This window comes from Pholcus phalangioides, unplaced genomic scaffold, assembly GCF_987345545.1.
Source record: "Pholcus phalangioides strain wild (caught in Gottingen) unplaced genomic scaffold, Ppha-v1.0 ptg000011l_1, whole genome shotgun sequence".
NCBI lineage: Eukaryota > Metazoa > Arthropoda > Arachnida > Araneae > Pholcidae > Pholcus > Pholcus phalangioides.
The window spans coordinates 47131180-48284612 of NW_028301604.1; the positions used below are offsets into that span (position 1 = coordinate 47131180).

Sequence of the window (1153433 nt, forward strand, 5' to 3'; positions counted from 1 at the left end):
TGAACCAAATAAGACCGCCCGTAGGCGAACCGACACACAAGAACCAACGGAAATAATTAGCATCGTACAGCAAGCCATAGCCCAAGCTGATAAGACCACACAAACTGGGACACAGGAACAAGAACGTACTCTAGGAAATAAAAAGAACAGGGACAGAAGTGATCAGCTGAGTAATAGGACTAGAGCGACCCCAGAAAACGATGAAGTCAACAAGGATAAAAATAGGAAGGAGGACAGGACAAATCCATCTATGACTCGAGGAACTTAGGATATGCCGGCTCTCCCCCAAAGGAAAACGAAAAAATCTGAAAATGTCATCGTACAAGATGAACTAGATCAGTTTGAAATAGTCGATGAAATCAGCGATATGGATAGAACATCGACAGAAACATCACCTGAAGAATTTAAAGAGGTAAAATGTAAGAAACGGGAAAAGAAAAGGGAGAAACCGGATGAGAAGAAGAAAGAAAAACAGGAAAATAATGTCTCATTAAAACTTCATACTATTCTTCTCATCCAAAATCATAAATCTAAGAAACGAAACATATACTACGAATCTGAAACAATTGTGAACAAATCCCACAGGAAAATATGTCAAACTCGTAAAGTTAGTAAGGGTTATGCAGTTGATTGTTATAAGAACGACACTTGTTTTGAGATTAAAACAGAGATCCTCTCTAGGAAATTAACTAGAGATAATATTTATGCAGTGCTTACAGAATCATCAAATTCTGAGGAAAGAAGCAATATTAAACAATCAACAGTAATACAAAGTAACCCTAATGAAAATATCTCGAAAAGAAGTAAAACAACGAGTTCAAATACATCAAATAATGAATCTAATGTTCCAAAACCATGTACCGTTCTTATTTACATAAGAAGACACTCTATGGGTGATGAAACAATCAGCTTAACAAAATTTTTGGACAATTCAGACTTGGAGATAATATCATCCGGTCCAATTAGGAATGGTACAATTAAAGGCAAATCTATGCAAACTTGTCATAGTATCAAGAACAGTTTGGCAGCTCATAGTTTTCTAAGAAATCATGCTATAGCATTTGTCAAAATTGATCACTTCAACCAACAAACTAACAAAACCGTTAAAACAAGATATGATACATGGAATAATCAAAAATATGCTAAAGAAGAATTTTCTATAGATCTGAAAAAAATTAGTACAAGAGATTACGGTACTCTGAGAAAAGACCTCGAAGAACAGATAACATATGCTGGACTTCAACACCTATTACGACAAATTTATAGATATCAAGGAGGTCTCAGGATTAAATGTACATCATTATACGGCCAAGCGGCCATAAGTAGAGAAATTTGTAATAATTTCAAAATAAAAAATCACCTACAATAAATAATTAATATATCTTCATCTTTTTCATCGTATAATTTGCATAATGAATAAAGCAATAAAACTTTTGAAGTTTAATGCTAATAAAAGCAGAACAGCAACAAATCTAATTCCCCTTCAGTCTTCTAAAAATGAATGGGATATTCTTTTCCTCCAAGAACCTTTTCAGAGAAATGGTAAACTCCTGGAATTACCTGCAAGACGTCCGAGATGGACTTCACTAAATAACAAAGCGGCCATTGTAATAGCTAAAGAACATATAATGGAAGCCACATATGCAAGAACCCACAATTGTATTGCTATAAAGATATCTACTCACAAAGGTGAACTTATTCTTATCTCAGCATACTCATCTCCATACAAAAAACTCGAAGATACTATTCAAGAATTGAACTCTTTATGCGGTTCATTAACCAATATCCCCACTCTTATATCTGCGGATTTGAATGTGCATTATCAAAGCTGGGGTAATAAAAGACAATAATCCAAGAGGATGGTTGCTATTGGACTTTGTTAATGTTCATCAGTGAGTCTTCCATAATGATGGGTCCAACGACTTATGAGCACTTCGGAGCAATAGGGGCTCCTGACGTCACACTTTCTAATGTTGTCGCACCCTTGGATCAGTTGACTTGGAGAGTTTTTAAGGAAGATATATCAAGAAGTCCTCATCATTATATAGAAATTTCTATACAAGAATCACCGATACTCAGTTATACGACAAAATTCTCAAATTCTCAACGTCGAATTTATAAATTCTTGAAATCATTAGAAAACGACATGCATCAACATCTCAATAAAATTCAATCGGCTGAGAACGAAAAACAATTGGATCAGTATACTTGCGATTTTTTCAATAATATTCAAGATGAACGTAACCTTTACCTAAAAGTCAACAAGCAAAGAAATAGGTATTTTGACAATTGGTGGACTAAGGATCTGGAGGTGGCCAGAGGAAAGGCTAGAGCCAGTAAAAGAAGATTTCTTACAGCTAATGATGATAATAGGGAAGTTCTTAGAATAATTTTCCACAGAAATAGACCACTTTATACTAAACTGCTCCGAAAAACCAAGAGGGATTCATGGAGAAATGTCTGTAGCGCTGCGACCGATCCCTATGGTACGTTTCATAAGGCCACTGTCAAGCAATCATCCCTATCATCACAAATTTTCTACACAACTGATCCAGAGAAAAATCTATCCATTAAGGATCAAGCATTAAGGCAACTTCGACTCTTCTTCCCGGAGAAATCAATGATACTTCCAGATGCATCAAATTCAATTAAATCTTCACAACCAAAATCAGATAGAACTGAACCTGATACCCGGAAAATTTCGATTCACGAACTTTGGCACATAGCGGTCCATCTCAACAAACGTAAAGCTCTGGGAATTGACTCAATAAGCAACGTAGTGCTTTTAGCCTTGCTTAAACGATTTCCAGAGATGTTTGTAAATTTATTCAACAAATGTCTACAACTATCATTCCTTCCCAGTCATTTTAAGCAAAGCAAGGTTTTATTTTTCTTGCAAAAAGATAAAGATCCCTCACTAATTAATTCATACAGGCCTATACACCTACGGTCTACATTTGGGAAACTTTTTGAGAAGATCTTGTGCCAAAGAATTTCTTTCTTTCTCGATAAATCTTCTGTTTTCAGTCTATTTCAATATGGTTTCCTTCATGTCAGTTTGACTGAGCAGGCTTTGTTTCAAATCTTGATGGAGATCAATAAACAAAAGGCAAAACAGCATAACATCGTGGTTATTACTCTGTATATTCAGGGAGCTTTTGACAACATTGATCATCAGATTATTGGTCATAAGATGTCTGAGCTTCCTATCCCATCCAACCTTGTGGACACAATGAAGAGCCTTTTGCAGAATAGAATGGTTCACATCAACACTCCGCTAGGTCCAGTCTCACACAAAATGACGAAAGGATGCCCGCAGGGATCATGTAATCATTATAAATGACCTACTGAAGCAAAGGTGGCCTAATAGCGTTATGGTCCAGACTTATGCAGACGACATCATTGTAATAGCCTCGGGCCCGGCGGTGGAAAGACAGGAGCCCTTGCAACGTTTGTATTAAATATAATCAACGACTGGCTGGCTATTCATGGCCTAAACATAGCTTCTGAAAAAACTAACTTTATGTGGATTTCCTCGAAAAGACCCCCATCTATTAAGATTGGGGATAGATTCATCAGAAAAAGTCTAGTATCAAAATACTTGGAGTACATTTCGACGATAAACTTAATTTGTATCAACACATCGCGGATCTCTCCTTGAAAATAAATGCGCTACTGCCCAGATTCTGGTGCTCAACCGGGAAAAATTAGTGCATTTCTACAACCATGAGGAGAACCCTTTATCAGATGGTCGCTCACAGAATTTTGGTATATGGTGCGACTACATGGGGCCTTAGACTGAATAAGGAACAAGGAAGAAGGCTGGATTCCATTCAACGGGGATGTCTTCTTTATATCTTAAAGGCCTAGTCAACATCTCCGACTAATGCTCTTCAGGTATTAGCTGGCGTTCCACCTCTCCACCTATTTGTGGAATATGAAGCAAACAAAGGAGCTCTCTTCAGAAATAGAAGAGATATTTATCTTCAGGATGGGACTATAGTAGGCCATCAACAAATACAACGAAAAATCACGGGATGGTCTTCCCATCCATCTGAGTACCCAAATGCCTATCAGATATCCACTATAGAGTCTTCAGCGAATTCAGATGAGCTTAGAGTATATACAGATGGATCAAAGACTGAAGATGGAGTAGCAGCTGCGTTTATCATTCTCAAAAGTGAAATTATATTACATAAATGGTCTTGTAGACTAAATGACTCTATATTCCAGGCAGAATTATTTGTAATATATATGGCCATTAAGAAAGCAGAGGAAATACAGGAAACTTGCTTCATATTCTCAGACTCACTTTCATCGATTCAAGATCCCTTATCTACACATCTCCTTGCACAGCAAATTAGATCAACTTTATGTTCTAACCCCCAGATCATTTTATCATAGGTAAAAGCACATAAAGGTACCCGTAATGAACTTGCTGATCAATTCGCAAAAGCAGCAACTAGGAAAGAGACACCGGACTTTTCTCTACTTTTCCCAAAATCATGGGCGGCCAACATTTTTCGTCAGGAAATGATGAATAAATGTCAATACCGATGGACAAATGAGAAGAAAAGTGGTCGAAAAATCTATGCCCTTCTTCCAACGGTTAAGTGTAAGTTTAGGAAATGGACCAGAGAAATGATCATCTTCTTCTCCGAACATGGTCCAATTCCAACATACATGGCAAGGTTCCAACGACGAACTGGCAAATGTAAATGCGGAGAAGAGGGCACTTCCTTTCATTATGCCAATTCATTCCCACTAATAAAAGATTTTCATATCCAAAAATCCAAAATAGCAGTACCCCTAATGGCTTCTGATACATGCTGATACAAAAAATTTTCGAGCACCAACTAAAGAAAGTCTCCTTCATACTGATTTCCAGATGAAAGGTTCTCCCAATCAATACCTGGATAATTGAAATCCCCTAGTATGAGAACCCTCTTTCGCTTACACATGTAGGAAATTTCATCATGCAATTTGGAGATGTAGTTTTGATCCCTATTCGGTGGATTGTAACAAACAACAACAATAAGTTTATGACTTCTTTTGTTCTCAAGTTCAACCCGTATGGTTTCAATATCACTTCTCTGCACGTTACACTCTCTAGCCTTCAAACAGGATTTCACGTATATCAACACTCCACCCCCTTTCCTATCAGATCTATTTCTCAAAAAAGTATCGTATCCTGAGATGTGTAAGAAAGATTCATCCCCCATCGTTTGCCCAAGATTCTTTAATGGCTATAAGATCCAAGCCCTCCACAACTATCATAGTTTCTAAAAAATCTTTCTTTTTTCCCAAGTTCCTGGCATTTATTAGCACACATTTTAATTTGCCCGGTGATTAAGTGTCAATCGAGAAGCCATCCAAGTCAGAGGTGGGTAATTCCCCGTCAGTACTGTTGTGATTATCATAACTAACCCGCATTCCCGACTACGTGGTCTGGGAGTAAAAAACCTGACCTAAGACTATGGTAAACCTCCCAGACCCCCCTCTTATTTAGATGGATCCCATCCGAACGAAGCCACCTTTCAGTAGATGCGGGAAGCTCCAGGAACGTGACCCCAAGTGAGGGGCAAATGTCCTTCAGGCCTATATTGAATTGATGGATATGTGTGGATATGTCCTACTCCTATAACCCTTACTACCCCTTGGCAGCACTGGAATCACTGCCACATCTGAACCCCCCCCCCCCTCCCTAGCGGATAATAGTAAATCCTGGTACTCTGATAGACTCACTAATATTCGCTCCTGATTCGTTCCCCCCCCCCACAGAATCACCCGCAAGGGCAACCAACACTATTGCTAAAACTAGATAATAATAATTAAAATTAGGAAAATGAGAAACGTTAACAGGAAATTAAAATAATGTAAAATACATTACAATGCGAAATATACGTAAGAGATTGTACGAAAAAATTAAGTAAAATAGAGAATGCTCAACACTAAATCACAAAGAAAATATGTATATAAAGAATACAACACTCTAAAAAAAGTATTAAGCTACAAAGTAAATTTATACTTATTAGATTTAGCTATCTCAAATCACTAACACTACAACAATAGGCCCAAGTGGAAGAAAAACAAAAGTTAGTGAGAGTACCCGGTAAAAAGTATACACTGTTTGCTAACACTAACGTCCAAAAAATCCACGAATTTATATCAAAGAAGCGGGAAAAAACACAAACCTGGCGAAAATACAATGAAAATGAAATGCGAGCGAGAAAAACAATTTAATTCGATCGAAAATACACAACAAAAATTAAAAAAATTGACAGCAATAAAAAAAACACTTATCTCGCAAATCCAACGTGTTCTAGAAAAAAAAAGAAAACACCGCAGAATATGACCCAAAAATAAAAAACACGCTAAGTAAAACTTACGAGAACGAAGAAAAACACAAAGAAAAAAGGTTCAATCGGTCAAATTTACCAAAAACATGTCCATTGTATCAGCTTTCTACAATAAACCATATTAGTGTTCTGATTCAGGAGAAATTCAGCCTTTTTTGTTTGCAATACATCATTCGAATCAGCGATTGTCGAAGTAGATAAACGACGAAATTCGGAATTAGCGGATACAGATTTTGGTGACAATTTGATTTTGCAGAAAAAATCCTATAGGGTGACAAACTATCTACAAGATATCCGTATTCAACTGCGAGCTTCAAACGCTGAGGGATTGGTGAAGTGAAACTTCACAAATCGTCGCCAAAACCTACTAAAATTACTACGACGATTACTACTCGATGATCTACATGTGAGAGAAGATTTTTGTTCCCCGATAAGGAGAATTAGATTCCACCTTCATCCACTTATGGATAGCAGCTTGAAAGCAAATAAGAGGGTGAGACTGATACAGGACTGCCTATTTGTGGATGGTAAGTGTTTTTCAGTCGATCTAAATGATAATTCAATCATCGAGGTATTATCCAAGAGCTCAAATAACGCCGATGTCTGATCCCGGTCAATCGTGCCGCAATCTAAAAATAACTCTCCTCAGGATAACCAAACTCCCGAAAATAATAGGCATCGTCAACCCGTTGCTCGCGATCACTACGGTGCTCCCTGAAGCACCCAGAGTGCTCGATGCTTGTATCCGATTTAGTGCTAGCAAGCACTCGATCAACTTTCCAATTAAAACACCTTGTAAAAATTGCATTCAAGGATTGAAATCATCTTGATTTCATGCATTCGTATGTTAAACTTGCCGTAAGGGTGCTCTTTTTTTTATGACGGGTACAGACAGTGCTCGTGACTAGAAAAAGGTTGAAGAGCTCTGGGCCCAGTTGATTGTCAGAATAATGATAATGCTCTAAAATGTTTTTATAATATTTGTGGTTTACAGTCGAAACTTTCATCAAAACTTATTTTTGATCTCTCTGAATTTTTATTTTTTAATTTAACAAACTTTTTATACAGACCTCGACCTGGAAGTACAGACATGGAGTGATTTCAATCTTTTTATTTCACCGGCAAAAAAACCCATACTCGACCAACTGGCGGTATTATATTCTTGCTATCCATAAATCTCTATCTTAAAAACATTAATGATATATGTATTTGCAATATTTTTCAAGGTTCCCAGCTCCGCCTAATACTCTGTTATTTAAAAATCTAATTATTGGAACTGTTTATATATCCCCAGAGAGCTCCCAAACAAAAATCTTATTGAAATTTCAGATTTTTGCTTTACTCTGGTCAGCAGAGGTGAGTCGTTTTTGAAAACCTGAACTGACACTGCGGGGATCCCTCTGGTCGAGCACTCCCCCCAGATAATATGTGTGGAAATTTCAGCACTAGGGGTTCTCTTGACCATAAACGTGATAGACGAGGCAATCTTCCAATCGACTTCTGTGAAACTAATGCAATAGCTATTTTGAATGGTTCATACCCCCGGGGACCAAGATGGTAATTATACTTGTTTAATCATGCTTTGACGTGCTTGTTTATGTATGCTTGTACATTTCTTTGATAAATTAAATAAACAATAAATAAATAAATAAATCTGGGAAATCAATTGTTGATTATATTTTTTGTCACTACATAGCGAAATAGAAAATATGAATGGATTTTGTCAAAATAAAAAAACGCAGGACAAATAACGCTCATTTGTTTTTTTCAGAAATTTTTCAATAAATTATTCATAGTATATTCATATTCATTGCATAATAATTTGTAACAATTAATTGATTAGATACATTGTATATGTTCGGGCCATACAAAAAAACATCAGCTGAAAACATTTAATAAATATAATCATTCATTTTGAACGTCCCCTGTCTCTTAAGAAGTTAATTACTTGATATTGCATTTAAAAATATGGGATTTTTCGCAAATGACTTTTCGGTGCAGGTTCTATATTTTAGTAATTAGAAGTTATATCACACTGGGACAATATCTGTATGCCAAAGGCAAAGAACACTATGTCACAAAAAGGAAATTTTACAGGAGAGCAGTTTAAAAAGGGACTTTTTTTATATATCTTTCTAAGCTTGCTTGTTTTATAAAGTGAAATATCTCTGTTATTTTTTAAAATAAGACTTATTGTCTGTCCCATAACTCTGTGTAGCGTAATGAAATTACAGCAGATTAATAGCACTATTCCAATATTGAAAAAAAATGGGCATAATGCCATTTTACCTCAGACATACAGATATAAAAAGTTATAATAAAACTTATTACTTATATTTAAAAATTATTAGTAAAATTACGACATTTCATTAAACCGCATGTCATTCAAAAACTTTTTGTAATTGTATGCTTCTAATGTGAACGGTTTCAAAGATAGTCCTGTGGAAAAACAATTTGAATCATCCTTTATAATATAATACAAAATAAAATAAAAAATGCTATCAATCCTTTCAAGTTTTACAGTGGAGGAGGGAGCAAAATCAAGTTTGTGCGCCTTCTGACAAAAACTCCAGTTACGGCCTTTATCCAGATAATTTTGTAGGCTAACTCAATACAGCCCACAGCTTTGCCAATTATTAAAAATCTATTGTTTTTTTCCGAATATTTTATACTTTGCTCTTCCAAATAGTTGATTTTGTTTTGCATCGTTTTAGCTTTAAGGAAACAGAAATTTTTCCATTCCACCATGTATTTTTTTATGGTCATCATAAAGTTATTCATCCTAAAGATAATGACAATGATATTAAAGTAGATGAAGAAACTATATCATATATTGCGATAAAGAATATATTCCTAATTATGATACTCTGAACCTTTTTGATTCGTGGAACACTTTTCGGAATCAATTTTTCATTCTCATTGATTCTCCCACGACTCCTTAATTTTTGTGCAACATAAAACACTGTCACAATTAAATGCATTCTCTTGTATAGACTTCGGCCAACAATATTCTATAAATAAATAAATTTTTATGGTGGAGCCTCTTATCGATTTTTTAATAATTTACTGAATTTACAGATTTATTTTCTTTTTCTGGAGTGGTTGCAAAGCCGTGAGTGCTCCGTGAAGCACAGGTTATGAACCACCGTACTAGAGCAATAACTAGAACATCATTCTCATGATTGATGTCAAGTTATGTCAAAAAAGACAGTGATACTAACAGATCAAGAAACATCTGTATTTTAGGTGTTCCATTGTATATTAGGATATACAAATCTCTATAATTAATCAAATGGCTGAGTTGATATATTGTTTCGACTAAAAATATGGAAACAGCAATAATTTTCATCTGTATACGGAAAATTTTTTTTAATGCGTTATAGGGGTGAAACGACAAGTTAATATGAACCGGTTAATAAGGTAGATACTTTGACAAAAATTCAAATTTTCTTGAATAAAATAGTGTGCCTTGTCAGTCCAAAATGTACAAAATTTGGTGACCGGTACTGGTTTCTTTCCCTGAACACCGTTTACTCCGTGGTGGAGAAAATATCTTTTTACGAATTTGTACATTTTATTTATAGAAATGCATACTTTTTTTTATAAATTGAGACTCGATTATTGTGGAAAAGTGTGTCTGCTCCGTTACAAATAGCGAAAAATGAAATAAAATAGCCAAAGTTTGTAACAACTTACCCCAGTCGATCCTGTCAACTTAAATTTTGCAATGAGACAAGAGAACTTAAAATAAACATGAAGCAATGGAACGGAGTTCATTCGTATTTAGTTTCCTAAAAATTATTACATGTACTTCGACGTTATTTCATGTACTACGCCTGTAGCTGAAATTGGATCCGAATCGTGTGATATACATATATATATATATATATATATATACATATATATAAATATGTTAACTTTTGTGTCCTTTCCTAATGAGTTATCTCGTTAACTCTGAACTGGTGGATGACTTGAGTAGACTTAATTTAAAAAATAATTGAGCCTAGTTTTTTTTTCTAAATCAGATAAATACTTACTTGCTAAGCCTAATGGAAAAAGGAATTCAAAGAACAATGCAAACGCCAGGAATCTAATTCGAAAAATCATATTGTTCTTCAATGATTGAAATCCAAAAAGTAGTGGGAACCACTGAGACGCACTGGGTGCAAACGGTGGCTATGATTGGAGCAAATGGCAAGCCTATAATCTGATCGACCATCACATATGGGAATTCCTTTTCCTCCCTTATGGGTGTGACCGAGTATCTCTGTACATCTTTTCAACCTTCAATCTCAGAAACACTGACTAGCTGTCTGTTAGCTCGTATTGGTTTCTGGGACTTCCAATGCAACGTTGTTAAGTAAATGGAAGGTCATGAAACTAATGGATATCGATTCTCAAATGCATTTTTCTAGTTTCGAGTGGGTTGGTTAGAAATCATTGAAAAGCAGCTGAAAAACGAAAAAGATTGCATTAAAGGAATGAGTGAAAGAGCTGGAAATATCAAATTCTGCGAGGTAATGTATGTTTATAAGTGAAACAAAATCGAATGCACATATATGTTGTTCTTAGTGCTCACGCACATATACGTATACAGCGTGTCCACATACATTGTGTTTTTTAATTTTAACATCAACATTCACATAAAGCGAAACAATAAAAAAGAAAAATATACATAAACATTGAGACAAATACTACATAGCTCCAAAGGACAACAGTCCTTTTAAGGAAGCCAAAATATGTTTGAATTATTTGAATTTATCATCGTTCGTTAAATCAAGTATGATTGGCATGAGGTGGTGGGAACAAGTTTAAGGACAACTGAAAAACCGCTATATCTTGAAAACCTGTGAATGCAAATATATTAAATTTTTCAGTGATAATTACAACTAAAATTGAACATTTTTTCAGTGAAAACAATTTTCATGCGTACTGCAATGTTTCAGAAGAAATGGTTGAAATTATAGTGAGTCACTGATTTTGGAAATTAATAGTATAATGGCACGTGTTTTTTGATGTCGGATAAAGTCAAGCAGCCACAGGCTGCCTGGAATTTAATCTATTTCTTAACACAACCGAATAAAATCTCAACGATGCATTCACTTTAAATATTTATTCTGAACTATAACATAATTAAATTTGGAAAAATACGACTCACAACTTGTGCGCGCGTGTGAACTAAAAATCTGAACAGGGAAAAAGCAGGCGAGCGAGTGAACTGATCTCTTTACACAGCTTTTTATAGTCTCTTAGTTGCTGACGTCAGAAGTCTCATAGTGTTGCCTGAAAAGAAATTTGTATTTTTCGCATGTCGACGTAATCGCTAAGACGGTTTTGATTAGTCTTGCACTGTAAAATAAAATTTTATTCTGAAAGTGTGAAGATGCCAAGGACAAAACATTGGTCGGAAATGAAAAGGCCAAAGTACTTGCTTCCTGAGAAAACGAGATTTCTGATCACGATATGGCGAGAAGAATTAGAAGATTAAAGACTGTTGTTTACGATTTCATAAATGAGCCCGAGGATTATTAACTCACACATTTAGTCCTCTTTCTCTTACTATTCGTCAGATAGAGACTATTATTCACGGTGCTTGAGTAAAAAAACATCTCTGGTGTAATTCAGAAAAAATACAACTTGATTTGCGAAAGTCGAACAGAGCTTAATATGTTGAAAAGTCCAGTACGAAAAAAAACTGAAGTACGAATTTTCCTAATAAAAAGCACAGACAAAGGCGAGTGGAATCATCACCACCTAGAGATAGAAGGCCTCCGCACGCTGCTCGTGACCAGCAAGCAGTCCATTTTCCCTCAGAATATTCAGGGGAAAAAATCCTCCACGCTGACCAGTGCGGGTTGGAGGAAGCCCATCCGCGTCCGTTCATGGCTACTTACGGGCTGCACCACGAGAAGGTGCTGATTAGACACTTAACCCCCTACTCCCAGTCGATTTGCTCAAGTCTTCATAGTGAAGTAATTGTGAAGGGTCTATTTCTATTTTATTTTAATAACTGTACAACCTCTTGCAACATGAATGACATATCTGAGTCATCATCATCAACCATTTTCATCCAGCAGTGGATTGAAAATGGTTGATGATGATGATGATGATGATGATGGCTCAGATATGTCATTCATGTTGCTCGGGGTGTATAGTTATTAAAATAAAATAGAAATAACTTTTTATACGAACACCCTGTGCTCAAAACCCAATCAGAAAGTTGTTGCCCTATCTCTCATGATGCCAACTAAACAAATCGACTTTCTTAAGTGCAATATTCGCCGAGATATTCGATTTCGAAAAACGAAGGAAATTTGAGAAAAACATGCTAACCGTTTTACCACGCAATTTAAATTTATCAAGTTACAAAATTTGAGGTTTGTGAAGAATATTTACCAACATCGATTTATATCAATCAATAAATCAGTATCGCTCACAATCTAGTTCAAACACTAGTTCGACACGTGCAACATCTGAAACCGAAATGAAAAATTCTTTCCTGGGAATCATCTGCATCAGACAGTCCGCTCGCCTAGAGCGGCAACACGCAATGCAAACGTATGGAACATTTATTTCCCTATTCCGATTGTGGTGCCGATGGACTCCGATCACACCGAATGTTGGAATCGGAAGACCCCAGTAATTTTTTTCGGGGAATCGTGTGCCTCGACAGCCAGAAGCAGGGTGCCGGTTTATTATGTCATAGCCACTGGATAAAACCAAGCCAACTTATCATTCGCAATTAATGCGCAGTGTTACGTCAGTATTATCGCTACAGCCAGTATTTGTCCCCCAATGCCATTTTTTTAACGATTTTAGACTTCACTTTGAATAGAAAAACTAGGTTTTCCTCCCTCGAGATGAGTCCGCTAGGGATTTTTCAAGGCATCTTACACTATGTACGCACAATGTAAATGTGATGTGAGGAACATTTCCTGCTATTCATGGATTCATAGCTCTGAAGTGTCCAAGTCATTTTAAAACTGGAAAATGACGTCTTAAGATATTATACGTCATTTTATATCGTGAGAAAGACGAATTTACCTTTATATTTACGACATTATAGTACGTCAGAATAACGTGTTTTCCTTCCGAGTGACGTCAATCGGAAAAAATGACCACAAATTTCACTTCAAATAGTACTGTACTTGGGTAAGTCCAGAAAACTTACAGGAATTTTTTTTTTTTCGTGAATGTTTTGGTGGACGGTTTTTTGAGTAGTCTAATGTTTTCCGAATTTCATATATGATGAAATACATTTTTTAAATAATCTTAAATAGCTTTGAAACAAATTTATACGGTTTTCAAAATCAAAATGTACTAGATGCCCACAAAGAAACTATCATTAGGTCATAAATACTGTATTTGTGAAAATAGTGTGTGAAATTAATATGAAGAAAAAAATACAACGAAGTTTGTCCATATATATTTGAAAGCATCGGATTAAAGTCTTACTGTTAAGATACATTAATACGTCTCCAGAGTGTGTAAAATGTGGAGAGCCATCAAGATAGTAAATATGGCACAGAGATGTCGAAAATGCAGTGGAGTCATTTTTGGTAGAGTTGAGGTTTTTGAGCGTTTCGGTACGTGTGAGAGTTTATTTGATCCGAAGTGTGTGTTGATGCGGCTGAGACAATCTTTAGGAAAAGCCCAAGGAAAATAGAATCTGATGGAAATGTTCAACTCAGATCCACGACATCGATTATTTAAATAAAATGTTTAGAGAATTTAAGTAGGACATCAAGATAATGCTAAATCAGCATCTAGAACAAGTCGGGAGAGAATGTAAAAGGCTTGCAAATGAGAAATTGTTGATCTCAAAAAATCAATATTTCAGAAATGGTTCAATCGAGGAACTCCAGAAGCAAAACGAAGTCCCAACAAAAACACAGTCAAAGTGCACAGAAAGCAAAGATCGAAACATTGGAGATGCAGATCGCGCGCGAGCGAGGATTTATAGCTCCGATCTTGAGAGCTAAACATCGAGATTAGAGATCCGCCGGAGAAGAAAAACGTGGATATGGACCTGCTGATCTTGCTAGGCAGTTCAGATAACAAAATAACTATAAGTACGCATGGGTAAAGGGCCGTAAGGTGTTTGTGACAGAGTGATGGGCGGAAAGTCTATAGAATAAAAGTGTCAACTGATCTGGACAAACTGCCTACATGAAAAAATGTTTGACGACGAAATCGAACAAAATGTGAGTATTTCAGAGACTCCTTACTTAGAAAACTGCTCTGACTTAGATAGTTATTTTTTAAATACTAAACATGACCACTTGAAAATATTACATTTAAATATCCAAAGTATGCGTAGTAACTGATCAGCTCGCTGTTTATTTAAAAGCTTTGAATTTTTCATTTGATTGAAGGTTATTATGCATATCATAGATGCAGTTGTACAAACAGATCCGGAGGTGTGTTATAATTTTCATAAAAAAATTGCCTATATTTTTCACGTATTCTCCAAAACATGGAAACAGCCAAAATTCCAAATATTTACTGTAAACAAATGGATCTAAGCATTATTTTGATTTACAAATCTCATGAATATACCCCTATATATAAATCTCATGAATATACCCCTATATATAAATCTCATGAATATACCCCTATATATAAATCTCATGAATATACCCCTATATATAAATCTCATGAATATACCCCTATATATAAATCTCATGAATATACCCCTATATATAAATCTCATGAATATACCCCTTGTGACGTCCATCGAATCCTACCCCTTGTGACGTCCATCGAATCCTACCCCTTGAACTTATGTGGACTGCCCCGGTGGGTGCAGTCAAAACATCTGCCGGTTGGAAACACCTGCTCCTGTAGAGGAAGTACGCCGTCGTCTAACGAGAGATAAGAACTTAGAGAGAGACGAACCGAGATAGTGAATGGATGTACGGCCAACGTGGTCGACAATAAGTATTTTAACTAAAATGTAGAATGTACATATATTGTTATTTAAAATTAAAAATCATTTAATCAAGAATAATGATTTGTTATCTCATTGGCAAAAATGAGTTCACCACTACGCTACAGCTAAAAATTTGGTGGCAGTGGTTTGGATGCGTTTCACGTCGTTCCGATGTTCCTCTTCGTAAAAGTTTTTGACTCTGGATGTCTCCAACAGGAGTTTTGAATTCAGTCGTCAGTGCCGCTGAGAGATTTGGCCATCCGTGCCGTATTCGGTCGTCCGTGCCGTAGGGAAATATTCACTCATCAGTGCAGTCTGGATAAATCAGAACTCTGGAGGAATTGGGTCATCAGCTCCGTCAGGAGAACAATAAGTGCCTTGAAGTAGAGTAGTGTGTAAACAGCAGTTTCACCCAGTGACTTTTGCGACAATGATAGTTATTGTTGGGATCATCAGATCATCTCGTTAGGTTCCAAGTCTCTCCGAAGTCCGAAGGGGTAAGTGCCATGATTAAGGCAAAATTTTTTTTTTTGAGGCACAGTATTGTTTAAAGTAAGTACCGCAGTTGATTTTATTTATTTGTGGTAGATTGTATATTGTGATTATTCTTGAAAAATAGCTGAATTACTTTTATTTTGAAGTTAGTTTGTATAACTAATATTATCAGCTATGGCATTCCTTGCAAAAGCTAGAAAAGAAGATTTGACATTGTTAGCTGACGAGTTGGGGGAGAATGTGAATGATAGGATGAGGATTTTGGATCTAAAAAGACTGATTATGAATTCAGCAGATTTTGAAGAAGAGTTTGTTAAGGGGCAATTTTTTAATATTGTCGAAGACAAATGGAGGAAGAGGCAGGAGAGAGAGAGAGAGAGAGAGAGAGAGAGAGAAAAGAAAAAGGGAAGAACGGGAGTTTGAATTAGAGAAATTAGAAGCAGCAATAAAAAACGAGGGTCGAGGTTGTTTGGATTTCGATATAAGAAGCGGTGGGGGAAGTTATGAGCTTATAAAGCTTGTCCCCAAGTTCGATGAAAAGGAAATGGATATCGCGTTGTTTCTTGCTTTATTTGAAAGGCAACCCAAAAGAGTGAGGGTAGAAAAAAAAAAGTGGGTATCGGCCATGTTGGCTCTTTTACCACCCGACGTGGTACAACTTATAGCAAAGGAATCGGAAGAAAATTTTGATAACTTTGAACACATCAAAATGGTTCTCCTAAACAGGTTCTAAATGACCCCAGAAAATTTTCGATTAAAATTTGTCAAACATCAGAGAAATTCAGCCAAGCCGTGGCGGGATTTCGTTTTTGAACTTTCCAAATATTTTGATGAGTGGTGGAAGGTTTGCAAGTGTCTGATTTTGAAAGGCTAAAAAAATTGATGGTCACTGATCAAATAAAAATTCGCGTTCCACCGGAAATAAGAGAGCATTATATTGATGAGTGGGCGAAAATGATCACTCCCTATGATTTGGCCGAAAAATTGGATGCTTACGAGAATGTTTAGAGAAGGGTCGAAAAACCCTCAGGATAAAAAGTATAGCAATAATAGATGGCAATATGCAGATAAAAAGTTCCCTAATAAATCTGCTCACTATGAGAAAAAAGATCTACAAAAACAAGAACATAGAGAATTTGAGGAACGTAGGTCCCTTAAATGCTATCAATGTGGTTCGCCATCGCATTTACGTCCGAACTGCCCAAAATTGAAGCGGACATCAGAGGGTACAGTTAATTATGTTAATGATGGGTCAAAAGATCTTTTAGACCCATATACAACCCTTGGTAGAGTAAATGGCATTCCTATGAAAATTTTGAGGGATTCGGGGGCCACAATAGATATAGTTTGTGGGAAGCTTATCACTCCTGATATGTTGACAGGTCAAAACATATGGCTTAAACCGCCGTTAGATCCTGATCCCAAGTGCCTACCCTTGGCACATGTTGAATTATGCGGTAGTTTTGGAAAAATATGTACCAAAGCAGCAGTCATTAGAAACGAATTAGATCAGGGGCGGTATCTCTTAGGAAACTGTACGGCGGAATTATTGGAAGGGTGTGAGAAGCCTTGTTTTTTGTCCCCAGAGGCGTTGAATGCCGTGGAAACAAGGGCTCAAACGAAAGCAAAGTTTAATAAGGGGATCATCCCAGAAGAGAAAAATGTTGAAGTTCTCGGGGAGAGTTGTTTAGGCGCGCAAGAAAATGAAGAGGCAGGTGATGATCGTCTGTTATCAGATATTATTGTTGACGAAAGTGATAATCTTCACTTGCCAGAAATCAATGAAGGGACTGAGGAATTGTCTTTGTTGAAGGTTAGTTCTGAGAAACTATCTAAAATGCAGCAGGACTGTCAATCCTTAAGGGAATTAATGGCATTAGCCCAAAAGCCTGTAAATCCTACTGCGAAGAATACATATGTTTTTGAAAACAATCTGTTGTTTAAGATGCATGAGGACCACCTCGGAAATATAATAAAACTACTACTAGTACCGATAGAACTTAGAAATAGTGTTAAGGCACTTTGCCATGAAAGCACTTCGGCTCATGTAGGAGTTACAAAATCAAAAGATAAGCTTTTGAGATATTTCTTTTGGCCTGGGTGTTATAAAGATATGGAGGAATATGTGCGTACTTGTGACCAATGTCAAAGAGCGGGAAAACCTAACGAAAAGAAGAAGGCACCTCTCAAATTGGTTCCCATTATTCAGGAAGTATTTTCAAAAATTAACATAGATGCTTGTGGACCTCTTCCAGAGACCCCAACTGGGAAACGGTACATCATTACAGCCATGTGTCTATCTTCTAAATACCCAGAAGCTATACCGGTCGTTGATATTAAATCAGTGAGTGTGGTCAATGCACTACTCGACATATTTAGCAAGATAGGTTTCCCGAAAGAAGTACAGTGTGATCAAGGGACGTCGTTTACGAGTGCTCTCACTTCGGAATTCTTTCAGAGATTATGGGTTAAGGTGAGTCACAGCTCTGTGTATCACCCACAGTCCAACCCTGTGGAACGGTTTCACAGAGCCATTAAATGTTTGTTGCGATGTCTGTGTGAAGAATCTGGGGCCGATTGGGAAAAACACCTTCCGCTAGCATTGTTAGCGTTACGTACAGTTACACACGAAAGTACAGGGTTCACTCCTTCAGAACTAGTGCACGGGAAGAATCTAAGAACTCCAGAAACATTAACGTATGAACAGTGGACACAGTCAGGGGATGAGGAAAGTCCTGTTACAGAATATGTTCTTAAACTCATACATAGGATGAAAAGGTGTCAGGACTTGGCAGTTAGCAAAATGGAAAAATTACAGGTAACTAGAAAAAAAATGGTGTGATAAAAATTCTGTAAAAAGGGAATTTAAGCAAGGTGACGAATTACTCATTTTTGCAATTTCTAAACCGAATAAGTTAGCAGTTCAGTGGACTGGTCCCGGTGTAATTCAAAATAGACTGTCCGAGACGAATTACATTGTTAAGCTTCCGGATAGAAAAGAACAAATATATCATGTAAATATGCTAAAACCGTATTACAAAAGACCCGAGAGCATTAATTTCTTGGATTGCGTAGGAAATGATGGGTACACGGACAATGATATAGATTTTCCCCATTTGGATACCAATCCAAATATTTTCAATTTTGAAGACATTGTCCAGAAAAGCAACTTGCTTGAACGTATAGATCCGCAAAGAATTGAACAATTGCATAAATTGTTGAATAAATACTCTGAAATATTTTCTAACGAGCCAGGGATGACCCATCTGGTTGAACATGATATCACGTTGATAAATGTCGTTGATAAATGCCCGTCAGAGCTAGGCCGTATAAGATTTCTCAACGACAGAATGGTATTTTAAAAACTGAAATTCAACGAATGTTAGATTTGAAAATAATTGAAGTAGGGGAATCAGATTATACCTCACCAATGATCTTAGTTGAAGCACCACATAAGTATCCCAGACTTTGTATTGATTATCGCCGGTTAAATGACGTGATATGCACCGAATTTTTTCCATTGCCAAATATCGAAGAAAGGCTTGAATTAGTTTCATCAGCAAAATTTATTACCTTGTTAGATTTATCCAAAGGATACTGGCAGATTCCATTGAGTCCCACAGCTCAAAGATTTGCCGCCTTTGTTACCAGTTTCGGAACGTACAGGCCACTACGCATGCCATTTGGTCTAAAAAATGCTCCATATTTCTTTAGTAAACTTATGGCAGAAATACTAAGGGAGTACGAAAATTTCGCTGTACCATACCTCGATGATATAGCTATATTTTCTGAGTCATGGGAGACACACCTGAAACATGTCGAATTAGTGTTAGAACGCTTGAAGGGAGCTAAATTAACACTAAAACCATCAAAATGTCGTTTCGCCCAAGATCATGTCAAATATTTGGGTCATATAGTTCAGCAGGGGTATAGGAAACCATGTGAAGCGAAAACAGAGGCCATTGAAAAGTTTCCTACTCCAGAAACCAAAACTGAAATCAGAGCTTTTTTAGGATTGGTAGGGTATTGTAGTCATTACATTCCTATGTTTTCGGTCGGGGTTTGTTAACGTACTCACCATGAAGCGTTTCCAAATGCCGTTTAAGTTTATTAGGTTTCATGCTGTCTGCTGCCAAAATTTTTGAGCAAATGACACATAAAGGTCTTTCTTCTTCATTTACTTCAGTGCTGGTAAATCCGAAATTTAAGTATTCTTGAGAATATTTTCTTGATTTCATTTTTGGAACCACGCTACTCTGTGCACTTGTCGATGCTTCGTCTACTGCTCGCTTGCGCCCACTTAAAAATGTATCCATGTTTCTGTACAAATCTAATGCGGTAATATGTATTTAATACCGTTGTAACCCGTATACACCTCCTCTAGAATAAAATCACTTGAAATCCATTGTTTTTTTTCTTTTAATTTTAAATAATTCAATATTAACTTGAATACGACAGCGCAAAAAAAAAAACTATTTCCTATCAAACATACACGCAAACTCTTTCTTCTTTTCCCGTGATCTCGTCTCCACAAGCATCTCCCTTCTCTTCTTTACTCCTTTTTTTTTCTTTCCGCACAGTTCCCCCCCCCCCAACCGAAACTAAAACTAATGTCGTTAACTCCCACGAATAAAGGGGTCCTTTACTGCAGTTTTTTTTTTTTGTCTCGATCAGCTAACACGCAGATTATAACATACACATTCACAATAGATTCGATAGCGATAGGGAACGGGGGGGATATAGAGCTCCCTGTTGGGAGGGATGATTTTTCTAATTGTTATGAATGGGTTGACATACATCTCATATTGTTCAGTATTTTCGTGACTTTCTCAGAGGAAAGATTGTTTTATTTTCGTTTAAAATAAGTTGATAAAAGTAATTTTCAGCAAATTATTTGAATGTAATATTCCATATGAAAGTTCCAAAAATTTCATGGGTGGGGGGGGGGGGGCGTGATGAAAATTATGATTGAAAATTGGGTCGCAAATACTGAAAGATTGAGAAACGCTGCTCTAGAAGGTGTTGGTAAAACCCCCTCATATGTCATTTGCTTTTTCTTTATAGAGATATTATTATTTATTTTTTTTTGCAGCATTTTTCTTACACCTCGGAAGTTTTGTGCTACTGCTTTGTTTTTTCGTTTCAATTATTGTAATCGCCTTTGACTGTCATAATTTTTTTTTCTGTATTACAGAGTTTGTCTGATTCATTCAATACTTTTGTTATTGTCATTATCTGTATCTATGATTCTTTTTATGCTTTTGTTGTTGCTATCACCTGTGACAATGTGTTTTCATGATTTTTGTTGTCATTTAACTTTGACAGTAATTTTTTTTTTTTGCTATGCTTATTGTTATTGACTGTTAATCAGGGTGACCATACGTCCCGTATTTCCCGGGACAGTCCCGATATTTTCTGTTTTTTTGGCCGTCCCGACTTTTTGGCAAAAGTGTCCCAGTTTTTCCCGTATTTCACACGAAGCCTACTTGAATTTTTATTCCTTATTGAAGTCAAAGATTGAAATTATTTTTCAACTCATAAATTATTTTATGATAATTACAACTATATATGGGAATATTAATCTCCCATATTTGCATTGGTAAACTTTTTTTTTTTCGTGGAATGCATTTTAATCCACTGCAATTTGCAGTAATGCATCATTTCCCGCCATTGTGATTTTTCCGTAATTTCAACAATATTTGGCAACTGTGTTTGGTTTTGGCGTCTTTTTTGGCGTTAATTAGCGATGTCCCGTATTTTCCCGTATTTGGAATCCCGATCTCCTGTATTTCTCACGAAAAAATATGGTCAGCCTACTGTTAATGTATAATTGATTGGCTTCTATTTTTTTATTCTAATTTCCTTGATGTTTTTGCTTTTGTCATGACCTTGGCATCTCCCCTTTTCTGCCAATCCTTTTTTTTATGATCAGGGGATGGTCAAAGTAGCCAAAAGCCCTGTATAATTATTATTGTATTGTATTCTATTGTATGGGATTGAGTTTTTATGAAAGTTATAATGCACTTGTTAAGATGATTTCATCGTTCATGATATCATTTGGTTAGAATGAAGCGATATCTGACGGAAAAAACTTTCAGCATTGTTCCGGTTTAAAATTGGTTTCAATTTATTATGCAGAATTGTTTCATTTGCGTTACTTCGCTTCTGTTTTTAATGGGTACATTAAGTAAGTCTGTAGACTTCAAAACATTAAGTTACTAAAGTTGAGGCTTGTTTTTACCTAGTTGAACAATTAGTTCATAAATGGGAGAACGTTCAAATGGAATATTATTTGGGACCAGAAGAGAGACTAGTTCTACATAAATCCGTCTGGTGCGACAGACAGTGCCATAGGCGGAATGATGACTTGGAAGTCTGGGGGGGGGGGCGCACGATGATGTGTCAATTCATATATACATTAGATCAGTCTACTCCACCTTTGACGCTGGGGGAGGGGGGAAGGGGGGTGCAATCAATGCCCCCCGTATCTCCGCCCATGGACTGTGCCGTTTTAACGCATGGTCCCACCCGGGGGCCTCGACGAGAGGGGCCTCACAGAAATGGGAACTAATTGAAATTGTCCAGGTAGGGAGGGCCTCAGGAAAATCAATTGGTCCGGGGACCCATGACACTCTTAAGACGACCCTGGCAACAGAGCATGGTCGTGTTTGGTTCTTTTAGTTTTACATAAATCCAGTGCCGTAACTAGGCAGGTGCAAAACCTGCACCCGCACAGGGCCCACTTAAAAGGGAGCCTAAAATGCAAATTCTTGCACGCGGCACAGGAATGGCTTGTTATGGCACTACATAAATCGCATCGATTCATAAAATCAAGCTACAGCTGTATATGAATACATATTTCTTTTTTTTTAGCTGTCATTTGTTTTGATATTCATATATATGATTTATTAAGATCAAGTAAATAATGGATAAATATATCATGTTTTTCCAATCACTACAAATATGTTAACATTTTTTAAAAGATTGTTCTAAGATTTAGGAGTCTAAAATCGTCTCCCAAGATATATTAATTAGCCAATCCTTGACTTATGAAATTTTCTATCCCATTAAATGTACAAATTTTACAGCATGCTATCTTTGCAATATCTTGAGGATGGCTATTGTAGAAACTGGAAATAACCAACTGTTATATAGAGGTGAATTTAAGTTCTTACACGTTGTTAACCCTTAACTGGCGTTGACCCCACACGCATTGCTGTTCTTGACACCACCTTGTGAAAGAAATGCATGTGGACCATCTTATTTTCAGTACCTTTCAAGCTAGTTGCTTTCACGCATTTGACAAAGTTATAAAGTTTTTCTACATTTTCCTCCCTGTATATCATTGATCAAAGTTTCTGTGGGGTCACTACCACTTGCATAAGGCTTTTTTGTCTGATGGCGGGAGTGTTCGATCGAAATGGTGTCTCAGAAGAGAGTCAGTTTTCTCGATAATGGTTTCAAATTAACCTTGAAACATTGGATATCCGAGGTTGAGCATGAGGATAGAGCTGTGTGATCAACATTTATTGTTTGCAAGGACCGTGTTTCTGACTTTGAATCAGACTAATTTTGGTGCTTATGAAAATATTTGAATTTGTAAATTTTATTTTATGGGTATACTTCAATCCTATCTGTTCATTATTTCAATCATGAAAATTGAGTTGAAAAAACTTATCTTTAAAAAAAATTTCCATTTATATAGAATATATCTCTCCATTTTTTTTTAAACATATGTCTTAAAAGATTATTTTAAGAAAATAATTAAAGAAATTTGAAAAAAATTTTAGTGACGTGTGTGTGTGTGTGTTTGATAGTCATGTGAAAATCCTATTGCTTTTATGCAGGGTTGGGTTTTTGTTGTCAAAAACTGGTTTAAAAACTGTCGAAAACCGTCAAAAACCTAAATAAATGCTTTTGGATAATATTCTGAACACAATTAGGTATATAACATGAACCTGCCGTTCGGAATCGGCAATAAATTGTAGGTCCCGGTCTAATTAGCCCTCGTGTGCAGAAAATGACCGTGGTGCGACAAAAATGATCAATGATCAATATAACATGAACTACTTACCTTTTTGCACATTACAATGCTTTATTTTTAAGCAGTAATTTATTACAGTAATTAAACCAAAATGTCAATTATAATTTGCAATTTCATATTTTTCGACGCAAAGCATTTGGAATAGATATATAATTTTATGGTTCATTTTATCTATGTTCAATTTACTAAGTGAAATAGAGCTGTTTATTTAAAATATGTGAGATAAGGGATCAAGGTTAGATTTTTGACCTCAGAAATACAGTATTTAAACATGCAAAACTTACTGTCAATGTTGGCAAATAGTTTTTTAAACCTGATATATTAAATAACTGAACACTTACGGTGTGTTGTAGATTAAAGAGTATTATATTTTGAATTATAATTACTGAGCACAAAATATGTACTTTGATATTTTCAATATTCTTATCTGCCCAAAATTTCATTCCATAGTAAAAATTCTCATGCAGCGTCTGTCAATACATTAATTAAACTCATTTAGTCTCACTTAAAACTTTCTTAGCTTTACGTTCAAAGCAGAGATGGCAGGATTTGCAAAACAATGTTTTAGGTGTACAGCTTCAATTGGAAAACATTTGCATTATATAAATGCCAGTAAATATACAATATTATAGCCAAACTTAGTTATTCTCATTTTTGCACTAAGAATAAGTTGCAGGAGTTTCTTGAGCACCATATACAAGGCAGCACTGCCAAATTAAAGGACATTTTAGTCCTACAATTTAGTATTTTGATTGCTAGATATAGTCTAATGTTATGAACAATATTGTTCAGTATTTATATATATCTAGATCAGTGGTTCTCAACCTTTTTGACTCGCAGAGCCCTTTTTAGTAAAATAAATTCTATGGCGGAGCTCTGTAGGTCTATTTTTTAATTATTCGTCAAAGTTAATTATTTTATTTAAAAATATATATAATAACTTTTTAAAATTTACTGGTTTTTCCCCCCCCCCCCCTGAGCGGTGGCAGAGCCTCTGGAGAGTGCACATGGAGCACTAGTTGATAACCGCTGATCTAGATAATTCAATAATAACAGAAATCAATATTACATATATGACATTTTTAAACAACTATCTGTTGTAAAAAGAGTACAACAGCTGTTTATATCCATACACATATATAAGTGATTGAAGAAATTTTGAAAAGTCAAGAGTTATCTTGAATTGAAGAATATCAAATAGTTCTGTAGTTTTTCCTTCAGATTTTATGCTATGCTCTATTCAGATTGTATATTTTATAAGAAAAATACACATATAATGTCAAATAAATTCTGTAAAGAGTAGAAAACAATTATATTAAGTATTCATTCTTTGTATAACAGTCATTTTTTAAACAATACATGCCATTAACGTGTGTATTTCCTGATGGGGATTTTTATATTGAAAAGCAGTATTTGTGAGGTTTTCGACGGAAGGGTTTTTGGCAGGGTTGTTGATTTTTTTTATTTTTAAAAAAAAAATAGATTTGATTTCAATCTGATTTTTTTTTATTTAAATCATGTTTTTTTTTTTATTTTATTGATTTTTTTAAACAAAATATATAATATATATATTACTCGCACACTAGTCATTAATCTATGCTTTCTTTAAAGAATATAAAATTAAAGAAATTTTAACTTACAAAAATAATGACTATTTAAAAAATATTTTCAAGCTAAAATGAATCATACTTGTGAAATATTTCAGAACATTTTATTAAGAAAACAGAGGAAAACACTTCTTGAATATATATCTTGCGTCAAGTATTAAATAATTTTACCCTTTGTGAATAATTGTCCATTTGTTTCATTAGAAACACTAGTTTGAATGCTTTGTCTACTCTTAATCTGTTTCGTTATTTGGAATGAACTGCACCTTGAAAAAATCCTTTCAACACAGGCATCAATGATTTGGCTGTAGGTAGTGTTTACAAATTACATATCGCTCTCTGTAATTGTATCTTTACCCAAAACATTATAAAAACTATTCCACCACTCAAAATCAGACATTGTATCAACAACCTTAGGGTGAAAAAAAAATTTTTTTTAGCATGAAAATGGTTCCAACTTTTCCAAAAACCTGAGTCACATTTTTGTTTGATTAATTCAAGACCCTTATTTCTCTCTTTTTTTGTGACATTAATTCCCTATTAGAAGTTAACACTGATGAGCTTAGAATAAATGCAGCAAAGTGTGCATCTGTTAATGATTGTTCATATCTATTTTTATACTCTGATGACAAAACCTTTTTATTGTTTGATGGTGATGCTTCTTTTATCTTCAATTGCAGCTTTTTCCATGCCAATGCACATTCAGCTATGGAGCAGTTGTGTGTGTGTTCCTTTGTACAAAATCGTTAATTTTAGCTATTGGCTTCAGAATTGCAATTATGTCCTTGACATATATTTTTGAATCAATATTTAAGATTTCGGTAGGGATGTTACTATCTGAGATCTGTGGTCTTCACAAACTTTGGTAACAACTGACGAATTTTTAACAAAAGATTCAAGAGAATCACAATAAGTATTCCATCATACCTCTGCAGGAAGACCAATGCACTTCCACCTTACATATGATACCATGATTTTAGAAATGATTTTGGAAGTATCTAAATATACTTGTAACATACTTTGTTACATCAGTTTTAACCAAATCGTTGGCTAAAATGTTTAAAATTTTGGCACTGCACCAATATGTAAGTCCCGAAAAGCCAGACTTTTCGGGACTTTCTGGAACAAACCATACTTGCAGTAACAAAACTTTAAAATAAAACTTGATATGTTACATTAGAAGTTTTCTCTTCTGTTGACTTCACTGAACTGAAAACCACATTTGCTAAATAATTCCCAGTATGTGATAAGCCGGATATGTCAATAGTATCAACATGGATGGCTTTACCACACCGTTTGATAATACACAGAATTTCTTCATTATGTATATCCATCCATCGCACTGTAATTTGATTTTCTAAGTCAACTTTACATCCTCTAACTTCATCATTGTAAATCTTGGGTAACCATTTATCAGCTAAATTGGTACGACTATGGTATGTCTGATATGTGATATACATATTAATATATATATTATAATATTATAAAAATATATTTAAATTAATTGATATTTAAAATAATTTAATAAAAATTTAAATCAGTTTAGAGCTGCATAAATAGTTTTATTCAATTACAACAGATAATTTTTCATATCTGAAAAAAATTTATTTAAATCAGTGATTTTTAAAAAAAAAAATCAGTTGATTTAAATCATGACAACCCTGGTTTTTGGAGGGTCAAAAACTGCCATGCGCCAAAAACCTGCAAACCCTGCTTTTATGAAAACGAAACCTTTTTTTGTTGATTTTTTAATGCATTGATACCTACTGGGGTCAAAAATGGCATCATGACGCCAGTTACACACAGAATTTTCACAATGCCGGTTAAGGGTTAACTTAGCATCTGGATGAAACATAGTGACTTGGAATTATCTGGGAAAACAAGCACTTAAAAGATTCATAAAGAAATTCGAAATCCTTAAAGAAGTCAATCTTTTCAAGTAATTTGTGAATATTGCAAATGAGTTGAATTTTGAAAAAAGTAGAGTACAGTATGAGCATGATTTTTCTCCCAACTCATTGAAGCTGGTAGCTGGTGAGAAACTAAACTAATGAAGATTTGATAGAGATTAGAGGTTGGTAAACACTAGAAGAGTACCACACTAATCGTTTTGATCATTTTCAATCTTACCTCTTGATTTTCATAATGAACCAGATTTTTTAGACTGTTGAAATTTCATAACTTTTCCATAAATTAATGGGAAATTATTCTGTCCAACTATTATCAATTGGAAAAGCAATTGGCCAAGATATTTTTAGTTATACATAGGAGGACCATGACCAGTCAATTTGACTGGTAAAATTATAGCCACTTTCATTGCATGCACAGCAAATACTTTGTGGAGTCGTGACATTAAATTTTCTCTGATATAGATGTTCTTAATCTAATTGAAAGCATCCTTACTGACCAACTAATGATGAAATAAAAATACTAGTTTTTTTTTTTTTGGACAAAAATGTAGTAATGTGAATCACAGAATCTGACAGTTAGTAGAAATGTGACTACTTAATGTTTTCATTTATAATTTTCCAAACTTGTTCTATCTCCCACTTTAGAAATTGTTTTCTGTCATCACCCCGACTCAAGCAAACCATCGCATCCTATGTTATACTGGTAGCTTTTATCCCCCCCCCCCTCCCAGATAATTCCATTGCCCACTTTAAGAAACACTGTTTTTATTCACCAGTACTCAGTGGCATCAGAGCCGGGGGTGCTGTCCACACTCTTTTGTATAATGGGGCAGAGCACCCATTGAATTGATTCAGAAATAAAAATCTCCTATATAGATTTTTGATTTTTTTTTTTCACAAAACACAAAAAAAAAGAAGAAAAAAATTAGAAGGAAAAACTGCCTGTTTCTTCACTATGCGTCTTGAATCTTGCTGGACTCTCCATTGCCGTCACAATTGATAGAGCCTTTAGGTGCTGATACAGCAAACATTGTAGTGCTCCCACACCCCCACTTTCTCACAATTTTTGTTTGTGTCAAGGATTCCCTGTTTTGCCTAAAGGGATGAAGGATATCCAGATGCATATGTTTTGGTGTAAAAAGCATTAGAACCAGGGGATGCTGCTGCTGCTTGAGCACCCACAGTGTTTTGCAGTAAACAAAAACCTCTTGTTGATTGTTTTCGTAAAAACTTACAAAAAATGTTTTTTTTAATAAACACATTTTAAAATATGTAGAGTGAAAAAATATGTTTTTTTTCACTCTATACGTCTTGTTCTGTCATGCTGCTCTAAGTATCCAGTGGTTATTTGTACAGCTTCAGGCACCTATGATGGGTATTTTTTGGAGACCACATCCTCGTTTTTTTTCGATTCTGTCCATCCAGGCATTACCTCAGGGTAAAAGTATTTTACAATAAATGAAATTCTGCTGAATGGGTCAATCCAGACACATGTTTCTGTCTTCAAAATGAATGCCTGCAAAAAAATTTTAAGGAAAATTTGTCTCCTTGTTTGACTGATACCAGCAGATATGGGATAATTTGCTTATAAGGTCTTGTCAGTGGTGTAATTGTGTGTGCATTTATTTCCTTTAGACAGCGGTTCTCAACCGTTGCTCCACAGAGTCCTTGGGGCTACTTGTGCACTTCTGGAAGGGCTTCACAGTAACTTGAAAATAAAATAAATCAGTAAATTTGATAAATAAAAGAGGAACCTACGGAACTCCGCCATAGAAATTATATATATAATTTCTATGGCGCGGCTTTTATATGGAGTATATACTAAAAAGGGCTCTGCGAGTAGATAAAGTTTAAGATCCGCTGTGTTTGTGCTTTAGACTGCTCATCAAGGAAAGTCATCTGAGTGTTTAGACCTTTTATTTGAAGCAACTAAGTAAGCAATAGTTCCATTTATACAATATCAAGTCAAGTTGTTCTCAAGTGTTTGTACGGTTCCATTTGGAGCAATATTTTTAAATTTGCAAATAAAACAGTACAGCCACGATTCTAAGCTAAAGGGGTGTGGCGCTGTATACAGTGTTTCCAAGGTAGCATTGGCGGCTCGTGGCAGGAAATTGGGGGGGGGGGGTGCAAAACCAAATATTCATTCTTGATAGGAGCCCTGTTAGTCCCCCCCCCCCCCATCAGTTGGGGGTATGATTTTTAGATATCTAGTTTAAAAAAATGTAGCCCTGCGCATGATCACGTGTGGCTCGAACATTATTTCAGTTGTTCTGAACGATTTCAGTTGGTCAGTGAGCTTGGATGAGGAAACGATTAACTTTTTTATTCTTTTACTATACATGGAATATTATTCCTTAAAGGAGGTATGCATCTGTGACCATCACACATCACAAGGGTTCCGTGTGACAGAAGGAAGGACCCATTTCTCAAACCTATAGAAATCTTATTGATTTTTCCATTTTGTTTAAGCAGACCAGACCTAGTCAGTTGCGAAAGGTGTGGTAGCACCTGGCTGCAAAATTTAGGAGGCCGCAATTTTTGCAAAAGAAACCCTTTTCTTCTGAAATGAGAAATATTTGTTTAAATTTGATGACCACCAGCTGTAGGAGCTTGTGAGCAGATTCTTTTGGTTGTCCGATTTTGCCAATGGCCAATTCTTTAATATGTCATCCCAGTATGGAATATTGAGTACCACCTGTGCAGAAAATATCTCATTTCGAAACAAACAAATAGTATTAGACGAAGAAAAATTTCCAGGTAAGCGATCTTTCTCTCTTCTCTTCTTTTTTGTTGTTTACATTTTAGATAGTGAGTAAAAGTACTACCTATATTTACTGCTGGCCATAATTGCCAATATAGCCTCTGTTCTTAGATGATCATGGTGGGTTCAGCTCCGTTCCTCCATGGTGAATCAGCTCCAGAACATGAGTGTTACAAATTTTAGTGTAAAGCAGTGACTGTCAAGATTTTATCACCCGTGGCTATAGCCCCTCCCCCCCTTTTTGCTTGGTGGCAACACGCCTGAGATACCGTTCGCACATGTTTTTCTGGTGCTCCTGAGTTTTTTTTTTTTCCTGTAAATTTTCACCAGGTTTAAATTTTTTTGTTGCTTTCTTTTTGCACGATCTATGAGTTTGCTGGACACATTCATTACTCAGACTTTCTTTTTTTATGGGAAAGAGTAAGGGCAAACAACAAAAGGGAATTACAATCAATAAAATGTTCACTCCTGCAAGTAATCATTTGTCAGACAATAACAAGGGTGGGTTGTCGAAGCGCCCAAGGATATTTTCTTCACCCGATTCTCTAGTTGACACTGCTGAGAAATGTAACTCTGAAGTGTCTATGGGTGAGCTGAAGTCCTTGATCATAATTAATTTGCAAACAATTTATAGTTGTCTGGACTGCATCTCAGTAATTTAATGAAAATTGTAAGTGATCTAGAATCAACCAGGAATGAAATGTAGAATCTTCGCTCTGCAGATAAATGCCTCTCTGTGCAAGTTCAGGTTCTACAGCGTTGCCTAACGCAAGCTGAAGATTATGGGAGGAGAAATAACTTAGTAATCGAAAATATTCCCATTACGATGCCTTACGATGACATCGATTGGAATGTTGTGGTGCGCAACATCTTGGAAAAAAATCTTGAACTTTCGAATGCTGATTGATATGACTCATCCCTTGAGACGCAGATGTCTTCGTGGAGATCCGGCAAACAGCTCAAGGTCTATAGTGATTGTGAGATTTGTGCAACATACCAATCACGATGATGTCCTAAAAACTTCCAGATCAGCTCGGCGTGCTGAGTCTCAATTGCTGGAGGGCATTAGAGTAAGAAAGGATTTCTCTCTATATACCAGAAAATACTGATCCCTTCTACACCATTAATGGATAAAAGTATCAAGGAGGGCAAGAGTGTTCGTCTAATATAAGATCGTCTGATCATTGACAGCACAACTTTTAATAATTTTAAATTTCTTTGACCCCCAATTTTCTCTTTTGACCCCCAATTATTTTTAATAATTTTTTCATAAATTCAAATATTCCTAAAGAATGGGTCAAAGTGATAATTCTTCCTATTTTTAAGAATGGTGATCCTATTCTACCTATTAATTTTAGGCCAATTTCTTTAGTTTGTTGTGTTTTTAAGTTATTCACTTCGATTTTAAATAATCGTTTAACAAATTGGCTACAAAAAAATATTTTGCCCGAAGAACAGGAGGCTTTAGAAAAAATATAGTTGTAGTGATCACATTTTTGTTCTTAACTATTTGATCCAGGAGAAACTTTCAAAACCTTGTGGTCATTTGTTTTTAATTTTTGTAGATTTCAAAAATGCTTTTGGTAGCTTAAATCATGATATCTTTCAAGGTTCGGTTTGAGTACCTGCTTTGTCAACTTAATTAAAGATATTTATAGAAAGGCCAAGTTACTTTTGTGAGAACCCCCAAATCTAGTTTGATGGATCACATTGATGTCCAGAAGAGTCTTTTACGGGGGGGGGGGAAACGTGGGGTCCAAATTTGTTTTCATTGTACATTATTGAACTTATTGACCGCCTAAACAATTTGACTATCGCCCCTATTCAACTCGATAAAGACACACCCGTTCATACATTACTGTTTGCTGATGATCTGGTCATACTTGCAGATTCCCCAGTGAACGTGCAAAAGAAATTTGATATTCTGAGCACATATTGCTTGGACTTTCGCCTGTCAATAGATATAAGCAAAATAAAGATTTCGGTTTGTAGATGTGGTGGAGGGTTGACAAAACACGAGCGTTGGTTCTACAGGAACGAAAAGCTGGAAGTAGTGTCAAATTATACGTGCACGCGTATTTGAGGGTTTAATTTCCTAGCTTTTTTTGATTCACTTGGCACTGCAAAAAGTATATTTTCAGCAAAATCCAAAGCAGCAGTTAAGAGTTCCTGGCCAATATTAACAAAGACAAAGGTTTGTTCAGTTAAAGTGGCATTGGAACTCTTTCATTCATTAGTTCTATTAGTTCTGTTATGAGGTCCCAGTATGGGCATCAAAATGTTTAGATGACTTTCAACATATTTTGTCACTTTTTTTGGAAATTTTTTTGCCCTGCCTAAATATATTCCCGGTTATCTCCTCCGTATTGAACTAGGGCAACCCCAGGTATCAGTCAAATAAAAAAATTCCTGCTCAAGTTCTATTTACGAATTTTAAACATGAAAAGTAATAGATTCCCGAAAATTTGCCTGAAAAACATACAGCAAGTTACTAAATGACTACGATACCAAATTCAATTTGCTGGGAACAATTTGGGACATTTTTGACGAGAGTGGGTACAGTTTTTTATAATTTAACCTCGATCCTGCCATGAGATTAAGCATTACATGCTAGAATGAGTCCGTAGATCTATTGATATATTTATTACAGAAACATCACTACAAACTACATAACATAGATGACAACAGTTACAAGAGGAATAGGAACATAAACAGTACACCGATCAGGGTATAAAATGTTACACGTGCTGCCATCTATCAGGCATTTACACTAACACCCCCCTTTAATTCAGTCTGCCTGAATTATCTTAGTGGAAATCATATGACAAGTCCCAGTTCTTTGTAAAGCTTTTGATGAGCTGGTCTTGGCAGTCCTTTCGTCAGTATGTCTGCAATCATAAACCGAGGAGCCAAAAACACTGGTACAGGCATGCATATGCAAATAAAGAGATATGGAACCAATCAGAGTACGGCGCTGCGGTCGGCAACGCCTATATAACACAACAAGTGTCTGGCTTAGTTGTTAGATCGGTTACTGCTGCTACAATGACAGGTTATCAAGATTTAAGTGAGTTTGAACGTGGTGTTATAGTCGGCGCACGAGAGATCGGACATAGCATCTCCGAGGTAGCGATGAAATTTGGAGATTTTCACGTACGGCCATTTCACGAGTGTACTGTGAATATCGGGAATCCGGTAAAAAATTAAATCTACGACATCGCTGCGGCCAGAAAAAGATAATGCAAGAACGGGACTGACGAGAATCATTAAACGTGACAGACGTGCAACCCTTCTGCAAATTGCTGCAGATTTCAATGCTGGGCCATCAACAAGTGTCAGCGTGCGAACCATTCAACAAAACATCATCGATATGGGTTTTCGGTGCCGAAGGCCCACTTGTGTACCCTTGATGACTGCACGACACAAAGCTTTACGCCTCGCCTGGGCCCGACAACACCGACATTGGACTGTTGAGGACTGGAAACACATTACCTGGTCTGATGAGTCTCAGTTCCAATTGCTTCGATCTGATGGACGTGTACGGGTATGGAGACAACCTCATGAATCCATGGACCCTACATGTCAACAGGGCCCTGTTCAAGCTGGTGGAGGCTCTGCGATGGTATGGGGCGTGTGCAGTTGGCGTGATATGGGACCCCTGATACGTCTAGATACGACTCTGACAGGTACGTAAGCATCCTGTCTGATCACCTGCACCCATTCATGTCCATTGTGCATTCCGGCGGACTTGGACAATTTCAGCAGGACAATGCGACATCCCACACATCCAGAATTGCTACAAAGTGGCTCCAGGAACACACTTCTGACTTTAGACACTTCCGCTGGCCACCAAAATCCCCAGACATGAACATTATTGAACATATCTGGGATGCCTTGCAACGTGCTGTTCAGAAGAGATCTCCACCCCTCTTACTCCTACGGATTTATGGACAGCCCTGCAGGATTCATGGTGTCAATTGCCTCCAGCACTACTTCAGACATTATTCGAGTCCATGCCACGTCGTGTTGCGGCACTTCTGCGGGCTCGCGGGAGCCCTACACGATATTAGGCAGGTGAACCAGTTTTTTTGGTTCTTCAGTGTATTTTGACTGTGGACATACTGAAGGAGTATGCTCCGTTCTCTGATCTTGGATCTAATATGATGATGCCTTACATCAATATGTTTTGTGTGAGCATGGAATTTTGGGTTCTCTGCAGATTTTATTGTAGATTGATTGTGTAACAATAAATCACAGTGGATTTTTGATGTCCTTTCAATTTCAGCTCACACATTATCCCTCTCAACCATGCACATTCCTGAACTGCTGAACTTGGAAACATATATTCAGCTTTGGTCGAACTGAGAGCAACAGAGTGTTGCTGTTTTGACATCCAGGTGACAGCTCCTCCTGACATCATGAATGCATATCCAGATATGGACCTGCTGGTGTCCAAACAATTTCCTGAATTTGCATCAGCATATGCAGAAAGCTCAGTGATCAGCATCATACATCATTTTCATAGAAACAGTTGACTTGATGTATTGAAGAACACATTTCAATGCAGTCCAGTGAGCTTTCCCAGGATTATTGTTGAACTTGCTTAGATGACTAACAGCAAAAGCTATATCAGGCCTCGTTGAATATGCAGCAAAGATGAGAGATCCAACCAATTCTCTGTAAGGTACATTGACATCTCTTCCTTTTCAGATTCGGTTCTCGGTTCATCACTCTTGGATAGATCAAGACCTACTTCAAGAGGAGTGGCAACACCATGTCAATCAGACATGCCAAAACAAACAAGAACATCCTTCAAATATCTATCTTGATCAATGAAAATTTTTCTGTTCTTTCGATCACGTAAATCCTCATACTCAAACAATGGTTCACTTCACCAAGATCTTTCATCTTAAACTTTTTGACAAGAACAGTTTTGAGCTCATCAGTAGCAGATTTATCATCACTAAAAATTAGAATGTCATCCACATATATTCCCACAATGATTGTTCCTTTGATCTTGAAGTACACACAAGAATCATATTCTGATGGAGTGAACTCAAGGTCAAGAGCATCATGTAGTAACATATACCATGAACGACTGGCTTGCTTCAAACCATAGACAGATTTCAAAAGACAACAAATGGATCCAGATGGAAGCTTGACATACAGGTCTCCATCCAACTTCGGATGGAGGAAGGCAGTCACAGGGCCGCAACTAGGGAGAGCAGGCAGGTCTCATGCCCTGAGCGCTAGATTAGAGGGGGCACAAATTTTATTCTCAAACTTTACCTTCAACATTACAATGGGGCACCAAAATGCACACTTGCCCTGATCGACCAAGCATCTAGTTGCGGCCCTGGGCAGTCACAACATCCATGTGATGAACATCCCAGCCATATTTAGCAGCAAGGGTGAGAAGGTTTCATCATAATCAAGGCCATAGCTTTGGGAGCATCCATGAGCAACCAAACAGGCTTTGTACCATTCAATAGAACCATCAGCAGTCTGCTTAATCTTGAATACCCATTTCATGGAAATGGCTTTCCAACCTGGAGGAAGTTCAGCTGGAATCCATGTTTGATTATGCGATTTTAGTTCCTTGTCAATGGCCCTTTTCCAATGTTCAGCATCCTGGCTGTTCAGAGCTTCAGGCAATGATTCAGGTGTACATTCACACAATGAAGCTTGGAAGGCTATGAAATCATCATTGAAGACACGAATGCTCTGTTGTCTTGTACATTGAGGATAGCGATCAGATATAATTTGAACATTTGGCAAAACGTCAGGTGTCCTCACAGTATGGGAAGGAGAAAACTTTTCTGAACTGCTTTCCAATGATGTTTCAGTCTCTAGAGAAGACTCGGAGATAGTAACAGTTGAAAACTGTGCATCAGCTGCATTTTAGGCGACGGAAATGGATCATGGCTCAGTGAATCTATTTTGCCAAATAGAAACTGGTCTTCAAAAAACTTCACATCTCTAACAGTTTGCACCTCCCCTGTTTGGGGGTTATAGATGTGATAACCCTTGGTTTCATTGCTGTAGCCAAAAAGAATATCATCCCAAGTTTTAGGATCCAGCTTCTTTCTCTTACACTGGGGAATATGAACCATGGCTCGACATCCAAAAATGCAAAGATGCAATATGCTAGGTTTTCATCCAGACCACAATTCTTGAGGAGTGAGATTTTTCAGAGATTGTGTAGGACATTGGTTGCGAATGCAGGTAGCTATCACACAATGTCCAAATTAGAGTTAAAAAGCATGGCATGAGCAGCTTCCATCAAAGTGTGGTTGAGACATTCAGCTACTCCATTATGCTCGGGTGTATGTGGCGCAGTTCGCTGATGCAATATTCCAGCATTCTTTCAGGAAATTTTCCATTTTTCCTGAGACATTCTCCACCATTGTCAGAATATAACACTTTGATTTTTCTTTCCATCTGATTTTCCACAAATGTCTTGAATTCAACAAACTTGTCAAAAACTTGATCTTTAGACTTCAGGAAATATACAAAGCTTTTGCCGGAGAAATCATCAATGAAAGTAACAAAATAATGAGCTCCACCTTTTGATGAGAGTTGCATGGGGCCACAGAGATCTGAGTGAACAAGTTCCAGAAGATTTCTTGCACGTGTCTTGCTTGATTTTGGAAAGGATTGGCAGTGTGATTTTACATGAACACAAACATCACAATCCTCAAAATCAGATTTTAAATCACATTTGAAATGAAGTGATTTTTGCAGCTCTCTAAGGGAACAAAAATTAAGGTGGCTGAGTCTCCTGTGTTGTATCTGACAGGTGTCTTGCTTCGTTGAACTGGTACAAACAAAGTTTGTTTCATTATCAAGACGATACAGTTGCCAAAACAGATGAGCTGTTACCATAGGTTTCTCTTGTAGTATCTTGCAATCGTGCTCATCAAAGATGACTGATAGCTTAGGCTGACTGTGTATAAGTTTGCTAACACTTAACAAATTCGGCACGAGCATAGGCATAGACTTGACATCCTTAGCATGTAGTGTTTTTGAAGAACTGAGCACTATGGCTACGTCCCCGTGCCCTGTGACTGACAATTTTTCACCATTGGCTAGGCGGACCTCTTCGGATGACACAACCTGTGAAATTAGCAATGAACAACTGAGATGAGTTGATGCAACAGTCTCTATGAACCATTCATGTTTGTCAGAGAAAACTGTGGCAGAAAATACGAAAGAAACAGTTGGCTTAGAAGCAGTTTCTTTTTCAGAGCAAACTGCATTAGCAGAACACTTACTTGCAGTTTTCTTGGGATTTTTGGTTTCGAGCACATTGTACACTTGTCTGTGCTCATTGCAATTAAAACAATGGATTCCTTTTGTAGCACTGGCAGGTTGCTTTTACACGAAAAACACAGAATTCGATGGCGGTTTCGAATTTCAGAACGCGAAGTTCAGTGGCATCTTCCAGCAGCAGACTTTTCACGAAGTAAGTCGTGATTTCTTGTCCAGATCCGCGAATACTCAGGATGAGAGGCTTGTAATAGTCTGGTAATTTCGCGAGAATGAAACCACCGATGACGTGGTCGTCCAACGGCTTGCTGACGTTCTCAAGTTGTTCTGTGATGATCGTGAATTTATTCAGGTATTCATCTACTGTACGGCAATCATGAAAACGAATATCCAGGAGACTCTGCTATAGGCCTACCACACGAACAATGCCTTTATCTTCAAATGTGCCATTTAGCAAGTCCCATGCTTCTTTGCAGTTTCACATTTCCGCGTGATCGTTGCAGTCGTAGGCTTGAGAGACAAGTTGAGTTTCACAAGGGCTCGGCGATCCAATGCACTGTAGACTGGTTCAGTCCCTGGCACAATACAATTCCATAAGCCAACAGTCGATGAGGAAACTTTTCATGGCGAATTTCCAATTGGTGAAATTCTGTCCTTCGAGATGTTTCGATTCCGTCAACGTGCCTACAACAAAACAATGTTGGAGAGAAAAGTAATAGGCGTGAGAGAGATCGTTAAAAAAACATCAGAACTCGCGAGTTTATAGTCACAAAAAACTTACGTGGCGAGCTCCATAACCTGTTAGAATGAGTCCGTGGATCTATCAAGATATATTTATTACAGAAACATCACTACAAACTACATAACATACACAACTACCGTTACAAGAAGAATAGGAACATAAACAGTACACTGATCAGGGTATAACAACATATGTTACACATGCTGCCATCTATCAGGCATTATTTACACTAACATTACATACCCTACGTCCTAGAACGGTTGACTTTTTACAAATTTACTATACCTCAGTGTGCTGTAGATCAATAAAAACACTTTCATGTTTGGAAGACTATCTAATAATTGGCTCAGAAATACATCTCAAGCGCGTATTAATACAGCTTCATTTTGGTCCGCCAGCTATTAGCCTGAGATATAAATATTTTATAGTTGAGCCTCAGAAAATATACAGCTTTTGTAATCTACGTAGAAGTTAAACTTCGGAGCATGTATTTTTTTCTCAAATGCCCAACTTACAGAAATTGTCGGGATAATTATTTGCTCGGGAATGGCATTTTCAATTTCAAACAAGTACTAACTGTCAATAACTCCAAAACCAAACATTTATTTTTTCTCAACTACTGTTTGAGACATCGTCTTCTCTATGCCGATCCATCTGAAAATTAAAACCGATTTTTTAGCCCTGAATAATCCAGTATGTAAATGTAGTTATTTATTATTATAATTTTTTTGCATAATTATTCGTTGTGCATTTCCTCTTAAGTGTGCTTTTTCCGCAATGCTGGCTCTCTAAATTTTTTATTTTTCATCTTTTAAATTAAAATTTTTTTGTTTTGTATGCTAAAATGAAATTTTAGCCCAATCTTTAAAATTGGCTCTGCCAAATTAAAGATTCTGATTCTCTATAGCCCTTTTACAGCTCCCCACAATAGCCTAACAAAGAATCTCTTCAATGCACCGAACCCGGCACATATCAATATCGATGGCTCACCGTAGTGCAGCATCAGTGACGCGCTCTTTGAGAACTATGGGTGTAAAGGATGAGATACAAACCTTTACATACAGAGGATGAGATACAAACATAATTACTCTATCGAAGATCTAGGCATTTCATATTTGGTTTTTCCAACAGGCAAATTCAGTAGATAGTGATGAGATTCGTGTAATTTGTTGTTGAATGAAACTGTTATCAGTGATATTTTTGTAGATTTTTCATACAGAAACTGTCTCAAAACTTGACTGCGGAGTGTTGTTTTTCTTAGTTAATTACCGAACTTGAATTGATCGATTTACAGTTGAAACTGTCGCACTTGAGTGTGTAAGAAAAGTTTTTCTTCGATGAAAATACGTCAGGGTGAGTTTGTGTATTCTAATTATCATTATTAATCCTATTATTTGAAAAATAAGCAGTATGTAAACTGAATTTGATGAAGATTGACAAGAAAAGGTTATGTAAAATGTAAAAAATTCTATATTGCACATGAAATTCTTTTTTCCCAATCATTTCCTTATATGTATTTCAATTTTTGAAATTTTTTTATAACTATTCAAATTACAAAATGAAATATTTTACTGTGGTATAAATTTTCATGATAAATTAATGCTATTCGGTGCACAAGCGCTAGTGGCAGTCCTGAATTTGGTGCACCTTACTCCATGAAAATTGCTAGAACATATAAACCTCTTTTTTTTCGTCGCGTCCTTAAGAAATGTTTTCAATTTTCCGACTCAAGCTATGGTGTGACAAATTTTTTTTAACTTATTTTTGTCCACAATCAAGCTACATATAGAATGGAACTTTTTATTGTCATTTGTGTGTAACTATTTTTGTCTCATAGATGGATAAATTATTAATTTAATAAATTATGAAGTAATCACAAATTTGCACTAGTGGAATAAGGAAACCATGGCCTCCATGAGGGTCGGGTTGAGAGGCTCCAGCTGGGGCTCAGGACAATTCTTAACTATTTCTTTGTTTAATATAAATCCATTTTGGAAGTTGGTAACTCAGAATTTTTCTGGAAGAAATTCCTTGCGCCCCTTTTCTGGTCCCTCCAAAGGTTGATTCAAGTGGGGAGAAGGGGTTGTTTAACTCTTGAGCAGACATTTTTTTTGCAGTAAAAAAAAACACCTTTTGGAAATAAAAAATAAAACAAACCTAATAAATAATAGGGTTTTCTATTGAGAAATCCACTTTATAAAATGTCTGGTCTTGTAAATGCTAAAATTAGAGGTGAGAGATTGATGAGAGATATCTCGTTAATTTCATTTAAAGGGTTGAATATATGTTGTGTATTTCATTAATTTAATAATTTATCTATTAATACTATTAATTATATTCAAAATTTATTGATTACAGTTATTAAATGTATGCTTCTATAGTGATGAAAAATTTTTAGACATGTCAAATTCAGTATAAAAATGTGATGTGCTTGAATCTTATTCTACTTCCGGGATCACTGGAAATGAGTTCAGATTCCAGGAAAATTCCCAGTTGAATTCTAGGTGCAGGATCCCGGAAGAGAAAACCTAGTGGGGACTTTGGATCAACTTTTTTCTGCAATATGAGAAAATGACCGACATGTACGGGGTGTCAGTTAATTCTATTGTGCTGTTGCTTTGGTCATCCCCTTCTGAAAACAATTTCTGGTTACAGCCCTGATAGTACATGGCATGAGAGTGATAATTTTTTTTCTTGTCAGTTTCCAAACCCTTAATTTTAGGTTATTTTCATTTTTCTCTTAATTTATAAATGATTTTTTTTCTTAGTGCCTATTTTAAACACTTTTGCTTGCCTATTTTGCCTGAATCATAAAAGTTTACAGGTTTATTACTGTCCTGAAGCCTGATATTTTAATTCTTAAACAAGTGAACAAATGTATTCAATTTGAAGGAGCTTCTCAGAGCCATAGCCAGAAATTCTTTCGGAGGGGGTTCGAAGTGACAATGATTTTTATGGAATACCATGGTTAAATCTAGCCTTTTTCTAATATGTTGGGGGCGGGATGGGACCCCCCAGTCCCCCCTTCTGGCCACAGTCTTGCAGTTTTGTTGGTGATTGGCAGATTGCTATCTTGCACACAAAAACCCCAATTGGTACTAGTATCTTTCTTGCACAGTGGGTGACACACCCACCCCTAGGTCAGCGTCATGGAGTAGTATTGCAATGTGTTGTTTTATAAAGTAAAAAGAGCGCTTCTGTTGGGTATGGGATTGGTGACTGTTGTTCATATATCTGCCTATTTTCTTGGAAATATTTGGTAACTGTTATGGCAAAAAAGAAAAAAAAAAAGAAATTGCTGTTGAAAACATGTTCCTACATTTTGTTTGGTTCTCTGTTTAATGACCAGTAGTTTCGCGACAATGTTTTAGCGAAGGCGACCATATTCTTACCAACCTTCGTTTTAGATACATTGTTTCATACCTATAAGGATATATTCATCAGTAGCGCACATTATTTGTAGCATGAAACATTCTTGAACAGAGCAGAAAGGAAAAATTATACATTTTTTCTCAAAGAAATTTCATATCCACATTGATCAATAAGCAGGTCGCACCTCATGTAAGTTCACTTTTATACAAACAAGTCATTAGAACTTTCCTTTTTTATGATTAGCTTCGTCTGTAGGCTAACAATATTTTCTTTGTAGCTATGCGTAATCAAATTGATCGAATGCAAAGACGTTGATATAAAGAAATCACTGGGGGGGGGGGTTGAAAGTTGCCAGTCATCATGTACATTAAGCTAGACTCATTCATAAAAAACTTTTTTGTGTTAAAGTCAATTATTCAAACATAAGTTTTAGTTATAAAAGGGGTAGATCTCACCATAGAAGTCCATATCCATTTAGCTGGACATCACCTTTCTTCTCGCAGACCAAGAGGGTGCATTAGACACGATAGCCCAGCCAGTTGAACGTCGAAGATAGTAGAGATACTGGACGTTTCTATAGCATTAGACTAGAAGTTTCATCAGGAACAAAACCATTCAAGGTTTCATCGGCTAGAAAGGGCAACCAGTCATGGGTTGAACTGCAAGACTCATTATATAGTTATTAAGCTTTCATAAAAACATCTTCACCGGACCCGCCGGAAACAAGAAAACTAGTTATTCGTTTCACAACATTATTTTGAAGTTTCATGACTGAAGCCGAGAATAATGAGAGTTAGCTACTCAAGTAGCAGAAGTAAGAAGTGAATACTTGAATGTGATTAGTGAGAACGAGAGCGATGCACTTTTACACATCTTAAACCAGTTTTAATTTAGGACCATTCGTCCATCGGCAACTCTGTCTCTCAATAAAAATTCAAAAAAAATCACAAAAAATAATTTGCATACCAAAACAAGTTCAAAATTATTTCAAAATTTTAAGTGGCAAAACAAAATGTTATTGGGCGAGCTGGCCAGGCTCTCCGATCACGCCCTTGATATTAAACACTGAAAATACAAAAAAAAAACAACAAATAATTATTCCTGCGGAAGTCTGCAGCCAACCGCCGAAACAGGTAAGTAAAAAATTATAATACAACGAGATCATGTGATATCTCCCCCGAGAGAATCCCCCACACAAAATAATTAATGTATGTTACATGAGAAATAAATTTTGGTGGGACATCAACTGCCCAACCTTGGTTCCTTCCTCATCAAACGACTGCAGGACACCACCCTATGGCCGTAAGACTGAGCAGACTTTCTGGCTCGTGACGATACGCCAGTGTCTGGATGGTTCCCAGTAGATGAGCATTCCCTGGGGCCTAAACATGACAATTTCCCATATAACAAAAAAACTAATGTAACGGAGAAGGATGTTATTCTGATCCGTTACAATTCGTTCCCCCACCCCCCCCCCACAGGATTACCCGCAAGGGCAACTTTAGACGAGGGAAAACATCTCAAACGTTGCTAATCTTCCCCCCAGGAAGAAAACAGCGCTCGAAACCCAGAAAATCCCTACACACTCTGTTCCCTAACCATAGAATAGACACATTCGTGAATGTGTCTATTCTATGTTGTATGTTTGATAAATAGTTAGACTCTGATATAATGAATTTTATTATTTAACTTTTTTTCCAAATTCTGTCCTTATGCAAATACTTTTGTCGATCACAACCCTGATATTTATTTATACAATAATGTTGGCCGAGGCTTAAATGTGAGAATGCAGTTGATGGTGACAGAAAAAAAGTTTTATATTTTTCGAAAATAAAAATGGCATGGGTGAATCAACAACAGTGGAGGGGAGAGAGTTCCAGTTAGAAATGGTATGTGGAAAAAAGCTAAATTTAAAGCAGTCGGTGGAAGCGGAGATAGGGTTAATCTTAAGTAGATGATCAAGTCTATTGGAAAGATATGTTGGCTTGGAAATAATACCGGTGGTATCAAAATTAAAAAGACTGTGGAGAATTTTGAAAAGCATGGTTAATCGAGAAAGAAGGCGGTGAGTATTTAGAGGGAGAAGATTAAGTTCACGTTTAAGTTCAGAGACAGACACATAGAAGGACCAACTGTCATAGATAAAATGGGTGGATTTATTTTGCATTGATTCCAGCTTCTCAATATTGCTAGCAATGTAAGGGTCCCAAATTTCGGAGGCATAGGAGAGGACTGGAAAAATATAGGTTTGATAACAGAGAAGTCTAACGTCACGAGTAGAGTGTTTTAGATTGCGATGGAGGGAAAAGAGTTTATTGAGCCAATTTCGATAGATATAATCGATGTGTTCATTCCAGCGCAGGTCTGCTGAAATGATAACACTGAGGTATTTGTAATGAGAAACCTGGGATATGGACGAGCTATTGAAGGAGTATGAAAATTCGAGAGGTGAGGTTTTATGTGAAATCCTCATGAGAACCGTTTTAGAGATGTTAAGAGGCATTTGCCATGTGGAGCACCATTGGGAGATGGAATTGAGATTGTGTTGGAGAAGTTCTTGGTCTGACTCGTGAGTTATGATGCAGTAAATTGCGCAATCATCAGCAAAAAGTCTCGTGGTACAGTTGAGGGTTTCAGGGAGGTCATTAATGTATATTAAGAATAGAATTGGGGAGATTACTGATCCTTGAGGGGTTCCAGAATTTACGGTGGCCAGTGGAGAGTTGTGGTCTTTGAAATGGTCAAATTGTTTGCGATATTTTAAGAAGGCTTCTAACCAATTAAATAGTTGGACGTTTAGGCCGAGGGTGGAAAGTTTAAAAAGTAATTTATCATGAGGGACTTTGTCATATGCTTTTGAGAAATCTAAGAAAATGATGTCAGTTTGTAAGTTTTTATTGATGGCTCCCGACAGGTCATGGATGAAAAGGGCCAATTGAGAAGAGGTGGAGATAGAACATCTAAAACGATGCTGATTAGGGAAGAAAAATTTTATGGAGTCAAAATGGGTGCTGATTTCCTTTGCTATTATATGTTCAAGAATTTTACAGCAAGATGAGGTGATTGCAATAGGTCTGAAATTGAGGGGATCGGTAAGAGACCCAGATTTATGGATTGGAATGATTTTGTTTGTTTTGCAGTCAGAGGGTAGAGTGGAGGAATTTAGAGAGACATTGTGAAAATGATCAAAAGATAGTCAGCGATTTCTTCAGCACAGAATTTGAGAATATAGTTAGGGATTCCATGTGGACCTAAAGAGCGAGGTTTGAGTTTTTTCAGTAATTTAATGATGCCCTCCCTAGATATAAAGATAGGGTTAGAGTTGTAAATAGAGTCGGTGAATGAGTATTGTAGGGGGGTGTGATCCAATGAGAAAACAGCAGAAGGCTGAATTGAATTCAGTGGCGATATCCGCAGGAGAAAGGACGTCTTTAGTAGAGGTTTTGAGGGATGGGGTACCACACACACACACACAGTTAATTTGGGACGGAGGAAGTTCCAAAACTTAGAGGGATTGGTTTTGAGGTAGTTTAGTAAAGAGTGAGAAAGATATTTAGTTTTATGAAAAGAAATGAGGTCTTTAAGGTTTTGGGTGTAGACATGAATTGCGTATTCAAGTGAGTGGGATTTGTTTGCTTTGTATTTAAGGGCTGTACTGCAAATTTTTCTCTTTAAATGGATGATATCTCTATTGATCCATGGGTTAAAAATGTACTTAGAAGAGACTTTCTTACTGGGGACTGTAGCTAGGTATTTGAGGAATGTCGATTTGAAAGTGGCCCACAAGGTGTGAATGTTATTGGAGGAGTGGGGGGGGGGAAAGCGATAAGAAATCAGAGAAGTGGGAACGAAGAATATTTCGCATGAGGGGGTAGTTGGCCTTGTTAAAATTTGGTTTGGTATTAAGTTTGTAGGAGGGAATGGATTGCTAAAGGGAAAAAATCAATGAAAGGGATTTTATGGTCCGAGCAACCCTCGAAGATGGAGGTGTCAAGAACTGGAATCCGATTGGAAGTGGCAATGATATCCAGAATTGAACTGGAGTGAGATGTAATTGTTGGTTCTAAGATAGATTGGACAAGATTAAATTTAAGGAAAATGTCAAGAACTTTATTATTAATTTGTTAGTTGCCGGAGTTAGAATGGATATTTATTCAGTCAATGCCTGGAAGGTTCCAATCTCCAGTGAGAATTAGGGAATGTGTAGGGGAAAATTTTTCAAGAATAAGTTCAAGTTGGTCAAAAAGATGTAGATCTGGGGAGGGAGGTATATAGAGGGAAAAAATGGCTAGGAGAAAACAGTTTGGGTGACGCCATTCTGCTGCAACCATTTTGAGGTCAGTGTGCAAGGGTATTTCAGTGAGAGGAATGGAATTATTGAAAACCAGGGAGACACTTCCCCCACGAGAGTTTCTATCTTTACAAAAAGCACTGTAATTGGGGGGAAGAAATTTGGAATTCGACACAGAGTTATTTAACCATGATTCGGTGACTCCAAGAAAGTAGGGATTGTGAGTAAGCAAAATGGATTCAAAAGAGGGAATTTTATTATTTAAACTTCTAACGTTGATGGTACCTAATTTAAAAGTATTTAGTTTGGGGGCGGGAGGGGTGAAGGTGAGTGAGGTACTAAAGGGGGAACATTAGGAGTACGGGGGGGACTGGTGGATAGAGTAGGGTTTGGAACTTGTTGGGGTGTGAAGGGAGGGACAATGTCATTAATCTCAGGGTCCCAAATGTATTTAATGTTGTTAATTAAGGCAAAGTTATGGATGAGCTTCACTTTAAGTCCATTGTCCCTGAATTTCTGACTAGCCCTCCACAGTTGGCTATGGAGTTTCCGAGTTTCCGGGAAAAAAATCTTTGGAGATTGATATTGGAATGTTTTTTAGTTTGAAGGCGTTTTTGAGAATGTCATTTTTAAGTTTGAAATTGAGAAATTTGACTATTGAGAGTCTGCATCCATGACTTACCCCCCCCCCCCCCCGGAGCTGATTTTTTGACAGCATTCGATGTCCATGGGGGAGATATTTATGTCTAGGTGCTCCGAGCAACATTTAATGATTTTATATTCAAGATCCAAGGACGTTTCAATGTTAGATGGTTCCTCAGGGATTCCACAAAAAATAAGATTTGAGCGGCGAGAACGGTCTTCGAGGTCTGTTATTTTAAAAGCAAGGGAGGATCGGAGTTCTAAGAGATCGGAGGAAAGGTCTTGGACTTTGTTTTGCAGGTCATCTATAGGGGATAATTTGTCTTCAACTGTGCTAAGTCGTTGGGAAAGGTCGGATAATTGGAAGCTGAAGGAGGCTTGTTTTTGGGAAAGAAGCATCAGTTGGTTAAGTCCCGGCGGAGACGTGGTGACTTTTCTTTCCGAGCTCACCTCAGCATAATATCCGGAAAATAACTGTTTCCTTAAGTATGGTAAGTTGGGTTTCCTGAATATTAAGGAGAATTGTTGAATCGGAAGAGGTAACTGGTTTGGCAGCATTTTCAGAAGTGGAACCAGATCTGAGTTGGCGGGTAGAAGGTGGAGAGGAGTGATTACCGGGGTTAGACTCAATGTTGCCGGATAATAAGAGCAAGAGTGCTCGGGAAAAGGAAGTACAGGGAGATTTATGAAGAATCAAGGGGAGAATACAAAAAATATAAATAAAAAAGCTGTAACTAAAGTTTTCTCAGTATTAAATTCAGTCTGCGGGGTCGTTGTCGCAACATAAGAATGGAAAATTAAAGCAAGTAAAGATTTAAACAAGGGAAGGAAACTGACCTGTAATAGTAATAGAGAGATCAGCATTCTGGCGAACAATAGAACAACGACCCCGCATTCTGAAGCACTGTGGAGGGCATCCAGTATATATAGGCAGCGTAGTGACGTCAGTCCTTGGCTCGCTAACCGGTTTACGTCACGTAGCACAGATGAGAAAATCCACGGCAGCGAATATGGAGAGGCGAGTATCCATGGTGACAATAAGAGTTGGCATGAGGAAGGGCGGACGGCGACGGACGAGAGATGTCGGCAGGAAGACAGACTCGAGCTGAGGAATTATGGCTGACGTTTTTCGTGAGGAAAGAACAGTATAGTAAAGACGGAGAATCCCGACTATGAAGCACGGCAAAAACCTGTAATAGTAATAGAGAGATCAGCATTCTGGCGAACAATAGAACAACGACCCCACATTCTGAAGCACTGAGGAAGACATATGATGATTTTTATCAATGAACAAAAAAAAATATTGTGTGGTTTCATCTGATTCGTTAAATCAGAGTTGTACTGTATTTTGAAAGCAGGGAACTTTTTTTCAACATTTTGGTAGTAAAGGAGAAAAAATGAGTGGAGTACTTCTCCCTTTATTCATTCATTATATCGGGGGATGATCATGAAATTTTTTAAATATGGGTTCATTATGAAGTACAGTTGTTAAAGTGTTAAACAAGAGTTTGTTATATCTTGATATAATCGTGAAATCGAGGCCTGATTTCAGAATTTGCCATATAAGATTTCCATAAAAATTTATTAATGCAGAATACATCATATCTGGTTCAGACTCTGGCTGACAAGGATGGTCATCTAAATAAATCTTATGGCATTGGGAAGGATTTATCATATTTACCAATATGAAATGGCGATGATGCATAATAACTAGCAAATGTGATGAATTTATTAAGATTTATCATGTGTGGCCCAATGATGCTAGGGTATTAAGGGAGGGGGCACATGTGAACACTTCATACATCTAAGGCTGTTTCCTCAATGCTTAACATAGCTGTCTTAAGAGCATCGTGCCCCTCGGGCAAATAGAATTTGTCTGAAGTCCCCCATCTGACTAAAAATTCCTACCTATCAATTCACGTGCTCGAAAATCCTAACCAGATTTCATTGAGACTCCCCAGGCCCATGCGTTAAGAAGGCACTGATGCTTATGTGAACAAAATGATAAAAAAAGGACTTGTAGCAATGCTTACTGTTTTTTATACCTTCAAGAATTTTTTCAGATAATGGATTGATTTATTTTTAAAGGAATTTAAAGAATAGGTGAAGTTGTTCACATGTAACCCACCAAGGGGAGCAGTTGTGAACTAAAATATAAACTCATAAAACAGAAGTTATTTTTCAATGCTATGCTTTTTTTGTAAAAGCATTTCTTGAATGCTATGAATAAAGACAGTTTAGACCTCTGGTGCAAAATTTTTAGATTTATTTACAACAAAGCATTTTACAATCACAAAACACAAATGCTTATAGAATAGGAAGAGTGGAGAGGAATGGGACACTTTTCACAAACATATTTCTAAAATGCTTTCTTTAAGAAATAAAACGTTGTAATTGACAAATCAAGAACCTTATCACTTTTGAGACAAGAAAAAAAGTCATTCCAAAATAAGTAGTATCGTAATTTTACACAACTATGGTTCAAAATAACATTTTCTAGATTAATCATAATTTCTCTATTCAAGCTATTCAAAATTTTTTTTTTACTGATATTGCCTGTAGAAAGATCAAGCATTAATATTAAACATTTTTTTATTCCTTATGTAGCTCAAATATGGATTTTTTAAAAAATTAAATTTTGGCCCATAGTTGTGTTAAGAAGTCCCAACTATAGTCCACCATATATTTTGTGTTAGAAATCGCTTGTGAACCATAGTTGAGAGAATCTACTTTAACTAACACTAAGGGGGTGTCATATTAATTTGGTGAGTATTTTTATATTGTAATTCACTGAGAATGGATTTTTCAAAATTCCACCCCCTAAGGGAGGGGATTCAAAGGTTGTATGGAGCAATCATGATTGAGCCAAAATCGTTGAAGCCATAAATATGAAAACATTTTTTTGCTGATATTGCCTGTAGGAAGATCAAGTGTTAATGTTGAACACTTTTTTTTATTCCTTACACAGCTCAGATATGGATTTTTTTAAATTAAATTTTTGACCATTCTGAAGTCCCAACTATATAATCCATCAAATATTTTGTGTTATAAATCACTTGCGAACCTTGGTTAAGAGAATGTAATACAACTATATCATATATCCATCTTTATCCTCTTTGCTAGAAAAAGATGGAGTTTTTCCTAATTCAAACACTAAGGGGGTCAAAAATAGGGGTTACTAGAGAAATCATGCCGAGCCAAAACAGCTGAAGCTATCATGAAATTTAGTCAGAAATTTTGTTTCATAATGTAAAGACCAACTATGAAGGGGTTTTTCAAAATTCAACCGCTAAGGGGGGTCGTAAGGGCAATCAATAGGGAAGGTTGCATGGAGAAATCACGCCGAGCTGAAACCGCTGAAGCTATAAATATGAAATTTGGTCAATATTTTTATATTGTAATTCACTGGGAAGGGACTTTCCAAAATTCAGTCCTCTTAGTGGGGGGGGGGGGGGTGTTGTGTTCAAAGGTCACATAATGGAGTAATCATCACTGAGCCGAAATTGCTGAAGCCATAAATGTGAAATTTAGTCAATATTGTATTTTATAATGTAGATACCCAGTAAGACAGGATTTCTGAAAATTCATCCCCAAAGGGGTCATGAGGGGTTCAAATGTTACATGGGGAATCATCCCTGAGTAATTTTCAGATTATCAAATCCACGCGAGCGATGCTGCGGGTAACAGCTTGTGGTCCATAAAAATGGTTGGACCATATTTGAGAGCAAAGTACAATTTCCTATTATTTCTCCTATAATTATTTTTATATGCATGCAACAGTAAAAATGTTTATTCAACATATGTAAATACTAAATTACCCGAATACAGAACATCATTAGTGCAGAACAGCTTGTTGTAGTAACTTGTAACTGAGAAAGTTTTCAGCTGACAAGATAACGTGAAAAACATAACCCCAACTAACAGCTGATTCACGGGAAAGTATCGGAGAGAAGGCCTCCTAAAACTACATCTCCGTATCTATGCTCTTTGCTTTATTAATTAAGTAGTCCATTAGATGTTGTTAGCATTTCGATTATCGATGTTTTAGTGAGCACAGATGTTTGGACCATAGTTGTGTGAAATTATGGTAATGTATTTTTTATGAAAAATTTAAACTTGCAAAAAATTTGTCCCAAAATGGGACAATAATTAAAAAGTAAATATTTAATTAACATTAAAGTGAAGTTAACTAAATTTATAATTGAAATAACTATTCAAATCATGATCACAATATTGCTTAAGTTTTGAAAAATTATATTCCTTTGATACATTTCAGATTTAAATAAAATGACACAATACATAAAGTTTGAAGGGAAAAAAGATATCTGTTCAAAAACACATAATTACTACATACTCATCAAGAATAGTTATGAAAGAATCTGAATAAAAGTTGAATGCCTCTAAATACACAAGAAAACTATTTAATTGCAACATTATCAAGTATTTTCAAACTAATAAGTCAATTAAACTAATTAAATTGAGGATGTCCCATTCCTTCCTCTAGTGGATTCATATATAAAAATATTCTCGCACACGAACCACACAGTTTTTAGTCTGATTGTCAATGCATCAATATATTTAGAAACTTTCTCTTAAAAATTGTCCACCCAATTTGCAGTCAAAAATTTACAAAAAAAATTATTTCACAAAATTGAATGTATTTATTTGCTTTTGAATAGTGAAAATTATTTTTTCAATTTATATAACAAAGTAAATTTTTTTTGTTCAAAGTTTGTTAGCAATAAATGTTGACCATTGAAAGTATACATTGGAAAAAAACAAGAGCAAACAGTGTAAAAGCAACTGTCCTACTCCTCTCTTTGTGTCCCATACACCTCTATTCTTTTAGAAGTTCAATAGCAATCAAATTTTATGAGAAAGAGAAGTGAACTTGCTACAGCATCTTTGTTTGCTAACTCTTTCATGTAGCTTACATATGGATCTTGTGTGCCTTCAATGCCTATGTCACATCAGAGGAAAGTGGAGGCAATACAAAAGAAATTTTCTTAATGTCTTAGCATTGTTGCTTTTCTTTCTTTCTAAAGCTTGTTTTTTTTTTTTTTTTATTTCTCTAATTTTTGCTCTGCAGCAGCTTCAGTCCTATCCTTTTTCCGTGTTTCTGGATTTCAGTTTCTCACGTTTCTGTCTTTTATTACTGAAATTTTAACTGTAGATGATGGTCTAACACATTCTCGCATTGAACAGGTATCAATATTCACACCATGCCAGGCACGGATCCAGGGTGATGTGTTGGGGGGGGGGCCGATTTTTACAGTGAAGGTTTCAATCAATGTGATGCCCAACCCAGTGTCCACAGATGCCAAAAATATAAAAGTTAATATTTTAAAAAAATATTTAAAATTAAAATTAATCGGAAATTGAAATTAAATTAAAAATAAATTAGAATTATAACTTTTCACAAAAAATACTGTACGCAATAAAAAGTTTGAGGGCAGACTAAATAATGTGTTATATTTATAAACGTAAGGCCTTATCTACCTGGCAGTCGAGTGGTTAGGGAGCAAGTCTGGGTTTGAATCCTGGCTCGGGCATGGATGTGTATTAACACTAACAAATTCCCTGGACAGATCATAAAGATATCTTGGGAATACGGGAGGATCAAGTTAATTCTGATGCACATTACCAGCTAAAAAAATTTATATTAATAGCATCAAGTGCAATTGTACAAATAAATGAAAACTTTGCTCGGATTGAGTGGCAACAGCGAACGCCGTAGGTTGTGTTTACTTGTCGCTCCGTAAATTTTCTTAATTTTTAGTAATTTTCTCGAAGTTTGGTGGCTAATTTTTTTATTAATAGGTTCAAGTAATTGCTGATGATTTAATTTATGTAAGTGTTTATGCTCCTGTCATCTAATTACATCGTTTAATCATGCCGAAGTGTGACACGTGCTCGGATTCAGTTGAGGTTTCCGATTCACTCAAATGTAGCGGGTGCCAACGAAGTTTCCATTTCACGTGTGGCGGATTCAGCGGTAAGGCTGCACGTAAACTGTCACAGGATAAACAGAGGAAATGGACTTGTATAGCGTGTACGTCCTCTCCCAGGGATACTTTTGCTGGCGGTAGTGATTGCCCGAGTATTTCGGATTTCTTGGAGAGGATTATGCAACAAAACACCGATCTCAAGGACTTCGTAACCAACAAGTTGGAAGAATTTAAGCAAGTGATCGATTTCAATAATGCTGTCATGAAAGACCTGAAGGACTCTATAATTCAGCTACAGAACAAAAATGAGGAATTGCAATGAAGGAATGAGACTCTTGCAACTGAAAATATGAAGATCAAATCCGAAATGAGGAAACTGCAATATGACATCACTGAGTTGAAGCAATATTCAAGGCGTACTAACATGGAGATTACTAATGTCCCGGAATCAGAAAATGAGAATTATTACAGGTCTGGATGATATAAGTGCATTTTTTACGTCTTTACCAACCAAGTATAGTTTAAATATATTTCATACAAATATTCAGAGTTTGCGAGCTAACTATGATAATTTTTTAGCAGAATTTTCAGGTTGTTTGAACAAAATATCTTTATTAATTTTTTCTGAAATTTGGATTTATAGTAATGAAGTGAACTTGTATAATAAGTTGGATAATTTCAATTCGTTTTTCTGTTGCAGAGAAAATAGCAGGTCGGGGGGAATCGCAGTCTTTGTACGGAAAAATCTTATTTTTAATCAGATTGATATTCATTTCACTACGGCTGAATGTATCCTATTATTCAGTAGGGAATTTAATATTGTACTCTTATCTATCTATCGTTCTCACCAATTCACAATAGCTGAATTTAATAATGAGCTCCAATCTGTTTTATCCAACCTTAATTTCGATAATATTATAATTATAGGGGATTTAAATATAGACATTTTCACGAACAGTATTGACGTCCTTGATTACCTGAACTGTCTAAGCCAATATGGTTTTAAGTGTCTGATAAATAAGCCTACTAGAGTGAGAGGTACATCCACTTGCATCGATCATATATTTTTTAAATCACAAAATAACCCATCCACTATTTCTTCTGGAATAATTATTAATAATTTAACTGATCATTTTCCCATAGTTATGAAACTGAGCCATGATACAGTTCCAAGCTCAAAAATTTCTGATTGTAGGTATTTTACAGTAATCGACAAAAATATGCTTTCTAATTTTCTAAAAAGTTATAAATACAATTGGAGGGATAATGTTGATATCGATACGCAATATAAAACTTTTGCATTTGCATTGAATTCTATTAAAAATAATTTCAAATATCGCACTAGGAGAACGCATAAATTTAATAATAACTGGATGACAAACAAATTGTTACGTATGGTTCGTAGAAAAGAAAAACTGTATAAAAAAATGCGGAAATATCCATTTGATAGAATCTACAGAACAGCGTATCAATGCACAGCCAATGAGCTTAAAATCCGTATTAAATTAGTTAAAAATGAATATTACAAGCAACAGTTTATGAAATGCGATACTAATAAAAAGAAATGGGAATTTATTAACAGTATTGTGGAAAAACAAAATAAAGCTATTGTGTTGCCAGATTCTACTGATACTCTACAACTTGCAAATCAATTCAACACCCACTTTGATCATATAAGCCACAATACGTCTTTATTTGGTAACAATGATGATTTTAAAAAATACCTTGCGCCTACCATAAATTCCTTTGCCTTTTTTGATGTAGTCGATCTTGAGGTACATAGCACTTTAAATTCTTTTTCTAAAACTAATTCGTATGATTACGATGGAATTAATATTTACTTGATTAAAGAGTTTGCTGCAAATAATGTCGCATTTATCACGAAGTTCATAAATATCTCATTTCAACTTACTGTATTTCCTGAGTCACTGAAACGAGCCACTATCACTCCTGCTTTTAAAGCTGGCGATAAAAATTCTCTGCTGAATTATAGGCCTATCTCAATTGTACCGATTTTTTCTAAACTTATTGAAAAAATTCTTTCAATTAGAATATATAATTTTTTGTATTCTGTGAATTTTTTTTGCTAAAAACCAATTTGGTTTTCTAAAGGGACGAGGTGCTGAAAATGCCCTTTTGGCCTTTTCGAAATTTATTTATAATGGCATTGACAAGAACAAATTTACTGTTGCAATATTTTTAGATATTTCAAAGGCTTTTGACAATGTGAACCATTATATTCTCATTCAAAAACTTAATTCAGCTGGTATTCGGGGTCATATTTTAAATTGGTTCACTTCATATTTATATAATAGAGAACAAAGAGTCAAAATACAGGATAATTTCAGTAATTATGTCCATATAAATAGAGGAGTCCCACAAGGATCTATATTGGGTCCTTTACTTTTTCTGATTTTCATTAATGATCTTTGTAATTTAGAATTTGACGGTTCCATGATCACTTATGCCGATGATTCTGTTTTAATGTATTCGTGTGATGATCTTGACAGACTTAAGAATCATATTAACCATGATCTTATATTAATTCAAAAATGGTTCTATGCTAATGATTTAAAATTAAATTTACAGAAGACAAAATACGTTAATTTCAATCTTATGCAATCTGATTTACATCTTAATCTAAAATTTCATACCCTCGCTTGTGATTTTCAACCTCATATCGCATTGCAATGCAATTCAAGAAGTAAATAGTATTAAATACTTGGGTTTAAATGTAGACAGCAATTTAAAATGGAAATCTCATGTTCATGAACTACTTAAACAACTCCGTTTTGTTTTATATAATTTTTATTATATAAGTAAGAAAGTTTCCACTAATTTCTTAAAAGACCTTTACTATGCTTGGTTTTATTCACTTATAAATTATGGTGTAATTATATGGGGTGGTGATTATAAAACTAATTTATTGCCTTTATTTTCAATACAAAAAAGAGTTTTCAAAACTTTGAATCGGGGTCAGCCTCATTCCTCTACAATTTTTAGAAATCTTAATCTACTTCCTTTACGCCATAATGCTATTTTTCGTATTATTCTGTTCTTAAACCGTAATAAAGGCTTATGCAGTTTAAAAGATAATGTTTCCGAGCATAGACCTCATATGATTTACCGTATTCCTACTTTTAGGAAAGAAATTTTTCGTAAACATTTTTATTATTTAGCTCCGAAATTATGTAATTCACTACCGCTAGAAATACAAAATATACCCACACACGTGGCATTTAAAAAATCATTATTCAAATTATTAATTTCAATAGACGATGTAGACTCTTATTTTGACCTTTAGGAGGAGCAATAAAATTTATTCAATTTAGCTTTGCCACTTTAATTATGTATATTTTTTCAATAAAAAAAAAAATTGTTCTTGTTTGTGTTTGTCTATGTATGCGCGAGTTTAATTTTTTTCCTCATATATTTTTTATCTATAATGTTTTGTTTTATTTTACATTTCTCGCCATGCATTAAGAACTTTGTCTTTTTTTGTGTTGTGTACGTTTTTTCGTTCTTGATTTTTTTTTTATCTTTACGTATTTTTTTATTTGACAGTGATAATTTTGTCTCTTTTATGTTGTATATCTGTCTCTTTTTTTTTAATGTTTCTGTTCATGTCGTATATTTTTAGATGTTTTATTCATTAATTATGTAAATTTTCAATCATCCGTACAGGCATCACAGCCTCTGGATGATAAATATGTTTTGTTTTGTTTAAACTAATCTAAATCTCTGTATGTTGTAAATGAATAAATTGATTTGATTTTGATTTGAAAAAATAGAGCAGAATATCAAAAATGTGTATGAAGAATTATTATTTTCAAATGCTCCTAGAATCCTACTTCCTTCTCCTTTGTTCGATAAAAATTGAGGCTTACAGTTAAACGGGCAAAATAATATACACAAAAATACATCCATGTGTATTCGAAGAATATTTTTTTCCAATTTTCATGTCAAAGTGGGTAGATACTTTCCTTATTAATGTAATTTTTTGATTCCTGTGAAAGCATTAAACGTTTCTCTCTGCGACATTTTTATAACAATTACACAAAATAATATGAATAAAGTAAGAATCTCAGTAAGCCAGAGGAAACCAGTTCTGAGCTACCTCGTATACCAGAAACCTTGATTAATAGAGACAATCTTTGAATATTTAAAGAAAAAATTAACCCAAACCCGACACAAAAACAAAGCAGTTATCAATTAAGTATGTACTGGGGACATATACAATGATAGTCCCTTACCCATAATGGGTCGCACTGTGCTTGCGAAAAATGTATGTGACCACTCACAAACTTCAAATGGCCACATGCTATCAGAAAAAAAGTTGAACCTATGCAGCACAGCTTTTGCCCTCTTACATGTAGGGCCCATGATATGACAGTTTTGGTTTCAGTGCAGCACAGGATAGTTTTGTTATCTATTCAGATTTTGTGTGCCGCCAATGGGACCAGCGGAATGAGCTTCATTTAAATCAGTGAGGGACTCCCCAAGTGGGCCTCTCTATGGTCTCTGCTTGTCTTTGCTATTCCATTTATTTGCTGGCCGATTCATTAGGGACCTCAGTTGGGTCTGCTTTGCTCTTACTCTATTCATATCAGCTCAGTCCTTGCCACCCGGCACTGGATCTGACCAAAAGGGACTTCGTTTCCATCCATGAGGGACCCTCAAGTGGGCCCTCTGTGGTCTCTGCTCATTTCGCTCAGTACGTTGTTTAGTCTTTACCCTTGATCTGCTTGGCATATGCACTGAAAGTGTTGGAAGCCTGCTGGAGACTCAAGCGTCCACAGCCACAGTGTCCTCTCACTTCAGCAACTTTTGGTGTTCACAAATACGCTTTGAAGATTTAGCGATTTATTTAGAGAACATTAAGCATTCTTTCAATTACTCATGTTCTAGACAATTAATTTGTCTTTCTGTGAACAATTTTAGAAATTCATAGGAAATTTTATAACGCACCAAACTTGTATCCTCTTTTCAAATGGAAAGAAACTACAGTAAAACACTTGTACACCCGATTTATGAACATTTTTTCATCAGAAACCCATATTCTTTGTCTTCAAATAAAGTATTCCATACTACTACATATAGAGATACTCTCAATAATCCCTCCAGTAATCCGGTGTTTTGAGGCTGGTTTTCTTTGAGCATAGAAGAGGAAAACATATCAATACATGTCTATGAACAGAAGTTTATATCTCCAGAAATTGATTCGTTTTTTGGGGTTTTTTTTTTTTGCTATTTTCTCAATGTTTTTTCTACAACACTAAGATTTTGAACCCGCATGTCCCGTCACTGAAGACAGTGTTTCATTCACGGAAAGGGGGACTCAGTGGGCTATAGCCCACTGAGTCCGCAAGTTCAGAGGCGGCAAGTTCAGAGAGGCCAAGAAAATTAGTGAAACGGGAGAAGGGTGGTGAAATTTGTATATAACCCTTAATAAATCCACCTCTGCTCAGGCAGCTAGTGATTAGGTCAGTGAGTGACCAAAAGAGTACCCTAGAGAGCTTACAAGCTCGTGAGTGACCAAAAGAGTACCCTAGAGAGCTTACAAGCTCGTGAGTGAGCAAAAGAGTTTCTTACAGCGAAGAGTAAGCATGTGAATGACCAAACGAGTGACCTACATTGTGAAAGACCAGTTCAGTGAGTGTCCTAGGGTCAACAGTCTTAAGCACATCTTGGGCCCTCAGGCAAAGTGATTTTTCTGAGGCCCTCCACCTGGCGAGACATGCTTACTTTTGAAAATTTTAACTAGATATCATTTTTACGAGGCCTTCTCCCTCCCTGCACTTGAAGTCCTTGCCTGTGGGGGGCATGCGTTAAGACAACATTGACTAGAGCAGTGTTTCTCAACTGCCGGGCCATAGCATAGATCGTGCCGGGCCGCGAGAGATTCACCTTTGGATCATTTTAATTGTTTATTTGCTATATAGTTTTCCTGAACACAATAACGGAATTATTTCAGAAACTTTTTTTTCATAGGCAATACATAATTCAAAACTCTGTCCACAAAATTCCTTACATCCGAATGTAAACAAGTGAATGATTTCCACTGCGACAAGCAGGAATAGCTATGAGGGGAGCCCTTTGTTCACCTCCAATGGGAATATCTTTCTCAAGGGGATCCTCCTTCGCACGACTATGCGAATGGGGTGCAGAATAGTCTGGTCTGCCCTCAAAGAACTTTTTCCTTCTTTTTTTTTGTAGTGCGACTTTCAAGTAGCCGTCATGATTGCCGGACAATTAGGCACCTTTTAGGAAAATTAAAGTGCTCTCTCATGTTTGTCGAAAAAACTCCTGTAGCTGCATGGGTGTGTGTGTGTTTTTTTTTTTTTTGCTATACATATGGTCCATCGTTAATATAATGGGAATATTCTTAGGTAAAATACTACTTTACGTTTCTAAACACTGATAAACACCTATGCCCTGGAGACTGAAAATACATGTGCTAGTCACCATATGCTCGTCAGTGACCAAGCGGCATCCTTCTCAATGTGGAGGTGTTGAATGATGAGAAACTTTTGGACAATCAACACATTCTTAACCCATAAGATAGGGCCTATAAAGATACCACTGTTGTTAACCATTCGTGAAAAATGCCCTTACAAATCTAATTACAACTTTGAATGGGAAATCTTCCCCTTCGTCATCTGTATGCCGAATGTCGGCCACCAATCAGCGAGGTACACAGAAAATACTGTATTCCGGGCATAAAGCTTAATAAGACATTGAAGCAGTCTGTGTCTGGTTCTCAGAATTGTGTGGTACTGTTTTCTTCAGGAGAAAAAAAAATGGTGCTACGTGCAAGCTGTTATTTCGATTTTTTTATTTTATAATTTTTTTTTGGAGTATTCATTTTGTTTGTGAATAAGTGTGCAAATTTGAACTTCATCATGAGTGAAAGACAAGGGACTTTGTTCAGTTTTGGAGTTAAAAATCCTGTATCGAAAGTTAAACTAAAAACAAACCCGATTTTCCCGAGTCAAGCCAGCAGGATGACCATTAGAACGTGCATAATGAGGAAAAAATAGCTAGTGTCACTCAGAAAAAAAAGTCAGAGTTCATCCGTAAATACAGTAACGATTATTTGACATTTGGTTTCATTCTTTGCCCTGACACCGACCAATTGCCAAGATTTTGATGTGTTATTTGTGCTACTGTTTTGGCAAATGAAGCCATCGCGTCTCATCCGACATCTCAGCTGAATCCTTTTCTTGAACACAAAACAGCAGCCCTTTCTTATCAAGAAACCCTTGAAATAATTGAATTGTCATCCGACAAAGAATTAGAAAGTACTTATAATTCTACTAGCCTTGCAAAATTCCGGATAAAAGTAAAAAACGAATTTCCAAATTTGTATGAGAGGTGGCGATGAGACTTATTCTTTGTTTTTCTACCATGTATCTTTGTGAAACGTCTTTTTCTACTATGACTGTGTTCGAAACAAAACAGAGAAACCGTTTACAACTTTTTGACTGCCTCCGTTTGGCTGTTACTTTGATTCAGCCCTGAATTAACGAGATAACGGGCAGAAACAACAACAAGTCTCATTAGTGTCATAATCCATGGTAAGTCACTGTTTTTGAAGTTCTAACTTTTGTTAAACTGAAGTATTTCATTTTAAAATTGAAATATTAATTTGTGCTGGTAGTATAACGTTAAATTCAGAGATTCGTGAAACTTCATTTAGATATTCCAATTAAAATATTAATTTTACTGTTTCTGAAATATCTAAGGTGAGTGATGTTGTAGCTAGTGTTTACCCTGACATCTTTCTGCTACGGCTCACTTTTTTGGAGGAGTTACTATGTACACAGATTTTTCTCATTGATTTTATGTCGTAACTAAGAACAAATGCTCGATTTAATTATGGTACAGTGACCAGAATTTCACATTATATAATATAAATTTTCGATGATTAGAGAGAGAGAGAAAGAGAATGTATTTTTTTAAGCTATGGAATAAAAAATATGTTTAACGCAATTATTTCATCTTTCTTACTCAATAAAAACTTTTAGCTCGTTAACATCCCTCACTAAACACGTAAATAAATCTACACCTATTAATCGATGTATGTGTAATTAGAAATTTGATATTTTTCATTAATTGAGTTAATCATATAAATAATGCGGAATTACTTATTAATAGTTATTTACTATTACTATAGTAAAAGTTTGTATAATTACATATTTATTGTTTCTGAAATATTTCAAATTTTGTATGACCATACTCAAGACTGGGCCCTCGAGTCCTGAAAAAATAATTTGCTGGGCCGCTATATTAAAAAGGTTGAGAACCACTGGACTAGAGTGTGTGCAAGTAACCACAGACAGTGACCAAAACAGTGTCAGACACATGAGTGACAAAAACTGTGCAAGCATGTGAATGACTAAAATAGTGACTTTAACCAGTCAAGTGGCAATGACGAATATATGGGTCATAATGTTTCCAATCCTTGAGTGGTGATGACGACTGTATGGGTCAAACTTTTTCCAATCCTTGAGCGGTGGTGACGAATATATGGGTCATGGAAGACCTGTTCCTTCCCCCTTGACCTATTGTACATTGACAGACACCTTCAACGCCTCCTAATCCTTCAAATGAATGAAGCGCTCGGTTGAACAGTACAATGAATTGGTTATAGACCATCACAACAAATACCGTCTGTACAGAATAAGGTGTGGCTTTTTTACTGGTATCTTGAAAGTAAGAATGTTAGATTGTTAAAATGGAATTAGGGAGGGGTGGTACAGAGAAAGAGAGAGAAACTGTTTATCTTTCCAAGGAGGGGGAACTGTTTTTTCCACACTTATATTCACACCATGTGAAGCTGTACGTCAAAAATGTTCTCAAAAATATTGGTTTTTTTTCATTTTAATTTTTTAGTGAAATCTCGATATAACGATATTCTCGGGACCATGAAAAATATCGTTGTAGAAGGGTTATTGCTATATCGAGAGGCAGCACTTTAATATTAGGCTATAGGCATTGCTAAATAAGACGAAAAAATATCATTGTAGTAGGATTTATCGTTGTATCAGTGTCATTGTAACGAGATTTCACTGTATATAAACACATAAATAAACGTATGCAATCCACTAAAATCCAACAAAAAGTTTATTAACTGGAAGATGAAATTAAAATTAAATTTTTTCCAGAATTAATTATTATTTTTTAGAATTTATTCTAAGTTATACGTATATAGATTTAACTTGAGACATAATATTTGTATAACTTATATAATATTTCGTGCTATTTGTTAATACACAATGGCTGTATTTTTTTTTACATGTTTTAATTATATTTTACAATTTTTTTAAATACAGTAAAACCCAGCTACAACGATAAGCGATAAATCCTTCAACAATGATATTTTTTCAAGTTTTGTGCGGAAATGTCACTACTCTAATGTTAAATTGCTGCTCTCGATATAACGATAACCAATATACCACGATATTTCTTTCTTGGTCTGCATAAATAAATAAATATATATATATACACATAATAGCAGGGCCACAACTAGAGAGCAGGGGTGCAAGTCGATTGCGCCAAAGATAAACCGTTTATAGGTCAATTGTGCTCACCCCGATTTCCAGACTCGGCGTAATCAACCTGCTGGGGGAATACAAACACTCCCATTTTCGGCGCAATTGACTGAGCCCCGGGAGCAGGCGGGTCTCGTGCCCTGGGCGCTGGACCAGAGGGGGGGCGTAAATTTCATTCTCAAACCTTACCTTGAACATTACAAGGGGGCGCCAAAATGCGCACTTGCCCCGGGTGACCAAGCATCTAGTTGCGACCCTGCATAATAGTGGCGAAGCCCGAAATTGGGCAGTTTGCCCAGCCAATGTCCAAATTTTGTGCTTTGACTGGCCCCATGTATCTATTCCTATGATTTAGGGTCATCACCACGTTGGCATAGTGTTTGGTGATAATTGTGACTATTTATAATTATGGCTAGCGACAGCAACTCTAACGATCAAAGAGATCGATATACCGATCAGAAAGGCTCAGAAAGACTGTATCAGAAAGACCTTTTTTCTCTTTTGAAAGCAATAATAGTCTATGTGAATTGCACCCTACCAAAAAAACTAAATTTTATAAAGAAAGCTCATACGCGGTATACGTCAAAACCAAGACTTTCTTTATTTGAAAACGTATGTGATGTGGCCTTTTTGAAACATTGTGCTGCATGTTTAACCAGTCAAGGGGCAATGACGAATATATGGGTCATAATGTTTCCAATCCTTGAGTGGTGATGACGACTGTATGGGTCAAACTTTTTCCAATCCTTGAGCGGTGGTGACGAATATATGGGTCATGGAAGACCTGTTCCTTCCCCCTTGACCTATTGTACATTGACAGACACCTTCAACGCCTCCTAATCCTTCAAATGAATGAAGCGCTCGGTTGAACAGTACAATGAATTGGTTACAGAACGTCACAATAAATACCGTCTGTACAGAATAAGGTGTGGCTTTTTTACTGGTATCTTGAAAGTAAGAATGCTAGATTGTTAAAATGGAATTAGGGAGGGGTGGTACAGAGAAAGAAGGAGAGAAACTGTTTATCTTTCTAAGGAGGGGAACTGTCTTTTTCACACTTATATTCACAACATGTGAAGCTGTACGTCAAAATTTTTCCCAAAAATATTTTTTTTATTTTATTTTAATTTTTCAGTGAAATCTCGATATAACGATATTCTCGAGACCATGAAAAATATCGTTGTAGAAGGGTTATTGCTATATCGAGAGGCAGCACTTTAATATTAGGCTATAGGCATTGCTAATTAAGACGAAAAAATGTTATAGTAGGATTTATCCATAGCCCTAGTCCAGGATGTGGGGGCCATGGATTTATCGTTGTATCAGTGACATTGTAACGAGATTTCACTGTATATAAACACATAAATAAACGTATGCAATCCACTAAAATCCAACAAAAAGTTTATTGACTGGAAGATGAAATTAAAATTAAATTTTTTCCAGAATTTATTATTTTTTTTTTTTAGAATTTATTCCAAGTTATATGTATATAGATTTAACTTGAGACTTGCATAATATTTCATGCTATTTGTTAATACACAATTGCTGTTTTAATTATAAATGTTTTAATTATATTTTAAAAAATTTTTAAATACAGTGGAACCCCGCTACAACGACAAGCGATAAATCCTTCAACAATGATATTTTTTCGAGTTTTGTGCAGAAATGTCACTACTCTAATGTTAAATTGATGCCTCTCGATATAACGATAACCAATATACAACGATATTTCTTTCTTGGTCTGCATAAATAAATATATATAAATGGGCAGGGCCGCAACTAGGGAGCAGGGGTGTAAATCGATTACGCAGAAGATAAACCGTTTATAGGTCGATTGTGCTCACCCCGATATCCAAACAACCTGATTTCCAGACTCGGCGCAATCGACCTGTTGGGGGAATACAAGCACTCCCATTTTCGGCGCAATCAACCGAGCGCTGGACCAGACGGGGGAGCAAATTTCATTCTCAAACCTTACCTTTAACATTACAAGGGGGGGGGCCAAAATGCGCACTTGCCCCGGGTGACCAAGCATCTAGTTGCGACCCTGCATAACAGTGGCGAAGCCCGAAATTGGGCAGTTTGCCCAGCCAATGTCCAAATTTTGTGCTTTGACCGGCCCCATGTATTGATCCCTATGATTTAGGGTCATCACCACGTTGGCATAGTGTTTGGTGATAATTGTGACCATTTATAATTACGGCTAGCGACAGCAACTCTAACGATCAAAGAAATCGGTATATCGATATCTTAGAGATCGATATACCAATCAGAAAGGCTCAGAAAGACCGTATCAGAAAGACTTTTTTTCTCTTTTGAAAGCAATAATAGTCTATGTGACTTGCACCCTACCAAGGGAACTAAATTTTATAAAGAAATAGCTCGTACGCGGTATACGTCAAAACCAAGACTTTCTTTATTTGAAAACGTATGTGATGTGGCCTTTTTGAAACATTGTGCTGCATGTTTAATTTGTCTTCGAAAGCAAAATCTACTGTATTATCCGACATCTTAATTTCCTCAATTTTTTCTTTTTTATGTGAAATTTGAAAGAAAAAAAATCATAGAGAGATGTCGGTTTGTCAAAAATAATATTGAAATTGACATGTTTTCTGAGCAGCGTCAAGGCATGAAACGATCCGCCCAAATACAGAATGTTTCGTTGGCGTATGAAAAGGGGAGAAGGGGTTCAAGCTTTGGCCGAGATTACAGCGTTATTTTTCAGTAAAAACTTCACTCCCCCCCCCCTCCTTCAGAAGAAAAAAAATTTGATCCCTCCTCCCCCCCATTCTTGAGAAAATCCTGAGAACGCTTATGTTGTATTTAGTATAATTTTGATACACAAAGCTACTCGATATATATATATAGTAGTTTTCGTAATACATACCATGCATGCAAAAAAGAATGGGATGATTGTGGTCCGGATTTGATAATATAATTCCTTTTGTATAATTCTTTCATTCTCTTTGAATGATTCAAAAAAGAGGCCAAAAATTTTTTGGTGTTAATGCACTTACTAAAATAAAAGACATGTTTTGTGCATGCATCATTTGGCAAAAATGATTTAAATTCAATACGGTTGACATTTACAATCATATCAAGAAAAATAATAATCGGTACATATTATTTTCTATATAATCACATATTGATGATATAACAACATTCATATGGAATGTTATTATATCATCGATTAAGTTTTTAATCTTTATTTTAATCTATTCATTTTAAGAATGTTCAGATTACTGAAAAATGCGTATCGCTCGTGCAAAATGTGTTATTCGCTTAATCGTATCATTTTCCAAGCTGGTACGGATATAATGAAATTCGCGTATATTGAATCATTTGCTGTTTTTTCTAACTTCGTTATAAGCGGGTACAACTGTGTGTATGTATGCGGGTTTTTTTTTAATGTGTTCATAGAATCGTATGATAACACATGTAATTTATGTGAAGCGTAAAAATTCAATTATATGTGACCAACTGAATGTGACATTACATTGAGATAAACCCTGAAAAGCAGTTGTTATCGTTGATTCAATTAAAATTTTGACAAATATTCCATTTCTTTTGTTACCTTTTATTTTTGTTTGGTAGTATATCATCATAGAAAGTAAATTTCATCAAAAGAAAAAAAATTCTGTAAGATACATGCTGAACATGCCATCTAGCGAAACGAGGCTCAAATAGGCTTTTAAAACGTTTGCGTTTATAACGTATCTTAAATTATTAATGGCATGTATTAAATACATCATAATATTGCTTCCTTCCATATACACATAAAATCGATATATTTTATAATCAGTTAGTTTTTTTTATGTGAAGTATAAATCATTTCGTGTGGTATAAATAGATTAAATAAAAACGAAGGTATTTTTTCCAATTCATTGCATATTTCAAATTTACTCATAAGATATAATATCGATATTTGTGTAATTAAAATCATCGACTACTGTTATTTTCAACTTTCTACGAAATTCAAGGTACACTATATATGTATATTTTTGTGCCTTATCACACATAATGTGTGTTGCTTTCATAAATTCCCTATACTGTTCAAAACTGTGCAGTCTTTTCCATTGCGAAAAAGCTATTCGATTAAACTGAAAAGTGTGCATTGGAGAAGTGCATCACACTGCTCGGATAAAATGTGCCAAGACACTTTAGTGATACCACAAAATGATAAGTCGCATGCAACATCAGCGAAAGAGGAACGAAAAAATTGCAAGGAAGTGCGATTATAAAGTATTGTAACGCCGTGAAACTCTACGTAGACTCAGAACGGGCTTAAATATTTTTTAAAATAAAAATGAAAAGAAAAACTTTGTTGCGTAATCCCTGATACCCCGTATATATAGTGTTGCTGATCACTTAGGAATAGGTGTAGCCAACCTGTCACTTGGATGGATCCCACCAACCACGCCTTCTCTGTTGTCCTGCATGTTTGATGGGGGGGGGGATAGCACTACTTGAGATAAAGAAGCGTCGCGTTAAGAAGCGTTTGGAATTACTAATCAGGAAATACAAAACATTGGAAACATAAATACACAAAATACTGAATGGTGAATCGCTCCTATGAAAGTAGGAAGTCAATACAAAATATGAAAATAATTTTCAAGTATTAAAATATAACATTGAAAAGTTATAGAAATAAGTGTAGACTGTTCTCGATAACAAGAAATAATTGGTACATATTTCAATAAAATATGTGGGTACTAACAGTAGTGTATTTACAGGGGCTAAGCAGGCTATAGCCCAGGGCAGCAAATTTGGAGGAGTGGCAAATTTTTGAATATAGAAAGAGGAGAGAAACTTTTTTTTAATTCACATTTCATAAACTTGTGGAAGTGCCATGTGTCATTTCTATCATGAATAATATATAATTAATATACCATATTGCTTATTTTTATTTGTTTCTTTTCCACACAGAATGCTGTTGAAGCAAAAAAATACATGATTATCTAACCTTCGTATTTGCATTATTATTCGTCGCCTTTGCAAATAGTATTGTTACAAGTAGAGTTGCGAGGGTGAGTAAGCATCCAGCGAAGTAAAGCACTCATTTTAGATTACTGAAGGTGTTGGGAAAAAAGACAGTTCAGCCGACATCCCTTAAATAAAAGGGGGTGGTATCTTTTAGAGAAGGCAATCTTCAACCTGTTGCTCCCGAGTACAACGATGCTCCATGAAGCACCCAGAGTGCTCGATGATAATGTCAGATTTTGTGCTCACATGTACTTGATCAGCGTCCTCATTGAACGCCTTGAAAAAGTCTATTCAAGGATTAAGATCATCCTGATTTCAGACATACGTATGCCAAACTTGCTGTATAAATGTCGCTTCTCATTATAACTGGGTCCCGACACGGGATCAGATAATTAAGGTAAACAATAATAAAAAGTCTTCAGAGTTCTCTCTTAGCCTTAAAATAGTATTGCTAACAGAAATGGTAATAACATACAAAGGTATTTTCTTTCAAAATTAATTTTTAAAAAACCATATATTTACATTAAAAAATAAATTTTTGATAGTCTGGAGGGGGGAGAAGAACCTGCATACGTTTCTGATCCCACCCACCAATATGTGTTAGGAGGTAGGGGGCAGAGATGACAAAATTTTTCTGATGAGGGAGGGGTCAGAGTTTTGCTGACAAAGGGGGTCAAGAATGGCTAAAAATTTTCTGACGTAATACTTGAATGCCCCCAAAGACAGAACATTCTACAACACAGGTTTTTGAATATGAGAAAAAAATAATGATGGATTTCCTGCTGTAGGATGAAAGTAGACAGGACAATAAAAGAAATCTACAACAAAGATTCTCTTATTGGTACCAGTCTGGGCTTTGGTGGAAGTCTTTGGACTATGGTTGACCATCTGAAGAAACAGGCTAGGGCCATTCAAGTATTATGTCAATGTGGATGGGGGGGGGGAGAGGTTACCCGATTTGTTGACTTTTGATGACGAGGGAGGGGGGTTTGGATAATGCTTACGTCATCAACCACCCTTAATGAAAATATTAAATATTTTTAATTGCATCTTACTCGGTGCGCCAAAAACAAGAAAAACCTTTCAATAGTTTGTGGACACTTGAAGTAACACCCTCCCCCCCATTGATAAGTGGCGTACAGAGCCACTTTAGTGATCTCTAAATGTTTCGTGGATCCAAGTGATCTGGAAATGTGTCCGGGCCGCTTAAGTACTCTGGAACTGTGTCATGCATCACTCAAGTGATCCGTAATTATATATTGAGGATCACTTAAATAATCTAAGAATGTGCCACGGGTAACTTTAGTGATGTAGAACCGCACTGGGGGCCACTTAAGTGCTTTAAAACTATATCGCATGTCACTCAAGGGATCTCTAAATGTGTCAAGGATCGTTCAAGTGTTCTGGAACTGTGTCCTGGGTCATTTAAGTGATATGAAAATGTGCCACAGGCCACTTAAATGATCTGAAAATGTGCCATGGGCCACTTCAGAATTGTACCACGCGACACTTAAGCGATTTGTAAATGTGCTGCTTAGTTCATTTTTACAAAATTAAGTTTGAGGAGAGCAGGCCGCATCAGATAACCCCCAGGGCCGTATTTGGTCCGTGGGAATTAACATTGGAATTAACAGAATAACGTATAAACGTATTTTTTTCCGAAATTTCAATTTGGTCTTATAAGGACTTTCAACTGGTTTTATAAGGACAGCTCTCCTCATGTGACGTTTTCCTGAAAACAAAAAAAAAAGAACATGTGGAGTGGCACCCACATTTTTATGAATTGTATATAGTATTACAAAACTATACTCGGTTATAAACGCAGGATTACTAACAAGAAAAACAAAAAAAGGTCTTCATTATACACTTTTCTGACGAAAACAAAATAAGCAAATATGAAATATAACTTTTCATTTCTGATAAGTTCACTCATTTTGTATTTTGTGAGTTTTCTTTAATGATAATTTATGAATGATCACCACAATTCAATCTTAGATAATTTGTAATACTTGTATTCAATAAGGTGTAACACACATATTTTTTTATACGATAAATTGAAAAAAGTTTGAGCTAGAGTTTGTTTAAGAAATTAAAATAAAAAAGGAATATTTATTGCATTTTAGTTTTATTTTGGGTGCAAAGCTACATGAAGTTGACTCACATCCTGGTATTAATACAGGGACAACAATTAAATTGTTTTTTTCTTCAATCTATATTAGTGGGAAGATAGGAGACTTCTGACCCATGGACCCTATATAAGTTTTCGCCTGTGGTAATTCATAGTACAAATACAGTGAGTTATATTGAGACTCTATGAAACACTTGATGATTTTTGTCTCGTCCTTATCTTGAAAAAAAAAATATATAAGTTATATATATTTTGTGTAATCGGGACAAAGAAAGAGGCAAAGGGCGCTAACCTAATGTTTCGGAAAGTACCAAACTGACAGTAAAAGTTACTGTCGGCTACAGTAAACTCTTAATCATGTTATTCCATGTATGAGTACATCAGTATTTTGGTAAATGTAAGGGGGAGACTACAGGTCCCCCCTCTCCCTTGGCTACTTAATTTTTACCTATGCATATTTTAATATTGGTATATGCTAAGAGAATGCACTTGACGTGAATGACGAAAAGAATAGTGGAAAATAATTTATGATCTAGTTTTCAGCAGAGCTACTTACAATTGTATAAATAAAACTTCCACAACATTTTCCCATTTAATGCCCTCAAAATCCTTTATGTTAGCTCTTCTAGGGCTCTACGGAAGTCATAGCCCTCGTTATATAGCAGAAGTGCACAAACCTTTCAAGTTCGCGGGCCAGATAGGTGGCGATATGGTAAATAAGCAAGAAACTGGTGTAGCTATCGCGTTGTGTGTATTGATAACTTTCTTCAGGAACCCCTTGGTGGGCCACATTTGACTTGCAGCTGGAGGTTGAGCACTCCCTGTTATATGTCAATCATTATGGATCGAAATAGGATACGAATACAGGATAGAAAAGTAAAATTTAGGTGCAACAATATACAGTACCTCTTTTTGTCTTTTGTTTATGATTTATTAGTAATGGCAGGGGCGATAAAATTTGTATAGCCCTTAGGAGGCAAAAACATAAATATGGCCCTGGGTACTAATTGATATGCATAATGAAGAAAAATTCAAGAGTTGCTTCCTAATGAAATTCTAATTGTACAATTTAAAATAATAAATTTCTCTTTTAAATTTGTGCAGACTAAGGTTGTCAAAAACCTATTCAAAAACATGTATTTCCACCATATATAAAGTAACAAAAGCTTACTTTCATGCAAAATGGAATGATTTGCATTTTTTAAATAATAAGTGCACAATATTAATTTTAAGATTTTTTATCTGAAAAGATTCCTCGTGATTAAATTTAATTCTCGCAGAATATCCGACACCACACAATCAATTTTAAATAGTGGATTTTTTGCTTATAATGTTCCTCAGGGATGAAACTTCTAGGGGTGAGGTGGGTTTTCTGTGGTTCCCAACTTCAAGGCGCGAATGCGAGCCAAACTCCCCGTTAAAAAGTCTCACCACAGAGAGCAACAGGCCTACAGCGTTGCAAATATTCAATCATTACACCTCACTCACAATTTAAAAGCTTGGATGGCAGCACTGAAATATCAGACACAACACTAGCTACACTCAGACTGTTAGGTGCATTCACGTTGTTCCAGACTCTGCCACGAAGCTGGGCTGGAAGAGATCTCTGCAACAGGATAAGTCCGGTGGCAGAGACCCTGGCGTTCATTCATTCATTCATTCAGGGGTGAGGTGGGTTTATTGCCCCAAGCACTGGACCGGGGGAGGGCATATTTCACCCTTTTACTTTCCTTCAACATTCCGGGGGGGGGGGGGAAATTGCGGACCAAGCATCTGGTCGCAGCACTGCTCTTGGAACTTTTTCCCGCTTTATGATTCATTTTCGTGATCCCATCTTTCACTAATACTCATTGATATTTCCTGTATAAAATTTTTTTTCGCTCACAATGTTTTTTATGGTGAAAAATGATGAGAATCCCTGTTGGCCTCACCCTTTGAAGGCCCCTGCCGTGGCGTATTTATTGGGGGTTTAGCGGGCTTTCAAATTTGAAGAATGATTGGCCAAGAAAATTGGGAGAAGGCAGCAAAATATGTACAACCCTCAATAAATCCATCTCTGCCTAGATAGCTAGAGACTAGATCAGTGAGTGACCAAAAAGTGATCTAGAGAATTTGCAAGCTCGTGAGTGAGCAAAAGAGTTACCCAGAGTGCGTGCAATCATGTGAATGACCAAAAGCGTAATCTAAAGCAGGGGTTCTCAACTGGGGGCCCCAGGATATTCCAGGGGGCCATGTAGGAAAACATTGCATAAAGGGAATCCATGGCTGCTGATAAAGGGGGGCCCATGAAGAAATTTATTAAAGACCAAAAAAATTTAATTAGAAAAAAAATACATACAATATTTTTTTTCGCAATTTTTCCTCTATTTAATTACTACTACTATTTACTACTTTACTATATATACTATTTCTACATTAACATAAAGATTTGACCGATTTTCGATTGGTTGGAAGGATATTTCAATGCCGAGCATAAAGATCTCAGTAGTTGAAAGATTAAATTTATCACTTGAAGTATCAAAAATTTTAAGAATTTCACGAAAACAAGCACAATGATTATTTTTGTGTATGTTCTCATCCAATTTCTCATAAGTAGGGCTTTAATTTTTATGACCTAAAGATGAAACATCGTTGCTGATAAGTTATTAGCAACTGTGTTTCTTCTTTAGGTCATAAAAATCAGAGCCCTTGTCATGACCTTGTGTTATCAATAATTATAAGGTTTCGAGATGAATGTATATATACAGTGTCACTTTATTTGAAAACAACCAACCAAAAAACAACGTTAAATGCGGATAAAACGGTTTTGTTGGCATCAGGAGAGACAGGGCAACAACTTTATAATTGGGTTTTTGAGCATACTGGGACTGTATAAAACGTTAACATTTATTATTTCAATAACTATACAACTGCTTGCAATATGAATGACATATCTGACGTTATTTATAAACCCGTTATTTGGATAATTTTTCTAATTGAAAGTATTCCTATAGGATGAACAGTTTGCGAGTAAAATACCATACGTCTTGTTACTTATGCACCCTGTACATTACATATAGTAGTGTCTTTTATGTGAAATATTGCATTGTGTTTAAGCCAACTCACACGTTGCTTCATTCGCCTGCGAGAGAGAGAGAGGCCACATTATGAACCAAAAACCCACTTGGAGATAGCTTGTCATCCAACGAGACATCAGATTTTCACAAATGCAAATCTCCCTGTATCGAAATTATAACCAATAAATTTTCTTATTTGAACCCTGATTATTTATAATTTCTGATTAGTTTGAAATTCAAATTTACCCAAGAAAAACTAATTCGTAAATAATTCAAACTTCATCCTGTACAGTAACTTGATATTATGCCGTTTTCAAAAGCAAAGTTTACATTGATTGAAAATAACTTATATTTTTTTACTGTTATATTATGTTTATTTTCATTTTCCATTATTTTCATAAATTAAAATTAAATTCAAACACATATTTATACTTCAAACAGTATTTGAATAATTGTCTTTTAATGGGAAAACGGGGGGCCCTTAGGAAATTAATCATGGTCTCAAGGGGGCCACAGGAATGAGAAATGGTTGAAAGGGGGCCATGGGCAAGAAAAGGTTGATAACCACTGATCTAGAGCATGTGCAAACTTGTGAATGACCTAAATAGTAACTTTGAGTTTGTGCAAGCATGTGAAAGACCTAAAGAATGACTAGGGTCAGAGTGAGTGACTTAGAGCGTGTACCAGCTTTTGAATGACCAAAACAGTGGCCTAGAGAGTGTTAAAGCATGTGATTGACCTAGAGAGTGTGAAAGCATGTTGACCAAAAGAGTAATCTGGAACTTGTACAAGCTTGTGAATGACCATAAGAATAATCTAGAGCAGGGGCAGTCTTAGGGCAATGCGACCGGTGCAATTGCACCGGGCGCCAAATGAGAAGGGGCACCGAAACGCGTTAAATATACATTACTAGAAAAATATCTTTAAGATACGTATTTATAAAAAAATAACTATAAACTATACGTGAAAAATGACCGAGATGAGAATTCTTTTTTTCTTAAAAGGTTTGAGTGTATATAACATTACGGTTATTTTTCGAAAAGAAAATAATGGAGGGCAGTGCACCTATATATGTACAGTACATAGCGATTTTGGTCAGATAAAAATACACACTCTCTCTTGAGCTTTTTCCGTTTACCCCTGCAGGAGATTTTGGGAAGAACACGAAATTTCTTTCTTTTTTGTTGTGCTGTAAAAAATAAAAATAATGGAGGAATCGCCCTCGGTCACCCAATTTTTCTATTAACGAGAACAAAAGTGTTTTCCTGTGTTGTGGGGAGTGTTACAGGAATTGAAGGTGTCTTCTGATGTGGGAAAGATTTTGAGCCAGAGGCTTTTCATACCCCTTTTTTCCCAACTTGTATTAAAAACGCAGAATCGAATCACCAATGCAGTACAGTATTTCTAAAAAAAAAAAACAAATCCATTTAAGGAAAAATTGAATAAATTGAAAACTATGATTGTATATATATATATATATATATATAAGCTGACCATTTTAAATATGGAACCTGCACTTGGGCCTCGTTCCTACTTGTCACACGAGGAGAAACGAAAATGTTCTCACACGAGAAAACCCATGCACTTTAGCGCCCCAGATCACTGGCCAGTCTCCCGACTCACCAGACTTTCCTATTAGTTCAACCAGGGGCAGCTAGGTGGCACTGGGTATGCTCTAGAAGGGCGTCAAATGTCTAGGACCACCTGGGGATCTACGACGCCTACTATAACCTTGCTCAGGTAATACTACACCTCGCAATTCGCCTACACCTGGAAATGGGCACACAAGCAAAGTGTTGGTGCTTCACTCTGAACAACCCCTACGCACAGGACCACCCAGGGGTTTGGCTTGACAATTGTGAGAGTTTCATGTGCTAGGTAGAGCAGGTGAATCCGGTACCTTTCATTATCAAGGATATGCTATCTTCATTAGAAAAAAAAGACTAAGCCAGCTTAAGACTATGCATACCGGGTGTCACTGGTAAGTTATGCGTGAAACATTGGAAGACAATGTTTTTTACTGCTCCAAGGAAGAAACTAGCGTATCACCAGTTTACACACTGGGTTTTCCTGAAAAGTATAACCCTATGATCGAAATACAGCAACGTATGCAGTTTGGGTACACTCTCAAAGATATCTATGATAAATTATTTAGCGTAAGCGCTAGATTTCATACTTTCTTTCAAAGATATGCTATGTTATATGAAACCCCCCAGAGCCTTCCAGACCGCCTGTCTGGTATTCTGGGAACCCCCTAGTACCGGGAAATCAGCACAAGCAGCACTCAACTATCCTGACACCTATCACGAGATGAGAGATGACTGGAAAAACCACTCAGAAAAACTACTTGGCCCGGGGGGGGGGGGGTGGCACTATGATGCTCTTAAGACGTCCGTGCTCCTTCCCAAGGGCCATAGCGTGCTTTCTCTGGTTCAGTCTTTTCTTGATATCTCCTTGAAATGGTTATGCTCAGAAGAAGGAGGAGTTACAAGTGCGCCCCTCCCCCCATTTGGCTCGTTGCACTGCCCAATATGCCTCAGATTAGTTACGAGTCTGCCCAAGTTGCAGGGCCTGGTGCTTTAGCTGATGTTTGCCTGCCCTTTCTGTTTCTTAATACTGGATCTAAAAGGGATAATTTCAAATGAAGTTCACATGAGTTTTATAAATATGAAAGAAAAAAATCATACAGAAATATCACTTTAATTTAACCACTTTTATTATCATAGCCCGTGCGTGATGCACGAAACTCAATTAAAATAAGCATGAAGAAGATAGATCCTTTGTGATGAGTACCCTGCATAAATGTATGATGTTTTCCTTTTTTAATGTTTTTAAATCTCTTAATTAATTCAAACAAGTTGGGTTTTTATACTTGTTTACAAGTTAAATAGCAGAGCAGTAATCCCATTCTAGAAGTTTTTCGAATTCTTCATCCCTTAATATCCAACCAAGAGGTGGGGGGAGGGGGACGATCACCACACCAAGAGTCTGATAATATGGTAGAATGAATCTGTCCTGTATTTTACGGGACAGTAAAAAATGACTAGCAAAAAATGCCTCTGTTACATCACTCTGGATTCGAGCCTGGGGGTGTGTGTGTGCTGACTACTGTTTTTGCACCGGGCGCCACCAGGTCTAGGACCGGCCCTGATCTAGAGCATGTGTAAATGATCGAAAGAGTAGCCCAGCAAGGAACAAAGTGACTTAGAGAATGTGCAAGCATTTGAGTGACCGAAACAGTGTGAATGACTAAATGAGTGACTTTAAGCGTGTGTGAGCATGGGAGTAACCAAAAGAGTAACTTAGAATCACCGGTGTGCATGAGTGGAGGGAGGCCAAGCTCGTTATTGCATGGGGTAGCAAATTCGAGGAAAGAGTAGTCAAGAAAATTAGACTAGAATTGGGGAAAGACTGCAAAATTTGTGTCGCTTCCAAGCAGCGAAATCATAAATGAACCTTTGGGCCCCTGTTAATGTCATTATCAGTGAATCGGCAAATGCAGCTTCATTCCCTGGGGGAACTGCAGATGTGCTACAAAAGTTGTAGAATTTATTTTCTTCACCCACCTATTTTAAAACTTTAAAATTTTCATTTACTGGAAATAGTTTTTTTTTTTTTTGAAGTTCCGGCCATTTTTTGGTCCACCTCAAGCTTTCATGTTTAAAGACTGAAGCAAAAAGAAAAAAGAATGACTAGAAATGGATGATTCATCTTATTCGATTGCTTGTGCTTCCCTCTCAGAACATTACACATGTGCCCTTAGGCACTAGGGGTATGTATGTCTGAGTTGCACCCGAAAGGCAGTGTGATGATCAAATCACATGGAATCCCCACAGAGCCCATTCTATTTTTAGTGGGAGTGCAACTGACCCTCCTCTGGCTATGGCTTCTTTTATTCTCTTTAGACCTTACCACCAGAAAAAGCTTAAGGTCACGCTTCCTAGGGTGCACAAATTTCAGCAAAAGAGAATTTCAGAAGAAAAAAAATATATAAAAAAAAGATAAATAAAAAGAAAAAAAATGAGGTGACTGGAATTAAGTTTGCGTAAAGACTCTTGGGGGGGGGGGACGATCGCCTCCATCTGGATCCACCACTGCACCATGCTTGTCAATTATGGAATCTAAAAAATAAAACAATACTTGCACACACATGGGTGGTCTTTCATATTGGAATAAATTTATAATCCACTTTGCTGAAAGATGTATGTAAAGGTTTAGATGTATGCGAAAGATATCTCTCTTTACAACATAAAACATTATTTCAAATATTTTCTGCATAAATGATAAAAAAACAGCTAACCACCAATTGTAGAATCACATTTTATAATATTAAATCTTGTATTTGATCAATATGCTTTGTTTGAAATTTTTTTTATTTCTAGACCACAGTATAACCACACTTTCTAAAAAGACAACAAAAAATATCTTAAAGGGGCACTCATGAAATTCTCACATCTGCCATTAAGGTTTGGTTCACAGGTGTCCCATCCGTACACCTAAGACTAATTTGAGAAAATGAAACATTTTCCACACTGAAATAAAGACACAAAATTAATCATAAACTTACCTTAAAAAATAATATGAATTATCTTCAAATTTTAATATTGTTTTGACCATTGGCATATATGCAATAAAGTTGAGCTGAGGTTAAAATGTTATTTTGCAGGTAAAAAAAAACTTAAACCTCCCCTCCCCTCAAAAGAAGGAAAAAATGAATTCCCACCCCTTAAGTAAATCCTACATACGCCTATTGTTTTGACCTTGTTTTTTCATGAACTCAAATTTTTACTGCTCATGTCCTATAACAATCTCTCACAACTGAAATACAAAATGGCTAATTGCTCTGAAACTTTATTCACCACATGGTATCAGTACTGTCATCTAGTAGTATTTTTTATATAAAAAGAAAATTGCAGTTAACACCGGGTTAAACACATGTTTCCCCCCCCCCTTCTTCCCTATTCATAATTGGCAGTAAAAGTCATATTTTCAGCATTTATCAAATTTACCAACAATGCTTGGGTATTATGTATAATAACCAGAGATTTATCACATTTACTGTGTAATTCCTTATTTGCCCGAATGAATTATATTTTAGTCAGTATTTTCAATGTTACAATTTAGCAATCACCATCTTCAATAGATGAGTAAAAATAATGCAACACTTTGATATTGTTTTAGAGGGAGGGACTATTAATTCTTTTTCATTTTTGTACATTTGTATCATTTATATAACCTTGTTATTTTTTCTGTTGCAGTTTTCAAAAGTGCAGCATTAGTATCTGATGTTTCCGATTCACACAACTTATCTTGTTACAGCTGCAATACTTTGAAGGATGGAGAGACATGTCGATATGTTACTAATTCAACTCAGTTATTGGCACACTGTAATTCTAGTCAGCTGTTTTGTTCAGTAAGTTGGTTTCATGGATTTATACTTTTACGTATTTAATCTTTGTTGATATTTCTTTTGTTTACATCTAGCTTTCATAGGCTTTTTTTATTACATTAAGACATGGTAGTTCAGATATTTAAGCCTAATGTACCAGAGGTTGTTTCATAGTTTTCTGAGTTCAAAACCCACTTGGTTTTTTTCAGATTTTTTTTGAGTTTGGAAGGTATTATGCCTCTGCCAAGTATAAAGACTGAGTGCAGGGAAATCTCAGTACAACCATACTCAATATAACAATAAATCCCTCTTTTACATTGTTTGGAATTGCCTGTAATCTATTGTAAACTCAATTTTTCTTTATCACAATAAAAATCCACTCGCATAATTTTTTAAGGGATTGTGAAAATGCAAAGATTTTTTGAAGTTACAACCTACACAATTATAGTCCATTTCAAATTAACTTTGCGGTGAAGAGAAAAGTAAAGAGTAATTCCTTTTTTTTTTTTTTTTTGCTGCAAAATATAGTTCCCATATATATTGTGACAATCTGCGATCCGAGATTGCACATTTCCCGAGGAGTGACGTCATCTTCCTCACATAGACGTACATGTTTTTCGGCTATGTCACTGCACTAGTATGGAGAGGGAAATTCTTCCTAGTATGCAAATAAGTCTAGATGGCACTTGGAGCACTTTAACTCATATAAGAAGGCATAGTTCCTTCTTACTTGGCTACTTTTGTGATTTGTTTGCACGTGAGCACTGCTGGTGTGCTAACAGTTCTCCATCTTTAGAAGCGATCTGCCAAGTTATTGCTGAGATCTCTGAAAAATAACGGATTTAACTTCCCCCTTCTCTGAGGATCACCTCCACTAGAAGTTTCCTATGCCGAGTTGTCAGATAGACTCTTCTCAATCTACTACACTAGACTAACCTACCATTCTTGAACGCTCTTTCTTTGTCATCAGATGAACTAAATCTAATATCGGGAGCCTATGCATCCACCGCTACGGACTTGTCATCACTGATCGTTCATTACCACTGACTGGAACTTAGACTTGTCGTAGATCTACCACCTTCGTCAACCGGGACTATACAGAGTCGTCGCCTGTTGTTGTTCTCTGCTGACCGGATTCTACGATCTTGATACCGATTGTTCATCGCCTCCGACCAGACCTACAGACTCGTCATTATCGCTGGTCACTCATCGCCGTTGACTGCTTGTCGCTGCTAATCAGATTCTATGGTTTCGTTATCGACCAGACCCTACAGACGCATTGTCGACTACCTATCTCCACTGAGTGGACTCCACTAACTCATCGTCGCCGATCGCTCATCTCCGTTGACCGGACTCTATGGACTCGTAACTACTTGTCATCAAGAGGACTGATTGTTTGTGGACTCACCTCAATCCCCTTCGAATTCCCAGACTCGTGAAAAAGGTGATTAACTTTTCAGTTCAGAATTCTTTGTTAGGAAACCTAATAAATTATTTGTTCATTGTCAATGTGTCTTTGCCTGGTCACTTGCAGCGACACATACAAAAACCCTTAATGCAATGAAAACGTTGCAATATCAGAAGTTTATGATAATTTACACAAAATATTTCAATTTTTTCTGTGATTTTGAAAAAAAAACCTGAAAAATATTGTATTGAACCGATGTTTATTTGTTTAAAATTTTTAAATTAGAAAAAAAACATTGATTACCATTATCCATAGCAACCGCAACATTTTGGCACGATATCTTAGGAAATTCCCCCACCAATATATCACTGTCCTGCTTTTTTTGTTACACAATTTTATATACACTGAAGAGCCAAAAAAACTGGTTCACCTGCCTAATATCGTGTAGGGCCCCCGTGAGCCCGCAGAAGTGCCGCAACACGACGTGGCATGGACTCGACTAATGTCTGAAGTAGTGCTGGATGTAATTGACACCATGAATCCTGCAGGGCTGTCCATAAATCTGTAGAAGTAAGAGGGGGTGGAGATCTCTTCTGAACAGCACATCCCAGATATGTTCAATAATGTTCATGTCTGGGGATTTTGGTGGCCAGCGGAAGTGTCTAAAGTCAGAAGAGTGTTCCTGGAACCATTTTGTAGCAATTCTGGACGTGTGGGGTGTCGCATTGTCCTGCTGAAATTGTCCAGTCCGCCGGAATGCACAATGGACATGAATGGGTGCAGGTGATCAGACAGGATGCTTACGTACCTGTCAGAGTCGTATCTAGACGTATCAGGGGTCCCATATCACGCCAACTGCACACGCCCCATACCATCGCAGAGCCTCCACCAGCTTGAACAGGGCCCTGTTGACATGTAGGGTCCATGGATTCATGAGGTTGTCTCCATACCCGTACACGTCCATCAGATCGAAGCAATTGGAACTGAGACTCATCAGACCAGGTAACGTGTTTCCAGTCCTCAACAGTCCAATGTCGGTGTTGTCGGGCCCAGGCGAGGCGTAAAGCTTTGTGTCGTGCAGTCATCAAGGGTACACAAGTGGGCCTTCGGCACCGAAAACCCATATCGATGATGTTTTGTTGAATGGTTCGCACGCTGACACTTGTTGATGGCCCAGCATTGAAATCTGCAGCAATTTGCAGAAGGGTTGCACGTCTGTCACGTTTAATGATTCTCGTCAGTCCCGTTCTTGCATTATCTTTTTCCGGCCGCAGCGATGTCGTAGATTTAATTTTTTACCGGATTCCCGATATTCACAGTACACTCGTGAAATGGCCGTACGTGAAAATCTCCAAATTTCATCGCTACCTCGGAGATGCTATGTCCGATCTCTCGTGCGCTGACTATAACACCACGTTCAAACTCACTTAAATCTCGATAACCTGCCATTGTAGCAGCAGTAACCGATCTAACAACTATGCCAGTGTGACGGTGTTGACTGAGGAAGGGGCACAAAAAGGAAAACAATTAAATTTACGATTTAGGACTATTTTTGCATTGTGTTTTGTGACGTCCGTCAACAAAGAAATTGACCATTGAAAATTAATAGAATTCACACAAAGGGGTTAGTAATAACAAATTAATTTATTCAATTAACAATTAAAATAAGAGCTATTCAAAGAGGAGATCCTTATCCAACATGATATAACGCCATCAAAAATTCATGAACTTGACAGGCCGAATTTTAAGTGATTAATTATCTGCATAGAAATAAAACTTAGATTATTTACTGAGAGAGATAATTCCGAGACTATATTTATACGGCACTCACCACCAAATCTTTCGGACCCATCTCAATCCTGATCATCCATGTTCATCACCAGAGATTCCCTCTTTCGTTCTCCTCTCACCTCGACTCTTATCACCTCCTTCACGACTACGGGGAAAAAGACCCCATTTTTAGCAACGTGTCACCTTATATAGGCCCGATGGTACCAGCGGTTCCTCAGAAGAATTGCTTCTTGGAACTCGCCTGTTCCCTTCATGTCAGCGGCTCTATTTTTTCGAGAGACCGTCGAGGCACCAGAAACTGTAACACCGTCTGCGTCTCGCAGTGTTACACCAGACACTTGTTGTGTTATACGGTGCTGCCGACCGCAGCACCGTACTCTGATTGGTTCCATATCTCTTTATTTGCATACGCATGCCTCTACCAGTTTTTTTGGCTCTTCAGTTTATATTCTAAGTGACAACATTGTCTGGGAGAGCTGTTATCATTAACTTTGTGAAAAACATAAGTTAGAGGCCTATGATCACTGTAGATCATAAATGGTCTGCCTTCTAACATGTGTCTGAAATGTTTAATAGAACTATAAACAGCAAGCAACTCACGATCATAAGTACTATAGTTCTTTTTAGTTGTCGTTAACTTTCGAGAAAAAAATGAGAGTGGTTCGACGACACCATCGGAAGTTTGTTGTAAAACAGCTCCGAGAGCGAAATCTGATGCGTCGACTGTCAACGAAAGATGAGCATCATGTTTAGGATGAGCCAAAAGCGTTGCATTGGTAATAGCATGTTTACACGTTTCGAAAGCAGTAATAGTTTCCCCGACCAGGCGATGAGAGATTTGTCTTTTTTCTTCTTTCCTTTGCACAAATCGTGTAAGGGAGCCTGGTCAGATGCTGCGTTTTTTAAGAAACGGTGGTAAAAGTTGAGAATTGCTAGAAATCTTCGAAGTTCATCAACCGTTTTTGGTTGCGGATAATTACAAAGAATGTCGACTTTTTCTGGCAAAGGAGAAATACCATTGCTGTTAACCAAAAATCCTAAGAACTCTATCTCAAATTTCCCAAATATGCATTATCAGGATTAAGAATTATACCAAAACTGTTTAAACGTTCAGAAACCAATTCTAGATCTTTAAGATGTTCTTCTTCTGTTGCTGATGCAACTAGTACGTCATCTAAATATGCATAACAGTTCAAGTCTCTTAAGACAATATCTATGAACCGTTGAAATGATTGTGCCGCATTAGACAATCCAAAACACATATATAAGTACTCATAAAGTCCGAATGGGGTAATAATGGCAGTTTTTTCAACAGACTCGGAATCTAAAGGTATCTGATGATAAGCCTTAACCAAGTCCAATTTAGAAAAAATGTTTTTTCCCTGCAGACCGTAACTGAAATCATGAACATGTGGTATAGGATATCTGTCTGGACACGTTATAGAATTAAGTTTTCTGTAATCCCCACATAAACGGTATTCTCCATTACGTTTAGGAACAATGTGTATCGGGCTTGCCCATGGACTTTTTGAAGGTCTCAGTATGCCCTGATCTATTAGTGTTTGAACTTCATGCTTTGCAATAGCAAGTTTCTCTGGAGAAAGTCTGCAGGCTTTGGTAAAGACAGGAGAACCGGTAGTAGTAATGCAATGTGTAACGCAGTGTTTTTTAGAAGTAGCCCCAAGCATAGAAGGATTCGTTAGATTAGGAAATTTAGATAAAATTTTCAAGTAGGGTGAATCTCCACAAATGGTCTTTAAGCCTAATGTAGTGCAACTGTCCTTGCTACATTTGATTGAAAGGAAAGTCAAACTGTCAATCAAACGAGACTTTTTTACGTCAACTAATAGACCATAATGTTCTAAGAAATCAGCATCTAATATCGGGCGATTAACATCAGCTATAACGAAGGACCATCTGAACAGTCTGCATAACCCTAAATCCACTGATAAAGATTTGCAACCATAAGTAGAAATTTTAGTATCATTAGCTGCGTATAGCGAAAAGTTTGTATCTGCTGCTTTATGTACCTGTGTATCTCGTGCGAAAACCTAAATACTAGCGTCTGTGTCCACTAAAAAACCAGTACCGGATTTTCGATCATGAAAAAAAGGTGAACTAAATGCTGGCCATCACCTGCTGTCACCAAAACAGATGGGCCAGTTAGTTTTCCAACCAATCACAGGATTTAATGCATTTTGATGCTTTTCGACCGAATTTAAAATGGTACCAACAATAAAGTTTATGTTTGGGTGTACCATCACCACTAGACCTCTCTCTAGACCAAGAATTTGAACGATGCCCCCTCAATCAGGCAGCAAACGCACCACACACAGTGGGAAAAAAAAAAAGGCAGCAAGTCACATTACGAAGCCAGAAAGAGTACTTGTTTTTGTCTGCGAGTTCGTGGCTGTCAAACATCTGCTTTATGCGGGTCACCAGTACTGTGGTGATGCTAGTGCTGGTGGATGTGTCGTTATTTTGGAAACATACTGAGTCATGACTCCTTTTCTTTTTTAAGTTATTTAATAGAAGAAATGGAAGAGAGAGAGATTTTTACAACATGTTCGGTCCACAGTTGGAGCCAGACTGAACTCCAATACAAGAAGACACTAGATAATGCCTAGCTAGTGAGTGGCATAAAAAACATAATAAAAATATAAAAATTGCACAAGACAAGCAGCACCACAAACTGAAAAATCAGTAGAATTTTTTATTTGAGATTTTGAGAGAAGCGGGTGCAACAAAGTTAGGTCTGAGGAAGTTCCAAAATTTGGTAGGATTTGTTTTTAAGTAATTTGGTAAAGCGTGGGATAGGTACTTGGACTTTTGGGTGGAGATGAGGTTCTTGAGACACTAAGTGGAGGTCGAAATTGAAGATTCTGGGTGCATTCGATTTGTTAAATTAATAATAATAATCCAACAGTTAATAATATTATAAAAATGTAATGCAAACATGTAAATATTTTTTGAATGAAAATTCAGTATCACATTTTTTTTTTTTTTTTTAAGCGTGCTTGACCAACGAGAGTAATTTTATTCACAGGTCTTGCTTTGTACCTTGATTTTCTTCTTTCTTTGGAAAAACTAGGTAGATCTATTCAATTTCAACCCTACGATACAATGAATATCTAGTCATAATGGCCAGATTATAAGGAACTACCCACTGTGTATCTTCAATTTCCTTGAAAGAAATAAATCTACCTTTCAGGTCAGGGAATTTATAACCATTAAAAGTAGAATGCTGAAGATATGAAACGAGCGTACTTATAATAGTAAAAAATTAATGGAATGGTTTATGACTAGCAAATTTTTATTCAAATAAATAAGGAGGATAATTAATTCAATGATAAGGAAAATAACTTTTACTTTGTAACCAATTTGTACCATTGTACTTTGATTACTTAAAAAAGAAAAGGATGAGATTCATAGGAAAAAGAGTGGATGACACCTTTCTTGTTGAGGGTAGGGAGTCTCAGCCACCTCGTTGGACATTTTGCCTGTTGTGGTATTGTATTTGTATTTTTGCTCCCAAAAAAATATTTTAAAAATACACATATTCTAAACACTGCACTATGCAGCAATTTTTAGAACACATGAACTAACCTTAAAATAAAATTTTAACCTGAAAGCAACACATTTTCTACGAAAACAAAATATTTTCCCCAAAAAACCCGGAGGGGAAAATGGATATCTACCCGGGGAGCAAATTTGGCAACCCTGGCACTACTGTATATGCATAATGATGAAACAGTGATTCAAAGAAACAGAAACTACATCATGAAAAAGACAATGATTCTGAGAAAGTCGCATTTCAACACAAAATTATACATTATCAACATATAGTACATCATATTATCGTACAAATATAGTGACTATTTTCATTCTCTGTATTTCAGAGCGCTATTGACCCAAGATTATAGGCTTTTATTTCATCCACCTTTTTAAGGGCAGTATTCACAGTGCAGTGGATCAAACCATGGATCGTCTAAACCCTGGTTGGGGTTCAAACGAAATTTGGTATGCTTTTTCAATCACCGTCCGTGGATTAAGCGATCCGTAGTTCAGCTGGCGATGTTCGCTTGGCCGCAGTGGGCGACAGAATTGTTTGATGCTGATTGGATTGTTAGATGAAGTAAACGACTCAACTATGAAATTGCATTATTTACCTTTTGGGATTTTCGTGGTTTTTTTTCATTGAAAACAGAGGTCGCCATACACTTTTTTTTAATCTTTTTCAAATAACATATAGTAATATGAACACTTACTGGGGTTATTATTTTCTCAAGAAATCACTTTTGAAGCCATCTTTGGGTATCACAGCCAAACTATTCAATCAATATAAATTTCCTTATTTATTGGTAGCTAAAAAAGTTAAATTAATATGGTCTATAATTTCACTGATTATACAAATTTTATAAGATTTTTTTAAGAAATTCTATTAAAATCTGACGTTTTATATCCATTTTTATTTAAATTACGGGGGAAAAAACCTGAAATTTCGATGCTCCATCAAATATTTTAAGAGAGAATGATTATCATAACCATTTTTCAATTAAAGTAGATCCCGCTTAGTACGACTTATTTTAGTGGTCCCAACTCTCTATAATATTCAAGATTTTTTTCCCTGTTTCAAGCGTTTTTCCGCTAATGGCTTTTCTTCCGACATGACGATTTTTTTTTAATTTTTTGAAAAACTGTTTTGTGTACACTGCACATATGTTAAGATATAAATAAATCATTAATCATCCAATAATTAATCATTTTGAAAAATAATGTAAGATCTGGACGAATCCCTTCAAGCTATGTATTTAAAAGCTATATTTTTTTGGTGATTTTTTTCTAAATATATGAAACTAAAAATGGAATTTTATAGCATTCATAATGAGATATGTAATTTAATATTGAAACTATTATAAATTTTATCATGTTTTGATCATAATAACATACCAAATGTACTCAAGATTGATAGTGGAGATAGTATATAAGGAAGGCAGAGTCATGTCTAGCGGTTTACAAGGTGTGTAGCCCATTTGCCCGGTTTGCAAGAAGACCTGGGTTTAATTTCCAGTATAGACAAAACGACTTTTCTTTTGGAGTTCACTTCATCATAATATGCAGAAAAAGTCTATTTACTTGAACTCAAGATAACTTGAACTTTTGACATAAATAAATCGCAAATTAAAATATGCCAAAAATTGGTTCATAAAATATAATGACCGGAGACATTATTCTGTTAAAAAATGACCACAAAAAATTTATGAAACAATTTATATTTATATATAACATATATTTACATGTGCAATATTTTTATATTTTTTAAATCAGTGTGACAACATGCTCATTAAAATTAATATTTTCTTTAGAAATGAGCAGTATTTATTGAAAAATTTATGAAGTTGCAGACACACATGGCTCATCCTTGTCTTCATAGCATTCGCTTGATAAATTCTTATGTTGATGGTAATATATTCTTTTGATGGTGTTTAGGTGATCAATTTTGAACCTGTAAATTTACAAACTTTATTTGATCTGCAGGGAAAAACCATACATGCTGTATAATTACACTTATTGTATAAAGTGGAAAGAAACAAACAAAAATGCAAAATCTGTAGTTTCTTTAATTATTTATTTCGTATAAAAAGAAAAATTTATATTTTATACACGTGAAATTCAAAAATAGTGAGATCATCACCATGGTCCCCACATCCTTGAGCAGGGCCCCTAGGCTGAAAACTAGGCTGATGAAACAACAGGAGCATTTTTTTTTCATAATTATTATATATGTATATCAGCAATGAGATTTTTTTTTTCGTACGAATGTTAAATTTTCGACTTTGACGGGAAATCAAGGCATCATGACGAGTACCATTATTCTGTCAAATTATTTATCATGAAATTTGCTCATAATTCGATATCCGATCATATACTTTATTATAATTCCACTAGCAAATAAAGTTATTTATTGGAATCACAAAAAATATCGTCACTCACCTTTTTTTCAGCACTTGTCGGAGGGCTTCAAAAAATATCTGCAGGCTGAATCAACATCCATAACCTCTACCTCAGAGAAGATTGTGATTCGATATGAGAAAATTATTGCTTCAAAAAATAGTTGTTTTATTTTCAAATAAAGTATTCCATTCCTACAATCTCGAAATAACTCAAACAATGCAGATGACGGCCATTATTTTTTGTTTATGAGCACTCACTGTGCTCGTTAGATAACTCACGTTAGACCGTGGTTCGTCTACTGATCTACCAAATATAGTGGTTCAGATCCAGCTGCCAAAACTGGTTTTTAAGCCATGGTTCAGGTGCGGAGAATACCATTTTTGAAGTGAACCTCACTGTAACCTGCGATCGTGGTTTAGACCATGCCGGTGAATACGGCCCTAAGAAAAACTCTTCCATAACCCCTTTTGTGTTTTATCTTGGGTTTTTTGGGGCTCAAAAGCTCAGAGCAGTTTTCCACCTTTTCTTAGTCTTTAACACTGTCCTATATACAAGCTAGTAGCTCTTGCCAAGGCACCTGCAGATAACGCAATAGCGGATCCAGGGAGGGGCAATGGGGGTGATTGCCCCCTCCCAAGAGCCTTCAAGCAAACACAACTCCAGTTACCTCCTTTTTTTTTTCTTTATTAATCCTTAAATTTTTTTAATTTCTTTTTTTTTCTCAAATTTCCTTTCACTAAACTTTGTGCATTCTAAGAAGTTCAACCTTGAGCTTTCTTCTGCTGGTAAGGTAGAAAGAATAAAATAGCTTTAGCCAGAGGAGGGTCAATTGTATTCCTGCCATACTGCCAAGGTTCTATAGGGATTCCATGTAATTCGGCCATCACGCTCCCTTTTTGCTGCAACATAGCCCTAGTGCCTAAGGGCAGGTGTAATTTTTTGCAAGGGAGAGGGGTAAATGGCCCTTCAGTTTTTTGGTAATGCACAATAAAGCACAAGCCATCGAATAAGATGAATCATTGTTTTCTAGCCCTTGTTATCCCCCTTTTTTTTTACTTCAGTCCTGAAATATACAAGCTTGACATGGACCAAAAAATAGCCATATCTTCAGAAAAAAAAGCTATTTTCGGTAAGTGAAAATTGTAAAGTTTTAAAATAAATGGGTTTAGAAAATTCTATTACTTTTTGTAGCACATCTGGGGTTTTCCCACAGAATGAAGCTGCATTCGCTTACGGATTCACTGATAATGACATTAACAGGGGGCCCTCACAGGGCTCAGGACGATTCTCATCTTTTTTTTTTTGATTTTCCACTTTACAAATTCACTATACCAGGGCCTAAAAGTATGCAAAAATCTCAGCAAAGCCCCCCACAAAAAACCTAGCTTAAAAGCCCTTCTGCATAAGGTTAGCATTTGAATATAGCCTATCTATGAAAATATAGGCCTCAGCCCTACACATCTAATAATTTAAAGCATTTATAATTTGAAATCTTTCAGGTGCGAATAATAAGTACCTAAATTAAATGTTATAAGTGGATCCTGCTTATAAGGCTTATCCAAAAACCATCATAAAAGTCGCAAGGAGAAAATTGCTTTAAACAGGAAATATTAATATTTTCTCATTTAAAGTGTTTTTCCACTTACAATGTCTTTAGTCTGAGTATTAGTTGAAGATAGGACCAAGAAAATTAATCGTACCAAGTGGGAAAAGGGTTTAAGACCAGTGCCGCAACCAGATGCTTGGTCAGCATCTTGGTGTCCCTTGTAATGTTAAAGGGCAGGTAAAAGGTTGAAATTCACCTCCCCGTTCCAGCTCTTGGGATACCAAACCCACCTCTTCCTCCCAAGTTTTGGCCGTGAGGAACATTATAAGCGGAATCTACTATAAAAAATTGATTACGTGGTGTTGAATGTTCTGCGGGAATTAAATTCAATCACAAGAATAATCTTTTCAGACAAAAAAAATGAAAATTAATATATTGCACTTGATAATCATAATTATTAGTGAAAATCATTGTTTTGCATGAAAGTAAGTTTTTGTTATTTAACGAATCTGTGGCGAAAAAATATGTTTTTGACAACCATAGGCTGCGCAAAATTGAAAAATAAATTTATTTATCGTGCTGTTCTAATAAACTATTCTAATTGTTTATTTGAATTTCATTAGGAAGTTTTTTACTCTTAATTTTTTCTTAATTATGCACACAAATTAGTACCCACATATTTTATTCAAATATGTGTCAATTATTTCTTGTTATTGAAAATGGTCTATGCTTGTTTCAATAACTTTTCATATTTAAAAAACATGTTCATATTTTGTATTGACTTCCTGCTTGAATACGCAAAATTTATTATTCAGTATTTTGTGTATTTGTTTCTCCAAGATTTTATATTTCCTCATTAGTAATTCTCAGGAACTCCTAAGGTGGTTCCAAATTAAAATTTTCATCCTTTTTGAGTTGTTTATTTGAAAGCAAACGAGAGATTCAGGTTTGAAGATTGAGAGTAATTTTGATGTTCAGTCAGAAACGCATTTACGGTTTTGCTGCCTGTATAGGCTACACGAATTTTGCTGCCCTTCCTCCATTCTAGTCTAATTTTCTTGACTACTCTTTCCATGAATTCTCCTTCCTATGTTATAACCTGCTTACCCCCCCCCCCCCAACACACTCCTACAAGTACACCTGTGTTAAAGTCACTCTTTTAGTCATTTACATGCTTGCACCCTGTTTTGGTCATGGTTTTGATGCTGGTTTTGGTCACTGTTTGGCTACTTACGCACTCTAGGCTAGGGTTTTTCAACTGGTGTTTTGCAAAACCCTGTTTCCGTGAGAGCATTTTTAGGGTTCGGCAGAATCAAAAGTGACTGAACCCTGACAGCTTCAAAAAAAATTTATTACTGTTTTACCTGAAGTAATTTTTTATTTTGGTTTTTGTTGAAAACGTGTATTTAAAAAAAATTGGGATAATCGACCAGTAGGAGACAAACAGTATTCATGTTGGGGCTCTTTTCTTTCCATTCTCACACACAAGTCCCTCAGACAATAGAGCCAAGAAAACTTCCTGAGAGAATTGCTGGTATTCCCAAACCTCCATGTGGATTTTATGAGGATCTTCCTCCAAGGACGAGGATGCCAAACTTTTAAATTGTTTCTTTGCATTCTGTGCCCCCCGTCTCTCTTCCTTTTACGATCGCCTTTACCACAAAATGGAACCGCATTTATACAACGTTCAAGAAACCATGCCAAAACGTTGTATGAGGGTGGAAATCGTGAAACTGAAACTTCTCTTAAAATGCTCTCCTCCATAGACCTCAAAGAAAATATCACAAAATTGCATTTTGTTTGTATAATAACCGTTCTTGAGAAAAATTACACAAAAACATTAAATTTTTCAAAATCATTTAATAACTTAAATAACTGTAATTCGCATTACATCACCGTTGCTTAAATATTTAGTATTTTTATATTGTTCTCTACTGAAGATTTGAAAGGAAAAAAACGTAATTTTTACTTTTTTAAAAAGGTTTTTTTTTTGTTTTCCATATCTAAGCAAAGCAGGTAATACATAGAGTCCAGCTCTTTAAAAGAAAAAAAAACTAAAATACTTCATCAGTGTTTCTCAAACCATGCATTGCAGCTCTTGGGGGGCACCGCCAACCTTTGTCAAGGGTATCGCTGCAAGCTGTCAACACTACTGATTGCCTCTTTAGTGCTTTGAAGGGGTTTTTTAAAACTATTTTCTTGGTGGAGGGGGTTTCAACTAGAGGGTCTGCTGACCCGAGCGCCGGACCAGAGGGGGCATAAATTTCACCATTTAACCTCTCCTTCAACATTGAAAAGGTTGCCAAAATGTATGCTTGCCTAGGGCTTTTCTGGTGATAATATGCAATGGAAAACTATTATAGCGACACATTTTTGTAATCCCTAATAATCACATAGATTGAATGTATAGAAATGATAATTTTTCAAACATTTGGAAATCGAGTTGAAGTGAAAACGTCAAGTAATTGAAGTTTTTGCGAGTCCTAAATGTCCTGTCTTCTTTTTTGCTCCCGTCCTCGTCTGTGAAGGACTCTGGTCATGTGAACCACATGAGAAGAACTCGAGACAGGCATTGACATTGAACTGCGTTTTTTTCTGTGTTCACAGAAAATTTCAGGATTCTGTACTCCAGTAACACATTATGACTCTCAATGTCCAATCAGTGCTGGTCATGTAACATCAAGTGACAAGCAAACATTCAGTATGTTGCAGAAAGAAAAATAAACCTACATTTGGTCAATTACTTAAAACTGACCTTTTCATTTCATGTTTTCTGTTTTTATTTATTTATAAACTCTCACTACAGGCATATGTCCAATTACAGTGGAGTGAAGAAAAAAGGTAAAAACAAACATAAACAGCACATTGCAATACAGAAAGGCAAAGAATAATACAAATAATAATGGCACAATAATGATAACGCAAATAAATATAATACAAATAATATCATATGTGTATATAACAAAAGAAAAAAGTTTTTGCTCAAGTTGGAATTTTTCGCTCCTCTGAGACCACGATTTCAGTTTGTGCTGAAAATAATTTATATAATCTTCATATTTACTATAGCTGGTGTTGATTTGGCACACTGGACCAGGTGGGGGGCGAAATCACGCTTTTTCTTCTTTTGACCTCTCATTATAGGCCTACATTTCGAATGAGAATGGTGTATGCCAAAATTCCTACTCAACCCAGCCGACCAAGTACAGTGAGTAGTAAAGTTTTTTTCTCTTGTTCTTTTTTTCGTAATTGATGATATTTATTTATCATTAAAGACCATTATCCAGGGTCGTAGCCTAACATTGTGAGAAGGGGCAAACATGATTTTGCCGCCCCCTCCTCTTCCAATTCCGATGATTTTATAACAGTATTTTTGTTCTTTCCTGATATCTGCCGGCTCCCTAAACTTTGGCACCTGGGGCACTTGCCCCCCCTCTAGTTCCGGCCCAGATTTCATCAAACATTTTTACTATTTTCTTGTTCATTTGACAGCTTCTTGCATATCATGAATTTTAATGTGAATACGTGAGTGAAAAATCAGTAATACTTGTGTATCAGTTGTCATGATTGAAAAACTGTGGGTATTTTTATGGAATACTAGTTACATAGCAGTGAGTTATTGTAGCCCAGGTCGATAAGATACTCGCAAACTGTGCCACAAGATTCTCATAGATGTCATGTGTTTGATATTGCAGGGGTCTGTCCAGCCGGAATTTGGGTCCGGAAAACGGACCCTTCACAAAATTCCGGGGCTAAAAAAAGGATGTTTCACAAAATTTGGAGGATAATAAACGGATCCATCACAAAATTCCAGAAAACGAACCCTTCATGAAAATTACGTCGTAAAAAACGAACTTTTGCGACTGCTGTGCGACAAAATTCTTATCAGTTATGACCCTAGTCGTAATAGAAAGCCATTGATCTTTTTTTTTAAGCATGCATTGTTGGCCCAACACCACCACCCCCTCCCCCATAGATGAGTAATCTTATCTATAGAAGTTGTTGGTTGGATACCGGGAAACATGACCTTGAAAAGGCGACCTTGAGAGGGCTTTCCTTGTTTCTAGTCTTCTGGTTAGGACATCCCGCTGGTTGACCACGGATTGACCGCGTCCGATATTTTATCGCACAACCTATGCCATTATACAAACGCTTTAGCCCCGCACTTCTCAAATGGCCTTTGAATCACAACCTCTTGTTAGTCGTAAAATCGGCGTAGTTGATGCTTATTGTAGAATTGGATTTTTTATGCACGTTTTTTTTCCTGTATTGCGCTTTCATTTTTGAAAATTTAATATGAAGCGTGGTCGACCACCAACAGGTGGAAATTCAAGGAATAGTGATTACTACATTAAAAAAATACGGCCAACTGACGTTCGGGGATGCAGCTCCATAACATCGTTTTTTAAACGAGGATCTGAAAACGTCACCAAAAAGACGTCAGATACAGATAATTCCAATTGTGCTAACCCGGAAAAAATTACTGAAACATTGCTTCCTTCATCGGTTTCGAACCACGCTGTCGAAACCTTGGAAACGGCGCGATACATTACCGATTTATCGGAGGCGCCTAAAGACATTACCGATTTATCGGAGGCGCCTAAAGACATTACCGATTTATCAGAAGCGCTGAAAGACATTTCGGATTCTTCGAAAGACATTGCCGATTCGGCGGAAGAGATGACCGATTTATCGGAAGTGGCGGAAGACATTGCCGATTCGTCGGAAGCGGCGGAAGACATTGCTGATTTATCGGAAGCGCTGAAAGATGCTACGAATTCGTCGGTAGAGCCGGATTTTAAGAAAATTTCATCTACAGAAGCTAGAAAAATGGGTCCAAAAGTACCGAATTTGTTGAACATCGCACGTTTTGAGAAGCTTCACAGTTGGCTATGTTACAGCATTTCTGCATCTGGCTTTCTTTGCAAAATATGTTCTACATTTTTTGATAAGGGACCCTGGATTGACCAAGGGGTGCAATTTGGTGATCACCCAACACGATGTGTCAACAAGCATATATATAGCCAGAAACACAAACAAGCTGTGAGTGCATCAAAAACTAGGAAAATGATAATAAAAATGAAATAAAATAGGAAAATGAGGTTGCTGTTTAATTAGTATTACTTTCACTGCTATTTTGAACGTTTTCACAAAAATAAGGTACATTTTCACAAAAACAGGACCCTGTGCAAAAAGTCTGGACAGACCCCTGTATTCTCTTGTGCTTGCCAGTGTTTTTTCTGATACAAGAACTATTACAAAAACAGCGATATGATGATCAAACTGCACGTTGCTATTGAGGAAGGTCTGCACACCAAACGTTTGGCGTATGGACCTCTCGGTGAGAAACATAAAAAGCCTTTCAGAATTGGCTGTGAACTATATAAGTAATGGTCTTAATTAGTCCTATTGTGCAAGAAATGAAGGTGGTGGAGAAAAAAATGATTAAAAGAGTGTGTTTTTTGTTATTCTGAACCTATGTGTATAACTAGGATGACCAAATGAAAAAAAAAAAAAACACTGGCATTTTCATTGATGTAGGGCCTACAGCTCATGTTACGGTAATGAATTCACGATTTAAAAACTTCACAAAGTGAGTTTTTTTCAGCAAAAACTAAGATTTTCACTAAAATATAGGATATATGGTCACTGTGTAACTCACAAATATACAGTATACGTATTTTTAAACACTTTTATCTCTACTACAAACTTTAATTCTTGTTCCGAGAGAAAATGCAGAATTTAGGACACCCTGTATATTGAAGAAATATTCAAAATTTGTTAAGTGTGCACGGAATAGCCTCGCAATCATTGTTCTGACTCTGCTCTGTCAAGTGGACGGTATCTCAATAAAGTTCTCACTCGTTCCATACCACTTTTTTGTCCTTGCCATTGTCTTTTTTGATTCAAGAGAACTATTACAAAAACAGTGTCATGATGATCAAACAGCACATTGCTATTGAGAAAAGTCTGCACACCAAACGTTTGGCATACGAACCTCTCGGTGAGAAACAGGAGAGCCATTCGGAATCGGCTCTGAACTGTATAAGTAACAGTCTAATTAGTCCTATTGTGGAGAAAATGAAAGTGGTGGAGAAAAAAAAATTAAATGAATTTTGTTATTCTGAAGATATGTGTATAACTAGATGACCAAATGAAAAAAAAACTCCATCAATTTCTGTGATGTAGAGCCTACAGCTCGTGTTAAAATAATGAATTCACAATTTAAAAATTTCAAAGTGAGTTTTTTCAGTAAGCTTGGTAAAATCAACATTTTTACTAAAATGATGAAATAACCAAATATTATAAAAAAAAAATTGTGTCCCGTAAAATATGGGTCATATGTTCACACTATGTGTAACTCACAAATATATATATTTAAACAATTTTTATTCTTATTACGAGTTTCGATTCTTATTCCACAGAGCAAATAGAATTTTGGTACACCCTGTATATTTAAATATTCAAAATTTTGTTAAGGGTTCTATGGAATAGCCTCGTAATCATCAAGGGTTCCGCACGAGCTTTTACGTTGGAAAACCTTGCCCTAGACCAGTGGTCGGCAAACTCATTAGTCAACAGAGCCAAATATCAACAGTACAAGGATTGAAATTTCTTTTGAGAGCCAAATTTTTCAAACTTAAACTATATAGGTACACTAGCTATAATACCCGGCGCTGCCCGGGTTTTCTTCAATGAGGCTTTTTTGGATCACGTGATATCTCCTTCTCTTTTTCTTGAGGGACATACAAACCGCCCCTTGCATGTAGAGGAAGCAGTTAAAGAGTGAATTTGGCGCCCCTTCTGGTTCAGCACCCAAGGCACTAGACCCGCCTGTCCTCATTTCCAACCAAATCTAATACAGTATCTCGTACTACTAAAGACATGATTATCAAACATTTCCTGTTAATTGAGCATTCATCGCACTGATATAGATTTTTAATAGAATCATTTTTCATCCTTTAAATCAAAGCATTGATATGTGATGTGGAAAATGATGCATCAGTACTTGGACCAGATTTTGACCACATTTGACATTTTAATGAAATGAAACTCACAGGGCACTTAGATATGCTACACATATTAGTAAACAGCTCAGCAAACCATGCATTGAAGATTATTGTTTAGATGAAAGGGGTTTTGAAACCAACTTGATCGATGCTCTTCTGGGCATTCAAAATATACATGCACTATTAAGGAATCAAAAAAATATATTTTTAGTTTTACTGGCACACAAGATGGTAGTAAAATATTATAAAGCACAATGGCAATTGATGGTTGTTTTGTTGATTGGTAGAGGTGCTCACCTCAGCAGTGCAATGTCCTGAAATCCTGACCTATTCTACTAGGTTGCTTCAGATCAACAAGAGAAGTAAAGAGGGCCCGGGGCCTTACACAGGACCTACCTTTAAGGGGGGGGGGGGTACAGGGTAAAATATTTCCTCTCATCACAAGCTTTCAAAAAACATTTTAAATTTACAGAAATTAATGAAAACAGTACAGACATTTTTATACAATATTTCATTAAAATTATTTGAATTTAAATTTTTGAATTCAATTTTCATTTCTTGGAGGTCACGAGGGGGGTATAAATTATACAATATATTATATCCCCCACCCGCATATCTCTTGAGAATGGGGAGGGCAGCCCCCTTGGTTAATAACGGTACTAATCTAGAAGGTTTTGGTCCAGTTTACTTGATTTTGCTGACAAGTGGGGTTGGGGAGGGGTAAAAACCCATAAAATTTTGCTTAAGTAATACTTGAACGGTCTATAGTTACGGCCCAACCACTTCCTTCTGGAACTATTTTAACTTTTCTCCAGCTCGGAAGGTTTCAATCTGTTGTTTACACTTTTCTTACGGTGTTTAAGCCGCTAAATTTACGGTTCGAGAGTAACTATTCCCGCTCCTCTGTGATTGGTCGAGTTCACTAGGGAATGTCGGATTTTTAGCCGCTAGTTAAAGAAGTATCAAACCGTTGTAAAGGCATATACACGTCTGAAACGCATTGCTAGGGAACCACGGTAACCAAAGTAAACGTTCGGAAAGTGATTGTTGAGGCCCAAAAACCATTGTTGCCGGACAGTTTTTTGCCCATTTGGGGCATTTGCCCTGGTCTGACGAAATTTTAAAGTAGCCTATCGTTCAAGTCGGGTCTCATTTGGTATATATGCAAAATTTGGGTACGATCGATCTAAAATTGTAGATTTGTATAGAGAACATACACAGACACACACACATATAGAAAATCAATTTTATATATATAGATTGTTGTTAACTTAATTAAGGTACTCCTCAGCTGGCCTTTGCTATAAACGTCCTCGATCTGATTGAGGTGCGTTCGCTGAGGTCGACCTTTTCCAACTCTCCCATCCACACTTTTCTTGTATACTTGTTTTGCTATCTCCTTTCGTTCATCCTCTCTATATATCCAAACCATCTCAACATACCTTTTTCAATCCTCGACACTGCATCTTTCGCTTCACAACGCTCCCTAAAATTAACTTAAAATTTTCTTAAAGTTTATTAAGTTATTATTTTACTTATCTTACGGATATCTGGCTCCCTTTCAATTCAATTCTATTAATCACATCATAAAACGTACATTGGCAAAACGAAGAAAATCCATCCAAGGGATTGTTGTCGATCCATACTGGTGGACATGATTATTATTGAGTTAATCCCTTCTCTGGGAAATGTGCGGAAAACGGATTCACTGTAAACTCGTCCGGCGAGATGTTAGCCGGAAGACGTCGTCGATGAAAGCCCAAGTGGGGCAGAGGCCCCAGGTTTATCGTCTTCGGATGGTCGCCCCTTGTGGATTGCTTCAGCAGCGATGACCGATGTTGGATGCAGAGAGGTGGCCACGGGAGAATCGTCATGAGAGGAGGTGGCCACGGGAGAGTCGTCTTCAGATGTGTGGCCCCTGGTAGATCGCTTTTAGCAGTGTTGACCGATGTTGGATGGAGAGAGGAGGCTTAGGGAGAACTACCAGACAGAGGCTTAGGGAGAGCCGTCATGAGAGGTCATGTCCAAAAGCATCGTCTTCTATGATATGGCAGAGTAGAGAATGTCGTTCCTTAGTATGGAAAACATTAAACATTGCATGCCACCCCTCCCCATGCTCTGAGATGAGACTCGTCTTTTGCGTCTATCTACCCCGAGTACCTTAGGAAAAACGTCTCGTTTTTGACAACTTTTTCCCGAACTTCCCAGTTTCGACCCACATGATTGGAATGTGGGTCGCAGAAGTTTCACATGACAGCAGCGTCAGGCTTTCACTCTTTTTTTTTTTTTCCGGAAAAAACCTGTGAACAAAATGACTCGCTTGGGAGGGGAAGAGAGTGAGAACAAAATGCGTGTCTAAACATGATTTTGCAAAAATCGGTAATTTTTTGTGTGCCCGCACGTGGTATTTTGTGGAAGAGCCACACGTGGCTCGCGAGCCGGGGTTTGCCGATCACTACCCTAGGCTATGAAAAACGTGAGGGTGAAACATGTGTTCAGCCCTGTAGTGATATTTTCTATTATAAGGATGTTCTTTACTATTCATGTTTACATCATCTTTCAATGTCATGTTTACCGTACAGAAACATTATGTGGGTTCTTTGTGATATGGGGTCCTACAGGACCTGATATAAGTTATTCTGCAAACATTTCAATTCCAAGAAAATCCTGGTATCATACTTTGGAACTGTTTATTAAAACTTTTAGGATACATTGCTTGTACTAAAAGAATATAAATTAGATCTTTCTAAATTAAATGAGTTAAATGTGTAAAATGTTTTATAGCGATGTGATAATCAAACTGGTGTAGATTTCTCTGAATCTTCTATTGAAAATTAAAGGGCTAAACCAGGGTTGGCAGGTTTTTTGACGCATGGCAGTTTTGGCACCATGGTTCGAACTATCACGCCAAAAACCTCAAATATTGCTTTTGAATATAAAAATTCCCATTGGAAATACTCATTAATTGTATGTATTGTTCAAAGTGACTATGTTATACAAAGAATAAATACTTCATGTTGTTGTAAAATTTGCTACTCTACAGAAATTTTTTCTCTTATATAATATACAATGTGAATAAAGCATAGCATAAAGGCTGAAGGAAAAATTATGTAATGATTTGATATTATTCAATTCAAGATGATTCTTGACCTTCCAAAACTTCAACTGCTTATATATGTGTAGCGATATAAACATCTGCTGTACTCTTTTCATAACAGCTAGGTGTTACTGAAGGTTTCCGATTTGCTGACCATATGACAAGGGGGGGGTTTGATGATGCTTATATCATCAACCAACCCTTTATGAAGATAGGAAATATTCTTAATGGCATCTTATTCGGTGCGCCAAAAACGGAGAAAAACCTTTCGATAGTTATTGTGCACCTGAACTAACATTCTCAATATTGATGTTCCCTACAGAGCCACTTTAGTGATCTCTAAATGTTTCACGGATCCTTCAAGTGCTCTGGAAATGTGTCCGGGCCGCTTAAGTGCTCTGGAACTGTGCCACGTATCACTCAAGTGATCCGTAATTATGCTACGTATCACTTATCTGGAATTAATTAGTTATCTGGGAATGTGCCGCGGGTAACTTGAGTGATGTAGAACTGCACTGGGGGCTGTTTAAGTGCTCTAAAACTATGCCACATGTCACTCAAGGGATCTCTAAATGTGCCACGGATCATTTAAGTGTTCTGGAACTGTGTCGCAGGTTACTTAAGTGATCTTTGAATGTGAAAGTGATCTTTAAGGCCTACTTCAGTGATCTGAAAATGTGCCACGGGTCATTTAAGAAATTTGTAAATTGCTTATAATAACATATAAGGGTTTTTTCTTTCGAAATTTTAATATATTTTTTAAATTTTTTGCATTCAAAAAAATAAATTTTTGATCGTCGGGAGTGGGGGGCACGAACCCCTTCATGCTCTCGTGTACGTCTGTGATCCCACCAATATGCGTTAGGAGGGGGGGGGCAGTGATGACGAAATTTTTCTGACAAGGGGGGTCAAAAATGGCTAAAAATTTGCTGACGTAATACTCAAACGGCCCCTTGGTACAGTGCCTTGCTTTTTCGCCCTCAGCTACAAACTTGTTTTGTAGTTTTTTAGAGGCCTTTCACGCGGATGCGGAAGAAGTTTTAACAATTGGAATATACTGAGCCTTTCAGACGAGCCGAAATTTCCCCGCACCTTGGAAATGTTCATGCGGGTCCTGACGTTGTCCGCATGCGTCAAAACCTAAGTGCGGGCTCCGCATCCGCACATAGAAGTTTTGACAATAGGTTTATTCGGAGCTATTCACACGATGCGGAGCGAATTCGTCCGCACATTCGGCTACTTTTTAAAGATTTTGCAAGGAATTTTTTTAATTATTTGCCATAAATACCCTTAAAAACACCATATGAAGGTTCCCTGTTCATCAAATATGATGTACCCACATACGTCTACCCCTCCGTTTCCTTCTGAGATGGAGATACAGCAACTTTAACTGCCTTTTGTCCATATTTCACAATTTTATACAATAAAACCTGCCAACAACGGCACTGACGGGACCAAAATTACAAGCTGTTCTGTTCATTACGAATATTTAATTGACTACATACTTTAATAACCTTTAAATTTAATTAAAAAAATTTAGTTTTTTTTCTTTTAAATATTTAAAATTATTTAAAAATATAAATATAAGAAATTATTTAAATATATATTACCTTAAGTATATATTTTTTTAATCTTAAGTTTTTTAAATTTAAAAAGAATACTTTTATTAAACAACGTTATCCACGTATGGCATTCACTCAGGGCCGGATTAAGACGTGTAAAGACCCTAGCACTTGAATATTTTTGGTGGTTTTCCGGATACCTACAAGTATATTTTACTCGATATTCAGTCTATAAACTAAAAAAAAAAAAAAAGTGAAATTTTATGTTGCAGAAGTGACTAATCTAAGGACGGGACTTCACTCTAATAGGTTTATGGAAGTTATTTTATAAAACTTGAAAAAAGCAACCAATAAATTTATTGGTTGCTTTTTAATTTGCTTTTTAATTGGTTGCTGCATTGTAAAAGAATTATTATAAAATGTTTATAGTGTAATCTGGGCTTAAGGCGAGATTACACTATAAAGTTTTATATAAGATCTTTTATAAAAGTTGAAAAATTCAACCAATAGGCGCATCGCGGTTGGAAGCAAATGCAACCGGTGATCTTATTGGTTGAATTTTTCACGTTTTATCAAAGAGCTGTTACAAAACTTTTATAGTGTAATCCCGGCCTAAGACAGAATTGTGATGTGAATATTTCTAAAGACAGACATTTTGAAAGTCTCCTCCCCTTTTCCCTTTTTTTTCTACTTGCAAATTCTTTGATATCTCCTGAATGTGTGAAAGGGTATGAAGATCCGCTCCGTGTGAAAGGGGCCTTACTTGTTCTCTTCCTCACTTCTATGTGCAGTATATAATAGGATTACATTATGAGTGTGGGTATGCTGGGAGGAGGGGGGGGGGTGAGCTGAGGAGAACTGCCACCATATCGTTATCTCGTTGAGATATCACGATGGTGGTGAGAGAAGAGAGGGGGGAAAACACACAATTATAGTCAACTATGCCCTTCATGATCAGGAAAAAAAGAGGTTGAAGAAATTGATGAATAGAATTTATTTCACTGGCATTTGTCCCTGTTCCTAAAGAGGTTAAACATCTTTCTCAAACATAACCTCTTTTCTATAAGTAATGTGTTGCAAAATGAAACACGCATCAAAATAAATAGTAATTTCAAATTGCAAAAAAAATTTTGATTAACAAGCTTTGGAAAGATTCGTAAAATTTTCACCGTTTAGTTGATTTTTCTCAGTGAAAAAATCATCTGATTTTAACTAGGGGATGCAAATCTATCTTCCTATTGAGATTTAGATTCTGTTGATGGTTTTTTGCATGCATTCTTATGCCACTTGGTGATAATGTGTGGCAGTTCATGGCAGCTACACTAAATTTTAAAGGGAAAAATTATTTCATAAAACTTGTGTTCCTCTCGTTTTGTGTTGTACCATTAAAATTACTCCCAAAAATGTATTTTATCTAACAGTATAAGAGTCAGTACTTAGTTTACTCTTTTTTTTTTTTGTAGGTTATATTGTTTGAATACTCTGTAGATTCCGGGGAGCACATGTTTTGGTCTGTTGAGCGAGGATGCAGCAAAGTTTGTCACGATGGCTGCAGTGTTGTTGGTGAAAGAGTTAAACTCTATCTTTGCAGGTCTTGTTGTACGGGATACCTTTGTAATGATATAAACCACGGACAGAAAATATTCAGTCATGAAATGAATTATTGCATTTTTCTTTTTAGTGTGGTTATTTCATATTTTCAGCTGTATTAAACATGATTAAAATTTTTCTTTTAGAAAGTTTGTTAATTTGAACATTGTCTTACTGAATTTGGATTAAACAGAGTGTATCATGAGTAAAAGCCACGAAGTTAGAAGGTCATGGAATTTTTAGCGAACCGATTTTCCTGGAAAGTTCCTGTTCTTGATTTTATCACCAAAAATCATAGCCTCTTGGTTTCCCATTGCCCAAAATACAGATGTGCCAGCTCTCCGGATTTTGCGGAAGACAACCTTCCCCCCCCCCCCAATTTCCGAAAAAAAAAAATTATTGGCAATTTCTTCCTATTTTAGCCAAAAATTAGATTTTTCTAATTTGAGTGGAAAAATTACGAGTCGATTACTAAATTACGTACGATTTCCAAACGTCACGTTATGGCGGTGAATGGTTGTGAAAGAAAATACTGGTAGGAAGGTACACGTATATGTAGTGGTAATGTTGGGTAAAAATAACCTTCCCAGTTATCCCGCGTGTTTATCAGAAAATTGTTGGTGATTTGCAAGTTTTTGGTGTTCATGAAAAATTGAGTCTCCTTTGGTTAGACCATTTAGGGTAGGGGTCTTAACGTTTCACGCTCGAGGGCCACATAAAAAATTTGTCGCGTTCCGCGGGCCATTCATTAACGGCGTATGGGAGTGCCCGCCCCCCAAAGACGATCACAAACCAAATACACTTCAAAATATTTGAAAAAATTTAAACATTCAATTAATTTTAGCAAATTTTGAATTATTTTAAAAAAACATTTCAAATTATAGTATCAAAAGATACCTTTGTTGCTATATTAATACATTTCTGTTACTTGAAAATGCTTTTGAAAGTTGGTAAATCTAAATTTTTCTCAGAGATTTCTTGTGCCTCCAATCAATCTCAGTGTGTCCCACCACCCTGCGAAAGGTTGATCCTACGTACGCTCAGATACTACAAATTAAAATGCGACGTGTACTACATATTTTATGATTGCATTAGGTAACATTTTCGTTTTAAAAAATTAAACTGAATTGGGGTAAAAACAATTATTTTAGGTATTTTTTTTATATTGTATGAAACAGAATGAAAATGGATGATTTTTGTTTATACATGTATATGTTGAATTAATTACGAACCAAATAAAAAACACTGGTTATATATACTTACATTACGAATGCGAGTGAATGTAATTTCTAAATTAATGCGAAACTTGACATTGTTTTTGCTTGACTAAAGCTTCAATGTTAGGTAAAATTTGTGTTGCTATTCGTAAAGCACCCTCCAAATGCCGATCAGTCAGGCTTGTTCTAATTTGATTTTGTATTCTTCATTCGACTAAACTGTTCACATATGTAAGTGCTGCCAAATATAGAAGACATGAACAATGCATGTTTGCGTACTTCTGGATACTTTTCTTCGGACACATACTTAGAATAAAAATCAATTTAGAAGAGTTGATCAACTTTGCCCAAGAATATTAAGAAGACACCAACGAATAAGGCAAATACACGAAAATAAAAAGTCCTAATGCATTTCAACACCAATGGGTGCCGTCTTCAAAGGAAAATATAACCACTAGTCACGCTGACCGAGTTTCCCACTTGGGTTGAAGGGGTTTTTTTTCGATATTTTCATAGAAGAAAGATGGGTGAAAAGAAAAGTTGAGAAAATTCCTGAAATAAAATAATTATGAGAGCTCGTGATGTTAATCTTTCACCAAGATATTCCCCGCTTCGACTAGGAATTTATCAATGATGGCTCTCCTATCTCTTCGAGAATTCATTTTCATGATGTCCTCGAAGCAAGTTTTAGCAAATTCGAACATCTCAAATGTCGAGTTGTTACTATTTAACGAGTCCGTGTCCGACGAATCGACGCTGCTGTCTGCGGAAGAGGCCGTGGGTGTCTCGGCGTTTTGCTTGGAAGCATTCACGGGCAACGGGCTGCTCGAAGTTGTTGGCATCGGAGAAGTGGAGAAGTTTTCGCAGAAGTCCGTAGGGTGGGACTTTGAAAATTTTTCGGGTCGTTGCTCTCGATTTTTGTCAGAGTTTTGCTGCAAGTCGGTAGGCTTTGTGCTAAGGTCCGTAGTGTTGGACTTCTGGTTGAGTAGACACCGCTTCTTTTTCAAAGTTTTCTACCAAGTCGGTAGAAGGTGGAACGCTGAGGTCCGTAGAGTTGGACTTGGTTTTTTTCGCCGCTGTTTTCGGGCGATTCCCATCGTGATTTTTCCCGATGTTGGTCCAAAGTCTTTTTCGACGAGCTATTTCTGTTGGACTCTGCTTTTTTGACACTGGTGCTCGGAGTACGCGAGTTATTAAATTTTTCCCAGACCGCACGAGGGAGGAACGTAGTGTTGCCGTAATTTTTTTGTCGATTTGGAAACGATGAGATTTGGAACTAAATCCTTGGGCACTTGTTTTTTGCGCCTTAGAGCCGAATTTTCGGCATCAGCTCTTAATTTTTTTACCGCTTCCTTGAAGGCGACACAGTTCCTAAAAGAGGCCGGATGATTTTTGCCGCAATTCACACACACTGGCAGATCTTTTCCAGTCACATTTCCACACGGCTCGTCTGGATGGGATTTTACGCACTTGATGCACCGCCGGGGGAAATTGCATTCTTTCACTGAATGCGTCCATCGTTGACACTTAATGCACCTTTTGGGCTCAGTGAGGCTGGCCCTTTTTTGAAGGGCAACACAGATACGATGGCGTGTCTTAGCCGACGAAGTTCAGAAAATTTTCTGGTTTTTTCGTCCTTCGGGATTGTAATTTTCCAAATAGCGAGTTTGGCTGTTTCACGGCTTCGTCGCTGAGATGTAAGTTGGAAAATTTTTGAAATTGTGAAGCCCTGACTTTCAAGTTCTTTTTTGATATCCGTCACTTCAGTGGCAGCGTTTAGGCCTTTTAACACAAAGTTGGCTGTGCTCTGCTTTTCCTGCATGCAATTCAGAATTTCGACTCTGTTTTTTCGACAGAAAGTCAAAACAGCATCATGATCGTCAGCGCTTCGCAAAAGTATCTTGTAACTATTATTTTGATGTTTTACAACGAACTCTTGTTTGCAAACTCTCTAGATAGATGGAACCAGTTACCATCATATCGGATTTCAACTGGGAAGATTTCCGTCGAGCGTCCGTTCCCTTCCGGAGCTGGGAGTGAGTCCTCGTCGGGGGATCCATGACGCCGATTGATCGGTTTGAATCTCCGGGGCGGGTCTTTCCTGAGTTCCCTCGTACTGTCAGGAAATTCCGCCAAGATTTTGTGATATTCCGAAGTTTTGGAAATTACCTCAATGAAATAGTTTTCAGAGTTATATTCAATTTTTTCAATTTGCGAAAGTGTCGTGACAACGTCCATTAATCTGCGGTGTTTGAGATCAATTAAAAGTCCAAAGTTGAGAAGAAAATCAGCGCCTATGATCGGTATTGGTACGCTTGTAAGGAGAAACTTCTACTCAAAACAACGTCTTAATCCAAAGTCAACATTGAGAACTTTGGTGCCGTAAGTGTGTATCTTAGAGTTATTGGCAGCAAACAATTCAAAAGAATCGGGAACTATTCTTGTGAAACGTTTTGTGAGTGGAATGCAAGAAACGTCAGATCCTAAATCAATTAAAAATCTCAAATTGGATCGTTTATCAAACACATAAAAGCGACAAGTTTTCGCGGCCATCGGTGTTGACGTCGCCGATATATTATAGTCAACGGCCGTGGTTAGTTTCCCTGTTCGTTGGTTTGAAAAGTGCACGGCTGTTGGCATCTGTAGGCGTTGTTTCCGAATCTAGCACGGTAATAGCAAAAGCCAGTTGTTTGTGGTGAGGGAGTGAAACGACGATAAGGAGATCTGAACCTCCATCTAGTATAGTTTGTTTCTCTCTCCCTAGACAAGCGGTCGAGTTTTTTGCTTTTAAGCCGAAGAGAAGCTATCTCCGCTCTCACGGCACTCATTTCTGTCAGAGGGGAGGGATTATTGGGTTCAACGTTGTTGACATGTAGCTGCGGGGTCCCTGTGCGTTCCGCTCTCCCCATGGCATAGATGCTGTTGTTGTATGTGCCTTTACTAACTTCTATTATTTTGTCGGCCATTTTCGCTAATGTATCTAAGCTCTCTGAGCTGACTGATAGGATGGCCTGTGTTTCTGATGGGATACGTTGGAACCATAGTTTTTTTAGAAAATCGTCACTTACAGATTTGCCGGCCAAATCTCTCATTTCCCTGAATAGGTGGGAAGGTATTTTGTCCCCCAACTGTAGTTCGGACAACAACTTGCGTACTTGATAAGTGTTAGAATCAGAGAATTCTTCGATTATCTGTTGTTTAAGGGTCTCATACTTGTTTGTTTCGGGTGGGTTCAATAAAATATCTGAAACGGAAGCGAGCGTTTCTGGATCTTTAACCGCAATCACGTTATTGTATTTGGTAGCATCGTTAGTTATGGTGGATATTGAAAAACAACTTTCCACTTGAATGAACCATAACTTTATATTCTGCCGCCATATGGGCGGGAGTTTCAAGGCAACGCGACAAATTTTTAAGTTTTCCGGTGATGGGTCAGGTGGCGAAGGGTTAGGAGAGTTATTATTAGGCATTTTTGGATACAGACTATTATGCGAATCTAGTTATATAATTGCGAAAATAAAAATATTTGTTATATTCTGACCAAACAAAATAGAGCGATTACAAAAAGGTCCTACCCTGATCCTAATGGCATCGGTGGTGCTGCACGCATTGGGCTTCGGCTGAATAGATTCTTCGTCTTTTTATTATTAAAAGGTTGCGTCGGTCTTGGTCACCACTGCAACCATCCGCTTTTTATGTATCATAGACAACACAACATATTGAATCAGCATTCTGGGGCTGGATTCTCCCCTTGTCCTTAGCGAGGTTTTTCTCCTTAAGCACTCTGTTTGTCCTTAATGAAGGAAAGGAGAAAAAATTCCGTATTCTCCGCTCGCTTTTCCTTAGGGTACGTCCATAGTGAACTGCTTCTCGCTACTCGCTTTATCGCGGCTGAAAAAAGATCGTGAAAACTCATTGGGGCGGCCATAGTGCGCCCGCCTACCTGCTTATACCGGCTCAAACTGCTTTTACCCGCTTTAACCAGAATGAATTATTATTTCTTTTTCTCGCTTGACCGGCTCACCGCTTGCAGTTTTGAACGGATACTTTCCTCTAAGTGTTCGTTTTATAATGGAATAGTAAATCGACGGAGTTTTTGTAACGATCAATTATCGTTATTACTAATCGTTGATTAATTATGACATAATAAAAGCGAAATCGTTAATCATTAAGTAATTAAAGAAAATTACCAATTATAGTGAATCCAATTGGAGTTTTTGTGACGATTAATTATTAATACTAATCGTTAACTAGATGACAAAAGCAATATCGTTGGTTAATCATTAATTAAGGTTAATTAACGATTATTCTGAATCCAACGGAGTTTTTGTGATGGATAATTGTTGCTAATACTAATCGTTTAGTTATGACATAATAAGCGAAATCGTTAATTAATTAAGGATCATTAATTATCATACTAAATCCAACGGAGTTTTTATGACGCCTAATTATTGTTAATACTAATCGTTAATTAGTTGACGTAATGAAAACGATATCGTTAATTAATCAAAATACCGTTGGATTTCGTTTTATCGTTACTAATTATTGATCATGATTTAGTTTTATCGTTAATAAACTAATTAACGATAAAACGATATCCAACGGATTTTTCCGTTAATTAGTTAATTATCGGCCAGTTCAGTTTTATCGTTATTAGTTGATTAGTTAATTATCGATCATGATTTAGTTTTATTATTAATATAAACTAATTAACGATAAAACTAAATCAAACGGAATTTTGTAACGATTAATTTTTGTTTTTCTAATCGAAAATTTGATGTGGCACTAAAAGTGAAATCGCTGATTTATCATCAATTAATTAATTTACTATAATTAGCGATTACACTAAACCCATTGCAACTTCAAGGCGAGTCCTATTAATTTCATGTACATTCGTCATTCTTTCATGTTTAATTTTATAATAAATATTTTTTGTTGTCAACAAAAACACACAATAGATCCCCACGTGATAGCTCAATGATGCCAACTGCCCATGCAGGCAGACGCTCCCGCGAGCGGTGCACTATAACCACCACCAGCTAGAATCGCGCGGGATCATCTCGCCTTCTACAACTGCCGCGGTTTAAGCAATAATGCGAGAAGCGGGAAGCGGTGCACTATGGACGTACCCTTAAATAAGGAAAGCTTTACTTCCTTACTCAAGGACAATGATGGCGCTAGTGGAGGAGTGAGGAGACGCTCTCCTTAAGCTTGAGGACAACTACATTTCCCGTAATGGCGGCGGCGATGCGTGCTCTAATAGAAGATATATTCACATTCAAACAATTGTTTTCGTGTTTTTCGATGCTATTAATGCTTGATATATGCATTTAAGATGATGCAAGGAATTTAGGTTAACGAAAAATACAGTAAGGCGGCTATGTGAGGAGTTGCAGCCGAGATGACAAGACATGCTGTTGAGCGGAAGGGTAAGTTAACGTGATGAAACCGAATATTTTTTATTTTTCGTAATATTTTTAGTCATGACATATCACTCCCACTTTGCATGTTAATATACATTAAATTAGTCGAAATTTTTGGGAGAAAAATCCTACTGACTGACCTCGTCATAAAGTATGTGCTGATCGCAAGATGATCTGTGTGTGTGTGTGTAAGAGATATATTCGTAAATAAATTCCCTTCATAAATAGGAATAGCATGTATTATAGTAATATATTATGTTTGGCCTACCGATAATGCTACATCTTATGTTTGTCTTATGCTCATTAATGCTCATTTTCGGGCCGTCTTAATGACTGGAAACAGTTCAAGGCTCTATAAACCCTATTATGAAAATGCCAATCGTATATTTTGGATGTAAAAGTTGACATGCAAACGTGATACACACACACGCTATGTGCAAAAGCGCTTAAAAATTCATGCATCCTAAAAAAACTACATGCCACCCAGTCAGACCCCACTATATATTTTGTTAAAAATTTATTTTTTAATTCAATGCAAAATGAGTGCCAAATTCTATATTTAATTCGCATACTTTCCTTAATTGCTGCAGGTTCTATATGTATCATGATTTTGAATTTTTTTAATGGTTGCATATATAACATAGCTTATTAAGCACTTTATTAATGTATTGCATGAGTAATTAATTTTTATGAGTGAAACTTCAGTTTTAGTGGTGTTAATGTTAATATTTTGTACTACAGAGTATGGAGAGTCTGGTGTATTCTAAAGGAAATGACAGGCAGATCTTGTATGATTTTTGCAAATTTCTTTAAAGGTAAGTCTAATTTTTCTACATTTGGTTTGAAATTTTTCTGTATCTAACCATTTATAATTTTGTAACATTGAACTTACATAGGAAATAGCATTATAAAGTTAAGTGTAATTTAGTTCTTGAAATAATGTGTATTTTATTTGGGAAGTATGCATTAAGGCGACTGACTACATGTGAGGTACAGTTTCAAAAACGTCCTTTTGGATGAAATGCTTGTGTTTTTAATTTGAATGTGGAATAAAACTAAGACATGTTTTTTAACATATGTAAACATAAGAAAATGTTTTTTCATTAATATTTTGAAAAAAAAATGTATATTGCCTAGAGTAATTATACGTCTAAAATTAGTATAATTTCAGTATTTATGCAAAACATTGTGAAATACTACTACTTATATCAACTTGTTCTTCACACAGTATGTTGCTATAATATTGTTCTGTTCAATGAACTAAAAGTTTTGAAATATAAAAAAATGAAAAAATTTTGAGATATGGTTGTTTACGTGAAAAAAACTTTATTTAAAAAAATTCAATATTTTAAATTCAAAATCATGTAAATCAAAAAGTTTCAAAAATATTGCTGAGATCCTAGTTCATTGCATACTCATAGCTGTACAGAACCCCTGGAAAAAATTTATATCTTGTAAAGTTTTGTAGGCATCAGGTTTGCAGCAGACAAGAATGATGTAAATCAGTTTCTCAGAAAATGCATTAAAAAAAAGTTTCACATACATTCCTAACATTCAGAATTCTCCACATTTGTATGACAGAACTTCCTTTGCTTCAAATATCTCTAATTTTGACTTTCTGCCTTTTTTTTTCTTCTGGTCATTTTTTGCCAGTGTTGTATGATATCTCGAACATGTCACACTCGCATCGCCCAACCCAGAGTAAATAGACGCTAGTTCATCAACTAGGATTCCTAGATTTCAAGTACAGACAATATGCCTACATAGCCAGAATTAAAACGCAGAACTGCAATAGTCCCCAAAAGCATTGTTTGCAGTTCGATAAAAGTGCCCTTAGAGGCAAAATTGTCCAAATCACACTGTTGTTCTGCAGCGTACCATGCAAGCACTTCGAAACAGGGATTGTACTTCACAAGGACTCATGTATGTTGGCTTTATTACATTTATGCTGTCATTAGAGAGGCCAGCAGGAGATTTATCAGTAATTTTATGTCATTCACATGCAGCTTTCTGATGCTTACACCAACTGTCGGGTCCTCTTGGACATTGTCCACTCTGCTCTTTATGACTGGATCAACAATGACAGAATACAGCTGTAACTGCAGACTACTAATAAACCACACATGCACCTCGTCCATATTCCTTTGCGGATATTATGAAGAACTGGTACATGTTGGAATGTACGTGTAGTGAAAGCTGATGTGGAGTTTGTTTCGGTGTTTATGCTTAGTGCTGCTATCTGCCCCTAGTTTTTCTAACTATGATTGAAGTGTAATGGTTATGTAATTGTATCTTTGTACGCCTGTTGCTCTCTGTGGCGAGACTTTTTTAATGGGGAGATTGGCTCACATTTGCACCTCAAAGTTAGGAGCCACAAGAAATCAACTTCAGCCAACCACCACTGTGGCAATGGTGGGGTTCGAACCCGGGTGCTCATGATACGAGTTCGTCACTATGACCACTCGACCACCATAGATGCTGTAACTGCATATTTTTTAAATTTCCCACATTGCTACGAATAGCAATACCATAGTAATTTTGTAGTTTATCGGTTAATTTACCTTTACCACTCAGTCCTTTCGTGGTTTTCTTCAGTTAACTCAAACGTGCACCAACCATCTTCTGAACGTGGCCAATGCATTCCAATTTAGGAATGTTAGTTTTGTGTTAAGAACGGAAACTGTCGGGTTCGTTTTGAATGACTGATTGCCACAATCATAATCACTGTCACTTTTATATATATTAATTGGTTTAATCATAATTTTCAACAATAAACATTATAATATTCACACGTCCTCCTCGCTTACAGCGAGCCTTTGAAACTACCTCCTGGGTCCACAGGAGCCACTCTCTAACTACCCAAAACACATCAAGCTTCTTTTCTCTTCACCGTTGAGGGCCTTTCTCCCGTACCCACGCTTTCTAATCCCATCATGCTCCTTCCCGATAGGGGGAAAACCTTACAGAGACTATTTATCCACTTTCCAACACATGCCAATCATGTTAAATTCCTTAGAGAAATGTGTATATGTGGTGCAGTAGTATAAGTGGGACCCTGATAACTCAACACTCTTATAGGATCGAGAAAATTGTCCACTTAAGCAGGTGTCAAGTTAGCAAGGTTTCCATTTTATCTCACCTTCAATGATTTTTAAAAACTGTTTATGTATGTCCCTGTTTATAATTATTGTGAATAGGCATCTTTAATTAGGCAGAGGAATCATATTTGGATTGTCTGAAGATATTTTATCTCTGAATGAGCAGTGCAATTGCCCAAAATAAGCAAAAACTTGCTCTTTCTCATTTAAAGTGAGTTTGGTCTAGCTTTCCCAAACATCTCCTGCTCAAAAAGTTTCAGAAATCATTCACCCTACCCAAAGATGTGAGAGAATCTTTGACACATAATCAATTGTTGAATGAACATTGAAAAAAAAGTTATTGAAACACACAAGTGAGCAATTTTGTAAAATTTTTCAAACTAATCAACAAATGAACAATTTCTAGAAAGTACGCAGAAGGAAAATATGAGAGGAATGTGTGTGAAGTGAATGTATGGTTGTTAGTAGTGTTCCATCACTATGGATACATTGAAATATTATTTGTAATTATTTAAAATGTTTTTAGGTTTTTGACTTTGCTGAAGTGAGGGAGTTATAAAAAGGAAGAAATTACATTTTTCTGTTAACGACGTAGAACTCATGCTCATGAAGTGTGCAGATGGATTTAATCCATGAATTTCTTAAGTAAGTTGAACCTTAATTTTTAACTCTGTCATTTTTATGACACACACACAAAGCTTCCAATATTCGTTAATTTACCCACTTCCTCCATTTCAGGTGAAAATGCTGAATGAAATGACCTTTCAGTGCTGACTTGGAAGTTGATCATCATGTATATTCATACGTAGCACGATCATATATGTGCATGTGAAATGCTTTTGATGATACTGTATACAAGTGTCTAATAAATTTATTCATGAGCAGTAAATACGTGTTTTCTGTTTTGTGATTACAATTTTTAATTCGAAAAAATCTATGGATGTTGCTTTATTGCAGTGAATTTGACGCAAGAATCAGTTGCATAGGAAATTCACGTGTATTTTTAACAACTGGATGGAATAACATATAAAGTTAATCTATCCAAATTATAGTTACAATTTATTTTTTTATTAGATGCAGCTGAAAAAACAAAATGAACAGTTCTAAATTTCCTTATTCTAATAACTTGAGTGTAAATACATTATAACATATGTAATTACATAGTTGATAACTTGCTTGTTATGTTACAGTACAAAGTGGGTATCCTACCTAAGAAATCTCTGGTGAATACATTTCCCTGAGTGAGAGATCACACTTCTCTTGAGAATATAGTTTTTCCAACTGACCCGCTGATATTGCAAGGGCTCTAATTGTATGTAGCATTTGTTTAGGAATATCAGACATAAATCCAAATGGCTTTGACATTGACATTAAATTCATAGACTTGGAAAATGTACAACATCCCACTCCGATGATTGAACATAACTGCTGTGTCAACCTCTAAGTGATTGTGCTATGCAGTATGCGTTACATTTTTTTAATGAATATAATTTAGGTGTCGTTGATTCCCTTGGGTTTTTATCTAAGAGGATATATACCCTTATTAATTTCCTCATACTTCCTCTAAGGTTTTTATACCATAGATAAAACTCAACATTGTTAGTTTTACTTGGATTTTTTTTAAAACTCAATCTATATAGTAAAAAAATTTAATCTAAAAATTTATTCACTTTCGTGGATATTGAATTTTTTTGTTACGTAATCATTTAAGACCGGGAAATTTTTGAAAACGAATGTTTGCTAAGTATCTAACCCGCAAGGGTTAAAGGGATAAGCTGGCTACAATTTAATGGAAATAAAAAAATATATATAATTTTCAGGAAAAAACTAATATAAGATATATAATGAAAAAACTCTGAAACTACTTCAAATGAAACCTTAAAATTACTACGTATAAAAGCAAATGCCAATGTAAAAAAATAAAAATTAGGGAAGGGAAAAATATGCGCGAAATTAATGTAAATAAAGCAATTGTTGCCACTAATGTAGAAGAAACATTGATTTTCGATACGTATAGCAGTAGTTGTAAAATTTTTGCTTTACGTTGATTGGTCAAACGATGAGCTGAGCCGAAGAACCGAACTGAACGAACCGAAAGACCCGTTTTTTCTTTGCAACCAGTCACGTGATCCTAAGGATAATGGTTAAGGAGAAAGGGAGAATGCATCTCGGGAATTCTCCTTGAAGCTCTCTGTTGAGCAGCTCCTTAAGTTAAGGACAAGTGCCGAGCGAGCGTTTTCTAATGACAAGGGGAGAATCCAGCCCCTGCTCCGGTCTGTCGAGTCACAAACATCCTCTCGCGCCATCTCCTCACTTCGCGACTGCTGGCCACAGTCTTTGGTGAGCCACCGCAATGGCATACATTTATCGACGCAGTTTGACGTAGCGAATCCGACGTCGAACTATATCTGACCCGACACCGTTCGATGTAAAAATGTCATACATTTGTCGACGTAGTTTACGATTACGTTATCTATGATTTACGTTATTACAATATAAAACATGTCGACACAGTTCTATTTCGAGAAGTCAGCCCTTTCTTCATCATGCGGCACACTTGAATTCAAATAAAATAGAAAAATAACTTTTTTTATGATTTAGTCACAAAATTGTTTTAAAAAACTATTTACTATAATTGGTCACAAAAAATAAATTAAAATTCAAAAACTCAGCCATTCTGCTGTAATTTAATCTAACGTTAAATTCGACTAAGTTAATACAGTTTACAATGTCTGCTTTTGCTAGGTTGAATTTTGGGAGGCATAGTGTTTAAATATCTTCTTGTAAGATTTATTATTTGTAATAAATTTCTGTATTCCATAGTATCAAATGCAGAAAAGATTGCTTTCCATAAATATAATAACGTATGATAACGAGAACAGAAGTATTTCTATATGCCTTTTTTTTGCGTATAATTCTTGAAAATTCTTCCATTAAGTGATAACAGAAATGAACCATGACCAATATATTAACTATTGTTTTCTCTCAATTGCTCAGTTTCCCCCTTACACATGCATCTAATTTGAAAAAAAATTAAATAAATTCCTCGCACTAAGTAGTCAGATACTGTATAATCAATATCTGCGGCTTCAGACTTCTTTTAAAAATTAATCTGATCATTTCCTTAACAAAATTTTTATGGCACAACTACAATTCTCACATAGCACACTCGTTGAAAAACACTGATGCATCAGTTAAGTACTAGTTAAGTTCAGAATTCAGTTTATGAATACTACTACACAAAACACTTAGTGTTCTGAACGTAAAAAATAGAACTTAACTGTTACAAAAAAGGTAAATGTAACAATAGTGAGCCAGTTAAAAGTATTTAATCAGTTATTTTTATAATATTTGAAGTTATTATTTGTATAATAATTTTTTTTTTTAATTCAAACTTATCTGTTATTGTTACTAGATAAAATTTTGACTGCAAAGAATTATATAAATAAAATAATATTTACGGTTCCTGCAGTAAGGGGCCACCCAGATATTGAATGAAAACAATGAAATATATGTTTGTCAATAGGCTTGACAAAACTGTAAAAAAGGAACATCAATGAAAAATATTATAATAAGTGGAATAGGTCTCTGCTATAATAATTTAAAATGAAAATTTGACTTTCTTGCGTTCTTCACAGGTGATTTTTTTTATCCAAAGAATAAACAAGGTGCTGCTCTTCCAATTTGAACTGTAGAAATAATGGAATAATATCTGGACATATTATGTAAAAAACACATAATTTTATACATGAACAAAACACCCATTATTTCCTGTCAATCTCAAACCTTGAGCAATTATTTTTCTTTTATTTCTTGAAACAGGCATATAATAATATGTATTTTTGAGGGAGTATTTCTTTTTACATTTAAAAGTGACACAAACACATGAAACTACTTTAATTTTTATTTTGAGTTGCTTTATTTTTCATTTATTCTTATTTTCTTTTCTTGCTTGTTCTGTTTTCTAAGCTTCATTTTTTAATTTATATTTAAGCATTCGAGAAGTTGCTTCTGCAAGAATTTAGTCTCATTCTTTTTTTGTCTTAATATCTGCATATGTGGTTAGAAAAGAATTCTTTTAAAAGATATAGTATGTTTAAAGGCGAAAATGTATTTAAGATTGTTCACAGAGGAGGACACCACTTAAAAGCAAGATTAATAGGCCTGATTGAAATAATGTCACGTCATACAATTTGAATAATGTGAAAATGATTGACCCTAGAATAGGCCACCTTTTCAACTTCATGTGCAATTTATTTAATGTCTTTAAAGCACAATCGATTTTGTATTTAGAGTATGATGGTGTGAAATTATTACTCTTTAGTGAAAATGAAATGTGTTGTTTTCATTGATTATTGGTATCCTTTTCCCACCTGGTTTTTTTTTTCAAAACCAACTTGGACACCAAACAGAAACTGAAAGAATATGGCTAGGTATATGGTACAAAAAGGCTGCAGAGTTTTCTCATAACTTTTGAAATATATTTTTTAAAACTTGAAAAAGGAAACATATTACTGGTGTACTTACCTCATACTATATACGTACAGGATCCTAGAAATTCAGGCCATTTGAACACACCACCAATAATTTTAAATGCATTTTGTATGACCTGTTCAAATAAAACTGGTTCCAGTTTTCTGGGGATTAAATGAAGAGAGCAAAGATAAAGCAAGCACAAATATAATTATTAGACATGATTTAATATTGCTCCATATACAAGTTCTTAAAGAAATATTTTCAAATATTGATAATTTTTTTTAAATATAGCTGTGGGTAAGACGACAAGACTTTTTATTGCAGATGGAATTGCCTGCCTCATGCTAGCAAATCTTTTATGTTTCAGACAAAACCTATAAAACATTGAAAATACATTTCTTTTCATTTATTGAATATTAAGAATATTTTGATAGTAGCCTACATTAAAGAAATATATTTTTAAGTATGAATCACGCAGGACTCACCTGAAACTGGGTAGCAGAGGTGCCGACATGACATGAAAAAAAATATTGAGGGGGCTGAAAATCCCTATCCGTCCCGTACGCAGGAGGAGGAATGGTGTGTGGTATTGTGTATATTCGTGAATTATTTGGTTGGGCTCAGCACAAAATTTATACGGAGAGCTCAACATGGCTAGACACAAGGGTGGGGCTGACAGGGTTCGGGTCAAATACCATCATTTTTGATTTTTCCATGCTATGAAAATTCACTATAATAACGTAATAAAATAATTTATTTGTCCCCAGTCAATTACGATAATACTATACAAATTAGAGTTTACAATTAAATTACATATTTTACAATATTTGAAAGAAAATGCAAAGAGAAAGAAAAAATGTTTGAATGGACACGGTAGAAGATAGTTAATTCATAATGTGATGAAGAAAGCTGGGACAGGGAAGAGAGCAGTAGCTAAAAGCTAGTAAAATGCTCTCGACCCTATGGCATCTTTGCTCTTGCGATACACATAAATCTTATTTCTTTTGACCTGAAAGAAAGATAAAAAGAACGAAGTATATCGGCCCAATAGGTGTAAATATATTTATTAATTAAATTAAAAAGTGAATTATGGCAACCAAAAGCTGATATAAGAGAATATTTCATGCTACGGTGTTTTTTTCACTTTAATTCAATGGCAAATTTTTAATAATATAGAAGGGAGAGAGAAAGTTAGACAAAATAAAAATTAAAATAAATAGAATCTACACTTGATGTTAACTATCCACATAACCAAATCGAATTATTGTTTCCACTTAAATTTACCTGTCGAATTATTTATTATTTGATATAGAAAATTTGATATCAGGTTAAATTAATTTTTCATTGCATAATATTTGTTTAAATTTCATTTATTGTCTTCCCATTCATTAATTTGTTAATGTGACATTGCTATTGGAGTACTTTACTAACCACTGTTAATGAAACAGAAGGGAAGTTGCTTTTACAATCAAAGAAGTTTCATCTGAGTTTCTGTGAAAAGTTCTTAATTGGTTGTAATAACTCTGTTATTAGCTAATAAATTTATGTTGATATCACCACAAACTAATATTTCGGTAGACTTTGTGAACAGCGAGTTTAAGACAGAATCAAGTGGCTCTCAAAATCTATTCACATTAGAGCTAGGAGGCCGATAAATTGATCCAATTATTAAGCTGTCCTTTGAATTATTATAATTTACTTCAATCCATATTGATTCACAATCATCGATAACTATTTCTGATTTGCATTTGTAATTCAACTTATTATGCACGTACATTCCAGAGCCACATGTGAGCTATCTTTTCTAGGTGAAATTAATAGTTCAAAATCTTTAATACCCAAGTAATTACATTCTATTTTATTAGTGACACTGATTTCACTTAATGCGCTAATATTAAAAGGTGTTTTGCAGCACGTCAAAATTTCAGATAATGAGTCGAAGTTCTTTTTAAGGCTTCGTATATTTGCATGAAACAATGATAATTCGCAGCGTTTGTTGTTGTATAATGGATAAATTTCCTCAGTGCTAAAATTTCTACAATTAATTAACCGCAAAGAGTTTGTACTATTCATTTTTTAATTTACGTTTTAAATTTAACTGAAAAAAATTGTGAGATCAGAAAAAAATTCGGAATAATGCTTATCTTTCAAAAACCTTGTCTTTCGTAGACCTCCTTTATATCGTATTTGGAGCATAGCTGGAACACTTTTATGGCCGTATTCACCGACGGCTGCTAACATGCAAGCGCCTGCTAAAACGATGGTTATTTGGAAAACGGTATTCTCCGCGCTTCACAGAACGGTTAGCAGTCGGTTTTTTCGTGAAAATGTAGCCACTGCTATTTGGGCTGTTAAAAAATGACAGGCATGTCAACGCATGCACGATTAGTGTGTGTGTGTACACTTTTCTTTAATGTTTGATTCGTGGACTTCGATTTTTTTGGGGTATTTTTCGAAAATTCGAATTTTATTCGCGCTCTGAAGTTTTGTTTTTTCTTTCTTTCTCTTGGTAATTCAAAGTCCGTTTTGCGGACTAAAAAAAATTTTTTTTTCAATATTTTTGACAATTCTAATGCAATCGAATCCCGTTTTAACGAATACCGTTATAGCGAAAAACTCGTTTTAATGAACACTTTTCTCATTCCCCAGCTAAGTTTACGTAGGAGTAATGCTAAAACCTGTAATAACTTCATAACGAAATTTCGTTATAACGAAGTGATTTCTCCGGTATCTTGGAGTTCATTATAACGGAATTCGACTGTACAATTTCAGACTTGGTTTTTTTTTTGGTAATTTCTTTTGCGGAATTCAAATTCCTTTTTTTTCGGTTTCTTTCTTGGGTACTTCATAGTTTCATGAACTCTGAAATGCATATCGCGCTTTTGGGCAATTCAAAGTTAAATTTCACGGACGTTGAATTACCAAATATATATTTATACAGTTGGATCCGCCTATATAACATTTTTCATAAACCATCATGGGAAAACGCTTTAAACGGAAAATCTTGTTGTTGAGAATGATTGGGACCGTGGCCCCCACACATAGGCGGAGATAGACTTGGAAGTCTGGGGGGGGGGACACGATGATGTCAATTCATATATACATTAGACCTTTGACGTTGGGGGGGGGGGAGGAATGCCTCCCCGCCCATGTTTCCACAAGGGCGGGGCTGACAAGGCTCCTGTCCCGGGACAATTACTATAATTTTTTTCACGCTATTAATGCACTATAGAAGGGCCAGCCAGATCCCAGCCTAGGGGCCCTTCTCCAGGATGTGGGGACATCAAAATAATTAGTCTTAATAATCGAGAAAACGTTGTGGGGATGTTATAAGCGTATCGGCAGTATATGTAATATTAATAATAATGAAGACATTATTGACATATCCTTGTTGCTTCTCCTGGGAATCTAAGATCCTTGGTTGTAGACTGCCTCTTTTTCGCCTTGGTTAGCCTTGTGCCGATGGTTGACAAAACAAACTATAATTGGTCGACTTTTGCCTTTGTCTTTTCTGCTTCCGAGACGGTGACTTGCTTCGATGTTGCTTTTGTCCACTGTCACTTCCATCTTCTCCGCAAGTTTCAAAACAATCTCGTCCGTATCCTCTCCTTTTCCTTCAGGAACATTTCGGATGATGAGGTTATTTCTCCGTGCATAGCATCCATATGTTCAAGCCTATCTTCCAGCATTTGGTTTTGGTGCCACATCATTTCGTTCTCCTCCCATAGTTTCCTATTCTCGTCTTGTAGTTGGCTGATGGTTAGTTTCAGCTCCTCAAATTTCTCGCTCATGAATTTGACACTTTCTGATAGATCACTCAGTGAATTCAAACATTCTAGTTTTACAGTGATGGTATCCAACGCAGTCAGCTTAGCCTCAATTCGGTCGACGGCAGACAGCTTATTCTCCATAGCTGAAATCCGCTTATCAAGTTCGGCGCAGGAGGGTTCCATTTCTTCGATCGGTGCAAAAGAATGGAGAAGAAAAACGTGCGTCTTATCTCGACAAAGTCTCAGTGGAGAAGGGCCCGAGAAGATCTTAGTTTAAGGGCCCTACCCCAGGATGTGGGCCATAGGAGCTTAAATAGCCTCAGCTCCCAGGTTCCGGCACGTACGACTCAAGCAACCATGACGCACAACCCTTATTTACCTTTTTTTTACACTGTAAATTTATTGCAGAGGAGCCCATTTTAACCTGACCTAAGGCAACACCCCCTAAAGAAGACACCCTCTTCTTCAGGGGGTGTTGCCTAAGGGCCCGCCAACGAACACAGCCCAGCAGGAGGAAACGGATTTATAAATGTAAATACCAAAAAACGACGGTAAAAAACAAAAAACAAACATTGACAATATCTTGGAAAATTTATCCTCTAGTTCGATAGCAATAGTAAAATAATGCTTACCTTTTCTCTAAACACTGTCTTCGACGTCAACTGTTTGGTCTCTCAGCTCTCACGTCTTTATATTTTAAAATTTATATGCTTATTTTTAACATTAAAATTCTATTAAAAACAATAAAATCGCCCCCCTTCGCAGCTTGTAACTAACGCCGTGCCTTTTCTCTTCCAAAATAGCCGTCTTCTTTGTTGACGCTCACTGACAGGGAAGACAGGAGAGGGGGGAAACGCGTAGTGTCCTATACCGTTCTTGGTCATTGTCCGTCGTTATAAATGGCAAGTGCGACGTTATGATGGGCGAAAAATTTGGATTATTTCAAAAGAAACTAATTATCGTATAAGATATTCTCCCTCGAAACGAAATGCTGTAAAAATGGGAGTAAAACTATTTTAGAGAAAAAATGAAGGTATTTTGGCGTTTACCGAGTGAATAAATTTCTACGTAGAAACGTACGGACACGTAGAAATTTCCGACCTCTTTCCGGGGCTCGGTATTCATTCGACGTTCGACGTCGCATCGACATCGATCCGACGTCATGACGATACCGTTGGGCTACTGGGGTACACATCGGCATTTCCCCCCATCAATTTTAACCATAAATTAGCAGTTTTTTCAACATTTGACAACTTTTTATGACAGAGAGAATAGCAATAAGTTGGGTGAGCATATGTCCCGTATTTTCCGGGACAGTCCCGGTTTTTCTTTTTTTTTGGCTGATTTTTTTGCAAAAATGTTCCGGGTTTTCACGTATTTTCAACGAAGCCAACTTGACTTTTTATTATTCAAATCAAGGACTAAAATTATTTTTCCAACTTAGAAATTACATCACCATAATGAGGCTTTTGGAATAAACGCCATAATCATCATTAGCATCACTTTGAGGGACAAGAGCAGGAAGTTTCTCATAGAAATCAAAGTTAAAATTGCCAATTTTACCGTAGAAATGCGGAAATTTAGTAGGGTTTCCGCCACATCAATAATTTTAAAAATTGAATTGAATTCTCGATTTTCGAAATATTGAGTTCGCTTAGAGATACGAAGCCCAGAAAAGTAAATATAAAGTAATTAGCTGGATCTACTTTTGAGTTGGATATTCATATGCAATAACATTGATTTCTACTTTTTAAGTATATCTTCTCAAGCACGAAAATGAAAATTGATGTCTTAAAATATCCAATTGCATCAATGCCTCGTTGGGCATTTTGCCTGTTGTGGCGTTGTATTTGTATTTGTATATATAGTTTAGGATGTTTTGAAATTAACTATGGGCCCATAAATTACATTGAAGAAATTCCGCAGCGAGTATTTTCAAGTATTTTTTGAAGAAAAAACGGGCAAATCGATAACTTGAACTTCAAGAAAATTTTCAAAATATCTAGCGCCCATCAAAAAGAAAAAAAAAACAATTCATATTTCTACGTTTCTTTAATTTTTATTTATGTCTTTCATGAGTTGAGGAGGAAGTCGCCATATTGGTTACCTTGTCTGCGGTTTGTATGCCCCTCAAGAAAGAAGGAAATATCACGTGATCCAAAAAGCCTCATTACGACTACAAACAAGAATATTCATCTCACACATTTGTCATATTTTGTTTTAATTCACTGCAATTTGAAGTGGCGCTTCATTTTCCGCGATTGGCGACTTTTCTGTGATTTTAGCACGAGTTGGCGACTTTGCTTACCTTTGGCATCATTTAGCGATAATTGGCATTGTTCCATATTTTCACGTATTTTTCTCGAGCAAATACGGCCAGCCCAGCAATAAGCAATCCTTTATTTAGGATCTCTATCTCCCGTTTTTCCACCGATAAAATATGGTCAACCTACGTATACAAATTTGTTTTCCGTGACCGATGCATCACGGTCACTTTCCTTCGAATAGATGAGTTAACATGTTCCTTGTACATTTCATTTCTTGTTCATAAATCCATAGATAAAAATTTTGTTTACTTCAAGACATAATGATATCGCATAGTCCGCATTTGCAAGTTCCATTCTTATCAATGATGAAATATTAAGCAATGGGAAATGTTTTTGGTCACATTTTTGTTCGATTATTTCATTCACATCGATATCCATCTATGAATCTTTGAAAAATTATTTTTTTACAATTTTTTACATTTTGATTTATATTTTAATCTTTTCGGAAAAACAAAAAGCTGCACATAACAAGCACAGTGACGTACAATACACACTTTGTGTAAATTTCCTACGCTTTTTTAACCAATAATACGGGGATTATTATCACTACCATCAATAAGTATTATTGCACGGAAAGATCTGCTTAATCAATGCCTAATTTTACAAAATGCGAATGTTTCATTATTTGAAATTATAGAATATAGAACAAATGGAGTATATGAGCCTACTGTAGACGATATTTGTCTGAAATTCTGTACGAAATTACATTTTATGGGGGGGGGGGGTATAATCATATAATATAGAATGTTCATAACAACTCACACTGGTTTATGGTTTATCCATTGTGGTCTCGTATAATAATGGAAAGGTATACAAGGTATACAAAAGTTGCAAGCAATGCAAAGTATGCATATAGACACACAGCAAACGCATTAAATTCTAAGGAACCTAATTGGGAAACAGTGACACTTGAATACAAGTTTGTTCAAATAAAGTGTTTAGATAGAAAGGTTCGGATGATTTCCCTAGGAGAAAGAATTATTATTTTTTATCGGCTAGCGAAAGGATCTTTACGACAGGGGTAAGAATAGTAGGTTCTTTCGATTGTTAAAAAAACGTGGAGTGTCGGGTATATATCACTTCAAATAGGATTATTGAAGCAGCTTTATTGTAAACTGGAAAAATAACAATCAAACTATTGGTCTTTCCTTTCTTAATACATGTACAGGGTCTTTATAATCAACGTTTCACTTTGAAATGGCCATAAAAGGAAAACTACTGGACAATATGTTATCGAACTTGGTAATAGTTTACAGGAAGTCATGGGATTCAATTTTCCGCAAAAGAAAAAAAAAAGCTCAAAACTCACCACCAGCGTGGAATAGCGCTGTGTGCAATATTGTTAAACGAAATAAGACATGAAGGCATCGGTTTAAAATTTTTTTACTCGTTTGTAAAACGTGTTGCAAAGCATGTGCAATGTAGTCCATTTTCTGAAAGCAAGTTAAATAACATTATTGTGTTCTCAACAACAGCGCTTAGCGCCGCTATGGTGGTCGAGTGATCATAGTGATGGACTCGCGTCACGATGACCTGGGTTCGAACCACACCGTCGCCATAGTGGTGTCGTCTGATGTTGGTTTTCTGTGGTTGCAAACTTCAAGGCGCGAATGCGAGCCGATGTCCCCTTTGAAAAGTCTTGCCACAAAGAGCAACAGACGTACAAATGTAATTCAATCATAACACATCAATCACCTCCCATCTGAAATATAGATGGCAGCACTGAAAAACCAAGCACAACATTACATATGCACTAAACAGCGCCATTCCTCGCTGGCTGTGAGTTTTTGAACTTTTTTTTTTTTGTTGCTGAAAATGAATTCCATGACCTCCTGGAAACTATTACCAAGTTTGATAAAATTTTGTCCAGTAGCTTTCCTTTTATGGCTATCACAAAGTGGAACTTTAATTATAAAGACCCTGTACATTATACTAACTAAAGACGATGAAATGCTTATAACTCTTTGCAAGCCTGCACTAGTATTGCATAATTTTATTACATTCTTCATTGATGAATGTTATTAGCAATAAAGCATAAATGTCATTGATAATAAATAATAAATTGTCACACTTCGGCAGTGTTTGTCATGTTATTAACGAATTCAACAATTCATTAATAACATAACAAATTCTAGGTTCTTCCTATATCGGGTGTCTTTTGAATAGAACATATTTCCATTATATATTTTTTTATAAGAAATGCCCAGATTTTAGTCCATAGGATGTTCAAGACAGGTTTCACAACAGAACATAATAGTACTGCTGATTTCACAGAAAAAAATATCGTCTCTCTTCCATAATACACGGAATTTTAATTCAAACTACCGAAGTACACATTTTCATTGAAATAAATTTCAAGAGCGCTGAATCACCAGAGCCCCACATCAGATCCCTTATCACGAAAATCAAAAGGAAACGATTCCGGAAAAAAATGACGAAAATTCTGTGAAATTTTAATTTGACGAAATTGCAATAGTTTATACCGCCCTTCAACAGATCCCTTATCACGAAAACCAAAAGGAAACGCTTCCGGAAAAAATGAAAATTCTGTGAAATTTTAATTTGACGAAATTGTAATACACTGCTGGCCACCCAAATTGCAACACCAAGAAAGACAAGAGATATCGCAACAATATTTATTTTGTAGATAACATGTTGACCAAGCATCAAATGATTAAATTTATAGACTTCTGTGAAGTGTGGTTCCTGCCAAAATCAGTAGCCAGAGTAGCCGCCATTGTTGGAGATCACCGCTGCCACACGCCTCGGCATTGATTCAAAGAGACTTTGGATGTGTTCTTGGGGTACAGCAGACCAAGCAGCTTCCACGCGTTGCCAAAGTTGATCTGGTGTGGCAGCTGGGGATGTAATCTGGGTCAATCGTTGAGCAACCATGGACCACATGTTTTCTATCGGCGAAAGATCCGGAGAGCGAGCTGGCCAGGGAAGCAATTCAATCTGGCGATTCACGAAGAACCTTTGGACAATGCGTGCCACGTGTGGTCGCGCATTATCCTGTTGAAATATGACTGTGGGCAAGCCCTGTAGGTAAGGAAGGACAACTGGCTCCAACACCTCGGAGATGTAGCGCTGGCTTTTTAAAGTACCGGCAATGCGTACTAGAGGAGTGCGAGAGTGATATCCAATACCGCCCCATACCATAATACCCGGTGCAGGACCAGTGTGGCGGTGCATAACGCAGCTGTTCAGCATTCTCTCTCCACGGTGTCTCCAGACTCGAATCCGACCATCGTGGTGTTGCAGACAGAAGCGTGACTCGTCAGTAAAGACAATTTCATTCCATTGTGCCGTCCACATCCTTCTTTCATCGCACCATTGGCGGCGGAGACGTCTGTGGTTCTGCGTCAAGGGTAGACGAAGCAATGGACGTCTTGCGGACAGACCACTCTGCTGTAAACGGCGTCGAATGGTACGCGCAGACACTGGATGATGCGGTACAGACTGAATGTGCTGTGCTATGGTTCGTGATGTGGCTGAGCGATCCGTCACTGCCATACGCACAATACGCCTGTCATTACGTGAAGTGGTGCACTGAGGTGGATGCGATCGAACACGTCTGTCCGTCGTACCCTCCTGCATCCAACGATCACATATCCGCATTACAGTTGTTTGGTTTCGTCCAACACGACTACCGATTTCCCTGAAAGATAATCCACAATCTCGGTAGGCCACTATCCTTCCTCTGTCGAACTCGGATACTTGATCAAAAGATGATCGCTGTTTTCTACGAGGCATAATTGATCGTTTTTTTGAAAAAACCACAAGAAAAACACAATTGCCGTACTTCAAATCGTCGAAATCTCCAAGCCTTAAATAGTGCTTTGAAGTGGCGCCACAGGCGCGCGTGATGTGCGTCTGCGCTGAAGTTCTAATCATTTGCATATCTCACCTCCGCTAATGCATGTTGTAAATTTCATATTATTTGCATGCTTCCTTCAGGGTGTTGTATTTACGGTGGCCAGCAGTGTAGTTTATTACTCAACAGATCCCTTTTCACGAGAACCAAAAGGAAACACTTCCGGAAAAAAATAACGAAAATTCTGTCTTCGACGTAATACCAAAAGTGGGTAAAATGAAACAAGTCATGCCGAGAGAAATAGTAATGTTCCTCACAGAACACGGTCCATTCGGTGAATATATGGAAAGGTTCTCAAAATCAGCCAGACCAGCACGTGTAGATGCGGCAATTCGGGAAGCGTGATACACTATGTGACAAAGAGAGAGAGAGAGAAACACAATTCCACCTTTAAAAAGAAGTACGATAGAGATAAAATGGGATAAATCGAGAAACTATTCATACTTAGATAAGACAACCATAATCTTTTTATGGGCAGTGTATTATATGTTATTAAATTTTTGTTGGTGATATAAGCTTGTATATATACTTTTATATTGGGTATTTTGGATATTTTTTATGGGCATAATTTTTTCAGCCACCCCCTTTGGCCAAATTTTCCTGTCGTGGCCTTTGTATATATAATTACCGAATTTTTCACTTTTACCTTAAGCTGTGTATGAATATTGGATATAATACGTTGTACTATGTGTTAAATATGCTTTGTTTGATCCAGACCACGCAATGCCTCAGTCGTTGGCAGGAGAGAGAGAGGTCACATGAAAAACAAATCTTCCTAATATAGCTTTTCGTCCAACTCGACATCAGCCATGTTGAATGCACATTTTAGTACATCAGGATTAACTCATAAGTTAAATTAATAATTTATTATCTGAATACTTATGCTGATCATCAGCATCATCACACATTGTTTACAATATTTAAACCATTTTTTTTTTAATTAAATATTTTTTTATTCATTTAATTTATCAAAGAAATGTACAAGCATACATATACAAATAGAGACAACTTTTCATCCAAGGTGAACATGACTGTCACATACTGGATGATGGGTTATTAAAAAAAAAGGAAAGTACAATGTGTGAGGGGGGAAATACCTATATATAAACATTTTTACATAAACGCAAATATAAATGGGGAGGGAAATTAATAGTTGAATATCAAATAGATGGGTGAAGGGGGGAAAACAAAAAATTAATAGTAACATCATTGTGACAACGCATGGCGGGTGCATTTTAAATATCAAATTTAGAGATAATAAATATGATTTGAATAATTGAGCTACTGTCAGAAAGGCAAAATATTAAAAATGTTGATAAATATAATGGGAGAAAATCAATTACTATAATTAGTGTGAGGGGCGATTTCTTAAAAAAAAAAACAGAAGACTAAAAGTGCACGGAGATATCATCAATAGGCAATAAATATCTTTTGAGGTACTTCTTGTACGCGTAAAGAGAGGAAGCATTCCTAATTTCAATGGGCAGAGTTTTATAAAACTTAGGTATTAGGTAAGAGAAATGAATTTTTTTTATGTTTTTGTGAACAATTGGCAAAGAATATGTAGCGTTACGCCTAGCAGAAGATCGAGTGGATATTAATGGTAGGGAGTATTGACGTTTAAAGAAGAGTAACAGGGATTTATAAAAATATAAGTATCTAAGTGGTAGAATTTCTATATTTTTGAAGAGAGTGATGGAAGGAGTATAATAGTCATTAAAAATTAGCCTTATAATTTTCTCCTGTAGTGATATAATAGGTTTTAAGTTAGTCAAATAGTCACTACCCCAAATAGGTAAACCGTATAAGTAAGAAAGAATGGAATAGTGAGTAGTAGAGGGTGATTAAAAAAGAGCAATTAACAAAATATTTTAGAAAATAAAATTTATACATTGTAAATCTTAATTTTATTTGTAGATTATGAACATGGGATTTACATTTCATGTCAGAGTCAATTAAAATACCCAGATATTTTATAGTATTCACTTGTTCTAATTTATGACAGTTACAATCAGTGTTAATGTTACATACAGGATTATGAATCATAAAGTCAATATTCAAGGCAGGAATGTTATGCAAAAAAAAAGTTAATATATTTAGTTTTAGAGATATTAAGTTGAAGATCATTTGCATGAAACCAGTCTGTAATTTTTATCATGTCAGAATTTACTGTAATTTGGAGAGATTCATAGGTAGCAGCAGAATAAAGTATGACTGTATCATCCGCAAACGTGATTATCTTGCCATCAATTTTTAGATTACATAAATCATTTATAAATACATTAAAGACAAGGGGGCCAAGAACAGATCCCTGGGGGACGCCTCGGTTAACCCCTAAAAATTTACTGGAATGAGAGCCACATCTTACTCTCTGAGATCTGTTCGTCAGATTTGACACTAAGAAATTTAGGGGGATGTCTCTAATTCTACATTCATCAAGCTTATATTGAAGGATTTTATGATTAACACTGTCAAAGGCTTTTCTTATGTCTAGGAATACAGCTATGGTTTTTCTAGATTTGTCAAGATTGTGTATTACGTTACTAAAATCTAGTAAAGCAATTTCAGTGTTATGATTAGCAAGAAACCCATGTTGATTAGGAGAAAAAAAATTAGTATGAGAGAGAAATGAGAGTATTCTTTTTTTTAGAACAGTTTCAAAAATCTTGGAAATAGAAGGTAAAATGGAAATAGACCTATAATTACTTAAATCATTACGATTTCCTGATTTGAAAATTGGGAAAACAGTGGCAGTTTTCAAAGTTAGGATAAACACAGTTTATATAGTATGCAGTTATATATCAAATTATTAAGTATTATAATTAAATGGTAAGGAAAACATTTAAGAATCAATGAATTAATCATATCATCACTAGAAACCGAATGAGATAACCGATTTATAATAGAAATGATTTCTTCTAGGTAAGTTGGGGAGATGAAAAAAGATCTGTTAGAATAGGGGACATATTTTTTGTAGTTATCCGACGGTGAAATGGGTGATGAAACAATGTTTACAAAATGATCGTTAAATTTATCAGGAAGCACTTGGGGCTCAATGGTATCGGGGAGGCGATTGCTACGATTTTTACCAATTATGTTATTAATAAACTTCCATCGTTTGAAAGGAGTATCACATTTTGAAAACTTTTGAGAGAAGCCAAATTGTTTAGAAATTTTGATTTTGTATTTTAGGTAATGTGTGACATAATATGCAGTACTAACCTCTTGATCATATGGATATTTTTTAGTTTTAAAATATAGTTTCTGTTTTATTTTAATTAAATGTTTTATCTCTGATGTAATCCAAGTATTATCAGTCCGTCTGGAAAGGTTAATATCACGATATGATGTATGGTTATTTATGATGGTTTCAAGTTTAACAATAAATTCATCAAAAGCACTTTGCATTATTATTTAGAATTATTTATGCAAAGTGTATAATTCTGTAGACATAGCTTGAGTTAGGAATAATTAATAATTTTTTTCTATAAACATTGAATTTTTGTACCGGACCAGAATTAATATTAGAGTATGATAATTTACATAGAATCGGGTAATGATCGATCAAATCCGTTTCCCAGACTACAGATTCAGTGAAGAATTTCTTATAAAAATATGATCAATGCATGACTTAGAGGTAGGTCTGGTGATTTGAGATATCATAGGTAACAATCCATTGCTTGACAGAGGATCGAGATATTCATAATGATTAGTGTTAATTTGATCCAATATGTTTATGTTAATATCACCAATAATAATTACATCACGGTTTTTTATATATTACCCAATAAAATTTCAAACTCCTGGAGAAAATCTGAAACAGTGAAGGCATGAGAGCAATAAATACAGGTTATTAATAAATTAATTGAAGGTTTGAGTAGCTGAACAATTTCAGCAGTATTAATTTGTACTGCGTCAGTCAAGACAAATCCAAGGCAGGTTTTCGAGAAAATGCACACACCACCCGAGTTATTATAGGATCTGCAGCATGAAAATTTCTGGAAGCCATTAATATTAAAAAGTTTTAGCCTCTCCTCACTCACCCATATCTCAGACAAGATTAATAAATCAATGTTATCAACAAAATCATCAATCAAAGCAATCAAAAAATCAAAATTAGCTCTAAGGCTACGAATATTAAAATGAATGATGTTAAGTTCAGTAATCGAGTTAACAGGATCATTGGTGACATTACATTTCCCTAAAAACTTTACACGTTCATGTGGGGTGCAGATACTATGACAGTTTAAATCCATATCATTTTATATGAGTTAATCAGTCAGAATACCTGTCTATAAAGTTATAACCGAAAAAAAACATATGTAAACAAAACCAACATGCTCATTTATATGTAAAAAAAAAATTTTCCAGTTTAAATCAAATTGAAATAGTCCACATTTTGCTCTAGTATATTCATTATCTTATTGAGAATACCAAAATTGTTGACTTAGTTGTAAAGTGTATTTAAATAATTATGTGCATTAACAGAGAGCATAAACTTTTGAGGAGACACTTGATTTGTCAATTAACCAAAAAAAAAAAATTCAATGTATATAAAAATAAAATATTAAGAAATATTATACAAATCCTCCAACAACTTTACTCGTATCGCTCTTGATTTCTCATGCTTTCTAAGATGGACTTTGCCATCACGGACCCAGCAAAAGTGGAAAATCATTCTCTGATTTGAATTTTTTGCATTCATGCAACAGTTGTTTCGTATAAGGAGCTAAATGTTCATTTATGTAAACTTGATTAGGTTTTAAAACAATAGAAATCTTGGACGCGCATATTTTTTTCTCACGTGCAGCTCTCAAAACAATATCACGATTTTCCTTGGTGTTAAACTTGCAGATAATTGGTTTCATGCGGTCCTTACGCATAGTTGGTACACGATGAAAAGCACTAATACAGTCCACCAGAACTTCGTAGAACCACGTAGGAACTTCCAAAAATTGCAGCAGAGAGTATTTTAGATCAGTCAGATTTTCGTTTGATGATTCTGGCAAACCGGTAATTTCTACGTTGCACTAGCGGGTGTATGGTTGGAGGTCAACAAGATCGATCTTTAGATAATCGAGTTCAGATCTCTATTTTCCATAGTCAATCGCTCTTGCTCTCTTTTACATTCTGCAATTTCAGCCCTTTGTTTTTCCATCTGTCTAATTATGGATTGTAGTGATTTCTCATGTTGTTCAATTTTTTCTGCTATGAACGATTTAATGGATATTGTATGATTCTCAATCAGACCAGAGATTGCCAGGAGGAGATTGTGACCTTCCGGGGTTAAATCACCCATAACATTTTTTGCAGTGTCAATCATATCTATACTCGGAATTTGATTGCTAATAATCGGATCACATGCAGATGAACTATTTGTATTCTTGTTATATAAGAAAAGACGGAGAGATGTTAGACGTAGTTGTGTCTTGACTCATAGTAGCAATTGGATCGAGACATGTAAATTCAGCATTTGTTGAAGGTGAGGCAGTCTGAAGGCAGGTTGAACATTTCCAATTAGTGACTGGTTTACGCAACTTTCTGAATGCGGGTTCAGCATAGCCAGCACAAAAAAAAATGAAATTTCACTTCGCACTTATTGCAGGATATTTGATCATCAATACAGACGATGTTTTCATCACATCTCGGACAGCAGCACAATTTTGATTTAGGCATGTTAAAACAAAATATAGCACAAAACTGTGTAAAAATTTAAAGCTAAATAAAAAATAACTCAGAAATATAATACAAGGAAAAAAAAATTAAACTCTAAGAGGCCTTTCAAACGAGCACTGAAGATGCGGACGAATCGCCCGCATCTTTAGTTCGAAATTCGTGCATAAAAACTGTTTTTTCGCAATTTTTGTAATTATTTTTCTCCTTCAACCCTGATTCAGTGCCCATAGGTAGCCTAGAGGCATTCTTTGGTGGTTTAAACTAGAGCCACATAGAATATGGGAATAAAGATGTCTTCATTCCGATCCTCACAAGTAATCGATGGGAGAAAATGTCTTCAAATATTTTCAAAATATTTTGAAAAAAAATCCGTCTTTTCGGAAAAATATGGAAGAAAAATTCTCTCCAAAAACATCCAATGTTCGAAAAATTAAATCCAAAAACATCCAAAACATTCGATGTTCCAAAAAAAATTCAGAAGATATCAAAGAATTTGCTAGTTGTAAAAAACGGGAGGGGCGGAGACTTTCAAAATGCCTGTGCTTAGAAATATTCACATCACAATTCTGTCTTAGGGTACGTCCATAGTGAACCGCTTCTCGCTACTCGCTTCATCGCGGCTGAAAAAAGATCGTGAAAACTCATTGGGGCGGCCATAGTGCGCCCGCCTACCTGCTTTTACCGGCTCAAACTGCTTTTACCCGCTTTAACCGGAATGAATTATTATTTCTTTTTCTCGCTTGACCGGCTCACCGCTTGCAGTTTAAAACGGATACTTTCCACTAAAACTTGAGTAGTTCGTTTTATAGTGGAATAGTAAATCGACGGAGTTTTTGTAACGACAATTATCGTTATTACTAATCGTTGATTAATTATGGCATAATAAAAGCGAAATCGTTAATCATTAAGTAATTAAGGAAAATTAAAAATTACACTAAATCCAATTGGAGTTTTTGTGACGATTAATTATTGTTAATACTTATCGTTAACTAGTTATGGCATAATATAAGCGAAATCGGTTATTAATTAAGGATCATGAATGGTCATACTGAATCCAACGGAGTTTTTATGACGAATAATTATTGTTAATACTAATCGTTAACTTGATATAACATAATAAAAGCGATATCGTTGATTAATCATTAATTAAGGTTAATTAACGATTATACTGAATCCAACGGAGTTTTTGTGATGGATAATTGTTGCTAATACTAATCGTTAATTAGTTATGACGTAATAATAAGCAAAATAGTTAATTAATCGTTAATTAATTAAGGGCCATTAATGATCATACTAAATCCAACGGAGTTTTTATGACGCCTAATTATTGTTAATACTAATCGTTAATTAGTTGACATAATAAAAACGATACCGTTGATTAATCAAAATACCGTTGGATTTCGTTTTATCGTTAATTAGTTAATTAACCAAATTAATTAACTAATTTTCGATTAGAAAAACTAAAATTAATCGTTACAAAATTCCGTTTGATTTAGTTTTGTCGTAATTAACTATTATAATAATCATGATCGATAATTAGTTAATTAACTAATTAACGATAAAAGTAAATCAAACAGAATTTTGTAACAATTAATTTTCGGTTTTCTAATCGAAAATTTGTTGTGGCACTAAAAGCGAAATCGCTGATTTATTATCAATTAATTAATTAACTATAATTAGCGGTTACACTAAACCCATTGCAACTTCAAGGCGAGTCCTATTCATTTCATGTACATTCGTCATTCTTTCATATTTAAATTTTATGATAAATATTTTTTGTTGTCAACAAAAACACACACAATAGATCCCCCACGTGATAGCTCCATGATGCCAACTGCTCATGCAGGCAGACGCTCCCGCGAGCGGTGCACTATAACCACCACCGGCTAGAATCGCGCGGGATCATCTCGCCTTCTACAACTGCCGCGGTTTAAGCAATAAAGCGAGAAGCGGGAAGCGGTGCACTATGGACGTACCCTTAGGCAGGGATTACACTATAAAAGTTCGTTTATAAAACTTGAAAAATGCAACCAATAGGCGGATCTGTTAAGTTCCTCGAATGTAACAGATGTGTTTATTGGTTACATTTTTCAAGTTTTATAAAATAGCTTTCATAAACCTTTTAGAGTGAAATCCCATCCTTAGATTAGTCTCACTTCTGAAATATAAAATTTCATTTTTTTAAGTTTATAGACTGAATATCGAGTAAAATAAACTTGTAGGTATCGGGGGAACCGCCAAAAATATTCAAGTGCTAGGGTCTTCAAACGACTTAATCCGGCCCTGAGTGAACACCGTACGTGGATAACGTTGTTTAATAAAAGTATTTTTTTTAAAGTTTAAAAAGATTAACAGATTAAAAATTAAAAAAAATAACGAATATTTAAAATAATATTTCAGATATTTATATTTTTAAATAATTTTAAAAATTTAAAAAGAAAAAAATTAAAATTTTTAAATTAAATTTAAAAGGTATTAAAGTATGTAGTCAATTAAATATTCGTAATGAACAGAACGGCTTATCATTTTGGTCCCGTCAGTGGCTGTTGTTGGCAGGTTTTATTGTATAAAAATGTGAAATATGGACAAAAGGCAGTTAAAGTTGCTATATCTCCATCTCAGAAGGAAACGAAGGGATACACGTATGTAGGTACATTATATTAATGAGCAGGGACCATCATATGGTGTTTTTAAGGGTGTTTATGGCAAATAATTAAAAAAATTCCGTGAAAAATCACCTTCAAAAAGTAGCCAAAGATGCGGACGAATTCGCTCCGCATCCGCATCGTCTGAATAGCTCCGAATAAACCTATTGTCAAAACATCTATGTGCGGATGCGGAGCCCGCACTTAGGTTTTGACACATGCGGACGACGTCCGGACCCGCATGAACATTTCCTAGGTGCGGAGATTTTCCGGCTCGTCTGAAAGGTGCAGTATATTCCAATTGTTAAAACTTCTTCCGTACCCGCATACAAAAACGCGTGCAACCGCACTCTGCGTTGCCACCACTCAAATTCAATCTTTTTTTCCTTCAAATGAACAGTTTTGTCGCTCCACTCATAACATAATATTACAATATAAATATTATAATAGAAAATAGTGTGAAATGCAAAATTTTTACTTTCACGTCTGAAAAAAACCTTGCTTTAAAATTTTTCAAAATCACATTTACATGATGCAGGAGAAAAAAATCAGAGCTCCAATTAAGAAATAATGATTAAATAATAACCGTGAATTTGCCTGCAAAATATTTCGTTTATTAATTCGATAATATTTCTGTGCTATAATGGAAAAGTATAAAGAATATTTCCGTTGAAGAAGAGAAACAATGGTTAATAAAATCTAATTAGTTATGAAGTATTGTAATCAATGTGTATATTGCGGATTGAAATACAGTAGACTCTCGCTAATTTGACACATATCAAACCGGAATGTGCCGGATTACCGAAATCGCACAAATACTGGAAGTTAATTGAAAAATCCATTTAAATAATATAAAATTCTTTTCAAAGACATGCAGTGACATGATTTCCTCATCTGTGCACGAGGAAACCACGCCTAAAAACGCCGGATTACTGGACCGGCCGGACTAGCGCAACGCCGGAGTCTGTTAGAAAAATTTTGCAAATAAATCAAACCCCTAAAATAACAGTGAAATTTTCAGTTTCAGAGGTACATGTACGGATTAATATAGTAAATGTTTCAGATTTAGAAATGTTTGAAGTTTTCTGCCAGACAATAGAACTCATCTCGATTTGAAGAGAATTGTGTCCATGTGTCAAATTTGAAAACATGCTATAGATATTGCCGTAAGCGGATACAGGCTCTTCGAACGGGAAAGGGGGCATATTGTGAACACGGGGATTATTCACCTCCACCCTATTGAAGAATTAATTTCATGTAATACACTGTGTAGAAAAAAAAGGTCGTAAGATATTTTACTGCACCTACTGTGTAAGCCTCAGAAGGAAGTGTTGTGATTTGGAGTTTTTTTTGTGTTGTTATGATCTAGGGTAAAAATTAAACTGAATATATATTTTAGCATATACAATAATGATGTGTTCACCCATTAAAGGTTGTTTTCTTGTTATATTTGTTTAAAATTATGAGAAATTAGTTAAAATTATGAGAAATTAGTTAAAATTATGAGAAATTAGTTAAAATTATGAGAAATTAGTTAAAATTATGAGAAATTAGTCAAAGATGATTCAGTAGTACAAGTTTTCATGAGGATACAACCCCCTTATAACTTCAGTCCGTTTACGGTAGGGAAGAAAAGAAGGAAGAGAAACAGAAAAAGAAAGACAAAAAAAGGACCTTTGTTTTAGCAAGTGCGGAAATGAACTATGCGGAATCGTCCCCGAATTCCCCATGTGCGGAACATAGGCGGAGATTGACTTGGAAGTCTGGGGGGGGGCAAGGTCATTATTGCTGGGGGGGGGCACGATGATGATGATGTCAGCTCATATATACATATATACATTTGATCACAGTCGACTCCACCTTTGCCCCCCCCCCCCGTATCTCCGCCCATGGTGCGGAACTGTCGATACACCATCGAAATCAAAAACGAAATGAGGGATTGTCTGAAGAAGACGATAGATAGATAGAACCGCTCACAACCCCGGGCTGATGCAAAGCACCTTACTTCCGTTCCCTCAAAAGAGGCAGAGTTGTGTCGGAAAAGTTAGCAAAGATTTATAGTGGTGGCTCCCCTTGCCCCGTGCTCGCAAGTTTCGAATTACTCGCGTCGTTCTCCCCAGGAAGACAGCCATCAACCAATGCAACATACAAGCCATTTGACAAAAATGGGTGACTGAATCCAATGACTAGGGAGAAAAATTGCACGTGCACCCAGTGGCACATAAGGGCCGGAGACCGCAGTCTGGGATTCCGAAAGATATGTGGAAAAGACTTGTGGGCAAGAAAGAAGAGGAAGAAGCTGGCAAGTTGAAGTGGGAGAGCTTTGAGAATGATCAAAATACACAATACACAATGTATACAAATTACATATATACAGCGCCTCGGCTGTGACGGGAAACGAAGAAACAAAGCCTCCGTCCACAGTGCTGAGCAGTTTTGCCTGTCCTATTGCAGAATATGCAATATACACACACACACAGAATTCACACAGAGCCTGCACTGCAACGGGAATAATCAAACAGAGCCTCCGTTGACAGTGCTGGGCATTCACATTTGAATTAAATGCATATATTATTTACTTTACAAAAATTTCCCTTTTTTATACTATTGGGAATGCACAAACACATTACTCTATGAAGGTAGTACTGGGTACAAATATCACCATGAGCTCATACAAATATGTATTCAAGGTTACAAATTACTATCATACTATAAAAGTGCGGCGGGAACAATCAAACACAGCCCTTGTTCACAGTGCTGGGTGGCAGCGATCACATTTGAATTACCCACACATATTTACATAATATATTTATATAATATACGCTAATTACATAATATAAATTTCCCTTTTTATAATAATTATTGATACACATAAACATTACTATGTACGTCAGTAGTATCGGGAGCGGTCTACCGCCGGAAGTGACGTCACACTTCCGGTGTTGAGATCTAGTACGAGGTGTCTTATCGCACTTCCGGTGTCTTATCGCACTTCCGGTGTCTTATCTCTTTTCCGGTGTTAATTGGCAGCAGTTGTTAATTAAATGACTTCCGGTGTCTTATCTCTACAGAATGACGACATCCGGTGTTTATTAAGTGACATCTGTTGTTCATTAGGCGACTTTCGGTGTCTTATCTCTATTAAGAGACAACCGCGGTCTTATCTCTATTGGTTATTAAGTGACTTCCGGACCTACCATCGTATAAATAGCGCTGTGTGTGCGAGACAGATACCATTAGATTTTTCTTCACCGTTCTAGCTTGTTCGCTTTCTCTCATTGACTTAATCATTCTTTTCGACTCGGAGCAAGATGGAAAATCGTAATGTAAGTAGCTGTATATTCATCAATTCTAAATGCGCAGATATCGTGCTTTAATGTAGCGTATTAAATTTGTTTTTTTTTCCAGAATGTTTTCGACGTGGAATCTGTTTTTGACAACAATTCATTGCCTGATGGTATCGATTGGGACGAGGTAACTTTATTTAATTCATATATTCAAAAGATTCACCTAGTATTTTACATTGATTTTTATACTGATGATAATACTGTATTTTTTCTAGAATTCTAATCTGTTTGGATCTGATTTTACCATGGACGAGGCAGAACTGATACTCATCGAAAACCCGTTCTTGGAAGAAATAGATATGAACCAAGCTGAGAAGGTTAGTTTCAGTTGTCTTATGGCTTTTTCTTTTTCATTAGTTTCTTCCTCATATATGTACATACATATATTCTAACATTTATTCTCTCTCTAACAGGACCCCGTGGATCAGATAGGTCAAAGAAAGGATCCTGGCGAGGGTACATCGAGACAAAATATAGTAAGTTTTTTTGATCTATTGCATGCTCTATTGCATGTTTATTTCTGATTATTTGACTGTTATATACAAAAAAACACTTGTTTTCTTCACATATTCTAACATTTATTCTATCTCTAACAGGAACCCGAAGATCAGATAGGTCAAGTAAGGGACCCTGGCGAAGGTACATCGAGACACAATATAGTAAGTTTTCTTGAAATAGAGCATGTTTATTTCTGATTATTTGACTGTTACCCCATAAAACTCATTTTCGTTTTTTCTCTTACAGAACACGAAGCCATACGTGTTGCAGGAAAAGTCCCGCAAGAAAAATTTCCGCTTTAATGCGGAACAGATCACCTTCACAGCTCGAATACGAACGGAGGCGTTGGTGGACCCGTCAACTCGTTTAATAGCTGCTGTGGCATTTTTGCGAGCGTTGTTGAGGCAACTGATAGACGAGACAACTAGCGGGTTGCACCCCGAGGACCGAATACGGTACGTATTTGTTAGATATTTAGGGACTGGATATTCAAAGTGACGAATTATTTGAATAATTGATTATTTTCTCCTTTTTTCAGAATCGTCATGACATCCGACAATTTGGACCGGCCAATCTCTACATCACTTGTTCCAGTGGCTTCGCTCACGATAGAGTCGCTACTGGCAGTAATAATGAAAGTGCTGCAGAGTAAAAACTCCATACCACTGGACGACCCTTCCCTGAGGTTTGACGTTATCACAGTCAGATTACCACGGGGAGGGGGTGCACCAAGACTCAAGATCGTCAATATATCGTCTGAACGGTTGACAAAGGTGTCAATTATACGTACGCCCGAAGACGGACTCTGTTGTGCCAGGGCGATAGTTATCGGTAAAGCCATCCTAGACAAGCATCCAAGGCTCTCGATGATAAAAGACGGGCGCAAAAATATACAGAGGGAGATGGCTTTGGACCTATATAGAGAAGCCGGAGTACCTGAAGGTCCTTGTGGTTTTGATGCAATCGCCAAATTTGCCGAGGTCCTGGACGTGCAAATATTCGTCAAGTCCTCCGAAGAATTTTACCAGGTAATTTATCATCACCGAGAATTATACTAATATTATATTATACAATGTAATATATTCTTATATAATTTCTTACTAAAACGTCTTTTTTACGTAGGTGGTGTTCAAGACGGCCAGGAAGGACAAAAAAATATTTTTGTTGCTTCATGGAGGGCACTACGACCTAATTACATCTCCCAAGGCCTTTCACGCATCAAATTTCTACTGTCCGGACTGTGACAAAGCCTACAATAATATCCAGAGACACAAATGCGCTACGAGATGCAACACCTGTTTTAGCGATGAATGCATCCCCGTCGACCCACAATTATGCAGGGATTGCCACAGGACTTGCAGGTCCGTCGACTGCTATGCAAGACACAAGAGTCTTGAAGGCAAGAGCAAAACCTTCTGCCAACAATTCTACGAGTGCCCGTCCTGCGAGAAGTTTCTCGTGGAAAAAGAGCGGCCTCGAGGAAAACACGTCTTTCGGGGAAAAAGATTGCAGCAACTGCAAAGTTTTCCATCATGAAGAACGACATCTATGCTCTCTCAAGAAGAAGACGGTGAAGGCCCCCCCCCCCCCGACAAGCTCATCTTCTTCGATTTTGAGACAGACCAGTCAACGGGGGAGCATATTGTCAACTTTGCAGTTGCTCAATATACGGACGGCCAAGAGACGGTTTTCAGTGGCTACAACACCATCAACGACTTCTGTGCATGGCTGTTCCGCAAGGAACACAGAGGATACACCACAATCGCCCACAACATGAAGGGCTTTGATGGCCAGTTCCTGCTCAAGTAAGTTTTTTTTTACACTATTCGAAAAATGTTTACATAAATACCATGTTACTGTTTTTTATATGTATTGTTTTCTTTCTTTGTAGATATCTCCTAGAGCAAGGAGTAAAACCTTCAGTTGTGCCGTGCGGATCAAAGATTATGGCTTTGCGGCTGGACTCCCTAAAAATCCGGGTTATAGACAGCCTCAACTTTCTCCCGATGGCTTTGGCCAAACTGCCAAAGGCTTTCGGTCTAGAGGAGTTGAAGAAAGGTTTCTTTCCTCATCTCTTCAACAGACCAGAAAATCAGGATTACGATGGAGCCCTTCCGGAGAAAGCTTTCTATAACCCGGAAACATTCAGCGCCGATATGAAGGCGAAATTCGATGGCTGGTATGAGCAGAGAAAAAACGGGAAATTCGTGTTCAAACACGAAATGTACGAATACTGCAAGTAAGTCCTTTTCTATATTATAATATGTTTTATTTATTGTTCTATTATTTCTTCACTGTACTTAAAATTTTTTATTTTATTAGGTCAGACGTCGATATTCTTCGACGGTGCTGCTTGCAGTTTCGTGAGGAATTCCTGGAGCTAACCGGTGTCGACCCATTCCAATATCTCACCATAGCCTTGGCCTGTATGGCAACGTACAGGTCGAAGTACATTGAGGTGGGGTCAATTGGGATGGTGCCCGTCAACGGTTACGTGAATCAAACCAACAGCAGCCGCCTTAGTATCGAATGGTTGTCATACCTGGGTGAGAAGAACAACCTAAAAATTCACCATTCCAGAAACGGGACTGGAGAAAAAAGAGTGCTTGGTCTCAGCGTGGACGGTTTCTGTACCGAAACAAACACGGTGTATCTGTTTCACGGTAATTACTTTGCAGATTTTATTTTCAAAACTTTTTTCTCTAATTATTATTATTTTTTTCATGTTTCATGTTTCTTTTTTTTTTCTTTTCAGGATGCTATTGGCACGGCTGCCCGCAGTGCTTCGATAGGGACCTGGTGAATCCCAGCACGCAGACATACATGTGGGAACTCCACAAGAAAACATCAGAACAAGAGCAGAAAATCCGTCAGGCTTGAAGTCATGTGGGAGCATGACTTCAATGCCATGAAGAAAACGGACGGGGGTCTGAAAAGTTTCTTGATGGATTTCCACTATGTCGACAGGTTGGCACCCAGAGATGCATTTTATGGTGGTAGAACCAATGCCACCAAGCTGTTCTACCAAGGAACAGCAAAATACATTGACTTCACGTCATTATACCCGTGGGTCAATAAATACTGCAGGTAAGTACTTTAAATATTATTTATAAGTTATTATGACCATCACATGTATGAAATGTTTTTAAATGAATTTTCCTTTCATTTTCAGATATCCGGTTGGCCACCCCCGGATAATTACGGAGAACTTTGGGGAGCTGGGGTCGTATTTTGGTATCATAAAGTGCAAAGTACAGCCACCAAGAGGACTATATCTGCTCGTACTCCCATACAGGTAAATGGAATGATTTTTTTTCTTATTATTTGTTTTCACATATCATTATAACAGGTACTAATGAGTTTCATTTTTTCTAGATCCGGCGGAAAGCTGACTTTTCCCCTATGTCGTTCGTGTGTGGAAACACCGTCTAACGAATGCCACCACAACGACGAGGAAAGGTGTATTACGGGAACATGGGTTACAGAAGAGCTCAAGAAGGCAGTTGAAAAAGGTTACGTCGTGATGAAAATTTACGAGGTATTTTTTAATCTCATCACTTTAATCTCATCACTTTATTACTCTAGCAATATATTGGGTAGTCATATGTTTTAACTTCTTTTCTAGGTTTATCATTTCGAAGAATCTCGGGAAGGTCTTTTTGCCCCCTACATAAACACCTTCCTGAAAATCAAGCAGGAGTCCTCGGGTTGGCCGTCTAACTGCGTCCCGAATGAGGAGAAAAACTCATACGTGAAGCAATATGACCAGGTTGAAGGAATCCAGTTGGAGCCAGGAAACATTAATATTAACCCCGGACGTCGACAGGTGGCGAAGCTATGTCTGAATAGGTAGCTATCAATTTTTCAACATCTTTATGTATTTTTTAAATATTCTGCTTTTTTAAGATAGAGTAAAACAAACTATTCTTTTTTTCAGCTTCTGGGGTCGCTGGGGTATGCAGGAGAATAAGTCACAGTTGTCGTACTTGACTAAAGCCTCCGATTTTTATAAGATGATGAATGATCCTGCGATAGAGGTACTTTTTTAATAATTATTATGTGCTATGATTCTTCATAAAATATTTAACATATTCACATTTGATTTCATCAAACTAAAAAATATTTTTGTTTTTGCAGGTCAAGGACTTGTATCTGCCAACTGAGAACGTTGCTGCAGTTGAATGGCAGTACAAGTCGGATTTCATACCCCAGACCGACAGGACCAATGTTTTCCTGGCTGCCTTTACTACAGCGTGGGCTCGCTTGAAGCTATACTCGGAGATGGAGAAACTAGGCGATGCCTTGTTGTATTTTGACACGGACTCGTAAGTATCTATAAATTTTTATGAAACTAATTTTATGTGAGCATTTCTTGCATTTGATTTTTCTTTTATATTTGATTTTTCATTTATTTGATTTTTCTATTATTTCAGAATCATCTATGCTAGCGATGGTGACAATGACCCGCCATTGGGAGATTTCCTGGGGCAGTTTACAGATGAGCTCGATGGTCATGTGATTACCGAATTTGTGTGAGGTACCTTTTCAATTTATTATTTTTCAACGAAAATTCTCATTAATTTATCAACGGAAAATTTATTCTTATTACTTTTATAACAACAGGTGGAGCCAAAAACTATGCCTATAGGAGATCTGACGGTAAAACGTACTGCAAGATTCGCGGCTTCACCCTAAACTTCAAGAATTCGGAAGTTCTCAACTTCGACACTATGAAGGCTCTAGTACAGTCAATGGATTTCTCCACGAAGGTCGTCATTCAAGACAAATACAAAATTACAAGAGAGGTGAAAAGGAGGCGTGTCACAACCCGAGTAGAAGAGAAGAAATACGGCATCGTATATGACAAGAGGGTTCTTCTGCCTGATTTTACAACATTACCTTATGGGTACTAATTTTTTTTTTCTGATTATCGCAATAACGGCGAAGACCTCTACTCTAATGAATAAATTTTTTATTGTTTGTTATAGATTTGTTTCTCTCGTTCTTGTGTTATTTTGGTATTTAATGTTATGCAAACAGAAATATCTGTCATTTACGATGGAGGAGTTGAAGCTTAAACATCCTTTTGGATGTATAGTGTCTGGACCGACTTCTTCGGGAAAACCCGTTTTGTTTCGAGACTCATAGCCGAAAAAATGATTGATCCATTTCCTACGGAAATTGTCTGGTTCTATGGTATTTATCAATCGTTTTATGAACAGATTTCAGGTGTCAAATTCGTAGAAGGTTTACCTACAGATTACGAGTCTTACATCGGTTCACGAACGCTATTCGTAATCGATGATCTGATGTCAGAGCTAGGCAATGACAGGCGATTAACTAATTTGTTTATTCGCGGAAGCCACCACAGAAACCTTTCTGTGATATTCATCGTTCAAAATTTCTTTCATAAAGGTAGTCAGATGCGAGAAATATCTTTGAATGCACATTATCTGGTCTTGTTCAAAAATCCGAGAGATAGAAGCCAAGTTCAACATTTAGCTAGGCGGATGTATCCGGGTAGACAAGCATTTTTTCAAGAGGTTTTTAATGATGCCTGCAAACCCGCTTACGGCTACCTGTTGATAGACTTGAAACCGAATACGGAAGAACAATTAAGACTGAGAACCGGTTTTTTCCAGGATGATACATATTACGCTTACCAACCCAGATAAATTCATTTCGTGTCGAGCAGCCAAAGTGGTCACATCATGGAAGGGGGTCTTGTCATAGACTTTGAAGGTTTCCAGTGTGGTTCGAGAGGATTTATAGTTAAGGAACTGGCTTACTTTTCGTTAGTTGGTAGTAGTTACGGGGGCCTATACTTTCCAGCCACCTTATGAATGGTCCGAACTGAGCAGTAAAGAAAGAGCGTCTGCTACATGGGTAATGTCTAAGCTACATCATATTTCTTGGAGAGACGGCGACATACCTTATGACAAACTTTCCGGTATTCTTTCATTGTTATCGGATTCGTATTCTGTTATTTACTGCAAAGGTCAAGATAAGTGCAAGTTCATACAGCGGATGATGGGGAAGCCTTGTTACGATCTCATCGGTTATCCTCAATCCCCCTCTTTACCAAATCCTAAAGTCCGCTGTTTCAAACACGGCTTTAATCATCCCCATTGCGCACTGATCAAGGCCGTCAAATACGGTATGTATATACGAGAAAGAGGTTTCGACTGTCAGTGAGGATCAAGATGTCGAGGTATGCACAACAAAATTTAGAAACTCTTAAAGAGCTAACCTGCTGTAGAGGCAGAAAGCGCACTGAATTGATAAAGAAAAGTAGCAACAGTGTCATACGGGCCCTCTGCGAAGTGTGTCTTAACGTGTTAAAAGGTAAAGTTCCTGTCACGAAAACTCAGAAAGCTAAGCTCAGTCGTCACAAGAGGAGTCTGAGAAATCTGTCTATGAAGAATCTCCCACTATATAAAAAACGGCGTATTTTAGTCCAGAGAGGTAACGGTTTTCTCAGTCTGCTTTTACCAGCAGCTATATCCGTTATCTCTTCCCTCATAAATGGAGCACGCTAAAAAATACGTCATCGTGCCGGCAGATAGACATTTGAACGCTGTAGAACAACAGCTAAGCAAGTTAGATGGTGATATCAGCACTGTTCTCAAGAAGAAAGGTCTGAGAGATGATGAAAAAGCGAAACAGTATTTGCAGGTATTGCAAAGGTACCTAGTGCTCGCCGAAAATGTGGATACTAAAATTTTAGGGGAAAAGAAAGAAGATATAAGACCCGATTTTGAGAACATGATCATACGAAAAGTCGCTCCGAGTCAGAAGAAAAGAGCTAGAGAACTGGTTGACACCATGAAAATGAACAATAGACAGCTGTTTTGGAATGAGGATGGCGAACTTGTTCAAGATGGCGTTGTTGTCCCGGGAACAAATATCGTGGAACTAACACGACATAATCTGAGAAAGAAGAAATTTGGAAAAGTACCTAGAGGAAACGAAGCATTTAAAAATTCCGTTGAACAAATAATGTCTCCTCAATGGTTATGCTTGTAACTATAATACAATAAAAATGTGAAAATTTAGAAACCTGTGTTATTTTTTCTAGTATATATTCTCACACGATATAATTATACTCTCATTTGCTAATGAACAGAGCTAAGAAACAGGTGTGTTTTAGCGATAACGTATCAATATTCGTAGTTGGAGGCGAGGATAGAAGAGGGTTTTGGCTCGAGGATGCGATAAGATTTAGGAAGAGAATATCCGATTTTGAAAAAATATGGACAAATATACAAGTCCCTCCGAACCGGCCAGTTTTGGCGGAATCAACGCGTTTCACAGGCGACAGAGAGAAGTCGGTAAAAACGTGACTTTGAAAGATGTCAAAGAAATATTGCAGGGTAACGAAGCATATACTTTGCACAAGCCATCGAGGAAGAATTTTAAGAGGAATCGAGTGATAGTGGGAGGTATAAACGAACAATTTCAAGCCGATTTGGTAGACATGTAGGCTCTGATGAAGGAAAACAAAGGCATGAAGTACTTACTTACTTGTATCGATGTTTTATCAAAGTTCGCTTGGTCCATACCCTTAAAAGATAAAACCGGAAAAGAAGTTACCGAAGCGTTCAGAAAGGTATTTAATGAGAGACAGCCAATGGCTTTGCAGACCGATAAAGGTACAGAGTTCAAAAATAAAACTCTGCAAGTTTATCTAAAATCGATGAATATCACACATTTTTCAACAGAGAGCGAGAAAAAAGCCTCTGTCGTCGAGAGATTCAACAGAACTCTAAAACAGAAAATGTTTAAATATTTCACACATAATAATACGCACAAATACATAGACGTATTAAGCGATCTGTTACATAGTTACAACAACACGTGGCACCGCAGTATAAAGACTAAACCCGTTCTTGTTACCGAAGAGAATCAATCGGTCGTTTGGAATGAACTGTATAAGGATATCTTGAAACCCGTGAAGACAAAATTCAAGTTTAACATTGGAGATACGGTCCGCATAAGTCGCGTCAAAATGGTTTTCGAGAAAGGATATGAACATAATTGGACTCGAGAGATTTTCACTATTAAAGAGAGACTCGAGCGCTTACCTACAGTGTACAGGATAAGCGACTCTGACGGTGAGATTGTCCAGGGTACTTTTTACGAATCTGAATTGCAGAAGGTGAAGCCGAGCGAATATTATCAAGTAGAAAAAATTCTAAAAAGACGCAAATTGAGAGGTAGAATGGAGTATTACGTAAAATTTAAAGGCTACGACAGCAAGTTCAACGCATGAGTGAGTCATCTCAAGCGTATATAAGTGACAGTGTTTGCGCATTTATCAGTCATTTAACAAGATGTCGTTCTATGTAACACTCCCCAGCGACAGTTCAGGATCATACTATCCTGAAAACACTATATCCCATTTTGTCACAAGACTGCCATTTCCAATAAGCTTGACTGGTGAATGGGAGTGTGCACTTTCGGAGATTGTTTATTCTCACACGTGGTACAACATAACCGAAAAAAATAATCTGTTCGGATTCGATCTGGGTGATGACAAACTACATGGAAGAAACGTTCCAGTCGGATATTACGAGACAGTTCCCGATCTCTTGAACGGTATGAAGATACCGGCTTTATGAAACAAAATAGTGTTTAATTACAACGAAAACACGAGGAAAGTGAAAATAACTCTAAAAGATGGTGCAAAACTTCTGTTAAAAACTGGCATTGCGGAGCTGCTGGGATTTGAACCATTGCTGATCGAAGAAACTACCGAAAGTCCTTACGTTGCTGACACAAACGTGTTTTTTCCAGTTTTGTACGTCTATTCAGATATCGTGCAGCCTCAGGTTGTGGGAGATGTGCAAGCTCCACTACTGAGAGTCGTTCGCGTGAAAGGAAAAGATAACGAGGTTATAAGCTCTCATTATGATAGACCTCACTATCTCCCTATTGCTCGAAAAGAATTCCAGACTATAGAGATAGAAATTCGAGACAGTTCGGGAAATCACATACCTTTCAGTAGAGGAAAATCGATTCTGATTCTTCACTTCCGCATGAGACAACTCTTATAAAAACACCGGTCTTATCGACCTATTATCATTTACGAACTAGATACGAAAGATGAAGGTTCCATACCATTGTTGCACTGAACAGTTTGAAGACTATTATGTCCAACAAGCCGGCCAAGGCCTGCCGTATTATTCGGGCGTTGTAATGCAGAGAGGATATGGACTAGGAAACATATTCGGCAGTCCTTTTAGAGTAGCTTTACCTTTTCTAAAAAAAGGAGCTAAAACTGTTGGCAAACAGATTTTACGCTCCGGTGCTGATATTGTTGATGACGTAATGAAAGGGGAAAACGTCAAAAAAGCAGCGAAAAGAAGAATGGGTGAAGCTGGAAAGATACTGACGGAGAAAGCAGTGGCCAAGACTCGCTCCATGTTTGGAGCGGGACATAAAAGGAAACGTAAGAAGGTGAAACGTATCATTTTAGCCAAACGATCCAGCGTGAACACACACGATATTTTCGATCCGTGATGGCTTTTCTCTTGAAGGATTCTCCTCAACTGGCAAAATCTGAACTCAACCTTTTCACTCTACCTGGAACACAGACTACCATAGAAAGTGGAAAATGGGTTACCTATTACCCAATTTCAAACGTCTCTGATGGTGGCCCACTGGAATTTAACATTGGCGGAAGTGGTGACGAGTATCTGGATCTCTCTCAAACGTTAATTCATGTGAGAGCTAAGGTCGTGAAAGGCGATGGAACTTTTTTGGATAAAGAGAGTAAAGTCGCCCCTGTGAACCTATTCTTGCAATCCATGTTTTCCCAAGTTGATATTTCCCTGAATGACCGTCTGATATCATCTTCCAGTAACACGTACCCCTACCGAGCTATGATAGAAAAACTCCTGAATCACGGAAACGAAAGCAAAACCAGCCAACTGACTACAGAACTCTTTTACAAAGACACTGCCGGAAAAATGAGTGATGTGGACCCGAAGTCAGAGGATCCCAACGAAGGTCTAATACAACGAGCAGCGTTCATCGAAGAAAGTAAGATCGTCGACATGATGGGTACTATTCACGGAGACATATTTTGTCAACAGCGACTCCTACTGAATCTTGTTTCTCTAAGAATAAAAATAATACGTAGCAAGTCAGAATTCTGTCTCCTTTCACCTGACAAAGATGCAAACTTCAGTCATTCTCCGTGACGCCTGTTTATACATAAGACATGTCAAAGTGTCTCCTGGTGTGCTTGTGGGACATGCGAAAGCTCTGAGCCATACTCCAGCCAAGTATCCGATAGACAGAGTAATATGTAAAGTTTACTCGCTACATCAGGGTAGCATGTCGTGGGTTCAAGACAGTGTCGTCGTTGGACAATTACCCAAGAGAGTGGTAGTCGCTTTAGTAGACAACGACGCTTTTTCGGGATCGTATAGCAAATCGCCGTTCGAGTTTAAACATTACGATCTTAACTTCATAGCCGCATATACTGACGGACAGCCAGTACCTTTCAAGCCTCTAGAGCCCCAATATGATCAAGGATTATATGTCAGAGCGTATCATAGTTTGTTTAAACATAGTTTGATAAACACCGAAAGTCGCGTAATGAACAACAGATGTCACTTATTAAACACCGGAAGTCGGCATTCTGTAGAGATGAACAACGGAGGTCACCTAATACACAACAGAGGTCACTTAATAAACACCAGAAGTGCGATAAGACACCTCGTACTATATCTCACCGGAAGTATCTTAATAGAAAACATATGTCACTTAATAAACATCGGAAGTCGATAGCGATAAGGCAGCAACAGCCAATAGCGATAAGACACCGGAAGTCGGATAATTAACAACAGATGTCACTTAATAAACACCGGATGTCGTCATTCTGTAGAGATAAGACACCGGAAGTCATTTAATTAACAACTGCTGCCAATTAACACCGGAAAAGAGATAAGACACCGGAAGTGCGGTAAGACACCTCGTACTAGATCTCAACACCGGAAGTGTGACGTCACTTCCGGCGGTAGACCGCTCCCGATACTACTTACGTAACATATTCACAACAAATGCCATAATGAGCTCATACAAATATTCAAGGTTACTAAACCACCATCATACTATGAAATTGTATATACAAAAACATTCATAAATTATACAGGGTGTATTACTCAAATGCTATGGTTTAGGAGCCTAAGTGCGCCCCTCTATATAGAACCCGCATCCGTTTCAGATTCCACTTCCGAATCACTAGTGGATTGTTCACTACTTCCAGTTATTATCAAAATAGTTTCTTTATAATTTATCAGATAGCCCAAGACTTGTTGTAGTTTCCTCGTTGCAGATCTTTGTAAAATAATTTTCCGTTTCCACAAGATCTCTCGTCCGTTCGGTGGCGCCTGTAAATGGTATCCCTTTGTGTACTCACACTGTGTCACATAGTGTATCACGCTTCCCGGATGGCCGCATCTACACGTGCTGGTCTGGCTGATTTTGAACCTTTGCATGTATTCACCGAATGGACCGTGTTCTCTGAGGAACATTACTATTTCTCTCGGCATGACTTCTTTCATTTTACCCACTTTTGGTATTACGTCGAAGACTTTTCTTCCAGTTGTGCATATTTGCCAATGGTGGTGCCATTTCTCTGACGCTTCTTGCAAGAGCAGATTTTAATGTAGGATACCGGTAATTTCATTAGGTGGTTTTCATGTTGATGTTTTGTAGCCTCTTTTGCGAATTTATCCGCCATTTCATTCCCCTCAATGCCTACATGAGCTTTCACCCATCTTATTGTAATCTTCCTGTGGTCCATTAGTGTTTTTCTAATGTCATTCACTAGGCTATAAGTGGATTCTACGTCTCGCATTGCCTGTATGCATGACATGCTGTCTGTCTTTATAGTTGATTTTTCTGCACAATTTTTTGCATAATTGACCGCCATCCAGATGTATGAACTGCCAACGGACAAGGCATGCACCTCTCAGAGTTCCGATCCATCCGTGGGAAACAACAATCAAACCTTGGTCCCGAGTTCACATAGATTTCGCTGGACCATTTCAAGGACAAAACTTCCTGATTCTGATTGACTCTTACTCCAAGTGGACTGAAGTACGACAAATGACATCAACTACTGCCACCGAAACCATTGATGTGCTGCACGAGATTTTCGCTACTCATGGTTTGCCGGATGTTGTAGTTTCCGATAATAGACCGCAGTTCACATCTAACGATTTTCGCTGTTTCCTAGAAAGCAACGGTATTCGTCAAGCACTGATTGCTTCTTATAGACCATGTGCAAATGGCCAAGCAGAAAGAATTGTCCAGTTGGTGAAGAACTCTCTAAAACGCATCGTTTCAGGTTCCTGGAGAAAGCGTCTTTTCAATTTTCTACTTCATCAACACATCACACCATCTTCAGTAACAGGGGCCAGTCCGGCTGAACTGGTGATGGGAAGGAGGCTGGCTACCGTCTTGATCCAGACTTGGTGGGTGATAGAAGGTGGAAACAGGAACAAGATGCAGCTACAGAGCAAAAACAACGAAAAGTGAGACAATTCGATTCCACAGATGCTGTCTACATCAGAAATTATAGCCAGGGTGCATCCTGGATTCCGGCCACTGTTGTGAAACCAACCGGACCAGTGTTATACAAAGCTATCACCGATAACGGAGATGTTGTCCGACGTCACGCTGACCAAATGATGAACCGTTATCCTACAGATCCTACAAGTTCAGAGATTTCCGGATCGAGTCCAATTCCAGGAGACGTGTCAATAGAGAATAGTGCAGAACCTTCAAGTTCGACGATTGCAAACGAGCAGATACCAAACGATAACGGAACTGTGGCAACAAAGACTCCGAGACCGAAACGAACAATCATTCCCCCAAAACGTCTGGGAATCGACGACTTTCCTAACTAAGAAGTGAGGGATGCTGTGATCTATTTTGTTAATATAGATGGTAGCATCTAATAGACCTTATTCTGTGCTTTGTTTATAATGTTCAAGTGATTTAAGATTGCTGTCTGTTCTTCTTCTGTGTCTCTCGCTCTCTCGAGCATTCGCAATCATGTAGCTAACGCGTTAACATTTATATTTTCTTTCTCGTGCTTCTTCCTTTATCATGTGTATGTATATTAAATGTAATAATTCAAAGAGATTACTTCCTCTTCTATCGTTTTCCACTCGAACGAATGTTTCAGCGAGTATTGAAACATGAAATGAACCATGTCAGGTTTCTATCAAACATTATTCCTAAATATCTGATGTTCATATTGTGTCTTATTGGATTGTTTCGCAGTCTAATGGTTGGTCTTCCCTTTTTATGAGAAATCCATAAATAATTGGATTTGGAGAATTCGATCTCTAATTTATTTTTTGTGAGTCATGTATCCAATAATACCATTGCTGCTTTTGCGTGCTCAGTGACCTTGCGGATTGTTTAATCACCAATTACCATAGCAATATCATCCGCATACACTTGAATCTTTATATTTTCTGGCCAGTTTTTTGTAAGTAAATCATTTATGACAAGGTTCCACAGCATAGGCCCACTACACAACCTTGAGGGCACCATTTTGTTTGAATTATAGTGGCCTCACCTTCATCCGTAAAAAGGGATATCTGTCTTTCTCTGATTGCATCAATCATTGTTCTTCTCACATTGTCCGGCATTGAGATGTTGAGAAGTTGCCTTACTATTGTTTTATGTGAAATGTTATTGAAGGCTCCCTTAATATCTATTGATATTAGGGCAACATCTTGTTTTTGGCTCTTAAATGTTTGTATGCTGTCATGAATCTTTGATAGTGCTGTCTCCGTCGAGAACCCTTTTCTGAATCCATGTTGTTTATCGCTGATCCACTTCGTTTTCTCGATGTAGTAGTTGATTTTTTGTGTCAGCAACTTTTCGAGAATTTTGCCCATTGTGTTTAGAATAATTATTCGACGGTATGAACTGATATTGTTCGGATCTTTTCCTGGTTTTAGAAAAAGTATCAGTTGCCCTTTCTTGAATGCTGTAGGGAAAATATTGAAGCTGAGGCATTTATTGAAGAGAGTCAGGAAAAAGGAAGAAGACGATACTTTTATCGCGAGCGTGCACTGAGTCAGAGGTGTAGTGATAAGAATGAATCACTGTCAGCCTGAGTGTCATAAGTTTCTGACCTAATCCCCCCCCCCCCGCCCGGGCAGAATAATCGATGCATTTAATCATAATGGTGCTACCTTTAACTGCATCCGTGATACAGTCACAGTATCTGCGTCATTAGATAGTGCCTGATAAGGAGTGTCATAAGTTTCTGACCAACCGGGCAGAATAATCGATGCATCATGGTACACTCAATAGTAGCTGCATCATTATCAGTGTGGGGGTGAACTTCGAGATTCATAGTACATTCACATACTAGCTTAGTTATATATAAACTGTGGGGTAGACACAATTGCTTTACTCAGTTCTCTCACTCGCTTGGATACGCACTCTCTTCTCAACTCTCTCACATCAACTTGGTAAGAATTTTTCTATAACTATGGCTTCTTGCGTGTTAAATTTTGAAGGGGTTATGCTTAAAACTGGGATATATGTTGTCAAGGAAATGCCCTGCTTCGATTTAAGTACAGGAAGACTATACCACTCCCTCTACAAGCCGCCATTCTCTAGCGAGGAGCAGTCAGACGAAGATTTCACGCAAATGCTCTGGGTCAGCAGAAATCTTCATAATATTAAATGGGAGGAAGGTCTTTTCGAAAATCCATCTCACCTCTGTTAATAACAGATATAGCTGTATTTATGTGAACTGCTGGCAAAAAATATTTCTAGAGCAACGCTTCAACCTAGTGACAGTGGAAGTCTTAAACTTCCCTAAATCCTTGATTTCTTGCAGGTTTCACCCTCTGCAAAAAGGTCATTGCACTAGAGGCAACGTCATAGCATGCGCTGAATAGCTAGGTGTGAGATAGTTGAAATATATTTGTAAAAAAAAAAAAAAATAATAATAATAAAAAATATAATATATATATATTTTTTTAATTGTGAGAGTTGCGGAGAGAAATTGAATGTGTTGTCTCATTTAGAAAAAGATGAAAAAGTTACGGCCTCCGCTTCGAATACGCTCGTAACGTGCTGGAGTCTCCCGATGTTGTTCTGCGTCATCTAGAGTCTGAAATTGTGTACCGTCCTGCCGAGGAATGCGTCTTCAAGTTTGGTGACAAAAGTTATCTGATGCCCCGTCAGCATGCGGGCTACGATGACCCAGGATCGAACTATAAATTTTCCAGGATGACCCTACAAGCCCAACCGTGGACACCTCTCCTCTTGAATTTGAAAGCCGTGGTTGAAAGTATCGCTGGTTGCGACTACAATTTTGTAGCCATCAACCGCTACTCGGATGGAACCAAGATCATCTCCCCGCATTCCGATGACGAAGTACAGCTCGTGAAAGGGCACCCCATCGCTTGCCTCTCCCTGGGCGTAGAGAGAAATATCGTGTTATCCAAAAAATGACATCATTCTGTGAACCGCATCCTGGAACACAACAGCCTGCTGACGATGCTGCCTCCAACCAACCATCTGTGGCGTCACGCGATACCTAAAGATCCAAAAGTGAAAGACGTCAGACCCAGCCTGACGTTCCGGAAAATGGTTTCGAGTAACGAGTGCCTATCGCCAAGCACTCCACAACCAGCTAAGAGATCTCGTAGCGGCTTCAAAAAGGAAGCGCCGCCTCCCAACATCTTCCATGTGAAGGATAACTTTTTCGTCAGCGTCATTATCTTCACTGGTGAAGTGCACGTACATATCCGCGAATTTTACGAACGCGATGGACTCACGCACCCGGGTAAAAATGGAGTGCCTCTTTCTCTATGCGTGTGGGAGTGTTTGAGAACCGAATTCTGTTGCCGCAACAGATACAACAGATCAAGCTTCAACGCGTCGGCAGAATTTTTCAAGTGTCAGAGAACCTGATTGTGGACTACAGCGGTGATGACGTATTCATACAACCTGTACATCGCAGAGACAACAAAACTTTTAAGTGCTCCGGAAACCCCCTCAAAATGTCTTTTCCTGCTGCCGAAACATTCTTCTGGAGCGAGAGTGATAAACCGCTTCATACCGTGGTCAGTGAGTTTGTGCAGAAAACGCTTTGCGTTCAATACCTCAAAGTACGTACGCGCGAAATGCAAACTAAAGGGACTAGCTCTATGGATACCACTGACATTTGGCAAAATTGGTAAGTGCAAAAGTTTATGTTTGCATCGGAAAAATTATTGACTGTCACGGTTCTGCTATGTGCTATGCTAATCAGCTGGGTCATGAAGGTCTAGAAAAATGTATGATAACTTAACGTATTATAGACATTTTGACCACGCTTTAACTCCAATTGACTTTCGTGAAGTCGCAGAGACTGGTAGAAAATTACGATGTCGCGGAAAATTGTTTTGTGCTATCGATTTTGAGAATTATCTTCCTTATCTTCACCCTCCCTTTATCACGTGGCAGCAAAGGGTAGCATCCATTGTTCTCGTGGGCAGCCATATTGTGCACCAGTATATATAGCCCTAAAATTCCCCTACTATATATACTATGGTTTTTTTTGTATTATTTTCTTCACAAATACAAACATATAATACACAAATCTATAGACATGTGTGTTACACAAATACAAACATATAATACACAAATCTATAGACATGTGTGTTACACAAATACAAACATATAATACACAAATCTATAGACATGTGTGTTACACAAATACAAACATATAATACACAAATCTATAGACATGTGTGTTACACAAATACAAACATATAATACACAAAACATATATGCACACATTACAAACAAACACTTTGTAGCCTCAAGGGACTGAAAAGTCCTTCCAGCAGGCCTAAAGGAATAAGCCATAGAATATATTGTGGGGAATGCTCACATTAATACAACTAAAAGGGTAGTAAAATACAACTAAGGTAGTTTATTATGTTGATCCTGATTAAATAAAAACAGAATAATGCAACAAAAGCGTCAGTGTGGGAGGCCACGTCTGGTCTCACCCACGTACACGTCGAAGTCTGCGTCTCTCAACTCCGTATACATCGTCAGAGGGCGCTCGTATCTTACCGTGAAAGATAGGACGTCTTCCTTCCTACATCGGCCATTCTGATCTGTAGCATGCGCCCTCGCATGTGCAATACTTATACATATAATGCACACACATATAAGCAAATAGACAAAAACTTGCCAGGGAAAAAATGGACATCAAAAAATTAAAAAAAATTCGGCATAATATGGTTAAACGGCAATAATAATTATAATAAAAGGCATATTAGAAATAATAATCACCAAGCACATCCGCAAACAAAAAAAAATATTGACTCATAACTAAAAATTAAAACACTAAAAATAAAAATCAGCGACAAAAACACATCATGAGAAAAATTATCGAAAATTAGAGAAAACACGCTAAACGAAAAAAATATATATACATAAACACACACAAAAATATTACGTAAGTTTCGAAATAACACGTCTAGAGAAAAATGATAATACGCTTAATCATGAAATAATGCGCTTATAATCATCGATCATTCATGGAAATACGAAGTCAATAGGATCATGAATAGCAAAAACCAATCGCATCATGAATAGAAAAAATCAATCGCATTAAAATGAAAAGAAAGGAGAAATAAAAAATATATACATAATGAAATCAAAAAGTCAAATTTTCATATTATTGTGACAACGTCGTTCAGTTTGTATTTGATTGGAGGTCTTCTACGATAGTTATACGTCTTTCTAACCTTCAACACATGTTTGAAGTTTTTGTTGGACGTCGGCAGATGTCCAAGGTGATTGATATGGTAGGTATTCAAAGGGGTATCGTCTTTTTGAAGGGAATGCAAACAACTCTGTTTGTTATTCTTTCTATTAGGTTTCAGAACCGCTTTAAGAACTTTGTTGGATGTCCGAAAAGACATAGTAACGACCAAAACTGCAACGAAGAGGTATGCTGCAACACTTACATATGAGAAATATTTTAGAGATAATAGCAGAAGTAACACCAACACAAACACTATAGCACTTTCTTTCACATCTGTCCAATGCATCAATTCGTCAACTAGAGAGAAGAAACAGCAACAACTTTCATCATCAGTGTTGTTATCAGGTTCAGCTTCCATGACGTCGGATGCTGTTGAATGTTTCACCACCTTCTCGTCATCGGTGTTGACCATATGCGCAACCAGCTTATCGCACACAGGAATCATCTCTTTCTCATCATCAATATCGTCTTCAAGCGAATCAAAGAATTGTTCCTCATCGATATGACGTTCGATGAAAGGTAGTTGTCTGGGAGAGTGGCACATCGGTTTGTCGTCTGTGACCGTGATGCAAAGTTCAGCATTCGTAGTTTCAGTTTTAATAGGCACATCAGATGGAAATAATTGATTACCGTCAGTTTGGGTTTCTTTCGACACTAAGGGCGAAATGTCAATTTTAGGGTTTTCTTCAAGTATCGCATAAACGAGTGGTTTATGTGCATCGTCAGACGTCTTGCTTCTGAAGGTTGGAAAATATCACACCATCGGGTGTAATAGTGAGTTCGGCTTGGTTTATAACATCACATCCTAGGATAACATCAAATATCATGGAGGGATTCGGCACAACGTGTATCTGAGCAGTAAGGTTCTGATCGTCAATGGAAAGCTTCGTTTGAAAAGAACCAATGACACGAATTTTTGAATAACCAAATCCAGTTAGAACACCAATGTTCGTTATTAGCGTTGGTGATCCCAGATGGATCCACGCATTTTCTTTCATGCGAGTCATTTGACTTCCTGTATCAACTAGACATTTTATGTTAGCACCCATGATTCGAACATCTTTACACATTTGATCTAGCGGGGTAGCTTGGTAGATATTATTTACGTCAGTGGTATCATGCAAGGATTTTTGGATGGTTTGTGGACACGCGTCAGATTTATGACCAAATTCGGAACAAGAAATACACTTTGGTCCTCGATGTTTCTCTGGACATAGTCTAGAAATATGACCACTTCCATTGCAATTAAAACACGTGATCTGCTTTGATTGCCTAGGTGTATGAAAGTTTTCGAAATTCGGGTTTGGCTTTTGACTGCTTAATTTCGGGTCGCGCTAGTGGAATCGATTGTTTACGTCAAGAGTATTAGTTGGATGATGGAATCCAGTTGAGGATTGGCTACGGCTTGTTTCATTAAAGACTTTTTCATACATCATTAACTTTGTTTTGAATTCGGCAATCATCTGGCACCCATAGAGTAGAAATTTATTTGCTGGTAAATCAGAAATAACGTTTATACAATAGTCTATAATCGACGTATCATCGATAACACCATTGCCATGGCTAGCTAATTCTCGAATAGCTATAAAATATTCGGAAAGGGTTTCTGACGGACGCATTTTCCGTTGTTGAAGTCGTCTGTGCAATTCGGCACTGTTTATCTTCATGCTAAATTCCTCAAGTAGTGCTCCCTTTAATGTTTTCCATGTCCTTAGCCCTCTTTGAGACTGGACGAACATTTTCGCGGGGCCTACAAGGTTTCGTTTTACGAGCATGATTTTTTGTTGTTCGTTTAGGGAAAGAAAAAGGCGAAAAATTCTCCTCCACGTCCCCGATGAATGCATTCACACCATATGTATCTTTCGCCGAGAAAGACCTCATCGTCTCTTTTAAGTCGTTCAAAACCAGCCAATAACTTCCGTCTTGACAGCTACGATGGTTTTCGAAGGGAGGGTTCAGAATCGTCGTCACAACAGCATTTTTGTTTACATGCAGGGACTCGCGTGGGGTGAACGAGTCTCTGTTCTGCTTAGTGTGAGGGTGGATATGTGTCGGGGTCGCGTCCGTGTGGAGTTTTCTTTCATGAACTGAAGCCTGCAATCTCCCTGAAATGGAGGATTTCGCGTCGTCATCATCATCATCACTGTCCTCCTCTGAAGAATTATTATTACTATTGTAATTGTGAAAGTCTCGCACATTCGACAAAAAATTAAAAATTTCGTCGCAAATCTGTTCCTTTGTTTCGGGAATTTCCAAATGCAGGGCATTTCCGACTGAAATTAACTGGCACAAATTAAATGATTCTAGGACTATTTTTTTTCTTTCGGGAACATCAACATTCCAAGGAAATCCTTTGAAAGCTCGAAGTCTGCTGCTTCGATCGAAAGGTTTGTCAAAAATGATGTCGTGTAGCAGTTTTATTACTGATGATTTCGCAAATTTTAGAGTCAAAGCAATGGATGGAATTTCTCCGAGAGAAATCTCCATTATGAGAAAAAGAACTCACCCCGTCTGATGAAAACACAAAAGTCTGCTAAATAATCCAGATGCACACACACAGCATCACACTCGCGTTGGACAGCTTCTCGTCTCTTACTACACTCGTCATTTATCTAGGGGATGGTTGGGTTAAAGGGACGAGCCCCCTTGAAATTTTTCCCTGATCTTCTGAATGTTGCGGGATGTATGGTCTCTGCTTCTGTTGTGGTATTTTCTTGATGTTCTAAGTTCCCCTTCAGTTTTGCAAGTTCTCTTTTGAAAACTTTGCACGCTCGTGAGGTGCTTGGGTGCCCTTCACCGCAATTGCAGCACTCTGGGGGGGTCTATTCCTCGCTTTTTGGGGCATTGTTTTCGGTCATGAGATCCGGGACAGAACATACACCTTTGAGGGAGCTCTCACGAGACACCGGAATGACCCCAGTTTAAGCAGCGGAAGCAAATTGTTGGAGACTTCCGATTCGGGTTACGTCGGTGCTTCTCGACTGTTATAGCAACTAAGAGAAGCTGCTTGAGTCCAAATATTTCTTTGGATTCGTCGCTGCTGGGCAGATCGACTTTCCATAACGGGAGAATTTTGGACCGAATCCGTCGTCTTCGGGATCTTATCGGGGTCACTCTGATCGGCTTGAAGCCCTCATCAATGAGTTCCTGAAGTATTTCTTCAGCTGGTATTGCTGAGTCGAGTCCGCGTAAGATTACGCTGAAAATGTCCGCAGCTTGAGCGGACTGCCTGAGAATTGGTATTTCCTCTTTGGAAAGGAACTCGATTATTTTGTCGCGGTCATTGACGTCCGAAAATGTGATTTTATAGTCACCACGCGAGAATTTCACTTCACACGCGGCGTTGCATGTGTCCTTAATTTTTTTCGCCACCGTACGCCATCGTCGGCCGCACCGGATCAGCAGAGAAGGCTTGCTTCGCTCGTGACTTTCTTGTGACGGCTGCTTCTGGCCGTCTGGCTCGCCGACCTCTGTGGGCGGGGCTTCGTCACTTGGAGTAGCGTGCGATTGGTCTGCTTGAACCGACGCCGCCGTCGAATCGGAGTTCGGGGGGGGGGTCAGTATCGATGGTCACTTCATATACAATACAATACAATACAAATACAACGCCACAACAGGCAAACCGCCCAACGAGGTGGCTGACTTAAGAACATCATGGATCCCCGAGCCCTACCTAATACTGCTACACCACACATGCACCCCCCCCCCCCGTAGAACCCCCAACGAATCGGTACATGCGGGAATGTGCGTGTACGTGTAGTGAAACCTGACGTGAAGTTTTTTGTTTCTCTGTAATGCTTGTTATGTGTAGTGCTGCCATCTGCCACCAGTTTTTTTCGAACTATGAGTGAAGTGTTATGATTGAATGATTTATCGTTGTAGGACTGTTGCTCTCTGTGGCGAGACTTTTTAACGGGGAGATCGGCTCGCATTTGCGCCTTGAAGTTGGGAACCACAGAAAACCAACTTCAGCCGACCACCACTGTGGGGTTCGAACCCGGATCCTCGCATCGCGAGTCCGTCACTATAACCACTCGACCACCACAGCGGCTCCCTCCCTCGGTCCCTCGTCGGTCTTTTTATCCGGTTTTTCCGCGGGCCGTTCCGGGATTTTACCTGGTAGTACGGATTCTGCGGGGACGTTCAGTCCTTGAGGCGTGTTTCTCTCTTTTGCAGCTTGATTTTCACCACTGCTTTTTGGGGGGATCACCTTCACTGGGGTTGGTATCAGGAATTCCGGGATTTTGTACCGCTTCCGGAAGATTTGGTAGATGGCTTCGTTTATCCTCGTGAAGTAGTCTTCTGCGACTGCCTTGAGTGACGGCTGATCAAAGAAACAGCTACTGTCAGCTCGGAGGAGTTGGACGAAGTTCTGCCTGATTGCAAGCTCGAGTTGGAACGTGCTGCCATCTTTCGGCTGTCTCCGGAGTTCCAGGTAGACCAGGAAGGCTTTCTCTAGTATGTCATCTGCCGGGCACGAGTACGTCTTGCGTTGCATAGACATGTTCCGTGGATGGACTCGTCTCCAAAGGGCGTAATTCTCAGCAATTCTAGCGAGATATTTTACGGCAGCTTGGCTCTGTACCGCTGGTCGAACCTTCTGGTTGCTGAAGGCTTCTGCCATGGTGGACCATGCCTTGTTGCCCGGGGATAACGAGTGTCCATGTAGGAAGCATATCGGTTGCTTTTTGAGTTCAAGTGCCATTTCTGGGAATTTTTCAAAGTCGTTTGAGGGAAGTAATTACTAAAGTTATTAATCCCTAGATTATTTCGTGTTCAAAGATATCCGACTGAGTACGGATAGATGCCTAGTCTCATGCCGCTAGGTTAGTTAGATCGGTTTGCTAGACGATCATCGGAGCACAGAAAGAGACGTGCTTCTCCTCTCGTGTCTCAACTGAGACTCCGAAATTCGCGCTTCTAAAATTGAAATTTGTAAAGGGATACTAAGGTAGTTTATTATGTTGATCCTGATTAAATAAAAACAGAATAATACAACAAAAGCGTCAGTGTGGGAGACCACGTCTGGTCTCACCCACGTCGACGTCTGCGTCTCTCCGTATACATCGTCAGAGGGCGCTCGTATCTTACCGTGAAAGATAGGACGTCTTCCTTCCTAAAATATATACAGGTATATATATTTTTGCAACAGCATTATTATATTTATTAGATATGTGTTCAAATGTATTTTCGTTTATGTATATATCTAAGTTGCTTATCGTGAAGCTCAATGTAATATAATTATCGTACATCATTTCTCTTTTTTATTATTATACTTTTTACTTTTATATACACAGTTCAATATTGTTTTTATATACTCTTTCAATACTTTCATCTAAATGGTTTCGTAATCTATGTGTCTGACGAAGTCAAGAATCACATGATTTATGTTTTTATTATTATTAAATTCATTTTCAGTGTGAAAAATGTTTAATATCTTAGGGACAATGAAGGAAAATCCCTTTTCATATAATGTTTTATTTGGTTTTGGCACTTGATAAACTCGATTATGTCTATTTGTAGTTCTATTTTGATTTTTCGTTAAGTAATTTTCATTTAATTGTGAAAATTTGATAACTCTGTACAAAAAATTTTGTCTCAAAGTTAGAGTATGGCATTGTATTTTGAAACTATCGATTAATTTTTGAGATCTTATTCTGTTATATACAAGTATATTATCTAATTTCCGAATATTCTCGTACTATCATCCTCCCCAAGCACTAATTACATAATTGACAATTGAGTATATGCATGCATAGAATAAATCTTTTAAAAAATGTTCATCAATCAAGTTTTTCATTTTGTAAATTATCACTGCATATTTTCTAATCTTTTTTTTATTAAAATATCACAGTGCATGTTCCATTTAAGATCATTCTGTATTGTGATACCGAAATAATTGCACTCCCGAACAATATTTCTTGGCAATGGCATTGATTGTTCTCCAGGCACTGACAATGGTTATGCATTCTTAGATGTATGTTTGTGTTATAATTTATGTTTCTTGTCTTCATATAAATAAATTTTATTTTTTGAGTGTTAAGTTTTAATTTATGTTTAATTAACCAGATATTAATATATAAGTTAGATCATCTTCTACTTTTCTAATTAAATTTGCTGTATCAGTATCTTCTACATAAAGCACTGTACATCGGCAAAGGTTATAATTTTTCCATTTAATCTCAAGTTACATAAATCATTTATATATATTAAAAACAATATCGGACCCAGAACAGAACCCTAAGGTACCCCTTTTTTCACTTCTTGAAAAGTGTTAACTTCTTTTTGAATAACAACTGCTTGTTTCTTATTGCAATAGTATGATTTAAACCATTCAAGTATGTTCCCTCTCACTCCTATTTCAAATAGTTTATTTGTTAAAATGTCCAAATCCACAAAATCGAATGCTCTTTTCAAATCTAGGAACACAGTTATGGAACATTTATTATTGTTGAATCCATTGTTTAAATAGTTAGTTAGATCTAGTATCGCCATTTCTGTATTTTAATTTTTTTGAAATCCATATTGGTTAGTTGAGAAAAATTTCTGTCTATTTAGGAAATCAAGTAGCTGGTTTTTTATACATTTTTCAATTATTTTTGAGAAAACTGGAAGTATTGATATTGGTCTGTAATTTGTGAAATCATTAATATCTCCTGCTTTATATATGGGATGGACTAGAGAGTATTTCAAATCATGGTAGAATATTCCATTCAATACAGAATGATCGATCAAATTTTTTATTGTACTTAAGTGGTATTTTGCAATTATTTTAATCATTTTAGGGGTCAATTCATCATAACCACTTGCTTTATTTTCCTTTAAATCCCTTATAGCATGTTTTAATTGTTCTTGATTTATATCGGCATAAAATATGGAATTGATCGAATTGTTAGTACCATTATTTTGTTCCAAGCAATGGGTACAAAAATTATTTTGTTCATTAGTATTTAAATTCCTCGTAATAAAGTAATTATTGAATTTAATGGCCAAATCCATTGGATTTTGAAAGTTTGGAAGTACGTTATGTGTCTAATATTTTTGTTTAAAATATTTTCATTTATGTATTTCCATTGTATGCGTTTATCTTTTCCAATTTCTTTAAAATTGTTTTTAATCTTGTTTAATTTTTTTAATATGTTTTTTCAAATTTGTTTCATATTCCTTGTATTCCAATTTGTACGAGACTATTTGAGGATTCTTTTTGTATGTTTTGTAGAGTATTATTTTATATATTTTCTTCAATATATCATATATTGAGGTTTTTACTATAAAAGTTGTAGTTATAAATGAACTTATGGAAACATTCTTGGTCTAATCTTTTTAAAATTGGAATGATTAAATTCAAAGAAATTCAATTTCTCAAAACTATCAACTACATTTATTTTTTGTTTAGTTGTTTTACTACTAGGGAAGTTGTCACCATATAATTTTGTGTTTCAGCGAAATGGATAAGGAATTTTGTGTAGGCATATAAGCAGATTCTCTTTATCAATTCTATTATTTAAAATCTTTTCTTCGTCCAGAATAATAATAATATTTCCGAAATTATGTTTTTGGAAATGCAAAAGTTCTGGTAGTCTTTTTTTTATTATGATTACCAAATTTTCAATGTTATACTTATACAGCGTGCATACGTAACATCACGCACGGCATTTCACCAGTGAACCGTTGATCCTAGAGGCATACTTCTAATTATAAAAGGTATCAAAATAACGTGTAAATAACTCACGTCCGTCAACATTGCAAGGGGTTGTGTAGTTATTAAAATAAAAATGTTAACTTTTCATATGGATACGTTGTGCTCAAACACCTAAATAGGAAGTTGTTGCCGTCTCTCCTGATGCCAAAAAAAATCCCACGTTTCTAAGTGAAATATTCGCTGAGATATTAGAATTCGAAAAACAAAGCAAAGTTGGGGAAAAACACCAATAAAATGCGGGTAAAACGGTTCAGGAGAAATCAGCTTTACAAAACGTTTGGATTCGTCATTGCAGAAGAGAGGGTCAAAGAAGCGAGCTATCTTGGCATTGCCGATGAGAGAGTTGAACAGAAAAACATTTTGGAAAAATGTGTTTTAAAAATACTGCGTGCGTGCTTTATTTTGGTATGAAAATATTTGAGTGATAAAATTTACAAATAGATGGCAGCATATTCGTTTCGATGTGTGGGAAAAGATCTGCTCAATAGGACAAATTTTAAGGGAAGTTTTTCGTGACGATTACCTAACTGGGCATCACGGGTCACGACTTACCACACTAGTGATCGTAACCATAAGCGGAGATAGACCTGGAAGTCTGGGGACCAGACATACATCTGCCCCCCACGCCCACCCCCCGTATCTCCACCCATGATCGTAACACGTGTGAAATTTCCCATAGGTGGACAAAATTGTCCGAAATCCGTCCACGTTGATACTTAGATGTGTGGGAAATTTTGACAGTTCATCTTACAAAAGAATGATTAAGAAAAAAATGCGTGAAAATCTCAGGATGGAAGTGAAACTTGCAAAGAAATGTGCAACATGTATAAATGACACAATATATATCGAGGGATTTTAAATACTACGACGTAGATATAAAATACATAATATTTTATTCGAGTATTTTCATTCATTTTTTCATGGTCCAAGAATAAATGACAAAGTTGGTTTGTGCTAGCGGAAATGGGATATATATACATATATACTTTATATATACAGTAAAACCTCGATAAGTCGTCTCCTCAAGTTATCGAAAAATTATGACGGATTAAGCGGAGTGCCATCAGTTTCAATTTGCAATGTTGTGAAAATCGTATAAATTTAAAGTAATATGAAATTTATTAAAGTATGAATCAAAATAACAATATTAATAAAATTTATAGATCGCAAAAGAATAAATATATATATAATAGCAATTTTTCACCTTTTTTATCTCTTATTACTTAAATTATTGTGGTAAAATGTACACTCTGATTTATACTAGTAATTTTTAATTTGGACCAACAGAGCAACTGTTAGTCTAAAGCTATAAGTAGCTTTTCTTCATAGTAGAACTCTCTATTTCACATTAATTTTACATACACATCAAAAATTTAAAATTTTAGTATTTTAATTCTTCATCAGTAGTTAATGATACAACTACAAAGTGATCTCGAACACTTTTGACTTGTTGGAGGGGGCCCTGGGCAGGGAAAAGTAAACAGAAGACCTCAACTTGGGAAAGAATGTCTAATTTTTTTCAACAGATATTTTGTTTAAATTTCAAGCCCTAAATTAGTAGAGCCCATGCTTCCTATTATTATTTATTATCCGTGCCCTTTGACTTGATTAATTTGATTCTTCGATTTATATAATTTTTGATTTCCTTGCACTATGTGTAATCTTTGACGTATCAATAAATTTTTGTTTTGCCGGAGATGCCCTGGGGGGCCGAAGTGCTTACGTTGTTTCTTGCGACAGAGCCTGGTGGTCTCGCGGTTTCTCCAGTAGAGTCCATGCAGAAATGAGATCTAGCTTGAACAGTCCCCAACGTTCCAAAAACCTTAGTCGGCAAATGAACTTCCCAGCGTAACTTTCGTTACTTAAACTGCTCCGTTTGGGTATATAGGATTTTATGGTGGCTTTTAAGTATATGGCAATGCTGTTAACAAGCTCTTTTTTCTAATGGGAGCCATAAAAAGTCTGTTCCACTTTCTCAAAATTTTTCATAGTGACGAGTTAACCGAAATTAGCGACGAGTAAACGAGGGTTTAATAATATTTTTGTCTATGAGAGGTGGAAGGGCCTGAAGAAAAGTGACGACTTATTAGGGTGACGACTTAACGAGGTTTTACTGTATATAAAAAAAACCTTATGATTCTCCAAACGTTTTTAATATCACGTGAGAGGGGTGGAACATGCGTTTCGATCGCTTCGAAACTTCACAAATCAATTCGCCACAGCTTATAACTTCAATTCCTCCCACTCCCACTGAAAATTAGATGGCTACCGCGTTCTGTCTTTTTCGGGTTTTTAAGTTGTGAAATGATGCACTGATCAGATCAAATAAATGAGCAGGGGTACTATTGTGCCACCCGGATTTGCAACATGAGTAAATGACACGATATTAAGGGATTTTAAATACAACGCGCGACGTAAATACTACTGTTATAAATTATATACAGTAGACGATGCTTATTAAAATCATGGATAATGCTATCATACGGGTATTGTTACCTCTTTTGAAAAGTACGAAACGGACCAATTTATAGAAAAAAATTCGTTTATTAATCATCAGGATTTTTGTTTATATTATCAATTTTTTTTCGTTGGAAGATTTTTCTTTCAACATTCTGAAGCTAAGGTGGAAGGGTGATCAGCCCATTTTTTTCCTCTTTAAGTTATCATTATCCCTGTAAGACAATGTAGGAGGTCAGAAAGTGTACCCCTCCTTTGTTTACAATCATTTCCGTTCCCGGTTCACAATGTCCTAATCGACAGTAGTAGCTTCTACAATCCATGTATATGTGGGGATATGCTTTTACAATGACCTTTCTACCGTGGAGGTAAATGGGAAGTATAAAAATCTCTTCCTTAATTTCTTGTTCAGTTTCTTTAAATTTTAGTTGACCAGATTCACAGTTTTCATCTCAAAAACTTTCTCAAGAGATCTATAAAATGTATCGTTCATCAAAAAAAAAAAAAAAAAATTGTCGTGATTCGTAAAGCAGTTATTCTGGATGAATAAAATATTACATGTTGCGCTTTGCCTAAATCACTAGAAAGAATTTAAATGCTTTACTGACCGTCAAATTCTTTTTTATCTCAAAAACATTGTTTGATACAATTGAATGATCGACGTTTGGATGTACCCAAAATTCCAAACGTCGATTATTCAATTGTATTATCAAACCCAAAAGGTAATTAATTTCTAACATTGTTTGAATTGTGAACTCTAAAATAGTTCATTTTAACTCCTCATAATAACCCTAATAATAATAATAATGAAAAAAAGAAATTCCAACTATCCACTACCGCTAATAATAATGGAAATGACTAGAAAAAGAAATTGGTCACACATCCTCTTGGTATAAAAGCTTTAAGGGGTGTCACGACCCTTGAAGTCGAATTTTCAAAAATGACTTAGAAATATTTCATTCGATTGCAAATAAAATACTAAAAATTTTGTGCCAATCAGTTTTGTTCTTTCATAATTGAAGAAAAAAATACTGAATTATAGTGTAAACGTATATTAGAAAAAACATATTGAATGCGATTTTCTCAGAATGCAGTTTTTTGAGCTCATCCGTAAGATTTAAAGAAAACTACTGCCCCAAAAATTCTGAATTTTTGCAGAAAAGTTTAGTTAATATGTGTTAGTGGAATGGACCTCGGATTTAGTAATTGACTAACGGGAAGTATGTTTAAAAAAAATTTTGAATTTAGATTTGTGAAATTTATATATTTTTTTCAAACTTTAAAAATTGATAAAATTCTAACGAATGGGATATCAAAGTCTCTCTCTCGGAGGTCTATTCTACTTATATGAAATCTTTCTTAGTGTGGTAAAGCTCAATAGTTTTGATTCTGAATTTGACCTTGAATTTTATTTCCAATCCCCTCAATTTTCAATTTGTGCAATTTTATAAACCTTTGAAAGTGTAAAATTTCAGTAGCTTTCAAAAAATGACTCCAACAAGCAGTCAACTCATTCTAGATAGAAAAGTATTGCATATTTATAGCTTTATTTTGAAATGACACAAAAAGATGTATTTTCTAAGTACCAAAAAAAAAAAAAATAAATAATAATAATAAAGAAATAAAAAATTGCAAAAAAAAAAACTGGCATATAATGAATTTTTTTCGACCATGTATTTGCTATAAATATTCAAATATACAAGGGACCATGAAGAGTTAATAAAAGGGTGGAAAAGAAAATTAAGAGCAAAAATTAAAAAAAAAAAGTGTGATAGAAGTGAAACTTCTAGGTTGTTAAATCTAACAACTAAACTTCTAAACTATTTTGTTTGTGCCAGCTGAAATGGGATATAAAAAAACTTTTGATTCCTAATATCACATCATTACAGGTAAAACGGGCATTAGATGCGCTTGAAAATCTTGTGAACTTACGAAAAAGAGTTGCGAAATGATGCAAGCCAATGCATGATTTTGACGTCACTGATCTAAACCAAATAAATTGGGATCAAGAGGTGTCGGGTGTCGGAAGTGTATATGCACGCGTGAGTGCTCAACTCTACTTTTCTACAGGGCACTTCGAATTCTTAACATTAAGCTCACAGAACGGGTTTACAAAATACTGTTAGTACCTACTACTACGACTAAATCACACATGCATCTCGTCCATATTCCTCTGTAACGAATTGGTACATGTTGGAATGTGCGGGTCCGTGTTGTGAATCTAACGTAAAGTTTGTTTTTATGTAATGCTTGTTATGTGTAGTGCTGCCATTTGGCATCAATTTTTCTAACTATGAGTGAAGTGTAATGATTGAAGATTTTACCGTTGTAGGACTGTTGCTCTCTGTCGCGAGAGCGGCCTTGAGTACCCACTGCAACTCCTGCTTTGACGCCCCTTTGGGATGGATCTCAATAATGAAAAATTCAAATCTCATAAGTTGGGATCCCCGTGTCTTGCCCAGGGACCTGAATCAAATAGAGAGCTGAAGAATTATAAGCTTTCAGTAATTGTCAAATTATGCCTTTTACAAATTCTGAGTTTCTGGAACTATTTCTCTCATCAATGTTTTGTTTTTGTTAATTACTTGTTTTATTCATGAATTTCAAATTATTTTAATCCCTAATTTTTTCTGTAATTTTAATGAATTTATGATTAAGTAATCTATTATCCCTTTCAATAAGTCAAAATTATCAATAATTCTAGAATAACTTCTTAAAGTAATCTTCGTTTTTCATAATTTTTCTTGGTCAGATATTTTTAGCCATTCCTGTAAACGTGGTGGTCGGCTGAAGTTGGTTTTCTGTGGTTCCCAACTTCAAGGCGCAAATGCGAGCCGATCTCCCCGTTAAAAAGTCTCGCCACAGAGAGCAACAGTCCTACAACGATAAATCATTCAATCATAAACACTTCACTCATAGTTAGAAAAACTGGTGGCAGATGGCAGCACTACACATAACAAGCATTACAGAGAATAAAAAAAACTTCACGTCAGGTTTCACTACACGTACACGCCCATTCCCGCATGTACCGATTCGTTGGGGGTTCCGCGAGGGGGTGTGTGTGGGCGGGGTGCATGTGTGGTGTAGCAGTAGTAGGTAGGGCCTCCAAAAAATGGCTCGGGGTTCCATGATGTTCTTAAGTCAGCCACCTCGTTGGGCAATTTGCCTGTTGTGGCGTTGTATTTGAATGAACGAGGTGGGAACAGATGCGGCACCCGTTGACGTCTAATTTAATTATGTGTATTGTCACTAGATATAATCCCCACTGCTATTTAACATAGAAAACCCCTCCGCACTCATGGCAGGAAAATGTTTTTTACAAAAATACGGAAAGAGAGAGAGAGAGTAATACTCCTCTGAGAAGTTACGCAGTAGGTGGAGTCGGCCTGGTGAATTGTCATTGATGAGCATCGCATTAACCGATCTTTTTAAAGGCTGGGAGTAACGTTGGACTTGAGGTATGTGAGAAATTATGACCAGTCTTCAAAAAATGGTAGATGCCATATCACGAATACTGAATTGATCAACCGAACAATTTTTGGGTATAACTTAAAAATAGCTACCAATTCAGCAATTAGCCAGTGATTATACTTGAATTTAAGAAATGTGCACTTTTCACAAAGAGACGTACACGTAACTCTGGGTTAGCGTAAGTAGGGCTCAATTACTAAATATATACACTCCTCTCTCTACCAAACCAACTTCATTTTCATTACCTTACACGGCCAAGTCTCTCTTAACATCCCCCACCAACCCATCTGCTTCTCGGACTTAATAACACACCAGTTATTACACGGAACCAGTTTTGAGGAAAAGGAAAGCGTTTCACTTTCTTGTGACGGCGTTCTTTCCCTCAAAGAATTTCACTGCTATGTCTCGCTAAAGAAGTTTCACTTCAAAAACATTTCCGCCGTTCCCCCACTACCTAGTGTTTTTCATGTATCTCTCCAACAGAATCATTTTCATTGTAATTTTTCATTGAGTTTACAAGAACGTGCTTTACTTGTGAAACTTTTTTTACGAACACTATGATTCCTCCTATATTTTTCCAGGCGCTATGTCTGTGTTTTTCAACCTATCTTATCTCGCGGCACACTTGAAGCCACGATTGAACTTTTCGCGGCACACTGGAATTGAGATTTTAAAAGAAAGTCAGTGTTAATAATTTAATTACTTTAATTAAATTAGTGAGTTATAATTATTTAATTTATAATACTTCTGACGTTGGAGAAGAGAACGGGGAATAGAGGATAAAAATAACTGGTATGAAAAAACGAAAAAAGGGGGAAAAATTCAATTACTGCGCAAGCAACGATGCCACAGGCAACGTTATCAATGTTCATGATATTCTATAGACCGTATACTAGTATGGAAGTGTGTTAAAGTCGATAGACGTGTTCCGAAATGTTGCGCGACTTGCCTACAGATGATTCGAGATTTGTTGCGCGACTTTGTATGCGAGTGTGAACGTACCTAAGAATCTATTCACACACATAATGATAAAACATATAAAAGAAGGTTCTTTCATTCCGTGTGATGACTAGTCGAAGATACCTCATCTAACAATAAGTAAAACGATCAGGCATATCAAGAGAACAAAAGAAAGCAAAATGTTCGTGACAAGAAAGAAATGAGATGTGCATCAGTTTATTATTCTGGTAGGTATGTATTTACTCTACATTAATGACATAAAAAAAAAAAGTCATTTACTATGAGAACACGTAATGTGAGTTTGGCGTGAGACTATGTAGATACCCTGTGTTGACAAAACCACCCGCTTTGATCGGACTGAAGCTTTTACATAATTACATTTGGTGGTTGCAAATGTTGTCAAAATAGAAATTTTGACATACAATAGTCGGAATATTTTTCTGTTTATGGATGATAGGAAAATAATTTCGATTTACTGATTCTCTCAATAATATTTGCAACATCTTTGTTTTTTATGTTCAAAACTTTATAACTTTTTTTTACTGCTGGAAAACGAATGTAACCACCTACGTTAGGTTTCTATAATAATCACCAAACTGAATGAGTAGAATGCATAATGCTTTTGATATGTCATTGAGCATGTTTTTTAGAGTAAGTGGTCGCTGAAAATTATACCAAGATATACAGGGTGGGGTTTCCAAATTCCCGACGTTTGGAAGACTACGGGAATCGGGAACGGAAAATTTTATTTTTCGAGAAAATTCTCGGGGAATTCCCGAAATCATATATTTACAGTGAAACCTCGCTTATACGACCTGTGAAGTTCCTCCAGTTTCGGCAGTACATAAATCCTGATAAGTGTTGGAATTGTTGCAATTGATTTGAAATTGTTGCTGCTCCTCACAACAAATCCTAACAGTTTTAAACACTTATTGGTGAGATCGTATCGGTCGGCGAACATACGCTTGGAGTCAAAGAAAACACCAAGGTCTTTGATAACGAAAACACGACCGGTTGGGACCCCATCAATAGTGTATTCAAATTCGTTCGATGACAACTTTCTCGGATAGCTGACAACGGGGCATTTACGAATATTGAGCTGGAAGAAATTGCAACTACACCAATCATGTAGAGACTCCGAGTCTCTTTGTAGATCCATGCAATCTTCCAGACTCTCAACCTCACGATAAATTTTCACATCATCAGCATACATCAGACACTTAGACGCAGTAAAGCATCGAGAAGGTCTTTCAGGAATATTAAGAAAAACAATGGTCTAAGATTCGAACACTGGGGAACAACACCTGAACTACTACCATACTTCGTTGAAATTGCGTTATGAAATACAACTTGGGATGTTTTCAAATTCAAGTAGCTGGAGAACCACATGATAGAGTTCTCGGACACATTGAGAGAACAGAGGTGGTAAAGTAGTGTCTGGTGATTTATTTGGTCAAATGCCTTAGTGAAATACATGTAAATTACATCTGCTTATCGGCACTGATTCATGAGTGAGATGAACAAGATTTGTTTCAGTAGAGTGATTGGGCAAAAGCCCATATTGGGATGGAGATAATTCGAGACTGATATGGTTGTACAATTTGCAATACACGATGTTCTCGAAGAGTTTAGAGGCGGTGTGGGATAAAATAGAAATGGGTCTACAGTTTTTGACGTCCGATACTAGACCACTTCTTAAAATCGGAATGACATTTGCGAGCTTCCAAGAAGATGGAAAAACATTTTACGCAAGAAGAGATTAGAGAATTACGAGAGGTTCATATAAAATATTTCCACGTGGTTTGTAGGCTGGAATACCATCCATCTGTGCCTATAGATTTGACAGATTTCATATATTTTATAGCGCCTATAACATCGCTTTCAGATATTTCACCGATGTCAGAAATACCAAATGATGTTCACTTCTGTGGTCTTCCCAAGATGTACTCTGAACCTGAAAAGAGAATACAGACTGGAAGTATTCGGCGAATTTGTTTGCAATTTCATCATCCTCCGAGAAAGTCATTCCTTTGTAGCGATACTATTGTATAGCAACCAATAATCCAGCAGATGGCATTAGTCATCCATGATTGCCGCTGCGAATGCTGCGAGTGTATACTTATATATGTATATGTGTAATACCAACAGAGAGAGTCGAGACTTCTGAATGTCCGGATGTGTTCATACTCGATTGCGATGTAAATAGTTGAGTTTAACCAATAGTACTTTTAATAGTGATAAATTTATATAATAAAGTATTTTAAATCAACATGTACAATATAGTGAATCCTTACACTATATTTATGGTGACCCTTGTTTGAAAACGCACGCAGAAAATATTCTTCATGGAGTCTTCCATACTGAAAGTCTTCCATTGCTAACCGGAACGAAACCTGATACCTCTGTGGTGACGCTAGTGTTGGTGGATGTGTCTGGTTGTTATTTCGGAAACATACAGTCATGACTCCTTTCTTTTTTTAGTTATTTAATAGAAGAGAGAGAGAGAGAGAGATTTTTACGACATGTTCGGTCGACAGTTGGAGCCAGACTGAACTCCAATACAAGAACACACTAGATAATGCCTAGCTAGTGAGTGGCATAAAAAATATAATAAAAATATAAAAATTGTATAAGACAAGTAGCGCCACAGTACTCTCCCACGAGTCTGAAGGACGGCATATGGCACAATGTACAAAATATGATAATATAGTTACGACGATATGACAATATAGTTACGACGATTTGACAATATATTTACTGCAACTAATATGGCATTGACATGCGCAAAAAAAAAAATTTTGTTCGAAAAATTCAAAAAATACGGAATACGAAAATGTTTTCAAAAAGTAATCAAATATTCATATGCACAAATTAATAGTCGAGCAAAAAATAAATTACAAATGATCAAAAAATTATTAAATGTATGTATATGCAAAAACAATTACTAGAATAGATAATAGACATATATACATATAAGAAAATTGAAAAATGAAAATTTTGCAAAACATAATAATATCAATTTTAAAAAATGTTGCAAAAAACTATAACATTGTTCATTTCAAAAAATATGCAAATAAGAATAATTTCAAGGAATTCTTATACGAACCGTACGCCCTGATCGAGTTACATAAGGCTGTTTCGGTTCAGTGAACGGTGATTGCTCATTAAAAGTGCTATCAAGCAAAAATGCTGGTTTCAATCTGTCTATTGAGATTTTCGTTAGTTTGCCTTTCATGTTCACTGTATATACTTTTGGAGATCGTTCAATCACTTCATATGGCCCCAAATATGGTTGTTGAAGGGGCTTTCGTACAGTGTCCAGCTGCACGAACACATGGGAAGAAACAGCAAGTTCTTTATGAACGAAAACGTTGTGAGTCCCATGCCTTGAAGTTTGAATCGGACGTAAAGTGTTTATGTAATCTCGTAGAGCACGTAGAAATTCCGGCTGTGTTGGCTGAGGATCGGAACTGCGGAAGAATTCACCAGGTAAGCGCAATGGTGATCCGTAAACCATCTCGGCAGCAGAAGTGTTGATGTCCGGTTTGATGCTGGCTCGGATGGACAGAAGTATGGTAGGTAATACTTCAGTCCAACGTTCCGTGGCATGGCAGCGTATGGCACCTTTGAGCTGCCGGTGGAACCTTTCAACGATGCCATTGGAGGCCGGATGATACGCTGTCGTGCGTGTTTTCTGACTTCCAAGAAAACGAACGAATGCGCGAAACAAATCACTTTCGAATTGTCTCCCTTGATCGGTGGTAACCGATTCCGGAACTCCGAATCTGCTGATCCAGCCAGAGTGGAATGTCTCTACGACAGTTTCTGCATTTTGGTTTTCCATCGGGAAAGCCTCTACCCACCTGGTGTATCGATCCACACAGGTAAGGCAGTAGGTAAAACCCCGAGAAGGAGGAAGAGGACCAACAATGTCGATGTTAATGTGCGAGAATCTGCATTGAGGCAAAGGGTATGCACCGATGGAAGATCGAGTGTGACGATGCACTTTTGAACGTTGACACTCGATGCACGCCCTGGTCCATCGCGTGACATCCTTGCGTATTGAGCTCCACACAAATCGTTGACGAATAAGGTCCACAGTTGATTTAACGCCTGGATGGGCGAAGTTATGAAGGACTGTAAACACGTGATATCGGTGTTTTTCTGGCACGTAGGGACGGATAATTCCAGTGGATAAGTCACAAAAAGTTCTGTACCCTGAGGACCGAATTTGATAGGTTTTATATCGAGCACCCCACCTGGTTGTCGGAGGGCCGTTAATTCGGCGTCTGTACTCTGTGAAGTAGCAATAGCTGCGTAATCAATCGCGTCAGGTAAATTAATTTCGGATAATCTGGAAAAAGCATCCGCTACAACATTTCGCTCACCCTGAATGTAACGAATGTCCGTAGAAAATTGAGATATATATTCTAAATGACGACGTTGTCTGGGAGAGCTGTTATCATTAACTTTGTGAAAAACATATGTTAGAGGCATATGATCACTGTAGATCGTAAATGGTCAGCCTTCTAACATGTGTTTGAAATGTTTAATAGAACTATAAACAGCAAGCAACTCGCGATCATAAGTACTATAGTTCTTTTCAGTTGACGTTAACTTTCGAGAAAAAAATGAGAGTGGTTCGACGACACCATCGGAAATTTGTTGTAAAACCACTCCGAGAGCGAAATCCGATGCGTCGACTGTCAACGAAAGATGAGCATCGTGTTTAGGATGAGCCAAAAACGTGGCGTTGGTAATAGCATGTTTACACGTTTCGAGAGCAGCAATAGTTTCCCCCGACCAAGCGATGAGAGATTTATCATTTTTCTTCTTTCCTTTGCACAAATCGTGTAAGAGAGCCTGGTCAGATGCTGCGTTTTTTAAGAAACGGTGGTAAAAGTTGAGAATTGCTAGAAATCTTCGAAGTTCATCAACCGTTTTTGGTTGCGGATAATTACGAAGAACGTCAACTTTTTCTGGCAAAGGAGAAATGCCGTTGCTGTTAACCAAAAATCCTAAGAACTCTATCTCAGATTTCCCAAATATGCATTTATCAGGATTAAGAATTATACCAAAACTGTTTAAACGTTCAAAAACTAATGCTAGATCTCTAAGATGTTCTTCTTCTGTTATTGATGCAACTAGTACGTCATCTAAATATGCATAACAGTTCAAGTCTCTTAAGACAATATCTATGAACCGTTGAAATGATTGTGCCGCGTTAGACAATCCAAAACACATATATAAGTACTCATAAAGTCCGAATGGGGTAATAATGGCAGTTTTTTCAACAGACTCGGGATCTAAAGGTATCTGATGATAAGCCTTAACCAAGTCCAATTTAGAAAAAATGTTTTTTCCCTGCAGACCGTAACTGAAATCATGAACATGTGGTATAGGATATCTGTCAGGACACGTTATAGAATTAAGTTTTCTGTAATCCCCACATAATTACGTTTTCCTCCATTACGTTTAGGAACAATGTGTATCGGGCTTGCCCATGGACTTTTTGAAGGTCTCAGTATGCCCTGATCTATTAGTGTTTGAACTTCATGCTTTGCAATAGCAAGTTTCTCTGGAGAAAGTCTGCAGGCTTTGGTAAAGACAGGAGAACCTTTAGTAGTAATGCAATGCGTAACGCAGTGTTTTTTAGAAGTAGCCCCAAGCATAGAAGGATTCGTCAGATTAGGAAATTTAGATAAAATTTTCAAGTAGGGCGAATCTCCACTAATGGTCTTTAAGCCTAATGTAGGGCAACTGGCATTGCTACATTTGATTGCAAGTGAAGTCAAACTGTCAATCAAACGAGACTTTTTTACGTCAACTAATAGACCATAATGTTCTAAAAAATCAGCACCTAATATCGGGCGATTAACATCAGCTATAACGAAGGACCATCTAAACAGTCTGGGAAACCCTAAATCCACTGATAAATATTTGCAACCATACGTAGAAATTTTAGTATCGTTAGCTGCGTATAGCGAAAAGTTTGTTTCTGCTGCTTTATGTACCTGTGCATCTCGTGGGAAAACCGAAATGCTAGCGCCTGTGTCCACTAAAAAACCAGTACCGGATTTTCGATCATGAACAAAAAGGCGAACTAAACGCCGGCCACCACCTGCTGTCGCCAAAACAGACGGGCCAGTTAGTTTTCCGACCAATCACAGGGTTTAATGCATTTTGATGCTTTTCGACCGAATTTGAAATGATACCAACAATAAGGTTTACGTTTGGGTGTACCATCACTACTAGACCTCTCTCTAGACCGAGAATTTGAACTAGCTCTTCCCTTCTTGCTAAAAATTTTCTCTCTATAGCTGGATAAGCGGTCAACAGCAACGGTCAGAGTCGAAATTTGACTTTGAAGTGATTGTAAGCTGATGGTTTCGTTACGACTGACCTCAGAAATAGTCGGTGTGTGCCCAGTTACTTCGGTAATTTTATCTGCCATTTCTGCTAAATCCGGTAATGTACCCTTACTAACAGAAAGTATCTGCTGTGTATGGATAGGCAAACGTTGTAACCAAAGGGTTTTAAGCACTTCATCTGAAATTTTCTTGCCAGCTAATGTATGCATCTCATGCAACAACTGAGAAGGTCGCTTATCCCCAAGAATGAGCTCTTGGAGTAGAACTCGTAAGCGGGAAGTTTTCGACAGTGAAAACTGTTGACAAATGCGTGTTTTCAACTGGTTGTAAGAATCGTTTGTAACAGGATCTCTGATCAAATCACTAACATATGATAACACTTCAACATCGAGAGCTGTCACAACACAGTGAAATTGCGGTTTAGGATCAGTAATTCCGGCAATTTTAAAGTTCGATTCAATCTGAAGGAACCAAAGATCGACCTCGGATTTCCAAATTGAAGGCGCGCGAAAAGAAACACGCGAAAGTTCTAACTCAGAAGACATACCTGTTTCTTCGGTAGCGTTCGGCATATCCAAAAAAAAGTTCAGCACAATCCAGGAAGAGAATTGAGGAGATGCCCCCTCAATCAGTCAGCAAACGCACCACACACAGGGGGGGGGGGGGGAATGCAGCAAGTCGCATATTACGAAGCGAGAAAGAGTAGTTTCGTCTGCTCGTTCGTGGCTGTCAAACATCTGCTTTACCCGGGTCACCAGTTCTGTGGTGACGCTAGTGCTGGTGGATGTGTTGTTATTTCGGAAACATACAGTCATGACTCCTTTCTTTTTTTAGTTATTTAATAGAAGAGAGAGAGAGAGAGATTTTTACGACATGTTCGGTCGACAGTTGGAGCCAGACTGAACTCCAATACAAGAACACACTAGATAATGCCTAGCTAGTGAGTGGTATAAAAAATATAATAAAAATATAAAAAATGTACAAGACAAGTAGCGCCACACCTCCATCCAAACAGATGTAAAGAGAAAAAAGACGCGAGGGATGAGCCACCCACGAAAAGAAGAACTTTCACTGACCTCTCTCCTCTCTTATGGAACACCTCCTTCACCAGAAAAAAGAAAAAGAAGAAAAAACCATGGAAGATACAGCTGTAAAGATCCCGGCTTATAACAGTAATGATCCCATCCTTTGGTTTCATATGGTGGAGACGAGTTTCAAATTGGGTGTGCCGAAGGAAATTACAAATTCATCAACCAAATATAATTACGTTGTTTCAGCTATGACTCCAGAAATTGCAGGACTCGTTCTCGATGTCATTCTAAATCAAAACGACGAAGATCCATTTCAACATCTAAAAACCGAACTGATAAAAAGAACGAGCGACAGTTCAACACAAGAAATCAGGAAATTACTGGCAGGTGAAGAATTAGGTGACAGACGACCATCTGAGTTGCTCCGCTCCATGAAACGCCTTGCGGAGCCACATAACGTTCCAGATGAACTTCTAGATCCGTAGTTTGTTCCTTCCTTCGCACGTACAATCCATCTTGGCTGCCGTTGTGCCACTCCCCTTGGATGAACGAGCTGAAGTAGCCGATCGTGTGATGGAAGTAAATCAGTACAATGTTGCACCAATAGCCAGTAACAGTCCCTCTGCATCATCTCAAACGGTAAGTTCCCCGGAAAAATTTTTAATTGCCGAAATTAGGAAGTTATCGGATCGTATTGAAGCTGTAGGCCGAAGGCCTAATTTTCGATACAGAGGCAGACGTAATTTTAGGTATAGAAGTAGAAGTCGCAGTCGGGAAAACAATCGGTTTTGTTATTAAAACAAACAATTTGGCCAAAATGCCCGAAAATGTGAACAACCGTGTACTTAAAATAATTCGGGAAACGCGGAAAGCAAAGTGTAGAGGCGGCATTCACTTTGCCCATAAAATCCCGTCGCCTTTTTGTAACAGATAAAAAGACGAACATAAATTTTCTTATAGATACAGGATCTGACGTTTCGCTTATTCCGGCGAACTCTGTCGATCGCATGAAACCAGCGTTATTCACTTTACATGCGGCAAATTCATCCAACATTAATGTATATCGACAAAAACTTCTCACAATTGATTTGAATTTACGAAGAAAATTCCAATGGCCATTTTTAGTAGCAAATGTGTCCACGCCAATAATAGGCGCAGATTTTCTTTTCAATTTCGGTCTTACTACTTATCTAAAATTAAGAAAAATATTTGATTCATTAACCAATTTATCATCTGTAGCAAAAATTCAATCAACATCAATTCATTCAATCAAGCTGATTTCAGGCGACACTCAATATCATCAGCTACTAAAATAATTTCCTGAGGTAACAAAACCACCACGTGCAAATGTAGAAATAAAGCATAACATTGTACATCATATCGAAACAATCGGTCAACCGGTGTTTGCAAAACCACGACGACTTGCACCAGATCGTTTACGTGCCGCAAAAGATGAATTCCAGCAAATGATTAATTTAAGCCATATGCGCCCTTCAAAAAGTCCTTATGCTTCTCCACTACATCTTGTACCAAAAAAAGATTGCACAGACTGGAGACCAGTCGGTGGTTATCGTGCACTGAATGCGCAAACAGTGAAAGACAGGTATAGTGTGCCTAATATTATAGATTTCACTGCAGAACTGCATGGGAAAAAAAATATTTTCGCATGTTGACTTGATTAAAGCATATCAAATACCCATTCATTCAGATGATATTCATAAAACTGCCATAACTACTCTTTTTGGCCTGTACGAAAGTACAAGAATGCAATTTGGGCTATGTAATGCAGCCGCAACATTTCAACGATTCATTGATGAAGTTATTCGCGGTTTGCCTTTTGCCTATGCATTTCTGGATGATATTCTGATTACTTCAGAATCAGAGAAAGGACATATCAAACACCTGCGCGAACTTTTCGATAGGCTAAATCATTATGGTTTAAGTCTTAAACCATCGAAATGCATCTTTGATGTTTCTAACATTAATTTCTTAGGCTTTAACGTTTCAGAGAAGGGAATTAAACCACTTTCAGATCGCGTTAAAGTAATACAAGATTTTCCTCTTCCAGAAATTGTAACACAATTACGCAGATTTTAGGCCTATATTTAATTTCTATAGGAGATTTTCGTATCTATAGCAGTGGAAATATTATCTCCATTAGTTAAATTTCTTCAAGGTCGACAAAATAAAAAGAAATCAAAACTAACAAAATCATGCAATCAAGCCGATAAACTACAGTGGAACCCTGAGGCTGAAACTGCTTTTCACGATGCAAAATAAGCATTGGCTCAAGCCACTTTGCTACAGCATCCAAAGCCAGGTGCACAACTTTGCATCACAGTTGACGCCTCTGATAACGCTGTTGGTGGCACATTAATGCAATATACTGACCACGCATGGGTACCAATAGCATTTCTTTCTCAAAAATTATCAGACACCCAAAAGAAATGGTCAACCTATGATAGAGAATTATTTGCAATTTATACTACCATAAAAAAATTTCGTTACATGTTAGAAGGCAGAAATTTTTCAATTTTTACAGGTCAAAAGCCATTATTTTTTGCTTTCAAACAAAAACCAGGAAAATTCTCTCTAAGACAATTTCGCCACCTTGATTTTATATCTCAGTTTTCAACTGATATAAGATATAAAAAGGGAACCGACAATGTCGTAGCCGATGCATTAAGTCGCATTGAGGTAGATTCAATTTCATCAGCACCAGATTTAGATTTCAGAGAATTTGCTAAAATTCAATCAACTGATCCTGAAATCCAAAATTACCTAAAAGGAAACCTTCTCTAAAATTAAAAATGATACCATTTCCTCTAGCTGATACAAATATTTATTGCGACATGTCAACAGGTATAGCTAGACCATTCGTACCTGAATCTCAACGCGAAACAATTTTTAGGCATTTTCATAACCTTTCCCATCCATGAGCTTCAGCCACAAGTAAACTGATATCTGCTCGATATGTATGGCTTCATATGCAGAAATCTAAGCTATTAGTGCAACTGTGTACACAATGCCAAAAGTCCAAAATTAAACGCCACACAAGAGCACAACTAGGAACTTTTACAACTCCAGATACACGTTTCTCACACCTGCCTATCGATATCATAGGACCCCTTCCTATGTCACAAGGAATGCAATATTGTCTCACCATCATAGACAGATACAGTCGATGGCCTGAAGTTGTCCCAATTCCCAACATCAACGCCGAAACAGTGTGCAAAGCACTATTTACGGGATAGGTTAGCAGATTTGGTTGTCCTTCTACTATCACTACAGACCAAGGAAGGCAATTTGAGTCAAATCTATTCAAGGAACTTAATCAGTTTCTTGGCACAAATCGAATTCGCTCTACAGCTTTTCACCCAAGATCCAACGGACTGATTGAGAGATTTCACTGCCATTTAAAATCGGCAATCAAGGCTCGTGAATCAAAACTGGACTGATACACTATCCATAGTGCTATTAGGTATCAGAACAGCAATAAAACCAGACATCGGAGCTAGTGCATCAGAACTTGTGTACGGTACTTCATTACGTCTACCAGCTGATATTCTCACAGACTCTTCAAAGCCATTAGCAACATATTCTCCGAATTTCGGGACGGAACTCAAAGAAAAGATGCATGCATTAAAGCCTGTGCCTACATCAGCACATGGACAAATGGCGATGTATGTCCATCCATCTGTGCGTCCACCACTATCGCAGCCTTACACGGGACCACACAAAGTGATCACCAGAGATGACAAGACAGTGACTATCGAACTTCCGAACCGAACAGTCAAAGTGTCAATTGATCGCGTAAAACCTGCATTTATGTATTTTGTATATACTGTATTAGTATGTATTTTGTATGTACTGTATTAGCATGTATTTTGTATGTACTGTATTAGTATGTATTTTGTATATACTGTATTAGTATGTATTTTGTATATACTGTATTAGTATGTATTTTGTATATACTGTAAATTGCATGTTGAAGAACATAACATCATTGCTTATTTTCTAAGAACCAGTCATCTATAGAATTTATTTATTTATTTACTCACCATAGCCTTGGAAGGCTTTTACTCCATATGACAAAAAGAGAGAAAAAATGTAATTAATAAAACCACTGAGAAAAAAAATTAACCGCTTCGCTTACAAGCGATTTAAAAGAAATTTGGATGATCTCTGTTTGACGAATCGGCGATAAATATGGTAACCTTATCCTAATCAGACTGCAAATTAGAAAAAATGAAGGAAAGAAAAAATTGAAAAGTCAGAAAAAAGCAAATGAAATGAAAACAATGTAATACATAAGTATAAAAGAGGGAGAGAGAGAGAGAGAGAGAGAGATTATCTATATATTATACTCTTATCTCTCCCTCTCTCTTATCTGCAATACTTACAGATAATAGAGTAGGTAACGAAGTAGATTTCCCTTTTCACCCTCGCCTACCTGTTATCTTTCGCTCTTAGATGTATATATTAGAAGGATACATCACGGAGGTAAAAATAACTACTTTTTTTCATAGGGTTGCAACAAAGCTTCACGGTGATGAGGAGAAGGGAAAGAAAAGACAGAACTTTTTTGAATTATTCCATTGGCGTTTGGGCGCAATATTATGTCCTTTCACTATTTCTGATGTTACAATTCTCTCAAGTTCCAAAATTCATTAATTCAAGTTCCAAATTTTCATTCATCACGGGATTATTTTAAATTAATTTCGGAATTTTAATTCATTCCAATTTCTATTAATTATATAAAAATCATTATTCAATTTTATTAAGTGTGTGATTCATTCTAAATTTTTAATTTTCGTAAATTCTATAAATTTTCATTAATTTTTATGCATGTTAAGTTTTTATTAATTTTATGTACTGATTGGTCGAAATTACCTGAAATTCAGGTTTTTAACCAATCAGCATTTTCACGCTGCACACAGCGCAGAAATTCTACTCCTGGGAAAACTCGGCTTAACGAGAAAGATCAAATCATACAAATCGATACAAATCAAATTGTGTATATTACCACGTGCAAAACTGTTCGTGTTTCTGGCATGGAAATTGCATGATTTAACTTATCAGTAGGGATATAAAAATTAATTAAGCTTGCGATGAACAGCTTGACTAAAGTAACTAATAAGTGTTATTCAAATCATAGAGCGTTGATACACACGTATGGTGCAAACTTTTTGCTTATGATGAGAGTATAATGCAAATAAAATGCACATATGCTCATATCACTTGGAATTCCTATCACTTAAATAAAATTATGGCTATTGATAGTATAATGCAAATAGAATTTTACAAGATGAGTTGGTTTATCAATTTAAAGTGTAATGATATATTAAGGAAAGTAATCGTTTTTTTTCTTTGAACAATACTTTTTATTAGCATTGTGTATAAATTTTTTTTTGTTATTGCATATTTCAATAAAAAGTAAGCAATTTTTCTTTAAATTCAATATTGGCTAATAGATTTTTATTTTTTCTGTTTATAAATACATTGCAATGCCCAAGCGATGTATGTGGCAAGTTGGTGATCAACGCCAAGCGAGGAGCCTCTGAGGTCACTATAAAAAGTAAGCAATTTTTCTTCGAATTCAATATTGAATCTTTTTTTTTTCTTCTGTTTATCCGTATACAGTCGATCCCACTTATAATGTTTTCCTGCTTAGTACTAAGTATAATTCTTATTAAGATTTCCCATTCAAAGCGTTTTCTCGCTTACAATATTTTTCCATGGCAGATTTTTTCAAAACCTTATAAGCGGGATCCACTGTATATATTACAATGCCCAAGCAATGTAGTGTAGCAGGTTTGCAAATGTTATGCATGACGACAGTTTATTTCCAGTGACGACGTCATTTCAAGGCGACGGCGGTTTCTTTCTAGTGATGACGCTATTTCAAGACGACTACGACGATTTCAATTCTTTTCAACGAAAACGGTTTCCATTCCACGACGACGAATCTCACTGATCTACGACGCAACGGCAGATTCCTTTCGACGACGACGAATCTCACTGATCTACGACGCAACGGCAGATTCCTTTCGACGACTACGAATCTCACTGATTTACGACAGCAAAAGCATTTCGACGACGAAACGCGCTAATAAACGACGACGATTTCGAAGTGTTCACGGTGAGTGCGTTTTGATCAGTTTCCGACGAACAAAATGCCGATTTGTTTGGGTGAAATTCCTCAAATTAACGCTAACGTAAAGAGCGCGTCCGCGAAGATTGTTAAGAAATTACATGAACTCATATTCGGGCCTGAGAGCGACAGGGGAAATCGAAAGAGACTCAGGAGCTTCAATGGTTTTCGGTGCGAGCATGGCTCCGAGGAACATGAAAACCGACTGTCTCTAATTGTTGAGCAATTGAGTGAAACAGATCAATTGCTGGTTGCCAATTTCCTGTGCCTAGACTGTCATGTAAGAGACGGATCAACTGCCAAAAACCATTTTATCAACTCTAATGGATTTGAATGGGTTGAATCAGAAACTTCAGGCGTCTGACGACGTAAAATCCGACGATGAAGAAGACGACCATCATAGTATTTCCAATGACGAAGAAAAGCCAGTCGGTCAATGATGCATGACTACTCGGACTCGTGAACCGACCTCAGCGTTACAGCAGATGTCAGAGACGGTGCTTCCGGTAAATGACGTCAACGAATCGATAGTTCCAAGACCTGGTTCTGCTGATTCCAAGTGCTTCACGATGAATTTTGCCATGAATCTGAAAGATGTCGAGTACTCGATACAGCCGCTTGATGGCACAAGCACCTATTCAGTCGAGAAATTCGTCGAGGAGCTGGAAAACATGGCCCAGATTTTTAGGTGGCCGGAGTTTCATTTGTTTGTGTTCGCGAAGAAACGACTCGAAGGTCTCGCAAAGTTGTTCATCCAAGGTGAGCGAGGTATCAGCTCGTGGGCGATCTTTAAAGATGCTCTCCAGGCTGAGTTTATTTCAAAATTGAGCAGTGCTCAAATACACAAGATGTTGTCTGAAAGGAAACTGAAAAACGAGACAGCTCGTGAATATTTCTTGCATATGAATGAAATAGCTAGCAGAGGCAATATCGAGGACGCTGCAATTATCGAGTATGTCCTGGGTGGAGGACAACCACAAAATCTTGCAATATGGTGCGACGTCGGTAAGAGAGTTCAAGGCGAAGTTGGTGGTGTATGATGACTTGAAAACTAACAATAGTCGAGGACACCGTTATCCAACACCTTCAACCGAGTGTCAACGTGAGGGCAGAAACAAACCAAGATCATACAACCCGATGCCAAGACCAGATGTTCAAAAAGCTAGCATTTGATGCTACAACTGTGCAGAAAAAAATCATTTCTCAAAAGATTAGAAATAATTCGCGTTACGTTAAAGGCTTCTGGTGTAATAAGTTCGGCCACAAATGATATTGATTGCACGCAAAAAGATGTGAATAAAACAGTCAGTGTCCCAGGTAAATGTAAAAGAAATAATTGCCGAAAAATGTGAAGATCATGGATAAAGAGGTAGATGCATTAGTTGATACGGGAAGTGATGTAACCATGATCAATCAAACTTTTTACTGTGAATTAGGATCACCCAGTATGTGTTTTGATGGTGTGTATAGCCGGAGAAAATGTCTTTCCCTTAGGTTTTTTTTATGCTGGCATATTCATCGACAGACATACTGTTTCCACGAAAGTGTATGTCAAGTGCTGTTTACAGACGAGTCCCGAGTCTGGTATGGAGGGACAGGGGCACTCGAAATAACCCCGTATTCGATCGTGAAAGGTCACAATACAGACGAGCTGGTTGGATGGTATGGGGTGGAATCAGCATAGGCGGACGTACGGACCTGCATATCATTCGGAATGGCACTTTGAGGGCCCGAAGGTATGCAGACGAGATACTGCGACCTCATGTCATCCCTTACGCTGGAGCCATTGGAGATTCCTTTGTTTTCCAGGATGATAATGCCCGACCGCATAGAGCTCGTCTGGTGGAGAACATGCTTGAAGCTGAAACAATACAGCGTATGGAATGGCCAGCGTGCTCTCCTGACCTGAATCCAATCGAGCATATTTGGGACATACTCGGACGACGCATTGCTGCGCGACCAAGGCCGCCTGTTACTGTCCGAGACTTGCAGATTGCACTTCTTGAGGAGTGGAACAGTATTCCCCAAAGTCTGATCAATAACCTCATCGCATCCATGGCAAACAAGTGTGCAGCAGTCTTAGCTGTTCGAGGAGACCACACGCCCTATTAAAACTCATGCATCATGTCTAAACAGTACTTTTTTTTATCGTTTACATGTAACCAAATTGTTGCCCTAAATCATCTTTTCATGTTTTTTCCATATTTTCAAAGAATTAAAGCTTAATTCCAAATTTTTTTTACGTCTTTTTTCTGTATTGCGCATTGATACGCGTGTACTATCCATTGTATGCCAATACGTGGCTGTCTCGCCCGGTTTTCTTCACTTTTTTGCTTGCTCCCCTAATTGTTTTGAGCAGTGTAGTTTTTTTTGTGTAAATAATTACGGTTTCATTGAGAAATGTCAGTTTTAGCTTCCAAAATACGCATTTCTATAATGATAAAAATAGCAAAAAGTGGTAGCAAGCAGTTTTATTAATTTTATTCTCTTGATGCGGATAAAAGTAATAATGAGGGAGTAGCCATACGAAGGAATCACTGTTGAAAAGTTGAATTTTTCACATCATGTTCAACAATTATACATGTATCAAGATATAGGTTCATGTAGTAGCCCTACTCTGAATTTAAAAAAATGAACTGAAATACGTGTGAAAATTTTTAAAATATTTATTTGAACCTTCGTTCCAGAAAAATGACGCAGTGACAAAACTGTTCATTTAAACATTGGCGTACGCGAAGGGGTGTTTTGGGGTTCTAACCCCCGCTCCTTGAGCCAAGATTATAGTGTTATTTTGCAGGAAAAAACACCCTCCCTCAGAAGGAAAAATATCTAAACCCCCTCGAGAAAATTCTGCGTTCGCCCATCGGAAAATATAAATAATCAGATTTTCAAATAAGAAAATTATCAGTTTGTTGACTTCAATTTCGATACGGTGAAAATCTGATATTTCGTTGGATGACAAGCTACCTTCGAGTGGCTTTTTGGTTCATAATGTGACCGCTCTCTCGCAGGCGAGCGATGCAACGTGCGAGTTGGTTTGAACACAACACAATATTTGTTGTTTAAACACAGCACAATATTTCACATAACAGTCCGCACTATATTTAATACACAGGGCGCATAGGTAACGGGGCATATGGCATTTTACTAGCAAACCATTGGTCCGAGAGGCATACTTCCAGTTGGAAAAGTACCCGAATAATGTGTAGTACCCCAGATATTTGATTCATGTTGCCAGGGGTTACATAATTATCAAAATAAAAAAAGTTAACTTTTTATGCGGACACCCTGTGCCCCAAAACCCAATTGGAAAGTTGTTTCCCTGTTTCCAACAAAAAGATTCAACGTTTCTAAGTGCAATATTCACTGAGATATTCGAAGAAAGTTAGAAAAAAACAGCATTAAATGCTGGGAAACCATTTTAACCGCCTTTAACACTTTTTTTTCTCCCAAATTTCCTCAGTTTTTTGAATACGCATATCTCGGTGAATATTGCACTTAGAAATGTGAAATTATTTTAGTTGGCATCGGGAAAGACAGAGCAACAACTTTTTAATTGTTTTCTTTGACACACGGGGACGGTATTAAAAAGTTTTATTTTATTTTATAACTATACATCCCCTTACAACATGAATGACATATCTGAGTTAGACACGTGATTTGTATACATTTTCTAGTTGGAAGTATGTCTCTAAGGGTGGCATTCATCGACATGGTTTAAACTGGCGGTTCTCAACCTTTTTGACTCGCGCGCAGCCCTTTTTAGTAAAAAAATTCTACGGCGGAGCCCCGTAGGCCCATTTCTTAATTATTCATCAAAGTTATTGATTTATTTTTACTACTTAAAAGGATTTATAATTATTTGTTTTTAATTTTACTCTTTTTTTTATTTTTCTCGAGCAGCCGCTCCGCGGAGCACCAGTTGAGAACCGCTGCTCTAAAGTATACGCATGCTCAAACAAATGGTCTGGAAGGTTCTCATGATCTGATAAATATCGTTTTAGAGTTCCAAACTAGCTAAGGCTTCAGATTCTGTAGGTAGCAAAGCATACTCTAGTGCAGCGGTTCTCAACCTTTTTTTGACTCGCGGAGCCCTTTCAGGTACATAATTTCTACGGTGGAGCACTGCAGGCCTATTTTTTATTTATCCCTTTCGCTATTTTGCCAGCTTTCCATTCATTCACGTTTTTCATATCAACTGAATTTGCTTCCAACAAATGAATTTGCTGTTTTGCTACCACACCATACCGTTTGTTCTTTTAAACGATCCAACCAGCCGACACTTTTGCTTGAAAATTTTCGCATTCAACAGCGCAAGTGAATTCCAAAACCTTTTCTCCTATGAGTGGACCACCAGTAACTGGCACATTTCGGGAACGAATGTCCTGAAACTAGGTAAAGACAGCTGCATCCACACATTTTGTAAATTCGATCTTTTTCCTAGGAGATCCTATAACTACCGTTTGAATTTGCAATTTCAATTTCGTCCGATTTTTTCAAAAACGTTGAAAGAGTAGATGGAGATTCACTCTGTTGTTTTTCGGATCTTTGTTTTAGAGTTCGTTATAACGGATTTTTCATTTCGTTATACCGGAATCGAGCAATACATTGTTACTATGTAAATTGATTTGAAGGATTGGAAATGATTTCGTTATAACGAGATTTTCGCTATAACAGTATTCGTTATAACGGGATCCGACTGTATTTGATATTTCAGGAGATATGAGCACAGTATTTACGGTTAGTTGGAGTAAATGGAAACACGGGTATTTGTAAATGCACGTTACAGACCAAAAATGCATTCGATATTTTTCACGATATGAGGTTGAATCGGGTGACAAGAGTCGTCAGGCAATAATCGTTATGAGGCGCCGCTGAAGCCTCATCATATGTTTACCTTGTTTTGTTTGTGAAGCTTCGTTTTAAGTCATTCATTGCATTCGTGTCAACCTACAAAACTTTTTTTTTTAAGGACATTTTTTTAAGTTTAAAATTTTAATGTTTTAGGTTTATCTGCTGCTATGTTTCAACATGAATTATATACACAGAACGTAAATGAAAAATTTTATAGGTTAACGTTTACATTAACCTATATTTGAAGTGAAACTTCCTTAGCCAGAGGAGTGATTTTTTGTGGGGGGAAGGAGATTAATCACAAAAGTGAAGCACTTTATTTTTCCTCAAAAACCCTTCCGTAGAATAACTGATTGTGTGATGAAATTCCGAGAAGCAGATGGGTTGTGGTGGGGGGGGGGGATCAATAGAGATTCGGCCATGTAAGAAAATAAAGTTTGAGAGGGTGTTTGGTTTAGAGGAATGTCACCTACCAGTGGTTCTCAACCATTTCGGCGGGAGCTCTTTTCAGTGTATAATTTCTATGGTGGAGCCCTGTTCAACTCGAGGAGCCCTTTTTAGTATATTATTTATATGGCGGTACCCTTTAGGCCTGTTTTTTTTTGTTTGTTTATCAAATTTATTGATTTATTTTATTATTCTCGAGTGGTCGCGGAGCCCCTGGGAAATGCACACGGAGCCCCAAGAGCTCCGCGGAGCACCGGTTGAGAACCGCTGGTTTAAACTATAGTCACAATTTTTTGATAAAAGATCCACACGGATAATATTGGTTAAATTCAGGTTTTTAACTAATCTATGTTGGTCTCTTATCCAAAAATTGTGACTACAGTTTAAACCATGTCGGTAAATACGGCCCTAGGACTAACGGCTCACCAGTGAAGTGTCATACGCCCTGTTACCCATGCAGCCTGTATATACACGTAAAAAAATAGTTTGAGATGAAATACAGTCGACTCTCGTTATAACGGAAAAAATATCGTTTTAACGTTAACTTTTCTAATCTCCTGGATAAGTTTACATAGGAACAATATAAAAATCTGGAATTCTTTTGTAACGAAGTTTCGTTATTAAGAAGTGATTTCTCCGGTCTCTAGGAGTTCATTATAATGGGGTTTGACTGTATTCCCCCCAAAAAAATCGGACATTTTTGCACTAAAGTAATTGAACTTCGGCAATTCGATCTGAAAACAGTTCTTTTTACTTTATAAATTTAGGAAAGAAACAAAAGGAAGAAAGGGGGGGGGGAGAAAAAAAAGAAAAATGGGGAAGCGGGTCTCAGTTGTGCGTAAATGCCTCGAAATTCCGCTTGTGCGAAACGGGATTCGCGCCTCACTTCTAGTTTTATGACAAAATTTCACATTTATGAGACGTTCAACTACGGTCACGATTAATCTCTATATATGGCTTTCAATATTAAAATATTTCATTTATACGAAGCACAATTTCAATTATTTGACATTTTCATTTTGACTCGAACTCCAAATCTTTGGCATTTAGACATCATTTTAAACTATCAAATCCACGCAGTTTTTGCAGATTGTGAAAACACGTCGCTGAATTAGTTTTGCACGCGTATTATCAACACTAAAAACCATAAGTTTTAGGTTGACAGATACATAGAGACGCATTGAGCCGTTATGGACATTTCAAAGTGAAGACTTACGTGAGAATTTATTGCACTTTTCTGAGAAATCAGCAGACGCAGTGAGTCTCAAATGAACGGATTTAAATTGCTTTAAATGTGGTCTCATACACCCTTTTAGAATTTTTTTCTAATCTTCACAACATTGTTCTTGCAAGATAGAAAAATTGCATTGAAATTATTTGGGATGTTTCAGGTCAGCAGTAGGCTTAAGTAGTAGGGCAGTTAATAGGGTACAGTATATTACAGTATCTATTAAAAAAACTTTAACGGTGTGGTGTCAATCTTAGAGGAAGTCCCAATACATTATCTGCTTGGATTGCATATAGAAACCAATCAGCAAACCAAAGACGTTAAGATCGTCTTAAATATTTTTAAAATTACGTTTTTCCTGTTAAATTGAAAGGAATGACATACGAACACTTGCGATTGAAACAACAGTAATTTTATGCAATTACAGTTTCTTAAATTATACAGCAATGTAATTTAAAAAAATTAAATTTCGCGGGTATTTTTCCTCATGTATGATTTGGTCTCTTGGAGTTCGTCATAACGGATTCGACTTTATTTCTCTTCAGCAGAGGCAATGAATTGGCACTCATAAAAAAATACCCCACAGAGCAATCATTCTTTATTCGATTTTCTGATCCCCATCAGACCCCTCGGTGCCGGCTGAAGACAGCTTTGTGCTAAACTAGATGGCTATCCGTCTGTAATTGCATGAAAACGATGGGGGTTTTTTTCATCAAACTTTCATTATTCACCCATCTACTTCTTTGGATTACATTTACTAACAGCACTCAAAAGAATGTCAATGAATGGTCAACAAATCTTTGTCTGATTTCTTTATGGCAGCCCTCTTTGAAGGGAAAGTCTTCGAACACACAATTTTCCGTCTTTACAGTTACTCCATTTTGCTTAAACTTCTTCTATAATTTGTGTCAAGGTCTACTGTCTGTGTCTCCACCAAGTCGTAAAACTACCGATATTACATAAACCACTTTTTTTTATTTCCTTCCTCATGTTAATGTTACTTGAATAGGGGAAAAATTGCGAAAAAGATATTCTATGCATTTTGTTTGAAGGGAGCTACAACCACTTAGTGGCCCCCGTATCAGCAGCCGTGGCTCCCCTATTGTGAGATTTTCATCCGTGGCCCCCGAGAAATACCCTAGGGCCCCCGGTTGAGAACCACTGCTCTAGAGGATAAAGAATACACCCATTCGACAGTCAACCACAGTGTTGAATTCAAGGACTCCGAAACAGGATGTCACACGAACGCCATAGAGAGCATTTGGCGGCACGTCAAGAACACACTGCCGGAATGCAATAGGCAGGCGGATTTCAAATTTTATTTGCCACAGTTTATGTTCCGGCAGGCATGCGCAGGGCCGTAACTAGATGCTTGGTCACCCGGGACAATCATATATATTTCTGTCCCGCCCCTAGAGGCATACAGCGGGTCCTGAAGTTCAATATTTCAATCAATCCCTCTCAGCACAAAGAGTCCAATTTTCTCAGAGATGTCTGAAACAAAATATTTTTTTTTGGTTTATTAAGCTTCCTATTTATTCCATCCCCCCCCCTTCCGTTTACTTCAACTCTATATCAAAAAACAACGAATAAAAGTAAAATTATATCAAAATCAATTGCACAACAATAAACAAAACAAGTAAAAAAATAAATAACAAAGATTGGGGGAACATGGAAATCAGGGCTTCGACAAAATATAGATTATAATTCCGGACCGGAGCTTCCAATTAACAAATCGCCGGAAACAATATTAAAGATACGAAAGATCACACGAGACTCTATACGGTTACAAAAACACCATCAAAGCGAACAGCCTGTTCGCGAGGAAAAATAAATAAATAAAATACATAAAAATAATAATAATCCCCTCAGCTTTTGGGGTTTTATAAAGAAAAGAAAGAGATTATCCACTATGCAAAACAACAAATTCACTCTGTAAAAAAAAATACGAAATATATGCCCATAATCTCATGGGATAACTTAAAAATATAAAACTTAAATCAAAATGTCACAAAATTCAGTATTCGCACATTATTCGCAATATAGCTAGAAAAAGTTCTCTCCTCCCTTTTTTTTTTTTTCACTATTCCCTACCAATATTCGAGATATATCTCCATTGATTTTCTGATGACTCCTATGTAAAATTCATAAATTTCCTTGTTTCTTAAAAGAGTTAATATGTCGAGATTTCTTTTATCCGGATGTATGATTGTCTCTCTTTCACTTTTCCAGTAACGGCAATCGTACAGGTAATGTCTTCTTCTTGCACACCTTTCATCACAAAATACACAAGAGTCACCTTTCTGGTGTCTCCACTCTTGATAATAAGCAAAAGCGCCGCGTTCGGTCAGTATCTGGTTAACATAAAAGCTGCCTTTAATCCTGCTACAGCTTACCTTCGGGTATAAGTAATATGTAGCACGACCTTTAGTAGAGTTGTCCCATAGGTTTTGCCACTGGATCATGTTGTCGCGATTTAATAAAGTTCGAATCTGGAACTTTGAATATTTACAGTGAATATCGATGGTAGTCTTCGTTGTACTTTCTTTAGCCAGAGTCTGTCTACAAGTTCATTGCGAGGGTTGCCTACATGGGCTTTTACCCAATATAATCTTATTCTGATCTTTTCTTGCAGTTGTCTAATATTTTTGATAATATTATCTGTCTTCTTTAATGATTTCAATTTTTCTAAGGCTGATATCGAGTTGCTGTAGATGTCGATTTGAAATAATCCTAACTCAATTGCTTTTTCAGTTGTCAGCTTTATTGCAAGCAATTCTGCCATAAAAACTGAAGTATTATCTGACAATTTTATTTTATCTTGATATAAAATGTTCTCTCCTTCAAATATGATATAGGCCAGGCCAGTCCCAAAGTCTGTTTTTGATCCATCTGTGTATGCTGAGTATCTGTTAGTGTCTATTTCCTCTCTGTCGTAGTATAGGATTGTCATTTTCCATGGTTCGTCAAAATCCTGATCTTTTTCTTGAACCTCGTTGGTTTGTATCTGTCTCGTTCTTATTTGAATGGGCATTCTAAGTTTAAACAAGGTGAACATCTTGTGTATGCTTCTTGCTTTGTAGAAAAGGGGCACGCAGCCGGAAAGAACCTGTAGAGCATGACCTGAAACACTGTCATAACATTTAGTGACGATCAACAATGCTGTTCACTGTATCTGTTCAAGTTTTGATTCCAAGTATTGTAGTTCCTTGAACCATACTTCTGCTCCATAGAGCACCATCTTTTCCACGCAAGTAATGTATATTTCTTTCACCACTATTGGTGATAAGCCCCACGTGGCCTTAACAATTCTTCTTAGCTTTTGAATATAACCATTCACTTTATCTAATTTCATATCTAGATGGTCTGTGAAGTTCATAGTATGTGACAGCAAGACACCCAAGTAATTTATCTTATTGACATGGGGGATACTGTTTCCCATTAGTCTTATGGGAGGATAACGTCTCACTTCCTGGCCTTGTTTGAATATTGCGTATTTACATTTATCAAAGCTAAGAGTTAATCCATGGGTCTGGCACCAAGTGTGTACTTTATCTAATATTGGAGTGGGTAGTTGTTCGAAGATGCTGTAATTCGTCGACCTAAGTGAAATTATGACATCATCGGCAAATGCCTGAATTTGTTCGTGCTCATCCAACTTCATTTCCAATAGGTCGTTGATTAATATAACCCAAAGTATAGGGCCTAAAGAAGCCCTGCGGCACTCCTATATTATAGTATTTAACTTCTCCCGAAGCTCCTGCGAATATACTTCTTTCATTTAAGAAATCCATTACCATGTTAGCTAGTGGTATTGGCACTTCGTATTTGTTCATTAGACTTCTTATTCCAGACAATCTAACAGAGTTAAACGCACTCTTCACATCCAGAGTGATGAGGCATATGTAAAAGCCTCTTCGTATATTATTCTCTATGTTCTGGATCAAAGCATGCAAGGCGTTATTAGCACCCCGACCTTTTCGAAAACCATACTGTCGGGGACTCAATTTTCCGCACCTCTCCAAGTAATTTGTTAATCTTCTCATCAACAATTTATCTAAAACCTTCCCCCAGACGGGATGACTCTGGTCTCCGTAGGTCCTTGCCGTCTTTGGGTATATAAACAATCCTGGCCACTTTCCATGGTTTTGGAAAGATACTGTTTTTGACACAGTAGTTTAAGAGTTCTAAGAATCTTTTTCTGTCTGCAATGTACATTTCTTTTATCAACTCCAGAGTTATTTCATCTGCCCCAGGAGCTTTACCAATCTTCATTTGTTCGATGGTACTCTCTAGTTCTACCCCTGTTATTTCGGCCTCTATCTATCGTCGTAGCTTCGAATGTTGTCATGTCGTCAACATCATAGGTTGTATTTCTGAAGTGATGGCTGTCCAACTCTGCCAATGTCTCTTCATATGTGTTTGTAATTGTTCCATCTAGTCTTCTTACGCCACTTGAAACAGTAGGCCTATTTATCTTGTTTGTTAAGATTCGATATGGGGTGCCAAAGGCATCTTTGACCGATATTTTTTCCAAATAATCCCTAAGTGATCCTCGCTTCGTGTCAATAATCATTCTTTTATATCGTGTTTTTTCTTGTTTATAAAGTAGCTTCAATCTTGTTCTTTCATCACTATTCCTTTCCCTCTGAAATCTCCTCCTAAGGGCTCTTATTTGTTTCCTTTTGATCTTTAGGTCGATTGTCCACCATTTGGCGTCTTTCCTTCTCTTATAAAATTTACTTTTGCTTTTCATCGCAGCCTCATAAAGGCAATTCTGTGCTTCTGTTATGCATGAGTCAATTTTCTATTTCTTGCAGTTTATGTGCAAGAGTGCTGATTTCCATTCTTAAATTCAGAATGTCAATGTCAGCCATTCTCAAGGTTTCCTTGAAGTACGGCGTTGGGACACTAGTAGAAACTTCAAACAGCATAAGTGTATGGTCACTAAGCGTTTCATGATCCGAAACCTGCCAATGGAGAATGTCAGTAGCAGGCATGTTCTTTATAAGTGTCAGATCGATCCACCTAATCCTATTTGTGGAAGAATATGTTGGGTTACTTGCAGGGTCATTTACGACTATCAAATCAAATAGATTGATATGATCCAACAAGGTTCTACCCCTGCTATCCGTTGGTCGTGGACTCCATGCTCTTGATTTTGCGTTAAAATCTCCACAAATGACATATTTCTGTCTTTGATCCCTCTCATACAAGTGTTGGAGTTCTCTCAAGTAATCTTCAATATTAATGGAAGGCTCGCAATAGATCGACAAGAAGACAAATTCCATATCTTCACTTTTTACATTAATTGCCACTTTATTTTTAGTGCAATAGTAAATATGTATTAGGAGTTTGTTATCATTGACAATAATAGCAGTCTTTGGGTCCTCATCAATTGACACAATGCGAAGGTCCATGGGATAGCCAACCAATTTACGTTTTCTCAAATAAGGATCATTTATACTAATTAATTGAAGATCAAGCGTGGAAATACCAGCAGAGAGTTTTTCCGTTGCTCCAATGGCGTGATTAAGGTTCAAATGAGCTGCTTTTATAGGCATTTTCGTCTCTTATTATATAATTAACTTTCTCTCTTTGTTTATCGTGCTCTTTTTGAAAGATTCGACAATTTGTGTCTGTTGCCTGGTGATCAACGCCAAAGTTTGTTTTGAATTTCGAATTATGTATGACGCAATTATTGCACCTATTCTGACCTTTACAATCTTGTATCACGTGGTCTCGAGAGCCACACTTTCGGCAGGTTGCACCCGGGGCAAGCGCGCATTTTGACGCCCCGTTGTAATATTGAAGGAGAGGCTTCAGAATGAAATTCGTGCCCCCTCCTGCTTCCTGCTTCCCCCTAGTTGCGGCCCTGGGCATGCGCAGCTAAAACAATGGATGTATTCAATGCCTTTTTGGAAATAGAAAGTCAAATTGGAGGATTTCAAAACCGTCTGGACCAGTGTTTCTTAACCTTTTTAAACTCATGGCCCCCATATGGATCATATTTTCTTCTCGTGGCCCCCCTGTCCTATCCAGGGCCCCCCTACCCTCATCCAAGAGTGAGATACTTTCTATTTTTTTATTATGAATATGAATTTTTCATAAATAAAATGAATCTCTGGAATCCTGGCTGAGCACGGATTAAAATGGTGGATTATCATCTCTCCCAGGAGTCAAATTATAAGGTAAAAAATAGTCTATGCAAAATACGGTACGATCCAACGAACTTGCACGATAAATCGACCCACACATCAACCGTTGCTCTGGCGGCCTCCATACTTAGCTGGAAGTAACAGCTTACATATGAAAATCATAGTATTAGATCCCATATAGTGCGGTCCCTCTCCCTCCACTATAGACATAAGACCCGGGTCATGCCCACATAGACCCAAGGGTTAAGATGCCCCTGGTTCTATGGACGGATCTGATGAATTCTGAAAGTAGTAATATTTTTAAATTATGTTTCACTTTTAAAGCTTTTTCTCTCCACAGCTCTCTATGACTCCCTTCACCACTTGTCGTGGATCAACTTTCTTCTGATTTCCTCCTGTGCCCCCCCCCCTAGAATATCCCAGGACCGCAAGGGGGCCATATGGCCCCAGGTTGAGAATCACTGGTCTAGACGATTGTAGGCTTTCCGCGATCCCTTTCCATTTGTACAGATGTAAATAATTGTTTATTAGCCCAAAAATCAGTATATATTAGATTATTAATCCAGAGCTTATTTGTACTATTATATTTTTCTTGTGTTTCGCGATATTTTTCATATTCTTGTTTTTATTATTGTATTCAATGCTGGCGATTTTTTTTTTCGGCACCGGTAGTGTCTAACGGCCTTGGCGACTATTGGTCAGGTCATCGGACATGTTTGGCGCCGAAAAGTCGCCAAAATCGCCAAGTTGCACCTTATACCAAAAAAAAAAAAAGCAGTTCCTTAATATCTCAAGTGACGATTCTATTTATTTTATGTATATATATAATTTTTACTTTTGTCTCTATTTTTTCTCTACCTTCTATATCATAGTTTATCAAACTTTTTGTTCCATCGCCCCCTTCTTCAGATAAATTTTTCTCTCATCGCCCCCCAACTCAAGTGAACCCATAGGATCCTATGTTATACCCGTGGCTTCTATCGCCCCCTTGGCCCTTTCCATCGCCCACCAGGGGGCGATATTGCCCACTTTGGGAAACACTGTTCTATATTATTAACAATTTGTCATTGAATTAACGTGAAAAAAAATTGTTAGAATAAAGTTATATATATTATATCAGCTTTTGGTTGCCATAATTCACTTTTTAATTTAATTAATAAATATATTCACACCTGTTGAGCTGAAATGCTTCGTTCTTTTTATCTTTCTTTCAGGTCAAAAGAAATAAGAAGATTTATGTGCATCGCAAGAGCAAAGATGTCATAGGGTCGAGAGAGCATTTTACTAGCTTTTAGCTACTGCTCTCTTCCCTGTCCCATCTTTCCTCATCATATGTTGAATTAACTGTTCTAGCGTGTCTATTCAAATATAATTACATATATGTTATTTAAGATATACGACTACGTTCGAGAGCACTTTTCTTCTAAATGATGCTGGAGTGAACCTTTTTTCATAAAAAGTGTCCAAAAATGGTAAAAACAACAGTAAATTTTGAACTACCTATGTTATTCTGTATGAAAAGTCATTTTTAAAATTATGTCAAATTTTTGCAGTACATTCAGCTATAGTAATGGTGCAGGTTATGAATCAAAATTTAAAGGACTGTATTGGTGAATCACTGTATTATCTTAAAACATGGGGCCCAGGGCAAATGTTCAAATTGCACATGCGGAAATCAGGCCCTGACAACAGTGACACCTTCCATGCAAGAATGAGTTCAACTTTCCATCCCACGCCGTGCCTTTTCAAGTGTCACAATGGACGGAGCACTTATTAATGTAGGATGCTCATACAAACTACTGAAAAATATTTGCACTAGCTGTCTTCCACAAGATCCCCACCCCACAGAAATTTATTTTAGAATAGAATATTTTAAAATATTTCCCACCATTACGAATTTTTGACGTGAATACGTCTTTTAAATCATTTGACGATACTGAGAGCATTCGCAAAAAGTTGCGTGACAAAATTCTTTAAACGCTTATATTTCAAGAAGCACGCAACAGAAATCAAAACCAAAACTATCATTAGATGCATATCGCAAAGACAAATCCAATGATATCACTTCGGTTTCAATATCTCTTCCCGTCCGGGTACCAGACGGGTATAAATAGACGACATTGGTATCGTTTATAAGCTATTCCAAATACAAAGCCGATGGTAATGTCATTATGTCTATACCTACCACGCGACTCAAGGCACAAAAAACGTATTTACGTCAAAACTTGTGGCCGTGTCTATGGCACAAATCCACCCCAATTTTTTTCCTCTTTTCTTGTTTCCAATATGGATTCATATAGCTAAATTGGCTTTAGAAACCCCCATTTTTCCTCAAAACTTGAGTAGCTCTAATGACTACAATAGAACAGGGTTTAAGCTGGATAAAAAATTCCTTTCGCAAAAGAGCGAAAATGGGGGAAAAGCTTTAGCAAAATGCTACAATGCTAATGTAATGATTGATGGTTGGATGTCTACTCGTTTCGTACCTCCTGTACGCATTTTTGCGAAAGTGGCTACTACTTCTTTCGCATTCTACGATTGAACCCTGAAACCTAAGCTTTTGTTGGTAGATTAAAATGACCAAAGCCTAAATCAGAGATAAAAACTTTTATGATGCAGGCCTACTAGATCAAAAGGGATTGGATATTGATTTGTTTTCATTATTAACCTTTATAATAACCCCACTGTGGTTGTCGAGTGGTCATAGTGATCGACTCGCATTGCGAGGTCCCGGGTTCGAATACCACAGTAATGGTCGACTGAAGTTGGTTTTCTGTGGTTCCCAACTTCAATGCGTGAATGCGAGCCGATCTCCCTTTTAAAAAGTCTCACTACAGAGGGCAACATACCAACAGACAAACGGTACAAATGTAATCCAATCATTACCCTTCACTTCTGAAATATAGATGGCAGCACTGAAAAATCAGACTCGGCACTAGATACGCACTCAGCCTGTTAGGTACACACACTTACACTTCCAGCTCAACTCAATAGGTAGTAAATTGCCCTTGGCGATAGACCTGAGATGTGCTCGGTTTGAAAAAGAAAGCTTTAAAATAACAATAGCAGTGAGTAATAAAACCCTAGCAAACAAGACCAGTGTTGCACACTCGTAATTTTCAGGTTTTTCATGACAAATGCTTTCATATTTTTGGTTGCTGAATTTTTACATTTTTATTTATATCCATATTTTATGGACATTTGTTCAATCACTTCGTGAGGCAGTTGTGGTTAGGCAGTTAGGCCTGTTGTGGCTTTTGTATCTGTATAATCATAGAAGTACAATCATGTATAATCATGAAAATCGTAGAAGTTGATCTTAAATTTCCTGGAGATTAATTGTTGCTATATTTTATAATAATAGTTACGTCGAACTATATCAGAATCCATTCGAGGAAAAAAAAAAAACTTTCTCAATACATATACAATAATCCTCTACTCTCAATAATCCTCTTAGCCAAACTGCGCCAAAACATGACACAAAAATAAGAAAAATGTCTTTTTGTCATGTCAAAAAACTAAAACATATAAAAAGGAAAACAAACGTAAAAAAATGACATGAATTGTAAAACTATAATTTGTTATAAAAACCAATGGCTTTGATGAATTTAAAAATGCGAGATGCATCGCAATGGTCAGATAAAATGTCACGAAGTGAAAGATGATTCTGACCAAAAGCGGTCGTAAAATGATGACGATGGTGCGAACAAGTAAAAGCATGGGCAATGGTCAATGGACTTTGACAATGAGGGCACTGCGGTTGACTCTCTCGTAGTAAAAGATATGATTGTGTGATGCGGCTGTGTCCTATGCGTAACCGGGCAAGCAGAACTTCCTCCTTTCGGTTGGTCCTGCAGCTCGAACGCCAGTGGCCAAGTGTGGGCTTGATGGCATGAAGTTTATTATTAGTTTGATTGTTCCAATGATCCTGCCAGCGGCGATGCATCACTTCCCGGAGGATTGAGAAGTGGTCACTGGCAGGAACCAAAAGGCTATTGTCAATGTTAGTTGTTGTTCGAGCTGCGTTGTCTGCTTTTTCGTTGCCCGGTATTCCTACATGACTTGGTATTATTGAAATTTCGTTGCATCATTTATGGTAGGACCAAGACTATATTTTTAGAAAAAATATAAAAATAAACCAAAACACGCACACACACACACTTCGTTAATTTCTGCATTTCATTGTATATAGTATATAAGTAGAAAAAGTCCAACACGACAAAAGTAATCATGGTTTTTATATATTCGAATCAGGACCTACAAAATTTCACTTAATATACCTTTCACAAAGGACCTTAATCCTTTGAATACATAAATAGTCGACGATAGGATTCTGTCTTTGCCAAGCGAAAAAAAAAAACCCTTTTTTAAAGTTTTATTTTGTGAAAAATAGATGGCAATTAAACTCAAACGTTGTTGCATAGATCAGACAAAATTAAAAAAAAAGAAGAGAAAATACAGTAACAAAGCTGTCAGAGAATAGGGAAATAATAAAAGAAAAAAAAACAGGAATTTAATATTCGCGTTCGCCATCTGTACTTCATTTTAAGAAGTCCATTTAAAAAAAAGCAATTCAAATTATCAGAAGATGATTGAACTGGCTACTATTCTGATCTATACACGAAGGTAGCAGTTAAAGGTTTAAAAACTTCCCTTGGTGGGGCTTTCGGTTAGCATGTGGGCCTCTTTCTCATCGGCAAACGAGACAACTTATTGGCTAGCTTAAAAAGCACAATAATTCCCAGTATTACAATTACAGTTAAAACCTCGCTACAATGATACTCGGTATAACTTCTTCTACAACGATTTTTTTCTCAAATCTTGTTTTGAAATTGCCAATAGTCTAACGTTAAACTCCTCTTGATAAAACGATATTCTTACTACGATAAATCCTTCTATAACGATATTTTTGAAAAGATTGTGAAATCCCTACAATGATATGTCATTATATTTCCCTCAAAAAATTACTTTGAATATATTTTAGGTTCCTCACCGGTTTTTGTTTTTTCGATATTATTTAAGAACATCAGTATTTCGCACTACCTGTACTCTCTGAAAGTGTTAATGAAGTTTTGTCGTGAAACTAATTTTTGTGTATTATACAAGAGGGAGGGGGATTAGAATATCTAATCCATTAAGAATCTCCAGTTTCACACTTTTCAAAAAAAATTGACCATTCACAAAAAGTGAAACCCATCTTCGCATCCACAGATTGTTTCAAATTTAGTTTCTTTCCTCGAACAATAACCGATTGGGAACAACCTCCCGTCAAACATTATTGATTGTACAACAGTTTCTGATTTCCTTTGTAACATTAATCGTCTCTGTAAAACTTCACCCCGGCATTCCCTTGTATAGGCCTCGGATAAGCAATTTTGTATAAATAAATAAATAAATAAATTATTTCTTAAAAAAGTTTTCGATTTATTATTTACTGTTTTCAATATTGGTACGTCGACGCCCACCAGATATTCTCGTCTTTGAGAAGTAACCGAATTTTTAACGATTTTTCTTACGATTTCCGAGGGATCATTGGCCATTACCGGGCTCACAAGGATTGTCATTCTTAGTGATGAGCCCGATAGTATTTCTAGGCTTTCTAAGAAAAACACTTCAAATCATCACAGGAGGATTTGGGCATGTCACTACGTTCATCATCTATGAACGATGAAAGCACTTTAAGGGTAAATGAATTATAAAAAAAACACATCGGTTGAGTTCAATTTCATATCAACAAGAAATGTGACTCATTTCATATTGGAATCACTCAATCAGTCAGATTTAAAAATAAATAATATATTTTTTTTAGAAAACGTCATCCATATTTGTTATGGGCATCTTTTTCTCAGCCACTTCGTTGGGCATTTTGCCTGTTGTGGTGTTGTATTTGTATTGAAAAAAAAGTAACAATGAAAATTATAAAAAAAACAATGAAAATTATAAAAAAAACAATGAAAATTATAAAAAAAACAATGAAAATTATAAAAAAAAATTAATGTTTCGAAATGAAAAGTGAATGTGTAAACGATGCTAATTCTTTCAGATGCGTAACATCGAGATAATATATGTGTTACGGTGAATATGACATTACGTTATTGTGCATACTTACCAATCATCTTGGTAAGTTTTATAAATTTATCACTTTTACCGGAGATTATGCATAATACCCAAGCGTCGTTGTTAAATTTTATAAATATTTGGAATTTATCGCTTTTGTCTGATTATGCGTAATACCAAAGTGCAATTGGTGAATAATGATAATACAGTGAAACCTGTATAAGACGGAACGTCAAGAGACTCAAATTATTTTCTGTTTTATAAAGGTACAAACAAAAATATATATAGTGATTTATTTTTGTCATTTTGAGAAACTTGAATTTTGGAAATATCACTCTATAAGGCTGGGATTGCACTCTAAAAGTTTGATAAAATATCTTGTACTAAACTTGATAAATGCAACCAATAAGCGTATTGGTTACATCCAAGCGAAATAATAAATAGGCTCACTAGGGAAATTATCAAATTTACCAACGACGCTTGGGTACCATGCATAATCGCCGGTAAAAAAAAAGTGATATAAATTATACAAATTCAAATACAAGGCCACAACAGGCAAAATGTCCAACGAGGTGACTGAGAAAAAGATGCCCACAACAAATATGGACGCCATGTTTTTGTAAAATACAGCAACCCAATTAGAGATGCAATTATAAAAACTAACGGTTATATACATGATAAAATATAATACAATGCCCACATAAAAATATTTATGGTTGTCTAATTCGAAGTGTGGATAGTTTCTCGATTCACCCCACCATGTTTATCGTATTTCTTTTTAAACGTGTCAACTGTGTTAGAATTTACTATCCCGGGGGGTAAGCTATTCCATTTATTAACAACCCTGATAGAGAAAACTTTCCTGCGACATCACATTCTAGAATTGTCCCTTACCAATCGATACTGGTGTCATCTTGACAAAGCTATCGATTGACGGCGTATTAATAATTCATGGCTCATCCTATCCATCCCGTTAAAAAGTTTGACACTACGATCATATTCTCCTACCTGGGTTCTTTTAATGTAACAAATTAAGGGAAATTTATCAGATTTACCAACGACGCTTCGGCACTATGCATAATCGACAGTGAAAGTGATAAATTTATGGATATTTATCAAAATTACCAAAATGCATAATAAGTATGTATAATAACCGCATTTATCAAATTTACCGTTGCTTCTAAATTATGTATACGTAATCAAATATGGTTGTAGTAGTTTGAAATATACTCTTTCACATACCCAATACTCTTATATTCTAAAAAATCATTAAGAGGACCACTGATTTATTTCAAATGTTTTGCACACTTTTGATTTTATGTGCTATCCTATGCTTGTAGAAAGTTTTACATATTTTAGATGCTTAATTTTTTTTAAATTTTCAACAAAAAAAAAATTCATTAAAAACAGCTTACACACTTTATAAAATATCATGACATCATGTAACCATAATACCATTACATCAATGTAATTGAATAAAAATTGATTCAAAATAAGGGAAACTTCAGTTCATGAAATGAAGTAAAAGTTTGAGATTGCATTGACTCAGTCTTATTGAAAATGAAATTTTAAAATTTAAAATTCAAATTTCAAAATTTTTTAAATTTAAAATTGAATTTTAAATAAAAAAATTGAAATTTTAAATAAGATTGAATCAATGAATTTTTAAACTTTACTTCATTTCATGAACTGAAGTTTCCTTTATTTTAAATCAATTTTTATTCAATTACATTGATGTCATGGTATTTTGTCCTGCGCGCAAGTTGTTTTTAATGCATTTTTTGAAAATTTGCAAAAAATCAAGTATCCAAAATATTTAAATCTTTTTGTAAGCAATAGGATAGCGCATGAAATTGAAAACACGTGCAAAAAATTCGAAATAAATCAGTGGCTATATACATATAAATATTATTTTTAATGATATTTCTATTACAGCAGAGTGTTTTACCATGTTAAAGGCATCAAGTCCCCTTAATAATTTATAATGATGTTCAGTTCATTCTTTTTTTTTACATCCATCATGTTCAACTTTAAATACACTACGATTTGGAAAGACTTATTTCACGATATCAACCAAAAATTTACGAAAACTTGAAAATTCCCAAGGGGACTTTTGCCGATTTTCACGCATACTTAGGCAAAACGAGTTGCTAGTCCCCCAGGTTCCCACCATTAAACGGAACAACGATCGACTAAGTCCAGCGGTGCATTGAAGCGATCCATTGCCGTTTATGTTCACTCCCCGGCCCGCATTTCAGAGGTAAGTCTTCCGTTGAATGCTTGCGCTCTGCTCGTATTCTATAAAATGTGGCCAGCGTGCGATTCATTTTGCAGTCAGTTCTTTGCCGTAGCCACAAACGATAGCTCCGTAAATGGAATTCTCAAACAAGTGCATATGTTGCATTGTTTTATGATATTGATATTATATAGGTTGATATTACAAAGGTTTCTGACGCAACTGCATAACTTCTAATCTGTTTGCACATATATACAGTGCATTCAATCAAGTTATATCCCGACGCCTAAGTGAAAACAGTGATGCTGATACGCCGTTCAAAGAACGTAGTAGTTAATTATTTTTTTTAAGTGTAAAAAAAAAATGGCTGTTTTACAAGTGACACTTCATATCCATGATAAGAAATTGAGACGACCACGCCTCATTGATAGTAGTCCAACAAAGGCTTCCTCGTCTTATCCACAGAGGATACCCGAGAGGCATCAGACGCAAATTGGATGAGGGTGATCAGGAAAATTTGTCCTTACACACAATTCATCGCACCCTGTTGATTTTAGTTGTACGTAGGTGGCTACGAAGGAGAAGACACTTCATACTAGGTAGGTGGTTTTATTGTTTTGGCTCAACTCTGTATAACTAGTCTATTAAAATAATAGACATACACAAGTAGCGACACACAACACAAACACAAATAGTCCCAAACAAGTGATTCCAAAAGTATTAACGTTAATTTTGCATACGATCTATGGCAGTGGTTCTCAAAGTGTGTCTCGCAGCTACTAAGGACGTTGCCGAGATTTATCAAGAGCGTCCGATCAAGCCAAGGATATCGATACATGGCATGACATCTCAGTGGTTGAGCGTAATCAGAGTTTACTGGATTTCTGCGATCATTTTTTTCATGAGGGCCTCGCTGGTATATAATCACAGGGCAACTAAGCCGTATTAGTCAAACGTTTCAAGACTGCTCATCTACGGTATAGTTGAGACACATTATCTTACGTTAGTGTTAATTTTCCACTGTATTAGAATGATGTCATTAATTGAGCAGCATTCTCAGTTCGTATTCAATTTAGTAATAAGCGCGATCCAGTTTCACTCACTACAAAATCGAAGAAACGTTTCTAATTTCTATGAACTATTTTTTACTCACGTTTGAGTGCCAGTGGATCAGGCAATTCAGTAAAGAATTAAAATCTGATCGTTTATCGTGTATGCCTATTTACCTTCAGTTATTTGTAGGATTTTTTGAATTAGAAATACTCAATTTCACACTCATAGATTCCGCTGCAGTAATAACTTATCTTTTTTTATTCTCTATTGAGTTCATTTAGCAACAGCGTATCGCAAGCTGACAAGTACAACTTCAATTTTTTGCAATTTTCTCCTTAAGTTATATCCTATGACTTTTATACTTTTGCATATAACTCGGAATATTTTTTCATTTACTATTCAAACTCAAAATTTGACTCAAGTAATAAAGGTGTTTGAATATTTTCTATATACAGGGTGGTAACTATCGACCGCCCAATAACTACACACGTGATTCCTTGTGAAAAAATAATACGGAAAAGTGTTTTCCGTTTTTTAATCTTACCCATAACTAATGAGTTACAACGCTTTAAAAATAGATGACGTCACTTAAAAATCCAGCCAAATTCACCAAACGTACACCAAATGTATAACTTGGCGTTTTTTGAAACTGTACAATGATATAACCCTATGCAAATAGGGTTCTTTCTTTTCCATCTTTTGTTGTTTTGTGTGCACACTTTTCAAATTTTTAAGTGGGTGTTAATTATATATATTACGATTTTATAAGGTTGCTCTTAAGTCAGCCACCTCGTTGGGCAGTTTGCCTGTTGTGGCGTTGTATTTGTATTTGTATTAGATGTTTTTGAGTTCATCCATAAGATTAAGAAAAAGCTACTGCCACCCCGAAAATTCTGAAATTTTGCTCAAATGCGTTATTCGCCATGTTTAGTAAAATGAACTTCGGATTTCGAAGTTAACCATAGAATTTTTTGAAACAAATATTGAATATTTTCTCATATTTTTGAAAATTTATGCATTTTTTCAAACTTTAAAATTCGTAAAATTCTAACGGATGATCAAACATCGAAGTTCGAGATTCCTCTTACTAAAAAATGCCATATAAATATTTCTGCAAAACTTCATAATTTTTGGTGTGTAGTATATATACAGGGTGATTATAAAAAAACTATCCCGACATATGGGCCCCTAACTATCATACCATTCACAGAAACTGAATGAAATTTTGGCATAAGGTATTTTGATGTATGCGCTCAAGAATGATATGGAAAACAACAGTGTCACTCTAACAGTTACGGTTACAGTGAGAAAATTTCGAAAATATCAAATGGCAACACCAAGTTTTTTGTATTGGAATGCGATCTCCATACTGAAAAACACTAAATAGCGTTGGAATGGCACCTGTAGCACGAAAATCCCCGGAGCTAGGCAAGGAAAAAGTAAAAAAGACTTTGCCGTGCACCAGAGCATTAATGTTCGTTTCATTCGTCACACCGTTTCTTCGGCTGAGATCCCAGCCTGATTAGTCCTCCACAAGGTCATGTGGAAAATTTGTGAAACACAATAAAATGCTTTATTTTATGCTGCTTCTCTGTCCTTATTGGTTGTCCTCACTTTTAGCCTATCTACCGCCGGTGATTTTCATGCTACAGTTGCCGTTCGAACGCTGTTTAGGGTTTTTCACAATGGAGATCACATTCCAATACAAAAAACTTGGTGTTGCCATTTGATATTTTCGAAATTTTCTCACTGTAACCGTAACTGTTAGAGTGACACTGTTGTTTTCCATATCATTCTTGAGCGCATACATCAAAATACCTTATGCCAAAATTTCATTCAGTTTCTGTGAATGGTATGATAGTTAGGGGCCTATATGTCGGGATAGTTTTTTTATAATCACCCTGTATATATGTTTCTTTCAAATCTTAAACGGATGAGCTCAAAAACCGCAATTTGTGAAAATCGCGTTCGAAGCGTTTTTTTTTTGTTCACATTTACACTATAATTCATTAATTTTTATATAGTTTTATTTTGAAAAAAAAAATTAACCCGATTGACAAGAAATTTTTTGCATCTGATTTTCACGATTGAATGAAATATTTTTTAAAGTCATGTTTGAAAATTCGACTTCAGGGGTCATGAAACCCCTTAAATGAATAAATCATCTCCAACAATTAAGATGAAATTTTTTTTACCAGTTCCAATTCAGAAGTTCTGGAAGATTTACATGTTGCATCACAGCTTTTGATTGAAATTCTGCAATACAATTAACTGAGTAACACAACAAACACGATGAATGAAATCGATCACTGTTATAAATTGTCACGATTACAGTTTAACAATTACAGTTTAAAATTTTTACGACATCACATAAATGAGATGTCGTAATGTGAGGTCCCTTTCAGTGTACACGAGCTCCAAGGAAAGATTGAGAGATTCGGTGCCTCTGTAGTCTAATGCAGTGGTTCTCAACCTTTTTCTGTCCATGGCCCCCTTTCAACCATTTCTCCTTCCTGTGGCCCCCTTGCGAACGTGAATAATTTTCTAACCCCCACCCCCCGTTTTCCCATTAGAAGATAGTTATTCAAAAATTGTCAGAAGTATAAATATTTGTGAATTTAATTTGATTAATTTTTAATTTATGAAAATAACGAAAAAGCAAAATAAACATAATAGAATACAGTAAAAATAGAATAAATCCCTTGGGGTCACAAAGGGTCTGTATCATCGTAATGTTACTTTTTGTGAAGTTTATTGTTTTTGTGATTGTTGTGTTGCGTTTGATTTGTATGCTTTGTGTGTTGTGACAGTCCAATTAAAAAAAAAATATTTTTTAACCAATGTAATCTCTGCGATTGAAGACGGCACAATATCATCAAGTTACTCTTTACTGGATGAAATTTTTATTATTTCCAAATTAGTTTTTTTTTTGTGTAAAAGATAATGGTTTCATTGAGAAATGTCAGTTGTAGCTTCCAAAATACGCATTCTTATAATGATAAAAATTGCAAAAAGTGGTAGCAAGCAGTTTTGTTAATTTTATTCTCTTCGTGCGGATAAAAGTAGTAATGAGGGAGTAGCCACACAAATGAATTACAATTGAAAAGTTCAACCTTCCACATCGTTTTCAACAATAATACATGTATCAAGGATATAGGTTCATGTTGTAGCCCTACTATGAATTTAAAAAAATGAACTAAAATACGTGTAAAAATTTTTTAAATATTTGTTTGAACCATTCATTCCAGAGAAATCATGTACGCAGTGACAAAACTGTTCGTGTGAACATGATAATGATTCATTATCAGGATTTCAAGCCCATCAGAAAATATAAATAATCAAGTTTTCAAATACGAAAATTATCAGTTTGTTGACTTCAATTTCGATACGGTGAAAATCTGATATTCCATTGGATGACAAGCTACCTTCAAGTGGCTTTTTGGTTCATAACGTGACCGCTCTCTCGCAGGCGAACGAAGCAACGTGCGTGTTGGCTTAAACACAACACAATATTTCACATAACAGTCCGTACTATATTTCATATATAGGGCGCATAGGTAACGGGGCATATGACATTTTACTGGCGAACCATTGGTCCTAGAGGCATACTTCCATTTGGAAAAAGTACCCGAATAATGTGTAGTACTCAGATATTTGATTCATGTTGCCAGGGGTTACAGAGTTATTAAAATAAAAATGACAACTTTTTATGCGGACACCCTGTGCCCCAAAACCCAATTGGAAAGTTGTTTCCTGGTCTCCGACAAAAAAATTCAACGTGTCTAAGTTCAAATTTTCACTGAGATATTCGAAGAAAATTGGGGGAAAAATAGCATTAAATGAGGGGAAACCATTTTACCCGCATTGAATGCTGTTTTTTCCCAAATTTCTTCAACTTTTTGAATTCACATATCTCGGTACTTTTTCTAGTTGGGTATGTCTCTAAGATTAATGGCTCACCAGTAAAGTGCCATACGCCCTGTTACCCATGCAGCCTCCAAATACAGGAAAAAAAATAACTTGAGACGAAATACATTGTAACAAATACCATTACAACGGGAAAAATATCGTTTTAACGTAAACTTTTCTAATCCCTCGGATAGGAACCTCCTTTACATAAGAACAACATAAAAATCTGGAATTCCTTTGTAACGAAATTTCGTTATTACGAAGTGATTTCTCGGGTCTCTTGGAGTTCCGGTCTAATGGGGTTTGACCAAAGCGTATTAATAAAGGGTCTTTAATATGCTTTAGGTTTGACTGTATTTCCCCCCAAAAAAATTCTGACATTTTCGCAGTAAAGTAATTGAACTTCGGCAATTTGATCTGAAAAACGTCTTTTTTATAATGATTATGTCCTTTTTACTTTTATAAATTTAGAAAGGAAACAAAAGGAAGAAAGGGTGGAGAGAAAAAAGGAAAAATGGTCAAGAGGAGTTCGGTTGTGCGTAAATGCCTCGAAATTCCACTTCTGCGCAAGGGGATTCGTGCCTCACTCTCAGTTTTATGACAAAATTTCACATTTATGAGACGTATGACTACGGGCGCGAGATTAATCTCTATATATATAGCTCTTTCAATATTAAAATATTTCATTTATACGAAGCACAATTTCAATTATTTGAAATTTTCATTTTGATTCGAACTCCAAATCTTTGGCATTTAGACATCATTTCCAACTATCAAATCCAAGCAGTTTTTGCAGATTGTGAAATCGCGTCGCTGAATTGATTTTGCATGCGTATTATCATCACTAAAAACCATAAATTTTAGGTTGACAAATACAAAGAGACGCATTGAGCGGGTTATGGACATTTCAAAGTGAAGACTTAACGTGAGAATTTATTGCACTTTTTTTAGAAATCAGCAGACGCAGTGAGTCTATAATAAACGGATTTAAATTGCTTTAAATGTAGGCATACGCCTTTTTAGAATTTTTTTTCTAATGTCCACAACATTGTTCTTGCAGGATAGGAAAATTGCATTGAAATTATTTAGGATGCTGCAGGCCAGTAGTAGGGCAGTTAAGAGGAAGCATTACAGTATCGATTAAAAAAACGTTGTGACGCCAAGATGTGGTGTCAATCTTGGAGGAAGTCCCAATACAGGGGCGGCTCGAGCTTACCTGCCGCCGGGTGCGAAGCCTCATGTGCCGCCCCTACTGGCGACCCTGCCAGGAGGCTGATAGGGATTCGGTGAAGTGCGTGTCCATACGTTTTGAAGTAGAAAATTTTTTGTTCTAGAATTATTTTACCATTCTTAATAAATGTCAGATAACTTAATCCTTGAAAGAGCACTTATTTCTGTGAGCCATCATCACTTATCCTGTGAAGATGATATTTAACGGGGTAATTTTTATTAAGAAAATTTTTTCAAAAGTGTTTCTGGTATTCCAGGGGCCGGACAAGTGAAAAACCTAAATTTTCCTTTGCCTTCATTTGACTATTGTGGATCAAATTCTGAGTGAGGGTATGGGCCCCTAGGCTGGGATCTTTCGCAGGCCCCCTCCCAGTCAGATTTCTCACGGCCCCTTCTATAGTTAATTTATAGCCTGAAAAAGCCAGAAAAGTATGATAACTATCCCGGGCTCTTGTGGGGGCCATGGGTGAGGAAACCAAAATGGCCCTTGTAATAGAGTACAGGGGTGGCGCTTGGCTACACGGGGCACCGTTTGGTAAATCCGGGGTGAACGGGTAAAAAAAAAATTCAATTTGCCAAAAAAAAACCAAACTGTCGGCTCTGGCGGGGCGCAAAATCGGAAATGAAGGGCCGAAAAAATGTTTTGTTAGGAATTGTTTGGATAAATTGTGTGGGTGGGGCATGACCTTCTAAGGGTAGGGCTGACAGGGCTCCAGCTTGAGGCCCGGGACTAAATCCTTATAATTTTTCTTTTTTCACTCTATAAATTAACTGTAGAAGGGGCCCCGTAGAAAATCGGGCATGGGCCCTACGAAAGATTCCCTGACGCAGGAGGTAGGGGCTATGGAGAAAATAAGTCCCACACGGGTACATATTTTGTCTCGAGCCGCCCAGATAGCTTTCTGGTATTACGATCAGAGGTCTTGTCTATTTTCTCAACGTTTCCGTTGTCGAGGTATAGTAGGACTCAAAAGCGTGATGTCGTGAATTTTTACTGTGTTAAATTTTGTTGTCTTTAGTAAAGTCTACGCTGCCGCCCCTTACACAGTGCCGTCTTAAGTCATGGGCCCACCCGGGCACAACCCGGGGGTCTCAAGCGAAAAGGGGCCTCATAAAAATGAGATCTGGTTGAAATTTTCGAGAATTTGTTTGGTAGGGCCTCTGAAAAATCAATTGGCCCGGAGGCCCATGATACTCTTAAGACGGCCCTGCCCTTACAACTTGCCGCCCGGGTGCACCGCACCCCTTGCACCCTCGCTTAAGCCGCCTCTGTCCCAACACATTATCACAGCAATGTTGTTTTAAAAAATTTTAAATTTCGGGGGTATTTTTGCCCATGTATGATTTGATCTGTTGGAGTTCGTTATAACTGAATTCGACTTTATTTCTTTTCAGCAGAGACAATGGATTGGCACCCCCTTTCAAAATTCATAAAAAAATACCCCAGAGCAATCATTCTCTATTCGATTTTTATAAATATATTCCTCATCAGACCACTCAGTGCTGGCTGCAGATAGCTTTGTGCTAAACTAGATGGCTATCCGTCTGTAATTGCATGAAAAGGATGGGTTTTTTACAAGCTTTCATTTTTCACCCATCCATTTCTTGGATTACATTTACTACCAGCACTCAAAAGAATGTCAATGAATGGTCAACGAAGCTTTGTCTGCTTCTCTGGTATGGCATCCCTCTTTGAATGAAAAGTCTGAACACACAATCTTCTGTCTTTACAGTTATTCCATTTTGCTTAAACGTCTTCTATAGTTTGTGTCAGGGCCTACTGTCACCTCCAAGTCGTAAAACCACCGAGATTACATGAACCACTTTTTTTTATTTCCTTCTTCCTCATGTTAATGTTACTTGAATGGGGAAAAATTACGAAAAAGATATTTTATGCATTTTGTTTGAAATTAAATTTTTTTAGTTACTCTGACTAAAAAAAATTTAATGTCACAAATTTCTTCGTGGCCCCGTATCAGTAGCAGTGGCTCCCCTTTTGCAATATTTTCATCCGTGGCCCCCTGTTGAGAACCACTGGTCTAGTGGTCTAGGGCGTTCACCCGGAAAGTGAAAGGACGTGGATTCGATTCCCCGCAGGAGCAGTTGAATTTTCTCTCTTTCCAAAATATATCTTCGCAACATCCAGTTGTTAAAAAACCTTCGTATCTCATTTATGTTATGAATGTGCGTGTGAAACAGTAGGCTCTACTCAAAACCATATTTGGAGCAACAAACAGTAAAGACATGGTGATAAAAAATTCTCAAATTTCGAGAATTGAGAACCCGGAGGGGGGTAATCATGATTTTTCGGGAAAAAAATTAAGAAAATAAGTATACACATATAAGAGCAAAGGGCGGCAAAATCCTGAAGTCCGTCTCTGTTAAGAGGGCTCAAAGGGCAATTGCCTCCTTTCCTGAAATGACAAGCACAATTATTTTCAATTGGTCATTTGTTTTGGCGCAGTTTGACCTAATTGGTTCTTGCGCTACAAAAATCAAAGTCCAATCGAATAAATACGCCCCTGAATAAACCTTCATTTAAAAAAAAATGTCCAAGTTCTGTGCGAATCATTTATCATCAATAAAAATTTCACAAAAAGTAGTCCAAATCTTTTTTGTGAGAAAAAGTAAAAAATTATTAATATTTCATCGCGATAAAAATCAATTGCAGTCAAAGAGAAATGAAAAATCGTCATTGCAACATGCAGAAATCGGTATGAAAATGTGTCTCGATGAATAATCAATAGAAAATATCCGAGAAACCACTAATTATTTTGAATATGCCAATTCAGAAAATGACTAGTTTGATTGAAAGTTTCTGATCGAAGCGTTGTTATTATTTCAGTGTTTTTACAAGTCACGTTCGTCAAGCTACCATTTTTGTAATCTTTGAAGTTTATTACACATGACTGTTTCGATGAGATTTTAAAATAACTCAAAAAATATTGTCCTGTTTCATTGATCAATATGCAATCTGATTAAAACGACAGCGTATAAAAACGATCACGTAGTAAACAGAACGTACTGTATGCACCTTCCCCCAAAAATGTTGACTTGACAGTGAAAGAGAACAAATTACCACATTTTGGTAAAAAGTATTGATTTGGTTAAAAAAAATTTCAAATAGATCTCATTTGGCTAACACTTTAAAAATCTGGTGATAAATTTGCCAATTTAGTGGATGAAACTAATACGTAATTACACGTAACAACAAGGTTATACTATCACACTGCATTGAGAGTAAAAGCGCCAATCGTGAAAGAAGAAGGCCGAACTTGGCTTCTAATGGGATTGAATATTTCAGTTCATTTTTGAGAAGTGACAACCCACTGCTGGCGGAGAAATGTACTTTCGTGCGGTGTTTGGCATATAACTGACCGTTAGAAAAATGACACGTCACAAAATTTTAAAAGTTTATAACTCACTTAATATTCGTCCGATCGAAAAATGGAAAACACTTTTCGATATTAGTTTTTCACAAGGAATCACGTGTGTAATTATTGGGCGGTTGATAGTTACCACTATCAATACTGACATACAAAATTTAATTCTTCATACGATCCTCCTTGTCCTCTAACTTCCAATTAGAAAATTATTGCTCTGTCTCTCCTGAAGACAATAAAAACATTCATGTTTCTAAGTGGAATATTCGCTGGGATATACGCGTTCATTTGAAAGTTGAAGGAAAATCTCAAAATTTAGAAAAATTTAAATAAACTGCAACTTGAAAGAATCAAATTTTTACGCTGTTTTTTCAAGTTTTTCTTACTGAGAAAAATGAACTTTTTTGTTGGGCTCAGTATGACAGCAACTTTTAATTATAAATTAGAGGATACAGGAGAGATCCATATAAAAAATTAATTTTTATACCTTGGTTCAATACCAAAACCCAGCCGTATTCGGTCGCCATAGGAGACATAAGCTCATTATCCCGAGAGATATGAACTTATTGTAGAAACTGTACATATATACGACCATAAATAAATAATATATCTAAAATGGATACTTTTTTTTTTTCATTTAAAATATGTTTCTATAACCAATGATTCAAAAGATAAAGAATGTATAAGGACTTTACTTTACACCCCGTGTATATTATATACTATTAATATATTTACCCGATATATATACCCGAAATATTTTCGACCCCCCACCGAGATTCAAAGATCAGACAAGCTTCACACCAGATAATCCAGTCAAGTATTAGAGACCAGTATTCAATATTAAGAATTCGTAACTTGCATTTCCTGGTATGGCAGCAAATACGAGTTTTCCCGGCAGGCCGATTAACGGATATTTACATAAATTGCTTGTCGATTTTTCTTATCTCAACGAGTAAGTGATTTTTATCGTGTTTCCATCCGGTCTCAATGTTAGTGCATATTTTACATGTGGCTTTAGAATGTGCTTTGCCGAATATTTGTCCAAAACTTTGCATCATGGTTCTTCTGTAGTAACAGTGCTCGCGATTCGTAATTTTCATGAATGCTCGTTTGTCTTTGACCTTACTTTCGCTGAAGTTCATACATAGAGATCATGACATCCCTACAGGACGCTTTCAAAACCGCTTTGTTTGCCCTCTTCGCGAAAGCGACAAAGATTGCTTTCAGTTGACACCAACACTACTATCGACAGTGTTTAGGTATCGTAACTTGGTGGCGCCTGAACGTCGTTCGTACCCACTACATTTGCACAAAGTCTATGTGTGTGTGCTTGACTATTACTGCTAAAAAATGTCCGGATTTCAACTCATCTCGTAGTCCCTCAATGTTCTAAGTTATCCGTCGTCTATCTTCAAAGATGTAGGAATATTGAAGTAGAAAAGAAAAGGAAAGAGAAATTATATATATATATATATATATATACTCTCTCTCCCTTTTTGAAAGTGAAAAAAGCAACCACTGTAAGTGCACCATTACGACGTGGGGTGAGCGGCAATTCTTTGATCTTGAATGGGTCAGTTTCTCTGTTTTCCCGAAAATACAACGTATACAACAAGAAAAATGTTCAATATGAGTGGCGGTAAAGAAAAAAATGTTTTTTTTTCTAACGTTACATACGTGATTAATTCTTTGGCCATTTTCGACTGTCTCACATTTTTTGTTTCCTCGTCAACTTCCCAATGTTTTTTTTCCTCGTTCCTTTTTTCAATGAAATGTATTTTTCGCTTCCCTCAAGCTAAAATTCACCAAAAGTGGAAACTGATTTATAGAGAAAAAACAGAGAAAAATATATTATTCTAGTCAGATTATTTTTTATATGCTTGCGAGTATGTGATTACTTGCACAGGGTTTTGGCGATTCGATGACAATAGTATATGGAGTTTGGGAGAAGTCTCTCTCTCCATGAGTGAGTATTCGTTATTACAGTAGATAGCGATTTTCAGCCGAGTAACAAGTGTTTGTTATCATTTGTTTCTCTCGTTTTAAAACAAACCATAGCTGGCGATAGACATGGGGGGGGGGGGCATGATGATGATGATGACGCTAATTCATATATATTCATATACATTAGATCGGTCGGCTCCGTCGTTGACACTGGGGAGAGGACATTGCCTCTCTCCCCCGAATCTCCGCCCATGTGTGAAACAAGCCTCGTTTGTTTTTTTTTAACTGAACGAAAGATTTTTAAACTGCCTATATTTGAAATTGTTTACATAACTTCGTAGGTATAAACAGAGCCGGAGCCATGGGCGTTTGAAAAACCCCTGTATTTTTCGGCATGCGTCCGAGCACTCCAGAATTTTCACATGAAACTCAAGCCGAGCACCAGCGCCCATGGGTCAAAAACACTTCCCCGTCTCTGAATTTAATTCCCTTTGCTTCGACGAACGATTACATTGGTAAGAAATACAGCGATTGTTTCCTAGAAATAGGTTTATATACACCTTCAAATACACGTGCTGATTCAAATTGTTGGTACACAGCACTATCTTTGCAACTTTGGTTCACGGAACCTTTGTCCCGATATTTCGCCTCCGACATTTCGTCCACGACATCTCGCCCCTGGCAAGTTTCGTCCCCGGTACATTTGGCCCCCGGAAATTTCGCCCTGACATTTCGCCTGCCCTGACCATATGAGTGACCCAGTGAGTAATTAAGTAAATCGGAAATTTACCCCCTGACATTTCGCCTGCCCTGATCGTACGCGTGACCATATGAGTGAACATATGAATGATGGTACAAGTGACCGAGTGACCACATGAGTGATCGAGTGAGTTGAAAATTTTTCCCCGGACATTTCACCTGCCTTGACCATATGAGTTACTCAGTGAGTAATCAAGTGAATCGGAAATTTACCCCCCTGTCATTTTGCCTACCTTGACCGTACGCGTGACCGTATGAGTGAACATATGAATGATGGTGTGAGTGACCATATGAGTGACCTAGTCAGTATTCAAGTGAATCGGAAATTTACCCCCTGACATTTCGCCTGCCCTGATCGTACGCGTGACCATATGAGTGAACATATGAATGATGGTACAAGTGACCAATTGAGTGACCACATGAGTGATCAAGTGAGTGAATATATCAGTGATCGAGTTAAGAAATGAAAATGAAATTAAATAAATTTAATGAAAATTTACCCGCTGACATTTCACCTGCCCTGACCCTGTGAGCGATCATATAAGTGCAGTAAATTGCAATTTTTGGCAAAATTTAGTGATAAGCCGTATTCAGCATTGCAATTTCCTGCATTCTCCTCGATGATACATGGTGAACATAAGTATGAAGGTTTTTATTTAAACCCATCTGTGTTGATATCTAGAAAGCGTGGGAAAAGTTACCTTGGGAGATTTTAATGTTTTTGTTCAGGACGGTAATACCTCTTCTTATATTGAAAAATTCGCAGCAACGTAAATTTGGGAAAAATATTTTATGCTTCAACTGAAAATTCCAAATTCTTAGGATCATTAAAGTGTGAGTCACTTGGTCTCTCAGTTATGCAGCACTGAGTGACCAAGTGAAAGCGGTCATTCACTTGATCACTCAGTGCTACGTAACCACCTATAAAAAGGGAGGGGATGAGGAGGATCATCTTTGCAGACACTCCACCCTCGCACTTTGTCAATCACTCAATCGCTCATTTTGTCAATCACTCAATCGCTCATTTTGTCAATCACTCAATCGCTCACTTTGTCAATCAATCAATCGCTCACTGGGTCAATCATACGGTCATTCACTTTATAAATCTTTCGGTCACTCATGTGAGCCACTCACTTGGTCACACATTCACTTATGTGTTCCATCACTCAGTAATTCCCTTGATCACTCACCTGGTCACTCACACGGTCTGTTCCTTGATCACTCGCTTGGACACTCGTACCGTCACTCCCTGGTCACATATACAGTCACTCATGCAGTTAACCACTCGGTCACTCATTCGGTCATTCACTTGGTTACTAATACCGCCATTCGGTCAGACACTCGGTCACTCATACAGTTAATCACTAGGTCCCTCATGCGGTCATTCACTTGGTCACTTATACGGCCATTCGGTCAGTCACTCGGTCACTCATACGCAATCATTCAGTATTTCCCTTGGTCACTCATACGCAATCATTCAGTATTTCCCTTGGTCACTCATACGCAATCATTCAGTATTTCCCTTGGTCACTCATACGCAATCATTCAGTATTTCCCTTGGTCACTCATATTCTCAATCACTCACTAGGAAACTTACACAAACATTTAATCGGTTAGTCACTTTTGGTCACTCATTCACTCAAACGTTCCATCGCTCAGTAACTCCCTTGGTCACTCACACGGTCAATCCCTCAATCACTTACTTGATCACTCATTCAGTTAATCACTTGGTCGCTCATGCAATCATTCACTTGGTCACTCATACGTCCATTCGGTCAGTCACTCGGTCACTCATACAGTTAGTTACTCAGTCTGTCCTTTGGTCACTCATATGCTCAATCACTCAGCCACTCACTTGGAAACTTGCACAATATTTAATCGGTCACTCACTCTTGGTCACTCATTCACTCGAACGTTTCATCGCTCAGTAACTCCCTTGGTTACTCACACGGTCAATCCCTCAATCACTCACTTGATAACTCATACAGTTAATCACTTGGTCGCTCATGGGGTCATTCATTTGGTCATTCTTACGGCATTTCGGTCAGTCACGTGGTCACTCATACGGTCATTCACGCATAAAGTCAATTGCACACTAGTTGATACGGTCACTCACGTGGTGAGTCATTCTGCCACCCGCTTAGTCATTTGTACGGTCACTAACGCACTCCTACAGTCCATTTCACACTCACTTGGTCACTCATACGATCACTCGATCACTCACACGGTCACTCATACAGTCAATCACTCATACGGTCACTCATAGGTTCAGGGCAGGTGAAATGTCAGGTGTGAATTTTTCGGGGGCCAAATGCACCGGGACAAAATGTCGGGGGCGAAAGTTCCGGATCCCACAACTTTTGGCTTTAGAAGTATACTTCCACTTACAAAAAGTTTTGAAATTACGGGCGGTTTCTTGTTTAAAATATCGTAATTGGTTTGAATATTTGCATAACAAAAAATGGAGAAAAAACTTTTCATACAGTCCCAAACATGTGCCAAAACATCTGATTATGAAACGTAGGCCTACTCTAAAATACCAGTAACAAAAAATTCCACATTTTCAAACCATTCCACTTTCATTTACATTTCATCCATTTACATTTTCATTCCACATTCAAATGTAATATATTAACGGAGATATTTGATATTTTTAAGTTTTATCACCAGCGATTTAGGGTAGGCCCCATGAATTGTGAAAATGTAAATTAAATACATGGGGACTAAATATAATTGTTTTAACAATCTTTTAATGAAATAAAAGAAACTCATGAATGAAATATCTTCGCTAATCAATCATCGTTTTAAAATTTGAAATAATTTCTAGAGGAGCGGTTCTTAATCTTTTTCCATCCCGCACCTCCAGTGCAGTTCAATTTACCTTCACGCACCTCCTTGAATAATGAGATATAATTTTTGTTAAAAATTTATATCTTGGCAATTAATTACGTTAATTATCCACAAAGTACCAGTTTGAAATTTTCTAAAGTTAAAAGATAATTGCAAAACTAATTTATTGAAGGAAAAATGTGCACACACAGGTACCGACGCAACAAAATTAAAATCACTCCACATGTCGATTTTTAGTGCTTAAATTATTGTTTTTCATAATGATATTGAAATTTTCTTTCTTTGTTTGAAAGAGGGCCTTACCCCCATATTACCAAAAATACAAATACCAACACAAAGGCCACAACAGGCAAATTGCCCATCGAGGTGGGGAAAAAAGATGTCATGAAAAATATGAATGCCACATATAACCAAAATACAGCAATTCAGTATAATAGCATATATCACAGAAACAACTAACAATTAATACTTTACAGGGTGAACGTGACAAACGATGACGGGGTGATAGACGAGCCCAAGTGGAACATGAAACACCATACCAACCCTGTCTGAACTCAAACCGTTTTCGAGTTAGGGGCCATTCAAGTATTACGTAAACAGATTTTCAGCCATTTTTGACCCCCTCCCCCCTTGTCAGCAAAACACTGATCCCCTCCCCCCTGTCAGCAAAGTTTCATCAGCAGCTTAGAATATTTCATATCTTCAAAAAGGGGTGGTTGATGACGTAAGCAACCTTCAAAGCCCCCTCCCCCCCCCCTTGTCATCAAAAGTCAGCAAATCCGAAACCCCCTCCCTCCCTCCCTCCCTCCCTCCCTCGATGGTGACGTAATACTTGAATGACCCCTTATGATAGATAATCGATTATGAAAAAAAATGCGTCAAGTCTGTCAAAACCACAATTTGTGAAAGACCTAGGAGCAAATTGAGCACAGATGTGGAAAGACCAAAAAAAAAAAAAAAATTCTACAAGGTGACACCAGTTTCACCGAAATAAAAATTGTTGGCTACATTTTTAATTGACAATTCCGCAAACATCCTTATAGCTACAATCGGTCAAATTTACCAAAAATTTATCCATTGTACCATCTTTCAAAAAGAGTCTTTTAATAAACTATATCGGTGTTCTGGTTCAGGAGAAATTCAGCCGTTTCTTTGCAATACATCACCGAAATCAGCGTTTGTCGAAGTAGATATACGGCGAAAATTCGGGATTGGCTTATACAGATTTTGGCGACAATTTGATTTTGCAAAAAAAATTCTATAATGTGACATTACCGCTATTTACAGGATATCTGTATTCAATGGCGAGCTTAAAGCTCTGAGAGATTTGGTAAAGTGAAAATTCGAATTGTCGCCAAAACCTACTTCGACGGACGCAGACTTCAGTAATGTATTGCAAATAAAAGGCTAGGTTTCTCCTGAACTAGATCACCGATATGGGGTTTACTGTAGGCTTTTTCAAAAGCTGGTGCAACGGACAAGATTTTTTTGCATCATTCGTACATTTGACCGATTTTAGCTAGAAGGATGTTGGCGGAATTGGTGATTAAATATTTTGATGACAATTCGATTTTCAACGTCGCCAATTTTTCAGTGCTTGCAGCTCGCCATTAAATCAAGATGTGCTGATGGAAATGGTGACATTTTATACTATTTTTTATGTTCTTTCTAAACATGTTTTGGTTTATGACTTAGTTTTTGTGTAGGTCTCTGAGAAACATCACAAATTCAGGTTTTTCAGACATGACACAACTCGGAAACTGTTCAAGATAGAACAGGGTTGGTCAGGTGTTTCATGTTCCACTTGAGCTTGTCCATCACCCCTTCCGTTTGGAAGAACATGTCACGTTCACCCTGTATAATGCAGTACCTATAAAAAATTATGGTTGTCTTATCTAAGTATGGAGAGCTTCTCAATATATTTATCCCACTATCGTACTTCTTTTTAAACATGTCCAGTCTTGGTCGTGTATAATCGCACCATTTGATCCACGATGTCGACTCCATATCTACTTTCGTTATAGTAGGCAACTCTTTCTGCAGTCTTTTTTTCGTTTTCGTTGAAAGTTACATCGGTATGAAGTGCACTCAGAACTAGAACATTTTCAATCTCTTTTCCCTGATAAGGATGTCAGCGTGGTATCAGTTCCAGTTTTGCATACTATCGACGAGTATAGATCATGTTTTCCTGTTTTTGCAGTTGGAGATACCTCACTGCGGTCTTTTCGAAGGGTCCCAACCAAGCTTGTAGATTTCGATTTCAAAAATACACATAATTTCAGTGATGTAAAATAATTATCTGTTATGGTTCGACCTTTTCCTAGATAAGGTTCGACTAATCGAATTACATGTTCATAGACAAGTTGATTTGCCGGTCTGGTGTTATCTACTCCAGTGTAATCCAAACGGATTTTCTATCCGTTTAGAATATATTTAAAATCAACGCAGGCAAGAAGCCAGAATTTTATCCCAAATTTATCTGGCGTACTAGGGATATACTGTGTAAATGGACATCTTGCTTTTGAGGGTAAAAGTTGTTCGTCCACAGTTAGGTTAGGTTGGGCCCGGGTTTGTAGCAAATCGCATTGTTTTCTATGAATGAGTTCCATAGTGAAGATGCAACAGCAAATTGGTCTGTTTTCAATCTTTCAGACCTTTTAGATTTCAGATCGAATCTCATGAATTTCAAAATTTCTTTGAAACGATCTGTTGTCATTGTTTGGGGAAAAAATGGGGGACCCCAAATCGACGACCACAATGAATTCAGGGGAAAGTTTTTTGCACCATATATAGGCCTCTTACGTACATAATGGATATCGTTGCATCCAGTTCAAGCAAAGAAACTGACCAAGAAGTTTGATTTAGATGACGGTGAGCTTCAGCTTCTGTACATTTCTGAATATGACGCATCATTTTATCGCTGAAAATAAGGCGCCACGAACTCAGAACATTTTCATTTATGTTTTTTGCCGCATAAAATGTGCGGCCTTGATTTTCTCTCAATATATTTTGAGATCCTCGACGTCCTAAAGTTGAGGAAGGTTCTATGATTTTCCATATACTCCCGTCTGCTGCAGTTTCTTCACCAGCGATAGATGGGGTACTATTGGGCTCTCGAATAGAAATCATCTGACTCTTGGATCGTTTCTGTGGTTTCAACAAGGTATCATTTTTTTTTTAACAACTGGCTGTTGCGAAGATATATTTTGGAAAGAGAGAAAATTCAGTGGCCCCTGCGGGGAATCGAACCCACGTCCTTTCACTTTCCGGGTGAACGCCCTAGACCACTAGACTACAGATAGTCTGTAGTCTAGTGATACTATATCTGTAGTACTGTACTATACTATATCTGTAGTACTGTACTAAACTATATCTGTAGTACTGTACTATATCTGTAGTACTGTACTATATCTGTAGTACTGTACTATACTATATCTCTATAGATACTATATCTATAGTCTAGTGGTCTAGGGCGTTCACCCGGAAAGTGAAAGGACGTGGGTTCGATTCCCCGCAGGAGCCGCTGAATTTTCTCTCTTTCCAAAATATATCTTCGCAACAGCCAGTTGTTAAAGAACCTTCGTATGGTAGCGGAGAGTGACGTCATCCTTGTATAAGGTATTTCTCACAATTTTACGTTTCTTGTTTTTCAATGGAGTTCTATTTTGTACCAACTGATGCACCGTTGGAGAAATAATTTTATTTTGATTTAAATCTTCGTCATCAGAACCACTACTTGCTCCTCCACAGTTCGGCATAGGGTAGATCTCATGCTCTTCTGCACTTTCATCAGCACTGCTTCCAGATTTTCTCTCATCTAATCTTTGCAACTCCTGGAGTATTTCTTCGTGAGTAAATATACGTTTTCTTGTCATTTCTAAACTATTTGAAATGATCACATACACTCAAATTTTTTACGTCCCAGGACAAACAATTTATCGGATAATATGAAAAGAATGCTTGACGGAAACCAAAAATTACACACCTGCTGATGGACACTTGCAGATAAGAATGAGGGGAAAAGAAAGGTCACACAGAAAGTCAAATGCAAAAAAAGACTTTCAGGCGGATTATAACTGACTTAGAAATCAATTGTGACGATCACAGTAGTATTTACTGCGTAATGTGCTAGGATGTAAGGAAGGGTCAGAATGACCCCCTTCCGTCTTTCTAGGTATATCCGCTCGTATCTTCGTTGTTTAAAAAAGATAACGAAAAACGCTTTGGCATACGATAAGAACATGCTAATTCAAGAAAAGTCAAGAAATTCCAGGTGGTTCGGATAATTCTTAGCAGAGATATGCAAGCTTAAACAGCGTGCAGGGTCATAAAGACCACCGTCCGTCTTTCTAGTGTTAACTCTTTAATGGGCACAGCAGAGATGTTGAAAGTGTAGGACAGCATAGATCTGCTCTATGCCGAACTGTGGAGAAACAAGTAGCGGTTCTGATGACGAAGATTTAAAACAAAATAAAATTATTTCTCCAACGGTGCTTCAGTTGGTACAAAATAGAACGCCATTGAGAGACAAGAAACGTAAAATCGTGAGAAAAGTTACTCGTTATACCTCGATGAAGCCACAGAAACGATCTAAGAAACTGCAGCAGATGGGAGCATATGGAAAATCATAGAACCTTCCTCAACTTTAGGACGTCGAGGATCGCAAAATATACTGAGAGAAAATCAAAGCCATACATTTTATGCGTTCAAAAACATAAATGAAAGTGTTCCGAGTTCGTGACGCCTTATTTTCAACGATAAAATGATGCGACATACGCAGAAATGTACAAAAGCCGAAGCTCATCGTCGTCTAAATGAAACTTCTTCGTCAGATTCTTTGCTTGAACTGGATGCAACGATATCCATTATGTGCGTAAGAGGCCTATATATGGTGCAAAAAACTTTCCCCTGAATTCATTGTGGTCGTCGATTTGGGGTCCCCCATTTTTTCCCCAAACAATGACAACAGATCGTTTCAAAGAAATTTTGAAATTCATGAGATTCGATCTGAAATCTAGAAGGTCTGAAAGATTGAAAACAGACCAATTTGCTGTTGCATCTTCACTATGGAACTCATTCATAGAAAACAATGCGATTTGCTACAAACCCGGGCCCAACCTAACTGTGGACGAACAACTTTTACCCTCAAAAGCAAGATGTCCATTTACACAGTATATCCCTAGTAAGCCAGATAAATTTGGGATAAAATTCTGGCTTCTTGCCTGCGTTGATTCCAAATATATTCTAAACGGATAGAAAATCCGTTTGGATTACACTGGAGTAGATAACACCAGACCGGCAAATCAACTTGTCTATGAACATGTAATTCGATTAGTCGAACCTTATCTAGGAAAAGGTCGAACCATAACAGATAATTATTTTACATCACTGAAATTATGTGTATTTTTGAAATCGAAATCTACAAGCTTGGTTGGGACCCTTCGAAAAGACCGCCGTGAGGTATCTCCAACTGCAAAAACAGGAAAACATGATCTATACTCGTCGATAGTATGCAAAACTGGAACTGATACCACGCTGACATCCTTATCAGGGAAAAGAGATTGAAAATGTTCTAGTTCTGAGTTCACTTCATACTTACATAACTTTCAACAAAAACGTTAAAAAGGCCCAGAAAGAGTTGCCTACTATAACGAAACTAAATATGTAGTCGACATCGTGAATCTAATGATGCGATTTATACCACCAAGACTGGAAGTCGTCGCTGGCCAATGCATGTTTCCGGAAAAAATGACGAAAATTCTGTGAAATTTTAATTTGTGAAATTGTAATATTTTATACCGCCCCTCAACAGATATCTTTTTACGAGAGCCAAATTGAAACGTTTCCGGAAAAAAATGGCGAAAATACTGTGAAATTTTAATTTAACGAAATCGTAATATTTTATACCGCTCCTCAAGAGATCCTTTCTCACGAAAGCGAAAAAGAAATTTTTCTGGAGAAAAAAAAACGTACCCACACATTCATCAGAAATCTATTAAAATTTATAATTCATCAAAAATATCTTATTTTATTTGGCGCATTTGGCATCCTGTGGCTTATATAATGAAAATTTTGTCAATGTTTGTTTTACAGATGAAGAATTTCGTATTTTGCCTGATTGCTTTTAGGCATTCGCAAAGTATAGAATAAAACCGGTATTTCATACTTTGCCTGAAACGACCAGTCATCGTATATATATATGCCCGAGTGGCATGGTGGTAAGATGCACGTCTACCATCGTGAAGGTTGTTGTCAGGGTCCCGGGTTCGAAGGGAGGAGGATATTGATAAGATATTTTCCCTCACGAACTCGAGGCGACCACCGATAAACAACGCCTTCACTTCCAACCCATCTCACTAATGGCAGTAAATTGCACTATAGCGATATGGCCAGAGTTGGTGTTTGGTGAAGTAGTCATCGTATATAATGCCGGGGATTTCATACTTTGCCGGTAACATATATATTTTTTCTAATTGCATTTTTAATGGGGTTGCTGTCCTATCCATATTTATTATGGCATCTTTTTCTCAGCCACCTCGTTGAGCATTTTGCCTGTTGTGGCGCGTTGTATTTGTATTTACTGTCCCAAAGGGAAGGGGGGGGGGAGTTACATTTCGCAAACATCCTCTTTCTCCTTTTATTATCAAAACGTGAACAAAAGCTGGAGCCGGCCACTGGCTGTTGATCGACAGTTTGGGGAAGGGGTTTTAAGGAGGCAAGATATCTTGTAATTACCGAAGCACGAAGCATCAAATTAGACGATATATCTCGTCATTGTCGATGAGAGGGTTAAACAAATTTTAACAAAATGAATCAAAAATTAATTCCGTTTATTGCATGTTATTATGATTACATTAATAGTTATACAGTCATTTGTAATATTAGACTGAGGTAATAATGTGTATGGAAACTAAAAAAATGTTACAGGGCTCGATGAGAAGAAAATAATGATAATATTAGGATTCGTCCTGTACCCCGGAACCTGGGCGGACTCCCCACAGTCTCTTTATTTTTCTCTCATTGCGAAGGTTGACAGGGCTCACGAGACAACCATCGCGCGAGCGGAAATTCGAATAAATAAATCTCACTAAAAAGTGAAGCTCACTTTGAAAACATTATTCATTATACTACCCTTGGCAGAAAGTGTTCGATCATCCACAAAAACACTAGTTATGGTACGTTTATAATGCAAAATAACCAAAACATAAAATATTTTTTTTTTCTCCGAATGCAAATTTTGGTGAAAACAATGATTTTAAATACGGAATAAGTCATAAATTTATTCCAATGCGACCTTAAAAATCAGTTCATGAACTAGCAAGACCCGGAGGAAAAAGCACGGATTCATTTGATGTTTTTGCTTTGTTCGTGGGTTGGTCTACTTAGTGATCTTTTAGGTTTTTACGACGATGGAAGAGGAATTAATTGAATATGTTCGATGGAAAAATTAATTCGCATAATTAATGTATGTATTTTTTTATTAAAAATCAAAATTTATTCACACAAGTAATACCTATAACAAGCACGAAAACCCAATGCACACAAAATACAATTAAACAATATTCAACCACATATTTACTCAAAGTATTATTAATACAATATACAAAGGGCATACTGAAATTAATACATAATGATATATATTGGAGCTGAAAACAGACCAATCATTCATTAGTAATATTCAGTTCTCACCACATTCATAAAGAGGTGTCATTCGGGTAATATGGAATACCACTTTTTATTTTTTCGATTATTACAATTCGAAACATATGGTAGAAACCTGAAACCTATATTGCTATAAAATTCGGTTTCCTGTCTTTGCATTGAAGGGTGTATCGTGTTTAAAAATAAATGTTATATAACTAAGAAAAAGGGGGTTTATATATATAAAAAAATCATTATCGTTGGGTAATATTGAATAGTCGGGTAATATGGAATATAGGGTTCAAAATGAAGAAAACTAATTCGAATTGATCAAAAAACAAGACTTAATGAGCCTTATGACAATGAAAAATGAAAATTTAATCGTTTGTTTGTGTAGTTGATAATGCGGTGGTGTCATAGTCTGTTTACCAGTCACAAAAAAATGCAATCTTCCTATTCTACTCCAATACAATAAAAGTGGGCACACAAAGAACAGACGCACATTATTTTTCCAGACCTTCCCTTTTTGATCTCATTAAAATTTTCATCTTCAAGAGATATTCTATCTATCGCTTTGAGCTTTGGAAAAAAAACACCTCTTTGAATGCCAGATATATAAAAAATCATTACTATTATTATCCCGCGAAGTGCGTCTCTCTCCCTCCGTTGATTCGAGTCACCTCCGTAAAAATTATCCAATGAGCATCTGCTTACTACTTATCGTGTGGACACCTTTCTGAACAATCGGTAACTTAAAATTTAGTTACCAACTTAATCACTTACCGCGTGTAAACGGGCCTTTAGTTCTGAAAAAGATAAATTATATGTGTGAGTCTGTGGGGGTGGGGGGTATGCCGTGGAGAACAAGGAGGGAGAAAAAGCTGAGGAGAATCGCCACACCATTGTTATCTCAGTTTGCTCGTTATCTCGTTGAGATATCATGATGGTGGTGGGAGAACAGGGGGGGGGGGGGGAAACACACACACAACTTTGTTTCGTAGGAATACAATAAACTTTCGCGATCAAGAAAAAAGAGGTTGAAGAAACAGTCCGCCAGATTGAACTTATTCCACTGGCGCTTGAACGCAATATTATGTCCCCGATCGTAAATAGGTCAACAGAAATTGGTTAAAATAAAATATAAAAGGTATTTTTATTCGATATATATACTTCTTTTACCCAAAATATTATTTTTTTGGTCGGTTTGGGGGGGGGGGCGAACCAAAATTGGATGAGTCTATGAATTAGCCATAAGAGCTGGAAATTTAGATTTTACGGATATTCGATCCCCGAAATGTACGCATCTGACAGAATGTCGAAATCTCGCCAACTTCGCCTCAAACATATTTTTCATTCGAAAACGCAAAATAATCAATTTCACTCAAAAATGTTAATCACAATATATTCATTCTGAATTAATATGCAATGACAATAAACATTCTTATTTGTCTAAATAATATATTTTAAGCATAAAAAAGCAAAAAAAAAACGTTTATCGGAAACAAAATTGTACGCCAAGCCTCTATCAGTGGGACACTTCACGGAACAAAATATGCAAATAATAAATAGTAATACGAAAAGGAAATTTAATTCATTCAGTGAATTAAATTACATTTAATTCACTGTAGGATTTTGGCGTATCGGGCGATTTTTCAAACACTCACGGGGTGTCCAAACGTGTAGTATTTTATCGTAAAAATAACTACTAATAATTTCTTCTCGTAAAAATAACCACTCGTCACGTGGTTAGGTGCCAGAAACGTAAAAGCAATCCTACATGCGCATGTAGTTATATTATACACTGCTCAAAACAATTAGGCGAGCAAGCAAAAAAGTGAAGAAAACCGTGCGAGACAGCCACGTATTGGCATACAATGGATAGTACACGCGTATCAATGCGCAATACAGAAAAAAGACGTAAAAAAATTTGGAATTAAGCTTTAATTCTTTGAAAATATGGAAAAAACATGAAAAGATGATTTAGGGCAACAATTTGGTTACATGTAAACGATAAAAAAAAGTACTGTTTAGACATGATGCATGAGTTTTAATAGGGCGTGTGGTCTCCTCGAACAGCTAAGACTACAGCACACCTGTTTGCCATGGATGCGATGAGGTTATCGATCAGACTTTGGGGAATACTGTTCCACTCCTCAAGAAGTGCAATCTGCAAGTCTCGGACAGTAACAGGCGGCCTTGGTCGCGCAGCAATGCGTCGTCCGAGCATGTCCCAAACATGCTCGATTGGATTCAGGTCAGGAGAGCACGCTGGCCATTCCATACGCTGTATTGTTTCAGCTTCAAGCATGTTCTCCACCAGACGAGCTCTATGCGGTCGGGCATTATCATCCTGGAAAACAAAGGAATCTCCAATGGCTCCAGCGTAAGGGATGACATGAGATCGCAGTATCTCGTCTGCATACCTTCGGGCCCTCAAAGTGCCATTCCGAATGATATGCAGGTCCGTACGTCCGCCTATGCTGATTCCACCCCATACCATCCAACCAGCTCGTCTGTATTGTGACCTTTCACGAACGAATGCGGGGTTATTTCGAGTGCCCCTGTCCCTCCATACCAGAACACGTCGGGTGTCACACTCCAGACTAATCGGGACTCGTCTGTAAACAGCACTTGGCTCCAATCATGTTGCTCCCAATCTCGATGTTCAGCAGCCCATCTTCTTCGGACCGCACGGTGGCGTGGGGTCAACGGAATGCAGACCAGTGGCCTACGTGCATAGAGCCCTCCCTCATGAAGCCGATTACGTACTGTTTGGCTGGACACCCTTCGTCCTGTTGCCAAGAGCAACCGTCTTTGCAGCTGCGTAGCATTCTCTGTTCTGTTTCGACGGCTGTTAACCGTATATACCGGTCATCAGTTGCTGTAGTGGCACGTGGCCGACCTTGCTCTGGTCGACGTCTAACATTTCCTGTTTCTTGGAATCGATTCCACAGCCTTGCAACAACACTTCTGGCGACTCCAACAGCGTCCGCGACACTACGTTGTGTTTGCCCGGATTCCAGTCTGCCTATAACACGCCATGCCATGGATTCCGGTAAATCACGTTGTTGAGACATCCTCAAGTCACCTTGTCTCAAAAAAAAATATTGCGCAATCGAATTTCACAGTAATGGCAGTAAAACACGTTTCTGCAACATCCCGATTTCTGCCCTTATCTCCTTTTTCTGGTTTTTGACGTCATGGAACTTGGATTTGCATATGAAGTTTTCTTCTTCCGTTTCCTGCTAGGCTTTAAATTATGGATGATTCATTTTATGCTACTTATCGGTATACATCTTTGCGTAATTTTGTTAAAATCATGTGCTCCCCTAATTGTTTTGAGCAGTGTATATATCTATGTTACATTATATATGTTACCGACAAAGTATGAAATCCAGCATTATATAGAATGCCTGGTCGTTTCAAGCAAAATATGAAATACCGGTTTTATTCTATACTTTGCCTAGGCATTCCATAGAGGCATAGAATGACTAGAATGCCTAAACACAATCAGGCAAAAAGTATGAAATTCTTCATCTATAAAACAAACATTGACAAAATTTTCATTATAGTATAAGCAGCAGGATGCTAAATGCGCCAAATAAAATAAGAGATTTTTGTTGAATTAATAAAATTTGATAGATTTCTCATGAAAAGTAAATTTTTTTTTTCTCCACAAAAATTTCCTTTTCGCTCTCGTGAAAATGGATCTTTCGAGAGGCGGTATAAAATATTACAATTTCGTCAAATTAAAATTTCACAGTATTTTCGTCATTTTTTTCCTGTTAAGGTTAAGTTAAATTGGGATGTTGATGTCACCATAGTGAAGTATACCTGAAAAGAGGAAAAGAAGTGAAAATGACAAGGGATGACAAATTTTTACCAACGAAAACTTCAGGCCAGAAAATCGCTAGAGTTAACAAAACATTTATTTTAGCATTGCCCTAAGGAGATTCTCACAAAAAAAAAAAAAAAAAAAAAAAAAATGCTTGCAAATGATAAAACAAAATCAAATCATTATACTCATGTTAGAATTTACTAATGGCGGAATTAATATTTTGACAAAAAAGGAAAAAAAACTTGACTCTGCTAGAATTAATTTAAAAAAAAATGTGCACACAAAAATGTGATTGAATGAGGTAACTCATAAATATTATTACTTTCGATCGTCGTATTATGATGCTTTCAACCAAAGTTCATGCTTGGGAGAATGTCCTATTCGGATTACGGTCGGTGCAGATGAGGACCCACCATGTAGATGGATTTCAGTAGTGCTATCACTTCCGATTGTCGTTGCATGATATTTCCGATCAAAGTTTACGCTTGGGGCTTTGTCGTCTTCGATGTCCGGTTCACGTTGGTGTGGATGAAGAGAAACGATGAGGGTTTTGTACAGTGGGATCATATTATCTACATTTTATGTTGCACAACGGCAAAATTTGGCAAAGCAACTCGCACGATAGTCAGGAGGTCCCGCAAGGAGAACCTCTCTTCGTAAGAACTACATGTTGACTGTGCTGACGCTGGGAACCAGAGTTGCCAGGACCTTAAAAAATTTCCAGCCAAAATCCTCTTCAAAAGTAGCCAAAAAGTAGCCCAAAATATTAGAGCTGGTGCTGCTATCTATGAAGCAACGATCGAGCTACAGTTTGACGATATTCTAGCCTGCAACGATGTGGCTTATAGCTTTTCTTGTGTTTTTATAGCAGTAACTCTTCCTCCCCCCCCCCCACCCAACTTTTCACTTTTTCGTAAAAAATATGTTTTTTTTACCGAATAAATTGATTTCTTTGAAAAGTTGCGAAAGTCAGGGCTACACATTCTTTCTCCTGGAAAAACGGCCAAGAGATGGCCTGGAGTCGGGCCGTTTTCAAAACATCATGGACCCCCGGGCAAATTGATTTTGCTCAGCTCTCTATCCAGACCATATCTTAACCATATCTCATTTTTTATCCCTCCCCCGCCCTTCATTCAAGGCCTCAGTGACGTGCCCGGGTTGGCCCATGCGTCAAGACGGCACTGTCTCAAATTGTGCATAGGTGCCTACGAAATTTGGTACAATGATTTTAAAAATTAGGTATGGGTCCCAGACCAGATTTTTCACAGTCTATATATAGTAAACAAAAATTTAAGAACTCTTCTGGGTTCCTGTCAGGGCCGTTTTAAGAGCATCATGGGCCCCGAGAGTCAAGTGATATTTCTGATGCCCTACATGGAAAATCCCCTAAAAATACAACTGCCTCTCGTTTTTCTGAGGCCCTCGGGCCATGCCCGGTTGGGCTCATGCGTTAAGACAGAACTAGTTCTTGAGCCCTGCCATGCTAGCTCCACGCTTGTGGAGGCTACGGTTTTTTTCACAGGCTTCTGTGGTCTAGATACTATGTTTCCCAACCGTCGGGCCGGAGCAACACCTATAGAAGAAGGCCTCCGCGCGAAGATCGTGACGTCACTGAAGTCTCCCATTTCCCTTATAGTTATTGGATATACTCATGGCCCCCACAAGGGATGGGCTGACAAGGCTCCAGCCCTGGGACCCAGGGCAATTTTCACAATTTTTTTTTTTGCTTTTTCACGCTATAAATTCATCATGAAGGGGCCGCAAAAGATCAGAGCCTAGGGCTCTGCTTCAGGATGTGGGGCCTTGGATATACTACTTCCCTTATACTACATTGAATATATTATAACCGACCGGCCGCGGTATCATAAAGGTTGAAAACCACTGATCTAGAGCCTAGGACAGTTTCTCAAGTTTTTGTGTTATGGCCCCTTCATTTATTGGGTGGCAAAGGCATTATGGTTGAAAGTTCTGGCTTTCCATAGTTGGCCGAGATGCCCTCCACCCCTTCTGCCTTGTCAGGAAGAAAACACAACATGAGGTTGGGGACTGAAATGAAAAAGAAAAAACTTTTTTGCTCGCGCAAGCAAAGAAAAATAAAGGAAAATAGGGAGAAATTAGCCATGAACACAATTTTGGAAAAACCGCCCAAGAAACCGCCACCCGCCAAAGCCAAAAATTTCCCGCCGAACCGTTTTCAAACCAGCCCAATTTGGCGGGAAAACCGCCAATCTGGCAACTCTGCTGGGAACCCCGTTTTTCTCGACGTTTTCACACCTTGGCGATGACGAGCTCGCCGCTCGTGTACGTGACTGTTCTTTTTTACTGTAGCGGTCACTAACCGGTGCTTTCTGGTTCTTACCGTGCCCGTACAAAGGACCTGGCGTTGAATCAACGCCCTCAGTTGGTAGAAGGTTGGCAACCCCTATTTGCTGCGGCGACATAGTCTCATCGATTGTTGAAAGTTTGAGAGCGATGTATTCATTAAGGAGCGTATGCACTAGCGCGCAGATCCTGCAATGAAAGCATTCGCAATTAGTTGTTCAGTAATTTGTACGGTGTTGCGAACGATTCTTGAGCTGTTTTCACTGGACCCACCTGAAATCGGTTTTTTCAACGAACACAAAGGAAATTTGTGTACCCACGAGCGGATTAGAACCGCTGCAGGGGGTCGTGCGTTGTAAGATCGGCGCGCTAGTGTATACGCGCCTTTAGAATGAAGTTTTGCCGACAAAAGGTACCGCTCGTTCTCTGTAGCGACCACACACATATTCTTACCTTGGGGAGGTGTATGAGTCAATTTTGCGATCGGGGTCGAGTACGAAAAAAAATAAAAAAATGCAAATTCATGCCTGTGATGGCATGCCATTCTACCTCGCCACAAAAAAAAACGAAAAAAAATTTGAGAACACACATTCGTTGTATATACAAAAATGTTAAAGATTAGCAGAGCCGAAAAGAAAACCAATTTGCAGAGCCAAAATTAAATTTAAGGGAAATATATACAATTATGCTATTATGACATGGTAAATGATTGAACAGCACATGATTCTACGACACAATATAAAAATATTGAACATTTTTGTGGAGTACCCTGTACTTCAGTCAATGTGTCAACAGCGTATTGACATGTTATACATACATAATATCTGAGTGTGATTAGTGATTCCACAACATGGATTAAAGATCAGTGTGGGAATATTCTTTTTGCACACCCTGTACATATCAGATTTTTTTTGACGTATCAGAATTTCTTGGATACAGGTTGCAAGAATGACTATATATATATATACAGCACAAAACAGGGTTTGCAAGTATGTGAAGGGGAGAAGAAAAAAAAAACCACAAAAAAACAAAACAAAGGTGTGTGTGTATATGGGGGTCATTGAAGTATTACGTCAGCATCGATGGGGGGAAGGGGTTTCCGATTTGCTGACTTTTGATAACAGGGGGGGGAGAGGGGTGTTTGGATGATGCTTACGTAATCAACCACCCTTTATGAAGATATGAAATATTCTTAATGGCATCTTACTCTCTCGGAGTGCCAAAAACGGAAAAAACCTTTCGATAGTTATTGGGCACCTGAACTATCATTATACCTATTGATAAGTCCCCTACAGCAGGGTTTTCCAACCGGTGTTCCGTGGAACCCTTGGGTTCCATGAGGACTTTTTTGGGGTTCCGCGGAATCAAAAGGGACGGAACCTCAAAATCCTGGTAGCTTGAAAAATTTTCATGTTACTGTTTCACCTGAAGCAATTTTTTATTTTCATTTGTGTTGAGAACGGGTACTCTAAAATAATTCAGAGAAAATATTGGATAATCGACCAGTAGAAGACAAGGCTTATTCTTGCTGTCTCCATTCTTTCTTTCTTCCTATTCTCGCACACAAGTCCTTCAGACAACAACAGTCAAGAAGACATCCTGGGAATTGGTACTCCCAAAACTCTCAAGACCTACATAAGGATTTTTATGAGGGTCTTCCTTCAAAGATTCGGAAGTATTAAATTGCTCCTTTGCATTCTGTGCCCCCTCCAGCCTGCCTCTCTTAATTGGAATGGCCAATTGAGATTCATGGTGTCGGATTCTTATCACTTTTCTGACTAACAAATCCTAAATAGCAATCCTAAGACAGAGGAAAAAGAAAAAGCTTTACTTTCTAACTTGCCTGAGGTTATATTCTCCCATGCTACAGATTCGTTACCACAAATGGAACCTCGTTTACACAACGTTCAAGAGGCCACGTCAAAACGTCGTATAAGCGTGAAAATCGTACAATTGAAACTTCTTTGAAAATGACCCCCGACAAACCAGTCACGGCCCAGGCTCTGTCCCTCCAGGGATATAAGCCTTTTACCCTTGCGGGTTGGGTCGCGCTGGGGAAGAAAATGACCCCCCCCCCTCCCTCCCATCCCATAGACCTCACAGAAAATATCGCAAAATTTCAATGGTTTCAATTGCATTTTGTTTGTTATATAATAATTCTTGAGAGAAATTATCTACAATAATAAATTTTTCAAAACAATATTATAAATTACTTAAATAACTAATTCACATTTCATCACCGTTCCTTAAATCCTGAGTATTGTTATATTGTTCTTCTGAAGATTTGAAAAACCCGTAACTTTTCACTTTTTTTGAAAAAGTTTGGTTTTGTTTTCCATATCTGAGCAAAGCAGATAATAGTTACACATCGAGTCCAACTCTCTATAAGTTGTCTAAAATAGAAGAACCGAAATACTGAATATCAGTGTTTCTCAAAGTCTCTCAGGGGCATCGCGGCAAGCTGTCGACATTGCTGATTGATTGTTCAGTGCTTTAAAGGGGTGTTTTTTTAACAATTCTGAGTAGGGCTGTAACCAGAGAGGAACTTAGGAGTTCTGGTGACCCGGGCGCCGGACCGCAGGGGGCGAAAATGTCACTCTCTTGGCCTCTGATACCGTATTTCTATCAACATCAGTCAATTAGTCGATCATCAAAGTTTAGGGCTTTTGAGGTGACGATATGCAATGAAAAACAATTATAGTGATACATTTTTGTAATCCACAATAATTACATCGATTCAATGAATAGAAATGATCATTCGCGGAAGAAGGTCTCGAGAAAGGCATTGACATTGACCTGCGCTTTTTTCCAATTATTCTTTTGTTTCATGATAAAAGAAAAGCGTAAGTGAAATTTCCCACGAGTGACCATCATTGTATGTGGGTGAGTTCACCCAAAATGTCAATATTCCCACTCCTAGTAATAACACATAATCGCTCTTAATGTGTAATCATGTGACGTCCCATGAGAAGCAAACATTTAGCATGCTCCAGGAAAACAAAACGGTCAATTGCTAAAAACTGACCGTCTTTTGACTTTCGTGTTTTTGCTCAAGGTGGAATTTTTCGCTCCTCTGAGGCCACGATATCAGTTTGTGCTCTTTCATCACAAGGCAAGTGATCCAGCGATTTGGCTGTAGTTTCGTTGTGTTCTTATTTGTTTGAAGCCTCAGCTCGTCTTGTTTTACTCTGTTGAAGCTTAAGAATAAATAGTTTTTGTTCATATTCACTATAGCCGGCGCTGGTTTGGCACCCTGGACCGGAACGTTTCCCTTTAGCTCTTGTGAAAAGGGATCTGTCGATCGGTGGTATAAAATATTGCAATTTCGTCAAATAAAAATTTCACAGAATTTTCGTCATTTTTTTCCAGAAACGTTTCTCTTTAGTTCTCGAAGTTCAAGTTATCGATTTGCCTGTTTTTTGTTTCAAAAAATACTTGAAAATACTCGCTGCGGAATTTCTTCAATGTAATTTATAGGCCCATAATTAATTTCAAAACATCATAAACTATATGGATTGATGCAGATGGATATTTTAAGACACGAAGACATTAATTTTCATTTTCGTGATTGAGGAGATATAAATAAAAAGAAATCAATTTTATTGCATGAATATCCAGCTCAAAAGTAGGTCCGGCTAATTACTGTATACTTACTTTTCTGGGCTTCGTATCTCTAAGCGAACTCAATATTTCGAAAATCGAGAATTCAATTCAATTTTTAAAGTTATTGATGTGGCGGAAAACCCTACTAAATTTCCGCATTTCTACGGTAAAATCGGCAATTTTAACACTGATTTCTATGGGGAACATCCTGTGCTTGTTTCTCAAAGTGATGCTGATGATGATTATGACGTTTATTCCAAAAGCCTCATTATGGTGATGTAATTTGTAAGTTGGAAAGATAATTTTAATTGTTGATTTGACGAATAAAAAGTCAAGTTGGGTTCGTTGAAAATACGTGACAACCCAGGACATTTTTGCAAAAACGTCCGGACAGCCAAGAAAACAGAATAAATCGGGACTATCCTGGGAAATACGGGACGTATGGTCCCCTTTCATATTGCTAGTCTCTCTCTCGTAAAAGTTCTCAAATGTTTAAAAAATTGCTAATTATGGTTAATTAAAATTGATGGGAAAAAATTCCGATGAATATGTACGAAGAAGGACTACAATAAATTGCAGTAAATAAAAATGTATTTCACGAAATAAATGTTATTGTTATTTTTAAAAAAAATGTCTTGTTTTTTTTTAATTAAAAAAACACGTCACAAATATGTGACATGAACGTTTATGTTTACAATCATAATTAACCATACTGTGATTTCTAAGAAATTAAAATTATCTTCCTCCGCGATTTCAATCAAGATTGAGTGAGTTTGAATGAGTCATGTGAGTTTAGTCGAAAGTACGGGACATTTTGAAAAAAAAAATTCGGGACAGTGAAAAGAAAAGAAAAATACAGATTAATCTTAGCAAACGTTTTGTGGTGACCATATGCATATGTCCCATACGTCACGCATTTCCCGGGACATTCACGTAGTTTTGCGTTATTTTGGCTGTCCCGACTTTTTTTGAAAGAATGCCGCAGTTTGTCGCGAATGTTCTACAAAGCCTACTTAGAGATGCTTAGTTTTATACTTTATTAAAATCAACTATTGAAATTATTTTTCAACTCAAACTACAACGTATATCACGATAATGGGGTGCATTAGTGTGACGTCACGAACGACAGCGCTGATTCCAAACAAACATGAGCTGGGCGAAATTTTAAAGGAAAATGCCATAGGACGCATAGGTGTGTGTGAGTCTGTGTTTAAATTATTTTTCTAAAAAAAATATGATCAAATAAGACTTGTGAGCTCTTGAAATGGAAACTTCAAACTCTTGTGAACATGCAGTGTTAAAAATATATGAATAATTTTCCTCTAATTAGCTATGAAAGCTTTTTATTTCTCGCATGCTATCTGTTTAGTCGTATTTATCCTAGTAGCCATGCATTTGATTTCGGCATTAAATCCATGAATCACTTGAATGCACCTTCATTCATTGAATCGAACAAATTGTTTTCGGGTCAGTTTTTTCTCTCTATGAAAAATGGTGATATGTTTTGTGCCTGATTGCAAACACTTTCACAATGCCGAGATATTTTCATCATCTCTATCATAATAAATGGATCTGACGTGATCGGAATCAACTGCGTTTTCCCCTTTTTCTATCAGTTTAGGTTCTTCGATGGAATCAAGTAAATTATGAAACTTTATCACATTTTTCCGAGCCATGTTTAAGAAGAAACCTGATAACAGAAAAATATATAATATAGTCGCGGGCACGAATTCCGTTGTAACGAAACTTTGTCAGAGGCATTACGGCAAGCTGGGGATATTGGTTTCTCTGTCCCTATTTATTCTTTGAAGTGGTTCTTTTATATGGGAAAATATACCCGAATATATGGCGAATCACATTCGCCGGGTCGGGGTAAGTAACTGATATAAGAAAATATCTAACACACTATTCTGGGGAGTCCCTTCCTCTGCCGTCCCTTAGTTGCGGCTCTGTCCATGCCTACCCTGGGATAGTGCTTAATGAGCTTTCTTTTTGCGGGGCTTTATGCATGGCTGTTTCAACATTAAGGGTGACCCATCATGGGTTCCCTGGGCAAAGAGATGTTCTGTGGCCCCATACTTAGCTGGAAGTAACAGCTTACATATTTACATACTACACTCGAAAATCTACCCGGGTCGGGGGAGATAAAACTACTATTACTGTTTTCACTGTTATTTGCAACTTGTCCGGGTTCAAAAATATTTTAGAGATCCATGACGTTTGATTTCCCGGAACACCAAGAACGTTCTCATGGAACCCTGGGGTTCCATGGAACACCAGTTGTAAATCCATTCCGTAGAGTGCCACGTTAGCGTTTTGGTTTGCAAAAATATATTTCAGAGATAAAATTACATTTATTGAAAATACAGTGACTCCAGTTATCCGGATCGATTCGACTCCACTGAAACAAGTGAAGGCAGCGAAACAGCTGACTGAATAATAATTAACTGACTAATCTCTACAGCCTGATGATAATTTGAAGAGTTGTTCAAAGTGACGGATCGGTTAATGCTAGTACTTGACTGTACATGCACCTCGTATACATTCCTCTGCGGAATTTATAACGAATCGGTACATGCTGGAACACGAGGCCAGAGTGTGTTTCCCCCTGACGTATTTATGTTAGAATTGAGCCGAACTTTGCTACTGTCATACTATCTCTTTGAATGAGTAATAGATATTTGTTCTCAAAAATTTCAATTTTCTTCACAAATTAATAGTTGTAGCCTTCCACACAAGACGCATTCTTCTGTTGATAAAAAACTCTGACGTGTCCAATATACAAAGTTGTATATAAGGTCCATTGCTTAAAAAAAAAATATATTTTTTCTTTTCCCTGTGGGATCGTGGGAAATGTGGTAAGAATTTCTGGGTGAATTTTAGGTGCATTCAAAAACACGAATAAATAAACTGTCCTGTTGTGCTGGTATATATCTAGCAAATTCACGGACAATAAAAATTAGGATAGAAAATTCCGACTTACATCACGCGTATGAGTTTGACAGCATCGGATTTAGTCGATAAGTATTAATAATATGCAATGGTTAATGAATAGTTGACATCAATAAATCAATAATATTTCGGCGGGTGCATAATAATTTGTTTCCTTAAACTATTAACAGTTGATAAATTACTGTCGGTTAGTGTTCCGTGAACCAGTTACCGGTCTCTCATCGTAATAGGAACACATCATGGGTACTTCTGAAATTTTAATTAATCTGTTAATAATTTTTATCTTCGTTTGTATGCTCGATGATATCCCATATTTTTATTATGGGCATTATTCTTCTTTCAGTCATCTTTTTTTTTAAATTCACCTGAGAGACTTTTCAATTTTATTTCCACACAGCATTTCAAAAATTTATTCAAGTTTCTTGAAATGTTTATACGAGAGAGACTTTTTTTTTCAAACCGAGCACAACTCAGGTCTATCACCATTTATGGGTGATTTACTACCTCGTGAGTTGTGGCAGAGGTGTATCTGTGTGTTTACCTAAAGGCCCCTTTAAACGTACAATCTTCCCCGCACGCCCGGAGCGTGACGTTCTTGCGCGCAGGATTGGAAGGAGGTTAGGAACGCGGCGTTCAAGAGCGCGTTGTTAAAAAGAGACACATTCTTGCGTCTCCTGCACGAAAGAAGGCCCCGTTCAGAATTGTGTGTGTAAAGGGAAGCGTGTGGCGAAATTCATACGCTTTTGCGTGGCGCGTGGACTTTCGGGGAAGCACAAAACTCCACGTTCCTGGCCAAAGTTTTTCCCCTGTTGGCAGATCGAAATCGGCTGACGTTTGCGCGGAAAAATATAGATCTCAAAATCTTATTATTAATACGTGGATTATTCGTTTTTAAAAATAATTTCAATAATTATTAATTGAAATTAGTGTTACAAATTTATGGTAATTTTTTATGCAATTGATAAGAAGTTAAGAAATAAAATTTCTATGATCGTTAATGTCAAATTTTTATTGTTTCGATTCGACTTTAATTGCTGTAATTAGCTCTTAACTACATTTTCTGAGTTTAATTGTTTATATACTTAATATTATAATTTTACCGAAACAACTTCCATCAATTATTGACTCGGTGTGTAGCCGATGTTTTTTTTAATACTACCAGCCAGAAAAATAGATAAAAATTATTACATTGAAACCTCGCTACAACGATTCTCGATATAACGATAAATCCTTCTACAACGATATATCTTCAAATCTTTTCTGGAAATGTCTATATTCTAATGTTAAACCGCTGCCTCCCGATAATCCCTCTACAACAATATTTTTTCTTGGTCCGCTGAGTATCGTTATATCGAGGTTTCACTGCACTTTTTTGAAATTATAGTGTTATTTTGTAGGGCTTTATTTCAGATATTCCAAGAAATTCTTGAGAAATTTCTTTCGGTTGTATTCATATCCTCAAAAAATCATTTCAATTTAATATTGTCGAGCATAAGCAGTTCATAACAATACAAAAAATAGCATAAATTGAAGCATAATTTTCTTCAAATTTTTAACAACTCTATACACGTATTCTTATCCGTGTAAAACATTGTTGTGTGTCATGCTATGACAGCAATAAAATTAAAATTGCGAATAGCAATACGTTTTAAGTTGGAAATCATTCATGATATCGGATGGTTTTTTTGGTTTTAAATGAAATCGGCGCGCGATAATCTTATACCACGAAACATCCCTTTTACTTGATATTTTGAACATCACTTGACCTTGGACATCTTTAGTGATCTTATCATGGGAAAAGTGCAGCACATTGTCCACTGAACACCCCTGCTATGAATGCAGATTTGGCTAGATCTAATGATAGGGTGCTTCTTTTCAAACGGTGTCGTGCCCTGTGCGTCCAAGATGGATATCGTCGTGTCCTGAGCGGACCAAATCCTCCTCCATTCTTTACTTGGACAAATCCTTTCTTTTGTGATATCTGGGTGAATAGTGCAATCTTTCGATTAGAGCAGTGGTTCTCAACCTGGGGCCATATGGCCCCCTTGCGGTCCTGGGATATTCTAGGGGGGCCACGGGAGAAAATCAGAAGAAAGGTGATCCACGACAGGTGGTGAAGGGAGTCATAGAGAACTGTGAAGTGAAAAAAGCTTTAAAAGTGAAACATGGTTGAAAAAAATATTACTACTTTCAGAATTCATCAGATCCGTTCATAGAACCAGGGTCATCTTAACCCTTGGGTCTATGTGGGCATGACCCGGGTCTTCATGTCTATAATGGAGGGAGGGGGATTGCACTATATGGAAATCTGGTACTATGATTTTCATCTGTTACTTGCATTAAAATTTCATTCATAATAAAAAAATAGAAAGTATCTCAATCTTTGATGAGGGGAGAGGGGGCCCTGGATAGGACAGGGGGGGGGGGGGGCACGAGAAAAAAATGTGATCCATAGGGGGCCATGAGCTGAAAAAGGTTAAGAACCACTGGATTAAAGTTCTTTTCTTCGTTTGTTTGAAACTTCCCTCATATCACCAATATAGGTGGAACTATAGGAATACATTTCATTTATACGACCTTCTTGAATATCTCCTTTATGGGATTTTCCAATTTATACGACGCATAGTGAGGTATTTTACCCGAAAACCTGTCCAAAATTATTTTTACATTTTCAGTGCACTATTTTGAGCTGATATGTCGGCTAATTCATCGTTGAAATACTAAAAGAAATAATTTTGCTTGATAAATTATATAAAATATGAACATGTGGCAATATATTTTGACACAAATTATATAATTCCCTCAATGATGAGGGAAATTCCTCAATAAAGAAAAAATCCAATTGATGTAAATAATTGATGATAATTGTCATTAATTGTCATTAAATGATAATTGTTATAAAATGCTAATAATAAATTGGGGGAAGGAAGGTAGTCATATCTAACTTATTTTTTATTTTAATAAAAAATAAATACTTTTTCTTCTCTACACAAAATTATCCCTTAAAATTTTGGAGAGAAGTGAAATTACTCTTGAAAATTATTTTTTCTGATAACACTGATCACAATTCCTCCCTGTAGATTTTTATGTTAAAATTTCTCATTTATACGACAAATAACTTTAATTATGTCGACTCTGACTGGAATGCCAACATGGCTGGAGATACGGGGGGGGGCATGGAGGACAGTTCCCGACCCCCAACTTTAATGAAGGAGCTTATTTATCTAATCCATATGAATATACTGTTTATGAATTGAGATCATTGTGTCCCCTCTCCCAGCCTTCTAAGTACATCTCCGCCTATGAACACCAAATCTTTGGAAAACGATATCAATACTACTCATCGAATCCACGTAATTTTTGTAGATTTTAAAAACTCATCTCTGAAATTGTTTATCTTGCATATTATCATCACAAACATCACAGCCGGCTGATTGATCATCATTCTAGAGAGGAGTGACGATAAAATCGTTCTCAAAAGATTTAAAAAATTACAGTTAAAAGTTTTAAACCTTAAAGTGTTATTATCACAAAAAGTAGAACTTTGACTGGTTTTAATTTATACAAAAAATTGACACGCTTTCAAGACAAATAAAATTTTATTAGGTCGACTGGTCATCACTTTTCAATAAACTTGAAGTGATAATTATAGCAAGAACACTTGAGTTTAAGCAACGGTTACGCTATATGAATTTCCGACCCAGAGAGCACGAACGTTGGGAGGGTAGTGTTTTATTTCGTTTTCGATACTCTTTTTAACCTCAATGAGTTCAGCCCTGGCTTTTGAGCATGGTTGAACCAGGTTCCACCTAGTTTGACTGTTCAGTTCTTCATTTAATTCATAATTTTTTGAGTCCACTATGAAATGGTAAATTTGCATCAAAATATTCCAAACTTCACTGATCAAGAAGTTCCATAATGTATAATTTTCATAAGTTTCATTCCAACTTAGATGTCATTATTGGCATAGATTTCCAGACATTACATTTAAAGTAAAAAACAGAATAAACTTTCGAGTAAGCTTCAGTGAAAATTTTAAAAATCCAACCAGTAAGGTTCTCGGTTGCATTTGCTCGAATGTAACCCATGAGCGTTATTGGCTGGATTTTTTAAGTTTTATAAAAGGGATTTTTATCAAACTTTTATAGTTTAATCCCGGTCTTATAGGGATTAAAAAAAATCATCAATAAATTTAATAATTCTGATTCAATGAATGCAAATTTTTTTAAATATGTCCCAGATAGTGTTCTCCAGACTGAATTTGCGAGTAATTGCTTAGAAAATGGGATTTTTTTCAAGACTCACTCAAAAAATGTAATAATAACCTCTATCTATGAAACAAGCGATATATAATAATGATTTAATTAATTACAGACCGGTGGTGGTCCTTAGCACTGTTACTAAAATCCTGGAGACCATCATTAGGGACAGACTACTCTCATTGAACACTAATCAATTTTTTTCAAATAATCAACACGGCTTTCATACAGGAACTGCTCTTTTCGAATTTAGTAAATACACCGTTGATAGCATGAACAAATCTGAAAAGAAATAGCAATTTTTCTCGACATTCGCAAATGTTTTGACAGCATTAATCATAGCATTTTGCTTGACAAACTCTATAAATACGGCATTACAGGAAACGCATATAATCTTTTCAACTCTTACTTTACTAATAGAACTCAAATAGTCAAATGATAACAGAAAGGGGCATTCCTCAGGGAACAACTTTGGAACCTCTACTTTTCACAATATTCATCAATGACTTTTGTAACCTCAGTTTAAATGGCAAATAATCACATTCGCCGATGATACAGTACTTTTATATTCATCAACAGACCGCCACTTACTGTCTAACACAATTAATCATGATTAATTAGGGTTCGTGAATGTTTTTTTGGCAATTAACATATCTAAAACAAAATATATGAATTTTTCTCTTTGCAGGATAAAACCGATTCCAACTACCACCTCGTTTTCCATAACTCTAACTACCTTCCCACGCAACTCACACCGTACCTACTCACCATTAGTGCAAACATCCACCATCAAATATCTCTACATTGACAAAAATTTTAAATGGAAATCACATGTGAAGTATATTCAGTCAAAACTTCTCGATTCAGCCTCTACAAAATTTATCACATCAAAGACAAAGTAAACCTTTCTTTCTTACTATCATTTTACTACTCGTTTTTTCGCTCACATTTATTGTATGGCCAAGCTATTTGAGGCAGTGATTACATTAGTATGATTCGCCCTATTGTGCAAATACAAAAGAAAACAATTAGATCTGTTACTAGTGATTACACAACCCCTATACTTAAACTTTTTCATCATTTAAATATACTTCCACTGAGATATTTGTTCTTTTATAAATCTTTAATTCTTCTAAAAAAAATCAGATTTACCTACCATTAAATACATCGAGATCATCAGCCAGGTTCAGCAATACCCTGCAAATTCCTCTGACACATAAAACAGTAAAGAAAAACCATTTGACTTATCTCATCCCAAAATTTTATAACACTCTCCCGAACGACACGTCCGCAGTCCTTTATCTCTTCCTTTGTTAAAAAAGGCTCAAGAATTACCTACTTACCATAAACAACATCGAAGGCCAATTTGGAAATCCCGGTATATAGATACGTGTGTGTGTGTGCATATTGTACATACGAATATACGCGTAATTTTCGAGCTACAGATAAAATATAATTACGTTAATTGATACATTTATACTCCTCCGGTCATTGCCTACACCTAATAAAATGTTGTTATTATTATTATTTTAATTCTTTTTCCTTTATATTTTTTTTTGCTAATCATGATTACGCACGAATTTCATTGCATACACCAGATTCACGAATAAATATCAATATCTGTGAAAATCACGACATATATATCAACCTACAGTATATTATTCATAGATATCGCACTGTTTTCTTTCCCCTCCCCTTTTTTGTTTCTGCGTTTATAATTCTTTTCGTCTCGTTAGCTTTTCATTTCAATGTGGATGTACTATACACATAAATTATATACTTGATTCACCTATTGAAAATGATTGTACCCTTATGAAATTCGGGTGTCCACCAGTATGGATCCTATAGGATTCCTTGATAGATTTTTTTTTTGCTTGATTTATATATTTTGTAACAATAATAATGACAATAAAATTGAAATTACAATAATATCTCGGATTCGTATTGTGAAATTTAATGCAAATAAATAAAATACATTAATACTTTCTTCTGACTGGTTAAAATTGTTGGTTGAGATGTGCTGTTTAAAAGATGGTGAACTCTAACGGTAAAACCTGTTATACCTTCTCATTACAATATTTAAAAATATACTGCCCACTGATTGGTCCGCTGATTGTCCCGTTTAAAATATGGCCAACATATACTCCAGTTATGACGTCACTACAATCGCTGATTGGTTAAAAAAGAGAAAATAAAAAAGGGCCGGTGAACGACTAGGGGCAAAACCCAAGGAAAAAGTTCAGCAGTGTCATCTAGTGGCGGAAATGTGAATCAATCCCGGTATATCAACACACACATTCGCTCGAATATAACCAATACGCTTATTGGTTGTTTCTTTCAAGGTTTTGTAAAAGACTTTTTATCAAACTTTTATAGTATAATCCCGTAGTATGTGAAATTTCATTTCATTTTATAAAAGTTTTTTTTCTGTTTGTGTCTGCTTATTTGATTATGAAAAAAACACATCATTAATGTTCACAAATGAGAAAACTGAGAAAAGTGCACGTTTTTCCGTTATTTCTCACATCCAAGTGAAAAAAAAAAAAGTTACTAGATATTTGTCAGTTTCGACATTCGTCGAGAGTTGTGGAATGAACTGTTCAAAAGTACTAAGGCACCACTGTGAAATAAAAGCACACGAGCCAGCCTGGCAATCAGAAAATAGTTGATATAGTTTAAATCTTTGATATAGTGTCAAGTCATGATATACGAAGTTATGGGAGAGTTGTGGCGGAGATAAAAATGTAAAACATTTTTGTGTGGGTGCATATGTGTACAGTAGCGTAAGCAGGATTTTCTCAGGGGAAGCATATTTTCCACTCTCTGAGAGGGGTTCGTTTTTTACGGAAAAAACCCAATATAATCTTGGTTAAAGGGGACCCCTCCCCACACCACAACCTTGCTTTCGCCAGTAGATGTGTGTGCGAAAGAAAGTAATGTAGTTCACTTAAATTTTGAATTCTGGTATACATTGAGCATCCATGCCCAACCTCCTGAATTATTTTACGCTTGGGTCGGCCGGTGAGACATTGCCCGTCACTATGAAAGCGGGGAGGACACCACTCCTTTTATGGAGCGTCATCATCATTTCAGCTGCCTTTTTCCTGCTCATCTATTTTACTATAGTTTGGAAGTTACTAGTTGGAACAGCTGAGTCGCTTCTGCTCGCTCATCTCTCGTTCTTTAACGATGTTGAGATATTATGAGGCTGGCAGAGAACTGAGAGCAAAATGTGCGTGAAGAACACCATTTTCTTCGTAGTGCTTCAATTTCAGTATCAACACCAGTTTGCTTACTTGTCTCAATTTCAAATTCTAGAATCATGAAAATTGAAAGTATTATTATGGTAGAGAACATTCAGAAAATAATCAAATATCATGTATCATCTGAGCATTGAAAAGAAAAATAACATGTGAGGAACATCTAGCGCGGAATATTTTAAAAATAATTTTAATTGTCATTTTCAATGTGTGTGTGTACTGAAATCAGTTCTCTTAGCTATATTCGGGTGTTTCACCAAAAGTGTCCCAAAAGAAATAAAAATTTTACGTTTGCTTCAAAATTCAAGTATAATGTAAATATCAGCAAAAGAAAAATAAATAAATAAATAATAATAATAATAATAATAAATAAAAAACTTGGTGTGATAGTTGAACTTCTCTTAAAAATTGAATTGTGGAAACACCAAAACTCAAATGTCCATATGGCCTCCAATCAAAAATGTCGCCGGTTACTAAGGAAAGTTAACACGAAAGAAAAGATCGGACGAGTCCTGGATTTATGATCGTGGTATGTGTTGGTACCATCGACGGATTACCGAACCTGCTCACATGTATGATGCTGTGTAATTTTCAGGAAAACTAGCCGGCTCGTGTATATCTGCGGCAGTTGACGAAAACCTTCTTTATGGTCACCTGTTCTTATTTTGCCAAAACACAGACAAAATTGTTTGTTGATAGAGGTGCTGCGGTGATTTACTTACCTGAAAAAAGCGTGAGAATCTCGTGCGATAGAAGTGAAACTTCTAGGTTCTTAAATCTAACAACTAACTCTTCTAAACTATTTTGTTTGGGCCAGCTGACATGAGATATAAAACTTTTGATTGCTAATAACCCATCATTACAGGTTAAACGAGCATTTCATGCCCTTGGAAATCTTACGAACTTTCAAAAAAGTTGCGAAATGATGCAACCCAAAGTATGATTTTGAAGTCACTAATCTAACCTAAAATTGGGATCAAGTGTATATGCACTCGTGAGTGCTCAGCTCTACTTTTCTATAGGGTATTTCGAATTCTGAATACTAAGCTCACAAAACGGTTTTACAAAAATACTGTGGGGGCTTGAGTACCCAATACTATCACTAAACCACACATACTACACCTCGTCCATATTCCTCTAGAACAGCGGTTCTCAATCGGTGCTCCGCGGAGCCATTGGGACTCTTTGTACACTCTCCAGGGGCTCCGCGGCCGCTTAAGGAAAATAAAAAAAAACCCAGTAAAATTAAAAAAATAATTATAAATATTTTTAAGTAGTAAAAAATAAATCAGTAACTTTGATGAATAATTAAAAAATGGGCCTACGGGGCTCCACCATAGAATTTTTTTACTGAATGGGCTCCGCGAGTCAAAAAGGTTGAGAACAGCTGCTCTAGAACCTCTAACGAATTGGTGCATGTTGGAATGTGCGTGAACGTGTTGTGAACCTAACGTAAAGTTTGTTTCTGTGTAATGCTTGTTATGTGGAGAGTGCTGTGATTTGCCATCAGTTTCTCTAACTATGAGCGAAGTGTAATGATTGCAGATTTTACCGTTGTAGGCCTGTTTCCTCTCAGTGGCGAGGCCAGCCTTGAGTACCCTCTGCAACTTCGGTTTTAAAACCACGTTGGGATCTCAATAAAGGTATTGGGATCTCAATATTCAAGTATTACTTCAGCAGATTTTTAGCCATTTTTGACGAGCTTCCCTATCCTGTGAGCAAAATTTAGTCAACTCTGCCCTCCCCTATATCCTATTGGGATTAGAGATGTGCGTGGGGGAGGGTACGAGTCCCCTATACCCCAGACAATGAAAACTTATTTTTGATGCAAAAAAAAAAATATTTTAAAAAGATTAAACATCGAAAGAAAATAGCTTTCTGTTCTTTTTTTTTTTCAATTTTGGTAATTCCAATGCTCAGGCTAAGAACTCAAAATTTCTCTAAGAAATTTATTGCTACCCACTCGCTAAGCTTATTGTGCCCCCCTCCAAAGGCCACTACCCTTCGAGTTAAAGAATATACATAGGGAGTTTGACCACCACCGTCTGACACTGCTTTAATGAATTTTGTTATGTATGCACGGAGATTCTTATTTTTTACATGATTTATATAGACTGAATACACTATATTTTTTATCTTGTGTTCTGAGTTCATTAATTACTGGTTTAAGTTAAGCATTAATTAAATGAGCGGTATAGATTGCCGTTGCTAGTTGGTGCGAACTAACAAGCATTTTGAGCTCTCGTCTTCATCATGGTTTTTCTAAATTCCAGTGATGTTGATCAGTCACTGGTAAGATGGTTGCGTAAACATAACCATTTACCTATGTAATTTGAATCAATTCCTTTGTATTTAGCTATCGATGCGATTAATGAAATTATTGCGGATGTGTTTAGTATTGGATAGACAATGATTACCAATTTTTTTCGAGTGCAAGGTGGGCCGTGACCAAGCACGCGTGATCAAGTATTTCAAGGGAATAGTAAATACATACACAAAACATTTGCTTCTTTTTTAATATCCACCTGCGCACAAACTAGTTGCGGTCACAGCTTTCCATCATACAAGAAAATTGCTTTCAGAAGTAGTAGTCTCATTGCCCGTCCCTAAATCATCGCTATTTGTTTTCTCATCCACATCGTACAGAAACATAGAAGGTACAGAGTGGGGAGGAGAGGGGGGTGGCAATCTACCTCTCCCGAAAAATTGTACCATTAAGCGGTAGGGGAAATTAGACAATCCCCCTCCACCATGTACACGTTTGGTGAACCACATCCCACTGTTCGAAGAGCATGTATCCGCTTATGAACGAGAGTCCAGTAAATCCCTCACGGATAACGCATGTGACATGCTGAGTGAACACATAATAGTTTAGCCAACCAACTCCTCTCTAAGTTAGACAGAACGCGGAGGAGGGGGGAGCTGTAGAGGGGTCTGAGAGGTCTACTAGAGATGGAGGTTTATAGAGGACTTGATAATAGGGGAGATGTTAGTTCAGGTGCCCACATACTAGGGAAAGGTTTTCCACGTTTTTTGGCATTACCAGTAAAGATGCCATTAAGAATATTTCATAATTTTATACAGGGTGGTTGATGACGTAAGTATCATTCAAATACCCCTTCCCCGTCATCAGATTCAGCAAATTCGAACCCCCTCCTCTCTATCGAAGCTCACACAAGACTGGAACGGCCCCTAATAAAAAATTGAAATCTCATACGTTGGAGTCCCCGTGTCTAACCCAGGGCCCCAAATCAAATAGAGAACTCGAAATTTATAAGTTTTCATTAATTCTGAAAATATGCCTTCGACAAATTCTGAGTTTTCATCGATTCTGGAACTATTTCATTACTATTTTGTTTTTGTTAATTAGTTTTTTTATTGATGAATTTTCAATTTTTTAATCCCTAATTTTTGCTGTAATTTTTCATCAATTTTGAATTTATAATAAGTACCGTATTATCCCTTTCAATCAGTCAAAATGATCAATAGTTCTGGAATAACTTCTTAAAGTAATCTTCGTTTCTCATTTTTTTTTTGTTCAGATATTTTTCTCAATTCCTGTAAACGTGGGAACAAATGCGTCACGCGCTAACGTCTAATTTCATTATATTGGTGCTATCTATATAATCCCCACTACTATTTAACATAGAAAACCCCTCCGAACTCATGGCAGGAAAAAAATATTCCCAAAAATTCGAAAAGTGATACCCTGAAGTTACGCTATAGACCGACCTGGTGAATTATCATTGATGAACATCACGTTAACCGATTTTTTAAAGACGGCAAGGTAAAGAAAATAAAGTGGGTACGCGAGCCAAAAGTTATCAGAATGAGTTATTATAAAACAAAGAGTCATATTGAAAATATTTACCGCTGGAATTTTCTCTTTTTTGGATTTTTGCAAGTCCACGGAAATCTATTCTGATAACAGTTAGGGAAGCTGCCCCCACCTCCTCGTGGTTCGCGCCGGGGGACCTTAGAGTCGGCAAACGGGGGAGGTTTGGCTTAGTCGGAACTGCAGATCACCCGACGAAACTGAAGACATGTCGCACGCAGGTAGTAGTATGAGCAGTGATGCTGCAGGACCAAGGACCCAGCTCAAAGCATTAAGTAGAGTTAAGAAATTGGAAGAGGGGATCCAGTCCAGACCAAAGATGCTATGAAGTCTAAAATAGACGAAATTTTAGTAGAATTTAAGAAGGTGGCTAAGACTCATGATGAGCAGTCTAAGCAGTTGAAGGAACTGCGAAAGGTTCGATCTCATCTTATACAACAAGTGTATGATTTGAAAGAAATGGGAAGCAGCAGTCACAGCTGCATAGGTCTGAATTGGAAGAAAGTTTCCAGAAGCAATCGGAAGAACAACTAGAGTTAAAGAATCGATTGGCAAATCTTGAAAAAGCCCTGAGAGAAGAACAGGAGAAGAAAGGGGATATTAAAGTTGAGGATGAGAAACGGATAATGGATTTAGACGCCCAATTGGAAGATAGAACTAGTGAGTTGATGGAGGTCCAAAAACAATTGGATGAAGCTAAGATACAGATACTCCACATCGAGATTGACTTTGTGAGCAAAGACAATCACAAGATTGTGCAAGAGCATCTTGAGAAAATAAAGACAATGAAGCGTGACTTTGAAATAGAACTGGAAAAGGTTAAAAGAGTTGTTGCTTTGCCAACAACGGAGAATAGGACAAGGTCTCTTTTGGACACGGAAAGGGAAGAAAATCAGAGACTTAAGAGGTCTCACTACTCTTTGACGCTTCAAAAAATCGATTTTTCAAAAATAATTTTAAAAAATTCTTCATTTCATGAGGAATCGAATGCAAAAAACCGCTTGTCGATCGGCCATTTCTTTCTTCTGCTATTTAAGAAAAAAGAATTGTAAACAAAGAAATTTAAAGGTCCTTTTAAATGGCCCTTTAAACGCCACATTGGTGATGGTGATGCAAAGACATTTCTGGAAGTGAGTCGATGTAACCCCTATGGAAAAGATGTGCCAATCGCCAAAATAGAATGTGTGGGACATGTTCAAAAGCGCATGGGGACTAGACTTCGCAAATTAAAAACCGAAATGAAAGGAGTGAAACTTGAAGATGGGAAACCGCTCAGTGGAAAAGGACGTCTAACTGACAAACTTATCGATAAGTTATCATGTTATTATGGAAATGCAATAAGAAATAACAGTGACTCGTTAGAAGATATGCGGAAAGCTGTCTGGGCAATTTACTGCCATACTTGTTCAACTGATGCTGAACCGATGCACTTCTTTTGTCCCCAAGGTTCAGACTCCTGGTGTAAGTACCAAAAATATAAACAGTCACCCAAAGGTCAAGTACATCAGTATCATCATAGGAACCCTATTCCTCCAGCGATTGCAAAACACATCAAAAAGGTTTTTATACATTTATCAGAGCCTGAGCTTCTAAAGAGATGTTTAGGAGCTAAAACTCAAAACAACAATGAGTCGCTAAACAACTTAATTTGGAAATTTTGCCCTAAAGTGTCAGGATGTGGGCGAAAAATAGCAGAAATTGCAGTCAATGAAGCTGTAATAAGTTTTAATGAGGGAGCAACTGCTAGGGCAAAGGTTCTGAGTGCACTAGGAATGGAGCCTGGTTGTTTTTTTCATACAGCAGCTACGAAAGCAGATCAGCAGCGTGTGCGAGTTGCTGAAAGACGTGCTGACTTGACCACATTAGAGGCCAGGAGAGCAAGACGAATGCATGAAAGTGAAGCAAATAAACATATCCTTGACCAAGAAGGTTTGGTGTATCAAAAGGGGCACTTTTGATTGAGTGAAAACAAAAAGTATGCAAATTACACTTTAAAAAAACTTTGAACGCGATTTACTCAGAATGTAGTTTTTGGAGTTTATCCGTAAGATAAAAGGAAAACTATTGGACTAAATTTGCTGAAACTTTGCAAGAATGTTTATATAACATATACTAGTAGAATAGACCTCAGTTGTAGATATCCGACAATTTTTTCAATTTTTATAAATTTATACATTTTCAAAAAAATAGTAAATTTTGAAAATTTGTGTTTAAAATTTTTTTTTAAATAGTTCCTTTTTGTCAATTGCCACAATAGAGGTCTATTCGATTTGGGCATTCACATAGTTTAATTTCGTGCCACAAAATTTAATTTATCTGATTTTTTCCATTGACAATCTTACGGATGGTGGGATACTGCGGTTTAAAAAATCTGGAATATTTGTTTAATTTAAATTTTTTTTAAAAAAAGTATACAAACAAGAGTGACAAATAAAAAATGTTTATGAATATATGAAATGTTCTTAACAACATATAAAGTTTTTGAATTGATTGAGTGATATTTACTATTTAAGAAAACCACTCAAAGTAAGGGAACATTTTTCTCCTTTTTTCGTACTGAAAGAGTCGTGAGACCCCTTAAACGGGAATTGAAGAATAAAGAGTGTGAGAATAAAGCACTATCTAAAAAATTGGAGAACTTGAATAATGTATAAATGATAAAGAATCTCTATCTTGAAGAGATACAAATTAGGCGAGGAATGACAGAGAGAATGGGAGAATCCTTAGAAAAATCTGTCCGAGAGGAAATCGATCAGGGGCTGTACTATCTACTCATATTTATCAGAAATCCGATCCGTATCCGCACCGATTATGACAATATAAGTATAAAAGGGAAATTTTCGTACTATCGACGTTCCTCCTCCGAAAATAAGCATCGTATTTCTCCAAATATTTGGAGGAAGATACGGATAGGAAAGACCCACTCCTTAAGCATCGGATGATTGTATTTTCTACTTGCGATGGCGACAGTTAAGTGAAAAATTTATTACGATGACTTAAATGGTGTTTTTCCTTGAAAGAAAACTGCAATTTCGTCGGCTTTTTACAATTGATTGGATTTAATTGGAAATCTACTCATTACCAAGTAGACTATACAGTGAAACTTCGCTACACAACAGTACTCAATATAACGATAATTCCCTCTACAGCAATATTTTTTGGAGTCTTGTTTGAAAATGCTGATACTCTAACTGCTGCCTTTCGATATAACAATAATCTCTCTATAAAACAATATATTTTTTTCTTGATCTGCAGAGTATTGTATTGAGATTTCTTTTCGAGTATATTTCTCGATGATATAATTATATTATCCTAAAATTATATATATAAAATAAATGAAGCAAAGTAATAACCTCACCCACGTCCATCAAAATAGGCAATAAAAGACAACAATACATTTTTATTCCAATGTGATTTTGGTAGTTCCTTGTGAAGTACGGCTTAAAAAAGAACTTCAATAAATAAATTAAAATGCTGAAATACCCTTCTGAATAATATTTACACGCTGAAAAATATATTTTAATTATGGAAATAACTCTTCATGTACTTTTGTTTCCCATCCTCCCCATTAAAAAAAATGAAAATATCTAGCCGATATAGCCCCGCTAACACCTTCCATTTTTAACGTTGAAGAATGCGAAAAACAACAATCAATCAAACAATCAAAGTCTTTGTTTTTGCAGGGTTTTTGGCTACAGCAAGGCCCTGAAAGACAACAACAAATGTTCTGCACGTGCATTAAAAATGAATTGCGTTGCCACCGTCGCTGAGCAAAAAATTCAGTAAATGTATAATAGTAGTTGTATACCCCAAGATTAATTTTGATAGGTCAGCGATCGATCGGCCAAAGGGGAAAAATCGCTTTTCCCTGTGTGGAAAGCTACTTCTTTTGATTTTCCCTCTTTCGCGTCACGTGACGTTAAGGAGTGAGCCTGCGAATAATTTCTTGGTATCGTTTTTCGGATTATTCTTAAGGTCATGCTTATGAACCGATGCTTATACTTCAGATCGGATGATAATAAGTATGAGCAGATAGTAGAGTGCCTGATTGCTAGAAAATGTGCTGGAAATCAAGAATTAGACTTAGTTGAATTATATGGGTTAAGAGTTTTAATACAGCATTCGATTGACGAATTGTTGTGTCTGGGAGAAGTCGGACATCAGGGTACGGACAAGAATAAGAAAATCAGTAAAGGACTAGACGAAATCTTTACTTTGGTTCTTAAGAATATAGGAGACATCCTAAAACTAGTTAGGAAGAAAGAAGCGGAAAACCAGAGAGAAAGTATAGTCCTAAACTTTTTACGGAAATTATGAGAGAACAGAGAGAATAACATGAAAAAAGATGCAATTTCTAAATTTAAGAAAACTGAACAATTGAGCAGAGAAACTAGAAATTTGTTGAGAATAAAACCCATAGAATCTATGGGTGAGGTATTAGATACATTGAAAAAGGACTTTGATTCCAACAGGGTAAATGTCAAGATTAGAGATCACTGGGCTAAAAAACGTGGCACAGTGATGGTAGAAATAGAAACTGAACAAGATTTGGTTAGAATCCGAAAGGAGCTAGACGAATAGAATTTAAAGACAAGTATAAGGTGGAGCGAGTTAATGGTAGAGATCCAAAAATAATTGTTAATTTGGTGGATAAAGATATTACAGAAGAAGAATTACTGGAAGCAGTTAAGAGTAGTATATATTGTGGTAGTGTGTAGTAGTAGTGTGTTTATTCAACTTATGCAGAAGACAGTTATTTACTGGTGCTGGCATAGTTATAAAGTGAGAGAATGTCTTAAAACTTTACAGTGTTTTCGTTGTTGGAAATATGGACATCTAGCAAAATCGTGTAAGTTGGAGAACATCTGTAAAAATTGTGGAGAAAAGGGACATACAAAGATCGAGTGTGTGAGAGACAAGAAGTGTAATAACTGTGAGGAATCTAATGCCATGACTACCGAACTTCACTGCTTCACTCTTGTTATCTATGTCTGAATTGCACTGGACATCTCCCTCCCACTTTCCTTCTGATACCGATTTTGATACACATAACTTCCCCCTCTCTTCCAGCATTATTTTTCTTCACACTACATCTATACTTAGAAACAGGCAGTACATATAGCCACTGGAGTGAAAATTTAGATTTTTATAATTAGCTAAATGAATTATCTAACAATTAAGTGTTATAAAAATCTCAAACTTAAAATATTAATTTTTTAAATTGCAAAATTAATTTATTGAAAAAAATGCACATTGGTAGCAATGCAACAAAATTAAAATTACTGTGCATGTCGAGTTTTAGTGACTGACTTGTTTCTTTTTCATAGAAAATAAAATTTTGAAACTGAGATTCTTTCTTTGAGAAGGCTACCTCTGCATATCATCACCTACATCCAAGTGATTTGTGGTTACTGTTTTCTCAAGCGAAAGTGATGAAAACCCCCATTTCACAAAGGAGTAGTGACTGGTAGCGACTAGTAGAGTGTTTACAAAGCTGTCTTCACTAGCTTTGGAAATGGTTCTAACTGAGCACACGGAAATTGTTAAAAATAAGAGTTTTACATTTAAATATGTGCACTGGCTCGCATTTCAAAAAAATATTTTTTCATCAAATCAACATCATTTATTAAGTTTAAAAAAAATGGATCTGAATTCCCTAATAGAAAAAGAAATTGAAAAGCATCTGAAAATTACATAAAAGCACAGGCGGTTTTAATGGCGGGCACACCAGGTGCGCGCACTGGACCACGACTTCTAAAGGGCCCCGCAAAACCTAAACATTACGCTATTCAGGATCCAATACAATATTTTCCAAGGTTTCCAAATTCCCGAAATTTTGGAGCCTTCGGGAACGGGAAATCCCGAGAATAGAATCCAAGAAATCCCTTATTTACAGTAGAACCCCTTTTATACGACTCTGATGTAAAATACTTTTTCATTTATACGACGTTTATGTTTGGCCTGAATTATTCTCTACACTTTTTAATATTAAAATATTTAATTTATGCACCACATAACTTCACGACGTTTCCACTCCGACTCGAATCCCAAAGTTTTAGCAAGTGTCATTTTACTCAATTGTACGTGGGAATTCTTTGCAATGCCACTTAACATATCGTGTATATAAAAAACTACGCACACACACACAATTTGACGAATAAATTTAATACACCTTAGATTTTAGTTTATAAACCTTTGGTAAAATATAATATTAAAATTTTGCAATGATAACAATCAATAGATTTTAGAAATGATGTTTCAAACTCAAGTAAAATGTCACACACACACAGAAATAACATTCTTCGGAAAACTCCTTTAAAAATTTCATTCACAGATTACTGTAAAAACGCAATTCTAAAGCGTCCGTAACTTCGGTTCTAAGCGTCATATATTACAAAACAGGAGCTGGTTTAGGATCACAAAAAATGGGGCTTCCATAAAAAATGAAAAAAAAAAACAACAAAAAACCCCGATAAATTCTTCCAAAATGAAGTTTCAAACATAGTCGGATATCTTAGTTGATATAAATACCTTCTATTGATTTAAAATATTTTTCCAAGGTTAGTAATTTAAAATTTCTTTGGGAGAGAATTTTTTCTAATTTTCCTACAGTTTGCATTTTTTTTATTTTTCTTATTTTGAATATTCTAAATCTATGTGCCGGAGGTAAAGGGCACTATGTCCATTTTTGTCAATATTGAGATAACGTTATTAATTTGCAGTGCTTTCGTCACACTACATATAGGTATAGGGACACTAAATCCTTTTCAAAATAAATAACATTTATTAAAACAAAAGGCACCATAGAGAGACATATTTTACTAAAAAAAAGTTTGTTTGAACCTAAAACAGGAAAGTTGAACGACTCTCCTGTAAAATCTCCCTTTTGTAGCATGGTGCCTTTTGCGGTTCCGTTCACAATCCCGACAGGGTCAAATTGAAGAATTTATTTCGCCGTATAAAGGTCTGGACACACATATCCGCACCGTGCCCGACACGTGCGTCGGCCGAGTGTAGGTCATCACGCGGTCAAAGAATAATTCTTTGCTAAGCAATGCAGCCGTTCACACATCTCCGCACCGCGTCCGCACCAACTAGTTTATTTTATATTTTTACGGTGACGGTGCGGTCTCGGGAGAGATCGCAGATTTTTTTTATAAAAGAGGAGAGAGCGCTCATTTATTTTATGTCGCTTCTCAATTTTCATCAATTGCTGAATTATTAATTCCGTTTATTTCTTGATTTTAATCAATTTCTGCATTATTACTTTCATTAATTCTGAATTTTCAATAGTTATGGAATTATTTCTTCCGTTAATTCTGAATTTTCAAAATAATTCCGAAATTATTTCTTTTGTTAATTCTGAATTTTCATTGGTACTGAAATAATTTCTTTCAATTATTTTTAATCCCTCGATTCTAAATTTTTCATTAATTTCGGAAACGGTTTCTCACATTAGTTTAAAATTACCCAAATTAATTTTTTTCTGTTAATTCACATTTTTGTAGTTAGTTTTTTTTTTTCTATGGGGTATTTCTTAGCGTTCGTGTATATTCAGAGTATGCCGATTCCCTCTTCCCACAAAATATATGAAATCTTGTTAAAGGGAGGGGGGGGGGGGTCCTAAACATTTTTCGTGCCCCGAAATTGTTCAGGCGCATTTGGCCTCGGTTCTGTGGCACTAGCGTATAATATGTAGAAAACATATGGATAAACATTTTCACAACTTTGATGGGAAAACTAAGTTTAAAATTATGTTTCACATAGCATATAACGAAATTTTGCCGGGGAGATTTTTGTTAAAATAATAATGTAAACTTGGAAAACTAACTGGGTTTAATTTCCGATGCTCTATAAATGAATCATCGTTTTGGTTTTAACATAAATTATATATATAAATAGAAAACGGTTCGAACATTTTTGGGGTTTTTCTTATGGGAAAATATAGGAGACATTTTAAATTTGGTACTCACATCAGATGCAACATGTTAAGCCATAAATGCATAACCCATGTCCTGTGCTCCAAATGCGGCCCTCGGAAGCATTTGATGTGGCCCGTGACAACAAAAAACAAAACAAACCTCTCGAGTGGTCTCAAGCACATTTCAAAATCACTTGAGCGACTAATGGCACACCTCCAGTTCACTTAAGTGGATCGTGATACATTTGCAGATTATCCTATTTGAGTGGTTAGTGGCACATTTCCAGATCTCTCGAGTGGTCCGCGGCACGCTTGCAGATCACTTAAGCGGCACGTGACATTTCTTTTTAGATAACCTTGGAGGATCGAGGCTCATTTCTGAATAACTCAAGAAGCCCGCGAAATATTTCAAAACAATGAAGTGGCCCACACCTTCCAAAAAGTCGAGCACCTTTGTGCTAAATATCTGACAAAGGTATTTCAGCGACTGGGACTTGGCAATGAGTGCTTTAAATTATTATCGAATACTGGAGAGGCATTATCATTGAATCAAGCCCCGGCAGACTAAACACCCCCAATTGTTATTGATTTTAATATCCATTTGCCATCTGCAGAGGAGCCAATTTTTAGTTTAGAAGATTCCGCGTACACACACATACAAGTATATTAAGTATAAGTCTTATAGTAGAAGATATGCGCGCTCTTTCGTACAATATGCTCCTACTGAGCTTAGATACACTTCTCCGAGGTGTTATCGGAATTTGACACCACCTGCCCCTACAGATGATTATATTTATGATGGCGGTTGACTCTGAATAAAAACGAGTGTGTACGTGAGGAAGAGAGTACCGCTCTCCCTCACAGATTGTAAAATGTGTGGTCTGAAGAGGAACGAGCCGAGCCACGGCCAACTGATGCCCGAGCTGCGGTCCTGGCACGGTGCGGATATGTGTGTCCAGACCTTAAGCCCACTTCGCGCTTTCTGTCGGTATTAGCATTTTTCCAAGCGCGGGCCGTTCGGGAGCCGATAAGAAAAATAAATTGCGATCAAATAAATTTTCAAATTTCAATTTCGCCGTATTAGCCGTACTTCGTGCTTTCTTTGCCGCTGTGGTGGTCGAGTGGTTATAGTGCCGGACTCGTGATGCGAGGATCCGGGTTCGAACCCCACAGTGGTGGTCGGCTGAAGTTGGTTTTCTGTGGTTCCCAACTTCAAGGCGCAAATGCGAGCCGATCTCCCCGTTAAAAAGTCTCGCCACAGAGAGCAACAGTCCTACAACGGTAAATCATTCAACCATAACACTTCACTCATAGTTAGTAAAACTGGGGGCAGATGACAGCACTACACATAACAAGCATTACACAGAAACAAACTTTACGTCAGGTTGCACTACACGTACACGCACATTCCCGCATGTACCGATTCGTTGGGGGGTTCCGCGAGGGAGGGGGGGTGCATGTGTGGTGTAGCAGTAGTAGGTAGGGCCTCGGGGATCCATGATGTTCTTAAGTCAGCCACCTCGTCGGGCAATTTGCCTGTTGTGGCGTTGTATTTGTATTTGTATTCTGTCGGGATTTCCGTTTGTCGCCGCAAGTGGTTTGTGGCGCATACCAAGATCAAATGGGGGTCAATAATTTGGAAATTCATTTAATTTCTCGACTTGGCGAAAAGCAAAGGATTCAGGGTTGCCTTTTTTCGTCATTTATCGCTTTTTCTATCCGTCACAAACACTGCGATTCCTTATGATTTTCTTTGAGAATTTTTCGAAATTCTTTCTCTCTCAAATTTCAAATAGACTTTAAATGCCAAATAATATTGCACCAAGTTATACCGTATCATGAAGATCTTAATTTAAAATTTTGAAGGTTTTTTCGAAAACAATGTAATGGTAGAGAAATCTTTTAATTCATATGTATAAAATTACATGTCTTGACAGCCTAATTCACTGATTCATCACCGAGCCGCAACCACTGAAGCTCAGGCTCGTAGCCAGAAACTTCGTTCGGAGAGGGGACAAAGTATTTGGCCATCTTTTTCCTTATTTCTGTGATTTTCTCACATTTCGAAGGGACCGGATCCCCAAGCTCTCCCCCCCCCCTCACTACTGTCTTGCTGAAGCTATAAACATAAAATTCTGTTAGTAGTTTTATTTTATACTGTTGAGACCTCCAAAAAAAAAAAATTCTCAAAATTCAACCTCTAAGTTCGTCTTAAGGAAGAATTTGCATATTACCAGAATTAATAATAAAGCAGGTAAGGGGCCGTTCAAGTATTACGTAAGCAAATTTTTAGCCATTTTTGACCTCCTCCCCCCTTGTAAGAAAAACTCTGACCCCCCCCCCCCCGTTGTCAGCAAAATTTCGTCAGCACTGGGCCCTACCTCCTAACACATATTGGTGGGATTAGAAACGTACGCGGGCATAGGGGGGCTCATGCACCTACCCCCCCCCCCAGACGAATTTTTTTTTAAATTTAAAAACATTAAAAAAAAATTAAAATTTCGAAAGAAAATACCTTTATATGTAATTATAATCAGTTTCTATTAATTTCAGTGCTATTTGAACGCTATGAACTTCAAAATGTCTCCAAGAAATTCATTACGACCCACCCTTTAAGCCATTTATATGGCAAACCCTTGATCCGCAGACCAAATGTGGCCTTGAAGGTTGTGATGTGACTTGCCCTCCCAAACCCAATTTCGTTAAAATGAACTAAGCGGCACATTTACAGATTTCTTAAATGACCCGTGGCACATTTTCAGATCACTTAAACGATTCGTGGGACATTTAGAGATCCCTTGAGTGACGTGTGGCACAATTTTAGAGCACTTAAGCGGCCCCTGGTATGGTTCTACATCACTCAAGTTTACACGCGGAACATTCTCAGTTTACTTAAGTGATTCGTTCCACAGCACTTAAGCGGTCCGGACACATTTCCTGAGCACTTGAGGGATCCGTGAGACCGCTGAAGTGGCTCTGTAAGGGATTTATCATTAGGGAAAATGTTAGTTCAGGTGCCCACAAAGTAGCGAAAGGTTTTCTCGTTTTCGGCCCACCGAGTAAGATGCCATTAAGAATATTTCATATTTTCATAAAGGGTGGTTGATGACGTAAGCATCACCCAAGCCCCCTCTCCCCCTTGTCATCAAAAGTCAGCAAATCGGAAACCCCTCTCCCATCGATGACGTAATACTTGAATTACCCATAAGAGAGAGAGAGATTAGGTCCAAATAAGTGCCGCTATGGTCGTCGAGTGGTCACAGTGACGGACTTTCACCGCGAGGTCCCGGGTTCGAACTCCACTGGCACCACTATGGTATTCGGCTGAAGTTGGTTTTTTGTTGTTTCCAACTTCGAAACACGAATGCGAGCCGATCTCGTTACAGAGAGCAACAGGCCTAAAAACAATACAAATATTTAATCATTACACTTCACTCACTTCACTTCTGAAATATAGATATGGCAGCACCAAAAAAATCAGACACAACACTAGATACGCACTCAGCTTCTTAGGTACACACACTTACAATTTCCGCACATTTCACTAGGTAGTAAATTGCCCATGGTGATAGACTTCATTTGTGCTTGATGTGAAAGAAAGGTTCTGAATATATATATATATAGGCAGGTTCAAAGAAAAAAAAAAACTACAACAGTAAAATTGCTTTAATCTAATTATTGTATTTCATAGAATGAAAAAAAGTGCCTTTTCGGCGTTAACTTCATTCAGACTGCTCATATTTCAAATGCCGTTACACAAGTAGGACGCGGATGGGGCCCCAGCTTGGAGGCCCACGATGAACCTATGTAGTATATATATTTTTAATATTTTTTATCTACTCTATAATATAAAATCACAAACTCGAAAAGGGCCTGTTGCTAAGCAACCGAGTGACGGAAGTGGGTGAAGTTTTTGAGTGACGGAAATCTGTTACGTTATCTGTTGTGTTACGGAAGTCGGTTACGATTTTGGGTCAAGTATTCATTTAACTCTAGCACATATTGGGACCCATTTGACCCATCGGGACCATGTTATGTGCATGTATCGAGAGGCTCCCATATTCTACAGCAGGGCCCTTAGGCTGGAATTTAGATGGCGAGCCCCCAAACCAACTTTCAGGGCCCCTCTGTGGTTAATTTATAGTGTGAAAAATCAAAAAGTGATAAGAATCGTTCTGGTCCTGTCAGCCCTGCCCTTGTGGGGGGGGGGGGTCATGCCGAGAGGTATGTATATGTATAATATACATATAACAACAGTGCTCACAACACACAGGGTCGGGGTACCCGGGGGGGGATTGTACGTATACCTTCATGGGAAAGTTAAAAGTTTTCATTTCCAGGGGCCCTTGATGGATCTCATTGTTTTCTTGCTGCTTTAACGTTGAAAAATTTGCGATAGCGGAAGCACAAGTCTGGGGGCTCCAAAAAATTTGCGAATTCGGTCACGGGTAGTTGCGTGGGCGGTCCTGGATTTTATTCGTTGGTAAAACGAATACAAATGAAAATTTTTCACGGCATTCTCACCGGGGGATAACCGACAAGCTTACAAGTCGGGGGCCCCATGTTTACAGGTTTCATTTTGGGGGCCCTGGATGAATCTCATTATTTTCTGTTGCAGAATTTGCAACAGCGGATGCCCGAGATAAAGACAGTCTGGGGCCCCACTTAAAGTATGCGAATACAACGGGAAACTGATTGGGGGCCCTAGCTTTTATTCATTGGTAAAACGAATACAAATGAAAATTTTTCATGGCACTCGCAGTGGGGGATGACCGACAAGCTTCCAAGTCGGGGGCCCCATGTTTACAGGTTTCATTTTGGGGCTCTGGATGAATCTGATTCTTTTTGTTTTTTAACATTAGACAATTTGCAACAGCGGAAGATCGAGATAAATCCAGTCTGGATTCCCCACTAAAAATCTGCGTATTGTGTTCCCGCTACTGGATGTGGGGCCCTGGATTTTATTCGTTGCAAAATTGAAAAAAATGAAAATTTTTCGTGGCCCCTTACAGTGGTGTGTCCGACAAGCTTCCAGGTCAGTGCTCCATGGGAATGTTGATAGGTTCTAATTCGGGGCCCCTGGATGTATCTCATTGATTTTTGTTGTTTAACATTGTAAAATTTGCAACACATCGGTAGCCCGAGATATATCCAGTGTGGACCCCACTAAAATTCAGCGAATTGAATCTGGGGCTCCAGTTTCTGGGGGTGCTTGATGAATCTCATTTGTTTTTTGTTGCTTTATCATTATTTTTATTAAAATTCGCTTCTTCAGTAAGCTGGTGCTTTCACACGTCTCTTTCCATAGCACGCTGATGAACTGGGACGAAATAAACAAGATATGTTGTGAAGAAAAGTGGGGGGGGGGGTTGGCCGCCAAAGGGGGGCAGAGCCCCCTCTAGTATTTACTATAAAATCAATATAGCCCCCTGAGAATCGTTTTATTTCGTTTTTCGGATAATCTGAGTGAGTGGCGATCGAGCATCCATGATAATGTTTGGCATGCGTCCGAGAGGCACCCATCAGAATTGATTCGGAAATCAAAATTTTCTATATAATACTAAGATGAGTATCCACGGGTTCGAAACACTTCCGACGTTCTTGATCCGAGTCCTTCGTAATCTGAGGTGGTCTTGGTCTCATTCACCCCAAATTTTCGAGACTCTACTGCAGAAGTCTCCAATATAAAAGCTCTTATGGAACTCTTGATGGTTACGAGGCTGTTCCGCAAAACACTATGTGGCCAGAGTCGGCGCGAAACCGATTTCTCACCTATGCGGGACATCCTTTGACATACACCTTTTTCATATAAGCCGCATAAGTGAAATAACCCAGAGAACTTGAAGATACGCCACGCGTTCGCATAAAAAAATTAGTTTTCTCTGCAAATTATTCCATTAAATATACGAGTATATACAGGGTGCATAGCAAACAGGGAGTGTGACATTTTACTGACGAACTGTTGATCCTATAGCGGCGTACTTGTAATTAGAAAAAGTTTTCAAATTACGTGTAGTACTCAGATACAGTACTCAGATGTTGCAAGAGGTTATGCAGTTATCAAAATAAAAAAAAATTAACTTTTGGTACAGGCGCCCTGTCCTAAAAACCCAATTAGAAAGTTGTTCCCCCGTCTCTCCTGATGCCAACAAAAAAAACATGTTTCTACGTGCAATATTCACTGAGATATTCGAATTCAAAACACGGAGGAAATTTGGGTAAAAACAGCATTTAAATCAACACCATCTATAGCAGTTGGTGTTGATTCTGCTATAGATGGTGTTGGTTAAATGCAGGTAAAACGGTTTTTCCCAACTTTTCTCCGTTTTTCGAATTCGAACATTTCAGTGAATATTGCTGGTACAAACATGAAATGTTTTTTGTTTGCATCAGGAGAGACAGGGCAACAACTTTAAAATTGGGTTTCTGAGAACAGGGTGCATGTATAAAAAGTTAATTTTTTTATTTTAATACCTATTCAACTCCTTGCAACATGAATGAGATCTGAGTACACGTTATTTGGAATCTTTTTCTAATTGGAAGTATACCTATAGGATCAATGGTTCGCCAGTATAATGCCATACACCCGTTTGCTATGCACCAACTATTAATAGTTGGAATTTTACCGATGAAAAATATTTTTCTTTCAAATTTCTCTGCAATTACTTTTTTTCTAGGATTTTTGTATAATGACAAAACTGTACAAGTTGATAGTTATAACTAGATAACTGTGATAGTTATAACTAGATAACTGTGATAGTTATAACTAGATAACTGTGATAGTTATAACTAGATAACTGTGATAGTTATAACTAGATAACTGTGATAGTTATAACTAGATAACTGTGATAGTTATAACTAGAGCCCGGATTATATGCACTAAAAAGTGGCAAAATATGCTCTGAAAATATGCAAATATGCTCTGAAAATATGCAAATATGCACTTAAAAATATGCAAATATGCACTTAAAAATTCAAAAATGTGCACTTAAAATGCCAAAATATGCACTTAAAAATTCAAAAATGTGCACTTAAAATGCCAAAATATGCACTTAAAAATTCAAAAATGTGCACTTAAAATGCCAAAATATGCACTTAAAATGACAAAATATGCACTTAAAATGCCAAAATATGCACTTAAAATGCCAAAATATGCACAGAAAATCCCAAAAATATGCGTTAAACACCCTAGAATATGCACTAAAAATCTTGAAAAGTCAAAAATTACGAAATATGTACAAAAAATGAGAAAATATGCATTAAAAAAAATTACCATGCAAAAAATAAACAAACGTGTTTTTAAAATGCATCTCTTCTATTTCTTGGTGCATATGCATTTCATTTACCAGAAAAATATCCCCTCATATATATATATACTTCTACATATTTTTTATTCAGGCATTTTTTAATTTCTAGTTTGTTGTAGCTGCTCAACAACGAAAATACCAGTAACAAAATAATTTCGACACTATTTCTAAAAAAATGCAACACTTTGACATATCTCTGGAAATAGCCTTACAATAAAACGGTTAATATTCGTAAAATACTTCATAAATATATATCAATTCACTAAACTTCACCTGCGGGAAAAAAGCCGATACTTCGAAAATATTATGAACAATATTTATTTGAAAAACTATAAAAAAAAATTAAGTGAGCTTATATAAACCTTCAAAAATATGCACTTACACTGAAAATTCTTTAATTTTATGCATTTATATGCATTAATGCTAAAAAAGGCCAAATTATGCAAATGCGTATCATATAATCTGGGCTCTAATTATTACTAATTGTATTAATAGCACACGAGCAAACAAAACACGTGCATCGTTCGGCGACCACGATGAAGGAAATTTCGCCGCCACTTAAAATAATATCGCCAAGTCAATACGGTCTCTATGGCAAGAAGCATATTTCATTAATCGCCAAGAATGCGCCAAACTCTGATAGGTCTTTTCACGCATTTGTGGAGACCCTGAACCAAAGCTGCATTAAGAGCACCTTTCAAGCGGCTTTGCCCTGAACCGAGATCGCTTCCACCTAAATTCAGTACGACTACTTCACAGCTGTGTATAGTAACCCGTTCACTGGCCTTGTATCTCTAGGACAGTGGTTCTCAACCGGGGGCCATGGGGGCCACGGGATTTTCCAGGGGGCCACGGATGAAGATCTCGCAAAAGGGGAGCCACGGCTGCTTATAGGTAGGCCACGAACTAAATTTCGAACTCCGTAAGAATTTTACTTGGAAATTCATATTTCCAGGCTTATCTAGCCAAAAATAGGGCTCAGACAAAATTAATCGACGGTAAAAATCAACGCTTGATAGATGACTTAACCATTTCACGTACAAGGTATTGGCAAGAAACTTGGATTATCTCTATTTAACGAATTGGCGATAAATATAGTAAACTTGTCCTAACCAAACCGTAAGTTAAAAAAAGAAGGAGAAAAATATAGAAAAGGAAAAAGTATAATAGATAAGTTTTTTTTCCACTTTTCACTTTCACCCTACGTGATCTCTTTCGCTCTTACGTATATATATAGTAGAAAGATACATTATAAAGAAAGGAGGGAAAGAAAAAACTTCCTTAAATAATAGGGTTGCTATAAAGTTGGTTCCTGTTACCCCGTTTTCTGTTTCAATTTTAGTTTAATTTGGATAATAATGCAGTTATTACAAAATGTTGGATACAACTAGGATCACTGATTGGGCAATCCCCATTATCGAGCGGCTTAGGTTTTCTAAACATCATTCAGCAGTGGTTAAAAGAAACCGTACAGAACCCTCGGTTTCATTCTCAAAATGGTCTCTTCGCGCTCTCCTATAGTGATTCTTGCACTTTTCCGGGCTTAGGAAATAAATACTATAAACGTATTGGGACATATTGAGAAGCTATTCATGATTAGATGAGACAACCATAATTTTTTATGGGCAATATATTTATATTTCGCCATAATTATTGATTTCGTATTGATCTTAGGGGCCGTTCAAGTATTACGTAAGCAAATTTTTAGCCATTTTTGACCCCCTGCCCCCCTTGTCAGCAGAAGTCAGCAAAACGCCGACCCCCTTTCCCCCCCTTGTCAGCAAAATTTCGTCATCAGCTCTGCCCCTCTGAATCCTAACTCATATTTTCATAAAGGGTGGTTCATGACGTAAGCATTATCCAAACCCCTCCTCCCCCTTGTCATCAAAAGTCAGCAAATCGGAAACCCCCTCTCCCCATCGATGATGACGTAATACTTGAACGGCCCCTTATTGGGTTGCTGTATTTTTGATATAGTTTAGATATATATTCGACATCCATATTTTCTATGCGCATCTTTTTTCAGTCGCCTAGTTGGGCATTTTTTCTGTTGTGGCCTTTGTATTTGTAAAAAATGATTTCATGTCTAAAATAGTGTTTGTAGTCTCTCAGGATTAGGTCGATTCCATGGCCACCGTTATTAGACGCAGAGCCCGTAAAGCAAATGATCATGGGCTCCTTCGAGTTACGGATAGTTTTTATTTTGTTGTATTATTTCAAATATTCATAATCATTTTTACAGTCGAAAACAGCTATCTCTTCTTTTATTGTTGTAAAAAACGCAAATTCAACTCTTTTCTTTCATTTATATTACCACGTATGCGGGACTCTTTCAAGCTCGGGGTTTGGTGTGGCCACACCTTTCTCACAACTCTGAGGGCGGCTTTGATTAATTAAATTGAACACTGAATATGTACCTGAAATAAATAGTCATGGTTGTTTGCTGTGCCTTTATGGGGTAGACAAAAAAATAAATAAAATCACAATCGATGTTTTTGGTTAAAGCCATTGCTTTAAAACAACGTTTAACGTTAAGTTTTAAAAGCTTTAGGTTTATAAAATAATTTTTTAAATAATAATTTTTCTAGAGGATAAGAATTCAACCCAGTGAACAAACAAATGTGAGTAGTATTTTATTTTAGAGTTTCGAATTCAATCTTTCAAATGGAAATCACAAAGTGTATTAAACGTATAAAAAAAAGTAGGCAAGAATTTTTAACTAAGGAGGACGTCACTCTCCGCTATCCATACGAAGACCTTTAACGATTGGCTGATGCGAAGATGAATTTAGAAAAGAAAGAAAATTCAACCGCCCTTGCGGGGAATCGAACCCACGTCTTTTCACTTTCTGAGTGAGTGCACTAGACTACAAAGGCAAGGAATTCCAATCTTTCCTTAGAGCTCGTGTACACTGAACGGGACTGTACATGGACGGTCGGACCTAACTCGGGTCTTTCTTTCCTAAATTCATTTTCGCATCAGCGAGCTGTTAAAAACCTTCATATGGATAGCGCGGAGAGCGACGTCATCCTTGGATAAGTTGCCATCTGGTGGCAGCGACAGCGATTGTTCCAATCTCTATTTCCCTCCCTCTTCAGACTTCCCCATTTTCGAACAAATTGAAATAATTCTTGAAAGGTTTTCTAATACACATTTCCTTATTATCTCTGAAGGCTGGAATCTTCCCGTTATTGACTGGAAAAATATGAAAATCCCTGTCCGGAAATTAGCGAATTAACAACAAAGTTTTAGATATCTTCTTTAAAATTAACTTAGTCTAGTCCATCTTGGAACTCACAAAAACACCTTTCACTCCAGCTCTACCTTAGACCTTATCGTTACCTCCAATCGGATTCCAATCCTTAATACTTCCATCTTCGAGGGTTGCTGAGACCATAAAATCCTAATCATTAACTTTTCCCTCCTCCATTCTATGCCGTCTTACAAACTCGCACCTAAACGCAATTTTAACAAAGCAAATTACCCACTAATGCAAAATGTTCTTCGCTCCCACTTCAATGATTTGCTATCCATACCTCTTCTAACAATATTCACACCCTTTGGACCACTTTAAATGGGCGAAGGCTCTCCTAAAATATTGTAAACAGTTTGTCTATTTTAATGACCATAACTCCTCATCCGTCCAGACCACAGTCTGGGACCACTCAAGGATCGGTCCTCTCCCCGTTATTATTCTTAATTTATATACATCAATGATCTCCCACATTCCCTCAACAGCACCACTAGATTCTTTGCAGATGACTGTAATTCACCGTATTTTTCACCAAGAGTCTGAGAAAGAACTTTTCCAACATAACCTGGCTTCTATCGCTGACTAGTGTTTCTTATGGCCGATGCCTATCAATATCTCAAAAATGGTTCACATGAGAGTTATACGTAAATTATATGTACTTTCTCTTGAATACTATTACTCCATCAATAATTTAACGTTATCCCAAGTTTCTCAAATTAATACCTCGGTGTCATAATCTCAGCTGACCTACGTTAGAACAAACATATTGACTTCGTTCACCAGAAACGAGCCGAATGTCCTCAAGAAAATGTCTGCACCTGGGCCCCGAGAAGGCACGCTACGGCCCTGGTAACAAAGATCTAAATCAGCAAAAAAGCAATGATTTCTCCTTTCAAATTGCAGATACATAGATCATAGGAATAAAATATATCGAAGTACCAATCCTTGAATTACACCAGATTTAATTTGTCATCTATAACTCAAAGCGGAATTTACTTTCACATTTTGAATTTGTTAATAGGGTAGGCTGTGAAAAATTTGAGTGGCTAACACCGAATTCCCGCATATTCAAGTTAAGTTAGAAGAATACTATGATTCACAGTGTCAAAAGCTTTGCTGATATCTAAAAACAATGATGCAACTTAACAATTATTTTTATCTGCTGGATACACATTTGAAAAAACTAACAAGAGCGCCTTTCTGAATCCAAACTGATTTTCACTAAAAAAAATCGATGCTGTTGTGAAATTTAATTGCTCTATTTCTTACTCTGTTTTCAAACGTCATTTTCAATGACCTTTGAAAAGACAAAGTAAAGAAATCTGTCTGTAATTATTAACATAATTTTTGTCCCCTTTTTTGTGAATTGGAGAAACGATGATCAGACACTCTGTTCCTCCTCTTCCTAGCCCGATCATGGCCCGCTGCTCTGTCTCAATAAAGAGGTATAAGCAGGTAATCGAAGGGCTATGCTGGAAGCTTTGAATGTATGTTTTGTGAAATAACGTGAAGTTTGTCTCTATGCAATACTTGTTAGAGTGCTGCCATCCACCATCTATATTTCGAAATATAATTGAAGTGTAGGATTGGATCTGCTGCTCTCTGTAGGGAGATATTTTTAACGGGGAGATCTGCTCACATTTGTGCCTCGAAGTTGGGAACTAGAGAAAACCAAGTTCAGCCGACCACCAATGCCACGACGGTGGGGTGATCAGACACTCTCGAAATTCACCAGTGATGGAACTTAAACTAAAAAAATAAACGACAAAACATCATTTGCATATGGTGCGATACCTCTTTCCAAGTTACGGAATAAATTTTATCAAATCCCGAAGATTTTTTGGTACCGAAGGAATTTATAATACTCAACACTTCATGAGTTCCTGTACGGTATATAAAAAAAAGATTTCTCGAAAATATTTAATTTAAACAATTGACTGAAGTACAAAAACGAAGATCATCCTTTGTAAAAAAGTTAGAAAAGTAATCATTGAAACATATTCATCACAATTCATTATTTCAGCAGTTGCTTCAGTGAAAATTGTGTCAATTCTGCAACATTTATCCTCGCCAATTTATTTGTTAATTAAAGTCCATTGAGATTTCGAGTCATTGTCAGCTGGAATAAATGCTGCAGTGTAATAAATAATCATTCTTTGTTTTTGTTATATATCATTGCTAACTTATTTACAAAATTCGTGAAATTATATTGCAAATCAGTATTAAACGGTTTGTCTTAATTTCTCTCTCTCTCAATAATCTATGCTTAATTTTAATATTTTTCATGAATTTCGTTCGTAAAAAAAATCCAGGGTTTTCCAATTATTTTATTATATGTTACTCGAGTAGATTACACATTCCTTAATTAAATCCAAAAAAATATTCATACCCGAATTCGCAGATGACGGACTCTCATCGCGACGACCCGGGTTCCAACTCCACCGGCGGCATAGTTGGTGGTCGGCTGAAATTGGCCTTCTACAGTTCCCAACGTCGAGGCGCGATAACTGACTTATAGTTTGAAAAATAGATTATAGTATTATAAAATAGAATTTGTAGATGGCAGCAATAACTATTCACACACAACACTAGATACGCACTCAAACAGTTAGGTGCATGTGCACAATTCCGGCAAAACTCATGCGGTAGAAAATTGCCCTTGGTGATAGAACGGAGTGGTGCTCGGATTAAAGAAAGAAAGTATTCCGTGATATCATTTTTACAAGATCAATGAATTCATTTTTATCAAAATAGGTAGATTATAACTTGTGAAACAAGGTATAATCTACCGAAGTCTTACGAACTGTCAAAATTGTGAAAATATCAAAATATTCTAATTCCATGTCCCAGTATTTAAAGCAATCGTGGCTCAAAGTATATTTTTACATCAGCCTTTCACGTTCACAAAATAAAATTACGTACAGTATATAACAAATTGCAAAAGTATAACCAGAAGAAAGACCAAGTGTTCTTTAGATCCACAATTAGAATATTAAGGAAGAAAACCAAAAGAAAAAGTGAGATTTAATTTCTTTGTATAACATTGCATACTGTAAAAAGTAAAAAATAACATAGCTGTCATGAAAAAAGAGGGAAAAAAGAAAGGCATTATTAGAAGCGAGCTTTACCAACTTCGTTGTGCGCTTCCAGTAAAAGTGAGCTCCCATGGGTGGCGAGTGTCATCACCACTTCTCGATTACTTGCACTGGAAATTTCGGTACGCGTGTATGCTGGAGATAACGACAAATGAAGTAACTCCCTCTTTTGAAAATACGTCTTCACGCTTCTCTTTCCCCCAAACTGCGTCTTTCCCCAGTTCCTAATTTCGCATACATTTTGATAGAAGGGTCGTTAACACGCTGCAGTAGATTCCTACCAACTTTCCCCTTCAACGAATAGAGGCAGCCAATCATAATGCAACAATTTTTCCAAAGGTAGAGTCGCACCTCGACCTACGAGTGTCTTGTGGGTAATCCAAGTCACAAGTGGAATAATATTTACCAATAATAATGCTCCTACTTGTAAGCAGAAATTAAACAACGCATTTGACAAACATACACAAATGTTCGGGCTATTTGAAAAGGTCGAAGTCGACAGCGTTAGGTACACAGCATTTATCTGGTATATTCTTTTATTCTCAATACACACAGGGAGGATTCAGAAAAACATCGCCAAACGGAAAGGGCAATTCAGACATACGATAGCAATCCAAAATCACATAGGAACATAAGTACGCAAACACCATCCGGAGCCGCAACAGGGGTTGTTGCGTCACACTTTTAAAACAATCCCGAACTCAGCAGGCATGAAGTCGAAATTCTGACAACATAAATACATGAGGGGCCACATACACTCAGAACACACATTTAGTCATGTACCGATTCGTTAGAAATCTCGCATGGACTGCATGCTTGTTATTGCTACTTCACCGAACATGCATCTCGTACACATCCCTCTGCGGAATTTCTAACGAATCAATACATGCAGGAATGCATCTTCTGAGTGTATATGTGGGCCCCTAACGTATTTAAGATGTCAGAATTGCGACTTTATGCCGGCTGAGTTCGGGATTGTTTTAAAAGTGTGTGACGCAACAACCCCTGTTGCGGCTCCGGATGGTGTTTGCGTACTTATGTTCCTATGTCATTTTGTATTGTTATCGTATGCATATAGAAATGTCCTCTCCACTTGTCGATACAAGATTCAGACCCGGTCTCTCGCATGCCGGCAAGCGAGAGACCGGGGTTCGAGTCCCCGTGGGAGCAGTGATGAATTTTCTTCCTTGTAATCTTCATCTCCACAAATAGCCAGTCTTTCGATGAATCTTGTATTGTTATCATATGCCTGAACTAGCTGTTACCCGCGGCTTCACTCGCGTTGATTAGGTAAAATGAAAATTATTCGGCGATGATTTCCCCCAAAGTGCATTTGAACCCCATGGGTTAAATTTTTAAAATACAAATACAACACCACAACAGGCAAAATGCCCAGCGAGGTGGCTGAGAAAAAGATGCCGTCTTAGTGTTTGTCTCAACATTATAGAATATAATACTTACCAAATTTCGTATTTATAGCTTCAGCGGTTTGGACAGGGCGATGATTGCCCCATATAATCTTTGAACTCTACCCCAACTTATGACTCACTTAGATGCAGGGTGGTTTCAAAGACTGTCTGGGAGGGGATAAATTTTCTTCCGACAGAAGTTTATTATTCCAAGAGGAGGAGGGGGTTTACAACTTTCTTAGAGGTGACGTTTGTGCCGTTAATTTGTGCTGTGACTTTTTTCCCTATTTGATACTTCACCAAAACTCACTTTGTATGTGGGGTTTCAAGTTCTCATTTATTTTTTCTCCCAGAAATGAAAAAACAAATCAATTCAACCACACGTCTGGCGGATGGGGGGTGATTACTTACCCCGATTAACCCCCCCCCCCTCTTCTCATCCCTGTGTGAGTCTCTACTTTGCAAAATAAAACTACTGACAAAATTTAATATTTACAGCTTCAGTGGTTTTGACTCGGCGTGAGATTTCTCTATATAAGATTTTAACCCATTTATGAACCATTTTGAAAAACTCCTACTTATTGAGCACTCTATATGATGAAATGAAAGAATTAACCAAATTTCAGGATGAATTTTCAGAGATCCCGTCTTAGAGGGTATCTAAATTTGAAAATATAATACTGATTAAATTCCATATTTATGGCTTCAGTGATGTCTGCTCTGTGATGATTGCTTCGTAACCTTTGAACCCCTCCCCCCCCCCCCCGCATTGGTGGTCGGATTTTCAAAAAATCCTTTTTAGTTAGTCTTTACGTCATGAAATAAAACTTCTGACCAAATTTCATGACTAGATTCAGTGATATCGGCTTGGAGCGATTTATTTAGATCAGGGTTTTCCAATGTGAAAGCTCGAGCTAAACCATTAATGATTACGAGGTTATTTCGCGGAACCCTTAACAAATTTTGAAAATTTCTTCACTATATAGGATATTTCAAAAGTCTGCATTCGCTCTACGGAACAAGAATCCTCACTTGTAGTAGATAAACATGTCAAAAAATATATTTGTGAGTTACACATGGTATGGACCAAAAGACCCATATTTTACGGGACAGAATTACTTCTCATAATATTCGGCTATTTCATCGTTTTAATAAAATTGTTGATTTTGGCAAACTCCCAAAAAAAACTCACTTTCAAATTTTCCAATCATGAATTCGTTACTTTAACATGAGCTACAGACTACATCGATGAAAATGACTTTTTTTTTCATTTGGTCATCCGAGTTATACACATACCTTCCAGATAACGAAAAACATGCTCATTTAATCATTTTTTTTCTCCACCACCTTCATGTTCTGCACAATAGCACTAATTAGGTCATTACTTATACAGTACCCAGCTGATTCCGAACGGCTTTTTTATGTTTCATACCGAGAGGTTCGTACGCCAAACGTTTGGTGTACAGACTTTCTTCAGTAGCAATGTGCTGTTGGATCATCATGGCACTGTTTTTGCAATAGTTCCGTTCCTTGTATCAGAAAAGGCACTGGCAAAGACAAAAGAGGGTATTGAACACACGACATCTCTGAGCATATTATGGCCTAATTCATGAGTATCTTATCGACTCGGGCTACCATATTCCACTGCTATGTCTGTAGTACTTCACACATACCCACGGCTTTTTGATCATAACAACTCAGACACGTATCACTGATTTTTCGTTTAATTATTCACATTAAATCTCACGGAATGCAAGAAGTAAAAAAAACAAGAAAATAGTAAAAAAAAATGTTTGATGAAATCTGGGCTGGAACTAAAGGGGTCAACTGCCCCAGGTACCAAATTTTAGGGGCGACAAATATCAGGAAAGAACAAATAACTAAGAATCTTAGTTACGACCCTGGATGAAATGGTCTTTAAAGATAAATTAATATTTAATAACAAAATACAGAACAAGAGAAAAAAATTACTACTCACTGTACTTGGTCAGCCGCGTTGAGTGTGAATTTTGGTATACACCATTATCATCCGAAATGTCGAAAGAGTAGTTAAAGGAAGATAAGGAGTGGATTCACCCCCCCCCCCTCCAGTACAGTGTGCCAAACCAGAACCAACTATAGTCAATATGAACAAAACTATTTATTCTTATAAGCTTCAACAGAGTAAAAACAAGACGAGCTGAGGCGCTTCACACAAATAAGAACACAGCGAAAACTACACAAAAATCGTTAAATCATTTCTCCTCTGATGAAGGAGAGCACAAATTAAAATCGTGGTCTCAGAGGAGCAAAAAATTGCAACTTAAGCAAAAACATAAAACATGAAGTGAAAAAACAGTCAGTTTTTAGCAACTGACCATGTAGGTTTTTTTTCTGGAACTTGTCACGTGATGTTATATGGCCAGGACTGATTGGACATTGAGAGCGATTATATGTTACTGAGGTGCGGAATCTTGAAATTTTCGGTGAACTCACCCACATACAATGACAGTCACTCGTAGGAAATTTCCCTTACGCTTTTCTTTCAACATCAAACAAAATAATAAAGTTTTCCCGTTAGAAGAGAGATATACAAATATTGTTCGAAGTATAAATATTTTTGAATTTAATTAAGTTAATTCTTAATTTATGAAAATATGAGAAAAGCAAAATAAACATACAATAAACAAACAAAATAACACAAACATAAAAATGAAAATAAACAGACAAAATAACACAAACATAAAAATGAAAATAAACAAACAAAATAACACAAACATAAAAATGAAAATAAACATAACACTTCAATTTATTTATTCAAAATGTTGCATGTGTGTATTAATAAAAATTCTCAATAATTTGGAGGCTCTTATTCCACTTTTAACTACTCAGATACTATGGTAGGCGGTGAAATATCCTGCTAACCACAATCAAAGGTCTAAATTAATTTTTTGTTTTATTTGTATTTATGACGCTGCTTTAAGGCTAACTACAGTTCGGCTGGTGCGGTTAATCATATCAGCAACAGCGGAATCTTGTGTGGAACACACACTACTGTTAGCAACCGGAGTTTTTTATTTTTTAATGTCATCTCGGGATTGGCTAAATTATTTTCACCAAGCTAAAGTTGGCTACGGTTCGCATGAAAATTCCTGTTCATAAATTGCATTACACTAAAACCCCTCTTAACGTACAACCCCCCCCCCCCCCCAGGATGCGGTCACTCTCTTCTTTTATGGCCAAATAATAATTTCCAGAGAGGTTTTCTGTATATACTAATAAAAATTTTCAGGTAATGAAACTATTTAATTTTCTGTAATAATATTTGCCGTTTGAAATTAATTCGGAGTTGAAGAAAGACAACCCAAAAGTTGACCCATTTTTGACCGCTCTTACAATTCATGACCAAATCACACAGTTTTCTTATATATGATGACTGGCTATTCAAATAACATACTTTTGAAGTTTCAAAAAATTTGGACACGAATTTAGCACGTTTTTCTTTGTAATAAAAGTGAATTTCTAATTAATGGGAATAAATCATCTTAATTTAATCACAATAATTAATAATTATAATTTTGGGAAACCCCATGTACCATGTAACAAAAAAAATTGAGGAAAAAAATTATTTTCTATTTTTTTTTTTAATTTCTGTTGGTCAGGGAAAAAAATTCGGATAGAAAATCGTAATGAAATTCCTGAAAATCTCTTGTGTGTTCAAAATTCTAAAAAATCAAATTTCATTGCAAATAAATTTTAAAAACGGTATGATACTCATTAGACCTTTTAGTTTTTTTTATTACAAAAACAACACATAGACAGGCACATTCATATACGATACAAAAATAAATACCAAAAAAGACAGAATAATGAAAGCAAAACACACACAATGCAGCTCTTAGGGACATATTTCCTACCTGGTTCCATACTTATATTTTTAATGAATGTTTCAAAAATTAGATATGGAATTTGCAAACATAAAAACTTCTTCCTTCACATGACTATTTTAACTGATAATTTTTTATGAATTTATTACAAATCATTGGGCTCCCTGGTAAGTTGTACATTTTTGTATGAAGTACTAATTGGTTCTTTTGTTAAAACGTTATAATCGGGATTCAATGAATTTCATTCAAGTATTTTAAAATATATATCTTGGTTTTAGGCGTAATGACGCTACTTTATGAATGTCGTTATAACCGATTCTTAATGTACGCTCATATTATAGGAAAGCAAAAAAAAAATTCAGTGGCTAAAATTTGTCTTTTTCCCCTCATTTTTCTGGCAACCTGAGAAGAGCAACTCCTTTGTCCAGTACATTCGAAATCCCATCACCCTCCTTGTCAAACCACTTCATAGACAATGGAATACAGCAACCGCGAGTCCAGCCGAACCGTATATAATAGGGTGTTCAAACCACTGGCTTATAAGTAAACTGGAGTGAAGACTCCCTATACAATAACACTGACGTGCGCGAGCACGACCACCTAGATAACCTAGATATAAGGTTATATAGGAGGTCGTGGCGCGAGCCGACGCAGAGGAATACAAAAGTGGGCGTGACGGAGTGAAATAGTCAATACATTGCTTATTTCAGCATGTAAACAATGGGGGAAACTTCCATCTTCAGCATTTTTTTCAGTTATTTCATTAGTATAGTTATCCATCTGCCCATACACAAATGCTGATACTGTGTTCTGCCTATAATTGCACCAACCGATGGGGAAAATAGAAGGAAGATGGAAATAAACTTCAGTTTCGTAGGTGAGTGCACGTGGTTTTATATTAAAAGATGCATTTGCAATTTTTATACTACAATTGTAAAATCAAATGCATGTAGTTTTCAGTTCACATTCAATTTCTGTTTAATGAGCATAATTCGAAATAACAAATTAAATTCACATGAATTTTAAACCTCATAAATATTTTTTTAAATCGTGTAAAAATTGCTTATTACTATTTGAGTTCGAATTTTTATGACAGAAAACTGACGAAATATGTCTCATTAAAAATTGCATTCCATAATCCCTTGTAAATTAAAGAAACAAAGAATCTAAACTTTTTTTCTGGGGAAAATAAATGTGAGAATGAGGAGTGGAGTAAAATGCAATTAATATTATTTACATAATCAGTTATTGCTTAAATATGAAAAGTGAAATATGAAAAATCATAAATGTATCATAATCATCAAAGTGTTATAATTATGGTTATAATATCCAACTATTTTATCAATGTATTATAATTATCAAACAATTATCATTATTAAGTTACTATTACGAACAATGATTGATTGCTTCTATTGCTTTCTTGAAACCTGGTAATGAATACACTTTTTTTTTTAAATAAAGGTTTCCTCTTCTAAACCCAGAAGCTCTTAAACAATTCGTGAAAGCTATGAAAAGAAAGTCTTGGCATCCTACTAAAGCATCTGTTCTTTGTGCCATTTACAGGTCCTACCTGAAAGATTATGCTGCTCCTACTATATTCGATTTTCCACATCAACCACATCCTTTGCAGAAACGACGCCGATCACTTATTAAACACCTTCGACCGGTAAGATATTAAGTTATTATTTTTTCCTTGTTTAAGTGGTTTTCAATTTTTAAGTACAATTGGTCCCACTTAAATGGTTATCAACAGCTCTGGCACATATTTGATTAACCAGTGTATTCAGTTATGTGGCGAATAATCAAATTGCCGTTGTGCAGTGTAGTACTTTTATATTGAAAAAAAAATATATATATAATTATATATTACATTTAGTTATACATATAATAATATATTACATTTAGTTATATATATAATTATATATTACATTTAGTTATATATATAATTATATATTACATTTAGTTATATATATAATTATATATTACATTTAGTTATATATATAATTATATATTACATTTAGTTATATATATAATTATATATTACATTTAGTTATATAAATATATATATACATAATTTTCAAAATCTTTGTCGACTTTTTTTTCACCTAGAAATTAGAAACAACTTTTTTTGCAAACTACGGGGCGCGGTAGCCCGGTCGATACGATGCTCGCCTAAAGTACCAAAGGATGTTTAGAACTGTCGCGAGTTCGATACCCGGTTCGTCCTTGTCAGAAAACTTTCCTCACACAAGGGTACAACAAAAAACGGCGACATGACCGCAGCAAAAAATAGCTACCGCAGGGAATCCCCCATCAAGGTGTTAGCACACCAACCTCTCGACGAGTATAAAAAACAAGCCTGCCGTTCGGAATCGGCAATAAATTGTAGGTCCCGGTCTAATTAGCCCTCGTGTGCAGAAAATGGCCGTGGTGCGACAAAAATGATCAAATTTTGCAAACTATAATGGAAAATTACAGCAAAACTTCCCAACAACGGCCACCGACAGGACCATCCAAAATAGGTTAAGCCTTCTTTCCAGGGCATTTTTATGTTCAGTTCGATAGCTGAAGACGTTCTTGTGAAAAGATTGACACATTCCTCCCAAAAAAATTTATGCCCTAGATATTTCTATTCATTAGCTATTTGCGAGGTCCATTTTTCGTATTGAACCATCCCTTGAAGTAGGGAGTGCCACATAAACAAAGCTTTTCTAGTAATCGGACAACTTGTGTATTCCTTGTTGTGATTAGTGTTGACAGCATGTCTTCTGTTGTCCCCTCTCCACTGCCTTCAACACCCATCTAGTATATTTACCCAGAAAGCATATACACATAATCTTTCTTTTTGTAGAATTTGGGGAGGGGGACTGCCTTGGAAATCAACTTGAAAATTATATTTCTCATTACGTTATGCATATTTTTTTTCAACTTCCTGTCCAAAGTTATCGTTCGGAAATAGTTGATCGGAGGTCACTTGTAATGTTAAGTCTGAGACTCCTTTGGTTTCAACAAAATATGGCAGTAGTTCGGAGGAGGCCTGTGGCGGGAAAGAAAGGGGGGTCGATGATGTTGACAAATATATTGAAATCTCTCCGCGAACATAATAAAATATTAATTTGCACAGTTAATACGATGAAGACAAAAAAAGGGTAATGGTAATCGAGAACATACGAGCGAACTCTGCTGGCCGTGTCAGCCACACGGTTTCATGTATAACACTATCTGGCTCAATTATACAGGACATTCGGCTCTCTGGGCCGAAACATGCTCTTTAGTAATAATACACTGGATCCCCACAGTACTCCCCTCTGAGACCGTAAGCCGGTCAGGCTGGAGGAAAACGAAATCTTACAGTTCGACCAGAACGAGTTGTCACAGTTCGTGGAGGATCAGTTTTTGTTGTGTCCGATGTGGAACAGTCTGTCTCTCTTGTAAATTATTATGGAGTAGCGAGGACGAAGGCCGGCTTGAGACGGTCGATTGACACGGTTTGAGATTTGCCATTGACGTCCAAGGTGTAGAACTTGTCAGTTCGTGCGAGAATCTTGAAGGGTCCGTTGTATGGTGCCTGAAGCGGTCGTCGAACTCCATCCACTCGGACGAAGACGTGGGTAGCTGTCAGCAAAGTCTTATGGACGAAGATGTCGTGCTGACCATGATGACTCGCCGGAACAGGTTTCAGGTTCTGTATGCGCTCTCGGAGATGAACCAAGAATTGGTCAGCTCGTGGGGAGATCCTGCAAGAGTGAAAATACTCACCTGGCAAACGCAGTGTCTCACCATAGACAAGTTCTGCGGGACTAGCACCAACATCTTCCTTGAGGCTGCAACGGATTCCTAGCAAGACGGATGGCAATGCTTTCGTCCAGCTGTTGGACTGGAGACACATGATGGAAGCTTTTAGCTGTCTATGGAATCTCTCGACCATCCCGTTAGCAGCTGGGTGGTATGCCGTGGTTCTTGTTCTCCCTGTACCCAGTAGACGAGTGAAAGAATGGAACAGCACAGATTCGAATTGTGCACCACGGTCAGTAGTAACAACCTCTGGGACACCAAACCCTGAAATCCATCCTGCAAAGAAAACTTCAGAAACAGATTCAGCAGTTTGATTAACCATAGGAAACACTTCGGGCCACCGAGTAAATCTGTCAACGCATGTGAGACAGTACATGTAGCCTTGCGAAGGTGGTAGAGGGCCAACGATGTCAATATGGACGTTCCTAAACCGAGATTTGGGTAATGCGAACTGTCCAAGTGGTGACTTGACATGTCTGCTCACCTTGCTCCTTTGGCAGGTAATGCAACATTTAGCAAAATGCATGCAGTCTTTTTCTAGAGATGGCCATATGAATCTGCTTTTTACCAGCTTTGCTGTAGCACGTCCACTTGGATGTGACAGCGAGTGCATAGAGTCAAAAACTGCTTTTCTTAAGCTTTCAGGTACAAGAGGTCGAATAGCGCCTGTTGAGACGTCACATTGAAGATCGGGACCATCAGAAGAAACAGAAAATGGTTTCAAGTCCAATCCGGAATTGTCAAGCTTACAGGAATGCAAACTTTCATCGCGTTGCTGTTCCTGTGCCATGAGTTGATAGTCAATATTGACTGGCAGTTCTATGTCTGCCATACGTGAAAAAGCATCGGCGATAGGATTTTTCTCGCCAGGAATATGCTGTATGTTGGTAGAAAACTGCGATATGAATTCGAGTTGTCGTAACTGCCTGGGAGAACACTTGTCTGTCTTCTGGCAGAAGGCATAGGTGAGAGGATTATGGTCACAAAGAATGGTGAACTGCCTACCCTCCAAGAAATGACGGAAGTGCCGAATAGCAGAATAAATTCCCAGTAACTCGCGGCCGTAGACACTGTAGTTCTTTTCCGTTGCAGTGAGCTTGCGGGAAAAGAAAGCAATGGGCTCAACTGTAGTTAAATGTTTTTGATTCAGAACGGCTCCAAGACTTGTGTCTGAGGCGTCGGTCATGAGAACCAATTCAGCGTCTTGTTTAGGATAAGTCAACATGGCAGCATTAGCGATCATGTCCTTGCAAGTCTGGAAAGCTTTCTCAGTTGCAGTGGTCCAGGCAATAAGGGTTTTGTCTTTCTACTTTTTACTTTTCACCAGGTCATGGAGTGCAGCTTGTTTTTCGGCTGCTTTGTCCAGGAACCTATGGTAAAAATTTATGAGAGCTAAGAAGCGTCTCAAATCATACACAGTGGTAGGCTTCGGGTACTCGGCGATAGCACTGATCTTTTCGGGTAATGGCGATGTACCCCTCGAAGATAGGAGGTACCCAAGGAAGGTCAATTCGGTTTGGCCAAATACACATTTCTTGACATTGAGGACAACGCGATATTTATTGAGACGTTCAAAAATTTTACGTAGGTCCTGCAGATGCGTGGTTTCGTCTTCACTAGCCACTAAAATGTCGTCGAGGTATACATAGCAATTGAGACCACGAACGACTTCGTCAATGAATCGCTGGAACGACTGGTCTGCGTTTCTCAAACCGAAAGTCATGCGAGTGTATTCAAAAAGTCCTATCGGAGTTATGACAGCTGTTTTTTGTATATCTTTCTCATTAACTGGAATTTGGTTGTAAGCTCTCACGAGATCTAATTTGGAGAAAAAAATTTTACCATTCAACTCCATGCCAAAATCTTGGATGTGTGGCAGTGGGTATCGGTCCGGGATTGTAACGGCGTTGAGCCTACGAAAGTCTCCACAGACACGCCAGGATCCATCTTCCTTCGGAACGAGATGAATGGGACTCGCTTAAGGACTTGAGGACGGGCGAACTATACCTTGAGCCAAGAGCATCTGAAATTCTTGTCGTACCGCGTCTAACTTCTCTGGGCTAAGACGTCTGGCTTTTGAAGCTACAGGTGGGCTATCAGTGAGAATACAGTGTGTTGTTGAAAGAAAAATAGGAACTTGATTGAGGGCAGTCTGCGTAATGTTTGGGAATTCGGACAGTAGCTGATGGTACTGGGAAGTACCAAAAATGGTCTTCAAACCAGGAGGCTGACCGGGCAAAACATTACCTCGTGCGTTAAGAGATGTCAATTGATCAATGAGTCGACGGTTCTTGATATCAACCAATAACTCAAATCGCTGCATAAAATCAGCTCCCAAGATAGGGCCGGAGACATTGGCGATGACAAATGACCAAGGAAAGTCTCTGCGTAAACCCAAGTCGAGCACTAAATGTTTATTGCCATATGTATTAATAGCGGTTCCATTGGCAGCGTATAAAATGAAGTTTTCGTCCACAACTGGTTTGCGATCACCTATGTGACTCACGGGATAGACGGAACATGCCACGCCTGAATCGATCAAAAAACGCAACTCAGTGTTGCGATCTGGAATGAATAAGCGGCAGTTGAGTCGGCTAACATCAGATGCCGCTAGTTCTGATGAGCTCGCGCGTTTCCCGAAAAATTACAGGGGCTGATGCATTTGCGAACTTTATCGGCGAAACACCTGTGATACCAACAAAGATTTTCGGAGGAAACACGATTTTTAGAATGATTTCTAGTTCTCGAATTCGAACGATTTCGGCTCTTAAAATGTCTTGTCGGGGAACGCCCCCGCGACAAAAGCTCAATTTGCTCGCTGAGAGCTTCTAATTTTTTTTTTCAAAAGTTTGAATGATCGTGTCAGTAGAGGTAGCCGCGATAACCGGCGAATTGTCGGTAACTTCGGCGATTTTGTCTGCGACCAAGGCCAACTCTGTCAGTTGATCTTTGCTGACTGATAATATTTGTTGCATGTTTACTGGGAGTCGTTGTAAAAACAACGATCTCAACACATCGTCAGAGACATGATCTTGTGCTAAATCTTTCATTTGTCGCAAGAGCTGAGAAGGTTATTTGCCACCTAATTGTAAGTCTTGGAAAAGCGAACGTAATCGCGCATTTTCAGATTCTGCGCACTGGGCGATTATACGGTTTTTAATTGCGTCGTAGGCACCTTCGCTGGGGGTGTTGCGTACTATATCGCTAACAGAAAGCAGTACATCATTATCGAGCACGGCGACAACGTTGTGGAATTTAGTTTGGTCATTAGTTATACCAGCAACTTGAAATTGGGATTCAACCTGAATGAACCATAGTTCGGCGTTATTTTTCCAAAAAGGGGGTGCGAAATGCGACTCTAGCGAGTTGAGATTGAGGCGTAATCGCTGTGGTTGAAGTTTCGGTTGGCATGGCGAAAAATAAACTTAGCGGCGGCCAACAATAAGAAAAAAGCAACTCACCCCTTAAAACGGTAAGCTTAAGCGTTGAAATCTCCCAGCGAAGTGTCGTTCACCCGGTAAATGTATAGGCGTGAAGAATCAGCATCGGTGATAATCAGGCAGCACCATAGTCAGGAATGAATATCGTCGTCCATGCGATGTTGAGTTATCGTGAAGGCAGCGATGTTACAGGATTTTGGGTCACCAATGTGGCGGTAGAAAGAAGGGGGGTCGATGATGTTGACAAATATATTGAAATCTCTCCGCGAACATAATAAAATATTAATTTGCACAATTAATACGATGAAGACAAAAAAAGAGTAATGGTAATCGAGAACATACGAGCGAGCTCTGCTGGCCGTGTCAGCCACACGGTTTCATGTATAACACTTTCTGGCTCAATTATACAGGACATTCGGCTCTCTGGGCCGAAACATGCTCTTTAGTAATAATACACTGGATCCCCACAGGCCATTAGAAGAGGTTTCACTGTATATGAACTTAATATTTTAATTAGGATTTTCTTTTTCAGGTTTCTAAAAGGTTGAAAACTGCTGTTCACAATCATGACAACATGGCGAACACTGATGATTCAGATATCAAAAATGAACTTGAAGCAGCTACTACAACAGCATTATCAGAACTGGATACAGTCAGGTAGTCCCACCAAAGCTGAACTGAGGCACAAAATAAAACTGCTCCAGCAAAGAATGAAATGGGAGGACAAAAAATATCAGATCTTATGTCAATGTTAACAACGGTGCCACAAAAACTGTTACATTGTTAAAAGACACTTTTGGAGATGTCCCGTTTGAACTCCTAGTACATCAGCTGGGGAATAAAAATGTGAAACCGAGTGGGAGACGATACACATCGTGTATGAAAGAATTTGCACCTACTTTATATTTTTGTTTTCCTCGTTCATATAATTATTTGCAAAAAAAGTTTACCCTTCCCCACCCAGCGATGCTGAGATCATGGATAAGCTCTACCAAATGTTACCCAGGTTTCATGAGTGAAGCTTTCTCATGTTAAAAATGTTGCAGCACAAGGAAGCACTTCCCTGGATTTTGCTCTTATAATTGACTCTGTTTATTAGGAAACAAATTACGTGGGACAAAAGCAGGCACAAATACTCTGGGTATGTTGAATGTGCTGAGTTAGTGAATGACAAAGACACTTCATGACCATCCGTTACAAAACTGTTTCCCAAATTTTGCTTATCATTTGATCATTTTTGTCAACAATCTCAGAGCTAATTAGATTGGGACCTACAATTTATTGCCAATTTTGCACGGCAGCCTTTTTCATACTCATTGAGAGGTTGGGACGTTTACCCTCTGATGTGGTACTTCCTGCGGTACCAGTGTTTTTCTGTGGTCACATGTCGCAGTTATCTTTTGTACCCCTGTGTCAGGAAAGTTTTCTGATAAAGACGAACCGGGTATTGAACTTGCGACACCCCTAAACATCCTTTGGTACTTTAGGCGAGTATCTTATCGACCTGGGCTACTGTACCCCGGCTGTCCCCTTCACTCTGAAACCTAGGTGCTGAGGTTGTTTGAGCTTCCCCTTCCCCAAGTCACAAAAAATTGAAAATTATTTTTCTTGTGGATAGTGATAGGAACCTGTGCCAGTGGAATGTTAAAGCAAGTGAATCGCTAGAAGAAATAGTTTAGTTCTGCAGCTGTCCAAAGAGGGCCATATCAGTGAGTGTTTATGGCTTTGCTACAGAGATTTTTTATTGTCCTGTAAGATTTGATTTTTGTGAGTTACACGTTCTTCCATGTCAACTCCCCAATAATGAATACACAATATCCTGCTTTCTTCATGTTAGCACCTCTGGTCTCCCTTGAGCTTCAACTGCATAATTATGAAAATGCCAATTTAATGCAAAACTTTTTTCGATAGTTCCAAGTTCATTTAAATTCTTATGCATCACCTGTGAAATAAAAATGTCTTTTATTGAAATTTTGGGCCACCACCTGGTCATCCTCCTTAATGTGTTGATTACTGCTGAGCTATATATGTAATATCACAAAGTCTTAATTAGAGGAAAAGGTGTTAGTTTCTGGCACCCACTTGCAGTGTGAGAAAACATGACAGTTGTAGAGTCATGATGAAAATAAATTAATGAAAATGTTAAAGAATTTCTTATATGCTGTGAATAATTGCATAGAGAGGTTTGAGAGAAAAAAAATTCCTTCAAATTTAGAATTTGTATAAAATACTGGACAAAGGTTTGCATTGTGAATCATTTCATAGTAAACATATAAGCGCTCTTGTGAATTGCGATTTTAATATTCCAAATTATGCTCTGTGGACCTGTTTGTAAATTATTTATTTAAAAACTTGTATGTGTTCATTGTTGTATGTATAATGTTTGAAAAAAAAATATTAAAAACTTTTTTTCTCTCTAATTTTCATCTCATTTCTTGCATTGAAAAAGTTGTTTCTTCAGCAGTTAATTCGCGGAAATATTCACTGCTACGAATTTTCGAAGTGGAAGCTTTCAATAAAATGCTAAACTTAATGTTAGAAATGCATAGAGCTCGGATTATATGCACTAAAAAAGTGGCAAATTATGCTCTAAAAATATGCAAATATGCACTTAAAAATGCACAGAAAATCCCAAAAATATGCATTAAACACCCTAGAATATGCACTAAAAATCTTGAAAAGTCAAAAATTACGAAATATGTACAAAAAATGAGAAAATATGCATTAAAAAAAATTGCCATGCAAAAAATAAACAAACGTGTTTTTAAAATGCATCTCTTCTATTTCTTCGTGCATATGCATTTCATTTACCAGAAAAATATCCCCTCATATATATATATACTTCTACATATTTTTTATTCAGGCATTTTTTAATTTCTAGTTTGTTGTAGCTGCTCAACAACGAAAATACCAGTAACAAAATAATTTCGACACTATTTCTAAAAAAATGCAACACTTTGACATATCTCTGGAAATAGCCTTACAATAAAACGGTTAATATTCGTAAAATACTTCATAAATATATATCAATTCACTAAACTTTACCTGCGGGAAAAAAGCCGATACTTCGAAAATATTATGAACAATATTTATTTGAAAAACTATAAAAAAAAATTAAGTGAGCTTATATAAACCTTCAAAAATATGCACTTATACTGAAAATTCTTTTACAGGTCTCGTATTTGGAATTGTCCCATTGCATTAACACGGGCAGGAAATGCTTTGCCTATCTCGCTCCAAAAGTGTGTGATGCGGTCGCGTAGGCGACGGCTCCCGCGAAGTCCTCACTCCACTTTCCTTATGGCTCAGTGCCCATTAAAGCGTATTATAGTACGCTTTGGTGCCAATAAGACCCTGTGTTAAATTCGTAGCTTCTATCGCCCCCTAGACCATTCCATCGCTCACGAGGGGACGATATTGCCCACTTTGGGAAACACTGTTTTAAAGCACACCAGGTATTTATACTGCTGTCAGGCTATTAATACTGCTGTCACCTTCGAAAGAAACAGAGATTCATGAACATACGCAGGTTACTCTTTAATAATCGTTGTATCCTCCGGGTGTATTGTTACTCGAGGAGGTGTTACATTTCTATGGCGCCTAGATAAGGTTTTTTTAGGAAAATACAGGGGAAAAAAAACGATGGGTGACAAAGAACCAGAGAAAGAAAGATGGGTATAGATCGGCCAAAAACTTAATCTAATTTACTTAACTTACTCTAAAGAGCCATATTGGCTAGCCTCAGCATGGAGTGGGGGAGAGGGGGCGGGGTTAACATATATTCCTAACAGGTAGTGATAATCATCTTATTTTTCAGCAGCATATACACCCTATATAATGTTACAATTTACCCTATTTAATTTAAAGGGGAAAAAATTGGGAAAAAGATAGTCTATATGCATTTTGTTTGAAATTAAACTTTTTTGGTCACTATTTTTACAAATTTCTTCGTGGCCCCCCTAATCAGCAGCCGTGGCTCCCGTTTTGCAAGATTTTCATTCGTGGTCCCTGGAATATCCTAGGGCCCCCGGTTGAGAATCACTGCTTTAAACTAACATGTTATATCCGTTATTAATCCGTTACATTATGGACACGAATTTTTATTGTAAAAAACTATTGTTTGATTCTTTGACCTTATAAATAGAACTAAAATGACCTACCAAAAAATTTACATCATAATCATTTTGAAATTTCATGATGTGGTAGATAAAGGGTTAAACAATTGGCTGTCTAAAGCATGCTCCCACTATTTAGTCGAACTTGTTAATTACGAGATGCCTATACCAATGCTTATTGGTGAATTGTTATTACGTATTGTAAAACCAATTAAAAAAAAGTCCTTTAGTACCATCTGATAATAAAATTTCAAAAGACGCTTACGAAAAGTATGGGAATACATTAAGAAGTTATATATAAGGCTTTCTATGCTTGAAGCAATTTAATATGCTGAGTATATTTTGTCGAAACCTGGAATTTCTTCACTTGGATCGTACCGTTGTTTAAAAAAAATCAGATATTTTAGGTTAAGTCACTGATTTCAAAACTACTTTCGACTATACATTTACTTTTATCCTTTGAAGCTGCTCACAAATACTATTTTTGATAGTGCTTTCAAGAATACGAAATACTAGGAGTGGAGACAATAAATTTTGTGGTCTGTCTTCTAAAACTCCCACCAAACTCAATTCGAATTCATCAGTTTTTGTTGAATCCAATTGTGTTTTTTCATGCCAAAACATTTGATCAAAATATTGATTGATAAATGATTTTTCTGTGGTCCTACGTGCAAATTCTCGAAAATTTCAGCCAGATATCATTTTCGTGAGGGCCACTTCGTCTTTTGAGGTGCCTGCGTGGGCCCTGGGTGGGCCCACGCATTAAGACTGCACTGCATAGTTATATAGTTTTCATACATCTGATCGATTTTATTAAACAAATCAAGTTAAATTAGAAACTTTTTAAGCAAATTTTAATCGGATTGATCGAGTCGATTAAGTAAGGTAAAATTTTTAACAGCTATTAACAATTGATAGATTAATCGATCCGATTAAGTGATTAATCGTACCAGCCCTAATTTTTGTACAAACGCGTAGATCCCAACTTCATAACTGATTCAGCTTAGCAAGTTGTGTCAAACTGAGAGCCTTGAGGTTTCTGGCTCCGATCCACCCGCTATATACAAATATGAAATTTATTGCATCATCAATTCTTCATTTTTATTCTTGTCGTGGATTTTGTTTAGCACGAACAAAGAACAAGCACAACTGTGACAACATAAATACGTTTGGACTACGCATGTACCCATACACAACACGTTCCTGCATGCTACCCAGTCTTTAGGAATTCTGCAGAGGAATGCGTACGAGGTGCATAGACAGTCAAAAGTAGTAGGTGTTACACAGATAAAATGCGAAATAATCTGTAGAGGCTGTCCCGGAGTGTTTGATCAGTGGCGATACTTCTAAACCATTGACATTAGAAGTATATTACAGTTACGAAAAGAGAGAGTTTCAAATAACATACGATTTCTTAAAATAACAATTTTTTTAAAGGACCGTATAATAAAAATATAAAGAAATAATCTTTTCTACAAGTCCCGTGTGCTAAAACTTTTAATTAGTGAAATGTAGAGCCTGCTCTAAAGAGTCATTTTGAAAAAAATTCATATTTTGAAATGAAATATTAATGGAGATATTCAACTTGTACATTTTCAGCATTTATTGCCAATGATTCAGCGAGCTAGTCAAAGTTAAAAATTCTATAAAATACCACTGTCATTGTGACTAAAAAAAATAAAATGGTTTCACACTTTATAGAGTAAAAATACAGCCTTCCCCCAGTTAAGTTGTTTCACAACGTATCTACCTTTTCATTGGAGTTTTTCGTGTATGACCAATGGTATGAAATTGGAACCACCAATGTTTCCTGCATTTGCTTTCTTCCGAAAATAAATTTTACAATACGTTCACCCCCCCCCCCATTTCATTTCTTGGTGAATAATTACTTTTTTTATAATTTTGTACAAGACGGGAGAAATATCTGACAGTGAAATACGAAATAGTTGTAAACGCTATACAAGCACGTTCTACATTTCACTAATTGAACGTTTTAGCACACAAGGACTGTATGCGAAGTTAATTTTATTTTTTTTATGTATACGACCCCTTATAAGATTTACGTCATTTTAAAAATTGAAGTTGTAATTGAAGTGTAAGTATACTTCTAAAATAAACGGTTGTAGAGATATCCGCTGATAGAACAATTTGAGAAAGCCTCTAACATTTCGGAGACCTAAATATTTTTCAATTTGACTAAAATTTTTTTATGGTAAATGTGACCATAGTGGCAACTTTTTATCGACTTGAAATTTTGAATTTCAAAAAAAGTTTTTCGTGATACACCCTACTGTATACGACCACATCAAACACACACGTAAAAGAATCGCTAGAATTCTGTTCGGATACAATTTTAGAACATTATTTGTCTTAATAATTTTTTCCACACGATATCGTTACATTATTTAATTTTTAATTGATTTATTATTTAATTTTTAACTGATTTATTATTTGATTTTTAACTAATTTATTATTTGATTTTTAACTAATTTATTATTTGATTTTTAACTAATTTATTATTTGATTTTTAACTAATTTATTATTTGATTTTTAACTAATTTATTATTTGATTTTTAACTAATTTATTATTTGATTTTTAATTGATTTATTATTTGATTTTATTATTGATTATTTACTCATACAATATTTGAGGAGTCAAAGAAACATTTAAGTTTCTTAACTCTTTTTCTGATCACGGGAGAAGTGAAATATTTTCACTCATCTGGATCCGAATATTGGTCCTAAGTATCATAACCTGGCACAGAGTTAGCACAAACAAGCAGTGCCGTATTATCGCATGGGCCTACACAGGCGCGGCTCGGGCAGTACCTTCTAAAGCCGAAAGCCTTACCCCGAGATTCGTGACGTCCGCGAAACCCGTCTTTCCTGTAAGATCGTTTTCCAGCAGCAACACAAACACTAACGCCGATATGTTCTTTTGCATATTGCCCCGCGTTGCTATATTTTTTCTTAATGTTATAGAAAAAGAGGTCGAATTAGTAAAGAATTGAGCACTCGAATAGACGAGTTTATACTTATAATTCAACATTACTTTCAAGTATCAATTAGGGCCAGAGTTTTTAATAAAAACGTCACAATATTTGATAAAATTAGCCTTTGACCTCAAAAGTTCATAAGAGCATTAATTTTTCACAACTTCATTTCTGTTGATTTTAACCAAAAAAACAATATCCAGTGAATACCAAAAGAAAATTTTGAAACGAATTCAACTATATAATATGCTTTATTTTTAACGGAATAAGATAGACTATTGAATTAAGATAGACACATGCAATATACATTTTCAGTCATTTATAAAAAAAAATAAATATGTAAAAGGAACTTTTCATGTAATGTGTATCTTATTAAACATTGAATGAATAAACAAATGTACTTTGCTCCTTCCACTGGAAATGGATATGGATGATTGCACGATTCTCATTCGTACACAGATGCATAATATTCTATGGTAAGACGTGATTCAAGTAGTAAAAATCTATTTCAAAAATAGTGCGCTTTAGTGTTTCTTTTTAAGATGTCACCAGCTTCTTTGCATAAAACTTTTTAACTATTTATAGCTTTTCTTTTAAAAGTGGATTTTTATTCGAAGGTTCTTTAGAAATACATTAGAAAAAAATCCACAGAATTCCTCCATCCCATGTTCTAAAACGTACCTCAAAGAAATATTTTTAGTACCTGTCTATATTTTCCAAAAAGCTAGCTATTAAATCATTAAATTAGAATTTGTTTATACTTTCCAGTTAAAACATGGAAAACCCAATTCATCAACACAGTATTTTGTAATTTCTAAAGAACCCAAAGTTGTTTATCGTAACGCATTGCGAGTCTATTTCGAAAATGATCCTTCTGTACACATCATTGACAAACTTAGATTATTTTTGAGAATTATATTATGAAGCAACATGTGATCCATGTTCAAGAAGGGTAAAACATGAACCTCACGAAATTTACAGGCGAGGGCAAAATTCTATTTAGTGAAAAACCCCATTTTTTAATACAGCCAGATTTTCTGATATTTTTAATCAGATGCACTATCAGGAAAAAAAATGGTCTGACCCTATGTATTGAAGGCCGAGGATAGACATGGAAATTTATACGGGGGTTAATGGACAAAAACCCACTGTTTTGTTATTAATGCAATTGCCAGTTGCGATGGCTACAACAATAAAGCCAATAACATCCAAACGTGAATCAATTTTGAGGATTACATTATGAAGCAACGAGCCATCTATATTCAAGACAAGCAAAATATGTATCTGAAATTTATAGACATGGGGCAAAATTCTATTTAATACTCTATGATTATATATTACTCTCACATTGATATGAATAATATAATAATCACAAGAGCCCAGATTATATGCAAATGCATATTCACATATGCATTTGTATATTTTGGCTTTTTTTTTTAGCATTAATAAATATAAATGCATAAAATTAAAGAATTTTCAGTATAAGTGCATATTTTTGAAGGTTTATATAAGCTCACTTAATTTTTTTTTATAGTTTTTCAAATAAATATTGTTCATAATATTTTCGAAGTATCGGCTTTTTTCCCGCAGGTGAAGTTTAGTGAATTGATATATATTTATGAAGTATTTTACGAATATTAACCGTTTTATTGTAAGGCTATTTCCAGAGATATGTCAAAGTGTTGCATTTTTTTAGAAATAGTGTCGAAATTATTTTGTTACTGGTATTTTCGTTGTTGAGCAGCTACAACAAACTAGAAATTAAAAAATGCCTGAATAAAAAATATGTAGAAGTATATATATATATGAGGGGATATTTTTCTGGTAAATGAAATGCATATGCACGAAGAAATAGAAGAGATGCATTTTAAAAACACGTTTGTTTATTTTTTGCATGGTAATTTTTTTTAATGCATATTTTCTCATTTTTTGTACATATTTCGTAATTTTTGACTTTTCAAGATTTTTAGTGCATATTCTAGGGTGTTTAATGCATATTTTTGGGATTTTCTGTGCATTTTTAAGTGCATATTTGCATATTTTTAGAGCATAATTTGCCACTTTTTTAGTGCATATAATCCGAGCTCTATGCATTTCTAACATTAAGTTTAGCATTTTATTGAAAGCTTCCACTTCGAAAATTCGTAGCAGTGAATATTTCCGCGAATTAACTGCTGAAGAAACAACTTTTTCAATGCAAGAAATGAGATGAAAATTAGAGAGAAAAAAAGTTTTTAATATTTTTTTTTCAAACATTATACATACAACAATGAACACATACAAGTTTTTAAATAAATAATTTACAAACAGGTCCACAGAGCATAATTTGGAATATTAAAATCGCAATTCACAAGAGCGCTTATATGTTTACTATGAAATGATTCACAATGCAAACCTTTGTCCAGTATTTTATACAAATTCTAAATTTGAAGGAATTTTTTTTCTCTCAAACCTCTCTATGCAATTATTCACAGCATATAAGAAATTCTTTAACATTTTCATTAATTTATTTTCATCATGACTCTACAACTGTCATGTTTTCTCACACTGCAAGTGGGTGCCAGAAACTAACACCTTTTCCTCTAATTAAGACTTTGTGATATTACATATATAGCTCAGCAGTAATCAACACATTAAGGAGGATGACCAGGTGGTGGCCCAAAATTTCAATTAGTTGTGTTAGGCCGATGGGGGCAGGGTGACCAGTCCTGTCAGAATTTAATCCAGTATGACGTCTTCCGAAACAATGAGCTTATATTACGTGAGCAACTGAGCATTGTGCTCAGTCCGTTGTGTTCTGCTGTATATGAAAGTATACTTGTAGTGAAAATGTGGTTGTAATAAATGAAAAACTCCAGGGCGCGGTAGCCCAGGTCAACAAGATACTCGCCTAAAATACCAAAGGATGTTTAGAGGTGTCGCGAGTTCAATACCCGGTTCGTCCTTGTCAGAAAAATTTTCCTAACTTACCCGTCTTCTTTGTGAAAAGTGTGATGTCAGCATTACCGCTATAGCCAATCGACGTTCCTTATCCTATTTTGTTTACGACTAGGTGTAAATTTGAAAAAAAAAAAAATACTGATTTTTCTTCTGTAAGATGGAGGACGATGAGTATGCCCGTCTATGGCGATAATACTGAGGTAACGCTTCTGCTCAAATATGGCGGGTGAATTAGCATAATATTCCAAGCAGCTCTACTTTGGTCTCTCACTACAACCAATCACGGCATGTTAAATTATTCCTTGCTCGTTATATGCGTCCGAGATAGCTGGTGATTAATATAGATATGACCATCTAAGTGTGAGATCATCTTGAAAAAATATTGTTATCTAATTTGATAACAAAATGGGAATTATAAAATAAAAAAAGGAGGAAAAAGTGTTTCAAAAATAACTGAAATAGGCTAATTACTTTCAAAAACATAAACTAATATAAAAAATTTAAAAGTACTTCATATATTTATTTATTTATTCATACAATATTGTTGGCCCTGGGGCCTATACAAGATACGATTGAAAATGACAAAGATATTGTTTGATATTAGACAAAAAACTAGTGATAGAGTGGAGGGATTCGACAATAGAGCTGGGGAGTTTGTTCCATTCACCAATGGTATGAGGAAAGAAGCTGTATTTAAAGCAGTGAAAAGTAGAAGCAAAAATAGGTTTTATTTTAAGGGAATGGTTGAGTCTTCTATAGACGTAGGATGGTTTGGCTAAGGTACCAGAGGAATCTATGTTGAATTGACCGTAGAAAATTTTATATAGCAATGTTAATCGAGAAATGAGACGAAGAATAGAGAGAGGGTAGAGATGAAGTTCGTTTTTACTCGACCCGCCATAATTTGGCATACGATAATTAACTATGTGGTGCAGCTATATACAGGATGATTCAGAAAAGATGGGAAACCTTTAAGAGGTGATAATACAAACCAATACAAACAATTGTCATCAAAGAATGCATGGTCTAACACGAAACGCAAACACGCTAGCGGGTTTCGAAACGGCCGCTCCGCAAACGTTAAAACGACATTCCTATTGAAATTTATCGGGAGAAAAAGAACACCATGCATGCAAATGTAACCTGGGGAAGAAGAAACTGTATGGAAATCTGCGTCACAGTGAATAAAAGGCGCCGACGCCATCTCGTACGTTACAACTGTTATAACGTGCGCGCGGTCGCACGCTGAAATAACTTCACAGGGCTGGCGTCCGCGTTTTTTATTCACTGTGACGCAGATTTGCATACCGTTTCTTCTTCCCCAGGTTACATTTGCATGCATGGTGTTCTTGTTCTCCCTATAAATTTCAACAGGAATGCAGTTTTAACATTTGCGGAGCGGCTGTTTTGAAACGCGCGTTTGCGTTTCATGTTAGATCATGCATTCTTTGATGGCAATTGTTTGTATTGGTGTGTACTATCACCTCTTAAAATAATTTCCGTCTTTTCTGAATCACCCTGTAGATTTCAGGAGAATTTACATGTATTATTTTATGTAAAAAAGACATGTATACGTAATCAATAGTATAAAAGGAAAAACGAACATATGAACAAAATATGTAAAGAAAAATCACACACACAAAGTCGTCAGATAATAAAGAAATTGTACACAAAATAAAAAAAGGAAAAATTGATAATGGTATGATTTATATAATAATTTCAATTTCAATTTTATTGCCATTATTATTGTTATTATTATTGTCATTATTAATCAAGCAAAAAAAAAAAATCTATCAAGGAATCCTATAGGATCCATACTGGTGGACACCCGAATTTCATAAGGGTACAATCATTTTCAATAGGTGAATCAAGTATATAATTTATGTGTATAGTACATCCACATTGAAATGAAAAGCTAACGAGACGAAAAGAATTATAAACGCAGAAACAAAAAAGGGGAGGGGAAAGAAAACAGTGCGATATCTATGAATAATATACTGTAGGTTGATATATATGTCGTGATTTTCACAGATATTGATATTTATTCGTGAATCTGGTGTATGCAATGAAATTCGTGCGTAATCATGATTAGCAAAAAAAAATATAAAGGAAAAAGAATTAAAATAATAATAATAACAACATTTTATTAGGTGTAGGCAATGACCGGAGGAGTATAAATGTATCAATTAACGTAATTATATTTTATCTGTAGCTCGAAAATTACGCGTATATTCGTATGTACAATATGCACACACACACACGTATCTATATACCGGGATTTCCAAATTGGCCTTCGATGTTGTTTATGGTAAGTAGGTAATTCTTGAGCCTTTTTTAACAAAGGAAGAGATAAAGGACTGCGGACGTGTCGTTCGGGAGAGTGTTATAAAATTTTGGGATGAGATAAGTCAAATGGTTTTTCTTTACTGTTTTATGTGTCAGAGGAATTTGCAGGGTATTGCTGAACCTGGCTGATGATCTCGATGTATTTAATGGTAGGTAAATCTGATTTTTTTTAGAAGAATTAAAGATTTATAAAAGAACAAATATCTCAGTGGAAGTATATTTAAATGATGAAAAAGTTTAAGTATAGGGGTAGTGTAATCACTAGTAACAGATCTAATTGTTTTCTTTTGTATTTGCACAATAGGGCGAATCATACTAATGTAATCACTGCCTCAAATAGCTTGGCCATACAATAAATGTGAGCGAAAAAACGAGTAGTAAAATGATAGTAAGAAAGAAAGGTTTACTTTGTCTTTGATGTGATAAATTTTGTAGAGGCTGAATCGAGAAGTTTTGACTGAATATACTTCACATGTGATTTCCATTTAAAATTTTTGTCAATGTAGAGATATTTGATGGTGGATGTTTGCACTAATGGTGAGTAGGTACGGTGTGAGTTGTGTGGGAAGGTAGTTAGAGTTATGGAAAACGAGGTGGTAGTTGGAATCGGTTTTATCCTGCAAAGAGAAAAATTCATATATTTTGTTTTAGATATGTTAATTGCCAAAAAACATTCACGAACCCTAATTAATCATGATTAATTGTGTTAGACAGTAAGTGGCGGTCTGTTGATGAATATAAAAGTACTGTATCATCGGCGAATGTGATTATTTGCCATTTAAACTGAGGTTACAAAAGTCATTGATGAATATTGTGAAAAGTAGAGGTTCCAAAGTTGTTCCCTGAGGAATGCCCCTTTCTGTTATCATTTGACTATTTGAGTTCTATTAGTAAAGTAAGAGTTGAAAAGATTATATGCGTTTCCTGTAATGCCGTATTTATAGAGTTTGTCAAGCAAAATGCTATGATTAATGCTGTCAAAACATTTGCGAATGTCGAGAAAAATTGCTATTTCTTTTCAGATTTGTTCATGCTATCAACGGTGTATTTACTAAATTCGAAAAGAGCAGTTCCTGTATGAAAGCCGTGTTGATTATTTGAAAAAAATTGATTAGTGTTCAATGAGAGTAGTCTGTCCCTAATGATGGTCTCCAGGATTTTAGTAACAGTGCTAAGGACCACCACCGGTCTGTAATTAATTAAATCATTATTATATATCGCTTGTTTCATAGATAGAGGTTATTATTACATTTTTTGAGTGAGTCTTGAAAAAAATCCCATTTTCTAAGCAATTACTCGCAAATTCAATCTGGAGAACACTATCTGGGACATATTTAAAAAAATTTGCATTCATTGAATCAGAATTATTAAATTTATTGATGATTTTTTTAAATCCCTATAAGACCGGGATTAAACTATAAAAGTTTGATAAAAATCCCTTTTATAAAACTTAAAAAATCCAGCCAATAACGCTCATGGGTTACATTCGAGCAAATGCAACCGAGAACCTTACTGGTTGGATTTTTAAAATTTTCACTGAAGCTTACTCGAAAGTTTATTCTGTTTTTTACTTTAAATGTAATGTCTGGAAATCTATGCCAATAATGACATCTAAGTTGGAATGAAACTTATGAAAATTATACATTATGGAACTTCTTGATCAGTGAAGTTTGGAATATTTTGATGCAAATTTACCATTTCATAGTGGACTCAAAAAATTATGAATTAAATGAAGAACTGAACAGTCAAACTAGGTGGAACCTGGTTCAACCATGCTCAAAAGCCAGGGCTGAACTCATTGAGGTTAAAAAGAGTATCGAAAACGAAATAAAACACTACCCTCCCAACGTTCGTGCTCTCTGGGTCGGAAATTCATATAGCGTAACCGTTGCTTAAACTCAAGTGTTCTTGCTATAATTATCACTTCAAGTTTATTGAAAAGTGATGACCAGTCGACCTAATAAAATTTTATTTGTCTTGAAAGCGTGTCAATTTTTTGTATAAATTAAAACCAGTCAAAGTTCTACTTTTTGTGATAATAACACTTTAAGGTTTAAAACTTTTAACTGTAATTTTTTAAATCTTTTGAGAACGATTTTATCGTCACTCCTCTCTAGAATGATGATCAATCAGCCGGCTGTGATGTTTGTGATGATAATATGCAAGATAAACAATTTCAGAGATGAGTTTTTAAAATCTACAAAATATTGTCTGTAGTCATGTTGAGAGTGTTAATTAAAATTATTGTGGGAATTAAAATTATTGGCAAGAGTTAGGGAACAAGGGTATCGGGATGGATATATATATATTTTAGTTCCTATAGAATAGAGTTGACAAATTCCCAACGTCGTGTGCTAATTTGATATGATAAGTGCAAAATTGAAACAAAAACTAAAAATCGAAGCATGCAATATTTTTTTCACTAAAATAAACCTCAATAGTATCACCTTTATTCATAACGATTTTCACCTTTGATACTCTAGGTACCTGTCCAGAGATGTGTGTATAATTTTTATACATGTTATACAATAATGTTTTGATCTCCTACATCCTTATTCTTCGATAACTTTAAGAAGCGAAGGTTTCTTTTCTAGATTGGAATAACTTTATCTCGCTCATTCTTTCAAAATGAACAATCATATATAGAGTTTACGTAGCTAACAACACACATCGCAAATTTCTGGCGAACCGTTGATCCTAGAGGCGTACCTCCAATTAGAAAAAGATAAAGACGGATAAAACGCGTTTTTACCCACATTTATGCAGTTTCACCAAACTTTTTCTCTGTTTTTTTTAATTCAAATATTTCATCGAATGTCACACTTAGAAACGTGGAATTTTTCTTGTTGGTCTCACAGGAGAGACATCTCAACAACTTTCTAATTGGGTTTTTGAGCACAAGATGTCTGTATAAAAAGTGAATTTTTATATTAATAACTATACAGCCCCTTGCAATATGAATGACTCATCTGAATACCACACGTTGTTTGGGTACTTTTTCTAATTGGAAGTATGCCTCTAGCATAAACGGTTCCCCAGTAATTGGCGGTGCTTGCTGTTAGCTATACACCCTGTAACTAAACTGATGGTCAGAACTGTAAAGAGTGATAGAACTCGTCAAAACAAACAACTTTCACCCTGCAATGTGGGGTCGGAAAGCAAATGACGAGCCGCAAGAGGGCGCTTTCTCTCGTGTGAATGAAACGTCGTCTTTCGCAGAACCCGTCATTTAGCTGCTATTCGTCTGGAGAGATGCAACCATATTCGAATTTTGGAGAGGACCGATATTCACTATATTTACGGGGCTGCAAAGGGTGATGCCGTAGAAGCGGTAAGACTTCACCAGGAGTGGTTTCCAAACAGGGCGGTCCCAATTGGAGAAAATTTCAACGCTTGCACAGGCAACTCATGGAGACGGGCTCGTTCCTCTGAAAGGCATGACACAGGTCGAGCAAGAAGCGAGAGAACGGTTAATCGGATAGAGGCAATCCTTGATGCAGTGGACGACCAGTCTGAACGAAGAACGCGAGAAATAGCTCGTGACCAAGGTGTCGACCAAATGAGAGTATGGCGTGTTTTGCGTGAAGAAGATTTACACCACTACCATCTCCAAAGGGTCCACGCCTTAATTGAAACGGATTTCCCACAACGTGTGCAATATTTGCATTTTTTACATTTTCACCATGCAGGTGCATCTCGCCGCTTGCATTCCGCACATTACCCCACCTTGTATGGTGAAAGTTGTTTATTTTGGCGAGTTCTATCACCACTGACGTGGTCCCACGTCACATTAGAGTAGTGTAATAGCCTGTAAACATTTTTTTTACATACATTTCACCATTTTTGAATAATATAAATGCACATCCGGTTATTTGGTTATTAATGCATAAAATCATCCGTATATACACTCCACTCACATTTGGATCGCATTCATTCTTATCATAAAATATGTCATTCTAATTATTTGCCAGGGTGCAATATGTACAAATGAGATTTTTTCAATGTCAATTATGGGAAATGTAGAATTGAATTATCAATAGAAATGCCAATATCTTAGTAAAAATAACAGCTATAATTTTTTTGTAAAATCGGATTTTTTTTCTTTATACTTATGAACCACATTGATTTTATTGTTCTTAGTAAATTGGTTTTGCTCAAAGGTTTTGTCTACAATATTGTCTTCTGTAATGAGTGTCGACGAACTCCATAGAGAATATATAACTCAGGGATACCTATTCGTAGGTTTACAATGTCGAATTTATGGTCTCATATTATTTTTTTTCTGCTCTTTTCAAATACAGGGTGGGCTAAAAGTCCATAGAAATTTTAAAAATGAATAAAAACCGGAAAAATAACTGAAATAAAAAACGGTTTGTAGGGTTAACATTGCTGGGTCACGGGAACTTTTTAAAACGGAAAAACTCAAAAACAGCCGATAGGTGGCACTGACGTACACAAGTCAAAGAAAATATACACAAATAACGAACAGAATGCTTCCAAATCGTTTATTACAGCATTATGTGTTCCACATGACCACCACCACCACAGAGCACATAACACAGATTACACATTGCAGGCGAGTCACAAATCCAGCAACGTTTTGTTTGAGTGAAAGAGATGCGCTTTCTACCGTCACGTTTATGCAAGACGAAGCAACTATAGTCTGTTTCAGGTTAACTTTGCAGTGAAGAGAAAGGTAGAGAGTGTATTCCTTCGCCGCAAAATATAGTTCTCATATATCGGAGGTTTAAGATGAACCTTTATACAGAATATTTCGATTTTTTCTATGATTTTGAAAAAAATACTGAAAAAAAGTCGTTTTGAACCGATGTTTACTTGTTTAAAATTTTTAAATTATAAAAAAATATTGGTTACCATTATTGAAAATCCATAGCAACGGCAACGACACTCTGGCGTGATATCCTAGAAATTTTCCCCGCCAATATCACTGTCGTGTTTTTTTTCGTTACACAATTATATACTGTATATATAAATTTTTTTTTTTTTCGTTATTTGGTTGAATTTTCCACAACGATACAATTTTTCATTCAGTTTTACATGCAGCTATAGGCTTACTTAAACACGAATATTCAATCAGTTTTATTTTCTCCTAAAAATAGGCTTCAGTGAGTTCAGATATTCACTCATAGATTACAAGAAGTGTTTCTCTTCCACGAGAGTGCCGATACTATTGTGACTTGTGAGAGGCCCTCTGTGGGTGCAGAAGTTTTGGTTATAGGTCCTCCTTTTTTTAATTATTTATTTTTTGCCATGTTTATGGGATAGTTTTAGTTTCCGATCACGGAGAGTGTTGACAGAGTCGCGACTTCCACTCACACGAACGGACGCCATCTTCCACCCACCTGTTTCTCCTCATGCCCCTTGCCTATAGCGTCTCTTCAGATACAATAAGTGGGGTGGGGGTCCACAGTGGTTTGGGCTTTCATCTGTTATGTGACAGTTGTGTCTTAATTTTCACCAGAGATAGCCACGCTAAAGTTCTCTGCTCTTCCATTCCTGAATACTATATTTTTGGTTTTTGAATATTCGTTGTAAACAAAACTCCATAAGAATAATCCGTAATAACCATGAGCAGCACATCAACCGTAACAAAAGACTAAAGCTGTCGGGAAAACAAGTGCCATCGACGTATACCGTTCGGGGAAGGGGGGGAGGTCGAGTGACGGAAATTTCGGCAAGAAAAGTGAGTAAAAAAATTCTAAACTTTTCCGTATCATTATTATTATTTGGTGCTATTCCTGCATTTACACGTGAAAACAGAGTTAATCTGCTTCTTCTTAATTTATTTAACATTAATTTTTTCCATATAAATTGAAGAAAAAATTAAAAATCCCCAAGTTTTTGAGAGCCATGGTTAATATACAGTATTTTAAAATTACACGTTGCTTTCATAATATTGTTTAGATTTTTTTTCGTAAATAAATTTCAGCTGAGGGAAGGGAAATATTGCAGAAAAATATATGACTTTTTTGAAATTTTTAATGTTACTTACGGCACATCAATGAAGAGTAAGTGACACGCTGATAGAAGATAATTATTTTTTTCTAAATTTTAAAACACTTTCTAATCAAAAAACAAAACAAACGATTTCAAAAACCTCACTTTAATTTCTGAAAAAAAAGTATCGGCAATGGTTTTTTTAAATTCTATAAGTATTACTAATTTAACTGTGCAATTACGTTACACGTAAAAAAGATTTTTTTCAGTGAGATTGGCGAGAAAATCGGCCATACATTACCGAGGCCGCGCATCGATACATTGGTTAAGAAGCTTTCGTTCCCATAGCAATGAGTGATGCGGTTCCCTCGTAGCTTCCCCTTCACTGCAAAGTTAACCTGAAACGGACTATAGTCACTCTGCTACTCCGGTCAAGAAATTCCTGATACAGACGTTCAGAGAAGACAAAATCATTAGCAGGCGTTGCAGGTTCCCATAACCTCCTCGGTCTCCAGATTTGACACCGGCAGACTTCTGGTTATGAGAATATTTGAAATTCCGGGTGTATCGATCCGGATCATCCAATCTGTCGGAACTGAAAGATGCGATCCGCCGAGAGGCGTCATGTATACATCTGGACCTGCTGCACTCTGCCGTTGTTGGATTTGTGACTCGCCTGCAATGCGTTATCCCCTGTGGGGTGTTGGTCATGTGGAACACATACTGCTGTAACAAACGATTTGGAGGCATTCTGTTCGTTATTTGTGTATCTTTTCTTTGACTTGTGTACGTCAGCATCACATATTGGCTGTTTTTTTAATCATTTTTTTCCTGTCTTAAAAAATTCCCGTGACTTAGCGATGCTAATCCTGCAAACCGTTTTTTATTTCGGTTATTTTTCAGATTTTTCTGAATTTTTAAAATTTCTACGGATTTTTTGCCCACCCTGTATGTGCTTAGTTTGCGTATAAGTCTTTCAAAAACTTCACAAATTCGGGTTTTTCAGACTTGACGCATTTTTTTTTTCCATAATCTATTATCCACCTTAACTAGAAAATGGTTCGAGATGGGACAGGGTTGGCAGGTTGTTTCATAATTCATTTGCGCTCGTCTATTGCCCCCTTTCAATCAGCAGAACAGATCACGTTCACCGTCCATATCAACACTCCTTTTACGGTTACCAACAGCCACTTTAATTTCATCTATAGTTTTTGACGTGGTCAGAGTAAGAAGAATCTGTTCATCAACAGTCACTTCGCTCTCGCGTTGTTCGCACAACTATCATTTCTGCTACGTCTATGTCACTTTCAGCAGGAGTTTCGCACACAATGTTCTTCACAACACCCCACGCAAAGAAATTGCAAAAAAGAACAAAAAAACATCTTACCTCCAGGGCCGTCATTTCAACTTTTTCCAGGGGGGGGGGGGCAAAGAACATGGACTCAATGTATTTACAATTATACTGTATATATATATTTGTTTGTGTGTGTGTATATATATACCATTTTTTGTGTATTTTCAAAAGCCCCCAAATGACGGGCCTAATCTGACCTAGGTCGTCCAGCACTTTTTAAGGGCAATTCCACAGATTACATCCTTTTCATATTTCGTGGATATTTGCATATTAGATCTTCCAAACTTTTACTTGATCGTGTAAATAGATGCGTTATATGTGAATGTGAATCTGACTTTCAAAAAATCATCAAAATGTTTCGCGGAGTTGTGTTTTGAGATTCTTTAAATGTGCTTGAAACAGCGTGTCCACCTAGGATAAATATTTCTTATATTAATGCTAAAATATGGAAATCTGGTACGTTACGTAAAATCTGCGCATTTCATATTTCTCTATCAAACGAATACTCAGTTTAGTTCAATTTGCCAATCATGTTGTACAATAACTGATAATTGACTGTTGTTTCGCGTATCAGATAGCATTCGTCTATTTACTGAAAAAAGAATATGAATTTTTGAACATGTTTTATATTTTTTGACAAGGCTTGAAGAGTTTCTTTACTTCAACCATCTGCTGCTCTTTTAGTTTCCCACGAAAAATATCTAAAATTTACGATTTTAAAACTCCAAACGTTATTTTAACAAACTGGCTGCAACGCTATTGCGCGATAACGTGACCTCTCACAAGGATACTAGTGTTAACGTAAGTTTTCTTTTCACACAATACATTGGATCAAGTTCACTGTTTTTTTTCCTTCTACGATACTCCCTCGGGTTCAGCTATCAGGTTTCTCAGACGTGTGCCAAAATCATTGGGGCTTAGCTATCGGATAGCTCCAAGCGAGGCTGAACAGTCCCATATCTCAACCCCTCTCTCCCATATACGTACGTATACAATTCAATGCTTTTGCCTGAACGTCATTAATCGTTACCCCGTTCTTTGTTCGTTAGAGACGTCCTAGAAAGTATGTTTGATGATTTCCTTGATAAATTGAAAAACACATATGGTACTCTATTTGAAAATATTTAGAAGAAATATTTTGGTGAATGAATTAATACCAACGATGAGGTGTACACAACTAACAAAAAATCAATGAAAACGCGTAAATTAACTCAGGTCTCGGGGGGGGGGGGGTTATTTTTTTACATTTATTATTTACTACATCGCAACCAAATTTGAATAAATCCCCAAGTAATCACGGGGTTAAAAAATGGAAATGATAAAAATGATAAAACCTTCAACTCACAGAGTCGTATTGAAATAGCTAAGAAAAAAAAAACGGTCATGTTTTCATATGTAAGGTGAATTAAATATTTTGCGTGTAAACTAAGTTATTATTCACACGGGTTCGAGCACAGTCAAACCTCTTTCTCGAAAAACTCTATGCCTTGAAAAATGAAAAAAATCCTTGCATTTACTGTGTAAAATTACCACATTTTTATCACTCTGTGTCTCGAAGTAATTTCAAAAAACTCACTAATCTCGAAGGCCAAGCCCAATGATAGTAAAAAGGAAAACACGGATTTCCTTCTCTTTCACACATTCCTTTTCTTTCGCGAAAATCTGGCTTTCCTCTAGAGGTGAAATAAACTGACAAGAAAGAGTTATTCGTATTACAGCCCATTGTGTTCATGGATCTTGTCAATCATAGGCGGATATAGGGGATATAATGATTGACATGGGGTTGATGCCATGTGGATGGCTTGTTCAGCATAGCAAAAAGTCAGTCAACAGACAATTCAAAATTGCTTCAAGAAAGCTGCGGATTTGGAATCGGTCATCTCAGTGATGAAGGATAAGATTTGGTGGTTCACTTGAATTTCTACGATTCTCAGAACAATGTTGAAAATGAAATTTCAAAACATTGGAGCATTACTAAAAAACACTTGAAGCTAGAAATATCATTTTCCAATTTTATGGGAATGAACAAGTTCACTACAAACTTACAACACCTTGACTGATACTGAAGTTATTGCTAAATGTATGGCCGACTCGGGTAACGAAAATACTCCAGAAGAATTAGAAATAAATGACAGTGAAAAATGCTAAATACATGCTGTAAAAACTCTGCACCATTTTCTGGAGCAAACCAAGAAGATAAGGCCCGAAATATTTGCAGCTCTTGCTAGTATAGATGAAATTGTGAAGGCACAAAGTGCAAAAAATATGCATCAATCTTAGCTTACGGATTATTTTAAATAAGGTATGTAAATAAAATTGAATTGATTAAAAAAAAGTTCGACCGTATTTTAGTGTATTTGCATATAGTGTGATTGAACATTGATTATGTCACTTAACACTAGGTTTACCGACATTTTTTATACACCTATCTCTACCGACACGAGTCAATTTGAACCAGGAACAAAATCACACATTTTCTTTAAAAAAACAACTTAAAAAACGTACTATATAAACGTAGTATTATAAATGAAACTATGAGATACATGTATGGGTACATAAAATTTATAATATTTAACACTATGTTACATTACATTTATTCTACACATGTTTTACAGATGTATTTAATTTCGCTTACACATTTTCCGCAAACAGTCTTTTTATATTCTGTACAGGTGTTGTTGGTTTTGTTTCTGTCGCAATATCCGATTTATCAAGCCTTTCGTCCTTGTTTTTCCGATGCTTATCTTTTCTGTATCAGGGTCTTCCAACACAAATACGTATCGCATAAAGAGAGCCATTTTCTTAGCGTTAATGGTTATTTTACTAACGCGTCAAATTGACCCGTATCGGTAGAGATAGGTATACCACATACAGAACTTCAAAATTAGAAGGCTTTCAAGAAGACGAATTTCTATATGTACTCATCTCGTTGAATGAATAAAAGTCAGTACAAAGTGGCAGAAAAAAAAAACCTAAACGGTTTCTATAATTTCACTCATGAAGTTCGAAATGGGTCAAAATGACCCGCCCGGTAAACATGGTGTTAACCAATAATTTCATTAGTATGCACAGTAGTAAAATATAGTCCGGATTTTTTAGTTTTTATCTATCGAATTTTTCGTCATTTTTGGTGAGTTTTTCCTTTTTTACTAAAACAACTATATTTCTCGAAAACTCTGTATTTCGAAATTTTTTTCAGTCCCGTCAGTTTCAAGATAAAGAGGTTTGACTGTATTTGAAAAAAACATTTGCAGTGGATTACGTTCAGTAACATACAGTTTGTTACCAATGGGTGCAATCAAGGCCCATACAAGGGGCAACGGCCTTACTTGGGACTTTTTGTTAATATGTTGATAGCCCTGCCGGTTGCTGCAGGTTACGTTTAAAGCAGTTCATCACGTTTGTTTGTTGTTGTGTTAACATTTCATGATAGTTTCAGTAGTGTAAAACGGTTTCGGTTAAGAAAAAGTATTTCATGTCTTTTTCTTGAAAATCGGCTAATTCTTTTAAGCGAACTTCTAAGGTTTGCACAACAGTTACGTTCACACAGGGGGTTTCTCTGATCTAGGGCAACGTTAGGTGAGGTGTTCCCTACACAATGCCGGTTCAATTTTTTTTTTATCGACATTATTGATAAGTACAGCTTGAGTATAAAAAATACATTTAACACTCTCTACGATATTAATTCGCTGCAAAGTGCAACATGCGAGTTGCAGATCATTGGGACTGACAAGTGACATCCTGTACCAGTGACTTTTGAAAATTTAGACTTTGGTACTAATAACTATTGAGATATTATATTAATACATCGTAATGTAGATAATGTAATGCTGTAACTCATCTTGCATCACTGCACAGCATTTTCAGCGAATCAAATGCTCTACAACACTTGATATTTTATTTCGGTGATGAATTCAACAGTGATTTTCCTTCTGCTGCTATGTCCAAACATATTAACATATTTATATGAGACGTTATCTGAAGACATTATGTATTTTCGCTGTTACGAGGGTAATCAGTAAGAAATACTTCCGATAAATCATTGAAAGGGATGATATACGGTAATCTACATTATTATGAATTCATGAAAATTTTCAAAATCTTCTGTATATTTCATGTATATTCATGTATTATCAATTTCACGTATATTCATGTACAGAAGCTCATACTGAGCTTCTGTATATTTCATGCTCAGTGATTTTGCAAAGTTTTCTCGTATATATTTTATTTCAGTATATATCTTTCTGCAATTTACTTACGAACATATCGAGAAACACATGTATATATATTTACTACACATATGTTGTATATTCACTTCTATATTTTATATTTTATACTTTTTTCGCACGTCTTTTAGGTATTGATATATCAATGCATTCCTACATTTCTTCCCTTTATTTCAAGTGACGTACATTTGTGCATACCAGATTTTCATTCATATTTTGAATGAACACACAATTATTGCTAGTATTCGTTATTCAATGACTTGTTTCTTTCTTTTCTTTCTCGTTCTTTTCTTTTTCCGAAAAATGGACATGCATTGCTATAGCGTCGGTGCTATCACAATCATTCAAAGCGAGAGTTTTCTGTCCAGTATAATAATAAATATAAAAAAGTAAAGGAGCCTTTAACCGTTTTAATGTACAAAGCATGCACAATACTTCTATTTCCTCCATCATTCAATGGTTACGTGCCCTGTGCGACCAAATCCTTTTCTATTGTTATTGTTCACTTCCACAACAAGGGGCCATCCCTCATGTCGTGGCATTATAATTGAATTGCTATTCCATTTCTGTAATCCATCTACTACAGAGATTATGTAATATTTAGTTTAGTATTTGATGGAGAAGCGAAAAATCTTTTTTTTTAATTTATTTAAAATCGTTATATTTTTTATACCGTTCAAATCGTAGGAACTAATTTAGTTCATCGGGACGAAAACTTGTATATCCATCTTGAGAGTAACATTATACAGTAAGACTTCAGTATAACGTTGACCACGTTTAACGTCATCCCGCCTATAGCGTCAGTTTTTTGGTCCTGCTAGTACAATTTGTAAAAAATTTTATTCGTTATTATGTCATCCCGCTTATGAAGTCATTTTTATTCGGTCCCGAATGGAAACGTTATACCGAAGTATGGCTGTAATATCAATTAAGATAGTAGTTTCCAACGGTGTGTCGCGTGTCATGTTAGGGTACTTAGAGATATCAGAAAGGGTTGCCTGCTAACTTCTTCAGATATTACTTTCATAACTTAGGGTTTTCGCACACCAAAAAGTTCCTGTGGAGAACACTATTTAAAATTGAGCCCATCACATCGTTTGACAAGCTGTTCTCGCACTAGACTCCAAAGACAGTCGTGGTAGTATAAAAACTTGATGAAAATGAGTAAAAAAAGTAGGTCGAAAATTTTTGTTATCCGTTATATTTAAAATATGATCATATTTGACGATTTCTAGTTCAGTGTTTCACGAACACTTTCGCTACAGGCCATTCGTTAACATAACATAGGGAAAACGCAATCATTATAATTGACAGTCGTTACAGTTTTGTGAAAACTTAACTACTTAACAGTATATCAAACCAATAGTAAGATGTCCATTCAATTGAAATTATTCAATTTTTACCTATATGAGCGTCGTTATTGATTTTTGTTTTTTTTAATTTCAAAGAAAAATAACAGAAAAAAGTTCTAATTTGAAAAAGGAAACTCTCCATTCCTACATTTCAATTTTGTGGAAGCTCGTGAAAAATGCCAAGCACGTTCACAGAGTGCCAAGTGAATTGACCTGACTGAATTGGCTGCATTTTAAACGCTCGTGTCATCAAGTGCAGTGATTGTGGCGTTAACGTGAACGTGGGCGTTAACGTCCCCCCCCCCTGGGGGCTATGGAATGTTTCTGGGGGGCGGTAGAAGCTATGGGTATAACATAAGATCCTATGGGTTATATTGCGTTGGGGGCGATGGGAGAAAAAATTTTGTGAAGAAGGCGGCGATGGGACAAAAAAGGTTGGGGAACTTTGATTTAGTGCAAAATAGAAGTTTTGTTACAGATTCATAAAAGGTGACTAAACGTCCCGTTTTCATGGACAGTACCGGTTTATAACTGATAATAGTGTTTAGAGGTGTCGCGAGTTCGATACCCGTTTCGTCCTTGTCAGAAACTTTCCTGACACAGGGGGTACTACAGAAACAGCAACATGACCACCGAAAAAGATTGCTGCAGCAGAGTCCCATATCGATTGGTTAGCGCATCAACCATTCGGTGAGTGAAAAAAAGTCTGTCGTCCACAATCGGCAATAAATTCTAGGTCCTGGTATAATTAGCCCTCGTGTGCAAAAAATTACCGTGGTTAGACAAAAATGATCTAATGACATTTTGAGCTTCTACAAATCACTGTAGAAAAAAATTATTTCAGGAGAAAAAATCATTCATCATGATGTGATCATATTTCGTTAGAAAAATATGGAAAATTAGAATTTTATAAAGAAAAATACGGGACATCACTGAAGATGTTGGCAAAACTACCAACCATTTTAAAATTTCTGAAAAATTAACGAGGGGTGAGCAATGACGGGATAATAGGAATCGCAGCCAATTGAACTCTAATTAACCGAAAAATTTTTTAATATGGAAAATACACGAGATGAGAATTTAATAATTATCATATTTTATAAATAATGAAAATTACCTTCATTTTCACAATTTCAGTAAAAATTTTAAATTCACATTAGCATTGTTGAAATATATAGGAAAATTTTCTATAGAAAGTCGGAACGGACAAAGTACGAGAATGTCCCGTAAAATAAGGGACGCGTGGTTACACTTCTGATAATATGCTATAAATTAGCGTTAAGTTGAAAAATGCGATTTATACTTTTAATACTATTTCCCATGGTTGTCATGTAGCCTTCTACACACTTATTATGATAAAATTATTTTTCAATTATGCTGATATATGTGGGATGACTATACGTCCTGTATTTCTCGGAACATCCCCGTATTTTCACGTAAATTTTACCATCTCGACTTTTTGGAAAATGTCCCGTTTTTTCCATGGATTTTCAATCAAGCCAACTTGAATTTTTATTCTTCATTGAAATCAAGTATTAAAACTATCTTACTCCCGACAATAAATAAGAAAATTCATCTTGCATATGGCCCGTGATACACATGCTACTAAGTAGCACGAAAATGGTATGCTTTCGTACTATTTAGTAACGGGCCTATTTGCCCGTGGTTTTTCTTGAAGAATTGATTTCAATCCACTGTCTTGAAATCTATGGAAATAATAAAATATGATTTCAAATGGAATCTATATCAAAATTGTGGTTCTCAGCTGTGGTTCTTCAAACTTCTCCACCAGTGACATTCAGAATTTTTAAGTGAAAATTTTTCATTTTATCTCGAATGCATTTTAAACTCAGCAGAGAACTGGTTACGCAATTTCTCGGTTAATAGTGATGGATTCAAACAATGAGGACTAATGTTTGCACGTAATCAAGAATTAAAATAGATTCTTTTACATGTAAATTTGTGGATGCGTCCACGAAAGCCTACCCGATTTTTGTAATTTTTTACTTTTCCTCATGAAGTAGAGGAATCACACTACGCTAAATTATTAACGTAGCTCAAGGAATTCAAACATTTCCACGCCTCCCCCCCCCCCGTATCTCCAGCCATGTAGACATTCCAGTCAGAGTCGACATAATTGAAGTTATTTGTCGTATAAATGAAAAATTTAACATTAAAATCTACAGGGAGGAATTGTGACCAGTGTTATCGGAAAAAATAATTTTCAAGAGTAATTTCACTCCTCTCCAAAATTTTAAGCGATAATTTTGTGTAGAGAGGAATATTTATTTTTTATTAAAATAAAAAAATAAATTAGATATGACTAACTTCTCCCAATTTGTTATTAGCATTTTAAAACAATTTTACATCAATTATTTACATGAATTGGATTTTTTCTTCTTCATTGAGGAATTTCCCTCATCATTGGAGGAATTACATAATTTATGTCAAAATATATTGCCACATGTTCATATTTTATAATTTATCCCGCAAAATTATTTCTTTCAGTATTTAGCGATAAATTAGTTGGCATATGAGCTCAAAATAATGCACTGAAAATATAAAAATAATTTTAGCCAGGGGTTTTCGGGTAAAATACCGCACTATGCGTCGTATAAATGTGAAAATCCCATAAAGGAGATAAAGAAGGTCGTATAAACGGTATATCCACTGTATATTGGTGATATGAGGGAACTTTCAATACAAAAAGGAAGAAAGGAAATCTAATCGAAAGATTACTTTATTCACCATGATATCACAAAAGAAAGGATTTGTCCCAGTAAAGAATGGAGAAGGATTTGGTCGCTCAGGGCACGACGATATCCATCTTGGCCGCACAGGGCACGACACCCATTCAACACTCCATTTTAGGGGTCCACTTTCTCCACTTAAGGGGTCCCTTCGATGATTGCGTAATACCCACTCTGTATTCTTATTCGCCATTTCGTAATACTGAAAATCTATTCCTTGACCATTCTAATGCTACCTGCTAAATTAAGTTTTACGGTTTTGTTTCATCTATTTACACATCCCTTCCGTGGAAATATTTGACGTTTTTTCTGACCCTTTTTTTTCCTCTTTGCTCCCTCTCTTCTTTTCTTACATTTATTTTCCTTTGTACAAACCACCTACTGGAAAAAAAAAGTTTCCTTCCAAATGCATGGGATCGAAGATCGTAGAGGGGTGGAACTGACCAATGGTGTGTTCATTTTAATACTAATTTTTCATGGAGGAATGAATAACAGGTGACGAAACCAGCGCGTCCGTTGAGAAAGCATGGGGAATCTGGGTTGTCAGATGGAGGCAGCGATATCTGTATTAAAGGGACCAAGCCAACACCTACTATGCCCTGTTTCAGGTTAACTTTGCAGTGAAGAGAAAGGTAGAGAGTGTATTCCTTCGCCGCAAAATATAGTTCCCATATATCGGAGATTTACGATGATCCTTTACACAGAATATTTCAATTTTTTCTATGATTTTGAAAAAAATACTGAAAAAATATCGTTTTGAACCGATGTTTACTTGTTTAAAATTTTTTAAATATAAAAAATATTGGTTACCATTATCAAAAATCCATAGCAACGGCAATGACATTCTAGAAATTTTCCCCGCCAATATCACTCTGTCGTGTTTTTTCCGTTACACAATTATATACTTGTGTATATATATATATACATATATATATATATATATATATTTTTTTTTTCTCGTTATTTGGTTGAATTTTCCATAACGATACAATTTTTCATTCAGTTTTACATGCAGTTATAGGCTTACATAAACACGAGTATTCAATCAGTTTTATTTTCTCCCAAAAATAGGCTTCAGTGAGTTCAGATATTCACTCACAGATTACAAGAAGTGTTTCTCTTCCACAAGAGTGCCAATACTATTGTGAGAGGCCCTCTATGGGTGTAGAAGTTTTGGTTTTAGGTCCTCCTTTTTTTTAATTATTTATAATTAATTATCCATGTTCATGGGATAGTTTTAGTTTCCGATCACGGAGAGTGTTGACACGAGTCGCGTCTTCCAGTCACACAAACGGACGCCATCTTCCACACACCCGTTTCTCCAGATGCCCCTTGCCCTTAGTGTCACTTCAGATAAAATAAGTGGGAGAAGGGGGTCCACAGTGGTTTGGGCTTTCATCTTTTATGTGACAGTTGTATCTTTATTTTCACCAGAGATAGCCACGCTAAGGTTCTCTGCTCTTCCATTCCCGAATACTATATTTTTGGTTTATGAATACTCGCTGTAAACAAAACTCGATAAGAATCATCCGTAATAACCATGAGCAGCACATCAACCGTAACAAAACACTAAAACTGTCGTGAAAATAAGTGTCATCGACGTATACCGTTCGGGGAAGGGGGAGGTCGAGCGACGGAACTTTCGGTTAGAAAAGTGAGTAAGAAAATTCTAAACTTTTCCGTATCATTATTATTTGGTGCTATTCCTGCATTTACACATGAAAACAGAGTTAATCTGCTTCTTAATTTTTTTTTTTTTGATTGGCTTCAAAAATTTTATTTAACATTAATTTTTTCCATATAAATTGAAGAAAAAATTAAAAATCCCAAGTTTTTGAGAGCCGTGGTTAATATACAGTATTTTAAAATTATACATTGCTTTCATAATATATTGTTTGGATTTTTTTGTAAATAAATTTTTCAGTTGAGGGAAGGTAAATATTGCAGAAAAATATTACTATGTTTTTCGAAGTTTTTTCTAGTGTTATTTACGGACATCAATGAAGAGTGACACGCTGATAGGAGATAATTATTTTTTCTAAATTTTAAAACACTTTCTAATCAAAAAACAAAACAAACGATTTCAAAAACCTCACTTTAATTTCTGAAAAAAAAGTATCGGCAATGGTTTTTTTAAATTCTATAAGTATTACTAATTTAACTGTGCAATTACGTTACACGTAAAAAAGATTTTTTTCAGTGAGATTGGCGAGAAAATCGGCCATACATTACCGAGGCCGCGCATCGATACATTGGTTAAGAAGCTTTCGTTCCCATAGCAATGAGTGATGCGGTTCCCTCGTAGCTTCCCCTTCACTGCAAAGTTAACCTGAAACGGACTATAGAGAGGATTTTCATATCGTATTTATCATACGTATATTCGTCGGCTTATCGTAGGCTGATGGCAACCCTTCCATTTAATTCTTCGGCCTAACTATACTACGTCACAACTAGTTTTAGGTTACCGTGTAGAGGCCTTGTTTTCTAGTGGGTGTTGACCAAGCCCAAACAAACCGTGGCTTCCCATGATTTCCTATGAGAAACATTTAAAAAACATTTAAGAAAAAAAAAACATTAAAAAATTTTCTGTTGACTTCAGGAACTCGATTTTTTTTCTCAAATTCTGTGGATATATTTGTACAATTGAACGAGAGCTTTTATAATTTTAGTTATTTGTTTTCGAATATTAACTTCAACATGGAACCTTTTGCAAAAATAACCAAAATTTACCCATATTTTATTTATTTATTTATTTATCAAAGAAATGTACAAACATACATATACAAATAGAGACAACTTTTCATCCAAGGTGAACATGACTGTCACATACTGGATGATGGGTTATTAAAAAAAAAGGAAAGTACAATGTGTGAGGGGGGAAATACCTATATATAAACATTTTTACATAAACGCAAATATAAATGGGGAGGGAAATTAATAGTTGAATATCAAATAGATGGGTGAAGGGGGGAAAACAAAAAATTAATAGTAACATCATTGTGACAACGCATGGCGGGTGCATTTTAAATATCAAATTTAGAGATAATAAATATGATTTGAATAATTGAGCTACTGTCAGAAAGGCAAAATATTAAAAATGTTGATAAATATAATGGGAGAAAATCAATTACTATAATTAGTGTGAGGGGCATGGCCCCCCACAAGGGGTGGGCTGGCAAGGCTCTAGCCCTGGGGCCCGGGATGATATTCATTATTTTTTTTTGTTTTTCACGCTGTAAATCCACTATAAAGGGGCCCGCAAAAGATCCCAGCCTAGGGCCCTACTCCAGGATGTGGGGGCCATGGTGAGGGGCGATTTCTTTAAAAAAAAAACAAAAGACTAAAAAAATTGCACGGAGATATCATCAATAGACAATAAATATCTTTTGAGGTACTTCTTGTACACGTAAAGAGAGGAAGCATTCCTAATTTCAATGGGCAGAGTTTTATAAAACTTAGGTATTAGGTAAGAGAAATGAATTTTTTTTATGTTTTTGTGAACAATTGGCAAAGAATATGTAGCGTTACGCCTAGCAGAAGATCGAGTGGATATTAATGGTAGGGAGTATTGACGTTTAAAGAAGAGTAACAGGGATTTATAAAAATATAAGTATCTAAGTGGTAGAATTTCTATATTTTTGAAGAGAGTGATGGAAGGAGTATAATAGTCATTAAAAATTAGCCTTATAATTTTCTTCTGTAGTGATATAATAGGTTTTAAGTTAGTCAAATAGTCACTACCCCAAATAGGTAAACCGTATAAGTAAGAAAGAATGGAATAGTGAGTAGTAGAGGGTGATTAAAAAAGAGCAATTAACAAAATATTTTAGAAAATAAAATTTATACATTGTAAATCTTAATTTTATTTGTAGATTATGAACATGGGATTTACATTTCATGTCAGAGTCAATTAAAATACCCAGATATTTTATAGTATTCACTTGTTCTAATTTATGACAGTTACAATCAGTGTTAATGTTACATACAGGATTATGAATCATAAAGTCAATATTCAAGGCAGGAATGTTATGCAAAAAAAAAAGTTAATATATTTAGTTTTAGAGATATTAAGTTGAAGGTCATTTGCATGAAACCAGTCTCTAATTTTTATCATGTCAGAATTTTTACTGTAATTTGGAGAGATTCATAGGTAGCAGCAGAATAAAGTATGACTGTATCATCCGCAAACGTGATTATCTTGCCATCAATTTTTAGATTACATAAATCATTTATAAATACACTAAAGACAAGGGGGCCAAGAACAGATCCCTGGGGGACGCCTCGGTTAACCCCTAAAAATTTACTGGAATGAGAGCCACATCTTACTCTCTGAGATCTGTTCGTCAGATTTGACACTAAGAAATTTAGGGGGATGTCTCTAATTTTACATTCATCAAGCTTATATTGAAGGATTTTATGATTAACACTGTCAAAGGCTTTTCTTATGTCTAGGAATACAGCTATGGTTTTTCTAGATTTGTCAAGATTGTGTATTACGTTACTAAAATCTAGTAAAGCAATTTCAGTGTTATGATTAGCAAGAAACCCATGTTGATTAGGAGAAAAAAAATTAGTATGAGAGAGAAATGAGAGTATTCTTTCTTTTAGAACAGTTCTTTTCTTTTTGTGCCACAAAATTTCTTTACAGCATTTTAATTTTTAAAAAAATTCTACCAAAGCATGTAGCACCTGAGTGCTGAGGGAGAGACAATGTTTAAAGACACTTCAACATGTGATGTTTGAAAAATTTAGTTTTTGCGAAAAACGTCAGTTTATTGCAAAACATTAGTATATACAGTCGAGTCCCGTCATTTTTGGGGGGGGGGTTGGGAGGCAACGGCGCCCCGGCTTTTGAAAATAAACTAAATGTGGTATATATACATTGAGTACATGCCCTCCCCCCCTGGAAAAAATTGAAATGACGTCCCTGAGTGCAGTTATAACGAACTCCAAGAGACCGGAGAAATCATTTCGTTATAAAGGAATTGCATTGTTCCTATGTGAACTTATTTGGGGATTAGAAGTGTTCGTTAAAACGAAATTTCCGCAAATTCCACAGTATTCGTTAGAACGGGATTCGACTGTATAGTGCCTTTCAGCCGTTTATGTTAAAATTTATCGTAGAAATACTTCTAGTCTAGGTAGAACAAATACTTTCACAATTTTAAATTCAATTCGAATATTTTTTTTGTAAAATTTGCATACATCTACCTCTTTGAAAGCAAAATGAGTATAAAATGAAGAGAAAAAATCTCAGCCCAAGTACTATAGCCCAGAGGGCGACAAATGGGTGTTTAAGAAATGACATTGAAACGAAATAGCAGCAAAACGTTTTAATTCAGGCATTTACTACATGTTCCTCCTATGAAGACATTTTTAATGCCTTTGAAAAATATATAAAACTAAAAATTTGCATTTGAAAAATGTATTTTATTAAATGTTACAAAAAAAATCGACTTTAACAAAATATATGCATATATTTCATTTTATCGATTTCTATTGCATTTTTTTAACACTAGGTCCCCCCCAAAGGAATGTTTTCTTGAAATTGTAGATTTCGTGTGCCTAATGCAGTCTGCAACATAACCCCATCTTTGTTTTATCAAAGGAATCACCCATGAAAGAGTTAAGTGAAACTATATTTGAGTGAATAAATTTATACAAGAGATTCTGGAGAAATATAAAATGTTTATTTCTTTATTGCACGATTTCATTTTTGTACACACTGCATCATCATCTTTTCTCTTCTCCATAATTTCATCGTTGTATCGCATGATTGAGCTCCCGAAACGTAGAATAAAATAACAAAATATTAAAAACTCTGATCAGTTGTAAGATAAATTGTTTGATTGAGAAAGATACCTGAATATTTTTTCATTCTATTAATGGGAGTGACTTGAATGTGACTCGGGAAGTTGTCATGTGAATTGTTGAAACCTGGAAATTATCTTAAAAATATTTAAGGCAAATTTTTCAAAAACTTGGATACATCTAAGTGAATATATTATATAACTGTCATTCCAGTAAAGAGTAATGACCCCATAAAACCTGTGATGAGAAGCTATTTTTTCATGTATATTTTAGAAAAAGCACACTGGGGTAAGTCAACCCAACCTATGTTGAAAAATTCAAAACTTCTTGAAAATTATGTTGAAAAACGTCTGTCTGTTTAAGGTATGAAACAGGGCCACAATGTTGACATGATGCAAGAAACAAAGATGTTGTGCATGTAGAACAACACATATGGTGCAAAAATTTACTGTACGCCACTGTAGGAGGTCTGAAGCAAAGCTGCAACATTGAGACGATGTGAGAACCACATAAATATTGTTATACGTAATATTGTTAATATAACCACGATAAATGTTGTTATACGCGTAGTATATGGTGCAAAAATTTACTGTGTGGCATTGTAGGAAGTGTGGAACAGGGTCACAATATTCACACGATGCAAGAAAGGAAATGTTAGGGGCCGTTCAAGTATTACGTAAGCAAATTTTTAGCCATTTTTGACCCCCTCTCCCCCACCCCCTTGTCAGCAAACTTTCGTCATCAGCTCTGCCCCTCTGAATCCTAACTCATATTTTCATAAAGGGTGGCTGATGACGTAAGCATTACCCAAACCCCCCTCCACCCTTGTCATCAAAAGTCAGTAAATCGGAAACCCCTCCCCCCATCGATGATGACGTAATACTTGAACGGCCCCTTATGTACGAAGAAAAAAATATATGGTGCAAAAATTTAGTGTGTGGCACTGTAGGAGGTCTGAAACAGGACCAAAATGTTGACATGATGCAAGAAACAAAGAACAAAATACATCAAAGCCTATTCTCCTCGAAATAGAATGAGTTTTGAAAAATTGTTTCTAAGCTTATAGGTGAAAATATTTTTGGACAAAGTCTTGCACCAATACGTTAGACGAATGTCAAAATATTTTCTAGAAATGACCCGAATCAAATGCACAACATGATTTTTATCTTGGTCATGCGTGTGGCTATGTAAAGGGAAATATTTTTTCCAACATACTGCTTCATCAATACGGGAACTAATTCTGCAATATGTGGATGACAGCTTTTATTCGCATCTGATTTCATAGAAAAATGCTTGCGAAATACTTGCTCACTTTTCTTGCAGATGTAAATTACATCCTCAGAAGGATATATCGACCCATCTTTCGTCTTCTTTTCAATCAGTGAATGGAATTTTTTGTTGGGATTCAAGAGGAAAAGCTCATTCACACAAACATCTGTGATTTTTTTCTCACATAGCGAACAACAAAGCCAGCCATGTATGCAATGGCAGTGTTGCTTATGGTGCTGATGTTCTCAACATCGTAAATGTAGTCATGATCCAACAGTTCTGAAGCTTGGGCCACGTACGCAACCTCATCATCATCTATATATTCGGTTTCAGTGTCATCAATTCTTCTTCTAGAACTGGACAAATTTATGAGGTCTTCAGATGATTGTTTTGAGTTCCCCCTCAAAACGCTGATGTTCTCCTGTTGCATACAATTTCCTCTGGCATCCTCATGCAATTCACAGTGAATAAGCATTTTTTTATACGCTGTCTTAAATTGCCTTACTGTTGGATTGTTGTTGCAGCCCCCAAGAGACCTTACAGCCCCAAAGAACAGTTCCAAATGATCCTGGCTCAATTTATAAATTGGAAGATAGAGCAAGAATTTTTTTTGCACCACAAAATTTTCATATGCGTGCAAAACACTCTTCATGCAAATTCTCAACCCCAGAAAGCCCACTTTTCTGTTGGACATTATGATCTTATTTCCAAATTGGTCAGTTAAATTTGCAATGTATGTGTCTGCTTCATTTATGAATGCATGTATCTCTTGGAAATTTTTAGATGATATGGGCTGTTTCCAACCTCTTCGGGACATGCTTCGGTTGTTCAAAACATCAAACAGCCTGTTCATAATTCGTATGAGCCTCACAGAAGGCTAGACTCCAATGAATTCAGTCAAGCCCAACTGGGCACACTCTTCCAGTTCATCGGCTACTGATTCACTTAATGTTTGGACAGCCAGTTTTACCTTCATTTTTTGAAATTTAAAGTCTAGGTGGGATTTCCGCAATTTATTTGCTGAATGCAGCCCCTCACACTCCTGAAGCTGTTGCAAACTTTTAAGGAATTGCCACAAAATGGCCCCTCCATATTCATCACCAATTGATTTCTCTCCCCCAATGTATTGCGTACAAGTTTGATCATGTGACATGGGTCTAACATGATGGTGATATCCTCTCCCGTTGATGCATGTTTGAAGGGGGAATTTAGCTCACTTCGAAATTGGCATCCAAGTATTTGAGCCATGGCTAAATTTGCAGCTGTCCCATCAAAAGTTGAATTTATGACATGGACGCCAGAATTATGGCATAACTTTAATGCCTGCTGGATAAGATTTGCTTGTTCCATTCCACAAACCCCATCATTCAAAAAATAGGCAATTGGGATTTTCCAGTTAGCATTAAGAGCCACTAGCATCAAAACCAATGCATTCCTAGCTATCGGCAGTTCATCATTACTGATGCCAGTGCACATATCCATGATAGTCGCTGTCATCAAATTCAATGTACTTCCTGATGGACATGTCGTCGATAATCATATTCCAGAGCAGATGTGCTTTTTGAACTGGAAACGTGTACAACCTCTTTCAGTGTCTCAAAAGATTCTTTGGTAAACTCTGGTTCACCATTACTATTCTGGTACCACCACTTTACTGTGCGCTCATGTGGCAAGCAATTATGAAAATGCTTCCGTGCATATCGATATGCTTTTGGGGAGAAGAAATGAAGAGTTAGAGCAAATGCCCTAAGACGAGATGAATATTTGACAGGCATTGGTTGGCCTTGATTCTTTAGCAATAGTCGCTGGAGCAACTCTTTATGTTCCTTTGAAATTAGCTCCAGAACACCAAGATGTTGCTCATTTACTAGTTTATTACATTTTAAAGAAGCAACAATTGCTTTCAATGATGCTTTCTTCTTAGTGTCCCTTCGTTTCTGCTGTTGCAATACTTTCACCTTTTTCCTCGAAGTTTCAAGATTAGGCAAAGTTGATTCTAATCGGCTCTCTAATTCCTGGATTTTTTTTTAAACATTTCAACTTCACTAACGTCAACAGATAGTGCGTAACTTTTTTCATTTCTGGTTCATCTGAATGGTTTCTGTGCTCATCAAAACAAGCCATGTTTGATGAACAACTTGCCCCAGGCTCACATTGACGTTTCGGAGCTTTTCTTTCATATTTCTAAAACAGAAAAAAAATACATACATACACACACATATATGTATGTAGATACATACATACATATACACACACATATATATATATGTATGTAGATACATACATACATATACACGCACATATATATATCTATGTAGATACATACATACATATACACGCACACACACACACACACACACATATATATATATAGCGTCAGTTTTCTCAATAACAGTTTCAAATTAATGGTGAAACATTGGATATACGAGATGAGGATACTGACGTTACTTAATTGTACGCAAGATCTGTGTGATCAACATGTCATTGTGTTGTGTGCAAGGCGTGTGTATCTGACTTAAAATGAGACTAATTTTGGTGCTTGTGAAAATATAGTAACTATTTTAACATGCAAATTATATTTTATGAGTATATTTCCCTCACATCTGTTCATATTTTAATCATGATAATTGCATTCAAATATTTAATATATAATTTAAAAAAAAATTCAAAAGTCATGTATCCCCCCATTTCTTTCGAATGTGTGCCATAATAAAAGATCCCTTTTTCAGAAAATGAAATAAATTTGAAAAATTTAGTGAATTAATTGATAGATGAATGAAGTCATGTAAAGAACTCATCTCTTATGAAAATTTCTCTTATTGATTTTTAAAATGCATTAATACTTGCTGGGGTCAAAATAGCACCACGACACCAGTTACGTATTTTTTAACAACGCCAATTAAGGGTTAAGTACGCCCCATGTGCATGCAGCAATGGGCGAGGCCTCCTATCATCTGATGAGCATTCACCACTTGATTACTCACGTTTTAGATGGACATATTTCAAGAGTACCTGCTACCTGACAACATAAAATTTATACTACTAGATTATTTAACCCATGCAAGCAGGCCTTAACAGAAAAACAAAAGTCGTACTTACCGTCAAATTCTGGTAATAAGATGGAAAAATTGATGGAACTGCTCCTGGACGAAGTGTGGCCGAGTTTTCACTTCTACGGAAACAGCTGTCCTCAAAATGAAGTAAGCAAACTACAGAATATTCTGATGGTTGCCAATCTTTGCGTCCAATTGCTTTGATCCACTTCTCCCTGCTATCGTTATCTTTTGGAATCCTGAAATAAGTGTATTAGAACTTCTAGTTAATAAAATGAAAGCACTGTCAATTTTTTCCTTTAAAGAAAAGTAAAAAAACCAAGTTTCCATTAAATTTCAAGTTAATATAATTCATTATGGGTTGTCAACCTGGGTGGAGATACGGTGTGGGCCATGGGTGTCAATAAATGGAACCGACTGATCTAATTTATATGCAAGGCTGATATTTTTAATTTTTTTAAGAAAATACTTAAAAAAATTGAATTGTTGGTTGCTGGGGTGATGGCATGAGCATCGCCTGTGTAGGCTTCTGCTACTGCTCAGTATGAATACTAAAACACACTTTTATAAATTATTGAATGAAATGAATGCCTTCTGATTAAATTTCGTTTTTATGGCTGCAAATTGTTTCTTATGAGTATGAGCCATGCTCTTGTCTATCACTAACAATGAAAACAAACTGCAGAAAATAACCAATTATTAGGGGTCATTCAAGTATTACGTCATCATCGATGGGGGAAGGGGGGTTTCCGATTTGCTGATTTTTGATGACAAGGGGGGGAAGGGGGTTTGGATAATGCTTACGTCATCGACCACCCTTTATGAAGATATGAGTTAGGATTTAGAGGGGCAAAGCTGCTGACGAAATTTTGCTGACAAGAGGGGGTCAGCGTTTTGCTGATTTTTGCTGACGGGGGGGGGGGGAGTCAAAAATGGCTAAAAATTTGCTTACGTAATACTTGAACGGCCCCTTATAAATAAAAATATGAAAATTGGCACTTTGTGGGTTCATATAATTTCAATTTAAAGTATTTTATAAATATTGGAAGGTCATGTCACATTTTTAAGGTCATTTGAACGCACTGAACTAAGCACCTCTTACGAGTTGTTGACTAAATCTATTTTTAAAAAATATATTAAAAATAAAATACGCACTTATGTAAAGATATAATTTTATCTTTCCTATTATCGGATCTCGTAGAACATCCGTACACGCAACAAACAGTGATGATAAGCGAATTAATAATTTTTTTAACGTTTTAACGATCACTAGCCCTACAAAACGGATGTTAAGAATAGGAAAAAATGGAGTTTGGGCTTATATACTTAGTCAGCCCATAGGGTTGCCACAACGGCTTCAATTTTGGTACCTGATGTCACCGCCTGTTATTCTTTCCTCCATGCTAATTTGTATATGCGTAATTCTCATAATCCAGTAGAAGGATGTTTTTTTGAAATCGAACTACCAATGGGGAAAAAGGGGGTTGTTGCCCCTTGAGACTTTACTTCTGGAATTTCGAAAAAATTCAGGAGCAGATTGAATAGAAAAAGTTTTAGGAATGAACTTGGAAAAAATGAGGTAGTACTGTGAGATGTGTTTTTGCAGACATCGAATTTTTTTTTTCGATCGGTACGTCCGGCGACAGAGGAAGATGGAGAAAAGGGTAGGAAAAAAATTCTTACTACATTCTAAGTAAAATTATGGTGATTTAACTAAAACCCAAATTAAGCGGAAATTACGGGGGGGGGGGAGATGGTGAATTAAACAGAGTTTAAAGGAAAGTGATTCATTACAACATCAACTTTAAAATATTATAATTTGAACATGTAGTTTTCTGTTTGTAATATGCAGATGTTGGTATCGTAATGTTTTTGTTTGTTAATCTAAACCGTTTTCATGATTTTTCTGATTAAATATTATTAAAATTTAACAGCAACATGATTCTTTCATGAATCATCATTTCGTATTTAAATGTGTATTGGATCACACGGAGCGCCTGGGTTTAATCAATTGTATACATAAATGTTCTTCCAGTGGTCCGATTTAACACTTGTTGGATAAGGAAAAGTGTCAACATCACAGACAGTTCAGAGAAGATATGAGAGCCGTATTTGTCTTGCCATTATCTTGTTAGAAAATTGTCCCAGGATGACGTGCCATGAAGGGTAACGTGACCAGCCACAGGATGTCATCAGCATATCGTTGAACTATTAAAGTTGTGCGCAGGATGACTAGAGGCGACCTATATATAATGTCATAAGAGATAGCACGCCCACCATCACACCAGGGGTAATGGAAGCACCGTCTTAACGCATGGACGGCCCTGGATAATGGCTGTATACCTCTGTAAAACAAAGGCTAATTGGGACCGCTGGCCCGGCTCCTCCACACTCAAGTCCAACGATCATCTGCACCAAGATTGAAGCAGGATTCATCGCTGAACACTATGCAATGCCAGTCTACTGACAGCCATGAGGGTTGGCTACGACACCCCTCTAGACGACTCTGCGAATGTTGTGGGGTTAAAGGCAGAGGTCTAAAAGCGGAAACACACTGCATTGACGTGACGTGTAACTACGCCGACACGGGATCATATCAGACATTATATGGTGTGTACACTGGTATGATGTTTTAAGAGATGCATTAAGGCATGATGACGAATTTGTAAAATCTTATTCGTGGAAATTCTGGAATTCCCACGTTCACCGAATTTCCACGAATCAGAATTTACTACGTCTCTGACATGACGGGAATTCACGTCACGTCAGTGTAGTGTGCCTTTACGACATCAGTCGAAGTGAAGTCAATGTGTGTTGGTCGTGATATGTTTTAACTTTTTGAAAAACCAGGTTTTTTTTTTAACACCCATGGATATGAAACGTGCTTTTGGATGACCTGGAAGAGGAAGAAATGGCTGCATTAGTCGTTGCAGTAAAGTGTTCGATAAGAATGTGCATGCATTCGATACAGTGCTGCCTTTACCATGTATGGGGCCCATCGCGAAAATAATAGCTGGACCCTTACCCCTGATTTTTTTTTTTATTCTGTGAGAGGAATCGAAAATTCAGAAAATGAAAATTATGAAAATTCGAAATAAATGCAAGGAAAAAATTTTTTTCAGAATTGGTGAAAATATAGAATAGAAATATAGTGAAACCTCGCTACAATGTTACAACCATAAATCCCTTTACAATGATATAATTTTTCAAGTCTTGCTCAGAAATGTCTATATTCGAATGTTAAACTGCTGCCTCTCGATATTTTTCCCAGGTCCGCAGAATATCGTTATATCGAGGTTTCATTGTAATTCCAGAACTGATGACAATTCAGAAATTATTAAAAATACAATTCCAGATATGGTGGAAATTCAGGATTATTTCTTTCTAAATGAAAATGTAGATTTCCAGAATTCATAAAAGAAACTATTGCTACCGTAAAACCAGGTCGACAAAACGCAGTGTGAGGTGAGACCGCACTTGTCCCACATCCTTAAGGGCAGCTTTGATTCTCAAATGCAGATCGACAGCTGTCTGGCGAGCAAACACCTTCTATAGCAGAAAGCCTCAGCGCGAAGTTTTGACGTCACTGAAGTCATCCATTTCACCTGTAGCCATTGGATATAGCAGGCCGACGTTTGTGAAATCTTTTTTTTTTTTTTTTTTTTTGCAGCTCATCCAATGACTATAGGTGAAATGGAAGACTTCAGTGACGTCATGAGCTTCGCACGGACACTTTCTACTATAGACGGTGTTGGTAGGTGGTTCCGTTCATAATCCCGACCGGATTGAATTTAAAATTTTAATTTCACCGTATAAGCCGGACTTCACGCTTTCTTTCGGGATTTGCATTTCTTGCGGCGAGGGGCGTTGCGGTGCAGATAGGAATAATAAGTTGCAATCAAATAAATAGAATGAATGAATAGAATTTGATGCAATTTATTATTCTTATCAACACCGCGAAGAATGCAAATACCGACAGAAAGTGCGAAGTATGGCTTATATATACGGCGAAATTAAATTTTTAAATTCGACCGCGTCGGGATTAAAACCTTATCCGGGTTATGACCCAGAGCCGTTGGTAGGGTCATACAGCAGAGAATTTGACCGAACATGTTCGATACGTTCCTCTTTCACCGTCGAAACGCGAACAAAAAACAAACAAATGAAAACAAGAAAAAACCCAAATGAATAAAAACACTAACGAAACACAAAATTGATCAAAACACGAACGAAGCAAAAGAACGAGAAAAACAAATATATGGCGTCTTCACATGCTATTGACGAAAATCTGAAAGGTATGATTTGTTTTTGTCACTTAATAAGGCGTGTTACGTCGGATTTCATAATTCACATTCCCACGTCACGTCAGCACAGTGTGAACGTACCTACAGAAGACTGATTGGTGGAACTTTATATCACACGCATTAACGTGTGGTAACACGTCACATCAGCGTAGTGTGTTTCAGCCTTTAAAGGCCGCTGCTAGCGTATTCCCGCCTCAGCCAAGCACCGTGAGCTGGTGGAAGGTATCACGAGTGGTATAGAAGAGGCTGTAGCATGTTGGATAGCGGATAATTATGCTGTTGGGGCTGTTCAGGCCTGTCGCACAATCATCTGATCTTGCCTCACATGCGTACATCTTAGTCTTCCAGAGCCTTCACTCCGCCGATGAGTTCCTTGCAGCAGCCATTGTTCAGCCATGTCCGTACGGTGCAGGTGGCAGCCTATTGCTCAGTATGACCAGCCAGCTTTACGCATCCCGACTATGCGACCACGTTCGAAGTCATTCAATTGGCTATAAGGTCCTCGACAACGTCGTAAGGGCATTATTGGTTGTGTCTACAGGGAACTGCAACGAAAAAAAATAAACCATCCGCGATTTTTCCCTGTTTTATACACTGCTAGTTTCACAGCAAAAACGCGCTATGACCGAAGTTAACATTCATTGGCTTCGAATGCATACTTGGTATAAAGGAATTTGCATGCGAAATTTCGAGATGATCGTATTATTTGTTAGGTTTGCTTCGTTTTTTTTTTTTTTTGCAAAAGAGTGTACAAGAGGATTTCCGTATTCGCATTGACTGCCGAGCTGCACGTGATTATGCTAAGCCGACGGTTCTCTTTCTCTCACTACGGTAAGCTCGTCTGAACGAGTTCAATGACATTTTAATGAAACAAAATTAAAAACAATATATGCTTATAATCAAAACATTTAATAATATAGGGGCCTAAGAGGCCCTTGTTTGACTTAGGACTCCTTCCCGGGACTCGTGGTGCCATTTGTTAAGAGTTCACTGACTACTGTACACAATAGCACTAGTCTATGAAATACTATTATTACTATCACCCTGCATGTGATTCGTAAACATTGTTTTGAAGAATTTCGAACGAATTGTTGCACGCCGAAAAGTTGTGTAGGCGTAGGAAAGGATTTTCTCACGGGCAGGAAGGGTCAATTTTTTTTTCTTCTGAGAGAGGGGAAGGGTTGTTTTTTACTGCAAAAAAAAACCCACTAAATTCTCGTCTTTGGGATCTTGCAGACGCCAGTATGTGTGCGTAGTCCTAACGCGTTTCTGATGTCAGATTTGTGCTTCTTTAATGTTGTAGATGTGCTGCCCACGAAGGACTACCGCACACGTAACGACGGTGCATGTCAAAATGTGTCATGTAATCGTTACGTACCTAACGTGAAGTTAATTTCGTTCCAGAGGAATGCCTGTTGTGTCCAAAGATTGCTGCCGTATCTTCTCCGAATTCAGAAGGAAACATATCTAGCACATGCAAGCAATAGGTGTGATATATATTGATTTCTATTTTATATCCAATATACGCATCGCAACCAACAAACGCATTCTCTTGTAGCTAGCAATATTACATACATGAATATAGTTGTAATTAAATGCATCAAAAATCTATCATTTCCAAAACATGTTCGGAAGGAGGATCATTATAAATTTACAGTTCGCGCATACAGGGGCATTTTGGGAGATATCAGAGCAGATACTCAAAATACGTCAAGAAATTCATTTACACTTTACTTAATCGCATATTTTGTTCGATTCTGGTAACGGCTTTTCCACCTCAAAAATATTCTCATCTCATCTCGAATTTCGCGAAAAAGTACAGTGTTTGAAAGCATCACAGTCATCATCATTTCAGTAAATGTACTAAGGTAGAGACGAATCCAAAGAAACGGGAGAGAAAGATGACAGCAATTGAATTTCGAATTTTCCGATATTGATAAAAAAAGTGCAGAAAAAATCTGATCATACTTACAGTTGTAAAAAAAATATTGAGTTAGAGATAAGTGACTTCTATCTCAAGGGTTGCAAAGCAAATAGTTGGCGATTGACGTTCAAAGTATTGTCGCCAACGTACGATATGTCATTGATTTTATTAGTTGAGCTTCATTTTCACGAAAAGTGAAAATTGATTTATTTTTATTCTTTGAATATATTTATTTCTCACGAACTTCAAAAACATGTGAAGAATAAATAAGCACACTTTCACAGAAATTAATAATTTTGACTTGTGACTTTTGTTAACGTGAAATGAATATCTTTAAGCCAAGTCCACACTCATAGACAAAATACAAAATTGTGCGACTGCCTATAGGCAATGCACAACAAATGTGTTCTGTTACTTCTTAAATGGCACTCTATTGTCTATCATCTTGGATGGAAACTTAAGATGCGCAGCTTTCGTTGTGTTGATAAATTTTCAGTACGTATCTTATTGATGGGATATCGCGGCAGCTGAGCATAAAAATCGTACAAGAAAAACTGACCAACATATTTTTTGTTGCAATTTCTGAACGCTAGTCGAGGGAAATTTCGAAAATGAAAACTTTTTTTACCTTAAACCTTTCAAGAAGATTGATTCCAAATTTGTGATTATTCCGATAAAACATCCCATGTCCACCAACGTTTTCGGTTCACCTTTCTTTGGGGTGTTCGTTTAAAATAATTACCGCACAAGCAGCAACTTCACTAGTCGTGATTTTCTATAAACTGGATGTAGGTGTGAACACGTGTTAAAGATAGACCGTCTTGCGATTTGTTCGAATGTCTATTGACAGAATCTGCGTTTTGTCTATAGACAGTTTGCAAGATTTTGTCTAAGGTTTTTTGAAAGTGGTTTAACATCCATGTGAGATGAGATACCACAGACCTGCAATTTTGTGCATTGAGAATCCAGACATACCCTTACTCTACGCCCACACTTCTAATATAATCCGTCCCATGGCCGGAACTAAAGGCAACTGTAGGTGAAACAAAGAACAGCATTATTTTAAATTAGGGGGGGGGGGTTGGCAAAAAATCTAGTTATTGTCTTGGTGCATTCTAAAAGTATAGAGAACGCATTTTTGAAAAATTAATAAAATAGGAACGAAAGCAAAAAAAAAAAAAAAAAAAAAAATTAACACGCGATTACAGAACTAATTCACGTACGCATTTGCAACAATTTTGACGCGAATAACAAAATTTCAATTTTAGTTACAAAAAACTTAAAACTATCTCAAAAATACAGAGAAAAACGTATGAAATAGCGATTTCACAAAGAAGTTTAACAAATTGGTTTTAGGTTGTATTGCACATGGACAGTACTTCAGCACAGTGTGTGACTAACTTCACTCTTCACATAGTTAAAAAAATGCCAAGCAACGTTCATTTATTTTTTGTAAGGAGGCATTGAAAGTATGGCGTCTTTAAATCGAATGGATGGAGTGTTTCATAAATTTCCAGGGAAATTAATAGCAACGTGTCAGTTATTCACAAAGTCTTACCAAGGAATAGTGATTTTATCGGAAAGAAATAAACAGAAAACAGCTGAATGAATTAACGCCAGAACCTTGCCACTGAACTTATATCGTTGCCGAGATTTCTTCCAGCCCAGCTTCGTGGCAGAGTCTGGAACACTTTATTTCGTGTCAAAAAAGGAAAAAAAAATTTTTTTACATATTTTCCCCGGACAATCGGGTATTGTCACAATTAACAAATTTTGTGGTGATTACAGACGAGATGGGGCTGGGAGTTGGAAAAAAGTTTCGGGGTTTCGTTAAGATGGATGAATGTACGCATATTAGGATGGAGGTATATTTTATAAGCAATTCTGGTGCGATATCGTAAATATTTTCCCCGCCAATATCATTGTCGTGTTTTGTTCGTTACACAATTATACACTGTATATATATTTTTATATAGTTATTTTTTTCGTTGAATTTTCCATAACGATACAGTTTTTCATTCAGTTTTACATGCAGTTATAGGCTTACATAAACACGAATATTCAATCAGTTTTATTTTCTCCCGAAAATAGGATTCAGTGAGTTAAGATATTCACTCATTGATTACACACAGGAAGTGTTTTTCTTCCACGAGAGCGCCGATACTATTGTGAGAGGCTGTTTATGGGTGCAGACGTTTTGGTTGTAGGTCCTCCTTTTTTTTAATTATTTATTTTTTGCGATGTTTATGGGACAGTTTTAGTTTCCGATCACGGAGAGTGTTGACACGAGTCGCGTCTTCCAGTCACAAAAACGGACGCCATCTTCCACCCACCCGTTTCTCCAGATGCCCCTTGCCTTTAGGCCGGGACCTGACTACGGCGCGGTTGCAGGCGGTTGAGGTTGGGGGGGAAGGCATCATCTATAGTTTTATTCTGTCAACGCACAGATACAACTGCAACCGCTGAGCGCGGTTTTTTGAACCGAGAAAATCCACATTTTTTTGGACGGTTGGGGTAACCGAAAAGCTGTCATCATGCATTGCAAAGGTTTGAACACCATGATGACGGTTCGGCTGGACCTGCGGTTGCTGTCTTCCATTGTCTATTAGGTGGTTTGACAAGGAGGGTGATGGGATTTCGGATGCACTGGACAAAGGAATTGCTCTCCTTCTCAGGTTGCCATAAAAATGAGGGGAAAAGACAAATTCGAAGAACTGTATGGTGAAGTTCTATTCCACAGAAGCTAATTCTTTGTTTGGCGCTTTTGCACTGATAACAATAAAAAAAAACCAATGAAGAAAAAATTAAATTTTTCTAACTAGTGAAATTTTTTTGCTTTCCTACATGAGCATACATTAAAACTCTGTTATTCATAAACTAACGTGATTACGCTAAAACCGAGATGTATATTTTAGAACACTTGAATGAAATGCATTGGATCCCGATTATAACGTTTTAGCAAAAAACCAATTAGTTACTTCATCCAAAAAAGTACAAATTGCTAGGAGGCCCAACCATTTCTAATAAATTCATAAAAAATTATCAGAAATAAAAATTATTAGACATCTGAAGGAATATATTTTTATATTTACAAATTCTCCATATCCAACTATTGAAACATTTATTAAAAGCCTAAGTATGAACCGGGGAGGAAATATGTCCCTAACCCTAAGAGCTGCATTGCGTGTGTTTTGCTTTCATTATTCTGTCTTTTTGGTATTTATTTTTGTATCGTATATGAATGTGGCTGTCTATCTGTTGCTTTTGCAATTAAAAAAAACCATCTAGGCCAGTGGTTCTCGACCGGTGCTCCGTATGAACTCCCAAGGGCTCCGCGGCCCTCGAGGAAAATAAAAAAAGAACCAGTAAATTTGAAAAAAAATAATTATTAATACTTTTGAATAAAAATAAATCAGTAACTTTAATGAATAAATAAAAAATAGGCCTACGGGGCTCCGCCACAGAAATTATATACTGGAAAGGGCTCCGTGGGTCAAAAAAGATTGAGAACCGCTGATCTAGACAAAACGTTGTATACGGGTAATATAGAAGAGTGCACTAAGACAATTTTCACACCTACCGTTCTTTTCAAGCAGTTTTTGATTTACATACATACACACACAAAGCCGCAACTAGGGAGACCGGGTCCACTGTATCGAGTGCTGAACTAAAGGGGGCGCCGAATTGCCCCTTTACCACCACTCCTTCTAACCTTTCCTTACACGGGGACGCCAAAAGCTTGCTAGCTCCAGTTAAAAAAGTATTCAGCTGCGGCCCTGTATGTACCTTAAAATCCTGTATGTACAGGGCCACAACGACATGCGTGGTCAGCCGGGGCAAGCACGAATTTTGGCGTCCCCTTTTAATATTGAAGGAGAGATGAAAGTTTAACATTCGCGCTCCTGTCTGGCTCGGAGTTCGGGGCATCAGTCAGTGCCGTCTTAGCGCATGGGCCCACCCGAGCACGGCCCGGGTGCCTCAAGAGAAGAGGGGCCTCCCTCTAAATTTCATTACATGAATATTTTTATTAGTATATACAGTAAAACCTCTTCTTTTTGTGAACACGGACAGGATAAAAAAATTAAATCCATGTAAAATGGGTGACCGTTAAAAAGAGGTTTGAAATTCATACTTTTATATATTATACTGTACATCTGTAAATTAGTATTTGTCCGTAAAAGAGGAAGTATCCGTTAAGAGGGGGTTTTACTGCAATGCAGCTTATGTGCACGAATTTGCATGCTAAATAGAGCCAACTTCAGCTTGCCGAAAATAATTTTGCTAATCCCGAGATGTCACGTGACATTAAAAAATAAAAAACCCCGGTTGCTAACAGCAGTGTGTGTTTCACGCGAAATTCCACGGTTGCTGATAAGATCAACCGCACCAGCCGAACATTGTCAGTGTGCCGGCAGCGTTAGGCTGGGACCTGACTACGGCGCGGTTGCAGGCGGTTGAGGTTGGGGGGAAGGCATGATCAATAGTTTTATTCTGTCAACGCACAGATACAACTGCAACCGCTGAGCGCGGTTTTTTCAACCGAGAAAATCCACATTTTTTTGGACGGTTGGGGTAACCGGAAAACTGCCATCATGTATTGGAAATGTTTGAACACCCTGATGACGGTTCGGCTGGACCTGCGGTTGCTGTCTTCCATTGTCTATTAAGTGGTTTGACAAGGAGGGTGATGGGATTTCGGATGCACTGGACAAAGGAATTGCTCTTCTTCTCAGGTTGCCATAAAAAATGCGGGGAAAAGACAAATTCGAAGAACTGTATGGTGAAGTTCTATTCCACAGAAGCTAATTCTTTGTTTGGCGCTTTTGCACTGATAACAATAAAAAAAAACCAATGAAGAAAAAATTAAATTTTTCTAACTAGTGAAATTTTTTTGCTTTCCTACATGAGCATACATTAAAACTCGGTTATAAGTAACGTGATTACGCCGTTAAAACCGAGATATATATTTTAAAATATTTGAATGAAATGCATTGGATCCCGATTATAACGTTTTAGCAAAAAACCAATTAGTTATCTCATCCAAAAGAGTACAAATTGCCAGGAGGCCCAACCATTTCTAATAAATTCATAAAAAATTATCAGAAGTAAAAATAATTAGACATCTGAAGGAATAAATTTTTATATTTGCAAATTCTCCATATCAAACTTTTTAAACATTTATTAAAAGCATAATTTTAAACGGGGGGGGGGGATATGTCCCTGACAGCTGCGTTGTGTGTGTTTTGCTTTCATTATTCTACTTCACCGAACACCAACTCTGGCCATATCGCTATAGTGCAATTTACTGTCATTAGTGAGATGGGTTGGAAGTGAAGGCGCTGTCTATCGGTGGTCGCCTCGAGTTCTTTCATTATTCTGTCTTTTTGGTATTTATGTTTTGTATCGAATATGAATGTGGCTGTCTATCTGTTTCTGGAATTAAAAAAAAAAAAAAAAAAAAAACCATATAGACCAGCGGTTCTCAACCAGTGCTCCGCGGAGCCCTAAGGGCTCCGTGTGAACTCCCAGGGTCTCCGCGACCGCTCGAGGAAAAAAAATTAATATTTTTGAATAATAAATAAAAATAAGTCAGTAACTTTGATGAATAAATGAAAAATAAGCCTACGGGGCTCCGCCATAGAAATTACATACTGGGAAGGGCTCCGTCCCGTGGGTCAAAAAAGGTTGAGAACCTCTGATCTAGACAAAACGTTGTATGTGGGTAATATCGAAGAGTGCATCAAGACAATTTTCACACCTAACGTTCTTTTCAAGCAGTTTTTTGATTTACATACACACACAAAGCCACAACTAGGGAGAACGGGTCCACTGTACCGAGTGCTGAACTAGAGGGGGCGCCGAATTACCCCTTTAACCACTCCTAACCTCTACACGGGGATGCCAAAAGCTTGCTAGCTCCAGTTAAAAATGTATCCAGCTGCGGCCCTGTATGTACCTTAAACCTTGCAACATACATATTGATGTGCAGGACCACAACGACATGCGTGGTCAGCCGGGACAAGCACGCATTTTGGCACCCCCTTTTAATATTGAGGGATAGATGAAAGTATAACATTTGCGTATCCCTCTGGCTCGGAGTTCGGAGAATCAGTCAGTGCCGTCTTAACGCATGGGCCCACCCGGACACGGCCCGGGGGCCTCAAGAGAAGTGAGGCCTTACAAAAATGAGATCCGGTTGAAATTTTCTAGGATTTACCAGGTTGGGCCTCCGGAAAACCACTTGGCCCGGGGGCCCATGATAGTCTTTAGACGGCCCTGGTATCAGTCCCGCCTGCTTTTCCCCAGTTGCGGCCCTGGTGCCATATGTACAGGGTGTTGAGCGGGCCTGGATAGCAAGTTCGGAGGGCGGCAAATTTTAGTAATTCGTTGTCAGGAACTTTAAATTATATCGTGAAAAAGGCAGAGCAATTCGAATAGCCACACGTGGCAAAGCCATAAATCTGTGTCTGCAAACGGATTTAGTATATAAGAAGCATTTAAATGATTTCGTAAGAAGGACATTACGTTCCCTTCGTGTCATCGCACCATCTGGAGAAAATCATCATTTGATAACTGATCGGGAGAAATGATAAACGAAGAAGTTTTTATGAAGTTTTTCGTTATTACGTTCTTTGTGTTCATCAGAACGAATCTGCTAATGATCCATTGATGGATGTTCTTAGTATAATTATACAGCGTTACATCATTATTGAATAAATTAAAAAAATTAAAATAAAATAAAATGTCATATGGTCCAGTGGTTGTCAATTTTTTTTTTTGCACAATGGCCCTTTGCACCATATTTGCTGCCCCCCCCCCAACTTTTCTCCAGGACCTTTTATTCTCATCCAAGAGCGAGACCTTTTCTTCTTATTGAATTGAATTTAGTCAAAGAAAAATTTATTGCACAAATATCTATTAAAAAAAATGTTGGCCGCTGGAACTCCCTGGGACAGGTGTGGATCCAAAAGGAAGAGGGGGGGGGGGGAATCGATCACTTGCTAACACCGAATTGTCTCGGAACAGTACGTCTTGTATAATATACATCTATGAGACGTTGCAATCATCAATTATTTTCATTAGGTTTTCTTTTCATCCCATTTTTGACTAACGTTGCGTTTGTGCGATGCTTTATTTAATATTTTTTTCAGATATTTTTCACATAAATGTTTTCATGAAATGAACTAAAAGGTTTAATGAGTGTTTTATCAGTATTTTTTAAAATTTGTTTACAATGAAATTTGATTTTTTAGAGTTTTTGAAACATGAAATTCTCAAATTTCATTCCGATTTTCTATCTGAATTTTTTTCCTGATCATCAACAGAAATAATTTTTTTTGTCACATGGGGTTCCCAAAATCATAATTATCGTGATTAATTTCCATTAATTAGAAATTTAATTAATTGGAAATTTACTTTAATTACAAAGAAAAACGTGCTAAATTCATGTCCAGTTTTTTAAAATGGAATTAATTTTTTTAATAGAATTAACTTCAAAAATATTTTAATTGAATAGCCAGTCATCATATATAAAAAAAATTGTGCGATTTGGTAACGACTTGTAAGAGTGGTCAAAAATGGGTCAACTCTCTTTTGGGTTGACTTTCTTCAACTCCGAATTAATTTCAAACGGCAAATATTGTTGCAGAAAATTAAATAATTTAATTACCTGAAAATTTTTATTATTATATACAGTAAAACCTCTCTTTTGCGGACACCGACAGGACTAAAAAATTCGTCCCTGAAAGAGGGGGTGACCGTTAATCAGGGGTTTGAAATACATACTTTTATATATTATACAACTGTAAATTATTATTTGGCCGTAAAAGAGGGGGTGGCCGCATCTGAGGGGGTGTCCGTTAAGAGGGATTTTACTGCAATGCAACTTATGAGCACGAATTTGCATGATAATCGTAGACAACTTCAGCTTGACGAAAATAATTTAGCCAATTCCGAGATGGCACCTGACATTAAAAAATAAAAAACCCCGGTTGTTAACAGCAGTGTGTGTTCCACTCGAAATTCCACGGTTGCTGATAAGATTAACCGCACCAGCCGAACCGTAGTGTGCCGGCAGCGTTAGGCTGGGACCTGACTACGGCGCGGTTGCAGGCGGTTGAGGTTGGGGGGAAGGCATCATCAATAGTTTTATTCTGTCAACGCACAGATACAACTGCAACCGCCAGTGTGCCAGTAGCCTAAGGTTCTCTGCTCTTCCATTCCTGAATAATATATTTTTGGTTTCTGAATACCCGCTGTAAACAAAACTCGATAAGAATCAACCGTAATAAGGCTGCCGGCACACTACGGATCGGCTGGCGCGGTTGATCTTATCAGCAACCGTGGAATTTCGCGTGAAACACACACTGCTGTTAGCAACCGGGGTTTTTTTATTTTTTAATGTCACGTGACATCTCGGGATTGGCTAAATTATTTTCGGCAAGCTGAAGTTGGCTCCAGTTAGCATGCAAATTCGTCCTCATAAGCTGCATTGCAGTAAAACCCCCTCCTAACGGATACTTCCTCTTTTACGGACAAATAATAATTTACAGTAGTATAATATATAAAAGTATGAATTTCAAACCTCTTTTTAACGGTCACCCATTTTACATGGATTTAATTTTTTTGTCCTGTCCGTGTTCACAAGAAGGAGGGGTTTTACTGTATATACTAATAAAAATATTCATGTAATGAAATTTAATTTTCTGTAACAATATTTGCCGTTTGAAATTAATTCAGAGTTGAAGAAAGACAGCCTACAAGTTGACCCATTTTTGATGCTTTTACGATTCGTGACCAAATCGCACAAACTTTTTTATATATGATGACTGGAATCATCATAATTAATTTAAATAACATATATATTAAAAAACTATTTAAATAACATATTTTTGAAGTTTAAAAAAATTGGCCATGAATTTAGCACGTTTTTCTTTGTAATTAAAGTAAATTTCCAATTAATTAAATTTCTAATTAATGGAAATTAAGCATAATAATTTTAATTTTGGGAAAGAAGGAAGGAGGGGAAGGGACTATACTTTGCGAACTCAGCAAAGCTGTTCGAGGAACCAAGGTCATCTTAAAGCCAGCCATATTCGCGTGATCCTGGACTTCTTGTTCACATAGGGCCTACATGACCAGATGTAGTATAATGGTTTAGAGCAGGCATCTTCAACCTGTTGCTCGCGAGCACCACGGTGCTACCTGAAGCAACTGGAGTTCTCGAAGCTCCTGTCCAATAATTGCTTGCTAGAATTCGTTCGACGTTTCAATCGAATTACCTCGTTCAAATCGCATTCGAGGATTAAAATCGTCCTGATTTTTCATACATACGTATCGTCAAACTTGTAAGGATGCTCTCCTTTCGATGATGGGTACCGCCAGTGCTCACGACTAGAAAAAGTTTGAGGACCTCCGGTTTAGAGTGTAAATAATTACATAATGGGTGATTACATTCTAAGTTCTCGTACTTCGAGTAGTTTTTCCTCAAAAACTGCTTAACCGAGTACATCCAAATTTTCAGGATACCTCAATGAGACCGTGGGGAGATTTATGAAGTAAAACAAATACAGTCTAACCCCGTTTTAACAAATATCGTTACAGTGAAAATCTCGTTCTAACGAAAACTTTTCTAACCTCCCACAACAGTTTACATAGGCACAACGGCAACAACCTGGAATTCCTTTACAAGGAAATTTCGTTGTAACGAAGTGATTCTCCGGTCTCTTGGAAGTTTGCTATAATGGGATTTAGCTGCAGTTCAATTTTCGACCAACAAGTGAAAAAGTGCTCCCCCCCCCCCCCGGGGTAGAAGGTCCTGGGTAAAGATGGGGGGGGGCAGCACGAGAAGTAAATACGGTACAAAGGGCCATAAGCTCACAAAAAATTGGCAACCACTGGAACATATGATATTTTCGTTTAATTTAATTTTTTTTAAATGTATTCAATCACACATGATATAACGCAATATAATAATACTAAGAACATCCATCAACGGAGGATTAGTAAATCCGTTGTGATGAACACGAAGAACCGTGGTAACGAAAAACTTAACTCGTCTTAAGAGTATTATGGACCACCCCCCCCCCCCCGAGCCAAGTGGTTTTTAGGAGGCCCTACATGGTAAATCGTTGAAAATTTACATCGGATCTCATTTTTGGGAGGCCCCTCTTCTCTTTAAGCACCCGGGCCGTGCTCGCGTGGGCCCATGCGTTAAGACGGCACTGACTGATGCCCCGAACTCCGAGCCAGACAGGAGTGAAAATGTTAACCTTTCATCTCTCCTTCAATATAAAGGGGGCGCCAAAATACGTGCTTGCCCCGGCTGACCACGCATGTCGTTGTGGCCCTGTACATCAGTATGTATGTTGCAAGGTTTAAGGTACATACAGGGCCGCAGCTGGATACTTTTTTAACTGGAGCTAGCAAGCTTTTGGCGTCCCGTGTAAGGAAAGGTTAGGAGGACTGGTGTTAATACAAATACAACGCCACAACAGGCAAATTGCCCAACGAGGTGGCTGACTTAAGAACATCATGGATCCCCGAGCCCCTACCTACTACTGCTACACCACACATGCACCCCCCCCCACACGGAATCCCCCAATGAATCGGTACATGCGGGAATGTTGCGTGTACGTGTAGCGCAACCTGACGTAAAGTTTGTTTCTGTGTAATGCTTGTTATGTGCAGTGCTGCCATCTGCCCCCAGTTTTACTAACTATGAGTGAAGTGTTATGGTTGAATGATTTACCGTTGTAGGACTGTTGCTCTCTGTGGCGAGACTTTTTAACGGGGAGATCGGCTCGCATTTGCGCCTTGAAGTTGGGAACCACAGAAAACCAACTTCAGCCGACCACCACTGTGGGGTTCGAACCCGGATCCTCGCATCACGAGTCCGGCACTATAACCACTCGACCACCACAGCGGCAATTCGGCGCCCCCTCTAGTTCAGCACTCGATACAGTGGACCCGCTCTCCCTAGTTGCGGCTTTGTGTTGTGCGGCTTGTATGTATGTAAATCAAAAACTGCTTGAAAAGAACGGTAGGTGTGAAAATTGTTTTAGTGCACTCTTCGATATTACCCGCATACAACGTTTTGTCTAGATCAGCGGTTCTCAATCTTTTTGACCCACGGAGCCCTTTCCAGTATATAATTTCTATGGCGGAGCCCCGTAGACCTATTTTTTATTTATTCATCAAAGTTACTGATTTATTTTTACTCAGAAATATTAATAATTATTTTTTTCAAATTTACTGGTTCTTTTTTTATTTTCCTCGAGGGCCGCGGAGCCCTTGGGAGTTCAAACGGAGCACCGGTTGAGAACCGCAGGCCTAGATGGTTTTTTTTAATTGCAAAAACAACAGATAGACAGCCACATTCATATACGATACAAAAATAAATACCAAAAAGACAGAATAATGAAAGCAAAACACACGCAATGCAGCTCTTAGGGACATATTTCCAACCCGGTTCATACTTGGGTTTTTAATAAATGTTTCAAAAGTTTGATATGGAGAATTTGCAAATATAAAAATTTATTCCTTCAGATGTCTGATTATTTTTACTTCTGATTTTTTATGAATTGATTAGAAATGGTTGGGCCTCCTGGCAATTTGTACTTTTTTGGATGAGATAACTAATTGGTTTTTGGTAAAACGTTATAATCGGGATCCAATGCATTTCATTCAAGTGTTCTAAAATATACATCTCGGTTTTAGCGTAATCACGTTAGTTTATGAATATCATTATAACCGAGTTTTAATGTATGCTCATGTAGGAAAGCAAAAAAATTTCACTAGTTAGAAAAATTTAATTTTTTCTTCATTGGTTTCTTTATTGCTATCAGTGCAAAAGCGCCAAACAAAAATTAGCTTCTGTCGAATAGAACTTCACCATACAGTTCTTCGAATTTGTCTTTTCGTCTCATTTTTATGGCAACCTGAGAAGAAGAGCAATTCCTTTGTCCAGTGCATCCGAAATCCCATCACCCTCCTTGTCAAACCACTTAATAGACAATGGAAGACAGCAACCTCAGGTCCAGCCGAACCGTCATCAGGGTGTTCAAACCTTTGCAATACATGATGGCAGCTATCCGGTTACCCCAACCGTCCAAAAAAATGTGTATTTTCTCGGTTGAAAAAACTGCGCTCAGCGGTTGCAGTTGTATCTGTGCGTTGACAGAATAAAACTATAGATGATGCCTTCCCCCCAACCTCAACCGCCTGCAACCGCGCCGTAGTCAGGTCCCGGCCTAACCATGAGCAGCACATCAACCGTAACAAAAGACTAAAACTGTCGTGAAAACAAGTGTCATCGACGTATACCGTTCGGGAAAGAAGGGTGGGGGAGGTTGAGCGACGGAAATTTCGGCAAGAAAAGTGAGTAAGGAAATTCTAAAATTTTGCGTATCATTATTATTATTTGGTGCGTTCCATTTACACGTGAAAACAGAGTTAATCTGCTTCCTAATTTTTTTTTGATTGGCTTCAAAAATTTTATTTAACATTATTTTTTTTCCGTATAAATTGAAGAAAAAATTAAAAATCATCAAGTTTTTTTGAGAGCCATGGTTAATATACAGTATTTTAAAATTATATGTTGCTTTCATATTATTATTTGGAATTTTTTTTATAAATTAATTTCAGCTGAGGGAAGGGAAATATTGTAGAAAATATTCTATTTTTTTTGAAATTTTTAGTGTTACTTACGGCACATCAATGAAGAGTAAGTGACACGCTCTGATAGAAGATAATAATTTTTTATAAATTTTAAAACGCTCTCTAATCAAAAACAAAACAAATGATTTCAAAAACCTCACTTTAATTTCTGAAAGTATCGGCAGTGTTTTTTTTTTAGTTCTATAATTATTACTAATTTAACTGTGCAATTACGTTACACGTAAAAAAAGATTTTTCTCAGTGAGATTGGCGAGAATCAGCCATACCTTACCAAAGTCGCGCATCGATACATTGGTTAAGAGGCTTTCGTTCCCATAGCAACGAGTGATGTGGTTTCCTCGTAGCTTCCTCTTCACTGCAAAGTTAACCTGAAACGGACTATAATTGATTTAAATGATGTAGATATCTCTCTTAATATAGTAGAACCTCGATTATACAGTCACACAGTGTTATATAGCGGCCCCCCCCCCATATCCCCCAAACCTTAGAGCTAGAAACTTTCAATGAACAAATATTCCATTTTTAGGCTTCACGCGTGTCAAACCGTGATTCGATATAGCAGCAAACTCATTAAAGCATCAGAATTCCAAGAAATAAATGGTGACATTAAATTGGGGTTTGACTGTATGTATATGAGTTACTTACCCCGACCGGCGAATGTGATTCGCTATACGGGGGTTCCCCGAAGGGATCATTTATTTTCTCAATCAAAAAAAAAAAAAAAAAAAAAAAAATTACATGTTAAAAATATATACATTCTATATCACAGGAGCACCATTGGTACGAGGTTAACAATTCACCTTACAAAACTCTGGCAGCACCATTAACAACCCGCGAGCAGGAATTTGGTGCTCCCGATTACCACTTTTCAATCTATTTGTTTCTCTCGAAAACATTTCCCTCTGTTCCTAAGTACCTTTGCACTGCCAAGTCCATTGTACCAGAAAGAAGGGTTCTTGTTTTTTGGTTTTTAATCAGTGCCGTAATTGGAATGTTAGTGCTTGTGAAGTTTATCTTCTTTCTCTGGCTTTCCCAGTATTCGCATTGATATATAAGATGTTGGGTGGTGCTACTATCTTTGTTGCAGAAAATGCACATCGGGGACTTTCCATGAAACTGTATGTATATACGAGCTACAATACCCGGCGCTGCCCGCCCGGTTTTTCTCCATATACTGGGAGCATAAGGGAAGTTACAAACCATTGTAAAGGGTTAAACATTATTGAAACACATTGTTTAGGAACCAAGGTTTAACTTAGGTAAACATTCCGAAAGTCATTGTTGAGGCCTGAGAACCATTGTTGTCCGATAGTTTTTTTTACCCATTTCGGGCATTTGACCAGATCAGACGAAATAGACTATCGTTCAAGTTGGGTCATGTTTGGTATACAGTATATGCAAAGTTGGCGAAAATCGGTCTAAAATTTTAGATAAGGTCAAAATATAAAAAAAAAAAAAGCAACCTTATTTATACAATTGCATTATGCTTGTGTAAAATGGGCCTGATTAAGGCCCAGATCCCACTGCGTCGCTGCAACACTAGAGGAGGAATCGAAAAGATAGATTTATACAATACGCCAGCGGCGGAAGCGACGAGTTTTCTGCTGCGAAAATTTACATTTTGACGTATGGAAGACGGCGAGAAGGGAGGGGGACAGGTACAAATATCAATGTTTTGAAGGGGGAAAAAAGGCGGCAAAAAAAGCGATGGGTGTTCGCCACGAAATTCCTTATCTCGCGGCAAATCAACGAGCGGCGAAAAACCTTGGTGGGATCTCAGCCTTATTATTCCTTGCTCTTGGTTTTATTGAAATACTGAAATTATTTTTAATAGCAATTAGTTTGTTATGAAAGTCTAGGAATCTTGAGTTCGCATTTCTGTTCCACGGATCTGTCATAATTTGCTAGCAAAAGTTCTATTTCGTCATATTTTATGTTTACTACTTAACCACAAAGGAAGATAGAAAATTATTTCGGTGTTGTGTGGTAACACGATTTTGTATATAATTGGGAAATGATCAGTTTGTCCCCATAAATTACTCGGGGTGAATGCACCGTTTCCATGTTAAGTTCTGTATTTCTTAAAAACGTGTGATCAACACATGTATTTGATGCCCTTCTAGTAACGTCGTTTAACAGGCAAAAAACCGTTTTCGTGTAAGAGATCTAAGTATTCTATACCCAATCTAGAACGTCAATATTGACATCACCCACTAATAAAATATTTTTGTTTTTGATTTGAGACAAAATATTTTGTATTTCATTGTTATAGATGTCCATAGGGAAGTTATGAGATCGATAAATTGAAAATATCAAGAAATCTATAGAGAGAGATTCACAATCTAGTAAAACTATTTCAGACGAAGATATTTGGTATTCGATTTTTTGAATTTATATTTACTGTTAGTGTAAGCGATGATACCGCAAGATCCATTGTAATTACGACAACAATGATGTACATCAGTGTTCAATTTGGTATTGGTTTATTTCGTCATCATTAATCCATATTTCGGATATCAGTATATTAATTTTGTCAAACATATCGGATAAATCTAGAATGAAAATGAGTTTAAATCTTCCAGGCTGTTAAATATATATATATATATTTAGTTATATTTAAAAATATAAATATCTGAAATATTATTTTAAATATGTTATTTTTTTAAATTTTTAATCTGTTAATTTTTTTAAACTTTAAAAAAAATACTTTTATTAAACAACGTTATCCACGTACGGTGTTCACTCAGGGCCGGATTAAGTCGTTTGAAGACCCTAGCGCTTGAATATTTTTGGTGGTTTCCCCGATACCTACAATGTATATTTTACTCGATGTTCAGTCTATAAACTTTAAAAAATGAAATTTTATATTTCAACAGTGAGACTAATCTAAGGATGGGATTTCACTCTAAAAGGTTTATGAAAGTTATTTTATAAAACTTGAAAAATGTAACCAATAAACACATCTGTTACATTCGAGAGAACTGATCCGCCTATTGGTTGCATTTTTCAAGTTTTATAAACGGACTTTTATAGTGTAATCCCGGCCTAAGACAGAATTGTGATGTCAATATTTGTAAGCACAGGCATTTTGAAAGTCTCTACCCCTCCCATTTTTTACTACTTGCAAATTACTTGATATCTCCTGAATTTTTTTTCTTTTTTTTTGGAACATCGAATGTTTTTGGATTTGATTTTTCGAACATTGGATGTTTTTGGAATTTTTCTTCCATATTTTTCCGAAAAGACGGATTTTTTTTTTCAAAATATTTTGAAAATATTTGAAGGCATTTTCTCCCATCGACTACTTGTGAGGATCGGAATGAAGACATCTTTATTCCCATATTCTATGTGGCTCTAGATTAAACCACCAAAGAATGCCTCTAGGCTGCCTATGGCCACTGAATCAGGGGTGAAGGAGAAAAATAATTACAAAAATTGCGAAAAAACAGTTTATATGCACGAATTTCGAACTAAAGATGCGGGCGCATCTTCAGTGCTCGTTTGAAAGGGTATGCGGACCCGCGTCCGCTCCGTGTGAAAGGGGCCTTAGGTTTTGACACATGCGGACGACGTCCGGACCCGCACGAACATTTCCTAGGTGCGGAGATTTTTCGGCTCGTTTGAAAGGCGCAGTATATTCCAATTGTTAAAACTTCTTCCGGACCCGCATCCGCTCCGTGTGAAAGGGGCCTTACTTATAAAATTAGGAGTCAGCTTTTATTCAAAGTCGACGTTGAAGAGGAACTTATTCTCATTTTGATGAAATATAATCGTTCTCGTTTGTTCTCCTTGGACCTATATACTGCGAATCCTCAATATAACGATACTCTGCGGACCAGGAAAAAATATCGTTGTAGAGAAGTAATCGTTATATGGACAGGTAGCATTATCACTCCACGTCACTCAAAGCGCCATCAAATTTATGCTATTAACATCTGCTCCGAATCGGGTTGTTAGTATCGCGATAAAATGCATTATAAGTAAACATTTTGGTGGCAGCGCAGGCGAAGGTTGTGTGTAAGTGCTCTCTCTCGCTGATCTAATTTATTAAATAGCTGTGAAAATAAAAATAAATAAAATAAGCAGAGATAGCTCTGGGTATAATACTTTAAATAAAACTGTCAGAATTAAAGGATTATTCAGTCTAGAATGACGACCTGCGACTCTTGCAAGGAAATAATTCAGGTCGAGACAGACTCGATTAAGTACACTGGAAGTTGTAAGCGTGTCCATTTTTTTCTCAGGTGGTTTTTCGGATAGAACGTTCCGGATGACAGAGGAAAGGAAAAATAGCTGGAGATGTACAAGATGCATTTCCCAGCCTCAGAATACTCCTCCTAGTATACATCAAGAAGCTTCGACAGTGAAATCACCCGAGAGTAACACCGAGGAGGGAAACGCTGAGATATAACTACGAAGAATGCCACTGAATCTACCTCTCGAAATTTGGATAAAACAAAATCAGGCTGAAAGTATTAATGTCCTTTTCCAGAAGCTACAAGCAGAAAACTCTGAGCTCAAAATCAGTGCTGTCTTAACGCATGGGCCCACCCGGGCACTCGAGGAGAGGGGCCTCACAAAATCGAGAAGTGGTTAAAATTTTTGAGAATTTTCCAGGAAGGGCGTCAAAAACATCACTTGGCCCGGGGGCCCATGATGCTCTCAAGACGGCCCTGGCTCAAATCATTTATTACCAGTCAGTTTACGGAATACTTAAAAAAACTGGAACATCATAACGAAGTGGTCAATGATCTGACAGCATCGATTGCCCTACTAGAAAGTGAGATAAGTACTATGAAGCAAAATCACTCGATTTTTCAATCTGAAAACGAACGTCTGAAGACCGAGGTTGCTTGGTCAAATTACTGTTAAAAGTCGAAATTACTGAAATAACACAATACTCCCGACATACGAACTTGGAAATAAGTGGTGTGCCAGAGGTGGAAAACGAGTGATGGATTTGGTGAAATCTGTGCTTGTTAATCGGGAGGTGCCACAACTGGATAACATTCTTGTTGCGCACCGGGTACCTACAAACAAAAAGGATCGCCACAAATCCATAATAGTTCAGTTCTCATCAAAAATATAGCGCGATCGGATCATCGTAGTCACAACACCACACTAGCGCATCAGACTTAAATTCTCGCTTTAACGAGACGCCGGTATACCCGAATGAACACCTATGACTATGCATACAGTATAAATAATAAAAAAAATCCGTAGTATTTATATATATTTCTTTCTGTTGTTTTATTTATTTTTCTCGGAGTTGGACGGAAAGCCATCTGCGCAAGATCGGAGAAAAATATTCTTATTGAGAAAAAATTTTGGCAATTTACAGAGGGTTTAGTGATTTCTACTGTAGCAGTTATAATGCAGATCAGTGAAATTTCAAAAATCGAATAAATGGTCAAGACGGACAGTCGTCGAGTGCTGAATCAGCACCAATTTTTTCTAAACGTAAGTATCGAAAGTCAGTTGATGTCAACGATCACTTCCTGCGGTAAACATCGATTTAGACATTGCCAAACCGTTATACGGAATACGTTTTTCTAACACGAACTTCAATTCGCGCTTTCGTACGCATTATTCTGATATGAAAGTTCCCTGAGAACATGACTGAAGCATTATTCTTAAATTTTTCTAATTCACCTCTGGAGTTCACTATCCACGGGTGTCCGCACAGAGGAATTGCCGTAGGTACTAGGTAGAAAGGGGCAACAGTTCCCACATCGATCTGATCAACCCGCCTGCTCATTCAAGACAATTTTGAAGCCGTTTAGCATTCGTTCCACTGGTTCAAGTCATAATGTGCTGTATGATAGAGTTTGTATGATGTTAACTCTTGCACTTGTAACAAAAAAAATTTAGAAGTGTATTGTTTGCTGAAATGTTTTTCCGATAGGCAGTTAAATCACGGTCCTTGTTTACGGACGAAACACTTGAGATCGTTCAGAAACTTGAATTTCGCTCATTTCGAGATGAAAAGTGGACCCTTGTCCGGGGAACATATGTTCCCCGGACAATTGGGTACTGTCACTATCAACAAATTTTGTGGTGATTACAGACGAGGTGGGGTCGGGAGTTGGAGAAAAGATTCGGGGTTTCGTTAAGACGGATGAATGTACACATATTAGGATGGAAGTATATTTTAAAAGCAATTGGAGGGGGCCATCTCATCTTTTATCTTACACTTGTCATATTATATACACAGGATACAAAAAAAAAACGAAATAAGAATTTTATTGTGAAATATAAAATATCCATCGGAGCGAGATGGTGATCAACCTTATTGGTGAGCAAATGAGTTGATAACTTGTGGACTAGAAGCGAGCATCAGTTTTATTGGGTTGAGTTCACTCGCTCTGGGGTGGATTTGATGAAAATATACAAAATAGAAATATTGTGTCTGGGGGAATATTTACAATTAGGGATAACCCGTGCCAACTCGCATAGCACCTTATTCGGTGAGCAACATGAACACAACACACGTGAGTACTCATATTGTCGTAGACATGAAATGCATGAAGAACTTGAATGGAGGAAAGAGAAATACACACATTTTTATATACATACATATAACTGCCAGGTCGAGTCGTCTCGCCCTAAACCTATTTTGGTGAGCAATGTGGGATTAGTTTAAATGGGAATTGTCTGGAGAGAGCATTAGCTAAGGATCAGCTTCGGTCTTTTTGTTTTGGTTGACTCGCTCTGGCTGGTTATATTTATATTTTAAAAAAAATGAATATATATATATAAAATAAAAACTACATGCAACGGTTATTATGAAACCATTCGTGTTCTCCCGCCTAGCACCCCGATTAGAATAGCGGAATGAAGGACACTTGTGGTTATCACATTTACATCATTGCAACAGAAATGACAAAAATTCTTGTTCGGGTCCCGTTAGTACGTGCTATATCTTGTACATGTAATAGCTATGTATTAGTAGTGGCAGTCATGTGGATATGATTTGTGTTATTTTTATCTACTTCCCCTTATTTTCGTAAAACTTAAAACATTATTTTATAAATCTGGTGGACAGATTTCTTGTTTTTCGTTGGCGTGTACACGTACATCTGACAAGGCTTGTAATCCTTGCTGCTTTGTTTTTGTTTATTTGAGTGAACCATTGTTTTCAATTGTTTTCGGAATATTTGAACATGTGCAGATGCTTTGTAAATTTGCACTCTGTGGCATAGTGAACTGGACTGGACTACCCACCATACCGCAGGCACATTTGTCTGTTCGGCGGCGTTTCCGTTCGTGTAAATATATAGGGAATGGGCAGTGTCCTGTTATGAAGATAGTCACTTCCATATTCCAGTTTAGTGTGTTGTATGGCACTCGAGGGACAATTTCGTGCACTTTCCTAGCTGTTGTTCCTTGGTCCCAAATTTGCCATTTCTGGAGGGTTGCTTGTTTAAGTTGTCGCTTCAGAAGCGTTAGTGGGGTGGGAAAGGGTTATCAAGTTTATTGTCACAGTTGATGGCAGCCTCGGCTAGAGACTCTGCTCTCTCGTTTCCAAGATTACTAAATGGGCTTTGGTCCAACCTAGGAAAATTTTTGTGTTATCTAACAGAAGCCGCCTCAGTACACGTACTATTGTTTCTATTTGTTGGATCTAGAAGTGCTTGAAGGGAGGAACGGCTATCAGTTATTATTAAAACTCATTATTCTGTTCCCGTTGCGTATTGTGTAGCTGCTTCTAACAATTCTGCTTGAAAGTTACTATTGTTTTTATCTAGCGCCGCTTGCCACGTTTGCTTTTCTGTATTGTTTGTGTGTACACAATAGACTGCCCTGATGCCTTCATCGGTTTTGGAGCCATCTGTGTATATGTGGGTGTTTGCTAATTTTATATCGTGGCCGTCAATCGAAATTTGATTGGGGATAGTTGAACAGGAAGGGTGGTGGTGCCAGCAATGTAGGGGCGGCTCGAGCTTAACTACCGCCCGGGTACGAAGAATCATATGCCGCCCCTTATGGCGATCCTGGCAGGAGGCTAACAGGGCTTCAGTGAAGGGGACCTCGAGATAAATCTTTTTTTCCAGACGACAGTCGCACATCATTGTTTACAGTGGACCATACGTCCCGCTTTTGAAATATAATTTTGGTGTGGCATGTGTTTCTGGTGCTCCAGGGACCAGACAAGTCAGAAGCCGAATTTTTCCTTTGCTTTCATTTAACTATTGTGGAACAAATTCTAAGAGGGCATGCCGAATCCCCCATTCTAGAGCAGGACCCCCCTCCAGTCAGATTTCTCACGGGCCCTGCTATACAGGGTTATTCAGAAAAGATGGGGAAAAACTTTAAGAGGTGATAGTACACACCGATACAAACGATTGTCATCAAAGTCAAAGAATGTGTGGTCTAACTTGAAATGCAAACGCGCTAGCGCATTTCGAAACGGCCTCTCCGCAAACGTTAAAACGGCATTCCTGTTGAAATTCATCGGGAGAAAAAGAACACCATGTAATCTGGGGAAATACGCTAAGTATTTCATACTTACATTTTTGGGCACTAATTTTTAACGTGGCTCATTTTTGAATAACACGTAAAATTTTTTCACCAAAATTGATTTCTGTATAACAGAAGAATATCTATAAAATATGTATTATTCTATCCTTTTAAATACTAAATTAACTTTTCAAAGAATTTTTTACATTATCCCTGCTATTATTATATTTATTTTTTTATTATGTAGCTTTCAATATAAAAGTATCATAGGGAAAAGAACAAAAACGGAAGCAACAAACGCAGTTTAGTTAATAAGAATTTCCTTGTTTCTAAGTATTCACTGAAATATTTGAAATCTGGAGAAAAAGTCGCAAAAACTAACGGACAACGCTTTTTTCCCACCTTTTCTCCGATTTTTGACTTCAGATACTATATCTCTGCGAATATTGTACTTCGAAACGTGGAAATTTCTTTGTTGGCGTCAGAAGAGACAGGGCAACAACTTTTTAATTCGGTTTTCGGGCACAGGTTGTCCATATAAAAGGTTAATTCTTTTCAATTTTAATAACTATATAATCCCTTGAAACATGAATGACGTAGCTGAAATTCCTAACTTCGCACATTGACATTCCGCAAGAATGACTTTAATATCTGTCACCGTTTTCTTGTTATTCGCATTTTGAAAACCATCAGGTGATTGTGGGACACTCTGTATATTCAAGTAATGCAAGCACATTCAAATCACACGAGTGCACAAACCACTGGCAGGCCCCGTCTAGAATTTTAATCGGTCCACGAAACAATTTTTAAAAAGTATTTCATTAGTTCAAAATACACTTTAGGACGTGCGGTTAAACATAATATGTATAGATATTATGTAATACATTTTTGATCTTGTTGCTAGATTATAATCAAGTACGCAGAAAGTATCTTGGTAGAAAAATAAGGTACTTTCATTAAATTTATTAGTGTTTTTCATCGATGTGTAGACGCCTGCGAGCCGGAGATTGAGAACCCCCCCCCCCCCCGTTATATGGCAATCATTATGGATCGGAATAGGATACGAATACAGGACAGAAAAGTAAAATTTCAACGCAACTATGTACAGTACAACTTTTTTGTCTTTTGTTTATGATTTATCAGTAATGGCGTGGAAGGGAGGTGTGAAAAAGGAGGGGGCGGCAAAATTTGTATAGCCCACAGGCGGAAAAAACGTAATAATATTTTTTTATTTTTGGTCCACAGAGTATCGTTACATCAAGGTTTTACTGTATTTTAAAACAGATAATCATTCTATGCCTCATGAATATACTTTCATTTTACTCCTATAATAGGCTGTTCCACAAAAAAAAAAAAAAAAAATTGTGTAATATCCCACAATTTCAACTACTGAAACATAGATAAAAATTCTTGTTTTATTCATTGTAAATAATGTCATAATTTTCACTGGTCATAATAAAAATACTTATTCTAAAACTTTCGGCACTGATGATCATAGAAGCAAGACTTTGATATGATTATCGATCTTATTCTTCAGTAAATTAAAATAAGAGCAGCCTCTCTGTACCTTGGCATCTATGAGACACGATTAATTACAATTAAAAATAAATATAACACAAAAATAAAAATTTAAAATGTCATCTAACAACCTTTTAAAAGCACGTGTAAACATGGTTGATGATTCACTGTTTCGTCTTCCTTCTCTGGGTCTCCACTAATGCATACGTTACTAGCTGTGACGTCAGCATTGTGGGGGCTTTCTTATCTAATGGTTTTTTGAATACACGTCATAATCATCTTCAGCATCACTTTAAGGGACAGGCACAAAATGATCCCCATAGAAATCAATGTTAAAATTGCCGATTTTACCGTAGAAATGCGGAAATTTACTGGGGTTTTCCGCCACATCAATAATTTTGAAAATTGAATTGAATTCTAGATTTTTGAAATATAGAGTTCTTAGGGATACGAAGCCAAGAAAATTAAATATAAAATAATTAGTCGGACATATATATACTTTTCAGTTGAATATTCATGCTATACCATTGAGTTCAACTTTTGATTTATATCTTCTCAAGCACGAAAATGAAAATTAATGTCTCCGTTTTGTCTTATAATATCCAACTGCATCAATCTATATAGTTTAGGATGTTTTGAAATTAATAATGGCTCCCATAAATTACATTGAAGAAATTCCTTAGCTTTAATCAAGCATTTTTTGAAGCAAAAACAGGCAGATAACTTGAACTTCAATAAGCAGAACTTCAAGAATTTAGATTTATATCTTTCATGAGTCGCGCAGGAAGTAGCCATATTGGTTACCTTGTCTACAGTTTGTATGTCCCTCAAAGAAAGAGGGAAATAACGCGTGATCCAAAAAGCCTCATAGAGGGTGTTGTAATATGTAGCGACACAAATCAGATATAGCAGGTGAAAATTTAAAAAAATACAAGCCAACATCACGTTTATTTGATTGAATTAAATGTGATATTGTTTTTGAATGAACAATGCTAAAGAGTAAAACTGAAGGGTGAAAAAACTTTAAGGATACTTGCAGGTGGATACACACATGCAAAAAACGATACGAGCTAGGTTTTCGTTGCAGGTGAAATGGAGTATATTAGACAGTCTAAAAAAAGAAAAAACTGTACGATGTTTTCGTTTTAATTTTTTTGTAGCTGAACAAGCATTGTAAGATGAAGAGTTACCGCCAAAGACAGAAATCCTCTGCTTCATAACCGTAATGCAGGATTTTTAAGAAAAGTGACGATACGTCAGTAGTTTATTATTAGTATTACGTCTATTATTAGAGCTTTGGGAAAAATTTCCACGAAGCCCCCTTCACGCATGAGAGGACACTTGGGGATGGTCTCGTTTTACGACCAATTGCTCCCGGTCGGACAGAACCTCCGAAAGTTTATGGGGTAAGCGTAAGAGATTGGAAAACGTGACGATGTGATATTTTAGTTCTCCCGTATCCTTTCCAGGTGAAATGTCTCTGCAGTTAAATAAATATGCATATGGATACTGAAGATTTCAAATTCGATGCACTCTTTCCTACGAGGTTGAAAAGGGTAAAAAAATTGTTTTCATGTGGGAATTATGAAACTAATTCATAGTCAAACACATTGACTGGGCGCAGGGAATCCCGTAACATAAGTTTAATTGTATAGAGAGATACAGATACAACCGTACCGCATGGCCGCGTAAACAAGACTGGGAGTTGCCACTCATATGAAAAGTAAATTGTACAAGATAAACAAAACAGAGGCGTTGCTATTCTGGAAACCAGTAAAATATAAAACTTCAACACTCCCACCAATTCTATGGTTTACAGGTAATATATGTGAAACAGACTTTGTCAAATATATATATAATCATGAAATTTTCACATTGAGCATATTTCGCAATTTTTCAAACCTCTCTTTAGGAAGGCGTTTGGTGAAAATATCGGCTATTTGATCAACTGATTCAACATATTTCACAACAGATGGATTTATCCTCATATTTTTCTGTTATGAAATGGTACCTAACGTCAATGTGTTTGGTTCGCTTATGGAATACCGGGTTTTTTATGTTTTATGGCACTTTTTTTTTTGGTTGTCAATGCACAGGGGTACTCCATCGGCACTAATAATTTCACGAAAATCCTTGAAGTTAACCACAGGAAACTGACCACAGAGTTTCTTTAACAGCTGTCGAAGCAGAGATGTGGTTGATGTAGACACAGCTGACTGTTTCTGGGTAGCCCATGTTTCAGCTCCATCGCTGATCCTGGACACGTAACCTGATGTCGATTTTCGAGTGTCCACATCATTCGCAAAGTCAGCGTCGGAATAACGAACCAAGGTTGATTCATCAACATCTTGAGGCTTGTTTCAGACCGTACAAAGATTTCTTTAGTTTGCACACCTTGTTGTCATCGCTTGTTAATCCCGGAGGTGACTCAAGATATATTTCTTCCTCTATTTCACCATGGAGAAAAGCGGTCTTTATGTCAAATTGCATTATCTTGAGATTTCGTTGGACAGCAATAGCAAACAGAACCCTTATCGTGTCGTATCTTGAAGTTGGTGAATAGGTTTCTGAGTAATCAATTCCTTCACTCTGTAAAAGACATTTTGCACACAGCCTTGTTTTGAACTTCTTAATTTTTCCATCTGGGAAATATTTAATTTTGAATACCCATTTTGAACGCACAGTCCTTTTACCATCTGGTAGATTGACAAAGTCAAAAACGTCTTTCTTCTCAAGAGCATCGATTTCTTCTTTAATCGCCGCCTTCCATTCCTGTGACTGAGGAGAACACATCGCCTCTTCAAATGAAACAGGTGTTTCAATTTTCGTCACATTAGAAGTAAGAAGGAGACTTTATTGCAGATCGATCTCGAAGATTGTACCTCTGGGTTTTTTTTTCCAGGATCAGGATTCTTAGATTCGCGATCAGACATATCATCTTGCATATCTTCATCACAGTTCCAGTTCATGTCATTGTTTTCATCCGGAATGATATGCAGCTTGGATGTTGAAAAAAGCATCTTCATATCATGGACTTCATTGAACTTGACATCCCTCAACACTTTCAGTTCTTTTATTTTTATCGAATAATCGATAGTTGTTCGAGTGTCTATCGTAGCCCACGAAGATCATCATCTTATTTTTGGGTTCCAGTTTTTTTCTTTGAGAGTTCGGAACGTGCATGAACGCTTCGCTTCCAAAAATCTTGAGATGGCTCAGGCAAATTTTCTTTCCAGTCCAAAGTTCATATGGGGTAGAATTTGGAGCTTGACTTGTTGGTTTTCTGTTCAGAATATATACTGCAGTATTCACCGCTTCTACCCACGAGTACTTAGGTAGCTGTTTTGCGTACAGCATTGATCTGGCACTTTCGACAATATAGTTCTCATGTCTCTTTCTGCACGACCGTTTTGTTCGGGTGTGTATGGTATCGTTGTTTCCATCAAGATGCCATAGGCGGAGATAGACTTGGAAGTCTGGGAAAGAATGAAATAATTTGATCCTCCCAAAGATTGAACAGACATCGGTCCACAGGTATCGCAATGAATTAGTTCACCTGGGATGGTCGATTTATGTTCCCTTCTCGTGAAAGATAACTTACTATGTTGCTTTCCATACTGACAAGCCTCACAAAAGAATTTTTCGGCATCAAAAAAAAATATATTCTCTTTCAAAATATTTCGTTCACGTAGCTCTTTAAGAGCCTTTATATTTATGTGACCAGTTCTTTCATGCCATAATTGCAAGTCGTTGTGTGTTACGTGTAATATTTACCTCATTCACTAAATATGATTTTGAAGAGCATTTTATACAAATTATTTGGGGTACAAATACCTTCAGCAACTAATCTATTATCATTATAAATTTTCAAATAGTGATTTTTTTTAATTATCTTCATGTTCCTGGCAGCCAGTACACCTTCCGACAGTAAATTTCTTTTTAGACCAGGGACATATAATGCTTCATGGATTTCCCCATCATTTCATGCACCGTTCACGAATTTCTTAATCAAAACCTTACCTTTACCAAGAACGGGTAATTCGGTGTTATTGCCGAGCTTAATTTGACCATCTGCCTCCTGATAATCACTAAGACACCTTTTAATACACGTCATGTGAGCAGATGCGTCGCTGTCAAGAATCCACTCATTGTCACCTGATTGAAGGGCACTGGAGACACTTTCAGCACTGAGCAAATCATGACTCTCGTCGGTAAAATTGGACGCACCATCATTTTCAGACGAACGACGATTGAAGTCGGGCTTTCGTTGTTTACATTCGGAGGCATAGTGTCCTCTCCGTCGGCAAGAATAACAGATCACTTTCGACTAGTCGAGACGCTTTTCGGATTTTTCATGACTCTGAAAGTTCTTGTTTTTCGACGAGTAGTGCTTCTTCGGCTTAGAAACTGAGACACACTCAGTTTCACTCTGTTCGTTGCGCGAAATCGAAAAATCTTCATCGATAAGACGTGCCGTTACATTGACGACCGTTTGTTTACTTGAATCCATGGACAACCAGGTTTGACAAAAGTTCCTATATTTTGTCGGCAAAGTACTTAGAATTTTCGTTGTGATCGTAACATCACTCATCACTTCACCGGCGTCCGTAATTTGACGAGCAAGGTTTTCAACTTTCGCTATATACTCCACAGCTGACTCGTTGCTTTCCATTTTCAACTGATGAAATCTGTCCAGCAATAACATTTTGTTGAAGGCGGACTTTTGCTTATAAATCGAGTCCAGTTCGTCAATCATTTCTTTCGATGAACGACAGTTGTGCACCAAGGATATCTGGGTCATCTCCATCGCCGAGGTGATAACAAACATCGCTGTTGCGTCAGCTTCCTCCCATCGTGCGAGGCCAGGACCTACATCCGGTTTAGCATTCTCGCCTACAACCACGTCGTAGACTCTGTGGTGAGATTCGATTTGTATTTTATCTCACAGATGGCGGCACTTGTAAAGCCGACGCCATTGGATTGTCACGCGGGAAATGGCAGGAGAACCGATCGAACGATCTAGCGCTCAACATGTCGCTCCGTAGATTTTCATTTTGGCTTATGTTTCGTGTTGTAAATAAATAATTATTTTAAGAAATTAATCAATTATCCTGAATCCATCATTTTATCCAAATCACGCAACCTCATAACCCAAAGTATGGTGACCGCGGACTTCAAACAAGTTCCAGTTTCTTCACTGCAGCACGAGGCAATCTACTGGTGTTTCCCGTGAGTGAACTTTCGCTTTCCGGAACTTGACATCACTTTTCCTGGATTTTCATCATGGAAGTAAGTGCCGTTCAGGTACCACTTTTTAACCACCATGATCCAGCGCTGTGGTTTATCATGTGTGAAAGCACTTTCGCTCTCGCTGTTCCGAAACCGATAACCGAATCTGTCACAAAGTACAACTATGTTGTCGCGAATCTGCCTCCGGAAAGTGCGGCTCTTGTCAGAGACATTCTCATTAATCCGCCGGCCACGGATCCGTATGAAAGGCTGAAATCGGAACTGATTAAACGGTCGAGCGAGTCGTCGTCCACTCAACTTCGAAAGCTCTTAACATGCGGGTCATTGGGAGATCGGAAACCATCCGACATTCTCCGCGAATTGCGACGACGAGCGGAATCGCATTCTGTCTCCGACGAATTGCTGATGGAGCTTTTTCTCCAACACCTACCGGCATCAACTCAGTCCATTCTCGCTGCTGTCACTCCACTCGTTCTCGAGAAAGCTGCTCAACTCGCCGACAAAATTCATGAAGTGAACCCTCATCATGTTGACGCAGTTGAGAAACCGCAACAGCCGGATTCCGTCGCGCAACTTCGGGACGAAGTGGCTCAGTTACGCCGCGAGTTGAAAAACGTCCTGCGTTCGCGTAGCAACTCTCGCCAACGTACCTCACGTGCGCGCAGTCCGCATCCACGATCGGAAAACTGCTGGTATCACAACAAATTCGGCAACAACGCCAAAAAGTGCGAGTCGCCGTGCAAGTTTCAAAAAAACGGGGCGGGCGAGGAGTAATCGCGACATGCTCCTTGCCACAGGCATCTCGTCGCCTTTTTACCATGGACAGAAATTCCAAAATTCGATTCCTGATTGACACTGGATCCGATGTTTCTATCCTTCCGGCATCACCATCACAACGACGCCGCGACGCCACTATGAAGCTCTCTGCTGCTAATGCTTCATCCATTAGTGTTTATGGTCAAAAGAGGGTGACATTAGATTTCAATCTCCGTCGTAATTTCACTTGGACTTTCCTACTGGCTAATGTTTCCACACCCATCATTGGGGCAGACTTTCTGTTCAACTTTGATCTTGTTCCGGATCTCCGACGACGATGTTTGCTGGATAGGACAACAAAACTCAATACTGACTGTGATATTCACATTGCAGAAGTTCACTCAATCAAACTCATCGAAGGTGACACCATCTACCACAGCCTTCTCAGCAAGTTTCCCGACATCATCAAACCACCACAACCAGGACAACCTGTGAAACACTCTGTCGTGCATCATATTGAGACTGTTGGTCCACCTGTGCATGCCAAACCAAGACGTCTAGCTCCTGATCGATTGAAAATCGTGAAGCAAGAATTTCAGCAGATGCTTGACCTCGGCCATTTACGACCATCTAACAGCTGCTATGCATCACCTCTGCACTTGGTCCCGAAAAAGGACAGTGATGAATGGCGTCCAGTTGGTGATTACCGAGCTTTAAATGCACAGACCGTGAAAGACCGGTACAGTGTTCCAAATGTTCTGGACTTTACATCTGAATTGCATGGTAGTAAAATCTTTTCCCATATAGATCTCATTAGGGCCTATCATCAGATTCCTATACATCCGGAAGATGTCCATAAAAGTGCTATTATCACACCGTTTGGTTTGTTCGAGAGCACTCGAATGCAATTTGGCCTTTGCAACGCTGCAGCCACATTCCAAAGGTTTATTGACGAGGTCACTCGTGGACTTCCATTTGTATATGCCTTTGTTGATGACATACTGGTAGCCTCGAAATCACCAGAAGAGCACATCGAACATCTAAGGTTGTTATTCGAACGTCTGCAAATATATGGCCTCAGCATCAAGCCCTCTAAATGTGTATTTGGTGTTTCATCAATTGAATTTTTGGGTTACCAAGTTTCTGGATCTGGCATCGAGCCTTTAACAGATCGTGTTGATTGCATCCTGAACTTTCCTAAGCCAAACACCATCACTCAATTACGACGTTTTCTTGGTCTCTTCAACTTTTATCGTCGTTTTGTGCCCAGAGCTGCACACATCTTAACACCTCTACACAAGTTTTTGGAGGGAATAAAAAACAAAAAGAAATCCAAAAGAGCCACTCAAACCAAGCCAGCTGATATCCTTCAGTGGACTGATCCAGCCGAGCAAGCATTCATCGATGCGAAGCAAGCTTTAGCGGGTGTAACATTACTTCACCATCCAATTCCTGGTGCCAAGCTAAGTCTATGGGTTGACGCCAGTGATTTAGCAGTCGGTGGTTCGCTAATGCAATCAAATGGAAAAGGATGGGAACCCATTGCATTCCTGTCCATGAAACTGACAAAGAGTCAACAGAAGTTCTCCACTTATGACCGAGAACTGTTAGCAATGTACAATGCTGTCAAAAGATTCCGGCACATGCTAGACGGCCGTGAGTTCATAATTTTCACCGATCAGAAACCTCTCGTCTTCGCCTTCAAGCAAAATCCTGATAAATGCACGTCAATGGCGACACCTCGACTTCATCTCGCAATTCAGCACTGATGTTCGTCATACTAAAGGTGCAGATAATGTGGTAGCTGACGCTATTTCAAGAATAGAAATCAACTCGATTTCCAAATCACCATTCCTGGATTTTGACCTTTTTGCAACCGCTCAACGAGAGGACCCTGAATTAAAACAGTTACAGCAAGACAACTCTAATTCACTGACTTTCAAGTCAATGCCAAGTCCATTTACCGCAACAGAACTGGTGTGTGATGTGTCTACAGGCTCACCAAGACCATTTGTTCCAGCGAGCTTCCGCAAGACTATTTTTCATCATTTCCACAATCTTGCTCATGCAGGTGTAACATCATCTACTCAGCTAATATCTGCAAGATACGTTTGGCCTAACATGAGAAGGAACATCAAAGATTGGGTAAAGTGTTGCAATGAGTGCCAACGCTCAAAGGTTCATAAGCATACCAAAACACCTTTAGGCACCTTTGCAACACCCGATGCAAGATTTTCTCATATTCATATCGATCTGGTTGGACCTCTGCCTCCTTCAGAAGGAAAGACATACTGCTTAACAGTAATTGATCGCTACACCAGATGGCCAGAAGTCATACCTGTAGCAGACATCACAGCAGACACAGTTTGTCGTGCCTTGTTCGATGGTTGGATTTCCCGTTATGGATGTCCATCAACCATAACAACCGATCAAGGACGGCAGTTCGAATCATCACTCTTCAGAGAACTGATCAACCTGCTTGGCAGTAGCAGGATTCGTACCACTGCTTACCATCCACAGGCCAATGGCATGGTCGAACGGTTCCACCGTGTCTTAAAAAGCTCATTGAAGGCACATGAGAATCCAAAGTGGACCGTCACATTGCCAGCCATCTTACTTGGTCTCAGGGCAGCCGTCAAGCCGGATATCAAAGCCTCTAGTGCCGAGTTAGTTTTTGGTACATCTTTGAGATTACCTGCAGATCTCTGCACGGATACACCCGGTCAGCTCTCATCAACATACACATATGTACAACAGCTCAGAGAGCGTATGAATAGCATCAAACCATGCAAAACATCAGCTCATGGTCAATCCAAAATTTATGTGCATCCTCAACTGCAAACTTGCTCACATGTGTTTCTTCGAATTGACAAGATCACACCACCTTTGACACAACCATATACTGGACCCCATGAAGTGATTTCTCGTAATGAAAAAAATATCACTTTAAATGTAAATGGGAGAAAGACCTGTGTTTCACTTGACAGAGTGAAACCCGCATTTATCTTTAACGATGTCTGTGTGGAACTTGACAAAAACAAGCTCGAAGAAAAGAAAAATGACACTGTGCCAGTACAACCATATGTCACTAGGTCTGGCAGAAAAGTCAAATTCAGTCCTAGGCTGATAACCGAAATTAATTTTGTTTCGAATTGTGCATCATAATATTTTTTTGCATCTTGTATTTCATGCATCTCATTTATATTATGCATCCAATATATATTTTGTACAGCTTATTGAATTTTCTGCATTTAATTGTACATTTTGCATCATATTTTTTTTTTAAGTGTATACTTATTGCACATGATTTCCTGCATCATTGTATTATGTCTTGCACATCTATTATTCTGCATCTTATGAATAATTTTTTGTATCACATTTTCATTTTGTATCTCATTTATCGTTCTCTCACCATGTTCCTTCACTGGGGGGAAACTCATGTGGTGAGATTCGATTTGTATTTTATCTCACAGATGGCGGCACTTGTAAAGCCGACGCCATTGGATTGTCACGCGGGAAATCGCAGGAGAACCGATCGAACGATCTAGCGCTCAACATGCCGCTCCGTAGATTTTCATTTTGGCTTATGTTTCGTGTTGTAAATAAATAATTATTTTAAGAAATTAATCAATTATCCTGAATCCATCATTTTATCCAAATCACGCAACCTCATAACCCAAAACTCCTTTAGTTTTCAACGCCCAGTTCACCAAGAACTTCCATTGGGAATAATCCGAGCCGTCGAATTTGTTAATTGACGAAATCTCAACTGCAGCCATCGCAGTAGCCGAAACGTAACCTAACGGATTCGGAAACTATGGCTTGTTACCAAAGAACATGAACCCCTCAAAACTTACAATTAACTTGTCAACAAGAGCTGGGGACATAACCTGTGGATATTATGAAACTAATTCATAGTCAAACACATTGACTGGGCGCAGGGAATCCCGTAATATAAGTTTAATTGTATAGAGAGATAGACGGATACAACCGTACCGCATGGCCGCGTAAACAAGACTAAGAGTTGCCACTCATATGAAAAGTAAATTGTATAAGATAAACAAAACAGAGGCTTTGCCATTCTGTAAACCAGTAGAATATAAAACTTCAACATTTCATTCAAGTTTTTCATGTAGAAAAACTTTTGAATGTAGACTGCCCCCCGAAATGGCTTATTTATCAGGAATTTAGACGATTTTTTTCTTTGGTATATTCAGCATGAATACATAATTAATATACGTATGCCAAACACTTCACGATCATCAGTAATAGTAATTGAAATAAGGTATTAACAGCAGAAATGTTTTGATTCTCATTAGTTAATGAAGATAAGTATCAAAACCCGTGAGGCAGTATGCAAGCGCGCAAATTTCAAGCGGCGTACAGCGTAAAATGTATTTAACCCTTACAGCGGCACTAATGGATATCTCGTCCACCACAGCGCTTTATTTCGACAAATCACGAAATATCTCGGCTCCTTAAAACCCTCTCATATCGGCAATTCCGAACCCAGCTACTGCGTTGAAGTTTTTTTAAAGGACAAACATTTTCTCCGTCCCCCTCCAACCTGTCGATCAACTGCCAGTGGGCGGAGTAAGTTTTTGCTTAAAGTCTTATAACGTAGAGAAAGAGGGTGGTTTTTTCTTTTCGTTCGTGTATAGTTTACGATAGTTTTTCTCTTCCTTGTTTTTTTGTTGTTGTTATCGTTATTTTCGTATTGTTATTGTTGGGGAAGCGATTTATCAACTCACGAAAAAAAATTCAGGACTTCCACGCAAAAAATTAGAAAAATAGGACCCTTAGACAATATAATCAAAATTAAAAAGAATCCGTAAAAATTTTTTTTTTCATAGCACACTATTTCAGTATCCTGTAAGATTGACTCGAGCTAAAGGAAAATGACAGAAATGACTTGGTAATAAAAATTATTTTTGACTAAAATAGGGTACTAGCAACCACGGATAATTTTTTTTTCTCTCTCCTCTCACAATATATATTACATTTTTTAAGAGTCTTCTACAGTTCAGTCCGTCAACTCTCTTCGACAAAGCACACAGCAAATTATGAAGACATGTAAGTTTTTTTAAGAATGACGCTTTTTCGAGGCCACTTTCAAGAGCACAGTGCAAAATGTGTAAATTAATTATCCGATATAAATATGTCAAGGTGGACCAGATAGTTTTACTGCATTGTCCATCCCTTTTTTAAAAGGATTTGTTTAAATTTTAGCTCTCAACGCCAGTGTGATCGTTTTTGACAAATGAGGCACTTTCATTTCTAACTCTGTGCTGAGCATTGTATACATTGTTTAAGCCTCTGCATGTCCTAAAAATACAGAAGACAATTGAATGTTATTGGGTATCATCAGTCAAAAAAACCTAGAATAATCCTATTGCAAACTGTTGTCACCTATACACAAAATGTGCACCATAATTTTGAATGACGAATGTTAGATACTGTCCAAAAGACCATGAAGTAGTAAGTACAAAATTATTTTTTTTCAGCAGGCACAAGTTTTTAATCACTTCTCTACTTGTTAAACCCTCAAACTAAGTAAATGAAAAATTAATAAATCACGAAATGGTGCACATACACCCCGCCCAATTAACTTTAAAAACAATACAATTTCAGCTTTGGCAGAATCATTAATTGTAATCTACTACATTTGTATTATTTGGCATTATATCGATGATTCCCTCTTCAATTAAAATCAATTATATGAATTTTGTTGATAGGTTTTGGTAAAAAAAGTAGCAAAAGTAGGACGAGTGGAAGCCCTAAAATTTATAGTATGATTACCAGTGACTATGTAAAAAAAGGCTTCGAAAGGGGTCGTGCGCTCAGTTACGAAGAAGAAAATCAGACACGCTGATTATCTGAAATTCATTTATGAGGCACGACATGCCCAAAATTCAATCCCGGTGCCATGTACTGCAAACTATCCGACAGAGCAAAATTAGTTTATCAGCACATGACAACAAACGATACATTCAGCGTTCGAAATCATTGGTAGTCCGCTTGTTCGAGACCAGTTATCAAACAATCGGACCACCGAGAAAAAAATTATAGTGGTCCACGGGACCAGTAGCGAAAAACGTTGCCAGTCAGTTTGACACCTGAAAATCTTATTTTTTGCTGAATATGCCAAAAATCACTTGCATTTATGTGAAAAAATTTAGTTTTAATTATTGCGTCATCAATGTTGCTGTCCGAGTCTTGGCAAAATGTTTTCTGAAAATGTAATTTAAAAAGGAATGTCTCTTCAAACCTCCACAATTGTTTATCGATACAGCCACATAATCAATAGTGGTGGTGGCGGCTTCGTAAGGTTTAACAACAGTTTTAATATTCTTCTTTGGCTTTTCGCTCTCCTTGGTGTTTTATCACTCTTCTAAAGCACAATATATTTAGGAAAATGAATTATTATTCAGAAAAGAATATTCGTTTAGTGGACCACTCATGCGATGTCTGCGGACCAGTAGTCTCATATTCACTGGTCCATGGGACAAGTGACTTTTATTATTCAATTCTGATTGATTGCTACCGCAAGGAGTTCCACACCGAGAGGTTAGCGCACCAACCTCTAGATGAGTATAAAAAGAGACTGCCGTTCGCAATCGGCAATAAATTTTAGGTCTAATTATCCCTCGTGTACAGAAAATGACCAAATGAACATATTTACTATCGAAGATCATGAGCTCGGGCTGGGATTACGATGGCCCTGGTTTCATGGACAGTTCTGCTGGATTCTGAATGAATAGTCACATTTTTCCTCAATATATTTCACGTGAAAACTTTATATCATCACAGCTCTCTCTGTGACCCTCTTCATAATTTTTTGTGACTTCCCTTTCACCTGATTTTATCCCGTGGGTCCCCTTAGGGGTCATATGACCAGGGGCGATATAGAGCTCGCTGTTGGGAAAGGGGTGTTTTGCATTTTGGGTGACCATACGTCCCGTATTTTCCCATTTTTTAGCCGAAGTTTTATTGAATTTGTTATTTAATTATAAAAACGTTGATACGGGTATTTTCAACGGATTGATTGAATACAATATTATCACATAGAAGTTTCATGAATTATCGCATTAAGGGCAATATTACATATTGCGCTTGGGGGGGGAAGGGTTGTCCTCTTGATCATTCCCCATAGATCCGTGCCTGCATATGACTATAGGTTGAGGACCGCTGCATTAGTGTACCGCGGCACACCGTTCTTTAATCGCAGTCCCGTTACTATTCTGGGGCTCGACCATCTACTTGTCGTTCATAACAACTTGTCCCTTGCCGAAGGACAATTCTGAAAGGCAAGCTGAAGGACAATATTCTCAAGGATAATTTTGAGCGACCATTTTCCACTCGTTGAAGATTGTCCTTCAGACCACGTGATACGATAAGTACGCGAAAATTCTTCGAGAGTAATTCATCTTCTGACCAATCAGCGTTACGTTAAAGAAATACAACTACTATATTTTTTGATTCTAATTGCACTTTCTGCCGGTGTGGCAACAGCAACGTTCTGTTTATTTACTTTCTGCCCTTTCACATGAGTTTAGTCTTTTTCAATCATTATGGAAATGAATGGGATAAAACCCAAGAGAATTTCAAAGACCATCGCCGTTCAATACGAGTTGATGGTCAATTTTCTAGAGAAGCATCAATCTCTGATTGAGGGGATGCTCTCCTAACAGTTCTCTAGTCACGACAAAAATATAACTCTGTTAATGCTTGCGACAAAGCTGAACGCCATTACCTATGGTCCAAGCAAAGATTGGAAAAAGGTGAGTATTTCTTACTTTGATGAATTAACCTTGTAATTTACGAAATATAGTCAATTTGTTAAATATATTTCGTTTATGAAACCAAAACTTTTGTTTCCTTCTGATGTTAGAAAAATTGCAAAAACGAAAATATTGAATTTAATCATTTAAACTAAATTTTTTTTATCAACATCTCCTCGAAGGAATTCCTTTTTGTGTAGGCATGGACGCACTACAAGAGTGCTATTAGGAAAAAGGCGGCTGACATTCGGAAGGAGTTCCTGGGGACAGGTGGCGGGCCATCCCCATCAATGCGACTGTCACATTTAGAAGATAGAGTGATTGCAATGATGGGCGACACTGGTGTATGGGGATCCCGAAATAAATCCCCCATTTCGACATTCTTCCACGGTTGAATGCGCCGTTTAAATATGCATAATTTGTACATTTCTGATGTTGACCCGATTACAGGTAGAATATTCATGTGGGCTCTGTGTCAAAACCGTAGCTGAAATTTCTTTGCGAGGGGGACAATTGTTTCCGGGATGGGATGGTCAAAGTGGAAGAACTTGACTTTGTTAATCCATAAAAAAAAATTATTTCGGGAGAGGACAAAACTCCTAGTACCGCACCCCTCTTTGCTCCGTGTCTCTAATTATACACTGGTGAAATAAATTAAGAGAATTTGCATATTTTATCGAATTTCATGAAAAGAACTGAACTGAATGTAAAACCACTGCTTCTAGACAAAAATGCAAATCTTGTACGTCAAATACGTAAGCGTACACGTGTGCGTAGGCGGAGCCAGTAGAGAAACAGGCTTTATAAGCGCGCGTAGGTTAAGACGCATTTCGTTCGCTAGCACACCTCGGCGAATTTCTTGGTGTTATTTTGCAGCAACCGGTTAATTTCAAATTATAACAGTAAAAGTGAGTAACCATCAACGTTTAGATGGTGGAATGAGGTGGCGAATTGTGGGGAGGCTAGAAGCAGCCCAATCTCAAGTCCAGATTTGTAGAGAGTTCAATTTAACGCCCAGCGTCGTGTGTAACTTATGGAAACAGTTCCAGGATACCGGATCCATCGAGAGAAAGCCTAGGCAAGGTCGTCCAAGAGCCACGACGGCCAGAGAAGATCGCCATTTGTAGATTATGGCGAGGCGTAACAGGAGTGCTACAGCTTCTCAGCTCTCTCGTGACTTGTATGCAGCCACAGGAACCCGTGTATCAAGGGTGACTATTTCCAAAAGACTTCATGACAGAGGGTTGTTTGCAAGAAGACCTGCTGTTTGCGTCCCGCTCACTTCTACGGACAGGAGAATCCGTTTATCATGGTGCAGAGAGCATAGAGATTGGAGTATGGATCAATGGGCGACCGTTCTCTTCACTGATGAGTCCCGGTTCAGCCTAAGCACCGATTCTCGCCGTACGCTCATACGGAGAGAACCAGGGACCCGCTACCTACCTTCCAATGTCGGCGAAATCGGAGGAGGTTTAATGGTCTGGCAGGCATCATGTTGGATGGCCGCACACCTTTCCAAGTCTTTGAAAGAGGCACTGTGACTGGTGTGAGGTATAGGGATGAGGTCTTGGAGCCCTATGTTCGCCTTTTCAGGGGTGCAGTTGGCCCTGAGATAATTTTAATGGACGATAACGTGAGGCCACATAGAGCTCTTCTGCTCGACGATTTTCTAGAGAGTGAGGATATTCGCCGGATGGATTGGCCAGCCAGATCTCCAGACCTTAACCCTATAGAACATGTCTGGGACGCTCTGGGGAGGGCAATCACAACTCGCAACCCCCCTCCGGGAACCATCCAGGTAATGAAAACAGCGTTGCTGAACGAGTGGGACCAATTGCCACAGGAAATGACCTCATTTCAAGTATGAAATCATGCTGCGAGACCTGTATATCTGTAAGAGGGGATCATACACCCTATTAACCCATCTTTTTATTTATTCTGCAACCGCTGTTTCATACCTTCCGACTCCAACGAGTGTTACGCACGATCATGCGTGTGTATTACAATTATTGAATGGTTATTTGCTTTGTATTGTATCAATGTATGTACATATCAAATTTCATTAAAATTGGTACCAGCGACGCCGGAATATATCTGCTCGTGTTGCTAAAGCAATACCAATCATTTGAATGATTGGTATACCATGATTGGTAAGCAATACCAATCATACCAATCACCATTTGAACATAGCTCAAATATTGCACTGAAAGCGTTTTTTTTTTAATTAAAATTTTTGAAGACATATCCATGGGACCCTTTCCTTGTGAGGAGTTGCATTGCTGCAGCTCTTTTTGTTTGCAAGTCATTTCTGGTTCAAGGGACTTTCTCATACACCCTATATGTCCATTAAGCATGAGAATAAAATGAGCATCATAGAATCTCAATACCACAACGGTAGTCACAGCAATAGACTTGGGACAGTACGTTTCATCGCTGATTTGAGACGGATCTCAACCCTTTGAGTGGCATTGACAAGATACCTCGCCTTCTTATTTTAGCATTGGCATTTTGTAAAGTTAATCCCTCTCTCAGTGGAACACTTTCCCAGTACCAGCGGTTCTCGACCTTTTTTGACTAGCGGACCCTCTTTAGTAGAAAAATTCTATGGCGGAGCCTCGTAGGCCCATTTTTAATTATCCATCAAAATTACCGATTCATTTTTACTATTTAAAAATATTTATAATTACTTTTTTAAATTTTACTGGTTTTTTTTAATTTTCCTCGAGCGGTCGCGGAGCCCCTGGGGAGTGCACAAGGAGCACCGGTTGAGAATCGCTGCCCTATTCCAATGGTTCACAAACTTTTGTCAACAACGGTTCCCTTGCCTAATTCATGATTCGTCAGCGGCTCTTCAGGATAGATTAATAGATATTTTCCCGTATAAAAGAACTTCTTAAAAGCATAAACAAATCAATATCTCAAGCTTGCCACGACACCCCACATAAAGGTGGGCGATGCCCCTAGAAACAGCGACGCACACTTGGAAAAAGCTGATCTATACCCATTACTTTTCATTACTTTATATACTCATTTACTGCTGAAAATCATAAGGAAGCTTATTGCTATTATGCCGTGTAAAGGGTTAAAAGGCATCAATCAATAATCTCATCGATGTAGTTAAAAAGTACAAAAAAAAGTCGCTGAGAAAATAAAACTTGTAAAATAAAACAAAAAATAATAATAAATGCAATAATGGCATAGCTTTTTTATCTGAAGTTTTTACCGCAAAAAAAAAAATCATACTACAGAATCGTTTATTCCAGTGCTATTATCAAAATTAAAATTCAAAGCTCAACATAAGTTTAAATACACAAATACAGACATAGAAACAAGTATTAAAAAAACATCCTAGTGAAATGAGATGCTGTATATTGAGATTCAAAGACGAAGGAGAAATGGTTCGACGCGTTTGTTCTTCCATTTGTTATGACTTCTGACAGTGTGAGGGAGAATTGGTGAAGGAAAATAAATACATAAATGACTTCAAATATATATATATAATATTTATATATAAAAAGAAAAGATACACAACGTTTTAATTATCACCATGAAGTTATCGTCTAAAACAGTGTTTCTCCATCGCCGGGCCGCGGCCCAGTACTGCGCCGTGACATCGATCGTATCGGGCCGCTATATTCATTACCCTTCCATTTTTCAAGCATTTCCACGAATTGGTTTATTTCACTATTATGGTACATATTATTTTAATTTTTCAGTCAAAAAATCATTTACAAGGTGGAAAGATGAAAAACCCTCCCAGAACAAAGGCTTGCAACCTCATTTGTAAATTATAAGAATTTGGAGGATCTCTCTTCCCCTTATCGCACTGAAAATCCTTCGTTTTGTTGAAGGGCCCAAAGGAAGGGAAACATGCCTCTGGTCCTCCTCTCCCACCTCGAAACTAGTATTTTTAATTGTATTTTTTTTCTTTTCGTATTTTTGAGTATCCGTCTTCATGAGACTCAAACAACACAGCAGGGGTGGAAAATGCTCTTCCATAATCTATACTCTCCGTTCCTTTTCCCCGAAAACATCCTTTTACTTCAGGGCTCTGTTGACAACTAGATGACAATAAGGCCGGGACCTGACTACGGCGCGGTTGAGGTTGAGGGAAGGCATCATCTATAGTTTTATTCTGTCAACGCACAGATACAACTGCAACCGCTGAGCGCGGTTTTTTCAACCGAGAAAATCCACATTTTTTTGGACGGTTGGGGTAACCGGAAAGCTGTCATCATGTATTGCAAAGGTTTGAACACCCTGATGACGGTTCGGCTGGACCTGCGGTTGCTGTCTTCCATTGTCTATTAGGTGGTTTGACAAGGAGGGTGATGGGATTTCGGATGCACTGGACAAAGGAATTGCTCTCCTTCTCAGGTTGCCATAAAAATGAGGGGAAAAGACAAATTCGAAGAACTGTATGGTGAAGTTCTATTCCACAGAAGCTAATTCTTTGTTTGGCGCTTTTGCACTGATAACAATAAAAAAAAACCAATGAAGAAAAAATTAAATTTTTCTAACTAGTGAAATTTTTTTGCTTTCCTACATGAGCATACATTAAAACTCGGTTATAATGACATTCATAAACTAACGTGATTACGCTAAAACCGAGATGTATATTTTAAAACACTTGAATGAAATGCATTGGAACCCGATTATAACGTTTTAGCAAAAAACCAATTAGTTACCTCATCCAAAAAAGTACAAATTGCTAGGAGGCCCAACCATTTCTAATAAATTCATAAAAAATTATCAGAAATAAAAATAATTAGACATCTGAAGGAATAAATTTGTATATTTGCAAATTCTCCATATCAAACTTTTGAAACATTTATTAAAAACCCAAGTATGAACCGGGTTGGAAATATGTCCCTAATAGCTGCATTGCGTGTGTTTTGCTTTCATTATTCTGTCTTTTTGGTATTTATTTTTGTATCGTATATGAATGTGGCTGTCTATCTGTTGTTTTTGCAATTAAAAAAAACCATCTAGGCCAGCGGTTCTCAACCGGTGCTCCGTGTGAACTCCCAAGGGCTCCGCGGTTCTCGAGGAAAATAAAAAAAGAACCAGTAAATTTGAAAAAAATAATTATTAATACTTTTGAATAAAAATAAATCAGTAACTTTAATGAATAAATAAAAAATAGGCGTACGGGGCTCCGCCATAGAAATTATATACTGGAAAGGGCTCCGTGGGTCAAAAAAGATTGAGAACCGCTGATCTAGACAAAACGTTGTATGCGGGTAATATCGAAGAGTGCACTAAGACAATTTTCACACCTACCGTTCTTTTCAAACAGTTTTCGATTTGCAAAGCCGCAACTAGGGAGAGCGTGTCCACTGTATCGAGTGCTGAACTAGAGGGGCCGCCGAATTGCCCCTTTAACACCACTCCTTCTAACCTTTCCTTACACGGGGACGCCAAAAGCTTGCTGGCTCCAGTTAAAAAAGTATCCAGCTGTGGCCCTGTATGTACCTTAAACCTTGCAACATACATACTGATGTACAGGGCCACAACGACATGCGTGGTCAGCCGGGGCAAGCACGCATTTTGACGTCCCCTTTTAATATTGAAGGAGAGATGAAAGGTTAACATTTGCGCTCCTGTCTGGCTCGGAGTTCGGGGCATCAGTCAGTGCCGCCTTAATGCATGGGCCCACCCGAGCACGGCCCGGGTGCCTCAAGAGAAGAGGGGCCTCCCAAAAATGAAATCCGATTGAAATTTTCAAGGATTTACCATGTAGGGCCTCCTAAAAACCACTTGGCCCGGGGGGCCCATAATACTCTTAAGACGACCCTAACACTAGTCCCACCTGCTTCTCTCTAGCTGCGGCCCTGATGCCATATGTACAGTGTGTTAAGCGGCCCGGGGTAGCAAGTTCAGAGGAGCGGCAAATTTGAGTAATTCTTTACAATAGAGATTTTTCTTCAATTTCTCAATAAATTTGAGTCACGCATATCGGAATAAAGTTTATAGAAATAACTTTTCGTTAAACGTTGGCTGGTTAAAGTATGAACCCAGTACCTATGAAAGCGTCGGCGTCGCTCATTTCTCCGATTTCTCACGATTAGGTAAGCAATACAAGCTGTCGTCTCGAAGTCCATACTGGAAATAAAGTATGCATATGATCCTCTACACCTGTTATGTGTGTGTGTGTAAGGTGGGATCAGGGCAAAGATCTCAGGATTCAGGTTACTTCTTAATGTCATGCATCGCTTTTTGCTAAAAACCGTCTTGGCGCAAACATTTAGAGTGCACAATATATGTTTATGATGTTTTCTTTTAATCCCATTTTTGACTAACGTTGCGTTTGTGCAATGCTTTGTTTAATATTTTTTAAATATTTTTCACGTAAATGTTTTTATAAAAGGGGCCATTCAAGTATTACGTAAGCAGATTTTCAGCCATTTTTGAACCCCCCCCCTTTTTACTGCAATGCAGCCGTGGATCACCACGATCACCATTGGCGTATGCAAAGGGGGTTCAGGGTTCTAACCCCCCCCCCAGAGCCTAGATTATAGGGAAAATTATTATAAAATTATTGCAGGAAAAAAGAACTTAACTCCCCACCCTCGTGAAAATGGCAATACGCCTATGGCAATCACAAGCTTCTATGGGAAAACCATATCGCCTAACCAATTCTTTCTCTTAACTGGCCCATAGGGGAGCTCTATTGTATTACGTAAAATTATATGCAAATCACATAATCATATCTCGAAATGTGATAATATTTATCACACACACACACAATTATATTTTATTATTTAGTTTAAATATACAGTGAAACCTCGATATAACAATATTCTACAGACCAAAAAAAAAATATTGTGGTAGAGAGATTAAAGAGGTAACATTATCCTCACGTGTGATCAAATTTATGATATTGTAATTTTTTTCTATATCGGCATAGTTAATATCATCGTAAAATGTGCTTTTATGTATTTAGTCGTTACAAAAAATTGTAATTGATTAGTTTATTTATAAAATTCACTTAGATGTGCATTGTCCCTGCACAGAAGATTACCGCATAGTGCTTTTGTGTTGTACACATAGTGCAGCAATACAAATAACGTTAGCTTTCGGTGATCATTTAGTGCAAAATATTGATGTCATCAGACGTCTTCAAAAGAACGAGAACAAGTGGCGAAGTTAAAATTAAATCAAAACGATTTTGAACAAAATATAAAAGATATTGTTGTAGCGATTTCAAAATTCTCCTAAAAATATCGTTTTATAGAGGCGTTTAGCATAGTAGATGATGTCGTTGTACTGAGAGTTTAACATTAAGCCGGGAAATTCCAAACAAGATTTAAAAAAAATATCATTCTAGATGTATTTATTATCGATTATCGTTGTAGCGATGTTTTGCTGCATATACAAATCCCGTGTCGTATGCAGGATTTTCTCATGGGGGGGGGGGGGGGCATTCAACATTTTCTCTTCCCGAAAGGGGTTTCTTTTTTTTTCTTTTTTTACTGAAAAAATACACCGTAATCTTTTCTCAAGGGAGGTGCACAAACTTTTTCAGGGGGGGGGGGGCGCGAAAAATCCTGGCCTGGGGGCCCGGCACTAGCGTGTGGGGGCCATGCTTGCTAGCTCCAGTTAAAGAAGCATCCAGCTGTGGCCCTGTATGTACCTTAAATCTTGCAACATACATATTGATGTACAGGGCCACAACGACATGCGTGGTCAGCCGGGGCCCCTTTTAACATTAAAGGAGAGATGAAAGGATAACATTTGCTCACCCCTCTGGCTCGGAGTTCGGAGCATCAGTCAGTGTCGTCTTAACGCATGGACCCACCCGGACACGGCCCGGTGGCCTCAAGAGAAGTGAGGTCTCACAAAAATGAGATCCGGTTGAAATTTTCTAGGATTTACCAGCTTGGGACTCCAGAAAACCACTTGCCCCGGGGGCCCATGATTCTCTTAAGACGGCCCTAGCATCAGTCCCGTCTGCTTCTCCCTTGTTGCGGCCCTGGTGCCGTATGTACATGGTGTTAAGTGGGCCGGGATAGCAAGTTCGGAGGGGCGGCAAAATTTTTTTCCTGACCATCAACAGAAATAATTTTTTCCTTAATTTTTTTTGGCACATGGGGTTTCCCGAAATTATAATTATGATTAATTTCCATAAATTAGAAACTTAGTTAATTGGAAATTTACTTTAATTACAAAGAAAAACGTGCTAAATTAATGTCCAATTTTTTGAAACTTCAAAAATATGTTATTTGAATAGCCAATCATCATATACAAAAAAAATTGTGCGATTTGGTCTTGAATTGTAAGAGTGGTCAAAAATGGACAACTATTGGGTTGTCTTTCTTCAACTCCGAATTAATTTCAAACTGCAAATATTGTTACAGAAAATTAAATATAATTTAATTACCTGAAAATTTTTATTAGTATATACAGTAAAACCCTTCTTTTGCGGACACTGACAGGACTAAAAAATTTGTCCGTGAAAGACGGGTGATCGTTAATCAGGGGTTTGAAATACATACTTTTATACATTTTACAACTGTAAATTATTATTTGGCCGTAAAGGGGGGGGGGTGACCGCATCTGAGGAGTGTCCGTTAAGAGGGGTTTTACTGCAATGCAACTTATGAGCACGAATTTGCATGACAATCGTAGCCAACTTCAGCTTGGCAAAAATAATTTAGCCAATCCCGAGATGTCACGTGACATTAAAAAATAAAAATCCCCGGTTGCTAACAGCAGTGTGTGTTTCACGCGAAATTCCGCGGTTGCTGATAAGATCAACCGCACCAGACGAACCATAGTGTGCCGTCAGCCTAATGCCATGAGAAAACTCGGTATCCCACCTTTCTTGGAGACTGAAAAAACATTTGTGCTACAGTGACCAAGCTGCATAACTTCAAAGGGGTTTCTTTTTTTCCTCGGAACCAAATATTTCTATAAGGCTGGGACCTGACTACGGCGCGGTTGCACGCGGTTGAGGTTGGGGGGGAAGACATCATCTATAGTTTTATTCTGTCAACGCACAGATACAACTGCAACCGCTGAGCGCGGTTTTTTCAACCGAGAAAATCCACATTTTTTGGGACGGTTGGGGTAACCGGAAAGCTGCCATCATGTATTGCAAAGGCTTGAGCTCCCTGATGACGGTTCGGCTGGACCTGCGGTTGCTCTCTTCCATTGTCTATTAAGTGGTTTGACAAGGAGGGTGATGGGATTTCGAAAGCACTGGACAAAGGAATTGCTCTCCTTCTCAGGCTGCCATAAAAAAATGAGAGGAGAAGACAAATTCGAGGAATTGTATGGTGAAGTTCCATGCGACGGAAACTAATTCTTTGTTTGGCGCTTTTGCACTGATAACAATAAAAAAAACCAATGAAGAAAAAATTAAATTTTTCTAACTAGTGAAATTTTTTTGCTTTCCTACATGAGCATACATTGAAACTCGGTTATAATGACATTCATAAACTAACGTGATTACGCTAAAACCGAGATGTATATTTTAGAACACTTGAATGAAATGCATTGGATCCCGATTGTAACGTTTTAGCAAAAAACCAATTAGTTACCTCATCCAAAAGAGTACAAATTACCACGGGGCCCAACCATTTATAATAAATTCATAAAAAATCAGAAGTAAAAATAATCAGACATCTGAAGGAATATATTTTTATATTTGCAAATTCTCCATATCCAACTTTTGAAACATTTATTAAAAGCCTAAGTATGAACCGGGGAGGAAATATGTCCCTAAGAGCTGCATTGTGTGTTTTGCTTTCATTATTCTGTCTTTTTGGTATATGAATGTGGCTGTCTATCTTGTTTTTGCAATTAAAAAAAACCATCTAGGCCAGTGGTTCTCGACCGGTGCTCCGTATGAACTCCCAAGGGCTCCGCGGCCCTCGAGGAAAATAAAAAAAGAACCAGTAAATTTGAAAAAAAATAATTATTAATACTTTTGAATAAAAATAAATCAGTAACTTTAATGAATAAATAAAAAATAGGCCTACGGGGCTCCGCCACAGAAATTATATACTGGAAAGGGCTCCGTGGGTCAAAAAAGATTGAGAACCGCTGATCTAGACAAAACGTTGTATGCGGGTAATATAGAAGAGTGCACTGAGACAATTTTCACACCTACCGTTCTTTTCAAGCAGTTTTTGATTTACATACATACACACACAAAGCCGCAACTAGGGAGACCGAGTCCACTGTATCGAGTGCTGAACTAAAGGGGGCGCCGAATTGCCCCTTTACCACCACTCCTTCTAACCTTTCCTTACCCGGGGACGCCAAAAGCTTGCTAGCTCCAGTTAAAAAAGTATCCAGCTGCGGCCCTGTATGTACCTTAAAATCCTGTATGTACAGGGCCACAACGACATGCGTGGTCAGCCGGGGCAAGCACGCATTTTTTGCGCCCCCTTTTAATATTGAAGGAGAGATGAAGGGTTAACATTTGCGCTCCTGTCTGGCTCGGAGTTCGGGGGGCATCAGTCAGTGCCGTCTTAACGCATGGGCCCACCCGAGCACGGCCCGGGTGCCTCAAGAGAAGAGGGGGCCTCCCAAAAATGAGATACGATTGAAATTTTCAAGGATTTACTATGTAGGGCCTCCTAAAAACCACTTGACCCGGGGGGCCCATAATACTCTTAAGACGACCCTGGCACCAGTCCCACCTGCTCCTCTCTAGTTGCTGCCCTGATGCCGTATGTACAGGGTGTTAAGCGGGCCGGGGTAGCAAGTTCAGAGGGGCGGCAAATTTGAGTAATTCGTGGTCAAGAACTTTAAATTATAACGTGAATGGGGGCAGAGCAATTCGAATAGCCAGCACGTGGCGAAGCCATAAATCTGTGTCTGGAAACGGATTTAGTGTGAAGCATGTAAATAATTTCGTATAAGGACATTACGTTCTCTTCGTGTCATCGCATCATCTGGAAAAAATCATCTGATAACTGATCGGGAGAAATGATAAACGAAGAAGTTTTTATGACGTTTTTCGTTACCACGGTTCTTCGTGTTCCTCACAACGAATTTACTAATCCTCCGTTGAGGGATGTTCTTAGTATTATTATATAGCGTTATACTGGATCATGTGTGATTGAATAAATTTAAAAAAAAATTACATTAAACGAAAATATCATATGTTCCAGTGGTTGCCAATTTTTTTGTGAGCTAATGGCCCTTTGTACCGTATTTCCTTCTCGTGCTGCCCCCCCCCCCATCTTTCCCCAGGACCTTCTACCCCGGGTGGGGCACTGTTTCCCTTGTTGGTCGAAAATTGAACTGCAGCTTAATCCCATTATAGCAAACTTCCAAGAGACCGGAGAAATCACTTCGTTACAACGAAATTTCCTTGTGAAGGAATTCCAGGTTGTTGCCGTTGTGCCTATGTAAACTGTTGTGGGAGGTTAGAAAAGTTTTCGTTAGAACGAGATTTTCACTGTAACGGCGGTATTCGTTAAAACGGGGTTAGACTGTATTTGTTTTACTTCATAAATCTCCCCATGGTCTCATTGAGATATCCTGAAAATTTGGATGTACTCGGTTAAGCAGTTTTTGAGGAAAAACTACTCGAAGTACGAGAACTTAGAATGTAATCACCCATTATGTAATTATTTACACTCTAAACCGGAGGTCCTCAAACTTTTTCTAGTCGTGAGCACTGGCGGTACCCATCATCGAAAGGAGAGCATCCTTACAAGTTTGACGATACGTATGTATGAAAAATCAGGACGATTTTAATCCTCGAATGCGATTTGAACGAGGTAATTTGATTGAAACGTCGAACGAATTCTAGCAAGCAATTATTGGACAGGAGCTTCGAGAACTCCAGTTGCTTCAGGTAGCACCGTGGTGCTCGCGAGCAACAGGTTGAAGATGCCTGCTCTAAACCATTATACTACATCTGGTCATGTAGGTCCTATGTGAACAAGAAGCCCAGGGTCACGCGAATATGGCTGGCTTTAAGATGACCTTGGTTCCTCGAACAGCTTTGCTGAGTTCGCAAAGTAGTCCCTTCCTCCCTCCCTCCCCATTCTTTCTGATGTACACCCCAAACCCAAAACAGAAGTTCTCGAGGTGTGGGTCGCTTTTTCTGGGAATGTTCGGCATTATCGCTCGGAAGGACTTTGCATTGCCGTGAACCCCTGCAGTGCTTTGGAATGGCTCTTGCTATTCTTACGAGCAGGTCGAAGAAGCCGCGAGTGGCTAAAGTTTCAAGAACCCCTGCCAAGGTCTTCCAAACGGGTATACCAGTCGGTAACAGTTTTTCAGTTTGTTTGCCTGCATCCGGATTTCTGAGAATTATAAGAAAAACCATTATCTATTTTAAGGGCAATAGACCTGTTGGAAAAAGTAATAAAATTTAGATACTGTACTTCCATTTAAGCCCAATTGACTAGACTCCCATGCACGCCCTTGGGAAAACGAATGGTCTTTTAAAAAAAGGGACTTCGCGAAACATAAAACAAATTTCGTGGAACCTGTCAACTCGGACATCTCCTACATGGGGCAACTTTGAAAGGCACCGTCATAATCCTACAACACAGAATGTCGGCAATACCGAACGGCTTAATTTAATTGTAATGGAACCGTAGAGGTGTCCACTTCAGAAAGGTTTTGGTATCAGTAAGCCAATCTGAAGCCGCAGCTACGCTTATTATTGGAACGCGTGAGGGCGCTTGCACAGTGTTGCAGTACATTACTAATCATATTTTATCCATCTCATTTCTTATTTACCAGTTCCATTAGTCAGCTGTGTCAACGAAAGTTTTTTGTGCCACCATGTCTTCAGCAGATTCTGATTCGTTAATGGCTAGCGATAGTTATTCCGAAAAAATCATAAGCGCGGTTGAAAAAAGACCAGCTTTATATGACAAAAATATGTTATTTAAATAAATTATGATGATTCCAGTCATCATATATAAAAACATTTGTGCGATTTGGTCACGAATCGTAAAAGCATCAAAAATGGGTCAACTTGTAGGTTGTCTTTCTTCAACTTTGAATTAATTTCAAACGGCAAATATTGTTACAGAAAATTAAATTCCATTACATGAATATTTTTATTAGCATATACAGTAAAACCCCTCCTTCTTGTGAACACGGACAGGACAAAAAAATTAAATCCATGTAAAATGGGTGACCGTTAAAAACAGGTTTGAAATTCATACTTTTATATATTATACGACTGTAAATTATTATTTGTCCGTAAAAGAGGGAGTATCCGTTAAGAGGGGGTTTTACTGCAATGCAGCTTATGAGCACGAATTCACATGCTAACTGGAGCCAACTTCAGCTTGGCGAAAATAATTTAGCCAATCCCGAGATGTCACGTGACATTAAAAAATATAAAAAAACCCGGTTGCTAACAGCAGTGTGTGTTTCACGCAAAATTCCACGGTTGCTGATAAGATCAACCGCGTCAGCCGAACCGTAGTGTGCCGGCAGCCTAAAGCGAGGAAAAAATCGTTTTGCAGACCCATTCAACACATGCGTTTAATTAACAATATTGAAGCTGTCGGTCTTTTTTTACTTAGCGAAAAGAGAGCTGATAGCATGCAATTAGTGTGCGGCTAAAATTTCCCGGCTGTTTTCTTGAGTAGATATACAGTATACCTATACCACACACACACATGAGGGGGAAGAAATCGTTTCTGCTGTACAGCAATACGGATTCCTATGCAGGACTCAGGGCCACAACTAGATGCTTGGTCACCCGGGGCAAGCGCGCATTTTGACGCCTCCTTGTAATGTTGAAGGCGAGATTTCAGAATGAAATTTGCGCCCCCTCCGGGTCTGGCGCGCGGGGTACGAAACTCGTCTGCCCCCCCCCCCCCGTCTAGTTGCGGTCCTGGCTGGACTTCCTATGGTGTGTAAATTTTTTTTTCCGCTCAGTGTCTGTCGGATGAATGACCAGCTGCATTGTAGAGAATTGAACCATTCCCCGCCGTTCGTGTAAGATTGAACTATTCATGTCAGATAGTAGTAATCACAAATAAAAAAAATGCTTAAGATTTGTTTTTTTTCCAAGTTCAAAGGATTTGATAGTGACACACATATTGATGAACTAGATTCTACCCCACGTAAGTTTTCTTTTATCTAAATGACATTTTTTTTTGCTTTCTTTTGTGTAATTAACTGTAGAAAAACCATCCGCTGATGTTGCCAATAACTTTAAAGTTCACCTCTTAAATACCGTAAAATTGTTGTGCAGATGTCGACGCCCGATTTCCGTATGGTCAAGTTCGGCATTTGACCCCACAAGGGTAAGGCCGACATGAAAACAGGCCTGGGACAATTACCGTAATTTTTTGGGGTGTTTGTCAAGCTGTAAATTCACTACAGAAGAACCCGTGAAAAGTTTTGCTTGGGAGTGGGGGGGGGGGGCAGATGCGGATTAAAGTCAGTTGAGGCCCCGGACGCAAAAGTAAATACTGGACCCCATAAATTAGAAAAAAGTGTAACGTTTGGGTTTTACGTGGCCCAGGGTGTGCGCCCCCCCCCCCTGGCCATTTGTAGTGTATTTTCAAAATATGGTATATATATATGCGTACCTTAAGAGCATGCTCTTTGCCCCCCCCCCCCCCCTGGAAAAAGTTGAAATGACGGCCCTGGGGTGCGCCCGCCCTTTTAAATCCGCCTCTGCTTCGGGCTGCAAAAATCCCAGCCAACAAAATTTAAACAACAGATATTCACTGACAAACGGTTGAGGCTGTCAAAGAGAAATGAGGAAAAGGGATTTCCGATGTGAAAATGAGAGCTGCTCTCAGGAATGTGGAACAGAAGCGGTCGCACTGGGCACCTTGCTTTGTGGTCCCCCCGCACTCACGGTAAACTATTTGAGGCTTTCATGAATTCTGAAATTACTTCTTGCATTAATTCTGAAGTTTCATCAATTCTGAAAAATTTTTCTCCCCGTAAATTCTGAATTGGTGCAGGAATCATTTCTTTCAATTATTTTTGATTCATCAAGTCCAAAATTTGTATCAGTTTCAGGATTTTATTTTCTTTCATTAGTTTAAAATTGCTTTGAGTGATGAATTTTCGCTAGTTTTTGTATTAATCTATTGAATTGTGTATTTAACATTTTCTGTATGGATATTTCACAGCATTTTTGTATATTTTGAAATAATGTATGCCGATTCCTCAAGGGCGTAGCCAGAATTTATTTTGGGGGGAACCAAAGTGATAGAACAATAGATTTGGCCATCTTTTTCCCTTTTTTCGGTCATTTCGGGAGGGGACCAGACCCCCAAGACTCCTCCCTTCACTACGCCCTTGTGATTCCTACCCCCAATATATAAAATCGGGCTAAATATTTTTCGTGTCCGAAACTATTTAGACGCACCGGGCCCCTTAGGTAAGGGGTCATTCAAGTATAACGTCAGCATCGAGGGGGGAGGGGGTTCCCGATTTGCTGACTTTTGATGACAAGGGGGAAGGGGGGTATGGATGATGCTTAAGTCATCAACCACCCTTTATGAAAATATGAAATATTTTTAAAACGAAAAAAACCTTAGGATATATTGTGGGTGCCTGAACTAACATTCTCCCTAAAGATAAATTCCTTACAGAGCCTCTTCAGCGATCTCTAAATGTTTCACGGATCCCTCAAGTGCTCGGGAAATATGTCCGGGCTGCTTAAGTGCTCTGGAACTGTGCAACGTAGCTATGCCACGTACATGACCCCCACATCCTGAAGCAGGGCCCCTAGGCTGGAATCTTTTACGGGCCCCTTTATGATAAATTTATAGCGTGAAAAAACAAAAAAAATGATGAAAATCAACCCCGGCCCCAGGGCTGGAGCCTTGTCACACCACCCTTTGTGGGGGTCATGGCCACGGATCACTTAAGTAATCTGGGAATGTTCCGCGGGTAACTTGAGTCACGTAGAACCACAGTGGGGGCCGCTTAACTGCTCTAAAATTGTACCACATGTCACTCAAGGGATCTCTAAATGTGCCACGGATCGTTCAAGTGTTCTGGAACTGTATCGCGGATTACTTAAGTGATCTATGAATGTGTGACGAGCTTACTTCAGTGATCTGAAAATGTGCCACAGGCTTACTTCAGTGATCTGAAAATGTGCCATGGGCCACTTAAATGCTCTGGAATTGTCTCACGGATTATTTAAGCTATCTGTAAATGTGCCGTGCCGCTTAATTCATTTTCACAAAATTGGGTTTGAGGGGGCAAGCCACATCAGATAACCTTCAGGCCCACATTTGGTCCGGGGATCCAGGGTTTACCATACATGGCTTAAAGTGAGGGTCGCAATGAATTTCTTAAAAAGAAATTTTGAGTTCTTACCCTTCAAATAGCATTGAAATTAACAGAAATCGACTATAATTCTATATAAAGGTATTTTCTTTTGAAATTTTAATTTTTTTTAAATGTTTTTTACATTAAAATTATTTTTTTCGTCTGGGGGGAGGGCGCACGAGCCTCCTTGGCTCCCCTCCTGCGTACGTTTCTGATCGCAACAATATGCGTTAGAAGGTAGGGGGCAGTGCTGACGAAATTTTGCTGAGGGGGGTCAAAAATGGCTAAAAATTTTCTGACGTAATACTTGAACGGCCCCTAAGGGTGGGAGTGCCGTCAAAAAGAATGGGCACACCCAGGCACGGCTCGAGGGTCCAAGAGAAGAAGAAGCCTCACAAAAATTAGATCTGCTTGAAACTTTCGGTAATATGACTAATAGGGAGGGCCTCAGAAAAATAACTTGGCCTGGAGGCCCGTCAAAGATCCCAGCGCAGGCAGCGTTGGAGGATGTGTGGACCTCTTATACACTTATATTATGTCAGGGGTTTTCAAACTTTTTCCACCCGCGGCACCTCTTTTTCTAATCATCGCTTATCCGCGGCTCCCCAGAGCAGTTTAACAGTCTCTTCCGAAAACCTTTTCAGGGTGCCGCGGCACACAGTTCGATAACCCCTGCATTATGTATTTGTATCACTTTCTGTTTTCAATGTAAGCCTCCCCCAATATTCTGAAACCACTTTACTCAAATGACCCGCAACGTTACTGTGTGGTATTGGTTGTCAATTTAAATGATATCGGGGAACTTGAAACGCGAATTCAACTAAATTATCAACAATCCAATCCAATCATTGATTAAAAACTGTAAAATACATACGATAGCACTATTCGATTTCAGAATACGCATTAGCATGGTTTTAAAGAATTGATGATCAAAACCATCATTGATTGATGATTAAACACATTTTCCACCACTTTATTTCGGTTTATAATAGAATTTCACAGTTCTATGTAAATATTATGGGGGGGGGGGGCAAGGCATCTGTTCCAGGCACATTTTTAATTCATTACCTTCAAAAAACATTTTAAATTTACAGAAATTTGAGAAATATAGCACGTAAAGGTATTTTCTATCAATATTTTAATTTATTCAAAAAAATAATTTTAATTTTTGTTTGTATTGGGCAGGGTCGTCTTTAGAGCATCATGGGCTGCAGGGCCAAGCGATTTTTCTGAGATTCCCACTTGGCAAATTTTCGAAAATTTTAACTGGTTCTCATTTTTGTGAGGCCCCCAGGCCGTGCCCAGGTGGGCCCATGCATTAAGACGGCACTGGTCTTGGGGCAGACACGGGACCCCTATACCCTCTCCTGCATAGGTTTGTTACATTTTACTGTAGTGAAAATTTTACCACTACTACAAAAGTAGGTTGAAGAACGGGTTATCGCTAAAATCCAATAGATTCGAAAAAAACGGGACACCCTACTTCCAAAAAGGACGCATGGTCAGGCGAAAATATATGTAAATGTTATGGTCAGTACAGAGAAATGACTCGCATACTTTGAGCAACACCAATCATTTCGGTATTCCGGCGTCCCTGATCGGTACAGTAGTTCTAGAGATAATCGACCAAGTCTGCAAATTCTCTTAATTTCTTACACCAGTGTATCATTTCATATTTGTTATTGTCGGCAACGCCTGGTTTTTAACTTCATATTTATTAGTGACACTGCTTGTTATTTTATAGTGTATTGCTGGACCATCCACCACAACATCGGGATCTTCAATTGTTGAGCTGGAGATTGTTGAGGTTTCACTCTCAGCTCCTGCTGAAAAATTTCAAGATTTCGATGACTCTCGCCTGTGGGAAGAAATGTTTCCAGCCATCGAGTCGGGTAAGAAAATATGCTAACCATTTGCTTTAAGGAAGCGACTTGATCCATGTGAAATATGAAATTGTGAGTTAACTGTAGCTGGCGCATTAAAAAATATATATGTGAAGTGGCTACCAACACACCTTTGCATGGAAAAAGAATGTAATTGAAATTTTATTGTAATTTAAATGAATCAAGGCAGAACTAGGCTGAAAAATTAAAAAAAAAATTATCAGCCGGATAAATTGAAATGAGAATTTCTGATTAAGCTTCAATAAGCAAGCAATGCCTACAAATTTGTATGCCGGAGGGGAAGAATATTAAACTGAAGAGCCAAAAAAACTGGTACAGGTATGCGTATGCAAATAAAGAGATATGGAATCAATCAGAGTACGGCGCTGCGGTCGGCAACGCCTATATAACACAACAAGTGTCTGGCATAGTTGTTAGATCGGTTACTGCTGCTACAATGGCAGGTTATCGAGATTTAAGTGAATTTGAACGGGGTGTTATAGTCGGCGCACGAGAGATGGGTCATGGCATCTCCGAGGTAGCGATGAAATTTGGATTTTCACGTACGACCATTTCACGAGTGTACCGTGAATATCGGGAATCCGGTAAAAAATTAAATCTGCGACATCGCTGCGGCCGGAAAAAGATCATGCAAGAACGGGACCAACGATGACTGACGAGAATCATTAAACGTGACAGACGTGCAACCCTTCTGCAAATTGCTGCAGATTTCAATGCTGGGCCATCAACAAGTGTCAGCATGCGAACCATTCAACGAAACATCATCGATATGGGCTTTCGGAGCCGAAGGCCCACTCGTGTACCCTTGATGACTGCACGACGCAAAGCTTTACGTCTCACCTGGGCCCGACAACCCTGACATTGGACTGTTGAGGACTGGAAACACGTTGCCTGGTCTGACGAGTCTCGGTTCCAATTGCTTCGAGCTGATGGACGTGTACGGGTATGGGGACAACCTCATGAATCCATGGACCCTACATGTCAACAGGGGACTGTCCAAGCTGGTGGAGGCTCTGTGATGGTATGGGGCGTGTGCAGTTGGCGTGATATGGGACCTCTGATACGACTCTGACAGGTGACAGGTACGTAAGCATCCTGTCTGATGACCTGCACCCATTCATGTCCATTGTGCATTCCGACGGACTTGGACAATTTCAGCAGGACAACGCGACACACCACACGTCCAGAATTGCTACAAAGTGGCTCCACGAACACTCTTCTGACTTTAGACACTTCCGCTGGCCACCTAAATCCCCAGACATAAACATTATTGAACATATCTGGGATGCCTTGCAACGTGCTGTTCAGAAGAGATCTCCACCCCCTCTTACTCCTACGGATTTATGGACAGCCCTGCAGGATTCATGGTGTCAATTACCTCCAGCACTACTTCGGACATTAGTCGAGTCCGTGCCACGTCGTGTTGCGGCACTTCTGCGAGCTCGCGGGGCCCCTACACGATATTAGGCAGGTGTGAGACTCTTTTGGAAATGAAAAACAAATACATATAGGAAATTAAAAATCGAGAAATCTCGTTGCTGGTCTTTTACGTCTCATCATTGAAACACTAGAAATCTCGTGAGCGGTCGTTTAAGTGTTAACATTGCATACATGAGTTGGGAAAAATCATCAAAAATCAAGTTTAAAAAAAAAAATAAAAAAATAAAATTGGACAATAAGTGGTTTTTGTGGCATCCGCTCAAAAAAATGAAGTTTTGAGCATGAACAATATGCGAAAAAAAATTCATTCAACTATCAATTTCACATTATGCTCCCGTTCAAGTGGGTTACGTGATGAATTGGATGACGTCAAAACGAGTTTCATTCTGAAGCGCGCTTGCTAATGGCTAACCTTATATAATCTAGAAACCTTGTTTGTGCCCAGCTGTGCACATTTTCATACCGTACTGATTTTTATCAGTCTTGGCGATTGCTAAAAAACAGAACGCTGTTTTATCAGGGCTAAATAATGTACAGCCCTTAGGAATCCTGGGGCTGTACTACCTGCTCATGCTTATTCTCATCCGATCCGAATTATAAGCATCCGTTCATAAGCATGACGTTAAGAATAATCCGAAAAACGATACCAAGAAATTATTCGTAGGGTCACTCCTTAACGTCACGTGACATGAAAGAGGGAAAATCAAAGAAATCGCTTTCTACACAGGGAAAAACGATTTTTCCCTTTGGCCGAACGACCACTGACCAATCAAAATTAAGCTTGGGGTATACAACTACTACTATACATTTACTGAATTTTTTGTTCAGCGACGGTGGCAACGCAATTCATTTTTAATGCACGTGCAGAACCTTTTGTTGTTGTTTTCTTTCCACAATCTTTAACGTCAAAAATGGAAGGTGTTAGCGGGGTATCGGCTAGATACTTTTTTTTATTTTTTTTAATGGGGAGGATGGGAAATAAGAGTATATGAAGAGTTATTTCTATAATTAAAATATATTTTTCAGCGTGTAAATATTATTCAGAAGGATATTTCAGCATTCTTATTAATTTACTGAAGTTCTTTTTAAGCCGTACTTCATAAGGAACTACCAAAATCGCATTGGAATAATAATGTATTGTCCTCCATTGCCTATTTTGATGGACGTGGGTGATTATTACTTTGCTTCATTTATTTTATATATATATATATAATTTTAGAATAATATAATTATATCATCGAGAAATATACCGTGAAAAAATATCTCGAAAAAATATAGCTTTAGAGGGAATTATCGTTATATCGAGTATCGTTGTAGCGAGGTTTCACTGTATACTACACTTGGATTTCCAATTGAATCCGTCCAATCAATTGTAAAAATTCTTATGAAATTGCAATTTTCTTTCAAGGAAAAACACCACTTAAGTCATCGTAATAAATTTCCGAATCCAAGAAATAAATTTTTCATTTTTCGTATTTTCCACTTGCGATGGCGAGTAGAGAATACGATCATCCGATGCTTAAGAAGTGGGTCTCCCTTATCCTTATCGTCATCCGAATATTCGGAGAAATACGATGCTTGTTTTCGGAGGGAGAATGCCGCTAGTACGGAAATTTCCCTTTCATGCTTATATTGTCATAATCGGTGGGGATACGGATCGGATTCCTGATAAGCATGAAGAGATAGTACAGCCCCTGCTTGCTTCACATTTTTGGCCCCTCTACTTTCAATTGCGAAGTAGCCTGTCATTATGATGCGGACGGGAAAGTAAAATTAATCCAAAAAATCGCAAAAGGCACTAATCGTAACCTGCTATATGCTTCCTAGGAGAGTATCTACTAAACTTTTTCTATAGGCTGAAACACACTAAATTAACGTTGCATGATTTCACGTCATGTCAGAGACGTTCTGAATTCTGATTCGTGGAGATTCCACAAATTCAACATCGTAGTGTGTTTTGGTCTTAATGCATCACACCAGTGTGCACACCATATAATGTCTGATATGATCCTGCGCCATATGACGTCACGTGGTTACACGTCACATCATAGTTTGTCTCCGCCTTAAGACACAATGCTACTTTTCAGATCTTGTGTTCATCTGTGGTGTTCCCCAATTAACAACAGTGGCAACTACCGTTTCTTTTTTCAAAAAATTAGTTAATTGGTTAGGGTTTATGGAATGTATTTTACTTAAATGTTATTCTTGCAATATTTCAAAATTCACAGTAATAATTAGGATCACAATATACCATACTAGCTGTTACCCGCGACTTCGCTCGCGTGGATTCGGTAATCTGAAAATTACTCGGTGATGAAATACTACCCCATATAATATTTGAATCCCTCATTAACCCCTTGGGGGATGAACTCCCTTTTTAGTGGGTATCTACTTTATAAAGTATAATACTGGCTAAATTTCATACTTATGGATTCAGAGATTTCGGTTCAGTGATGATTGCTCCATACAACCTTTGAACCCTCCTCTCCCTTGGGGGGGGGGGCGGTTCAGTTTTGAAAAATCTTTTCTCAGTGAGTTATATTACAATAAAAAAAATACTGACCAAATTTCATATTTAGTTATACTTCTGCGGTTTCGGCTCGGCGTGATTTCACCATATGACTCCCCACCCATACTGATCCCTCTTAAGGGTCGAATTTCGAAAAAAAAACCCTTTTAGTTAGTCTTTACGTCATTAAATAAAATTACTGATCAAATTTCATGAATGTTACTTTTGAACCCCCTTATGACCCGCTTGGGGGTAGAATTTCGAAAAAACCCTTCTTAGTGAGTCTTTACGTCATGAATCACAACTTTGGATCAAATTTGATGCCTATAGATACAGCGGTTTCGGCTCAGCGATGATGAATCAGTCAGTCAATCAGGACATGTTATTGTGTATATGTAAACGAGGGTTTAATAACATTGTTGTCGACAACAATGTTATTAAACCCTCGTTTACTCGACGCTAATTTCGGTTAACTCGTCGCCATGAAAAAGTTTCAGATAGATTAACAGATAATTTCTATGGCTTCCTTTAAAGAAATAGCTTATATATTAACGGCATTTTTTGTGCCATATGCTGTAAAGTCACCATAAAAGCTTTATGTACCAAAACGGAATAGTTCAAGTAACGAAAGTTACGCTGGGGAAGTTCATTTGCCGACTAAAGTTTTTGAAACATTAAGGACTGTTCGAGCTAGACTTGATTCATGCATGGGCCCCACTAATTTAGGGCTCGAAATTTAAACAAATCCTTGTTGAAAACTAGACATTTTGTGTGCTTTTCCCTACCCCGGGCCCTCCACAAGTCCCTCAAAGTGCACCTGTGTTCGAGATGACCTTGTAGTTGTTTCAGGAACTACTGATAAAAAATTAAAACACTAAAATTAAATTTCATCTATATGTAAAATTGATGTGCAGTAGTTCTGTTGTGAAGAAAAGCTAACTAATCTACAGTTGCTCTTATTAGTCTAAATTAAAAATTACTATTATAAATCAAAGTTTACCAGTATATTTTAACACAATAAGTTAAGTAATAAGAGCTCTAAAACTTCAATTGTTTTTCTTCTGCAATCTATAAATTTTCTTAATAGTGTAATTTTAATTCATTTTTCAATAAATGTTATATTACTTTAAATTTATACGATTTTCACAATACTGCACATTAAAACTGACAGCTTAAGTCGTCACTCCGCTTAAGCCATCATAATTTTTCGATAGCACGAGGTGACGACTTATCGAGGTTTTACTGTGTGTGTGTGTGTACGTACGTACAAAGCACCACCATCGGCAATAAAGCACAATACTCAATCCACCACTATATGCAGTGCACCACAATAAGAAATATAGCACAAAACGCAATAAACCACCATCGGCAATTCAGCAATAAGTAATGCACTTATACAAATTAAATAAGCAATAAATATGCAATGCACCAACATCAGCAATACAGCAAAATAAGTAGTGCACCACGATAAGGAATGCACCACAATACGTAATACAGCATAATACGCGATGCATCGCAATAGGCAAAGTACCATACATCGTAAGCACTGCATTACAATAAGCAATACAACACAATATGCAATGCACCACAGTACGCAATGTATCGCATTAAGCAAAACACAATAATACGCAACGCACCACAATACGCAATAAGCACTGCTTTACAATAAGCAATACACCCCCAATACGCAATAAGCATTCATTAAAATAAGCAATACAGCACGCGATGCACTACAATACGCAATGCATTACAATCAGTAATGCACCAGTATTTGCAGTGCACCACAATAAGCAATACGGTATAATATTCAATCCACCACAATACGCAAACGTGACGTATCGCATCAAGCAAAGCACAATAATACACTACACCACAACACGCAATAAGAACTGCATTGCATTAAGCAATACAGCACGTTATGCACTACAGTACGTAATGCATAACAGTACAAATCAACAACCAGCTATGCACTGCTGTCAGCGAAGCATCGCAATAAGCAATTCACCACAATACACAATACAGACTGCATCGGACTGCATTATAATAAGCAATACAGTATGCTAATGCGGTGCACTAAAATCAGCATTGTATTTGCAGTTGCACCACAATAAGTAATACAGCAAAATAGCAGTACCTACTGCATTAGCTTAAGCAATACAGCACGCGATGCACTACAATAAGCAATGCATTACAATAAGCAATACAACACGCGATACACTGCAATACGCAATGCATTACAATAAGCAATACAGCACAATAGAAATAACCACTGCATTACAATAATCAATACAGCACAATACGCAATGCACCGCAATGCGGAATAAGCACTGCATTATAATAAGCAATACAGCATGCAATGCACTACAATGAGTGATGCACAACAATACACAATGCACCACAATCAGCAATGCACTACAATGAGTGATGCACAACAATACACAATGCACCACAATCAGCAATGCACCACAATAAAGCCTACAGCACAATAAGCAGTAGGCACGGCATTATAGTAAGCAATACAGAACACGATGCACTACGTAATGCACCACAATACGCAATACACCATACAATGCGTATACTACATTGATGCATTACTGCAATACGCCACATTCACCATATTGCAGTGCAACACAATAAGCAGTTGACACAACATTATAATAAGCAATACGGCACACGATGTACGTACAATACGCAATGCAGCACAATACGCAATGCGCGCGTACTGCATTATAATAAGCAATACAGTACGCGATGCACTACAACATGTAATGCATAACAACACGCAATACACACCACAATAAGCAATACAGCACTATACATCGCAATAAGCACCACAATACGCCATAACCACTGAAACACGATAAGCAATCGATGCACTATAATCAGCGATGCACAACTATTTGCAGTACACCACAATAAGCAATACAGCCCAATACGCAATAAGCGCTGCATTGCAATGAGAAATACAGCATGCGATGCACTATAATGCATAACAATTAGCAACGCACCACTAAGCAATACAGCACACGATGCACCACAATATCTAACTATATGCACACAACACAGTACAATACACAATGCATCACATAAGCAAAGCACCATAATAAGCAATGCATTACAATACGCAATGCACCAAAATAGCAATGTACCACTATTTATTTACAGTGCCTCGCAATAAAGCTGCAGTACCTGCAATAAAGTAATACATCGCAATAAGCGAAGCACCATAACATATGCAAAAAGTACTTTCTTCTTTCTTTCTTTCAAACCGAGCACAACTCAGGTCTATTGCCATAGGCAATTTACTACCTAGTGAGTTGTGCCGGAAGTGTAAGTGCGTGTACCTAACAGTCTGAGGGCGTATCTAGTGTTGTGTATGATTTTTCAGTGCTGCCATCTACAGTATATCTCAGAAGGGAAGTGAGTGATGTGTAGTGACTGAATATTTGTACTGTTTGTAGGACTGTTGCTCTCTGTGGCGAGACTTTTTAACGGGGAGATCGGCTCGCATTTGCGCCTCGAAGTTGGGAACCACAGAAAACCAACTTCAGCCGACCACCACTGTGGTGACGGTGGGGCTCGAACCCGGGTCCCCGCGATGCGAGTCCGTCACTATGACCACTCGACCACCACAGCGGCCTGCAAAAAGTACTGTATTACAGTAAGCAATATATCACGCGATGCGCTGCAATGCACCACAATAAGCAATACAGCATAATACGCAATGCCACACCATCGGCGATTCAGTGCAGTAAGCAATGCACCATTTTAGACAAGGCAGCACAATAAGTAGTGCAGCCTTACATTAAGGGCACCACAAAAAACAATGCACCATTTTAGGCAATGCAGCGCAATAAGTAGTGCAGCCTTACATTAAGGGCACCACAAAAAACAATGCACGCACACAATACAGCACAATAATTAGTGCACCACCATATTTAATGCACCGCAATAAGCAATGCACCACTATATTCAGTGCACCACATTAAGCACAATACACAATACACCACAATAAGCAAAACAACACAATGCGTAATTTACCCCCATCAGCAATACAGCACAATAACAAATACACCACCACCGTAGGCAATACAGCACAATAAGCAATGCACCACAATATGCAGTGTACAACAATACGCAATGAACCACAATACACCATAAGCACTGCATTAGAATAAGCAATATGGCACGTGATTCACTAAAATACGTAATGCATAACAATGTGCAATTGACCGATATTTACAGTGCACCACAATAAGCAATGCAGCACTACAGCACTGAGTGCACTACAACACGTAAAGCATCACAATCAATAATGTGTAATCAGTAATATTGTACACCACAAATAAGCAATGCAGCATAGTATGCGATGCATCGCGCAATAAGCAAAGCACTATAAAAAGCACTATAGTACGCAATGCACCACAATACGCATTAAACACTGCATTACAATGAGGAATACAGCATGCGATGCACTATAATATGCAATGCACCGCAATCAGTAATGCACCATTATTTTTGCAGTGCCACAATAAGCAATACAGCACAATGCGCAATGAGAAGCAAGTATTCATCCTCGACTTAAAATGAAACCTTTCAATTTCCCCCATGACGGTTACCTGTCCCATGTCCCGCCCTGAGTACCCGGACCCTGTGTGTTGGGAGCACTGGTGATGTATACATACCTCTGGGTACTTGCACAAAACTTGGTCCCTACAGGTCAAGCGGTTCCCGATGTGTTCAGGAGTTAAATGGAAACTTGACCCAAAATCGTAACCGACTTCCGTAACACGAAAACGCAACAGATTTCCGTCACTCAAAAAACGTCACCCACTTCCGTCACTAATTTTCACAGTTGCTTAGAAACGGGGCCCTTTTCGAGTTTGTGATTTTATATATATACGGGGTGATTATAAAAAAACTATTCCGACATATGGGCCCCTAATTATCATACCATTCACAGAAACTGAATGAAATTAATTTTGGCATAAGGTATTTTGAGGTATGCGCTCAAGAATGATATGGAAAACAACAGTGTCACTCTAACAGTTACGGTTACAGTGAGAAAATTTCGAAAATATCAAATGACAACACCAAGTTTTTTGTATTGGAATGCGATCTCTATACTGAAAAACACTAAATAGCGTTAGAATGGCACCTGTAGCACGAAAATCCCCGGAGCTAGGCAAGGAAAGGTCATGTGGAAAATTTGTGAAACACAATAAAATGCTTTATTTTATGCTGCTTCTCTGTCCTTATTGGTTGTCCTCACTTTTAGCCTATCTACCGCCGGTGATTTTCATGCTACAGTTGCCGTTCGAACGCTATTTAGGGTTTTTCACAATGGAGATCACATTCCAATACAAAAAACTTGGTGTTGCCATTTGATATTTTCGAAATTTTCTCACTGTAACCGTAACTGTTAGAGTGACACTGTTGTTTTCCATATCATTCTTGAGCGCATACATCAAAATACCTTATGCCAAAATTTCATTCAGTTTCTGTGAATGGTATGATAGTTAGGGGCCCATATGTCGGGATAGTTTTTTTATAATCACTCTGTATATATATATATGTATATATATATATATAATTGATTTTCTGTCTGTCTGTGTGTGTATGTATGTTCTCTATACAAATCTACAATTTTAGATCAACCGTCGCCAAATTTTGCATATATACCAAATGGGACCCGACTTGAACGATAGGCTACTTTAAAATTTCGTCAGAGAAGGGCAAATGCCCCAAACGGGCAAAAAACTGTCGGGCAACAATGGTTTTTGGACCTCAACAATCACTTTCGGAACGTTTACTTTGGTTACTGTGGTTCCCTAGCAATGCGTTTCAGACGTGTATATGCCTTTACAATGGTTTGTTACTTCTCTAATCCTGTTACTATATGAATAATAATTTATGTCTTTATAATGGTTTGCCACATTTTCAATACTCCCATTCAATACTACTATAATGAGGTTTTTTGAATGACGTCATAATCATCATCAGCATCGCTTTGAGGGTCAGGAAAAGGGTGATCCTCATAGAAATCAGTGTTAAAATATCCGATTTTACTGTAGAAATGCGAAGATTTAATGAGGTTTTCTGCTGCATCTGTAATTTCAAAAATTGTGTTGAATTCTTGATTTTTCTTTTTTTAATATATTGAGTTCGCTTAGAGATACCAAGCCAGAAAATTGAATATGGAGCCATTAGCCGGACCTACTTTCGAGTTGGATATTCATGCAATAACACATTGATTTCAACTTTACATTTATATGTTCTCAAGCATGAAAATTAATGTCTCCGCATTGTCTTTTAGCATTCAACTACATAAAATCCTATAATTTAGGTTGTTTTAAAATTAATTATGGGCCTGTAAAACAGGGTTGTCTTAAGAGCATCATGGGCCCCCTGGCCAGTTGGTTTTTCTGAGGTCCTACCAGGTAAATTCTAGAAAATTTCAACCAAATCTAATTTTTGTGAGGCACCTCTTCTCTTGAGGCCCACAGGCCGTGCCCGGATGGGCCCATGCGTCAAGACGGCACTGCCGTAAAGTGCATCGCGCGCGAAGAAATTCCACAGCTTTAGCTAAGCATTTTTGGAAGCTTAAATAGGCAGATGGATAACCTGAAGTTCAGGGGGGGGGGATTGAAATACCCAGCGCCCCTTGAAAAAGGAAGAAAAATATTTCCATTTCTACGTTTCTTTAAATCCAGATTTGTTTATTTCATGAGTCACGCAGGAAGTCGCCATATTGGTTAACTTAGATACGGTTTGTATGTCCCTCAAAGAAAGAGAGATCACGTGATATCCAAAAAGCCTCATTGAAGAAAGAAAACCCGGGCAGCGCCGGGTATTATAGCTAGTATATATATATAATCACAAACTCAAAAAGGGCCCCGTTTCTAAGCAACTGCGGAAATTAGTGACGGAAGTGGGTGACGTTTTTTGAGTGACGGATATATATATATTTGTCTTATAAATGTTAAGAGTGTGACACTCCTCTCTATTGTTGTTAGTACTTGTTATTATTGACTTCATTTTACTGTATGTGTTATTTAGTCCTTGTATATTTATGTGCTATGCCCCACCCCAGGCACAATTTCCATGTTATTAGTGAATAAATCCATGCATAAAATATGTCTTTTAGGAAGTTGTTATCAATTGTGTTTTTGAGTTTAAATAGGATTGATATATAGATTCTAATTTTTTTCACACTTCAAATTCCATTTTAGATCATCCTGTATTATAATTCCTAAAAAAAGTTATAGTTATAAACTCTTCCTATTTTTATGCGATTGTATTGTAGGTTCAATTGACATAAACAATATTTATGTATTTTAGCAGAATCGTGATTAATGTTTTTAGTTTTAAAAGTGTTTTAATTTGTTTTTATTTAGCCAATTGTTAATCTTATGTAAGTCCTCTTCAACCTTTTTTTCAAGATCTATCATTTCTGAATCTTCAACATATAGGCTTGTGTCATCTGCGAATGAGATTAACTTACCGTTTAACTTCATTTTACATAAATCATTCACGTAAACAAGAAATAATAATGACCCAATGACCGATCCTTGTGGGACTACTTTCATTACATTTTGGAATGTGCTGATTTCACCATTTATTACGACAGCTTGTTTCCTGTTATAGTAATATGTTTTAAACCAATTTATAGTATATTACCTCGTATGCCTGCTGAGAAGAGTTTTTTTGTTAGAATATCTAAATCAACGTAATCGAATGCTCGTTTTAAATCTAAGGAAACTGCAATGGAATATTGGTGGTTATTAAACCCGTTGTTTAAATGATTACTTAATTCAATGATAGCCATTTCTGTGTTTTTGTTTTTTTTGAAAGCAAAGGTATTCAAACAGTTGCCGCAAAAAAGGTACTTTCATGGCAAGTGTTCTTTTCTCCGATGAATACACTTTCGCACGAGATGGTGCATTTAAACCCACAATGCGCACCAGTGATGCTTCTCCATCAATGTTTGGACAGGAATCATCGGCGACCACCTGATAGGACCGTATCTTCTGCTGAAACGTCTTGACGAGGGCAAATACCGGACGTTTCTGCAAGAGGTGCTGCCAGACTTGCTGGAGGATGTTCCAACTGCCCTTGGGCGGCGTATGTGGTTCCAGCACGATGGAGCTCAAGCCCATTTTAGGCGAGAGGTACGGCACTATCTGACGTCACTTTTCCAAACCGATGGATCGAGCGAGGTGGTCCTGTAGCTTGGCCACCACGATCGTGTATTGATGTCGTGTCTTGATTTCTTTTTGTGGGGACAGCTGAAGAGTCTGCTGTATGAGACTCCTCTTGACTGTGAAGAGGAGCTAATCGCAAAACTTTCGGCTGCTGCTGGGGAGGTTCGCGATATGCCTGGAATATACCAGAGCGTTCGCCAATCCCTCTCTCGCCACTGTTCTTCCGTTACCGTTGACGGTCGCTCTTTTGAGCAATTATTTGATCATTTTTGTCGCACCACGGTCATTTTTTGCACACGAGGGCTAATTAGACCGGGACCTACAATTTATTGCCGATTCTGAACGGCAGGCTTGGCTTTTATACTCATCGAGAGGTTGGTGCGCTAACCCTTCGACGGGGGACTCCCTGCGGTAGCAGTTTTTGGCTGCGGTCAAATCGCCGTTTTTTGTTGTACCCCTGTGTCAGGAAAGTTTTCAGACAAGGACGAACCGGGTATCGAACTCGCGACACCTCTAAACATCCTTTGGTACTTCAGGCGAGCATCTTATCGACCGGACTACCGCGCCCCTTTTGAGCAATTATTGTAAATTATTCAATAAAATAATGTTTTTTTTTTAACGTATACGTTATTCTTGTGTTTTCTCCTCTTATCCTCGGTTTAACTATGTTGCGCCCTGTAGCACGTTTGCATTTCATTTTAGATCATGTATTCTATGATGAAAATTGTTTGTTTTTTGTGTGCTACCACTTCTTAAAGTTTTTCCTATCTTTTCTGAATCAACCTGTATAAATCGGGACCATCTAAGTTAAATTTCTTTTCGTCACTGAAAATAACACTGATTCATTTGCCTACATAAGGTTCGTGGTTTTGAGTCCACTCTAACCTCTCGAAATGTGGTGCTTTGAGAGGCCTAGTTGACGGATAATTTGAATATGAAAATTGAAATCACTTTTTTAAATTCTTCTTAAATCCGTATCTGGCGATATATTCAAACCGGCCGAGCAATTCCACAATCTAATATTACCTGGGTGGTCAATCCTTTTTATCAACCTATCGTCGTATGAAATCGTATATCGTCGTCTTCCAGAACGATGATGAGGCGTCTTTGTGGCTAAAACGCGAAAGACTGATTTTGTTTTCACCCAGTGAACGCCATGCGAAGATAGCGCGTTGTCTAATAAAAGTATTTAATTTTTTTAAGTTTTATTCATGGTTTTCTCTGCGAGTCAATCAGTCCAGTGCGCTCTTAGTTTGAAATTTGTGCGTAAAAACTTTTTCTTTTTTGCAATTTTTGTAATTATTTTTCTCCGTCACCCCTGATTCAGCGCTCATAGGCAGCCTAGAGCCATTCTTTGGTGGTTTAATCTAGATCCCCAAAAAATATGGGTATAAAGATGCCTTCATTCCGATCTTCACAAGTAGTCGATGGGAGAAAATATCTTAACATATTTTCAAAAGATTTTGAAAAAAAATCCAAGATCTATCTTTTTGGAAAATATGAAAGAAAATGAAGAAATATGAAAGAAAAAACATCCAATGACGTTCCAAAAAAAAAAAAAATTAAAAAAAATCCGGAGATATCAGACTGTGCAAAGTATAAAAAAGTTGGAGGGGGTGGAGACTTTCAAAATATCTGTGCTTAGAAATATTCACATCACAATTCTGTCTTAAGCCCGGATTACACTATAAAAATTTTATAATAAATAATTCTTTTACAAATGCAACCAATAAGCTGATCGGTTGCATTTGCTCGAATGCAACCGATAAATTTATTGGTTGCTTTTTTAAAGTTTTATAAAATAACTTTCATAAACCTTTTATAGTGAAGTCCCATCCTTAGATTAGTCACTTCTGAAATATATAAAATTTCAATTTTTTTTAAGTTTATAGACTCAATATCGAGAAAAATATACTTGTAGGTATCGGGGGGACACCAAAACTATTCAAGTGCTTAGGGCCTTCAAACGTTTTGATCCGGCCCTGAGTGAACGCCGTACGTGGGTAACGTTGTTTAATAAAAGTGTTTTTTAAAGTTTAAAACAAAAGATTAAAAATTTAAAAAATAAAAAAAAAATATTTAAAATAATTTTAAATATTTATATTTTTTAAATAATTTTGAAAATTTAAAAAGAAAATAAATTAACATTTTTTAATTAAATTTAAAAGTTATTAAAGTATGTGGTCTATTATTCGTAATGAATTACACAACGGCTTATAATTTTGGTCCCGTCAGTGGCCATTGTTGGCAGGTTTTATTGTACAAAATTGTGAAGTATGGACAAAAGACAGTTAAAGTTGCTATATCTCCTTTATCTCAGAAGGAAACAGAGGGATAGACGTGTGTGGGTACATCCTTTTGATGAACAGGGACCTTCATATGGTGTTTTTAAGGGTATTTATGGCAAATAATTAAAAAAACTCCGTGCAAAATCATCTTTAAAAAGTAGCCAAAGATGCGAGCGAATCCCACCCAGACCCGCGTCGTGTGAATAGCTCTGAATAACCTAATGTACAAAACTTGTATGTGCGGATGCGAAGCCCGCACTTGGTTTTGACACATGCGGACGACCCACAGTGGTGCGTTTTGCGAAAATCGTGAACAAAACCCCAAAAAAAGTTTCGCCGTTCGACCCTGATTTTTTTCACAGATGAAGAGTGAATAACCCCCGGCTTCTCGAGGTACGTTTTTTTTCGTTCATCACCTCTTAGTTTTCGTCCAGAAGGAGCTCCAATGTGGTGATTCAAGTAGCAGTATACCGCACATCAATCTGAACCTTTTACAAAGCTGCTCTCGTTCAGAAATTTCGTAGCTCTCCAGAGAATTTAAGACAGTTATTTCTTTTCTTTTAAGTGTGTTAGCAATTTAGAAATACATTTTGAATTTCGTTTTTAATATTTTTATTAAAAAATAAATTATTCTTAATCCCAAGTCATTTTTTAAAAAAGTTCATTTTTGTGAGTGGCGGTAGAAACAAGTGACCTGATGTGACCCGCATCCGCTCCGTGTGAAATGGGCCTTAGGGGAAGCTCATTGTCGGCCCATGCATATTTCGCAGCCTAAAGTAGCCTCTTCTTTAGAGAGAATGTGTGTGTGAAAATCAGACTGGTCTGATATAGCGAAGATCGCCTTCTTCTGCTAGGCATGTGACCGGATTGAAATTCAACGCGTGATGACAAAGAGATTCTAGCACCCCATATCTTTCTAAAACGATTCAGTGCAATTTTTTGAAATTACCCCTATTGCCATTCCACCATTCACATCCGTAGTTTTCAATCGGCATCTCCTACTCCTTCATCCTTATCATTATCTCATTCATTGTCATCATGATGATTCCGAACACGTGTCTTGATTTCTCATGAGTGGTCTCCGTTATATCAGCACCCCCCCCCCCCAATCCATTCTTCCTTTCATTTTTCCATTAAAAAAAAAAGCTACATTGGGCCTCGGAAAAGGTTATTTTTAGGTTTTAATTTCGATTTAATTCCAGTTTCGGGCTTGCGAGAAAAATTCGAGTTTCTTTTCAGTGAAGAAGTGAGGTGGAGGAGCGTAATATCTCGTCACGAGCAAGGCTATTTTTTATATTATATCATATAAAAAAAATAAAGTATTACAAAATCATCAGTTAGAATAGATTCCTTTCTCTGAAGCTCTTTCAATAACATTCCTAGCGAGGTGTTTATTATTTATATCGGATTGGTTTGCAAATGCAGTGCTGTCTTTTTTCTTTCCGCATTTGTGAATAGTTGCAATAACAGTGAATCGATAAAGGAACAGCAGGTTAGTGGGTGCACAAGCCAGCCGAGAAACCGCGTGCCGCTGTTATGCTCTGCGCTTGTCAACTCAGCCACATGAAGGGTTGCTCTTCTACAACAATTGTCATTGGTCGGCATGTCCTATGACGTGCATAGATATACGCCCAACTACTATATCACGCCCTCTACAACCCTATGTTGGGTTGCTGTTTCATTGCTTATTGACTCATTGGCTTTGTATCCGAACATTACTACGCGGGAAAAAGCTCCCGCTCACACTCACTCTTCAATCTATTTTCTGTACAGTAAAATCTAGATGAACAACTTGTGTATTATATCTTTTAGTTATCAGCGCTATATATTATCCTTTCGTGTGTGTGAGTGCAAATTTGAAGAGAAATAAAAAGAAATATTAGTTATAATAATCGATAAATATTAGTTACATTAATAATTGATAAATGGTAGTTTTTAATTTGGTTGTTTTGTAAAACTAACAAAATTTTATTCTCCAACCTTTTTATTCATACAGTAGGCCTATAATGAACAAACTTAAACAGACTTTTTCCGCTTTTGATGCATTTTTTTTTAAATAAATGTCTGAGCTGAGGAAGAAGAATAAAAACCAGGAAAATGTCACAGAAGAAATAAATTTAAAACACTGTTTTGTTGTTTTTTTTTTTGTTTTTTGTATTTTTTCGGATCTCAGCTAAAGAAAACGTCATTCAGAATTAGCTTCGACAAGTTCAAATTGATTCAAATTAACACCTAATACTGCGCAATGTAAAAAAGATTAAGATAAAATTAGCACAAAAGAGGCCTACGTAACACATCTCAAATACAAATATAAACGCAATTACTACAACAGGTAAATCACCCAAATAAATGAAGTAGGACATAAAAAGTCTACACACACTTAAATGAAAAATCTGTAAGTGTAAGATGAAAAAAAAAAAAAATAAATAAAGGCAAAAAAATTCTACAATCACACACACACACACATATATCTTATGTTGGATTACTTTCAGTTTTGTGGTTACGTTTTTTTTTTTTACATTTTACGTACACTTTACGATTACAGTGCAACCCCGTTTATATGACGTTCACGAGATTGCTTCAAAACGTCGTTATACATGAAACAAAACGCACAAGCAACTATGTTACACATATTATTATTACAGTAAACACCCCCAAATTTAAAGAGAGAAAAATTATTTTATTTTCCCATATTCTCTGCTTGAGAATGATGTGAATATAAATAAACACTTGGGGGGCAGAAAAAACATGAAATAGAGTGAATTTTTTCAGATAATCAAAAGAACAAAGATGATATCCCTTTTTCTTTAATCTTGAGGATTCTCATAATATATTTTTTGAAGATAAAAAAAAAATTAACTTTCTTTTGAAGAGATTTTCCGCAAGCAATTGATTTTATTCATTGATTCATTTTTGTTAGCACGTTTTTTTTTACTTTGATACAATCGTCTATGAATTTCCCGGAATTCGGAAAAAAAAATTAGCAATTTAAGTAAATTTATATGCATTTAATAGCAGATTAAATATTAACAACTTTTGATTTTAATACTTCGAGTTTATTAACCAATATAATTGATAATTATATGCTTTTAATTTGTTTAAAAAAAATTTGAATAACTAGTATATAGATTTGTAGAAATAATTTGCTCGCTTCTCCCCTCTCACTGAAGGTTCGATTCCAAAATAGGTCTGTTTCTGGGGAGGGGGGGAGCTGAATGTGTATCGCAGATTGCCAAGTGTAAAATAATATTTAGTAATGGGTGCGGTTGAGATAAATAATTTTTATAATTAAATTATTAACGACATAATTTAATTTTATAAAAAAAATAATTCTTTAGGAAAACTTACTAAACTACAGAAAAAACTATTTTTTTTTCTTTACGGAGTAATTTCAATATTTGTAGCACAATCCTTCAAACAGTATGAGCTAGTTACTTTTTGTTTTTCAAAAAAATATTCATGGTGGACTAGTTAACCCTGTCACTCAAATATAGCCGATACGCTTATTGGTTGCATTTTTAAAGTTTTATAAAAGAACTTTCATCAAACTTGTATAGTGCAATCCCGGTCTAGGGAATATTGAATAGTCCCGAATTATTCAGATCAGGTGATTGGCAGCGTGGGAAACGCTAGCAATATTTTTCTCCCAAGAAACTACTGTGCGGGGCAATGATTTTGAGGTTAAGTAATCAGTTCTTTACAATCCACAACTACGAATACACGTGCTAATCATTTGCTTATTGGTAGGATATGCTCAAAGTTAGCGTGCATTCGTGCTACTCAGTAGAATGTGTATACCGGTCGTAAAGAAAGTAGGAGACAGTGGGAAAAAAGCAAAGATGTAACTAGAACATATTCACATTTTATGTCATTACAAGAAGTTGAAGCATGGATTTCCTCTCAAATTGTGAATACTTGATTGATCAATCTGCTAAGGTCATTGGCTATAAACAACAGGGTATTTGCATGGTTTACAAAATATGCTCACCCAGAACTTCAGTTAACATTGTGAGTACGTTTCAGTTGTAATTTTCTTTTAAATTTTACGCAAATCTTTAAAAGCAAATATGTCTGCATTAATTTTTCGTTCATTTCAGCAGTGCGAAGATATATAGACCAGAGGTTTCTGACGTTTTTGTTTTCACTGAGGTCTTGATAATTGCGAGACTGTTCTACTGATCCCAAACAAAGATGAATATTTCTTTAATATACATATTTTAATTGTAATATCAATGAAAACTTTAATGATTTCAATACCACGAAAAAGCTTTTATGGAACATTAGGTTTCCACGGAACCGATGTCTTAGATCAGTGTTTCTCAACTACCGGGCAGTGAGTATGCAGGCTTCCAAGGGTTGAAAACCACTGTCCTAGATGACGTAAAGAAGAAAAATGGTGTTGTTGATTAATTTCTCAACAAGTCTTCAGGAAATAGCTATTTGATTCCCAAAATGTTAGATAAAATTCCTAAAAAAAAACATAGCTTCACAGCTTAATTCCTTCTTTGAGCTGCAGATCGGGAATCTTCTGATCGCACATTGCACTTGCGGTGGAAAATTTTTTACATAGAGCGACGTAGTTTTCACAGAAATGCATAGAATGAAGTGGAGTTGTTTTTTATAAAGCAAAACTTTATTGCCAGAACAGTTACATTTCGCACGTAGGTGATAGCGTATTGTAGGTGCCCGAAAATCTACGTTGTGAATTGAACTACGCATAACTGCTTGATCAACTGAAGGTTTGCTTTTTGGTCGAGAAAATAACTACTCTGACATTATTTTTCCATCGTGAAAACAAATCTATACCTGTGAAAAATGTTAACATGACATGGTCCCAACAAATCCGTTGCGACTGTTAATTTTTTGATCCCTTGGGGGAGGGGGGGCAACTGCCCCGGGCGAAAACATTTAGGGGGTGGTAGTTTTAAGTGGGAACAAAGAACACCATTACAAAATTATCGAATTTTAAAGTTGTGAGGGGCGGCAAAAATCCTAGTTACGGCCCTGCCTATAGCTATGCGTAGGTTTCCGACCCCAGTAAAATATTTTGCACTTTATGCCTCATAGAACTTTAAGAAGGATCAAGTTATTGCTGTGCCGCACACACAAATCTAATTTTTTTCTGAAATTTTGCCACCCTGCACGTTTTGCACATACATGAATATGCCATGCATCTAAACTTCACTTAAATGTGTGAAAGAAAAAGTCTTTTTTTGTTCACATTTTTTGCTCAACAAAACGCGCTGAACACACACACAAAAGAGCCAACGTCTCGCCAAAAAAGCGATTAAGCTCGCTCGCGGGGTAACCCGTCAAAGAAGCTCTCCTTAAAGTCAGCCATGGTCTCTCGTTGGAACTGGCTAGCTATTGGTCCAATCCGATTAGACGAGGAGGGTCAATTATGCCAAAGGGCTCGAGCCTAGACTAGGAGAACTAATATCACTCTCTACTGTTGAGTGAAGCCTCGTGCAGTTTTGAAGCAGAGTTGGCCGTGTGATCGGCAACAAAAATCGTGTTGCATATCTGAATATTTATGATAAATCACTCACGCGTGTTTTTACAATTTCAGAACAAATTTCCGTACCTCTGCGCATAAAAGTAGCGCGTACGACTTTGGTGTTGCATGTCGTCGGTTAATGATTTATTTCGAAACGCGCATCTGCCACTTTGTTCGAATTTGAAATTTTCGCAGACTTATTAAATTTGAAATTCAACTCGAATTTCGCGATGAAATTGACCGATCTACGAATAGTAAACCTGTCGTTTGAGTAAGTCAAAAAGAGGCACGATTTTCATCTCGTAACTATTTTAAAAAGCTGCGGGAAATTACTTTTTTTGCAGTGACCATACGTGATTTATATATTTTAAGCGATATAACGAAATTGTGGAAATTTCTCAGAGATCTATTTTATATATGTCATGGCAACAAGCTTCAGAATATTCGAGACATTTTAATAGAATGTGTTGCAGTTCAACGACTACAATCCAGTTGCATAATATCGTTAGATCTTAACTCCGCTTAATTCATATTCACTCTGATACGAAGACAATTGAACCAAAAACTTATGAATATGACCGTGGAAATACGCGGATTAATCATCGTGCCCATTTTTAAATTCGACCAAACAATTTGAACGTTTTCCTGCTGAACGATAAACAGTATTTGAGAGGTGAAGTTTCTCCATATTATTTGTCTTCAGTTAGTAAGTAAACACTATGGACCTCAGCACTGCATACAGATACAACGCCAGCATGATGGAATATTATTCATGTAAGGGTAGTAAGTACTTATTTTTGCGTATAATAGTATCATTTTTCATGACGTTATTATACAAAAAGATGTTAGGTAGTTTCACGTTGATGAGGGTGTGTGTATATATGTTGTTTGAATTACATGCAAATCGCCACCATAAAACAATGACGTAAATTTTCGAGGTTTTATTTCTTTTTTATTTATTCTACATTCAATAATCAGCTTATAAAAAAATCGTGCATCAAGAAAAGTTGTGAAATTGCCGTGAGCTCTATCGTGAACACTAAAAACCCTTAGCTAAATGCTTCATCGTATTTGAGAGATGAATAATTAATCGAAATATACTTTCCATTAATTGCTTTTACACGAGATAAATTTTATTTATGAATTTTTTCAGTAAATCTGCTGAAAACATTCAAGTATAGCTTCATCAATAAATGATAAGAAAAGAAGTTTGCATTTTCTTTCAAATTTAACAACTTTCACTCAGACTTATCAAAAATTTAACAAACTATCAGTTGAATTGTACAATTTCTACATCGTGGACATAATTTAGCCCACATTAAAAAGTTATTGGCTTTTATTAAATAGCAGTAGCATACAAATGTTCAATTATAGTCATATTTTATCTCTATCAAATCTCAAAAAATTAGGCTGCGTAGGACTTTGATATGTATGATGTTTTCGTACATAAATGTCTAGGAATAAAGTAAAGGAAAATATAGGGGCACGTGTGTGCCAAAAAATATAAATTCGCAAAACTAAGAAATGATTTAAGACGTCATTGCTGATCTCCCTAAGCATTGTTCATAATGTTTTCTGAGACTGCTTACAAACGTGCTACACATAATGCGTGTGTATATGTAGAGCCTATTCACTAGGTCGTTAGTTCCAATCATGCATAGTCGTTGTACTGTGCATGATTGAAACTAACGACTTGAATATTTTGTTGCACTTTTTTCAACATAAAACTTCAACTTTTTTGCGTCATTATTTCTCACTTGCTACAAATCGGATCTTTTAGTTTTTTTTATTATTATTCTAATGATGATGATAAAAGAAGAGCTTTGTTGTCAAGAGACAGATCATATAAAGTTATGAAGTGATGCGACCACTTATCTATATACCGCTTGTTATCTCCCAATTTACTTGTAGTTTTAATTCCGCTACTGTTTGACAACACTTCGCATTTTATCAACACACAATTAGATTGGGTTTTTATAAGCCATCTTTAATGCAAATAATTCTAATGCAAAGCCTCATCTTCAATATTTCTGTGTATTTAATACATGAACATTGACGCTGTCTTTTTATGAATCCGTAAATTTTCAATTTTTCAAATCAAAATTTGAAATCATTCTCTCGGTTCTTCTACCGCATGAATCTTAACTGCATGGTAATGAAGCATACTATTTTCCGATTTCTAGAAACTTTTTATTAATCAAAATACTTTCAAAAATATTAATATTCGAACGAAAATAACTTTATTTGTTTTTCTTTAAACGTGATACGAATATCTTTGAAACCTTATCTATATGTGCGCATTCAAAAACATTAGCAGCTACTCTAAGCAACTAAATCTAATAGGGTAATCAGGTAATCTAGAATAGAAAATTCTTTAAATTTGCTGTCACCTTTTTTTTATGACAACACGGTTGACGGTGATGAGCTGATTTACTGTGATTCGGAAAAGAAAAAAAATATATACACCAAAATTATACCGATGATCATCCCATTATAATTGACGATTACCGGATCCTTATATGAGATGCACGGCTATACGTCATCACCAATCATATAATTTTGATCGCCCTTTGGCGTAGTTTGTATATAGACTCTCGATATTCCGGCCCGTCCAGTAATCGGACGGTTTTAAACTGGTTTTCTTTGAGCATTTGAGAGAGAAACATGTCATTGCGCAGAATATTATATTGTTTAATCCGGCCCACCCTGGCCTGATATGTGCTGGATTAGCGAGTCTACTTTATTTTATTTATTCGTTATATGATTTGAGACTGACGATTGCTGATGTTCCATGATGATTTTTTTTTTTGAATTTATTTTCTTTTGCCTTCGTCTAGGGCAGCTATGTTCCTTTGGTTTTAATAAAATTTCCGGATACATCTATCCTTCGGAAGTGCTACGATATTTCGCCGAGATGTGAAGCGGGATGCGTCCGGTCATTCAATGTTCAATGTCACCTCTTTCGGACTAGAAAAATAGAATGAACCCATTAAAATTATGTTAGACGGTAGGAAAGAACCATGTCTTTACTAGGTATAATATTTTCATAAGTTATATACAATAAGAAAAGTGATTATGATCATATATAGTCCCCACAAGGATGGGATAAGGGCTGGGGTGCCTGTACGATTATTATCATTTTTGATTTTTCACACTATAATTTCACCATTGAGAAGCCCGTGAAAAAGCAGGCTTTGGGGGTCCACCAACGGTCCCAGTCTGGAATCCCTGCTGCAAGATGTGGGGGCCATGATGATGATGATATGTGATGCTGAAGGTGAATAATGTTGAAATATTGTGAAAATGAGATATGACTGATAAGATATAGACTATATATATTCATCAAAATATTTTAGGGACGGTATATGTACAGGGCATAAGTAACAGGGCGTATGGCATTTTACTGGCGAACCGTGATCCTAGAGGCATACTTCCAATTACGAAATTTACCAAAATAACGTGAAGTGAAATTGTGAATAATGTAAAATTAATACATGAGCTATTTTTACACATTATAATCCTTTGATGCTACTAAGTCTAATAACCGTAAGAAAATTTTTAGGTCTAGCAAACCTGAATTTTAGTATACAGGAATAAAAAGTGATTTCCCCGGAATGATGCAATTCGGATTCATTCAAAGATTGGTAGAAATTACTCGCAAGTTTTTTTGGAAATAACGTGAGGATAATCACAGGAAAGGATATTCACATCGAAATAAATAATTATTTCGATGTGAATATCCTTATCTGATATCTTTATTTCTGTTGAATCTCTGAACATTGAGAAAGTGTCGGAGAGTGACACTTTGAAATCTTTCCATTTTGTTTTAAGCTCTGTTTCACTTGAATATATCTAGACAGCAATGCCATAGAGGAAAATAGTCGAATCGCCATTTCGTATAAGATGGGTTTGTTGGAGACAGTAGATCGAGTGTAACAAATTTTGTTCAACACGTGTTTTGCTTTTTATAGCTTTGATGATTTCCTCCTCATTCCTACCTCTAAAAGATGAACGCTTTTCTAAAATGACATCATGGTATCTAGTAATGATATTTGAATGCCATTAACTTCAATATAGTAGTGTCAAAGTGCTAAGTCCTTTTGCCAGTGATCCACATCAAGATTCATTCATTAGCATTAAGCAGACTACTGCTTTCACACCAGTCCTCAACCCGTTAAAGCATTTCTTGAAGACTGTTGAGTACTTTTACTGGCACCCCCAGGTCTACAGAAATTATAGTAGAATCGTCTGTGTAAAGGGCCGTAATACCCTAAGAAGCGATATGGAAATCATTCATTTGAAATTGTGTGATAATGGCCTAAACACTTCCTTGTGATATACATGATCTATTGGAACCAATATATATACAGGGTGCATAGCAAACCGGGGCTATGGCATTTTACTAGCCAACCGTTTATCCTAGGGGCACACTTCCAATTAGAAAATGTTTCCAAACAACGTTTAGTACTCAGATATGTCAATCATGTTTCAAGGGGTTGTGTATAGTTAATAAAATATAAAAATTAACTTTTTATCCAATCCCCGTGTGCCCCAAAACCCAATAACAAAGTTGTTGCCCTGCTTCTCCTGATGCCAACAAAAAAAAATTCATGTTTTCAACTGCAATATTCTTTGAGATATTCGAATTTGAAAAACGGAGAAAGTTGGGAGAAAACAGCGTTAAACGCGGATAAAACGGTTTTTGCGTATTTAGAAATGTTTTTTTCTTAAATTTCCTTCGCTTTTCGAGTTCGAATATCTCAGTGAATATTTTACTTAAAACATAGTTTTTTTTTTTTGCATCAGAAAAGACTGGACAACAACTTTTTGATTGTGTTTTGCGGCACACGGGGACTGTATAAAGAGTTATTTTCGCATTTTAGTAACTATTTAACCCCTTGAAACATGAGTGACATATCTGAGTAGGGGAGACAGGGGATGGTTGTCGCATTTTTTACACTTCAATTAATTTCGGGTATGTAATTCAAACCAATACAAATGTTTAATGCATCTACATCAAGTTTGAACATTCGGCGTGTACTAGAGCTTTTTGCGAATACCAAAAAAAAATCACTTTTTTCTATGAAAGATAAATTTTTAAAAATTTCTTGTGACAACAAACCCCCACATTCGAGGCAAGCTGTCGCAGACCATGGGTTCATTGTCACATAACATTACTTAGGTATTCATTCGTTATAAAACATTGAAAATGGCAGAACTAAATAAGTTTAATAAAATTTATCATGGATTCTCTTGTTTCACTTTATTTTATTGTTAATCTGGCCATCAAAGTGGGGAAAAAAGCTGAAATAATTGATTACTATATAGATGTTTTTATGTATCCCTTCTTTTGCTTGTTACACTAGGAAATTATGAATATTGATAATGTAATTAATATGCAGTTTGTTTGAATTTTACTTATGCCCGCTTTTGAACAGTAATTTCGGCTATTATGACAAGCGTTGCCACTTGTAGACAGTGGCGTCTTAACAAAAAGGGGGGAGGAGGGTACAACTGGTCTCGTAACGTGTGAAATCAAATAAGGGCCTCCAAATTATTGAGAATTTTATTAAGGCCGCGATTACACTGTAAAAGTTTTGTGAAAGTGCTTTTATAAAACTTGAAAAATACAACCAACAAGCTGATCGATTACATTCGAGCAAATTCAATCGATCAGCTTATTGGTTGTATTTTTCAAGTTTTTTAAAAGCACTTTTACAAAACTTTTACAGTGTAATCCCGACCTAATACACATATATGCAACATTTTAAATAAATAAATTCAAGAGCTCTTAAAAAAAAAAAGAGCTCTTGCCCCGTGCCTCGACTCGCTCTTAGAATCAATGCTATGAGGGCATGTATCGGAATATTTTCTGAAATTGTAGTTTCTCAGGCTACAGTGAAATAAAGTTGAGGAATTCGCTATAATATAGTGGTATTCTTTCATAATGAAGGCAAACTAACACACTGTAATTCCATTAGGGGTAAGTTGTCACATGAGACAACTAACCCCGTTTCGTCTGGGACAACCAGCCCCAGATCCACATATGTCAAAAACTTAATCCAACACCCAATTAAGTTTGCAACTACGCAAAACAATAGCTTATAAGATTACTTATCATATACATACTCGATAAAATCGTTTAATAAAGGCATGCTATTGAAATGAAGCAAAACTGAGACAACGAAAAATTACTAATGCATTTAAAATTCAGAAAAAGTTTTCTAAAAATTTACGAAAGTGTCCGAAGCAGATGAATACTAGGAAGAAAAATCCCCTCAGCTAGATGCACAAACTGTACCATTATGGACAGTGGGAACTATCTGCACTCCCCGAGAAATTAAGCTTGTGACAAAAATCCCCGGTCTCCCCTACTACACATTGTTTGGAAACTTTTTCTTATTAGAAGTATGCTTCTAGGATCAACGGTTGGCCAGTAAAATGTCATACCCCCTGTTTGCTGTGTACCCTGTATACGAGGTGATTCTAAATTCATGGGACAAACTTTAAGTGGTGATATAAGACTTCTAAATAAGCATTTTTGGTTATAGAATGTGCGGTCGAATCACAATAGCAAAGGCAATAGGGTGTTTTAGAGAGTGCACAACAGCACATCACCAAAAGCAAATATCATATTTTTGTGACGGATTAGCTGCGATAATTGATAATAAACTATTCGAGGGTGCAGGGGGTTGTAATCTGGTAGGCCTACTCGCATGCTGCAAGCTGGTAACGCAAATTCTACAGCAAGTCATTGTACCGTTTGGTCATTGTTTAGCGCAGCATAGTCTTGATGGTCCTGCACCAATAGAAAACAAACTCCAATCCAATCTGAAGGTGCACATGCACCCTCGAATGATTGAGAGAGCATATCGTAGCAAATCCGTCAGAAAAATATGATATTTGCTTTTGGTGAAGTTTTGTTGTGCACTCTCTAAAAACACCCTCTACCGCCTTTGATACTGCGACTGGACCGCACGTTCTATGATCAAAAATACTTGTTTAGGAGTCTTATATCACCTCTTAAAGTTTGTCCCATGAATTTAGAATCAACCTGTATATTTGTAAAAACAAAAAAATGATTTATCAGTGGAGTGATTGGTTTCACGAAGACATCACATTATTGTACATATCGTATTAAAAAAATAAATACCAAGTGACAAAGATAATAATCGACTCGTACTTGTTTTGCATTTTAAACATAAAAAGGCCTATTCACAATAGCTTTGAGCGTATCGAAACAGGGACTAGAACAGTGTCTCCCAAAGTGGGCAATATTACCCCCTAAGGGGCGATGGAAAAGTCCAGAGGGGCGGTAGAAGTTACGAGTCTACACAGGATCCTATGGGATGGCTTGAGTTGGGAGGCGATGTGAAAAAAATATTCTGAAGAAGGAGGGGGGGGGGGGCGACGGACGAAAAATTTTGAGAACCTATGGTCTAGGACAGCGGTTCTCAACGGTCCAGAGGGGCAGTGAAGCTTTTGGTATAACATAAGGATTCTATGATTTGGCTTTAATGGGGGGGGGGAATGATAAAAAAAATTGAATAAGGGGGCGTTGTAACAACAAGTTTGGGAACCTCTGATCTAGATGTATCCTTCCTCCTTCCCCCCCCCTCAACAAAGCACCACGACACTCTTCTTGGGAACGACATCCCTTTGGCCATATTCAATATAATTTTAACTCCGAAAGATTTTAAATACAATACAATGTTGTGACTTTTTTGACCATATGACGGCACCCTAGGAGTGTCGCGGTACTCCATTTGAGAATCGCTGTTCTTAGACATAACCTAGACCGATCCCCGAACAAACAAAATAGACGACCACTTGTTGAAATATTGGAGCAACGGATAATGAATGAATCTTGGTAAATCTGATCCATTCACCTGAGAATGTTGAAATCTGTTACTTCACATTCTAGGCCACACTGTTTTCCAATGATAGCACATTCATAGAATTTATTTTTTTGCCATAACATAAGCCCTGCACACCATAACGAGTTTTTCTCTGCACCCTCCCCCCAACCAAGGCGATAGATATGACTTTTAGAAGATATAGATTTGACTTTTAGATAGATATGACTTTTATACTCTGCATAGCGACAAATTATGTCACGATTAGATAATTTCTTGAAAGCTCAGAGAACCTTTCCAATTGCGAATTCAAATATTCTATTGGCTTTTTGCCAACACAAAGTTTTGAAAGTTCAATCTACCAATTGATGAACACTTACCATGAATTTATCGATGTTTGTCTTTGAGAGGCTGCCTCTCTCTAAACTATATTTGTGAATTTAATGTTTCGCGAAAATACACTGATAAATATCATCAAAAAAAGGCTATTAAAATAAAAATATTTTCATCGTTGCGAAGAATATTATCGTGCTTATCATGGTATATGACTCAAAAAAGTTTCATTGCCCATCTATTACACGATATCATGATAACTTTGTATTCTCAAATAGGTATCATGGGATTGGATAGTTGAAAAGTCGGTTCAGAACAGCTAAAAAACTGAGTTCCCATCGCCTCCAAAGTAAGATTAGTAGGATAAGTTAAGTAGTTGATATTAGTAATAAGTAGGGCTCGGAGTTTTATGCCCTAAAGATGAAACGTCGTTGCTGATAGGTTAAAAAAACCTGAATTTACCCCGATCAGCAACGACGTTTCATCTTTAGGGGCATAAAAATCCGAGCCCTAGTAATAAGTATATATATTACGTATTATATATATATAAGTTGATATTGGTAAAACAAGTAGGCCTAATAATAAGTAGAATGTTATTTTTCAACTACAGCGTCTGCTGATATTTTTATGTTTTGTACGTTCTTACGAAAAAAGCGAGTTTGTGTTTTTATTAAAACATTTCAGATATGAAGCAAATACTCAGTCAAACTAACGATTAAAAAAAAGGAAAAAACTTAGAATTATTTCATTGCAATAAAAATTTACACGTATTTATGATGTAAAAAACGATTTTTCTTGCAGAAAACGTATTCCAGAGCATTTGCGTATGCAAAGTACGGGGATTTTGGGTTACACAAACCCCCCCCCCCCTCCTTCTGAGCCGATATTATAGTGTTTTGAAAGAAAAAACGTAACCCCCCTCTCCCTAGAAAAAAAAAAGTAACCTTCCCCACTAAGAAAATCCTACGTTCGCCTATGTTCCAGAGAGAATCTCGTTTTATATGATCTATATATTACCATATTATAAAAGATCACAGCATTATTTGGGCTTGGTTCTATTCTTTTTCGAGATGATAAATATATCAGTTCCTATAGAGTTGAGTAACGAGATCCAAGACGAAAAATCCTTCAGCATGTGCACAATGATCATTTTTGTTTCAACACAAACTACCATTCACATAAAATCAACGAATAAATTACTTTTTAGAGGAGTTAATGAAAAACGGAATCTTCAGTTTCATTTTGTATTTGTTGAAGTATGATGCCCATGGACTGCACGGAATTTTCCTATTATAACCAGAAGCACGCTTATGCCGCAGATGTGTCTGCCCCCTGTTTTCTTAAGCCGGGTCCACATTCGCTGCGCTGAGTGACACCGCAGCGCACAAAAATTGATAGTGGCTTAAAACAAAGCAGAGAATGGCAGCAAAACTTTGAACAGAACGAGGTTTGAGTGGTCAAGCAGCTTGTCCCATGTGGAGTGCGCGCTAGTACCGATCATTGCACCAGACAGAGAAGCGCATCGGAAGAAGAAAACGCCGTCCAAACAGAACGTGCGTGAATGAGCCACTTTTTTGATGTACCGACTCTCAGTAGGTCGCACTGCAACAGCAGCGAGGATATGTAATTTTGAGCTGTTTACCATCCACATCGACCGCACTGTGCGCAGCTCCACTTTAAAAACCGGTTTTCTGCTGCGCAGAACTGCTGGTGTGGACTCTGCTTTACTGCATGTCTATGAAAACTGGTATTTGCAGCAGCTGGAAGATATGTATTAGTATTTTTTTCCGAAAAAACAACGGGTTATTGAAATTGTGACACTCGGAGGAATATCAAATAAAACACTTGTTTGACTCCTCAGTTGCCCTGCACTTGTGTGCCTTTATACGAAATTTTAGAGGCGGGCCGAGCTCACACATGTGCTATCACTCTCAAATACTTACGATTTGATTTAGTCCAACCCCGCTTTTCATTTTCTGTAAACATTCGGAGAACGTGAAACTGTTCTACGAATGATTCTTTCATGATGTTGGAATTTTATATCAGGAGCGTATAAACAATGCGAAATACAATACACAGAACAGATACAGCTGTAAAGAGAGATGAAATACAGTATGTATAAAATAGTCTATTGAGATGAAGTACCAAACATTTTAGATATTAGTTCTCAACGTGGCCTATACATAGTATTTGCAGGGGACAAATATCAAATACCTGTACACACAGTGCATATAAACCGATGACCATGGCCCCCATAAGGGTAGGGCTGACAGGCCTCCAGCCCAGGGCCCGAGACAAATCTCATTACTTTTATTCATACACTATAAATTCACTATGGAGGGGTCCCGTCAATGATATCAGACTATGAGCCCGTATCAAATATGCGGGAAACATTTAAGGTATTAGTTCTCATATTCTCACATCACTTCAGCCATGCCGAAGTGCGCTCTTCTTTGTAATGCAATCGGAGGTAAAGTATTGACGGGAATCAGGTTCCAAAATTTTTTTTCATTCCAAATTTTTTATTCTCGAACGCAGAATACCATTTTGTACTAAACTGGTGATATGTAAAAAATATTTTCCCATTTTTGGCTTATTTTTTTCATATTCTTTAGATTTTCGTGGAAAAGCGGTCTCATTTGGAGGAAACTCAAATGTAACGTGGGTGTGTAAAAATGTTAAAAATTCACAATTAAAATTATGTTTTCGTATATGTACGGTAAAAGTAATTTATCTGAACATTGTTCCACGGTGGTGAAAAAATCGAATAGAATGTTCAGTTTTTTCATTGTTAAAAATATCACTTCACGTTCTCTTAGAGTCATTCTTCCGCTTTTCCGGGACTTAGGCTACTCCAGTCCAAGGTGAACTATGCTATACGGTTTTGGAGGCCATACCTACACAGGGACATAGAGTTGTTCGAGGTGGTGCAGAGAAGAGCTACGCGCACTCTTGTTAGTACATATCAAGAAGATATCGGATGGATAGGACGGAGACTATGAGTTATTAATACGCAGTCAATAGTTTGCTTCAACAAATGGGTGCCATTTACGTTTGGTAAGGAATAACTCCAGGTTTCGTAGGGAATTGTTCTCTAACGGGGTTGTGAATGAATGGAATAGCTTACCTCTGGGTGTTGTGAATTCTACCAAAATTATATTGACACGTTTAGAAAGAAATATGATGTTTATAATGGGATGTGTGTGAATCGAGAAGCTATCTATACTTAGATAAGACAACCATAACTTTTTATGTGTATGGGCATTTTAGAATGGTTTTTTTTTGTTACTAGCATAAAACGTGTTGAGAATACACAGTAACCGATACAGCTGTAAAGAGAGATAAAATATGTATAAAATAGTCTATGTATTGAGATTAAGTACCAAACACTTAAGATATTAGTTCTCTATTGAAATATGGAATTTTTACAAGTGCGTGTGTTTACGTAACAGCACAAAACTTTAAATAGCGCACATCAATCGATTTTGATAAGAGAAAATAAAGAAATAAAAATTGTAGATAAAGCCGGTACTATACTATAAAAGTTTGACAAAATACTTTTATAAAACTTGAAAAATCTAACCAATAAGCACATGTGACATTCGAGCGAACTTAACTGATCCGCCTATTGGTTGCATTTCTCAAGTTTTATAAACGAACTTTTATTAAACTTTTACAGTGTAATCCCGGCCTAACTGCCTAAAAGAGTACAAAAATATGCACAGAGATTTTCAAAGTTAATATGTAAGATTTCTTGCCTTTCGCAATTGAATGTTTAGTTGATTTTTTCAGTTATTTGATTCAGGTACATGTTTAGAAATTCTTTCATATGAACTGTTTTCCACGATTTGATAATTTAATCTTGTATGCGAATCATTCCATGTCTTTACTGGATACATGACTTATTTGAATGATTCTCGGACGTTTCTTATTTGTAAATACTCAAATGAAAATACTTTTGTAGTTTTGTTAATTTAGAATTTCGGAATTCGTTTTCTTCTGTCGTTTTTTCTTTTCATTCGAATGAATTGATTTTTTTCTTTTGTACTCTGATCACGAGAGCTGAAAGAAAAACATATAACATAGTAAAAGCCGATGTGGGAGTGTCCATGTTTTTATTGTAAGAGTATTTGAGGTGGATGGTAAGGTTGGCTTGTGGGTGGCTACAGCACCTGAATACACACTCGCGATTCGAAAATTTCCTCCTCGCTCGCCCCGGACGCCTAACTCGATTAGGGAAGCCGAGATGCCATTCGCACATCTGAGGGAGCGCCCAGGGGTTCAAGCTCTATATATAAATCCGGGTTGTTATGCCCCGGGCGCGCTCCTTAACCTGCTTATCCGAGCAATACTCGAAGTGAATGCGGCAGCCCGACTGACCACCTCGAACATCGATCTGACGGAGTAACAACACAAGATCGTTGCCGAGACAGAGACCATCGAGTCGGCGGCAGAAAGTCTCGCAGCATCGTCATCGAGCCGAGGACTCATTTTGAAGGTACTGCTATCTAACTCTCCCGGAAAGAGTTTTTTTATGGATTCGTCTTCTTGATTGAAGAACAATTTCTGGAAATGGATAGCAGTTTTAAATTTTAACGAACTGGAACTCGGAGGAATAAAAATTTCTGGCCCGAGTAGGAAGAAGCATTGGTGAATTACGTATTTTCTATGCCATCACTGTTACTGTTCGTGTAAACATATCGAATAAGTTTTCTCGCTTAGATTGATTCCAGTGAAGAAATGTGCAAGACTATTTTCCCCATTTTTACGGCATCTATTTGCACGACAGAATATTGATGTCATTCAGCAACGCATTGAACAGAATGATAACATGCGTATTTTTTCATTTCATCGCGAGTGGACTCATAAATATTTGGAAAGTGAACAGCGATTGTTAAATAATTGATTGGAAATTAGTCTTTTTCATTAATTATCGTGCCAAAGAGGAAAAAATGTCATTGTCTTTTTATAGGCTACGGCATCAGTTTCACATATCCAAGTTGATAAAAACTTCGTTATTCGCAGTAAATAAACAAATAAATAACGTTCGTGAAATGTTCAAATCTCTCTTACGCACGCATTAGTGCAAATTTTCAGAATGTGAGCAATTACGTTCATCTTAATTTCGGCTCAACTATGCACGAGTTTAGTTAGTCTCACCTTTTATTATATTATTTTTGCGAAATTGACATAATCTCTGGTTATATGTGTCATCGCATGTGTATTTTACAGGTAGCTCTGAAACAATTTCTTTAAATATTAGCAAACATCAAGAAAAAACAAATGGGGTAGGAGGAGTTTCGATCCTCAAAAAAAACAAAATCCTATAATATTTCAATGTAAATTTTTTGATCACCATCCATACTTACCAATCATTAAAAAGATGACTTCTTGTTTCAAAATCACTCAAGGAACCATATTTTGCTTCATATATATATATATTTTGCAATGACATAGTATGAACTAATTTTATGAAGTGAAAACAAAAATTCCGAAGGAACGATCAAATTAACTCTTTTAACGTTTGGACCTAGTAATCCATTGTTTGTCATCAGAAATGTTTTACATTTCCTACTTTCGTGACAAAAAAAACAAAAAAAGAAACAAAAAAAAACATACTATAGCCTGATATATGGTTTGTTCTAACATATTTCATAAGAATTTTATTTGTGTGTTGACTGCTCACAAAATGGATCTTTTACCCTTGGCGTACTACAACTATTTGTTAGATGTTCGATATAGGCTAGCAAAGATGGGTAGGTATATAATTTATATTTTTTTTTCTTTCTTATTAAAAACATTAAAAGCGATAATAGTATTTATATTAAGAGTAGAAATTGAGTTTTGTAAAATTCTGTACATCTTTATTTGTTAAATCAACCGATATAAGACAATGTCGGTGCTACAAACGCATGATAATTTCTTCACATGAAACGTGAGAATGAGGTTTGGAATTTATTTGAATGTATCGCTAACGAAATGGAAAGTTTTCGGTTCATTTTTTTACACGACATAGTCAACTTTCCTCACACCATTCGAATAGCTATTGGCGGTCATAGATTTGAACGTAACTTAACAATTATTATTTTCGAACGCTTTAATGATCTGTAATCATCATTTCAGATTTTTAATACAATACCATGCGGAGAACATACACAGAAAAAAGCACAGACAAGATCATGGTCCTAAAAATTATTCTGATTTTTTCGGCAAGCAACCCTACCTAAAGTCACTATATCGAAAATAAGGAAAGAAATTCATGATTTTTGTTCGATATAAACATCATTAACGGTAGAAAAGCCGGGACAAGACATATTTATAAGGGCCGCTAGCTGTCTCTTCGACCACTGCTTCCTATTGACAATGTGTATTTAATCGCTCAAAAATTTCACATTTAAGAGTAACAAGCATTATGCCACACATAGTCAATTTATCAATTTGCCAATACGGAAATAGCACGACTTACTTTACCCCGGGTTAAGGGGTAATCGGAGTCACGCTTTTTTCTTTGTAAAATGCATATTTTTCAAATTCAAGCATATTCACAAAATTATTGCGGATATGAAAACGGCTGTTAAGAAACACTAAAGTAAGAAGTATTTACGTGTTTGATTATTACAAAACTATGCTTATTTTCTCAGAGGTTACTGCTGGGGAAGCTGCAAAAGATGAAATTTTTGCCATAATTTAGAAACGGAATCCCATTGTACGGAATCTGCCATTCTTGCAGACAGACACGTTTTATACCTGGAGTTTAATGTTATATCCATTCAACTTTCAGTTAATTTCATCTCACTGGTGAAAGTCTGTAAACACAAGAAGCTTATTTTTCTCGATAGATCAAGGTGTAGTTAAAATATTTAAAGCGTACTACAGATGACGTTCATTTGCACAAATTCTAGAATACAGTCTATTTTTAAGGACTGGATTCAGTCACAATGGAAGTAAAATTTTGTGAAGCCATTGAAATGTACCATAGTGAGAAGAGAACAGATATGTATTGTTCCTAAAATATATTTGAGCAACTGATATTTATGTATTTGTATGATGAACTATGACGCCGACTTACGCGGCTGTAGTCGATTCCACCTATCGCGTAACTTCAGGATATATTGCCGTGTTCCTTTATATATATTATACTTTATTATGTTTTTTATGTGCATGAAATTGCCGACTCACGTGATGCGACAAATATCATTATTTTTTCATTGTTTTATTTCCTCCTCCATATGGTACTCAAGCGAATTGTTGTAATACATGTTTGCATGGGCACCGCATCCTGAGGGCTCAGGCTGGTTCAGCGCCACTCCCCCCCCTCTCCCCCAATAGTTCGTGAATGAATAATTCTCCACAATCTCCCACCTTACTTGCATACGCCCACTAATTCGGTACATATGACATGCCAGGGAACACTATAACCTTCCCTGCCCCCAATGTTTTCTTCATGACGACGCTTGTAAGGTGCAGGTGCCCGCCCTGAATCAGTGAATATTAGTGAAAAAAAATCTAAGCATCTAAGACCGGGATCACACTGTAAAAGTTTTGTGAAAGTGCTTTTATAAAACTTGAAAATACAACCAATAAGCTGATCGATTACATTCGAGCAAATGCATATTTGCAAATGATATTTCAAATTCAAGTTTTATAAAAGCACTTTTACAAAACTTTTATAGTGTAATACCGGCCTTAGGCAAAAGCATTCAATCCCAAAAAATATACAATCACGTACAGTGACCAAAATAACTGCTTCGGTTTCTGTGAGTAGAAACGTCGAAATCTCCAATAAAAATACCCAATTCCTCCAAATTTTTGTAAACAAAGAAAAATATGAAGTTTAAGAAATATAAAAAAACCATTAAAAACCATCTCTTCAAAAAAGTGGTTTTGATTACTACATTTTCAAAATCCAAATCTGTCAAAATAACCCCCTTTTCTGATTGTTTTAGTGTTAAAAATATGAAATGTTTAAAAAATATGAAAAGTTTAAAATGCCAAAAATGGAATTTTAAACGTTTGCTTCTGTCTGCAATTCAGATAGTGTATGGGAGTAAAAAAAAAAATTCTATTGCATTTTTTGAACAAATTTTTCGTCTGTGTACACCATTCGTTGCAATGTGATATTTTTCATTTTTCTTCTGTGTGATCTTATACTCATGGTTTTTTCTGAATTTTTATTGACGGTCTACGAAATATTTGAGGCGGATTTTGAATTATGTATTAGCCGAGAATGTAACACCGAGAAGAATTTTATACATATACCAGCACAGAGAAAAATTTATATAATTCAAGGTTTAGTTATGTCAGAGTAAGTGATGGTTACATTCGAGTGAATGTAACCAATATGCTTATTGGTTATTTTTTTAAGTTTTGTAGATCTTTTATCAAACTTTTATAGTATAAACGTGGCCTTATACAAGTTTTTTTTCCTTTTTTATTTAGCTCTTGAAGTTTTATATTAGTTAAAAAAGTTTTATATTTGTCAACACTTTTTCCTCCTTCCAGTAGAATTTTCACTCCTATTTTGCATTATCACGAGCATAAAATTCGGGCATTAAATAACTTATAGTAATTTTTTAATGTGCACAATTAGCACAAGAAAAGTATTACCGTATATACTCGTGTGGTAGCCGACTTTTTCTGTTTAAAAATTTGTTCTCATATGTGGGGAAGGGGATGAATATATTAAACCCGAGTTCAGGTTCCTCATGACAGTGAAAGAGAGGGTTTGCCTTGTATAACGACTGCAATTTTTTACTAGTCTAATAAATATTTCATCGTCATTGAAAGAGAATTTTTTCGATCTCATTTCCATAAACAAGACACGAAGACATTTTTCATCTCCCTTTAAGAAAAAAATTCGAGAGAAGTTTATGCGTGCATATCGTACATGTATATATGTATTCTTTATGAACAAAATCTGTAATTCTGATCGACCAAATTGAATAAGTTGCGATGAACTTTTTTTTTATACCGTACGGTATAGGCTACAATATCTTGTGTTTCTAAGAAAACTCAAGAACGGTAGCCATGCGATATTGGACCTCACTCGTATTTTTCATCATATGACTTTTTTGCCCATCAATTCCGAAAATGAACGTAAAATAAATGTCAGTTCATTATAAAGAAAATTATGCTTGTTTATTTAGGGTTGCATTGGTTCAATAACTCAGCAAACAAGCAAGCAAAATTGTAAACATTAATGAATCGAACTATATACCCGTAAGCAAAATTATTCAATGAAAACTGATCAAACAATGATTGCTTTTCGTTTATTAATTAAGACATTTGAAGCTTCAGATACTGATCATTCTCTTTAGTTGGTTTTGATGCTAAAAGATCTATTAATTTATGATCAGAATACTAAAATCATAGTAGATATTTTTTATAGCAAAAAGGGATAGATTAATTTTCGATGAGAGAAAATCTGAAAATATTTGACAATCATGAACCCATTTTTTATTATTTCTAAGTTAACTTGAACACGATATGCAACCTTCTGACAATAAATAAGAAAGTTAGGCAGATCTATCAAAGTTAAATCTTATAAAGTTAGATATCAGTTTTGGCTCTATTCCCAAAATTTATGGAAATCAAAAACGTGTTTCCAACTACATATTTAGAGAATCGAATTTTCTTTAAAATGAACTTTCACCACAAATTCCACGGAATTGCATTTCCTTGGGCAATCAATATCCAAAAACTCAATAGGTATTTTTCTATATTTTATTTATGTATGAAAATGTAATAAATCGGTTATTATACATATTAACCGGTTATTATGTATACTTACGGAATCGTCTTGGTAAGTTTGATAAAGTTATAACTTTTACCGGCGAATATGCATAATACCCAAACATCGTTGACAAATTTGCTAAATACAGAATCATAACTTTTATTGGCGATCATGCATAATTCCATAGTGTAATCGGTAAATTTGATGAATGTGAAAAATATTCCAAATGATTCTAGTATGTGTGATGAATATAGTTAAACCCCCGATATGATGTTAACAAAGTTTACGATCGCACCCCGATGCAATGATAACAAATTTTACGATCGTACCGGATATAATGACACAATGCATGTATGAATTATCATGTATAGTTTTTCATATAGTGCGATTTATCATGTTTACCAACGACGTGACGCTTGGGTATTATGCATATTCGCCAGTAAAAAGTGATACATTTAGGGAAATTTATCAAACGTACCAAAATGCTCAGCGATTATGTTCAGCATATATATATAATAACCGGTTTATCATGTGTATAATAACCACATTCACCTCAGCAGATACATACGTAGTAGCTTGCATTTTGGCTTAAATTTCGTAATAAATTTCTAAAGTTATTATTGGACAAGTATCTATCTGTAAAATATTTGCATCTCGGTTTTTCCATGACCGGATAGTCGTTCTTCGTCGTTTCAGGCTTGAATTTAAGATAATTGGTTATCATAGTCCCCACAAGGGGGGGGGGGCTGACAAGGCTCCAGCCCTGCTGGCCGAGACGATTTTCGTCATTTTTTGTTTTTTTCACGCTATAAATTCATTATAAATGGACCCGTGAAAGTCTGGTCTGGGGGCCCCTGCAAAGATATCAGCCTAGGGGCCTTACTCCAGGATGTGGGGGCCATGTTCGTTATCCTGACAAAGACGAGTTTATCCTTACAATTTGTTTAGTAAAAAAAATTTATATTTGTATATTTCTTTTTTTCATTCAACTCAGTAATATATTCTTCTCAAGTGGAAAGAGTAAAAGAGACCGGTTCTTGACGGTTGCTGTTAATCGATTACAGAAGGAAAAAATATCCAACTACTAACTCATCTCTTTCCTACGTGTAAACAGATATTCAATTTTTGGAAACTTTCCGCTGGTACTTCGACTATACATCGTCGAAATTCAATGCCAAGATTCGATAAATGAAGGGTTTGATGTACAAAATGACACGCCTCAATAATGAAGGGGAATCTAAGAATGCTTTCACTCGCATTTACCAATTTGTTCGCGAGAAAGTATCTGACATACTTAGGCAGATTAATAAGAGAATTACTGTTCACGTTTTTCGTTGTTAGTTTTTTAAGGAATACGGAGGAAACAGCGTGATTATACGTGCTCATGCACGAAAAAATAGCAATAAAATTTATCCAGCCCAATCGTAATACGTGTGAGATGTAAAGGTGAAGAGGTCGTATGGGATCTGCGGTAGCGTTGTTTACCCTTTTGAAGTGAACGGAGCAGCTCGGAAATTTACCATTTGTCGTTACATTTGTGTATACGCGTGAATAAATAACAACAGAATGAAAGGAAGGCGCTCTCTTGGAACCAGTTTTCGGTGGAAAAATTCTCTCCATCAGAGGGATTGCTCAAATATTAAGAAGTATTTTCTTTTGTTGTACGTGCAACAGCATTTTCTCTAACATCTACTGTATAATATTTTATTTCGTGTAGCTAGAGTTATTTCTCAACTTTCAAGCTGCAAAACTGTTGAAATCAATTTTTTGAGAACTAAATAATTGCTTTCTACACAAAAAAAATTGTTTCAGAATATTATCAACCAGACTGACATTCAAAAAAATGTAAAAATCCAAAATTCATATTGTCCGTTCATTTTATACCAAATGTTTGAATTAGACTTGTTTCTCCCATCTCTGCCAATCTGCTTATTTTAGCGAGAGTATAAGACCCTATACTTATAGTTTAAAACAATTTGATTTTTGTGTCAAAATTAAATGTTATTTTACTTCATCAGATGTTTATGGTCATTGTCAATAGAAAGAGTGTTTCTCAGAATGAAGCCTCGACGGTACGAATACATTTTCCTCTCAATGTTTCCCAAACGTTTATGGTTGTGACTTAAGCAATAGATGTTTCATGTTTGAAGACCATACATAATAAAGGGGCGACTTACGCGAGGGTGCAAGGAGTGCGGTGCACCCGGGTGGCAGGTTGTAAGGGGCGGCATCGTAGACTTTAGTTAAGACTAAAATTCACATATGACATCACGCTTTTAAGTCATACCTCGACAACGGAGATGTTGAGACAACTTGAGGGAATAAATATAGACAGATCATATGACCGTAAAACCAGAAACAAGAATGGAAGCTATCAGGGGCGTCTCGAGACAAAATCTCTATTTGGGATCTCGGAGTTTTGCGCCTCCTGTCTATTCCCCCCATAGCCAGAGGTGGATTTAACGGCGGGCGCGTGCCCGGGGCCCCGAAAAACAAAAACTCCGCACTTTTTTCTAATTTAAGGGGCCCAATATTTTCTTTTGCACCCAGGCCGACTTGAATCCGCTACTGCTCATAGCCCTTACATCCGGCGTCAGGGCCCCTAGGATGGAATTTTTCGTCGGCCCCAAGCCAGATATTAAATGTGAGGGACCCTTCTACACTTAATTTATAGCGTGAACAAAATAAAAATGTTAAGCATAGCTTCCCGGGCACCCGGGCTGGAGCCCTGTCAGCCTTACCCTTGTGGGTCATGCCCCTCCCACATAACTTATCTTCCAACAAAATTCCTAACAAAAACTTCGAATAGAAAATGTCTAGGATAATTGTTAGGTTTGAATGATTTTGTTTCAGATGAACGCAACCCGTGTTAGCAGAGGAAAACTATAAATTTTTGTTTCCACACACTTTACATAATTTACCTCGCTCAGGAATTGGACTACGTTTTATGTGTATAGCTGACCGATGACTGTCCCATGAGGTCATGAACTGTCGTTATGGCTCTCACAAGGCGAGGGTAGGAGTAGGCAGTTCTCTGAGGAACATGTTGTTTTGACTATTTTTTGCACAATACATGCACTGTCAACAACCATGGCTATTTATTAAACATGCATGTTTAGTATTCGATTAAACTGACCAGAGCCGCCCTCAGGGGCGTGTGACAGATGCGGCCACGCAGGGCCCCGTGCTTGAAGGAGTCCCGCATGTGTGGTAATACAAAAAAAAATTTAAATTTTTATACACAAATAGAACAAGACCAGGGCCGGATTTACGAAGGAGCGAAAGGTGCGGTCTTACCGGGCCGCTAAATTTTAAGGACCGCAAAACAATATAAAATACTCTGATTATATACACATACATTTTGACTAACGCGTTCTTGAAGTTTAACAACACAAAGAAAATAACTCAAAATTCTGTCCAAACCTTTATAATTCGAATCATCGAAACCTCTGACCTATATAAGGTTTTTCGCAGAATCCTCCCCACCCGAAGCCAAGAAAAGGATGCTGGTGGATCTCGTGTCCCGTGAGTTGGACCAGTGGGGGCACTAAGTGTTTTTTTTTTTAATTATTCAAAATGATACGAGGGAGGCATAAACCATGCTTGCCCAGCTGAAAGAGTATATATAATAGTTATAGATATATATACTCTTTAAGCGGCAAATGTATTATAGTTGCGCAATGGGTAGATAATCAATTCTCTAGTCCCGACATCCCTACAACCTTCAAGTGTCAGAGTGGGGCGAGCAGGGCTAAAGCCGTTTGGCCCGGGATAATTCTCATTATTCCCCCCCCCCCCACTCTATAAATTCACTAAAGAAAGGCCGTTAGTCTGGCCTGTGGGCCCGCAAAAGATAGCCTAGCGGCACTGCTCGATTATGTGCCGGCCATGGTCTGGGGAGCACACGTACGGTTTTTTTTTCTGGGCAGAGGGCACTATTACCCAAATCTATTGTAGAATGTTTTTTTTCTCTCTCTCATGTATGACCATTAAATATATTCATTATCGGCTGCCAATGCAAACCAGGCGTACATCAGGGTGTTCGTGCACACTGAGTGATTGGAGAACCTCGTTTCAGAGGGCCTCAAAGCGGTTTTTGCACCGGGCCGCAAAATACTTGAGCCCATCCTTGAACAAGAGATAGCCATGTTACAACTATAGAAATGATTATTCCAAATAATACAACAAATAAACGAGAATTATTCGCAACTCGGAGGAGATAATTTTTTCTGCAGGATCTGCGTCTGGTAATGATGACACAAGAATTGACCTAATCCTCAGGGTCTAATAACATTTAATTTTGGACTTGAAATCAATTTAACTTGGATAATAATGTAGTAATTACAAAATATAATTAAAGCAACAGACGGATTAAGCGCAAACAATTTTTCAGCTAGTTTTTGAACCCGTAATACCTTAGTTTTTAGTTATTTTTTCTTCCTTCCAAAAATTATAAATGCCTTTTTTAATGCCTAAATTTCCGGGCTATAATAATGACATAATTGCATTATGTCAGCACTTACCACGCGACTCAAGGCAAAACACATGCATTCACATCAAAACTTGCGGCCGTGTCTACGACGCAGCCTACCCCAATCTTTACTGGTTTTTATCAATCGCGTGCCGAATCCCATTCATTTGCTCTATCTAGCGATGACATGACATGCTACTCTTTTCTTCCCCAGTCTTCTGATAGTGATCATTTTGCTAAAAACGAGTGTACCATATGATTGTTTTTTCGTTATTTTTGATGCAACATAATCATGCTCATGATATCATCGGCATCAGCTGCAATTCGAGACGGATATTTTGAATGGAAATTACCATCTAAAACAACAGGAACGATCAACCAAGCAAAGCTGTTTACTTTATGATACTCGCCACCCATTCATCAACCCAGTCGTTTTTACTATTGATTGCATGACAGAAGGCGCGCCGCTTCCTCGCGACGAGGCAATGCAACACACCAACCAACTTGCTTTTTTATTGGTTTTGTTTCCCTACATTTTGTTCTCTCTCTTGAATGAATATTCTTTCTTTTTTTTTGAGAGAATGATGTCGTTTCACTGAAAGGAAGGAAAGAAAAAATACATATTTTTCTATATTCGTGTTATTATTAAATAAACTTTTACGAAATCTGATCATCCGAACCATACAACAAAAAAAGTCATAAAAATAATATTGATGTTTCCAAATTTTTTTCTTTGTTTTATTGATTGGTACAACTAGTTTTAATTTTGATGAAAGGTAGGTAGGGGTGTATATGTGTGTGTGTGTGTGTATGTATGTGTGTATATATATATATATATAATATGGTTTTTTCCCCGAGATACTTGAGTTACTATAGACTTACCTTGGCTGTGGCATCTAACCGAATCGAATACAATTAAAAATACCGACTTGCCTTCATAGGCGGAGATAGACTCGGAAGTCTGGGGGGGGGGGGGTGGCAAGATGATAATGCCAATTCATCTATACATATATGCATTAGATCAGTCAACTCCACCTTTGGTGCTGGGGGCAATGCCTCCCCCGCCGTATCTCTGCCCATGCTTGCCTTACCATACTCTTATCGAAAATTCATTTGCAATTTTTCTCTCGGCATTAAAAAAATTTTACTTAAATAAAATTATTCTTAGTCTCCGATATAATTATTCTAGTCTCCGTCTCCGCTAGGACTCGAAACACAGGCCTTCTTGCATTCCGGGCAAGCATGCTATCATCTTCACCACTGGAGACATGATTCTGCTTTCCTTAGCCGCTGAAAAAGCAGTCTATCTTTATGCTATCTGAAACTAAATTTTCTTGTTCACATAATCAGAATGTTTTAGAAAAGACTGGCTGCCTAATTAACCTGGACTCCGAGAGAAATGGTTAGCACACCCACCTTCTATTCAAATAGATCAGGAAACAACAGGACCGGAAAATTTTAAGAACAGTGTACTGATGACTAAAAATGTAGGTAACGTTGACCCATTCCAGAAGTGTCACTAAGTAGGTTTAAGCCTGAATCATATGTTTTATTGAAATATATTTGAAATAGGAGAACACATTTGTGAAATGAATTAAATTGATAAAAATATAATAGAATAAAAGAATCTGGAAGATGAAATGAAGAAAAATTGTAAAAGAAAATTTGCAAGAAGGAAACTATCTCTCTTATTAAGGAACAACCGAGCATTTCAAGTGCTTTGTTGAGTATAGATGATAATATACCACATTAGTCAAAAACAGTGCTGAAAGTTCGAGTCCTGGATGGACAGTCAGTTTTTTGAAACTTTCTTATACTATAAACTAGTTCTTACTCGCGGCTTCGCTCACGTTGATTTGGTAAGATGAAAATTCTGCGGTAACGATTTCCCCCATAGAACATTTGAACCCCCTCATCCCGTCTTAGTTTGTCTCTATATTATAAAATACAATACTGTCCGAATTTCGTATTTATAGCTTCAGCGGTTTATGGAGCAATCAGCGGACATGGCACGATGATTGCTCCATATAATCTTTGAACTCTACCCCAACTTATGACCCCCTTGGATGCAGTGTGGTTTCAAAGACTGTCTGGAGGGGGGGGGGGGATAATTTTTCTTCCAACAGAAGTTTATTATTCCAAGGGGAGGAGGGGGGTTTACGACTTTATGAGATGTGACGTTTGTGCGTTAATTTGTGATGTGACTTTTTTCCCTATTTGATACTTCTCCAAAACTCAGTTTGTGTGTGTGGTTTCATCTCTTCTCATTTATTTTTTCTCCCACACTTGCAAAAACAAATCAATTTCATCACACGTCTGGCGGATGGGGGGGGGGGCGATTACTAACCCCGATTAACCCCCCTCTTCTCATCCCTGTGTGAGTCTCTACTTTGCAAAATAAAACTACTGACCAAATTTAATATCTATAGCTTCAGCGGTTTTGACTAAGCGTGAGATTTCTCTATATAAGATTTGAACCCATTTATAACCCCCCCCCCTCCCCACCCTTAGGGTTCGAATTTTGAAAAACTCACACTTATTGAGCACTCTATATGATGTAATGAGAGCATTGGCCAAATTTCAGGATGGAATTTCAGAGATCCTGTCTTAGAGGGCATCTACATTTTAAAATATATAATACTGACTAAATTCCATATTTATGGCCTCAGTAATTTCGGCTCTGAGATGATTGCCCCATATAAGCTATGAATCCCCCTTGGCGGAGGGGGGGGGGAGTGGTGAGTTTTGAAAAATTCCTTCTCAGTGATCCTCTACATTGCGTTACAAAAATACTCACCAAATCTCATATTTATAGCTTCCGCAGTTTCGACTCCGGGTGATTTCTATGTCAACTTTGACCCCCCTCCCCATTTGTGCCTTTTCAGTTAGTCTTTACGCCATGAAATAAAAATTCTGATCGAAGTTTCTGAATTTCAGTGGCTTTGGCGCGGCATGATTTCTTTATATAATTTTTTAAAACCCCTTGTGACTCTCGCTTCAGTTGTCGAGAATTTCCTAAAAACACTTCTTAGTTAGTCTTTACGTCATCAAATAAAACTTCTGACCAAATTTCATGGTTATAGATTCAGTGATTTCGGCTTGGAGTGATTTCTCTAGGTTACCTTTAAACGCCCTTTGGGGTCAAATTTCGAAAAATCCCTTCTTAGTTAGTCTGTACGTCATAAAAAAAAATATCTGACCAAATTTCACCAACAGCTTCATAGATTTCAGATCTGCGTTATTTCTCTATATATGTTACCTTCAAACCCCCTTATGAACCCCTTATGAATTTCGAAGAAAAACACTCTTTAGTTTGTCTTTACGTCATGTAATAAAACTTCTGACCGACCAAATCTCATGAATATATAGCTTCAGCGGTTTCGGCTTGTCGTGCTTTCTCTGTTACTTTTGAACCCCCCCCCCCTTATGCCTCCCCCCTTCCCGTTAGATTTCGAATTTCGAAAAATCATTTCTTAGTTTGCATTCACCTCATAGGCGGAATAGACTTGGCAGTCTGGGGGGGGGGGGGGCACGATGATGATGTCAATTCATCATAGTTTCTGACACACACTTTTGACACATCCTTAGGTGCTGAACTTTAGAAAACCCCTTTTGAGTGAGTCTTTACGTCATGAAACAAAACTATTGACCAAACTTGGTATTTATAGCTTCAGCGTTCCCGGCTCGGCGATAACTAATCAGTCAGGACATGTTCTTTATATACAGAGTGATTCAGAAAAGATGGGAAAATCTTTAGAGGTGTAAGAGGTCTAAAATCTTAAGAGTACACACCAATATATATATATATATATATACAAACAATTGTCATCGAAGAATGCATAGTCTAACATGAACTTCTAACATTCGAAACGCGCACGGTCACTCCGCAAACGTTAAAACGGCATTCCTGTTGAAATTTATCGGGAGAAAAAGAACACCATGCATGCAAATGTAACCTGGAGGAAGAAACCGTATGCAAATCTGCGTCACATTGACTAAAACCAGCCTTGTGAAGTTTTTCCAGCGTGCAACCGTTCTAGCAGTTGCAACGTATGGGATGGCTTCCGCTCCTTTTATTCACTGTGACGCAGATTCGCATGCGATTTCTTAAAAATTTCAACAGGAATGCCGTTTTAACGTTTGCAGAGTGGCCGTTTCGAAACGCGCTAGCGCGTTTGCGTTTCATGTTGGATCATGCATTCTTTGATGACAATTATTTGTATTTGGCCTTCAGTTCGGCAATATCCCTTATTATTGCATCCGCATAAATTTCGTCAAGATTGTCATTTTTAATGGATATCAAGGCTAGTTCATTCAATCATTCTTGACTTATAGTTGATCTTAAATAAGTCTTTATTAATTTCAAATTTGAAAAACGACGTTCGCCACTGACCAGTGACATTAGAAGAGTGAGCAGTATTTTTAAGCTTATAAAAACGTTTGGAAATAAATCCACATAGCCGTTTTTTGCGATGAAAGATAAGGCTTTGGCTGGAGAAGTACCGGAGGTGAACATATAGTAGCAAATATTCGGAGTTTGTTGAAGGGAATCATTTCCATCAATGTCACGTTCCTCTTCATCACTCAACACAATTTCAAGATTCGAACATGCTTTTCTCAAATTTTTTTATCCCATGTTCGCAGATTGTCTATTCGATATAGAAATTCGAAGCTTCTGTGGTTTTCCATAATCTGGAACAATTATTTCAGTGATGTAACCACTTTGTCAAGCACAACATAAAAAAGTTTTCTTCGAAAGATCTTTTCCCAGCCAAAATATGTTCATCCTCACTTTCATAAGACAATTGCTTTTTTATGTTCCTTGAGCGCTTTTCTTTATCTGCAAGCACTGTTGTGTCTGTAATAACACCATTGACTCCATCATCAGACCTCATGCTTTCAAGAAACCCTTGGACACTTTTGATGAGATTCATTGAACTTTGTAGATCACACATGACTTTCTGTAGCATTTTACTAACCATGTTTATTTTAAACAGTATTTCATGCTAGGTGACTACACAGCAAAGGAACTTGAAACTCTGCAGTTTTCGAGCATTTCCCAAAGCAGTGTTTTTGCCAAAAGATGATCTAGGATGATGATGAATTTTGATCTAGGAGGCTTCACACACAGCACTATAAATTTGCTGAGGATAGTGAGGCTCTTGCCTGTCTTTTTCCTCAACTATATCTCTACCTCTTTATTCTCGGAAATCTACAGAATAATATTTCTCATATATATACACCACTCTTTTGTCAATAGTGTATTTAGAGTAAGTTTTTGGCCGATTTACCCTCTAGGCGCCATAGAAATGTAACACCTCGAGTAACAATACACCTAAAGGATACAACAATTATTAACGAGTAACCTGCATATGTTCACGAATGTCTGTTTCTTTCAAAAGTGCAACAGTATTAATAGCCTGAAAATGTACCTGATATGCCTTAAAACAGTGTTTCCCAAAGTGAGCAATACCGTCCCTTGGTGAGCGATGGAATGGTCCGGGGGCTGTAGAAGCTACGGATTTAACACAGGGTGTTATGGGCTCATTTGAGTTGGGGGCGATGAGACGAAAAAAAAATTCTGATGATGGGGGCGATGCAACAAAATGTTTGGGAAACTATGCCTTGAAATAACCCGAAAACCCTTAAAAAACACCCGAAAATTATTTTCGGTTAAAATAACTGTTCAGCTAGCAATAATCGGCTCGTTTGCAACAGGATCCAGGGAAAGGCGGCAAGAATCCTAGAAAATTCTGGGGTGCATTTTAGGTGCTGGATCCCGGGAGAGAAACCAAGTGAGGAGCGATTGTGGCCGTGGCGTTAGTGCCAGTTGATGGACGAGGCTATTTTTGTGGGGAAGGGGAATGTTCGTTTAATGTTCTATCTCTCAGCTCAGTTCATCACGTTTGGCACCAAATGGACCGATGTTATATCGCCATTTCAAATTCGGAAAGATTCGACCGTGTTATCATTATTGCTGTATTGTGTAGTAATATTTTCTCTTGAAATATTCACCTTTAAAATATTCACAAAACCTCAAAAATCACCCCCTTCAGTTGACACCCCCTGCGACCGCATGGCTGGCAGGATTCAAGATCCGGCCCTCGGGCCCTGCCTATAGCTTACTGTATCAGTATATAGTGAAGAACTAATATCTTGTCGCGACAAAAACACTCTGAACAATAAAGCATTCCACGCGCTTAATTGGGACGTGCTAGTATTTATCTGGACCTCCACCGAAAATTGTGGCCTAGAGCTCGGATTCCAGGATGAGAGCACATGGACGGAACTAGGATTTTTATTGGGACCCCTAGATTTTACCATTCCCCCTTCTACTGTAAAAGTTTGTTTTATAGCAACGTGTTATTCACATCGTGTTTTGAAGTAAAAATCTCCCTTCTTTGTCTTCCCACTGGTGTCATTGTTGACATAATGTACTAAACCATACAGACTTTAAAGTGGCCAACAGTGAAAGGCATTTTGATACAAATTAAAAAATATAATTAAAATTTATATTTAAAAACGAATCAGAAGGATAATTAAAAAGTCAATTCTCTTTCCACCACTCCGCGGCTTCATGGTGCCTCTGACTAAGACTGGTGGTGTACAGTTTGAGATCCCTTTGTCTAATACACGATGCTTACTATTTCGTCTTCCTGTATAAAGTTGAACCCCGTTATTGCGAACTTTTCTTTTAACGATCCTCTAGGCTAGGGGTATAACGAACAAAATTTTTTGTTCCCTTCCTCGAAGATGATAGCTTAAGTAGATCGGAACCTAATTTTCGGTTCCTTGAATTTTTTTTTTTAAATTTTTAATTAAATAATGTGATCATCACGTATTCCCAAGAGATCTTCATGATCTGTTCAAGGAATTTGTTAGTGTTATTAGAAATCGGCGCCTAAATCAGGATTCACACCCAGACCTGTTCAGTCAGAGGCTAGCTCCCTAAGTCATATTTGCCCAAATTTTTTGTTTCATCACCCCCCCCCCTTCTTCAAGAATTTTTTTGGCTCATCGCCCCCTACTCAAGCGAACCCATAGGATCCTCGATCCTATGTTATACCCGGGTCTAAGTCAATTCGTCGTGCTACAAACTTGTCGCGGTACAAATTTGTCGCAGACTCATTTCGTCGCGGTACAAATTTGTCGCAGACTCATTTCGTCGCGGTACAAATTTGTCGCAGACTCATTTCGTCGCGGTACAAATTTGTCGTAGGCTTATTTCGTCACGGTACAAATTTGTCGCAGACTCATTTCGTCGCAGTACAAATTTGTCGCAAGCTCATTTCATCGCGGTACAAATTTTCCGCAGACTCATTTCTTCGCGACAAATTTGAATTGCTTTAAAATTCATATGTTTGTTGTGATCTTATAAATAGGGTAGTTGCTTTTGGCGTAAAAAATGGAACTAATTTTTTTTCCTCATTTATTGGAAATGTTCCCCCTTCCCATCTGTTTTAATTTTTTACAAATGAAGGAAAGTATTCATTGAAGTCATTAAATTTTTAAAATTTAATTTTTACAATATAAGCCGCATTTCTGTCGGGATTTCCATTTCTCGCAGTGAGGGATGTTGAAGAGCTCACCCAAATAAAAAATTGAGATCAAATAAATTTTTAAATTTTAATTTCCACCGTATAAGCCGCATTTCCCACTTTTTGTCGGGATTTGAGTCCCTGAGTACGGGTTTGAGTAGTTTATAAACGGAATGAATGGCGATTTTCAGCCCCCCCCCCACCTCCTCAATGTTTCCTTCGTGTCGCCACCTTTGACTGGCCAAGGATGCCGGAAGTGTTTGGAACTTGTGGGTTCTTGTCTTGATCTTGAAGTAGGAAATTTTGATTTCTGAATCATTTCTCTGGGTGCTCCTACCCATTCCATAAAGTACCCTGGGCACTAACAGCATCTCTGTTTGACACCACTGCAAATGTCAATCGATTTTTGATTTTTTTTTTCAACTCTAATGTAACAACTCTCGAGTGAAAAGAATGAAATCAGACTTTTAATTTTAGCCCATTGTATGTAACTTCATGTACATGATACTCGAAATTAAAATTACAATATCAATTACACTGCTGGCCACCGTAAATGCAACACCCTGAAGGAAGCATGCAAATAATATGAAATTTACAACATGCATTAGCGGAGGTGAGATATGCAAATGATTAGAATTTCAGCGCAGACGCACATAACGCGCGCCTGTGGCGCCATTTCAAAGCGCTATTTAAGGCTTGGAGATTTCGACGATTTGAAGTACGGCAATTGTGTTTTTCTTGTGGTTTTTTCAAAAAAACGATCAATTATGCTTCGTAGAAAACAGCGATCATCTTTTGATCAAGTATCCGAGTTCGACAGAGGAAGGATAGTGGCCTACCGAGATTGTGGATTATCTTTCAGGGAAATCGGTAGTCGTGTTGGACGAAACCAAACAACTGTAATGCGGATATGTGATCGTTGGATGCAGGAGGGTACGACGGACCGACGTGTTCGATCGCATCCACCTCAGTGCACCACTTCACGTGATGACAGGCGTATTGTGCGTATGGCAGTGACGGATCGCTCAGCCACATCACGAACCATAGCACAGCACATTCAGTCTGTACCGCATCATCCAGTGTCTGCGCGTACCATTCGACGCCGTTTACAGCAGAGTGGTCTGTCCGCAAGACGTCCATTGCTTCGTCTACCCTTGTCGCAGAACCACAGACGCCTCCGCCGCCAATGGTGCGATGAAAGAAGGATGTGGACGGCACAATGGAATGAAATTGTCTTTACTGACGAGTCACGCTTCTGTCTGCAACACCACGATGGTCGGATTCGAGTCTGGAGACACCGTGGAGAGAGGATGCTGAACAGCTGCGTTATGCACCGCCACACTGGTCCTGCACCGGGTATTATGGTATGGGGCGGTATTGGATATCACTCTCGCACTCCTCTAGTACGCATTGCCGGTACTTTAAAAAGCCAGCGCTACATCTCCGAGGTGTTGGAGCCATTTGTCCTTCCGTACCTTCAGGGCTTGCCCACTGCCATATTTCAACAGGATAATGCGCGACCACACGTGGCACGCATTGTCCAAAGGTCCTTCGTCAATCGCCAGATTGAATTGCTTCCCTGGCCAGCTCGCTCTCCGGATCTTTCACCGATAGAAAACATGTGGTCCATGGTTGCTCAACGATTGACCCAGATTACATCCCCAGCTGCCACACCAGATCAACTTTGGCAACGCGTGGAAGCTGCTTGGTCTGCTGTACCCCAAGAACACATCCAAAGTCTCTTTGAATCAATGCCGAGGCTTGTGGCAGCGGTGATCTCCAACAATGGCGGCTACTCTGGCTACTGATTTTGGCAGGAACCACACTTCACAGAAGTCTATAAATTTAATCATTTGATGCTTGGTCAACATGTTATCTACAAAATAAATATTGTTGCGATATCTCTTGTCTTTCTTGGTGTTGCAATTTGGGTGGCCAGCAGTGTACATTTAAAAATTTAACTGCATATAAAAGTTTAATTATATTTGAAAATTCAGTTAGAAAAATTTGAAATGTTAAATAATTGATTTTTGCTGTGATAAAATTTCAATATCTTTTTGAAAATTTTCGGTTTGTACGATATTCCCTAAATTACAGTGAGCCTATCTTTAACGGTAAATTTCTATCTGCCCCATGAGCTCGAGAGTTTCTCCCCCCCACCCTTCCGAGAGTCACCAACATTTACCACTATCTCCATAAGAACCTGAAATATTTAATTAATTAATAATTCAATTAAATTAATATTTAATATTCACCGTATAAGTCACACTGGAAGATGGATATACAATGTATAAATTCTAAATTCTGACAATTTTTACTACTGAACTTCCGAAAAAAAAGTCTCTTTCTGATTTTTTTTTCTCAATTTAATTACTCATTTAGTACAGTACCGACATTAGAGATATTTTGTTTCATGAACAGAGATTCATGCATAAAAACATTTAAGAGCACAAAGGTCCGAAAATTTAGGATGTAGGCTACGTTGCTCGCAAACCCGGTAGTTCATTCTTTGATAAAAAAAAATGTGCTTGGCAACTATTAAATAAATTATATCTGAGGTTTAAGCTGATTGCAGCAAGTGTTGGTAATATTCGACAACTTATACCAGGGCGTCTTTTTGAATTTCGAATTTGAATATTAAAATATATTGAGATTTGAATCTTGGATTTTATTTGTGGCAAGAAACTCTTTGTTTTAAACGAGTAATAACATTGGAGAGTAATAACATCGTGAATCCCACTTACAGAGTTTTTCAAAAACTTGTTATAAAAAACCTTGTAGGCGAGAAAACGCTTTAAACGGGAAATTTTGATAAGTGTTAATAAAAGCTAGGATTAGGAAAATAACTCGTACTAAGAGAGAAAACTTTCTAAGGGGAAACGTGTTAAGCGGAATATACTGTAGTAATTTTTAAATTAATCTACATTTTCAAAGACAGTCCTAACGTGTTTCAAAATGTTTTTCTTTATTTTTGGGAATCCCAGTATTCGATTCCTTTACTTCTATTACTTACATTAAGCAAAAACAGTAATAAAAGATCCGAAAATTGATCAAAGTTATCGAATCGCAACATATACTTGTTAAAGATGATGAAACGCTTTAAAAGCATGTCAGAAATGTCTGTTCAATATGATTCGAGCCACGATGAAGTGTTAGCAGGTGGACCACGCTAATTATTATTAATCATTTATAAATGTTATAAAATTAATTAAAATGAAATTCCCTCTCAATATATCGTGTTTGATTTGATCTCAACTATCAACGCGTTTCTGAAATAATGAAAAAATGAGTGTAATAAAACGAGTTCTTTCTGAACAATTTTCCCCCTTTAAGATTTATGTTCGTAAGTCGAAAAATGTATAAGTGCAGGAGCGACAGCATAACATTTTTTTGGAGGGGCTGCAAAAATTTTTTTGCACCGGGCCACGAAATTCCTAAGCCCGGTCCTGTGTACAGTGCAATATGCGATGCCCCACAATACAGATAAGGTCCGTTATTACGTACAAGAGCTCATGTCACTAGAAAAATTGTCGTTTTTACGGACTCATCGTTATAAGCGAATTTAAATTTTTTGCTCTGTCTGGTTATAAATTAAAAAAAAACTCCTGCTGTATAACTTGCATATATACAGAGTGGCCACTCAAAATATGATTGCACTAAGTGCAGTCATATATCTTTGAAATCAGAAGCGTGAAACTGCGAAATTGAATGAATATTTTTTTATGTTGTTGGTGTGCTGTCAGCTGTGTCAAGAGCTTTTCGAACGACATACCACCTCGTATTTACCCATAAAAGTCGGAAAATACCACAGAAAACCACTCTGCCGACCACAATTGTGCTGTTCGTGGAACTCGAGCCCTACTTTCGCGAAGCAAAACCATGGCGATACCTCACACAATCGCACAGCGCTACTCGACAACATCGAAACATTAGCCATTGTTGGAATAAAGCTGATCCTAGCGAAGTCAAAGTGATATAGTTTGTTTACTTGGCATAAAAATGATGACAAAATATGGCAGTAGCCTCAAAATCTTTGTCTTCTGGCACCGTGATGTCCATAAATGAATAAAAATTTAAACATGCAATTATACAAATATGTTTCAGTTAAAAAGTGAGCGTTTCTGATGATACATTAGACCAGTGGTTCTCAACCGGGGACCATATGGCCCCCTTGTGGTAATGGGATGCTTCAAGGGGGGCCACGGAACAAAATGGAGAAAGGGGCCATGACAGGTGGTTTGGAGAGCTGAGAAGAAAAATTAAGGTGTGAAGAAATAAAGATTTTATATTAATGACTAACACTTACGGTGAGAGAGAATCCAACAAAACCACCCGTAAAACCAGGGCCTTCTTTAGGGCATGGACCCACCCAGGCCTCACCGCCTACATTTTACAACAAGTTCCCTAAGATGGGGTTTTTCTCAACTCCCCGGCTAAATTTTTCAGACCCCCTTCCCTATATGAAATTTATTGTATGAAAAAAAAAAAAAGGATGAAAACCATATTAGGCCCCGGGCTGTAGCTCTGTCAGTCCCACTCTTGTGAGGGGCCCTATGCCCATAAGTGACCCCACCTTATGATATTTTGTATACTACAATTAATTTTGAAAATAAGTAGGAAATATGTAGGCTGTTTATTTCCAGCTAAAGTATGGGACTACCGTAGCATCACTTTGCCTGTGGGGGGGGGGGGGAAGGGGCCCATGATGTTGAGACGGTCCTGATAGAACTCGGACTAGCGGGGAGATCAATAAATTCTAGTCTAGTGGTCTGGAAGCCAATTTTCTTTGTAAAATTTTCGTTCACTATAAATTCACTGAAAAAAATAATTTCAATACGTATAAGGTGTTTTGCTTCTAGATGAGAGTTGAAAACTCTGGGTAAGACAGGGGAGCCACGAGAAAAAAATATGGTTCAAAGGGGGCCACGGGCAAAAAAGGGTTAAGAAACATTGCATTAGACCACCGTTTCCCATCTTTTTGAACGTCGCGGACCTCCCGTAATGAAGATCAATGTGCTGAGGGGCCCCTTGTAGTGAAGGTCAATTTCGACGCCACTATTCTAAAATCCAAAATGTATTGTAATGTAAAAATTTGAAGTAATAAATTACAATTTCACAGCACTAAATGTGTCATTCATGATACGTCGGACCTCTTATAAGGTACTCATGGATCCCTGATGGTCAACGAACCACAGGTGGAAAAACACTGCATTAGGCCATTTGCGAACGCCGCCCTTACGAGAGATAGCACGTGGCTTCAGGGGATACTGTAAAATGATTTCGGTTTCCATAAACACGAATCACGGTGCTTTTGTTGCGCCAATGAGTCCAGAGCGTAAAAACGTGGATCATCCACGCCATTCAGTCGATGATAGATAGCAAGGCTGCTATAGAGTGATGATCCCCGTATGACTAGCCATTGATCTCGGGCCTTGTCACTCGTGTTTTAGCACATCTTGGGAATGTCACAACGCTTGACGCTTCAACCTGGGATTCCAACATTATTTACTTGGGTAAACATGCCAATTCACACCGTCTTTCAAATATAACCTCAACTTTCTGAACAGCATCTAGGATCTGGGTCACATAAATTGGGAGAGAATTGAGTGAATGGGCAGGCAGCAAAGTGTATTGTGAAAATAACATTTGTTATTTCTTGCGTTTGTTTCGTTCACGTCTTTCTACACGTGTTATTTTCTTGCGAATATTACATGTGAGAAAACACATATCTCGTTGCCATCTTCTTGCATTTGCGAATTCTCATATTAAGTTCATATGTGCATTTCTTCACGAGGCAACAGCATTCGTTCTGCCCCTCTCCTGTTCCTGCATACCATGGACATTATGCTTAATTTTTGTAGATTTAGACCAGATAACTATTCTTCTCCACTGACAATGAGTTATTCTTTTGGCTGTGTACTTTATCATTCCTGGATTGAATATTCTGTTACTGCCTGGTCCAAGACCTGTTGCAATTCCTTTGACTTGATATCTCGCTGTGATCTTCCTTCAGTGCAAACGCACGTACACACACTAATACTGTTTACTCATTTCTCTTTCCACAAAGCTACAATAGATTGTTGCGCGTGTTCCCTATTGCTTCAATTTAAATTCTGGAAACGTCAAAAATAGGAAATGTAGTCCTTAAAATTTGATTGAATTACGCGTCATTTCCTTTAATACATAAGTGCCACCTCCAATGAGCGCATCTTCCTTCATTTAATCACAACGATCAAATCACGGTTACGTGTTTTTCTCACTCATTTCTTTTGAGTAAAAGCTGTCCGTAAATAAAACGAGAAGAAGCCCATCTATCATCATCATTCACATCATGCACTACTTGTTGATTCAATGAAATAACTTCGTCTTACATGCAAAAATATATGTCTTAAGAAAGAGAAGCTGTTCATATGAAAGTAAGAAATATATGACGGTGCTCGTATATGTAATGATACCGCTAAAACCGTCAAGCGAATCACCGTCGATTGGACACAACTTATAATTCGTAAATTAGCCCACGTGATTTCTTTGCTGTTCTACAATGAGTTGTGTATGAGAAAGCAAGATTAATTTTAAATTGACGCATTTACGATGCGTATATACGCTCTTTTAAAATAAAAATAATCACAATGACCACGTAAACGGTCTTTTTGAAAACTTTTAATGAATAAGGTACACTGAGATAAGTGGAAATTGGGGGATAAATGGAACCACACATGATTTTTAAAGTTCTGATAGCTTCTAGGAACGGTCTCTTGCGAAATTATTCTCTTTCGCACTTAATTAATTTTTACTGAAAAATAGAGTGGTACGATAGCTGATCACACAAGGCTTTCATGTGGAGTAGTTAAGTTTGTGGTCATGTCGCTGTCTGTCGCTTGTGGCTTTACATTTCGACTATTACTGAAAGTGAAAGTTGCCTAATAGCGATTTTTTGGTGTCATTTTTTCCCTTTCTTATCATTTTATCTGCCATTTTAACATAATTATGATATCTCTGTGCGTAAAGTAGGAATTAAAAGTTTTATACTTTCCCCCGCGTTTTCCCTGTGCTGAAGTGAGTAGAACCCAATGCATTTACACTAACCCTGTACCTATTTGTATTAGCTTTATTAACTGTCATACGAATATGAAGAAAGAAATAATCCTCCTGAGCCATCACTATCTCTGCTTCTATAGACTTAAAAGATGAGTTTCTCGAAATAGAAGGAAAACAAGATTTCATAGACGTAATGTCAAAAAACATTTCAGAAGCAAAAGTTAGTGACTGGGTTCTCTTCAATTTCCCGAATAAAAGGTCAATAAAGATGTTCGTTGTTCAACTATCCAAAGTTAAGACTCGTTGGGAAGCAAAATTTGGAAGTGGAATCGGTATCACATCTACATTTCAAATAGCCCAACATTCAAAAGACGAAAGTATGATTAGAAGTGATGAAGTTTTGTCATCACTCGAGTTAGATGGTCCGATAAGACTCACACATTTCCTTTCTCATTTTCCTCATATAATGTCGGCTAATATATACGGGGAAGGGGGTGTTATTACAATGCGAGTTTTTGCATATGAAAGTTGTTAATTAGCTTTTATACCAGATTAATAAAATGTTTGGGCTTTTTATGGTTGAAACGAATTTTTTCCCTTTTTTCAAAGTTATTTATTCATGAATCTTTGTGCTGTAAAATCATTCATAAAATAATCAGATGGAGGTTGAGCGACCAGCACCCCTCTAAAAACAAAATTAATCTTGAAAAGGGAACACTGAAGAAAATGAGGTTAAAACACTAGCCCTAAAAAGAGGATGATTCTAGAAACCTGCTGCCGTATTTTCAAGAAAAGTTCCGTTGACTTCTCCAACGTAGGTGCTGAGTTGAACTAATGAAAAAAAAAACTGCTTCTTACCTCTCAGTACATCTTTATTTATTTATTTTTATAATGTTGACATTTTTATCTGTTGGCAACGCTCAGCTCTGTGATTTTCTGTTTCTCATTTAATGTTAGATGCATTTATTAATCTTTACCCCTTCACATATAGATTTCTGGATACAAATTTGGAGATGAAGCATGGTTTAAATCTCGGTAAGAAGTTTCCAAAACTCAGAATCTTCGTTCAAAAAGCAATGGGAGAAAAGATAATGTTATCGACGACGCTCCTCTTTATATAGGCACCCACCCTCCTTCTTTATTTTTTTATGTTATGGTCTTGGTAGCAGTTCCCGTTCAAACCACAACGAACACCAAGTTGACGAACGTACTAAGTTGAGGAGAAGTAATTGTTAAAAAAATATTCATTCTCTTATAAATGATGCATTACGAAATGGATTATTGTTATAGTTCTTTTCAAAAGGGTGTCGAAATAATACTTAGCAATTTCTATTTATTTTGTCATAATTTTATTCATAAAAAAAAAAAAATAGTGTATTCCCGGATCTTTTTTTTCTTCAAATCAAGCTACGTTTTCATTCATTTATTTTCAATCACCTTCAGGTCTTTATTAGTTTTACTAGAAGTTAGAGCTAAAGGAAATTTCCACACAAAATATTTTTCAACATGAAACTCTTTGGATCTTTATTCACCTTCTGTTTGTCTTTATCGTGGAGATACAGTCGACGCTCATTATAACGACCCTCCCATTTTTACGACCGTTACAACAGGTCCCAATTTTTTTCCCCTATTTCTGTCATGTTATGCTTATCCAATATAAACGCCGTCAAATATTCAATTCATTACAACAACCGACCTCACATCAGACTCTCGTTTTGTTTTTTGCAAAGAAATGGACAAAATATCCAGTGCTGATTGTGTTTGATTTTGACATTTAATGCCTGAAAAAGGAAAGATAAAGCGTCGTCACTTCTACAGGAAACCCTGTGGTTAAGTAGCGCGCTCACTGGAAACAGGGCGACTGTTTCATAGCTAGGCGAACTGCGCTCACTTGAGTCGACTGGATGATGTTGATGCCCCCCCCCCCAACTTACCATTCTGTTTTATATTCTTACGTGGCAGCTCACTCCCGCTTCCCACGTGGTTTATTTTTAACAATTATACTTATTTCTCAATGGTAGAATATGAAGGTAACTGAACCTATGTTTTCATTCTGAATATTATTCATTCGACATGGCTGTCCTAAATAAACGGAGCACTTCATCGGTACCGTATTTCCATGCATTAGCCAGCTTACCAGGAAACATCGAGTGAGAGCATGCCGGAAAATTCGAATCACAAATTCTTTTGGATAGTTCTAAATTACCTTTATTGTAAAAATCCATAGAATTGGCAGAATGCTTACTGTGATCTTAAAAAAAATCGCGCTTTTTCCGGCGTTCCGGGACCGGATCAGAACCAAAAAATTTAAAAATCTGGTGTCCTTCGAGTTGAGGGTCACAAGATACGGTTGAACGTGGCTTCCAGAAGTATCAGGAAACCTAGACAATGCCACAATAACATTTTTCAGACAATAATACTGGGAATACATCACCAGTTTGTATTTTCCCAGCAAATGCTTGTAGGTAGTGTATTGTTTTTTTCTCTGGTTACCAAAGCAGCAATTCACATAGCTTAGCAAATGACTCATCTAAAAAGACAATCTTTTGTTAATCAGTAGAAAGTGTGGTGATTATGAAATAACAATTTATTTTTCAAAAGATTATAGGGACCTAAAACTTTGTCGTTGCACTGACAAATGTATGGTATTTGAGCTTAAAAAGCATATTTGAGTTAATAAACTATCTATAAATAATGATAGTTGGGGGGTAAAATATAGAATAAGGGGAATTGAAAATGAAGAAAACTATCCTAAAACTAATAAAAAACAAGATTTAATGAACTTATGACAATAAAAAATACGAAATTTATTAGCTTGTTTTAATACAGGATGATTCTTACAGAACCCGCCCAATGAATTCGCAAACAATTCCGTAGTTGATGCACGTAACTGTTCTAAACATTAGGATATGTTAATATCTCAGTTTTTTTGAGTGGAATAGTCAAATAATTTGTGAATGGCACGGTGAATCGGAGAGATCTCAAATGAAAGGTTTTTGCGGAATCATTTGATCATTTTTGTGGCACCACGGTCATTTTCCGCATACGAGGGCTAATTTTAGACCGGGACCTACAATTTATTGCCGATTACGAACGGCAGGCTTGTTTTTTATACCCATCGAGAGGTTGGTGCGCTAACCTCTCGATGGGGGACTCCCTGCGATAGCAATTTTTTCTGTGGTCATGTCGCCGTTTCTGTTGTACCCGTGTCAGGAAAGTTTTCTGACAAGGACGAACCGGGTATCGAACTCGCGACACCTCTAAACATCCTTTGGTACTTTAGGAGAGTATCTCCTGGGCTACCGCGCCCTTGCGGAAGTTGACTAGAAATTGATGTCGAAAATAATAATAGCCGAATCATTGAATATTCCAAAGAGTAGACTACTTTGTTCACCATAATTAAAAACCATGATTCGATTATGAAAGTAGAAGAGTTGTCGTTTCGTTCTTTGCGCAGTCGATCACGAGAAGGGAAATTCCAATAGTTGAAAAAAGCGGAGAAGCTAAATTTTTTTTAAAACATTCGATGTAACGACCTCCCAATATAACGACCGTTTTCCGTGGAACGATGGTGGTCGTTATAACGAGCTTCGACTATACAGTTTTTTACGAAGTTTTGCATCGGGGTAAAGAGGAACATATTGCATTGAGCACGAATTAAATATTAAAAGAAATGGAAGTTGCTATAAATGATTTTGATAACCTATTTATTGCAATTTATTGGCATGAAATAATCGAAAAATAAATTCAGAACAAATTTGGAGAAAAAAAGAAAGAAGAATTTAACGATTTGTTTTCAGTACCGATAATGAAGCACTATTGATGATTAAAATCACTTACATATCGTTTATGTGTTTCGCGTAACCAGTAAAAAGAAAAAACGTATTTGTCTTCAAAACGTGTTAATTATTATTCTGTGAATTAAAACGAGGCAAAGTTTCTATTTTTTCGTTAATTAGCATATCTGTATAAACATTTAAATATTATATTGATATATAAACCGAAAATCATCCACATCTTTATTTTGACAAATATTTTTCATTTGTAACGTGTTAATTTCGTCAAGCTGTACTAATAGAATTTAAGAACATAATCATTTTACTTGTGCCGGTGAAAAAAAAGTACCTTTAGAGAATAAAAGCTGCAGAAAGAAAAAGAGATGAAATTCTTTTTATTGTCCAGCATTTTCAAAGGAGCGTTTTTTTGTCCTTTTTCTTAACGTCTTTCGGGTGGCAGCGGTTTGTTGTTCTTTCTATCTGAAACGGCTTTTAGAACAAGCAAGAAGGATGACCAGGGATTTCACCAACGTAGTTTTATGGTTTAGCAGGCCATTTCTGTTGAGCCCTTCGGATTTGTGAAACGAAATATCTGAAAAAAGGCAACCACTTACGGTTATTTCAAGCAATTGAAAGAGGGAGAGAAAAAAGGATTTCATTTTGCATGCTTCAATTTTGGTTTGAATTTTTTGATTGATTTCCAAATTCAAAGTTACACTATCCAGTAGAAAAAATAGTTTCTATAGACTCGAAAACACTTGGAATCACTTATATATATATATATAGGTAGTTTTTTTCTATATATATAGTATATATAGATAATATTCCAACGAGTCAACTAAACAACATACAGCAAGACGGTGGCTGGCAAAACCTCTTTATTTTATTATCTCTCTTATTTATAATCTAATGCAAACGTTGTTTGAAATATTACTGTTTTCGTTATGTCCTGTTCTTGAGACAAGTCTAGAGTGAAAATCAAAGAGCCAAATAATTGCAATCTGAACAGAGTATAAGAAATGAAATTCATCTTTAATATATTCTGGATATACACGTACTTGAAGTATTTTTCGTAATCTTTATTATATCCGTTCGATATATCGATTTTTAGTTGTAAAAAAAGGGGGGGAAATTTTTTCAATTAATGCATAATTTTTCACGCAATAATAAATTAATAACGCAGTTCAAAATTAATTTTGAATTTGCAGAATATCAGAACCATACTCAAGTTTCAGAGTATCAGGTGTGCAAACTGTGATGAAATAATTGAAGTTCGCGTGAGAAGCAAGTGGTGCAATACGTATTACCTGGGTGCAAGTAAATCTGAAAATGGGGAAAAGGAAGGAGTGACACTGAACAAAAATGCAAAGAATTGACCGGAGAGGTCGCTAGGGCTCAATAAATTAGAAAAACATGTTTATTTCTAACTTTGTGCATGGAAAATTCTAATAGAGCAAATACTTCCATATGGCAAAGAAAATAAATGCATGAAATTTCTACGTTCCAACTAGAATTGATTTTTGCAAAATTCATATTCCAAATTATTATGGCAATTAAAACTATTGCTTATTAGTCTCTGCGCAAATTACTTGAAAAAAATGTTGCACAAAAAAAATCAATGTGGTAACTCACGAGAATTTTGCAACTATCTAAGTCGTAGTGTGTTCGCTAGACACTGCTGCATCATGAGGAGGCGATCTTGATGATTAGACGTACGTTTGGAGCATTCTTCTTGTTTTTCATGTCCTGTACTGGTGTACGTCGATCGCGATGATGCCAGTTGTTGCAATGGCCATTTTAAAGTTTTTTAGACTTGCCGTTTGTATATGCACCTTATGAGTTACGTTAAGATCACGCCGATCGTTAAAACCTTTTTTTTAACACATTAGAAAGGTTTTTTTATGATGATTATCTTTACCTTTTTACATGACGCGCTTATATACTACTATATATAGGCCGGCATTTACTTTAAAAGTGTTTTCATAAAACTTGAAAAATACAACCAATAAACTGATCGGTTATATTTGAGCAAATGCAACTGATCAGCTTATTGGTTGTATTTTTCAAGTTTTATAAAAGCACTTTTATAGTGTAATCCCGGCCTTATACACGACTTTTTTTAGGAGGCCTCGCAAGGAGCATCTCGTGGCTTCGGCGTTACATCTTGAATCTGCTATTGCTTCGTGCACGCTTTGCCTCAAAGCCGCTTGAAAGGTCTTAATGCAGCTTTGCTTTGCCTCGAAAATTTCACGCACTGGTAATTACGATATCACCAAGCTGGCGTGATCGAGTGTCCTTTAGTGTTGCAGCGGTCAATCTAACCGGTGGGATTTGGTTGTAACCAAGCCTATACAAGAGCCTTGGCGTTGAATTGACGAGATAGTACGGCCTGAGTTGATAGACGATTAGTAATCGTCTTACTACATATAAATTTACTACGTATAGTCATATCTGTGTAGATACTATTCATATATATCAGTGGTTCTTAGCCTGGGGCCAAATGGCCCCTTGTGGTCCTAGGCAAATTCTTATCTTATCAGAAATCTGTAAAAAACAATATGTTCAGCTATAAAGAAATATTCGCTATTCCGGCTATGAAATGAAATGTGGTGGGTAAAACTATTATTGTGATCACTCGTAATCAAACACAGCTGCTCATAGAACTTCGACAATCTAAATCAGTGTTTCCCAAACTTTTTCAGCTCATCGCCTAATTTAAAAAAAAAAATTCCAAGTTCAAATTAAGTGACGTTAAAAATCCACATAAAAAAATTGAAAGATGCAGTGACCAGTTTTCGATTTCTTCTACATCAATATGTTTTCCAGTAACAGGGTAGTATAAAATGGGTTAAAAATTCGAAAACAATTACAGTAAAAAAATTATAGTGAAGTTTCAAACATTACAGTAAACTTCATTACAAACACAAAAAAATAAAATTTGTAAATTCTAAAGTTATAACTCACAAAACATATGCACATATTTTCATTCACTGCAGTCAAAGTCATACTTAAAAAAATGTCTATTAATAATAAAATTATTTAAAAAAACCACACGACACAACAAATAGCAATCCTAATGGGAAGAGTGCATGTGAAGTGCCGATTATTTGTTAATGCTGGAGTGTTTTACTAAGCAAGCATTCTCGAATCCCCACTATTGAATATTTGTAGTTGATTTCGATTTTTGTCGAAAGATTTGTGACTGTATTGAAACGTCTCACTTGAAAAATTTTGTGCTACATTAGAACCTCTCAATAACGGACACTCACGGGACCAAATTTTCTCCGCTAACGAGGAGTGTCCGTTAATGGATAGTAAAATAATCGCATATCTGGAGTTCCGTTGACGTCATTCAAAAAGTGTTCGGTAGCAAGTGGTATCCGTTATGGGAGGTTTCACTGTATATCCCATAAAATTCAGGTACAGTATTTGCTTTTGCAACCAGAACAATGAATGGCCATCTTCAAATTTGAACTTCGGGCCCTCTTTCGTAGGAGCAGGTTTCTACAGCATTTGCAGCGTGAAAACGATGATTGGTCAAAAAAACTTGAATTTCAGGTTTTTAACCAATCAGCATTTTCACACTGCACACAGCGCAGAAATTCTACTCTTAGGAAAAACCGGCTTTCTTGCTATCTCTGTTAATATTTCTTGTAAATGTGATCATTGTTATTGTTGAAAATTGAACAAAAAGTATTGAAAATTGTTATTTTTTATTTAGTACAGATTATTTATTTCATTATACGTAGATTGTAAAGGATCTATTGGGATTACATGATGATCACGTTATGTATAAAAAAATGTTCTTTTAATATATTGCCTCCCCCTATTATTAACTGCACCTTACACATTACTGAAACAATTAGGAGCACATGTTAAATGTATTTTATACTACTACGAAATCACATATCCGGAAATTTTATTTTACACGAAATTGTTCCCACCGACGCATGTTGGACTGAAGTGTTCTACTTTGACATGGAGCATAAAGTAAGGTGTTGATGAGTTGAGTTCCGGCGAATGCATAAACCTTCAGTGATGACAGAATTCAGCCAATCCTCATTGCTAAAGTTCAGCCAAAGCCACTTGCATATAGCTCAATTTTTTTTAATGGAATTGATGCAAACTACTCGGTGATTTCGATTTTATTGTGACAGTCTCAGACAAATGCGCACATGGCTATCCAATTAAATTTCCTAACACAGGGGTACAACAAAAACGGCGACATGACCGCAGGAAAAATTGCTACCGCAGTGAGTCACCCGTCGAGAGGTTAGCGCACCAACCTCTCGACGAGTATAAAAAAACCAGCCTGCCGTTCGGAATCGGCAATAAATTTTAGGTCCCGGTCTAATTAGCCCTCGTGTGCAGAAAATGACCGTGGTGCCACAAAAATGATCAAATCCAATTAAAATAAGTGTTGTTGTAACGCACTAGATACGAATTGTGTTCACACTTTCGGCGACCAAATTTACCTGGCAATCTACTGCTTTATGACGTTTCCCCTTATCGGAGATCGACTCAGATGGGACACGAATCCCAGCTATTTTGCTGGATTTTTTTTTTTTTGCTTTTTAATCACCAGAACACTGTCGAGAAGTTATTTTAATTTAATCTGTAGATTGAGGATTCGATTGTCACCAATCTTGTACATTTGCAATTAAATACGTTTACAATTTAGAGTAGTGATAATCCTTTCCCTAGTAAAACAAATAATAAGGAAAAAGCCATGAATTTCTGAAGCGTCTCGACACACTACGGGTGCCGTCTTCAAAGGATGACTAGAACCACTATTAAAGCTGACCGGAGATGCCACTTTGGTTTATTACCAGATTTTAAGCACATCGGAAAAATACGTCACTTCAAGTCAGATGCCGTGGTCCGAATCAAGTTTATCATTCACGTAGGAATTTTGACCGCGGCCTACTTTTCTCATATAAGCAAAATTGGTCAATTAATAAAATGTGATACATAATAATTCATTTTTATTAGCAATAACACTGATAAATGATTTCAACTCGAAATGTTCAACAGTAAAGTTTGTGGAAAAATTTAATCATTAAAATAAATTGGTTTTTGAAATTATCAATCAAGCCTCTCGTGAGACATTCGTTGTTGTTTTTGATATGTTATCTAAGTAAATTCTGAAACGAATTCGAACGCAAGTATTTTCTTATTATATTATCTTATTTTCTGTTATGTTATTTCGGGTGTGAACGGTTCCACAGGAGCGAAATGGAGTTTCTCACCAAACACTGTAACAAGATAATGAACAAATAAGAAAAGAAGACATCTGATATTGCATTTTGTCAATTTCCTATCCAAAACATTATCCAGGCATTATTCACTAGATAACCAAAATATAAGTCACAGAGGCCCTAATTCCTGCTTTACCCAGGACCTCCTCGTGTCCGGGGTTCGGCTATCTATCATTTATCTTTCTAATCACGTTATTGCGATATTGTTTATTTATACAATATTGTTGGCCTTGGGGCCTATACAAGAGGATACGATTGAAAACGACAAAGATATTGTTTGACATTGGACAAAAGCTAGTGATAGTGGAGGATTCGACAATAGAGCTTGGGAGTTTGTTCCATTTACTAATGGTATGAGGAAAGAAGCTGTATTTAAAGCAGTCAGTGGAAGCAAAAATAGGTTTTATTTTAAGGGAATGGTCGAGTCTTCGAGAGAGATAGGATGGTTTGGCTAAGATACCAAAGGTATCTATGTTGAATTGGCCATGGAAAATTCTATATAACAATATTAATCGAGAATATGAGACGAAGTTCGTTTTTGAGTTTGGACACGGGGGGGGGGGGGGAACGAAATATGACCAGCAGTCGTGAGCAAATCGGGTGGATTTATTTTGGATTGATTCGAGTTTGCTATATTACTGGAGGTGGAGGAATCCCAGATTGCAGCGGCGTAAAAAGAACGGGGGGGGGGGTGGGGAGAAATAAGTTTGGTAACAGAGAAGTCCCATATCCCGAGTGGAGTGTTTAAGGTTGCGGTGGAGGAAGAAAAGTTTGTTAAGACACTTCTGGTAAACGTAGTCAACGTGTTTGTTCCAACGTAGGTCGGCTGAGATTATGACACCGAGGTATTTGATTTGAGAAACTTGGGATAACGTTAAATTATTGATGGAGTAAGAGTATTTAAGAGGAAGTATATATAATTTACGTATAACTCTTCATGTGAACCGTTTTTGAGATATTGATTTTCATTTACCATAAAGAACACCAGTCCGCGATGTAAGCCAGGTTATGGTGAAGTTCTTGATCAGATTCATGGTGAATGATACGGTAAATTACAGTCATCAGCAAATAATCTAGTGGTGCAGTTGGGGGATTCTGGGAGGTCATTGATGTAAATTAAGAAAAGTAACGGGGAGAGGACCGATCCCCTTGAGGGGTCCCATACTTTATGGGGGCGGATGGGGAGTTATGATCATTAAAATGGACAAACTGTTTAAGATTTTTTTTCAAAGCCTTCACCCAATTAAGTAATTGTACGTTAAGGCCAAGGTTTGAGAGTTTAAGGAGAAGTTTATCATGGCAATCTTTATCAAAGGCTTTTTTGAGAAATTTGAGTCAATGTTTTAAGAAAATGTAATTTTGCGTAATTTCAAACGCAGGACTTTCACTTCTTTCTTGATTAAACCTGGCAATCAACGGGGGAAAATCATTGCAATTGATTACACTGGACAACAAAATTTCAATAACTTTCTATTTCCGAGATGAAAATAGTCATTTCCTAATTAATTCAATATGCTGAATACGAATATGACGAGGAAAAAGCTGAATTGTGTGTGTGGCTTTTTTTGTAATATGTACGCATTATTGAGGAAAATGTATATATGTAAATATTATAATAATATTAAGAATACTTTTTAATCTTCTTCGGGCTTTCGCTTTCTTTTGGCCTGTCGTTTGTGATGGACGAGGGGAGTATCTCTGACGAGCGTTGAACAATAGTCAGCCAGCATTGACGTGGACCATTTGCCCTGGTACCATTGCTCCATCTTGGCAATATCCTGATGAAAACGTTCGCCGTGCTCATCACTGACCTCCCTGCAGTTACTAGGGAAGAAATTCAAGAGGGAGAAAAGAAAGTGAATCTTTAACGACATATAATGCAGCCGAAATCTCATGAAACAAACCCAACATATCCTCGACCAGTTCCTGTAGTTTTCGGCTTTCACATTCCCCAGCAAGTTTTTAGCTCCTTGACAGAACGCATAAGAAGTTTTTGTTTACTATGAAAACTTTCTCAAACTTTGGGATCTCTGAAGAGCTGTTTAATCTGAGGTCCCACACAAAATAACCCTTTTTAATTTATTCTTCACTGAGACGAAGAAGTACAGTCAATCCCGCTTAAAACGTTTTCCAAAAATCTTCATGAAAAAACGTTGTGAGCGGGAAAACGTTTTAAACGAGAAATTTCAACGATCATTAGAGTTGAGACCACGAAAATAGGTCGTAAAAAGCGGGAAAACGTTATAAGTGGGAACGTTATAAGCGGGATCGACTGTATTTCAGACAGGTACTTGAATGCTAGTCCATTCTTCTTAGTGGCTTTTACCACGTTTTCATAAGGCCGAGCTTGATGTGTAGAGGAGGAATGATGATTTTGTGCGATTCTACCAATATGGTTGGTGCTGTACATTTTCTCCAGACTTGAAATATGCCTCGAAGGCAGTACTTCGTGTAGTGCAAATCGATTGTTGCGCTATCCCATAAACAAAGAAAACAGCAATACCTAGTATATTCCTGCTGCAAACCCATCAACAAAGACACTACCTTCAGGTCAGCACAGATCTGCCAGCCATGTTAATCCTCTCCAATAGCAGCTTTAGATTGTCATACGTCTCCTTCATATAAATAGTATGTCCGATAGGTATGGATAGATGTTCAACACTGTGTTCTTGTAATGGGCCATCAATATCCCAGCAGAATACAAGGCTTTCTGCTTTTTCAAAAAAGATTCGAAGGACTGATGACGGTGGCGAAAGGAAGTCACTCGGATATTTTGTTCAAGAAGATTCCACTGTCGAAGTCTTGAGGCCAGTAATTCCACTTTGCTTCTGGGGAGATCCAAATCTCGAACGTTTATGTGGCGCAGATGTTTCATCAAAACACGAAAAGTAATCATCCATAATACTACCACATGCTGACGTTGACGGTTTAGAAGATTTCATGAGCGCATGGCGATTCTCCTGGTCTGAACTGATAGAAAAATTTGTGTAGGAGGCTCTAGATTAGTCCTTCGCCATGCGAGACAGTACGTAGAGCAGATGGTATGTTAGGGTATTCAACTGTTCACTTCTTTTTCTTGGTGATGCTTTCAGAAACTGGTGGTACCATGCAGAAATAACAGTCATCAACGTGATTAACGTATGAAAGATCTTCAAAAGTATGGACGAAATAAAATGAACTTTCTCAAGCCTTGCCGTCTCACGTTTATAAATTAACTATTGCTTGCTCTTGCGCAATCACCTTCACGAAGCCGCCAGTAGAGGCTTGGTGTGTATGATGCAATAATTTATTTGTGTAAAGGGATGATGAAATAAATATGCCGCAACAATTCCATCTCCATGTATTTATCTTACTAAATTGCGCCATATTACGCGATAGCATCTATATAACGGACAAAACGTCCATATCTCTGCAACCAGAGTCAATCAACTTTTTAAGGTGTCATTCGTATTCAGCACGAAGTCATTCAGGATTGAGTTCTTTCATCTAAGAAGTCATTTTACTGTTGTGACCAGTGTTATTTTCTTTTACATATCATTCTTAATGAATCTCATGAAATATTTACCATTGTTTTATGAACATATCAGAAATCTCGTTAGATTGCAACGAATTTCAACTTTTAGCTCAAACACTCAAAGAAAAAATTCAGATGAAACCACGCTAAATAAAAGTAAAAAACAATAAAAAAAATCATTTGAGAGAGGGATGATTGATAATATATAATTATATCATTGAGTAATACTTTTAATATACTACTATACATAAGAATGAATCGACTTAGAATCGAGTTGATTCAATCTTAAAAGGTCGTGCGAAAATGCATCGTTTTCTTTCAAGGGAAAACACTACATAAGTCTTCGTAAAAAATTTTCAAGTCAAAAAAATAATTTTTTTACTAAACCGACGCCATTGCGAGAACAAATTAATATCATTTGGAGGAGAAATGATGCTTGTTTTCAGAGATTTGACTTGTAGCTTGTTCACCACAATTTCCATTTTATCCTTATATTGCCATAATCAGTGTGGATAGGGATAACGTTCATCATAAGCATGAGTAGATAGTACCGCCCAAGTGCCTCACTTAAGTCATGAAAATCGGTCAGTATAAGAGGATTTAGTAACATCAAAATTTTGAAGAAAAACATTATTGTACTTACGGTGTGGATTTAATAAACATTTTCTTCCGCATGTTGATAATTTCATTTCTTTTCGGACACCATCGAAATTACAAATACAAACACCACAACAGGCTAATTGCCCAACGAGGTGGCTGAAACTGATCTGTATGATGAATCAAATGGATTACACCCATTGTGTCACAAACACTTTGGATATGTGACTTTTTTAACATAAAAATTCAATTTTTCTCGTCTGTAATTCGTATTTTATCACTTCCACACAGATGTTATCCTTTAGTTTAAGTAATTCGTGAACTTGCACGAATTCATTGCAAAATGTTTCCTATATCAGGGCGCGCCTATGTTAGGGGCGTCGCGACGAGCTGTTGACCGTTTGTCTGTTCGTAAACGGTTCTTTTATGAATGCACAAGAGCTACTATACTTTTCCTGGAAGCCGCAGAGAAATCATGACTAGGGGCCTAGCATAAAGGGAGTCGCGGGTGACAAATGTTTGACAACCACTGCATATGGCGATCACGATGAATGTCATCATGTATAAATAAGGACATACAAAAGACCATAGCCGTAGGCGAATGAACAATGTGATGCTAAAATCATGGCCCTTCACTTACATCCACAGGGTATTGAGGCTAGGCTCTTTGACGGCCCTCTGCTGTAGTGAATTTACAACATGAAAAAAAAAAGAGAATCATCTCGGGGCCCTGAAACCAGAACCCCGATACTCGTTCCGCCTTTGTGGGGGCCATGGCTCCAATGATTACCTAGTCATTAGCAAAACCAGTTCTGGGGGGATGCTGGATTTTTTATCCCCAGATGGTGTTGAAATCAGCGACAGTAGGTTTTATCGATCAATTATTATTACAATACATCTGGAATTATAGCGCATACTCAAAGGTGGAAAAAATACTAGCTCTGTTTCCTTAACGGATGAAACAAGTACAATTTCTGTGTGCAATATTCCTAATTTTTTTCCCCATAGGCCAGCGATAGAACTGGGGTGTGGGGGGTTTGTATATAAACTGCACCGAGCGGCAAAATTTAGGAGGCGTAAATTTTAGGTGGGAACAAAGAACACCGTGTTACAGAATTATCGAATTTTAAAGTTGTAGGGGCTGAAAAATAATGTTTGCCCGTGCGGCAAATATTCTAGTTACGTCCCTATTACTAAACCACACATGCACCTCGTCCATATTCCTCTGCGGAACTGGTACATGTTGGAATGTGCATGTACGTGTAGTGAAACCTGACGTGAAGTTTGTTTCTGTGTAATGCTTCCTATGTGTAGTACTATCATCTGTCACCAGTTTTCCTAACTGTGAGTGAAGTGTAACGATTGAATAATTTATCGTTGTAGGCCTGTTGCTCTCTGTGGCGAGACATTTTAATTGGGAGATCGGCTTGCATTTGCGCCTTGGAGAACCACAGGAAACCAACTTCTACCGACCACCACTGTGGCGACGGTAGGGTACGAATAAGCTACGGCTACCGTCCTTCCAACGGATATTTACGAAGACTCCCTTGGGAAAATGGTGGAACTTTTCCCAAAATTTTTGTTTCTCTCGTCCTCCCATCGCCCCTTATGTTCATTCGTGCCCCCCTAATCGTGTCTGAAGTTGGAATCGCCCCCGAATAGTCCCACCGCCTACTTTGAGAAACATTGTTCTAAACCAACGGACATGACCAGCGGGGCCTCTGGCCCAGGAGGGTAACGATGAGATCTGGTACTATGATCTTCGTAAGTAATCCTGCAACTGCGCAAACTCTTACTTCCAGTTAAGTATAGGGCCCAGAATATTTCTTGGCTCAAGAACCAATGACGTTGAAACGCCCCTGAATAGAATCCCTACAAGAAGGAAGCTCACTGAATTCTTGCCCGGGTAGGCGCAGATCCAGGTGATATGTTGGGGTTGTTTATGCTGTAGATTCGTTGGATCGTCACAGATTTCACGGGACAGACAAATTTTTCCTTTCTAATTCAGCTTTTGTGGGAGGGCTCCAATCTGAATCCGCACCTGATCTACGGGTTTACAGATCACTCTTATTTTTGAAATTTTTGTCGTCATAAATTCAATGAGTGGAAAGGGTCTCACTCCTGTAACGAGATAAGTCCGGTCAGGGCCATAACTACGATTTTTGCCGCCCGGGGCAAACATGCTTTTGCCGGCCCCCACAACTTTAAAATCGACAATTTTATCATGGTTTTCTTTGTTTCCACCCGAAATTGCCGCATATAAATTTTTACGCCTGGGGCAATTGCCCTTCTTACCCCCCCCCCCCCCCCAGTTCCGGCCCTGAGTCCGGTGGTAGAGTTCCGATGTTCATGTCATGTACTGAAGGATGTTTGGAGAAGTCGTGAGATTGATACCTGGCTAGTCCTTGTCAAAATCTTTCCTGACATCGAAGTAGGAAAGAAACTGGGGCAAGACCACCACAAAACATATTGCTAAAACAGCGAAAACTACACCTGTCATGTCCGTCACCTGTGCTACAAGACATATATCCTCCTTGCTCTCTCCTATGCCGGTGAGACCTGGGACCCTCACACCCAAACCAACATAGACAAATGAGAATCTATCTAAACTAAGTCCACTCGCTTCATTTTTAACTGTTGGTCCTCGTCTGTCTCCGTATTGGAGCTCAAGCTCCAACTCAATATCCAACCGCACTCCTCTCTTCGATTTATTTCTCGTCTAACTTTTCTTTACAAAATCCTCCATGAGTTTTTTAATATAGACACTTCCAACATTCTAATTAAACCCTCACATTTCTCTGTAAGACTCAACCATTTCCAAAACTTACAGCACATCTATGCTTCTTCAGATTGTCACAAATTTATCTTCTTCCCAAGAACTATCATCGACTGGAACAACCTAAAATCAAATATTGTAGATTGTACTACGATTTCCGAATTTTCCTGTGTCATCAATCGTCATTTTCCTCATACATAACTTCCGCATCCTCTTGTATAGGCCTCGGCCAAACAATATTGAATAAATAAATAAAATGGAAATGACTGGACGTATTGCAAGAAGACCGGACAACAGATGGACCACAAGTATTCTGGATTGGTACCCCGTGGTGTTAGGCGTCCGAGAAGACATCCCGACGCAGGATGGATCGACGAGATCAAAAAAGTGCATGGAGTGGATGGCTAAAGCGTCAGACAAAGTAAAATGGAAAAATTTAGAGGAGACTTTCGTTCAGCAGTGGATTGAAATGGTTGACAGCAATCATGATGAACTGCAGAGTTGTGCTAGAAACGATGCTACAAGAATGCAAAAACCTGGGTTGAAGAGTATTTGAGGTTGAAAATGTATTCACTAAACGCCACCCAAATTTTTTTCTAAAAATGGTGGTGTTTTCAGTGGAGCAGAAGGTGAAATAGTTCCCTTATACCCTTCAAGACGATATACACAGGCGAGAGTAACATTATTGTGACATCTTATACTTTCAACATCAACTACGTGTAGCTCTTGAAACAATGTAAGAGTCACAAGCTGACTTGGTACGAATTTGAGGTGAAATATAAAAACGTTGAACATATCTCGGTTGTTACTGTCATAGAATCAACGAACTTTTTTTTCATATTTTATGAAAAAATGGGTGGCAATTGTTCATTTTTCAGCGAAGCATCACTCATTTTTGAATAAGTCTGCGTAAGTTGTCTATACATTCTGATCTAAACAAAATATTCAAGAAGTGAATATGTTATTCAAGAGATCCGTGTTCAAAAATATCTATGAACATTTTGAGTGAGGCATACAGTTAAAAACTCTTTACAATGACTTTGAGCACCACCCAATGTACTAAAAGAGGTTCTGAGGATTCATTAGTGCGGTGGTTCTCAGTCTTTTTTGACTCGCGGAGCTATTTTTAGTATATAATTTCTATGGCGGAGGCCTGTTTGACTCGAGGAGCCATTTTTTGTACATAATTTTTATGACAGCATCATGTAGGCCTCTCTTATTTACTTATCTATCAAATTTACTGATTCATTTTATTTCCTCGAGTCTGTGGATCCCCTGAGAGGTGCTCACGGAGCACCGGTTGAGAACCGCTGCATTAGTGCATCAAATTCTTGGTGAGATATGGAGGAGAAAGCTTTCGAAATCGTTTTCACTTAGATGTTGTTTCCAGTCTGATCGATTTTCGAGAGAATGAAATTGATGGAAAAATGATCAAAAATATAACCAGAGCAATAATTAGTTACTCTGTTGAGACATTCATTTCGTATCGAATACCGAATAAAAATAATGTATGTATAGTTAATTTAGAAGAAAATAGATTTTTATAACATAATAATCTACGATTTCTCTCTCATAACTTTTTATATCTCAAATTTCTTGCAATTTGGGTGTTGTTTTTAGGCCATGGTGGAGTAAATCAATTGGGAGGTGTGTTTGTGAATGGACGACCTCTTCCGGATGTAGTTCGTCAAAGAATCGTTGAGCTGGCTCATCAAGGCGTTCGTCCCTGTGATATAAGCCGTCAACTAAGAGTATCACACGGCTGTGTTTCCAAAATTCTTGGCAGGTAAGGAAATATTCATTTGTACATACACTAAATTTCAATATGCTTCTTGTGTATAACGTTATTTTACTTTGAGATTTGCTTTTCATGTTTTCATTCATGACATTTGTCCACTCAGTTTGAGGGGTACAGTTTCTGTATTATTTTAATTTAATTTTGAATGCAACTACCGGATCGATCACTTTCAGAGGAATGCAGTTTTTTAATTTTTCGAATTATCAACGTCACATCTCTTTAGCATATTGGCTCAAAATGCAAATACAAAGATATGACCACAGCAGGAAAATTGTCAAATGAAGTAGCTGACATAAATATACAGGGTGGTTATAATTAAAATGACCTTACTCAGACCTACATGGAGCCCGTTCTGGAGGGCGTATTTCGTCGAAACTTGTTATATAGCCCTATGTTATACGGGCCACGGAGAAGAGAAAACAGCAATACAAAGAAAAAAAATTATAGTTCGAATTTCGACCACCAGGTAAAGTGGCGCATAAACAAAGAGGAACACAAATATTGGAAACAAAACTTTATTTAACCACAGTATTTGTTCAATATGCTTGAAGCACATGTTCAAAGCGCGTTCAACAGTAGCGCGAAGGGTTCCTTGAAGAATTGCAGAAACATGCCGTGTTATGTTTACTTTCATTTCAGGCAGAGCCCGTATGTTTCTCAATAGACACGATCTTTCAGGGAATTCTCACCATCTGAAGTCGCAGGGACCCGTCTTGTGGACGGAAAGGCCAGGCTATCCGGAAACTGCGAAATTACCCGAATATTTTCAAAATGAGCACAAAGCAGTTCTTTCAATTGTCGACCCATATTGTTGCACTATAGGCGTACGCAGAATTTTCTCAAGGGTGAGAAGGGGGGTGGGTGCAATTTTTTTCTTCTCAAGAGTAGGGGTTACGTTTTTTCCTGCAAAATAACACTATAATCTCGGCTTGAGGGGGGGTTAGAACCCCTCCCCCCTTTTCCCCTTTGTGCACGCCATTGTGTTGCACCATCTTGAAGTAGTAGTCTCAAAACATCCTCGTTCTCGTGAGCCAAGAATGACTTGCTGCTACAGAAGTATGCAGTTATGGGCACTTTTGGAAGAAAATCTTATAAGGACTTGAGGAAAGCACTCCTCGAGACTCCCATTTGGGCATGTGATTCACGCAAATGGAATGCACATGGAAAAATACTGTGATGGAATACAGTTTCCGATTTCTGTTTCTTGTTCTTTATGCGCCACTTTTCACCTAGTGGTCGAAATTTGAACCATTGTTTTATCCTATAATAAGTTATATAAGCCCGATAATATATGTGGGCCTACTTGTATATTACCAATCCGACACAAGGTGAAAGAGGACTAGGCCTTGTAGCTAGCAGCCTTCGAAACTGTCCCAATACTCTAAGAGACGTTTTTACAAAATCATGCATTCTATCTTCTTGTATGGTAGTGGTCTCACAATTAGCATGCCTTTCCAAGTTTCAGTTGTTCGCTGTTATCTGGACATAGTATCAACAGTCAGAGTGATCACTGGTAACCAGAAGTTCAAAAGTCAGCTGCAGTTATTATTTTCCGGTGTGCTACGTGTTGTGAAATTGGTTGCGTCTGACTGCCTGTAGCATAAACTGTCTATAAAATTATCTTACAGCAATAGCATTGCGATGTGTCTTGTCTGCAATGAAGCGGGGCTACCATATGTAGACCAACGATAGAACGAAAATTGCTAACGCCAAGTACCTAATAGGGCACCCCCCCCTCTTCTTAGAAACTGACAGGGTGCTATAGCTCCAGTTGGTAACACATTCGCCAACTGACCAAATGAATCCAGGGGTTTTCTGAGTTGAATATCGATTCAGTTTTTGTCAGCATTTTTCTTAACCCAGGGGTATCACTCCCATTTTTTCAAATGCACCAAGACAGCACATTGCTGTCGCAGAAAGCCATGAAACTGAGTGGTCAGCGAACACACTTCTCGGTTGGCAACATGAAAGGAAAGCCGTTCTGATTTGGTTAAGACTTTTAGGAAGCGGTCTAAGTGGCCCACATGACCATTCAATATCCGTGGTACAACAGAAATAACCAAGTGATGAAAAGAAACTTCGGTAAAACCTCCCTTTGAACGACACTCGATAAAATGATGAAATTTTCACTCTACAAAGATTTTTTTTTCTGAATCTTGTTTTTAATTGCCTTCATTCTAAAGTTGAACGCTTTTCCAGGGCCGTAACTGGGGGGGGGGGGGGACTGTCCCGGGTGGAAAAATTCAGGGGGCTAGGGGATTTATGGAGTTGGGAACAAAGAACACCATTAAAAAACTATCGAATTTTAAAGTTGCGGGGCGGCAAAAATCCTAGTTACGGTGCTGCTCTTCTTGATACAAAAGTTTCCTTTGCTACGATAAATCCCTCCGTAACAATTTTTTCAAGAGATTTACAAAACTCACTAAAACGATATTTTTTACATGTTGCGCTCAAAAATTCTCCTTCATTTACATTTTTAAATTCGTCGTCTGATTTTGTTCTTCGAGGGTGTCAAATAACATTGGTATTTTGTATCACCTGATCATCGAAAGTGTTGATAAAGTCGTCACTGTTGTCACTTTCTGTGTTAGTAGGTTATACAAAATATGATTCAGTAAAGTTCTTTAGAGGGTGAAACAATGTGCTAAATTCACATGAACATATCATTTACAATTTATTTGAGGTGAACAAATGCTTGTATGTGCATTTTCTAATGGTACTAATAATGCCGATTCAGAACAGATGATCAAGAACAGCATAAATTTGGTGACACGTGATGATAATGCTGTCTCTCGATATAACGATAACTGAATCGTCAGATTTTTCAAGAGAAAATGAAGACAAAAAATTACTTTTCGTACTCTAAAGTATCTCTAAGCTTTGCTCTACACGTCAGTGGTAAGAAAGAAACAAAAGTCAGTCCCTAGAGGTAGACTTAAGTTCAAAAACATTTGGTGGCTCTATATCACTTAGTTTTTTTAATTCTTCAAAATATTGAATTTTGGACTTATTCGCTTCTTAAGGGGGTTGGTGCACGATCTGGGCTTCCCATGAAAATCTCCTTCTTTAATTAACATTTAAAAATTTTTTTGTTCACTTTAGGCACAATTTTTTTTCTCAAATACTATGGATATAATTTTATACAATTTAACACGAGCTTTTAGGATTTTAATTGTTGATTATTTTTATTGAATTTTAACTTCAACAACATGCAACTTTTTCAAAAATCACCAAAATTTACCCATATTTTGTGCCATAAAATTTTTTAAAATAATTTTACTAAACATTCCTCGTGTTGAAGTATGCAACACCATAGTGTTGAGAGACACACAAAGTTCCAAAACATTTGAATGAGTGTTGTTCGATGAAAGGTTCCTTATCTAACAATAAACTTAGTTTTGAGAAAACAGCATTTTAGTGGAAAATATTAGTATACATATAATGCCTGCCAGCACACACAGTTTATATTTAAATATTTCAACTACAGGTAGAACAAAAAACTGAACATAGTTGGACGCAGAAAGTTTCATAATATTTGAAAACTGAAAATTCGAAAATGTGATTTTTTGGAAAATTCGCGCGCCCTTAAACCTAGAGATTGAATTCCTGTATAAAAATATTTTTTTCTTTGTCCGTCGAGTTGGCCTATCATTGGATTTTGCTGTATCTACGCTGTTTATTAGAATTGATTTTTCATACAAATATAAGGTTACTACAGGCAAAATACCCAACTAGGTGGCTGAGGAAAAGATGTCCATAGCAAAAATGGATGTCTATAATAGTTTTAAAATACACCAACCAAATTAAAAATGCAACTATTAAAAATCATATATACATGATAAAATATAATACAATGCCCATAAAAAATATTTATGGTTGTCTTATCTACGTATGGATAGCTTCTCGAGATTTGCCCCAACATGTTTATCGTATTTCTTTTAAAACGTGTCAATTTTTTTAGAATTTACTACCCCGGGAGTAAGCTATTCCATTTATTAATAACCCTATTACAGAAGAATTTCCTGCGACACCACAACCTAGAATTGTCCCTTACCAATCGATACTGTTGTACCCTTATCCACGGCCGTCATTTCAACTTTTTCCGGGGGGGGGGGTCATAAATCACAGTCCATCGTATCCAACCCGTTGAAAATACTGAACACTATATATTGATCATATCCCCTCGACACCCGCGTTCTTCAAATAAAAACATATTAAAAAATGAAATCTCTCTTCATAACTCAAGCCCCATGTGGAAAGAACGACACATGTAGCTCTTCTCTGCACCCCTTCAACCAAGTCTATGTCCGCCAACAATTCATTAGCACATTCCATGAGGTCCCTAGGATAGAGATTATCTTGTCATGGTGCTTTACTTGAAAATACATTTTTTTAGAAGATTTAGGACCATATCTTCTTCCTTTTGTATATAGTTGAGATCTTCCAGTTGAATATATAAGAACCTCGGAACTAGTGAGAACTAAATCCAAAATAGCAGTACTCCTAGTGGCTTCTGATACCTGCCGATACAAAAAATTATCGAGCACCAATTTAAGAAAATCTCTTTTATATTGATCTCTAGCTGAAATGAAAATTTCCCTTAATCGATACCCGGGTAATTGAAATATGACAGCCCTCTTATGCTTACACATGTAGGAAATTTCATTATAATAATTCGCGATGTAGTTTGGATCCCGATTCGGTGGACTGTAACAAACCCCTACAATAAGCTTATAACGCCTTTTGTTTTCAAGCTCAACCCATATATAATTTCAATATCACTTCTCTGCACGTTACACTCTCTAACCTTCAAACAAGATTTCGCGTACATCAAGACTCCGCCCTCCTTTTCTATCAGATATATTTCTGAAAAAAAGTATCGTATCCTGAGATGTGTAAGAAAATAATTCATCCCATCGCTTGCCCAAGATTCTGTAATGGCTATGAGATCTCGTGTCCGGAAAATTCACCGTCAGCAATTCACCGCCGGAAAATTCACCGACCAGCAATTCACCACTAGGAAAATTCACCGACCGACAATTCACCGCCATGCAATTCACCGACCGACAATTCACCGCCATGCAATTCACCACTAGGAAAATTCACCGACTAGCAATTCACCGACAACAGTTTTAGTGCGAGTCAGTTAGGTAGGGAGTGAGCGATTGAGTTACTGAGTGACCCTAGTGAGTGACTGAGTGAGTAAGTGATTGAGCTAGTGACCCAGTGAGTGACTGAGTGACCAAGTAAGTAAGTGATTGAGCGGGTGAGTGAGTGACCCAGTAGTGACTGAGTGACCGAGTGAGTGATTGAGTGAGTGACCCAGTAGTGACTGAGTGACCGAGTGAGTGATTGAGTGAGTGACCCAGTAGTGACTGAGTGACCGAGTGAGTGATTGAGTGAGTGACCCAGTAGTGACTGAGTGACCGAGTGAGTGATTGAGCGAGCGAGTGAATTGGTTAGTGAGGGAGTGAGTGAATGGGTTAGTTTTTAACCTAGTAGTGTCACAAATGATTAAAAAATCCGATTGTTCCGAAAACGTATTTATGATGAAGTGTAAAGATTATAAGGTAAAAAAGAATGTGTTATTGGCGCAGGTGGAGGGTTATGGAGGTGGATATTTACCCCCCCCCCCCCTTTTCTCTTCACAACATAACTTGTTTATTTCGTCCCACTTCATCAGCGTGCTATGGAAAGGGACACGTGAAAGCACCAGCTTACAGAAGAAGCAAATTTTATAATAATAAAGCAACAAAAAACAAATGTGATTCATCAAGTAACCCCAGAAAACTTCCCCATGGGGGTCCCGAAACTCCAATTCGTTGAATTTTAGTGGGGGCCCTGACTGGATTTATCTCGGGCTGCCGATGTGTTGCAAATTTTACAGTGTTAAACAACAAAAATCAATGAGATTCATCCAGGGACACCCGAAATGAAACCTGTCAACTTTTTCATGGGGCCCCGACCTGAAGGCTTGTCGGACATACCCCCTGTAAGTGGCCACGAAAATTTTTAATTTTTATCAATTTTAAAACGAATAAAATCCAGGGCCCACATCCAATAACGGGGACCCAATATGCAGATTTTTAGTGGGGCACCCAGACACTGGATTTATCTCGGGCTTCTGCTGTTGAAAATTCTACAATGTTAAACGACAGAAAAGAATGAGATTCATCCAGTGCCCCCAAAATGAAACGGGACCCCTGACTTAGAAGCTAATCGGGCATCCCTCTGTGAGGGCCACTGCAAATATTCATTTTACCAACGAATAAAATCCAGCCCCTCCCTCACGCAATTACCCGTGACCGAATTCGCAAATTTTATGGGGCCCCAGACTGGATATACCTTGGGCTTCCGCTATCGCAAGTTTGTCAATGTTAAACCAGCAAGAAAACAATGAGTTCCATCAAGGACCCCTGGAAATGAAACCTTTTAACTTCTCCATGAAGGTATATGTGCAATCTCCCGGGTACCCCGACCCTGTATGTTGGGAGCACTGGTGATATATGTATATTTTACGTACACATGCCTCTCGGCATGACCCCCACGAGGGCAGGGCTGACAGGGGCCGGAACGTTTCTTATCCTTTTTGATATTTTCACACTATAAATTAAGCACAGAGGGGCCAGTGAAAAAGCTGGTTTGGGGCCCCGCCTTCTATTTCAGCTTAGGGGACCTGCTGTAGGATGTGGGAAACTCTGGGTACATGCACATAACTTGGTCCCTATGGGTCAAATGGGTCCCTATATATGCAAGAGTTAAATGAAAACTTGACCCCAAAATCGTAACCGACTTCCGTAACACAAAAACGTAACAGATTTCCATCACTCAAAAAAACGTCACCGACTCCCGTAATAAAAAAATCGTCCTAATTTCCGTTGCATAGGAAGTGTGTATGTATATATGTGTGTGTATATATATATATACATACATACATACATACATACATACATATATATATATATATATACACACACACACACACACATATATATATATATAGTAAATATAGGGTAAGTAAATATAGAGTACATATACTTTAGATATAGATACGCACTAAGGCGGGATTTCTGAAAGTTCATCTCGTGAAATCGCGGGTAACAGCAAGTTCAGCATAAAAAAAAAAAGACCATTGGTTACTGATGATCACAGCGATGTTTTTTATAATATCAAAGTGATAACAGGAGATGTTTTTAAGCATTTTTAGGGGCTTGATTCATCGCGTATCCACTTACTTTATTATCTTTTAATTCTGTTATTATCCCTTTTAACATTTCATTAGAAGTTTCTGAGTAAAACAGAGTTAATGGAATTTTGTTGAATATACTATCTTGTATTGGGCAACAGCAATTTGTAATTTATACGAGGCCACAACAGACAAAATGCCCAGCGAGGTGGCTGAGAAGAAGATGCCCACAATAAATATGGATGTCATATATTTCAAAAATACAGCAACCCGAATCCGTATCACATCTGAATTTCTTCTCATAAAGTCATTATTTAATCTTTTCCTTTAGGATATGGCACTTACTCACTCACTAGATCGCTCGCTCACTCACTCACACACTGACTTACTCGCTTATTGAATCAGTAACCCACTCGCTCACTGAATCACTTACTCACTGGGTCACTCACTCAGTAACTCAATTGCTCATTCCCTCGCTAACTGACTCACATAGAATTTTCCGACGGTGAATTGCATGGCGGTGAATTGTTGTCGGTGAATTTTCCTAGCGGTGAATTTTCCGGCGGTGAATTGTTGTCGGTGAATTTTCCGTAAACCATGAGATCTAGGCCCTGCACAGTTATCATAGTTTCTTAAAAATCTTTCTCATTACCTAAGCTCCTGGCTTTTATTATAACATGTTTTAATTTGCCCCGTGATTTAGTGTCAATCGAGAAGCCATCCAAATCAGAGATGAATAATTCCCCGTCAATGCCGTTATTATTACAATTACCTAACTTCCAGTCTGATTTACATGGTCTGGGAGTAAAAAACTGACCTAAGCGTATCGTAAACCTCTGACTCCCTGCCGATTTAGGTGAATTCCATCCCAACGAAGGCACCTATCGTTGAATGCAGAGCGCTCCAAGAACGTAACCCTAAGTGAGAAGCAAATGTCCTTCCGGCCTAAGTTAAAGTGGTGGATCCTAGTCCTTTATTATACCCTCTACTACGTCTCGGAAGTACTAGAATCACTACCACATCCGAACGGATAATAGTTAGTCTCGGTATTATGAAAGCCTCACTAATATTTGCTAATTCCCTCGTGATTACCCCCCGCCGCACAGTGGTCCAAATCGGGAAATTAGCTGGGGAAAAAAATGAAGTTCTTGTTTCCGAGAAAAAAAACCGTATGGGTGTATAGAGAAATGTCCGGTGCATCTTAGGGGTGATATTTGTTTACATCGTTCCGGGGCGTTCCGGGGGGTCAAAGGAGGGTAATGACTCACTCAGATAGGGCTCTCGCCGAAATGTGATGAAAAGCATAACTTTCTTAGGTTGTTACTCGATTGCGTTTGAATGGAACCATGGAATTCTTTTTGCTATTCATTTTCAGTTCTTTGTCCTTGTCGGTTCGTCATTTTCTAAGCTCATAGTAGAGGAAATAATTTCCTTGAAGTTTGGCTTATTTCTGAGTAGTTTTGAGTACAGAAAGTGAGCTATAAAAAAAATTTAACTTTGTTCAATCGTGAAATGTTTTTTCGGATGTTCCACACATTGTTGGTGAACGTTTCGCATTATGCGTAGCTGCCCCTTTTTACGCAAGAAATTTTTGTAATGGCCTTGTGTGTGACTCGTCTAGAGTTCTTTGACGTTATTCGCGCTAATGGTGGGTTGAGCTTGCTTTTTAAAAAGTCAGCAGACCTGTCAATCCAATATATCAAGGGCGTTGCGAGGGGAGGGGGGTTACTTAGGGGTCTGGTCCCCCCGAAATGTGAGAAAATGACCGAAAAAAATTAAAAGACGGCCAAATCTATTGTTCTATCACTTCGCCCCCCCCCCCTACCCTTCCGAACGAAATTTCTGGCTACGCCGCCCCTGCAATATATTAATGAAAATTCAAAATTTGAACATAGCCTGGAAGTCAAGAGTAGTAAGTTTCATCTGAAAATTAAATGTTTCATCAGTTTCTTATCAAAAAAGTGGAGATCTAGTAACAAGGCCCTGAAACGTTTCCTCTACAAAACTTTAGCATGGCGATTTTAAATGTTCAATCGGTAATCAAGCCCACAAATCATATATTTTTAATGTTTTGTGTCATAAGAGAATAATTTATTATTTTTTGAGTGAAAAAAAATCTTTATTTTTTTATATATTGAAATTCAATTAAGTGTCCCCCCCCCCCAAGTTTTCACGGCAATATTTTGTTTAGAGTGTGCTTTGGTATTATAATTTTTTAAATATTATTAGTAATAAATATGAGTGATGCATTATTTTGGAGACAGTCAATCAGAAAAGTAGGAAACATCAGTAAAAGCTGGAAAGATTAATTAGAAATAAGTAATTATTTCACTGAAATGGAAAGAATTGCAAAAAATGTAGAAAACGTAGTAATCATGCCAAAGTAGTTTTAAAATTACCAAACGTTATTATTATTCAATTATACTTCTCAGCCTGTGTGGATGCCTATTTTTGATGTGAAGCAAAAAGAATTTTTGAAAACTATTCATTAGTTTTCGAGAAAACATTTTTCTCTTTCTAAATTCAATATATTGACCACTGTGCGCCGGTAGCTTTCGTCTACAAAAAACGTCTCGAACGTTGCTAATCTTCCCACCAGGAAGACAACAGCGTTTGAAAACCCCCCCGAAAATACCTATACACCCCGTTACCCAGTTACCTAGCCATCGAATCCCCGATAATTAATCACCCTGAACCACTCATTCCCTCTCTAAACTGTCGCTGTTCGTGGAGATTGCTAACGGATCCACCTGTCGTCGAAGAAGCATTGACGTGAACATTGACGTCACATTCTCACTGTTCCATGTTAAAGATACATCCACCTAATTTCCAGTCAAACCCCGACTTACGCTACCTCGATTTACGGGACTTCGAGGTTAAGTGATACGCTGAGAAAAATGTCTGGTTCTTGAATTTAGTACTATTCGCAAACATTATGGGTTTATAGCTGAGATAGAAACAATATTTTTTATTATGATGTGACAATTAACTAAGAATACGTTGTCTATTTAATCAGAACAAATGCAGCCAAGTTCAGCTAGTTTAGGGCCGTATTCACCGACATGGTTTAAACTATAGTCACAATTTTTTGATAAGAGATCGACACGAAATTAACCAATCCGTGTCGATCTCTTATCAAAAAATTGCGAATAGTTTAAATCATGGTGAATACGACTCTTAATGTGCTAAAAGTGGAAGACGGAGAAAGCAGACTAAGGACCCTTTCACACGGAGCGGGTCCGGAAGAAGTTTTAACAATTGGAATATACTGCGCCTTTCAGACGAGCCGAAAAATCTCCGCACCTAGGAAATGTTCATGCGGGTCCGGACGTCGTCCGCATGTGTCAAAACCTAAGTGCGGGCTCCGCATCCGCACATAGAAGTTTTGACAATAGGTTTATTCGGAGCTATTCAGACGATGCGGATGCGGAGCGAATTCGTCCGCATTTTTGGATACTTTTTAAAGCTTATTTTGCACTGAATTTTTTTAATTATTTGCCATAAATACCCTTAAAAACACCATATGATGGTCCCTGCTCATTAATATAATGTACCTACATACGTCTATCCCTCCGTTTCCTTCTGAGATGGAGATATAGCAACTTCAACTGCCTTTTGTCCATATTTCACAATTTTATACAATAAAACCTGCCAACAACGGCCACTGACGGGACCAAAATTATAAGCCGTTCTGTTCATTACGAATATTTAACTGACTACATACTTTAATAACTTTTAAATTTAATTTAAAAATTTTAATTTTTTTCTTTTTAAATTTTTAAAATTATTTAAAAAATATAAATATCTGAAATATTATTTTAAATATTTAAAATTATTTTAAATTTTTAATCTTTTAATTTTTTTAAACTTTAAAAAAAATACTTTTATTAAACGATGATATCCACGTACGGTGTTCACTCAGGGCCGGATTAAGTCGTTTGAAGACCCTAGCACTTGAATATATTTGGTGGTCTATAAACTTAAAAAAATGAAATTTTATATTTCAGAAGTGAGACTAATCTAAGGATGGGATTTCACTCTAAAAGGTTTATGAAAGTTATTTTATAAAACTTGAAAAATGTAACCAATAAACACATCTGTTACATTCGAGATAACTTAACTGATCCGCCTATTGGTTGCATTCATCAATTTTATAAACGAACCTTTATAAAACTTTTATAGTGTAATCCCGGCCTAAGACAGAATTGTGAATATTTCTAAGCACAGGCATTTTGAAAGTCTCTACCCCTTCCCTTTTTTACTACTTGCAAATTCTTTGATATCTCCTGAATTTTTTTTTTTTTTTTTGGAACATCGAATGTTTTGGATGTTTTTGGATTGGATTTTTCTTCCATATTTTTCCGAAAAGGCGGATTTTTTTTTTCAAAATATTTTGAAAATATTTGAAGGCATTTTCTCCCATCGACTACTTGTGAGGATCGGAATGAAGACATCTTTATTCCCATATTCTATGTGGCTCTAGATTAAACCACCAAAGAAACCACCTCTAGGCTGCCTATGAATCAGGGGTGAAGGAGAAAAATTGAGAAAAAACAGTTTTTATGCACGAATTTCGAACTAAAGATGCGGGCAACTCGTCCGCATCTTCAGCGATCGTTTGAAAGGGTATGCGGACCCACGTCCGCATCCGCTCCGTGTGAAAGAGGTCTTAGGCTGCCGGCACACTACGGTTCGGCTAGCGCGGTTGATCTTATCAGCAACCGTGGAATTTCGCGTGAAACACACACTGCTGTTAGCAACCGGGGTTTTTTATTTTTTAATGTCACGTGACATCTCGGGATTGGCATCAAACGGGATTGGCGCCAAGCTGAAGTTGGCTCCAGTTAGCATGCAAATTCGTGCTCCCCCTCTTAACGGATACTCCCTCTTTTACGGACAAATAATAATTTAGTTGTATAATATATAAAAGTATGAATTTCAAACCTCTTTTTAACGGTCATCCATTTTACATGGATTTAATTTTTTTGTCCTGTCCGTGTTCACAAGAAGGAGGGGTTTTACTGTATATACTAATAAAAATATTCATGTAATGGAATTTAATTTTCTGTAACAATATTTGCCGTTTGAAATTAATTCAGAGTTGAAGAAAGACAACCTACAAGTTGACCCATTTTTGATGCTTTTACGATTCGTGACCAAATCGCACGAATTTTTTTATATATCATGACTGGAATCATCATAATTAATTTAAATAACATATATTAAAAACTATTTAAATAACATATTTTTGAAGTTTAAAAAAATTGGCCATGAATTTAGCACGTTTTTCTTCGTAATTAAAGTGAATTTCCAATTAATTAAATTTCTAATTAATGGAAATTAAGCATAATAATTGTAATTTTGGGAAACCCCATATGACCAAAAAAAAAAAAAAAATCAAGGAAAAAATTTTCACCTATTTAAAAAAAAAAATATTTCTTTTGATGGTCAGGAAAAAAAAATTCAGATAGGAATCGAAATAAAATTTCTGAAAATTTAATGTTTTAAAAACTGTAAAAATTCAAATTTTAAAAAACATTATCATACAACATTATGAAGCGTCGTCTTAAGAGTATTATGGGGCCCCCCCCCCGGGCCAAGTGGTTTTTAGGAGGCCCTACATGGTAAATCCTTTAAAATTTCAATCGGATCTCATTTTTGGGAGGCCCCTATTCTCTTGAGGCACCCGAGTCGTGCTCGGGTGGGCCCATGCGTTAAGACGGCACTGACTGATGCCCCCGAACTCCGAGCCAGACAGGAGCGCAAATGTTAACCCTTCATCTCTCCTTCAATATTAAAAGGGGGCGCCAAAATGCGTGCTTGCCCCGGCTGACCACGCATGTCGTTGTGGCCCTGTTCATCAGTATGTATGTTGCAAGGTTTAAGGTACATACAGGGCCGCAGCTGGATACTTTTTTAACTGGAGCTAGCAAGCTTTTGGCGTCCCCGTATAAGGAAAGGTTAGAAGGAGTGGTGTTAAAGGGGCAATTCGGCGCCCCCTCTAGTTCAGCACTCGATGCAGTGGACCCGCTCTCCCTAGTTGCGACTTTGTGTGTGTATGTAAATTAAAAACTGCTTGAAAAGAACGGTAGGTGTGAAAATTGTCTTAGTGCACTCTTCTATATTACCCGCATACAACGTTTTGTCTAAATCATCGGTTCTCAATCTTTTTTGACCCACGGAGCCCTTTCCAGTATATAATTTCTATGGCGGAGCCCCGTAGGCCTATTTTTTATTTATTCATCAAAGTTACTTATTTATTTTTATTCAAAAATATTAATAATTATATTTTTCAAATTTACTGGTTCTTTTTTTATTTTCCTCGAGGGCCGCGGAGCCCTTGGGAGTTCACACGGAGCACCGGTTGAGAACCGCTGGACTAGATGGTTTTTTTTTCATTGCAAAAACAACAGATAGACAGCCACATTCATATACGATACAAAAATAAATAACAAAAAGACAATAATGAAATCAAAACACGCAATGCAGCTCTTAGGGACATATTTCATCCCCGGTTCATACTTAGGCTTTTAATAAATGTTTCAAAAGTTTGATATGGAGAATTTGCAAATATAAAAATATATTCCTTCAGATGTCTGATTATTTTTACTTCTAATTTTTTATGAATTTATTATAAATGGTTGGGCCCCGTGGTAATTTGTACTCTTTTGGATGAGGTAATTAATTGGTTTTTTGCTAAAACGTTATAATCGGGATCCAATGCATTTCATTCAAGTGTTCTAAAATATACATCTCGGTTTTAACGTAATCACGTTAGTTTATGAATGTCATTATAACCAAGTTTCAATGTATGCTCATGTAGGAAAGCAAAAAAATTAGAAAAATTTAATTTTTTCTTCATTGGTTTTTTTTATTGTTATCAGTGCAAAAGCGCCAAACAAAGAATTAGTTTCCGTCGCATGGAACTTCACCATACAGTTCCTCGAATTTGTCTTCTCCTCTCATTTTTTTATGGCAGCCTGAGAAGGAGAGCAATTCCTTTGTCCAGTACATCCAAATCACATCCCCCTCCTTGTCAAACCACTTAATAGACAATGGAAGGGAGCAACCGCAGGTCCAGCCGAACCGTCATCAGGGAGCTCAAGCCTTTGCAATACATGATGGCAGCTTTCCGGTTACCCCAACCGTCCCAAAAAATGTGGATTTTCTCGGTTGAAAAAACCGCGCTCAGCGGTTGCAGTTGTATCTGTGCGTTGACAGAATAAAACTATAGATGATGCCTTCCCCCCCAACCTCAACCGCGTGCAACCGCGCCGTAGTCAGGTCCCAGCCTTAGACGTAAGCTTTGTCAGAGATTTTGAAAATCAATTTCTGCCTTTAATTAGTCTTTTTTCCCATCTGGCTAAATATTTATGACCTGGTTTGGAGGTGTCAGCTGTTCTCAGTCAAAAACATAACAGTTTGAATATAATATGGCCATATGGATTGTTCTTCCTTTCGATAGCAATCAAAGGGAAATACTATGCCAGTGTTTCTCAACCGCCGGGCTCTGATATCCTTCATACCGGGCCGCGAGTGTTTAGCTGTTTAATTTTTCCTCATTCATTTCCTTGGTCGTGTGTTTGACCGGTCCTTTGACTCACAAAAATGAATGAAACCGGGCCATGGGCTTGAAAAGGTTGAGAACCACTGCTGTATGCATTGTAGTAGATCACACGAGTAGGGTGGGCGAAAATAAACGCCATGAGGTGAGGTGGGGGAATGTAGAGCATCTTTTTCGTATGTAATATTATAGATAACCATCAGAGAATGGCAAAACTATTGTTTCTACAACCAGACACCGGGTGGTCACTTTTGTCAGATACGCCGACAAATTAACAAAGGATGGCACCCATTTTATGACTTGAATGGGCTTCCCATTGGCTCCAAAAGCCGTCGAAAAAACTTCTTTTTGAACCGTGGCACTTCCCAAGCTTCAAATCTTTGTTAGGTTCTTATCTCTCTATGAGCTTGCATATATATATATAGTTTTGATGGAAGTCGAATTTTGACCAAATTATTTCTACTGCAAACCAAAAAAATAATTAGTTTGCCAGATTTTACTGTCCGCTATCGAGAGTGTCCGCTAACGGGAGGTAAAATATATTAAAGCCCTATTACACGGGACCGGGAATCGGAAAAGTGTCCGTTAGGGGAGGTTCCACTGTATTACTTTCTCTAGGGGAAGAAAGATGGTATCGAAACGTCCACGCCGCAAGATGCATGTATTACTATACTAGAGCCTTTTTGTGCGGCACGATCGTGATACGAAAAAAACATAAGTGGTATTCCTTAGAAAACATGCAAGAATATATCTGGCTACAGCATGAATAATTTCTTCAAGGTGTTCATCTTAAATCCGTGCAAAAGTCCGTAGAAACTTTAAAAATTCATGAAAACCGAAAAAATGCCTGAAATAAAACACGGTTTGCAGGTTAGCATTGCTAGGTCACGGGAAGACAGGAAAAAAAGCAGCCGATCGGGGTGGGGGGGGGGTGGTGCTGACGTACACAAGTCGAAGAAAAGATACGCAAATAACGAACAGAATGCCTCCAAATCGTTTATTATAGCAGTATGTGTTCTACATGACCACTACCACTGGGGATAACACAATACATTGCAGGCGAGTCACAAATCCAGCAACGACAGAGTGCAGCAGTTCCACATACACGGTTTACAACGGGGAAGTGGTTGTGGATTAGGAGCGCAAGTTCTTATAACCGTCTCATTTGCATATTTCCATCGAAGTCGCTCGTATCAGCGCCAGCTATCGGCTGTTTTTTGAGTTTTTTCCTGTCTTAAAAAAATTCCTGTGACCTAGCGATGCTAACCGTTTTTTATTTCGGTTATTTTTCTGATTTTTAAAGTTTCTACGGACTTCTTGCCCACCCTGTATGATAAATCGGTAATTATGCAAAATCATTGGTTATGATGTCGCTAATCATCTAGGTAAGTTTGATAAATTTCACTATATATTTTTTTCAAGTTTTACAGGTGGCTATGAATAATTCCCTAATGAATTTTCTAAGATAATGGAAGAAACCATATAAAAATATCAGTTTAATTCAACAACTTATTAGTTTTGCCAGTACGTGCTGCGAGCACTGCACGTATTTTATCATAAAAATTGAATTAAAATGGTATGAAAAGAATAGAAACATATGAACTATTATTAGTCAATATAATGTTAGCTTTCTTCCCATTTATATCAACGTACGTAGATAAAATCGTCATTACCGATCGAATTCGTCATCTATAATGCTCAGAGTATTAGTCAAGAACTTTAGTCAAGAATCTAAACCACATAACCAGCGGGCCAAATGTGGTGCGCGACGCCAAAACTTATTTTGTAAAAATGAAGCAAGCAGCACATTTCCAGATCATTTGAGTGCAGTTCCAGATCAGTACAAGGCTCCGCAGCATAGTTCCGATCACTTAAGAGACTAGCAGAACAGCTCCAGCTCACACAAGTGCCCCCCCCCCTGAACATTTTCAGATCACTTAAGTGACCCTGCTGCACAGTTCCATATAACTTAAGTTTCCAGAGGCGCATTTCCAGATCACTTAAGTGACCTTCAAAACAGTTCTAAATCATTCAAGTGGCCCGCAGCATATTACAGAACACCACAGCACATTCCAGAACATTTTAGTGATCCGCGGCACAGTTCCAAATCACTAAAAGGCCTCGTAATGCATTCTTAAATCACATAAGTGACCCGCGGCACAATTAAAGAGCACTTAACTCATTACAAAGTTCCAGAGAGTATTCGAGTGACCCATTGCGCAGTTACAGTACATTTAAGTGATCCTCAGCATATTTACAGATCAACGCGGCATAGTTCTACAGTACTTAAGCTACCCGCGGCCCAGTTCCAGATCCCTCAAGCCGCTGGGAATTATACATAATCACAATAACTATGATAAATTCACAGCGTATGTGAACGTAATTAATAAAACTTACAAAAAAAAGTGGTCAGTGATTATACATAATCACCGAATTCATCACATTTACTGAAACATATATACTTACGTGTCGATAATAGTTTATAATAAAATAACTCAAGTCCGTTATACACATGCTGCATATTATATAGTGTATATGAAGCGCAGTTTGGTTAGAATATATCTGCGTTTGAAAGGAGCGAGTCCTAGTTATTTTTGAGTTTATCGAAAGAAAAAAACGAAAAACAAACTAATCAATTCCCTAAATTGTGAAACTAAGCAATGCTATTTTTGTCAATAGAAAATAGGGGCCGAATATTTTTTTCCCCGCAACGCGTAATGTTTCTGAAAAAGGCCATAAAAGAAAGGAAAAGAACATTGGGGAAAGAGAAAACATGACTATTTTTCAGCGTGAATCTCCCGGGGGAAAGTACAATACAGTAATCAGCCATTCACCATCCGCAGATCGCAGGAGTCAGAACTTTCAATTCATCAACCCTCGACACTCGTATCGAATCGACTCTCTATAGACCACTAACCAATTTTAAAGTCAAATGCTCCCTCATTTGGTAGTGATCATGAGCAATGTGCGCGTGTTGTGAGGGTGGAACCCACCAACATTCAGTTCCTTTACCAAGAACATAGGCCACTCACTGAGTAAGAGATCGTAGTGGGAAGGAGGGAATCGGAGAACAGCCTTATTGTTTTGCGATGGGAGAGAGAGTCATTCGTTGAGGAAATTACTGGGGAGGGGTGCCTATTGTTCATTTGTGCAGTACACATGATCGAGGGTAACATACTTCAATGCATGTATTGTATGTGCGTGCCCCTTGACTACTTGAATAGCGAGTACAGATTTCTACTCAGAACAGAGTAAACGAATGATTTTGGCGAGTAAGATCATCAAAAAGAAGGAAGGACAATATTTCCGATGGATTATTTCTTGATTTAACACGTCAATGTCATTCTATTTTTTTGATCTTATTGAAATTTGCTTGCGTTCAAGTCTTGAATATTTAGGGAAGAGTATCTATATGAGCGGTTTAGTTGATATGAAACCTTTGATGGTTGCGACAAACGCGAAAATTTCTACAATATAATAGCTTCCATTCATCACCGATGAAAAATGTTGGTTTTCATTCTGCGGAGTCTCGGAAAACTATCGTGGACATCGATTGTAAAGTTTTTGCTATATTTTAGAGCAGTGGTTTTCAACCAAGAATCATATGGCACCCTTCGGTCCTCAGATATTATAGGGGGGGGGGGGGAGCCCATGAGGGATAAACTTGATAAAAGAAGAGCCATGCGGACAGAGCCGTATCTAAACATTTCTTTCGGAGGGCGACAACTGGTGTTTCGAGAGGGACCAAAATGATAAAACACTATACAATGTGTCTAAGCATGTTATTTCACATAGCCATTTTCTCACATTTCAGAGGAGAGAGGGCGGACCCGCTTTTCACTTTATAACTCTTTTGTCTGTTCCTCTAGTGTTTATATTTATCATTTTTTAACCCCGCGGCTTTTAGACACTTAATCAATACCGTGAGGGGAGTGCGGTGGCAGATCCTATTTGATGTACGAATAAAAATGCGATAGCAACCATTTTAACTAACTCAATTGACTTTAAATCACGTGGATTAGAAACCATAAAGGCGTAATGATTAGGACTAATAACACTCATAGAAAAATGAAATACTGAGCTAGACGGCTCTCGCGACGTCAGATCATTGAAAATAGTCGGTCGCATGTCCTATTAAACGGGACGAGGTAATGCAACAGAGCTTATCATTTTTTAAGGGTCATGGAGAACAAGAGTCTTGCAAAGGTTTCCACATGCAATGATAAATAAAACACATCATACAACATAAAGATGCGCCTCTCTGCCAATTATACAAAGTGCAATTGCCTGGATACCAATGAAGATGAGAGATTTTGGAAAGAAAATTCATATTCCTCCATGGGAAATCGAATCGCCAACTTTTCATTGTCCGGTCGAGTGCTGTACCATTAAGCTACAGAGGACAGACACTTTCTTTCTTTAGGATGAACGAGACTACACTGTACACAGTCTCCTAACTCAGTAACAGCCAGTGACGACATTAGTTAGCCCTCAGATGGTGAGCGACGCGCAATATTGTACGTCGGTAGCATCCAGGCAATAGAAAAAAGTATCATTTTGAATCAAGGAAAATATTAGTTACTATAAAGCATGCTATACTCTGTTTGTTCTAACTTGGGTTCTGATGTAAATAAAAGCACGTGTGCAATGCCCAAAATGATTAGTTGAAAAACATTTCAACTTTTCTGACTGTGCAACACCACCAAAAATATAGTCCTTTGTCGTTTGCCTCTCATAATTTTTATTTTTTTTAATATTTATTCCATATCATTTCAAAGTTATATGGAAGACGGGAAAAAATATTTTTTAAAGATCGGTCAAAGCGTTTTTGCTGCTATGTCTTCAGGGTGGGTGTTGACAGGATATGCCTTTCTCACTCAAACATTACCGTCCCCCCTTTTTAAACGGAAGTTTCATTTTATTATTACTCTTATCCGCAAACAGATTTGCTATACACTTGTATACGCTTCTTCAAGAGGTCTTGCATGAAAAAGAGCTTTCTTCTTTATCTTTTGATGACATAAATGAAATATGCGTGTCTATCTTGTTTGGCAGAGACATTTGAAAATTCATTTCTTTGCAGCTGCTCTGGACTCCTATAAACAAAGTTGCTGTCAACAAGATTTTTTTTATCACCCACACGCTTTGACGTACACTGGATACGGGTGGGGGGGGGGGTCACTTATCGTTCGTGGTGAATATACGCATTTCCAAAGAATTCGCACTTCTGCTTGAGCAGCTTGTTGGGAGGAAGTAATATTAGTTTTGTCGAAGGCGGCGAGCCGAAAAAGTCCGAGGATTATCACGAAGACATGAAGGTAAAGTTTTGAAAATCTGGTTCGAAAGAGTACTGCTCATTTTTGATTCAGTTAGTCTCATTATTACAGGCACTATAGATCCCGTAAGAAAGCCTGGCCTGTGGGGCCCATTAAAGATCCTAGTCCAGGCGTTCCAGCTGCTGGATGTTGGGGCCATGGCTCGCAACCTACGCACGGATTTGTCTTGACAAAAAACATTATATCAACAACAGGTTGAAGTAAAGAAACGAAATAATGTGGATGACTCTCTCATCAAATTGGAACTTCTACAGCCCGTTGATTATTATGAAATATTTAATTATACAGATCCGCAAGAAAAATAAAAAGCGGCAACACAACCGTAAGTTGCTCATAATTTGTTTAACGTTATATCCGGCCCAGGAAAATCATACAGCGTAAATTAGCTCAGTAATAAAATTGTAAAATTCTGAAGAAAAAAAAGTAATAAGAAAAAAATGAGGATTTTTTATCTCACTACCTGCCGTAAAATAATAAACAACTCGCACAAACTTTTGTAACGTCCATGGCCCCACATCCTGCTGCAAGACCCCCCAGGCTGTGATCTTTGGCGGGCCCTAAGACCAACCTTTCAACAGCCCTTCTATATAGTAAAGTTTTAGCGTAAAAAAAATAAAAAAAATGACAAGAATTGTCGCAGGCAATATCCAGGCTGGAGCCCTGTCATCCCAACTCTTGAGGAGTGTGCCATGATAACGACAGAATACCTTATCGAATTTTTTTTTGGGAGATATATATCTATATCTATTTTAATTAGTGTCATCAACAGTTTTTATTTCAACAAAATTTGGAGAACAGTGAAAAAAAAATTTCCAGTAAAATTCTTCATAACGAATTTACAATCTCGCGTTTGAGGAAAAAACGCAAGTGTTCGGAACACGTAATGAAGGGGCGGGTTAAATTACAACCAATAGAGATAAAGGATGCGGAGTGATATCAAAAATTGGTACAGTGGTTTATTTACATCAGGACCCAAGTTAGAGCGTACAGAGTATAGGCTGTGCAAGCCTAGTTTGAAATCTCCGGTTCCGGTATGGTTTTTACTACTGGTATTAATCTCTTAACAAACAAGGACGAAATATCTTGGCTATATGTGAATAGAGGCCATTCAAGTATTACTTCAGCATCGATGGGGGGGGGGGGGAGAGGAGGGTTTCCGATTTGATGACAAGGGGGGGAGGGGGTTATGGTAATGCTTACTTGGTCAAAAGGCAGCACATTTTTCGGGAGAAATAACTCCGAAAAGCTAAATTTGCTCCGACTAGCTGGTACTCCCATCAGAGAAATTTTCCGACCGCAAAGGGTTAATACATTTTTAGCATTGTCAAAAAACGCTAAGTTATACGTTTGGTGAATTTGGTCGGATTTTTAAGCGACGCCATCAATTTAAAAAGCGTTATAACTCATTAATTATGGGTCAGATCAAAAAACTGAAAACACTTTTCTGTATTAGTTTTTCAAATACAAATACGAGTACAACGCCACAACAGGCAAAATGCCTAACGAGGTTGCTGAGAAAAAGATGCCCACAATAATATAAGGAATCACGTGTATAATTATTGGGTGGTCAATAGTTACCACCCTGTATAGGCCTACACTATACAGGATGATTCAGAAAAGATGGGAAAAATTTTAAGAGGTGATAGTGCACACCAATACAAACAATTGTCATCAGAGAACACATGGTCTAACATGAAATGCAAACTCTCCAGCGCGTTTCGAAACGGCCACTCCGCAAACGTTAAAACGGCATTCCTGTTGAAATTTATCGGGAGAAAAAGAACACCATGCATGCAAATGTAACCTGGGGAAGAAGAAGAAACAGTATGCAAATCTGCAACACAGTGAATAAAAGACGTGGATGCCAGCCCTGTGAATTTTTTTCAGGGTGTAACCGTTCTAACAGTTGTAACGTACGGGATAATGGCGCACTTTAGTAATACTGAAAAAGACATGCATTTCATTTACGAATTTATTACACAGACACGCATTTCATTCATGCATGTCTGCTTTTTCTACTATGTTCACACCCTTATTTCTCCCATTTAAAGTTCAGAAAAGAATTCTAAAAAAATTGTGATCCTTGACAGCCACTATTGTGCATGTAAATTAATTTGGTTGTTCTGTCCTAGTTTGATTAACCAGTTGGAGCCAATCACCGACCTGTAGCAGCATCTGATGTATGGTTATGGTTCTTTTTCTCGTCTCGAGATGACCATTTGGTGCATGATCTAGCAATGATGTAAAAAGAAACGTCATTTCATTAAAAACGTTATTTTAGAGTACAAATCTAACCGCACCCTGTAATCTTCATGATTACTCGGTTTGAATCGTCGTTTTCAGTCGTAGCCACCAGAATGATGAAATTTTGACTTTTGTTGTTTCACACTCATATTATAGTGGTATTTTGCCAGCACGATAACGAAGTTCTCCAATAATATCACCAAAACATTTTAGTCTGTATGTAAACATTGTTATTAAATCAGTGCATTGTATCCAATTTCTGAACGAGAGCGTAAAGAAGATGCCAAATGGTGAAAGCAAGTGCCGAGCCCACTGTTGACCCATGTAACATTTGCATCATAATGCCTACTCGCTTCACCCGAGTAAGCACTCCGAACTATTTAAGGTAACATTTATACAACACTGCACCCTTGTGGCCCATGGAATTTTATTTCCCTTTCCCCCATTTAGGCCTTTTTCCCTTGTAATAACGTCCCACGTTTCCTGTGCTGTAGCAGAAGGGCTTTTGATAGCGCCTCCTGTTCTTTCGTTATGTTATAGCAATGGCATTATGCAAATCTTTAAAAGAGGGTGGATTGATGTAGTGAACTAAACTCTTGCGGTTCTCATAGCGAAATAATCAGTCAGCGAAACGCATCGTCAACATTATCCCTTTTATCTCTACGTCTTACAGCAACACAGCCGTCTGGAAAACGCGTCAGCATTTAAAAATTTAAAGGTGTTTGTGTGTGTGTTTTCAACTACATATGAGCATTCTTCTCATTCTTAGTCATACGAAATGTGACTCCGTTGAAAAATTTTTCAGGGGAAAAAACCCAATCTGCTTATTTTGATACTTTAATAAACTTTATCAGTAGATTTTTTATTAGACGAATGAATGGTAGACGAATCATTGTTCTTAAAACAGTTAGTTGTGTGTGAACACATCCTTTAGGTAGGCGTAACGTGTTTTACTTTCAACCAATTTCAGAAAACCTTTAAAATATGGGTGGAGATAAGGGGGGGGGGCACTTCCCCTCCCCTCAGCTTGAAGGCTGTAATCAAATGTACATGCATATAAATGAACTGACATCGTCGTCATCATCCTCGCCTCCCAAATTTTCAAGTTTATCTCTACCTATGCTTTTGAGACAATCATTTCTACTAGTCCAAACATTTAAGTTTCTTTAAAAAATGGATTAGAGTTCATTCCGCTCCCTTGGGCCGCGATTATAGTTCTTTTGCAGTAAACCCCCCCCCCCTAGAAGAAAGCAAATGATGAACCCTCTCCTCCCCGAGAAAATCCTACTAAGCTTATGCTTGTGAGTTCTTTTTCTTCGAACTTTCATTAGAATAAGAGCATAGTGCGGCAGATTTTCGATTCCGCAAGTCAGCGCCGAAAAAATCTTGATCGGAAAACCACTATGTTTCAGCTTTACATACAAATCAAAAAGTGGGAACTCAGATTTTATGGACATCAAAAGTAACAAGGAATTTCTTTATACAGGATGTTCTGTTAATGGACCGACAAACTCAGAGGGTTGTTAATAGGCATCAAGAGGAACAAAAATTGCAATGGAACATTGTGTCGCAAACCACGTTGAGAGGGTGAAAATCGCGAAAAACGCATGGAGGCTCTGAGTCTAGAGGAGACGAAAGGTGGAAGTCAGTTGATCGCTAAATGCGTTCGTGGGTTCGCTCACCATATCTGACGTAAGCAGCAGATATGTTTGTGTTGCTTGTCCATGCATGGAACGTTAATGAGTAAAAGAGTTGTTGGGACATAAAAACGCGAATAAATATCGTGATAAGATGTTAAAGTGATGAATGACATCCGACTGGTACATTTTATTTCGCGAAAGATAGTAATTACTTAGCCTACCTTCAGGATGGCTGCTCGACGATCGTTCGAAATTCAATTTTTTCCTTTTTTCCTCTCTAGTTTATTTTTGCACTTGGGGGGGAAAAACATCTTATAATCGTCTCTTTCTTCCGTAAAAGAGGCAGAAGTGGTTACGTGTGTAGTTAGCATCAATTGAGTAGGTAGAGTAGGAAACGAAAGAGTGCAACTCTTTAATATCTAGACTCTTAATTAGAAACGAGGCAAATTTTTAATGAAATTCGATGCTCAGTTGCAACTCAGCAAAATGAGCTTCTAGTTTATTTATTTTTTTAACTGCAATGGCCTCTTAATACTTGCAACGCTCGCTTTAACCGAATTCATGGAGAGGTTATTTTATTTTACTTTAAAAATCTAATTATAGCATTGAGAGAGACTTTTTTTTGCATCTGTTTTTTTTTTCATCCTTCTTTTCCTATAATTTTTTTTAGTTCTCGTATGTTATTTGCATATTCTGATGCGCTGCAGAACTATTATTCAATTAACTGATCGGATTCCATCCATTGATGTTTACTCAGTTACCGTGAATGTGGTATCTCTTATATATTCAACTACTTAATAAGTAATTTTGCATTACGAATTTAGGGACGTGATTCGCTACAAGATGTTTCATTTAAGTGACTGCTTCTGAACTTGAAAGGCTTTGGCATTCTTTGGCTTAATCTTTCTGTGAAAAATGAACAGTAATGCTTAATTTGTCATATATTTTTAATTGTCCATGAAATAATCAAAGGTAAAATACGGAACACATATACGTGTTTCGTTAATTTAGGAAAACTGTAATGTACGGCAGAGGTGTCATGCTGGTAACCCTTAAAGAAATGAATTGCAGCTTGGAACGTCTTTATAAGATAACAAAAAATATTATTTCTTCACCTCAAGGCACCGTTGCTTGCTTTTTTTCACCCCTAACCGCTTTGAACGATGTTTTTTGTGGCCATTTTGACCGTATTTTTTTTGTTGTGCCCTGTCTTGTCTTGATTAGGGCCCCAATATCCAGGAGTGAGTAAGTAAATTTTTAAGTGTACAAAAGAATGAAGGAAAAGTAGACTAATAATTTTCGCCGCGTAGCCTTCAATTTCGGTATGATATTCAAAATTAAATTAAGAGTTGAATTAGTAAAGTTCTGCTTATCATACGGGGGGGGGGGGGATATTTAAATAAAGAAAGAAAATCTCGAGTCTCACGAAAAAGTTTTTCTATTCAAAAAGATCACTCAAGAAAAATTTGTCTACCGGGATAACACTATACAAGTTTCATAAAAGTTCATTTACAGTACTTGAAAAATGCAACCAATAAGGTAATCGGTGGCATTTGCTCAAGACAAATGAGACCAAACAAGTGAGAAAACTACTGGAACCAGTGTTTCTCGCTTGCTTGGTCCGTATATTTGACACCATTTCGTCAGAATCCCAAATACAGAACACATTTACGAGTATCAGTAACAACAAAGTTTTTCTTTACAAACTCTCCGGGTAGCTTAATTACAGTCCCTACATTCTTAGTAACACAAGAGGCATTAGCATCCCGGTGATTGGTTATTACGAGCAAGAAAGATAACAAAACGTCACGGGGGCGGAGCTTTTGGCAAAACTGAATTTTGAAGTTCATTAACGAAAAATGAAAGCATTTTTAGCGAATCAGTAAATGATAGCTGGGCACAGCTTCACTGGACGCCTGCTTCGCGAACCATTATTATTGTCATCTTGATGCACCTGAACCGCATTTGATTAAATCAAAAAAATAATGAAATAATTTTTTAGTAAATCTTTTAAAAAAAGCATTTCTTAGTAAAAAAAAGTACGGGAGAAAAAATCTTAGAGGTTGAGAGGGAATTGAACACACACACTTCAGTACGGATGTCTCGTTCTCTAATCATTGTTCCAACTGGGGATGTCAGACTCGAGCACAATTAAGTATATTTATTGTCAAACATCACCAGCAAAGATTTCACGATGAATGACGTAGTGCTTTATCACTCATTTCTGCCAATCATGATGCGCTGAATTTCTATAATGTAGCTAGGAATGTAGAGCTTGTTTATAAGAATCTGGCTTCCGGGATTTTTTAGGATTTAATGACGTTTGATTCCGTAAAACCCCGAAAAAATCCTCATGGAACCCCAAGATTCCGTGGAACACTAGTTAGAAATCTGTGGTCTAGTTACTGGATTTCTGTTTCTGCAGGCATCCTTCGTTTTACAAAACAAACTTTCTCAAATTTACTTTCTACACATTTATTTCTACTTTTCAATTTATTCAGTAATTAACAGGCATTCTACATGACAATTTTGAGCGAAATGGAGTTATCTTTTGCGAGTATTCGTATGCATCGAAAATCGTGGACAATTTCTCACGCAGTATTTAGTAATCAAAGAATGTACAGGGTGTCCTTTAAGTCCTAATCAGGGCCGCAACAAAATACTTTGGCAAACCGGCATTTTGGTACCCTAGCCACGTAGAAGAAGTAGTTGTCGGATGAATTAGGCGAACCTTCTGGTTGCAAATTGCAAACTAGAGTTCACGTGAGATGTGACAAAATTTCCATAAAGTAAGGTCAGGGCATTCTGACCTTAGGCAGAATGCCCTGAAAAGACAGTATCATAGGCTCCAGAGGCTTACACAGGTAGGGGTCCCATACCCTCCAAATGACAATTAAAAACTTAAAAATATTTTTGTAAAAAGAATTAAAATATCGAAAGAAATAAAATTCGTTCAATAAGATAATTTAAGACTCTTATATGTTACCAAATCAATATCTGTTAATTTAAAATGTTTTTTTGAAGTTGAGTTACTCAAAATTTCTCTGGAAAGATTCCCTTTTCCCCTTCAAAGGTCCCTCTTATATGCGCTTTTTAATGGGCCCCCGGGCAAAGTGATTTTTCCGAGGCCCCATATATTTAAAAATACCAGACATGGCCCCATGGGGGAATATAAACACTGTATCCCGAAGGGATGATCTAAAATACCCGTTTTCCAATTCGCATACTCATTCTGGAAAATTGTAACCAGATGTAATTGTCACGAGGCCCTCTGGGCACTTCCCCGAGCCGTCGAGAAGGCACCGAGTAAGCCAAATTATACATAATAAGAACATGAAACTTAAAGATCAGCGGGTATACTGCTATATGGATCATAAGTGGATCAACTGTGTAGTTTGACCCACCGTAGAAGCAAAAGTAGTGCTTGCTACCGGGTCTAGATTGCAAACAATCTCGGAAAATATATCAATAAAAAAAGGTACCCGATGATGGTGATTAACCATAAGGTACAGTACTTGTGGCCATGCTAAGGTTCAGTAGTTCTGAAACCATTTCGGAAAATTCTAAAAAGTGGTCAATGGGAGAAACATCGGCACCGGTACCTAGGGGCTGAGGACATTTGAGCTGCCCTTCCCCCAATAAATTTTGTAAGCGGACTGAGTCTCCCAATGATTCCTGAAAAAACAATGCAATGCAGCACCTTCCTCCTCCTGCGTACGCGCTCGAGTCCCGCATAAACGGGGCGATCAGTATCTTTCAACCCCTCCAATATTTTCTTCATGTCAGCGCCTCTGATGGGAGAAAATATTTTTGAATGTTTTTAAAAGACTAGAACAAAAGGTAAAAATCATGGTCCGTCTTTTTCGAAAATATGAAAGGAAAAATTCCAAAACGTACATTTTGGCGAATTCACAAATAGCGATAGTAAAATTGATTTGCATTTTTTCGGCTTGTTCAATTCTAACAAATAAGATGTAAAATTTATTAGAATTCTTATTCAAGAAAAATATAAAAATCATGCAAAATTTAATGAAAAAGCTAGAGAAATGTAACTGCATAATTCTGACTGCAGTCAGAATTATGTCAAGCATTGAAACAAAAATTTTCAGAACAATAGAGAGGCTTGATGTTTCTTTATCAGGGCCGGTTATGGACATTTTTCAAGTGTAAGCGAATGAAATATTGGTGATAAAAAAATCACCCCCCCCCCTGCTTCAGTTGGCACCCTAAAAAATAGGCCCATTTCAATTGGTGTCTTCTGCGGCCGCATAGTTCGCAGGATTCAAGATCCGGCCCAGTGCTTCATCTGTATTAAAAGTAGAAGCAAATGTGTTGTGTAGCATTGGTTTTGAAGATGTCAGACTTTTTAAAGAAAAAGCCGAGGGGGGGGGGACCTTATAAACAAATGAAAAATGTGTGCTTTGAAACATTCGCATCATATTCTGCTTACACTGAAATATAAAAATTCATTCAACGTTTGTTATGTTTCTTTTTTTCCAACTGATAGATTCAATGAATGGATAGATGGGGAATACGGCGCGTATGGTCACCCTGGAGAGAAAATTAGTAATATCTGGTATTTTTAATTCTTTCCAAAAAAAAGCTAAACGTGAAGAAACCCTGAAAGTAAAAAATTATTAACCTTCAAACCAGTGATTTCTAACCAGGCGTGCCCGGTCTGTATTTTTGGGGGTGCGAGATAGAAAAAAAAAATTACAACATATGGATTGACTATTCAGGAAAATTGAAACTGATAAAAATTGAATTTTTCGATTCTTAAAACCTTGATTTACACAGACATTTTGACGCCTATCTTTTAACTTTCGCTAGCAGAAATGTAGCACACGAAATTCGCGTAGCAAAAGTTTCTTTTTCAATTAGCGATTGTACTTTCGATTGAAAAAAACCACCATGAATGCCCAAAAATATTTCGTCGTTTTGTTACATAAACTGACGTACAACACTCCTTTCCCTCATTTATACTATTCCCCTCCCCCAATTTTTCTCCGATTTTCGAATTCAAATATTTCAGCGAATATTGCACTTACAAACATGGAATTTTTGTTGGCCTCAGGAGAGACAAAGCAACAACTTTTTAATTTGAAATTAAAAGACAGGGAGACCGTATAAAAATTTAGATTTTTTTATTCAATGACACACTGTGTTTTCACTCTCGAAACTGGTACAGAGTGATTTCTGAACACACATGAGCATTTTTTAAATTGAAACCATACCTCTACGATGAACAGTTGATGCGATAAAGGCCGCATTAGGACTTACAGGACAGCCGTATATTGTTGTACAAGCTGGAATCAATAAGTGAAGAACAATTCATTGAAAAAATTTTCAAAATGTGTGAGAAATATCTAAAAAAGTAACTTTTTAGTTTAATATTTGAACTTATTTGAAAAAAACGAAGCCACAGACAGAACTAAATATTAACAGTAGGTGAAAAAAGGAATTAAATAATAACCAAAAGAGTTTATTAAAATGAATTAATATAGATAATTAATTGTAATTGATTACAGAAAAAAATAATGAATAAAATACTGATTGTTTTAAGGAGTTGAGGGAAGGTAAGCCGTATTGCACTGGGAATGTGGGATGCAAAAAAAGGTTAAGAACCACTGCTTTAAACGTAAAAAAGCGCTGAACTGCAGTCAATTGCATTGAAATAGAGGGTGAGAGGGCATCAAATTACCCTAGTGCTTAAAGCCTTCCAGCGTCTTAATCCGGTCATGTTTATATGAATATGTGTATTAATAAAAATTCTCAATAATTTGGAGGCTCTTATTCCGCTCTGTGCGGTGCGAGACCTGTTGTACCCCCTCACGTACACTTTCTGTTAAAATCCCACTCTGTGTAAGTGGCAACGCTTGTCACAATAGCCAAAATTCAAAGTAAAATTCAAAGAAATTGCAGTTTAATTACGCTATCGACATTCATAATTTTCGAGTGTGATTAGCAAGAGAAATGGGATACATAAAATAATCTATATAAACCTAGATGATCAATTATTTCAACTTTTTTTCTCCATTTTGATGGGTAGATTGACAATAAACTAGAGTTAAACAACACAATTCATGATCAATTTTATAAAGCTCATTTATTTCTACCATTTTCAATGTTTTATAAGGAGTGAATACCTAAATAATGCTGCGTGACAATGTACCCCATGTTCTGTGACAACTTGCCCCGTATATGGTATTTGTTAACACACTCGACGAGAAATTTTTAAAAACTTACATTTCGTAGAAAGAGTGTTTTTTTTTTGTATTCACAAAATACTGTGGTACATGCCAATTATTCAAACTTGATGTAGATATAGCAAACATTTGGATTGCTTTGAATTACATACCTGAAATTAATTGAAATGTAGTTTGTTTGTAATTAATTGAAAAGTTTGGCAACCATCCCCGATCCCTACTCACAAATTCATTTGTTCATACGATAGATGCATTTCTGTTATACTCTTTTAATTGATGAAATTCAGCAATTACCATATAAATTCGATTTTTTTCTTTAGAACAGTTTTTAAAAAATTATTAATCTAAAAAAAATTCAACTCAAAAATCCCCACTTTTTCAACATAACTAAGAATAATTGATTTTCCCTACACATAATGTATCTGTTAATCCAAATGTTATATATAAATAAATATATATATATATATAATCATTTAAAGATGTGAAATATTTAATATCTTCTTTATATAGAAAGTGTTACTTCATTTAATGAATTAACATTAATTGATATTTCTCAGTGATATTAACCACTTCACGTACAAGGTTTTGACAAGAAATTTGGATTATCTCTATTTGACGAATCGGCGATAAATCTGGTAACTTTGTGCAAAACTAGCCACACATTAGAAAAATAAAAAATGGGGAAAGAAGAAAAACTATAATAGATAAGGTACCTATATATGAGTTTTCTTAAAGTCCTCTTTTCACCCACACATTTCCTTTCGCTTTCACATGTAGGAGATACTCTGTAGTAGAAACAGGGACGTCATTTAAACTTTTCCAGGGGACGAACGGCAAAGAACATGTACTCAATGTATGTGTATATATATTTGTATAAATAAATAAATAAATATAATTTAATTATATAATAATAATTATATATATATATATATATATAAATAATCATTTTTAATGTATTTTCAAAAGTCAGGGGCTTCCCCTGACCTCCCTAAATGACGGACCTGAGTAAAAAGGCCTATAGTAGAAAGATACATTATGTGTGTAGAACATTAACAGGAGTATAGAAAGAAAGGAGGAAAAGAAAGAGCAACTTTCGTAGAGATGGGGTTACTATAAAGCTTCGTGATGGTGAAGAAAGAGGAAAGAAAACACAAAGAAAACTCATTTGAATTTATTCTACTGGTGTTCGGACGTAATATTACGCCCGTGATTGTAAAGAGATTAATAGATCAAAATTAAAAATAAAATATGTATGAGCATTTTTGTGTATAACTTAATTTGAAAATTATGATCTATTTGAAGCTGAACATGAATATTATTATCATTCATTCATATAATTATTCATGAACGGTACTGTCATGCCTAGGGGTCTTACAGGAAAGAACTGATCGAGAAAAAAGAGACTGCGGGGGAGTGAATTCTTGTTGGGGGGCCCCGGAGGAACGGAAAAAAGAAGAAGAGACGTAGGGGGGGGGGTGCATCTCTGGTGACGAAGGCCGGAGGGTTTTTCTTGTATATATATTATGTGTGTGCTCGAGAGAGAGAGAATGTGGTTTTCTTGTTCTCTCCGTTGGTAATTAAAGATATTGTTTGTTTTCACAAATATGAGTGGAGTTACTTTTGTTCGAGGAGATGTTGGTAGTTGATGGAGAAGGGAGTTCTCATAGTGTCGCAGTCGCAATGGATTCGAACCAATTTAGAATAAACTTTCCGTGAGAACACTGTATCTTCGTAGTGAATTTCAGGTGTCATGGCTTCCATTTCCAGGGAGGAAGACGCGCTAGGCTTGATGGTTGTTTGATGCGCGACGAGTGCGGTTTCGTCAACGGGATGGTCAGCGATCGTCTGTGGTGATGGCATCAGTGATTCAACATCGAGAAATAACTATGGATAGTCAGCGATTGTTGATGGTGATATCCGACCAGTGTGCTTGTATCAACGGGATGGTGAAGGATCAGCAATCGTCTGCGATGTGATTGGTGAGGAAACGTCCGTCAACGAGGCAATATAACTCTCTACGTCGAATCTCGAGGAAAAGAACAAGGTCTTGTGATCAATATCTAGAGAAGGTCATTCATACACAGGGTGAGTGAATCCCTATACTTGTGTTCTCTGAGCCATTTGTAGTGTATTCAGGAGTAATAGCAGTTTTGCGTATGCGTATATTTAATATATAGGTAATTTTTTTTTGTATGAATTATGTATGCATAGTTATTATTATTGCATAATTATAAGAAGGTAAAAAGAAAAAATAAATAAATCATGGCGTGTTTCGGTAAGGCAAGGAAGGAAGATTTACTTGTTTTGGCGGAAGAGATAGGAGTGCGGGTACCACCAAATACAAAGGTGTATGATATTAAAGAAATGATATTGAGGTCTGACAAATTTGACGAAGAGGCGGTGAGAGAGTTAGCGAAGGCGATAGTCGATGAAAGGCTAGGAAAGGAAAAACAGGAGTATGAGTTGCAAAAGCAGGAAAGTGAGGAAAAATCGAAAAGAGAAGAACGGGAGTTTGAGTTGAAAAGGCAAGAAAATGAGATGAGATTAAGACAACTGGAAAATCAGAATGGTGCTCAAAGGGGAGAAGAAAATTTGGTTTCAGCGTCTGGTAACGGTGTGAATAGGGCTGGCAATAACTTTATGGATTTGTTTAAGGTTATCAAGGGAGTCCTACCGGAGCCACCAGAGCTGTCTGAGGAATGGCCATTTTTCTTTCACCAGGTAGAGACCATGTTCAAATTGTATGAAGTCCCGGAATCTTATCAGGGTAAGATTATGTTGTACACTCTAAAGGGAAGGATAAAGGGATTGAGCACTATGTTGACTGGTGATGAGTTGGATAACTATACTAAAATTAAAGACTGTGTGCTCAAGGAACACCAAATCACCTCCCTACAACATAAACAGAACCTGGAAAAATGTGAAAAAAGGATTAATGAGTCGTATACCCAGTATGTGAATAGGTTGGGACATGCGTGAGAACTGTATTTGGAATCTAGACAAGTGGATACTTTAGAAATGTTGAGGGACCTGTTGGTAGTAGATAGAGTTAAGGATAATCTGCCAAGGGATGTCAAGTCTCATATCTATTTGAAAGAAACCGAAACTTGGTTGTCGAGCGATGAGTTAGCTAAAGAACTGGACAATTTTGTATTAGCAGGCAAAACCTCAAATTCGAATTATATAAAAGGTAGACTAGGAAGTTCTGATGCTAGGTCTGGGAAGATTGATTTGCATGGTTCATCCATTAAAACGCTACAGGGTAGGGTTGTTAAATGTTCCAAATGCAATCAAGAAGGTCATATTCGGAAAATTTGCCCAAGAATAAACACAATCACAAAATCTGTAGTCAAGAGCAATGAAGAGAGGAACAAAGCATGCGCTCTAGTGAAAAGTACCATGGAAATGATGGACGAGATAGTAGACAGAGGAACGGATGAGGGTTTACCAAAGATTGAGTTGGCAATCGGTCCGGTAAAGTTTCAGGGCATTGTGGATAGTGGTGCCGAAATCTCAGTATTACGACAATGCTTGGTTCCCAAGGAGTATCTCGAATCAGCTGGTAAGGTTATGTTGAGACCTGCTTTTGGACCACAAGTAGAATCTAAATTAGTAACATTACCCTTAAGTTTGTGGACGGAGGAGGGGGAAATAAGACCCTTTGTGAATGTTCACGTAGCAGTGGCTGAAAATCTGAACGAAATGGCATTGATAACACCAGAGGTGTATAGATTGTTAAAGGATCAAAAAATAAAGTACCTTGGAGAAGAGACTGATTTCTTCAGACCAAGTAGTGGTCATGGGGTAATTGAAGAAATTAGAGAACTGGAGGAGCGGGAAGGGGGTGAGGTCACGGCGGAATCAGCGGAGGTTACGAGGGAAGGTGCTGATGCCGGGCTGGTAGTTTCTGTGTGTCCAGTAGCAAGCGAAAGTGTTGAGGTACACCGGGAGAGAGAAGGAGGTAATAATAACCCATTATCTCAGACTCAGAAATTTAGGCAAGAACAAGCAGAATGCGAATTCTTGAAGAGAGCGTTTGAGGAAGCCAGGCGGGGGAAAAACTGATATTATTTGCAGACTGATATATTGTATCATACAGGGTCCGTAGCTGGTCAGAAATATAGTCAGTTGGTGATTCCGAAATCCCGGATAAAGGAAATTCTCAAATTGGCTCACGAAACTTCGGGGGGTCATCTGGGTTATAGGAAGACCAGAGACCGGATTGCCTTGTCGTTTTGGTGGGATGGCTTGTTAGCTGATGTTAAAAAATTGTGTGAGTCATGTTATGATTTTCAGATGCATCGGAAAGTAGACGGTTTGTTAGAAAAATCTAACGGAATGGAAAAATTAAGCCATTTGGATGAAAAACAGGTCAGGGATCTGAAACAAATTATCAGGAAGTTTCAAACCTTGTTTGAAGGGGAAATAAAACGTGCCAAAGTAGGGTCTCACTTAATCCAGCTGAAACCGGGAATAACAAGGAAACAGCCCCACATCTACAGAGTTCCAGAAGCACTGAAACCTCAAGTAGAACGCCAGATTGGGGAGTTGTTGGATAGGGGTCTAATTGAACCATCTAGAGCTGAGATCGTGTACCCTATTGTGTGTGTGGCCAAGAAAGATGGTACTGTAAGACTTTGTTGTGACTATCGGGCACTTAACGCAGGTAGTAAGGTGGTCCCATTTCCAATGCAGAGTTCCGAAGAATTGAGGTACAAAGCAGGAGCGGCACGTTATTTGACTACACTAGATATTTTAAAAGGATATTGGGAAATTCCTTTGGATAAGGGTTGTAGAGAGTTGACAAGTTTCGTATCGCCAAGAGGCCAGTATCAGTGGAAGGTGATGCCATTTGGTTTATCGGAGGCTGCGGCAACGTTCCAAAGGACGATGAACCAGGCTTTGAGAATACATAGTGGGTACGCAGAGAGTTTCATAGATGATATTGTTATTTATTCAGGTAGTTGGGAAGAGCATATGACTCACTTGGAAGCAGTGTTGAGCACATTAAAATCTTTGAACTTCTCGGCCAATCTGGAGAAATGTACATTTGGAAAATCGGAAGTAAAGTACCTGGGACACGTCATTGGTTCAGGGAAACATGGTCCTGATCCGGCGAAGTTGGCAACTATAAAAATGCTGAAGGTTCCCAAGACGAAAAAGATACTGAGGTCAGTGTTAGGACTGTTTAACTATTACCGGGAATATATGAAAGATTACTCGACCGTGGCTAAACCATTGACCGATCTAACGAAGAAGTCAATACCGAATGATGTTCCGTGGACGGAAGAGGCAGACACCGCTTTTCAGAAACTAAAAGGAGCATTGTGCAGTGTGGTTTCTTTATTCACGCCCGATTTAGAGAAACCATTCGAAATCCATACCGACGCATCAGAAACAGGAGTTGGTGCTTGTTTAGCGCAGCGAGGTGTCGATGGCAAAGTCAGACCGATCACCTTCGTGAGCCAGAAACTGACTCCCACTCAGAGTAAATAGAGTACAATAGAACGAGAGGCTTATGCGGTCGTTTGGGCTTTGGGAAAATTTGAGCACTGGATTTTAGGTAGGATGACCCACCTGTACACGGACCACAACCCGCTCAAATTTCTATGCGAAGGGGTGCCCAGAAATGCAAAGTTGCAGAGATGGGCTCTGGCTCTTTCAAAGTTTCAACTATCTATAAGTCACAAAGCCGGAAGCCAAAATACAGATGCGGATGCTCTATCCAGGCTCTACTAATGATGTTGTACGAAAAGGGGAAAAATGTCATAGCAAATTATATTTACCAGTATGATCCACCTTATATGTGATTGAATAAGTGTGGATGTGGGGAAAAAAAATGTGAATTGTATATCAAGCGAAGAAAAAAAAAAAAGATGTACGTTGTGCTGTGTGTTATTTGCATTTCATGTATTTATGTTGGCATTTCATGTATTTATGTTGGCATTTCATGTATTTATGTTGGCATTTCATGTATTTATGTTGGCATTTCATGTATTTATGTTGGCATTTCATGTATTTATGTTGGCATTTCATGTATTTATATGTTATCTGCGTATTATGTATTATCTGCATATAGTGTATTTTTGTTTTTTTTAAATTCCGATCATGGCTCAGAGTAACATAATGAATGAACCTTGGTTATTTTGGTGAATGAGTTTACGAATTATGGACAATTGTCCAGTAATTGTAAACTGGAGGGGAGGTGTCATGCCTAGGGGTCTTACAGGAAAGAACTGATCGAGAAAAAAGAGACTGCGGGGGAGTGAATTCTTGTTGGGGGGCCCCGGAGGAACGGAAAAAAGAAGAAGAGACGTAGGGGGGGGGTGCATCTCTGGTGACGAAGGCCGGAGGGTTTTTCTTGTATATATATTATGTGTGTGCTCGAGAGAGAGAGAATGTGGTTTTCTTGTTCTCTCCGTTGGTAATTAAAGATATTGTTTGTTTTCACAAATATGAGTGGAGTTACTTTTGTTCGAGGAGATGTTGGTAGTTGATGGAGAAGGGAGTTCTCATAGGTACCTAATTTGAATTTCGTTTTTATAAAAATGTTTACCTTCAAAGTTTGATTTTGTATAAATTTTAGCAAGATTTTCAAACTCAAAAAGTCGAATGCACTTATTAACAGTTCGGAAATAGCTAATAACTAATTATTAAATTCTACTTTTATTGTTTTTCTTGTAATTCTCGGCATATAATTAAAGAATTAGTAACACCGCAATATGCCACAGACAAGAGTATTCAAAACTTCGCGTATGATTTTTGAAACTCCGGTCAGTGTATTTCACAAGGATTTGAAAGCAGTAGAAAATATAGAAATTTGCGAGCACACACGTGTACGCCATGATTATTTGAACCATTCGAAAAAAAATTGTAGATGTGTTTTGCGAAAGATGGCATTTTCGAATTCAGAAGAGAACTCATCCGACTGATACGTACAGCTTAATGACAACTTCGAGTAGTGACTCAAACACGAGGCACTATATCTCACAAAAAAATTCACATGCTAGCAAAGAACTGGTTGCGTGTTTTTTGGTCACGCTATATAACCACATCACAATTTCATGTGAAAGTTCAATTAGTGTAAGTTATCCAATAGCCGCCCATTTTGACGTGTTTTTTAAAACACTCACTCGGCCTCAACAACCTTAACTGCCACCTCGCGTGTGACTCTGGGCGGAACTTTGTAAGGCATCAAATTGTACCAAACAGTCTCACTAATAACAGAGAGCCTTGTGTTAGAGGCCCACCCTAGACCATCCCCTTCAATAAGTCGTTTTCCTCTGCTGTCAGTACTGATTTGTTTCAATAATCTGATGTTATAACTAATGTTATAACTAAGAAAAAACAAATTTAGTTCAGTCATCAATACTTCACGCTAGTAATATAATTGCACGAGAGAGAGATTTGGTTTTTAATTGACAAGTTACTTGAAAACACTCAACCGTAGCGTTTCGAAAGATATGCAGTCGGATCCACTTATGACGAGTCGGAAAAAAAAACGAATTTATTCGTTACACGCGAGTTTCGTTATATCCGTACCAGCTTGCAAATTGATGCGTTCAAGCAACATGGAATATAATTTAAGAGTTGATACTTTTAACATGGTGAAAACTATGCTTTAATAGAAACATCATTAAAAATACTATTTAACCATTGACTTATTTGAAATTTTTTACAAATACTCTTAATTATATGAGCTATTCAATTGAACTTGCCAGTGGACATGTATTTTACTACAGAGGAACAGACAATGGAAGAACTAGTGGAGTAGGATTTCTCATTCATAAAAAGTGGAAAAATCACATTGTTGAGTTAGATAGTACATCTGATAGAGTTGCAAAGCTGGTTATGCAAATATCAAGCAGAAACTGGATACAGATTATACAAATATATGCACCAACAACAAGCTATTCTGAGGAAGAAGTAGAAGACTTTTATGAAGAACTAGACGAGCTGCATAGTATATATAAAGGAAATCATATCAAGATAGTAATGGGTGACTTCAATGCCAGAATTGGAGAGAGAAAAGATGGCGAAAGCTCAGTTGGAAGTCATGGTTACGGTGTACGAAACGACAGAGGAAACCAACTCGTCGAATTTGCAGAGACCGAAATGTTACGCATCATGAATTCATTTTTTAAGAAGAAACCCCAATAAAAGTGGACCTGGAGAAGCCCAACTGGAGGTCGATACTAGTGAGATCCTAGAAGAACTGTCTGAAAATAGAAAAACTGTCATCGACTATAACACCCAGACTAATATTCTTTTTCGTAATGCCGACGTCTTGACTGTTCTTCAGGAGTACTTGTTATAGTGACGGACTCGCGATGCGAGGATCCAGGTTCGAACCCCACAGTGGTGGTCGGCTGAAGTTGGTTTTCTGTGGTTCCCAACTTCAAGGCGCAAATGCGAGCCGATCTCCCCGTTAAAAAGTCTCGCCACAGAGAGCAACAGTCCTACAACGATAAATCATTCAATCATAACACTTCACTCATAGTTAGAAAAACTGGTGGCAGATAGCAGCACTACACATAACAAGCATTACAGAGAAACAACAAAAACTTCCCGTCAGGTTTCACTACACGTACACGCACATTCCGCGGGGGGGGGGGTGTGTGGGCGGGGTGCATGTGTGGTGTAGCAGTAGTATGTAGGGCCTCCAAAAAATGGCTCGGGGATCCATGATGTTCTTAAGTCGCCACCTCGTTGGGCAATTTGCCTGTTGTGGCGTTGTATTTGTACTTACTTCCGGGGGTCGTGAATTCTGACACAGTATCGAGATCGACTACATCCTATCTAATAAGAAGCATATGATCCAAGACTGCGGTGCTCTCAACAAATTCAATACAGGAAGTGATCATCGACTGGTTAGATGTAGAATAAGGCTTAACACTAGAATGGGAAGAGCGAAACTTATCAAAAATAGAAAAACTGTCATCGACTATAACACCCAGTCTAATATTCTTTTTCGTAATGCTGACGTCTTAACTGTTCTTCAAGAGTACTTGCTAAATTTACAATTGCTCTGTACAAAAAACAATACCATTTGCCCATGCTCACTACAGTAAATCCACGTAGACCAAATTGTATTTTTTCTATTCCATATGGACACAAAGATATTTTGCAAAAACACTTCATTTTCATAGTGCCAAGGTTTTTCAATTCAGTACCATATGAAATGCAAACAATTACAAATCTGCCTCATTTCAAAAGAAAGCTTAAAGAATATCTTCACTTAATAAATGATATTCTGTTCATTAACTGCTGTTCCGTAACTGCAAATGTTATTAATCCCTTTTAATGTCTAATTGAAGTAGCACTCCGAAAGCCAGCCACAATATGTACATGTATATACATTTCTTCCCTCCCCCCTTTTTTCTTTTTTACTTCAACATAATCAACACATTATACATATACTATTTAACTATTTAATTTCAGAAAACTACTAATTAGCTTGATTTTGTATTTATGATTATTGGTGTGTTTGAATTTATGCATATATATTTTTTTTTCCCATGAAAAGTTTGTATCAGTTTTTAATTTTTTTCATGATCGTAACCCCAGTATTGGTAGCCATTTGCCTCTTGGGTAGTGTTATTTTTGTGAATGTAACTGTTATTTAATAAAATAAATTGAAATATGGTAAAGCTTCAAGAACATCGATATAAATTCCAGTTAGAGCTGAAGAACCGATTTGATTTGCTATATAACACCAGTGAGAATGAACAAGATGTCGCCACGATGAATGAAACTTTAACCACTACCTCAAAGGAAATAGCAAAAGAAGTCAAACCGGTCAAGAAAATAACAGAAGAAACAAAGAAACTTATGAAAGACCGGAGAGAATTTCAGATTAAGAAGAATGACCCTAAATCAAAAGTGAAATATGCAGAACTTTGCAAGACAGTACAAAAGCGGATTACAGAATATGTCGAAGTTTAATTGTGATATTGTAAAGAAAGCATTGGAAGATAATAGGAGCTTAAAATCAGCAAAACGAAAACTGTGTGTAGGGAGAAAGGAAATTTTTGCACTAAAAAGGAAAGTTGGAAATGAAATCATTAGTATTGTTGAGGAATTTTATAATACTCTATACCAGTGTTTCCCAAAGTGGGCGATGGAATGGTCCAAGGGGGTGATCGAATCTACTTATTCAACATAGGATGCTATGGGCTTACTTAAGCTGGGGGGGGGGGGCGATGAGATTAAAAAATTTCTGAAGAAGGGGGCGATGGAACAAAAAAAAAAAGTTTGGGAGACCATGCTCTATACAAACATGAAGAACTGGATCGAAACAAAGGAAAGTGAGCAGGAAGAAAAGAAAATGGAGCCGAATTTGTACAAGTAGCAGCATCTGTGCTGAAAGAGGAAGTCTATAAGGCTACAAGTGTATGAAAAAGGGGAAATGCCCAGGTGAAGATGGGATTTCAATAGACATTGTTAAAGAAGCAGGAAAAGAATTTGCCAGTATGATAGCTGCTTTATTCCCAAATTGTCTCACAAAATCGGATGTGTCTGAAGATTAGAATAACGCAATGATGGTGGTTCTTTACAAAAAGAGCGAAAAGAGGATAGCAAGAACTATCGACCAATCAGTCTCCTATCAGTAATTTATAAAATCTTCACCAAAGTGCTGACATATAGGCTTGAATCCAAATTGGATGAAGCTCAACCAAAAGAACAATCAGGATTCCGAAGTGGACTCAGTACAATGGATCACTTCCAAACAATCAGGGAACTTATAGAGAGACACAAGGAGTACGAATCACTATTGTGTATGGCCTTCATTGATTTTGAGAAAGCGTTTGTCTTCACATCTGCTGTTGTTAAAGCTCTAGATATAATTGGGGTAGAGAAGACTTACATCAATATGATGAAGAAAATATATGACAAAGCAACTGCAATGATTCGTTTGGATAGCGGAAAAGCAAAGATTAAACTCGGAAAAGAAGTCCGACAGGGTGATACTATATCACCAAAACTCTTTACCGCTGTTTTAGAAGTATTCAGGAAACTGGATTGGGATAAAAAATGAATTAAAATAAATGGAGAATTTCTCAACCATTTGCGTTTTGCAGACGGCATTGTTGTTATCAGCAGTAATCCAGACGAACTAGAGGAAATGATACAAGAATTGGTGAAGGCAAGTATTCAATTGGGCTTGAAAATGAATCTGCAAAAGACTAAAGTTATGTTCGACCCCTTTGCGTCGAAGAGGACAATCTTGCTCAACAACACAGAGATAAAAGAAGTAGAAAGCTATGTATACATGGGACAAGAAATTACCATGGACAACGGAATCATTAATGAAATAAACAGAAGGATCAGGATTGAATGGAGCACTTTTGGCAAAAACTGTAATTCTGAAGAGTCACATGCCATTATGCTTGAAAAGAAATTTTTTAAGCAGTGTGTGCTACCAGCACTGAGTTATATAGCTGAAACATGGACATTTACAAGGAAGACGATACAAAGGCTACAGACAACACAAAGGAGCATGGAAAGATGTATGTTAGGCATCACAAGAAGAGACAGAAAACGAATCAATTGGATAAGGAGACACACAAAGCTATATGATATCATGGAAAGAATTAAATTTCTAAAATGGAAATGTCTGGACATATTGCAAGAAGACCGGACAACAGATGAACCACAAGTATTCTAGAGTGGTTCCCCCGTGGTGTTAAACGTCCGAGAAAGCGTCCCCACGCAAGATGGATTGACGAGACCAGGAGTCAACTGGATAGCTAAAGCATCAGACAGAGCAGAATGTAAAAATTTAGAGACCTTCATCCAGCAGTGGATTGAAAATGGTTGATGATGATGATATGAGCTATTCTATGCTGGTAGAAAGTTTCAAATATCTTAGATACCTAATTTTTCGTAAATTTTCAAAAAAATGCATTAGAAACAGCATGCACGCATGATAAAATAGCATGACATCAATGTAATTGAATAAAAATCAGATCAATATAAAGGAAACAAAAGGTCGAGGTCTTATTGAATCAATCTTATTTAAAATTAAAATCATTTGAAAATTGAAATTAAATTAAAAATTTAAATTTCAAGTTTCAAAAGTTTTTTAATTTAAAATTTAATTTTAAATAAGATTGAATCAATGTAATCTCAACCTATTGCTTCATTTCATGAACTGAACAGTTTCAATTATTTTGAAACAATTTTTATTCAATGGCATGGATGTCATGGTATTTTATCATGCGTTCAAGCTGTTTTTAATGCAGTTTTTGATTGAAAATGTACAACATTTGTAAAAAAAACTTTACATAAATCAATGGTTAAATAATATTTTTAATGATATTTCGAATAGATCATAGTTTTATACCATGTTAAAGGTATCAGCTTCTCCCTAAACGCACGATATACATTTTTCGATAATTTCAGCATTCTTAAAAGAGATTAAAAACTAATATTTTTTTTCCTTTTTCAAAATATAACTAAATCTTATACGTAATTAAATGCGTCAACGAAAATATTTGTCCATCGGTTTTTTTCCCCTCGATATGATTACGAACGTTAGATGTTTTGTGTTAAAAATCATTTTTACACCGTATTCCCCTGCATTAGCAGGCATATCGCATAACTCGGAGGACACCAGCTTTTTGAATGTTCGGGTCTGGTCTATTCCTGGCATGGAGAGAAAGCGAAGTTTGATGACGATCACACAAAATACATTCAAAAGACCAATATCAATTTACATCGAGTGCTAAATATATATAAGAGAATCAGAATATAAAATGGTGGTTTTTCACTGAAGCAAACGTGTTTTTCCGAGGAATTTTAAAACTGAGCATCTATTTATTACTCTAGTTTAATTATCGTCAACTCAGTACGAAATACAGATATTGTATTAAACTTCTATTACTACTTAACTGTGCATGCACCTCGTATATATTATTCTGCACGTTTTTCTGCTACTTCCGAGGTTGAAGAAATATAGTGTCGCGTTTGTATTATATAATGTTTTGCCGCAGAATTCTTTAATTTTTTGGTCTGCTTATTTCGATTTTCCACACGTAATCGAGAAATATAAAAATACTTGGTTATCCACTAAAATTTTCATTGAATTGATGACGCTTAAACTTTTACGCCAAGGAATATGCGTAGAGTATCTAACATTTTTAATAAATCAAGATCTGTGGTAGCAAAAGCAAACATAAAGCTCAAACAATCTGAATGTAGTTCGTCGAAGAAAAAGGATCCTAAAATGCAGAGAAAAAGACGGCTCAAATCAGCCTATTCAATCTATGTATTCTTGAAGTCCATATATATATCTACAAATTATCCGTAATCTGTGACTCGAATTTCTGGCATGTCGGAAAATAAGAGTAATTCCGGTATGCTGATCTCCCTCGTTGTTTCCCGGAATTCCAACTAATGCGAAAGAATACGGCAATAAGCATGACAGATGTATTTATGCCTTTACTTCTACCAAGAACTCTGTCTCACTGGCACATTTGTAGCCATATATGTACTGCTACGTGCTCATATTTTGTATAATTTATCACATACTATTATTCTTTAATATTTTGACGATAAATTAGTTAATATTTCAGCACAAAATAGCTCACTGAAAATGTAAAAATAGTATTGGCCAGGTTAATTTGGTCAAACACTACGCACACTATGTGTTGCGTAGACACAGATCTCGAAGGAGGCCTCGGATGCGAAAGGCCCATGAACGTGGTAGGCCAAATTAGAAGTAATGTGCATGCCGTAATGTTTTTCGATGTAACGGAAATTTCTCCAAGATTATGAGATATGCTGGGTTTGTTTTTCTATTTGCTTTGCATTGATGTATGAAGGAAACGATAAACAGAAACAACTAGCCATGATATCTTGAACAATAATTCTAGTGGAATCAGTTTGAGTCGGTTGAAAAATTAGCACAAAATTCATCACATACTGTAGGTTGCACGTGCGTATAAATTCCTTTTGAATGTGCTTTTATTTATGAGGGAGGGATGAAACATTAGCGGTGGCGGCGGGCGAAATGAAAATGAAGCATCGACCGACCAACCGCGCTCTTCGTAGAAATTCTCGGTTCTTCTTCCCTCGAGACCATCACAAAAGGGGCTTCCGACATTAACATCAGAAACGCGACACTGTCTCTCAGAAACGACAGCCATTCGTCGCCTTCCCACGCCTTCCAAGTCAATGAAATATTTTTGTTCCCCTTTTCACTTTCTCCATTTTGCTCCCCTTTGCCGTTCTTTTGAAATCCTCTTCCACCCAAACCTTTCAATTTTCGTGGGGTTCAGCAATAACTCATCCGGTTCCTATTTTTAGGTCACATTATGCAATGTTATTGAACAAAATCAACCGTTTCGAATAAATGAGTCACAGCTTTGATTTTTTTTTTTAAAAAACCCATTCTGAACGTCGTCATCTCTTTAAATATACAGGTAGCTCGAAATGATGAAATCATAATATTAAAATATATAGATTACACGTTATCTTTTATAGTCTGTTCGAATGAATTTTTTTCCCAACTCTGGCGTCACACGAACTTGCCTATTCTAGATAGTCAATTATTTTTTCCACAACATTACAGCATTTCTCGATAACTCCTCGAACATGATATTTAAGTATTATCCAAGATGTATTTATATTGCACGTATAGTGTTCTGTCTGAAACGAACGTTTCTATTTTGGTCAACTCGAGAAAAGAATAGCGTGGTTTAATTGCAAGTTGTCTCGAAAAGAGTAGCACGTTCAGCAATGCAGATAAGAATGCTATATGTTATCTGAAATTGATTAACTTATTTTGTTTGAGGAAAAAGAAAAATCAACAAGATGTAATGATCGAAACAGTTGAAATTCTCAAAATAATTGGTAGAATTTACCTCGACATTCTTTTTTATGTAAAAAATCTACCTAAATACTAGATTCTATATAATCATGTTTTAGTTATACAATAAACATTTTGAATAAATCTAGATTGCGGCACCATAGAAAGATAAGATGTTCGAGTTTCCTCCAACAAATGCGAATGGCTTCCAAAAGAGGAAATCTGTCGTAATGACGCATGTCTTGCATATAGTGACAGTACATCTTCTGCACGAACATGAGGCATGTTGATCCTATTCTCTATAGTAGCCTATATGTTTCAATGAAAAGATATCATTACAAAACAGATATTACCAAAATTTTTACGATGCATTGGAACGGATGAGATAAGCAAATGATAAAATATATGTGCGATGAAACAAAAATTGCAATACCTTGTGAAAACATTTGCCGATTATTTTTGATCAAGTTTTCTTGATGTACAAGATTTCAGTAGGAAAAGAGAATCATTTATTCTTGTCTCGCCTTAATTTATCAATTTCTTTATTCTCCCGACCGTTTCATTCTCAACATTCTGTCATCACGGCTTATTACGGCTTTCTCTGAAAAGTGGCTCACTCTTTTAAATACTCGCAGTTGAAGAATTATTGCGGAAGAACAGCAGACTAAATGATGCTTTTCGAATGAAGAGCGTGCCAAACGGACCGGAAGGCAAAACATTTCAGCATCCGTAATCAAATTAGATGCACCGTAATGTATAACCAGTCCCCACCAACTAGCTTCTCCTCTTTCTTTGAAGATGGAGCTTTAAGAGAGAACCACCAGCAGAAAGGGGCCTTTTAATTAGAAGCATCTCGTTTGGCCCCGAGGCGATCAATCACTCCTTGCGATCCTAATGATTTTCCGCTCTCTCTCTCTCCTCTTCCACTTTCAAACTTCTAATCGAGCTTGTGACTTACTTTATAGATGTTGTCTTCTTCTTTCCACTTAGTTCACGTTTTTTCTTCTTTAATCGACTGACAGACGAGGGTCAGTGATCACTAAGAATCACATTCACCCTAATATATATCTCATCTCGTTCGTCTATATATCTACAAATGCGTTCGTTCGATTGCTTCCATATTCAACTCTATTTATTCTAGAAATCTATAGGCAACGTAACAAAAAAATCCAATCTTTTCGACCATACAAATCAAAACAAAAAATTTTCTCATTTGATATAAGCAGGGTTGGCAAAAACCCGGGTTTTTTAGGTTTTTTTTTATATATGTTTTTCAAGTTTATGGTACTGAAGCACGAGGAAAACAAGTTATACATGCTGTAGCCCAGTGTTTTCCAAAGTAGGCAATATCGCCCCCTGGGAGTAGAGTCTAGGGGGTGGTAGAAGCTTGGGGTTTAGTACAGGATCCTATGGGTTGAGGGCGATGAGAAGGAAAAGATTTTGAAGGGGGCGATTGAATGAACGAAAAAACTATACTGTAGCCTACATAAATTTTATACAGTTAGGCAATTATTTATGTAATTATTATTGCTCCCACCCCCAGAAAGAAAAACCGTTTTGCATTTTATTATAACAAATGAGTTTCTAACATGGATTTTTTTCAAGGGTTTTTCTTCTTTATAGATTCAGTATAACAATGCAATAACACAATTAGAAAGCATACTGTTTGCGAGTAAATGCAGTTTTTGGTAGGTTTTTCAATTTTTTTTTTTTTTTTTTTTTTGGGGGGGTTTGGCAAAAGTAGACCAACCCTGGGTATAAGAAAATAAAAAATATGGATCAAATTCTATGAGTTCTTTATATCAGCTGCAAACTAACCTCAGTATTTCTAAGAGAGCAAGTACTATATTTTTCTTATTTTTCTCTCTTTATTCTAAGAGCAAGCTCAGTATTTCTAAGTCTAGCAACTAACTACAGTATTTTCATATTTATTTCATATTGCAACTCCTAAGTACTGTAATTAAAAATGAAAGATATTAATTATGTACAAAAGAATCCAAAAATAAAATAAAAACATCAGTTTTGTATTTTCAATTTATATCATATTGCACCATTTTCAACATAGTCGTTCTTTTATAATTTCTTACGATTGAACAGTCATCCCATCGATAAAAAAGTCACATGCGCAATCATATGAGAAAGACGGGATCAATGCTGACAGGGCTATTGAAATACCCAAGCGAATAATTAATTCGATGACTCAAAGCGTGCGTTGGAGGTTGAACTGTAAGAGCAGCAGCAAAGAGTCATTTTTACTCGGTTAAGCATAGGACCCGTCACCTTACACATTGCTTCGAGAGTTAACCCATACCGATAGTTTGCCCATTGACCACTTGTTCATTGCCCTCATTTATCTTTCAATCCAACTTATCTTACCTAACCAGTGTTGTGTCTCGCATTTTTAACTTCATCTCAGCCATTTCACAGTTCTTTTACGTTGTTCTGTGAATATCCGGAAAATATTTGAACAAGAGCCATAAATAAGTGTTATATTTGCACATACATGCTTATCAAGAATACAGTAAAACCTCACTTTTGCGGACACCGGCGGGACAAAACAATTTGTCCTTAAAACGGATGATCATTGGTTTGAAATGCTAAATTTATTATACAAGGGAAATTATTATTTGACCGTAAAAGAGAGGTGACCGCAACTGAAGGATATCCGTTAAGAAGGGTTTTGCTATATATATATGTTACCGGCAAAGTGTGAAATCCGTCATTCTATAGAATGCTTAGTCATTTCAGGAAAAGTATGAAATACCGGTATTATTCTATACTTACCTAGGCATTAGAATGACTAGTCATTCCATACCAGTGTTTCCCAAAGACTATTCGAGGGGGGCGATACCAGCTTCAGACACGATTGGGAGGCTACGAATGGACATAAGGGGGCGATGGAAAAACGAAAGGAAAAAATAACTTTTCGAAAACTCGGACCCTTCTTCCAGGGAGCCATCGTAAATATCCGTGCCTATGGGCGAAAAAAAACTAAGAATATCTGCAAACACATCAGTTGTACTAGTTTCATCTGTTAAGAAAGCAGAGCTAGTGTTTTTTTTTCTTTTTTGAATATGCGCTACACATTCCAGATGTAACTGTAATTGATCAATAAAGCCTACTGTCGAAGATTTCGACACCTTCTGGGGATAAAAGGTCCAGCATCCCCCTGGGACCGGTTTCGCTGATGACTATGTCATTTTAGCCACGGTCTCCCCCACAAAGGTGCGGCTGGTATCAGTGTTCTAGTTTCAGGGCCCCGAGACGATTCTCATCTTTTTTTTTCACATTATAAATTCAATACAGCAGCGGCCCGCCAAAGAGCCTAGCCTCGGGACCCTGCGGCAAGATGTGGGGGGGGGGCATGATTTTAGCATCACTGTTCATTCACCTATGGCTATGGTCTTTTTTTAAGCTGTTTTTTATACATAATGACATTCATCGTCATCGCATTCATAAGAGAACCACTTAAGAACAGACGTAAAAATCGATGGTCAACAGCTCGTCACGACGCACAGTGGTCCAAATCGGGAAATTAGCTGGAAAAAAATAAAAAATCAAGTTTTTGCTTCGGAGAAAAAAACCATATGGGTGGATAGAGAAATGTCTATTGCATCTTGAAGCGATATTTGTTTTGTGATATTTGTGTACATCGGGGGGGGGGGGTCAAAGGAGGGTAATGACTGACTCAGATGGGGCTCTCGCCGAAATGTGATGAAAAACTTAACTTCCCTAGGTTGTCATTCGGTTGCATTTGAGTGGAACTATGAAATTCTTTTTGCTATTCATTTTTAGTTCTCTGTCCTTTCCGATTCGTTATTTTCCAAGCTCCGAGAAGAGGAAATAATTTTCGTAATTCGTCCATGAAATTTGGCTCATTTTTGAGTAGTTTTGAGTACAAAAAATGAGTTATAAAAAAAGTTTAGCTCTTTTCAATCGTGAAATGTTTTTTCGGATGTTCTACATGTTGTTCGTAAACATTTTGCATTATGCGTAGCCGCCCCTTTTTACGTAAGAAATTTTTGAAATGGCCTTATGTGTGGCTCGTCTAGAGTTTTTTGAAGTTATTTGCGCTAGTGGTGGGTTGAGGTTGCCTTTTAAAATGCCTGCCGACCTGTTAATAAAATATATTGATGAAAAGTCAAAATTTGAACATAGCCTGGAAGTCAAGAGTAGTAAGTTTCGTTTGAAAATCAAATCTTTCTTCAGTTTCTTACCAAAAAAGTGGAGATCTAGTAACAAGACCTTGACACGTTTCCTCGACAAAAATTCAGCGTGGTTACAAGGGAAAATAGCTGTTCCATCAAAAATAGTCCAGAATGATCGGAGAGCAGACCTCAAAAAATTTCTAAGATCAAAAAATCTCTTGAAAAACATAGAACCAGTGAGTTGTGCTGTGCAGCATAAGCCAGTCTTACATCATCCGGCCAACGTACGGCCTCTAACATGAAATAGATGTCAAAAAATTTAGAGAGTTTGCAAACACTACTACAAAGCTTCATGTGCAACTTTACAGTTGGTTTTACATGCCAGTTACTGTTTACAAAGTTTTGATTCATGGTGCAGATGTTATACATTTGCTACTTCCCGTTGGTGAGTTGACGGAGGAAGCACAAGAAGCCAGGCATAAAGACTATAAACAAGCCAGAGAATATAGATCAAGAAAACTTTCACAACAAACAACTAATGAAGATTTGGTGAACTATCAAATCAATCAATCAATTCTTATATTCAATATCAATTCTTTATATCATCAGATCACCTAATATTTTCTATAAGAGAACTACCCACAAAAAAACTGCCTTAAAAAAAGGGAGCATTGCCAAAAGAGGTTTTGACTTTGCTAAAATTTAGCGAGAGAAAAAAGCACATCCTCAGTCTTACAGTGATTGACACTACACATAAGGTGTGTGTGCGTTTTAGGAAAATGTTTAATTTATATACAAAATTACTGTACATAAACGTAAATTAATTAAGAGAATGAAATAATATATATTTTTAAGTTTTTGCAGTATTGCGAGTATAAATTCGTAAATATTTAATAATCAGTGGAGTTTGGTTGTTTTTTATGAAAAATTTCATTCCGATTTGAAATGTTCAATCGGTGATCAAGCCCACAAATCATAGATTTTGTTTATTTGCACTGTTTATTTTTATTGTTTTGTGTTATAAGAGAATAATTTATTATTTTTTGAGTGAAAAAAATATATATATTTTTTTGCATATTAAACTTCAATTAAGTGTCCCCCCCCCCAAGTTTTCACGGCAATATTTTGTTTAGAATGTGTTTCGGTATTACTATTATTTTTTAAATATTATTCGTAATAAATATGAGTGATGCATTATTATTTTGGAGACAGTCAATCAGAAAAGTAGGAAACATCAGTAAAAGGTGGAAAGATGAATTAGAAATAAGTAATTATTTCACTGAAATGGAAAGAATTGCAAAAATGTAGAAAACGTAGTAATCATGTCAAAGTAGTTTTAAAATTACCAAACGTTATTATTATTATATGTACTTCTCAGTCTGTGTGGATGCCTATTTTTGATGTGAAGCAAAAAGAATTTTTCAAAAATGTTCATTAGTTTTCGAGAAAACATTTTTTTCCTCCCAAATTCGCTACATTGACCACTGTGCGACGCTCACTTTGAGGAACACTGTCGTAATGGAACCATTTTGTAATGAATTCGCGCAAGTGCCAGAATATGAATTACCGACGAGCAGTATTGAGTTTCGTGTTAAAAAGTCACATATTCAGTGTTTGTTACAAAACGGATGGTAAACCATTTGGATCAAACATACAGATAAATTTCAGCCATCTCGTTCGGCAATTTGCCGGTTGTAGCCTTTCTGTTTGTATTTGTAATTTCGATGGTGACGGAAAAAAATGAAACTGATGTGGAAGATGATGTTTGATGAATCCACACACCGTAAGTACACTACTACTTTACCGCACACCAACTTCGGTCGTATATCGCCATACGGCAATTTCCAACCAGTGGAGTTGGGTGGGAAATGAAGGCTCCATCCATAGGTGCTCATACCGTAAGTACAATAATGGTAGGTAAGTACATAACCCTTGGGCTGTACTATCTATCAGAGGCACCGACATGAAGACAATATTGGGGGAAGGGAATCTCTCTTTCTCTGAAAGTTGCTTGTCGTCCCGTATATGTGAATTAAACACGTACGTACAAGAGAGAAGATGCTTTGCATTGTTTATTTTAGAAATTGTATGGGGCAGGGGCTCAGCATCTCTCACAAAATTTATTTGGGGGCGGCTCAAAAGCCCTTAATCCCTACGTTTCGGTGCCTATGCTATCCATGCTTATCAAGTAAGCTATCCGTATCAGCACTGATTATCACAATATAAGGAAAAAAGGAAATATTGGAACTATCTCTGAATACAAGCATTGAATCTCCTTTAATATTCCTAGGTATACAGTCAAACCTCGTTAATGAGTCACTCTTGGGAGAGCAAAAATATGACTTAGTGAGCGGAGTGACTCGTTAAACGGAGTGAACCATAGCTGCTGCCAGTTCCTTCTTGAGGACAATTGGGACTTCCAAAAAGTGACCCGGTAAGCGGAGTGACGTGTTAACCGGGTGACGCACTAACGAGGTTTGACTGTATACGGATAGGATACACGCTCCTTCAGCATCGGATGATAGCAATTTCTTCTCGCGATGGCATCGGTTTCGTAAAAATTGTATTAAAATTTATTTTTTGTACTTCAAAATGTTTTACGGTGACTATATACACTGAAGAGCCAAAAAAACTGGTCCACCTGCCTAATATCGTGTAGGGCCCCCGCGAGCCCGTAGAAGTGCCGCAACACGACGTGGCATGGACTCGACTAATGTCTGAAGTAGTGCTGGAGGTAGTTGACACCAGGAATCCTGCAGGGCTGTCCATAAATCCGTAGGGGTAAGAGGGGGTGGAGATCTCTTCTGAACAGCACGTTGCAAGGCATCCCAGATATGTTTAATAATGTTCATGTCTGGGGAATAAGGTGGCCAGCGGAAGTGTCTAAAGTCAGAAGACTGTTCCTGGAGCCACTTTGTAGCAATTCTGGACGTGTGGGGTGTCGCATTGTCTTGCTGAAATTGTCCAAGTCCGTCGGAATGCACAATGGACATGAATGGGTGCAGGTGATCAGACAGGATGCTTACGTACCTGTCACCTGTCAGAGTCGTATCAGGGGTCCCATATCACGCCAACTGCACACGCCCCATACCATCACAGAGCCTCCACCAGCTTGAACGGTCCCCTGTTGACATGGATTCATGAGGTTGTCTCCATACCCGTACACGTCCATCAGCTCGAAGCAATTGGAACCGAGACTCGTCAGACCAGGCAACGTGTTTCCAGTCCTCAACAGTCTAATGTCGGTGTTGTCGGGCCCAGGCGAGGCGTAAAGCTTTGTGTCGTGCAGTCATCAAGGGTAACAGAGCGGGGGCCATGTTTGGTGTTATAGTCATCAAGGGTACACAAGTGGGCCTTAGGCTCCGAAAGCCCATATCGATGATGTTTCGTTGAATGGTTCGCACGCCGACACTTGTTGATGGCCCAGCATTGAAATCTGCAGCAATTTGCGTAAGGGTTGCACGTCTGTCACGTTTAATGATTCTCGTCAGTCGTCCCGTTCTTGCATGATCTTATTCCGGCCGCAGCGATGTCGTAGATTTAATTTTTTACCGGATTCCCGATATTCACGGTACACTCGTGAAATGGTCGTGCGTGAAAATCCAAATTTCATCGCTACCTCGGAGATGCTATGTCCCAACTCTCGTGCGCCGACTATAACACCACGTTCAAACTCACTTAAATCTCGATAACCTGCCATTGTAGCAGTAACCGATCTAACTATGCCAGACACTTGTTGTGTTATATAGGCGTTGCCGACCGCAGCGCCGTACACCGTTCCATATCTCTTTATTTGCATACGCATGCCTGTACCAGTTTTTTTGGCTCTTCAGTTTTTATATGTATGTCATAGGCGTACGCAGAATTTTCTCAACGCGGGGGGGGGGGAAGTTTCAATTTTTTTTCCTCCTCAAGGGGGGGGGGTTTACGTTTTTTCCTGTAAAATAACACTATAATCTCGGCTTGGGGGGGAGGGGGGTTAGAACCCCAAACCCCCCCCCCCCTTCCTTGCATACGCCAATGTATATAGTGTTTTTCCTTGATTGAAAGAAAACGATGCATTTTCACAACAACTTAATTCGAAATGGACTAATTTTCAAGTACAATAGTATATCAATAGTAATACTCAGTGATATAATTATATATAATCAATCATCTCTCTGAAAAAGAATTTTTTGATTGTTTTCTTTTACTTTTATTTAGCGTGGTTTCATCTGAATTTTTTTCTTTTAATGTTTGTGCTAAAAGTTGGAATTCGTTGAAATCTGACGAGATTTCTGATATGTTCATAAAACAATGGTTAATATTAAATGAGATTCATTCAGAATTATACGTAAAAGAAAATAATCGATTGCAATGATTTTTCCCCCGTTGATGCTTGCAAGTTTTAATCAAGAAAGAAGTGAGAGAAATTAGCGTTCTCAGAGAGAGAGAGTTACGTTCTCGAAATTAAATTTTCTTAAAATAAGGACCTAAATAATATCGCAGTAACACTGCTGATTTGAAAGGTAAATGGCAGGTAGCCGGAGCCCGACTTAAGACACGAGGAGCTCCTGGTCCAGGCAGGAATTAGGACCTCTCTGACTTGAACCCAAATATTTTGGTTATCCAGTGAATAATGCCCGAATAATGGATAGAAAATTAACAAAATAAAATAGATGTCTTCCTGTTTTATTTGTTCATTATTTTGTTACATTGCTTGGCGAAACTCAATTTTTCCCTGTGAAACCGGTCACACCCGAAATGACATAACAGAAAATAAGATAATATAAGAAAATATTTGCGTTCGAATTCGTTTCAGAATTTACTTAGATAGCACACCAAAAACAGCAACGAATGTCTCACGCGAGGCTTGATTGATAATTTCAAAAAATAATTTATTTTAACGATAAAACTTTGATTTGTTTTCACAAACTTTATTGTTGAACATTTTGAGTTCAAATCATTTATTAGTGTTATTGCAAATCAAAATTAATTATTATGTATAGCATTTTATTAAATGACCAGTTTTGCATATATGAGAAAAGTAGGCCGTGGTCAGAATGCCCACGTGAAAGACACACTGGATTCTGACCACGACGTCTGACTTGAAGTGACTTTTTTTTCGGATGTGCTTAAAATTTGATAATTAACCCAAGTGGAATCCCCAGTCAGCGTTGATAGTGGTTATATTCATCCTTTGAAGACGGTGTGCGTCGAAACGCTATAGGAAAATCCATTCTTTTTTCCTCCTTATCTGCCTGTTTCTTCTTTGATTTACCAGAGAAAGGACTATTCTTACAAATACAATACAAATACAACGCCACAACAGGCAAATTGCCCAACGAGGTGGCTGACTTAAGAACATCATGGATCCCCGAGCCCCTACCTACTACTGCTACACCACACATGCACCCCCCCCCCCGCGGAACCCCCCAACGAATCGGTACATGCGGGAATGTGCCTGTACGTGTAGTGCAACCTGACGTAAAGTTTGTTTCTGTGTAATGCTTGTTATGTGTAGTGCTGTCATCTGCCCCCAGTTTTACTAACTATGAGTGAAGTGTTATGGTTGAATGATTTACCGTTGTAGGACTGTTGCTCTCTGTGGCGAGACTTTTTAACGGGGAGATCGGCTCGGGGAGATCGAAGTTGGGAACCACAGAAAACCAACTTCAGCCGACCACCACTGTGGGGTTCGAACCCGGATACTCGCATCACGAGTCCGTCACTATAACCACTCGACCACCACAGCAGCTTGATTGCAAACGTTCAAAATTAGTAAAAATCCAATCAACAATTCAAATACAAAACCAAAATAATTTTTTGGCAGTATTATATATAGTGTTTAAAAAAACCAGCGAAATAGCTGGGATTAGGGTCCCATCGGAGTCGTAAGCAGTAGATTGCCAGGTAAATTTTCGTCGCCGAGAGTGTGACTTCAGAGAGCGTGAACACAATTCGTATCTAGTACGTTACAACACCAATTTTAATTGGATAGCCATGTGCGCATATTTCTAAGACTGTCACTATAAAATCGAAATCATCGAGTAGTTTGCATTAATTCCATTTAAAAAAAAAATATTTGTTATTGAGCCATGTGCAAGTGGCTTTGTTTGAACTTGAGTAAGGAGGATTGGACGAATTTTATCATCAATGAAGGTATGCAGTCACCGGAACTCCACTCATCAACACTTCATGGGGTCCATGTCAAAGTAGAACACTTCAGTCCAACATGCGTCGGTGGGAACAATTTCGTGTAAAATAAAATTTCCATATATGCGATTTCATAGGAGTAGGTACACGTGTTAAATCTACTATAAATTGCAACCGGAATGTGTAAGATGTAGTTGATAATGGGGGGGGGGGGACGATTAAAAGAATATTCATTTCTTTATATAACGTGACCATCACTCATTCCCAAGAGATACTTACAATCTGTAATGAATGAAAATAATTTTCAATACATTTTTTTTTTATCTTCAACAATAACAATAATCACATTTATAACAAAAAATTAAGAGATAACATTAAAAGAGGGCCCTAAGTTCAAATTTGAAGTTGGCTATTCATTGTTCTGGTTGCAAAAGCAAATACTGTACCTGAAGTTTATAGGATATACAGTGGAACCGCCCATAACGGACACCACTTACTACTACTACTAAACCATACATGTACCTCGTTCATATTCCTCTGCGGAACCTCTAACGAATTCCAACATGTGCGTATACTTGTAGTGAAACCTGACAAAGTGTGCTGCCATCTGCCACCAGTTTTTTCTAACTATGAGTGAAGTGCAATGATTGAATAATTGTATCGTTGTAGGCCTGTTGCTCTCCGTGGCGAGACTTTCCAATTGGGAGATCGGCACGCATTTGCGCCTCGAATGACATCACTTGCTACCGAACAACGGACATTCCTTGTTAGCGGATCCATTAACGGACACTCCTTGTTAGCGGAGAAAATTTGGTCCCGTGAGTGTCCGTTATTGAGAGGTTCTAATGTAGCACAAAATTTTTCAAGTGAGACGTTTCAATACAGTCACAAATCTTTCGACAAAAATCGAAATCAACTACAAATATTCAATAGTGGGGATTCGAGAATGCTTGCTTAGTAAAACACTCCAGCATTAACAAATAATCGGCACTTCACATGCACTCTTCCCATTAGGATTGCTATTTGTTGTGTCGTGTGGTTTTTTTAAATAATTTTATTATTAATAGACATTTTTTTAAGTATGACTTTGACTGCAGTGAATGAAAATATGTGCATATATTTTGTGAGTTATAACTTTAGAATTTACAAATTTAATTTTTTGCGTTTGTTATGATTGTAATGATATGTAATCTTTTAAAACTTTACTATAATTGTTTTTGAATTTTTTTACCCTTTTTATACCACCCTGTTGCAGAAAAACATATTGATGCAAGAAAGTCGAAAATTCGTCACTGCATCTTTCAAATTTTTTGTGTGCATTTTTAACGTCACTTCTGGGGGCAAGATGAGATAATTTATATTTGAAAAGGGGCGACGGGCTGAATAAGTTTGGGAAAGACTGCTCTATACAATGCCGAAACACAATTAGGCAAAGTATGAACTTCATCTATTAAACAAACATTGACAAAATTTTCATTAGATGAGCCGCAGGATGCCAAACGCGCCAAATAAAATAAGAGATTTTTGTTAAATTATAAATTTCAATAGATTTTTTATGAATATATTACGCATTTTTTGTTCTTCAGGCCGGCATTACACTGTAAAATTTTGATAAAATCCCTTTTATAAAACTTGAAAAATCTAACCAATAAGGTTATTGGTTACATTCTAGAAAATGCAACCGGTGACCTTATTGGCTGCATTTTTCAAGTTTTATAAAAGGGATTTTATCAAAATTTTACAGTGTAATACCGGCCTCAGAGAAGTTTTCTTTTGGCTCTCGAGTCCGGATTTGTTGAGGAGCGACTAAAATAGTATAAAGCGATTAAAAATATAGTGTAATACGGGCCCAAGGCCGGGATTACTCTATAAAAGTTCTTTGTGAAAGATCATTTATAAAATAAGTTTGACAAAAAATTTGATAGTGTAATGGGCAACTTTGATAAAGGTCGCTCTTTATCAAGTTGTCTTTTACCAAAGTTAGCCTCCTCGTCCAATATTTGAAAAAAAAAAAAATAATGTTGATGCTTTCTATATATATCTGTAGTTTCAATTCCCGAAGTTTATATATATACTTTGTGATTTTATAAAATAATTAAAAAATGTGTTTTAAGTAGTCAGTGGGAGCTACAAAGATCTTAATACCGTGTGTGGGGGCGCAGTAGCCCGGTCGATAAGATGATCACCTAAAGTACCAAAGGATGTTTAGAGGTGTCGCGAGTTCGGTACCCGGTTCGTCCTTGTCAGAAAACTTTCCTGACACAGGGGTGCAACAAAAAAACGGTGACTTGACCGCAGCAAAAAATTGCTGCATATATATATAAGGTATATGTTTCTACTGGTTTTTCCTATTTTTAGTCGAAGTTTTCGTGAAATTCTCGTTTAATCAAAATTGTTGATACAGTTAATTTTCAACAGATTGGTTAAATGCATTATTATCATATAAAAGTTTCGAAAATTTCATGAATCATTTCATTTTGCTTCTATCCCCCCCCCCCTCATAGATGGTATTACCATTGAAATCGAACTTTATCTTAAAAACTAGAGCCGATCTGATAAAACCAACGTCAGATTCGGAATCAGTGCCCCAAAAGCACCCTTAAATCACTGAAATATCTTTGAGAGCAAAATCAGTGTTGAGTAGTGTAATCAATAGAAAAGATCGAAAACCGAAAATTATTTTGAATATGTCAATTCATAAGATAATAAGTTTGATTAAAATTTTCTGATTCTCCCTATCGTTATTATCTTACTGTTTTCACCTGTCACCTTTGTCAAGCTACTATTTTCACATCTTTTATTGAATCTTTTTACTCGTAACAGTTTTGATGCAAGTTCAAAAACTCTAAAAAGTATTGCTGTTTTATTCATCAACATGTAATCTGATTAAAGCAACAGCGTAAAATAACGACCGCGCAGTAAATATGCACCTTCCCTCAAAAATTTTGACTTGGTAGTGAAGGTGAGTATATTGCCGCATTTTGTCTAAAAAGTGTTGATTTGGCTAAAAAAAATTTCAAACAGATCTCATTTGGCTAACACTTTACAAATCTGGTGATAAATTCGCTAACATAGGGGACGAAGATAACACGTAAGGTAAGGTTATAATATCACACTACATGGAGAGAAAAAGCGCCAATCGTGAAAGAAGGCCAAGCTTGGCTTCTAATAGGATTGAATATTTTAGTTAATTTTCAAGAACTGACAACCCGCTCCTGGCGGCGAAATGCACTTCCGTTCGGTGTTTGGCACATCTGTCAGAAAAATGATGTGTCACAAAATTTCAAAACCTTATAACTCGTTTAATATTCGTCCGATCCAAAAACGGAAAACACTTTTGGATATTAGTTTTCCAATAGGAATCACGTGTGTAATTATTGTGTGGTTGATAGTTACCATCCTGTATATATTATGTTCATGTTTTATAATTGCATTTTTAATTAGATTGCTGTATTTTAGAAATATATGACATCCATATTTGTTATGGGAATCTTTTTCCTCTGCCACTTTGTTGGGCATTTTGCCTGTTGTGGCCTTGTATTTGTATATTGTGATTAAATATAAACGCTACGCATAAGTGATTTATATTAAAGTCTATCGTGTTTAAATTTGTATTTCCTGTTTTGAATGAATTAAAAAAAATAAAACACGCACACACACTGTATAGAGCTCAGTATATCAACTGAGTTAAACGAATATGCATTACTTTTTTACCTTGTCAAATCAATTGTCGGTATATGACGAAAAGTGTAAGGCTGAAGTATTTTCTTTCACACATTCGTATGTTTTTTTATCCATAATATCATCCACCCAGATGTATGCGATCGCATAAATAGATACATGAACTAGCTCGTGTCCAGCGTCGATGTATACTAGCTTCGAATGTGGAGCCTCCAAGAAGGTCAGTGATGTCCGATATGAAGAAAGCATCCGAAATCCCACCGTTGCTGATGTTGCTTGGCAACCGGCTGACTGATAAAACTAATCATACCAATTCAAGCTACAAGCATACAGTGAAAAGTTAGGATAGCTTTAGACGAAAACGTGGAATGAATGTGATTCTTTCTATCTGACAGTCACAAATATGACTCTATGGATGGCAAATCACGAATTACAACTGATATATCTAATAGTTACGCGATAGTAAGCCTACTGTATTATAGATTCGTGTTAGCATTCGTTAGATTTTTCAAGAATATTCAACACTGCAACAATATATGAAAACACTTTTTAGGAGCCATCTCTTAGTGCTCAAGAAAAATTTATAATGATAAAACTACATTTTTTTAAACGATGTCCGGTTACCCTGCGCAGAATTTTTTTTCATTTAAGTATTTAGAGCCAATATAGTTGTTTAAAACAGTGTGTGTGATCAAATGCTTATTTCTAACAGGAATACTGAACTGAATTCATAAACTGATTTTCAATGTCATATAATAAATTTATGAAATTTTTAATCATTTCATATTTAGAATGATGTCACCAAAAAGGTGGAAAAAGATTTTATTTTTATTTACTTATTTTATTTATTATTTGTTGTGTTTTTAAACGTAGTATTTTACTAGGGTTTTATTTATATAACCAAGCACTTTTTGTGTCAGGGGTAGTACTATTTAGCCAGGGTTAAGCGAGATTGAGTATCATCTAATACACTCTTCGTCATTCAACCTATGAATACAGTTCAAAACCTGAAACATTTTCATCGTCGCTTATTTGTATAGAACGCATCAGGAAAAATAAATTATGTGCAAATGAAAGATCTCTTTTTGATACCATACGAATTTTTAACAAAGATTGGAAACTAGTTTCGTAACCGATGATCACGAACCGCTTTCGTATACGTTTTCAACCGTAGTCAAGAAATCCAACAGTTTTGCTGATTCCAGAACAGTAAGAATAGGTAGCAGCAGCTAAGCTTACATATAGTACCTTATGTGAATGTTGATGATTAAGTTGCAGTTAGGGAAGGTGCATACACACAATGTGTGTACGTGTTTACTTACTGCGCAATCGTTATTTTACGCTGTTGTTTTAATCAGATTACACGTTGATCAATAAAACAGCAATACTTTTTAGTTTTTGAACTTTCATCAAAACTGTTATGAGTAAAAAGATTCAATAAAAGGTGTGAAAATAGTAGCTTGACAAAGGTGACAGGTGAAAACAGTAAGATAATAACGATAGGGAGAATCAGAAAATTTTAATCAAACTTATTATCTTATGAATTGACATATTCAAAATAATTTTCGGTTTTCGATCTTTTCTATTGATTACACTACTCAACACTGATTTTGCTCTCAAAGATATTTCAGTGATTTAAGGGTGCTTTTGGGGCACTGATTCCGAATCTGACGTTGGTTTTATCAGATCGGCTCTAGTTTTTAAGATAAAGTTCGATTTCAATGGTAATACCATCTATGAGGGGGGGGGGGGGGATAGAAGCAAAATGAAATGATTCATGAAATTTTCGAAACTTTTATATGATAATATTGCATTCAACCAATCTGTTGAAAATTAATTGTATCAACATTTTTGATTAAACGAAAAATTCACGAAAACTTCGACTAAAAATAGGAAAAACCAGTAGAAACATATACCTACATTTTTCATAAACTTCAGGACGGAGAAAAAAAACAGAAAAAATTGGGGCTATATATTCCGGAAAATACGGGAGAAAATGAAAGTCGTATGATCACCCTATTCACAGTGACTCACCCATTTTATTTATTTATTATTATTATAAAATCACTTCTCTCCCCCCCCCCCCCCCCAACAACGAGCTCATGCCTGCAGCAGCATACAAATCAACTGAAACTTGATGATCCTCATTGAAACTATGTGAAATGTAAATCATTAATAAACTTAATATCAATACATAACGATCACTGATCTCTGGTAATGATGTGTTGAATAAAACAGGAAAGTAAATAAAAAGTCGAAAGAAAAATTTGAAAACTCAAAAATTATTGGCTGCAGACTATATTAAATTTTTTTTATAAAAAACTAGAGTCAATCGGATAATTTTTGGATCCCGTATAATAAATGAGATAATTCGAACTTTTTGGCTAATAAAATGTGTTGTTATATCCGATGTCGACACATATATAACAGATGTTAGAAACAAGGTTCATCAACATTATTCTCTATGGCAGCGTTTCTCAAAGTGTGCGTCACGGCTCCTAGGGGTGTCGTGAGGAGCTGAAAATATTGATGCACGTGCCTATTTGTTTTTAAATGATTCTTTTACGAGAGAGAGAATGCGCAAAATCTACTAAACATTTCATTTCATACCGAGCATCGTCCAGGCTCTATCGACCATTGTCAGGGGGCTGGGCGGTGTCGGGTGCTTTATTATGCATATAAAATACATGAATATAAAAACACATTATTAAAAAAAAGTATATAAAGATTTAAATATTTCTATTATACAATTTATTTCGGTGAGCTCTTCTGATGTCTTTGTAGCTCTATTAAGCTTAAGTCCTTTGTTATTCTCTGTGGCCAAGCACCAGGTCCTGAACCACGTTTTGCCTCAGATTTGTTGGCTCGGGTGAGCCTCCGCCGTGGCGAGGTCAGGTCCTGGACCACGCGTCTTCCCTCGTTGGCTACTCTACTAAACAATTATGGGGAGCCGTATAACAACAACGAATAGATAAAGCGAGCCGCTAGTGACAAAAAATTTGAGAACCACTGCTCTATGGAATCGGTCTGGACCAACTTTTTTTTTCTAATGCTGTATCCAAAAATTTATTATCATTATTTATCATTAAATTTATTTATAATTAATTTGTGGGTCATACTCTGCGGTGTTTTCTTTATTTTTCTAGATTGTGTATTTAATTATTATCTTTAGTTTGATTTTGTCTCCGGATTTTTAGAAAGACTACCATTATTTGATTTGCGAGATAAGTGTTTTTTTATTGCTCTCAACTTTTTTAATTTTCGTTGTATATTTCCGTTCGACTTTAAATTTTCTTCTCGATCTCATTTCATTTTTATTGTACTTTCGCCAGGTTTGTGACCGTTGTTTCCTTGTCGATAATCAATTTCTTTGCCCACGTGCTCGTATAGGAGGGAATATCTGGTTCTTTGTTTCGCGCCATTTTGGTGTTTCCCCGCTTCGATATGATTTCGTGGGTTTTTTGGGCTTAAGTTAGCGAACAGAGTATTTAGTGGTAGTGAATAGATAGTTAGCTAATACTAATAACTATAAATTGTACTTTGTATCTTAATACTTTTTAGGGATGTGTGTTGCATTTTATATTTATATATATATATATATTGTTAAAATATGAATTTTGTTATATGAAAACAGAAAACAAATTAATTATGTGAACTGGAAAGCAAAAATATATGAACAATGAAAATTTCAAAAAAAATTAGTCGAAAAATTCAAAAATGAAAAAGTCATTATCTCATTGTCTCTATAATATAAAATCACAAACTCGAAAAGGGCCTGTTCATAAGCAACCGAAATTAGTGATGATTTTATGTTACGGAAGTGGGTGACGTCTTTTGAGTGACGGAAATCAGTTACGATTTTCGGTCAAGTTTTCATTTAACTCTAGCATATATCGGGACCCATTTGACCCATCGCGTGACCATGTTATGTGCATGTGCCAAGAGGCTCCCACATCCTACAGCAGGGCCCCTAGGCTGGAATTTAGATGGCGAGCCCCCAAACCAGCTTCACAGGGGCCCTTCTGTGGTTAATTTATATTGTGAAAAATCAAAAAGCGATAAAGTGATAAGAATCGTTCCTGCCCCTGTCAGCCCTGCCCTTGTGGGGGTCATGCCGAGAGGTATGTATAATATACATATAATACCAGTGCTCCCTACACACAGAGTCAGGATACCGGGGAGATTGCTCGTATACCTTCATGGGGAAGTTAAAAGTTTTCATTTCCAGGGGCCCTTGATGGATCTCATTGTTTTTTTTACTGCTTTAACGTTGAAAAATTTGCGATAGCGGAAGCCCAAGATATATCCAGTCTGGGGGGGGGGGGCCCATAAAATGTGCGAATTCGGTCTCGGGTAGTTGCGTGGGTGGGCCTGGATTTTATTCGTTGGTAAAATGAATACAAATGAAAATTTTTCATGGCACTCGCATCGGGGATGACCGACAAGCTTCCAAGTCGGGGGCCCCATGTTTACAGGTTTCATTTTGGGGGCCCTGGATGAATTTCATTCTTTTCTGTTGTAGAATTTGCAACAGCGGAAGCCCGAGATGAAGCCAGTCTGGGGCTCCACTAAAAGTATGCGAATTGGTGTTTCAGGTAATTGGTTGGGGGCCCTGGATTTTATTCGTTGGTAAAACGAATACAAATGAAAAATTTTCATGGCACTCGCAGCGGGGAATGACCGACAAGCTTCCAAGTCGGGGCCCCCATGTTTACAGGTTTCATTTTGGGGGCCCTGGATGAATCTGATTCTTTTTTGTTGTTTAACATTGTAGAATTTGCAACAGCGGAAGGCCGAGATAAATCCAGTCTGGATTCCCCACTAAAAATCTGCGTATTGTGTCCTACTGGATGCGAGGCCCTGGATTTTATTCGTTGTAAAATTGATAAAAATGAAAAATTTTCGTGGCCGCCTGACAGGGGGGTGTCCGACAAGCTTCGTACAATCTGTTACGTATATTTTGCATTGCAATTTATTTTACGTTATTGAATTTCGTGTTAGCGTTTCTCATTTTCTTAATTTTTTAAAGTGTTATCTAGTTTTCTGCAATAGTGTGAGCATACCTCGATTAGTGTTGTATAGAGCTTGTGACGGGAGGTTTCCCTGATCTAGGGATATAGTAGATGATAGTTTCAAGTGTGGGGGGTGTTTGAATAGAGCAAGGTTTTTTGGAACTCGACGTCGAAGCGTTATGGAAGAGTTAGGGTTTTAGAAGACTCGGGTAATACGGAGCCACCTGTCGTCGAGCTACCTATCGTCGAAGAAGCAATCTCCACGATCAACGAAAGTTTAGAGAGTGAATGGGTGGTCGTGGATGAGGTAGAGGTGGAACAATGATAAAGGTTCAATCATCAGTGATTCTATAGCCCCGTTCACATGTGCAAATATTGCTGTAGCATTGGGATTTCTAGCACTCGCTTTTGACGACTTTTTTCCTTCGTAAGGAAAGAAATGGAGAGCAGTCATTGATGAAAATTCTTGAAGCGGGTTTTAAGCCCGCGTTTTCTATTTCCCATGTGAACGGGGCTTATGGTTAGGGAACAGAGTGTAGGGATTTTCGGGGTTTCGAGCACTGTTGTCTTACTTGGGAGAAGATTAGCAGCGTTCGAGATGTTTTTCATTGTCGAAAGTTCCCTGGGCTGGTAATCCTGTGGATGGGAACGAATCAGGTTGTAGCGAATATTAGTGAGTCTGTCAGAGGACCGGGATTTACTATTACCGTCCCGAGGGATATAGGAGTAGGATCCACCAACTCAATTTAGGCCTAAGGAGCATTTACTCCTCACTTGGGGTCACGTTCTTGGAGCTTCCCGCATTTACCGATAGGTGGCTTCGTTGGGATGGGGTTCGTCTGAATAGGAAGGAGTCTAGGAGATTTACGATAGACTTAGGTCAGGTTTTTTACTCCCAGACCACGTAGATGGGAATGCGGCTTAATTAATGTTAACAATAACAGTATATATGGGGAATCACCCACCTCTGACTTGGATGGCTTCTCGATTCACACTAAATCACGTGGCAAATTAAAATGTGTGCTAATAAATGCCAAGAGCTTGGGTAATAAAGATTTTTTAGAAACTATGATAGCTGTTGAGGGATTGGATCTTATAGCCATTACAGAATCTTGGGTAAACGATGGGGATGAATCTTTCTTACACATCCCAGGATACGATACTTTTTCAAGAAATGGATCGGATAGAAAAGGGGGCGAAGTCTTGATATAGGTCAAATATCATGTTTGAGGGCTAGAGAGTGTAACGTGCAGAGAAGTGAAATTGAAACTATATGGGTTGAGCTTGAAAACACGCAAAAGGCGTCATAAACTTATTGTATGGGTTTGTTACAATACACCGAATAGGGATCCAAACTACATCGCTAAACTTCATGATGAAATTTCCTACATGTGTGAGCATAAGAGTTATCATTTTAGGGGTTTCAATTACCCGGGTATCGATTGGGAGAACCTTTCAGCTAGAAATCATTACGAAAGATACTTTAAGTTGATACTCATTGGATGTTCACATTGGATGAACGCAGGTGTCGGGGTGATATGATCAAACTGTTCAAAATTTTCAACAGAGTGGACAATGAATCAGGGGAACCATGAATTATTAATACGCCTTTAATCAACTGGTTTTACAAGGAGCACCAGTATCGATTGGTAAGGGACAATTCTAGATTATAGTTTTCACAGGGAATTTTTCTCTAAAGGGTTGTTAATAAATGAATTAGCTTGCCCCCGGGTTAGTAAATTCTAACACAATTGACACGATAAACATCATGATAAACACACAAAAAGAAATACGATAAACTTGGGGTAAATCGAGAAGCTATCCATACTTAGAATAAGACAACCATAAATATATCTTATGGGCATTGTATAATATTTTATCATGTATATATGTATATTGTTTATACTTTTTGTAATTGCAATTTTAATTGGGTTGCTGTATTTTAGGAATATATAACACCCATATTTTTTACGGGAATCTTTTTCTCAGCCACCTCGTTGGGCATTTTGCCTATTGTGGCCTTGTATTTGTATTTAAAAAGGTATCCAAAGTATTAATGCACCCGAGGTCGTTATAACCAAATTTGATTCTACATACAGAAATTTCAGAGGGTATAAGATGCTTTTTGGTTTATTTTGATCACTTCTTTTTGCTTCAGGTCACGTTGTATAATGAAAACAAAAACTAATTTGGCTGTCCTTATAGCCACAACCCCTAATAACATAACAACTTGAGAAAACAGCCATTACACTTTCAAAACAGAAACTTTAGAGGATTGGTAATACCATAGTTAGGGGAATCTTTGGTGTCCGTGAGACAGTTTTTCTAGATCAGTGTTTTTCACAAAGTGGGCAATATCATTTCCTGGGGTATAGTAGAAACTTTGGGTTGAGGAGCCTATGGGTTGGCTTGAGTTGGAGGACGATGAGAAAAAATTTCAAGAATGGGGTGATGGAACAAAGAATTTTTGAAACCGTAGTCCAGTGTTTTTTGTACGGTCCGGTTTTTATGGAAATGATTCTTAATTTTTTGAAAATCGAAAAAATGTAGTTACTGTGAACATGTGAAATAATATGTCACATTATGTCATGATAATTTGAATTTTGTGAAGGGTCTGTCTTTGAGATTCGAAAATTTGTGTATGGTCTGGAAAATGGACCTAAATTTTGGCTGAACAGACCCTTGCTCTGTAAAATATAACAGGTACGTACAGGTATCATAGGTAAGGTACAGCTGTGGTATAACGGGGTATATATAAAAAAGGAATTATATTAAATTATTAAATTATTTTATTCTGTGAGAAAACGAAGTTCCACTTCCTTGAGTCTGAGTAGTAACATAATTTCACATTATTATACAAAATTTAATTTCACATTATTATACAAAATTTAATTTCACATTATTATACAAAATTTAATTTCACATATATGTACATAAGGGATCAGTATCACGACAGCCAAAATCCCGAAAAGGCTGAAATCCTCAGGTGTGAACTTGTATCTAGCTCATGGGTTCGAACCACTACCTCCTCCTCAATATTTGTTACTATCTTCAGAATATCTACAGAAATATTAGGTTTGATCCCTCCTCCCACTATTTCCAAAAACAAATCCCGACAAGTCAAATTCCTGAAATTTTGAAATAAATTTCAAGAAAAATATTTAATTTATTACTTTCGTAATTTATGAAAAAGATGAAGTGCAGAAATAAAATTATGATTATGATAAAATGAAATTTTTACGAATTATTTCAACGGATAGGCCGCCCTTCGCACTTTTTATTCAAGATTAAATTTCTCATATGCGAATAACAGGATGGTGAAGCGTATAATCGAATGATAAATTAGGATTTCATTAAAATTTGATGTTTTTAAATTAAATTTCGAGGAGTAAAATCAACCTTTTCTTCCATTTAACTTGCAATATTTATTTCGTCTTCAGCGGACATTTTTTATTGCATTGTGATTTAATATTTTATTCTTCACCCCAATATTCCGTCTTTCAAGATCGAAAAATCAAGATTTCATGTAAAAATGTGAAAAGATCGGCTCATCTGATGAAAATGAAATTTATTTGAAAAAATTATCTGATCGTTCAATTCTTATTTCGCACTGTCGTATCCTGCTTATAAATTTTCGAAATGAATTAAATATTGTTTATATGAAATTTATTTTGAAAATAAAGGATGTTGGTCTGTTGGGATTATGACCGAAACGAATAATAGTAAATCAACACTGAACTGTAAAACTTCTATGCTCATTCAGCTTCAAAAATGCTTCAAAAGCATTTTTGGCTGTGTGCGTTCAAGCTCGCCGAAAACCTTGCGACTTTACTCTCTCTTTTATTTTATTACTTACAACTACAGTATGTTGACGTATAAACACTGTACGTACATTATTTTTTGTCTCATAATTCCACTCATTCCAATGCCATCTTATCTGAAACATCCTCCTTATCAGTAGACAAGCGCATACGCTCATGTACCCTATTTTTAGAAAACTGAATAAAAAATTATGTTTAGAAAAATCATAATTACTCGTAGTATAGTTAAAAACTACGAAATTGCTGAACGTTTCAATTTTCCAATTATGAGCAAACTGATCACTGTTATTCGAGTAAAAATAATATGTAGAGCCCGCACTAAAAAAGTGGCAAAATATGCTCTAAAAATATTCTAATATGCATTAAAAACCCAAAATATGCCCTAAAAAATACTGCAAAAGTTAAACATTTAACCAAAGATGTACCAAAAATGAAAAAATATACATTAAAAAATCATCAAACTGTTCTCGAGTTATAGTGGATAATCGATTAGGGAAAAAGTATGTGTCAAGTCTAAAAAAACCTGCATTTGTGAAGTTTCTAAGAGAACTACACACAAATTAAGTGCATATTTGGATCGACCCATAACATGACATCATTTTCATTGGAATATCTGGATTTATTGGCGAGCTAAAAAAAAAAACTGCTACAAAGATTGGCGAAGTTCAAAATCGAATTCTCGCCAAACAGTTTCATCGCGAATTACGCAAACACCCTTCTAGGTACAATCGCTCAAATTTGCCAACAACTTGTACATTACACCAGCTTTCGAAAGAGTCTACAATGAGCCATATTGGTGTTCTGGTTCAGGAGAAATTCAGCCTTTTTAGTTCGTAATACTTCACTGAAATCGTTTTGTCCAAGTAGATACTCGACGAAAATTCGGAATTGGTGGTTACAGATTTTGGCGACAATTTGATTTTGCAGAAAAAATCATATGTGATATCACAGGATCATCGGCATCTACAGGATATCTGTATTTAATGGCGAGTTTAATTGCTGAGAGATTGGTGAAGTGAAAAATCGCATTGTCCCCAAAAAAACCTACTAAAATTACTTCGACGAACGCAGATTTCATTGATGTATTGCGAACAAAGGGCTAAATTTCTTTTGAACCATAACACCGATATGATTTATTGTAGGCTCTTTCGAAAGCTGGTGCAATAGACAAATTTTTGGTAAATTTAACGGATTATAGCCAGAAGGGTACTTGCGTAATTGGCGATGAAAAATTCTGGCAAGAATTCCATTTTGAACTTTGCCAATTGCTCACCAATAAATCCAGATATTTCAATGAAAAAGATGTCAACTTATAGGATTTTTTCGTTCGTTCCAAATATGTTCATAGTTTGTGTATAAATTTCTTAGAAAATTCACAAATGCGGATTTTTTAGAATTGAAACATATTTTTCCATTGTCGATTATTCACCATAAATCGAAAACGGTTTGCGATAGGATAGGGTTGGTGGGGTGTTTCGTGATTCTCTTGGGCTAGCCTATCACCCCCTTCGTTTGGCAGAATAGGTCGGATTCTTACTCTGTATATATGCTTACTGTACATGTAAATGACTTCTACATATTTTTTATTTTGGCTTTTTAATTTCTAGTTAGAAATACAGTGGAACCTCACTACAACGATACTCGATATAACAATAAATCCCTCTACAACGATATTTTTTCAAGTATTGTTTAGATATGTCTATATTCTAATATTAAACTTCTGCCTTCCGATGAAACTATAATCCCTGTACAACGATATTTGTTCTTATTCCACAAAGTATCGTTTTGTCGGGGATTTTACTGTGCCAGTAAAAAAAAGTTTCGACACTATTTCTAAAAAATACTCAACACTTTTAACATAAACCTTTAGAAATAGCGTTAGGCCGGTATTACACTGTTTGATAAGAGGTCTTTTATATAAAATTTGAAAAATGCAACCAGTATGCATATCGGTTACATTCGAGCTAATTAACCAATAGGCTTACTGATTGTTTTTTTTCAAGTTTTGGGTTTTGTAAAGATCTTTTATCAAACTTTTATAGTGTAATCCTGGCCTTACAATAAAACGGTAGATATTTGGAAAAATATAATATCATATATAAACATCTATCTCTATTAATTCACCAACTCCCACCCGCAGGAATAAACCGACGTTGTTAAAATATTATGAGCAATTATTTATTTGAAAAATTATTTTTAAAAAAGTGATTGAGAGCCTAGATAAATTTTCAAAATATGCTCTTATTCTGAAAATTCTTTGATTTTATGCATTTTTATGCATTAATGCTAAAAAAAAAGGCAAAATATCCAAATGCAAATGTGTATATACATTTGCATGCAATCGGGGTTCTGATAATATGCAATGGAACTTCGGTTTACGAGCACGATTTGTTTTGTGAATGTAGTCGTAATCCATAACACTCGTACATCGAATCGAACTTTCCCATAGAAAATAATGTAAATTCAAATGATTCGCTCCACAAACCGTCTGCGTCATGCTAGCCACTATCTTTTTCGAAGGAAAAGTAAAGATCGATTTATTATGAAAGAATCGAATTTTTACCCGTTAATGCATGGAAGTAGGTCTATGAGGCCTATTCACATGTATTTCTCTCATGAATGGTGCAAATTTTTATGGCTCTCACTGCCTTCCTATTTAAACGTGTTTATTTGCTGTGTAGACTAACGGTTTGGTAGCTGCATTTTTTCGAATACTGTAGAACGTTTTCAGTACAGTACTTTTGGGTCTGTGAGACCCAACTCGTGCATCGTGTAACTTTTATTTCTCTTGTTAACTCATTTTAAAACTCTGTTGATTGATAAATCTTATACGATAGTTTTTGAAATAATTTTTGTAGGAATTTCCCAATCGGAAGCATGTTTTGAGAATGTAAAAAAACATTTTGTCGCGCATAAGAGGTCTGTGAAAAGAAATATTAAGATCTTTGAGATACGTGATATGGGACAAGTTCAAGCACTTTTGAAAGAATGAGTATATTTGTACACCATGGGTATCAGAAATCGAAAGTGTTTTAGACCAGTGGGTGCTCAGGCTTGAGCTTTGTGTAGGAAATTTAGATTTGGGAATATATTCTGGGTTATTCTTTCTCTATCTCTCTCGAGGACTCTTTTTTTACTATGCACTATTACTTAAACCTCTAGGCCTAGTATACATGACAAACACATGGTAAAAAAAACCATGATATCTATTTCTTTTCTCAATTTCTTTGGTATTTTAGAAAGCACTTTTTTAGTGTTATTTCAGTACAAAATGCGGCCATATAAGTATAACACTTTTTTTTGTCTATAAAGACGTTATTTCTAATTGGTGTCCTCTTTTGAGAACTGCCGAAGTTTTATGTGTTCAGAGATTTATAGAATTGCATTAAATTGACGGGATTAGAAATAAAATTCGAGGTGAAAACTATTCATCTTTGCTAAACAAGATTTTATCTGTTTATAGATACAGTAAAACCTGTATTCAACGGAAAGAAATTGTGATGCCGTGATTTTAATGCTAAAATGCACATTAAAAAACTTGGATACAACGGAATCCGTCTAACGCGGAAACAAAAAGGAAAACTGCACCCTTTAACGGAAAATTTCACTGTGTTTGACCAATAGACCAAGGGATCATATAAAATATTAAAGTGCTCCACCGAATAGTTTTACGCAATCTATGCTTGCAAATGTGAGTTCGTTTCTGCACTTCATACTTTTGTTTTGATAAGCCATATGTAGTAAAGCAGTTTCTTTCTGAAATTGCAACAATTCTTTCGGAAAAGCAGGCTTTTCCACGGGAGAAATCAGTGCAAGGGTTGAATTTCCAAACGATATGCAAGACTTACAAAATTGTATGTAACCTGTGTACATTCCGTGAGTGTAAGGCTGAGCAGGGCCGGAATTGATTAGAAAGAGGTGGCAAAATTCAGGGGGTTGAAACTTTAGGTGGTGACAAAAACCCCCGTTATAAAATCGTCGAATTTTACTGCGGTAGGGACGGCAAAATCATGTTGCTCTCTCTTCCCTCACAAAATTCTTAGTTACGGCCCTGACGCTGGCGATTACATAAACATGTACGATAATGTATGAACCGAATCTGACACGACAACTATTGACACCTCTCATTAAAAATTTTTGAGGAAGTTTTGAAAAGAACGTAAATGTTAAGAAGAACAACAGTGTTGGTCGGAATTTGATACAGATGCTGTCAAAATCTAAATATAGTATTTCGTAATTATAGACTAATTGTTTATTTATATATTTTGCCTATTTTTAAAATATTTACTTTATCTTTTCGATTAATTTATTTTTATTTTACTTCAATCACACACGAGATCGTTACAAAATTTTACACATTATATCAGTTGAACCTTTATTAAGTGGAAACCTGTATTCAACGGTAAAAAATCTCTATCCCTTGCGGTTCCGTTGAAGGCAGGTGTTACTGAAACATTAAAATCAAGTCAAACGGAATTTTTTATCCTTACTTAACCATTTTAGCTAATTAAAAAATACACTCTAATTAATTAAAGTGCTGTGTTGTATTAATTCAATTAAAAATGCGCTAATGCTAATGCACCAGTTTACATTCGGTTTTGCAAAAAAAAATTAATGTTTTTATGGGAATGAAAAATGCGGGTTAACCGCACAAGCATCTTGAAAACATTCAAATTTTATTCAAGTTTATTAACAGTATCACACACACACGCAAGTGCAATCGTAGAAATAAATGAGAATTTAAGAGAGCAGAATATCAGAAGCATATAAGTACTTATTGTTTTTTAATGATTCTAGAATACTACTTCTTTCTTCTTTGCTCGATAAAAATTAAGGCCCACAATTAACCGAAAAAAAACGAATATGCACAAATAAAAATTCATACGCAGTGCTCGTCAAATACCAGGTGACATGTCACCATGGCGACTACTACTTGACCGTACATACCACCTTGTACCCATTCCTCTGTGGAATATCAAACGAATTGGTGCATGCCGCAAAGTGTTTTCTGAGTATGTGTGCCATGGCTCCCACAAGGGTGGGCCTGAGAGCGCACCAGCCTGGGGGCCCGGAACGATTCCTATAATTTTTTGTTTTTTCACACTATACATTCACTGTCGAATAATGGCCCGTGAAAAACCTAGTCTGGGGACCAGGAAAAGATCCCAGACTAGGGGCCCCGAGTCTGCATGCGGTGGCCCATGGTGACCTCAGCGTATTTATTTTCTCAGAGTTCGCCTGTTTCGTGTAAACCTATGTGTATGGATCCTAACAAAGGATGAAATAAAAGAGAGAGGTGTCACGAAATATATTTTAAAGAACATTCGTGGTGTTGTTAAGAGGCTATCTCGGTTGAGAGAAGAGAAAGAACCTGAAAGAAATAGTAGAAAAAAGTGTGTATATCTGTGTGCAGATCGAAAGACCACCTACTCTCCTGCGATTTTAGCGCTCAGAATTTTTGTGTAATGACTGCAAAAATGATGTGTGGTGCTTGAAATTTTAAATTTTAACATTTATTCAACACTCTTTGCAAACATTTCCATTTTATTTTTCTAATCATACAATTTTCTTCTTATATAGAATGTTGTGAGTAAAATACTTTTGCTAAGTTGAAATGTACCGTAAAATAGTACAGCAGTTGTTTTTATCCTGATTTTATATCCTTACTATAGCTTAAATGGCATGATCATAAATGAGTCAAAATAAAAAAAAAAGAAGCTACATAAATAAATTTTTATACAATCATTTATTCATGATGAATGTTTCGGACCCAACCCGTACACTTACATGCTTATAATGAAGGCTGAAGTAGTTCCGGAATGATACAGAAGAGCAGAGAATCCCTGCTTGTATTCACTCACAAAAGAGCGGGAGACATAAAGTTTCTCTCCCGGGGGGGAGGGGGGGGGCTGTCTCGTTTACCCGGGATCCCGCATCTAAAATGCAACTGGAAATTTCCCGGGATCCCGGAAGAAAGATAAGTTTGAACAAGATTAAATTTATGTACTTTATTGCACATGCCGAAGAAGTTTTCATCTTTAGCCGCATGTATTTTAGAAGCTGCAATCACTTTTGAATAAAATTAATCGTATTAAAAAATTAATTCATTAATCAATTACTTGCACACAGAAAATTTGATAATCAGGTCAAGATAATCAAATCAGAAAATTTGATAATCAAGAAAAAATTAATTTTTATTAACTTCAAAATATTTTTCCCGGAATTGTAAAAATTGCACTATTTTAAATTAATTTTAAGTGTTACTTTTGCACTCAAGAGATTTTATTTGAACAGAGTACGGTTTAAGATGATTTTTTCTTAGCCCCATCAAAAAAGGACTTTTTCTGAATGTTGTGCCGAAGTGAACTCGGAAAGAAATGTCTAGTGGTGTATATGGTAGTTGGTTGTACCATGGATACTGTTTCAAATTTTGGTTTCACTTTTTTTTGCTTTGATCCAAATGCAAAAAACTAAACTTCGGTCATTGTCGAGGAAAATAAGTTTTGAATTTTGTAAAATCAAAATCTTGAAAAATAGCTGTCTTAAAAGTTTAGAAAAACTTCCGATTATATGCAAATTTCGAAGATTGTGTCTATATGGCGTATCAGAGACGTGATAGTATAAAAGTGGAAAGCTATCGGGTTTTTTTTTATTTAGAAAAAGAGTTGCCGAAGTCGTCGCATATATTGTACGACGAAATCCTTCAAGTTCTTCATTTGAAAGCAGAAAGAAAGGCTGTAAAAAGCATTGCTATTGCATCGAGCTGGTCGAAATGAAGTTGCTGACGTATTGATCCGACTTGCGTCCCAAAAGCCAAAATCTGTTTGCGGTAGGCAACGCAGTACAAGTTTATGTGAAAACAAAATCGTTGGAGAATTGACTTAAACGAAAAAAATAACCTCGCATGAAATTATGAAAGATCCTGGTGTGAAAATTTCAACAGATACAGTTCATAGACAGATAACAGAAGCTTGTATTCGATTCATAAAAGAGTGGTTAGGAAATCGCTTGTCACAAGGAAGCGCCAAAGAGAGGATGCAAGGAGAAGAAAGACTGAAATAGGCACGAAATCATATTTCTTACAGAAACCAAATAGCTTGGTATCATATTTATCACACTTTTGCAAAAAAAAAAAAATGAAACTCGCATGTTCCAGACGGATGTTTTCAGCAGACAGTAAGGTGGAGCTTCGATAATGGTATGGGCAGCATTTGCTTCTAATAGTCAAGGTTCCTTAACTTTTGAAATTGGTCGTCAGAATTCTGATGCTTAAAGGTAGGTTGCCTCGAGAACAATTGGAGAAGATTTAGGGGGGGACCAAATTTGACATTTTAACGTAACTATTCAAAGACCTGCTGCCACGAAAAAGCTCTTTTATTGCAGAAATGTATTTGTTTTAGATTGGCCATTGATGAATCCTGACTTGAATCCTACTAGGAATGTACAAGGCATACTTACGATAAATGTGTTTGCAAATGAAATACAGTATTCGACTGCTGATGACTTGAAGAGCTCTATCGAGGAAGCATGGTACAGTTTTGATGTTAAAAAATCCTACAGAATTTAATTAGATTCATGGAGAATAGTGTGTTTGATGTTCGAAAAAAATGATAGCCTATCAGCTATTAAAGGCCTGTAATTTTTGTAAATGTGAATTTTTTCTAAACTTTTGAGACAGCCATTTTTTTGTATTTTCGAATTTTGTATATTCAAATATTTTAAATGTTCTTTCGTAGAAATTTTTTTTCTATAAATGTAAAAATGCTTCAATTATTACCCATTAAAAGATGCTAATTTTACTCGCCGTATTTTTCTTGTTATTTTAAGAAAAGTACATTATCTAAACTTTTCAGACGGACTGTACTTTTAAGAGCTGTGACAAGCTCTCTGAAAACCACTGCTGTAAACCGTGGAAAAGTGCGTGGAAATTCTTCTAATGTAAGAAGCTTTTGTAGAGAAATACATGCCTGATAATTTTTCAGAGAGAGTGAATCTGGAATAAGTCACTTGAATTCGTTATTATTTTTCATTCATTCGATTTCATTTATTAACTAGTTCATCACTGAAAGGTTGCTGTAAGCAAGTTTGAGCAACCGGTTGCAGAACATGAAGCTCCTTTGCAACGGCAAGTCTGTTTGTTTCAAAATTAATTCAGTAGAATTAGAGTATTCAACAATCAATAGATTTTGAAAAATAAAAAGTTGCTCAAACTTAAAAGGGACTTTCTTTTAATATTAAGATGGAGTATAGATCATCAATTCATGAGCTTTACCGTTCACTGAATATCCTTCCATTACGAAATATTTACGTTTTCAAGTCTATCCCAATTTTGAAAAACAAATTACTTACCTATTAATATTTGGAGATCATTTCCGAGATATACTAACATTTACCTAAATTCGAAAAATTAAAACAATCGGAAAAAACACTTCACCTTTCTCGTTGCAGATTTCTATAATAATTTGTCCAATGAAATTAATCAGGACTCAGCTTCTATACCGACCTTTAAGAAAATCTTTAATAAATACCTCTTTAATATCACTGACATAGAACAATTCTATGAGAACATCCACCTCATCACACCATTCATTTGAATTTTGTTTTCTTATTGTCCGAAATTCACAGGCCCTTGTCAACTTAATTCTAATCACCTTCATTACAAATTCGTTTTTAATTTCTTTAAGCTTTATTTTTAAATTTAAGATTATTACCTTTTTTTCATCCTTGTAAAAATTTATATTAAGAATTAATGTGTGTAATCCATTGATATATTTTTCCCACCGCAACTGCCACCGTCAACCATATATACAGTATTTTGTGTTCTTCCCTCCCCTTTCATTTATTATATAATCATTATTATTATTTGTTATAATTGTGCTGAATTTTCTGTAAATATCTACTCTATAATGTTGTGATTGCCAGCATGAGCCAAGTCGGCTCTTGTCAATTTTTTTTCTGTTTCTTGTATAATATTGTTTTCTTAAATAGAATAGAATATATTGATTGACTGAAAAAAAACAACTTCCACTTTGCTTTAGTTTAGTAATTTTTTGTAAACGAAATTTTTATAAAATAACTACATTATTTTACACATTATGCAATTATTCTGAGAAAACAAAATTTGCTAATTACGTTATCAGGACATTCAAAAATTATGTTATGAGCGAGCTGGCGTTAAAAGTAATCGACGGTATACTGACGTCTTACTGTAGTATTTTAGGCTTAACCATTTACTCCTTCAATTAAGAAGCATTGAAATATCCAGAGGAGAAAAATTTTGAGGGGTTATGTTAAGTAACTAAGGGATACTCGCGTGTGAACGCTATTACATGACAAAAAATAATAATAATTGTGAATATTTAAAAAAAAATAGGATGTTGCAATTCAAGGAACACACTATTGATATGATTTACATGGATTTGAATAGTATAAAAATGTCACTTATTGCTTGTCAACTTACTTTTCTATCATTGTTGAAGAATTCACACAACTGAAGGAAATACGTTTCCTTTACACATGGCATTTCCTTCCAAAATGCAAGAGTTAAATCAAGCAAGAATGATTTTTAACTCTTATCAAGAGATAGAAGACGTACATTTGAGCTATTCTGCTGATAATTATAGAAACTTCATGAACAGCTCACAACTAAAAATTGAATATTTAAGAGTTTCTTAGAAGCATCATTGCCGAAACGAGATCAAAATATGCAATGTCTTTACTTGAAAAATATAAGAACTTCGTGCTGCTGCTGCTTTTTTTTTTTTGAGCGCAACACTCTAATTAAAAGCACTATGCGGTACAGCTGAAATCGCTGAACCCATTATGAAATGTCATACCTTTTTTTTAAATTAAGTTGACTTTATACTGAGAAATTGAATTTTTTGGATGTTATGCCGAAACTGATATTTAGAAGAAAAAGTGATTTGTCTCCTCCGGGAATCGAACCCGGATCCCATTGCATACCGGGCAAGACACACTTTTCAATTCCTTATAACACGCATTAGTAGCGTAAAGCGCCGAGTGGAGTCATAGCAGCCTCACTTAACTGCAGCAATTTTCGCCCTAGTTGGCGTTTTTGTGTGAAGAGATGGAATATACTCAGAATTTTTTTTTCTCCGTATATATTTCAGGCCGAAAAAATACCATCTCTTCACATAAGTTGACCTTCTTACTATTTTCAGTAGGTGCAAAGCAAAGTACAGTATATACAAAAATGTGTTCTAAGAAATTATTTTTAGAAAATATCTGCGCTTTCCAATGGTCTTTCAGGAGGCAAGATATCTGTATAGGTATAGAGCACATCTGAAATAAGGGAATAGGAATAAAAGATTTCTTTAAAATGGATACAAACATTTTCAAATTCTCTACCAAGAGACCCCCGTGAAATAAATGAAGATTAAACAAGAGTAATGTGTTGCATAATATTACAGAGGAAACTAAGCGAGTAAAAAAAAAAAAGGAAAACTGTGATGACGAAGTGAGCAGTAGCAAGCTTCTATCAAGGTGCTGAGTGTTGTTGTAGAAGTATAAGTCACGAACACAAGCGCATCACTGCAAGACTGCGTCTATGATGGAGTACCTTGGCCTCCATCCAATTCCTGCGTTGAGGCAGTAAAGAGTCGTTGTAATACTTCGAAAGCAGGACGAAAAATTGCACTGACATGCCATCCTACATCCCACTTGAGACATCACCTCATATTGAATGACAACTAAATCAAAACACAGTTTTATCGAGGATAGAACGGAACAAAGAAAAGACGCCGTTGAATCTCTCACCGTTTCTATAGACGAAAGAAAACTTTCCTAAAAACGGCTCGTGTAGCCAACAATACAAGTATGCTTTACCGATCGATGTCAGCATAGTAATATTTATTTTTCGTTTTTCTCAAATCCGTGAAAATCAAACCTTTTCAGACAAGAAATTGTCTGACGGTGAATTCATGACCAAAAAGAACAAAATTTGTTAATGACCAATATACAGGTAATATACCTGTAAGTCTTGACCATTTACCAATTTTTGCCTGTACGTGATGCGGTATCCCATTTTCGAAAAGCTTGTGTTTTAACATCAAATTCATTACTGATCATTTATTTCGAATCATAAATTACGTTACTGAACCCCTGTTGACCATGTTTCCGACTTATATCTTAAATTTCACTTTTGCAAAAAAAATGCAATTGTATTGGAAAAATAAAAAATGATAAAAATACATATTTTAAGGTTTTTTCCTATTAAATTCATTGAGACATGAAGTGTCAAATATGCATAGTTTAACATTGTAAGAAAAGATTAAGTTTGGAAATAACCCACAAATGAAAAAAAAGTTTCCTGTATTTGCACCTTGTTTCATAGGAAGATTCCTCTACAAAGGTTTTCTTTTTGTGTCAAACGCTGTCATTTGATTTTACTACTTAGCCCCTATGATAACGAACCTGATTAATGTTTTAGACCAGGTTTAAGAAACACCCTAGATTTCATTTAATGATTTAAGATAGGAAAAAAAGAAGTGGACCGAAGTGGCCAGATACAACAAACTACAAACAATTGGCTGAAAACTTTAATGCAAATTTTATAAATCGAAACTTAGATAGTCAGGATTCTAATATAAGTGCTTCTCGAAACTGTGATAGCAATGCATCGATATCTTCAATGATGATATCTGGCATTGGAAACAATGATTTACACAAGATAATATCTGAACTAAATGAACATAAAGCGACAGGATATGATGGTATAACAGTAAAAATGATCAAAATCATAGCCAGATATCATAATGACTTGTTACTATACCTAATAAATACTTCACTAATAAAAGGAATTTTCTATCCCGAACTCAAAGTTTCCATCGTGTACCCAATTTTTAAAAAAGGTGATAAAAACCTTTTAGCAAATTATAGACCTATTTCAGCACTCCCGGTTTTTTCAAAAATAGTTGAGAAAAGTATGAAAACAAAATTGATTAGTTACTTGAAACGTATAAACTTCTTTGCTGAGAATCAATACGGTTTTCAAACAGGAAAAAGCACTGAAATGGCAATCGCAAAAGTGAATGAATATCTAAACCAGAGCTTCAACAAAAATAATTATTCAATAGTAGTTTTTATCGATTTAAAAAGAGCTTTTGATAATGTAGATCCATCTCTGTTATTACATAAGATGGAGAATGCCGGAATTCGTGGTGAACTATTGCGGTGGTTCGAGATGTACTGTTATGGACGAATAGAGGCAGTCTATATAGAAAATGAAAAAAGTGATTACCTTGAAATAAAAAAAGGAATACCTCAGGGAACAGTACTTGGCACCACACTTTTTCTGATATACACTGCTCAAAACAATTAGAGGAGCGCATGGTTTTAACAAAATTACGCAAAGATGTATACCGATAAGTAACATAAAATGAATCATCCATAATTTAAAGCCTAGCAGGAAACGGAAGAAGAAAACTTCATATGCAAATCAAAGTTCATGACGTCAAAAACCAGAAAAAGGAGATAAGGGCAGAAATCGAGATGTTGCAGAAACGTCTGTTTTACTGCCGTAACTGTGAAATTCGATTGCGCAGTATTTTTTTTTTGAGACAAGGTGACTTGAGGATGTCTCAACAACGTGATTTACCGGAATCCATGGCATGGCGTGTTATAGGCAGACTGGAATCTGGGCAAACACAACGTAGTGTCGCGGACGCTGTTGGAGTCGCCAGAAGTGTTGTTGCAAGGCTGTGGAATCGATTCCAAGAAACAGGAAATGTTAGACGTCGACCAGGGCAAGGTCGGCCACGCGCCACTACAGCAACTGATGACCGGTATGTACGGTTAACAGCCCGTCGAAACAGAACAGAGAATGCTACGCAGCTGCAAAGACGGTTACTCTTGGCAACAGGACGAAGGGTGTCCAGCCAAACAGTACGTAATCGGCTTCATGAGGGAGGGCTCTATGCACGTAGGCCAATGGTCTGCATTCCGTTAACCCCACGCCACCGTGCGGCCCGAAGAAGATGGGCTGCTGAACATCGAGATTGGGAGTAACATGATTGGAGGCAAGTGCTGTTTACAGACGAGTCCCGATTCAGTCTGGAGTGTGACACCCGACGTGTTCTGGTATGGAGGGACAGGGGCACTCGAAATAACCCCGCATTCGTTCGTGAAAGGTCACAATACAGACGAGCTGGTTGGATGGTATGGGGTGGAATCAGCATAGGCGGACGTACGGACCTGCATATCATTCGGAATGGCACTTTGAGGGCCCGAAGGTATGCAGACGAGATACTGCGATCTCATGTCATCCCTTACGCTGGAGCCATTGGAGATTCCTTTGTTTTCCAGGATGATAATGCCCGACCGCATAGAGCTCGTCTGGTGGAGAACATGCTTGAAGCTGAAACAATACAGCGTATGGAATGGCCAGCGTGCTCTCCTGACCTGAATCCAATCGAGCATATTTGGGACATACTCGGACGACGCATTGCTGCGCGACCAAGGCCGCCTGTTACTGTCCGAGACTTGCAGATTGCACTTCTTGAGGAGTGGAACAGTATTCCCCAAAGTCTGATCGATAACCTCATCGCATCCATGGCAAACAGGTGTGCTGTAGTCTTAGCTGTTCGAGGAGACCACGCGCCCTATTAAAACTCATGCATCATGTCTAAACAGTACTTTTTTTTATCGTTTACATGTAACCAAATTGTTGCCCTAAATCATCTTTTCATGTTTTTTCCATATTTTCAAAGAATTAAAGCTTAATTCCAAATTTTTTTACGTCTTTTTTCTGTATTGCGCATTGATACGCGTGTACTATCCATTGTATGCCAATACGTGGCTGTCTCGCACGGTTTTCTTCACTTTTTTGCTTGCTCCCCTACTTGTTTTGAGCAGTGTATATAAATGAATTATGCCTTCTAAATTTGCATGGTAGAATAGTGTCTTTCGCGGATGACACCGTATTATATGTTGAAGGTAAAAATATTTCTCATTTGATAACTGAAGTTGAAGATGACCTTAGATAGATTAGCACATGGCTAACAAAAAATAAGTTACTTCCAAACGTAGAAAAAACAAAATTCATCTGTCTAAAAATTAGAGATATTAAACCAGAAACTCCGATATCACTAATATTACACGTTTGTAAATACCCCTCCCAAATCTGTTCTTGCAGTCACATAGAAAGAGTAAGAGAATATAGTTATTTAGGTGTAGTTATACAAGACGACCTAAAATGGAATAGCCATTCTAACAATGTTTGTAATACGATAAGAAAACAAATTGCAGCTTTATATAGATTAAGAAACATTGTAAGTCCGGAACTCTTTAAAACAATTTTCTACGCCTGGATCCAATCAAGAATAACTTACGCTATTACAGTGTGGGGAGGTTCCTATCACGATAATATTAAGAACTTAAATAACATCTATAATCGCATAAAACGTAAGGTAATGTTATTTAATAATCCAGATCTACTGAAATCAGAAATTTTAATACTTGATCTAAGACAAATTTATGTGTATAAAATGATAATTTTTATGACTAAAAACCATAATTTATTTCTTAAAACTAATAACGATAGAACCTCAAATAGATACAACTTCTTGTATATAACTCCAAAAACAAATAATTACCTTGTTCAAAAAAGTATAAATTACCTAGGACCTACTACTTGTAACAAATTCGGAAAAAAATTATCAGACCTTAGAATAAATAAACATCTCAAGAAAGAAATTTTCACATTCTCAAACTCTATAACGAATTTTGAAAGGTTTATTGAAAATATAAATAGGTAACCAAGGAAAAATTTGAAATATCTATAATAGAAAAAAATGAATAAAATGAAATAAATATAAATCGAGCGTGCCGTTTATTTTATATAATATTTATTAAGCTCTAGGACGGACCAAATGGGTCCCTAAGAGCTGCATTGTGTACGTTTTTTCTTTTGTTCTGTTGTCTTTATTTTATTTTGTATATTTGTGTTCATGTATTTATGTGTGCTGTTTTGAATTATTAAATAAAAAAAATAAAAAAAGTTATCCACATAGAATGTGGTAACATTAGCCCAAAGTTTTATTTTTCTAATTAGTCAAATTATAAAAATATCTGATTTTTATTTACATATACATAATGAAAGATAGCCTACCGTCATAAAAAAGGTTAAAAGAACTTGAAACAATTTACTGGGTTTATTAGAATGAATTTGAAGGTGAATTTGAAATTTTTAAGAAATGGGCCAAAGTAGCCTGCGTTTACGGTACTTTTCAGAATAACACCGTAAAATGGGGTTAACAGGAATGGTTTTTAACTTTGAATGTGAAAAAATAACGCTAATTATTTTTCTGAAATAAAATAATTCTATCTAATACCTTCATTTATAGATACCAAGAAAACAAAGTTCTGAAGTTACTATACATTAAAAAAACAAAAAACTTAGTGTTCCTATTCACCCCACAGGGAGGGGTAAATAGGAACACCTATTAAATCGTTTGCTTGTTCCTATTCGTTAACGTGTAGGAATATGCTAAAACTGTGAGGGTGTAAAGCAGGGGCTCTTGAGCTATGGATCCCGACTAAACTTGATTCGAAGGGGCATCCGAGATGGGTCGTACAAATCCTCTTACATCTAGGGATGCTTGAGGTATGGGTCACAACCCGAGCTTGATTCGCAGGGCTTTCGAGAAGGGTCGTGCAAATACAATTATGGCCAGGGTTTATCGAGGTATGGGTTACAATCCAAGCTTGATTCACAGGAGATGGGTGCTTCAAATCCACAGTCAGGGATTTTTGAGCTATGGGTCAGGCTTTTTAAGAAGCTTTAGTGAAATAATTCTGGACCAGAAAAACATTATTCTCTTATAATCATACCAGCTAGAGTCGAACTTTGTTGACGCCGAAATACCTACTCCAATGTTCCCAAGGCGGAAATTAGGGGAGTGTGAGAAGGTTTATGGTGCTTCAGACACCGGACAAGTAAGAACTCATCCCTTCTTTGCCTTTATTTGACCGTTCCCGAAAAATTACTGGGTGGGAGCTGACAGGGCACCAGTTTGAGAAGACTTTCATCATTTTTTTGTTTTTTCACGCTATTAATCTACTATAGAGAGAGTCTCGTGAAAAATCTGACTTGCGGGCCCTGCTGCAGGATGCGGGGGCCACGGCCGAAATAAAATGCAAGCCGGCCCCATGTGAGAGTCCATTCTTGCTTCTGGTATTGCGGCCCGAGCCCTGTCTCCTTCCTCAAATTATCTGAATATTTCCGTTATCAAGGTACGGCTCAAAAAAAATTGACAGCGCGTAGTATCTGAATTTTTATTATTTTAAAAATTTGTGTATATAAACAAAAGCTTAGGCTGCCGCCCGGTTGCACCGTATCTCTTACACCCTTGGTAGATGTATGGAAGTGGCGGGAGGCCCTTGCGCAGGGCCTCCTAGATGGGTCGGTCAAATCCACTGACAGTCCTGTTATAAATGCACTTATTGCATCACTGATTTCTATAATTTCGCAAAAAAATGAACAGTTCCATGGGTCACAAAACTGATATTGTTGTTTATTTTGGGTCACGGCTGAAAAAGAACCCTTGGTGTAAAGGAACACACAGTTATCATGAAAAAATGTGCGTTATTACAAAAAATGGTTTTTTTTTCATGAAAAATACATAGGGACTTCTTTTTCAGCTCGGCTTAATACAAAAACAAATCTCTGAGTTGTTCGTTCTCAAAACTTACCATGCTTTAAGACGAGAAGAGCTGTTTACATTTACTACTACGGTAAATTTTTTTACAATATCATTTAATCCAAAAAATGTCTCTTCTCCCATTCGGAAAACTTCCAAGTTTGAGGAACCAGCTTGAAAAAACTCCAACCCATACGCCATCTTGATGGTGTAGCACTTTGGTAACATAGAGCCTGAATGTGTCTTTGGTCTTACCATACATTTTGACCACTAGGAAGTCTCCAGGACTATAACAAGTCTCAGGTGTTCTAGGACCGTCTAGAATTTGAATGTTAGATTCTTCATAAGATGCTGTTGATAAGACAAGCTCTGTCACTATCTTGTGGGGCAGCCCCCTTCAACCTGTTGTTCGCGAGCACCAAGCGTGCTCAATGCCCATGCCCAATCTCGTGCTCCCGAGCATTTGATAAACGCTTCAATTAAACACGCCGAAAAAATTTCATTCAAGGACTACAGTTATGCAGATTTCAGGCATACGTATGTCAATGTTGCCGCAATGGTGGTCTTCGTTCGATGATGGATACCGGCAGTGCTCGCGACTCGGGGATAATTGAAGACCCCTGTTGTAGGGAGTAGTTTTTTGGAACGTTCTTTAGTTGTATAGTGAATAGGAACACAAAAACGCGAAGTTCCTATCCACCCCACTGATTACAAATCTATGACGTCACAGTTGGTAATTTTTTTTTTCACATTCACTGTGAAAGAGAAATGAAAATGTTATTATGACTGTCGTTATAAGGAATGAATATATATAATTATGACATATCGTCTCTAAGGAGATTAAAAAAAAGTATTCCTACGTCTATATTGACAGTACTTTTGTACTTACAGGACAAGTTTTGACGATGAAAAAAAATATCAATGAAGTTAGATATAAGTGAAGTTGGCCAACTGAAAAAAAATTGGGTACGGGAAATTCTTTTGTGAATATAATAGAGGAATATGTTTGTGCTCTTACAAAGTTTCATTCCTATTCACCCCGTTTTACGGTGTTATATCTGACACACAATCTCTAGATTGAATAATGCCATTAATGTAACGATTTTCAGAAGTTTTGTAGAACATGAATGCAGATGTAACATCCTTTCATGCCAGTTTTCGCAAATTCAATTTTCACATTGCCGATGTCGGTTACACTGTATTGTAATCAGTGCAGTAGCAAGACACCAAATTTACTGGGCCGTTATCAAAACAGGAAGTTACGCATACTACTACTAAACCCCACATGCACCTCGTCGATATCCTTCTGCGGAACTGCTAACAAATTGGTACATACTGTCGAGTTAGTACGCATACTGTCGAGTGAGTACTGTGACAAGAATCGTCAATTATGCCGGATTATTTCTTTATAAGACATGACGTTGACACTGATCAGTTTTTCTCAAACTCGTGTCACGTTTTTCTTGAAATGTGTGGAAAAATTAAAAGTCGTTACATAAAAAATAAAACGTGTAAGAAAGAGCTTTGTTTAGGAAAAAGTCATCCACATGAGAAGCTATTGACTATATGCCCCCGTTACACAAAAGAGGCAAAGTCAGTCGGTCGATGTTATCTAGCGTTGAAAATCCTACGAAACATCCTCTCCACGTATTCAGCGATAAGCATCTGACAAGCAGTCAACACAGCAGCCTCTCTCTGCTGTGCTAGCGGGAGTGAAACAAAGCCCAGTGTCCGCGAGATATATAATGATGTGTTTGTTAGTTCCTGATGAGATGTACTTGAGAAACTACTTTTTTTTACTTCCGCTCACATATTTCTTTTCATCCAATTGGGAGAGAGAAAAAAAGTTACCTCATGTTTGTTTTTTGAGCGAACTTTTATCTCTCGCATCATGCCCTTTGGTCTTTGCTGTTTGACGAATTGAATATATCTTAAAAACTCCGTATCACAAGTGCGGTTTATAACGATAATCTATCTCACTGTTACGAGTTATTCGCAATTGATTATGAAATAACACATATTGAAAATATAAAAATATCCGTTTGTGGCGAGTTGCAAAACTAGGGAACTTCTGTTATAACGTCAAAAAACCAGTTCTCTTCTCTCTCTTTAAGAATAAAGCCAGTTTCGCGCGTTCAGGTTGATCTGTGCAGGTATACCTGTATAAGCGCGCCAGCCATGCCCCCCCCCCCCACATCCTGGAGCAGGATCCCTAGGCTGGGATTTTTTGTGGGCCCCAGACCAGATTTACACGGGCCCTTTTATGATGAATTTATAGCGTGAAAAAAAATGATGAGAATCATCCCGGGCCCCAGGGCTGGAGCCCTGTCAGCCCCACCCTTTGTCGGGCCATAGTGCCAGCAGGAGCAAACCTGAACATGTGTATGAATACCTGTGCAGATGCAGAGTTTATTGTTTCTTTTGCAACTAGGTTCACTAGTTTGGGAATTCTCATTCCGAGTCACTTATGTTTTTTCTCAACATTATTCCGCGATAGTCAGAAAAACAAAAAGAATAGGTCCATACACACACACACACACACACACACTCCGTTTTCTTTCTTTTTTCACCAATCCGTCACGGTGCCGACTTTCGGAATCGGAAAACCTGCCATATAGTGCCATTCGTATTTCACTTATATTTTTTACAACTTTTCTATCTTGTTTGTATTCGTTTTATCGATGTTCATTTAATTTTATTTGTGCTTATGTTTCTCCATGATGTTAATGTTGCTCTTTATATGTGATTGAATTCTGATGTGCTACATGGCAAAACATAGGGATCTAGTACCTTAATTTAGGCTCAGCCTTAGTACTATCAGAAACTTTTGCAGTTTGGCCGGTCTGTGAGTGAGAGAAAGAGAGAGAGAGATGGGGCTTTCAATATTCAGCGTATCACTCATAACTTCTTCATTATTACGGTATATTTTTTCAATTCGAAATTTCATGTCTGTTGACTTTCCTCTCAGCATTGGGCTACTTTGCTTTTTGAATTTATTTCGTCATATACAGGGTGATTATAAAAAAACTATCTCGGCATATGGGCCCCTAACTATCATACCATTCACAGAAACTGAATGCAATTTTGGCATAAGGTATTTTGATGTATGCGCTCAAGAATGATATGGAAAACAACAGTGTCATACGGAAAATTTCGAAAATATCAAATGGCAACACCAAGTTTTTTGTATTGGAATGTGATCTCTATTGTGAAAAACCCTAAATAGCGTTCGAACGGCAACTGTAGCATGAAAATCACCGGCGGTAGATAGGCTAAAAGTGAGGACAACCAATAAGGACAGAGAAGCAGCATAAAACAAAGTATTTTATTGTGTTTCACAAATTTTCCACATGACCTTGTGGAGGACTAATCAGGCTGGGATCTCAGCCGAAGAAACGGTGTGACGCATGAAACGAACATTAATGCTCTGGTGCACGGTAAAGTCCTTTTTACTTGCCTAGCTCCGGGGATTTTCGTGCTACAGGTGCCATTCTAACGCTATTTAGTGTTTTTCAGTATGGAGATCGCATTCCAATACAAAAAACTTGGTGTTGCCATTTGATATTTTCGAAATTTTCTCACTGTAACCGTAACTGTTAGAATGACACTGTTGTTTTCCATATCATTCTTGAGCGCATACCTCAAAATACCTTATGCCAAAATTTCATTCAGTTTCTGTGAATGGTATGATAGTTAGGGGCCCATATGCCGGGATAGTTTTTTTATAATCACCCCGTATATATATACACACACAGGTCGTTCTGTTAATGGACCGACAAGCTCAAAAAGTTGTTAGTAGGCATTGATAGGAACAAAAATTGCAATGGAACATGGTGTCGCAAACCACGTTGAGAGGGTGAAAATCACGAAAAACGCTCGTAGGCTTTGAGTACAGAGGAAACGAAAGGTGGATGTCAGTTGATCGCTGAATGCGTTCGTGGGTTCCCTCGCCATATCTGACGTAAGCAGTGTCACTTACGTCACCCGAGGATCTCGGCGCGGATTGTCGTCGCTGCCGCAGACATCAAAAGCATACTAGGTATCTTCGAGCGCTCGTCCAGGAATCGTTTTTACGTCGTTGTAGACTGTGTAATGACGTCAGCGGCGGCCACTTCCAACAACTCTCGTAATAATTAATCAAATAAATCTTTTTGTAGCTATTATTGTACTTTTTGTCGTTCTAGCATGACATCGAAACCTGGATGCGTTCACCTTTTTCACCTTCTAAACGTGATTTCCATTGCAATTTTTGTTCCTTTTGATTTCTACTAAAAACCCCGAGTTTGTCGGTCCATTAACAGAACATCTTTTGTGTGTGTGTGTGTATATATGTACATATATATCTCCTCACACCAATAACTTAACTTCAGACTCACCACTGAAATAAAACACACCACTCAAAAATAGGACTTTCTACATGGTACGCAATTTCACCTTCTGCATCTAGATTTAAATTTTTGTATTTGACTAATGCATTTCTATGTGTGTTTTTGGACAACACATTTAATGGCTTCAATTATTGACAACATTTACACTTGGCATTGGATTTTCTTTATTTGTTAATATTACGGATTTCATTTGTACATTAGCACAGTGGTTCTCAACCGGGGGCCCTAGGATATTCCAGGGGGGGGGGGGCAACGGATGAAAATCTTGCAAAAGGGGAGCCACGGCTACTGATACGGGGGCCACGAAAAAATTTGTGACATTAAGTTTTTTTAGTCACTCTGACTAAAAAAATGTAATTTCATACAAAATGCATAAAATATCTTTTTCGTAATTTTTCCCCATTCAAGTAACATTAACATGAGGAAGAAGGAAATAAAAAAAAGTGGTTCATGTTATCTCAGTGGTTTTACGACTTGGGGGTGACAGTAGGCCCTGACACAAACTATAGAAGACGTTTAAGCAAAATGGAATAATTGTAAAGACAGAAGATTGCGTGTTCAGACTTTTCATTCAAAGAGGGCTGCCATAAAGAAAACAGACAAAGCTTCGTTGACCATTCATTGACATTCTTTTGAGTGCTGGTAGTAAATGTAATCCAAGAAGTAGATGGGTGGAAAAATGTAAGCTTGTAAAAAAGCCCATCGTTTTCATGCAATTACAGACGGATAGCCATCTAGTTTAGCACAAAGCTATCTTCAGCCAGCACTGAGTGGTGTGATGAGGAATATATTTATAAAAATCGAATAGAGAATGATTGCTCTGGGGTATTTTTTTATGAATTTTGAAAGGGGGTGCCAATCCATTGTCTCTGCTGAAAAGAAATAAAGTCGAATTCAGTTATAACGAACTCCAAGAAATCAAATCATACATGGGGAAAAATACCCGCGAAATTTAAAATTTTTTAAAACTACATTGCTGTGATAATGTATTGGGACAGTGGCGGCTTAAGCGAGGGTGCAAGGGGTGCGGTGCACTCGGGCGGCAGGTTGTAAGGGGCGGCAGCGTAGCCTTTACTTAAGACAACAAAATTTAACACAGTAAAAATTCACGACATCACGCTTTTGAGTCCTACTATACCTCGACAACGGAAACGTTGAGAAAATAGACAAGACCTCTGATCGTAATACCAGAAAGCTATCTGGGCGGCTCGAGACAAAATATGTACCCGTGTGGGACTTATTTTTTGCACCTCCTACCTATTGCTCCCTCCATAGCCCCTACCTCCTGCGTCAGGGAATCTTTCGTTGGGCCCATGCCCGATTTTCCACGGGGCCCTTCTACAGTTAATTTAAAGAGTGAAAAAATAAAAGTTATAAGGAGGAGCCCGGTACTTAGAGATCAGAAAGGGTTGCCGCTAACTTCTTCGGATATTCTTTTCATAACTTATGGTTTTCGCACACCAAAAAGTTCCTGTGGAGAACACAATATTTACAATTCAGCCCATCACATCGTTTGACAAGCTGTTCTCGCACTAGACTCCTAAGACAGTTGCGGTAGTATAACAACTTGATGAAAATGAGTAAAAAAAGTAGGTCGAAAATTTATTATCCGTTTATATTTAAAATATGATCATATTTGACGATTTCGATGAGACGATGACTAGTTCAGTGTTTCACAAACACTTTCGCTACAGGCCATTCGATAACATAACATAGGGAAAACGCAATCATTATAATTGACAGTCGTTACAGTTTTGTGAAAACTTAACAAGTGTGAAAAGATTTTCTGAAGAATTGGTCGATGGGACAAAAAAAGGTTGGGAAACTGATCTAGTGCAAAATAGAAGTTTTGCTACAGATTCATAAAAGGTGACCAAACGTCCCGTTTTCAGGGACAGTACCGGTTTATAACTAATGTTTAGAGGTGTCGCGAGTTCGATATCCGTTTCGTACTACAGAAATGGCAACATGACCACCGAAAAAGATTGTTGCAGCAGAGTCCCACATCGATTGGTTAGTGCATCAACTATTCGGTGAGTATGAAAAAAAAAGTTTGTCGTTCTGGGAATCTGCAATAAATTATAGGTCCTGGTCTAATTAGCCCTCGTGTGCAGAAAATTACCGTGGTTCGACAAAAATGATCAAGTGACATTTTGAGCTTCTACAAATCAGTGTAGAAAAAAATTATTTCAGGAGAAAAAAATCATTCATCATGGCGTGGTGATAATATTTCGTTAGAAAAATATGGAAAATTAGAATTTTATAAAGAAAATACGGGACATCACTGAAGATGTTGGCAAAACTACCAACTGTTTTAAAATTTCTGAAAAATTAATGAGGGTTGAGCAGTGACGGGATAATAGAAATCGCAGCGAATTGAACTCTAATTAACCGAAAAAATGTTTAGTATGGAAAATACACGAGATGATATTTTAATAATTATCTAAATATTTTATAAATTATGAAAATTACCTTCATTCACAATTTCAGTAGAAATTTTAAATTCAAATTAGCATTGTTAGAAATATATAGGAAAATTGTATTAAGAAAGTCGGAACGGCCAAATTTACGTGAAAGTACGAGAATGTCCCGTAAAATAAAGGACACGTGGTTACCCTACAGATAATATGCTATAAATTAGTGTAAAGTTGAAAAACGCGATTTATACTTTTAATACTATTTCTATGGTTGTTATGTAACCTTCTACACTTATTACAATAAAATTATTTTTCAATTATGCTGATATATGTGGGATGACTATACGTCCTGTATTTCTCGGAACATCCCCGTATTTTCACGTAATTTTTACCATCCCGACTTCTTAGGAAAAAAAAATCCCGTTTTTTTTTCTGGATTTTCAATCAAGCCAACTTGAATTTTTATTCTTCATTGAAATCATGTATTAAAACTACCTTCCTAACTCATAAACTATAATACGATAATTACGACTATAAATAAAAATATTCATCTCGCATATGGCCCGTGATACACATGCTACTAAGTAGCACGAAAGTGGCATGCTTTCGTGCTATTTGTAACATGTGTATCACGGGCCATATCTTAAATTAGATATGACTACCTTCCCCCAATTTATTATTAGCATTTTATAACAATTTTACATCAATTACATGTTTTCTTCTTTATTGAGGAATTTCCCTCATCATTGGGGGAATTATATAGTTTATGTCAAAATATATTTCCATATGTTCATATTTTATAATTTATCGCGCAAAATTATTTCTTTTAGTATTTTAACGTTAAATTAGTCGACATATCGGCTCAAAATAGTGCACTGAAAATGTAAAAATAATTGTAGCCAGGTTTTCGGGTAAAATATCTCACTATGCGTCGTATAAATGTGAAAATCCCATAATAGAGATAAAGAAGGTCGTATAAACGGTATTAACTGTATTCCTATAGTTCCACCTATATTGGTGATATGAGGGAAGTTTCAATACAAAGGAAGAAAGGGAATCTAATCGAAAGATTACTCTATTCACCAAGATATCCCAAAAGAAAGGATTTGTCCCAGTAAAGAATGGAGAAGGATTTGGTCGCTCAGGGCACGACGATATCCATCTTGGCCGCTCAGAGCACTGGTCGCATAGGGCACGGTCGCACAAGGCACGACACCGATTGTCAGTACCGTCTTCCTGAAAGAAGATTGTTGCAGCCTGTTCACGCACCAAGCAAAGGGACACGTGGTCTTAGCATGGTGGAGCCCCAGCACACTTTAGAACCATTGCCGATGTGTCCTGAGTGCCAGACATCGCGGACGCACCGTGGTGCGTTTTGCGAAAAACATGGTCAAAAACCTTTACTCTCCGTGAAATACGTTGCATATTCTTGAAAACTGCTTGGAACAAGAAATATTGTACTTTTCCATGCCAGGGTGAAGATTATGTGATTGAAGGGATTTTAAAGAAGTAAAATGTATAGTGAATGGTATTTGTGTTATGGCTATGTAGTGTTTTTTCAGATATTTCTTGTTCCAAGCAGTTTTCAAGAATGTGCAACTTACTGCCCTGAAAGGCGTGTCCGGAAAATTCACCGCCAGGAAAATTCACCGACAACAGTTCGATGTGAGTCAGTTAGCGTGGGAGTGAGCGATTGAGTTACTGAGTGAGTGAGTTACCTAGTAAGTATATGTGAGTGAGTGACCTAGTAAGTATATGTGAGTGAGTGACCTAGTAAGTATATGTGAGTGAGTGACCTAGTAAGTATATGTGAGTGAGTGAATTAGTTAGGTTTAACCTAGTAGTGTCACAAATAATTAAAAAATCGGATTGTTCTGTATTATATATTGTATATATTACAATATCGACCTAATGGCAAATTTATAGCTTCAGCGGTTTCGGCTAGGCGTGATTCCAACATATGACCCCCTCCATTATTGAACCCCCCTTAGGAGTCGAATATGGAAAAACCTTTCTTAGTGAGTCTTCACGTCGTGAAACAAAACTATTCACAAAATTTGATATTTATAGCTTCAGCGGTTTTGGCTCGGCGATGATGAATCAGCCAGGACATGTTATTTTATATGCAGTATATACAGGGTGATCAGCGAATAAGCCCTTATTTCAAAATTAAATATCTCCACAACAGAGATCAATAGAATTATGCGGTAAACGGTACGTTTATTAGCAAAACTGTAAGAATGCTGTACAGCAATTTCGAAAATTTAGTTTTTTTAATTTTTTAAAATTTAAAAAAAAAAAAAAACTGGAGATTTTGGGGTTCCGAAAATCCTTATTTGTGTGAAGAGAAACCACTGCATTCGCCTAAAGTTACTGCATGGGCTGCGGTATGCGCCATGTGTGCTGACAAATTGTTCCAAAATTGTAACGTAACGTTCAGTAGTAATCGTTTCTCTCACGAAGAAGGGGCCGATAATGCCTCTGGCGCATACCGCAGCCCATGCATAGTTATTTTTTAATTTTTTAGAATTTAAAAAAAAAAAAAAAAAAATTTCGAAATTTCTGTACAACATTCTTACAGTTTTGCTAATAAACGTACCGTTTACCGCATAATTCTATTGATCTTTGTTGTAGAGATATTTAATTTTGAAATAAGGGCTTATTCGCTGATCACCCTGTAGATGTAGACACGCGCTAAAACGGGATTTCTGAAAGTTCATCACCCATGGGGATCATGAGGTGTAAAAGTGGTTTAGGGAAAATCATTGCTGAGTAAATCTGAGATTGCAGAATCCACACCAATGAAGTTGCTGGTAACAGCTAGTTCATCATGAAAAAATAATCCATTGCTTACTGATGATCAACAATGTTTTTTATAATAGTATTATTCAAGTATTAGGAAGTTAATTCATCGTGTATCCACTTACTTTATATTATTTTTTAATTCTCTGTTATTTTATTCCTATTAACGTTTCGTTAGAAGATGATTCTGAGTAAAATATAGAGTTAATGGAATTATTGAATATATTCTCTTGTGCAACAGCAATTTGTCATTTCTTCCGTACCATCTCAATTTCTTCTAATAAAGTCATTATTAAAACTTTCCGCCATATCTGTAGGATCACTGACTAGGTCACTCACTTATTCACTGGGTCACTCACTCACTTATTCACTGGGTCACTCACTCTTCCACTCAGTAGCTCACTCACTGCGTCACTCATCCACTCAGTAGCTCACTCACTGCGTCACTCATCCACTCAGTAGCTCACTCACTGCGTCACTCATCCACTCAGTAGCTCACTCACTTACTCACTCACTGCGTCACTCATCCACTCAGTAGCTCACTCACTTACTCACTCACTGCGTCACTCATCCACTCAGTAGCTCTCTCACTTACTCACTCACTGCGTCACTCATCCACTCAGTAGCTCACTCACTGCGTCACTCATCCACTCAGTAGCTCACTCACTGCGTCACTCTTCCACTCAGTAGCTCACTCACTCACTCACTGCGTCACTCATCCACTCAGTAGCTCACTCACTCACTCTTCCACTCAGTAGCTCACTCACTCACTGCGTCACTCATCCACTCAGTAGCTCACTCACTCACTGCGTCACTCATCCACTCAGTAGCTCACTCACTCATTGCGTCACTCATCCACTCAGTAGCTCACTCTTCCACTCAGTAGCTCACTCACTGCGTCACTCATCCAGTCAGTAGCTCACTCACTCACTCTTCCACTCAGTAGCTCACTCACTCACTGCGTCACTCATCCACTCAGTAGCTCACTCACTCACTGCGTCACTCATCCACTCAGTAGACCACTCTCACTCATCCACTCAGTAGCTCACTCACTCATCCACTCAGTAGCTCACTCACTCATCCACTCAGTAGCTCACTCACTCACTTACTCACTGCGTCACTGATCCACTCAGTAGCTCACTCACTCACTTACTCACTGCGTCACTGATCCACTCAGAAGCTCACTCCCTCACGGATTCAGTAGCTAGCTCGCTCACTCAATCACTCACTCACTCAATTCCTCGCTCACTGACTCAGTAACTCAATCGCTCACTCCCTCGCTTTCTGACTCTCATTGAATTGTTAGTCTGTGAATTTTTCGGCGGTGAAATTTCCTAGCGGTGAATTTTCCGGCGATGAATTTTCCTAGCGGTGAATTGCATGGCGGTGAATTTTCATTAAACCCCTTAAAGGTGACCCGGGGCGGGGAGCTAACAGAGTTCCAGTCTAGGACCTCGAGATAAACCTGATTTTTTTTCACCATTATTTAACATTCAAACTGTTCGTGACCATACGTCCCAGTTTCTGATCCAGACTTATTTTCTCGTTATTAATATAATGTCAGATGACTTAATCCTCGAAACAGCTCTCAACCATCATAACTCCCTCTTATCCTTTAAAGTTGATGTATAACGAGGTAATTTCTGTATTAAGAAATTTATTTCAAATGTGGGCCTGGGACAATGCTCGGGGGCCTCGGACTCTCTAATCCTTATAATTTTTTTCCACACTATAAATAAACTGCAGAACTTGCCCCATAAAAATCTGGCTTGAGTCCCCGCGAAAGATTCCAGCCAGGGGGCCCCCGACGCAGTGGGGCCGTGGGGAGGGGATAGGCAGGGAGCTCAAAAAAGAAGTCTCGCACGGGAAGAGATACTGTCTCAAGCCGCCCCGATAAACAATGATCTGGTTCGGGTCGCAATGAGAAGCATTTTCTTGTAGTTTTTGATTAAATGTTAAATTAAAAATCTCTCCAAGGGAGTTCCCATCGTGCTTTCAAGATGCTCCCTTAAAAATGGCAGGGAATGCGTTTTTTTGTGGCGAAATTAAAAATGTTATCTTAACTGGCATATGATCGGAATATGGTTTAGTAAGCACAAGATCCGGGTTTGTTTCAGAATACATTTCAGCTGACAAAAGCTAAATCGATCACACTGAATCCCGATGCACAAGAATATGTAACCTTTCCTTTCCGATCAGATCTTGTTAGGCCCAGATCCCACCAAAGTTTTTCGCCGCGCGTCGATTTACCGCGAGATAAGGAATTTCGTGGCGAACACCCATCCATTTTTTTTTTTGCCGATTTTTTTTTCGCTTCGAGTCGCGACGAGTTTTCTGCCACGAAAATTCACATTTTGACGTATGGAAGACGGCGAGAAGGGAGGGGGGACAGGTACAGATATCAATGTTTTCAAGGGGAAAAGAAATCGGCAAAAAAAAGCGATGGGTGTTCGCCACGAAATTCCTTATCTCGCTGTAAATCGACGCGCGGCGAAAAACTTTGGTGGGATTTGGGCCTAAGGCAGGTATTACGCTATAAAAGTTTGATAAAATCTCTTTTATAAAACTGGAAAAATCTAGCCAATAAGGTTATTGGTTACATTCTAGAAAATGCAACCGGTGGCCTTATTGGCTGCATTTTTCAAGTTTTATAAAAGGGATTTTATCAAACTTTTATAGTGTAATACCGGCCTTAAGCTGGTATTTCACTATAAAAGTTTGGTAAAAGTCCTTTTATAAAACTGGAAAAATCTAACTAATAAGGTTATTGATTACATTCTGGAAAATGTAACCGTTGACCTTATTGGCTGCATTTTTCAAGTTTTATAATAGGACTTTTATCAAACTTTTATAGTGTAATACTGGCCTAAAACAGTTGAGGAGCACAAGATCATTTTCATAAGTACGATCGAAAAGGGTATTTCATCTTGAGTTGATATCTTTGTCTTCCGATTTTCTCAAATCGAGAGATTCTAGATTGTTATAATATATAGTCGGTCAAATTCAAAATATTTTGTTTTTCCCAACGCGAGCGTTCATATCACCAGCCAGAATTATAAATCAGTATGCGGCTGATAATTCAGAAAATGTTAAAAGGAATTTATTGAATTCACCATCTCTCATATATATCTTATCTGGTGGAAAATAATTTGCGACAATCAAACATGTTTTGATGTTTTGAAAAATCGGCTTCAATGGCAAGGTAAAATCTGGATTTCACAATTACACGGACAGCTCAAAACATTTTTACGATAACCTAATATAATGCTTCCACTCGAATCTACGCACAGAAAACTGTTTGAGACTCGATTTGTATAATAGAAAACTCCCGGAGAGTGTCTGGGAACGAAAAATTATTTACAGACCCCGTTTCTAACAAAATAAATATATCATGTTCAAGAAATTAATGTGGGGAAACAAAAATTTTTATTAGATAAACCGGATATGTTATTAATTAAAATTGAATTTTCCAGAATATTATTGATCTGGACAACACTGGGGAACATGGAGATATTCAAATCGGTATTATAAGAACTGGAAATAGGAATGTTACACAAATCACATTAGAACTATCATGATTAAAAACAGGCTGGTGATCATTTGTATTAAAAATGTTTAATGAAATGTTCTCATGTGATTTAGACAGGCAGGGGGCCATTTATACTAAAAACAACGCACCCCTTGCACCCTCGCTTAAACCGCCTTTGATTTCAAGGTAAGTAAATGTTTTGACGTCGTAGTATTTCGCAAAACGCACCACTGCGCATCCGTGATATATGGCGTCCAGGACATATCGAGAAGATTTCGGAGAAACATACAGTAACGCTCAAATGTCTTTTGACAACAATAAATTGCCCAGAAATTCCATATTTGATTGTCTTCAATGAAATGTCTCCTATGAAACACAATCACTGAATCTCATTACAAATTATCATGACCAAAAAATTGCTTATCTACACTTTGTGAAATCAGGGGAAAAATTTATTATTGTATGGTGGGTAAAGAGTCTTTTGACAGAAACAAACATGAATGCAAACAATTAATAAATAGTCAAATCCGTCATATCATGGACATTATAATAAAATAGAATGAGTCAACTTTTCGTTGGAAAATTTCGGAGTGCATAACACTACTTGGCCTGTTTTGGTATGAACCCAATAAGTTTACCCCATGTGGTAAGTGGGTATTTTTTTAAATTCTTTTTTCGCGCAATGAAAAGTAATGTGTCTAAAATTTTTTTAACAATGTTTATATTTAATTGTCGTGCTAGTACATCGGTAATAGCGGCATTTGTCACGTCGTAAAGAACGACATGTAGTCATGAAATAGATTATTGCAACGAAACCTGTCCATTGTGTTTCTTTTCAGATTTTGAAGACTACCTATACCATTAGCAGAGAAGTATCCCCACTTTCATTTTCGTGTTTATCAGTAAGAACTCATAAAATACCTCAATAATTACCCTATGATTTACCTTATAACTATCTATAAGAACCTGTAATATCTCATATATGTATTAAATATTATCCATTTGTACCGTGAATTGTTTCTCTCATCAATAGGAAGATTGGCATAACTCTCCCTCTCCTACTATAATTAAGTAAGTAAAGACGACTTTTTTTTCGTTTGGAAGACAACCAAACTAGCCCATAATGTTCAGCTGATGTTTTAAAAGTGATACACTCACATTCAGTCCGTGATTCGAATTTAATTCATCAGGTATTTTGCCTATTCGGCATTTCGAGGATCTCTCCGTGCTTGCATTTTGATTATTCTATCTGTTGTCTTCTTTGATTTATATTGAAAGAAAATTACATTTTACATAGTCCCGAGATTATAAAACATATTTTCACAAACTTACGAACTGTCTTGAAATACAAAAATCACTTGAGCTTAACTTTACCGCTTCCTTGAAGCCTTAACCCTGTAAGCGGTTTTTAAAATTTTCCTGACCCACATTATAACTGCCACATTGGAAGTATAAACGTGTTAAGAATACGAGATATTTCGGGGTGACCGAAATAAAGCAGATCAAGTTTGACAAGATATCTCGGGATTGCCACTGTAAGGGTTAATTACACTTCCCGAAAAAATCGACCGAATATTTTTTTACGTTTTAGAGTTTTCATTATGTGTTCTGCATAATCTTACTCTAGATTCATATTGAATAAGAATAAATTACTTCCATATTTGATTAAACTGTGTTAGTCAAAACACTTTTGATCTGCCCAAAAATAAAAATTAGACAATAGAAGCTCACAAACCCCGAAACAAACGAATTTCAGGTACGGGTGTCGATAAATATCGCCCTTCTGCCTTACGTATGTCAAGGTCAGGGCAGTGCATGCAAACAAATTGGCGTTACACACGTTACTCCATTTGTCAAGACTACAAACTTGTTGAGCGCTACTGTATATAGCATGGATTTTTGTTCATGATATTCCACCATCAGAGATATATTATTTGAATTGCAGTAACATATATTAGAAAATATGGCTGACATGGTGTAAAAAAACCTAAAGTAACATAAGACTTCAATTCTCTCGTCGCGCGAATTCATCGAGAATTCGCATTTGAAAAGACGTAACACGAGAAAGTTAAATCAAGAATAAAAAATCGTCCACCTCAAACATAGAAATTTTATATTTAAAAATTTCGTATTGGATCGAAACATACAGGGTGTTTCAAAAATAATCATCCGATTTAAAAAAATCATAACTATTCAGCTTTTAATCGATTAATGTATAAGTAGAAAGAGGGAAATCTCGAGTTTCACGAAGTTGCCGACAGGTAGCGCTAACGCTCCTCCTTCGGCCGTCACTTCAGTGTTTGTCAAAATGGCGACTGCACAACAGAAATCGTTTTGTGTTCTATCAGCTTTCCGAAGTGCGAATCCGGCGCAACTGTTCATCGTGCTTTTCGTCGACAATACCCTGGTGTTGAACTTCCTATCACTCAGAGCATTAGGCGATCGTATAAACAATTTGGTACAAACAACGGGTTGTTTGTGTAAAGGGAATTCCCCTGGCCGTCCCCGCATGTCAAAAGAAAATATGGAGCGCGTCCGACAGAGTTTCGCACGTGTAGTCCACAGAAATCCACTCGCAGTGGATGCAAACATGCTCACAAAAATTTGGGACGAATTTGACTACCGTATAGACATATGCCGTGCATTCCAAGGTGGACATATTGATCACCTTTAATTTATTTTGTAAAAAAACTTTGATTAGACCCATGTAATATAAAATTGTTTTCAAGCGTCTATGTTCAATATTTTTCGTAATATACGCATTTCAAGTCGGGTGATTATTTTTGAAATACCTTATATTTCTGGTTGATGTCTGGGGATAATATCTTATGGTCATATTTATTAATTGCATGCCGTACGCTATCATGATGATAATTATATTTTATTAACAATATCACTCAATTTAAATAGTAAAAACCGACTGCGTGTTATTTAAGACATTTTGCGGTAATCTTGAATTTTTTCTTCGCGATTAGAAAAATTATTACTTCATGCAACAAATCTTGAAAATTTTCGCTAGAAACTTTTCGACGAAAAACGAATGCATTCAAGTTTTCAGGTTTATTTTGTTTCCTTAATATGAATAAATTTATTTTTTTTCTTCTACCACCGATTCCTTGTATGCACTTCACAGAAAACGAGAAGGCCAGTCGGGTTTAGCAATTTATTCTCCTTTCGTTTTTCTACCGTTTTCTGTGCACTTCTCAAATTTTGCCTAATTTTAGCGACTTTATTTAAAACTCCATTCTGTGTTAATTTTTGCGGGATTTTCCACATCGGTTCCTTGCTACTAAAAATTTGAGCTATGATCCTTTATAAGTATTTCAGTGAAATCTCTTTTTTTCAGAGAAGCATCTTGAGTTTGAAACTGAAAAGAAAACAAAAAAAAATCTGAAACATGCTTTGCAGTCTTCAGTTCTAAAGTTCCAATGAATGATTTGCCATTTTTAAATAAATTATCTTAAAATTAGATAGATTTATTCTGCATTTGTTTAGGTAAGTCTCAGCTATGGAGTGTGTGTTGAAGAAAAGCCGTTGCGGTTAGCGGAGTTGCGTTAATTTCACTTTTATAATAATAATAATCTTCATTGTTTTGGGCCAATTGCCCCGTTACAAGGAAACAAGATGACATTAAAATTTTTGTTTTATATGAAATACATGCATGAAAAAAATATATACAAAACAAAAAGAGTACAAAAGGAAAAATAAATAATAAACAGGTGAGAAGCATGCATGAGCACCAAACTAAAAGAAATATATACATATATATATATTAATGATTAGAAGAAATAAACTAAAATACACAAATCAGAAATGGAAAGTTGAGCACATAAATGAATATATACACACACATATACATTAAACATGTTTATAAAATGAGATGCAAGATAGATACAGTCGAACAGGAAAATACAATAAGAATAATAAAATTAATTAGAAAATAAAAATGAACGAAAAGCATGTATAAATTTATTCAAGGGGGAAAAAATTAACAATAGAAAGCGGGACGGAGGGGAGAGAATAGCAGTTAGTGTATTCATTGCCTTCCCTTTTCCCGGGAGTCTTTCAGAGAACATCTATATGCCATCGTTCTCCGCTAAAATGAAATTTCTTAGTTTTAGGGTAGACAGGAGAAAGTTTATGATTTGGTGGTATTTTCTCTGTGTCTGTATGTTAGAAAGGAATTTATATTATTATCGATCAGGATATTAGAAAAATATTTTTTCCTGCAGAACTTATAAGTCGGGCACGTACCATAATTACATGAGACCATGTTTCAAGTTTCTCAAATTGCAGAAATTACAATCTGTCAGGAAATATTTTAAATATTTTACCCTGTTTAAATATCGAATTGTGTAATGTTCTTAATTTAAAGAGGACCCTTTTAATGGGCAATTCAATTTTCGAGAGTATATAATCCTCCGTAAAGATCTGAATTTTAATAAACTTGTAGTGAGAATTACTTATGCTATTTTTCATTGCGCTCATATCCTTTTGAATGTTTTGGTCAATATAAACTTGTAAAATCTAGGGTTGATATTTTGCAGCTATGTTAGGGTCCTGCGAAAACCAGACGAAGGCAAATCCAGAGTTTTCCAAGAGAAGTTTGAGATCTGAGGCCCAATTATTTTCTGTAATTGAGTTACTAAAAAAATGCAGATAAGAGATCCTACAAAATCTAGATTCAGGCATTTTAAGAATGCGTATCCAGTATTTAATTATCAATTTTATGAACGTCACAGATGAAGCAGTATAACCGAGTTCTAATCTTATCATATAACCTTGTGTGTATTTTGAGAGATTGAATAATTTTTTTACATAGATGCAGAAACATTTCTCTAGAGGGTTGAGATAATGGTAGATAAATAGAGGATGCCATACTACTGACCAGATGGGAGAACCATAAGAAAAAACTGAGCTTACCATACTATTGAACAGTTTAAACCAACCAAATGGGGAGTTAATTTTAGCTCCTGAAAGTAAGGGCCACAATGCTTTCATTGCAGATGTACCGTTAGCAAAAAAGTGATTTTTTGCTATATAAAAAGTACCAGAAGAGGAAATGGGAATTCTCCAAGATAGGTGTAAGAACCAACTGTGTATCTTTTTTTTTTATTTTGATAAAAGACGACATCATGCTTAGAGCGTTCACCATCTTTACGGAAAACCAAAACTTTTGTTTCACTGACATTGACTGTGAGTTTGAAGTCATTGCTGAATTTTTCGAGGATATAATTTTTTTCCTTCAATTTACTGATGAATCCGCCAAAATTACTGCGTCATTCGCGTATAGTAGAATGTTGAGTGACGTGCCGTTAGGAAATGCCAAATCCGAGATTCCAGCTGAATTCAAATGGGTAATAAGTGTTCAGAAAGATTGAAAAAGTACGAGCTCAAAACTTCTCTCTGAAGTACACCTATGCTAATTTCAAACGCATTCTGAGCATCGAACTCTGGCGGAGAGTTTTTTGTAGAGATCCGTGTCAGAATGAATACAAATTTTTCACTCAAATTAAGTTCTCGGAGTACTGACAACAAAATTTGATAGTTGTTGTTTGATGTTGTTGATGGTTTGAGTCAAAAGCGCTCTTGAAATAAACGAAAACAACATAAAACTTTCCTTTTTTTTCTCTTAAGTTTATGCTGCACAAAATAGTTCAGAACAAACACCTGATCTATGCAACCATAGCCCTTTCTAAAACCAGCCTGTTCTTCTAAAAGGACATTGTATTCACTTAACCATCTTTTCTTGAGTTTAAAATTGATGTAAAAAGTTTGGCGATCACGGGTATTAACGAGATTGGTCTCTAGTTCGAGGGGCTGTTAAAATCACGTTTTTTGTATATTGGGAAAATAATTATTTCAATCCAGGAGTCGGGTATCTTGCTTGCAATGTAAATTTTATTGAATATATTAGTAAGAGTCGAAAGAGAGGATTCTTTGAGGTACTTGAAAAATTCTGGTTTTAAACAGTCCCAGCCAGGAGCTTTACCACATTTCAAGTTTTGAATTACACTTTTAAGTTCGGAAACAGTTATACCGGGATCTAAACTAGGGTCATTTGGTTGATAACATTATGAAAGAGAGTGTTGATCGGAATTGTATCGTCTCCCGTAGAAAACATTGTAAAAAAATAATTGTACCATGTGGTCAAATCAATATTAGAGGAGATTTTTTCTTTCTATATTTATTAATAACTTGCCAAAAGAATTTGAATCTGTACAATGAGTAAGTTGATTGTTTAGGCTATCAAAATACTCCGTCTTTTTAAAGCGTTACGTTTTGATTTGAAGTCCATATAATAATGACTATTATAACACTTGTACAAAATTTTTGAAAGTTTCCATAATTCCGTTCTAGCAATATTACATTCATCATCAAACCAGCCCTGAGATTTCGACGCTCGAGAAAGCTCGCCTAAGAATTTCTGCTTTAAATATTAAACTATATTTTGTTGCAGCTTGCGTAAGATATGGAACCAAATCTTGCGGATTCATGTCAAGGCTAGTGGAAAGTCGACGGAGTTCAAATATTGTTTCCCTCTGTCATCCTCCGAAACAGATTTATTAAATTGAACGCATGTCCCATGTTTTTCAGAACAAGATTTAGATTTATTCTGCATTTGTTTAGATAAGCCCCAGCTATGGAGTGAATGTCGGAGAAAAGCTGCTGCGGTCAGCGGAGTTGCGTTAATTTCACTTTTTCCATAAATTAAACATGCTAAAGTATGTTAAGAAATGAATTTCAAGACACGTCAGCAAATTTTTCTCTACCACCACTTATAAAAATGAACTTTTTTTAAAAAATTACTTCGTTGAAACAATAATTTTTTTTTAAATAAAAAAAAAAAAAATCAAGAATGAAATTCAAAATGTATTGATTAATTACTAGCACATCTGAGGGAAAAGAAATAATTCCCTAAAATTCTTGGGAGAGCTACGAAATTTCTGAACTAGAGCAATTTTGTAAGAGGTTTAGATTGAAGTACGATATAGGCCTACCTACCCGATTCACCACAAAAGAACTACTTCTGGGCAAAAACCGAAAGGTGAAAGAAAAAACATACATTCAGGAACTGAGGTTTATTTACTTTTTATCTGTAAAAACATCGCAGTTGAACGGCAGACCTTTTTTTGGGAGTGGGAGAGGTTGGATTGGACAGCGTGCTGTTGTGCCGTGGCCTCCACGTTCTCCGGACCTGAATTCAGTGCACTTCATCTTGCGGGACACATGAAATGTTTGGCGTGCAAGATACCTGCTGACTCTGCGGAACATCTCGTCACAAGAATCCTTGTTACAGCGAACGATATCAATACAAGAATCATATATCAGAAATCAATCATCAATACACAAGAAATTTACAAGAGCGTGCATCAGCCTTTCAATCACCGATGCAACGATATGCTTGGAAGTCACTTTGATTATCTTCTTTGAATCTTTCGCTAATTTGCACGAGATGTGCAACTTATGATTTCATTACGTCTCTTTTATTCACTGTCGAAACTTCAGCGTGCATAATTTACTTTATGCTTTTTTTATACTCTTAGTGTGACCCTTAGATTGCGACCACTGGTCCCATTGTAAATATTATTTATCTTGTTAGGTACTATCATCCCTCCAATTTTGTTTTCTACGCAGCTTACAACCACCTTGTATATCCCCTCTATTTCTCACGTGCCTTATTAGGGTGGGTCGAATAAAGCTGGAGTGTGTTCCATCTATTTTTTTAATATTAAATCAGATATGTTTCTCTGGTTCCTTGACTTATCGTTATATATGCGTACACGTAATGTATGTATGTTACAGTAGATGTGATAAATTGGAAACTGCGCATAATCACCTATCTTCTCGGTAAATCTGGAAAATTTCACAAAATTTATCATTTTTATCGGTGATTATGCGTAATTCTCAAATGAAGTTGGTAAGTTTGATGAATGTGGAAAAATCATATGGAAATAGCATTGAAATTCAACCACTCATCAGCTTCTTCCATAACGTGATAGATGCATTACACGCATTTTGCCATAAAAGTTAAATTAAAAGGAAATAAGTGTGAAGAAGATAAAAGAAAATGGACATTTCGATCATTCTTGTAATGTTACCTTTTTCCCACCACGTGCAAACATACCTATCTCGCATTCATCAGCTTAGACCAAAGTTTGACCATAATGTCTGGTAAATTTAAATAATTGAAATTTTTTATATTTACCAATACGTGCTGGGGATTATACATAAAAATAAGTAAATATGATAAATTCGTAAGATATAAATAAAATTTATCAAACTTCTCGAGCAGTTTTGGAAAGTTTAATCATTATATCTTTTTTCCACCACAGATATTACGAAACAGGTTCAATCAAGCCTGGAGTGATCGGTGGTAGCAAACCCAAAGTGGCAACTCCCAAAGTTGTGGATGCTATTGCGAATTATAAAAAGCAAAATCCAACTATGTTTGCTTGGGAAATAAGAGATAGACTCCTAGCTGATGGAGTGTGCGATCAAGACAACATACCCTCTGTGAGCTCTATCAACAGGTCAGTTGGTTAGAATATTGTCGTGTTTCTTTTTTTTCTTATTTTAGCATTAACTTAATTAAAATAAAATCATTAAAATCAAATTAAAATTTTATCTCCTTTCAAAAAATTGAGCGCGGCGTGTAGGAATTCACGGCAATTCAAGTTTTTTCCTAATGGTCATTTTTCTGAGTGCGGCGTATATACATTGCAGTGGCCTATTTTACCGGGAACTGCGGTGCATGTATTTAAGACATATAAGTTGTTTTTTAATTTATCCAACTTGGCCACTGAGCAAAATTTATAGGCAACACGGTGGTATAGTGAACAATTATGAAATTTTTTTTGCTAACTTTTATTCTCGATGTTTTTTGCGTAAGTTTCAAAATGCCGCACGTTGAATAGTCGAGACGCAATGCAAAGGTCCATAACCATTGTTATCAATCAGATAATGCAGTTTACGTCTGTTGCGTGCCCTCTTTTTACAATGGGTTATCGTGCTCTGTATCTCTCTGAATAGTTTTTTATATATTACTTTTTTTATTTATTTAAATAATTATTTTTCTTGAAGAAAAGATACTTTTTGGATATTAATGCCGAGAAGAACTCAGAAAAAACGTTTGCTGGTTTCCACACAGGAATTGAACCCCTGTCCTTATGCAATATGGGCAAGAGTACAAACTGACTTACTACGAAGGCAAGGGCTTTAATTCCTTATGAAATGTACTTTGTCTTCGTGGTTTATTGGTTAGACACTTGTCCGGATTGGAAGAAAACGAGAGTTTGATTAATCAGTGGAGACCAGCAAACGTTTCTTACTGAGTTTGTCTCGGCTTTAACCCTTTCACTGCAATTTTTTTTTTCTGAGAAAAAAATGAAATAAGACTACTTTAATAAATCCATTGGAATAAAATATAGATAATATATATGCTGGAAAAATAAATAAATCACCAGGGAGAGGAGGAATCAGTGGGAACATATGTGCCAGTCGTAATGTGAGGGTTGAAAATTTCTTGTGTTGGGGCTGAGAAAAATTATCTCCCACCATTAATTATTTTATTTTGTCCAGAATTATCGTTATTCTGTTATTTAACGATAGTTATTATTTTCTATTCGATAATCATTATTTTTTGACTAATATTTGATTATTAAAGCGAAAAGTCAAATTAGATGCTCAATATTTCAGACGGCTACGTTTTTTTTTTTTTTTCAAAATGAAATGTGAACCGGTGAACAAAATTAAGAGATCGCTTAGGTGCCAAATATCAAAATTCATTGGCCGTCATCGCTCTTGGACGTCTTTTCCCAGGCCATGGATCCGGTTTCCTGACACTGTTTCCATAAATTGAAGACGACATTGAGCGTAAAGGTGGGTTTTCCTAGGAGCAGAACTTTTGCGCAGTGTGTAGCGTGAAAATGCTGATTGGTTGAAAATCTGAAATTCAGGTTTTTTTTGACCAATCAGCATTTTTACGCTCCACGCGCTGAAGAAACCTGCTCCTAGGAAAACCCGGCTTTACTATGCGTGCGCTTCATGCAAAAAACCGAAAATTTAAAATGTTCATTGAGAAACTCTCCATTTGAGCACCTTCACTGGTAATGACATATTGTATGCGAGATATTGATTACATCGTGAAGACAACATAGAAGTAGACTTATGTATAGCTAACCTTGCAATTATTCCTTTCAAGGCAGAGAGTTCGGGTATTTTCCTTACACACTTGCGATTTAAATATGCCCATAGTTAGATCCGATCCCTAAATATTATTCGAGGGAACAAGGAACCACAATCAAAATTAAAAGCCGGGATATTTATCTCAATCCAAGTAGCTGACTGAAATCCATCTTGTATTCTCCATCTGCCATTCAACACGATACTGGATATAGAAAACAACGTATTAACAAAAATTGGTTACATTCGCTCGAATGTAATTAAAATTAATCATTGTTATATTAAGCACTTGTAGATTGAATGAACCCGCTGATATTCAACTCAGTGGATTTAATATAACTAAACAGGTAACAGATTGAAATAACACGTTGAAGAAAAACTGACAAAAAAAACATCGGAAGAGCGAGCGCATTGCCTTCTCGGCAGGTACACAAAAGCACGGCGTCGATGCGCGCTGCATGGTCACACGGAAATACACAACAAATTAGAAATAAAGATATAAGAAAGGATACTCGTATCGAAACATCGAAACATTTACTCATTATGCCCAAAAAAGCTTGCAAAAATTTTTATCAATCATTGAATGAATCCGAATCTCAACATATGAGAGAAATCGCTCCATATCCCTGCACACGGACTCAGATTTACTAGACCTAAAAATTTTCTGAAGGTCATTAGAACTCGTAAAAGGATTGTAATGTGTAATTCATATATTCATTTCATATTATTCACAATTTCACCATATATATCAGTATAATACCAGTTTTTCAGATGTAAATATTCACCATGATAATACAGGACGTCCATAATTGAAAGACCCTATTTTAAAGTAGCCTACAGGCGAGACCGTCATCAGAAAATTGTGAAATTTTGAGGACGATTTCATGAAGTGATGAAGATTTGTTTGGGTGAAAAAAATTAGTTGCACATGTCGCCACCGGAGGGCGTCGTTTTATTAAGAAATGACACATTTAGGCAAATGTTTACATTTTTAACAATTGTTAAACACTTTTAAAAGTTGTTACTGCAACAAAACATGTTCCATATGATGGCCATCATTTTCAGATATCGTCAGATGGCATGTTCCACAACTGACCGAAGTGTGTGCAAGGAGATGTTCAGCATGTGGCGTGAAACGATGTCTTTAAGGTCAGGTAAAGTTCTTGTATTGTCACGACTTATTAGACGTTGCAAATGCTCCCAAAGCCAAAAATCGCATGGATTAGGCCCCTTTCACACGGAGCGGATGCGGGTCCGGAAGGATTTTTAACAAATGGTATACACTGAGCCTTTCAGACGAACCGAAATTCGCCCGCATCTTCGAAGTGTTCATGCGGGTCCGGACGTCGTCCGCATGTGTCAAAACCTAAGTGCGGGCTCCGCATCCACACATACAAGTTTTGACAATTGGGTTATTCGGAGCTATTCACACGATGCGGATGAGGAGCGAATTCGTCTGCTTTTTAAAGATTATTTTGCACGGAATTTTTTAATTATTTGTCATAAATACCCTTAAAAACACTATATGAAGTTCATCAATAGGATGTACCCACATACATCTATCCCTGCGTTTCCTTCTGAAATGAAGGAGCAACTGCCTTTTGTCCATACTTTACAATTTTATACAATAAAACCTGCCAACAACGGCCACTGACGGGACCAATATTATAAGCCGTTCTGTTCATTACGAATATTTAATTGACTAAATACTTTAAAAACTTTTAAATTTAATTTAAAAATTTTAATTTTTCTTTTTAAATTTTTTAAATTATTTAAAAAATATATTTATAAAACTATTTCAAATATATATTTTTTAATTTTTTTAAACTTTAAAAAAAATACTTTTATTAAATAACGTTATCCACCTTACGGCGTTCACTCAGCGCCGGATTAAGACGTTTGAAGGCCCAAAGCACTTAAATAGTTTTGGTGCCCCCCCTATACCTACAAGTATATTTTACTCGAGTCCATAACTAAAGTCCATAACTAACTTGAGTCCATAATCTAAAAAAAAAGTGAAATTTAAGAAGTGACTAATCTAAGGCCGTAAGTACACTATAAAAGTTTGAGAAAAGTTCATTTATAAAACTTGAAAAATCAACCAATAGGCGGATCAGTTAAGTTCGCTCGAATGTAACATGTGTTTATTGGTTACATTTTTCAAGTTTTATAAAATAATTTTTATCAAAGTTTTATAGTGTAATATCAGCTTAAAGCCGTTATTACACTGTAAAAGTTTGATAAAATTCATTTTATAAAACTTGCAAAATCTAACCAATAAGGTTATTGGATACATTCTAGAAAATGCAACCGGTGACCTTGTTGGCTGCATTTTTCAAGTTTTATAAAAGGACTTTTACAAAACTTTTATAGTGTAATCCCGGCCTAAGGATGGGATTGCACTCTAAAAGGTTTATGGAAATTATTTTACAAAACTTGAAAAAGCAACCAATAAATTTATCGGTTGCTCAGCTTATTGGTTGCATTTGTAAAAAAATTATTATAAAATTTTTATAGTGTAACTAATCCGGGCTTAAGGCCAGGATTACACTATAAAGTTTTATAAAAGATATTTTATAAAAGTTGAAAAATTCAACCAATAGGCGCATTAGTTGCATTCAAGCAAATGCAACCGGTGATCTCATTGGTTGAATTTTTCACGTTTTATCAAAGAGCTTTCACAAAACTTTTATAGTGTAATTCCGGCCTAAGACAGAATGGTGATGTGAATATTTCTAAGCACAGACATTTTGGAAGTCTCCTCCCCTCCCCTTTTTTTTACTTGCAAAGTCTTTGATATCTCCTGAATTAATTTTTTTGGAACATCATTGGCTGTTTTTAGAATTTTTCTTTCATATTTTCCAAAAGACTGATTTTTTTTAAATATATTTTAAGATATTTTCTCCCATCGACTACTTGTGAGGATCGGAATGAAGGCATCTTTATACCCATATTCTAGGCTGCCTATATGGGCACTCTCTTCTCTCTCTCTCTGAAACAGGGATACAGGAGAAAAATAATTACAAAAATTGCGAAAAAAATAGTTTTATGTACGAATTTCAAACTAAAGATTTAGTGCTCGTGTGAAAGGGCATGCGGATCCGCATCCGCTTCGTGTGAAAGGGACCTTAAGTTCCAGAATCGGGGAGGCCATAGGTTAAGGAAATGCCGGCTGATGACTCGTTCTCCGGTAAAATGTATTTTAAGAACTTTCTTAACACACACTCCAATGTGTGGAGGAGCTCCGTCTTGCCTAAAGATTGTGTTTGCGTGTTTGCAAGGCAGTTTCGTTTTGTAACAGCAATGCATATCATATCGCTTCCCGGTGATCGAACATGTCACTGGACCTGTAGAACGTAACTCCTCGTAGAAGTAGGGACCGAGAATAAATGATGCAGTAAATCCACATCCCACCGTCACTTTTGGTGAATGCAACGGAACCTCTAAGATAGCGTGCGGATTTTCTGGTTCCCAAATTCAGCAGTTGTGAGTATTGACTGCACCATCCAAGTGAAAATGCGCTTCGTCTGTCCAGAGGATATTCCAAGGCCATTTTGAATCTACCTCAACGGGAGCTAGAAAGTGCAGTGAGAACCGGAGTCGAGCGTGATAATCACGTGGAAGCAACCACTGCACAAGTGAAAGTTTGCACAGATAATATCGGAGGATATTCCGCATGATCTTATGGACAGTTGAACGTGACCTATCCAACGCCTGTGCTACACGCCTGACACCACGGGAATTTGAAGTTCTGTACACCTGAAGCGAAACAACCTGTACTGCGTCTATAGAAACGGGTTTTATTCTTCTTCCAGGACGAACAGCCAACGATCCTGTAGTTTCACATTTCGTCATCATACTCCGAAGGTTTTTAACATTCATTGGATCTTTTCGAATCCTCTTCCAAGTCCGATATTTCCGTAGAGCAGTTACTGCGGAATTGCTGTTTTGGTAAAACAATTTGACCAAGAAAGCGCGATCTCGTAAACTTATCGTCATTGTGAGCAGTGAACACATTGAGAAACAAGATCTCAGCGAATGTTTCTAGATTTTATAACAGCTGCTGCGCGACATCACATAAATATACATGTTTACTACAGGTATTTAAAGTGAACGCCCTCTGGTGGTGACATGTGCAACTTTTTTCAACCGAAACAAATTTCCATCACTTCATGGAGTCCTTCACAAAACTTCACAATTTTCTGATGACGGTTTCGTCTGTAGGCTACTTAAGTCCAGCACCTGTAATGAGTCATTTTTTCCAAATAGGTTTTGTTATGATTCTTATACAATTCCAAGCGTCTTACCTCCCACGACATCAAGTCGAAGATATTTTTTTTTACCTCGTCTTTCCTATAGTCATGAAAGAGTTATTTTTTCCAATCTGAAATTACTGTAAGGGGATTAATTACATCTTCCTAAGAGGGGATCATTCCCAAAATTTCCAAGATACGCAAATAACGACAAAAAATTTGATTAATGAAATGGAATTTATTCAGAACATAACTTCTCGAGTTCTTCGAGCAGAAGAGTTACATTCAGATCGCTGAAAAAATTTTCGGATATTAGGTTTCCACATTTTTTTTTATCATTGTATCCGCAACAACTTTGAAATCAATTTTGGCGAACACTTTTTCGGAATACATAAAAAAGTAACACAGATTTATGCTGAGTCATGCATGCGTGAGAAAACTGTCCGAGGTCTCCAGTTCTCGCATCCTTGTTCTCGCAGTTTAAATACTAATAAATATAAATTTTTTCGACGACCAAGTCCTTGAGAGTTTCTTTCAGGGACCACATGTTTGGGGACATCTTTTGCAAGAGTTGTGATAGCTTAGATGCAATGTTTTAGATATGTTTTTACCTGGAAGAGCCCGATATGAGATGCGACTTTGCAAGGGATTTTCGTTCTTCTAAAGCAGAATGAAACAACTTTTCGTATTGGAACCGTGAAACGTCAAGCTTTCGGGGATACTTTTTTCTTCTTTTTTTTCTGTTGGAAATTTGATTTTGTCCCACCACATCAAAAGTTCAAGTTCCACTACAAAGTGATTTTTCGGTTTCTTCAGGGCGCTTATTTCATCGTGAACCACTTCCCAAAGGTAAGGTGAAATAGAAATATCGTTTCTTGTTGGCATTGTGTATTCCCCTTTTCCTGAACTGCGAAAGAAGTTCAGTTCTTACTGTTCCTGAAGAAACTGTGACGTTTAGCGATCTCACTATCAAATAGTGTCACGAGATAAAATATTTTACCCGAACTTCATGAAGCAATAAAAAAATTAGAGGTTAACGTAGAGTCGAGAGAATCACATACCAAGGTGGATGCTCATTCATATTTTATGGGGATTGTATCTTATACATCGTTTAATACTGACCTCTATCTTTTCATCCAAAAATTACGCTTTTATCAACATCGAAAAAAGCAATACGAAGGAACTTCGAGATAGTGTACAATAAAATCAAGAAGATAGTAATATCAAAAACTTTGGAATACTTCTCAATATGCATTTATTTTAATTAACCATATTTAGTGAATTTTCTTTTTAATTTTGCCGTCTTCCTCTCAGTCAACATAATCGTCACAGTGCTTCATTAGTGGCTCTCCATATGGATTCGGTCACAAGTCGCTATATCAGCCATAATCCTCATCGTAAATGGTAAGAGATTCTGGATCCAACCGTGAATCTGGTAGAAGCAGGGTTGTTGCCGCCTCTGATGGTGAACTTGACAGCTCGATCAAAATCGGTTCAGTGCACGGTTCACCCAAATTTGAACACGTTCTTGTGTCTAAAAAATGAAACATTTAAAATTAAGGATAAAAAAACCTTAAGTTTAAAAAAAATAAGTGAATTAAAAATAATGAAATTACATTTAAACATTTGATTCTTTTTTTAAATAAAAATTTTGACTTACGGTAGACGACCGATGAACTTAACTTTTATTTTATTTCTGTTTCCCATGAGATAGTTTCACAAACCGTTTTGCGATCAATGATGGTGATATCTAATCATACCGATCAAAAGAAGCGATGACCGCAACAATGCACTTCGATAGTTTGTTTAAAATGTTGCTACTCACATGGGGAAACAAAGTGTTTTTAACACAGATTTTTATTTTCTGTTGAGGAAAAAAATAGTTCAAACAAAATTGTTTAGGAAGTCAGTTTCCCAAATGTATTATGTTTAAGGCAACTGACAATGCGAGGGTCTTTTTTTTTTCTTCAAAATATAGTGGTTTTTATCATAATTCAATATGAAATAAGGAAATCCATTAAAATTTCTGATATATTTTAATAAATTTTTGAGGTGTTACACGTCATTTCCCCGCTAGCTTACTTTTGTACTTATGCCAGACATTGTACACTAAAAACGAATGAATGCATTCATTTTTATATAGTACGTTGCTATAACAGCTGCATGTGTAATGAACTAGATGTTCTAAGATATACTGAATATTTTCAAAAATATGAGAATTTTTTTGTAAAGTAATACATTAATTTTTTTTTTAAAGTCTAATATTTTATATTTGAACAGCTATAAAATATTAAATTTTAAACACATAGCCAGTTCATTGCACAGCTAGTATCATCTGAAACATAGTTAAAAAGTTTCATTAAAATATCTAGTAAGTTTTTTGAGAAATTAAGTTCTGAAAATAGCAAAGTAATGGAAAAAAACACAAATCTTCAAAAACACACTACACAACAAATCATTTGTTGCTTTTGCTCCAGATGAATTAACTCAACTATAACTTTTTTCCTACTCTTTGCATGTATAAGAATAACATAGGTTTGTATATTCTGTGGACAATATTCTTTCAGATGCATTAGTAAAAAAAAATTTGCGGCGATTTCTTTAAAATTCGTCACTTGAATTTTAGATCGAGAACGCTCATAATATTATATCGATTGCTGATAAATGAAAAACGCATATCACACTTTTTTTTTCCTTTTTTTTTTTTAACCTTTCAGATCAGAAACAGCCCAGCCTCTACCACTGATGGATAATTTTACTCATTTGACGGACGTATGTCATACCACACACATACATGCATATTCACAATATAAGTTGAACGCAAGAAAATCTAGGTAAAACTTGAACAAAGCCACAATGCTTACGATAAAACCGAAAAATCTCAACAAATTTTCAAGGTTAAAAGAAAGAACTGATTTTTTTTTATAATCAGAGACCAATACAAATTCAAGAGCCGCAACAGTCAAAATGCCTAACGAGGTTGCTATAAAGATAACAACGAGGTTGCTATAAAGATAACCAAAATTAATGGGGAAAAAATCTTTTTAAAAAATTTAAATTCACTGCTCATGAAAACTATGGCTGTCTTTATCCAAGTAAGAATAGCTTCTCTCTCTATTCACCCCAACACACGAATGTTGTTTTTCTCCAACACGAAGAGTGTCAATTGTGTTCTATTTCCCAAATAATGACCCAAACGGAATTAATTAATTAATTGCGTTAATTCCCAAATTAACGCAATTAATTCCCAAAACGGAATAAATTGAAAAAGTGTACTTACGTAAATTTCCATTTTTTCCTTAATAGACTCTTCATGGGGATAGACCAAGCTCTTTCTACCTCAATATTTTTCACGATCATCGGATCAATCTTGTTGTCTTTTGCAATTTCGGTATCTTCGTAAATCCATAATTGAAATTATGTCATCTCTCATAAGCAAGTCGCGATGAAGGTATGTGTTTCAATTTGTCCGATGCTTATTGTTCATAGTAGTATTTGAGAGCACGGTTTCGGAACGGACATGAAAAAAAGTTCTTTCGACTCCGTACTCGAATTATCACATGGAGTAGATGGATATCACACGACACTCGTGAGAAAACTGTATCAAAGAGACACTCGAGATGTGAGAATTGGAAATGAAAATTTTCACAACTGCGTGAAGAATATTTGCTATGGAGGTTGCATAAGAATGATTTATCCACAAAACTCGAACACGTTGAACTGAGAATAATATTTTTTTTGCTGGAATCACGTGCATGGGTAACTAATTCGATGATTTTTTTTTAGATCTGTCTCTACACACCACAAGGAATTAGCTAATGCTAATTCAACCTAAGCAGGGTTCAATTTTAAGATATCCCTGGACGGATCATGCTGATCCCTTGGGAATACGTGAGGATCACGTTACTTATAAAAAAAAAAAAATGAGTCTCTGTATTATAAAATATTATACTGACAAACAGCTTCACTGGTTCGTGCTCAGCGATGATTGCTCCATATAACCTTTGAACCTCTCTTATGACCCCCCTGAGAAATCTAATTTCAAATCACCCCTTTTTTGTGAGTCTTTACATCATGAAGTAAAACTACTGACCAAATTTCATATTTATAGCTTCAACGATTCTCCATATAAATTTTGAATCCCCTTATGTAACCTCCCTTAAGGATCAAATCTCGGAAACCCCCTTCTCAGTGAGCCTTTACGTCATTAAATAGAAGTACCGATCAAGTTTCATATTTGTAGCTCCAGTGGTTCTGGTTCGGCGATGATGAATCAGTCAGTTAGGACATGTTATCACATATACAGGGTGCATAGCAACAGAGGAAAACTCGGTTGTGCATTTTACTGGTGAACCGTTGATCCTAGCGGCATATTTCCAATTAGAAAAAGTTTTCACATAATGTTTAGTACTCAGATATGTCATTCATGTTGCAAGCGGTTGTAGTTATTAAAATAAGAAAATTAACTTTTTATACAGCCCACATGTGGTCCAAAACCAAGTTAGAAAGTAGCTGTCCTTTTTCTCGATGCCAACACAAAAAAAATTCGATATTTCTAAGTGCATTGTGCACTCATCTCATATTCACTGAGATATTCGAATTCCAAAAACGGAACAAATTTGAGAAAAACTTTCAACTTTTTCTCCCCCCTACCTCTTCGTTATGTATCTATATTTTTACAGATCAATAATCCTTCTAAATAAAAATCTCAACTCGATCTACCTTTCAATACTTCAAGATCGAGTAGATTTAGCAATGTATTATCTATATACCACTTATTCATAAAATAGTAAAGAGAAATCATTTCACATTTCTTGTTTCGAAATTTTACAACAATTTGCCATCTGACATTCTTGACTGCACTTCATTAACGTCTCAAACAATATTTGCTCTCTATAAATGATATTGAAAGCTATTATTAATATGCAATATATTTTTTCCCTATTACAATTGAGCTCTCCAAAACAAAACAAAAAAAATCATCACCCCCATCACTCAAAAATTTCTGAATCGCACCTTCCGTTGTTGCCATTATTTATTTTAATACTAATTATTTGCTTCATTTATAATTTATTTTATTTATATGAATAAGGCCGGGATTACACTATAAAAGTTTGATAAAAGTCCTTTTATACAACTTGAAAAATACTACCAATAAGATCATCGGTTCATTTTCTAGAATGTAACCAATCTTATTGGTGGCATTTTTCAAGTTTTATACAAGTATTTTTATAAAACTTTTAGTGTAATCCCGGCCTAAAACAAATCACTCATCTTAATTTAAATCAATGTAATATTTTGTGCCTGCGTATATGTGTGTGTATGTATGTCATATTCATAGTGATTTCTCTGTCTTGCGTTTTTTCTTTGTTTTGTTTGTTATTTATATTTAATTATGATTAGTTTATTATTATTATCTACTATTCGTGTTTGAAAATTAACTCAATGATCGTTTCCACTAGTATGGATCGACAACGATCCCTTGGATGGATTTTTTTTGTTTTGCTCAACGTAAGTTTGTTGATATGATGAATAAAATTGAAAAATTGGAAAAAAACAGCTCCAAATGTAGAAGAACCGTTCTACTCGCACTTAACGCAGTTTTTTCTGAAATTTGCTCCGCGTTTCGAATTCGAATATCTCAGTGAATATTGCAATTAGAAACGTAGAAATTTTTTTGTTGTCATCAGGAGAGACAGGGCAGCTACTTTCTAAGTTTTGGAACAAACGGGGAATGCATCAAAAGTTTTTTTTTTATTCTAATAACTATACCCTTCGAAACATGAATGACATATTTGAGTATTACACGCTATTTGAAAACTTTTTCTAATTGGAAGTATTCTTCTAGGATCAACAGGTCGCCAGTAAAATACCACACCCCGTTTGCCATGAACCCTGTATATAGTCATTTGCATAGCGCACTAATGTTTTCGAATCAGCATAAATATGATGAGGCTTTCGGCTGAGCCTACACTCAGCGAGGACCCTCGTTTCACTATTCAGTTATATAAATTAAATGCATAATTACATTATACTTAGTAGAAAATAATATGTTTTCCCATCTGCAGTTCTGCCAGTTCTTAGATGTTAGGTGATTGAGTTAGGGATACAACATCTGTGATGTCAACATTTGCTATATCTGGGTGATTAAATATTTTCTCATCTTTTCTACGGAAATTTATTTCCAAACCGCTGTCTCTGTTGAACGCAGCATTCTGAACCGCATCTTTGACTCGAATTTCTTTTATTAAATCATCTATCTCATGGTACTGGGAGCATTCGCAAAAAAGTTGCGCAACAAAATTCTTTAAACGCTTATATCTTGAGAAGTACCCAACGCAAGACAAAAGCAATGATATCGTCAGATGCACATTGCAAAAGTGCATTCAATGATATCACTCACGCCATATTTCACAAATTACGCAACGCCAGTTGAAAGCAATTAAAAAAGAAAGAAAAAGGGAAAAAAGATAAGAGTAAAAATCCCAAGTGAAACTAAAACAGTTTCAAGCTTTATAATATTCCAAGGCCCACGATCGTTTTGTTTCTAGGTACACGATATATTCCAGCATTTGTGAAAAATATTTTATTAACTTTATTCACAGTACTACTTGATATAATCGAGCACATGTATGATATTCAACAGATGACTGCATAGACTATAATAACTATAGTTCATTAAACTTGCAATGTTAAGAAACGCAGAGAAAGCTAGAATACATTTTGTAACTAAAATGTGCCTACTTTTAAAAGTCACAAAGAGCTGAAACAACACTCAGTTTTGAGGACGTGCTACATCTCTTGCACTCTCCAAAAACATAAGCTGAAATGCAATGCTGTTAAAACTATTTCAAGTGTTTCAAGGTTTACATGCTCAAGGTAAAGCAGTTTCCCCTAATTTTACTTCCTGTGAAGATGCCCCAGTTAAATCATATCTCGTTGTTTGCATGTATTTATTTTTAATACTGTTAAAAACATCTTTTCATTCTAGTTTAATGTCTGATCTTTAATCAGTAACATTATGAAATTCTCAAAGAAAGTTTAAACGATAAGATAAATGTACAAAATTAAGTTCTATTGGAATGTTAGTGTGTTTTTCACTTCTTAAATGAAAATAATACGGTTTATACGGATCAATTGGTTCCACAAAATGATCGCGTAAGGCAAAATCGCGTAAAGTGAATTGAATTTAACGTAAGGAAGATTGGGATAGGGAATATCATCAGACGGATAAGAAAAAAATAAACGCAATTTCACCAGCCAAATAACTTTTTAAATGAATAAGTTATTCAAACTTATAAATAAATCTCGTCAATTCAGGCTTTATAAATAAATTTATAATTGATATTTTCTACTTCAGTCTTTACTACGTCCGATTGATTCTAGTGAGTGTGGATATTTTTCTTTCCTCAAGAGTTTGACATGATCGAGATTGATAACCTTTTTAATGAAAACAGTTGAGATCTAGATAGCAAGCAGCATTCTTTGTCTCTTTATGAAAACTTTAGAAGCAAAGAAACAGAATTCCGCATATTTCTCGCAAATATGACAAATTAGGAGCGTTTTCTTCGATTGAAATTCTGATGGAATTGTCGATGTGTTACGAAAAGATGCTAATTAATCAGATCTGGTGAGATGGATTTAAGCTTATATATTTGTCTCACCTACATCAACAAATCAAACGGATTTTGTCTTTTCAATTATGTTTTACCTCTAATTTTCAAGCCCATTTTCAGGGCTAAAATCGAACTATAGACCAAATTTTGCGCGTCTCTCGCTAATTCTAAAATCAACTTTTCAAAATCGGCTTATAGCAAAACCGCTTAAAAAAAGCGAAGGACACCTGTAGTCATTTCTCTGTACAATATACGATTCCATTGATTGATTTACTGGGATTATGGTGTATGCATATCTTTTTTTTAAATGTTTTTCTGTGAAGCAATGGAATTTTTTTTCTGAGATGCATTAGTAGATGAGATATTTTTAATTTTTCCACGTAAATTTATGTATACTTTTTTTTGTTTGCAGTTCATATTCCAGACATCAGATCTTTCCTGAATTCACCATTTATACTAATTATATATATATTAATTATAATTTCATCCTTTTTAATTTTTTTAACTGTGTAAATTTGATTTCAAATCTATTCCGATTCTAATAGCATTCGTTATCATTTTTTTCTCAAAAGCATAACACCGGTACAAAACAAATGGAACAAAGATTACTCGAAAGGAACTGCATGAATTGGTGAAGACTATTCATATACTCATGAAAGTCCAACAGTGAAAATAGATGGAAAAAAGGCCTAAAGCGCAACCTTTTTCTACTTTTTCCATACATATATACCCCCAAGGGTCACTTAACGACCACTTTTATGATCACTGGACGTGGTAATTACTAAAGCGCATTGCACAATAGCATTTCCTAGCTGACGTCATGGCGTTTATCCTTCCAGATTAATGTATCTGCGAGGCTAGCGAGAAAAGTTAACATTTAGAAGATTGCCTTTTCGTTCGTGATTTTGATGCCACAGGAAATCGGCTGGATGTGAAACGTGTGTTATTTCACGAACAAAAACCGCTTTCACCCATAAATTGTTACGCTTGCATGTGCATCGTGTTTTCAGCTGTAATTCCATAAAAAATCCCTCGTGACACAATGTTTGTTATATACAGAAAATGCGAACAGAAAAACAATGGATGAAGTATTTGATGAATAGTTTTTTCTTCCTGAATGACGTAGGTAAATTTTTGACGTAAAAACGTAATCGGCTGCCTCATCGAATCGATTGCATTTCAAACATTTGGGGGTAAATAATCTAAAACGTGCAGCCCTTCAAACTCACATATTTCAAGAAATATAGGTCTTTTGGTTGGACAGTATATCTCTATCGACGGCCCAGTTCAAAAGGGCAACAACTCGAAATTCTACGTTTTGAGAATAAATTCTGCATTTCAAAGATTCACTTTGTATAAAACTGAATAAAACTCAACCCAGATTAAATTACAGTAGCGCAGTATTACGTATAAGCAGAGTTGGAAGTTGTTGCTATTTTTAAATGTGTAGAGCCGTGATTCTCCCAATATCAGACCCACGGCGGAAGCATTTTGATTTTCAAGAGGTTCAATTTCAGGATGAGTTTCTCTATTAAGGTTTGAAATTTCCCAGAACTCGAGCCATTTTTATATCAGTTAAAATTTATACTTTTAAACAATTTCTCTTGAGAGGACTTTTATTTTTCTCTTTCTGTGTTTTCTTTGAAAGGGGTTTGACCAGGGATTCTTAACGTTTTGTGTTTCACGCTCAATTTGGACCAGTAAGATGAAACTATGAAGTTTCACGGGATCGGGTGGGGGGGGGGGAATCCAAACAAAACTTTTAGTTACGACCCTGCCGAAGGGACATCAGAATTTCAGAGATAGTTTGGTGGGTCATGGCCTAAAATAGGTTAGGAATCACCGGTGTAGAGGCATTTTCCACCGGTTCTTATAGCGCATGTATAACTCAAAAGTTCAGTTTTCTCAACTGTTACCTTCTTGAATTAGGCCGTCGCTATAGATTTAGATGAGAACTATCTATGATAGTTCTCATCTAAATCTATCTAGCCTCACTGGCATGGATAGGAGGGAATAATACAGCTGCCGCATTGTACCACACCTAAGCCCTAGCCAGATAGGTCTTTCGGAGGGGGAAACTGATATTTGGAGAAATCAAAGTGCTACATCTTTCGGTTTGGGTACCAGACTGGCTGGTGAGCACCGTAACGAGGTATTAAAAAAATTCCAACGAAACTTACTGATTAGAATAACAGCATCAGGCTCATTCAGGTTCATGTACCTGGCTGGCAGTACTGCATTATGATGAGGTATAAAAGACGTATTCACGACCAAACGGGTGGCCAGCGTTACCGATAACACAAAACCCTAAACGTTGATAAGTTTCTTTCACATTGGATGGTAGCACCTGTGGAGAAACGCAAATGGTGGCATCGTGTCTGTGAAATCCACGATTGAAAATCGATGATATAATCACGAGAGTACATATATGTTTCGGAAAAAAAGTGGTAGAATAAATTAGATGTATCAATATAAAACTCGCGAAGGTTCCACCAACCCTAAACCTCAACAAAATGCGAGCGTGGACCTCTCGGATCCAGTGCTACAATCGGAGTGTATCAAATATGAGTAATCGGCAAGAAAAATTAAAACTCGAAACTTTAAACTTCTTATAAATAACGAATGACCAGTACTTTGGGAAAGGAGAGAGAATATTCATTCCGATAAAACTTACCAGAAATCATTCGGAAAAATACGATATATAAACCTTTCAAAATTGGCAATAGTCGTTTGTTCTAGAGCGATTTCTACACTGAGTACTGAATACAGTCGGCACACTCGTTTCTTCGAACTCAACAACGGAATTTACAATTAGTTCTTAAAACCAACAGTTCGTAAACGAGAAAGACTTTCAAAAAAATAACATTTGTTGCCCCAGAGGGGTAGTTACTTAAAGCGAGCGGTGACTGTAGTTGGATAAAATTCGGGAATGTTTAATATAAATAACAGGATGATGTGTATAACATTTTTATTTAAATCCTTATGAAATTTTCAAAGCCGAGTTGTGTGTATGGTTTTAAATTAACGCATATATAAAATTCAGGTTATAATCAGTAAGTTGTAAAATCCGCTGAAGTGACCTAATCCATTTAAGGGGGTCTCTTACCTTTTAAACCATCAATAAATAAAAAAAATGTGCCTATCGGAAACTAGAGTTCATTTTGCACAATATATTGAAAACGGCACGTAAATATTCCATTTATAACTCGAGTTATGTTGAAAAATAAAAATTTAAACATCACATTGATTTAAAAAGGACCTGCAAAATTTTCCACTGTTCTTTCTAATTATATTTTAAATTTATTTTGAATTTTGTGCAGATTTTATGGCATGCATGACATTGTTGATATTTGACTGTATGTAAAGTGTATATATATATATATGAAGAATATTTTTCCCAACCGATTGAAGCAAACAACTCTGACGATTTAAGCGTTTCTTTACTAATTTGATCTTTGTTGACATTGTTTTCAGCGTGGTCTAGTCTTTCCGTAGATTTCTCTGCAATTTTATTTAGTTTGATAACTAGCTGCGAATTTTAGTTAGATCCAGAGCTAGTTGCGATAATTATAATGAATAATTCTGAAAAACATCAACTTTCTCGTTCGGGAAAGCGACAAAAAAAAAAGGAAGCTCACCTACAACCAGTATAGTGCTGATAAGGAGACTTATGAAAACAACCAACGAAGGTTAAGGTGCTTGAAACCAGTGCTTCGTCCAAAAAACTTGGCACTCCTTCAGTTGAACAAACCAATTTTAATGGTTAGATTTTTTTGACAGACATTTCGTTCTCAAAGTACACGTGGGCTGTCATCGAAACTCAAGGTTGTGTGCACGCAGTGTGATGAAATAAGTGAGTTTCAAAACTGTCAAGCAATAGGTGAAAAAATAACATTCCTGAAATCAATAGGCGATTCACATATGCCATGTGGTGCCGTGGAAAAGGACTGGGAGAAATTTTGTGGAATTATGGACTTGCCTCTTCCCCCCACCCCCCAAACATCCACTGAATCTACATCCATGCAATCTATGTTGAAGGGCGTAAAGGAAGAGGTGTCAGCAACATTATCCAGTGACTTGGTTATTAGTGGTGATGGCACATGGAAAACGAGAGGCCACACATCTCGCATAGGTGTGTGTGTGTGTAGCGTTATAGGTGATAACACTGGCAAAGTTTTGGATCGAGAGGTTTTGTCATCTTACTGCAAATCATGAGAGTTCTGGGAGGGACGCAAAGAATCACCAGCCTATGAAAAATGGAAACTTGGTCACACCGAAGAATGTTTACGTAACCACGTTGGATTTGCGGGACAAATGAAAGTCATAGGCATGACGAGGATTTTTCAACGATCGCAGAATGTTCGTGGTGTTCGATATACCGGGTACATTGGAGATGCGAAAACATACCAAGCCATCATGGAGAGTGAGCCATATGGAAACTGGGAAGAAACCGGCAAGGGACTGTGGGGAAAAAATCCCTTTACCGACAAACTGATAGAAAAAATAGAGTATAAGGATTCCTTGAAAGATATGCGTAAAGCTGTATGGGTCATTTATTTTCATACGAGTTCTAGAGACAGTGAGCCAACTCATAACTTTTGTCCCAGGTGTTGATTATTGGTGTTCCAACCGAAAGGTCGTTGAAAATAATGAGCTCTCAACATATCGACACAAAACAGATTCCTGTTGCTATCATGAATGCTATAAAACCTATATTTAATGACTTATCTAAAACTGCTTACCAGGTGTCTTAGAGGCAAGACTTAAAATGCAATCGAATTATTCAACGACTTAGTATGGAAACATTGCCCGAAGACGTTAGGTGTGGTTCGCAAAACTGTTGAAATCGCTGTAAATGAAGCTGTGGTCTTGTATAATGATGTAAATTGTGGGAGACTAGAAATCATGAAGAACCTCAACATTAGAACCGGAGAAAATGCAACTAAATGCATGTTGAAGCTCGATGAAAGGCGCGTGAAAACATCTGAGGTAAGGGGGCACGAAAGCGTGTCGTCGGGCAAAACCCAAAAAATTTAATGCCGCCAATAAACATTTAAGCAATAGTGAAGGCGTTTCATATGCTGCAGGATAATTTTGTTTTTTTTATCAAGAATTCTGGTGAATAATTCGCATTTTCTGCAATTTTTCGTTTTTTGCGATTACTCGAAATTGACATTTTTGAAACTCACGCGCGCGATGACTCAAAAACCAATTAACCAATTTACTTGAAATTTTGCAGTGTTATAAGTACTGGCATGGTGATAGAAATGAACCAAGATTTCAGATATACGTATAAATACTTTATTTATAATTTTTTTAACAAAAATTTTTTCGCATATTTTATAATTTTTAAATTTAATTTTGAATATCATTGAGTTGATGGATTTTAAATATTTTGGTTCATTTTCATAAACGAATTGTTCTCTTCATTTTGAATCTGTTTTCATTTTGTTAAAGTGATATCAACTCATTAAATCCTGCACGCAGGCAATGATACATTTTCACATTTTATGTTTTTGCTCAATTTTAAAATTTTATTTCAAAAATAATATAATAAAGATATCAAGTGTGTGTGTTACTTGAAATGATAAATCACACTTCATATATTCTAAAATGTAATTACTAAGTTTCAGGTATATTGGTTATTAAATAATATTTTTAACGTAATTTCTAATAAATAGAGCCTGGAAGTTCAGGTAAAATGCCATAAATGGCTTTTTTGCCTATTGTCAGAGTTTTTGTAAAAATGCCTTTTTTTTAACTTTTCCTGCCATAAATGCCTATTTCAAGATAGTTTTAAGTTTATTAGTGATTTTCAGAGGCAGAATTTGGATATTTTGAGCATTGAGAACAAAAGAATATAATTGCTCATTTTTTTAATTCTGCAACTCCCAGTGTTGCCTCTCATGGTGTTGCCATGCATTAACTTTGCTTTGATCGGATGGTGTTAGACGTGAATGATTTTGATTCAGATGAACGTATCCCATGTTAAAAAAGCAGAGGGAAATTAGAAATTTTCTTCTCCACGTGCTTCGCATGACTGCATTGTATATGTATAGCTGACCTATGACTGTCCCAAGCAGTCATTGGTTGACTTCACGCCTCACGCAAGTTGGTGGGGGTAGGAGCGAACAGTTGTTTAGTCCAAATGTTGTTTTGTAGGAGCCCATGTTGTTTTAATTTTAGTTTTACACCATAAATGCATTGCAAGCAACCATGGCTGTTCATTTTACATACATATTTAGTATTCGATTAAATTGACCAGAGTCGCCCTCAAAGGTGCGAGACAGATGAGGCCACAGAGGGTGCCGGGTTTGAAGGGATCCCGCATATGTGGTAGTTTAAAAAAAAGTTAAATGTTCTTTTACAAAAAAGAACAAAGTAGCTATGTTTTAACTTTTGAAATGACTATTCCAAATAATACAACAAATAAATGAGAATTATTCGCAATTCGAAGGATTCCCACAGATATTTTTTTCTTCAGGCTCTGCGACTGGTAATGATGGCCCTGAATTGGCCTAATCCTGAGTGTCCACTAACATTTTATTTTATTTGGGCTTGAAATCAATTTAACTTGGATAATAATGCAATTATTATAAACAATTAATTATGTAGACGGATTGAGCGCAACCAATTTTTCAGCTAGTTTTTGGACTCTTAATATCATAGTTTTTAGTCACTTTCTTTCATCCAAAATATGTCTTTTTAGTGCCTATTTTAGGCATTTTTAGTGCTTTTCTGCCTGACTATTTTCGACCATTTTTAATGCCTAAACTTCTGGGCTCTACTTACGATGGGAGGAATCGAGAAGCTATCCGTACCTAGACAACCATTATTTTTTTATTGACATATTATATATTATTATTTGTTTTTTTCATGATATATTGGATTGCTGTATTTTAGTAATGTTTGACACCCATATGTTTTATGGACATCTTTTTTCAGCCTCTTCGTTGGGCATTTCGCCTGTTGTGGTCTTGTATTTGCATGTGTATAAAACGCTAAATTTGAGCCCAGAATTTCCCTCTCTACCAAAGGTCAAGCCTATAGAGGAAATGATTAAAATTAATGCAAACTTTTCATTAGAAACCCTCAATTTGAGTGTTGTATTACGTTTTTTCAATCCATCGCACATTAGATGAAGAAGAGATTCTTTTTTTTTATTGTGCCTATTTTCTTTTATTTGTACGTATTTTTAGAAAAGGTAGGCTGGGGACCTCTCTCTCTTCAGCAGATTTAATATTTTTTTTCCAACCAACTCCCAACGCGCAGCGTTTTGAACGCGTGATCATTGAAAACAGACGCCACCATATATCAAACACAAGCAAGAGGGGGAACTGCAAAGAATCGGGTGGGTAATATTTATTAATTTGATGTCAGTGACGACTTCTGCAGGCGCAATGTAGAACACTCTTGGTGGGGTAGATAAATTCTCTAAATCCAGATAATGTCTGGATAATACGTAGCAGGACATTGCTTACGCTGTAGGGAGCGGTGGGGGGATTATAGAGCTTATTCTCCTGTAAGGGATGGTATCCATTACATGAAAGATCTTGTGCCAGAGGGAATTTGCATCATTGCAGAAAAGGAAAGATCGGTTTGCCACCGGATTTTCGTCCCGAATTTCATTTAGAGTCGGTCTTTTTGTCTGAACCATCATTTTTTGAACACGCACACCAGAATTAACAAACCGTATACGTATATTGCGGTAAAAATGATAAATCCGGTGATTATGCATGATCGCTGGTTATTACACATAATCACCGACTATTCTGGAAAGTTTCATTTATATACCATTTATTTATCACAATTATCAATGATTATGGATGATCACCAGTTGGGTAAATTTGATAAATCTGACAATTGATTAAATTTGCTGGTTATTATGCATAATTGAAAGTCTAGCATGGTGAAGTTTTATAAATATAACACTGTCGAGTATATTTTTGTTCACAAATAAGTTTAATATTAACTTGTAAAATTAAGTTCATTAGTTTCTCTTTAAATTCAGTACCCCGTGTTCTAAAATTACAAATTGATATATTTAAATTATATTCAACTTTATTAATTTAACTTTAATATAATGCGATAACACAGAAAATGTATTTTAGATTTATTTTAATAAAATTCATTTAAATCCATCTATATTGCTTGACAATTGCTAAGGGACAGTGTTATTTTTCATCATACCTAACCATAGACATCCTTCAAAGAACTGAAACTTGGCACATAATTGGGGTACTGCTTTATTCTTGATAATATACGAAAAAGAAATATAATTTTGGTAATTCTCGAGAAATACAGTTCGATTTCCCGAAAGTCACAAAATGTCGAGAATTCGGAAACCCTACTTATGATTCCCTCGATACTTTTTTTTATTTTTGTAGAACATTATTTATTTAACATTCATTGAATTTTTGTGTGGCCTGCAATGTAAATTGTACTTTTTTATTGTCATTGTTTTAGTTTTTATTTTGTTTTTTAATTGTATTTTGATTGTATATTGCCACTTTTTCCATATACAGTATATTGAGCTTATTTATTTTACATTTTACATATAAACTACAACTAGACAAATCTTATCGCACGATACAAAAAAATCGATAGTTTCAAAATGATAGAAGTTGATAAAATGATCTCTTTGGTTCACATTAATTTTCTTTAATTTTTCGTTATTTATTTACAACTGATATCAATTTTTTCCCTACTAGCATATTATTTACAATTTTTCACCAGCCATCTCATTGAGGATTTTCTTAATGTGGCTTTTCAGTTTCCATTTTTATTTGATAAATTAAGTCAGATGAAAAATTGCATTTATTTCAAAACTATCCATGGGACCTGTTACTCTTGAACTTACGCACGTGCTAAACATGTCATACACTAGTGTTCAAAATTACCCTCCCCTCTGGAAATTCAAGTACGTTGCTCTTCGAAATTTTTCAATTAAGAATTCGATATCGGTGTATATCGACTGAAAATAGTGTTTCAAAGATCATTTGGAAGAGTTTTCAACGTAAAGATTTGTCAGCTGTTTAGAGTCTGGGCAAATATTCATAGAAGTGGTATGATGGCTGAATGATTGAAACAGGAATTGAAGGATCCGGGCAGTTTCTGGCGTCCGGAAACAATTTCAAAACTCGAGAGTTCGGAATTGTCCCTCGGAAGTTTTGGAAGCCTGGACAAGATCGTCGAAATTCTCAAGAACGCTATTTTTCTGTAACTGTGATTCACAATAGGCAGTTCAATGCTACGCACAACTCATACTTGAGTATCAAAACAAAACGCTTACGGAAGGTCTACAGAGAAAGGTATTTATTCACTATTATATTCGAGAGCGGGGGATGCGTTTCACTAATTTCAATATGGAAGGAATGTTTTTTGTTGTGGAGCAGGGAACATAAAAGCTTGTGTGAATAGCATTTGGCCAGTGTCCTCTCCAGTGAAGAATAGGGGCTCAATTTAACCCAAAAGTGCTGATTTACATCTGGAGAAAGCCAAGAACTTGAAATCTCCCAATTAATATAAATAAATATGATCGTTCGCAGCTCGCTCACGCAGCGCCCGAGTGGCGTGGTGGTAAGATGCTCGTCTGCCGCCGGAAGGTTGCTGCCACGGTCCTGGGTTCGAACCCGAGGGAGGATAGAGATAAGATATTTTTCCTAACGAACTTGAGGTGACCACCGATAGACAGCGCCTTCATTTCCAACCCATCTCATTAATGGCAGTAAATTGCAATATAGCGATATGACTAGAGTTGGTGCTTATTAGAGTAGTGGCGCGCTCACGCACATATCTGATGGTATGAAAAGGTTTAATGAACAATCAACATAATGCCTCATTGTCCCCTTGTTAATTTTGTTCCCACGCATAAAATCAACAGGATATATGAGTCCAATCAAAGACACTGCAATAAAGTCTCGGAACCCTGCGTAAGCTTTTCTATAAGTTAATGAGGATCTGTCATCCCATTAAGCACACCCGGTTGATGAATTTCTTGAAAGTGAACTAGAGAGAGAGAACTAGTCATCAACTATGGTTGATGACTAGCCAAATCGTCTGATTGGAACTTGATTGAGAACTTACGGGACGCTATTTGGAGAAATGTTTTACACGACAATATACTGCATTGCTATCATTATTCTACAGATTACAATGTCTTGAAGACCATGCTGGAGTGGAGTTCATTGCCTCTAATTTTAATTTACCACCTTATGAGCATGAATTCAGTTGTTATGTGAGCATTTAAATCAGGAGAAATCACATCATTCATTAATGTCAAAAGTCTTTATGACTTGAGTATTAAGAAAAAAGCTAAAATTATTAAAGACACTAAAACTTAATGTTAAAAGTCTACATTTGTTTTTATGTAGTACGTACGTATTCTAGCCATTTCTGTTTGAAAGGGACTACGCAGTCCCCAGCCCTATAATGGGTTGTAAAAAATATTAGACTCCCTTGAATGGAGGTAGACCATTTTAACTTTTGGGATACCGTTGAGAAAGAGAAACAAGTTTGACCGTTTTCTTCGTAATGTCTTATTCCTTAATTGCGCACGTAAAATCATTGGAAAGGCCGTTGAAAACTATCAGTATCTTAGCGTCATTTACCATCAATCCCATCCCCAACTTTTCTCAGACTCATCTTCGCGCCTTTTTCACATTTTTCATTTTTTGAAACACATCGTATAGCTTAATAAATCAAAAAATATATATATTTACGCGCCAGCCCAATTTCTTAAGAGCTAAGCATGTTATTTTGCTCAAAAAAACTCCTAAATAATGTTCCCTCCATGCTAAAAAATGTAGCGTAATGAAATAAAAAAAAAATTGTGGCACTCTCAGACTCCAATTTAGAAATTTATTTCAATTTAGCACCCACATTTAGAAAATTTTTGGCGCCAATATCGATTTTATACTCACTATGGTGACTTGACACCTGGGATTTTTCCTGCCCTGTCGTATAGCCTCTATGTCTTATTCAAGAATAAAAATACAGTAAGTATGCTAGTACTGCTTTGCTTGTCTTTTTTCCAAAGTAAAACCAACGTTTAAAGCATTTATTTATTGTTTTCCGGATAATTCATGTTTTCGATAATCCGAGGTGTCCTCGGTGCCATCCATACACCTGAGATATTTACCGAGACTCTACTGTACCAGGATAACGTAAAGATTTTCACTGAGGGATAAGAGAGAGTGCGAATTTTTATTCTCTTGTAAAATAACGTCATTAGGTGATTTGGCAGAACCACAGTAACTCTAAGCAAAAGCCAGATTTTATTACCATTGAACGAACACACAAACACAGTAGGGAACTCTCTCTCTCTCGAAAGCTGATCAGGTGGCCGATCTGTAAAGTAAAGCACGGTGGGGTAAACCTCATGAGGGAGCGGTTGCTAAGAGGCCTCCATTCTGTGATTGTTATACATTGAAAGAGGGGAAATGCAACCCAAATGGCCATACTCTCGACGAAAGCTTTACTCGATTAATATCATTAAGTTGTAGTGCATTAGCGTACGCCGTCGATCAGATCGACGCCTCTCCGAAACGAACCCCACCCTCTCTAACAGGCATCTTTCGAGAGATTTTTTCTCATACACAAACTGTCCAAAAAATGAAAAAGTACGTGGTTTTTACTGTCACAACTCAGTTTTAGTTCAGCTTTTTTCTTCTTTTTTTTTTTTTTGCATAGCATTAGAGCATTTTTCGGTTCCCTAGAATTGGGGTTACATAGAAAATGTACTTACATTGTTGTCATTTGAAGAAACAAACACGATTTAAGTTACTCATGTTACTCGAGTGGCCATATCCATTTTTTAATTTATACTCAATATTGTTTTTTGAAAACCTAAAAAAACATTTAGCTACGAAACTGAAATTCATTATTTTTTTTAATAAATTATATCTAAAATTTAAAAAAAACCGTTAGATGATTTATTCCAGCTTGAACCACGCTCGTGACCATGAGACTATAAAAAGGAGAGAATAATTTCACAAATGTGAGAGATTCAATTGTTCATACAGCATAAAAAAACTATGATGGTGTATTTTCAGTAATATATTACCTTTGTATAGGCTTACTGAGATCGAGAAATTTGTAGTATTCCACATAACATGCAACGGGAAAAGATTTTCAACTCTGTGTAGCGATTCAGTGAAAAAAGTAATTTTATGATTTTTCTTCTCATGTGGTCTATATCACCGTTATTCATTATTAAAAATCATTTTTCTCACGTATTTCTGCCATTCTAATATTTTTTGTCTTTAGAAAATTTGTGGCATTTTACAATATGCAATATGGTGTATAACTGAAAAAGAATGTCAACGAAACTCTCTATTTTGTTAATTCTGTTACACCACGATCATTTTAGGTTCTCTGACAGTCAGTTTAGACTGGAACATGCAATTTAGAGCTAAATTCGAAGTCTCATTCAATATTTTTCAATACATCTTAATAAATCTTTCAAATATCTTTAGTAATACAACCGAGTTTAGATTTCGTATGTTTGAAGTTCTCCAGTATGAATTTTTGAAAAGAAGTTTTCATAAATGGTTATTTGATAATGCGAATCATTATCAACATTTCATAGGTTGTATTTTTGCACTATAACATCTTCAATACATTTACGAAGAATTTGTGGCCATTGCCCAGTCATATTTGAAGCGCCCGAGTGGCGTGATGGTAAGATGCTCGTCTACCACCGAGAAGGTTTGCTGTCATGGTCCTAGGTTCAAACCCGAGGGAAGGTATATGTAAGATATTTTCCCTAACGAGCTTGAGGCGACCACCGATAGACAGCGCCTTCAATTCCAACCCATCTCATTAATGACAGTAAATTGCAATATAGCGATATGACCAGAATTTATGTTGGGTGAAGTAGTCATATTTGAAAGGTTTTCATTAATCTAATTTCTATAAAAAATACGATGAATTACTTTTACAATTTCACTGTTTCGGAAGAAACTTGTTTGGTTCTGCCGCCACTGCTCAATTTGTTTGCTCTATCTAGGGTAGGTTGCTATAAAAATGCTGCGCAGTTTAAAGTCTTTGAACGAATTATATTATACATACACATCAATTATATGATTAAGGATTAAATTATTTTCCTTCCTTGTCACTTGAAATGTAAACTGTTACAACTAAAAAAAAGTATTGCACCACAATGCCTTTATCTTGTTTTTCATTTTTATTTATTTATTTCTTCAGCAACCTTGTTTGGCAATTTGCCTATTGAGACTTGGATTTTGTGTTTGTACCTGTTCAAAACCTTACGAGAAAACAAATATTGGTTGGCAACATTGATTGGTAACGTTAAAAAAATTACTAAGATGATAATGAACATTATTTCGAACCAGTAGCATTAACTACAAAGTTAAAAAATAAGTTATAACTTAAGTAATAACTTTAGTTCACAGCATGTTATGATAAACGGCATGTTTTCTCATAGGATGGGTGTATTGAATGGGGTACCTCCGGAGGGTGTTTAGTACCACACGTGTTTTCTGGTATTTATTGACAAACTTGACCGAAAAATCGATGAGAATATAAGTAAATTTGCAGATATGTTGATCGGCGTAGTCGAAAATGTGAGAGAAGTATGGGCAAAAGAATGGAACATGACTAAGTATTTATAAATGTACAGTTCTTAATTTCGGTTCCTCAACTAACCCCCGTTTCAATTACGAGCTGAATGGTAAATTTATCCAGGATGAAAATATCTAGACCGTGATTTAGATGTTGTAACCGATTAATGACTAACTTATATAGAAAATTGTTCTGCTATAAACACAAGAAAAGCCAGTAAAATATTAGGTTCTCATTCTCGAAAAGATTTCCTTTCGATTACTTTCTCCCGGTGTTATTATTCCATCGTTCCGAGGTCAAGTCAGTCTGGGCTTGGACTATGCAATAGTTATAAAGATAGACCACATCAATAGAAGGATATAGATTTCTTCAAAGGAGTGTGGAGGAAAGCCACTAGAGGGTACCTGATATTATGCTGAAAATGAACTATAAGGAGAGAACTGAATCTTTAAAAATTGAAAGATGGCAAACCTGTGAACTCGAATGAGGTTACACAAACAGTCATGGATATTTGAATTAGTTTACTTTCCGAGGTCGTAAGTTGTAAAAAGACAGACGCTTTTGAAAAGTAGTATGACACTTATTGCAGTGCGATGAGGACAGCCATCGATCCTTGGTTAAACTTTTTTGGGAAGCATTGGCTTTGTACCCTCCTTCCGGTTTGTTTAATTTCACTTTTTATTCTTTTTAAATTTATGAAAAGGTGGTGATTCTCACAACCATATTTAATAAAGACAGTTATCTTATTTTATGTTTGATTATTTTTTGATATCGCCACATCAGCTACCTTGCGAGGCTTCGTTGTGACATTGTAATTTGTATTTGAGGGGATGGTCAAGAGTTCATTTTATTAATAACAGTCGGACTACAGTATCTATACAATGATTAACAAAATTTTCCATTGAATGAATTTTTTACCGGCAAATTTTCGTTTAATTCACTCTAAATTGAAAATTATTTCTATATAACGAATTTTTCGACGAAAAGAATCAGATTCGTTGTAAGAGACTCGATTTTATGAGACGCTTTCATTTTTTAGAAACTAATATAAGAAATGAAGTGCGAACCTATGAAATTTCTGGAATGAATCCTTTGATGTGGATCGAAGCTGATGTGTTTATACAAATCATTTAATTTTGTTGAGTCTCCTCAACAGAATGAGGCGGGGAACAATGGCCAAGTAATAAGACAGTTAATTAATCTACGTTGGAACTGATATTTGTCTAATGAAACGAAAAATATCGTCTGCGCAGTTTGTCAGCCATCCCTAGTGTTTACCAATCTGGCTTGTTTGAGATACAATAAAGTCTGACAGTTATGTTGAAGTGGCCTGTAGGGACAACACCATCCCTCTTGCCCCAACACTACTTAACAACCCGCCCAAACTATATAAATACTCCCTCTCTCCTCTCGATCTCTCCCCAACTCAACTTCAGTATCGCGTATACGCGAGGGATTTGCAGAGCATCTGGCTTATGTTGTACATTCTGTGTTGCTATTATTGTACCACGGTACAAGAGATTTAAATGCGGCATATAACACGATTCTCTACGAACTGCTAGATGCTTAAATTAGGGCTTTTGATCCAAGAGAGATAGCGATACTCGTTGTAACGGTAATGGGTTTTAGTGTTGCTGCACAGATGCCAAATGCACATTGCAACCATTAATATAATATTCAAATTCTACGAACATTTCTTATAGATATTCGATTTCAACATTTCTTCTCAATAAATTATTCACAAACTCTCGTAATCCTTCGTCGAAACTAACTGCTGAGAATGCAAAATTAATACATGACTGTTTCTTTATAATCTTAGAATTTTTGGTTATGTTTTTAATTAACTATTTGTAGTGTCCGAGATTAACAGTGCATCATTGTTCACAAATCTTACTGTATGCTCACCATACGTTATCAGAAGTATTTTTGTTGTATTCCTTACCTTTATGTAGTTACTTATGGCGAACCATGGCTGGACAGGTGGTAACATTATTCGATTTTCCGTTTGCTTTTCTATACCATTTCCATTTTTTTTTGTCATATTTTCGTTAGCACCCAGAAATTAAATATTTAAAGTATCTATAATTTTCAAGCAAACAAATATTTTTTGGTTATTTGCCGAGGTGAACTCGGGAAAAAAGTCACCTGGTCTCCGCCGGAACTCGAACCCAGGCCCTCTTGCAAACCAGGCAAGCATGTTACCATCTACAGGTCGTAGTATCCATCTAGTAATGGTAGCATGCTTTTCCGGTTTGCAAGAGGGTTTGGGTTCGAGTCCCGGTGGAGACCAGATGGCTTTTTTTTCTGAGTTCACCTCGGCATAATATCCAAAAAATATCTGTTTCATTGATATCGTGGGCTGAGAAAAAACTAATTTTCTTTCTTGGTACTTTTGTGGACACATCTGTATGAAGTCAAGAGAAAAGTTTTCACAGCTTTCCTATTTTTTGACATATGCGCAGTGCGATCGAAATTTCTCGTACTAACACTGCAATTATCAAGTTCTTAGCTTATTGTCATGGATTTCTTTTGAAGTAATCTCCTTGGAACTGAGTACTGATCTGAACGTTTCTCTACTACTGATAGAAGGCATGTGTTTGGTTTCTTTTGACAAGGTTCTCAACGACGTGTCCTAAATTCCTTTCGGAATTCGGAATTCAAACCCTCTGAGCTGTCGTTTCATTCTGGGAAATATCGCAATATTACAGACCAGAGGTTTCCAACGTAAAAGCTCCCGTGAAACCTTTAATGTTTATGAAGCGGTTCCGTGGAACCCAAACAAAGTTTGAATGTTTCACTAATGTACAAGGTGTTCCGTAAAGTGTATGGAAGTTCATTTTTTTATTTTTAAAATTAAAAAATCCTCTTCTTTTCCACTGCTTATAATTTACATGTAGTAAAAAATAACATTAATGACGTATTATTCGTCACACGGAGTAGAAAACAGTTTCTGTTTAAAAAAATGCAATGTAAAAACATTGGTAACACAAACGAATAAAACGTGAAGTGGCATAGAGTATAAAGAAATTGAAATCACAACCCTTTCATCCAAATTCAAAATAAATAACAGCTTTGGGAGACAAGTATCAGTGACAAGAATATTTTTCTTTGATAGCTCTCCGGTTTTCGGGATTTCAAATGGTTCTCTGACGTTGGATTCCACGGAACACCAGTTGGAAACCGATAATATACGCAGCCAAAATCAGGTAAATAAGGAAGAATGGGATAGGCAGCAAAGAGTATTGTTTCTTCAAAGAAGCAACTATACTGTGGAAGACGTGTGCGTGGGCACATTGTCTTGGTAATGCTCTGTTTTTTGCCTCATAGCTGCTGGTGTTTGTCTTACTCGATCTCGTAGGCCATTTGTGTCAACCGATTACGGTTAAGCCAAGATCAGACTTATTAGTGGACATTTCAAATCTTTGTAACAAGAAATTAAACACCGTTTTCCACGAGTTGTCTATAAGTTACTGTAGAAGTCTGTTACAACGAGAGCTCACAATCTCGAAGGAAACTGTCATTATGGACTTCTCGTTATAAACGAATTTTAATTTTTTGCCCTGTCTGATTACAAATTGTAAGAAGTTGCTTCGTAATCTCAGGCCATTTTATAACAAATGCAAACTGGTAGGCCGCTTTGAAGAAAGGACATCCAACAATGTGGCGGGAGTCATGTTCATTAACAGAAAAACAATGTCAACAATGTCAAACAACAAGAGAGATTTTTTTTATCATTAACAACAGCACTTACCACTTGTTAGACTTGTTATAGCAAGATTCTCGTTACAAACCGTACTCGATATACATGGTGAACGTGACATATTCTAAAAAACGAAAATGGGTGATAGACGAGCCACACAGCCGTATTCACCAACAGAGTTTAATTGCAATCTCAGGTTACAGGATTAGAGATCGACACGGACTAGTTTTTTCTCGAATTTAGCCAATCCGTTTCGATCTCTAAGGCCCCTTTCACACGGAGCGGATGCGGACACAGGTCCGCATACCCTTTCAAACGAGCACTGAAGATGCGGACGAATCGCCCGCATCTTTAGTTCGAAATTCGTGCATAAAAACTGTTTTTTCGCAATTTTTGTAATTATTTTTCTCCTTCACCACTGATTCAGTGGCTAGAGGCATTCTTTGGTGGTTTAATCTAGAGCCACATAGAATATGGGAATAAAGATGTCTTCATTCCGATCCTCACAAGTAGTCTATGGGAGAAAATGTCTTCAAATATTTTCAAAATATTTTGAAACAAAAAATCCGTCTTTTCGGAAAAATATGACTTGATAAATAAAACTTGAAAAATGCAACCAATAGGCGGATCAGTTAAGTTCTCTCGAATGTAACAGATGTGTTTATTGGTTGCATTTTTCAAGTTTTATAAAATAACTTTCATAAACCTTTTCGAGTGAAATCCCATCCTTAGATTAGTCTCACTTCTGAAATATAAAATTTCATTTTTTTAAGTTTATAGACTGAATATCGAGTAAAATAAACTTGTAGGTATCGGGGGAACCACCAAAAATATTCAAGTGCTAGGGTCTTCAAACGACTTAATCCGGCCCTGAGTGAACACCGTACGTGGATAACGTTGTTTAATAAAAGTATTTTTTTTAAAGTTTAAAAAAATTAACAGATTAAAAATTTAAAAAAATAACAAATATTTAAAATAATATTTCAGATATTTATATTTTTAAATAATTTTAAAAATTTAAAAAGAAAATTAAAATTTTTAAATTAAATTTAAAAGGTATTAAAGTATGTAGTCAATTAAATATTCGTAATGAACAGAACGGCTTAGAATTTTGGTTCCGTCAGTGGCCGTTGTTGGCCGTGAAAAAATTCCGTGAAAAATCACCTTCAAAAAGTGGCCAAAGATGCGGACGAATTCGCTACGCATCCGCATCGTCTGAATAGCTCCGAATAAACCTATTGTCAAAACTTCTATGTGCGGATGCGGAGTCCGCACTTAGGTTTTGACACATGCGGACGACGTCCGGACCCGCATGAACATTTCCTTAGTGCGGAGATTTTTCGGCTCGTCTGAAAGGCGCATTATATTCCAATTGTTAAAACTTCTTCCGGACCCGCATCCGCTTCGTGTGAAAGGGGCCTAATCTTTCTGCGATTGCAGTTAAACTCTCTCGGTGAATACGGGCGTAAGTGGAATATGAAAAACCCTATCAACCCTGCCCTATCTTGAAAAGTTCGAGTTATGGTGGATAATCGATTATGGGAGGAAAATGTGTCAAGTATGAAAAAATCCAAATTTATGACGTTTTTCTGAGAAATCTAAACTCAAACTAAACACATATTTGGAAAAAACGGAAGCAATGCTATAAAGTGACACCATTTTCATTAAAATATCTGAATTTAATGACGAGCAACAAGTACTGAAAGTTTGGCAAAATCGAGTTGTCGCCAAAATGTTTAATCGCCAATTCCGCAAACACCCTTGCATAGCTGCAATCTGTCAAACTGATCAAAACCTTGTCCATTGCATCAGCTTTCCAAAGAGTTTACGATAAACAAACACATCGCGCGCTATGTTCTGGTTCACGAAAAATACAGATTCTGGTGACAACTTAATTTTGCAGAGTAATTTGATCCTATAACGTGATAATACCTGTATGTATGTATGTGTGTATATAAATATAAATATATATATATATATCAGTCAATCAGAGCTTCTAGCACGCCATTAAATCCAGATATCCTGATACAGGTGGCGTTACTTATAAATGATTTTTCTGCAAAGCGAAATTTTTACCAAAATCTAACCGTCAATTCTAAATTTTCGTCGAACATTCACTTCGACGAATGCCGATTTCAGTGATGTATTTCGAACAAGTGACTGTATTTCTCTTGAACTTTATTTCTTTCAAACCGAGCACAACTCAGGTCTATCACCATGGGCAATTTACTACCTAGTCAGTTGTCCCGGAAGTGTAAGTGTGTGTGTGTAAGTTCGAGTGGGTATCTAGTGTTGTCTAATTTCCCCCCTTGCTCGTCGATCAAGGAGTGATAGACGAGCCCAAGTGGAACATGAAACACCCTACCAACCTTATCCTATCTCGAACCTTTTTCGAGTTATGGTGAATGATAGATTATTAGAAAAAAATCCGTCGAGTCTAAAAAACTCCAAAAGTTTTGAAGTTTCTGAGAAACCTACTAGCAAAGTAAGCATATATTTTTGAAAAACTGAAAAATTATGCTATAAGGTGACACCGATTTCATCGAAATATCTGGATTTAATGGCGAGCTACAAGCGCTGAAATATTGAAGTTCAAAATCGAATTGTTGCCAAACTTTTTAATCGCCGATTCCGCGAACACCCCTGTAGCTGCATCGGTCAAATTTATCAAAAACTTCTTCATTGCACCAGCTTTCCAGACTTTTCAATAAACCATACAGGTGTTCCACATCAGGACAAATTTAGCCCTCTGTAATACTATACTGAAATCTGCGTTCATCGAAGTAATTTTAATAGGTTTTTTGGCGACAATTCGATTTTTCACTTCACCAATCTCTTAGTGCTTGAAGTTCGGACAAGGATGGAAGTGTGTTTCACTTAGGCTCGTCTATCACCCTCTTTTGTTTGGCAGAACATGTCACGTTCACCTTGTTTATATGGAAAGCAATATCAATTTTAGAAGATTGTATAAAACCTATTGATTCTGACACCTTTTAGTAGCTAGAGAAATTTTTTGTAATATTATGAATTCTTTACAGTTTTCAATAAAATTATCCAATTGGTTGAGCTGTGAAATGCTTGACGTTTAATTCAGCAATAATCTTCAAATTATTAAAATTATTGATGGATTATTTAAGGAGTCTTATACCATTTAAAATTACGGTTTTACCCCAAAAGTATGCTTTATTAGTAGAACCCGGAAGTTTAGGCATTAAAAACGGTCGAAACAAGCAGGCAAAAATGCCTAAAATAGGCGCTAAAATAAGGCATTTATAATTTTTGGAAGGAAGGAAAAATAACTAAAAACAAAAAGGTATATCAAGGGTCCAAAAACTAGCTGAAAAATTGGTTGCGCTTAATCCGTCTATTGTTTTAACTATATTTTGTAATAACTGTCAGGACGACAATTCATGACCTCTTGGGACAGTCATCGGTCAGTTATACACATTAAACGTAGTCCAATGCCTGAGCTAGGCATATTATGTGAAGCGTGTGGAGAGAAACAGAAATTTATAGTCATTAATCAATCAATCATTTTGTTTCGCTTATGGGGACCAAACCCGTACGAATGTTTGGCACAAATACAGGACATAGGTCGATATCGTATGAGCAATAAAGAACAGTTCAATTTAAAAGGTTTAGTAACTTGATAGTGTCATTGCAAAAAAGGTACAGGTTTCGGATTTGAACCTCGGCGAACTTTGTTATACAAGATAGAAAATTTTGTCGGTTAAGTGTTGAGTTTAAAACAGGAATTTAAATATGCAGTACGTTGGAAATTTAGTAACATATGGAATAAATCGAATATTTGATTAGACGCATTACTACAATTTGTGCAGTTTTTGTCCGGGTCAAGTATCACATATCCGTTAGTGCGCAGGAATTTTCCCCCAGACCGCATTTAGAACAATCGTTTCTACACAAATAAAGCATTACAGCAAAGATAGTTTTCTATCGTGAGATCCCGGAAGTTGATTGTAATACGCGTAATTTGTTGAACGATAAACTGAAATTAGATCGTTTCGGATCGTAATGTCTACATACCTTGAGACAAATAGTGGGAAATGTTCCTTAAGTGAACTTGATGCGATTTGGAGGTCCCAAATATATGCAAGTCCGAGTGTTTGGAGAAATTTTAAAATGCGGTAGGCCCAATTGCGGCTATTATTTATAGGGGGCGGGGTCGAATTAGAGCGTTATAAGGGCCCTTTCACACGGAGCGGATGCGGACGCGGATGCAGGTCCGGAAGAAGTTTTAACAATTGGAATATACTGCGCCTTTCAGACGAGCCGAAAAATCTCCGCACCTAGGAAATGTTCATGCGGGTCCGGACGTCGTCCGCATGTGTCAAAACCTAAGTGCGGGCTCCGCATCCGCACATAGAAGTTTTGACAATAGGTTTATTCGGAGCTATTCACACGATGCGGAGCGAATTCGTCCACATTTTTGGATACTTTTTAAAGCTTATTTTGCACTGAATTTTTTTAATTATTTGCCATAAATACCCTTAAAAACACCATATGATGGTCCCTGCTCATTAATATAATGTACCTACATACGTGTATCTCTTCGTTTCCTTCTGAGATGGAGATACAGCAACTTCAACTGCCTTTTGTCCATATTTCACAATTTTATACAATAAAACCTGCCAACAACGGCCACTGACGGGACCAAAATTATAAGCCGTTCTGTTCATTACGAATATTTAACTGACTACATACTTTAATAACTTTTAAATTTAATTGTAAAAATTTTAATTTTTTTCTTTTTAAATTTTTAAAATTATTTAAAAATATCTGAAATATTATTTTAAATATTTGTTATTTTTTAAAATTTTTAATCTGTTAATTTTTTTGAACTTTAAAAAAAATACTTTTATTAAACAACGTTATCCACGTACGGTGTTCACTCAGGGCCGGATTAAGACGTTTGAAGACCCTAGCACTTGAATATTTTTGGTGGTTCCCCCCGAATACCTACAAGTATATTTTACTCGATATTCAGTCTATAAACTGAAAAAATGAAATTTTATATTTCAGAAGTGAGACTAATCTAAGGATGGGATTTCACTGTAAAAGGTTTATGAAAGTTATTTTATAAAACTTGAAAAAAGCAACTAATAAATTGCAAGTGCAACCGATAAATTTATTAGTTGCTTTTTTAAAAGAATTATTATAAAATGTTTATAGTGTAATCCGTACTTGAGGCCGGGATTATACTATAAAGTTTTGTAAAAGATCTTTTATAAAAGTTAAAAAATTCAACCAATAGGTGCATTGGTTGCATTCAAGCAAATGCAACCGGTGATCTTAATGGTTGAATTTTTCACGTTTTATCAAAGAGCTTTTACAAAACTTTTATAGTGTAATCCCGGCCTAAGACAGAATTGTGATGTGAATATTTCTAAGCACAGACATTTTGAAAGTCCCAACCCCTCCCTTTTTTTATACTTGCAAATTCTTTGATATTTGCTGAATTTTTTTTTTTTTTTTGGAACATCGAATGTTTTGGATGTTTTTGGATTGGATTTTTCGAACATTGGATGTTTTTGGAATTTTCTTTCATATTTTTCCGAAAAGACAGATTTTTTTTCAAAATTTTTTAAGATATTTTCTCCCATCGACTACTTGTGAGGATCGGAATGGAGGCATCTTTAGGATCAATGATAAAAACCACCAAAGAATGCCTCTAGGCTGCCTATGGGCACTGAATCAGGGGTGAAGGAGAAAAATAATTACAAAAATATATATATATATTGCGAAAAAAACTGTTTTTATGCACGAATTAACTAAAGATGCGGGCAATTCGTCCGCATCTTCAGCGCTCGTTTGAAAGGGTATGCGGACCCGCGTCCGCATCCGCTCCGTGTGAAAGGGGCCTAAGATTTTGGGAAGACGATTATTGTGCATAGTACTAACTTATACCAGAAAAACTGGGTATGTTTAAGGATAGCTATGGATATCGGGCGTCTCTGGTCGATTCAAGTCTTAATATCTATTCAGGCAATATCTAGAACTTGCGAAAAGTTAGCGTAAAAAATTATTCTGATCCCTTTCAATATCTATAAAGTAATCTAGGGCCCAGATCGGAAAAGCGTAAGTTATGACGGAGCTCACTATATAATCAAAAAGTTTGAAGGCTGTGGGTATGGATGCATTACCGGATTTGCTCAACATTTGGATAACTTTTCCGGTAGCAATTTTGGCCTTAGCTATAGCGCGATTACTGTTTTTCTGAAATGTGCCGGTAGTGGAAAAATTTGTACCCAGATAGTTATATATTGGTTAACTCTTTACGGCACACTACTCTTTAAAGTTGGAATTTCAACAAAAAAAAGTTGTAGGCTGTCTACTTAAGCTTAAAGGAGTACGCAGGTACAATTTTGTAATCACAAAAAAATATACAAAATTTCTTGTAAATACGAGGATTTTAAATAACGCGTCACAGTTGAAGAAGAACATGGATTGCTTTGTTTGGTGGTGTCTTTTATGATTGAAAAGGAAAGTTCAAAGTAAATGGTAAGCCTCTTTTTATCCATTTATAATTGAATTTAACGGTTTGAGAAGCTAGTCATGTTGGGTGTTCCATGCAGTGGAACACTGAACAACAAAGGGTTAACAATTTCTATATTCTGTCCCTTCCATGTGAAGGGATCGCTGCAAGCTGTCTTTCCCGCCCTTTCTAAAGATCAGAATTTTTGTTTTATTGAGATTTACAAGTAGCTTATGTTTATCAAAATATGCCGCGAGTCTATCGATTTTTTTCTGAAGAGATATTGAATGTTCTGAAAAAAGTACTTTATCATCCGCGTAAATGAGACTATGTAATTGATTTTTGTGATCAATGGTAACCTGTAAATTCAGAGTTGAAGGTGTCGTCCAGGTCTGCTAGGAATAAGGTGAAAATTAGTGGGGAGCATGGGTCTCCATGTTATTACTCCATTAGTTATACTAATGTGATTTGTTAGTCCTGTTGTTATCTTGGCTTTGGCATTGCCAGAGATTGCAGAAAATTTTCAGAATTTTGGTACTTAATTCCCAGTTCATAGAGTTTGCTTCATAGCAGAGAGCGGTCTACAGAACGAATGCCTGGGGGACAGATCAATAAAACATGTATATAGTTTTCCATTTTTACGGCGAGTGTGTAATTGTATAAGAGCGTTTAAGGTGAAAATGTGGTCGGAACATCCTCTCCCTTTCCTGAAAGCGCACACACACACACATTTTGGTTTTCCGGTAATATTTCTCTCCGGGCAGCCCATTTTTCCAATCTCTTAGCAAGAATTGAAGAGAAGATTCGTTTCATTAGATTTAGAAGTGATACAGGTCTGTAATTAGCAGGGAGGTCCCTATCCCGTGCGACGATCACTTCGCTCCATAGGGCTGGACACGCACCAGATGAGATCACGCTGTTAAAGAGCAGAATAATTTTTTCCAAGATTATGTCAGTGGAAATGATCAGAAATTCATTCAATAACCCATCACTGCCCAGTGATTTATTTGGTTTTAAGTTACGGATAACATTCCTCAGTTCTATGTTAGATATATTCGCGTCTAGGGAAGGGTCATATTGGGAAACGGTTAGTATATGTGAAATAGTTTCAACTGTTTCACGCAAGAAAATTGTGTTGAAATGACTACCATTGATCCGTGGTTATATTAGCTCTTATATTTTTAAATTTTCGGAAACTTGATCGATGTTCAGAATTCTTTGCTAATTCTTTGCTAGAAGGATAATTTTTTTCTCGTAGATTTCGATAGAAGGCTATTTTTTTTAGGACCTACAGATATTTTTAAATTGATTCTTGGTCTCTTGTAGAACTGCATAACTATGGTTTTTTCTAAAATTGCGGATTTCTCTACGGAGGGCTCGTCTAGCAGAATGCAATCGATATCGAACCATTTAGCCCGTAGATACGGGCGAGATTTTTTCCTAGCTATCAGGCCACATTCCGCGACACAAAAACCAAATGTCTGTTATGTTTTCGTTTAGAATTTCGACCGAGTTGTTACACTGAGTATTGTCATTATTTGGTTTCGATTTGATCTGTAGGGCCTTGGTCGGAATCCAACGGAATTTCTTAACTCCATTTGTGTCGTCTTTATGCTATCGCCTTTAAGCATACTGAGCTGTAGAGGAAAGTGATCCGATTCTATCTAGTCTAGTACTTCGAAGTCGGCAATTTTATTAATGGCAAATTCTTCACGTGTGAATACGAAATCGACAACGCAATATCCATTACCAGACGAATATGTCACTCTTCCTTCTCTATCCCCATGAAAATTTCCGTTACAGAGTATCCAATTATTTCGTAAGCAACTATTAATTAACATTCTACCTCCTCGCTTATTAATTTTTTCATCTAGGCACCTCCTGATACCTGGTTGTCTCACGGTAGTAGAAAAAGATATTTGAGATCCGCATCTTGAATTTAGGTCTCTCCCCCCCCCCCCGCCAAAAGATCAATTTCAATTTATTTCCGTACATGAATATTACAGTGCATTATAAAACTTGTATGATTATTGATACAGGTGAGAGCATTGAACAATATAACAAAAAAACTACATGTACAGTCGAACCACGAAGGGCATAGAAATGCCCTGACGAGCTCCGTAGTCGATAAGAAGGGTTGGCAAAAACAATCAGGAAAACAAAATGAAAACCTCGGAAAAAAAAACCACAAATTGATGCTATAATAATGAGGGAAAAGGAAGAAATATATTAAATCTCAGATGGCTGTTGTGTTAAATAGATTTTTAGACGTGTCTTAAACATGCGTAGGCTATTGATTTCTCTTAAAGCGGCAGGTAGCATATTCCAGCATCGTGGGCCCGTAGTATTTATATTGTTGAAAAGCATATTAGAAGATCCCGATACATATATCTTCACAAAAAACCATTATAACTGAAAAGTGGCTGTCATAATTATTAAGGTTTACGCGTAGAAGGTTATTGTTACTTAATTTAACAAAAATTTAAAAATCATTTTTGAATAAAATTTCCTCATGGCTTGGATGAGCTACTGATGGATCATTCTTGTGTTGAAGCAATAGTCCTCTGTGACTGATATTTTTTGCTTGTTGTCATCTCTACTTGCCGATGCTTCTTTTTTTCTTAGATCGCGGAAAGCTCGTAGGATGCGGTTTCTATCCTCTCGACATACCAGCTTTACGATCAATGGTCCATTGTTTGGTTGCTTTTTTGAAGTGGGTGGGCAGCGTCGATTAGAATCGAATCGGCGTTGTGTTTAGGCTTTTATCGATATATTCCCGAAAAACCGATATGCATGCATCAGTGGGGCTGTTTGAGTGTATCTTCAGTCCGGGTACTATTAGATTGTTTTTTGTGAAAATAGTTTTCGGCGGCATCAAGGCGGCTATTCAGAGTTGATCTGAGATTTCAAGGCGGTGTTTTCCGTTTTCAGATTTTTTCTGTCTTGCGTAGCGGCAGTCATTTTTTCATCCATTTCTATTAACCGGGATTCAAATTTATCAACCTTACAGCTGAGCACATGAATTGCGGATCCGTTTTGCATAATCAGTGATTTTACTTCATGCAGCAGTTATGCTTTAGCTGCATCATCAAATCGGTAACTCGCACCCTCGGAACTCAGCGGAGTTTGGGAAATCGCCTTTAGCCGTTTACTCTGCATATCAGATTCGGACGGTGATCTGACCAAGTTTTTGCCAGGCTTGAAAATATTGGCCAGCGTTGCTTCATCTCCATTTTCTGTTTCGTTCTTGCCTTTGTTTGTTGCGCCGTATGCGGACGAGGACCGGGAATCGGCTCGATACCCGCCAAAAGTAGCAACAGTTTGAACATCCACGAGTGTGAAGCGTTTCTTGCATTCAGCATTATCACTTGTCCTGGTATATATTGGGGCATTTACGTAAATTCATCCATAAAACACATGTTCCGTGACCTGCAAGTTCTTAAGTGCACGATTTGTTATGTCCAACTATATACATCCCAAGTGCATCATTGCCAAAACAATCAGCTTCACATGAAACAATTACTACACGTTCATTACACTGCACATACGTGTGAGGAAAACCCGATGGAATTAAGCATATAACATTTAAACACGAAGTAGGCCCACGGAGCTCCAAAAAAAAGTGTCTAGCCATGACGAGATCCAAAAATTTAGTTTTCCTCTGCTTTTTTAACACGGACTACGTTCATCTGAAACAAAATCATTCACGTCTAACGCCATCCGGTCAAAGCAAAGTTAATGCATGGCAACACCAATCTCTTAGATCACTTATTCGCATCTAAATGGGGCTTGAAGGGGGATTTCTAATGATAATTAATACTGAGAGTTGGAAAATTTTAAAAACAGCGATTCTCTTGAAGTTCTCAATCCTCAAAATATCCAAATTTTGGAGATTGTGGCCTCTGGAATTCACTAATAAATTCAAAACTATTCATTTTTATAATGCATACTCAAAAACGGCATTTTTACCAAAAATGTTTGAACATAGGCAAAAAAAGGAACTTATGGCATTTTGCTTTGCCTTCCAGGTTCTAATTATTTGTTAACTGTACCTTTTATATCGTCACCTTTGCAATTGGTTTCAGGAGCAGAGCAATAAATTTCATATGAAGTATTGTAATAGTTTTTCCCTTGAATATTTTTTTATTTCCCAGTTACACATGTTAAAACACACAATAAAATTCTGTTCCAAAAATTTACTCCAATTTTGCAATGTAAGCTAGGGACTTTTTTGATATCTTTCGTGGTTTCATAATTAAGCAAAATTTGTGAAATACGTTTGTCCAGTTTAGCGTATCTTGCTTATCTTTTTTGCTTTCTGAATCCACCTCTGGTCGATTCATGTGACTTCTACATAAATCGACCAGAGGTGGATTTGTCTGGCCCCCCCATCTGGCTCTTTTTAAAACAGTAAACAGCTTTGCATATGTATTCTGAGTTTCTTTTTTCAAGCAAAGCAAAAACTATAGGCACTATTGTGACTTCTTCATCATTCCTACTTATCTCTGCATGATCGTATACAACTGATAAAACCGCTTAATACACCTTTTAAAAGTCCCATCTGCGGAAACGTTCTTGAAGCTTTGAAGACCATTTCGGCCTTTGTCACTACTAAACCACACATGTACCTCGTCCATATTCCTCTGCGGAACTTCTAACGAATTGGTACATGTTGGAATGTGCGTGTCCGTGTTGTGAACCTAACGTGTAGCTTGTTTCTGTATGATGCTTGTTATAGTTCTACCATAGTGTTTCCCAAAGTGGGCAATATCGCCCCCTGGTGGGCGGTGGAATGGTCCAAGGGGGCGATAGAACCTACTGATTTAACATAGGATCCTATGGGTTTACTTGAGTTGGGGGGCGATGTGAGGAAAATATTTCTGATGAAGGGGGCGATGGAACAAAAAGTTTGGGAGACTATGATCTACCACATATTTTCGAACTATGAGTGAATTATAATGTTTGATGATTTTATCGTTGTAGGCTTATTCCTTTCTGCGGCGAGACTTTTTAATCGGGATATCGGCTTGCATTCGAACCTCCAAGTTGGGAACCACGGAAAACCAACTTCAGACGACCACCACTGCAGTGACCACAGAGTAATAATACTATAGAGTGCGCGCGAGGGGTTACAATGTGAAGCAAAGATCCGGAGTCACGTGACTCCGGTCGAAAGGCTGGTCAGGGAATCTCGCTGGCAATGCTTTCCTTATGGCTACTCGAATGACGATCTACACGCGCTGTCTTATTTTTGATTAGAATGGCCAACACTTGCGCAGCTTTCGGATGTTCTGAGCGGTTTAGGAAAGGGGGACCAGTATCCTTTCACAAGGGAATACTTTTTTGCTTATTCCTCTTCTTATAAATTAAAAATTGGAATATTAAATTGACGATGCAATGGATTTCTGACGTAATCTCAGTTTTTAACGACTCCATTTTGGATTTAATTCAATTAAAGTTCCAAGTTTTGGTAAAATTCAAATGTCATGAATCATTATTAAATGTTTTAATAGAATTTTTGGCAATAAATGATTGAAATTGTGAGTTTAATGAAGTTTTAACTGAAATACACGTCTCCGCAAGATTTGGCGAGATTTGGCGAGCTAGTGAGTTCATTCGAGTTTTGCTCAACTTGGAAGAAAATATGCTTTTCAAAAGGAGAAATTTATGAAAAATATTCTATTTAAATAGAATGTGAGGAAAACTTCCCCCCCCCCCTCTAGAGAATTGCAGTTTGGCATAAAAATGCATAACAACCTCTAAAAATAATAGTATTTTTACCCCTCTTCACACCTGAGATAAAACTATTACAGAAAATAAATTTTTTTATTCATTAATTTATGTTTGTTGTATGTGAAATTGCCGCTTCAAACAAGAAAATTAATTATTCAATTGATTTTTTGAGTCAATATCTGTACTAAGACCTGAAGTCATATATTGTGTACCTCAGATGTTATCTTGAAAAAGAATCATTCTAAAAACGATTTAATACCTTAAATTAAGATTAACATATGCATACTTTTGGAGCGAAGAGATTACATATGTATGTGACATGTGTAAATATTATATTATATATATGAAATATTATATCCTAAAATATTATATATATATATATATACACACTTTAAATTATTACATATATACTCTACATGGAATTTTAATTCTTATAGTTTAGAGAAATTGATGATGAGATTCTGTAATTTTCTTGAGTAAAATCTATTTTAATCCTGAAATTTTATGTGTTACATTACATAATATGATGCATTATAATTAATTATACATTAATTATGTCTATATAGAGTAATTGTAATGTTCTGGAAAGATATATTTTTGTTTTAATAACCCCTAGTATAAATAAATTTTCGAAATTAAAAGCGACAAAGTGAATGAAGAGAATATTTAAAAATATAAATGAATTAGGCTTTACAACATATACGTTGTTCCGTTTTCCAATATTTGTTTATTTTATAGAATTTATTTTTTCAAATCTGATACTCCCTAAATATTTCACATAAAAATGAGCGAAATTCATTGAAAAAATGAAGGAAAGTTTTCATCAACTTGATCGAATTGAGTCAAATTTCGTTACAGCAACATCCTAGCTTCTGCGAAAACGCGCCAAATGTAATAGCGCAGAACCTGTTCTTTCCCCGACAATACTGCTCATCTTTTCTTCACGTTCGACAAGTTTTATCAATAGCGTGCGCGGTCTATTTATATCTTAAGTCTATGGCAGTGACAGTGGGGTTCGAATACGGGACCTCGTGATGCAAGTCCGTCACTATGCCCACTTGACCACCACTGTGGTGGCCTTTGTCACTAGCAAATACTATAAATCTACAGCAAACGTGATGGTGACAAGCGTGCGACACTGACTGTAGAGCAGCCATCTTCAATCTTTTGCACGCGAGCGTCACGGTGCACGCCGAAGCTCAAGAGTTCTCGATCCTTGGTGCTCGCGGCATCAAGTCTTCGACTATCGAAACCGTTCGACGTTTCGTTAATGGACGTATTTCTAATTTTTGCAGATATATTCCCTCTTTCCCTATATATCCTGTATATTGAAATACAGTAGACTCTCGCTAATCCGACACATATCAAACCGGAGTGTGTCGGATGACCGAAATGGCCCGAATAGTGGAAGTAGTTAATTGAAAAAGTTCATTTAAATTATATAAAATTCTTTGCAAAGAGAGACATACAGTGACATGGTTTCCTAATCTGTGCACGAAGAAACTACGCCTAAAAACGCCGGATTACTGGACCGGTCGGACTAACGCACCACCGGAGACTATTGTAAAAATTTTGCAAACAAATCAAAACCCCTAAAAAAAATATCGGTGAAATTTCCAGTTTCAGAGGTACATGTACGGATTAATATAGTAAATGTTTTTCAGATTTAGAAATGTTTGAAGTTTTCTGCCATACAATAGAACTTATCTCGATTTGAAAAGAAATGTGTCCATGTATGAAAATCGAAAACATATTATGGATATTGCCGTAAGCGGATACAGGCTCTTCGAATGGGAAAGGGGGGGGGGCATGAACACCGGGCGGGAGAATTATTAACCTCCACCTTTCTGCCTATTGAAAAATTTATTGAAGAATTAATTTCATGTAGTATACTGCGTAGAAAAAAAAGGTCGTAAGATATTTTACTGCACCTACTGTGCAAACCTCAGAAGGAACCGTTGTGATTTGGAGTATTTTCTGTTGTTCTGATCTAGGGTAAAAATTAAACTGAATATATATTTTAGCATACCCAATAATGATGTATCCACCCCTTAAAGGTTGTTTTCTTATTTATTTGCAATATTTGTTTAAAATTATGAGAAATTAGTTGAAAAAGCACTAGTCAAAAGTGATTTCAGTGACACAATGTCATAAGGGGAGAGAGAGATACAACCCCCTTTTATAACTTCAGTCCGTTTATGGTAGGGAAGAAAACAAAGAAAAACAGAAAAAGAAACATAAGAAGGACCTTTGTTTTTTCGAAAGTGCAGAAATGAACTGTGCGGAATCGTCCCCAAATTCCCCATGTCTGGAAATGCACCGTGCGGAACTGTCGATGCACCAACTGCACATTACCGTTCGGCTGGTGCGGTTGATCTTATCAGCAACCGTGGAATTTCGCGTGGAACACACACTACTGTTTAGCAACCGGGGTTTTTTATTTTTTAATGTCACGTGACATCTCGGGATTGGCTAAATTATTTTTGCCAAGCTGAAGTTGGCTCACGTTAGCATGCAAATTCGTGCTCATAAGTTGCATTGCAGTAAAACCCCTTTTAACGGACGCCCCTCAGATGCGGTCACCAACTATTTTACGGCCAAGTAATTTACAGTTGCATAATATATAAAATTATTTCAAACCCATAATTAACGGTCACCCCCTCTTTCACGACGAATTTTTTGTCCTGTCGGTGTCCGCAAGAAAGAGGTCTTAGACCCCTTTCACACGGAGTGGATGCGGACACGGGTCCGCATACCCTTTCAAACGAGCACTGAAGATGCGGACGAATTGCCCGCATCTTTAGTTCGAAATTCGTGCATAAAAACAGTTTTTTTCGCAATATATATATATATTTTTGTAATTATTTTTCTCCTTCACCCCTGATTCAGTGCCCATAGGCAGCCTAGAAGCATTCTTTGGTGGTTGAATCTAGAGCCACATAGAATACGGGAATAAATATGTTTTCATTCCGATCCTCACAAGTAGTCGATGGGAGAAAATGTCTTCAAATATTTTCAAAATATTTTGAAAAAAAAAAATCCGTCTTTTCGGAAAAATATGGAAGAAAAATTCTCCAAAAACATCCAATGTTCGACAAATCAAATCCAAAAATATCCAAAACATTCGATGTTCCAAAGAAAGAAAAAAAAAATCAGGAGATATCAAAGAATTTGCAAGTAGTAAAAAAGGGGAGGAGTAGAGACTTTCAAAATGCCTGTGCTTAGAAATATTCACATCACAATTCTGTCTTAGGCCGGGATTACACTATAAAAGTTCGTTTATAAAACTTGAAAAATGCAACCAATAGGCGGATCAGTTAAGTTCTCTCGAATGTAACAGATGTGTTTATTGGTTGCATTTTTCAAGTTTTATAAAATAACTTTCATAAACCTTTTAGAGTGAAATCCCATCCTTAGATTAGTCTCACTTCTGAAATATAAAATTTCATTTTTTTAAGTTTATAGACTGAATATCGAGTAAAATAAACTTGTAGGTATCGGGGGAACCACCAAAAATATTCAAGTGCTAGGGTCTTCAAACGTCTTAATCCGGCCCTGAGTGAACACCGTACGTGGATAACATTGTTTAATAAAAGTATTTTTTTTAAAGTTTAAAAAAATTAACAGATTAAAAATGTAAAAATATAACAAATATTTAAAATAATATTTCAGATATTTATATTTTTAAATAATTTTAAAAATTTAAAAAGAAAAAAATTAAAATTTTTAAATTAAATTTAAAAGTTATTAAAGTATGTAGTCAATTAAATATTCGTAATGAACAGAACGGCTTAGAATTTTGGTTCCGTCAGTGGCCGTTGTTGGCCGTGAAAAAATTCCGTGAAAAATCACCTTCAAAAAGTGGCCAAAGATGCGGACGAATTCGCTCCGCATCCGCATCGTCTGAATAGCTCCGAATAAACCTATTGTCAAAACTTCTATGTGCGGATGCGGAGCCCGCACTTAGGTTTTGACACATGCGGACGACGTCCGGACCCGCATGAACATTTCCTAGGTGCGGAGATTTTTCGGCTCGTCTGAAAGGCGCAGTATATTCCAATTGTTAAAACTTCTTCCGGACCCGCATCCGCTTCGTGTGAAATGGGCCTTACCGTATATACTGATAAAAATTTTCAGGTAATTAAATTATTTAATTTTCTGTAATAATATTTGCCGTTTGAAATTAATTCGGGGTTGAAGAAAGACAGCCTACAAATTTAACCCATTTTTGACCACTCTTACAATTCGTGACCAAATCGCAAAATTTTTTTGTATATGATGACTGGCTATTTTAACACTTTCAAAAAATTAGACATGAATTTATCACGTTTTTCTTATCTATTAAAGTAAATTCCCAATCAATTCAATTTCTAATTAATGGAAATTAATCATAATTATTATAATTTTGGGAAACTCCATGAAAAAATTATTTCTGTTGATGGTCAGGAAAAAAAAAATTCAGATAGAAAATCGGAAAGACATTTCTGAGAATTTCATGTTTTAAAAACTCAAATTTGTACGCCCAGGGTATCCAGGAAACGGACTATGCTGATGTATCAGGAGGGACGATTTCTTATGTAGGTTCGTTGCAACGTCTCGTATATTATACAGACATACTGTTCCGAGACAATTCGGTGTTACGAGGGATCGATCCCCCTTCTTTTTGGATCTGCACCTGTCCCGGGGAGTTGCAGCGACCGACATTTTTTCATATACGTATATATTTGTGCGATAAATATTTCCACTTTGACTAAATTCAATTCAATAAGAAGAAAGGGTCTCGCTCTTGAATGAGGGTAAACTGTTCTGAGGTAAGATGGGGGGGGGGGGGTAGTGGTGGCAGCACTAGAAGAAAATGTGGTGCAAAGGGCCAATTGACTAACAAAAAATTTGACAACCACTTGACCATATGATATTTTCTTTTAATTTAAAAATTCTTTCAATTTACTCAATAATGATATAACGCTGTATAATAATACTAAGAACATCCATCAATGGATTCGTTCTGATGAACACGAAGAACCGTAAAAACTGCTTCGTTTATCACTTTTCCCGGTCAGTTATCAGAAGATGATTTTTTTCCAGATGGTCAGATGACCCGAAGGGAACGTAATGTCCTTCTTACGAAATCATTTAAATGATTATTGTACTAAATACGTTTGCAGACACACATTTATAGCTTTGGCACGTGCTGGCTATTCGAATTGCTTTGCCTTTTTCGCGTTACAATTTCCTGACCACGAATTACTAAAATTTGCCACCCCTCCGAACTTGCTCCCCCGGCCCGCTTAACACCCTGTACAGGGCCGCAACTAGGGAGGAGCAGGCGAGATTGATGTCAGGGCCGTCTTAAGAATATCATGAGACCCAGGCCAAGTGGTTTCTCGGAGGCCCTACCTGGTAAATCCTAGAAAATTTCAACCGGATCTCATTTTTGTGAGGCCCCTCTTCTCTTGAGACCCCCGGGCATTGCCCGGTTGAACCCATGTGTTACGACGGCACTGTCTGATGCCCCGAACTTCGAGCCAGACGACAGTGTTAACGCATGGGGGTCTCTAGAGAAAAGGGGCCTCACAAAAGTTAGATCTTTTTGACATTTTCTAGAATTTACCAGTAGGGCCTCGAAAAAACCGCTTGGCCCGGGGGCCCATGATGCTCTTAAGACGGCCCTGCCAGAGGGGTGTGCAAATATCATCCTTTCATCTCACCTTCAATATTAAAAGGGGGCGCCAAAATGCGTGCTTGCCCCGGCTGACCACGCATGTCGTTGTGGCCCTGTACATCAGTATGTATGTTGCAATGTTTAAGGTATATACAGGGCCGTAGATGGATATTGATTTTTAACTGTAGCATGTGTAAGCTTTTGGCGTCTCCGTGTAGCGAGAAGTTAGGAGTGGTTAAAGGGATAATCCGGCGCCCTCTCTAGATCAGCACCCGGTACAATGGACCCGCTCCCCCCAATTTTGCGACTTTGTGTGTATAAAAATCAAAAAATGCTTGAAAAGAACGGTAGGTGTGAAAATTGTCTTAGTGCACTTTTCGATATTACCCGCATACAACGTTTTGTCTAGACGGTTTCTTCTTACATTGCAAAAACAACAGATAGACAGGCTATTTAAAAAATTTCTTCCTTCAGATGTCTATTTATTTTTACTTCTGATAATTTTTTATGAATTTATTATAAATGGTTGATCCTCCTGGTAATTTGTACTTTTTTGGATGAGGTACTTGTTGGTTTTTTGTTAAAACTTTATAATTGGGATCCAATGCATTTCGTTCAAGTATTTTAAAATATATATCTTGGTTTAGGTTACTTTATGAATGTCATCATGACCGAGTTTTAATGTACGAAAGCAAAAAAAATTCATTGATTAGAAAAAATTCATTTTTTCTTCAGCGATTTTTTTTATTGTTATCAGTGCAAGAGCACCAAACAAAGAATTAGTTTTTGTCGAATGGAACTTCACCATTCAGTTCCTGGAATTTGTCTTTTCCCCTCATTTTTCTGGCAACCTGAGAAGAAGAGCAATTCCTTTGTCCAGTGCATCCGAAATCCCATCACCCTCCTTGTTAAACCACTTAACAGACAATGGAAGACAGCAAACGCGAGTCCAGCCCAACAGTAATCAGGGTGTTCAAACCTTTTCAATAGGTGATAGCAGCTACACGGTTACCCCAACCGTCCGAAAAAAATGAATGTGGATTTTCTAGGTTGCAAAAACCGCCGCCAGCGGTTGCGGTTGTATCTATGCGCTGACAGAATAAAACTATAGATGGTGCCTTCCCATAACCTCAACCGCCTGCAACCACGCCGCAGTCAGGTCTCGGCCAAAGACACTCACCAAAGCCCCGACCGGCACCAATAAAAACATCTTTGTTGCCGAAGATTCTTTCTCATATGGCGGTTGTCGTTGAAATCAGTAGAATGTTCTATCAAAGAGAGCAGAAATTGCGCTATTGAAATGTTCGTTGTGGTCAGCTGGGAAGGGTGCAGCAACCTCCAGTCACGGAAAAAGAAACCCCCCCTTTTTTTTTCTCCCTGACCACTGTATCAACACCCTCCATAGATAGCCCTCCAAAGAAGATACCCCCCTTCCCTTCTAGGGGATGTCTGCTGAACTCTTGTCTTTTTTCCAACGCCTTCAGTAATCTAAAATGAGTGTTGCTTGGCTTCGCTTGGACGCCTACTCACCCTCCCACCTCTACTTGTGACAATATTTTGGAAGGCGGTGAATAACGCTGTAAATAGCAAGGTTAGACAAGCATATATTTTTTTACTTGAACGACAGTCTGTTTGAAAAAAAAACACAAAAAATAAACAAAAATATATAATATGGTTTAATACTTATATATTATTTATGATAGAAATGACACTTCCACATGTTTACAAAACGTGAATTTAAAAAAAAAAAATTCTCTCCTCTTTCTGAACTCCAAAATTCGCCGCCCTGGGCTATAGCACCCCTGAAAATACACTATCGAGTAGATTGTGTATTTTTTATGAAATTGCAACCAAGAATGCCATCGAAATTAGAGTTGTTAATGTTGGCAGTATAGAAAGCATGTTTTAAGTGTTTGCCATTTATAGTGAAGGATATCTCAGCACAGGAAGAAAAATATACCTCAGAGTTAACAGTTTTGATTTTAACGAGGCGAGAGAGATTCCTATATGTTACATGCTGTTTGAATTCAGAAAATTTTGTATGTGAGATTAGTGAAATTGTGTGTGTGAGGAGCCAGAGTCCAAAAGCATGGAAAGGTGATAGTTACTGAACTTGGCAGTGATAGATGTCAGTGAAAATATATTGTTAAAATAATTGTTTATATATACATATAGAATGTCAGAATTGTCATTTTGTGATAAAATTTGGCAAGATTCATTTTTACGTGCATTCTTGGCACGAATTAGTGTGATATAATCATCATGATTTGTGAAATAGTAGACACAGCTGGTGTGGGAGTCAATGGAAGGTGAGAGCTCACCAGCAAGAAATACCTTTCTTTGTAGTTTAAACGATTTGGGCGAGTGAAACGAGGGGGCCGGGGCGTACTGTTTTGACAGTTGAGTTGGTGCTTCACTGACGATTGGGTGTGGATGGTTGGGGATTTTGCGCTGTAGCAAATTTTCTGAAATTTGCCAAAACGTGGCCTGGGTACGAGCAAAATTGACAGATTATTGTGTTTGTGTTGCGAGACCTGTACCGTGCTCGCTGCTGCCTAAATTTGTTCCAGCCTCTGCCACGAAGCTGGGCTGGAAGAGATCTCGGCAACAGGATAAGTCCAGTGGCAAAGTTCTGGCGTTCAGTCATTGCTGCCTAAATTGTGTGTATTGGGGCCTAACTTGCGTGTACTGTGGGGGAAATTGTGTGTTGTGGGGAAATTGTGAATATTGTGGAACTGATGGTGTGAAAGTGTTGTTGTATTGTTGAGATTGACTTTCAATGGGTTGTTTTGGTTCAGTGTGTTGTAGATGGGGAAACGCCCTAGCAGAATGTGTGTTAGCATCACATATCTAGCACACAATGTCAGGTTTTGTATTGGCCAGTGATAATAGAAATACCTCATCCCTAACCACGTTGAGTTCCGATATGAATGTTAATTGATGTGGGAGGCGTGGGGATGTTGTGTTGTACAAACTCAGGAGTTGAATTTATTTCTGTGTGTCCTGGAATTTTTGTGCGTATTTGACGGCCTCATCATATGAGTTATTGTCATACTTCATGACTTCTGTTCTGAGATCAGTTGGCAATGCAGACATGAACTGCATGAATTTGATCTGATGAAGGGCCTGTGGTTTCGTAACATTTGTGTAAGTTTTGGCTGCTGCCGAGAGAATCTATACGATAAGCCAAATTTTTAATGGACTCTTCTGGCAAGAGTTTTATCGCTTGGAATGTTGTTACCTGGTTGTGTGTGGGAGATGGTACTGACCGTGCCTGGTCAGTTTTGTTATGTAAGAGCGATTGGGCGAGTTAAGGAAATATTCAGGAGCATTTCCTTTCAATTTAGATTTCATCAATAGAATTATTTGATCATCTGAAAAATTTTCAAGATTTTGTAGTCTGTTATTTGATCGAAGAAAAATCTCAAGGATGTGGGACTTCCATCAAAAGAGGGTATGTCCACATTGGTGGGAAGGGTGTTAGTACATGAATCGGCCATGGCTAATGCGTCACAGTGAGTGTGGGAATTGGATTTTATGGTTCCGGATCGTAAAAATCATGAACCAGGACGAGGATCAGTTACCCCTCCAATATCAACTATTTTAATATTATATACACAGAAAAAAAATATATATTCTGAATGCAAGCATTTGCTCTGAGAAAACTTTAGGGCACCACAATAACCTCATGTACGTCATCGAAGTAACACGGCACTATGAGATGAAAGATTAAATATTCGTGTGATAAGTAAGTGGTGCAATATTACCTGGGTGGTATAGATTTTTTTTTGACCGTATGTAATTATACGTTAAACATAGGTAAGTAATATTAGATAAAGTTTTCACGGCGATCATTTCATCAAAATTGCCTATTCGGGTTTCAACCCGAATAGATCACTTCATCATAAGCAAGCAATCATGGAAAATTCATCGGTGACAACGAAAATTGTCATTATAATTGAAGCCTTGGCGTACACATAACACAAATTTATTAAACATTTTATCACAAATTACCAAGACACAAAAATAAGACACAACTAAGAATTGGACAAACTGAACATGCTTCTCTGAGTGAGTCAGCGAGTGATACAGTATAAGAAAGATCTTTGTCAGGAGTTGGGGAGAAGAGAGTTTAGTTTTAGTTCCAGTCTCTAAGTCAAAGCAAACCAACGTGGCTCACCACGGTGTGGTGAGCCATGATTGCAGCTTTTAATGGACGGTGAAAATTTTCGATCAGCCCATTTGCTTTTGGGTTGTACGGTGATGTTCGCCACTTTTCCACACCTAGAAGAGCAGCGAGCTGAGACATTAGTCTTGACTCGAACTGTCTGCCTTGATCAGTTGTTATGCGGTCTGGTGTGCCGAATCGGGAAATCCACTCAGAGTAGATTGTCTTTGCGACTGTTTCAGCGGTAATATCTGAAATCACATATGCTTCCGGCCAACGTGTTACGCGGTCTCAATTACAGTTAAACAATAAGTTTTCCCGTTTGATTCCGGAAAGGGTCCCACAAGATCGCAATGAATATGTTGGAATCGTGCAGTTGGCAGTGAAAATTTTCCTAATTCTGATTTCGTGTGTTTGTGAATTTTAGAACGTTGGCAACCAATGCATTGGCGTGCCCACTCACGAACATCTTTATTCATAGACTGCCACACGAAACGATTACGTATAAGGTCAACAGTACTTCTAATACCTGGATGAGAAAGGCAATGTAAGTTTAGGAAAACTGGTTAGCAAAATTTGGCAGTGACATAAGGTCTTGCTTTTCCAGTTGAAAGATCGCAATATATTTGAGAATTTGAATTGGGCAATTGAATTAATTTCAATTGCAACCCAGTATTAGTGTCTGAAATGAGTTGTTTCATTTGTTCGTTTGATTTTTGATCATTACTGAGTTCATCATAATTGAGAGGCTGGGGGACAATAACCTCACTTATGCGCGATAGTGCATCTCGGCAGCTTCGTTTCTCTCACCTTTTAGGTACTCGATATCAGTAGTGAATTCTGATATGTAAGAAATCCACCGTGTTTGCTTATTCGAGTAAGTGTCCGTTGCTTTATGAAAAACGTATGTTAATGGACGATGATCTGTAACAATTTTAAAGTTTCTAGCCTCTAGCATGTGTTTAAAAAATTTAACAGACTCGTATATAGCTAATCGGTCGAAACTTGAATATTTCATTTGTGTAGGTGTAAGACGTCTTGAAAAGAATCCCAGGGGTTTATATTATAAATTCTGCATTACACTTAAGGTAGCTCCAATTGAAATTTCGCTAGCATCACAATGAAGTACAGTAGACTCTCGGTAACTCGACACCCTAAAAGTATCGACAAACATGTCGACTTAAGCGGATGTTGAGTTAGCGGGGTTTCGCTCTAAATTTTTGTCCGATCATTTTTGTGTACGTAATTATACGCATTCAAACAATTCGATTAAATAAAATGCAAATTCTCTCATTAATTTTAATTTGGGGTTGTTTCATAATAGAATCAAAACATATAAAAAAAATTAACCTCATGAAAAATAATCAAGTATATTTGTTTGTTTTTCTTTCCGCAGAGAAAACAAAAATTCTACACTGTTCAGTTCATCCCGCGATTGTTCGGCTTTTTCCTGAGTGCGTAGGAATCGACGTATCACATCTACAGCTTTCAATGCATCATGGCGAGATGATGTAGATACTTCATCTGAACTGCGGGTTTTTTGATTTTCCGATAAAACTAACGGTTTCAATTTTTCTATAGTTTGCAGCCAAAAGAACTGTCAAACGTGTGTTTTTACCTCCTTTACATTTTTCGCCTTTGAAGGCAAGCGTTTGGTTAGGCGAAAAAATGAACCTGTCTCATCACAATTAAACACATCTGCATCTTTATACCCTTCTATCATTGGCTTCAGAATATCATTCTTCCAATTTTCAACAGTTTCTTGAGATGCAGATGTGCTCTCTCTGCAAACTTTCCTAAAAACAATGCCATGGCGCTCTTTGAATCAGGTCAACCATCCACTGCTCGCTGTAAAATACCTTGATTGAGATTTTTTGCGAAATCCTTTGCTTTCTCTTGAATTATTGGAATTATTGTAATGGGATTGAGTGAGATCGAGTGGATTTAAACCACAAAAGAGTTGCTTCTACGTCACTGAAGTCTGATTTTCTTATGCGTTTTCTGCTTGGTTCATAAGATTCAAATGCTGACAAAAAAAATTTCTTATTTTTGGCAAATGTTGTAATAGTGTTCCGTGCAACTCCATATTCTTTGGTGAGTTCACTCTGAGTTTTACCCGATTCTAGTTTTTTTAATTTAAACTTTTGATTTTAAACTTAAAGTGTGATGTTTGCGTAGAGCCATTGAATGCCATTTTATTCACGGCCGTCGATAATCAAGATGACAACCAAATGACATATTCAGCGTCTAACTAGGCTTTAGCTCTTTTTCTTTTACTCTTTTTCCAAGAAATCGTGAAACTGAGTACCACCGAAAACATTCTTTACAGCAGACGATATCAAAACTCCCAATAGATAAGATTTTCATCTAATTTTGGATGTGGACAATATCCACACGTTTTTTTGACCATGAAAAGAATAAAAGACCTTTTTTGGAAACTCCACTAAAATGATAAGCAAGCCAACAGATTTCAAACATTCATTCTTCACATACACCCCATCATAGAGAACAAAGAAACAAATAATTCTCAAAGTACCCATGAACAATGTCAAAAAATTCTTATAACTGATAATAGAAGGCCAATTATAAAAAACCAGTCGTGGTGAAGGGACAAAAATCGTAGTCGACTTAAGCGGAGTTAAGCCAAACATGTGTCGAGTTAGAGAGGTTTTCCTGCATTGAAATTAGCATTATGCCAACCAAGGGAATAAGAGATGTCGAGTTATCCACGTGTCGAGTTACCGAGAGTCTACTGTATTAACTTATCTTCGTTTTCCGGAAACACTAGCGAAGTAGCGTTTAGCAAAGCTTCTTTTGATTTTTCGAATGAATCTAACAAATGTTTAGACCATGTAATGCGAGATTGATCATTTTTCTTTTTAGGCCCTTTTAATAGGTCAGTTAATGGTGCTAGTACTTCAGCAGAATGTGAAATGAATTTCCTGTAGAAATTCAGTAACCCCAAGTATTTTCTGAGTTGCACCAGATTTTCTGGACGTGTATAGTTTATTATGGCTTGTACCTTGTCCAAAGGTTGGACACCACACGCTGATATTTCGTGACCCAGAAAAGAAATTTTTTGTTGGCCAAAAATACATTTGGAAGCATTGATGTTTAGTCCGTACCTACTAAATCTTTCCAAAACAAGTTCCACGTGCTTAATGTGACCATTTTCGTTTTCAGAAAAAATTAAGACATCGTCTAAATAACTGACAGTAAAATCGAGACCTTTCAATACCTCATTCATAAATCTTTGAAATGCCACAATGGTGCACATTTCAGACGAAATGGGAGTAGTAACGACAGTTTTTGGTACATCGGATTATGATAGTATGCCCTTACTATATCAATTTTGGAAAATATTTTCTTTCCGTGCAGCACATTGGTTATGTCATGTATATGAGGTAAGCGGTACCTATCTGGGACAGTTATAGCGTTGAAGCGACGATAATCGCCACAAATCCGGTACGTTCCATTTGATTTCGGAACTACATGAATTGGGGAAGCCCAAGGTGATTTTGATGGGCGACAAATTGCATTATCAATCAAATATTCAAATTCTTGTTTAACTGCTTGTAATATTTTTGGATGCAGCCTTCTAGGTTTACAGAAGATTGGATTCCGTTTGTTTCAATAAAATGCTGAGTGTTATGTTTTGGAGGACTGGAATACTGCGGTAGTGGATTTGCCAAAATTGGTAAAATATTTTATGGTATGGTGATTCACCAACAATCAATTTCACTGTGGGTACTGCAGCATTCGACAGTAAACCTTTTTGTTTGCATGTTAGTGATAGAGTGAATTAATGCTCTATTTTTCAAATCCAACGCGAGTCTGAAATGTGTTAAAAAAAACCGCGTCAATAATAGCAGTACATGGGCGGAGATACGGGTAGGGGGGGCAATCCCCAGCATCAAAGGTGAAGTCGACTGATCTAATGCATATATGTATAGATGAATCGACATCATTATCATCTTGCCCCCCCCCCCCCACTTCCAAGTCTGTTTCCGCCTATGTAGCAGTATTGCCTTTTGCAATGAGGAAAGTCCAACGAAAATTTCGGCGAAGCCCTAAATTTAGCTCTAAATGTTTTTTTCCGTATGTTGGAATTTTCGTGTTGTTGGCTGCATAGAGAAAATGTGAAGAATTGTCCTTCACATTGGGTGGCACAGGAATGCAAGAGATGTCACTACCTGAATCGATTAAAAAATTACAATTTGTCGCTTTATCATATACGTAAAGTCTACATTTAGTAGGACCTGCTGCTGCACCGGAAAAAATATGCTGTAGCGATGCAGCAGCGTGCTTTAGTTTTTTGATTCGTATGTGCACGGCTGGTAAAATCTTTTTGCTTTCTCACCAAATTTATCATGATAGAAACATAGTGTTTGTGTAGTATTGAAATTACGATTTCTCTAAAATTACGGCTGCTGCTTCGGTAGCGAGAGAATGAGTACGCCCTCTTGAATAATTTTCATTTTTAATTTTCGTTGACAAATCTGCAATTTGAATTTTTAATTGCGATATTTCACTACGCAATTGTGCAATATCAGATTTCACAGAATCTGATGAAGGGCCCTACTGGGAAGAAATCGCAGAAATACTCGGTATTGGTCGTATCTCGGAAATTTTATCGGCTAGTGTGGCCAACTCAGTTAGATACGCAGTTGACACTGATAAAATGGCCTGAGAGTTCAAAGGTAACCTTTCCATCCAAATAGTTTTTAGAAAATCTTCAGTTACTGAATTTCCTGCCAGCTCTTTCATTTGTCTCATTAGAGAGGATGGTTTCTTATCCCCAAGAGTCAATTCAGACAACAGTTTGCGGATTTGCATAGATTTAGAATCTGTAAATTCGGCAATAAGCCTTTGTTTAAGTGCTTCGTATTTGTTTTCGGCTGGTGGATTAAGCACCAAATCTGAAACCGAATGAAGCGTGTCGGCATCTATAGCTGCTAAAACGGTGTTATATTTCGTAATATCGGAAGTTATTTGTGCTACTGCGAAATTAGCTTCCACTTGCACGAACCATGAAGCAATATTATTTATCCACATTGGAGGCAATTTACAAGATACCCTTGCGACAACCGTGGGATCCATACCGTCATCCATCTCGTAATAACAATAATAAAATAGATGGGGGAAAACGAGGATAAAATTTCAACCAAAATTATTTTATGCGAACAATTAGAATTTTAGAAGAAAAAATATATATATAAAGGCCGGAGAAGATTAGCGAAAACAGTAGCTCACCGTGAGAAGATCCCATCAGTCCAATGGAAGCAGAGAGAAAATAATCCAGAGCTTGGAGATACGACCAAAAAGTTTATTCAGAAGGTTCTGTTCATTTGAGAGTCACCACTGAAGCCTTGGCGTACACATAACACAAATTTATTAAACATTTTATCACAAATTACCAAGACACAAAAATAAGACACAACTAAGAATTGGACAAACTGAACATGCTTCTCTGTGTGAGTCAGCGAGTGATACAGTATAAGAAAGATCTTTGTCAGGAGTTGGGGTGGGGGGGAGGAGAATTTAGTTTTAGTCCCAGTCTCTAAGTCAAACCAAAACCAAAGATGTTCTTCGTTTTGTGGTAAACAGTGTCCGCCTCAATAATCAAACTGTCAGTAGCAGGAATTCTTCAATAATCCTCATACTAGTGCGTATTTGAATACATATATAATATTGCAAAATATTGAATCGTAAACAATATTCCATATCTACTCTATAATATAAAATCACAAAATCAAAAATTGCAACGTTTTATGCCCATTTGTATGCAACGGAAATCGGTGATGGAAATTGCATACGATTTTGGGTCACGTTTTCATTTAACTCCTGAATATATCAGGAACCTTTTGACCCATCGGGAACAAATTATGTGTATGTACACCACATTGCTTGTAACACACAGGGTCTGGGTACCCAGGGCGGAGCATTTGACAGCTACCTTCATGGGGAACTTGACAAGTTTTATTTTGGGGAAGGGGCCCTAGATGAAACTCATTATTTTTTTTTGTTATTTAACATTGTAAAATTTACAACAGCGGAAGCCCGAGATAAATCTAGTCTGAACGCCCCAATTAAAATTTGCAAATCGGGTCTCGGGTCTTTGGTTGGGGACCTTGGATTTTATTCGTTGCTAAAATAAATGCAAATGCAAATTTTTCATGGCCCTCACAGAGGATGTCCGACAAGCCTCCAGGTCAGGGAACCCTATGGTGAAGTTGACAGGTTCCATTTTAGGAAGCCTCTGGATGAATCTCATTGTCTTTTGTTGTTCAACATAGTAAAATTTGTAACAGTGGAAACCCGAGATATATCCAGTCTGGGGCCACCACTAAAAATCTGTGAATTGGGTCCCGGCTACTGGATGTTATTCGTTGGTAAAAGGAATACAAATGAAGTTTTCTTCGTGGCCCCCTACGGGGGAAGTATGAAAAGGCTCTAGCTTGAAGGTCCCCATGGAGAAGTTGACAGGTGCCGTTTCGGTGGGTCCTTGATGGATCTCGTTGGTTTTTGTTGCTTTAGCAATAAAAAGTTTTCTAAAGCGGATGCCCCGCTATAAATCCACGTACGGAGCCCACAAAAAATTTGCGTATTGGCTGCCCGCTTCTTGAGGCCCCCTTGGATTTTATTCGCTGTTAAAATAAATACAAATGAACATTTTTCGTGGCCTTTACGGGGGGAGGGGTGGGTGCAACAGAGCTCTAGGCTGCGGACCCACATTGGGGAAGTTGACTCATTTCGGGGGTTCTTGATGAATCTCATTGGTTCTTTGTTGCTTCAACATTGTAAAATTCGTCAGTAAGCTGGTGCTTCCACATGCCACCGAAGGCGGCAATAGTAATTAATATTTATTCTAACTGTATATAGGCAGTGTTAACTATGTTTAAGTATAAGGAATCATGCTAGGTGTCAATATTTTTTTATCTCTCTCCGTCTTTCTTTCCAGGCAAACTGCTCTTCACACTTTATGAATTTGTAAACTAATTTTAATTATAAAATTTCAAATTTGGGTGCTGTTGCGCACAGTACTGTGATTAACTCTTTATATCCTGACAGTACTTTAAAGTACCGCTTTCAATCAAACGCTTATATCTTCATAATATGACCACTTTTACTGACGGTATCTACAAGGACACGATGTGTGTAGTTCGGACAGCAGGCAGTAGCTGGCAGAAATCGTTTTTATTTTTTGCTGTGGGCATTTTATCTATGCCATGTAGCATTAGGAAGAAGTTTTGCAGTAGAGTTGATTTGCATGATTTTTGTTTGATTAAATTTAGCGACTAATTACCAGTTTATTGGTGCTATTATTTTTTTATTCTCTTCTATACGGTACAGGTAAGCATTTCCTACATTTTATTTGAAAACTACTATTTTATTTTCTATGATAGGGTCAAAAATGTATGCCGGTACTGCGAAGTACCGCCAGAAAATGAGAGTATTTTTTTTTCCTATAATAAAAATTACTTTAATGTTGAAAACAAAACAATGGGGGTGATTTTTTTTACTGAGGCAACTTCATTGAGTCTTCGGGATCGAGATGGGACGAAAAAAAGACGTTGTAGCACCTATGATAATTATTAGTGGTCGGAGTGGACAAGGCAGATATGCTGCGCTCACTATATGACAAGAAAAGAAAGTCAAAGAAATGCTGGCACATGCTATGCTTCGCGGTGCTTTAAATGGCATATGTCACAATAGGACTCATAGCCCAAGGAAGCAGCCTAGTAAAGAAGAGAGGTTGTGTCCTGCTGTCAGCACCACACCAGAACAGCCAAAGAAGTGAAAAAAGAGTAACTTTTCTGTGCCCAAAGACATCAGGAAACAATTTCTTGGAGCTGATTGGCCTACATTTGTTCAGCAGAGGGGAAGATGTGAGATGTACTCCATTCGAAAGTTAGTCCAAATCTCACTCAAAATGTTCATTTTGCAATGCATTTCTCTGTTGTAATGAAAAAAAAAATTGTTTTCAGAAGTATCATCTCGAGTAGTGTGAATAAAAATGTGTGTGTTTGAATGTTTTTTTTTCCTTACATATTATCCATATTCCTGTCGGTACTTCTAAGTACCAGCTACATAATTAATCACTAAATTACTGTAAAAAGTATTTTACTCTTTTTTTTTCCCTAGGGTTACTCTGCACCAAAACTTATATAATGATGTAATACAATTCAAAAGTTACTGGTAAATTAATTCTGGATATAAAGGGTTAAACCCCTCTCTTCGTCATTTACTCTTCTCGCTGTCGAAAGTGAAATTTTCAGCTGGCCATCGATCAAAGGTCAACAGGAAAACACCTGATAGCGGAAAGACAAGAGGGTCCATGGTCACCATCGTCTCTTAGCTGCCCCTAATTGTCCGGATTGTCCCGGTTGGAAATAAGATGACATGGCTCACGAAACCTGTGTTCATCGCCAAAATTTTTGCTACGTGAAGTTTTTCGGCTTATCATCTGTAATATATCGAAGCCCACAATTTGTCGAAATACCTTAGAAAACGGTAACATTGGGAATCGAACAAAAACCCTGCCAATACCATAACAGATACATCTGTTTTCTGCCTACTGAAGGTACTGCGAGGTTCATTTCTCAAATCATGCCAGTTATACTTCCAGCCATCTGAGTCATCCAAATTGAAATTTGCATCACAAGAGAAAATATTTGTTACACATTCGTCCCTCAAAAGCATATAAGAACTAGCCCCTAATAATCGGACTTGTTTGCTGACGAACGCATTTTACGACACACAATGTTACCGCTCTATTGCATACTTCGACAAATTGTATATAATTTGAGATATTACAGTTAATATGCCAAAAAAACTTCACCCAACGAAAATTTTGCGATGAACACAAATTTGGTCATCTTCACTGTTGTTTTTCTTGGCCGTCCAGTTTGTTTTTTCCGATAAAACCACTATTTATTGGCAACCTTTGTAAATAGCTGACTCACTTCTATTAATTTTAATGGAAATTTGTGAAGCAGTCCATCCATTCGGTTCAAAACGCCATAATTTTAAAGTCTCCTTAAAAGAAAAATTATCGTTGCATGACATTTTTACAACTAAAGGAAGATTGAAAGTTATTGAGTCTTTTATACACTGTGTCGAAGTATCCATGTTAAAAAAAAAATATTAAAAGGCTGGCTTAGGAACAGATATGGCAAAGGGAATGGAATGATTCGGACACTCGAGCAGAGAGGTTCAAAAGGTAGTTCCACAAGTTCAGAATATGAATAAAGTCTGGTTACGTCAGAAGACTGCCCATTGCCAACTTATTTAAAACGCTTCGGACTCTCCAACAACAAATTCTGTAACTGTGGCGGTAAAGGGATCTACTGCACTATTTCACGCAGTGCCCGTACACCAGCGATGCTCATTTTCCACAAGTAAATCCATCTTACATAAACATGGAAGAAACAAATAATTAGGTCGCAAGTCCTCGATAAAAAGATGGAAAACCTTATAAATTCCATGGAGACCCATATAACACACCAAGACTAGACCTTCTTATAGCCCAGTGGTTCTTAACTTCTTTTGCCCATGGTCCCCTTTCAACCATTTCTCATTCCTGTGGCCCCCTTGCGACCATTATTAATTTCTTACCCCCTCTCTCGTTTTCCCGTTAAAAGACAATTATTCAAATATTATTAAAGTACAAAAATGTGTTTGAATTTAATTAATTTGTAATTAATTAAAATAACGAAAAAGTAAAATAAAAATAATACAACATATAAAAAAAATATAAGAAATTATTTTCAATCAACGTAAATTTTGCGCTTGAAAACGACATAATGTCATCAAGTTACTGTACAGGATGAACTTTTAATTAGGGGTCATTCAAGTATTACGTCAGCATCTATAGGGAAGGGGTTTCCGATTTGTTGATTTTTGATGACTGGGGAGGGGGGGGGGGTTGTATAATGCTTACGTCTTCAACCACCCTTTACGAAAATATGAAATATTCTTAACGCCATCTTACTCCGTTCGCCAAAAACGAGAAAAACCTTTCCATAGTTTGAGGGCGCTTGAAGTAACATTACCCCGTATTGATAAGTACCCTACAAAGCCACTTTAGTGATCTCTAAATGTTTCGCGGATCCAAGTGAGCTAGAAATATGTTCGGGCCACTTAAGTGCTCTGGAACTGTACCACGCATCACTCAAGAGATCCATAATTATACGCCGCGGATCACTTAAATAATCTGAGAATGTGCCGCGGGTAACTTGAGTGATGTAGAACCGCACTGGGGGTAGCTTAAGTGCTCTAAAACTATGTCACATGTCACTCAAGGGATCTCTACATGTGTCACAGATCGCTTAAGTGTTCTGGAACTGTGTCTCGGGTCATTTAAGTGATCTGAAAATGTGCCACGGGCCGCTTAAATGCTCTGGAATTGTACCACGGGACACTTACACGGCACATTTACAGATCGCTTAGTTCATTTTTACAAAATTAGGTTTGAGGAGGGTAGGCCGCATCAGATAACCCCCAGTGTCATATTTGGTCAGCGGGCCAAGGGCCTTTATGTGATTTACCATACATGGCTTAGAGGGTGGGTCGCAATGAATTTATTAAAGATAAATTTTTTCAGGCGTTCATAGCCTTCAAATAGCATTGAAATTAACAGAAATTGGGTATAATAACATATAAAGGTATTTTCTTCCGAAATTTCAATTTTAAAAAAAAATATTTTTTTTTTTTTGCATTTAAAAAAAAATAAATTTTTGATCATGGGGGGGGGGGGTCTCATCTCACTAATATGCGTTAGGATTCAGAGGGGCAGAGCTGATGACGAAATTTTGCTGACGAGGTGGTCAAAAATGGCTAAAATTTGCTGTCGTAATACTTGAACGCGGCCCCTTATTTACAAATTAGATTTTTTTGAGTAAATTTGAATTTGGATACATCAGAATTTCAAACTAATCAGAAATTATAAATAATCAGATTTCAAATAAAAAAATTATTGGTTTACTGATTATATATAATTTGATACGGTGAGATTTACATTCATCGTGAAAATCTGATGTCTCGTTGGATGACAAGCTATCTCCAAGTGACTTTTTTGGTTCATAATGTGGCCTCTCTGTGGCAGGCGAACGAAGTGTGAGTTGGCTTAAACACAACACAATATTTCACATAACAGAAACTATGTACTATATGTAATGTACAAGGTACATAGGGAACATGACGTATGGTATTTTACTCGCAAACCGTTCACCCTACAAGAATATTTTCAGTTAGAAAAATTATCCAAATAACGCGTGTATATAGCACTCAGACATGCCATTCATGTTGCAAGGGTTTTCGTGAAACTCTTCAAGTGCTAAATTTCATCTTTCAACTACTCAGATCCTTATGCTCAGTTTTGAAATATATATCCTGCCATCCTATCAAAAATCAATCAAATCTTTATGTTAATGTTACTTGAAAAGGGAAAAATTGCGAAAAAAATATTCTATGCATTTCATTTTTTTGAAATTAAATTTTTTTGGTCACTCTTTTAAGAAATTTCTTCATGGCACCCTTATCAGCAGCCATGGCTTCCCTTTTGCGATATTTTCCTCCATGGCTCCTCCCCCCGTTCGAGAACCACCGTGCTAGCCTACCTCCAGACTCGGACACATCCACGACTTCAATCTTATCAGATTACTCGCCACCTATTACTCGAGGCAAATCCCTGCTACGGAATAGACTAACAATGTGATCAAAATTCAATAATCTCTGTATTATACATAGTATACGCTCTAGTAGCGTATTGCAACTCTGACGACTAGCCATATGTGATTGGGTTATCTGATGTGCACATTTTTGTTTGTATTTCTGTCTCTGAAATGTTTGGAAATTGTGGAATGTGAATGGGATGCACATATGTGTACTATTTTATTTTGCATGTATGTATAATTATTATCTCTGAAATGTTTAGAAATTGTGGAATGTGTATGACACATATGTACTATTTTATTCTGCTTGTTATTTTACTGTGCTTGTATGTATGACTGTTTCTGAAATGTTTGGAAGTTGTGGAATGCGTATGGGATAACATATGTATTACTTCATTTTGCATTTTAAACATATTGAAAATATGTTTCTTGGTAATGGCTTTTCGGTTAGAAGTCCCGTAGGATATGGACCAAGCCATCACACGGATAGTTAGTTAGTATTCCTGTTCAATCCAACTTTATGCAAATTAGCTTGACTTCTTTGAGAAATTTTTCTTTCATAAATTTTTCTTCATACTTCTGACAGCAAAAAGGAAGTTGAAACAAGGTTGGCAGATAACATAGGCGCTAACCCAAAAATATTTTTCAAGTATGTCAACAATGGATTTAAGGGGAAAGTGGGCCCTCTCTCTATAGAAGAATTTTGATTAGCGAGCAATATAGGCATGTGTGGTACTTACTCTAAATTTTCACGTCGGTTTATAGTAAGGAAGGTGTATCATGGGATGATGAAGCTCTCAACGATATTCAAGTTTAAGATGTGGAAGTCCTAAAACTTCTAAAAAATGTAAGCACAGTCAAAGCACCAGGTCCAGATGATATTTATCCTGGGGGTCTTTAGGAAATGCGCTAATGAACTGTTGGGGCTAGTTGCACAGATTTACAGAAGTAGAGTTGCTGACGGTATCGTCCCAGGGGATTGGAAACTTGCTAATGTGGTTCCGATATTTAAAAAATGTAGTAGAGAAAACCGCGTTGAGAGATTTATCATATAGTTAGTTTGACGAGGTCCCTCTCGAATATTTTGTAAATGACTATCAAGAGACAATCGGTGAAGTGGATATACGAGGAAGGTACAGTCATGTGCAAACCAACCACCTTCGCTTTTATGGTCACGTGACTAAGGCTATGGGGCACGGGTAAAAACGTCACCATTGTTTATCTTGATGTTCAAAAGGCATTCAATCGGGTCTAAAATATATTTTGAAGTTATGTCGATAAGTTTTATATGTTGACTGTTGTTTCAATTTGGAAAGAGAATACTTTCAGTGTTGCAAATCACTTTGTAATCGCTTTGTCTACTAAATGAATGAATTCGAAATCTGTCATACATATAAAGAAATGTTCAAACAAAGACATAATTCGCACCAGCTACATTTAGCAAATTTCGAACGCGAGCAATTTGGTTTGATACAGATGATGACCCTTCCAAAGTCAGAGTTCAATACAAAGTCAATTGAATTTTCAAATTAAGACCAAGAATTTTCAAATTTTTGGGGATGTTCGTTTGTGTATGAACATGCGTACCATGAATATTTCCACACGTTTATCTAACTTGGAGATGAACGCCGGTTATGTTCAATGGCCTACAATTTTATAATGTTATTTCTTTGTGATAATGAATTCGGATAAATAATTTCTTTCTTTATGTGCTGAGGACAGATTCCAGTGTTGCTGAGGGACTGGAAGCTTGCTAATGTTGTTCCGATATTTAGAAAGGGTAGTAGAGAGGCTGTGCCCACAATTATCGTCCGGTGAGTTTAACGAGCTCCTTCTCGAAAATTTTGGAAATTATTATCAAAAAAACAATTGGTGAGGTGGCTAGACGAAAATAGTGTATTGTCGGATAATCAGCATAGATTCAGGAAAGAGAAGTAATGTGGGACTAACCTCCTTTGCCTCTATGATCAGGTGACTAAGGCTTTGGGTAAGGGCAAAAATGTAGATGCTGTTTACCTTGATTTCCAGAAGGCATTCGATCGGGTCCAACGTTGTAAACTCTTAGAGCGTTTACAGGAGATTGGGATGGTGTCCAGAAAATTCAATGCCGGAAAATTCACCGACAGCAGTTCGATACGAAGCTACCGAGTCCGTGAGCAAGTGGGTAAGTGAACGGGTGAGTGAGCGAATGGTTGATCAAGCTAGTGAGTTGGCGAGAGAGCTGAGTCCGTGAGCGGGTGAGTGAGTGAGGGAGTGGTCGAGCGAGCTACTGAATTCGTGAGCGAGTGGGTGAGCAAGGGAAATAGTGAATGAGGGGGCGAGTGAGTGGACGAGTGGGTGGGAGAGCGAGCGAATTAGTGAGGGAATAAGTGAGCGAGGATCCCTTTAATTATAAATATGTAAGTAATGAAAATTATGTCGAAAATTATTAAGTACTATATGTTTCGAATGAAAGTTATTAATTAAACATGTAATGAAAAGTTTGTCAAAAATTATATCTCCTCTTACATTTCCCAAAAAGGAGTGCTATTTTTTGATTTCGTTTTTTGAACTCTAGTTTCATGAGCCAGTTTTCGAAAATATTCGAGGTTTTATGTGCAAGAATTGGATGTTTAAAACGAGATAACTTGACGCAGTTTTTGAACTCAAGCATGACTTTGAACAACAAGAAGCTGAGGCTATCTTTTACCAGTTTTGCTGATGGAGAAAATTATAAACTTATCTTTCATATTACCTATATTCCATTACTTTTTTTCCAGTATCAGTAGTAGGACATGGGTTTGGCTCATATGCCCGACAGGTCAAAATCCCAACAGGGTTAAAATACTGACAGGGTCGAATTGAAAATTTTGGTTTCACCGTACACGCCGCACTTCGCAATTTCTGTCGAGATTTGCATTTCTTACGGCTAGGGGCGTTGTGGGGCGCCGATCGAGATGATAAATTGCGATCAAGTGAATTTTGAAGTTTTAATTTGAAGTAATAGTTTTCGACATAATTTTCATTACTTGCATATTTATAATTAAAGGGTTCCTCGCTCGCTCGCCCACCCACCCACTCGACCACTCATCCACTCGCTCGCTCCGTGACTCACCATTTCCCTTGCTCACCCACTCGCCCATTCACTCCCTCCCTCATTCGCCCTCTCACGGACTCAATAGCTCGCTCGTCCACTCACTTACCCACTCGCTGATTTACCCGCTCACGGACTCAGTAGCTCGCTCGCCACTTCATTCGCACACCCACTCGCTCGTTCATTCGCTCACTTGCCCACTCCCTCGTTCACTCTCTGTCTCGCCTACTCACTCAAGGAGTCAGAAGCTCACTCAATCAATCCCTCGCTCCCTCACTCTCCCGTAAACGGACTCAGTAGCTCGTTCGTTCACTCAATCATCCACCCGCTCAACCACTTGCCCACTCACTCGCTCACGGACTCGGTAGCTTCATGACGAACTGTTGTCGGTGAATTTTCTGTCGATGAATTGCTGATCTGTGAATTTTCCTGGCAGTGAATTATTATCGGTGAATTTTTTGGCGGTGAATTTTTTGGCGGTGAATTTTCCGTAAACCAATTGGGATTGGGGGGCAACTTTCTGAATTGGATAGAATCGTGGTTGAGAGAGGTAACAACGGGTTATGGTGAACGGGGAATTCCAAAATTGGATAGGTGTCACAAGTGGAGTCCCTTGAGATTGTTAGTAAATTCGCAGATGACGTGAAGCTAATGGGCGTAGTCGGGAATCAAAGTGATAGAGAGTAGCTCCAGACCCAATTGAACAGGATTGCAGCATGGGCAAATGAACGAAGAATGAAGTTTAGCGTTGAGAAGTTCGTGGTCACCCGTTCTGGTTCGAACAACCCACGGTTCTCTTACGAGTTGAATGATATCACTATCCCGCGGATGCAGCTAGGGTCACCAATTTGGGAATTCTCATTGACGAGCCGCTTAGGTTTTCTGAACATTGTTCAGCGGTGGTCAAAAAAGCGAATAGAATGCTTGGTCTCATTTTCAAAAAGGTCTCATCGCGTTCTCCTAAAGTCATTCTTCCGCTTTTTCGAGGATTAGTTCGTCCTGGACTGGAGTGTGCTGTAGGGCTTTGGAGACCATACCTACGGAGGGACATAGACTTGGTTGAAGGTTGCAGAGAAGGGCTACGCGTGTCCTCGTTGGCTCACGTGGCTTGAGTTATGAAGAGACTTCATAATATACTTCATTTTTTGACTGTTTTCATTGGTTGGGGTGATATGATCGGTGTGTTCAAAATTTTCCACGGTATGGATAGGATGGACCATGATTTATTAATTCGCCGTCAATCAGCTGATTTGCCAAGTAGACACAAGTATCGACTAATAAGGGAAAATTATAGGTTATGGTGTCACGGGGAGTTTTTCTCGGGTTGTTAATAAATGAAATAGCTTACTCCCGGAGGTATTAAATTCTAACACAATTGACATGTTTAAAAAAGAAATACGATAAGCATGTTGGGGTAAATTTTTGCTTCAATTTTTTTCTCTCTCCAGTCATTCATTTTTTGCTCTTCTATAACTGCCTCAAGCAATTCATTTGCCTGAATATAAATTTTACACTGGCGAAACTTGGGTGAACTTTCCCGGATTTTACTTAATGACAATATTCAACGACTGCAGCATTGTAGCATTATGATACTGTTGCCGCCTTCCCTCATTTCTGAATTATCAGCAGAGGGATGCCTTGGTGCAATCGCTATTAAATAATTAACTCTTTGTCAGTGACAGATTCGGTACTTTTACAATTGGAAGGTAAAACGACATCTTCGATTCAGGGGCGTACACAAGATCGATTTTGGAGGGGGCACAAAAGGCTTGGGGGGGGGCACAGAAATTTTCTTCCTGAGAAATTTTCAGTTAGCATCCTTCAAAAAGCATTTAAATTAACAGAAATTGGTTAATATAGCACGTAATGGGTATTTTCTTTCGATATTCAGTTCAATTCAAATTTACTTTATTGTTTCATTTCCTTACATAAATGATACAAAAAAAATTCAACCAAGGGGTCTAGAGACCCATACTGGTTGATACATTGCAAGTTTGTAATGAATACTAATGAACGTAGTTTCAATTTTTTCATCGAAATATTACTTTTTATCCTAAGTATTGGTTGGCCTGGGATCCCTCTTGTGTACACCTCTACTTTGATTACCTAACTATTACTCCTGGGAACATGGTATTTGCATATGGGCATTCACATTCGTTTAAAATTACAAATACCATTTTTTTAGAGCGATCTCTTCAATAGTAATGATTGTTAGCTGTCCGCGTGTTGACGAATATTCTTGAAACAACATTCATGCCACATTATATATGCATTGATAATATCACTCATAGTTTCAGAGCATAAGTAGAAACAAAAAGTTCGTTTGAATTGTGAGCGCAAATTGAGAATAAATAAATCAAATGAAAAATATAAAAAGACTCAACTTGAGAAATTATCTATACAAAATTACTACTATTACTACTATTCTTCTGTCGTGTTGACACTCCAAAAATACTTTTATGCAATTCTGGATACGATTTACTTAAATATATTTAGCTTTATGATTTTTAGTTTTCGTAATTTTTCAGGATTGTTAGAAACAAAGCAGCAGAGAAGGCGAAGCAGGTAGGCGCACCATCCGGACACATAAACGGAGGAAGTCCGCAACCACCGTCAAATGCCACATCAGTCATCACGCACGCACCACCAGCTGCGCACGAAGGAGCCGGAGCATCCCAGTTGCAGAGGCCCTCCTATTCTATCAATGGAATACTTGGTATTCCGAATCCAGCATCTTCGCAACAGCAACCGCACACCCAAGATCTTTCTCAACAGACATCGCATAAAAGAAAACGTGAAGAAGGAGCTACTTCTTCGGGTATGATATTTCAATCATATTTCATATTTGTGTGTGTTTGCGTAGATTGAAGTCCTTATACGCTGTTTAACTTTCCAACTGTCGATGATGGAAACATGCTTCCAATTCGAAAATGTATTCAAATTACATGTGCATCTCAAAAATATCTAATTTCTCGTTATTTTTCCGACCACTCTGTAGATACACTTATTAAAATAAAAAATTTGTCTATTTCCCAATATTTTATACCTGCATTAAATAAGTGGAATATAAGAAAAAGGTCCATATTCCTAAGTGAAGTAATCACCGAGATATACGTGGGACTGGTGAATGGTGAACCTCGATTGGTTTTCCCTACAATACCTACCATGGGGCTTAGAGATTTTTTTAAATAAAAAACACCTCCAAATAGTTCACTCACAGGGGAGCTCAATCACGAAAAACTCGATATAACACATAAAATGCTCCACTTTTTGTGTTTAACTGATTATTTCTTACGATTTGCGTTACATAAAACCGCTGCTCTAAACGAGATTCAGTTTTAACCCACCTATCTGCTAACATCGATTGAGCCTCGATCATTTTTGCGATCCTTGTCTTCAGTTTCCTGATGTGATAATGTGAGGCGTAATGTTTGTACTTGACATATACAGGGTGGTAACTATCGACCGCCCAATAATTACACGCGTGATTCCTTGTGAAAAACTAATACGGAAAAGTGTTTTCTATTTTTTGATCTGACCCATAATTAATGAGTTATAACGCTTTAAAAATTGATGACGTCACTTAAAAATCCGGCCAAATTCACCAAACGTACACCAAATGTATAACTTGGCGTTTTTTTAATCTGCACAATGATATAACCCTATGCAATCGAGAAAGTAAACCAGTTTCTTTTCCATCTTTTGTTGTGTGTGCACTTTTCAAATTTTTAAGTGGGTGTTAATTATATTACGATTTTATAAGGTTGCAGTTGTTTTTGAGTTCATCCATAAGATTAAAAAAGCTACTGCCACCCCAAAAATTCTGAAATTTTGCTCAAATGTGTTATTCGTCATGTTTAGTAAAATGAACTTAGGATTTCGAAGTTAACCCTAGTATTATTTTAAACAAATATTGAATATTTTCTAACATTAAAAAAATTAAGAAACGAAATACACATATAAGGGCAACGGGGCGGCAAAATCCTGAAGTCCGTCTCTGTTAAGAGGGGTCCCAGGGCAATTGCCTCCTTTCCTGACATGACAAGCACAATTATTTTCAATTGGTCATTTGTTGTGGCGCAGTTTGCCCTAATTGGTTCTTGCGCTACAAAAATCAAAGTCCAATCGAATAAATACGCCCTTGAATAAACCTTCATTTTTAAAAAATGACCAAGTTCTGCGCGAATCATGTAGGCTGGTATAAAAATTTCAAAGTAGTCCAAATCTTTCTAGTGAAAAGATGAAGTAAAAATGTATTAATATTTCATCGCGATAACAATCAATTGCAATCAAAAGGAAATTGAGGAATCGTCATTGCAACATGCAGAAATCGGTATGAAAATGTGACTCGATGAATAATCAATAGAAAATATCCGAGAAACCACTAATTATTTTGAATATGCCAATTCAGAAAATGACTAGTTTGATTGAAAGTTTCTGATCGAAGCGTTGTTATTATTTCAGTGTTTTTACAAGTCACGTTCGTCAAGCTACCATTTTTGTAATCTTTGAAGTTTATTACACATGACTGTTTCGATGAGATTTTAAAATAACTCAAAAAATATTGTCCTGTTTCATTGATCAATATGCAATCTGATTAAAACGACAGCGTATAAAAACGATCACGTAGTAAATAGAACGCACTGTATGCACCTTCCCCCAAAAATGTTGACTTGACAGTGAAAGAGAACAAATTACCACATTTTGGTAAAAAGTATTGATTTGGTTAAAAAAAAATTCAAATAGATATAATTTGGCTAACACTTTAAAAATCTGGTGATAAATTGGCCAATTTAGTGGATGAAACTAATACGTAATTACACGTAACAAAGAAGTAATTACACGTACAACATTTTGAGAAGTGACAACCCGCTGCTGGCGGAGAAATGCACTTTGGTTCGGTGTTTGGCATATAACTGACAGTTAGAAAAATGACACGTCACAAAATTTTAGAAGCTTATTTAGAAGCTCACTTAATATTCGTCCGATCGAAAAACGGAAAATACTTTTCCATAGTCGTTTTTCACAAGGAATCACGTGTGTAATTATTGGGCGGTCGATAGTTGCCACCCTGTATACCGACAACGAGGTTTGGAAATTAAGACAGAGGTAGTCAAACACGGGTTCATCTCGTCCAATCCATTAGATAGGAAATTTCTGATTGATCTGTTGCGCTTATTTATGTATTATATCCCGGTATTAAATCGTGATTCACTCTATAAAAGTTTGATAAAAGATCTTTTACAAAACTTGTAAAAAAATCAATGAGCTCAATTGATTACACTCGCTCGAATGTGGACAAAACCTTATTGGTTGCATTTTCAAGAACTTTTCAAGTTAGCAATCTTGAACTTTTTCAAGAGCGTTTTCAAGTTAAAGTAACTCTCAAACTTTCATACTGTAATACCTGCCTTAGGTCGGTATTGCACTATATAAAAAAATTGATTAAATTTTTTTTATAAAACTTGGCAAAGATTTTCTTTTATAAGTTTTGTATTCAATTTTTTTTTTTATAAAATTTATTTTATAAATTAAATGGACCACATTACACTATAAAAGATTCATATAAAATTGTTTTTGCAAAAGTTTTCGTCAGTTTGTCATTTCGTCAGTCTTCGTTAGTGTTGTGCTGTTGCTCGTAGTAGTTATGGATGAAGAAATTTTTTTTATCATTTGCTATGGGGGGAAATTTATCATTTGCAACCTCTGTAATGGCTTCGGTTTTAAAAAACATGAAGCTTATGTGGATGCAGGGGCGTCGGAAGTGTTTCTAAACTGTGGGTGCTCGTCTTTAGTTTTATATCGGAAATTTTAATTTCTGAATCAATTCTGGGAGTGCTCGGATCCATGTTACAAATTACTGTGCATTCTTGAGCACCCACAGCACCCCCGGCTCCGACGCTACTGTGTGGATGATTGTATTCAATTCCCGAGCGCCCAGCTATCATTTACTCATTCAATACAAAATGCTTTCATTTTTAGTCTCTCTCTCAATGAACTTTGAAATTCAGTTTCGACCTAAACTTTGCCTCTAGTGACGTCTTGCTAGCTTTTTTGCTCGCAGTAACCAATCACCAGCGTGCTAATACTTCCTGTGTTACTAAGAGAGTAGGGATTGTAATTTCGCGTCCCGGCGAGATGAAGATATTGATATTCGCAAGACTGATCCCAAATCCATCAAAAGTACGAGAATTTCATCCATTAGAAACGACTTTGAGCTAGTAATTTCTGTCTACAACAGCAGACGACGGAGATTTTAGATTCATTTCTGATGTCATCAAATCTTGAGCCTCTTGCCATATCTGCGCACGTGCAGAGCGGTTTTTTACTTTTTTCGGGCCATTCTCTACGTTTTTTCTCCTCCCTCTCTCTCTTTCTCCTCTCTTATCACGCGTGAACATAGAAGCTGAAATTTGATAATTGCGGTTGAAGGGTTGTGATAGTAAGTAGTAATCGATTAAATATCATTATTTATTCATTTACAACAAGAACGCCTTCTCCGAGTTTGTGTCAGATGTCTCATTAGGTATTACGACTCATTAAGTACGACTTCAATAAATAAATTAATTGATTTAACTAATTAATTTTCTCAAATTTTAGTTTTTCAATATTTCCTCAAGATTTAACGAACAAACTCGTTTTCATGGAGTGCAATCGTGAACTGAGTAGCGTGTAAAGGTTGCTTTCAGTGGACCACGTCAGTCGCCCTTTGACATCGGGTTCATATACGGTGGAACCCCTCCCATGCGGATACTCCCCGTTAGCGGGCATCTCTCATTAACGGACACTCGTTAACGGTCAAAGGGACGCAATGTATTTTATCATCCATTAATGAACTCTTCTCGTTAGCGGACAAAATTTTCGGTCCCGTGAGTGACCGTTATCGAGCGGTTCTATTTTATAAAATTATTCTTTATTCAAAAAACGATTTTCACCGGAAAGCTCATACATTTTTAAATTTATAATCTCGCATATTTTTCTAGAGGGTGATCCAACAGTCATGCAACCAGTTCTAGAATATTTTATTTTTAAAATGCTATCAGGATATAAATCAAAAAACTATATTATTTCAAATGAAACAATATTTGTGGATACAGAGACAAAGTTTGTTTCAAAATGTTACAACATGTACCCAAAATGTGAGCCTTTTGCGTGAATGCCAGCATATATTCTTTTCGCCAGGTTTCTAGCCACTTTTCCCAAGTAAAGCGCCCTCTCCTTTTCAATCTCTGATTGAATATTTTTTTTTAGTTCATCTATGAAATGGGGATTATTCTTGTGTATTTGCCTTCAGATGTCAACAAATTGCCTTGAATTCAGGGGGTGATAGGTCCGGTGATCTTGGTGTCCACAATCCTTTTAAAATAAGACATTCATCGAAAAATGCGTGAAGAAACTCATTGTCTCATTAGTCGTATGACAGGTTGCCCATCCTGTTGCAGAAAACAAAAACATTTATTTTCATCCCGCAGTGCGGTGAATTAGTCTAAACCACAGTTTCCCAAACTTTTTGCTTCATCACCCCCTTGTTTAGAGAAATTTTTCTCTCATCGCCCCCAATGCAAGCCAACTCATAGGACCTTATGTTATACTCATTGCTTTTACCTCCAACTTGGACCATTCCATTGCCCCCTTTGGGAAACAGTACAGTCGATCCCTGTTATAACGTTTTCCCGCTTAGTACGACTAATTTTTGAGAATTTAACTTTTTCTATACTGATATTGTTAGCTTTTCCCGGATACAACGTTTGAATTTTTTGCTATTCCTGCTTACAACGTTCGAAAAATTCACATCGGGCTTTTTCCTCTCTTGAAACAGCGTACTTTTTCGCCTTTTTCACAGGTAAAGAAACGAAAATGGTGGTTATTTGTGTGCTAGCGATTAACTATTATATGAAAACTATAGAGGTGGGATTTCTCTTTTATGGCTCTTTGGAAGGCGGGGGTTATTTTTTTTCGGTATAAAGAATCCAGTAAAAGTACGTTTCTTTTTTTTTGAAGGGTTATAGGCATCATATAATATTTTAATATATATTTTTCCTTTTTCTCTCACTTTGTCCAACAATAGTGTGCAGAGCACAAACTGCCCTTACCACTGTTCACATACAACAGGGTGATTGAAGTTAAGCCACTGAATGAGGAGACTAAGAACTAGAAAAAATTCTTAGAGGTTAATTTTTTTTCCTTTGCGGTCTTATTCAAATTTGTTGCATTAAACCGATTCCAAAAAATGACTACTTCCAATAAAACGAATCTTCTCATAGTTGTGTTATAGACGATTGCATATAACAAAGGAATGAAACGGTGGGTTTTCTCATCCAACTCTAAATCTATTGATACAAAATGAAGCCGAAAAAGAGTGAGATGAACGCAAAATATAAAAAACTTGACAGGTTTTCAGACGCAATCATCAAGTAGCATTTGAAGGCGACTTTTTTAGATAGGAAAAATCGGATTTTCCAACTGTACTTCTTGGAATTTAATTCTTCACAGAACAGCCAGAATACGATGATTTCATGACCTTTGAAATTTCGGAAAATGAAGCAGTAACATCGTTAGATTTGCCGGGCACAGTTGGAGTTAGAATGTCTCAGAGTAAGTTAAAAAGAAAAGCTCTAAGTGTATAGAGGATTAAATAAAAATTCTTAAATTTGTAGATGATAATCCTTTGCTTTTGAGAGTTACAACAGCAGAAAAATTCAATTTATCTCCCAGCACGTTAAACGCCTACGAACCGTCTTAGGTTCAAAGATGCATTGTACTGTACATTGCGTACAAGTAAGATTGCTTTTTTTCTATTTCTTTGTTTTTTTCCCTATAAACTGCATTCCGTATAATGCACGTTAATATTTAAAATGGAATAACAAACACATAATTTCTTCCTATTAAATCTCTATATGTTTATTATTAAATCTCGTAATGTTTGCTAATAAATTAAAAAATTTAAATTTTTTTATTTATTAGAACACCAAGCTACTTAGTTATTCACCGACCTTGGTGAATAACTATATCTTACAATTTTTATAGACATTTCCCGCATAGAGCGCTTTCCCGCTTATAACGTTTTCTAGGTGCAGTTTTTGAAAAACGTTATAAGCGGGATCGACTGTATTGCCATTACGAGACTGCATATAAGATATCAAGCATTTGGTCAAGAAAGGAGATTGTGCAAACAAAACTGATCTTTATGCTCCTGTGATCATTTTTTTTTACAACCACGAACAAAAAATTTGCTTAAAAAGGGATAGAAACTCAACTTCTCTGACCAGTCACAGGATTTCAATAATCAACGTTCTGTTTCGATTCTATCTGGCCTCAGAGGAAGTACTCAAAAAAGTCGATGTCTATTTGAAAATGCGTTGTACTACTATGGTCACCTATGGTTCTGATCACTTTCTACACTGACATTTTAGACAAAATACTGGTAGCTGCTTCTGGTTCATTTGGGCAGTAAATTACTCTATATTAGTTTCATTTTTCGCATTTTTCTCGGTTCTAAATAAGCTGGAAATGCATTCATTACATTGTTAAATATTCAATTTCAGATAAATATCACTCCACTCAAAATAAAAATTAAAGAGTACAGTATTTGGTGTGAATTTTTATTCTCTCTGACATACGGGCTTTTTATTCAGAGGGTTGTCATTCGGCGTCCCGTCTTGCGTAACTCTGGTCACGTGACAGCGCAGCCAAGTAATGTGATTTCTATGCTCGATACACACTTTTCCTTCTTTTTTAATCCAGTTTAATCGCGGATCCCTCCATCTTCCTTTCACACTACCACGTCATCCTTTCCATTAAGGTTACCAATTCACTTGGCGTCAAACACTTCTACGCCAAACAAGCATACATGTATATAATTAAGAACTGTAATGACAATCAGTTAGGAAATATTTCGTCGGATTGTGCGGCTGTTCGATAGCAATAACTTATAAAGGGATAACACGTCTAGTACAACTTTTCTGCTCTAAAATGCGCAGCAAAAAATTAAATAAATAATAACAATACTTTGCATGAAAAATAATTGATACGATCCGAAATCTTGATAATTATTAACAAAGTTCTTTTCATGTTGTGCTATACGTCCAGTTTTTTCTTTGCGAAAGAGATAACAGTAATCAATGATATCCCTGATTCAAATAAGCATCGTCTACTTTACTAAAAACCTTAGATTATTTAAGTTGCTACTAATCTGTTTACACATGTTTCTCTCGTCTTTTGACTCCTACTCGAGTGGTTTTCTGACTTCCCACGTCACGTGAACGGAATTGAAAATCTCTCATGGCCATCTCACGAACATCATGAGATTCTCTACCAGGAAAGAGCTGTTAACCAATTAACATAACTTTTTTTTTCCAAAAACTCGTACTATCCGATATCATTATTGTGCGGCCCTCCATAGCACTTGAGTCCAAAGGACATGCCCGGGTGGGCTTATGTGTAAAGATGGTCCTGTGAGAAGGTAGGGAACTGCCACATGTCTGACACGACAAGGTGAGTATCTGTAGATGTGAAAATCCACCCTTACTGTATAGTTAATCTCACTACGTCGTGAAATTTCTGTGTGCGCGGAAGCATGCTCATCCGTGCGCAGCTGCACAATACAACTTACTGTGAGAGGGAACATTTGTGGAGATTTTCAGAAGTGCAATACTAGAGCATCATTCTACCAGTCTATGGCACAGGTAACCCTTGAACGAGGCCACCTAGGCCAGGGTATGTGGTTGACCACCCTACATTGATTCTTTAGTAAATTTATATAGAGTAGGAAATCTAAATAGAAGTTCGATCCCTGAGAGCCTACCGGAGAGCCACCGTTCTGCCAATGTGGAGAGAATTTGTGTGACCACATATATTAATATACGATCTTACTTTGTTAAACTTACTTCCTCGACTGTGAGGGCATCAGAATCAAGACAGAATGTACATATTTCCAGTGTGTTTAGTCCTGTTGAAACGTTTGTAAGACTGGGATTACACTATAAAAGTTTGATAAAAGTTCTTTCATAAAGTTGAAAAATGCAATCAATAAGCATATAGATTACATTCTAGCGAACGTAACCAATATGATTGTTGGTTGTTTTTTTTCAAGTTTTGTAAAAGAATTTTATCAAACTTTTATAGTGTAATCCCAGCTTTAAGCCGGGATTACACTATCAAAGTTTCATAAAAATTATTTTATAAAATTTGGCAAACGTAACCAATAAGCTTATCCGTTTCATTTGCTCGAATGTAACCGATACGCTTATTGGTTGCATTTTTCAAGTTTTATAAAAGAACTTCCACATTCAATGGTTTATGCTTCCACGCGCATTCTACACTGGTGCGATCAAAGCTGTATTAATTAAAGAGTACAGCTTTGACAACATTCTTAACACAGCTTTGGGTGCGATACTACAAGCGATGTGGCGTGCAACTCGACATGGATTGATTAAAAACCTGTTAATTTCAGGTTTTTTTTTTAACCAATCTACGTCGAGTTGCATGTTGCATTGTTCGTAGTATTGCGCTAGTGTGCACCCTGTCTCACAGCCTTCTCAATCCAACAATCAGTGAAAAAAGACCTGAGGATAGGCCTACTGTAGAGATACCTAAATCTAATGTTTAGCAGAGTGTTCGTCGCTGCTCCCAGAGACATCGCCAACTTTTGTCAGAGGCGTCGCGATGAACAGGAAATATTGGTGCTTGCGTCTATTTATGCTTCCACGTGGTTCTCTTATTAATGTAAAATATCTACTAAACCATTCTGGGGAGCATAGTTGAACCATGAATAGGGCAAGGGAGCCGCGAGGGACAAAAATTTGAGAACCACTGCTTAAATTCATTATTATGGAATATTTAAATAAATACAAATACAACGCCACAACAGGCAAAATGCCTAACGAGGTGGCTGAGAAAAACTTGCTGCACGCTCGGAACTCGCGAACGCTCCCTCCAATGGAATTTATAGTCGCCGATCACCTCACTACAAATCCTACTATAATCGGGGGCACTGGTGTAACAAAATATTGGTGGGAGAAGCAGCTGCATCCCATATATACGAAATTCAATGGCATACACAAGAAAGAGTTATTTTGCGCCTGGACACGATAAGTAGTCATCTGTACAGCTCAAATATACATATCCGAAAACGATGTAAGACGTTTCGTTCACGCATAACGTGAATTTTCTATGTAAGAGAAACAAAATTTTTTAAGCCTATATAAATTTATAGAGGCTTAAAAACATTTTTGTAGTTTTTTTAAGTGTGTTATAAATGCAATCGTATCGAATCAGATAGGTGGATTCCTCTCGTACGTCGAACCAACAAATTGTTCCCGGATGTCCGTAGGGGCGGATTAGGGGTATCCTTAATGCATTATCGAAACAGAGAAAACCCAAAAAGATAGAATCCTTTGACAGAAAAGGCGGTTTTTCGACGCTACGGGCACCTAAAGCTATATAAAGCGCCTATATAACCGAGCGGATTTATCGTTTTCTATCTTGGAGCAGCAAAACTTTTTTTTTTGTTCAAAGTGATATCTAATCTTCCAAAAAGGATAGGAGACACAGTGATTGCTTATTTCAATAATATTTATATTTATTTCAATAATACTTAGTGATTTCTGCTATGGCGCTTGAAAGCTGAAGGCCACGTTTACACTGCTCCGATACTACAACGATACAATCCGCAATATCGGCACGGATTGGTTAAATACCCACAATTCAGGATTGAAAAACTAATTCAAACTAATTTAATAAAAAAACGTGTCGATGTCGTGGTTGTATCGCTTATCGCATCGGCCACCGTTCCAGCGTGAACTTGGCCTAAAATAGCTCACAGTCATACACCTGTCCCGGTGGTTCTCAAACTTTTCCTACCCGCGACGTCCTTGGCTTTGTCATCGTTCATAAGTGGCTCCCCAGAAAACAGTCTAGACAAGAATCGTCCGACAGTACTGAACGGGAACAAATCCATACACCAACTCTTGACGACGCATCCAACGTGAAGAGCAAATAAAATTCTGACGTACGTTTCATCATACGATGGATGTCATTTTCAACGGAAAATTATTTCTATTATAGTCTAGCCCGGATAAATCGAAGTCGCATGAAAACGTGCAAAACATTCGTTATGTCCGATATTCGTTATAACCGATACATGACAAATAATCGAGTGAGAGGAATTCACTTGGAATAGCGTTTCTCAACCTATGGACCGCAAAGATTGGGTAGGTGGTCTGCGGACAGGCTTAAAAATTAAATTAAAATTGAAAATTATTGAAGTATATCACAATTGTATAATAACGATATTCACGTAGCTTTGGATGAAATTTCAGACCCTTATGCTTCAACTGGTTCTTAGGCTGGTATTACGCTATAAAAGTTTTATGAACGTTCTTTTATAAAGCTTGAAAAATGCAACCAATAAGCGTATTAGGTCGGGATTACACTATAAAAATTTTGTAAAAGTTCTTTTATAAATTTTGAAAAACGCAAACAATAAACTGATCGGTTGCATTTGCTCGAATGTAATCGATCAGCTTATTGGTTGTATTTTTCAAGTTTTATAAAACTTTTACAAAACTTTTATAGTGCAATCCCGGCCTTAGTTGCATTTGAGCGAATTTCGTTAATAGGCGTATTGGTTTTTTTTTCAAGTGTTGCAAAAGATCTTTTATCAAACTTTTAGCATGTATAATCCCAGCCTTATTAGATTTAGATTTTTCTGGGGAGCCGCGGTTTACCATTGACTAAGGCAAGGGAGCTACGAGTGACGAAAATAAAAGAATCGGCTGTTAGGTTGTCTGCTGCACTTTTAAGTACATTTAAAACATTTTAATGGCCCTGGGGTTCACAAAAGACTGAGAAAAGCTGCCGGTAATGAAACTGCGGTCATGTCCATCCTTCATTCGAATGGTTCTGGGAATAAACAGAACCAGCGTTATATTTATTGTTAGAGATCAACATTTAGCTTCAATGGTGCTGACAGATCAAAGAATTTTTAATTTCATGGAACTTTATGAAAAAATTCTATTCTGACCGAAAACATTTTCTATATCCGGTATCTATAAATATCGCAATTCGTTATAAGCGATATTTTTAACATTATTTTGGTATTGTTGGTTGTCTAGGACGGAAAAATTCATCAATTCATCATAACCGATACTTCGTAGTATTAGATTTCGTTATAAGTGGTCCCGACTGTATCATTTTCTCCCTTGAACTTCGAGTTCTCAACAACTATTCAGAAAAGGTAATTTCAACATTGAATCTTATAGAAAACCCAAGAAGAATTCGTTGAAATTTGAATGAACCAGTTTCGTGTCACCGAATGCATCGCCAAAAGGTAGAGATTTGTTGCCAAATAGTGTGAAAGGATCCTATTTTTTCTCCGGGAAGTGTCGTCTCCCTTCCATGCAGCTGATCCAAAGCAACATCCATGGGAGTGGATTGACACTACAAACGCCATTTCACACTCTTTCTTCAAAACTGATGTGCTCCTTCCCTTTCTACGTTTCTTTTCAGCCGAGCACCTAAAGCACCTCCTGATTCTTTCTTTTTCCCGTCACAACAACATCCCATATACACACTTGCTCACCTTCCATCAAACATACAACAAAAAAAGCCAACCAAGTTCGATAATATTTTTTCCCCTTCGTCTCTTGCAACTTCAAATACGCTTTTTTCCCTTCTAAACTACAGTGAATTGCCATTGCTGATACATCGCTCGGTTGAAACGCTTACACCGGTGAGTATTTTATTAGAAAAAAATCTCATACACACACTACCCATAAATTAAATTCGATTAAAATATTTCGCAACACACATCTTACAAAAGGACTAACATTTTTCAGAAAATCACACGAACACTGAAGTACAAGCCACCCTGTTAGCTAAGCAATTTCCCGATCGGAATAAAGACAGGAACGTATTTTTACGGCAATTTGTTGGAATTACTTTCATCTTTTTTTTTTCTAACGATCGTAAAATTATTTTTTTGATGACACAGAAAAAAAACTGGAATTCCGTGTTCAGAGCGAATGTATCACGTGAGAATACGACTATTCTATTTCGTATTCGCAGTGCACGTCGCTCGAATGCTCTTCAAGCGACGGAAAACCATACTTGCGCTATTATATTGCTCTATAGATTATCAATATGGTTAATACAAATGGGAAATTCAACTTATTAAAGACAGGTCTCAATAATTTCAGTCAAATTTGATTGATTGAGAAGATGTTTTACAAAAGTTTCAAGGCAGGTTAATTTTCTTATTCTTCAGCTGACCAATGTGTGCAGACTTGCCACAGGAATGAATGGAATATCGTTAAATTTGTCTTAACGAGATCCATCCGTTGATAACCATATGACGATTACATTACGATTCTTTTTGCTTCAAAATTCCACTTGAACCTCACAGATTATTAATCGTGTTGTTTACAGTAAACGCTCGTTATAAAGATCCATATCATTCCACCAGAATGGGCATTACAGTTGGAGATCACCGCATCGAAAGTTTGAAAAAAAAAATAGGACCTTAAGAGAATTCCATATTTTGAAGGAATACAAAAAATAATTCATTTTTTTATAAATGTGTAAGCAGTTGCAATGAAAACGTGTAAGGTTTTAGGAAAAATAATAAAATTGTAATAATTTTGTGTGCATGTACATACTTATATACCTGTAATTCAAGCTCCAAGTGCAATTCAAGATCCAAAGGCAATGTGCTTATATTTCAGACCCATGTTGAATGAATGTGAACAAGAAAGGTCTGATTTACAGCATAACACCACTTGTTTCCATGTTTTTCCCTTATCTGAAGAAAAGGGATTAATTATGAATGTCTATTGGACAACATGTATTTTGTGTCGCGGTCAAAACTTTTTACTTCCTTTCTCCTGAGTCTAAAACATCCCACCCTCGAGAAACGAAGTAGATCAACCTTACACATTATTATCAGACATTTTATATACGGGGTGATTATAAAAAAACTATCCCGACATATGGGCCCCCCTAACTATCATACCATTCACAGAAACTGGATGAAATTTTGGCATTAGGTATTTTGAGGTATGCGCTCAAGAATGATATGGAAAACAACAGTGTCAATCTAACAGTTACGGTTACAGTGAGAAAATTTCGAAAATATCAAATGGCAACACCAAGTTTTTTGTATTGGAATGCGATCGCCATACTGAAAAACACTAAATAGCGTTAGAATGGCACCTGTAGCACGAAAATCCCCGGAGCTAGGCAAGGAAAAAGTAAAAAGGACTTTACCGTGCACCAGAGCATTAATGTTCGTTTCATTCGTCACACCGTTTCTTCGGCTGAGATCCCAGCCTGATCCACAAGGTCATGTGGAAAATTTGTGAAACACAATAAAATGCTTTATTTTATGCTGCTTCTCTGTCCTTATTGGTTGTCCTCACTTTTAGCCTATCTACCGCCGGTGATTTTCATGCTACTGTTGCCGTTCGAACGCTATTTAGGGTTTTTCACAATGGAGATCACATTCCAATACAAAAAACTTGGTGTTGCCATTTGATATTTTCGAAATTTTCTCACTGTAACCGTAACTGTTAGAATGACACTGTTGTTTTCCATATCATTCTTGAGCGCATACATCAAAATACCTTATGCCGAAATTTCATTCAGTTTCTGTGAATGGTATGATAGTTAGGGGGCCGATATGTCGGGATAGTTTTTTAATAATCACCCTGTATATTTATCTATTGCCATTACAGTCACATTATACTGAAGTCTTCAAGGTCAAACAAAATTTTGAATTCTGTTCATTCCCGAAAAAAAAAAATGGGGAATGGGACTGAACTGAATTCGATCGTTTCATTAAACAGATTTGCCCTTTGGGGTTGTTATAGTGGATAAAAAAATAAAATGGGATGAATATGAAAATATTTGGGGTATATATCAAATACAACGCCACAACAGGCAAAATGCCCAACGAGGTGGCTGATAATAGATATTTTTATGGGCATCTTTTTAACTCACCGTGCCGGATGTTATATCGTGCTGGTCATTATAATGAATAGATTGCTATAACGCTTAGTCGTTATAACAAGCCTCGACTGTATTTGCATTTGAAGGGTCCAGGGGAAAAACGGCTTTACAGCGAAAAATAGATTGAGAAAAACGAGTTTGGATTTTATAATGGTTTTCTCCATTTTTAAACCAAAACTTTATCGCTATTGTTTACGGCTTTAAAATCGTTGTACCCCAAAAATGAATGGGGATAGTATTCCATGAAAGCTACAAGAAGACTATCTAATTTTCGAAAAAATTGCTGTAAAGTCGTTTTTTCCCTGAACCCTTCATTTGGTTTTGAATGTACGAACAGAACACTGACTGTATGATCTATCCCTCGTTTCATCTTATACTCATGATTTACAAGGTAAAAAGTTGTAAAAATATCAGAGTTCTAGTTTTCGAAAGGGCTGTGCATAAAATCACCACACAATCGTCTTGTTAAGTTTGATGAATTTTTACTGAATTTATCACTTTTACTGGCGATTATCCATAATTTTCGAAAATGAAGTTTGTAAGTTGGATTTCTGTACACGGAAAAATTTATAACTTTTTCCCCTCTCTCTCCATTCAACCAGTTCATCAGTTTTGCTCATACTTGATACGTACACTGAACGTGTTCGTGGCTAAAGCTCCTATAAGAATGAAGGGACCATTGACTTCCATCTTTGAACAAGAACTTTTACCGCTCTAACTGCCGTCAAATCTTCGGACAAAGAACAACGATGGGCTATAGCGATAACACTGACGTCATACTACTGGTGAAAATAGCGGATGAATCAGCCTGGTATTTCAAGGAGATGCATTCATTGCCATCTTCACGCGACGGCCCACCCGGGTATCGTCCGATGCCTCAAGTGTATTAGGAGCTTTGTCATAATGAGGTTTTAATACGGTTTTGACTATGTATTAAAGGTCAATTTTCTTAATTTAATAGCTATACAACCCCTTTAAACATGGATATTTTAGTACCACACGATATTTGGAAACTTTTTCTAATCGGAAGTGTCTCTAGGATCAACGGTTAGCCAGTAAATGTCATATGTTTGCTATGCAAATATATACGCCCTGTTTGCTACGCACCCTGTGTTTTGTGTGCAATAAATGCCACCCGGGGATTTTCTCAGGAGTGGGGGAGGGATTTAGCTTTTTCTTCCGGGGGTAGGGGTTTGCTATTTACGACAATGGTAATATTAGTTGGCCTATGCAACATGAGGTGGCCCCATGTGTGGATTTTCCTGGACAGTCTCGGTTTTGACCATTAAATGCACTATGCGGATGCCTCATAGTGGTCCAAATCGCAAAATTAGCTGGAGAAAAACATCAAAAATGAAGTTTTCGTATCAAGAAAAAAACCGTATTAGTGTGTAGAGAAATGCCTGGTGTATCTTGAGGTGCTGTTTATGTGTCTTGATATTTGTATACATCGGGAAGCATCGGAGGGTCAAATTAGGGTTATAACTCACTCAAATGGGATTTTCGCTGAAATGTGATGAAACAACTTGCTTAGAGAGCTTATTACTGTTGGGTTGTGTTTGAGTGAAACCACTAAATTTTTTTTGCCATTCGTTTTTAAGTTTCTTTTTGATTATTTGTTTTTTCTCGCGCTCTGTGTAGAAGAAATTGTTTTGGGAAACGGTGCTTGTGAAGTTTTGCTTCTTTTTGAGTGGTTTTGAGCACGTATGAAAATAGTGAATCTTTGTTCCTACCGTGAAACTTTTTTTCATATGTTTTGCATGTTGTGGGTCAACGCGTTGTGTGTTCCTTTGCCACCCCTAGTCATTCCTTTCCTTGTAATGTATTTTTAAAATGATCTTACGTACGACTCGCCTAGTGCTAGTGGTGAATTGGGCGTGATTTTCAGAAAGCCAACAGATCTGTTAATCAAATACATTGATGAAAAGTTCCCACACCCAAAATTTAAACTTTTCCTTGAACTTAGAAGCTTTAAATTTCTTGTGAATATAGAAACATTTCCTGAGTTCCCTTTTAGAAAACTGAAAATCATGCAACAAGACCCTATATCATATTTGCTTGAATGAAATTCGTCGTGATTACAAAGAAAAAATGATAAACCGTGAAAATACTCCAACAAAGATCAGAGTATAACTCGGAGAATCTTCCAACGCATTGCCTTAAAGAGCATGGACCCTAATGTAGAAAGTCTTTCGGAGAATCCCAGCATGAGTAAACTTTGCTATGCGGTACAAGCTATAATGTCAGATCTAACGCACGATAATGAAGTTTCACTATCGCTTAGGTAAGTTTTAAAAGCAAGGATTCTCTCTCGTTGTGACGGATTTTTTGTCGTAAATTTTTAATGTGTGGAAAAAAATTAGATAAGCGTAAACACTAATTTAAACAAATATATTTTGCAGCAAACTGAGTATATATTTATCAATTTCAAATAATCGGTGGTTTCTCTTAGTTTTGAAGTCTTGTGCTATATGGGAAAAAATAAATTTTTATGAATGAAAAGCTTGATTATACGCATGCAAATATTGAATTAAGTGCTTCGCGCGCGCGAAATGAAATATTTGCACTGTGGCATCTGTTCGCCTGTGCCCCGATTCTCTCTTCGCGCTATCAAATATTTAATGAAACCTGCTTTTAAACATACAGGGTGAGCAAGAAGTCCATAGAAACTTTAAAAATTCATAACCGAAATAAAAAACGGTTTGCAGGGTTAGCATCGCTAGGTCACGGGAAGACAAAAAATAAAAACAGCCGATAGGTGGCGCTGACACAAGTCAAAGAAAATCTTGTACGCAAATAACAAACAGAACGCCCAAAATCGTTTATTACAGCAATATGTGTTTCACGTCACCACCACGACGGGATAACACATTGCAGGCGAGTCACAAATCCAGCAACGGCAGAGTGTAGCAGGTCCGGATGTATACATGACACCTCTCGGAGGATCGCATCTTTCAGTTGATTGGATGGACTGGATCGATACATCCGGGATTTCAAATACCCCATAACCAGAAGTCGGGGGCGCGGTAGCCCGGTCGATAAGATGCTCGCCTAAAGTACCAAAGGATGTTTAGAGGTGTCGCGAGTTCGATACCCGGTTCGTCCTTGTCGGAAAACTTTCCTGACACAGGGGTACAACAAAAAACGGCGACTTGACCGCAGCAAAAAATTGCTACCGCCGGGAGTCCCCCCCCCATCGAGGGGTTAGTGCACCAACCTCTCGATGAGTATAAAAAACAAGTCTGCTGTTCGGAATCGGCAATAAATTGTAGGTCCCGGTCTAATTAGCCCTCGTGTGCAGAAAATGACCGTGGTGCGACAAAAAAATGATCAAATGATCATAACCAGAAGTCTGCCAGTGTCAAATCTGGAGACCGAGGAGGTTATGGGAACCTGCAACGCTTGCTAATGATTTTGTCTTCCCCGAACGTCTGTATCAGGAATCCCTTGACCAGAGTAGCAGTGTGATTAGCTGCTCCATCTTGCATAAACGTGACGGTAGAAAGCGCATCTCTTTCACGCAAACATGGCACGACCTTCTTGCGCAGAAGCGTTAAATAAGGCTGCGCATTCACCGTAGCCGTTTTCCACCCATTTACTGGGCAATGCGTTTCAAAGAAGTGTCCTATGATGAACGAACTTGTGAACCCACACCACACTGTCGCTTTTTGGGGGAATGCAATGGTTTCTGCTCACGTGGATTGGACGTCGCCATGAAGCGAAAAATGAGCTTCATCACAAGATGTTAAAGACCCAGGTGGGATTCTGTTCGATTTTGAAGAAATCCCACCTCGCAAACGCCTTCCCTCTGTTTGGTATCCGCTGGTAAAAGTTCATGGCACGACTGCAATCTGTATGGGTACAGATCAAGGATTACATGAAGAATATTGTGCATCGAGGATGGGGGGTAAGCCCAAGCATTTGGCAGCTTCACGAGCACTGCTAGTCCCTGCAGCTGATTCGGAAGTTAATGCTTCCGCTGTAATACGCGGCGAACGTGCCTTCCTTAAACATGGTCGTCCGGCTCTCTTACACGATCCTTCAGCGTTTCAGTTTCCTCAAACCGTTGAATAAGCTTTGAGGCCCGTCGCTGTTAAAGGTCTTTTTCCGGTCCTCACATTCATGTGACCAGCTTAGAGCGGGGGCCATGGTCGGTTTCGGGTCCTCACATTCGTCTGAACTTGGAATTTACGCAAGGCAATGATCGCTGATTCCTGGTTCACGTAAAACAACTTCACCAACAAAGTTTCATCATTCGCACCAGGGGCGCAACTAGATGCTTGGTCACCCGGGGCAAGCGCGCATTTTGACGCCTCCTTGTAGTGTTGAAGAGGTTTCAGTATGAAATTTGCGCCCCGTCGGGTCTAGTGTCCGGGACACCAGACCCGCCTGCTCCTCCCTGGTTGCGGCCCTGCTTCGCACTCAGCATCTTTGTTCGTTTATAACGGTGAATTGGTTGTGGATTAGGAGCGCAAGTTCTTATAACCGTCTCATTTGCATATTTCCACCGAAGTCGCTCGTACCAGCACCATCTATCGGCTGTTTTTTAGGGGTTTTTTTTTTTCCTGTCTTAAAAAATTCCCGTGACATAGCGACCCTGCAAACCGTTTTTTACTTCGATTATTTTTTCGGTTTTTATGAATTTTTAAAGTTTCTGCGGACCACCCTGTATAATTATTTATTTACGAAATTTCAAATTAAAGTCGACCCTTAGATAACGAACGTTAATGAAGTGCGTTCGTAAATCCAATTGATCGCAAATCAAATAATTTTTCGTAGCCATCATGTAAATTGTATTTATTCATTCATGCGGTTCCGAAGATTTCTAGTGAAAACTTTCACAACAGTAGTTTAAGTTCATGTGCATGACGTAAAACAAATTGAAATCATTAACACTGAAAACGCTTTCCCCACGAGATAGACAATCAGAGATAATCCCGACCTTACTAGGCAACGGGCTTTTAGCCTACACCGGGGCGGAGCCACCATGTCTAGTTTCGTTAATATCATCTAATTACACTGCTAAAAAAATCGATTCTCCAAGGAAATTTTAATCGTTTTTTGGCTATATTGGGGCTTCTGATTCTAAAACTAGTGCGGGTTTTGCCGTATTTACTCTAGTTTTTGAGATGATACATATTCTCAACATTGCAATGCAGTCTGCAACTGCCTCGGGCGTCAAAATTTAGGGGTCGGCAATTTTAGGTGGGAACAAAGACCACCGTGTGTGTGTGTTATAAAATTATCGAATTTTAAAGTTGTGGGGGTGGCAAAGTAATATTTTCCCCGAGCGGCGCAAAAATCCTAGTTACGACCCTTGCCGTAGCATGCTTTCTTAAGGCCCCCATGGAAAAGGTTATCCTCAGAAAAAAAAAGGGTACCCCTATTTTTTTCAATGATTCGTTTTGGAAGCAAGTTTCTCTTACAAATTATTTTAAACAAGACACTGAAAATTTCTTAGAAATTTGCAAAATAAGTATACTTTTTCATTGTGGGGCCCCCTCTGCATCGCCCCAGTCGCCCCAGCTTAGTTATGTGCCTGTATATGCAGTATTTCAGTATACCTACATTGCTGTTATTACTGACAAAAAGAAGTGCTGTTAGTAATAGAATTTGAAAACAAGGGAAATGGTAGTTCGTTTTTGCGAATAAATGCGAAATCTCCAATTTAGATAAAATTGGTTATTTTTTTATTTGCGAAATTTACGTATCTCTATCAGACATCAGTGGTCTATGTGTATTGATTTTGAGAGGATTTGAATTTCCTACTAGGTCAACAATGCGCATGTATACGTTACGGCCAGTCAGATTTTCAGAAATGACTAGTGATTTTTCTGGGTTTAGCCGGCCGATTCATGAAGTGGCTGGAAACTCTTGGCGAAAGTTCGATGTGGGCGTGGTAGCCCAGGTCGATAAGACACTCGCCTAAAGTACCAAAGGATGTTTAGAGGTGTCGCGAGTTGGATACCCGGTTCGTCCTTATCAGAAAACTTTCCTGACACGGGTACAACAGAAACGGCGACACGACCGTAGAAGAAATTGCAACCGTAGAGGCTACCCCATCGAGGGGTTAGCGCACCAACCTCTCGGTGAGTATAAAAAACAAGCCTGCCGTTCGGAATCGGCAATAAATTGTAGGTCCCGGTCTAATTAGCCCGCGAGTGCAGAAAATGACCGTGGTGCGACAAAAATGATCAATAATACTTCGATGTGGTAATGGATGATGGTCCGGTAGGCACCAAGTTAAGTTTTTTTCATCTCCTACGTGAGACACATGGCTGTATATAGTAGTTGTATTGGATTAGCTACATGTGACGAGAGAAAAAAAACAATTTAGTTATATAATAATATAGACAGTTTTTTCTGTCAAATTTTGAGGAAAAAAATTATTACCGCATCGTAACCGAAATATGATAGGTATATAGCTAAAGGGGCCATAAGTATCACGAAAAAATACGTCAATTTACCGATAACCCCAAATCATGCCTTTTCTTTCGGACTTTGGCCAGGGATCTTCAGCCACTTCGCGAACTGGCTGGCTAAAGCTATTAGAGAGTCAGTTGGTAGACAAAATACGCGCGGCCCCTCCCCACTTCATGTAAAACTTGGCTTAGTGAAGCAATCCGATAGGGCGCTCAATTATAATAAGGTGGTGAGTAGGCCTACTTCAAATATCCCTCACTTTACGTGATTTCGCTATAACGCGATTTTTAAAAGTTGATTTTAGAAATTGCAACCTGCAAAATTTGGCTTGGAGTTTAACTTCAAATCTGAAAATCGGCTGGGAAATTGAAGAGATATAACATAGTTAAATAGTTCCTTTGATATACAGTATATATGATATATATGACGCAAAATACGTTGAACTTTTGATGATGTAGCTAAGATATATATATATATATATAAATAAATATAAGAGAAATTCTCAGATACAACTCGCCAGATCTCACTGATGAACAACGTTTGGTAACACATTGACAATGCCGTAAGCAATTTAATTTAGAATGAAATGAACTAGAATGAAACTAGAATTTTCATAGAAAAATGCAATCGAAATGCATTTCAATTGTATTAGAATTCCCCCCCCCCCGCATGATTGCGTGGATTATTCTGAATTCTCTGTGTTTGCTACTGAAGTTTTTATAAAGAGACAATGATTGCGCTTCTTGCCAGCCGAATCTCAATTATTTGAGAAAAAAAGAGTTATCTCAGCTTGTAATCATAGCAGGCTCTTTAGGAAAGAAAACATCTACACTTTCTGAAAATAAGTAATTTTGTGGGAAGCGAAATAATATAGTTAAAGAGAATATAGGGACTATATATATACTAAATATTAGCTTTTACTTAAGTACTTTAATACTTAGACTCGTAATTAAATGTGAAAAAAAAATGTATAATCGGTTTTGTTCATTTTTGAGAATAAATGCAACATCTCCCCGATTCAGATTACAGGCATCCCTCGCTTTACGCAATTAATTGGTTCCACAAAATGATCGGGTAAGACGAAATCGCATAAAGTGAATTGAATTTAACATGGAGGAAGATAGATATAGGGTTTTGTTGAGGAGGATGAGAAAAAAAATTAACTCAACTTTCAGCAGCGAAATTATTTTTTTTTAATAAATCGATCATTCAAACTTATAACTAAATCTCGTCAGTTCAGGCAATACGAATAAATTTAATTGATACTGTACTTTTGTCTTCACTACTGCATATTGATTCTAGCATGAGTGTGGATGTTTTCTTTTCTGAAGAGCCTGATAAGATAGGATGATAACATTTTTAACCCGTCGCATGTCACGAATCCTATCAATTTTTTAAACGAAACGCATTTCAGGTTTCTCTGAGCAGAAAGTAGCCAAAAAATGAAGATACGATTACATTAATGCGCGGTAATGAGGAAAAAAAAATGCCTATTTAGATATTTTCCCGTGTGTGTGGATTCAAAACCGGTTTTCATGATGCTATTTGTGATGCTATATAATAATGAAAGGTTTTAGATAACACAACAATAGACGATGTATAGATCCAGTATACGGAGACTGGGGACGTCTATAAGTAAATATTTGGTGAATTTTCTGCAGAACTTTGAGAGGCACGAAAAATCAGTATTTTGTAAGCACGCATTAGACCGGTATTACACTATAAAAGTTTGATAAAAGTCCTATTATAGAAATTGAAAAATGCAGCCAATAAGGTCAACGGTTACATTTTCTAGAATGTAACAAATAACCTTATTGGTTAGATTTTTCAAGTTTTATAAAAGGGATTTTATCAAACTTTTATAGTGTAATACCGGCCTTAGATCAAAGACAAGAATAATATGCTCTCAGTAGGGACTTGTAATCAAGACCTGATGCTGGTATTTACCTTCAGAGGCAAAATATCATGTACCATTTATGTGATTTTTTTATTGAAAAGTGTAGATTTATTTTGATGAATTAGTTTTGATAAGAGCTTTCAAATTCTATGCGTAGCGGCATAGATCAGACGCGGGACCCCTTTCACCAATACGAATTGTTTTCTGTAGTTTCTTATACGGAAAAACTCCTCCGTTTACGGAGGAGTGATCATTTCCCGTTTACGCACTGTTTTTTTTTTTTTTTTTTTGGGGGGGGGGGCGTGGAATGAAACGAATGCATAATATTTCACTTCGTAAAGGAATGAGAGTTCTCAGTGCCGAGGGGGGTATTTTAGCGAGAGATCTCATCGCATAACTTTATTAATTATATTAATCCTCTATTGATTTGGATAATCATTATCATAGACCAGGGGTCTTCAACTTTTCTCGAGTAGCGAGCGCTGCTTATACCCATCATCAAACGAAAAACACACCTTACGGCAACTTTGAAATTCATGTACCTGATATTGGCTTTAATTGTTATCATTGAATGCAATTTTTACAAGGTGTTCAATCGAAGCGTTGATCACGTGCTCGCGAGCATGAAATTGGACACGTGCATTGATCACTTTTGATGCTTCGCAAGGTGCTCGCAAGCTCGGGGCTATGTGCTGCTGCGGCTTTAACCCATCTCGGGAGGGGGGGGGAGAGAAACTCTGAACGTCGGACGAAATGTAAGGTATACGGCGAATTCAAACATTTACATGATTTGATTTTTTTGCGGTGTTCCTGAACTTCTAATCAATTGAGCTGATCCGAATGAAAGTATGTAAGTCAAGGAATCGTAACATCACGTCAAAAATGAACAACAGTTATTGTCATCACATAATATTATTTAAGAATATAACGAATTACATTTGATTTTATATAGCACTTCATATGATTTCTGAGAACAGAAAATATGCGTAGAAAAAGTGCATTGGCATATGTTTGTGAGCGTCTTTTCTCTACGAATTTATTTGAAAGTACATCTCCTCAGACACAGACGAGCGGGAAAAAAAGATGTTTGTGAGTGAAAAAGAACATGTTTTTAATCTCTCAAGCGGGAAGTTTTATCTTTGCTTTGTTAGGCGCACACGCGGCGTAACAATAGCAGCGAAGGAATGTGGTGTTTCTATTTCTTCCATTCAAACTCCCGACGTAATATTAGGTCAGAAACACTGGACAGGTTATTGCAAGCAGTTGAGATTCAGCTGACAAGCAGCATTCTTCTATTTATAAAAACTTTAGAAACAAAGCTAGAGAATTCTGAACTATCCCTTGATATTTTTGTTCGACTGAAATTCTGATTGCCGATGTGTTACCAAAAGATGCTCATTAGTGAGACCTGGATTTGTCTCATACATCAACAAATCCAACGGAATTTGTCATTTAAATTATGTCATATCTCTAATTTGCAAACCCATTTTCAGGACTGAAATCAGACTACAGACCAAATTTTGCGAATCCGACTTTTTAAAATAAACTTTTCGAAATCGCGTAAAGCGAAACCGCACAAAGCGAGTGATACCTGTATTGTTTTTTTGCGAAATTTACGTCGCTAATCATCATAAATCAGTGGTCTGTGTATTTTCTTGAAGGGATGAACTTTTCCTACCTTCCTTTTATAACCAAGTGCATGTATTATACAAAGTACCCGTATTATTTGCTTGTGGAATAGTAAGGCACCTAGCATTGAAAAGAAAGTGAATGGCATTTAAGAGAAATGCTTACTTCAGATACAGAAAATATTATCAAAGGTCTAGTGGTTTATAGAAAAATCCCGTCTCCCACCACTTTATATAAAACTTGGCTTAGTGAAGCAATTTCATAAATATCAATCTCAATGAATAAGGTGGCGTGTGCTTCTAAAAAATGCGATTCACTTGTAATTTTCAATTTTTCAAAATTTAAATTTACTCGCATATGATGGCAGATAACTGCTGGAAGCAAGACTTCCAAAGCCCATAACAGAAAATCATATAAGCGTTTTCTCTTGAATTATATGTAATTGAATCGCCTCATTTTTTCATTTCAATAGATTAAATGCAACATCACACACTATTTAGCATACCGTTACTGTTGATTTTATTCTGATATCCTAAATTAATTTAATTATTTTCAATCAATATACAGTTTTACTTTTATTCTGAACATACATGCCACACCGATTTCGCGTGGCGTGTATTGCCTGCATATTTAAGTCTGCCAATTGCATGGTGTGTTTTCTTAAGATGTGCATTTATTGATTTACAAATACAAATTATTTTATTATCATCAGTATTGATTTATCTTCTGATATATATTGATTACTCTTTATGATCAAATTAATTTATTAAATTGATGTAAGATTGTTATTAATGCATATTTCAATCACAAATTTAAGTTTGATTTGTGTACTGCTTATGTATACTACTGAAACTTGATTTTCACTTTGTCCAAAACTAGAGCAAATCTAAAAAAAAAAAAACCTATGCTAGATTCAAAATCAGCCCCAAAATTACCCATAATTCACTGGAATATTTTTTGCAATAAAATCATGGATGAGCAATGTAGTCTACGTGTTAAGGTACTTGAAATTTCTGCCTGAAAAGCAATCTGGTCACAATTCGTTCCAAACCGAATTCATAGGTCTGTAAATCACTTACTGTCAAGCTTTATCAATAAGAATTATGAGTAGCGTAGTATATTATATTATGTTTGCAGAGTGTCAGCAAATGTTAATTATGTGTCAGATTATTGCAAAACATCTCTCAAAAAGTTCGTTGATGTAAACCTTGTCAAAGTTTGAAATGACCTGCTTATCCATTGGCTGGATAAGAAGAGTCGTATGCAGGTAAGAACTTCAAGAAAAATCGAAATGTGGTTGAATGAATGAACGCCAGAACTTTGCCACTGGACTTATCCTGTTGCCTATATCTCTTTCGGCCCAGCTTCGTGGCAGACTCCGGAACACTTTATTTTTGTGTAAAAAAAAACCAAAAAAACCATAACACATACAAAATTTTTACAAATTTTCCCCGAACAATTGGGTACTGTCGCGATTAACAAACTATCGTCATGGGCTGTAGACTTCACATTTTTTCCATTGTTCCTTCGGATATATTCTAATTTTTCCCGACTTTCATGTTCGTAAACCGTGGGTAGACTCTTAAACCTTAAAAGCATTACTTTGCATATGCACAACGGTACTTTTAACGTTGATTACTGCAGCCAGTTTGAAGACAAAAATTCAGAATCGCCTTTGCACAAATCTAAGGAATGCAGAGAAATAAAGAAAATTCTTTCCATTTTTATGTTTTGAATTGACTGGTAGGTGTCTCAATTTTTACGACAACAACTCTGTTACATAACATGTGTGGCTGTGGTTTCGCTAGCTTGTTAAAATGTTTTGTTTGCATTTCTTTTTGTTTTACCTTGAAGTTAGCAACCCAATATTTTTTCTTGCTATAGCTTGAATACCACAAAGAGAAAGTGTTATATATGAAAGTAATATCACTTCAATACATTTATTTTATGGACGATTTTTAAAGCTCTGTACTGCCTCTTAAAGGCCCTGCAAAGCAAACATTTTCCAAATGATTTTTCAGGCTTCTTATACGTGTCAGTAACTGTGAAAGTAATTATCAGCTCGAAAAAAAAAGCATGCATTTAAGGGTTAAGAAATATTCAACTTACCGAGCTTAGAGTATGCATAGCAATAAAGAGATCCTGAATTTCTCAAAATCTTAGCATATTTTCTTTTTTTTATGCTAAAAAGGTCTTTAGAACCGGAACCTTTGTTGGCTGACGGCAATGTTAAAAAACGATGGTTCTCAGAAGAAATCAAGGGGACACACAATTGACTCCAATCCTTCCAGCTACAATCAATTCATTCTCCTTCATAGTACTATCTCCCATGGGGTTCTAGCAGCCGACATACTTGAATTCTTCTTCAAACTTTTCACGATCACATTTTTCTCGCCTTTCAACGCATTTGGAAAATGTAGTTCAAACGATCGCCAGAATCACTCGCCAATAAGTATTGACAAATTTTGGTAAACATACAATGTCCGATTTTGACCCGATGGCCAATGACTGCTTCTAACTCATGAAAAGAGAAATAAAGCTTGAAAAATCATCAGAATTACTCTCCAATAAACATTTAATTATTAGTATACATAAAATATCTAATTTTGCTCCGATCGCCTACATGTCCGCAACTGCGCCATCCGCTTTTAACCCCTAATTTTTTTACCTCCTTAGGGGTCGAATTTCGAAAATTTTTCTGTCACGTTTGAACCCTCTTATGGGTCGAATTTAGGGGTTTGACTTACGGGTCGAATTTTTAAAAAAACCCCTATTTAGAGAGCTTTTTTGTCATAAAATAAAACTTTTGACAGAATTTCATGAACGGTTTCGACTCGTGTGATTTCTCTGTTACCATTGAACCCACTTCTGAACCCCTTAGGGGTCGAATTTCAAAAACCCCTTGTTGGTTTTTTTTTTTTTTTTTTTTTGTCATGAATTAAAACTTCTGACAAAATTTCATGAAAATAGCTTCAGCGGTTTCAGCACGGGGTGATTTCTATATATTACCTTTGAACCCCCCCCCCCCGCCGACTTCCTTAAACAAATTCGACTTTCTTGTTGAATTTGGAAAAACCCTTCTTGCTTAGTCTTTACATGATGAAACACAATTTCTGACCAAATTTAATGGATTTCAGCGGTCTCGGCTAAGCATGATCTATATATGTTACATTTGAACCCCCTTAGGTGTCGAATTTCGAAAAAAAAACCCTTGTTCGTTAATCTTTACGTCATGAAAAAAAAAACTATTCACAAAATTTCATGAATTTAGCTTCAGTGGTTTCGTCTCGGCGTGATTTCTGTTGCCTTTGAATCCCCTTTCGACCCCCTTAGGTGTCGAATTTCGAAATACCTCTTCTTAGTGAGTTTTTGTGTCATGGAATAAAACTATTGATCAAATTTGATATTTATAGCTTCAGCGGTTTTGGCTCGACGATGATGAATCAGTCTGTCAGTCAGGACATGTTATTATATATATATATATATAGGTGGTGCGAACGAGCAGCTATATAGCTATTTTGTCCTTTAAAACCAATTTTTATCTTTCTTGGCCCGTTTTTCCGTATGTCTACTCTACATAAAATTCATGTAAAAATACAAGATGGTCATAATTAAACATGACCTATTCAGAACATTCTGTAGCTCGAACCGTTGGTCTGATTGACACAAAAATTGGTATATAAACTATTCAAAAGATGCAAAAAAAAAAATTTCTTTACAAAATACTACTGGGGGTGCTTATAACCCAGACACTGGAAAAGGAATATATAAAATAACTGACGTCAGTCAAGAATGTTATTTTTGTTTCCCATTTAATCGCTACAGTTTCTAGCATTGTGAATGAGATCAACGTGAGGAACAATACGTATAACGGAGTTTCACCACCATTTTTTTCATGAACGAGTACATCAGTCGTACATTTCCTAATCCTTGGCCAGCACGTTCTCCAAATTTTATTCCGGTTGTCGGGCTATTTAAAAATATGGTTCAACTTGGAAGAGTTGTTATGTTGACAGAATAAGGGCGGTATTCACTGACATGGTTTAAAACATAGTAACAATTTTTTGATAAGAGATTGGATTGATTAAATTCAGGTTTTTAACCAATCTATGTTGATCTCTAATCCAAAAATTGTGACTACAGTTTAAACCATGTCGGTGAATACGGCCCTTAGAAGACTGCATCGTGCTGCGTTATGCTAAGCATCACAAACGACCAATTCAAGACATCGATTTTCTCTTTCTTTTTGTTTCTTTTCTTCCCCCCCCCCCTTTTTGCCTCTATGCTGATGATTGATGAATGACTAACAAATTTCAAGAATGTTCTCTTTATTGCGTGTGTTTTATGTTGCTTTAATTTTTGAATTTTTTTTTTTTCTCTCACGCTTTGAATAGTCTATATGTTGATGAACTTTACGAATTGTGTCAATCCAATGAATTGTTGGAGTTACCAGGTGCTCTGAGTAGTCTATGTTTAATTATGACCGCCTTGCATGTCAAATATTTATGAAATCTGCAAATAGAGTACCATAAACACGGGTGACTTTGTCCCACTTTTATGAAAATTTTTATCTTATGCTAGAAAATAGCGAATAATAAATACTGATATTTAAGGTAATTATTTTTAGGTAGTTCAAACTTTTCTCTAAAACACTGTGATACAAAAATCCACTTTCTCTAATATGTAGGCTGCATACAATTCACAATAGTACAGTACCAGTTTCTCCTATACTCGTAACCAGTCCTTGAGAATCGGTGGCAACAGCTAGGAGGTGGGTGTGTGTGACTGAGGCTCTGGAATATGTGTTGTTTTATTTATCTTTTTTTTTCTTTTCATCGTAGCTCCTATTTACTTTTAATTTCACATACATAATAGTTATTGACTATAATCTCGGATGTGTACTATGTATTAAGTATTATTGTTTTCTATTCATTTAAGATAATAAGACCTCAGATCTTATCGGTATGGCAGAAAAAGTGTGTTCCAGGTGTGTTGAGACAATTATAACTCTAGAGCAGCGGTTCTCAACACTGCACTTCACAGGGGCTCCGCGACGACTCGAGGAAAATAAAATAAATCGGTAAATTTGATAGATAAATAAAAAAAAGAGTTCTACAGGGATCCGCCATGAAAATTATATACAAAAAAGGGCTCCGAGTTAAACAGGGCTCCGCCATAGAAATTTTATACTAGAAAGGGCTCCGCGAGTCAAAAAAGGTTGAGAACCATTGCTCTAGAGGATTCGATTGATTTTACATAAAAACCAGAAAATATAATATAACCATATGACCCTTCTACAGAAATAGAATATAAAAATATGAAATCAAGAATCAAGTCAAATAAAAATTATCTAAAAAACATTATTTCAAATTCTCTGAATGTGGAAACAACACTGAACGTTGGAAATTTGTCAACGGTGTACTGGGCACACGGGTAGGGTAGTAAAGAAAGTATACTTCCAGAAAATGTAGAACCTTTTGATTTTCTTGCCAATCAATTTAACTATCATTTTAATAGTACTGGAAGAAATACAGTGGTTTATATGGATGACTATGAATGATACATACAAAGTTTCCGAAATTTAATTTTTCTTCCTCCAGCTGATATAGTTGAAATAAAGAAAATTATAAATAAATTAAAATTCTCAGTATATTCCATCGATGCAATGAACTCAAAATTTTGGAAGCATTTTCCTGACAATGTCATTCAAACGTTCACTGATCTTTTAAATAATTATTTTGAATGTGGTGTTTTCCCAGATTCACTCAAAAGGCAATCACTACTGTTATCTGTAAAACCGGTGATAGGAATGATATTAGCAGCTACATACCAGTTTCAGTACTCAGTGCAGTATCCAAAATCTTGGAATCTATCATAAGATGTAGAGCCTACTCATTTTTAAATATTCATAATTTCTCCTCAAATAATCAACACTGTTTTCTGCCAAACAAAAGCACTGAAACTGCACTAAATGAATGTAGTAAATTTATAGTTGATAGTTTAGATAACTCAAAACAAATATAGCGTTTTTCTTGATACACAAAAATGTTTTGACAGCATCAATCCCAGTATATTTCTTGGCAAATTGTACGCATAGAATCCTATCAGTGTGTGTGTGTGTGTGTGTATGTATGTATGTATGTATGTAGACAGGGTGATTATAAAAAAACTATCCCGACATATGGGCCCCTAACTATCATACCATTCACAGAAACTGAATGAAATTTTGGCATAAGGTATTTTGATGTATGCGCTCAAGAATGATATGGAAAACAACAGTGTCATTCTAACAGTTACGGTTACAGTGAGAAAATTTCGAAAATATCAAATGGCAACACCAAGTTTTTTGTATTGGAATGTGATCTCCATTGTGAAAAACCCTAAATAGCGTTCGAACGGCAACAGTAGCATGAAAATCACCGGCGGTAGATAGGCTAAAAGTGAGGACAACAAATAAGGACAGAGAAGCAGCATAAAATAAAGCATTTTATTGTGTTTCACAAATTCTCCACATGACCTTGTGGAGGACTAATCAGGCTGGGATCTCAGCCGAAGAAACGGTGTGACGAATGAAACGAACATTAATGCTCTGGTGCACGGCAAAGTCCTTTTTCCTTGCCTAGCTCCGGGGATTTTCGTGCTACAGGTGCCATTCCAACGCTATTTAGTGTTTTTCAGTATGGAAATCGCATTCCAATACGAAAAACTTGGTGTTGTCATTTGATATTTTCGAAATTTTCTCACTGTAACCGTAACTGTTAGAGTGACACTGTTGTTTTCCATATCATTCTTGAGCGCATACCTCAAAATAATTTATGCCAAAATTTCATTCAGTTTCTGTGAATGGTATGATAGTTAGGGGGCCCATATGTCGGGATAGTTTTTTTATAATCACCCCGTATGTGTATGTATGTATGTATATATATATGTGTATGTGTGTATATATATATGTGTATGTGTATATATATATGTGTATGTGTATATATATATGTGTATGTGTATATATATATGTGTATGTGTGTGTGTGTGTGTATATATGTATGTGTGTGTGTACACACACACATATATATATGTATATGGTGAATATATTAGCAGTCCAATGAACAAGTACAGAGGAATTCCACAAGAAACTAGAATGGAACCATTACTTTTTTCTATATATATTAATGATTTCTGTAATTTAGAACTCAATGCCAAATAATCACATTTGACACTGCACTTATTTATTCTGGGGATGATCATCAGTCATTGAATCACTATTAACATTTTAATCAAAGTCCGAAATTGGTTTTGTTCAAATGATCTCGAAATAAGTATTTTTTAAAAACAAAATACATTAGTTTTTCAAACCTAATTAGTATGGATACTAATTATAATATCATTTTTTTCATGAAAAAACACCTGTCTTCATGATCTACCATGTGCCTATTCCCCATTAGAACAAGTTAGCTTCATTAAATATCGATGTATTGTTATAGATAGAAGTTTTAAATTTAAGTCCCATGTAAAACTTATCCACTCAAAACTTTGTTTTATAGTTTATGAATTTTATTACCTCAAACATTACTTAAATACCAATTTTTTGTTGTCGTCTTACTATTTCATTTTTCCATTCTCACCTATTATATGGGCTCACTGTTTGGGGCAGTGATTATATCTGTACTTATGACCATATCTGGTCAAGAAATTCTACAGTGATGCTTAGATTCCAGAACAGTAGAATAATGTAGTAGCTAAGAGAAATTATTATAATTATTAATTATTAAAATTTGGGAAACAGTTTCGTAACTGACGATAAAATTTTGATAATTGATAATTATTATCCTATGTAAATGTTGATGATTAAGTTGAAATTTGTAGTCATTTTACAGATTCAGGATAGATAAATTGGATGATTCGAATTTTTGATAAAATCCTTTTTCCCACTGACTTCGAATTAATCAAGTTCGACTGTAGTTGAAATGGAAAGATTCAACAGGTAACGGGATTACAAACCTAACTTCTAAAAGAGAAAAAACCGAGTGTTTCATATAACTTTCCAAAAGTTGCTTTTGGATAATGATTATTTTACTCGCGTAGATCGAATGGGGGACGGGGATTCATAATAAAAGAAACTATAGCGCCTTTCGAATGGGAATATAAAAAGCGGGTTTAAAACCCGCTTCAAGAATTTTCACCAATGACTGCCCCCATTTCTTTCCTTAGGAAGAAAAAAGTCCTCAAGCGGGTGCTAGAACTCCCAATGCTACCGCAATATTTGCACATGTGGACGGGGCTTGAGATTAATTTAAAAAATAGATTCGATGATCCTATGACAATAAAGATTACGAATTTCATTGTCGGTTTCAACAGTTGATTATGGTGATGGTGTTATAGTTCATTCGCAAAAGTCACAAATGCAATCTTTCTTTTCTGGCCCAAAGCAACCAAGGTCAGCAGTCAGCCTGACCTTACAGCGAAAATAACACATTTCACCGAGACTTCTCTTCTTAAAAAACTTTGTTTTGAAGTGATTCTGCATTGTATTAATCCAAATAACGTGTAAAACTCAGATACGTCATTCATGTTGCAAGGGGTTGTGTAGTTATTAAGATGAAAACAAATTAACTTTTTATACAGACACCTTGTCCTAAAAAATCCAATTAGAAAGTTGTTGCCCTGTCACTCCTGAGACAAACAAAAATCCACGTTTCCAAATGCAATATTGGCTAAGATATTTGAATTAAAAATCGGAGGAAAATTGGGAAAGAACAGCATAAATAAGGGAAAGAGGCAGGCATAGAGTCCGTTAATTTTTGCAGTTCTTTCCCAACCTTCCCCCCCCCCCCACCATGATTCAAATATCTCAGCCGATATTGCGATTAGAAATATGTCATTTTTTTGGTTGTCAGGAAAGATAGGGCAAAAACTTTTCTGTTGGGTTTTGAGGACAGGGTGTCCGTATGAAAACATTGACCTTTTTATTCCAATAACTATATATACAGTAAAACCTCGATAAGTCGTCACCTCAAGTTACCGAAAAATTATGACGGCTTAAGCGGAGTGACGACTTAGGCGGAGTTCCGTCAGTTCTAATGTGCGATGTTATGAAAATCGTATAAATTTAAAGTAATATGACATTTATTAAAGTATGAATCAAAGTAACAATATATTAATAAAATTTATAGATTGCGAAAGAAAAAATAATAACAATTTCTTTATCTTTTTTTCATCTCTTATTACTTAAATTATTGTGAGGAAATGTACTGTACACTATGACTTATACTAGTAATTTTCAATTTAGACTAACAGAGGAACTGCTAGAATAAGTAGTTTTTCTTCATAACAGAACTCTCTATTGCACATTAATTTTACATATATATTAAATTTAATTTTAACGTTTGAATTCTTCACCAGTAGTTCATGATACAACTACAAAGTAATCTCGAACACTTTTGACTTGGTGGTTTTGCCGGAGATGCCCTGCCTCCCCCCCCCCCCGGGGGCGAAGTGCTTACGTTGCTTCTTGCGACATGAGATCTAGCTTGAACAGTCCCCAACGTTGTAAAAACCTTATTCGGCAAATGAACTTCCCCAGCGTAACTTTCGTTACTTAAACTGTTCCGTTACTTAAACTGGTGACTTTTAAGCATATGGCAATTCTGTTAACAAGCTCTTTTTTTAATGGGAGCCATAAAAATTGTCTATTCCTCTTTCTCATATTTTTTCATAGTGACGACTTAACCGAAATTAGCGACGAATAAACGAGGGTTTAATAACATTGTGGTCTATGAGAGCTGGAAGTGTCTGAAGAAAAATGAGTTAACCGGAGTGACGACTTATCAGGGTGATGACTTAACGAGGTTTTACTGTATATTACAATTTACAACATGAATGACAACATTATCTAAGTTAGGCCGGGATTACACTGCAAAAGTTTCATAAAATTTAATATATAAAAATTGAAAAATTCAACCAATAAGGCTATCGGTTACATTTCCTCGAATGTAACCGATAACCTTATTGGTTAAATTATTCAAGTTTTATAAATGAACTTTTATGAAACTTTTATTGTGTAATCCCGGCCTTATAGACATTATTTGGATGCTTTTTTAATTGGATGTATGCATTGGCGTACGCAAAAGGGGTTTTAGGGTTCTAAACCCCCCCCCCCCCCCGCGAGCCATGATTATAGTGTTATTTTGCAGGAAAAAAAGTAAACCCTCCCCCAAGAAGAAAAAAAAAATCTGAAATCCCCCTCGAGAAAATTCTGCTTACGCCTATGGATGTATGCCTCTACAATCAGTGGTTCGCCAATAAAATGCGGCAAGGGACATTATAGAATCACCCTGTCTAAATGCTAAGGCTGGTCTAATTAATCCATTGATTGAGTCAGTTAATCGATCAATTGTTAATCAAAGTTTTAAATTTAGTTGAGTAAATCGACTCGATCAAAATCCGATTGAAAATTTATGTTAAAAGTTTATTATTTAACTTGATTTACTTGATGAAACCGATTCCGATGAACCGATCAGAGATCTTGAATTATGTTCTTATACTTAATATTTAGGGTATGTGACCATATTTAAAAAAATTGAATCGATATTTTGATCAAATAAAGTAGATTCAACGACAATTAGTGGTGATTTAATTTTCGATTAGAGTTTCATGGAAGTTTTAGAAGACAAGACCAAAATTATCTCCACTGTGAACACCAGTTTTTGAATTTGAGAAACATCATTTCCCCCCCCCCCTCCCATTACCAAGTGGTGCAATTTCTAGGGAAACAAGTAACAGTATGAAAATCGAAAGTAGTTTTGAAATTAGTGACCGATCTTAAAAAAAGCGAATAGATTCAAGTGAAGAAATTCCAGCATATTTGACTAATGTATGTGCGGACAGGTGCAGGAAATGGGTAAAAATATTTTTATATCATCAATTGATATTATATAATTAACGTTTGTTATAAATGGCTAGCATTTGAAAATTTTGGAATGAAATTCGATTGTGACTCGATTAATAGATTAAAATTACTTGGCAGGAAATGTAATCGATTCAAAGCCCTAGTAAATTTACAAAAACAGGCTTGCTTATAAAAAGTAGTGGACGCTGTTCTGAAATAAAAAAATCACGATATCCGGAAATATAGAAAAAAAACTACACCGAATTTTAAACTGTGAAGGAATATCGAACCCTCGTCGGGCTGCGCCAAATCATCGAGACAGCCCTTAGAGTAAAAGTTCATCCGGAAAATGTTTCGCAAAATATTTTAAATAATATTCACTTTCATTTGAATTATAATTTTAATTAAAATTTAAAATAATATTTTATTATAAACACCAATAGGTGTTGTTTCATTTATATTTACGTACACCCATATAACATAGCGGATATTTTATGTTTACTTAATATTTTCTTAAAATCAAATCTAAAAGATTCACTGGAAGTATTTTCTCTGTAGGTATTACGAGAGCCTTCTCTTGAACGTGTCCACGATATCTGGATCCAACTTTTTCTATCTTTTCACTTCAGTAAACCCAATTATCTGAACAAAAGTGTGTGTGTGTGCGCGTGTTTTTTTAAAAGCCAGAACAGAAGGAGAAGTGCATGCGTGTGTAGAGGGATTTGCAAATGGCGCAAATTTGGCTCTCCTTTTTTTGTTAAGCTAGATCCTGTGTTGCTCGTGGACGAATGTTAACATTCGCTCATACCTTAATGACTACAAAGCAGTAGCAGCACGTAAGGTGATGAAAAACTTCACTCTCTCTCTTTCGTTCTAATACACGCAATCTTCCTATCTTTTCTATTTTTACCATTTTTGTCGAAGAAGAACTTCTCTGATATAATTAGTATTTCTATCTCGCACGTCGCTCCTTATTTCGACTTTTCTTTTTCTCACAACAGATAGAAACAACGTCTCTTTCTCTTCTTCACCCCATCTTTTGTTCTCAGTTCGAAACGGGAAAGAATCATTAGCATTGAAAATATCATTAGGAGCTGCAAGAGTTTATTTAAGAAAAACAGCCAAATCAACAAACAATTCTTCTCTCGATGCTTTAAACCGGGTGGCTCTAACAATGCTATTTGAATAAAGAAACGTTAAAAAAAAGACGACAGTAAAAGCTATGTGAAATTGAGCAAAACGCGTCCATTGCTAATATTGTGCGGTGATGGTTATTATACAACAGTAATATACGGATTTATGCGGGGAAAAAAGTTTTTTTCTGAGATACACAATAATTTTACACTTCTTCTCCAACTGTATTATACAGTACTCAAAATTTATTCTAAATATTGGTCTGTAATAACGTAAAAACGAGGACAGGTGTTCTCAGATTTTTTTTTGTACTTATCATAAAACTTGTTTGCATGTTTAACCTTGAATTAATTATTGATTACGTAAAGGTCCAGTACAAACGTGCGAACTCTCGATAGTTGCTTTGTTTCATAAACACCCGTATATTTGGATTAATTCCATTTGATCCAAAATCTTTCCTTGAGTAGGTTCTGAGGAGTCAGACTATCGGAGTATCTGCTATTTCATATCAATCAAATGCATAAATCAATCTTGCATATCACCATACCCCGGCTTGGTTAGCCCGTCGAGCTGTGCCGGTGTCGAAATATTTTTCTTCCGTATATATTCAAATACGTACACTATATAGCCATAGGCCAGTGTTCACTTTGGAGTTCAGATATTTTCCCGAATTTCTAGAAAAAAAAAGGGACGAGTGATTTTGTAATTTCGGCCATGTAAACTTACACTCACACTTTCAAGTACGTATGCGAAGAAAAATTGTTATTTTTTTCATAATTTCGTTGCCAAAAATATAGAGCAACTTAATAGGAAAACTCCAGTGGAATGTCAGCATGATTCAAAAAAATGTCGGCAATATAGTGAGCTATCATTTAAGTTACTTGCTGAAACCAGCTGTATGTTGAGGGCAAATTGCCACAATTTTGCATTTTGATTATTTTCTGTCACAGATTATTTGATTTATTTCGACAACATGCAGGTGTGTTGTGCTGAAGCTACTCGCTTATAGCATTAGACACCTATTTTTGCTCATCTTCATATGATGCTGTGGGCTCATTATTAAAATAATCAAATAACAGAAAAATGATCAATATGCCAATTTGTGGAAAATCTCTTAACACAATGGTTCTCAACCTGGGCCCATATGGCACCCTTGCGGTTCTGGGATATTCTTGGGGGGGGACGGGGACACGGGTGAAAATCAAATGAAAGGGAATCCACAACAAGTCATGAAGGGGCTACAGAGAGCTGTGAAGAAATAAAGCTTTGAAATGAAGTATGGTGGGAAAAAATTGTAACTACAGTCGAACCCCGTTATAGTGAACCGTCTGCGGACTCAATAAAAAGTTCACTATAACAAAAGGCCCCACTATATCCAAATTTGTTTAAACATTGATATCTCTTAGCATTTGATTGTGGTTTTGTTGGAAACATTCACTGCGATAACACACAATTTGCTAATAAATTATTAATCACTTGAATAGACAATCAAATATTAGAAAGGGAGAAATTTGTGAAGTAGTAATTTTTTACTTTATTTTTACATCCTATGGAAAAAATTTGTTATTTTTGATTCAATACATTTCGATTTTAAGTAAAGTTCATCAATTTTCTTATCGACGATTAGGAAAGAGTCCGAAGTTTTTGTCCACAATTTCGTTGGAAAAAAATGTATTCAGAATGTTTGTAGCCAATTTCACTTCAGAGATTGAAGGTGCTAACATTTAACTTTCTTCTTCTGAGGGTAAGGAATCTTCTTCGTCAACATCGTTCTTTTGCTTTACTGCGGATAGGACGTCATCATCGGTAGGAATATCTGAAGTATACACCTTTTTAGCACAAGATTCGAAGTGTTCAATTTCATCTCTAGGAAAAGGATTTACACTATGCTTTTCCACTATGCCCCATAGGATTCGGTAGGTTTTCATTTTCGTCGTCCACAATACTGTCTCTTCCTTACTCCAATACATTCTTGGAAAGACCCGCGTGTCAAAAGCAGTTGCGAACTGTTGCATCTGTTACTTGTCTCCAAGATTTCTCCAGCAAAACGATTGCATCCAAAAGACAGATTTTATACTCGCTGTTCATTTCATACGTTTCAAAATACACATAACAAACTGCTTCCTGTAGTAAGATTTGAGGCTGCGAATAACGCCCTGATTGTTTGAAAAAATGGAAAAAAAAAAAAAATCTGCGGAAGGGACATTTCAGTTCATTATAAGCGGATTTTCATTTTCTCAGCAGTTCACTATAAGCGTTTAAAATAACAGTCAAATAGGTGTTCAGTTGGGACCACTGAAAAAGTTCACTATAGCGAGGCAAGCAAAACTGTCCATAGGCACATGCAGGCATGATAAGGACCCTCATATCCATGGGGGCCCTACACGATGAGATCTGGCACTGTGATTTTCAAATGTAAGTACGTAAATATGTGAGCTATTACTTCCAGCTAAGTATATGGCCTCAGAACACCAATTTGCCCGGGAACCCACGATGTTGAAACGACCATGCGTAAAAGACCCCCACCAGAGGGAAGCTCACTGAACTCTGAACAAGGATAGGTGCTGACTCAGGGTGATGTATCATGAAGGTCGATTTATTGTGCAGGTTCGTTGGATCGTTCCGTATTTCGCGGAAAGACCTATTTTTCTCATATAATGCGGCTCCTAAGAGGGATGGTCCCCCAACTTCTAGATGCATGCCTGGCTCAGGTATCGATCTTGTTTATAAAATTATTGTTCATTATAAATTTAGTTTGATTAAATTAAATTCGATAAGAGTAGAAAACGTTTCGCACTTGGATGGGAGGAGGCGGGCTTGATAAGACAGGGTAGCTATGAAAACAAAACAGGGTCCAAAGGAAGCCATGGGCCGAAAAAGGTTGAGAAACTCTATCTTAACATTCACCTGCTTTCTGCAAGTAACTGAAATTAAAGCTCAGTATATTGCCGACATCTTTCTGAATTTTGACGACATTCAACTGGACTTTTATTTAAGTTGTCCTGTAGGTTTGTTTGGCAACCAAATTATGAAAAATAAAATTGGTATTTTCTGCGCATGCGTAGTTAAAACTCATTTACTTAAAATGCTCATCTCATTAAATATCAAATTGTTACATTTTAAATTTTAGTCTGTCTTATGTAAAGAATTAAGATTTGTGAAAATTAGGTGAAAATTCCGCATGTTATTAGCAAACAACCTGCAATGAAAATTAGATTTTTTAAAAGAAACACTCATGGTGAATATGCATGCTATTTCCACGGAAATGCATACAGATACTGCACACACTAAACAAGTAAAGAATTTCAAAATTTACAAGGAATAAGATACAAAGGATTGATCAAAAACGTTTATTTTTCTTATTTAACTTTTCCTCGGTCCCCTACAAATACTCGCGACCAAATATTCACTAGAAAGTGTGAGCTCAAGTATCTTGTTCAAAATCACAATCGAAATACTGTTTCTTCGGGCGGTATTCACCGACATAATTTAAACTAGTCACAATTTTTAATAAGAGTTCCATACGGATGTTTCATGTTTTTAACCAATCTATGTTGATCTCTTATCCAAAAATTGTGACTACGGTTTAAACCATGTCCGTGAATACCGCCCATCGTATTGCTACTCTTACCATTCAATAGATGTCTTCAAAAATAGCTATTGGAGCTGGTTTTGACATTCGAAAGAGGGCATATCCCATTTTTGAAATGCATTTTTTTTTCTTTGAATAACTAGGTACTGTTTCAACCAATTTCTTTCAAAATAAATTATATTAGGGTATTGTTTTACTTTTTTAAGTAAAACAATATTTTTTTAGAAAAGACAACTTTGTCTCAGTTGGGGTCATGTTCTTGGAGCTTTCCGCATTCTCCGACAGTGGTTTCACTGAGATGGGATTCACCTAAATAAGCGGTTCTCTGGGAGGTTTACTCCCAGACCACACACGCACACGGGGGTTAGTTAATGATAATAATAACAGTATTTGATCACTTTTGTCGCACCACGGTCATTTCTTGCACAGGAGGGCTAATTAGACCGGGACCTACAATTTATCGCCGATTCCGAACGGCAGCCTTTTTTATACTCTCCGAGGGATTGGTGCGCTAACCCGTCCGTGTGGGACTCCCTGCGGTAACCATCTTTTACTGTGCTCATGTCACCGTATCCTTGTGTCAAGAAAGGTTCTGACAAGGATGAACCAGGTATCGAACTCGCGACACCTATAAACATCTATCTTATCGACCTGGGCTACCGCTCCCCTAATTATAGTATTGACGGGTAATTACCGGGGCGCGGTAGCTCAGGTCGATAAGATACTCGCTTGAAGTACCAAAGGATGTTTAGAGGTGTCGCGAGTTCGATACCCGGTTCGTCCTTGTCAGAAAACTTTCTTGACACGGGGGTACAACAAAAACAATCACTTGACCGCAGCAAAACATTGCTACAGCAGGGAGTTCCCCCATCGAAGGGTTAGCGCACCAACCTTTCGATGAGTATAAAAAAAGAAGCCTGCCGTTTGGAATCGGCAATAAATTGTAGGTACCGGTCTAATTAGCCCTCGTGTGAAATGACCGTGGTGAGACAAAAATGACCAAACAGGGAATTACCCACCTGTGAATAGGATGGCTTCTCGATTGACACTAAATCATGAGGCAAATTAAAATGTGTTCTAATAAATGCCAAGGGCTTGGGTTATAAGAAAGATTTTTTTAGAAACTATGGTAGCTCTGGATGGCCTAGATATTATAGACATTACAGAATCTTGGGAAAACGATGGAGATCAATCATTCTGGGTCTAGGGCAACTCGTCGCGCTCAACTTGTGACAATTCACATGACAATTGATCGCGGCATCGACTCGTCGTGATGCAAACTTTTCGTTGCGTCATTTTGTCGGAATGGTCATTGTGAGCTTACAAATAGGGATTTTGTTTTAGGCGTTGTTGTAAAAGAAAACTATTTTTTTTTTCATTTGCTGGAAATGTTTCCCCTCCTCATCCATATTTTTTCCCCCAAAAATAATTTATTCAATTTCACTTATACAAGATGAGAAAAAGAAAAGGAAAAATATATGCCCAGTACATATTTACAAACAAGTAATTGTTGACACAACTTACATATATATGAGTTGACAAGGGGTAACTTGGAAATTTTAATTTTTAGTAAATGAAGGAAAGCATTCATTGAGGTAAAAAAAAAGTTGCAAAGTAATTTTTTTTTAATTCTTCCCAAGATCACTTAACGAAGTACTTGATTGAAATTTCCCCGAGCCATTTTTTTTTGGAGGCCCTGCCTACTACTGCTACACCACACATGCACCCCTCCCCCCCGCGGAACCCCCAACGAAACGGTACATGCGGGAATGTACGTGTAGTGAAACCTGACGTGAAGTTTTTTGTTTCTCTGTAATGCTTGTTATGTGTAGTGCTGCCATCTGCCACCAGTTTTTCTAACTATGAGTGAAGTGTTATGATTGAATGATTTATCGTTGTAGGACTGTTGCTCTCTGTGGCAAGACTTTTTAACGGGGAGATCGGCTCGCATTTGCGCCTTGAAGTTGGGAACCACAGAAAACCAACTTCAGCCGACCACCACTGTGGGGTTCGAACCCGGATCCTCGCATCGCGAGTCCGTCACTATAACCACTCGACCACCACAGCGGCATTATTAATTACTTCAGAAGATACATTCTTAAACCACAAAAGATCATGAATTGATTTTACCATGGCAATAACTTCTGCTTCGGTAGAAGACAAAGCAATAAAGTTTTGCTTCTTGGACGACAATGATAGTACCCGAGACTGATTTTCTATCATTGGGATTTGCTCCCCAATCTGCATCGCCATACACTGACAATTTCGAAAAAAGGATTCATTTCTTCATATTTCATTCATACTTAATTTTTATGTTAACCGTTCCCTTCAAATATCTGAGGACTCTTTTCAAGACACTAAAGGCAACGTCAGTCGGATGCACTTGGTGTTGACTCAAACAATTGATAGCAAACAGAATATCGGGTCAAGTAACTTGAGCCACGTACAACACAGAACATTTGAGCTCCCTGTACTGTCTCCTTCAAACAAATTCCCATTCATGAAATTTGCAGATGTTCATTTCGGTTCCATTGGAACAGCACTGGGTTTGCATGTATTCATATTAGATTTCCGTAACAATCTTATAAGATTTCTGATCAAGATATAAACAATCAAAAGACAAGTCCATATGAATAACTAAGAATTCTGATGCTAATTCAGATTTTGACATTTCAAACTCTTTAGATAACATATCAATATTATTTTAAGCTCCTTTTCATATGAGTCGGCAATTAACCCGTCGCATGTCACGAATCCTATCAATTTTTTAAACGAAATCTATTTCAGGTTTCTCTGATCAGTAAGTAGCCAAAAAAGGTAGATGCGATAAAATTAATGCGCGGTAATAAGCATGGGGGAGATGGTAGGGGCTGTACCATACCCCCATGCTTATAAAAGGATATACGAGAGAAACTGACTTCTAGCGCTAGCAATTACTATAATTGTCCACTCAGAGAGCATGCGCAATAGAGGCAAATAGATATTCGAGAACCGATATATTTAATTACGGTCGGCTACCAGCAACTGTTGAATAGTTGGTACGACATAGAATCGAAGGCAGCCAAAAGGTTCATGGTTCGAATCCCACTCCTAACGTTAGTTTTTCCCTTGTTTTACATTAATCTTGTTTTACCCTTAATTGTAATCATTGAATGTTGAATGCAATTTTTACAAGGTGTTCAATCGAAGCGTTGATCACGTGCTCGCGAACATGAAATCGGACACGTGCATTGATCACTTTTGATGCTTCGCAAGGTGCTCGCAAGCTCGGGGCTATGTGCTGCTGCGGCTTTAACCCATCTCGGGAGGGGGGGGGAGAGAAACTCTGAACGTCGGACGAAATGTAAGGTATACGGCGAATTCAAACATTTACATGATTTGATTTTTTTGCGGTGTTCCTGAACTTCTAATCAATTGAGCTGATCCGAATGAAAGTATGTAAGTCAAGGAATCGTAACATCACGTCAAAAATGAACAACAGTTATTGTCATCACATAATATTATTTAAGAATATAACGAATTACATTTGATTTTATATAGCACTTCATATGATTTCTGAGAACAGAAAATATGCGTAGAAAAAGTGCATTGGCATATGTTTGTGAGCGTCTTTTCTCTACGAATTTATTTGAAAGTACATCTCCTCAGACACAGACGAGCGGGAAAAAAAGATGTTTGTGAGTGAAAAAGAACATGTTTTTAATCTCTCAAGCGGGAAGTTTTATCTTTGCTTTGTTAGGCGCACACGCGGCGTAACAATAGCAGCGAAGGAATGTGGTGTTTCTATTTCTTCCATTCAAACTCCCGACGTAATATTAGGTCAGAAACACTGGACAGGTTAAGAAATCATTTATTTACAAAGCAATGATAATTTTCTTAGTATCATTAAAATTTCGATTAAAGTACACGGTTCAGAAATACATTGAATAAAACCTACTTTGACAACAATTTGACAAATTTCTGATACTATTCGCGTGGGCTCTGTTTCAGTCCGTAGAGACTTTTTTTCAACTTGCACTTCCGGCCACTGTCGTCGTCGTATCCCTCAGGTTGATCCATGTGTATCACTTCACGTAAGTCGCCGTTCAGGAATGCGGTGTTCACATCTAACACAAACACTTGTAGATTCTTTTGAAATATCACCATGAGAGTACAAGTCACTAAGCCGAGATATCGATGACTGGTGAATGTGTCGTTGCAATCCAGTCCTCTCTGCATGAAGCCGTGAGCTACAAGCCGAGCTTTGTCCTTGCCATCGCGTTTCTTTCTGCCTACCCACTTGCATGAGATTGGAGGAAAGCAAGCAGAGTCCAGACGTCGTTCTTGATCATGCATTTCATCTCTTTGTCCATGGCTTGTTTCCAGGGTCACTGTTCCTCTTTCGAAAATTGAATATCGTTGTATTGAAGCGTTTCTTGATAGGAAACCATTGCCTATATAGGCTTTAGGATAAGAATACCGGATCGGCTGTCTCATTTCTCTTTTGGATCTATTTCCTCGTTCTGGTGTAGTATATGGCCAATTTCGTCACTGTCCTTAGAAGAGAAATTATCTTTCACTGTTGTATCATGGATCGGGTTATCTATGTTGTCACTGATGATGACCTTCTTTACAACATTGAATTTTACATTTCTGGAGACCACGATACGTTTCGTTTCTAGATCCATGAGTCTGAATCCCATTGAAGAGTATCCTACGAGAAGATCATTTTCTTCGATCTCTCGTCCAGTTTCTTTCTAAAAGCTTCAGGAGTTAGTACTGCATCGGAAAACTCGAACATCGCTAAGATCAGGATCAGATACAAACTTCAGTTTGTGCCGTGAGTAATTCTCTACGGTATTGCTTGGAATTCGATTATGCAAGTACGTTGAAGCTCCGAATTGCTTCGCCCCACATTTGTTTTGGTAAGTTGGCTTCAAAGATGAGGGTCTGCCCCTTGTCCATCAGAGTTCGATTCGCTCGCTCAGCAACTTCGTTCAACATTGGAGTATAATGGAGGAGGAGGATCAATCGTGATACCATTTTCTGTTGCTTAGCGAACAAGTTCATCCTTCACATATTCGCTAGCATTATCACTTTTCTGTCGTATTCAGCTTCAGAAGTTATATCAATTCTGTAGGAACCACACTTTTTCAGCAATCGAACCTCCATGAAACGTGAGTGATCATCAATGAAAGTGATGGAATACTTCTCGCCCACGTGGATCGCTGGAGTGATCGGGCCGCAAACATCAATGTGTACTGTCACCATAGGCTCGGTTTATTTTTTTTCCTGGTCCTTTTCCAATCGGTTCAGCGCATTGCTTGGCAAATGTACAGACTTCGCAAAATGAATCTTCAACCGGAAGCCCAAGTTCTTTCACAGCTGAATTCGATGGATGACCCAACCTTCGATATGCCACAGTTTCGCATTACATTCAGAAACATACGGTGAAGCTACGCGAGGAGAAAAACCACTTACATACTGTCCTTTGCTGTTGAATTGAGCTATGATGAAACTTTCATTTCCCCTACGGACACCGCTTTCTCAGAAGATAACTGTGAATCCAGCTGTTTGGATTTGTTTCAGACATCAGCTCACCGTTGAGCTCCGGAACATAGAGCACGTTGGTCAGGGTCAGTTTTCTTTCGTCAAGTTCACCAGCAATGGTTCAAATTTCTCGAATTCAACCATTCACTTTTTGATGCGCAGTCAACGCTTCCATTACATGATGTCATCGTTTCAAACCATTTCCGCTTACTACACGTGTGACGTATCACCGGAATCCATGATGAACAAACCTTTATTCATACCGCCGACAGCTAAAGTCACAGCAGGCGATTCAAACTGCTTCGCAGCGGTAACTTTCCGAAATAAACAATATCGCTTTAAGTGGCCGACGCGACCACACCCATAGCACTTCGGTTTATATTTCTGGAATTTCATTGAGTTTCCTTTCTTTTTGGAAACACCAAAAGCAGCATCACGGTTCGACGTAGCATTTTTTCGATAGGTTGTCCCTTCGAAGTATTTTTCTCCAGCATAAGAGTGCCTCAGCATCAACGAGTCTTTCTGTCACGAATTCCAAACTCAGATTGTCACTAGGCTGATTTTCTATAGCTGACTTGATTACATCATATTCCACAGCTAATGAAATCAAATATAAACTATAACATCCGCTTCATCCACTTTCGCACCCGCGAATTTCATCTCGTTTATGATTTCGAGAAGTTCATCAATGTGTTCACGCATCTAACATTCACGTTCCTTTTTCATGGTAGCCAGCCTTTTACGATATAAAATCTGACTAACCGTTCCATCCTTCGAATACATGGATTTCAGCTTGTTCCACATCTGTAAAGCAGATAGTTGTTCACTCGTAGACATCAACACCTTGTCGTTGGCGAGAGTCATCAGCAATGCGTAGGCTTGCTTGGCTTCCTTTGGATTCGACTGATCCGCTTCACGTCGTAAGTTAGCATCAAGCTCTTTGGCAACGAAAAGAGCCTCCGCCCGTCTGCTCCACAACGGATAATTCCCTCCGTTTAAAGGTTCTACTAGGTACTGAAGTTTCCCTTCCGCCCTGATGAAACCGATGATACGACCGCTTACTAAATCAACACAATCCGCGAAAACATTAACCTAAACCACGCTCTGCTGTTAAGAGAAATAGGTGCGGACGAGCAAATGTCAGGAACAAGACTATTTATTACAAGCGAGAGATATACAAGCGCACACACATATACGCAGATAACTGGAAACGACCAATGGACATGTAGCGTCATCTATACATTACAGAGATAACAAGCCAGGGTGATTATCTTTCTAACACCTCCGACACCTGTGTTCCTACAATTCAAACATATTCAAAAATGAAGTCTTTTTTCATAGCTCAAGCCTTGTTTACCAACAAGAGCACGCGTATCTCTTCTCTGTACCCCCTCAACCAAGTCTATATTCCTCCGTAGGTGTGATCCCCAAAACATTACAGCATACTCCAGTGCAGGACGAACTAAGGAAAATCCTCGGAAAAGCAGAAGAATGACTTAAGGAGAACGCGAATAGACATTTTTAAGAATGAAACCGAGCATTCTATTCGTTTTTGGACTACCACTGAACAATGTTCGGAAAACCTAAGCCCTTCGTCAGTGATAATTCCCAAATCTGTTACCCTAGTTGAATTCGGAATAGTAATCCGGATAGTACCAATTCCTATCAACACGTAAGTGTAACATAGATTGTTTGAACCAAAATGAGCGATCATCACTTATCAACACTAAAGATTATGCTCCATTCATTAGCCCATGCTACAATCATATTCAAGTTCGTCTGGATCAGCTCCCCATCTCTTGGATTCCCGACTACCCCTTCAACCAAGTCTATGTCCCTCTGTAGGTATGGTCTCCAAAACCTTACAGCATACTCCAGTCCAGGACGAACTAAGCCTCGAAAAAGCGCAAGAATGACTTTAGGAGAACGCGAAGAGACCTTCTTGAAAATGAGACCAAGCATTCTATTCGCTGTTTTGACCACCGCTGAACAATGTTCAGAAAACCTAAGCCACTCGTCAATGAGAATTCTCAAATCGGTGACCCTAGTTGCATCCGGGATAGTGACTCCATTCAACTCGTAAGAGAACCGTGGGTTGTTCGAACCAAAATGAGCGACCATGCACTTATCAACGCTAAACGTTGTGCTCCATTCATTTGCCCATGCTGCAATCCTGTTTAAGTTGGTCTGGAGCAACTCCCTATCGTTCTGATTCCCGATTACCCCCATTAGCTTCACATCATCTGCGAATTCGCCAACAATCCCATCTATACCCCGATCGAGTTAATCGATAAAAAGTGAAAAAAGGGGCCAAGGACACCACTTTTGACACCTCTCCAGTCAGAAAATTCTCCGTTCACCATAATTTTTTGTGGCCTATCTGTCAACGACGGTTTTATCCAATTCAACAAGTTGCCCCCAATACCTATCTCATGTAAACGCTTCAAGAATATACCATGTTGGACCCGATCATATGCCTTCTGGAAATCAAGATATACTACGTCGACGTTTTTGCATTTCCCAAAGCCTTAGTCACGTGATCATAGAAGCAGAGGAATTTGGTTACAATGACTTCCTGTCCTATGCTGATTTTCCGACAATACATTATTCTCGTCTATCCTTTTCACCAATTGTCTCTTGATAATAATTTCCCAAAATTTCAGTGGGATCTCTTCAAACTCACTGGACGATAAATCAACACGATTTCTCTACTGTCCCTTTTGAATATCGAAACTACACATTAACAAGCTTTCAATCCCCTCGGACGATACACTCAGCAACACTACTTCTGTAAATCTATGCAACTAGCCCCAACAGTTTATTAGCACATTCCCTAAAAACCTTGGAATCAATATCATCTTGTTCTGGTGATTTGCTTGCACATATATTTTTTAGAAGTTTTACTATTTCCACACCTTTAATATCGTTGGTGACTTCATCACCCGATGATACACCCGTACTTTTGATATCTCATTCCCTGGCAGCCAGTGTGCAATTCAGCCAGAGACAGGTAATAGCTAATGTTGTCTATTTCGACCCACGTATCTACAGAGAGAGTATTAAAATCTACAGGCAAAAAACAGCTGTAGTAGAAGAGCGAAGCGTTGAGATTAAGCAGATCTTGGACTCCAGCTCTCAGAAGAACGAGAACCTTCCCCTTCAAGGTCCAGCAAACAGAATGACAACAACAGCCAATCAAATAACTCTGCAGCTCTCGGCGAATCAGGTTCTTCCAACTCAAGGAAGAAACGTTCTCAAATTGCCACCAGCCATGGGATCAACTAACCAATCGCAAAACAATAGTGTAGGCCAAGCCACTCGAGGGCATAAATGTAACCTAAGTTTCCGGAAAACTTTACTCTAGCCTGCCAGGTCTTCTGTAAGCCGTTGTAATAGCCCTGAGAGCAGATCTCGGCAAAAATTCTTGCATTCCGCAAAACTGGACTTTTGTTCCAGTTTTAGCAATTCTCCTGAAGATGCCAACCACTAGTATTAGGGAAACGTTGCGAAGTAACTCAAACGGACGACGGTCTTCGCACCCAAACAATTTTCATCACCTATTAAAGACAAACCCCAAAAAAGACATTGTAAGTATCACACATATCCACATTGCTCTCTATTCTAGGTCCTTCTATCGAGGGAGCCCTTACATTCATCACATATTTGAAAATTGAATTCGGGTCAGGGCCTATGTTGTCTGCAAACCTGAAAATTCAAGTTCCTTTTTGCTTTCCTTAATCGCCGCCTTCAATGTTATTCTTTCAGTAAATGATGACAGGTCACCTGTTCTAATTTTATACTTTCTAGATTTCCTTTTCTTTTTAAGATAAAGATTACGAACTTTTTCCGTGAATCAAGGCCGGTGCGACAAACACGCGCTTTTTATGAACAAAGGGTATGACGTCCTGCAAAGCAAAGGATAATTTTGCCCCAAATTCTTGCTCGTGTGCATTGAACCTTTGTAGTCTAGGGCGCTCAACCGCAAATTGAGAGGACGTGGTGGGTTCGATTCCCCGCAAGGGCAGTTGAATTTTCTCTTTCCTAAATAAATCTTCGTATGGATAGCGGAAAGTGACATCATCCCCGGATAAGTCGCCATCTGGTGGCAGTGTAGGCAGTTGTGAGCTTTGACCTGAATTAAGTCCGACCGTCCATGTACGGTCTCGTTCAGTGACCCGAGCTCCAAGATAAGATCGAAATATTCGTTGCCTTTTTAATCTAGTGGTCTAGGGCGTTCACCCGGAAAGTGAAAGGACGTTGGTTCGATTCCCCGATGGGTCAGTTTAATTTAATTAAGCCTAAATATGTCTTCCCATCAGCCAGCTGTTAAAACCTTCGTATGGATAGCGGAGAGTGACATCATCCTCCCATTCTTTATCCTCTCATTCTGTTATCAGCTTTGCCCGAGAAAAGTTACAGAGAAAACTAACGGCACGATGATTACTAGAATAAAACTCGTCCGCCACCGAAACAAGCTCAACAAGATCTTCGGAACAAGTGAGAACTAAATCCAAAACAAAAGTACCCCCTAGTGGCTTCTGATATCTGCCGATACAAAAAAATTATCGAGCACAACTTAGAGCCTTTCTCATATTGATCTCTAGCCAATAGGTCAATCGATACCCGAGTAATTGAAATCCTCTAATATGACAACCCTCCAATGCTTACATATGTAGGAAATTTCCTCATAAAGTTCGGAGCTGTAGTTCGAATGCTTATTCGATGGATTATAACACTAACTCTTACCATGAATTTTTGTCGCTTTTTGTTTTCAAGCTCAACCCATACAGTTTCAATATCACTTCTCTGTACGTTTTCATGTAAATCAAGACTCCACCTCCTTTCCTGTCAGATCTATTTTTGAAAAAAACATCGTATCCTGAGGTGTGTAAAAAAACGATTCATCTCCATCGTTTGCCCAAGATTCTGTAATGACTGTAAGGTCTAGGCCCTTCACAACTATCATAGTTTCTAAAAAAACATCTTTCTTATTACCCAAGCTCCTGGCATTTATTAGCACACATTTTGATTTGCCCTTTTATTTTGTGTCAATTGAGAATCCATTGAAGTCCAACGAAGCCAACTATATGCGAAACCTTTAAGCTCTAGAAACGTGACGCCAAGAGAGGAGCAAATGTCCTTCACGCCTGAGTTGAAATACTGGATCCTAATTTTAAATGCCATACTTCCCCTTGGCTGTACTGAAATCACTGCCACATCTGAACTTCCCTCCCGAGCGGATAATATCAAGACGCGCTACTCTGACAGAGACTAACTAATATTCGCTTCTACCTGATTCGTTCCCACCCAGGTAGCTTTCGTCTATGAAAAACACTATCGAATATTGCTAATCTTCCCCACTAGAATATAACAGCTCTCGAAACCCCGAAAATATCTGCACACCCTGTTCTCCATAACCATAGAATCCCCTATAATTAAACCCTTATCATCTCACCCTCAACCACCCATTCCCCCACTAAACTGTTGTTGTTCGTAGAGATTGCTTCTTCGTCGGGGTGGCTCCGTTATACACGGGCTTTCCAAAATCCTAACACACTCGTAACGCTACGACCTCGAGTTCCAACCTTGCCCTTTTCGAAGTTCCTATACTTTAAACTATCAACTTATATTCCCTCTAGATCAGGGACACCTTCCTTTGCAACTCCCACACAACACAAATGAATCGAGGTCGAGGCATACTAAATCTAGATAAGAAACTACTATGCTTAAAAAACAGAAGAATGAAAAACAAAGGAAATTAAAATACCCTAAAAGGCATTACAATGCAAAATATACGTAGGAGATTTTACGAAAAAATAAAGTAACAGAGATGCCGCTGTACTCTAATTTACCTGGGCCCCGGGACCCAGAGTATTAAAAAAATCTGTGTCCTTTTTCAGTGAAAGTGGGTCCCTCTCGAAAAAAATAATCTTGAAAAAAAGTATGGTTTTCCCCCATAATTCACTGGTATCTCTATGAATTTTTTCCAGCATGCCCCAGGTCTGATCATTTGCTTATATCTCTTCGTTGAGACAGAGCACCGGGCCATGTTCTGGGTAGGAGAACGAGGTATCTCTGTGAATCAAAAAAATAAATATAATTCATTTCTAAAAACATGTTCTATCCGAAGGTTCATTTACTTTCATTGTCTACTAGTAGGAAAAGCCTTTGAGAATTGAACATGTGGAATTTAGCACATGTAATAAATCTAAAACAAATATACAGTCGATCCCGCTTATAACGTTCCCATTTCCACTCAGTACGACTCATTATCGTCTTCCCAACTCGAAATAATTCTCATTAAGATTTCCTGTTTAAAGTGTTTCCCTGCTTACAATGTTTTTTATGACAGTTCCACTGTAATTAAATGTCAAAGGCACACATTTACCTATATATTTACTAATAAATTGATTTATTAATTTCCTTCTGATTGATTTTCCATTTCTTTAAAAAAATAAATCTTAGCTCTTTCAATAAAATCTTCTGATTTAAATTTAAAGCAAATGAGATTCTCTTCTCTCAGTACACACTCTCTCTCTCAGACAATTATATTCCCTATCACTCGGACTCCCTATTCATATAAATCCTTGCGAAGCGACTTCCTGATAAAATGACTATTTTCCCTCCCTGATGGTCCACCACTCTGATCTGTCGCCATTTAACTGCCACATATTTTCACACCTGAATATGGGAGTCATAGACGCCGGATATAGGGGCTGAGTTAATTTGAGCCCCCCAATAAATTTTGTAAAAGGACTGACCCCCCCCCCCCGTCCAATAATTTCTGAAAAAAACAATGCAATGCACTTTCCTCCTCTTGCGTACGCGCTTGAGTCCCGTATATACGGGACGACCAGCAACTTTCAGCCCCTCCAATGTTTTCTTCACGTCGGCGCCTCTGATGGGAGCTATGCCAGATTTGTGTTGGTGAAACTCAAGTGTGTTTGTGTGTGAGTGCCCAGTATTCGGCGTGTTTTGTGTTCAATAGGTGGTGCCATCTATTTACGGCTGCAACTTGATACTTTCTCAAATGTGACAAGCACACGTTTTGGCATCCCGTGTAATGTAGAAGAAGCAGTTATAAAGGGTGAATTCGGTGCCCCCTCCAGTCCAGAGACCGGAGGTCTACCCTACCCTAGTTACGGCCCTGAATCTATCCTCCAAATTGGTTTTCCATGGATTTGAAATTTAATGTTTAGTGTAAAAATTATGAATTTAGTTTAATTATTTGTGTAATAGGTCTCTGTGTGATTTTCGTGGCGACCAGAGCTTTTTTCAAAGGAATCAACTCAAACTTGGAAAACCTTAGAAAATCGTATTTTTAGCCCATTGACACTGCGTAATCGTGGTTTTCAAACCCGGATTTCCACAAAAGACAAAATTGGGGTGGGGGGATTATAGGCCCCCCTCGCGCTCCAAGAAAACGATAAATTAAAACTATTTTTTTAGAAAATTAAAATATATTGGAGAGTATACAGTCTTATATACTATGTTAATTTAAAATTATTTTTGAGCGTTAATGACCATTGTGGAAGAAATCTTTCTGCCCCTCCTAAAGCCGATTCTGCGTACATACCAGTGATTTTTGCAATGCGAAACGGTGACTACCACGTAGTAGCTAGATGATAAAATTGTGGATATTCAAGGTAGAGTTTGTACAGAGCCATTTTTTTTTCTGAACGATCTCAGATAATGTTTTACACTTTGAACAAGCGTTCCAAATCGTTTACGATTTTTCAAAAAATGCGCATTCCCAATCTTGTAAGAACAAGGCGAATTTCCGCCGTATAGACGCTGTCTTTGAATACCGGCAGATAGCCACGAAAGTACCGTAATTTCCGGTAAGTAACTGGAGAGAAGAAAATCCGCAGGGGAATAGAAACTCCGAAATTTGAAAATTATGTACACGGCCCCTTATTCAGGGAAGCAACTAAATATCTTCAACAACCCTCGTGCAGTGGCGAATCCAGGCAGGGGCGATCCCCCCCAAGAGCCTTCAAAAAATAGGTGATGGGGCATCGCCCCGCCTAAGTGCCTTCAATCAAATATAACTCCAGTTACCTCACTTTTTTCTTTATTAATCCTTAATTTTTTTTTAAATTAATTTCTTTTTTTTCTCAAATTTCTTTTCGCTAAAATTTGTGCACTTGCAGAAGTTCGACCTTGAGCTTTCTTGTTCTTCTGCTAGTAAGGTCGAAAGAATAAAGAAGCCATGTCCGGAGGAAGGTCAGTTCAGTTGTATTATCGCCAAAACAATAGCCTAAGTTCTGTAGGGATTCCATGTGATTCGACCGTCACATTGCCTTTCCGGTGCAACTCACCCATACATAATCGTAGCGCCTAAAGGGCAAAAGTGTAATTTTTGCGAGGGAGAGGGGCAAACGTACACCCTTCAGTTTTTTTGGTAACACACAATAAAGCACAAGCCATCGAATAAGATGAATCATCCTATTCCAGCCGGTCTTATTTTGGCTTCAGTCCTTAAACATATAAGCTTGACGTAGACCGAAAAATGGCCGGATCTTCGAAAAAAAAGGTTGTTTCGGTAAGTGAAAATTTTAAAGTTTTAAAAGAGGTGGGTGTTGTGAAGAAAATAAATAATACAACTTTTGTAGCATATCCGGAGTTTTCCCAGGGAGTGAAGCTGCATTTGTGCTTGCGGATTCACTGATAATGACATTAACAGGGGCCACAGATGCGCATTTATGATTTTGCTGCTTGCGGACTTCATGAATTTTGCCACTTCCCCAATTTTCTTTTCTACTCTTTCTTAGAATTTGCCACCCCGTGCAATAACCCGCTTGGTCTCCCTCCACCCCTGCAAGTACACCTGTGATTGTCAGTAAGATCTAAGTCACTCCTTTGGTCACTCCCATGCTCACACTCTCTTCAAGTCATTAATTTAGTCATTCACATTCCTGCACACTGTTCTGGTCACTCGCATGATTGATCCTTCAAATCTGAGCCCTTCTGAACTTTCCGCCCTGGGCTATGGCCCGCTATGCCTCCATAAATGCGCCACTGCAGGGGGGCCCTCACAGGGTTAGGCTAACAGTGCTTCTCATAATTTTTTTTTATTTTTAAGTCTACAAATTCACCATAGTGGGGCCTAAAAATATGAAAACTCTGAGCAAAGAGCCCCCCCCCCCAGAAAAAAACCCTAACTCAAGCAAACCTGAAATCTTTCAGGTGCGAATAAATAAGTACCTGGATTAAACGTTACAAGTGGAACAGGCTGATAACCTTTTTAACAGACCGTCTCAAATATCGTTCTAAGCGGAAAAACGCATTATACGCGAAATATCAATGAATATTAGTGAAAGATGGGATCTCGAAAATGAATCCTATTAAGCGGGAAAAGGTTCTGTCGCGAGACAGTGCCGCTACCAGATGCTTGGTCAGCATTTTCTTTCCTGCAGAGAGAGAGAGAGAGAGAGAGAGAGATAGAGAAGGGAAGTAAAAGGGTGAAATACGCCCCTCCCCCGGCCCAGCGCTCGGGGCACCAAACCCGCCTCCCCGCTACAAGTTTTGGCCCTGAGGAACAATATGAGCGGAATCTACTATACAAAATTGATTGTGTGATGTCGGAGGTACTGCCGGAATTAAATTTAATAACGAGAGGAATCTTTTCGGAAAAAAAATTTTAAATTAATATTGTGCACTTCAATTTTCAATGCTATATTTTAATGCTTGTAAAATATTTTCATATTTTATCTCGACTTCCTACTCGCATAAGCCCGATTTACCATTGTGTATTTTGTGTATTTGTGTTTGATTTTTATAATGTTTTGTATTTCCTGATTAGTAATTCCGAAACTCGCGCTAAGGTGATTCCAAATTAAAGTTTTCATCCTCCGTCAGTTTATTTACACAAATGAGAAGTTTATGTTTGAAGATTGGGAGAATTTTGTTCTTCAGTCAGAAGCGCATTTACGGTTTTCCCGCCCGTGGTTTATACGAATTTCGTCCCCTTTTTCCATTCTAGTCTAATTTTATTGACTACTCCTTCTTCGTATTCACCATCCTGTGCTATAACCCACTTGTCTCCCCCCATACTCCTGCAAGTACACATGCGTTAAAGTTTACACGAGGCCCGTTTTACACGAGGCAAATGCTTTAGTTGCCAAGTACGGTACAATGTATGCAGACGATAAGGGCTGTTTACACGGCTTTAGTTGGCAAGTGCGCAAGTGATTTAGTTGGTAAGTGAATGCGAACGGTTCTTTTTTTTCCGGTTAAGTAGACCTATGCGCATGCACCAGTGGGCGTGACCTGCCGCGCTGGAGGGGTCTTTTTGCTCTCTCACGGAGGGGTTTATTTTGATCTCAAGCGTGAAGCTGTACATACTCCGTCGTCTCCTGAAGTTTCGCTAGAATTCCGCGGAAATATTGGATGGTGAGGTGGCCAGAGGACACAAGCTTCAAGTTTGTTGAAAAATATCTTCGCCATGAATGTTTGTTGAATTATAGAAATGAAAATTACCTTAACAAACAAGCTAAAAATTATTCGATGTTGGAAAAAGCTATGGAATATTCTGTCGACGTGATGTCAGGAGTGGAAAAAATTTGAAGATTCAAAAATATATATCAGGCGTGGAGGATTCGTATATTAAAAACTGGATGGGGGTTTCGAATATTTCTCTCGTCCAGAATGAATTTGCTGTCATCTGTTGTAAAAATACATGATCAAATATTTAACATAAAGATATCATCTCTATAGATTAAATTAAAAAATAATAGTAATTTCGAAAATTTGGAAATACTGTAATTTTTATGTTTAATGAATTTTTATTATTTAATTTTTAACCCTGAGAATTTCCTACGAATGCCAAGAATCTTCTCCCATATTTTCGGCTTACATAATTCATAATTTATCTTCTCTTTAACTTCGATAAAAATATCATATAATCGATATTTACAACTTAGAGGAGCAATAGAGAAATCTTATATTTCTTCTCGATAACTTACATAAGTTTATATGTTGCTATTATTTTCCCTCTTGGGAAAGTGAAAGTGAATAAATTTATATTCTTTAAAAAAAATATCATATAATGTGGCTCTGATCACAGTATTCGTGAGTTCTACCTGATCATCTTCATCCATCGTTACGAAAGCTATGAGCTTTAAAAAAAGCACTTCTCTAAATGCCAGATAAATAAAAAACTATTAGTATTATTCTCCCGCGCGTTGTGCGTCTCTCTCTCTCTCTCTCTCTGTGGATTTGAGTAGACTGAAGCGCGCATGCGCTAACTGCGCTCACCTCCGTAAAAATTATCCAATGAGCGTCTACTTACCACTCATCGTGTGGACACTTTCAAGAAGAATCGGTAAGTTAAAATTAAGTTACCAACTAAAGCATTTGTCTCGTGTAAACAGACCTTAACTCTTTCAGTCATTCACATGCTTGCACACTGTTTTGATCACTCAAGTGTTTGACACTGTTTTGATCACTGTTTGGTTACTTGCACACGCTTTAGGCAGTGCTGTCTTAACGCATGCCCCCCCCCCCACACGGGTAGGGACTTCGAGTGCAAGGAGGGGGAAGGCTTCGTGAAAATGATATCTGGTTAAAATTTTCGAAAGTAAATATGTCTCACCAGGTAATGAGGCTTCCGAAAAATCACTTTGCCCGAGGGCCCAGGACGTGCTTAAGATGGTTGACTGTAGGCCTCTCATTGAACTGGCCCTTCGCTCTGTGGGTCACTCGTTTGGTCATTCACATGCTTACTCTCACTCTAAGAAACTCTTTTGCTCACTCACGTGCTTGCAAATTCTATAGGTTACTCTTTTGGTCATTCACTGACGTAGTCACTTGCTGTCTGGGGCAGAAGTGGATTTATTGAGGATTATATACAAATTTCACCACCGTTCTACCATTCCACTAATTTTCTTGATCCCTCTGAACTTGCTGCCCTGGGCTATAGTCCGTAAATACCACACTGCCTTCAGTGGCAGGCCATACAAGTTCAAAATCTGAGCGTTGTAGAAAAAATATTGAGGAGAAAACTAAAGAAATAGTAGCAAAAGAAAAACAAAGCGCCGATGGAGTTGAATATTTCTGGAACTAATAGGAGATATGAATTAAACTGGTGAGCCAAAAAAACTGGTACAGGCATGCTTATGCAAATAAAGAGATATGGAACCAATCAGAGTACGGCGCTGCGGTCGGCAACGCGTATAAGTGTCTGGCATAGTTGTTAGATCGGTTACTGCTGTAATACGATACAATGGCAGGTTATCGAGATTTAAGTGAGTTTGAACGTAGTGCTATAGTCGGCGCACGAGAGATGGGACATAGCATCTCCGAGGTAGCGATGACATTTGGATTTTCACGTACGACCATTTCACGAGTGTACCGTGAATATCGGGAATCCGGTAAAAAATTAAATCTACGACATCGCTGCGGCCGGAAAAAGATCGTGCAAGAACGGGATGACTGACGAGAATCATTAAACGTGACAGACGTGCAACCCTTACGCAAATTGCTGCAGATTTCAATGCTGGGCCATCAACAAGTGTCAGCGTGAGAACCATTCAACGAAACATCATCGATATGGGCTTTCGGAGCCGAAGGCCCACTCGTGTACCCTTGATGACTGCACGACACAAAGCTTTACGCCTCGCCTGGGCCCGACAACACCGACATTGGACTGTTGAGGACTGGAAACACGTTGCCTGGTCTGACGAGTCTCGGTTCCAATTGCTTCGAGCTGATGGACGTGTACGGGTATGGAGACAACCTCATGAATCCATGGACCCTACATGTCAACAGGGGACTGTTCAAGCTGGTGGAGGCTCTGTGATGGTATGGGGCGTGTGCAGTTGGCGTGATATGGGACCTCTGATACGACTCTGACAGGTGACAGGTACGTAAGCATCCTGTCTGGTCACCTGCACCAATTCATGTCCATTGTGCATTCCGACGGACTTGGACAATTTCAGCGGGACAATGCGACACCGCACACGTCCGGAATTGCTAGAAAGTGGCTCCAGGAACACTCTTCTGACTTTAGACACTTCCGCTGGCCACCTAAATTCTCAGACATGAACATTATTGAACATATCTGGGATGCCTTGCAATGTGCTGTTCAGAAGAGATCTCCACCTCCTCTTACTCCTACGGATTTATGGACAGCCCTGCAGGATTCATGGTGTCAATTACCTCCAGCACTACTTCAGACATTAGTCGTGTCCATACCACGTCGTGTTGCGGCACTTCTGCGGGCTCGCGGGGCCCCTACACGATATTAGGCAGGTGACCAGTTTTTTTAGCTCTTCAGTGTATTAGTAGAATAGATTCTCGCTAATCTCGCGCATATCCCACCAGGGTGTGCTGGGTTACCGAAATCGCCGAATTACTGCAAGTTGATTGAAAAAGCCTATTCAAATAATATAAACTTCTGCTCATAGACATGGACTGTGTGTGTGTGATATGTTTTCCTCTTCTATACTCAAAGAAAACCGGCCTAAAAACATCGTATTACTGAAGGGATTATTCAGTTTATACGAAGTAGTATAAGATGCTTTATTTGAAGGCAAAGAATATGGGTTTCTGACGCAAAAAGTTTTCATAAATCGGGTGTGCAAAGCTGGAAATTTTTAACTAATTTTCTTTATTTCATCGTCTTGTTTGAAAATTATAAGCCGTAAATGAGGTTAAAAGGTATTATTTGTGAATAGAGACATGTCATCAGTGGGCAAAAGCTTAGTGTTTTTATTGTAGTGTTTCTTTCCATTAGAAGAGAGTATACAAGTTTGGTGTGTTATAAAATTTTCTTTGAATTTCTAAAATCGTTCGCAGAAACAAATTAATTGTCAGGAACGCGAATAATTGAAAGAAGAATGCTTAATGTATGTGTGTGTGTTCCCTAAACAAATCGCTAAGTCGTTTAAGCGTATTTGTAACACCAAAAGTTGCTAAAGTGAGCGGAGCTCAGCTGTAGACGCTTGAGTTTCCAGCAGTGGTTCCCAACCTTTTCAGTGCATACGCCAAGCAGATCAAGGGTAAAGACTAAACAAGGTACTGAGCGAAATGCGCAGAGACCACTGAAAGCTCACCTGAGGGTCCCTCATGAATCGAAAAAGTCCCTTTAGTCAGGTCCAGTGCCGGGTGGCAAGTACGGAGTTGATATAAATAAAGTACGAGCCAAGCAGAGCCCCTCATGAATCGGCCGGTAAATAAATGGGATACCGAACTAGACAAGCCGAGACCACAGAGGGCCTACCTGGGGGTCCCTCACTGATGTAAACGAAGCTCGTTTGGCCAGTCCCGGTGGTGGCACGCAAAATCTGAATATATAACAAAACTATCCTGTGCTGTACTGAAACCGAAACTGCTTTATCATGGAACCTGCATGTGAGAGGCAAAAGCTGCGCCACGTAGGTTCAGCTTTTTTTTTCCTGATAGCAAGTGGCCATTTAAAGTTTGAGCGGTCACATACATTTTTCACAAGTGCAGTGTGACCCGTTACGGGTAAGGGACTGTAATTGCATGACTGCTTTGTTTTTGTGTGTCGGGGTTTGTATTGATTTTTTTTCTTCAAATATTCAAGGATCATCTCTATTAAACGAGGTTTCTGGCCAGGGAGGTGGCTCAGAATTAGTTTCCTCTGGTTGACCGAGATCCTTACTTTCTTCATTTTATTTTGTAATTGTTAATTGTTATCAAAACGTCGCAGAGAGAAACGTTCAATGCTTTCACAGGGATCAAAAAAGTACAAGGAAAGTATGTTCGTACTTTGACATGAAAAGCTGGAAAAAATATATATTTAACGAATACATACGGATGCATTTTTTATTTGTGTATACTGTTGTGTCCGGTTAACTGTAGGCCTTAATTTTTATCAAGCAAAAGAGAAGGAAGTAGGATTCTAGGAGCATTTTAAAATAATTCTTCATATGCTTTCAATATTCTGCTCTATTTTCATCTGCAAACTTTTCATTTATTTGTACTATTGCACTTGATACTGTTAATGTAAATTTTTTTTCAGCTAGAAATGCACATCAGAAATAACGTGATCCTCACGTATTCCCAAGATATCTTTATGATCTGGCCAGGGAATTTGTTAGTTGTAGTAGACATCCATGTCCGAGCCAGGATTCGAACCCAGACCTGCTAAGTCAAAAGCTAGCTCTCTAAACACTCGACTGCCAGGAGGCTAAACAGGCCTTAAAATGGTTATAAATCTATCTTGCTCCTCTGACCTAATACCTTTAGACTTTGCTTTATGGGGCATCTCAAAGCGCATATCTACAGGCATACACTTGACTCGCAAGAAGACTTTGTAGCCGCCTTGCATGCAGCAGTGACGGCTTCCATGCCAGAGCGGGTCCAACTTTCCATCCCACGCCGTGCATTTTCATGTATCTCAGTGAACGGAGTACATTTTGAGCACTTACTTAATGTAGGATGCAATCTTCCTTTTAGCCACAGTGATGGTTTCCAACTTCGAGTCGCGAATGAGAGCCGATCTCCCGTTGAAAAGTCTCGCCAAAGATAGCAACAGACCTACAACGTTACAAATTTTCAATCATTACACTTCACTCGCAATTTGAAATATAGATGGCAGCATTGAAATGTCGACAACACTAGATACTCAATCAGACTGTCAGGCACACACTACTCACTTATGGCACAACCCACTCGGTAGTAAATTGGCCATGATGATAGATCGAAGTTGTGTTCGGTTTGAAAGAAAGAAATTTCTTCCTTTTATCAAACTGCCCTTAAAAATTTTCTGAGGCCGGTATTACACTATAAAAGTTTGATAAAAGTCCTATTATAAAACTTGAAAAATGCAGCCAATAAGGTACACGATTGCATTTTCTAGAATGTAACCAATAACCTTATTGGTTAGATTTTTCAAGTTTTATAAAAGGGATTTTATCAAACTTTTATAGTGTAATACCGGCCTGAGAGGGATGAAGTTATTCAAAATTATTTTTTCGACTAATACACCAGCTCTACCATAAAACTAAACGTTTGTGAGTAGATTAAAATAAGCAAATTTTAGGCCAGGAAAAAAAATTTTCATTTTTACAAAGGAAATTTTAATGTTTTTTAGGGTATATTGGGGCTGCTGATTTCAAAACTGTTGTTGGTTTTGCTGAATTGGCGGTCGTTTTTGAGAAAAGGCACAATATAAAATTTTGAACTTTTTATTTACTTTCCTAATTTATTCAACACATTATCACATTTATATCATTACCGGACATCAATGATCGTTATGTATTGATATTAAGTTTATTATTGATTACCATTTCGCACAGTTTCAATGTGATTTGTATGCTCCTTAAGGCATGAGTGGATCTAGAGCTGGCTGTTGGGAAGGGGTGATTTTCCAAAAATAATAATAAGAGTAAATAAATAAAATGGGTTAGTCACTGTGTGAATAGGGTGATCATATACATCCTTCATTTTCTCCCGTATTTCCTGGAATAGTCACGAATTTTTTGAAAAAACTTACAGGTATTTTCTATTTTTTTTTAGTCGAAGTTTTCTTGAATTTGTTATTTAATAAAAAAACGTTGATACAGGCAAAGTTTCAACGGATTGATTGAAAATGCAATATTATCATATAAAATTGCCGAAAATTTCATGAATTATCCTCCTCCCAATAGATCCACGCCTGGTTTACGGTATTACTATTGAAATTCAACTTTCGCTTTATCTGAAAAAATAGAGCCGATCTGATAAAACCAATGTCAGATTCGGAATCAGTTCTCCACAAGCACTCTAAAACCACTGTTGCCACCCTAAAACCAAACCATCTTTGAAAACAAAATCAGCGTGGAGTAGTGTAATCAATAATCCGAAACCAAACATTATTTTGAATGTCAATTCATAATATAATGAGTTTGATTAAAAGTTCCCGATTGAATCGTTGTTATTATTTTACTGTTTCCACCAGTCACACATACGTCAAGCTATAATTTTTACATCCTTCATTGAAGCCTTTTACGCGTAACAGTTTCAATCGAATTTCTAAAAAACCAAAAAAAAAGTACTGCCGTTTTATTGATCTCAATATGTAATCTGATTTTATATATATATATATATAATCACGACAACGAAAAATAACGATCGCGCAGTAAACACGTACGCACTGTATGCGCCTTCCTTAAAAAAATTGAGTTGATAGTGAAGGGGTAAACAAATTTCCACATTTTGGCAAAGAAGTGTTGATTTAGCTAAAAAAATATTCAAACAGATCTCATTTGGCTAACACTTTACAAATCTGGTGATAAATTTGCCAACATAGGACGCGATGTAATGTAAGTTTTACGTAATAACACGGTTATAATACCACACTACATGGAAAGAGAAAACGCCAATGGTGAAGGAAAAGATAGAATTTGGCTTCTAATGGGATTGAATATTTCAGTTAATTTTCAAGTAGTGCCACCCGCTGCTGGCGGAAAAATGTACTTTCGTTCGGAGTTTCACACATAACTGACAGCTAGAAAAATGAAACGTCAACAAAATTTCAAAACCTTAATATTCGTCCGATCTAAAAACGGAAAACACTTTTCGATATTAGTTTTTCACAAGGAATCACGTGTGTGATTATTGGGGCGGTCGATATTTACCACCCTGTATATTACTGCATATAGGGGAAGGTAAAATCTACTCCACTCATCATTCCCCTTTATTTCTCATGTTAACGAAGATACAAATTTCTGAGATATATCGCTGCTATTACAACTATACATTGCCTAAATTGCTGACAAATTCCCATACGCAAAGTGGTAAACAAGTGGTCTTCGAATGAGACATTTTTTTTTTGGTTTTGTTGATGTATTTATGTATGCCTGAATTAGTTTGACCCATCAAAAAAATTCGAGACTGAACTTTTGAGTAACTTCTTTTCTGAAAATAAAAGTCAGTTCACACACTCTTTACGGAACGTCAAAATAACTTCTCGTAACGGTAACCTAATGTCAAAGTATTGTTTAACGCAATATGCACGGTGACGATCCGCGACATCGCTAACCCTCTAGATCAGATATTCCTAACGTGGCCGTTAACGCCCCCTGGGGGTGCGATGGAATGTTCCAGGGGGCAGTAGAAGCCACGGGTATAACATAGGATCCTATGGGTTAGATTGCGTTGGGAGGCGATGGGAGAAAAACATTTCTGAAGGGGACGATGGGACAAAAAAAAGGCTGGGAAACTATGCTCTAGATTTATAGACAATAGAACATCTTGAGCATATTGCTGGCCGGTGGTGCACGCTTTTGGTAGTAGTTGAAATAGTTGCCTTCACATTTCCAGTCACTTGTTGCAAAATATTGAAAACTACATAAATTACTAATTAATCAATTTTAGTTATTGTATTATTTGAGGGTTCAAAATAAATTTTTTTATTTCTTCTGAATATTTCTTCCAGCTTCTCCACGAGACCGTGAAAGTGATGTTGCGAAATTATTATAAGGAAATTTTTTCATCTTCTATGGCAGTGGTGCGTAAACAGGGGTCGCATCAATGAACTAGGAGGGTGGCGAGAGATTCTCCAAAATAAAAACTTCCAAATAAGAAATTCATTTTTATTTAAAAATATGTCAAAACCCAAGAAAGCCTTTATTCACCTGAGCTAATTACCATATACCATACAATGTAAATTTATCGGCTTCACCATGCCAGAATCACGAATGTGTAATGCCCTTGCAAAAAAAAAAGGACGTGGGAAATGACGCTTGAATGTTTACTCTACCTATGTTACTTTATGGAAGTTATTTTCCTAAAATGTTTTGTAACATGTGTTTCAATAGGGATTCGCATTTGCGTTTCAGCATAACTTAGATAGCAAAACAAGGTATCCAAGCAGCTGATAAAAAAAAAAGGTGAAAATTTGTAAATTCGTGCTTCTGGTATGCGGCGAACGATATCAAGTTAGTACTTTTGCATGGTGACTTGGAGGGAAATCAACCGATTTCAAAATTGTATATTTCTTTAAATTAAAAAAAAAAAGAATAGAATGATAAGTAATATGTGAATTCACGTGAGGAAATGTGTCTACGTTTTATGAAAAATTTTTGTCAATGGTCGATTTCAAGTGTCGAATCATTTTGAAATCGGATGATTTTTTTCTCAATCACCCTGTATACGAAAATGAAGGACCATACACCTCGCTACACTCCCATGTTGCATAAGGGACACTAAGTACATAAAAAAACCAGAGTAAATATTTATATGATATTGAAAAAAATTCAATATCTTTCGAGGTCAATATCCCCTAATTAAAATCGAAACGAGTTCCGAAAAGGCTTTCGGGACAGACAAATCAGAATGTCTCAAGAAACCGGGACATATGGTCAGCTTATGTAGGCGTTACCGATAAATATTTTTGGTCTAAAATGGGGGGGGGGGAATCGCGCTTCAAAAAGTTTGTGCACCACTGTTTTATGCAATGCTCTAAACAAAGTATAATGTTCCTTTCACACTTTTTAGCACTATTGGGAATCACCTTCATCCACAACTAATACTACTGGTTTTTTTTTTTTGCTGAAAGGTGGGACGGTTGAACTGAAAGCGATTGAATAACAAACTGGCAGATATTTTAAACTTTCTTACGTTGACGATATCCCGATGGAAAAAGTGAAATATCAAGCAAAGTCGACGTTACGCGTGCGAAACTTAATATTGACGTTCCGTATGTGAAAATAACTCAAAACTATACAACTCGATAGGAAAAATATATCCTATGCACTAATTATGTATTTTACCATAGGGATTAGAATGGTCACTCGCGTTTGGGAAAAAAACAATTTTTTTTCTATATCATTGTACGCGAGGCTTTGAACTGAAGTTTTACGCTTATAGGCCTACTCAATATAAATCTCAGATTCTTACAATTTATGACTTCCCATGGCAGTTTAACATTACGCTTCAATATAGAAATGACATTCGCGATGACATTTATCTTCTTTCATTGAGAGCTACATCAACCCGAGAATTCCGTCAGGCAATTATTAAAAAGCAGCGGCTCTCAACCACTTTTGTCTCGCGGAGCCCTTTCTAATGATTTAAATAATTTCTATGGCGGTTCACGGTGTAGGCCTATTTTTTATTTATTCATCAAAGTTACTGATTTACTTTTATTATTTAAAAGTATTTATAACTGTTTTTTTTTTTTTTTCAAATTTACTGTTTTTTTATATTCCTCGATTGGCCGTGGAGCACTGGTTGAGAACAGCTGTCGTACAGTAAAGTAAAAAATTAATGCACATGAAAAATACAAATAACAATATTTTTTCATCAGCTCTATATCAACATGGTGTGGAACAGTAATTTTTCTATCGTTGTCGCAACGGATATTTGACAAAAAGCTTTAAGTGACTGGTTCCAAAAAAAATCATAGAAATTATTGTGGGGTAAACGGCATATGATATCGTCTTCCCCCCCCCCCCCCGCAATAGTCTCCTTCGAAAGTCGCGCGTGCACAGCGTAATCCGTAGGATTTACACGGGTCTTTCGACCGTGCTACCTTACTACTGCTAGTTCCATAAGATGTTCTGACAACCGAAAAATTGCGGCCAACAAACTTTTCTGAACAAAAACTCCCGTGATCAGAAAGTTTGGATAGAAAAAGCCTTTTTCTCTTTCCACTTTTTTTTATTCTCGGCGTAATCCCCCAGTTTCCCTTTTGTTAGAGTTTCAGCCCATTTTGTGCAGGCTCCTAGCTTCGTTTTTCTCGTGGATCGGCTGTGCAGTTATTTTCCCACATCACACCGCAAAATAGAGTTGACTGCGGATTTTTTAGCTGTGGCCGGGGGAAGACTTTTGCAAATCCCTTTCGAACAGAGCACCCATTGACTGTTGCCGCTGGTTGCTCAGCCATTTCCCTCCTTTGGCATTGATAAAATCTGGAAAATTTCTAGGGTTATATAAGTGCGCCATTCGCTTTTTTTTTTCAGGAAATCTGGATCTGCTCTTTGGAGATAAGAGTGCACGTGATGTGAAATATCCACGCTTCACTTGCTCCGCTTGAAAACAACCAAAGAGGAAAAACTAATGCTTTCACTCTCTAATCTACAAAAATACTCTCATGCCCAGTCGTTGTCCAACCTGTATTAGAATACTTACTAGCAGAAACGAAATTTTGATGTATGTGTCATTATTTCTCTATGGTCTCTATGGTGAGATTGATTTCACTTGAAGTGACGTCTAATTACATTCACTATTGCACGAATTTTTAAAATTCCGTCCTTTTGCTCCGAAAATCAAGGAAAAAAAGAGAAACCCTGGATATAAAATCGATTTAACAGCTTTCTTGACAAGGGAGAGTTGACTTGTTCTAGTCTATTTGGAAAGATTTCATGTGAACTGTCATTGTTTAGCAAAAACAGCGTGAAGCTAAAAAAAAAATCCAACTCGGCAGTCGGTTTTTTTTCTTCTCAAGCCGTAAAAACAAGAGTGATCGGCCTTTCTGACAATCTTTCAACACAATGAAAATGAAACGGCACTGTAGGTGAACAATTATAACCTATTAATAAAAGTAGGACTGCTCAGATTCATCGGATCGGTTAATCGATCAATTGTTAACCGCAGTTAAAATTTTTAGTTAATCGACTCGATCAATCCGATTAAAATTTTTCTAAAAGTTCGTAAAATTTAACTTGATTTGTTTAACCCTTGAACTGCAATTTATTTTCAGTTGCTACTGAAACTGGTCAGACAGACAATTTCATGGCGAGCTGGACTCGTCATTTCAGCTCAAGGGGTTCACAAAACCGATTAGATGTCTTAAATGTTTTATGTACTTTCATACCATATTTACTTACTTACATACAAGTACCCTTTTGGAAAAGTGACCACAAGCGTACGCAAAATTTTCTCAAGAAAAGGGGGGAGCTTTAAATTTTTTTTTCTTCTGAAGGGGGTTTTAAGTTTTTTCCTGCAAACTAACACTCTAATCTTGGCTGAGCCCCCCCTCCTCCTTTCGTACTCCAGTGCAAGTGACCACATTTAAAAATATTTGAATTAATATTTTCATTAAATTTTCGGCATAAGGCATAATTCGATTCAACGGAAACTAATGATTTCAGTCTCAAACTGAGTTTGATAAATTTGGTTAAGTTTTGGAAGAGAAATATTTATTGCATTCACTATGAGCAGTAGTTTTTTTCGTAATTCTTGGAAAAATCGACATTTCTCATAAATGCCGTTCGGGACGAGTTTCTAGGAGAACAAGCAACGACATGATCGAAAGTAGTTTCGAAATCAGTTACTAACCTAAAATAAACGATTTAAAAAAAAACGCCAAGATCCATATAAAGAAAACCCAGGTTTTTAACAAAATATGTTTAGCATATTAAATCGCTTCAAAAACGGACAGCCATAATTTCTTTATTTATACCTATATCTGTTCACACTTGGCGAATTGATGCGTGAAATAAATGACATATATTTTTTTCTAGCTTCAATAAATATTATTTGGTTAGGAAAATATTATTCGATTAAAATTCGATTAATCAGTTGATTAATCGATAGAAATGTTTGGATTTACCAGTTAAAAATTTTAATCGACTCCCAGCCCTACATAAAAATAAACAAAGATCCCGGCTTCGGAGACCCGTTTTGCTATTATCTCAGTAACACGCGGTGTAAATGTCTTTCCAAAATTATATAGGTAAAGGTGTTAATTAATTCGTTCTGTTAATTTCTGAAACTCGTAGTATATATACATTTGATTGAGTTTAATAGGAAAAATATTTTTTTCCTGAAGCGCGCTTAAGCCGGGTTGACTGTTGTAGTGCAATTAAATAGCCCACTGCTCGTAACCATCAGGAACAAACAATTTTTTCCATTAAGTCTGATTTGTGTCGAATTGTATATGTATTAAAATTGCAATCACTAGTTTCATTTCAGATTTCAATATTTTGATATTCAAGATACTTCATCTGATGGTTTCCTAGCTTTTGCATATTTTTGTGCTGCTCATATCACGATCATATTTCTGCTCAAAACTCTTTTGATGCATTAGTTATATTGCAAAGAAAGTTCTCTTGTCTGTGTCATGCTTAATCGATTCCTGTAATAATTACTGCCCTTCTTGGGGCAGTTGTATTTGAAAATTAGCAAAATTCAGTACGATTAATTTATCTTATGTATACAAATCTAATTTTTTTCACAAGTACCGATGAAATTTCATATGCCTGTCCAAAATCCTATAATAACCGTCATTTATTGCTTAACCCTTTATGTGGTTTTTAGAGATTTCCTGATCCGCATTATAACTGTCACATCGGAAAAAACCCGAGATATTTCGGGTGACCGAAATAAAGCAGATCAAGTTTAACCGGATATCTTGGGATTAAGGCTGCATTTATATACCACCATCTTTTTTTGTTAATGATTTTATATATCGGAAAAGTTCTTATTTTTCATCTGTCATTCGATTCGGTGTCTACGAGATTCTCCTCATTGCTGTTGATCTAGACAGAGACGATTGATGTTGCAAAGAAAATCGGATACTGTTGTACAATCAATAATGTTTGGCGGGAGGTTGTTCCAAGCGGTTATTGTACGAGGAAAGGAACTAAATTTGAAACAATCTGTGGATGCAAAGATGGGTTTCAATTTTTGTGAATGGTTAATTCTTTTTGAAAAGTATGAAGCTGGAATTTTCTAATTCGGGGTGCTAATATGAAAATGGCCGTGGAGAATTTTAAAAAGGAAAGATAGTCGAGAGATATATCTATACGGGTAAAAAGCGGTTGTATATTGAGTTGAAGATTGCATATTGAGAAGAAACGAGGGGAAGTCTTTTTTGCGAGTAATTCTCATAAAACTGTTTTTGAAGAGTTAAGGGGTAGTTGCCAGGACGAACACCATTAAGAGACAATGTTGAGGTTATTTTGGAGAAATGCTTGGTCAGATTCTTTGTGCACTGTGTGGCAGATGACGCAATCATCTGCAAAGAGTCTAATATGACAATTGATGGAAATTGGGAAATCGTTAATATAAATGAAGAACAATAAAGGTTTTTTAATGACAATTGGCGATGTCCGATATTTCAGATCACTGTTTCCCATATATATCTCGTTAAGGGTATGATCATGGCTCCCACATCCTGGAGCGGGGCCCCTAGGCTAAGATCTTTTGCGCGCCCCTTCTGTAGTAAATTTATAGCGTGAAAAAGCAAAAAATGATGAGAACTGTCCCGGGCTAGAGCCCTGCCAGCCCCCCCCCCCTTTGTGGGGGCATGGGTATGATCACTAGGACTCGGATTTTTAAGTTGTCATATTTTGGACATTTCAAGCAATAGATCTTTTTTTCGATCACTTTATAACCTAAAATTTTAATCTATACGCATTTTTTCATCTATTTAATGGCACTTAAAATGGATTCTATCCCTTTTCTCCTTTTTTTTGAAAAAACGTTTGCATTTTGTGCAACCACTTCTTTGTTCTTGAAGGATCCCCTTGCTTTGCTTTTGAAGGGAAACTCTGATCTTATTCATTCAGACATTCGAATTCATCGCGTTCAATGCATTTTTATCATGCCTAAACACAACAAAAATTGACTCTGTCGCCCGGGGCAAGTATTCATTTTGGCACACGTTCCTCGTAATTTTGAACGAACAAAAAGCAAACTCGGAGCCATAGCCGCCGGAACCTAGGGGCTGAGACCATTTGAGGCCCCTAATTAATTTTGTAAGGTGGTTGAGCCACTAATAATTTCTGAAAAACAATGCAATGCGCCTTCCTTATCCTGTGTACGCATACAAGTCTTCTATATACGGGACGACCAGCAATTTTCATCCCCTCCAATGATTTCTTTATGCCAGCGTCTCTGCTTGGAGCTCTTTCTTGTCCAGCGCACGGAGCATTATACCACTGTCCTCCCCTTTTTGCTACCCTGCCTTCAACTATACAAATATTCCAGCATTGCACTTCACTCACTCTTTGAGACACAGATGGCAACACTAACTTTACGCACAACACTAGATATGCATGCATACGGTTAGCTATATCAGGTGCCAGTTAGGTATAGAACATATACACACTTTCGACGCAACACACATCTGAAAGTGAAGAAAATGGCAGTGAGTTGCCTAATGACGGTAGACGGTAGTTGCGCTCAGTTTAAAAGAAGACGGATGGTACTACAGTATTTTATTTTGTTAAATGAGTTGAAAGATTCAGCACTGTTTCATTGTCATCATTTTATAGTGTAGAGAATAATTAATATAAGTGCAAAATATTTTAGATTTTTCGCGGAAGGTCATCATATAATCTATAAACAACCGATTCACATTAATCCTTTAAGCGGCACAGCAAAAATCACTGAACCATCTTCAAAATGCCATATCTTTTTTAATGAAGTAGTGTAACACCGCAAGCCGCAGACGGTGTTAGTTTCTGGCGCCTCGACGGACTTTGGAAATGATAAGCGCGTGTCCTACGATTCTTGGTCAGCGACGCAGGGTAAGATAATTGAAGTAAAAGATAAGTCTTGTTGGACATAAACCGCAAAAACAACAGCCGGCGTTAAGGAAATCCCGTACTTGTTCGGAACAAACACACGCCGGCTGTGGTATTTGCGGTTATAGAGCCACCGACATAAAGGGAACCGGCGAGTTCCGAGAAGCAATTCTTCTGAGGAAACGCTACCATCGGGCCCATATAAGGTGGGGTGCTGCGAAAAACGGGGTCTTTTTCCCTGTAGTCGAGGTGCGAGAAGGAGGGTCGAGGTAGAGAGAGAACGAGGAAAGATCGGGTGAGGAAGTGAACGATCAGGGCGGAGATGGACACGAAAGATGGATAATTGGTGGTGAGTGCCGTATCAATTTAGTCGAAATCATCTCTCTCAATTCAAGAATTTCTAATTATTTATCACTTATCGAGATACTTAATCATTTAGTATTCGGCTGTCAGGAAGATTTATTCCCAATAGTAATATAACATGTTGGATGTGGATCTCCTCTTTGGATAATCCTTATTTTTATTTGATAATTTAATAAATTAATTTGTTAATGTTAACCCCTGTGTGTGAATTTTAATAATTTTTTGTTGATCGCTTTCTTCGTTGACGGACGCTAATACACAACGCACAAAGATTCCTTACTCGTAAATTTAATTGTTTTCCGTCACAGTAGGCTTTCTTCCAATTTTCATCAGGTGCAAACAAAGGGGGTATAGGGGAAAGTGTTCTGTCGAGAAATCAACTTTACAAAATATCTGGGCTTGTCAAAGCTAAAATAAGAGACACTTAACGAGACGAGATATCTCGTCAATGCCACTTAAAGGGTTAATTGTCAATTACAAATAATGGCTTATTGTCACAATTGTAACGTTCATCACTCATTAGTATAGAACACGGCCGCTGTGCAGTCACGTTGTCATAAGGACGGACTCGCATCACGATAACCCGGGTTCAAACCCTGCCGGCGGCACAGTGGTGGTCGGCTGAAATTGGTTTTCTGTGGTTCCCAACTTCTAATCATGAATACGAGCCGATCTCCCTACTAAAATGTCTCCCCAAAGATCTACAACGATACAAATATTCACTTATTTCACTTCACTCGTAACGTGAAAAATACATGACAGCACTAATGTTCACGCACAACACTAGACACGCACTCAGACTGTTAGGTAAACATGCGCACTTCCGATACGACTCATTCGGTAGTAAATTGGAAATAGTTCTTAGTTTGAAAGAAAGGATGTATGAACACGTCATATTTTTATATCGGAGTATTTCCTGTTGAAATAATACGTTTCTCGAATGGTTAGTTTTTTTATTCGTCAGTTATAAAGATCAGCGTTCAAAATAAAATGAATCTTCGGGACAGAAGAGATTTTAATAGCAGTTGACAATGAATTTTTTTTTAAAAGTCCGTTGGGGTCGCTACAACCACACAACTCTAAATTTTTATGCATAGACATACTTTTTTCGTGTTGTGAAATCTTAGTTGTGTTACACAATAGTGTCCACCTTTCATAGTGCATCCAGTTCCAAACAATAAAATTTCGTTGGCGTAGATAGTGTACATTAAGTAAATCTGTAGTTATACACTCATTGCCATAAAAATTTGCGCACCAAGAAATAATTGTGGGATCGAAACGAAAGTTTGCCTGAAGGTACATGTCGAGCAGATATGCAAATGATTAGAAATGCAGCGCGACTCCGCATTGCGTAATGCCACTAGAGGGCGTTGAACTTCGTTCTCCTTGGAGTATAAAACAGGTAAGCAGAGCTTGCCGGAGTGTATTTAATCGTTTGCAAAGGAAATGCTGAGGTAGACATGCCGTTACGCCGCCGTCGAAGACCATATGAGCAGTTGTCAGAGTTCGATAGGGAAAGAATCATCGGGATGATGGAAGCTGGGTGGTCAGCTCGGCGAGTAGCTCGTCAACTAGGCCGTTCTGATTTTACTGTGAGGAGGTGTCATTTACACGGCGACCAGGTTCAGGACGCCCTCGACAGACCAGTCGTCGAGAAGACCGTCACATCATCCGAAACGCACGCGTAGAGCCAACTGCCTCATTGGCCGCTATCCAGACACAGGCAGCAGCTTCACTACGGGCACCTGTGTCTTCCCGAACCATCGCAAGGCGCCCGGCTGAAGGACATCTGGTATCGCGGCGCCCATTACGTGTGCTGCCAATGACACCCACCCACCAACGCCTCCGTTTGGAGTGGTGTCGAGCACGACGGGATTGGACTGCAACGGAATGGAACCAGGTCGTCTTCAGCGACGAATCGAGATTCAACTTGAGCAGTGATGACAATCGTGTTCGTTTGTGGAGGCCCCGTGGTGAACGCTTCAATCCTGCTTTCGCTTTACAGCGACACACCGCTCCCACAGCTGGTGTCATGGTATGGGGTGCCATTGCTTACGATACACGGTCACCCCTAATATTGATCCATGGCACAATGACAGCCCAGCGATACGTCCATAACATCCTTCAGCCACATGTGTTGCCACTCAAGGCAGGGCTCCCAGGAGCCATTTTTTAACAAGACAATGCTAGGCCACACACAGCAAGGATGTCACAAGACTGCCTCCGCCACATTACCACCCTTCCCTGGCCTGCTCTATCCCCAGATTTGTCACCAATCGAGCATATCTGGGATCATTTGGGACGGCAAGTTGGACACCCTACGAGGTTGGTCGAACTAGAGGCGCATTTACAGCAACTGTGGAACGAGATGTCTCAGGACATCATACGGAACTTGTATGCCTCAATGCCCGCTCGTATCGCATCGTGCATTCGCGCTAGAGGGGGGTCCAACAGAGTACTAAAACTTCTGTTCATCTGTACTTTTTTCTGCAATAAATTATCCTTTTTCTTGGATTTTCTAATCACTTACTTATATCAACGTAGTACTTAAATGTGTAAAATTTCGTTTCATTTTGACGACTTCTTCTGGGTGCGCAAATTTTTATGGCAATGAGTGCATATACAGATTCAATAATTTTGGATTGTCCTGAAGGGATAAAACGCACGAAAACAAAAATAAATAGCATTTACGTAGTGGTAATATCACAGTAAAAGCTCGTAAAATTCGATAACACTCAAAGAGGTGAGATTGTTCCCCATTTATAGCTATTTTGTCGATTTCACTTTGCCGAAGGCAAGCGTCCCATGATATATGGAGACCTCCGACACTTCCCGGTCATTTTTTTGAGTCGATAGAGAGACTACAATATAAAAAACACCAACAGCGAGCAAAGCTCACTGAAAATTGAAGCCTGCTACCAGCTTGTATAAGCTAACTGCATTGTACACACCTTCAGTTTCACTTACGCAAAGGGCGACTTGTACTGTATAATGTATAACCATGCATAATCTAAATTCGCTCAATCGTCAAGCCGCTTGTATATTTAAAATGCTAGCGCAAAAATCTACAGACACGTAAGCATGCTTGCACAAAAATATTGGACATGCAAATGCTTATCGAGCTCTCAGTTACGAGTGTAGCCATCTTTTAGGCGAGCTGCGAGATCTAACAGAGCGAAACAAGTAGCAGCCAAATTTTGGGAGTGGGTTTTAGATGACAGAGTACACGCACTGGTTTTTTGGCCACAAATTCCTGCACAGATACTGCCAGGTGAGCAGGAGCATTATCGTGAAGGTGTTGAGTATTTGGTACTAAAAAATATATCTCAATCAAAACAATCGAAATTTTTCTCTTCAAATTACGATTCTAACTAGGTAGCTTGTCGGGTCTGTTTCACGTAGAGGCATGGAATATATAGGCACGTGAGTACATCCCATCTTTTTTTATAAGGTTACACGTGAATAATGGTTCTCCTAGATGCCGTGAGTGTAAATCAAGACTTTTGTCTGATGATAACAGGTAAGTATGACACTGATTTCCATATTAACGCTATCATGTAGCGTATAAGTGTAAACATTAAAAGAGATAATATTATTTATGAAATCTCACAATCAACCGGTGCTATTAAAAAATGAACCTTTATGAAACTTTCAAAACTGAAAAAATAAAAGCTTAAAAATCGATAGTCATATTCATATCAAAAGTCACTGTATTCAAACGCATGATCCTTCTAACGTATTAGCCATTAAAAAAGTGAATCGAATTATGTCTTCAACGCTACAAACATTCAAATACTACTGCGTTATTCGAAAGAATCCCTGCTCCGAATCGTATCTAAAGAATCGTAAAATATTGAAAAATAAAAATCACTTGTATGAGGATGAGTCATTAAGTAAGTCACAAAAGATAATTAAAAAATAACTTGCAGAGATAATCACGTCAAAATCATTTTTATTTCTCAACATAATCTCCACCAATATTTATGCACTTATCCCATCGTTTTATATCAGTACCCCCAATACCAGCTGCATAAAATTCTTTGGGTTGGCTGTCTCAGCCACATCATCTTGAACCTCTTCATCTGAAAAGTGTTTGCCTTCAAGATGGTTTTGTAGTGGATTAAACAGATGAAAATCGCTTGGGCTAAGTCGGGCTGTAAGGTGGATGTTTTGGGATTCCAAAAGAGTGCTACTGGCCCAATTCAAAAATCGAGGTGAATATGTGAATGCAGGGCCGTCTTAAGAGCATCATGTGCCCCCGGGCCAAGTCATCTTTCTGACGCCCTACCAGGCAAATTCTCGTAAATTTCAACCGGATTTCATTTTTGTGAGGCCCCTTTTCTCTTGAGGCCCCCGGGCCGTGCCCGGGTGGGCCCATGCCTTAAGACGGCACTGTGTGAATGCTCAATCATACTGTGATGTTCTATTGAGGCTTCGGCTGCGAGTCGGGGAAAGCGTCCAGGCCTATTGACTAAAGGAAGAATAATGCTTCATCACGATAATGCACGACCTGATACAGCTCGCCTTACACAGAAGACAGTTGAAAAATTTGATTGGCAACTTTTTTAACATCCACCTTACAGCCCCGACTTAGCCCCAAGTGATTTTCATGTGTTTGGTCCACTAAAAAACCATCTTGGAGGCAAACACCTTTCAGATGAGGTTCAAGATGATGTGACTGAGACCGAGAATTTTATGCAGCTGGTATTGGGGTACTGATAAAACGATGGGATAAGTGCATAAATATTGGTAGAGATTATGTTGAGAAATAAAAGTAGGTTTGACGGATTATCTCTGCAAGTTATTTTTTAATTATCTTTAGTGACTTACTTAATGACTCACCTATGTATGTTAAAATGTGAATTGATAGACTTTGTTTTCCTTAGGCATCCTTAAATCGTGACAGCACCAACTTCATTTTGTTTCAACTTTAGTCGAGAATCAATGATAAATATATTAAAATTGTGTTTTTGTCCTAGAACTTGTATCGTACATATTTTCGATTTAACAATCTATCAACGAGTGCAATACAATGCTATTGACGAGTATTGTGTATAATCCGGTCTTTTTCAGAGTTTGAATGAAAAAATTACTCCGCCAAAGTATTTCAAATATTGTTATAATAGTAGTCGTTACAATAAGTGCTTCATCGTCATCGTACGTGCAGACAATACGACCAAACAATCGCCGCACATAAGTGATCCTTATCTCGAAATAAGTTTTACTTTTTTTTCCATTCTACATGAACATCTTTCTCTCTCTGGAATATACTCAACTTGACGCCATAGGACAAAATAACTAACGTCACTCGAAAGATTGATTTGCGTCAAACGTTATGGTAGATACAGCGGGGAAGTTTGTGAGATATATAAATGATGTGTTTTAATGTATAAATACGTACAGGATGGGCAAAAAATCCGTAGAAACTTTAAAAATTTATAAAAAAAAACGGAAAAAAATAACCGAAATAAAACAAGGTTTGCAGGGTTAGCATCGCTATGCCACGGGAATTTCTTCAAGACTGGAAGAATCTCAAAAACAGCCGATAGGTGGCACTGACGTACACAAGTCAAAGAAAAGATATGCAAATAACGAACAGAATGCCTCCAAATCATTTATTACAGCAGTATGTGTTTCACATGACCACCACCACAGGGGATAACACATTGCAGGCGATTCACAAATCCAGCAACGGCAGAGTGCAGCAGGTCCACATACACGATTTACAACGGTGAACTGTTTGTGGATTAGGAGCGCAAGTTCTTATAACCGTCTCATTTGCATATTTCCACCGCTGTCGCTCGTACCAGCGCCACCCATCGGCTGTTTTTTAGTTATTTTTTTCCCGTCTTAAAAAAATTACCGTGACCTAGCGATGCTACCCCTGCAAACCGTTTTTTATTTCGGTTATTTTTTCCGGTTTTTATGAATATTTGAATTTTCTACGGACTTTTTGCCCACCCTGTATAAATGGTACGGGTTAAGAAAAAGGCCCTGGTATTCTTCGTTTAAATTAGTTGTAAGTGGGTACAATGTTGTGAAAAATGAGGTTTTATATACTGTATTTGTAGGTTGACTGTGGTGAGACTCTCTTAACGGGGAAGCCTGCTCTGATTTGCGGCTTGAAGTCGGGACTTCATACAAATATCGTTGTACCATTACCAATTCAATGCGATCGAACCCTGGTGCTTAGGCTTGCAATATACTGTTACAATAATTACACAGAATCATGTCGGATATTTATGACGCTCTTTAGCAATAATTCTAAAGTTTGTTGTTGTAAACTTTGAATTATAGAAACTTCCGTCACATTCGTCTCTGATGTAATTAAAATGATGGAAAAAGCTAAAAAAATGTCGATTAGCTTCGGTCAACAAACCAGGTAGTGTTTCGATTCTGCATATAAACGTTATTTACAGCTACATTTTTCGCCTTCGATTCATATGACAAAGGAAGAATAAACGTATTTTCGGTGCGCAGAAAAATTTGGTTTGCGCTTTACACTTTTCTAAATACTTCTTGAATAAATAATACAAAAATCTCGTTGTGAACATTGCGATATTGATGTAAATTGTCACGTAACTTAATAAAATCAATCTGAACGCAATTTAAATAAATAATAATTCTCATTGTGACCTATGATGAATTAAATGCATACTATTTTAGCAACTTTCATCATAAAATTAGATTCTCAAATTAGAATTAAAAATGGTACAAAATGTTTGATCGAGAGTTTCTCATCATCAAGCAAGTGTGGGCTTCACAGGAACATGACTAAACATTTCGCTACATCAAACGGCGCTGTAGAATGATGGCGAAAGAAAAAAATGTGTTGATGCATATCCTCAACACCCGTCGTGGCACACATATGAACGAGTAAAAGTTATTCATGGACACGGGGCGTTTTCCGAAGACCATTAAAGGTGAGTTTACCTTTCTTTACTGGCTTATATAGTCTTTTTTTTATGTCATGTTTCCCTTGAAATATCATAATTAGACCCTTTGAAGATGCAGGGATCCATTTTTTTTCGGTAATTTTATTCGTGACTTATTTTATTAATAAACATTCTGAAATACAGAACTTGTTACTTATAATTTCATTAGCCATGCAGATTTTTTGTAAAATGTGCATATCAAAACCATGTTTTTTTTCTTTCAATGTCCTTCACTGTTTCTTTTTTTCTTTTGTCAGGGGAAATTTGCTGCTTTGTGAGCATCGTGGGATATTGGGTACTCAGGATCATCGAGAGGTTTATTCGAATCTTCAATCATTGCCAACTATTTGAATCATATAATCAAAGCCTATATCAGATGTCTTCCGCTCAGTGATATATTTTTATCGTGTCAGCAAATCACTCTCAAACGTATTTTAGTGCTCAGCTCTACGACTGAAAAAACGTGTTATCAACGTTCTGTACGTTATCAAAGTTCTGTACGTGATTGACTACTGAATGGAATGGTTGAATATTTTAAACTCTATATATTAACTGATGAGTAAGCATTTGTTTTAGAAAAAATGCCGTCTTCTCTACCATCTCATACTTATTTCGTTTCATTCAAGCCTGGAAGAGACAAGTGACTTTTAACAATAGTGTATTGAATGTATAGGCGAAATTTCATGAAATCCTCATGATTTTTGAACATGCATAGCAGATAACTATTCACAACTGAATGAGGGGTTCCACATTCTATGTCAATTACATTATATTGAGCCTTTAGCGAACGTTAGATAAAAAAATGTTTTTGGCATGATATATGAGAGCATATATATATCAGCAGCATTCGACAAAATATCGCACCACTAGCATTATCTCTTAATAAAAAGTTAGTGAGAATTTATTTTCGTCAAAATTCGTGTTTTAAAAGACCAAATGTCCTTTTTATTCTGATTATAACATTTTAAATATACAGTGCATGGCATTTAATATGACAACATCGGAATTGGAGTACCTGATAACAATAACCGATTAATAACTATGACACGTAATATAATCGCATTAGGACTCAGGGTTTGCAATAAAAATAATCGATTGAAAACTATATCCGAAAGTCCCTACGATTACCATACGTCCCGTTTATTTGAACAGGATGTATGAGAAAGGGGCAATTCGGTTTTTCTCTTTTCCACATAACTGGTTACAAAATGTTCAAAATCGTCCTTTTTTTCATACTGTTCCGAAACAGGTTTTTTTTCCCTTTTAAGCACAAATCCTGCATTTCTTTCTTCATTCATTGTAAAGAGTTTGAATGTAACTGCGTAATATTTCGCAAATTACGATATGTATTTTTCATGTACGATACGTTTCATACATCCCTTGAGAAAGTCTTGCAGGCGAAAACTGTGAATCTGGACCACTGAAAGAATCTAAGAACTGAAAGTGTTTTTTAAATCTTACATTTATTTGCCTTCACTTTAGTCTTGCAGTCCGATAACGATAGCTATAAAAGAAAAACACTAATATAGCTTAACCTTATACTGGCAATCTCGAGATATCTCGTCAAACTTGATCTGCTTTATTTCGGTTACCCTGAAATATCTCGGGTTTTTAACATGCTTTTATTTCCAATGTGGAAATTCCAAATTTTAAAACTGCTTAAAGGGTTAAACCTTAGCTTCAAAATGCTCAAAAAACAAAAACTTCCGACGAAAAAAAATTTGATACTTCAAAGTCCCGATAACTATAAACGAATTTTTTCCCATGTTGTGATATTGGTTGTTCCGTACTTTGCAAAAGAGATAATACCCGAATGACATTATGCATGATTTCAATAAGCGGGGTCCATTAAATATCCGAATTGAATCTAGAAGCGAATGTGATGATTATATACGTCCCGTTTGAGTCAAACTGGACAATTCCGTTTCTCTTTCCCACGTAACTGATGCAATATATAGCAAAATGTTCAATCATGCCGTTTTTTCCCTCTCATTTTGTTTTAAAAAAATGAGATATTGTTACCCTAAGCCAGCGGTTCTCAACCCTTTTTGACTCGCGGAGCCCTTTTTCGGTATATAATTTCTACGGCGGAGCCTCGTAGGCCTATTTTTTATTTATTCATCAAAGTTACTAATTTATTTTTATTATTCAAAAATATTTATAATTTTTATTTCAAATTTACTGCGCTTTTATTTTACTTTCCTTGAGTGGCCACAGAGCTCTGGAAGTTTGCATGAAGCCCGAAGGGCTCCGCGGAGCACCGGTTGCTGCCCTAAGCTAAGGTCCTGCATTTATTATTATTATTTGATCATTATGAGGAGCTAAAATGGAACTGGCTAATGTTTAAAGTCGCGTATACATTGTCGAGCCAAACCTGTAAATTTGGCTCCCTGGCGCGGTTCTAATTCATGCGTCGAACTTCCTCAAGCCCCTTTAAGACACACCAGTTTTAGCGGAAAGACGCGGTCCTTGTTTGCCCTCCGATCGTTGTCTTTTGTTAGTCACTGTTAGCCTTTTGGTTGGCTGCATCCCTCGTCCGTCTTTTGTGAAAGGGCCTTTTCATAGTTCAGAAGTATCACCAAATAAACCTTGATGCTGAAATAACTTTGGAATATGCGAAGGTAGAAGTCGTGAAGTGATGACATAAATGAAAAATGAAATGATAAAAGAAGAGCAGAAGAAAAGAATCTGAAAGCAGTGCCGTCTTAACGCATTGGCCCACCCGGACACGGCCCGGGGGCCTCAAGAGAAGAGGGGCCTCACAAAAATGAGATTCGGTTGAAATTTTTTAGAATTTACCAGGTAGCACCTCAGAAAAACCACGTGGCCCGGTCCCCTGTCTGAAAGAAGATAACGCAGGAAATTGAAGTTTACAAGAACTAAAAATTTCATTCTCGTGTCACGGAATAACCCAGGAGTTCTTGGCATTTTTTAGCCACGACCTAACAACAAGATCAGCTTCACGATCCATGGTTTTATTTTGAATTTTAAATAAATGCTTCATAAAAATTCCTTATTAAAAAATGTTTGTGGTTTGATGTTCGACTCACCTAGGAAGAACTTGCGATCTAAGTTTGGGATGCGATCCATAGCTCTGGAATAATCGAACATTTTTAGGTGTTGAACTAAGCATAGATGGCAATGATGCCGTTGTTGACGTTACAGTATGCGTCCCCATACTAGCAGGATTAGCCACTTCCAAGGCCGTTCGTATGGGAGTCCTTCTGTATTGCTAATGCTTTGACAGTGCAAGAGAAATTCTTCCCCCCACTGATATTAAAAAAATCTTCATTTCATTTTCAGCGCCTACCCTAGCCAGGAGAGCTGTCTGGCTTTTATATCAGACCAATGTGCTGACAACATGTATGTGTTACCCCATTCATTCGTTCTGGTGGATATAACTTTGAATGGATGCATGGTATTAATTGTGTGTAATTTTTCTACAAATTACCTGATTTCTTAGAATAAGCACCGCAATCAAAGAAAATCAGAAAAAATTACAAATCATAAAAAAATTCACGTCTAGTATTATCCTCCCCTACAAAGTTACGACTCGGTATTTTGTGCTATATAAAACTTGATCACCGATTGTAAACACATCAAAATTCAAAAGTATCAGTAACGGTGCAGTATTTTTCAGGTGATTCCGAGTACTGTACTCGTTGAGAAGTTTTCGCATTTTTGCTTGATAAAAGAATATTTTTGTAAGTGCGTTTTATAAATACGGCTTTTTCCATCAGAGGATACGTGGAATTCATTCCCCTGATATTTTTTCATAAGGATCTGTCTTTCATGAACCGTCTTTTAAGTTGGAAATGAAAGTCATAACAGATCTTTGAAATACAGACGATTTCAAACAACAGTTCCACTTTTTTCCTTTCACCGGATGGTTGGTGTGCTAATCCCTTGATGAGAGAGACTTCCTGCGGTAGCAATGGTGTTCTGCGGTCATCGAGATTTATAGGTGCCCCCTTCCCTTTCGATAATTTCTATATGAAAAAAAATTATAGTCTATCTTGTCTACACCCTTTGATATTTGAATGTTGGAGATTTCACCTTTTTCCTACTTAACCCTCAGCGTGCTCCCATCATCAAGGGATGATGATCTGAATTTTTTTCAAATTTTTTAATATGAAGATCCTAAAATGGCGAATAGATGAAGTACGCATATATAATCTAGTTTTTTTTATTATTATTTCTGTATTCTCTATGGTCACAGCTACAGACCCTCCCACATGGTCCGCAGCTGTGTCTCAATGGAGAGATATAAGCAGGTGGCCGGAAAAGACCTGGGTCTTTGAAGGAAGCTGTGCATGTATGTGTTGTGAATACAACGTGAAGTTTGTTTCCGTGTAATGCCTGTTATGTGTATTGCTGCCATATGTCATAAATTTTTCTAACTATGTATATAAATTTCCCGATATTTTGCTCAAACTTCGGTCTAGGATGATGGATTCGATCGCTGATGTTGATTATGTTTAAAAGTGGTTGATAAATGTAAAGAAAGCCAACATCCCCAGACTGATAATAATTTATAAGTTTTTCTTTATAACACATTTTTAATTCAATTTAATTTTTATGGCAAAATATGTGGTGTGTACCCATCACGTACGGAAGATAGTGATAAGTGGTTGAATTTAACACAACTGATATTTCCGCATAATTTCTTCCATACTTATCAAATTTATCAACTTCATTTAGAAATTATGCATAATCACCGGTTAAAGTGACAAATGCAGTGAAATTTACAACATCAATTATCTTTTATAAAATTTTTATAACATAATAACCGTCGATTATGCACAATTACCGATTTATCACATTTACTGTTACATATTGTTACACCACATTTTATACGAGATGGTACTCAAAAGTAATTGGAATTTCTTTTTAAAATTCGAGAAATTTATTCTTTTTAAAATTTCGAGAAAAATAGTGGAAGTTACCTCACACAAGCAAATGCAAAATCTCTTTATTTTAATAATTGCTTAAATGGTTGAACGAAACAAGCGTATATACATAAAAATACTGTAGAAGATACGTGGAAGCTGTTTAGCCTGTTCCTCGTTTTTGGTTATGGCAGACTTTCGCGAACAGTGCGAGGCTGAGAAGTTTTGCTTCCTGCTTGGGAAAAAAGCAGCATAAACTGTTTGGATGTTAGAAACAGCTTACGGTGATGCTGCTATGGGTAAAACCAAAACCTCCTAGAAGTAATAGTATCTAGGAGGCTTTAGTAAAACTCAAGTATACAGATGGTTTCCCCATACTCCCCACTGACTCGGTAAATTCACCTGATTTGGTTTTCCGTGACTTTTCTTTATTCCTGCGCATGAAGAGGGACTTGAAAGTGTTTTTCCAACATCAATAAGGTCAAAACAAAAACGATATATAACTGATTACTCAGTTTTTTTACAAAAACACTGCAATTCCCTTCAAAGTACTCCCCGTTAGAGCTAATACACTTGTCAAGTCTTTTTTTTTTTCATTGTTCAAAACATGTTTTAAATTCGACTATTGTGATGCCAGACAATGCCTCTATCGTTTTTGTTTTTACCTTATTGATGTTGGCAAAACACTTTCAAGTCCCTCTTCATGCGCAGGAATAAAGAAAAGTCACGGAAAACCAAATCAGGTGAATTTACCGAGTCAGTGGGGAGTATGGGGAAACCATCTGTACACTTGAGTTTTACTAAAGCCTCCTAGATACTATTACTTCTAGGAGGTTTTGGTTTTACCCATAGCAGCATTACCGTAAGCTGTTTCTAACATCCAAACAGTTTATGCTGTTTTTTTCCCAAGCAGGAAGCAAAACTTCTCAGCCTCGCACTGTTCGCGAAAGTCTGCCATAACCAAAAACGAGGAACAGGCTAAACAGCTTCCACGTATCTTCTACAGTATTTTTATGTACAGGGTGATAATAAAAAAACTATCCCGATATATGGGCCCCTAACTATCATACCATTCACAGAAACTGAATGAAATTTTGGCATAAGGTATTTTGATGTATGCGGTCAAGAATGATATGGAAAACAACAGTGTCACTCTAACAGTTACTGTTACAGTGAGAAAATTTCGAAAATATCAAATGGCAACACCAAGTTTTTTGTATTGGAATGTGATCTCCATTGTAAAAACCCTAAATAGTAACTTAGTGAAACATTGTGAAAAACCCTAAAAACTGTAGCATGAAAATCACCGGCGGTAGATAGGCTAAAAGTGAGGACAACCAATAAGGACAGAGAAGCAGCATAAAATAAAGCATTTTATTGTGTTTCACAAATTTTCCACGTGGCCTTGTGGAGGACTAATCAGGCTGGGATCTCAGCCGAAGAAACGGTGTGACGAATGAAACGAACATTAATGCTCTGGTGCACGGCAAAGTCCTTTTTCCTTGCCTAGCTCCGGGGATTTTCGTGCTACAGGTGCCATTCCAACGCTATTTAGTGTTTTTCAGTATGGAAATCGCATTCCAATACGAGAAACTGAATGAAATTTTGGCATAAGGTATTTTGAGGTATGCGCTCAAGAATGATATGGAAAACAACAGTGTCACTCTAACAGTTACGGTTACAGTGAGAAAATTTCGAAAATATCAAATGACAACACCAAGTTTCTCGTATTGGAATGCGATCTCCATACTGAAAAACACTAAATAGCGTTGGAATGGCACCTGTAGCACGAAAATCCCCGGAGCTAGGCAAGGAAAAAGGACTTTGCCGTGCACCAGAGCATTAATGTTCGTTTCATTCGTCACACCGTTTCTTCGGCTGAGATCCCAGCCTGATTAGTCCTCCACAAGGCCATGTGGAAAATTTGTGAAACACAATAAAATGCTTTATTTTATGCTGCTTCTCTGTCCTTATTGGTTGTCCTCACTTTTAGCCTATCTACGGCCGGTGATTTTCATGCTACAGTTGCCGTTCGAACGCTATTTAGGGTTTTTCACAGTGGAGATCACATTCCAATACAAAAAACTTGGTGTTGCCATTTGATATTTTCGAAATTTCCTCACTGTAACCGTAACTGTTAGAGTGACACTGTTGTTTTCCATATCATTCTTGAGCGTATACCTCAAAATACCTTATGCCAAAATTTCATTCAGTTTCTGTGAATGGTACGATAGTTAGGGGCCCATATGTCGGGATAGTTTTTTTATAATCACCCCGTATATACGCTTGTTTCGCTCAACCATTTAAGCAATTATTAAAATAAGAGATTATGCATTCACTTCCAGTAATAATAGATAAATGAGATAATACTTCCACTAATATTTTTCTCGAATCCATTTCAATGGAATCACATACGTTAGTTGACATTTACTAGGTTTATTGGAAGTCAACTTGAGACAGATATTTCAATTACTATTTTTTGATTTTCTAGAATTTTTAATCGTTGTTTTCATGTGAATAAGGTGTAGCTTTGTGTATTATAAGTTTGTTATTACAAAAAAACTGCAGCGTAAAAACATGGAAGCGAATATGAAAAAAAGGGTGTATAGTGACAGGGCTTATGGCATTTCACTACTTCACCAAACACCAACTCTGGCCATATCGCTATATTGCAATTTACTGCCATTAGTGAGATGGGTTGGAAGTGAAGGCGCTGTCTATCGGTAGTCTATGGCATTTCACTGGCAAACCGTTGATCCTAGAGGCATACTTTCAATTAGAAAAAGTATCCAAATAACGTGTAGTATTGAAGTATGTAATTCATGTTATAATGGGTAAACCGTTTTGCCCGCATTTAATGCTATTTATTTCCCAACTTTCCTCCGTTTTTTGAATTCGAATATCTCAGTGAATATGGCACTTAGAAACGTGGATTTTTTTTTGTTGGCATCAGGAGAGACAGGACAACAACTTTTCAGTTGTGTTTTCAAGCAAAGACTGACAGTATAAAAAGTCAACATTTTTATTTTAATAACTAGACTGCTCTTGCAATATGAACGACATGTTTAGTACTTCAAGTTATTTGGATACTTTTTCTAACTAGAAGTATGCGTCTAGGTTCAACGGTTCGCCAGTAAAATGAGATAAGCTCTTTCACCTGTGCATCCTGTATACAATGTTTGAAGTTATTATTTTAAATGCTATTATTTTTAATGCTAAATATAAAAAAGATATAACTCGCCAACAATTTTTCGGATTTAAAAAAAAAAGTAGCATAAAAATATAATACGCACGCATACCAGTGACACTAAAACAATACTATAGTGAGAAATCTATAAATTGAAACAGTAAAATAAACAACTAAAATTTAAAATGAGGCGCGTAAATACAGCACGTTTTGTGTGCTGATGTCGTCTGCTAAGACACGCAGCAATTCTGAGACCACGACTATTGAGCCGAGCCAAGGCGGCAAACGCGACTTCAAAGTGATAGTGGCCGTATAATAGCAATACGTTCACCCCATCCACACCGATAATACAATTTTTTCAGTGCACGGGCGTGAACCCTCCCCCCACCTTATCCGCCTATGCTCCAGGAGCGTATGACCAGCCGGTATTTCTGCAGTTGATGTTGATGGCTTGGGAACAGATGGCCGTAATTTTTTAATCCGATCGTATCAAGTGTTCGTAGTTTTTCCACGCTGAAGTCCAATATCCACCATCAAATAAATAATGATATTTTTACCCTGCCTCTAATACCGTTTTTATACAGGTGAAAACCAATTGGTCTCGCCGATCGCAAGGAAACCAAATGGTTTTTTAAAATAAATGAATGGAAGAGTATTGGTTGAAATTCACCTTTTTTATGTAACATTGTTTCAAAGATGATAAAAATAAAATAAATTTCAAACTCATTTCAAAATCCAAGCAAATTTTTATTTTATTTATATCCATTGATTTTGGATTTTAAATCCATTGACACAGTAGTTCTCAAACTGTTGCTACCACCACTCCTTCATCCAACTCATAGTTCATCTGCGCCCCCCTCCCCCCAGATTAGTTTCGTGAATATTTTCTTATATCCATCTATTCTTCCATCTTCTTCCCATATAAAAGAACCACTTGAAGCATAAATAGGCACACAAACCGTTATCTCCAGTTCATCTCGGCGCCCCTGACAAATATTGGCAGCGGCCTTAGAGTCGCGACGCACACCTTGAGAAACACTGAATAAAAGTAACGGAATAAGAAGCTTAACAAAGATACTTTGGAGACTCTCTGGCTGCCGATACCGATTTAGTAACAGATTCTACTGCTTAGCTAAAGCTTCCTCCATACAATTTTTGTTCTTTAATAGTTGAAAGAAGGCAAGTACATATGCGTAGCCTATATACGACATTTTACCTTTCAAAAAGTTCAAAAAGATCAATCTGAATGAAATGAAATTTGAAGTTCATATTTGCGTAAATATTTAGAAAATAATGAAACATTCACACGGCTCGTTTATTGAAATTGTAAGACAATGTGTAAAAAAAATATAGAGAAGAGAAAAATTATTGATTACAAATCATTTTTTATTATATCTGTAAAAATAAAAGATGGACTGCAATAATCGGGTGCCAATAATATTCATTTCAGATTTTAACTAGATGAAACTCTGCTATGGTAGATCACATTATTTGCAATAAATGTATTTCATTACCTTAGTCACACAACACACGTATTCGAAATAAACTAATGACTGTGATAGGTGAAAGTTCAAAGAAACTTGTGTGTGAATAATATTTATATTAGTTGCATTCGTCTGCATGTTCGAGATTATGATGATGAAGCTAATATGAAAAACACAAAAACATTGGTTTACTAAGAAAAAAAAAATCTAGGTCACATAAATTCATATAATTCTGGAATATAAATCTAAGATCTTGAGGAAGAAATTTTTAAGACAATTTTTTCGTCATTGTCCAAAAAATTTATATATTTTTCGCGGTGGTAAATAGTCAAAAAGATGTCACTCTTACTCTAAAGTCATTATCCAGTTGTGGAGGAAAAGTACAAAGTCGTTTTTGATTGGGAAAAAATGTTTTTCTTTCATTTATTAAAATTTAAATGAGGGAATATAATGACACATTTTTTTTATATTTCAACTCTAAAGTCATATACATTTATTTCTTCTCCAGATTGTCACGGTACAATATATTTGATTAAAAATTAATATTTTAATAAACCTACGTGGCAATATACTACGATACTTCTAGAAATGAATGAAATCTTAAAAAGGATGAAAGAATTTTCTCCAGAATTTTCAGTGTTTAGATAGATTGACTTTATGTAGAAATGCTTAATGAATCATAAGTTACTGTTGTGGAACTAGAGTATGAGATCAGAAGCATATTTGTTTGGGGAATAAGCGGGTTATATCCAAAGAATAAATTCATAAATTCGAAGGAGGGGAAAATTTGAGAACACACACTCATCACAGTCAAGAAAATCGGACTACAATTGAAGGAGGGTGACGAAACCATAAATACAAGTTTGTACGAGATTACTTACTTTACCGTACACACCCATAGAAGCAATTTACCATCATTTCACTTTCGGAGGGCGAAGGGTGTGCTGTGTCGTAATAAATTGTTATGGAACCTAACTGCATTTGTGTAAATTTTAAGCAGCATTTACCGTAAACTGGGGTGACTGCGTGCCACTTTTTTGAGGTTTTTCTTTGATATTTTCCCTTATACTTTGCCTAGGCTGCTGAGGATTTTACTAAAGGTAGCCTCACATCTCAGCTTTTGATTTCTGGTTTAAAAAAAAAATTATGATGTCAAGGAAGGGACAGGGAATTTCTTCGTGTACCACATAGTCGTCCCCTGGTGGGTGGCGACTACGTGCCATCACTTTTTCTCATCTATAATTCCCGGAAACAAGTCGGGGCGCATTGTCGCACTCAGTTGTTTTATTGAATTCCGGATGTTTACTAGGAACGCTTTGAGAAATTATTTCTGCCTAAAATTAGGCCATTTTTTGAATTTTTAAATAAAATGCAGGTCTCTGAAACCTAAGAAGAAATTTTTTAGACATTTTTAAGTAAAGAAAACATTTATATGTGGTTTTTTTTTTTTGGAACATTTTAATTTGCTAAACATAAACAAGAATAAAGACTCAAAACTTCAAAACATAAGGCTCTTTTAAAAAAATAACACTATAAATATAACATTCATTTCTTCGAATGCACTACAAAGTTGGTCAAGGTTTCTTGCTTTTCATTATGATTTGGCTCCTCGAATATAAAATTTCACCGGCTGGGCCAGGCCATGAGTAAAATTTGCCAACTTTCTTCATGGTCCTTACACACGCCTTCCCACTATGATCAAAATTGGTGAGCATCAGCTCAGGGTATAGTAATTGCTGTAGGGCCGACCACCCAGCTTCCACCACACGTACTTGCGAACCATTGCTGGAAAAATAAAAAATAACAAACCAGTGAAAAAAAAACAAAACACTAAAAAAACTAGCGGCACAAAGTCACCACCAGAATCCCCATTTTTTTTTTTTTTTTTTTTTTTTTTTTTTGTGCGTCATATTTCTGCCAAAATGCAGTATTTTTACGAATTTTATTGAATAAGTATTTCTTATCTTCTACATAGAAATATTAAGTTACCTAGTTTTCACGCGAAATACGCACTATATAATATAACCTAAAAAATTCTCCAGACAAGAGATGATACAATAAATGCTGTCGGTGAGTCACATACAGCTCCTGAATCGGAATGAAAAATCTTGAAACCGATAGTTCATCCATACGCTCTCAGGAAGCATTTGCGTCCAAAAATCCGTGAGTGGCACATAGTCGGAACCTTGGCACAAAGTCACCCCAGTTTACTGTACGTGTTCAGGTGATGCAATCTATCTTTGAAAGACGAAACTGGTAATGAGTAAATATTCTTTTGATTGCAGTTTCATTGTTATAAAGTCTGTTACTCACTGTGGTGAGATTTTTTCGAAGGAGAACCGACTCACATTTGCACATAGGCGCAGAAAACAAACTTTAACCGTAAACCATTGTGCTTCTAGCGGGAATCGCTGACAGGTCCTCGCGATAATAGTCTGTCACGATGCTCTCACTACTGTAAACCAGCAAACATGTTGCAGCTCGGCTGGAGCATGCATAAAATTAGTTTTCCAGTAACCAACCCACTGTGTGCGTCCCAGGAATAAGAGGCATGATGTTTGATCAAAATAGAGACAATGCCATACAAACTTTGGAATTGTAATTCAATGCCAATTTCTCATTGTCTTAATAAACACCGTCATAAGTAAATTAGAATAAAAAATTAAACTGCTAAATTTTTATAATAGTTCTCTTTTTTTTTAAGGCAGCCTCGACCATTATGTCCGTGGCAATCATGTTTATGAATCTATTAACTTAGATTCGAATGCTAAACAATAGCACTGTGAGGCTGTACAAAAATACTGACAAATTTTAGCACCAATCATTTAGACATATTTTTTGTCTTCTTTTTTTATGTATTATGATTATTAGTTATTAATACTTTTTATGTATTCTTTATGTCTTCCATGTTTTTTCTGGGCATCTTTTTCTCAGTCACCTCGTTGGGAATTTTGCCTGTTGTGGCGTTGTATTTGTATTTTCTCTTGTTGTAAATCGCTATTAAGGCCGAAACACACTACACTGATGGGATTATCACATCACGTCAGTGTAGTGTTTCGGCCTTAACTGCTTCATCATTACCTTAACACAACCCAGAAATAGAGCAAGCGGCCGTTCAAGTATTACGTAAGCAAATTTTTAGGCATTGTTGACCCCCCCTCCCATTGTCAGCAAAAGTCGACCCCCCCCCCCCCCGTCAGCAAAATTCAGCTCTGCCCCTCTGAATCCTAACGCATATTGGTGGGATGAGAGACGTATACAGGGCCCCTATGCTCCCCCCCCCCCCGACGATCAAAAAATTATTTTTTTAAATTGAAATTTCGGAAGAAAATACCTTTAAATTTATTATAATCAATTTCTGTTAATTTTCAATGTTATTTGAAGACTATGAAATCAAAATTTATCTTTAATAAATTCATTGCACCCACCCTCTAAGCTACGGGTCTTCAACCAGTGGCCCGCCAAAACATTTCGATCGATTGACGCAATATCATTCATAAATTGGTAAACCGAGGATTTCAACAAAAAAAGTCACCCAGCTTCATATAGACTTATAACAAGGACAGGTTGATCAGTGTACAGTATTTATCTTCTTAATAAGGCTTTTAACACAAAAGAAACCACACCATACACTTCTTCACCATAAATAACTTTGAGTACATCCTATCCACCTTGAGTGCGAGAGAGCAGAAATGAAAGGAATTTCCATGGTATCTTATTTCTTGGGTGCATGGTTGGGAAAGAAGCAGGTGGATGTATGCATCTTTATTGGTTGGAAGAAGGATTTGTACAATATTGGTATTGCTTGTATTTTTGGTCTTTGAAGCCTTTGATCAGAAGGCTTTTAGGCTTTAAATCAGTTCATGATGGCGAACCATGATAGCAAAAAAAGCGGAAGTTGAAGAAAAATGGAGATTTTTTCAAGAAAAGTGGTCATCCCTTTATTTTTTCGTCGAACACTGGGCTAAAGCAGTTTGTTTCATTTGCAATGAAAGCGTAGCCATGACGAAAGAATACAATATTTAGAGGCATTAAGATACCAAGCATAGTGCGAAGTATTCTGGATTGGAGGGACATTTTCGAATTGAAAATTTCAATGAATTGAAATCGAAGCTGAACTGTCAACAGTCATTATTCTTCGGAAAAAATGAACAGTCTGAAAATTGTATTCGTGTTAGTTATGTAATAGCAGAAAAAATTGAGAAACGTGGGAAGCCCTTCGTTGATGGAGAATTCGTTAAAGAATGTCTTCAGTCGATGTGCTTTGTCCATCACAGGCTCAAGCTGTTGCGAACATTAGTTTGTCTGATGTAACCATAGACTAAAGATATAAATAGTCCGCGCACGCTATTCATAAAACTTGTCGAACGTGAAGAAAAGATGAGCAGTATTGTCGGGGAAGAACAGGTTCTGCGCTATTACATTTGGCGCGTTTTCGCAGTACATAGTGATTTCGTGTTAATGCTAGGATGATGTTGTTGTAACGAAATTTGACTCGATGGAGTTGATGAAAACTTTCCTTCATTTGTTCAATGAATTTCGTTCATTCTTTTGTAAAATATTTAGGGAATATGGGATTTGAAAAAAAAAAAAATCAATTCTATATAATATAAACAAATATTGAAAAACGAATTTTTTTTTATTTTCCAAAAGGGATAATTCCTAATAATTTAAGACTTTTGAGTTTTTAAATATTATTATATATATAACCTATCTCTTATATATACAGCCTATTTCATTTATATTTTTAAATATTCTCTTCTCATTCACTTTGTCACTTTTAATTTCGAAAATTTATTTTAACTAGGGGTTATTAAAACATAAAAATTATCTTCCAAGAACATTAAAATTACTCTAATCATACATTTATTTTCAGTATATAATTATAATGCATCATATTATGTTATGTAATGTAACACATTCGCACTAATACCATATTCAGTCATGAAATATTTAAATAATAAGTAAAAGTTTCATTTCTAACATTTTCTTGAAAAACCTTTTATAACTTTATCACACAAAAATGTAAACACTTACATAATATTTCAGGAATAAAATGAATTTTTCAAGAAAATTGCAATGCCTCATCGTTAGTACTTTTCTAAATTATAAGAAATGAAATTTCGTGTAGCTTATATATATAATAATTTAGAGTACGTAAATGTATGTTACATGTGACATATGTGTAACCTCTTCGCTCCAGAAGTATACATATGTGAATCTTCATTTTTTTTTTAGGCATTAAGTAGTTTTTACAATGATTCTTTCATTCAGTTAACATCTGAGGTACACATAGTGACTTCAGATCTTAACTCAGACGGTCCTAATAAAGATATTGACTGAATATTAAATAATCAATTAATTAATTGATTTTTCTTGTTTGAGGGCAATTTCACACATACGACACAAACACAAATTAATCAATAAAAAAAATTTCTTTTCTGTAATAGTTTTATCTCAAGCGTGAAGAGAGGTAAAAATACTATTTTTAGAGGTAGTTATACATTTTTATGCAAAACTGCCATTGTCTAGAGGGTGAGTTTTCATTACATTCTATTTAAATAAAATATTTGCCATAAATTCCTCATTCTGAAAAGCATATTTTCTTCAAGTTGAGCGAAACTCGAATAAACTCACTAGCTCGCCAAATCTCGCCGAGACGTATATTTCAGTTAAAAGTTAATAAAACTCATTACTTCAATCATTTATTACCAAAAATTCTATTAAAACATTTAATAATGGCTCATGACATTTGAATTTTACCAAAACTCGGAACTTTAATTGAATTAAATCCAAAATGGAATCGTTAAAAACTGAGACTACGTCAGAAATCCATTAAATCGTCAATTTTGTATTTCAATTTTTAATTTATAAGAAGGGGAACGAGCAAAAAAGTATTCCCTTGTGAAAGGATACTGTTCCCCCTGAAGTCAGAACATCCGAAAGCTGCGCTAGTGTTGACCATTCTAATCAAAAATAAGACAGCACGTGTAGATCGTCATACGAATAGCCATAAGGAAAGCATTGAAAGCGAGATTCCCTGACCAGCCTTTTGACCGGAGTCACGTGACTCCGGATCTTTGCTTCACATTGTAACCCTTCGCGCGCGCTCTATATTATTCTTACTCTGTGGATGTAACAGTAGCAAGACGCGTGGAGGATCTGTCAGCAGATTTATTCCTTCATATCCAAAGACCTTCAAATCCAAATGTGAGGAATTTTTATTTTACTCAGTAGCTATGGATGAATCGACGGATGCAACAGATACCGCACAAGCAGCCATTTTCATTCGTGGTATTGACATAAACTTCAAAATTGTTGAGGACTTAGCTAGTGCACGAAGTTTCGACTTATATTCAAGTTTGGCAGAAACATTGGCCAAATGTGAGTTGGACGTAGGCAACATATCTGCAGATAGTGCTCACTCTGACCGGTTAGAAGACAGGGGTAATCACATTGATAAAGTCAGATGCCGAAAAATGTGTAAATACGAAGATGGCTTTCCAATGCATCATACACCAGAAAAACTTTTTTTTAATAACGTGATCATCACGTATTCCCGAGGGATCAGTATGATCCGTTCAGGGAATTTGTTAGTGTTAGTAAACATCCATGCCCGAACCAGGATTTGAATCCAGGCCTGCACAGTGAGAGGCTAGTTCCCTAACCACTCGACTGTCAGGCGATTAACTTGTGCAAAAAATTTTTCTACAACTTTGAACATGTAATGTCTGTTGTAGGGAAAGCGGTTAACTTCATTCGATCCCAAGGTCTTAACCATAAACAGTTTCAAAAATTCTTAGAGGAAAGATGCTTCAGCGCCTGTTTTCCTTGAAGGAGGAAGTTGATGAACTCATGAAATCCAAAGGAAAACTTATTAGAGAGTTTGAAGATAAAAAGTGGATGAGAGATTTAGCATTTCTTGTCGATATCACTGGTCTACTGAATGATCCGCTTACTGGGAAAAGACCTACTTGTCCATAATTTTTATGACAACGTGAAAGCGTTCGAAACTAAATTATTCCTTTGGGAACGTCAATTGCAAAACAAAAACTGCATACATTTTTTTAAATTATTGGAGTTGGTAAATAGATCTACAACTTGGAAACCGGACGATTATGTACAGTGCATTTCAAATCTGAGAATGGAATTCAGAAGCAGATTTTCCGACTTCTGCGAGAACGAAATCTCTATGAAAATGTTTTCCTCACCATTCTCGGTCGATATCGAAAGTGTTCCACACCAGAGCTGCAATTAGAATTTCCAGATTTGCAATGTGACTCTGCAGTTAAATGCAAGTTTTTGAAATTGCTTCATTGATTTTTATTCTAAGTATGTGTCCGAAGAGAAAAGTATCCAGAAATACGCAAACATGCATTGTTCATGGCTGCTATATTTGGCAGCACTTACATATGTGAATTGTTTAGTTTTTAACACGTCTGACTGATCGGCATTTGGAGGATACGAATAGCAACAACACAAATTTTACCTAATAATGAAGCTTTAGTCAAGCAAAAACAATGTCGAGTTTCACATTAATTTAGAAATTACATCCACCAGCATTCGTAATGTAAGTAACCGAAGATTTTTTTTTGTTTTTTGATTTAGTAACGTAATTAATTCAACATATACATGTATAAAAAAAATCGTACATTTTCATTCTGTTTCATGCAATATAAAAAATACCTAAAATAATTGGACTTGCCCCAATTTAGCTTAATTTTTTGAAACGGAAATGAATACATAATGGAATCATAAAATATGTATTACGCGTCGCATTGTAATTTGTCGTATCTGAGCGTACGTAGGATCAACCTTTGGAAGGGGATAGAACACACTGAGATTGATTGGAGGCACAAGAAATATGAGAAAAATTTAGATTTACCAACTTTCAAAAGCATTTTCAAGTAACAGAAATGTATTATTATATTAAAAAAGGCATTTTTTGACACTATAATGTGAAATGTTTTTTTTTAAATCATTCAAAATTATTATTTGTTAAAATTAATTTTGAATGAATTTAAATCGTTTAAAATATTTTGAAATATTTGTGATCGTCTTTGGGGTCACCCCCCCCCCAACGCCGTTAATGAGTGGCCCGCGGAATGCGACAAATTGTGGCCCTCGAGCGTAAAACGTTGAAGACCCCTACTCTACGCCATATAATGATAAGTCGCATAAAGTCCTTTTGCCCGCAGACCAAATATAGCCCTGGGGTTTATCTGATGCGGCCTGCCCTCCTCAAACCTAATTTTGTAAAAATGAACTAAGCGGCATATTTACAGATCGCTTAAGTGTCCCGTGGTACAATTCCAGAACACTTAAATGATCCGTGACACATTTAGAGATCCCTTGAGTGACATGTGACGTAGTTTTAGAGCACTTAAATGGCCCATAGTGCAGTTCTACATCACTCAAGTTACTGCGGCACATTCTCAGATTATTTAAGTGATCCATGGCGTATAATTACGGATCACTTGAGTGATGCGTGGCACAGTTCCAGAGCACTTAAGCGTCCCGTCACATTTCCAGATCACTTGGATCCGTGAAATATTTAGAGATCACTAAAGCGGCTCTGTATGGCACTTATAAATAGGGGAGAATGTTACTTCAAATACCCACAAACTATCGAAAGGTTTTTCTCGTTTTTGGCGCACCTAGTAAGATCCCATTAAAAATATTTCATATTTTCATAAATAGTGGTTGATGACGTAAGCATTATCCAAATCCCCCTCCCCCATTGATGATGACGTAATACTTGAACGGCCCAAAAGAAGCCATCAGATGCAGAATTTTAGGACAAATTATGTTCCAGTAATTTTGGGTCCACAAATGTGATAGTTTATTATAAATTGTCACTTACATCCTACAATGTTTTTATTAATAAAAATTTAAAGTTTACTTAAACAATTTAAATATAATGATTTAATTTCTCAAAACAAAAATTCCGTTGTTTTTTGGGGGTGTTGAGATACTTTTTTTACTTGGCTAGCAAAGATGGCGTGCCGCTTTGTGCTCAGGGGTGGCACATGAAGCTTCACATCCCTCCGGTAAGTGAACTAGAAATGCCTTTGATCTTTTACCTTGCATGCCGTCGTGTATGCATTAGCGTGCCGATCTTTTAGCGTACGACCCCCTGCAGCGGTTCTAATCCGTTCGTGGGTACACAAACTCTTCTTTTGAGCTTCTTTTCTTTCTTTTGTGCTCGTTGAAAAAATCGATTTCAGGTGGGGTCCAGTTCAAACATCTCAAGAATCGTTCACAACCAGTGCCGTCTTAACGCATGAGCCCGGGGACCTCAAGAGAAGAGGGCCTCACAAAAATGAGAAGTGGTTAAAATTTTCTAGAATTTACCTGGTAGAGGCCTCAAAGAAACCACTTGGCCCGGGAGCCCATGATGCTCTTAAGACGGCCCTGTTCACAACACCGTACAAATTACTAAACAACCAATTGAGAATGCTTGCATTGAATGATCCGCGAGCTAATGTATACCTGCCTTGAAGAGAGTGAGATTCGAAACGCCATTTGAAATGAAAAAAACATTCTTTGAAATGCTTTTTGCGAGTCACAGCAAGGTAAGTAGCAAATATACTTGGATATTTCTTTCTTTGCGTTAGTCCATCAAGAAATGAAGGTAAGTTCCGCTAGCTCCTGTAAACTTTTTAACGCGTAATCACTACTTGACAAATTCCAAGCAATACGATGGTAATGATTGGGTTGTCTACATAATTTTTATTTTATTCGCCATTTTGCGAAGAAGTTCATAAATGTTTAATGTTCTGGATCCAGTTCGCGGGGCAAATTTCTACTATATCAATAATTTGTACGTTTGTACCGTTACAATATTTCTGACTCCGAAACCAAATTTACAATTTTCGGTAATTTTTCGAAAATTTTGTACATCACAGAGAGGTAGTCACCGGTTTTTTACAATGTTAAGTAATTACTGTATTATTATTTTTTTTACATACGGTAACCATTTCGTATCATTGCCCTGTACTCTTAAAGGTTCCGAGTGCATTAGAGCGGCACGACTCTATATCACTATCATCGAATGACTATTCAGTAGTCGCTCATACTGAATGCTCCATAAACTGTACCTCGTTTAGCAGGGGGGCCTTCAACATATTTTGAAGCTCCACCTGGATGTTATGCACGAAATGACGTGAAGTGTGATATATACTGTAAAATTTCACATTCCTCTAGGGTGCCACATGGTAGGATAGAATAGCGTAGTCATTTCAGAATATGTAAAATGTGCATAACAAGAACGAGGAAAAGAAATGCAGGCGAAAAAAAATTAAAGAAACAGCAGTATCAGAGTGAAGATGAAGAGGCAACAAAAAGAGGAGAAACAAATAAGGAAAAGAGAGGGAGGGATTTTTTTTGGCAAACGGGGGCTGATGATATGCTTGGTTCGAAGTGAGAGAGAAAATGATGTCTTTTTGCCTTTCACGTTACTGTTTGTTGCCTTGGAAACGGCATGAAAAAAGACCAGCAAATAGGGAGAAACATACACACGAAGGAGGAGTATTTGTTTAACATTAACACACGAACAAAGAAAAAACGAAAAATCCAGCCCGATCAGTTCTATTGCTTTCGAAATGACGGCTCTTCTTTTAGAATTGGAGCTTCTGATCAATTTCGGCTGTTTCATCACAGACGGGTAAACCAGATACAGAATACCAAAAAATAATATACTCAAGCTGTGAAAACCAAGATGAATGGGATTTTTTTCATCTAACGTATTTCATCACTATAATTTAATAACTAGCGGAGCAATAAAGTTCAAAAAGATATATTTAAAGTACTCATGTTAGTCAAAGCAGTAAATGAATAGAGGTACTTGCCAATTGGTCCGCTAATCTTGAGCATACTTGGTCTAAATGTCCAAAGAACAGATTATTCTAAACCTATTTCAAGACTTCGAACATCTCTCTCCCTCTCTCAGTATTTACGAGTAGGTTTTACCGTAGCTACTTTGCACCGTTTTTAGTGCTTATTCGAAAAAACTCATGCTAGGTATAGCAAATATGCAAAATAATTTTTGAAAATGACGTTGATATATTCTATGACAATGCGAAAACAGTTCTGTTGTTATAAAAACTATCCCAATTTTTTTTTTAATTTTTATGAATTTTTTTTTCAATTGGTGCAAAGTATCCCGCTCCTATGAATTACTTTGCACCACCAAATATAATGATTATTTCTAAGCAAGACAATATTGGAGAATTGTCGGTCCACTCAGATTTTATTGTGTTATTCCATAGTATTACGGGAAGCTCTCAGGAAATACATTTTTTAGGCCTTGAATGGAAAAAATGATAAAAATTCACAAAAGCGCAGCTCATCGCACTTTACCATGGGAGGAAAGCAACTAATATGATTGAAATTTGGTACTATTTTATCACCAAAAAAGAGACAAATTCGGATATTAATACCAATTTCGCGAGCTGAATTAAGCCTAAAACGAAGTGAAGAAATATTTCTGACTACTTTACACGACATTTTAGGTGGTGCAAAGTAGTCCAGTTTTGCTCGGAACGTAACCATAAAATTACTGTCGATCATACAATGACAATAGTAAATTAATTACGACATTACATGTATGATTTAAACAACAATAAGTTTTTGCATATAGGGTGAACGTGACACGTTCTGCCAAACGAAAGGGGGTAATAAACGAGCCCAAGTAGAACATGAAACGCCCTACGAACCCTGTTCTATTGCGAATCGTTTTCTAGTTATGGTGGATAATCGATTATGGAAAAAATATGTGTCAAATCTGAGAAAACGCGTAAAGTTTCTGAAAGATCTACACGCAAACTAAGCACATATCCGAAAATAACAGAAAAATCCTATAAGATGACATCCTTTACATTGAAATATCTGGATTTAATTTAACAAGCGCTGAAAGATTGGCTAAGTTCAAAATCCAATGGATATAATGTAAGGGTGAATCCGACCTATTCTGCCAAACGAAAGGGGCGATAGACGAGCCCGAGTGTGCATCATGAAACACTCCACCAACACCTTGTCCTATCTCAAACCATTTTCGAGTTATGGTGGATAATCGATTATGGGAAAAATATGTGTCAACCCTAAAAAACCCCGCATTTGTGAAGTTTCTAAGAGACTTACACACAAATTAAGCGCATATTTGGAACGAACGAAAAAATCCTATAAGCTGACATTATTTTCGGAATGCAAGAAAATTCGCCGAGATCTGCCCTCAGAGCTTACGAAAGGCCTGGCAGGCTGAGAAATATAAATTTTTCCTAAAGGCCGAGTCAAAATTTGGGAAAATCCGCAGTAAATTTAACACATTTTTGCAGGTAATTCTTCGTACAAGGCCGGTAAATACGTGAAAAACACTTCGTCACGTGAAGAGATGAGCTGTGAAAATGCCGTCACAACGATCAACGTTGTTAGTCGTGATGAAGGAGAAATTTCCCTGAAAGTGAAGAAGGCCGGAAAGATGCTGGTCCTCTACGATTGGTCCATTTCGGTGATATAGATCCTAGACGGTTGAGAAGTAGTGTTAGAAAAAGTCAAAATGTTAGTTAAAAAAAAAAAACCATATTTTCTATTTTTTTATTATGAAGTTTATTTCCAGAGAGTTTTTGGATTTTTTGAAAAGATTCTGGTAAAAATAGAGGAGAAGAGAGGTAACACATTAGGCTAGGGCGGCTAGGGCAAAGTTTCGTCCATCGCCCATCTAGACTGAAGTTGCTCTGCTTGGTTGTGAAAGTTCACAATCGTATTGTCACCAAAATTTTTCATCGCCAATTACACAAATACCCTTCTCGTTGCAATCGGTCTTGAAAAAAAAATAATAATAAAAGTAAAAAAAACTCTTGTTTATTTCACCAGTTTTCGGAAGAGCCTACAGCAAACCATATTGGTGTTCTGGTGCAGGAGAAATTTAGCTCTTTGTTCGCAATACATCACTGAAATCTGCGTTCATCGAAGTAATTTTAGTAGGTTTTGACAGCAATTTGATTTTTCACTTCACTAATCTCTCAGCGATTGAAGCTCGCCATTAAATACAGATATCCTGTAGATGTCGATGAACCTGTAACGTCACCTTATATGATTTTTTCTGCAAAATCAAATTGTCACCAAAATCTGTAATCGCCAATTCCGAATTTTTGTCGAATATCTATTTCGACAAAAGTTGATTTCAGTTGTGTATTGCGAACAAAATGCTAACGTATGTATGTTTCCTGAACCTAAACTTTCCTGAACCGGAACACCGATAAGGGTTATTGTAGACTTTTGAAAACTGGTACAATGCACAAGTTTTTGGTAAATTTGACCGATTGTAGCTAGAAGGGTGTTTGCGTAATTGACGATAAAAAATTTTTGGTGACAATTCGATTTTGAACTTTGCCAATTTTCAGCACTTATAGCTCGCCAATAAATGCTGATATTTCAATGAAAATGATGTCATCTTATGGGATTTGTTCCTTCGTTCCAAATATGCACTTAATATTCGTGTGTAGGTATCCTAGAAACTTCACAAATGCAGGTTTTTTAAGACTTGACACATACATACTTACTTTTCATACTTACATACATACTTACTTTTCATACTTACATACATACTTACTTTTCATACTTACATACATACTTACTTTTCATACTTACATACATACTTACTTTTCATACTTACATACATACTTACTTTTCATACTTACATACATACTTACTTTTCATACTTACATACATACTTACTTTTCATACTTACATACATACTTACTTTTCATACTTACATACATACTTACTTTTCATACTTACATACATACTTACTTTTCATACTTACATACATACTTACTTTTCATACTTACATACATACTTTTTCCATAATCGATTATCCACTATAACTCGAAAACAGTTTTTAGTAGGACAGGGTTAGTGAGGTGTTTTGGGGTGTTTCAAGATCCACCTGGGCTCGTCTATTACCCACTTTCGTTTGGCAGAACAGGTTAGAATCGCATTGTATATATATATTGTGTGTATTTTAATTTGTGTTTAAAGGAAGTTGAAATTAATATTAAAATTGGAAAATTATGAAAAAGCAAAAAAAACATTGATTATGACAAGATATAGAATTTGAATGAAGCAAGGAAGAGACAAGTGAAGCAAGGAATTTTTTGCAGAATATGAAAATTATCAAAGCCAATGTCTGGGCTCTTTGGGGGGAACAACCTGACACTGGCTGAAGGCAGAACTGTTCTGAGAGTGCTTTAAGCATATGCCTAAGGAAGCATTCGAACCCCGAAGTTCTGCTATTGTACCGTCAAAGTCCATTAGAATATTTAATGCCAAACAAATGTTGTCCAAAAATAATAAAAGCATAAATGCAGTCAGATGTAAAATACAAATTAAGTAGATGCAGAATGTGAAAGTACGTGCCGTATCAGTAGTCCTAGTTATGTGGTATGTCTTCTTTTGTCGGTCATCCTGAAGTTATCAGTTATTGGTGTCAGAGGAATTCCTGTAAGCTTCGGACCACTAGGAGGAAGTAAGTGTAAGGTATAGGGGAGAAAATTGTTGCCTATTCAATTTTGCAGAGTTCATCAAATGTAGAAATTGTGACCTTAGACGAATTTTTTTTTTTTTTCGCTCGCATCTTATTTTTATCAGTTTCAATTGATAAAACGCGAAGGTAAAACACGGATTTTAAATAAATATGATTTTAAATTAATGCAAATACAATATAAGTAAATCTTATATATATAAAAATAAAATTAACATACAAATTTCCAAAAATTTTCATTCGGTCGATGATTGACGGAATTGTTCTGGAGAAGTGCTGCTTCTTTGGCAGAGTGGAGATGACATATGAAGTTGACATCAGGACTTGTGCTTGTCATCTGAATTTGACATCAGGACTTGTGCGTCGAGTAAAGCTTGAGTGTACGGGGCATACCTAAAAATAATCGGAATTGCCGTACGGTGAGCGAGAGCATCCGTAGTACGTGATTCTTCCACTAGGTAAGCGTAAAGCCACTCCTCCTGAGCCAATGTGTCAAATGGCGTTGCTTGGAAAGGTTGTGTTCGGCATGGTTCCGTCTTATTCCCGACCGAAGCCACAGGGAACATGAAAGGGAGGATAAGTTAAAGGAAGACGTAAAGCAAGAAGTGATTTACAGCACCCAACGTTTCATAAGTACGTCAGGGGTGTATAGACCAGTGGTTCTCAACCTTTGAAAGCCCGCGGCCCGGTTTCATTTATTTTTGTGAGTGGAAGGGCCGGTCAAACACATGATTAACGGAACATGAATGGGGGAAAAAGGAAATGGTAGACCAGTCGCGGCCCGGTATGAATGATGTCACGGCCCAGTACCAGGCCGGGGCCCGGCGGTTCAGAAACATTGGTACAGACAGATCCTCACGGTGCATTTCCGCACATGGGGAATTGGGTGACATTTCAGCACACTCAAGCTCGCTCTTTCTTTTTTTTTTCTTTCTACCCCTACTTTCTTTTAATCCTTTCATTAACACTAGGTTTACAGACACGGGTCAATTTGAACCATGAACAAAATCACACATTTTCTTTAAAAAACAACTTGAAAAATGTACTACATACTGCTATATAAACGTACTATTATAAATGAAACTATGAGATATATGCATGTGTACATAAAATTTATAATATTTAACTTAATATATTATATTACATTTATTGCATCGCTAATGTGTGGTACATGGATATAATGTAAGGGTGAATCCGACCTATTCTGCCAAACGAAAGGGGCGATAGACGATCACGAGTGTGCATCATGTGAAACACCCCACCAACCTTGTCCTATCTCAAACCATTTTCGAGTTATGGTGGATAATCGATTGTGGGAAAAATCGATTATCCACCATATACGCATGTTTTACAGATGCACTTAATTTCGCTTACACATTTTTCGCAAACAGTCTTTTTACATTCTGTACCGGTGTTGGTTTTGTTTCTGTTGCAATATAATTAGGCAAGCCTTTCGTCCTTGTGGAGTATTTGGTGACGGACGATGAATGTTTTGTTGGTCTTCTTTTTCTTTGCCGGCAAGTTCTTCGGCCAATTGAAAAAGAAAATCCTTTCTAGATAAATTCGATCAAGTGCATTCTTTGTACAGGATCCATGCATTTATTGCTGTTAAATCATTTGCATAGAATAAGGAAACGCTCTGTTCATTTGCATAGCGCAATAACTAAGATAGCAATTCATGGATTGACTTTTGTTTGTTTTTCCGATGCTTATCTTTTCTGCGTCAGGGTCTTCCAACACAAATACGTAGCGCATAAAGAGAGCCATTTTCTTAGCGTTAATGGTTATTTTACTAACGCGTCAAATTGACCCGTATCGGTAGAGATAGGTATACCACATACAGAACTTCAAAATTAGAAGGCTTTCAAGAAGACGAATTTCTATATGTACTCATCTCGTTGAATGAATAAAAGTCAGTACAAAGTGGCAGAAAAAACACGTAAACGGTTTCTATAATTTCACCCATGAAGTTCGAAATGGGTCAAAATGACCCGCCCGGTAAACCTAGTGTTGAGTACATAAGAGTTGTATCGGGGCTGTATATATATCCACATAACATTTTTAAAATTCAACTACTTTTTTTTATCACTATAATATCGAATGCTTTTGGAATATTTCACTCCAAATTATTTTTTACAGGTAAATGTTACGGGAAAAGTGGTAAATCTGTGATTATGCGTAGTCGCCGATTGCCACGATAAATTTGATGAATTTTAATGCGTTTATCACTTTCACCGGCGATTATCTGTAGTTCCCAATTGAAGTCGATAAATTTGATAAATATAAAAGAAAATTATCACCTGTTCTTTCTTCATTTAATCAGTTCATTAGTTTGCGATACATCCACAACATGCTTTTACACATGAAAATTAAGGGGGTTGGTGCATGATCTTGGCTTCCCATGCCATGCTTTCCTACGGAAAAAAATCTTTCTTTAAGGAACATTTAAAAAAAATTTATTTACTTAAGGCTCTCAGTTTTTTTTTCAAATACTGTGGATATTTTTATACAATTTAACACGAACATTCAGGATTATTATTTTTTCTCGAATTTTAATTTCCACAACATGCAACTTTTTATATAATCTCTTTTTAAATAATTTTAATAGAAACTCCTCGTATTAAAAGTATGTAACACAATAGTGTTGAGAGACATACAAAGTGATGTTCGAAAAAATGTTCCTTATCTAACAAAAACTTAGTTTTGAGAAAAGAGCATTTTAGTGGAAAACATATTAGCATATATAATGCCTGCCAGCAGTTTATATCAAAATATTTTAAAAATATTTCTAGTACAGGGTAGAACAAAAACTTGAACACAGTTAGACGTAGAAAATTTCATCGTATTTGAAAATAGAAAAATTCGAAAATATATTTTTTGGGAAAATTTGCGTTCACCAACCCTCTTAAATTAAAATAAGTGTTGAAAGATTTTCTTTACACACATAATTATGCTCAAATAAAACCAACATTAACATTGATTGCATTAATGAAGAATTAATTTCATGTATTACACTGCCTAGAAAAAAAAAAGGAAAAAAAGAAAGTAACAAATTTTATTGCACCTACAACGCAAACCTCAGAAGGAAGCGTTGTGATCTGGGGTTTTTCTGCTAGGGTATAAGAAATGAAGAAAACATTTTAGCATGCACATAACGATGTATTCACCTATAAAAAGATGTTTTCCTTGAAGACGAAAATGTGATTCCAGAATTACAATGTCAAAGTATATTCATTCAAAACTATGATCATTTGATCATTTTTGTCGCATCACGGTCATTTTCTGCACACGAGAGCTAATTAAACCGGGACCTACAACTTATTGCCGATTCCGAGAACGGCAGGCTTGTTTTTTTCTATACTCATCAAGGGGTTGGTGCGCTAACCCGGCATAGGCGGCGATTGACTTGGAAGTCTGGGGGGCACGATGATGATGTCAATTCATATATACATTAGATCAGTCGACTCCACCTTTGACTCTAGGGGGGGGGGAGGAAATGCCCCCCACGCATCTCCGCCCATGTAACCCGGGCTCCCTGCGGTAGCAATTTTTTCTGCGGCCACGTCGCCGTTGTTTTTGTACCCCGGTGTTAGGAAATCTTTCTGACAAGGATGAACCGGGTATCGAACTCGCAACACCTCCAAACATACTTTGGTCGAGTATGATATCGACCTGGGCTATCGCGCCCCTTTAAAACTGTGAAAAATTAGTTGAAAAAGCATGAGTTACCTTTCAGACACTTGGATTGTCATTCACCGAGTAAATCCGATCGAAATCAAAGCCAAACCGACAAAATACAATCGAGAGCCTTCAAACTTATTACAGAGATATTTAAACATTATTTCTGGATTCACCAAGGGTGCAGGTGAAATTTTGCAAATCTGACCAAAATAAGGTTGAGGTAACATTGCGGGTTGATTTTAAGTTTCAGACAGCAAGACGATTTCAGTGGCACAGTTTCATGTGGAACAGCCCCTCATAACTTCAGGCCATTTATGGCGCAGGGAATGGTAGACCCTCTCGATTAAGGGATTAATAGCGGCGAATGGTGTCCGTTAAACTGATAGTTTGTTAAACCCGATTTTTTTTTTTCAAACTCTAAATATGATCAATATATGACTGCAATTTTACAGATATCAACTATAATAACGGAATGAAATATTTACACTAATTTTTGATGCATAGATCTTCTGTAGTGTTTTCATCCGTATTCTTATGTTTTTATTTTATTTTTTATTTCTGATGAAATCTCCTTAATTAATGTTGTCGCGTTTATTACGACGAGACTATCGGAAATTAAAATTACGATTTATTTTGTGCTAGAGTGTGTATAGAGAACACACACACAGACAGTCAGAAAATAAATTTTATTTGTACAGATTTTTTCCTGGTATATATATTTTATGTGTTTGTGTGTGTGTGGTGGTGTCTGTAATTAAAAAAACATCTCATGACACCATAAGATGCTGCGCGTTTGCGTGTCCTAGTATGTTTCCATTCTTCAACACCAGTTACACTAAAATTACTCTCTGCTTCCCCCCCCCCCTCCGGCATCAAAATCTGATAACGGCAAAATCTTTGAAATTGTTATCAGGTTCTGTATTTTAGTCATTTTTCCAATATCTGAAATCATGGTTATCATCTCTTCCCGTATGATGTAACCGTACACATTCTACAACAGCCCATAGGTGTAGTGTTATTGGGAATATTATAAGGGATCAAAAAAATTGGGTGTGGAGGCTAAAACCCAATACATATTTAGATGGTTTAAATTACAAAACAGTGGAGGGAGAACCCCGGAGAAGCTCGGGCCCATAGACCGGTTACAAGTTCACGCCTATGCAACAACCCGACTAGTTTTGTGTCTCTTATGAATGATTTTTTTTTAATACAATCATTGCAACAACGAAAAAATACTTCGTACATGAACTCATTGAATTCATTTTATATCTGGATGTGATAGCCATGTTATAGTGCGTTCAGTTTCTTAATTATTTACAGACAGCAGTTTTACCGACTGTTAATACTTATGAGACGAATTATCATGTACACGCCGAAATGTTATTGATGTCAAATATACATTAATCATTGATTACTTATACTTATCGTATAAAACAGATACCGTGAAACTCATACGCGTGGCGTATAAGTTGGTGAATTTTCTATCAATTATTTTTCATCAATGAATTTACTAGACATATCAGTAACCAGATGATTTACTTTTCATGTTTCCGAACGCACCTCAAACGCATCCGGTAATTCTTACCACATACCAGAAAAAAATAAAAAAATGATAAAATTAGGCAATGAGCCTTATTACACATATCAGAGACATTTTTATCGATGGAAAAATGCGCCTTGAAAGCTACAACTGATAATTTGTTAAGAAAACATGAAAAGTGTTTGAGGAAGGAACATTAATTTCTTATTATTGCTAACCAACTTCGTCAGAAAGATCCAACACTTTGAATGCTTGAAAACAATGCTTGAAATTATCAAACTGTAGAAATTAGCGAACCACGAATGAGTGGAACGAAATGTTGAACGAAAACTATATAGAAACAACACCATGATAGAACATCTGTTCTTTCAATATTTATTGTTCGCTTAAGATTGTTCATTTCAGTGTATGTTGTAATCATAATATCAGTGCACAATCTATATAGCGGTTATATCAATCGCTACCGTCCAAGTTATGTGCCCATGATACAAACAACCGAAACATTCGAAAAGCGCATTTGCAAGTTACTTCCTCAATAATATAGTTATGGAAGGTATCACAAAAAAAGATGGAAATTATAACCAACCAGTGAGAATGTTACGCTGATATTTAGTAATTCCATTATTACCGTCATTTTTACCGCTGCAAAAACCCATCTAGAGCAGTGTTTCTCCACCTGTGATCCGTGACGATGGCATAGGTGGTCTGCAGGCAGACTTGATAAAATTATTAATCCGTTGTAATTGATATTACGCAGTAATATCCAGTTGAGTTCAAATGAAATTATTATATTGAGAAGAATGTAAGAGAAACTGCGATCTTAATCCATTTGTGCCCATGAGTATTTTTTCGCAAAAATTTGCAGTACATAAGTTTTGTTAAGCTGTACTCAAATGAGTACAGTTCTTCTTTAAGCTGTAATCATTTGAGTAAGTGACATCACTAAATTTAGAAACTTTATCGAGAAATATTGGATATCACTAAATTTTGCCAAAATTGTAATTTAATCCTTAAATGCAATTTGCTAATTACTGCTAAAACTGCTGAAGGGCGTGGGAATAAAGATCTGCTTCAAATCGCGGTTAACAAAATGTACAGTATTTCACGAAAAAATAATTCAAATAATCCGATGATTATATTTCATTGCGAAAAATATGGTAAACTGGGTTCGTAAATAATAATCCATAAAATACATCGTCAATTGTCACCATCGTCATCTAAAAACATTACCAAAAGTAGGCACAATCACCGTTCGTAACTAAAATTTCGGAAAAAAATGTTGAACCTGACAAAGATGTGAGATGAATATTCATAATTCTTGCCCTATATAATTATCAATTTTGCAATTCATGTTATGAAAACTGTGTGTGTGTGTTTTTTTTTACAAAAATCTTTATTCCTACATGCTCCATGACAAGAAGTATTACAAGTATTGTGCGGACTGAAATACAATATTTTTTCTCCGACAAATAGATTGTGTAAAATACGAGTATGCATATATATACAGGGTGATTATAAAAAAACTATCCCGACATATGGGCCCCTAACTATCATACCATTCACAGAAACTGAATGAAATTTTGGCATAAGGTATTTTGAGGTATGCGCTCAAGAATGATATGGAAAACAACAGTGTCACTCTAACAGTTACGGTTACAGTGAGAAAATTTCGAAAATATCAAATGACAACACCAAGTTTCTCGTATTGGAATGCGATCTCCATACTGAAAAACACTAAATAGCGTTGGAATGGCATCTGTAGCACGAAAATCCCCGGAGCTAGGCAAGGAAAAAGGACTTTGCCGTGCACCAGAGCATTAATGTTCGTTTCATTCGTCACACCGTTTCTTCGGCTGAGATCCCAGCCTGATTAGTCCTCCACAAGGCCATGTGGAAAATTTGTGAAACACAATAAAATGCTTTATTTTATGCTGCTTCTCTGTCCTTATTGGTTGTCCTCACTTTTAGCCTATCTACGGCCGGTGATTTTCATGCTACAGTTGCCGTTCGAACGCTATTTAGGGTTTTTCACAGTGGAGATCACATTCCAATACAAAAAACTTGGTGTTGCCATTTGATATTTTCGAAATTTTCTCACTGTAACCGTAACTGTTAGAGTGACACTGTTGTTTTCCATATCATTCTTGAGCGCATACCTCAAAATACCTTATGCCAAAATTTCATTCAGTTTCTGTGAATGGTATGATAGTTAGGGGCCCATATGTCGGGATAGTTTTTTTTATAATCACCCCGTATATTGAATATAATTATGTGAACACAAATTAATAGTGATTATATAACATATGAGACATTAATAAAATATATAAAATATTTACAAAAATAAAAATTAAAAATTGTATGTGCGGACAATCAGTTGAAGCGCGAGAAAGTGCTATCAAAAATTATATGGTACGAAAAATTAAAAATAAAACAAAATTTAACAAGATACAAAACAAAGGAAAAGAAAGCTGAGAAGAAGATATAGAAAAATAATAAAAAGCTGAAAAGGGGGAATAAAAAATTTGAGAAGAAACAAATTGAAGAAAAAGAAACAAAAATGAAAAACAAATTAATATACAAAAATAAGAAACAAAAGAAATCAAGCACATAAGAAGATTAAAAAAATTAAGAGCACAGAAGAAAAAACAACAAAGAAAATGTGAAAAAAAATTTAAAATGATTTTTTTTTCCTCAAAAAATAAAACATTCAAGTAGATAGAAAAAAATATTAAAATACATATATTGAGGGAGAAAAAGTTGCTCACATACACAGGTACGATATACTGTTAATAAAACGATTGAGTATAGTAAAATATTCATCTGAAATGAGAATTCTTAGTTCTGGCGGTCACTGATCGCTTTTAGTAATATGTTTGTAAAGTTTGTATCTATTTGAGTCCAAATTAGAGCAGAAGAAAATAAAATGTTCCACAGTTTGTATTTGTGTAAAGTCACAGGTACACAGAGGAGAAGAGACATGCTTGAACTTGAAAAGATATTCGTTGATTCTATCATGTCCTGAGAGAATTTGGGTAACTTTGTATGAATGATTGAACTTCCGTTTGAGTCTGTTGCACATTTGGGAAGAACAATTTGGTTGTGTTCCCCTTGGAGGTTGTACACCACTAATTTTACCATCGTTTCCTCTTGCTTCGTTTTCTTGATGTAAGATTTGGGGATCTTTTCAAAGCTCAGAGAAAGATTTGACAGAGCCGCTACTTTAGCCAGTTCATCCACATTTTCATTTCCGGTAATACCAGAATGGCCCTTGACCCACTTGATATTGATTTCTATGTCATCAGTTGAAAGTTCTCACAGCATGAAACGGATCCTTTCTATTATTTCGTGATGACATTTATTATTTAAAATCTTGCGTATCGTAATTTGACTGTCTGTATGAATAGTGACACCATGTGTTGGCTGATCGAGTTCAGAAGAAATCCATGTTATAGCTTGTAAAATTGCAAAAGCCCCTGCCTGGTTATTGGAGCAGTTAGAATGTAGTTTGAAAAATTTTTCGACGATTACGTATCGTTTTGGAAAACCACAAAAGCGCAACCAGTATTGTTCCCGATTTCACTCTGCCGTCAGTAAAAATCTGTAGGTAATTATCTGTTGTGATTTCTTTTTCTATCCGCAACATGTTTCTCTGGATGCAACCAATGTTTAGGTGAAAGTTCAGGTCAATGATATCGGTATCACCTCTGCTACTCAAGAATATTATCTCGATTTCCTGTATCTTCAGACAGATGGGGGCGATGCCTGCAAGAAAACACGAAGCATCGTACGATATAGTGCGGAAACCCTTTATAATACGCAAGGCTGTTAATCTTTGGGCTGCCTGTAGCTTTCTCCTATTTATTTTATAATCCAAGCCTTCATTCCAAACTGGCTCAGCATACGTCATTAAAGGTTGAATTTCTCTTTCATAAATAGTTTTCTGTGCTTTCGGGTCGATACCCCAAGTTACTTTTGCCATTTCGGACAGTGTGCTCGATGCAATGCTGACTTTCGTACATAAAGTGTTAATATGAGTTTTCCAGTTTAATTTGCGGTCAAACGTTACACCTAGATAACGCAGTTCAGACACATTATCTAAAATATTATCATACATATAAATGTTGATTGCTTCTCTCCTTTTCTTGGAGAATAGTAAAACGCTTGATTTTTCAGGATTGAATCGTACTTTGTTTCTGTTCGGCCATTCTAAAACTCGCGAAGTACAATTGTTGCCATACATTTCCAACTCGAGTTCAGTTTTAGCTCTGATTAGCAAGAGAAGATCATCTGCAAAAGCTATAATCTCGATATTTGGAGGTAGATCTATCCTGAATAAAGAGCCATAAAATATTGTCCAAAATCTTGGACCACAGCAAGATCCCTGTTGGACAGCCCATTGTTACTTCTTTTCGGATGCAGTAACACGAGGGGGATAGACAAGCTGACCGCTCCGAAAAATAGTTCTTTGCTAAACGAAATAGATTCTTTGGACAGTGAAAATCTCTAAGTTGTTTCATAATACCTGGCCACCAGCCAGCATCGAATGCTCCCTTTACATCCAAAGCTATAGCTAAAACATGGGAATTTTTCCGACAGCTGTCTTTCGCAAAGTTTGAGACTTTGATGATGGCATCAGTGGTACTTTTGCCTGATGAGAATCCAAATTGATAAGGGCTAAGCTTGTCTCTAGAGTACAAGAAGTGCATTATTCTTTTGGTCAACAATTTTTCGAGCACCTTTTCAGTCGAAGCTGATTGAACAAAATTTCGTTGGTTCCGCTGATGTTTCCTTACCAGGCTTAGTGAAGAAACGAAGACACAAGTGTTTCCAAACGGGTGGAAACAGTCCTCTTGTTACACTCGTTGTATAGTGCTGTAACAAAATTCGGGAATTGATTTAAGACAACTGAAATTATTATATTATAGTGATTGCAGATTTATATTTCATTTGCCATGTAAATATGTCCAATACAATCCAAAATAAACATGAGCTATTTAATATTTTTCAGCATCACCAAGTGGAATTCACTGCCCATCGATTGCGTGGCATTATGTCATATTTATATTTTTAAATAACACATTTAGTGGTCAAAAAATATTAAGAATATCTTTAAAAACTCTTCCTATAAAGTTCGATAGCAACAAAATTTTTTATTTTTGAAATATATGACATCCTTATTTTTATGGGCATCTTTTTCTCAGCCACCTCGTTGGGCACTTTGCCTGTTGTGGCGTTGTATTTGTATAAAATAATTCTTACCTTAGTATGAACGCGCTAGCACTTCGTCGTGGCTTCATTCGCCGATGTCAACATATATTTGTGGTATTTAAAAATGCGTAGTATTTAAATTAAGATAATGACACGTAGACTCAGCAGCAATTCCATAACATCAAGAAAAATGAGAATTTATTTAAATTGGTGAGAGCAGATGAGAGCTTATGGGTTTTTTCTATACACTCCCACACGCAGACAGCGTGACTTATATTTACACTACCGTTCTCAAGCACATTCCAAGAATCCGAAAACATGGGGGGTACACCAGCACCTAGTAAATCAGGGAACGTTTCTTTCTACGTAGAAATACAACATATATATAACGATGAAGTACTTCAACTTTGAAGATACCAAACATATAAAAGATGTTTTATCAGTCATTTTTCTTGAATAAAATTAATTCATTAAAAAAAAATCCATATTTTATCGCTAAATACGATAGCGCGAGCTCGCGGCTAGTGGCGAAATTTCTTCCCAACCAAGATGGCCGCCGTGAACTACTGCTTAACTCCTTAATTGTAGTCCTTAGTAACTACTATAAAAAGTCCTTAGCTCAGAAATAGTATCGAAATATCTATCTACCGGCCAGCTAAGGACAAATCAGCGCTAAACTGCTGGATTTCGGTGAAGCACCGGACCGTGGAGATAGTTTACCCTCAGTACTTGTCCATGTGATCGTTTTCAGAAGCGAGTGCTTGTTACGATGCTGATAATGGTGTAGTCATTCATAGGACAGATTTCAAGAACCAACTTGGAGAAGATTTTTTGTATAGTGCATACAGGGTGTTTCAAAGCATTATGCTTATTTCTCTAACACATACTCTCAAATTTCTTTACTTGGCGTACATTTTTCAATTAATTTTTTTTTGTATAAATTGAATTCTTCATACACTTTTCAATTTTAGAAACATTATTCATTTCATATTATTTTTCAAAAAATTAGTACATTTCATATTTTTAAAATTTCATTGCCCTGGTGTGAGCCGACCCACGCTACTGCACATTTTGTTACGTCGATATATATATTTTTCGGTAATGCCTTTAAGCTCTGATTGTTTTTTAGCTCTATCCTAGCATATTCACATTTCATTTTAGATCTGCAGGTTAATCGGCATATATATAACAGGTAAAAGAGTGGAATTTTTGAAATAAATTCTTTTTATACTGGATGCATTTTCTCTCATAAATAAGTCAAAATAGGAAACACTAGGCTTATATGAAAAATATTGTTCAATATATATATATATATAGGCCACCGTGAATAAAGTTGAATGTTTTTACGGTGAAAATGTGAAAATAAAAGTATCAGGCATCGGTTTGGTTTGATGCACCGATGTACTTTAATAAAAAGGGAAAAGGAGGGAGTTTGTGGCAAGATGACACGCGTGCAAACCGTTACGTGGCGACGAATGACGGTCTAGTTTCCGGACTGCGTGCGCTACAGTTATTATGGCGTGCTCATCTCCATTTTGCAAAAGCAAGATTTACATAGAGTGCGTGCTGAAAGCCATCATCAGCAGATACATAAGTGAATGAGGGAGGGAGGTTAAGAACTGTGCCGACCGAGTCCCCCGCATAAATGGCCACCAAAAGACGTGAATCGGATTTTCTAACATTATTAGAAAGCATCTTTATGGGATCCTCTTTAGGCGGCTGCCTAATGTTGCATGTCCACTTTTCAACTATATTTGAACGTCCAGGGGAATTTATATGAGCTTCAGAAAATTCTATCTTTTAGATTCGCAAAATTCTCTAGGGAGTGCGTATATTTTTGAAAAAGAGTTCGCTTTTTTAAATTTTTTTTTCTTTTTTCCGATGAATATCATACACGGATTTTTTTCAAATTCAGCATAAATTATTGCATTTAACACATTGTTCTGTAATGTATGGTAAAATATATCGCATATCGGTGTGCCGTAGATGAGATTATAACAGTTCATGTCTCCTCCATCATGGCTCTGCTTAGTAAATGCAAGAGTGCATTGAAGCCATGGTTATCATGAACGGCTGCATTCACTGACAGAGTTTAAATTATAATCGGAGGTGAAATGATTGGAGATCGACACGGATTGGTTTATCCAGGTTTTTTAACCAATACATGTCGATCTCCAATCGTTCCATCTACGGTTGTAGTTTAAACTCTGTCGGTGAATACGGTCATAAGCAATATGTAATTTGACTGAATAAACGATTACAGTGTGTATGCACAAAAAATAACGATCGAGTGCGTAGTTTCTATTTTGAATAGGTGTTTTCTTTTTTCATTTTAGTTACCAATGAAGCGGGGGACTTGAACGGCGAGCACAGAATGCTACACGAAGATGATACGAAACGACAGAGAACACAATACAACGGTGATCAGATATATGCAACGGTAAGCGATAAAAATGCTTAATATTCTCAAAGCGGAAAACAAGTATCCTATTTAGAACAATCTGCAGTCGTGTCACATAAGTTATAATATGAACATCTAACAAAGGTTCTTTATTATCCCTCCGTGGGCCCAATATATTGACTGCCGAGTTCGGGCACAATGTGCTTGATTTGCATGCATTTAAAAAATATAATACACACCTACCGTATGTACTCGTGTACAAGCCAACAAACTGAATTCAGGAGCACTAAAACCACAATAAATCGAAAACTCGTGCCGACCCTCAAAAATCAGCGAATGTTAGAGGGGAAAAAACTCATATATTTTCATGCTATAAAAATTACAACGAAAAGTTATACAAACTTTCTAATTCATTTCTTCTGATTCTCACATCGAAAGCCAATACGGTGTAGCATCTTAGTTTCCATCTTCAACTGTGCTGTAATCACCATTGTCACTTTCAAAGAGGATGTCATCTTCAGTTCTGTCCATCGCGTAACTGATACAGCACTTTTCAAAGAATTTTATGATAATTTTGGTGGAAACGGTATATTTTACGTCTCATGAACTCTCTACTACTTTCACCAAACATCAACTCTGGCCATATCGCTATATTGCAATTTACTGTCATTGCTTAGAAATGAAGACGCTGTCTATCGGTGGTCGCCTCAAGTTCGTTAGGGAAAATATCTTATCTATATCCTCCCTTAGGTTCGAAACAGTGATCGTGACAGCAACCTTCACGGTAGTAGACGAGCATTTTAACGACCACGCCACTCGGGCGCGAAAATCGTGAACTCACTGACACACTAGTCCAATGTCGGATTTTTTAAAGGCATCCAGCCCGTTCAATACTAATGGGATATATATGCCCCAGTATGGTTCAAAAATCAGTCTTCAAAGAGTTAATAATCTTTAAAAGGTTAGTTGATGCTCACATCTAAATACTGTAAAATCTCGACGTCCACCGGGTATCAAATCCAGCGTCGTTTATTTTATTTTATTTTTCTTTTGACTTTATAACATCATCGGTTCCTTGAGTTTGAACGTAGCTACAAAAATCACTCTACTACACTGGTGAAATAAATTAAGAGAATTTGCATATTTTATTAACAATGCTGCATAAAAAATAATCAAGGGGATTAAATCTCAATTGATAGGGAATTCACATTTAAAAAAAGAAGTAAGAGGAGGGAGTTGAAATAAAAAGCATAAAACGTACTGTAAACACAGAAATTTATAACGGTTTATTAAACACGGTTCCTTGAGTTTGAACGTAGCTACAAAAATCACTCTACTACACTGGTGAAATAAATTAAGAGAATTTGCATATTTTATCGAATTTCATACAAATTTTAATGCAGCGAGCTAGATAAAAACAATGGCCACGCGGTGTCTGTCAGATCGAATGCTCCCGACCCACAATGGTGCGTTTTGCGAAAAACGTGGTCAAAAATTTTTACTCACCTTGAAATACGTTCATATTGTTACTATTTGGAACAAGAAATTATTACGCTTTTAACGGCAGGGTGCAGATTATGTGATTGAAGAGATTTTAAGGAAGTAAAATGGATAAAAAATTATATGATTGTACTACGGCTATTGAGAGAATTGTGAAAAAAAAAACATAGCATGGATTGGTTCATGTAATTATGATATCCCATCATCACATATATAATATTTGAATTGAAGTAACATGTTTTAATACTGCTGACACGTCATCAAAAACCTACAATAACATAACAATGCTGCATAAAAAATAATCAAGGGGATTAAATCTCAATTGATAGGGAATTCACATTTAAAAAAAGAAGTAAGAGGAGGGAGTTGAAATAAAAAGCATAAAACGTACTGTAAACACAGAAATTTATAACGGTTTATTAAACACGGTTCCTTGAGTTTGAACGTAGCTACAAAAATCACTCTACTACACTGGTGAAATAAATTAAGAGAATTTGCATATTTTATCGAATTTCATGAAAAGAACTGAACTGAATGTAAAACCACTGCTTCTAGACAAAAATGCAAATCTTGTACGTCAAATACGTAAGCGTACACGTGTGTGTAGGCGGAGCCAGTAGAGAAACAGGCTTTATAAGCGCGCGTAAGTTAAGACGTATTTCGTTCGCTAGCACACTTCGGCGAATTTCTTGGTGTTATTTTGCAGCAATCGGTTAATTTCAAACTGTAGCAGTAAAAATGAGTAACCACCAACCTTTAGGTGATGGAATGAGGTGGCGAATTGTGTAGAGGCTAGAAGCAGGCCAATCTCAAGTCCAGATTTGTAGAGAGTTCAATTTAACGCCCAGCGTCGTGTGTAACTTGTGGAAACAGTTCCAGGATACCGGATCCATCGAGAGAAAGCCTGGGCAAGGTCGTCCAAGAGCACGGATTAAAACGTTTGAAGGCCCTAAGCACTTGAATAGTTTTGGTGTCTCCCCCGATACTCACAAGTATATTTTACACGATATTGAGTCCATAAACTAAAAAAAAAGTGAAATTTCAGAAGTGACTAATCTAAGGATGGGATTTCACTGTAAAAGGTTTATGAAATTTATTTTATAAAACTTAAAAAAAGCAACCAATAAATTTATCGGTTGCATTTCGAACAAATGCAACCGATCAGCCTATTGGTTGCATTTGTAAAAGAATTTATTATAAAAATTTTTTAGTGTAATCCGGACTTAAGGCCGGGATTACACTATAAAAGTTTTGTAAAAACTCTTTGATAAAACTCGAAAAATTCAACCTATATATATATATAGGTTGAATTTTTCGAGTTTTATCAAGTTATATATATTTTTTTTTTCCGAGTTTTATATATATATATATATATAAAAGATCGCCGGTTGCATTTTCTCGAATGTAACCGATGCGCTTATTGATTTCATTTTTCGAGTTTGATAAAAAAATTTTTATCAAAATTTTATAGTGTAATCCCGGTCTTAGGCCGGTATTACACTATAAAGGTGCATTCAAGCACAAAAACCCATGTGTATTTGACATAAAACCAGTCGAACAAATTTTAATGCAGCGAGCTAGATAAAAACAATGGCCACGCGGTGTCTGTCAGATCGAATGCTCCCGACCCACAATGGTGCGTTTTGCGAAAAACGTGGTCAAAAATTTTTACTCACCTTGAAATACGTTCATATTGTTACTATTTGGAACAAGAAATTATTACGCTTTTAACGGCAGGGTGCAGATTATGTGATTGAAGAGATTTTAAGGAAGTAAAATGGATAAAAAATTATATGATTGTACTACGGCTATTGAGAGAATTGTGAAAAAAAAACATAGCATGGATTGGTTCATGTAATTATGATATCCCATCATCACATATATAATATTTGAATTGAAGTAACATGTTTTAATACTGCTGACACGTCATCAAAAACCTACAATAACATAACAATGCTGCATAAAAAATAATCAAGGGGATTAAATCTCAATTGATAGGGAATTCACATTTAAAAAAAGAAGTAAGAGGAGGGAGTTGAAATAAAAAGCATAAAACGTACTGTAAACACAGAAATTTATAACGGTTTATTAAACACGGTTCCTTGAGTTTGAACGTAGCTACAAAAATCACTCTACTACACTGGTGAAATAAATTAAGAGAATTTGCATATTTTATTAACAATGCTGCATAAAAAATAATCAAGGGGATTAAATCTCAATTGATAGGGAATTCACATTTAAAAAAAGAAGTAAGAGGAGGGAGTTGAAATAAAAAGCATAAAACGTACTGTAAACACAGAAATTTATATTAAAAAGTTCATAATGGATGGGAAAATATTTCTGGTCGAGGTGTGGGGTGTAATATCTTATGGCCACAACTATTTATGTATGTCAATACTATTATGATCATAATTATGATTTATTAACAATATCACTCAATTAATCAATATCGCTCTTACGTATATTATGCATAATAATGTATTTTACATTATTTTAATTTCCCTTTAATGTTTCTCATTTTCCTATTTTTAAGTATTATTATTATCTAGCTTAAGCAATAGTGTTAGTATGCCTCGACCTCGACTAGTGTTGCGTAGAGCTTGCGACGGGAGGTTTCCCTGGTATAGGGGTATAGTAGCTGACAGTTTCAATTGTAAAGGGTGCTTGGATAGGACAAGGCTGGAACTCGAGGTCGAAGCTTTACGGGAAAAAGTTTGGGTGCTAGAGTGCCCGGTTATAACGGAGCCTCTGGTCGTCGAGCCACCTGTTGATGAAGAAGAAATCTCCACGAACAACGACAGTTTAGAGGGCGAATGGGTGGTCGTGGATGAGGTAGAGGGGGATAGTGATAGGGGTTTAATCATCGGCGATTCTATGGTTAGGAAACTTGGGAACCGAGTGTGTAGGGGTTTTCGGGGTTTCGAGCGCTGTTGTCTCCCTACGGGAGAGATTGGCAACGTTCGATATGTTTTTCATCGCCGAAAGTTGCCCTTGCGGGTGATTCTGTGGGTGGGAACGAATCAGGTAGGAGCGAATATTAGTGAGTCTCTGTCAGAGTACCGGGATTTACTATTATCCGCTAGGGAGGGGGGTTCAGATGTGGCAGTGATTCCAGTGCTGCCAAGGGGTAGTAGGGGTATAGGAGTAGGATCCACCAATTCAATACAGGCCTGAAGGACATTTGCTCCTCAGTTGGGGTCACGTTCTTGGAGCTTCCCGCATTTAAAGATAGGTGGCTTCCTTCGGATGGGATTCATATAAATAAGAGGGGGTCTGGGAATTTTAGGATAGTCTTAAGTCAGGTTTTTTAATCCCAGACCACGTAGTCGGGAATGCGGGTTAGTTAATGATAATCACAACACTACTGACGGGGAATTACCCACCTCTGACTTGGATGGCTTCTCGATTAACACTAAATCACGGGGAAAATTAAAATGTATGCTAATAAATGCCAGGAGCTTGGGTAAAAAGAAGGATTTTTTAGAAACTATGATAGTTGTGGAGGGCCTGGATCTTATAGCCATTATAGAATCTTGGGCAAACGATGGGGAGGAATCTTTCTTACACATCTCAGGATACGATACTTTTTTGAGAAATAGATATGATAGGAAAGGGGGTGGAGTGTTGATATACGTGAAATCATGTTTGAAGGATAGAGAGTGTAACGTGCAGAGAAATGATGTCGAAATTATATGGGTTGAGCTTGAAAACAAAAGACATCATAAACTTATTGTTGGGGTTTGTTACAATCCACCAAATAGGGATTCGAACTACACCGCCAAATTTCATGATGAAATTTCCTGCATGTGTAAGCGTAAGAGGGTTCTCATCCTAGGGGATTACATTACCCAGGTATTGATTGGGAGAACCTTTCATCTAGAGATCAGTATGAAAGAGACTTTCTTGAGTTGGTGCTCGAAAACTTTTTGTATCAGCATGTATCAGAAGCCACTAGGGGTACTGCTATTTTGGATTTAATTTCTTAATAGTTCTGAGGATCTTGTTGAACATGTTTCGGTGGGGGAAGAGTTTTCTTCCAGTGATCATCGTATAGTCAGATTTCTCTGTGAGTTTTCTTCGGGTAAGGTTGATAACAAAAGACTGGTTCCTTGCTTTCGAAGAACTAACTTTGATGTTTTGAGAGGAAGGTTAGCGGAAGTTTTCAAAGACCGGTTGGAATCAGTAGGGGGGGTAAGTCAATGGGAAGAATTTAGTTCGAAGTTGTCCTCTGTTTTGCACGACGTCATACCCTTTGTTCGAAAAAAGCGTGTTTGTACATCGCACACTCTATGGTTCACGGATAGCGTGCGTAACCTTTATCTTGAAAAGAAAAGAGCATTCAGAGAGTATAAGAGTGGACGAGGTGACCTATCATTGTTTACAGATAAAAGAAGAGTGTTGAAGAAAGTGATAAGTGATAGTAAAAAGGAAGTTGAATCTAGATTGGCAGATAACATTGGGTCTGACCCAAAATCATTTTTTCGACACGTCAATAATGGATATAAGGGGACAGTTGGCCCCCTCTCGATAGGAGGCTCAAAAGTAGAGAGCAATGTAGGCATGTGTAGTGCTTTCAATGAATTTTTCGCGTCAGTTTTTAATGGGGATAATGATATTCGATATACGGGTGTTGCATGGAATAATAAAACTCTCAACGATATTCAAGTAGAAGACGTGGAGGTCCTAAATCTTCTAAGAAATGTATGTGCAAGCAAAGCACCAGGAGATACCTATCCCAGGATCCTCAGGGAATGTGCTAATGAATTGTTGGGGCCAGTCGCACAGATATACAGGAGTAGTGTTGCTGAGGGTATCGTCCCAAGGGATTGGAAACTTGCTAATGTCGTTCCGATATTTAAGAAAGGTAGTCGAGAAGCTGTGCCCAATTATCGTCCAGTGAGTTTGACGAGCTCCATCTCGAAAAATTTGGAAATTATCATCAAAAGGCAGTTTGTGAAGTGGATAGACGAGAATAATGTATTGTCGGATAATCAGCATGGGTTCAGGAACGGGAAGTCATGTGTAACTAACTTCCTTTGCTTCTATGATCACGTGACTAAAGCTTTGGGTAAGAGCAAAAATGCAGATGTTGTTTACCTTGATTTCCAGAAGGCATTCGATCGGGTCCAACATGGCAAACTCTTGAAGCGTTTACACGAGATTGGAATAGGGGGCAACTTGCTGAATTGGATAGAATCGTGGTTAAGAGATAGGTCGCAACGAGTTATGGTGAACGGGGAATTCTCTGGTTGGACAGACGTCACAAGTGGAGTTCCTCAGGGAAGTGTCCTTGGCCCCATACTTTTTTCACTTTTTATCGACAAACTCGATCAGGGTATCGATGGGATTACTAGCAAATTCGCAGATGATGTGAAGCTAATGGGGGTAATCGGAAATGAAAGCGATAGGTGAGTTGCTCCAGACCAACTTAAACAAGATTGCAGCATGGGCAAATGAATGGAGCATGACGTTTAGCGTAGATAAGTGCATGGTCGCTCATTTTGGTTCGAACAACCCACTGTTCTCTTACGAGTTGAATGGTGTCACTATCCCGGATGCAACTAGAGTCACCGATTTGGGAATTCTCATTGACGAGCGACTTGAGTTTTCTGAACATTGTTCAGCGGTGGTCAAAAAAGCGAATAGAATGCTTGGTCTCATTTTCAAAAAGGTCTCTTCGCGTTCTCCTAAAGTCATTCTTCCGCTTTTTCGAGGCTTAGTTCGTCCTGGACTGGAGTATGCTGTAAGGTTTTGGAGACCATACCTACTGAGGGACATAGACTTGGTTGAAGGGGTGCAGAGGAGAGCTACGCGTGTCCTTATTGGCACACAGGGCTTGAGTTATGAAGAGAGACTTCATTTTTTGAATATGTTTACATTGGATGAACGCAGGTGTCGAGGAGATATGATCGAAGTGTTCAAAATTTTCAATGGGGTGGATAGGATGGACCATGAACTTTTAGTACACCGCCAATCGACTGCTTTTACAAGGGGACACCTCGATTGGTGAGGGACAATGCAAGGTTATGGTGTCGCAGGGAATTTTTCTCTAATAGGGTTGTTAATAAATGGAATAGCTTACCCCCGGAGGTAGTAAATTGTAACACAATTGACACGTTTAAAAAGAAATACGATAAACATGTTGGGGTAAATCGAGAAGCTATCCATGCTTAGAATAAGACAACCATAAGTATTCTTTATGGGCATTGTACAATATTTTATCATGTGTATATATTGTTTATAATTTGTGTTAATTGCATTTTTAATTGGGTTGCTGTATTTTTGAAACATATGACATCAATATTTTTATGGGCATCTTTTTATCAGCCACCTCGTTGGGCATTTTGCCTGTTGTGGCGTTGTATTTGTATTTACAAGGGGACACCAGTATCGATTGGTGAGGGACAATGCAAGGTTATGGTGTCGCAGGGAATTTTTCTCTAATAGGGTTGTTAATAAATGGAATAGCTTACCCCCGGAGGTAGTAAATTGTAACACAATTGACACGTTTTAAAAGAAATACGATAAACCATGTTGGGGTAAATCGAGAAGCTATCCATACTTAGAATAAAACAACCATAAGTATTCTCTATGGGCATTGTATAATATTTAATCTTTGAATTTTTTATTTTTGAAATATATGACTGACATCCATATTTTTATGGACATCTTTTTCTCAGCCACCTCGTTGGGCATTTTGCCTGTTGTGGTGTTGTATTTGTATTTAAATAGTCAAAACCAGTTTTGTGCTATTGAAGACGTTTTGCGGTAATCTTAAATTTTTCTCCTCTGTTTCCTCATACTAGATATCAATGGATCAAGATCGTTATTGATTGATATAGCACATCTTGAGACTTTTTGCAAGAAACTTCTCAAATTTATTTAAGTTTTTGAGGTATTTGATGTTTCCTTAATTGAATGAATTATTTTCCTCCTTTTTGTTCTTATTACTCTCAGCAAATTTAGATGTGGGTTTACCACCAATTGCTTGTGTGCACTTCGCAGGAAATGAGAACGTTTGTTGAGTCCCGTCAAGATTTAAAATTTATTCTCTTGTGGTTCTGGTGCACTCTTCAGATTTCTCTTAATTCCAGCATTCAAAACTTCATTCTCCGTTAATTTCTTTAAGCAATTTTTTAAATCGGTGCATTGCTGCCTAAAATTTGAGCCATGATTCTTTATAAGTATTTCGGTCAATGCTCACTTTTTTTAGAGTGAAGCACCTTGAGTTCGAAACTAAAAATACAAAAAAAAATCAAACATGTTTTTCAGTTTTCAATTTAAAAGCTCTGACCAGTAATCTATCATTTTCAAAGAACTTTTCTCAAAGTCATATCCATCAGGAGTGAATGGCGAAACCTTTTTTGGGGGGTTTCGGCCACGACTTTCGAAAAACCCATAACACTTTGCGACGGAAGGAAATTAGAACTTCAAGAAATTAGTTTCTGTCACCTGTCGGTAGGTGAGAGAAATACATATGCATGGGTCTCTCACAGACCCAACCCGTGCACTGGAGGGTTCAAATTATTTAAATTTCAAAATGTTGCTGATTTGGCACAACGAGCATAGGAGATTACTTTGGTCACTACCCATGTTCGGTAAGGTTTTGAGTGAACTGACAGTTACTCACTCAAACCTGACTAGATAAAAGACAGCTACTCAATAGCGCTAAAGCCAGTGCCATCAAGGAAAGGAGAGAGAAGAGAAAATGTGATGGGGCTATATGACTATTAAATACTAGAAGGGCCGGACTATACGTTATACCTAAAAGATCCGCTGGCAGTCATTTTGACTGACTGCTGCTTGTTTTTAGTGCAATATATTTAATCACACTAAATTTTTACGATAAAAAATGACAAGCATTATCTTAAATGGCAAATTTGTTAATTTTGAAATTTACCTTTCTTTAAGCATACAGGGTGGTCAATACCATGAACTCAAACTCACACCTGTGTTTTTAAACTCAACAACATTTAATTCTGTAAGAAGGGTGATTCAATAATGTGTCAATAAAACGCAGGGGAGTTACATAAGACAACCTCCCACTAGAGAGTTGTCAACAAACACTCACACACATTTCTCCAGAGAGAAAGACATAATACTAAGAAATACACAAGAAAAGCGAAAGTGGACATCAACTCCATCTTGTGTTGGGAGCAAGAGATAAAAAGTTAGGCGTTTCCATCCCGCCCGGCGTTGTAATGCTAATTACAACGCCGTAATAATTCAACAATAATTCAATATCAATTCAACATAATTACAAAAGAAATTAAAAATGCTTGAAATGAAAACTTGTATGCAACACATATTACAAAAGTAATTATGAAGAATCATGAGTATATAACTGTGCAATGAACAAATGGCATAACATATGCATGGTTCCATCTCATCCACAGTTCACGCATATAACTATAATAATAATAATAATACTGTACATTTGCCATATAAATGCATTTTACTTGTGTAGGCATATGCTATCTTAGGCATTGAAAGGAACTGAAAAACATCTAAAGCCACCACTGATGTAATCAAACACGCGTTGCAATTAATTCAAAATGAAACAAGCATATGTACAGTCAATTCAAATTAATATCCATTCTGAAAAACTTAAAAAAACATCATTATCATATGCAATGAAATTATGCAGCTAAAATGCACAAATGAAGATACTAAGATATATCGATTAAATATGATAAACACAAACACTAGATAAAAAATTACAAGAAGACCCAATCCCTTCATTTCTCTTGAAGCGGGAGTAAACTAATTTTTGCTATGGATCGTTTGATTAGTCCATTTTTAGTTCGTACAGTCACAACGCGAACCTTGTGATCTGGACCTGGAATAATTTATTCGACTCTTCCAAGTAACCAGTTACACGGCGGCACGTTATCTTCCTTGACAATCACCATTACACCTGGTTGTACATTAGATTTTGAGAAGTGACACTTATTTCGTTGCTGGAGCGAACTTAGGTAGTCCATCTGCCAACGCTTCTAGATGGCCTGAACAAATCGTGTTATGAGCTGCCATCGAGATAGTCGGTTATCACCAAGGTGGCACAGGTCAGGCTCAACAAGCGATCGGCCAATCAAAAAGTGAGCTGGTGTTAGAACCTCAGTCATTGATGTCTGGCGATAGAGGTGTAAATGGTCTGGAGTTCAATATGACTTCAATTTGGATCATAACAGTCTGAAACTCTTCCAACGTGAGTTTGGAAGACCCAACAGTTCTTTTGAAATGGTGCTTGAAGAACTTGACGCCAGATTCCCAGAAGCCTCCAAAATTTGGGGCTCTTGGCGGTAGGAAATTCCTTGAGATTTCCTCGAAGGCGAAAAAATTTGCCACTGATTCATCAGGTTTCACAACCATCTGATGAAGACGTTTCAACTCTGTGTTGGCACCGACGAAATTAGTGCCATTGTCGCTGAATATTGATGAGCATTTCTCCCCGTCTAGCAAAAAAACCTCTTTAGACATGCAATTAATTCGTCCGCTGTCAAATCTGATACGAAATCTAGGTGGATTGCTTTAGTCACGAAACACACAAATAAAGTAACATAAATTTCATGCAATCGGCCCTTTCTCTGACCCTTGCATTTTAAGTAGAATGAGCCAGAAAAATCTACTCCACAAACGTTGAATGTAAAAGTTCTGTTTACTTTTTCCTTAGGCAAGTTGCCCATTATTTGCTCAAGAGTGGTCGCTTGTGCACAGAAGCATGTTACACACTCATGAACTATTTTTCTTGCAAGGTTTCTTGCACCAACAACCCAAAAAATTTGGCGAACGAGATGCAGTAAGGTTTGAGAACCTACATGCAGGTGTTTACAGTGATAGTATTCGAAAATCAGTCTCGTTAGTCGGTGTTTGTCTAGTAGAATTATCTGGTGTTTTTGATTGTACGAAATGTCTGCTTCATTTATGCGACTACCAACGCGAAGCAATCCTTCCTGATCGATGAAAGGATTACGATTTTTCAATTTGCTTTTATTGGAGACTTGAGCCATTTGCTTCAAGTTCCTCAGTTCCTCACCAAATTCCCTTTTAACTATCTGAATTATTTTTATTCTTGCCACGTCAAGTTCTTGGGCAGTGAGTGGACTTGATTTTTTATCTGTCTTATATCTCGTGTTAGAACAAAATCTAAGAACGTAAGCAACTATTTTGATGGTGGTTGTGTATCTGCTGGCCTTCGTTATTATCGGTGTTATAACATCATCAACACTTGCTACCAATGAATGTTCAACGGATTTCTTGAATTCACTAGCAAATGTCTCATCCTCAGCTGTGAACTTAGGTGGATCAAAATCAAAACTAAGTTCTGATCTCAAATAATCAGGACTGCTCCACCACAATTCATTGTGAATTAATTTGTCAGTAGACAAGCCACGTGACACCAGATCTGCTGGATTGTCTTCGGATCTAACGTGGCACCACTTATACCCACTAGTTATTTCCTGAATAACTGCCACTCTATTGGCTACAAAAGTTTTCAACAAATGTGGTGAGGTGTTGATCCATGCCAAAACAATTTTTGAATCTGTCCACAAAATAATTTTCTTAAGGTCTAATCTTAGAGATTCTACGATTTTACTGATCAACTTGGACAGCAACACTGCTGCACACAATTCTATAAACGAGGTATAGTAGTCACCTTGAGTGGAGCCACTCTTGACTTACTACACAAAAGCTTAACGCTGTACACAATTTCAGAAAGACACCGCACGTAAACTGCTGCGCCATAAGCCTCAGAAGAAGCATCGGCGAATCCATGTATTTCAATTGATCTACCTTCACCAGATAAGCAATAGCGATCAATGCATAAATCATTAACAACATGCAGAGCAGTAATAAACTTGCATCATTCGGTTGCTTTCTTTTTTGGAAGCTTATTATTCCAGTCCAATTTCAACAGCCACAAACGCTGCATGAATATTTTGGCCTTAACTATGATAGGCCCTAGCAAACCCAATGGGTCAAACAGTCTAGCTATATCCGAGAGGGCGGTGCGTTTGGTGTAATCGGAAGATAGATTTGAGCTTACCTTGAATGTGAAATGGTCCTTTTGGGGATTCCAAGCCAAGCCCAACGTTTTCACAGTGACATTGGGTATAGTTTTGACGGCAAGGACATTTTCGTCATGGTTGACTGCGTTTAGCAGTGTGGAATTGGAACACCACTTGTGAAGGGTCATTCCACAAGTTTGGAGCATTTGTATCAATTGACGCTGAAGCTCTAGAGCGTCATGTAGCTCATGTGCACCAGACAAGATGTCATCCACATAAAAGTCCGATAGTGCAATCTTGGACGCATAAGGAAACCGAGGTTGTTAGTCTAGCGCAAGCTGTTTCAGCACACGTGTAGCTAAATACGAAGCACAAGCTGTACCGTAGGTGACAGTCAATAATCTAAACACCTTAACAGGATCGTTCAGATTTTCTTTCCACACGATTCTCTGCAAATCACAATGGCCGGATTCAACCAGAATTTGCCGATACATTTTTACAATGTCGGCGGTGAAAGCATATCTATGTTGACGAAATCTCATCATAATAGAGAATAAATCCTGTTGAATAGTTCCACCATTCAAGAGACACCCCTGAAGAAGAGACGGCGGATGCATAAAAGACAACGCGAAGTTTTGTACTCGCACTATCAGGTCGGTGAACGCCATGATGTGGCATATAATAGGTGTTGTGATCAACTGCAACAGAGGTGAGTTCTTCCATGTGTCCCACACACACAAATCTTCATACTCCTTCATGAAGGACACGTAAAGCTTTTTCATATCTCCATCCTTGTCTAGTCGTTTTGTACGTTGTGTTCAATCTTCTACTAGCCATATCCAAAGAATCACCTAATTGTTTGATCTGATTTAAGAGGTGTGTGTGTGATAGTTGCACTACATATCTACCTGACTCATTTCTGGAATGAGTTTCATAAAAATGCTTTTCACAGTACTTTCAATAAGCTTGTTTTCGTTTACGGATTCCAAGTCCCAGAATCTTCTCAAGGTGTTATCTAAATGTTCTAATTCATTCGATAAGTGACAATATCGCACATTACTTTCGGTTTGGTTTTGCACCGCACCGCAAACTATCTAACCAAAAACAGTTTCTTGCAACAATATTTTAGATGTGCTAATCCGAAGTTCGCGTAAAATCTCAAAGAATATTTCGGCACCAATAAAATGTCGATTCTATTCGGAACATTAAAGTCGGGATCTGCTAGCCGTATATTCTCTGGAGGGGAAACTTCAGATTTGTTAATGTATCTGGAAGGACTGAAACCCATCACTTTCGGAACTATTAGCAACTCCAATGAGCGCCTAAACTTGTCATCTGAAGGTGAAATTACCACATGTTTCTGGTCTATGTTTACTGGTAAGCCGCTCAACCAAGACACAGCGACGAAAGTTTTATTTCTTTTCAGCCCAAGTCTCTTTGCGCATTCAGTAGTGACAAAGCTTGACTGCGATGCACTATCCAACAGCGCTCTACATGGTTGTAAACAACCTCGTGAATCCCTCACGCATACCACTGCAGTAGGCAGAAGAACGTAGTTATTTGTCACTTGTCGAGGAGTGCTGTTTATGAGGGCCGATGTGTGACTGACTTCCCCCAACTCATCGAATTGTTTATCAGCAAGCGGGAGTAAGTTTGATGATTTCGGGGAAGACTTTCCTTCTTTTCTTGTTTTGTCTTCTAACGAGTCATTTCTTTTAACTCTGTGAAGGATGGTGTGATGTTTGTAACCACAGATGTTGCAGCCCTTGGACATGCATTCAATTACTGTATGGGAGTTATTTAGAAAATTGAAACAAAGGTGTTTCTTTTTTCAATATATTTTGCCTCTCATTAATGCTTAGCTTATGAAACTCAGAACAATTATACGTAGATGGAGTGTTCTATTTTGCATACAGGACATGATTTCCCGTAGTTCGAGGATTTGACAGCAAATGTCCTCGATTTATTTATAGATGAATTGTGGACGGGAATGGTTCACGTGATACCTTCCAAAAATTGACACCTGCTTTCCAAAAACGAAATCAAACTGTCCCAACTAGGAATTTCTGTAGATTCTAGGGTCATTTCGAATTGTTTTCTTGTTGCTCTGTCCAATATTTTCTGAGAATTAAATTGGATAATACTTCACTCAGAGCATCTGTTTTAAGATTTGCAATGTTTAATGCTCTCAGGTGCTTTAGAACGATGTCTAGCAAGGCTCTCAAATCTTTAGCCGACTCTTGGGTGATTTTAGGGATAGAAATTGATGCATTGATATGCGTATTAACAATTAAACGTTTGTTTTCGGACCGTTTTTCTAGTGCAGAGAATAACGAATCGAAGGTGTCTTCAATGCTTTGAACTTGTCTAGCTTCACCTTTTAAAGCAGCTTGTAAATGATACAGTTTTTGTGTATCGCAAAGGTTATTATTTTCGGTGATCAGAAAACTAAACTGATTTTTGAACAAGGTCCACTCTTCATATTTACCACTAAATTGTGGCAGGGGAATTTCTGGTAGAGTTTCACGTTTTACTTAGAGGCATTAGTTTCGATTTTACTTGGAACGGAACTCAACAAACTCAAACGGATTTCAGTGTCCTGTAATTTTTCGTCAATTTCACAGAGCTCTACATTTAGAACTTCAAACTCATCATCTTTTAACACTTAATAATATTTCAATTTCAAATCTTCAAAATTTTTTTTGTCACGTTTAATGCTTCTTTTCTGCGCTTAATTACTGCCTCACTTGCACTTTCATTATCCGACAAGAATTTATCAAGTCTGGTGATTTGGTCCTTGACGTTGCCCATGCGTCGACTCAACACAGTTTAATTCGCCATCGTGCTATCGAAAAATATGAAATTGGTGAAATTCTACTTACAGTTTCTTGGAATGTCTTGTAGAAAAGGTGAGTATCCGAAGTATCCAAATTGACACTAAGCTACTGAAATTTACACAATCCATAGAAACTGCTGGGCTCCTACGACGACGGACCACAACCATGGTCAATACCATGAACTCAAACACACACCTGTGTTTTTAAACACAACAACATTTAATTCTGTAAGAAGGGCGATTCAATAATGCGTCAATAAAACGCAGGGGAATTACATGAGACAACCTCCCACTAGAGCAGCGGTTCTCAACTTTTTTTGACTCGCGGAGCCCTTTTTTGTACATAATTTTTATGGCAGAACCCGTAGGCCTCTTTTATTTATTTATCTATCAAATTTACTGATTTATATTATTTTCCTCGTTCGCCGCGGATCCCCTGGGAGATGCACACGGAGCCCTGGCTCCGCGGAGCACCGGTTGAGAACCCCCGCTAGTGAGTTGTGAACAAACACTCACACACATTTCTCCCGAGAGAAAGACATAATAATAGTAAGAAATACACAAAAAAAGAAAAGCGGAAGTTGACATCAACTCCATCTTGTGTTGGGAGCAAGAGATAAAAAGTTAGGCGTTTCCACAGGGTATCTATGACTTTCCAACTTTAAATATGAAAATATAGAGGGTGGCTTTTGACAAGATTTACCATGAAAAAAGAAAGGTGAACATTGCACTTTTCAATGCATTTCACATCAGCCTCAAATTTGTTGTCTGAAATATCATTTGGTACTGATAAAAAATATATATATACAGGGTGATTATAAAAAAACTATCCCGATATATGGGCCCCTAACTATCATACCATTCACAGAAACTGAATGAAATTTTGGCATAAGGTATTTTGATGTATGCGCTCAAGAATGATATGGAAAACAACAGTGTCACTCTAACAGTTACGGTTACAGTGAGAAAATTTCGAAAATATCAAATGGCAACACCAAGTTTTTTGTATTGGAATGTGATCTCCATTGTGAAAAACCCTAAATAGCGTTCGAACGGCAACTGTAGCATGAAAATCACCGGCGGTAGATAGGCTAAAAGTGAGGACAACAAATAAGGACAGAGAAGCAGCATAAAATAAAGCATTTTATTGTGTTTCACAAATTTTCCACATGGCCTTGTGGAGGACTAATCAGGCTAGGATCTCAGCCGAAGAAACGGTGTAACGAATGAAACGAACATTAATGCTCTGGTGCACGGCAAAGTCCTTTTTCCTTGCCTAGCTCCGGGGATTTTCGTGCTACAGGTGCCATTCTAACGCTATTTAGTGTTTTTCAGTATGGAGATTGCATTCCAATACAAAAAACTTGGTGTTGCCATTTGATATTTTTGAAATTTTCTCACTGTAACCGTAACTGTTAGAGTGACACTGTTGTTTTCCATATCATTCTTGAGCGCATATCTCAAAATACCTTATGCCAAAATTTCATTCAGTTTCTGTGAATGGTATGATAGTTAGGGGCCCATATGTCGGGATAGTTTTTTTATAATCACCCCGTATATATCATTATTGATCCAATTCATCCGCTTCGAAGAGCCATTTCTACCCACCCTGACAGAATCTCAGTTCAGTATGAAGCTTTTAAAGCAAATGTTGACATGAAGAGTTATGAAATGTCAAATTAAAACAAAACCTGAGCTTGCGAGGTGATCCATCAGAAAAAAAGCTTCCTCAACTTTGATAACCAGAGGCTATATACAGCTAAAGCCGTTATTACAGTATAAAACTTTTAGAAAAGTTATTTTATAAAACTTCAAAAATGCAATAATTTAAGTGTATCGGTTTGCATTCGAGCGAATGTATCCAATAGGCTTATTGGTTTTTTTTTTTTCAAGTTTTGTGAAAGATCTTTTATCAAACTTTTATAGTGTAATCCCGATCTAGATAAGATATATCGTTTTGATTGTGCAAACATAAACTTCTGCTGTCCCTGTGAACAGACTTTATAGATTGCCAAATAATATGATGCAACAAACACAACATTGTTTTATTTATTTTTCCTTATGGGTATGTTACTCGTGAATATACGTTGTGTTGTGTGCGCCGTCAGTGAATGATAGGGAATAAAACCTAAAAGCAAAAGTATACATCAACGCCAACCGCAAGAACAAAACTTATACAATTTACACATAGCAGTCAAAATAACTGCTCTTGGCCGTTCTTGATAAAAAAGATGTGGATATCTCTAGAGAAAAACCTTCAATGTCTTCAAATTTTCGTACACAGAGACAAAAACAAAAATAATGGAAATTCACTAAAAATTGAGTGTGTGTACGTCGTTTACTGTCGAGATTGTAGAGATTTCAAATCAAAAACAGTCAAAATGACTGTTCCGTCCATTCTAGTATTTACACTATCAGTTGCGCCCGACGAAGGGCTTAAGTACATTAATCCTTTTGGATGAAAAAAGAGAAATAAATCTTTTGACCTTCAAATGCTGCCAATGTGTCAATTTTCAGATTGCGAATAGGGAGGTAACTATCGACTACCCAATATTTACACACGAGATTCCTTGCGAAAAACTAATACAGGAAAGTGTTTTTCATTTTGGGATCAGACGAATCAGTTATAATTTTTGCATTTTTGTGTCGCGTCATTTTTGTAACGGTTAGTTACGCACTAAACAACCAAAGAAAGTAAAGTTTTTCCTCAGCAGAGGGTTTTCAGGCTTTTTGAAATTCAACAGAAATATTCTCAATCCCGTTATAGAAGCCAAGATCAGTTACTTCCTTTCACGATTGGCGCTTTTTCCTCTTCTTGTAGTGATGTTAACCTTGTATTGTGTGTTGCATTACGTGTTACATTCTTTTCACCACACTCGCAAATTTATCACCAGATTTGTAAAACGTTAGCCAAACGACATCTATTGGAAAAATTGTTTTCTCAAAATCAACACTTTTTGTCAAAATGTAGTAATTTGTTCTTCACTATCAAGTCAAAATTTTTGAGGGAAGGTGCATACAGTGCATGGTGGCGCTTTTTTTTATTCTGTCGTTTTGATCAAATTACACGTTGATCAATAAAACGGGAATATTTTTTGAGTTAATATGAACTTTCATCAAAACTGTTAGGCCCCTTTCACACGAGCACTAAAGATGCGGACGAATCGCCCGCATCTTTAATTTGAAATTCGTGCATAAAAACTATTTTTTCGCAATATTTTTGTAATTATTTTTCTCCTTCACCCCTGATTCAGTGCCCATAGAAAGCCTAGAAGTTTCTTTGGTGGTTTAATCTAGAGCCCCATAGAATATGGGTATAAAGATGTCTTCATTCCGATCCTCATAAGTAGTCGATGGGAGAAAATGTCTTTTCAGAAAAAAATCTGTCTTTCCAGAAAAATATGTAAGAAAAATTCCAAAAACATCGAATGTTCGAAAAATCCAATCCAAAAACATCCAATGATGTTCCAAAAAAAAAAAAAATTCAGGAGATATCAAAGAATTTGCAAGTAGAAAAAAAGGGGAGGGTTGAAGACTCAAAATGTCTGTGCTTAGAAAAATATTCACATCACAATTCTGTCTTAGGTCGGGATTACATATAAAAGTTTTGTAAAAGCTCTTTGATAAAACGTGAAAAATTAAACCAATAAGATCACCGGTTGCATTTGCTTGAATGCAACCGATGCGCCTATTGGTGGAATTTTTCAACTTTTATAAAATATCTTTTATAAAACTTTATAGTGTAATACGGGCTTAAGGCCGGGATTACACTATAAAGATTGTATAATAATTCTTTTAAAAATGCAACCAATAAGCTGATCGGTTGCGTTTGCTCGAATGCAACCGATAAATTTATTAGTTGCTTTTTTCAAGTTTTATAAAATAAATTTCATAAACCTTTTACAGCGAAATCCCATCCTTAGATTAGTCACTTCTGAAATTTCACTTTTTTTTAGTTCATGGACTCAATATCGTGTAAAATATACTTGTAGGTATCGGGGGAGACACCAAAACTATTCAAGTGTTTACTGCCTTCAAACGTTTTAATCCGGCCCTGAGTGAACGCCGTACGTGGATAACCTTGTTTAATAAAAAAATTTTTTTTTTAAGTTTTAATTTTTTTAAAGATTAAAAATTTAAAAAATATATTTAAAACAATTTCAAATATTTATATTTTTTAAATAATTCAAATATTTTAAAAGAAAAAAAAATTAAAATTTTTAAATTAAATTTAAAAGTTATTAAAGTATGTAGTCAATTGAATATTCGTAATGAACAGAACGGCTTATAATTTTGGTCCCGTCAGTGGCCGTTGTTGTCAGGTTTTATTGTATAAAATTGTGAAATATGGACAAAAGGCAGTTAAAGTTGCTATATCTCAATCTCAGAAGGAAACAAAGGGATAGACGTATGTGGGTACATCCTGAACAGACCTCCATATGGTGTTTTCAAGGATATTTACGGCAAATAATTAAAAAAACTTCTTCCGGACCCGCATCCGCTCCGTGTGAAAAGCCTCTTACGTGTGAAAAGCTTCAACGAAGATTGTAAAAATTGTAGCTTGACGAAGGTGACTAGTGTGGAAACCATAAAACAATAACAACGATTCAATCAGAAACTTTTAATCTAACTAATTGCTTTATGAGAAGTGCCATATTCAAAATAATTCGTGGTTACTGATTTTTTCTATTGATTATATTGATAGAGTCCCATTTTCATATCACAATTCCACATGTTGCAATAAGGATTTTTAATTTCCTTGTGACTGCAATTGATTTTTATCGCACTGTGAAATGTCAATAAATTTTTACTTGATTTTGACGACTTCGAAATTTATTCCAGATTGCATGATTCGCACCTTGGTAATTGTTTCAGATGAAATTTCATTCAAGGGCGTATTTATAAAAGGGATATTAGCAGAGACGGACTTAAGGCTCTACCAGTATTATCAATTACTAATTTGCTGGCTCCTCTGAGATGCTCTCATATTCCGTTTCTTAATTCCCCCCCCCCCCACCGAAAAGTCATGTACTCTTTCCCCGTAGAGCTCTGAATTTTCGAAGTGAAAGCCATATCTTTACTGTTTGTTCTAATTCTAATGTTTGTTCTTACTAAATATGGTCTTGGGTATTGTTTCATACACACAACCATAGTATAAATGTGGGTGTGTGAGAGGTCGTAAAAATTTTAAACTGTAACTTGTTCTAATTCAACAACCTTAATTGTGTTCATCAAGTTAATTGTGTTGTACAATTACAATCAAAACCCGAGGTGCAACCAGGCCCCCCATATCTAGGGCAGGACCCTTAGACTGTGATCTTTGGCTGGCTCGGAAGCCAGACTTTTCACGGTCACTTCGATAGTGAGTTCATTGCATGAAATAAAAAGTGATAATTGTCCTCCGGGCCCGAAGCCTAGAGCCCTATCAGCCCCATCCGTGTGGAGGCCTAGAGATGCAGAGCCGTCTTAAGCCATGGGTCTCCAGGCTTTACTGATTTTTCTGAAGGCCAGTGATTTTTCTGAGGCGGGCCCTATCAGGCAAATTTAAATGTATCCTCGTATAAATTTCAACTATGTCTCATTTTTGTAAGGTTCCTCATCTCTTGGGCTCCCGGGCCGTTCCCGGGTCAGGCCCGTCATTTGGGGGGGTCGGGGGAGCCGTTGCCCCCTGGCTTTTGAAAATACACTAAAAATGGTGTATATATATACTAATATATATATACATACATTGAGTACATGTTCTCCCCCCCCCCCTCTTGAAAAGTTGAAATGACGAACCTGGGCCGGGTGGACCCATGCGTTAAGACGACACTGCATGGATGCAATATGTAAATCTTCGAAAACTTCGAAGTTGGAACTTGAAAAAAAATCTAATCTCAAAATTGTTAGCGATATTGTATTTATTTAAACATGACAAACCAAATGATCACAGACGTAGTGCAACATTGATCAAAGCAAAAAAAACTTTTTTATTTTCAGGTATAAACGATCACCTAAAAATTTGAAGGCATACGTACAAGACAGGGGAAAAAATGGTTCTCTTTTTCTCGATTTATCATTAGGGTTGTACTAATGTTATATAGTTTCAAAAACGCCACGTTCTACGTTTGGTGTACGTTCGGTGAGTTTCGCAGGATTTGGAAGTGACGGCATCAATTTTTAAATCGTTATAACTCATTAATTTATGGGTTGAATCATAAAACTGAAAACACTTCTCCATATTAGTTTCCACAAGCAATCGCGTGTGTAATTATTGGGTAGTCGATAGTTCCCATTCTGTATAATGACAATTTTCCAGAACTTTTTGTACTTTGCAATCCATATTATGAATTATAATTTTGATATTTATACGTGTATGTATTTTTTCTCAGCAAATGTGGCCTAAATGGCCAAAACAAGAGGACTTGAAAGCAGGTGGAATGGTCCCAGATCTAACAACAGCAGCAGTTGCTGGTGGTGCGCCTTACACGTTGCAACAGTTTCCAGCAGCACCAGAACAAGCCTTTACCCCGGTAGTAACGACATCGGCTGATCAGGTGAAACCCGATATTTCTCCTTATGATGCCGCTATGTCAGCCATGACATCTCAAGTCCAGTCATCTGCCGTGTATTCTCCTCCTATAGGTAAAAAAAAATAATTTTATCGATAGTCAAATTGTATCCACATACAACACCGAATATCTAATTTTTTGTGGTTTTAATCGATGTATATACATGCACTGGTTTTCATAAACTAAGAACGTCATAAACATAGGAATAAATCGAAAATGAATCAAATTACATGTAGAAATTTCCTACAATTTTCATAATATTTGATCCTGCAGAAATCTGCGAAAACATAAGGTGATTTGTATCCTATTTTTTCGGATCCTAATGTCGGATTTGTCACTGTGAGTAGCACACTGTTGGCCCACTAAAGTTGGTTTTCAGTTGCTCCCCAACTTCGAGTTGCTAATGCGAGCCGGGCTGATTTTTCAAAACAAGTTTTCCCACGACGTACAATCAGGTATCCATCCATTGCCCATCTATCACGTCCGATTCGGAAGGAAGATTTTTAACTTGATTCATTATAAATCGACAAAGCATTATTGCGTGATTATAAGCAACAAAGATTTATTAGTCATTGTAATGGTCTACTGAATGAATGAATGAATGCCAGAACTTTGCCACTAGACTTATCCTGTTGCCGAGATCTCTTCCAGCCCAGCTTTGTGGCAGAGTTTGGAACACTTTATTTTGTGTCAGAAAAAAAGAAAAAAAACATACAAACTTTTACAACATATTTTCCCCGGACAATTGGGTACTATGACGATTAACAAATTTTGTGGTGATTACAGACGAGATGAGATTAGGAGTTGGAGAAGTTTCGGGGTTTAGTTAAGATGAATGTATGTAATGGTCTACTAGAGACTCTCTTGTCCAAAAACGTGATCACACCTTGAGTTTGTTTCGTTTTCTTTTCATTGTATACAGGATGACTGTATATGTCTGAAACTGCTGCAGACGCTGTTTTAAATGATGTGGGAGGTTTCACATTTCACTCAGTTCGTACACGGAGTTCAGCACGCGAATCACATCACCCACCAGTGGTGACATTGCTAACTTCGGGAAAAAGTGGTTTATTTCCTCCCCGAAATACCATTGCAGTTCCTTCACCTTACGGCCTAGATCAGCACAACAATGAAAAATTAATCACAGTGTTAATTGTCGTCAGTAACAGTTGTTACTTTCAGGCAGACTGAATTTCATAATTAATTTTAAAAACCAATTACTAAAACAAAAGAATAATTTATCTACTCACGAAACGAACTCGCGAACGTGGTCGCAGCACACGGGCTGCATTCAACTCACATAAGCTATTAAGAACAAAAATTGAAAAAAAATAAGAAACCTAATCATGCACAATTTTTATTACAAATAACTATTCACGACAAAAACAAATTCATTTTGCTTCCAACATGCAGGATGTCCCAAATTGTTTTTCCAGCTTATATCTCTCTCTGCAACCGTTGACTTAAGAAACATACTTTCAATCACATTATTTTTTTCAAATGACGTGCAGTTACTTAAAACGAGATAAATATTCCAAGTGATGTGTGAAAACGATGAAAAAACTAACTTCATATTGTCCTCATTGGAAGTTTCAGCACACAAGGTCCGTCCACATAAAAAGTTAATGTTTTTTTCCAGGGGCGGCTCGAGCTTACCTGCTGCCCGGGTGCGAAGGCTCATATACCGCCCCTAATGGTGACCCTAGCAGGAGGATGACAGGGTTTCGGTGAAGGGGACCTTGAGATAAACCTGATTTTCTTTCAGAAGAAAGCTCCACACCATTGTTTACCGCACAAAATGTGTGTGACCATACGTCCCGCTTTTAAGTAGATTTTTCTGGTTTTTTTTCCTCATACTTATTTCACCATTCTTAATAATGCCAGATAACAGGTAATTTAATCCTTGAAATAGCACTTATTTTCTTGAGCCATCACCACTTATTCTGTGATGATATATAACGAGGTTATCTTTATTAAGAAATTTTTTTCAAAGGTGTTTCTGGTACTCCAGGGACCAGCCAAGTGAGAAGCCAAATTTTCCCTTTGCTTTCATTTGACTATTCTGGAAAAATTCGGGTGAGGAAACCAAAATGAACACTAGTCCCTTGAGATAGCGTACAGGGGCGATGCTTTGCTATGGGACCAATTGCGGCCGCACCGCTCACGAAGGGCGCAAAATCCGAGATGAAAGGGCGAAAACATTTTTTTTGTCAGGAATTGTTCGGATAAGTTGTGAGGGAGGGGCATGGCACCCAAAGGGGTAGGGCCGACAGAGCTCCAGTTTTGGGGCCCAGGACTAAATCCTTATAATTTTTCTTTTTTCACACCCCTCGCTTCAGCCGCCCCTGGTTTTTTCCATGCATACGACCCCTCGGGAAATTTATGGCATTTTAAGTAACCGAACGTCATTTGAAAAAAATTGTAACTAGATTTTTCTAAAATCAACAGTCGTAGAGATATTCATTTTGCAAAAAACTAGGGACAGCCTGTATATTATGGTAGGTGTAGTGTTTTGTGCAAGGAATTTTTAATCTCATACTTACCACGAATGAATGAACGCCAGAACTTTGCCACTGGAACTATCCCGTTGCCGAGATCTCTTCCAACCCAGCTTGCACACATACCAATATCTCCATTTACAACGCACAAGATTATTCCTGCAACCTGGATTAGAAATTGTATGAACTGAAACCATTGGTCTTCCTCAGAACATGAAAGGAAGAAATCTATATACAGGGTGCATGGTGTTTTACTGGCGAACAGCTTATTCTATTATTGGAGGCATACTTCCAATTAGAGAAAGTAAACAAATCACGTGTAGCACTCAGATATGTCATTCATGTTGCAAGGGGTTGTATAGTTATTAAAATAAAAATGTTGTCTTTTTATACAGCCACTCTTTGCTGAAAAATCCAACAGAAAAGTTGTTGCCCTGTCTCTCCTGATGCGAACAAAAAAAAATCCATGTTTCTAAGTGCAATATTTCCTGAGAAAAACAGAATTGAATTCGAAAAACGGAGGAAATTTGGGGAATAAACAGCGTTACATACGGGTAAAAATGCAAATACAAGGCCAGAACATATAGGTAAAATGCCCAACGAGGTGGCTGAGAAAAAAGATGCCCATAACAAATATGGATGTCATATATTTCTAAAGTACAACAACCCAATTAAAAATGCAATTACAAAAACTAGAAACAATATATAGACATAATAAAATATTATACAATACCCATAAGATATATGGTTGATATATGATATATTAATGGTTGTCGTAATACGGTTTACCCGTTAGAAACCGTAAAATTCAAATATCTCAGTGAATATTGCACTTGTAGTCCGTTCCAGGTTAACTTTGCAGTGAAGGGAATTTTCAATTTTTTCTATGATTTTGAAAGAAATACTGAAAAAATATCGTTTTCAACCGATGTCTATTCATTTGAAATTTTCAAATTAGAAAAAAATATTGCTTACCATTTTATCAAAAATTCATAGCAACCGCAACAACATTTTGGCGCGGTATCCTAGAAATTTTCCTCGCTAATATCACTGTTTTTCGTTACACAATTATATACATACATATATTTTAATATCATTATTAGGTTGAATTAAAAAATTGTAGAAGTGTTCCTCTTTCATGAGAGCACCGATACCATTGTGAGAGGCTCTTTATGGGTCTAGGTTTTGATTCCAGGTCCTCCTTTTTTTTAATTATTTATTTCTTGCCATGTTCAAGGGATAAGGGTGGTTTCCGAATTCCGATAGCCGATCACGGAGAGTTGCCATAAGTAATGCGTCTTCCACACACAGTAGGGCCCATCTGTTTCTCCAGATGCCCCTTTAGTGTCTCTTCAGATAAAATAAACGAGAGAGGGGGCCGACAGTGGTTTTCCTTCAGAGCCATGTACAAGCCGACAAGGAAAACGACTAATAATTAATAGAGAATCCGATAGTTCTACAACTTTAAGTGAGGATTCCATAGAATGGGAATCCGTAACAAAAGACTAAAATTGTCGTGGAAATAAGTTGCATCGACGTATATCGTTCGAGTCAGCGAGAAATTTCGGCAAGTAACGTGAGTAAAAGAATTTTAAACTTTTCCCGTATCATTATTATTATTTCGCGCTATTCCGCTATTGAAACTTGAAAAAAATCTAAAATTCCCGAGTTTTTGAAAGTCATGATTAATATAGAGTATTTTAAAACTATGCGCTGCTTTTGTTATTATTGTGTAGTATTTTTTTTATAAATAAACTTCAGCTGAGTGAAAGGAAGTATTGCAGAAAAATTATACTATATTTTTGGAAATTTTTAGTATTATTTACGGCACATCAGAGTAAGTGACACGCTGATATAAGATAATTATTTTTTCTTTATTTAAAAAAAAAAAACTTTTCAATTAAAAAAAATTCTTCCTTACTGTGCAATTTTTTACATGCATTACCTTATACGTAAAAAAAAGGTTTTCTCAGAGAGCTAGCGAGAGTCGGTCATACCTTCGAGGCCGCGCATCGATACATTGGTTAAGAGGCTTTCATTGCCATGGCAACGAGTGATGCGGTTCCCTCGTCGCTTCCCCTTCACTGCAAAGTTAACCTGGAAACGAACTATAGAAATGTAGAAATTATTATTATTTACTTATTTTTGACATTAGGAGAGGAAGGCAACAACTTTCTAATTGGGTTCTTGAGCACAAGGTGTCCGTATAAAAAGTTAACATTTCTTTATTGAAATAACTAGTATATACTGGTCGATAAAATACTTGCCTGAAGTACCAAAGAATGTTTACAGTCGCGAGTGTCATGAGTTCGATACCCTGAAAAAGAACGTCTTTAGCAATACGTCACGACGCGTCGTGACGTATTGCTACTTTCAACACTTGTAACGACACGTAACAATCACGTAATGTGCTGTTTCTCTTATACTATCAAAAATCGGTAAAGACTATTTAATATACATATTTTCGAGTCTCTACTTTTTCCCAGCACCTCACCCCACCAATCGTATTTGTAGGTGGGGTCGATATCACACCCTATCGTCCATTTTAGATAACTCTGGTCCAGGATTTCGAAACCACAACAGGGGGTCGGACGTGACTTAAGTGTGCGTGTGTGTTACGGCAAAGTCCTAAGTGCGGCCACTTCGCAAATTGGCAGGTAGTTTTGGTCAAAGTCCGATTTTCCGAAATGAATAGTGATTTTTCGGGTTTTGACCGACCAATTCATAAATTTGTTGGAGATCCCTGGCAGAATGGCAGAAGATCGATGTGCTGATGTAAGAAGATCCGGTAGGAACCAAGTCCCTTTTTTCGTCGCCAACGTGAGATATTGGCTGTATGTAGTAGCTGTATTAGATAACCTCCATATGACGAAAGGAAAAAAAAGAGAGAAATTGGAGAGAAAAGCTATATAGCGCATAATTAAACATAATTGCTACGAAAAAATACGCCAACTTGGCGATGACCCCGAATCATGTCTTTTCTTTTCAGACTTTGCTCACGGATCTCCAGCCACTTCGCGAACTGGATGGCCAAAGCACGAAATTCGGACATTCACCGGGTCAATTTACAACCAAATTGGCTAATTCGTGAACTGGCTGATTTCAGACTCTGGCCAAAGCATATACAGTCGATCCCGCTTATAACGTTTTCCAAAACACCGTCATGAAAAACGTGTAAGCGGGGAAAACGCTTTAAACGGGAAATGTTAACGAGAATTATATATAGAGTTGAGACCGGGATTATAAACGGGATTGAATGTATATGTGAAAAGGTTGAATATACATAACAATACAAGGATGACGTCACTCTCCGCTACCATAACAACTGTCTGTTGCCTATTAATGCCTATTTTAACATTTTTATAAGTTTGTTCATGAATTTCAGAGGCCATATTCTATAGAACTTGGGTATTTTGAACATGGGGAACTTCAAAGGACTTGATCTTTCTAAGATCTCTAACTCTTAGTGTTAAATACACGTATCATCAGAAAGCTTCCCCTTCCAGCCGCATTTGAACGCAAATAGGTGCACGTGCCTGAGAAATCATTTGATCATTTTTGTCACAAACGACTTGAAAGGACGGCCATTTTCTGCACACGAGGGCTAATTTTAAACCGGGACCTACAATTTATTGCCGATTCCGAATGGCAGGCTTGTTTTTTATACTCAACGAGAGGTTGGTGCGCTAACCCTTCGATGGGGACTTCCTGCGGCAGCAATTTTTTCTGTGGTCATGTCGCCGTTTCTGTTGTACCCGTGTCAGAAAAGTTTCTAACAAGGACGAACCGGGTATCGAACTCGCGACACCTCTAAATATCCTTTGGTACTTTAGGTGAGTATCTTATCGACCTGGGATACCGCGCTCCTTCTGAGAAATAGAAAACTGCCCTGCATGAACTTTGCTTTGGCCGAATGAATGTTTTTGTTTCAGACGAACGCAGCTACGGGGTGTTTCAAAATGGACTGACGGTTTCAAAAATAGGAGGATAGCAAGAGAACGGTGACATATTAAAGTCATTCTTACGGAATATAAATGTACAGTCAGGATTTTTTTGTTTACTTCTTTTTGTGTAGTGCAAACTTTCACCAACAGATGGCACTTCGCGTCCAGAGTCTGTCAATCATTAGAATACTCATGGAAATCTCATCACCATGTTATCGAAATGTCCACCGTCCGCTGCAACTTCATATCTCAATCGAAGTACAAAGTTACAAAATTAGCGGCGACATTCTCCAAAGTCTTTATTGGAATGGTTTCACATCCATCACAGATGATCTGCACCAGGTCCGTAATCGTGGTAGGGTTTCGTCGGTACAGCATCCTTCAAGTGGCCCACAGGAAGAAATCGCACGGATTGAGATCCGGTGCCAATCCCTTGTCCGTTTCGTTGTGGTAGTCCAATGCAATGACAGGGTAATCAAAATATCCCTCCAAGAAAATGAAAACATCAACAGTCCGATGAAGCCTCGCACCATTTTGAGTGGACCAAGTTGTTTCAGGTGATTCGTCCAAGGCATTAAGGATGGCCACAAACCCGTGCAGGATTTCAATATAACGACACGAAATCACTAAATCACTAACGATCGCCAATTTCCACTGACCATTAGTTTTGTTTATTTACGGAACCAACCAGATAAAAATATTCTTCGTCAGAAAACCATATGCAATTTGCCTCAATATTGCCATTGTTAATCAATTGCAGCATTTCGGTAGCAAAAAAACCGTCGCTTATCTCTCGAAACCGTCAGAAGTGGCTGCTGTGTTTGAAGTTCGTATGGAAACATTTCGAAGCAATTTCGTAGTATTCTGTGTGTTGACGTCTTGCTCAGTGATCATGAAGATGCAGTTTTGCAGACCGATCCCTTCGGACATGTTGTGATAAAGTTCTGAACGGCGTAAACGTTTGCTACAGTCGTGGCCAACATTGCCCACAAAATCATTTGCAACATTACCGGTTCGTTTGAATTTCTCGAACAACTGTTTTATTGTATTCGGATGTGGACCGTTCTTGACGTTAAATTTGCTCTGGAAGCACTTTCTTGTCGATGTTGTTCCAAAAAATAAATATTTGATCATTTTTGTCGCACCACGGTCATTTTCTGCACACGAGGGCTAATTAGACCGGGACCTACAATTTGTTGCCGATTCCGAACGACAGGTCTGTTTTTTATATATAAATAAAAAATAAATATTCTTTGCTCCAAAGAATACATCATTTTCACGCTTTGTTAATACTACTACTTCACCAAACACCAACTCTGGCCATATCGCTATATTGCAATTTACTGCCATTAGTGAGATGGGTTGGAAGTGAAGGCGCTGTCTATCGGTGGTCGCCTCGAGTTCGTTAGGGAAAATATCTTATCTATATCCTCCCTTGGGTTCGAACCCGGGACCCAGACAACAACCTTCACGATGGTAGACGAGTATCTTACCACCATGCCACTCGGGCACACTTTTGTTAATACTGGAATCGTTACACACTTCTCCACTGACAAACTTCCGATTGCATCTCCACTGCGTGGACTCACTGGCTCTACACGCCTGCAGCACTATCTGTTGGTGAAATTTTGTACCTCCCAAAAGGAAGCGAACAAAAAAGAAAAGTATTCAACTTTGCACATTTACATTCCGCAAGACGCAATTTTGGGATACCCTGTATGTGTGGGAGAAGCTGAAAAAAATTAGAAGCTTGTTTCTCCTCATAACATATCTTCCTCATGCATTGGACGGCACTGTATATATGTAGCTAACCGATTACTGTCCCAAGAGGTTATCGGTTGACGTCTTGGCTCACCCAGGCCGTCTAGAGGCTCTGGGAGGAGGCACATTTTTATTTTTTTTACACCACAAATGCACTTCAAACAACCATGGCACGTTATTTTAGGTATTTAGTATTCAACTGAATTGACTAGAGACACCTTCAGGGTCGTGTGATAGGACTCGAAGGAGTCCCACAATCATTTTCTTTACGGGCTCCATATTTGTAATGCTGGCTTTAGAATTAAACTAATCCTGAGGAACCACAAACAATACATTTTTGGTATGAAATCTATTTAATTTTGAAAATAATGTTGTTATGAGCTATAATGAAAACAGTAGGTGGGGTAAGCGCAACCAATTTTTAGCCAGTTTTTAAACATTTTATCTAGACTTTCAATTATTTTTCCTTTCTCCTATTGATTATAAATGATTTTTTCAGTGCCTATTCTGACCATTTGTAGTGCCTGAACTTCCGAGCTCTACTCATCACGTTCAGTGGTAATGAAAAATATCCAACGTCTGCTTCCCATGTAAGCTAGACTAGAAAGTGGAAGGAGTGAAAAATGTCAGTACTAATCAGTAAAAATCCACTCTCGCGACTCACTCTCTTAGATGCCATTATTTTACTGAACAGAGAGGTAATATACACGAGTTCTCATTTGGGAACCCACGGCCCGATTGATTTCTTTTTTATGAGAGGAAGGCCTGCTCATACACACGACTAATGAAAAATAAATGAGTAAAAATGGAACAGAGTGAATCAATCACGGCCCGGTTTTACTGATCGCAGGATCCGGTACCAGACCACGGTAAAGCGGTTGAGAAACACTGCTCTAATATGGTGTATAGACAGTTCCGCACATGGGGCATTTGGGGACAAATCCACACGGTCTATTTCCGCATTTGCGAAAACAAAGGCCCTATTAAAAATTAAATGAAAATAAATGGAACGAAGTTCCATTATTTCCACGGTTTAAACTGTCACGTCAAAGACCTTTGTGAAAAACCCTCCGTCAAAAACCTCAAATATTGCTTTTCCATACAAAAATTTCCATTGGAAATGCACAAATGAATTGCGCGCATTTAATGTTTAAAGTGACTACGCCTATATGTTATACAAAGATTAATTACTTAATATGATTGTAAAATATTTTTCTACTCTCTACAGAATTATTTTGGACAATATATATGCTTTTTTTCTTATAAAAATATAATTTGAATAAAGCATATCATAAAAGCTGAAGGAAAAATTATGGAATGATTTGACATTCTTCAATTCAAGATGATTCTTGACCTTCAAAAATTTTTTTAACTGCTTGTATACGAGTATAGATATAAACATCTGCTGCACACTTTTTATAACACATATAGGTGTTCAAGAATATCTTTCGCACCATATATGCGAAATGCTGATTTCTCTTGTTAAATTATCTAGATAATCATTGTTACGTGAAATAATACCCTTATTGTGCATAACATTAGAATATATATCTAGCAATCACAAAATACTAAATTGTAGGACTAAAATGCCCTTTAATTTGGCAGTGCTGGCTTGTATATGATGGCTATGCCGAACTCCTATAACTTATTCTTAGAGCAAAAGTGAGAATGGCTAAGTTTGACTATGATATAAGAAATGTAGTACTTGAAGTATCAAATATTTTATAAGTTTCACGAAAACAAGCACAATGACATTTTTCATTGTCATCCAATGTTGTGTTCTCATCCAATTTTTCATAAGTAGGGCTCTGATTTTTGTGACCTAAAGATGAAACGTCGTTGCTGATAAGTTATTAGCTACTACGTTTCTTCTTGTGGTTGTGTTATCAATAATTATAAGGTTTCGAGATGAATGTAGTTATATATTCAGTGTCAAAACTGCGTTAAATGCGGATAAAACGGTTTTCTTGGCACCAGAAGAGACAGGGCTACACTTTGTAATTGGGTTTTTGAGCCCACGGTGTCCGTATAAAAAGTTAACATTTTTATTTTAATAACTATACAACCCCTTGCAACATGAACGGCATATCCGAGTACTACACGTTATTTGGATAATTTTTCTAACTGAAAGTATTCTTGTAGGGTGAACGGTTTGCGAGTAATATACCATACGTCATGTTCCCTATGTACCCTGTGCATTACATATAGTATATAGTGTCTGTTATGACAAATATTGTGTTGTGTTTAAGCCAACTCACACGTTGCTTCGTTCGCCTGCCACAGAGAGGTCACATTATGAACCAAAAAGCCACTTGGAGATAGCTTGTCATCCAACGAGACATCAGATTTTCACGATGAATGTAAATCTCACCGTATCGAAATTATAATCGATAAACCAATGGTGTTTTTATTTGAAATCTGATTATTTATAATTTCTGATTAATTTGAAATTCTGATGTATCTCCAAATTCAAATTTACCCAAGAAAAACTAATTTGTAAATAATTTGAACTTCATCCTGTACAGTAACTTGATGACATTATGACGTCTTCAAGAATTACGTCAGTAAATTTTTAGCCATTTTTGACCCCCTTGTCAGCAAAATTTCGTCAGCAGCTTAGAATATTTCATATCTTCAAAAGAAGGTGGTTGATGATGTAAGCAACCTTCAAACCCTCCCCTCCCCTTGTCATAAAAAGTCAGCAAATCAGAAACCCCCTCCCCCCCCCGATGCTGACGTAATACTTGAATGACCCCAAAGCTTACATTGATTGAAAATGATTTATTATATTTTTTACGTGTTGTATTATGTTTATTTTGCTTTTTCGTTATTTTCATAAATTAAAAATTAATTAAATTCAAACACATATTTATACTTCAAACAATATTTGAATAATTGTCTTTTAACGGGAAAACGGGAGGGGGGTGGGTAGTAAATTAATCATGGTCGCAAGGGGGCCACAGGAATGAAAAATGATTGAAATGGGGCCATGGGCAAAAAAAGGTTGAGAACCACTGCTCTATAGGCACATACGAATAAACACCTCTATTTCGCTTAGTAAATTGAACACGGGTAATCAGTAGTTTAGATAAAATGGACCATAAAATATTTTATATTATCTGTTCTAGACACTTTGTATGTCGTAAAATTTTAAAGTACAAATTATAATTAATATTTTGTTTTAATTATTGTAATAAATTAATGTTTAAAAATAAAATGTAATATACAAAAAAAGTTTCTCATCATGTTATATACCGTTCAAAATATTATCCAAAAGCATTTATTTAGGTTTTTCACAGTTTACGGCAGTTTTTGACGGTCAAAAACCCAACCCTGGCTAAAATGTGCATTCAGCATGGCTGACACTTATTTTAATTTAATTTTTTAGTAAAATACGTGTCGTGGACGTATCGCAAACTAATAAACTGGTTATATGAAGAGAACCGAAGTAGTGATTATTTTTTTTACATTTATCAAATATACCGACTTCAATTAAGAATTATGGATAATCGCCAGTGAAAGTGATAAACACTTTAAAATTAATCAAAATTAACCGAGGCGATCGGTGATTATGCACACTTTATCACAACTTTAGCAACTTTCCTCTAATATTTACGAGTAAAAAAAAATTTGGAGTGAAATATTCCAAAACAATTCGGCATTCGAGTGATGAAAAATAGTTGAACTTTAACAATGTGTGGATACAGCCCCTACGTAACTCTTATCCACTTGAGGAAGTGAATAAAAGAAAGTTGGGGTAGAAAGGAAAAATAAAGGTATTTAAGAAGGGAAACTCTTGATTGTGCGGAAATATGTGTCCAATTTCTCCTCTATGCAGAAATGCACCGTGCGGATCTGCCGCAAAACCCTCTAATATGTGTTCTATCATACATTGTACATTCGCTGCTTTTAACTGACGCACGTCTGGTGTTTTTGTTTGTACAGTATATCATGATATTCATTCAGAATTTAGTTGTGGATATATGAGTGTAAATCTTTCGAGAACAACGCGCGAAGTTGAACAACCATTATGTGTATCTCAGTTGTTTAACTAGTTTTACTTTTTGTTTCACCATTAATCTCAAAAAGTTTAGAGAAGTTTCATTTGTAACACGCATATCCACACTACGCCCACATTTGTAGATATTTGTTGCTAGGGTTGATCAATGACTTCTGATTCGTCGTAAAAACCGTAAGCAAATATAGCGATAACCACTTATTAAGACAGTTTGTCTCGAGAATAAATTTCAAAGTAAGTGCAACAACGGATTCATCCCCTGTTAAGGCTGGTTTCTGGTGATACTTTTAACGGCCAACCTCGATTCGATTTAGAAACATTTGAAGCAACGGTAAAATTTGAATGCAAAATTTTATATTGGAGAAAAACTGCATCCATAACCTATTGTTTCAAAGTGCGCAAAATAATTTTGTTACTCGTAACTTTATAGTAATTCTGTCTAGACCATGCACATACGCTGATAATAACAACACGCAGTATACTCCTTTCTTTAAAAAGAAAAAAGTTTCATTTTCATCAGACCGTAGCGAAAGGTGGAAGCTAACACAAAACTGTTTTTTTCCTAAAAATTGAAAAAATAAATAAACCCGCAAATATATATAGTAGATAGTAAAAAGAGAGACAAAAAAAAAAGCAGAAAAACTTAGCTTGAAGATGATATGTGTCTGTTTAATTTTGATTCAACCCCCACCAGAGGTTGTCATCTCATGCACCACAAAACATTTATTGCGTGCTTTTGTTTATTTATTACGTTTTCGTTTATTTATTTATTATTTTTCCGTATTTCCTATTTCTAGCTAAATTTTTTTACCTTACATACGAGATAAAAAAAAGACGACGTTCTTGATAAAAACGAAAAATTTTAGGCGAGGGAAAAAAAAAGCGATGTATGTATGTACTTATGAGGATACGTGATGCGTGACACGTCATCAGTGAAGCGTCACTTTCTTAGAATAACTGCACTGACTTTTGTGTCCGATTCAGGGTGGCATGACGAACAAAGAGCCTCGCACAGGAAAACCGATTGTCTCTTTCTTACCGCCTCTTCTCTCTTCCGCTCATAACATTATTTTCCCGCGTAAAGACGCTGGATTGCATTCTCAACTCTTAAATACATGAATCTCTTTTGGTTAGTGTATGTAAAGTCACTTTTTACAAACCGTGTTTACAATTTTGAGAGATTCTCTTCTCGTCGTCATTTTTTCCACTATAGGTTTATTGCGTAGGTTTAGGTTTCCAATCACGAAGATGTCATTATCTTGGATTTACACATTCACCCCAATGCATTTCGATACTTCACTATTATTCGATGAAATCTTTTTCTAGCTGTGGAAAATTTAATCCGTACATAATATATGTTATGGGGAAGCCCATACTAAGGCTCTACCCTGGTAAAGCCATCTTTATCCAACTGACGTGGATAATTTCTCCAGATAAAAAGTGATTTTCATCACTTCAAACGCTGTAATTCTACCAATCGATTTTAAAAAATAGTTGTATAAATGAAGCTTGGTAAATTTTTGTTGGAATATTTGAGATTTCATCAATCGATTATTCTGCAAAATTTATGAGGGGTATACGCGCGTAGAGATGTGGCAAACTAGTTCGCAACTGTTTTTGAATATGAAATAATCTTTGCATTATTTATAACCTGTTCTATGTTGTATTGCAGGCTGCATATACGGTATATACAGGTTGATTCAAAAATGATAGGCCAAATTTTACGAGGTGGTAGTAAACACCAAAGCAAACATTTATCGCCAGAATTTGCCGGATCATAAATGGAACGTACAGGGCTACAGGGCCCTCACTCGTTGAACCTATCCGCAAACCTAAAAGCTTCATTCTGTTTCTAATTTTATGGTTGAAGAAGGCAACTACGTATCAAGTTTCTTTTGGGAAGAAGAAGAATCCTTACGCAGATTTTCATAACGCTAACTAACAGCTTTAAAATAATTTTTTTCCTTCTGCAGTAGATAAACACACATTGGATATTCCCGTATTCGTAAATTCCTCCATCGTCTCAAGAGTTCCAAGTACTAGCTGCAAACGGCACGAGCCTTTAATGTAATCGTACATTTGGCGTTACAAATATTTATATAAGCGTTGTTCTTATTCTTCTCTAGAATAAGTTTGTATACGTCGATGTCTTTTCTAACCATTAAATCAAAATCAGAATGACTCTTTCAAGTTTGCGCATAGACCACTTTCCTACGAGTGAGCACCCTGTAGCACCTTTTAGCTTAATTTCCAACTTGTCAAACAAAAGCGATAAATATTTGGTTTGGTCTGTGCTACCACCCCATAAAATTTGATCCATCTTTTTTGAATCACCTTGTATGATAAATAGTGTGTTGTGTTCATGTTAGTGTCTTGTGTTCATGCATTTCATGTCCACAACACACTGGCGTACTCATATTGTCGTATTCATGTTGCTCACCGAATAAGGTGCTAAGCGAGATGCCACGGGTGATCCTCCTAATTGTATATATTCCCCCACATAATACTTCTATTTTGTATATTTTCATTAAATCCACCGGAGCGAGTGAACTCAACCCAATAAAACTGATGCTGACTTCTAGTCCGCAAGTTATCAAACCCATTTGCTCACCAATAAGGTGTTAAGCGAGATGACTCGCTCCGATGGATATTTTATATATATATTATTTCACAATAAGATTCTCGATTCTCTTTCTTTTTGTATCCTGTGTATATAATATGGCAAGTGTAAGATAACAGATGAGATGGCATGGGGGGGGGGCGCTCAATTGCTTTTAAAACATACCTCCATCCTAATATGTGTACATTCATCTTAACTAAACCCCGAAACTTCTCCAACACCTAATCTCATCTCGTCTGTAATCACCACAAAATTTGTTAATCGCGACAATTGTCCGGGGAAAATATGTTGTAAAAGTTTTTTTTTTTTTTTTTTTTTGACACAAAATAAAGTGTTCCAGACTCTGCCATGAAGCTGGGCTGGAAGAGATCTGGGCAACGGGATAAGTCCAGTGGCAAAGTTCTGGCGTTCATTCATTCATTGCATGATAAATAGATTTATATAGATTGATAGATTTATATAGATTTATTATTTATTATATATGCCTACTACTAATATCAGCTCCAAGGCAGAATGCCGTTTTCTTTACATACGTCTACACACACGTACTATGCGTTGTTTGTGAACGATTTGCTGAGCTATAATGTGAAAGGTGACAAGTTACGAGAGACTGCAATGAAACTCGTACTCGTGATGTTCCGTTTACGGTCAGTACATCAAAAAGCCCCAATGGACTCCATGCGCCCAGGATCTTGACATTCGAGCAAATGTAACCAATAGGCTTATTGATTGGTTTTTTTTTCAAGTTTTGTAAAATAACTTTTATCAAACTTTTATAGTGTTACCCTAGCCTTTTATAGTGTTGCACCCTGAAATCTGTAAAAGTATGATCATAGTTTTTCCCTCAAATGGTGCCATTAGTATTTTGTACATGCATACGGACCATCTAAGTTACATTTTTTTTTTTTTTGTCACTGAGAATAACACCGATCCATTTGTCTCCAGAAGCTACGTGGTTTTGAATCCACTCTAACCTCTCAAAATGTGGTGGGTTGTGTGTTTGAATGTGATGCTTAGAGAGGGCTAGTTGACGTACATTTTTCCATATGAACCATAAAACCAGTTTTCTAATTCTACTTAAAGCCGTATCTGGCGATATATTCAAACCCGAGTCCCGAGAGATTCCCCAAACAAACATCACCTGGGTAAACACCATTCTTTTCATCAACCTATCATCGTATGAAGTGGTAAATCGATGTCTTTCAGAACGTGATTTTGAATGACAACGCGTCTTACTGGCTAAAATGCGATAAATTATTCTTTTGCAACGATTTGAAGTCTTTGAAAAATATTCAATAGGCTTACTTTGCAACTTCAATCTCAAGATTTTGTTAATCTCGTCCACAAAAACCTACGTCGCTTTTGCCGTCTTTGTAAACAAAAGATTCTCTCGCACCTTATCCCATCTTACTGCATTTATAGGTTTCAAGCCTTGCGACACGATTACGCGTTTCAAATTTGCATATATTCACTAGTCCCCATAAACTTTTAGAACACGTAATTATTACAAATTAACTATCATATATAAATACAATTTTTATTATTTTATGAATAATGCTCTTTATATTATTGAAAAAATATGGTTTTTCTTTTCTGTGAAAAAACTGTATTTCATTACACCAGTCTGTAAACTTTTGGGAGATAGTGTAGTCTAATGTTAAACTCATCTCGATAAAACGATATCCTTTATTATGATAAATCCCTCTATGACGATATTTTTTGAAGGGCTTTCAAAACTGCTACAACGATATTTTTTATATTTGGCTCAAAATCACCTTCAATATATTTCCAGATTCCTCAACAGTTTTTGTTCTTTCGAGTATGTTTAATAACATTAATATTTTGCACTATATATATCTACACTCTGGAAGTATTGATAAAGTTGCCGTGAAGCTACTTTCTGTGTTGTACGTAATAGTGCTGTACAGTAAACCACTTTATAGTTTGAAACAACTATTGTAAATGAATTTTATCAGCCCTTTAAGCGATTTTTAAAATTTCCCTGATCCGCATTAAAACTGCAACAGTGAAAATTACTAAACCTTTTAGAAATTGTCACCTATTTCCCCCCAAGAAGAAATTTTGAGCTGATATAAATGCCTCTTCCCCCCCCCCCCCCAACACCGAAAAAAAAAAAAAAACAAGGAAAAGGAAAAAAACTGGAGATGGGTCAGTTGCACTGAAAGTTAGTTGTGGCTACCGAATTGCACTGTTTCACTCTTGTTATCTAAGTCCGAATTGTACAGGACACCTCCCCTCTTCACTTTCTTGCTGATACCGATTGTTGATAAATAACTTCCTCCCCCCCACCCCTTCCGCATTTTTCCTTCACATTTTAACCAGGCTGGACTGGAAGTGGCATGCAATCACTGGCGTGAAAATTTTTACTTTTGTAATTAATTAATTACCCAATAATTGATTGTTACAAAAATTTCAACTTTAAATATCAACCCTCTAAATTATCAAAATTAATTCATTGAAAAAAAATTCACGACGTTATTAATGCAGCAAAATAAAATTACTGTACATGTCGACACATTACTCTTAGTGACTAACTTGTTTCTTTTTCATAATAAATGAAATTTTCAAATTGAACTTCTTTCTTTGAAAGGCTATCCGCATATCCTCACCTACATTCAAACGATTTGTGGTTATTGTTTTCACAAGCAAAAGTGATGAAAACCTCATTTCGCAAAGGAGTAACGACTAGTAGAAGTGTTTGCAAAGCTGTCTTCCCAAGCTTTGTAAATGGTTCCATCTGAGCACAATTTCTTAATAACAGTTTTGAAATTACTTTTAAATACGTTTGCTGGTTCGCATTTCAATAAAATAATGTTCTATTAAATTACCATCCCTCATAAATGTATTAAGTTTAAAAGAAAATGGATCTGAAGTCGCTAACAGAAAAAATACTTTGAAAAAGCATCTGAAAACTGCATATAAGCAGAGGCGGATTTAACGGTGGGTGTACCGATCGGGCTCAATCACAGAGTAATAATACTATAGAGTGCGCGCGAGGGGTTACAATGTGAAGCAAAGATCCGGAGTCACGTGACTCCGGTCGAAAGGCTGGTCAGGAAATCTCGCTGGCAATGCTTTCCTTATGGCTGTTCGTATGACGATCTCCAAGTGCTGTCTTATTTTTCATTAGAATGGTCACCACGTGTGCAGCTTTCGGATGTTCTGAACGGTTTAGGAAAGGAGGAACATTATCCTTTCACAAAGGAATACTTTTTTGCTTATTCCCCTTCTTATAAATTAAAAATTGGAATATTAAATTGACGATGCAATGGATTTCTGACGTAATTTGAGTTTTTAACGACTCCATTTTGGATTTAATTCAATTAAAGTTCCAAGTTTTGGTAAAATTCAAATGTCATGAATCATTATTAAATGTTTTAATAGAATTTTTGGCAATAAATGATTGAAATTGTGAGTTTTATGAAGTTTTAACTGAAATATACGTCTCCGCAAGATTTGGCGAGATTTGGCGAGCTAGTGAGTTCATTCGAGTTTTGCTCAACTTGGAAGAAAATATGCTTTCCAGAAGGAGAAATTTATGAAAAATATTCTATTTAAATAGAATGTGAGGAAAACTCCTCCCCCCCCCCTCTAGACAATTGCAGTTTTGCATAAAAATGCATAACAACCTCTAAAAATAATAGTATTTTTACCCCTCTTCACACCTGAGATAAAACTATTACAGAAAAGAAATTTTTTTATTCATTAATTTATGTTTGTTGTATCTGAAATTGCCTCTTCAAACAAGAAAATTAATTATTCAATTGATTTTTTGAGTCAATATCTGTACTAAGACCTGAAGTCATATATTGTGTACCTCAGATGTTATCTTGAAAAAGAATCATTCTAAAAACGATTTAATACCTTAAATTAAGATTAACATATGCATACTTTTGGAGCGAAGAGATTACATATGTCACACATATATATATATATATATATGTGACATATGTAAATATTATATTATACATGATAAATTTTATTGCATTTATCCCTTTTTATCAGTGATTATGTACAATCCCCAGCTCGTATTGATAAATGTGATAAATCGTCAAACAATAACTTATATTTTCCAGACATTACGCCCGAACTCCCATCTAGGAAGATGAATTCGATCAGTATAACGGTTATGTTTGCATATGCAGATAAATAAAACAGCAAAAGCCAACATGAACTAAGCTGATGAAAAAAAATCTATCTTCGCATTTATTATTAATTTAATTTTTATGGCGAAATATGTGTAGTGCACGCATCTCATACGGACAGAACTAAGTTGTTGAAATAAAGTGATATTTCAGCATGGATTTTTTCCATATTCATTAAACTTACTAACTTCATTTTGAGAATTATTCGATTCATTCGTAAAAAGTGATAAATGCTTCATCAAACTTACTAAAAATATTGGTAATTATGCATATATTTACCAACTATTATGCATAATTTCTGAAGATAACGCGCACTACGGATTTATCAAATTTACAGTAACATAAACATTATATATTTGTTGTATACAATATTTTGTTTCCTGTGTGTGTATAGATATTTAGAAAGCTATTAAAAACTGTGCCAAAAAAATTTATTTCATGAAATTTAGACTGTTTATATTCACTTCCTTTAAATATTATATATCCAATTAAAATTTAAAAACCCATGTGTTAAGAAATTATTAAGAATTATCCCTTAATGGAAAATAAAAAAATTTCGTTTTCCAATATTTGTTTATTTTATAGAATTTATTTTTCCAAATCTGATACTCCCTAAATATTTCACATAAAAATGAGTGAAATTCATTGAAAAAATGAAGGAAAGTTTTCATCGACTTGATCGAATTGAGTCAAATTTCGTTACAGCAACATCCTAGCTTCTGCGAAAACGCGCCAAATGTAATAGCGCAGAACCTGTTCTTTCCCCGACAATACTGCTCATCTTTTCTTCACGTTCGACAAGTTTTATGAATAGCGTGCGCGGTCTATTTATATATTAAGTCTATGGGCTCAACCGACCTCAATCCGGCTCTGCATATAAGTGTTTTTTCTAAATCCTTTCAAATTGCAGACATTCAAATTTCGTGCAACACATTTCTGAGAGGGAAAGGTAAAAAAATTAGAAAAAAAAGTATGATTCGTATTTTTGAAATGAAAAATTCAATATTTTTTGCATCATAATTCATATCTTGTTACACTTTTTTTCTCCATTTCGCACCCCCAGAAATGTTTTCCCGGGAGGCACCCCTGGTTAAGAAAAAATATTCTATAGTACATACACTTCTTCCAACACCATCTACTATATAGATAAGATGGTTTCGTGCTCTGTGCGACCCGTGCTCTGAGCGGCCAAGCTGGATATCGTCGTGCCCTGAGCGACCGAATCCTTCTCCATTCTTTACCTAGGCAAATCCTTTCTTTTGTGATATCTTGTTGAATAGAGTAATCTTTCGATTAGATTCCCTTTCTTCCTTTGTATTGAAACTTCCCACCCCCCTCATATCACCAATATAGTTGGAATTGTAGGAATACAGTAGATACCGTTTATACGACCTTGAATATCTCCTTTATGGGACTTTCACGTGTATACGACGCATGGTGGTGTATTTTACCCGAAAACCTAGCCAAAATTATTTTTACATTTTCAGTGCACTATTTTGAGCTGAAATGTCGACTAATTTATCGTTAAAATACCAAAAGTAATAGTTTTGCGGGATAAATTACATAAAATATGAGTATATGACAATATATATTTTGACATAAATTACATAATTCCCTCAATGCTAAATGATGAGGAAAATTTCTCAATAAAGAAGAGAAAATCCAGTTGATGTAAGAGAAAATTCGCGTATATATTGTTGGACTCTTGAACGTTGTGAAGATAAATTATTTATACTTATTTACTTATTGATTTCAGTTTGATGTAATTCGTTACGATTGTTTATTTTTTAATATTAAAATGTCAATACAATTTTCTTCGTTTACATTTTATACAATTTCTTTTGAATCTTGCATTGTTCTCGAAATAGTTTGTAATTTTTCATCTTGCAAGTTTATTTCCGCGAATATTACTCAGGAGATGTAGTAATTTTACTACAAGGACGAGCTTTAATTTATTTATGAGAAGCTCTTGGAGGATTTTCAGATAATGCAGCTTCAACAAACATCTACAAAGCTTCTAGTGGGAGTTAATGGTGTGATCTTTTGTTTTAAACTACTTTTTCAAGTATTGATATGTTCCGTTATCTCTATCTGATCCGTAACTAAATCTTTCAATGATTTTGAAGCTTTATTTTTGCTATCTGCTCGTGAAGTCATTCCCGTATATACCAAAATTATTTTTTAAAATGTTTTTTGAATTTTCGGTAACGTTTCCGAGCTGCTCCGATTTTATTTTTTAGCACTTTCGCTTGAAATATTTAATGCCCTTTTTTTTTACTCCCGATCGAGCTGCTGCTATAAGCTGTTAAAGATTTATTGAAATAATACATATATTATTGATGTATTTGTCTTCATGATATTGCATAGTAATATAAAGTCGATGTCCAATCAACATTCATTCCGATTAGCCCGTAGAAACTGAAGCGAAAATAGTTATAAAAGGCTAATAGTAAATTTGAAGGTAGTCGTATTTAATTTATTTTTTATTTTAATAAAATAATAATAATTTTTTATTTAATAAAATATTTTTTATTTTTTTATTTTAATAAAAAATATATAAAACTAAAAAATATATATATATTCTATATACACAAAATTACACTTAAAATTTTGGAGAGGAGTGAAATTACTCTTGAAAATTTTTTTTCTGATAACACTGGTCACAATTCCTCCCTGTAGATTCTAATGTTAACATATCTCATTTATACGACAAATAGCTTCAATTATGTCGACTCTGACTGGAAATCTAACATGGCCGGAGATACGGGGGGGGGGGCATGGAGGACAGTGCTCCCCACCCACAACTTTAATAGAGGAGCTAATTTATCTGATGCATATACTGTATATGAATTGAGATCATCATCGTGTTGTCTCCCCCAGCCTTTCAAGCGCATCTCCGTCTATGAACACCAAATCTTTGGAAAGCGATATCATTACTATTCATCGAATCCACGTAATTTTTGTAGACTTTAAAAACTCACCGCTAAAATTGCTTTTCTTGCATATTGTCACCAGAACATCACACACAGTCTAGATGTGTGTGATGTTTCTGGTGATGAGTCATCATAGAATGATGACGATAAAATCGTTCTGAAAAGGTTTAAAAAATTATAGTTTGAAACTTCTAAACCTTAAAGTAATAATTATAGCAAGAACACTTGAGTTTAAGCAAAGGTTACGCTATATGAATTTCCGACCCAGAGAGCACGAACGTTGGGAAGGTAGTGTTTTATTTCGTTTTAGATACTCTTTTTAACCTCAATGAGTTCAGCCCTGGCTTTTGAGCACGGTTTGAACCAGGTTCCACCTAGTTTTACTGTTCAGTTCTTCATTCAATTCATAATTTTTGAGTCCACTATGAAATGAAAAATTTTCAGTAAAATTGACGTTAAACGTGGTCAACGTTATACTGAAGTCTTACTGTATAACGTTATACTGAAGTCTTACTGTATAACGTTACTCTCAAAATGTCTCGTATCACCCTAAAATACAGTGGCTCTGTTTTCGAAAACCCTATTCGTGTATTTATTGTCGATTGTGTCTCTAAGTTTTCGTCTCGATGAACTGAATAAGTTCATACGATTTGAACGGTATAAAAAAAATATAAAAACGATTTTAAATAAACTAAAAAAAAAAAGATTTTTTTCTTCCATCACATGCTAAACTGAATGTCACATAATCTCTGTAGTAGATGGATTACAGAAATAGAATAGCAATTCAATTATAATGCTACTACATGGGGGATGGCCCTTGTTGTGGAAGTGAACAGTAGAAAAGAATTTGGTCGCACAAGAGCACGACGATATTTATCTTGGTCGAACAGAGCACGATTTTGCTTTGGTCGCACAGGGTAGGCACATAACCGATAAGATAGTGAGATAAGATAAGGTGCTGAGAATCTTTATCTGGCTCCCTCCCGTGCAACTAACCCTTCTGATAAGAGGGGAGTCCAGGGCAATTGACCCTCGGATTTGATTGACAGGTTTCACGAGTAGTGCAATTCACCCTCGTCTGTACCATCGTTTTCTGTTATTTATGCTGTACGCAAAAATGCTATACTACCTGGAAGGGAAAATGAAACATCGTCTCTCTCCCCTTCCGTTATCAGCCTTTGAATAAAAGCTTTCTCGGCCCACTAGCAGTTGATTGACAGGATGGGTGGAGGGGAGGAAATGGTATCAGGGAAAGACTGTTGTACGGAGCTAGCTGGGCTCGTCAATACTGAAAAAAGAGCATTTTAGGAACCCGAGATATTTCGGGATTTCCAACACAAAACGGATCAAGTTAGACGAGATATCTCGGTTTTGTCACTGTAAGAGTAAATCAACTAACCAGTTGGAATTTTTTTTGGGAGTAAAGTGTACTTATAAAGGCATTTTATGGTATAATGACAACGCCAATTCAGAAGAGATGTCAATAACAGCATAAATTTGTAGTGCCTTGTGATAATGCTACCTTTAGAAATAATGACTCCCTCTACAATGATATTTTTCCTTTATCCGTAGAGTATCGTTATATCGAAGTTTCACCGTATTTGCATGTTGGTCAAGCAAAGGTCAGGCCTTTGTCTTTCCCGCATAGATCTACGTCGGATTCACAATATAGATCTATGTCTCCTAAGCTATATCAGTTTCTCGATGTAGACCCGTGTCTTTTGTCATATTCACGATATCAGTCTATCTCTGACTGCCTTTTTTAAATATATCTGCATTTTAGTCCAAAATTTATCGATATCCTGCGCTTACTATTTTACGATATAGAACTACATCTTGGTGATACTGGGAATGTGCTCTGGGGTTAACATAAATCTAATAAATTAGTTCACACATAATTTCAATATGTATATCTTTGTTCATTGCTGTCGGGAAACCCTCTTAAGACTTGTACTTTTAATGTACTTATGGGAAAAATTATTTTGGTTGTTCCAGATATGAGAGGTTCTGCTGTAACCATCACAAAGGCTTGTCTTCAACTCAAAACATGACAAGAAAAAACTAACTAAATTAATTTTTTTTCTTTGTTTCTTCAATGTAACCTCGGATTAAATTTTTGGTAACATTCTGTAAAATAAAACTTTAAAATAGAAGGTGAAATTTTATTGCATGAAATAAAAAGGAAAATTAAATAGTGTTAAAATTTATCACAATAGATTAACTGATCACTTTATTTTAGTATTTTAACAAATTTATCGTCGAATATTTCGTCGAGATATTTTTGAAAATATGGAAAACACAGTGCAAGCACATAACACACAAAGAAATAGCGAATATTTACCAAATTACAACTTCACAACTCGAAGAAAAGATGCAAATTCCAAAAGCTTTGGACTGTTACGAAAATTTCACTGTAACTAAAAATTTAACTTTTCAGTAAAACCAAAAACAAAGGTAAACTCAGATGGAATGGATGATCATTGAAATCCTAAGTGTATTTAAATCTAAGGAGAGGGATATGCAGTACAAAAAATTCTTCCGGCCTAGTGAAGATGAATTTCACCTTTTATTTCATATAAAAAAAAACTAAAGTACTAAGGAAAAAATTCGAAAAGCAAAAAAGTGAACACTATTCAAACATCGTATTCAGTAGCGGGGGGCAGTATAAATTTATGAACAAGATCCTGGACAAGATGAATTTATTATTTGCCTTGGCACATATTATTCCCCTTGACCATTTATAATTGGTCGCAACACATTCTTTAATACAAATATTTCACTTCAATATATCACCCTAGAAATATGCCTGAAAGTAGTTTATGCAATATTTGAAGAACATGCAATAATTTTGCTCCACGAAATTGGTTCTTTGTGAAATTATAGCAGTGGTTCTCTTAAACACACGCAATCTGCGGCTTCACTGTAGTCTAAAAAAGAACCACTTCGAAGCACTGAACAGGCAATGACTAATGTGGACAGCTCGCTGCGACTACCCCAGGAGCCGTGACTCACACTTTGAGAAACACGATTACAATATATCAATATGGCGAAACGACCGAAAAACGTTTGGTATAGATGAATTGGACGCAAAAACATCTATATTTCAACACGTGACTATGAATTATTTTTCTATCCCATTTCGCTATTCAAATCAAAATACACTTAAGGACAAATTTATTATTTGAAATTTTTTAGAAATGAACTAACTCATAAAAGGTCATTTTTGTGATTGAAATTCTTTAAATTCTTTGTTTCTGGATGATTTTTGTATCAACAATAGTTTTTCAACTTCCACATTTATGGCACTCGAATATTTTTTCGAAAATTCTTGAAGTAAGTTAGTTTGCGATTGCCAACCAACGACTCAAAATAGACCATTTTTCCTATTCTTAGTTTAAACCAAACTTTGCCTCGACCAAGTTCTTCAACGCTATGATTAACGTAAATAGGCAAACAAAGGTTTTAAATTTCTTACGTATGTTTCGGGCTTTCTGCACCCAATGAGTATCGTCTTTGAAAGAAAGAAATGGCTCACAATCGACCACATGATTGCACTGACTTGACGTCCGTATCAGGACTAGCCTGGCACTTCTCAACGGACAGAATGATGACACGTCTGAATGCTTCAAAAATGTTAAGGACGAAACAAAGCTGCTTCAAGTCTTTTACCACTTCAACTTAGGGTGCCTATAAAAGAAAGCGGACTCATCGTCCCCATCATCATCCCCATCTTTGAGCAAGAAACTGGTTTTCCCGCTCTAAGTGACGTTATTTGAAAAAAAGCAGGATAGGGAACAGCAATTGGCTACAGTGATAATATATTGACGTCACAATTTTTCTCAAAAATGACGGATGAGTCAGCCTAGTATTTTTCAAGTTCTACTTCAGTTAGATTTGTGTTGAAATAAAGGTGCCTTCTTGTGATTTCGTTGTCAACTACGTCATTCCGTGATTGGCTGTTTGTCTGTCGTTGTTGAGGTATTCATTGAGAGCCAATGTAATCGAGCGATTGGTTGATTAGGTATTTTCGAACTTTTCGAAGACTATCCTTAGAAATGTATCTGTGACATGGTGTTGTGTGAAATAGCTAGGTCAGTTGGTTCTCTGTGGTTCCCAAATTCAAGGCGCGAATGCGATCCGATCTCTCCGTTAAAAAGTCTCGCAACAGACCTACAAACAGCACCAATTCAATCATAACACATCACTCACTTCACTTCTGAAATAGAGATGGCAGCACTGAAAAATCAAACACAACACTGCATATGCACTCAGACTGTTAGGTACACACACACACAGTTACACCTCCCGTACAACTCACTTGGTAGTAAATCGTCCATAAATGGTGTTAGACCTGAGTTGTGCTCGGTTTGAAAAAAAAAATAGCTAGTCGTAGATTTATTACCATTTACCAAGTCTTTTTCAAAAGCATCAATGTAAATTCTTTCATGTTATCATGTTAGAATTGTGTTACATGATTATGAAGGGAACAAAGCAATTACAATTATGTCGAATGTTTGATAAGGGACGTGGTTATCTAGGTAACAACGTATATAGTGTGCTCATACTCTCGATGAAAGTAATATAATGATAATATATGTACTCAACTACTGTACTAAAGAATTTTCAGATGTCTTGAGTTCCATACCGAATCATTTCTTGTCAGAATCTTTCCTGACGTAGAAACACAATAGAAACGGTGACGGGGTATCAGAATTCATTGTTATCTCAAAAAGTCCCCCACCCCCCGAAGTGTTAGTGTATGAACGTGTCAGCGAGACATATTAAAAAAATAATCAACGCTGCCGTTCGGAATGGGTAATAAAACTATAAATCCCAGTCTAATTAGCCCTTGTGTGCAAAAAAACGATCATAGTGCTACAAAAATGACCAAATTAATGACTAGAGGGCAAAGCTATAGTGGCGTTCGGTGAAGGAAATTGGGAAATAAAAGGATGCAATTTTCGCCATACAGCATCTGTTATTTTTACAGTTTAGTACAATGGTTCTTAACCTGGGGTGCGGCAAAGCATTTTTTGGGTGCGAAATGGGAAAAAAATTATAACGCATGTGAACTGATTATTTATAAAAATGGAGATGAGAAAAATTGATTTTTTTTCAATTCGTTAAAAATATGAATAATACCGCAAAAGTTTCTTTTTCGGGTAGAGATTTTACTTTTTCATTTTGATTGAGGAAATATAGCATCAATACCCAAAATACTTTGCGTTTTATTTGCATTCGTACCTCGTGTCGTTAGCACGCTGCGCTTAGATTTGAGATTATCGTGAACATGCCTCAGGAAAAACGTCAAAAAATTTAATCAAGTGCCACATAACATGCATATTGTTGTTCTTCAGGAATTAATAAGTGAAGGCAACAACACACACAAGTGTGAAGACACACAATTCACATTAAATCTTTCTCTTTCTAATTTCGAAAAATCTTTAAAAAAATGCAGTTCATTTTTTGAATTAATTTTCAAAAAAAGCTGAAACTATATCAACCACTGCCAAAAGGGAAAGTCAATAATATGTAAAAGAATTTATGAAAATTAATTGATGGATACAATTAATGTAATTAATTATGGAAACCAAGTTTTCTAACCAATAGGACACAAGGGGGTGCGAGAAGGTAAATCGTGTAATGTTGGAGGTGCAGGAAGAGAAAACGTTTAAGAACCACTGTTTAGTGGGTTGTTTCTGGTAGACTGAGGAAGGCAGGGCCGTAACTGGGGGGGGGGAGCAGGCGGGTCTCGTGCCCCGGGTGCTAGACACGAGGGGGCGCAAATTTCATTCTGAAACCTCTCCAACATTACAAGGGGACGTCGAAATGGGCGCTTGCACCGGGTGACCAAGCATCTAGTTGCGGACCTGGAGGAAGGTCACCTTTACTGTGCAACTATAGATGAGTGCCATATTACTCATGCCATGGATGAGCATAATGTTGAGTCACAGCAATTCTCACGCTCAGTCCCCTCATGTTTTCAGTGCTGAAACAGTCTTTAGTGGAAAGGTGAAAGAATGTAATTTGTATCATATAATCATACCCATGGTCGAGATGAGGAGACTTCGACGGTACTCCATTTGCCCGATCTTCCTACCTGTGCGGAAATAATCGATAGGCTGAGTGTGATGAATCTATGCACCCAGCGGCAACTGCACCTCGAAAAACACGAACATGGGCTTTCAGGATCTTGTCCAATAACGTTCCACCAGTAATGGTATCAGTCTCGAATATATGAAGGTCTATGCGGCCACGTAACATGATGTCTCCAACTGCTAATGCTCTAGCCACCTCGAAAGTCACCCCTTTCCATAATGTGTTGCTGGTATAAATTAGTTCGTTAGACCTTTGTACGATGAAAAAATTTGCTCCTGACTCCCCTATAAGTGGGCAACCACTGTATTTACCGCCAGCGCTACGGATAGCTGTCTAACAGACAGTGTTCTTTTCACGCTTCTGCAGTCAATGCCGGATAGCAGTCCTGCGAGAGGTGTTGATTCGCTATTGGTCTCGAAATTATCTCCTCCGTGTTTTCGTACCTTTTCCACACAGAAGATTACATATTATGACGAATTCATAATTCTTGACACTCTCTAGATATCAACATCCAAATGTTTCTTCTTTTATTGAGAATATCGATTGATCGGAATATTGTATCATTTTACATTTTCCCAGCTATGATTACTATGATTATGCTTTCTTATCAGCGGCGAGGGTACTGTCACATGAATTGATAAAACGTTGAATGAAATGCCCAAACAACTTGCACCAGTTTTATTCTTACTGCTAACTTAAAAGTTCCTAGTATATATTAGAGCCATTTCTTGGCATTTGCATTTTCTCACGCGGTATGCTTGTACTCGGATTACTATGAAATGATAATTGGTAATGGCACAGTGTAAATCAATGTACTCTGTGTAAAAGTTCTCATCTTTTTTTGAAAGAAGGCTTTCTTCCAATTTTAAGCAAGTGCAAATTTAACTGACAAGTTGGGGGGAAGGAGAGGAGATTAAAAATGTTTGATTGAGAAGCGTGCGTTAGAAAATCTTTGGGGCAGTCCATGCCGAAATAAGAGATTTTTAACGAAACCAGTTAAATCACCATTGTCGAAATAATAAAGGTCAGGTGAAGTATGTCGGAATGTACTCGTTCTGGAGAATTTAGAGGATTAGGCTTTGATTGTTAGAGTTTTATCTATCCTGCTCTAATTTTAAGATGAGTGATAAGAGGTAATGTAGAGATAACATTTTTGTTGAAGACGTGACTCATTTAATCATATACACATGAAGAAAGTTTGTTTAATTTTTGTATCAAACTCTGAGGTGTTTTCTTTATTTTTCTACATTGTGAATTTAATTATTCTCTTTAGTATGGTTTTTTCACTGGATTTTCAAAAGGACTTCCATTGTTTGATTTGCGAGATAAGTGTTTTTTTTATTACTCTCCAACTTTTTTCATTTTCATTGTGTATTTCCGATCGACTTAAACTTTATTTTCATTTCATTTTCATTTTACTTTCGCGAGGTTTGTAACCGTTGTTTGTTTGTCGATAATAAATTTCTTTGCTCACGTGCTCGTATATAAGAGGTTCCCTGGTCTTGGGGTATAATGACTGATAGTTTCAACTGTAAGGGGTGTTTGTTATAAGGCAAGGTTGGAACACGAGGTCGAAGCGTTACGAGAGAGAGTTAGCGTTTTAGAATGCCCGGTTATTACGGAGCCACCTGTTGATGAAGAAGCAATTTCCACAACAATGACAGTTTAGAGGATAAAAGGGTGGTCGTGGATGAGGTAAAGGGGGATAGTGATAGAGGTTTAATCATCAGCGATTCTATGGTTAGGAAACTAGGGAACAGAGTGTGTAGGGATTTTCGTTGTTTTGAGCGCTGTTGTCTTCCTGGGGGGAAGGTTAGCAACGTTCAAGACGTTTTTCATCATTGAAACTTGCCCTTGCGGGTAATCCTGTGAGTGGGAACGAATTGGGTAGGAGCGCATATTAGTGAGTCTCTGTCATATTTACTATTATCCGTTAGGAAAAGGGTGAGGTTCAGATGTGGCAGTGATTCCAGTCCTACTAGGGGTGTAGGAGTAGGACTCACCAATTCAATTTAGGCCTGAAGGACATTTGCTCCTCACTTGGGGACACCGTCTTGGAGCTTCCCGCATTTACCGATAGGTGGCTTCGTTAGGATGGTGATTCATCTGAATAGGGGAGGGGGTCTGGGAGGTTTGCGATAGGCTTAGATACGTCAATAATGGATATAAGGGGCACAGTTGGCTCCTTCTCGACAGGAGGGTCTAGGGTAGAGAGCAATGTAGGCATGTGTAGTGCTTTCAATGACTTTTTTGCGTAGATATTTAGTACAAAAATGATATTCAATGTACGGGTGTTGCATGGGATAATAAAATCCTGAACGATATTCAAGTGGAAGATGTGGAGGTCCTAAATCTTCAAAAAAATGTATGTGCAAACAAAACACCAAGACCAGATGATATCTATCCCAGGGCCCTCAAGGAATGTTCTAATGAATTATTAGAGTCAGAGTCGCACAGATTCACATTAGTAGTATTGCTGAGGGTATCGTCCCAAGAGATTGGAAGCTTGCTAATTTTGTTCCGATATTTAAAAAGGGTAGTAGAGAAGCCGTGTTCAATTATTGTCCAGTGAGTTTGACGAGCTGCATCGCGAAAACTTTGGAAATTATTATGAAAAGGCAATTGGTGAAGTGGATAGACGAGAATAATATATTTTCGGATAATCAGCGTGGGTTCAGGAAGGGGATGTCATGTGTAACTAACCTCCTTTGCTTCTGTGATCAAGTGACTAAGGCTTTGGGTAAGGGCAAAAATTTAGATTATGTTTACCTTGATTTCTAGAAAGCATTCGATCGGGTCCGGCATGGTAAACTCTTGAAGCGTTTGCACGAGATTGGAATTGGAGGCAACTTGCTGTGAATTAATAGAATCGTGGTTGAGAGATAAGTCACAACTGGTTATGGTGAACGGCCTGTCCAATCAGAGAATTGGACAGGCGTTCCTCAAGAATCTTGACCCCCATACTTTTTTCACTATCGATAAACTCCATCAGGCTATTGATGGGATTGCTAGCAAATTCGCAGATGATGTGAAGCTAATGGGGGTAGTCGGGAATCAAAGCGATAGCGAGTAGTTCCAGACCCAATTGGAACATCGGCAAATGAATGGAGCATGAGGTTTAGCGTAGACAAGTGTATAGTCGCTCATTGAGAGTTGAATGGTGTCACTATCTCGGATGCAACTAGGGTGACCGATTTGCGAATTCTAATTGACGAGGGGCTTAGGTTTTCTGAACATTGTTCAGCGGTGGTAGAAAAAGCGAATAGAATGCTCAGTTTTATTTTCAAAAAGGTGTCTTCGCGCGTTCTCTCAGTCATTTTTCCGCTTTTCCGAGGCTTAGTTCGTGCTGGACTGGAGTATACTGTAAGGTTTTGGAGACCATACCTGCAGAGGGACATAGACTTGGTTGAAGGGGTGCAGAGAAGCGCTACGCGTGTCTTCGTTGGCACACGCGGCTTGAGTTATACAAACACCAAACATGGCGCAAAGGGCTACGAACACTAACACCAAACATGGCCCAGCTCTGAAGCAGATTACCTAGCGGCTGGGCCATGCTGGAAAAACTGTCTTGATGTCCGGCCCCGGCAGGCATCCCGGGCCCGTAAGCCACAGGACATAACCCCGCTGGGGCCCCCATTGCCTCCGACTCGCGGCAATCACACCCCAAAGTCCCCGGAAATCCCATTGAATGAACGCAGGTGTCTGGGAGATATGATCGAAGTGTTCAAAGTTTTCAACGGGATGGATAGGATGGACCATGATTCATTAATTCGCCGTCAATCAAATGCTTTTGGAAGGGGATACCAGTATCGTTTACTAAGAGACAATTCTAGGTTATGGTGTCACGGGGAATTTTTCTGTAATAGAGTTGTCAACACGTTCACTGCTAATGACGCCATGAAGTACTTGCACTAGGAGGCTCATGACGTCACCACAAAACTAGTTTTAATCTTTAAAAAAATGTGCCTCACGGACTCGACAAGCAATTTAGGCCCCCGCAGTGAACGTGTTAATCAATGGCATATCTTACCCTCGGGGGTAGTAAATGCTAACACAATTCACACGTTGAAAAGGAAATACGATAACATGTTGGGGTAAATCGAGAAGCTATCAATATTTAAAATAAGACAACCATAAATATATCTTATGGGCATTGTATAATATTTTATCATGTATATATGTATATTGTTTATACTTTTTGTAATTGCATTTTTAATTGGGTTATTGTATTTTAGTAATATATGACATCCGTATTTGTTATGTACATCTTTTTCTCAGCCACCTCGTTGGGCAGTTTGCCTGTTGTGGCCTTGTATTTGAAACCTAGTATTGCGGTATTTCTTTTCTACACTTACGTCATAGGTAGGGATAGACTTGGAAGTCTGGGGGGGGGGGCACGGTCATTATTGCTGGGAACGACGACGACGATGATGATGTCAATTCATATATACATACATATATATATTAGATCAGTCGACTCCACCTTTGACGCTGGGGGGACCCCCTCCGTATCTCCGCCCATGACTTACGTGATCATATGAGTTTAAAATTCTCCAGAACTCGTGTTATTACAGTGGTCTAGATAATCAATTGGTAAGAAAAAGAGGAAATATGCATTTATGCGATTTTATTTAGAAGGAATTAAAATATCAGCTGGCTAACATTGTTACCATATAATACGAACAGAGTAAACAATTCTCTCATTTATTTCGATTGGTTGACAATTGTTAAGGAACTACTAATTTTCGCTTTGCTGCTTGACTCTTAGCACACTGATAAGAAAAAAAAAATTTGGAAAGTGCCGTTCTTTGAATAATACAGTAGAATAAATGTTGGTTTATGGAATAGCATGAGGAAATTTTTTCGAAACATTTTGTTTTTCAAATATTAAATTTTTCAGAATTTTTTAAAAATTAATTCCATCAGTTATGTGTTTCGTAATGTGTTTCATGCGATCATGAACAAGCAATCAGACGCCTCGAGCGAGTATTACTGAAGTTATGACACTAATACATAGATTAGATATTGCAAATAATGACATCTTCGTGATCGAAGAAACTTCCAAATGCAGGAGAACTGTATTTTTCAGATAATTCTCTGTATTTATGGCATTGGTCGCGAAAGATGCTTAGTAGCAAGAGTTGATTAATATATTTTCTTTTTGTAAGAACACTACGCATCCACATAGTGGTACCAATATCGTGTAAGGGCCGCCGCGAGCACGCAGAAGTGCTGCAACACGACGTGGTATGGACTCGACTAATGTCTGAAGTAGTGCTGGAGGTAATTGACACCATGAATCCTGCAGGGCTGTCCATAAATCCGTAGGAGTAAGAGGGGGTGGAGATCTCTTCTGAACAGCACGTTGCAAGGCATCCTAGATATTTTCAATAATGTTCATGTCTGGGGATTTTGGTGGCCAGCGGAAGTGTCTAAAGTCAGAAGAGTGTTCGTGGAGCCACTTTGTAGCAATTCTGGACGTGTGGGGTGTCGCATTGTCCTGCTGAAATTGTGCAAGTCCGTCGGAATGGAATGCACAATGGACATAAATGGGTGCAGGTGATCAGACAGGATGCCTACGTACCTGTCACCTGTCAGAGTCGTATCAGAGGTCCCATATCACGCTAACTGCACACGCCCCATACCATCACAGAGCCTCCACCAGCTTGAACAGTCCCCTGTTGACATGTAGGGTCCATGGATTCATGAGGTTGTCTCCATACCCGTACGCGTCCATCAGCTCGAAGCAATTGGAACCGAGACTCGTCAGACCAGGCAACGTGTTTCCAGTCCTCAACAGTCCAATGTCGGTGTTGTCGATCCCAGGCGAGGCGTAAAGCTTTGTGTCGTGCAGTCATCAAGGGTACACGAGTGGGCCTTCGGCTCCGAATGCCCATATCGATGATGTTTCGTTGAATGGTTCTCACGCTGACACTTGTTGATGGCCCAGCATTGAAATCTGCAGCAATTTGCGGAAGGGTTGCACGTCTGTCACGTTTAATGATTCTCGTCAGTCGTCCCGTTCTTGCATGATCTTTTTCCGGCCACAGCGATGTCGTAGATTTAATTTTTTACCGGATTCCCGATATTCACGGTACACTCGTGAAATGGTCCTACGTGAAAATCCAAATTTCATCGCTACCTCGGAGATACTATATCCCATCTCTCGTACGCCGACTATAACACCACGTTCAAACTCACTTAAATCTCGATAACCTGCCATTGTACGTAGCAGCAGTAACCGATCTGACAACTATGCCAGACACTTGTTGTATTATATAGGCGTTGTCGACCGCATCGCCGTTCTCTGATTGGTTCCATATCTCTTTATTTGCATACACATGCCTGTACCAGTTTTTTTGGCTCTTCAGTTTATTACGCTGTCATTATACTATCGTTAAGTCAGATCGTTGAAGAGTAAAGGCCGTAACACACTACTCTCACGTGACGTCAGATTAGTGTGTAGCGGCCTTTAGAAGTCGCTACGGCTTCTATAAAAGTGATCGACGACATTCACAGATGAGTCCCAGTTCACCGTTAAGAAGGGCGGTTAAGAGAGGCGGTGTAGCCCAGGTCGATAAGATACTCGCCTAAATTACCAAAGGATGTTTAGAGGTGTCGCGAGTTCATTATCCGGTTCGTCGTTGTCAGAAAACTTACCTGACGCAGGGGTACAGCAGAAACGGCGACGTGACCACAGAAAAAGATTGATACCTCAGGGAGTCCCCCATCGAAGCGTTAGCGCACCAACCTCTCGATGAGTATAAAAAACAAGCCTGCCGTTCGGAATCGACAATAAATTGTAGGTCCGGTTTAATTAGCCCTCGTGTGCAGAAAATGACCGTGGTGTGACAAAAATGATGAGTTCACTGTTAAGAGTGATTCTGGTTATATAATAATGATATTTTGAGAACAGTAAACCATGGGTGGAGATACAGGGGGGGGGGGGTCATGAGGGGGCCCCAGCGTCGAAGGTAAATCCCACTGATATAATATTTGCGTATATATGAATTGGCATCATCATGCGGCACCCCCCCCCCCCAGATTTTCAAGTCTATCTCTGCCTATGCAGGAAACGCATTACTAACAACGATATGTACAAGAAACTATATGGTCTGGATGTAATTTTGTTGGCAGGGAAAAAATCATGCATAAGAACAGAAGCCACTGTATACCTACACACCAAGGCCATTCACAGCAGAAAAAGGTTATTCTTTGAGCAACAAAATTCTTTGAGCCTTCTTCGTCTTTCCCGTAGAGCAGGCATCTTTAACCCGTTGGTCGTGAGCACCACACTCTCTGAAGCACCTAGAGTGCTCGATGCTCTTGTCCGATTTAATTCTCTCGCGAGCTTTTGATCAACGTTCCAATTAAACACCTTGTACAAATTGTGCATTCAAGGATTGAAATCATCCTGATTTCGTGCATTCGCATGTAAAACTTGGTGTAAGGGTGCTCTTCTTTTACAGGCAGTGCTAAAAAAAGGTTGAAACCCTCTGCCGTCGAGTAACGAGTGTCTTTATTTTTCCGTATATGAACACTACTATTATTTAACTGTGCATGCACCTCGTAAGCATTCCTCTGGGTAATTTCTACCAACTTGGTTGATTTCAAAAAGTGATGCGTCTATATACCCGTGAGTTAGGCATATTTTGTGTAATACTGGTGCAAATGATAGCACCAGAGAATTAAAAATGAATTGCAATGTGAGGACATTGTACGTATGACACAGCCTATATATTTTTTCAGAATATAAGTGTTATATATATAACACTATACTACGCTGACCGAAAACTGAGAATCTGGCGGTAGCCCAATGAGGCTATTTCTTTTCGTGTCTCGTTAGGACTGTACAAGATCACTGTGGCTCAGTAATGTCTTGGGAATAATTTATCAAGGCGATGTTTGGGACCCATGATGCAACGATAGTGGTTGGTGTCATTCTCAGTGCATCATGGTGCTTACAGCTATTGGCAGATAACATACATCCATTTAGGTATATACGACTTGGGACGTATTTGCATGGGCGGAGATACGGGGCGCGTGGGGGGCAATGTGCCCCCCCCCCAGCGTCAAAGGCGGAGTCGACTGATCTAATGTATATATGCATATATGAATTGACATCATCATCGTGCCCCCCTAGACATCCAAGTCTATCTCCGCCTATGATATAAATACCTGAAAGACAACTGCTCCTCACAGAATATTCTGAAACTCACTATTAACCCTCCGTCGGACGCATCTAATCTGTGAGATGAAGCACCCATTTCTTTTTGTGCCAAAGAGCGGAGTTGACGGAGAAAGGTGTGGCCCCTAGTATCTTCATGACTCCCCCACCACTCATATAAGGGTATCGTTCTTTCTTCTCCAGTGCACTGTTGGTCTCTGTGAGGAGCACGTTAATCTGGTAGCTGAGTTGCGCCTGATTACGTAAGTATTTTTGATTGCCAAATTTTCAAAAATTTTTCCTCAATATTTATTTTTATCTACCTAGCGTTATTTTCTATATCGGGTTGGCCAATTTCTCTCTGTTGAAGAACCAACATAATGGTCAGACTCAGTGTCGCGAGCCACACCAGAGACATAACTCCGGTATATAAGCCGCATGCACAAGGGTAACGAACTCCGACATATAAGCCGCACCCAGTATGATTGCTTGAGGTGGCAACGTGGGCCTAAAACATTTTGACCGGATTTAACTAATTTTAACTGAACTTTTATTTAACTATATATACTAATTATTAATGAATTGTTGTTAAGAAGTTCTCATCTTTCTTATCTTTCAGCAAATTATGAATGTTAACATACTCCACCCTGGTGAGAGCATTACTTCATAAAGCATTTAATAAGAAACAAATTTAAAACATTTTGTAACAAGCATTTCAAACAAAAATATAATTTGATATTTTGGAATTTGTTATTCTGAATTTCGTGCGCTGGCCCTACCATCCTCCTCTCCATGCTTATAAAAAGATAACCCGAGACAAACTGACGTCTAGCGCTCGAGATTACTATATGTGTCCATTCTGAGAGCGCATGAGCATTGTGGGCAAATAGATGTTCGAGAATGAATATATTTAAATAGAACCAGCTAGCAGCAACTGTTGAGCAGTTGGTATGATGCCAGTTCGTAGTCAACGGTTCATAGTCAAAAGGGTTCATGATTCGAATCCCGCCCGTAACGCTATTTTTTTTCCCGTCTCTTTCTTGCATCTTGAATTTTTTTGAATGTTATCTTTTTTTTCTTTTTCACTTGCACTCAAAGCTTTTATTAAACGTTCCGACATCCTCGGAGGTGTGTTGGGGTAACGATGCACTTTGAGCGGGGATGGCCAGCCACCCCACACACGTTTTATTACTTTTGCTATTGTGAAGTGAAAGTATTTGAGGTTTTTTGATTGTGTTGTAATTATTTTTCAAAAATAAAAGAAAAAAATTATTTTTTCACAAACGCAACGCTGTCGTGAGTGTAAAATACCATAATCTGAATTTCAGTGGTTCTCTCCCTCCACTCCCTGAATAAGCATCGTTTTCCCTCCGTGTGTACGGAGAAAAGTTCAAAGAATCTTCCGAAGATATGAGGTAAAGGGGGGGGGGGAAATAGCCGTATATACGGGCGGGATTCGAACCATGAACCTTTCGGTTGCCTTCGAGAGAGTGAACCGGCGTTATACCAACTACTCAACAGTTGCTGCTAGCTGGTTCTATTTAAATATATCAATTCTCGAACATCTATTTGTCTCTAATGTGCATGCGCTCTTAGAAGGACACATAGTAATCGCGGGCACTAGACGTCACAGTTTCTCTCGGATTATCCTTTTATAAACACGGGGAGATGCTAGGGCCCCCTGCTTTTCTAAGTTTTCCTGCTAAAAAATACTTGACCTCATATTTTTACCAAAAGACGGCAGCACATAAGTTTTGAATTTTTATGATAAACTTTTAAAAGGAAAATTTTTGAGGGAAATTTTTCTCATCGAGATTACCCCATCACTGACCTCTACATTAACCACAATTTGTAAATATGATAATATCAAATCTAATATCAAAAATATAATAGTTTTTTTTTTATTTTGTCGTGGGCCGCACAAAATCACTTCGTGGGCCAGCTGTTGGCCACCCCTGTCCTATATAATCTGTGAGATGCTGTGAGTGCAAAGAAATTTCCAGCGGGTTTTAGTTTGGGAACCACTGCTTTATACATGTGGGGACTCTCTCTTCGCACTTTTACTTCGTACGCAATTTGTACCATTCAAACATAATAGTGGTCCTATGCTATGATTCAAGCACCTTTCATTCCCTCAAGTCCTGTCCACTGTAAATTGTTTTTCTAAATCTGCTGTTCCTTAGTAATTGCCAAGCAACATAGGCGATAACTTCACAAGTCAACTAACAGTTTTATTAGCATATGCTTTAGTGAAAAAAAAATGACATTGATTTCTTCTGTAATTTGTTGCATGCTCTGTGTTTCGTGTCGTTGTGTCACCAATTCCAAGCATGTTCTACCCTTTAGAGAGTAGTGAAGTGTGTTGCCATTCATCTACAAATGGCAATTGTTCGGCAAATGACAATCATGAGCTATCAACGAGATCTGAGATTCCTTATTCCTCATCCTCCTCTTCTGTTTCGTGCTTGACCCTATTGCAACCCGTGCTACACGCCACCAATGCCTCCAACTCTGTCGTTGATCACCGCTACATCACTCCTGCAGCTTTCAGTTCATCTCAATTTCAAGGCAAGTGAAACATATTCTTTACATTGAAACTCTTGATATCTTCGTTCCTTAGATTGCGATTTCAAATTCTGAAGCCGAGAAGGCAAGTTTTCCAACAAGGTGACTGAAGAAAAGAGAAAGTAAAAGGGGGAAAAATTAAGAAAGAGACATATATATATATATATATATATAGACCGTTCGTGGTTTAACTATGCATTTAAGGCAAGGGTAGAGAATGTATTCTCACTCCGCAGAATGTAGTTCTCACATATCGGAGGTTGTTGAGAAGCATATATACAGAAATATTGGTGTTATTTGTGATTTTGAAAAAAAATAAAGAAAACTATATCAAGAGATTGAATCTAACACCAATAAATACGAAAAAGAAATATTGGTTACCATCATGAATAATCTATGGCAACTGCGCCCACATTTGGCTCTTTATCCTCTAAAGTTACATCGCCAAAATCATGACGTGTTGATCTGTATTTTGTCATATTTTTTTTAATTTCTCGTTTATTTGTTGACGGGTAAAGTGAGTAGTCTTATAAATACACACGACTTGTTTCCGGTCGTTAGCTTCCAGTAGATAACCAGCCTCAAGTCTAAAATTATGTATTCCAAAAGGGGCCATTCAAGTATTACGTAAGCAGATTTTCAGCCATTTTTGACCCCCCCCCCTTGTCAGCAAAACACTGACCCCCCCTTCCCCCCCCCTGTCAGCAAAATTTTGTCATCAGCTTAGAATATTTCATATCTTCAGAAAGGGGTGGTTGATGACGTAAGCAACCTTCAAACCCCCTCCCCCCTTGTCATCAAAAGTCAGCAAATCCGAAACCCGCCCCCTCGATGCTGACGTAATACTTGAATGACCCCAAACATGTTACAAAATTACAGAGTGAAATTGGGAAATTTTTTTCAGTCAAACTGCATACATTGGAATTGCAAGTTAACAGCGTCATGCCCCCCCCCCCCCCAGCATCAAAGGTGGAGTCTACTGATCTAATGCATATATGTATATATGAATTGACATCATTATCATCGTGCCCCCCCCCCAAACTTCCAAGTCCAAGGGCCTATGCTCAGCGTGTTTATTCACCAATGTTTTATACAAATAAAATATTATTTTGTTTGAACCATTTTTTAAGCATGTTTTTAAACGTTTTATCATATATAATAGGAGACATTTGAAAGTTTGTCCTTTTATATTATGGCTACATGTAATGAAAGTATCTATATAGGGTGTCCTGTAAGTACTAGCTCGGCCTTTATCTCATCAACCGTCCGTCGTAGAGGTATGATTATAATATAAAAAAAGGCTTAACAGGCGTTAAAAAATTACCCTGTACCAGTTTTGAGAATGAAAATACAGTGTCACAAAATAAAAATAAAAAGTCTAAATTTTTATACGGTTCCCCTGCGCTCTAACTTCCAGTTAGAAAGTTCTTGCCCTGTCTGTCCTGATGCCAACAAAAGAAATTCCATGTTTCTAAGTGCCATATTCACAGAGATATTCGAATTCAGAAAACGGATGAGATTTGGGAAAGAACGGCGTTTTTTATTTTGTGACACACTGTATTTTCACTCTCAAAACTGGTACAAGGTAATTTTTGAACCTATTAAGCATTTTTTAAATTGGAATCATACCGCTATGAGGGGCGGTTGACGAGATAAAGGTGTGCTAACACTTACAGGGCACTCTGCACATTGAACTTAGGTGGAGTGATAGGTGCTTCCGGGTAGTGGCGACGAAGCCACGGTGCCGTGGATTATTACACCTACTGCACTTCGTTGCACAGATTAGAGCTGCCCCCCCCCCAATTGAAAGAATTATTAAAAATCTGTTATTGTAATCGTATTCTACTCTCCTATACTCTGTACGCTCTAACTTGGGTCCTGATGTAAATAAACCGCTGTACCGATTTTTGATATCACTCCGCATCCTTTATCTTTATTGGTTGTAATTTTTACCCGCCCCTTCATTACGTGTTCCGAACACGTGCGTTTTTTCCTCAAACGTGAGATTGTAAATTCGTTATGAAGAAAGTTCATTTTTGAAATTTTTTTCACTGTTCTCCAAATTTTGTTGAAATAAAAACTGTTGATAACACTAATTAAAATAGATATAGGTATATATCTCCCAAAACAAAAATTCGATAAGGTATTCTGTCGTTATCATGGCACACTCCTCAAGAGTTGGGATGACAGGGCTCCAGCCCGGACATTGCCTGCGACAATTCTTGTCATTTTTTTACCGTAAAAGTTTACTACACTGGTGTAAGAAAATAAGAGAATTTGCAGACTTGGTCGATTATCTCTAGAACTACTGTACCGATTTTTATGAAATTTGATATGTACATACACTGATACAATACAAAACAAATAATCATTCAATAATTGTAATACACACCCATGACCGTGCGTAACACTCGTTGGAGTCGGAAGGTATGAAACAGCGGTTGCAGAATAAACAAAAAAATGGGTTAATAGGGGGCATGGTCCCCTCTGACAGATATACAGGTCTCGCAGCGTGATTTCATACTTGAAATAAGGCAGTTTATCATTTCCTGTGGCAATTGGTCCCACTCGTTCAGCAACGCTGTTTTCATTCTTGAAAAGATATTCGTTGATTCTGGCATGTCCTGAGAGAATTTGGGTAACTTTGTATGAATGATTGAACTTCCGTTTGAGTCTGTTGCACATTTGGGAAGAACAATTTGGTTGTGTTCCCCTTGGAGGTTGTACACCACTAATTTTACCATCCTTTCCTCGCTGTTTTCTTTCCCTGGATGGTTCCCGGAGGGAGGTTGCGAGTTGCAATTGCCCTCCCCAGAGCGTCCCAGACATGCTCTATAGGCTTAAGGTCTGGAGATCTGGCTGGCCAATCCATCCGGCGAATATCCTCACTCTCTAGAAAATCGTCGACCAGAAGAGCTCTATGTGGCCTCGCGTTATCACCCATTAAAATGAACTCAGGGCCAACTGCACGGGTTCCTGTGGCTGCATACAAGTGACGAGAGAGCTGAGAAGCTGTAGCACTCCTGTTACGCCTCGCTATGATCGACAAATGGCGATCTTCTCTGGCCGTCGTGGCTCTTGGACGACCTTGCCCAGGCTTTCTCTCGATGGATCCGGTATCCTGGAACTGTTTCCATAAGTTACACACGACGCTGGGCGTTAAATTCAACTCTACAAATCTGGACTTGAGATTGGCCTGCTTCTAGCCTCCCCACGATTCGCCACCTCATTCCATCATCTAAACGTTGGTGGTTACTCATTTTTATTGTTACAATTTGAAATTAACCGATTGCTGCAAAATAACACCAAGAAATTCGCCGAAGTGTGCTAGCGAACGAAACGCGTCTTAACTTACGCGCGCTTATAAAGCCTGTTTCTCTACTGGCTCCGCCTACATACACGTGTACGCTTACGTATTTTACGTACAAGATTTGCATTTTTGTCTAGAAGCAGTGGTTTTACATTCAGTTCAATTCTTTTCATGAAATTCGATAAAATATGCAAATTCTCTTAATTTATTTCACCAGTGTACATCAGGACCCAAGTTAGAACGAACAGAGATTACACAAAACTCAAACCAAGCACCAAAGAACTAAAACACTTTCAATGCCTCTGCTTCCGGGAATACCGAGTACAGCCGGCTGTTTCTAACGATATAGCTGTTCAGTAGCCATTGTGTATGTGTCAACAGTCGCCGCATGCAGAGGAACAAATTTCAGGGTTGGAAGATTCTAGGAGAGAGAGGGAGGGATGAGTGTGTGCTGCTCTCTATGTGTGGTTGTTTATTTGATGATTTTTCTCTCTTTCTCTATCACTTGAGATATCTCTCAAACTGTTAATTATAAACAAAAATTTATCAGAAATATAAAAAAACCATCAGGGTTTTTTTGTTTCGGTTGTAAATATTTTTCCTTATGATGGTAGCAAATGTTATGGCTTGCAGTACACTGTGGTATGAAACCTCCTATTTCAAACATCGACTAGAAATTCTTCAGTTTAGTGTTCTTAGAGAATTACTATAATGAAGTCCAAACAGTTTCAGGCTTTGATCGAATGGCCCTTAGAGCCGATAGAGTAGACATGGATTTCAAGAAAACATTTTATTTTCTGGATATTATGCTGAGGTGAACCCGGAAAGGAAAGTCATCAGAAAAAAGTCTCTGCCGGGACTCGAACCCAGGCCCTCTTGCATACCGGGCAAGCATGCTACCATCTACACCACTGGAGACACGACCCTGCCTTCCTTATCTCACGCGCTGTGGTGTGAGGCACTGAATTGGAGACATTAGTAGCCTCTAGAGACATTAGTAGTAGACATGGATTGTATTTACCATTTGAAACAACTACGCACGATTCAGCCTAGAGAAGGGAGATGGTGTTGAAAAATATGCTATAAATATAAGATAAATCATTTTGTTTTCTATTTTTCATCGCTTTTAATTTAATGTCTGGTTCGTTTGTTTCCCGGTGAGTATGAAAAAGGCTACCGTTCGGAATCGGCAATAAATTATAGGTCCCGGTCTAATTAGTCCTCGTGTGCAGAAATAAATTTGATTAAAATGATTAAATTTATTTTTTCATTTAAATCGTCCGTTATTTTTTTCCTCATCATCATACTTATTACTAAAGTTAGTATGAAATTTTTTACATGCATTACGTTACAACGTTTTAGCAATGAGCTTGGTGAGAATCGGACATGCCTTACGAAGGCCGCACATCGATACACTTATAAAGACCATTAAGAGTCTTTCGTTGCCATAGAAACGAGTGATGCGGCTCCCACGTAGCTTTCCCTTCACTTCAAAGTTAATCATGAATGGACGATAGAAAAAAATTTAATATACCTCAACCATGAAATTCCATTCGATTTGCTGTTTGAAAGAAATTAGAAAATGCTGTTAACCGTGAATCAATGTTCAATTTCCACTTTTTCAACCTCATGCTTTTTTACGTTACGAAAAATTTGAATGAATTTTATAAGAACAAATTCATGTTGTACATGCCAACTTCTGAAAACACATACAGTTATGATTATATTCATGATAAAGACAATATCGAACGTATCAGAAATAATAAATGGGTGAATATATTCACAACAGTGAATTTAGTGATTTTGAACACCCACTCACGCGAGTGCAAACAGACACATACGAGGGTCGAGTAAGATGATCTATGAGATAGCACATACGATTGCTTTGAAATTATTACAATATGTAAGTATTACTTTTCAAAACCTGTCGCAACAAATTTGAACGCAAAGACATTTGTGATTTATTTTCTGGCGTCTTTCCAAGTTTGGATTGTAGCAGTTACTCTGAAAATGGAAAATCATGAGTGCCTTTTGTGCGTGCAGTGAAAAAAAGAAAAAAAAACATTTTCAACTTATATATAAATGTGAAAGTATGTCTGTCTGTTCTTTATACACATCTACAGTTTTAGACCGATCGTCGCCAGATTTTGCATATATACCAAATAGAACCGGGATTGAACCGTAGGCTACTTTAAAAGTTCGTCAGAGCTGAGCAAATGCCCCAAATGGGCGAAAAACTGTCGGGCAACAATGGTTTTGGGGCCTCAACAATCACTTTCGGAACGTTTATTTTGGTTACCGTGGTTCCCAACAATGCGTTTCAGACGTGTATATATGCCTTTACACAATGGTTTATCACACCTTTAATTCCGTTGTTATAACAGTTTATGCCTTTATAACGGTTTGTAACTTTTCCAATCCTCCCAGTAATTGAAGAAAACCCGGGAAGAGCGCCGTTTATTTCTACTAGCCTATATACAGGGTATCCTGTAAGAGTTAATGCGACCTTTATCTCATCAACAGCCCATCGTAGAGATCTACTTACGATTTCTACTCCAAGAGCTTGAAAGTCGAGAAATGCGGAAAAATGTAGCATACATTTAAAAACTCATTAAAAATTCCTAATCCACCCAACTTGTTCAAATTTTTGAGGGACATTTAAAGTATGTGTAATTTGATGTGCAATCATCAAATTTGCAAAATACTTTTTTGTTTACATGCAAAAGTTGGAAATTTTTTTTAGAAATGATCATACATACCACCACTGTGCGCATTTTCATTTGTTCAGATTTGAATTTCCGCATAAAAAAATTGTTTTGTGTCCTAAAATGTTTGTTTAATGCAATGAACTAGAATATTTAAGATATGTAAAGTGAGAGTATTTTTTAAAATTCAGAAACTTTAAAATTTTAAATTTTATGAAACTTTTCAAAATTTAAATTTTGTCTACCATTTTAGTTCATTTTATGCGCCTAGGCACACATACCAGACGAATTTCATGGAAGCAGGAAACATGGTTCATGAGATATCATACACACAGCGACAAAAGTTGATGTTTTGAGAAAAACGCGTTTAAAGATTGTGAATTATGAATTTTGATGGAATTATTTTTTTCTCAAATCAAATTACCATACAGATTCATGGCAATAGCCTCAATGTTCAATAATATAATCAGTTTTTAACATTGTCTCATCATGTTTTCATAGTTTAATTTGCCATTTTAATGCTTTGAGATTCCTGCCGTTTCAAATGCTCGAGACACAGCAAGTTAAGAAAAGCAACAAATTGGGGAACTGATGAGGCAAAAATTCACTTGAATTTATTTTGCAGTCTGTATGATACATTTAATGTGTTCTGTGAGTAATATTTAAGACAAATTAGCAACTGACAAAAAGACTGTGGTAAAAAAAAATCCCAATGTTGGTTTTTTTTTAATGTATAAGTAGTGGCATTAGCATGAATAAAATTTGAAGTAAGTGTGATACAAAAAACATAAAAAAAATTTTGAGAAAATAAGCATTAATATGTCCAAAGTGAGCAAAAGTTTGAGTAGATGAGAGTTTTCGACAATCATCAGCAACAAATCTCATTCCATAGACATGCAAGTGATTAACTCATTATAATGCTTGGAAGAAAAATCTTTTGAAAATCAGGTTCTTCTCGTTCACTAGATGTAAATTTATTTCTGATGCACAACATCACAACACAGGAATTCACAACACAAATCACATACAACAACACTATATATAAATATGAATTTTGCATAGCCTCTATTGTTTTCAGCGATATTTCAATGGAATTTTTTCCCCATTTCATGAAAATGGTTTTATATTCATTGTTGAGGTTGTAATCACACTGATATTATTCACTGAAGATATGAACTGCTGTTGGACATAACTTGAAATCTTTTAGTATGTTTAATACACAATTTCACATCGTTGATATTTTTCCTTTACCACCACATGTAACTTATATATGTTTCTAATACATTCGAATCCTGTTATAACGAACTCCAAGAGACTGTAGAAATCACTTCGTTAAAACGAAATTTCTTTATAAAGGAATTAAAGGTTTTTACATTGTTTCTATGTAAACTTATCTGGAGAAATAGAAAGTGTTCGTTAAAACGAGATTTTCGCTATAACGGTATTCGTCTGTGTGATTAATTAAAGGGTTTTTTTCACTGAACAATAACTATACGAACAAATAACCACCCATGAAAAAATAATTGTGAAATAATAATAAACTAAATATTGTAATGTAACACAAAAGAACACGATAGACTGACTCACTGAGGGTGATGTCCCGTTTCGTCCTTTCCCGATTCATCCTTAGGTCAAAATAGTCCCGTTTCATCCGATCTCTTGTTTCCCCTCCCACTTTCCTGGATTACTGTCAATCAAGATAAAACAACCAATGGTTTCACACTGAGAAGAAAGGCCACTGATTGACGTACCAGCCATGTCTGAAACAATTCATATTTGACCATGCCACACAGGAATAAATAAATAAAGGAAATTTGAAATTTGGAATGTCCCGTAGTTTTAGTGATATTCCTGTGTTTTTGGTCGTTCTCACTTTTTTGTACAATTTTCTGTTTTTTTTTTCAACGAAGGGTATTTGAAGCGGAATTCTCTACTGAAATTATGAATGAAGATAATTTTCATCACTTGTAAATTATATTATGATAATTACGTATAAATATTCATCTAAAGATATTTGTTGTGTTCTAAGTATTTTATACCCCGTGGACTACATTGCGATTTCCGGTAAATTCTTCATTACCCTTTAATTAGTAATTTATGAGCAATAACTGGTGATTTCACCGTCTTTCAACCAAGTTTTTGGTGAAAATTGCCAACATTTCGTATTCTAAAATATTTAATCTCCAAATTCCCTGTATTTTCTGAATGAAATATGTTGGGTTTATAATAAAATATACACTCACACACAAGTCACATGGTGAAATATATTCTATTGAAATATATCTATTAAAATTATTATTTTTTAATTGCGATTTGTAGCAGTTCTTTACTTTTCCGTTCTTCGGGAATTTTTCCAATAAATTAGGGAATTCGTCGTAAATTGCAGTTTTGTTATTACAATTATGTCTGGTATTACGGATCGCAATTTCCCGCATTTTTCTCGTTGAGATGTGTTTACCCTTAGCACGAAAAAATGTCAAATTCCCATCTTAAATCATAATTTTTTCAAATTCAAATTTCCTTTATTTTGAATTTGAATTTGAAAAAATTATGACCAAATATAATTACATGGCAAATGCATGCTACAAATCGCAATTAAAAAACAATTTTAATAGACATATTTGAATAGAATATATTTCACCATGTGACTTGTGTGTGAGTGTATATTTTATTATAAACCCAACATATTTCATTCAGAAAATACAGGGAATTTGGAGCTTAAATATTTTAGAATACGGAATGTTGGCAATTTTCACCAAAAACTTGGTTGAAAGACGGTGAAATCACCAGTTATTGCTCATAAATTATTAATTAAAGGGTAATGAAGAATTTACCGGAAATCGCAATGTAGTCCACGGGGTATAAAATACTTAGAACACAACAAATATCTTTAGATGAATATTTATACGTAATTATCATAATATAATTTACAAGTGATGAAAATTATCTTCATTCATAATTTCAGTAGAGAATTCCGCTTCAAATACCCTTCGTTGAAAAAAAAAACAGAAAATTGTACAAAAAAGTGAGAACGACCAAAAACACAGGAATATCACTAAAACTACGGGACATTCCAAATTTCAAATTTCCTTTATTTATTTATTCCTGTGTGGCATGGTCAAATATGAATTGTTTCAGACATGGCTGGTACGTCAATCAGTGGCCTTTCTTCTCAGTGTGAAACCATTGGTTGTTTTATCTTGATTGACAGTAATCCAGGAAAGTGGGAGGGGAAACAAGATCGGATGAAACGGGACTATTTCGACCTAAGGGTACGTCCATAGTGCACCGCTTCCCGCTTCTCGCTTTATTGCTTAAACCGCGGCAGTTGTAGAAGGCGAGATGATCCCGCGCGATTCTAGCCGGTGGTGGTTATAGTGCACCGCTCGCGGGAGCGTCTGCCTGCATGAGCAGTTGGCATCATGGAGCTATCACGTGGGGGATCTATTGTGTGTGTTTTTGTTGACAACAAAAAATATTTATCATAAAATTTAAATATGAAAGAATGACGAATGTACATGAAATGAATAGGACTCGCCTTGAAGTTGCAATGGGTTTAGTGTAACCGCTAATTATAGTTAATTAATTAATTGATAATAAATCAGCGATTTCGCTTTTAGTGCCACAACAAATTTTCGATTAGAAAACCGAAAATTAATTGTTACAAAATTCTGTTTGATTTACTTTTATCGTTAATTAGTTAATTAACTAATTATCGATCATGATTATTATAATAGTTAATTACGACAAAACTAAATCAAACGGAATTTTGTAACGATTAATTTTAGTTTTTCTAATCGAAAATTAGTTAATTAATTTGGTTAATTAACTAATTAACGATAAAACGAAATCCAACGGTATTTTGATTAATCAACGGTATCGTTTTTATTATGTCAACTAATTAACGATTAGTATTAACAATAATTAGGCGTCATAAAAACTCCGTTGGATTTAGTATGATCATTAATGGCCCTTAATTAATTAACGATTAATTAACTATTTTGCTTATTATTACGTCATAACTAATTAACGATTAGTATTAGCAACAATTATCCATCACAAAAACTCCGTTGGATTCAGTATAATCGTTAATTAACCTTAATTAATGATTAATCAACGATATCGCTTTTATTATGTTATATCAAGTTAACGATTAGTATTAACAATAATTATTCGTCATAAAAACTCCGTTGGATTCAGTATGACCATTCATGATCCTTAATTAATAACCGATTTCGCTTATATTATGCCATAACTAGTTAACGATAAGTATTAACAATAATTAATCGTCACAAAAACTCCAATTGGATTTAGTGTAATTTTTAATTTTCCTTAATTACTTAATGATTAACGATTTCGCTTTTATTATGCCATAATTAATCAACGATTAGTAATAACGATAATTGTCGTTACAAAAACTCCGTCGATTTACTATTCCACTATAAAACGAACTACTCAAGTTTTAGTGGAAAGTATCCGTTTTAAACTGCAAGCGGTGAGCCGGTCAAGCGAGAAAAAGAAATAATAATTCATTCCGGTTAAAGCGGGTAAAAGCAGTTTGAGCCGGTAAAAGCAGGTAGGCGGGCGCACTATGGCCGCCCCAATGAGTTTTCACGATCTTTTTTCAGCCGCGATGAAGCGAGTAGCGAGAAGCGGTTCACTATGGACGTACCCTAAGGATGAATCGGGAAAGTACGAAACGGTGCCTAGCCCTCACTGAGGCACCTGCACAAAGAGCATGTGTAAACAAAAAAAAGTGTGAATAACAGTTTTTTCTTCAACTCAATGAAGAAAAAGGAAAAAAGACTCACGCGCGAGAGATATTTCGAGAATGTAAATAGCGTAATAAAAGTCTATAACAAATGTATGTAGACACGAAATATGAGGTAAACACGAAGCCACGTTTCTCGAAGTCCCTTTAAATTTGTGCAATTTGAATTTCGTGTGGCACATATTCCCCTCTAACTCGATTTCTGCAGCTCGTAGAACAAAAAGTGAGATACCGAAATGTTCAGGAAGATCTGTAAATTTTTTTTTAAATAATAAAAAAATCGAATTTTCTTATCGTTCAACAGTCCTGTCCCCTTAAACATTTCAGAAGGCAGACCTTTAACGATCTACAGTAATCATAAGTCTGTCTTTTGTTTTTCAAAAAGCCAATGACAACAGCCAACACCTCCTATAGCATAAAGCCTCCTCGCGAAACTTTGACGTCACAGAAGTCGTCCATTTCACCTGAAGCCATTGGATATAGCAGTCCGACGTATGCGAAATATTTACCTTTTTTCAGTATATCCAATGGCTATAGGAGAAATGTACGACTTCAGTGACGTCACGAGCTTCGCGCGGAGGCTTTCTGCTATAGAAGGTGTTACAACAGTTCTCCCAGACAACGACGCTAATTAGAATATGTATCCCAATTTTTTCATCAGACATTCCTTATATACAAGGTGAACGAAATAGTGTAACGGATGATTTTTCCAGACTGTCCGAAATTAATTTACCTGACTCGATTGATTATACTCAGCTATTGCTACTTCACAGAGTACAGATACCGAGTTACTGACCCTCCGACAACCAAGTCGAGTGCTCGATATAAAACCTATGAAATTCAGTCCTCAGTGTACAGAACTTTTTGTGACTTATCCACTGGAATTATCCGTCCCTACGTACCAGAAAAACACCGATATCATGTGTTTACGGTCCTTCATAGCCTCTCCTATCCAGACATTAAATCAACTGTGGACCTCATAGGACAACGTTTTGTGTGGAGTTCAAAGATGGACTGGGGCGTGCACCGAGTGTCAACGCTGAAAAGTGCAGCCCACACTCGATCTTCCATCGGCTCATACCCTTTGCCTCAATGCAGATTCTCTCATATTGACATCGATATAGTTGACCCTCCCCCTCGATACACCAGGTGGGTAGAGGCTTTTCCGATGGTAAACCAAAAGGCAAAAACTGTCGTAGAGACATTCTACTCCGGTTGGATCAACAGATTCGGTGTTCTGGAATCGGTTACCACCAATGGAGCAGCCCAACAGCGTAGCATCCGGCTTCCAGTGGCATCGTCGAGAATTTCCGAGCAGCTCAAAGGTGCCATACGCTGCCATGCCACGAAATGTGCTGTGTGGACTGAAGTTTTACCTACCATACCACTGTCCATCCGAACCAGCATCAAACTTCTGCTGCTGAGATGGTTTATGGTTCACCATTGCGCCGCTGTGGTGGTCGAGTGGTCAAAGCGACGGACTCGCGTCGTGAGGTCCCGGGTTCGAACCCCACAGTGGTGGTCGGCTGAAGTTGGTTTTCTGTGGTTTCCAACTTCAAGACGCGAATGCGAGCCGATCTCCCCTTTAAAAAGTCTCGCCACAGAGAGCAACAGACCTACAAACAATGCCAATATAATTCAATCATAACACATCACTCACTTCACTTCTGAAATATAGATGCAGCACTGAAAAATCAAACACAACACTACATAAGCACTCAGACTGTTAGGTACAGTTACAAACTCACTAGGTAGTAAATCGCCCAGATGGTGATAGACCTGAGTTGTGTTCGGCTGAACGAAAGAAAAAAGGTTCACCATTGTGCACCTGTCAGGTGAACTTTTCTGTAGTTCCGATCGTCAGCCAACACAGCCGGAATTTCTACGGGCACTACGAGATCACATTAACAATTTAAGTCTGACCCAATGTAACGGGTTCACAATATTCCCCATGAGAAATTATAAATGTAAAACTGTTTTATGCAAAATGGGTGCCGGGATGGCTAACGGTTGATCAAAAGCGAACCCAAAAGAATTTCAAATGAAAATTTGTCGATATTGGCTCATGCACTTGAGTCTTTTGGCGGCGATTCTTGGCAAAAAAAAAACAAAAAAACTAAAAAAAAACACTTGGATTCACCACACCAGATTCAAAACAACAGAATATGAAATTGATGAGCGTGATGAAACGGAAACTGTACCAAAAAGGCAAATATGTTTTGTCTACCAAGAAATGATAGTCACATTTTTTGAAGGGGATTCCCAAGGCATTGTTTAAACAGGGTGATTCCATAATTCCCCTTGCCGCTTTTTACTAGTAAACCGTTCATTCTAGAATCACTTTCAGTTAGGAAAAGTATCCAAATAACGTGTAGACAGACCTAAGATAATTCATTTATGCTGCAAAGGGTTGTATAGTCATTAAAATAAAAAATTTCAACTTTTTATACGGATATCCTGTCCTAAAAACCCAGTTATAAAATTGTTCGAATCGAAGGAAAAGTTGGGAAAGAACAGCGTAAACTTTTAGCTTTTAGGAGTGAAGTGGCGGAGAATGCCAGCATTTATTTTATTAGATTAAACACAACAAAACATTAGTATAAAAGGTTACAAAAACAACTATATAAACATAATCGGATCAAAATAGGGAGGAAATATGAACAGAAAATTGACAAAAAAAGAAACGTATGCTGTACACCACGCTATTTATACTCTTGGGCGTGGCTACACAACACACATGAACATTCTATTACGGTTAACATGCACAACTGTTAAGAAAAAAATATAAAACATAGGCAATATTGTGTGTGCGATATTTTCAGCACCACTAATCAACGGACAATGCTTCTTTTCCTCATATGTATGCTGTTCTTCCCAAACTTTTTTTTGATTTTTGAATTCAAATATCTCAACGGATTGCACTTGGAAACGTAGAATTTTTTTTGACCCCTGGAAAGACAGGGCAATACTTTCTAATTGGGTTTCTAGGACAGGGTGTCCGTATAAAAAGTTAACATTTTTATTTTTATAGTTATACAATCCCTTGAAACATAAATGACGTATCTGAAGTCTATACGTGATTCGGGTACTTTTTCTAACTGGAAGTATGTCTCTCGGATCTTAGGTTCGCCAGTAAAAGAAATCGTATGTGTGTACTACATCCAAAAGGGCCAAAAAATTGGAAAACATTGTAATATTTTTGGGAAATTTGAAAGAACAGCCGTAAGTGAAACTGCCTTATATCACCGAGCCCTATCTCACAGACCCACTATTGCAATGGCCAAATTGCGTGAATTAGGCTTTGTACCAATCCCATCCACGAAATTCTACGTATTTGGCCCCACGTGACTTATTCCTGTTCCAAAACTTCAAAATTTGGCTTGGTGGAAAAAAACAATTCATAAAATTAAAATGTCATTGAAGAGCTGTAAATGATGACATTGAAGAGTTAGAAAAAAGCTATTTCTTGGCAAGATAAAAGAATTTTAACATTACTGAAGAAAATACGTGAAGCTTGAAGGAGACAATGTTGAAAAATAAATCGGAATTTTCCCAAAAAATAAAAATAAATAGGTGAACGGTCTTTTTATTTTACTTATCAAACGACCCTCGTTATAATTAGAGTGACTCTACTCACAAGAAAGGGTCCCAAGGTGACGTCGTCAAAAAGTTTTCAAAAATTACCACTGATTCTACTCATTTAAATATGCATAAAAATATTTAAAAAACCCAGCGAAATTAGTGTGGGTCACTCATAATTTTTTGTAATATTAATATTTTAAATGCCAATAGTGGCCAAGAATGCATTCAAAATTCCTAAATCCACAACCCTAGTGTGTTAGAGTGACGTCATTCTAACAACACATAAGCAAGCACAGCACAGACAAAAAAAAGTAGAAAAGATAAATAACTGGTTTCTACAAAGAGAGAAGCTGGAGGCAAGTGAATTTTTTTAATAGATATCGATAAGAAGGTCAAGAGGCGAGAGAGATGGTAGCCAACTATATTATTTTTAATAATTTTTTCTGGCTTTAATATTTGCCTTCCGTCTCTAATTTTTTTGATTTTTGTGTTTCTGGGTGAGATGACTGTACTTAATTTTTTTCATATTTTTTTGGAACGACACGTTTGGACCCTTTTCTTATCGGATCTATGTAGAACCTATTCTGCTTGACATATTATGTTCATACTTGGTATAAACTAGTATGTATAATTTCCCAAACTTTTTGTCCCATATCGCCCCCTTCAAAATCTTTTTCTCCTCATCGCCCCCCTTCGATGCAAGAGCCAACCCATAGGATCCTATACTGAACCCATAGCTTCTGCCGCCACTCTGGACCTGTTCATCGCTCCCAGGGGGTGATATTGGCCACTTAGGGAAACACTTGTATGAACGTAACATGAACCATGAGGAAAAGAAAACGGCAATAAAAACAATAGTTCAAAAATTTTGATCACCAGGTAGAAAAGTGACGCTTAAAGAAGAAAATCAAATTGGAAACATAAAACTTCATTTAGTTACAGTATTTGGTCTTTGTACATTTCATTTGCGATAATCACCTGTTCAAAGCGAGTTATAGAATGTTCAACAGTAGCACGAAGGGGTTCTTGACGAACTGCAGCAAGATGGTGTTTTACGCTTTATTTTACTTCAGGCACAGTCTATTTATATTTCCTCCACAGGTGCGATCTTTCAGGAATCTCCGCAACCAGAAATTGCGAAGTTCGGGGAACGAGGATGCTAAGCATTCAAAAAACTTCTCGAAATCATCAGGGTATCTCGAAAGTAAACAAGAAGTTCCTCCACTTGTCTGTCAATATGAGGAGCAGTGCCATTCTGCTTTAACCACTTTACGATCACGACGTAATACTGCGTCCAAACGCCTGTGGAATAAACTCAAATAAGCCTCTCTGGTTTTTTCCCTCTCACCTCATCATAGTTTTTTTGCTTTGTTGTAACCTACAAAGTTGTTCTTTTTGCCTTCCTTTTGTTTCTGTACAATTATTGGTGACTTTTTCCTCACATGATTTATCCTTCTGCTATATACATCTAAGAGCAAAAAGAAATCTACTTCGTATACCTACTCTATCTTATCTCCATCCCCTCTCTCATCTGTTCTATATACTATTGTAGTATTATTATATATATCTGTACTATATACTATTCAGTGGCGCCTCGCGTATAGGCACTGTGGAACCGCAACACCCCCTATTTCCACTTGATGTTATCGATAACATTTAATATAATGAGTCCTTTCTGTCTTTAATTCTTTCTTTACACTTGTACAATATATAATCCTGAAGCTTAATGCCAGTAGCCATACCCCAGTTTATGAAAAAGATACAAAAATCGTTGTATGGAACTGTGCGCTTCAGCATCCAGCGGCGTGGTGTTTGACTGTTGTGCGCATGCGCACATAGGAAGCAGCACGTGAGGCTGCGAGGGACAGAGAACACTGTGCCGACCCTGGCTTGCTGGTGGAAGGTAGCTTTTATTTACTGCACGTGTGTCGTGCTTAAAAACCGTCTACCATATTCTTGAATGTGATAAAGTGTAGAATTTGATTATTATCCTGCTTCCAGCAATTCTATTTGATTCTTTTTTTTCCTATTCTACACAGGGCTGTCATTTCGGGGGGGGGGGGAGAGGCAAAGAACATGTACTCAATGTATGTATATATATATATATACCATTTTTAGTGTATTTTCAAAAGCCAGGGGGCCGCCCTTCAAATGACGGGCCTGGTTCTGCATTTTATTTTCGGTTCTTTTATTAGCTTCTTATGCATATTAGTTTCCTTTTACACAATTTTAAAACAAAGGCAAAAATTTTTCTGGATCAGCACCCCCATTAATTTTAGCTACGAGCATGGCCCCCACAAGGGGTGGGCTGACAAGGCTCCAGCCCTGGGGCCCGGGACAATTTTCAGATTTTTTTGCTTTTTCATGCTATAAATTCAACATAAAGGGCCCCGTGAAAGTCTGGTCGGGGGGCCCGCAAAAAATCCCAGCCTAGGGGCCCTGCTCCAGGATGTGGGGGCCATGGCTACGAGCTGCCACTGACACTCTATTCTACTATTATTATTATATCTGTACTATTATACTGTTTTCTTTTCATTTGTTTTTTTCCCTTCCACGTTTTTCCTCTTCAACTTCTTTCCCACTCTCTAATGTGCGGTTAGGTTAGGACACGGTTACCCATATATAGGGTGGTAACTATCGACCGCCCAATAATTGCACACGTGATTCCTTGTGAAAAATGAATACGGAAAAGTGTTTTCAGTTTTTTGATCTGACCCATAATTAATGAGTGATAACGCTTTAAAAATTTATGACGTCACTTCAAAATCCCGCCAAATTCACCAAACGTAGCACTTCACGTTTTTAAAAATGCTTAAAATGTATTAACCCTCACACAGAAATTCAGAAAACGAAAGAGATAAAAATCAATTTTTTTTCCTCGCACTTTTCAGGAAAGAGGAAAAAGCTTCTTTTTACAAGTCAGTCAGAATATGTTTGCATCTCACAACACCAGCTTTACAGAGATTATAAATAACCGTTAGTCATTTTGTTGTATTCTCCAGAAAGTACTGCATCTATTTTTATTTTTTTTGTTTGTTATAATTTCTAATTTGGTGGCATTCAGCATACAAGAATATTGTGCCATGCACCTTATATTAGGTGCAAATCGCTCATACTTCCAGCACAACTCACTCGGTAGTAAATTGGGCATGGCGATAGATCGAAGTTGTGTTCGGTTATTATTTTTTCGAGAATAACACTGGCTCTAATAATTACCATAAAACTAAAATTTTTGGGTAGATTAAAATAGCCCAAGTTTAGGACAGGAAAAAAATTTTCATGTTCCCAAAAGAAATTTTGATGGTTATAGGGTATGTGGCTCCTGATTTCAAAACTGGTGTTGGTTTTGCCGAATTAACTCTAGTTTTTGAGATAATGCATAATATCAATATTTCAATATAGTCTGCAGCCACTAATTTTTGGGTGGAAATTTTTCTTTCAACTTTTTATTTACTTTTCTATTTTATTCAACACATTGTCATATTTATATCATTACCGGACATCAGTGATTTTTTTATGTATTGGTACTAAGTATATTAATGATTTCAATTTCGTACAGTTTCAATGTGATTTGTATGCTGCTTAAGACATGGGTGGATCTACAGCTCGCTGTATGGATCTACAGCTCGCTTTTACAAATTACTAATAATAAATAAAATGTGAATAGGGTGACCATACGGCCTTCATTTTGTCCCGTATTTTCCGAAATGGTCCTGATTTACTGTTTTTTCTCCGTTTGGAATTTTTTTTTTAATGTACTGATTTTTTCTATTATTTACTCGAAGTTTTATTGAATTTGTTATTGAATCAAAAACGATGATACAGGCAAGTTTCAACGGATTGATTGAAAATGCAATATTATCATATAATTATCCCCCCCCCCCAATAGATCCGCGCCTGGTTTAAGGTATTAATATTGAAATTCAATTTTCGCTTTATCTGAAAAACTAGAGCCGATCTGATAAAAACTAATGTCAGATTCGGAATCAGTTCCCCCAAAAGCACCCTAAAATCACTGAAATGTCTTTGAGAACAAAATCAGCGTTAAGTAGTGTAATCAATAAAAAAAAATCCGAAACCAAACATTATTTTAAATGTCAATTCATAACATAATGAGTTTGATTAAAAGTTTCCAATTGAATCGTTGTTATTATTTTACTGTTTCCACCAGTTACACATTCGTGAAGCTATAATTTTTGCATCCTTCATTGAAGCCTTTTACGTGTAAGAGTTTCGATGAAATTTCTAAAAAACAAAACAAATACTGCCGTTTTATTGATCAATATGTAATCTGATTAAAACGACAACGTAAAATAACGATCGCTCAGTAAACGCGTACGCACTGTATGCGCCTTCCCTCAAAAAATGTGAGTTGATGGTGAAGGTAAACAAATTGCCACATTTTGGCAAAAAAGTGGTGATTTGGCTAAAAAAATTCAAATACATCTCATTTGGCTATCACTTAACAAATCTGGTAATAAATTTGCTAACATAGGGGACGAAGCTAACGCTTAAGCTATGCGTAATAACAAGGTTATAATATCACACAACATGAAGAGGAAAAAGCACCAATCGTGAAAGAAGGCCGAAATTGGCTTCTACTGGGATTGAATATTTCAGTTAATTTTCAAGAAGTAATAACCAGCTGCTGGCGGAGAAATGTACTTTCGTTTGGAGTTTGGCACATCACGTGGCTCATTCAAAGCTTTGGAAAATCCAAGAAATTATGTCAGTTTAGATGTTGTTGTCGATACTGCTAGATAAATCGTGTATGAAAAGAACCAATTGGGTAGTTACTGATAAAGATGATCGAAAGAAGCAAGATTAGGGAAAACCCGAAGTTTATTGAATCAAGGAATGAGCGGATTTCCTTGGCAATTATGTGCTCTAAAACTTGCAACATGTAGAGGGGATTGCGACTGAAATTGAGATGTGAAAGAGAACCTGATTTATGAATTGAGATTATCTTATTAATTTTCCAGTCAGAGGGTAAGTTAGATGTATTCAACGAGATGTTGAAGACACGTAGAGAATAGTTAGAAATTTCGTCAGTACAAAATTTTATTTCAGAATATGATTTGGGATCCCATCGGGGCCAGTGGAGTGGGGTTTTAATTTTTTGAAAATATTCAAAAAGCCTACTTTAGAGAAGAAGACAGGACTGGACTAGAATAATGAATCGGAAAAGGAGTATGAGAGGGAATGGGGTCAGAGGAAAAAGCACCATTAAACTCTGTGACAATATCAAGGGAGGGAAATGGTAGTTGGGTCGATGTTAGCAATTTTAAGAGATGAAGGACCAGCTGATTTTGGATGAAGACAATTCCAAAATTTTGTGGGGTTAGTTAGATAATTTGTTTTGTGGTAAAAAATGAGATCTTTAAGGTACGTATCTTATTTCTGATTTTATTACGAGTTCTTATTTCTGAGAGAAGGGGAATTATATTGAATTTGAGTAGTTGTATTTTTTGGAGACATTTCAGCGAATTTTCCTTTTTAGATGGATAAATATCACGGCTGATCCACATAGGCGTAGATAGACTTGGAAGTCTAGGGGGCATTGACATTATTGCTGGGGTGGCACAATGATGTTGATGTCAATTCATATATGCACATATACATTAGATCAATCGACTCCGCCTTTGAAGCTGGGGGAAGGGTGCCCCCATGCTCCCTGTATCTCCGCCCATGGTGATCCAAGGGTTAAAGATATATTTTGAAAAGGTATTTTTGATAGGTACAGTGGCTTTACATTTTTCCATTAATAGGTTTAAATATACTCCAGAGAATATGAATATCATGAAATGATGAAACGAAATCAGGAAAATAGGTACGAAAGACATTTTTCATAAGGGGAACATCGGCCTTGTTAAAATTGAGTTTAAGACCCTTTTTGTGTTTCTAGTTTGTGTTTCTTGTTCTTTATGTGCCACTTTTTCACCTGGTGATCAGAATGCGTGAACTTTTATTATATATATATATTGCAGTTTTCTTTCCCCTATGGTATGGGGTATAATAATATGTATATACAAAGTTTCAACGAAATACGTCAACCACAATGGACTCTACATACGTCTGAGTAGGGTCAGTTTAATTATAACCACTTACTAACGCAACATATACACGGTGTTCTTAAACTGTTTTGAAAAAATTGGGGAATGCTAATACATCCATCTCAAGACTAAGAATATTTTCGGTTTAACCTATGGTCGCAGTTCACTCAGAGGGTCAGAAAAGCGTAAAGTAAATTGTTAACGTTGAAGTTTCAGCTGTGAAAAAAAAGAAAGATACAACGCGTGCACGCGAAATCATGTTTCACAATCCCGTAGTTCAGCTAAGCTCAAAGAACATGCTCATAGTGACGACGTCCAAGTGTGTCGTCGCACAGTTCACATCGACGAATGAAAAAATGGTGCACCCTCTCTTAGAATTATGATGTCGTATTGATTTTGTCCGCTGCAACAGGTATTCTTGTGACGTGAAGAAGTGTGTTCTATAGGTGTTTCACACACCAATGCTTTCATGTGACCCCACAAGAATTCCAGTGGATTCAGGTCCGGTGAACGTGGAGGCCATGTCACTGGTCCACCACGTTCAATCCACCGTCCGAGATATCTGACATTCAATAGATATCAAGCATGATGAGGCTCCATCATGCAAATCCAAGGGCGTAGAGGGGGTCTGGTCCCCCCGAAATGTGAGAAAATGATCGAAATGGGGAAAAAGATGGCTAAATCTATTGTTCTTTCTCTTTGGTTCCCCCCCCCCCCACGAACGAAATTTCTGGCTACGCCCCTGTGCAAATCACATGTCACTCTGTGTGGCAAAGCAGAAATGACGTTAGAAGTGAAGACTTTTGCTTGTTATACGTATTTTTAAGTTTGCTTTTCTGACACTTCAGGTGGATTGCAACCATAGGTTTCATTGAAAAACATTGTTCATTTTGATGAATACTATCAACCCTCCAATTTTTCTAAACATTTTACGAACACTTCGTCGATACTTCGGTGGTTCCGCGATAGTTCTTATAACCGTCTCATTTGCATATTTCTACTGAAGTCGCTCGTACCAGCGTGAGGTGTATTTTTGAGATGTTTTTCCCTCTCTTAAAAAAATTCCCGTGACCTAGCGATGCTAACCCTGCAAACCGTTTTTATTTCGGTTTTTATTCATTTTTAAAGTTTTTACGGACTGTAATTACAGTGTTACAATGGCACCTGTAGTACGAAAATCCCCGGAGCTAGGCAAGGAAAAAGGACTTTGCCGTGCACCAGAGCATTAATGTTCGTTTCATTCGTCACACCGTTTCTTCGGCTGAGATCCCAGCCTGATTAGTCCTCCACAAGGTCATGTGGAAAATTTGTGAAACACAATAAAATGCTTTATTTTATGCTGCTTCTCTGTCCTTATTGGTTGTCCTCACTTTTAGCCTATCTACCGCCGGTGATTTTCATGCTACAGTTGCCGTTCGAACGCTATTTATGGTTTTTCACAATGGAGATCGCATTCCAATACAAAAAACTTGGTGTTGCCAATTGATATTTTCGAAATTTTCTCACTGTAACCGTAACTGTTAGAGTGACACTGTTGTTTTCCATATCATTCTTGAGCGCATACATCAAAATACATTATGCCAAAATTTCATTCGTACGTGTATGTGTTTCGGAATGTTTTAACTTTTTAAAAGAGGAATTTTTTTTAGAGGAAAAAATAATTTCATATTTCAAGAGGCATTCAATCCACTTTATTCAAAATTTATACCACCGATGTGCTCAAGAAGAACCCATAGAAAATGCAAATTACTGTCGTACTACAAATTTTGTATTTCTAACTTGACCATTTAATGAACTGCGTTTGCAAGTTTCTGGGTGGTTGTAATATTTTGAAACGAACGTGTGTAGCATATTAAAGCTAAAACCAATAAGTCATAACTCAAAGAAAGCCTTTTATAATCCTATGTGGAGTAAGATACACTCTGAAAGCAAAACTAAGTCACCTACAATACCGAGCGTGCTCATCGTCCTCCATCTTGGAGTGGCTAAACTAGTTTTCTGTTCAAGGTGACGTCTAATCTTTAAAAAAACAACACAAGGAAAAGCTATTGGTTGTAGTGATGATAATGACGTCATATTTTGCACAAATATGATGGATTAACCAAACCTAGGGTTTACAGGAGCTCTAAACAAAACTGTTAGCGAGACTTCAACGATGGGATTCAAATAATTTTAAAATTTGAGTTTCAAACCAAAACCTGCTAACCAGTTGTTCGATTGGTTCTACCTGCGAACACATTAGATGGCTGCCCAGACTTATGGTACGAACTTAGTTCACGCTGTTTCCGACTTGAAATTCAGGTTTTTCTGACCAATTCGTAACGACGCCGACTTGCAGAATCGAAAACCAGTGTGCACTATGGTTCGTACCCTTAGATATGACTCTAATACAATTTAAGAACTGTTGGTAATTTATATGCACTGCTTGATCTATTCAGTTCCAAACGCTCTCTGTGGGTTTAAATCGGAAAGAACAGACATCCAGTCCAACACATGAATGCGTTCAACATAGCTACTAGTACCTGTAAAAAATTCCTATTTCATATAGGCATTATCAACGTGAACCACCCAAGTAAATCTCCCCTCTATTTTTTTTTTTTTTTTCCTTTTGGTTTAAATGTTTCAGGACAAAAGTAATAGAACTTCTATTAAAAAAGTTCGATAGATTTGTATTTATTCAGTCACTTAGAAATGAATGATGTTTTTCCACCATAGCCGAAATAACACACTTTGGTGAGCCATTCAGAGCTTTGTTTTTTTGAAATAAAATATGTATTTTGAGGGACTTTTTCCTCACATCACACAAGCAAGAAGTGCCTTCATCCTCTCGGATCATCCAAATTACATCGTTTTTCATCGGGCAAATTTCGTCCATACTCAGATTTTTGGCACATGATTTCGTTCATATGTATCAACGAAATCATACCAACTATGGCAGTCTGTTAGACAAATTTGCTTTGGTTTATTTTTTCTTAAGGGGTTGGCGCGTGATTTCGGCCTCCCATGCTTTTCTATGGAAAAAATCTCTTTTCTTTATATAAGGAACATTTAAAACATTTTCTGTTCAAGTTGGGCCCTCAATTTTTTTTCAAATAATATGGATATTTTTATACAATTTAACACGAGCTTTTAGGATTTTGATTGTTAATTATTTTTTATTGAATTTTAACTTCAACAACATGCAACTTTTTCACAAATCACCAAAATTTACCCATATTTTGTGCCATAAAATTTTTTAAAATAATTTTAATCAAAAATCCTCGTATTAAAGTATGTAACACCATAGTGTTGAGAGACGCACAAGTTTCAAGACATTTGAATGAGTGGTGTCCAAAAAAATGTTCCTTATCTAAAAAAACTTAGTTTTGAGAAAACAGCATTTTAGTGAAAAACATTAGCATATATAATGCCTGCCAGCAGTTCATATTCAAATATTTTTAACATATTTCTAGTACAGGTAGAACAAAAACTTGAACACAGACACAGAAAATTTCGCAGTATTTGTGCACCAACCCCCTTAAAGTGAGTCGAATTCATAGATCCTCCAATTCCTCAAGATACTTTTTAATGTCGAAACATGAACATTTGCTTGGCTTTCCAATTTTCCGATTGTTGTTTTTTCCCCGAGAAATCAGTTTTCCCATGGTTCAGTTCTTGATGGTCTGAAGAGTCTTTCCCCCACCACACATTCAGGCTCTCTATAGCTGTAGCCTCTCACCGAAAGACAGCATTTCAATACGATCAGTGATTTTAGCTTTTCAAGTTTCGTCAATGCATTTCGTCCTCTCATCACGTTAGACTCACAGAATTATCGTAAGGAAAAAAAATATGTATAAAGTGGTCCTAAAGTGCTTGTAGACATAAAAGACGACAATAATGCTTAGTAATGTGTCGATTTCTCGAAATAGTCACACATTAATTCGAACCATTTCCCTAAAATATCACTAAGGTCAATCTAAGATATTTTGAGACCACTATAATACAAGGTACAATATTTCATTTCGTAACTCAAAAAATCTTGGCGGGGGGAAGTCGAGAAGTGACTGCACTGAATGTAGCTATTTTCTCTTTTAAAAACCCTTGCAAGCACAGTATATTGAAACAGAGATTCACAGTATCATATTATCAGAACTTTTTTTCAATTTGGTGGTTGTGTATTGTGCAATTCCATGTTGAAAACTTTTCTTTTTTTATACTGATCAACTTACTGTTTTTGAATGTATCACAGACAAGAAGGACTCGTATTTTTCAAGCTTGAACTCGCACAAAAACAGATTTCTCAACTTTTAGAAAATTATTTTCAAGCCTGAAAAAAAACCCAATGAAGCACAAGCATTTAAAACAAATACGACAAATAAATGCGAGCATTTTCAGAAAGTTTTCTTGCAAAAAAGAAATCATTATTTTTATTGAAAAGTATAGAAAAATAGAGAGCGCCATTTCTATATTTCTTTTTGTTTTTTTTGGAGCACTGTTTAATCGCTGTTTTCCGGAAAGAAATGAAGGAAACAAAGAAGTCGTTTCTTACGGAAAAGTTTTTTTTTCTTTTCGTACCTTTTCTGGAAGTTTATTTCCATTTTCTTCGCTAGATTTTTTTTTTCCGAATGCATGTGTATATTTTTTTTATTCTTTTATTTTTTGCCCTTAGAGAGTGTTCTTCTGGAAAAGCCATTTCTCAGAAAGTTGTCTCTGCCTTCGTATCAAAAGAAGGAAGGCAGAGAGTGGGTGGGATTAAGTGTTGGAGAGAAATGGTCTTCTCTTGTTTTCTGACATGCACGCAGGAAGGTTACAACCGCCACCCCTTTGTGTTTTGGCGAGTTCTCTATTTCTTCGGCTACGTTTTTCAATCTATGTTCTCAAATAAACAAAGGGTTGAGTATCATGCTATCTACATATACTTTTTATTTGTTCGCAGCCTATTCGTGTTTGTTTAAAAAAATCGACATTTATATGATTGCTAAATTTTTCCTGGACTTCAAGTGAAACGGGTTAGTTTCAAATCCAATACTTTCTTCAGTACAAACACATAAATAATTGGAGAGAACTTCTTTGTCGTTTTTAGAGATATTAGGGAAGTTTCTAATTTTTATTTAATGCATTTTCTCTCTCTTGTAATATAACGAACAGTTCGGCAGTTTTTTAACGGTTTGTTCCTATTCAAACGAAAGTCGAGTGAACTGATATTTAATATAATGCAGTCGGACTTCAGTATAACGTCTTAACTTTTAACATTGTCCTCTTTATAACGTCAATTTTTTAAGGTCTTTGCCAACATAATTAGCAAATTGTGGTTAGTCGTTATTAAATCATCCCTCCTCCGAAGTTATTTTTATTCGATCTCCAAGGATGATGTTATGCCGAGGTTTCATTACAGTTAACATTTATCAAAGTGTCAGAATATTTTTAATTTTCGTGTTTTTCTTTTATGTTGTTCATACTGTCGAAGAATCTGTAAATGCTTCGCTTTTTGCTGACGTATCATTAAACTCTCCAGCATTCAATCTTTTGAACACATATTGAAAACAAAAAAGTAACTGCAGTAAGCAGCGAAAAAGATTATTTTAGTAAAATAAGATTCAAAATTGTTTTTTTTCTTGACGTACTCTCAGGTTTTTTTCATAATTTTTTTTTTTCTCTTCAATTTCCGAACATTTTGAATTTTTCGCTCACGTGATAGCGAGAAAACTGATATTGTTGTGACATTTGCATCGTTTATCAGCAATTTTTGCTAGATATTGCAGCCTATAGAGCATATGAGCAATAGAGCAGATATTGGTCCACGTTCTTTCCAAAAATTAGCACATGTTAATAATTTTCATACTATTTCTTTTTTGTTTTCAGCAAACTTGGATGATATTTTTAATTGTAATTTTAATCAATCATAAATATTCATGTTTAGCAAATTAAATTCCATATTTCTTATTAATATGATAACCTTATAAAAGCATTTAATTTTGTTAATATTTTTTTTTATCATTGAATTTAATTCTATCATTTTAATTTTTATAGCCTGAAATCTATAGGAAATAAAATCGCATTTTAGAAAGTTATGGAAGTTTTCTATCTCTGGAATGCGAGAGTTAAAATACAATGCATCTTAGCCAACACGAACGCCAACATAGTGCGCAATAAGGCCATCTCTGGCAATCAATAGTCAGGGAATAGTAGACTCAGAGCAAGGATGATGTCGATTTGTTTCCTCAGTGTACCTACTGTAGCCTGGTGATCCCAAAGGGAGGGCAAGTTGACAGATGAAATACCTTCGTCTAGGCTCCTTACGATGTTGCATTTCGCCGACGAGGTGGAAACACATACCATTGTTAGCACTAGCTCGCTCTTCCAAAAAAAAAATTACCGTTTTTCTACTTTTTGGGCCTTTATTTCTCTGGAGCTTCAAGATGGTTTGGTTTTTTAAAAAATGGAACTATTCGGTTTATAATACTTTCGAGTGAACAATGACTAAGAAAGCATTTTATTTCGGGAAAAAACCACCTAAATAATATAGAATGTTTTTTTTTGCTATATGTGAGGTCTGAAAACCTAATATATACCTTGGGGTTGGTTATAAACAATGACTGGACTGTAACATAATTAAATGCATATGCAGATAATCAACCAATAGAAAGCAATCATTTCAATATACTTCAGGGCTTTAATTATTCATTTTGCAGTTCATTCATTTTTGCAGTAGTGCATACACACTACTCAAATTCAATATAATTCCCCTTCTCTCAGAAATAAGAACTCGTAATAAAATCAGAAATAAGATACGTACCTTAAAGATCTCATTTTTTACCACAAAACAAATTATCTAACTAACCCCACAAAATTTTGGAATTGTCTTCATCCAAAATCAGCTGGTCCTTCATCTCTTAAAATTGCTAACATCGACCCAACTACCATTTCCCTCCCTTGATATTGTCACAGAGTTTAATGGTGCTTTTTCCTCTGACCCCATTCCCTCTCATACTCCTTTTCCGATTCATTATTCTAGTCCAGTCCTGTCTTCTTCTCTAAAGTAGAAGAGATCACAGATAAAGGGGAGATCACATTCCAATAAAAAAAACTTGGTGTTGCCATTTGATATTTTCGAAATTTTCTCACTGTAACCGTAACTGTTAGAGTGACACTGTTGTTTTCCATATCATTCTTGAGCGCATACCTCAAAATACCTTATGCCAAAATTTCATTCAGTTTCTGTGAATGGTATGATAGTTAGGGGCCCATATGTCGGGATAGTTTTTTTATAATCACCCCGTATATATGCATACATGAATTGACATCATCGTGCCCTCCTTCCCAGAAATAATGACCGTGCCCCACCCAGACTTCCGAGTCTATCTCCGCCTATGGTAGACGGTACGAATTAAGCTCGTTAATCGAAGTTCCACTGTATTTGTATAAAACGCACAACCACAATCAGATAAATTAGTAAAAAAAAGGGTTTACTAAAATTTTGTTTGGGTTATAAAAGAAATATACTGTACTCTCTCTATCTTTATCTATTTCTAAAACGACAAATTCATGTTGAAGACACCCATCATGTGTGACCACCATCTACATTTTCTGAGAGAAGTTGCGAGAAATGGTTCTTGTGATAATTTTGTTCAAGATCAACTTTTTAAAATCGCGTGTTATACAGTAGCGGAAACTCGTGAAGCGATGGATATCTTACCGCAGTCCTCAAAATACAATCATGAGTTTCACATGATTTAAAAGCATAACTAGTTTGGAATATGATTAGATAAATGTAAAAATAAGCTGGAATAAATTTTCCACGATAATATGAATAAATTTACACTAATTATATAATGAATAAATTCACAGAAACTCGAGCAATAATGCAATATTTCACACAATATTTTGACTAATTAACTCCTAACCGGTATGGCCATTTTCACTTATCAGCGTTAAAAAAACGCATCTTTTTTGAAGGAAAAATCTCTCTTTGCATTTTGAGCACTTGCAAACGCTTTGCTACCCTCAAATACAAGAACAATGAACCCAGAAGATATATTCTTGTTTCAATCATATGCAGGGTGCATAGCTAACTTCTCTCGTCACAAATTACTGACGAACCGTTGATCCTAGAGGCATACTTCCAATTAGAAAAAGTATCACAATAACTTGTGAACCTCATATGCGTCATTCATATTGCGAAGTTATTAAAATAAAAAAAAATAACTTTTTATATGTACACCTTAGGTTTTTTTGAGAACATAAAAAAAATAATAGTTGCTCTGTCGATCCTAAGGGTAACAAAAAAATATATTCACGTTTCTAAATATAATTTTCACTGAGATATTTGAATTCAAAAAGTCGCAGAAAGTTTGGAGAGATAAACAATCAAGACGCTTCTTTCCCTCGTTTATGCTGTTCTTGCCCAACTTTTCTCCGGTTTTTAAATTCAAGTATCTCAGCCAACATATCACTTAAAAACGCGTATTTTTTTTTCGGGGGGGGGGGCCTCAAAAGAGACAAGCAACACTTTTCAATTAGATTTTTTTAGCACAGTCCGTACAAAAAGTTAACTTTTTTCCAATAACGACCATTTGCAACATGAATGGCGTGTCTGAGTTCTGCGCGTTATTTGGATGCTTGTTCTAATTCGATGTATGCTCTTATTTTGAACGGCTATCCAGTAAAATGCGGAAAGGAGAATTATGGGATCGCCATGTATACGGAGCTTATATTCTCGTATCAACTTAGACAAAGGAAAAGATCAAAATCGAATGCATCTCTTTTTCTACGAGCATATTATCAAAATGTGGACAAAAGCAGGCTCTGCCCACTGCCAATTGATCTGACAGGTAGGAACGGGGGGGGGGGGGGCTGAAAAGCCTGTTTGATTGAGAAGTGCGAGTTAAAAAATCTTTAGGTTCAACATTGGTGAAATAGGAGGCATTTAAGGAGGCGAGATATCTCGGCATTGCTGATAAGAGGGTTAAAACATTGTCATGCAACTTCTTGTGTTTAAATATGTTACGGCCAAAGAACGAAGTCCTACCAGTTTGCGAATTAGCCGGCCATTTCGCGTATTGGCAAATTTCGCTGTAAATTGACCAGCCAATATCTGATCATTTCGGACTTTAGCTAGCCAGTTCACAAAATGGTATGGAGTGATCAGCCAAATTGTAAAGAAATATGGCTTGAAATTAAATTTATTTATTTATTCTTTATTTAAACAATACGCCAGCTTTTATAATGTTAAATAAAGTTTTTGCCCCAATTTTACTTTAGTATACAAGCCAATAAACATAAAATAATCTCCAAAACCCGCGTGTAAAAATAGTAAGACATTAACAATATCATGATACACGCTAACTTAGTAAATACAGTATATGTGTAACGGAAAAAGTGTGTGATGAGTAACGATTGAAGATCTTTTTAGTCAGCTTGTTTACTCACTGGATAGTTTCGCTTTCAGGAAATTCACCAACTTTTGCAAAATATGTATAAGTATTATCATATCCACATGTAAATAGTCAAACTCAAATGCGAATCAAAATAGGCTTAAACAGTGCTTTAAGACTTCATCTTGGATAAATTGGATCTCGACTCGCGTCACTAGAGAATGTAGTTTCAATGTTGTTGATTTCATCTCTCATTTTCCCTGCAGCAATTCAAGCGGGTTTATTTCTGAAACGAAAGCTTTTCTCTTACTAGCCCTTAAGTAAGCATTTTGTAATGGTACAAAAGAATCAGTGGCGGCGGTAACCTGTTAGCTAGCAAGCAGTCGACTTTCTGTTGCGGCGAGCAGTAAGAGAAGGATAGCGATCGCAAGCAGCAGTTACTATTCTTCGACGACCTTTATCCAGGCTTCCCCAATTACAATTTCGTGGTTTTGAAATTTTTTTTTGGAGGCCACAGACTTTCTTCTTCAAATACCCAGCCATCATGACATGCTAACCAATATGTATCCATCCTTCAAACGGTCAAATCTCTTCACTTCAGGAACTTTCCGAAATACAGTACAATAAAACTTCGGTTTACGAGCATGACTTGTTCCGTGAACGTGCTCGTAATTCGAATCGCTGGTATATTGAATCAAATTTCTCCATAGAAAATAATGTAAACTCGGATGATTTGTTCCACACATATTCATTCGTACAAAATTCACTGATAAAAACGACATTTAATCAATAACACAACACAATAATCATATAATAAATAATGATATCACCATATAAAGAAAACATACAATACAATAATGTTTACAAATTAACGTTTAACGTCGTTATCTAAACGACGAGAGAGTAGAGAGACTATTGTTTAGAACGACTCACCATTATCAGCTGATTCCCCACAATCTTTTTTTTTTGTGAGACTTCAAAACAAAGGAACCGATCCAATGATGCTTATTGCTTTTGCCTCCTTTTCAGGATTTCGCGGAAATTCATAAATTGCATCATCGATTTATTGTTCGACTGCTTTAGCTTTATTTTGCTGGTTCTTTTCTATAAAATTTTGCCGGGGTCCCACATTTTATATATTTCCTCTAATCTCATTTGAACCGAGAGATTCAATTCAATTTTATTTACCACATTGAAAAAAACGTAACAGGGTTTTCAAGCATCGATAAAAGGAGATTTTTCATTTCTTTCTTCGTCTTCCTCAGACGAGATGCTGCCGTTGCACGCAATGGGGATCCATCAATTCGTTCGTGGTCAATCCTGGTCATGTTCCTTCACTAGTTCTTGAATGCCGTCTTCATTCCCCTCCAATCCCATAGTCTTCTCAAAGGACACAATTTCTTCGACAACTGGTGCCTCTTGTTCATGAGCTGACCCCTCAAAGCCACTTGCAATAACGCGATCAGCCCGCAGTTTTCTCCAAGCAAAATTAGGGGTTCTCTTAGTGACCCCATCCCAGCCTTTCTCGATAATCCTAAGCCAGAGCACGATGCTGAAATGGCTTTTCCGAAACTCTCGAATAGTAAGGTTTATTCTGTTTGCTATACAAAATGCGCACAATTCCACAGTACGTATGGGGGTGAAAGCGAAAACACATCGGTTCAATAGGGATCACGTAAACAAAACGCAAAATTTTTGCTCGTAATATCGAAACACCCGTTAACCGAGGCACTAGTAAACCGAAGTTCATCTGTAATACGAAACTGTTTCCATTCGATATACACCAGCCGCTGTGGTGGTCGAGTGGTCATAGTAACGGACTCGCATCGCGAGGATCCGGGTTCAAATTCCACCGTCGCCGCAGTGGCGGTCGGCTGAAGTTGGTTTTCTACGTTTCCCAACTTGTAGGCGCGAATGCAAGCCGATCTCCCCATTAAAAAGTCTCGCCGCATAGAGCAACAGTCCTACAACGATACAATTATTCATTCATTACACTTCACTCACTATGAGCTCAGAAAAAAATGATAGTTTAAAAATTGATTGCAGATGGTAGCACTACACGTAACAAGCATTACACAGAAACAAATTTCACGGAAGGTTCACTATAAATACACACACATTCCAGCATGTACCAATTCGTTAGAAGTTCCGCAGAGGAATATAGACGAGGTGCATGCGTCCGGTTTAGTAGTTGATACACACCACCATTAAATCTTGAGATGCAAGTGTTCAAAGAGTGCAAAGAACTACTAGTCCATTTTTTCATGACGTGATGCTATTTTTTGCATTTCTGAAACTCTTTGCCCAAATTCGATTAAATAACTATAGTAATGTTTGTCTTTCATTCGTTTCCCAAGAAAACTATTGAAATTAGCCATGTATTTTATGTATGTAAATACAATTTTGGACACCAGTTTGCACAGTGGTTTACCGCCTCTTCATTTTTCCAGTAGTATCTCACGTTTAATTGGTTTTCGCAACAAAGACAGGTGAACAATCCGTCTATCAAGCATCTTGTTTCAGAGATTTGTCATATTTTGATTAAATGGGTCAACACTAGAACTACCCCATATGGTATTTCTGGCAGTTTGACAGGTTTTTCAACTTTGATCACCATTCACAACTCCATTTTTCAAAATTTCCCTCCATTACTTTTCCTAATTCGTTGAAAGAAATCCTTTAGAAAAAAAACTAGATTTTTTTTTTTTCAAGTCTTATCCCGTTAATTTTTAAAAACTACTTCTATCTAGAATTATCGAGTAGTGCTTTTAACTGCAGTTGAAATTTTCGTTACTGAATCAGATTCTAAATACAGTATTCTATAAATGAATGCATTTTTTACGAAATAAAAATTAATTTTCTTTTCTAAAAACCAAGGTATAGAATTGTTCATGTTTCGATACATTTCAGACGTAAGGAAACATACAAGATGTTTCATAAGACGGGCTAATCTCTAAAAGGTGGTATAATGCATTGAAATAATATATTTTTGTCTTACAAATACTTAGTGAAAAATAGAGTGGTTTAGCAACAGATCCGCACAACGTCATTAATTAACAAAAATTAATTTGGGGACATTTACTCAAAAAGCCCCGTCCCTAAATGTCTTCTTTTTTCCTTCTAAGGATGATTTGCTTTTCGAAATTTTTTTTTAAATACAAATTCGGCGTTTACAATTAAATTTATCCACATTGTGCTCTCAAATTAAAAATAAAACCAATTCGGTCGTAATTTCGCAAATATTGCTTCATTCTATGACGGGATTATTTTTCTGACCGATGAGGCAAACGTAAAGCTTGTGTGTCTGATCTGGGATGTCATTAACAACTGTCATAAATTTACAATCAGTACCGTCGCTTTCCGAATTTAGTTCTTCGATATTGTTCTTCAGTAAATTTAATGAAACAAACCTAAAGTTCCAGGTGATGAACTGAGTTTAATGCAAATAAAAATTATCTGGTTTTTTGTCCTTTCTTTTAGCAAAACTTATTCAAAAAGAGTAAAATTTCGGGTGAGTCAAATTTATCAGAAACGCCGAAAAGACGACCAGCTCAGACTGTTAGAGCTCGAAAAGAGAGGGACCCTTCTCCACTCTTACACTAATAATGTACATATACTTGAAAGTGTCTGGGATCTTCAAAGTTTTTTGAGAAACAATCTAAGATTTATCCTCGAAGTTAAACGGATAAATAAATGAACCAATATCCGCAAGTGATGCTGAAATTTTAAGTTGATTTTCAACAGTTCTGGTTAAAAACTATCAATGTTCATACCAACATTTTTTTCTTTCCGTAAGGTAGGTAACAGAAGATGGGTTCCTTGTTTTCGGAGATCTAACCTTGATGTTTTGAGAGAAAGGTTAGCAGACGTTTTCAAAGACCGGTTGGAATTAATCGGGGTGGAAAGTCAATGGGAAGAATTTAGTACGAAGCCGTCCTCTGTTTTGCACGACGTCATACCCTTTGTTCGACAAAAGCATGTTTTTACATTGCGTCCCGTATGGTTCATGGATAGCGTTCATAACCTTTAACTTGAAAAGAAAAAGCATTCAGAGAGTGTAAAAGTGGTTGACGGACCTGTCATTCTTTACTGATAAAAGAAAGGCGTTGAAGAAAGCAATTAGGGATAGTAAAAAGGAAGTTGAATCTAGGTTGGCAGATAACATTACCTCTGACCCAAAACAATTTTTTAGGTACGTCAATAATGGATGTAACGGGACAGTTGGTCCCCTCTGGATATGAGGGTATAGGGTAGAGAGCAATGTAGCTTTTTTGCGTCAGTTTTTAACAGAGAAAATGATATTCAATGTACGGGTGTTGCATGGGATAATAAAACTATCAACGATATTCATGTGCAAGATGTAGAGGACCTAAATCTTCTAAGAAATGTATGTGCAAACAAAGCACCAGGACCAGATGATATCTATCCCAGGGTCCTCAAGGAATGTGCTAATGAATTATTGGAGCCAGTCGCACAGATTCGCAGGAGTAGTGTTGCTGAGGGTATCGCCCCAAGGGATTGGAAACTTGCTAATTTTGTTCCGATATTTAAAAAGGGTAGTATAGAAGCCGTGTCCAATTATCGTCCAGTGATATTGACGAACTCCATCGCGAAAATTTTAGAAACTATTATGAAAAGGCAATTGGTGAAGTGGATAGACGAGAATAATGTATTTTGGGATAATCAGCATGGGTTCAGGAAGAGGAAGTAATGTGTAACTAACCACCTTTGCATCTATGATCACGCGTGACTAAGGCTTTGGATAAGGGCAAAAAATTTAGATTATGTTTACCTTGATTTCTAGAAAGCATTCGATCGGGTCCGGCATGGTAAACTCTTAAAGCGTTTACACGAGATTGGAATTGGAGGTAACTTGCTGTGAATTAATAGAATCGTGGTTGAGAGATAGGTCATAACTGGTTACGGTGAACGGGGAATTCTCTGATTGGACAGGCGTTCCTCAAGGAACTTGGTCCCATACTTTTTTCACTATCGATAAACTCCATCAGGCTATTGATGGGATTGCTAGCAAATTCGCAGATGACGTGAAGCTAATGGGGGTAGTCGGGAATCAAAGCGATAGGGAGTAGCTCCAGACCCAATTGAACAGGATTGGAACATGGGCAAATGAATGGAGCATGAAGAGAAGTTGAAAAGTGCATGGTCGCTCATTTTGGTTCAAACAACCCACGTTTCTCTTACGAGTTGAATGGTGTCATTATCTCGAATGCAACTAGGGTCACCGATTTGGGAATTCTCATTGACGATCGGCTAAGGTTTTGTGAACTTGTCCAGCGGTGGTCCAAAAAGCGAATAAAATGCTCGGTTTCATTTGGAAAAAGGTCTCTTCACGTTCTCTTAAAGTCATTCTTCCGCTTTTCAGAGAATTAGTTCGTCCTATGGAGTATACTGTGAGGTTTTGAAGACCATACACCTACAGAGGGACGTAGAATTGGTTGAAGGGGTGCGGAGAACGGCTACGCATGTTCTTGTTGGCACACGGGGCTTGATTAATGAAGAGAGACTTCATTTTTTGAATTTGTTTACAATGGATGAACGCAGGTGTCGGAGAGATATGATCGAAGTGTTCAAAATTTTCAATGGGATGGACCATGATATATCAATTCACCTTCATTCAACTGCTTTTACAAGGGGACACCACTATCGATTGGTAACGACCAATTCTAGGTTGTCATGTCGCAGGGAATTTTTCTCTAATAGGGTTGTTAATAAATGGAATAGCTTACCCTCAGGAGTAGTAAATGTTAAAACAATTGACACGTTGAAAAAGAAATACGATAAACATGTTGGGGTAAATCGAGAAGCTATCCATACTTAGAATAAGACAACCATATATATATCTTATGGGCGTTATATAATAAATCTTATGGGCATTATATAATATATCTTATGGGCATTATATAATATATCTTATGGGCATTATATAATATATCTTATGGGCATTATATAATATATCTTATGGGCATTATATAATATATCTTATGGGCATTATATAATATATCTTATGGGCATTATATAATATATTTTATCATGTATATATATATTGTTTATACTTTTTGTAATTGCATTTTTGATTGGGTTGCTGTATTTTAGTAATATATGACATCCGTATTTGTTATGTACATCTTTTTCTCGGCCACCTCGTTGGGCATTTTGCCTGTTGTGGCCTTGTATTTGTATTTATAATAAAACACAACTGAACTTTATCCTGTATTAAGAAATTCAGAACAAAAATTTTGCACTGCTCTTACTTTCGTCGTATGTCAGGCAATAGGGTTCATATGGATCATTAATGTTTCAAAAAATGAAAAGTCTGCATCTTTGTAACCGTTGGTAAAATTAAAAGCTGATTTAACGTATGTAATGCCCCTTACACACGGAGCTTTAGACTCATTTTGTTTTCACCCAGTGAACACTTAACATGAATAGCGCGTTGTTACATATAGTATTTAATTTTTTTAAAGTTTTATTTTATTTAAAAATAAAATTGGGAAGTATGGACGAAAGGAAGCTTCTACCTGTACTAAAAATATTCTTAAAATATTTTAATATAAATTGCTGGCAGCCATTACACATGCTAATGTTTTTCACTAAAATGTTTTTTTCTCAAAACTAAGTTTTTTGTTAGATAAGAAACATTTTTTCAAACATCTTTCATTTAAGTGTTTTGAAACTCTGTGTATCTCTCAACACAATGGTGTTACATACCGTAAACTGGGGTGACTGTGCCAAGATTTCGACTATGTGCCATTCACTGATTTTAGGACGCAAGTGCTTCCGGGAGCGTATGGATGACCAATCGGTTTCAAAAATTTTCATGCCGATTCAGGAGCTGTGGGTGATCCACCGACAGCATTTATTGCATCATCAGCTGTCAGCTGTTGTCTAGAGAATATTTTAGGTTATATTGTGATTTACACGAAATTTTTCAAGTGCGTATAAACCTCTCCTGGTGCAGACAGTGTGTGTTTCGTGGACACTAGATAACTTAATCTTTCCAAGTAGAAGTTAATTACGATAAGAAATACCTCTATGAATTATAAAAATACTGCACTTTGGCAGAAATATGACGCATAAACAAAAAAATGGGGATTCGGGTGGTGACTTTGTGCCACCTGTTTTTTCAGAATTTTTGCCTTTTTTTCACTAGTTTGTTATTGTCCCAGCAATGACTCGCGAGTATGTGGGGGAAGCTGGGTAGTCGACCCTACCGCAATTACTCAAATGAAACACTTGAAGAGGCTCTTAGTGTGATAAGAAACAAACAGATGCTCACCATTTTTTATCATATTCTGATAAAAAATGGTGGCATGAAGAAATTAGCAAATTTACTCATGGCCTGACCCAGATGACGAAATTTGGTATCCGAGGTGCCGAATCATAATGAAAATCAAGAAACCTTGACATATTAGCAGGGACAACAACTTTTTAAAGGATTAAGAGAAATGATGTTATATTTATAGTGTTATTTTTTTAAGAAGAGCCTTATATTTTCGAGTTTTAAGTCTTCTCTATTTTTGCTAATGTTTCAGAGAATTAAAATTTTCCAAAAATAAAAATAAATGCTTTCTTTACTTAAAAATGTCAATAAACTGATTCTTTGATGTCGTGCCCTGAGCGACCAAATCCTTCCCCATTCTTTACTAGGACAAATCCTTTCTTTTGCGATATCTTGATGAATAGAGTAATCTTTCGATTATAGATTTCCTTTTTTCCTTTGTATAGAAACTTCCCTCATATCACCAATATATATGAAACTACAGGAATACAGTAGATACCGTTTATACGACCTTCTTTATCTCCTTTATGGGATTTTTACATTTATACGACGCATAGTGAGGTATTTTACCCGAAAACCTAGCTAAAATTATTTTTACACTTTCAGTGCACTATTTCGAGCTGCTATGTCGACTAATTTATCGTTAAAATACTGAAAGAAATAATTTCGCTGGATAAATTATAAAATATGAACATATGGCAATATATTTTGACACAAATTATATAATTCCCCCAATGATGAGGGAAATTCCTCAATAAAGATAAAATCCAATCGATGTAAATAATTGAAATAAAATTGTTATGAAATTATAATAATAAATTGGGGGAAGATAGTCATATCTAATTTATTTTTTATTTTAATAAAAAATAAATATTCCTCTCTACACAAAATTATCCCTTAAAATTTTGGAGAGGAGTGAAATTACTCTAGAAAACTATTTTTTCTGGCAACACTGAGATCACAATTCCTCCCTGTAGATTTTAATGTTAAAATTCTTCATTTATACGACAAATAACTTCAATTATGTCGATTCTGACTTTAATGCCAACATGGCTGGAGATACGGGGGGTGGGGGAGGCCACAATTTGATACACATGTTAATAAATAGCACGAAAGAATACCATTTTCGTGCTACTTAGTAGCATGTGTATCACGGGCCATATGCAAGATGAATTTTCTTATTTATTGTCGGGAGTAAGATAGTTTTAATACTTGATTTCAATGAAGAATAAAAATTCAAGTTGGCTTGATTGAAAATCCAGATAAAAAAACGGGGCATTTTTTTTCTTTCAAAAAGTCGGGATGGTGAAAATTACGTGAAAATACGGGGATGTTCCGAGAAGTACGGGACGTATAGTCATCCCACATATATCAGCATAATTGAAAAATAATTTTATTATAATAAGTGTAGAAGGCTACATGACAACCATAGAAATAGTATTAAAAGTATAAATCGCGTTTTTCAACTTTACACTAATTTATAGCATATTATCAGTAGGGTAGCCACGTGTCCCTTATTTTACGGGACATTCTCGTACTTTCACGTAAATTTGGCCGTTCCGACTTTCTTTATACAATTTTTCTATATATTTCAACCATGCTAATTTGAATTAAAAATTTTTACTGAAGTTGCGAATGAAGGTAATTTTCATAATTTATAAATATTTTGATAATTATAAAAATTTCATCTCGTGTATTTTCCATATTAAACATTTTTTCGGTCAATTAGAGTTCAGTTCGCTGCGATTTCTATTATCCCGTCATTGCCCACCCCTCGTTAATTTTTCAGAAATTTTTGAAAAAGGTTGGTAGTTGTGCCAACATCTTCAGTGATGTATTTTTCTTTATAAAATTCAAATTTTGCATATTTTTCTAACGAAATATGATCACCCCACGCCGTGATGAATGATTTTTTTCTCCTGAAATAATTTTTTGCTACAGTAATTTGTATATGCTCAAAATGTCATTTGATCATTTTTGTCGAACCATGGTAATTTTCTGCACACGAGGGCTAATTTATTTATTTATTTATTTACACACCTCAACAGGCTGAGCCCAATTACAGAGATGGGAAAAGTAATGGAAATCAATAGAAAAGCAAATAATAATAATTTACACGTTAAAGAAAAAATCAACAATTGTATAATACAAAAATATATATGCGCAACGGAAGCAAACATTGTGAATTCAATATGAGAAAGACAAACGACCAAAATAGATGAGAAAACATAAAATATATACAAATTCATATAGTACCTAGTAGAACATGGAATTCCTGTGAAATATATCAGGGAATTCACCCGTATTATAATGCTTGCATGCTCGCAAAATTGGTGAAGCATTTAAAATGTTCGTGCGTGCACGAGGAAAATAAAAGACATTTCGGGAACTATGAACCCGTCGCTCGCGAGATGGCACGGAGATATTAATTAGGCTCGTCAAATAATAGTCGTCGATTCTGCCGTGAAGAACTTTATGAAGGAATGATAGATCTCGCTTAGTACGTCTGCAATAGAGAGATGTCATCTTGAAAAAAGAGAGAAGATCCGAAGTAGGCGCATCTGGGACGTACACACCAAAAGACTTTCGGAATAATGACCTCAAAAACTTTTTCTGTACACGTTCAATACGTACGTTCATCACTGCAGGAATATGGCCCCATATCACTGAGCCATACTCAAGTGAGGGCAAGACATACGCGAAATACAGCCGTACCATCGCTGGAACTGAGGTGAATGGCCCAGACGACCTTACGAGAAAGCCAAGTGACTTGTTGGATTTCGACAAGACACTTTCCGCGTGAGCGCTAAAGTTCAAATCAGTCTTGAAGATTACACCTAAATCCATTACCATGCTCTTTCTTTCTATAGCCGCTGTATCTACGGTGTAATCGTAATGTAATGGATGTAATTTTCGCGTGAATGAAACGACACTGCACTTTGAAACATTCAGACCAAGGTTGTTGTCACGACACCAATCATTAAGATGCAAAATATCATTTTGAAGAGCCAAGCAGTCTTCTATGGACTGAATTGATCGATGAAATTTTAGGTCATCAGCAAACATGAGGCAGCGGCTATTTTGAAGAGATAACGGTAAGTCATTTACAAAGATGAGAAAAAGTAACGGACCAAGATTGGACCCCTGAGGAACACCAGACGTGCTTGTATATGGTTTAGAAATATGTCCTGATGGTAGCCTAACGATGTTTGTTCTGTCACTCAGATAGGAAGCGAACCAAGCTATAGATTCATTTGACAAACAAAGTTGTGAGCGTAATTTCGTTAAGAGTACATGATGATCAACGCGATCGAAAGCCTTTTCAAAATCTGTGTATATGGTGTCTATCTGTTCCCCATTGTCAAGAGCAACCGACAGATCATGGGTGAAGTTCGCAAGGTTGTTTACAGTTGAGCGTTTGCGAACAAAACCGTGCTGAAACGGACTCAACGAAGGCGCAAAGTGATTATACAGTTTTTCATAAATCAATGATTCAAGAATTTTGACGAATGAACTTAGAATCGAAACTGGTCTGTAGTTAGTTACATTGGATGGGTCGCCCTTTTTATGAATGGGAACTATACTTGCCAATTTCCACGACGAAGGGAAGCAAAAATTATACCAGGACCTAGAATTTATTGCCGATTCCGAACGACAGACTTTTTTTTCATACTCACGGAACAGTTGATGCGCTAACCAATCGATGTGGGACTCTGCTGCAGCAATCTTTTTCAGTGGTTATGTTGCCGTTTCTGTAGTACCCTCTGTGTCAGGAAAGTTTCTTACAAGGACGAAACGGGTATTGAACTCGCGACACCTCTAAGCATTAGTTATAAACCGGTACTGTCCCTGAAAACGGGACGTTTGTTCACCTTTTATGAATCTGTAACAAAACTTCTAATTTGCACTAGATCAAAGTTTCCCCAACCTTTTTTGTCCCATCGCCCAATTCTTCAGAAAATTTTTCACACTTGTTGTTTTTTCACAAAACTGTAACGATTTAATTGTAATGACTTTTTCCTATGTTATGTTATCGAATGGCCTGTAGCGAAAGTGTTTGTGAAACACTGGACTAGTCATCGTCTCATCGAAGTCGTCAAATATGATCATATTTTAAATATAACGAATTATAAATTTTCGACCTACTATTTTACTCATTTTCATCAAGTTTTTATACTACCGCAACTGTCTTAGGAGTCTAGTGCGAGAACAGCTTGTCAAACGATGTGATGGGCTGAATTGTAAATATTGTGTTCTCCACAGGAACTTTTTGGTGTGCGAAAACCATAAGTTATGAAAAGAATATCTGAAGAAGTTAGCGGCAACCCTTTCTGATCTCTAAGTACCGTTGGAAGCTACTGTCTTAGTTGATATTACAGCCATACTTCAGTATAACGTCCCCCCTCGGGGCCGAATAAAAATGACTTCATAAGCGGGGTGACATAATAACGAATTAAAGTTTTTACAAATTGTACTAGCAGGACCAAAAGAAAATGACGCTATAGGGACGTTAAACGTGGTCAACGTTATACTGAAGTCTTACTGTATAATGTTACTCTCAAGATGGATATTCAAGTTTTCGTCTCGATGAACTAAATTAGTTCATACGATTTGAACGGTATAAAAAAATATAAAAACGATTTTAAATAAATTTAAAAAAAAGGTCTTTTTGCTTTCCATCTTACATACTAAACTAAATATTACATAATCTCTGTAGTAGATGGATTACAGAAATGGAATAGCAATTCAATTATAATGCCACGACATGAGGGATGGCCCCTTGTTGTGGAAGTGAACAATAAAAAAGGATTTGGTCGCACAGGGCACGACAATATTTATCTTGGTCGCACAGGGCACTTAACCGATTTTTTATGTTTCAGAGATTATTTTATTTAAAAATTCAAAAATGACCTAATTTTGGGCAGAAATAATTTTTCCAAAAGGTTTTAAGTAAAGTTAACAACCGGAATTCAATAAAAATGAGTGTGACATGCGAGAAAAATGATGGCATCCCCCAGGGGGTAACTATGTGCCACGCGAAAAAAATTCGTTGTCCTTTCCTTATCATCATAACTTTTTTTTAAACCAGAAATCGAAAGCTGAGATGTGAGGCTACCTTTAGCAAAATCCCCAGCAGCCTAGGCAAAGCATCATAGAAAAACCTCAAAAAAGGCAGTCATTCCAGTTTAGGGTAATTTACCACGAGCTTTTAGGATTTTAATTGATGGTTATTTCTTTATTTAATTTTAACTTCAACAAACATGCAACTTTTTCAAAAATCACCAAAATTTACACATATTTTGTGCCATATATATTTTTTTTAAATTTTAATTAAAAAAATCCTCGTATTATAGTATGTGACACGTGGGAAGTTAAAGTAGCTATATCTCCTTTATCTCAGAAGGAAACGGATGGATAAACGTATGTGGTACATCCTATTGATGAACAGGGACCTTCATATGGTGTTTTTAAGGGTGTTTACGGCAAATAATTAAACGAATTCCATGGTAAATCATCTTTAAAAGTAGCAAATAATGCGGGCAAACTCCATACGGACCCGTGTCGTGTGTATAGCTCCATATAACCTAATATACAAAACGTGCATGTACGGACTGCACTTAAGTTTTGACACATGCGGATGCCATCCGGACCCGCACGAACACTTCCAAGTTGCGGGAGCATTCCGCCTCGTCTGAAAGGCTCCGTATGTATCAATACGTAGTTAAAACTTCTTCCAGAACCGCATCCGTATCCGCTCCATGTGAAAGGGCTCTAACAGAGCCGAAAATCAGTGAATAAATTGATGACAGCGCCGGATTTATTGAAAACAGTTCCGTTAAAATTATTATTGTGCTATAATGATTATTGTTTTGATTGATTTAAATAATTGCAATTTTTATACAGTAAAATATGATTTTTTTTATTTTTTTTTTTAAATCACAGTGTATTAGGATTACCTCGCATCGGTGGGGGGGGGGGGGCATTGAGAAATTTTCTGTCTAAAAAAAGGGATAGGGGATGCCTCAAAAACGTTAGGGAAACACTGTTTTAGAGTGGTGATTTTTTTTTGCTTTTATAATGAAATATTGCATCAAACACAATATAAAGTACTATATTATTGATGCCATTTCATTCGCTATCAATAAATCAATTGTACCAAAATAGTATTTCCACCAGCAATCTTGAAATTCATGCTGAAAATACCATCCCGGGGAAAAATTGACATCAAGGATATAATTGAGAAAGAACTCTCTTTGGTAATAAAGGCAGGTATTTTAATTGGAAGTGTTTCACACTTGTGGATGCTCAGCTTGAGTTTAGTTTATAAAAGGTTTTTAGTTTCTGAATATCGAGGTGTTCAGAACAGAGACGTATGCAAGAGGGCATAGGGGCCGTGCCTCATCCAAGATAACAAAAACTTTGAATTTGTTTTTAAATATTTCTGTAAAAAAATTAAAATATCAAAGTAAAATAACTTTGCATGCTATCTTAATCAATTTCTGTTAATTTAAAATGCTTTCTATAGCTAAGTAACTCGAAATTTCTGTGTAAGAAGTTCCTTGTACTCCCCTCCAAACCGTACGCCCCTGGCTGGCTCAGAACGAAAAAAACATTTTTAATTCGTATTTAGTCAAAGTATAATTTTGAAAAAATTGATCTGTTTCCCCATTGAGGAAAATGACCAACATTTTTACATTGTAGTACGTTGTAGTTTTGTTGTGGTTGTAGTTTTAGTAGTATGTAGAGCGTAGTTTTAATGGAGAATTATTTTCACATGCAGTACACTGCCTAGGAAAAAAAATGTTTAATATTTTACTGCAACTAATGTGCAAGCTTCAGAAGGAAGCGTTGTGATCTGGGGATTTTTCTACTGTTCGGATCTATAGGGCAAGAAATGAAGGGAATATTTCAGCATGCATAATGATGTATTCACCCATTAAATGATATCTTCTTTCAAGACGAAAATATGACTCCAGAATGACAATATCAAAACATATTTGTTTAAACCTAGGAAAAATTACTTGAAAAAGTATGAGTGATCGTCTGTACGCCTGGATTGTCATTCACCAAGTAAATGCAATTGAGAGCCTATCGAACTCATTACAGAGTTATGTAAACATCATTTCTGGATCCACTAAAGGTGCTGATGGAGTATTGCAAATCTGACCAAAATATGAAATATAGATAACGTTGCGTGTTGATTTTTATTAAAAGTTTCAAAGCACGCGACTTTCTCTTTAGGGAGTTTAGACTATTTTGCTTTTGCTTGATACAATTCTTGATATTTCACAAAATAAAAAACATGACAAAAAAATCCGCATCATAAATATAAAATTTCATCACTTAAATAATTTCAATCACAAATATTCATGAGAGAGAATTTCATTGGAACAGTTTCGTGTAGATACAGTCTATAACTTTGGGCCATTTATGGTAGAGAAGAAAAGAAGGAAGGGACAGGAAGAAAAACAGAAAAAGAAAGGCAAGAAGGGCCTATGTTTTGCGGAAGTGTCCCCGAATTCCCCATGTACGGAAATGCACCGTGCCGATCTGTCTATATACCTTTATTTTCAACCATGCATTTTGTGGCAGCAGGCCCAGGTTGATGTATCAAAGGATCGAATATGTGGGAGTAAAAGTTGTATATTAACCTTAGAGAAACTGTAATTTATCGGACTTCTCTTGTCTATTATCATATTAGGGTCACTTCTTATTTTTACTATATTTATCAATGATTTCTGTAACCTTGATTTATTTGCTGAAATTATAACATTCACTGATGATACTGCATTACTTTATTTAGCAGTAGATCATCAGTCTTTAACGAACACCATAAATCATGACTTAATTAAAGTTCGCAACTGGTTTTCTGCAAATAATCTTGAAATTAACGTGTCGAAAACAAAATTTATGTGCTTTTCTTTGCATAACAATGCAGATATTAGATGCAATATTATTTTTCATAGCCAAAACTGCCCGTCTAACTTTTCGTGCACATGCTCATCTTTAGAAGAAGTATCTTCAATAAAGTATAAAATGTAAATTGACCTTTCCTATTGTCATTTTATTATGGCGTTATTCATTCACATCTATTATATGGCCTGACTGTATGGGGAAGCGATTACATAAGCACTTTACACCCGATTATTCCAATACAAAAAAAAAATAATTACAGCACTTACTAAAGATTTTTTCACTTCCCCATACGAACGTTTTCGTCACCTAAATACAGGGTGTCCATAATTAAAACACCCTATTTTAAAGTAGCCTACAGGCGAAACCAGTCATCAGAAAATTGTGAAATTTTGTGGAGGACTTCATGAAGTGATGGGAATTTGTTTGAGGGGAAAAAAATAAGTTGCACATGTCGCCACCTGTGAGGGCGTTTTATTAAGAAATGACACATTTAGGCAAACGTTTACAATTTTAACAATTGTTAAGCACTTACAATTTTAACAATTGTTAAGCACTTACAATTTTAACAATTGTTAAGCACTTACAATTTTAACAATTGTTAAGCACTTACAATTTTAACAATTGTTAAGCACTTACAATTTTAACAATTGTTAAGCACTTACAATTGTTACTGCAACAAAACATGTTCCACATGATGGGCATCATTTTCAGATACCATGCGAAATCGGAAGATGGCATGTTCCACAACTGACCGAAGTGTGTGCGGGGAAATGTTCAGCACGTGGCGTGAAATACTGCCTTTAAGGTCAGGTAAAGTTCTTGGATTGTCTCGACTTACTAGACGTTTCAAATTCCCCTAAAGCCAAAAATCGCATGGATTAAAGTCCGGGGAGGCCATAGATTAGGGGAGTGCGGACACGTTCTTCTGTAAAATGTGTTTTAAAAACATTTTCTTAATCTGCAAGGCAGTGACGTGCTTGCAGAGCCGAAACAATTTGGTTCTGTAACAGCAATGCATATCGCTTCCCGGTGATCGAATATGTCACTGGACTTATAGAACGTAACTCCTCGTAGAAATAGGGACTGATAATAAATGATGCAGTAAATCCACATCCCACCGTCACTTTTGGTGAATGCAACGGAACCTCTAAGATAGCGTGCGGATTTTCTGGTTCCCAAATTCAGCAGTTGTGAGTATTGACTGCACCATCCAAGTGAAAATGCGCTTCGTCTGTCCAGAGGATATTCCAAGGCCATTCTGAATCGACCTCAACGCGAGCTAGAAACTGCAGTGAGAACCGGAGTCGAGCGTCATAATCATGTGGAAGCAACCACTGCACAAGTGAAAGTTTTTACGTATAATATCGGAGGATATTCCGCATGATCTTATGGACAGTTGAACGTGGCCTATCCAACACGCATGACACTTGTGCCACGAGTATTTGCAGCTCTGTTTTCTTCCACCTGAAGCGGAACCTCCTGTACTGCGTCTATAGAAACGAGTTTTCTTCCTCTTCCGGGACGAACAGCCAACGATCCTGTGGTTTCGAATTTGGTTATCATACTCCGAAGGTTTTAACATTCATTGGATCTTTTCGAATCCTCTTCCAAGTCCGATATTCCGTAGAGCAGCTACTGTTTCGGTAAAATAATTTAACCAAGAAAGCGCGATCTCGTAAAGTCGTCATCGTGAGCAGCAAACACATTGAGAAAAAAGATCTCCGCGAATGTTTCTAGGTTTTATAACAGCTGCTGCGTGGTATCACATAAATTTACATGTTTACTACAGGTATTCAAAGTGAAACGCCCTATGTTGGTGACATGTACAACTGATTTTTTTCCCCTGAAACAAATTCCCATACACTTCATGAAGTACTATAACTCCACAAAATTTCACACTTTTCTGATGGCTGGTTTCGCCTGTAGGCTACTTTAAAATAGGGTCTTTTAATTATGGACGCCCTGTATACCCTATATATATATACCGCTTCGTTATCTATATTTTCACGGATAAATAATCCTTCTAAATAAAAATCAACTTGACCTACCTTTCAATACTTTAAGAACATCGAGTAGATTTAGCAATACATTTTATCTATACCACTTATTCATAAAACAGCAAAGAGCAATCATTTCACATTTCTTGTTCCGGTTTTACAACAATGTGACATCTGAAACTCTTGACTGCACTTCACTATTTGCATTAAAAAAACGTCTCAAACAATATTTGCTCTCCATAAATGATTTGAAAGGTATTTTTAACATTCAATATAGTTTTCCCCTATTTGAATTGTGCTCTAGAAAGAAGGGGAAAAAAAGGAAAACACTACCCCATCAAGGAAACAGTTATTTTCCGGATGTTATGCTGAGGTGAGCTCGGAAAGAAAAGTCATCACGGCTCCGCCGGGACTCGAACCCAGGCCCTCTTGCATACCGGGCAAGCATGCTACCATCTACACCACTGGAGACACATGAATCTGCCTTCCAAATTTCACGCACTGTGTCGTGAGGCGCTGAAGTACAGGCATTAGTAGCCTCTCTTAACTTCAGGAAATGGCCCCCGGGTGGGACGGTTTAGAGAGATATAGATGGCTTTTTTCTCAGCCAGACATATCAAGGAAACAGTTATTTTCCGGATATTATGCTGAGGGGAGCTTGGAAAGAAAAGTCATCACGTCTCCGCCGGGACTCGAACCCAGGCCCTCTTGCATACCGGGCAAGCATGCTATATCTCTCTAACCGTATCTCTAAACCGTCCCACCCGGGGGCCATTTCCTGAAGTTAAGAGAGGCTACTAATGCCTCTACTTCAGCGCCTCACGACACAGTGTGTGAAATTTGGAAGGCAGATTCATGTGTCTCCAGTGGTGTAGATGGTAGCATGCTTGCCCGGTATGCAAGAGGACCTGGGTTCGAGTCCCGGTGGAGACGTGATGACTTTTCTTTCCAAGCTCACCTCAGCATAATATCCGGAAAATAACTGTTTCCTTGATATGTCTGGCTGAGAAAAAAGCCATCTATATCTCACTACCCTATCACTCAAACATTTCTGAATCTCACCTTCCGATGTTGCCATTATTTAATTTAATGTTAATTATTTGCTTCATTTATAATTTATTTCATATGAATAGGACAGATCATTAACCTTAATTTAATTCAATGTAATACTTTGTGCCTGCGTATATGTGTCTGCCATATTCATGGATGATTTCTTTGTCTTGCGTTTTTCTTCTCTTGTTTGTTGTTTTATTTTTTTCCATTATTTTTTTAATTATGATTAGTTTATTATTGTTACTTACTTTTCGTGCTTGAAAATTAACCCAACAATGATTGTGTCTACCAGTATGGATCGATAACGATCCCGTGGATGGATATTCTTCGTTTTACGCAATATATGTTTGTTGACGTGATGAATAAAATTAAATTGAATTAGTGACATTTTTTGTCGATTATTATAAGTGAGTATTAGTCATAGAACCATTTCGTCACTTATTATAATATGATAAATGATAAAATAGTGGTTTGCCTGTTGGAACCACTTGGAAACAAAAGCGACAAAATTGTAACAACACTTCACGTTCTTTCTTCTAGTAAATTGAGTATTAGCTTCAAACGGAACATTTTCTTGACTGCTCCAGCTGGGATGGGGGTGGAAGGGGAGACCATAGGTGGAGGAACCCTAAGGATTTCTATGAAGCGTGTCCTCAATAATTCATGAACATACAAAGCAATGCACGTACCATTCCCTACGTGTTTTCTCTTATGTTCTTGATGTCTGGCGTCCCTGGTAATCCTCCATTGTTTTGCCTTATTGGAACACCTGATTAGAAGGGTGGAATGTCACTCGATTTTCGTGAAGCAACTTACATACTCAAATTTTGAAACTAGTGAAAAATGCGCGTTATAAAAATTTAAAAAATAAAACAAAACATTTTTTTCACAGAGTTGGGGGCATTGGAAGCCCCGTGCCGAAAACTTCTGTATGATAATATCTCAAGACAGGCAACCCTAGTCCTTATGGGACTTGTTTTAATCTGAAAATAGATCACATTTACAGCTGTATCATGTATTTTACAAAAGCGGTCATTTCGACCACTGGTAGTTCTAGGAGGGATTAAAACCCTGATAGTTCAAGTGTTATGTAATATTTTATTATCGTGGTGGAACTCGAAGTTCATCTGCTGATACTGTTTTACAACCTATTGCCCAAAACATTATGCATTACCATTATCAAGTTATATCACTAATTATTCGAAAATTTTACTTTCTAGTCGCTGGAGCTGCAGCTGTCACGGGAAGTGCTGTCGCGGGATCTGAATACGCATACACATCTCCATATACACAATATTCATCGGCAGCTGCCTATGGAGCATACGGATATGGATCTGGTGGAATTATTAGTAAGTTAATTTATGTTTTGTAAGATATATACAGGATGAAAAAACCAAGTTCATTTCAACTCGTATACACATAAATTTTTAATAAGAAAAATATCCAAATAGCATGCCCATGTACGTTATTTCTTTTACTAAAGGCCGTTTCTTTTACTAAATAACTTACGATTCACGAGTTATTTTAAGCTGAAACGGACTTGATTTTCACCTTTTACATGATTATACCATCATGCCACCCTCCACCCTTTAAGTCTATCTTCACTCATGCTTCTACACATTCATTTGGAATACCATTTTTATTGATTCATTATTCCAATTTTTAAAATATGATAGAAACCTGAAACTGTATTTTTATGAGAAATTTGGATTATTTTCATTGCATCGACAAAAGTGTGGTATCCAACTCTGTGACTGCGCAGAGTTTCACATGTTTGTTTAGAAATCTAATTATTTTTAATTACGGACAAATTAGTCTAAAACATTTATATTTCAAACTCTGTGAGTTTCACAAAGCAATTCTTTTTTATTCCTTATTGAATTGAACTATTGAACTCTTCGTTTTGTGTACCGGTTTCTTATCATATCGGCAAAAATGAAATGTCATTCTTGAAACGTAATTGTGAGTTGTTTTGTATATAACATCGGATTGTAGCCACCAAACGACACTCCGTTCGCACGCATTCATCAGATTGCTAAGTGGCCGCGCGCCTATCATTACCCGATCGCAAGAGGTGTGTTAAGGAAGGAAAAAAACCTTTCAGGCCTCTCTTCTGTGGTTCCGTACAGTATTTTTTCACTCGGTGGTCGTCGTTTCTCCTCCCAAGTCTCGAATCTGATCCCCTAAAAACATGTAAATCGTTGAATTCTTGACCACCAGATATGAATACCGGTGATGAGCCAGTGGTGAGTATAAAGCTGATACCAGACAAGCGAGATTATCTCGCGAAAATTCCCGCAACGCACAATCAGTCGCCATATGAGCGCTGTTTTTCATGCAGGAACAGGAGGGGGGTGGGGGTGTACCACCTTCTGATTCTTAACTACGGATGTGATCTTTAGTTAAGAATCGAGAGGCAATTTTGCTACCACATTCTTAACTAAGAATCGATTCGTAATAGACAATTTTTTTATTCCATGCGAGAGAGATAACGTAAATTCTTTCTTTATTAGAAGTTTTTTTTTTGTTTCGTATTTACGATCATATTTTAAAAAATGAAAAAGTATTTTACAGATGCATTTTTAATTGCCGAATAAGGAATCGTCCAACTTTTTAAAAGTTAACGAAAGGTTGAGTGGGAGAGTGGAAAACAGTGTTGGAGTCTATATGTATCACATATATGTTGGTAATAGTGATAAAATATCGGATCATCTCAATAAAGTGTGATAAATTTTGCTACATTTACCACATTTGCCAGTGATTACGCATAATTCTTAAATTTTCATTCCATAAATATCATGATCGCGATTGCTAGTAAATACTTCAAATTTTTTATATTATGGGAACTTGTAGATTTGACAATTTTTCTAAGCTTTAATGTAAGAGAAAATTGAATTTTTCACCCAAAATATGTGAGAATAAGCTCTAATCGGCCAATATGTAACTGCACATGAATATAAAAATCATTATTATGCTTCTCGGGGGTGCTTGAGCCGACGCCACGGAATGAAATGGTAAATCAGGTCAGTTCAACGGGGGGGGGGGGAAGCAAAGAATATGCTCACTGTATGTATATACTGTATATACCATTTCTAGTGTATTTTTGAAAGCCGGGGGGAGGGGGCAATAACACCCCTGATTCCCCCAAATGACGGGTTTGTGGTAAACACATGGGCCCGACCGGGCACGCCCCCCCCCCTCGGGGGTTTCAGAAGAAGATGGAGTGTCACGTGGTCAAAAATTTCAGGAGTAACCAAGGGAATTTGCCAAGTAGGGCCTCAGAAAAAAACACATGGCTCGGGGGCCCATGATACACTTAAGACGACCCTGGATAAGCAACTATATATATAGGAATTTCAAAATTACGGTCTACTTTCACAACATGTACCTAAACAAGTACATGTTCTATAGGGATTTTCCCCCTTGCTTGGAATGTCTGTAATTTAGGTCACGTAGACGCACATGTGTGGGTGGAGTATATTCGGGGAAAATCATTCCCTGAAACAAACAATTCATGTTGTTTGTCTCTTGTTTTGCCTACAGTTCATTTTTTGCCTCTCGGAACCGTAGTTTTCGCCTTTTGATCTCATGAAACTACTCAAAATCCTACGTGTCAATACTTTAACTAAAACAATAAACTAATATAATAATCAATCCAACATATACGTACAAAGAGGCATATTTATTGAGGAAAAATAGACATTTCATTGCGAATTTTTTTTCCATTGAAATGACTCAAATCCAATGAAATTATACTAAAAAAGTATACAATATTTTTTGTCATTTTATTGTCATTTCAAAATGTTATCAATTTAAATAAAGAAATTGTGTATTTACCTGTGAGCTGAAACTCTGTAGCAATTTCACTTTTATAATAGAAACTATTTTACTTATTTCTTTGTAACGATTTTAATGTATTTTTGATAAATTTCGATTTTTCCTATCCCGATTAACAAGATAGTACCGGAAGATAAGGAGAACTATAGACTGTGCTGTTTTTACTCAGTTTCCCGGGATTTGAATATTTTTAGTAGCTCCGTATGAGGGAGAACGGGCAACTCGACTCGTTCAAGTTAAGGCAACTTGAGCTCGATTTTAGTTTCCCCGTGTTAGGAGGACCTTACTGTGTACCTCACTGTTATTTTCTATTTGACCACGAAGCAGCTATGCGATGCATGTACAGTACCATGTGCATTTACCCATGAAAACTAATTTAAGTAAGCAGTAAACTAATTTAAGTTATAAAGTATTATAAAAATTAGTCATAACAATTAATTAGTGTAAACATAACGATGACTCATTTATCGATAAGTTAATAGATTGACTTATCGATCAATGCGACGAAATGTGATAGATTCGCGGTATGTGAGCAAAATTTATCAAACTTATCGAAATAACCGATGATTATTCATTATAACACAGCTCTTTAGCACTTTCACCATAACATGTATAGCATTGCCACTCTTTGTGGGGGAGGGGGGGGGGGGGAGAATCTTTGATTCAAATGATATCGGATAATTAAGTATGAATATGCTTCGGTTTTTTTACTGCAACGTGGCTCAAAAAGCATTATATATTTATCATTTCTTCGCAACCATGTTCACATTTACTTAAATGAACTCCGCCATTTTTCAGTCGCTAGCGTCATTCTAAAATTTATTTTCCTCTTCCCCCATCATGTCAACAACACGTGCGCTGATTGGTCAGTGGCGAAATTCCCCAAAAGGGAAATTTTTCGGCCGGTCCATGGTCACGTGACCTTAACAATTGCATCGGAGTTGCATTCGGAGCTCGATTCTTAAGGCGTTTCGTACGAATCGATGATTCATTGTTAAGAATCAGAAGGTGGTATACCTCCTGGTTTCATAATAGAAAAAACCTTCCGTCCGTGAAGTGCTGCGTTATTTTTCGAATCTGCGATCGTCTGGCAACACCAGTTAGTTCGTCATTCTTCAAAGCGTACGCAAAAAATCCGTTACATAAAGTAACGCTCGTGTGGCATCTGCCTAATTCATTGTTAAAATAATGTTTTCCATACAATCAACTCCGCTTATACGAACGGCTTGGTTTGAAAATAATTCAATTTAAGAACAACAAAAAATGATTTGGTTTTTGACACAAACGTATGACACGCAAGCCGGCAAAAGAACCTAGAATACGAAAAAAAAAATTAAATCCCGAGAAAAGCATATTTCAGAAGTCGTCGGGCACCCAAGGAGGTTGTAATTCCTCCATGGCGGGCACCTGTTGTTTTTTCCCCCCTTTTGTCAGCCACCTCGTTGGGCAATTTGCCTGTTGTGGCGTTGTATTTGTATTTGTATAAGTGTCGGTTGAAGAATTTGATTTCATCAGAGTCAAGTTCCTACCCCCAAATACGGCTTCTCTTATCCAGCATATGAATCAGCAGGTCCTTATAAACTTTATGAAGCTCAAAACCAGTGTTTCTCAAAATGTGCGTCACGGCAAGCTAAAGATATTAATTTGTGTGCCTATTATGCTTTGGAGGGGTTCTTTTGTGGAAAGTGTAAAAATATCTACTAAACTATTCTGGGAAATGTATGGCACCGCAAATGAACCATGAATTAGGCAGCGGATAACAAAATTTGAGAACCGCTGTTATAAACGAAAGAACTTTTTCATAGATTTTTTGCAATAATATCTGGCATATGACTCCCGGAGACATTATTTTAATGTCTTGCATTGCATATCTCTTATTGACAAAGCTTGGCAGCAAGTTATTTAAATGAATTTGGCGTGAAGAATATTGTTCCCGTGCCCGGCTCAGCTCCACTGAGATCTGGTTGAAGGTTCAGTGTATCATCACCCATACGGAAGTACGTACTGTATCAACCAATATGAATTTGCTACCCGTTTAAAATATGAGTGCAATTGGTTTACCTGCACCCTCCTCTTGTAAAATATTGTATATCACACTCACCTCTTATTTAATATCTTTTTGAAATCGGAACTTGAACAAAACCAAAATTCAAATTAAAAAAAAAATGGGGTAAGCTGTGTCATATTTATATATGTATATATATCGAGAATCTCTCGAGATATATCATAAAACAATTTCGTTGCAGCAGAAACAGGCCGCGAATCTGGTGCCCAGAGACCGGAAAATGTCAGCATCAGACATAAAAAACAAACACTGATATATTCCGAATATTTCCTGAGATATGGGAGTTTAAAGCAGGTGTCTTCAACCTTTTAGGCATTGCGGACCAAATTAAAATCTTCCATGAAGCCCACGGGCCACCAAGTCTCATACCGTGGAATATATATATTTCTCGTTATTAGACAAGGTTACATAAATTATTAAACATTTTTATTTACTCTGAAACAATTCTTTCTTTCTTTTATTAAATTTGAATTTTTATTTATTTTGAAATAAATTTTTTCACTGATTCCGATTTTTTTATTTATTATTTCTTTTGTATATTCTGAAATTTGTCCCGGTAATTCTGAAGTTATTTTTTATTTAACTATAAATTTCCATTAACTATGAAATTACTTCTTTTGCTATTTCTTAAATTTTTTTCATGAATTATTACTTTTGAATATTCTGGAATTATTACTTTTGAATATTCTGGAATTATTACTTTTGAATATTCTGGAATTATTACTTTTGAATATTCTGAAATTATTCCCTTGAGTAGTTCTGTAGCTATTCTTTCATTAATTATAAGTTTTAAAAATTATGAAGGGTTTTTTCAATAATTCTAAAATTAATTTTTTCCATTAAGGTTTTTTTCAGCGTTTTTGTAAATTCTGTAATTACGCATACCTTTTGGATGCAGAATTTTGCCTCTCGAAATACTGTATATCAAATCATAGGTCTCAAAAAGTGTTTTTGTTCCAGTTTTTGCTCTCGAATTCGTTACGACGGCCGTTTTAATGTATCAAATGCACAGCATTACTATTTGGGTCTGGAATAGAAAGTATCTCATAGTTCTAAATACAGCAATACAGATTTCAGTGGGCTCTTTAACGATTTTTTTTTTTTGTAATTCAATAGTTTTCCTATGTTAGTAGCTATTTTCTCAAAATTTGCAGGCGAGACCCGGCAAAAGCTCAAACGTCCACATTTGGCACGCGTTCCATGTGCTGAAGACCCTTGCTTTAAAGAATTTAGTTACGCAACTTTTTTTTTTTAAATACTAGTATATTTCCAGGTGATTTAAAAAACCTATTCATGTCAAAAATGAAAGCAGAACAATGTTTGAACTACTTTAAAACAATATCAAAATCTTTGGATATTAAACCTGGCAGAAGACGGAAACCAGCCGATTGCCCGATTATAAAAGATGTAGACTTTCCAAGGAAAAGATTTCAACTTTTTTCTCCCCAAGAGTTTTTTCGGCCTTACAGGAAAACAGTAACGCTAATAATTGATTTACCAGTGGAATTGGTGAACCATTGGCTGTACCAACACCATCTGTAGCAGAAGGCCTCCGCGCGAAGCTTGTGGCGTCACTGAAGAAAGTCATCTCACCTATAGCCATTGGATATTCTACAAAAAAGGTCAAAGATGACGCTTGTGTCGGCCTGCTATATTCAATGGCTATAGGTGAGATGACCTTCTTCGGTGACGTCACGAGCTTATCGCGGAGACCTTCTGCTATGGATGGTGTTGACTGTTCGTTCTGGTCGGTACGAATAGTTTTAAAGTGCACCCTTACAAAATTACTCATGTGTTTAACCATGATAACCTTTGCAATGAATGCAAAACAAACGTTGTGTTTAAATTTGTTGCTCAACTATGGATGGCCATGGAAAATTTGTATTAACTGATATAGCACATCTTTTCATCTCCAGGGTACTATGTACTCTTGATAAGTAAAATCTCAGGACCGAACATCTCTAAATCCACACGAACTAAGTTAAGTGCCTCCACGTGACTCAAAATTGCTGTGTGGTATGGAATTGCGGCAGTATTTATTACCTTTCCTTTTCTGAGAAAATCGGTCCAAAACGCCCCATCGTTTGTTATAAACATCGGTATGAATCTCTTTTATAAGTTCTTGCTCATTCCTAAATTTTATAATAGCCTTCCCAATTATCTTATACAGCCACCCACATTTTCGATTTTAAAAACTTCTTGAATAGATCTGATTTCGTCTTCAAATTCACACTCCCTTCTTTGCTACCGATTGACTTCCCGCTCCAACTGGTTAATTTCTCATTTAAAATTCCCTTGTTGTCAACTCTGCTGTACTATTTCAAATCATACTATATAAACTCATGTTGATTTATAGATTTTTTTTTTATTTAAGTAATAAAAAGCACCCCCTTCCCGTTGCATCATTATATTGTATTTCATATACAACTTATGTATTATATGTGTGTGTGTGTATTTTGATTTTTCATTTTGTCATGATTTTTTTTCTCTCTAAAATTACTAAACACTGTAATTATAGAGTGAGATAGATGGCTTTTTTCTCAGCCCGAGATATCAAGGAAACAGTTATTTTCTGGATACTATGCTGAGGTGAACTCCGAAATAAAAGTCATCTTGTCTCCGCCGGGACTCGAACCCAGGCCATACCGGGCAAGCATGCTACCATCTACACCAGTGGAGACATGACCCTGCCTTATTTCACGCCCTGTGGCGTGAGGCGCTGAAGTAGAGGCATTAGTAGCCTCTCTTAACTTCAGGAAAATGGCCCCCGGGTGGGACGGTTTAGAGTGAGATAGTTCGTTTTTTTCTCAGCCCGAGATATTAAGGAAACAGTAATTGTATTACAGTTATGTTGGGGCAACTACCGGGCAACTGTAATTATATTTTATATTGTCAATTGTTAGTGTTTATAAATTAACTTCAGTATAACAACCAGTATGGGACCTAGATGTCTCCTTGGTGGTTTTCATTAATCAAATGTAATACTTTTATTAACCTTATATTAATTAATAAATTGATTTGATTTGAAGGTGGTTATGTCTATTCTTCAGCAGCATTTAGTGTCTGAATACAATTATTTCACGTCAGATGGACTTCCATCGCATATCGAAACATAAGTTGATCAGCTATCAGCCATTAATACTCATATAATTACTCATTTCCACTGGCATCTTCTTCCTCGAGTCAAGGTTATGGAGTTTTTGTGTTAAAAAAGGAAAAAAAGGATCCTTGGGAGGGAAAAAGTTGAAACCTTTCCCGTGAGAAAATTCTGCGTGCGACAGCTCAGATCTGTTGTTGCACATACTATTTTATTATTTTAGCTTGTATTGGGATTCAAAAGACATTTGCTACGTCATTCTTAAATGTTTACCAGTTTTGTGCAACTTCCCTTTACAACAAAGCACCAAATGCAATGCCAGTGGTAAAAACGGAAATACATTTTGGCTTGGGAGAGAGCGGGAGTTATACCGAAAGAGGGGAATTTTCCGGACACCATTTTTCTCGGTGACTGTTCGAATCTAGTGGGGTCTGATTAGCGTTGCAGCCTGGCGGCGTCTACCGTAAACTCATCAAGTGATCGAATGTCTTTCTAGCTGTGTTATTGCGAGTGGTGTGTAAAAAACGGGGTTTTTTTTTGGTAAATTGGTGCTAATTTATATAAGAGAATGAGTAAAATACGTTTCGCGTTTAGAGTAGTGAGCTTGATATAATTTAGATTCTACGTTTCTTTAGCTATTGATTAAGTAGGAAGAAAGTTTGGTTGCTGTGTACATTTTCAGGTTAGATTGAGAAATTGCCACGAGGTGTTATTTGGGGCAATTCCGAGCACTTTGTTCGGTGGATACACTCAGAGTGCAGTGGTGCAAAGACTGCAGAAAATTTTATTTGTGATTTCTGCGGGCAGCGTTAGGGTCTAAGCCAGTTCAAACTCTGCTGTTATGTTTGCTATTTTTTAAGAACATAGATTCAAATATGTTACTTAAATTTTTAGAACATGAAAAGTATTCATATCGATTATAATTACTAGCTTAATGTCACCTTAGTTGTATATATGTATTTTCACAGGAACAATTTAATTGGTTCTAGAGTTGTTTATGTCATTCAAGTAATTGAGTTAATTAATTTCATAAAAAATTACGTAACGGAAGCTACATTCTTTACTTAACTGACCCTGTTCGGTATTGCCCCAACCCACGGAGCAATTCCGAACAGTGTAAGCTCTTACAAAAGAAAAAAATGTTCTATGAAAAATTTAACTACGAAGTCAAATGTTTGCGGTTTTTTAGTAGGTAAGGAAACAGGGTATCTACCTATACTCAATTTTTTCATGAACTATTCCAAATAATTTAGTAATTAGAGATTTCCCTTAAGTGTTCGGCACATACACACACATTACCCCGCTCTCCCTTTTTTTACTTCACCAAACAAAATTTCCTTTACTACAAGACTGTTCACACTGAATTTCAAAACCTTTTCGCTAGTTCTTATTTCAGACCATTTTGCGAAATTTACTAGTATTCATCTTGTATATAGAATATGCACAGGGGTGTACACAGGATCGATCTTTGGAGGTGTCACAAAAGGCTTAGTAGGAGAGAACCCCTTGCTTACGCCTCTGAATACGCGTAATATTCCAAATACAGTGCTTCTTTCAGTCCTTGCTTGTTTTTATTGCCATGTTCTTTCATTAATATTTTCCAAGTTTTCATCACTAATACAACTGTTGTTATACTGAGAGATTATAAGTGTTTCACTAAAAGAATTTTAAAATTTAATTTTACTGACTTTTTGACTTTTTTAACCATCCGAGTATTTTTAAACGATTCCATTACAGACCCGTCCTATTATTACGCATCATCAGCTCGCACCACGACAGGGAACAACGCTAGTCTGGCTGCCACTTCGCCCATAACTTCCAGTAACTTCAAAGCCGAAAGATGCTAGTGATGGAAAAACCTGGGCATCAATCAAATATCAGCTATCATTAGTCTTCAAAGTGAAGTTTCATGTCTTGTCCGCATTCCAGAGAGGCACAATGTATCGTTGCATCTAATAAATGACTTTCAGCTTTGTACGAAAGAACAACGTTACCTCTTCTGCTGAAAAACGACGAAAAAAAATCGCTTTATGCTGTGAGGATGTACGAAAGATATTTCTAACTTGAAAGTAAAATTTTTTACAGTACAATATACATCAAACGCATGAACAACATTATTGTATGTACGTACGTTGAACTTGGTCGTAATTTAATAAATCTTCTAGAAAATTAACCGAAATAAAATGCAAACTGTTTTGTTCAACGAACACATAACAACACAGGCCCGTGATGGAAAAGTTGTCTGGAAAAAAGAGATGATTGATTCTCATAGATTTTGAAGTTCGGAAAAAAATCGTACAAATTTCTTTACCTAATGATTTTATTTAATTTTTGATTTGGTCGTTTTATTCCTAGTCAATAGTTTAAAATCATGCACATTCATATTTATTATTGTTCTTTTGCTATTATTTACATCTAAGCAATTGTGCAAGTCCTTTATTGGACATATATAAAGATAAAACTAATAAAACATTAAAAATAAAAAAAAAATTAAAAAAATTTGACTTATTTCTCAAAAGCTATTACACTGTTAATTAGCTTAATTTAGCGATTCGTTTCGTAGCTATTTTTTGTGGTGAATAATATATATATATATATATATATATATATATATGTAATATTATTTTTTATGTGTAATATTTGTTTTCTCTAATGTTTCTTGTAAAAAATATTTACTTTCCTTTAATATTCCTGAAATTCACTTTGTAAAAACCCTTACTCGACAGAAAAAAAATGTAAGTAGTAATTGAAATTAGTGGCCAAATATACATCAAACACAATAATTTCCAGATAACTTTTCATGCATCAAACTTTATAGGTCTGTCTAAATGGTTTCTACTCAAGTTATTTTCGATGTACCCCCAAAACAAGTTTCAGAAATCAATGTGATTGTGTCACAAGAGTTTCGAGTTGAATCTTTCGTTGTTTAAATCTTATTGTTCATTCTCTACTTCTGAAAAAATACTCTTTGAAACATTCGTTATGGCTTAAAGAAATAAACCATATGACTTTCGATACTAATCCAGTGATATGGTTATGCGAATCTGAGTTCTCTAAATGATATATGAATGGAAGTGTTATCGAACATTTGAGATAAATATGTATATATACCTTTTCCATGAATTCATCTCATGACCTATATTGGGAAAAAACAAAAGCAAATGATTATAGGTGCAATATGTCTAATTAGTCTCGTTAATCTTCATTGATAATTTACCTTTATCTGTTTGAAGAAAAAGGAAATTCGGAGCATGTGTATCGCAGAGCTTCTTAACAGCCAGGTCGCGAAATCAGTCAATCCGGGGATGTGAGTGAACCACTATTTCATTTTTCTCCATTTGTTCGTCCTTAGTCGTGTGTATGACCGACCTTCTGCCTGCTGAAAAAAAAAAGAAAGAAATCAACCGGGCCGCGGACTTCCGTGTGTCTGAAGTATGTGCTCCAAAATTTCAACAAATGCAATAGGAGGAACCGGCAACCGGGACAAGTTGACGGACGGTGTTAAATGGCGAATCGCGTATCTCTTCAAAATCTGCAGAAGTAACAGCATTTCCTGAATACACAGTTGAAGACTGACTTAAGATGCAGTAATTCTGTAAAAACGCGGCGTCAATCTTACGAGCTATTCTGATTATTGCTTAGATTTATTTCATTTTCTATCTCCGTCTTATAAGAAGAAGGTATCATACTGCAAGATATTGTGTGCAGGTAGAAAATAGCACGATTTTTATATAAGGGTGCGGGCACACTGCTCGTGTGACTTATTGAGTTTTCGAGTACGTGATGACAAGCAACATGCTAGGCTAGTCGGCAGTTATTCGTTTACACGTGCGTGCTATACGGTGTCCTTGAGGGGTTTGCTGAAATTTTCATCAATTTTTACAGCTGTCACGAAATATTTCATTGCGAGAAATATTTCAGGCACATTAGGCGAACGTCAAACTTGGGACGACCCACCGACATTAGTTCATCAAAGAGACTTGTGGCGATTAAATCGCAATTGGTTTGGGAGGGGGGCAGAGAAAGTAAAAAGAAGAGCAAAAGCCGAGCATATTTAATAATTATCCCACGGTCAAAACAAGTAAGTAGAATAATCATATAGATATGGTACCTGTATACCTTAGAAATGTAGGCGCACATCTGAGAGCGTACTCGATGCTGCTTGTACTTGAAATTACAAATTAGAATTCCCATGAAGATGCTGTTTGTGGAAGCAGCGAGTTAACGAAAGTGTTACACCTGGGATAAGATGTTGTAATTGTGCATTTAACGCAAAAGCTAATTTTAATTTGGGTAGTGATATATTGTACATGTATTGCAACAAATAATCACTAAGTAACAAAATAATTATTCGAATTACGGCTGGAGTGTGACAAGTTTGGAATTATTTATTCGAGGTAAACTCATTGACAATTTTGTTAATCATACAGTTGTACGCTTTTACACATGGACGAAATACGCGTGGTCGGGTGAAGGAGAAAGGTACGTGTGTAAATGTGTGTTTGACCACATTTACACACATAATGTATAGAGGGTGCTTGAAATTTTGTTATCCATAGGGCTATATCTGCAACCGCAGAATCAAATTGCATGAAACGTTGCTGGTTCCAATTTCGAACCACTGGCAAGCGTGAATCTAGAGTGAGGGACGCTAAGGTTAATCAGATTCGGCTCTTGGGGCGCCACTCAAGGAGAAATACCAAATCTAATTGGAAGGTTGAAAAAAGCTTTCTCGAAAAAAAAAACCTTTCCTTAAAATACGAGGCTATCCTACGAACCTACGCAATAAACTGCTCCTCCCAACACATTGCCTTGAATCCGCGTCTGATCACTGTTTACAAAAGAAAACGAAATGAAAAGATGGTTCGTTGTGAAACAATTTGACTGGAAGGGTTTTATTATTAACATTTACTGAAGAATGAAACTATTTTAGGGTTTTTCAGTCACAATTGCAATTAGAGTAGAGCCTCGATAATCTGAGTAGGGTGGGACGAACCACCTTGGATTATTGAGAAACTCGAATTATACGAAAAACAATAAAAAATGCTTTAAATGTTGGTTTTACTTTAAAAAAAAAGACAAGCAAAGCAGTATTAGCAGACTTACTGTATTTTTATTCTTGAATAAGAATCATATTACATCTATATCTTATAGATGTAACTATCTGTTTCAAAAAATGAAGAATGTGAAAAAGGCACATAAATGAGGGACTGATTGAGAAGAGTTGTCGGTGATGGTGAACGATGCTGAGACACAGACAACTTTTACGTGCCTTTCCAATGATTTTACGAGAAGCAATTAGGGGGGACAATGTCATTGTCGATCATTACGAAGAAAACGGTCAAACTTGCTTCTCTCTTTCTCAATGACCCCCCCCCCCCGAAAGTTAATAAAATTGTCTACGTCCATTCAAGAGAGCCTAATATTTTATTCCACCAGTTACCCATTATAATGCTGGGGCTGTCTAGCCACTTTCAAACTGATATTACTGTACAATACGTACGTACTTCATAGTATTTCTGGAAAAAAAAAAGGAATTTGGGTTTTTGGAGGGAAAAAGGAGAAAGAGAAAGGGGGGTCTCTAAAAGGAAATTTGAAATTTTCAGTGCCTCGGATTATCCGGAAAATTTCGGGGCATGAATTTTCGAGATTCTACTGTACATTTTTTGCAGAATTTTTATACTTTTAATTCAATTCAGGTTTTCACAATTTGTGGGTGTGATTCGAAAATTAAACGCAAAAATTATGAAAGACTCAAAGTCCATAAATATTACATTTAAAAAATATGGGTTTTTTTTGCAAATGCTTTTTCGGAGCATGAGCTACATTTTACTAATTAGAAGTTGGCACATGGGGGGACTACACAATAAGTTTATTTTCTTATGTATACGACCCCCAAAAAAACTTACGATATTCTAAGGAACCGCATGTCATTCGTAAACTTTATCTAATTCGAAGTATACTTCTAAAGAACGGTTGCAGAGATAGTCCTATGGACCGACGATTTTAAACACGCTGTATTCCCTCCGGCTTGTATTCCACGCTGCGCTCCCCACAGACTACCATGTCTACCTCCCCGCTCATGTTTCTACACTTTCATTTAATATAGAAAAAATGAAAGGCAACATATGTATTGTGCATTGTCATAAGCTTCTACGGCCAGCCTCTAACGCATAGGTTTTCAACTGGTGTTTCGCGGAGCCTTAGAATTCCGTGAGAGCTCTATTGGAGTTACGGCACGGAACCCCGAAATTCCTGAAATCCGAAGATCTTTTAAACAAAAACTTTCTTGTTACTGATACTGTTTTTTATTTTGAATTTTAACAAAAAAAAAGTGTAGTTTAAAAAAATTCAGATCATTTCATTGACTAAACAACCGAGAAAAAACAATAACTCCAGTAGTTTTTTCCACGAACTCGTGGATCTGGAACTGCAAACATTTGAACCATGGAAAAGATTCAAAAAAGTCATTGCACTGCATCGTTTTCCCCTTTCAAAATATTCTTTTGTTCAATGTTAAAAGCAAAGCATATTGGGAATTCCAGATTCCAGTGGCCATCGTCTTATGCAATTATACCTCAGACATAGGTGCTTTCACTGTCCAATCAGCACTTGTCATATAACATCATATGGGAAACATGAAACATTTTGCAGTCTCCAAAGAACTATGTGCTCTCTAGCTTAAAACTACCTTGATTTTTTGAATCAGAAATTGATTCCAATTCCATGCGAAATATATATATAAGGCGTCATAATTTTTTTTTCTTTTCTTTTCATCCTGAAATTATACGCCGTATAAAAGATGGTTTTTTTTGGAAAATTTGTATCGTTAAGAGTGAGGGTTCTTGGATTGCAGAACTTGCGAAAAGGGACACTCTGTTTTTAAAGAAATATACAAAACTTGTTTGGGTTCCGTAGACTAGTCACGTAACTATCAAGGGTTCAGTGGAGCAGCGCCATGAGACTATCGAATATTCCGCGCAAGAGCTTTTACGTTGAAAACCTCTGCTCTAATAAATGGCTTGAACTTACTAGTCTGTTTGGTATTCTTTATTTTGTCCATAACGTTTCCCCTTTACGTTTTCCAATTTACCCCGGTTCTCCCTGCCATGCTTTCTGGGAAGCAAGACGTTTTGACATGAAAACCGTACCCAGAGAGATAAGTAAAAAAAATAGTTGCAGAAAAAAAGCTGCCCTCAATTTCCGTGGTGAAAAAGTTGAAAATAAATCATAATAGTAATATAGTGAAATCTCGCTACAACAATAATCGATATTATGATAAATCTCTCTACAACACGATATGCTTCCAAATCTTGTTTGGAATTGTCTTCAATCTAATGGTAAATTTCTCTCAATACAACGGTGCTACGACTCCTTTACGATAAATACCTTCATAACGATATTTTATTAGAAGATTTCGAAATCGCGATAGATAAACCGCGATATCTATTATGTCTCACTCATATTCACCTTTAATATATTTTCAAAAAAGCTCGCTAATTTTTGTTCTTCCGAGTGCATCTAGTGACATCAGTATTTTGCAGTATATCAGCCCATCTCCAAAAGTGTTAATGAAGTTGCCGCAGTTGCCTTTTTCTGTGTAAGACACAAAAGTGCAGTTCGGTAAACTCTTTAGTAGGTTGAAACAAGACCCAATTGAATTTTATCAAATTCTTATTCCGCAGAAATCAAATTCTTTATATAAGGATTTCACTGTATTTTTGATTTTTCATTAATATGTGATTACCTTAATAACCGGAAATCGCCCCGTGCACCTCAAACCATGCTTACTATTTAAATTACTATTTATTGAAAATTGATTTATTGCTCGTTATAACGACTACGGTGCGATAATATTGAATGTTTGTCCATTCACGCCATGCTATTTTTCCTCCAGTATAACATCCTGAGTTTCAATCTACAGTGTGTTTCAAAAGGAATCACCCGATTAAACAAATTATAACTATTCAGCTTTTAATCCGTTTTAATCGAATAATGTATAAGTAGAAAGAAAGAAATCTCCAGTTTCACACAGTTGCCGACAGGTAGCGCTAATGCGCTTCCTTCGGCCGCCACTTCAGTGTTTGTCAAAATGGCGACTGCACAACAGACATCGTTTTATGTTCTATCAGCTTCGCGAAGTGCGAATCCGGCGCAACTGTTCATCGTGCTTTTCGTCGACAATACCCTGGTGTTGAACTTCCTACCACTCAGAGCATTAGGCGATCGTATAAACAATTTCGAGACATGGGTTGTTTGTGTAAAGGGAATTCCCCTGGCCGTCCCCGCATGTCAAAAGAAAATATGGAGCGCGTCCGACAGAGTTTCGCACGTGTAGTCCACAGAAATCCACTCGCAGTGGATGCAAACATGCTCACAAAAATTTGGGACGAATTTGACTACCGTATAGACATATGCCATGCATTCCAAGGTGGACATGTTGATCACCTTTAATTTATTTTGTAAAAAAACTTTGATTAGACCCATGTAATATAAAATTGTTCTCAAGCGTCTATGTTCAATATTTTTCGTAATATACGCATTTCAAGTCGGGTGATTATTTTTGAAATACCCTATATTTCTGGTTGATCTCTGGGGATAATATCTTATGGTCATATTTATTGATTGCATGCCGTACGCTATCATGATGATAATTATATTTTATTAACAATATCACTCAATTTAAATAGTAAAAACCGACTGCGTGTTATTTAAGACATTTTGCGGTAATCTTGAATTTTTTCTTCGCGATTAAAAAAATTATTACTTCATGCAACAAATCTTGAAAATTTTCGCTAGAAACTTTTCGACGAAAAACGAATGCATTCAAGTTTTCAGGTTTATTTTGTTTCCTTAATATGAATCAATTTATTTTTTTTATTCTACCACCGATTCCTTGTATGCACTTCACAGAAAACGAGAAGGCCAGTCGGGTTTAGCAATTTATTCTCCTTTCGTTTTTCTACCGTTTTCTGTGCACTTCTCAAATTTTGCTTAATTTTAGCGACTTTATTTAAAACTCCATTCTGTGTTAATTTTTGCGGGATTTTCTACATCGGTTCCTTGCTACTAAAAATTTGAGCTATGATCCTTTATAAGTATTTCAGTGAAATCTCTTTTTTTCAGAGAAGCATCTTGAGTTTGAAACTGAAAAGAAAACAAAAAAAATCTGAAACATGCTTTGCAGTCTTCAGTTCTAAAGTTCCAATGAATGATTTGCCATTTTTAAATAAATTATCTTAAAATTAGATTTATTCTGCATTTGTTTAGGTAAGTCTCAGCTATGGAGTGTGTGTTGAAGAAAAGCCGTTGCGGTTAGCGGAGTTGCGTTAATTTCACTTTTATAATAATAATAATCTTCATTGTCTTGGGCCAATTGCCCCGTTACAAGGAAACAAGATGAACATTAAAATTTTTGTTTTATATGAAATACATGCATGAAAAAAATATATACAAAACAAAAAGAGTAAAAAAGGAAAAATAAATAATAAACAGGTGAGAAGCATGCATGAGCACCAAACTAAAAGAAATATATACATATATATATATTAATGATTAGAAGAAATAAAATAAAATACACAAATCAGAAATGGAAAGTTGAGCACATAAATGAATATATACACACACATATACATTAAACATGTTTATAAAATGAGATGCAAGATAGATACAGTCGAACAGGAAAATACAATAAGAATAATAAAATTAATTAGAAAATAAAAATGAACGAAAAGCATGTATAAATTTATTCAAGGGGGAAAAAATTAACAATAGAAAGCGGGACGGAGGGGAGAGAATAGCAGTTAGTGTATTCATTGCCTTCCCTTTTCCCGGGAGTCTTTCAGAGAACATCTATATGCCATCGCTCTCCGCTAAAATGAAATTTCTTAGTTTTAGGGTAGACAGGAGAAAGTTTATGATTTGGTACTATTTTCTCTGTGTCTGTATGTTAGAAAGGAATTTATATTATTATCGATCAGGATATTAGAAAAATATTTTTTCCTGCAGAACTTATAAGTCGGGCACGTACCATAATTACATGAGACCATGTTTCAAGTTTTTCAAATTGCAGAAATTACAATCTGTCAGGAAATATTTTAAATATTTTACCCTGGATGCAAACATGCTCGCAAAAGTTTGGGACCATATAGACCAGTGTTTCCCAACCGGTGTGCACAAGCACCCTAGGATGCCGCGATATTAGCTAAGGGGTGCCGCGAGATATTATGGAGATAAGTCAAAAAATATTACGGTCCACTTAAGGTTTTAATATAAATTAAGTCGAATTAATTACTCTCATGCGTGACAAACTTATCGGATAAGTCGTCATTTGGTGGCAGTATCAGCAATGCTACTAGGCTTTGGCCTGAGTTAGGTCTGGCTGTCCATGTACGGTCCTAATCAGCGCACACGATCTTCTCTAATGAAAGAGATTCGTTGACTTTCTAGTTTAATGGTCCTCACCGGGCAAGTGAGTGAATGTGGGTTCGATTCCCTGCAAGGCTAATTTTCTTTTTTGGTTTTATCTTCGCATCAGCCAGCTGCCGAAACCTTCGAAGTAATAACAAAGTGACACCACACACACACCTTCGAATAAGCTGATAAAACCTCATTTGTCAACACTTATCAAGATTGCAAGATGCAATACATATGTACTTTCCATCTTTTTCCTCTGTGAATTTCGACTGGGTAGTCTCACAATTTGATTTCGTATAAAGTTCGGAGGAAATAGATTTCACTGCTTGTGAACGAGGTGAATTTATTGCTCTTTGTGCCGATTCCACACTCAAAGGTAAATAGGTAAGCTCACTAAGAGTGAGGCGTCGGTGGTTGCTTTTTGGCTTGGATTGAGAGAGGAGTACCCTAATCTAAATGATGAAAGCAATTAATGCACTTTTACCCTTTTCAACATCATATCTATGCGAGCAAGCCTTCTCTGCTTTGGCGACAATAAAATACAAAGCAAGAAATACACTACCGCTACTACTAATCATCCGTACACATTCCTCTATGGAATTTCTAACGAATTGGTACATGCCGGAATGTGCGTGTATGCGTTGTGAACCTAACGTGACGTTTGTTTTTGTGTTATGCTTGTCAGAGGTGGTCTGCAGCAGACTTGATAATTTAATTCTAACTGAAGGAAAAATTATTCAACCATTGCGGTGTTGATACGCATATTAGTAATAACGATATGTAGTAATATAAAAATTATACCTTCGTACGTTACACGTAATAACGTATAAACATGTAACAAAATAGCATGTAGTAATGATGTATGTAGGTTCGCCATACATCATCGAGGAAAATGCAATCTTAAATGGGGGATATCTCTAAAATTTGCCAAAAAATGCAATTCATTACCACAAATGTAAATTGCTGAATTTGCTGAAGTGTGGGGAAGTAAACGACTGCTACACAAATCACAGTTCAAAAGTATAGTGTACAAAAAAAAATTCCAATCAACAGATCACCTTATTTCATTGAGAAAAATACAGTAACTGATATCTCTTAAATGGAGTAAAACACGGGACATCGGAAATTTTCACCAAAAACCGTGCCAGAAGTAGACTTAATCACCAATTATTATTAAAATTACTGAAAAATAGTGGAAAAACGTTAAACTTGACAAATATGCATTATTAATATATACATGTAATAATTATCATAATATAATTTATATATTATGAAAAAGACGTGTATTCACTACTTTAGTAAATATTACAAATTCAAATAAACAGGAAAAACGAGACAAATATATATAAAAAACCGGTAGAACCAAAGCTACAGGAATATCCCATGATACGGACATAGGTGGTCCGCCAATTTGTTTCAGACATTTTACTGGTCCTTGGGTTCAAAAAGATCGAGAAACGCTGTTCTAGTGTATTTGATCTCGACCTTTGATGCTGGAGAATCGGCCCGTTGACGTCTGTGTGTGTTCCAAAAATATGGTTTTAAGTAGGGCCTTTCTCTCTCTCTCTCTTTATTGTTTCATAACATTCATAGCATGAATGAGATGCAGTAAACATTTTAAACTGTGATTATTATACTTCATCGTGACAATTTCTGAGATCGATTTCATTCATTATGCATGTTGTGTTACTCAGTTAATTGTGTTGCAGAATTACAATCAAAAGTTGTGATGCAGCATGTTAATCTTCCAAAACTTCTGAATCGGAACTGGAAAAAAAAACTAATTTCAAAATTATTGGCGACACTTTATTAATTTAAGGGGTGTCATGACCCCTGAAGTCGATTTTTCAAACATGACTTTGCAAAATATTTCATTCAATCGTGAAAATCAAATGTAAAAATATTCCGTGTCAATCAGGTTAATTTGTTTTTTTACAAAAAAATCAAAATTAAAAATTAATGAATTATAGTGTAAACGTGAACAAGAAAAACGCTTTGAACGCGATTTTCACAAATCGCAGTTTTTGAGCCATCCGTATAAGATATAAAAAACACCTATATCACACCAAAAATTCTGAAATTTTCTAGAAATATTTATACGGCAGGTTTTAGTAAGATGAACCTCGAATTTCGATCATCCGTTAGAATTTTATGAATTTTAAAGTTTGAAGAAATGTTTAAAGTTCTCAAAAATCTGAATTCAACATTTGTTTTAAAAAATACTTGGGTTATCTTCTAAATCTGAGGTTCATTATACTAACACATGGCGAGTAACACATTTGAGCAAAATTTTAGAATTTTTGGGGCGGCAGTATAGTTTTTTTTTATCTTACGGATGAACTCAAAACTCTGCAATCTTAGAAAATCGTAATAATTAACAAGCGCGTAAAAATTTGAAAAAGAAGTACACACATACAACAAAAGAGGGAAAAGAAACTGGTTTACTTTCTCGATTTCTTAGGGTTATATCATTGTTTAGTGTAAAAAAACGCCAAATTAAACGTTTGGTGTACGTTCGGTGAATTTGGCAGGATTTTGAAGTGACATCGTCAATTTTTAAAGTGTTATAACTCATTAATTATGGTCAAATCAAAAAACTGAAAACACTATTCCATATCAGAGGAATCACGTGTGTAATTATTGGGTGATCGATAGTTACCACCCTGTGTATATATATATATATATATGTATGAGAAAGGTTCTGATAGCATGTCACCCAATAGGCTTACATGATGAATCGCTTTTCTTCGGACAAGGAGAGAATGCATATACAGACAAATGGATTTAGGTTTCATACTGAAAATCAGCATATCTTGTTGGCATTCATTCAATATGGTAATCTCAAATAAGCGCATCGCGATATCCTCGGGTTTTAAATTATTCTAGGACCTTAAATAATTGCCTGTGCATAAGAACGTAAGTGCAATTTAATGTCCTAGAACAATTTAAGTAAGAACGTACATGCATCAAAGTAGATCAACACCCGCAGCGCTGCGTAGGGCAAAACCGATTTTTGAGGTGGGGCTGCGCTAACCGCGGTTGATGTGGACTGTGAACAGCGCAAAATTTGTTAGCCCCTCACTCTCGTCGGAGCGTAATCCACTGGTAGCTATTACATCAAAGAAATTGGCTCAGTCGTGCGCTTTCTGTTTGGACGGCGTTTTCTTCTTTTGAAGCGTAATCGTTGTCGGGCACCATGATTAGTACTAGCACTCGCTCCACATCGAGCAAGCTTCTCAACCACTCACATCTCGCTCCGTTAAAAGTTGTTATGCACTCTTCTGCTCTGTTTTGAGCCGCCATCAGTTTGCTCCTTTCGTCAGAGTGGCGAAGAGTTGCGTGTGTAGACCTAACTTTATATATGTGTATGTATATATAGTTATATTTTTATTATTATTTTCTAAACTGTATGATACATTTTCATTTTGCTACTGCTTATGTGACAACATGATGAATAATAAAATATTTTATTCCCCCGGATATGTGGAATGTGCTTAACAAGCTAAATTTCGTTCTATTTTCAAACTTTTGATATAAAGACCATCTAATATAGCTTACATTTCCCTAGAACGATGGTAGTCATTATAACGAGCATCGACTATAATTAGATGGTAAAAGTTGAGTTCGAATCAAATGTTTTACGTAGTGTAGTCATATAAATGTGATTTTAGCTCTTCCATAGACTAAAATGCCCAACAAGGTGGCTGAGGAAAAAGATGCCCATAACAAATATGGATGTCATATATTTCTAAAATACAGCGACCCCCAATTAAAATGCAATTATAAAACCTAAAAACAATATATATACATGATAAAATATTATACAATGCCCATAAAATATATTTATGGTTGTCCTATTCTAAATATGGACAGCTTCTCGATTTACCCCAACATGTATTTCTTTTCAAACGTGTCAATTGCGTTTGAATTTACTACGCCCGGTGGTAAGCCATTCCATTTATTAACCCTATTAGAGAAAAATTCCCTGCGACACCCCAACTTATAATTATTCCTTACCAATCGATACTTTGTGTCCTCAAAGCAGTTGATTGACGGCGTATTAATGATTCATGGTCGGATACTATCCATCCCATTGAAAATTTTGAACACTTCGATCATATCACCCCGACACCTGCGTTTATCCAATGTAAACATATTCAAAAAATGAAGTCTCTCTTCATAGCTCAAGCCGCATGTGCCAACGAGGACACGTGTAGATCTTCTCTGTACCCCTTCAACCAAGTCTATGTCCCTTTATAGGTATGGTCTCTAAAACCTCACAGCATACTCCAGTCCAGAACGAATTAAGCCTCGGAAAAACGGAAAAATGACTTCAGGAGAACGCGAAGAGACGTTTTTGAAAATGAAACCGAGCATTCTATTCGATTTTTTGACCACGACTGAACAATGTTCAGAAAACCTAAGCCGCTCGTCAATAAGAATTCCCAAATCGGTCACCCTAGTTGCATCCGGAATAGTAACAGCATACAACTCGTAAGAGAACCGTGGGTTGTGTTCGAACCAAAATGAGCGACCATGCACTTGTCAATACTAAACGTCATGCTCCATTCATTTGCCCATGCTCCAATCTTGTTTAAGGGAAACTAAATTTATATTTAGTTTCGTATTTTTATATTAGTTTAATACCGGAAAGAAAATTATGTTCGTTTAACCTTCTTCACTTGGTTCAACTGTATGTACCCATATTATCTATTAAAATACTATAGAGTACGATTCTGCATCTACCGTATATTATCTACGCTAATTAGCGAGTAAGGAAAATTCTGAACATTGATGGGAGCGATAAGAGCTTATACAAAACTTGTGGCTTAAAAGAAAACAACGCTAAAAACTTGTTGCCTGTTAACGTTCCTGTGGTTGATATTTGGCGAGCGGAAATTAATTTATCAACACAAGCATTCGCATTTGTCCAGAAAGAAAGCAATGAAGAAAAACTAGCAACTAGCATATGCACCATACTTTCAAACTAAAAATTTACTTTCTCTAATACCTTACAATACTTATGCTCCGGTAATTGATTTGAATTTAGTAAATCCGTGAATTGATTGAAAACTCGGAAAATTGATTTTTCAAAACACATTTTTTTCAACCCGATTGTCATCAAAAATCTTATTTAAAAAAAACATTTTTTGACTCAATTAGCATTGATTTCTGAAAAAAAAATCTTCCAGAAGTTGTCCATTGCAATCGAACAATGCTATACCTCCGTGAAAATATTGATTCCTAATATTTCTGTTTTGTTCCTTTGTGTGTCTATAACGTAAGTGATTATATAATAATATATATTTTAACACATCAATGAATATACACTGAGGAATGTATAGTTTCATATGGAAAAGTTTTTCCTTGCCAAAGATAACCTTTCTTGCCAAATTTGTTAATATTTTCTTTATTGTGCTTTCACTCGACGTTACAATATAAATGAGGGATAACCTGAATAATAATGCAACACATAGTGGCATGCGTATTACTGTTGGATTCTGGAAGAAAAACAAATTTTCATTCCAAAATAAAACAACTGATTTATGTTGTCTAATCTTTTTTAACTTTCGTGGACCTTGCAAAATGTAAGAAAACATTGACTACACCATTTCTCTTAGATTGTGTGATAATTTTATGTTTGTATAATGTGAAATGTTTTCGTTGCATAATAAATTGTGAATGTTTTGTACTCCCTTCTCTTGTGTAATTTTAATGTATGTTAATTTTTGTGCAATTTCTGTGTTTATTGAGTAGTTGTAAATTTAAAAAAAAATTTTCATTCATGGGAGTCCAAAAAATTTTAACTACTACTAAACCGGACATTCTCCTCGGAAATTTTCAATGAATTGATGCACAAGTAATTGCTGTGCGTACACGCGTGAGCCTAATGTATTTATGATGTAAAAGTAATGCGTGTTTCCTGTTCTAGAAGTGCTGTCTTCTATATGAGAAACGGATATGGCAGATGCCTGAATTTTCGTGTTTATGTAGCTATCGTTTCAAGATCTGCCTTCTGTGGAGAGACTTTTTTTTAAATAGGGAATTCGCTCCGGATTCCAGTTCATATTGACATCTCTGTCGTGAGAGAATTTTCCTATAAGAACTTTTAGTTTCTTTTCACACATCTTTTCCTATGTTCCTTTGCTGATCCATGGCCTGGTTAACTTCTTACATTCAGCGAAAGACTTTTGACAATCATATACCGAACTATTGTGTTTCACTCGGCGACTGCCATCGAATTATATACTCTCTTCTGTCTAGCTCCCATAAAACTACAAAATTCCATAAGTCTCACAAGTCCACTCTGACCAATTAAAATGCAGAACATAAGACAGAATGCTCAAAATTTAGGTGTGCACAAACCTTTTTGTTGGAAATGTTTAGGGTTGAGAGGTATGGCTCTCTTCCCCACCAGACTGAAATTCTTAATTTTTTCTGTCCTATGTCGAATCCACCTCGCATCAGGAAACAACGGTACATTATTGTCATAAATACAAATACAAGGCCACAACAGGCAAAATGCCTAACGAGGTGACTGAGAAAAAGATGCCCTAGTATGGATGTCATATATTACTAAAATACAACAACCCAATTAAAAATGCAGTCACACAAATTTTATAAACAATATACATATATATACATGATCAAATATTATACAATGCCTATAAAATATACTTATGGTTGTCCAATTCTAAATATGGATAGCTTCTCGATTTACCTCAACATGGTTATCGTATTTCTTTTAAAACGTGTCAATTGCGTGTGAATTTACTACGCTTGTGGGTAAGCTATTCCATTTATTAACAACCCTATCAGAGGAAAAATTCCCGGCGACACCAAATACTGGTATCCCCTTGTAAAAGCAGTTGATTGACGGAGAATTAATAAATCATGGTCCATCCAATCCATACAGATGAAAACTTCGGAATTGAACACTCCGATCATATCTCTCCCCGACATCTGCATTCATCCAATGTAAACCTTCTCTAATAAAAACGCGCGAAAAAGTGATTGAAAGCACTACACATGCCTACATTACTCACTACCTCAGATCCTTTCATCGGGAGGGGGGAGGGCAACTCTGTACCCTTTACATTCATTATTGTATTATTGGCGTACCTGAAAAATGATTTTGGGTCGAAGCCAATGTTGTCTGTCAACCTAGATTCAGCTTCCTTTTTACTATCCTCCATCGCTTTCTTCCTTGCCCTTCTTTTTTCAGTAAATAATGACGGGTCACCTCGTCCACTTCTATACTCTCTGAATACTCTTTTCTTTTAAAGATAAAGATTACGCATCCTATCCGTGAACCATAGGGGGCACGATGGATAAACACGCTTTTTTGAACAAAGGGAATGACCTCGTGCAAAACAGAAGATAGCATCGTACTAAATTCTTCCAATTGACTTACCATCCCGACTGATCCCAACCGGTCTTTGAAAACTTCTGCTAACCTTTCTCTCAAAATAGCAAAGTTAGTTCTCCGAAAACAAGGAACCAATCTTTTATTATCAACCTTACCCGAAGAAAACTCACAGAGAAATCTGACTATACGATGATCACTGGAAAAAAACTGTTCCCCCACCGAAACATGTTCAACAAGATCCTCAGAACTATTAAGAACTAAATCCAAAATAGCAGCACCCCTAGTGGCTTCTGATACATGCTGATACAAAAAGTTTTCGAGCACCAACTCAAGAAAGTGTCTTTCATACTGATCTCTAGATGAAAGGTTCTCCCAATCAATACCTGGGCAATGTAATCCCCTAGGATGAGAACCCTCTTACGCTTACACATGTAGGAAATTTCATCATAAAATTTGGCGGTGTAGTTTGAATCCCTATTTGGTGGATTGTAACAAACCCCAACAATGAGTTTATGGCGTCTTTTGTTTTCAAGCTCAACCCACATAGTTTCAATATCACTTCTCTGCACGCTACTAGACTTCAAACATGATTTCACGTATATCAACACTCCACCTACTTTCCTATCCGATCTATTTCTTAAAAAAGTATCGTATCCTGAGATGTGTAAGAAAGATTCATCCCCATCGCTTGCCCAAGATTCTGTAATGACTATAAGATCCAGGCCCTCCACAGCTATCATAGTTTCTAAAAGATCTTTCTTATTACCCAAGCTCCTGGCATTTATTAACACACATTTTAATTTGCCCTATGATTTAGTGTCAATCGAGAAGCCATACAAGTCAGAGGTGGGTAATTCCCCGTCAATACTGTTGTTATTATGATTAATTAACCCGCATTCTCGACTGAGTCATCTGGCAGTAAAAAACCTGACCTAAGCATATCGTAAACCTCCCAGACCCCCCTATTCAGATGAATCCCATCCCAACGAAGCCAACTATCGGTAAATGCGGGAAGCTCCAAAAACGTGACCCCAATTGAGGAGCAAATGTCCTTCAGGTCTTCATTGAATTGGTTGAACCAACTCCTATAACCCCTAACAGCTCTTGGCAGTACTGGAACAACTTCCACATCTGAACTCCCTCCCTAGCGGATAATAGTAAATCCCGGTACTCTGACAGAGACTCACTAATATCCGCTCCTACCTGATTCGTTCCCACCCACAGGATTACCCGCAAGGGCAACTTCCGGCGATGAAAAACGTCTCGAACATTGCTAATCTTTCCCCCCCCCCAAGGAAGACAACAGCACTCGAAACCCCGAAAATCCCTTCACACTCTGTTCCTTAGTTCTCTAACCATAAGATCACCGATGATTAAACCCCTATCACTATCCCCGTCTACCTCATCCACGACCACCCATTCACCCTCTAAACTGTCGTCGTGTGTGGAGATTGCTTCTACATCGGCAAGTGGCTCCGTTATTACCGGGCCCTCTAAAGCCCTAACTCTCTTAACTCTCTCTCTCTCTCTCGTAACGCTTCAACCTCCAGTTCCAACCTTGCCCTATTCAAACACCCATTAAAGTTGAAAGTATTAGCTATTATCATCAGGGAAACATCCCTTCGCAAGCCCTACACAGCACTAATCGAGGACGAGGCATACTAACACTATTGCTAAAAACTAGATAATAACTAAAAATAAAATAGAAATAATATAAAAATAAATAAAATAGAAAAATGAGAAACGTTAAAACAGGAAATTAAAATAACGTAAATTGCATTACAATGCAAAATATATATAAAAGACTGTACGAAAAAATTAAGTAAAATAAAATGCTCAACACTACATCCCGAGGAAGAGATATATGTGTATAAAGAATGGAACAACCCGCTAAAAAAGTATTAAGATACAAAGTAAAATTTATACTTATTAGTTTTAGCTAACTATCTATTCACTAACACTAAAACAATAGGTCCCAAAATTAAAAAAAAAACAAAAATTTCTGAGAATACCCGGGAAAAAGTAAACACTGTTCGCTAACACTACCGCCCAAAAAACTCACGAAATTATATCAAAGAAACGGGAAAAACACGAAAATGTTGGGAAACAAAGAACCAATTATTCCCTCCTATACGAGCACGTGAGCAAAGAAATTGATTATCGCCAAAAAAGCAACAGTTCCAAACCTGTCGAAAGTACAATGAAAATGAAATCAGATCGAGAAAATAAAATTTAAGTTGACCTAAAACACACACAATGAAAATCAAAAAAGTTGAGAGCAATAAGGAAAAACACTTTTTTTTTAATCTCGCAAAATCATCACCGGCCTCTTACGGATATAGGAAGGCCCCTGTGAATTCGGTTTCTTTGCAGAATTCATAAGATACACAAACACCGCAGAGACAAACATTCAGGGGCCTTTCTCATTGCGGAGGAAGGTGGGTATTAAGTACGAACTGTACCAACGAAGTACTGAGAAAATCCCCTGGAGATTGCTAAGGGTTAAATCATAGCCCACTAAACAATTAGTCTAGAACTGAAAGTCTAGTCGGCCGTGATTAAATTAAGCTTGGAACAAAACTGTGTAATATTTATATTTTTGTACCACGTTTTTCTCCCAAGAGCCGAGAATAGTGGGTTTGTGTAGTTGAAGTGTAATGTTTTTAGTATTTTGGCTAGGTATTATTTTAGTTTTGTTTTGGCAACTTTATTATAATTTCTATTTTGAGCGGCTTATAAGGTGACATTTTTCGTAACGTTAAATATGTGTTTTGTTTAAACTGTATGCCGATTGATTAATTGAAGACCAAATTCCTGGCTCACAACGTAATGTCTTGGGAATGTTCAAATATTCTCAATATGTGTATGTTGATATACTTACATTATGACCGTCATCCAATGTCACGATATATTAATTGATGACGTTATAGTCATTGTTTGACGCTTCTTTTCCGGTACCCTCTCATGACACCTCGAAGTTGGAAAATCCCTTAAAATCAACAACAGCCGATCACCGCCATCTTGCGGGGTATCAAACTCGTTTCCTGGGGATAACACACAACCGCCCGGCGGAGGGAAAAAGAATTATATGACTGAATTATCCCAAAAAAAGATGAGATGTTGGTTTTTGAGGTTATTTATCTGGGTGTATATTTGAAAATACTGTATTGAAATTATTGATTATTGAATTTCAAGAATTGAGAAATTGACACACCACTACACAATCAAAACACCAGGGGCATTATAAACTTCTTTTATTCATGGAGAATCACAACATTAAGCTTACATAAAAAGCCTGCCACAATTTTCAAGATCTTCAAACATTATGTGAATTCAGTCTTATTTCTGTGCAATAAAGCCACAAACTCGCATGTTTATAAATATTATTCAGAACATCTGCTTTACTTCATTGATGTATCGTCAAAATTGAACTGGATGGAGAATTTTATTCTTATCAACAGGATCCGAAAGGATTCAAATTCGGTCTGTTAGGCCGGGATTACACTATAAAAGTTTGGTAAACGTCTTTTTATAAAACTTGAAAAATGCAGCCAATAAGGTCACCGGTTGCATTTTCTAGAATGTAACCAATAATTTTATTGGTTGCAATTTTTAAAGTTTTATAAAATGACTTTTATCAAACTTGATAGTGTAATAGATCTCTTACGAAACTTGAAAAATGTAATCAATAAGCCTATCGGTTTCATTAACGCGAACCGATACTGTTATTGGTTGCATTTTCCAGTTTTATAAAACAACTTTTTTATCAAACTTTTTCAGTGCAATCCCGGCCTCAGACAGACTAGAGGCATCACTAGTATTTAAAAGGAGGCAAGAACCAGGGGTCCTGTCCGCAGATATTTTCGCTATTCCGATTACACGATTTTTATCGTATTTTTTTCAGCACAGCCAATCACGTTGTGCTCTTGCTTTATTTATTTATTCATTCATCACTCCAACAACAGATAATTGAATTACAGTTGGAAAGAAAAAACTAAAGAGGAAAAAAATAAATATAAGACAAAGCACATAGACAAAAAAAAAACAAATAAGAACAGAAGAACGCTTAAAATTAAATGAAATAATCGAGTGAAAACAATGCATTACATGACGTGAATGTCGCTCTCCACTTGTTAATACAAGATATACAGAAGACTGGATGTTGTGAAGATATTTATTATTTGAGATGTTAATTTTTTAAGGAAGGAAAAAACTCATCTCTGCCTCTACCGGGAGTCGAACCCGGGTCCCTCGATTGCCGGACGAGTGCTCTGACCACTAAGCTACAGAGGAGATAGAGATTTTCCTTCGCTAGAGCGTATATATGCCGAACGGAACCGTGCAATGGACGGTGAAACCGATCAGCTAATAGCTCATGCATTACATCTCCGATGTACTAAAAAACAAAAACATAAAAATTAGTAAAATGGCAAAAAAAAATTTAAATAAATGAAATAAACGTCAAAAATTTAAAATAAATAAATAAATAAATATATATATAACTGAAAGTAAAAGTATATATATATATATAAAATTTTTACAGTTGAAAAAAGGTGATTTTTAAAATTCTTTAAAAGAGTATGAAATATATATAAGTGCTCTGATCGCGACAATTGTACAGTTTGTAGAATCGATGAATAGGATCATAATTACATATTATTTGATCGGTAATTTTTCATTGCAAATAAACTATAAGATCTGGTGTGATACATTGATGTGAATTTCCTGTAAAATTTGCATGCAATCAATCTGATTATGAAATAATTTATAGAAAAATGATACCAATAAAAAATTTCTACGATATTATCCAAACTTACAACATTAAATACTGTAAATTACTTAAAAACATACCAGTAAGAACATCGAAATTGACACAGAATTTCTTGAAATACAAATGTTTGAGAAATCTATATTGTACAGATTCTAATTTGATAATCGTGAACAGAGTTCCAAATAATACAGGCATATTCAAGTTTTGATCGAATTAAAGAATTAAACAACACTATTAGAACATTAAAAATCCTCAAAATCTTTGGTGATTCTCACAATATAACCAAGTTTTTTGTAAGACATAAAAACGATATCATTAATATTGTTTGAAAAATTAAAATCAGAAGAATAATCGAACACCAACGTCACTTGTTGGAGCGGTTCGTGACAAAGCGGCATTGTTTATATATTATGAATAGATTATAGGTGAAATTTTTTTTTTGTGAGTACATGTTTTACAAAACATTTGTCAATATTCAAATATAGATTATTTCGATCACACCATGTAGATAAACTATTTATAAAGAGTAGCAATTTATTACATGTTTCAACACTATCAATGATTCTATAGATTTTCAAGTCATCTCGGCGAACATTAAACAGTTTTCAAAAATTTCAGCCAGATCATTGATGAAGATTAAAAAACATAACGGTCCCAAAATCGATCCCTAAGGGACTCCAGATGTTACATTAAAACCTTTGCTTAAAGTGGAACAATAAAAAATGCATAACAAATTCTGTCCCGTAGATAGCTGCTGAACCAGTCAACCAGATCACAGTTGAAACTAGAAATTCTTAATTTTCTTATTAACATAGCATGCTGAATTTTATCGAAAGCTTTAGCAAAATCAGTATATATAACATCCAACTGAGCATTCAAATTAATTGCTTCAATTATGCCAAGGTTAAGATTCATCAAATTCGTAAACAGTAGATCTTTTTCACATAAAGCCATGTTGATTCTCAGATACGAGATTATTAATTTGAGAATATACTCTAGCGTGTATACCAGATTCAAAAATTTTATAAAAACAAGAAACAATTGCCATCGGTCCATTCATTAAACAGCCTTTATCACCTTTTTTATGAACTTTAATTAATTTGGATTGCTTCCATTCATGTGGAAAACTCTCGACTTTAAAGAAAAATTAAAAATGATCAATAATGGATATACAAAAATATCAACACAGGCTTTTATAATATATACAGGAATGCCATCAAGTCCTAAAGACTTTGTATTTTTGAGATTAATGATTTATATAATAAGATAAACCACAGGTAGGATTACAATAACAAAGATGTACAAAGTTACTTCCCATCACAAAAAACTTTAATAAAAACAGCTTCAATATTTGAATTATCGAATTCAATCACACTGAATTTGTAGTTATTCATTACAGCAATGAGTATGCCTCCACCCCCTTTTTCACATGATAATCCATCATAATTTCTATCTTTACGGATTACAACATATCTATCATATCAAAAAGTTCAGAATCATCATAACTATTCAGCCAAGTTTCAGTTAGACAAATAAAATCGTGATCATTCGACGTTATTGAAGTTTTTAAAATCGAAGTCTTAGTTCGTAGATGATGAACATTTTGATAATAAATTGTGAAACCTAGTCACTTCGTATTTTCCAAGTTTAACTTATCAACGTCATTGCCAATGCTTTAATTAACCAAGATATTTTCAGTACCTGATTCTCCCAAGTTATTTACTGAGCATGATTTGTTAGAGTTGATGTCTATTCTTGAACACTCAAAGTCATTAATAGCAATCTGAGAGCACTGTCGTCTTAACGCATGGGCCTTCTAGAGGAGAGAGGGATCACAAAAATGAGAAGTGGTTGAAATTTTTGAGAATTTTTCAGGTTGGGCTTCTTAAAAACATCACTTGCCCGAGGGAACCCATGGTGCTCTTAAGACGACCCTGTCTGAGAGTGATATAGCTTACCCCGAAACTCTGAGATTAAATAACCTTCTGGCCAAATATCCTCCGTTCAACAACACCTCTAGATCATTCAACTGCACTTCAATATGGAATGAGGCATAAGATTGATCTTTTGTTTTCAATTTTGGAACACACAAAATATGATAAATTCAAGTTCTGTATAAATTTGTTTAGATCATCAATGATAGTTTCGAGGCTCAATCTTGAAATAAAACTGCGCCTTTTCTTACAACACAAACCGATTTTAAACACGATGTACTATTTCTGCCACTGAATATCCTTTTTCTAGAGTTGTTCACTGAACCCGAAGACTTAAAATAAAAAACTAATTTTGATGAATTATATATGTTTCCAGATGCAGAAAATTTTGAGCCTCGAATGGGGAATCATATTGTAAGTTAACACTTGCAATATGATTCGAATGTGAAGAGGAATGCGAGTAAAAGCCCGATTTTGATGCAGCATTTACTGGTGGAAAAGATTTTGTTGGCACCAAAATTTTTTTTTGGCAGTTAGGCACCTGATTCGATATACCACATGAATCACTAACAAATGGCACAGATAAATTCCTTGAAACCACAACAACAAAAGTTTTCGAATCCACCATCCTCGATACACAATATTCTTGGAATCCTTGATGTGTACCCATACAGATTGCAGTCGTGCCATGAACTTTTACCAGCGGATACCGCACAGAGGGAAGCATTTGCGAGGTGGGATTTCTCCAAAATCGAACAGAATCCCACCTGGGTCTTTAACATCTCTTATGACGAAGCTAATTTTTCTCTTCGTGGTGACGTTAATACCCATAACTGTCGCATCTGGGTGACGTCTAATCCATGGGAGTACACTCAGAAACCATTGCATTCCCCAAAGCGACAGTGTGGGCCCGAGTAGCATGGTGGTAAGATGCTCGTCTACCATCGTGAAGGTTGTTGTCAGGGTCCCGGGTTCGAACCCAAAGGAGGATATCGGTAAGATATTTTCCCTAACGATCTCGAGGCGACTACCGATAGACAACGCCTTCACTTCTAACCCATCTCACTAATGGCAGTAAATTGCAATATAGCGATATGGCCAGAGTTGGTGTTTGGTGAAGTAGTAGTGTGGTGTGGGTTCGTTCATCATAGGACCCTTCTTCTTTGAAACGCAATGCCCCGTAAATGGGTGGAAAACGGCTACGGTGAATGAGCCGCGTTATTTAACGCTTCTGCGCGAGAAGGTCGTGCCATGTTTGCGTGAAAGAGATGCGCATTCTACCGTCACGTTTATGCAAGATGGACCACAGCCTCCTATCGGATGTTTTTGTTATTATTTTCCCCTGTCTTAAAAAAATTCTCGTGACCTAGCCATGCTATCCCCGCTAACCGTTTTTTATTTCGGTTATTTTCCCGGTTTTTATGAATTTTTAAAGTTCTTATCACACTGCTACTCTGGTCAAGGCATTCCCCCAGTAGCACAACGATATAGTACAATATCTGGACCATATTGTTATATATCGAAATGTCAGAGGAATATCAGATGTCATAACTATGATATAGAAGGATCTTGTACTATATGGTGCAAATTATTTATGATATTAATTGATCAAGTCTTTAATTTTTCAGTCGAATATGTATTTGATTCCATGTGAATAATCTCTACTTTGAAGGACAACAACTTGGGACAATAAATTATTTTAATATAGTTTGAAAAACATAGATCTACATCGTGAACCTGACAAAGATCTATGTCAGATTCTCGATATAGACCTGATATAGATCTATATCAGATTCTCGATATAGACCTGATATAGATCTATCAAAGAAGACATAGCTCTATATCCTGAACATGACATACATCTATATCGTGAACCTGACATACATCTATATCGTGAACCTGACATACATCTATATCGTGAACCTGACAAAGATATATATCAGATACACAATATGTTGATATATCAACATATCGTGTGCATTTAAATAAAAATGTTGCCTTCAAATAAAAATTTGGAGAAAATTTAAAGTTGGTACAATTTTTTGTTTGAATGGGAATTAAAAACGTTTGAATGAATAATTTTTCATATGAAATTTTTATTTTAATAGGATTAATTATGTTGATATATCAAAATCATTTCATCAGTTATAATTGAATCCTTACTGTGTATGTTTTACATAGTAGATTTTAGGAGGAGCAAGAACTTATCTACCGTAACTTTAATTGCCATTTTATAATTGCACATATTTTTTTAAATTAGAAAAATTTGCTCTTGTTTTTGTTGTATATGTGTTTTTCTTAAAATTATTTATTATTTATTTTTTTAGTTTGATGTTTTCATTTTCTACCATATACTTTGAGAACTTTAACTTTTTTGTGTTGCATATTTTTTATTCTGTATTTTTTGTTTTATTAGCATAAATTAATAATTTTAAATAAATAATTAATATACTACACAATACATTAATTTTTTTCTTGTGTTTTTTGTATTATATATAATTTCCTTAATTATAATATAATTTTTTAATTATCTGCCTCAAAATGATAAATATGTCTCACAATCTCTATTTAGTCATTTTTGTGCATACATGAAAAAATGAATAAATTTGATTAAAAATACAAGTAAAAAAACCATTACTTGTAATTTAATGTTATAATAACAGGCGAAGTTATTGCTGTTGTAGTGGGTTTGTAAGACAGGTAGTTACAGGTGGGAAGAGTTCAGGGTGCATGAGTTCAAACCCGCCCCCCTACAGGAAATTACACTTTTTTTTTTTTTTAATTTCTTCTGAAAAGGCGCCATCTATCGTCCAAAATTTGAAATATTTGAATATATCACATTCACGATATAGATCTATTTATCTCTGACTATGCCTTTTTTAGCCAGAACGATATCGTGGCCTGATATAGATCTATATTGGAAACTGAAATTTTACGATATAGATATATATCTTTGTGCTACTTGGGTCCTGACACAGACGTTCGAAGAAGACAAAATCATTAGCAGGCGTTGCAGGTCCCCATAGCCCCTTCGGTCTCCAGATTTGACACCGGCAGACTTCTGGTTATGGGGATATTTGAAATTCCGGGTACAGGCCTGTAGACAGAAATTTCGTTCGGGAAACCAAAGTGATAGAACAATAGATTTGACCATCTTTTTCCCTTTTTTCGGTCCTTGTCTCGCATTTCGGGGTGGGGGAACCAGATCCCCAAGTCCCCCCTCCCCTAGGCCCAGGTGTATCGATCCGTTCCATCCAATCTGTCGGGACTAAAAAATGTGATCCGTCGAGAGGTGTCATGTATACATCCGGACCTGCTGCACTCTGCCGTGGCTGGATTTGTAACTCGCCTGCAATGTGTTATACCCTGTGGTGGTCGTCACGTGGAACACATACTACTATAATAAACGATTTTGAACAAAAAAATTTTGGAATTTCTGAGGAATGGTAATTTCCAATCTGTTGAAACATATGAGTTTGAAAATCTGTTTACAAACATCCCTCATGATGATACATTAAAAATTTGTGAATTATTCTTCGAAAAATATGGAAACTGTATTAATACGGAAAAAATTGATTGGTTATGTCTCTCCATGTGTTGCATTGTTGAGAACTCTTTTTTTTAATTGTATTGATCTTTTCAGACAAATTACTGGCATTCCTATGGGAACAAGTTTTTCTAGTGCCTTTGCTAATATTTTTCTGCACTATTATGAAAATTCAATTTGAGAAAAATTTGTGTTTTTCGGTATATAGATGACTTAATGTCTTCAATTTTCTGAATTTTCATGAAATCAGTTATAAAATATATCCGAACACATTCCGTCTAAAAAAACCAACGATGACCATATTTCAGCGAATTTTTTGGGATCGAAATTCACAACACAGCTTCCATTGGTGTATATGACAAGAGGAATGACTTAAAATTCAGTCAATTTTTTGACTAATTATAATTCTAATATAAGCAAAACAATTTTTAAAAATATAATTTTCTCTCAACTCAGCAGAATAAAATTCATTTGTAACAACACTGGGGATTATTTTGATGCAATAGGCAACTTTAAGAAATCCATAGTTGGCAACAGCTACCCGTCTTCACTTTCAAATCTTATCCACAGAGGCAGCACCACGTGACTTTATTCACCAACTAACAAGAATAATTATTTGCTGTTTGAAAGGGGTGAGCTTGCTTTACATGTTGTATTTTCAATTATTTCCTGCATTTCTTGTTTATTGTTCACAGTTTATTTATGTTAAAAGTATGTGTTTGTACGGAGTGATTGGATTTTCGCTATTGATTTTGTTTGATGGACATCTTATGTGCTGCATTGGCAAAAACGTAGAGAAACAAGCACTTTTGTTTAAGGCTCAGGCCCAAAGTTCTTTCAGAAACGTTTTTGCTGTTTCAGCCATTTTCTGTGGTGTTTCTCCCTGATCAAGAACCCAGAGATGGCTTTGTTTCTTCAAATCATTTTTCCACTTTGTTTCGACTGAATATTTTAAATTACTTTCTGATTTCGTTTTTGCACTAAGCTATTTGCTTTCAGGGAACTCATAGAGAGACATAAAGAATACGAATTACCATTGTGTATGGCCTTTACTGATTTTGAGGAAGCGTTCGACTCTGTCTTCACATCTGCTGTTGTTAAAGCTCTAGATGTGGTCGGGGTAGAGAAGACTTACATCAATGTCATGAAGAAAATATATGACAAAGCAATATTGCAGCGATTCGTTTGGATAAAGAAAAAGCAAAGATTAAACTTGGAAAAGGAGTCAGACAGGGTGATACTATCTCACCAAAACTCTTTACCGCTGTTTTAGAAGAAGTATTCAGAAAACTGGATTGGGCTGAGAAATTAATTAAAATAAATGGAGAGTTTTTCTCAACCATTTGTGCTTTGCAGACGACATATCAGCAGTAATCCAGACGAACTAGAAGAAATATAGATAGAAGAACTGGCGAAGGTAAGTATTCAGATGGGGTTGAAAATGAATCTGCAAAAGATTAAAGTTATGTTCAACTCCTTTGCGTTGAAGAGGACGATCTTGCTCAACAGCACAGAGATAGAAGTAGAAAGCTATGTATACCTGGGACAAGAAATTATCATGGACAGCGGAATCATTAATGAAATAAACATAAACAAAAGGATGAGGATTTGATGGCGCACTTTTGCCAAAAACTGTGTAATTCTGAAGAGCCACATACCATTATGCTTGAATAGAAAAGTGTTTAACCAGTGTGTGCTACCAGCACTGACTTATGGAGCTGATACATGGACACTCACAAGCAAGACGATACAAAGGCTACATACAACTCAAAGGAGCATGGAAAGATGTACGCCAGGCATCACAAGAAGAGACAGAAAACGAATCAATTGGATAAGGAAACACACAAAGCTATATGATATCATGGAAAGAATTAAATTTCTAAAATGGAAATGTCTGGACATATTGCAAGAAGACAGGACAACAGATGGACCACATGTATTCTAGATTGGTACTCCGTGGTGTAAAAAGTCCGAGAAGGCGTTCCCACGCAAGATGGATCAACGAGATCAGAAAAGTGGCTGGAGTCCACTGGATGGCTAAAGCATCAGACAGCAAAATGGAAAAATTTAGAGGTGACTTTCATCCGGCAATGCATTGAAAATGGTTGATGATGATATACAGGGTCATTCAGAAAAGATGGGAAAAACTTTAAGAGGTGATAGTGCACACCAATACAATTGTCATCAAAGAATGCATGGTCGAATATGAAACGCAAATGCGCAAACGCGTTTCGGAACGGCCATTCCGCAAACGTTGAAACTGTTGAAATTTATCGGGAGAAAAAGAGCACCATATATGAAAATGTAACCTGGGGAAGAAGAAGAAACTGTATGCAAATCTTCGCACAGCGAATAAAAGGCGCTGACGCCAGCCCTGTTGAATTATTCCAGCGTGCAACCGTTCTAAAAGTTGTAACGTACGGGATAATGGCGTGCCACAATCCCAGACATGGCGAGTACTGAAGGGTAAGAGGTTGCATTCATACCATTTCCGATAAGTCCACGCATTGAATGAAGAAGATTATGCTCGTCGCGTAGACTTCACCCGCTGGCTCTTACAGCAGAGTGCAGCACGCCCAGATTTTGTGGCAACTGTTCTTTTCTCCGATGAATGCACTTTCGCACGAGATGATGCATTTAATACCCACAATAAACAACATGTCTGGGCGTCTATAAATCCACATGCGCATCAGCGGCTCTTCTTCATCAATATTTTGGCAGGAATCATCGGCGACTACCTAATAGGACCGTATCTTCTCCCGGAACGCTAGGGCAAATACCGGACGTTTCTGCAAGAGGTGCTGCCAGACTTACTGGAGGATCTTCCAACTGCCCTCCGGCGGCGTATATGGTTCCAGCACGATGGAGCTCAAGTCCATTTTGGGCAAGATGTACGGCACTATTTGGACGTCACTTTTCCAAACTGATGGATAGGGTGAGGTGGTCCTGTCGCTTGGCCACCACGATCGCCCGATCTGTCGTGTCTTGATTTTTTTGTGGGGACAGCTGAAGAGTCTACTGTATGAGACTCCTCTTGACTGTGAAGAAGAGCTAATCGCAAAACTTTCGGCTGCTGCTTCTTAATTTTCTGAGAATTTATCGTTTCTAGTAATCATTTTCATAAACTTTCAGTTAGTAATCATTACGTGTGATATTTTCTTGATGGTTTCCTGATAATTTTTTCTATCAAGAAGTTACGGAACTATAGGCGGGGGTTTACGTAACGTTAGATTTCTTACAGCGCATGCTCTAAATTAATCTCTCCCATAAATATAGATATTCTGATTCTGTGTTGCCCGACTTAACCCTTTAAGCGGTTCTTAAAATTTACCTGATCCACATTATAACTGCCACAGTGGAAATCAATAAACCTTCTAGAGATTGCCACCTATTTTCAAGACGAATAGTTTTTCCCGATTGCGTGAGCTGATAAATGCCCCACCTCCAACACACAAATAATATCTGATATATAAATATGAAAGTATGTCTGTCTGTATGTATGTATGTATGTCTGTTCTTTATACAAATCTACAGTTTTAGACCGATCATCGCCAGATTTTGCATATATACCAAACAGGACCAGGATTGAACCGTAGGCTACTTTAAAAGTTCGTCAGAGCTGAGCAAATGCCCCAAATGGGCGAAAAACTGTCGGGCAACAATGGTTTTGGAGCCTCAACAACCACTTTCGGAACGTTTATTTTGGTTACCGTGGTTCCCAATAATGCCTTTCAGACATGTATATATGCCTTTACAATGGTTTGTCACACCTTTAATTCTGTTATTATAACAGTTTATTCTATTATAATGGTTTGTAACTTTTCCAATCCTCCCAGTAATTGAAGAAAACCCGGGAAGAGCGCTGTTTATTTCTGCTAACCTATATACAGGGTATGCTGTAAGAGTTAATGCGGCCTTTATCTCATCAGCAGCCCATCGTAGAGGTATACTAATTTCAATTTAAAAAATGCTTAAAAGGCGTTTGAATAATATTCGCTGCACAAGCTGGGCATATGACGTCACTAGCAACAGAGAACAACAACTACGACGACAAAATTGGGAATAAAAATGTTTAACGCCAGCTGATGAACTCAATGCTTGCCTCAAATCATCAACAATCTGGCACGAAGTTAAAAAATTATCATTATCCACTAACATGCGAGTTAAACTAAAAAATGACTCACCACTGCGATCATTTTCACGTCAGTTGATCAAACTTGGCAATGGAAGAATTCCCGTAGAGTCCCAAGCACTGGACTCATTACGTTCCCAAATGGATTTTGACAGTTGTTAAACTCAGTTCAAGAACTTGCAGACAAAGTCTTCCCAAACATTGAGCAAAATCACCAAAACCATGAGTGGCTTTATGAGAGAGCGATTCCGGCATCGAAAAATGACAGTGTGAACAAGATCAACGAAAAAATCCTAAAATTTATTCCGGGAGACTCCACATCTTACAAATCGGTTGACACAGAGCAGACAGTTCTGTACTCTGCAGAATTTCTGAACTCTTTGGATGTTCCGGGTGTGCCACCACACAATTTGACCCTCAAAGTCGGAGCACCTATAATGCTTTTAAGAAATTTGGAGACACCGAGACTCTGCAATGGCAGCAGACTCTGCGTGAAGAAATTGCACAATTACATCATCGAAGCACCGACTATAACTGGATGTGCCAAAGTGGAAGACGTCTTCATTCCACGTATGGGGTTATTCGAGTATTACGTCAGCATCAGCGGGGAGGGGTTTTGGATTTGCTTGCTTTTGATGACAAGGGGGGGGAGGGGGTTTGAAGATAGCTTACGTCATCAACCACCCTTTTTTGAAGATATGAAATATTCTAAGCTGCTGGCGGAAGTTTGCTGACAGGGGGAAGGGGGGTCAGTGTTTTTTGCTGACTTTTGCTGACAAGGGTAGGGAGGGGTTCAAAAATGGCTGAAAATCTGCTTACGTAATACTTAAATGGCCCCTATTCCAATTATCACTGAAGAAATGCCATTCACTTTAAAGCGATTACATTTCCCGATTCGTTTAACTTTTGCCATGACAATCAACAAAGCGCAAGGCCAGTCGTTAACAGTGGCAGGTATCAACCTGCTTGAGCCCTGTATTTCTCACGGACAGCTTTTCGTTGCCTGTTCGCGTGTTGGTAATCCCAAAAATTTGTACATCTACACATCAGATGGGAAAACAAAAAATATTGTGTATCCACAAGCGATTGCCTCAAGTTTTCAATTAAAATATTCAAAAATAAAAGTAATTTTTTCTTACTTGATGCAGAATCTTTTTTGATTAAGAAATAATTAATAAGCTATACGTATATAATTTTTTTACGGGACGGGCAACGTCGCCGGGTATCAGCTAGTTAATAATAAAACAAGGAAGAAGGGGAAAAACTATCGTTTCAGTTATTTATGCTGTACACATAAATTGACGTATACTTCCTCGAAGGGAAAATATCTTTTCTCTCTCCTTCTGCTATCAGACTTTGAACAAAAGCTTACTCCGCCCACCAATTGATCGACAGGACGGAGAGAAAAATATGTTACCAGGCAAACTTTCTGTACAGATCTAGCTGGGTTCATAATTGCCGAAATGGGAGGGTTTTTTGAAGACGAGGTGTTTCGGGATTGCTGAAATGAGAGGGTTTAAAGATGAGATATCTAGGGATGTTAACCTTTACAGTGCACAGCCCGACTTCGTAAACCAAATGGCTGACATACTGTACATGATGTGGTAAATACTATAACTCGATAACCATACATAATAACCGATTATTATGCGTAATCACTAATCTTCTCGGAAAGTTTGATAAATTTATTACTTTTTCCGACGATTATGAATCATACCCAAACATCAGTGGTAAATTGGACAAATGCTAAAAAATATCACTTTTACCGGTTATTATACATAATACCCTAGAGCATAGTTTTCCAAACTTATTGATCCATCACCCCCTTCTTCAGAATTTTTTTTCTCTCATCGCCCCCGACTCAAGCGATCCCATAGGATCCTATGTTATACTCGTAGCTTCTATCGCCTCCCTGGACCATTCCATCACCCACCAGGGGGCGATATTGCCCACTTTGGGGAAACACTGCCCTAGAATAATTGGTGAATTCAATTAATATGTAAAAAATTCCCAGCCGAGCCTAGTATGTTTGAGAAATGTAGTCGGACCCCGATGCAACGAACTCCCATTTCATGAATTTCATGATTTAACGATTTGTTTTTTCGAATCCCGTCCCTGTGCGAATATTTATGCCGATCGCAACCGGATACAGTTATTTATATTATTTTAACGGATGAAAATATCGTTTTTTTTAAATCTGATTTGTTAATTCAGGGTTCTACTGCAGTTTGAAAACAGAAAACTTTTTCTAACATTTTAGATAATGAAGGAGAAAAGTGATGAGTATAGAATAGGTCTCCCCTTATTCATTCGTTATATCGGGGATGATAGTAAAATTTCTTAAATAGGAGTTCCTTATATCGAGGTCCGATTTCGAAATTCGACAAATAGGAGTTTATTACAGGAGTTTATTTAAAATAGCGATTATGCATAACATGCGAATGTGATGGGGTTCTGCTTCAAGGTACGCATGTGAGCCAATGTCCCTGTTAAAAAGTCTAGCCACAGAGACTAGCCAAACATGCCCGCAACTTTACAATTGTTCAATCATTACACTTCACTCATATTCAGAAAAATTGATGGCAGATGACAGCACTATAACAAGCATTAAACAGAAGCAAACTTCATGTTATATTCACAACACATACACACACATTTTCGAGCATGTGGTCAAGGTCTTCGACCAACTGCTAAAATCTCTTCATTGAGACAGAACGGCGGGCCATGATCTGCTTAGGAGGAGGAGGAAGAGGTGAGTGAATGTGATGAATTCAGTACGATTTATCATGTTTACCAACAGCGAATTGATATTATACATAATCTCCAGTAAAAGTAATAAATTTAAGGAAATATATCGAAACCCGGGACGATTCTTTTTTTTTTCGCTATAAATTTATCAAAGTGGGGGCACACAGAAGATCCTAGCCTAGGGGTCCTGCTGTAGAATGTTGGGGCCATAAATGGCAAGCAAAACTGACAATCACATGAAGACGGTGAAATTTGCAATGTATAAAAACCATTGGCGTACGCAAAGGGGATTTTGGGGTTCTAACCTCTCTCAAGCCGAGATTATAGTGTTATTTTGCAGGAAAAAACGTAACCCCCCCCCCCGAGAAGGAAAAAAAAATTGAAAATCGCCCGCCCCCCTTGAGAAAATTCTGCCTACGCCTATGATAAAAACATATGGTATATGCAAAATATACATGGGGTCACATTATTTCGTAACGGTAAGTAGGTGAGGATTTTTTCTGTTATTTTAGTGTTGAGCTTCCAAAAGTCTATACAAAAGAACTATTTCCATCATTGTAAAAATTTTATTGTTCAACAGTATAATACAGTATACATGCGATCCAGATATATATATATATATATATATATATATATATACACATATACATATATATATATACTTTTATGTATTTTTTCCTCTTTTTTTTGTCGATTTCGTTGTGTTCTCTTCCTGAGAGTTGTATTTCTCTTTTGTTCTTTGTTCATCTACTGCTTCGATGATGAAAAATTGGGCTTTCAAAGATCCATACCATGATATTGTTCCGTATCTGTTCAGCATCCATGATTCGTTTCGCCAGAAGACCTTGAATTTCGTCTTTCATGCCGGGGCCATCGACTGTCTTCCCGTCTCCTCTGGGAATTGTCTGAATGATGAGACCGTCTGTTTTTTCTGGTCATCTTTCTTTATACAGTACTTCCTCCGTTTTTCTATCATATTTCCAAGTTTTTACCATTCATTTTCAAAATTTTTGAATGATAGTTTTTTTTATGCTAATTTTTTGAAAAGTTTTCGATTAATTTTTATCTATATACAGTCGATCCCGCTTAGTACGACTAATTTTTGAAAATTTAACTTTTTTTCCTGTATTGATAATGTTAACTTTTCCCGGATACAGCGTTTGAATTTTTTGCTATTCCCGCTTACAACGTTCGAAAAATTCACATCGGGCTTTTTCCTCCCTTGAAACAGCGTACTTTTTCCCCTTTTTCACAGGTAAAAAAACGAAAATGGTGGTTATTTGTGTGCTAGCGATTAACTATTATATGAAAACTATAGAGGTGGGATTTCTCTTTTATGGTTCTTTGAAAGGCGGGGGCTATTTTTTTTCGGTATAAAGAATCGAGTGAAAGTACGTTTCTTTTTTTTTTTTTGAAGGGTTAAGCATCATATAATCTTAATATATTTTTTCTTTTTCTCTCACTTTGTCCAAAAAGTGTGCAGAGCATAAACTGCCCTTGCCACTGTTCACATACACTAAGATGATTGAAGTTATGCCACTGAATATGGAGACTAGCTGATAAGAACTAGAAATTTTCTCAGTTTTTTCCCCTTGCGGTCTTATTCAAATTTGCCGCATTAGATTGATTCAAAAAAAATTCCTTCTTTCAAAAAACGAATCTTCTTATAGTGGTGCTATAGGACAGTGATGCGCAAACATTTTGAAGCACGACCCCCTTTTGACCAAAAAAATTTATCGATGACCCCTACATAAGCTGACCATATGTCCCCGTTTTCTGAGACATTCTGATTTGTTGCCAGTAAACGTGCTGTCCCGAAAGCTCTTTCGGAACTCTTGTTTCGATTTTAATTAGGGGATATTGTCGTCGAAAGATATTCAATTTTTTTTCAGTATCATATAAATATTTACTCTGTTTCTGATGGACTTAGTGTCCCTTATGCAAGATGAAAGTGTAGCAAGGTGAATGGTCCTTCATTTTCGTGTACAGGGTGATTAAGAAATAATCATCCGATTTCAAAATGATTCTACACTTGAAATCGACCATTGACAAAAATTGTTCATAAAACGTAGACACCTTTCCCCTCGTATATTCGCATATTACTTATCATTCCATTCTGTATTTTTAATTTTTAAGAAATATACAATTTTGAAATCGGGTGATTCCTTTCAAGTCACCGTGTAAAAGTACTAACTTGTTATCGTCCGCAGCATACAAGAAGCACGAATTTACAAATTTTTACTATTTTGTCAGCTGTTTGAATACCTTGTTTTGTTGTGCCTGAAACGCGAATGTGTAGCCCTGTTGAAACACACATTACAAAACATTTAGGAAAATAACTTCCATAAAGTAACATAGGTAGAGTAAACATTCAAGCGTCATTTCCCCCGTCCTTCTTTTTTTTTTTTTTTTTTTTGCAAGGACATTGCACATTCGTGATTCTGGCATGGTGGAGCCGATATATTGATTATTGTACAAGTATAATTTGATAAATTTACGTTGCATGCTATATAGTAATTAGCTCATGTGAATAAAGGCTTTCTTCAGTTTTGACATATTTTTAAATAAAAATGAATTTCTTATTTGGAAATTTTTATTTTGGGCAATCTCTCCTGACCCCCTAGTTCAATGGATCCACAGTTTTTGCACCACTGTTATAGAGAGACGACTGCATATAATAAGGGAATGAAACGGTGGGTCTTCTCATCTAACTCTGAATCTATTGATGCAAAATAAAGCCGGAAAAGAGTGAGATTAAAATATAAAAAACTTGACAGATTTTCAGCACGCGATCATCAAGTAGCATTTGAAGGCGACTTTTTCAGATAGGAAAAATCGGATTTCCTAACTGTACTTCTTGGAATTTAATTCTTCACAGAACAGCCAATACGATGATTTCATGATCTTTGAAATTTCGGTTAAGAAGGAGCAAGTTAAAAAGAAAAGCTCCAAGTGTATATAGGGGATTAAATAAAAATTCCCTTAAATTTGTAGATGATAATCCTTTGCTTTTGAGAGTTACAACAGCAAAAAAATTCAATTTATCTCGCATCACGTTAAACACCATCCTAGGTTCAAAGACGCATTGTACATCTATCAAAATGTAAGATTTCTTTTTTTTCCCATAAAATCTACATCCCGTACAATGCACGTTAATATTTAATGGAATCACAAATACATAAATCTATATATGTACTGTAATGTTTGCTAATAAAAAAGTCATAAAAAAGCTATGATCGGTGAAAAACTATGTCTTACAATTCTTATAGACATTTCCCGCTTATAACGTTTTTAGTTGCGGTTTTATAAAACGTTATTAGCGGAATCGACTGTATATAAAATAACATGTCTTGATCTACTGACTGATTCATCATCACCGAGCCGATACCGCTGAAGAAATTTGGTCAGAAGTTTTATTTTGTGACGAAAAAAAATTAACTGAGAAGGGTTTTTTCAAAATTCGATCCCTAAGAGGATCAAGAGGTTCAAAGGTAACATAGAGAGATCACGCTTAGCCGAGAACACTGAAATTCATGAAATTTGGTCAGAAGTCTTATTTTATTACGCAAAACACTAAATAAGAAGGGATATTTCGAAATTCGATCGCTGAGGGGGTCATATGGGGGTTCAAAGTTACATAGGAAATCACGCCGTGCGAAACCCGTATATTCATGAAATTTATCAGGAGTTTTATTTCATGACGAAGAAACTAAGAAGGGTATTTTCCAAATTTTCCATCCCTATGGGAATCAAAGGTAACATTCATGAAATTTGGTCAGTAGTTTTACTTCATAACGTAAAGACTCACTAAGAAGGTGGTTGTTTGAAATTCGACCCCTAAGTGGGTTCAATAAGCGGGGTCTTTAGAAATCAAGCCGAGCCGAAACCACTGAAGCTATAAATATGAAACTCGGTAAGCATTTTTGTATTGTAATGTAGGGACTAAGTTAGAAACGATTTTTCAAAATTAAACCCTCTGGGGGAGGGGTTTCAAAGGTTTTATGGACCAATCACCAATGGGCCATAATCGCTGGAGCCATAAATATGAAATTTAGTCAGTATAATATTTTATAATTTAGATACCCACTAAGACGGGATTTCTGAAAATTCATCCCCCAAGAGGGTCATGAAGGGTTCAAATGTTATATTGGGCAATAATGCCGAGTAATTTTCAGATTACCAAATCCACGTGTGCGAAACTGTGGGTAACAGCTATTTCATAGCTTACAGTCGTTTCCCAAATGTAACTATAAATTCAGCTCTGTTTAAACTTTGCATTAATTGTGAAAACGAGTTTTTCGTGAGAAAACGAATCGAAACTAATGATGTTATTTAATGTTAGTTTATACTCTGTAACATTAAAACCAAGCACGTCCTCATTAGAATCAATGGTCTCGAAAACTACTTAGGAAAAGCAAAACCAGGTGAAAAGTTTGCTGCAGATACTCGTGTATATCTCATATAAGTGAATACAAGTATACAACGTATGTTGTTATGATGTCTTTTATTAAAAAAACAATTTATTTATGCGACGAAAGGTAAGTTAAAAAATTCACGCATTGTAATAAAATAAAGCATGAATTGAATGTTACAAAACAATAAGTATGCAAACTCATACTTTCTTCTATGTTACATTTCTAACAAAGCTCTGTTTTCCGCTTGAAAGCATCGATGATACATCTAACGTTCTTCGCCACTCGCCGCTGACGGGAAAAATATTATTTGAAGCATCAATATAGTAATAATGTAATAAATGTTTATTCGCAGGTCTACTACGTGCAGAATCAAGTTCAACAGTAGGTATATAGCAATCGCAGAGATGAGTAGAAGTACTCGTTGCTGAAGTACTGGCGTACTTGTCACCGTGTTAAACTCTCGAGGGAATTCCGTTGAGATTAATAACCCTGCGTGTCTGTAACGTCCGGGGGGATTTGAGCTGATTTGAAAGAGACCCTTGGTTGTTGCGAAACAATCAGTGTAGAGTGGGCTTTTGGGGATTGTGACCAAGCCATCTCGTAGAGAATAAGTGATTGTCGTGACCAGTCATTGGGGAGGTCATAAGTCTTTTTCCCGACCTCTGACCTACGCCATAAAAAATAATAATAATGCGTCTAATGGTTGCTATTTTTCTGAGTTTGCGGGTTCTAATCTAATTTGTCGCGTTTTTTACGAATCAAATGCTATAAAGTATGTTTTCGAAAATCACTGCTAACAAGCTATCTATAGATGCACAATCTTTGAATTTCATTCATTTATATTTCATACATTTTAAACGAAAAAATACGTAGTGTCCAAACATTTCCAAAGCAAGAATTTCTTTCTTTCTCATGAAAAAAAAAAATGAAACTGTTATACAACGATACTCAAGAGACAAGAAAATCATGTCTTTATAACGAGGTACGAGGATTGCTCGAAAAGTAACGATACATAATGAATAGACAGAAATGTGATGCTTTAATGCGTGCTTTGGCGGTGCTGACTTTGACTATGATCCTTTTGCTTTTTCCGCATAGGCTTTTGTCATTGCTACGCTGAGTTTTATTCGAAAAGCAAGCGTTTACAATGGTGATGGCAATTCAAATTCAAGCCAATTTCGAAGTTCACTCTGTCATAGGTTTTCTCAAATGTCGGGATCACATTGGGAATCTCACCAAATTCAAGTAGTGAGTTTCGAACATGCAGCCTGGACCTTGTGAAAAACGCTTTCTATTAGTTTCTTTCAAATGAGGAAACATCTTAGTGGACAGACAATAACACGGTTAAAAATGGTGTTACAATGCGATTCCGGTCGCCGGAAGTAAATTTCTATATCACTTTGGAACATAAAATAGTACCCAGACCAAATAAATTTTGGGACAACGGTGGCAATTATGTAGAGAAACAACGCACGAACAAGTGAATAATTCGGAGTGTCCGATGACACAGATCAAGATTTGTTACGCTTATCAGTTTTTGTTGTAATTCTAAAATGACTTTTATATGCGCGAAAGCGTGTTGCATGCTGAAGATTAAGTTGGAGTCAAAATCTCTTTGTTCCACCCAATTTTTGATCGTATGGTTACTCTCACTGAATGAGTAAAGAAATTGGAGAGAGAGAAAGGAGCAATTTTTTCTCTCTCTACAGTAGCTGGTTTCCAGTATCATTGTACATGCTAAAGCGTGATTAGTCAGAGAACATGACTCTGGACCACTATTGCTGTTCCCAACGAATATGCTCATATTCGTTATTCGAATATTCTGTTTCTTTTTGCCACTAGGCTGAATGAATAAACGTAAGAACTTTGCCACTGGACTTATCCCGTTGCCGAGATCTTTCCCAGCCCAGCTTTGGGGCAAAGTCTGGAATACTTTATTTTGTGTCAAAAAAGAAAAAAAAAAGAGCATACAAAATGTTTACAACATATTTCCCCCGGACAATTGGGTACTGTCACTAGGCTGCGATATCTATTCTCTTGAAGTGTGGTGATCGTACCACTGTCTCCCGCACTTTTACCTTTAGTTTTCTTCTTCGAGCCACATAGAAACTCAAGCACAACAGATACTAAATGTGCATCAGTGTCCGATGATGTAACACTTCATACTGAAGAACTCATATCTGTCTTTATTTCCAGCAGAACGAGTACTTTACAATTGCTGTAAGAAACATAATTTTTTTTCTTTTGCTCATCTTTCTTTTTGACATGTGGCGATATCTGTTACATTTTGCACACTAAATATACTTCAGGATTTCTATTAAAAATGTGCCGAGTTTCATTCTTTTAAAGAGTATCTGCAGGGCCAGGCTTAGGAATTTCGCGGCCCGGTGCAAAAAAGTTTTACGGCCCATCCAAAACATCTTATGTAGTCACTCTCCGACTATTAAACTTTTCGAGTTACGAACATAAATCCTGAATGGGGGAGGGGGGGGGGGGTCGTTCAGGAAGAACTCATTTTTTTCATTATTTCAGGAACGCGTTGATAGTTGGTATCGCAATCAATAGAGCCCGAGAGTTTAGGCACTAAAAATGGTCGAAAAGGCAGGCAAAAAGGCACTAAGGAGAAATAAAATTAGCAATAAAAAGGCATTTATAATTTATGGAAGGAAGGAAATATAACTAAAAACTAAGGTATTAAGGGGGTCCAAAAACTAGCTGGAAAATTAGTTGCACTTAATCCGTCTACTGTTCCAATTAGAGTTTGTAATAACTGCATTATTACCCAAGTTAAATTGATTTCAAGCCCAAAATAAAGTATTTGAGTTCCCTCAGGTCAATTCCAGGGCCACCATTACCAGACGCGGAGCACGAAGAGAAAATGATCCTTCGAGCTGCGAATAATTCTCGTTTATTCGATCTATTATTTGGAATAATCACTATCATTTCTATAGTTGAAACATAGCTACCTTGTTCTATTGCAGTAAAAAAAAAATTACTTTTTTTTTAATATCCCCACATATGTAGGACTCCAAGCGCGGAGACCTGTGTGGCCGCATCTGTCGCACATCTCTGAGGGCGACTTTGGTCAGTTGAATCAAATACAAAAAATATGTATATGCAAAATAAATAATCACGGTTGTTTGCAGTGCATTTGTGATGCAAAAGCAAAATCAAAACAACATGGGTTCCCGGAGCTCTGTCTTCTCCTACTCTGTCTTGGGTGAGCCATGACGTCAACGAATGACCTCTTGGAACAGTCAGGGCCGCAACTGGGGGGAGCAGGTGGGTCTCGTGCCCCGGGCGCTGGACCAGAGGGGCGCAAATTTTATTCTCACACCTCTCCTTCAACATTACAAGGGGGTGCGAAAATGCGCACTTGCCCCGTGAGACCAAGCATCTAGTCGCGGCCCTGGGAACAGTCATCGGCCAGCTATACATATACAGTGCAGTCTAATGTCTGGGCGAGACATAATGTGAAGCATGTGAAGAAGCAAAAATTTCTAATTTTCCACAGTTTTTCTAGCATGGGCTGAGTTCATCTGAAACACCGCGACTACCACGCATGACCCCCACAAGGGTGGAGCTGACCGGGCTCCAGCCGGGGGCTTTGGGACGATTCTTACCATTTCTTTTTTTTTATGCAATAAATTCACTACTTTGGGGCCCGTGAAACATCTGACAAGCAGGCCCGCCAAAGATCCCAGCCTAGGGGCCTTGCTGCAGGATGTGGGCCATATGCTACACCATCCGTTCAAAGTAAAGTTGCCGCTGTGGTAGTCGAGTGGTCATAGTGACGGACTCGCTTCGCGAGGTCCCGCGTTCGAACGTCACCACAGTGGGGTCGGCTGAAGTTTGTTTCCTGTGGTTCCCAACTTCGAGGCGCGACTGTGACCCGATCTCCTCTAAAAAGTCTCGTCACTGAGAGCAACAGACGTACAAATGTAATTCAATCATTACACTTCACTCATTTCATTTCTGAAATATAGATGGCCGCGCTGAAAAATCAGACACTACACTAGATACACACTCAGGAGAGAGAATGTTACTTCCACACATTTACACTTCCGACAAAACTCACTAGCTGGTAAATTGCCCATATATAGCAATAGACCTGAGTTTTACCTAGTTTGAAAGAAAGAAAGATCAACGTAAAGTAAACTCATGGCAACACCAAGTTCCCACACCGCCATTTCGCCAAATTATTCGTGTTTAAATGGTGCTGGAAGTGAGAGGGAACTTTATGGTGAAAATTAACACCGAGAGTCAGGAAATGTTTTAAAAAAGCATTTATTTTTTGTTTTCAATGTCAAAATATCCAAGTTTTGCCTCTGAAATGCACCAATAATTTTAAAACTATGTCAAAATAAGCATTTATGGCAGAAATTTAAAAAAAAACATTTTTACAGGGAAGCTTGAAAATAGACAAAAAAGGCATTTTAAGCATTTTGCCTGAACTTCCGGGCTCTAGTAATCAAACCCAATCCATTGAGATGGAATTGCATTTTAATTAATTTGACTAAATTTATAAATGATTAATAATACAGTCGATCCCGTTTATAACGTTTTCCAAATATCGCAACTAAAAAGTTATAAGCGGGAAATGTCTAAGAATTATAAGACAGCTTTTCACCGACCATAGTTATTTTATATAGTGTTTTTAATTTATTAGCAGTATCAAAATACGCATTTTTAAAAACAGTAGGCTTCGCTTAAAACGAATACGGATACTACGAATTTTCATATGTAACGAAGATGTTTCCATTTCCGCAAATTTCGTATTGCTTATTGCAACAATAAGCAATACGAAATGCACGGAAATTAAAAAATGTACGGATATAACGAAGTTCGCGTATAACGAATAGTTTCACTTTTTTCGACTTCGTTATGAGAGGGTCCGAATGTATTTTTATACACCTTTTACGATCGAATATCGAATTAACATATTCATATGGACATTTTTATTCTCTGAATCTTGGAAAATCGTTCAATCAGGGTAGAGATGTACACAAATATAGGCACAATGGGATAAAACATTCGTCAAATCAAGAAAATTTATTAAATTACATTCGTTTGATAGGGGTTGGACTATAACTTGTTTTAATACATAAATTTTGGAATAAAACGGACAAATGGGAAATATTATCAAAACAACTGTACGTGTGGCATACGCATTCATTTTTGAAATGACTTTTGCTGCAGATATTAATTTATTTTCCATAAGGAAAATCAAATTTCTCTCACTTTAATGCGCAGCCCAAATTGTTGTCAAAATAAAGATCAATACCCAAATCAAATTCAACTGCAGAGGAAAAGTGGTGGAACGAGATAATTAATGAATATCATGAAATGAAGTTGCTTCTATTTTTCCGTTTCGCTGAACTTTAAGCTCATTTGAATATTTTTTGTGCGAATGCCTTATTTTCTATGTAGTTTTCGATAACCAAATTTAAGTCTTCATTAATAAAACAGAACAGCTTTTGGTTTGAACTACGTCATGGAGTCAAGAAGGAAAATATGTGTGCTTTCATGGTTCTAAAAACAGCTTACGAAATGAAATTTGAAAATAAACCATATTAATATATTAACGGCTCTTTTCAGTTCTCGATAATCTAATTTGAATTTCTGAGTTCTTTCCAAGTGCATTCGAGGTTGATAACTTCGTTAGAGCAAGAAGTTAACAAAGTTTACATCATAATACAAAATTCTTTTTTAATTGGATGAAAAAGAACTGCTTGGTTTTCTTTTTTTTGTTCATGTAGATTGGATGGTTCGAATACACATCACTTATATCCTTTGAGAGGGTCGTGCACGCTGGTGGCTTGGTGATTTGAGGGGGCACAGGGACACTCTTCCAGAGAAATTTTGATTTACTAACCTTCAAAAACACATTTCAAATTAACTGGAGTTGATAAAACAGCATATAAGGATTTTTCTGCAATTTTTTTTACAAAACCATTTCGAATTTTCGATCGTCTTGTGGGAAAGTGCCTTCATTTTTTTATATGTTTTCTTTCGAAGCGCGTAAGTGTTGGCGAGATCTGATCGAAGTATTCAAAATTTTGAATGAGATGGATTATAGATGTATCATGAAATATTTATACACCGCCAATCAAGTGCTTCAACAAAGGGACACCAGTACCGTTTGGTTAGGGCTAATTTCAGGTAGTCGTGTCGCAGGGAGTTTTTTTCCATCCGAGAAGTTCAATGCACGGAATAGTGCTCACACCTTCTGTTTTATGAGTTCCCGCTTATTACGATGCCTTTTAATTCAGAGATTCTAACCTTTTTTTTTTACTCGAAGGGCTTTTTTTAGTATATACTTTCTACGTCGGAACCCTTCGGCTCGTAATGAAGGCGAGAAGGCGCGCGCCCCAGGAAGATTTCTAGTCATCAATTTTATGCCCTAAGTTATCTGAATGTGCATTCAATTTCTCAAAACTGATATACATCCCGTGGATTTTGTTGCTGTTTGATTGAGAAAATATTCTGAAGCGAAATGTAGTTTCCATTTGCAAGAGAATTATTCAAAACCTATAGCGCAGAGGTCTTCAACCTTAATCTAGTCGTGAACATTGCCTGTACCCATCATCAAAAGAAGAGCACCCTTACGGCAAGTTTGACATACCAATGCATGAAATCAGGATGATTTCCATCCATCGATACAATTTGTGCAAGGTGGGAGGGGAAGGGGTGTACTTAAGACGTCGATTTAGTGCTCGCGAACACTTGATCAAACACCCGCATCGAGCACTCTGGGTGCTTCCGAGAACACCGTGGTGCTCGCGTGCAACGGGTTGAAGATGCCTGCTGTAGCGAGAGATTCAGTCAAACGCAGGGTTGGTAAAAAAACCGGTTTTTTTGAAAAACCAAAAACCGTGTTTTTTTTTGGTTTAAACCGGTTTTTTTGGTTTAAATAGCATTAACATTAAAAACAATAAAATTTCTGAAAAATCATTAAAACTTCTAATAATTAATTAAAATAAAATGTTTATTAATGTAATTAACACTATTTCCATATTAATTAATCAATAAATATTTCTTACATTTTAACAAAAACCAACTTTTGCAACTTAATTTTTTTTTTTGCGTAAGTCAATAACTTACTTTTTGTGTTTGAAAATTCTTTTAATGTTATTATTAATCATATAATATAAAGATGTTTTCTCCAGTTATTTTCAGTATGCTTAATTAGAAAGCTATTTTGCAAAAAGTATATTAAAAACTAGGTGAATATAATATATTTAATGAAGCAATAAATAATGCAGATTAATTAGCAATGATTTACAATATACAGTGTGATTATAACTAAAGTATTGATTCAAAATACTGTAAAAAAAGAACCATTGTCAGAATGACTTGAAAATTTACATGAATATTCCTGAAGCAATGGAATTTTATATGGCAAAGGGGAATAATGTACTCAAAAATGTAAATTTAACGACACTGTACTCATCCAACTCGTGGGAAATTTGCTCACAGAATGGAAAAGATAGCCAGTCAGGGCGAAATGATAACTTAATTAGCATTGCACGATTTCAAAGTTCATAGAAACATCACAAAAAAATGAAGTAATTGAACAAATAACTACAACTTACTCACGACATGTTAAATATGTTATCCACCGTATTCTGGCTATGAAGTGAAAGCACAAAAATGCTTGTTCAACAGCAGATCAAGAGTATACCATGGTCATGATGTAGATGAACTTGCAATTCACCTTTATTAAACCAAACGCGCCCCCACGTTAATGTTCCTGAGAAAATTCTAACGTATGGGATTGCGCTGGAGCTTGCAATTCACCAAAGTTTGCAATCCGACCAGTGTTCATAACATTTTCAGGTACTCCCACAGCCAGAAGTTGCAAAGGTTAAGGTTAGGTGAACTGGCTGCCGGCCAGGTTGTCATGTCATCCTGTTATTGTCGAATAGCAGCAGACAGCAGCTGCTTTGCTGGTATTACAATGTGCATCTTGATAAAAGTTGTTCTATCCACACACTGATGCTTTTGAATTGACTACTGGTACCTTGGAATGAAATTTTATTTTGGCGCACCAGAACATTCGACCACGAGCCGCCATTACCTGTAGGCTTCTTTTTTTCTACTTATTTATAAAGTTTACTGATTTATTTCATTTTTTGCGTGTGAAACACGTATAAACTCTATATTCAAATAATGTACTATGACAATTAATTGTTTATTGATTATTTATAGAAGGGGTTCTTAATCAAGGATCCTTGGAGAAATTTCAGGGAGCTCCGTGACCTAGAATGTACAAAATAATTAACTCATTGTTTTTGCTACCTTCATCCATTCTGAGAAAATTATACCAATCTTTCGGTGCAAATCTCAATTCCTATAATAATTTAACGTGTGAATATTGGTGCCTTAACCAACCTTTGCACCACGTTACCCGTCTCTTTTTTTCTTTTAATTAATAACTTTTAGTGCCGTAACCAATCCACCCAGAGTTCGCCCTGACTTTTTATCAATTGTAGCAATTTGGCTAATCAGATGAAAAAAGTTGTAGTCAAAAGAGAGAGAACCTTAGCAAAATTAAAGCGTCATAAAATGCATATTCCAAAACAACTTATATTAAGTTCAAGATGAAAATATAAATCAAAATGCAAATCATGTATAAATAAAAATTGTTTAATACAAAATGTAAATTACAGTACAAAAAATATTTTAGTTCTCAAGAATTTGCAGAATTTTTTTTTGCTGTCCACAATTCAAAAGCATTTTTGAAATTCAATTGTTGTCTGTTGGGACCACTTACAGGAACACAGAAATACTGTTATTTATATTTTTTACATTTATTCTTGTTCTGCAACTGTGTTTTAATGAGATTCATGATACTGTGGCAGAGATGCCACTTCACTCTAATTTACCTGAGTCCCATAAGCGGAGATAGACTTGGAAGTCTGGGGGGGGGGGGCACGATGATGATGATGTCAATTCATATATACGTATATACATTAGATCAGTCGACTCCATCTTTGACGCTGGATATATTTGGTTCCCCCATCATTTACAGACACCCCTGTGCATCAAGCAAATAATTGATTTCTAAAAACAAGTTCAATACAAAGATTTACGGGAAAGTGCCCGAAATCTGTCCCCTGCCATAAACCCTCTAATTTGCATGTTCAGAGCTGCTATCTTGCGAAAGTGCCAGAAAACTGTTCAGACCCATTCAGTTGACTACTTGCAGTGATGCAATTGCTTTGCTCTCTTCATTCACTCTCTAATTTTTCAAAAATAGTTTTTGTTATAACTTGTTACAGTGTGAAATCAACTTTCAACAGTTATATTTATGTCTTATGGAAATTTTTTTCATCAATTAGTGATTGATATTTATAGATCGCTAAATGAGTATTGCATTGCATATTCGTCACAGTCGTGTAGCTGTAGTCGTTTAGTCAGGAACAGACAAATTTGGATGATATACAGTTGAAGTAGCAAAGAAAATCTCAAAATTAGTATTATTGTTACCATATAGAAAATAAAGGAGGGGGGGGGAGATTAGTGGGGAGCAGGTTTTCTATTTTTCTCTCTCTCCCAGCCACTCTTTCCAGCATATGCAGTAAAAGCCAGTTATAACGACTGTTCAAAATCAGAGGAAAGGTTGTCGTTATAACGGAATTCTCGTTATAAACAAATTTTAGTTTTTTGGACTGTAGAAACATGGAGTATAAATGGGGTGAAAAACAAACTAGATAAATTTACCTTTTTTTTCCTTTATTTTGAACTACATTGCTGAAAGAACTACATTGCTGCTACATTGCTGCTTGAGCTACATTGCTGAAATATGCATCTAGAGTTAACTCTTTATGCATAAACAATGTTGATGGCATAATAAAAAATAAAATAAAGTTGACGGTGAAAGACCGAATTTTTTAACGATTTCACTTTTTGTTTCATTATTTTTTTAATATTTAAATAAAATTTGAATTTTTGTTTCGATTTCTAAACGTTTCCTTTTTCTTTCTATTGCAAAAGAAAAAGTCTATCTATTAGACATTATCTTCTATCGCACTCATTTTGCAGAAAAAAAGCCGCAAGATATGGTAGCAAAAAACAACTTATTACAGAGAAAATGATTAAAACCCGTTTGTCCTGTATCGAGTTTTGAAAGATTCCAAGAAGGGGGGAAGAATTTTTCGTGGGAAATAACAATTATGTCAAAATATACAGGGTGAATCCGACTTATTCTGCCAAACGAAAGGGGGTGGGGAGGTAGACGAGACCAAGTGGATCATGAAACACCCCACCAACCCTGTTCCATCTCGAATCGTTTCCAAGTTATGGTGGATAATCGATTATGGAAAACAAATGCGTCAAGTCCAAAAAAGTTGAATTTGTGAAATTTCCGAGAAAACTACGCACATATTTTGAAAAAAAAGAGAAATTTCTATAAGAGGTGATCTCAATTTCATTGAAATATCTGGATTTTTTTAATGCCGATACAAGCGCTGAACGATTGGCGAAGTTCAAAATCAAATTGTCGCCAAAATTTTTAATCGTCGATTCCACAAACACCCTTGTAGCTACAATCGGTCAAATTTAGAGAAAACTTGTCCATTGTCTCAGCTTTCAAAAGAGCCTACAACAAATCATATCGGTGTTCTGATTCAGGAGAAATGCAGTCTTTTGCCCCCGCAATACAAACTGTTTCAATTAGAACTCCGTATAGGAAGGCCACGCGACATTTGGCTCCAGTTGACGCTAAAACCGTCACAGCGCTAGCGCTTCACCCCTGGAGAAAAAATTTCCCTTTTTACGTTAACTAACTGTTATCGTGGTAGCCGACCCCATTTTGATTTCTATTGGCATCATGCATCGCTTACATAAACAATTAACCATGCGATAATTACACAAATAACAGCTGTGGGATTGTCGATTCAAGTGTTCTCCATCCGTGCCCCCGCTGATTTGAAGCAAGCAGACCGAGGTAACAGTGTCCAGTTGATCGAAGTGAACGAGACGACAGGAGATCTTGACAAGAGCATCACAGGGCCAGAGCTACACGATGCCGCCTCCAAAAACTCTTGCAATAATTAATCAAATAAATTTTTTGTAGTTATTATTGTACTTTTTGTCGTTCTGACGTGACGTCGAAACCTGCATGCGTTTTTCGTGATTTTCACGCTCTCAACGTGGTTTGCGACACCATGTTCCATTGAAATTTTTGTTCCTCTTGATGTCTACCAACAACCCTCTGAGTTTGTCGGTCCATTAACAGAACACCCTGTATATTGTGTATCGCTTATCCAAAACTTTAACGTTTCGATGTCATTTCGATAGGGTGTCATTGTTTGATTAGATTTTTATTTTTGTTTTTAATCCTCTCTCTTGCTTGCTACGTATATATATATATATATATATATATATATTCTTTTTCTTGTACATTTCTTGCCGTTTTTCGTTTCCACGTTTTTGTGTGTTATTCCTAGCGCCATTTATCTTTGTTAAGACATTCCTCCGCCAGGTAGATAGATTGTATTTAAATCTTTGCTGCAATTCTTTTCGAGTTTTTCCGTCCGCCCTCGTAGTTGGAGAGCCCTCCTGTAGTTCTTCCATATATATAGTGTACTTGTTTGTTTTATAAATGTATATATATATGTAATTCGAATAAAACTTAAAAGATGAAAAAATACAAAAAAAAACTTTTTTTTTTCATCTTTACATTTTTCTTCTAATTATATAAATTTCTAGTCGTGTGTATACAGCTGCCTTTGGCGCTATACTCTGGGTTTTGAAATGTTTTAATTTTGAATACATTTGGTTTTAATTCAGTATCTCTTAGAATGTATGTTATATATATATAACTTGCCGCTGTGGTGGTCGAGTGGTTATAGTGACGGACTCGCGATGCGAGGATCCGGGTTCGAACCCCAAAGTGGTGGTCGGCTGAAGTTGGTTTTCTGTGGTTCCCAACTTCAAGGCGCAAATGCGAGCCGATCTCCCCGTTAAAAAGTCTCGCCACAGAGAGCAACAGTCCTACAACGATAAATCATTCAATCATAACACTTCGTTCATAGTTAGAAAAACTGGTGGCAGATGGCAGCACTACACATAACAAGCATTACAGAGAAACAAAAAAAACTTCACGTCAGGTTTCACTACACGTACACGCACATTCCCGCATGTACCGATTCGTTAGGGGTTCCGCGGGGTAGGGGGTACATGTGTGGTGTAGCAGTAGTAGGTAGGGCCTCCAAAACATGGCTCGGGGATCCATGATGTTCTTAAGTCAGCCACCTCGTTGGGCAATTTGCCTGTTGTGGCGTTGTATTTGTATAACGGAAAACGACACAACATTCCCGGAGGGAGCAGTCTTTACCTGCGGTAATAGAAGCTGATGAATGAAGTACTGATAAAAGTATAAAATAGCATTTCAACAAATGGGCAGTGGCAAGCATTTCAATATAAATGGCCAACACCAGCCATCTCAATAATGGTCAATATATATATATATATATATTCTATAAACCTTTAACACAAGCTATAGCAGATTATAGCTTGTGTTGAAATGACTATGTGCTTGATCCACCCTTCTCAGGCAAACGAGCTGTCTTGTGCAGTACGTGGTATTCTAAAAATGATATAAACGGATACCGCTGCTTAGAGTCATTTGTGTACCCATTATAGTCGATCATGTTAAAAAAAAAACGTAACACCATCTGGGTACCCTATATAGAAATAGTAATATCCATTTAGGTGCCACGGAAATAAAACACGTCCATGTCACTTTTCTGTTTCTCAAGTATACAAACAGACCGTTTTCTACCTGTTCCTAAATTTGCACTCTTCTCGACATTCAGAATGTTTCTTTGGTCTGTATGAGGTGGTCAATTTCGGTTTGGTCTTTACTGTACAACAATTTTATCTCTGCAGCTAATTTTATCGACGATAATGTGTATATATTGTGTGCCCGTGCATCTTTAATAATGCGAAGGAGGGGGTAGAAATTGAGTATCTGAAGCATACGTGTTACTCGATCAAATATTCGTTGTTCTAAGTGATCTGAACTGGAGTAATGGATCGTTTTGTAATAAAAACAAAAAAGGAATCACGTGAATTAGTGACAATTACTGGAAGTGATCCTCCTAAACATTTGAGCCCTGCTGATAAAAAGACTGCACAGCAACCACCTCTTATCAGTGAACCAACTAAGCAGAAATTTTCTCCAACTGCAGGTACGTACAAAAGAACTTTCTAAGGTTAATACGTAACAGAGTTTTGAACGTAGCTTTTTGCAAAATTTGCAAACAAGCATATCAAAGTAAATTAATAAGCCTATGTGCTCAAAATTCATCAAAAAATTATCTATGTTTTATTGAAATTGGTTTTTGTAATTGGAAAAATGCGTTAGAAAAATTTAGAAAACACGAAAGTTCACATTGCCATAGGTATTCTTTGTCAGAACTAAATTCTCTAAATTCTGGTATCAATGTAGCGTGCCAATTGTCGGATGCTAAAAAAACACAAACGGAGGAAAGTAGAATTGCATAATTTTATCTTCGCGAAGATATTTGGCTGTTCAGGGTCTTCCAACAAGGGGCCATACAGACGATACGAGTAACTTTAATCGACTCCTTCATTTGAGAAGTGAAGATTGTCATATACTCAAATTATGGCTTCAGAAAGAAAGGAAATGGATATCGCATGACATATGTAACAAATGTTGACGCTTATGAGTAATTCAGTTCTGAACCAATTAATTTCTACTATCAAATCAGAAGGTTATTTTTTCTTAATAAATGATGAAACAGCCAATATTTCTGTTCAAAAGCAATTATCATTCTGTTTTAGAATAGTCACCAGCGATCTTGAAATTCGTGAAATATTTCTGGGGTTCTTTCCCCTCTACCGGAGACACACGAGGAGGAACACTTTTTAACATAGTTCAAGATGTCCTTTTACGCATGACATATCGTAATCAACATGTCACAAATAAAACTAGTTAATTGCAGAGGACAGTAATATGACGGTGCCTCTAATATGGCTGGTAAACGGGGAGGCCTGCAAGCAAAAATATTGAAGGTAGAATCCAGGGCACTGTATGTCCATTGCTTTTCTCATTCTATTAAGCTATTCTATCTCTAGCTCATTCTATCAGTATAGCAGTTCAAGACACTTTGAAAAATTTGATAGATTATCGCAATGTTCTGAATCTTATCAGAGACATGATTGTACATGTAAAACATTCCCCTAGAAGAGTGGCGTTTTTTCAACAAGTGCAGTGCGCAAATGATGCAACAGTGAATTTGCGACCATTTTGCCCAACAAGATGGATAGTTCGTTATGTTTCGCTTCATTCATGTTTCTCTAATTATAACGAACTTCTTGAATTTATTTCAGAGCAATCTCGAACTGAAAAGTCTGATGCTGGGATTAAAGCGAACGGTTTCTTTTTGCAAATGAACCTTTTAATTTTTTATTTCACCTTGGTTTGTTAACCAAATTGTTTTGCCATACTGATTTCGTAAATACAGCACTTAAAAAGAAAAATTTGGGCTTTCAAGAAGCTGTAGGTATGGTTTAAACTTTAATAACCACCTTACGGCATTTTAGAAGCGAAGTCACTGTTGAAGAAGTCTGGAGAAATAAACAAAAAAAAGGCTCATAAATCTGCAATTTCGGAACCTACTCTTCCCCGTCCAGAAAAAATCCCAAAGCGAATGGACGAAGGCAGTGTCCCACACGCATATATATGAAGATCCCATTTAACTACAGTTATATCGTGAATACCACGCTGTGGTATTCACTTATAATAAGAATAAATAAGAAAGAATAAATATTGCGGTTAGCACGGTATTCAGAGCCTTTCCTGCTGGCCACTTGTGGCCCATCGAACTCTCTCGTAACGTGTGTAGTATAACTTGGTAGCCGGTGGACCTCATTAAAATGTCATATTCAGCCCGCACTGTGTCAAAGGTTGAACGCGACTGCTGCGAAACAATTTGATTTCTGTGAAACACTTTTTTGGGATCACTGATACAAATACACCAACGTCACAACAGGCGAAATGCTCAACGAGGTGGCTGAGAAAAAGATGCCCATGCTGATGTTATTTCTAGTTGATGAAATTAGTCACAAGTGGAAATTGTTTTATCGAACATGGGGGGGGGGAATTAAAACTCTATTTTTGATTATTTCTAAAACCATTAATTATTAGAACAGTTAATGATATGTATTAATTATTAACCGAGGGAAAAATAACATTTAAGAAAGTTTTCCTTCTGTCACTTTTTCCCCTTCACTGCCTCCCTCCGCAAGTGCTCTCAACCCTCCCCCAATGTTCAGTTATGCCTGTGTAGGTATAAGGCCGGGAACTGACTACGGTTGGGCGGGTGCGAATGATCTTATCAGCACCCGCGCAATTTCGTGTGAAACACACACAGCGTTTAGCACCCGCGTTCGTTTTTTTTTATGTCACGTGACATGCGGGCTTGGCTAAATTATTTTACGCCAATCTGAAGTTTGCTACGGTTAGCGTTCTAATCCGCGTTCATAAATTGCATTATATAATGAAAATTTTCAAGTAATGAAATTATTTAATTTTTTGTTGCAATATTTGCCTTTTGAAATTCTTCCGGAGTTAAAGAAAGACATAAAAGGTTACCAATTTTTGACCACTCTTACAATTAATTCATGACCAAATCGCACAATTTTTCATTTTGATGACTGGCTACTTAAATAACATTTTTTTTTTTCTACAAATGAGAGAGAGAGAAGCTTTGAATTACATTATGTTGGGAACAAGGGACTAGTTTCAGAAGTTAGCAAAGCCGTCCGTGGAACCAAGGCCATCTGAACCCATATTGGCGTGGCCCAGGGCCTCTTGTTCGCATGGGGCCCACATAATGAGATGTGGTACCACGGTTTACAGTGTAAATAATAGTGGTTTTTTTTCTCATAAACAGATTATCCGAGTACAATCAGATGTTTAGGATATCTTAATGAGAATGAGAATATGAATGAATATGGGAGAGAATTTCTGAAAAAAAATACAGTTGAATCCCATTTTAACGAACTCCGTTATAACGGAAAATCTCTCGTTTAAACGACAACTTTTCCAATCCCCCAGAAAAGTTTATATAGGAACAATGCGAGAAACCCGGAATTCCTTTATGACGATGTTTCGTTATAACGAAGTAATTTCTCCGGTCCCTTGGAGGCTGGCCATACTTTGAATCGAAAACATGTAAATGCTTCTTTTTAGATCCGTTTGCAGACACATATATACGGCCTTGCTGTACTTGGGTTTTCAAATTGCTCTTCCTTTTTCACGTTATAATTCGAAGTTCCTAACCACGAATTACTGAAATTTGCCGCCCCCACCGAACTTGGTGCCCTGGCTTAACCCCTTGTACATACGAAACCAGGGCGCCTCCGTGTAAAGAGCGGCTAGAAGGAGTGGTTAAAGGGTGAATTCGGCGCCCCCTCTACTTCAGCGCCCGGGAAAATAGGCCCGATCTCCCTATTTGCGGATCTTGGTGGGTATATAAATCAAAAACTGCTTAAAAAACAACGGTAGGTGTGAAAATTGAGTGTAGAAAATCTAAGTGTCTGAAATTGTCTTCGATCTTACCCGCATACAGCGTTTTGTCGAGACGAGTTTTTTCATTGCAAAAACACATAAACGGGCACATTCACACACGATACAAAAAAAAATACAAAAAAGACACAGTAATTAAAGCAAAACACGCACAATAAAGCTTTTAGGGACATACAGTCGAATCCCGTTATTGGGAACTCCAAGAGACCGTAGCAATGACCAGGGCCACAACTAGATGCTTGGTCACCCGGGGCAAGCGTGCATTTTGACGCCCCCTTGTAATGTTGAAGAAGAGACTTCAGAATGGAATTTGTGCCCCCTCGGGTCCAGCGCCCGGGGCACGAGACCCGTCTGCTCCGCCCCCCCCCCTAGTTGCGGCCCTGGCAATGACTTCGTTGAAACGAATTTTCGTTATAAAGGAATTCCAGGGATTTGTATTGTTCCTATGTTAATTTATCTGAGAAATTAGAAAAGTGTTCGTTAAAGCGGGATTCGACTATTTCCTTCCTTCATACGTATTATTTTAATGAATTTCAACAATTAGACATGGAATTTGCAAGTATAAAAACTTCTTCCTTGAGATGTCTGTTTATTTTTACGTCTGATAATTTATTATGAAACCTTTTCAATAGATAACCGATGATTTATAACCGCCACCAAAAATGTAGATTTTGGACGGGTGGTAGCGATTTTTTTAACCGCCACCTTCACCCGCTAGCGGGTTGTCTGTGCGCGCACAGAATAAACCTACAGATAGTCGCTTCCCCCCCCCCCCAATCGCAACCGCCTCGCAGTCAGTTCTGGGCCTAAGGCCCCTTTCACCCGGAGTGGATGCGGACGCGTATACCCTTTCATATGAGCACTAAAGCGGGTGTTTCGCCCACATCTTTAGTTTGAAATTCGTGCATAAAAACTATTTTTTCGCCATATTTTTGTAATTATTTTTCTCCTTCACCCCTGATTCAGTGCCCATAGGCAGCCTAGAGCCATTCTTTGGTGGTTTAATCTAGAGCCACATAGAATATGGGAATAAAGATGTCTTCATTCCGATCCTCACAAGTAGTCGATGGGAGAAAATGTCTTGAAATATTTTCAAAATATTTTGAAGAAAAAACAATCCGTCTTTTCGGAAAAATATGGAAGGAAAATTCTCCAAAAACATCCAAAGTTCGAAAAATCAAATCCAAAAACATCCAAAACATTCGATGTTCCAAAAAAAAAAAAAAAAATTCAGGAGATATCAAAGAATTTGCAAGTAGAAATAAAGGGGAGGGGTGGAGACATTCAAAATGTCTGAGCTTAGAAATATTCACATCACAATTCTGTGTTAGGCCGAGATTACACTATAAAAGTTTTGTAAAAGTTCGTTTATTAAACTTGAAAAATGTAACCAATGAACACATGTGTTTATTGATTACATTTTTCAAGTTTTATAAAAGAATTTTTAATCAAAGTTTTATAGGGTAATACCAGCCTTAGGCCGGGCTTACACTATAAAAGTTTTGTAAAAGCCGTTTGAAAAATTCAATCAATAAGATCACCGGTTGCATTTGCTTCAATGCAACCGACGCGCCTATTGGTTAAATTTTTCAACTTTTATAAAAGATCTTTAATAAAACTTTATAGTGTAATCCCGGCCTTAAACCCGGATTACACTATAAAAATTTTATAATAAATCTTTTAAAAGAGCAACTAATAAATTTCGAATGCAACCGATAAATTTATTAGTTGCTTTTATCAATTTTTATAAAATAACTTTCATAAACCTTTTAGAGTGAAATCCCATCCTTAGATTAGTCTCACTTCTGAAATATAAAATTTCCTTTTTTTTCAGTTTATAGACTGAATATCGAGTAAAATATACTTGTAGGTATTGGGGGAACCATCAAAAATATTCAAGCGCTTAGGGCCTTCAAACGTCTTAATCCGGCCATGAGTGAGCACCGTACATGGATAACGTTGTTTAATAAAAGTATTTTTTTTTAAAGTTTAAAAATATTGAAACATTAAATATTTAAAATAATAATAAATATTTATATTTTTTAAATATATTTAAAAATTTAAAAAGAAAAAAATTGATATTTTTTAATTAAATTCAAAAGTTATTAAAGTATATAGTCAATTAAATATTCGTAATGAACAGAACGGCTTATAATTTTGGTCCCGTCAGTGGCCGTTGTTGACAAGTTTTATTGTATAAAATTTTAAAGTATGGACAAAAGACAGTTAGTTGCTATATCTCCATCTCACAAAGAAACGGAAGGACAGACGTATATGGGTACATCATATTTGATGAACAGGGACCTTCATATGGTGTTTTTAATGGTATTTATGGCAAATAATTAAAAAAATTCCGTGAAAAATCACCTTCAAAAAGTAGCCAAAGATGAGGACGAATTCGCTCCGCATTCGCATCGTCTGAATAGCTCCGAATAAACCTATTGTTAAAACGTCTATGTGCGGATGCGGAGCCCGCACTTAGGTTTTGACACATGCGGACGACGTCCGGACCCGCATGAACATTTCCTAGGTGCGGAGATATTTCGGCTCGCCTGAAAGGCTCAGTATATTCCAATTGTTAAAACTTCTTCCGGACCCGCATCAGTTCCGTGTGAAAGGCTGAGATCCCGCTGCTTCCCGGCAGACGCGGCAGCGCTCGAGGGGGAATCGGAAAACATATAGGTTTATACTGTAAGCGCACCAACACGCCGCCACGCAGGCAACGTTTCGGTCGCCAGAACTTGCATTTCGTGGCGAAAGCTTTTGTAATCTATTGAAAGGTCTATTGTACATTCCCCCAACTCATTGTATACGACAAAGGAGCTGCTCGTCTTCCAAGGTTGCAAGAAAAAGAAGAGCTGGAAGCGAAAATCAAGTCACTGAACTTGGCGCTTTATTTGCAAACTGGATTTCGGATTTTTCTTCGGCAAAAAAAGATCAATCTATTTTTGAAGCAAACTAAGCTACACAACTAAAATAATCACTAGTTAAAATTTTCTTGCTCTTTAAATTTAGCTTGTTTTTTTTGTTTTTTATGCGAATTTCAAAATGTCTGGTTGTTTGACTTTTTCTCACTATTGTCCCCCCTCTGCCCAGTCTGCTGCAGAGTTCCTAGGCATGGGCCTTTGCATCCTGAAGTGGGGGCCAGTTCAGATCTGTTTCGGGCTCCAGGCCAGATTTGTCATAGGCTCTCATAACTGAATTTATAGTGTGGAATGCAAGGTCGTCTTAATAACGTCATGGGGCCTCCGGCCAAGGGATTTTTCTGTGGCTCTACGTAGCAAATTATTGAAAATTTCAACCGGTTCTCATTTTTGTGAGCTCCCCCTCACTTGACGCCGGGCCGTGTCCGCATGGGCCCATGCGTCAAGACGGCAATGGTAGAAAGACAATAAGTAAGAATTGCCCTGGAACATCATGATGGAGCCCTGTTAGCGCCACCCTTATGCGCCTTAACGCATGAGCCCACCCAGACATGGCCCGGGACCTCAAGAGAAGAGGGCCTCACAAAAATAGTAATTGGTTGAAATTTTCAAGAATTTTCCATGTAGGGCCTCAGAAAAATCACTTGGCCGGGGGCCCATCATGCTCTTCAGACAGCCCTGCCCTTGGGGGGGGCATGACTTGACTGCCAATTTACGAGTACGTTTTCCTTTATGCTTACATGTAGAGTCAAACTTGATTATGACAGCCTTCATAAAATTATGCTATTGTTTCGCTCTTTGAGATAAAAGCAGGGTCGTCTTAATACATGAGCCGGGCCCCAAATGCATAAGTGAATCTCGTGTTACACAGTAGTGAAAAAAAAACAATAAATAAGATTCGGAATCAGGGCCGCAACTAGAGGGGAGCAGGTGGGTCTGGTGCCTTTCGAGCGCTGGACGTGAAGGGATGCCGAATTCACCCTTTGACTGCTTCATATTGTGCACACAAGCTCTATCGACCATTATCAATTTCAGCCATTGTCTTGGATGAGGGAGCTGGGCGGAATCGGGTGCTTTATTATGCATATATAAATAATACACATATATTAAAAAAAAGACAAACAAGAAGTACATACAGATTTACAAAAATTACAATGAAAAATTCATATTATATATATATATACAAAATTTATGTCCATGGATTTGTAGTTCTAGTGAGCCCTTTGTTATGTTCTGTAGCTATTCGCCAGGTCCTGGATAACGTCTTATCTTCTAGGCTTGGTGGCTCGGGTGAGCCCTCTACCGTGGCCAGGCATAGACCACGTCTTCTCTTCTAGGCTTGGCGGCTTGGGTTAGCTTATAAAATTTCTTCATTTGCTTTCATTTGCATAAGGCATTTTTTTTTTTTTTTTTTGGAACAGCTTCGGCATAAGAGACACGCCAACTTGGCGCCTTTTTTCCGACGATAAGTCACCAGCGCCGGCGCGCTGTGTTCTGCGTTGCCGTAGTTCTGCTGGGTTGTCGTTGTTCCAGAATGTTCTTTCTGTTAAAAAACTACAGCCAGGTGGCGCTAGTTGTTCCTAGCGCGTTTTTTTTAAACTTTCAACTGCCATTTTCAAACGGGTATGTGTCTTCTCCCTTTTTTATTCTCTCTCTTTTTTCTTCCAAATAACGTCACCCCATAGCCGCGGCGTTTTGAATGATTTTGAAAACAGTTGAGATGTGAGATCTGGAGATCTTTTTTTACATCTTGATTTTCACGATGTAGTGCGTGGATCGGATTAATTATTGGATATCATCGGGGGGAAAAAAATCACCAGCATAAAAAAACAACGGAAACCAACATCATCGGATTTTTCTATCGTCTCTCAGGTTGTATATACCTTTAATATTTTCCTTTCTTTAAACTGGAGTCCGGGTTTTATTTATATACCCTGATCGATTTATTATTTAAACATGGGTCCGGGTTTTATTTACACCCTGATCGATTTATTATATAAACAAAGGTACGGGTTTTGTTTAAACCCGGGTATTGTTTATTTAAAAGCGTCTGGATGCCTTATGTTGTTTTTCTATATATATTTAGTAATTATTATGTGCTTTTTGGTTTCCGTTGTTTTCTATTCTGGCGGCGCCCGTAATGTGTCTAACGGCCTTGGCGACTTTTGATCTGGTCGTCGGACATGTTTGGTGCCAAAAAAAAAGTCGCTGAAAATCGCCAAGCTGCCCCTTATACCGAAGCTGTTCCCTTCTTATAATTGCTACAATCTGCCACATATTTTTCGAACTATGAGTAAAGTGTAGTGTAATGTTTACCGTTGTAGACCTGTTGCTCTCTGTGGCGAGACTTTCTAATGGGGAGATCGGCTTGCATTCGCGCCTCGAAGTTGGGAACTACAGAAAACCAACTTCAGCCGATCATCGCTGCGGCGACGTTCGAACACGGGACCTCGCGATGCGAGTTCGTCACTATAACCACTCGGCCACCACAGCGGCGAGGGCCTTTAGGCTGAGATCCCGCCAAAATTTTTCGCCGCTGGTCGATCTGCCGCGAGATGACGAATTTCGGATGGAGCACCCATCACTATTTTTTGTGAAGGGTCACGTCCCCAGTAGCACAACGATATAGTACAATATTTGGACCATATCGTTATATATCGAAATGTCAGAGGAATATCAGATGTCATAACTATGATATAGAACCATCTCGTCCTATATGGTGCAAATTATTTATGATGTTAATTGATCAAGTCTTTAATTTTTCAGCCGAATATGTATTTGATTCCATGTGAATAATCTCTACTTTGAAGGACAACAACTTGGGACATTAAATTATTTTAATATAGTTTGAAAAACATAGATCTATATCGTGCACCTGACAAAGATCTATATCAGATTCTCGATATAGACCTGATATAGATCTATCAAAGAAGACATAGCTCTATATCCTGATCATGACATACATCTATATCGTGAACCTGACAAATATATATGTCAGATACACAATATGCTGATATATCACCATATTGTGTGCCTTTAAATAAAAATATTGCCTTCAAATAAAAATTTGGAGAAAATTTAAAGTCGAGCTTACAATTTTTTGTTTGAATTGAAATTAAAAACGTTTGAATGAATAATTTTTCATATGAAATTTTGATTTTAATAGGATTAATTATGTTGATATATCATTTCGTCAGTTATAATTGAATCCTTACTGTGTATGTTTTACATAGTAGATGTTGGTATTTTAAGAGGAGCAAGAACTCTTATCCACCGTAACTTTAATTGCCACTTTATAATTGCATATATTTTTTAATTAAAAACATTTGCTTTTGTTTTTGTTGTATGTGTGTTTTTCTTAAAATTATTTATTTTTTCCTTTCTTATTTTCATTTTTACCATACTTTGAGAATTTTAACTCTTTTGTGATGCATATTTTTTATTCTGTATTTTTTGTTTTATTAGCATATAAATTAATAATTTTAAATAAATAATGTACTACACAATACATTAATTTGTTTCTTGTGTTTTTTTGTATTACATATAATTTCCTTAATTATAATATAATTTTTCAATGATCTGCCTCAAAATGATAAATATGTCTCACAATTTCTATTTTGTAATTTTTGTGCATACATGAAAATTAATAAATTTGATCGAAAATACAATAAAAAAAAAGATTACTTGTAATTTAATGTTATAATAACAACCAATAACCAGTGCTGTAGTGGTGGGTTGGTAAGATACGGAACTAGAGATAGGAAGAGTTCAGGGTACATGGGTTCAAACCCACCCACCCACCTCCAAATAATTACGCTATTTTTTTATTTCTTCCGAAAGGGCGCCATCTATCGTCCAAAATTTGAGGTATTTGAATATATCACATTCACGATATAGATCTATTTATCTCCGACTATGCCTTTTTTAGCCAGAACAATATCGTGGCCCGATATAGATCTATATTGGAAACTGAAATTTTACGATATAGATCTATATCTTTGTGCTACTTGGGGTGACAGCCTGGGGTTGGCTGAACTATTTTGTGCCAAATCGAATGAGAAAAGCGATATATGTCACTAGAAGGAAACCCTGAATCCTCCTGTCTTTGTTGCGATACAATCTTTCCCTTTTTGTCCATATATACATAAAGTATATCTATATCTTATGTACAACACTTCATTTAAGTATGGTACATAATAACGATGAACAAATCCATCTCTGGATAATTACTGAATTCGTACTGATGAACATGAAGTGAGGTAACAAAGTATTAAAAAATTCTTCATAATCTCATTTATTATTTTTCCTCGAAAAATTACTAGAAGCCGTTTTTGTTGACTCGAGACCGATTGATGATTCAAAGGGAACATAATAATAATAACGTGATCCACACGTATTCCCAAGGGATCAGCGTGATCCGTCCAGGGAATTTGTTAGTGTTAGTAAACATCCATGCCCGAACCGGGATTCGAACCCAGACCTGCATGGGTGCTATAATGCTCTTCTTTCTAAATCTGTAGGTTATATATGCATCTAAATAATTAAAATAACTACGAAACCACGGTAGATATAAAATTTATGTCTGATAGTATGCTTCATCCAACAATTCATTAGAAATTCCGCAGAGGAATGTGGACGAGTGGATTCCACTTCTTGCGTTTTTCAAAAAACCGTCATAAAAAAAAAAAAGCTGTAAGCGAAAAAACGCTTTAAACATTGAATTTAGAACGTTTTTCTTTGTAATTAAGCAAATTTCCAATTAAATAAATTTCTAACTAATGCAAATTAGTCATCTTAGTTCAATCATAATAATTATAATTTTGGGAAACTCCATGTACCCTGTGACAAAAAAATTAAGGAAAAAATTATTTCCTAATATTTTTAAAAAAATTATTTCTGTTGATGGCCAGGAAAAAAAAATTCGGATAGAAAATCGAATTGAAATTCTGAAAATTTCATGTTTTAAAATATCAAATCTCATTGTAAAAAAATTTTGAAAAACACTATGATACTTATTAGACCTTTTTAGTTTTTTTTTTCATTACAAAAACAACACATAGGCAGTCACATTCATATACGATACAAAAATGAATACCAAAAAGACAGAATAATGAAAGCAAAACACACACAATGCAGCTCTAAGGGACATATTTCTTTCTTGGTTCATACTTATATTTTTACTGAATAAAATTTTGAAAAATAAATGAAAATTTAAAAAAAAAAATTAGATATGCAATATTTGCAAATATAAAAACTTCTTCCTTCAGATGCCTATTTATTTTTACTTCTGATAATTTTTTATGAATTTATTACAAATGATTGGGCCTCCTGGTAATTTGTACTTTTTTGTATGAGGTACTAATTGGTTTTTTTTTGCTAAAACGCTATAATCGGGATCCAATCAGCACTGATCCAATGCATTTCATTCAAGTATTTGAAAATATATATCTGGGTTTATCACGTTACTTTTTGAATGTCATTATGACCGAGTTTTAATTGATCATTTTTGTCGCACCACGGTCATTTTCTTCTCACGAGGGCTAATTAGACCTCGGGACCTACAATTTATTGCCGATTCCGAACGGCAAGCTTGTTTTTTTTTATACTCGTCGAGGGGTTGGTGCGCTAACCCCTCGATGGGGGACTCCTTGCGGTAGCAATTTTTTCCAGCGGTCTTGTCGCCGCTTTTGTTGTACTCCTATGTCAGGAAATTTATCTGACAAGGACGAACCGGGTATTGAACTCACGACACCTCTAAACATCCTTTGGTACTTTAGGCAAACATTTTATCGATCTGGGCTACCGCGCCCACCGAGTTTTAATGTATGCTTATGTAGGAAAGCAAAAAAATTTCACTAGTTAGAAAAATTTAATTTTTTCTTCATCGGTTTTTTCTTATTTTTATCAGTACAAGAGGGCCAAACAATGAATTAGTTTTTTTGAAATGGAACTTCACCATTCAGTTCCTCGAATTTGTCTTTTCCCCTCATTTTCTGTCAAACTGAGAAGAGCAATTGCTTTGTCCAGTGCATCCGAAATCCCATCACCCTCCTTGTCAAACCACTTAATAGACAAAGGAAGACAGCAACCGCGAGTCCAGCCGAAGGCTGCGGGCACACTGCGGCTGCCGGCACACTACGGTTCGGCTGGTGCGGTTGATCTTATCAGCAACCGTAGAATTTCGCGTGAAACACACACGGCTGTTAGCGACCGGGGTTTTTTTTATTTTTTAATGTCACGTGACATCTCGGGATTGGCTAAATTATTTTCGCCAAGCTGAAGTTGGCTCCAGCTAGCATGCAAATTCGTGCTCATAAGCTGCATTGCAGTAAAATCCCCTCTTAACGGATACTTCCTCTTTTACGGACAAATAATAATTTACAGTTGTATAATATATAAAAGTATGAATTTCAAACCTCTTTTTAACGGCCACCCATTTTACATGTATTTAATTTTTTTGTCCTGTCCGTGTTCACAAGAAGGAGGGGTTTTACTGTATATACTAATAAAAATATTCATGTAATGAAATTTAATTTTCTGTAGCAATATTTGCCGTTTGAAATTAATTCAGAGTTGAAGAGAGACAGCCTACAAGTTGACCCATTTTTGATGCTTTTACGATTCGTGACCAAATCGCACAATTTTTTTTATATATGATGACTGGAATCATCATAATTAATTTAAATAACATATATTAAAAACTATTTAAATAACATATTTTTGAAGTTTAAAAAAATTGGCCATGAATTTAGCACGTTTTTCTTTGTAATTAAAGTAGATTTCCAATTAATTAAATTTCTAATTAATGGAAATTAAGCATAATAATTGTAATTTTGGGAAACCCCATATGACCAAAAAAAAGTCAAGGAAAAAATTATTTTCTCCTATTTAAAAAAATATATATTTCTTTTGATGGTCAGGAAAAAAAAATTCAGATAGGAAATCGGAATGAAATTTCTGAAAATTTCATGTTTTAAAAACTGTAAAAAATCAAATTTTAAAAAACATTATGATACAACATTATGAAGGGTCGTCTTAAGAGTATTATGGGGCCCCCCGGGCCAAGTGGTTTTTTGGAGGCCCTACATGGTAAATCCTTTAAACTTTCAATCGGATCTCATTTTTGGGAGGCCCCTCTTCTCTTGAGGCACCCGGGCCGTGCTCGGGTGGGCCCATGCGTTAAGACGGCACTGACTGATGCCCCGAACTCCGAGCCAGACAGGAGCGCAAATGTTAACCCTTCATCTCTCCTTCAATATTAAAAGGGCGCGCCAAAATGCGTGCTTGCCCCGGCTGACCACGCATGTCGTTGTGGCCGTGTACATCAGTATGTATGTTGCATGGTTTAAGGTACATACAGGGCCGCAGCTGGATACTTTTTTAACTGGAGCTAGCAAGCTTTTGGCGTCCCCGTATAAGGAAAGGTTAGAAGGAGTGGTGTTAAAGGGGCGATTCGGCGCCCCCTCTAGTTCAGCACTCGCTACAGTGGACCCGCTCTCCCTAGTTGCGGCTTTGTGTGTGTATGTAAATTAAAAACTGCTTGAAAAGAACGGTAGGTGTGAAAATTGTCTTGGTGCACTCTTCTATATTACCCGCATACAACGTTTTGCCTAGATCAGCCGTTCTCAATCTTTTTTGACCCACGGAGCCCTTTCCAGTATGTAATTTCTATGGCGGAGCCCCGTAGGCCTATTTTTTATTTATTCATCAAAGTTTCTGGTTTATTTTTATTCAAAAATATTAATAATTATTTTTTTCAAATTTACTGGTTCTTTTTTTATTTTCCTCGGGGGCCGCGGAGCCCTTGGGAGTTCACACGGAGCACCGGTTGAGAACCACTGGCCTAAATGTTTTTTTTTGTTCATTGCAAAAACAACAGATAGACAGCCACATTCATATACGATACAAAAATAAATAACAAAAAGACAATAATGAAAGCGAAACACACACACAATGTAGCTCTTAGGGACGTATGTCCTCCCCGGTTCATACTTGGGCTTTTAATAAATGTTTCAAAAGTTTGATATGGAGAATTTGCAAGTATACAAATTTGTTCCTTCAGATGTCTAATTATTTTTATTTCTGATAATTTTTTATGAGTTTATTAGAAATGGTTGGGCCCCGTGGTAATTTGTACTCTTTTGGATGAGGTAACTAATTGGTTTTTTGCTAACACGTTATAATCGGGATCCAATGCATTTCATTCAAGTGTTCTAAAATATACATCTCGGTTTTAGCGTAATCCCGTTAGTTTTTTAGATGTCAAATAGTAGAATGTCATTATAACCGAGTTTTAATGTATGCTCATGTAGGAAAGCATAAAAATTTCACTAGTTGGAAAAATTTAATTTCTTCTTCATTGGTTTTTTTTATTGTTATCAGTGCAAAAGCGCCAAACAAAGAATTAGCTTCTGTCGAATAGAACTACACCATACTGTTCTTCGAATTTGTCTTTTCCCCTCATTTTTATGGCAACCTGAGAAGGAGAGCAGCAATTCCTTTGTCCAGTGCATCCGAAATCCCATCACCCGCCTTGTCAAACCACTTATATAGACAATGGAAGACAGCAACCGCCGGTCCAGCCGAACCGTCATCAGGGTGTTCAAACCTTTGCAATACATGATGGCAGCTTTCCGGTTACCCCAACCGTCCAAAAAAATGTGGATTTTCTCGGTTGAAAAAACCACGCTCAGCGGTTGCAGTTGTATCTGTGCGTTGACAGAATAAAACTATAGATGATGCCTTCCCCCCCCCCAACCTCAACGGCCTGCAACCGCGCCGTAGTCAGTTCCCGGCCGAACCGTCATCAGGGTGTTCAAACGTTTTCAATAGATGATGTAAAAACCGCCGCCAGCGGTTGCGGTTGTATCTGTGCGTTGACAGAATAAAACTATAGATGGTCCCTCCCCCAGAACCTCAACTGCCTGCAATCGCGCCGCAGCCAGTTCTCGGCCTCTTTTATGGCATTATATATTTCAATAATATTTCTTTGGAAAAGAAAATCTTTAACTGTCTTTTCACTAGACCTTACGTAAATAATTTTTGAATATACCTTCATATGTTTTTAATACTCATAATCGGTTGGTAAGACCTGACGGGAAAAATTTACTAGCAATCAATTATAATTTTTAAAGCAAGGAAAATATTTACTTGAGAAATTTTGCGTGTGTTTGCAAAAGTCATTTGTAAATATCATTCTAAGTTACACTTACCATCACGAACAACAAAATTTCAGTTCAACTATCAAATGATTAAAATAAAAAAAAAGTGATTATTTATTTTTATTCATTTTTTTGTTTCCCACACGAAACTTGATATACATTATTCATAAGTAATTCTGCTTTTAGTACCAATAAGATTGCACAAATGGTAACTGCCATCTATCGGTCGTTTGCCGAACAACAAACGGAAGATTCATCACAACATCAAGAAATAATGTTTCGAAGGAAGTTACACAATTCTTAAACTGGGTAGGTGTGCTTTCATTCGCTCTTTCCAAAAATCATCATTTTACTATATTAATTTAAACCAGTGCTTCCCAAAGAGGACAGTATTGCCTTTTGGCGATGGAATGGTCGGGGGGGGGGGGCAGTAGAAGCTTTGTGAATTGTGTATAGCAGTTTTTCTCAACGACCGAGCCTTGACGTCAGTCAAACCGGGCCGTGAGTGATTCGCTGTTTCATTTTCCTCAATTTGTTCCTTATTAGTCGTGTGTATGACCAGGCCTTCCAATCATAAAAAAAATGACATCAACCGGGCGTGGGCTTCGAAAGGTTGAGAACCACTGGTTTATAGGATCCTAAGGGTTGACATGAGTTGGGGGGGGGGGGGCAATAAGAAGAAAAAAAAATTCAAGAAGAGAGCGACAGAGAACAAAAAATTTACGAAACTATGATTTAAATGAACTCACCGTTTATATTGCCAATTATTTAATAAAAAAAATAAATTCAATTCCATAATCCTAAATAGTGTTTATTGAGAACGTGAAACAGCTGATGATCACTTTCGAAAGCATGGGAACTATGTTGAAAGAAAGGCATCCGAATCGATAAGGCCCATAGAGAAAACAGTGGGGTTGTTTTCACAGATGAAGAAATATCAAATGTATTTGCCAATATAGCTGCAAATGACAATTTGCATCAAATGGAAACCAACCTATTGAAATTGAGTTGGAGAACAAAAGACAGCTGTAGGAATTCTTTCAGAGACCTCGTTATCGATTTCTCTGTGGTTCCAAGTGCTCCTGAGCTGGGAGGAACATGACTGTTGAAATAACCAACAAATCTATTTTTTTATAAATTTTTTGTTTATAATATGGTTTTTCCTTCGTTCGACATTTTCATTTTTTTATACTCTCGGGGAGTGTGGGACTCCCTGCTGTAAAAACTGTAGTCATGTAGTCGCCGTATCTGTTGTACCTCCGCGTCAGAAAAGTTTCATGACAAATCGGGTATCGAACTCAAGACATCTCTAAACATCCTTTGGTACTTTAGGCAGGGCCGCAACTAGGGGGATCACTTGGCGCCAAAATGCAGCTTGACCCGGGGTGATAAAGTATCTAGTTGTGGCCTTGACTTTGGGTGAGTGTCTTATCGATCTGGGCTACCACGCCCAATACCTCTTGATATGTTACTTACACAACAAATTGTAATTGTGTGAATGTAAATCCCAACATAAAAAACAAATTTAAATTTATCATTGATTAATTGATTAATGATTAATTGATTAATGATTAATTGATTAATGATTAATTGATTAATGATTAATTGATTAATGATTAATTGATTAATGATTAATTGATTAATGATTAATTGATTAATGATTAATTGCCAGCTAATGGCTTTTTCCAACTTGCTGCGTCTCAAGCACGCGAAGCTGCAAGCATCTTACACATTTAAAAAGACAAAAAAGGTTGTAAAACATGATGCCATAACAAATGATTGCATTCTTGAACGTTGAGTGACTTCTTATTTTTATGAGCAGTTTAGGTTTGAGAAAAAGGGTAAGAGAATTTTTGTTTCCTCCTTCTTTTTAAACGCGTTTTTTCATCACATTGCAATTTTTTTTCCTTGCTTGCACGATTTCTCAAATCTAGTTCAACCAATCCTTATAAAATTTTGCAAACTTATCAACCCAATATAGGCTTCAGTCTTGGAGATTTTCAATGTGTCAAATTTTTAAAAAAATTTAGATTTTGAAAAAGTATAAAAATTCAAAATTTTGAATTTCAAATTTAAAAAGAAATACTTTGCTTTATGATTTTGTAGAACCTGAGGTATGCAAATAACATATTTTATATCAAGCAAAACGTATCAAAAATTAAAGCTTTAAGTACAATATATCTCGTAACCTCATGCGTTCAAGACACCTGTGTTACTTAAAATGCGGAATTTGATGAGAAGTTGTTTGTTTCAAAAACCACACATAGGGCTATATGAAGTATTTTCAAAGTTTATGATGAAAGATAAGAACAATAATATGTGCATATGACAAATTTTCACACAAAAATGAATTTACCTCCGCTCAATTAGTTTACAAAACAGTTGATTGCCGTGAAAATTCAGAAAGATATTGGTGATACAATGAGCTGTAATTAAAGTTCCTTGCTGAAAGTAGCTGGATGGTAAGGGATTTTCCACAAATTAATATTTCGATTATTTTCTGCCACATCTAATCATTTTCCATTAGTTTTTTTTTTTTTTGTTTGTTTTTTTTTTGACATGCATGTATTTTATGCTTAAGTATTTCTCTTATGTTGCATCAGACATTCATCTTCGCTCACTCGCATAATGGTGTGAGCTTACTTTCAACAACAATCTATTGATAGCAAATAATTGAAATATCGATTTGTGGAAATTCCTTATATTCCAGCTACTTCCAGCAAGTAAATTAAATTGCGGCTTACTGTAAAGTTGACATTTTTCCGAATTTTTCCAACATTCAACTTGAATTTTTATATTAGTTGCACAATATATCTAGCAACCAAATTATTAAAAAAATAAAATTAATATTTCCTGCACATGCGTAATTGAAAATCATTTAATTAAAATGCTCGTATTTCATTGAATACTAAATTGTTACATTTTAAATTTATTTTGCAGTGTGTTTCATGCATAGTATTAAATTTTCTGTAAGTTTCGTAAAAATTAATTGAAAACACTCCGTATGTTTTAAGCACAAAACATGAGATGAAAACTGGACTTTTTTTTTGTAAGAAACATATCTTCGTGAATATGACTTGCCATTTACACTCGAGTATTGCACAAAGCAAGTAAAATATCCTGTGAAAGTTACAAATCATTTGCAGCTTTTTATGATAGAGGGTTGATAAAAATCCTTTATCATAAAAAAATTTAAAAACTTTTTAAAAAAATTTTAAAAAAGTTAATTTTTTTAATTTCTTGTTGGGCCCCCTAAAAACACTCGTGACCAAATCGTCACTGCAAAGTATGAGTTCAAGTATCATGTTTACATGCCCGAGATTACAGAACGATTCGTACAGTATGTTTCTTGAAATTCGAGAAATTTTCTCAACTTCAAACTGTCCACTGACTTATGGCTGTATAGTGTAGGCTAACAAGGAAAATTTTACAATCAGCTCAGTTTACAAGCGCAGTGCTTTCGCTCCGTATAATAAAGAGGAAGATCAGGTGTATGGGAGAGAATCATTCGCTTATATTCTATGACGGCATTTTACACTCGCAATGGTGTTTTATTAGTTAATTTTTTTTTTTTTAATATCAGAATATAATGATAAAATAATAAAACACTTTCATTATTATAACTATATAAGGTGTATAGGTAACAGGGCGTATGGCATTTTACTGGTGAACCGTTGATCCTAAAGCCATACTTATAAATAGAAAAGGTATCCAAATAACGCATAGTACAGATATGTCATTCATTCTGCAAGGGGTTGCGTCGCTGTTAAAATAAAACTATACAGTCCCCGTGTGCCCAAAAACCCAATTGGAAAGTATTTGAATTGTCTTTCCTCATGTCAGCAAAGAAAACTCCACGTTTCTAAGTGCAATATTTACTGAGATATTCAAATTCGAAAAACGGAGGAAAGTTGAAAAAAAAAAAACATCATTAAATGCGAGTAAAACGGGTTTTTTTTACGCATTTGATGCTGTTTCCTTCCAGCTTTCCTCTGTTTTTCGAATTCGAATATCTCAGTGAATATTGCACTTGGAAACGTAGAATTTCTCTTAGCCGGCATCAGAAAAACAGGGCAACAACTTTCTAATTGGGTTTCCGGGCACACGGGGATTGTATAACAAGTTGATTTTTGATTTTAATAACTATGCAACCCCTTCCAACATGAATGACATATCTGAGTACCACACGTTATTTGGATACTTTTTGTAATTGGAAGTATGCCCCTAGGATGAATGGTTTGCCAGTAAAATGTCATACGCCCTTTTACCTATGCACTCTGTATAACGTACGCCGAAAAAAGTAAAACTAATTTTTTCTATAGGATAAATTCATCCTAGCACCTGCCTTGGAGAAGTCAACAAAACTTCTTGAAAACATGGCAACTCGTTTATCAAATCATGCGTTTTTAGAACTTATTTTCTGCAGTGTCCCATTTCTAGATTAAAATTTTATTTTTTAGTGAGTCGTCGGTTCCACTTGATTCGATGACGGGACAAGTGGAACCTAAGACTGATTGTGCTTTAAAATCCTTCATAAAATGATTATTCATAGATGAAGTTTAGGCATTAAAATGGTCAAAATAGACAGGAAAAAAGGAACTGGAAATACCTAAAATAAGCATTCAAAAAAGGAATTTATATTAATTGGAAAATAAATAAATAAAAGAGTGTGTAATGATATTAAGGGCCCAAAAACTGGCTAAAACGTTTGTTACCCTGTCTCAATCTACCGTTTCAAATTTTGATTATAATAACTGCTATACTGTACTAACCAAGTTTAAGCGATATTATCATGCCATTAAAAGTGTTTGCGGTCCTTTAAGATTAGGTCAGAGTTCAATTTAATCGACTATTTAATACGGAATCATCTGCGAAATAAAAATGCTTGCCGAAATTGAATGAAATTATATAAAAAACTATAACGTGTGTGTATGTTGAATTGTTTCAAAATATTTTCATAATAACGACATATTTTTCTCAAATATTAAGCTTTATATTCAGTGAGTCTGTATAGAGTTTAAAAAAACTCTCCAATTTCGGAGATGATTTTCACATATCTAAAATATCTGGCCATGGTTATTTGCTGTGCATTTATTCGTAGTTTAAAAAAAGTAAAATAACATGGGTCCCATGGCTAAAATTCTGTCAGATCCTACCCTGGCCTGTTGAAGTTATGTCGTCAACTGATGGACAGTGGAACAACTCTTGGCGCAGTCACCTGTCAGTTATCTATCTGCAATGCGTGAGCCAGACATGTTATGGGAAGAATGTGGAAAGACAAACTTCTAATTTATTTTTAGCTTTTCTAATGCATGGGTTGCATGTCTGAAACAAAATCATTCATGTCCCATCTGGCCAAAGCACAGTTGATGCATTGATGAGTAATTTTAATAGAAATTGTAATTCTGTTTGTTTTAACTGGAATTCTCACAATCTTGATGTGAATTCGACGTTATGTGGCGTATAATCTGAAAAATATTTTTAGCAGAGATGAAAAGGTTTTGGCACTTGTATGCCCAACACCAATTTTCCTATCTCTCGGGGGTTCCGTCTTATCCCCGACCGAAGCCACAGGAGGCATGAAAGGGAAGATAAGTTAAAGGAGGATGTAGCAAGAAGTGATTTAGAGCAGTGGTTCTCAAAATTTTTTTTTGTCCATATCTCCCTTTCAACCATTTCTCATTCCTGTGGCCCCCTTGCAAAAATGAATAATTTTCTACCCCCCCCCCCCGCCCGTTTTTCCATTAGAAGATAGTTATTCAAAAATTGTCTGAAGTATAAATATGTTTGAATTTAATTTGTTTAATTTTTAATTTATGAAAATGACGAAAAAGCAAAATAAACATAATAGAATACAGTAAAAAAACAGAATAAATTATTTTCAATCAATGTAAACTCTGCGCTTGAAGACGGCACAATGTCATCAAGTTACTGTACTGGATGAAATTTGTATTATTTCCAAATTAGTTTTTTTTTTGTGTGTGTAAATAATTATGGTTTCATTGAGAAATGTCAGTTGTAGCTTCCAAAATGTGCATTCTTATAATGATAAGAATCGCAAAAAGTGGTAGCAAGCAGTTTTATTAATTTTATTCTTTTCATGCGGATGAAAGTAGTAATGAGGGAGTAGCCACACAAATGAATCACAATTGAAAAGTTCAACCTTTCACGTCGTTTTTAACAATAATACATGTATCAAGGATATAGGTTCATGTTGTAGCCCTACTATGAATTTAAAAAAATGAACTAAAATACGTGTGAACAGTTTTTAAATATTTATTTGAACCATTCATTCCAGAGAAATCATGTACTTAGTGAAAAACTGTTCATGTGAATATAGTAATGATTCATTATCAGGATTTCAAGCCCATCGGAAAATATAAATAATCAGATTTTCAAATAAGAAAATTATCACGTTGTTGACTTCAATTTTGATACGGTGAAAATCTGATATTTCTTTGGATGACAAGCTACCTTCAAGTGGCTTTTTGGTTCATAATGTGGCCGCTCTCTCGCCGAAGAACGAAGCAACGTGCGAGTTGGCTTAAACACAACATAATATTTCACATGACCGTCCACATTGTAGTTAATATGCAGGGCGCACATAGGTAACGGGGCATATTGCATTTTACTGGCTAACCATTGGTCCTAGAGCCATACTTCCACTTGGAAAAAGTACCCGAATAATGTGTAGTTCACAAATATTTGATTCATGTTGCCAGGGGTCACATAGTTGTTAAAATAAAAATATTAACTTTTTATGCGGACACCCTGTGCCCCAAAACCCAATTAGAAAGTTGCTTCCTGGTCTGCAAGCAATGCAGTTTTAAAAAATTAAATTTCTCTTGTATTATTCCTCATATATGATTTGGTCTCTTGGAGTTCGTTATAACGAATTCGACTTTATTTCTTTTCAGCAGAGGCAATGGATTGGCATCCCCCTCAAAATTCATAAAAAATACCCCAGAGCAATAATTCTTTATTCAATTTTTATAAATATATTTCCCATCAGACCACTCAGTGCCGGCTGAAGATAGCTTTGTGCTAAACTACATGGCTATCCGTCTGTAATTGCATGAAAACGATGGGGGTTTTTTTCATCAAACTTTCATTATTCACCCATCTACTTCTTTGGATTACATTTACTACCCGCACTCAAAAGAATGTCAATGAATGGTCAACAAATCTTTGTCTGCTTTCTTTATGGCAGACCTCATTGAATGGAATGTCGAACACACAATATTTTCTGTCTTTACAGTTACTTCATTTTGCTTAAACCTTTTCTATAGTTTGTGTCAGGGTCTACTGTCACCCCCCAAGTCGTAAAACCACAGAGATTACATGAACCACTTTTTTTATTTCCTTCCTCACGTTAACGTTACTTGAATAGGTGAAAAATTGCGAAAAGATATTCTATATGCATTTTGTTTGAAATTAAATTTTTTTTGTCAGTGACTAAAAAAAGTTTAATTTCACAAACTTTTCTTCGTGGCCCCCGTATCAGTTTCCGTGACTCCCCTTTCACGGGATTTTCATCTGTGGCCCCCTGCAATATCCTAGGGGCCCCCGGTTGAGAACCACTCATTTAGAGCACCCAACGTTTCAGACGTATCTCGGAATGGTACATCCTCAATTTAACGGGGGGGGGGGGGGGGCTCACGACTAGCGGCGAATGGTTTTCGTTAAACTGGAAGTTTGTTAAATCGGGGATTTTTGTTTAAACTCTGAGAGAGCGGTATTCACCGACATGGTTTAAACTAGTCAATAATTTTTTGATAAGAGATAAGAGAAAGAGATAAGACGGATTGGTTAAATTCAGGTATTTAACCAATCTATGTTGATCTCTTATCCAAAAATTGTGACTACAGTTTAAAACATGTCGGTGAATTTTTACGGCCCTAAATATCATCAGTATTTTACTGCGTTTTCATAGATATATACGGATGGCAACACCCGATCGCGTACCGTTCGGTCATGTTTTTTCTTCTCTCCTCCACTGAGAAATTTTTCTTTCCCTCTCAGCTTGATTTTTAAGTATGAATCCGAAAGGCGATGGGGTATTGAAGGTTATTTCACACCTATATATACTAATGAATTACGCCGTTCCCCACAGCCACATGGATCATTCGAGACCGAAATCAATTGCTACAAACGCGCCCGTCATAATTCATCACCCGAAATCAGAGACCCTGGTGAATCTAATTGTGACGTTGATTTCTTTGATGAGCTGAAATCGCTAATTGTATCTAGTTCTACAGAAGTCAACGCTCGTTTCGATGCCCTAGATGTCAAACTCTTGAAAATCATAGAGGATCTCGAGACTGCTAAAAATGAACGATCTGAGCTACGTGTGAAGTGTGGCAACCTCTCGTCCGCGCTTCCAACGTGTAAGAGCCCTTTCACACGGAGCGGATGCGGATGCGGGTCCGGAAGAAGTTTTAACAATTGGAATATACTGCGCCTTTCAGACGAGCCGAAAAATCTCCGCACCTAGGAAATGTTCATGCGGGTCCGGACGTCGTCCGCATGTGTCAAAACCTAAGTGCGGGCTCCGCATCCGCACATAGAAGTTTTGACAATAGGTTTATTCGGAGCTATTCAGACGATGCGGATGCGGAGCGAATTCGTCCGCATCTTTGGCTACTTTTTGAAGGTGATTTTTCACGGAATTTTTTTAATTATTTGCCATAAATACCCTTAAAAACACCATATGATGGTCCCTGCTCATTAATATAATGTACCTACATGAGTGTATCCCTTCGTTTCCTTCTGAGATTGAGATATAGCAACTTCAACTGCCTTTTGTCAATATTTCACAATTTTATACAATAAAACCTGTCAACAACGGCCACTGACGGGACCAAAATTATAAGCCATTACGAATATTTAATTGACTACATACTTTAATAACTTTTAAATTTAATTTAAAAATTTTAATTTTTTTCTCTTTAAATTTTTAAAATTATTTAAAAATATAAATATCTGAAATATTATTTTAAATATTTGTTATTTTTTTAAATTTTTAATCTGTTAATTTTTTTAAACTTTAAAAAAAATACTTTTATTAAACAACGTTATCCCCGTACGGTGTTCACTCAGGGCCGGATTAAGACGTTTGAAGACCCTAGCACTTGAATATTTTTGGTGGTTCCCCCGATACCTACAAGTTTATTTTACTCGATATTCAGTCTATAAACTGAAAAAATGAAATTTTATATTTCAGAAGTGAGACTAATCTAAGGATGGGATTTCACTCTAAAAGGTTTATGAAAGTTATTTTATAAAACTTGAAAAAAGCAACTAATAAATTGCAAATGCAACCGATAAATTTATTAGTTGCTTTTTTAAAAGAATTATTATAAAATTTTTATAGTGTAATCCGTACTTGAGGCCGGGATTATACTATAAAGTTTTGTAAAAGATCTTTTATAAAAGTTGAAAAATTCAACCAATAGGCGCATCGGTTGCATTCAAGCAAATGTAACCGGTGATCTTAATGGTTGAATTTTTCACGTTTTATCAAAGAGCTTTTACAAAACTTTTATAGTGTAATCCCGGCCTAAGACAGAATTGTGATGTGAATATTTCTAAGCACAGACATTTTGAAAGTCCCAACCCCTCCCTTTTTTTATACTTGCAAATTCTTTGATATTTGCTGAATTTTTTTTTTTTTTTCTGGAACATCGAATGTTTTGGATGTTTTTGGATTGGATTTTTCGAACATTGGATGTGTTTTGGAATTTTCTTTCATATTTTTCCGAAAAGACAGATTTTTTTTCAAAATTTTTTGAAAATATTTTAAGATATTTTCTCCCATCGACTACTTGTGAGGATAGGAATGGAGGCATCTTTAGGCTCAATGATAAAAACCACCAAAGAATGCCTCTAGGCACTGAATCAGGGGTGAAGGAGAAAAATAATTACAAAAATTGCGAAAAAACTGTTTTTATGCACGAATTTCGAACTTCAGCGCTCGTTTGAAAGGGTATGCGGACCCGCGTCCGCATCCGCTCCGTGTGAAAGGGGCCTTAATATTGACGTTCCGTATGTGAAAATAACTCAAAACTATACAACTCGATAGGAAAAATATATCCTATGCACTAATTATGTATTTTACCATAGGGATTAGAATGGTCACTCGCGTTTGGGAAAAAAACAATTTTTTTTCTATATCATTGTACGCGAGGCTTTGAACTGAAGTTTTACACTTATAGGCCTACTCAATATAAATCTCAGATTCTTACAATTTATGACTTCCCATGGCAGTTTAACATTACGCTTCAATATAGAAATGACATTCGCGATGACATTTATCTTCTTTCATTGAGAGCTACATCAATCCGAGAATTCCGTCAGGCAATTATTATAAAGCAGCGGCTCTCAACCACTTTTGTCTCGCGGAGCCCTTTCTGGTCTATAATTTCTATGGCGGTTCCCTGTGTAGGCCTATTTTTTATTTATTCATCAAAGTTACTGATTTACTTTTATTATTTAAAACTATTTATAACTGGTTTTTTTTTTCAAATTTACTGTTTTTTTTATATTCCTCGATTGGCCGTGGAGCACTGGTTGAGAACAGCTGTCGTATAGTAAAATAAAAAATTAATGCACATGAAAGATACAAATAACAATATTTTTTCATCAGCTCTATATCAACATGGTGTGGAACAGTAATTTTTCTATCGTTGTCGCAACGGATATTTGACAAAAAGCTTTAAGTGACTGGTTCCAAAAAAAATCATAGAAATTATTGTGGGGTAAACGGCATATGATATCGTCTTCCCCCCCCCCCCCCCGCAATAGTCTCCTTCGAAAGTCGCGCGTGCACAGCGTAATCCGTAGGATTTACACGGGTCTTTCGACCGTGCTACCTTACTACTGCTAGTTCCATAAGATGTTCTGACAACCGAAAAATTGCGGCCAACAAACTTTTCTGAACAAAAACTCCCGTGATCAGAAAGTTTGGATAGAAAAAGCCTTTTTCTCTTTCCACTTTTCTTAAGGGTATGCGGACCCGCGTCCACATACCCTTTCAAACGAGCGCTGAAGATGCAGACGAATCGCCCGCATCTTTAGTTCGAAATTCGTGCATAAAAACTGTTTTTTCGCAATTTTTGTAATTATTTTTCTCCTTCACCCCTGATTCAGTGGCCATAGGCAGCCTAGAGGCATTCTTTGGTGGTTTAATCTAGAGCCACATAGAATATGCGAATAAAGATGTCTTCATTCCGATCCTCACAAGTAATCGATGGGAGAAAATGTCTTCAAATATTTTCAAAATATTTTGAAACAAAAAATCCGTCTTTTCGGAAAAATATGGAAGAAAAATTCCAAAAACATCAAAAGTTCGAAAAATCAGATCCAAAAACATCCAAAACATTCGATGTTCCAAAAAAAAGAAAAAAAAATTCAGGAGATATCAAAGAATTTGCAAGTAGTAAAAAAGGGGAGGGGTAGAGACTTTCAAAATGCCTGTGCTTAGAAATATTCACATCACAATTCTGTCTTAGGCCGGGATTACACTATAAAAGTTCGTTTATAAATCTTGAAAATTGCAACCAATAGGCTTAAGTTCCTCGAATGTAACAGATGTGTTTATTGGTTACATTTTTCAAGTTTTGTAAAATAACTTTCATAAACCTTTTAGAGTGAAATCCCATCCTTAGATTAGTCTCACTTCTGAAATATAAAATTTCATTTTTTCAGTTTATAGACTGAATATCGAGTAAAATAAACTTGTAGGTATCGGGGGAACCACCAAAAATATTCACGTGCTATGGTCTTCAAACGTCTTAATCCGGCCCTGAGTGAACACCGTACGTGGATAACGTTGTTTAATAAAAGTATTTTTTTTTAATTTTTAAAAAATTAAGTTAAAAAATTTAAAAAAATAACAAATATTTAAATTAATATTTCAGATATTTATATTTTTAAATAATTTTAAAAATTTAAAAAGAAAAAAATTAAAATTTTTAAATTAAATTTAAAAGTTATTAAAGTATGTAGGCAATTAAATATTCGTAATGAACAGAACGGCTTATAATTTTGGTCCCGTCAGTGGCCGTTGTTGACAGGTTTTATTGTATAAAATTGTGAAATATGGGCAAAAGTCAGTTGAAGTTGCTATATCTCCATCTCAGAAGGAAACGAAAAGATACACGTATGTAGGTACATTATATTAATGAGCAGGGACCATCATATGGTGTTTTTAAGGGTATTTATGGCAAATAATTAAAAAAATTCCGTGAAAAATCACCTTCAAAAAGTAGCCAAAGATGCGGACGAATTCGCCCCGCATCCGCATCGTCTGAATAGCTCCGAATAAACCTATTGTCAAAACTTCTATGTGCGGATGCGGAGCCCGCACTTAGGTTTTGACACATGCGGACGACGTCCGGACCCGCATGAACATTTCCTAGGTGCGGAGATTTTTGCGTCTGAAAGGCGCAGTATATTCCAATTGTTAAAACTTCTTCCGGACCCGCATCCGCATACCCTTTCACACGAGCACTGAAGATTCGGGTGTTTCACCCGCATCTTTAGGTTGAAATTCGTGCATAAAAACTATTTTTTCGCAATATTTTTGTATTTTTTTTTCTCCTTCACCCCTGATTCAGTGCCCATATGCAGCTTAGAGGTATTCTTTGGTGGTTTAATCTAGAGCCACATAGAATATGGGAATAAAGATATCTTAATTCCGATCCTCACAAGTAGTCGATGGGAGAAAATGTCTTCAAATATTTTCAAAAGATTTTGAAAACAAATCTGTCTTTTCGGAAAAATATGAAAGAAAAATTCCAAAAACATCCAATATTCGAAAAATCAAATACAAAAACATCCAAAACATTCGATGTTCCAAAAAAAAGAAAAAACAATTCAGGAGATATCAAAGAATTTGCAAGTAGTAAAAAAGGGGAGGGGTAGAGACTTCCAAAATATCTGTGCTTAGAAATATTTACATCACAATTCTGTCTTAGGCCGGGATTACACTATAAAAGTTTTATAAAACGTTTTATAAGAAGAAACGAAATAGGATGCTGTGTTTCAAAATGTGGCAAACTTGCTAGGTAGTCTGAATGACGTTTATGGCTAACACTGCAGAGGCCTTCTATCTCTAGGTGGTGATGGTTAAGGCCCCTTTCACTCGGAGCGGATGCGGATGCGGGTCCGGAAGAAGTTTTAACAATTGGAATATACTGCGCCTTTCAGACGAGCCGAAAAATCTCCGCACCTAGGAAATGTTCATGCGGGTCCGGACGTCGTCCTCATGTGTCAAAACCTAAGGCCCCTTTCACACGGAGCAGATGCGGACGCGGGTCCGCATACCCTTTCAAACGAGACGGTTTTCAAACGAAACCCTTTCATGCGGACGAATCGCCCGCATCTTTAGTTCGAAATTCGTGCATAAAAACTGTTTTTTCGCAATTTTTGTAATTATTTTTGTCCTTCGCCCCTGATTCAGTGGCCATAGGCAGCCTAGAGGCATTCTTTGGTGGTTTAATCTAGAGCCACATAGAATATGGGAATAAAGATGTCTTCATTCCGATCCTCACAAGTAGTCGATGGGAGAAAATGTCTTCAAATATTTTCAAAATATCTTGAAAAAAAAAATCCGTCTTTTCGGAAAAATATGGAAGAAAAATTCCAAAAACATCCAAAACATTCGATGTTCCAAAAAAAAGAAAAAAAAAATTCAGGAGATATCAAAAAATTTGCAAGTAGTAAAAAAGTTGAGGGGTAGAGACTTTCAAAATGCCTGTGCTTAAAAATATTCACATCACAATTCTGTCTTTGGCCGGAATTACACTATAAAAGTTCGTTTATAAAACTTGAAAAATGCAACCGATAGGCCGAACAGTTAAGTTCGCTCGAATGTAACAGATGTGTTTATTGGTTACATTTTTCAAGTTTTATAGTGTAGTCCCGGCCTAAGGCTGGTAATACACTATAAAAGTTTTGTAAAAGCTCTTTGATAAAACGTGAAAAATTCAATATTATCTTATTGGTTGAACTTTTTGCATGCAAAGTGTGTGTGCGTGCACCGGTTGCATTTTCTTGAATGCAACCGATGCGCCTATTGGTTGAATTTTTCAACTTTCATAAAAGTTCTTTTATAAAGCTTTATAGTATAATTCCGGCCTGAGTCCGGATTACACTATAAAAATTTTATAACAATTATTTAAAAAAAAAGCAACTAATAAATTTATTAGTTGCTTTTTTCAAGTTTAATAAAATAACTTTCATAAACCTTTTATAGTGAAATCCCATCCTTAGATTAGTCATTTCTGAAATATAAAATTTCATTTTTTAATTTTATAGACTGAATATTGAGTAAAATATACTTGTAGGTATCGGGGGTACCACCAAAAATATTCAAGTGGTCTTCTGGGTGAACACCGCACGTGGATAACATTGTTTAATAAAATAATTTTTTTTAATGTTTAAAAAAATTAAAAGATTAAAAATTTAAAAAAATAATAAATGTTTAAAATAATATTTCAAATATTTATATTTTTTAAATAATTTTAAAAATTTAAAGAAAAAAATTAAAATTTTAAAATTAAATTTAAAAGTTATTAAAGTATTTGGTCAATTAAATATTCGTAATGAACAGAACGGCTTATCATTTTGGTCCCGTCAGTGGCCGTTGTTGGCAGGTTTTATTGTATAAAATTGTAAAGTATGGACAAAAGGCAGTTAAAGTTGCTATATCTCAATCTCAGAAGGAAACGGGTGGATAGACGTATGTGGGTACATCGTATTTGATGAACAGGGACCCTCATATGGTGTTTTTAAGGATATTTATGGCAAATTATTAAAAAAATTCAGTGCAAAATAAGCTTTAAAAAGTAGCCAAAAATGTGGACGAATTCGCTCCGCATCGTGTGAATAGCCCCAAATAACCCAATTGTCAAAACTTCTATGTGCGGATGCGGAGCCCGCACTTACGTTTTGACACATGCGGACGACGTCCGGACCCGCATGAACATTTCCTAGGTACGGAGATATTTCGGCTCGTCTGAAAGGCTCAGTGTATTCCAATTGTTAAAACTTCTTCCGGACTCGCGTCCGCATCCGCTCCGTGTGAATGGCCTCTAAACAGGCTACTTGATCGTATGGAGGACTACGACAGGCGTAATAATCTGATGTTCGAGAACGTTGCATGACCACCCAAAGGTATTGATGCTGACTGGACCTGCGTGGTGAGAGACTTATTGTCGGAAAACCTATAGTTGCACGACGCCGACAGAATCGGTATCAGCATCGCACACCCACTAAAACTCCAAACCCGTGATACCCGAGAAGGCGCCAGAAGTTTGATCGTAAAATTCATCAGCCGATCGCAACGGGATGAAGCCCTTCGTGCTTTTAGAGAATCACGCCGCAAGAAGTCCATGGCCTTGAGGAGGAAACGTGTCAAAGGACTTCTCAGCAGCTACCCGCAAAATCAGGTATTTGCTTCACCCGCTCCTGGATTCAAGCATCAACTCAGGTAAGATTCATTAATGATATTTTACATATTGACGGCGAGGCGTACACAGTGGACACCAACGATGAGGCAATAGTGAAAATCAGGCGTCTAAGGCCAGAAATTGACATTCTGCCGAAGTGGAAGAGCCCCCGATCTGTAAACACCCCCTCCCCGGTAAATCCAATGATTCAACAAATAATCAATTTCCTAAATGTTGCTTTTATAACGTGTGCGATCTGAGGCCAAACTCAGATTTTTTTTCAAACCATTTTTTTTGAACATAAACTCTGCCACAATTCTTATTTTATGTTCTAGTTGAAACATTTTGTACTGAGCCCGATGAGTACATTCCGGCCTCGGACAATTTTCAAATCTTCACCTCACGTGCAAAAAAAGCTGACCTAGACCACCCTAGTGGAGGCATATTATTTGCTATTCATAAATCGATTGAAATCCTAGAAATAACGATGCTTAATGACATCGCCATTCCAATCAGAGTATCGGCCAAATTTTTGTCTACCGATATGACTGATCTTATTGTAGCCACTGTTTATATCCCCCCCCCCCCGCAAATGCAAATAACCATAAACTAACCGAAATACTCGATGCGTGTGATTCTCTATTGAACTTGGGTAAGGTGTTCATAATCAGTGAAGATTTCAACAGACAAACTGGTGGCATGGGCTGCAGGGCACCCCCGGATCTCTCGAGAGAGGGTTTTGGAGATGGAGCATCCTTGAATTTCGGCCGGGACGGGCGAGGCAATATTCTCCGAATAACGTAAACTTAATTTCACCTGTGTTTCTTCAATTGGTTCTAGTGTAATAGATTACACATTATCTTGCCTCTCTCCTTTGCATCCGCGCACAATAGAATATGAGCATTGAAGTACCTCAAAATCCCTAATCATTTCCCAATAGTGGTTAACTTCTATGGATCCACCCCTTCCAGACCCTCCCCTAAGCACACGATCAAATTTCGCTGGTGTGATCTAAGGGGCCCCAAATTCGTCGAAGCTTTCCTAGCTACATTCTCATCGGATTACCCTTTGGTCAGTGCGATCGATGATACAGAACGTTTCTTTGACAATTTCAATTGTGCACCAAAATAACCGATTCATCTACATTCTGAGCTACTACCCCTTCAGACACTGTCGTCGTCCCCATCATCATCGATCCCTGACCAATTTTTGTATGACTATTTTTCAACATTACTTGGCTCCCAAGGCCATATTTATGTTTTTGCCGCCGCCTAAGGCCCAGATCCCACCAAACTTTTTCGACTTTCGTCGATTTGCTGCGAGATAAGGAATTTCGTGGCGAACACCCATCCCTTTTTTTTTTGCCGCCTTTTTTCCCCCTTCAAAACATTGATATTCGCACCTGTCCTCCTCCCTTCTCGCCGTCTTCCATACGTCAAAATGTAAATTTTCGCGGTAGAAAACTCATCGCTTCGGCGTATAGTATAAATCTATATCTTTTCGATTTCCCCTCTAGTGCTGCCGTGACCTGGGCCTTAGGCTGCCGGCACACTACGGTTCGGCTGGCGCGGTTGATCTTATCAGCAACCGTGGAATTTCGCGTGAAACACACACTGCTGTTAGCAACCGGGTTTTTTTTATTTTTTAATGTCACGTGACATCTTGGGATTGGCCAAATTATTTTCGCCAAGCTGAAGTTGGCTCCAGTTAGCATGCAAATTCGTGATCATAAGCTGCATTGCAGTAAAATCCCCTCTTAACGGATACTTCCTCTTTTACGGACAAATAATAATTTACAGTTGTATAATATATAAAAGTATGAATTTCAAACCTCTTTTTAACGGCCACCCATTTTACATGTATTTAATTTTTTTGTCCTGTCCGTGTTCACAAGAAGGAGGGGTTTTACTGTATATACTAATAAAAATATTCATGTAATGGAATTTAATTTTCTGTAACAATATTTGCCGTTTGAAATTAATTCAAAGTTGAAGAAAGACAACCTACAAGTTGACCCTGTCCCAGAGCTGCTCTCAGCGTCTGGGGCTGTACTCGAGATACCAATTATTACCACTCAATTATTCATTCCTGTCCTCAGGTCGGAGTAAATTATTATTTATTTACAGCTATAACAAATAATGTATATATGCGGATGTATTTAAATTACATGCTTATAAATCAGTACATTTGTTTTATGCTACTACTCCTTGAGCGAGAGAGGAATGGAGAAAGCAATAGGTCAAGACTTACCCCAGACTTTCGTCATCTTCCCTTCCACTTTCCTCCAAAAAACCCCGGACAACCACCTCTGATCAAGACCTAGTTCCTTCTGTCTCTTTCAACCACCTTCTCTCCTCCAATTTCCTCCTGTTTCCCTCTCATTGGTTCCCTCTCCTAAACGTCACACCCCCTCCCCTTTGGGTCCCAGACTAGAATCCCTTACTGGAATCTCGCTGCTGCCCCGATGTCTACATACCAATGATAAATCCATCTGCCACTCCTTCTCAAGGTACCACTGCCCAAAAGGGCAGGGTCAATTCTGAGAATCTACAAAAGGCGTTGGAGGTAACACCTGTGCATATAGGCGCCTCACCTATTTCTATACACGATACCTGAATAAAAGTCCAACCTAGTTCCCAGACTGTCTGGCGTCGTAAATAAAATTATATTCTAAAAGGCTTCATTAAAATTTAACTACAAATTAATGTAACAAGTTAGCGAGTAGCTTGTTACATTCCTCCCCCCTTAGAAAAGAACCTGCAGAGAAACGAGCAGGTTCGGGAAAAAAAAAACGCGGCCGTCTTTCTATCCTTGTCCAAACCAAAACTAGGCAAAGTCCTACAATAGGTCAACCCGATCTCCTCCTCTTTTCACAAAGAATCAATTGACCGCTCCTCCCTTGGACTTGCGATAAGTAGTAAATGCCAATCAAAGAAGAGGTATTTCCGTATGTGCTTTCTCCCTTCCCCTCTCTTTGTTACAGAACAATGAACCACAGCACCTTGTGGATGCTTATCACTACACAAAATTATACATGTTTATCAAAGAACAACATTTCGAACACCAATTAACATATTCAACCATAAAAGAAGGAAAACAATCTGAACAAGAAATTGCTTGATACCTAATTAACCTATCTATGCAAAGATAGAATGTATCTGTAGCTATAAAATCAATCTGCGTCAGTGAAAAACGTTCTGCTGAAATCAATATTACATCCGAACATAAAAATCAAAATTTTAACTTTGTTCTTCAAATATCGCAGAGTCACTAATATCACATGAGTTTTCAAAGAGAAAATAATTATATAATTGTAATGAGAGATAATAAAATATATGACGATAGTTATTCACAAAGCTGAGAAAAAAAAACCACACACACACACACACACACACATAAACCAAATAGCACTCTAATTCTTATAGATGCATGAAGAAATATCCAAATTGTATCGAAAAGTTCTCTACAATCGATCAGTTCATCTTCACCTGAGTTTTACCAACGATAATAGACAGCATCGCTTGCTGTCTACGATGACACTACGATCACACTACTCGCGATCCACAACTATGCATCTGTTGATGCCCTGATGAGATGAATACACTCCTAAGACACAGCTTTCCAACCGCAGTACGAAAACTATAGCAGGGTTGTTTTTCACGCACGTAACTAAATGTCTATTATGTAATTTCACATAAGTAGAATTAGTCTAGTGAATGTAGAGAAAGCTACTCTACTTAGTGTGGCGGGACCTCCCCACGTTTCAGTTGGCAGTCAATCAGCTACCGTCTAGGTAGGGGCAAGTGTTCTTTGAAATTCGGTAAAATGTATAACAGGCACAAGAACCGCTAAGCTACGTGGTAGTTCTTTCCCTCAATAACATGCAGCTTATTGGGTTCCTGAATTTTACCAGTCACGGGTTGCGTCGAGGTATGTAGCACTTTCTGACATATCGGATCGTTATACATCGAGTCAAGCGGTAAACTTTATGAGCACAACATTGAGCCAGTACCTGTTTCGAAGTTGTGAAGACGATTAGTGCAGAGATGTGAAACCATGATAATTCAGGTGATCTCATCGTAAATGAATTTGTCTTTGGAATTCGGCATGGAGAATTCTACATTCAGACATGAAGGCTCACTTTGAATCAGCGAAATGAACAAAAAGGGTAAAGTCTTACAACTAATTGCCATCACCACTCTCTCTCAGCTCATTACAATATTATTACTTTTTTTTTTTTTTTTTTTTTTAAGAGAATAAATATTTTGATATGCACACCAAAATTGTTATCGAGGACAAAAACAAAAATTCACATGAAAAGTTAAATGAGCTTATATTCAAAAAAATTGCTATTGCACTAGAAATACGATCAATTGCGGTCTATCCTTGTTTTCTCGGTTCCATTTATGTTTAGTGGTTGTCTGATCCATGAGAAAAACCATTCTGACCATCCCTGGTCAGAATCTGGGCTCAAGGTCCCTTGAATGAAATTGGGAGACGAATGAGCAGAACTACTACTTGAAGCAAGGCCAGCTGTCTCGTTATATTTTGATGTCCCTGTGGTACGCATTGTTCTAACCTGAACCGCCGTTTTTGCTCGCCCTGTTTCATCTCTATCTCTTAGATTATATGTATGAGTAGAGCTTGGCGGGAGAGGAGTTACTGGACGTGTTTGATTAGGGTAGGTTGTGGGTATAATGGGAGATATCGGATCCCCCTCATCTTCTGAAACAGTTTCAAGATCAAATTGTCTCCTAACTTCAGGCTGTAGGTATTCAAGAGGCAGGGATGCAAGTAGCTGTAGTTGGTCGTCACCAGTGTCTTCTAGGATATTACTATCGGAATCATCCCCTTCATTTGGAACTGTGTTATTGCCCTCAAACGGTATTGATTCTTGTGGTATAGGATCCTCTATAACTTTTACTTCTGTATTTTCCATGTTTCTCCCCCCGTCCAAAAATTCCCTTGCTAGGTTAACTTTTGTTAATCTATCAACGTGAATTAGCTGAGTATCCCGAGGATTATTGATATTTTTTACACTGAATAGAACTGGGGACCGTTGCTCCTCCACCCGATAGGGTCCCTTTGATTTCCTGGTGAGATGTCGTGATTCCCCTTTTTGTATGTTCGGAAAATATACATAAACCAAATCTCCCACCTTTATGTTTTTATCTGTTGCCACCCGAGAACGATAATACTCTTGTTTCTCTACCGCCAGCTGCATGTTTTTTCGTACTATCTCGTGCGCTCGGCGCATTCTAGGTAAAATCTGCTCAGCGTAGTTGTCAAACGCAAAATAACTTAACCTAGAGTCTTGTAGTATATCAGGGTAGATTGGCATGTCTCGCATAAATAATAGAAAAAACGGGGTGTCCAATGTGCTCGAATGAATAGAACTTCTATAGGACATTAAAATGTGTGGAAGCCATTGATCCCATTCTGATGTTTCATTTACCATACATGATAACGTGTGACCTATGGTGGCATGACTTCTTTCATTTTTGCCATTAGTGCTTGGGTGATAAGAAGACGTACTTAACTGCCGAATGTTTAATTTATCTAACATTTCCTTGAATACAGATGCGCGCAAATTCGCACCTCTATCACTTAGAACGTAATCGGGCTTACCGTATCTACAAACGATTTCCGAATAAAAGGTGTCTGCTAACGTTTGAGACCTCGTGTTTGGTAATGCCACCGCTTCTACAAATCGAGAAAAATCGTCCATCATAACAAATATATATTTATTTCCCCTTTCTGTAGTAGGAAATGGTCCCATGATGTCTACTGATACAAGTTGGAAAGGGTAGTCGGGCTGAAAATTTCTCATTAATGGGGCTTTCTTATTCGCTTGATAACCTCGGCTTTCGATACAAATTCTACAACTTTTTACGTATTTCTGACAGTCACTGTAATAGTTAGGCCAGAAGTACGAAGAACGTAACCTCTCAAACGTTTTCTCAAAGCCTAAATGGCTGCCCAGGTTATCATGAACTTCTTCAAAGATCTCTCTTTTCATAGCTGAGGGAATAACAACTTGCTCTATATATTCCGCACGAATCGGTCGGATGTGACTTGGGGCGTAGTGACAAAGAATACCGTCTTTTAAAAAGAACGCGTCCGAAACTTTCTTAACTGCCAAAGGGGTTTGTTCGGTCAGAGACTGCATTATAGGAGCTAATTGTGGATCTGTCTTTTGCAATTCTCGAATACGCTTTTGCCGCTGCTCCTTTGTATCTACGGTGATTATGTGCGCTACTTGTCGAGAAAGAGCATCCGCTACCAGATTTTGACTTCCCGCTTTATGGGTAACATCAAAGCTGTATTCACCAAGACTGAGAGCCCACCGGGCTAATCGGGGGTTACCAGTCTTCAAAGACAAAAGGTATTTCAATGGTTTGTGGTCTGATTCCACCGTGAAGTGTCTGCCTATAAGGTATGAGCGGAAATAATTGATACCCTCCATGATTGCTAATAGCTCTAATTCAATAGCCGGGTAATTTTTCTCTGGAGGTTTCAGTTTTCTTGACATAAATGCTATTGGTCTAGGACCTTCTTCATGTATTTGATATAAATATGCAGAAATGGCTATTTTAGAAGCATCACATCCGAGATAAAAGTGTTCATCAAATTTTGGATATGCTAAAACGGGAGGACTGATTAGAGCAGCTTTTAAATGCTGGAAGGCATTCTGCTCAACTTCAGTCCATCGGAAGTTAACGCCTTTCGCGGTTAAATCTGTTAACGGCTTAGCATTCAACGCGTAATATGGGATATGACGTCTAAAAAATCCGCACATGCCGAGGAATCTCCTAACTTCTTTGACTGTTTTAGGGGCTGGGAAATCAACAATGGCTTTCACATTATCGTCATGTGGTCGAATGCCCTGTGACCCAATAATATGGCCCAAATACTTTATTTCGGCACGAAAGAACTCGCATTTCTGAGGTGCTAACCGTAAATTATATTTGCGTAACATTTCAAAAACCTTGTGGAGTTTATGTAAGTGTTCTTCAGCAGTTTTTGACGCTATAAGCACATCATCGATAAAACAAAATATTTTATCATCATGAAGTTCGGAAATGAATGCATCAGCCATTCGCTGAAACGCAGAAGGGGCAGTTTTTAATCCCATCGGCACCGTGTTAAATTGGAACACCCCCTCCTCGTTCCAAAACGCTAACTTCGGTCTATCTTCTGGTGCAACTTCTAGTTGATAATATGAAGACGTCAGGTCTAAACTACTAAAAATTTGTGCACCATCGAGTTGTGCTAATATGTCTTGAAGTAATGGTAGAGCATAACTATCATTTTCAATTGCCATGTTTGTGCGTCGCAAATCCACACACATCCTATATCCACCTTGTTTTTTTTTCACCATCAAAGTCGGAGCTGGGCAAGAGCTTACGCATTTAGATATAATATCTGCCTCTAACATATCATTTATTTGACGTTTTAGTTCCCCTCTGAGGGCATAAGGTGTACGGTATTTTGGTGACGTCTGAATAGGTTGACCGTTCCAAGGAATTTTGTGGGTTGCTAAAGATGTGCGACCCAACTCCGTAATGTCTCGGGCAAAAATATCACTATATTGCTTAAGAAGTGCTTCTAACTGAACGCTAAGCTCCCCAGGCACATCGCCTAAATTGAAATCTTTTCCAGATAAGGGGGGTAAATTCTTTTTTGTCAAGGGCACTGGTTCTTCCAAACAATTTTTGTCCTCATCAAAAGCTCGAGCAGTTCCTAATTTCATACTTTTATTTAAGTGACGGGGTACCTCGGACATATTAGAAATTAACACCTTAACTTTTCCTTGGTCATCTACTGTGCCTACCGAATGGGCAATTCTAATATCACTATTTTGTTGTTTGTCAAGGGGTGTGATGAGAATTTCACTACCGACTGGGAACTCTGCAGTGGCTACTGAAATGACCTTTTGTGTACGAGCAGGAACTCGCAATTTCTTTGTCAATGTTACTGTTTTGACAACTTCTTCCCGATCCAACAATGTAGCTATGACATTTTTATTACATAGTATACCTTTCTCAGAATCTAACGAAAATTTGCCATTCTTTAAAAAATCATAACCTAAAATTGCTTCGTACTCGTTACTTAAACTATTTTCAGTGACATATACCTTTTGATTAACGCAAAAGTTATTCAAACAGATCGGTACAATATAACATGCCTTATAATTAAGTATTTTCCCTGTAACACCTTTTATTTGAATATCATCATTATCTATCTTTACGCCTTCTTTACCCTTAAGTAATTTATTCATGAGACTACTTGTAATCAGAGAAATAGAGGCACCAGAGTCACATAATGCTGAAAACGTTTCATCGTAAGCATTTACTTTTATAATAGGAAGGGGAAAAACCTGTACATTGGAAGACGTTGCGTGACACGTCGGGACTGAACGGCGAGCTACTGGATTTTCCCCACTTGATTGTCAATTGTTTGTCTGAGGTCCCTGCTGGTTTCGTTCAAAATTTTGGTTCACGGGATTTCCTTGAAAAAATTCACTTCCATGGAAATTTTGCCCGGTCGTGTTTGGTGAAAAATAATTAGCTCCGGAGAAATTGCTGGTATTTAACTGCTGGGTGCGTTGGTGTCCGGCTATCGGACAAAATCTCTTTACGTGAGGTCCCCCACAGATATAGCACGCAATGGCTGGATTATTGCCATTGAATCTCCGATTCAAATCTCGTCTGTATCTAACTGTATTATTGTCTCGAGAAGGACGTGCGAAAGGTGAGACAGACATTGAAGCTTTTACCTGTGCAAGTTCCTCAGTTAATTTCTCAATCAACTCCCCCTGTCTCTGAGACTGGTGGAGAACTGTGGCTAATAATTCCTCCATAATTTTAGAATTTGAGGTTTCTACATTTTGTGCACTCGATGCATTCACATCACAATGTGATTTAGACAAAACTTTCTCATTTCCCTCAATTAAGGCGGCAATGCGTACTGCACTATCAAAATCTGCTGGGTTTTGATTCATTACCGGTAGCTGTATAGTTGGAGTCAGCCCCGCGAGAAATTGGGACAGCCGTGTTCTATCAGCCAATTTTTCTGCTGCTGCATTGGATTCACCATCGCTCTGTAAGAGACCAAAAGCTGCCCTGCGTATTCTAGAAGCATATTCTCTCACCGTCTCCCCTTTTTTCTGCTGACAAAATGTAAACTCTCTTAATTTATGAACTAGAGGGAGTTCCTGTTCATGAAATTCTAAAAATGCTTTCTTGAATGTCAAAAAATTTTGCTCTACCCTTAATTCTGGATTATTTGCCAGAAATTCAGCAGCTTTCCCGCGTAATTTAGATTTCAGCACAATAATTTTCTCTTGGGAATTCCAACCCGCTAAATCAGCTACTTCTTCTAACTGCGAAATGAAATAGGACGCCGGAAAATCTGCCTCAGACCCACTAAACATTGGAAGTAATGATATATAACCAGGAATTGTACTCGATTGCGAACGTGAACCGTTACTACTACTAAGTTCGTCCATTGCCATGTCAAATATAAATACAATATGTAAATAAAAAACAAATAATTCAAAAATTTACTTCACTATGCATTAAAATATTTGAACGAATAAATTTTCATGAAACCTCAATGAATAGAATATCAGAGTATCATATCAGTCATGGCAATGGCAAGGTCAGCGGCACCATTTATGTCCCAGAGCTGCTCTCAGCGTCTGGGGCTGTACTCGAGATACCAATTATTACCACTCAATTATTCATTCCTGTCCTCAGGTCGGAGTAAATTATTATTTATTTACAGCTATAACAAATAATGTATATATGCGGATGTATTTAAATTACATGCTTATAAATCAGTACATTTGTTTTATGCTACTACTCCTTGAGCGAGAGAGGAATGGAGAAAGCAATAGGTCAAGACTTACCCCAGACTTTCGTCATCTTCCCTTCCACTTTCCTCCAAAAAACCCCGGACAACCACCTCTGATCAAGACCTAGTTCCTTCTGTCTCTTTCAACCACCTTCTCTCCTCCAATTTCCTCCTGTTTCCCTCTCATTGGTTCCCTCTCCTAAACGTCACACCCCCTCCCCTTTGGGTCCCAGACTAGAATCCCTTACTGGAATCTCGCTGCTGCCCCGATGTCTACATACCAATGATAAATCCATCTGCCACTCCTTCTCAAGGTACCACTGCCCAAAAGGGCAGGGTCAATTCTGAGAATCTACAAAAGGCGTTGGAGGTAACACCTGTGCATATAGGCGCCTCACCTATTTCTATACACGATACCTGAATAAAAGTCCAACCTAGTTCCCAGACTGTCTGGCGTCGTAAATAAAATTATATTCTAAAAGGCTTCATTAAAATTTAACTACAAATTAATGTAACAAGTTAGCGAGTAGCTTGTTACAACCCATTTTTGATGCTTTTACGATTCGTGACCAAATCGCACAAATTTTTTTATATATCATGACTGGAATCATCATAATTTATTTAAATAACATAAATTGTAAAAAAAACTATTTAAATAACATATTTTTGTCATATAAAGCTGGTCTTTTTTCAACCGCGCTTATGATTTTTTCGGAATAACTATCGCTAGCCATTAACGACTCAGAATCTGCTGAAGACATGGTGGCACAAAAAAATTTCGTTGACACAGCTGACTAATGGAACTGGTAAATAAGAAATGAGATGGATAAAATATGATTAGTAATGTACTGCAACACTGTGCAAGCGCCCTCACGCGTTCCAATAATAATCGTAGCTGCGGCTTCAGATTGGCTTACTGATACCAAAACCTTTCTGAAGTGGACACCTCTACGGTTCCATTACAATTAAATTAAGCCGTTCGGTATTGCCGACATTCTGTGTTGTAGGATTATGACGGTGCCTTTCAAAGTTGCCCCATGTAGGAGATGTCCGAGTTGACAGGTTCCACGAAATTTGTTTTATGTTTCGCCCTTTTTTTAAAAGACCATTCGTTTTCCCAAGGGCGTGCATGGAAGGCTAGTCAATTGGGCTTAAATGGAAGTACAGTATCTAAATTTTATGACTTTTCCCAACAGGTCTATTGCCCTTAAAATAGATAATGGTTTTTCTTATAATTCTCAGAAATCCGGATGAAGGCAAACAAACTGAAAAACGGTTACCGACTGGTATACCCGTTTGGAAGACCTTGGCAGGGGTTCTTGAAACTTTAGCCACTCGCGGCTTTTTCGGCCTGCTCGTAAGAATAGCAAGAGCCAAAGCACTGCAGGGGTTCACGGCAATGGAAAGTCGTCGTGACGTCCTTCCGAGCGATAATGCCGAACATTCCCAGAAAAAGCGACCCACACCTCGAGAACTTCTGTTTTGGGTTTGGGGTGTACATCAGAAAGAAGGGAGGGGGGAGGAAGGGACTACTTTGCGAACTCAGCAAAGTTGTTCGTGGGACCAAGGCCATCTTAAAGCCACCCATATTCGCGTGACCCTGGGCTTCTTGTTCACATAGGGCCTACATGACCAGATGTAGTATAATGGTTTAGAGCAGGCATCTTCAACCTGTTGCTCGCGAGCACCACGGTGCTACCTGAAGCAACTGGAGTTCTCGAAGCTCCTGTCCAATAATTGCTTGCTAGAATTCGATCGACGTTTCAATCAAATTACCTCGTTCAAATTGCATTCGAGGATTAAAATCATCCTAATTTTTCATGCATACGTATGATCAAACTTGTAAGGGTGCTCTCCTTTGGATGATGGGTACAGCCAGTGCTCACAACTAGAAAAAGGTTGAGGACCTCCGGTTTAGAGTGTAAATAATTACATAATGGGTGATTACAGTTTAAGTTCTCGTACTTCGAGTAGTTTTTCCTCAAAAACTGCTTAACCGAGTACATCCAAATTTTCAGGATATCTCAATGAGACCGTGGGGAGATTTATGAAGTAAAACAAATACAGTCTAACCCCGTTTTAACGAATACCGTTACAGTGAAAATCTCGTTCTAACGAAAACTTTTCTAACCTCCCACAACAGTTTACATAGGCACAACGGCAACAACCTGGAATTCCTTTACAAGGAAATTTCGTTGTAACGAAGTGATTTCTCCGGTCTCTTGGAAATTTGCTATAATGGGATTAAGCTGCAGTTCAATTTTCGACCAACAAGTGAAACAGTGCCCCACCCGGAGTAAAAGGTCCTGGGGAAAGATATGGGGGGGGGGGTGCAGCACGAGAAGGAAATACGGTACAAAGGGCCATTAGCTCACAAAAAAATTGGCAACCACTGGAACATATGATATTTTCGTTTAATGTAATTTTTTATTAATTTATTCAATCACACATGATCCAGTATAACGCTATATAATAATACTAAGAACATCCATCAACGGAGGATTAGTAAATTCGTTGTGAGGAACACGAAGAGCCGTGGTAACGAAAAACGTCATAAAAACTTCTTCGTTTATCATTTCTCCCGATCAGTTATCAGATGATTTTTTCCAGATGATGCGATGACACGAAGAGAACGTAATGTCCTTATACGAAATTATTTACATGCTTCACACTAAATCCGTTTCCAGACACAGATTTATGGCTTCGCCACGTGCTGGCTATTCGAATTGCTCTGCCCCCATTCACGTTATAATTTAAAGTTCTTGACCACGAATTACTCAAATTTGCCGCCCCTCTGAACTTGTTACCCCGGCCCGCTTAACACCCTGTACATACGGCATCAGGGCCGCAACTAGAGAGGAGCAGGTGGGACTGGTGCCAGGGTCGTCTTAAGAGTATTATGGGCCCCCCCCCCCCCGGGCCAAGTGGTTTTTAGGAGGCCCTACATGGTAAATCCTTGAAAATTTCAATCGTATCTCATTTTTGGGAGGCCCCTCTTCTCTTGAGGCACCCGAGTCGTGCTCGGGTGGGCCCATGTGTTAAGATGGCACTGACTGATGCCCCCGAACTCCGAGCCAGACAGCGCAAATGTTAACCCTTCATCTCTCCTTCAATATTAAAAGGGGGCGCCAAAATGCGTGCTTGCCCCGGCTGACCACGCATGTCGTTGTGGCCCTGTTCATCAGTATGTATGTTGCAAGGTTTAAGATACATACAGGGCCGCAGCTGGATACTTTTTTAACTGGAGCTAGCAAGCTTTTGGCGTCCCCGTATAAGGAAAGGTTAGAAAGAGTGGTGTTAAAGGGGCAATTCGGCGCCCCCTCTAGTTCAGCACTCGATACAGTGGACCCGCTCTCCCTAGTTGTGGCTTTATGTGTGTATGTAAATTAAAAACTGCTTGAAAAGAACGGTAGGTGTGAAAATTGTCTTGGTGCACTCTTCTATATTACCCGCATACAACGTTTTGCCTAGATCAGCGGTTCTCAATCTTTTTTGACCTACGGAGCCCTTTCCAGTATATAATTTCTATGGCGGAGCCCCGTAGGCCTATTTTTTATTTATTCATCAAAGTTACTGATTTATTTTTATTCAAAAATATTAATAATTATTTTTTTCCAAATTTACTGGTTCTTTTTTTATTTTCCTCGAGGGCCGGGAGCCCTTGGGAGTTCACACGGAGCACCGGTTGAGAACCGCTGGCCTAGATGGTTTTTTTCCATTGCAAAAACAACAGATAGACAGCCACATTCATATACGATACAAAAATAAATAACAAAAATAATGAAAGCAAAACACACGCAATGCAGCTCTTAGGGACGTATTTCATCCCCGGTTCATACTTAGGCTTTTAATAAATGTTTCAAAAGTTTGATATGGAGAATTTGCAAGTATAAAAATATATTCCTTCAGATGTCTGATTATTTTTACTTCTAATTTTTTATGAATTTATTAGAAATGGTTGGGCCTCCTATCAATTTGTACTTTTTTGGATGAGGTAACTAATTGGTTTTTTGCTAAAACGTTATAATCGGGATCCAATGCATTTCATTCAAGTGTTCTAAAATATACATCTCGGTTTTAGCGTAATCACGTTAGTTTATGAATGTCATTATAACCGAGTTTCAATGTATGCTCATGTAGGAAAGCAAAAAAATTTCACTAGTAAGAAAAATTTAATTTTTTCTTCATTGGTTTTTTTTATTGTTATCAGTGCAAAAGCGCCAAACAAAGAATTAGTTTCCGTCGCATGGAACTTCACCATACAGTTCCTCGAATTTGTCTTCTCCTCTCATTTTTTTATGGCAGCCTGAGAAGGAGAGCAATTCCTTTGTCCAGTGCATCCGAAATCCCATCACTCTCCTTGTCAAACCACTTAATAGACAATGGAAGAGAGCAACCGCAGGTCCAGCCGAACCGTCATCAGGGAGCTCAAGCCTTTGCAATACATGATGGCAGCTTTCCGGTTACCCCAACCGTCGCAAAAAATGTGGATTTTCTCGGTTGAAAAAACCGCGCTCAGCGGTTGCAGTTGTATCTGTGCGTTGACAGTATAAAACTATAGATGATGCCTTCCCCCCCAACCTCAACCGCGTGCAACCGCGCCGTAGTCAGGTCCCAGCCTTAGTCTAACTTTTTTACCCCCCATTTCTCTGATGCCATTACTAATGAATCATAGAGACAAAAAAAAAGACAAAAAAGTGGTATTGTATATAGTTGCTCATAATTTTCACTTTTATATCCTGTATTCGTATCCTACTCCGCTCCGCAATAATTGCCATATAATGGGTTGAACTGCCCCACTTTGTTATAGTCTAGCAAAAAAAATCAATAATGCATTCCATAATATCTATACATATTATCTTTAACCACACATCCTAAAGTTTATTTTCAAATGATGAAATATACTTTTTCAAAATTTTTTCGTGGACCGATTAAAATTCTAGACGGGGCCCGCCAGTGGTTTGTGCACTCGTGTCATTTGAATGTGCTTGCATTACTTGAATTTACCAGTGTGTCTCACAATCACCCGGCTGTTTTCAAAATGGGAATAACAAGAAAACGGTGACAGATATTAGTCATTCTTGCGGAATGTAAATGTGCGAAGTGAGGAATTTCAGCTACGCCATTCATGTCTCAAGGGATTGTATAGTAATTAAAATAAAATAAATTAACTATATATGGACAACCTGTGCCCAAAAACTGAATTAAAACGTTGTTGCCCTGTCTCTTCTGATGCCAACGAATAAATTTCCGCGTTTCTAAATGCAATATTCGCAGATATATCTGAATTCAAAAATCGGAGAAAAGTTGGGAAAGAAGCGTTGTCTGTTAGTTTTTGCTGCTTTTTCCCCGAATTTTCTATTTATTTCACGTCCTTTATGCCTCCAAGGGCTTTAGGACCGCTTTAAAGAAAAAATAGACACTATTTATAATACATGTAAATACAGTAGACTCTCGATAACTCGACACCCCAAAAGTATCGACAAACATGTCGACTTAAGCGGATGTCGAGTTAGCGGGGTTTCGCTCTAAATTTTTGTCCGATCGTTTTTGTGTACGTAATTATATGCATTCAAACAATTCCATTAAATAAAATGCTGATTCTCTCATTAATATTAATTCGGGGTTGTTTCATAATAGAATAAAAACATATATAAACAATTTATTTGACAAGCATTTTTTCCAAAATATTCTAAAATATTTCTATTTTTATAAAATAATAAAATTTACATTAATAGTCGTCAATTTGTTAAAATTATGCATCCCAAAAGTTTATGGAAACTATTAAATATATATGCAAATTTGTGAAAAAATTTGTGCAAAATTGAAATGCGTATCGTGGTGGCATGCTTAATAGAGACTCTGATTTCAATATATCGCCCGATAGGGGTCGTTCAATTATTACGTCAGCAGATTTTCAACTCCCCCGTAAGCAAAACTCGGACACAATATTCCCTTGTCAGAAAATTATCGTCAGCACTTCCCCGCCTACCTCCAAACGCATATTGGGATCAGAAACGTATGCGGTGGAGTTGCCACGCGACCCGCTATGCCCCCCCCCCCCGAGGGTTAAAAAAAAAAACTTTTGATGCAAAAAAATATTTAAAAACAAATTAAAATTTCGGAAGAAAATACCTTTATATGTTATCATAATCAATTTCTGTTAATTTCAATGCTATTTAAAGGCACTTTAACACAAATTTTTTCTTTAAGAAATTCGTTGCGACCCATCTCTAAGCCACAAATTTTAAACTTATGGCCAACGGGCCAAACGTGACCTGCCATCTCTAAGCTAATTTTGTAAAAATGAACTAAGCGGCACATTTTCAGATCGCTTAAATAACCCGTGGCACATTTTTAGATCACTTGAGTGACCCACGGCGCAGTTCCAGAACACTTAAGCGGTCTGTGCCACATTTAGTGATCCCTTTTGTGGAATGTGGCACAATTTTAGAGCATTTACCTTAGCAGTTCTACATCACTCAAGTTACCCGCGGGACATTCTTAGATTATTTAAGTGATCAACGGCATAATTACAGATCATTTGAGTGACGCGCGGTACAGTTCCTGAGCACTTAAGCGGCCTGCTACACATTTTTAGAACACTTGAGCACGCCTATAAACAATCCCTACATTTCTAGCCACATAGTAGAAGTTTAGTGGATCGTGATTGGCCGAAATGAGTGATACGCCATTACGTCACTCATGGTGAAATTTTTGCGGGCGACGTTTAACAATAGATACATTTAATTGTGTTTGAATCCTACATGCACCATTTGAGTAATGGTTATAGTAGGAGACACGTACCGAAGTTGTGTGTTCGATTCGGTCTGAGACCCATCCAAATTTTTTCCCATCCTTCCATTTTAGCTGTCATTTACTGATTTGCTAAAAAATACTTCCGATTTAATCAAATGTGGTTCACGTGCATCGAAAAGACAATAATAACGGCTCGCGAAGCTAGCACCCATCTATAACTTACTGATTCAATAACAAATGCTTTCATTTTTCGTTAATTAACTTTGAAATTCAGTTTCGCCCAAAACTCCGCCTCTCGTGACATTATGGCTTGCAGTAACCAATCGCCGTCGTGCAAATACTTCTGTGTTACTAAGAAAGTAGGGATTGTAATTACGTGGCCCGGACGCATTTCCAACTCACTTGAAGCATCAGCGGGACGTTTAGAGATCACTAAAGTCGTTTTATAGAGGACTTAGGGGCCGTTCAAGTATTACGTCATCATCGATGGGGGTTTCCGATTTGCTGACTTTTGATGACAAGGGGGGAGGGGGGGGTTTGGATAATGCTTACGTCATCAACCACCTCTATGAAAATATGAAATATTTTTAATGGCATCTTACTCGGTGCGCCAAAAACGAGAAAAACCTTTCGATAGTTTGTGGGCATTTGACGTAACATCCCCCTATTGTGATAAGTGCCCTACAGAGCCACTTTAGGGATCTCAATGTTTCGCGGATCCAAGTGATCTGGAAATGTGCTATGGAACTGAGCCACGAATCACCTAAATAATCTGAGAATGTGCCGCGGGTAATTTGAGCGATGTAGAACCGCACTGGGGGCCAGTTAAGTTCTCTAAAACTGCGTCACGTGTCACTCAAGGGATCCCTAAACGTGTCACGGATCGCTTGTGTTCTGGAACTGTGTCTCGGGTCATTTAAGTGATCTGAAAATATGTCACGGGCCGCTTAAATGTTCTGGAATTGTACTACGGGACACTTAAGTGATCTGTAAATGTGCCGCTTAGTTCATTTTTACAAAATTACGTTTGAAGAGGGCAGGCCGCATCAAGTAACCCCCAGGGCCATATCTGGTCCGCGGGCCAAGGAAGTTTGTGATTTATCATTATATGGCTGAGAGGGTGGGTCGCAATGAATTTATTAAAGATAAATTTTGAGTTCATAACTTTTTTAAATAACATTGAAATTAACAGGAATTGATTATAATAACATATAAAGGTATTTCCTTCCGAAATTTCAATTAAAAAAATTATTTTTTTTGCATTAAAAAAATGAATATTTGATCGTGGGAAGGGACACGAGAGAGACCCCCGTGTACGTCTATGATCCCACCAATATGCATTAGGTTTCAGAGGGACAGAGCTGATGACGAAATTTTGCTGACGGGGGGGGGGGGGGAGGGGGGTAAAAAATGGCTAAAAATTTGCTTACGTAATACTTGAACGGCCCCTTATCAATAGGAAGAATGTTAGTTCAGGTGCCCACAAGCTAGCAAAAGGTTCTTCTCGCTTTTAGTACACCCAGTAAGATGTCATTGAGAATATCTCATATTTTTATAAAGGCCGGTTGATTGACGTAAGCATTATTTAACCCCCCTCCCCCCGGTCAGCAATCCCGAAACTTCCATCGATGCTGACGTAATACTAGAATGTAGAATGACCCCATACGGCTTTAAAAAAACTGATTTCATGGTTCATATGAAAATTGTCCGTCAACGAGGCCCCTCAAAGCACCACATTTCGAGAGGTTAGAGAGGGAACTCAAAACCCGTAGCTTATGTAGACAATTGGATCAGTGACGAATGTAATGTTATCTTCAGTAACGAAAACAAATGTAACTTAGACGGTCCCGATGTGCATGGCCTCCACATCCTGGAATAGGGCCCTAGGCCATGGATCTTTTGCGGGCCCCCCGACCAGATTTTCACGGGCCCCTTTATGGTGGATTTATAGTGTGAAAAACAAAAAAATAATGAAAATCATCCCGGGCCTCAGGGCTAGAGCCTTGCCAGCCCAGCTCTTGTGGGGGCCATGCCGATGTGTATACAAGGAATTATCACGATTTGAGCTGCGCTCAGACTTCAGCAGACATCAGTGTGTTCTGCGATGTTATCGGCGGCCTCCACATTCAATGGGCACATGCATCTTTAGCAATCCTAAATACAGGTAGGATACAAGACGTACAGAAATACATAGACATGCTAGAAAATCATTTTATTTTTTTTGGTTAAATTTTAGGGGGACAGAACTGGTGTTTTTCAGCATGATAATGCTCCTATGCACATGATCAACGTAGTGAACCCCTATTTCAAAATGAAAAATGTTGCTCTACTTGACTGGCTACCAATGAATCCTGATCTCTCAGATGGCAAGTGTGTGGAGCATAATGACCAACAATGTCAACTCCAATGGGCCGCAGTTCAGCTCGGTAAACGCCTTGAAACATGCCATAGAAACCGAATGGTATAATTTGGACCCATAACTCCTTCAAAGTTCTTTTAGTGGAAGATCGCTTGTTCGGTGTCGTTCAAAATAATGGAAAAATTATTAGTTATTAACACGTATTTGTGTGTGTGTCACAGAAATTTTAATGTGTTTAATTATTCTATAAACTTTTTGGCCAGCCTTTATTTGTATTTGCTTCTTATTTTCGTGAAGAAATGTTTTTTCTTTTAAATGAATTGTTGAATGTCAATCGCATGTGGTATGTAATGCAAAGTTTTTCACATATTCATGCATTTATTTTCGTTCGTCTGAAAAACAACTTTTTCGAGATTTTATAAACTTTTGGGACAAAGTGTATTACAAACTCGTTAGAATTCAAACAACGCCATCTAGGACTCCACTTGAATAAAAAGAAAAGTCGCGGAATTTTGTCCGTTCAATCCAAAGTCGGGTCCGTTTAATCGGGGGTTTGCTGTGTCTTATTGTGGGACATTAATTCCAAAGTATAATGTTTCGCATAAATTTGAGGTAGACTACATAATGCACCAATCACTAAATTATAGGTAAATGTAATTTATACGTTAAGTATAAGTTAGTGTATAGAATGTTCCAGTTTGAAAAATTCTAAAACGGCATACTTGTTACTGTTTGTTTTGTATAAACATTTCAGAAGCTTGAATGCTAATTTTGAAATGCAGTATTTCAAATAAAATTCAAAAACACAAAGGGGTGAATTGCCAAAAAATGACTGAAGAAAAGATAATGGCATTTCATATTTGTTATGAGCATTATTTAAGTAAAAATAGCAATAAAATATTTACAGTTGAATTACGATTTCTGGAACACTCATGACGTTCTTATTACGAAAATAAACCGGTGGCTCTGGTTTACAGAATATTAACCGACGGTAGTTTGCCGACTATTAATACTTATGAGACAAAGTATTATGCACACGCCGAAATGTTATTGATGCCAAATATGCATTGATCATTGAATACTAATGCTTATTGTCTAAAACAGACACCGTCAAACTCATACGCATGGCGTAAGTCAGTGAATTTTCTATCAATTATTTTTCGTCAGTGAAATTTACTAGACATACCAGCATCCAGACGATTTATTTTTCCTGTTTTCGAACGCACCTAAAATGCATCCAGTAATTCTTACCACATCCCAAGAAAAAAAATATTAAAAGATAAAATTAGGCAATGAGCCTTATTGGATACATCAGAAACATTTTTATCGATTAAAATGCGTCTCGAAAGCTACGACTAATCATTTTCGAAGAAAACTGATAATTTTTGAGGAAAAAATATTAATTTCTTATTATTGCTAACCAACTTCATCCACAAGATCCAACACTTTGAACAGTGCTTGAAATTATCATCATGCCTTAGAGATTAGTGAACTTTTTGCATTCACAGCGTCCTTGCTGATGATGTGATCAGAACTATGCACTTCACGGCATTACTGTCCGGTCTCGAGGAATCGTAGAAGTTCTTCTGAAATGCCCTGGAACAATGGTTAGAATTGGCAGCACTGTTAATACTTTCAATAAATGTAATTTTATCCCTCGTGTGAATATCTTTCTGCACCCTGAGACAAATGTCATGGTACTATATGGTGCTGTGTCATACTGCTTGGAAATCACTGCTGCAGGTTATAGTTATAAGTGGTAAGTTTTGCGTCGATCAAAACTTATTGAGCATTTAATTTTTATTTTACTGACATTTCGTAGGAATTGTAAGAAATTCATGTTTCCTTCTAGCATTGTTGGTCTTCATATTGAGGAATTTTTAGGCAATATTATTTGCTTTGTCCGATTTGTTATGATTCGACTGACGTTCTTTTTGATTTGGTTATATACATGTAGTATTAACGATAAATATGCCTACATTAGTGAGAGTGTGTTCGTAATCAGTGGAAATATTACTTGTGCTGTTTTCTCAAATATGGAATCTGATATGGTTTAAAAATTTGTAGCGAACAAGAATTACCCAGATTTTGAATGAATTGGAAACATGGTTGTCCATCAGGTTTGTTGTTCTCAAATTGTATCGTATTCAAAAGCAAAACACATAGAATATTGTAAAATCATATACAATATTCTATATAATCTAGGCCTATATTTATTTTAACTATGTAGGCACTTTTAACTAACGTCGTTTAATTATAAGGAATCACATGCTATGTATCTATTTTTTCTCTCTCTCCCCGTCTTTCCGAGCAAACTGCCCTTCACTTTTTTTTTTATGAATCTCCAAAGTACGTAATTCTGATTATAAAATTTTAAACTTGTGTGCTGTTACGCACAGCACTGTGATTAAACTTCTCTTTTCACCATTTCCTGTTCTTGCTGTCGAAAGTAGAGTTTTCAGCTGGCAAAGAAAATTTCAGAAGCACAGAGAAGGCGTGTGCAAATTTTGGATGCTCTGGCAGCCACAGCGGTAAAAATTTTGAAAATCTCTGGGGAAATGGCCATAGCTTTCCATTCAGTGTTCCGTGGAACTCTAGGTTTTCGTTATAGTTTTTTTTTTTAGCGGGGAGTGAGGTTCCACTGCATTAAAAACACGCAATTTTTCATTTGTATTATTATAAGAAACATCCATGTTTGTTTGGTTGGCTCAGGGTGTTGTAAAACGTTGGGAGCCTCTGGCCTAGAATAGACAATTTATAACAAAAGTCGACGCATAATAAAAGTATTCAAATGAGAATTTTCTCAAATTAAAATAATGTTTTTTTCTTCATTACGATCAAACTATAGAAATATATATGTACGATAGTGTGTACAAATATATGTAGTAAATTTCACTTATCACATTTACCGGTGATCAAGCAGATTTAACGGCGGGCGCATCAGGCGTGCTCCCTGGGGGTGAACTATCTCTGTGGTCCTTAGCCGAAAAAAAAAGTAGTTAAGCGCCGATTTGTCCTTAGCTGGCCAGTAGTTCGACTTTTCGGTACTATCTCTAAGCTAAGGACTTTTTTTTAGTAGTTACTTAGGACCGCTGCTAAGGACTGCCTAGCACCAGTCCTAAAGCAGCAAGAAAAGTAGTTCACGGCGGTCATCTTGGAAAAGAGGAAATTTCGCCTCTGACCGCAAGCTCTCGCTGTGATATTTAGCGATGAAATATGCTGGGTTTTTTTTTCGAATTAAAAAAATTTTTACGATAATAATGACAGATAAAACTTGGATTATATCTTCGGTGTCATCAAAGTTGAAGTGATTCATCATTATATCCTCAAAAACCTGCTGTAGTATACGTGTATGTTGACATCGGCGATCGAAGCCACGACGAAGTGCTAGCATATTCATTACTGAGGTAAGAACTATTTTATTGCTATCGAACTATATAAGAAAAGTGTTAGAGATATTAATATTTTTTTGCTCGGTAAATGCGTTATTTAAAAATATAAATGGACATAATGTCACGCAATCAATAGGGCAGTGGATCCCACTTGGTAATGCTGAAAAATATCAAATAGCCCATGTATATTTTGGGTTGTATTGAAAATATTTACATGGCGAATGAAACATGAATCTTCAATTACGATAATATCAGATTGAAATTTTACATTTATGTTTTTTGCTACATTAATTTTTTTTAATGAAAACTTATGTCTAAATAAATTGAGCACATGTGTAAATAAATAATTTGAATATTGTTGGTACAATAAAAATTGTGCTTGGATGACTATGCTATAAATAATCGCTTATAAATAAGGAAATTGAAAATTTTTGTTTTAGATCAACCTCCCTTCAATGCACAAAGTAACTAATAAGCTACAATTCATTGATAATTAATTATAGCACCTAAATGACAAAAATTTTAATTATTTTTTTGTGATGAGTAATGGTGAAATTGAAATAAAGCATGGTAAAAATTGGCAGTAATGTTAAATATTAAATTTTGTAAAACTCATGCACTAAATTTAGTGTAAAGGATTAAAATATAGATTTGATATTTTGAACTGTTCAAATGAACAATATTGTAATACTTAGTGAAAGTTAAATTTTCAGAAAAAAATCATGTGCTACTACTTTAAAAATTGCACTCTGTAAGTCGCTCTGAGATGAAGAATATTTAATAAGGAATCATTATATTGCTTTGTTGATATAAAAAATGAAATTCGTAGAATGGGACTAAAAAACAAAGTTTTAATTTCAGGCACAGTTTTTAGCGTTGAGGTATATATATTATAATGAAAGGAAGCAGATTAGTGTTTGAAACATATTACTACTTCAGTATTTGGGTTATGGTCTTGCTGTGTGTGTTCAAATTTAATTTTTTGTCAAAAATTGTTTTTGATTTTGTGTGTATGGGTAAAGACAGAAAAAAAATTTCCATGTCGAATACTTAAGAACTTTCAGTTCCATAACATCTCAAAATGTTATATTTTAAACTTTTAAAATTTAAACTATTAACAAGCATTTATTTTTTAACGATGTTGTTAGTAAACAGCTGATATATATATATATTTATATCAATCAGCTGTTTACTAACAACATCGTTAAAAAATAAATGCTTGTTAAAAGTTTAAATTTTAAAAGTATATATATATATTGTTTCCCAGGAACTTGGCTGTAGGTAGCTACGAAGTTATGTGAAGGTTTTCAAGGTTACCAAAAAATTCTACCAGAGCAAACATAGGTAATTTTAATTCTTTGTATTTGACTTTGAGCAACAGTTTCCATGCATGATTTAATGACATAAATTTTAACATTATGTCGCATCATTTTCACTGATTTCATTTGTATCAACAACCCTAGTGGAACAAATACAGTCGAACCCCGATTTAATGCCACCATCCCACCCAAAGAATTTGGGCGTTATATCAGATCGCAGACATAATAGCGTTTCGGAGAGGCTGTATTACATAAATTCACATGTTTATTAAGAAATGTATTTCGGTGTCTCATTCATGTTGCATGATGAATAAAATAACCTATTTTATACACATTCAATTTTAAGTTGAGAAAATTCATAAAAATTGTAAACTGTAAAATCACTTGAATATTTCTCAATATAAAACTTAACAGAAACATACTTCCCTCTGAAATTATTGTAATTTCAGCAACACATTTTATATGTGCAAAAACAAAATAAGCAAGGGGTGGGGGGGAAAGGTGGCATTGTTTTTAGTCCATACCATAATGGTTTTTCTCGAGAAATATCTTGCTATGAGTAATTTTCTTTATAATCATAATTTTTTCAGATACTATTGAAAGAACAACTCTTTTTGACATAATTTAATTGAGCAAATTAAGATAGATTTCTTAATGGCTACCTGTACCACTCAAAATTTGACCAGTGCAAGTAAAAACATGTATACTGTTGAAAAACTTGTCTTGGCTAATATAAATGAGAGGGAGAACATTAAAAAAAACCTTTAGAAGCTTTGCTAACTGAAAAGCAATGTTAATTCTTTGAAAATGTTATTATCATATTAGCAAATTTTGTGAATGGAAATATTAGAACAATTAATATAATTGACGACAAATAATATCATACTTTTTAACTAGCGAGACCATACAACACTGCAAAATTTCTATGTTAATTTAAATAGGGTTCCCCGATCCACAAGAGGTTGCTAAGGATGTGTTTTAGAGCGAAGCTGAAAGTAAAGTGAAAATATTAAGTAAGCTGTGTGCCAATAGGTTTTTTCACTTCATCTGTCTAACCAAAATTTTAGGGTAGAAACATGGCTCGAAAAATTGAAAAACATTTTAGGTGCCTGCCAAATTTCTTGGCAGCCAAGCATATTTTTAGGAGAAATAATCCAAAGTAAAAAAAAATTATATTCAACTTTTTCAGCACTTAGTGATGATCTTCACATATTGGAAGATGCAGACATAAACTCCAAATATTTTGTGATCTGCATAGAAAATTTTAGGTGTCAGTACGATTTTCTTTTTTGCAATGTTGGCTCCTAAGATTTGTGAAGCCCTAGGTAAATACATCTAGACATGAACAAGTGCATCTGTGTGCAATGCCCGGCCTCCCTTGTAAAACACAGTTGATGCATTTTGGATCCTACTGTGATAAAATGGTGGCGAGTCGACAAAGTGCTATTGTGCACGAATTATCTCTACTTATGCAACTAAAGACTGTTATAATTTGAAATCAAATATACAGTACATTTAAAGATTGATGAGCATAATAAAAGTGTTTTTTTCTTCCTCTTTCTAATTTCAGGTAAATCAACATTTGAAGATGCAGATGAAAATTAATGAATCTCAAAAAATTATATTCTTGAAAGGTGCGATTTCTAAGAAAAGTACAACAAATAAATTGTGATTATGATAACTCTCTATGAACATATGTTTGAAATAAAAAAATTTTTGTATGACAAATCATGTGTGCAAGTTGTTAATTAATTCATGTTTCTATTAATCAACTTCAATCAATCATTCATCTTCTAATTAACTGAAATGAAATATACGATCAAATGAAAGTTATCAGGTGAAGTTATTTGTTGGAAGCTAAATATGAAACAGATAAATTGATGAAAGATCTTTAATATCTTTTTTTATTTTTTTTTTATTTTAATTCAAGCATCAAAAGTGTACATATACAATTGATAGAGTATACCCAAGGAGCCAGGAATGGCTCATACTGGATATTTAATACATAGACAAATCGTCTAACAAAGTGAAAATAATACACCATAGAATTATAGGAACGGAAAAAAAGGGGGGGGGATTAACAAGATATATAATTAAACAGTGACAACCATGGTGGTGGTGTTTTGAGTAATTAACATGGAGGAAAAATTTACAAGGAAATAAAAAGAAAAGTGCTGAGGACGTGTAAGCTCAAGGTGAAGAGAAAAAAATATATATATATACACACAAATAAATTCAAAGGTAAAAAAAAAAAAAAATTAAATATATATACACCATAATTTAAAAAAAAAAAGAAAGAAAAAAGTTCAAAAGTGTTTTTCTATGTTAGTCTCAGATAAGAGATAGGATTTAATTAATTTTTTGTAGGTAGGCAGAGACACATTCGTATCTAAATTTAAAGGAAGTGAATTATAGAACTTTGGAATAATATATGTAAAGTGTTTTCTAGCTATTGTTTTGTGTATTAGTGGTAGAGTGTAAGTACTACTTATTCTTGAGGACGAGCGAGTGGTATTAAAGTTAAAGGAAAACTGATTTTTGCGAATGAGCAATAGTGATTTGTAAAAATAAAGATGGCGAAGGGGTAATATTTGTAGGCGGTTATAAAGGGCAAATGTAGGCGAGTGATAATCATTAGTAATAAACCGTAAAATTCTATTTTGAATAGAAATGATTGGTTGAAGATTAGTAAGGTAGTCGCTGCCCCAAGCAAGAAGACCGTACATTAGATGGGAATGGAAAAAAGCATAGTAAAGTGTTAATAAAAAGGTGTTAGTTGAACATTGTTTTAAGTAATAAAATTTGTAAAGCATAAATCTAAGTTTATTTAATAAATATTTGATATGCGATTTCCATTTCATATCTTGATCAATATGTAATCCTAAATATTTTATTGTACTGACTTGCTCTAGATCTTGACAAGTGCAAGAAAAATCACTGTTGCAGTTGATATCATGGAAAGTGATACTTAAGCGAGATTGGTTAGTAGGATTTAAAGAAAAATTAATAAACTTGGTTTTAGTAACGTTAATTTGGAGGTTGTTAGCGCGGAACCAATTTCTTACCTTTAGGAGATCATTATTAACAGTATTTTGGAGAGATTGGTAATCAGAAGCAGAAAAGAGAAGAACCGTGTCATCCGCGAACGCAATTATTTCACCTTCAATATCAAGTTTGCAAAAATCATTAATGAAAATGATAAAAAGAAGTGGGCCGAGTACTGAGCCCTGAGGAATACCTTTTATTATTTTCATGGGATCACTAATGCTTGTAATACATTTAACAGATTGTATTCTATTGTATAAATAAGATTTAAAAAGATTAAGTGCATTACCTCTAATACCGTGTTTTTCAAGTTTATGGAGAAGGATTTCATGATTTATGCTATCAAATGCTTTTCTTATATCTAGAAAAACTGCAACAGTCTTTCTTGATGCATCAAGGTTATGTACAACAGAGGAAGTTAATTTAAGGATGGCAGATTCAGTGTTTTTATTTACGAGGAACCCATATTGATTTTCAGAATAAAAATTATGGTTAGATAAAAATGAATGGACTCTAGTTTTTAATATAGTTTCAAAGATCTTGGAGATAGAAGACAGAATAGAGATTGGACTAAAATTGTTGAAATCATTTTTATCACCTGATTTAAATATTGGGAAAACAGTAGCTGATTTAAGTGAATCTGGGAAAACACCATTTACAATGCAATTGTTAATCAAGTCGGCCAGGAGCACAATAGTGTCACCCGGTAGACATTTTAGAATTTTAGAATTAATTAGGTCAGTACTCGAAACTTTGTTAGATAAGTTATTTATGATCTTTACTACTTCATCAGGTGTAGTTGGGAAAATAAAGATGGAATTGCTGTTATTAGAGATATAGTTTTTGAAGTCATCGGATATTGGGTGAGATAGAGGAGAAATGTTTATAAAATGTACATTGAATTCATTTGCTATTCGAATCATATTAGTACCTGAAGGCAACGTGACAGGGTTTTCATTTGTTCCTAATATTTTATTAACAAATTTCCAACGTTTGATAGGTGAATTGCAATTAAAGAACTGATTTTGAAAATACGTGTATTTGGCTAGTTTTATTTTAGATTTGACAAATGATGTAATACTACGGTAAGCAGTTTGTATCAGAATATCAAATGGATATTTTTTAGATTTTAGGTAAAGTTTTTCTTTAGTCTTAATATAGAACTTGAGTTCTGGTGAAATCCAAGGTTTAAAAGCAGCTTTCTGTTGTGTAGGCTTAGTTGTGATATATTTTGTAAAGTTGTTGATTATATTCTCGAGATAGTATATAAATTCATCAAACTGAGAATGGGCAAGCTTATGCTGAAGAGTAAATTTATAATTGTCTAAATAAGATGAAATGCCACTATAATCAACAACTCTGCATTTTTTTTTAGAAAGATTGGAGGATGGCTTATTAGAGTTATTCACAGTGTACGATAGTTTACATAAGATAGGATAATGATCAGTAATATCAGTTAAAAAAACAGATGAATAAATATTAGTTAGGCGGTTAGAGTTGCGCAGAAAGATGTGATCGATACAAGTATTAGATGAAGGTCTAGTTATATGAGAGATTAGAGGTAAAAATCCATGATTTCTTAGGGTACCAATATATTCGGAATTAGTATTATGTGTTGAAGCTAATAAGTCAATATTAATATCTCCAATGAATAAGATATCTTTATATCTAAATTTATGTAAAAATTGATTTAATTCATTGACAAAATAGTTGACTGTGAATGAATGAGATCTATAGAGACAAATTATATTTAAATTTAATGAAAGATGATGCAAAACAATTACCTCGCCTGATAGGAAGGATCCATAATTTAGTCTTGAAAATGAATGTGATTTATGAGTATATACCACAACACCACCAGAGTTGTTATATTCTCTACAACATGCAAATAAATCAAATCCATCTAGATTATATACACAAACCTCTTCACTGAAAATCCAAACCTCAGACAGCACAAGCACATCTATAGATGATAAATTTTCGTGTAAATATGTTATTAATAAATCAAAATTTTTTCTGATACTTCTGATATTAAAATGTACAACATTAATATCAGTGGTGGATTGAGAATCGTTGTTCTGAGAATGGTTTAAGAAGTTACCGAACTCCTCCAGGGTACTAAGATAGTTGAAGTTTATTTTAATCTCGAATGAGATAATAAAAAAATGTAATACAGAATAAGCACCCCGGAGGGAAGCCCAGCAGTTGACAATGGATGCTCAATAGTACTACAAATCTGATAATGAATGACAATTAAAAATATGGGTACAGGTTTTCTGTTTATTTCAATTTCGCGATTTAGGAAAAAATTTAAATTATAAAGTATTAAGTCATTATCATTTATAGCACTAAGAGTAGTTTTATAGTTCGTTCTCGAACAACAATAACCATTCTTGCATTCAGCAGGAAAGGATAAAGAATAAGATCCACAAGTATGAAATGGTAAAAAGTTGTAAGATGATTGAAATTGTACATTGTATAACTTGTAGCATAACACAGTTTTAAAAATAGAGTATTGGATTTGAAAAGAGAAAATAATTAAACCTAAACGTGGAAAATATGAATAAATCACAATAACTCTGACGAAAAAATCTGACCATAAAATAGTTACGAGTATTGAATATGTGCACCAAAATAAATAAATGATAAAGCTAGTAGTTGATGGATGAACGGGCATTAGTTGTATAACAGTACAATAAGTCGAGTATTGATAAATAGTTAATGTAATTATAGATTTTGCATTTATAAGCAATTTGTGATGAACCATCAAATACAAATTATCAAAAACAATTAAGTCATCCATACTTGTAAATTTGAAGGCTATAGATATTTCATATTCAGGTAGATGATATATTTAAGCATAACATAGAATGGAACACATTTATCAGCATCAAGCGAAAATGAAACAAAATATAAGTGAGATTCTAATACGCATAAACAGTAGTATAATAAGTTAGCCACATGTTTGAGAATAAGGTATTGAAAATTAAATGAGAGGAGCAAAGTTAAACATGAGATTGAACGATATAAACCAATTATAAAATAAATATTTTTATGTAATGAAAATTTTTTTGAATAGTTAAAATTAGAGTTAATTATTAAATTTATAGTTAATATTGTTATACACGCAAAATCAGTAAGAACGATAGTGGCAAAATCGTAAAGGAATTTATTAAATACCAGGGCGATCAGTATGATATGCATTAGTGTCGAATTATCCATCGATAATATTTAAATCATCAATATTATAGATTCTGATCACCCTGGTATTTTCAGCTTTGCGTAAATAAATTCTGCCGTTTTTGCACCAACAAAATTTGTAATCATTTTCACTCTTAAATTTTTTTGCAAAATATAGTACCTGTTTTAGATATGGAGGCAAGTGTTCATTCAGATGTACAAGATTAGGGCGTAAGCGTTGATTGATCTCAGAGGAACAAAGTTTTTTGTTACGCGCAGCTTCTAGACACATATCACAATTTTTTTTATTATTGAATTGCACTACGATTGGTTTTATTCCATCTCTTCGTGTTGTTGGGACTCGATGTATGATCGTGACCGATTCATTTAGTTGATCGATTTCCAAGTGATGAAATAGAGAGGATTTGATCTCATCCAAATCCTCATTTTCACTTTCCGGTAGGCCAGATATCTCTATGTTACACCTACGTGAGTAGTACTGTAAGTCGACAAGTTCTGATTTCAATTGTTTCAAGTCCGATTTTAGAATCCAGTTTTCGGTGACTGCTCGAGAGAGACTTTCTTGGCAGGTTTCAAGATCCGATCTATACTGATCAATGGTAGACATCATAAAATCCACTTTTGTGTTATAGTCATCAAATTGTTGCTTAATAGTAGTAGAAATAACTTCCACATGCTTCTCGAACATAGATGAAATACACATAATTAATTTTTTGGATTCGGGTGATAGCTCACTAATGAATTCACTTACATTATTGAGGACGTCCAGTCTAGGAATCAATGGAATTTCCGCATTAGGTGATTTCGGTTGAAGGTTACTCGTAATCCCTACAACCGGATCTGTATTCACTGGAATTGAATTATCTGCAGTATTTAAATATTGAATAAAATTAATTAATTATTAATTAAATTAATTAAATTAATTAAATATTGAAGTATTCACTTGCATTAACAGGTAAGTGCATAGAAAATCATGTTCTGATAATATTTTTTAATACTGAGGAGAAACCCATAGTTTAAAATACAGAACTACAATACGCAGCAAGGCAGTTAATTCTTTTAATTATAAATTATCAATAATTTATTATTTTAGTTGCTCCAAAAAGAATTTGCAATTCGTTGTTTCAATGAATTTAAAATGAATAAAAATGGATAATAAAAAATCATTTAACAAATTGGTGTTTAAAAAAAAGTGGCACTCAATATTAAAAATAGTATTCAGCTGGGGCCTCAAGTAGGGCTCCCGAGGTGAATAGGGGGCCCAAAAATCTATAATTGTTTTGCATAATAACCCTTTCAAGAAGAGGGCCCCCCCCCAAAAAAAAGGGGAAGTCTGCCCCGAAAAGGCACATTACGGCCATAGGCTAAACTAGTGCCGGTAACCTTAATTTAAAATCTTACATTTTGTTGTAAGAATTTTTTTTTTTTCCAAATTTTGATTTCATCAGTATGCGACCCACTTATATGCAGCTGGGGTCCCCATATACTCGCTTCTTCAAGCATCCAAAAGTGGGGTCCATGAGCTCGGACAAGAAAAATACTTTGGCTATTATTATATACTGAATTTTATTCTAAAAAAAAGTCGCAAGATGAAAAATGCAACGTCCTCATACGTTTATAAAATAATTAAACTAGCCAGCGATATTAGAGTAAAAAAAATTGCAAAACACGGGTGACAAAAAAATGTATGGCGAGTCCCTCGGAAAAAAAAGTTTGTTTACAACATGTTTGTTTGTAAACATGAAATCGCTGCCACAACCCACTGCGGAAAAACGATTGTTAAATAATTAGTAGTAGTTGTAGGCTTCAAACGGCATCCCGATTGGTTAGAGATCTGTTACTCTCGAAACCAAAAATTTTCTCCCCCTCTAACTACTGTTTCACGTCACGTGACCTTAAGGACTGGTAATACATAGTACCTCTTAACTACTAGTAGTTGAAGCGGTCCTTAGCTTCAGTCCTCCGACCGGTAGTTCATTAGGACTAGTAGTTACTAAGGACTGTAGAGATAGTTCACCCCCTGGGATCCGACTTCTGAAGGACAACGAAAAATCCCAACTTTACAGCTTTTTCTAAAGTTCTTATGATTGCCATTGCAAAATATATAGTATACAAAGACAGTGAAGTTGTTGGCACTCCCACTGCTTTTTCTATTTTTCATATAATATGTATTCATATAATATGCATCTAAAATTTATTTTTTATGTTTGTGAATTTTCCCTGTTAATACTTTTGAACATGTGAAATGTTTAGATCACTCACAAAGACTTTCAGACATCAAGACTCTTTCTTCATAGATTTCGAAGTTGCTTTGGATATTATCGTGTCCCACCTATCTCAACTGAATGTGATAGTTTATTTAAGATCGGCAGACGAAACACTATGACGTTGTCGACAACATCAAGGAAGCCAGGACACAAAGAAAGCACGTGGCGCTGGTGTCCATCGACATCAAGGGCGCATTCGATGCACTTCGGTACACCAACCGGAGAAAGATCTTTGCCCAGATTACCGCACCACAAGATCTAACACAGACTTTGATGCACCTCCTGAAAGACAGGAAAGTGGCCATGGAACTGGGAGGTGAGCTCGTGGAACATGACCAAACGAGAGGTAGTCCGCAGGGCTCGTGCTCCCTTATGTGGAACGTGACGGTGGACGGCCTACTTAGTCCTGGGAAGAGGGAGTACGAGTCCAGGCGTTTGCGGACGACATACTCATAGTCATGGCCACAGAGAAATGGAAAGAGATGGAAGGAAAGGACACCAGGACGCTGGATCAGATGGCCAGGTGGCTACACAACAACAATCTGGAGCCGACAGTCGAAAAGAGTTCTTACCTATGGTACAGTCCAAGAATCAAGAGACCAAAGATAAGGATGAAGGGAACCAGGATCCCATGGAAGACGATGAAATATCTTGGGGTCACTCTGGACAAAGACCTGGACTGGATATCACACGTAAAAATCCAGAGAGCCAAGGTGAACGCTAACCTACAAACACTGGCGGGAATGGCAGGCCCAAGATGGGGACTCATGCAGAAGTTCAGAAGGATATTGTTCAACCAGGTGGCCATCAAGATGATAATATACGGAGCTGCTGCGTACCAGGACCCATCAGAGAAGCTCAAGAGGCAGCTGGACAACCTGCAGGGAGGTTTCTTGCACCTTCTCACAAGAGCCTACCACAAGATGTCGAAAGCAGCCATGCAGGCCATCGCAGGAGTTCCCCCACTGAATCTTCAGACGGAGTATGTGGCCAAAGCGGCCTCGGTGACAAGACTCAAGAGGAACATCAGTCTGGAGCAGGCCCAATACCAGTGGAGTGAGCTAGAGCAGAAAAGGATAGGCTGGGACGTGCACCCCGCCACCGACATCCAGGAGAGTCAGATTATCATCCTGGAAGAAACGGGCCCTCTCATACGAAGGAACCACCATATTCACAGATGGTTCTAAAACCCAGGATGGAACGGGTGATGCCTTCGTAAGATACGAGGATGATGTAGTAACCCAGGAGTGGAAGCAGAGGATCTTGACAGGGTGCACGGTTTTCCAGGCGGAGGTCTTCGCTCTAACAGAAGCGTTAAGCAGTTTGGAAAACACAACGACCCAGTCCAAAGTATACACAGACAGCCGATCCAGCCTGGAAGCCATAAGAGACCCCTTCACGAGGACGCCAGGACCGTCCGCAGGGCCCTCTGAAAAAATCCAAATATCCTAGTTCGTGGCCATGCCGGAGAAAAGGAGAACGAGGAGTCTGACCGATTGGCCAAGGCAGCAACCTTGAGCCCCCCCCCCCAACGATGATGATGATGTCAGCTCATATATACATTAGATCAGTCGACTCCACCTTTGACGTATCACCCCGTATCTCCGCCCATGCCTCTTGGCCGTCACTCTGTAGACGTTGCCGAAAGCATCCGTGGCCTTTTCACAGTACTGACGACATCCTTCAGTCTTCGTGTACTGTGCCTGATGTTTCTTGAATTCGATGCACCTGGTTGTCTTGAGTTCTTTCGCCCTCTTGGATCGCCTGTGTCTGGCTCGCAGATGCTAGCTCTCTATCTCTGTCTATTTCGAGTTGCTGCGTCCACCAAGGTGCCACTTTCTTGGTTGGTGGTTCTTTCCTTGCCAGAGTCTTGTCCGCCATTTTCTCTGAGGCAGTCTAGAACCTTTTCAACGGTTTCGTCGAGAGTTTCTTCGTTTTCCGCTCTCATGATCCTTCACAGGAGCTTAGGAATCTGGGGTGCCACCCTCTTGACAAATTTATCCAGTCTGCTGTTGGACGAACTATACATGGGTTTTGGGGGTACCAGACCTTCCGTACGCCCCTTGAAGTGGATGTATTTGTTAGAACTATGGGTGACACTTCATCGCCGACATGTCATCTTTCCAGTTCTCCGGCGTCCTTCCAGAACGTTGGTCCGGCCGCCCCCCTCTTCTCATTATGCTCTTAGGTCGGTACCACATTGCCCCTGCTGACCACTTGGAGTTGGAGCTACATTGTCAGATTACGGATCGACCTACCTCTCTCGTCATCCTCTCTGTAATTCCAGTCCGAGTGGTAGCCGTTCAAATCGGTACCGATTATCGTTGGTTCTCCCCACTGGCTGAGAACTACCTTCCTGATCTCGGCAAAGGTTTCCTGGATTTCGGCTTTCGGTGAGGTAGCCGCTCATGATGACTACCTCCTTGCCACTGACCCTTGCCTTGATCGCTGCTGTGTGCTGATCCAGCTTCAGCGTGGCCGCTTCTATATTCTTATTGCAGAGAATGACGGCTGCTTTGTTGTTCTGGGATTTCCACTTTCTCCACGCCTGCGGCATCCCTTATATGTGCACCCCTCGCCGTCTACGGCTCTTGGATGAGGACATCTACTTGGTTAGTCGCTATTTGTTGCTCTAGTAGGTATGTGGTCCGTCTGGCCCTATCTGCATTGAATTGCAGGAACTTGAGTCCTTGAGGTTGGGCTACCTCTGTGTCTGCTGTCTGGACGTCAACAATACTTGAGATTTCCTGACACCTATCTGCTGTAGGCACCGTTGTGGTGCTATCCGTTTCCATATAGTCTTGATAAGAATTAGTACTAAGAGTTGAAGATTATAAAAATAAAAATTCTTTTGAAGTTCCCAATACTAAAAGCGTCCAAGTTCTACAGAATGTGACCTTTAAAATTCACGGATAAGCGTAAAAGAAATACGAAAGAGGCATTTACGGCAGAAAAAATTCATAAAAGCATTTTTGAAAAAGTTTGAAAACAGGCAAAAAAAAATGTAATTATGGCACTTTGCCTGAACTTCCGGGCTCTATTTAGTATAGTTGAAACTTTGTCGAAAATAGCTTAATAATTGTATTTTCTAACTTGTCGAACTGGTTTTGTTATTTTTCATTTGATGAATTGGCATAGGAAATGCAGATATAGGATACTAGTAATTCACATTTGTGCATGTTATTCAATAGTGGAATGGATTAAAACACAAAAACTACATAAATACAAATTTTAACTATTTGTGATTAAAGCTTATTTCCAACAAAAATGTAGATGAATGTTAAATAGTCGGGTAATAAGGGGTATTCAATCGGGTATCTCAGAATGAAGTAAACTAGCTGAAATTGAACAAAAACTAAATTTAATGAGCCTAAGGTTATAAAAATGATAAAATTTAAAATTTTTTTAAATAGTTGATGGTGTCATAATTCATTAGCAAAAGTCACAGATGCCGTCTTTATTTGTCCCAATACAGTCAAGAAGGGCTTTACAGAGAACACGACACACAATTCAGACAAACCTTTCTTCTATCTTCGGAAAACTTCCTGCATTAGAGATATCTGCATCCTGTTAATGTGGTGCAGTAGATGTTATGAAGTCAAACTCGGACGATTCTCATGATACTTCATGTAACCTGACGCATCATCTAAAAAATATTATTCCATGTAACCGGAGAGAATTGCTAGCTGAAAAATGAGGACAGCATAATAAAATGCGATTCGTACATTGTGCTTAGTTTCAATTTATTACCATTTTTCTAATAACTCCAGTCTACAAAGTTTTTATAACATGGAAAAACTTAGCTGTTCTTAATTATTTGGTGCTGATCCCAGATCTGACTTTAAAAAAATAATTTTTTGGTATTTGTGGTATTTAATATAATTCAAAATTAGCATATTTGTAAGCGTGAAATGACACTTGATATGTGAAAAGATGGTCGTATTTCAAGCTGTAGGTATGAAGGAGACTTGTGAAAGTATGAAAAACAGGCTCTTTGCAATCATTTTTGATATTTGATACAGAGCTAAGTCTAGGGCTTTTATTGATTACGATATTTTTTAAGGCTCAATAACTTTGTTCAGAGTATTTTGTGACACTCGGCTACACGTATTACGCAGCACGGAAAATTATTACGAGATATATTATTCTACACTATAGAATGTAATGCAAAATTAATGCACGCTATAAATACATACGTTCAGTTCCCATATTAATATTAATTTTTATAATTAATTCATTATCGATCCCTTTAACCGATTAATCGGACACTCCCTACTAAACTTTTTTTTGCAGAGAACCATTCTCATATCTTTACTAAAGAGTATGATGTTATGTTCACACGAACGTGCTTTGCTAGTAAAACTCTTTTACGAACGATCAGAGCGATTACGCACCAAGAGAGCAGCTATAAGAAAAGTTTTAGTATATAAAGGAGGCATTGAGAAATCTTCCCATCTTTTCATTGAAGCGATCCTAAAGTTTCATAATTTTCTCATGGGTAGTTAAGGCCGTGAACATTTCAGAGTATGCCAACTTTATAAATAGACACAAACATATCAACAAAACAATTTGATCTCGAATGGATAGACTGATTTGCTCATTTTCTTTCAGGCACCTTATTAGATTACGAGATAAACTAAATTTTTTTGAAACTGGAGTAGTTTCTTCTCGGCCTTGTTTGCATGTGAAGTATGGAACTTCTAAAACTATAGACTCATTGTTCGTCGGATTAATCAAAAAATGTTACTCGTCACTTCTCTTTATCCCCTTGTACATTATTTACTTTGATAAAAATGCAACCAATAAGAACATCAATTAACATTCGAGCGAATGTAACCAATAGGCTTATTGTTTTTTTTCTTTCAAGTTTTGTGAAAGATCTTTTGTCAAACTTCTATACTAATCCCGGCCATAACCGAATACATAATATTGCTTTCCTACCTTTTAAAAAATCTTGATTTGTATTTCGTTCCGGAAGCGCATTTGAACAGAAATTTTAGCTTCATTTATTTATATATGTAACTCCCACAACAGGCATATGTCCAATTACAGTGGAGTGAAGAAAAGAGTAAAAAATAAACATAAACAGCACGTTGCAATACAGAAAGGCAAAGAATAATACAAATAATAACGGCACAATAATAACTCAAATATAATACAAATAATACTATGTGTGTACAAAAAAAGGAGGAAAAAAATGTCAAAAAGCACATGAGAACTTCCACAAATGAGGAAGCGGAAAAAAGAATTTTCCAACACGTTTGTTCGGTATGGTGGGCATGGCCCCCACATCCTGTAGCGGGGCCCCTAGGCTGGGATCTTTTGCTGGCCCCTCGGTCAGACTTTTAACGGGCCCCTTCTGTAGCTAATTTAAAGCGTGAAAAAGCAAAAAAAATGATAATCGTCTCGGGCTCCAGGGCTAGAGCCCTGTCAGCACCCCCTATGTGGGGGCCATGATGGTGGGACATACAAGAGATTTCGGTTACGAAGATTGATGCTATTACAGTGAAAACTGATTTGCGCTAAAATGTCTGGTACATCGAAGTGCAGAATTTTCACAAAAAAGGTGATCAATGCATTCGGACGGCGGACTTCAAGTGATTCAGAGTGAAAAATAGGTCAGAGCATGTCTGTAGGAATTCGAATATCAAAAATTTAAAACTTCTTGAAGTAAACAAAGCGCAAAAGCCTATTTTGTGTGCGTTCAATCCTCATGTTATTGTACAAATAATACGGATTCCAGATTATGGAACAAAACCTGTTGCATTTTACATTCCAATTTACATTCAAAACCTGTTGCAGACACATTGTAATTCTTTAAAGGGGATGCCCTACATGCATTGCATAACCGAGAGTATGCCCCTGAGATTTTTTTCATGTGTTTCATTCATGTGAAGCGCAGGAAGACATTAGAATTTCGCTGGCACGTCTGCGTTCTTTTTCATTACTTAAACTGGTTAATTTCTTGACGGATTATGCTTTTGCGACCGGTTTTCTGAATCTTCAAAAATGTTATTGTTTAAAAAAAGTCCATTTGCTTTCAATTTTTTCCTTTTCTCATTATCTATTTTTTGTATATTCACCGTAACATATATGTGTAACTTCTATTGATCTAACTTGAAATTTTCGAGCGCCACCGATGTAATCAGTCTTTATTACTTATTTTATTGTTTGGATGTATGGAAGGGCTTCCGTCTCTAATAATAAAAAAAGATAGACGCTCTATACTATTTTATTCACTTTTTTATTTATTTTGGGTCTGTGCATAACAGGCGTTGCTTCATAATTGCAAGTGTTGTGTTACTTTCCTGCATGTTGTTTTGAGTTATATAAAAAATTCTCTACTCTACCGCCAGGCTCGGATCCAGGGTGATGTGTTGGGGTGCGGTTTTTTTACAGTGAAGGTTCCGTTAAGTGATTAACAAACTAGAGTCTGCAGACGCCAAACAAGCTTAAAATGTAAAAATTAATATATTCAAATTCGAAATTCAAAATTAATTATAACTTTGAATTTTCAAAAATTAAATTAATTGAATTAAAATTTAATTTATTTCATTTATTTATTAATTTATTTTTAATTTCATTAATTTATTCATTTATTTATTAATACAAATATATTTTTTCAATAAGCAACACATTTAAGAAATTGCTCGTAGTAACTAATGTTACAACTAATGAATTACCTTTTTTTTTTTACAATAAATTTGGACATTTGTTCCGACTACCCTCGCAAAAAATACCATACGTAATAAAAAGTTTGTTGGACAGACTGAATAATCTGTTGTATTTATAAACATTTTAAGGCCTGTTTAGCCACCTAGCAGTCGAGTGTTTAGGAAGCTAGCGTCTGACTTAGCAGGTCTGGGTTCGCATCCTGGCTCGGGCATGGATGTCTACTACCACTAACAAATTCCCTGGCCAGATCATAAAGATATTTTGGTAATACGTGAGGATCACGTTATTTCTGATGTGCATTTCCAGCTGAAAAAAAATTTACATTAACAGTATCAAGTGCAATAGTAAAAATAAATGAAAAGTTTGCGGATGAAAATGGAGCAGAATATCGAAAGCATATAAAGAATTATTATTTTAAAATTCTCCTAAAATCCTACTTTCCCTTTTGCTTGATAAAAATTAAGGCTTACAGTTAACCGGACACAACAGCATACACAAATAAAAAATACATCCGTGTGTATTCGTAAAATATTTTCTTTCCAGCTTTTCATGTCAAATTAGGTACATACTTTCCTTATTAATGTATTTTTTTTATCCCTGTGAAAGTATTGAACGTATCTCTCTGCGACGTTTTCATGAAAATTACGCAAAATAAATATGAAGAAAGTAAGGATCTCGGTCAACCAGAGGAAACTAATTCTGAGCTACCACCCTGGCCAGAAACCTCGTTTAATAGAGACGATCCTTGAATATTTGAAAAAAAAACAATAAAAACCCCGACACACAAAAACAAAGCAGTTATCAATCAAGTATGTACTGCGGACACGCAATTATAGTCCCTTACCCGTAACGGGTCACACTGCATTTGCGAAAAATGTATGTGACTGCTCAAACTTTAAATGGCCACTTGCTATCAGGAAAAAAAAGCTGAACCTACGTGGCACAGCTTTTGCCTCTGACGTGCAGGTTCCATGATAAAGCAGTTGCGGTTTCAGTGCAGGATAGGATAGTTTTGTTATCCATTCAGATTTTGCGTGCCACCGCTGGGACCGGCCAAATGAGCTCCGTTTACATCAGTGAGGGACCCCCAGATGGGCCCTCTGTGGTCTCGGCTTGTTTCGTTCGGTATCCCATTTATTTGCCAGCCGATTCATGAGGGCCGTCAGTTGGCTCTGCTTGGCTCGTACTTTATATCAGCTCCGTACTTGCCACCCGGCACTGGACCTGACCAAAGGGACTTTTTTCCATCCATGAGGAACCCTCACGTGAGCTTTCAGTGGTCTCTGAGCATTTCGCTCAGTACGATGTTTAGTCTTTACCCTTGATCTGCTTGTCGTATGCACTGAAAAGGTTGGGAACCACTGCTGGAAACTCAAGCGTCTACAGCTGAGCTCCGCTCACTATAGCAACTTTTGGTGTTCACAAATACGCTTTAAAGACTAAAGCCGGGTTTTCCTTCGAGCAGGTTTTCTATGGTGCGCGCAGCGTGAAAACGCTGATGGGTAAAAAAACCTGAATTTCAGGGTTTTAACCAATCAGCATTTTCGCGCTGCACCCGGCGCTGAAATTCTACTTCTAGGGAAACCAGGGTCTAGCGATTGCTTTAGGGAACATTAAGCATTCTTCTTTCAATTACTCACGTTCCTGACAATTAATTTGAGTTTCTGTGAACGATTTCAGAAATTCAAAGAAAATTTTATTGCACACCAAACTTGTATCCTCTCTTCTAATGGAAAGAAACACTACAATAAAAACTTTCTTTCAAACCGAGCACAACTCAGGTCTATCACTATTTATAGGCGATTTATTACTTAGTCAGCTGTGCCGGAGGTGTAATTGTGTGTGTATCTAACAGTCTGAATGCATATGTAGTGTTGTGTTTGATTTTTCAGTGCTGCCATCTATATTTCAGAAGTGAAGTGAGTGATGTGTTATGATTGAATTTGTGCTGTTTTTAGGTCTGTTGCTCTGTGGCGAGACTTTTTAACGGGGAGATCGGCTCGCATTCGCGCCTTGAAGTTGGGAACCACAGAAAACCAACTTCGGTCGACCACCACTATGGCAACGGTGGGGTTCGAACCCGGGCAATAAAAACACTAAGCTTTTGCCTACTGATGACATGTATCTATTCACAAATAATACCTTTTAACTTCCTCATTTACGGCTTACAATTTTCAAACAAGACGATGAAATCAAGAAAATTCATTAAAAATTTCCAGCTTTGCACACCTGATTTATGAAAATTTTTGCGTTAGAAACCCATATTATTTGCCTTCAAATAAAGCATCTTATACTACTACGTATACAGACACTCTGAATAATGCCTCCAGAGAGTAATCCGGTGTTTTTTGGCTGGTTTTCTTCGAGCATAGAAGAGGAAAACATCACAGTGCATGTCTATGAGCAGAAGTTTATATTATTTGAATGGGCTTTTTTAATCACAACTTGTAGTAATTCGGCGATTTCGGTAACCCAGCACTCCCTGGTGGGACTTGTACCGGATTAGCGAGAGAATATTGTGCTAATAATTCATATCTCTATTAGTTCCAGAAATATTCAACTCCATCGGCGTTTTATTTTATTTTTGCTGCTATTTCTCCAATAGTTTTCCTACAACGCTCAGAGTTTGAACTTGCATGTCCCGTCACTGAAGGCAGTATTGTATTTACGGGGTGGGGAGACTTAGAGGACTATAGCCCAGGGCAGCAAGTTCAGAGGGATCAAGAAAATTAGTAGAACGGGAGAAGGGTGGTGAAATTTGCATAACCCTCAATAAATCCATCTCTGCCCCAGACAGCAAATCACTAGGTCAGTGAATGAATAAATAAGAATAACCTAGAGCATGTTTAAATAATCAAAAGGGTAACCCAGCAAGGAACCATGTCAGCGAGCAATGAAAAAAGTGACCTAGAGCATGTGCACCCATGTGAGTGACTAAATTAATGACTTGAAGAGAGTGTGAGCATGGGAGTGACCAAAAGAGTGACTTGGATCTTACTGACAATCACCGGTGTACTTGCAGGAGTGGAGGGAGACCAAGCGGGTTAGTGCACAGGGTCGCAAATTCGAAGGAGGAGTAGAAAAGCACATTGGGGAAGTGACAAAATTCGTGTAGTCCGCGATCAGCAAAATCATAAATGCGCATCTATGGCCCCTGTTAATGTCATTATCAGTGAATCCGCAAGCGAATGCAGCTTCATTCCCTGGGAAAACTCCAGATATGCTACAAAAGTTGTAGAATTTATTTTCTTCACCCACCTATTTTAAAACTTTAAAAATTTCATTTCCCGAAACAATCTTTTTTCAATGATCCGGCCATTTTTCGGTCCGCGTCAAGCATATGTTTAAAGACTGAAGCCCCCAAAAGAAAGATCGGCTAGAAACGGATGAATTGATTCATCTTATTCGATGGCTTGTACTTTATTGTGAGTTACCAAGAAAACTGAAGGGTGTACGTTTGCCCCTCACCCTCGCAAAAATTACACTTGTGCCCTTAGGCGCTACGGATATGTATGGTTGAGTTGCACCGGAAAGGGAATGTGCGGTCGAATCACATGGAATCCCTACAGAACTTAGGCTATTTTTTGGCGATAATACAACTGAACTGACCCTCCTACGGCCATGACTTTATTCTTCCGACCTTACCAGCGAAAGAACAAGAAAGCCCAATGTCGAACTTCTTCAAGTGCACAAATTTTAGCGAAAAGAAATTTGAGAAGAAAAAAAGAAATCAATTAAAAAAAATTAAGGATTAATAAAGAAAAAGTTAGGTAACTGGAGTTATGTTTGCTTGAAGGCTCTTGGGAGGGGCGATCGCCCCCATCGCCCCTGCCTGGATCCGCCACTGTCTACCGCAATTTACTACTCTATTTAAAAGTAATTATGTTTACTTAAAAGTGAACAGAATTGTAATGAAAATTTAGGATCGTTGGAAGTTACTCCATTTAAATTTAACACATTGGCTGCGAGTCCTTTTGAACTGTATCGATGCCCTGTACTGAATCGACTTACTAGAAAAACCGTTTCTTTTGCAGAACAGATAACGGAAAAAAGAATAATTATTTTTAGTCGTACCGTAATACAACCAAAACCGTATTTATAATAATGATAATCATATTAGTCATGCTTTAAAGAATAGCAGAATACCAAAGATGGCCATTCCCTTGAAGTTTTTATCTCCTTTCTACATGGAGCTCAATAAACAAGAACCATTGTTATCACAATGTTTTTTGTATTGATCAAAAGAACAACAGGAAGTTGGAAATGCCGAGGAAAGTACTCGGAAGCAAACTACTTCTGGTGACTCCTTGTTTCCGGCTGACAAAGATGCCCGAACAATCATGAAAGTGTGGTCATCTCCGAAAATAATAAATCAAAATTTGGAGTGAAGTAGGAATTGAAACCGCGAAAATAATTTCTTTCGTACCCAGTTGACATGAAATGGCAAAAATTTCTCTCATTTAGTTCAAGATAATAAATACCATATGCATAATCGTTTAGTGACACGTCACTATTGACATATCTATTGTATTTTATCCGTAACTTATCTTAAGACAAATCGTTTTTCTTTTATCATAAGTCGGTCACTTTATAATTCAAATTGGTTACATTCAAATTCACCAAATTTATTAGAATTTGATTTGTACATCTGGTAGATTCGGTAAGTAATAACTTCGGTGAATTAATCCCCCTTTCCATGTACATGCAATTCTGAAATGAAAAGATTCAATGACTAATCAGATAGTCGTTAAAGTTTATTGACAGCCGAAAATGGCCACTGTTACCCCGCCATGTGTGAATGAGCTGCTCTATTTTGTAAATGATCATTTGAGTCACACCATGGTCATTTTCTGCACACGAGGGCTAATTAGACCGGGACCTACAATTTTTTGCCGACTCCGAACGGCAGGCTTGTTTTTTATACTAATCGAGAGGTTGGTCCGCTAACCCCTCGATAGGGGACTCCCTGCGGTAGCAATTTTTTCTGTGGTCATGTCATTGTAAGTTCTTATGTTCGTTTCACGCCAAATGACGAACTTGCAAATATTTGTCGATTTCTATAATGAAGACGTCATACATCCGGCAAAAATTGAGATGCTGAATAATCTTTCTGATATTACATTCAAAAATGTGACTAGTTCAATTCAAAAACTAGTTCAGTGCTTGAGATGGAGGACGACAGCGTCACTCTAAAGCTTCCATTGGATAAGGGATTCATTCCTAATTTCGCTGCGTGAAATCCTCGCAATCTTCTCGCATTTCTGTGCTCTATACCTCTACATCTCCAGAATACAAAAATAAAGGCCACAGCAGGCGAATTCCCCAACAAGGTGGCTGAAAAAATTATGCCCATGCCAAATATAACCAAAATACCCAATGTAAAAGCATATATCAAAAAATTTATTAATATATAATACCATGACCATAAAAAAGATAATGGTTGTCTTATCTAAGTATAGGTAGCTTCTCAATTTATCCCACTATGTCTATCGTACTTCTTTTTAAACGTATCAATCAGGGTCGCAACCGGTTCAGCGCCCGGGGCACCACACCCACCTGTCCCCCCCCCCCAGTTGCGGTCCTGGTATCAATTTTGTTTGAATTCTCAAACTCCGGAGGAAAGCAATCTCATTTATTGGCAATACTATTAGAGAAAAACTCCCTGCGACACAACCACGAATTATCCCTTACTAAACGATACTGGAGTCCTCTTGTCGAAGCAGTTGATTGACGGTGTATAAATAACTCATGGTCCATCCTATAGATCCCGGTGAAAATTTTGAACATGTCGAGCGACAACAACCCCGACACCTGCGTTCTTCCAATGTAAACGTAATCAAGAAATCGTGTCTTTCTTGATAGCTCAAGCGTTGTGTGCCAACAAGAGCACACGTAGCTCTTCTCTGCACCCCCTTAACTAAGTTTATATTCCTCTGTAGGTATGGCCTCCAAAACATTACACCATAGTCCAGAGCAAGACAAATTAAGCCTCGTAAAGGCGGAGGAATGCCTTTAGGAGAACGTGAAGAGACCTTTTTAAGAATGAGAACGAGCATTCTATTCGCTTTTTTGACCAAACTGGAAAGTGTTGAGAAAACCTAAGACGCTCGTCAAAGAGAATCCCAAATCGGTGACCCTAATTGCATTCGGGAGAGAGATACAATTCAACTCGTAAGTGAAACGTTGGTTGTCCGAACCAAAATGAGCGATCATGTTCTTGTCAACGCTAAACGTCATGCTCCATTCATTTGCTCATGCTGCAGTCCTATTTAAGTTGGTCTGAAGCAACTCCCTATCGCTTTGCTTCCCTTCTACTCCTATTAGCATCACGTCATCTGCGAATTTGCTAACAATCTCATCCATACGCTGATCTAATTTATCGGTAAAAAGTGAAGAGGTATAGGCCCACGGAAGTTTCCTTGAGAAACTCACCTGTCCAGTCAGCATTTTCCGTTCACCATAACCCGTTGTAACCTATCTTTCTACCACGATTCTATCCAATTCACCAAAATGCTCCATATCTCATGTAAACGCTTCTCGTGTAAAAGGCATCCCGATCGGATGCCTTCTGAAAATCAAGATAAAATGCCTTCAAAGTCATTGAAAGCACTACACATGCCTACATTGCTCACCACCTTAGATACTTTCATCGAGAATGTGCCAACTATCCCCTTACATCCATTATTGACGTGACTGAAAAATTATTTTGGGCCAGAGCCAATGTTATCTGCCAACCTTAATTCAACTTCCTTTTTACTATTTCTTATTGATATCTTCAATTCCCTTCTTTTTTCAGTGAATGATGACAGGTCACCTCTTCCACTTTTGCATTCTCTGAATGCCCTTCTCTTTTCAAGATAAAGATTACGCACGTTATCCTTGAAACGGGTGCGATGAACAACCCCTCTTTTTACGAACAAAGATTATTGCATCATGCAAAACAGAGGAGTTTCTGTTACGAATTGTTCCTACTGACCTATCGCACTCACTGATACAAACCGATCTATGAAACTTAACCCTAACCGTTCCCTCAAATGTTCGAAGTTGGTTCTTCGAAAACAAGGAGCCATTCTTTTATTGCCTGTTTTATCCGTGAAGAAACTACAAAAAAGTTAATAACCAGATGACCATTAGAAGAAAAGTCGTCTCCAACCGAAGCATGTTCAACAAGATCCTCAGAAATATCGAGAATCGAATCCAAAATAGCAGTACCCCTAATGGCTTCTGATACCTGCTGATACAAAAAAAATATCGACACCAGCTTAAAGCCTTTTTTATGGTGCTGATCTCTAGCCGATTGGATCTCCTAATCGATACCCGGGTAATTTAAATCTACTAATATGACAACACTCTTACCCTTACACATGTAAGAAATTTCATCATGAAGTTTGGAGATGTAGTTCATGGATCTTTATTCGGTGAATTATAACAAACTCTTACAATAAGCTTATTCTGCTTTTTTTCAAGCTCAACCCATATAGTTTCAATATCACTTCTCTGTACATTACATTCTCTAGCCTTCAAACACGATTTCATGTAAATCAAGACTCTTCCCTCCTTTCCTATCCGATCTATTTTTGAAAAAAAATCGCATCCTGAGATGTGTAAAAATGATTCATTCCCATCGTTTTTCCAAGATTCTGTAAAAGGCCAACAAGGTCTAGGCCAACGATCATCCATCGTTGGCCATTTCCTCATCCGGTGCTCCGCAGTCTTAAGGGATCCGCGGCTGCTCGAGGAAAATAAAAAACCCAGTAAAGTTGAAAAATATAATTATAAATATTTTTGAATAATGAAAATAAGTTAGTAACTTTGATGAATAATTAAAAAATAGGCCTACGGGGCTCCGCCATAGAAATTATATGCCAGAAAGGTTTCCCTGGGCAAAAAAGGTGAACTCGCCACACCTCTAAAGGCGTCGCGAGTTCGATACCCAGTTTGTCCTTGTCAGAAAACTTTCCTGACGGGTACAACAAAAAAAACCGGCGACTTGACCACAGAAAAAATTGCTACCGCAGGGAGTCCTGGCGGAGTCGAGGGGTTAACGAACCAACCTCTCGATTAGTATATAAAACAAGCCTGCCGTTCGGAGTCGGCAAAAAATTGTAGGTCCCGGTCTAATTAGCCCTCGTGTGCAGAACATGACCGTGGTGCGATAAAATTTATCAAAAAAGGTTGAGAACCGCTGGTCTAGGCCTTCCACAGCTATCAAGTTTTTAAAAAATCTTTCTTATTGCCCAAGCTCCTAGTGTTAATTAGTAGGCATTTTAATTTACCCTGAGATTTAGTGTCAGTCGTGAAATATCCAAGTCAGGTGGTATCCCCGTCAATACTGATATCATTAAAGAACCCACATTCTCCCGTCTACCTGGTCTGGGAGTAAAAAAATTGACATAAGACTATCGTAAATCTCCCAGGCCCTCTTCATATTCAGTTTATTCCCATTCCATACGAAGTCATCTACCAGTGAAACCAGGAAGCTTCAAAAACGTGATACCCAAGAGAGGAGCAAATGTCTTCAGGCCTAAATTGAAATGCTGGATCCTACTCCTAAATGCCGTACTACCACTTGGCGATACTAAAATCACTGACACATCTGAACCGCTCTCCCGAGTGGGTAATAGTAAGTCCCGGTACTCTGACACACTCGCTAGTATTTATTCCTACCTGATTAGTTCGCACCCACATGATTTTCCGCACATGGAACTTTCGCCTATTAAAAACATCCCGAATGTTGCTAATCTTCCCCTCAGGGAGACAACAGCGCTGGAAACACTAGAAATCCCTCCACGCCATGTTCCCCAGTTCCCTATAACCATGGAAGCCCTGATAATTAAACCCCCTATCACTGTCACCCTCTATTTCATCCTCAATCACCGATTCCCTCGCTAAACGGTCGTTGTTCGTGGAGTTAGCTGCTTCGACTACAGATTGCTCCATCATACCCGTGCTCTCAAAAACCCTAACTCTCTCCCGTAATATTTCAATCTCGAGCTCCAATCTTGCCCTTTCCCAACAACTTTTACACTTCAAACTATCAGCTACTATTCCCCTAGATCAGGGAAACCTTCAGTCGCAACCCCTGCACAACACTAATCGAGGAAGGAGCATACTAACAATCATGCCAAATCCAGATAAGCAACAATATAACTGTACTCAAAAAACAGAAGAGAAACTCAACCACTTTGCGATCAAAGGACGTAATATTACGTCCAAACGTCAGGGGAATGAATTCATACAAATACAACGCCACAACAGGCAAAATGCCCACCGAGATGGATGATAAAAAGATACCCATAACAAATATGTATGTCATATATTTCAAAAATACAGCAACCCAAGTAAAAATACAATTACAAACACTATATATACACACACACAATGCCCATAAAATGTATTTATGGTTGTCTTATTCGAAGTATGGATAGCTTCTCGATTTACCCCAACATGTTATCGTATTTCTTTTTAAACGTGCCAATTGTGTTAGAATTTAATACCCCGGGGGTAAGCTATTCCATTTATTAACAACCCTATTAGAGAAAAATTCCCTGTGACACCATGACCTCGCATTGTCCCTTACGAATCGATACTGGTGTCCCCTTGTAAAACTAGTCGATTGACAATAATTCATGGTCCAACTCTTGAACAATCCGTGGCACATTTAGAGATCCCTTGAGTGTGTAAGTTTTAGAGCACTTGAGCGGTCCCCCAGTGCGGTTCTACATATCACTCAAGTTACCCGCGGAACATTCCCAGATTACTCAAGTGGCATAATTACGGATCACTTGAGTGGTGCTTGGCAGAGTTCCAGAGCACTTACGCGGCCCGGAAGCATTTCCAGAGCACTTGAAGGATCCGTGAAACATTTTAGAGATCATTAAATTGGCTTACTCTGTAGGGCAGGGTTTTCCAACGTGAAAGCTCGCGCGGACCCCTTAAATTTTGAATATTTCTTCAATACACAGGGTGTCCTAAAAGTCCGCATTCGCTCTGCGAAACAAGAATCCTCACTTGCAGTAGATAAAAGTGTGAATATATATATATATATATATATATATATATTTGTGAGTTACACATAGTGTGACCATATGATCCGTATTTTACGGAACAGAATTATTTTTTCATAATCTGTTATTTCATCGTTTTAATAAAAATGTTAATTTTGTCAAGCTTGCTAAAAAAAACTCACTCTGAAATTTTTAAATGTTGAATTCGCGTTATTTTAACATGAGCTATAGGCCCTACATCAATGGAAATGTCAGTTTTTTTTTCATATGGTCATCCTAGTTATACACATAGCTTCAGGATAACGAAAAACATGCGCTCATTTAATATTTTTTTCTCCTCCACATTCATACTTCTCATTTTCAATAAATTAACTAGACCGTTACCTACAGCTCACAGCCAATCCCGAACGGCTTTTTTTGTTTCTCACCGAGAAGGGTTTGAACGCCAAACGTTTGGCGTGCACACTTTCTTCAATAACAATGTGCTGTTTGATCATTATGGCGCTGTTTTCGCAATAGTTCCTTGTATCAGGAAAGGCACTGTAAAGGACAAAAAAGGGTATTGAGCACACGACATCTATGAGCATCTTGTGGCACAGTTCACGAGTATCTTATCGACCTGGACTACCATATTCGACTGCTATGTAATTAGTATTTCATAAATACCCACGGTTTTTTAATCTTGACAACTAGTCACAGTATTACTGATTTCTCGTTTAAGTATTCACATTAAATCTCACGGAATGCAAGAAACACTCAAAAGAACAACAAGATAATAAAAATAATAGATGAAATCAAGGCCGGAACTGGGGAAGGGGCAACTGCCCCCGGCGCCAAACTTGAGGGGGTGGCCAATATCACTTAAGAACAAAAATACCGTTATACCGTGAAGAATATTGCCGCCTGTCAGTCGAGTGGTTAGGGAACTAGCTTCTCACTGCACAGGTCTGGGTTCGAATCCCGGTTCGGGCATGGATGTCTACTAACACTAACAAATTCCCTGGACGGATCATGCTGATCCCTTGGGAATACGTGAAGACCACATTATTATTATAAAATAATCAGAATTTAAGTGGAGAGGGTGGCAAAATCATGTTTGCCCCTCCTCATAAAAATCGTAGTTACTATCTTGGATGAAATTTCCGTTAACAATAAATAATATTGATAACAAAATACAGAACAAGAGGAAAAAATTACTACTCACTGTACTTGGTCATGGGTTGTGTGTGAATTTTGGCATACACCATTCTCATCCGAAATGTGGAACGAGTAGTCAAAGTAAGAGAAAGAGAAAGGAGAATATTACCCCCCCCCCCCCGTCCAGGGTGCGAAACCAGCACCAGCTATAGTGAATATGAACAAAAACTATTTATTCTTAAGCTTCAACAGAGTAAAACAAGAAGAGCTGAGGCTTCAAACAAATAAGAATACAACGAAACTAAAACCAGCCAAATCGCTGGATCAAGTCGCTTGATGAAAGAGAGCATAAACTGATATCGTGGCCTCAGAGGAGCGAAAAATTCCCACTTGAGCAAAAACACGAAAGTGAAAGGACGGTCAGTTTTTAGCAACTGACCATTTTGTTTTCCTGGAGCATGCTAAATGTTTGCTTGTCATGGGACGTTACATGACCAACACTGATGAGACATTAAGAGCGATTATGTGTTATTACTAGGAGTGAGAATATTGACATTTTCGGTGAACTCACCCACATACAATGATGGTCATTCGTGGGAAATTTCCCTTGCGCTTTTCTTTCAACATTAAACAAAAGAATAATTGGAAAAAAGCGCAGGTCAATGTCAATGCCTTTCTCGAGACCTTCTTCCGCGAATGATCATTTCTATACATTGTGGATTACAAAAATGTATCACTATAATTGTTGTTAAGACCGCCAAGCTGCGCCATGCGCCAAAACCCTCCCACTGCGTGGGAGTAGAGGAGAGTTGCTGCCTTAGCACGAGAGAAAGAGCACGGGCCTTCCGTCGCTCTCTTGAGTGATGTTGTTTATAGCATAAGAATAAAGTTGTTTAAGTTTTCAAGCCTTCTTCAGATACAGTCCACTTGCTTGAGCAGAGTCAAAACATTTTGGTCAACATCGAGTCGGAGAAATCGAAATTAAGATGGACCAGACAACACTCAACCGCACTCGCGATGCGATCAAAAGGAGGATTACACGAGTCCAGTCGGTATTACAAAACATCGATGAATTGAGTGAAGAAACTGATGTTGTGCTGTTACAACAATTAGTGAAAATTGAGGACATTCCAACGAGCATCGATGAACTCTTAGAGGGATACGCCGCCTTGCCAGCGGGCGCACAACTAGATGATGCCTTCGACCAAATCGAGGAGATGGAGGCGAACGTAGACGCACTAGAGGTACGTTCAAAATGCTTAGTTTCAAAACTAAAAATCAAATCGGAAGATAATCAGGTCGCTCAACCTGCAACCGTAAAATTGCCGGAGATTCCTTTGCCGAGTTTTTCGAGAGTGGAGCTCATTCAAATCGGAGTTCAAATCTTTAATTATAGACAATGAATCATTGAATGAAGCTCATAAACTTCATTATCTTCGAGCCTCGTTAAGAGGGGAAGCGAAACTTGTTGAAACGGTCGACGATACCTTCGACTCGCTTTTCGGAGAATTAGAGAAGCGATTTGAGAACAAAAGGTTCATCGCTGACACACATATCAACGCTATTCTTAACCTTGAGAAAATACATCATGAATCAGCTAAAGAGCTTCGAAAAATGGTGAATACTATCCTGAGACATCTCAGAGGGCTCAAACTTGTAAACCTTGAGATGAATAAGCTAACTGAGATACTGCTTGTTAATGCTATTTTGCCTAAGCTAGACGGTGAGTCACGCAAGCAGTACGAAATGTCGCTGAAAAACACGGAATTTCCCGAATGGGAAGAATTTGTTGACTTTTTGCAAAGAAGGAGTCAAGTGCTTGAAAATACTCAACGAGTTTCCTACGCAAAATCTAAATTCGATACATTTCCAAAATCTAAAAGTCTGATAGCCAAAGCGAATGCAAAGCAAAATTCATGCCCCATTTGCGGAGAGAATCATCCAATTTATAAGTGTAGAACTTTTCATAGCCTTTCTATTGAAGAGAGAATATACCAAGTAAAAAACAAAAAACTGTGTTTTAACTGTCTGGAATCCCATAGAGTAGTCGAGTGCGGCAGCGATAAGAGATGCCGTATGTGTGGGAAGAAGCATCATTCGTTAATCCATTGAGAGGATGCGCAACCACAAAAAACAAAACAAAATGAGTCCCCCACTGAAAGAAAAGAAATCGGGACTTGTGAGACCAAGAAAGAGAAAACGACAGACTCATGTGCCGCATCTTCCAGTGTTGACAATTGCTTACATTCGAGCGAGAAAAGGGGATGCGTTCTGTTGTCAACAGCAATAGTTTACATTCAGAGGCCAGCTGGTGGGATGTTTCCAATGCGGGCTTACTCGACGCCGGCTCTCAAGTCAGTTTTGTCACAAATGAGGTGGCAGACTCTTTACGACTTCGGAGAGACACTGTAAACGTTCCTATTGCAGGACTGAATGACTCTATTCCGAACATAAAGAAAAAAGTAACAATGCTAATCCCTAACCGCGAAGGGGACTATAGTAAAAAGCTTGATCTTTTAGTTGTTCCCAAGATAACAGATTTAACGCCGTCAAAGCGTTTGGATTTGACCTGGGTTGAACTTCCTAGAAACTTGAGTTACGCGTATCCTAACTTCAATATTCCGCAAAAAATATACGCATTGCTGGGTGCTGAAATATTTTACGAATTATTGGAGAACAACCAAATAAAATTGAAGAATGAGCCTATCATACTTCAAGCATCTGTGTTTGGGTGGATAGTAACAGGGACATTCCAGAATGCGGTAACCTGCAACAATCCCCATTGCCATTTAACGAGTTATCGGGATGAGGTCGAAAAGGGTTTGCCAAAGTTCTGGGAACTGGAGTCAATCGGGAAAATGGACGATCCTAAATTCAAGAAAACCGACGAGGCCAAACAGTTGTTTGACAAAACAGTCTGTTTCAAAGACGGACGATATGAAGTTAGCCTACCATGGAAGAGAGATTGGATAGAGCTAAGTGATAACTTTAGTGTCGCGGAGAAACGATTACAGAGCCTTCTCAAAAGAATGCGGTACGATCCGACTTCGTTTGCTCAGTACCGTGAAGTACTAGACAATGACTTGGATCAAGGGATTATAGAGAAAATAACAGACGCGAAGAACGCTGATGGAAAACCAGTATACTACTTGCCACATCAAGCAGTATTTCGAGCAGAAAGCGTCACGACAAAAATGAGAATTGTATTCGATGCAAGCTCTCACAAACCAGGTGAACTGTCCTTAAATGACTGCCTTTGGACAGGTGTTAACTTAAACCCGAACTTTTTTCATTTGTTGACGTACTTTCGTCTCAACAAAATCTCGTTTCTTGCAGATGTCGAGAAAGCATTTCTACAGATTTCTCTTGCGGAAAAAGAAAGAGATGCAGTGAGGTTTCTATTCACCAATGCAAGTTGCATCAGCGATCATGCCAACGTGCAAGAGTTTCGATTCAAAAGAGTATTATTCGGCGTCAATTCCAGCCCATTCTTACTTGCTGCTACGATCAAAACACACATAGAAAAACAACGTGACAATTATCCAGTTGCAACTCAAGTGCTCGACGCCTGTGTTTACGTCGATGATCTAGTGGCTGGAGAAGACAGCGTGGCAGAAGCATTGCGAGTCTCTCGTGAAACTAGAGAGATCATGAGAGGTGCCAACATGAATCTTCGTAAATGGATATCTAACGATCCTAGGCTGATTCATCTATGGAAGAAAGAGGGATTTGACGTCCATCCTCAGCATACAGACGGCATCAACATGCACAAGGTTTTGGGATTGTCATGGGATGCTTCTCATGATTATCTAGCCATGAATATCATGGACCTCGTGGAATTCCTGAAACAAAACAAAAATACGAAACGCTTCTTATTGCGAACAGCAGGTAGAATCTTCGACCCCATTGGACTTCTTATCCCCTACACGATTAGGCTGAAGTGTCTATTCCAAGAACTGTGGCTCCGAAAATTGCTATGGGACGATGAGCTTCCAGCGGATGTCAAGGAGAAGTGGATACAATGGTGTTCGGAACTTCCCCGCCTATCCGAACAACTACAAGTGCCGAGGGTCATTCTCAATCTTTCTGAAGATAACTCGAATGAAATAGAGATTCATTGTTTTTCAGATGCCAGTCAAAGAGCCTACGGAGCAGCGGCGTACCTCAGAGTCCGGTTCAGGGACCATATTTCTGTGAACCTGATTGCTTCCAAAAGCAGAGTTGCGCCACTGAAGAACCTTTCTCTACCGAGGTTGGAGTTACTCGGAGCACTACTCGCGGCAAGATTGATCTGCGAGATTGAGAAAGTCGTGAAAAGGAAAAGACCATGTAAGACCTACCTCTATTCCGATTCACAGATCGTGTTGCTGTGGATAAAGGGTTCAGTAAAAAGATGGAAACCATTCGTCGCAAACCGTGTGAACGAAATCCAAACTTTGACAGAAAAAAACTGTTGGTTCCACTGCCCTGGGAAAGACAACCCAGCCGATTTGGTTACCAGAGGCATCAGTGCTGACGCTCTTTTGCACAGTGACAGATGGTGGACCGGGCCGAGATTCTTGATGAGAGAAGAGCTTGCTTATGAGGACTCGCCACCTGTGGTTACCGAACTGTTTGAAAGTGAGTACTCCAAAGAACTCAAAAAATATTCGAACAGTAATTTTGAGGACACTAGCTTGTCTTTGACTCTAACTACCGAGAGTTCTCTCATTGAATATATCTTAAAAATTAAGTCACAATATTACGTATATTGAGTTTTGTATTAAGATTTGCCTATAATTTGAGATCTTGTGAAAAACGAGCAGGTAACTTAATGAGACAGGAAATACAATTTTCTAAAAATCTCCTGATAAAAATCATTCAAGGGTTGGAGTTTGAGGAAGAAATTGAAAATCTTAAGAGGGGAGAGGCTCTAAAGGGTAACTCCAAGTTAGCTTCCTTGAACTGTTTCTTGGATGATGATGGTATTTTGAGAGTTGGTGGAAGACTTCAGAATTTCGATCTAAATGCCAACAGTAAATTTCCCATGTTACTGCCATCTAACCATCCTCTCACCATGATCATATTGAGATAGTACCATTTAATGTATTTGCATATTGGTGCACAGTCGTTATTATATCATGTGAGACAAAAGTTTTGGCCAATCAATGGTAGAAATCTTTGTAGAAAGTTAGTAAATGAGTGTCTTATTTGTTTCAAAAACAAGCCAGTACTACAAAGTCAACTTATGGACAATTTACCAAGCACTCAGTGGAGTACTGCCATGATCACCGAAGTGTTCCATGGCAACGATAGAAAGATAAGAGTTGTAAATATACGTTTGCCCAGTGGCAAAATTTTGAAAAGAAATGTGATGAATATTTGTGTTTTACCTATTGAGTAAGAATTATTTTGCATTTGTGTATAACGTGTTCTAATGTATTTGTATTGTATATTCATTTCATTCACTTATTCAGGACATTATTTTTTTATTGCATTGTTCATTCTATTTTGAAAAATTTTGTAATTGAAGATGTATTGTATAATTGAAATTATGTAATTTCAATCGGCGGGAGTGTTAAGACCGCCAAGCTGCGCCATGCGCCAAAACCCTCCCACTGCGTGGGAGTAGAGAAGAGTTGCTGCCTTAGCACGAGAGAAAGAGCACGGGCCTTCCGTCGTTCTCTTGAGTGATGTTGTTTATAGCATAAGAATAAAGTTGTTTAAGTTTTCAAAGCCTACTTCAGATACAGTCCACTTGCTAGAGTTTAGTAAAAACAATTGTTTTTCATTGCATATTGTCACCTCAAAAGCCCTAAACTTTGATGATCGACTAATTGGCCGATTGTTGACAGAGGTACTAAAAGACCGAACACATACTTTGTGCACACCCATTGTGGTTTTCTTTTCGATTCCCATTGTGCTTAACCCAGTCTATCTTAATTTAAAAGTTTGACGATTGTTGTGGTAGCATTTTACGGATTAATTCCCCCCCCCCCCCTCCGTCATTATTTTAGACGTGAATATTTTTCAAAATCTTACTGGGACTACGAGATAGATATTTCGCAAATTTCCGCCCATCCCATTGCGCTCTTTGCATGGAAAACTACACTATGTGCAAGAGAACTTCCTTCTGACGAACGAACAGTGCTGCAACTAGGAAGGGAGTTGGGGGGGGGGGTGTCCCGGGCGTAGTATCAGAAGGGGCGCAAATTCCATCCCTTAAATTTCATCTTTTCAATTGTCCCTGAATAGCTTTTAATAAAAAACGTACTGCCGTGGGACATAGGCACCAGAACATAGCGGGGGGGGGCTATTTCAACCCCCCAATAAATTTTGTGTTAGGGGGCTGAGAACACCCTTTAATGAATAAATAATGCGGGGCACTGCACCCTTCTACATACGGGCTCGAGGCTCACCACGGAACGACTGGCAACTTTCAGCCCTCTCAATGTTTTTCATGCCCACGCCTTTGCCCTGGGCTGCAAAATGTAAAGGGTGGCAAATTTTTGTCGGAAACTGGAAAACCACTAAAAAATCATAAGTTATATACCACTATAAATCATTATGCAGTCGCTGGGGCGGAAAAATCATTTCTTCCCCACAAAGACATCAAAAATCTTTTAGAAAGAAAACATTGTACTGTCTATACCAGCGGTTCTCAACCAGTGCTCCACGTTCACTCAATTAAAGTAAAGTGAATCAGTAAATTTTATGACCAAATGAAAAAAAAAACGTAGCGTACGGGGCTCCGCCGTAGAAATTAAATACTAAAAAGGGCTCCGTGACTCAGAAAAAAGGTTGAGAATTGCTGGTCGACACTAATTTTCTACTCAATACTGAACATGTTCTTAGAATTTCAACAAAAAAATTTGTAGAGATTTTTCCAGGAACGTCATTTCAACGTTTTCCAGGGTGGGGGGAAAGCAAAGAGAGAAAACACACATGAACTCAATGTACTCTACTCTATAATATAAAACCCAAACTCGAAAAGTGCCTGTTTCTAAGCAACCGAAATTAGTGACGATTTTATGTTACGGAAGTGGGTGACGTTTTTTGAGTGGCGGAAATCGGTTACAATTTTGGGTCAAATATTCATTTAACTCTAGCATATTCGGGACCAAGTTACGTGCATTTACGAGAGGCTCCCACATCCTACAGCAGGGCCCCCTAGACTGGAATAGATGGCGAGCCCCCAAACCAGCTTTTCAGGGGCCCTCTTTGGTTAATTTATAGTGTGAAAAATCAAAAAGTGATAAGAATCATTCCGGCCCCTGTCAGCCCTGCCCTTGTGGGAGGGGGTTGGGTGATGTCGAGAGGTATAATATACATATAACACCAGTAGTAGTATTGGGTCAGTTTGGAGTAATTTTTTTCGGCACGCTCCATCTCCGGGGACCCTCCGTCTCTAGGTATTTACTGAGATAGAGTATGATATGGTCTTCCCATTCCGAGGACCCTCCGTCCTTTCACTTTCCCTACTCTTCGGGGGGGGGGGGATTTTCTTTGTGATGCTGCTTTTCTTTTACTTCCGTTGATGATACTTTCCACTAGTGGAACTCCACTAGTTTTCGCGCGTTTTTGACCGACTTCCTTTTTTTCTATATTTCTTCGTGTTTTTTCATGAATTTTACGAGTCTCAGCAAAATTACATCGGTACTTGATAACTCTCATATCGAATTGTTGAACATCAACGAGATCACGAAACCCCCATACCACATTAAATACTCAATATTTCTCACCCATATGAGCGTTAATGCTGAGAGTAATACTTTGATTTAGACAAAATTTATCACTTTAAATTCACTTTGAACGTATACGCCTGATAAAAAAATTTATTACCCATACCAGACTGTTGAAAAAGACGATTAGGTCAACAAAATTTGGGCGTTCACTCTTAACTTCGAGAACTTTGATGTCCTATATTACGACACAATCTTGACCAATCGATGGGTTTGTAATCCAAGAATGTCGTTCAGAACGGGTACAAATTTAGGTGAAAAGACGGCATATATCATCAATATAGTGGAAGAGAAATTACATCAAGCACAAATATTATAGAAAGGCGTTTATTTAGTAAAACAATTATACTTTAAAATAAAAGAAATCATTGAAAATGATAAAAATGATTTGAAAAAACATGGTAGAAAAAAAATTACAAATTTTAAAGAGGATGGAAGCACTGAGAGGTCTTGAACAAAAAGTGTGTGAGAGCCTTATCCTTGCAAAGGACTATCAACAAAGATGGATGCCCAGAGAATGGAAGAAGGGGGGGTCATCAGTTGCTACAAGATCTGAGTACTATTGTGAATGACAATAACAACCGATGCCCCTTCTTCCATTGTCTGGGGATCCTTTGTTTGGAATAGTACAATCTTTGCGATAAGATGGACACATGGCAGGCTCCATCACACTTTTTGTTCCAGACCTCTCAGTGTTTCATCCTTTTAAAATTTGTAATATTTTTTTCTACCATTTTTTTTTTATTATCATTTTCAATGTTTTTCTTAAATCATTTTTATCATTTTCAATGATTTCTTTTATTTTAAAGTATAATTGTTTTACTGAATAAACGCCTTTCTATAATATTTGTGCTTGATGTAATTTCTCTTCCACTATATTGATGATATATGCCGTCTTTTCACCTAAATTTGTACCCGTTCTGAACGACATTGTTGGATTTCAAACCCATCGATTGGTCAAGATTGTGTCGTAATATAGGACATCAAAGTTCTCGAAGTTCTGTTGTCGCTCTTGTTTGGGGGGTGGGAGAACAAATCAACTAGTTGACTAGCACATAGTTTTTAGGTTGAATCCTTTGAAACCACTGGGAAAATCTATGAAAAACTAAAAGAACGACATGGATCCCATTTTGTTGAATAATTCATTTTTTTTCTGTATATATAAAAATAATAAATTTAATTTCATTTGAAATAGAATATGTTAAAATTAGTAAAAGATAGTAAATTGAATGGGAGAAAATAGCTGAGAATTCGTTCATCTCCAGAAATTGAATATGTCGGAATTAAAGATTGGAAACCAAAAACTGATTTTGGAAAGCATTCACTGTGAGAACTTTTATGAAAGAAACAATGGATTCACACTGAATAGTTAGGGAGGTCAAAGCGTGCCCTTTGAAAGTAATAAGTGTCACTCACGTAGGTCACGTTCTAAGTCACGATATAACATGCGATTTTGAAACAGTAAAAAAGGACTTTCATTTTGAAGTCTTGCTAGCTAAAAATTCCTTGTGGATTATTTTTTTTGAATCATTTTTATGAGTTTTAACATTTTTATGAGTTTTAACATTTTTATGAGTTTTAACATTTTTATGAGTTTTAACATTTTTATGAGTTTTAACATTTTTTCATGTTATTTATCCCTTTTTTTATAAAAGTATTATTATTTTATTGAATACACACATGCTTCTGAGAAAATTGGTGCGAGAAAGAATAAAAGTTAAAATGTCATGTCCACTCTTTAGTTGACACCAGTCATATCGGATACAGTAGTTTATTTTCAGCCTTTTCTTATTCTCATCACTATTCGAAAAAAAAAATGCCTCTCGTGGTAACAATGTCTGCTAAGGAACGTAAAATTCATGAAAAAACTCGAATAAACATACAGATATAATATTTTATAGTACGTAAGCCGAAGTAACCTCCCGGATTGATAAACATTAGAAATCTTTTCAGCAGAAATGTAAGAAACATTGATATTTCATAAAACGGCAGGAAATGAATATTTTCTTAAGTTATGAAAATTTTATTCATTGAGACATGTCAGAGACACGGTTTTCATGCCCAATTCAACGTAAATACAGTTTAACACTAGAAAGACCACGTCGATTTTTCATAATGAAGCATATTAATTGCTGAAATCCCGCTAGCATTTGTCACTTCCAGTGGAGATCGTGATAAGTACAGAGTTATGCAAGACGTGCCAAAGGATAGCACTGTGAAGGCCCAGAGAAATATTTTTAGCCGTGAAGAGACAGGGAAAGCCTTGATCGGGATCATCGTTGTGTCCGTGATTATAATTATCACTTTATCTAGCCTTCCATTGAATGTGTACGACGACCCCAGCTTCAAATTTAGAGGAAACTGTTCTCGTTCCCAACCTCTTGGTGTTTTTTTTTTTTTTTTTCACGAAATGTGATACAATTTACGACATTCGTGTTTTTGTCAATAACACACCGACGATAAAAGTAATTAATTTAAATTCCAGACAAATGTATAAACTTATCGAGCATGCAATCGATATCTTGATATGAATAAATAATCGAACTGAATAAATTTGTAGTCTGTCTCATTTTTTGAACTACACGTGAAGGTCATTCACATAACATTTTAATTAATATATATATATATATAATCTCATTTAAGAAATGTAAAATCTTCAAAAAATAAACGATTTTAAGTAAATAAAAATCGAATGATTACAAATATAATACAAATAAAATAACAAAGATAATGAAAAAACGATATATAGATGAATAGTAACGATAAAAACATAAAGAAAATAAAATGTTGACACAAAAAGGTAATAAAAATCAAATAGATAAACGATGAAACATTAAAAATAAAATTTGAATGATTGAAAAATAAACGAAATGAAAATAATATGATGACACTAAGATAATAAAAATCAAATAGATAAAATAAAGAAAAATTAAAATTTTTGAATAAAAGTTTGAATAATTAATAAAAGTAAAATATAGAATAAGTTGGAAAGTCTTGAATTTAAAAAATAATATCAATGAAAATAAAGTGAACTAAAACAAGTGAAATAAATAATTTTTAAGTGGTTGTGAATGGAATATAAAAATAAACTAAAAATGAAAAAATAAGCTAACACTGAAAATAAAATGATGACACTAAGATAATAAAATCAAATAGATAAAATAAAGAAAAAAAATTAAATTTCCGAATATAAGTTTGAATAATTAAATAGAGAATAAGTTGGATAAAGCAAAATAAATTTTTAAGTGTTTGAAGTGAATAAAAAATAAAATTGTTAAAATAAAAGCATGAATAAAGTGATATAATGAAAAACTAAAAGTAGGTTTAAATTTAAAAAATAATATATCAATGAAAATAACAAAGATAGTGAAAAAACGATAAAAAATAAAGAAATGAAAATAAAATGTTGACACAAAGATAATAAAATCAAATAGATAATATAATAACGATGAAACAATAAAAAAAATTAAATTTTGAATGATTAAAAAATAAGCGAAATGAAAAAGATAATAAAATAAAGAAAATATTAAAATTTCTGAATAAAAGTTTGAATAATTAAATATAGAATAAGTTGGATAAAATAAAATAAAGTGAAATAAATAAATTTTTAAGTGTTTGAAGTGAATAAAAAAATAAAATAAAATAAAAGTGATAAAATAAAAGCCATGAATAAAGTGACATAATGAAAAAACTAAAATAGAAATAAAATAATAAAGGAGTGATGTGTAAAGAATAAGCTTTTTAAGGGTGATGTTACAAATCTCGTTTCGTTATGGAAGGAAATATAAAAATGTTGACAATGAAAACTTGTGTGTGTGTTTTTTGTGCATATTTTTGGTATCTAGTCTCTTAAAGATCCAAAGACGATGGGTAAAAATAATAACGCTTGGAAAGTGAGCGTTTTTTTTTTTTTTTTGGATTATGTTTGGATTAACTTGGATATTTTTTTTATAAAAAGGCTCTTCTCGAAGTTGCATAATTTGAACACTAGTGGTTAGTTAGCATCATCATCAACCACAAACGAACTATATCTTTTCAAACTTGAGGATTAAAAACAGCTAGAGAAAAAATCTTGGTTAGTTTGGTGCCAAAATTGACATTTTTGCCGTAATTTGGCGACTTAATTTTTTCTCTTTTAAATTCATTTCTAATACAATTTCATGTCCAAAGAGAAAATCTGGACATTGATAAAATTTTTTTATATAACGACGTAGTGAATAATTTTCACGGAAGTTAAATATCGGTAGTGCTGCCATCTAGTATCGTCATCAACGTGGGTCACGTGATCGACCATCTTGAGAAAATTTTTTAAAATTTATTAAAAAAAAAAAAGGTTTGTGGAAAATAATTGAAAAACAGTAGATATGATTCACAATATTCGCCTTTTTCACCAATAACTCCGTGGACGATCGTCGATCATAGGAACATGAAAATTAGGAGCGACGCATTTATTTTTTAATACTTAATATACGTACTATTATTTTTATATACTTATTTCATAAGGCATTTGTCTAGTAAGTCTATTTGGTTTAGTGGTTTGTATACTAGCTTCAGGAGCGAAAGACTTTATCAGTTGTCATGGGTTCGAATCCCGATAAGTCAGTAAAATAGTTTTTTTTCCAGATAAATAGGATACCGCGATTTTGAAAATACATCCGACATTTCCCAGACGACAAGTAGTCTGACTCGAGACGTGTGAAATCCGGAAAAAATACCGCCATTTTGAAAATATATCGGACATTTTCCCAGGAGACAGAAAGTCTGGCTCGAGAGGTGTGAAATCCGGAAAAAAAAACCACCATTTTCCCAGGCGACAAAAAGTCTGGCTCGAAAGGTGCGAAATCCGGCTAAAAAAGAAGTTGGTCAAAAACGCGCGAAAATCGTAAAAATTTTTCCGGTGGCGCCATCTAGCGGTGGAAATTGACATAGCCCCAGAGCTAAGCAGCATAATTTGTACACTAGTGGAAAGTATCATCAACGGAAGTAAAAGAAAAGCAGCATCACAAAGAAAATCCCCCCCCCCCCGAAGAGTAGGGAAAGTGAAAGGACGGAGGGTCCTCGGAATGGGAAGACCATATCATACTATATCTCAGTAAATACCTAGAGACGGAGGGTCCCCGGAGATGGAGCGTGCCGAAAAAATTACGCCAAACCGACCCCAATACTACTACCAGTGCTCCCAACACACTGGGTCGGGGGTACCCGGGGGATTGCACGTATACCTTAATGGGGCAGTTAAAAGGTTTGATTTCCAGGGCCCTTGATGGATCTCGTTGTTTTCTTGCTGCTTTAACATTGAAAAATTTGCGATAGCGGAAGCCCAAGATATATCCAGTCTGGGGACCCCATAAAATTTGCGAATTCGGTCACGGGTAACTGGGGGGAGGGGCTGGAATTTATTCGTTGGTAAAATGAATACAAATGAACATTTGCCGTGGCACTCACAGGGGGGATGTATGACAAGCTCCGAGTCAGAGGACCGTTTCATTTTGGGGGCCTGGATGAATCTCATTCTTTTCTGTTATTTAACATTTTAGAATTTGCAACAGCGAAAGCCCGAGATAAAGCCAATCTGGAGGGGGGGGGGCACGAAAAGTATGAGAACTGGTGTCCCAGGTAATTGGTTGGGGGCCTTGGACTTTATTCGTTGGTAAAATGAATACAAATGAAAATTTTTCATGGCACTTGCAGCGGGGAATGACCAACAAGCTTCCAAGTCGGGGCCCCATGTTTACAGGTTTCATTTTGGGGGCCCTGGATGAATCTCATTCTTTTCTGTCGTTTAACATTGTAAAATTTGCAACACATCGGTAGCCCGAGATAAATCTAGTCTGGGCCCCGCTAAAATTCAGCGAATTGGAGTCTGGGGAACCCAATGGGCAAGTTTTCTGGGGGTACTTGATGAATCACATTTGTTTTATGTTGTTTTATTATTGTAAAATTCGCTTCTTCAGTAAGCTGGTGCTTTCACATGTCCCTTTCCGTAACGCTGATGAAATTACGGTTTCATCATCGAGGTGTATGGATAACTTCTCGCTTCATCTCATTAACGGTGATATTTTGTTTAGAAAGTATCGAAATTAGCTTATGTGGATTATAGGCATGTATTTTTATTCGTTGTCTAACTAATTCTGTTGTCTCTCTATCTTGATTGAAGTGTAATTATTTCAATCTTTATGCATATTGTGCAATAATATTCGAAACAACGATTTGATACAAGAAGTCATTAAAAACATATATCAAGACTTGTAGTCTTTTGAGGATTAACGCGCTTATTGCAGCGCTTCTCAACCTTTTTTGACCCACGGAGCCCTTTTCCGGTATGTAATTTCTATGGCGGAGCCCAGACACCTATTTTTTTAATTTATTCATCAAAGTTTCTGATTTATTTTTATTATTCAAAATTATTATTTTTTTCAAATTTACTGGGTTTTTTTCATTTATTTTCCTCGAGTGGCCGCGGAGCCCCTGGGAGTTTACACGGAGCCCTAAGGGATCTGCGGGGCACTGGTTGAGAATCGCTGGTTTATCGGAATCCTCCAATATTGCCAAACTGATTGATTTGGCATGAACAGGCTGGTAGGGTTACTAGTTGGCGAGATGTCCCGTTTCCCGCTCAAAGGCTTTTCTTCTTTACCCTTCAGAACGCCTGCGGTCATTTTCGCTCTCCTCCGCCTCCTCAGTATGTTAGGGGACATCGATGCTGATCTCGATGTATTTTCTCTTTTGAAATCGCTCTCTTTGTTCGACTCCCCAGTATGTGTTCGATCTTAGAGAGTTGGATTCGATGTCCAACTATTATCTGCTTTGCTTAGATATAGAAAACAAAAAAAAACGCTTTCAAAAAGTGAAAAGTTACGGTTTTTTTTCTCAAATCTTCAGAAGAACAATATAAGAATACTCAGGATTTAAGCAACGGTGATGAAATGCGAATTAGTTATCTAAGTAATTTATAATATTGTTTTGAAAAATTTAATGTAGTGGCTAATTTTTCTCAAGAATTATTATTATATAACAAAAAAAATGCAATTGAATCCATTGAATTTTTGTGATATTTTCTGTGAGGTCTATGGGATAAGGGGGGGGGGGTCATTTTCAAAGAAGTTTCAATTGTACGATTTTCACCTTTATACGACGTTTTGACGTGGTCTCTTGCACGTTGTGTAAACGAGGTTCCATTTGTGGTAACGAATCTGTAGCATGGGAGAATATAACCTCAGGCAAGTTAGAAAGTAAAGCTTTTTCTTTTTCTCTGTGTTAGGATTGCTATTTAGGATTTGCTATTCAGAAAAGTGATAAGAATCCGACACCATGAATTTCAATTGTCATATTTTAGCACTCGCATCTCATGACTAGAACCCGGAAGTTTAGGCACTAAAAATGGCTGAAATAGACAGGAAAAAGTCACTAAAAATACCTAAAATAAGCACCATAGAAAGGCATTTATTATAGAAAGAGAAAAATAATAAAACTTAGGTATCAAAGGTCCAAAAACTAGCTGAAAAATTGGTTATATTTAATCCCTCTACTGCTTTAATCATGGTTTTATAATAACTGCATTATTATACAAATTAAATGGATTTCAAGCGTAAAATAAAATGCTAGTAAACCCTAAGGGTTAGAGTAATTACAGGGCCACCATTACCAGACGCGGATTCCATGTAGAAAATTATCTATGGGGCTCTTTCGAGTTGCGAATAAATCTTGCTTGTTTGTTGTATTATTTGGAATAATCACTATCGTTTCCATAGTTGAAACATAGCTACCTTGTTCTATTGTAGTGTACATTACCATATGCGAGACTCCTTCAAGCGCTAGGCCCTGTGTGGTCGTATCTGTCGGTCACACCCTTGAAGGCAGCTCTGGTTAGTTTAAACGAATACTAAATATGCATATAAAATAAGCAGCCGTTAGCAGCATGTTCCACGAATCACGTGGTCTCTGAAACTCACTAATAAACTTAGAAAAATGTTAAATTAAACATTTATGGCGGGAAAAATTTCAAAAGAAACCTTTTTTGCAAAAAAAGTTTGAAAAAAGGCAAAAAGACATTTATGGCATTTTGCCTGAACTTCTGGGCTCTACTTATGATAATCTATTTCGAAAAAAAATCATAATTAATGTATTTAACTTCGGGTGACTGAGCTAAAAACTTTCAACTGATTCAGAAGAAAACGAATAAGAATCAGTTTCTACTACAGCGAAACTTGATTGATACGCCTTTCCAAAAAAAACCATCGCGCAAAGCCGTATAAATGAGAAAGTCGTGCAAATGATACATTTTATCATTAGAATGTACAGAAGATCAAACTGTTAAGTTGCAAATATTATTGTAAATTTTTTAAAACGATTCACCACAATTTTAAAATTCATGAGAACTATTCAAAAACTAAGTGAAAATGTATCCCCCCCCCCATTGTACTGGTTGTACATATCAGCACGCTGTTATATCAATCAAGTTTATTGCTCTGGTCATAAAACCAACACTACTGATGAAAAGTACAAACCAACTGCTGATAAGTTCAGGGTGCATAGGTAACTTCACTCACGGGTCACGGCATTTTACTGGTGAACCGTTGATCCTAGAGCCATACTTCCAGTTAGAAAAAGTATCGAAATAACGTGTGAAGCTCAGATATACGTCATTCAGGTTGCAAGGGGTTGTACAGTTATTAAAATATAAAAATTAACTTTTCATATGAACACCCTGTGCCCAAAAAATCCAACTAGAAATTTGTTGCTCTGACTCTCTTGATGCTTAAAAAAGTCTAAGTGCTATTCGCTTGAGATATTCGAATCCTTCGGTCATTCCTCTTTTACGGATGAATTCTTTTGTTTCGTAGGGTGTCTGAGAAAGAGGGGTTTCACTGTATTTTTTATTCATAAGCCGATACAGGAGCTTCGAACGAGGGGGCGGATTTTCTACCTTCAACATTCCGCCTATGCTAATAATACATTATTTTGGGAAACGGGGGTGGCAAGTGCGACCGTTCCCCCCGTTTCCACCTAAGATTATGGCTGTTTCCGCATTGCTATATAGGCATTTAATTTCGATTGCACCACATAATAATTGAAAGGCTGCCAAAAATTTCTATAATAAACACAACGTTTAATGAAAATTGGCGATATTGATAAACGGCAGAATGAACAGGCTAGACGGCTAGGGTCTGTCTTTCTATGAGAAAATCTGTTGCCCTTTGTTGACGGGAATTATCTGATATCTAAGAGAAAGAGAATGTCTTTATTCACTGCTGAGTTCCTACTATAATTACCTCCCCAACCCAGAGCTTCATGATAATCCTCGAAGAAAACTGATGTCGAACAACACTCAATTGTTCATTGGTTTTCTTCTATGTACTAGCATTTGTGTTATCAGTGTGTAGGAAGATACATGTACTTCAACTTTTCTTTCCCCATGCCTTTGTATTTAAAAGATCGTCAAGTGAAAGGCAGCCTGAAAGAAAAGGGGGCGTTTAACATTGCAGTATTGCTTCTGCTGCAGTACAATAAGATATGGGGGAAGGAATTGGTTGCCTCGGGCAATGTACCGTTCCGTCCTTTCCCGGTGGCACAATTCCATTATGTACATAGGTTTTGACATGAGATACGCTCATTGGCGAAGATCACAATGACGTCATTTAAGATCGAGGGAAATTCTAACTCCGAAACTTTCTCGTGACGCACTAGCCGAAAAGCCGAACATTACCGATTCGGAGCTATGGGAAGGAGCTATGGTTTATAAAACTTGAAAAATGCAACCAATAGGCCGATCAGTTAAGTTCGCTCGAATGTAACAGATGTGTTTATTGGTTAAATTTTTCAAGTTTTATAAAATTTTTAATCAAAGTTTTATAGGGTAATACCAGCCTTAGGCCGGTATTACACTGTAAAAGTTTGATAAAATCCCTTTTATAAAACTTGAAAAATCTAACCAGTAAGGTTATTGGTTACATTCTAGAAAATGCAATCGGTGACTTTAATGGCTGCATTTTTCAAGTTTTATAAAAGGACTTTTACCAAACTTTTATAGTGTAATACCGGCCTTAGGCCGGGATTACACTTTAAAAGTTTTGTAGAAGCACTTTGGTAAAACGTGAAAAATTCAAGCAATGAGATCACCGGTTGCATTTACTTGAATGCAACCGATACACCTATTGGTTGAATTTTCAACTTTTATAAAAGATCTTTTATAAAACTTTATAGTGTGATCCCGGGTTCAAGCCCAGGTTACACTATAAAAATTTTATAATAATTCTTTTAAAAATGCAACCAATAAGCTGATCGGTTGCATTTGCTCGAATGCAATCGATAAATTTATTGGTTGCTTTTTTCAAGTTTTATAAAATAACTTTCATAAACCTTTTAAAGTGAAATCCCATCCTTAGATTAGTCACTTCTGAAATATAAAATTTCCTTTTTTTTCAGTTTATAGACTGAATATCGAGTAAAATATACTTGTAGGTATCGGGGGAACCACCAAAAATATTCAAGTGCAAGGGTCTTCAAACGTCTTAATCCGGCCCTGAGTGAACACCGTACGGGGATAACGTTGTTTAATAAAAGTATTTTTTTTAAAGTTTAAAAAAATTAAAAGATTAAATATTTAAAATAATTTTAAATATTTATATTTTTTAAATTTCAAATATTTATATTTTTTAAATTTCAAATATTTATATTTTTTAAATTTCAAATATTTATATTTTTTAAATTTCAAATATTTATATTTTTTAAATTTCAAATATTTAAATTGCTTCCCGTACTGACTATTATTTTTTTTTCTTCCAGTAAGTGCATTTCATGCCTTCTGGGGTTATTGTAAATAAATAAATAAATAAAATAACCTTAAAAAGAAAAAAATTAATTTTTAAAAATAATTTTTTTTTTGTGGATAACGTTGTTTAATAAAAGTATTTTTTTAAAGTTTTAAAAAAATTAAAAGATTAAAAATTAAAAAAAATTAAAAGATTAAAAATTAAAAAAAATTAAAAGATTAAAAATTAAAAAAAAATAAAAGATTAAAAATTAAAAAAAATTAAAAGATTAAAAATTAAAAAAAATTAAAAGATTAAAAATTAAAAAAAATTAAAAGATTAAAAAAAATTAAAAGATTAAAAATTAAAAAAAAATAAAAGATTAAAAATTAAAAAAAAATAAAAGATTAAAAATTAAAAAAAATTAAAAGATTAAAAAAAATTAAAAGATTAAAAAAAATTAAAAGATTAAAAAAAATTAAAAGATTAAAAATTAAAAAAAATTAAAAGATTAAAAATTAAAAAAAAATTAAAAGATTAAACATTAAAGAAACTAATAAATATTTAAAATAAATTTCAAATATTTAAAAAGGAAAAAATTAAAATTTTTAAATTAAATTTAAAAGTTATTAAAGTATGTAGTCAATTGAATATTCGTAATGAACAGAACGGCTTATAATTTTGGTCCCGTCAGTGGCCGTTGTTGACAAGTTTTATTGTATAAAATTGTAAAGTATGGACAAAAGGCAGTTAGTTGCTATATCTCCATCTCAGAAGGAAACGGAGGGATAGACGTATGTGGGTACATCATACTTATATTTGATGAACAGGGACCTTCATATGGTGTTTTTAAGGGTATTTATAACAAATAATTAAAAAAAATTCCTTGCAAATTCATCTTTAAAAAGTAGCCAAAGATGCGGACGAATTCGCTCCACATCCGCATCGTGTGAATAGCCTCGAATAACCCAATTGTCAAAACTTCTATGTGCGGATGCGGAGCCCGCACTTGGGTTTTGACACATGCGGACGACGTCCGGACCCGCATGAACATTTCCTAGGTGCGGAGAAATTTTGGCTCGTCTGAAAGGCTCAGTATTCAATTGTTAAAACTTTTTCCGGACCCGCATCCGCTCCGTGTGAAAGGCCTCTAAGTGTGGGCTCCGCATCCACACATACAGGTTTTGTACATTAGGTTATATGGAGCTATTCACACGACGCGGGTCCCGGTCGAACTCGCCCACATCTTCGGCTAATTTTAAATATGATTTTGCATGGAGTTTTGTTAATTATTTGTCATAAATACCTTAAAAACATCATATGAATCAAACGAATGCATCCACATACGTCTATCCATCCGTTTCTTTCTGAGATAAAGGAGATATAGCAACTTTAACTGACTACGTGTTACATACTTTAACACGAGGATTTTTTTATTAAAATTATTTCAAATTTTATGGCACAAAATATGAATACGAAATATAATATAAGAAAGCATATAACACGAAGCATCGTCGAAATGATTTTTTTTTTACAATATAGATACAATTTTCAGACGTGAACTAGAAGAAACTGTTGAATCAATGCGACAAACCTATTACCCGTTCATACACGAACTCTACTGAAACTTGCAAAATTTAACAGTTCTGAAAAAAAACAACTTTTTTTGGACCTTTCAATAGCTTGTTTTAATATAACTTGAATTAAGGTTTCAGGGTTTATTATAGCAGTTAAAATGAAACCGTTAAAACCAATGACGCTTGCGAAGCCGAGCGTTTTGCTCCTGACGCTTATCTTGACAGAAAAGCGTTTTCTTCAAATTACTCCAAGTTCGAACTTTTAATAGCTTTTGAAAGAGAATTTAAATACACCATCTCATACGACGTACGTGAAATAAAAAGACGACCTCGCGATGTCTTCTAGATCTTAAGGAGGGGAAGAACGAGACTCGCGATTCACGGATATAATTTAACGGAAGTCATTTTAAGCCTACAGCCGTTTGAGGTGGAGAAGCTTAGCCTAATATATGGAGTCAATCTTCTTTGGACATCGTAAAAGATTTGGAACTTTTGATTGAAATAGCAAAATAAATGGTGTGAAATTATTGCTTTCCAGCTGAGAACTTGGTATTGCAATATTTCTCCACCAGTCCGAGGAATGTAAAAATATTTAATAGAGGTTTCGTTTTTTTTCTGATTTTAAAAATAAAAGATATACACCAAAAAGCATAATTAATGCTTTTATTAAAACATTCAACTATATGGTTTCTTCTAGTATCCAAATTTAGAAAAATAATTGTAACTCTCAATTTTTCTTGCATTCATAAAATACGAAGCTGTTGGGACAAATCAAACAAATTTAAAAAATGAAAAAAAAAAAACCAAACTCAATGTACGTTCATTTAACTGACCACAAGATTCAGAAGTGAAAGTATTTCTCATTTTGTCGAGAAACTTAGCAGACTTGAACGGAATGGTATTTTCAGAAGAAAAAAAAAGATTGTACATTTAAAGAACAATTTCATATATTCTAGCATGTTCTTATATACTCCGACACTGGGTGCAGATGAGCAAAAACTCTCCATGACCATTATATAAGGGTGACTGAAACGAAAACGGAACAGTTGTTATTATTTGGTTTATTTTTCTGAGTGTGGCGAAACATGGTGTAGAGAAAGGGCGAGATATAAAGAAGGCAACCTACTGCGAAATGCACAAGGTAGTCGTGTGAAATCATGTAATATGTACTGTCGGTCGGCCGACAGTATCGTCCAACGTGAAATCAGCTGCGTCCACGGAATGTTTACGAGTAAAGAAGAGCAATGTGGTGTTATTCGTTTTTTAGCGGCACAAGAAGTTTAAGTTTGCGAAATGCATCGGCAAACGAAAGCAGTGTACGGTGACCATGCACTGTCTCGTGTGCAGGACTGGCACAAGCGTTCCCACTGTGTATTCACTTTCTTGTAGTGGAGTTTCTCTGCAATGTTGGCATGAAAGGAGCCGAAACGCATTCCCACTTTCTTGCTGATATCTCTTATGGTGCGTTTATGGCAGAGTATCGAGATTTTACTGTGGTAAGATTCATCCTGGGGCTTCGGGCTGGAGCCCTGTCCATCTTCCATTCATGTGTGTGTGGGGAGGGTCTGACACGACCCGACAACACAAAAGATTTGAGATTGATGACAGGCTTAGTACTTAATTCTAGCTCGGTGTTGAAAACAGTGCGAAAAAAAAATTGCATTTCAATCAAATCCAAAATTATAACGTTTTTCAAAAAAGATTCATCTTTTCATCGAAAACAACTAAAAACCGGATTTAAAACAACCACAGTTAATTTTAATCATTATTTGGATGGACAAACGTCTCGTATTTCTCGCAACATTCCTGTATTTTCACGTGATTTAATAACAGACAACTAGTACACAGGAATTTTTTCTAAAAGGACTGGACAAACAACTAATAACTAGATGGGTATTTTTTCCATCCAAATGGCCGAAAAAAAAGGCAGATCTAGTTGGAAAATAAATAAGTTGTCAACACATTTTTCTAGTTTGAGCAGGCACTAAAGAAACACATGCAAACATTGAAACTTTAGGATGGAAAATAAAAACAAGAAAAAATTCGACCTTTTTTCCGATGTTAAAATGTAGATGTTGATTTCAATCCCTTTTTTAACGATAACAAGAAAATAATCCAAAAGGAACACAACAAGAGATGAAAAACAAATATTCAATTTAAAAAAAATCTGAACAAAAGGTAATTTTATATGAGTCCGCGTTTGCGAATAATAAATAATGCGAGAAATGTTACACCAAGTCCTGCCTGCCCTCAGGGCGATTTCAACGGCTTACAGAAGGCCTGGCAGGCTGAAAATAATCAATTCTCATCATGAAATTCTCGATTATAATCATCTCCAATTTCATCTTATGTAACACACCACCTCCTAAAAAGGCGTTGACGTATGATAGATACCCCAGGTCTCTTTATTGGCATTTGTTTATGGTTTGTTATTACTATATGTGGCCCAACTTGAGTGTGACCATAGCTTCATTACAAAGAGGAATACTGTCACCAACACATCCCCCAAAGACAGACGCCATGCTATTCTCCCCTTCCCCCAACCCCTCTAATTTTTACAAACATTTGAGATTCAATATTGACGGAATCACACTTCAAGTATTGTATACTCACATGGTGGGGTTCAGTATACACAGAAACACTCATAAAACTGTTTCCACAGTACAGTGGAAAACTCGTTTAACTGACTCTCATTCATGCGACTTTTACTCATTCATTATATACGTTTGGTTTCGGTCGCAGTTCATTCCTATACATTTTAATGTTAAAATGTTTAATTTATTAGACGCAGAACATCAATTACATGGCATTTGGCATTTTCATTTCGACTCGTACCTTGAAACTCGATGAAAATTTCATTTCTGTAAGTAGGATTTAATTTTTTTTTTTAAGGGAGCAAAAGACGTCACTGAAATTAATATTTTATAACTAATATTACCACCAGAAAAGCCATAATGTTTAGTATGATTGTAAACGGATACATAAACATTAAGCAAGCTGATGACCCCTTTAAAATGACTCTAAAATGGTTTCTTTTCTGTAAGTTTTTGAGAACTACGGAAACGAGGCGAGCCATAAACAAAATAATTTACATTTTTCGAAAGGGAACCATACTAGATGTACAGAGCATACTACTTCGCATAACTACATGTTCCTTCCGAGTTTTTTCCATTGCGTTAGTGCTTCGTTTCCCAGCGTTATTCCTGAAGCATTTGCAACCGGTCTGCTGGTGAGAAATATATGTACAATATATCAGTTCGTTCTTTCATTTCCAGTAGAATTTCCTTTGGTGGTTGTATCTTGCTTGCTAGCTGGCTGCGTAGAATCAGCTGCTATTAATTTCTGAAAAAAGAAAAGCCCCCCCCCCCTCCCCTCCCTCTTGAACGTGAAATGAAAATTTCGACAAAAAAATCTGGATCTATGAAAGAATGAAAACGTGAAAAAATTAAATATGCCGTGTTACTTTTGGAGACGGTTGCAAAAACAAACAGTATTGTTCACAGAAAATCTTAAATCTTACAAATTTGCTTTTAAACTTCTTTTTTTTTGTCATTTGTAAAATAATCGTAAGAATCTTCAAAAGAGACACATTAAAGGCAAAGTGTCATCATTGGATTAAATATATCAAAAAATCATAATCTCTCATGACCTTTCTTTGTTATCTTAACATTCAGATTACTTTTAAGCATAATCCGGAAGTTAAATAGAAATTAATTTTTGAGAATTTGGGAGAGTTACGGCTAAAAAAAACTATGCCGTGATTCGGTCTCTCGAAAGTTCCACTTTCTCTCCACTGTACTTTTTTCTTCATTCCCTTCTCTTCGGATCTGGAAACCACCTAATGTTCGAATTTGAATGGTTTTGTGATACTGCTACTACACTGATGCTTATATCTATCTAGAATGTTTTAACCCTGGCATAAACCGGGTAACTTTAGATCCTTTCTACACCCAAAATTATATAACTAAATCATTTTCACTTTAATGAGCATAAAAATCAATCAATGGTCATCCTTCGCCTCGGCTATCCCCCATCTGTTCTTTGCCTGACTTTTCACGAGAGCGAAACACCTATTCCAGAGAAGTCGGTCCCGGAAAACTCATCTTTTCAGTTGAACTTTCCTTTTCTTTCTTGAAAAAAACGATTAGTCACAAAAAATCGGCCTCGCAAATTTCAAAATCTCTGTGTGAGTTTTTCTTTGAATCCTGTTTTTTGGTAGGGTTTGAAGTTGAAGCTGCTTCAGGAAAACAAGAAAATGGCTTTGCCCCATCAGTGGTCATTTATCTTCACTGGTGGGGCAAATAGAAAGGCTAGTGGGGTAAAATTCCCACCAGTTAACATGTGAAAAAAAGACTTGTTATTTATCCAATAAAAAGTGCATCCCTACTGCTGTCTCAATAACAACATGGCCCCAGGGGCAAAATGAAAGAGGGCACTTTTTAATTTACATATTTATTGGCATAAATCATTGTGCCAGATCTTATCATGGAAACTCCTATTCAACTGCGATCCCTACAGTGGGGTGGGTCTATCTTGGATCCTGTCCATGGACCAAAGATAATTCTCATCAGATAATTCCCTTTTTTGTTCTTAAAACTAAAAATTCATAATAGAGCGGCCCGTGAAAAGTCTCACCGGTGAAATTGTGATTAACTTAATTACTATTATTGAATTACTAGTGAATAAAAATTCACTAAGATGCAGATCACTGAAATTAATTAATTAAAATTTTTTGCGGTGAATAAATACATAAAAGCGCATTTTCTGATGGTATTAACAATGTCGATGCAGAAAAGATGACAAAAACAGCATAAATTTTATCATCCTTAAGAATAATTTTGCCTCGATATAACGATAATTCTGAAACGATATTTTTTCTTGGTCCACAGAATATCGTAACATCGAGGTTTCACTGTATTAAAAAATTTTCATTTTTGTGCAAAAGTAATTGCTCATTTTATTGCTATTCAAGAGAACGTTTTATATTAAAGTTTAGCGCATTATAGATATGAAATTTCAAATGTATAGTTATTTGAATCAGCAAACATGAAAAAATTCAAAGTAATAAAATGCATGTCTCTGCTTAACACTCGTTAGTTTACAGAAGTTAAGGTGATGTTCTCAAAACTCAAGTTTCGTAAACGATAGAAATAAATCATTGCATATATTTTTATGTGCACTCTATAAAACGGACACCTGTCTGAAACGGAAAGTAATTTGTCTCTTGGCCTTCCGTTTATACAGGTTTCACGGTAAAACGCTCAGGTTATGCCTCTAAACCTTTGTGAATAAACCCATATTTTTTACATTTTAAAATTTTGAATATTGAATTTTCTAAAATTCAAAATTAGGTGAAGAAATTTTCGTGATTAGGTACAAACAATCTGATGTACCTATGAACACATCCGGATTTACCTGCGGACATAATATAAAAAGTGCATTTTTTTATACCATACGTGTACTAAGCTACACTATTTTATACGCCTCTGAACTCTTTTCCATGCTCTCTTCCACCATTTCCTCGCCCATTCGGAACAAATTGTAACCTGGGAATCCCGATGACGAATTACTTAATCGAAGTCGTCAGAGGAACTAAGATTTTTTTTTGACCGATTGTTTTCTTTTGCTACGTTCCTGTGTTTTGAGCTACTCTTTTTAGCTATTTTATAGAAAAAAGCATGTTCAATGGCTTGTTTTCCGGTACCCGAAGGTACATCACCTAAAGAATGAAACACTATTATGGCACATGTCACGTCAGATGGCGCGAGATCATATCAGATATTATATGGGGCGTACACTGGTCTGATGTTTTAAGAGGTGCATTAAGGCCGAAACACAATACGATGACGAATTTGTGAAATCTTATTAGTTCCAATTCTGTGACGTGGAATTCCACGTGAATTTTCACGAATCAGAATATACCACGTCTCTGGCATGACGTGAAATCACGTCACGTCCAGTGTTGGCAGGTGCGATGGGGGGTGATCCCCACAAGAGCCTTCAAGCAAACATAATTTTCCTGTTACCTTTTTTTCTTTATTAATCTTTAATTTTTTTTCTCTCAAATTTCCTTTCCCTGAAATTGTGTGCCATAGGAAGTGTGACCTTAAGCTTTCTTCTGGTGATAAGGTCTAAAGAAAATAAAAGAAGCCACATAGCCAGAGGAGGGTCAGTTGTATTCCCGCCAAAGATAGCCTAGGTTCTGTAAAAGGATTCCATTCGATTCGGCCGTCACGACCCTAGTGTCTAAGGACACTTGTAATTTTTTGCGAAGGAGAGGGGAGAACGTGTACAACCTTCACTTTTCTTGGTAACGCATAATGAAGCACAAGCCATCGAATAAGATGAGTCATCCGTTTCCAGCCATTCTTTTTTTATGGCCCGCGTTAAGGGCCAGGCATCACCGAAAAATTCAGGTTCTGGTTACCATGCAAGCTTGAAATGGGCCAAAAAATGGCCGGATCTTCGAAAAAAATCCATTTTCGGTAAGTGAAAATTTTAAAGTTTTAAAAAAAGTGGGTGAAAAAAATAAATTTTAGAACTTTTGTGGCACATTTGGGGTTTTTCCAGGGAATGAAACTGCATTCGCGCGCGCTTGCGGATTCACTGATAATGACATTAACAGGGGCACAGAGGCGCATTTATGATTTTGCCACTTGCGGGCTACACGAATTTTTCCGCTTTTCCCCGATACCAGTCTAATTTTTTCTAACTACTCTTTCCTCGAATTTGCCACCCTGTGCAATAATCCGCTAGGCTTCCCACCACTCCTGCAAGTACACCTGTGAGTCTAAGTCACTCTTTTTGTCACTCCCATGCTCACTCTTTGAAGCACTCATTTAGTCACTCCCACGCTTGCACACTGTTTGGGTCACTCACATGCTTGCACATGCTCTAGGTCAGCGGTTCTCAACCTTTTTTGACTCGCTTTTCAGTATATAATTTCTATGGCGGAGCCCTTTTTTTATACATAATTTTTATGGCAGAACCTTGCAGACCTCTCATTTATTTATGTATCAAATTTACTGATACATTTTATTTTCCTCGAGTCGCCACGTTAGCTTGCACCGCTTAGCTTGCACAAGCTCCAGATCACTCTTTTGGTCATTGATATGCTTTCACTCTTTTGGTCATTGATATGCTTTCACTCTTTTGGTCATTGATATGCTTTCACTCTTTTGGTCATTGATATGCTTTCACTCTTTTGGTCATTGATATGCTTTCACTCTTTTGGTCATTGATATGCTTTCACTCTTTTGGTCATTGATATGCTTTCACTCTTTTGGTCATTGATATGCTTTCACTCTTTTGGTCATTGATATGCTTTCACTCTTTTGGTGATTCACATGCTCTCCCAATCTCTAGGTGACTGTTTTGGTCATTCAAAAACTTTCACACGCTTGAGGTCACTCACTGACCTGGCACCTCGGCCTTTGCTCTGTAGGTCATTCTTTTGGTCATCGACATGCTTGTACAAACACTACCCAAGTAGCACAAAGATATAGATTTATATCGTAAAATTTCAGTTTCCAATATTGATCTATATAGGGCTACGATATCGTTTTGGCTAAAAAGGCATAGTCAGAGATAAATATATCTATATAGTCCTCAGATCACGAGAAGAGTTACGCGAACCCCCCCCCCCCTCTCTGGAGAGGGTCCATTTCGGCGCGGGGAAAGGATACAAATTATCCCGGGTTGCCACACAGTAAAGGCCGTCTTGGCGCAAATCTCTGTTATGAGGGTATTCTTCACGCTTCAGTCAGCTCCGTCAGTCTTCACGCTTGAGTGAGCTGCGCTTTTTGTGTTGGCGTTTGTTAAAAGATGTGCTCGAAAATTGTTATAAATTTTGGAAGTAAATTAAATTTTTTAATTTAAAAAATTTGAATTTTTATTAAATTTAATATTTTGAGCTAAAATATTTGGTACAGAAAAAAATTCGAAGGGAATAGTGATCATTTAGTAATAAAGGGAGTGAAATTACTTTAAATTAATAATTAAATTCCTAAAATAATAAAATAAATTAATTGTTAAATTACTTTAAATTAATAATTTAATACAAAAGGAGTATTATTAATATAATAATAATTTATTACTACTGTAAATTATATGGCATTTTCTTCGGTTTAATTTCTATACCGCAGCAAGAGAATGCTAGCAATTAGCCATTCTTCTTCTGTTTACCTTCTCTTATAGCCATATCATCGTCTTTTTTACTTTTTTACTTTCTCGACAGAAGCAACTCATATGGGCTTTTTAAATAGGTGACAAATAAAAAGATTGAGCATGCCTGCTTGTCAAGTTTGCAGTTACGTCTATAGTCACCTTAAGGGCATGTCCCCCCGGGATCCGGCCCTGGATGATTCTAATAATTTTTTACAACTATAAATTCATTTTAGAGTGACCCGTCAAAGATTCCAATCTGAGAGCCCGACTGCAAGATGTGGGGCCATGCTTAAGGGCATCGGAAGAATGGTCCTCTCATGCTGCAGCAGGGATCCTCTCTGGGATCTCTCACCGGCCGTCCATTCTGAATTTACAGTGTGGAAAAAAAAAAGAAAATTATAAGAATTCTCCTATAGGCTGGATTTTGTCAGCCCATCCTTCGTCTTCAGCTCGTCTGCCACTACGAAGGTTACCATCAAGGTCCATGGGTTCGAATCCGGGCATAGAACATTCGAAGCAAGTTCTTTACCTACCGAGCCTAGAGCGACCACCGATGGATGGAGCCTTCATTTCCCACCCAACTCCACTGGTTGGAAATTACCGTATGGCGATATATGAGCGGAGTTGGTGTACGGTGTAGTAGCCCATCCTTCTGGGGGCCATGGTCGAAAATGTTTTATACGAGCAGTGTTCGACTTCAGCTTGATGCACAGAACTGATTATTAAAAAAAGGCTGGAGTTTCGATCCCTTCTGCGGAATAAAAAATATATTTTATGTATTAAAATAATGTGCCGCAAGTGCTCGAGCAGCCGGGCCGTCTTAAGAGCATCACGGGCTTTCCCGGACCAAGTGATTTTTCTGAGGCCCTACCACGTAAATTCTGGAAAATTTCAACCAGATCTTATTTTTGTGAATCTAATGCGACATTTCATTTCATACAAGGATGACGTCACCCGCAGGATCAGTGGAATTTTCTCTCTTTCCAAAATATATCTTCGCAAAAAGCCAGTTGTTAAGACCTTCGTATTTCATTTCATTCCGTGCACCGCCCAGGCTCTAACGACCATTGTCAATTTTAGCCATTGCCCCGAATGAGGGGGCTGGGCAATGTCGGGTGTTTTATTATGCATATAAAAATATAAAATACATGAACATTGAATATAAAAACACATTATTAAAAATAAAAAAAAAGTCTTGTTGGCTTTTTGGCTCGGGTGAGCCCTCAGCCGTGGCCAGGCCAGGTTCTGGACCACACGTCTTTCCTTGTTGGCTTGTTGGCTCGGGTGAGCCCTCCTCCGTGGCCAGGCCAGGTCCTGGACCCCGCGTCTTTCTTTGTTGGCTTGGGTGAGCCCTCCTCCGTGGCCAGGCCAGGTCCTGGACCACGCGTCTTTCTTTGTTGGCTTTTTGGCTCGGGTGAGCCCTCCGCCGTGGCCAGGCCAGGTCCTGGACCACGCGTCTACCCTCGATGGCTTGTTGACTCAGGTGAGCCCTCCGCCGTGGCCAGGCCAGGTTCTGGACCACGCGTCTTTCCTTGTTGGCTCGGGTGAGCCCTCCGCCATGGCCAGGCCATGTCCTGGACCACGCGTCTACCCTCGATGGCTTGTTGACTCAGGTGAGCCTCCGCCGTGGCCAGGCCAGGTCCTGGATCACGCGTCTTTCCTTGTTGGCTTGTTGGCTCGGGTGAGCCCTCCGCTGTGGCCAGGCCAGGTCCTGGACCACGCGTCTACCCTCGATGGCTTGTTGGCTCAGGTGAGCCTCCGCCGTGGCCAGGCCAGGTCCTGGACCACGCGTCTTTCTTTGTTGGCTTGTTGGTTCGGGTGAGCCCTCCGCTGTGGCCAGGCCAGGTCCTGGACCACGCGTCTACCCTCGATGGCTTGTTGACTCAATCTAATGCGACAATGCCTTAAGACGACACTGTCGAACAGCCGGTATTTACGCAACAAAAACACTGCGATGACGATGTTATTGAGAGCACTGCCGTGGCGCTTTTAGTGAAATTTCTAGGAGGCCAAAATAGCGCTAAAGGCACCAAACGGGAAAGCGCCGTTGCTAATGCGCTATTCTTGATGGCAGTTGCTTTAGCTAAAAGTAAATAATAGAATCGTCCGACGTGACGTAGCCAGTGTTTTTCTCTTGATCGGTGGACTATACAAGGTATTTTTATCATTTAAGGGAAAACCTACGCTCATAAGTCAGCAGACATCACTGTGAAGATTCAGTGATGATATGAGCGGCCTCCAAACTCAAAATGGACACGTATCTTTAGCAATCCTAGATACAAATACCTACGCGCAAAAATACAGAGGCATTTATCAAATCATTTCACTCTTTTTGGTCAAATTTTAACTCTTTCCCTACTATATCCGGCCGATCCGGCTCGTCATGCAGACTACCAGATCCGGCCCAGCCGGCCGAGGTAGGGGGGATAGGCATTTCACATTCTTTTATTCCGTGGGCGGGACGCAGTGACGGATTGTTGACGGCTGCTGAGTGGGGTTCTTGTCGGAGAAAGAGGATTATTTTACAGCTAGTTGCCTGTGAAAGAATGGCTATTGACAATGACAATACCTCGGATGAGCTTTGAGAAAGACGCGTGGTTACTATCCTTTGAAATTTCGCCAACATTCTGATTTTCATTGAAAGTTTTCTTTGAAACTATAGTCCGTTTCAGGTTAACTTTGCAGTGAAGAGGAAGCTACGAGGGAACCGCATCACTCGTTGTTATGGCAACGAAAGCCTCTTAACCTATGTATCGATGCGCGGCCTTGGTAAGGTATGGCTGATTCTCGCCAATCTCGCAGAAAAAAATATTTTTTACGTGTAACGTAATGCTTGTAGAAAAAATTGCAGTCAGTTAGTAACAAAAAATTAGCTAATGAAAAAAAAAAATCATTGTCGATACTTTCAGAAATCAAAGTTGCGGTTTTTGAAATCATTTTTTTTTATTGAAAAGTATCTTAGTAACTCTTATTAACCGGTTTTGACGTTTGAATTTGGGAATAGCCCCAAATAATAATAATAAAAATGATAAGGCAAAATTTAGAATTCTTTTACTCACTTTTCTTGCCGAAATTTCCGTCGCTCATCCACCCGAACGCATATACGTCGATGCCACTTATTATCACTACAGTTTTAGTCATTTTTCACGGATTCCCATTCTATGGAATCCTCACTTGACGTTGTAGAACTATCTTATTAATTGTTGTTGCTCCAACATGTGTTCCATCAGGCCACCTGCAATCCGAAATTCCTATTCTTTTTCAATAACGTGCTTTATGCATTATTGCCAAAAAGAACGGAGAACGTTTTAGCGTGTCTATCTCTGGTGAAAAGCAAGATACAACCGTCACAGAAGAAAAAAATACACTGCAAGCCTAAACCATTGTGGGTCTCTCTCTCTCTCTTGCTTATTTATATTTATCTGGAGAGACACTGAAGGGTCATCTGGAGGAGCAGCCTCTGCTGTGGGGGAGGAAGTTGGTGTGGTGAAAAGAGACATTACTTATGTCAACACCCTCCGCTATCGGCTATTGGAATTCAGAAACCACCCCTATCCTATGAACACGGCAAGAAATAGATATTAAAAAAAGAGAGGGGGGGGGGGTCTGGAACCGTAACCTACCCCCATAAAGAGAGCCTCACAACGGTATCGGCGCTGTCGTGAAAGAGGGACACTTCCTGTAATCTGTGAGTGAATATCTGAATTCGTTGGAGGTTATTTTCGCGAGAAAAAAAAACCTGATTGAATATTCGTCTGGGTGTGTAGGCCTATAACTACATGCAAAACTGAATGAAAAATTGTATCGGAAAAAATTCAACAAAATGACGATATAATATATATATATAACTGAGCAATCAAAAAAAAAAAAGCACGACAGTGATATTGGCGGGGAAAATTTCTTGGAAATCGCGCCAAAATGTTCTTGAGCTCGCCATGGATTTTTGATAATGGTAACCAATATTTTTCTAATTTAAAAATTTTAAACGAATATACATTGGTTCAAAACGGTATTTTTTCAGTATCTTTTTCAAAATCATAAAAAAATTTGAAATATTCTATATAAATGATCATCATAAACCTCCGATGTATGGAACTATATTTTGCGGCGAAGGAATACACTCTCTACCTTTCTCTCCACTGCAAAGTTAACCTGAAACAAACTATAGTAAAAGATCCGCCAGCTAGCTATAGGTTTAATTAGTAGTCGAAGAATTTTTTCCGTAATACAATAGAAAAAAAAGAACATTAATTTAAATACATCAGAATATCTTAATTTATTTTTCTAATTAAAAACTTACGAAAATTTTATTTTTGACATTTTTTATGAAACACTCAAAAAGTTCAGATGCACTGTACATCGGACCCATTAAATTTTGAAGGAATCAATGTCGAAAAAGACAACTAAATATTATTGTACTTGCACATCACTGTCGTTATTGTTAATTAACTTACGTACAATTTCAAATGATTTCTAGAACTAAGATTACCGAAGTTCGATCTTTCCTTTTTTTTTCTAGCTGTTTGTGTTTTTCTAGCAAAACATACGCACACCAAGAAAATAAGATGTTTCCGTCAAAAAAGTAATTAAATATCTGTAAAACTGAAAGGGAAATTTTTATTTTTTATTTGTTTTGGATTTAGTGCGAATTCCATCTTCCACATCCAACTGCAGTGGTTCTCAACCTTTCGTCAGTCGTGGCCAAACCCCCCCCCCCTCCACATATTGAATCAGATTGGCTCGGATCTCCTGCATCACGGGCCTTCTTATGCGGGAGGGGGGAATTAAGAATCATCCCGGACCCCGGGGCTGGTGCCCTGTCAGCTCTACCCTTGTGGGGGTCATGCCAACATCTACTAGAGAATTTTCAAGGTCGCAACACGAGCTCGTGACGTCACTAAACTTAGGCGACTGCTTGCGCTACGCACTGTGGAATCGACTTGATATATGTACCGTACTCATTTATTATTACGCGAGTAAAATTGGTGCTATGAAATATTTCTGCCTTAACGTTTTACTAGATGAATTTAGATTATATATATTTATATTTTTTTATTTTACTCACCCCCCCCCCCCCATTTTTCAGTTCAGACAAAAATACAAAAAATTCCCTGTACTTGTCTAGGTTCACAGAACCATTGAAAATATGAACCACAGAAAAAAATTATCCTTTTCCTCCTTGAAAATGGTTTTAGGAAAATAAATTTATAACTGAAATGAAATTTTTCTCAATCAAGTTTCATATCACACACCCACAGAGAAAAAAAAATCCACGGAAAGTGGAAGTTTTTTTGTAAATTAATATTTTCTAGTGGGTTTATTATGTTTTCTAGTGGGTGTTGGTCATGCTCGTGCCTCCCTTGCCCTGTTCATAGTTCATCTGTGGCTCGCAAAATAATTTAATATAGATATTGTACATCCATAAAAGAACCACTTCAAAGCATAAATAGGCACACACATACACATCAGTATTTCCAGCTCGTCGTGACACCCCTCACAAAAAAGTGGGAACACCCCCTAGGAGCCACAACGCACATTTTGAGAAACACTGCCCTGTCGGCTTAAAATTGGTGATAACAAAACTAGAATAGATTTTGATAAGCACCACTCCTTGTCTCCAACATTTTCAGCTTCTAATCCACTTGACAGAAGGTTGAGATACTTGAAGAATTCACTATCGCAAAGTGGACAATACATGTATGAGAAGATAAGTAAGGGCTGTTATACAGGCGAGTTCCAAGAAAAATTGGCCTGGCCTATACTCAACACATATATGCTTGTAACAATAGCAGAATTTGGGTTGTGGCTCTCACCATCGGTTTGTTGTGCTGTTTGTTATCCTGCTGCTTTTTCGTGTTTGGACATCTCTTTTCATTTTTAGCTCTCGTTTTGTTTGTATCAAAACAACGGCTGGATTAAGGAAAATATTCGCCCATGGGCAGGGCACTGCAAAAGAAAGACTTCGTGAAAACAGAAAGACTTACGGTGAAAAGATTCGGGGCTTCAAATGATTTGAATGATTTCCTACTGCGATTGGAGTTTGGGAGGTCCTTACTTATCTGAAAACACGGTATTTAAAATTCTTTTCAAAAAAGGGGATTTTTTTTATCGATTCATAGATTGGGAGTGGAGAACTACGGCTCTGTGGGTACGTACACGTGGCTCTTCAGTAAAACTAAGAAAAGCATAATACAGTGTAGTTTACTAGCAAAAAAAAGAAAAACTTTTTGTCTCGTGAATAAGTTTTGAGTTATTGTGAAAGACAGCTTTGAGTCTCCTTGGACTGAAAAGCTAGCTGACCCCAAGTGGCGTGTAATTCAGAGATCTCTATAAGTATTTTGTTGGGAAATGCAAAGGTGTTGTATTAGAGAAAATTTACCTTTATTCTCGTGTATTTCCCAGGGCACCTTTTTTTGACCACCAATGCGTCTGGTATTGGGTTCCATTGTGTGATAAATAAGGATTAAAAGTTTGTGGGATGTTTATATAGTCTAAACTCTGTCTTCTACTAACAGATATGCTACTAGTTATAAGCAATCTTCTTGAATAGATAATGTCCACAACATAGGCGTACCCAGAATTTTCTCGAGGGGGTTTTCAGATTTTTTTCCCTTCTGGGGAGGGGTTTTTACTTTTTTTCCTGCAAAATATTCTGCACTATAATATTGGCTCAACCTTCCCCCCCCCCCCACTACCCTGCGTACGCCAATGGTCCACACAATTCTGTAATGTGATTAGTTTAGGGATTATTTTTAAGCTTCACATTTCTCTAGTTTTCGTCATCTTGTCTTGATACATATTCTGTTTAAAACAGTAGGTCGTAAAATATTTTGTCACTCAGCCTCTTAAATCTTTATCGATTAATAAGTTTAATCCGATTTCTGCTGTCACAAAATGCCGTTGATGAGGACAATTGGCGAAGTTGGTTATGTCAAATAGCATAAGTAGCCAAAACTTTGCATCACGGGAAATTTACTGTGTGAAGAAAGACGAATCTTCTTTTCATACCCGTTCGCTTTGTTTGGTCGGAGAAGAGAGCGTTGAAATACTTTGCTTTCTACGAGTAGTCCAGTCATTGTTGCGAAAGGTTCTACAATGTGCAGCAGAAGAATAGACGAAATAAATATGGGGGGGAAGAAATTTGTCTCGAAGAAGCTCTCCGAAATTCTAGGGTCCATAGATTTGCACCCCTCTGGTAGGTAAAGAGTTAAGGGGGCAGAGAACTTATTGTTTTTCCAATAGAATCTGATCTGTAATACAATATTTTTCAAATTCATGCATTTGTTTTGGAGCGTCTGAAAAATGAATTTTTTGAGATTCTATAAACTTTTGGGACATAGTGTAAAAGCATTTTTTTTTATAAAAGTATAGCCATCCCATGTTGATGAATTGAATTAAAACTGTCTGTGTGTGTGTGTGTGCTGTCCCCATGAAATTCGAATTCACCAAGTTCGACTCTATTTATGTATTATGCCGTCCAGAGGCGTGCGCAGGAGGGCCTTTACCCCCAAGCCAAACAAAACATTAATTTTTTTAAACATTCTCGTAAAAACTTATTAAAATATCGAATTGAAATATCCTTTGCTTGCTATTTTAATCGATTTCTGTTAATTAATGCTTTTTGAAGGTTGGTAACTCTTTTCCGGAAAAAATTCCATGTGTGTCTCCATCCCCTACAAACCCAGAGAGTATCGCAGAGCTCGTCAAACTTTTTCTAGTCGTAAGCACTGTCTGTGCTTCATCATTAAGAGAACACCCTTACCGTAAAGGCCCGTTTACACGAGGCAAGTGCTTTAGTTGGCAACTTAACTTTAAGTTACCAAGTACGATACGATGTATGCAGACGATAAGGGCCGATTACACGGCTTTAGTTGGCAAGTGCACAAGTGATTTACTTGGTAAGTGAATACGAACGGTTCTATTTTTTTCCGGTTAAGTAGACCTATGCGCATGCTCCAGTGGGCGTGACCTGCCACTCTTGGAGGGGTCTTTTTGCTCTCTCACGGAGGGGTTTATTTTGATTTCAAGCGTGAAGCTGTTCATACTCCGTCGTCCCCTGAAGTTTCGCTAGAATTCCGCGGAAATATTGGATGGTGAGGTGGCCAGAGGACACAAGCTTCAAGTTTGTTGAAAAATATCTTCGCCATGAATGTTTGTTGAACTATAGAAATGAAAATTACCTTAACAAACAAGCTAAAAGTTATTCGATGTTGGAAAAAGCTATTGAATATTCTGTCGACGTGATGTCAGGAGTTGAAAAAAATTGAAGATTTAAAAATATATAAATTTTTAAATCTAAAGATATATATTAAAACTGGAGAGGGGGGGTTTCGAATATTTCTCTCGTCCAGAACGAATTTGCTGCCATCTGTTGTAAAAATACATGATCAAATATTTAACATAAAGATTATTATCATCTCTATAGATTAAATTAAAAAATAATTTCGAAAATTTGGAAATAATTTTTATGTTTAATGAATTTTTATTTAATTTTTAACCCTTAGAATTTCCTACGAATGCCAAGAATCTTCTCCCATATTTTCGGCTTACATGATTCATAATTTATCTCCTCTTTAACTTCGATTAACATATCATGTAATCGATATTTACAACTTAGAGGAGAAATAGAGAAATCTTATATTTCTTCTCGATGACTTACATAAGTTTATAATATGTTGTGTATTCTTTTTTCTCCTGTGGCGTCATCTCTCGCCCCCTTACGTGCACCTCCTGATGCGTGGGTGGCAGAGGCGAAAAAAGGGGGCAAGCGAACTGTTTCCCCTTGCGTGACCTACTTCTTGCTCAGTGTGTTGCTCTCGCGCAAGTGATGTAGTTTCTCCTTTTTTATTATGTGGAATTAATATTGTTAACCTATGTAAATAATTTTTAAAATTAAATGAACTTAAATATTATCAACCGTTTCTTCAATTGGAGTCAGAATATACATCGTCCTCAATGTGTACCACTTAACTATACCCCCTCTTGGGTATGTGAAAGTGAATAAATTTATATTCTTCTTTAAAAAGAATATCATATAATGTGGCTCTGATCACAGTATTCTTAAGTTCTACCTGATCATCTTCATCCATCGTTACGAAAGCTATGAGCTTTAAAAAAAGCACCTCTCTAAATGCCAGATAAATAAAAAATTATTACTATTATTCTCCCACGCGTTGCGTCTCTCTCTCTCTCTCTCCGTGGATTTGAGTAGACTGAAGCACGGTAACTGCGCTCGCCTCTGTAAAAATTATCCAATGAGCATCTACTTGCCACTTACGAGTGGACACTTTCGAGAAGAATCGGTAAGTTAAAATTAAGTTACCAACTAAAGCACTTGCCTCGGGGCGCGGTAGCCCAGGTCGATAGGATACTCGCCTAAAGTACCAAAGGATGTTTAGAGGTGTCGTGGGTTCGATACCCGGTTCGTCCTTGTCAGAAAACTTTCCTGACACAGGGGTACACCAAAAACGACGACATGACCGCAGAAAAAATTGCTACCGCAGGGAGTTCCCCCATCGAGGGATTAGCGCGCCAACCTCTCGATGAGTATAAAAAAGAAGCCTGCCGTTCGGATTCGGCAATAAATTGTAGGTCCCGGTCTAATTAGCCCTCGTGTGCAGAAAATGACCGTGGTGCGACAAAAATGATCAAATGATCACTTGCCTCGTGTAAACGGGCCTTAAGTTTGACATACGAATGCATGAAAAATTAGGATGGTTTTTATCCTTGGCTGTAATTTGTAAAAGGTGTTTAATCCGGACGTTGATTAAGTGCTCGCGAGGACGGACATCGAGCACTCTGGGTGCTTCAGGGAGCACCGTGGTGCTCGCGAGCAACAAGCTCAAGATGCCTAGAGTATCACGTTGAAACATCGTCAACAATATTGTGGCGTCATCTCTCGCCCCCTTACACGCATCTCCTGATGCGTGGGTGGCAGAGGCGAAAAAAGGGGACAAGCGAACTGTTTCCCTTGCGTGACCTACTTCTTGCTCAGTGTGTTGCTCTCACGCAAGTGTATAGTTTCTCCTTTTTTATTATGTAAAATTAATATTGTTAAGGTATCCGACTACGTTCGAGAGCACTTTTCTATAAAATGGTTGAGAAGTGAACTTTGATAACATTTTTTGATTGAAAGTGTCTTGAAATGATGGAAACAGTAACAAATTTAGGTCTCCCTATGTTATTTTCTATGAAAAATTCATTTTTATGTCAAATTTTAGGCAAAATTCACATAATATTCGAAACATGATTGCAAAAAATTTTTTGAATGAAATGTTTTGTGATTTTCACAGTGCATTTAGCTAGTGATATTACAGGTTATGAACCAAAATCTAAAGTATTGTGTGATATGCTCATAAGTTACACTCAAATACGTTAATGTACATGTGAATTTTTCGAAATTTCATCCAATATTTCGTCTATAAAACACAGTAATTCAAAAAGTATATGTGATAGACCTTAGATTTTGGTTCATAACCTCAACAATATATAATACAATATCATATTAAAATTTCGTAATGATACAGTGAGTTGATTTTCAGAAATCATGTCACAAACTCAAGTAAAATGTCAAAAATATCATTTTCTGTAAAACGCGTTTAAAGTTTTCATTCTTAAATTACTTGAGGTAGGGGAATGTTTGAAGTACTAAAATCCACCACTTTTGTACATCACACCTTGTTTTATTTCAGCGGTACGATTTTTATTCTTTCGAGCACCTCGAAGTTTTTTTCTAGCCATTTTCGTGGAAGGCAGTGAATGTCGTTTGGACTCTCTGATACGTTCAAAGTCAAAATCAATGAATTTTTCTGCTGTAAAAGAGCATTTGCTTATATTCAACTTATCCATAACTTGGCAAAGTCCTCTAAAACCATCATTGAATTTAATTACAGCAACATATGCTCCTAACTGAAGGGTTTGTAACTCAACAAACACATTTTTTGGTATTATCATCCAAATGACGTTATTGAAACTCTCATTTGCATTTTGAGTTAAGCCATGTAAGCATTTACTCAATAGTTTTTTACTACAAAGTTTCAAATATGTAGGCTTTATAATATTTACAATGTTCTCTGGAAGACCATTTCCACTTTGCGTGAACTTTTTTCCTAAAGAAAGAGCCTTTTGGTACTTGCACCAGCTTTTTGGGCCTTTCGGACACTGTCCATGCATCGGCTTCTTTCTGGATGAACAGCAGTGAGCGAATGCTGCAATAGTTGCACTTTGCATCTTTTGAAAATTTCCTGCATTACTTCTGATGGCGATGCCATAATAGTTCTGCAATTTATTTATGAAATCATCTGTGAGTTTGCCTTTTCCACCGAGACCTTTTGTGGTGGCCTTCAGTTTACGTAAATGAGAACCAACTCTTTTCTGTATGTGACCAATACATTCAAACTTTTCTACTGAATTTTGACCATAAATATGCTTTACATTTTCGTAAGCTTTTGAGTCACCATCTCCAAAGTACTGATTGTAGTGCAATCCCCTGAGATGTTCAGAACGCTCGAATATTCTATACGTCCCAACTACTTCCATGTTGCCAGATGATCCTTTATGATTTGAACAAATATGCTCATGTTTTCTAGAGTTAGGATTCTTACAAATTCTGCAAAACTGTGACATGATTTCCACGTCCAAAATTTTACCAGTTTTGACAGATATAACGCTTACTATCCCATTCAATGACGAATAGCCCCGCCGCTGCCACGTTCCATCAACAGACACACCACAATCTTTGACATCATTTGTCGTCGCTGTTTCGCAATGACTTATCTCTGCTGCTGCATTCTTCATGGAATTAATGGCCACTTTTGTTACTGCATGCAGAATCTTTTTCTCTTGATATCTGAATGCTCGTTTTGAAAGGAACGAAGGTAAATTCAATGTGGAACATAAAACCTTTGCTGCTGACAAGCCTTTTCCAATTAGTCTGAGACCGTATATAAAGCGTGTATTTATCTCATTATTTTTGTTTTGCTTTGGTGTGCTTGAAAAACCTTTTGAAAATTGGCAGGTTTTACAGGAAATAGAAAAATTTGAGTTGAGACCAAACCTGGAATCTTCTATAAGAGACAGATTATTGGACAAGCATGTTGGACACAATAGCACAGAAATGACCGATAGCAACACTTCAATGTCAATAATTCTAAACCCTTGCAACTTTTCAGCATTCACATTTTTTGGAAATTCACAAGCATTTTTAAGTTTTGAAGCACTAGCAGTTTCCACTCCGGTTTCCAAAGGCACACTTGGAGAAGTTTTTTTTCTTGCTGTTGACGAGCTCGAGCTGTACTGATTTCCAGCAAATTTACGCTTTAGAACACGAGTTCTGGCTCTTGCCATCGCCAAAAAACACGAATAAAGCTTTTAAATAATATAAATAAATTAAAAAAACGTGAAAAATGTAAGATATTGCTATAAAGAATGAGCAGATTCCCGTATAATGTGGTCACGAAAAATGTAAACAAAGATGTAAACAACCAGTTCAAGTTGGTAAAGTGTTGCCAGCTGCTAAAAAATATTTGTAGTGAAATATTTATTCTCTTCAGAAGAATAAAATAAATAACTCTAAAATTAATTTTGCTGGTTTTGATCAAAATAGACTGAAAACAATAGGTAAAACTCTGGATTTATAGCACTTCCGGTCCTTTAAATACCCACTTCCGGTTGTTAAAAGGACACACATCACTACACAAAAGTGGGCGTAACTCCAGTTCTAAGCGTCATATAAACAAAACAAGACCTGTTTTGAAATCGCAAAGAATGGGACTTTCATAAAAGACTTGAAAAGAAAAATCGATATTTTCTTCAAAAATGACGTTTTCAACGTAGTCGGATACCTTAACCTATGTAAATAGTTTTCTAAAATTAAATGAACTTAAATATTATCAACAGTTTCATCAATTGGAGTCAGAATATACATCGTCCACAATGTGTGCCCATTTCTCTACAGTGGTGAACTCGGATTACAACGGACAACGCAACAGCACAGTAAGTGACTTTTGAAGGTTTCTCATCTCGTTTCTAAAACCACGCTAGTTTCGTTGACGCATACTAAACTCTCGATGTCGAATACAGAGGAAGTTTCAAGAGTGGCAGTTAAGCCACCTCCGTTATGGCGTGATAATATTGAGCTATGGTTCTCGAATTTAGAATCGCAATTTTCTATCGCGTCCATTACATCATCTGAAACTAAATTCCATTATGTCGTCACCTCCCTCGATAGTGAACTCTCGACGTACGTCGTTGATATCATCACTAATCCTCCGTGGGATGATCCTTATGCGGTAATAAAAGCACGTTTGATCAGTCAATTCGCAGAATCAGAAACTGCTCGTATTCGCACTCTACTTTCCGATATGACGTTAGGTGACCAGAAACCTTCACAGTTGCTACATAAAATGACTCAACTGGATTCTAAGAGACTCTCCGATGATGTTCTCAAAATACTTTGGCTATAACGCCTGCCAGTAACAGCACAACAGATTATGTCAGCGAGTACCGACAAATTAGATGGCTTGGCAACTGTGGCTGATAAAATTGCGGAAGTCTCACAAATGACACCTTCTGTTTCTTCTATCCATAAAGATTCCGATGATAGAATTAGTAAATTGGAAGCTCGCATTGTGGATTTAACTGAAATGATTAACAAACTTTCGCATGGTATTAGATCGCGATCTAGGGAGCGCAACCAACGCGCAAAATCACCATCGGGGAAAAAATTTACAAAATGCTGGTTTCACTACAAATTTGGAGATAAAGCTCATAGATGCATTCCACCATGTGATTTCAAGGGAAACTAGTCAGCTCGCATGCGACGAAATCTGCGGTAGAGACTCATAGTCGCTTATTCATTAAGGATCAAAATTCAGGTCTCAAATTTTTGGTCGACAGCGGCGCTACAGTTTCGGTTCTTCCTGCTACTGGAAATCTCAAACCTGCTTCGAATAAAAATGTTACGTTATTCGCAGCAAACGGTTCGGAAATTAACACCTATGGAATGCGCGTATTGAACTTAGATTTAGGATTTCCACGAAAATTACGGTGGACTTTCATTATTGCTGACGCATCAAGACCCATTTTGGGAGCGGATTTTCTCGAACGTTACGGACTTCTACTCGACATCAAAAATAATCTGTTGATTGATCGCATTAGTTCAGACAGCGTTCGTGGTAAACATACATCCCATCCTAGCACGGGCATAACAGCAATAACTGGTAACACGAAGTATCACGTGTTACTTTCAAAGTTTCCTAATCTAACTAATTCTTCTACCAATGTTGTTCCGAAGGATAATGCTACCACACATTGCATCACAACTCAAGGTCCTCCAATTTTTTCACGAGTTCGTAGACTGCCACCTGATAAATTAACAGCAGTTAAGAAAGAATTTAAGGAATTGGTGGATCAGGGAATTTGTCGCCTTTCTAAAAGATCGTGGTGCAGTCCAATTCACTTGGTACCAAAAAATAACAGTGACTGGCGAATATGCGGTGACTACCGCCGATTAAATGCCATTACAGAACCTGACAGGTATCCAATACCACATATTCAGGATTTTGCAGCTGAACTACACGGCAAATCAATTTTCAGTAAAATTGATTTAAAACGTGCATATCTTCAAATTCCGGTAGAACCTAGCGACATTCCTAAAACAGCCGTCATAACACCCGTAGGTTTATTTGAGTATTTATACATGCCTTTTGGGTTACGGAATGCTGGACAAACTTTTCAAAGATTCATACATGAAACTTTGAGAGGACTTCAATGTTTTGCATATCTCGACGACATTCTCGTCGCCTCTACCGACGCTGAAACTCACTTGTCTGATTTGGAAGCAGTTTTTACAAGGCTGAATGAAAAAGGTCTTATTTTAAATCTTGACAAGTACATATTTGATGTTCAAGAACTACCATTTCTGGGTTGCTTAATTTCAAAAGAGGGTATTAAACCTGCACCCGAAAAAGTCTTTAGTTCTTACAAATTATCCAAAGCCAACATCAGCTCGAGCATTACGACGTTTTTTAGCTATGGTTAACTTTTACCGCCGATTCATTCCCAAGGCAGCTTTACAACAACTTCATCTGTATGATCTCATTAAGGGTCGTAAAAAGAATGATTCTACTCTCCTTCAATGGACTGAGCAAACTAACAATGCTTTCGAAATCTGTAAGCAATTGATTGCAGACGCAGCCTTGTTAGCTCATCCACATCCAGATGGTAAACTGTCCTTACTCGTTGATGCATCCGATTTGGTTATTGGCGCAGTGTTGCAACAAAATGTTAATAATAAATCAGAGCCATTAGGATTTTTTTCTCGTCGTTTAACACCTGCTGAGAGCAAATACAGCACATACGATAGAGAACTGTTAGCGGCATGTTGTGCTCTAAAGCATTTCAGTTTCACTCTTGAAGGTAGATTGTTTACAATTTTTACATATCATCGTCCGTTGACCTTTGCTATGCAGCAAAAGCATGATAAAAATTTTCCTCGTCAACAGCGACAATTAGACTTCATCAGTCAATTCACTACCGATATCCGTTTCATTTCTGGTGACAAGAACTGTGTGACTGATGCATTTTCACGCTTAGAGCAAATCGAAATGCCCAGTAACATAGATTATGCAGGACTCGCTGAGGCACAGAAACTTGAAGAACTTCAGCACTTGCAAAATGATTCTTCATTGACTTTCAAACCAATAATTCTGACCTCTGGAACTCCACCATTGCATTGTGACGTCTCAACTGGACATGTACGCCCGTACGTTCCCAGAGACTTTCGGAAATCAGTGTTCCAGACCATTCACAATCTAGCTAACTCTGGTCCCCGACCAACTACAGCCGCAGTAAAGAAACGCTACATATGGAAATCTTTGAAAAATGACTGTTCACAGTGGTGTAAAGAATGCATGGAGTGCCAACGATCTAAAATCAGCCGTCACACTAAATCTCCAATGGGATCTTTTCCCTTACCTAGTGATAGATTTAGCCATGTGCATCTCGATATCGTTGGACCTCTACCTCCATCACAAGGATATTCCTACCTTCTCACCCGCATTGATCGTTTCACTCGCTGGCCAGAGGCTATTCCGTTGAAAGATCAATCAGCGCAAACAGTGGCCGAAAATTTCTTTTCAGGTTGGGTAGCCAGATTTGGTGTACCAAATGTCATCACGACAGATCAAGGTCACAATTTCGAAAGTGATCATTTCTCAGCTTTGGCCAAATTCAGGGGAACGAAAAAGAATAGAACTACTGCCTACCATCCTTCAGCCAATGGGATGATCGAACGCTTCCATAGACAGCTGAAAGAAGCTCTAAAATGCAGTTTGACCTTTACCGAGAGATGGACCGAAAAATTACCAGCGGTCATGCTCGGCATTCGAACTGCACTCAAGGAAGACTTAAATACTTCTCCAGATGAACTAGTATATGGTACTAATCTCCGCCTGCCTGGAGAGTTTTTTCTTTCTTTTTCAGGTCCGAAATCGCAGAAGCAAACCCTACATAACCTGAGGGAGCACTTCCAACAGATTCAACCGAAACCTGCTTCGGATCACAGCTTGAAGTCAGTCTTCGTCCATGATGACCAAAGCTTCGCACGTTTTCGTCCGCCAGGATATGGTCCGGTGCCCACTGCAACAGCCATACGCTGGTCCATTCGCAGTTCTTGGGAGGAAGCCAAAATTTTTCCAGCTTCAGATGGGGTCAAGCAAGAGGTGGATCTCCATTGATCGATTGAAACCGGCCCATATGCTTCAAGAATCGCCTGCGACTCCAGCGAAGTCTGAACCAGTGAAGACGCTCCGATCTGCCATTAAATCGTCCACAACTACAAGATCCGGTAGACGCGTATGTTTTCGCTTTCCACTACCATGAAGTTGTGGACTGGTGGGGTAGTCCTGTGGCGTCATCTCTCGCCCCCTTATGCGCATCTCCTGATGCGTGGGTGGCAGAGGCGAAAAAGGGGACAAGCGAACTGTTTCCCTTGCGTGACCTACTTCTTCCTCAGTGTGTTGCTCTCGCGCAAGTGATATAGTTTCTCCTTTTTTATTATGTGAAATTAATATTGTTAGCCTATGTAAATAGTTTTCTAAAATTAAATGAACTTAAATATTATCAACCATTTCATCAATTGGAGTCAGAATATACATCGTCCACAATGTGTGCCCATTTCTCTACAATATCATAAATTAAATATTTTTAACTTTAAAAAGTATATACAGTAATCGAGGCCAAAAAAAAAAAAAACGTATAAACGGAGAGAATCGTGTAAACAGGGTTTCACTTTAAATAAGTGATTTCGGAAATTCTCGGGAAATACGATTTCCCGTTCCCGATGATTTCAAAATGTCGGGAATTTGGAAACTCTAATTCCAATCTACGTAAATCATATAAATACAGTGTGTAGCTTAAAATGCAACATTTCATATTTTATTAAATATTGACAATTTTTTTTTGTTTGTCATGAAATGGCATTCAGGGGTGCCTGATTTGCTTAATATTATCCTTCAAAAAATTTCTCTCCTAGATATTTTTATGCTTGTCAATGAATGGGTTTAATAAGAAATTCTTTATATTCTAATCAGCGGTTCTCGACCTTTTTTGACTCGCGGAGCCCTTTTTTAGTTATGAGTATCCTGGCCCGGCGAATATGATTCGCAATACGGGAATTCCCCGGAGGGAGCATTTATTTTTCTCAATGAAAAAACCATACATACAATATACATCCTACCCCAGCGAGTACCATCATCTCGCGAGCAGCAATTTGGTGCCCCCGGGGCCTACAAAAAGTATTTTACATTAAAGAAAAAAGAAAAATTAGCGTATTATCACACATTGACATATGGTCAACATAAAAATTACATATACATCCTACCCCAGGGAGCACCATTATCATCCCGCGAACAGCAATCTGGTGCCCCTGTGGCTTACAATAAGTATTTTACATAAAAGAAAAGAGAGATAAGCATATTTCAGTGGCCTATTGTCAGCATATTACTACAAATGAACTATTTATGCAGTTATGAATTATTTATATAGTGTTTCTCTACACTTATTTCCATCATTTTGAGAAATCCAGTCTTTTTGTTTTTTATTAGTGCCTGAATGTTGGTACTTTCATTTTTAAAATTTATATCTTCTCTGTTTTCCTTCGAAGCTTCGCATTTATATATCAGATGTTTAACATCATTGATCGCTTTCTCACAAAAGATGCATTTGGGAGATCTTTTATGAAATCTTTCTTGGTATACCCCAAACGCGCCATGTTGTGTCCGAACTTGATTAAAGTGAAATCACCCTGCATCATGTTCAGTGACACTTTTGGAAATATTGCATAGGTGAATCTTCCATTTCGTGAACAGTCCCAACGTTGCTGCCAGTTTTCCATTATGGATTTCTTTACCATGTTTTTCAATTGTATCGATGAGATTTTAACTATTGCATCTATTTCAGTCTTCTCTGTTGCCTCCTTAGCTTTTTGATCTGCATACTCATTTCTTACGTTCCGATTATGAGCCTTGACCCAATGGAAGACTATTTTGTTCTTTTCAGCTAAAATTTTCCATGCCATGTATATTTTCATCTTTGTTATTAATTTCTCTAAATGTCTGTAGAATGTCACGATAGACATGGGCACCTTCTAATTTATTATTGTAAATGTGGTCTATAGCGTCTTTTATTGTCACCATTTCGGCTTTATACACTGTACTGCCATCGTTCAGTCGAATCATGTCTTCATAGACTATATTATTGTTGTTAAAGTGAACTAATGCATATCCGACTTCATCAGCTATTTTTGAGCCATTAGTGTATATTGAATGGATGGCTTTATCTGTTTCATTTTTGCTCCATTCTATTCTTAGTCTCTGCCAAGGAGGTATAAGGCAATTTTTATTATCTACGTCTGTATGTGCGATACATCTTCCTAAAATTGATTGTGTTTTCTTACTTTGTATTTTTTATCAGATTTTGTAGCTTGATGTCTATGGGTGGTATCCCCGCCAACACCTGCATAGCAACGTTAGACACAGTCTTGTAGCCCTTTTTTAAATAAAAAATTCTATGGGACTGTTTTCATTATTCATCAGATTTACTGATTTATTTTTATTATTTAAAAATATTTATACCGTATTTTCCTGCGTGTAATCCGCATGCGAAATTGAAAGAAAGAAAAAGAAATCAACATATAATCCACGGCGGCATGTTATCCGCAGAATTTAAAAAATATATATTGTGTTTCAATAATCAGTACGTTAATTAAACTTATTTACGAAGCAATAGCATTATTTACACACAACAAAATTTACAGAACAATCAAAAATCTTCAAATTCAAACTCATTATTCGGAATTAAATAAGTTCAACGGTTTCATGTAATTCGAAAGAGTCAGTGCAATAATCATCAAGAGGATTTTCATTTACAGAGTCAGAATCACTGGAGTTCAAAGTTCCAAGTCCACATTTTGTGAATGAACTCTTTATAATCACTTCTTTCCAGGCATCACTAACCCACTGGCATACTTCAGCATAGGAGGCTGGGAGTACATTTCCGCCTTCTCTATAGGAGTGAATTTCTTCAATCCCCCACTTTTCCCAAGAGGCCCTAACTTTGCTTTTAAACGATCTGTTTATTCCTGAATCTAAATTATGCAACTTCTTTGTCAAACCACCAGGTATGACAGAGACAAGAACCACAATTGTTGCAGGCGTCTTTTATGTTTTCTTGAATGTGAGCTTTCACTGAATCCATAACTAGGAGAGTCGTATTGTAGCGGCTGATATAATTTTCTGCAGATTATCCGCATTTTTTAATGTTTAACCACTTTTTTAACAGATAATCCGCAGATTATACGAAGTAAAATATGGTAATTATTGTTTTTTTTTTTAATTTACTGCTTTTCTTCTTTTCCTCGAGTGGTCGCGGTGTCCCTGAAGAGTGCTCACGGAGCACCGGTTGGGAATCGCTGTTCTATATTATTTCATACAGGGATGTCTTAACAGCACGAGGGACCCCCCGGGAAGATTGAAAAACTGGTGTCTCCCTCCAAACTAGCTATGCTACTGTCTATTGCACCAGCCTATCAATTTACATACTTTTTCTCCAAAATCATAGATGATGATTTGAATGACCTGAATACCAGATCTCATCATCATGAGGACTCCAGGCACTTTAGGGTTCCCCCCTGCAGTACTTGGGTGGGCCTATGCGGCTTTGGTACAATGTTTTGTCATTCCGCACAGGGTACGCCCAGATTAAAAAAAATAAAGCACATTGGTTTACAAAAAGAATAATTTCTTCTTCGAACAATCCTGGTAATGAGTCTCGACAGTTCAATTATTGTAGTAGCAACGAATATTGCAATTTGATGAAGAAAACTATAGTGAATGGTTAATAAATTAATTTAACGGTTCACCGGAAAATCCGTACCCATTTTTTTGAAATCTGGAAACCATATTTCCATGATGGGGTGGTGCGAAAATGTATACCCGGCTGAAAAAGCGCTTAATAACAGCCCTAGGTACAGATAATAGATTCGATAAGAACTTTTAATCCATTAAATTTTTAATTAAAAAATTTTTCATGTGGTGATCTTTTTTCCAGGGCCAAGTTCAGGTGATGTTTTGACTTGCGATGTTTTGACGTATTTGGTGATGTTTTTGACCACCATGTTTTGTCACAGAGATGTTTTGAAAGGGTTCCGTTCACAATCCCGACAGACGAAATCCCGACAGGTCAAAATCCCGACAGGGTCGAAATCCCGACACGTCGAATTTAAAAATTGAATTTCGCCGTATAAGCCGCACTTCGCGATTTCTGTCGGGATTTGAATTTCTCTCGGGATTTGAATTTCTCTCGGTGAGGGGCATTGGGACGACAATGAGAATGATAAATTGCGATCAAATAAATTTTCAAATTTTAATTTCAAATGTATTATGCAGTGGAGTGTGCGAGAGGTGCCGTTATGTCCTGTATACAAAGCAGAGAAACAAAGTTAATTTCGAACAAGAACTTTCGTTAATGCTCAGTTTTTGGATTGAGAAATTTTGTGCTCTATTTCCATAAAGTAAGCCCAGAGCTATCTCAACAGCATCATCCCCCCAGGTGAAACAAATTTTTCTGAGGCCCCTATCTAGCTATACAGGGTGTCCTGTACGTGCTAGTGCTGCCTTTTCTTATCAACCGTCCATCAGAGAGGTATAGTTTCAATCTAAAAAATGCTCAAAATACTTTCCAAGATTACCGTTTACCAGTTTTGAGAGTGGAAATAGTGTTTTTTTCAACTGTTAGCTGATGCGAAGATGAATTTAGGAAAGGAAGAACATTCAAAACTGTCTTTGCGGGGAATCGAATCCACGTTCTCTCACTTGCCGGGTGAGAGCCTTAGACTGCATTGGCAACGAATATCTCAATCTTTCGTTAGAGCTTGTGTGCGCTGAACGGGACCGTACATGGACTGGTGGCAGTGTAACTGGCACCAGAGGCCTGAGTTAGGTCCGACCGTTCATCGCATACAAGTTTCAAGGAAAAATTGATATTCTTTGCCTTTGTAGTCTAGTGTGCTCACCCAGAAAGCTCGAGAACGTGGGTTTGATTCCTAGCAAGAGCACAGCTGAATTTTTCTTTCCTAACTTCATCTCGCATCAGCCAACCGTTGAAACCTTCGTATGGATAGCGGAAAGTGATATCATCCTCGGAAAATACAGTGTGTGTGGCTCAAAACGAAAAAAATCTAAATTTTTCTTTTATTTCCCGTCCTTTAACTTCCAATTAGAAAGTTAATGCATTGTCTCTCCTGATGCCAACAGAAAAATTTCATGTTTCTAAGTGCAATATTCGCTAAGATATTTGAATTCAAAAACTGGAGAAAAGTTATGAAAAGACAGCAAAAACTAATCGACAACGCTCCTTCCCCACATTTATGCTGTCCTTTCCATCTTTCCTTCGAATTTTGAATTCAAATATCTCAGCGAACATTGTACTTGTCAACTTAGATTTTTTTTGTTGGTCTCAGGAGATACGGTGCAGTCACTTTATAATTAGAAGTTTTAAAAATTTATATTTTTTTTATTTTGTTACACACTGTGTTTTCACTCTCAAAACTGGTACAGGGTAATTTTTGAACGCCTTTTGAGCATTTTTTCTAACTGAAATCATCTCTACCACGGATGGTTGAGGAGACAATGGCCGTACTAACTCTTAAAGGACACCCTGTATGCAACTACACTACCACACAATTTGCATACTGTCTTCAAAATTTTAGCCAGATCAAATTGTTACGAGGTCTTCCTGACACTCGAGGCTCTTCAGCAGCAGTGGCATCATAGAATGCTCGTGGTCAAATGATTATTTTCAACCCCACATAAACTATCTGCTTATCAAAATTTCCATACTTATAGTAGAAAATTGTAAACAAATCTAATTATCACGGGGGAGGAGCATGCGTTGAAGTCAAAAATGGGGGGGGGGCACCAAGATCACTTTAGTGCTTAGGGCCTTCATATGGGTTAATCCGGCCCTGCTAAGCTGCCTTTTACACGTTTACCTTGCTAATTTACTTTTTTCTCCATGATTGCAAAAAGGAAATACAGTAAAACCTGTGTTCTCAACGGAAAAATTTCGTGCTCCCATGATTTCTTTACTGCCAAAATACACATTAAAAAACCTGCATTACCCATTTGCATCATAAGCGCATATACGCGCGGAATTTTCCTGGCCATTATCACCAAAGCGCAGATAGATCCAGTTTTTTATGCATAAGAACAAAACACTAGAATACTATCATATACTGTATCACACTATTAAATTTAATTTTTCAAATTATTTTCAATGTATATCTTCATTGAACTAAGTAAAATTATAAATTCCTTGTGTACGCCATTTTGTTTTTCGCTTTTTATCATTTTGAAATATTTCTAACTTTATACAATAAAAAAATTTTGGTGATATGGACCAATTTTCTACTTTTTCGAATGATGCAAATGGGTTTAAACGGAACCTGTCTAACGTGGAAACAGAAAGAAAAATTGTATCCTTCAACGGAAAATTTCACACACGGCGATCAATGGACGATAATCATCAGAATGATATAAAAATGGTATCGGAGGACAATTTATGAAGTAATAGTAAACATTTTTGAGTAGGTAAAATTTTTCATCTCAATCTATGCTCGCAAATGAGAGTTATACATTATCAACACCTTAGATTAGCATAAATCTTTTCTGTACTTAATGCAGTGGTTTTTATAACCCATAACCATAGTAAAACAGCTGCTTTCTGAAATTGTAACAAAATTTTTCAGAAGAGCAGGCTTTTCAACAGCAAAAATCAGTATAAGGATTCAATTTTCAAATGTTATGCAAGACTTACAAAAATTGTATGCAAGTTGTGTGCATTCCGTGGTCACAAGGCTTAGCAGGGCCGGAATTATTTAGAGAGAGGAAAGGGGGGGGGGGGCTACTACACACTGGTGGCAAGTTCATTTTAGGTGGGAACAGAAACACCGCTACAAAATCTTCGAATTTTACAGTGGTAGGGGCAGCAAGACCATGTTGCTCTTTCCCTAACAAAATTCCTATTTAAGGTTCTGATGCTGAGGATTACATAAACATTGACGATAATGTACAACCTGAACCTGACACGACAGACAATGACACCCTGATCGAAAACTTTTGAGAAAGTTAAAAATAACGTAAATGTCGTTATTTTAGAACACAGTGTAGGTCGGAACTTTATAGAGGTGCTGCCAGAACTCAAATACATTATTTAGTAATTATAGACTGATTATTCATTTACATTCAATTATTTTAAATATAATTAATTTTATCATCTATTTTTAAATTATATTTATTTTCAATTAATTTATTTTTATATGTTATTTCAATTACCTAAGAGATCGTTACATAATTTCACACGTTATATTAATTGAACCTTTATTAAGCGGAAAGCTGTGCTTAACGGAAAAAAATCTCGGTCCCTTGCGATTCCATTGAAGACGGGTTTTACTGTATTTGCAAAAGCAATCAAGAATGTATTGAACTCAATCCTCGAACTGCACTGTAAAAATTAATTTTACCGTTTTATATGTGAAAAGAAATTTCAACTGTTTTAATCCAGGGGTATTCAACCTATCAAACATAGTGAGAAAAACCCCAGAACTCTCCACGAAGCCCACGAACAACTCCAGCAATTAACAACGGCTTAATTCCGCGTACAATGGGCCAACGGGAACCCGGTTAATCAGAGGGTCAAAAAATAATTGAAGGCATTTTATTAGTTTGAAATTATTTCTTTTTTCAGTTTAAGTCAATTTTGAGAGAGAGAAATGATTCTTTTCGGTACGCAAATCATCATGAAAATGAGAAAATTTTCATCATTTATTAGTATGCTGTATCATGCTGTTGAGACGGTCCTGGTCAGGGCTTCCTTCAACAAATAGGCTAGCTAGGGCAATGCGTACGACCTCGAGTATTTTGGAGCCATCGTGGCTCCTACTAGGGTACCAGCCCTGGTGCTCAGGACGACTTCATAATTTTTGTTCTGCATACTTTATAATGCAATGTGTGGGTCAAAAAATGTCATTTGGCAAACACTTTACACATCTGGTGATCAATTTGCCTATATAGTGATCGAATTTATTGCAAGGTTATAACATTAATCTTCACAAAGAGGGAAAAGTGCCAATCGTGAAGGAAGACAATCGAACTTGGATTCTAACGTGATTGAATATTTCAGTTCATTTTCAAAAAGCCCACCACACTCTGCTGGGGAAGAATTTAACTTTCGTTGGTTGTGTGGCGCGTAACTGGCCGTTATAAAAATGTACGTCACAAAAGTTCAAACTGTTATAATACATTTAATATTCTGACGATCCTAAAACGGAAAAACTTTTTGACATTGGTTTTTCACAAGGAATCATGTGTGTAATTATCGGCCAGTCGATAGTTTTACCATCCCGTGTGTATATACTGTATACACACAAACACACACAGTCGACGCTCATTATAACTACCTCATGTTACAGCGATCATTCCATTACAACGACCAGTGGGATAAGACCCAAATGTTTTCATAGAACGACAATCATATATATTTTACTTTCGATACAACGGCCCTCCCACTATAACGTTCATTTTGAAGAGACGAGGGGGTCGTTATATCGAGCGATGACTGCATACACATATGTATATTTGCACTCATTTACATAAAAATTTGCGCACCAAGAAGTAATTGTGGGATCGAAACGAAAGTTGGCCTGAAGGTACATGTCGGGCAGATATGCAAATGATTAGAAATGCAGCGTGATTGCGCTTTGCGTAATGCCACTAGAGGGCGTTGAACTTCGTTCTCCTTGGAGTATAAAACAGGTAAGCAGAGCTTGCCGGAGTGTATTTAATCGTTTGCAAAGGAAATGCTGAGGTAGACATGCCGTTACGCGGGCTGTCGAAGACCATATGAGCAGTTGTCAGAGTTCGATAGGGAAAGAATCATCGGGATGATGGAAGCTGGGTGGTCAGCTCGGCGAGTAGCTCGTCAACTAGGCCGTTCTGATTTTACTGTGAGGAGGTGTCATTTACACGGCGACCAGGTTCAGGACGCCCTCGACAGACCAGTCGTCGAGAAGACCGTCACATCATCCGAAACGCACGCGTAGAGCCAACTGCCTCATTGGCCGCTATCCAGACACAGGCAGCAGCTTCACTACGGGCCCCTGTGTCTTCCCGAACCATCGCAAGGCGCCCGGCTGAAGGACATCTGGTATCGCGGCGCCCATTACGTGTGCTGCCAATGACACCCACCCACCAACGCCTCCGTTTGGAGTGGTGTCGAGCACGACGGGATTGGACTGCAACGGAATGGAACCAGGTCGTCTTCAGCGACGAATCGAGATTCAACTTGAGCAGTGATGACAATCGTGTTCGTTTGTGGAGGCCCCGTGGTGAACGCTTCAATCCTGCTTTCGCTTTACAGCGACACACCGCTCCCACAGCTGGTGTCATGGTATGGGGTGCCATTGCTTACGATACACGGTCACCCCTAATATTGATCCATGGCACAATGACAGCCCAGCGATACGTCCATAACATCCTTCAGCCACATGTGTTGCCACTCAAGGCAGGGCTCCCAGGAGCCATTTTTTAACAAGACAATGCTAGGCCACACACAGCAAGGATGTCACAAGACTGCCTCCGCCACATTACCACCCTTCCCTGGCCTGCTCTATCCCCAGATTTGTCACCAATCGATCATTTGGGACGGCAAGTTGGACACCCTACGAGGTTGGTCGAACTAGAGGCGCATTTACAGCAACTGTGGAACGAGATGTCTCAGGACATCATACGGAACTTGTGTGCCTCAATGCCCGCTCGTATCGCATCGTGCATTCGCGCTAGAGGGGGGTCCAACAGAGTACTAAAACTTCTGTTCATCTGTACTTTTTTCTGCAATAAATGATCCTTTTTCTTGGATTTTCTAATCACTTACTTATATCAACGTAGTACTTACATGTGTGAAATTTCGTTTCATTTTGACTACTTCTGGGTGCGCAAATTTTTATGGCAATGAGTGTATATATGTTACTGTCAAACCTTGAAGTTGGCCACTTCGCGAACTGGCCAGCCCAGTGGACCCGGCCAATGTCCGAATTACGGGCTTTCCCCAGGCCCTACATGTCGATTCCTATATATCGATCACTAAGATATCTATATTCAGATTCTTTTGACTGTTAGAGTTACGATTAGTTATAGCTAATTATAAATGGCCATAATTGTCACAAAAAATACTTCAATTCGGTGATAACCTCGAACCATAGGCATCGATATAGGGATACACACACAAAAGGCTGCCTGAAGCCCGTATTTCGGACATGGGAAGGGTCAACTGGGCTAGCCAGTTTGCGAAGTGGGCAATTTCGGGCTTTGGCAGTAACATATAAGCCGTTATTCTCCTCTCTGGGCTAAATCTCCCCAGCTCCCACTGTGGGGCATGGAAGCTGGGCCCCCAAGAATAACACTGCCGTGTGCACGGGTTCTGTCTATAGTGAAGTACAAAATTAATCGGGGGGGGGGGGATGATGAATAAGGAACTATTACACGCGTCTTCACTAGCGTGGATTTGGTAATCTGCAAATTCTTCCTTAAGACCAACTTAGAGGTAGAATTTAAAAAAAAATTTTTTGGCAGTCTCAACAGTATAAAATAAAACTACCGACAGAATTTTATGTTTATAGCTTCAGCAAGGCCGTAGTGAGATGGGGGAATTGGGGATCCGGTCCCTTCGAAATGTGAGAAAATGATTGAAATAAGGTAAAACATGGCCAAATACATTTATTTGACCACTTTGTCCCCCTCCCCCCTCCGAATGAAATTTCTGGATACGGGCCTGACCTTCAATGGTTGCGACTCGGCGATGAATCAGTGAATTAAGCTGTCAAGACATGTAATTTTATACATATGAATAAAAAGATTTCTCTACTAATACATTGCTTTCGAAAAACCTTGAAAATTTTAAATTAAGATCTTCATGATACGGTCTAACTTTGTGCAATATCATTTGACATTTTAAGTCTATTTGAAACTTGAACGAGAAAGAATTTCGAAAAATTCGCAAAGAAAATAATAAGGAATCGCAGTATTTGTGGCGGATAGAAAAAGCGACAAATGCCAGAAAAAGGCAACCCTGAATCCATTGCCTTTCGCCAAGTTGGAAAATTAAATGAATTTCCAAATTATTGATCTCCATTGATCTTGGTATGCGCCACAAACCACTTGCGGCGACAAACGGAAACCCGACAGATATCGCGAAGTGCGGCTTATACGGCGAAATTAAAATTTGAAAAATTTATTTGACCGCAACTTATCATTCTCATCGTCGCCCAACGCCCCCCCCCCCCCGTCGCGAGAAATCCAAATCCCGACAGAAATCGCGAAGTGCGGCGTATACGGCGAAATTGAATTTTTAAATTCAACCGTGTCGGGATTTTGACCTGTCGGGATTTCGTCTGTCGGGATTATGACCCACACCCGTTTTGAAAACCGATGTTTTTTTCACAGCGATGTTTTTGTCACAGCGATGTTTTGACGTAGACCCGGATATATATCATGCCAGTATATCGAACAATGGCCACCACGGTTTTACAGATTGCTACTGGCAAACCCCCCCCCCCCACTGGGCGTGGCTATAAAATCTTCTCAAATTTATGAAAATTAGAAGAATCGCATTTTTAATAATATTCGCTAATTTGAATTACTAATTAGCTAATTAATTATGGTTTTAATTAGCATCGGGATCATTGCGATTAATTAATGACAAGTTTCCAAATTTATGAAAATTAGAAAATTCGCAATTTTACTACTTATCACGAATTTGAATGACTAATTGGTTAGTTATGATTATAATTAGCATCAGGATCGTGTGATTAATAAATGACAAGTTCTCAAATTTATGAAAAGTATAGAAATCGCATTTTTACTAATTTTCATGAAAGTTCGTAAATATCAGCATTTACCGAATTCCTAAATGTATACGTTTACAAGCGTTTTTCGGGCTTTTACCGTCACATATACATAACGTGTATGGTGTGAGAATGACACAATATGACCTATAAAGACTTTTGATTAAGAAATCTCCAAGTATGGCAAGAATAAAGGATGAACGCGAATTTTGAGGGCTTACAGAATCTTATGAAATTAATTTTCATAAGATTCATATTTATATTATAACGTGTAGAACTAGTGAGATGCCGCGATATCGGGTTCTCAAAAACTGAAATGATGCAAATAATATTCAGCGCATGGAGTGAGAGCCCACTCCCATCGACACACTTGTGATTAAACATGAAGACATTAATACTGCACCATTCATGTTCTAGCGACGACTCATCATCAGAGATTTGTGTTGTAGATGTAGTGTTGAAAGCGTTTCAATTTTCTATGAAACAAATTCACTGCACCATGGCTAAAGATATTTTACTTTAAAACACATATACATGTATATACATAAAATATGTAGTTTTTCTTTATTTAAAAATTGTTTGCAATGACAACACGTTATAGAGTATAATATCTCAGAAAACGTTCATTGGAAATTTTACTTTATTGGATATTTTAATTTAGTTGTAGAAAAATGCAAATATATCATGATCTCGTTTAAAACATGCAAATATATCATGATTCATTTAACACATGCAAACAGTACGAATTATAAGAAAAATTGAGAATAATTACAACAATAAAGTCATGATATCATTGTCATCACAATTATTGCGATCAAAACAACATGAAAGGAATCAAACTATTCACGATCATCAACGTGTACGTGTATGTATGCGTTTCTATACGTTTTACAGATAAGATACAGTTGTAGTTCAGCTTATTTGCAGAACTCCTTCAATATCACCTTCTCTGTTCTTTAAGATCTGTAAACAAAAAAAAGTATCCAATAAGACTTAAGACAAAATTAATTCGGAAATAACTTCTCTTCTCTTGTATTTTTCGTGGACTAAAAAGTGTGCGGTACAGATAAGAAATGTGCTAGTCGAGTACGTGGCCTAAGAGTACAAGCGGATATCAACTAAATCAGTATCCAGGGATTGATCTGGACCAAACTAATTTATTTTATTTGCAAAAACAAACACAAAATACATATAAAAGACAACAAAAACCACATCCAAACTCGCTGACCCCTCTTCTGAAATACTTCCAAAGAACCAAAATACCAACCCAAAACAACGTTCGAGCTCGTGATCATGCACAAGGCTACTTTTAGAGTATCTAAAAATCGTCGCCACTCCATGGGAAGGGGTGGGGGCTAACAAGGTCCCAGCCCTGGAAGAGCTACGCATATTTGTATTATTTTAGACTATAAATTTGTTTTTAGAGCTGCTCGTGTAAAAACCATTCGGTTCGTCAAAAATCTCAGCCTGGGGGGCCCGGCTTCAGGATGTGTGATGTCAATCATATATTGCTGTCCCGCCCCTAGATGCATACAGCGGGTCCTGAAGTTAAACTATTAGAGATCAATTCCTCTCAGCACAAAAAGTTCGATTTTTTCAGAGCTTTCTCTCTCAAAAAAAATTAGGTTATTTAAGCTACCTATTTTATCCATTCTCCCCCTTTTTTTGTTTGCTTCTCCAACTCTACATCGAAAAACAACAAACAAAAGTAAAATTACATCAAAATCAATAGCACAACAATAAACAAAATAATTAAATAAATAAAGGATGGGGGAATATGGAAAGCAGGGCTTCAACAAAATATAGATCAAAATTTTTGAAGTCCTGGGGGGTATCTTAATTGCTACTAATTCATAGCGAGATATCCCGGTGCTTCCTATCAACAAATCGCCGGAAAAAATAGTAATAAAAAACGAAAGATCCCATAAATCTCTAGACAGTTTCAAAATCGCCATCAAAGCGAACAGCCTGTTCGCGAGGGGAAAACAAATCCCTCAGCTTTTGGGGTTTTATAAAGAAAAGAAAGATTATACACTATGCAAATCAACAAATTCGCTCTGTCAAAATAAATACGAATTATAAACCCATAATCTTATGATAACTTAAAAATATAAAACTTGAATAAAAATGTCACAAAATTCAGATTTTTAGATTAGATTTATTAACTGTATTGAAGGCCGTCGGCCTATTACAATATGTGGTACAAAATCAGAAAAAAAAATTACACATTTGTATCTATAAGTACAAAAGTACAAAAATATCATAAATATGATCTGTGAAAATCAAATACACAACAATTCACAAGATGAAGAGGAAAAAATTTCAAAAATAATTGCACATCTCGAAAGAAATTAAATAATCCGTAAATAAAAAGTCGATCAGAAAACATGGATATCCAGCAAGCGTATGAGAGACTGCTCTCATTTGATTCTAGGGAATTAATATACTGTGAAATATGTTTTCGAGTGAAAGATATGTGCATTGGGCAACAAAAAGTTACATGGACAAGACCGTTGGCCTCACATATGTTACTAACATTGCACTCTAAGCAGTGGCGGGCGCACCGTGCCCCTAGTTCTGGGGGCCCCCGCAAATCCCCAACTTTACACTTTTCTCTAATGAACCAAGCAGTGGTTTTTTCTTCTTAAGAAACAAAAAAAAATTGTAGGGGAAAAACTTCCTGTTTCCTCCCTCCGTTGGACGACGACCATTCTTAAAGGCTACCGGCACACTACGATTCGGCTGGTGCGGTTGATCTTATCAGCAACCGGGGTTTTTAATTTTTTAATGTCACGTGACATGTCGGAATTGGCTAAATTATTTTCGCCAAGCTGAAGTTGGCTACGATTATCATGCAAATTCGTGCTCATAAGTTGCATTGCAGTAAAATCCCTCTTAACGGACACCTCCTGAAATGCGGTCACCCCCTCTTTTACGGCCAAATAATAATTTACAGTTGTATAATATATAAAAGTATGTATTTCAAACCCCTGATTAACGATCACCCCCCTCTTTCACGGACGAATTTTTTAGTCCTGTCGGTGTCCGCAAAAGAAAGGTTTTACTGTATATACCAATAAAATTTTTCAGGTAATTAAATTATTTAATTTTCTGTAACAATATTTGCCGTTTGAAATTAATTCGGAGTTGAAGAAAGACAACCCAAAAGAGAGTTGACCCATTTCTGACCACTCTTACAAGTCGTTACCAAATCGCACAATTTTTTTTATATATGATGACTGGCTATTCATTTAACATATTTTTGAAGCTTCAAAAAATTGGACATGAATTTGGCACGTCTTTCTTTGTAAATAAAGTAAATTTCCAATTAACTAAATTTCTAATTATTGGAAATTAATCATGATAATTATAATTTTGGGAAACCCCATGTGACAAAAAAATTATTTCTGTTGATGATCAGGAAAAAAATTCAGATAGAAAATCGGAATAAAATTTGAGAATTTCATGTTTCAAAATCTCTAAAAAATCAAATTTCATTGTAAACAAATTTTAAAACACACTGATAAAACACTCATTAGACCTTTTAGTTCATTTCATGAAAACATTTATGTGAAAAATATCTGAAAAAAATATTAAATAAAGCATCGCACAAACGCAACGTTAGTCAAAAATGGGATGAAAAGAAAACCTCATGAAAATAATTGATGATTGCAACGTCTCATATATATTATACACAGACGTACTGTTCCGAGACAATTCGGTGTTAGCGAGGGATCGATCCCCTTTCTTTTTGGATCCGCACCTGTCCCAGGGAGTTCCAGCGGTCAATATTTTTTTAATAGATATTTGTGCAATAAAAAAAAATTCTCTTTGACTAAATTCAATTCAATAAGGAGAAAGGGTCTCGCTCTTAGATGAGGATAGAAGGTCCTGGAGAAAAGTGGGGGGGGCAGCAAATATGGTGCAAAGGGCCGTTGGGCAAAAAAAAAATATTTGACAACCACTGGATAATTTGATATTTTATTTTAATTTAATTTTTTTTAATTTATTCAATCATGATATAACGCTGTATAATAATACTAAGAACACCCAATGGATCATTAGTGGATTCGTTGTGATGAACCCAAAGAACTGTAGTAACGAAACACTTCATAAAAGCTTCATCGTTTATCATTTTTCCCGATCAGTTATCAGAAGATGATTTTTCCAGATGGTGCGATGACACGAAGGGAACATGATGTCCTTCTTACGAAATCATTTTAATGCTTCTTACTAAATTCGTTTGCAGACACAGATTTATGGCTTTGCCACGTGCTGGCTATTCGAATTGCTCTGCCTTTTTCCCGATATAATTTAAAGTTCCTGACCACGAATTAATAAAATTTGTCGCCCTCCGAATTTGCTATCCAGGCCCGCTTAACACCCTGTACATACGGCACCAGGGCCGTCTAAAGACTATCATGGGCCACCGGGCCAAGTGGTTTTCCGGAGGCCCAACCTGGTAAATCCTACAAAATTTCAACCGGATCTCATTTTTGTGAGGCCTCTCTTCTCTTGAGGCCCCCAGGCCATGCCCGGGTCGGCCCATGCGTTAAGACGGCACTGACTGATTCTCCGAACTCCGAGCCAGAGGGATACGCAAATGTTATCCTTCCATCTCTCCCTCAATATTAAAAGGGGGTGCCAAAATGCGTGCTTGTCCCGGCTGAACACACATGTCGTTGTGGTCCTGTACATCAGTATGTATGTTGCAAGGTTTAAGGTACATACAGGACCGCAGCTGGATACATTTTTAACTGGAGCTAGCAAGCTTTTGGCGTCCCCGTGTAAGGAATTTTAGAAGGAGTGGTTAAAGGGGTAATTCGACGCCGCCTCTATTTCGGCACTCGGTACAGTGGACCCGTTCTCCCTATTTGTGGCTTTGTGTGTGTATGTAAATCAAAAAGTGCTTGAAAAGAACGTTAGGTGTGAAAATTGTCTTAATGCACTCCTCGATATTACCCACATACAACGTTTTGTCTAGATCAGCGGTTCTCAAACTTTTTTGACCCACGGAACTCTTCCCTGTATATAATTTCTATGGCGGAGCCCCGTAGACTTATTTTTCATTTATTCATCAAAGTTACTGACTTATTTTTATATATTATTCAAAAATATTAATTTTTTTTTTCAAATTTATAGTTTTTTGTATTTATTTTCCTCGAACGGCCGCGGAGATCCTGGGAGTTCACACGGAGCACCGGTTGAGAACCGCTGGTCTATATGTTTTTGTTTTATTCCAAAAATGGAATAAAAAGAAAACGTCATGAAAATATTGATGATTGGAAGGTCTCATATATGTTATACACAGACGTACTGTTCCGAGACAATTCGGTGTTAGCGAGGAATCGATCTCCCTTCCTTTTGGATCCGCACCTGTCCCGGTATATTTTTTAATATAGGGGGTGATTATAAAAAAACTATCCCGACATATGGGCCCCTAACTATCATACCATTCACAGAAACTGAATGAAATTTTGGCATAAGGTATTTTGATGTATGCGCTCAAGAATGATATGGAAAACAACAGTGTCACTCTAACAGTTACGATTACAGTGAGAAAATTTCGAAAATATCAAATGGCAACACCAAGTTTTTTGTATTGGAATGCGATCTCCATACTGAAAAACACTAAATAGCGTTGGAATGGCACGAAAATCCCCGGAGCTAGGCAAGGAAAAAGTAAAAAGGACTTTGCCGTGCACCAGAGCATTAATGTTCGTTTCATGCGTCACACCGTTTCTTCGGCTGAGATCCCAGCCTGATTAGTCCTCCACAAGGCCATGTGGAAAATTTGTGAAACACAATAAAATGCTTTATTTTATGCTGCTTCTTTGTCCTTATTGGTTGTCCTCACTTTTAGCCTATCTACCGCCGGTGATTTTCATGCTACAGTTGCCGTTCGAACGCTATTTAGGGTTTTTCACAATGGAGATCACATTCCAATACAAAAAACTTGGTGTTGCCATTTGATATTTTCGAAATTTTCTCACTGTAACCGTAACTGTTAGAGTGACACTGTTGTTTTCCATATCATTCTTGAGCGCATACCTCAAAATACCTTACGCCAAAATTTCATTCAGTTTCTGTGAATGGTATGATAGTTAGGGGCCCATATGTCGGGATAGTTTTTTTATAATCACCCTGTATATGTTTGTGCAATAAATTTCGCTTTGACTAAATCCAATTCAATAAGGTGAATGGGTCTTGCTTTAAGATGAGGGATCCTGGGGAAAGGTGGGCGGATGAGGGGAGGCAGCACGAGAAGAAAATATGGTGCAAAGGGCCATTGTCTAACAAAAAATTTGGCAACCACTGGACCATATTTTTCTTTCAATTTAAATTTTTTTTTAAATTTATGTATTTCAATCATGATATAACGCTGTATAATAATACTAAGAACATCAATCGATGGATTCTGATGAACACAAATCACTATGGTAACGAAAAACTTTTTCCTTTGTCATTTTTCCCGATCAGGTATCAGATGATTTTTCCAGATGGTGCGATGACACGAAGGGAACGTAATGTCCTTCTTACGAAATCATTCAAATGCTTCTTACTAAATCCGTTTGCAGACACAGCATTATGGCTTTGCCACGTGCTGGCTATTCGGATTGCTCTGCCCTTTTTCACGATATAATTTAAAGTTCCTGATCACGAATGACTAAGATTTGCCGTACCTCCGAATTTGTTACCCCGGTTCGCTTAACGCCCTGTACTTACGGCACCAGACCCGCAACTAGGGAAAAGCAGGCGGGACTGATGCCAGGGCCGTCTTAAGAGTATAATGGGCCCCCGGGCCAAGTGGGTTTCCGGAAGCCCAACCTGGGAAATTTCAACCGGATCTCATTTTTGTGAGGCCTCTCTTCTCTTGAGGCCTCCGGGACATGCCCGGCCGGGCCCATGCGTTAAAACGGCACTGACTGATGTCCCGAACTCCAAGCCAGAGGGGTGCGCAAATGTTATCCTTCCATATTAAAAGGGGGCGCGAAAATGTGTGCTTGCCCCGGCTGACCACGCATGTCGTTGTGGCCCTATACATCAGTATGTATGTTGCAATGTTTAAGGTACATACAGGGCCGCAGTGACACCAGTGATACCTTTTAAGTGGAGGTAGCAAGCTTTTGGCGTCCCCGTGTAAGAAAAGGTTAGAAGGAGTGGTAAAAGGAGTAATTCGGTACCCCCTCTAGTTCAGCACTCGATACAGTGGACCCGCTCTCCCTAGTTGCGGCTTTGTGTGTGTATGTAAATCAAAAACTGCTTGAAAAGAACGGTAGGTGTGAAAATTGTCTTAGTGCACTCTTTGATATTAACCCCGTAGGCCTATTTTTTATTTATTCATCAAAGTTACTGATTTATTTTTATTCAAAAATATTAATAATTATTTTTTTCAAATTTATTGGTTCTTTTTTTTATTTTTCTCGAGACCCGCGGAGTTCACACGGAGCACCGGTTGAGAACCGCTGTTCTGGATGGTTTTTTTATTGAAAAAACAACAGATAGACAGCCACATTCATAGTGCCCGAGTGGCATGCTGGTAAGATGCTCGACTACCATCGTGAAGGTTGTTGTCAGGGTCCCGGGTTCGAACCCACGGGAGGATATAGATAAGATATTTTCCCTAACGAACTCGAGGCGACCACCGATAGACAGCGCCTTCACTTCCAACCCATCTCACTAATTGCAGTAAATTGCAATATAGCGATATGGCCAGAGTAGGTGTTTGGTGAAGTAGAGTAGCCACTTTCATATATACGATACCAAAAAGACAGAATAATGAAAGCAAAACACACACAATGCAGCTCTTAGGGTACGTCCATAGTGAACCGCTTCTCGGTACTCGCTTTATCGCGGCTGAAAAAAGATCGTGAAAACTCATTGGGGCGGCCATAGTGCGCCCGCCTTCTGCTTTTACCGGCTCAAACTACTTTTACCCGCTTTAACCAGAATGAATTATTATTTCTTTTTCTCGCTTGACCGGCTCACCGCTTGCAGTTTTGAACGGATACTTTCCTCTAAGTGTTCGTTTTATAATGGAATAGTAAATCGACGGAGTTTTTGTAACGATCAATTATCGTTATTACTAATCGTTATTACTAAGTTTAATTAACGATAAAACTAAATCAAACGGAATTTTGTAACGATTAATTTTCGTTTTTCTAATCGAAAATTTGTTGTGGCACTAAAAGCGAAATCGCTGATTTATCATCAATTAATTAATTTACTATAATTAGCGATTACACTAAACCCATTGCAACTTCAAGGCGAGTCCTATTAATTTCATGTACATTCGTCATTCTTTCATGTTTAATTTTATAATAAATATTTTTTGTTGTCAACAAAAACACACAATAGATCCCCACGTGATAGCTCCATGATGCCAACTGCCCATGCAGGCAGACGCTCCCGCGAGCGGTGCACTATAATCACCACCGGCTAGAATCGCGCGGGATCATCTCGCCTTCTACAACTGCCGCGGTTTAAGCAATAAAGCGGGAAGCGGGAAGCGGTGCACTATGGACGTACCCTTAGGGACGTATTTCCTTCCCGGTTCATACTTATGCTTTTAATAAATGTTTCAAAAGTTTGATATGGAGAAAATTTGCAAATATAAAAATTTATTCCTTCAGATGTCTAATTAATTTTTTTTCTGATAATTTTTTATGAATTTATTATAAATGGTTGGGCCCAGTGGTAATTTGTACTTTTTGGATGAGGTACTAATTGGTTTTTGCTAAAACGTTATAATCGGGATCCAATTCAAGTATTTTAAAATATATATTTCGATTTTAGCGTAGTCACGTTAGTTTATGAATGTCATTAGCATACATTAAAACTCGGTTATAATGTAGGAAAGCAAAAAAAATTCATTAGTTAGAAAAATTTAATTTTTTATTCATTGGTTTTTTTTTATTGTTATCAGTGCAAAAGCGCCAAACAAAGAATTAGCTTCTGTAGAATAGAACTTCACGATACAGTTCTACGAATTTGTCTTTTCCCCTCATTTTTATGGCAACCTGAGAAGGAGAGCAATTCCTTTGTCCAGTGCATCCGAAATCCCATCACCCTCCTTGTCAAACCACTTAATAGACAATGGATGACAGCAACCGCAGGTCCAACCGAACCGTCATCAGGGTGTTCAAACATTTCCAATCGTTGATGGCAGCTTTCCGGTTACCCCAACCGTCCAAAAAAATTGTGGATTTTAACCGCCCTCAGCGGTTGCAGTTATATCTGTGCATTGGCAGAATAAAATTATAGATGATGCCTTCCCCCCCCCCCAACCTCAACCGCCTACAACGGCGCCGCAGTCAGGTCCCGGCCTTATGCATCTTGAATCTTGCTGGAGCCTCCATTGCCAAAACAATCGATTAGGCGCCGATAAAGGAGACATTACTGTTGAGCTCATCTCTTCTCTCTCAATTTTTGTCTTTGTCAAGGATTCCCTGGGGATGGAGGGTATCCAGAAATTTGTTTTATCAAGGTCCCCCCCCCCCCAAAGTCTGGAGTGGCGTCGGAGCCGGGGTTGCTTGAGCACCCACAGGGTCATGCAGTAAGTTGATTGTTTTCGTAAAAAATTAACAATTCCCCCCCCCCCTATACCTCTTGTTCTGTCTGTCGTCTTAGGCCGGGACCTGACTACGGCGCGGATGCAGGCGGTTGAGGTTGGGGGAAGGCATCATCTATAGGTTTATTCTGTCAACGCACAGATACAACTGCAACCGCTGAGGGCGGTTTTTTCAACCGAGAAAATCCACATTTTTTTGGACGGTTGGGGTAACCGGAAAACTGCCATCATGTATTGGAAATGTTTGAACACCCTGATGACGGTTCGGCTGGGCCTGCGGTTGCTGTCTTCCATTGTCTATTAAGTGGTTTGACAAGGAGGGTGATGGGATTTCGGATGCACTGGACAAAGGAATTGCTCTTCTTCTCAGGTTGCCATAAAAAATGAGGGGAAAGACAAATTCGAAGAATTGTATGGTGAAGTTCCATTCGTCGGAAACTAATTCTTTGTTTGGCGCTATTGCACTGATGACAATATAAAAAACAAATGAAGAAAAAATTAAATTTTTCTATAACCAATGATTTTTTTTTTTTTTTTTTTTTTGCTTTCCTACATGAGCATACATTAAAACTCGGTTATAAGTGACGTGATTACACCGTTAAAACCGAGATATATATTTTAAAATATTTTAATGAAATGCATTGGATCCCGATTATAACGTTTTAGCAAAAAAACCAATTAGTACCTCATCCAAAAAAGTACAAATTGCCAGGAGGCCCAATCATTTGTAATAAATTCATAAAAAATTATCAGAAGTATGAATCGGGGAGGAAATATGTCCCTAAGAGCTGCATTGTGTGTGTTTTGCTTCATTATTCTGTCTTTTTTGGTATTTATTTTTGTATCCTTTTGTATATATGAATGTGGCTGTCTATCTGTTGTTTTTCAATAAAAAAAACCATCCAGACCAGTGGTTCTCAACCGGTGCTCCGTGTGAAATCCCAGGGTCTCCGCGGCCGCTCGAGGAAAGTAAAAAAAAACCAGTAATATTTTGAGAAAAAAAAATTATTAATATTTCTGAATAATAAAAATAAGTCAAGTAACTTTGATGAATAAATAAAAAATAGGCCTACGGTGCTCCGCCATATAAATTATATACTGGAAAGGGCTCCGTGGGTCAAAAAAGATTGAGAACCGCTGATCTAGACAAAACGTTGTATGCTGGTAATATCGAAGAGTGCATCAAGACAATTTTCACTCCTACCGTTCTTTTCAAGCAGTTTTTGATTTACATACACAAACAAAGCCATAACTAGGGAGAGCTGGTTCACTGCCGAGTGCTGAATAGAGGGGATGCCGAATTACCCCTTTAACCACTCCTTCTAACCTTTCCATACACGGGGACGCCAAAAGGTTGCTATCTCGAGTTAAAAAGTATCCAGCTGCGGCCCTGTATGTACCTTAAACCTTGCAACATATATACTGATGCACAGGGCCTTTTAATATTGAAGGAGAGATGAAAGGATAACATTTCCGCACCTCTATGGTTCGGAGTATCAGTCTGTGCCGTCTTGATGCATAGGTCCACCCGGGCATGGCCCGGGGGCCTAAAGAGAAGAGAGGCCTCACAAAAATGAGATCCGGTTGAAATTGTCTAGGATTTACCAGGTTGGGCCTCCGGAAAACCACTTGGCCCGGGGGCCCACGATAGTCTTAAGACGGCCCTGGCATCAGTTCCTCCTGCTTCTCCCTAGTTGCCGCCCCGTATGTACAGGGCGTTAAGCGAACCGGGGTAACAAATTCGGAGGTACGGCAAATTTTAGTAATTCGTGATCAGGAACTTTAAATTATATCGTGAAAAAGGGCAGAGCAATTCGAATAGCCAGCACGTGGCAAAGCCATAAATCTGTGTCTGCAAACGGATTTAGTAAGAAGGACATTACGTTCCCTTCGTGTCATCGCACCATCTGGAAAAATCATCTTCTCATAACTGATCGGGAAAAATGATAAACGAAGAAGTTTTTCGTTACCACAGTGCTTTTTGTTCGTCAGAATCCATCGATTGATGTTCTTAGTATTATTATACAGCGTTATATCATGATTGAATAAATTAAAAAAATTTGTAATTAAAAGAAAATGTCATATGGTCCAGTGGTTGTCAAATTTTTTGTTAGCCAATGGCCCTTTGCACCATATTTTCTTCTAGTGCTGCCCCCCCCCCTTCCCCAGGACGTTCTACCCTCATCCAAGAGCGAGACCCTTTCTCTTTATTAAATTGAATTTAGTCAAAGCGAAATTTATTGCACAAATATATGTATAAAAATGTCGGTCGCTGGAACTCCCCGGAACAGGTGCGGATCCAAAAGGAAGGGAGATCGATTCCTGGCTAACACCGAATTGTCTCGAAACAGTACGTCTGTGTATAACATATATGAGACGTTTCAATTATCAATATTTTCATGAGGTTTTCTTTTTCTCCCATTTTTGACTAACGTCCCAATGCTTTGTTCAATATTTTTTTCAGATATTTTTCACATAAATGTTTTCATGAAATGAATATTTTTGGGAACTAAAAGGTCTAACGAGTATCATAGTGTTTTTTAAAATTTGTTCGCAATGAAATTTTCAAATTTCATTCCGATTTTCTATCTGAATTTTTTTCCTGACCATGGTTCTGGTCAGGAAAGAAATAATTTCTTCCTTAATTTTTTTTTTTGTCACACATGAGGTTTCCCAAAATTTTAATTATTATGATTAATTTCCATTAATTAGGAATTTAGTTAATTGGAGATTAACTTTAATTACAAAGAAAAACGTACTAAATTCATGTCCCATTTTTTGAAACTTCAAAAATATGTTATTTGTGAATAGCCTATACACAAAAAAAATTGGGAGATTGGTCAAAAATGGGTCAACATTTGGGTTGTCTTTTTTCAATTCCGAATTATTTTCGAACGGCAAATATTGTTACAGAAAATTAAATAATTTAATTACCTGAAAATTTTTATCAGTAAAACCTTTCTTTTGCGGACACCGACAGGACTAAAAAATTCGTCCGTGAAAGAGGGGTGACCGTTAATCAGGGGTTTGAAATACATACTTATTATTATTTTTGGCCGTAAAAGAGGGGGTGACCGCATCTGAGGGGTGTCCGGTAAGAGGGGTTTTACTTCAATGCAACTTATATATGAGCACAAATTTGCAAGATAATCGTAGCCAACTTCAGCTTGGAGAAAATAATTTAGCCAATCCCGAGATGTCACGTGACATTAAAAAATAAAAAAAACCCGGTTACTAACAGCAGTGTGTGTTCCACGCGAAATTCCACGGTTGCTGATAAGATTAACCGCACCAGCCGAACCGTAATGTGCCGGTAGTCTAAGTCTGGTGTCCAGCAATTTGTACGGCCTTGAGTGCCTACGACTGGTATATTTTTGTATTAAAATTATCTTGAATATTGTTTTATTTTCAGCAGTAGACAAAAATGAATAATACTAAAGGTATGTATTTTATTTTATTTCTCTTTGTTGTTCTACATGTTACGTTGGTCACAAAAAATATGTTTTTTGTTTCTGAGTCGATCAATTTTATGAATAGAAATTTCCACTTTCATTTTCTCTTTTTCTAAGCTCTGGTCTAGTGGAAAAATATTTAAAAAAACATTTTAGTAAAATTATTCCAATTTCTAAAGCTGTGACTAACGAACAATATTTGTGTGTGTGACCAACCGTAACTGAATAAAGTTTTGCTTTTATGAATTTCTATGTTCACATTATTTTTTATTTATTTAAAATTTTATCTTTCAATTTTAAGTTATGATATGATGCACAGCTGAGAAAATTATTTTTTTGCTTTTTTTAAGGAAAAAAATGGCGCCAACGAGTGCTAAAACAAGAAAAAGGAAAAGTTGTGCTAACCAAACCACAGAGCAAAAAGATGAAGAAAGAGAAAGGGCTAGAGTTGATATGAAGTTAATGCGACTAAAGAGAAAAAACGATGCAAAATGGATAGAGAAAGAACGCCATGCATCGAAATTGAGAATGAAAAAAATGCGTCAAAAAAGAAAGAGTTATCTTTACAGATACCCAAAGAAAATCCTTTTGGAAGTCCTCAGAGCTTTGGAAAGGCTCTCCAAAAAACCAAAAGTACACTACCACGTAGTCCAAGAAAAAAAGTTGCACTTGTTAAAAAAATGGCTACTGCTTTAGGGATTCCAATTTCTGGTAAGAATATAATAGAAAATGGTAAGAAAGTAATATCAGCTAAAATTAAAAGTAAGGTTGAAGAATTTTATCGTAGAGATAATATTTCTCGTCAGCTTCCGGGAAAAAAAAGATGTAAAATCAGTTAGAGACCCCGTAACTAAGGAGAAAGGGATGTTGGCAAGACGTCGTCTAATGCTCAATTTGAAGGACGTGTATGAATTATTCAAAGCTGAAAATCCTGATGCTTCAATGGGTGTTTCTAAATTTTGTCAATTCAGACCAGTGGAAGTAAATACCGTCAGTTCTAAAGATCAAGAAGTTTGTTGTTGCCCTTATTGTGAAAACATATCTTTTCTAATACATTCACGTGCATGGGGAAATTCCACTATTAAATCTGTGAATGATATCTTGGCTATGATCGTATGTGATACGAAGTCTGCTAATTGCATGAAAGCAGAATGTGAAACATGTTCACCACAGTTTTTCGAGGCAATTTCTAACTCTGTGGAAATTACACCTGAAGGTGTGCGTGCGCGTACAGCAGTGGAATGGACGTAAAGTAGAAGAAAAAAAATTCACCTCTAGTTTGTTTACTTCAGAGTTAGCAAAACAGGCTATGAAAATTGCAGAACATGTCTACAACATAACTTGTCAAGCAGTAGAGCTGAGGAAGCAGAAAGATAATTTGCTGCCAAATGAGATCCTACTCCAAACAAATTTTGCTCAAAACTATCAAATAAAACACCAAAATGAAGTGATGGCAGCTCACTGGAAAAGTGACAAGGACCCAACTGTAACCATATATACTGCTGTAATATATTACAGAAAACAACTACATGATGATTTAGAAAAAAAGTCGTATGCTATTATATCCGACACAAAAAAAAACATACATCCTATGAAGTCAAGATTTTTAATGAATATTTGATAGCGGATTTTCAAAAAAACACCTATGTTACAGTAGGAAAGGCTATAATTTGGAGCGATGGTGCTGCTGCACATTTCAAGAATCGTTACTCAATGGCTGCAATGTCGTGTTCGAATTTAATTTCAGAGTGGAACTTTTGTGCATCTTACCATGGAAAAGGTCCTCATAATGGCACTGGGGCGGTCTTGAAGCGCCATGTTTGGAAAAAGGTCTTGCAAGGTAAAACTCACATAGCTGATGCAAGTGAATTCTTCAAAGAAGTGGACCAAAGTAGCCTGAGAGAACATCAAATGCATATATATCTCCACAGATGTCATTGATAATAAGATGGCAGAAATGGAAAAACTGTTTAGGGGTACGAATCCACTAAATGGAATTAAATCTGCCCACTCGGTATATAAAGTTGCCAACGTGCGTGTAAAAATGTACACAAATACTGGAGACCTAATTCCATTCACAGAAAACATCAATTTATAAGCAATACTTTGCAAATAAAAAGAATTTGGCTTCCATTTACTCTGGTTACATGTGTTTTTTATATTACGATTTCGCAAGTTACGTTGGTCACACGCACTTCAGCAAAGCACAAATAATTTTTTTTTTTAAGTTATTTAATTTGATGCTTTGGCAGGTATATTAAATTAAACTCAACACTTGAAAGGTATAATGTGAAGAAATTGGGGACTTGAAAACATGTAGATTCAGAGGAATTGCTAAAAGAAATGAAGTGTTTTTCTAAGGGGGTATAAAAGCTGTTACATTGGTCACAGCCACTGTTTATCAAAAAAAATTAATAGATTGAGTAAAAATTATGCATTCAACAATTTTTATACCATTCCCTGAGGTGGTTCACAAGTTTAAAATTACCTTTTTATAAAATTCCATTATTTACAAGCGAAAAACAGAGCTCATTTCGGCTGTGAATGTTACGGTGGTCACGTGGAATGACCCTTTATCAAGGTCCCGTCTGGAGTGGCGTCGGAGCCGCGGTTGCTTGAGCACCGATTATTTTCGTAAAAAATTAAAAAAAAATATTTTTTACCCTATACCTCTTGTTCTGTCTGTCGTCTTAGTCTGGTGTTTAGCAATTTGTACGGCCTTGGGCGCCTACGACTGGTATGGTATTTTTGTATAACTTACGTCCTCTTCTTTTTTGATTGTGTCCAGGCAAGTTTCTTTTTTGCTTGGGGGTAAAAGTGTGTTTTACAATAAATGAAATGTATTGATGGGGGATATCCAGTGACGCACACATGTTTCAGTCGTCTAACCAGAATGTTTTGAGGGAAACTTGTCTCCTTGTTTTGTGACTGTGGCCGACAGATATGGGATAATATTCTTATAAGATTTTGACAGTGGCTAGTCATTTTCTTTATCGAAGCGTACCGTGATCAAAATTAAAATACCATTATGACTTTGAATTATTTGTGTAAGCACAAGAAATTTGGTAGTTTATAATAGGTTACTGGGTGTTGTGAACTGAAAGATTATTGCCGACTCAGCCCTCAGAAAGTTTAGCTGCGATGGGCTATTACTGGAAGCCGGGTGATGTATTTGCTTGCCACATTTTTTGAGTCATGTAAAATATGAGGTAAACAAAAACTGACCGTTATTCTAGAAATACTAGTAACACATTCTCATGATCCACACAAGGGTAGGGCTCATTGTCGTCTTAACGCATAGGCCCACCTGGGAACACCCCGGAGGACCTCAAGAGAAGATGGCCGTCAGAAAAATGAGAAGTAGTTGAATTTTTCGAGAATTCTCCAGATAGAGCAAAAATCACTTGGCCCATGCTCTTAAGACCGACCTGGTAGGGCTGACAGCGCTCCAGTCATAGGGCCCGGGACAATCACCTTTTTTCTTGCTATAAATTCACTGTAGAAGGGCCCGTGAAAAGTCTGGCTGCGGGCCTGGTAAAGATTTTAGTCCAGGGACTCTATGTCAAAATGTGGGGGCCCGTGGCTACGACTAACTAAAAATTATAAATGCCTAAATAAAAAAATATGTAGTAGTTATTTGCATATACGTAGATATATGCATGTGAGAATATTTTTTTAAATAAACAATGCACTAATAGAAAATATGCATTTTAAAAACTTATCTGCGTTTTTTTTATTTTTGCATGGCGATTTTTTTTTTGAATTCATATTTTTGGAATTTTAAGTGCATATTTGTATTTTTTTAGAGAATATAAACCGGTCTCTGGTAATCATGGTCAATTTCTTGAAGGTTACGTGTTTCGTTTTAATGTTTATGTATGCCCTGCATCAGTGTCAGCATCAAACCAAAATCATGTTTTTAGTAACATAAGTACTGCAGTAGATAGGTCGTGGAATACGGCAATAAAATTAACCTCGGGCTAGAGGTCTAACTGCTTCCTCCATGTAAGAGCCATGCAGAACCTATCTTTGAGAGGGGAATTTTAGGAGACCTATCTTATTTTATTATAAGATTATTGTATTGTGTATTATTTATAAAATAATTATTGTGGTGATTGAAAGCCGTTTTTATTGGTCATTTTTATGTGGAACGACTTTTTTTTATCTGAAATCTTATTATTTATCATTATTATTTATTATTATCTTATTATTTCCTAAGGGAAAGTTTGATTCAATAAAATACGAGTGATTTGGATCACGAACACGCTCACGGAACGAATAAGCTCATTTTAACCACCACAGTTTCACTGTATTCGTATTTGCTACTTTGTACTCACAAAGGTTCTCCTGCAGTGCAGACTTACGATATAAGCAGGGGTGTAAATTAGTTTGTGGATTATATACTTGTTTCATTTACAGTTTTAAAAATAGTTCTTTTTGTGCGTATAAATAAATATTCAGGTAAGTTGAAATTTATTAAAATAAAAATAATTCCCGTTCTACATCAGCACCTGGATTTTTGTCGTTTATGAATAATATTTCAATTTTAATTCATCATTAATTTATTGCACTATATCGAAAAATTTATTTTCTAGTATTCTAATCATTCAGACCATTAAATGAAACGACATCTATTAGGGGCTGAAAAAAAAAATTAAAAAAAGACGCGACCAACAGAAAAGGGCATTGGACAAATTTATAACTAGCCCTTACTATTCAGGCCATCATAATTCGAGCAACAATGAAGCTGAAGAGCAAGGAGCTTCCGTTAGTCAACAAAAACAGTTAGTTGAAGTTGAAAACCAAGGTATAAAAGAAAGCAACAAAATGATGATGAAGAATCAACAGTCAACCTGATGAAAAACCAGTAGAAAAAAAATATAGCCTACAAGAAAGTCCATTATAAAATTTTGAAACGCAAACGGAAAATATTCCATTCGAAGTTGCACAGAAAGATATTACTCTTTGGCCTAACGTTTTATCTAATGGAGTGATTGAATTTTTAGTTTCAAATAACCAAAAAATATAGGCGATATAACTACACTTAAATAAGTCTATGAACACTGTGATCGCATGTACTACAGAGGTTTGTGTAAAGACCATTTTTTCAGAAAAATTTCGAATGGTGAAAAAGACGGCGGGGATAATTTTTTCCGAAACATCCAAATCAATTTATTGTTATCCATGCAAAATGTTTTCGAGTTCAAAGTCTAAGTTGACTACACAGTTGACTCATTCGAAATTGGAAACATAATGGAATAACTTTGTCCGAGCATGTGTGAAATGCCTAAAGAACACGTCGCTTCAATGTGCACATTATACAAGCGCTCCTGTACGGTGATTCCTTGCAAATTACATTGCAAAAAGAAAATTATTGCAGAGAGATTTATGCGAAGAATTGTATCCATAATAAAAATAATAAAATTCCTCGCAAGTTTGGGCATTGCTTTTAGAGGCCATAATGAGAGGGCAACATCTTCGAGAAAAGGCAATTATTTGACTAGTTTAGTGCAGCGGTTCTCAACCTTTTTTGACTCGCGGAGCCCTTTTTAGAAAAAAAATTCTATGGCGGAGCCCTGTGTGTATATATAGGGAAATTTTTTAATTATTCATCAAAGTTATTGATTTATTTTTACTATTTAAGAATATTTATAATTCTTTTTTAATTTTACTGTCGTTTTATTTTTCTTGAGTGGCCGCGGAGCCCCTGGAGAGTGCACAAGGAGCCCTGAGGGCTCCGCGGAGCACCGATTGAGAACCGCTGGTTTAGAGTATTTGAGGGAATATGACGAATTTTTAAAGTTGCATTTACAAAAGTATGGAAATCAAGGTAGAGAGAGCGGACACGTAAATTACTTATCGCATCAGACGTGTGATGAACTTTTGCAAATAATTGCCGATTCTCTTATGGAGGAAATAAAATGCGCAAAATATTATAGTAATATTTTAGATTCTACATCCGATGTTGTGCATGGGGATAAACTTACTTTCGTAGTGAGCTATTTATCAGCAAATTGGGGATATTAAAGAAAGATTTTTAAAGTTCTTCGCTATAGAAAGACATGATGCCGAGTATCTAGGGGAAACGGTTTTATCTACCTTGAAAACTTTGCCAGTAGATATAAAATATTGCCGTGGGCAATCTTACGACAATGCAGCAAATATGTCGGACAAGTACAATGGTCTCCAAACAATAAGACAACATGCTGCATCGTTTATCGTCGTCAAACGTTATGCATGCTGCATAACGTTTATTGCGTACACGACGTTTGGACGCAGCTCATTCGACGCGAGACACTTGGACGCATGCCGTTTGGACGCCCGCCGATTGGACGCCACCGTTTCGAAGCGAGCAGTCTGCGCACTGTTTCGACGCGAGGAGAAAGGGTAAAACATTTATTTCATTAAAAGCATCGGTCATTGTAACGCGTGTTCAACAACATGGCTGAAGCAGTATTATCGAAGCGCAACAAAGAAATTTATGCACATGAAGGTGAGTTTTATTGGTTCGATAGATATGTTGCTAACGAAACTAAGGAAGCATGGCGATGTCAAAGAAGGCTTTGTAATTTCAACAAGAAGTGCCGAGGGAGAGTGTACTCCGATACCGATAATTTCTTTCATATAGTTGTTTCCAAACATACAGAACATGAGAGCGATGCTGCAGAGGTCTTGAGGTTGCTCGTACAATAACAACTTTAAAACGAAGAGCTATCGATACTCAAGAACTTTCAAGTCAGATTCGAACCACTGCTCTACAAAAGTTATCGTTGGCCGCACATGCACGCATTCAAAATAAAACTGCAACGAATAAGATCATACAACGGGCACATTCAGTTACAATTCATCCAACCGATCGTGCTTCCATCGTGATACCAGATGGTTACCGAAACTACAAACATCGACCAGGGAACTTCGAAAAATTGCTGATTCCGGTGAATTCGAGCAAAATCGAATTTTAATATTTGCCGGAAAAGTATTCAGGTTTTTGGATTGGTCATGTGAAAAAAGTTTTTGTGGATGGAACTTTCAGTTTATCGCCGCCGCTGTTTTCTCAAATTTTTGTGATCATGGTTGACAGAGATGGTTTCGTGATGCCAATTCTTTATGCGCTCCTTCCAAATAAGGATCAGGACACGTATGCTCGAAATGATTTTAAACGAATGGGAAAATTTTAAGCCCCAGTCAATTTCACTAGACTACGAAATTGCTGTTATCAACGTGTTTTGTAATGCATTTCCAAATGCAAAATTGCATGGGTGTTTATTCCATTTTGGAAAAAATATAAAGCAACATCTCACTTCTGAACACCTTATCCATCGATACAACAGCGATTCGGACTTTGCTCTACAGGCTCGTATGATTCCTGCTTTGGCTTTTGTTCCCGTGGCCAATATGGAGGATGCAATTGACGTTTTACGAGGAGTGAATGAAGCTGACAATGTGCCAACTATTGAGGATAGTTTAATACCCGTATCAAAATACTTCGAAGACACTTACATCGGAAGATTATGTCGAAACAATCGCCGCAGTCGGCCACTGTTTGAGCCAGCAATTTGGTCCTGCTATAAGCGCACTCTGAATGACGAAGCCCGCACAAATAATTACGCAGAAGCAGCTTATCGACGCTTGCAAGCCGAATGCGGTGTTGACCACCCCACTTTATGGAAGTTCATAGACGGCCTCCGTACTGTGCAGAAATCGACCGATCAGCATTACGAAGAGTTTCTGAGCGGTGCCGAACCACCGAAAAAACGGAACAAATATCAAAAAGCTGATCACTGAGTTTTCAATAACAGAGCTTCAGTGATCGAGTACTTACTAGGTATGGCTCACAACTTTATGCTATAACTTAATGGTGTTATTATTGTGATTTGTAATATTAATCATGTGATATGAAATTGTTGTTGATATGTAAATGTGATGTGTAATATATTAAATATTCTATTTTACTCATTTTATTATTTTATATTCATTTTATTATTCATATACTGTATATTTAGAGTAGACATTAAATAAATAAGACGTAATTAATTACCATTAATTAAACATAATATTAATTCACATTAATCGAATAAGCCATAATTAATGATTAGAATGATCTGGCCGATTGTCCGGCGTCCAAACGGCACGCATCCAATGAGCTGCGTCCAAACGTGCTCTAATCATTCGCTTAATTTAGTTGGTAATGTTGCTGAAGAGAGTTGTAGTAATACTTCCAGATATGTTTTATTCCTTCAACATTCGTGTTTTTTTCTCTGCAACAACGTTTCGATGGAACATGCTATGGAATAAATTGGATATAAGTTCTTGCACATTGAAGAAATTGTCAGATACAAGTTAGTCCACGAGGGCTGATGCAGTTTTAGCGTTAAAATGTGACTACAAAAAATATAAAAGAAGAAGCAGCATTAAATGAGATATGCAATTCTACTAAAGCAAAAAAAATTGTTGTTAGTGAAGCAAAACCATCACTTAAAGCAATGAATGATTATGAAACTGCTGTAATGACAGTCCTATGGAATAAAATTTTGCAAAGAATCAATGCAACAAGTAAATCTTTACAATTATCGACTACACAATTGTTAAGGGTGTCATTATTAAAAGCCTAGAAATATTTATTAATGAAAATATCAGACATAATTTCAACGAGATCGAATCAGAAATTAAAGAACTAACAGATAAAACATTTGAAGATGATCGCAAGCGAACATGTACAGAAAATCCAAAGGAATATTTTTTACATAATGTGCTCCACGTAATATGCGTAAGACGCGGAAAAATCTATGAAAATGTTATAAGTAATTTTTTAGAGTTTTTTCGTGTTTACATTGTGTGTAGAAGAAAAGAAAAAATGCGTTAATAATTTAATAGAAATGTATAAAGATAACATTGATTCAAGTAATTTTAAAGATGAGTTGGAACAGTTTTTAATCTTTTTAGATGAAGACAAGCCATCAAAAAAAATTAAAATGTGCCAAATAGCGTTAGATATGAAAGCAACTTTTCCAAACGTGGAAATTATTTTGAAAATTTTGTTAACCATGCCAATTTCAAACGCATCGGGGGAATGCTCATTTTCTTGTCTAAAAAGAGTAAAAAATTATCAAAGAAATTCAATGTCACACACACAGAGGAAAGACTAAATAATATGGCTATTTTACTCATACAGAATTATTTACTTGATTCTGATGAGATAGAGTTTGCAAAACGAAAAGCAAGAAAAAAAATTTATTTAAATATTTTCACATTTGCAGTTTTAATTCCAAGTAAAAAAATCCTACGATTTTTTTTTTGTTCGAATGTTTGATTGTTAGTCCTATTATACGTATTAGTTACACTTATTACTTACTTATTTATACATATTAATTATACTTTCATATATGTTCAAAACTTTGTAATTATTATGCTATTATTAATAATAATATGCATATATTCAAATTTTATCGGGAATAAAACATTAATAGAGTAATATTTTCTATTTATTAAACATATGGTGAACATGTAGTTTTCTTTTTTTCCTCTCTCCCTTTTTTCCCAAGGCCTCAACTGGTAGCGAGTCAAAATCGGACGGGACATATGCGGACAACATGGAAATAGGGTCAAAATCGGACAAATTTTGCCGCGCCCTCGATGTTGGCGCTGTATCTCCCATTTGTTTCTCCAACCTGTTAAATGGCGACAAAATGGATACAACAAGAAACCGGGTCAAAATCGGACAAATTTTGCCGAGCCGGCGATGTTGGCGGTTTATCCCTAATTTTTCCACCAAGCTGCTATGTGGCGATTTTCGCTTTGATGGACATTAAAAAGACATATAAAGAAACTTTTGATGAAATTTGAACAATGAAAGACATGAGTCGTCTACCAGTCGCCAGAACAAGTTAAGAAAACCCCGTCCTCTTTGAACCACTGACAAGTGATGGATTGCTACACGAAAAAAAAAAAAACGCCGACATAACCAACACTATAATAATATATAGCTTCAGTAGAACTATTGTCATTATTATTACTGGGATCGGCGCGGAGGTGATCATAAGTACTTATCCCCAGGGATTTCTATCATAGGAAGGGTCTCTACAACTAATCTCGCCTGAGTATTATCAGCACAGTGCGTGGACTACGGCATTGTCAAACCAAAGGAAGTTGATTGTTTCATAAGAGGGAAAATTAGTAAAATCATACATAAATTAATGAGCACTTATACGATCATATACATAAACGATATCGATTGATCGTACATGCAAGATATATCGTGGGAAAATAAAAATAACTACATCAACTGAACTAAATTTAATCAATAAAAATCACGGCAACTTACAGATGCCACACGTGGATAGAAATATGATAATATAGAAAACATGTGAACTAGTTCGACAGAAACATTAAAAAAAGATTTTATTCTAATGAAGTGATCTAAAACTATGCACACACACACACACACTTATTCCGATTACAGTCAATCCCGTTTTTAACGTTCCCGCTTAGTACGACTTATTTCTGTGGTCCCAACTCTAAGTACAGTGGATCCCGCTTATAACATTTTTCAAAAAACCTGTCACAAAAACATTGTAGGCGGGGAAATGCTTTAAATGGAAAATCTTAGAGCGAATTAGTGAGTTGGAAACAAAAGAATAAGTCGTACTAAGCGGGAAAACTATATAAGCAGGATCGACTGTAATTCTCATTAAGATTTCCCATTTAAAGCGGTTCTCGCTTACAACGTTTTCCATGACAGTTTTTTGGAAAACGTTATAAGCGGGATCCACTGCATTATTTAATATTTATGCATTTGCATATAATAGGTACTCTATTAAAAAATCTTTGAGTTGAGCATAATGAATCGAAATGATAGATATCAAGTAGATAATGCGATCTTCATGCTTAATTGATTCAGAATTGAAATTCTATTACTGTCTTATTAAGGATGGGACGAATAGTGATTTGAGCGAATAACCGAATACTCGGCGGCCGAGTATGTATTTTCTTAAAATTCAACACAATCATATATAAAACTGGTGTTTTTAATTGAAAATAAAATTATTTGTAATTTCAAATGTTTGACATTGAATTTTAGTTATACTACTTATTATTTAAATAAATATTAAAAGATTTTTATTGCCAAGATAATGACAATCAAATTTAACGATGATGTATTGTATTTCAATATTACTTATGGAATCAATTTTGTTTTCAACACTCGTTACCAGTTTCACGTCTTTAATCAAGAAAATGTCTCGGCCATTATTTACTCCCAACTATACAGTAATGTATCATAAAATTTACGACTTATTTTCTTATTTTTCCACTCTTTCCATGTTCTTTGTCTCATTCAGGAGCTCAATACGTATCTGGTCTAGGTACAACCTTCAGTTAGTGGAACTTGCGTAATTCATGCTAGCTTCCACCTTATTGAAGAAAAAAATAAGCGTGACCATACGTCCCACGTTTGAATAAACTTATCCGTTTTGTGGTCCAGGATTTTTTATTGTTCTTGATTATGCTTGATAACTTGATCCACATTGCAGCTCTTATTGATGAACCATCATTAGTTACACTTGTCCGAAAATGGGTGAAGAGCACGAATAACTACATTTACTAAGAAATTTATTTCAAATGCTCCAGAGGAGTACGGACCGGAGGAGGAGGCCGGACACCCTTTGCTTATATTCAATCGTTCGAGAAAAATTACTGGGGTCACTGGTCTGGGGGTGAATGGCACCGAGACTACCTCAAATTACCAAGGACTAAGATAAGGAGTTTCGGAAGTGTTTTGAACCAGTAGGTACTCATCTTTGTTTTAAACAAATAAATTTGCTTTCTGATCGATTCTGCAGGTGTCGGATGCATGCCAAAAATTACCATTACCATGGGTGCTCAGAACCCACAGCACCGACTTAGATTATCCGAAAAACGATAGAAAACGACTCTCGAGGGGGGGGGGGGCTATATTTATTTAAAGGTAAATATAATAGAAAATGTTAAGAAAATACTACGTTTATCCTGGGTCACAAAGCTGGAGCCCCATCCGCGTTCTACTTGTGTAGCGGCATTTGAAACATGAGCAGTTAACAGCTATAAGGAACTTACTTCCATTTGATGACATACTGTATAATAATTACATTAAAACAATTATTTTTCTAGTTTCTCTTCTTTGGACTTGCCTATTCAGACACAATCTCCCCTGCTTTGTTATTAATTCAATAACTTAATTCGTTACAGATTAGGACTGCGAAGACCCATGAAATCTTTATAAGGGAGACTGACATGGTTTGCAGATATATGAATGCTATATTTTTTGTTTGATAGCACAGTAAATTAACTATAAAGATGCTTGTGAAAAACTTTAGCTAATTATTATTGGTACACGGAAGACCCCAGTTCAGGAGAAGACTCCTTCTGTCCCAGTCTAGTTCAAACGGGAACTGTAAGTACATTGTGTGTGCAGCGAATTCCATTCAGTAGTGTACGGAAGATTTTCTCATAAGTGCGGGGGAGGGGAGTAAACTTTTTTTTCGTCGAAGGAGAATGATAGTTAACTTACAAAATAGGGTGGATAGATCTGTTGGTTTTACATGGCAGTCTCGGTTTTTGTCCAATTCGGATCCCGCTTATAACGTTTTTGAAAAAAAGTCATAAAGAACTTTGAATAATGAATAAAAAATAAAATAATAAAATAAATAAAAACGAATTCCCTCAGAGATAGACAGCCAGACTGGGGCAGAGACAGGGAATGTCTAATTTCGTTAGAAGTGTTAAAATATCCTCTATAACACTGCTCAAAACAAAAAAAAATCGGTTTACCAAAGAAACTTCAATGGTTTTAGGTTTTAGTGGGCTGCTGATTACAAAACTGGTGTTGGTTTTGACGAAATGTGTGTGACTCTAGTTTTGAGATAATACATATTCTCAACATTCCAATGCAGTCTGTAATCACTATTTTTTGCGGCAGATTTTTACTTTTGTGTTTTTTTATTTATTTTCCTAACTTATTCTCAATATTATTGCGTTCATATCATCATTAAGGAAGCGTAATTTTCATATTTACGGAATAAATGCGATAAAAGTGAAATTAACCGATGTAGATGAGTAAATACGAAAATTTTGATTTTTATAACTTTTCCTCAAAATTTCGAAGATTTATAATTTTAAGCGAAAATGGGTTGTGATTTTGCTGAGTAAAATGCTTTTCAATTCTAACTCGTGAATTAAGAGTTCAGTTGCCTTCCGTTTCTGAGTTCTGTCCGAAAATTATGGATGTTATTGACTATTTATAGAAGGACCAAACTATATATCCATTCGCGCACGTTTTGCGCATCAAGTTAATTTTCTCATGAACGCAAAAGTCAGAGCCATTTTTTTCGAAAAGACAGAAAAAAGTTTGACAGCAGCAGAAGAGTTTAAATACATTTATTTTACACGATATTCGACGCAACATATTATTATTGCGTCTATAGTTGCTGCTTTAGTTGCTATTAATATTGCGTCTAGTGTTGTCACGGCGTCAGATAGGCCTGACGCCGTGACAACACTTACATCAACTTTGCACCCAAATTTTGTGCTTTGGAAAGCTTCTCCAAGATAATATTTTTTGCAACGTTATGGCATGGTATGAAGTCATTGATAAATAGAATCATACTACTTTCAGTAGTCATCTAAAAGACTTCTGTTGATGGCCATGCACATGTTAAATATAATGAAATTCTACTACCTACTTTGCAAAGGCAGTTATTCAAAGTCTTCGTAGTCCCGCTAATAGCAAGAATGCTGACACAGTCAACCTTCGGTTTACGAACGTCTCGGATTGCGTATAATTCGGTTTACCAACAACAAAAATTGATTCGGTTTACGAACACGCAAGCAGGAAATTATTTGACTAAATTCGAAATGATAATGGAGAAATTGAAGTGTCTACGGCCGCATTTCGATTTTTTCAAATGCATTCCTCCGAATTCGACACCTTTTATCTAGCTCATAGATCAGCTTGTCATTTCAAATTTTGGGACGGTTTTCATCAAAGAAATTTTTGAAACACGTTTTACAATAACCTCTGACACATATATAATTACTACTATCTGATTTCTAGAAACATCATTTTAATGTCCCACATTGCTCATAGAACTTATTGATGAAGTTTGGCAACAAGTGACTTATAAAACCATGAATTCGGTTTGGAACGCATTGTAGCCAGATTGCTTTGCAGGCAGAAATTTCGAGAGCTTTGACACTGAGATTAATAGATGAAATTAATCAGACTAGACATGGGTACGGCTCTGCCCTGGTATAGCATATATGCCCGTTTTCTCGTAAAGTCTGGATTTTCTCTGGAAAAAAGTGTTTTTAGTGTCAGTATGATTATTTCAATAGGTTTCGAGTTATTCACTTGAGCGTTAAAAAGTGCAAAAATTTACACTGTAGGAATCTTCGGGGTCTTAGAAACGAATGAATCTATTTTTACATTAATTCCTATGGGCAAATGTGTTTCGGTTTGCCAACCTACCTCAGGAACGAATTAACTTCATAAACCGAGAGTCGACTGTATTATGTACCTACAACGCCGTTACTACTCACAGAGGGAAGTACTATTAAAGAAGGAGATATGGAGAGACTACTGAAATATTAGCTTTTAATTAAGTACTTTATTACTTCGCTTCAAAATGAAACCTGAAGGAAAAATATATCGTTAGTTTTGTTCATTTTTGCGAATAAATGCAAAATCTCCGATTTAGAAAATTTTATTTTTGCGAAATTTCGAAATTTTATGCGCAAGATTTACGTACATCACATCATCAGACATTCGTTATTTGTCATGATCTTGAGCTGATGAACCTCTTACTGGGACAACAAAGAAAATATTTTTAGAGAGCCAGCGGTTCATAGACAAAATACATCTCCCAACACTTCATATAAAACTCGGCTTAGTGAAGCAATTCGATAAAGGTGCTCAATAAATAAAGTGTCGAGTGCTTCCAATTAATTTGTAAAACGTTTCCTGAACTGAACAATGAAAAGCTGTGAGCAGGGATTTTTGATGGTTCTCAAATTCATAAATTTCTTAAAGATTCGAAATTTTTAGCATTTTTGACGGATATTAATCAATATCCGTCCAATCTGGTCGATCTTCAATTTGATCATGTTTCGTATCGGTTGTTGAGAATTTTTTGAATGGTTACAAAGCAGAGAACGATGAAGAATTGCAGTAAAATACGATTAATTTGTAGTTTGAATTTAAAAATTTTCAAACGTTTGAAAAATAGGCTGTTAATATGAGCACAAAGGCGCATTTTCTTCTTAGTTGCTTGGTCCAATTTCACAGACAATCTGAGTCATTTTAATGACAAGAGAGGCGGTTTCATCAAGATATGAAAGTAATGGAACAGAATTATCAAGGCAAGCTCGAGCCTCGCGTATGATGGCTGATTACTCTACCGAAGCCTCCTATGAAAGACATTCAAAACCCATAACAGAAAATCATGCAAGTGCTTCTCCTTAAATTAATTTAATATCATTTTGTGTTCATTTTAGTGGCCAAAATGCAACATTATAGAGCATATCATTACTGCATTGATCTATTCTGGTATCCTAAGTATATTCCCTTATTTTCATTCCATATATTATACGATATATAAATGTATACACGATATGTATAATGCATATTATACATATATTGTTTTACTTTTATTCTGAACATAAATGTACCACAAATTTCGTGTGACGTGCATTGCTTGCATATTGAAATCTGATAATTGAGTGGAGTGTTTTTAAAGATGTGCATTTATTGATTTACAAATACGCATTATTTTATTATCAAGGACGGGCTTAAGCATTTTGTGGCCCTCGAAAACGAAGTTTCCTAATCCCTGAGTAACTATGAACACCCTGGAGCACGCCAGGTTTACATAGGCAGAATGAACATCAAACTACTATTTCATGGTCATAGAAAAAAAATTATTCGACAATAAATTTAAACGATATTGCACGCTGCTCCCAGACATTTAAAGGTTGGAGAGCTGTCGGGGCCATTGAATCGATTACCTACCCAGGACCTCAACTTCATACTCTTTCAGCCGGGCAAGTATGCATTATGTATGCCTTGTGTAATTTTTTAAATTTTAAAAGAAGAATTTAGCAACCCATCGTCCGAGCACTCTAGATCCACCTCCATCCTTTACTTGACTTGGAGGAAGGGGTTCTGTGAAAACCCTAGGCAAGAGGAATAGGGTTCGATGTCTGAATTTTAAAGGTTTTAGACAAAATTTTAAGCTATAGTGAAACCTCGATACAACGACTCTGCAGACCAAGAAAAAATGTCGTTGTAGATTATGTAGGGATTATATATCGTTATGTCGAGAGGTAACAATTTAACATTAGAGTATAGGCATTTTCAAACAAGGCTTGAAAAAATATCGTTGTAGAGTAATTTATCGTTATATTGAGTATCGTTGTAGCGAGGTTTAAATGCATTCGCTTTGTTGAAAACGAAGTTTTTAAATTAAAATGCAATCAAAGTATTTTCTTTCATCACGTTTTTGCGGCCCCTAACATTTAACGCCCCGGTTGCGGCCAACCTTCACACTTGCCCAAGTCCGGCCCTAAGTATCGCCATCAGTATTGACTTATCTTGCAATTTATGTATTGATTACTTTTCATGATTAAATTTATTCATTCCATTGATTCAAGCTTTCTAGTGATGTAAACTCCGCTCGCAGATTTAAATGCGATTTGTGTGCTGCTTATGCAGTACTACTGAAATTTAGTTTTCACTTTATGTTAAAAATTACAGCGTTTGAAAAAAAATAATGCCAGATTCACACACAGAATGAGCACTCAAAATTACCCTGAAATCACTAAAAAGTTTTTTTCAATAAAATTAGTGTTGAGCAGTCTACGTGTCAAAGCACTCGAAATTTCTGCCTGAAAAGCAATCTGGTTATAATGCGTCCCAAACGGAATTCATGGTTCTGTAAGTCTAGAGCTGCCCTTAGAGGTGTGCGGCAGGTGCGGTTGCACCGGGCCCCGCACTCACGGTAACTTATTGGAGGCTTCCATCAATTCTTAAATTATTTCTTGCATTAATTCCGAATTTTCATCAATTCTAGAATTTTTTCTTCCGTTCATTCTAAAAAAATCAATTCTGTTATTATTTTTCTAATTAATTCTGAATTTTCATTGGTGTTGGATCCATTTTTTACAGTTATTTTTAATTCCTCAATTCTAAAATTTTCATCAGTTTCTGGAATATTGTTTCCTCTCATCACTTTGAAACTACCTTTAACTACTGAATTATCATTAATTTGTTTTATTTACATTTTATTGCGCATTTAAAATTTTTTTTTTAGAATATTTCTCAGCATTCCTGCATATTCTGAAATAATAGCTGATGATCTCTCCCCCCCCCCCCCACAAAATATATAAAATCGGGGCTAATGGTGTCCTAAACATTTTTGATGCCTCGAAATTTTTGAGATGGCCCCGTGTCTGATAACGGCGCCCCTGCGTAAGTCACTTTTTGCCAAGCTTCATGAATAAAAATTATGAGGAATGTAGTGTATTAGTGTATTAAATTATGTTCGCAGAAGTCAGCGATTGTTAATTCTGAGGCAGAGATTATTGCAAAACACCTTCTTAAAAGTCCTTTGATTTAAACCTTCTCTCAAAGTTTTAAAATTACTTTTTTATCCATGGGCTGGATAAGAGTCGTATTTGGAGGTACGGACGGCAATGTTAGAAAACGACGTTTCTCAGAAGAAAACAAGGCGACAATTGACTCTAATCCTCCCAGCTCTCAGTCAATTTATTCTTCTTCATAGTACAATCTCCCATGGGGTCGGCAGCCGACATATATTGATTCTTCTTCAAACTTTCCAAGAACTTATTCCCCCCCCCCCCCCCATTAAACACATTTAGAAAATGTAGCTCGGAAAATCGCCAGAATCATTCGCCAATAAATGTTAAATTATTGGTAAACATAAAATGTCCGATTTTGACCCGATCGCGACCAGAGAACGTACCTTAAAATTCGCCAGAATTACTCGCCAGTAACGTTTGATTATTGGTAAACATAAAATGTCCGCATATGTCCCGATTTCCGACATGTCCGCATATGTCTCGTCCGCTTTTAACCCCTAATCCCTCAACTGACCTTAATCCGCCTCTGTGTCGGGGGCCCAGAAACCAGAACCAACCCCAACTTTGTGGGTGGCCATGGCTCCAATAATGACTTAGTCATTAGCAAAACCAGTCCCGAGGGAGGCTGGATCTCTTATCCCCAGATGGCGTTGAAATCTGCGACAGCAGGTTTTATTTATCAATTACAATACATCTGGCATTAACAGATGAAAATTAGTTTTTTTTTGCCCATAGGCACGGATACTTACGAAGGTTCCCTTGAGAAAGTGTCTGAGTTTTCGAATACTTATTTTTTCCTCTCGTCCTCCCATCTCCCCTCGTAGCCCCCCCCCAATAGTGTCTGCAACTGGTATCGCCCCCCCCCCCCTGAAGAGTCCCATCACCCACTTTGGGAAACATTGCTATAGATGATCCCTCCCTCCGCAACCGCCTGCAACCGCGCCACAGTCAGTTCTCGGCCTTTGCAACCGCAAAAAACTAGGGAACGAATACCATAGAGCACCAATCGGGAGGCTCCAGATTTTCTTCACACAGAAATCAGGAAGTGCATTCGAAACGCTCCATAACCGATTTGGAAAATTTTATTATTCCACCGGAGTTTTCTTCTACACCTTTTCCTACTGGCGAAGTGGACTCTTTTGAGGTAATTGACGAGGCGGGCTCTAATGGAGCTGAAGAGACTACTCACCGGAATTTCTTCGATTCAACACTGATTGCTTCAACTGGCGGAGTACAATTCTGGCTCGGGTGATTCTAGAGGGATCACAGATCCTGCTCCGTGGACGTTGGTTGAACGACGAGGCAAAAAGACATCCGGCAAAAACCAGCCCCTCCTCGGGATCAGGAGTTGCGGGGAAAGAGAACAAACCGATACAGACAAGGGAACGCTGCATATAATGACCCTTTTGAAGGAAAATTCGGCGAGGAAAAATCTAGCAGTGGCAACAATCGCCCTTCTTTACCACGGGACCGAGAGCTGTGGAGTAGAAAAACTTCAAATGCACAAACAAAAAAGTGCTATTAGAGACAGGCCTCTAGGAGACGGCTCTTCTCATTTTCAACAGGGACGTCGTGCCAATACGAATAATAACTTCTACAGGCAGCAAAACCGCACAAGGACTTCACAAACGGGAGACAGACAGGGAATACGGATGGCTCAGACCTCCGTCTTCAATGGAAAATACCGCTCAGAAGACATCAATCAAGAAAGTGCGTTTTTCGACGCCGGAGTATGTTACATATGCCGAGGCTGTTGGAAATGAAACATCCACGAGTCACAATCACCAACAATGGTATATTTATGCCTGGTTCTATAAACCAGAACAAGGATCCAACAAATTAGTCTACGACAATTTCATGGAACAGCCGTTATATTCTAACATAATCTCCTCAAAGGCAAAAAGCTCTATTTCAGTCAAGCTGACCTCCACCGGTATTACTATTTCTGGTTTTTCAGAGACCTCTCGATGACAAGTCACCCAGGAGGTCAGAAACAATTTCAAACTGAAATTCAATATATATCTGGCATAACTGCAAAAAATCCTTTTCATCGATTCTAAACTTTTATTGAAGCTTCATGTCAAATTCAAACATCTCATCAACATCTGCATCTAATTTTTCCAAAAACAACCGTCATCAACGCAGCATCAAATTTCTTCAAATCAACTTGGACAGAGCACTTGCTGCGATGTCCACGCTTTACGAATATGCGCAGTCCAAATCTATGGATGTTTCGTTTTTTCAAGAGCCAGCTGTACAGTTTGGCAAAGTAGTTTGCCCAAACTCTTATCGTTGTTGGTCATCGCTCAACCTAAAAGCGGCTATCGTCGAAGTGGTAAACGGTCCGGTTCCAACTCTCATCTTTCAAAAAGAGGGAATATTCGCAATAAAATTGTCGTCCAGCAACGGAGATCTTATATATTATCTTCTACATATTCTTCGCCCTATTCCAGAATCGAGATTACATTGGAAGAACTGAGTGGTTTAATTCAGGTGGCTAATCCTTGTGACATCATTTTTGAATCTGATTTAAATAGACATTCCCCTGTATGGGGCTACAGGGACCAGAATACACGTGGAAGAAAGATCTTGGACTTCTTGATGGTTCACTCTCTTTGCTTGCTCAACGACCCCAAGACCCCTCCAACATATACATTCAGGAAAGCAAAGGGATGGCCTGACTTGACATTATGATTCCTGGTCCGTAGACTTAACTTACTCTGCATCTTCACATAATTATATTCATTTTAGTATCTTTGATAAAAGCGATCTCAACCCCGTTCAGATTTCGTACTTCTCAAAGACGACTTCACAAGCTTCAAAAATCTGTCTCAACTCTGGGCTCTCTTTCGAATGACTTGGCTTCCACTTTCAATCGAATCCAGCTGCAACAACATGCGTCGAAACTCATGCTCGTAATTAACGACAAATGTACTGCCATTCTGGGCTTTAAAGCTACAACTACTCATCCAAAGACAGCTCATTGGTGGACCGATGACCTTACTCATAAAAAGAAGAGCCTACGAGCCATGGAACGAAAACTCTACCGTAGAAATAAACTGGACTGAACACCACCGATGTGTGCGATTTACTCTTACAACTTCGAAGAGCTCAAGCTCAGTTCAAGAAAGCGGTTCGCACAACCACAATTAACTCCTCGCAGAAACTTTGTTCTCAGGCCACGACAGCATATGGCATACCATACAAAACTGTTTTTCGGCCACGAACACACTCAAATTCAGCTTACAATCTCACCGACCACCGCAATTGCTAAGGATTCAATCTCATGTGCTTTTTGACATTTTTTCTCCTTTTTTGTATACACATATGGTATTATTTGTATTATATTTATTTGCGTTATTATTGTGCGTTATTATTTGTACTATTCTTTACCTTTCTGTGCAACGTGCTGTTTATGTTTGTTTTTTACTTTTTTTCTTCACTCCACTGTAATTGGGCGTATGATTGTTGTGTGAGTTTATAAATAAATCCACACAATAAAAGTTCCACAATATCTAAACCTTTATTTATTTTCAGTGCTTTGAGTATCATTTTATTTACACTTATATACGTGAATATCGCAGTAAAAACCGATGATGATTTATAGAATAATACGTGATGGTATTATGAACTACCATAATTTTTTTTAAGATACGTAGAAGATTTCAATTTATTGCAATTTAAATTGAATTCAAACAATTTAATTTTAAAAAGTACTACATTATTTTTTGTCATCCGTATAACCTGTATCTCTCTTTAAGATACAACAAAGAACTTAAATAAAGAAAATTAATAATAGTCTAATTCATTTTGAATTGCATTAAAAGTTTTATAATTTCGGAACATGAATTATGGGGAAAAAAACTTTTAAACACACACGTAAACCAACATATCATTTCCACGTTCGGTTTTGCAATATTCCATGTTTATGCCAACAGAAATATGTAGACCAAGCACACCTTGTTCCAAAAGCTTAGACGCTAATGAAAACTTTGTGAAAATATTCAAACAAGCCAGCCAAAGATATGCGACTGATTATAAACATAAGATTAATGGTTATATTGTATCTATGCGACTGACCCATAGTCATCTTTCTTATTGGTGATTACATTGCCTTTGTCGGTGCTCATCCTGTGGGCATTATGAAAACTTCATCGAATCGTCATTCATAAGCACTGTACATTTCCATTCTTGATCTGCGCCCAACTCCCTTCGCTATGAGAAATCCCAACAAAAGCGGGAAGTGCGGCTGATACGGTGAAAATTAAATATTAATTTAATTGAATTATTAATTAATTAAGTATTTCAGGTTCTTATGGAGATACTGTAATGGTAAATGTTGGTGACTCTTGAAGGGGGGGGCAGAAACTCTCGAGCCCATGGGGCAGATAGAAATTTACCGTTAAAGATAGGCTCACTGTAATTTGGGGAATATCATACAAACCGAAATTTTTCCACATGATATTGAAATTTTATTACAGAAAAAATCAATTATTTAACATTTCAAATTTTTATAACCGAATTTTCAAATATAATTAAACTTTTATATGCAGTTAAATTTTTAAATGTAATTGATACTGTAATTTTAATTTCGGTGACCTTTCTGCATTGACAAAAAATAATTATTTTCAGTTAACTGCGTGTACACTTTTGTTCATGCTTTTATTTCACGTGTAACACAAAAACCTACATACAAGCTCGCGTGGAACATGTACAGTGAAGAATCGACGGTTCGACGAATTGATTCTGCGCTGTAATATATAAATTGACGTCACGACGAATTGACACGGCGGGAAACTTGTACAGCTACGAATTGGACTGCGACGAATTTGTACCGCGACGAATTTGTATCGCGACGAATTAGAGCTGCGACAAATTTGTACCGCGACGAATTGACACTGCGACAAATTTGTATCGCGACGAATTGGAGCTGCGACAAACTTGTACCGCGACGAATTGGCACTGCGACGAATTTGTACCGCGACAAATTGAGGTGCGACGAGTTGAGCGCGACAAGTTGAGCGCGACAAGTTGAGTGCGACAAATTGACCGGCTACGGATGTGAGACGTGTTTTTTGATGACCTTGATGAGGAAGAGATGACTGCATTAATCGTTGCAGTAAAGTGTTCGATAAGAAAGTGTATGCATCCCATACAGGGCCACCTTTACAATGCATGGGGCCCGTCGCGAAAATAATAGCTGGTTCCCTTAGCCCAGATTTGTTTTCTCTTCTGTGAGTGAGAGGAATCAAAAATTCAGAAAATGAAAATCATGAAAATTCAAAATAAATGCAAGGAGAATTTTTTTTTTTTCAGAATTGGTGAAAATATAGAATAATAGAAATGTAGTGAAACGTCGCTACAGCGTTACTCGATACAACGAGAGATAAATCCCTTCACAACGATATTTTTTTCAAGTCTTGCTCAGAAATGTCTATATTCGAATGTTAAACTGCTGCCTCTCGATATTTTAATAATCCTTCTACAGCGATATGTTTCCCAGGTCCGATGAATATCATTATATCGAGGTTTCATTGTAATTCCAGAACTGATTATCCAGAACTGAGTAATTCTGAATTGATGACAATTCAGAAATTATCAAAAAAACAATTCCAGATATGGTGGAAATTCAGAAATATTTCTTTTTAAATGAAAATGCAAATTTCCAGAATTTATGAAAGAAACTACTGCTACCGTAAAAGCGGGTCCCTAAAACGCAGGGCCCGGTGAGACCGCACTTGTCCCACACCCTTAAGGGCGGCTCCAATTTTCATAAATGCAGATGCACAACTGTCTAGTGAGCAAACACCTTCTATAGCAGAAAGCCTCCGCGCGAATCTTTGACGTCACTGAAGTCATCCATTTCACCTGTAGCCATTGGATATAGCAGGCCGACGTTTGCGAATTCTTTCATCGTCGAAACGCGAACAAAAAATAAATGAAATCACGAAAAAACCCAAATGAATAAAAACACTGACGAAACACAAAATTGGTCAAAACACGAACGGGAATTTCATTCTAGTTCATTTACTAAAATACTTATTTTTTCCCCCTCAGAAAAAAATCGGTAGTGAAAGGGTTAAAAAAATTCAAACAAAAAATTAACTCTCTCAAATCAAAAAGAACGGTAAAAACAAATATGGCGTCTTTATATGCCATTGACGAAAATCTGGAAGGTTTGATTTGTTTTTGACACGTAATAAGGCGTGTTTACGTCGGATTTCATAATCAGACACATTCCCACTCCACGTCAGCACACTGTGAACGTAGCTACAGAAGACTCGTAGGTGGAGTTTATATCGCACGCATTTCTACGTGGTCCCACGTCACGTCAGAGTAGTGTGCACGGATTTTCGTGTGTTACGTCAGATTACATTCCAGACTTTACCACGTCACGTCAGCACAGTGAACGTACCTACAGAAGACTCAAATGTGGAACTTTATATCACACGCATTAACGTGTGGTAACGCGTCACGTTAGCGTAGTGTTTCCGCCTTAATGCGCAGCGATAACATCAGTTGAGTTTCTCTATGGCAGAGCTACACGGAACTATTAAAACTTTTCGGGTTTTCATGTGAGCGAGTCGTTTGTAAAGCAAACGTTTGTTCCACTACTGCGGCGGAAGTCATCTGTGCAAGTGACGGCCGGCAAAGAGACGATGCGACATATTCGGAAGATAGTGAATATTACTCGTAGCGTTGGTTGACCAGCGCAGTCTTAACGCATGGGCCCACCCCAGGAGAAGAGGGGCCTCACAAAAATGAGATCCGGTTGAAATTTTCTAGAATTTACATGGTAGGGCCTCAGAAAAACCACTTGCCCCCCCCCCCCATGAAGCTCTTAAGACGGCTCTGTGGTTGACATGGCGCTCTTGATTGGTTGGGGGGTCAAAGCCGTATTAAACAGATCCATCAGAATTGGGGATTCTGTTGGGTGCTCCCTCGCCCACGGTAGTTTCTGGCATAGGTCCGAGCAACCCCCCCCCCCCCGAACTGATTCAGAAATTAAAATTTCTTCTATAAGAACAAGACAAGAATTTACAACTTCAAAACGCTCCCGACGTTCCTGGTGTTAAGAATACGGCTTTGGTTGGGATTCAGAGGCTGCTAATTTGCATAAATTCACTATGGAGAGGCCCTACGTTAGGGTGTGGGTTTCACGAATAATTTCTTTATTTTTTTACGTATACGACGCTTCAAACAAATTTTGAGGTTATAAGTAACTGCATGTTATTTGAAAACTTTTTTTGTCACTCTCTCTTTCTTTTGAGCACACAGAGGTAATCTTCCTTCTCTGCCGTTAAAATATCAAGATGTACCCACAGGGATCAGGATACACATTATTCCCCGACCTTTCTCCTTCTATCTTGCTAAACTTCGTCTTGAAGAGATATTCTCTCCCAACTCAAATGATACTTACGGTGTGATTATAAAAAAACTATTCCGACATATGGTCCTCTAACTATCATACCATTCACAGAAACTGAATGAAATTTTGGCATAAGGTATTTTGAGGTATGCGCTCAAGAATGATATGGAAAACAACAGTGTCACTCTAACAGTTACGGTTACAGTGAGAAAATTTCGAAAATATCAAATGGCAACACCAAGTTTTTTGTATTGGAATGCGATCTCCATACTGAAAAACACTAAATAGCGTTGGAATGGCACGAAAATCCCCGGAGCTAGGCAAGGAAAAAGTAAAAAGGACTTTGCCGTGCACCAGAGCATTAATGTTCGTTTCATTCGTCACACCGTTTCTTCGGCTGAGATCCCAGCCTGATTAGTCCTCCACAAGGTCATGTGGAAAATTTGTGAAACACAATAAAATGCTTTATTTTATGCTGCTTCTCTGTCCTTATTGGTTGTCCTCACTTTTAGCCTATCTACCGCCGGTGATTTTCATGCTACAGTTGCCGTTCGAACGCTATTTAGGGTTTTTCACAATGGAGATCGCATTCCAATACAAAAAACTTGGTGTTGCCATTTGATATTTTCGAAATTTTCTCACTGCAACCGTAACTGTTAGAGTGACACTGTTGTTTTCCATATCATTCTTGAGCGCATACATCAAAATACCTTATGCCAAAATTTCATTCAGTTTCTGTGAATGGTATGATAGTTAGGGGCCCCTATGTCGAAATAGTTTTTTTATAATCACCCTGTATTATATTCCATATTACGCGACACATCATCTTTGGGAAAAAACGGAGTCCCATGTAACTAGAAGATACGCTGGCTAAAAGATGAGCATAGTAAAATAAAATGCAACACTCACATTTGCGCTTAGTTTTAAGCTATTAGGCACATTTCCAATAAACACCTTTGAATACTTGCCCGAGCAAATTTTAGGAAGTAGAAAAACTACAATTTTTTTTGTAATTTTGCACACGTACGATGAACATACTTGTGCACAGTAGCCTATATCAAAAGAAAATATTGCCATCGACGTTTGAATTTCCACTAGAAAATGCAGCAAAGATGAGCATAAGAACCAATCCTTATCACTTTTATCAAATTCAGAATTTTATTTTTAAAAAATGGTGTGCTTTCAAAAATAAACTTGACATTAATTTTAACCCACATTGAATGTTTTTCACATAATATTCCGTCAGAAGTTGTGCGGAGGAACTACAAAACACCATTTTTTGGCTGCTATGGTTATGGTGATTTAAAATAAAGTAATCCAACGAATCTTTTATATGAGTGAAAAAAAGTATTTCTCAAAACATTTTTTCTTTGTCGTTTTTGTCTGAAGGGATGTATATCACAATAATTCCTTATATAGAGGATGTGTAAAACTGACTAATGCATTATTGAGTTAGAACAAGAGTATATTATATAAGGCTATGTACAGGGTGATTCGGAAAAAATGAGGAAAACTTTAAGAGGTGGTAGTACACACAAAAACGAACAAAACAAAATTAAATAAGATATTAGTTTTTTTTTATTTACTTTTTGTTTTTGTGTGCACTACTACCTCTTAAAGTTTTTCCCATCTTTTCTGAATCACCCTGTATATGTATGTATGTATATATATAATATACATTCTGAAAGAAATACTGAATTGAAGATTCAAAATTTCAAAACAATGAATGTTGAAAAATTAAAAATCAAAATAAAAGTTTCAAAGCCAGAGTATAGCACCTAAGGCAGCTGTATACACACTGAAAATTATACAAGTAGAAATTAGAACAAAGGAGAAAATAAATAAATGGAACAATGAGGAAGTCGTTCTCAAGGGGGAACCCCCACATTTTACCAAGCAGCAAAAATGTTTCTGATGATGGCAAGCCAAAGATAGGCATAAAATTACCATCAGTTTTCCCAACATTTTTGCGATAACAAGTTTTGGAAGTCCAAAAAACATGAGAAAAAAGCAAAATTCAGAAAATACAAAAATTTAAAATCACTAGAAAAGCACGAAAAAATACATTAATAACGCAATACTTAATGGACACTACCACAAAAATGTGTTCCAAAAAAGTTATTTTTGTATGTACAGGGTGATCAGTGAATAAGCCCTTATTTCAAAATTAAATATCTCTACAACAAAGATCAATAGAATTATTCGGTAAACGGTACGTTTATTAGCAAAACTAAGAATATTGTACAGAAATTTCGAAAATTTAGTATTTTCTTTAATTTTTTAAAATTTAAAAAAAAAGAAATGGAGATTTTGGGGTTCCGAAAATCCTCATTTGTGTGAAGAGAAACCACTACATTCGCCTAAAGTTACTGCATGGGCTGCGGTATGCGCCATGTGTGCTGACAAATTGTTCCAAAATTGTAACGTAACGTCCAGTAGTAATCGTTTCTCGCACGAAGAAGGGGCCGATAATGCCTCTGGCGCATACCGCAGCCCATGCAGTAACTCTAGGCGAATGCAGTTCTCTTCACACAAATGAGGATTTTCGGAACCCCAAAATCTCCAGTTTTGTTTTTTTTTTAAATTTTAAAAAATTTAAAAAAAAACTAAATTTTCGAAATTTCTGTACAACATTCTTACAGTTTTTCTAATAAACGTACCGTTTACCGCATAATTCTATTGATCTTTGTTGTAGAGATATTTAATTTTGAAATAAGGGCTTATTCGCTGATCACCCTGTATATATACACAACACAAGGTGATTCAAAAAAGATGAGAAAAACTTGATATATATATATATATATATATATAAATATTTTTGACCTAAAAAGTACTAGAAAATGCTCTATAAGAAATGCATATGCCTAAAAAACAGTAAATTATGTCCTAAAAAAGCTAAAAATATACCCTATAAAACAAAAAAATACAGAAATTGTTTTCTATCTTCGATAACATCAACTGTAGTGAAATGATGTCAGGGAAAAAAAGAATACTGTATATACAGGGTGATTCAAAACTCAACGTACAAACTTTTAGGGGAGGTAGAAAAAACAAATACACACAAAACAGAATCGCATTTTTTTAGTGCATAACTGTGGATGGTAAGACCTTTGAGCACTTGTGAAACTTAACGTGTGTACACGTACTGTCCTCGTGTAAAGTATCGCTAAATAATGAGTTTTCCACCATTATTGGCTTGTCATTTCTGCATCTTCGTTTATCCTCCACCTGACCAGGTTGGGGTTTCCGGTCATACATTCCTATGCGTGATGCTTTTTTTATTTTTGTGTATTCTACCTCCCCTAAAAGTTTGTACGTTGAGTTTTGAATCACCCTGTATAAATACAATTTAAATTATTTTAAGCCATTAGTTGTTACTCGAACCGAAATTCTTCGGTTTACCAAGCACAAAATGTATGGGTTTATCTCAGAATCAGTACCAAGGCAAACTTGCTCATTATTATTTTCGCTAAATATGAATTAAAGGTTTCACTTTGGGTATAATCAATTCACTGTTTTGTTTACAAAATTCGGTTTGAATGGAATATTAATATTTTCTGCATTGTTTCAACTGTATTTTGTCTTGTTTTTCTGTACTGATGTGTTAATGTATACACACACCAGGCAAAATAATCTGCCGAAAAGTCTACAAATCTCAATTAATTTCAACCCACGAGAGGGAAGTTGTTTTCCTGTCTACAAATACAAGCAGCTCATTTCTTTCGATGGACCAAGGTTTTAAAAAACAGACTGACTCTTCCACCATCTTTAAGAACAAGTCTGATGTCAGCCAATTGCTGTGAATGAGACGTCACTTGGAGCGGCAAAACCAATTTTATTTACAAAGATGGAGGACGATGAACTTTGTAGGCGTCTTAAACCTAAGTGTTATCAAAATTTTCAGAAACCCGTTTAAAAGTTACCTCCATTTCCACGGATTTTAGAGAACCCAGCTTTTTTCAAGTAATGGATTGGAGTCACAAGGCAATTTAAATTTCATAAAGTTATAGGTAGGTAGTATAGTTTTACACCCACAGTAAGAAGGAAAAATTCAGGTGTTGAGAGAGATCGCAAAATTTCAAAAATGTGAACCCAAATAACTAATATTCATATGTATTTGTATACAAAATCTCGACTTACGTGGTTGTCGTCAGACTAACCTACCACGTAACAGATTATTACTCATTTTATTATTAACATTAAATGTGAAGAAAACGGTTCATCCGCATATAAAGCTGTTTTTTCCAACTTCCCTCCATTTTTCGAATTCAAATATTTCAGTGAATATTGCACTTAAAAACATAAAATTGTTTTTTGTTGGCATCAGGAAAGACAGGGCAACAACTTTTCAATCGGGTGATTTTTGAGCACAAGGTGTCCGTATAAAAAGTTAGCATTTTCATTTTAATAACTATACAACCCCTTGCAACATGAATGACATATCTGAGTACTATACGTTATTTCGACACTTTTTCTAATTGGAAGTATGCCTCTAGGATCAACGGTTCTCCACTAAAAGGGCAAACGCCCTGTTACCTATACACCCTGCATAGTTTGAAATAATTTTTTTTTTTTTATTCTGTAATTATTTTTTCAAAAATTTCGAAACTTTTGTCAATAATTCTGAAATTATTTCTTTTACAAATTCTTAATTTTTATCATGAACTATTACTTTTAACAATTTTGAAATTACTCTTAATAATTCTGAAATTATTTCTTTCAATAATTCTACAATTATTTCTCTCAGTAATTCTTATTTCTTCATTAATTATAAACTTTCAACAATTATGAAACTATTATTTTTAATAGTTCTAAAATTTCTTTCATTAAGGTGTTTTCAACATTTCTGTATTTCGCCTCCCGCAATACTGTATATGAAATCATGTCTTAAAAAGTGTTTTTGGCTCCGGTTCCCTCGAATTCGTCACGACGGCCCTTCTAATGTACCAAATGCACAGCATTGCCATTGAATCTGGAAAGTATCTTACACATCCAAATACAGTTGTACAGATTTCAATGGCCAGTGTTCTAACGGTTTTTTTTGGTAATTTAATCGTTTTTCTGTCTTAAATAACTATTTTCTCAAAACGGTTGGCTGGCCACGGCAAAAAAGCGCTGAGGGCCACATTTGGCCATGAAGATGCTTGCTTTAAAGTAATGAAAGAAATACTAATACCGGATCTAATAAAAATAATAATCTCAACACTGTTGAAAATTCAGAAGTAATGGAAAAATAGTTCCAGAATGGAAGAAATAATTTCATAATGAATGAAATGAATAATTCTAGAATGGTTGAAAAAAATAAATATAATTCCAGAGTGAATTAAAATTCAAAATTAATGAAAGAAATAATTCCAGAATTGATGAAAATTCAATACTAAGGAAAGAAATAATTTTAAGAATCCATTCGTTAAAGCCTTCAATTATTCCTCCCTCCCATTTGGTTCGGGGCTCTGGGTTTCTTTGGTCCACAACTAGAAACCAAAATTAATTTAGTCATCCAGGGCAAGCATTGATTTTTGTGCTCCCTCCTGGCTATAATGGCTATAATGGTTATTTTTAGATGGTGGAATCTCCTTCGTAAGACGAATAAGTTTCCTTAATGCCAATTTTTATACTTTCATAGTTAAATCTCGGACACCCTTTTTCACTTACTACAAAAAAAAAATCAATTGAAACATATTTTTTCACTTTTATTACCAGGGGCCGCACCTGTCGCATACCCCCTATAGGGTGCTTTGATAATACTATATCTATATATCATGTTTTTCGTGAGACATCAAAATGTAACTTACCAAATATGAAGAATATTTGAGTCTCTGGAGTAAAGAGATTTCCTATAATCCTAGGTATCAAGAAGAGGAACGTCTTTGGAGTCATTTTGTTGGTTAATTGAATTATCCACCGAAACGTAGTTTCTATCTGTGGGTGGATGTACATCTTGTTTTATCCATACCTCATTTAACTGCGGTGGCAAACTGTTTTCTTTTTGTTCAGAATTAACAATGTTTCCCGAAACCGAAGAATATCTCTTTACATCGGTTATGGATTCTAACAAGGGATCATCTTCGCATATTTTTCTTCCGCTATCTTTCTTGGGCGAAATCAAAATACATACGATACCAACTGTTATAAAGATCATCGCCAATCCTGAGATCACTCCTACCAGAGAATAAACAATTGTTTTCGGATCTTGAATTTTTCCAAGGACATAATCCGCCAACCATTGCGTAACCTTGCCACTTATTTCCATCCAGAATATAGGATACACACCTGTCGATACTTTATTCAGTTGGAGCATTGACTTATCTTGGCGAACATATGCGTTTATTTGCAAACGTATTGCCATTTCTGTACCGAATCCAACTAAAGACATTAAATCCATATAAGACTTGTGAAGAGACTCGTTAGGATGAATACCTTCTATCTTCGTTAAGTACAAAGGATCAGCCAAATAAAAGTGAGGAGATGATAGAACCACTGGTGCACCGTATTGACATGCACCCAAATCCTGAACCCCAGATGGAAGATATGGTTTGGTGTTGTAACAAGCATTATCTGGATTGATTGTTTCATTTGCAAACACGTCTCTAGTGATTTCGAAACGTTTTCCATCTAAATTCAAATGAGATATTTCTTTTGTATATTTGAATGTCAAAGACCTACAAATAAATGATTGGAAGAATGTTAATTGCTGTTGGTTTTTTTTCAAAGGTGGACTAACTTCACCATTAGAACAATTTATCATATTACATGTATCATTCTTCCAGAACTTCAACTTGTGACTGCCTTTCCACTTGTCGATAATATTCAATTTTCCAAGGTCACCTTCACCAGTGTAAACGTTATACGTTCCATCATCCGTATCATTCTGTCCATACAACCAAGCAAACGAATTTTTATACGGCAAGTCTGGTCTGATGTATTTTCCATATTTTATGATGAAGTCTTCGTAACCAGTGTAAGTTAACTCTTCTATCGTTTTTTCTATAATAAGATTCTCTCCCGCAGCTCCGAAAATGAATCCTGCAATCGCTCTTTCGACAGCTGGAAAGTCTTTAATATAGTCTGCTGCCATTATAAGTGGACCATTCAGGGTATAAATTATATCGTTTTCAGGGCCCACTGATTTTTCCGCATCAAATATATACGTTCTTCTCTCGCGATACGATAAGGTCTTATTTTGATGCCACGCTAAACCTTCTTTAACAAAATGGCACTTGTACACATAAGGTCCGACCTCCTCTACTTTCAATTTCTCTCCTTTTTTGAATTTACTTGCGTTTGTTATGTTGAAGAAATGAAATTTCTGATAGATCGGAATTGGTACGTCCTGCCATAAATTAAACAACAGTGACCCATCTGTTAAGGCCAAGCTACTATGAAGTTTTGACTGGTAAATATAAGGAAAAACCGCAAGTATTATAACCGCAACAAAAAATATAATTACACCAGCTGAAACAAAGAAGATACCAACTTTACGACTTGCACATTTTCGCGATGCCATTGTTTAAACACGCAGCTCTTCTAAAGGATAGCTAAGAATAGGCGATTGCTCGATCGTTCGAATTTATCAACTTCCTGTTATCTGAAAGTTCAGCGCAAATCTGCACGTGACTAAAGAGCACGGGTTTTCTCTCTCTCTCTCTCTCTCTCTCTCTCTCTCGATAAGAACGCCAATGCCAATATCATTGCCTAATATGTGGCTTTAAATCATCACGTATCTTATTCAAAAAACAACAAAAACAGGCTACAGATCAAACCTAACTGAAAATAAAGAGGCGCAAAACACTAAAATTCTCTTAACACTTTCGCTACCACCGGGACATATCAACACCATCTGTAGCAGGCCGCCGCGCGAAGATCGTGATGTCACTGAAGAAGGTCATCTCCCCTATAGCCACTGGATATACTACAAGAAAGGGTAAAGATGGCGCATGCAAAACCTGCCTGCTATATCCAATGGCTGTAGGTGAAATGACTTTCTTCAATGACTTCACGTGGAGGCCATCTGCTATAGATGGTGTTGGATAAATGGTGTCCGGCGGACAATTTTAATGGTTATTGCAATACCACTGGGATATACGCGTCCCACAAAAAAGCACCAATGGGACACATGCCCCACTGATCCCTCCTTTCCCTCGATGATTTATTTTTCATTTTTTTCTGTATATTATCGCACGCGCTACATCTTATTCTAGTTCATTTACTAAAATACTTATTTTTTCCCTCTCAGAAAAAAATCGGTAGTGAAAGGGTTAAAAAAATTCAAGTGCTTCTCAACCAGTGGACCGTGACTCCTTCGAAAGAGTTGCATCGTCAATACTAAGAGGTAGAGAAATATGTACAGTTCAAGCTTTATTATAGAGGAGAAGACCACGGATAACTGAAAACTACGTTAAACAACCAGGTATAAAAATACGTTGTAACGCAACAGTAATCACAAAATACTTGGCATAAAATATTTCATCGTGCATTTTGCTTGTTCAGTATGAATGTTCATTTTCCTTGATGTTATTCATGTTATTCATCACAATTTAAATTAACAAAAGTGAAAATAATGAAAACATATTTATATAAAAAACTAGCTACTTGGCGAGTCGGTATAATTTCTGCATCGACAAGTGGAGGAAATGCCCGGCCTCCATAATTGCATCTCATAAATTTAAGCAGTATATATCCACTAATAAACAAAACATCTTTGACGCTAGTCATGGGCAATGACGATCTCTCTAAGCTACGCTCATGCAAAAAAATCACTGACTACACCAGATATGTATATTTATCAGGGCTTGACAAATCTCTGGCGCCAAGCCAATGTGGTGACTAGAATAGTGATATTAGTGTCTAAAATTTTCAATATGTGTAATATGTAAATTCAAATACAAATACAAAGCCACAACAGGCAAATTGCCCAGCGAGGTGGCTGCATCAAAGATCCCCGAGCCCCTACCTACTACTGCTACACCACACCCCCCCCCCCCCGCGGAACCCCCCAACGAATCGATACATGCGGGAATGTGCGTGTACGTGTAGTGCAACCTGACGTAAAGTTTTTGTTTTTTCTGTGTAATGCTTGTTATGTGTAGTGCTGTCATCTGCCCCCAGTTTTACTAACTATGAGTGAAGTGTTATGGTTGAATGATTTACCGTTGTAGGACTGTTGCTCTCTGTGGCGAGACTTTTTAACGGGGAGATCGGCTCGCATTTGCGCCTTGAAGTTGGGAACCACAGAAAACCAACTTCAGCCGACCACCACTGTGGGGTTCGAACCCGGATCCTCGCATCACGAGTCCGGCACTGTAACCACTCGACCACCACATCCTTCAAATCAAAGGATGACACAACTATTCCCATTTCATGGCAGCGCTACTTCCAACATGGAAAAGGGGTCATTTAAGTCTTGAAAAAGGCAAAGGGAGCGTTTTTCGTGGGAACAAGCCATGCTTGCTTCCTAAGAAATTTGGCTGGTGCCTAAATTCCTAAATTTTTTTCTTTTTTTTCACGTTGTGGTGTATTTGCCATTTTGCATTCCCGCTCAAAGAAGAAACAGGCTTGCACTGGTAAAAAAAAGCAGTTAGATGGAACGTTGGTCATGGGGGAAGAGGGTCGTAATACCAGATTTTCTGCGTGTCTCTTCAAGTCGAAGGTCCTGACTGCAAGTAAAGCAATGAAAATTGGCTTCGTTGGTTCGGGGCTCCCAGAGCACATCTTTGCCCAGGAGCCAATAATGTTAAGACGTGGAAAAGAAGAGAATAATGTTAAAAAAAGAAGGGAGCCAGTAATATGACAGGGGAATTTCATTCAACTGAAACGTGACCATATATATTGCAATAATATTTCATACAATCTCGGCCTTCGGTATTCGCAGATTTCATAATAGCAGTTTTCGAATTCACGGTCTCTTTCCCAGTTTTATGGAAAACACGGTGTATTATGAACAAAAGCCTAAATTACTCCTGAAAAATAACACCGATATAGTTTATTGTAGACTATCTCTCGAAAGCTGGTGCAATGGACAGCTTTTTGGTAAATTTGATCGATTGTAGCTAGAAGGGTATTTGCGTAACTGGCAATGCAAAATTTTGGCGACAATTCGATTTTGAACTTTGCCAATCTTTCAGCGCTTGTAGCTCACCAATGAATCCAGATATTTCGATGAAAATTATGTCATCTTATAGGATTTTTTTCCGTTCTTTCCAAATACGGCCTGAATTTGTGTGTAGGTCTCTTAGAAATTTCACAAATGCAGGTTTTTTTAGACTTGACACTTTTTCCGTAATCGTTTATCCACCATCCGGCCCATTTCATGGCCCTCCGTTCTGTCTCAATGAAGAGATATAAACAGGTGATCGACGAAAACATGAGCCATGCTGGAAGCTGTGAGCGTATGTGTTGTGAACTGAACGTGTAGTTTGTTTCTGTGTAATTCTTGTTATAGAGGTCACGATTGACTTGGCTGATGGGATCAAACCTACTGCTCACATTTCGAAGCGAAATCCCTAAGTCGAAGGAAAGAGAATAAAAGGAAGCGTTATTTATAGTATTGAACCGGCAAACAAACTCAGGTATGTGATAACTACACGAGTATTGCGCACAATCACCGGTGAAAGTGATAATTTTTTAGTATTTATCAAAGTCAACGACTTTTAGATATTATGCATAATCGCCAGTAAAAATTATGAATTTATCTAACTTACCGAAACGATTGGCGCGTGGTTATACATACATACGTATATATATATATATATATATATATAATAACCGATTTATACCACGTTTACCGTAACATTATGTATAGATTTACTAGAACCTAGACAGCTCGAAGCCTGCGATTGTTATAGGCATATCGTTGAGTATGTTTTTTTGTGTGTATGTTGTGTTCGTGTCACACTTGATGAGCAAGGATATGTTCAATTTCCGTATTTACGAATTTTTTTTCATATTTACGAATTTTTTAATTTTCGTATTTACGTATTAGTATTTTCGTATTTTTCGAAGTAGATGCGTTAAATCCGAAAATTTGATTTTGGATAATTTATATTTTTTGAAGCAAAAATAGGCAGTAATTTTGCTGAGCAAATTTAATTGAAGTGATTTTAATTGTACTGATGACGTTCGCTTTAACGAACTTGAACGAATTTCACTTCGTAAATTACAATGTTCTTAAAGGGGAAATGTGTTCAAAGAAATGGCATATTGTTCGGATCCAGAGGACTAAACGTGTCGGTTCGTAAAATCCAACGACACATATACATACCACAATGGAACCTCTCTATAAGGCTGGTATTACACTATAAAAGTTTGATAAAAAATATTTTACAAAACTTGAAGTAAAACAACCAATAAGCCTACTGGTTGCATTGGCGAATTCAGAGAATCTCACATTCATTAAACAACTAATAAACCTATTGCACAGCCAATGCACAGGCGCCGGCATAAAGAAAATATTGAGGGGGCTGAAAATGGTCATTCGTCTTGTATATACGGGACTCAAACCTGTGCGCAGGATGCGGAGTGGTGCATTGCATTGTATATTTATGAATTATTGTGGGGGGGGGGGGCTCAGCTTCTCACAAAACTTATTGGAGGGTGTCAAATAGCTAGGTTCCGGTGGCTATGCTCAAATGTAACCGATACGCTTATTGTGGTTGCATTTTTCAAGTTTTATAAAATAAATTTTCTAAAATTTTTTATAGTGTAATGCCAGCCTATAACAGTCACTAATGGATTTGAAATTTTTGTCCATCAACGAAGAGTATCGATTAATATGTAGCAAAATACATTGAAACCTGTTAAACGGGGCTTCAAAGTGCCCTTTAACGTGTCTATTATGGAGAAGTTCCACTATCCGAGGATGATGTCATTCTCCACTATCCAAACAAAGATTTTTAACAGCTGGCTGATGCGAAGATAGATTTGAGAGAGAATTCAACTGCCCCTGCGGGGAATCGAACCCACGTCCTTTCACTTTCCGGACGAACGCACTAGACTACGGAGGCAACGAATATCTCAATCTTTCCTTGGAGCTCGTGTGCACTGAACGAGACCGTACATGGACGGTCGGGCCTAACTCAGGCCAAAGCTCACAATTGCTGACGATTCCAATGAAACTTACTTTTTCCAAAATATATCAACCAGCTGTTAAAAACCTTCGTATATGGATAGCGGAGAGTGTCATCATCCTCGGATAAGTCGCCATCTGGTGGCATTGTCAGCAATTGAGAGATTTGGCCTGAGTTAGGTCCGACCGTCCACGTACGGTCCCTTTCAGTGCACACGAGCTCCAAGGAAAGATTGAGGAATTCGTTGCCTCTGTAGTCTAGTGCGTTAACCCAGAAACTGAAAGGACGTGGGTTCGATTCCCCGCAGGGGCAGTTGAATTTTCTCTCTTTTCAAAATATATCTTCGCATCAGCCAGTTGTTAAAAACCTTTGTAAGTTCCACTATATCTGGTGGGACGATATTTCGCTGTCCCTCCAAGAAATGGATGTACAGTAAAACCTCCTCTAATGGTCACCTCCGAACAACGGCCGCATTTTATTGGAACCGAACGCGTCCAATAGACTTAACATTGCAAGAAACTTCCGAACAACGATTTCCAAATAACGGCCACTTTGGACATGAAGAGTCGGGAAAAAAATAAGCATATCGCTATGAGAAAAATAATTTTCAGTTCAATTTTTAAGTGATTTTCCCCGAACTTTATGGGAGGAAAATATTGTGTATGCATTCTTTTCTTGGGTACAAATGCTAGATGGATATATTGAAGGCAGTGGAGAGGAAAAAATCTTGAAGAGGTAATATAGACTCTATAGCACATACGAATAAACAGCTCTATTTCGCTTAGTAAATTGAACACGGGTAATCAGTAGTTTAGATAAAATAAACTATAAAATATTATATATTATTTGTTCTAAACACTTTGTATGTCGAAAAATTTTAAATTGCAAATTATAATTAATATTTTGTTTTACTTATTGTAATAATATAATGTTTAAAAATAAAATGTAATATACAAAACAGGTTTCTCATCATGTTATATACCTATTGTGAAAAATATTATCCGAAAGCATTCATTTATGTTTGTGACAGTTTACGACAGTTTTTGATGGTTTCAACCAGTTTTTGACGCTTGTAATGTCAAAAACCAAACCCTGGCTGAAATGAACATTTCAACATCGCTGACACTTATTTTAATTTAATGTTTTAGTAAAATACGTGCCGTGGACGTATCGCAAACTAATAAACTGGTTATATGAAGAGAACCGAAGTAGTGATTGTTTCTTTTTAACATTAATCAAATATACCGACTTCAATCAGGAATTATGGATAATCGCCGGTGAAAGTGATAAACACATTAAAATTCATCGAATTTACCGAGGTGATCCGTGATTATGCATAATCACAACTTTAGCAACTTTCCCGTAATATTTAAGAGTAAAAAATAGAGAGTTAAAATAGTTGAACTTTAACAATATGATGTGGATGCAGCATCTATACAACTGCTATCCCCTCAAGGAAGGGAAGAAAAGAGAAGTAGGGGTAGAAAGAAAAAAAAAGATATTTAAGAATGGGCTTGATTGTGCGGAAATGCGTCTGAATTCCCCCCCCCCCCCATGCGGAAATACACAGTGCGGAACTGTCGCCACACCCGAAAAGACAAGGAAACTTTTTTGAAAGGTACAGAAATCCCTTTCCAGATGGATTCGTGGCTTTGACAAACTTTTTACAAGACCTAGCTTGATGCGAAGGGGGAGGGGTGGCAGGACATCATCACTGTGTGGCTACCAATTTCTGCATTTTTTTTCTCTCTTTTTCCATTTACTTTAAGGCCAAATCTTTATTTTGTAATGGAAATTTCTGTCACGGCTATCTCACTCACGCAGGAAACATCCATATTTTGTGTAGCCTTGTTGCATACCTAATATCATGAAAACTACTTTCAAATCACCGCATATTTTTCACTTGTGCTCATTGTATTCCACCAATTCGAGCACACGTTTCAAAGTAGCTAGGACTCTTTAGTCATATTCACGTAGGCTATTGTGATAGAAGGTATTACGTTCCCAATATGGGGAGAAAAACCCTCTTTATTTATTTATATAGATACATATAAACTGAAGAGCCAAAAAAACTGGTACAGGCATGCGTATGCAAATAAAGAGATATGGAACCAATCAGAGTACGGCGCTGCGGTCGGCAACCCTTCCGCAAATTGCTGCAGATTTCAATGCTGGGCCATCAACAAGTGTCAGCGTGCGAACCATTCAACGAAACATCATCGATATGGGCTTTTGGAGCCGAAGGCCCACTCGTGTACCCTTGATGACTGCACGACACAAAGCTTTACGCCTCGCCTGGGCCCGTCAACACCGACATTGGACTGTTGAGGACTGGAAACACGTTGCCTGGTCTGACGAGTCTCGGTTCCAATTGCTTCGAGCTGATGGACGTGTACGGGTATGGAGACAACCTCATGAATCCATGGACCCTACATGTCACCAGGGGACTGTTCAAGCTGGTGGAGGCTCTGTGATGGTATGGGGCGTGTGCAGTTGGCGTGATATGGGACCCTCTGATACGACTCTGACAGGTGACAGGTACGTAAGCATCCTGTCTTATCACCTGCACCCATTCATGTCCATTGTGCATTCCGACGGACTTGGACAATTTCAGCAGGACAATGCCACACCCCACACGTCCAGAATTGCTGCAAAGTGGCTCCAGGAACTCTTCTGACTTTAAACACTTCCGCTGGCCACCTAAATCCCCAGACTTGAACATATCTGGGATGGCTTGACGTGCTGTTCAGAAGAGATCTCCACCCCCTCTTGCTCCTACGGATTTATGGACAGCCCTGCAGGATTCATGGTATCAATTACCTGCACCACTACTTCAGACACTAGTCGAGTCCATGCCACGTCGTGTTGCGGAACTTCTGCTGGCTCGTGGGGGCCCTACACGATATTCGGCAGGTGTAACAGTTTTTTTGGCTCTTCAGTGTGTGTGTGTATATACACTCATGTCCATAAATTAAGGATAATGCCAGCTCCGGCAAATAAAGGTTCAGAAACAAAACAAACGTTACTTATTCATAAAGCCCATTTATTAAACAAAAGATAAAGAACAAAAACGATGGTGTATGTATGATACCATTCATAAAAACTACGATTTTTGCTCCCTGGAGCAATTGTAAAAAATATCTCCTTTACAAAAACTTACTATTACATGGTTGGTATGATGGTTAATACATTGTATGCCTCCCATGCGATGAAATACAGTCCGTACAACGCCTAGACATGCTGAGTATCAAATTATCGATCTGATCTTGGGGAAGATCACTCCACTCAGCAAGCAATGCTCTCCGAAGTTCCGGTACACATGTAGGAGGTGGTTGACGGGCTGCAACTCGTCTGCCAAGCATGTCCCACACATGCTCTATCGGATTCAAGTCAGGTGAGAATGCTGGCCATTCCATACGGGTTATATCCTCAGATTCAAGGCATTCGTTTGCAATGTTTGCTCGGTGAGGACAGATGTTGTCATCCATAAACACAAATTCTGCGCTCATGGCACCCCTAAACAAACGTACATGTTGTTCCAGAATGATATCCCGATAAATTTGGGGCTTTCATGGTTCCGGTTTGAACATGCAGATCTGTTCTGGAACCCAGTATAATTCCACCTTAAACGAGCAATGATGCACCACCGTAACGGTGTCGTTCAATGACGTTGTCTTGGTGGTAACGGGTACCTGGCATTCTCCATATGAAAGTCCGACGTGAATCAGACTGCAAGCTAAACCTGGACTCGTCGGTAAACATCACACAAGCCCACTGTGACGATGTCCACATTGCATGTTCTCTACTCCAGGCTAATCGCTGCCGACCGTGAGTTGCCGTGAGCGGAACACATCTGACAGGCCTGCAAGCATATAGACCAATATCTCCCAAACGTCTGTACACGGTTTGCCTTGAAACTGTGGTACCCGTGGCTGCAGATAGCTGACGAGACGGGTCGGATGCTGTGCTCCGTCTGCTTCTTTTGGCAGTTACTGCCAAATACCGGGCTTCATTCGTTGTTGTAACTCGGGGCGACCTGTACTGTAACGTCTACTGACATTTCCGTTATCTTGGAATCGTTGCCAAAGCCTAGAGATGACACTTTGTTCAATTCCAAGTTCCTCGGATACTTCCATTTGAGTACGCCCACATTCCAGGCGGCCGATAATTCTACCACGTAAAAAATCATCCACATGCGTCCTCCGTGTCATAACTATTCGCTTATGGCACTGACCGCCTTACAGAACTCTTGTGAACAATTTTACTTCTTTGCCACCATTCCTTATATACCCCCCTCTTACACTCTCGTCATTGTGATGTACTATCGGCATCATCTGGTGGCTTCCTGAAATTTGCATATCATTCTTGCAGACGTGTGTGATAATTCTACAGGTGAAATTTTTACTTTAGATTTCGATTTCCGTGTGATTCTGAATTATCCTTAATTTATGGACATGAGTGTATATATATATAAAAAGTGGGACCTCGAACCAACAGTTTTGTGTTTACTTAGACTAAATCACTCAGCCGTTTAGATATGCTTGTGTCAAGAGACGTAGAGTCGGAGAACTTGTAGAATGATACGAGTCATTTCTTGTAAGAGATGATGTCAATTTTTTGTATCTGTTCTCATTTTCTGTATCTGTTTCATTGCCTTCGTTTGTTGATCTTGTAGGTAATGGAAGAGTTTTGGAAAGTGGGACTGGTCCGATTGAAGAAGGCGCATTAGGGATACATTATGTGTCTTTTTGATTCCTTTGTTCCTTTTGTTCCCTCCATACCATAGGTACTACAAACAATGTGCAGTTACCTCTACCTTTCCACCAGTTTATCAATTTAACAAAGCAAGTGTCACAACAAATAGTTAAACAAAGTTGTCACAACAAAGTTAAATCAGACATACATTGTTGAATAACTAAAAAACTATAATTAATCTATAATTATGATATAATAAATCTTAGCTGCTACATTATTCCACTGTTCTCAAATCGGCATCAGTGCAGAATTTCTTGAACATGCACATGCTCAAAGCCTGATTTACGAAAACAATTCATGATCATCTGCTATGAAACTGTTTCTCAAATTTTGCTTATCTTTCTTATGCTATCAAGGAAATATACTTTCATCAACGCATTACAGTCTGTACTTTCTGATACTTTCCACGCTCTTAATGACGATAAAAAGATTCAAGTTTTAAATGGTAGAACTTGATCTATAGGTTGAACATTATAATCGAGATATCAAGTAGTAAACATTCTCGATGCAATCCAGCTGAACCAACACCATCTATAGCAGAAGTTCTCCGCGCAATGCTTGTGACGTCACTGAAGAAGTTATTTCACCTGTATTCTTTAAATTTTTTCGCATTATATCCAATGACCATAGGCAAAATAAATTCTTCAGTGACGTCACAAGCTTTTGCTACAGATGGTGTTGGCTGAACAATGTTAAATGGGCATTAAATTATCAAAGAAAGGCAAGAAATTATCAAAGAAAAACGTAATTCTCAAACCTTTTTTTATTTTTGAAAATTTTTTTAACAACTTGGTCAAATAAAACCAAGTCTGACAAAACTAAATTTGCCCGTACAAAAATTATGATTTTTCCCTCTCAAACTCGAATTATAAAAAAATTCAAATTAAACAAGAAAGTTTACATTAAATTAGATGAAAAACGCAAGGAGAGTTCGTAAAGTTCGAATTGTCAAAATTCGAATTACCGAAATTCTATTGCATGTCATTATTATTATTATTTTATTCATTCCTTACCACTTTATTATTATTTCATTTATTTATTAGCATTTTATTATTTAATTATGCTTTTTCTCTTGTTATGTAATTTTTGCTAAATGGCGAACGTACACTTCATGAGCACTCAATGTTTCTAGAAAAATAATAAATTCAAAAGTTTTTTTATCGCCCCATCGAGCCATTGTTATAAAGCAATTGGTGTTTCTAAAGCAATCAGTGTTCCGTAAAAACTATAGCCTATAGTTCGACGTAAGCCCCCCCCCCCCACGCGCGAGTCCAACCTGAGTTTATGAGCATAATTCCATCGAACCGCACGCTAACAAGCACGGAAAAATAGACTGTCGTGCAATTCAGTAGCATGCTGTTCAATAAACTTGCTGTTTGCGTATGCATGTGCTTATAATATGCTTATTGGTAGCATTCAAGCAAATTTTTCCAACAAGCTATAATGACTCGTGAAATACATGCTACTAAGCAGAACGAAAGCACGCTACTACCGAGTATATGCTACCAATAAGCAAATGATTGGCTCGTGTATTTGAAATGGGTATTATGCATAATCGCCCGTAAAATGATAATGTTTTCAGTATTTATCAAATTTATCTACGACGCTTGGGTATTATGCATATTCGTGGTAAAAGTGATAAATTTATCTAACTCACCAAGACAATTAGTAAGTATGCATAATAGTCAGTTATTATACATAATAACCGGTCGTGTAATATATATGTTACTGTCGCATGTGTACCGCAACATATATATTACATCGTAGAAAATGTGTAGATTTAATTGAAGCGTATTTTAACTGAAAAAAAAATCTCAATACTTGGTTGGGACTTAAAAAAAAATCGAAATATCTAGCACCCATCATATGAACAGAAGAAATCTATTCATTTCTGCATTTCTTCAACATAGATTTGTTTTTTCCATGAGCTTTCAAGGAAGTCGCCATGTTGGTTACCTTGGACATGGTTTGTATGTCTTACAGACCTTTGGCCGAATGAGGAAAATATCACGTAATCCATAAAGCGAAATCGAAAACCTCAACCGCTATATATGTAGTAAAATATATGAGATACACTTTATGTTGGCACGTAGTCAATTTTTGGTTCATTTGTACTCAAAACCGATAGGTAGCATACCGACATCCCCGGAAGGGTGCGGCATCATCCGGCGCTCACTGTGTGGGGTATCAATTAAGCTCCTGTGGAATGCTCGTCAGCGAGTCACCATGACAAAATACAGTGAAACCTCGTTACAACGATACTCGATTTTGTGTTGGTACCTGTAACGATGATTTAGAGAAGATGCCAACAGCAGTATAAATTTTATGGCGCGTGATGATAATGTTGGCATTAGATACAACACAATAATCCCTCTACAACGATATTCTTGGTCCACAGGATGTTGTTATAGTGAGGTTCCATTATATATAAAAGCGAAATCGTGGTGATGCCACTGCTGCGTAGTAACAAACGTTATTACGAAAGTGTTTAATATTTACAGCACTTTGAAATAGGACTTCTTTTCATCAAATAGAAGAAACCCAACCTGAGCAGTTGGAGATGAAACACCATTTAATTTGAAGCCTCTGAAACTTTACGCATGCGCATTCTGACAAATGTATTTCTCCGGGAAGACATTCGTATCAAAGCAGGTAGATATCTAGAGCGATGTATTGAGAGAGGCGACTAATGGTGTAAATTCTTAAGATAATCATGTATTTTAACGGGACAGACCTATATTTTCCATATTTTCCGGCTTTGGGAGAGGCGATCACTCCCCCCCCCCAATCTGCGCCTGGCTGGGACTCAGATGATGGGGTATAAGGGACAATTACTATTCTACAAAGACCATAGAAAATGAACGAACCTTAGTGGAACCACACAATTACGGTAACTCTTGAACACATTGACATTTTTTTACAGCTTATGCAAAATTATTCTTCGAGAGGACAATTGTTCGTACGCTTTTAGCATTTCATTTTCAGCCTTTCATGAGGTATTCTCGGAAAGAGGAAGAATGTCTCCAGGAGAACGCGAAGAGATCTTTTTGTAAATGAAAATTTTAATTTATTAGGTCCCTTTCACACCAGCACTAAAAACCCCGTTCACACAAACTTCGTGCATAAAACTATTTTTTTCGCAATTTTTGTAATTATTTTTCTCCTTTATTCCTGATTGAGAGAGAGAGAGAGAGATAAAAAAAAATCAGGAGATACCTAAGACTTTGTGAGTAGAAAAAAGGGGGAGGGGTGGAGACTTTCAAAACGTCTGTGCTTAGAAATATTCACATAACAATTCTTTGGCCGTATTACACTATAAAAGTTTTGTAAAACCTTTTTGATAAAACGTGAAAAATTCAATAAGATCACCGGTTGAATTTGCTTGAAGGCAACCGATGCGCCTTTTGGTTGAATTTTTCAACTTTTATAAAAAGATCTTTCATAAAACTTTATAGTATAATCCCGGCCTTAAGCCTGGATTACACTATAAAAGTTTTATAACAATTCTTTTAAAAAAGCAACCAATAAATTTATTGGTTGATTTTTTCAAAGTTTTGTAAAATTACTTTCATAAACCTTTTAGGTCCCATCCATGGATTAGTCACTTCTGAAATATAAAATTTTACTTTTTTTTTAGTTTATGGACTCAATATCGAGTCAAATATACTTGTAGGTTTCGGGGGGGGGGGCGGGAGGACACCAAAATTATTCAAGTGCTTAGGGCCTTCAAACGTCTTAATCCGGCCCTCAGTGTACGGCGTACGTGGATAACGTTGTTTAATAAAAGTATTTTCTTAAGTTTAAAAAAATTAAAAGAATAAAAATTAAATATATATATTTAAATAAAATTTTAAATATATATTTATTTATATTTTTTTTAATTTTAAATATTTAAAAAAATTAAATTTTTTTAAATTAAATTTAAAAGTTATTAAAGCATTTAGTCAATTAAATATTCGTAATGAACAGAACGGCTTATAATTTTGGTCCCGTCAGTGGCCGTTGTTGACAAGTTTTATTGTATAAATTTGTAAAGTATGGACAAAAGGCAGTTAGTTGTGCTATATCTCCATCTCAGAATGAAACGGAGCGATAGACGTATGTGGGTACATCATATTTGATGAACAGGGACCTTCATATGGTGCTTCTAAGGGTATTTATGGCAAATAATTAAAAAAAATTCCGTGCAAAACCGTCTTTAAAAAGTAGCCAAAGATGCGGACGAATTCGCTCCGCATCCGCATCGTGTGAATAGCTTCGAATAACCTAATTGTGAAAACTTGTATGTGCGGACGCGGAACCCGCACTAAGAGGCCTTTCACACGGAGCGGACGCGGACGCGGGTCCGGAAGAAGTTTTAACAATTGGAATATACTGCGCCTTTCAGACGAGCCGAAAAATCTCCGCACCTAGGAAATGTTCATGCGGGTCCGGACGTCGTCCGCATGTGTCAAAACCCAAGTGCGGGCTCCGCATCCGCACATAGAAGTTTTGAGTATAGGTTTATTCGGAGCTATTCAGACGATGCGGATGCGGAGTGAATTCGTCCGCATCTCTGGCTACTTTTTGAAAGTGATTTTCCACGGAATTTTTTTATTTATTTGCCATAAATACCCTTAAAAACACCATATGATGGTCCCTCCTCATTAATATAATGTACCTACATACGTCTATCCCTCCGTTTCCTTCTGAGATGGAGATATAGCAACTTTAACTGCCTTTTGTCCATATTTCACAATTTTATACAATAAAACCTGCCAACAACGGCCACTGACGGGACCAAAATTATAAGCCGTTCTGTTCATTACGAATATTTAATTGACTACATACTTTAATAACTTTTAAATTTAATTTAAAAATTTTAATTTTTTTCTTTTTAAATTTTTAAAATTATTTAAAAATATAAATATCTGAAATATTAATTTAAATATTTGTTATTTTTTAAAGTTTTTTAACTGTTAATTTTTTAAAAATTAAAAAAAATACTTTTATTAAACAACGTTATCCACGTACGGTGTTCACTCAGGGCCGGATTAAGACGTTTGAAGACCCTAGCACGTGAATATTTTTGGTGGTTCCCCCCGAATACCTACAAGTATATTTTACTCGATATTCAGTCTATAAACTGAAAAAATGAAATTTTATGTTTCAGAAGTGAGACTAATCTAAGGATGGAATTTCACTCTGAAATTGAACATTTCGAAGATGCGGGTGAATTTCGTCTCGTCTGTGAAAGGCTCAGTATATTCCAATTGGCAAAACTTCTTCCGTCCGCATCCGCTCCTTGTGAAAGGGGCCTTAGGACATAAGTGTGTATAATCATTATATTGAGTTTCAAGGATACTTCGTTTCACGAAAAAAAACTTGACAAAACATTTGTAAAAACAAAAACATCAAAACAAAACCAGACTGTAACAAAATGCAGCATGTGTTGTCAAAGCATGTTTTACAATGAAGGTTGTCGTAGCCACACTGCAAGCATCGCATTGTTTCATTTTATGGTAGATCACGATCATAACATGCTTTCCTGTGAGCACTATTTCCACATTTCTGACCATATTAGGGTGTTTTGCAGTTTTCAGCTGTGTGATTAGAGGAAACCGTAAACAACTATTTTAAAGACCCGCCTAACCGGAATATACGATTATTTATATTAAACCTTACAGCGGCAATCTCGAGATATCTCGTGTAACTTGATCCGCTTTATTTTGGTAATCCCGAAAGGTTCTGGTCCTGATCATCTCTGGTTCTTAAAACGCTCTTATTTCGGCAACTTCGAGCCCAGATACCATTGTAAGTTTTCTTTTTATCTTTTCCTGAAAACATGTTTTCCTTCCCCTGTCCTGTCAATCACCCTGCCAGGAAATTCCCTGCCACCCTGCCAGAGGGTGGATTCAGCTTTTATTAGAAGACGAAGAATTTTATGATAATAAAAGGGGAAGAGAGAGCCTATGTTTTTCTTTTCCCTTCGAGGTAACTATACGATTAAGCGTACAGCATAAATAACAGAAAACGACCATTTTTTAATTTCCTTGTTTTTTTATTATTATTTTCGGTGTTGCGGGAGGCATTTATCAGCTCACGCCCAATCGAAAAGAAAAATTCTTGAAAATTGGTGGTGATTTACAGAAGATTTAGAGATTTTTACTGCGACAGTGTTAATTCGGATCAGGAAAATTTTAAAAACCACTTAAAGGGGTTAATGCAAATATCAACTGTTTTCATAGAGCAGTCATCTTCAACCTGCTGCTCGCGAGCACCGTGGTGCTCTTGGAAGTATCAAGAGTGCTTAATGCTCGTGTCCGATTTCGTGCTCGCGAACACTTCATCAAGTACACATCCTGTGAAAACTTCATCCAAGGATTATAATTATGCAGATTTTTTTCATACTCGTGTCAAAGTCTGCCGTAAGGGTGCTCTTTGTTTGATGATTGACACATGTAGTGCTCGCGACCCAAGGAAAGTTGAAGACCCCTGTCATAGAGACTAGTTTGACTGTTTTAAGCAACCATCCACCAATTATGTATGAGGGGGATATATATTTTTAAACTCCACTGTGTGTTGTTCGTATAGTATGGAGATTCAGAAAGAAAAAAAAAATTATTTTTTTAAAATCAGACTCGATGCATTGAGTGTTGTTTTGAATGGAGTTAGTCAAAGTATCTATTAACAAAGAGAGTCTTGGATGGCTGATTTTTTTTTTCTTCCATAGATGGATACTAATACAGTCTTTCGTTGCCCTGATGTATCTCTTGCATAGAGAACCAGAAGGGCAGGGGTACCGGAAAAAAACCCCTTAAAAACATCCCCTGACAAAGAATTTGATGCAAATTTAAGCAAATAATCCTAAAAACAGTATTGTCTCGAGGGTGAATATTTTCCCCTCCTCATAAATTTCTTTCCTTTTATATATCTTTCCGATTATTCATTCAGAGATGATCTACACGCTTCCCGAATAGTTCCTCTTCCTGAGAAGAAAAACGACGCTTCCGGACGGAATATTCTTTTACAGAAATCTTGAAGTAACGATAGGTTAATATGCATAACAAGCAAAGATTCAAGAAGTAAAAACCTTGAATTTCCTCTGTCGTTTTTTTATTCAGTTTATTTTCATTGTGATTAGAAGTAAGTTTATTCAAGTCTGTGGTATTATCAGCGCCGATAACGTGAAAGATGCGCCACTTGTCCGATGGATAATTCTCAATCGCATAGCCTTTAAACGATTGCTGTAGAAACAAAATTTAATGGCAAAATGAAATCCTTCGAGTAAACTCTACTTTGTAGCCAACGATTGACGTTGAACGTTGTTTATTTCAATATCAAATTAACTTCTACAATGGGAAAAAATTAGTCTCAAGTTTTTAGAAATTAAAAATAGAAATTTGAATAGCAAGAGAGGATTGGTATGTCTTTTACCAGTTCAATATGAAAATCTTAAGGGAAAACATAAGGAAATTCGTTTCCAGCCTTCAAATGACGATCATGATCTTAAAAATGATGTTTCTCTCATTGTCTTGTAAGAGGAAGGGGGGGAACAGACGTATCGTTGATGAGGAAACGAATTCATAACTTAAATTTTTACAAGTTTATCGAATACCATCAAACGAGTGATGGTGAAAATTTAAGCTTTGTAAATGTTCCCCAAAAAATATTTTTGTTATTTGTATTGCGTTCCTTGGTTTATTTTTTTTATTTTTGTCTGTTCGTGAATGCTTGCTTTGGAGGCTATTCACCAATTTTCGGAATGTTTGGATTGGAATAGGGAGTACCAATTTCATTAAACCAGATGCATACTGAGCGAGAAGTATGAGCTGGTGGCCGAACTGTTGGCACAGTGAGGACAAAGCAGAGTTGTTCAGCAGTAGTGTATTTACAGGGGGACGGCGGCTAAGCGGGCTATAGCCCAAGGTGGCAAATTTTTAGGGGCGGCGAATATTGGAGTATAGACAGAGGGGGAGAAAAAAAAATATTTTTTTTATTCAGGTTTTCTAAACGTGTGGAAGTGCCATATGCGTCATTGCCATTGTAAATAATGTGTAATTATCAACATAATATAAATGTATAACAGCAACAAAATCAATAATGCATTACATAATATTTATACATATTATGTTTGACTGCACGTCCTAAAGTGTATTTTGAAATAACGAAATACTTTTTCAAAATTGTTTCGTAGGCCACCACCAGACCAACCGTGACCCCCGCTCTGTTCCACTAAGGGATATAAGCTGGTCCGTCTCAGGAGACGTGGGCCACGGTGGAAAAATCCAATGAAATCCAAGACCAGCAAACCACCCACACCAAGCCAACCAGCAGCAGGACACCTCATATAACTTCACCCCGCCCACCCCCCACACACACACTTCCCCACTTGTTGTTCATGAAATGATATATCAATAGAAAGATATGGGGAAACATGGGCAGGTGCAGAGACGTACATCGCGTGCAGGCCACGAGTGGGGCGCATGAAAACTTGTTATACAAGTTATATAAACTGAAGAGCCAAAAAAACTGGTAAATGCGTATGCAAATAAAGAGATATGGAACCAATCAGAGTACGGCGCTGCGATCGGCAACGCCTATATAACACAACAAGTGTCTGTCATAGTTGTTAGATCGGTTACTGCTGCTACAATGGCAGATTATCAAGATTTAAGTGAATTTGAACGTGGTGTTATAGTCGGCGCACGAGAGATGGGACATGGCATCTCCGAGGTAGCGATGAAATTTGGATTTTCACGTACGACCATTTCACGAGTGTACCGTGAATATCGGGAATCCGGTAAAAAAATAAATCTACGACATCGCTGTGGCCGGAAAAAGATCATGCAAGAACGGGACGACTGACGAGAATCATTAAACGTTACAGACGTGCAACCCTTCCGCAAATTGCTGCAGATTTCAATGCTGGGCCATCAACAAGTGTCAGCGTGCGAACCATTCAACGAAACATCATCGATATGGGCTTTCGGAGCCGAAGGCCCACTCGTGTACCCTTGATGACTGCACGACACAAAGCTTTACGCCTCGCCTGGGCCCGTCAACACCTACATTGGACTGTTGAGGACTGGAAACACGTTGCCTGGTCTGACGAGTCTCGGTTCCAATTGCTTCGAGCTGATGGACGTGTACGGGTATGGAGACAACCTCATGAATCCATGGACCCTACATGTCACCAGGGGGCTGTTCAAGCTGGTGGAGGCTCTGTGATGGTATGAGGCGTGTGCAGTTGGCGTGATATGGGACCCCTGATGCGACTCTGATAGGTGACAGGTACGTAAGCATCCTGTCTGATCACCTGCACCCATTCATGTCCATTGTGCATTCCGACGGACTTGGACAATTTCAGCAGGACAATGCCACACCCCACACGTCCAGAATTGCTACAAAGTGGCTCCAGGAACTCTTCTGACTTTAAACACTTCCGCTGGCCACCTAAATCCCCAGACTTGAACATATCTGGGATGGCTTGACGTGCTGTTCAGAAGAGATCTCCACCCCCTCTTGCTCCTACGGATTTATGGACAGCCCTGCAGGATTCATGGTATCAATTACCTGCACCACTACTTCAGACACTAGTCGAGTCCATGCCACGTCGTGTTGCGGAACTTCTGCCGGCTCGCGGGGGCCCTACACGATATTAGGCAGGTGTACCAGTGTTTTTGGCTCTTCAGCGTATATACACGTGAGCACATAGACAACAATGCAATTATGAAAAGATACAAAAGAATTGCGAATGATACATGGTGATCATAGGCCGTTTCGTAGGCCGATTAAAATTCTAGACGGGGCCCGTCAGCGGTTTGTGCACTCCTGTGATTTAAATGCTTGCATTACTTGAATGTACAGAGTGTCCCACAATCGCCTGACGGTTTTCAAAATGGGAATAGCAAGAAAACGTGACAGTCAGAAATTTCAGTTACGTCATTCATGTTTCAAGGGATTGTAGAGCTATTAAAATAAGAAAAATTAACCTTTTATATGGACAACCTGTGCCCAAAAACAAATTAAAAAGTTGTTTCCCAGTCTCTTCTGACCCTAACGAAGAAATTTCCCCGTTTCTAAGTGCAGTATTCGCAAAGATATCTGAATTCAAAAATCGGAGAAAAGTTGGGAAAGAAGCGTTGTCCGTTAGTTTTTGCCGCTTTTTCTCCCAAATATCTCAGTAAATACTTAGAAACAAGGAAATTCTTATTAATTAAACTGCTTTTATTCCTTCTATTTTTGTTCTTTTCCTTATGCTACTTTTATATTGAAAGCTACATAATAAAAAAACTATAGTATAGACTGCGTAAAAAATCCTTTGAAAAGTTACTTTAGTATTTAAAAGGTTAGAATAATACATATTTTATGGATTTTCTTCTGTTATACCGAAATCAATTTTTGTGAAAAAAAGTTTACATGATATTCAAAAAATAAGCCAGGTTAAAAATCAGTGACCAAAAATGCGCAACGAAACTTTATTGTTTCCAAAACTTGGCATGTTCAGTTTCCAGATAATTTTATTTATTATATTAAATTGATTCGTATTTAGAATCAATGTGGGATTTACTGAGTGGCAATTAATTTTTTTTATTAGAATTAAAAACGAAATGAGCAATAACTAATATATATTTTATTGTGGTCTTTTGTTTCTATATTTCATTGCGTATATTTTTTTTATTGCGGTACATGTAATAAGAAGGAATAATTCGAATAAGCACCACATAAACGTATGCGTCGCTGTATCGGGGAAAAAAAAACAATCACTATATGACGTTTTGTTTATGAACTTAACATAAGGCCCCGCATCCGCCGCACATTTGATATAAAGTTTATTAAATGCTTATTTTTAAATTCGGAAATTCTTGCTAAATGCTCAGCAATGCTTGTCAAATGCTTGCGAATTTTAAAAATGCTACTCGGTTAATTGACAGTTGAATATCATGTGATTCAATAGGCCAATCTCTTGGAAATTGTTTTTTGAAACGAAAATGAACATCGGGTTTCCAGAATCGGAAATACGGACGCACTATGTTCACATCCTTTCAGAAGATTTAAAATTTGAATTTTCTAAGATTGAATTGTGGTGTTTGTTCATAAATTACCATTAAAGAAAACTATCACAAAATACAAAACTTGTGAACTTATCAGAAATGAGTAGCTATGTTTGATATTTACTTTGTTTTTTTTCGGCAAAGTGTAAAATGAACATTTTTTTCCGTTTTGTTGGTAATCCTGCATTTATAACCGAATGCAGTTTTGTAATACTGTATACAATTAATAAAAATGTGGGTTCTGCCAAGCTCCACATTTGCCCTCCCCCTCCCTTCTTTTCAGGAAAACGTCACATGAGGAGAGCTCTCTTTATAGAACCAATAAACGGAATCGCGTGACCCCGCCTACCATTCTGTACCATGATTTCTTTATATTCAAATTAGTGACTGCAAACGGATGTTGTTCCGGATTCACCAGCTTCCTCCCATTTCGATTCTCAAACAAGTTAAAAAAAATCATATTGTAATCAAATTCTTCCATTCGATTTATAGCACTGTTTCTATTCCCCCAGATGGTCAACCATAGCCCACTCCCACGCTCACCAAAAAGCCTCGACCGGAGCCAATAAAAGCATCTTTGTTGCAGAAGATTCTTTCTCATATGGCGGGCGTCGTTAAAATCAGTGGAATATCCTGTCTTTTTACCTTCAAAGAGAGATGAAATTTAACTATTGAAATGTTCTTTGTGGTCAGCTGGGAAAGGTGCAGCGGCCTCCAGTCACGGAAAGAACCCGTTTCTTTTCGTCCTGACTACTGTACCAACACCCTCCATAGATAGCTCTCCGAAGAAGATAACCCCCTCCCTTCTTCAGTGGATGTCGGCTGGACTTTTGTGTTTTTTCCATTACCTTTAGTAATCTGAAATGAGTTCTGCTTTGCTTCGCTGGACGCCTACTCACCCTCCCACCCCGACTTGTGACAATACTATTTGGGAAGGCCGCACACTGTAAATAGGAAGGTTAGACAATCATATATATGTTTACTATGTCGAAGAGTGTCTAAGGAAGAAGAGGCCCACGAGCTCTAATAGCAAAAAACATGCGTGTATAAGCAGGACCAAGTGGATATGTGGAAAAGAAGAAAGAGGTCAGTTTTATTATATATTTAAAGGTTTTTATAATTTTAAGTACGAATCAAATTGTTTTCTTGTCGCGAGTAAATTTCAAATTAAATTTATTTAATGTCGCGAATCAAATTGTTTAGTTTATTTACATTTATTTTCAAAAAAAGAATTAAAACGTATAATAGAAAAATTTTATTCAGTTGTATATGAGTACATCTGCAGACTCGTGAATAAATATATACATTTGCGCACTGGTGAGATTAACGGCTTTCGTAGTGGGCGAATTTCGTTGAAATAACGTATATCGTAGGTTTTATTGCAATACGTGAGAAAAATATTTCCTCCCAGCGGAAGAGAGGAATTACATCTTTCAAAGTCCATTTGATTTTTATTTGTTGTTGCTATAAGAGTAAATAATATAACAATCAGTATCGTGAATATGGTGACCATTCTCTTGTGTCTTATCACTTCTCCATGACTCTGAAATTCGCAGTTCGGTACATCCGTTTTCCATGTGATTCCCTGATCGTAGATCACAGCTGTTGGCATTTCAAAGCTCTAACCAAATATGTTTCAAAAATGGGTTTTTTATATAATCTCTCGGAGCTCCGGTTTCTTTTAGCGCTTCCATGAAAATCTCTTGACCCACCACGAGTGATTTTCTTCGACCGACCACACTTGATATCAAATCACGAATGTCACTGCCTTTGATGAGTCTGCTCTTATAAACGATCGAACCATTATAATTAATTTTCAATATATTCGGATGCTTATTTATATGTGTGAAAATTTTTTCTGAGTGTCCCCTTTGCGATTTCGGAACAGAAATCTATTGGCTACAGCTATTGGCAATTCGTCAACTTTCTTTTTCTTCTCTTTTTTTACTTCTTAAATTTTCGGTTCTGCGGTAACCGCGGTGGATTATTCTCGGCGATGTTGATTATCTTGTTCAGCAGAATCTGATAGAGTTTAATTTTTATAGCTTCGGGCTCCTTGCTTCGCAGTATTTTCAACATCTCGTTGTACAACTCAGAAAGCTGCTCTTTCGTGGTCACATGACGGGATAACAATTGTTCAGGAACCAGAGCGAATTTCTGTGCATGTTCCATTATCTCGTGAACAAAGTGTCGAGGGTTTGTATAGCGGCTGGGATTAATTGGAACAAAAAACCTCCTTTCTAAATCAGCACGCACTTTTTCTCATATAGCGGCGTCTTTTCGCAGGCGAGTTTGCGAAGTGTATTTCTATGCCTTTTCAGTTTATTTTTCTGTTTTGAGGATAACGGAATGACACCCTTCAAAATATTGAGTGAGCACTCGCAGACTGTTTTTAACGCTGATTTCGGTAATTTCTTCAATAAGTCCTTGCGTTTATTCCTCGGACAGGCAGAGAGTAGACGGAGCACTTGTTGCTTCTACAATGCCATACTTTTAAATAACGGTATTTTCATTCCAACCATATGCTATATGCTTCTTCAGCGCGCAGTGTTTTATCATGTTTTCGTGGCGATGACAGTTCGCGCTCACTTCTGGCAAATCCACAATGTTGGGGCAGAGAATGGCATCGAGATTATAGACTTTTAACCCGTACTGTTGCAGTAGCATCCGACACTTGTCATGGCCCTTCGTATACAATATGACTTTTGATAATCGTTGCAAATGTTGCTCCAGCATTTCAAAAGGTACATCACCCGCCGACCACGATATTTCGTGTATGTTGTTGGTGACGTAGAGGCACTGGTGTCTATCTCTAGGAGATAATTCCGCTGGGTGGTTTGTATACAGAGTGAAAATTCTCTCTCGAATGCGTGAAGCACCACGCCAATTCCTTGATTATGAACGTTCTATCCGACAGCTGCAAACCCTCGACCTCTATCACTGCCGTCATCTTCGAAAATGTAAAGTTTCATTTTCTGGGTTTATAGATATATTGCGTCTGCCCCATTAACAGTGCTGGGAAACAGCTGACATCCCAGGTGGGTCACTTAACTGTCATCTCTTCTATTCTTGAATAGAAACATATACTGTGCGTTCAGAGAAACGTTTCTCATTTCCCGCCCCTGATGAAAAATTTCTGCACTATGAAAATCACGGTAAATTTTCTGTGGTGGCTGTACTTTGTGAAAAGGTTTGCTAATTTTTTCTCGCCAGATAGCTCGTTCATGAGATTATCTAAAATCACTAAGCTGTCTTCTTCCATGCTTTCGAAATTGCTCCCCTCTCGAAATTCCACGTAGTCTTCCATGTCTTCCAACAAAGTCTGATATTCACTGTAAAACCATATAACTCGCTTCGGGTGAAGCTGTCGAAACATTTCGTTTCTGTGTTTTAATAGCTCTCTGAGAAAATAAGTTTTCTCGAGCCGGTAGGTCCGGCAATGAGCACGGTGCTCGGATGTGTCAGCTTGAAAGGTTCCATAGTAAATGACAAAAAATTATTAATGCATTTTTTATTTAACAGAAAAATTTTTCTTTGCAAAGTTTGCTACGCTCATATCATTTTGCATATTAAAACGCAATACAATATTATTCATACTTTCGCCGATACATCGAAAATAGATAAAAAAAAATCACATAGTGACGGCACACGGTTGTCTTATCTGATTGTAGCATGACGTCATTATAGTCGACGCGCGAGTAGCGTCATAGAAATCTGCTTATGTGTGACTTCTTGAAATAGGTAGGCGGGTTCCCGTAAGAGTCGAAGAAATCAGCTCTCGCTTCGTTTTCGATGTAAATAGCCAACCAGTGCGTTCCGGGTTCATTCTCTCTGTCCGTGTTCACAACCAGTACAGCGGGATACTTGATCACATTTTCGGGTAAATTATCACTCGCAAAAACACCTAGGAAAGCCTTTAGCGCGTGTGGAGGTGTGTCAAGAGGGCGCGCTCTATCCGTTTAGTGTTCATCCCGCAAAGTCACACAATACGCTTCTGGACTTTGTTATTTCCACCAGCGATTCGAATTCGGCAAATATAATAACCGACACGGTCTTCGTCAAGGCTGAGGAGAACTTGAGTTCCATTCGCAGATTACCCTGCTTTTGTAGGTGCACGTGTCCGCAGTCGCTCATGTCAGGTATCAGGTTGAATGCGAAGAGGCAGTTACCGCCGGCTTCATATTCTTCTCTGCTCACGTCACATCCTTTATCTTCTCCGGGCCTTCCGGTGCCCACGAAGAGGGTGTTGTAGGCTCTGATGACGTGTCTGTTCCTAAAGTCTGGATGTAGTGACGTGTGGAGGACGGGTCTCCCATCGATAGAAACAGAAACAAAATTGACGTTGTTGTGCTTGAAGTCGAAAGGGTTCAAATGGAACGTTCCGTTGAATGCTTCTGTGTCCACCATGCCCATCACCAGTAACTTAGGCATGACACCACTCTCATAGCCCCACTCTCGTGGGCGGGTTATGATACTGAGACAGCTTTTTTGCAAGCTTTTGTACAAAATACAGTGGATCCCGCGTATAACGTTTTCCTCCTTAGTGCGACTTATTTTGCGACTCTCTGGTGTCAACTCTTATTACTGATACTCATCGAGATTTCTCGTTTAAAGCGTTTTCCCGCAAAAAGTATTGTACGGAATGGCTTTAATGACGTGTACACTGAATCACGTGATTTCGCTCACTTCCCCCTCTAATAATCCCCTCCCTCTCCCAGTCCGAACAAATCAAGGGGTTTTTTTCCTTGCTTCTGAAAAAAAAGGCTACATTTCGCATCAGCCTTTTTTACGTAGCATACAAAATTTTTGTATGCAGTGAAAAAGCGTTGCTGCAACAGTTCTAGCATATTGTCACCGCAAAAGACATAAATTTTAGAGTGATTGCTGACGTATACGAAAATTACCAGTGAGATGACTAATGACTAGAGCTCGGATTATATGCAAGTGCATATGCATTTGCATATTTTGGTATTTTTTAGCATAAATGCATATAAATGCATACAATCAAAGAATTTTCAGTATAAGTGCATATTTTTGAAGTTTTGTTTAAGCTCACTCAATTTTTTTAAAATAATTTTTTGGTTATTTTTTTCACCCCGCAGGTGAAATTTATGAAGTATTTTACGAATAATATTAATCGTTTTATTGTAAAGGCTATTTCTAGAGATATGTCAAAGTGTTAAATATTTTTAGAAATAGTGTCGAAATTCTTTGGTTAACGCTATTTTCGTTATTGAGCAGCTACAACAAATTGAAAATTAAAAAAATGCTTGAGTAAAAATATGAAGAAGATATTTGAATATGCGATATATGTAGCCATATGAGGGGATATGTTTTGAAAGTAAATACATATGCACTAAGAAATAGAAAAGATGCATTTTACAAACACATCAGCTTATTTTTGCATGATTTTCTCATTTTTTTAATACATATTTCGGAATTTTTGACTTTTCAAGATTTCTAATGCATATTCTGAGGTGTTTGATGCACTTTTGGTATTTTAAATGCACATTTTGTACTTTCAGTACAAATTTTTGCATTTTTAAATGTGTGTGTGCATATTTTTTGCATTTTCAAGTGCCTATTTGCATATTTTTAGAGTATATTTTGCCACTTTTTTAGTGCATATAATCCGGGCTCTACTGATGACCATTTAGAGTGGACACTTAGGTGATTTGTTTATTGCCTCTTTCTGACCATACGCAGATGTGGAGAGTCCCGAAAAAATGGGTTTCAATTGTTTTGACGGTCACAATTGTTATGACCTTTCAGAATTTTTTCTCTCCCTATGTTTTCAACGTTATCCCGAGAGGGTGAGAAAGTCTACTGTAAGCATTTGGGGGGTACAGGTCTGCCGAAAATAGACAGATACGGTGCACATGCACAGTAAGTTCTTTCGATCATTTCCTGTAGAACTTTCTTTCGATGCGATACAAATACAAATACAACGCCACAACAGACAAAATGCCCAACGAGGTGGCTGATAACGGGGCTTTGCTTGCTGACGGGGTCGTCTTAAGAGCATCATGGGCCCCGGGCCAATTGATTTTTCTGAGGCCCAACCTGGAGAATTCTCGAAAATTTCAATTAGTTCCCATTTTTGTGAGGAGTCTCTTCTCTTGAGGGCTCCGGGCCGTGCTCGGGTGGGACCATGCGTTCAGACGGCACTGCATGCTGACTGTGTCAAATCCGCCGTTCGTAATGTAGGAAAAACAAAAAACGCTGTCTAAAAAAACTGGAAATTTTGGAAGAATTCAACAAGAATTTTCAATTGATAACTAAAGTTCATCTTGCATACCAGTTGAATATCTTCGTTTCAACTTTTTGAAATGATTATAAAGCAGAGAAACAAAACCAAAGAGCAAGCTCCTGATTGAAAATCATCTACTGCCAAAAAAAAAGTCCAAGATGGGAAAATTTTCTCAAGTCGAGAAGATTTTGTTGCAATTTTCTACCCAATGTCGCGCCCCAAAGGTAATGTGTGTGTTATGCTAAATTTTATTTCTTTAAATGATTTGAAATGTGATTTAATTTCCTCTCAGGTACGAAATGATATTTTTTAGAACAGAATTGGAATGCAATTAAACACATAAAATTTTATAACATTTTATATGTATATGGGGGGGGGGATAATTTTTTAAAAAGACTCAGTTATTCACTTCGACTTACACATAAAACGTGTTTTATAAAACGTTTTGACTCGGCCTCTTGAATGTCGTATAAACGACTGTAACAGAATTGTCAAGTTGCTCAGTTGAATAGATGAAGTGAACATAAATATTTAAATTATTTCAGTTCAATTTTTCAGGCCGGTGCTTCAACCAAGGCCAATGAAAATAGTTTTCAGTATTATTACTTTAACTCTTTAATTCACTAAATTTATTTATTCTTTTTGCACGCCTGTAGGGAATCACCTGACATAACGGAATCGCTTCGTTTTATCAAAAAAATCATTGCCTGGAATAACTTCACGTTAGAGCAGGGCGTCTCAAACTTTTTCCACCTGAGGCGCCCTTTTCCCCTATTTAATGCTTATCTGCGAGTTCCACCGGCTTTCCAGAACTGTTTAACAAAGAATATTTTAGAAAACCTCACATCCTGACAAAGGTTGGAGGTGCACAGTTTGAGAACCCGTGCGTTATAGGAATAATTTTGTTCTAAATTAAAGAGTTAAACGTCTGGATAGAAATTTTGTTTTGTGTAAAACATGTTTCAAACTGGTTCGTCATGTACAGACTCTACAGTAGTTTCATTTTGTGTAGTATGACTATATTTTCTTGCTTGGTGAACAACGAAACTATTGAGATGTGGTGGATATCTTATCTGAGAGAAACTAAGGACAAATTTGATACTGTGCATATATATTTATATATATATATAATTGATTTTCTGTCTATGTGTTCTCTATACAAATCCACAATTTTAGATCGATCGTCGCCAAAGTTTGGATATATACTAAACAGGGACCGAATTGAACGATAGGCTACTTTAAAAGTTCGTCAGAGAAGGGCAGATGCCCGAAATGGACGAAAAAACGTCGGGCAACAATGGTTTCTGGGCCTCAACAATCACTTTCGGAGTGTTTATTTTAGTTACTGTGGTTCCCTAGCAATGCGTTTCAGACGTGTATATGTCTTTACAATGGTTTGTCTCTTCTTTAATCCTCCCAATAAATGAAGGAAATACGGGCAGCGCCGGGTATTATAGTTAGTATTATGCATGATAAAACTGCAGTGAAATCTCGATATAACGGTATTCTGCGGACGAAGAAAAATACCATAATAGAGGTATTATCGTTAATCGAGAGACTTTGACATTGAACACTAGCCATCAGGGCCCCAACTAAATGCTTCATCAGGTGAGGTAATCACATCCTGCTTGCCCCCCCCCCCCAGTTGCGGCCCTGCCGACCATGGATCACGATCACCATTGGCGTATGCAAAGGGGGTTTAGGGTTCTTACCCCCAAAGCCGAGATTATAGGGTTATTTTGCAGGAAAAAAGAACGTAACCCCCCACCTTTGTGAAAATTCTGTGTACGCCTATGGCAATCACAAGTTTCTATGGGAAAACCAATTCGCCTAATCAATTTGTTCTCTTAACTGGCTCATAGGGAAGCTCTATTGTATTGCGTAAAATTATATACAAATCACATAATCATATCTCGAAATGTAATAATATTTATTACTCACACACAATTATATTTTATTATTTAGTTTAAATATGCAGTGATACCTCGATATAACAATATTCTACGGAGCAAAATAAAATATTGTGGTAGAGGGATTAAAGAGGTAACATTCTCCTCATGTGTGATCAAATTTATGCTATTGTTGTCATTTTTTCTATATCGGCATAGTTAATAGCATCGGAAAATGCGCTTTTATGTATTTATTCGTTACAAAAAATTGTAATTGATTAGTTTATTTATAAAATCCACTTAGATGTGTATTGTCCCTGTAAAGAAGTTTACCGCATAGCGCTTTTGTGTCGTACACAAAGTGCAGCAATACAAATAACTTTAGCTTTCGGTGATCATTTAGTGCAAAATATTGATGTTATCAGACGCCTTCAGAAGAACGAGAACAAGTGGCGAAGTTAAAATTGAATTCAAAACGATTTTGAACAAAATATAAAAAATATTGTTGTAGCGATTTCAAAAATCGAAATATATCGTTTTATAGACGGGTTTATCATAGTACATATAGATGATGTCGTTGTACCGAGAGTTTAACATTAAGCCAGGCAATTCCAAACAAGATTTGAAAAAAATATCATTGTAGATGTATTGATTATCGTTGTAGCGATGTTTTTCTGCATATACAAATGCCGTATCGTATGCAGGTTTTTCTCATGGTGGGGGGGGGGGGCATTCAAAATTTTTTTTCTTTCCGAAAGGGGTTTCTTTTTTTTACTGAAAAAATACACCATAACCTTTTCTCAAGAGAGGTGCACAAAATTTTTCGGGGGGGGGGGGGGAGGGGGTAGGGGCCCGTGAAAAATCCTGGCCTGGGGCCATGGCGAGCGCCAGCACAAGTGCTCGGATTGCGGTGCAGCTTTTCACCGCAAGAGCGATCTTATGCGCTACCAACGAGGCGTGGACCACGTCCAAAGAGCAGAGCAGCAAGGAGGAGCACCTCATCTTGGATCACCCGACCATCACAGAGAAGGAGCACAATGGCCATACGCAGCATCGTCGAGCCATCACCAAGCGTCACCGCAGCAAGGAGCACAGCCAGGAGGAGCACCAAACAGTCAAGTCAGGAGAGCTCTTAATAGTTTGGCAACGCATGAACTCACGCCCGAACCCGGAAACGAGCACGACATGACCACCTTCCTCGACAGCGTGAGAGAGAAGTTCTTGTGTTTGCTGAAGGAGGACATGGACACACATAGGTCATTGAAGTGGAATATTGTCACGACTGCTGTTTCCAGTCGTAGAGGGAGTGATGGCGAAGAGGAGGTCTGCAACGGGCACCTTCGCAACAAAACGTTCACCACTTTTACAGTAGATCAGATTGACGAGCAACTGCAATCGGCATTTGAAAAAGTGAAGCAGGCCGCAGAAGATTTTGAAGGTAGCGGAAGTGTCCTCGAGCTGAACACAGCCCGATACCATCCTCTAGCACCAGCCTCTCACATTCCGCTGCCGAAAGGGGTAGCCAGCAGGAGAGCTGTTGTCAACATAAAAAACGACGACAACAAATGCTTCCTCTGGTCTGTGCTGGCCGCTCTACACCCGGTGCAAGGTAACCCTCAAAGAGTAAGTCACTATATTCAGTATGAGAATGAACTTGATACCAGTGAACTCACATACCCGGTTACTTCAAAACAAATAGAATGGTTCGAGAAAGTGAACAAATTGCGGATAAACGTTTTCGGCTTAGTGAATAGTGAAGTCTTCCCCCTCGGGGTCAGCGAGGAGCGGTCGAAGACAGTGATAAATCTTTTAATGATTAGCAATGACTCCACGTCGCATTACTGCTTGATAAAAAGCAAGTCGCGCCTTCTCGAATATAAAAACCAAGTTTAAAGGTGCATCGCATTTTTGTGACTACTGCCTTCACCGCTTCTCGTCACTCGGGCTGTTGAATGCGCATGAACCTTTATGCAGCACGTACGGACCGCAACGTGTAACTTACCCCAGTGAAAACACTAATATGATGGTTTATAAAAACCACCACTATCAATTACGTGCACCTTACGTCATCTACGCCGACTTCGAAGCGATTTTGGAGAAAGTGGAAGGGTGTGAACCCGACCCTTTTTGTACTCTCACACGACCCAAAAAAGTCTCCATCGACCTTGCGGTTTTGCATTTGCCATTGTGGGACCCGATGGAGAATATGTGAAAGAACCCGTGGTGTACAGGGGCGAGGACTGCGTTGATGTTTTTTTCCGATGTCTCCTCGAAGAAGAGGAAATTATATTAGGCAAATTTAATAACCTCCGGTGGCAATCAAGATGACTAGTAGTGACGTCCAAAATTTCATGCAAGCGACCACCTGCATTGTATGCAATGAGCAGCTCGTGTTAGACAGAGTGCGTGACCATTGTCACGTCACCGGTAAATTTAGAGCGGCACTCCATCAAAAGTGTAATCTCCAGCTGCGTTTGAGAACACACATCCCGGTTATTTTTCATAACCTCCAGAACTATGACGCGCATTTTTTGATGCAGGGACTAAGCTGGTACCCAGATCGCAGGATTCAAATGATTAGAAGGAATATGGAAAAATTAATTTCCTTTTCTCTCGGTCACTTGCGATTGCTCGATTCAAACCAGTTCCTTTCAGCATCTTTGGATTGTCTGATGAACACTATGGAACCCAGTGATTTTATAAGCATGCGGAAATGCTTCGGTGACAAGAGTCATCTTCTTGGGATGCTTCTAGGGATGCTATCCCTACGAGTATGTTGACTCGTTTCAGAAATTCGAAGATTCGGTGCTGCCCCCAAGAGAGGCCTTTTACACCTCTCTGGGGATCCACATTTTACCCGTGAAGAATATACATATGTGCAAACCGTTTGGAGGGAATTCCAGCTGAAAAATCTCGGTGAATATCACGACCTCTATGTGAAAACAGACGTGCTGCTTCTGAGTGACGTCTTTGAAGGATTCAGGAAACTCTGCGAAGATAATTACAAAATAGACCCGTGCCACACATTCACATCACCTGGATTAGTCTGGAACGCAAGCTTGAAAATGATCGGTGAGAAACTGAAATTAATAACAGACACGGATATGCACCTTTTTCTGGTGAAAGGAATCAGGCGGCGTGTCTGTGATCACCAAACGGTTTGCGAGAGCCAACAACCCGTTGGTGCCTGACTACAGTTCAGTGATCCAACAACATACATAATGTACTATGATGTGAACAACTTGTATGGTAAATGTATGATGGAACCCCTCCTGGTGAAAGACTTCAGATGGTTATCTCCGAGTGAACTCGAAGAGATAGACTTTTTGAATGTCGCAGACGATGCTGAAAAGGGCTACATATTAAAAGTCGATCTTGAATACCCGATGCATTTACACTATGAGCATAATTGCTTCCCCTTGGCAGCAGAGAACATTGAAATAACAGAAGACATGCTGTCGCCATGTATAAGAAACCCCGGTGAACACAAGAAACCATCGCGTAAACTCTCTCCGAACTTGATGGATAAAAAGGCTTATGTGATTCACTACCGGTGTCTCAAATTATATACTTCGCTGGGGATGAAGTTGACGGGTGTTCGTCCACCCAGGAGCCCTGGATACGCCCGTACATAGCGTTCAACACCGAAAAGAGGAAGCAAGCCAGGTGTGATTTTGAAAAAGATTTCTACAAGCTCCTCAATAATGCTGTGTATGGAAAATCACTTGAAAACTTACGTACGCACGTCGACATTCGTCTCGTCAACAACGAAAAACGAGTGAGGAAGCTAGTCGCATCACCAGCGTTTGAATGCTTTAAAATAATAACAGGTGAACTAGCTGTGATAAAGATGATAAAAACGAAGATCCCCTTGGGCAGGCCAATATATACCGGTGTTTCGATTCTGGACCTGTCCAAGCATGTAATGGCAGATTTCCACTACAATTTTATGAAGAAATATGGACCCTATGTACGAATTCTATTTACAGATACTTTTTCTTATATCAAATTAAAACCGGTGATATTTATAGTAACATGCGTGATGAAATCCACAGATTCGATACGTCGAACTACCCCAGTGATCATCTTCTGTTCAGTCTGCAAAATAAGAAAGTGGTGGGCGTAATGAAAGATGAGAATGGAAGTGAGCCAGTTGTGGAATTCGTGGGATTAAGATCCAAAATGTACTCCATGATCACAGCAGCCAAAGGGGTGGGTCGTACCATTGTAAAAAAAGAGCTGAAACACAAAGACTACCTGACTTGCCTCCGCAACCACTTTTCCATGAAAAATACAATAATAAAAATCTCCTCAGAAAACCATAAGTTTCAAACGGTTGCTCTCCGCAAAACATCGCTATGCGCTCGTGACGACAAGCGGTATATTCTCGGTGATGGCATAAAGAAAAAAGTAAGTTAAAAACGATAATTTAAGAAAGACCTTTCTAAATCCTATCACGGAGTGTTGTGACGTCATCGCTGAGACTTGGGAAAACTTTTAGGGTGACATAAAAAAGTTTAATTTACGAACGACCCCCCTTAGAAAATGAGAAACAGTAATTTGAGAAAGATCGCAGCGCCATCTAACGAGCCTTACCTTCGTCCTCCCCTTATCGCTAGTGCGGAGACAATCCGCAGCCCCCATTGTTTGGTGCGGATGCCCATTGTTCCAGTACCCCTAATTTACCCCTACTTAGTTGATTCATTAATTTGAACCGTTTTAATTAATTAAAATTATTTTAATGAATGGAATCCGTTATTATCTTACGGACTGACGTAAATTTTTTTTTCTTTTTATTACTCTATTAACGTGCAGAAGTCAAAACATAAACGAAGCGTTTCATCAGCAACTGCAGTAAACATCCTCATTGCATAGGCGCCGGAACCTGAGTACTGAGGCTATTTGAGCGCCCCAATAAATTTTACCATAGGGCTGAGCCCCCCCAATAATTAATGAATATACAATGCAACGCACAACTCCCTGTCCTGCATAAGGGATTGAGCGACAAATAAAGGACAAATGGAAGGACAAAAAAAAACAAACAAATAAAGGACAAATGGAAGGACAAAAAAAAACAAACAAATAAAGGACAAATGGAAACTTTCAGCCCCTTCAATGTTTTCTCATTTCGGCGCCTCTGCCTCTTTAAAAAATGCAATTCGTCGCAAATTAATCGAAACGTCTTAATATTCAATTTTATAGAATAATGTCACATAGTTTGCGTGATACGAAGCTTACAAAATACGAAGTTTTCATTCACAGTGGGCAATTAAATTTATTTGTGTTGACATCAACGCAACACTTATTAATTAGCACTTTTTTTAATAGTTTAGTGTAAAATATATTTTGCGATCAAATTTTGTATTTAATTTTAGCGAGAAAGAAGGTAATGATATAAAAAAAATTGTGTATATTGTAACTCACCATAAAAGTCAGCTGAAAAGCAGAAAATTGTTCCATTTTGGGCGAAACGCTCGTTTCAGTATATTCACGATAGAGGCTTATGTTAAATTGTGTAACTTAATAAATTTCTAAACCTTGAGCACGCGATTTTTCTACTCTAAAATTTGAAAACTTTTCTCCATTTTTTAACAAAAATTTAGATTTGTGAACCTATGATTCGAACAAAAATGAAAAATACGACACTGGAAGAAAACCGAAACGAAAACTTTCTTAACGTAATTCACTGTTTTTGAAAAGAAAACAGTATTCTTTATCAACACCCCTAGTTACGTGCACTTTGTTGATCGATTCAAAACACAATATTTTCGATATACATGCAGGTGCTTCACTGAAGTTTGCCACGCATATGTAAAATACTTCGTGAACAGGTGAATACATACGAGGTTTTTACCGCTGGTCATAAATAGTGGGTCCAATGTTCGAAGGCGGTTTTCTATTGCTCGGAAATTTCTAATCACTCATACTTATTCCCCTTTGAAGTTTCGCGGCTTGGTCACTGGCGAGTAGCACAGATGTTTTTTCAGTCTCCAAGGAATTCTACAGATACTGAGTTTTCTCATGGCATTATTGTCTTCAGGACATTTTCTGTTGTGCCATGGCAAATAGTGAACATGCAAACAGCAAGGTCATCTGGTTGTCAACAGAGAGCCTTGAAGCAATAGAATATTTTCATGAAAGAGGGACCGAGAGTATGAAAAACATTTTTCCCCTGCTGCATTGTACGGGTTTCATGACGACGGGTACTCAAAATTGTGGAAAGAAAAAGAAATACAATTAAAAATTGTTTCACAATTATTTTAAAAATTGTTTCACAATTATTTTAAAAATTGTTTCACAATTATTTTAAAAATTGTTTTACAATTAATTTATTGTTTCCCTTCCTCGGGGCCTTGCAACAAAACGAGTGATTTTCGGTGCGATAGGGGAAGAGAGATCCTCCAAATTCCTATAATTCACAGTTGCAGCTGGACGCTTTTGTCCTGGAACTATAGGAAGGGTTTTCATCTTTACCGTTGTATGATTTTTAGACTGAAAAATTCAAATAATATTTTCCACAGTTGAAGAAACCAATTAGTTATTCGTGCGGAAATGCTTTGAGGCATGAAAGAGTAATGAATATGTTCTCACGGCCCGGTACGATTGATGTCACGCGCGGCCCGGCGGTTGAGAAACATTGGTCTATCTCAATCAGATCATCATGCGTCTGATAGACCCCATGCTATATGTTTATGCACGTACCTCATTACTACCAGACCAGTCAAGTGTTAATAATATCTGTTAAGACACCAATAGAAACCAATTCTGTCTAATTTTGCTTGCACTTGTTGGTGATAAACTTGAACATTATCAATTTCTTGCTCCAAAGTTTCACTTAAAGTACAGGGTGTCCATAATTGAAATACTCTATTTTGATATAGCCTACAGGCGAAACCAGTCATCAGAAAAGTGTGAAATTTTGTGGAGAACTTCATGAAGTGATGGGAATTTGTTTCAGGGAGAAAAAAAAGTCAGTTGCAAATGTCGCCACCAGATTGCGTGTCACTTTGAATACCTGTAGTAAACATGTAAATTTATGTGATGTCACGCAGCAGCTGTTATAAAACCTAGAAACATTCGCGGAAAGTGGAGATCTTGTTTCTCAATGTGTTCACTGCTCACAATGACGATAATTTTACGAGTTCGCGCTTTCTTGGTCAAATTGTTTTACCAAAACAGCAATTCCGCAGTAACTGCTCTATGAAAATATCGGACTTGGAAGAGGATTCGGAAAGGTCCAATGAATGTTAAAAACGTTCGGAGTATGATAACGAAATGTGAAACCACAGGATCGTTGGCTGTTCGTCCTGGAAGAGGAAGAAAACCCATTTCTATAGACGCAGTACAGGTTGTTTCGCTTCAGGTGGAAGAGGACAGCTTCAGATTCTCGTGGTAGCGCTAGTGTGAAGCGTGTAGCGCAGGCGTTGGATAGGCAACGCTCAACTGTCCATAAGATCATGCGGAATATCCTCCGATATTATCCGTGCAAACTTTCACTTGTGCAGCTGTTGCTTTCACATGATTATGACGCTTGACTCCGGTTCTCAGTTTCTAGTTCGCATTGAGGTCGATTCAGAATGCCCTTGGAATATCCTCTGGACAAACGAAGTGCATTTTCACTTGGATGTCATTACTCACAACTGCTGACTTTCGGAATCAGGAAAGCCGCACTCTATATTAGTGTATCACCCAAAGTGACGGTACGGTGTGGATTTACTGCATCATTTATTCTCTGTCCCTACTTCTACGAGCTGTTACATTCTACAGGTCCAGTGACATGTTCGATCACCGGGAAGCGATATGCATTGTTGTTACAGAACGAAATTGTTCCGGCTCTGCAAGCACGTCACTTCCTTGCAGACACAATCTTTGTGTAAGACGGAGCTCCTCCACACATTGCAGTGTGTGTTAAGAAAATGTTCTTAAAACACATTTTACACAAGAACGAGTCATCAGCAGGCACTTCCCTAACCTATGGCTTCCACGACCCCCGGACATTAATCCATGCGATTTATGGCTTTGGGGGCATTTGAAACGTCTGGTAAGTCATGACAATCCAAGAACTTTACCTGACCTTAAAAGCGGCAAGCATTTTATATGGACCGAATGTCCTGTCGATAGCTCGGGTGCGGATCAAAAAAGGCGCGAAAACGACAACGAAACCCTTACGATAAAGAGAGACACAAAAAACCACCTTCTCGCACGGACACGTTTATTAGACTGACTTTTTACACAAGTACATACAATATCTACAAAAAGAAGAAAAAGAAGGGGAACAAAAAACCAAGGCAAAGGTACTCTTTCATCGCTGAGGTTACATGTATACATACGTACGTGGCGTTGTAGAGAGAGGGAGAAAAACATACGTGTACGGAACAGAAGCAGGTGGCTCTACTGAACACATTTCACGCCACGTGCTGAACATTTTCCCGCACACACTTCTGTCAGTTGTGGAACATGCCATCCTGCGATTTCGCATGGTATCTGAAAATGATGGCCATCATGTGGAACATGTTTTGTTGCTGTAACAATTGTAAAAGTGTTTAACAATTGTTGAAATTGTAAAGTTTTGCCTAAATGTGTCATTTCTTAATAGAACGCCCTCTGATGGTGACATCTGCAACTAATATTTTTCACCTGAAACAAATTCCCATCACTTCATGAAGTTCTCCACAAAATTTCACAATTTTCTGATGACTGCTTCCGCCTGTAGGCTACTTTAAAATAGGGTGTTTTAATTATGGACGCCATGTATTTCAAATTGCTATTTGCTTAAACTATGGGTTTAAATTTTATTGTACGACCAGCAGAAATACCTAACATTGACCGGGAAAAGTGACCAAATACACAAAATGACAGTTTTTTTATTATCAATAGGTCTGATCATCTTTGACGGTTTAGTTAGACCATAGTTTCCCAAACTTTTCATTCCATCGCCCCCCCCTTCTTCAGAAATTTTTTTCTCTGATCGCCCCCCCCCCAACTCAAATGAACCCATAGGATCCTATGTTAAATCCATATCGCCCCTGGACTATTCCATTGCCCACAGGGGGCGATATTGCCCATTTTGGGAAACACCGAGTTAGACAAATAAAGTAATGGTCCCCGACTCAAGTGAAATGTGAGAGGAAACTCTGCCAGGGTAGCAATATGAGGTGAAAGCGACACCTCCGCTGAAAAAACCTATGTAATACTCCACCTCCTTTCACATTACCCCTGCTACTGGAGAGAGATTCGCTTCCCAAAAGAAAATGTTTTTTTTTGCAGGAACTAGGTTTTCCTAGCAGACATTGTCTTCTTTTTCCTATGTTAATCAACCGTTAAAGCTTTTTTTTTTCTCTTTTTTTTTTAAATTTCACTGATCCACATCTTAACAGCTACAGTGGAAATCACGAAAAATACTACCGTTTTTGAAGAACAATTTTTTTTATAAATTTGTGCAGCTGATAAGTGCTCCCCCGTCAACAAAGAGAATAATAATAAAAAACAAGGAAGAGAGAGAGAGAGAAAAATACTCTATCTTTTTCTATTATTTATACTATACGCATGTTGTATAGTATATAATATAGTTATATATATAATATGCATAGTATATTCCTATACTATTCCGAAGGGAAAGAAAAAACACCGTTTCTCTTCCGTTATCAAACTTTGAACAAAAGCTGACTCCACCCATTGGCAGGTGAGCTGTCAAGTTGGGGGGGGGGGCTGGTGGAAAACATGTTTGTCCGTAAAAAACACTACGCAGTATCTGGACTCATCATTGCGGAAATAAGAGGGTTTTCAGGACGCGAGATATCTGGAAATAATTTAAATAAAAAGCATCAAGTTGGACGAGATAAGTCGCAATTGCCGCTGTAAGAGTTAAAGCCGAGGCCACATTCGTGTCCAGTCTGTCCCAGTACGTTCCAAGGTTGGTCACGGACGAGTAGTGTGACCATTCCATCATTGGAAATGATCGTCCCGTTTATTACATGTTTGCCATTCTGACGTGTTCGATGAAATGCCTCATATAAACGGGGCATTCCCGTATTTTTCTAGCTTTAACCTTCCCAACTTCTTTGTAAAAATATCCCGTTTCTCCAGTTTATTCATTGCTTATTTGACATATAATCTTTACAAAAATCCGGGACGAAGATAATTTGCATAATTTAAAAGTTTTATCGTAATGCATATGACTATGTATAAATGTGTGAATATTCTTCATACATATCTACCACATTCAACCTTGTTTTCCGTAAATGCATTTTAATTCACCGCAGACTTGCTGTAGCATTATATTTCCCACCAAGGGCTGTTTATAAGCAACGAGTGGCGATTTCGCTAACAATTTGCAACTTTTTTGGCGAGAATTGGTGATGTCTCATGTTTATGACCCCAGTTCCCGCATTTTTCTCAATAAAATATGGTCGACCCGAATCGTAATGAAAATTCAGCTTCTTGTTATGGGCATCTTTTTCTCAGCCACTTCGTTGGGCATTTTGCCTCTTGTGGCCTTGTATTTGTATGTACCGTATTTTATTGCATCTGATTATATTCTCACATCAAAAGGTCTTGAAAACGTCAGCCTCGGTTATAACGACAAAATTTCATGGAATATTCGATGTCATTATAACCGAGTTTGACTGCAGATACAAAAATTCAAAATCATGGAATGAAATTCGGTCCAAAGCTTTGTTACAAGATCCTTTACAGATTCAATTCTACTTTGAATTTCATAACACAATTAAGAGGCAAGACAATTTTCTTGAATTAATTTTTTTTGCTTGAAAGAAAGCTGTGGCAATTAGTTTGTTTTTTAATCTTTAAAAAAACCAAAATGGGATGAGTGAGCTATAATGATTTCTTCTAAAAACACATCGTCTTAATGATATCACTTATTTTTATTATTTCACAATTACCTCAGTAGTATCAAGATAACATGCTATCTTCATGTCATTTTTTTTTTTCGTTTGCGTGCAGTCATGCTTCAGAAGTTTAATCTGTGCTATTTTGCGATTTCTGATATCAAGAACAATTTCCTCCATTATCAATAATTTATCATTAACCTTTTGCGACGTAATGATAGTATACTGGCGTCAACATTTTAAATTGAATTTTATTGAGCAGAAAATGATATTGCTAAATAATGTGACCTAAATGCTGTAATCGTATTTTACGTACATGCTCTTTTGACATTAATAAGTTTTATAAATCGAGATTCCAGCTTGAAATCTTGAAAAGTTGAGTATCATGTAAAGAGGTCAGACTGAATCTATATAGCTTCTGGACAACAAGTGTGAAAAAGTGTTTAATTGCAAAGAAAAATATTTAGTGTATCTCATAACAAGAGTCTGACATCGCTATAACTTTATCGAATGACAAAGAAGTGTCGCGAAAATGTAGTAGTAAAACTACTACTAATAGTTTACGAAAGTAGTAGTTTTGGACAGTAGCTAGAAATTTCTTTCGGAGGCGGGCAACTGATACTTAGGGGGGGAGGAACCAAAAGGATAGAATATAACTAATAGTTAAACTAAACCATGTTGTTATACAAGGTGGTAACTATCGACCACCCAATAATTACACACGTGATTCCTTGTAAAAAACTAACTTTCGATCGGACGAATATTAAGTGATTTATAAGCTTTTAAAATTTTGTGACGTGTCATTTTTCTAACGGTTAGTTATATGCCAAACACCGAACCAAAGTGCATTTCTCCGCCAGCAGCGGGTTGTCACTTCTTAAAAATGAACCGAAATATTCAATCCTATTAGAAGAAAAGTTCGGCCTTCTTTCACGACTGGCACTTTTTCTCTCCATGTAGTGCGATACTATAACCTTGCTATTAAGTATCGCTTACGTGTTAGCTTCGTCTTCTATGTTGGCAAATTTAACGCAAGATTTGTACCATGTTAGTCAAATGAGATCTGTTTGAAAAGTGTTTTAGCCAAATCAACACTTTTTTGCCAAAATGTGCAATTTTTTTACCTTCACTATTAAGTCTAATTTTCTGAGGGAAGGTGTATACAGTGCGTACGTATTTACTGCCCGATCATTATTTTACGTTTTTGTTTTAATCAGATTACAATGTTGATCAATAAAACGGCAGTATTTTTTTTTTTTGGGGTTTTTTTGAACTTTCATCGAAACTGTTGCTTGTAAAAAGCTTCAACTAGGGTTGTAAAAATGATAGCTTGACGAAGGTGTGACTTAATCGGAACAGTAAAATAATAACAACGATTCAATCAGAAACTTTTAGTCAAACTTATTACGTCACGGATTGACGTATTCAAAACAATTTTTGGTTTCGAATTTTTCTGTTGATTCACACTATTCTTTTTCTCAAGGATATTTCAGTGATTTTAGGGTGTTTTTGGAGCACTGATTCTGAATCTGGCTTTGGTTTTATTAGATCGGCTCTAGTTTTTGAGTGAATGAAAGTTGAATTTAGATGGTAATACCATAAGCAAAACACGTACTATTGGGAGGGGGGGGCGAAGGAAAATACGATAATTCACATGAAATTTTCGGAACTTCTATATGATAATATTGCGTTCAATCAATTTGTTGAAAATTACCTGTATCAACGTTTTTGATTAAATAACAAATTCAAGAAAACTGAATAAAAAATAGGAAAAACCACTACATTTTTTTTTTTAAAAATTCGGGACGGAGAAAAAACAGAAATAACGAGACTATTCTGGAAAATACGAGACAAAATGAAGGAGGTATGGTCATCCTATTCACACATAGTCACTAGCTCATTTTACGAAGGTTTTTAACAACTGGCTGTTGCGAAGCTATATTTTGGAAAGAGAAAATTCAACTGCACCTTCGGGGAATCGAACCCACGTGAAAGTGAAAGGACGTGGGTTCGATTCCCTGCAGCGGCAGTTGAATTTTCTCTTTCCAAAATATATCTTCGCAACAGCCAGTTGTTAAAAACCTTCGTATGGTAACGGAGAGTGACGTCATCCTTGCATAGCTCATTTCATTTATTTTTATTTTTTATATTATAAAAAAACTTATTTTTAAATCCCCCTCTCCCAACAGAGAGCTCTCGATCCGCTCGGATCTAGCAGGCCATCGCGGCCAATACACCGATTTGGGTATTCTTGATTTAACCACTCGCGGACATTCGATAAGTAATTAGCCGGTGCCCCATCATGCTGCAGCCAAACATTTCGCAAGATAGCCAAGGGAAGGTCGTCAAGGAATTCTGGGAGGCAATCTCTCAACAAAACGAGGTAATTTTCAGCAATCAGACGTTGTGGAAGCAGATATGGTCCCAGAAGATTGTTGTTTATAATGCCGCACCAAACTTCAATTCCCCAACGAACCTGATGAGCATTTGGACGTGTTGCATAGGGATTTGAAAAATCCCAGATATATGGCTGTTAAAAACACCTTCACGAGTAAAGGCGGATACACACTACTATGATGTGACGTGTAACCACGGGACGTCAGGTGGCGCGGGATCACATCAGACATTATATGGTGTCTACACTGGTGTGATGCATTAAGACCGAAACACACTACGATGTCGAATTTGTGAAATCTTATTTATGGAAATTTTGTGACGTGGAATTCCTACATCACAGAATTTCCACGAATCTGAATTCACAACGTCTCTGAAATGACGTGCAACTTTATTGCGCTAGGCGTTTGTGCCTTCCAAGCGTGGCCCATCTCAACTATTCTGTCGGCTGCATTCTTCAATCTGTGCTCTTCGGCCGAGAATCGTACTTTGGCCGCCATTTTGTACTTTAAGAAAAGGGAAAACAGAGAGAAATTTTTTAAACACACTCAAAGACGAATTTTGTTCATTTCTTTGGGGGGGGGGGGGGAGGAAGCTGATTTCCGTCCTTGTTTTGGTCGATTTAATGATATTTATTGGTCGTTATATTGCTGCGTTTCCCAACCTTTTTGATATCACCGACCTCTTGTGTCGGAGGTCGATTTCGAGATGCAAGCCCCCAATAAAATTCAAAATCATAGACGCTGGAAGGTGGGGACTGTAGCTACGAGACCTCCTCAAATAAATTTTATGAAGAGGCTGAGCCCCTAGTTCACCCCCCCCCCCAATAATTAATTAATGTACAATGCAATGCAGCATTTCGCCTTTTTCGCGTATGGGGTTGATATACAGTATACAGGAAGAAAAATTATTTTCATCTTCCCTCAATGTTTTCTACATTTCGGCGGCTCTGTCCAAAATGTCAGGCCCGTCATTTTGAACTAGACTGTGAGCAATATATAGAAGATACTGATTTATATTGATTAAAAATAAAATGATATTTGTCAATTTTCTTTTGAAAACTCAAACTTCAATTTTCCCTCTAACTATCTAGGTCCAATTTTGGGGGGAACAGTTTATAGACTGAATATCGAGTAAAATAAACTTGTAGGTATCGGGGGAAAAACCAAAAATATTCAAGTGCTAGGGTCTTCAAACGACTTAATCCGGCCGTGAGTGAACACCGTACGTGGATAACGTTGTTTAATAAAAGTATTTTTTTTTAATTTTTAAAAAATTAAGTTAAAAAATTTAAAAAAATAACAAATATTTAAAATAATATTTCAGATATTTATATTTTTAAATAATTTTAAAAATTTAAAAAGAAAAAATTAAAAATTTTTAATTAAATTTAAAAGTTATTAAAGTATGTAGTCAATTAAATATTCGTAATGAACAGAACGGCTTATAATTTTGGTCCCGTCAGTGGCCGTTGTTGGCAGGTTTTATTGTATAAAATTGTGAAATATGGACAAAAGGCAGTTAAAGATGCTATATCTCCATCTCAGAAGGAAACGGAGGGATAGACGTATGTGGGTACATCATATTTGATGAACAGGGACCATCATATGGGGTTTTTAAGGGTATTTATAGCAAATAATTAAAAAAATTCCGTGAAAAATCACCTTCAAAAAGTAGCCAAAGATGCGGACGAATTCGCTCCGCATCCGCATCGTGTGAATAGCTCCGAATAAACCTATTGTCAAAACTTCTATGTGCGGATGCGGAGCCCGCACTTAGGTTTTGACACATGCGGACGACGTCCGGACCCGCATGAACATTTCCTAGGTGCGGAGATTTTTCGGCTCGTCTGAAAGGCGCAGTATATTCCAATTGTTAAAACTTCTTCCGGACCCGCATCCGCATCCGCTCCGTGTGAAAGGGCCCTTAGGAACGACGTCCGGACCCGCGTGAACATTTCCTAGGTGCGGAGATTTTTCGGCTGGTCTGAAAGACGCAGTATATTCCAATTGTTAAAACTTCTTCCGGACCCGCGTCTGCATCCGCATCGGCATCCGCTCCGTGTGAAAGGCCTCTAAGATCTAAGATGTACTCTTACGTTACAGGAAAACAGGAGAAACGTAATGCAAAAGGAGTGTGCAAAGCAGTCAACAACAAAGAGTTACGTCATCACCTGTACAGATCTTCCCTTTTCAACCAAGTGAGGTATCGGCATAACATGACGAAGATAACTCATTTCAAACATCAGTTGTACACATCATTCATCAGGACTTCATTCATCATTACTTTATGCCCATTGGATGAAAAGCGTTATATTTTAGGGGAAGGGTGCTCCACATCAGCATATGGACATTGGTTGAATAGTTAGCTTGGGTTTTAGGTAGATGGGCGGGATAGGGCCTCCCGTCACTTTTAAGTCATTTAATTTTAATTTCATTATAATTAAATTTAAAAAATGTTTATATATCTCATTTTTATAATAATGTTAAAATTAGATTTTGAACTTCACTCATTTTTAACCTCATCTAAAATTTTTGTTAATATACATAGGAATTTTTTATTATTATTTTTTAATATTCATCTGCAGGAATAAATTTTCTAAATTTTTTTTCTCTCTCTTGCACTGATGAATAAAATTAATTATGCTATATAAATTAAGTTAATGTCAGTTTTTTCCCCTCCCTTAAACTTCAGAGGTACGTTAGTTAAGTTGGAAATATATGAAAATTGTGCAGTTTGACTACAAATCGGGCAAGAGGTTAAAAATGGGTTAAGTTCTTTATTACATTTAATTAAACACATTGGATGGTTTTTCTACTTGGCGGAATGGCTCGGAATGGCACTGATTTCTTTTAGCTATTAAGTAGTTTTATTTAAACTTCAATTTTCCCCCCCAACTATCTAGGTCCAATTTTGGAAGAAACAGCTTTTTGGTTATTTAATTTTTCTTTCCAAAATTATTCTCAAGTAGATATACACTCATGTCCATAAATTCGACTTTTGCTTTTAAGTAGTTTTCTTTTTAAATTTAATTCGATATCATTCGATGATAGCCCGATGGTGGTGTGAGTTATCAGTATCGACAACTAGGTGACCAGACTGTCCCAAGGATGGGAGTCTTGTGTGCGATACCTAGGAAGTAGCGTCTGCCGGAAATGCTATTAATTACGGTTCCAACCTCACTAAAAAGTGTCATTCGAGGTCTGTAATATTAAGTAGCTTTATTTAAACTACGTTATATCTCGAACATTAAAGGGGGGCTGCGCGGTGTATCTTCAGGTTATTTATTTAGCTATTAAGTAGTTCTCTTTAAATATCAATGTATTGCTATATTTATCCCCAATGGGGGGGGGGGGTCTTTAGGTTCATTAAATTCTCTTTCACCATTTGCAATTAAGTAGTTATATTTTTACTCACACGAGGATGCTATGATAGCTTGGCAGTGACGCAAGTGTAAAACACACCCGGATGGTAAGATGTCCAAAAAAAACCCGGTGTGACGATAGCGTCGGCCGGAAGGGACTCTTGTGTTAGGGGTGGCTGAAATGATGCCACCACGACCGGTCGTCACATCCAGATGGCGAGATGTTCAACCCGGTAACGACGCCAAATGGGTTTGGATTCTCGTGTTACGGGTGGCTGAAATATTGCCACAACGACCGAGTCAATTAACACCTGGGTGGCAAGATGTCCAGATAGCCCGGTTGCGACAACAGCGTCGGCCATATGGGTTTGGGCTCTTGTGTTAGGAGTGGTGGAAATGTTACCGCGACCGGGTCGGTTAACATCTGAATGGCGAGATGTCCAAAAAAAACCCGGTAGCAACGACAGCGTCGGCCGGTGGGACTCTCGTGTTAGGGCGGCAGGTGCCGCAACGACTCGGTCAGCGGACACCTGTGTGCGTACATGTCTGCATACACGCTCAGAAGAAATCGTTGATGATGATGGTGGTTTTAAGAACGACCCTTTTCCGTCTTTAAAAAAAGTGGCTATGAGTTGCGAAAGGGTACACCCGGTCGGTTACTCAACGACATTACTTGCCGTGGTTGTAGATTGTCGGTCACGTGCAACTCGGAAACGGAGGTGGTGCTCTGGCTAACACCCTTGAACAATTGTTAAATTCAACAATTAAGAAATTCGTTTCCTTAGGAAGGGGAATCTGTATTAAAAACATTTATTTTTCAAGGGGGAGTAAACTGTTGCTGTGGTAAAGCCGGTAGCTGTTGTGTTACCTAGGATGATTATTCCGGAGCCATCCGTTGATCTTTGGCCTTCCCCCCCCCCCTTATAGAGATGATGAAGATGATGATGATGAACCGTGGTCGCAACGCTCATTATCGTCAGAGGCATCAATTGACTTTTGGCCTCCTCCTCGCCAGAGAGATGATGATGCACGATAGTCTCCTCCTCAACATGATGACAACGCATCAACGAAACCATCCCCCAATCATGGAGATTGAGGGGTCCTCATGCTCGACATCGTCGATGCCTAGGATTAAATATTTAGGTAGATTGTGGAACTTGCTAGATAGTGACGACGACTTCCAATAAAACGGTTGAAATCAAAGAAAAAAATTGTTTTATTTCCAAATAATGTTTATCAAGCGATGTAATTGTTTCGAATTCAAAATTATCTGCGTTTTGTTATCCACAAGTATTCTAACATCATATGTTTTGTTACATCGAATTAATTATACATTATCACCAATCGGTTCGGATGAGTGCAGTTCTTTGTTATCAGTACAGTATGTTCGGAGACAAGTGTCGTTATCGTTTCTTTTTAGGCTGGAAGGTTCTTCTTTTTTTGTACACTGACAACTTTCGATATCAGATCGGAAATGTTTGAGTTTTTTATTTTCACCCCTTTATATATGAGTCGACCATTGAATGACGTCGGGAAAATCTTTTTAAATAATTAAAAAATTTTCCAGAAAGTAGATGGTGAGATTTTGGTATGGTCAACAAATGGGTTTGGTGGTTTGTCGAGATCTCGCACTCTTTCGACTTTTCTTCCTCTTTTTCTTCTGAGACAAGCGGAGAATGATTTAACTGTGAGTTAATCTCTAACGCAGTGTTCCTCTTATTTAGAATCCTTCCTCTTCCTTATTTCCTCTTAGTTTGCTGTTTATTATCTTGTCCATCTCGTTTTTTATTCGTTGTTTAGTCGTCCATCTCGCGGTCGAGTTCTAAAAGCTGTGACTCCTTGACAACGTGGCGGTTTACTCTTTCTTCTGGAACAATCACCACCATTTTTTTGGTGAATTCCATATTCTATTAGATTGGATATCAGCCCGATAGCTGCTGGTAATAGAACTTGTAAAAACCGCCCTTCTGTACGAGAACCTTTCTCTTTTTATACAGAGGCACCTTCTCTGCTAACACTCGGAGTGTGTTCTTATATTTTCGAAGTTCTCCTTCTCCTTGGTCGATATCGGGATATTACTGTGCAGCAAATTCCACGCGCATTCACTGACTGTTTTGACATCTGATTTAGGAAGTCTTTTTAATAATGCCGCACGTTGTTTTCGAGGACATACACCTAACAGCCTCAACACTTGTTGCTTCCTCGTACACATGTCATCAAATAAGTAACTCAGCTTGATACCGTAGTCTTTTAACGTCTCAGTTGATACACGTATTGCACCTGCGTAGGTAGCACTTTAGTGCGTAAACGCATTTTTTCCATCAGTTTCTTGTCTGAGATCAATCAAGAGGTATGAATAAGCAGATTTCGTTGCATCTGCGTAACTTCCTTGGAAGAACTTAATTTTCGTGGGATACAGCAGTCTTCCCAGATGGGTGACTTGATTCAAGTCCCACCTATTTTTGAATAAAAATATATAATGTGAATTTAGCGTTATTTCCCGCAACCCTTTATGAAAAAAAGTTCTGAGTTATAAAAATAACTGATAAATATTTATATATTTCTATGATGACTGTATTTAGTGAATAATTTAACCATCTTTTGCTCGGACGAAAGCTCAGACATAAGATCATCGAAAATGAGTTAGGCGTTATTAACCCCCTCAAAATCATAGTCGTCTCGGAATTCGACATCTTTGATTTCCGCATGCAGCGGTTCAGATTCACCATAGAACCATATTATTCGTTTCGGTAATGGTTTTATGAGTTTATCGCGGTGTTCAAGCAGCCCTTTCAGAAAATAAGTTTTCCCGCTTCCGCGTGCTCTGGTGCAGACTGCCGTGAACGGGTGGTGTGGCGTTAATGGTTCCATTTTGAATAATGACAAGATGCGCGTTATGTAAATCCATTTTATTGGAAAGAAAAATATTTTCTCACAAAATTAAACACTCGCAAATTGTTGTTTACAATGAAGCGGGATACAATAGAATTCATGCTCTCTCCCAAGCATTTGCAGTGCATGTAATAATGTCCGTAAACTTGCGTATCAGCCGACTGTAGCGCCACATCGTTGTAGTTGAACCGTTGATGTCTTCTGAGGAATTTCATGATGTTACCTTTCTGGAAGTTGGAAGGTGGCCTTCCGAATGAATCGAAGAATTCGGCAGTCATGTTATCGTGGAGATAAATCGCCAACCAGTGTGTTCCGGGTTAAGTGTTGGTATCAGTGTTAACAATCAAAGCTGCTGGATACTTCCGTATTTTCAAGGGTAACGTATTACTAGCGTAAAAATCTGTGAATGCTTTCTTAGTTATCGGGTTTCTTCGAAGAACACGTCGGATCTGGTCGGAATCCATTAGTGTGAGAAATCACACGAGACACTTCTAGACTTTGTTATTTCTATCAGACTCTGAAATTCACCGTAGGCGATGACAGAGATGGTTTTTGGTAATGCTTCTGCAAACTTCAATTCCACACGTAAGTTGCCTTGACGGACTAAGTATAGGTGTCTACAGTCACTTTGATCAAGCAGCAGCAAGAAACAAAAGAGGGTGTACCCGTTTTGGAATTCCTGTTGCGTTATATCAATACCGCGATCTTCCTCGATTCTAAATAGGTTGTTGTAAGCTCTGGCAATGTTCCCGGTTTTAAAGTTGGGTTCGAGAGATTTATGCGGCACCAGACGCCCGTCTACGTATACGGAGACAAAGGTGAAGTTGTAATGCTTGAAATCGAATGAGTTACTTGTAAAGGTGCCGTTGAAAGCGTCATCCACTAAGCCAATTATAACTGCGTAGCATTGCACCGAGGTACACATTATCTTGCACGAATGACATGCTACTCTGAGCCACTGAATATATTTTTGTGAGAACCCTATCGATGGGGTATTCGGCTGTAGTCTTCTCTAAAGCTTTTGCATGTCCGATGGCGACGGCGGGATTAACCCTCACTTTCCTTACGAAAAGACTGGCATGTTCAATGATGACGTCATAATTGCTAGTTAGTGCGATCAGGAAGAACGAGGGTTTAGAACGTACTAGACGGACTTTCAAGTCCACCAAGTTGAACAGTAGTCTTTGTTGGAAGAATAAAGAACAGTGAATTATTCCCATCATATCGTAAGACCGACTGTTAGCGATTTTTTTTTTGGTTCTCTTCTTCATACCCTCATTATTTGTTGCGTCGGCCATATGTCCCGTGGTGTCCTTGTGGTATCCTTCTATCGTGAATGGTCCATTTTTCGCA

The 1153433-nt window shown here is 37.1% G+C and overlaps 14 protein-coding genes, 1 long non-coding RNA gene and 1 other non-coding gene across 19 annotated transcripts in view; 10 read left to right on the forward strand and 6 right to left on the reverse strand.

Moving 5' to 3' along the window:
• The window catches only part of LOC149080493 (uncharacterized), an 88859-nt gene extending 78323 nt beyond the window's left edge, over window positions 1-10536 (reverse strand). The window contains exon 1 of the mRNA XM_089238661.1: window positions 10397-10536. Within this exon, the coding sequence (XP_089094787.1) occupies window positions 10397-10466 (70 nt within the window). The 5' untranslated portion in view covers window positions 10467-10536. The remainder of the gene's footprint in view (window positions 1-10396) is intronic.
• An 11215-nt stretch (window positions 10537-21751) lies between these two features.
• LOC149080494 (uncharacterized) lies at window positions 21752-101593 on the forward strand. 3 transcript variants are annotated; one of them, XM_089239590.1, is made up of 3 exons: window positions 21752-21973; window positions 77355-77509; window positions 101315-101593. In XM_089239590.1, exons 1-3 carry the CDS (start codon window positions 21919-21921, stop codon window positions 101561-101563), a joined length of 459 nt encoding a protein of 152 aa, XP_089095716.1. In that variant the 5' UTR covers window positions 21752-21918; the 3' UTR covers window positions 101564-101593. The 3 variants fall into 3 exon arrangements, with proteins under 3 accessions (XP_089095716.1, XP_089095717.1, XP_089095718.1); XM_089239591.1 differs by having other exon boundaries at window positions 21752-21964; XM_089239592.1 differs by lacking the exon at window positions 101315-101593 and adding an exon at window positions 84584-84819.
• A 3659-nt stretch (window positions 101594-105252) lies between these two features.
• On the reverse strand, window positions 105253-106128 carry LOC149080495 (uncharacterized). Its single transcript, XM_089238766.1, has one exon. It carries the CDS (start codon window positions 106126-106128, stop codon window positions 105253-105255), a length of 876 nt encoding a protein of 291 aa, XP_089094892.1.
• A 1373-nt stretch (window positions 106129-107501) lies between these two features.
• Window positions 107502-112056, forward strand: LOC149080496 (uncharacterized). Its single transcript, XR_016193509.1, has 4 exons — window positions 107502-108087; window positions 108823-108896; window positions 111706-111824; window positions 111918-112056. It is a non-coding gene; the product is annotated as an uncharacterized LOC149080496 (long non-coding RNA).
• Window positions 112057-140239: 28183 nt separating this feature from the next.
• Window positions 140240-141203, forward strand: LOC149080497 (uncharacterized). 2 transcript variants are annotated; one of them, XM_089238662.1, is made up of 3 exons: window positions 140240-140458; window positions 140551-140882; window positions 140968-141203. In XM_089238662.1, exons 2-3 carry the CDS (start codon window positions 140680-140682, stop codon window positions 141092-141094), a joined length of 330 nt encoding a protein of 109 aa, XP_089094788.1. In that variant the 5' UTR covers window positions 140240-140458; window positions 140551-140679; the 3' UTR covers window positions 141095-141203. The 2 variants fall into 2 exon arrangements, with proteins under 2 accessions (XP_089094788.1, XP_089094789.1); XM_089238663.1 differs by having other exon boundaries at window positions 140968-141084.
• Window positions 141204-147316: 6113 nt separating this feature from the next.
• On the forward strand, window positions 147317-148000 carry LOC149080498 (uncharacterized protein F54H12.2-like). Its single transcript, XM_089238767.1, has one exon. The coding sequence runs from the start codon at window positions 147317-147319 to the stop codon at window positions 147998-148000; it is 684 nt and encodes a 227-aa protein (XP_089094893.1).
• A 28351-nt stretch (window positions 148001-176351) lies between these two features.
• Window positions 176352-177146, reverse strand: LOC149080499 (uncharacterized). The gene has a single exon (XM_089238769.1). The coding sequence runs from the start codon at window positions 177144-177146 to the stop codon at window positions 176352-176354; it is 795 nt and encodes a 264-aa protein (XP_089094895.1).
• A 563-nt stretch (window positions 177147-177709) lies between these two features.
• LOC149080500 (uncharacterized) lies at window positions 177710-178090 on the forward strand. The gene has a single exon (XM_089238770.1). The coding sequence runs from the start codon at window positions 177710-177712 to the stop codon at window positions 178088-178090; it is 381 nt and encodes a 126-aa protein (XP_089094896.1).
• Window positions 178091-357041: 178951 nt separating this feature from the next.
• LOC149080501 (uncharacterized) lies at window positions 357042-357521 on the reverse strand. Its single transcript, XM_089238771.1, has one exon. The coding sequence runs from the start codon at window positions 357519-357521 to the stop codon at window positions 357042-357044; it is 480 nt and encodes a 159-aa protein (XP_089094897.1).
• A 539-nt stretch (window positions 357522-358060) lies between these two features.
• LOC149080502 (uncharacterized) lies at window positions 358061-366896 on the forward strand. Its single transcript, XM_089238772.1, has 5 exons — window positions 358061-358689; window positions 358914-359602; window positions 359861-360376; window positions 360999-361468; window positions 366702-366896. The coding sequence occupies exons 1-5, from the start codon at window positions 358061-358063 to the stop codon at window positions 366894-366896; spliced, it is 2499 nt and encodes an 832-aa protein (XP_089094898.1).
• A 37585-nt stretch (window positions 366897-404481) lies between these two features.
• Window positions 404482-870896, forward strand: LOC149080503 (uncharacterized). Its single transcript, XM_089239593.1, has 8 exons — window positions 404482-405356; window positions 459093-459258; window positions 565186-565383; window positions 635520-635809; window positions 750674-750777; window positions 772455-772707; window positions 860667-860795; window positions 870183-870896. Exons 1-8 carry the CDS (start codon window positions 405302-405304, stop codon window positions 870290-870292), a joined length of 1305 nt encoding a protein of 434 aa, XP_089095719.1. The 5' UTR covers window positions 404482-405301; the 3' UTR covers window positions 870293-870896.
• TRNAT-GGU (transfer RNA threonine (anticodon GGU)) lies at window positions 859253-859326 on the forward strand. Its single transcript has one exon. It is a non-coding gene; the product is annotated as a tRNA-Thr (tRNA).
• A 133265-nt stretch (window positions 870897-1004161) lies between the features above and the next one.
• LOC149080505 (uncharacterized) lies at window positions 1004162-1006971 on the forward strand. The gene is made up of 2 exons (XM_089238774.1): window positions 1004162-1006517; window positions 1006763-1006971. Exons 1-2 carry the CDS (start codon window positions 1004162-1004164, stop codon window positions 1006969-1006971), a joined length of 2565 nt encoding a protein of 854 aa, XP_089094900.1.
• Window positions 1006972-1043179: 36208 nt separating this feature from the next.
• LOC149080506 (uncharacterized) lies at window positions 1043180-1043575 on the forward strand. Its single transcript, XM_089238775.1, has one exon. The coding sequence runs from the start codon at window positions 1043180-1043182 to the stop codon at window positions 1043573-1043575; it is 396 nt and encodes a 131-aa protein (XP_089094901.1).
• A 15487-nt stretch (window positions 1043576-1059062) lies between these two features.
• Window positions 1059063-1104134, reverse strand: LOC149080507 (scavenger receptor class B member 1-like). Its single transcript, XM_089239594.1, has 2 exons — window positions 1102384-1104134; window positions 1059063-1059531 (listed from the first exon to the last, which is right to left on the reverse strand). The coding sequence occupies exon 1, from the start codon at window positions 1104093-1104095 to the stop codon at window positions 1102434-1102436; it is 1662 nt and encodes a 553-aa protein (XP_089095720.1). The 5' UTR covers window positions 1104096-1104134; the 3' UTR covers window positions 1059063-1059531; window positions 1102384-1102433.
• A 24276-nt stretch (window positions 1104135-1128410) lies between these two features.
• Window positions 1128411-1128875, reverse strand: LOC149080508 (uncharacterized protein F54H12.2-like). Its single transcript, XM_089238776.1, has one exon. It carries the CDS (start codon window positions 1128873-1128875, stop codon window positions 1128411-1128413), a length of 465 nt encoding a protein of 154 aa, XP_089094902.1.
• Between the last annotated feature and the right edge of the window lie 24558 nt (window positions 1128876-1153433).

What these genes read in the sequence shown, in the direction of transcription:
- LOC149080494 (XM_089239590.1), top strand. Translation starts at nt 21,919, where the DNA reads ATGCAGAATTGTTTCATTTGCGTTACTTCGCTTCTGTTTTTAATGGGT. An exon ending in GTTTTTAATGGGTACATTAA is followed by an intron (nt 21,974 to 77,354) that starts GTAAGTCTGTAG and finishes TTTCTGTTGCAG; the next exon opens with TTTTCAAAAGTGCAGCATTA. An exon ending in CTAGTCAGCTGTTTTGTTCA is followed by an intron (nt 77,510 to 101,314) that starts GTAAGTTGGTTT and finishes TTTTTTTTGTAG; the next exon opens with GTTATATTGTTTGAATACTC.
- LOC149080495 (XM_089238766.1), bottom strand. Translation starts at nt 106,128, where the DNA reads ATGCCTAATAATAACTCTCCTAACCCTTCGCCACCTGACCCATCACCG.
- LOC149080497 (XM_089238662.1), top strand. Translation starts at nt 140,680, where the DNA reads ATGTGGGAGCATGACTTCAATGCCATGAAGAAAACGGACGGGGGTCTG. An exon ending in TGGGTCAATAAATACTGCAG is followed by an intron (nt 140,883 to 140,967) that starts GTAAGTACTTTA and finishes TTTCATTTTCAG; the next exon opens with ATATCCGGTTGGCCACCCCC.
- LOC149080498 (XM_089238767.1), top strand. Translation starts at nt 147,317, where the DNA reads ATGGCTTTTCTCTTGAAGGATTCTCCTCAACTGGCAAAATCTGAACTC.
- LOC149080499 (XM_089238769.1), bottom strand. Translation starts at nt 177,146, where the DNA reads ATGCCGAACGCTACCGAAGAAACAGGTATGTCTTCTGAGTTAGAACTT.
- LOC149080500 (XM_089238770.1), top strand. Translation starts at nt 177,710, where the DNA reads ATGGAAGATACAGCTGTAAAGATCCCGGCTTATAACAGTAATGATCCC.
- LOC149080501 (XM_089238771.1), bottom strand. Translation starts at nt 357,521, where the DNA reads ATGGAGATGACCCAGATATCCTTGGTGCACAACTGTCGTTCATCGAAA.
- LOC149080502 (XM_089238772.1), top strand. Translation starts at nt 358,061, where the DNA reads ATGTGTGAAAGCACTTTCGCTCTCGCTGTTCCGAAACCGATAACCGAA. An exon ending in TTCGGCAACAACGCCAAAAA is followed by an intron (nt 358,690 to 358,913) that starts GTGCGAGTCGCC and finishes TTCATCCATTAG; the next exon opens with TGTTTATGGTCAAAAGAGGG. An exon ending in CCGGCACATGCTAGACGGCC is followed by an intron (nt 360,377 to 360,998) that starts GTGAGTTCATAA and finishes TGCCTCCTTCAG; the next exon opens with AAGGAAAGACATACTGCTTA.
- LOC149080503 (XM_089239593.1), top strand. Translation starts at nt 405,302, where the DNA reads ATGGACCTCAGCACTGCATACAGATACAACGCCAGCATGATGGAATAT. An exon ending in TCTGTGAGCTCTATCAACAG is followed by an intron (nt 565,384 to 635,519) that starts GTCAGTTGGTTA and finishes GTAATTTTTCAG; the next exon opens with GATTGTTAGAAACAAAGCAG. An exon ending in CGTGTATTCTCCTCCTATAG is followed by an intron (nt 772,708 to 860,666) that starts GTAAAAAAAAAT and finishes TTTACTTTCTAG; the next exon opens with TCGCTGGAGCTGCAGCTGTC.
- LOC149080505 (XM_089238774.1), top strand. Translation starts at nt 1,004,162, where the DNA reads ATGCGTTCTGTTGTCAACAGCAATAGTTTACATTCAGAGGCCAGCTGG. An exon ending in GGTTACCGAACTGTTTGAAA is followed by an intron (nt 1,006,518 to 1,006,762) that starts GTGAGTACTCCA and finishes AAATCATTCAAG; the next exon opens with GGTTGGAGTTTGAGGAAGAA.
- LOC149080506 (XM_089238775.1), top strand. Translation starts at nt 1,043,180, where the DNA reads ATGTCGAATACAGAGGAAGTTTCAAGAGTGGCAGTTAAGCCACCTCCG.
- LOC149080507 (XM_089239594.1), bottom strand. Translation starts at nt 1,104,095, where the DNA reads ATGGCATCGCGAAAATGTGCAAGTCGTAAAGTTGGTATCTTCTTTGTT.
- LOC149080508 (XM_089238776.1), bottom strand. Translation starts at nt 1,128,875, where the DNA reads ATGCCTAAGTTACTGGTGATGGGCATGGTGGACACAGAAGCATTCAAC.